Source organism: Callospermophilus lateralis, chromosome 4 (genome assembly GCF_048772815.1).
Source record: "Callospermophilus lateralis isolate mCalLat2 chromosome 4, mCalLat2.hap1, whole genome shotgun sequence".
NCBI lineage: Eukaryota > Metazoa > Chordata > Mammalia > Rodentia > Sciuridae > Callospermophilus > Callospermophilus lateralis.
Genome location: NC_135308.1, coordinates 394,646 through 1,446,598, shown reverse-complemented (window position 1 = coordinate 1,446,598; position 1,051,953 = coordinate 394,646). Strand labels below are relative to the sequence as shown.

The 1,051,953-nt window shown below is 52.2% G+C and overlaps 6 protein-coding genes, 2 long non-coding RNA genes, 1 other non-coding gene and 1 pseudogene across 16 annotated transcripts in view; 3 read left to right on the top strand and 7 right to left on the bottom strand.

Annotated features, from left to right (window-relative positions):
• Arhgef10 (Rho guanine nucleotide exchange factor 10) overlaps positions 1 to 1,219 on the bottom strand; it is a 43,724-nt gene extending 42,505 nt beyond the window's left edge. The window contains exon 1 of the mRNA XM_077109221.1: positions 1,092 to 1,219. Coding sequence (XP_076965336.1) covers positions 1,092 to 1,219 — 128 coding nt within the window. The remainder of the gene's footprint in view (positions 1 to 1,091) is intronic.
• A 783-nt stretch (positions 1,220 to 2,002) lies between these two features.
• On the bottom strand, positions 2,003 to 19,865 carry LOC143641617 (uncharacterized). The gene is made up of 2 exons (XR_013155436.1): positions 19,805 to 19,865; positions 2,003 to 2,163 (listed from the first exon to the last, which is right to left on the bottom strand). It is a non-coding gene; the product is annotated as an uncharacterized LOC143641617 (long non-coding RNA).
• Positions 19,866 to 22,087: 2,222 nt separating this feature from the next.
• On the bottom strand, positions 22,088 to 34,520 carry LOC143397465 (uncharacterized). The gene is made up of 4 exons (XR_013091159.2): positions 33,959 to 34,520; positions 28,834 to 33,738; positions 23,360 to 27,127; positions 22,088 to 22,281 (listed from the first exon to the last, which is right to left on the bottom strand). It is a non-coding gene; the product is annotated as an uncharacterized LOC143397465 (long non-coding RNA).
• Positions 34,521 to 35,674: 1,154 nt separating this feature from the next.
• Cln8 (CLN8 transmembrane ER and ERGIC protein) lies at positions 35,675 to 54,701 on the bottom strand. 2 transcript variants are annotated; one of them, XM_076853496.2, is made up of 3 exons: positions 54,613 to 54,701; positions 41,919 to 42,588; positions 35,675 to 37,230 (listed from the first exon to the last, which is right to left on the bottom strand). In XM_076853496.2, the coding sequence occupies exons 2-3, from the start codon at positions 42,459 to 42,461 to the stop codon at positions 36,907 to 36,909; spliced, it is 867 nt and encodes a 288-aa protein (XP_076709611.2). In that variant the 5' UTR covers positions 42,462 to 42,588; positions 54,613 to 54,701; the 3' UTR covers positions 35,675 to 36,906. The 2 variants fall into 2 exon arrangements, with proteins under 2 accessions (XP_076709611.2, XP_076709610.2); XM_076853495.2 differs by lacking the exon at positions 54,613 to 54,701 and adding an exon at positions 50,604 to 50,690.
• Positions 54,702 to 78,695: 23,994 nt separating this feature from the next.
• On the bottom strand, positions 78,696 to 577,397 carry Dlgap2 (DLG associated protein 2; the record flags this gene model as incomplete). Its single annotated transcript, XM_077109210.1, has 14 exons — positions 78,696 to 78,914; positions 80,600 to 80,752; positions 89,547 to 89,638; positions 95,359 to 95,774; positions 104,343 to 104,428; positions 110,288 to 110,329; positions 111,243 to 111,589; positions 125,037 to 125,256; positions 139,006 to 139,153; positions 163,732 to 163,943; positions 201,297 to 202,363; positions 229,252 to 229,317; positions 330,086 to 330,118; positions 577,331 to 577,397. Coding segments are annotated over 14 exons (3,168 nt in total), but the record flags the coding sequence as incomplete, so codon positions are not given.
• Positions 493,073 to 497,609, top strand: LOC143641657 (peroxiredoxin-2 pseudogene; annotated as a pseudogene).
• A 163,103-nt stretch (positions 577,398 to 740,500) lies between the features above and the next one.
• LOC143398693 (U6 spliceosomal RNA) lies at positions 740,501 to 740,606 on the bottom strand. Its single transcript, XR_013091298.1, has one exon. It is a non-coding gene; the product is annotated as a U6 spliceosomal RNA (small nuclear RNA).
• A 32,522-nt stretch (positions 740,607 to 773,128) lies between these two features.
• On the top strand, positions 773,129 to 851,476 carry Erich1 (glutamate rich 1). Of its 2 annotated transcripts, XM_076852237.1 has the most exons (6): positions 773,129 to 773,211; positions 789,091 to 789,237; positions 812,413 to 812,547; positions 839,046 to 839,510; positions 842,718 to 842,912; positions 850,912 to 851,476. In XM_076852237.1, the coding sequence occupies exons 1-6, from the start codon at positions 773,190 to 773,192 to the stop codon at positions 850,983 to 850,985; spliced, it is 1,038 nt and encodes a 345-aa protein (XP_076708352.1). In that variant the 5' UTR covers positions 773,129 to 773,189; the 3' UTR covers positions 850,986 to 851,476. The 2 variants fall into 2 exon arrangements, with proteins under 2 accessions (XP_076708352.1, XP_076708353.1); XM_076852238.1 differs by lacking the exon at positions 850,912 to 851,476 and having other exon boundaries at positions 842,665 to 842,906.
• Positions 851,477 to 914,690: 63,214 nt separating this feature from the next.
• On the top strand, positions 914,691 to 952,895 carry Tdrp (testis development related protein). Its single transcript, XM_076852236.2, has 3 exons — positions 914,691 to 914,834; positions 949,101 to 949,204; positions 950,187 to 952,895. Exons 1-3 carry the CDS (start codon positions 914,730 to 914,732, stop codon positions 950,530 to 950,532), a joined length of 555 nt encoding a protein of 184 aa, XP_076708351.1. The 5' UTR covers positions 914,691 to 914,729; the 3' UTR covers positions 950,533 to 952,895.
• Positions 952,896 to 963,273: 10,378 nt separating this feature from the next.
• Positions 963,274 to 1,016,012, bottom strand: Fbxo25 (F-box protein 25). 6 transcript variants are annotated; one of them, XM_076853491.2, is made up of 13 exons: positions 1,015,909 to 1,016,008; positions 1,010,933 to 1,011,053; positions 1,010,373 to 1,010,529; positions 1,010,201 to 1,010,260; positions 1,009,948 to 1,010,088; positions 987,018 to 987,121; positions 986,253 to 986,302; positions 983,611 to 983,703; positions 974,941 to 975,034; positions 973,212 to 973,396; positions 969,788 to 969,970; positions 967,689 to 967,832; positions 963,274 to 964,863 (listed from the first exon to the last, which is right to left on the bottom strand). In XM_076853491.2, exons 5-13 carry the CDS (start codon positions 1,010,079 to 1,010,081, stop codon positions 964,774 to 964,776), a joined length of 1,077 nt encoding a protein of 358 aa, XP_076709606.1. In that variant the 5' UTR covers positions 1,010,082 to 1,010,088; positions 1,010,201 to 1,010,260; positions 1,010,373 to 1,010,529; positions 1,010,933 to 1,011,053; positions 1,015,909 to 1,016,008; the 3' UTR covers positions 963,274 to 964,773. The 6 variants fall into 6 exon arrangements, with proteins under 6 accessions (XP_076709606.1, XP_076709605.1, XP_076709607.1 ...); XM_076853490.2 differs by lacking the exons at positions 1,010,201 to 1,010,260; positions 1,010,373 to 1,010,529; XM_076853492.2 differs by lacking the exons at positions 1,010,373 to 1,010,529; positions 1,010,933 to 1,011,053.
• Positions 1,016,013 to 1,051,953: the final 35,941 nt, after the last annotated feature.

The window sequence follows — 1,051,953 nt, the reverse complement described above, 5'->3', positions numbered from 1 at the left end:
AGGGAGAGGGGGAGAGGGAGGGGAGGGGAGGGAAGGGAAGAGGGAGAGGGGGAGAGGGAGGGGGAGGGGAGGGAAGAAGGGAAAAAAGGAAAGCAACAATCTAAAGGCAGGGACCCTGTGCTGAAGACGCCGCACCCCAACTGGACTCAGGCCGGGTGCTGCTCAGGCCGGGTCTGGCCCCCTTTGGCCCATGCTTTCCCTGCACTGGCTGAGGCCTCAGCCCTTGTCCCAGCCAAGGCCTTCTGCTTGTCCCCAAGGACCCTGAGAGCAGCCCCAGTGCCCCAGTGCTGTGGGCCATACCCTGTCTCCGCGTGGCTCCAGCTCTCTCTACCTCTACCCGAGGCTGCTCTTACCCAGCGCAGGCTGGGCCTCACGGTACTATGCACAAGGCTGGGTCTGCAACGCCCAGGGCGTCCAAGGAGGTCTTGGCCTGGGGCCCAGGGTATGTGACCAGGGCGAGAGCGGGTAGCTGCTCTCAGGAAAGCTGAGCCCTTCCTCCTGAGCTTGCCACATCAAGAGGCATCATGAGCTGATGTTAATGTAGCGATAGTATGATTTCTCTTTCTGAAACAAATCTGTGGCAGAATTTTAGTATTAATTAGAGACAGCTCTTGCTGGTAGTGTGACTTTAAAATCAGGAACTGAGTTTTGCTTTCTGAAATACCCCAAAGCATCTTCCGAGATGATTTCTTTACACGTCTCAGGTGGCTGTCTGAGCTGCTCGTGGACCGCTGCCAGCCTGGACGCTAGGAACGCTGCAGACACTGCCTTGCTCAGCCCTGTGGCAAGGCTGAAGAGGCGCTGCTCCGTCTGTCCTTCCTGAAGCTGTCTTGTGTTTATAGTCTCCCCCAAAACTGTAACTGTCTCCTTCATATCTCATACAAAAGTACAAGCCTGGGCATCATGGCTGAAAGGCCAGGGCTCCCACAGCTGAGGCCCACACAGGTGAGACCCGCCCAGAGGCCAGTGCAGCCGCAGAACCGGCCTCTAGGCACCCATTCACACATCCCATGCCTCCTGGGTCCTCCAGCTCCAGATGACCCTCAGGGGTCAGTCCCCCACTCAGCAGGAGCTCCTACAAACAGTGGCACCTGACAGTTCTCTGGGGGCCTCTCCTCCCACTGGACACTCGGCAGTTCACCACACCACAGTTGGCTCTGGTGTCTGGGGCCCTGCTCACTTGGGGGCAGCTCTGCCGACAGAGCTCCTGGATGAGCATAACCAGCCAGAGGTTCGTGTGGCGGGCAGCGCAGGGTGGAAGACCGAGTGCAAGGCCAGTCTCCTCCTGCCCACATGTGCTGGGTCCCAGTAGAGCTCCCAGACCTCTGCAGCCAGCTGCCCGCACAGCTTTGCCCCACTTGCCCCACAGCCCAGGTTTCACAAGAACAGGAAGCCCTGGGGATGCCTGCTACAGAAATGTTAGGGTCCACCATGGGGCTGGGGCCAGCCTTCCCTGCCATGGGCATCTGGGCAGACGGAGCTCTGGCGAGGTGATGAGAAGGCTGTACCTGGTGTGGATGGGCAGAAGAGATCCATGCTGGCCCCGAGTTGCCCCAGAGAAAGGAAGTAGGAGAGGACTCCGCGGACCCGTTCCAAGTGCCTGGAGAGGCTGTGTTCTAGTGGTGGAACCTTAGCCCTGGCCACTGGGCCTGCACGTGGACGTGGCCTCTGAACAGGAAGCCCTTCCCCTTCCACATCAGTCAGCTTGGGTGGGTGACGGAACACCTTGCAGGAAGCTGAGATGCCCAGGACAGGCAAGCCTGGTGCACGAGGCTCACTGGTGCACCCCAAGTGCACTGGCCTAAGAGCTGGGACCCTCAAAGTTCCTATCCCCTCTGAGCCCCAGCAAGCACCTCATCATTCTCCCTGAGACACTCTCACCCTCGTCTCCCCCACCACTCGCCTCCGTCAGGAGCAGCCTCGTAATTCCAGAAGCACGGAGTGGTCAGGAAGAGCCCCTAGTGCCCCCGGGGTCCTGGACACCCCTGTGGAGGCCACGCACCTGTGGGAGCAGGAGGAGGGCCCTCTTGCTGGTCCATGCTCTGTGGCTTGGTCAGGGAACTGAAGCCCCTGCAGGAAGCGGAGACACCGCCCGTCACATGCTGGCTAGGCAAATGTCACTTTCTCACCACGTGCAGGGCTTGCAGTGATGGCCTGATGGCCCTGTAAGGAGGAAACACAGCTGTCACTTGCAGCTGGGGTTAGAGAACTCATCCCCTACTGGCCGCAAACCAGACCAAAGAGAGGGTTCTCAGCCAGCGCGACCTGAATCGCAGCCAGCAGGTAGCTCACAGCTGGGACCACTGGGCAGATCCCTGCCAGCCAACACCTCCGCAAGTCTTTGCTTAAGTTCATTCAGGGCTCTGAAGGGAAAAATCAGCACATAAGCCAAATGTGTGCTTCCTCTTCCTTCAACCAACACCTTAGCAGTTCTGAGTAAAGAACTATCAGGATTAAGGTGCAGCTGACAGTTTTCTAAGCTTCCTCTGAGGGAACAAGTAACCAGTCTCTTGGCTAGGACAATCCCACATGCCTGGATCAAGAAAAAGTGTGACACCCAGAGCTCATGAGAAGGCTGGCTCCTAGCTCCAGAGGAGGACATCCTGTCCACTGACTCATAGGAGACCTCCCCGCACCCACCTGGCTTCAGACGGGGACAGAGGGTTGGAGGAAAAGCCAACTGCTTCCGTTCCCACATCAGGAACAACGGATGCGACGGACGGCGACGCCTGCCCCCAGCGCCTCCTCCACTGCCAGCTGATACCAAGGCCATCACTGGCTTCACGTGCTCCTCACAGGAAACAGGCCTGGAAAGGCCCTGGGTGCCAGCGGGCACAGCCTTGGACTTCGTCTGCAACCACCTAAGCCCAGCCAGTTATTTTAGCCAAATTAATTAACAAAATGTGGTACTTTCTGGAGAAAGCCAGTGTGTTCTCAAACTAAGATGAGCTGGCAGTGCCACAAGGGCTCCCATCCACTGAGACGCGAGGGCTCCAGGGCACCCATCAGGAACAGCCACCCCTCTGCCCCATGCTCCCCTTACCCAACTTTTCCCTGACATCCTCACGGGCATTTAGAAGCTGCCAGGACCTTGCCCAGAGCTGCACACCCTGTGTGAGCAGCTGGCCCTCCTCACTGGCATCCGGAGTCTCAGTTCCAAAGTCCCTACTTCACCAACACTCGCAGCTCCACAGGTACCAGGAAGCTGCTGGGGGCAGTGGCCTCCCTTGGGAGGAACCCAGTCACAGCATCGCCCCAACAAGGGGGTTCTGCCTCAAATGAAGACGCAACAGCTCAGAAAGGTCAAAGGACCTCCCCAGGCCATACAGGGCAGGTGTATGACGTGGAGCCTCAGAGCCCAGAGGCTGCGGCAGAATCTGCTGTCCACGTGCCAGGTGAGACCTGGCAAGTTCTGAGATTGTGCAGCCAACTGCTACACCTGGAACTGCTGGGCAGCAACAGTGTCCACCTCCCAGCACGCTGCAGGTGAAACATGGTGCAGGGGATGAGAATAGGAGCCTCGTCAGTGCTGGGCAGGCACGTGCCAGCTGTCACTGCTGCTCACGGTGGGGGACAGGAGTGGTCACTGCTGCAGTTCCTGCTGCTCTGCTCCAGGCCTCCACCCACACCTGGAATCTACATGCTGGACACTGAGGACATCAACAGAAGTGGCAAAGGAGCTCATCCCAATGGTGGGAAGTGGACTTGGTTTCCAATCTAAGGCAGGCGTGCTTAGGCTAAAGGCTGGGTCACAGTTGGGAGTGCCACCGAAGGAAGGGTCCTCAGAGAGAAGCTGAGCAATGCGGACACTGCCTGCAGCTGGACAGGGATGTAAGTGAGGGCAGGCAAAGGGCTGCTGTAGTGCCAGTGCAGCCAAGGGCACACCTGCGGCGCTGCAGAAACCCGTGGTTCTGAGACAGAATCGACTCACCCTGCACACACGCAGGTGCACACGAGAGCCCCCAACCACTCACAGCAGCGCACTGCATTCTGGGCAGACACGGCCACAGGCTTCCTCCAGCTTCTCCCAGGGAGGGCGCAGGGCAGGGAAGCAGGGTGGACAGGACTGGACCATGGGAGGCAAGCCTGGTGACCCCGCGCCTCTGAGGCTGAGGGCAGTCTGCACAGCCAGGAAAAGAAGGAGGTGCTGGAAGGCCAGCCCGGGTCCCACAGAGCCTACGGGCTCCCGCGTTTCATGGAACACCGCATCGGGCTGCTCGCATGATGCCTGTGCAGCTACAGAACAGTTGGGGTCCATAAGGAAAGGAGCATGGAACGGCACAGTGGCTCCCACTGGGCCCAGGCCCCGTGCCCATTCTCCAGAGTGCCAAGGCCTCAGGAACAGGACAGAGAGGGCCATCAGTGAATGTCCTTGAACTCTAGTCCAGAGAAACAGGGAAAGAAAGACACAGGCATCTCCAGACACCTGCCACAGGAGAGGCGGCTGCCCCACAGCACTGCCCAGTGATGGCTGAGGCTGAATCACCCGCCTAGGAGGGCATGGGACAGAGACCAGCTCAGCCTGCAGTGACCCGAGCTTTGCTGTGTGACTCTGCGGACCTCGGTGCTCAGTCTGCCCTTGCCAGGGCTCGCCTCAGCAGACTGAGCACCGAGGTCCGCAGAGTTGCACAGCATGGGTTTGCTCTTCTCTAAAGGTCTTCCTGTCAGCAGAGAAAGCAAGCACGCTCCACCTGCATCTGCCCAAGATGGAACGTGGGCACGCTGGCCCACTGCTGGCAGCCACGAGGTTCTCTGTGTCTTACAGGGGCCCGGTGTGCCCTCGCTTTGACTAAACATTTCCTAACCAGGCTGCATGGGTCTGGCCTCACTTGATGCTCTGTTTTTCTGCCCAGAACACCTGGAAAAAGGGTCAAGCCAACCCATCTCACCAGTGTGACCGGTATGAGCAGGATGAAAAAAGAATAAACACCTGAGTCTTCCAGCAACACCTGATCCTGAAGTCCCACTGGCTGGCACTCTCACAGCACTTACACCTGTAGGCTGAAGTGGGCTTCACACATTCCAGGCCACTTACCCACACAACTCTCTGCCATTGCCCTGAGGCCAGAGGGCCCGCAGCAGGCCTGTGGCTCCCTGGCTGGTCAGTGGCTATCAGGACTGCTACCCAGTCCCTGCATCCCAGACAGTGTCAAACAGATGAGCCAGGGCTCCAGACCTTCTCCTGCATGTGAGTGCCCCTGGACACTGCACCCCGGAGCAGGGGCTTCTGGGGCTGGCCCTCAGGTGGAAGTGTTCTCACTGGAGGCACTGGGGCAGGAGCTCTGCCTGCTGCGAGCAGGTGAGACTGACTGACGCGAGGCAGAGCCGAGGGTCTGCTTTCAAAGCACCCTGTGTCTGACCTGCGTGCAGCGTGAGCAAGACCAGCCTCGGCTGCCCAGCTTTGTTTTCATTACTGCTGTCATCGTCCAATTTAAGCATCTTAATGAAAGATCTCATTGTGCATTTGGATTGTGGTTTTAAACAAAAGTAGAAACGGTCAGTTAAAGAGCCCAGACACTAACAGACTGCCTCAGCCTTTTGTGTTCAAATATTGTGCTCCCTTTCACACAACTGCGCCTGGCCAGTGAGGCCACGCACCCCAGAGTCACACGACTGCCCCTGGCCAGCATGGCCACCCACCCGATTTGGTGAAGGCCCCTGATTACCACCCCAGTGGTGGTATTGGGCAAAAGCTGCTGAATTCAGGCAAACAGGAAAGACCGCAGCCAGACACCTCAGGAAACTGGGCATGAGCCCATGTGCACAGCCCTTCTGGAATCCCCTGGCCGAGGCCTTCACTGAGCAGAGGGCAAAGGGGCTGGAGGCTGTGTCTGGTCACTGTTCCTGGTCAGACAAGGATCTGACCCACCCAGCCTGTGTCCTCTGCTGCAGCTGGGCGGCTGACGTGGCCATCCCACTTCTGGCAGGCTGGCAGGAGCACCATATCTAGTAGCACAGGTGTCGTGCCTGCTTCAAAATGCTCTGCCAGGTTCATGCGACAAACACAGGACCTGCGTACCCTGGGCTTCCTGGCCCCTCAGCCCTTCAAAGGTGAGAGCTCATGGAGCCGTCGTGAGTCTACACCACACGTCACACTGGAGTCCCACCAGAGGCAGGTCCATGGCGGTCCATACCCGGCAGCCCCTGGGCAGAGGGAGGCTCAGGTAAGGCTCAGGACCGGCCTCTCCAGGTTTAAGGGGAGGCAGCCAGGGAGCTGAGAGCCTGGGGTGGGTCAGGAGCATGTGCAGCTGCAACACCCATGGGTTCTCGGTGGCTGAGCAAGACCTGGCTGCCTGCTGGGAAGGCTCTGTACCCGTAAAGAACCCATGAGGGGGTGCAGACGTGAGTACAGGGTGCCCAGCCCACCCCACTGCAGAGAGAGACAGTGGACATTCCTCTCACTGTCCACGGGCACAAGCAGACAGGATGCTTACAAAAACTGAAAATCCAAACACGCTTTCCACAGTCACTCTTCTCCAGGACTAGGGAAGCCTAGCGTGTCACAGCTACTTGTGGCTGTGTGGACAGGTCACTCAGGGACTCCAGGTGGACTCTGCATCAGAGCCTGCGCCCAATACAGGAGGGACAGCAAGCAGCCACATCCCTCAAGGTGCAGCTTCAAAGGGCTATCCATGTGCTGGGGCAGCTGTCTTCCCAAGGGCTACCAGATCCCAGGATCAGACCCCCTACAACCAGTCCTGCAGGACCAGAACCCCTACAACCACTCCTGCAGAACCAGACCCCCTACAACCACTCCTGCAGGACCAGACCCCCTACAACCACTCCTGCAGAACCAGACCCCCTACAACCACTCCTGCAGGACCACACCCCCCTACAACCACTCCTGCAGGACCAGACCCTACAACCACTCCTGCAGAACCAGACCCCCTACAACCACTCCTGCAGGACCAGACCCCCTACAACCACTCCTACAGGACCACACCCCCCTACAACCACTCCTACAGAACCAGACCCCCTACAACCACTCCTGCAGGACCAGACCCTACAACCACTCCTGCAGAACCAGACCCCCTACAACCACTCCTGCAGGACCAGACCCCCTACAACCACTCCTACAGGACCAAACCCTACAACCAGTCCTGCAGGACCAGAACCCCTACAACCAGTCCTGCAGGACCACACCCCCCTACAACCACTACTGCAGGACCAGACCCCCTACAAACACTCCTGCAGGACCAGATCCCCTACAACCACTCCTGCAGGACCAGACCCCCCTACAACCACTCCTGCAGGACCACACCCCCCCTACAACCACTCCTGCAGGACCACACCCCCCTACAACCACTACTGCAGGACCAGACCCCCTACAAACACTCCTGCAGGACCAGACCCCCTACAACCACTCCTGCAGGACCAGACCCCCTACAAACACTCCTGCAGGACCACACCCCCCTACAACCACTCCTGCAGGACCAGACCCCCTACAAACACTCCTGCAGGACCACACCCCCCTACAAACACTCCTGCAGGACCAGACCCCCTACAACCACTCCTGCAGGACCAGACCCCCTACAACCACTCCTGCAGGACCACACCCCCCTACAACCACTACTGCAGGACCAGACCCCCTACAAACACTCCTGCAGGACCAGACCCCCTACAACCACTCCTGCAGAACCAGACCCCCTACAACCACTCCTGCAGGACCACACCCCCCTACAACCACTCCTACAGGACCAGACCCCCTACAACCACTCCTGCAGGACCAGACCCTACAACCACTCCTGCAGAACCAGACCCCCTACAACCACTCCTGCAGAACCAGACCCCCTACAACCACTCCTGCAGGACCACACCCCCCTACAACCACTCCTACAGAACCAGACCCCCTACAACCACTCCTGCAGGACCAGACCCTACAACCACTCCTGCAGAACCAGACCCCCTACAACCACTCCTGCAGGACCAGACCCCCTACAACCACTCCTACAGGACCAAACCCTACAACCAGTCCTGCAGGACCAGAACCCCTACAACCACTCCTGCAGGACCACACCCCCCTACAACCACTACTGCAGGACCAGACCCCCTACAAACACTCCTGCAGGACCAGATCCCATACAACCACTCCTGCAGGACCAGACCCCTCTACAACCACTCCTGCAGGACCACACCCCCCCTACAACCACGACTGCAGGACCAGACCCCCTACAAACACTCCTGCAGGACCAGACCCCCTACAACCATTCCTGCAGGACCAGACCCCCTACAAACACTCCTGCAGGACCACACCCCCCTACAACCACTCCTGCAGGACCAGACCCCCCTACAACCACTCCTGCAGGACCACACCCCCCTACAACCACTCCTGCAGGACCACACCCCCCTACAACCACTCCTGGAGGACCAGACCCCCTACAACCACTACTCCTGCAGGACCAGAACCCCTACAACCACTCCTGCAGGACCAGACCCCCTACAACCACTCCTGCAGGACCACACCCCCCTACAACCACTCCTGCAGGACCAGACCCCCTACAAACACTCCTGCAGGACCAGATCCCCTACAACCACTCCTGCAGGACCAGACCCCTCTACAACCACTCCTGCAGGACCACACCCCCCCTACAACCACGACTGCAGGACCAGACCCCCTACAAACACTCCTGCAGGACCAGACCCCCTACAACCACTCCTGCAGGACCAGACCCCCTACAAACACTCCTGCAGGACCACACCCCCCTACAACCACTCCTGCAGGACCAGACCCCCCTACAACCACTCCTGCAGGACCACACCCCCCTACAACCACTCCTGCAGGACCACACCCCCCTACAACCACTCCTGCAGGACCAGACCCCCTACAACCACTACTCCTGCAGGACCAGAACCCCTACAACCACTCCTGCAGGACCAGACCCCCTACAACCACTCCTGCAGGACCAGACCCCCTACAACCACTCCTGCAGGACCACACCCCCCTACAACCACTCCTGCAGGACCAGACCCCCTACAAACACTCCTGCAGGACCAGACCCCCTACAACCACTCCTGCAGGACCAGACCCCCCTACAACCACTCCTGCAGGACCAGACCCCCTACAAACACTCCTGCAGGGCCAGACCCCCTACAACCAGTCCGGCAGGGCCAGAACCCCTACAACCACTCCTGCAGGACCAGACCCCCTACAACCACTCCTGCAGGACCAGACCCCCTACAACCACTCCTGAAGGACCACACCCCCCTACAACCACTCCTGCAGGACCAGACCCCCTACAACCACTCCTGCAGGACCAGACCCCCCTACAACCACTCCTGCAGGACCAGACCCCCTACAAACACTCCTGCAGGACCACACCCCACTACAACCACTCCTGCAGGACCAGACCCCCTACAACCACTCCTGCAGGACCAGACCTCCTACAACCACTCCTGCAGGACCAGACCCCCTACAACCAGTCCGGCAGGACCAGAACCCCTACAACCACTCCTACAGGACCAAACCCTACAACCAGTCCTGCAGGACCAGACCCCCTACAACCACTACTGCAGGACCAGAACCCCTACAACCACTCCTGCAGGACCAGACACCCCTACAACCACTCCTGCAGGACCAGACCCCCTACAACCACTCCTGCAGGACCAGACCCCCTACAACCACTCCTGCAGGACCACACCCCACTACAACCACTCCTGCAGGACCAGACCCCCTACAAACACTCCTGCAGGACCAGACCCCCTACAACCAGTCCGGCAGGACCAGAACCCCTACAACCACTCCTGCAGGACCAGACCCTACAACCACTCCTGCAGGACCAGACCCCCTACAACCACTCCTGAAGGACCACACCCCCCTACAACCACTCCTGCAGGACCAGACCCCCTACAAACACTCCTGCAGGACCAGACCCCCTACAACCAGTCCGGCAGGACCAGAACCCCTACAACCACTCCTGCAGGACCAGACCCCCTACAACCACTCCTGCAGGACCAGAACCCCTACAACCACTCCTACAGGACCAGACCCTACAACCACTCCTGCAGGACCAGACCCCCTACAACCGCCCCTGAAGGGCCAGACCCTACAACCACTACTCCTTCAGGACCAGACCCTACAACCACTCCTGCAGGACCAGACCCCCCTACAACCACTCCTGCAGGACCAGACCCTACAACCACTCCTGCAGGACCAGACCCCCCTACAACCACTCCTGCAGGACCAGATCCCCTACAACCACTCCTGCAGGACCAGACCCCCTACAACCACTCCTGCAGGACCAGACCCCCTACAACCACTCCTGCAGAACCAGACCCTACAACCACTCCTGCAGGAGCAGACCCCCCTACAACCACTCCTACAGGACCAGACCCTACAACCACTCCTGCAGGACCAGACCCCCCTACAACCACTCTTGCAGGACCAGACCCTACAACCACTCCTGCAGGACCAGACCCCCCTACAACCACTCCTGCAGGACCAGACCCCCCTATAACCACTCCTGCAGGACCAGACCCCCTACAACCACTCCTGCAGGACCAGACCCCCCTATAACCACTCCTGCAGGACCAGACCCCCCTACAACCACTCCTGCAGGACCAGACCCCCCTACAACCACTCCTACAGGACCAGACCCCCTACAACCACTCCTGCAGGACCAGACCCCTTACAACCACTCCTCCAGGACCAGACCCCTACAACCACTCCTGCAGGACCAGACCCCTACAACCACTCCTGCAGGACCAGACCCTACAACCGCCCCTGAAGGTCCAGACCCCTTAGAATTGCTCTGGCCGGGATGGGCGGCCGCCACCTGCATGGGCACTGCTGGAACCTGGCCAGCAGTACCTGGGCTCTGCCCCCCGTGCCCGCTGTGCCTGTGTGTCTGCTGTCTGTGCTTCAGCACTGCCACCACATCCTCAGGAAGGCCCCCCTGCGCATGCTGAGACACCTCAAGTGACCTTTGAGAAGGAGCTCTCTTTTGTGGACAGAAGAGGAAGAATGCAGGACTCTCCAGAGGACTCGGGGATGAGGCCGCGTGAAAGCCAGTGTGAGCAGCAGGGGCTGCCGGGCTGGAGGAGCAGGCCTCTGGCTGGGGTGCACCTGAGGGCATGGAGGGCACTGCCCATCAGGACTTGCCCTGGCCTGGCTCCCACTGCCTGCCAGAGGCACCGAACTTCATGTCCCCGGTCTTCCACTCCCTGCTGTCCTCCACACACCCTGGCCCAGCTGCCAGGGTGGCCCCTGTGGACTTGGCCTCCTCACCTCACCTGTGTGTGCCCTTCACGCCCCTAGGCCAGCAGAGATGGAGCCATTAGTACTGTCTCCATGTTCCCTGTTGTCCCCCACTAGAAGCCAGACTCCACCAGGAGACAAACAAGGGGGAGAACGACAGGACCCTGGCAGTAGACGGATCAGCGTGCGGCCACTCACCTGCAGACCCAGCAGGCTAGACACCTGCGTGCTGCACGGCCGACTAGAGCGCGTCTGCAGGGGTAAGAGCGGGGAGAGCCAAGATGGGTTATGTGCTCGGTACCCAGCAGCACACCCGCAGTGGTCAGCTCTCAAAACCAGGTGTGGAGGAAGAAGGCAGGCAGGAGCGCCGGGAGAGCATGCCCAGGTGCACAACCAAGCTAGACCCCTGGCCAGTCTGCACTGGCCCTCAGCAAATCCAGCCCCCGAGCTCCCTCACACAGACCCCAGCAGCCAGCAGCTGAACTGACGGGAGGCGGGTCTATTCCACTGCTTTCCTCCCCTCCTGCCCCCAGGCAGTTGTCCCACTGCACCTGAGATCATGCCACCCAGACAAGGGTGAGGGTGACCACCACATCACAGCCCTCCCAGGAGCCTCTGCGGGCAGACGCACACCAGGTGTCACCACGCCAGCCCAGCAGGAGCGTCCTCTCCGGGAAAAGCCAGCCAGAAAGAACACCATCGCTCCCACTGCCAACTGTCCCAGCACCTGAGTGGATGCCACCTTTACCTGGGGCGGCACGTCTTTGCAGCTCTTTCTCATGACATGAGAGGTATGTTCACAAAACAGAGCTGAAAGCTCCCCCCACAGTCACCAGACCTGCCTCGTGTCCCGCCTTTGCTTGCCCACACTCGGTGTGTTTCCAGGGCCAGTCCATCAAGAAGGAACGGAATGGAACAGAAAGTTTCTGACTAGACCAGAAGAGCAAACGGAGCTACGAGTCAAACCAACTGTTCTCAAAGGTCAGAGGAAGAGTGGGGAAAGAGCAGAAGAGCACCTACCCAAGTCCCAACATTGCACCCAGGGATTTCATGCACACAAGTTCAAACTTCCAAGTCACTTATTTGGTACTGGGGATTGAACCCAGGGGCACTTAACCACTGAGTGACATCCCAGGTCCTTTTTATTTGTTAAGACTGGGTCTTGCTAAGTTGCTGAAGGTCTCACTAAATTGCTGAGGCTGGCCTCAAACTCATGATCCTCCTGCCTCAGCCTCCCCAGGTCACTGGGATTACTGGTATTTACCCACATGCGGGGTGAAAAGTCACTTTTATAATAAGATATTAAGGCTATGGGAGTTTAAGTAACTTGTGAAAACCCCCCCAGGGCTATAGTCCCTTCCTGCACTTAGATCCCTGCTGCTGAGAGTTCACATCCCAGTAAGGGGGCTGGAGGAGGGTGGGATGCCACAGTTGTCACGCTCCTAGCTCTGGGAGCTGAGACATGCAAGTCCAGACTAAAATCCCTCCAAGGCAGGAAGAGTGGGGACAGGTCAGACATTCTGCCCAAGCCAGGAGGCAAGGATCTTCCTGGAAAGGCCCCGAGTCCAGCTCATGGAAAAGGAGTGCTGGGCTGGAAAGGGCCAGGAGAAATGCAGGGGGCTGGCGTCTGGAACTTGGGAGAGGGGTGGCCTGGTCACTCCTGTCCATGGCGTGGGCAGGCCTTAGAACAAAGGAAACCCACACATGCAGTGTTGAACAGGGGCTGACGGGGGGAAGGGAGGCCAGAGCACGGTGGGTGTCTGCAGGAAGGCTCTGTGGTTGGGGACAGGATGAGCAGCAGCAGGTGTGGGGGCCAAGGTTGTAGCTGTCGGCCCTGGGCTGGACTTCTTCAGGGCAGCAGGTGACCCTCAGCATGTCCTGTGCAGCAGTGCTGCCCCCTCTCCCACTCACCTGCAGACTTAGTCCCATGGAGCCCTGGGGAAGATGTCCGAGGTGGCCACTTTGGTTCAAGGCCAGGGGCCAATGGGATCCCTGTGCGAGGATTATTAAGACCATCCTCAAACATCAGGAGGAAGCCCCAATCCAGCAGGTTCCAGGGAAACACGTGCCCCTTGTCCCTGTGGCGTCCATCCCTCTGGTGGCCCTTTCCCGGATCCTGGACCACTGTCCACGTGCAGGCACCACTGAGCCAGGAGCTGGGGATGGTCCTGGCTCTACTCCTGCCCTGGCTGGAGGGGCGGCCTGGGTGATTAGCCTCAGTCCTGAGCACCAGATCCAAGGGCCAGGAGGCAACAGTCACGCCTTGGTGACCCACAGCGCACATCCTCCTTCCCACCGCGGGCCCTCAGAGAGGTGCAGGAGGACAGCAGCCCCTCCACAGCAGTGAGGCTCACCCTGCGGCAGTGCTCCCAGAGCGACACCCGGGGAGCAGCCTTCTGAGCCTCAGGGTGGCTTGGAGGAAAGGTGCCACCAGGCCACATCTGTGGTGGGTGCTGGGCAGAGCTCGACTCGATTTCTCTCCACTCACTCTGAACCGGCTGCTGGTCACCCCACCATCCCTGCACCCTCAGCAGCCTCTCTTGTCCATGTCCAGCACTGGGCTCAACATATCAACAGGAACTGATATCCCGTTCTGCCAGCACCCCTCTGCTGGGCCCCAGGATGCCACGCTCTGCATTCCTCTCTCCACCAGTCCTGCCCTCTGCTCCCATGCGGGCCTGCCCCTTCCTTGGTGACCACCTGGACAGGGTGACCTCACCAGCATTGTGCTCCTCAATGCAGCTGCCTGTAGCACGTCCCCAGGGGGACCTGGAAAGTTCCCACCGTGTGACCCAGGCCCAGCTCCGCCACCCAGTGCCCACCAAACCAAGCAAGCCTGGGAGCCGTCCCCCATCCTTCCTTACTCTCAAGCCCAGGACCAAACCAGGAGCAGACACAGTCAGCAGCCTTCAACTCTGTCCATACACCACTGACCCTGGCTGCCTCCCCAGAGTGCACCATCGCACCTGTGCCCAGAGCCGTGTGAAGTCTCAGGTACACCTCCAGGCCTCCGTCTGGGCCTCTGTAGGGTCACTTCTCAGTAACCCAGAGGACAGTCCTACAAAACGTGAGCTGACTGGCTTGACACCCTCCAGGCATTCTGTCACAAACCCTCCGCTGCTCTGTCGCTCTGACCTTCCGTGGCTTCCCGCACACTCTGAACCTCCACGGGCCTTCTTCATCTCTACTGCCCAGCTGGCCGCAAGCCCAGGCACGCTGCCCCAGGGTACCCTTCACTGGCCTTCCTGTTGACTTTGGGCATGCCTGGCACCCCCTCCTCTGGCCCTATACTCCTTCTGCAAGGAATGCCCTTGCCAGGGGTACCAGTTGGACCTGGCCACTTCCCTCAGTGTTTCCACTGCCCCACACAGTTCTAGGTGGTCAACATGTAGGACAGTAGGCATACTTGGGAAAGGATGTCCACCTGAGTCATCTGCTGAAGCACTTGGCTACGAAACTAGCAATCTCCAGACAAGTGCACACAACTTCCATCCCCCCTCAGTCCGCAAGGTCACCAGAGCCCCCACCTTCTGCGTGCCTGCTCCTGTAGACACATGGGGTTTGGAAGCAGCTCCTTACCACAGGAGCCACAGGCCAACCCAGCTCTCCCACGGCTGGCTGGACGACTGCAGACTGCACATCCTAGAAAGCCCGGGCCAGCTTCCCAGGGACTCTGCTGTCTGGCAGGCTGCACCTTTCGTTCCCTCCTATTAAGTCAGAGAGAGAGATGCGGTCTCAGCTGTCCTCCAGGAGCAGAGGCCTCCCTCCTCCCAGCAGGCCCCAGGCTGCACTGCACAGTCCCCAACTTCAGACCCTAGGGCCTGGGCCAGAAGCCGAGAACCATGCCACTCTGGGTCCTCCCAACCCCACAGAAGAGCTGAGACTTGAGCTCCACTGAGAGCGATCACAGGGCAAGAGCTCCCAGAGCCAGCAATTCTCCTTGACTGCACTCTGCAGCGCCCCTGCTGGCTGAATCCAGAGCCCACACGTGACATTCGCGAAGCTCCTCCGAGGATCAGCAGCAGGCTGGGCAGGGATCAACCCTGCTGCTGGGTGTGGGCTGCTTCCTACTGCCTGCTGAGTCCAGGGCTGGAGCACAGTCACGTCTTCAGCAAGAGGGCCGCCCTGCAGTGGGAAGGAAGCACGCTGGCCTGGCCAGAGCAGAGGCCACCACACGGCCCTGGCAACATCCTGCCCACCTTGCCCCCCACAGGGCCAGGCTCAGGTTGCCCACACTGTGAGGAACAGACCTGCGACATCCCCAGGCAGAAAGCCTGGACTGGAGGGCCATCGTCACCAGCTCTGGGTCCCCTGGGTGGGCTGGGCTCGTCCAACAGGCTTCCTACCACCCTCCTGCACACGCCCTGCATTCCCAAGCCACTTGGAGCCACCTCTGCAGGGAAGAGGAGCACAGCCCAATTAGGTGGGCCAGACACTGCCCAGATGTGCTGGAAATCCAGGGGCACAGCCTGTCCAGAAACCAGAGCCCTCAGCCCTAGCTTGCAGCTTCTGCTCAAGTGGGCACGGACACCACCCAGCGTACCAGTGCCCTTTCCATTCATCTCCTCATGTTCCTAAAGGGAGCCAGAAAACAAACTGAGATCATTGCTCTTCTCCTTTCATAAAAAATTAAAACGTAAGACATAAGTGTGCACAGAACATTTTTATCAAAATATAATTCCAGGGTCCTGGGAGTAGCTCAGTGGTAGAGAGTACTTGCCTACCACACACAAGGCCCTGGGTCAAATCACCAGCACCATACATGCAAAAGAAGTATATTTAAGTGTGTCTGCATATATACATGTACACGTACATACATACACACGGGCGCATATATATATATATATATATATATATATATATATAAATAAATATATAATATGTATACATACACATAAGCATATGTGATCCTAAGGCCTTTCTTATATAGTTAGCTTTTAATTTCCACATTAGACAACACAGGTTAAAAACCAGCTATAAAGGTGATTCTTCAGTTTTCCTTTCAGTATTATATCTCAAAGTGAACATCTATAATCTTTCTTTAAAAATATTAAGCATAATTTTTTTATACAAGCATGAAGGTCTGTTGACCAACCAGACAGTATGCCCCCGTCAGGACACAGCTGGTGCCTTCCGTGGGGACCTGGCCCCTTGCACTGAGAGCCCTCGGCTGCTCTTGTTTCCTTCCTCACTCCTGGGCTTCGTGCTGAGCCAGCAGGCCCAGGTGTGCACAGCAGTGCCAGGAGACTCCAGACACGCTTGCTCACAAACAGCCAGTAGGTACACTCCCCACCACACAGCGGTCTGATATTTCTCATATGAGAAGGTGATAGAAAACAAAAACACTAACCTTCGATTTTTAAAAAATATTTTGCATGTTTTCCCACTTTTAATAAAATATCAACAACCACTGAGAGTATTTTCTATTAGCAGGTGTCAGTTCATAATGCAAAGAAAATCAAGAAACGCCACAATGGAAAGAAAGAATCACACACAAAATGACTGCTCCAGGGCTGGGGTGGTGGCTCTGGGCAGAGCGCTTGCCTCACACCAGCGTGGCCCTGGGTTCTATCCTCAGCACGTAAGAAATATAAATAAATCAAAATAGATACTGTGTCCATCTACAACTAAAAATATTTTTTAAAAATGACTGCTCCATTTTGTAGTCAAGATTTTTAAATTTTACACGAAGGAAAGAAGGAAGGAAGGAAGGGAGGGAGGGAGGGAGGGAGGGAGGGAGGACAGGGAGGAGGGAGGAAGGGAAGACAGGAAGGAGGGAGGAGGGAGGAAAGGAGGAAAGGAAGACAGGAAGGAGGGAGGAAGGGAGAAGGGAAGACAGGGAGGAGGGAGAAGGGAAGACAGGGAGGAGGGAGTAGAGAGGAGGAAGGAGGAAGGAAGGGAGGGAGGAGAGAGGAGGAAGGAAGGGAAGTCAGGGAGGAGGGAGGAAGGGAGAAGGGAAGACAGGGAGGAGGGAGTAGAGAGGAGGGAGGAGGAAGGAAGGGAGGGAGGAGAGAGGAGGAAGGAAGGGAAGACAGGGAGGAGGGAGGAAGGGAGGAAGCAAGCAGGGAGGGAGAGGAGGAGGGAGGGGGAGCAAAGGGAACCTCCAGGCCCTGCAGCTCTGGAAGCGGCCAGGAGGGAGAGTGCAGGGGCTGGCCACAGGCCTCCCAGGTGCAAGGTGCCCTCGCAGGGGTGCTGGTCTCTCTGTGGGGCGCAGGCAGGACCTATCAAAGCCAGCACCCTCAGGGTCACACTGACCATGGCTTGCTGCCTGGCCACGCCCTCCATACCAGCACTCATGGCCCACCTGCCTTCCACTCTGGACTCACCTTAAACCAAGCCAAGCAGGTTTGGACCTGGAACACCCCTTCCCTCGGCAGAGTCTCCCATTCTTCCAAAACTGTACCTCTGGAGGCTTAGTTAATGAGAGCTGAACTTCTATCAGTGACAGGAACTCCGTTCCCCTCTAACTTCACCACACTTACTATCCACCTGGGCGACCCACATGCGGGGTGTGAATGAATATTAACATGCTCTCAGTACCCAGACCCACACCTCTTGCTGCTTCCTTTCTATCGCATGTTGTGCAATGAAAGATGATGTACAGCCAGGCACAGCTGCACATGTCTGTGACCAGCAGCCTGGGAAGCTACAGCAGGAGGGCTGCAAGTTTGAGGCCAGCCTGGGTAACCGAGACCCTGCCTCAAAACTGAAAAATAAATCAACAAGTAAATAGATAGATAGGGCTCAGGATGCAGTTCAGCAGTGCAGCATCTCTGGGTTCAATACCCAGTACTGCGCAAAAAAAAAAAAAAAAGAGAGAGAGAAAGAAAGAAAGAAAGGGAAAGACTGCTCTATCAGGCAACATGGGTTCTCCTTTTTATTATGCTTCCACACTTTACCTATAGGCTAATGCGGTCACAGGTGCTGTTCCCACTGCTGTAGCACCTGCAGAACGTCTCCAGTTTAACTCCCAGCAACATCCTCAGTGGGCACACCGAGTCCTGTAGAGGGCTGCTGCTTCCCAAGGCCACATCTCCATCTAGAGCTCCCAGGGTCTGCCCCTACCTCACCACAGAACTGCACAGGAGAGCAGCGAAGTACCAAGGTGACAAACCAGAGGTCTAGAAAGTACACCTTCTGAACAATAAAAAGCTCTTTTGAGCTGGGGGTGTGGTCGGCAGTGGAGCCTTGGCAAGCCCAGGCCCTGGGTTCCAACCCAGCACTGGAAAAAAAAGTTCATGTTGAATAACTGAATCTTGCCTCATCCCTCACTTCCACAGCTGCTCTCACAACTGGTGTGTACAGAGCGACAGCGACTGTGAACAGCACCTCACACAGGTCAGGAAGTCCCGCGTGGCTGTGAACAGTGGCAGCACGCAATGTAACTGCAGACGCTGGCACCAAGGCCCATCAGATAAGCACTGGTGGTGCGGAGGGACAGGGCATCTTCTTAAAACATATACAAAGTGTGAATCTCAGTTATCTTCTCTTCTAGTAGAAGGAACTTTCTAAAAAATGGGTTTCAAGATACAAAAATGTTATCCCTCATGATACTCTACCACAAGGAAACTAAGGAACCCCTGTACCCAACGCGCTTTAGGTGCCACCCAACCACAGGGCCCTCTGTTTGGAGTCAATGAGAACTTCCACCTCCAGCCAAAGCAAGGAAAGGAACACTGGGTGGGTGGCACCAGGCACCCGTGTTGCTTTCGGGGAACCTGACATCCCATTAAAAGCCCAAACAGCTGGGCGAGGTGGCCTGCACTTGTGATCCCGAGACATTGAGGCAGGAGGACTGCAAGTTCAAGGCCAGCCTCAGACCAGCCTCAGAAAAGTAGGAAAACCCTGAAACCCTGACTCAAAAGGGGCGGGGTCTATCTCACTGGATCCCTGGGTTCAATGCCCAGTACCCCACACCCACACGTCCACCCAGACTTCTACACTGCCACATTCAAAACTTGAGGGCCCCACAGAGGGGAGAGTGGAACCAGGTGGAGTGACAAGGTACCTGCTGACCAAGCAAATCCACTTAGACCCTGCCTGCACTCTTGGGCAATGGGGGCTGTGGAATGCAGGAGAGAGACCTGCAGGCCCTCATTCCGCAGTGGACAATCATTATCCCCACACAAATACCTGCCTTTCCTCACTGTGTCCCGTGGGACGTGGGTTCACCCCAAGTCTCTGTGGGTGCCCTGGAACACTGGCCCCAGGACAGCTGTCCTGAAGGGACTGGACACTGCTGGAGTTGAGGGGTCGCCGTCTCTGGCTCCTGGGATACCTTCTGGAGTTGGGGGGCTTCCCTGTCTGTGCCCAGGAACAGCCTCTGGAGTTAGGGATCCCCGTGTCTGGGGACACTAGCTGGAGTTGGAGGGTCACTGTCTGTGCCCAGGGACAGTCACTGGGGTTGGAGACTGCCCTCTGTGAGCCCAGGGGAGTCACGGAGTCGGGGGGCTGCCCGCCGCACTCCGTGCATCCCGCAAACCTTGGGTGGGATTCAGCTACTTCGAGGAGCTGGATAGACGCGCAACTTTTAAAGCAAACAAGAAAGCCCGCGAGAGGCCCAGGCCGGGCGCGCCCAGGACCCCCGCCCGCCGCGGGGGCCGCACTCACCGTGGGGCCGGAATAAGTCCGCCGCGTCCGCATCCGCGTCCGCCGATAGTCCCGCGCCCCCCCACCCCCGCCGTCCCCCGCCCGCCGTGCGCCCAGGCCCCGCCCACGCCGGGGAGGCCCCGCCCACCGCGATGGAATTGGCGCATCCCAACCGTGCCGAGCGCCCACTGGCCGGAGCTTCTGCCCATTTCCCGGCCGGGCCCCGCCCTCGCGCCCGCGCATTCCTGCGAGGCCACGTGGCCATGGCTCCCCCACCCGCGACGTCCCAACGCCCCGCCCCGGCTGCGCACGTGTGGGAGGGGGCGCGGGGAGGCTGCGCGTCACGCTCAGGTGAAGGCAGGGCGCCGGCGAGCACACGCAGCCTGCGGGAGAGCCACCGCCTTTCCCTGAGCGCCCCCAGCGCGCTCGCGTGGGACCTACACCCCACCAGTGACATGCCAGCATCACCTCCTTCCCGCGCCCACTTAGGTGGGGAGCAGGGCAGACTCTCCCCCTCACCCCACCATTCGCCCTTCGCTGAGGTCCATTCCCAGGGCACTCAGCCCCAGCAGTGATCCCCTTGCTTTCCCTATCCAAGCTGTGCTCACTAGGGCAGGGATGCCAGGAGGACACCATTCCACGTGCATCATCACCCTCCCTGGAGGGGGGCGGTGCACTCGATGTGTGCAGGGTTCCCTAGTCTTAAGACCCCGACCCTGCCCCTGTCCATCAGGAGAACCTTCCGTTCCTCGCTCCTGGTCCCCAGCTGTTAACACTAGGCTGGGGGCTTTTGTGTATTCCCACCGCCTCCCCGCGCCCCCCCTCCCCACCGCATTCACCTCTCCCTGTGGATCACTCCCCCAGCCAGGGGTACAGGGCTATGTCCCAAGTCCCAAGCCACCGCAGCTTGCGCCCCTCCCCGCAGGGCCCCGCCCTCTGGGACCCTCCAAGTGCAGGGCGTTTGGAGTAGCAGTTCAGGACTTCACCCACCTCTAGGGAGGCTTTTACAGGTCCCCGCCTGTCACTAGAAGCCCTCCTCTGACCTAGCCTGTCAGCCCTAGAACTGCAGCAACTACGTGCCAGAAAGTCCTGCTGCAGAGGGCTGCTTCCAGTCTTGCTGACCCTTTGAGGAGATAGTGCTTCTGAGCTGGGAAAAGCCACAAATTATTACCACATTACTACTAAAGGAGGAAACTGAGACAACACTTTTAACCCAAGGACTGAAAGATATTACCTACTGCTGGTCAGTGCCTTCAGCAAATGTGTTCCATTGCCAGCTCCCCATGTTTCCTCCCAACCAAATCTCTCAAAGCATGGGAGTGAATTAAAACCAGAATTTTAGAACTGCCAAAATTCTTAGAGATCTCTAGTCCATTCATTTGTTTATAAGAAATACAAAAAGTTATTTGGCATGCTAAAAGTCATAATATTAAACATTAAGAGCTTGTGTGCTCTGTAATAATTTATGTCCCTGAAATTTCTATTGTAAAAACTCATAACTGACAAATACAGGCGGAGGTGGTTGGGAATCCGGAGGTACAGGTAGGGTGATGCTTTAGCACTTACTGCTTTTGTAGGAGTGCTCTGAGTTACTCCTGAAGGCTGTCAGACCTCCGACAGCACATTCCTCTCAGTGACCTTGAGATTATAACTCTTGTACCAGCCTGGGTTCCTGGGGTTCTTCTGAGAACCTTCCTGGAGCGTCTCCTACACACGTATTAAACACTCCTGGTCAACAGAGGTAAGAAGGTCAACTGCACTAGTGCTTGTTCACTGGTTGGCATTGATTTCTGCTCAAATAGACCAGAGATGGAAGACAGTACTGGGTGGAAGGAGCCACATGTGCCCCAGGCTGTGAGGGGCCCTAGACTTAGCCAGGAGAAGGCACTGTGAAGGATCTGGGAAGGGCCTGGGAGAGGGGGCTGGGCAGGAAGGACTCTCATTTGGAACCTGAATCCAGTGTAGTCTGTCCTGGTTTTCTCTGGATACAGGACCACACTTACAAGTCCTGAGGTGGAAAAGTTGGGATTTTCCACTGTGATTCCCCCTTTGACCCTCACTGATAGAATATTTAGAAATTTATGTGTTATTGGGGATCAAAACCAGGGCCTCAGTGTTCTATACTGGACCCCTCTCCCAGCACTGTGGCTTTGGGGATGCAGTTTTCAACACATGAGCTTTGGGAGACACAAACCATAGATAGCACTTGTAAATAAAGAACTCTTGTAAATTAACAATACAGATGGTCCAAATAAAAATGGGCAAATACATAAATACTTCTTAAAAAATTTACTGATGGCCAATAAGATCAGGAAATGGTGCACAGTGCTGTTATTTTCAGGAAAACTCAGGTTAAACCCAATAGACGCCACTGTACCCAGATGAGAATGGCTGACACTGAGGATTGAAGCAGCATGGGTTGGTGAAGAGCAGACCCCGCGAGCTGCTGTGGCAGGAGGGTGGTGCCCCCTTGGAGTGGTTGGCTGGCAGGTGCTTACCTAAGGCAAAGGAAAACTTAAGTCACCAAGAGACTTCTACAAGCATTCTTTTTTTTTTTTTTTTTTTTTTAAAGGGTGGGGGAGAGAGAGAGAGAGAGAGAATTTTTTTTAATATTTATTTTTCAGTTCTCGGTAGACACAACATCTTTGTTTGTATGTGGCGCTGAGGATGGAACCCAGGCCGCACGCATGCCAGGCAAGCACACTACTGCTTGAGCCACATCCCCAGCCCCCTACAAGCATTCTTAACTCATCACAGTTCAAACTGGTTACAAGAGTTCAAAATTAGAAGCGTGATAAAGGCATGAACTCATGTGGTGACAGACACTGCCCCTGACAACCAGGCAGAGTGACAGTGCATTCAGCAGCAGATGTAGCTCAAGAACATCACACTGCCTAAAGAGTCAGAGGAGAGGGCACGTGTGGCAGATGAAATGAACTGAATGTGTGTGGGAGACCACAAGGTCCTGCTCTGGGGGAGGTGCCTGGGAGAGGACAGAACTCCGCGCGGGGGCGGGGGGGGGGGGGATGAAAGTGTTCTGAGACGCAGACACTTTGATGTCTTCACTTTGTGAAGTGTCAGCAAGCTGAGTGCAAGAGTAAGGGGCTTCATGAGGAACATCCTATTACTGTGATCTGAATTCGCCCCCTCCGCCCCCCACCACAGTCCACATGCTGAAACTTGACCACCAGTGTGATAGTCAGGAGAGGAGAGGTCTTGGGGAGGCGATTACATCATGAGGCTCCCTCCCCATGGTCAGGATTAGATCCTCCCCCCTATTTGCCCTTCCTTCCCTCCCTCCCACCATCCCAGGACCATCATGGAAGGAAAGACAGACCCTTACCAGCCCCTGCCCCTGCAGGCACTTCAGTCCTCCCTAACTGTGAGAAATGAGCTCCCCAGTGTGAGTTGTTGTAGCAGCAGGAATAGACTAAGACTGTTACCTACCGCTAAAAAGAGATTTTAAAAGCTGGACTGACACTTTTTTAAATTAATGATTCTCTGTATCAATTAGACATGAATGTCCCTTTATTAGACCAACATGTAAGATCCACACACAGTCAGGAGGCAACTTACACCTGCATTAGGACGTTCAGAAAGCAAGGAGATGGCAGATGCCTCACTGGCTCTGGGTCTCCTTTCCCGCACAGTCGTCCTCATGCCCTACACAGGGCCATAAGGTCATCTGTGGCCAGGTCAAGGCTTGGCTCTGTTATCAAATAGACCTGAAGTGACTTCTGCCTCTTCTGCCACTCACTGGGTGAACCTGGACTGTTATTTAATGTCCCGTGCTTCAGTTTCCTCCTGAAAACAGAGTAATTGCTATCTACTGAGGCAGTTTTGAAGACCAGGTGCACAGATCCTCAGGACCTTCAGAAGATGCCTAAAGTGCTATCAGGTCAGAATCCTGTGTCCACACCTGCAGCCTCTTCCCAGGTCGGCCCTAGGCACCTCCCTACCAGCTGCACCACCTACATGGCAGTACCGCAGTTCCTCCTATGAAGAGATGGAAAACAGCAGAGCTTGCCGTGGTGGTCCAGCCCCTCTGTTCCGAGGTCCCTCCTCAGGGGCCTTCCACTACGGAGCTCATTCTGAACAGTCCAGGTGGCTTGACTCAGGCGTTAGACACAGCCCAGGCCCCAGCCCAGCTCACCCTCTGCGCTGCAGCATTTTGTGCCTGTCTCCTGCCGATGGCTCTCCCGCTGACGCTGACGGGCCTGCTTGAAGAACCTTGTCACTGCAGTGTTCCATGGTGCCTGAACTCAGCAGGTGTCAGCAGCAGGGTTCTTACAGCACTGGGCTCAGAAGACGTGGCTGGCACTGCCCAGAGCGCACCAAGCAAGCAGAGGACCTGGAGTCAGTGGCCAGCGGACTGCTCACGGTGAGTCAGGGGAGAATGGTCAACAAGGCTGATGGTCAAGGCACCCAGGTAAAGACTGGGGTGGACAGACCTCCCTCAGATACCCCCAGAGCAGTATCACAGCTTCCACTGGTTTCACAAGCCCTTTGCAAGCCCGAATGATATGTCCACCCTGTGCCGCTCTGATTGCCCTTAGAGGCCCCTGTGCCCAGGGAAATCTGCAGGACTGCCCTGCACACACCTCCGCTGGCCCTCAGGCCTCTCTGCTTGGCACAAGCTATGTAGGCACCAAACATAGCTGGGCAGGTGGGTCGCACTGGACAGGAAACCCCTCCTCACTGGGGCATGCACTGCTCACTGACCCTGAGGCCCAGTGTCCTCCTGCCCTCCACAGGTCCCTTCAACAGTGCTTTCCCATGAGCCCTTGGCTGGACATGCTCTCACCTCAGGTGAGTGCCTGCCCACACTCACCAAGCCGTCTCCCCACTGTGGCCATCCAGCCCCTGTTTGATCCTGGCCTCAGTGGGCCAGGCCTACAGAGAGCAAGACCACCCAGTGAGACATCGTGGGGAAACAGGAAGGCTGCACTGGACTGTGGCAACCATGGCTAGGAAAGCAGCCCCGCGCAGAGCACAGGGGCCAAGACACCAGCTGGGCCCACTGCAGCTGCGGCTCCGTCAGTCTGCGTCACTCGGGGTGTGACCTTCTGGGCCACTGATCAGTGTTCCTCCATACAAAGTTCTAAAAACAATTGGCTACTTGGAACAAGAGGCCACTGCGGTGGCAGGTGTGTCCACACTCACGAGTCCCCGTGAGCACATCGACATCCTGGTGGGCACTTTACCTTTGTGTGGTTCATCCAACACCCATTACACTAAGGCAGTTGTTAAAAATACAGAAACAAAGATGATGAGGCCATGATACTGCAATTTTTTTCTGAAAAGGCCAGTGAACAGACCTCTCTGAGGTCCAGCAGGACCCAAAAATTGTCTCGTGGATCCACTGTTGTGGTGTTTGTCACTGGGGTACGAAGGAATTAGGTTGTGGACTCAGATAGTGGCCAGTAGGCGACATCATGGGATACTAGTCAGCAGTGCAGATATGGGCAGCTGCTGGATCCCTGGACCGCAGGACGTGAATGTCCCGGGCCTCTGATTGCCAAGTGCCCCCAGCTCCATTTCTCTCCAAGCTGGGCATCGCTGTGGAGGAGACACCTCTCCTTTGTTCACCAGGCTGCTCCCTGGGCTTGGCTGCTTTCCAGCTCTCTCTCAGAACATGGAACATGTGGGGAAGTTCAATGGAGAAAGCAGCAGGTGGATATTACAAGGAAGCAGGCTGCAAAGATGGGAAAGGGAGAGGCAGGTAGAGCAGGAACATCCAGCTGCCCAGTGGAGCACTCTGCTCTTGTGTCTGAGCTGAGGGAGCCAGGGCCAGGCGCGTGTTCAGCCCACCCTCCACAGAGCACCAGCCCTGGCCTTGCCGGGAGGGCAGGTCTGAAGCAGCCTGCGTGTCCTCCTCTACAGAGCGTCTGTCTCTGGAGGTGTCTCTGGCTGTGTCCCTCAGCCCAGTCCTGTCCCTGACAGGACACATGGGTGAGCTTGGAGAATGGCTGGAACACCCCCATGCCTGAGCTCAAACTGCAGATCTCCGGGACATACTCTTGAGGTTGCTGGCCTTAGTCTCTCTAGTTCCCACCCCACCACTACCGACTCCCTTTGATGGATAGGTCAAAGGGAAAAGGGGTTCATGTGTTTAAAAAAGAAAGAGAGGAGGCTTTGGGACCCAGCAAAGACAAGGCAGGACTCTCACTGAAGGTCTGTCAAAGGGCCCCTGTAATCTGGTGGGAGAAGGATTCATTGTTCCCGAGGGCACAGTGGCTTTTTGTTTTCAGAGCTCTTGCAACAACTAAGCCTGTTTTCTGGCTTTGCCAATCTGAGATAGGAGGTGGGGGGCGGAGGTCAGAAGTCTGGAAAGCAGCTCTCCCAGTGACCAGAGTGCACCTGTTGGGGGCAGGGAGGGATGGGCAAGGCTCTGATTTAAACAGCCCCCACCCATGGGTGGGCTCCCCTGGCCCCAGTGACCAGGAGACACTGCCTCCTCACACAGGAGAGCTGCACAAAGCCCCCCAACCCTCCACCCCTCCCCGCCTCCCTCTCCTAGGCCAGGAGCGCCTCTGGGAACACACCAGGACTGGGCAGCTGGGGCAGAGAGGAATATGGCAAAGGACAGGGCTCGCATTCGCATTCGCTGTGCCAGACAGGCTGGAGTCTGCTTGCTGCAGCGGGCAGAGGCAGAGCACAGCAGGCAGGCGGCCTGTATGGGCCACTGCTCAAGGCACACCCAGGGAACACGCCCTCACCCCAACCTGCGTGTGCTCACAGTGGTGGCAATTAAAGCCCATGACATGGTAGGCATGTTTTGTGGAGTCACACAGTTCTGGCTGGTTTACTAAGAAGAATGGCCTTCAGCCATTACCTGATTCACGCAGTGCCTTCCGGGACAGCCAGAGCACAGGCAGTTTCAGATGGGAAGGACAGGTCCAAATGAGGCTCCAGAGAGAAGGTCAGACTGGTGCTGAGTGCGGCGGCAGGCAGAGGAGAAGGAGTCACGGGACAGGCCCTGTGTTCTGACTTCCACTTCATCCAGAAGGGGCCAGGGCCTTGCTTGTCTGCAGACTACGCCACCCAGGAGCAGCCTGGCCTGGCTCACAGCTTCCCATCCTCACGGCACCCAGAGTGCGGCTGCACACCATCACAACTTCACTACACCCAAATGCACCGGGCCTCAGCGACTCGCTCAGAACCCACGCTCCAGCTCCAGGAAGTGAGTCAGTCACTGCTGGTGACCCTCCATGATGTCACAGCATGCTCCCAGGTCTGTGCTTCCCCTGCACCTGGGGTCTTCAGGAGTCTAAGTTGCTGCTTATCAGGGGAGTCTACAGTAGCTAGCTGAGCACTTCTGCTCCTTCCATGATCCAGCATGAGCTATCATGGGAGAAAACACAGTCACAGTAAAAAAAAAAACGATTTTCATCCAGGCATGGTGGCACATACCTCTAAACCAAGTGACTTGGGAGGCTGAAGCAGAAAGACAACTTAGTGAGACACCTTGTCCAAAATAAAATAAAAAACTCTAGAGATGTAGTCAGAGATAGAGCACTTGCCTATCACATGAGAAGTCCTGGTTTAATCCACAGCACCACAAAACAACAAAAATCAAACAATTTTTACTATTCTATTTAAAGAACTATCAAAAAAATTCTTAAGAAAATTATATTGTATTTTTCTTAACTTTGCTTAGTTGTTAAAAAACTTTACATTTTACTATGAAAAGAAGCACACAAAGAAATTCATAAACCATACATCTAATGAAGTGTTATAAAGCCAGCAGTGTGTGGTCAGGTCACAGAGCACCAGGCCAATGCCCAGCGCCTGCTGGGCCTCTCCACCCAAAGCCTGCCCCAGGGGGACTTGAGTTCTTTTTGCACTTTGACCTGCAACCTCACCTCGTGTTCCCAGAAAGCCCCAGAGCAAGAAGAGGCCAACCCGTCCCACCATGTGGACAGCACTGTTTCAGGACACATCCAAACTTCCCCTGTCCAGGGGCCACCTGTAACTGACCCCAGCTACTCTTGGCCTCAGACAGGCAGGGACTCCTCATAAGCCTGCCCATCAGCTCCCAAGAAATTAGAGACTGGGGTCAAGCCAGTTAGGTAATTTATCAACCAACCAAGCTCAGTGATTCTCTGTGACAAGGACACAAGATGCTGGAGGTGAATGTCACTTTTATGAATAAAACAAAGCAGAACCCGAGCAAGGGAGCAAAGACTCTGGTTAAACAGGGCACAGCAGGCACCAGTTTCCTTCCTCCGGAAACCTGGCCTGATCACCTTTGTTTCTAAAGTAGAGAGAGAGGGAAGGTCCTCAAGAACCGAGAAGGCAGGCCCAGTCAAGTCCAGGGCAGGAGGCTCCTGCAATATGGGGAGGCAGGAGGTGAAGCCCACTCAGGGCTTACTAGGGCCCGAGGAGCACTCGGTGCCTCTGTAGGGGCTGCAGGAGGGGCTGAGAACAAGTGGGCTATTGAAGAGTGTGCGGGATACTCCATGCCCAGGGCCTCTTCCACCCTAGGGAGGCCACTGAAGAAGGGAAGGCCTGGCCGTCTGGACACAGACTGTGAGACGGAGCAGGTGCAGTGCGTGGACAGTGAGCCCTCGGCCACAGGGCCCGTGGCACTCCTTGCTGGGAGCACACAAACAAGCGGGAACGGCTGGCGTGCTGGAGCCAGCTGTGAGAAAGAACTGGGAGCAGATCCAGAGAGCCGGCTCTCACACTCGTGCCCTGTGCCAACCGGCCTCCGCAACACAGAGGACTGAGCTCCGTTTGCATCCTGAGGGGTTTGATTTCATGATTACAACGGAGACACCTGCTTTCCTTTCTCCAGAAGCACAGGTGCACAGTCCCTGATTCAGTATTAAAATACACATGCCCACAGCTGCATCTGTTTTCCGAGCTCTTGAGAAAGGGCAGCCCCAACACTAGGACAGACTTTGGGCGACCTGGAGAGGACTAAGTTCCCTGAAGACTTGCAGCACAAGGCCACAGTTTGAGGACCCCAGCAGAATGCAGTTAATGGAGCAGAAGGCAGGTCTGAGACACAGGGGACCGTGCGGGGGCTAGGCCAGGACTCACACCTCTGTCACGGCCACCGATGGACTGTACTCTGTGACGGGAGAGAGAGAATGCTGCATGTGGCTAGAGTGGCCACCACACCTAAGTCTTCCGAGTTCCCTTGGACAGAAGGCCCTCCAGGCCTCTGAGGGCCGAATGGCTTGGAGGGCTCTGAGCAGCAGCCTCAGGGGATTCAGCTGAGTGTGCACACGAAGCAGAGAGGACAATTTGGTACTGACATCCCAGGTCTTAAAGGTGTGGCTGCCATAACATTTCCAGAACTCCAGTGGGCAGGAAGTCAGGCCTTTGAACCTGGAACAGGGGAAATGTGGGAGGGACAGGTCAACCAGTCTTTGCTTAGACAGCTGCCTTGAGAGCTGAGCCAGAGGAGAGACCCCATGCAAGGTGGCCCAGGTCACCAGCAACCAGCTTGCACCTGGCTTTGCTTGAGGACAGAGAGGGGCTCACACAGCCTGAAACCTGCAAGTTGGCTGCATGCTGGGCAGGGGGAGGCAGGACTTACCTCACAAATCAAGCCAGTTAAGACTGAGCTTCTTTCAAAGAAAGCTGCTTCCTATACAAAATCAAGCAGAAGGCAGGCTATGCCATGAACACACATCTCCTCCCTGCATACTTGCACCCATCAGGAGAAGAGCTGGGCTGGGGACCCACCTGACCAAACGCTGGCTGATCCACTGAGAGGATTAGGGGCTGAGGCCAAGTAGGAGGACAGGGGGCTGTAGCTCTGGACAGTCAGTGCATCACAAATCAAAACCAAAACTCTTTAGAAGCATTAGCTTGTTTAAAAATAGTGATAAGGCTGGGGATGTGGCTCAAGCAGTAGCACACTCCCCTGGCATGCGCGGGGCACTGGGTTCGATCCTCAGCACCACATAAAAATAAAATAAAGATGTTGTGTCCACCAAAAACTAAAAAATAAATATTAAAAATTTCTCTCTCTCTCTCTTTAAAAAAAAATACTGATAAACCTAGTACATGTTAACTTGTTTCCCAAAACAAATCAGTCTGGCAAGAAAGTAAACTGCATGTTTTTCATCTTCTTTGTCTTCTGCAGCTGAGCAGAAGCTGGGAGGTGCTGGAGCGGGAGGGGTGCCTTGTGGTGACCCAGGCTCCAGGCTTGTGTGAGACATGCTGGACAAGACGTGAGGGTCTGTCACTGACACGTATGAAGGCCTGAACAAAATCCCCAGTGCCGAAAGAAAGAAAGAAAGAAAGAGAGGGAAAAGAAAAGAAAAGAGATGCTCAGTTCTGAATGGAGCCAAGCTCCATGGTAGGGATCTGATGTGTGGCCAGGGAGCAGAGCGCTAGATGGAGAAGATGTTAAAAGACAAAGTGACCCAGGAGGGGGACGGAGGAGAGCCACAGCCCTCTGCAGGAACCAGGAAAGAACGCACTCAAGGAGAGGAAGGGCCCTGCAATGCTGCCACCCAGCAGGTGCAAGCAAGCTGGAAGGGCACCTGCCACCCAGCATTTGGGCGATGGAGTGGCAGTGTTTGAAGACCGAGGCCACACAGAGCTAGGGAGGTGGAGAGAGCGGGAATCGAGGAAGTGGGGCAGTGTATGCAGAAGGCCTGTCGCGTGGTTTTCTAGATAGAGTAGATAGGGAGTTGCTGTGAGGGCCCAATGGGTCTTAGTGACGGAGACTTACAGCACCTGGGAGCAGCCCTGTGCCTGCCACAAGTAGAAGTGGGACAACGAGGCAAGAGGGCCCCATGTCATCACTTGAGGATCTCCCAGTGCCTAGTACAGTGACGCTGGCATTGCCACCATCCCAGCTGGTGGCAACGCCCACCAGTGCATGGAGCAATGAGTGCAGAGGTTCCGCACAGTGACATCTTTTCTACTTGCAGGGACTGGAAGGCACCCCTTGGCACGGGAGATTGCTGGGGCAAGACACAGCCAAGGTGTGGGCTCCGACGCCCTGCTGAGAAGTCGCGCTCCGTGAGCACTGCCACGGAGGAATCCCCTGATCACAACGGCTACGACGTCAGAAGCCAAGTGGAAGGAAGGTGGTAAGAAGGTTGCACAAGGCCTAAACAATCAGGGGTCCACTGGGTGCGATGGCACACCCCTGTAATCCCAGCACCTCGGAAGGCTGAGGCAGGAGGATCGTGAGTTCAAAGCCAGCCTCAGCAAAGGCAAGATGCTAGGCAACTCAGTGAGACCCTGTCTCTGAATAAAATATAAAATAGTGCTGGGGATGTGGCTCAGTGGTCCAGTGCCTCTGAGTTCAATCCTCAGTACTCACAATAAATAAATAGACAAACAAATAATAAATATCTGGGGATCCCATGCTCATTATAGAAAGCCGTGAAAAGTACTCCCAAACTCACCTGTGAGTTCCATGTAATATCAGTGGCATGCCAGGACGGGGTGGGCAGGTGAGAAGCAGGGGCTGGACTAAGTACAGCCATCAATGCTCACATCTCGCCCTTCTACCTAGGTTTCCAAATGCTATTTCACGCCAGAGAAGCTTCCAGAGGGCAGAGGAAGGCTTCCTACTGTGTTAGAAAAGGAAAAAAGAGGGTCCTGAAGCGACTTGAGCAGGCCCCACTGCACAGGTGGGCATTTGCATAGACAATAATGAATCTAATCTTGGACAAGATGAACCAAGTCAAGGTAGAGGAGGCGCGGAGAGTGGAGCTCTCCTTAGGCTAGAGAGCTGGCCATGGTGAGCACAGTGCAGGGGTGACAGGTGAGTGCCATCTTACTGAGCTCGGTGGAGACCAATCCAGGGTACCAGGGGTTTCCAGGAAACAAAACACTCAAAGCAGTCTCAGCAAGTTAACTGATAATGTGGGAATTAGTGACTGACCAGTGGGGGAGCCAGACAACATCCTAAGTGGGTGACCAGCAGGGGGTAAGCAGACAAGTGCCCTGGGCATGATATCCCAGGAAGGACCATATTTACATAGTGCCCCAGACAAACGTCCGTAACTTAAATCCATCCCGTCAAAAGGGATATTCCGTGACATAACAGCTAGTATTCTTCAAAATACCAATGTCATTGAAGACAGGCTGTTCCTGGCCCTTAAGTCGGTCCCCGTGGCAACAAGAGCTGGTGTCTTTGCAGGCATGTGACTTCGTTTTAGCCAAAAGGAGGCTGGCGAGCAGGAAAGGCGGCTCGCGCTCAAGGCTCTTGGCATTTGCCAAGGAAACACACCCTTCCAAGAACACCCCCATGCTCACTGGCCAGCCCTAGGACATGAGCACACCAGGGTGGCTAGGGAGACAGGAAGCCCTGGGAAGGGGAAACTGAGCAGGTTTCACCACGACTAAGCCAGACTACTAGCCACCAATTAGAATGCAAAAGTCACTTTTGGCGAGTGAGCTTTTCCCTGAGCTGCACTTTTGTCAGGACCACATACTTTGCATCTGAGACAGCTGTGAGCTAAGAGAAAATGCAAAGTGGAGTACTGCCAGGGCAGCCTTGCCCCACCCAAGCTTCAGCTCTCTGTATAAAACTTTGTGGGGCCTGAGGTCCTGTCCTCCCTGTGTGTGCAACAAACTCTCTGGGGTGGGCCAAGTTTGCTGAGAAATTCCTTATGACTAAAGAAATTGTAGCCGAGAAGGGCCAAGTTCCAGTTGGAATTTTATAATGTGTTATTTTTTATAAACAGCACAGTAAGTATTACAAAAATGACAAAGGATTATAAGTTCTATATGCAAACTTTCATCAGGTACTTTTCAGACTAAAAGACCTGACATTTAATACCTTTCTGTAATAACTAAGGATTTTAACTAGGGGTTAATTTTTGGAGTCTTTGGGCTGGTCTGGGGTGGTGGTGTAAACAGTGAAGTAAGGTGAGTGGGGCTTCAGGCAGATGAGAGAGTAGCAGTGCGAGTGCCAAGTACAATCAGAAGGCCAGTACATGCCTGAGAAAGGAGTCCACGTGGGGGTCCAGAGGTGAGGCCAGGGCACCCCAACCACCTGGGGAGTGCAGAAGGAAGGCTGTGTCCTGCTTGTGGCACTGGCTTGTTCAGCACTGCAGGGAAGGAGACTGACTCATTAAAAAAAAGAAAATGGAGATTTCTGAATTTTTCACATCACGGCACTAAAATATGACTAGGTAAGCATGTTTTTGCTATCAAAACAGTAATATGCAGAGTATGTATTAATTACTGAAAGAGGAAAGTTTATTTCAGAAGGAAAGGTGACTGAATAAGCTCTCCTAACAAAGCAGACAGTGACTTAGAGACAGAGGCAACTCGAAAGCATTGGCGAGCATCAGCCAAAGCCAGGTTGTTTCTGTTGGTGTGCTCTTAGGGGGAGCCATGCACAGCCGGGCTCCTGGCTCCCTCTTCCTGCAGTACTGGGCCCCCAGGCAGGCCCATGAGGGCCTCAGGCTGTGGGCAGCCTCACAGGAAGGCCAGCGCACTGCACTCCCCGTGCTGAGTGGGGTCTGAGGCAGACACGGGCGGCCTGATTTTGAGGGAACCCAAAGAAAAGTCAGCGACCCAGTGCTCCCTTGTACTCTGACCCCAGAGGGGCAGCTTCTTCCCATCTAGCCTGTCCCAGGCCCCTCTGTCCAGCCCCCTGCTGCTGATCTCCTGGCACCAAAGGCACAGCAGGCAGCGCCAGGGAGACCCTGGCAAGCGGGAGCTGGACTTTGCCGTCCTCTGTGCCTGGGTACCACCCACAACTCATATGATGTAGGTCCAGTTTGAGGCCAAGCAGAGAAAGGCATCCTATGCAACTGGGCACTTCTGACTGGTACTTTGCCACTGTTGCTGGGTGGGGCCCACGAAGGCAGCCCTCAGCACTCCCGAGGCATGGTGGCGATCCAGGAGCCTGAGGTCCTGCTGTCAGCGTTACTAGGCAGCCCCAGTGTTTCTCCACTTCTTCAACCTGCACGACAGCATTCGTGGTGGAGTAAACGCACCGTCTTCAGTAAAGCACCCAAGACCTGTCTCACAGAAGAAAGGTTTAGTATGCAGTCAACTGATGGGCTCCCAGTGGGAGAGGCCAACCCCAGCAGACCTCACCCAACCTTGTGCCTGCCGCCGTTTCTCCCCAGTTCCCCCTGGCTGGGCCAGTCTTCAGTGACTACAGTTCTCTGCAGAGAATGTCACCTACGGCCACAGGCCATGGTAGGATACTGCGTCAGGTGAAGCTGGCCACCCTACCTTGGTCGATGTGCCCTTGCCAGATGTTCTGTTGCCCTCTGGGGTTTGCATCTGTTTTCTGACAGGTGCCTGCTGGGCAGACATGTGACAGTCATTCCCTGCTCGGACACCCACCCAGTCACTGGGCGTCCTCCGTAGCTACTGGAGACGTGCCAGGAGGCCAGGCAGGCACCACCCTGTGAGCCTGGAGCCAGTGACATCTCCTGCGGTAGGGGCATGAGGGTGGCTCTGTTAATAGTACCTGCTACTGTGGGTGCTGAGTGACAGGCTCTCGCCCTCACCAGAGAATCAGTGCCTGAGAAGGGCTGTGGACCAGCATAGGCCCTCTGCTACCCTTCCATCCCTTCTGCCACCTGAGGATCTGGCCTGTTCCCTCCGGGGACGTAGCCACAATGCGAAAGGAGGCTGGGTCCCTATCTGACACTGAACCCACTGCTTCTTGACCTTGGACTGCCAGCCTCCAGAACCAGGGCAATCAGTCTGGGATTGTGCTGTCATAGCAGCACAAGGACTGAGACCCACAGGAAGTGCCCACCAGGCTGGGCACCATACACGAGTCGGCTGGTGCTGACGCACCCAGGAGCAGGCATGGCACACAGGGCCGTGTCACCATGCGTAACCACAGTGGCTCCCAGCTGGACCTCCCCGGCTGTGCAGTGGAGGCAACGGTACTTCCTGCAGGGCTTCCAGTCAGAGAAAAAGAGACATCACAAGATCCTTGGGTTGAGCTGAAGCGTTGCCACCATGAGCAGAGCTACACTAGCTGGGCCACAATTTGGGGAGTGGTGGGACACTGAGAGGAGCAGGCTTGGTGCTAGATGGAGAAGGGGTGGTGGACAGGACAGTCCCCCTCCCTCAATGAAAACGCTGTCCCACGGTTCTGAGCCATTCAGACTTCCTGGCCCATTTGGTTATCCAGCTTTGAAAAAAAAAAAAAACATGGACACCAAGAAATATTTCCTACCCACAGAGAAAGCACAGTGCCAAGGTGCGGCCCATGGAGTGTCTTCCCCCATCGTCACCAGGGGAGGTTTAAGGCCAACACTGCCCCATTGTGCAGTCTTTCAAGTGGTTGCAGAACCCCGAGTGTTACCTGAAGCCTCCCAGGTAACGCCTGCTCCAACTCCACCAGAGGAAGCCTGAGGCAGGAGGCATGCGTCTTGATGGTAGCCAGCGCGGCCACTGAGTGGGCTGCAGGCTCGCACCAGCAGGCTGCTCGCCAGCACTGCCAGTACCACGCCATGTGTCAGGTCTGCTCGCACACTGGTGGGGGACAGGCACCATGCGACCTGGAGGGTGCTACCATCCACAGGGCAGCAGAGGCATAGGCTACTGGGTCCCAGCATTCCAAAGCCTTGTGCTCCTGACAAGCCCTACTCATAAAGGAGCCACGCGTGCAGGACACCCCACTGAGCGGGTAGGCTGGCGGTCCCATCCACCAAGAAAGAGGGCGTCAAGTGTGGACCCCGAGGAGGACAGACTCCCAGTGAAGAGCAGACACCAGTGCAGCCCCGTGCTTGAAAGTGCTTCTCGAGCACGTGAGGTTTGACTGTCACATCTGTTTCCCAGACAACGTATCACCAGGTGTGCAGATACTACCTGGGCACAGCGTGGTAAAAGCCAGGTGCATTGGAGACCCCTTCTCAAGAGCTGGTTGCAGGTCCTGGTCAGTGAGGGAAGTTCACTTTAAGAGATGGGAACTGACATTCATTCGGGTTCTGTAAACATCAGTCACTTTATTAACTTCTGCCCAGTGGAAAACCACCAGCTTATGCTGGTTCCATGGGACAGGGCAGAACAGAGCAGCCATCAGGAGCAACAGGATTCTTAGTTAAGGATCTTAGCAGGGACATAGCTTAAATAATTGTAGGATGAGATAAATAAGCATATATCTTGATCTAAATACAATGAATAAAGTTAAAGCACCAGTCATCAAAATACACTATCCCAAGAGTTCCATGATGCAAACAAGCAGGGGTCACATGATTTTAAGAGCAATAAAACATATTTTCTGCAAGCACTCATTCAAAGGTGCTTTGATAAAAATGTACTTTCACTTTTAATTATGTACTTATGGGGAATAAAATGTTTGTAGGCTGTCAACACTGCTACGTTGGTGTGCAAATTCTACCTGGGTACAGCGTGGTAAAAGCCAGGGACATTGGAGACCCCTTCTCAAGAGCTGGTTGCAGGTCTGCCCAGGGCCACTAGGGTCAACCACACACCTCAGGGAACAAGTCTTCAATAACGTGTCTTGATGTCCACAAATACCAATCAAGGATTCAGGGTCTGGCCTGGGTACCTACAGGCCACCATCAAGTAAAAACGGCTCTGAAATCCAGACACATCTGCTTGCTGAACACTCACCTTATTCTGTCAATTGAGAAATACAATGTCAATAAAAATCATTTAAAAATCTTTCTTGATTAAAAAAAAAAAAAAGTGGGAGTTTTTATAACTTGCACTCCCGTCAGGGCAGGTGGCATCCTGGGTGGCATCTCCTACCCAGGGCCACCGCAACGGCTCCACTGCCACTAGGTGGTACCATTACACACCAGCTTTAAAAGGTCATACACTGGGACTTCCTTAGGCCAATCCTTTCCAACAAAAGGGAAATGTCTTTGGAACGATACACACAGAATGTGACCTGTGACCAAGAAGAGTCAAGGCAGCCGGAGCACTCCCCAGCCGCAGTGTGCCTGCCGGCAGGGACAACCCAGAGGAGTCCAGGAAGTCACAGCGGCAAAGGTCTGCTCCGGAAGGTGAAGGAGACCTCGTGACACTCTGGCTGCTTCAGAATTGACACTAGTGACTAGAAAGTCAGGGTTTCACTCAGCGCTGCACAGATAGTCAAGACCTTATTTGTTACAAAAGTCACTGTTCTCGGAGCTGAGGCATCCATGTGCCACATCCAGACACAGTGGCCCACCTGGTCCCAACTACGGCCACTATGGCTGCTTCTTCTGCAGCACCTGACCGTTGGTCCTCTCTGGCCGGCTGCTCTTGGTCTCAGGCTGTGCAAAGTTCCAATCCACTGGATTGAGAAGCTGCTGGGTCTTCTTGTGGGTCCAATATGGATTAATGATGAGTGTGAGCAGGGCCAGCCCAACAAGGAATAGTGCGAAATGAGGCAGGTACAGGCTGCTGACGAGGCGTCCCCAGTGCCAGAAGCACACCCACCACATGTGGTAGGTGAGGACCATGCGGCAGTGAAACATGTGGATCATCAGCCACTGGTTGAGCTTCCAGAACAGCGTCTCGGACCAGCCGGCCTGCGGACCAACAAATGAGTGTCAGCATGCAGCCAGCCAGCCTGCTCACACCTAAGGAGACCTCGTCCTCTGTCAGCAGCAGGCTTTCTGGCCAGGGCTCCGTGCTCCCTGCGTTTCACTCTTAGAGCACCTGGCTCTGAACCCGAGTGCCTGAGCCCTGGTGAGCCCTGCTGGCACCTCACCTGCCAGCCTTGTCACTCTTGATTTCTGCTCCCTGAAGCTTTGCTTTACCTTGAACTTGCACACATTGAGGAAATCAGCTCTGCTTATGTAGCAACAGCAGAAGATAGATGCCATCAACTCCTGCACCTTGACTCAGGAAAAGAACCTTCTAGAACAGAGAAGCTCAGGGTAAAATGCAGGTCCTGGTTCACTTTTCTTTGTTTGGTACTAGGGATTGAACCCAGGGGGGTAACTACTGAGCCACATCCCCAATCCCCAGCCATTTTTATATTTTATTTAGAGACAGGCTCTTGCTGAGTTGCTTAGGGCCTTGCTAAGTTGCTGAGGTTGGCTTTGAACTTGTGATCCTCCTGCCTCAGCCTCCTGAGATGCTGGGATTACAGGCGTGCACCTCCACACCCAGCTCTGGTTCAATTCTTAATATTTCAACGTCATGAGTCCTTGGACACAGGCCAAAATGGACTTGCATTAACTATGCTGAGTGACCACTGAAGCTAGTTCCAGCATAACTACTGGGCCTGACCCATCAGACCAGGAACACAAGGGGCAGGGCCCTGCCCGATGCAGACCAAGGCACTTCCTGGCACCAGCTCCTCCCCAGGACTGGGATACTGTCCTGCACTTGCAAAAGGACATCAGCAGCAGGAGCAGCCACACTGGATGCAGGGCAAGGGAGAGAGACAGTCAGGGCCAATCTCAGAGCCACATCCCTTCAACCTCCGCAGTCGCTGAATCAACAAGACAGGTATGCTGCTCTCACGCTGGCCTGAAAGTGTGCACACCACACTGGCAAAAACCAGGGGACGGGGTCAAGACACAAGGAATTATCTTGGTGATACACAGGAAAAATAGACAAAAAACTTATGTTTTATTCCAAACATTGTGAATGTGCCCCTGAAATAACTTCCTGAGAAGGCAGCAGATCAGACACACCTGCTCTTCCTCACACTAGACGATGGAGTTACTACCTTTGAACAGGAAACCTGCATGTGGAGCAGCCTGTGCTTACATACCAGTGTGTGCACGTGGCCGTAATCCTAGAGGTTCAGAGGCTGAGACAGGGAGATCATGAGTTCAAAGCCACCCCTGGCAACATAGTGAGTACCTGTCTCAAAATAAAAAAACTGAAAAAGGGCTGTGGCTCAGTGATTGGTTAAGTGTCTTGGGTTCAATTCACTTCTTTGGCATCCTGGGCTGTGGTGTGGAAGCTCGTGTCCCAAAGACTGAGTCCTGAGGCTCATTTATTACAGATTCTAACCACATCTAGACCCAGCCCTAGGCATGAGCCACCCTGTGAGCCTGGCAAGGCCAACCTAAGTCAGGCTAGCCTCTTGTTCTGATTTATATCCTTTAGTCCTGTCAAGTCAGACTCAAAGATGGGAAATTCCAAGATCCGGATGCTCTACTCTGCAACAATCCACGAGCTTTATTAGGAGCTCAAAAGAAGTTGGATATTTTAAACACAGCCTTTACTTATAACACTTAGTATTTGAAACAGGACAATAAAAAAGCAGAGCCCCCGAGGCATACCGACCCTCAGCTGCATTAACTCAGGAGGTGCATTTCTGGGGTGGGTCTGCTGGCCGTGTGCAGTTAACTCGAGGAGGGTAAGAAGTAAATGCTTGTCTCCATCCTGCACAAAATGCACCCTCAACACCAACCCCAACAATCTCTCACTAGTGGTGACAGTGTGTGTCAGTGTGACAGTGTCCCCGAGGTGCTGAGGGCTCCCGGGCTGGCCCCACCACACCTGAGGAGCAAGCACCTGCAGAAGCCCCTCGCTGGGAGGCAGGCCCTCCAGGAGGTGCAGCCCACTCCTGTCTCAGCTGGAGGGACAGGATGTGGGGAGCCCGGCCAGCCCCAGCCCTGACTTCCTGAGGAATGCAGACAGGAAGACCTCCATGTCTGTCTGCCTTCCTCTCCCTTCCTTGCCATCCCCTTCCTTTCTCCTGTTTTTCCTCCCACATTTTTTTGGTGTGTTATTGTGAGATCTGCTGTGACACATTCGTCCATGCACACAACGTGACAATATAGTTGGCCAATATTACTCTCCAGCACGTCCCCTTCCCTCCTCGCCTCCCACCCCTTGTTCCTTTTCCTCTATGGACCTCTCTTTGACCTTTAGGGGACACTCCTACCTTTGTTTTCTCCATATGTTAAGAGGAAACACATGACCCTTCACCTTGAGTTTGACTTATTTCACTTAATGTGATGGTCTTTAGTTCCACTCATTTTCCTGCAAATGCCATAATTTCATTTTTCTTATGACTGAATAAAACACAGTTGTGTATATACACCACATTTTCTTTTTCCATTCTTCCCCTGATGGCCACCTAGGCTGGTTCCATAGTTTGGCTATTGTGAATTGTGCTGCTATAAACATGGGTATGCCTATGTCACTATAGTACAATGACTTTAATTCTTCAGGATAAATACCAAGAAGTAGGATAGCTGGATCATACGGTGGTTCCATGCCTACAGTTTTGAGGGGCCTCCATACCGATTTCCATATTGGTCATATTGATTTGCATTTCCCTAATTGCTAATGACGTTGAACATTTTTTCACGTATTTGTTGTTCTTTGTATTTCTTCTTTTGAGAAGTATCTATTTAGTTCATTTGCCCATTTATTACTTGAGTTATTTGATATTTTGGGTGTAAAGTTTTTTGGGCACTTTAGATATTCTAGATATTAATCCTCTCCCAGATGAGTAGGTAGCAAAATTTTTCTCCTATTCTGTGGGTTCTCTCTTCACATTCTCAATTGCTTCCTTTGTTATACAGAAGTTTTTTAAATTGATGCTGTCCTATTTATTAACTCTGGGCATTATTTCCTGAGCTTAAGAGGTTTCTCTCTCTTTTAAAAAATTTTTCAATAAAAAAAAATTAAAAATGTAAGATATGTGTAAATTCATTTTCAAAACACATGCATTATCACAAGCCCAGCATCGTGACCTTAGTTCAGTGACAAGATACATCTGTGAGCAAGCATTCCCAAGAATACCATGCTCTGCATGGCACGGCTGCTTTTGAGACCCTGCTTTTCAGTGCAAGAGGAATAGGTGGGCAGAGAGCTGGCCAAGGCCCCTCTTGCACATATTCCTTCATCCTCAGGATGCCTATGCTGGTACCCATGCCAAGTCAGGGGCAGGGAATTCACAGAGAAAACTAAATCTCCACATAACATGGGCAGGTGCTGATAGAGCCCCAGGCCCCAGAATTTCACCTAAGATGGTACCACACTTACCAGCTGCTACATATTCACTCTCGAGGCTGGCACAGAACCCAGGGGTGGGTGGATGTGTAGTGACTTTTAGTGTGATCATGGCTCCCACCTTCCTCCCTGGTGAAGCCCACCCAATTGCTCCTGCCACAGACACGCATGCAACCTCAAACCTCGCCCCTCAGGGATCCCTGCAGCTCCTCATTAGCCTTCTAATGGTGGGAACTGTTTGTCTCCAGTGGCTGCAGGGGACGCCTGGTACTGCGGACTGTGGTACCCAGCTCATGCATCTTCACTGCACATGCCTCAGAAGGGCCCGTGACCCTGAACATTCCTGTCCCCTAAAGACATAACCAGCTATCGCCCAAATGGGGTCATGGCAAATGCAGGTCCCAGCACAAGACTGGGCACACAGCTGGGTCTCCAAAAGTGCGTGTTGTGCTGCTGGCTCTCCTATGACACAATAGGCCTACATCCAGTAGATCCTGAAGCACACAGCTGGTGCTGCACAAATGCCTGTCACACCAACTAGGTGACACGCCATGCCATCACCCACTGGCTCCTGAAGGCTGAAACAACATTTTTATACTCATTCATTTCGCTTCACAAAGCTTACCTATCACAGTGTTCTGATTGAGAAGTGCTCCAAAATATGACCTATATGTCTGAATTATTAAACACTAGTGGTATTTCCAGTTCTGTATAAAATACTCTGTGAACAAGGTAATATATCATAAAAGATTGCAAGATTCTTGCCAAAAAAATTGTCAAAAAGGAATTAGCATGAAGATAATTTTGAGAATCCTCACCATGTACAGAAGACACACATTAAAAATATGCGTCTTCTAAACAAAAGGGAAAACCTGGGCAATTCTCCACACTAGGGGCCAAGTCTGCCACTTGTGAACACCCTGTGGGCACCACGCGGCCTGGGATCAGCATGGCCATCTGAGCCAGGGCGAGTGAGAACTAAAAAGCAATGAGGTTATATGTGTACACATAGGTATTACTTCAAAATTCTTTTAAGCATTGAAAGGAAAAAAAAAACATGTTTTCAAAAAGAAAGCAAAGTATCTTAAGGAGCAATAAATATGAAAAGCTTAAAATCAAGAAATCAATAATAAAACTGAAGTTAATAAAATTCAACTACACGAGCTTCTTCCTGCATGGGTGGGCTGTGGTCCTGCTGCCGATGGGATCACAGTGCTCAGCCAGAGGTTAAATGTTCAAGGCACCTTGTCCTGCACCCTCTGTAGTAACCACCTCCCATAGAAACGCTTACCTTTAAGAGCATCCAGGAAATGCAGGTAAAGGGGGTGCTCATCTCCAACAGCAATGTGGTCATCGCTAGGTAGTGGCCAGCTCTGAGATTGATCGCTGAGCCTAGAAATCCAAGAAAGGCAAAGAGGTGGTGCACAACCAGGAACAAGTCAAAGGTACGGAAGAACATGTTGGACAGGTGAACGGCCACATTTTCAAAGAAGAAGAACCCTGTGGCTGTGGTGATGTGGAACCAGCACCAGTTTTGCTGGCCAAGCGCTTTGTCAGCTTGAAGCACAGGGTCCCACAGCAGAGCCCACAGGCCCGCAGCTGTGCTCTGGACGCCAAAGACAGCCCGCGTGGCTGCCAGGTCCCAGAAGACCTTCTCTCTGGCCCCTAGAGAACGGTAAGTGGCGTTGAGGGAAGACGACAGCTGGTGGCAGGCCACAAAGACACCCAAGTAGAAGACAAAGCCTGCGACCACCAGTGTGGAGCGGATCTCCCAGGAAGCATAGTCCAGGTCAAAAACGCTGTTGGATGTGCCCCCTTCACTCACAGGAGTCATTGTCCCAAACCATACACCAGAGTAGTCCTGGGGCCAAGGACGGCTGGGGGCTGCTGGGCCCAGAGCTGTGACTTGTGGAAGGAGACAGTGCAGCTCGCGCTGGGATCTTCATGTATCCGCCTTTGATCTGAAGAAGAGAATGCACTGTATGTTGACTTTGCCAAAGGATGCATCACTGCCCCAGAAACACACACTCAGAAATACTTCTTTGATTCTGTCTCCTACTCTAAGCACTTACAAAGACCACAACACTGCATGATCACTCCCCTGGGCAGTACAGGAGAGTGAGCAAAAATGAACTCTGGATGGAGCAGCACACCATAAACGTGAACGGGTAGGAACACTGGAACCCCATCGCACTGGGCTGCACACTTCCTGCGGATTCCACAGGCAAACAAAGGCAGCCCATCCATCAAGTAGATGAGTCATAGTCCACCGGAAGAACATCTAGGTTACAATGAAATAGTTTTAAAGACTTTACTTCCAGAACCTGAGAGAACATTGTCTTGGTGCTCCAGTTTGTTTTGTGAAGCTGTGTATGAGGCTATACATGTCCCATTTCAAAAATTCACTTCCTCCTATTAACAGTAGCTGAAGGCAGAGGAGATACTCTGAACCACATCAATGTATTTATCTACTCAAAAAACACAATCATCTGGGTGTGGTGGTACATACCGCTGATCCCAACCACGGGGGAGGCAGAGGCAAGAGGACTGCAAGTTTGAAGCCAGTCTGGGCAATTTAGTGAAAACTTACCTCCAAAGAAAATAAAAAGGGGTGGTGTGTTGCTCAGCGAGAGCTCTTGCCAAGCAAGTGAGGCCCTGGGTTCAACCCCCAGTACTTCAAACAAAAAAAAAGTTAAAATAAAGCAATAACTGTCCTCTGCAGCAACGTAAAAGTATAAGTCCATTCGTTCCGTACACTTTCTATATTTCTGCTTTTTTACTACCATTTCCTATCCTAATCTAAGTCTGATAAGACTTGGACATCACACAGTACAGGTCCCACATTCTACTTCCAACAGACCCAAGAACTCCCTGCCCCCATGCTGGGAGGTACCACTTCACTGGTCCCACTGTCAACAGCAAGAGCTTGTTCTAGGAACCTGTGTTCCCATTCCTCATGTTATTTCCTTGGTTAAGGCATTGGTGGGGCTTCCCAAAGCCAGTGGGGTATGTCTGCCCAGGACCTACAGGAGTTCAGGAATGACCCACCTACCCCCTGGACTCCATTCCCAACATCCCTCATCTCACCCCATGCCAGACCCTTCCAGTTCTCTGAAACATCACATTCTCCTTGACTGGGCCTCTGCAGGGCTGAGACCCTCTGCTGCCGACACTAAAGGCATTTGTCCCAGACATCTTCCAGTCTAGAGGAAGTGCCTCCCTGTAAGCTCCTGAAGCACCTTCTGTTTCCTCCACTCCTACACCCAAAATGCACTCTAATGGCTCAGTCCAACCTCCACCAGACAGGCTCTCTGAGGCACAGCCCATACCTGCTGTCCATTGTTGTATATTCTGCTGGCTGATGCAACGTCTGATACACAGCAGGTATTCCTGAAATATCTGGTGACTACACAGACTGTAAATTGTGCTCAAGTGGTCAAATTTACCTAAGATTGGACTGTTTTATGGAACTGGAGAAAACCAGTCTCGGGTTCTCAGAAGTGAAGAAACCACTCTGCTTCCTGACCACGATGTCCTGAGCTGCTTTCCTCTGCCATAATATTCTACCTCACCTTGGACCCAAATCTATGGAGTCAGCTGTCTGTGGACTGAAACCTCTGAAACTGTGTGAAATGATTTTTTTCTTCCTCTAAAAGTGTTCTTGCCAGGGCTTTTGGTCACAGCAATGAGAAAGCTGGCTGAAACAGAAATCGGTACAAAGAGTGGGGTCACTGTTGGGACCAACCTGACCATCTGGTTCAGAAGAATTTGGAGCTGGTTTGTGGGGGAAAATTTTTTGAAAAGTTCAGCAGTGAAAACTGGAGAAGCTTTAGAATGTTGTAAGTGGAGCTTAATGAGCCACTCATGGGAGGTCAAAAAACCAGAATGCAAATAGGACTATGGACAGTAAAGACTAGGCTCATGAGGGTTCATAAGAGGACTCTATTGGAAATTGGACTAGCAGGCATTTGTGCTATGTTCTGGCTTGTAAGTCATTTACACTTTGCCCATGTCCTGAGATTTTCTGTGAGCCTAAATTTAAAGGTGATAGACTTCTTAATGTGACACAGGAAATTTTGAGGCAGCACAGCAGTCAGGTAGTGGCATGGAGAGTGCTGGTAGCTTTTAACCAAGTTTACTGTGATGACCAGGAGCAGAACAGAAAAATTTCAAAAACTTGAAGTTTGGCCAGAAAACTCCAAGTAAAACTGTGTCGAAGGTTGGTAAAGTGATTAGGGCTACTAAAGAAATGCTAAATGCTTTACCCAGAACCATAGGAAAGATGGCTTGATGGCATCTCGGGAGATGAACATACCTATCTCAGGCTCAAGAATGTAACAGAATTCCATTGAGAGGAGACCATGGGCACTTTGCTTGCACAGAGGAGCCTAACAAGTTGTTTCACCAAGTACACTGCCCAGGAGGCTTGGCCACTGCTTGAGATGGTGTCAGACCTTGGCATAAATCACATGGTACTGGTTCTACAGGAATGCAGGATGGGTTAGGGGTCATGAAGGCTTCCACTGAGAGGCCAGGAAAAGAAGAGTAGAGTTGGAGTCCCTGTGGGTTGCCTCTGAGAGAGCAATACATGGAGATGTGAAAAGGAAGCCAAAGCTGCAGCAGAGACACCTCCACCCCAAGAGAGGCCAGTAATGTGAGATATAAGCCACAAAAGTTGTAGGAATTAAAAAGAAAGAAGCCAACAGAGAAACCGCAACCAGCAAGGTCATAAGGCAGAGCCACACCAGCCTTTAGAGAGAACATCAGGAGGCCATGTGCCCCAGATGCTGGATATGGAGCTACACTTGTTTGCCCAATTGGATTTCAGTCTTGCTTTGGTCCCATTTCTTCTTTCTAAACCCCTATTTCTCCCTTGTGGAATGGAAATATTACTCTGTGCCATTATATATCCGATATAACAGAGACTTTGACTTGGACTTTTGGGTAATGCTGGAACCAGGACGGAATGTCGATTTAGACTGGGTGTCCCCCAATGCTTGTGTGTAAGTCCATGTACACAAGAAAGCTTAGAGGCAAAATGATTGAATAATGAGAGTTTTTAACCGAATCAGTGCATTAACTGGGGTGACTGTAGGCAGGTGGGGAGTGGCTGGAGGTGGGTCACTAGGGTGTGTCTTTGTGGTTTATATTTTTCCCCTGGTGAGTGAAGTTCTGTCTGCTGTTTGCCACGTCTTCAGTGGCTTTCCTTTGCCTTGATATTCACTTGAGGCCCAGAGCTATGGAGTTGGCAGTCTATGGACTGAGACCTCTGAAACCATGAAGACCAAATAAACTTTTTCTTCTCTTAACAAGGAAAAACAAAACAAGACAAAACAAAACTGAAGGAACCTGTGAAGCTACCTACTCCAGCCCTTTGTTTATAAACAGGTACATGAAATCGGCCACCCATAGGAGCCTCTGCAGCAAGGATGCAGTCTGACCTGGCACTTCCTCAGGGTCAGGAGTGAAGAGCAGGATCCCCCCTTGGGGCTGTTCCTCAGTGCTCTGGGAGGGCCTCCAGATGACAACCATGAGCAGGCAGGCTGGTGCCACCAGGAGCACTACACTAGCCGTCTATGCCAATTCCTGGAAAAACATCCTAGGCCACACCCAAATGACACCAAAAGCCCCAGCTCACGTGAGTCCATGCCCACTGCGAGTTCTGGGGTTTATCACAAATGCTAGAAGAAACCCCTGGAACTATTAACTCCTGGATTTGAAGGAGGTCATATAGACAGAGGCAAGACCCCAGAGATGTGTGTCCTTTCAACTTTAATACAGGTCATGTTGTGAGAACAAAACTCTTTGGGTTGGAGGAGAAAAGACCACTAGCATTCACATCTCTTCTGGAATTCAGATGCTCCATGTTGTTCCACCCCTAGTACCTTCTTGGGGTATGTGGACTCTGATGGATGACGGCCAGAAGGCTATTCTGTCCCAAACCAACACTTCATGGCTCATGCCTCTGGTTGTGTTATGGTAAGAATCCAGTGGACTTACACATCTCCAAATTTAACAATGAACCAAGAGACTGACCAGAGACCTTGGCCCTGGTGTGGTCTGTACTTTCTGACCCATTGACATTACAGGTGCAGACCTGCTTCAAGCCAAATCCAGAGCTGTAGGAGAAGACAAACCTTAATCAGACCCTTAATCTCAACACGGAACTGCAGCCCACTAAGAGTTACACTGCACAAAACTGAACTGCTGAAACATACTTATCCTAAAATGACTGCTTGTGCTTTTCCATGAGTCAGTCATGAGATCGGGGCTACAGTTCCCATTCTGCCATGATTGCATCAACATGCTCTGGGCCAATCTACCCAGCTTCATGGGGCCTCTGCTTAGCATGGGTGGGTCCCCAATCCAAAAAGTTCTGCCTGCATCCACCTTGTGATGTGATGGGTACCCGTGCTGTTTCAGGAAGGTTCTGAGTAGGTCAGATTGGAAGGGACCCCAGGACACCAGCACTAGATCAAGAACAGCCCAGTCTAGTGAGTTCTCATCGTGGTTTTGCTAACCAAAAGCTAAAAAATAAGCTGGGCTAGGCACAAGCCATAATCCCAGCTGCTCAGAAAGCTAAGGCAGGAAGATATCAAGTTCAAAGCCAGCCTGGCAATTTAATGAGACTCTGTCTCAAGATTAAAAGTAGAGATAGAATGCTTGCCTAGCATACAGAAGGTCCTGAATTTGATTCCCAGTACCACATACACACACACACAAAGAAGCTAATAAAATAAATTTCTCTTAACCATATTAAGCCCAAGTGTCTAAATATGAGAGGAAGAAATATACAGAAGTACAGAATAGTAAAGGGCTGAAGCATCTACCATGTGCCAGGCACATTTGGCTGGTTCATTTAATTTTTAATTGCAGAGACAAAATGGTTCCTAGGTATTCTGGGCACCTTTTTGGAAACAGGACCATATCTAAAGGAAGAACTGCATACAGATCAAGCAGGCAGGCCAGAGTTGAGACCCAGCAGGCCCTGCGGGAAGGCCCAGGCAAGGTGCCAGTTACACACGGAAACAGCAGATCATAAACACCAGAGCATCACCAATTCCCTCACCTGATTCAGTGCTCAGACCTCCTGGTTATGCATGCCCCCACAGCAGTGTGCAGAGAGCCCCTGGGCAAGCCTGTGCATTGGTCTCCCAGTGCCATTGAGCATCCTCCAGCTGAGAAGGCAGAAATTGCCTGAGTTGTACTCAACTGCCTGAGCCTGGGGGTAGAAGGCCAATGTCCCCACCACCTCCGCCCCTGCACTGCAGGGTCCCAGGATTAGCTGGTCAGCCTTCCCAAGAGTCTGGCAGAGCCCTGAAAGCTGCTGTGAGGCATCTCAGCAGGACAGCTGCAACTCATCCTGAGTCACCAGGTGGGAGCCCAGAGAGGTTCTGTTGGGCAGCACAGCCGGCTATGTGACAAGCTCTAGTTCTCCTTCTGCACATATTTCTACTCCCTGGCCTGACCACTTCCCTCTCACCTGAGGCAAAACAGGCTGCTGGGGTCACCACTGTTCCCCCTGCACTCCTGACTCCCATCAGCCAGGAGTGAGGCCTAAAGTGTGCTGCACAGCTGGCGTCACTGTGGCCTCTAGGGCTGCAACCAAGTCCTCCCTTTCTCTTCTCAGCCCTTTGGCCTCACTGGTGGAGGCAGAGCTGGGAGAGAAGGGAGCCTGAAAGTGCTGCCACATCAGGACCAGCCTAAAGCCCCATCTCTGAAGATCTCTGCTTTCTTTGGGAAAACATTTCTCCAACCCTGTTCTTATTCTCTGATAAGGTTCAGTTGTTCTACTTCAGTGAATGTTGCATTTAAAAAAGTTTGAATACAAATTAATAAGAGTGCCAGTCCTGTGCTGCCATGTAACTAGGTAGCCTTGTCACCAGGAGCTGGGATACAGCGGTCACAGGACCTTTCATCTCTGCCTGCCCCAAATCTGAAGACAGCTCCTGCTCATTGAGGATGCCAGCATTTTGTCTTTAAGGTAGTTCATCCAAGCCAGTCATGGTGGTGCACGCCTGTAATCCCAGCAGCTCGGGAGGCTGAGGCAGGAGGATAGTGAGTTCAAAGCCAGCCTCAGCAACCGTGAGGCACTAAGCAACTCAGTGAGACCCTGTCTCTAAATAAAAAACAAAATAGGGCTGGGGATGTGCCCCTGAGTTCAATCCCCAGTAACCGCCCCCACCCCCTGCCAAAAAAAAGTAGTTTATCAAAAACTTGGAAATGAAGTCAAAGAGGAAAACTTTCTTGCCAAGCCAAATCACTGTTTCAGAAAACCTTCAGGATCTCTTGACTTTTAGGAAAACTAAACACACTTATCTACCACTGATCATGACCAGACAGTCACAACCTGCATCATCGGGGGTCAACCTAGAGAACACTGATAAGGTTAGTTAGGTTTCCTATCCACCCAGGATGAAGAATGATCCCAAAGGCTGGGTTTCATTACACAGTGATACCGATTCTGTAACCAACCCAGCAACCATATTTTAGTATTCCTCGAATTTACTCACTACAAAAATCCTACTTCTGCATATTATCTGTGAACTGGCATCGTCATTCTGGTAGGTCCTTTATTAATGAGCTAAATAACAATGGCATGGGCTATTTGCATGAGAATTATACTTCTAATATTTTGAGAATCACACATGGGCAGTGGATAAAATATTTTTCCCCAAATCAAAAGAAATATATGCTAAATTAACAAAATTTTAAAAATATAAACAAGCATGAAAACACAGAAATAAAACCTTGTAATCCTCCTACTTGGCTCTAAGCACTATTGCAAGTTTTTGCTACCTGTTGGGTCAATCTTTTTTCTAGATACACATCCCCCCACCCCCAGGGCTTTTCTTAAAAAAGGATAAAAGTATATAAGCTACCTGTTTCTTTTCTTTAGTGATGTGTTATCACATTTACCCTGCTAATCCTCTTCCAGGTACTTGTGTGTGGCTGCAGAGACCTATCTTAGGGATGTGCTCCCAATGCCCCAAGGTTTTACCAGTTTCTACCATAAAACATTCCCTAGTGAACCTCTCCGAGGCCACCCAGAGAACCTGCTGTTTTAGCTCTTTTCAAGGAGACTGAATGCTCAGGGAGATCTTCATAACAGAAAGGGCTTAGAAGAAGAGAGCCAGTTCATCACTGTTTCCATAGCAACTAGGGGCCAGGGACAGCAGGCTAGTGCTGTTTCTGGAAGGTTCAAACTTTTCACAATTCCTGAAAAGTTTAAGTAAAAAACAAAATATGAAAGGAGATAAGCAGTAAATGGATGGTGGCAGATCACACAGGAGGTGAAGTCAAACTGCTTCAGCAACTGCCACCTGTCCCCAGTCACTGGAGAGTCTACCAGGGCTCAGGTGGCACCCCGCGGTGACTCAGCCAAGTCCCAACTCTGTCTCCTCCTCTCCTACTGGGACCTGCTCCCAGTCCAGAGCCCTCCCACCCGGTGGTGACCCAGCCCTCGGCGCCCCTCGCTGTCCCTTCGCACCCCGTAAGTAACTGGCCCACAGCCCCCCTCGCTGTCCCTCGAATCCCATGAGGACACGACCCATGGCGCCCCTCGCTGTCCCTCCCACCCCATGGCGACCCAGCCCCCGGCGCCCCTCGCTGTCTCTTCGCACCCCGTGAGCTACTGGCCCACAGCTCCCCTCGCTGTCCCTCGAATCCCATGAGGACACGACCCACGGCGCCCCTCGCTGTCCCTCCCACCCCGTGAGGACACAGCTCACGGCGCCCCTCGCTGTCCCTCCCACCCCGTGGCCACCTGGTCCAGCGCGCCCCTCGCTGTCCCTCCCGCCGCGCCGACCCGCCCGCCGACCCGGCCCAGGTCCCAGCCCCGCCGCGGCGCAGGCCCGTCCGCGCCCCTCCGCGCTGGGCAGCGGGTCGGCCACGCAGCGGCGGCCTGCCCGAGCCCCGCCGCCCCGCACGGCGGGCAGCTCCCCGCGCGGGGGCACCCGACCCAGCCGGCGCTCACCTGGCCGCGGCCCCCACGGCGCGCCCCCGGGCCCGCGCCACCGACGCCACCGTCGCGCGCTCACGCCCGCTGCCGCAACGGCGCACGCGCACGCGCACCGCGAGGGGGCGTGGCGACGGCGGGCCCCGCCCCGGGCGTTCCGCGGTTCCGGCCCGCGGCCGCCTTTCGCGTCCTGGGCGGGTCGCCGGAGCCCGGGCGGCTCGCTGGAGGGGGTGGGGGAAGGTGTCCAGGGCGAGGTCTGCCGGTCTCCGTGCCGGGGCGTCTCCGGGGGCCGCGGGACCCACCAGATCCCGCCACGCAGACCCCTTCACGGAGAGCCCACGCACGCAGACCCCGCGAGGCCCTGCCCCGGGGAGCGCCTGGCCTCCGAGGGTCCTGGAGGCTGACGGGCCTGTGCAGAGGTGTAGGGGGGTGGAGGCACAGCCACACGACCTGTCCGACATGTCCCAGAAACTACCCAGAGTCAAGGACATCCTGGGGAGACAGGTGACAGGAGAAGTGCGGAGCTGTTCTCTTAGGCTGAGTGAGGCCGGCCCTTGTGGCAGAAGTTCCTGAGAGTTGGCCAGGGCCTCTGCCTGCTGGCCTTCTGAAAAGAAGTTTACCTGCACCACCCCCTGTCCAGAGACTGGGCCTGGAGGCTGGCCTTGGGTGTCCTCGAATGGGACCCTTTAGAGCAAAGACTGGCAGACTCCGGAGAACCCAACCTACCACAGAGAAGGTGGCTCTGGAGTCAGACCTGAGGCAGCACAGCCTGCCGTGGGCACCTGCTTGCTTCTGGGTCCCGGAGGTCGGTGCTGCAGTGTGGATGCAAGACCAGCCAGGTGCTTTGGGATTTCTGGACCTATCCAGGGAGGGCAGGTGACCAGGTGCAGAGCCTTCCCTAAGGCCTTTTGTAGCTAGATGACTCTGTCACCATCAGACACACTACAGTTCTGTTTGTCTTATTTATTTATAAATAAAAACATTGTGTGGTTGTTTTATTTATATGTTATTTCAGTTATTTGATTTTCCTGTTTCTTCCTGCTAAAATGTGAAGCCTGAGAGTGGGCCCCCAATTTTGCTCCCTCTGTCCCCACACCTAGAATACTACCTGGCACTTAACAGATGATCAATAAGTGTTGAAAGAACAAATGAAATTGGTGCTTTTCTATAACAAGAAATCTCCACCCACCCTGCCGGCCCCCACCCAAAGCCTGTTAGATGAGAATCCTTCAAAAGTGTCCCCTGAGGCGAATTAAAAACAGGATGGATGCTGAGACTTGCTTTTCCCCCTTTCCTGCAACATGTCAAAGACACCTGCCTTATCACCCTCAGGACTGTTCTGGGCATGAAATAAGTTTAAATCATGAGTGCAGCGTGAGCACGTCTCCAGCACCTGCTGAGAAAAGTTGGCATTCTCTTTCACCTCTGGTGGTTGCTCTGGTTGAGTGTGTGGGTGCTGGCTGTAGGCCAGCATCGCAGCCTTCCCTACTCCTCGGCCCATCCTCAGGGCGCTCTAAGGAGTGATGTTGGACTGCCCTGCACCAGACCTGTGGCTTAGAAAGATGAGCCCTGACCTGCAGTTAATGATTGTAGGTAAAACCCAGGACACTCCAGTCAGACTTGAGGACTTTGGATGAAGTCCAGTCTATTCCTTCTCTCATCACCTGAGAAGCCCATGTTTACCACCTGGTCACTCGCCTCCACCCACCCATCTTGGTCACCTGTCCCTCAGCTGCTCCCTCCTACACATGGAACAACAGTAAGGACATTCCTGATGAGCTTACTATGCAGGACCCGTAAACACTGGCCTTGTTTTGCTTGTTCAGATATCACAGGGTCTGCAGCAGGCACCCCCAGTGTCCGCTGAGGTCCAGGTGAGTGCAGCTGAACTTGAGGGACACCCACAAGTGGCATGTGACAAGTCTGGACCTTGAGATACTGTGGCACTGGTAGTGTGGAAACAATTCACATGACTTTTTAAAGGAGGTTCTTTTCCTGATCACATAGGCAAAACATGCTCATTGCAACATTTGGTTGTTTCCTTAAGAATGACAGACTTTTTAAAAAGACATTCACAGGCTGGTGGTGCGATTTCTCCTCTCCCGCCTATTTCTTTCTGCTGAACTCAGCAAATGAGTTTTCAGAGGAAGTACTTCAGGGTGAGAGAGGGAGAAGAGAATTTCCATGATTTCAGATCCAGGAGCAGGAGTTCATTCAGCGGGCCCCAGAGATGGCCCAGTGCTTCCTGACCGGACTTCACACCCGTAGACCCAGGCCAGCAGCAAGCCAGAGGCTGTGCAAAGCCAGTCCAACAGGTCAGCTTTCCACCTGCCTGTGGCAAAGACTCACCCTGGACTGACTCCAGGTGGGATTCTAGAGGCCCTCCAGGAACAGCCCTGGGCCAGTTTCAGCAGGAATCCCGCAGGATCAACTTAGTGAAAAATCTCCCCCCCTTGGTATCTGATTGAATTCCTCACCCCACCTTCAGTATCTTCACCACTTAAGCTTCCTCAGCAGGAATCCTGTTGAGTCCACCCTGCAGGGGTTGACCCCTAAACTGGATGTTCCCTCTGGGTAAGGTTCGACCCTAACCCGCCCTGCATTCCAGTTGAGCCCACTGTCTCCCCCGTGGCAAGACCCCACTGCAGTTGCCCATCCGTCTGAATAAGGATCTTGAGTAATTCCTCTTTAACTGTAGAAAATTAAAGATTCCCACAAAGTAAAATCTCATCAGAGAAATCTGTGTCTTCCTGAAACCATATCTACACATGCAAACACACTTGTGTCCATTTTTTTCCCCCTAAAATCACATCTTTCTAAAAATGTTTGAGCCACAAAACAGTGCCTGGGGCTTGGATCCAAGAATACAGTAAAGGGCTCTGAGTTTCCTCGGGAGCTACTGGCTTTTTGACCTTGGAGGGTCTGCTTGGCCTTCCTGAGCTGCCCCTGTAACCGAGTGGGCAGGTCTCTGGTGACATGATGGATGCTCTGTGATCCAAATCTCTGCTGTTGGGGTGTCCACCACACCACTGTGGGCATGGATGTTACTGTGGAACATGATGATAACCCTTCCACTTGGTGGGCCAGACTCTGCCATAACAGTCCACTCTACAAAATGCCCTGAGAAGCCTGTGCTAACCAGGGCCACAAAGACAGGGTGTGCTATATGGCCACCTCCTCCAGGCAGTACCTGGGGTTTGTCCATGCCTGGAGATGTTTTTGGCTTTCACATCTGGGGGGAGAGCGGGGAAGTGGTCCTTTTCTCCAGAGGGGAGACAGCATCAGATCAGCTCACAGCAGGAAAGCTCCATCCCAGAATGTCAGCAGCGCCCAGGTTGAAGCCCTCATCTGGGAAGAGGAGGGACACAAATGTTCTGGGTGGGACCCCCGTTCGAGGCAGGAGCTCTAGGAGCAGGCACAATGCTCCAGGTGGGAACCCCAGGACAGGGCACTGTGTGCTGGGTGGAGTAAGATATCATCAGAGAAATCCTGACAGTTACGACTCTTTGCGTGATCCCAAGTGGGACTCAGGTGACCTAGAGGGTTTTAGGAAAACTTTTTCTTGTTGCCTCTGTTTTGGGATAAAACCCAGTACCTCCCACAAGTACTCCTCTGCCGAGCCACATCCCCAACCACAAACAAAGTTCTTTTTTTTTTTCCAAAGTGGGGTCTTCCTATATTGCCCCTGCTAGCCTCAAACTCCTGGGCTCAAGTGATCCTCTTGCCTCAGCCTCCTGAGATCTTACTCAGGGCAACTTTAGGAAGTACTTATCTTCTTTCCTTAGATATAGATAACCACTTTGACATATTTTCCAACACAGTGACTAGTTTAGGAACAGATCTATAGGCTCAAAGACAGCTTGCCTTCCCCATCAACACAAAGGATAATGTGGTGTGAATGGAATATACAGGCATATAAAAGAAATCTAGTGTTCAGAATGTCAGGTGAAGAGCTATAAATGGACAAATCCAGCAAATAACACACTGAATCAGTATATTTGTTAATTGACCAACAATGAAAACTTACCTAAGAGTTTTCTTTCCAGATTTTCCTCCTGGAGAATATTGTAGACAATTACACTTGAAATGAAATGAAAAAGAAATCTGTAGACAAGGATGTGAAACTTGGGAACAGCTGCCCAGGAACCACCAACAGGAAACAGGAAACACGACTGCCCAGACCTCATGAAGAGCAAGGCTCCAGATGTCCTCCCTGCCACCACATGGCCTGTCAGGAGAGGTGGAGCAAGCTGTGACCCAAATACTGACCCAGCAAGCACAGAGTTCATGAGCAATGAGGCTTGAGTCACTTGACAGGAAGAAAGGAAGCAGTCCTCCCAAGAAGGAACGAGTCACAATGCGTCCCACGCGCTGGGCCACCTCTGGGTCCAGCCTCCAGCTCTTGTTAGGCCTGTTACGGCGTGACTGGGTCCAGGTGAACAGATGGACGGGGTGCCACAGTGTGCAGAGGGCCCTGCCCAGGGCACGCAGCCCTCCTGGCCCAAGGCTTCAGGGCCCCAGGAGAGTGCAGTGGGATGGCTTCATCCAGCACGAGAGGAGGCCTCTGTGCTTCATGCCTTTCATGCGGTCAGAGGACACAGTCACGACTTTATTTGCTATTCTAGACGTGGGCAGCTCTTCATTTTGAAACCGCTGTTGACCGGTGACAAGTTCTTGCTTCCCCAATGTTGAAGAATAACACCAGAAAGCACACGCCGAGGCCAGGTCAGAGTAGAAATTAGAAGTTTATTAAAGGACAGCAGAAAAGACTTCTCCCGGAGGAAGAAGGGGACCCAAGAGGTGGAATCCGTGGAAGGGCTGTTCTTTCCCCTTTTTATAGTTCTTTCAGTGATAGAATGTAGGGTGGAGGCCTACAGGTGGGCTTGATTATCACCTTTTGGGATGGGCTATCTCCAAATCTGTTGGGGCTGTTTCCTGGGCTCCATTAACATTTCTTTGAGGTGGACTTTGGCCTAGGGTCTTTTCAGGACTTCATTAACATTCCATGAGTTGTCCTGCGTTTTCCCTGAGTCATTCCCAGCATGGCCTCCATTTTAGATTTCACTCGATATTAGACCCGATTTACCTGACTACACTGACCACCTGACTTTAAATCTGGCTTCAATTTCATCTAACAGAAGGAGCGTTCCAGTGAGCGGAACTGGGAAGTTCCCTGATGGACAGGGAAGAGCTGAAGGAAGCAGAAGCAGAGACACAGGAAGATTGATGATCTCAAAGTTCTCTCCTTGTCGTTAGGGATGGGGAGATGGCAATGGACGATACCCACCCGGGGCCGGGGTGCGGCTCAGAGGCAGAGTGCCGGCCTGGCAAGCCGAGGCCCAGGCTCTATCCCAGCACTGCAGAGAGAAAAGAGAAAAGAGCAAGAGCTGTGCGGGTGCTCCAGGAGGCCTCCCCTGGTGAGGGGAGCAGAGGGGGCTCACTGTCCAGCTCTCCCATCACACTCTGATCTGACAGGCCTGTGTGGAAACTGGCTGTCATCTCTCTTTGTCGCCATTTCTCTGAACATCGGATGACGGCCAGTTTATGGTGAGGGACTGGGACTTCAGCCCGATGACTACTCATTGCTGGGGCCAGTGCAGGAGCCTCGTAAGTAACAGCAGCTGGCCTCCTCTCATTAACCATCTTTTCCACCCATGAGTGTTAACCCTGGAAATGAATCAGCTGCTGACTTCTAGGCACAGAGGAGCAAAACTCTTGTCCACACCCAGTTTATTTTTCTTTTCTTTTTTTCCAGAAATTTGTGCTGTGTTAAAATAACACCAAGTAAAGAAACAGATACGAAACTTGCAGTGGTCAGTGTTTCACAGAAAACACCTAGGCAGGCTCATCATTGTCAGTTTACAGTGCATGTTTCATAGGAACAGCTCCCTGCACCTTTGTGCAGGCCACGCAGAGCCGGGCGTTGTGACAGCGTTCTGCACTGGGAAGTCACTCTCGGTTGGAAGTGCTTAGGCTGCTTCAGCCTCAGGAGCCTTGCGACCCTCCTGGGGGTGGCAAACTCCAGACATGGCAAGTGCACCCTGCCCTACCCAGAGCCCGGCTGCCTCGCCCTGACTAATCTGGTTCTGCCTCGCCCTGACTAATCTGGTTCTTCGGCTGTGAGATGGAGCTCCCACCTCCTGGGCCTGCTGCTGAAACACTAGTCCAGACCTGGTCAGCTGGTTTGCCTCGCCCACTTCTTCCCTCAGAAACCACAATAAAGCTCTCCTGTCTCCTGCCCCCAGGCTGACCGGGCCTTGCCTGTGTCCTGCGTGGCTTAATGTGCTTCCCGTGTCTGGGGTTCTGTGAGTCCAGACTTCTCCCTTCTCAGCAGTCCTTCCATGTCTGTGTCTGGCCATGCCTGCTCAAGTCAAACTCTGGGTGCACTGTTAAACAATCTGCTAAAACTTACAGACATTTTCAGAGGAACGATCAGTTCCATCAACCCTGTTAAAGATCAATGAAAAATAAAACAAAGATCAAAGAAATGTCCTGAAACAAAATCACCAACGCCTTCAACAACAGCAAGGGCTTGGCATGTACGAGGTGCTGGGTGACACTGTATGCACGTGGGAAACATCAGGAATGATATTTGTAGCCCGGCGCAGTGGCACATGCCTGTAATTCAAGCAGCTCAGGAGGCTGAGGCAGGAAGATGAGGAGTTCAAAGCCAGCCTCAGCAACTTAGCAAGGCTGTAAGCAACTCAGGAAGACCCTATCTCTAAACAAAAAATATATAAAGGGCTGGGGATGTGGCCCAGTGGTTAAGTGCCTCTGGGTTCAGTCCCCAGTGAAAAGAAAAACAGAAAGAATGACATTTGTGCTATTTGAAAAGTGTGAAGACTCATACCTCATTTTATGTGCATCCTATTCTAAGCCAGATCACAAACCTGAGAACAGACATTTCCCCCCAAGAGTTCACCTGGTGGCAGCAGGACCATCAGCCACTTCTTCTGTGATGGCCCTGCGTGCTGGAGGAAGACTGGGGAGGAGGCCTGGGGCTTTGATGCCATCTGTCCTGAGAATGCTCCATTTCCCTGGTGAGGTGGTGAAATTGAGGAAGCCACCCACAAAGACAGTACCTGCAGCAAGGGGCAGCAGGCTCTGTTTCCCCCAGCTGTCACCACCAAAGCAGACTGCAGGAGGGGTTCTGAGGACCCACAGAGGTGGCCCCTAAGTGCACAGTGGGGCCTACTTCTATTCAAGATTCCTGAAATAGGGGACCCTCAGCAGCATCCTGTGTCCCAGATGTGAGGGGCATTGGTGGGCTTTGCCTGTGAAGAGGGTGATAACACTATGAACCACACTGCTGCGTGTCAAGGGGTGGCAGGACCCCAGAGAGACTTGGCTCTCCACGTGAAGACTCCTGGAAATTCAGGCTGCTGTACCAAGACACAGAGGGTAGCACCAGGCAGTCCCCAAAGGAAGTCCTAGATCAAGGAGCAGCAGCCTTGGAGTCTGTGAAGGTCTGCTTCCTGGTGCCCGGGCAGTGCCTCCTGGCTGCGTTCTCTCGTGGTGGGCGGGCAGCTCCCGAGGCCTCCTATAAGACCATTAATCCCACCACAAGGCTGCACCCTCAAGACCTCAGCCCTCCCAGGCCCCACCTCCTGATGCCATCCCCATGAGGATTTCAGCACATGAGGTTTAGGGGACACGGTCAGTCAGTCGCGCTGTAGCGTGGACTTACAACTCATCTAAGGTGCACTCCAGGTCTAACTGTGTGGGTCACTGCACATGGGCGGGCCCTGCTGCTCCCCCTCTAAGTGTTCATGCCTGTGCCCCTTCCTACCCCGGCTAGACGCTGGCTTTGGCAAGCGGGACATTAGCAGGTGTGATGCCCGAGGGGTGTGGCGAAGTCTTGCACACTGGGGTGCCTCCCCACGGGACCCAGCAGCTATGCGGTGGGAGTCCGGGCGTCCTGTGAGATAACCTGGCTGTTCCAGCCCCCGAGTGGAGGCACCCATGTGCGGGTGAAGCCCACCTGCGGTGCCAGGCCCTGGAGCAGGGGCTGCAGAGCAGCCAGCCAGAAAGGTGCCGAATCCTGAGCCTACGAGGACGGTGGCTTTAGGACGCACTGCTCGGGTGTTGCCCTTGTGTCTAAGCAGATAACTGAAGATGGCATGCGGCGTCTCCCCTGCCCCCTTTCCTTCCACAGCTCACTAGGGGTGACCGCCAAAGTGGACCTGGACCCCATGGGCTTAGTAAGAAGGCCAGAGGCCCCCCAACCGACAGTCACTGGCCTGTGGAACCTGTGTCGATGGTTTTAGCTTTGCCCTCTTTGTCTCACACCTCCCAGGACTTCAAGGTAGTGTAGTCAACCGTGAAGCGCCCAGACCCCTGCCCACCCCCGTCAGCTCTCCTTGAGTGTTGCTGCCGCTAGCCAGTCCCTCCATTTTTGTAGAAAACTTGGTACTCAGTCTTTGTGTGCTTTATGCTAAAAGGGTGCATAGGAGGTTAATAGGGATGTGATTACGTTTTCAACTGAAATGCGTGATTAAAAATTACTGAAAAGAAGAACAGGTGAGGTCTGTAAGAGCGCCTTGCCTTTCTGCCTCCTGCTGAGCTATTCCTTGTAAGTCCACATCCAGCTACCTGGAGAGCTCTGCTGTGGACCAGATCCTGTATGAAGTGATTCAGAGGTCAATCAAGTGACTGGAACGGGGGCCACCCGCACTGCCACTTGCCATTCCAAGTCCAGGCTTTTTATTGAGCTTCTCCACAAAAACTTTGGTGAGAGACATGGAATCATCATGGGCAAAATGCAGAAAACCGATGGGAGGTGGACGACTGGAACTGAGGCTGCCCTGGGAGAGGGGGTTGGCAGGCTGATTCACGCAGGTCAGGGCCACACGGGCTGGGGGGAACCAGAGAGGGCGTGGACTCACCACCGAGGCTGACCAGTCGGTCCCCAGTCAGCAAGTGCTGAACGTAGGCCTTGAAGAGAGCCTTCTGTGCATTCCAGGTCTAACTGTGTGGGTCACAGTTCCGAGGGCAGAGAACCCCAGGGGGGGATGTCCCGAAAGCCACCACCCTCTGGCTGTTCATCCCCAGGGGGCCCGTGGGGTGAGCTGCAGCAGGGGTCTCCTCTGAGGTCGGAGCAGCCCTGCAGGCCAGGCTGTGCCAAGGCCCAGGGCCTCCCGAGTGCCTGCAGCACCCACTGATCAGTCCTGAGCTGGAGTCAGGCAGTGCCCTCACCACCCTCCAAGAGTTCCCAGAGAGAAACGAGGAAGCTCTTCAGCTGCGTGGCCCCAGGTGAGTGCGCCAGTGTCTGAATCTGTGTCTGAGTCTATGATTTGTGTATATCCATGACCCTCTTCTGTGTCTGAGCTATGAACATGCCTGCATCTGCACTGTATGTTTGTGTGGACACACTTATATACACATGTATGCACACAGTTATATACATACTACATTTATATATTGATCTGTATTGGGGAGGACAGGGAGATGGTTCTTACAGGCTCCTCTCAAACTCCTGGGCTCAGATGATTCTCCTGCCTCAAGTAGCTGACTGCAGGTGTGTGCTTCCAAGCCCCGTGATATGCACATGAGTTGATTTTTCACTGCTGAGGATGGAACTTGGGGCCCAGAGCATGCAAGGTGAGTGCTCTACCACGGAGCCACACCCGGCCATATACATTCTTTTTTTTTAAAGAGAGAGAGAGAGAGAGAGAGAGAGAGAGAGAGAGAGACAGAGAATTTTTTTAATATTTATTTTTTACTTTTCTGTGGACACAACATCTTTAATTTATTTTTACGTGGTGCTGAGGATCAAACCCAGCGCTCCGCGCATGCCAGGCGAGCACACTACCGCTTGAGCCACATCTCCAGCCCCCATATACATTTTTAAAATAAGGAAATATCCTCCAAGAAATGGCAATTCTGAGCTGCATGTCAGTCAGAACTGGCAGGAGAACCTGGCTTCTCTGCTGAGGCCAGAGTCCTGTCCACCCCCACAACAGGCCTCTATAGGTAAGGAAGTACCCCACGGCGGGTAGCTGGTGACAACCAAGTCACCTCTCCAGTTCTGGGGGCCACAAGTCCACACCAAGGTATGGGCAGGCCACCTTCCTCTGGAGGCTGTGGCGGGTGGCTCACGCGGCGCTTGTGCTCTGCAAGCCTGTACCCAGACCCTACGGAGAACCGTCTCGGGCCTTTTCTGGTGGGGGTCACTGGCAACGGAACCAGGGGCTGCTCTACCACTGAGCCATGCCCCACCCTTTTTATTTTTTATTTTGTGTCAGGTCTAAGTTGCCCAGGCTGGCCTTGAACATTTGATCCTCCTGCCTCAGAGGCCCGAGTGGCTGGGATTGCAGGCACGGACCTCTGAGCCGGCTCATTGACCTCATTTCAACTTGACCTCTCTGAGGGCCCTATTGTAAACAAAGCACATTCCGAGGCACAGGCGTGGGGACTCTGACGTACCTTTCTTATGGAGGACATAATTCGACCTATAACAGGGAGATGCAGGCCTGAAATGCTAATAAGAACATAAGTTACCCAGAAGGGAGAGAGACTTTCTGCCCCTTTTATACAGACCAGATCCCAGAACCCAAGGAGATAAGGATAATTCCTCCTAACCATAAAATCTCTAAGAATTAGAACTGATCAGCACGGGCCACAGTGACTTAGAGTTGTCATGGCCATGGGGACTCTAAAGTCTGATCTCATCCTGCTGTCAATCAAAAGTCCAGAGGTGGACCTGGGCAGGACTCCCTGGAAACTTCCCTAGGACCCCCAATAATAATGGAGTGCAGGGCTGGGACTGGGGCTCAGAGGCAGAGCACTTGCCTGGCATGTGTGAGGCACTGGGTTCAATTCTCAGCACCACGTATCAATAAATAAAATAAAGGTCCACTGACAACTAAAAAAACATTTTTAAAAAAATGGAGTGCAGGAGGGGCTTGCTACCCTCTCCTTCCTGAGAGGGCCCACTCTCTCCCTTGATGGAGTCCCCTCTCCCTTTCCCTTTCCTTCTAATAACCTCATGCCTGTTGCTTTGAGCGACATGCCTGACATGTTTCTGGAATGATGGCCAGTGTCGGGTGGTGAGGGGTCTCCACCTGCCTCAGGTTACCTGCTGACACCTCGTGAGACGATGCAGGCCAGGAGCCTCGCGCAAGGCGGTGGCTCTTCATAGTGAGCTCAAGTTCAGAAGCGCCATTGTGTGTTTGGACTTAAGACCGCACCTCCAGGTTTCTTGACCATGCTCGCGTCCTCGGAGGGCATATATTTTATAAACCCGAGCAACGGTCTTTGTGTGCCTGGGGACCTACAATAAAGCAGTCCTTGGTGGTCATGCAGCCCATCAGGGTCTCTGTGTGCTCCTTCACGTGAGGACAGCAGCTCTGCCCACCTAGGGGGCAAGGTCCGGGTGGGTGGATCCCAGAGAGCCCACAGGGCACTCAGGCCCTCTTGACGGCTGGATTCGTGGCATGTGGGTTAGTTGGTGGGTGGGAGACGGCTGGTTCCAGCAGAGGGCGCTTGGTCAATGGTTCTGCTGAGGCCACATGGGTGTCTCCACCTGGGGATACAGTGCCCGTCCGTGCTGCGTCCTGTCTTCTGCTCGGCTCCAGCAGCCTTGTTTTCCTGGTTTCTCCTCATTTGGGATGGGAAAGGGCAAAGGTCGGGGTGGGTGGAAGCAAAACAGGAAGAGAGGCGGACAGGGTGGCATGTCAGCCAGCAGCCAGGGAGGGTCCCGCTTGGCGCAGGCCTGGGACCTGTTTTGGTGGGGCCACCTTCGAGAGCCTCCTGTCCTGCCTGCAGCGGTGATGCCTGTGGTGCCACAGGGAAGTGTGGGCACAGGAGCAGAGGTCTTGCTGTCCAGTTCATGGCCTGGAGGTGTGGGCCTGCTCCAGCCCAGCCTCCAGACTCGGCCCCTGGGTGTGGCCAATCATGCGCAGGCAGGAGGTCTTCTGCCAAGGCACCAAGCCCGAGCAGGCCTGAGGTGAGTGCATCAGGGCTGGCTGGGGACGGCCATGGGCTCTGAGGACAGCAGGCACTATGAGAGTCTTCACCGCAGAACAGGCCTGGTGAATTCCCTCGCCCACGCTGGGCCATTTGCCCCAGGCTTGCTCAGGGCTCACTGTGGACTGGGCAGGCCAGAGGAAGCCGCTGGCTTTCCTGGAGGTTGTTTTTCCAGGTCAAGGTGGCCCATCCTGGGAAGATGGTCCTCCGGCCACCCTGGCACTCTGCCCATCTGTGCCAGGCCCTTCGTAATGCCCGGCACCTCGGTGCTCCACTTGTCACTCGATGCTGTCTCAGTGCCTCCTGCCCACCTGCAGGACCCTGCAGCACACCCAGGGCCTGACCTTCACCTTCTCCCCAGGAGGCTGCCCTTTGCCTCTCGCTTGACCTTCACCCTGGTGACTTTTGCCCAGACTGCTTTTCTGTGTAAAGTGAAAGTTTGGGGGCTGTTGTGTTGGGCTCTGGGTCCCCACCAGCCAGGCTGAACCCCAAAGGCCTCACCCATGTAGAAGTGCCTTCTCACCAAGCTGAAAGGTTGCCTGATCTTCCTGAGAAGCCACATTTTCCAAGCAGAGCAGTGTCGACTGGCGAAGGGACAGAAAAGTCACCTTTTATGTCACTGTGATGGCTCAAGGGGGTCACACAAGGGACTTCCTCCCTGTGATTTTTCCCTCCATGGTGACTTCTGTGATGACTTAGCTAATCTGTCCCCAAGATCTTCCCAGATGGCTTCTGCTTTCCGTTGGAGGTACAGAGACTCACAAGCTCTGGAAGGCAGAAGTGAAAGAGCAGCTCTTCTCTGCGGTCATGCTGGAACCACAGACCCCACCCCCCACCGGGAGAGGCCACCACGTGTGGGGCCTCACACATGAAAACGGAAGAGCCCAAGCAGGCCGGCAGCTGCCCCTGCAGGCCTGAGGCTTCCGTTTCCCCAGATTTCAGAGGTTGAGGCCCGTTCCCAAGAGGAGGACCTGGCCTCTGCCTGATGGCACCCGTGCCCGAGCTGCTCCAGGTGACCAGGTGCCCTGGTTTCAGAGGCACTGTAGGTTTGAGAAACAGTCACACGCAGGCGGGCATGGTGGGGACCTTCAGCAGATGGTGGGGACCTCCACCTAGCAGCCGCCTCCCGGCCTGGACCAGGAGCTTGCCCCCACCAGAGGGAAGGGCCGAGCGTGTGGAGGGCGCGTCAGCTTGGCAGGCATCTTCTGGCCCGTGCTCCCGGTCAGGGCTTGCCTGCCTGCCCGCTCCCTCTGGCCCAGTGTGTTTCTGCTGCCTAAGCGCATTCTCTGCATTCTCGCTGGCTGCCCCTGAGATCTTTCTCTCTGTCCAGGTGTGAGCTCTGGACACTCCCCATCTGAGTGTTCTCAGGCCTCCCGAAAGCCTGGCTTGACGTCTGCCATCAGCCTCCGGGAGGCCCTCTGTCTTGTCTTCTCCATGACCCCCCCTCCTCCTCTGGGCCCTGTTATGCTCGAATTCGGGACCCCCAAAAGACAACCAGAGACCAAGATCAATGTAAACAGCAAAGAGGTGTTTATTGCGAGCTAGCTCTGTCCTCCACGCGCACACACGACGCTGAGAGGCCCCGAGCCCAGGGTTTTGCAGCAGTTTTATATATTCTTTGGAGAGGGCAGGGACCCCACATACATCATAGCATCCCTTAGCAAATCATCACACACTGCGGGAAAATCAAATAATTCAAAAACATGATTAGCACATTCCCTGGCGGGAACAAGTTGTCTAGGGGTGATTGGTTACTACAAGAGGGGGATTCATTTGAACTGATTGGTTTAAGCCAAGAGGGGTGTACGTGCTGAACTACGTGGTTTCCCAACATGTTATCAACCACCATAAACTATTGGGAGGGTCATCTGGCATCCCAGGTATTTCCCTGTCTCATGCTGATTGGTGGCTGCTAGGGGGTCACCTAGCCTGACTGAGTCAGGGACACCTGGCCCAGCAGATCTCTCCTGTAGATAAACAACTTAGCAGGGTGGGAATGTGCCTAGGAGTGCTCTGTGTGTCTTTCCAAGGACAAAGGTCATGTCCCTTCCTTGGACAGGCTTTGCTCTGAGGTAGAGGCTGGTTTTTCAGCCCTAGAGCCATCCAGGCTGCACCTGCCCACTAGGCCCAGTGCCCCCTGCCCTGCTGCACCTGCCCATCTGGCCCAGGTGCCCCGTGCCCTGCTGTACTGCTGGTGTTCTCTGCATGTCTCCGCTGAGTGCTCTTCTCATCTCCCAGCCCTTCCTTACCTTCTCTGTTGTGCTGAGTAGAGTTCTGTCTTCCACCCCTCCTTTTTCACTTCTAGATCTCATACTCGGTCCTCTTACTATCATTCTCTGTACAATTTTCCATCTGCTCACTGGGTACTTGAATGTAGTCCCACACCTTCTTAAAGAACTATCCCCCTGGCTTCCACCCCTGGAATTCCCGGGGTCTGTTTTTTTTTTGGTGGGGGGTACTGGGGATTGAACTTAGGGGCACTCGACCACTGATCCCTGTCCCCAGCCCTAATTTGCATTTTATTTAGAGACAGGGTCTCACTGAGTTGCTTAGCACCTCACAGTTGCTGAGGCTGGCTTTGAACTTGCCATCCTCCTGCCTCAGCCTCCTGAGCCACTGGGATTACAGGTGTGTGCCACCATGCCCAGCCCCATCTTTGAAAAATGCCCAGGTGAAAGAAAGAACTCTAGAGTGTCTCATGCACAGCACAGGAGAAGGTGAGAAAGGGTCAGGAGATGAGAAGATTATCCATCTGGGACATCCAGAGAAAACCAGTGGTGAGGCAGAGCAGAGGGCACCTGGGCCAGGTGGGCAGGGGCAGCCTGGGGGAACTAGGGCCCACCGGGTCTTTTTCTAATGCAGGTGTTTTTCTCTTGGATTTGGTAAATTTTTCTTTTTAAAATGTTTTTTCCAGATAATTTTCAATTGGATGTTAATTATTACATATGAAAAATCACAGTGAGGATCAAGGGCCTGGCTGTGCTACTCCAGCAACCCTCCTGGCAGGCGCGTGGGTGGAGCCAACATGGGAGCCCAGCTGGGGGAAACTGGGTAGGGGCTGTTTTTGTTTTGTTTTGTTTTAAACCTGCTACTAAATCCGGTAGTGAATGTGTTGGGTGCTGAGGATCATAAATCAGAGGTCACTCTGAATTGCGTAGCTCAACCTGGGTAGAGCACCTTGATCGCAGACCTAATGTTCTCCAGCTGTGGGAACAGACAAGTCACGGAGACATCAGCCTGGGGACGGGGGTCCGGGTCCCGGGTGGAGAGTCAGCAGGCTTGCTTTCCACGGAAAGAGGTTTGGTAGGGGGTGTGGGAGCTTCAGGAGGAGCCAGCTGCCTTGAGGGAGAGGCAGGATGTGCTCTGAGCCAGATTTATTTTAGCCCCACACCATTGAGTCCTGCCCCGATTAAACCAGTCAAAAGCTGGGAATGTTCTTGCCTACTCTGACCTTGAGGCCAAGCATTGGCTAGAGTCGAGGGAAAACAGATGTTATTTAAACCCTTGCCGTGTTTTCTGACTTAGATGATATGGCTCCTCCCTCCTCTGTGTCTTTGTCTGTCAACATGCAAATGGCTCAAACATAAGTCGCCCCATTACCTGACGACTGCGATCCAGAACTAGGCCTGAGTGGGCAGAGCCCTGGAGTGTCGTGGACACCCCGCCAGGCCCTGGCAGCAGGCCACTGGTCCCCTCTGGTCCCCACACTCACCACATGGCCCTGCGGGAGGAACTTCTGGCTGGGTGGTGGCAGAGGCCCAGAACCACAGGGAGCAGATGTCCCGGCACAGGGTGCTCCCCCTGGGAGGCTGACGCTCGGAGTTCAGTCATTTCCTACTCTGGGCACCAGGCTGGCTCCCTATTAATCCCCCTGGAGTTTGCTTTCCCAGTCAAAGCCCATCAGGTCAGAGGAGAACCGCTCATTACAGGAAACCAGAGGCTCCTCACGTTCCACAGGAGAGCTGGACTGGTGGCTTGTATCGAAATGCCTACATCCAGAAACCACGTGTTGTTCTGCCAATCTCTGTTTAGTCCACATTCTTGAACAAGATCAAAGCATGGGAAAGATAATGGCTTGTTATTGTGATTGGTATCCTGGGAGCTGGTGCTGTCAGCGTACAGAGAGGTGGGTCAGCCCAGCGCCCTCTGCCGGGGAACTCATGCTGCAGAGCTGTCAAGGGTGCTCATCCAGTAGCCCCACTTTCTTCTGCCTGAGGCTGAAAATGCCTTTCTGCAGCTATGACCAGCTACACTCAACTTCGGAAGCAAGCTTGTTTCTGCAGTCTGTTAGCACAGATCCACACACACATCTGCAGGTGCCACTACTTAATTCAAATGAAGAATCCCTGTACAACTTTTTCACTGTTGTCACCGGGAGGCAGCCTAGCCCTTTGGAGTTAAGTATGTGTAGGGAATTAAATGCAAAAAGCCAACCCCTATCTCACCTCTGGAAGCTTCAACTAGCCATGCTTCAGAGAGAGATGGCAGGAGGACATCTCTCAGGGCGATGGCTAGATTGGATTAGGCTAGGTGGATTAGGGATGCAGAAGCCTCCAGAATGTGGGCTTATTGGAAGAGCCTATGAAATCTGGTTCTTCTCTGATACAGTTAAAATAAGCTGTTATTACAGGTAAGCCTTTATGTTTTATATATTTATTTTTGCAAAAGTCCAGGTTAACAGCCCTTAGTGAGCACAGGCCGTCCCCTGAGGAAGCTGGAGAGAAGCCTCAAGGCTCCTTGGGAGCTGGTTCTAGGGGCTAACCAGGGGCAGTGCCTGAAAACAGCTTGCTGTGTGAGGTGCCCTTTCCTCCCGGGTGGGGCGCTCAGGGTCTGGCCAGCTGGCCTAGGCAGAGGTCTTGCCCTCCTGCCCTGTGGCCCTGACCACCCTGCAGCTGCTGCTTCAAGCCTGCAGAGGAGCAGGGTGGTTTGCCTCAGGGGTGGAGTGGTTTGAGCCAGGACAAGGCCACATAGAGGGTAAGGAAATGTCACCAGTCTGCCGTCCCTCTCAGTGGGTCAGGGCACTGCCTGTTTCTGTTCAGAACGAAGGTTAGTGGCTGCAGTCCGTTTTCCTCCCTGTCTCGGGTGTACCAAGATTGCAGTGTCAGCCTGCTCTTCCCGGGATCATTTCCCAGGCTGTGCGTAGAGCGAGGCGGCCTTGAGGGACCAGGCCACGCTCCCTCTAGACCAGGTGCAGACCTCCTCACTGTAGAACAGTGGGTCCCCAGGCTCAGTGTCCCTTGGCTGTGACTCGTGCCTAGCACGCGTCCTGTGGTGTCTTGGCTACATCCCTGCCCTGGCTCTGGGGGGCAAAGGGGGCCATGTGACCTGCTGATTAGTCCTGTTTCCTGGGCTGAGAGCAACAAATCTTTGTCTGCAGCCCCCTAAGCCTTCCACCTCCACCAGCGTGAACAGACAGTGAGGGCTCACTCGGGAGCCTGTAAGTGGGGTAAAGGACGTCTGCATGCTCCACTAAAGTGTCCATCTTCTACCGGGTACTGGGGATTGAACCCAGAGTGGGCTGGCCTTGGGAAGGACAGAGACCCTCAGAGCAGGCAGCCAGGGAGCAGGAGGGACTGCAGCCGGCTGAGTCCCTGGGGAGACAGGGCAAGGGCCTTTCCCTTGGAAGAACTGCAAGTTGCAGGGCGGGGCCCAAGACAGGATGAAGCACTTGGGGACTGCAGGAGTGCACCACGGACGGATGCCAGGCGCCCAGGAGACTGTGGGGAGGAGAGTGGACTGGGCGGGAGGTGGGCTCAGACCAGGATGGGTCCTGTGAGCCTGGGGGGCCACTGAGATGTCTTCTCTGGGAGCAGCCATCGGGTGCTGGGGTTTCAGCAGTGCATTGGCAGTGATCTGGACGAACCTTGAAAGCTGGTGTCCGGCCCAGGGAGAGGAGCCTGGACCTCTGGACTGACCATGGCCAGGAAGGCAAGCAAGGGAGCGGAGGATGATGCCTGGGCCACGTGCCCTCCAACAGCCCTATCGCCAGGGACCGTGGCTTCAGGCTACCTCCTGTGTGGGATGGGTGGGGCTGGTGACGGCGGTGGGCGCCCAGGGGACCCAGAGGGAAGGTTCACTGGCTTCACGGCCTCCTTCAGGGCTCTTTCCTGCCGGGAGTATCTGTCCACGCAGAGGCTGGGAAATGAGGGGAAGCAGGAGCCGGGATGACATCAGGAGGATGTGGGGCTCCATGCTGCAGAGGAGCGTGCGTGCTGACCGGGCTCCATGCTGCAGAGGCGCGTGCGTGCTGACCGCGGTCCATGCTGCAGAGGCGCATGCGTGCTGACCGGGCTCCATGCTGCAGAGGCGCGTGCGTGCTGACCGGGCTCCATGCTGCAGAGGCGCGTGCGTGCTGACCGGGCTCCATGCTGCAGAGGAGCGTGCGTGCTGACCGGGGTGCACATCTCTCCCGGATCCTGCCCACACAGAGTGTGTCCTTGGTGTGGGATCGAATTTCTCATACTCTAAGTTGTTAAAGACCATAGCAGTGTAATGAGATAATTTGGAAATGGATCTCCATCTGCACTGGACTGTAATTGTTCAGGCAAAATCCATTTAGTCAATTTAAAACTAGGGTAAAACCCAGGAGGAGTCCCCTACCACCTCAGGTGGCTACCCTGCCGGACAGCCTGGCCTCTGCAGCCTTCCTCCCCCTCCTCATCTGTGCAGTGCTCCTCACCGATTGAGGAGCAGGTCAGTTCTCAGAGCCCAGTGGGTGATGCCAACCTAAGGCTCTCGAGATAGAATCAGTGACGAGGGGCCGAAACTTTGACTGAGGATTGAACTCAGGGGCACTTGACCCCCGAGCCACATCCCCAGCCCTATTTTGTAGAGTCAGGGTCTCACTGAGTTGCTGAGTGCCTCACTTTTGCTGAGGCTGGCTTTGAACTCAAGATCCTCCTGCCCTAGCCTCCCGAGCCTGTGTTGATGCTCTAACTTTGAAAGGCGCCCATTTAAAGTCTCAGTAAACCAGCAAGTTGACAGCTTCTAACTGTGCATGTGATGTTTCCCAAGCTCTGCCTCCTGTTTTGTTGCCTCTTTTAAGTAGTAATTTTTTTCTTTTTCTTTTTTGAGCAGTTTGAATTTATAAGAAACACTGAGCAGAAAGTACAGTGTTCTCGAGACCCTTTGGCCCAGTGTCCGAGTGGTCAACCTCCTGCATTGGGGTGGTGCCACTCACAGTTGGTGGCCCCACAGAGGCTATATCATTGACCAAGGTCTGCGTCTGCACGTGGGTGGGTCATTTTCTGAGCTGTACACTGTGTAGGTTTGATAGATGCCAGTGACCACGTACCCATCATATAGCATCACTGCCCGAAGTCCCTCATGCTGCACCTGTGAGTGCTCCCTCCCGCTCCCCACGAGCCTTCTGACCATGGGGATTTTCACAGGCTCCTGGTTTGGGCTTGGGCAGACTGTCAAGAGACTGGAATCAGAGGAGAGGCCTTCTCAGAGTGGCTGCTGTCCTTGGAGACCGGCTCTGCAGCTCCTTCCTTTCTAGCATGACACGTGCCACTCCTTCACCGGCTTCGCCCGCTGAAGGGCGCCTCGGAACTGGGTCAGTTATGAAGAAAGCCGCCACGAATACCTGTGTGCACCCATTTACAGCCCATGTGGGGGGACACCAAGGAGCGCCACTACTGGATCGAGGGGTCAGTGTGACTAGAGGGTTCTGGGCACTGGTGTGTGAGTGTTAGAGCTGCTCAGTCTCAAGGCCTGGGCAGGGTGTGTGGGCCTGATGCTGGGAGGGCCCAGAGATGGAGTGCTTCTTTGGACCAAGTGATCATGAACTGCTGCCTCCGACTCCCAGTAGCCAAGGTCTGCTGCAGGAGTCTGTAGGAGTCAAAGTGCGGCCCACAGTCTGTGGATTATGACTTGGACGCCTTGCCTCTGCTTGTCAGCACCCAGCCCACTCCCAAAGGCCCTGTCCCTCCACACTCCCGGCCGTGCGTGAGGGCTCAGGCGGCCCCCGGCCTGGCCAGCGGGTTGTTTTGGCACTAGCCGTTCCCATACACGATCCTGGCACCATGCTGATCCGCCAGAGCTCCCGGTGGTGCGTGGGACACATGCTTGTCTTCCACCCACGGAGTTTGCGTGGTGAGGGGTCTCTTCAGGTCTTTGCCACTTTCATTTTAACCTCATTGCTTTCTTCCTGACAGAGTTCTTTGCATTTTTTGGGTAATAGTTTTATCAGGTAAGAGTTTTGTGAGGGTTTTGTCTGTAGCTTGTCATTTCATTCTGCACAGAGAAGGGTTTCAATTTTAATGAAATTCGACTTCTATTTCTCACTTCCCTTTCCCGGCCTGCTGTGGCGGTGAGGGCAGTGTGGGGATGAGCAGGGGAACCTGGCTGGCCCTGGCCTCTCTGGTGTGGGCCTGGGCTTCTCCTACATGCCTTTCCTTGGGTCCAGGGAGCCCCCCGGTCGAGGCTTGCTGCTTTCACCGTGAATGTGTTGGATTCTGTCAGGTGCTTTCTCTGCTCTGTGGATACCGTCATGTGCTCTGTCTTCCTGGGCTGTTGACATGGCGCCGGGAACTGGTTTCCGAAAGTCGAACCAGCCTTGCACACCTGGGTGAGCCGCTGGCTCAGGGTGTCGATCACTCTTACACATTGCAGGGTGCGATGTGCTCAGACTTGGTGAGGAGACGCAGCCTTGTGGCTTCCTGTCCTGCTGTGTGGCTGGCCTTGGCAGAAGGGGAGCAGGCCCCACAGGGGAGCTGGGCAGTGCCCTCTGCTTCCATTTTTGAAGGGGACTACAGAGAATCCATAGGACATCCTTGTATCCTGAAGCTTCCTGCTTTGGAAGTTCGTCAGGTGTTGAATTGATCTCTTTAATAGGTCTAGGCCTCTTTAGACGCCTGTTTCTCCTCTTGTGAGTTTTGTTGGATGGTGTCTTCCAAGCGCTGGCCCTTTTCATGGTGGTGGTCTGACTGTGGCCATCGAGTGGTCAGTGATGGTGAAGCACCATCAAGGTTTTCTTCTCCAGTTCTATCTCTCTGTCTCTGCGGATGGCGCCCGGGCGTGGTGCAGACCAGGAGAGCCCTCAGCTGGGGCCACCCAGCCCCAGGCTTGTGCTTGGCAGAGTGGGTGGCAACATCTGAGTGCCACCGTGCCTGGTGGGAAAGCGGAGGTTCCCACACACTGTCTGTGGCTTTCACTCAGAAGGCTTGATCAATCCAAAGCCGTTTTGTGGTGACTTCCAGTGAGTACCACATGAGTTTCTGAGCACTTTTACCGGCTTCCAGAAAATACTGTTAACCACGCGTGGCTGAGCAGTTCCAAATGACACTCAACTCAACCAGACTTCCCAGATGGACTGTGGAGTTAGAAACGTGAAGCATGCCAGCCGTGTTTGGTTTTTATATTCTCTAGCTGTAAGTGTGTTACAGAAAGAAATACCACCCGTGGGACTGGAGCACCATGCGTGTATTCTCAGTCTATTAGCTTCCTCGACTGAAATCCCTTGTGAACCGTGAAGGTGACCCTGGGAGTCGGACTGAAGGACTGCCTGGGGCTTGTCTTTCCAAGGTCCTGGTGTACCAGAATTCACAGTCCAATGTCACCATTGTCTTCACCTCCTCCCTCTCATCCCACTGGAACTTCATCCAGGCCACAGCTGGGCAGGGGAGAGGCAGCGGAACCAGTGGAGCCCTGCCCCAACTCCCTGGGGCCAGGGAGGGCTTGGGTGGGAGAGGCCTGCTGCAGCCCTGGGCTGGAAGGGTTCTGGGGGAGGGAGCCTCCTGCAGTGACAGCCTACTGAGAGGCAGAGAAGGGGGGTGGCTTGAGAAAGCAGTTTCCTCAGGGTGGTGAGACAGCTGGCAGCGGGCCGAAGGAAGGAAAGCACGGGTCCTGAGCCGCTGCAAGGCAGGGAGCCTGGCTAGAGAGGTCCCCCTGGAGGCCATGGCTCACACCTCACTGGGCGCGCAGGGTGTCACCCTGTCTCACTCAGTCAGCATCCACACTGGTGCTGTGGACATCTGACGCCCACCCCACTGCAACTCGCGGGAGCATGAGCCTCTGTTAACTAAATACTGCAGCATTTGTTGATTTGGGATCCATTCTAATCTGTGCCCATGTTTACTCCCACACTGAAGAAGGTCCACTTCTAGCAAATAGGGAAATTGAGGGTGTTCCAACAACGAAACATACAATGGAAGAAGGTTTTTTTTTTTTTTTCCTCCTTGGTCAATCTCTTTGGTCAATATAATGTTTCTGAGTTTAAAATAACATGAGAATTTACTCCAATAAAAAGTGAACATTACTTTTCTCAAAAATTTTAATTGCAGAACTATTTACAGGAGATGAACATCAGCAATTCAGAAATCAAATGAAAGAGGCATTATTATAGCGGAATTTTAAAGCAAATGGAGAGCATGTGTTTCTTACAGTTGGCTGAGAGTGAAAAAGTCATGGGAAAAAAACTAAAAAAAGAAAAAAGAAAAAAGAAAAAGAAAAAGAACTCCTTAAATGCCTGAAACCAATGACCAACATCTGATAAGAAGGAAGAAGGTGTCTTGGCGAGGAGGGGCGTCCAGCATGTCCAGGGGGCCTCCTATGTGCTGCTATAGAGAGTTTATCAAAAGAATCCTGAAAGCGTGAGAAGGCGTTCCCTAAAAGAGGGCATCCAGAGGTGGGGGACCTGGCACTCTGTCCCCAGGCTGGTGGCCCCATCTGTATATCTACTTATTTACATATGTGCATGTACATGTAGGAGCCTTTGTTCTAAGCTCTGCCTAAGCAGCTGGCTCTGTGCTGGCCTTCCTTGGACTTCCAGGGCAGGCGTTGGCCCCCCCCAGTCCACACTGGGTGTGCTTGCCTGCAGAGGGAGGGTGGGTGGCTGGTCCCACCCGAGGCCCTGCGACTGCTCAGAAATAAGAGATCAAAGTAGCCCAGTCTGACGACCTGTTGGGGAAACCTTTTTGAATTTAGCAAACCAGCTGGAGAGAGGAGTGAGGGAGACATTCACGCTGAGCCCTTTGAAAGTGATGTGACCGAGTCATTAAAAAGGTGGGGGCCGGGCCACGGTGGTGAAGTAGGGGTGGTCAGAGAACGGGGAGCGGGGTAAGTCACACAGCCAGCCTCAGAGCTTCCGTGGCTGTGCCCACAGAGGCCAGCTGGCTCGCGCCCCGAGGAGGCCATGGCTGCCGCCCGGGATCAGCCCCTGCAGCAGCCCCTGCAGCAGCCGGGCACAGGGCTCCCGCTCAGCCCTCCTGGCAGGTTTGGCCGCCAGGCCTCGGGGCTGGGAGCAGCACCAGTGATGAAGAGCCACCCGAGTCTGCGGAGGGGGAGGTGGGCCTGCTGCATTGGCTCACATGAATACAAAATCCGCTAAAAAGGAGTTTTACAGCTGTAACCAACATCTCCTTGCAACAAAGTCACTGGCCGAGTTCAGATTGAAACTTGACCTAATTTCTTTTAATGCTGGGTGAAAACCCCAGGCCTCAGCCGGTTTCCAAGTGGAAAGGAGGGAAAAGCTTATTTCTGAGCATCCACAGGCCACGCCACACCTCCGAGGTGCACAGAGAACAAGGATGAGAAGCCGGGTGGCCGAGTCCACTCCGTCTGCCGGCTCCACCCGCTCTCTTTCTGCTTCCAAGTCTGGTGCGCCTCTTCACCTGGAAGGCTGGTCCTCGTCATGCATGTCGTGAGGCGGCTGGGCTGTGTGGTGGTGAAGCGCTGCCCTGGCGGGGTGCTGGAACCCAAAGCCAGCAGGAAAGCAGTCTGTCCTCCCCTCAGGCCCCCAACTCCAGACCTCAGGAAGCCCCTCCCACCTCCTTCCACTCCCTCCTGTGGCCTGGAGCTCAGGGGCTTCAGAACCAGCGTGCCACCAACCCTCACTGTCTGCAGAGGAAAACACGGAGACTCAACCTGACCAGAGGCGGCTTGACTGACTGCCTGCAGACTCCAAAACATTCTGCAGCCACCCTGAGCGAGGGGCATCTAGCCTGAAGTGTAAAAGGTGCCCTTCCCAGAGCACCTCATCGGCTGTCCACACCAGCTGCAGCTCTGCCCTGTAGGGCAGCGGGCGGGCCTTATGGTGAAGGCACAGGGATCTGCTATGAGTGTTAATTAGGACAGACCGTGCAGGGGTGCAAGATGCCGCAGATACCATTGCTCCACCCTGTAGCTGAAGACACTGGCCGCATTTCCGACTTCTTAGGTCGGTGTGTGTCAATGTTATTTTCAAGGTTGGGAACCTATGTTTGACCCAAACCTACCAGGAGGGGGGAATACATGTTCACACAAGAATAGGAAAACCCTGGGAAGTTCAAGGGAAGCGGAGTCTGAAAACTAAGAAAACCATAACACTATACCAGTGAGGCGGTTTAACTTAGGCGACCTTATTAGTATGCTAAATTTGCAGTTAAAAGAAAATACCAAGGCCCAAGCTTGTCAGAGGGCAGCTGGGAAAGGAACACACACAGGGGAGAAGTGGCCGTGGGCCGGGGAGAGTGTGTCTCTGTGCTCTGGGGGCTCACGCCGGGGCCAGGTGCCTCCCACTCCCACTGTTCCTGTCTCTCCCTCCAAAATGCAGGGACCAGGGTCGTCTCTGTCCTGTCACTGACTGAGGTCAGTCTGAGCGCGGCAGATGTGCGCGAGTCGGCTTCTGTCCCTCTGGCTAACCTGGGGCACTGTCAGGGCCCCGTCAGGCCTGAGCGCCATTCCCCAAGGAAAGTGACCCCCACCCCCAGGTCTCCCTCAGGGTACAGGAGGGCAGCTGGAACCTGAGGCACCACTGCCCCCAGATTCTCTCCAGCTCCCTGCTCACCATCAAAGTCTGCCCCCAGATTCTCTCCGGCTCCCTGCTCACCATCAAAGTCTGGCCCCACCAGCCAGCTGCTCCTGTGGAGAGCACACTCGGGTCACTGCGGAGGACGGGCTCAGCAGCTGGGGCTCAGCAGCGGCCTTCCATCCTGGGCTGGGCGGGAGCCTGGCAAGCCCCAGGCTGGCCAGAGGGCGACGTCTGGTAGCAGCGTCTGAGAGCTGAAGCGGGGCTTGCAGAAGGCAGAGACCAAGAGGGACCCGGGAGCCCAGACCCCAGGAGCATGCCCAGCCGTGTGTGCTCCACAGGTGTCACCTACCCCAGGCATGGCCACTTCACATGGGCCAGCAAGGAAAGACCCCCTACTGTGAAGGCCACGGATCTTGTTTACATTGGGTTTAGTTTGAAAAAGAGGCCACCTGGCGAGACTCACATTTTTCTGGTAGTGTGCCTTCCTTTAATGTGTGAAATCTTCAGGATGGGATGGGAGTTGGGAATGTGGACCACACGTGCGGCCAGGTGCATCACCCATGCTCTTGGGAGGTGATCTAAGGAAGTCTCGGTGGCCACTGTGCTGACGACGCCCGGGCCACACGGGGACGCATGGGCACTTGCCCTCTGCTTGCTGGGTCCTATTCCACCTGCAGAGTCTTGCCTCTGGGAGTTGATGGGAGTCCCTGAGGCTCAGCGCAGCCACCAGCCTTGGTGTGGGCTCCTCGCCCTGCCTCCCAGCGGCTGCTGCCCTCCAGGAGCGAGGCGTGTGGCCCCTGAGAGCGTGAGCTTCCTGGAACGTGGCCCAGGCTGTCCTCAGCAGTGCTCTCCGTCCGCCTTCAGTCTTTCCTTAGTACTGTCTTAAACGCAGAGGGAAGGCACCATGGGGCCCCTAGCTGTGAGCCTTCTGTCCTGGGGACACCAGCAGTCTCACTTCTTCGTGTGGACAACACACACGTACAGCTTCTCTTCTGGGTGCATGATGGAGAGTCACCTGCAGGAGTCCTGCACTCACCAGGGACTGTGAGCAGGCGACCCCGGGTCAGGCCTAGCACTAGTGTGTGCACCGGGGCCTCGGAGACCACACAGGGGCACGTTCTCCACTTCCAGCCCATGACCACTGTGGCAGCCCAACTGGCCCATGGGGGAGGTTAGGCCAAGGCTTCTGGGGACTATCCGGTAGCAAGGAGTCGAGGGAACATGATATCAACCCAAGTCCAGGGCACACTTCACTCAGGCAGGGTCGTAGCAGCAGGGATCTCAGCCAGACAATCAACTGCTGGTGTGAAGACCCACTTCTGCGTGTTCTGAGCAGTAGAAGGCTGGTGGCCTCCAGGAGACGGTGGTGGGGGGGCCTGCGGGTGGCATTCAGTGTTCATCTGGAGTGCACATCGATTCTGCTTGTCTGTGGTTACTTCTAAACGGCACTTTCTCTGAGATGGCACATGGTTTTTACAGTCTAAAAGGCTAATACTTACAAATACACTTGCTTTTAACAGAGTTAGTGAATATAGGAAGAAGCATCATTATTGTACACTGTTCAGGATTTAGGTATTTATTTAGGTAGAAAACGCTTTGAACACTGGGGAAATAGGATTCAGTTATAGAAGAATATTTCAGGGAATTTTTTTTTGCATTTTTCAAGGATATACATTCGTACTGATTTTTGCTTCCAAATATATTTTAAGGCTGTTTGGTAAAATATATACCAGATCTGAGGCTCACCTTACAGGGTTTTGTTCTTACAGGGAATTCTTAACTACTCAGCTTTAAAAAAGCAAAACTCTGCAGCTCAACATGCTTTGATATCAGCTGCGCCCAGGGAACCCCATGCGTAGTGGAATGTGGACGACCAGGAAGAGGAAAGTGCAGTCTTCCAGAAGCCCCGCCCACGTGGCCGCCTCAGGCAGCGACACAGGGTCAGGCTCTAAAGTGCAAGTCGGGGGAAACAAAGTGCTAGGGGCCTCCACAGCACTCCCTCTATGGCTGAGCACGGTGCCCCCCCAGCAGCGAGCAGGAGACGGGGCGCTCGGGTGGAGACGTCTTAAGTCGCCGTCCTGCCTGCAGCCCCGAGGAGTGCGAGAGCTCTGAGGTCGGGGTCCGGTGGGGACTCTGATGGGTCCTCACCTCCGGCGTCTGAGTGGATTCAGAAGGCCACTAGCGACAGTGACCACCACTGCATCTGCATTTAGCTGCACACGGAGGCCCACTGACCAGAGTTGCTGCTACATTCTGGTGCCCATCAGAGTCCTGCAAGCTGATTCCATCTCTTAGATCCCACAGCGGGACATCACCACACGACCCTTTCCCTCTTCATGTCTGACACGGGCAAGAAGCACACTGCAGAGGACAAGAGCATTCTGGAAAGACACACGTGTCAACCACATTTCTTCTTTACCAGTTGAACTGCGATATACCTACCACCCACATTCATACTCCTGTACTTTTCACAACATCACAACTGTCATTTTAAACAAGCAAACTTTGTTTTTGTTTTAAGGACACCCTGGAAAAGTCAACTGAGAGAGCAATCTGAGAATGCATCAACACAGGTAAAAGAAATCACTTGTGGTGTGAGTGGTGACGTAAAGAGGGTGCTCTGTGTCGAGTTTTGCGATACAAAGGAATAAAGATGACATGACATCTCCGGAAGCGGGCGCTTCTTCTTGCCTCCCTCGGGCCTTCTCTGAGCTCCGTCCCTGCCTGTACCTCACAGCCTCGGGGAGGGATGTTGGGCTTAGTTTTTAATGTGTAGGTGCTGAGCCGGGCGTTTCTAGCGTTCAGACTCAGAACCTCCTGGGCTTTGGAGAACACAGGGTGGGGAGCTTGGGGGTTGGAGGGACCCCTTCCCATCACCAAGGACCCACATGGGGAACCTATGCTTCTGCCCATGGCAGCAGGACGGGGTGGCAGTGAGGGCCAGGTCAGCTGGGCTCGGGGGAGTGACCTGAGGTCGGCGAGGGAAATGGGTCTCTTTCCTGCGCTTGGTGTTGTAGCACCTTCCCCGGGGTGTCTACAGCCTCTCGTGAGTGGTGAGATACCCATTTGTAGTCATTGTTGTCCTTACCTAGTCATCACACGATTTATAAAAATATAAGTAACAAAGTGTCAGCTGGGTTCCGTCTCGAGAGGCGTGTCCTCTGAGGGCCAGAGGGAGCCAGGCCTCGCCAGGCCAAGCATCAGAGCTGGGAGCCAGCCCATCAGGTGCAAAGGTCATTCTTGCCAGAGCTCAGCAAACCGAGGACAGGGGAAGCGTTCACCGTGTCTGTGGTACCAAGGACACAACAGCAAGGGGGTACTCGGTGGAGGAATGAGACAACTACCCGGTCGGTCGGCATAGACTGTACAAGCATTTTGTCAGGAGGAGCAGCCGAGGGGGCTGCCCGTCCTCAGAGCCGGGTCTGGGCCTCGGGGATGTAGATCTCGATGCTGTCGGCACGCTCCGTGGCAGAGTTCTGTCGGAAGGAGGCCGCTCTCTTGGCCGCCAGGAGCCGCCTCCGGGCTTCCTGGCGTTGTCTGTCGGGCAGGTCCAGGGACTTTTCTCTCGTGATGGGGAATTTCCCTTTGGGGGGCTTCTTTGGTATTGGAGGGGGGACTTTTCTTTCCTCCTGAAAAGCATCAAAAGTCAAAGCTGAGGTCAGAACTAAGCACTGCTGTCTGGGCCCTGGGTCACCAGCACCTCTGGGGCCTGATTCACTTCCTCCTGAGTGTGCCCGGCTTCTGCCTCCTGGGTCTCCTTCCAGGAAGAGCACAGACAAGAGGGGTCCCAGCCCTTGGCTGATGCTGGGGAGCACTGTATCTGCTCCTCTGGCCACGTCGGTGGACAGGGGTAAGGGTGGCACGGCTGTGCGCCTGACACTCGGGGTGTGGTGGGAGAGAGCTGTTCTGCTGTCTGACTTGGTTCCTGTGTGTGCTTCCCACGACAGAGGCCGGAAACAAGGACCCTTGCCTTTCTGCCATGCTCCTTAAGCTACCTCATTAAGACCCTTCAGCTGTTTAATACGTGTCTCCGGCACTCTTCCCTCTTCTCTGGGCAGCCTCTGAATGGCCCCGTGAGAAGCGCATTCCCTGAGCGGTCCCCCTTTCCAAGGCCTGCTATGGTGAGGAGGGGATCAGGAGGCCTTGCAGAGCCAAGCCCCGTGGCAAGAAGACTCAGAGGGGCAGGGCTTCTCTTGGGGGGTGGGCCTGCAGCTCACGTTCTGCACAGGGCTGCTGTGTCCTCAGCAGGAGCTGGTTCCCACTTGGGAGCTCTTCTCTGAATACCCTGGAGAATGGGCTCATGCCAGCTCTCGATTACAGAGGAGTAAATACAAGAAAGGTTCTGTTTGGTCTCCATTAGAACAACCTCCCACCGGGGCTCAGCCCTTGGTACCTCCTTTACCTCAGCCCCAGGCCACGGCTCACTGGATTTGCTTACCCCACTGAGGCTTCCGTGCCCCATGCCACCCCTGACGCTCTGTAATCTGATGAGAGCTCTGGTCTGTTGTCCTTGGTGGCATCTATGTCTGGCATCTGGCCTGGAACCCCACTACCTGGCCCTGGCACCTTTGGGGGGATTTAGATGGCAGTGAGGACCCCCAATGCATTTGCTCTAATCGTTCAGCTGACTGTCCTCACCTGTGTGTTCCACCCCTCCCCAGGCATGCTGCACTGGCTTTCTGAGTGGCTTTGTTTTAACTGACAACATCTATCTGGAAACAGCGACCTGAACCCTGCCCGAAGTGTGCTGGACGTCTCTGTACGCGTCACCCGGGCTCTGCTGGAGCTGCTCCATCCTGAAGAAGTAGGCCCAGGTTCAAGTAACTTGAGTCACATCGCCAGCCCATCCGAAGGACTAAGGCTGACACAGCCATGAAGATGGCACCCTCCATCTGTCTGGTGAGGCCCAAGGTGCTGTCTTGCCTCCGACTAGACACACAGCCAAAGGCCTCACTGCAGCGGAGCCCGCAGAGCCGGGCCTGCAGCCTCCCCTGCAGGGATCGTCACAGTACCACTGTCTAAGCAAGAAAAGCTGGAGGATTAATCCCTGGAAGGAGCAAGACTGCTGACTTGCACGGGATCCGGCCGGGGCCTGGGAGCCGTCCATGTGCCAGGAGGGGCACACTGTGACCTACATGCCTGAGCCACCAGTCCCACCCATGCACACGTGTGCACAGAGACCTACAGGGCTGATTCCACCCTGTGCTGCTGACCTAGACCCGGCTCCACACGGCGGTGGGAGTGGACGCTTCTATACTGGACTAGATGCCAGGAAGCCACCCCACAGCCTGCAGGGACAGCGCAGCACACGGACCTTTCTCTCTGGTGACTCTGCCACCTTCCAGTCGTTGAGCTTCAGCTGCTGGAGCTCGTCGAACTTCATGCTGACGTCCTCGATGGACAGCTGCAGCATGTCCCAGTAGCCGGCTAGGTCCTGGGAGGTGGGCCTGGGCATGGCGCTGGGGTCCTGTGGACACATGGGGAGTTCAGAGCCTGGGACGTGCTGGGCTGCTCCTCCCCTGCGCAACTCAGGGACTCGGCTAGGAGAGGCCCAGCTCTGGGGGTGGAGGTGTTGGAGAGGCTCTCTGCCTTTGGTGGAAGCCCCCTTAGCACCTGGTGGGGTGAGGTTCAGACACAGGTAGCTCACCCCTTCCCTGTTACACTTGGAAAACGCTGGGGCAGAGGCAGAGAGGAAACCTTTCGAATCCTCTGCAGCTCACACACAACAGGGCCCACGTTTTGGTCTCCTGTGGACTCTCAGAAGGGACGATGGGCTGGCTCATCTGCTGGGCCAGAGGTGGCGATGGTAGGTGGGAGGAGGGTGGCTGGAGCCAGGTCTAATGGTGTTTGTTCTGAAGGATCTTAGCTCAGATGCTGAGGGTCAGTGACATCTTACAGATGGAACGTGTTTAACTTACTCCTAAGTAGAGGGGCACAGGTGAGAAGGGCTCCTGAAGGGACAGGGGGACTCACTGGCAAGGTCCCTCATCTGGAAGGCCCAGGTGATGCCCCTGGCCAGGCCTGGGTGGTCCTGGACTGTGTCCCTCTGCCCAGTGCCCCGTGGTGTCTGCCCTGGAAGCAGAGCAACTGTTCTGCATGGGCTCACCTGGTTGGTGGGAGGCCAGCTCAGATTGGCGCCTTAAGCAACCAGACATTCATCTGCATTTGCTTAAAGGGTGCGGTTTTCAGCTTGCTCTTGGCAGTGTGCACTGATCACCACATACTCAGTTTGCAGTTCCTCTAAACTGGCTTGACGTCGTGTCAAAATGATTGTTTGAAGCACCATCCCACCTGTCATGTGCAAGCAGATGGCAGCCTGTGCTACCAGCGAGGGGCAGAGGGTCAGAAGAGCTGCCCACCTCCCCTGGGCTTTTCCCACCCAAGCAAGATCCAGAGCTGCTTTCTGCTGTGTGAGTCTTCTTCCTTTGAACCACTAGAGGGCGGCCACGGACCATGCCAACGTGCCGGTGTCCTGCAGGACGCCAGCGTGCCTCTGTTCTGTCACTGCGTGGCAGGCGGCTAAGCCTCCAGTCACCTACGCAGCCTCACTGGAGGCGTGCCTGCTTTGTGGGGCCCCTCCTAAGTGCCTGGGAGGGTCCTGGCGTGCTCTGGGGTCCTGACTTCGGCTACCTGCCCAAAGCTGCCTGCCACTAGCACTGCTCCTGTCACCTGGGCCATGTGCTCCGATGGCACCTGCTTCTGCTCTCAGCGGCCCTCTCCTGCTGGGCCTCAGAGGGTTCAGAGCTCTTTTGTGCTAATCCTGGATAGAAGCCCAAAGAGAAGGAGGGACTCAAACCCGACATTTCTAATCTCAAAAGGCAGCAAAGATATCAGGGTGAATGGTTTTAAGGCTGGCATGAGCTGCTCTGGGGGAGAGACTGTGCGCTTGACGGGCTGAGGGGATGCTGACCCACACGGGGTGGTGAACCACGTGCTCCTGGGGGCTCCCGGGGCCTCCCCAACTCTGCACAGCACACAAGTTCCTTGGTGGCTTAGCCACTGCCTTTAAAGATAGTGGGGGGTGGGGGGCACAGGGCAGGGGTGATGGGCACACCTGGAGGCCAGCGTTTACCCGGCAGCCTGTATCTTTGAGGACTCTAAACCTCCCACTCTGCTTTTTAAGCGTCCACTAAACTCAATGCCACAGTGACATGTTGGGAATCTGCATCTCATGAGGAACTTTAATGGGCAACTCGGAGAACGCAGAGAAAGGGTCCTGATTAAAAGACGGGGTGGGCAGCTTGGAGGTGCCCTGCCTCTGACTGGTGGGAATGTCCTACTCAGTGTCTCCAGGCAAGCCGGCAATCACGACCACGCAACTGGAACACCGTGGCCTGCCAGGACCAGCTCACCTCCTGCTTCCTTCCATGGGAAGGAAGTCAGTGGGCAGAGGGCAAAGCTGCCCAGGAAGTCAGGGACACTGTTCAGCTGGTTACCACACCACAGGTGAACACTTCATTCAGTCAGAAAAGTATGTAGGTGTGTGTGCAAACAGGAAGAGCATGTGAACATATTAGCATCTATGGATTAGCGTGCATGGGTACATTGATAGCTGGGCACACTGGTCGCTCTGGAGAAGCGTGCACAGATGTGTACGTGTGTATGGAGCAGATATCAATCTGCGCGTGTGCACTGTGTCACACCCATGTGGCTTTTCCTTCCCTTGGTTGCCAAGAGAACCGGGTTTGGTGCCGCTGCAGGCACACATCTAGTTCCTGCAGACTGCTAGTGACTGCAGAAGGGGGGCTGACTCGTTCCTGCCACCTCGTCCTGATCTCTTCCAACACGGTGGGGCAGGCCCCTCCACTCCAGCCTCAGATACACCTCTCCTCTCCTCCTCTAAGGGCTTCCAGGAGACACCCCAGGGGCAGAGGCACAGCCTCTCACATACTCCCAAGACTCCAGCTTCCTGTTCACATACCCCTCAGGTCTCGACCCTGGCTGCCTGCTGACACCAGGGCAGAGGCGTGAGCCCTCGGGCTGAGTGTGTGAGCGCCAGGAAGGGGTGTGAGTCCTTGGGAAGGGGTGTGAGTCCCCAGAGTTGCGATGTGAGTCCCCAAAGAAGGAGTGTGAGTCCCAGAAATGGAGTGTGTGTCCCAGGGATGGAGTGTGACTCCCAGGGATAGGATGTGAGTCTCTAGGGAGAGGGTGTGAGTACCAGGGATGGGGTGTGAGTCTCTAGGGAGAGGGTGTGAGTCCCAGGGATAGGGTGTGAGTCTCTAGAGAGAGGGTGTGAGTCCCAGGGATGGGGTGTGAGTCTCTAGGGAGAGGGTGTGAGTCCCAGGGATAGGGTGTGAGTCTCTAGGGAGAGGGTGTGAGTCCCAGGGATAGGGTGTGAGTCTCTAGGGAGAGGGTGTGAGTCCCAGGGATGGGGTATGAGTCCCAGGGATGGGGTGTGAGTCTCTAGGGAGAGGGTGTGAGTCCCAGGGATAGGGTGTGAGTCTCTAGGGAGAGGGTGTGAGTCCCAGGGATGGGGTGTGAGTCCACAGGGATAGGATGTGAGTCCCAGGGATAGGATGTGAGTCTCTAGGGAGAGGGTGTGAGTCCCAGGGATGGGGTGTGAGTCTCTAGGGAGAGGGTGTGAGTCCCAGGGATGGGGTGTGAGTCTCTAGGGAGAGGGTGTGAGTCCCAGGGATGGGGTGTGAGTCTCTAGGGAGAGGGTGTGAGTCCCAGGGATGGGGTGTGAGTCTCTAGGGAGAGGGTGTGAGTCCCAGGGATGGGGTGTGAGTCTCTAGGGAGAGGGTGTGAGTCCCAGGGATGGGGTTTGAGTCTCTAGGGAGAGGGTGTGAGTCCCAGGGATGGGGTGTGAGTCTCTAGGGAGAGGGTGTGAGTCCCAGGGATAGGGTGTGAGTCTCTAGGGAGAGGGTGTGAGTCCCAGGGATGGGGTGTGAGTCTCTAGGGAGAGGGTGTGAGTCCCAGGGATGGGGTGTGAGTCTCTAGGGAGAGGGTGTGAGTCCCAGGGATGGGGTGTGAGTCCCCAGGGATAGGATGTGAGTCCCAGGGATAGGATGTGAGTCTTAGGGAGAGGGTGTGAGTCCCAGGGATGGGGTGTGAGTCTCTAGGGAGAGGGTGTGAGTCCCAGGGATGGGGTGTGAGTCTCTAGGGAGAGGGTGTGAATCCCAGGGATGGGGTGTGAGTCTCTAGGGAGAGGGTGTGAGTCCCAGGGATAGGGTGTGAGTCTCTAGGGAGAGGGTGTGAGTCCCAGGGATGGGGTGTGAGTCTCTAGGGAGAGGGTGTGAGTCCCAGGGATAGGGTGTGAGTCTCTAGGGAGAGGGTGTGAGTCCCAGGGATGGGGTGTGTGTCTCTAGGGAGAGGGTTGAGTCCCAGGGATGGGGTGTGAGTCTCTAGGGAGAGGGTATGAGTCCCAGGGATGGGGTTTGAGTCTCTAGGGAGAGGGTGTGAGTCCCAGAGATGGGGTGTGAGTCTCTAGGGAGAGGGTGTGAGTCCCAGGGATGGGGTGTGAGTCTCTAGGGAGAGGGTGTGAGTCCCAGGGATGGGGGTGAGTCTCTAGGGAGAGGGTGTGAGTCCCAGGGATGGGGTGTGAGTCTCTAGGGAGAGGGTGTGAGTCCCAGGGATGGGGTGTGAGTCTCTAGGGAGAGGGTGTGAGTCCCAGGGAGGCGTGTGAGTCTCTAGGGAGAGGGTGTGAGTCCCAGGGATAGGGTGTGAGTCTCTAGGGAGAGGGTGTGAGTCCCAGGGATAGGGTGTGAGTCTCTAGGGAGAGGGTATGAGTCCCAGGGATGGGGTGTGAGTCTCTAGGGAGAGGGTGTGAGTCCCAGGGATAGGGTGTGAGTCTCTAGGGAGAGGGTGTGAGTCTCTAGGGAGAGGGTGTGAGTCCCAGGGATAGGATGTGAGTCCCAGGGATGGGGTGTGAGTCCCAGGGATGGAGTATGAGTCCTAGGGATGGGGTGTGAGTCCCAAGAATAGGGTTTGTGTCCCAGGGATGGAGTGTGAGTCCCAGGGATAGGATGTGAGTCCCAGGGATAGGGTGTGAGTCTCTAGGGAGAGGGTGTGAGTCCCAGGGATAGGGTGTGAGTCTCTAGGGAGAGGGTATGAGTCCCAGGGATGGGGTGTGAGTCTCTAGGGAGAGGGTGTGAGTCCCAGGGATGGGGTGTGAGTCCCCAGGGATAGGATGTGAGTCCCAGGGATAGGATGTGAGTCTCTAGGGAGAGGGTGTGAGTCCCAGGGATGGAGTGTGAGTCCCAGGGATAGGGTGTGAGTCTCTAGGGAGAGGGTGTGAGTCCCAGGGATAGGGTGTAAGTCCCCAGGGATGGAGTGTGAGTCCCAGGGATAGGGTGTAAGTCCCCAGGGATGGAGTGTGAGTCCCAGGGATAGGGTGTGAGTCCCCAGGGATAGGATGTGAGTCCCAGGGATAGGGTGTGAGTCTCTAGGGATAGGGTGTGAGTCCCAGGGATAGGGTGTAAGTCCCCAGGGATGGAGTGTGAGTCCCAGGGATAGGGTGTAAGTCCCCAGGGATGGAGTGTGAGTCCCAGGGATAGGGTGTAAGTCCCCAGGGATGAGGTGTGAGTCCCAGGGATAGGGTGTAAGTCCCCAGGGATGGAGTGTGAGTCCCAGGGATAGGGTGTGAGTCCCAGGGATGGAGTGTGAGTCCCAGGGATAGGGTGTGAGTCTCTAGGGAGAGGGTGTGAGTCCCAGGGATGGAGTGTGAGTCCCCAAGGATAGAGTGTGAGTTTCCAGGGATAGGGTGTGAGTTCCCAGGGATGGAGTGTGAGTCCCAGGGATGGAGTGTGAGTCCTAGGGATGGGGTGTGAGTCCCAGGGATGGGGTGTGAGTCCCAGGGATGGGGTGTGAGTTCCCAGGGATGGAGTGTGAGTTCCCAGGGATGGGGTGTGAGTCCCAGGGATGGAGTGTGACTCCCAGGGATGGAGTGTGACTCCCAGGGATGGAGTGTGAGTTCCCAGGGATGGGGTGTGAGTTCCCAGGGATGGGGTGTGAGTCCCAGGGATGGAGTGTGAGTCCCAGGGATGGAATGTGACTCCCAGGGATAGGATGTGAGTCCCAGGGATAGGGTGTAAGTCTCTAGGGAGAGAGTGTGAGTCCCAGGGATGGGGTGTGAGTTCCCAGGGATGGAGTGTTAGTCCCAGGGATGGGGTGTGAGTCCCAGGGATGGGGGTGAGTCCACAGGGATGGGGTGTGAGTCCCAGGGATAGGGTGTAAGTCTCTAGGGAGTGAGTGTGAGTCCTAGGGATGGGGTGTGAGTCCCAGGGATAGGGTGTGAGTCCCAGGGATGGGGTGTGAGTCCCAGGGATGGGGGTGAGTCCACAGGGATGGGGTGTGAGTCCCAGGGATAGGGTGTAAGTCTCTAGGGAGTGAGTGTGAGTCCTAGGGATGGGGTGTGACTCCCAGGGATAGGATGTGAGTCCCAGGGATAGGGTGTAAGTCTCTAGGGAGAGAGTGTGAGTCCCAGGGATGGGGTGTGAGTTCCCAGGGATGCGGTGTGAGTCCCAGGGATGGGGTGTGACTCCCAGGGATGGGGTGTGAGTCCCAGGGATGGGGTGTGAGTCCCAGGGATGGGGTGTGAGTCCCAGGGATGGGGTGTGACTCCCAGGGATGGGGTGTGAGTTCCCAGGGATGGGGTGTGAGTTCCCAGGGATGGGGTGTGAGTCCCAGGGATGGAGTGTGAGTCCCAGGGATGGGGTGTGAGTCCCAGGGATGGGGTGGTGAGTCCCCAGGGATGGAGTGTGAGTCCCATGGATAGGGTGTAAGTCTCTAGGGAGAGAGTGTGAGTCCCAGGGATGGGGTGTGAGTCCCAGGGATAGGGTGTAAGTCTCTAGGGAGTGAGTGTGAGTCCTAGGGATGGGGTGTGAGTCCCAGGGATGGGGTGTGAGTCCCAGGGATGGGGGGTGAGTCCCCAGGGATGGAGTGTGAGTCCCATGGATAGGGTGTAAGTCTCTAGGGAGAGAGTGTGAGTCCCAGGGATGGGGTGTGAGTCCCAGGGATGGGGGGTGAGTCCCGAGGCATGGAGTGTGAGTCCCAGGGATAGGGTGTAAGTCTCTAGGGAGTGAGTGTGAGTCCTAGGGATGGGGTGTGAGTCCCAGGGATGGGGGGTGAGTCCCAGGGATGGAGTGTGAGTCCCCAAGGATAGGGTGTGAGTCCCAGGGATGGGGTGTGAGTCCCAGGGATAGGGTGTGAGTCCCATGGATGAGGTGTGAGTCCCAGGGATGGGGTGTGAGTTCCCAGGGATGGGGGGTGTGAGTCCACAGGAATGGGCTGTGAGTCCACAGGGATGGGGTGTGAGTTCCCAGGGATGGGGTGTGAATCCCCAAGGATAGTGTGTGAGTCCCAGGGATGGGGTGTGAGTTCCTAGGGATGGGGTGTGAGTCCACAGGGATGGGGTGTGAGTTCCCAGGGATGGGGTGTGAGTTCCCAAGGATGGAATCTGAGTCACAGGAATGGGGGGTGTGAGTCCCAGGGATGCTGTGTGAGTCCCAGGGATGGGGTGTGAATCCCAGGGATGCGGGGTGTGAGTCCCAGGGATGGGGGGTGAGTTCCCAGGGATGGGGTGTGAGTCCCAGGGATGGGGTGTGAGTCCCAGGGATGGGGTGTGAGTTCCCAGGGATGGGGTGTGAGTCCCAGGGATGGGGTGTGAGTCACAGGGATGGGGGGTGAGTCCCAGGGATGGGGGGTGAGTCCCAGGGATGGGGGGTGTGAGTCCCAGGGATGGGGTGTGAGTCCCAGGGATGGGGTGTGAGTCCCAGTGATGGGGGGTGTGAGTCCCAGGGATGGGGTGTGAGTCCCAGGGATGGGGTGTGAGTCCACAGGGATAGGGTGTGAGTCCACAGGGATGGGGTGTGAGTCCCAGGGATGGGGGGTGTGAGTCCCAGGGATGAGGTGTGAGTTCCCAGGGATGGGGTGTGAGTCCCAGGGATAGGGTGTGAGTTCCCATGGATGGGGTGTGAGTCCCATGGATGGGGTGTGAGTCCCATGGATGGGGGCTGTGAGTCCCAGGGATGGGGTGTGAGTCCCATGGATGGGGTGTGAGTCCCAGGGATGGGGGGTGTGAGTCCCAGGGATGGGGTGTGAGTCCCAGGGATGGCGTGTGAGTCCCAGTGATGGGGGGTGTGAGTCCCAGGGATGGGGTGTGAGTCCCAGGGATGGGGTGTGAGTCCACAGGGATAGGGTGTGAGTCCACCTGGATGGGGTGTGAGTCCCAGGGATGGGGGGTGTAAGTCCCAGGGATGAGGTGTGAGTTCCCAGGGATGGGGTGTGAGTCCCAGGGATGGGGTGTGAGTTCCCATGGATGGGGTGTGAGTCCCATGAATGGGGTGTGAGTCCCATGGATGGGGGGTGTGAGTCCCAGGGATGGGGTGTGAGTCCCATGGATGGGGTGTGAGTCCCATGGATGGGGGGTGTGAGTCCCCGGGATGGGTTGTGAGTCCCAGGGATGGGGTGTGAGTCCCAGGGATGGGGGATGTGAGTCCCAGGGATGGGGTGTGAGTCCACAGGGATGGGGGATGTGAGTCCCAGGGATGGGGTGTGAGTTCCCAGTGATGGGGTGTGAGTCCCAGGGATGGGGTGTGAGTCCCAGGGATGGGGTGTGAGTCCCAGGGATGGGGTGTGAGTTCACAGGGATGGGGGATGTGAGTCCACAGGGATGGGGGATGTGAGTCCCAGGGATGGGGTGTGAGTCCCAGGGATGGGGTGTGAGTCCACAGGGATGGGGGGTGTGAGTCCCAGGGATGCGGGGTGTGAGTCCCAGGGATGGGGTGTGAGTCCCAATGATGGGGGGTGTGAGTTCCCAGGGATGGGGTGTGAGTTCCCAGGGATGGGGTGTGAGTCCCAGGGATGGGGTGTGAGTCCCAGGGATGGGGGGTGTGAGTCCCAGGGATGCGGGGTGTGAGTCCCAGGGATGGGGTGTGAGTCCCAGGGATGGGGGATGTGAGTCCCAGGGATGGGGTGTGAGTCCCAGGGATGGGGTGTGATTCACAGGGATGGGGTGTGAGTCCCAGGATGGAGTGTGAGTCCCAGGGATGGAGTGTGAGTCCCAGGGATGGGGTGTGAGTCCCAGGGATGGGGTGTGAGTCCCAGGGATGGGGTGTGAGTCCCAGGGATGGGGTGTGAGTCCCACGATGAGGTTGTGTCCAGGAGTGGAGTGTGAGTCCTTAGGGCCAGCCAGCCCCCTCTTTATGAAGTAACCCAGTGTCCCCCTGCACACAGATGCCTAGCAGATGAGGAGACCGTGAGTGTGTGTAGATGGACATGCGTCAGCTGTTAGGTGGACGGGCCACCTGAGGTCCACTCACCATGTTCTGCTGGCAGAGCCAATAGAACTGCTGGAACTTCTGCGACATGAGCAGCTGTGCACTCCCCACGGCACTCCTGATCTTCCCGAGAGCTGTGAGAGACAGGAGGTCAGGCCCGGTCAGCAGGGGCACAGCCCACGCGCCTGCCTGTGGGAGCTCCTGCCTCTCAGGAGACAGACTGACGGCTGGCTCCCTTCCAGCACAAGAGAAAGCTGGAGGACAGGCAAGGGCCAGCTCTGGAGCCTCTGCTCCTGGGCACTGGGGAAACGGAGTTCAGTAAGGGGGGCTGCCTGTGGGACCCTGCTGTGGGCAGGAGAGTGTTCTAGCAGGTGCCGAGGTGAGCCGGGGAAGAGCGCGGGGCAGAGCACACTGTCAGCACTTCCTAGGTCATCTGGGCTCCGGGAGGTCCTGTGACCTCGAGGAGATGAGAAAAGCGCATTGATACCTGTCATCTCACTGGCCTTGGTCAGTTTTGTGAACTGTGGGCAGTGATCTCATGTGGTGCTTTGAGATGCACCTTAAACATGGAGAAGCCTTGGGAGGCCACAGGGCAAGGCCTCGGGCATGGAGCCTGGCCACAAGCCACACAGGCTCTCACCACCAGGCTGCCAGTGCACCTGGTGTCTCCGTAAAGACAACCCTGCCCATGGGGCATTCCAAGGGAGAAAAGACGGGAAGACCCAGCTTCGTCTGCCGCCATCCGCACCTGCTTGTCTTCATCTGCTAAACCAAATAGCAAGCTCAGAAAGTCAACAATCTGGTTTCAGCCACAGGAGGGATTCAACAAATTACCGCAAAATAGGTGTGGTCATTTGCAGATTAACTGGGCAAATAGTCTTGGCCAAGAAGTGTGAGGAAAGCCACGCCTCCCCAGGCACGGGACTTTCTCACACACCCTGCTGGCCCCACCCCTGGTGTAGTGAGCACAGTGCTGCTCTGGACACGGCGCCTTGGCGGATCCCAGCCCGCCTGGGCCTCACAACCATGCAGGAGCCAACTGGGCCTTTCTCTCCACTGGACCGTGCATCTCTGCCACAGAGCATGTCAGCATGGTCACCTGGCGTTCCGCCCCTGGTCACCACAGGAGTGGGGTCCTGCCCACATAGCAGGGTGCTGTGGTCTAAGTATCTTATGAGGACTTGGTTAGTACCATGGGCTCAGTGGGGTCACCTTGGTTGGGGAGTTATGGGTGGGCCCCTTTCTGGAGCTTGTCTGTGGAGGCCCTCCCCTCATGGAGCAGGTACACTGCGGTGCCCCGTTGGTCTTCTCTTTTGCCTGTCCTCTGATTCTCTGCCCAGCATGATGACTACCCTGCACCAAGTACCTGGAGAGGCCTGTGGGGAGAGTAGCGGAGCAAGGCGGCTGGGGTGGCGTCTGCAAGGGGAGGGCCTATGGTTCTTCCTTGGCACTGAGCTAGCCCTGGCGGCCTGGCCTGGCTGGTGCCCAGCGGGGGCCATCGCTGCTCTTGAGAGGCTCAGCTTCTGGTTTGTACTCGGTAACCCGAGTAATTGGCGAAGGCTTAAGGGGCTTGCTGTAGTCAAGCTGTCCTGCCGAGTGTAGAAGCAGGGCATAGGGCACTTGTTTGACTGACCCTGCTTCTTCAGCCTGTAATTAAACAGTCAGTGGGTTGGTAAAATTCGAGGATGACTTCCTCCTGTTCACATTTCTCTTACAGTGGAGTTCTGCTGGAGCGCTGATAGAAAGCACTTCAGTTCGTGACCTTCAGCACAATGTGAGTAGGCGGCGATATCTTGGCACTGATTTAATGCAGTGGAGAGTTGTTACAGAGGTATAAACTGGATGTGGCCAGGGGAGAGCAAGAGTGCTGGACAGAGCGGCTGACGGCCTGACCACTCACGGCAGAACGCCACGGCTCGGGGGTCGGGAAGGACTCTGCTACCCATGGTGTAGACGGCTTCCTACCGCGGCAGGGAGTTTGAAGTGAAAATCCAACTTTTCCTTTTCCCCTGTCCTTCCCTAATTCTGCCACCACGTAGCCATGGTTCCTCTCCGGAGCTGTGGGTAAGGACAAGTGCTCCCCGGAATAGAGATTCACAGAGACGGAGACAGCCCTGCCTTGGATGTACGGAGACTTGATTAACGTACTGGCTCTTCGAGTTGATTTTTCTTCCACTTGTGTTACTTTGCTATGAAGCACCAGGACCATATTTATACTACTCTCATGTTCCAAAATGTGAAGTGGGCTTTTGTAGGATCTGTAGAGTTTGAAGTGGCCATTTGTGTTCACAAACTCTGCTCCAAGAAGCCCCTGCCCCCCAGGCCTCCTCATCTCCTGGTTTCCAGTGGGTGCTTCTTCCCATGGCTGCTTGGTCGTGGGGGGTCGGGGGCATCTTCAGAGCTGGCTGTGTCAAGGGATGGGCTTCGACAGCTGGATCCACAAGGTAGATGCAGGCTGCGCTCCGGGCCCCCTGGGAATCTGGAAGCACACTGTGCGCGTGGCCATGTGTTCTGCTGGGGAGGACCGTCTGGGTGGGCCTGGAGCTGAGACGGCCTGGCTCCTCTTCAGTGCCCCTGGCTGACCCTGCATTGAGTGCGCGCTTCCTCCCCTCTCAGGGGTGCCCTGTGTGCATGTCCACTGCAGCCGGGCACTCCCTTCCAGAGACGGCTGCGCTTCACACGTAAGATGGCCTGGAGACCCAGAGCCCTGGGTCTGACCCCCTCTGGTGTTGGGGTGGCTGGCTTGAGTTCCCGTGGCACCTGGTATCTCAGGAGCCTTGGGTAACGAGGGGCAGGATCCTCTCAGCCTCCTTGGCTCTCGGCACTCGGCTGGGTGGACAGTCGGGTATTAGCCCTTGCCGGAGCTGCCAGGACGGGAGGCTCGGCAACACTGTTCAGAGGGCTGCGCTGCACCCTCCTGCGGACCCCTGCCAGTGGTGGATCCCAGCCATGGGGCGAATGTGGACCTGGTAGCAACCTACCAGAGGGCACCTGGTCTCCGCGTCCCGTCTCCTCAGTACTTCTTGCCCTGGGTACTGACAATGAGGCCTGAGTCTAGGACTTGATGTAAACCCGTTTGCATTTGGTGTTTTATTAGGCACAGAGGATTGGACAGATCTAGATTCCTTCAATCGGTTCAGCAAACTGTGATCATAAAATTATAGTCGGGTGAGAATTATTTCATGCAATGGAAATTTCAATATTTAGTGCTCAGACTTTTGGTTTGATCTTTATTTTTAAAAGTGCTGAGACCAATGACTATCTATTGTTAAAATTGGGACTAGAACTGGAGGTTGTCTTACCTTCTAAAAATTATTAGGGAGATATCTGAACTTGATTAATATTGTGCCAGCCTCATGTGCTAAGCATGCTGATGAGAGATGTGACGCGCTCCTGTCACCTCTGCTGGCTTGAAGTGGAAGACTGCAGACATGGAGGAGGTCACAGAGTACCCAATCTCCCAGGCTCACAGCAGTGCAGTCCTACTCGGCAGTTGGATAGCAGTGGCACAGAACCACAGAATCGAGCTCACTTACCTGACACCTGTAGAATGAGGCTGCACAGACACGCAGCCCCATGCCCAAGGACAGGGGGTGACTCCTTGGGACCTGGGAAGACGTGGTTCCACAGGTGTGACGAGTGTGTCTGTCTTGCTGGCCTGGACTGCTCCTCACCAGCAGGGTGCTCTGTGCCGCGCCACTGGAGTGACCACGCACCCCCCACTACTAGTGCCTTCCAGGGGCCAATGTCGCCCATCACAGAGGCCTGTCCAGTCCTTTGGGACTCCATGGTCCAGGCGAATGGAGCCACATGGAGCCACATGGACTCTGAGGAGGCACCTAGCCAGCCTCTCTGTCGGGTGGCTGTGAAGGGTGATATTTGAAGAGCAGGTGACAGGTCCCAGCCCCAGGTCTGTGCCTCTGCCTGTCCCTGAATCTCTCTTTCTGTCCTGCCTTGCCCTGCTTGACCAGACCTTGCTGTCCTCCAGAGCCCCTCACAGAGCCACCTGCTCCAGGAAACCACCTGGACATTTCCCCCACCCAAAAACACCTCAGATCCCTGAGGCTTAGGCGCCTGGTCTGCACTTTCTGATCACGCTGGTATCTTGCACTTCCTGCAAACAGTTTCTCCTGGTCTCCTTTCTCCCCTGTTTAGGTTCTGGGCTGGGCCTTCCTCCAGGTCAGGTTCTGTGCTGCGTCCCGCTCACTGGAGAGTGGCTTACCCACAGCGAGTATTCCTTCAACACGTGTTGAGTGTGCACCTCCCCGAGAGCCCAGAAGACGTTAACCAGTTAAAACCCGCCTGGGGAAACAAGTGCAGCCAGGGTCTCAGTCAGAACCCGTCAGGCACCCGGGGAGCACCCGGGGAGCACCCGGGGAGCTTGCACACGAGGATGATGGCTCCACTGCTGACCGGGGTCCGGCAGAGGCCACGCCGGCCCAGCAGATGAAGCGGTCCTGGCATCGCCCAGAGCCCCCTCTTGCCGCCCGTGCTGCAGTAGTAAGGAAGCCTCCTGCAGTCCTTGGTCCTTACTGCGAGAAAGAACTGGTGTCCAAGTTTCCTCCGCATTTCCCGTGGCCCAGGCTGAGGGACCCAAGTCTGTGGGACTTTCTGGAGCAGAAGGGTGGATCACAGGAAGCTGTGGTTAGGGAGGGGGTCCTTGTCTTCTGAAGAAGCAGAGGAAGGTGCACCGAGAACCCTGGGAGGGAGGAGGCATCACAGGGGGAGGGGAGGGGGGAGGGGGAGTCTCAGCAACGGAGCATTTTGACTCAGTAGCTTTGGGGGCCAAGCAGCATGGCCCTGAGCCAGACGGCACCCCTCAAGACCTAGCTCCGGCTCCAAGAATGGTGGTGCACTTGGGGCGTGGCTTCAAGTGCCTTCCTTGCTGTGTTGGCAGTGACCTCTGCCCACCTCAGGGGCAGGAGCATCCGAGCGCCTGGGTGAGCACTAGCACACACCTGGTGTGCAGCAGTCTTCAGTAAGTTCTGCCGTAGTGGTGTCCTTTTTATAAAAGGATCTTTTAAAACAATCGTAATCCATGGCAAGGGATCAAAATTAGAGGATTCAGGAGCTGTGGGGAAGAATGACCCAGCCAGAGCCTCTCTTTGTCTTACAGATACAGCAATGGCCATGTTCAAAGCCTGGTATTTGCACATTCAAAGCAAGAGCAGAATGTATTGAACATTTCCCAAAAGGTGTAAGTTCCAATGATGTCAGAATAAAGCGTCATTGACATTTATGGGGCTATTGATGGGGCGCCGGCCTGGCGACCACAGTCTCCTTCTGAATCGGCCAGTCCACTCTCCTCCCCCTCCGGCCTCCTTTTGCTCCCAGCGGATGGGATGGTTTCTTTGAGGGAGGTGAGGTGGGTGGGGCATGAGTTGAGAGTCGGGTTCTGTCTCTTTCCAAGGAAGCAGAGGCCTGGGTGAGCACAGGGTATTGGGGACAGGTCTGCACTGGAGACCCGTGGCTGGGGACATCAGAGTTCCAGCAACCCAATGGCAAGAGCCCCCCTTGGGGCTGAGAGTTGACCCTTTGCCCGCCCACTGCTTCCTTGGACGCGCAATGCCAAGGCAGGCTTGTATCAACGGGTCAAGTCACAGCATTCTCCGAGTTCAACAGAATCGGTAAGCAGCAGGGAGAGAGCCACCCTTCAAGAGAAGCACCGGCACCAACCACCTCAGGTTCAAGCTTCCAGCCAAACAGAACAGCCCTGGCACACGCACGTGCGCACACACACACACACACACACACACACACACACACACACGGCCCCTGCTGGGCCACCGCTTTCCCCGCCCTCACTCTGTGCTCCTCACCATGTCCCCTTCCTGCTACTCGGCCGGGCACTTACTGTCCTCGCTGAGGTCGTTCTCCTCCGCCTCCCCCTCCATCTCCTTGCACCAGCCTTCCATCCTCTTTGTCTCCGTGTGCAGCAGTTTCAAGAACCAGGAGCCGTCCCTGCGGCACGGGGACACCCTTCCAGTGTCCGTGGCCTCCAGGGAGGGCTCCAGCCATGGGTCAGGCGGGGGCAGGCTGGCGGTGTCCACCTGGGTCCTGTAGTCCTCCCTGTAGCTGAAGAGGCCCTGCGTCCGCACAGTCCGCACCGCCCCGTACTGCGTCGGGGTGCTGGGCTCCGAGTGCCGCTGGAAGGACGAGCCAAACTGGAGGCCCTTGTCCTCCATGGTGATGTGTCCCGGGAAGCCCTCCAGCTCCAGGTCAGCCTGGACAGCAGCCGTGACGCTGTTAGAGCGCTTGAAGCGCCCGTGCCTGGAGGGGAGAAGGGGGCAGATGGCAGCCTTCCCCAAGACAGCAGAGGACACACCCAGCCCAGCAGGGCCCCGGGGCACCATGGCGCCCGACTGTCCAACACACTGCTGTTTCACCTCTGCAGAGCCCTGGGTGCTGCAGGTGGCCAGCTCTAGCACCCCTCGCCCCACCACGCCCAAGGAGTGCCCATAAAATTTAAGTGTGTTGGGTGATAGAATGAGGGTCACACTTTTTATATCTGCCCTTGCTCCAGAAATAGGCCTGAGCATGCTGGCTTCCACCTGCACCTCCATGCAGGAGGACGCCCCAGGGGCCCTCCCGTGTGCCTCCTTCTGCAGCATGCCTAGTGCCCATGACTTCCAGATCCCACTCCATGGCTTGAGTGGCCCCTGTGTAGGGACACCTCAATCTTGTCCCCATCAGCTCTCACATGCAAATCACAAACCTAAGCCTTACTGACAGGTGTTTCAAGAGCACGTTCATTGTACCTCTGTGGCACGGACCAATACCTGGCCAGTTGTAGAAATGACTGGCAGGAGCCAGCGCATAATGAGAGACTAGATATGGCTGGGTGAGAACTATGTGTGTGTGTGAGTGTCTCTGTGTGGAGTGTGTGGTGTGTGTGGCAGGTGTGGTGCATGTGTGTGTCTCCGCAGTGAGTGTGGGATGTAAGTTGTGTGTCTCTAGTATGTGTGGTGTGTGTGCTTATCTCTGTGGTGTGTGCATGTGACTGTGCTTTATAGGTGTGTGTGTGTGTGTGTGTGTGTGTGTGTGCGTGTGTGTGTGTGAGATGTGACCATGTGGCTGTGTGCCTGCGACCCTGGTGACCAAGCTACAGGACTAGGGCTAGTGAAGGTGCCACTTAATTCATTGCCTGAGGCACACGGAGCAGGGAATGTTTGCAGATGCTCTTGGAGGTCTACCTGGAAACAGGGAGGTGCAAGCTTCTGTTGTAATTCCTGACCCAGGACCTCCTAGGGGGAGAGCCACAGCCCAGCACAGGCAAGGGCCCTGAAGTGTGAGGTGTGAGCTCTATCAACCTGTTCCTGTAGCTGACACAGCCCAGCACTGTGCCCACAGGCCCTGAAGTGTGAGGTGTGAGCTCTATTAGGTCTGTTCCTGTAGCTGACACAGCCCAGCACTGTGCCCACAGGCCCTGAAGTGTAAGGAGTGGCTCCATCAACCTGTTTCCTGTAGCTGACAGCCCAGCACTGTGGCAACAGGCCTTGAAGTGTGAGGTGTGAGCTCTATCAACCTGTTCCTGTGGCTGACACAGCCCAGCACTGTGCCCACAGGCCCTGAAGTGTGAGGTATGAGCTCTATCAACCTGTTCCCTGTAGCTGACATAGCCCAGAACTCTGCCCACAGGCCCTGAAGTGTGAGGAGTGGCTCTATCAACCAGTTACTGTAGCTGACACAGCCCAGCACTGTGCCCACAGGCCCTGAAGTGTGAGGAGTGGCTCTATCAACCTGTTCCTATAGCTGACACAGCCCAGCACTGTGCCCACAGGCCCTGAAGTTTGAGGTATGGCTCTATCAACCTGTTCCTGTAGCTGACACAGCCCAGCACTGTGCCCACAGGCCCTGAAGTGTGAGGTGTGAGCTCTATCAACCTGTTCCTGTAGCTGACACAGCCCAGCACTGTGCCCACAGGCCCTGAAGTGTGAGGTGTGAGCTCTATCAACCTGTTCCTGTAGCTGACACAGCACAGAACTGTGCCCAAAGGCCCTGTAGTATGAGGTATGAGCTCTATCAACCTGTCCCCTGTAGCTGACACAGCCCAGCACTCTGCCCACAGGCCCTGAAGTGTGAGGTATGAGCTCTATCAACCTGTTCCTGTAGCTGACACAGCCCAGCACTGTGCCCACAGGCCCTGAAGTGTGAGGTATGGCTCTATCAACCTGTTCCTGTAGCTGACACAGCCCAGCACTGTGCCCACAGACCCTGAAGTGTGAGGAGTGGCTCTATCAACCTCTTCCTGCAGCTGACACAGCCCAGCACTGTGCCCACAGGCCCTGAAGTGTGAGGTGTGAGCTCTATCAACCTGTTCCTGTAGCTGACATAGCCCAGCACTGTGCCCACAGGCCCTGAAGTGTGAGGAGTGGCTCTATCAGCCTGTTCCCTGTAGCTGACACAGCCCAGCACTGTGCCCACAGGCCCTGAAGTGTGAGGTATGAGCTCTATCAACCTGTTCCTGTAGCTGACACAGCCCAGCACTGTGCCCACAGGCCCTGAAGTGTGAGGTGTGAGCTCTATCAACCTGTTCCTGTGGCTGACACAGCCCAGCACTCTGCCAACAGGCCCTGAAGTGTGAGGTGTGAGCTCTATCAACCTGTTCCCTGTAGCTGACACAGCCCAGCACTGTGCCCACAGGCCCTGAAGTGTGAGGAGTGGCTCTATCAACCTGTTCCTGTAGCTGACACAGCCCAGCACTGTGCCCACAGGCCCTGAAGTGTGAGGAGTGGCTCTATCAACCTGTTCCTGTAGCTGACACAGCCCAGCACTGTGCCCACAGGCCCTGAAGTGTGAGGAGTGGCTCTATCAACCTGTTCCTGTGGCTGACATAGCCCAGCACTGTGCCCACAGGCCCTGAAGTGTGAGGTATGGCTCTATCAACCTGTTCCCTGTAGCTGACACAGCCCAGCACTGTGCCCACAGGCCCTGAAGTGTGAGGAGTGGCTCTATCAACCTGTTCCTGTGGCTGACACAGCCCAGCACTGTGCCCACAGACCCTGAAGTGTGAGGAGTGAGCTCTATCAACCTGTTCCTGTAGCTGACAGCCCAGCACTGTGCCCACAGGCCCTGAAGTGTGAGGAGTGAGCTCTATCAACCTGTTCCTGTAGCTGACACAGCCCAGCACTGTGCCCACAGGCCCTGAAGTGTGAGGTATGAGCTCTATCAACCTGTTCCTGTAGCTGACACAGCCCAGCACTGTGCCCACAGGCCCTGAAGTGTGAGGATGGCTCTATCAAACTGTTCCTGTAGCTGACACAGCCCAGCACTGTGCCCACAGGCCCTGAAGTGTGAGGTGTGAGCTCTATCAACCTGTTCCTGTAGCTGACACAGCCCAGCACTGTGCCCACAGGCCCTGAAGTGTGAGGTGTGAGCTCTATCAACCTGTTCCTGTAGCTGACACAGCCCAGCACTGTGCCCACAGGCCCTGAAGTGTGAGGTATGGCTCTATCAACCTTTTCCTGTAGCTGACACAGCACAGCACTGTGCCCACAGGCCCTGAAGTGTGAGGAGTGCCTCTATCAACCTGTTCCTGTAGCAGACACAGCCCAGCACTGTGCCCACAGGCCCTGAAGTGTGAGGATGCCTCTATCAACCTGTTCCTGTAGCAGACACAGCCCAGCACTGTGCCCACAGGCCCTGAAGTGTGAGGAGTGGCTCTATCAACCTGTTCCTGTAGCTGACACAGCCCAGCACTGTGCCCACAGGCCCTGAAGTGTGAGGATGCCTCTATCAACCTGTTCCTGTAGCTGACACAGCCCAGCACTGTGCCCACAGGCCCTGAAGTGTGAGGTATGGGCTCTATCAACCTGTTCCTGTAGCTGACACAGCCCAGCACTGTGCCCACAGGCCCTGAAGTGTGAGGTATGGCTCTATCAACCTGTTCCTGTAGCAGACACAGCCCAGCACTGTGCCCACAGGCCCTGAAGTGTGAGGTATGGGCTCTATCAACCTGTTCCTGTAGCTGACACAGCCCAGCACTGTGCCCACAGGCCCTGAAGTGTGAGGAGTTGCTCTATCAACCTGTTCCTGTAGCAGACACAGCCCAGCACTGTGCCCACAGGCCCTGAAGTGTGAGGTATGGGCTCTATCAACCTGTTCCTGTAGCTGACACAGCCCAGCACTGTGCCCACAGGCCCTGAAGTGTGAGGTATGAGCTCTATCAACCTGTTCCTGTAGCTGACACAGCCCAGCACTGTGCCCACAGGCCCTGAAGTGTGAGGTATGGCTCTATCAACCTGTTCCTGTAGCAGACACAGCCCAGCACTGTGCCCACAGGCCCTGAAGTGTGAGGTATGGGCTCTATCAACCTGTTCCTGTAGCTGACACAGCCCAGCACTGTGCCCACAGGCCCTGAAGTGTGAGGATGCCTCTATCAACCTGTTCCTGTAGCAGACACAGCCCAGCACTGTGCCCACAGGCCCTGAAGTGTGAGGAGTGGCTCTATCAACCTGTTCCTGTAGCTGACACAGCCCAGCACTGTGCCCACAGGCCCTGAAGTGTGAGGATGCCTCTATCAACCTGTTCCTGTAGCAGACACAGCCCAGCACTGTGCCCACAGGCCCTGAAGTGTGAGGATGCCTCTATCAACCTGTTCCTGTAGCAGACACAGCCCAGCACTGTGCCCACAGGCCCTGAAGTGTGAGGAGTGGCTCTATCAACCTGTTCCTGTAGCTGACACAGCCCAGCACTGTGCCCACAGGCCCTGAAGTGTGAGGATGCCTCTATCAACCTGTTCCTGTAGCTGACACAGCCCAGCACTGTGCCCACAGGCCCTGAAGTGTGAGGATGCCTCTATCAACCTGTTCCTGTAGCTGACACAGCCCAGCACTGTGCCCACAGGCCCTGAAGTGTGAGGAGTGCCTCTATCAACCTGTTCCTGTAGCTGACACAGCCCAGCACTGTGCCCACAGGCCCTGAAGTGTGAGGATGCCTCTATCAACCTGTTCCTGTAGCTGACACAGCCCAGCACTGTGCCCACAGGCCCTGAAGTGTGAGGTATGAGCTCTATCAACCTGTTCCTGTAGCTGACACAGCCCAGCAATGTGCCCACAGGCCCTGAAGTGTGAGGTATGGGCTCTATCAACCTGTTCCTGTAGCTGACACAGCACAGCACTGTGCCCACAGGCCCTGAAGTGTGAGGATGCCTCTATCAACCTGTTCCTGTAGCAGACACAGCCCAGCACTGTGCCCACAGGCCCTGAAGTGTGAGGAGTGGCTCTATCAACCTGTTCCTGTAGCTGACACAGCCCAGCACTGTGCCCACAGGCCCTGAAGTGTGAGGATGCCTCTATCAACCTGTTCCTGTAGCTGACACAGCCCAGCACTGTGCCCACAGGCCCTGAAGTGTGAGGATGGCTCTATCAAACTGTTCCTGTAGCTGACACAGCCCAGCACTGTGCCCACAGGCCCTGAAGTGTGAGGTATGAGCTCTATCAACCTGTTCTTGTAGCTGACACAGCACAGCACTGTGCCCACAGGCCCTGAAGTGTGAGGATGGCTCTATCAACCTGTTCCTGTAGCTGACACAGCCCAGCACTGTGCCCACAGGCCCTGAAGTGTGAGGATGGCTCTATCAAACTGTTCCTGTAGCTGACACAGCCCAGCACTGTGCCCACAGGCCCTGAAGTGTGAGGTATGGCTCTATCAACCTCTTCCTGCAGCTGACACAGCCCAGCACTGTGCCCACAGGCCCTGAAGTGTGAGGTATGGCTCTATCAACCTTTTCCTGTAGCTGACACAGCCCAGCACTGTGCCCACAGGCCCTGAAGTGTGAGGAGTGGCTCTATCAACCTGTTCCTGTAGCTGACACAGCCCAGCACTGTGCCCACAGGCCCTGAAGTGTGAGGTATGGCTCTATCAACCTTTTCCTGTAGCTGACACAGCACAGCACTGTGCCCACAGGCCCTGAAGTGTGAGGTATGGCTCTATCAACCTGTTCCTGTAGCTGACACAGCCCAGCACTGTGCCCACAGGCCCTGAAGTGTGAGGTATGGCTCTATCAACCTGTTCCTGTAGCTGACACAGCCCAGCACTGTGCCCACAGGCCCTGAAGTGTGAGGAGTGGCTCTATCAACCTGTTCCTGTAGCTGACACAGCCCAGCACTGTGCCCACAGACCCTGAAGTGTGAGGTATGGCTCTATCAACCTGTTCCTGTAGCTGACACAGCCCAGCACTGTGCCCACAGGCCCTGAAGTGTGAGGAGTGGCTCTATCAACCTGTTCCTGTAGCTGACACAGCCCAGCACTGTGCCCACAGGCCCTGAAGTGTGAGGTATGGCTCTATCAACCTGTTCCTGTAGCTGACACAGCCCAGCACTGTGCCCACAGGCCCTGAAGTGTGAGGTGTTAGCTCTATCAACCTGTTCCTGTATCTGACACAGCCCAGCACTGTGCCCACAGGCCCTGAAGTGTGAGGTATGGCTCTATCAACCTGTTCCTGTAGCTGACACAGCCCAGCACTGTGCCCACAGGCCCTGAAGTGTGAGGAGTGGCTCTATCAACCTGTTCCCTGTAGCTGACAGCCCAGCACTGTGCCCACAGGCCCTGAAGTGTGAGGAGTGCCTCTATCAACCTGTTCCTGTAGCAGACACAGCCCAGCACTGTGCCCACAGGCCCTGAAGTGTGAGGTATGGCTCTATCAACCTTTTCCTGTAGCTGACACAGCACAGCACTGTGCCCACAGGCCCTGAAGTGTGAGGAGTGGCTCTATCAACCTGTTCCTGTAGCTGACACAGCCCAGCACTGTGCCCACAGGCCCTGAAGTGTGAGGATGGCTCTATCAAACTGTTCCTGTGGCTGACATAGCCCAGCACTGTGCCCACAGGCCCTGAAGTGTGAGGTATGGCCCTATCAACCTGTTCCTGTAGCTGACACAGCCCAGCACTGTGCCCACAGGCCCTGAAGTGTGAGGTATGAGCTCTATCAACCTGTTCTTGTAGCTGACACAGCACAGCACTGTGCCCACAGGTCCTGAAGTGTGAGGTGTGAGCTCTATCAACCTGTTCCTGTAGCTGACACAGCCCAGCACTGTGCCCACAGGCTTTGAAGTGTGAGGTATGAGCTCTATCAACCTGTTCCTGTAGCTGACACAGCACAGCACTGTGCCCACTCGTCCTGAAGTGTGAGGTGTGAGCTCTATCAACCTGTTCCTGTAGCTGACACAGCCCAGCACTGTGCCCACAGGCCCTGAAGTGTGAGGTATGAGCTCTATCAACCTGTCCCCTGTAGCTGACACAGCCCAGCACTGTGCCCACTCGTCCTGAAGTGTGAGGTGTGAGCTCTATCAACCTGTTCCTGTAGCTGGCACAGCCCAGCACTGTGCCCACAGGCCCTGAAGTGTGAGGTGTGAGCTCTATCAACCTGTTCCGTGTAGCTGACACAGCCCAGCAGTGTGCCCACAGGCCCTGAAGTGTGAGGAGTGGCTCTATCAACCTGTTCCTGTAGCTGACACAGCCCAGCACTGTGCCCACAGACCCTGAAGTGTGAGGTGTGGCTGTATCAACCTGTTCTTGTATCTGACACAGCCCAGCACTGTGCCCACAGGCCCTGAAGTGTGAGGTATGAGCTCTATCAACCTGTTCCAGTAGCTGACACAGCCCAGCACTCTGCCCACAGGCCCTGAAGTGTGTGGTGTGAGCTCTATTAAGTCTGTTCCTGTAGCCGACAGAGCCCAGCACCGTGCCCACAGGCCCTGAAGTGTGAGGAGTGGCTCTATCAACCTGTTCCTGTAGCTGACACAGCCCAGCACTCTGCCAACAGGCCCTGAAGTGTGAGGTGTGAGCACTATCAACCTGTTCTTGTAGCTGACACAGCACAGCACTGTGCCCACAGGCCCTGAAGTGTGAGGTGTGAGCACTATCAAGTCTGTTCCTGTATCTGACACAGCCCAGCACTGTGCCCACAGGCCCTGAAGTGTGAGGAGTGGCTCTATCAACCTGTTCCCTATAGCTGACACAGCCCAGCACTGTGCCCACAGGCCCTGAAGTGTGAGGTATGGCTCTATCAACCTGTTCCTGTAGCTGACACAGCCCAGCACTGTGCCCACAGGCCCTGAAGTGTGAGGTGTGAGCTCTATCAACCTGTTCCTGTAGCTGACACAGCCCAGCACTGTGCCCACAGGCCCTGAAGTGTGAGGTATGAGCTCTATCAACCTGTTCCTGTGGCTGACATAGCCCAGCACTGTGCCCACAGGCCCTGAAGTGTGAGGTGTGAGCTCTATCAACCTGTTCCTGTAGCTGACACAGCCCAGCACTGTGCCCACAGGCCCTGAAGTGTGAGGAGTGGCTCTATCAACCTGTTCCTGTAGCTGACACAGCCCAGCACTGTGCCCACAGGCCCTGAAGTGTGAGGTGTTAGCTCTATCAACCTGTTCCTGTGGCTGACATAGCCCAGCACTGTGCCCACAGGCCCTGAAGTGTGAGGTGTGAGCTCTATCAACCTGTTCCTGTAGCTGACAGTGTGCACTCTTCTAGACATGTGCTAACACCGCCGCTGGTTGCACTATGGCAGTATCTTCTCCGTGACAGACCACACAGCCTTCTGGGGTCTTCAGTGCCCGCTCTTACTCTGTCAGAAGAGGTGAGAAGCAGGTGCTGCACCCTCAGCCCCTTCTCTTCCTTCTAAGGGACTCTGCCCTGTGGGTGGCCTATTTCCTGCTTCTGAGGACAAGACACAGGAGCAGGATAACTCAATGTTCATCGAGGTAAATGGCAAAGGGCTGCTGCATGGCCCTGTCTCCCGAGCGGCAGGAGCTGCAGAGGGCAGTGGGCTGGGGCGGGCGGCCAGGCTCACATACAGTGCTTGGAGCACCCTCATCCTGAAGGGCTGAGTTACCGTTTTTCGTCTTCTACTTGCACTCCAACAGAGTGGTACTCCCGCAGGCCTCGGCTCTCCGTGTCCGAATCCGTAGCCGTTTCCACCTGATTCAACACAGAGCATCCGTATTAGAGCTGAAACACGGGAACTGAGCCAGGGGGAATGTTTGCTGTTGTTTTCTGTAATTATGTACTGGGTTAATTAATGCCGAAATGCACTAGACCCAGTGAGACCCCGGAGGGGAAGTGCATTCACATTGGTGTGATCATGTTGCTACTGTGTCCCACCAACTTTTACAGACCTATTGAACTCAGGTCTTCTGTTCCATGTATGCCAACAAAATTGCTCCACTCAGCTTAGGAAGAAAACAGACTTTGTCGACTGCATGGTTACAGACTTGACGCTCTCCTCACCCCCTACACTGCAGGCAGTCAGTACAGCATGAGCCAGGCAGGGCTAACGACAACAGTAAGCATTTAATAGGATTATACTGATGGCTGCATCCACATACAGAGACACAGAGACCGAAGCGTCTGTCAGAAACACGAGGCGAGCTCCCACCGGCTCCTGCACGCGGCTGTCATTCCTGCCTGCTAGGACCGCCAGAGCGACTCAGCTCAGAAAGCTTCTCCTGAGAGCCCTAACCGTGGCCCTGCCCCAAGTGCCCCCAAACCCGCATGGACTTCAGTGGCCTTCAGTCACGTCAAGGTCTCACATGAGGACATCCCAGCAGACGTTTTTCTAAAAAACGGCCACAGAATCTCGGTATGTGAAGTGCGTGAAGCCAAGACTGGCTGAGCCACAGGGCTCCTCCGGGCACCGAGGGGCAGCCTCACCTTCCTGTCCTCACACAGACACTCCCAATCGCACCCAAAGGACTTCTGACCCCATCTGAAATGTCCACAACTGAGTTTTAAAAAGCATGTTTAAAACAACTGCACTCGTTGCTACGAGGAGAAGGTGGAAAGCGTCAATCAAAGCTGACATTAGCCAGCAGAGGAGAGCTGCTCTCTGAAATCCTGCCGTCACCGGGACTGTCCTCGGCTGAACCTGTGTGAACAGACTGAGGCTCTGTGGCAGGAGGTGGAGGAGGGCTCCACAGTCGTGGGATATGCCTGTGCCCCAGGTGTGGCCCAGGGTCCTGAGCACTGCATCAAGTCACCCTCACAATGACCCTGGTGCTCCCGTGTGGGCTGGTAGGGGAACCCAGAAGGAAGGTGAGTGACTTGCTTGGGGTGCTCCTGGGGCTCTGCCCTGGGAACCCTGCTCTGAACCCACAGCTGCTGGTTCTCCTGAGCAGAGGGAACATCAGAGGCTCCTGCCTCTTACGGGCGTATTTCCAGAACATATGCAGAAACTATACCTAACTTATGTGCTGACCACTAGAAGAGGAATTGCTTACACAGGAAGAAAATTCTAGAAGAAAAATTCCAACCTTCCCGTTAGGACATGCCCTTCTCCTTCCCATCCTACGTGGGTCATAGTTTCATTACGTCCTTTCTTTCTGGACATGGAGATTATTGAGGCTTTGTATGATAAGATCGTGATAGAATTATTGTTTCAAGTTCCATGTCAGGATGTGGCATGGCTTTGAGCTTCCACCTTAGAAATGTAACCTGATTTATTTGATTAGTCTTCAGTGAAAGGCACTTGGCTCTTTCTGGTGTTTTGTCACATTGATGCTGCTGTAAAGACTCGTTAGTGCTGGGGACACGGGCAAACCTTGAGGACATGGGAAATGACCCAGGCTGTGGGCTCAGAGGAGATTGCCTTTAGTAGTTTTAGCAGATATTGCCAAATTTGACAGATTTGGTGAAATGAAGGCACAGATATGTACTTTTAGAGAGATTTTGGAATAAAAAGAGCCCATAATTGTATCATAAAAAGAGTTGAGGGTTTTTATCCTACATGAATCTACTCCTAGGGTTGTAGCCTAAGGAAATTGGTCATTTATAAGGGGCAATACGGGGAACACGGCTGGGGCAGGAGCAAGGTACAGTGGCTCATGGCATGGAGCCTCACGCCAGGCGCGGGCAGCACAGCCTAGTGGTGCCATGAGCAGCAGTGTCAGGACACATGGGGGCACACAGCATCACATCCACAGACACCACATCACACATTCGTGACTTCCCCTTTGTTTGGGCTTTGAATTTCGTGGTTTATGGTGAGCCAGGGAAAGGCAGCTCTTGGAACCGGCCAGGGTCTGCAGATGATGGGGGTGCCGAGGCAGGGAAGGCTTTTGAGTTTGCATCTTTGCTTCTTGTCTGAAAACAACGCAGATCCTGCACCTCATGGGACAGATGTGAAACACAGGGCGAAGCTCAGTCAGGGAGGTTGCTGCACCTAGTGTCCCTTGTCCTTTCACCTTGACTTTTACGACTGTCAGGAGAGTCACGTGGACATTCAGTGACAGCCACGCACAGTTGACAGCTCAGAACCTTAAGATACGGGAAGTCAAGGGCGGGGATGATTAGGGTGAAATCACATGTGGCAGGAGCCAGACCCCTGTCAACCTCAGAGACCCCTGGAGGAAGGGGTTGTCTTGCCAGTAGAAAGCAAGCGCAGGTAGGGCAGAGAGGAAGAAAGACCGTCTGCACGGTGCAAAGGGAGCTCCAGGTCTTCCCCAGGAAATGCTGGCTGGACGAGTGGGTGGGTTCCGAGGCCTGGAAGACTCGTGGGTCTTCATTTCTACAAGACCCACCACTAGGAGAGTTGTTTGGGAAAGGTGGATCAGCAACACCACTCTTCCAATGGACTCCATTGGAGAGAAGGCTCCGTGACTGGGAGGATGCAAGACAGGCTAACAAGCAATTGCCCTGGCAGGCGCCTTCACAAAGGGACTCCCCGGGCGGCCACCACAGCTCTCCCTTGGCTGAGCTGGAGCCAGGAGGAGGGGCGGCAGGAGGGCGCTGGCACACGCCATCTGTGTAAGAACGAGGGGTTTGGTGTGGCTGCCACGTGCACATGAGCCCCTGCATGAGTGTGTGCATGTGTACGTTCTCCCACACATACATGGGACATGTGAGTAGACCAACACGTGTGCACATGCACCGTGTGTCCACATGGATGTGTGTGTGCATCTGTACATGGACCTATCCTCGGCTGCATCTGTGTAAGTGCACATGTATGTGTGTGAACAGGTGTGCACGTGCACTGTGTGTCCACATGGATGTGTGTGCATCTGTACACGTGTAGGTGTGCACCTACCTTGAGTGCATCTGTGTAAGTACACACATGTGTATGTGAACATGTGTGCACATGCATGGTGTGTCCATGTGGATGTGTGTGTCCATCCGTAAATGTGCATGCGTGCATCTATCTTTGGCTGCATCCCTGTGTAAGAGCACATGTGTGTATGTGAATAGGTGTGCACATGCACTGTGTGTCTACGTGGATGTATGTGCATATTTACATGTGCACGTGTGCACCTATCCTTGAGTGCATCTGTGTAAGTGCATTCATGTGTATGTGAACACGTGTGCACATGTACTTGTGTGTGTGTGGATGTGTGTGCTGTGTACCTGTGTGCACACACATGGAGTGATTTTGATGGGGGACAAGCTGCCCTGACACCTCTTGCATGTGGACCAGGCTTGCAGCCAAGTCACGGCTGGTCAGCTCAGTCGGATCCCCAGCTTTCTGCAGGGACCTGGGAGAGCAGACCTGGGTGGCGGCTGGAGCCATTCACCAGAGCTCAGATCTGGAGTCGCTCTCCAACCAGCCCGTCTAGCTCCCCCTTTGAAGTCTTCCACTCTGCCCGGCAGGGGTGTGGCTTTGATATGAACTCATTCCATCCCCTGTGAAGACTGATGTTAAGTCCAACGTTCAGTGTGCTTTTCCAGCTCTCTGCCCCAGGTGCCTGGGTACCACACAAGTAGCCACTGATCAGGCTGCAGGATGGGGACATGGGACGCAGGGAGGACAGGGTGGTGGGGACCAGGGTCCTCCATCTCGTGGGACACTCAACCTGGCTGGTCACGTGGCTTCAGGGTGGCTCCTTTACTCTCACAGCCTGCGGGGTGCGTGTGATGCCTTGCTGACGTAGAGATTCACTTGGGCTTGTATGACCCCAGGTTCCCTGTGCCTTAAACCAGCTGGAAGTCTGGGCACAGCTTCACACACACAGAAGTGCAAACCTCTGTCACAGACACACCTGGACTGACGAACAAGGCAGGGCAAAGGCAGAGCATGGGCCCTGCTTCAAGGAAGGAAAGCAGGGCCACCCGAGTCTGGGTTCCAGGACTGACCGTGGCTCAGTGTTCCTCACGGGGACTGATCTGTGCGCGGCAGAGCTCAGCTGCCTCTTCCCAGGGGTGTCTGGCCTAACGGCCTTCGCATGTCCCTGGGGTGGACTTGTGCATGGCCTCGGCTACCTGAGTGACAGGGGCTTTCAGCTCACGCCTGGTCTGAGCTGGGCAGGGAGGGGGACAGGGTGACAGGGGGTGGGCTGAGTGGGACCCAGCTGGACTTCATGCTGGTGGAGCCCAGAGGCACAGCTGAAGTCCTGTGTTCATCACCACTGCTGAGTGTCACGTGATGCCCATGAACCTGGGGAGGCTGTGCCAGGCTGAGGGCATGAGCACTCAGGACCATAGCATCTGAGGGATGCAGACCATGCGGCCAGCCCAGTTATGTGCCGGACAGAGTGCCAGCCCCTTCTCTATAGGCTCAGGGTTCCAGAGCAGGGCAGGTGGCTTTGGGGCCAAGGTGTGGGAGTGGCCCAGGGACGTTGTGCAATCCGTGTCTCTGTGGGAAGCAGAGTGGCTATTTCCTGGGGGGGCACCTTGGCTAGTCACTCACCCTCCTGACCCTCAGTTTCCCCATCCTGGAACACAGGGTCATTGTGAGGATGGAGGGGCATGTGCCAGGGAGTGGGGCTGCTTGGGCCGTGCCCACACTGTCTATAGTCCCTCTGGTGCCCATCAGTCTCCGCGGATGACCCTTAGCCTGCAGAACGTGCCCGCGCTCCACGTCTGCACCCCTGACCCTGAGGGCTCCCTGGTCCTGCTTCTCTGACTCTCAGCTATTTGCTGTGTCCTGATGCTCCGTGTCTCTGGCTACGCTTTCCTTTAACTTTCCATGGACTTCATCTTGGCAGTTGCCGGGTTAGGAGCGCACAGCTCTCGCTGTCTCACCACACAGACAGTGGGATTGGCGTCCAGCGTGTCCTTGCATTCACACCTCTCTCACACTTGCTGTCCAGCACTTGCTGCCCACACACCTGTCCAGCACTCGCCGCCCACACACCTGTCCAGCACTCACCGCCCACACACCTGTCCAGCACTCGCCGTCCACGCGCCCCTCCACTCACCTGTCCAGCATTCACTGAGAGGTCACTATGTGCCAGGCACTGTGCTGGGTGCGGGGGGCAAGAGGAGGAGCACGGGCCCAGCCTTCGTGGACCCTGGTCTGGGAGGGCCGTGGTGAGAGGCTGCGGGGGGGGGCTGAGCTGTGGGAGGGAGCAGCTGCTGAGCCAGAGTGACCCGGGGGAGGCAGGCTGGGGTCAGGGCCACCTAACTTGATGGCCTGGGAGGTCACGTCCTCATCTCCTGATGGGGCTGTTGAGCTGCATGTCAGGAGTGGGAACTAGCCCCTGGCCAGGGTGGTGGGTGCACTGGAGGACACTGTGTGAGAGAACCAGAGAGTGCCCGCCGGGCAGCATGCCGTCCCCTGGCTGATCTGGGGACCTCAAGTCCCTATGATGAGGTGCCCAGAGCTGGAGAGGTGGGGAATGCACATTGCTTCCACCCTCCTGGGCCAGCGCCAGGCCCGGGGCTCGGCCGAGCGCCTGCTCCTTCCCTTTACATGGGCCGGCTCGCGTCCTTGAGGATACATGTGGAGCACCCAGCGGAGAGCCTGGCACATAGGGCCAGGACAGAGTGACAAGAGCAGTCGTATGAAGACCCAGAGAGGGAGGTGAGAGAAGTCATGCGTGCCGGGCGTTGGAGATGTTTGGTACTTACATCTGACCTTGGGTATGGATGATGCTCTGGGAATTCAGAATCCTAAACAAAACAACGAAGCCACAGTGTGGAGACCCGGCTCGGGACCAAGGCCGCCGGGCCAGTGGCCCCTGCGCTCTGCCTGTCCCCACCAGGCCTCGCACACAGGCACCGTGCGGGGTGGGCCCTCACTCCCGGCTCCACACACCTCCTCCCCAGGAAAGGGCGCAGGGCTGCGCTCCTGGCCTCAAAGCCCCCGGGACACAGGCTGAGCAGAGGAGCAGAAAGTGGCCCGGGCCACAGAGAACGTGGCCAGCCACCCTGCTTGACCATGTCCACGGGGCCTGAGGGATGTCAGCAGGACAGTGAGAAGTCCATGTCCCCAACTCCTGGAACCTAGACAGCACTGAGACTTGCTGACTGGGCAAGGCCAGCAGTCCAGCTCGCTGGACTCAGGGGACACACACGGTGGGTGGGATCTTGGGTAGGACCCTGGGGCCCAGATGCAGGGTGGGTTGCCCGTGAGCGGGTGCATGGGTGCAGCGTCTGTGACCACAGCCCAAGGAGTGGCCGCCTGTGGGAGCACCCTGGTCACACCTGCCCTGCGTGGCACCCAGCGCTGTGCCTGGGTGGCTCCCCGATGCCTCTTTCCAGCACACTTTGGGAGATGAACAGCTTTTGAAAAACTGGACCTAAGCAGGAAACCCCCCTGGTAATGCACCACGATGGCCTCCTCTCCACACTGTCCACCCGTTCAGTGACCCTCGCGATTGCACCACTCGGGGCCCCGGGAGGGCGCAGTGTGGAGCCCGGCTCTGCTGCCAGGCTGCCCATCCTCCACTCGCAGGCTCGCAGCCAGAGTGCAGCTGGGCCTTCCGTCTCCGCGGCCAGCTGCGGATGGCGTGAGCGTGAGGACGCGCAGTGGCTGCTCCTTCACCTGTTCTAGGCAAGGCACCTGGGCCGGCAGGGAGCCTACCTGGACCCCGATGGAGGAGCAGCGGCTCTTGAGGAGCTCCTCAGCCTTGGACACCAGGATGGCCTTGTCGCTGGTCCGCACAGAGCTGCCCTGGCCGTCGGCCTGGCGCTGGGCCGCGGCCGTTTCCAGGGCGAGACTCATGGCCTTGTTGCTGTCCAAACTGTCCGTGGAGTTGTAGAGGCTGGGGCCATCCTGGGGCCATGGGGACACCCTCTGGGCACGGCCGTCCTGGTAGGCGTCTTGGGTGGACTCAGTGCTGCTCTGGGCTGTCACCGAGATCAGGGGCTTGGAGGTGGTCCGAGGAGGCACCGGAGGGGGTGTCTTCTTGTAATTTGCGTAGGAGACCGCTGTAAGAGAAAGAGGCCCGGTCAGGGCACACGCGGCCCGGCGGCATCTGCGGTGCACCTTCAGCACGCGCAGCCACGACCCGAGCCAGCCTGTCTGGACCCCTGGCCTAAGGGAGCAAAGCATTTGGCTTCCTTATTTATGGGCCCAGCCCTCGATGCTGCAGAGAGTCTGCACCATGGATTTGTAAAGAGAAAAACTGCAAAAACACCTCGAGTCTAGCAGCAGAGACAGGACTAAGGTCAGAGTGCATGAGGAAAGGCCGGCACAGGTGGGCTGTTGGGCGTGGCCATTGCTCAGTGAGGTCCCGGTCCTGTCCTCTCTTCCGCTTGTCTTTCCTAAGAACCTCTGCATGAGCAGCAGCTGCTTTTGTAATGGAGAAAGCATTCAGAGCGAGCAGACGACCGACGTCCCCGTGCCGTCCCCGCACAGGCACGAGCTGCGAGGGCCACTGACAGGGCCCTGGGTGGACCTGGGTGGAGGCCAGCCCCCGGGCCTCCCCGCCTCCTCAAGGCCTCACGTGCCCCAGCCACGCTGCTGGCTACCCAGCCTGCCAGGGGGAGAGACGTGCCAGCCTCTGGAGACGGAGATGGCCTCAGACCTCGGCTCCCAGCTGCTCTCCAGGGCCAGGCATGCTGCATCCTCAAGCCAGCCACCACATGGACTCCTGAAGGCCAGGGCTCCTGGGAAGGGGCCCCTGGGACCACTGTGGCCTGCACACTGGTGACCACCTGGGTTCTGACTGGACTCGAGTCGGTGCCCAGGGAGGGTGGCAGTGTTCTCCCTGCGCTCTGTGCTGGGGGGCCTCCATGAGCTCCCGAGGGTGTCCCTGAGCTGACGAGAGAGGCCAGGCCGGGGAGACGAGGCCAAGCTGACACTACCCAGGGCCACAGGCACACACGAGTGACTCAACACGTGTGTTCTCCACAGCGGTTCTCAAGCTTCGACCCGTCTCTCTCCCGGGAACCCGAGTGGGTCTCAGGCGTAGCAGAGAGGTGTCGTGCATGCCGTGAGCCACACCTCTGTGGCATTCGGGAGGCGCTGCCGGTAGGGGCTGAGCAAGGAGCCCTGCACCCCAGGGGACACCCGGTGATGTCTGGAGGGGAGTCTTAGGCCAGCCCGACCACGAGGACCCAGCTGCCCCAGACCTCAACAGGGCTGAGGCCGTGGAACAGGCAGGCCTTGTCCTTCAGGGCGCCACGGGGCTGCCGAGCAGGGGAGGGAGCACGGTGCTCAGCGGCCCCTGGCTCCTGTGACTCTCCTTCTGGAGACTCCTGCCCTCCTAATCAGGCCTTTTGGTGAGCACGCTTGACTCTCCCCACAAGGTGGGCCATTTAAACGCTGCCTTTTATCAAGTTTGTCTGTCTGTTCTGTGGTACTAGGGATTTACCCCAGGTGCTCTACCCTGAGCCACCTCCCTGGCCCTTTCTATTTTTTATTTTGAGACAGGGTTTTGCTAAGTTGCAAGGCTGGCCTTGAACTTGTGATCCTCCTGCCTCAGCCTCCAGCACTGCTGGGATACAGTGGTGTGTCCCTGCACCCAGCCTACGTTTTTCTGAACAGTGTTGCACAGTATAGATCCAGCAGGGCCCAGAGCTGTGAGGACATGAGCAGAGGAGAGGTGAGCAGTGTGGACAGCTCATGGACAGGGCCTCCTGTGCCAGCACTGGCAGCCGGGGCCGTTTCTCGCAGCGCCTCTGTCCTGGTTGTGGGTGGGAGGGGAGTCTGCAGCCTCCCTCCACCCACTGGCTCCACTGATCCACAGGAAGTGTGCAGGACTGTGGGCAGTGCTCTCGGCCACTCTCGGATCCCACCGTCCGTCTCCCTGGTGCTCTCAAGCAGGAAAAGGGACTCGGAGAAGTCTTACATTCCCGCAGCAGTGACGGTGGCAGGGGACCGAGCCGGTGAGAGGAGCACAGTCCGTCGCAGCGTGGCTGTCTGTCTTCACAGGGCTGAGCGGCAGAAGGTGTGGCAGACATCAGGACCCAGGGCTCTCTTGGAGGGTGCCAAGGACCCCACACTGCCAGGCCGGTCAGAGGAGGGCAAGGTCCTCAGCCAGGCCTTCCTGAAACGTGGGCCTTGTCCTGGCTGTCCTCCGCGGCTCCCATGACTCCTCTGGTCACAGGTGCGGTTGAGTCCAGTAAAACAGAAAGAGCCTAAAACCGGAAAGACCACTCCAGCTTCCCTCCGGCGTGGAATTGCTGTGAACTGATGAAGGATGCCCAGGTGTCCTGCGGAGCCCCAGGAAAACCACACCCATGCCCTGAGGTGCCACCAGTCACCACATTCACACCCACACGGGGAGGGAAGGTGCCCGCCTTTCCGTTGTGAGGAGAAAACCTGTCTTGAGCACATTCCTGAGTCGGCAGAAGATGGAGGCCGAGCTGGGAGGGAGGAGACCAGGCCTGTGTGTGGAGAGCCGGGCTTTTGCTTGTCCCTCAGGAGCCCTGAGACTCGCCCGAGAGTGGCGGCTGAGGACAGGCGCTCTCTGCAAAGTGCCTTTCCTCTTGGGCACCCTGAGGCCAGCGCGGTAGCTCTGTGTCACCCAGGAGACGGTACCTGCACGGCGGTGGGTGGAAGGAACCCTGCAGGAGATGTGGGTGGACAGGTTTCTATGAAGTTCCATAAAAAGAGAAGTGTCCACACTGAGAGGAAGCCAGGCGGGCGACCCTCCTCTCAGCTGAGCAGGGCAGGCAGGAAAAGGTGTGGGAAGCCGCGCCCTCCGGGATGTGTCTGGGTCAAGTTGCTTTTTGGAAACTTTCTGAGTAACTTGCACCAAGCCCTGGAGCACTTGGATGTGAGGAGGAGCCAAGCAGCCAGCAGGGTCTGCAGAGGACAGGGAGAGGCGGGAGACGCCTTGAACGCACACATGGGTGCCGCCATTCCACCTGAAAGGCTACAACATGGACGGCTCTGTCCCACAGCAGAGTCCCTAGTGACACTGGAATGAGCTACGTGTCTAAAGCAGCTGAACGTCTACGCACAACGGGTGTGGGGTGCCTCTGCCAGGCCGGCCGTGTGTCTCTGCTCAGGAGTCAGGTGGAGTGGAGGCTCCTGCTCCGGGAGCGCGGCTGCAGGCTGGTCACGACAGCAAGCTTGGCTGTGAAACGGCCACATGAGCACAGATCCAGCGGCTTGCTCTCTGCCTGACGCACAGCAAGCAGAAGGGACTGTAGGACTCCTTTGGGTCTTCAGAGGGTTGGGTAAGCAAAGGCACCGAGGGAGACGAGGGAGCAGCGTCTGGTATGGGAGGAAGTGAATTGGAACAAAACGTCACAAATGGCCCCCACCCAGGCTTTCACGTGATCTCCTGTGAGCCCAAGTGTCGAGCACCACTGCTCTGGACATGTGCTGGCCCATCTGCACCTGGAGTCCTGGACACCGGGTCCGTATCCGATCCTTGAAAGTCATTTGCAAGCCAACAAGGAAACTTGAAAATCAGCATTCTGTGGTTCAAAGCACAAATGCATCATCAAGAGAGAACGCGCTCTGAGTGGCCAGCTTCGCTCTTGTGTTGAAGGAGAGAGCCACACTTGGGTGCACTGCACCCTCTTGATGGGCACTCAAGGAGGGTAGCATAAAAGTCATCAAGTCGTGAATGTCTAATGAGAGAACAAGTCTGGAGAAACGACGCTGAAGGCAAAAGACTCGACTAAAGAGTTTAAAGATGATTTGACGCTTTAATTAATGTTAGTCTCAAAACATAGAGTGAATCAAACAGGACACAGTGCACAGACACACTGTTCCCTAAAGTTACAAGCAATGACGTGGCCACACTGGGGGCTGGCCACCGAGGTGTCTGTGGGAGCAGGCTAATCAGTGAGACCGTACAGGCTAACCGGCACTCGGCCTCTCCTGGACGGGGAGTCCAGCCGTGAAAGTGTCCGACCCTTCCAGACACCCCTGTTTTCATTTCAAATATTCAAAAATCACATAACACAGCAAGAACCTTGCTAAGGTTTTCTGAAGAAAAACTGGAAATGAACCAACCTCTAACGTGACTTTGCCAGCTCTCCAGGCTCTGAAGTTCTGGGGGCCACCTGGCCCAGGAGGGGCCCTTCCCAGTGACAGCACACACAGAACAAAGTCGTGGCAGTGACCATGCAGAGACCAAGGCCCACGCCTTGGGGCACAGGGCTCCCTCCCAGGCTCATTCAGGGACACTCTGCGTCTTGGGTCCTGGTCCTGGAGAACGTGGAGTTGCACATTTGGATGAGAACACCTTGATGAGAGTGGTCCCCGTGGGGACTGGGGGACCCGCAGCTGTGGCCCCGGGGTGTTGGTGGGTGGCATCGACCCCTCTGACCTGATAGGAGCTGTGACTGCCCCGTGGTGGCAGCCGCCGGTCTCCAGTCACGTGTTGCTTGGGTTTGCTTGGGACATGGACTGTGAGTGACGTCTGCCTGAAGCTGAGCTGCAGCTTTCCCGGTGTGCCTTGGAAGCAGGGTGACTCGACACACCCGTGGCTCAAGGACAAGGCCTGACTCCCTGGCAAATGAGGCTAAGATCGCTAGACACTGCTGCCTCTGTATTTAAGGAAAAGAAGACCCCGTCAGTGGAAGTTCACAGACCATCGGTCGAGGCTTCTTCAGGGTGCAAGAGCAGTGCTCTGGCCCACGAGGCTCAGAGTCAAGGTGACAGGCGCTGAGCGCTCTCCATTCTCCCCATGGAGGTAGGCGGTCAGGTGAAGGGCTGGGCCCACAGTGTGGGCTGCACGGTCACCACCTCCAGGGCACGAGGATGGAGAGGCCCCCCTCACCCCTGACTGCAGGCTGCGAGGCTGGACTGCCTGAGCGCCTGCCCGTGGAGCTGGGCCGACAAGCCGGGCACTGGAGCAGGCTCCTCTGGGTGGACGTCCAGAGCCCATGAGAAGCAGCAAACGCCACCCAGTGGCCAGAAGCCCGCAGCTGTGTGAGGAGGGCTCCAACCTCAGGGGCCACGGCTCCCTGCAGAAGGGGAGTGGGCTCTGGCTCCCTCGCCACACCCCGCACTCAGTGCCACCACAAACAAGGTGCCAGCCTGAGACGTCACGGACTGGTGTTCTCTGGTCATGCCTGATGTGCCCGGTAAGTGCAGCAGATGTTTCCAGTCCCATTCGTAACAGCCCCTGGACACAGTGCTCCTGACGGAACACAAAAGGCTTGCCACAGCACCCTGTGGCCTCCAGAGAATCGTGTCCCTCGCCGACCACAGCCAAGGTCACCTGGACAGAAGAGGGCGGCACGGGAATTGCACAGTGACTCATCCCCAGCCTCCCAGAGATGAGGACGCGGCACAGAGGGTGACAGACCAAAGCAGTAATTTGTGGAGCTGCTGAGCAGCGTGCCAGCCGGTGCCAGGGCTGCCTCCCCCCACAGGTCATTCTGACAGGAAGATTCCGTGCCAGGCCTCAGGACTGGGGAGACGTGATGCAAGTGCTGGAGCAGCACTGAGGTCCCATTTCAGCCCCCCAAGGGGGGACCACTGGCTTGCCAGTCCCAGTGGACTCGATGCCTGCTCCACACTGGCGCCACTGATCCGAGGGCAGTTGTTCTGTGACTCTCCGCCTGACCTCTACACTCAGAAAGCACCCGCAGAGCCAGCTGGCGACAGTGCCCGGCCTCGGGAGTCCACAGAGAGGCTGGACGGCCCTTGGCATCCCTTCCTCCATCTTGCCTTGCGCATTGCTCTTTCTAAAGAAACCGGTGAAAGCTTCGGCCCGTCTTCCGGCGGCCACATGGTTCCAGACACCAGACTGGGCAGTGAGGGGATCCTGCTCCACGGTGCTCACGTTCCAGTGGGGGAGACCGCAGCCCACGAGGTCAGGAACTTACCTGCCCATCCTGAGACACCTGGGAAGCCCTCCACGCTGTGTTAGCTTCAGGCCCATGCAGCCCCTGCTCTGGGGCTCGCCTGCCTGCAGGTGGGGTAGACCAGGAGAGGCCCCTGTTCTGGGGCTCACCTGCCTGCAGGTGGGGTAGACCAGGAGAGGCCCCTGCTCTGGGGCTCGCCTGCCTGCAGGTGGGGTAGACCAGGAGAGGCCCCTGCTCTGGGGCTCGCCTGCCTGCAGGTGGGGTAGACCAGGAGAGGCCCCTGTTCTGGGGCTCACCTGCCTGCAGGTGGGGTAGACCAGGAGAGGCCCCTGCTCTGGGGCTCACCAGGTGGGGTAGACCAGGAGAGGCCCCTGTTCTGGGGCTCACCTGCCTGCAGTTGGGGTAGACCAGGAGAGGCCCCTGTTCTGGGGCTTGCCTGCCTGCAGGTGGGGTAGACCAGGAGAAGCCCCTGCTCTGGGGCTCACCAGGTGGGGTAGACCAGGAGAGGCCCCTGCTCTGGGGCTCGCCTGCCTGCAGGTGGGGTAGACCAGGAGAGGCCCCTGCTCTGGGGCTCACCAGGTGGGGTAGACCAGGAGAGGCCCCTGCTCTGGGGCTTGCCTGCCTGCAGGTGGGGTAGACCAGGAGAAGCCCCTGCTCTGGGGCTCACCAGGTGGGGTAGACCAGGAGAGGCCCCTGCTCTGGGGCTCGCCTGCCTGCAGGTGGGGTAGACCAGGAGAAGCCCCTGCTCTGGGGCTCACCAGGTGGGGTAGACCAGGAGAGGCCCCTGCTCTGGGGCTCGCCTGCCTGCAGGTGGGGTAGACCAGGAGAGGCCCCTGCTCTGGGGCTCACCAGGTGGGGTAGACCAGGAGAGGCCCCTGCTCTGGGGCTCGCCTGCCTGCAGGTGGGGTAGACCAGGAGAAGCCCCTGCTCTGGGGCTCACCAGGTGGGGTAGACCAGGAGAGGCCCCTGCTCTGGGGCTCGCCTGCCTGCAGGTGGGGTAGACCAGGAGAGGCCCCTGCTCTGGGGCTCGCCTGCCTGCAGGTGGGGTAGACCAGGAGAGGCCCCTGCTCTGGGGCTTACCAGGTGGGGTAGACCAGGAGAGGCCCCTGCTCTGGGGCTCACCAGGTGGGGTAGACCAGGAGAGGCCCCTGCTCTGGGGCTCACCTGCCTGCAGGTGGGGTAGACCAGGAGAGGCCCCTGCTCTGGGGCTCACCAGATGGGGTAGACCAGGAGAGACCCCTGATGCTCGTGGGGAGGAGGAGGGCTGATGCGTTGCACTGAGCAGATGGCTGTGGGTCCCACTGGTGCTTCCTGGGCGTGTCAAACGGTTCCGCTGCCCCCTGTCCCGTGGTGCCTGGCCTTGTTAGGTGAGATGGTGTGATATCCTTTCTTTCTTTTTAACTTACCAGTTTGCTTCTGATGGGCAGCCCTCTAGATGGAGAAGGAACACAGCCCTTCCTGTGGCCTGCGTGCTCTGCACACCAGACCTCTTCCGCCTTATTTAACACGCTGTGGCTGGTTCCCTGGATGGCTCTGTAGGCAGGTCGTGGAGAAAGGACAGAGTGCAGTGTTCACACAGAAACCTGCTCCCGCGGGCATGCGCACGGCCCTGGCAGGCCGCTCTCCTGGAGGAGCAGCATCCCTGCCATTGGTGCGGTGACTGGTGACTGCCGCCTGCACCATGGGCAGCAGCTCAGCTGGCGCCTCCTGGGTGCACTGTGTGCCAGGCACGTCAGTCCCTCGGAGGTTGGCCACGGTCTGACTGATGGGTGCTGAGCAGGAGGACAGGGCACTAAGAATGGCTCCAGGGACCCCAAGCACACAGGAATGTCACCGCAAACGTAAGAAGAGAAGGCAGTTTGACCAATTTATGAATCACAGGATAGTTTGTAACGATCCAAGAGCAATTAGGAGCAAGAGTTAAATATCAACTAGAGATTCTGCTTTCCTTTGTTTTATGAAACATCTCTCGGGTATCACTCCAGTACCACATAGACATCAGGTGCTGAATAAATGTTTGTGAATCTGATTCAATTGACTGTGTGATTGATCAAAACGGTAGAGAAGTCCATTGCCACCAATCCATAGACTGAAGAAGAAAATGTCAGTCTCCATTAGGAAAGAGATAAAGGCGCACACTCACAATTTGAAGAACTGGGGAAATACAGGTGCCCTCGTTCACCGCATGCGAGGCTCCCCAGGAGTCCAGGGATCTGCGGTGACCCTGTGGTGGCTGTGCTGGTGGACTTCCACTTCCTCTGTCTTAAATGGACTCATGGTAACGTTTGATATGATCAATCATTTTATCCCTCCTGGGTCTCCAGAATAAGTACATAGATAAACAGAGGAATGAAGATTCCCCAGGGTGGATCCATCCGGATTTCCAGAGCTCTCCCAGGTCTTGTCTAAATCGCACAGCATGGTCCCACACCTTGATGACTGTTAGCATGAGACAAATTCAGTGCAATTAAACAGTCTAAGAAGGGAGACTACACATGCATGCGTCCTCTTTGAGCCACTGTTTTCTGAACATGTTTTATATAACCTGCATCATTTGAAAATACCAACAATGATGCAAAATTCACAACCAAGTCCCCAGAGCCCAAACCGCACTCGCGCTGTACGTGCTCAGCATCTCACACTGCTGGTGTTTGAAAGGGGTTGAAAGACTAATTTCAGAGCAATCAGTCCCATTCAGTCTCTGGTGTCAATCTTGGGAACATTAAATTGGCTCCGCCGACTCTGTCTTGGCTGGTCCCCCTGCTGAAAACCAATCATAGATAGCGTGTGCTCCCTCGACATTGGGTCTCAGCAGCTCTGGGGCTCTGAGGGGAGAGGGACATTAGATTTTCCTCACTTAAAAACATATTTTTCAGACGTATGCTGCATTGGGACATCTGAGGTTTAGAGAAGGCAGTGGTTCAAGTCTGGTTCATACTCCTAAGTCGTCTGTGCTTTCCAGAGCCTTTGAGCCAGGCCTGGCAGGGTCAAAGGGCTGGGATTTCCACCTGTGACCTCCGTGGAGCTGGTGTCAGCCGCTGCCCTCTGAGCAGGGTCAGCTGGACGGTCACTGCCGTTCTGGGGAGGCTCGCTCTCGACCTCACGCCCGTTGGCTCTCTGAGTGTCATCTGTGTTTCCCCGACGCTTGCTTCCGTCTTCCAGGGGCTCAGGGGTCCTTCTTGGCGGGGGTTTTGCTGGGGAAAGTCTAGCCCAGGACAGCCTCTCTCTTGGCAAAGTCGCCTTGACTCCTGGGAGAGCCGACTCAGCAGGGAGATTGATGGTGCTGGGCAGACAGAGAGAAGGAGGTCCGTGGGGCAGCGGCAGCAGGGCCAGGGGTCTGTGGGGTGGGCCTGGGACACCTGCCCTCGGCAGACCCAGAGGAGTCCCACATAGGGACATGGAGATCCTAGGGCAGCCCGTTGGACAGTGCTCTGTGGCCAGGAGCTTCCTGGGGCTCCTGGTGTTGGCATGGCCCTGGGCATGTCCCAAATGACGGAGGTTGAATTTCCTAGTACATTGGGCAGGAGGGGTTGGGACTTAGACTTGGAGTTAAGTTGGCTTAAAGGAAATAAATCCATGTATTATCTTGCACATCTCAGTCACAGGTGATCAGACCTGGCCCACAGACCACTGGGTATTCTGAGTCCGCCTGCACTCTCCTCCTCAAAACCGCACTTTAAATAGGAAAATGAAATGCACAGGATCAAAAAGCCAGCTGTGTGAAACTCGCACATGTCAACGTGGACAACTAAGCAGGTAGCTACGTCTGAGCGTCTGGTCCCCCAAGGGCATGGGCTGGAGTCCTCACTCAGCGGGGGCTCTGGGCGTGCTGAGACCATGGGGTGCAGCCTCTTGGTGGCATTAGTGACTCCTGGAGAGGCCCAGGGAGCTGCCACCCGTCACCATGTGAAGAGACAGTACGAAGGTGGGGCTCGGTTCTTGCTGGTGACAGCTGAACATCACCCTCCGGACGGGGAAGCCAGAGCCATGCCCTCTCCCCACAGTGCAGGCCTCTCCAGCTCCTCACGCTGGCTCTACTGTGCCTGTGGGCTCGCTTCATGGTGACAGTCCTGGTTATGGACAGTCCTGCAGCCAGGACTCTAGGCCGGGGTCTTGGGGACACATCTCAGCTTGCTTTATTTCAGGACCAAGCTCTGTTGGAAGCTCCTTGGGGTTCCTGGAACCTCAAGCATGCATGGCTTGAGAAGAGCTGAAAGTCACCCCGGTGACCACTTTGGACTGACTCCACATGGAGCCAGTGCTTGTAGTTTCTTTGAATCACACATGAGTTTCTGGTGCGGCGCTGGCAGGAGACATGGCTTGGCACTAGGTCTGGTGGTGGGATGGCAAAGACAGCAGCTGGGCGTGGGGCTCTGGCCTCACCCGGCGACTGGCAGCCATGACTGGGCTTGGTTCCACAGCCCCAGAGTGAACTTGGATCAGCTTAATTTGCCAAGAAGAAAATGGGTGTCCGTGGTTCCGTGTCTGAATGTTCACGCTTGGCCAGTGTCTGCGGAGACTCATCATTCACTTACGAGCACCCACCCCATACACACCAAATGTACGTTGTGTAGACAAAGTAAGGCCTGCACCCCGCATGTCGCTCTCTGCCCTCGTGGCCCTAGGTTATAACTTTAGATCATCTTTACTCCAGTAACCAAGACGCTTTATGAACAGCCCATTTGATGTTCACATCTGGGTTTTTAATTTGTACTCTCTACCTTTTCAAATCCCAGTTTCAAAAACTGTCCCCTATCTTTGTGGGTAAACATACATATTAGTTGCAGGGCAATCTGGCCAAGCCGGCCTGGTCACTGAAGGAGCTTGGGTTCAGCTCCCGAGGGACTCTCCCACCTCTGAAATGAGGCCTTGTGTGAGACCAAGCAGGCCCCAGGGGGAGGACTAGATGCAGCCACTTCTCCAAATGGAGAAGCAGAATTTAAAGACAGAAACAGACCACAGTATTGAAATGTGCTCATCTCAAGGCCCTAACGATAGAGCAGCTTTCTCCTGTGCTAGCAAAACCCACCTTGGAAACAGCCATTACAGACCCCAGAGTCATTACGGGCTCCCCGCCATCTCTGCACGGCTCCCCTCTGCCGTGACGCTGTCTAGAGTCAGCTGTGACTTATGTCGAGATGGTCTGAGGCCCAGAGAAAAGTCACTGTGATCTAATTTCAGGCCATTTTCCTGCACAGCATCAATAATATTCCTTCCCTGGGAAAATCAGGTGAGATGCAAAGTTAGACCAGAAAACCTGCCTGATAAATCATTTCGCAGATGAAAAAGAAACCAAGTGTGAAATGAGGGCCAGATGCTCTCAGATCTGCCCGGCGGAGGACACTCGCTCACACGCAGGCGTTTCCTACGAGGGGCAGTGGGTGGGGAGTCCAGCACACGCTGCACCCCCACCAGCCTGGGTGCCCTGGCCGGGACAAGCTCCTCCAAGGCCGGGAGCAGTCGGGCAGCACTGGAAGGACATGCCCGACTCACCCTCCAGTCCCCCGTGTTTCCATGGCGAGAACACCCTGATGTCTAGGTACTACAGGGGCCTTAGAACCACATCACCTGTTCACAAGGCGGGGCAAGCCGATAATCACGCCGAGTATTATGTTTCAACCTGCATAAAGAATTTTGCCTAAATGGATCTTATTCCTCAAAACGATCCCTTTGGGGGCTGGGGATGTGGCTCAGCGGTAGAGCGCTCAGCTCACCTAGCACGTGTGAGGCTCTGGGTTCAATCCTCAACACCACATAAAAATAAAACAAATGAAAGTATTGTGTCCAACTACAACTAAAAAACAAACAAACAAAAACCGATCACTTTGGGATGCTTCTGAAAATAACCCTCTTGGATTTGCTTTCAAGAGCCGGTTTTAGAACCATAAAAGAAAATCAATTTGCCAAAACAATCTCTTTCTACACACCCACATACCCCAACAAAGGACAGCTATTAAGTGTCAGTGTTAGTGTGAGTACTTACAAAAGTAAGAAGTATTTAAGTACAAAATAATGAAAACCCTCTTGCCCCCTGACAGGAAGCTCTGGATCAAATTGGAAGTTCGACTATCGTAATCATTTAGGCATTCACATCCTGAATGTTTTGATAATTTTCTCTACCCTTTTGTTTTTCCAGATGGGGCTTTTTGTTTCTTTGGGCTCTCGTGACCCCATTAAACGGATCGGGCTCACGCGGTCTAACTTGTACTTGTGGAGGCAGATGACAGCCGGAGGCAGGCAGGGCTTGGAGCAGCGGCAGGGCTGCTGGAGGCTGCTGCCCCACGGCGCCCGATTCTGCCTGGCTGCTCTCTGCTCTGCTTGTCCAGCCCCAGGCCGTGCCCCGACTCTGACGCTCCGCCGCTGTCTAGAGGGGATTTGACTCAGAGCTAGGCCAAGATTTGGACAGAAGGATTTTAAAAATGTATTTGGTTTGTAGATTTTTTAGAATATGTAACGTGTGTGGTAAAGACAAAATAGAGTGTATGTAAATCAGAATTCTAGCCTGAGTCGGGCGCTTTCCTGGGTTACTCTGTGAAATCTGTCTTGTGGCTCTCTCTCCACAATGACGGCCCCCAGGAGTGAAGCCATCTTCTCCAGATCAGTGTTGTTCCCGGCACTTCCAGGCCTCGGCGGTGCTGGGCAGTTCACCTCAATGACAGAGTTGGGAAGGGTCAGAGTTCTGTCCATCCACAGGCTCCACCCTAACCCTCTCCAAGGTGAGGAAGGCCTAGCGCTCAGCTGCTTCTGAGGGCTTCTGCAGCTGCTGTCCCCAGGTCCCCGCTCGCCTGGCAGTGACGCAGCCGGGCCGCCATGAGTGCCATGACTCACCCTTCCCAGCCCTTTTCCTCCCCCACTCCCATTTTTTCTCACTTTATTGTGACAGAATCTGTTCTCTCTCCTTGGAACTGTACTTCAAACCCCTCTGGTACGGCGGTGGCGTTCCAACCCCCCAACACCCAGGGGAGCTCGCTGGGGGCACCTTCTCAGGCAGAGCAGCAGCTGCCGCCGCGGGCTGTGTTTTATGGCCTCCCAGGCCGTGCATATTCATTGTGACATGAATAATAATGGTGCAGAGAAACGTCAGGCAGTGATACTTGGTTTTAGGTGGTAAATTTTCAAAGGGGTGGAGATGGTTTTCCATTAGCACTGAAGGAAATCGTGACATTGAGTCCTTCGAGTCCTAAGACAATTAGGGAATTTACATTAACGATCGATTGGCTTTGCAGCGATGGATCATGTTGATGGATCTGCTGCCGAGTGGCAGAGATTGAGTTGGACACTGCGATGCAGGGCCCCGAGGCCTTGCATTTCTGCTGAATCTCACTGCAGTCTATTTAGCTTCTATTTTTAAAATGCAACCACCTTCCAAATGTCAGCACTAAACCTCTTTCCCTTGTACAAAACTTTACAAAAATTATAGTTTTTATTTTAAAGAACTTGCTAATTTATAGATTTCATTCTGAGAAAAAAATAAAGGCTATCCATGAAAAAAATGCTTCAAAACTATTATTGCAAATGTGACTTTGTAACACATGCAATTTGGAAAAGTGCCAAATGCCTGAAGAGTGAAGGGCGCCTGTGGGCAGATGCACCACTCCTGGGCAGGCTGGGCACGCCTGCGGGCTTCCTGCTGGGGGTCAGGGAGGGTGCTCTTTACCTGTTGTTGACCTGACGGTGGACGTCATGTTGGAGGGCGTTGTCCCCGGGACACATTCGTCATCCTGGGAGTAACCAGCTTGGATGGCTCGAAGGTAACTGTGACTCCTTGTTCGGAAACATCCGGGCAGGTCGAGGGCCTCCATGGCCTGAGATTCAACTTCACTAAAGACGGATTCACACACCGACTCGAACTGCCCATTGATCTCTGCTTCACTCATCTAGAACAATCAACAGCACATTTGATACCTGAATCCAGCAGGGTTATCCCAACCACATCACACAAGAATCAGGAAGACAAGAATCCATCCCACGACATTCACCTACGGTCTTATATTTTCAGCACAGCTAATTTGAAATCAGCATTGGAAATCTGTTAAGCTTGGGAAACAATTTATTGAGTTATTTCTCACAAAACATGAAGATGCATAGCCAGTTCCAGAAGATGATGAGATTCTGTGGACCCATAGTCAGGCTGGGCTGTGGGCTGTGGATTAGCAGGAAGACCCAGAGCAGGGCACCTGCAAATCTCATACGGTGCCTGGCACAAAGCTGGCATTCAAACTGCTCACCCCTCCTCATTTCCAACAACCTGTCGCCCTTCCGAGCCACTCTGCCCAGGCAGCTCTGGGTCGGGGCTGTGCTGCCAGACCACACCCCAATACAAGCTGCCTTAGTGCTTTCTCAGGGTAGAGGTTGCTCTCGTTGTCAGGGAAACGCGTCACCAGGGGCACAGCCCCTCCACCCGCCTCGTCGCCACTGTGTGAGCCAGTGCAGGTGAGCGGGACGCATCCTCCGGGGGTCTGCGTGGAACAGGTCATCTCAACCGCACCCCCAGGCTTCCCCCCTTAGCTTGAGGTGCCACATGTTGACTTCCTCTGATGGTTTAAAGATAAGCGATAATTTTGCAGACTGTGATCTCTTTCTCTCTCTCTGATGCTAAGGATCAAACCCAGAGCCCTGAGCATGCCAGGCGAGTGCTCCATCCTGAGCCATGCTCCCTGTCCCAGGTATGGGTCACCCTAGGAACATAAGTCTCCCCACTGTGCTCAAAGAAGCACTGTGCTGGCCCGAGAAGGTGGGGTCTGGGTCTGGGGGTTCATGGGCTTCACCCTCCGCTCAGTCCCGGGGCTGTGCTTTGGAGACAGCTGGGGAAGACACGCTCCTTCCGAGGTACCCTGAGGGATGCTTGTCCATGTCCCTGGGTCGGATCTGGATAGTTAGGTGGAAATCCAGAGCACTGAGGGGATGGGGAGGTGGAGCGGGGACTTGGAGGCCTGAGGAGCTGGAATGGGGCTGGGAGCTCAGGCCAGTGCTCTGCTAGGGCAAGGGGCTGATATCAGCATGAACAGGTGAGCTCTTCACAGGGGCATCTCTCCACGGGATGGACCGTGACTTTGATAAATGGCCTGTCACCTCCACGTACTCATACACCCTGGGTCTCCCCCCCCCCACGTTGTTGTGCACCCACTAACGTGTGTGTGCACTTGGGGGTGCTTGCCAATGACACTGATGGATGGGGCTGAGTCTCCCTGGGTCACAGCAAGAAGACGGAGTCAGAGCTGGGAGGGAGAGCAGCGCTCATGGGCACCTGCCAGCTGCTCTGGCCACCCCTCCTGCTCGTCTTCCTGCCCGCCCTGTGCCATGGCATGTGGAGCAGAGCTCTGAGGCTCAGGCCCAGAGTCCCGCTGGCCACAGCGAAGCCCAGCAGGTGCCACTGGGCGTCAGGTGCTCTTCTAGGCTCAGGCCCCTTGCTCTCAGCCACAGGCCTCCAGCTGCCCAGGACCCCTGTCTCCGTGCCGTGCCCAGGACTGTCATTGCACTCACAACTCCCCCAGGCCCACATCAGAGCTGAGAGCAGATTCCTCCACCCTGCAGGGCTCATGGCTTGTCCAGTGGCACTGGGGCCAGGCGGCCTCCTGCCCCCGCCACCGCTCCCAACTCGCCTCTGGCCTATCCCCTCACTCCCCTCCTTCTTGACCCACCAACTCCCTTCCGTCCTGTCGCTGATGCCTACATTGTCACCCCTCAAACCCGTCTACCCCTCTCGCTTCTCTGTCCCTCTGCCCTCGCTCCTGTATCTGTCCCTAGGTCTGTGTTCATCTGCTCCCCCTCCTGCTTCTGTCCCCCGATCCCCCTCCTGCCTCTGTCCCCTGCTCCCCCTCCTGTCTCTGTCCCCTGCACCCCTCCTGCCTCTGTCCCCTGCTCCTCCTCCTGTCTCTGTCCCCTGCACGCCTCCTGCTTCTGTCCCCTGCTCCCCCTCCTGTCTCTGTCCCCTGCTCCCCTCCTGTCTCTGTCCCCTGTTCCCCTCCTGTCTCTGTCCCCTGCTCCCCTCCTGCCTCTGTCCCCTGCTCCCCTCCTGCCTCTGTCCCCTGCTCCCCCTCCTGTCTCTGTCCCTTCTTCTGTCTCTGCTGCCCAACACACACCCATAAAGCTGAGGAGGACATGGGCCTCTCGCTTGGTGGCCTCCTGCTGCACTGCTGTGGGGGCTGTGAGGGTGTCCTGTTCACCGCAGCTTCTGGGACTGTTGGAATGTGCTGGCAACTAAGTCAAAGAAGCTCTTCAAACACCACGTCAGTTCATGTCCCCGAGGTGTCCACAGAGGAGTGCCAGGGCCAAGGAGTCAGACCCTGAGCTCACTGACAGGCAGCTGGACTCCTGGAGGGTGCTGGGAGGGCGGGGCTGGGGCCTGAGGCCAGGAAGGACAGTCTTGGGCCTGGGCTGGGGAGCAGGCTGGAGCAGGCTGGTGAGTCTGGGTTTGCCGGATGGCCAGGGAGGGAGAGCCAGCTGAGGGCAGACAAGCCTGGACATGCCACCAAGGCAGCCGGGCGCCCAGGTGGGTGTTCAGAAATGCTCTACCGTCTTGAAAACTGTCTGGACCAAGGCTTCTCGCCATCCCTGTCACTCTGGAGCCCTGGCAGGGTCTGACACTCATCTCCACTGCGGATGCGCAGTTCAGCCCACACCTGCCACCACGCCTTCTGGCTGCACTGTACCTGGGTCCCCTGGAGCAGGGAGCCAGCGGGGAGGGAGGGGCCAGAGCAGGATGGAGACTCCTGTCCCTGGGCAGGTCCCACAACCATCAAGATGAGCTCTGCTCCCCGCCCCGCCCTCGGGGCCTGCCAGGGGCCTCTTTCCTGCCCCATGGAGGACCTGGGCCCCTTGAGAAGGGCACGAGTCTCAGGAATAGCAGCTGCGGAGTTGCGAGTGTTGCTGGGCTCTCTCCTGAGCTGTCTCTCTGGCCACAGGGGCTTGTCCTCTCTCTCCTCCTATGAGCAAGGCAGTGCTGTGTCCCACACCTAGTGTTGCTCCATCTTGAAATGCCCCCTGGCTTCCTGCGGCCTGAGGAGGGAGGCCCCGAGGGTGAGGACCACGGGTGGAGCCCACGGGGTGCCATCTTTCTGATACACCTTGGCCTGCTCCCCATTAGAATGTCTTTTGTATCACCTCTGCAAATACAGGTGGTCCTTCTGCTCTGTCCTGCACCTGGGTCTCAAGGTTCCTGTGACCTAGGGCACCTGCCTTGTCAGTTGAGGGGTGGGTTCTGTGATCCATGCTACCGTACTGAGCTTCAGAGTGGGTCACTTTAACTAGCCGTTTGAGCAGGTGGGACGGGGTAGCTATGACCATCCACCCAGTGAAGGGCAGAATCATTCCATAGGCTGAGCACAATGTGCTGGCTCTGTCCCCTATGGGTGTTGTCAGCCCCTGGGTGGCCTTGTCCACCTCTCCTGTGGCTCTGTCCAGCCAGTCTTCCTGAGAGCAGGGTCTTCATGCCTCCCAGATGACCCCCACAAGGGCAAACCTACCCATTTCTTGGGGTTTCCACGAAAGCATTATTGTTGTTTGTGGATACAGACTTCACAAAGTAGAACATTTTTTCTTGTCACCTGGGGATTGTCACCTCAGGCCACGCCTGGGAATTCAGAATTCCATGAAAACGTGACAGAGGCTCCCCTGAATGTCCCTCATTGGCATGACACTGTGACGCTGCCTGGCCACTCAAAACAGCCGCACACACTCTCCCAGGTGTGCGGCTACCAGGGACCACTGAGTCCACCCGCAGGAGTGGTGGAGGGACCAGCAGCTGTCAGAGGCACAGTTGGGGTTCTAGTTCTTCCACAGCTGGGGGAACAGTGGGCACGGAGGACACAGTGTCCCTGGCTTCCCTGGCCCGCCCTCTCTGGAACGCTGTTGTCACCGGACCCAGGAGTGTCCGCCGTCCCTTCTCACTGACCTCCCGCCTTCCTGACAGCACCACTTCAGAAGCAATCGACTTGGGCTGAACCTGAAGTCACGTCGTGCACCTTGACACGGAGAGACAGGGTCTGAACCCAGCGGGGGCCCAGGGGGCTGCTCCCCGTTTCCCACTGCGAGGCGTCTTGCTGGATGGAGAAGGGCTGAGTAGATGCTTGCTGCTGACTCAGGTCTGAAGGTCCCATCCTGGGTTCACCAAGAACAAGATGTGGAGCGGCTAGTGCGGGCTGAGTTTTCTCCAAACAGAGCGGGTGGAGCTACTGGTGCTACTGGGGTTGGTGACAGGCACTTAATTGGAACCTGTTTGCTGAAGGCAAGTCAAGCCGGGGGGAGGAGGGAAGGGTGGCTGCATCTGCCAAGAGCCACTCTGCCTTCTGCGTGTGCCGTTTTGGGTCTCCACAGATTTACAAGCTGAGTTTTGGTGAACTAGCTACTAACTGAAGGGAAGCCGTCAGCGTTAGAGCAGGCAGTCTGGTTGGCCACCCTCGTCTCAGGCAGAGAGGAAGCTGCCCTGCGCCCTGGACTCCAGCCCCTGCAGGCTTCAGAACCTCCTGGACTCCTCTAGGCTGCAGAGAGTGTCCCCGGCTCACAGGGATCACAGTGCGCGGGGCCTATGCTCAGGAGTGTGGGAGTTGCTGCATGTAGCAGCAGGTGACCTGGCTGAGGAGTCCTGGCCCATGGGACCATGAGAGCCAGGTCGGAGAGTCCTAGTTAGCAGTTAGCAATGGGTCTTTCCTGTCATCAGGAGAAAGAGCCAGGAAATTCTCTCTGCCACAGATGGAAACATTACCTACTTCTAAGAGAAAATCTGGCATCTAGGTAAGCTAAAGAGGTTAATAGTCCTTAAGTCATGGACCAGAGACCACTAAGAGAGTGTGGAGACAAAAGTTCCAAGCGCAACTTTCTTTTCTTTTAAATATTTTTTTTTTTTAGTTGCAGATGGACACAATACCTTTGCGTTATTTATTTTTATGTGGTGCTGAGGCTTGAACCCAGTGCTCATACGTGTGAGGCAAGTGCTCAACCACTAAGCTACAGTCCCAGCTCCCAGACTGCAACTTTCCTCTTCCTGAGAAAGAATTATGAATACAAAGACCATCTTAGCAGGAATCAAAAGTCTGTGTCAAAGACTCTCTTAACCCTGGCCAGCTGCCCAGAGTCCTGGCACAGAACCCAGAGGCCCTCTGCCCTGAGATACACACCGCTGCTACCGTTCACTATTGGCATTGCAGTAAAAGCAAAGGCCGTCATACTGAGTGCTTGCTGTAAGCTGGGCTACTGCCTAAAAGCACCCACCACCCATCACACATGGCCACTGTTGCCCTGCTAATCACACTGCAGGAGGCAACCCAGCCCAGGATCTGTCATTCCTGCAAAGGAAAACATCATGTGGGGAGCTCATGTGAACACCAGCTCTGTTTTAATGGAAGTTAAAATTAGAAAGGCACACGTTTAATTAATATCCAGGCATTCAATTCCGGTAGGATGCTTACCACAGGGCAAGTGGCATTAAGGAAGAGTGCCCACTGGCTTTCCTGGGGTTTGGCCAGCTCACTGCAGGGTTGAAGCCCCGGAACTCCTCTCTCTTAAACATCTGAGACCCTGATCAAACATCACGGTTCTCTCAGCAAAGCTCAATGCTGCTCAGGGACCCTCTGCCCAGGTAGAGATGGACCCTGAGAGTGGGCCTGGATGCTGCTCAGGAACCTTCTATCTAGGTAGAGATGGACCCTGGGAGCTGGACTGTCTGTGGTCTGGGAGCAGGTGTCTAGGTAGAGATGGACCCTGGGAGCTGGGCTGTCTGTGGTCTGGGAGCAGGTGTCTAGGTAGAGATGGACCCTGGGAGCTGGACTGTCAGTGGTCTGGGAGCAGGTGTCTAGGTAGAGATGGACCCTGGGAGCTGGGCTGTCTCTGCTCTGGGAGCAGGTGTCTAGGTAGAGATGGACCCTGGGAGCTGGACTGTCTGTGGTCTGGGAGCAGGTGTCTAGGTAGAGATGGACCCTGGGAGCTGGACTGTCTGTGGTCTGGGAGCAGGTGTCTAGGTAGAGATGGACCCTGGGAGCTGGGCTGTCTGTGGTCTGGGAGCAGGTGTCTAGGTAGAGATGGACCCTGGGAGTTGGGCTGTCTGTGGTCTGGGAGCAGGTGTCTAGGTAGAGTGGACCCTGGGAGCTGGACTGTCTGTGGTCTGGGAGCAGGTGTCTAGGTAGAGATGGACCCTGGGAGCTGGGCTGTCTGTGGTCTGGGAGCAGGTGTCTAGATAGAGATGGACCCTGGGAGCTGGACTGTCTGTGGTCTGGGAGCAGGTGTCTAGGTAGAGATGGACCCTGGGAGCTGGACTGTCTGTGGTCTGGGAGCAGGTGTCTAGGTAGAGATGGACCCTGGGAGCTGGGCTGTCTGTGTTCTGGGAGCAGGTGTCTAGGTAGAGTGGACCCTGGGAGCTGGGCTGTCTGTGGTCTGGGAGCAGGTGTCTAGGTAGAGATGGACCCTGGGAGCTGGCTGTCTCTGGTCTGGGAGCAGGTGTCTAGGTAGAGATGGACCCTGGGAGCTGGGCTGTCTGTGGTCTGGGAGCAGGTGTCTAGGTAGAGATGGACCCTGGGAGCTGGACTGTCTCTGGCCTGGGAGCAGGTGTCTAGGTAGAGATGGACCCTGGGAGCTGGGCTGTCTGTGGTCTGGGAGCAGGTGTCTAGGTAGAGATGGACCCTGGGAGCTGGGCTGTCTGTGGTCTGGGAGCAGGTGTCTATGTAGAGATGGACCCTGGGAGCTGGGCTGTCTGTGGCCTGGGAGTAGGTGTCTAGGTAGAGATAGACCCTGGGAGCTGGGCTGTCTCTGCTCTGGGAGCAGGTGTCTAGGTAGAGATGGACCCTGGGAGCTGGGATGTCTGTGGTCTGGGAGCAGGTGTCTAGGTAGAGATGGACCCTGGGAGCTGGGCTGTCTGTGGTCTGGGAGCAGGTGTCTAGGTAGAGATGGACCCTGGGAGCTGGGCTGTCTCTGGTCTGGGAGCAGGTGTCTAGGTAGAGATGGACCCTGGGAGCTGGGCTGTCTCTGCTCTGGGAGCAGGTGTCTATGTAGAGATGGACCCTGGGAGCTGGGCTGTCTGTGGTCTGGGAGCAGGTGTCTAGGTAGAGATGGACCCTGGGAGCTGGGCTGTCTGTGGTCTGGGAGCAGGTGTCTAGGTAGAGATGGACCCTGGGAGCTGGACTGTCTGTGGTCTGGGAGCAGGTGTCTAGGTAGAGATGGACCCTGGGAGCTGGACTGTCTGTGATCTGGGAGCAGGTGTCTAGGTAGAGATGGACCCTGGGAGCTGGGCTGTCTCTGGTCTGGGAGCAGGTGTCTAGGTAGAGATGGACCCTGGGAGCTGGGCTGTCTGTGGTCTGGGAGCAGGTGTCTAGGTAGAGATGGACCCTGGGAGCTGGACTGTCTGTGGTCTGGGAGCAGGTGTCTAGGTAGAGATGGACCCTGGGAGCTGGACTGTCTGTGGTCTGGGAGCAGGTGTCTAGGTAGAGATGGACCCTGGGAGCTGGACTGTCTGTGGTCTGGGAGCAGGTGTCTAGGTAGAGATGGACCCTGGGAGCTGGACTGTCTGTGATCTGGGAGCAGGTGTCTAGGTAGAGATGGACCCTGGGAGCTGGGCTGTCTCTGGTCTGGGAGCAGGTGTCTAGGTAGAGATGGACCCTGGGAGCTGGGCTGTCTGTGGTCTGGGAGCAGGTGTCTAGGTAGAGATGGACCCTGGGAGCTGGGCTGTCTGTGATCTGGGAGCAGGTGTCTAGGTAGAGATGGACCCTGGGAGCTGGGCTGTCTCTGGTCTGGGAGCAGGTGTCTAGGTAGAGATGGACCCTGGGAGCTGGGCTGTCTCTGGTCTGGGAGCAGGTGTCTAGGTAGAGATGGACCCTGGGAGCTGGACTGTCTGTGATCTGGGAGCAGGTGTCTAGGTAGAGATGGACCCTGGGAGCTGGGCTGTCTCTGGTCTGGGAGCAGGTGTCTAGGTAGAGATGGACCCTGGGAGCTGGGCTGTCTGTGGTCTGGGAGCAGGTGTCTAGGTAGAGATGGACCCTGGGAGCTGGGCTGTCTGTGGTCTGGGAGCAGGTGTCTAGGTAGAGATGGACCCTGGGAACTGGGATGTCTGTGGTCTGGGAGCAGGTGTCTAGGTAGAGATGGACCCTGGGAGCTGGCTGTCTGTGGTCTGGGAGCAGGTGTCTAGGTAGAGATGGACCCTGGGAGCCGGGCTGTCTCTGGTTTGGGAGCAGGTGTCTATGTAGAGATGGACCCTGGGAGCTGGACTGTCTCTGGCCTGGGAGCAGGTGTCTAGGTAGAGATGGACCCTGGGAGCTGGAATGTCTCTGGCCTGGGAGCAGGTGTCTAGGTAGAGATGGACCCTGGGAGCTGGCTGTCTGTGGTCTGGGAGCAGGTGTCTAGGTAGAGATGGACCCTGGGAGCTGGCTGTCTGTGGTCTGGGAGCAGGTGTCTAGGTAAAGATGGACCCTGGGAGCTGGGCTGTCTGTGGTCTGGGAGCAGGTGTCTAGGTAGAGATGGACCCTGGGAGCTGGGCTGTCTGTGGTCTGGGAGCAGGTGTCTAGGTAGAGATGGACCCTGGGAGCTGGCTGTCTGTGGTCTGGGAGCAGGTGTCTAGGTAGAGATGGACCCTGGGAGCTGGGCTGTCTGTGGTCTGGGAGCAGGTGTCTAGGTAGAGATGGACCCTGGGAGCTGGCTGTCTGTGGTCTGGGAGCAGGTGTCTAGGTAGAGATGGACCCTGGGAGCTGGGCTGTCTGTGGTCTGGGAGCAGGTGTCTAGGTAGAGATGGACCCTGGGAGCTGGACTGTCTGTGATCTGGGAGCAGGTGTCTAGGTAGAGATGGACCCTGGGAGCTGGGCTGTCTCTGGTCTGGGAGCAGGTGTCTAGGTAGAGATGGACCCTGGGAGCTGGGCTGTCTGTGGTCTGGGAGCAGGTGTCTAGGTAGAGATGGACCCTGGGAGCTGGACTGTCTGTGATCTGGGAGCAGGTGTCTAGGTAGAGATGGACCCTGGGAGCTGGACTGTCTGTGGTCTGGGAGCAGGTGTCTAGGTAGAGATGGACCCTGGGAGCTGGGCTGTCTGTGGTCTGGGAGCAGGTGTCTAGGTAGAGATGGACCCTGGGAGCTGGGCTGTCTGTGGTCTGGGAGCAGGTGTCTAGGTAGAGATGGACCCTGGGAGCTGGCTGTCTGTGGTCTGGGAGCAGGTGTCTAGGTAGAGATGGACCCTGGGAGCTGGCTGTCTGTGGTCTGGGAGCAGGTGTCTAGGTAGAGATGGACCCTGGGAGCTGGGCTGTCTGTGGTCTGGGAGCAGGTGTCTAGGTAGAGATGGACCCTGGGAGCTGGCTGTCTGTGGTCTGGGAGCAGGTGTCTAGGTAGAGATGGACCCTGGGAGCTGGCTGTCTGTGGTCTGGGAGCAGGTGTCTAGGTAGAGATGGACCCTGGGAGCTGGCTGTCTGTGGTCTGGGAGCAGGTGTCTAGGTAGAGATGGACCCTGGGAGCTGGGCTGTCTCTGGCCTGGGAGCAGGTGTCTAGGTAGAGATGGACCCTGGGAGCTGGACTGTCTGTGGTCTGGGAGCAGGTGTCTAGGTAGAGATGGACCCTGGGAGCTGGACTGTCTGTGGTCTGGGAGCAGGTGTCTAGGTAGAGATGGACCCTGGGAGCTGGACTGTCTGTGGTCTGGGAGCAGGTGTCTAGGTAGAGATGGACCCTGGGAGCTGGACTGTCTGTGGTCTGGGAGCAGGTGTCTAGGTAGAGATGGACCCTGGGAGCTGGACTGTCTCTGGTCTGGGAGCAGGTGTCTAGGTAGAGATGGACCCTGGGAGCCGGGCTGTCTCTGGTCTGGGAGCAGGTGTCTATGTAGAGATGGACCCTGGGAGCTGGACTGTCTCTGGCCTGGGAGCAGGTGTCTAGGTAGAGATGGACCCTGGGAGCTGGACTGTCTGTGGTCTGGGAGCAGGTGTCTAGGTAGAGATGGACCCTGGGAGCTGGACTGTCTGTGATCTGGGAGCAGGTGTCTAGGTAGAGATGGACCCTGGGAGCTGGGCTGTCTCTGGTCTGGGAGCAGGTGTCTAGGTAGAGATGGACCCTGGGAGCTGGGCTGTCTGTGGTCTGGGAGCAGGTGTCTAGGTAGAGATGGACCCTGGGAGCTGGGCTGTCTGTGGTCTGGGAGCAGGTGTCTAGGTAGAGATGGACCCTGGGAGCTGGACTGTCTCTGGCCTGGGAGCAGGTGTCTAGGTAGAGATGGACCCTGGGAGCTGGGCTGTCTGTGGTCTGGGAGCAGGTGTCTAGGTAGAGATGGACCCTGGGAGCTGGGCTGTCTGTGGTCTGGGAGCAGGTGTCTAGGTAGAGATGGACCCTGGGAGCTGGCTGTCTGTGGTCTGGGAGCAGGTGTCTAGGTAGAGATGGACCCTGGGAGCTGGGCTGTCTCTGGTCTGGGAGCAGGTGTCTAGGTAGAGATGGACCCTGGGAGCTGGGCTGTCTCTGGTCTGGGAGCAGGTGTCTAGGTAGAGATGAACCCTGGGAGCTGGGCTGTCTGTGGTCTGGGAGCAGGTGTCTAGGTAGAGATGGACCCTGGGAGCTGGGCTGTCTGTGGTCTGGGAGCAGGTGTCTAGGTAGAGATGGACCCTGGGAGCTGGCTGTCTCTGGTCTGGGAGCAGGTGTCTAGGTAGAGATGGACCCTGGGAGCTGGGGTGTCTCTGGCCTGGGAGCAGGTGTCTAGGTAGAGATTGACCCTGGGAGCTGGCTGTCTCTGGCCTGGGAGCAGGTGTCTAGGTAGAGATGGACCCTGGGAGCTGGGCTGTCTGTGGTCTGGGAGCAGGTGTCTAGGTAGAGATGGACCCTGGGAGCTGGGCTGTCTCTGGTCTGGGAGCAGGTGTCTAGGTAGAGATGGACCCTGGGAGCTGGACTGTCTGTGGTCTGGGAGCAGGTGTCTAGGTAGAGATGGACCCTGGGAGCTGGACTGTCTGTGGTCTGGGAGCAGGTGTCTAGGTAGAGATGGACCCTGGGAGCTGGCTGTCTCTGGCCTGGGAGCAGGTGTCTAGGTAGAGATGGACCCTGGGAGCTGGCTGTCTCTGGCCTGGGAGCAGGTGTCTAGGTAGAGATGGACCCTGGGAGCTGGGGTGTCTCTGGTCTGGGAGCAGGTGTCTAGGTAGAGATGGACCCTGGGAGCTGGGCTGTCTCTGGCCTGGGAGCAGGTGTCTAGGTAGAGATGGACCCTGGGAGCTGGCTGTCTCTGGCCTGGGAGCAGGTGTCTAGGTAGAGATGGACCCTGGGAGCTGGGCTGTCTCTGGCCTGGGAGCAGGTGTCTAGGAGAGATGGACCCTGGGAGCTGGGCTGTCTCTGGTCTGGGAGCAGGTGTCTAGGTAGAGATGGACCCTGGGAGCTGGGCTGTCTCTGGTCTGGGAGCAGGTGTCTAGGTAGAGATGGACCCTGGGAGCTGGGCTGTCTGTGGTCTGGGAGCAGGTGTCTAGGTAGAGATGGACCCTGGGAGCTGGCTGTCTGTGGTCTGGGATCAGGTGTCTAGGTAGAGATGGACCCTGGGAGCTGGACTGTCTCTGGTCTGGGAGCAGGTGTCTAGGTAGAAATGGACCCTGGGAGCTGGACTGTCTCTGGTTTGGGAGCAGGTGTCTAGGTAGAGATGGACCCTGGGAGCTGGACTGTCTGTGGTCTGGGAGCAGGTGTCTAGGTAGAGATGGACCCTGGGAGCTGGGCTGTCTGTGGTCTGGGAGCAGGTGTCTAGGTAGAGATGGACCCTGGGAGCTGGGCTGTCTGTGGTCTGGGAGCAGGTGTCTAGGTAGAGATGGACCCTGGGAGCTGGCTGTCTGTGGTCTGGGATCAGGTGTCTAGGTAGAGATGGACCCTGGGAGCTGGACTGTCTCTGGTCTGGGAGCAGGTGTCTAGGTAGAGATGGACCCTGGGAGCTGGACTGTCTCTGGTTTGGGAGCAGGTGTCTAGGTAGAGATGGACCCTGGGAGCTGGACTGTCTGTGGTCTGGGAGCAGGTGTCTAGGTAGAGATGGACCCTGGGAGCTGGGCTGTCTGTGGTCTGGGAGCAGGTGTCTAGGTAGAGATGGACCCTGGGAGCTGGGCTGTCTCTGGTCTGGGAGCAGGTGTCTAGGTAGAGATGGACCCTGGGAGCTGGACTGTCTGTGGTCTGGGAGCAGGTGTCTAGGTAGAGATGGACCCTGGGAGCTGGACTGTCTGTGGTCTGGGAGCAGGTGTCTAGGTAGAGATGGACCCTGGGAGCTGGACTGTCTGTGGTCTGGGAGCAGGTGTCTAGGTAGAGATGGACCCTGGGAGCTGGCTGTCTCTGGCCTGGGAGCAGGTGTCTAGGTAGAGGTGGACCCTGGGAGCTGGCTGTCTCTGGCCTGGGAGCAGGTGTCTAGGTAGAGATGGACCCTGGGAGCTGGGGTGTCTCTGGTCTGGGAGCAGGTGTCTAGGTAGAGATGGACCCTGGGAGCTGGCTGTCTCTGGCCTGGGAGCAGGTGTCTAGGTAGAGATGGACCCTGGGAGCTGGGCTGTCTCTGGCCTGGGAGCAGGTGTCTAGGAGAGATGGACCCTGGGAGCTGGGCTGTCTCTGGTCTGGGAGCAGGTGTCTAGGTAGAGATGGACCCTGGGAGCTGGGCTGTCTGTGGTCTGGGAGCAGGTGTCTAGGTAGAGATGGACCCTGGGAGCTGGGCTGTCTGTGGTCTGGGAGCAGGTGTCTAGGTAGAGATGGACCCTGGGAGCTGGCTGTCTGTGGTCTCGGATCAGGTGTCTAGGTAGAGATGGACCCTGGGAGCTGGACTGTCTCTGGTCTGGGAGCAGGTGTCTAGGTAGAGATGGACCCTGGGAGCTGGGCTGTCTCTGGTTTGGGAGCAGGTGTCTAGGTAGAGATGGACCCTGGGAGCTGGGCTGTCTCTGGTTTGGGAGCAGGTGTCTAGGTAGAGATGGACCCTGGGAGCCGGGCTGTCTCTGGTCTGGGAGCAGGTGTCTAGGTAGAGATGGACCCTGGGAGCCGGGCTGTCTGTGGTCTGGGAGCACGTGTCTAGGTAGAGATGGACCCTGGGAGCTGGCTGTCTGTGGTCTGGGATCAGGTGTCTAGGTAGAGATGGACCCTGGGAGCTGGCTGTCTGTGGTCTGGGATCAGGTGTCTAGGTAGAGATGGACCCTGGGAGCTGGGCTGTCTCTGGTTTGGGAGCTGGCTGTCTCTGGCCTGGGAGCAGGTGTCTGGGAGAGATTCCTGCCTGGGTGTGGGCCTGACAGGGATCTCTGTTGGCTCCGAGTACCCCACTGTGTTCCCAGCTCTTCTTCTTAGGTTGTAATCTCTTTGTGGTGTGGGAGGTGCTTTGCCTCTGGTAAGGCAGGACTCTCCTGTGTGCTGATTCCTCATGCCTGTGGCACTTCTTCCTATATCTCCCAGGTTCAACTGGAAGGAAGCCTGTCGCAGAGTCTGTCTCTGGTCCTGTTATTTTTGGGAAGGGTGACTTAGGCATTGAGTCATCCGGAGACCAAGGGTTGTCCACTGGTCATTGCTTACTCAGAGCTAATCAATGTAAAAGGGACAGAGTCCTAAACGTCAGAAAAATTAATCTTAAAGTCCATTCATTCAGTCAAAGCTAATGCCAGGCATCACCTGCACAATCTGCACGTGAGATGCTGACCAGGGATGCTGGCCATCACCTCCCCGCAGGAGGGAGGGACCCAGAAGGACACGCCGGAGTTCCCACCTGGCTCACGCAGCTGGCCTGGCTCAGGGTGCTCACGGCCCGCATGTAGCTCTGGTTCCTTGAGCGGAATTTCGGGGAGTTGTAGTTGGCAGAGGGGTCCAGGCTGTGACCGACAGGCACCTCGCTTGCAGCTTGCAGGTAGCTCTGGCTACAAGGAAAGGGAAAGGAGAGAAGGAGACCAGTGAGATCCAGGGAGGCGGGGGCAGGGAGCCGGGAGCTCTGTATGTTTCCACCAGGATGCTTGTCTTTTGATGGATAACATTGCCGCATGCAAATATTCTGAGATTCACATCCATAAATGTGAATTTCATCAAAAGTAATAGGGGAGGCTATTTACAAAATTGCTTTGAAACCTGACTTTTTATGGCCAGGTGGTGAAATTAGGATCATTTTACATAAAAATAAAAAAAGTGATGAAGCACTTATTATTCATATAGCAAAACAGCAAACTCAGCTCCTGAATTTAAGCCAAGAGTGCTGAGAGCCTCATAAAAATCACGTTAGGTTTTTGGCAACTTTACATTACTTGAAAAAATAAAAAAACGATAACTTCAGTTATCACTTCAGTTTCAAGTTATGCAAAAGGTCAGCATATCATGCCATGTGTGCCAAAAGAGTAGACCGAAGAATCCATCCATTGTATTACCACAATGACCACTGTCTTCCAAGTTCCCTTAAAAATAAATACATTCTGGTTGGGCAGGGAGACTCACACCTCTGATCCTAGTGGCTCAGGAGGCTGAGGCAGGAGGATGGCAAGTTCAAAGCCAGCTTCAGCAACTTAGTGAGGTGCTAAGCAACTCTGTGAGCCCCTGTCTCTAAATAAAATACACAAAAGGGCTGGGGATGCGACTCAGTGGTTAAGTGCCCCTGAGTTCAATCCCCCATACTAGAAATAAATAAATAAATACCCTTTGGTCCTCCTTCTGGACATTTTGTAAAACGTTATAAGTGTGGGAAGATCTTGAGGACCTTTGGCAGATAGAAAGCCAAACCGTGTTCAAATTTCTGTCCAATTTGATCTCTTTCCTTTCAGGTTTTACCTACAACTTTTCCATAGTGCATACACTTCATTTTGTTGTGTAAAACAGTGGAGGACTGTGGACAGACATCTCTAATCATCCTCCTCCCTGTTTGGATCATGATGGAATATCAAGTGTCACTGCCTGGCCTGTATATAAAAATGCACATAAATTCTAGGTGAGTAACTCTGACTTCATCAATGGGTGCTAAAGTGTGTCCTTTTTTTCCCCTCCAATTAAGTCTTAGTGTAATTTGTGTCTCTTTAGTTTTTGGTACTGAGGATTTTAACCCAGGTGCTTTATTGCTGAACCACATCCTTTTGATTTTTATTTTGAGACAGGGCCTTGCTATGTTGCTGAGTTTGTTCTTGAACTTGCAACCCTCCTGTCTCACCCTCCCAAGTCACTGGATTACAGGCATGAGCCACTGTGCCCAGCTCTCTTATTTACTTTAAAAATAGGATATCAGAGAAAAAAACTGAACTCTATAAATTCGAATTAAGTGAAGCCTAGATATAAATTCATTCTTCCTAACAAAAATAATTTTTTGCTTTAAAATAATGTACATAGCATGCTCCACCTTCTACCCCTGCCCCCACGAACAGAGTGCGGAGCGTGTGCAGGGGAGAGCCGAGCTGTGAGCTGCCTGGCCCTGGGCGTGGGAGCAGCGTGCGGACTTCAGGGCGTCCCGCTCACACAGGCCCAGCACTGTGGGGACCGTAGCTCCTTGGATCCCCCCAGGCCACCTGAGGACAGGTGAGCAGATGGCCTCGACCATCCGGGTTCCCTGGAGCAGAGGAATGCCGGGGCTCTGACTTGGACAGGCAGACCCGGTGGCCCTGCCCATGACCAGGCTTTCTTTGCACGCTCCCTGAACACGTGTCGGCAGGCACCGCTTGACGAGACTGCCTGAGGGTGGGGCAGGGCTGCATGGACGCAGGAGAGCCGCAGGGCAGCGTGGTGTGGGTCAGGGGTGGCCTTGAGCCACGAAGGCTCCCGACCTGCTCACTCTGTCTTTGCAGACGTGCAGACCTGCCCCCGCACTCCCTCAAGGTCTCTGATCCCATGCTTTCGTCTCTACCGGTGGCACAGGTTCCTTATCTTCTCCAGGTTGACCTCCCCTGCCCATTAGGGCCACCATGTCACCACTCCAACGTTCTCAGTGCAGAGGACGTGTCACCTGCCACCGCCTCCAGCAGGCGGGATGGAGAAAACCCTGGACTCACATCCTGCTGGTCCCGATGGGTACTATTTTCAACTGGTGTCTGGCGCTGGAATTGGTGGCCTCAGCTCTGATTACCACCCGTTGGTGGCCAGTGGGTGGCATCAGGGGATCCACATATCTTGTGATTCTGTGTTCCAATGTTCAGTGCTTCTGTTTCAAAGTTGGGTGTGCCCCTCAAAGGGTGCCCTTGTAGGGACCTGATACAGTTTCCTGTTAAACACGACTCACGTGGTTAACGTCTGCCATACTGCAGTGAGCCATTTACCCTCGGACCAACCCACCAAAGTGGGTCTACAGCCCTCGCGGTGAGGAGGCAGAACCCCAGGGCCACGGATGCAGCGCCCCGTGCTCCCGCCCCCACAGAGCAATCGCAGAGCTGGGTCCTGAGCCCAGGCAGCCCATGCTCCAGAACGCCTGCCCTTCCCTCCAAGTCCACCCAAGGAGAAAGTGACTGCAAGTTTTCCAAACCAGTGTGCTCTTCCCGAACACAGAGAGCCATTTCATCTTATAACCTGGCCCACATGAAAGTCCAGCTTCCTGCAGGGCCTCAGGTGGAGAAGGGGACCCATGAGGGCCCTCAGATGTGTGCTGTGCCTGCTCCGCCATAGAGAGGTCCTGCTGGGGTCTTTCAGCACCCCCCACCTTCAAGTTCCCACTTTGGGAGGGTGTGGTTCTTCTACATGGCTTCTGTGTCCAGTCTAGCTGCCCTTTGGCCTCTAGGAGCCAAGGGTAGGTTATCCCCTATCAATCCCTACCTGACTGTTAGTGCCCTGCAGCCCCCTCCCCACCAGGCCTCCCCCCAGGCTCAGGAAACCCACAGTGCACTGGCCCCTCTCCAGATGACCTGCCATGTCCCTGTGGGCCTGCTTGGGGTTTCTGAGCAGCAGCCTCCCTTCCTGGAAGACCCCCGCTCCCATGACGACTCCCTTCTTTGAGGTCATGGTATTTGGTTGCATCCTGGGGTGAGGGTCTCAGCATTGGAATCTACAAGCCTTGACACGTATGTGCACATTTCCCCCACGTAAAGAACGAATTTCTGCCCCACGTCCTCTGCTGCGCCCTGTGCAGCAGGTTCTGCACCTGGCTCCTGGGCCCGGGAGCTCAGGCCACCCACGTCTGAGAACACGGTCACAGGTTCCAAGCTTTCTCCGTGGTATGAGGCCAGGTCCTGAAGGTCCCAGGAGGATGTGCACAGCAGTGCTGAGGGTGACCGGCCGGCTGGGTGCTGGGTCTGCTCACCATCTCTGCAGACTTTGCAGGAGAAGCTCAGCACCGAGGTCTCACGGGGACCCCAGGAGAGATTTCGGAGAATCACCTCGCTTCCTGACTTTCAGATGAACCCCCAGGAGGAGCCAGTACCTGGGTCTCCGGCTCAGCCGCCCCGCTCCTCCTGCTCCCTGTCTGCTCCGTGGCACCTCCTCTGCTTCTCCAGGGCTTACTGGTTGGCTCTCGGCGGCTCCTCCATGGGAAGGCAAGAGCCTGGAATCGCGCTGGGGCCAGGAGGCACAGGGTGTGCAGAGAGGCAGGCGAAGCAGCACACCAGGCCGACTTGGACTTCAGACCAGCGGGAAGCATTCCTAGTACCAGCAATTCCCTGAGGAGGGGGGGGATGGGCAGAGCCCCAGACTGTCCAAGACACTGTGCAAACCAGGGGAGCCTCTGGGGTCATCAGGCGTTTCTGAGGGGACAGCAACAGTGGCACTGGGCAAGACCAGGCAACAGTCAGCAAACGTGAACAGCAGAAGCACAAGGACAGTTCTGGACGATGTGTCCACTCTCAGGAGACAGATGGGCACTGAGAGCTGTGAGCCTCTGGGGACAAGTGGCAGTGGCAGCATGTATCTGTAGAGAGTGGGTGCAGGGCAATGCCATTGGAAAGACACTCAAGAGGGGCGTGGTCTGTCCCTGGTGCCACGCATGGAGAGCAGGGTGTCAGCAGGAAACACGGTGGGACGGTGGCAGAGCATGGGTCTGAGGCTGGCGCCCCTGTTCCAGTTCTGACCTAACTGCTCACAATGGTGTCACTCTGGACAAACCACCCCATTTCTCTGTGCCTCTACAAATGAGGATGTCAGTAATAGGTCCACAGGAGGTCTGTGGATGCCTGGTGAGTGTCACCTGTGACACAGCGTGTGTATGTCCCAGTGGGGGTGCCATGAACAGTGGCCAGCATCGTGCTTAGCTTGACCTTGGAGGCCCAGGGCTCTGGACGTGGGAGTCTGGGGGCTCTGTCCTGGGATATGCAGGGTAGTCCAGAGGACGAGGCCCACAGATGGGCTATCTGCTTTTCTGGGAAGGTCCAGCTCTTCACTTTTTTTGTAAAAGACCAAACCTGGGTGAAATCAGCAAGAAGAAAATAACTTTTTCTTTCTTAGAAGTCCAGGGACTCTGCTGGGTGTTCACCTGTCATCTCTGTCCCCAGGCTGAATGCAGGACTGTGGGCTCTGGGAGGTGACCACCTGTGTCCTCCATCCCCAGGCTCAATGCAGGACTGTGGGCTCTGGGAGGTGACCACCTGTGTCCTCCATCCCAAGGCTCAATGCAGGACTGTGGGCTCTGGGAGGTGACCACCTGTGTCCTCCATCCCCAGGCTCAGTGCAGGACTGTGGGCTTTGGAAGGTGATCACCTGTCACCTCCTTCCTCAGGCTCAATGCAGGATCTGTGGGCTCTACTGGGTGCTCACCTCTCACCCTGTGGTCCAGTCTGCATTTTGGGCTCCATTCCTGATGTAGGTCTGCTGATGGAAGCCAGGTAGTGTCTGAGTCTGATCTTCACCTCCTGGTGGCTGGGGATGTACCTGTTGACCCTCTGCATGTCTGTGGTGAAGGGACATCTCTACTTTCATCGCTGTCTTGTGAGTTTCCCCTTCTGTTTGCTCTTTGTGGTAGAACCTCTCGTGTTTGTATCAAAATGCCATCTGATTAGCACCTGGAACCTCCTCTCTGGAGGCTGCCTTTCCCTCCTGCGGAGCGGAAGCCAGATTTCCAAGGTCAGAGCCTCTGCTGATCCACGGGAGTGGTTCTTGACCAGGGCACTGTGCCCCCGAGAGACATGGGGCAATGTCTGGGACCTTGGGGCTGTCCCTGATGGGGGAGGGGGCAGAGGAAAAGGTGCTGCCGGGAAGCCCTGCAGTCACCAGGGACCCCAGAGAAGGACACAACTGACCAGATAGCAGTGCTGTGGGGAGGCCCGGCTGTCCTCACCGTTACTGCCCCGGGGCTGGTTCACAAGAGGCCCTGGAGTCCACGGGGTGCACCCTCAGCTCTGCTGGCCTTTGTCCACTGGGCTCTGTCTCTTGTGGTCCTCTGCTCTGGCCCATATTTTGTTAGGACCTTCCTGACGGGATCTCTGGAAGCCGAGGTGGCTTTGAGTTGCCTTGGCTCCGTCAAGCCAGGGAGGAGAATGCGAGGGAGGAGAATGGCCTGTGTTTCCCTGGCTGCCCCAGAACAGCCCGCCCACTAGGGCACACAGCAGCCGCCCCGCGTGGATATGCGATTTTAAATTAAAAGTGGATTCTTGGATTCTATTAATTAGAGAAACTCTTTATTTTGCCCTCATGTTTCTGCGAGGTGTTTGTGCCAAGTCCAGCACTCTGCCCTTCCTGTGCACTTGGAGGACGTGGTGCCACTGTGTCCTGGCCCGTGGGCCCTGCTCCCGCCCAGCTGCCCTCTAGATGACCTCTTGGCTTCCAGAAGCTTGTCACGTGTGCATGGGTGTGACACTTTCTGTCTGCTTCGAGTTCCCTGCGTGACTTTGGCCCACAGGTGTTTTGACATTTGGAGACATTTGCCGGTGCTCCTTGAAGAGCACCCCTTGTCCTCTGGCTTCCTGTGGCCCGAGTGTCCACCACTGCACCTGTCAGAGGTTCCGTTCTGCTTCCCTCAACACTTGACCCGGCTGTTTTCCGGCCTGGTGACACCTTTTGACCTGTTTTCAGATCACCAACCTTCTTTCTGTGATCTGGCTCTGTTCTGCAACCCACACAGTGATTTGTATTTTGGGTATTGTATTTTTCTGCTCTTGAAAACGCAGTTGGTTCTTTCTTAAGATTTCATTTCTCTGTTAAGTTTCCATGCAGAAGGTTGAAACTTGATCCCTATTTCTCACCCAGTTAAAAAATCAATTCAAAATGGATCCAGAGCCTTAATGTGAGACCTGAAACTACAAAACTACCAAAAGAAAACCAGGGGACTCGCTTACAGTACTGGTACAGGCAATGGCTCTGAACATGGTCCCAAAGCACAGGAAACAAAAGCAAAACCGACAACAGATTGCGTCAAGCTCAGAGGCTCCAACCAACAGCCCCGGAAGAGCCTACAGAGTGGGGCGTCTGCCAACTCTCCACCCCCAAAGGACGGGGGCCCAGAGGGCACAGGGAACTCAAGGACTGACAGTTAAAAACGAGTGATCCAATTAGTAATGGGGAATGATCTGAACACACTCCTCCAGAGAACCCATCAAGCTAGTCACCAGGAGATGCCGACCAAGCTACGCATCTGACCCCATTAAAATGTCTATTTAAAAGCCAGAGTTGGATGGAGCAAGGATGTGGAGAAAGAGGAGTCTCATCCACCCTTACTGGGAGTGTAAACTAGTATCCACTGTGGAGGTCCCTCAAAAAAACAAAAATGGAAGCACCATCCGATAGAGTGTCCCACTCCTGGGAATGTATCCTAAGGAAATGAAGTCAGCATACCCAAGAGACGCCTGCAAGCCACGTTGCTGAACTCTTCCCAAGAGCCAAGATCAGGAGTCAGCCCAGGCACCCATCAGCAGATGGATGAATGAAGAAAACATGGCACATGTGCACAATGAAGTACTACTCAGCCAGGAAGAATGAAACCCTGTCATTCTCAACAACCTGGTGGAACTGGGGGTGCCCTGTGAAATGGAATGAGCCAGGCACAGAAGACACACACATGCTCTCTCCTCTGCAGGAGCCAAATGCAGCTGACCTGAGCGTGCTCAGAGATCCATCAGAGGCCAGGGAGGACAGGGTGTGGTGGGTGGGGAGCTCGGACTCGGACAGTATGTGCTGAAAGGGCACATCAAACCCTGACACATCCAGTTAACACACGTCAATTAAAATAACACGATTAAAGGACTATTCACCTTCAAGAGTCAGAACCTTACGAGGCTGTTTTCACATAATGAGCTGGACTAGGAACCGCTAAGTCAGAGGGATTTTCAGCAACTCTCAGGTCTGGGTGGTCTCAGGCTGTTCTGATACAGGGCGCTTCCTCTCTCCCCCTCCCTTATTTTTGGTGTGAAGGACATGGTTAGAGACCCTGGATTCTGTTGTTCCTCCCAGGAGAGCTCCTCTTGGTCTGGCCAACATCCTGAGCTCTCGATGCCTGGCTCATGCTCTGTAGGTATTGATGGGGGGCTCCCAGAGCCGTCTGCTTAACTTGGTGGGTCTCAGCTGCCCAGCGCCACCTGCTTAACTTGGTGGGTCTCAGCTGTCCAGTGCCAACTGCTCAACTTGGTGGGTCTCAGCTGTCCAGCGCCACCTGCTTAACTTGGTGGGTCTCAGCTGCCCAGCGCCACCTGCTTAACATGGTGGGTCTCAGCTGTCCAGTACTGTCTGCTTAACTTGGTGGGTCTCAGCTGTCCAGTGCCACCTGCTTAACTTGGTGGGTCTCAGTTGTCCAGCGCCACCTGCTTAACTTGGTGGGTCTCAGCTGCCCAGCGCCACCTGCTTAACATGGTGGGTCTCAGCTGTCCAGTACTGTCTGCTTAACTTGGTGGGTCTCAGCTGCCCAGCGCCACCTGCTTAACTTGGTGGGTCTCAGCTGCCCAGCGCCACCTGCTTAACTTGGTGGGTCTCAGCTGTCCAGCGCCACCTGCTTAACTTGGTGGGTCTCAGTTGTCCAGTGCCAACTGCTCAATTTGGTGGGTCTCAGCTGTCCAGCGCCACCTGCTTAACTTGGTGGGTCTCAGCTGCCCAGCGCCACCTGCTTAACATGGTGGGTCTCAGCTGTCCAGCGCCACCTGCTTAACTTGGTGGGTCTCAGCTGCCCAGCGCCACCTGCTTAACATGGTGTGTCTCAGCTCCTCAGTGGCACCTGCTTAACATGGTGGGTCTCAGCTGTCCAGTGCCACCTGCTTAACATGGTGGGTCTCAGCTGCCCAGCGCCACCTGCTTAACTTGGTGGGTCTCAGCTGTCCAGTGCCACCTGCTTAACATGGTGGGTCTCAGCTGTCCAGCGCCACCTGCTTAACTTGGTGGGTCTCAGCTGCCCAGCGCCACCTGCTTAACATGGTGGGTCTCAGCTGTCCAGCGCCACCTGCTTAACTTGGTGGGTCTCAGCTGCCCAGCGCCACCTGCTTAACATGGTGGGTCTCAGCTCCTCAGTGCCACCTGCTTAACATGGTGGGTCTCAGCTCCTCAGTGCCACCTGCTTAACATGGTGGGTCTCAGCTCCTCAGTGGCACCTGCTTAACATGGTGGGTCTCAGCTGTCCAGTGCCACCTGCTTAACTTGGTGGGTCTCAGCTGTCCAGCGCCACCTGCTTAACTTGGTGGGTCTCAGCTGTCCAGCGCCACCTGCTTAACATGGTGGGTCTCAGCTGTCCAGCGCCACCTGCTTAACTTGGTGGGTCTCAGTTGTCCAGCGCCACCTGCTTAACTTGGTGGGTCTCAGCTGCCCAGCGCCACCTGCTTAACATGGTGGGTCTCAGCTGTCCAGCGCCACCTGCTTAACTTGGTGGGTCTCAGCTGCCCAGTGCCACCTGCTTAACATGGTGGGTCTCAGCTGCCCAGTGCCACCTGCTTAACATGGTGGGTCTCAGCTCCTCAGTGGCACCTGCTTAACATGGTGGGTCTCAGCTGCCCAGCGCCACCTGCTTAACATGGTGGGTCTCAGCTGCCCAGCGCCACCTGCTTAACTTGGTGGGTCTCAGCTGCCCAGCGCCACCTGCTTAACTTGGTGGGTCTCAGCTGTCCAGCGCCACCTGCTTAACTTGGTGGGTCTCAGCTGTCCAGCGCCACCTGCTTAACTTGGTGGGTCTCAGCTGCCCAGCGCCACCTGCTTAACATGGTGGGTCTCAGCTGCCCAGCGCCACCTGCTTAACTTGGTGGGTCTCAGCTGCCCAGCGCCACCTGCTTAACTTGGTGGGTCTCAGTTGTCCAGCGCCACCTGCTTAACTTGGTGGGTCTCAGCTGCCCAGCGCCACCTGCTTAACATGGTGGGTCTCAGTTGTCCAGCGCCACCTGCTTAACTTGGTGGGTCTCAGCTGCCCAGTGCCACCTGCTTAACTTGGTGGGTATCAGCTGTCCAGCGCCACCTGCTTAACTTGGTGGGTCTCAGCTGTTTTCATTTTCAGTGGGCAGCAGCTGAAAGCGAAGCAGTCCGGGGCCCACCGTCTCTTACCTGGACTCTGCCTCTCTCCTCGGGCACCACCTTTGTCACCGTGACAGCTCTGAATCCCGTCCTTTGACACAGGGACCCAGAGAGCTGGGCTCTGCTAGCGCTCTTCTCTCCCATGCTGTGAGGGATGAAGAGCGTGCACAGGGACTCCCCAGCCGCGGGTGTCGCAGGGTCAGGGTGGGGCCTGCCTTGAGACACCCTCCACTTTCTGCCTGCTTCTGTTGGAGCAGGTGTGTGCACATGCGTGTGCTGGAGCTTGGGCTGCCTTTGCTCTCACCTGGAGCCTCCGTCCCACTCCCCTGTGGCCAGGGTGCTGTGCTGTGGTGGGCGCCTGCCGTGTGCCAGGGTGGCCGTGCGGGTCTTGGTTTGGGAGACTGGCACTGAGGGGCACAGGCCCTCCTGCTGCGGGTGTGTGCGGCACACCTCCCGGCTCCCCAGGTGCAGACAGGAGGTGCGGCCCAGGTGCCCCCCTCAGGCGTGCTTTCCTGGATTAGGTGCATTCTGGGCTCAGGGTAGAAGCCGCATGGTCGCCGGCCACTGCTCACAGGCTGCTTGGCCACTCAGACCACACGTCCAGCAGCACGGTGAAGCCCTGTGTGCTGGGGGTGGCTCCTGGGCTGGTGCAGGGCTTTGCACAGTGACAGAGCAGAGGCTCAGGCCCTACGGCGCTCAGGGTGCTGTGGCCTCCCTTCTGTGGCTTCCTGTGGTCCCACCTGCAAAGTGCACGTCCCCGGGGGACGGGAGGGGCACTGGCTTCCTGCGCTGCACCTGCTCAGACACGGTAGCAGCTGTGCAAAGGCCTCCCTCAGGCCCTCCTGTGAAGCACCGATCACCGGCCACCAAGCCCACAGCACAGACTGGCCTTGCTTCACACCCAGCTAGAGACTGGAGGACGGCGGGAGAGGAGGCGGGTTCAGTCCTGTGATGGTCACCGTTTCTGAGTTGTGTTTTTTGAAATACGACATCTTTCCCTATCATTTATTTTCCCAGAAAGACACAAAATAGAGGCGGCCAGCATTAGCAAACCGTCAACAAAGTCGCCACCATGAGGGGAAGTCAGGAAAACAGGACCAACATCGGAAGGGACCTAGCAACAGAGCGTTCTAAAGAAATGCAGAGACTGAGTCACCGCCCAGCAAACGCCCACCTTGTGCTCGGATGGAAGTACTTGCTCAGTCGTGTCCAGTGGCTGACGGCACGGCACCGCAGACTGGCACGCTATGAAGAACACAGGCTTGTTTTCTCTGGCCCAGGGTGGGCGGCCTCACCTGGTGGTGGCCTCTTGCTGGCAGAGTCCTGGGTGATGCAGGGCATCACAAAGCAAGAGTCGGGGACTATGTGAGGCCAGTCAAGGGGGCCTCTACGGCAGACCTCTGCTGTGACCCCCATCAACAGCCACAGTGGACGGCCCAGGGAGTGGAGCCTGGAGTCCCCCTCAGGCAATGGACATGCCCCGCTGGGCCCCAGCAGCAGGCACTTCTGAGCTGTCCTGTCACTTGGCTGAAGGGCGAGCTCCCTGTTGGCCGCCAGGACTCTGCCTAAAGCTCTGCGCAGAGGGGGAGCGCCAGACCTGCCTCAGCAGCCCTGGGCCACGGCTGCTGAGCAACAGCCACCAAGCCTGTCACCAGGAACCATTCGACCCTGTCACGGACGTCTCAGCCTCCCGTGGGCCGGGATTCTTTACCCCAGCGAATCGCACTCTCTATGAAGGTTTCTGACAGTTTTCGGTGGTGTTTAAAGGCGTGTGTCAGAAACTAGAAAACATCGTCTGATGGTTTTCAAATGCTAACTTGTACCCAAAGCTCCTGGGCACGCACTTCCAAGTAACGTAGATCTCTGCGTCCTGTCTCCAGAGACGGGATTTGGAAGGGGAGGTCAGCCCAGACCTTGTTTTGCATAAACATTTCAGGTGGTCTGCAGACCCGGCCACACCACGAGGAGCCGGGCCTACTTGGAGGGAGAGATGGTGGCCCAGGCACCGAGTGGAGGTCTTGGCCATCTATGACGTGTCCACAGCAGCGATGGCGCACCAGCAAGGCACCTCTGGTGTTGGGAGGTGGCTTACATCTGGCTTTTCAGAAAGCTGTGATGAGTTTCAGCATGTTGCCCTTGATTCCAGAGCCACATTACCTGAGAAGTGGTCAGTCTGAATCCATGCAGACCTGGCCAGCTGTGCAGCCTGCAGCGTCCGCACTGTCAAGAACAGCCCTCCCTCTTCTTGGCGCCATTCACAGATGCTTCGGTGCACACTGACTCTAGACCCGTGTGGTCCAGGCACCAGTCACGGGAGTGTGGTGCTGGCATGCCTGAGGAGGTAGGGATAGAGGTGGCCTCCACCAGTTACCTGTCACTGGAACACCCTGACTTTAGTAACCACACAAACCGCATCCAATGTTAAATGGGCAGATATCGAACATCAGCCTCCTTGCCAGGGGAGCACTCAGGGAACAGGTGGTCTGGGCTAGAAGCACTGAACACTGCAGGCCTTTCCCTTGCATGGATGTCTGTGGTACGGGGGTGTTCCTTGGGAGCTCTGTGCCCCCGCCCCACTGTTCCTGCAGGCAGTGTGGCGGGAGCCCCAGGAGCAGCACATGGGGGACAGATGACGAGGCACGCCAAGCTCCCGCACTGATGTCACGGCCTCACCACCGTGCTCGAGAACCTGCACCCACAGACCCGCCGGGGAGTGGCACCCAGGGGCTCCGAAAGGGCCCAGCGCTCCAGGGATCAGCCACTGTGTCCCAGAGTCACACACACACTGGCCAGCTGGCCAGCACCAAGCTCACTGTGGCAAGAGCTGGCCTGTGCAAGTCCTGCTGCAAGGCTGTTGTGCAAGGCTGCTGCTTCACGCTTCCTCTGCACCTTGATCTCTCTGAACCGAGCCGCAGGGAGAGGGCCAGCTCTCACCCCACTTTCTGTCTCCACTTAATCTAATGTCAAACTCCATCCACAGGCTGATGAACGTGGAGCTATTTACCTGGCCCCCAGCTCTGTGAACCACAGATTCAGACCCAACCACGGTAGAGACCTCGGAGGGGCTGGGACCCTCCCCCACCCCACTGACCCCCAGGCTGGGACCCTCCCCCACCCATCCCAGTCTGCAGAGCCCAGCTCCTGCCGCCCTGCTCTTCCCACCAGCAGGTCTCCATCAGGGAGCCGACTCCTCTTTCCACTGTTGGTCTCTGGCCCTGAGCCTCCGGTTCTGGAGTCCCTCCCTTCCTCACTGCTGCCCCAGCCGCGGCTGCCCTGCTGGCTTTAAGTACACAGCATCCCCCAACTCCTCTTTCTCTTCTCTCCACAGCAGGGGACAGCATCCTGTGATCCCAGGTGACACCTGCCTCCTGCCCGCCTGTGGCCTCCAGCTCATGGACCCAAGGCAGGCTTCCCGTCACTGCAGACATGAGGGCCCTCACTGGTCCTCCACATACCTGCTCCCTCTGCACCCCACAGGTAAGGAGGCCATGGTCGTACTCACGTGACACCGGCCCCAGGGCCTGCGGCTCGGCCTGTCTCTGACCCAGGTCCCTGCGGAGCCCTCCTGGGCCTTTCAGCTCAAGCCTGGACGCTGGCTCCCTGAGGTCTGGAGCATGTCCCTCCCTGCCTCCCGTCACTGGCTTTCTGTGCCCTCTGAGAGGCCCAGGGTGCGTGCCCCATGTTCAAAGCCAAGTTCACAGTGAAGCCCACCCAGCCACACGGTTTCAGAGGCAGCCTGGCCCCGTGGAACCCACGGGGGCTGCACTCTGAGCCCCAGGGCCGGTCTTTAGCAGGTCTGCCCTCCCCCTGGCTCTGTGATGTTCATTGTTTCTGCCTGTCTTCTGCCTAAGAAGGAGCCCAAGGCTGGTCTCTGCTGGGTCACCGCGTGTTCTCAGTGCCTGGGACCCCGCGGTCTGGCAGCTCAGCAGCCGCCTGGTCAGGGGACGGGTGAGTGGCACTGTGGCTGCCTTCCAGGTGGTGTCAGCTGGGCACTGGCTGGTGGAGGTTCTGGATGCAGCCCACCTGGGTGAGTGAAAGACCCCAGCCCAGAAACCCCAGGCCCCCTTGTGAAACCTTCAGGGCGTGCTGCTAACCCACGTAAACACCGGAGAGGTCTATCTGTTAATCAGTTAAGGGTAGTCTATTGTGAGAGGACAGGATGGTTGAGAAAAAAACAGAAAAGCAGATCCCAAGGCATGCCTGAACAAACAGGAACTGATAATGATAAGCAGGAACAGAAAAACCAGAGTGTTAATATGTAACTGTCATGAGGTTTATCCAGGAACATAAAGTGAAAAACAACTTTGCCCTTTAGGTAATCTATATGTTGGGTTCAAAATAACCAATAAGAAACCTGTTACTTCCCGCGCGCGCGAAACCTGCCCCTTTATCCTATAAAAGACCTGTACCCCAAAGCCCGGTGTGCCAGTTCACCAAAGCTCCGGCTGAGGTTTTGCTGAGCACCCGCAGGCGTCTGTGTATTAATAAATCGCCTCTTGTTTTTGCAGCCAGTGTCTCGTGCGTCTTTCTTGGACAGGGAATCGGAGGGTCTTTCATGAGCAGACTGCAGCCTGGAGCTGGCACCTGGACTCTGGGTCTTACGGGGTCCCCATGTCCCCACTCTGGCTTTGACGTTCACTTTCAAAGCTCAAGATTCTTGGTGATCTGCAACAGAGCTCTCAGCAGCGGACCATACTGGGTGACCGACTTTTAAAGAAAGTTCCAATTCCAGTGACATTTATTAGCCATGGTGTGTCATCGACTAGAAATAACAAGAGGTCTGACCCTTTCTAATAAAACTATAATCTGCTCCTGTGTCACGGTGAGGCACGCGATGCGCGCACTTTCCCTCACACCAGCTTGTTCTACACATGCTTTCTGTCAGCTTCAAGGTGGCCGCCCGGCTCCAGGGTTGAAGCCATCGTGACTGACAGGGCTGGGGAGGGACAGAGGGCCCATCACCAAGACAGCAGCACAGGGCGAGTCTAAGCCAGCCGCCAGCAGCGACCAACACAGAGAGCACTCTGGCCACCCTGCCTCTCTGGCTTCCGCTGGCAGGAAGCCCTCCACTTTCCGCCCGCGTGAGGGTCTCAGGCCCACCGCGTCCTCGGGCCACTGCGTCCTCGGGCCACCGCGTCCTCGGGCCCACCGCGTCCTCGGGCCACCGCGTCCTCGGGCCCACCGCGTCCTCGGGCCGCCGCGTCCTCGGGCCACCGCATCCTCGGGCCACCGCGTCCTCGGGCCCACCGCATCCTCGGGCCACCGCGTCCTTGGGCCCACCGCGTCCTCGGGCCCACCGCGAGTTTCTTGCTGACAGGAGGCGGTTGGACTTGCTGGGTGTTTTTCTCCTTTTCAGGTGCTGCGTCCTTCAGTGGGGAGTTTGATCGTCCGCATTCAGAGGACCTGGGAGGGAGGGGCCTGCTGCCGCGTCCTGCTGCCTTCTTAGCCCACAGTGCTCCTGCACCTTCCTGCTTGCGGTCTTCCCTTGTGCCTCGCGGGCTTTCAGATCGGTTATGCTTTGATTCCGTCCTCTTTCTCCTGTGTGCCTCGTACAGGTGTTTTGTTGGTGTGGGTGCCGGGGGATCAGTTAATTAGTTTATGGGCTGGGATGTAGCTTGGTGGTAGAGTGCTTGCCTAGCATGTGCAGGCCCCGGGTTCAGGGCTTGTGGTTCAGTCACCACAAAAAACAAACAAACAACAACAAAATAACCTCAGAGTTATTTCATTTAAGTGGAAAGCAATTTAATTCAAATGTGTACAAAACTCTGCCATCTGTCTTCCCCTCCCTTTGTTATCCTTGTCACAACCTACAAGTACCCACACTGTGAATTTTATTTTATAAAACTGATTTATTTATTTTTATGGTGCTGGGAATCAAACCCAGGGCCTCAGGCATGCTAGGCATGTGCTTCACCACTGAGCCACATCCCCAGCCCTGTGTATTTTCATTAGTTTGGTTATACTTAATTTCAAGACTTATGTTTCCTAACTTTGATACTAGAATTAAAAGTGATCTGCACACCATGGTGCAGTGCTGTGCTCTGTGCATGTTTGCACACTTACTTTTAGCTGCACACTACAGGCACTTAGGTCCTCTGTGCCTCTGCAGTCCTCATGGGCTGGGTCTGGGGGTGATGGGCTGCCCCCGTGTTTGTCCACCTGGGAAAGTCTGACTCTCTCACATTTTTGAAGCAGTTTTGCTGTGTATAGTATCTTTGTTGGTATTTTTCTTTCAGCACTTTGCAATATTATAATATTCCCTCCTGGCCTGCAAGATTTCTGTTCAAAAACCCACTTAGAATCTTACTGGGGTGAGAGGTTCCCTTGCACAAGACGGGTCCAGAAGGCTCTTCCTTGCAGCTGCCGGGATCATCTTTGCTGTCGACAGTTTACCAGTTGTCTTGGTGCGTCCCTTGGGGTTTTGTCTTACTTGGTGTCCCCTGAGCCTCTCTGCCTTGGAAGGCTGTGGGAGTTTGCAGGTATCATCTCCTGAACGTGCCTTCCAGTCCTTCCCTCTCCCCTGGGACTTGGTAACACGCGGCTTGCTCGGCTGGAGCCTCAGAAGCGCCAGGCTCTTCACTGGTCTTCTTGTTTGGTTTTCTCCTCCTCTGTTGAGTTATTCCCCACGGCTCCCTTTGTGTCCACAGACGCCCCTCCTGCGTGGCCTGTCTGCTGCGGGCTCCTACTATCTCTCAGTCCACTCACCGGTGCTTTTCTATATGTTGTGTTGCTTTGCTGAGGTTCTTGGGTTGTTCACGCATTGCCTCCTGACCCTGCTGAGCACTGGTCTGGGCTCTCTGTCGAGTCCTGTACCCCCTTTCATTGGAGCTGGCTTCTGGAGACTCGTCTTGTTTCTCGTCTGCAGCGTCTTTCTGGCTTCCCATCTCCTTGACCTGCTGGGAGACACCTCTCCCAGGTTCACAGCTGCCTCACGCGTGACATGACCCCCCCGAGCATCCCGCCAGGTATTCTGAGGGCCTCACCCATCCTGCCTTCTGAGAGAGAAGCAGCAGCCCTGGTTGGTCTGCTGGCTCTCCCTGAGCCCGGGAGCCGTGGCATCTATCAGTCCAAACTATCATCTCTGTCCCCAGGTGGCCAGATGTGCTGGACCATCAGAGACCCACGGCTGGCAGACAGACCCGGTTCCTGGGCATTCCTGGAGGATCGGGGGCCCTGGGCAGGGATCACACCTTCCTTCCCCAGGGGAAATGACAGTCGGGGTCCTGCCTGCCAGGGAGGGCGGGGCCACCGCCGTCTCACAGGTTGACCAAGGCGTCGGCACGCTGAGCTCCCCTCTGCACACCAGGGAAGGAACGTGCCAGGCTGCTCCAGGCCCTGGCTGGATGTCAGCGCTAGAGGCCCGCAGCACACCACTGGGACCCTCTGTCTCAGGGCCAGTGGCCTGCCAGTCCTTGTCCTGTGTGGACTCGGGGTCCCCTCTGCTCTGACCTGGCTCTGGGACAGGGGTCGGCTCCCCAGGACCGTGCCCGAGGGCCACAGCACAGCGTGTGGAGTCTGTCCCCACCACATTCAGGAAGGCAGAGCCGTGGGTCCCTCTGCATCTCACCTGCAGCTTCCCCCTTGTGTTATGGATGCCCCGTGAGGGTGAGGCAGTTCTAAACACCCCGGTCTTGTTGGAACGCTGATGTCAGGCGCAGCATTTCCTACACTATGAGCATTGAGCCTTCTGACCCTTCACTACAAAAGGCAGGGACTGAAATTCCCCCAGCACTTCCTGCTTGGCTTGAACGTTTCATTCAGAACTCACGTTCCCTCAGAACCTACAGGTGGGACGTGCTCTTAACATGTGCTGCCCAACTGCTCAATGAACAGAAATTTAAAAACACTTTCATTCAAATCAAATGGTTATTTTTTAAAAAGCAAATTGATCATTAGAATCTTTCCAGTTTTAAAGCTGAGTGAAGATGTCTTTTATAATTCAAATTAACTGTAGTTAGGTTCAGGTTCCTAGCTAATATCCTAACAATCTGTACAGTTCTTTATTAGTTTATTTACATGATAATTTACATACTCAGTCTTCAATACATTCTTATTTATTGGATACACTGAAAAATGAACTCATATAATTAGGCATAATGCATTGAAGAGGAAAACGAATTCAGTAGAAGATGCTGTTTTTGCCATTTGAGAGAATGACATATGACATGACCAATTTAGAAAAACTCACGGCTTCTTCCTCGGTTGGGTTTAATTTTACTTGCCTGTGCCCTGCACGTTACAGATTTCTCTCCTCTGAGCTATTCTTTTTACTCAGAGCTTTCTCTGAAGGTCAGTCTTCAACAGCTGTTAATGAGTCATTAGCAGAAAGCCTCGCATGGCTTTTTACAGAAGTATTTAACTGGTAAATCTTTCTGCTACTATTATTGTATTTTATTTTTGTACCAGGATTGAACCCAGGGGTGCTTTACCACTAAGCTACATCCTCAGCCCTTTTTATTTATACTTTGAGATGGGGTCTTGCTAGGTTGCTGAGGCTGACCTTGAATTCACAATCCTCCTGCCTCAGCCTCCCAGGGAGCTGACCTCACAGGCTGTGTCACAGCATTGGCTGCTACTAAATATAATGAAGTCCATAAAATTAAAGAGCGACTACTGTTTAAGGAACAGCTGCTCTGAATGCTCTTCACTGTACACTATGATACCAGAGCCTTGTCAGGAGTCACAGGACGAGCGGACACAGGCCCCTGGTTCCTGGTGGGACTGCACAGTCAGGTGGGCTGCAGCAGCAGCCAACACAGCAGGCCCCCTGGTGGACAGAGTTGGTAGGTGCATTTTGTAGGTAGGAGTGTCCTCATGAATGAAAAACTGAAACACTGGAAAATCGAGAGCTCACAGAATCGGAAATTAGAAAAAAAAAAACTGAAAAAAATGATATCTTACTTTTGACTCTAAGCAAAATTTCTACCAAAATTAAGGCCTAAAAAGAAAAAGTGGCCAATATTTAGAAGTTTTAAACATAAAAATTCATGAAAGTATTTAAAGAAAAAACAATTAATAGTAACTATATTTTTCCTAGGCAACCTACCTCTTCCTCCTTTAATTCATTCAGGCCTTGAGTCAGAGTGGAAATCAAAATCAAAATTGCAGAATATCTGGAAAATGATCACAAAGATCACATACCAATATGTTGTGATGTAGCCAGAGATACACACTTCAGGAACATTCACAGTCTTAAACATTGTGATTACTAAGAAGGCTGAAGAATGAAGCAAAAAACAGATCTAAGGAACTCAAAAGCAGAAATGGGTAATCAGAAAACAGGAAAACAAGAGAAGGCTGTTAAGTCAACCCAAGCTGATTCTGCAATGTGGTCCTCCTCACCCTCTACCCTCTCCCTTGACTGACATTTCCCTTTCTCAAGACAGTGCCCAAGATTGACAGACCACTGCAAAGTCCTCTTCCCCGAGAGGCAGACCAGTAGGGACATTCCCAGGACACACTCCCACAGCAGATGTTCTATAGGTGGATGACTGGGCCCTGCGTTTCTGCGAAGGGACCGTGATTCAAAACAAGGCTGAACTGTCTAGAACTGGGGACCTGCAAGCTGTGCTTCAGGCACGGTTTTCTAAGAGAGTGTCCTGTTGGGTTTTCAGAGACCAGCAATGACCAGCCTCAGAGCAGTCCTCCCCTCTCCCTCAGGATAGGGAGGTCAACTATTCATGGATCAAGGGCCCTAGTGAACTTAATTCAATTTAAATTAAACCTAGTTTCAATTTAAAACATCGGGAGTCACTCCCATTCTGGTCAGTTTTTCCTCACTGTGTTGAACATCACAGATTCTGAGGCAGCCATGACTTAGGAGAATTCTCCTACATGTTGCCAAAAGAGGAAACATTCCAGCAGAAAGCAGGTCCCTCTCTGCACATTCACCAAGAAAAGCCTTCCTGCAACACCTGTCCGATAATGAGAACACAGATCAACAGATCAGCCGTGACACCTCACCGCTCACCGACACGGGTCAGGAGGCGCTGGGCCTGGAGGCCAGGCGGGGGAGGTCACCGTGATGGTTGTGCAAGGTGTGGCCCCCTGACCTTTGGGCCCTGGTGTTTGCAATATCTAGGGTTATGTGGCAAGAGCCAGTGAACTTTGCTGGTGGAACTGGGGGTGATCATGGGCAGACCCTGAGGTAGAAGGAGCAGCCAGGGTGCCTACTGTGGGTGCAGTTGCCCCAGAAGCAGAAGAGGAAGGCGCGAGAGCCAGAGAAGCAGCGCAAGATGACCAGCAGAGGTCTGCAGAGACAGAGGGACATGAGCCTCTCCAGCTGGCCTCCAAGATGAAATCAGGGACCATCAGCCAAGAGTGGCTTCTAGGAACCGAGAGCTGACCTCAGCTGACCATCTGCAAGGACAGAGGACCTTGATCCTACAACTGCTACAGACCAACTCCCTACCCAGAGTCCAGAAGTCACGTAGCCATGACACCTGGGTGTCAGCAAGACCCTGCCAGACTCAGCACCGGTGCTTCCTGAGGAAAAGCCTTTTTCTGAGCTGCTGAGCGTGGGCTTCGTCAGGGTTGCTGCAGAACAGTACGGGACAGTGGGGAGAAGGAGCAAATGAGCAGCAGGCACAGCCCGGTCCCGTCTTGCTGGAAATGCGTGTTTTCACGTGCATGGTAACATGCCAGGGCAGTGTGGGCCGTCGCTGTGGGTGCTCCTGGACAGGGGAGGCAAGAGGCAGGTGACGTTCTACTTCATGCAGTTACCTTGGTGTAAGGTTTACTATGAGGGTGACCAATCTCACCATTTAAATGACAAGTCTAATGACGCATCGGCTTCATTGGCTGGTGGTCTGTGAAGCTGGCACCCCGGCTGGAGAGGGCACTGGGGTGCCAGGTTCCCAGGCACACATGGGGGCTCTCACCATGGAGGAGCTCCCCAAGAGGCACCTTAGTTGGCTCCTGCGTGGTTGAAAGAAAGATGACCTGTTTTTGCAGATCACGGGTCTTCAGCGTGCAGTTACATACAAGGGTCGGGCAGTCAGTGGCGGTACCTGCTGCCGTCCAGCACAGACCCGGGTCTAGGAGCCTCCTTCCACTGTGGTGCTCTGGAGAGAACCAGGGCTTCACATCCTCACAGTGCTGCACCACTGAGCCACACTGCCAGTCTCTACTTGGTTTTCTGCTTCATTTGATTAGACCATAAGAAAGTCAAAACGAGAGGACAACTACTAGAGGGACTAGAGTCGGTGTGCATAGAACAAACTAGAGAATCAGGAGAAAAGCTGAGCTCCCTGGAGAAGCCACCAGAGTCCAGGCAGAGGGCGGGCCAGAGGCTTGGAGCACCCGAGACAGGAGCGCAGACAGGTCCTGTGGCGTGGCCTGTGGAGACGGCCTCCCGTGCAGGCCAGGCGCCCGCGGAGAGGCTGGGCCAGGCTGCAGCAGCCTCCCACAGAGCCTGGCACTGACAATCGCCCTGGTTTCCTCCAACTGGAACCACAGACTGGGAAGCCGTCCACCCACAGGGGGCCGGGAACCCAAAGAGGAAGCCTCCCCCGGGAGCATATGGCTCCCCCTGAGCTGAAGCTGCACACGCAGGGGTGCCATGCTCCACAGGCCGACCCCTGCCTGGCTGGACCTCCCCCAGGCGGGAGGGCGCTGTCCTCTGCTCTCCCCGACCTCTCTGGCTCAGAGTGACCCTTTCCGGGTATCCTCAGGTTGATTGACAATGACCCCCGATGCAGAGTCGCCAGATGTGGGTCTCATGCATTACTCAGCGTGTGGAGCTCACGCAGGATGCGGTGCAGAGGGTACAGTGTGGGGATACAGAAGGGGTGCAGACCCCTGGGAGAGCAGAGCCTATGGCGAGGCAAGCAGGGAAACAGGGGACCCAGGGGGGAGAGCGAGGCCCACAGAGGCTGCATTCGGGTGCTGCGAGATGTTGGGGGAGGCTGGAGTGCAGACTGGAGGCTGGGGGACCTGAGGGACGAAATGCCCAGTTGTCAGAAGTCAGATAGTGAAGAGCCTGCCTGGGCAGCAGGGCCCTCAGGCTGTGGCTGGGAGAGAGCAGGGTGGAGGTGGAGACGCCTCTGTTTGGAGGCAGGTGGCTGCAGGTGGCTGCAGGTGCATGGCGAGGGGCTCAGTGGTCGGCAGGAAGCCTGCAGAGCCTGGATGGAGCTGGAGACCATGTCAGGAAAGGCTCAGGGCTGCCTTGGAGGGCCTGATGTGATGTCCACGTCGGCCACTCCCCAGGTCTCCAGGGCTTCCCCTGCTGCAGGTGGCCTGGACCCTCTGGCAGGGCCCAGGACCAGCACTGGCAGCAGTCACCCAGTTCAAGAAGACCTTGCTGTCCTGCCTCTGGGGAAAGCTCTCCCGGTGCAGGTGCAGGGAATGGCGGGAGAGGCAGGCGCACGTGGGAAGGTCTGAGCTCCCAGGGGTGCTCACAGCCAGCGTCACTTCTTACAGGCTGTGTCACCTCACCTGGCCCAAGGCCCAGGCAGGAGCAGCACTGGGAGGACCCGTGCCTTCCTGCGGCTCCTCCAACTGAGGGAGGAGTCCGAGCCTGGAGGCTTCCGTCCCTGGATGGCGCCCGCCCAGGACTCCCTTTTCCCTGCTCTGTGTGTGGGTTGCCAGCTCTGTGCAGTTCCCAGCCCTGCCATCTCGCTTTCGGCAGAGCCCTGGGAATTCTGGGGAGTGCGAAAGGTCGAGGAGTTCCCAGCAAACCCAGGGCGGGCGCGCTTCCTTCCTGTGGGTCCAGGGCCTGCGGTGTTCCCTCAGGCCCCTGCGCAGAGGGCTGCTGGAGCACTTCTGCAGCACAGCAGGAAATCTGGCTTCCTTCCTTCCTTCCTTCCTTCCTTCCTTCCTTCCTTCCTTCCTTCCTTCCTTCCTTCCTTCCATGTCTTACTCACGTTCATTAATGACAACACCTTCTCGAGGTCCACAATCTGACAAGGCTTTTCTCTAACCTGCGTCCTGCCGTCTGGCTGGGGCGGTCTGTCCTGAAGACCGGTTCAACTCTAGGTGCAACCCAATGTGTCTGCTGTTCCCTTGAAGGTCTGCTCTGCCCTTCATTTCTGGTAGTTCGAACGCGATGTGTGTAAATGTGGGGTTTTGAATTTTGTGTTTTGCTCCTCGTATTCGACTGTGATTGTAAGTTTTGTTGTTTTTGAAAATCGCTGGCTGCCAGGTTTTGGGTGTCTGTCTGTCCTCTCCTCTCTTCCCTCCTGGGACTCCAGTCGTATGAGTTGGATACTTGATGCTTCCCACAGCTCTTGGGTCAGTGTTTCTGCTTCTTACCCCCCCCCGTGGTTTCTCTTTGAGCCAGTTTGGTGATTCACGCACCCACCCTCAGGTGTGCTGACTCCTTCCTGGACCGCTGGTCGCAAGGGCTGGTAGACCCAGCACAGCTTTGTTCCTGACCCACGGTTCCTCTTGTTTTTCTTCTCTTCCAGCTTTCGTCTCTGCCGTTCCCATCACTGTGCACTGTTTGAGAGCACCGCGAGGCAGACGAGGAGGTGTCTGTGTGGACAACAGGGGTGCGGGTCACAGCAGCAGGTGAGTCTGGTTCTGCACAGCCGAGGGTGGGCAGTTCTCAGTGGTCACTTGGCACAGTGCCTGGAGGCCAGCCTCTGAGAGTGGATCAGCCACAGAGGTTCCCCATGATGTGGTTCAGAGCTGGAAGGCAGCTAAAGGCCCAGGCGTCCCCATCCCTGCAACCTGGTGCCAGGGACAGAGCAGTGTGTGGACCATCTGAGGCCCCTCAAGCGAGAGGCGACCGGACAAGATGTGAGCTGCCCTCTCAGGGCAGCAAGGCGCCCTCCTGACCTCCAGCTGGCCTCTCCTCTGGCTCTGAACCGTGGCAGGTGCTGGGAGTCACCTGGGCCATGAGAGGGGGACAAGGCCTCTTGGGGACAAGAGACTCTCACTCCTGCTGTCACCATGTGGACGGCTCCGCCTGGGCAGACTGTGTGGATCGAGTCCTGCAGGGAAGTCCTCTGGCGTAGAAGCAGGGACAGCAATCAAGGTCTTGTTGGGCCCAGTTATTTCTAACTATATTTAAAATACGAGTTGAGAATTACCAATTTTGCTTTAAACAGTGTTTGACTATGAAATAAATTCTAGAATAAAGATGGCTTATGTAGTTTACAGGAGAGTGTAAGTGCAATCTGGTGATTGCTACACCTGGCCTGGCTGTGGTTGTGAGCACTCGTTTGCACTAATGGCTCCTCAGAGGCCCTGTGCAGAGACCCATGGGGACAGTGTGCCCGGGATCTGTCCTCCAAGACATGGGGAGGCTCCTGTGGGAGTACCTGGGCTGCAGGGTGTCTGCCGAAGAGGTTCAGAGACCCACCAAGAACTCATTTTTCATTCTGCAAACTAACGTTCATGGGTTATTGGATTTACTGGAGCAGATCATTGCTGTGAGTGCCAGGCATGGAGTCGGGAGGAGGGGACATGCAGGAACACCTTGGTCTGGAACTTCCCTGCCTCACTTGGAGGATTCTGTAAGCAACACTGTGAAGCCCTGACAAGGGGCTGTACCTGTTGCTTCCCAGTCACGTGGGAGATGGGCAGCTGTGGAGGGGAGCCTGGAGACACCACCAGACCTGAGTGCCTGCCTGTGAGCCGGGAGGTAGGCTGGGTGCCCTCAACACGGCCCGCCCTCCTGGGAGTGACCGTCGTCTTTCCCACTCTGTGTGAATGGAGGATTGCCCGAATAGCTGAATTTGTCAACAATGCATCTTTGGGCAGATGCACAAAGCACATGGCACTACGTGTTTAAAGTTAGGTCACCTCCTCTCTCCTACGAACAATGCCACCCGGAAGCGCACCCTGGAGTTGCAGTGAGCACAGGCCTTCCTTCTGGGACCCGTCATAGCTCCACACACCCCCTCAGACACGCCATCCCTCCCCAGGGGATCAGCTGAAGGATCCGAAAGACACCCATGCAGCTACTAGCTTTAAAGATCAGACACAGAAACCGCCCGAGCACATTTCCCTGATAACTGCCTAACAAGCAGATCACAGACCGGTCACTTCTAAACGGAGGACTGGGACACCAAGGCTTGGCTGGAACATTCTCAACTCAAGTTTAAGCTGATGACGGCCAGCCCACACCCAAGGAGCTTTGAAGAGGCGCTCAGACACAGTGCATGTTCGGAGGAGGCATGGCCTTTCTTACGTTTGGTGGTCTCCAAGCGGTCTCTGCCCGAGGGACTTCAGCAGGGGGTCTGGTCGTAGGGCCACTGTCGGGGATGTTTTGGGGCTGGAGTCCGACTCTCCGCTGTCCTCATCTCCCATGGCTTTGATGTAGCTGCCGCTCCTCATCCTGCGGCAGGGGATCTCCTCCTCCTTGCCGCTGGACGGGTAGCCTGCCCACTCGTCCTGAGGCACCTAGGAGGAAGCAGAGACGCGCACGTCAGGCGTGGCGTGTGGAGCTGTGCTGGGCGCGGGGGCAGCACCTTCGCCGCAGCTCTTGAAGACACGGCGGCGGGCGGCCAGTTACCACGGCGGGTAGATGCACAAAGACAGAAGCTTCTCGGCACCGTCGCACAGCCCCGGGAGGATATTAATAGGAAAGGACTGGTTTTCTTCCCATTATAAAACAGAGATAAACACTATGGGGAAAGCAAGAAAATGTTAGGAAAGCAGAAGCCGCAAAAAAACCATTGCTAACATTTAGATATATTTCCTTCTGGTGCAAAAGGAAATTGAAACTTGAGAAAACTGAAAATAGAAGAAGTGAAAGAGTGAAAGGAGGAGGAGAAAATCCTGTATTGTTGTCAATTTCCCCTTAGATGCAGCTACAGGAGGGGAGGCTCAGCTAGGAGTCAAGTGACATCATCTATGCAAAATCCTCGCACCCACAGCACCCTCCCACTCACCTCCTCCAGCGGGGCTGCAGGGCGCACCATGGGCACAGCGGGCCCTTGGAGAAGCCCCAGCCAGGCCCCCCACTGCCTCCCTGGCTTGAGAGCAGGCCAGGGAGCGGCATCCACCCTCCGCACCGCGGACTTGGAAGCGGGTCTCCACGTAGACGGAAGGTCCTGGGTGAGCGGGTGCTTCCAGCGTGACAGCCGGGTCCCAGCAGCTCCGGCCTGGCTCTGTCCAGGGGCTCAGGGGTGTGATGAGGACTCTGCGGCCAGGTCCACGCTGACAGCCAAGACACAGATGCTGCAGCAGCTCTGCCTCCAGGGCCTGCCCAGTGCGTCCCCCGCTGGGAGAGCTCGGCACCGCGGAGGGGAGAGCAAGGAGGCCCCAGCCTGGACTTCAGAGCTGGTGGTTTTCCCTGTGAACGTCCGGACCAGGGTCCTGGGCCTTACAGCCCGCTGCAGCCCGGGTGCCTCTGGTCTGGCGCCCCCAGGAGGCGCGGTGGGGTGGCGGAGGCAGTCCTCTTGGTGGCGGTGCCTGGTGTTTGTCCCCTAGATAACATGCTGTGTGCTGCCAGCAGATGGTGTCCCCGCGGCACAGCTGGGACAGGAGCCCAGGGACAGAGGGAAGAGGGCCCCTGGCCTTCCGATGCCTTCTGCACCTGCAGCCCCGCTGGGCGGGCACTCTGCTGGCCACTTGCTGTGGAAGGGCACAGCACAGTCCCCTCTGAAGAGTGGCAGAGGTGGGGGGCTCCCACCTGTGGCTTTTGTCTCTCCAAACAGCATTCCCCAGTGGGCCCAGGAGCACTGGGCTCACAGCGACTCTGGAACTGCGTGTGGCGCTGCTGACCCCTACACAGCGCTGAGGAGGGGCTCGGCAGAGTGGACACATGCAAACTCCTGCTCTGCCTGACTGGCACAGGGCCAGCCACGATGGGCAGCTGGCTCAGACCCCACCCAGCTGGCCACTCTTCCTGACCTGGGCTTCCACAGAGGGGTGACGGGAACACAGACCACGCTGGAAGGGCATTGGGAAATGAGTGGCCTGGCCTCAAAACAAACGGTGAGCAGGTCACACTGCAGAGCCACTGATGTCACAGGCAGAGTAACACCAGAGCCTGTGACACCCAGGGCATCTGTCCAGCAAGAAGTCAGCAGTGGAGAAAACGTGTGTCCATGTGCCCTGCAGAGCCCTGGTCTCCGAGATGCTGCCTCTCGACAGCTGCGTGCCTTGCACTGGAAGAAGGATGAGTGGTGAGTGACCATTCACCCGTCATGTCACTCCTGGGCATGGACGCTTACCAAAGTCAGCCTTCAGTCGTCACAGATGCAGAGTCAGTGGGGAGATGGAGGCAGGGGAACAGCCAGTCCGTACCTTCTCTTGCCAGGGAGGGGACCGGGCAGTGCGAATTTTGTGGCATTTATCAGAGGATGCGACTGCTCACGGGCACCCCAGGACAGGAAGGTTCAGGCAGCATCAGTAAGTCACTAGTTAGGGTAAAGGAGAAACAGTGGCAACACCGTGTTCCAGGGGATGGCCAGCAATATTTATTATAACCATTCAATGGAGACTATTCGATGTCCAGATGATATTACAGGAGAGTATTTGCTATGGAAAGATGCTTGTGATGAGGTGTCTTGGTCCATTTTCTGTTGCTATAACCAAGTGGCAGAGGCTACAGAGGCGAGGTAGTTTATAAAGAATAGAAGGGCACTTGGCTCTTGGTTCCGGAGGCTGGCAAGAGCGTGATGCCAGCCTCTGCTGACATGGGAGGGAGGGCTTTGCATGACCTCATGAATCCTGATCAGCCCCAGGGCCACCTCCAGATACCATCCCTGTGGCTCTGGCAGTCCATCTCCAGCACAGGGACTTCTGGGGACACATTTGGACTCTGGAAGGGGTGCTCGGTGTTCAGAGTTCTCAAAGCAGACGGCCTGCGTGTGCTGGGCAGACGGGGGCGGGAGCAGGCAGGCGTGTCTCTGGGGAAGGGGCTGGCGCGTTTCAGTTACTTTTCTTTCTACTTATATTTTCTAAATCTTTAAATGAGTCATATATTACTTTTGTGATTAAAAAAAAAAAAAGAACGACCCTTATTCTCAATTTAAGAAAAGTCATGGTCCTCAGAGACGTCACATCTCGGTGGAGGAGATGCTCATAAAACAAGGGCGTCAGGTGTGCCCAGGGCCCAGGGGCCCGTGCGGGCACCAGGTCAGGGGGCCACTGTCAGGGGTGGCCGGGGAGGCCATGCCCTGCAGACCCCACGCGAACGTCCCAGGAGGCCGTGGCAGGAAGGGGACAGGCGGGAGACAGCAAGGAAGAGGTTCACTCGCAGGTTCATGGGGTTTCTTATGAATCAAGAATGTTCCATAAGCTTCCTCAGAAAACTGGGGATGGAACCCCCATTTGACCCAGCCGTCCCACTCCTTGGTCCATACCCACAGGAGTTAAAATCAGCCTACTACAGGGACGCAGCCACATCAGTGTTTATAGCAGCACAATTCACAATAGCTAAACTGTGGAGCCAACCTAGGTGCCCTTCAACAGATGAGTGGATAAAGAAAACGTGGCGTCTATACACAATGGAATATCACTCAGCAGTAAAAGAGGACAAAATTATGGCTGGATGGAATTAGAGAATATCACGCTAAGTGAAGTTAGCCAATCCCCCAAAACAAAGGCCAAATATTTTCTCTGATAAGTGGACGCTGACCTACAATTTGGGGGGTGGGGGTGTGGGAAGAATGGAGGAACTCTGGATTGGGCAAAGGGGAGGGTGAGGAGGAGAGGGGGTATGGGGGCAGGAAAGATGGTGGAATGAGATGGACATCATGGCCCTAGGGACATGTATGACTGCACAAATGGCGGGATGCTACATCGGGTACGACCAGAGAATTGAAACGTTGTGCTCTATTTGTGTATGATGAATTGAAATGCATCCTGCTGTCATGTATAACCAAGTAGAACAAATAAAAAAAAGGTTTCCATAAAAAACAAGGTAAAGATTCTCCAGCAGCCTGCAAATTAACTAACAAAATGAGGAAAGCTTGTGTGTCTCTGTGTCTGATTTAAGACGCCGACTTCACAGCCTTTGACAGAAAAACTTCAATACAGAAAAGTAACCAGAGTCAGTTTCTGGGTACAGATTCAAGAACAAAATACCAACCCGGGCACACGTCTCAGACTGTCAGAAGCCAGGAGACGGATCCAGAAAGCCACTGTGCTCAGTGAACGCACTTCCCTGGAAATCGCCGTGTGAGAGCCTGCAGCCCCATGCATGGAGTGCCAGGGCTCTCCCAGCTCCCGTGAGCGAGGGGACGCTTCCTCCCCAGGCCCCTTCCAGCTTTGCAGGCCCAGCTGCGGACACTGGGTGCCACTCCCAAGGCACCCGAAGGGGACGTTTCTGAGGATCAACATCATGCACGTTGAGGGGCAAGGCCCAGGCCTATGGGCCGGATCTACGATGGCATTCTGTTGCAGGAGTGAGACCAAGGAAGCTGGTCTCTGTCATCCCCCTCCGGAGATGTCCTCAGTCCCCGACAGTCCATGTGTGTGTGTGTGTGTGCGTGTACACGTGCGCGTGTCACATGCATTTCAAGGGCGCCAGCCACTGGGGACCTGGCTGAGCGCCACGCAGCTGGGTTCCCACACTCCAGATCGTCACAGCAAGCGGCAACAGCCCGGGTCGCGCCCTCCGGAGCAGGCGTCCACTCCAGGGTCCATCAGGGTGGCTCCGGTCTGCAGGCGTCCAGCCGGGCTGGTTTTCGGGGAGCCTGGAAGTGTTTCGTGAGGGCGATCACACGCACGTCCAGAGAGCTTCGGGCTAGTTTCCCATCTGCCGTTCCCTGAGCCTCGAGCCTGTTCTGTGTGAAAACTAAGGCTCTTTGTTTTGTGTTTTGCAGCCTAAATAAAAAATGATTTTCTTTTCAGGAACATGACCACCAAGTAACTCAAGAGGCAAGGCCCAGGCCTATGGCTTCGCTGGCGCTTTACCAGGAACCGCTCACTCTTTCCACAGACCCCACGCTGCCCCTAGGCCACCTGCAGCTCTGTGGTACGGAGGCTCCTCGCCCAGCAGCAGGTGTGCAGACCACGTGGCACGCTGACATTTTTACATGAAGATGGCTTTCGTTAGACGTTACTTTCTGACCTGGGGATATCCTTCCATGGCAGAGCACCTGCCTGATGTGCTTAAGGCCCCAGGTTCAATCCCCAGCATCAAAAATTAAATTACATTAAATTAAAAAGTTGCATTCCTCTATTTTTACATCACGTTGGAGCTCAGACCATATTCGTGCTTTTCCTAAATAGTGCGTGTGCAGGTTGGCTCCACGCGGCTGCAGTTCAGGACGGTCGGGGACGTGGTGCCTGTTTGCTGTGAAGGCACATCAGCTGACAAGCGAGAGAGCCATGGTCAGTAGGGAAGCTGCGTGACCAGGACACGAGCCCTCACGGAGGCAGAGCCGGGGAGCTGCAGCCAGGGACCCCGCTGGGCTGGAGGACCCCAGTGCTGGCCGTGGGAAGGTCTCCCAGCTCGGCCGGGCAGGCTTAGAAGTGGGGGCAGCTGCAGGCAGTGGGCAGAGTGCGGCTGGGCATCAGGAAAGGAGGGAGGGCCCCTGAGGCGCCCACTGAGCTGGAGGCCATCCCTGAGGGCAGTCCCAGACTCGTCCCATTCACCTCCACCTGCAGTGCCAGAGCTCTGCCTGAGCTTCCTCAGGTACCTTGGGCCCAGGGGCACCGAGTGTCCTGGGAGATGGCCACGGCGTCCTGCTAGGCACGGCTTGGGCTTCTGGACTCTGTCAGCTTCTCTTGGCTGAGTCCTGCCCTGGCTGCCCGGGCTCTGTCTCTCCTCTCCCTCTCCTGGGTCTCCCTCGCCCTCACCGTCTGACTCTACGTCTCTCTCAGTTCCTGTCTTTTTATTTTTTGAGTCTGTCCTGGGGCATCGCGATGCTGCCGTGAGCCGGCTGTCCCCAGAGCAGGGATTCAGAATGCTCTTCCGACTCGGAGGGGGAAACGCAGCTGAGCACAGGGCCAGTGGCTCCAGAGAGGAAGACTTTCAGTTCCACCACTCAGCCCTGAGCAGCCTGGGGTCAGCCTGGCGAGAGGCAGAGCAGAGGGACTCTGTGGGAGGCAGAGGAGAGGTGGACGGCCGGGCTTCAGGCTGCTCTCCACGGAGCGGAGGGCTGGGACGCCCTGCCTGCCGGAGGACGCAGCGCCAAGGCTCTGTCTGCGTCCAGCTGGTTGCCAGGCTCACTGTGTGTTTGCTCTGAGTTCAGCCGACACGTCCACTGGAGAACCCGGCTGCTCTCAGGGTACAGTGCTGTGTGCAGCCTGTCCTCCTCTGGGAGCCCCATGGGCCCTGTGTGCTAACCATGCTGGCCTGGAAGGATGGCCCCTCGCAGGACTGGTCAGTTCCCAGGCAAAGTGCACAACTAGGCTGCAATCTTGCCATCCACAGACACTTCCAACCACAGCAGGGTGTCAGCCTCCGCCTCCCCATGGGGTCCATGCAGGATCCCTGACAGCAGCCCCAGTGGCCAAGGACAGTGCCTGCGACCCAGAGCCTGCTGTTACTCAAGCAGCCAACCTGAGTCGGCTGGCCTCAACCTCCTTGCTGTGGAAACCGCAGTCAGGGCTCCTGCCCAGTACCCCTTGTTCCTCTCCTCCTGTGGCCCTGGTGCTGCCCCGAGGGGCCCTTCATGGTGCCTTCTCCGACTGGGAGGCATCTCTGGGCCTGGTGGCCTCCACACTGGAATCCCGGGGACCGGCCTTTCAGCACACCTGGGTTCCTGAGTGCCCTGCTCTCACGGTCCTTTCTGCTCACCTCACCCTGACGCTGTGCGAGGCTCCCTGCAGCTGGTGAATGAGGAGTGACCCCACCTAAGTTCTGGGACACCCAATGCCAGAGTTGTGGCTGCAGACTCAGGAGCGGGAGCCCTGCCCTCCCCGGGCGGCACATTTGGAGGCACAGGCAGGTGGGAGGCTTTCCACCCGGCGGAGCAGACGCACCCCAAGGCCAGGACCAGGACCGAAGGCTCATGCTTCTCATGCTTCTGCCTCCAAAAGCCCAGGGATGTACAGATCTCTGGAGTCGAAAGTGGCTCACAGGCGGGCTCCGACCTTCCTGAACACGTGGCATCCTGGGGGCCCAGGGCCAGGCCTGCTCACCCTCCCCTGGTGCATGCAGAGGATCTTTATTGAGTCTGTTGGACCCTCGCCAGATGGAGAGGTGACACAGTGACAAGGGTGTGATTTGTGCTTTCTATAAGCCATATCTGGTTTACTGAGCTAATCAACAAAGACCAAATAAGACATGCTCCCTGGAGTGACCCCACGCCCACTCAGCCCTATCCCCACTGCGGCATGAACGTGCTGTTCACTGCCCCCACGTGACCACACGGCCCACAGGAATGGATTCCCCTCCCATCACCACAGGCCAGCACCATCCAAGGCTGAGGAAGCTCTGCAGAGACCATCCTACTGTGTCCATTGGAACAAAGCCCATGAGCACACTGGATTGTCACCCTAGGACACATTCCAGGAGACACTACCTTCTGTGAAAGCCAACCTACGAAACTAGCAGAGAACAGATCTGCCAGACAGCAAATACCAAGACAGGGACCCGCGAGCATGGAAAAGTCAGGCAAGGTGATGGCTCAAAGGACCACAGTGACCATCCAAAGAGGACCACAGTGACTGTCCAAAGAGGACCAGAGTGACCGTCCAAAGAGGATCAGAGTGACCATCCAAAGAGGACCAGAGTGACCATCCAAAGAGGATCAGAGTGGCCATCCAAAGAGGACCACAGTGACCGTCCAAAGAGGACCAGAGTGACCGTCCAAAGAGGACCACAGTGACCATCCAAAGAGGACCAGAGTGACCATCCAAAGAGGATCAGAGTGGCCATCCAAAGAGGACCACAGTGACCGTCCAAAGAGGACCAGAGTGACCGTCCAAAGAGGACCACAGTGACCATCCAAAGAGGACCACAGTGACTGTCCAAAGAGGACCAGAGTGACCGTCCAAAGAGGATCAGAGTGGCCATCCAAAGAGGACCACAGTGACCGTCCAAAGAGGACCAGAGTGACCATCCAAAGAGGACCAGAGTGACCATCCAAAGAGGATCAGAGTGGCCATCCAAAGAGGACCACAGTGACCGTCCAAAGAGGACCAGAGTGACCGTCCAAAGAGGATCAGAGTGACCGTCCAAAGAGGACCAGAGTGACCATCCAAAGAGGATCAGAGTGGCCATCCAAAGAGGACCACAGTGACCGTCCAAAGAGGACCAGAGTGACCGTCCAAAGAGGACCACAGTGACCATCCAAAGAGGACCAGAGTGACCATCCAAAGAGGATCAGAGTGGCCATCCAAAGAGGACCACAGTGACCGTCCAAAGAGGACCAGAGTGACCATCCAAAGAGGATCAGAGTGACCGTCCAAAGAGGACCACAGTGACCGTCCAAAAGGACCACAGTGACCGTCCAGAAGAGGATCAGAGTGACCGTACAGAAGAAAACCACAGTGACCATCCAAAGAGGACCAGAGTGACCGTCCAAAGAGGACCACAGTGACCATCCAAAGACGACCACAATGACCATCCAAAGAGGACCACAGTGACCGTCCAGAAGAGGACTTAGGGAATGGAACACATGGATTGCCTGTAAAAGAATTTAAAAAAATGATTCTAAGGAAATGCAGCAACATACAAAGGAATACAGACAGATAATTCAAAGAAGTTAAAGAACAATTCATCATCTAAATGAAGTATTATGCAAAGATTCATAGATAATTTAAAAAGAACCAAACAGGAATCTTGGAGCTAACAAACTCAATAAATGAAATACAAATGCAACAACAGACCATATAAAGCAGAAATGAGAATTTCTGAAGAAGAAGAAAGGTGTTTTGAAATAATCCAGGCAGACAGAATAACTAACTAGATAAATAAATAAAAAAATAGCTAAATAAATAAATAAAATAAAGACAGTCCACAAGACTTTGAAATGTCAGGAAGTAAATGAACATTTAAATTATAGGAGGAGATGAGGAAAAAGGCATAAAATACATATTTACAAGATAATAGCTAAAAATCTTCCAAATTTGGGACAAGACATCATTCAGATCCAGATGTCTGAAAGAACACAAGGAAATTTTGACCATCCCAACCCCCAATAAAGTTTCTGATGAGTTGCAGAACAAACTGCAAAATAAAAAGACAGAGAGACAGTTCTAAGAACAGAAAGAATAAAAGCACCAAGTCTGGTTAAGAAAACCATCATGACACTAAAAACAGGTTTCTTCACAGGAATCTTAAAGAATAGTAGAGAATGGGGTGAAATATTAAAAATACTGAAAAGAAAATAAATGCCAACCACAAACACTGCATCCAGCAGAGACGGTCTTCACAAGTGGAAAAGAAAAAAGTCTTTCCAACTAAGCAAAACTGGGAAATCAACCCCTTATGGAAAATGCACAACATGACCCACTTCTACAAGTGCAAGGACCAGAATGAGCATCCTCACAGTGTGAAAGTGGAAATCCACTGAAAAGCAGAAAAACAGAGGAGCAAAATCAACCACATCAACAGAGAAACCACCAAACACATGTGTACAAGGGCAAAGGGCAGGAACAAAGGATGGAGAAAAACAACAGGACAGAGGAGGGTCTCACACTCCAACCAGGGGACAGGAGGAAGGTCCCACACTCCAACCAAGGGACAGGAGGAAGGTCCCACACTCCAACCAGGGGACAGGAGGAAGACCCCACACTCCAACCAGGGGACAGGAGGAAGGTCCCACACTCCAACCAGGGGACGGGAGGAAGGCATCACACTCCAACCAGGGGACAGGAGGAAGACCTCAAACTCCAACTAGAGGACAGAAGGAAGGTCCCACACTCCAACCAGGGGACAGGAGGAAGACCCCACACTCCAACCAGGAGACAGGAGGAAGGCCTCACACTCCAACCAGGGGACAAAGGAAGACCCCACACTCCAACCAGGAGACAGGAGGAAGACCCCACACTCCAACCAGGAGACAGGAGGAAGGCCTCACACTCCAACCAGGAGACAGGAGGAAGACCTCACACTCCAACCAGGGGACAGGAGGAAGTCCTCACATTCCAAACAGGGGACAGGAGGAAGGTCCCACACTCCAACAAGGGGACAGGAGAAAGACCCCACACTCCAACCAGGAGATGGAGGAAGACCTCACACTCCAACCAGGGAACAGGAGGAAGACCCCACACTCCAACCAGGAGACAGGAGGAAGACCCTACACACCAACCAGGGAACAGGAGGAAGGTCCCACACTCCAACCAGGAGACAGGAGGAAGGTCCCACACTCCAACCAGGGGACAGGAGGAAGGTCCCACACTCCAACCAGGGGACAGGAGGAAGGCCTCACACTCCAACCAGGGGACAGGAGGAAGACCCCAGACTCCAACCAGGAGAGAGGAGGAAGGTCCCACACTCCAACCAGGGGTCAGGAGGAAGGTCCCATACTCCTACCAGGAGACAGGAGGAAGGCCCCACACTCCAACCAGGAGACAGGAGGAAGACCTCACACACCAACCAGGAGACAGGAGGAAGACCTCACACTCCAACCAGGAGACAGGAGGAAGGCCTCACACACCAACCAGGGGACAAAGGAAGACCCCACACTCCAACCAGGAGACAGGAGGAAGGCCTCACACACCAACCAGGGGACAAAGGAAGACCCCACACTCCAACCAGGAGACAGGAGAAAGGTCCCACACTCCAACCAGGGGAAAGGAGGAAAACCCCACACTCCAACCAGGGGACAGGAGGAAGGTCCCCCACTCCAACTAGGGGACAGGAGAAAGGTCCCACACTCCAACCAGGAGACAGGAGGAAGGCCCTACACTCCAACCAGGAGACAGGAGGAAGGTCCTCACATTCCAACCAGGGGACAGGAGGAAGGTCCCACTCTCCAACCAGGGGACAGGAGGAGGCCCTACACTCCAACCAGGGGACAGGAGGAAGGTCCTCACATTCCAACCAGGGGACAGGAGGAAGGTCCCACTCTCCAACCAGGGGACAGGAGGAAGGCCCTACACTCCAACCAGGGGACAGGAGGAAGGTCCCACTCTCCAACCAGGGGACAGGAGGAAGGTCCCACACTCCAACCAGGAGACAGGAGGAAGGTCCCACACTCCAACCAGGAGACAGGAGGAAGGTCCCACACTCCAACCAGGAGATAGGAGGAAGACCTCACACTCCAACCAGGGGAAAGGAGGAAGACCCCACACTCCAACCAGGAGACAGGAGGAAGACCCCACACTCCAACCAGGAGACAGGAGGAAGGCCTCACACACCAACCAGGGGACAAAGGAAGACCCCACACTCCAACCAGGAGACAGGAGAAAGGTCCCACACTCCAACCAGGGGAAAGGAGGAAAACCCCACACTCCAACCAGGGGACAGGAGGAAGGTCCCCCACTCCAACTAGGGGACAGGAGAAAGGTCCCACACTCCAACCAGGAGACAGGAGGAAGGCCCTACACTCCAACCAGGAGACAGGAGGAAGGTCCTCACATTCCAACCAGGGGACAGGAGGAAGGTCCCACTCTCCAACCAGGGGACAGGAGGAGGCCCTACACTCCAACCAGGGGACAGGAGGAAGGTCCTCACATTCCAACCAGGGGACAGGAGGAAGGTCCCACTCTCCAACCAGGGGACAGGAGGAAGGCCCTACACTCCAACCAGGGGACAGGAGGAAGGTCCCACTCTCCAACCAGGGGACAGGAGGAAGGTCCCACACTCCAACCAGGAGACAGGAGGAAGGTCCCACACTCCAACCAGGAGACAGGAGGAAGGTCCCACACTCCAACCAGGAGATAGGAGGAAGACCTCACACTCCAACCAGGGGAAAGGAGGAAGGCCTCACACTCCAACCAGGAGACAGAAGAAAGACCTCACACTCCAACCAGGGGACAGGAGGAAGAACTCACACTCCAACCAGGGGACAGAAGGAAGACCCCACAATCCAACCAGGAGACAGGAGAAAGGTCCCACACTCCAACCAGGGGAAAGGAGGAAAACCCCACACTCCAAACAGGGGACAGGAGGAAGGTCCCCCACTCCAACTAGGGGACAGGAGAAAGGTCCCACACTCCAACCAGGAGACAGGAGGAAGGCCCTACACTCCAACCAGGAGACAGGAGGAAGGTCCTCACATTCCAACGAGGGGACAGGAGGAAGGTCCCACTCTCCAACCAGGGGACAGGAGGAGGCCCTACACTCCAACCAGGGGACAGGAGGAAGGTCCTCACATTCCAACAAGGGGACAGGAGGAAGGTCCCACTCTCCAACCAGGGGACAGGAGGAAGGCCCTACACTCCAACCAGGGAACAGGAGGAAGGTCCCACTCTCCAACCAGGGGACAGGAGGAAGGTCCCACACTCCAACCAGGAGACAGGAGGAAGGTCCCACACTCCAACCAGGAGACAGGAGGAAGGTCCCACACTCCAACCAGGAGATAGGAGGAAGACCTCACACTCCAACCAGGGGACAGGAGGAAGGCCTCACACTCCAACCAGGAGACAGAAGAAAGACCTCACACTCCAACCAGGGGACAGGAGGAAGAACTCACACTCCAACCAGGGGACAGAAGGAAGACCCCACAATCCAACAAATAGACAGGAGGAAGTCCTCACACTCCAAACAGGGGACAGGAGGAAGGTCCCACACTCCAACAAGGGGACAGGAAGAAGACCCCACACTCCAACCAGGAGACAGGAGGAAGGCCTCACACTCCAACCAGGGGACAGAAGGAAGACCTCACACTCCAACCAGGGGACAGAATGAAGACCCCACACTTCAACCAGGGGACAGGAGGAAGACCCCACACTCCAACCAGGGGACAGGAGGAAGGCCTCAAACTCCAACTAGGGGACAGAAGGAAGTTCCCACACTCCAACCAGGCGACAGGAGGAAGACCTCACACACCAACCAGGGGACAGGAGGAAGGTCCCACACTCCAACCAGGGGACAGAAGGAAGACCCCACACTCCAACCAGGAGACAGGAGGAAGACCCCAGACTCCAACCAGGAGAGAGGAGGAAGGTCCCACACTCCAACAAGGGGACTGGAGGAAGACCCCACACTCCAACCAGGAGACAGGAGGAAGACCTCACACACCAACCAGGGGACAGGAGGAAGACATCACACTCCAACCAGGAGACAGGAGGAAGGTCCCACACTCCAACAAGGGGACAGGAGGAAGACCCCAGACTCCAACCAGGAGACAGGAGGAAGGTCCCACACTCCTACCAGGAGACAGGAGGAAGACCTCACACACCAACCAGGGGACAGGAGGAAGACCTCACACTCCAACCAGGAGACAGGAGGAAGACCCCAGACTCCAACCAGGAGAGAGGAGGAAGGTCCCACACTCCAACCAGGGGTCAGGAGGAAGGTCCCATACTCCTACCAGGAGACAGGAGGAAGGTCCCACACTCCTACCAGGAGACAGGAGGAAGACCTCACACACCAACCAGGGGACAGGAGGAAGACCTCACACTCCAACCAGGGGAAAGGAGGAAGACCCCAGACTCCAACCAGGAGAGAGGAGGAAGGTCCCACACTCCAACCAGGGGTCAGGAGGAAGGTCCCATACTCCTACCAGGAGACAGGAGGAAGGCCCCACACTCCAACCATGAGAGAGGAGGAAGACCCCACACTCCAACCTGTAGACAGGAGGAAGACCCCACACTCCAACCAGGAGACAGGAGGAAGGCCTCACACTTCAACCAGGAGAGAGGAGGAAGACACCACACTCCAACCAGTGGACAAGAGGAAGGTCCCAAACTCCAAGCAGGAGACAGGAGGAAGACCCCACACTCCAACCAGGAGACAGGAGGAAGGTCCCACACTCCAACCAAGGGACAGGAGAAAGACCTCACACTCCAACCAGGAGACAGGAGGAAGACCTCACACTCGAACCAGGGGACAGGAGGAAGGTCCCACACTCCAACCAGGGGACAGGAGGAAGACCACACACACCATCCAGGAGATGGAGGAAGACCCCACATTCCAACCAGGAGACCAGAGGAAGGTCCCACACTCCAACCAAGGGACAGGAGAAAGACCTCACACTCCAACCAGGAGACAGGAGGAAGACCTCACACTCCAACCAGGGGACAGGAGGAAGACCTCACACTCCAACCAGGAGACAGGAGGAAGACCCCACACTCCAACCAGGAGATAGGAGGAAGACCTCACACTCCAACCAGGGGACAGGAGGAAGGCCTCACACTCCAACCAGGAGACAGGAGGAAGACCTCACACTCCAACCAGGAGACAGGAGGAAGACCTCACACTCCAACCAGGGGACAGGAGGAAGGTCCCACACTCCAACCAGGAGACAGGAGGAAGACCACACACTTCAACCAGGGGACAGGAGGAAGACCTCACACACCATCCAGGAGATGGAGGAAGACCCCACACTCCAACCAGGAGACAGGAGGAAGACCCCACACTCCAACCAGGAGACAGGAGGAAGGTCCCACACTCCAACCAGGAGATAGGAGGAAGACCTCACACTCCAACCAGGGGACAGGAGGAAGGCCTCACACTCCAACCAGGAGACAGGAGGAAGACCTCACACTCAAATCAGGGGACAGGAGGAAGGTCCCACACTCCAACCAGGGGACAGGAGGAAGGTCCCACACTCCAACCAGGAGACAGGAGGAAGACCTCACACTCCAACCAGGGGACAGGAGGAAGACCTCACACACCATCCAGGAGATGGAGGAAGACCCTACACTCCAACCAGGAGACAGGAGGAAGACCCCACACTCCAACCAGGAGACAGGAGGAAGGTCCCACACTCCAACCAGGAGACAGGAGGAAGACCCCACACTCCAACCAGGAGACAGGAGGAAGGTCCCACACTCCAACCAGGAGACAGGAGGAAGACCACACACTTCAACCAGGGGACAGGAGGAAGACCTCACACACCATCCAGGAGATGGAGGAAGACCCCACACTCCAACCAGGAGACAGGAGGAAGGTCCCACACTCCAACCAGGAGACAGGAGGAAGACCTCACACTCCAACCAGGGGACAGGAGGAAGGTCCCACACTCCAACCAGGGGACAGTAGGAAGACCCCACACTCCAACCAGGGGACAGGAGGAAGACCTCACACTCCAACCAGGAGACAGGAGGAAGGCCTCACCCTCCAACCAGGAGACAGGAGGAAGACCCCACACTCCAACCAGGGGACAGGAGGAAGACCTCACACACCAACCAGGAGAGAGGAGGAAGACCCCACACTCCAACCAGGAGACAGGAGGAGGGCCTCACACTCCAACCAGGGGACAGAAGAAAGACCTCACACTCCAACCAGGAGACAGGAGGAAGGTCCCACACTCCAACCAGGAGACAGGAGGAAGACCTCACACTCCAACCAGGGGACAGGAGGAAGGCCTCACACTCCAACCAGGAGACAGGAGGAAGGTCCCACACTCCAACCAGGGGACAGAAGAAAGACCTCACACTCCAACCAGGAGACAGGAGGAAGACCCAACACTCCAACCAGGAGACAGGAGGAAGACCCCACACTCCAACCAGGAGACAGGAGGAAGGTCCCACACTCCAACCAGGGGACAGAGAAAGACCTCACACTCCAACCAGGAGATGGAGGAAGACCTCACACTCCAACCAGGGGACAGGAGGAAGGTCCCACACAGCAACCAGGGGACAGGAGGAAGGTCCCACACTCCAACCAGGGGACAGAAGAAAGACCTCACACTCCAACCAGGAGACAGGAGGAAGACCCAACACTCCAACCAGGAGACAGGAGGAAGTCCCCACACTCCAACCAGGGGACAGGAGGAAGACCTCACACTCCAACCAGGGGACAGGAGGAAGGTCCCACACTCCAACCAGGGGACAGAAGAAAGACCTCACACTCCAACCAGGAGACAGGAGGAAGGTCCCACACTCCAACCAGGGGACAGGAGGAAGGTCCCATACTCCAACCAGGAGACAGGAGGAAGGTCCCACACTCCAACCAGGAGACAGGAGGAAGGTCCCACACTCCAACCAGGAGACAGGAGGAAGGTACCACACTCCAACCAGGGGACAGGAGGAAGGTCCCACACTCCAACCAGGAGACAGGAGGAAGGTCCCACAGTCCAACCAGGGGACAGGAGGAAGGTCCCACACTCCAACCAGGAGACAGGAGGAAGACTCTACACACCAACCAGGGAACAGGAGGAATGCCCCATGTTGAGAGCCACAGCTGAAGGGGCTCCAGCAAACTTCCAGCTTCCAGCTGATGATTGGCTCACAGTGGCCCCAGCAAACTTCTAGCTGTCAACTGATTGGCTCCTTTGTGGTGATGCTCTTTGGGCTGTTTTCCCGCCATTTCAGACAATGGAGTTGCTCATTGGGACTCTTTTTGGCTCCACCCACACGACCCAGCCTATCGGCCTCAAGAGCAGGAGGAGTGGAGGGGGGGGGGTTGAGAGGCTTGTGGGAAGCTGGTGGTGGCAGTTGGGCTCTGAGGGTTTTTCCTGAAGAGCTCGTGTGGTGTGTGGCATGTGTATTCTGAAAATAAAGTTCGTTTCTGCTTGACAAGTGGCTCCTGAATTGTGCCCAGCCAGACTGCGGCATTTGGTGGGCCACACGGGAGCGACTGAGGGTAAGTGATAAGGTAAACTGCTCACCCCTGAGGGCAGGGCAAGTGGATGGGGAACCATTTTAAGATTCTTCTTTCCTTTTGTTTTGATTTTGTTTTAAGTTGCCTGTCCCTGTAGGTGTGTAAGATGGAAGAAAAACCGCTCACATCTGAGGAACAGATAGGGAGAAAGGACGGATGGACATTTCAGGAGGATAGAAAGGCTATTATAATGATTTTTTGTTGTTCCACTTTTGTTTTATTCTGTTTCAATTTTGCTTTGCGTCATCTTGTTGGGTTGTGTTATAGTTATAGTAGAAATATGAGATCAGAAAATAGTAAAAATTCAAACCGAAAGAGTGTTAAGTAAATTGTTAGAGGAAGGAGGCACCCTAGTAAACCATCATGGTGAAGATTTAAAAAGAATAGAAAAGAAAAGCCCAGGGACTCTGCCAGTTGGCACATTGCCATTGTGGACGTTCGTATCTTGTTTGCTTAGTCCAAAGCCTTCAGTTCAGACAATGGTAGAGGAAGGAGAAGACATATTGATTCAAGTAAAAGAGAAGGTCTCTCAAGTTAGTCAGACAGAGGAAAAGATTTAAGTAAAAGAGAAGGTCTCTCAAGCTAGTCAGACAGAGGAATAGATTCAAGTAAAAGAGAAGGTCTCTCGAGCTAGTCAGACAGAGGAAGAAAGTTTAGAGCAGAAAAAGCCATCAGGGGAAAAGTTACAACAGGAGACTGCTACTAACACCTTTCTGTCACCAGAGGACGTAAATGTCCAACAGACAAGGCCACCTCCATATGCTGGGAGGCCCCCAACCCCCATAGTTGATAGATGGGATCCTGAGACAGGATCTCAAATATTAACATGCCCTGTATTTGAGCAGTCAGGAGGGCAGCGAATTCACCATGCTTTAGACTTCAAAACAGTGAAGCAGCTAAAAGAGGCTGTAACAACCTATGACCCTCAAGCACCCTTCACTGTAAGCTTGGTTGAATCCATTATCAACTTGAACATGATTCCAGCAGATTTGGCTAGTATATGTAAAGCTGTGCTAAATGGAGGACAATACCTGTTATGGAATTTTGCCAATGAGGAATTTTGCAAGGAGACGGCTAGGTGAAATGCAGCAGCTGGTTATCCTCAGAGAAATCTAGATATGTTGTTAGGAAAGGGACCTTATGAGGATCAGCAGCAACAAATTGCATATGATCCTGGCATATACTCACAAATTGCTGCAGATGCAGTTAGGGCATGGAAGACTTTACAAGGACATGGAGGTTTACAAGGTCAATTATCTAAGGTAATACAAGGAGCTAATGAACCTTACGCTGAATTTGTAGATAAGCTTATTCAAACAGCTACCAGAGTTTTTGGGATTACAGAACAAGCAATGCCATTAATAAAACAACTGGCTTATGAGCAAGTGAATCGTTGGTGCAGAGAAGTCATTAGACCATGGAAACATGGAGATTTAAACACATATATTAAATTATATAGAGACATTAATGAACAAGGGCAAGTCATGGCAGCTGCAGTACAACAGGTTTTAGATACCAGGCCAAAACCATGCTACAATTGTGAACAAACAGGACATTTTAAAAGGAATTGCCCCATAGGAGGAGGGTTTAGCAAAACTAGGTATCAAAGGAGTAGAATACCGGGTATTTGCCCACGATGTCATAGAGGGAGACATTGGGCTAATGAATGCCGTTCTCAAACCACCATAGAGGGTACTCCATTATCAAAAAACGAACAAGGACCAGGTGTCTATCCACAATATCGTGGAGAAAGGCATTGGGCTCCATTGCCAAAAAATGGACAGGGGGGCCCAATGCTCCAGGGTCCAAGACCACAAATATATGGGGCACTGGAGGAACCTAGCAACCCCATCAGGATAGTGCCCAGGACACATTGTCCATTAGATCCCTCACTAGACAAACCAGAGGAAGCATAGGATTGGACATCTGTGCCTCCGCCAGAACAGTACTAACTCCAGAGATGGGAGTTCAAATCATTCCCACAGGAGTAAAAGGACCTCTTCCCAAAGGAACAGTAGGCTTATTATTGGGATGCAGTTCTTCTACTCTAAAAGGATTTATGATAAGTCCTGGGGTAATTGATCCTGATTATAAAGGTGAAATAAAAATTATAGCCAGTTCTCCAAAGGGTATATCAGTAATTTCACCAGGAGATAGAATAGCACAGTTACTAATAATATCCAGCCTACATGATAAATTTTCCAGTAGTACTATAGAAAGAGGTTCCAGGGGAATAGTCTCCATAGGTGTAGATTGGGCTATGCTTTCTTTAAATTTAGATTCTTGCCCCATGCTAAAACTAAATATTCAAGGACATGAGTTTAATGGGCTACTGGATACAGGTGCAGACCTTAGCATCATCTCTCATCAAGAATGGCCATAACATTGGCCGTTACAACAAGCCACTCAAACGCTTCGAGGCCTAGGAGTGGCGACTAATCCCCATAGAAGTGCAATGGTATTAGATTGGAAGGATCCTGAAGGATGTGAAGGAAATATACAGCCATATGTATTGGATCATCTTCCTATAAATTTATGGGGATGAGATGTCCTAGATCAATTAGATTTGACATGAACAAATAACATCAATCCAAATGCATCCACTCTTAGGGCTAGACAAGGTTTTAGGAAAGAAAAAAAGATTAGGAGAACAAAAACAAGATATAGCAGTACCAATTCAAATAGATCAAGGAATAAATAGACATGGATTGGGTTTTCAGAAGGGGTCACTGAGACAATAAAAATTACTTGGAAATCAGAAAGACCAGTATGGATTCCTCAGTGGCCCCTGACTAAAGAAAAGATACAAGCAGCCCATGACCTGGTCAAACAACAATTAGCAGAAGGACATCTACAACCTTCTGTATCTTTCCATAATACTTCCATTTTTGTCATCGAAAAGAAATCTGGTAAATGGAGATTGTTGCAAGATTTAAGAGCCATTAATAATGAGATGGTTATTATGGGACCTGCTCAATCGGGGATTCCTCAATTGTCTGCTTTACCAAAAACCTGGTATGTTTTAGCTATAGATATTAAAGATTGATTTTTTCAATTCCAATTCATCCTGAGGATAGTCCATGTTTTGCATTTACTATCCCTGCACTGAATCATGAAGGTCCTGATCAGAGATATGAATGGAAAGTACTCCCTCCAAGGGATGGCTAACAGCCCAACTATGTGTCAAATTTATGTTAACAAAGTAATCCAGCCACTTAGAAATCAAAATCCTGAACTACAAATATTTCACTATATGGATGATATACTATTAGCACACAAAGCTAAAAACACATTGCTAGAATGTTATGCCACACTTACAAACTTATTAAAAAATTATAATCTAGAGATAGCAATAGATAAAGTAATATTAAATTTTCCAATTAATTATTTAGGAGTTCTATTATCCTCACCCATGGTCCGTCCACCAAAAATTCAAATATGAGTAGATAAACTCAAATCACTTAACGACTTTCAAAAGTTATTAGGAGATGTAAATTTGATAAGGCCTTATCTAGGCATACCAACAGGAGAGTTGGGACCTTTATTTGATGTCCTAAAAGGTCCATCAGATCCAAATTCACCCTGCATGTTAACGCCTGAAGCAAGAAAGGCATTAAAAATCATTGAAATATATATGGAAAATATGCATTTGGATAGAATTGATATGTTTGCCTTTATTATTTATTGTACTACCAATAAAAAATATTCCTACAGGAGTATTTTGGCAAGAAGGTCCATTATTATGGATATATTTATCTTATTCTCCTAACACTATTCTTACTAGGTATCCTGAGGCTGTAGGACAATTAATACTCAAAGGAATAAAAGCAGTAAAGGGAGTGTTTGGAATTTCTCCCAATAAAATTATTACTCCATATACTATGGATCAAATTGATGAGTTAGCTAATGAGTTAAATACTTGGGCAATAATCATGTGTAAATCTAATGCTTCATTTGATAATCACTTACCATCTAACCCTTTGCTGTCTTTTTGGTCTTCTCATCCTATAGTTTTTCCAAAAATGACAAGAAAAACACCTATCATGAATGCTCCAAATATATTCACTGATGGATCAAATAATGGTACAGCAGCAGTAGTTACCCCTGATCAAACTATCACATTTTAGTACCCAAACAATCAACTCAAAAGGTAGAGCTTAATGCAGTTTTACAAGCTTTTGTGATGTTTAAAGATTCTGTATTTAATTTATTTTCTGATAGCCAGTATGTAGTTAATGCTATAGTATCCCTTGAAGATGCTGGTAGGATTTCCCCTTCCTCTACTATTTTCTCTTTGTTTTCCACTATACAAAGTCTAATCTGGGACAGAAAAGATGCATTTTTATAGGACATATCAGAGCACATACAGGATTGCCTGGAGCCCTTAGTTTGGGCAATGATTTAGCAGATAAAACTACACATGACATACATATTTTCTCTACACTAGAAGAAGCTACAAATTTTCATAAAAGGTTCCATGTCAATGCTAATACTTTACAAAAGCATTTTAAAATAACTAAGGAACAAGCTAGACAAATAATAAAACAATGTCAAAATTGTGTGACCTTTTTACCACAAGTTAATTTTGGAGTCAATCCTAGAGGACTGATACCTAACCATATTTGGCAGATGGACGTCACACACTTGCCAGAATTTGGAAAATTAAAATATTTGCATGTTACAGTTGATACTTCTTCCAGATTTTTGATGGGCTCCCTTCATGCCAGAGAAAAAACTAAAGATATTATAGCTCATTGCTTACAAAATTTTGCCACTGTGGGCGTTCCAAAACAGTTAAAAACAGCTAATGGCCCTGGTTATCCTTCTACCTCTTTTAAACAATTTTACTCATCATTTGGCATTACTCATATAACAGGAATCCCATACAATCCACAGGGACAAGGCATAGTTGAAAGAGCTCATCAAACTATTAAAATGTACTTATTAAAGCAAAAAGAGGGAATTGGAAAGGGGTATATATCCCCCAAAGATAAACTTAAAATAACCCTTTTTACTCTAAACTTTTAAAATTTGGATTCATCAGGGCTTAGTGCTGCGGAAAGGCATATGTATCCAAAAAATGTACATAAGCCCAAGGTACTTTGGAAGGATATTCTAACAGGACAATGAAAAGGTCCTGCCCCAGTAATTGTCTGGAGTCGGGGGTCTGTTTGTGTGTTTCCACAGGGAGAACAGCAGCTGATTTGGATTCCAGAGAAATTAACTAAAGAGATTTCTACAGACCAAAAAGAAGATGATTTGGCTCAAATCCATAACAGCTGATATCCAAAACTCCAGTTTGGCTATTCTTACATCTGCAACAGAACTAGGATGCTTTTTTCAATATCTATTTTATTATTACCCTTTCCCACATCATGAAGTTCTATTTTGTTTTTTGAGCTCATACAGACCTAGGTTAATGTTTTGCTGATCAGTTCTATTTTTTGACTATAGAGTTTTTAAACATTGCAATGGAGATTTCACCTGTAAAAAGTTATAAGGCCTTTACTATTATGTTATGTGTGTATGTATTATACTATGTGTGCACACTTGTGTTTTGTGTTGTATATTTGTATGTGCATTTGTCCATATATCATATATGATGAGCGCTCATGAAAAAATGGATCCAAATTTTTTTTTTTATTATTCACTTGATTTAAATGGTTTAATTTAAATTGGGTAAACAGCTGTTGAGGATTGTTTTACTATGTGAACAAAAAAGGAGGTTAACAGATCTGTTTGTTTACTTTCACCTTTCCTTTTCATTATATTTAATAATTCTCTTCAAGATAATGTAAATTGTTCAGAAAATCGTTTTCTTTTAGTGCCTTCTGGAATTTTACATAATTTTTTCTTTAGCCATTATTGCCAGAATTTCTACCTTCATCCCTGTTCCAGTGAAGACAAAGATAAAACCAATGTACAGCTTCTGCAATAGCTATCACTGAACTGCTTGCAGAACTTGCCTGGACTATGTGTCACTTGTATGCATTGTGAACTCACTTGTATGCATTGTGAACTATCTGTTGGTGCAGCGACTTGTGGTAGTGTTGGGGTATTTTTGCTGATGGTGTCATCGGTGGTACAATTTTTCCAAAAGGAGCTGTCAGTTGGCTTGGTGTATCTTCCTCCCTTCTGCTTGTGATGGTTGTTCAGCTAAAATTTGGGGGCCAGGGCTGGGGATGTGGCTCAAGCTGTAGCGCGCTTGCCTGGCATGCGTGCGGCCCGGGTTCGATCCTCAGCACCACATACAAAGATGTTGTGTCTGCCGATAACTAAAAAATAAATATTAAAAAAAAATTCTCTCTCTCTCTCCCTTCCTCTCTCTCTCTCACTCTCTCTTATAAAAAAAAATTGGGGGGCCAACAGAGATGAGGCAAAGAACCTCACCACCCCCCTGCTGGTACAAAGACCTATCCACAGGTGTGACTGTATGCTGGACCGGTAGTCAATGACGGGGTAAGATCCAATTGCAATGGTACCAACCTAAGACAGGAGGCTGACGCCTTGAGGTCAGCTCATCTGATGACGGGTAAGGACCATATGTACTATTGGACAACCTAAGGCAGGCGCAGTCCCTAAGCCACATGCTTGTTGTTTAAACAGAGAGGGGGAGATGTTGAGAGCCACAGCCGAAGGGGCCCCAGCAAACTTCCATCTGCCAGCAAACTTCCAGCTGCCAGCTGATGATTGGCTCACAGCAGCCCCAGCAAACTTCCAGCTGCCAGCTGATGATTGGCTCCTCTGCGGTGATGCTCATTGGGCTGTTTCCCTGCCCTTTCAGACCACGGAGCTGCCCATTGGGGGACTTTTTTTTGGCTCCGCCCATGCGACCCAGCCAATCGGCCTCAAGAGCAGGAGGAGTGGAGGCTTTGAGAGGCTTGTGGGAAGCTGGTGGTGGCAGTTGGGCTCTGAGGGAATTCCTGAAGAGCTCGTGTGGTGTGGTGTGTGTGTTCTAAAAATAAAGTTCGTTTCTGCTTGACAAATGGCTCCTGAATTGTGCCCAGCCAGACTGCGGCAGCCCCACACTCCAACCAGGAGACAGAAGGAAGACCCCACAAACACAATGGAAACTCTAAATGCCCCAATTTAAGGATTCTGACTGGTGAGATGGACAAAATCCAAACCCATGAATCAATGGTCCACTGCCTCCAGAACCACTGTGGGGAAGAAGCCCAGAGCCTGACAGTGAAGGGTGGTGGAGAGCCCCCCAGGGAACAGAAACCAGCCGTGGGTGGGCAGCCCTACACGTGCCCCATCGAGTAAGGCTGAATGTTATTAAAGGAGATGAAGTCTGAGTGTCACATCCAGGAGTCCACCAACAGGGCACAGGCTGGTTCTATATATACCCGTGCCAAGGCCAGAGCACCCACCTTCATAAAACCAACGTGGCCATTTCTAAAGTGAGAGCTGGTCTCCAGTGTGGGATAGCTGAGGACCCAGAACCCCTCACACAGCCACGGAGAGACCGTGCAGACAGAAAGCCACAGGGCACGTGGGCTTCCACCACACTGTGTCCCAGGGGGCCCGACAGACATTTGCAGGACCTTTCAGCCAACAAGTGTGGCGTCTACACTGCTGGTCTCCTTGTGTCACGTCCCCCAGAGCAGAGCACATGCAAGGCCCCAAGTCTCTGCAAATACAAACAAGTCAGAGCCATTCCCTTCCCTGACCACAGCAGAGTAAAAGCATAGACCAACAATTAAAGAGTGGGAAGACTTCAAGTGTAGATCCTGATAACGAGGCTCAGCCCCCCAGGAAGGCAAGGCTCCCCAATCTGCAGTCGTAGAGGCACAGAAATAAGGAAGAGCAGAGCGGAAATGAAGACCTGGACGATACACAAGGTTGATGACATGAACACTGGTTTTTCCAAAAAAATGAACAAAAAATGCCTTTATTAGGCTAACTGGTTTTAATAAATGAAATACGAGGTGAAAAAGGACACAAAACAGTTGGTACCACGAAACACGAGGGGGCACTGGGGACATATCACAGCTGGTACCACGGAACACGAGGGGGCATTGGGGACATATCACAGCTGGTACCACGGAACACAAGGGAGCACAGGGGACAAATCACAGCTGGTACCACAGAACACAAGGGGGCACTGGGGACACATCACAGCTGGTACCACAAAACACAAGGGAGCACTGGGGACACATCACAGCTGGTACCACAGAACACGAGGGGGCACTGGGGACATATCACAGCTGGTACCACGGAACACGAGGGGGCATTGGGGACACATCACAGCTGGTACCACGGAACACAAGGGAGCACAGGGGACAAATCACAGTTGGTACCACAGAACACAAGGGGGCACTGGGGACACATCACAGCTGGTACCACAGAACACAAGTGGGCACTGGGGACACATCACAGCTGGTAACACGGAACACAAGGGGGCACTGGGGACACATCACAGCTGGTAACACGGAACACAATGGGGCACTGGGGACACATCAGAGCTGGTACCACGGAACACAAGGGGGCACTGGGGACACATCACAGCTGGTAACACGGAACAAAAGGGAGCACTGGGGACACATCACAGCTGGTACCACGGAACACAAGGGGGCACTGGGGACACATCACAGCTGGTAACACGGAACACAAGGGGGCACTGGGGACACATCACAGCTGGTACCACGGAACACAAGGGGGCACTGGGGACACATCACAGCTGGTACCACGGAACACAAGGGGGCACTGGGGACACATCACAGCTGGTACCACGGAACACAAGGGGGCACTGGGGACACATCACAGCTGGTAACACGGAACACAAGGGGGCACTGGGGACACATCACAGGTGGTACCACATAACACAAGGGAGCACAGGGGACAAATCATAGCTGGTACCACAGAACACTAAGGGGCACTGGGGACACATCACAGCTGGTACCACGGAACACAAGGGGGCACTGGGGACACATCACAGCTGGTAACACGGAACACAAGGGGGCACTGGGGACACATCACAGCTGGAACCACGGAGCACAAGGGGGCACTGGGGACACATCACAGCTGGTACCAGAGAACACAAGTGGACACTGGGGACACATCACAGCTGGTACCACGGAACACAAGGGGGCACTGGGGACACATCACAGCTGGTACCACGGAACACAAGGGGGCAATGGGGACACATCACAGCTGGTACCACAGAACACAAGGGGGCACTGGGGACACATCACAGCTGGTGCCACGGAACAAAAGGGGGCACTGGGGACACATCACAGCTGGTGCCAAGGAACACAAGGGGGCACTGGGGACACATCACAGCTGGTAACACGGAACACAAGTGGGCACTGGGGACACATCACAGCTGGTACCACGGAACACAAGGGGGCACTGGGGACACATCACAGCTGGTACCACATAACATAAGGAAACATGGGGGACACATCACAGCTGGTAACACGGAACACAAGGGGGCACTGGGGACACATCACAGCTGGTACCACGGAACACAAGGGGGCACTGGGGACACTTCACAGCTGGTACCACGGAACACAAGGGGGCACTGGGGACACATCACAGCTGGTGCCACGGAACACAAGGGAACACAGGGGACACATCACAGCTGGTACCACAGAACACAAGGGAACATGGGGGACACATCACAGCTGGTGCCACGGAACACAAGAAAGAACTGGGGACACATCACAGCTGGTGCCACAAAACACAAGGGGACACTGGGGACACATCACAGCTGGTACCATGGAACACAAGGGAACATGGGGGACACATCACAGCTGGTACCACATAACACAAGGGGGCACTGGGGACCCATCACAGCTGGTGCCACGGAACACAAGGGAACATGGGGGACCCATCACAGCTGGTACCACGGAACTCAAGGGAGCACAGGGGACACATTACCGCTGGTTCCACGGAAAACAAGGGGGCACTGGGGACACATCACAGCTGGTGCCACAGAAGACAAGGGAGCACAGGTGACAAATCAAAGTTGGTACCACAGAACACAAAGGAGCATAGGGGACAAAACAGTTGGTACAACAGAACACAAGGGGGCACTGGGGACACATCACAGCTGGTACCACAAAACACAAGGGAGCACTGGGGACACATCACAGCTGGTACCACATAACACAAGGGAGCACTGGGGACACATCACAGCTGGTACCACAGAACACGAGGGGGCACTGGGGACACATCACAGCTGGTACCACAGAACACGAGGGGGCACTGGGGACATATCACAGCTGGTACCACAGAACACGAGGGGGCACTGGGGACATATCACAGCTGGTACCACAAAACACAAGGGAGCACTGGGGACACATCACAGCTGGTACCACAGAACACGAGGGGGCACTGGGGACATATCACAGCTGGTACCACGGAACACGAGGGGGCATTGGGGACACATCACAGCTGGTACCACGGAACACAAGGGAGCACAGGGGACAAATCACAGCTGGTACCACAGAACACAAGGGGGCACTGGGGACACATCACAGCTGGTACCACAAAACACAAGGGAGCACTGGGGACACATCACAGCTGGTACCACAGAACACGAGGGGGCACTGGGGACATATCACAGCTGGTACCACGGAACACGAGGGGGCATTGGGGACACATCACAGCTGGTACCACGGAACACAAGGGAGCACAGGGGACAAATCACAGTTGGTACCACAGAACACAAGGGGGCACTGGGGACACATCACAGCTGGTACCACAGAACACAAGTGGGCACTGGGGACACATCACAGCTGGTACCACGGAACACAAGGGGGCACTGGGGACACATCACAGCTGGTAACACGGAACACAATGGGGCACTGGGGACACATCAGAGCTGGTACCACGGAACACAAGGGGGCACTGGGGACACATCACAGCTGGTAACACGGAACAAAAGGGAGCACTGGGGACACATCACAGCTGGTACCACGGAACACAAGGGGGCACTGGGGACACATCACAGCTGGTAACACGGAACACAAGGGGGCACTGGGGACACATCACAGCTGGTACCACGGAACACAAGGGGGCACTGGGGACACATCACAGCTGGTAACACGGAACACAAGGGGGCACTGGGGACACATCACAGCTGGTACCACGGAACACAAGGGGGCACTGGGGACACATCACAGCTGGTACCACGGAACACAAGGGGGCACTGGGGACACATCACAGCTGGTACCACGGAACACAAGGGGGCACTGGGGACACATCACAGCTGGTAACACGGAAAACAAGGGGGCACTGGGGACACATCACAGGTGGTACCACATAACACAAGGGAGCACAGGGGACAAATCATAGCTGGTACCACAGAACACTAAGGGGCACTGGGGACACATCACAGCTGGTACCACGGAACACAAGGGGGCACTGGGGACACATCACAGCTGGTAACACGGAACACAAGGGGGCACTGGGGACACATCACAGCTGGAACCACGGAGCACAAGGGGGCACTGGGGACACATCACAGCTGGTACCACGGAACACAAGGGGGCACTGGGGACACATCACAGCTGGTACCACGGAACACAAGGGGGCAATGGGGACACATCACAGCTGGTACCACGGAACACAAGGGGGCACTGGGGACACATCACAGCTGGTGCCACGGAACAAAAGGGGGCACTGGGGACACATCACAGCTGGTGCCAAGGAACACAAGGGGGCACTGGGGACACATCACAGCTGGTGCCACGGAACACAAGGGGGCACTGGGGACACATCACAGCTGGTAACACGGAACACAAGTGGGCACTGGGGACACATCACAGCTGGTACCACGGAACACAAGGGGGCACTGGGGACACATCACAGCTGGTACCACATAACATAAGGAAACATGGGGGACACATCACAGCTGGTAACACGGAACACAAGGGGGCACTGGGGACACATCAGAGCTGGTACCACGGAACACAAGGGGGCACTGGGGACACTTCACAGCTGGTACCACGGAACACAAGGGAACATGGGGGACACATCACAGCTGGTGCCACGGAACACAAGAAAGAACTGGGGACACATCACAGCTGGTGCCACAAAACACAAGGGGACACTGGGGACACATCACAGCTGGTAACACGGAACACAAGTGGGCACTGGGGACACATCACAGCTGGTACCACGGAACACAAGGGGGCACTGGGGACACATCACAGCTGGTACCACATAACATAAGGAAACATGGGGGACACATCACAGCTGGTAACACGGAACACAAGGGGGCACTGGGGACACATCAGAGCTGGTACCACGGAACACAAGGGGGCACTGGGGACACTTCACAGCTGGTACCACGGAACACAAGGGGGCACTGGGGACACATCACAGCTGGTGCCACGGAACACAAGGGAACATGGGGGACCCATCACAGCTGGTACCACGGAACTCAAGGGAGCACAGGGGACACATTACCGCTGGTTCCACGGAAAACAAGGGGGCACTGGGGACACATCACTGCTGGTACCACAGAACACAAGGGGGCACTGGGGACACATCACAGCCTATACCACGGAACACAAGGGGGCACTGGGGACACATCACAGCTGGTACCACAGAACACAAGGGAACATGGGGGACCGATCACAGCTGGTGCCACGGAACACAAGGGCACATGGGGCACACATCACAGCTGGTACAACGGAACACAAGCGGGCACTGGGGACACATCACAGCTGGTACCACGGAACACGAGGGAACACAGGGGACACATCACAGCTGGTACCACAGAACACAAGGGAACAGGGGGACACATCACAGCTGGTGCCACGGAACACAAGAAAGAACTGGGGACACAACACAGCTGGTGCCACAGAACACAAGGGGACACTGGGGACACATCACAGCTGGTACCATGGAACACAAGGGAACATGGGGGACACATCACAGCTGATACCACATAACACAAGGGGGCACTGGGGACCCATCACAGCTGGTGCCACGGAACACAAGGGAACATAGGGGACCCATCACAGCTGGTACCACGGAACACAAGGGAGCACAGGGGACACATTACCGCTGGTTCCACGGAAAACAAGGGGGCACTGGGGACACATCACTGCTGGTACCACAGAACACAAGGGGGCACTGGGGACACATCACAGCTGATACCACGGAACACAAGGGGGCACTGGGGGCACATCACCGCTGGTACCACATAAAACAAGGGAACATGGGGGACCGATCACAGCTGGTGCCACGGAACACAAGGGAACATGGGGCACACATCACAGCTGGTATCACGGAACACAAGGGAGCACAGGGGACACATCACAGCTGGTGCCACAGAAGACAAGGGAGCACAGGGGACAAATCACAGTTGGTACCACAGAACACAAGGGGGCACTGGGGACACATCACAACTGGTACCACGGAACACAAGGGGGCACTGGGGACACATCACAGCTGGTAACACGGAACACAAGGGGGCACTGGGGACACATCACAACTGGTACCACGGAACACAAGGGGGCACTGGGGACACATCACAGCTGGTACCACAGAACACAAGGGAACATGGGGGACCGATCACAGCTGGTGCCACGGAAATCAAGGGCACATGGGGCACACATCACAGCTGGTACAACGGAACACAAGCGGGCACTGGGGACACATCACAGCTGGTACCACGGAACACAAGGGAACACAGGGGACACATCACAGCTGGTACCACAGAGCACAAGGGAACAGGGGGACACATCACAGCTGGTGCCACGGAACACAAGAAAGAACTGGGGACACAACACAGCTGGTGCCACAGAACACAAGGGGACACTGGGGACACATCACAGCTGGTACCATGGAACACAAGGGAACATGGGGGACACATCACAGCTGATACCACATAACACAAGGGGGCACTGGGGACCCATCACAGCTGATGCCACGGAACACAAGGGAACATAGGGGACCCATCACAGCTGGTACCACGGAACACAAGGGAGCACAGGGGACACATTACCGCTGGTTCCACGGAAAACAAGGGGGCACTGGGGACACATCACTGCTGGTACCACAGAACACAAGGGGGCACTGGGGACACATCACAGCTGATACCACGGAACACAAGGGGGCACTGGGGGCACATCACCGCTGGTACCACATAAAACAAGGGAACATGGGGGACCGATCACAGCTGGTGCCACGGAACACAAGGGAACATGGGGCACACATCACAGCTGGTATCACGGAACACAAGGGAGCACAGGGGACACATCACAGCTGGTGCCACAGAAGACAAGGGAGCACAGGGGACAAATCACAGTTGGTACCACAGAACACAAGGGGGCACTGGGGACACATCACAACTGGTACCACGGAACACAAGGGGGCACTGGGGACACATCACAGCTGGTAACACGGAACACAAGGGGGCACTGGGGACACATCACAGCTAGTGCCACGGAACACAAGGGGGCACTGGGGACACATCACAGCTGGTGCCACGGAACACAAGTGGGCACTGGGGACACATCACAGCTGGTACCACGGAACACAAGGGGGTACTGGGGACACATCACAGCTGGTACCACATAACATAAGGGAACATGGGGCACACATCACAGCTGGTACCACGGAACACAAGGGGGCACTGGGGACACATCACAGCTGGTACCACGGAACACAAGGGGGCACTGGGGACACATCACAGCTGGTACCACGGAACACAAGGGGGCACTGGGGACACATCACAGCTGGTGCCACGGAACACATGGGGGCACTGGGGACACATCACAGCTGGTACCACAGAACACAAGGGGGCACTGGGGACACATCACAGCTGGTACCACGGAACACAAGGGAACACAGGGGACACATCACAGCTGGTACCACAGAACACAAGGGAACATGGGGGACACATCACAGCTGGTACCACATAACACAAGGAGCACTGGGGACACATCACAGCTGGTGCCACGGAACACAAGAAAGAACTGGGGACACATCACAGCTGGTGCCACAGAACACAAGGGGACACTGGGGACACATCACAGCTGGTACCACGGAACACAAGGGAACATGGGGGACACATCACAGCTGGTACCACATAACACAAGGGAACATGGGGGACCCATCACAGCTGGTGCCATGGAACACAAGGGAGCACAGGGGACACATTACCGCTGGTACCACAGAAAACAAGGGGGCACTGGGGACACATCACTGCTGGTACCACAGAACACAAGGGGTCACTGGGGACACATCACAGCTGGTACCACGGAACACAAGGGGGCACTGGGGACACATCACAGCTGGTACCACATAACACAAGGGAACATGGGGGACCGATCACAGCTGGTGCCACGGAACACAAGGGAACATGGGGCACACATCACAGCTGGTATCACGGAACACAAGGGAGCACAGGGGACACATCACAGCTGGTGCCACAGAAGACAAGGGAGCACAGGGGACAAATCACAGTTGGTACCACCGAACACAAGGGGGCACTGGGGACACATCACAGCTGGTACCACGGAACACAAGGGGGCACTGGGGACACGTCACAGCTGGTAACACGGAACACAAGGGGGCACTGGGGGCACATCACAGCTAGTGCCACGGAACACAAGGGGGCACTGGGGACACATCACAGCTGGTGCCACAGAACACAAGTGGGCACTGGGGACACATCACAGCTGGTACCACGGAACACAAGGGGGCACTGGGGACACATCACAGCTGGTAACACGGAACACAAGTGGGCACTGGGGACACATCACAGCTGGTACCACGGAACACAAGGGGGCACTGGGGACACATCACAGCTGGTACCACATAACACAAGGGAACATGGGGGACCCATCACAGCTGGTGCCACGGAACACAAGGGAACATGGGGGACCCATCACAGCTGTTACCACGGAACACAAGGGTGCACAGGGGACACATTACCGCTGGTACCACGGAAAACAAGGGGGCACTGGGGACACATCACTGCTGGTACCACAGAACACAAGGGAGCACTGGGAACACATCACAGCTGGTACCACATAACACAAGGGAGCACTGGGGACACATCACAGCTGGTACCACGGAACACAAGGGAGCACTGGGAACACATCACAGCTGGTACCACGGAACACAAGGGGGCACTGGGGAGGTGGCAGGTGGGGAAGAAGGCCATCAGCCCCTCCCCACCGCAGCTGCCTGTCCCTTGGGTCCCTGGCACTGTAGGGCCTGGGCACCAAGGCTCAGGGCGGGGCCCATCCCTCTGCCCAGTTCACATCACAGCTGGTACCAACACAAAGTGCACCAGGGACTGCTGTGAACAACTCTGTGCCAACAAATTGCAAAACCTGGAAGAAGTGGATGGATCTGGCCAGAAGATAAAAAATCGAACCATGAGGACAGAAAACCTGAATTAGTCCAGCGACAGGAGACACAGTTGAACCAGCAGAGACCTTCACTCCTAAATTCCACCAAACTTTTAAAGAACGAAGGCCCAGACCTTTCCAAACAACTGAACCAAGTCGTTCAATGAGGCCAGCATGACGTGAGGCCAGCACCAGACGGGCATAGCCACAGAGAGAAGTACATGCCCACAGGGAGGACACAGCGTGGCCGCAGCCACCCCACAGCTACAGCTGCTGGGGGAGGAGGAGATAAAGGCATTCAGCCAGGGAAGGGGGCCAGACTCTCCCTGCTCGCAGCTGACCAGGTCCTCAGCAGAGGGAGACCTGACCCTCAGGGGTGGTGGGGGCTGGTAAGTGAGCTCAGCGAGGTTGCATGCAAACCCCCAACGGTCTTCACCAGGAGGAGCTCGCTGAGAGGGAAGTCACAGGGCCCAGGACCACAGGCCTCCACCAGGAAGATGATGAGACACGGAGGGAGAAGTTGGAGAGGACACAGAAGTGGGACGCACTCCCGTGTTGAGGGCAGGAAACTGGTCATGAGCATCCTACCCAGAGCAACCTACTGACTAAACGTGATTGCCATCAACAACCGCGGCATTCTTCCAGGAAATGGGGAACATCCCAGGGTTCCTACGGAATCACCAGATCCCCCAACAGTCAAAGTCCTTGAGATCAAAAAACCCAGGCCCCCGAACTCCAGGCACACCTACTGCGGGACTGGGGTAACCAAGACTGCAGACGGCAGTCACAAACCCCTACAGGCAGTGGACAGAACCAAGGCCTGAGAATAACCCGGGATCTCTGGCAAACGTGCCAGAGGCAGACCCTGTGGGAAGACTGGCTCCAGAGCAGGAGGACGGAAAGACCGCGTCTCTCCCGCTGCACAGAAATCAGCTCCGAGTGAACCAAAGCCTGAATGTAAGACCCGGAACGCCAAGACTACTAAACAGGGAAGGCACTTCCAAAATGGGTACAGGCAATGGTTTTTCTTCTTTTAAAAGACCCCAATAGCACAGGCAACCAAAACAATCACAGACAAATGGAAGCCAAGAAGCTTGTGCGGACTAGGAGACAGACTAAGGAACAGGAGGGAATCTTCCAGCTCGCCGTCTGATGAGGGGTGATCACCAGAACAAGTGAGGAGCTGAGAAAGGTGACCCCCTGGAGGAGGCTCCCTCAGTAGGACAGACAAGTGCCTGACAAAGTGCCAGCACCGTCAGTCCTCAGGGAAATGCCAATCAAAACCACCGGGAGACGTCGCTGCTGTCAAAACAGTCCAACCGCAGACGCCGGAGGCGGCAGAGCGGCTCTCACCCGTGTCTGCACCCATGTGGGACCTGGACCAGGTGCACTGGAGACAGCACTGTCCCACTCCTGGCAGTGGCCAGCAAGGGCAGGCACAGACCACAGCGGGTGGCGGTCAGGGGGCCACACTGCAGAGGACGTGGAGGCCAACTGGGGAGAACAGAGGACAGGTGGGTCCAGGGAACACGTCTCCCGGCCATGGACCTCTCTCCACTGAAGCGGAAGACGCAGACTCAGGAGCACTGTGAAGGGGCAGCCAGGGCTACCCTTGCCCGTGGCCCTCTGCTCACCTGTTTGGACCCATTAAGGCCAGGACTCTTCCTGGAGTGCGGCTGTGAGCGCTACACACCAAGGCAGGAGGCATGCGGGGCCGCTGCCAGCCCGAGCCTCAGCTTCCCACGAGGGCCTGGCGGTGCTCACCACACCCGCGCACTAACACCCACTCTCCCTTCTCCTCCCTCTGGCCCCACTCCCACAGGAGCCCCCGCAGGCCAGTTCCTCCAGCTCCCTGGTGTTCTGCGTGAGCCCAGAAGCCTTATCTTCCACCAGGAAGTTGCCTGCAATCAGCAGGGACCAGCTCCGATGGACGTCCTTGACAACCAATTCAGCCGAGTGCTCGGGCAAACACAGCCCGAGGAGACGGAGCGTGATCTGTGCTGCGTCCTCATCAGTGTTGCCCAGCGAGCCTGCGTGACCTCCAGAGGACAATGAGAAGGGACTGTCACTGGGCTGCCTCCAGAATGTGCCTGTTTTCCTTGAGAGGCGGAGAGGGGAAAGCTTGCTGCCGAGGGAGGCGGCACAGCGGTCCTGGAAGCCGCGTGGCCTCCTGGGGTGCCCCCACCCTCCTTGCTGCTGCAATGTCCCCCTGGCTGTGGCCCGTGTCATCCCAGCTGGGGTGGGAGGGAGGCTGGCGCCAGGCTAGGCCTGCTACAGAGGCACCAGAGTCTTCGGGAGAGGAGGGTGCGGGGGCGCGTCCTCCCTGTCCTGTGCAGGGCCACTTGACACCAGGGGTCTGCCACAGAGGCCTGCGTGCTCCCCGCATGGCCTCTTCCCAGGGCCAGAGCAGCTTCCTGTTCTATAAAAGACATGATGTTTGAAGCCTGAAAACGCATCTGTCCAAGACAGGGCTCCACCCGCCTGCCCTCCACCTCAGGGGCTCACAGCCAGCTGCTCTCAGGTGCCGTCCAGCTGCAGGGGGCAGCGGGGAGACCCAGAAGGTGGGGGGAAGATGAACACTGTTCCTCCTGACCCCGTGAGAGATGGAGGGAGCATCGCAGAGGGAGCAGGCGGCCCAGCCAGGCCAGTGCAGAAATGCAGGGTTTCCACCAGCTACGGAACTGGACCTTGGACACCATGATCAGAACCCAAGCAGCAGGGCCGAGGGGGCATGCTGCCTATGGAGCTTAGAAACCAAAAGCCCTCCAGGGTTGGGAAGAGGGGAAGAGAGGGGAGACCTGTGGACCAGGAGGTTCAAGAGGCCCCTCATCGCATCCCGGCTCAAACAAACTGGGAAGGAGAGGCTGGAGCCTGGGGAAGGCGAGCATGACCTAACGCTGGGGCCTGCAGAGCTACCGCTTTCAGTGTCTGCTCCTGTACCATGGCTGCGATTCACCATCTGACCTTATCGTTCAGCGTGGACCTTTTAGGGACAAACATGGGAACGTCTGCTGCGACAGTTGTGTGAGATGTGGGGTCTGCTTCAACTGAGGGTGGCCACAGGGCCTGGGACCTTATGCTACCAGTGCCCTCGACGTGTGTGTGGCACTTGCCTCAGCCACAGGATCACAAGGGCTGCCGGAGGGTGGAGGACAGCGTGGGCCCTGGGGACGGCCGCAGGTAGACTTGAGGGCACAGGACGCTGCCGAGCAGGTGTGGCCGGGACGTGGACCCAGTGCAACGTCACTGTTGTGCCACCGACCTTTATGTCCAGGAGCACCAATCTACAGGTGTCTCAGGTTCAAGTGGAAAAAAAAAACCAGAGCTTTGCTTCTGGACCTCATTCTAGTCACCACGGCCCTTTAGACACGCAGACGAGTCCCTACCCGCGGATACTATCGAGGTTGGCCAAGTACGATCAAAGCAGGAGTCTCTCCCACTGCTATAAATAATGTTTTATGCAACACCCAATCTGTCTCTTTGCATAAATCTCCATGCAAGCAACTGGGTACCTCCCCTCTCAGAACAGAGCCCCTGAGCCTGGCATGGGGAGGGCTTGCCAACTCGGCACTCCTGGACAGAGGCAGAGCTGTCCTTCTGTCCCATTAGGTGGCTGCCTGGTGACTTCACTGCAGTGAGCAGGGTGACTCTGTGCTAGGAGCATTTCCCTGAAGCAGCGTTTGGCCGCTGCACCTGCTCTCAGGCGATAGAGGGGACCTGTGGTGACATGTACCAGCCTGACGCCAAGCCCGCGGCCTCTGAGCCTGCATCCTCAGTGAAGCAGGCACCTCCAGGGCTGATTGGCTTTCTTGGTGACAGCAGGGTTAGGAGAGGGAGGCGTCCCTGACACACAGAGGTCTGCAGTGTGCGGCTCTCGCCAGCCGCTGTCTGCAGTTTGTTTTGCCTTTGTGGATTCATCTCTTCAGCACCCCAGAGACAGAGTCCTTCCCACAGTCCGACCTCCTGCCTGGTGGCTCAGGGATGCCACTCCCAGGAGCAGGAGGTGGGCGTGGAGGTCGGCTTCTGCCAGGGGCAGCTCCCAAACCCACAGCTCCTGTGAAGGCAGGTGGGCTTTTGCCGCTGTGTCCGAGGCTTCCAGCCCTGGGGGTCCCAAGGGAATGGCGATGGTGTTGAGTGGCTCCAGGGAGCAGCCGGGGGCCTCAGAGACCCCCAGAATGGCCTGAGGTCACCTCTCTGCCACCTGTCAAAACTGACGGCATCCCGGCAGCACCGTAACAGCAGCCAGGATGGCGAGGAGCAGAGTCCAGGGCTGGGTGGGCAGAGAAGGCGTGGTCCTACTGACACAGGGAAGAGCCTCAGCCTCAGCAGAGAGGCCCATCCTGCCGCCTGCCGCAGTGGTGAACCAGGAGGGCACCAGCTAAGTGAAACGGGCGAGGCCCAGGACAAGACCTCCTGGTCTCACCATGCCGGCGCCGAGAGCCATGAAGGTTGGCTACCAGCAGTGGGGCTGGGCATGGGACCCAAGACTCCAAGTGGACAGGAGTTCCAGAGTGCCCTCATGGAGCACAGCTGCAGTGTGTGCTCAGCAGGTGATGGTCATTACCATAATCCACACTCTACACAGGGAGAAAAAGGAGCTGGCCGGTTCCCACAGAAACAGTGCATGTTGAGACACTGAAGAGCCTGCCCCCATCTGATCATGACCTGTTGGGTACCCACATGGAGCTGCCCACTGCCTCCCACATAGCACAAATACTGTGTCAAAATAAAAACAGGCCAAGAGTAGGACCCAAGCTCCTGACTCAGCCCACAGCGTGTGGGTCCGGACAGTCTAACCACACCTCCATGGACTCTGCCCACTGAAAGCCACCAGGGCCGCCCTGGGCCAGGCGCTGGCGGGGCCCTTACCTGGAGGTAGTGGCACTGCCGCGGGGGCGGCTTGATGTCCTGGTGCACCGGCGGCTTGTCCAGGTTCAGGGAGCTCTTGCGGTAGGCCTCCTTGGCCTGGCTCACGGTGAGCGTGGACCAGGAGCTCCGCTTCATGTACTTGGCGTCCGGCGTCAGGGCCAAGCCCTCGCAGGCCGAGCACTTGACGTCGTTGTTGCTCTTGGACGTCCTCAGCGAGAGGTCCCCGAAGGGGCTCTGCAGGGCCTCGGGGTAGCAGTGGGGGAAGGGGTCCAGGTGGTGCCTGCTGACCACGCTCGGCGCCCGGTGCGTGCTGTCACTGTCCAGGTTGTCGTCCGAGCTCCACCAGCTGCTGGAGCCGGACTTGTGCTTGGCCTCGGGCTTCCGCTCCCTGCTGCGGCTCCGCTTGCCGTGCCGGGCGTGGTGGCCGTGGTGGTGCTCGTCGGCCCGGCCGTCGCCCTTGGGGCCGTCCGCGTTGTTCTTGGAAGAGCCCTCCAGGGAGTGCGACTTGGTGAAGAGCTTCTGCACCGAGTGCACCAGGTGCCGGATCCGGCCCGGGCTCTCGCTGCGCTGCTCCGCGGCCGTCGAGGCCCTCTGGTACTGCAGCGTGTGGAAGCCGTCCCTGTGCAGGGGCAGCTGCTTCTCGAACTGGTCCAGGAGGTTGGCGGGGATGCGGTTGATCTTGGCGCCCAGGTGGGGCATGGCGCAGTCGTCCCTGGTGTCGTAGTGGGAGCTGTAGTGCATCCGGGGAAAGGTGCTGCTGGACACGTGGTCGCCCAGCACCACGGGCATCATCATGCACTCGGAGTGCACGGAGCTCCGCGGAGAGCAGCGGTGGTGGTCCATGGGGCAGCTCTCCGCCGGGCTGAGCAGGTAGGGCTGCCGCGTGTCCGGCCCGTGGCGGAGGTGGTCCAGCGGGTGCTCGCAGTCGGCCGGGGGCGCCACGCCACAGGTGTGGCCGGCACATAGCGGCGGGTTCCGGCTTCCAGACAACCCTTTCATGTTCCTGGGAGCCGGGGAGTACCGCTCTTCATTGAAGTGCTGCGTCGGGGACCATGAGTACTGCTGGTCTGTGGGCAAAAGAGAGACGTCATTTAATGCTCGAAGGGAGCCCCACAAGTCCCTGTAGAAGCCCCCGCCCCCAGCACATGCCCCTCTTCCCAACATCAGTGTCCTCGAGCACCAGTTTCCACTGACCGCTGCAAAGTGAGGGATACCGAAAGGGACCTTGATGTTCCCGAGGGGTGGTCTGCAGTGACATGTTTAAGGTCTAGCAGGTTCACTGGTCTCTCAAACACAGGTTTTGAGTTATTAAATAATAACAATTTGGCGAGAAGCTGTATTTCCATTTTGCATTGGGGTGTTTTCGTTCAGCTTGGAAAATAACAACTGGTATAATTAGTAAGTTAATGTGTCACACACTGGTGTACCCTTTGTGAGGTTGTGGGCTCAGTGCCACGTGCCCACTGGGCAGGAAGCAGTGCAGGGGCTCTCTCAACCCCTCTGCTGTGTGGGGACTGGGTTGTGGAGAGAGACGGCCTAGCTGGGGACCAACCAGCTTGCCTCCACCTGGACATCTGCCTCTCGTGGGAGACTGGTGGGGGATGTTGCTGCACCCCTTCAGGCCTGTCCTCCCATTGGACAAGCGTCCTGGGTCCTTCCTGTATGGTTGACTGCCTGTGGAGGGACAGATCTAAACGGGCTCACCAGGGGTTTCTCTATTTCAGATGTGTTTTGAACTGAGAATAACCCTCCGTGAAGTAAAGAGTGGTTTGATCCTGGGGCACCACCAATCCAGTGTGGGAGCCTCCTGGACAGTCCCTGGACAGCTCTGGCCATCCAGCCCACTTCCAAGGGTGAAGGGCCAGAGCCAGAGGGGCCTCTGTGATGGACTGCTCTCCAGTTGCAGGGTAGGACTGAGCCCCCGGATGGGGAGCTGCATCCTGGGCATGGCCACAGTGCCCATCTGCCATTGCATATGATGGTAATCCTTGTTAATGTCACCCGCTGGACCCGTTAGAAAAGTTCAGGGTCTGTGACCCTAATGGGCCTGGATTCTGGACTCCTGCAGAAGGCTGACTCCCTCTGCCCTGCTGTCCACTGTCTCCTCTCAGTCCCAGGGTGGACCTTGCCTCCCTGTGGCAGCCAGTGGAAATACAGGAAGTGCAGGCTCCAAGCTCATTGCTGGGGGAGAACAGTGGAAAGAAGGCCCAGGGGCAGGTGCCAGCATGTGGCCTGGGGATGGAGCCTGGGCAGGGTCTGCTGACCCAGTGCCTGGTCTCTCTCCAGGATTCTGTGCCACCCTCCTGAGGGCAGAGCTGTGCCCCTGTGCCCAGGCTCCCCAGCAGAGCCAGGTTCTCTGGCTGCTTCCCTGGCCTCTCAGTCCTCCTACCCCACCCGGTTCTCACCTAGCTGCCCACCTCCCTCATTAGGGGCCTTGTCCCAGGACCACTGTGCCTGCCTCCTGATGGCTCTTGCTGGACACGCTTCCCCGTCTGTCCTCAGACTCCAACCAGCACTCTGCTCTAGCAGCCCAGCTTTCCAGGGAGTCCTGCCCCCATCCCAGCTCAGGGGCTCTGGAAAGCCAGCTCCCCACAGGCCCAGCCTGTGGGCCACAACCCAGGGTGCCCAATGGCTGCCTGGCCTCTTCTGCTCCCACCCAGACCCCTGCAAGGCGTGTGCCCCAGGCATGGAGCTGCTTGCCACTCCTCAGAGTCACTCTGTGAGTTCTTTCTCCTCTGTCCCCAGGTGGAAGCTCTCTCTGTTAGTTCTCAGAAGGCTGCAGACACTCTTGCTGCATGCTGCCCTTGAGGCTGAGGCCCAGGCAGGGCCGAGAAAGGGTCTTTGTCACATGAGAGACAGAAACTCCAGGGGTCCTCCTTCAGACCTGGGCCCGATCAGCTAACTCACATCCCCTCACCTGCTCCTCTGCAAGGGCTCCATCCCAGCCTGGGATAATCCCGCTGTCAGTCACACTAGCGCTGATGCAGCCACACACACATGGACACAGGAAAGGAAAAAGAAAGCGGTCGGCTTCTCTCCTCGGGTTCGCCCTGATGCTCTGGGCAGCATCCTCACCTGAGAGAAACCTGTGCTGGGCGACCAGTCCCAGACCTGGCCTAAACATGTCCCTGCCTCAAGTCCCAGGACTGCACGTGTCCAGACAGCTCAGAGCCGTAATGTGTGACAAGGAAGAGGATTGTGTCCCAGGCCCAGGACGGCCCAGCAGAGAAGCACCCAGCACTTCTGCAGGAATCCCGAGGGCCCTGCGCGCGTGTCAGCTGCCGCTCGTGTCCGCCCTTGGAGCCTGCACCTGTCACAGTGAATGCCCCCGGCTGGGGTGCCTCACCTGTGACTCCAAAGGCTGCCTGTAGTGTAGCTGAGGCGCCCTCCGGCCTCAGCGGTCAGCCTAACCACAGCACTTCTTCACATTACGAGGAATAGTTAGGATGTATTATACTTAACATAATTAAGGGCAAGATCCAAGGGAAACTCAACATTCAACCGATAAATAGCAAAACTGTGTTCTGTGATCCAGACTTAACAGCAGCCCCAATTGTCTTTCTATTATGTTTTGCTTTATTTTTCCATTAACATGCAATTTAATACGATTCTAATCTTCCTTCGTATTAAAAAGCAAGCTCATTATGGCTGCACACACATATCCTGCCTCTGCCTAATGTTTAGCCTCGAAGCTATAATATGCATTTTACTCTTACGTAAAAGAAGAGTATGAAAGATAAGAATTTAACTGAAATGAATTAAATTGATTATGCAACATGTTGATAACCGTCTCATTTTCTCTATATAAGATTGAATTTCCTGATATATGTGTAGAAACTTCTATATTATCTCTCAAAAATATCACAGTAACACAAACAAGATAATTAGGCACTGTAAATAACGGCAATACCAAAAAGTATAATGAGGATTTGTGCTGTAGGACGTTTCATAAGTCTACACAACACATAATAAATACTTAGGGGCTGATAATTTCTCTTTTTTTTGAAAACAAGGTAACATACAAAACGTGGAAAGTGTCTTAGTTTCCTAATTCCTAGCTATCCACACCATTTTTGTTATTAAGAGAAAACAGCGATTATACTTGTTACTTATTAACACACAACTGTCTCCCCGAGTTCAAAATAGAACATAAATACACGCACTATGTCTGACCCATCCTAAAGAGCGTGCTGCTGGCGTGGGAGTGAGCCTCTAAACCAAGGCTAACAGCGTGGTGCCCACTGTGAGTGGGTGTGTGCCGCAGCTTCACTGGCCCTGTGGACTGCCCAGACGGCCCTCAGGTGCACACCCCCAACACACAGCAGCTGGGGAGCTGTGGCTGAAGGGGCGGTGGGGCAACCCCTATCCCCCTATCCCTCCCCATCCCCCCACCCCCCATCCCTCCCCATCCCCCATCCCCCTGCTGGCTAAACTTACCACCAAGCCTTCACCTGGACTGTGGATACTTATGATGTGGCCCAGGGGCACTGGAAACACACCGACCCTCTGTTTCTCTGCCATCCTCGTCCCCACCCATGCTGTTGTCCCTTCCTCTGTCCCCCAGATGATACCTGCTCAGTGGACTTCTCTTAGGACTCCTGGGGTGCTGCAGCCCCGCCCCGTGAGGCCAGGAAAGGTGGTGGCAGGCGACAGCTGCGCTGTACTGGCCTGCGTTTACCTGTGCAGGTGGCCAGTGCCAACTCCACATTCCAGAACCCACCTGAAGCCCTGCTAATGAAGCTGCTTCACAGAGGCTCTGGAGGCTGAGGCAGGAGGAATACAAGTTCAAGGCCAGCCTCAGCGACTTAGCCAGGCCCTAAGCAACTCAGTGAGTCCCCGTCTCTAAATAAAAAAAAAAAAAAAACATGAAAAGGGCTGAGGATGTGGCTCAGTGGTTAAGTGGCTCTGGGTTCAATCCCCAAGACCAAAACAAAACAAAAACTTCTTTAAATATTTAACACAAAAGTACAAAATCCGATTTCTGATATAAACATTGCTGGAAGAAATTTGTAAATCTAGATAAATGGAAGGATACTGCAAATTCAAGGATGCCAGATTCCATGTTTAAGATGAAAAATTTCCCAGATTGATTCAGATTCTACACAATCACTATCAAATTCCATCTGACTACTTTGTAGAAATTAAAAAGCTAATGTTAAAGTTCATAAGGGTAGAAAAGAAAACCAAGCCTGAAGCTAGCAGAAGGAAAGAAATCATAAAGATTAGCAATTAAGGAATAGTGGAGGGAAACAGCAAAACGCAAACTAGATTCTCTAAAACAATCAACAGAACAAAAGACCTTCAGCTTGACTAAAAAGACCCGAATTCTCAAAATCAGAAAGAAAAAAAATTTAATGACTTCAAACTAACAAAAGGAATTATAAGAGAATACTATGCACTGTTGTATGGCAACAAATTAGATAAACTAGATAGAATGGACAAATTCACACAAACACACAGATTACTTCAAGTACAAATAGAAAATCTCAACAGAGCAAAAATCAAAGAAATTGAATCAACAATAAAGGTCTCTCAGCAAAGAAAAGTCCAGGACGAGGTGGCCTTGTGGGTGAATTCTACCCACATCTATTGGAGATTAATATCAATCCTCACACTCTTCCAAAAACAGAAGAGGAGGGACCCTTTCAATCCTAATCCAAAGCAACCTACAGAATATTCAGTGCCATTTCTATAATTGTATCAGGGTCAAAATTAACTCTGATATCAAAGCCACCACAAGCAAAGAGAACTACGCACTCCTCCTTTATGAGCCTAGATGTAGAAATCCTCAAGGAAACACTAGCAAACGCAGTTGAGCATCATATTAAAGTGATTATATGCTGTGGTTAATTGCAGGAGTGCACAGGTGGTTTAAAATAGGAAGATCAATCAATGCAATACATCCTACTAACAGAACATGTCACCATTTCAATTGGCACAGAAAAAGACATTTGACAAAATATGTCATCTTTTTGTGATAAAAACGCTCAAAACCAGGAACAGCAGGGTGGCTTCCTCAGCACAGTAATGGGTATTTATGAAAACCTACAGCTAACACCATTCTCAATAGTGAAAGGCTGAAAACTCTCCCCTGGGAGTGGGGGAGGTCCAGACGTTGACTCTACCACTTCCACTCAACATGGTAGTGGAGTGTTTCTAGCCAGAGCAATTAGACGAGGAAAGAAAGCAACCTGTTAGAGAGAAGTAGAGCTGTCTCTGTTCACAGGAGATCTTATGTATAGGAATTCCCAAAGAATCCCCAAGAAAGCTGCCACTATATCTGATAAAAAAAATTCAGCAAAGTTCACGGTACAAGATCAAAAAATAAATATCAGTTGTGCTTCTATACACTGGCAATGAATAATCCAAAAAGGAAATTAAGACAACAATTCAACTTATAATAACATCTAAATCAATAAGACACCTAGGATCACATTTACCCAAGGAGGTGGTATATTGCAAGCTAAAAACATTATTGAAAGAAATTAAGACCCCCCAAAAGGAAAATGTCCAACGTACATGGATTGAAAGACTTACTAATGTCAAGATGAGAGTATTTTCCAAAGCAACCTACAGAGTATTCAGTGCAAATCCTATAAAAATTCCATCCAAATTTTTCGTAGAAGTGGAAAAGCCAATCCTCAGTTCCCATGGAAATACAAGGGGCCCCAAGAAGGAGAGTTGGAGGGCTCACTTCTGGATCCCCAGCTTACTGCACAGGTCACCGAGTGGGCCCTGGCCGCAGGGTACACACCAGAGCCGAGGGAGGACCCAGGGCTGGTCTGAGTGAATGGTGTCCTTCTACTGATTCTGTCGGGAGCGCAGGATCTGCACGCGTGAAGGAACACATTTAAATGCCCTGTCTCTTGCTATCTGCAGGTATTAACTCAGAAGGGACCCAGGACCTAGAGAGTAAGGGCTAAAAGTACAAAGCTGTTTGAATAAAGCACAGGTGTATTTCTTTCTGTTGACTAGGCGACGTCCGAGCCACGGGGCAGAGCCCTGCTGGACACTTCAGCTGCTGAGCACCAGGAAGAGCTCTGCTTGGATCCAGGCAGTGGTGTCACAGCACCAGCTGTGCCCAGCTGAGGGACAGTGGTGAGTGGTCAGACCCTAGAGTGTCCAGCACATCCATACAGAATGTTCTCTGGGTTACACTGGACACTCTGTGACTAGACACTCAAGACACTCCTTTGGGGACATCCTCCCTGTGACATTTCCCAAATAAGTAAATGAGTTCAGAGGTGAAGGACATGGCCAGGGTCAGCAGTCCCCAGCAACAGAGCAGGGCACCAGGACTGGTCAGAGGACCACTGTCCTCTCCACATGGGGGTCTCTGACAGTAACATGAGTCACTGTCACTCAGCTCTGTTGACGGGCCCATCAATCCCAAGTCCAGCTGTAGCAGGAGTGACCGCAGGAGTGACCGCAGGCTTCAGCACCCCTGTGTGCTCCTCCCAGTGCACTCCTGATGCGGTGCGGACATCCACCTTAGCAGGCCCCTCCCAGGGTCTCCTCAGCGGAAAGCGGAGGCGCCCAGGAGGGAGGAGCCACATGGGAGGACCTCAGTGTCCAGTCCTGTCGCGTGTCCATCCACCCTGTGTGAGGCAAGGTGAGGCTCTGTGTTCCAGCATAGTTGTTCATCCACCGCACCCTTCGGGGAGCACCCTTGTCTCAGAATGGGGGAAACCTGTCCCTGGGGAGGGCATGGCCTCCGCAGACGCGCGCGCGCGCACACACACACACACACACACACACACACACACACCTCATTCTAGCCGTTTATCTTGGTTCCTTGACCAGCAGGTTCAATACCAAGACCAATAATCTGCAATATACACAAATTGCTTTTTTAAAAGAAATTCTGTACTGATTGCATGTACACCAAAACTGTAATTTAAAAGGAAAGTCGCACACAGACGCCTTTTAGCAGTACAGTAAAAATAGAAAGTGCAGTGCCAGATTCTGAACTCAGGTGTTGGACTCTTCTGCTGTCTCAGAATTTTATTTTATTTTCAGTTAAGCAGTACTGTGAGTGCATTTGCAAATTAATTGCACTTAATTAACAAATGACATCTATTTATGGGCTCAATAAATAGCTTTTATGCGGATCTTTATTGCAACATTCACAAACAATGGCTTCGAAAGCACATGAAAATTGCTATTGGTTGAAACCTAATCCCATTATTCTGAGGCCAAAAGGTCTTAACTTACCCTTTGCACTAGAAAATTGACTTTGTGAAAAGCAACTTTGGCTTCACAAAAGTAATTATAATTGCTTTCCAAATACTTTTCTACTTGAATTCCCTTTGTTACAAATGGAGTCTCCTTAATTGAAACTAATCTCTTTTTATGTAGTTTTTGATTATCTTATGTTTGTGCCTTGACAAAAGTGCCGGCCACGATTCCCAGTGTGTTCACCAGAATCCAGCCACGGGGGGACACTGGCTGGAGGGAGTCCACTTTTGAGAATGGTTTCATAAGCAAATATGACTTGGAAATGGAACTCACAGGGGCGTTTAAGGAGGTGTTGATGGCTTTCTTTTTTCTTTGTGAACTTGAAAGCCCTAAGCAAGCTGAGCTGACTTTAGACACTCTCCTGCCGTCCCCTGAAAGCAGCCAGACAGTGTCCCTGATTGTCCACAGGTGCATAGCGCAACTCCAGCAGCAGCGGCTTCCCTGGCCAAAGCCAGAGACAAACCAGGCCCTGGTGTGGATCTGTGCACAGAGTTCGACTCTTTTCACCAGTGACCAACAGAATGTTCCAACAGGGGACACTTCTTTCAGGGGAATATCTCATTAGGGAGCTGTAGGTCAGAATGACCTTCCTGGAGGTGACTGGGGTGGAGGGTGTGGAGAGGGCACCCGTCGCGTGCCCTGGGCCATGTGAAGGCACAGGGCCCCACCACAGAGGGCGGCCCCCACGGTGCCCTGCGCCTCGCCGGTGATCGCTGTCCCCACCGGAGAGACCTACTTGGGAGTCAGACTCCTTGGACGTGTTCTAAGACATTCGAAGGTGACTGCACCTCCTCCACACCACCCAGTGGAGTCTGAGCCCAGGTATTCTCATCAACCAGCCCCCTTTTCCACCCACCTAACCCAGAGTAAAAAATACCTCACACATTTCTCTGAATCAACAGACATATTAAAAATTAGGATGTGCACAGGGTCACGCAGTGAATTACAAATCTCTTGTTACTTGAGGGTTTGATAAACTAGGGGACCTTCTGGGAAATAGATCAGGCAAAATCTCAGAAGCGGTAATAAGGTTTGGAGCTTTTGGCCAGGTCGGTGGGGTCCAGCACCACAGAGGAGCTCTGGAGCAAGGGGCTGCTCCAGGTGGGACTGGAGACTGATCTGAGGTGGTAGTGTGTCTCCACTGACATGCTCAGAAAGGGCTTTCTCAGGACTGCAAACCAGAAGGCAGGGTGCACTGTTAAAGATCATTTACCTGTTTCATAGAGCAAGAGAAAGAGGGTGGGCGTGGCCTGGGGCAAGGCCCTGCCCCTGGGCACAGCAGGCCCTGGAGGCTCAGGTCCTGCAGCCAGCGCAGCAGGGAAACAGGAAGTCCAGGTAGCTGCCCAGCCAGGCTCAAGAGCTGGCCAGCATACTTTATATATAAACCGAGATATGAAAAATTGTGGTATCTATGTGTTATAAGAATTGTAATGCAGAAAAACCACAAAGTACATGCATAAAGGCATGAATTGGTGTGAGCATACTCTCTATATAAAGATATGAAAATTTGTATAATAGGAATTGTAATTCATTCTGCTGTCATGTATTAAAAAAAATAAAATCAGTAAAACTAAAAAAAAAAAAAAAAAAAAAAGGTGGCCATAAAGTGCAACTTCACAGTCAAAGAGTGGTTTTCCTCTGAGAGGGTATTACACACAGAAAGGGAAAGGTGCACCCAGACCATGAAGGTCTGAGACACAAAGATTCGTGGAAATGAGGAACTCAGCTCCTTTGAAAAATTGGCAGGTAGAACAGAAGTGATTTCTTGGACGTAAGATAAAAATTACGAATATGTGAAAACTCACCTGTTAGACCACAAAAGCTACAGGGATGAGATGGGTCATGTCTTACAGAAGTCTAGACACGTCCACCAAAGCATTTCACCTGGAAATTTATCCTAGAAAATAATACAAGAAAAGCGCCCGGTCCGTGACAGTCGCGCTTGGCAGGGGCCCCTGTCTGGGGATGGAGGACTTGGGTGTGTCAGCATCACAGGTGAGCAAGACCTCGACTTTAGCACACCCAGGGAAGAGGATAGAATGACCCCAGGGCTTTGTGGGTTTCAACATTTATCAAACACAGAAATTTGGAATAAATGTTCTAGGTGAGCATGCTAAGAATGGAGTTTTCATTCTGATGACGTACTTCATACAACTAGAAAGAGCAATCGTGAAATTCATTTGGAAAAATAAGAGGCCAGAATAGCCAAAGCAATCCTCAGTGAGAAAAGGGAAGCAGGAGGCATCACAGTACCAGGTCTTAACTGAACTACAGAGCCATAGTGATAAAAATGGCATGGCATAGGCACCAAAAGAGACATGAAAGGCAATGCGACAGAGTAGAAGACACAGAGCAGGCCCACATAAACACAGCTCATCCTAGAGAAAAGACGGCCTCTCCACAAATGGTGCTGGAGAACTGGAGATCCACATGCAGCAGAATGAAACTAAACCCCTGTCTCTCACCCTGCACAAAACTCAACTCAAAGTGGATCAAGGATCTAGGGATTAGACCAGAGACCCTCCGCCTAACAGAAGAAACTGTAGGCCCAATTCTCAGCCAAGTCGGCTTAGGAACTGACTTCCTTAACAAGATCCCCTAAGACACAAGAAGTAACATCAAGAATCAATGAATGGGATGGAATCACACTGAAGAGCTTCTTCTCAGCCAAGGAAACAAAGAACATGGAGAGAGAGCCCACAGAATGGGAGGAAACCCTTGTCAACTGCCACCAGAGCACTAACCTCCAGGACATATAAAGAACTCAGAAAAACTTGACACACACAGAAAAACTCAATCACAGATGACCCAATCAACAGTGGGCAAAGGAAAGGAACCGAACAGGTACTTCACAGAAGAAGGAATATGAACGATCAAAAAATATATGGAAAAATGTGAATCATCTCTAGCAATTAGAGAAATGCAAATTAAAACTACACTGAGATTTCATCTCACTCCAGTCAGAATAGCGATGATCGAGAATGCAAGTAACAATAAATGATGGTGAGGATGTCGGGGGAGGCGTACATTCACACTGCTGGTGGGACTGCAAATTTGTGCCACCACTCTGGAAAGCAGTATGGAGATTCCTCAGAAAACGTGGAATGGAACCACCATCTGACCCAGCTATCCCTCTCCTCAGTCTATACTCAAAGGACTTAAAATCAGCACACTACAGTGACACAGCCACATCAATGTTTATGGCAGCTCAATTCACAATAGCTAAGCTATGGAACCAACCTAGGTAACCTTAAACAGATAAATGAATAAAGAAAATGTGATACACACACACACACACACACACACACACACACACACGTGTGCAATGGAGTATTACTCAGCCATAAAGAAGAATGAAATTTTGGCATTTCTCTGGTAAATGGATGGAACCGGAGAACATCATACTAAGTGAAATAAGCCAATCCTCCCAAATCAAAAGTCAAATGTTCTCTCTGATATGTGGATGCTGACTCACAATAAGTGGGGTGCAGGAGGGAAGAGTAGAAGTTCATTGGATTAGACAAGGGAAATGAAGGAAGGGAGCGGGACAGGAGTAGGAAAGACAGTGGAGTGAGTTGAATGGAGCTTCCGATGCTCATCTATGAATGAGCAGTGTAACTCCCCATCACGTCCAACCACAGGAATGGGATGCTAGTTGGAATAAGCTATACCCCACTACCCCATGTATGCCCTAATATGTCAAGATACACCCTACTGTCACATCTAGAAAGAACTAATAGAAAAGAAAAAAGTTAAAATAAAACATTTAGAAAAAACAGAGTATAGAGTTTTGCATCCGATGATCATGTCTGGAAACCGGGACGTCCCTGGCTCTGGGACTTGGCCTGCTGGCTCCTGAGGACCACTCTGCTGCTGGTGCGCACGTGCAGAGGCCCTCCGCCGCCAAGCCCCTGAGGATGCCCCTGTGCACCCTGATGGCGGAGTTGTCACAACCCTCCTGAGGGTCTCACGCTGAGCCGCAGGCGTGGGAAGTCTACAGTGTCTGCTCAAGAGCAAATATTTGCCAGATGTTTCCTGTTGAACCAGCTCAACTGCTGTTATTTTTAATGCTTGCCACACGGGCACTGGCCAGAAGCACGAGCCCTCACGCCCCAGCTTGGATTCCGGAACCTTCCTACGGTGGGACCATGTCACACCAAAACCACCTCCCCCCACGCCTGTGCCCCTGCCTCCCCCCACACTCCACACTCTGGGCTCTCCCCCTGCCCTCCTCACCTGGAGGGCGCAGAGCCCCCATTACTCAGAGAGCGTGCAACCAATACACGCTCCCCAGCTCTGTGCCTCTGAGGAGAACCTGGTGACAGCAGAGCTCCACATGGCCCAGGGCAGGGCAGGTGAGGTGGCCAAGCCTGCTGTGGCCAGGGGCCCAGGGTTCAGAGAGTCAGCAGCACCACCCTCATTCCCAGCTCAGAGCCCTGGCTGCAGGTGTGGGCCGGGCCTGGGCTCTGCCCCCCCCAGGGTCCTGCCTCTGGGTAGAACTGCGCTGGGGAGCACTGGGCTGGGAGTCTAGCCGAGTGCTTCCCAAGTCACTGTAGGTGTTAGCTTCACAGGGTGGGGGCACACTCCCTCCTGCCTGCTCCCCAGCTTGGCACCCCACATGCGACTCCCAGGAGGAGCAGGTCTCCAGGTGGAAGAAGGTGCATGGACCCAGAGGTGGGGGGCTGCAGGTTTGAGAGGGCTGAGGGCTGCGGTGCCCCAGGGCCCAGGAGGCTGCGCTCTGCACTCTGCTGATCTCCGGAGGCTGCGCAGACCGCTCGGCAGGATGCTCCGAGCAGGGCTACTCCCCCGGCTCCCGGGGGGGGGGGGGTGCTAGGGTTTGAACTCCAGCCCAGGGCTGCCTATGGATTCCCATTCTTTCCTCTCTCAGTCAGTGCACCCTGTGGAGGTCCCTGGGACACAGCAGCCACCGGCCACAGCCCTGCTCCAGCCTGGACGAGGGGCAGGTGGCTTTCTGCAGGCATAGCTCCCTGGGGCTGAGGCTTGGCCTGGGTCAGGTCGGACCTCTGGCCCTGTCCCCTCCTTCCAGGCCCCGTCAAGTCTAGGCAGTGCTCTGAGGCTCCTAAGAGCAGGCAGGCTGGGCAGTGAGGCCAGGCGGAGTGGGTGCTGGAGAGACTGGGTAGCGCTGGTGAAGGGAGGAAAGGACGTTGTAAAACTGCCCAGAACCTGGCGCACTGGCAGGAGCCTCTCAGAGACGAAGAGAGTGTGGCCCAGGAGCTCTGTGCCCGGCCTGGGGTCTCGGGGGCTCATGCGACTGTCTGAGCAGACACTGGCTCAGGGGGATCTGAGTCTGGGAGCCCGAGGTCTTTCAGAGGCCACTTCTGCTCACCTGCAGCAGGTCCCCTCCTGGGGGCCGGGGGCTTTGGGCCCACCTGCCTGCCTCCCTGTCAGCAGTGGGTTGCAGGACGCGCTGATCACTGACAACAGCTGCCTGTGCTGTTTGGAAACAGCGTGGAACGGCCTGAAGCTGCCCAGCCAGCGGCTGTCCACTCAGCCATTCTGAAAAGTCCAACTACAATCAAAAGCCGCCCACTGAAACCCACGTCAAATAACACCCCAGCGACTCGCCAGGATCCGGGTCTGGATTCCAGGCTCCCACCTTAGCATGCGTTTGCTTTCCACAGTCACAGAGCTGTGGCATGAAGGGGGCCGTCGAGCGCTGGAAGCAGAGGCGATCCCTCAGAACTGCGGGGGCTGCCCCACCAGGCTCACCATGTCCAAGGCTGGGCAAACGAGCCCACCTCCGTCACTGTGACCGCCTCTCTGCAAGGAGGGGGAAGAGCAAGAGTGCTAGCCGAGCCACTCGCCGGGGACACTCTCCCCTGCTCACCCCTGCTCACCCCAAAGAGCCCAAGGAGAGAGCAGCCAGGACGGGAAGTGGCAAGGGGCCGACGCAGAGTCCCAGAAGGCTGGGTCCCTGGGAGGCCACGTTGGAACGGAGACTTCTCAGAACATGCTAGACATGGTCGAGCAGTCTGTCTGGTTCACCCCAGGGCCCCCACTGCCTGCACACAGCAATGGTCGCGGGCCCTGCAGCTGCAGGCGCTGGGGCTTCGGCGCCCTCGGCAGAACGGCCTGGCAGGTCCTCGCCTGCTGCCTGGGTTTAGGTAACAGCCTCCATGCGGAGTTTTGGGCCTGCAGGGCTGCTGCAAGCTGGGTGCCAGCCGCATGGTACAGCTGCAGGGCTCGCTGCATGCTCCCTGCAGGGCTTCAGGGTGGGAAGCACTGGGTCCCAGGGAGTGGACCTGGCCCTCCTGCTGCACCTCCGCCCCTCATCCTCCGTCACTGAGCCACAGTTCACCAGAACTTTGATATTCACTGCTTATGAAATTGTGCTAAATAAACGGCTCCCGTGGAGTGTCAAGGCAGGTGTGACAAGTCCTCGGATTCTAGGTTCCAAGGACATGCTCCTCCTGGAGATGTGCTGGAGAAGCCCCATCTTCTGCTACTGGTTTGCTCAGAGCACCGTGTCCTACAGCTGCAGCAACTGGGTGCTGACGGGGTTGTCTCCACCAGCAGTACCCCCAGAGGTGGATCGGGGTCCGAGGGGACCTCAGCCTCTGCCTGTCCCTGTGGGCTAACACTGAGCCAGTCCAAGGGCACTGGCCCCTGGGGGATTCTGTAGACTGTTAAATACTTAACTCACGCTGATTATAGCCAGTGTTTGTCTTATCAAATTTAGGATTTGGCAGAGTTAAAGTTTATATAAAATAGGAACGCTCTAGTCATGCTTTGATAAAACTTGGAACATGTTTCTTCTCTCAACTCCTAAACAGACTTTGGGGTTTGTCTTCCCTCATGTGACATGCTGGCTGTCATGGACCACAGGCCCACACTCCCAGGAGGGCCAGCCACGGAGGAAAGTCCCATTTCAGCCTAGTTTCTGTGAAGTGGGTGTCTGTATCGATGGATGGTTGGGGGGATCAGCGCTGGCTGAGAACACGTGACATCCCCTAGTCTCACGGAGAAGGCTGACTCCGCTCACCAGGGGAGCCCAATTGACCCAGCCAGCGAAGCAGGCATGTCATTCTGTGTTCCAAACTCAGCTCCTTGTAGTTGTACAACACCTAGTGACTTCAAATGTCACCATGACATCTGCACAGTCCACAAGTCGGACGTGCCAGACCCAGAGAGGGAAGACTTGAGTTTCCTTGAGGGAGCAGAGTGTATGAAAGACCCTGCAAAGCCTGGCTTAGCTCAGACGCGGAATGGCCTCTCCTATGTTAGTGACCTTGGGCAGATCCCTGAATCTCTCACTTAATCCCTGGCCCCATGGCCTGAGGATGGAGACTTCTGTCCCACAGGCCTGTGGACGACATGCAAGGATTCAAAGTGCTCAGAAGGGGCCAGGACCCTGCTCTGCAGACACTGCCCACTACATCAGCCAGGACCCTCCAGTATGTCAACCAGGACCTGCCCTCCTAGGACACCAGCCAGGACCCTCCACTAGAGGGACACCTACCAGCACTCATCCTCGTACATTTCCAGGGACACAACACGTACTTTTCCCACTGGCCTGGTCAACATCTGAATCACACAGCTCTGCACAAGAGTTCACCTTCATTTTTGAACACCATTTGCACAGAAGCCTGCTAATGACATGTGGTTGGTGAAGCAGACCCCGCCACAGAAGATCTTCAGAATCTAAGACTGGTTCTGAGTTGGACTGCCAGTCTTTGCAGCTTGAAGTGGACTCTGTCCCCATGGAGACCAGGCCTTGAGGTGGCAGTGAGTGACGATGTCCGTGGGGGCCTCCAGCCACCCTCCCTCAGCTGGGTTCCATATCCTCCTGTACCTCTGAGATGCACTTTACACCCCGCTGGACAGACCAGGTGGCTTGGCCAGAGCACGGGAGAAATGACAGGGTCAGCACTCAGCAGGCTCCTGTGAGCTGTGTCTGGTCCTGATCTCGGGGACTCAGACTTATCACCTTCACCCTGAGACAGGAAGTGGTCTGTCTCTGCACAGCCTCCAGCTTTCTGAACACAGACTGTGAGGAGCAGGGTGGGCAGGGGACCGAGTCCTGGCCCAGGGCAGTGCTCCCGCCCGGCTGCCTGCAGATGACTTCCCCAGGGCCTGGCTCTGCCTGTGGCTTGCAGACATTTGGATCTCGTCCTGCTCACCTCAGATCCCAGCACAGGACGCCCAGCAGCGGACGTCTCACTCGACACCCACTCTGGGGTTTTCTGAACCTCGTTACTGCTGTTCCCGTTGTTGAAGTTGCTGGTAGTGACCCTGTAACTTGGACTCATTGTCCATTAATGAGTCTCAGCCCATGGTTCAAAAATGAGCATTCTAGGTCACATAGAAAAAAAATCTGAAAAAAGTGAAATTAAATAAAGGCCCCGAGTTAGGGAAGGTGAAGGAATCAGCTGTGCCTCTTTACTGAAGGGAACTGTCACCTCCCTCCCCTAGATCACCGCCCAGTGCAGAAACCATTTACTGCAGAAGCTGTCGGTGTGAGTGGCGATTGCAGTAAAGGGTCATTTCAGGAGGGTCAGTTTGGAGATATGAAGCGGCCTTTAACGAGGCGTGTGACAAACCTGTGTGGCTCTCTTGCTCCTTCCGAGATGGACACCTTTTCTGTGGCAGCAGATGTTGGGCCTAGGGAGGGACTTGGACTCCTCAGCTCTGGGAGCTGAGCTGGCCCAAGGACACACTGCAGATGTCTGTGCCCCTTCTGTCACCTGGCCAGGTGGGCCGCAGACGGTCGCAGACATGTGTGAGAAGGTGGGGGTGGTGCCAGGCAGGAGCTGCTTGCAGGTCCTGGCTCTGCCTGGGGGTGCCCAGCATAGGCCCCTGGAGGGGCTCTGCTTGCCACAGGGACACTGCTCACAGTGTCCATGTCTTCTGCCCACTGGCAAGCGACACATCTGCTGACCTGGATGCTGCCCAGCAAGGTGGCCCATCCCAACTGCACATGGTGTCCCCCATGTCCCCAGTCCAGCATGCCCTGAGCTCACAGGACGAGCTGGGCCCCCAACCATCCTGTTCCTGCTCCTTCCCTACAGCTACCTTTGGGGCAGCACTTTGATGATTTGTTTTTAGTATTTTTACCAAATATCACAGTTGACGTGGACTGCTGTTTGACGTGGACAGCTGTTTGACGTGGACAGCTGTTTGACGTGGATAGCTGTTGGACGTGGACAGCTGTTTGACATGGACAGCTGTTTGATGTGGACAGTTGTTTGATGTGGACAGCTGTTGGATGTGGACAGCTGTTTGACGTGGACAGTTGTTTGATGTGGACAGCTGTTGGATGTGGACAGTTGTTTGATGTGGACAGCTGTTTGACGTGGACAGTTGTTTGACGTGGACAGCTGTTTGACGTGGACAGCTGTTTGACGTGGATAGCTGTTGGACGTGGACAGCTGTTTGACATGGACAGCTGTTTGATGTGGACAGTTGTTTGATGTGGACAGCTGTTGGATGTGGACAGTTGTTTGATGTGGACAGCTGTTGGATGTGGACAGCTGTTTGACGTGGACAGTTGTTTGATGTGGACAGCTGTTTGACGTGGACTGCTGTTTGACGTGGACAGCTGTTTGACGTGGACAGCTGTTGGATGTGGACAGCTGTTTGACGTGGACAGCTGTTGGACGTGGACAGCTGTTGGATGTGAACTGCTGTTGGACGTGGACAGCTGTTTGACATAGACAGCTGTTGGATGTGGACAGCTGTTTGATGTGGACAGCTGTTTGACGTGGACAGCTGTTGGATGTGGACTGCTGTTTGACGTGGACAGCTGTTTGATGTGGACTGCTGTTGGATGTGGACTGCTATTGGACGTGGACAGCTGTTTGATGTGGACAGCTGTTTGACGTGGACTGCTGTTTGACGTGGACAGCTGTTTGACGTGGACTGCTGTTGGATGTGGACAGCTGTTGGATGTGGACAGCTGTTTGACGTGGACAGCTGTTGGATGTGGACTGCTGTTTGACGTGGACAGCTGTTTGACGTGGACAGCTGTTGGATGTGGACAGCTGTTTGACGTGGACTGCTGTTGGATGTAGACAGCTGTTGGATGTGGACTGCTGTTTGATGTGGACAGCTGTTTGACGTGGACTGCTGTTTGACATGGACAGCTGTTTGACGTGGACAGCTGTTTGACGTGGACAGCTATTTGACGTGGACAGCTGTTGGATGTGGACTGCTGTTTGACGTGGACAGCTGTTTGACGTGGACTGCTGTTTGACGTGGACAGCTGTTTGACGTGGACTGCTGTTGGATGTAGACAGCTGTTGGACGTGGACTGCTGTGAGTTGGCTCAGGCCCTTCTGCTGCCGTTCACAGCCAGGATTTTAGAGCAGTTCTGGGGCAGGAGAGGGGACGAGGACCCTCACCACCAGAGGGCAGTCTCGCCCCCGAGGATGCTGGCCGTGTTTGGAGACATTTCTGGTCGTCACCACCTGTGTTGGGGAGGCTCTATGTCCACTGTGTGGAGGCCGGTGCTGCTGGACACAGAGTCTTCAAGTGGGGAGAGCCGGTTCCCAAGCTGAGCTGAGGCTGGAGGCTGAGCCTGCCCAGGAAGCATCCTCCTCCTGTCCTTCCAGGCCCGACCTCAACTCAGACAGCTGCAGGAACGCCCATTGCCATGTCATGAGGTCCCTGTCCCACTGGGAGCTCCCTGCTCTCCTGTCCAGCAGCTCTTCCCAGTGGTGAGGGATTCTGCTGGAGTCACGCAGGAGTCTGTTGTTTGCAGAGCCCCAGCGGGGAGCGGTGTTGGGCTGTGCTCCTGCAGGTCAAGCACAGCACATGCCCGTCCGGCAGGCTAAGGGCAAGAGGAGAGCTCAGGTGCCCTGCTCCTGGCCAGGTGCTATGCCACTGGGAGTGCCCCGACGGCAGCTGATCGTTTCTCTCCTTCGAGGGCTGCTGAGTGGACCCGTTTTGGGCTCCTAAACAGGCCTGTGTTTTCTCAAGTTCACTCTTCACTGTCCAAGTGCAACATGGAAATCTCGTCCACACCACCTACTGTGACCTCGGCCTGCACTGGGTTGATCTCTGGCTATGATTTTAGAGACTGTGGTCAGCACCTCTAACTGCCCGTTTCCCTGTGGACTACACAGCTATGCATCTCTTTTCCCTCTAACCCCCAAGCCCGGCCTCGTGGGCCCACTAAGGCCAGGGGCTGCAGGCTGAGGGGAGAGCCCTCCACACCGGAGCCCTGAATCACCTTGGGGAAGCCGTCCACAAAGGTACCAAGAGTCACTGAGCACAACTAGTCTTGTAGGTTGTGGAAGGTGAAAAGAAATATTTAGGAGCAAGGTTACAGAATGCATTCCAGAAATTTACATGAAAAACTCTAATACCCTAATTTTCTCAAGTATTACATATGCATAACTTTAAAACAGATTTTAATTTGTTTGCACAGAAATAAATTTTTATAGCACTTTCATTGTATTAGGTTTATAAGTTACGTAGGGATGATTTAGGACAGACATAGGTTGTATGTGAATACTGTGCCCTTTTATATAAGGGACTTGAGCTTCCAAGGATTTGGGCATTGCAGGGATTCCTGGAGCCGGTCTCCCATGACGTGGAGAGGTCACTGTAACTCCTGTTGACTACAACAGCTGCTACAGAGCGTCTGTACCCTTGTTCTGGTAGAGCCAGCCAGCTTTCACTTACAAACGGTTCTGCGTGTTTCTAGCACCATGCTCAGGGACATGATTTGCATTGTTAAGTTCCCTTGATCCCCAGGCATGGAGCATCTGTCCCTGCTCGTCAGTGCCTTGTCCTCTTCCACAGCATGGAATCGCGACGTGTTTCACATCATGCCAGGAGCAAGGGCCCCGCTGGCAGTGCAGGGAGGGCACCGGGCGCGAAGAAGCGGTTTTGAGGGAGGGAGGGTGAGGGGAGGAGGAGGAAATGCAGAGTGCACAGTGGAGGACCCCCAAAGGGCAGGAGGTCAGCAGAAATTTGTCTTGAGGTAAGTCTGGACGCCCAGAAGTCACTGAGTCAATGTAAGTAAAAAGACCAGGGCCATTGGTCAGAGACCACTGAACATCTAAAGGGGAATTCTTGCTGAATAAAGTAGGAGCCTCCATTGCTGTGGGCCTCTTCCCACTTGAAGGGCTCCGAGGAGTCACCCTTCTGCAGCGTGTGCCACCTGGAGGAGGTGCTGTGCCAACACTCTCCTGTTTTAAAATGACAGATCTCATCTACATGTCCATTTTCTTGGGGTTGGGTCTCACATCTAACATGGTTTAATATGCTTTGATTATTTAACTGGACAATTTTCTCCCATTTTACTTTGCAATCAATTTACCAATGTAGAATTTGGGTCAATATAAATGTTTTTATAAATGTAAATAAGCCACCGGCCCCTTAGAGCTGGAATTAACACTCTGGGGATGGGTTCCAGGACCCTGGGAATGCAGAAACCCGCGACGCTCAGTCCCTGAGAGAAAGCACACAGCGTTTTCACATAGCAGTACCATGCACTCCCGCACACTCCAGCCGTCTAGCTGGCCCAGACGCCTGTTACCACATGCTGGTACCAGTGGTTCTGCTGCTGTTTGGGGGTGATGAGGAGAAGTGCGGTTCTTCTGCTATTTGGGGGTGATGAGGAGAAGCATGGTACATGCTCAGCATAGACAGGGCTTTTCTTTAGGTGTTTTCTGAGGTTGGCTGAATACCCAGATACTCAGGGCCAACTGCAGGATGGTCTCCAGTGAGCCAATGTAACAGACAGCAATGCCGTCTCAGAACGTCTGAGGGTCTCCCCTGGAAGTGGCTTTTCTGGGTAGAGTTGGGTTTTCTACTCCATTGTGGTCTTTTTGAATGGTGTAGCATTAGTTTCTTTTATCACTGACTTTAGATTAATTTTATAGAAAGCTTCTGTATTTCCCTAAATTTCAGGGCCATTTTCCTAATGATAAAATTATGTTCCTGCTCAGAGAAGGCATGCGCTCTTAAAATGAAGTGATAGCAATATGGCGGGGGCGAGAGTCCTGCTTTCTGAAAAGGTGGCTTTGCTAACGCAGCTGCCCTGGAGAGAACCCTGGGCCTGCAGTCGCTGCCCCTCATCTTGCCCTGGAGCCTGCAAGGACCGTTGAGAGAAGGGCCGGTGCTTGTCCTGGGCCCCCAAACAAGAGCCACCTATTGCTCTGTGGCCCCAGCTTGGACGACACTGACAGCACCCTGCAGTGTTTGGGGAATGTTCATCGTTTGCTCTCACAGCACCAAGACCATATCTTTAATTTGGCCTAGTAGAATTACAGCTCCATGAACATGGGACTTGGTTAACCTTCCCAACTTAGAGATGTGGAAAGTGGAAAATACCATTTGGAAAAAAAACAGAATCGTGGTTTTTACTCCTGATTAGTTACAACATCAGAAATAGGACTCTGACTTCTCTCCCTCCTCCCCTCTTCCTCCATCCTCCCCCTTTTCATTCTTTCTTTTTAACTAATCTCCCTGTTGTACTTTGCAGACCAGGTTTCCACCCCTGGTGCCCATCAGAACCACGAGTGGTGGGTGACCCGGCTGCCCCACGGCTGTGTTTGTGCTCAAAGGAAAGGGGCCAGGTGTGAAGTGGGGCTGCAGGCTCACAGAGCAGGGTTCAGCCAAGGAGTGCACACACAAGACGGAGCGCCATTCAGCCACAATGAATGAAATCCTGGCATTTGTGGCAAGACCAGTAAGCCTGGAGGGCATCGTAGCAATGAGATGACCCAGGCATGGAGAGGTCCTCCCAGGAGAAGGGTCCCTCCCAGGAGCTTTCTTACATGTGAAACCTAAGAACATTGACCTCAGACATGGAGAGCAGAAGGGTGGAGACGGGGCCAGGGATGCAGTGGGCAGATGTGGGTCAAAGGTGTGGGTCACAACCTCGGTTAGGAGGGGAAAGTTGAAGCCACCTCCTGTACAATTGGTGACTGCAGCCAATAACAATGCACTGTACACTGGGAAGCTGCTGGGAGCTGATCTTAAACTCTCACCACAGAAAGGAAGACCCCTCGTGAGCTGAGGGGTTCACGGGCTTGCCTGGACCACCCTGCCACGTGGACAGACATAAAAGCTTCTCCTTGTGCGCTGCAAGTGTGCACGGCTTTTACTTATCAGCTGTGACTTACTAAAGCCAGAATGAATGAAACGCATTTCCCCACTAAAACAGGGGAGAAGAGTCAGGTAGGGAAGGTATAGAGGTGGCAAGGCCCCAGTGCCACCCACAGGTGCACAGGGTGGGTACATGACGCTCCCACGTGAGGCCCGCTGAAGCAGGACAGGCTGGGTCTGACACTTAGTGAGCAGGCTCAAAGGCAGCTCCTGTCTGTGCCGGGCTCGCACCCCCTCCTGTCCCCAGAGCGGGCCCCTGGCCTTCTTCCTGGCCAGCTAGGATCCCTGCCTTCATTCCTGCTTCACACAGGACACCAGGGTGGCTGGAAGCTCCTGAGGCCAGTGGTCACCAAACCCGCAGTTCTCTTCCAGAGCTTCTGGAATTTGGCTGCTCCTTCTCATTCTTATAACCACCAGCCACAGCCTGCAGCCAGACTCTGGGGACAGATGGCTGAATACCATCTGTTATGGTTTGGATGTGAGATGTCCCCCAAAAGCTCACATGTGAGACAATGAAGAATGTTTGGAGGAGAAACGATTGGGTTATAGCCTTAACATAGTCATGGAATGAATCCTTCATGGGGATTAACTGAGTGGTAACCGGAGGCAGGTGGGGTGTGGCTGGACAAAGTGGCTCACTGGGGGTGAGGCTACGGGATGCATATTTGTATCTGGCCAGTGGAGCCTCTCTCTGCTTCCTGATCCTCATGTGAGCGGCTTCCCTCTGCCACACTCTTCCACCATGATGTCCTGCCTCGCCCAGAGCCCCGAGGAAGGACCTGGCTGTCTATGGACTGAGACTCGGACACCCTGAGCCTCTAAATAAACCTCTCCCCTCACATTGTTCCGGTCAGATCTTTCAGTCATAGCAGCGAAAAAGCTGACTCAAACACCTTTGTTCCTCAACAGTGTGGATGTCCTCCAACAGGTGAGCACAGGTGTGCCATCAGTGCAGAATTCCACTCTGAGCACACACCCACAGACAGCAGGCAGACAGGGAGAGGGTGGGCCAGGCGCACGGCAACTCTCCAAGAGGAGCTAATGTGTGGGAGCAATCTGAGCACCATGATGGACCTGGGGACCAGCGGAGTGTGGCCCATCCTACCCTGCGTGTCCCCACCAGAGTGTACTACAGCCTGAAAGGAAGGGGGTTCCAACACACACTACCCCTGAGGTAACCTTGGGGTACTGTGCTGAGTGATACAAGCCCGTCACCAAAGACGAGCTGTGACTCCACTCATATGAGGTTCCTGGAGTCCTCAAATGCACAGCACAGAAGGTGGATGGGGTGCTAGGGGCCGGGGACGGAGTGGTGTTCAGGGGGACATCTCATTCATAAAGGAGTTCTGGGGGTTGATGGGAATGACCACCGCACAGCATGTGAGTGTCCTCAATGCCACTGAAGAGCATGCATCAACAGTCAACAAATAAACTTCATGTTTCATACCTGGCCACAGTAACAAGCAATTTGTTCCTTACTCTGGCCTGCACAACAAGCAGAGTGACATTCTGACTCCTGCAGCCTGGCCTCATCCCTCACTGTCACTTCAAATGTCCACAGTTAGACAGAAGGAATCATTCAGGCTCCAGGTACCAGCTCAGCAAACTCCCTCTCCTGGGAGATGTACCCACTCCTATGCACCTTGTATTCAAGACTAGGTCCTCCACACCCCGCCCACTGCCCCTCCGCCAGAGCGCAGCACGCAGCCTGAGAGCCATGGCACCAAAAACGAAACTGCAGATCACCCTCTTTCCCAGGACGTGCTCACCAAGCCTCCAAGTTATGCGGACTGGAGAATTAGAATCTAGGTGCATCCTGCCCACCACTCTCCATGCTCTCTGCTCTCCATGCCCCTCCTACCCTGCATGTCCCCTCCTGCTCTCCATGCCCCTCCTACCCTGCATGTCCCATCCTGCTCTCCATGCCCCCTCCTGCCCTGCATGCCCCCTCCTGCCCTGCATGTCCCATCCTGCTCTCCATGCCCCCTCCTGCCCTGCATGTCCCCTCCTACCCTGCATGTCCCATCCTGCTCTCCATGCCCCCTCCTGCCCTGCATGTCCCCTCCTGCTCTCCATGCCCCCTCCTACCCTGCATGTCCCCTCCTACCCTGCATGTCCCATCCTGCTCTCCATGCCCCCTCCTGCCCTGCATGTCCCCTCCTGCTCTCCATGCCCCCTCCTACCCTGCATGTCCCCTCCTACCCTGCATGTCCCATCCTGCTCTCCATGCCCCCTCCTGCCCTGCATGTCCCCTCCTGCTCTCCATGCCCCCTCCTACCCTGCATGTCCCCTCCTACCCTGCATGTCCCATCCTGCTCTCCATGCCCCCTCCTGCCCTGCATGTCCCCTCCTGCTCTCCATGCCCCCTCCTACCCTGCATGTCCCCTCCTACCCTGCATGTCCCATCCTGCTCTCCATGCCCCCTCCTGCCCTGCATGTCCCATCCTGCTCTCCATGCCCCCTCCTACCCTGCATGTCCCCTCCTACCCTGCATGTCCCATCCTGCTCTCCATGCCCCCTCCTGCCCTGCATGTCCCCTCCTGCTCTCCATGCCCCCTCCTACCCTGCATGTCCCCTCCTACCCTGCATGTCCCATCCTGCTCTCCATGCCCCCTCCTGCCCTGCATGTCCCCTCCTGCTCTCCATGCCCCCTCCTGCTCTCCACTCTCCCCTCCTGCTCTCCATGCTCCCCTCCTGATCTCCATGCCCCCTCCTGCCCTGCATGCCCCCTCCTACCCTGCATGTCCCATCCTGCTCTCCATGCCGCCTCCTGCCCTGCATGACCCCTCCTGCTCTCCATGTCCCCTCCTACCCTGCATGTCCCCTCCTGCTCTCCATGCCCCCTCCTACCCTGCATGTCCCATCCTGCTCTCCATGTCCCCTCCTACCCTGCATGTCCCATCCTGCACTCCATGCCCCTCCTACCCTGCATGCCCCCTCCTGCCCTGCATGCCCCCTCCTGCCCTGCATGTCCCATCCTGCCCTGCATGCGCCCTCCTGCTCTCCATGTCCCCTCCTACCCTGCATGTCCCCTCCTGCTCTCCATGCCCCGTCCTACCCTGCATGTCCCCTCCTGCTCTCCATGTCCCCTCCTACCCTGCATGTCCCATCCTGCTCTCCATGTCCCCTCCGACCCTGCATGTCCCATCCTGCACTCCATGCCCCTCCTACCCTGCATGTCCCATCCTGCTCTCCATGCCGCCTCCTGCCCTGCATGCCCCCTCCTGCTCTCCATGTCCCCTCCTACCCTGCATGTCCCCTCCTGCTCTCCATGCCCCCTCCTACCCTGCATGCCCCCTCCTGCTCTCCATGTCCCCTCCTACCCTGCATGTCCCATCCTGCTCTCCATGTCCCCTCCTACCCTGCATGTCCCATCCTGCAATCCATGCCCCTCCTACCCTGCATGCCCCCTCCTGCCCTGCATGTCCCATCCTGCCCTGCATGTCCCCTCCTGCTCTGCATGTCCCCTCCTACCCTGCATGTCCCCTCCTGCTCTCCATACCCCTCCTACCCTGCATGTCCCCTCCTGCTCTCCATACCCCTCCTACCCTGCATGTCCCCTCCTGCTCTGCATGTCCCCTCCTACCCTGCATGTCCCCTCCTGCTCTCCATACCCCTCCTACCCTGCATGTCCCCTCCTGCTCTCCATGCCCCTCCTACCCTGCATGTCCCCTCCTGCTCTCCATGCCCCTCCTACCCTGCATGTCCCCTCCTGCTCTGCATGTCCCCTCCTGCTCTCCATGCCCCCTCCTACCCTGCATGTCCCCTCCTGCTCTCCATGCCCCCTTCTACCCTGCATGTCCCCTCCTGCTCTGCATGTCCCCTCCTGCTCTGCATGTCCCCTCCTACCCTGCATGTCCCCTCCTGCCCTGCATGTCCCCTCCTGCTCTGCATGTCCCCTCCTGCTCTCCATGCCCCCTCCTACCCTGCATGTTCCCTCCTACCCTGCATGTCCCCTCCTGCTCTGCATGTCCCCTCCTGCTCTCCATGCCCCCTCCTACCCTGCATGTCCCCTCCTGCTCTCCATGCCCCCTTCTACCCTGCATGTCCCCTCCTGCTCTGCATGTCCCCTCCTGCTCTGCATGTCCCCTCCTACCCTGCATGTCCCCTCCTACCCTGCATGTCCCCTCCTGCTCTGCATGTCCCCTCCTGCTCTGCATGTCCCCTCCTCCTCTGCATGTCCCCTCCTACCCTGCATGTCCCCTCCTGCTCTGCATGTCCCCTCCTGCTCTCCACTCTCCCCTCCTCCTCTGCGTGCTCCCCTCCTGCTCTGCACGCTCCAGGGCTGCTCTGCGGCTCCCTCGTCTAAACAGACACAGAGACGAGCGGCATCACAACCACTCCTGCACATAACTCTTCCCATCACCAAACACAATGACTTAAGTGTGCCCACACCTCAGTTAACAAAAGTCAAAGTGTTTCCATGTTCTCTTGGGAGCCTGAGGCCTGCCTGGAGCCACAGTCACTGTGGAGAATTATGCTGAGGGACATAAAGAGGGACATGACCACTCAAATAAAATGGCTGTCACTTTCTCTAACAGGAGGCCAAAGTACTTCTAGTTTTCCCAAGAGAAGAAAGCGCGTGTCTACTGTAGCTCCCTCCACAGCAGCTGGCAAGTGGTGCAGCCCAAGTGTCCTGCAGGAGTGAGAGGTGGACAGCATGGTCCTTCAGCTCAATGGATGTAGCTCAGCTCAGAAAGAAGGGAGACTGACACATTCATATTTCCAGGGAGAAAGGCCTGCTGGGGATGTCAGGCCAGATATTTCATACCTGCCTCTCTGTGGGAAGGTGCTGCTGTTTTTCCAATACCACCTGTTCTCATACTTTAAATTGAGAAGAAAACGTTTTGGGGCTGTGGTTTTCTTTACAAAGCACCCTGGCTTTACAGAAAGAGAGCCTCCAGTTCTCACTACAACTCGGCACCACTCAAACCAGCAGCAGATCCAGGGACTGAAGGTCTGAAATAAACCAGGAAGAGCTCAGATTCACAGTTGAACTGAGCACCCCTGACCTGGCCCTTGGGCAGCAACAGCCTTGGCTATCAGGGGCCAGGAAAGGACACAGAGGGCCTGCAGGCTTCTGAGCAGCTGCACTCTGGAGGTCAAGAACCCAGAGCCCACCCTAGGGTTTCCTTTCTGGATTTATGCACAAGACAACGTCAGGAGATGATGGCCACCTGGCACCAGCCCCTGTGTCTGGGGCCCCAGAAGGGAATTCCATGACCCGCCCTGGTGAAGCCTTCTGAGCCTGCTCCAGAGGCAGCCTGCAGACCAGTGTGTGGGTGGAGGAGAGGAGAGGACTGCTGCCCCACAGTAACAGAGCTGGGCGGAACAGTGCCCATCACAGCAGGGGAGGAGAGCTGCTCCTGCGTGGAGGGCCACACTTCTCCTCCCACGACAGCCTCCCTCTGCCTCCAGGGTCCGGGATGATTCTCTCTCCAAGAACTCCTGCCAGGTGTTCGAACCACTATTTTTGAAATAAAAAACAACTTGGCACCATTAATTCAGCTCCTACTAGGACCATCTCTCAGGCAAACTTGCATGACACTTTCGGGGGCAAGGTCCCACTGATGGGTGTGCTGCAGCGTGCAGGCGCTGTACGGTCCCAGTGTGAACAGCGCCGGCGTCTGTACTCTACCTAGGTCTTCCTCCGCTGGCCCTGGGAAGCTGAGGCCCGGCTGGACCAGGTCTCCTCCTTCTTCCTCTGCAAAGAGAGAAACAAAGTCACGCTTTACTATGGCTCTGATGTGGCTTCATTGTGCACGTGCAGCTGCAAAGCTCTTCACCACCCACGTGGCTCACCCAACTGGACACTTGTTTTCCTCAAGTGCCACTGTTCAGAGCCCAGCATCTTGGGCCAATGACCTTGGGACCAACCACCACTTTTTGTAAAAACCTGGTGCCAAAGGACATGGCCCTCCCGCAAAGGCAGGATCTCAGGCCGCTGGAGAAATGGCCCTCGGCTTCCCTGTGGCTGAGCTCTGGCTCAGGGGCCTCATCAGCATCAGGACGGCTGCAGTGACTTGGCCCTCTCCCACCCTCCTGGCTCCTTCCAGCCAGGTGGGTCTGGTGGGAAATACCCCCACCGTCCACAAAGCTCTGCCTCCTGGTCCTCCATGGGCAGAGCCGAAGTCACTGCTGCACGGCCTCACACTGGGTCACCCTGGTCGATTGTGCCCAAAGGAGCACCTTCACTTTCCACTGGGAGCCCCTCGGGTGGTGGGCTTTCTTTGTTCACCGTGCTGCCGTCCTGTGCCTGGGACAGCCTGTGCCACAGGGCACTGTCCCCTGCACAGCTGGGCTGCAGAGGTGCAGGGAGCTGAGTGGCGCTTTATCCAGCTAGCCCCTGGGAAGCCGGGCTCAGGGTCAGCTGTGGCCTTGCCCTGGGCTCTGCCTGGATAACCAGGCACTATCCTCCCAGGGCCATGGGCCATCTGGACGGTGTGACACCTGGGCTTCCTGCCATGGCAACAGTCAGGCACACAGTGCTCATCGGGAGCAGGGTTCCAGGAAGGGTGCCTTCCAGCAACATTGCACAGTGAGACTTGTATAAATGCACATGGGATGTGTCAGACGAAAGCTTCTGTATGCCCACAAGCACCTGTGTCCACGCCCGTGCACCCAGGTGTGGCCGTCCTGTGGGCACACACCCGTGCCTGCAGCTGTGTGTTGGACTCTGGCCCCCACAGCTCTGTGGGCCTCCAGTTCTCACTGGTGGGCTCTGAGGTGCCCACCCCTGTGGGCCTCAGGGTCAGAGTGTGGGCCACACAGGTCTGGGCAGGACCGTGGCAGCACACTGTGGCAAAGCCTGGTCAGTCAGCTGTCACCCTCTGAAGCAGCCTGTCAGAATCTGCTGTCAGGAGGAGGGTACGTGGCGGACTGGCTGCAGAGGCACTGAGGAAGGTGCCCAGGCTCCCATGGGGACATGGTGGCTCCTGACCTCCCAGTCACTGACCCAAAGTGCTCATGTCTGAGTTGGTGACGGACCTCAGGACAGCCTGTTCTGGTGTCTAGCCCAAGGCTTGCCCACTCCAGCATGGTCACAGCACTGGCTCAGTCTGCGCTTCCTGCTGATGAGCTCTCAGCCCAGTGACCATACCAAGCAGATCAAGCCAGGAGGGGCCTGATGTCATTTGTCTCAAAACGCAACAGGCATGTGCACTTAAGCAGTTCATGGAGCAGAGTCACAGGGCCACCTTAGAAACAGGCGCAGGCTGACGGGTCAGGGTAGGATTCAGGGGTGACCCAAGAAACAAGTCCCAGCCCCAGTCTCTCTCACTCCCTGGAACACACTTAGACAGACAAGTGTGGGCTCGGACACCCAGGGTCTGAACCAGGAGAGCACGTCCCACTGTTCAATCATGAGCGCGCTGCGACAGGCAGAAGCTGGGCAGACGGTGGGCACGGCCAGGACATGGGGCCACAGGCACACAGAGCTCGGAGTACAGGAGGAGCACCCAACATCCCAGACAGCACCCAGGGCTGACGGTGGGAGGCTATGGAAGAAAGCTGGCTGCCCGGTCCACCTTGCTTCTCGTCGATCGGGGAACACAAGGCCGAGGCGCAGCTTCACTCACGCAAGACCTTCCAACTGTGGAAGCTGTGCCAGGCTCAGGTCTGGGCATGGGTGGCGCCGGCCTTGGGGCTGCTCTGGAGCTGGTAAAGCTTAGCTCAGGGTGCGAGTTGGTACCCTCCTGTCCAACAAGTCCCTGTACTCCAGCCTGATTCTGTATGTGCCATCCACCTACCCCTGCCCAGAATCGTGCCAGGCAGGCCCCTGCTCAGCGGGGCCCCGCTATCCAGGAGTCCTGGTGCTCTCGCACCTCGGCTCCCACTGCTGGGGGATTCACCACGCGCCTGAGGGAGGCGCTGAGCAGGCGACGCCAAAGGACACGTGAGGCTCTCAAACTCCACGTCCACTGCGCTGACGCTGGGGATCCCAATCGGCCCTCCGCATCAGAAGACACGAGGGCACTCGCTCATAGGGCACGTCCCTCTTCTGCCTGCTGTCACGGGGACCACTGGCTGCACTCATGCCACAAAAGACAAGTGCCATCTACCTGAGACTGCTGTGTACAGGGACGACAGCTCCCTGTGCCCTGCCCCTCACCCTGTTCCTCACCCTGCTTCTCACCCTCCTCCTCACCCTCCTCCTCACCTCCTCCTCACCCTCCTTCTCCTCACCCTGCTCCTCTCCCTCCTCCTCACCCTGCTCCTCACCCTCCTCCTCACCCTCCTCCTCACCCTGCTCCTCACCCTGCTCCTCACCCTCCTCCTCACCCTCCTCCTCACCCTCCTCCTCCTCACCCTCCTCCTCACCCTCCTCCTCACCCTCCTCCTCACCCTGCTCCTCACCCTCCTCCTCACCCTGCTCCTCACCCTGCTCCTCACCCTCCTCCTCACCCTGCTCCTCCTCACCCTCCTCCTCACCCTCCTTCTCCTCACCCTGCTCCTCACCCTCCTCCTCACCCTGCTCCTCACCCTGCTCCTCACCCTGCTTCTCACCCTCCTCCTCACCCTGCTCCTCACCCTGCTCCTCACCCTCCTCCTCACCCTCCTCCTCCTCACCCTCCTCCTCACCCTGCTCCTCACCCTGCTCCTCACCCTGCTCCTCACCCTGCTTCTCACCCTCCTCCTCACCCTGCTCCTCACCCTGCTCCTCACCCTCCTCCTCACCCTCCTCCTCCTCACCCTGCTCCTCACCCTGCTCCTCACCCTCCTCCTCACCCTGCTCCTCACCCTGCTCCTCACCCTGCTCCTCACCCTCCTCCTCACCCTCCTTCTCCTCACCCTGCTCCTCACCCTCCTCCTCACCCTGCTCCTCACCCTCCTCCTCACCCCCTCCTCACCCTCCTCCTCACCCTCCTCCTCACCCTCCTCCTCACCCTGCTCCTCACCCTCCTCCTCACCCTGCTCCTCACCCTCCTCCTCACCCTCCTTCTCCTCACCCTGCTCCTCACCCTCCTCCTCACCCTGCTCCTCACCCTCCTCCTCACCCCCTCCTCACCCTCCTCCTCACCCTCCTCCTCACCCTCCTCCTCACCCTGCTCCTCACCCTCCTCCTCACCCTCCTCCTCCTCACCCTCCTCCTCACCCTGCTCCTCACCCTCCTCCTCACCCTCCTTCTCCTCACCCTGCTCCTCACCCTCCTCCTCACCCTGCTCCTCACCCTCCTCCTCACCCCCTCCTCACCCTCCTCCTCACCCTCCTCCTCACCCTCCTCCTCACCCTGCTCCTCACCCTCCTCCTCACCCTGCTCCTCACCCTGCTCCTCACCCTCCTCCTCACCCTCCTCCTCCTCACCCTCCTCCTCACCCTGCTCCTCACCCTCCTCCTCACCCTGCTCCTCACCCTGCTCCTCACCCTGCTCCTCACCCTCCTCCTCACCCTCCTTCTCCTCACCCTGCTCCTCACCCTCCTCCTCACCCTGCTCCTCACCCTCCTCCTCACCCCCTCCTCACCCTCCTCCTCACCCTCCTCCTCACCCTGCTCCTCACCCTCCTCCTCACCCTCCTCCTCACCCTCCTCCTCACCCTGCTCTGGATGCCCTCCCAGGCTGCGGCTGTGAGCCTCAGCCCAGCTCCTTTTCCCACCGTCCCCCTGAACGGCTCAGCCAGGCGGTGCTGGCGATGGTGACTGTGCGACAAGAATCAGCTGCAGCATTAATGGGCCTCCATGCAACACCCTGCTCAGACTCCCATCACACTTGCTTAACAGAAATAGAAAAGTGCCTCAGACTGAACAGTCCTGGAAACGGTCCCTTCCTCTTCCGAGCGCCTCTAATGCGCTCCAGGCTTCAGTGCAGAAGCAGTCTTTTCCCGCCAAGGCTCCTGCCGGGAGTCCTCTTCCTGACGCGCTCTCTTGCGTGCTTTCTGGCTGAATCCACTCTATGACTTATTTTATCATATACAGAATTTAATGGCTGTGCTCCCCCAAGTGCGACCCTGGAGCCTGCTAGGCACCTGTGGGTGGGCTGGAAGGAGGCCTCTCCCCAGAGTCAGCACCCGCCCTCCAGGTGCAGAGTGCCCTCACTGACAGGGCCTGGGTGAGTGAGAGGAGGGGTGTCAGTGTGGGACCTGCCCCCAGGCCAGCCATCGCACCTGCCCACGGCCCGGGCTGCACTTCACTTTCTCTGGACTCCGCTGCCTGCCTCAGGTCAACGGCTCCCTGCTGGCCCGGACCCTGGGTGGCCCAGGCAGAGCCGACTGCTCTGCAGCTCTGAGCCATGGGCAGGCACCATCTTGGCCCACAGGACTGCTTGTCCCCCGGTCAGGGGATGAGTTGATTCAGATTATAAGCTACTCACTTCCCTGAAGGGGGAGAGCCTGTGCGACCCAGAGAGAAAGCATGGCACTTCCTCAAACCCACCACCCAACCCAGGGACCAGGTGGTGTTTCACCAACTATGGACAGTGAGGACCAGAGAAGCGGAGCTCCCCATCCGAGGGCACACAGCCTCGGTTCCCCAGCTGGCCCAGACCCCATGCTCTCCTCTGCTGTGTGAGCGAGTCCGGCAGTGCAGCCCAGCACTGGCCTTCCTCAGTCGGCCTCTGGGCACTGATGGAGGTCAGAGAGAAAATCTCCCATAGAGAGGCACAGAGAGTGACAGGTGAGTGGCCAGTGGGCCCCTTCCAGGAGAGTGAGACTTTCACGGAAGCCAGAGTCACCTTGCCCTCTACCAGGGCAAGTCTCCTGGGCTGCTCGGGGGCAGGTGGGGTCCTGAGTCACTGCCTAGGAGCCTGTGGGCCGGGCAGCCCCTGCTGCTCTGCACCTCTGGAGGGTGTGGAGTGGATGTGGGTGCTCAGGCTGTGGCTCGTCCTGGCCCCACAGTCTGATGCTCTTTCTGTCTATCACTTTTTGAATCTGTGTCACTAGGGCTTGCTCACATCTCCCTGTGGGAATGGCGGGGAAGGCACTATGCCCTGGGAAGAACAGGACACAGGTGTCAGGCACACAGGGCTGAGGGACCTGCCCCGCAGGAGTGCACTCACGGAGCAGAGAGCTTGCTCCGGACACCACGGCAGGCCTGCACCCGAACCCCGAGGTGAAGCTAGGTGGGATGCACAACCTGACTGGACAGGTGGACATAAGACCTGCTGTTTGTGACGACCCTGGCCCATGCTCTTCCGGCCACCAACTCCCTCTACCCTGATCACTAACCCCTAGACAACAGCCCTTGGGACCCTCTTGCCGTGAGGGCTCGGCTTCTGTCTATCACTTTAATAAACCGGCTACTCGGCTGTGGCCCTTCGTGTCCGTGGATCTCAGTCTCTGAATGTGTGAGACAAAGCACCCACAGATCCTCGCATCTCACTGGGTAGCAGGCAGGCCCTTGGGGGACAGGACTTGCCCACTGTCCCACCAGAATGGTGCTTCCCGGCTGCGTCTCCTGTAGCACCTCCCTTTCCTCAAAGGACTTCTAAACAGAACCCTAAGTTACTGGACAGAGACTAGGGGCTGCTCCGGAGGGGATGAGCCGAGCTCTCTGGGGTTCTCTGCAGAAGCCCAGGAGGGGCCTGTCCCCAGCCTGTCCCTGGTTCTGGAGCTGGCCACTCCCTCTCACTGCTGCAGGTGTTCTCTGGTGGGAGGTCTGCGTCTCCCACTGGACAGGAGCCTGAGACTTTGCTCCAGAATCAAGGTGACAGAATCTGACCATCACCAAAGGCCTTGGCCTCCCACCCGCCTTCCACTTCAGCCTCCATGGGGATCTGGCCTGGCCCACAGAGGCATCTCCCAAGGCCAGAGTGTCCTCTGGTGTGGCCTTGGCTCCAGCGTGGGCCTCTGATCTCTGGCTCCACGGCACCCGCTCCTGGTGCCCCTGCCTGCTCGGATCTCCTGCCCTCTGAGGGCCCTGGTGAGCACACCCAGCCCTCCTGGCTCCTGGCATGTCCCTGCAGGGCGCGACAGTGCTCCAGTCTGTCCTGAGGAGCTGCACCTCCCGCCCTCTGGCGGGACCTGGGAGGCTCGCCTGCCACTGCCCCTGGCTATCTCAGGTGGTCCTTCTCCTTGTCTATCTCCTGTGTGCTGCACCTGGGCTCATAGACAGTGACCCTGAGGGTGGGGAGAGCAGGTGGGCAGTGGACCTGCGTCCCCGCAGCTCTGTCTACAGCCTAGGCTGCAGCCAGTGAGATCCTCCCCAGGACAGGCCCGTGGGCCAAGCTCCGGGGCGCCCAGCCCAGGACCCCTGGGGGCTCCGTGTGCTGAGTCATCCGCCATGTCCGGAGGCAGTGTCCCAGGGCCTGGGTTCTCTGCGTTCTCAAGGGCACCTGGCTGCTGCTCTAATGACAGGATTGAAGGCTCCTAGATTGAGGGCTCATCTGTGCTTGGCAAGACAATGGCACTGATGAGCCTCCAGCCTGGCTCCTCTCCCGTTCCGCCCAGCTGCACCGCCCCGCTGCCGGCTTTTCTGGGGAAATGCAGAGAGGCTCCTGATTCTAGTTGGGATGGAGCAGCGAATCTCAGCAGATGTGTCCCTGAAGTCCACAGGACTCCCACAAATAGTTCAGTGTCACACAGATCAGGCTGAGAGAGAGCTCAAAGTCCTCCATGCAGTGCCCCCACTCTGCCAAGGGTGACAGCAAACAGCTCCAGCAGCACCTGGCGCTGAAGTGGGTGTCTGCTGCCCAAGCCGGGAAGGAGGGCAGCACGGAGCTGGGCTGGCCCCCACCGCGCATTTGAAGGCTGGACACATCTCCCAAACGAATCCAGTATGACTGGGAACAGCACACCCTTGATTTCAAGTTCTTGACTAAAGAGAAAAAGATTAAAAAGTGCTGAACTAAAAAGGCAGTTCATTATTTAAATATGTGAAACTTCACACTGAATGTATCTGTCTGCAGTTGAACTTGAACATTGACACTAATTATATTTTATATAATATGCTTTAAGTCCAAATTCCAAACACAGGTGGGATTCAATTCTTTGCACTAGGAGCAGCACTTAGTAAGGTTTTAGACCACAGATTCCTTAAAGATGTGTCCACCTGGAAAACACCACTTTAAAGACGGAATAAGGAGTATTTTACGAAGCTTGGAAAACGTGGCCTTCCAAACTAAGTGACTGCTGCTCAGACCCACACCATCCAAGTCTCAGAGATGGGAGTGGCAGGTGTTTGTTGGGTCGGTTTGAGGTGACTAAGGGAACAAAGCACCAGGCAACCGTGAAAGAACAACCACCAGGCACCAACAGACAAGCAGTGATAACCACCTGTCAATCAGCAGGGTCTCCTGACCAGTCCTGGAAGGACATGGATCTCAGCAAGATCCTCCCCAACCAACCCCAGGCTGGGACTCTAAAAACCTCCCTTACCTGTCCCAAGCCCTCCCTTCCTGCCCTAAACCCAATAAAGTTCCAATCCTGCTGAGCCTAGGTGCGACTCCCCCGACCCTCTCTGTGGGACTGGAGGGTCTCGTCCGGAGTGAATCTCCATAGACCTATTCAGCTGCTTTAATCTTCCTCTTCTTGCTCACAGGTGCCTGACCTTACAGTGTTGAAACTGAGCTGACTCTGCTCTGAGGAACAGCTCATGCTCATTTTAGTAGAGGGTCTGGGGAGGGCGCCGGAGGACCCGCCAGGCCTCCAGTTATATCACATTTCCGAAGAGCCATGAAGAATTATTAGGGTAAGTACATCCCATGTAACATCAGTTGTTTCTGAAATTCAAGTGTAATCTGTATTTCTGTTTGTTCCATCTTGCCTTGCCACCCCTGGGGAAGTTTTGGAAGGTTCGGGTGCTCCTGCCCCCCAAGAGGCTGTGACTCAGGCTCTGGGGGCGCCCAGAGAGTTCAGTTAATGTGCCCACAGGTGAACCTAGTGTGTGGCCAGGCCTTCGCTCACCAGCTCTGAAAGAGCAAGGCAATTTATGAAAGCCTGCCCTTGGCCTCCCAGATACGCTCACCCCTGCCCAGGCTGAGGCCAGTGTCTTTGAGGGTACGGGGAAGCCAAGGGTGACCCCTTGTGCTGGCCGTGCTGGGATCTGACCTCACATGAGGGGCAGAATCTGTCATCAGTCTGTCTCACTTTGTTACACAACATGCTTTCTGGCCAGGAATCTTTCAGGCAATTTAATGTGCATTAGGTTTAAACACTCCTGAATTCTGTATTTGACATATTGTCTTAATTTTCTACTTGATGAACTTCTCACATCTGGCTCTGCCTCTCCATGTCCACAGGGCTGGCCGACCCCCAGGCGAGGTCCTTGGATATGGCAGGAGGCAGGAAACCTCCAAGCACGTTGCACCTTTTCCTGGATCGTGTGCAGATAGCTTCAGGGCAAGTCGTGTGCCCCAGTTTTTCCTTAAATAAAATGGCAAGCCTGATTTTCAAGGGTCCAATTAAAGCAGAATGGTTAAATAAGTTCAGAACAATTATGGCGAGCGATGGAGAGCCTGCAGGTGCTCGGAAAGTCCAAGCAGGGGGCTGAGTGAGAGGCTCATGTCACCACTGGAAGAAGCCTGGCGCCACCTACCAAGGCACTCGGGCCTCTGTCTCTGATTGGAGGGATTTCAGCTGCATTTGATTCTCCCCTTTCCATTTTTTTGTGCTCTGCCAATGTTCTCGACCAGCTGCAAGCCTTTTGTAAGTGCACAGTCCTAAAATGCTTGGCCTTCATTGGTCTGCAGCAAAGCCACATCTGGACGTCCTTCTTCTCTGGAATTGGACGGCCTCGAATGAAAATGGATAGTGGTAAAATGGGGGGGTCCCATCTCCCTGATAAACGTCTGTTTCTTTCCTAACCAGAACAGGCCCGAGGGGCCTCCCGCCCAACCTCCTTGAACTCCAGGCAGAGACTACAGAGGCTGCGGACCCCCCCAACACCAGGGCCTTGATGACCCCTCGGGTCGTGTGTTCGGGTTGACCTGTTGCTGGCATCTCCTGATTGCAACCATCTGACCTCAGAGCCGGAAATCACCTAACCTGAGTATTAAATGTCATGGTCTCCACCTGCAAATTAGAGGAGAGCTGAGGGGTGGTCAGTGATTGACCCCAAGTCCTGTGGCTGCTCAGCAGAGGTCAGAGTAGAAATGGGTCCTACACTGCCCTCAAGCTCCAAGGTCCACACTTTGCCCCGTGCTGCTCCTGGCTGTGCCCACCTGCGGGCCTGGGGGCTGCGGGACTGTGTGCACAGGGTCTGCTCTGCTGGCCTTCCCCTTGCCCCCAGGTGTTCTGTTGGCCCTGCTCTTCCTCTCTAAACCACTCTTCTGCTTTGACACCTGGGCTCCGAGATGCCAAGTTCAGGGAGATGAATGGGAAAGTGGATGCCAAGGAGCCTTCACAGAGCTCGTACGCTGTGCCTAGTTCTGTCTCCACTCTGCAGACTCCAGGCCCCTGCTACGCTCTGCGAGGGGATGCTCTGTGCAGCTGCTGGGGAAGGGGAGGGTCCTCCAGTTCCCACTGTGGGCCTCCCCACGGCTCTGCTCCCTGTGGGTTTGTTGGGAACCCTGAAGAACCTCCCAAAGCCTGGAACTGTGGGAGGAACTGAGCCCTGTTGACCTTGTCATGGAACATTCTTAGCCATTCCCAAAATTCCTTTGTCTAAATATCATGCAAATGGCAATATTTCCCCTGTGCTATGTCACCAAACCTAGGGTATCCTGGGAAAGACGAGCAGCTCCCAGCATGCTCGGTGGCCACTGACCTGGTCTTGCCCTGATGTGACTGGGTATACTTCAGACAGCCTCTGCACAGAGCTTTGCTCTCCTGGCGTCCACCACATTGGGCTTGGCCCTGTGCTGCTGCTGGGCACAGAGGATGTGGCCACGAGGCCCGCCATTTGCAGGAGACCTGTGTCAGGCAGATGTGCAGCCTGAGCAACGCACCAAAGGCTCCCATGCCCCCGGGTGGGCAATGCCTCCTTGGGCAAGGCCTGTTTTCAGCATCACCTTTCAACTCCAGCAACACGGTTTAAAATACGTGTTCTGTTGTTCTACAGAACTGAACAAACTCAAACTGTTGCATGCAGAATTGTATAAATCTCTATATCAAAATATTTCCTAGCTACAGTATTGCTGTCTGCTCGATTTCTAAAAGAAAGCAACTTCAGAGACATGATTTGTGGCTGGTTGTTTTGTGCCCTGAGTCTTTGTAAATGCCCAGTTTTGATACTACTTAGCCTTAAAACTGAATTTTGATCTATATCCCCAGGCCTGGCCATTATTCATCAATTTCATGTTGGATATTAATAAAAGTGAATAATATTTGTTAAAAATGACAGACAAAACTGGTTACCTATTAGTCATTGACAGATTGCACCCAAGGCTTCATTCTTCCTTTTTAAACACACTGCACAGCAAATTCCCTGGCAGGGACCCAACAAGGACGGGGTTTCACAGCAGCACCGAGACAGCAATTCATTTTCAAAGCCCTTGGATTCTGAATCGATGTGGGTTTAACAAGTTTTATAGTTCTCGCCCTGAAATTCAACCAAAATCACTAAGTAATGCTGTGGCCACTAGGCCAGCCCACTGTACCAGGCCCTTGTAGGCTCCCTGCGTGGACTGTGCTGTGACCCTGGAGATGGCTGCAGGCTTCCCATCTGCAGAGGGTCGAATCACAGCTGCAGGAAGTGTGCATTTTAACACCACGGAAAGACACGAACACTCCCACTACAGAGACACCTCCTGCCATGCACACCACCCAGCAGCTCCATTTCTGCAGTGAAAACCTGGGTGAGCTCAGGAGGAAACCAAGTGCCCAGCGACTCCTCATCTTGAACATGCAAAGCAGACAAGATTCTGGGTCTCTCTCCGCCCAGTTAAGGCAGACGCTGCTCAGAACCGGGTGGAACCAACAGGCTTCAAGCACAATGCATGTAGCATCCAGAGGTGGAGCGTGGCTGCAGGAGGGAGCTGAGGTTCTGTGTGTTCAACAGGCTACTCCTGGCTCCATGGCCTTTGTGGCCTCTTACAAACGCTGCCCCAGCACATGGCTGGCACAGCTTCCCTGCAGGTTAGCTAGCTCACGTCGAGGCTGATGCAGGTTCCAGCTCATCTGATTTGGGGCTAGTGACTCAAGCCTTGGTTGTCTGATCTGTAAAATGGAACAATGCCGTTCAGGCCAAAGGCCTGGCTGAAGTGCGAGAACCCAGGGACCTCGGCAGCCTGGGGCCTTTGACCCACACTTGGTTTCTGCCTCCCTCCTCGTCGTCCCCACTGCCCTGAATTCAGATGGCCCCTGGAAGGTGCTACTCACCCATCATATCCTGTCGGGGGGAGCTGGGCAGGACAGGAAGGCCTGGCCAGCACACAGCGACCTGGACACAGGTACGTGAGAAGCACGGAGGTCCTGACACCATGTACTGCTGACCCACTGACTTCTGTAGCCCAGAGCCCTCCACGGCCCCCTGCGCCTCCCACCCATGAAGAGGGCTCCAGCTTCAGACCCTCTGGTGTTCCCAGTCCACTGTTCTGAGGAAGGAAGGCGCGGTGTCCACGGCACGGAGCTGTCTCAGTGTCGCACCACAGGGCCACAGCCACATGCGCAGTTACGTCCCGACCACAGGGGTTTCTCTTCATGGAATGTGTTACTTAAATCTGTGCCCTTCCCACTGGTGTTGCCCACACAAAGCACCCTGGCCGCTGTGGCTCTAGACTGGCCCTTCACCAGCACTGGACATGCATGACTGCTCCGAAAAACATTTCCTGCATTTGAATAACAGATCAGTCCTGCCTGTCCTCCAGGGTGGAAAGATGACACAGGAAATCTGCAATTCATCACCTGCATTTATGGCAGAGAGCAGGTCTGGCGGATCCACCTCATCTAAATTAGGCTAAAAAGCTTATCATAGTTGTCTGGCAAGATGGGAGAAAGGAAGGCAAGAAGAATTATGGGAAAATGACAGGGCAGAGCGTTAGAGTCACACAGATTTCCAAGCTCGCTTCTGTGACTTCCTTCAAGGCTGGCCATGAGCGTCCACCCTGTTCTCCGCAGCTCTGCAGAGAAGACGGTGGCTCCTGCTGCTGAAGCGTGGCTCCCACCCAGGTGTCACTCTCCCAAGAACTAGAGATCACATCTGCGCATCAGCATTGCAGCCCACAGCCCAGTGGGTCAGCCAGCACGGGGCCCGGCAGGGGGAGGACAAACCCACTTTAGTTCCAGGAGAGACCCACCTGGCCGGTGACTCTGTGGGAGGGTGCTTACGGGATCTCAGAGACCCGGGGCAACCTGTTTCCACCCTCCTCGAACTCCCCGGGCAGTTAGGGATGGCCTGAGTTTTCACGGATCCTCCATGAGAGTTTAAGAATTAAAAAAAAAAAAAAACATGAACATTTGTATCAAAGGCCACTCTGACCAGGGGTCCCCGTCCAGCTCCTACCTCAGGGTCTGTTAGTCAGAGGCCCCAGACCCCTCTGAACACGCTTCAAGTTTCTATTCCCATCATAATGATTTAAAAAAAAAATACTCTAATTTCCAACAAATACTAGTCTGTCCTTCAAACAGCACAAAGGCATCCAGAAACCGAGCATACGAGATGGACAGCAAGGGTGCTGCTGGACAGCCTCCTCGCGGGCTAGAGTGGCCTCGCCTGGCCTGCTCCTGGGGCTGGATGGCAGCCAGCCCTCCTAAAGTGCGCACAGTGACACTGCTCTGGATTCTAAGCCACCTGAAACACGTGGCCTCATGCACTTCCTCCCATGCTGTCCTGCAACCAGGGCCACAGAAGCCACACGGCCCCTGGGATGTTTCTGGTGGCTGTGAGTGTGGCCAGTTGACCCCCTCCATGGGGTGTGGCCAGCTTCCTCCTGGGGGACATTGGCAGGGGCTGTAGGCTCAGGAGCCGGTAGCTGGAGCCTCCTCCCAGGTGGCCCTGATCCTGCATCAAGAGTCAGCCTGACCTGAGATGTGACTCGAATGCAGCTCTCGGGCCACCAGCGTCAGAGGTTTGGGTGTGACTCCTGAGACCAGTGCCTTAGAAACCACATCCAGTGAAATGTCACCTCACTGGACTTTTCTTCCTAAGACTTCCAGAAAAGCCCTTGCCGTGGGAAAGGAAGAGTGACTCTTGGCCAGCCGAGCCACTGTGCTCGTCGGTGGTCAGACCCCCATCTGTTTGATGTCACTGCACATCGGCCACGTGGGCTGAATGAGGAGCCTTCACCCCTGGGCTTGCTGTTACCTTGGGCATTTCTTTGTTCTGTCAGCATGAGCTCTGTGCCTGGCAAGTCGTTTACAAGTGACTTAACAGGGACAGAGGATCGCCGTCCCGTGTGCTTGCTCCAGTGGCATTCTTCTTGCTTGATTCAAGTAGTTTTTGAGCAGAATGTGTGTGTGCAGGTTCCCTCCCTCCTCTGCATGCTCCTGAGCATCAAGCGTGCAGAGAGGCCAGCCTCCGTGTTTCCCATCCTGTTCTCTCCAGCTTCCAAGGGAAAGCAGAGGCTCTGGGGAGACTGAAAATCAGGGCCCAGCCTCGGAGGCCCCAAAGCTCCTCTGGCCCTTCAGTCCTGAGCAGGAGGAGAGATCAAGCTCAGTTGGATATGGTTGAAGGCTTGGTCTGTGGCAGACCACAGGGACCAAATCTGCACGACTTCCTCTGTCCTTGGGGGCGTGGCTGTCCTCTCTGGACCCTGAGCATCTTCCCTGTTTCTCAGGAGAATGCACAATGTGAAACAGCCAGAGCTCTCAGGAGAACCACCAGTCACACCCACGGCCCAATTTAGATCTGCAACTGAGATGCTTTCACAATAAACCCCACCAGGGTAAATAATTGTAGCGTTCACATTTTCCACCCCAGTGATGGTTTCCATGTGCTATTCATAGTACCTTATTGCGAAGCCCCGTGGATTCCAGATACCACAAGATTAACCGCCAGCTGGACCACAGGGGCTTCTGATGAGGTCCACAGAAGGATGACCTGGCAATCAGCTGTGTCATCAAAACTGAGGATGGTTAGGCCCTTAGCATTCCAGGAAGGGCAGGGGAGATGGAAGTCAAGGACGGCAGGAATGAACCAGCTGCACCACTCACCCTCCCAGAGGGTCAGTGGGCCAAAGAAACTGCGATGGCCACCTGCAGCTGGTTGACTCAGTCCTCCATCAGGCACAACACACTGCTGCCCACGCCTTTAGGGATGAGCCTGACTTTTATGTACCTGTTTACAATTACTTGGGGCCCAGAGTACTGTGTTCTCATACCTTATAGGAAACCGACCTAGTTCTCAGGACAAAGCTTCCCAGGAGAATCACTGGGAGGTCACCCCCAGGACACCTGGGGACAAGGGGACACATGCTCTGAGCAGAGGCCTGTCCTCACTCTACTGGGCGCTTGACACTGCCTGCCCTTCCAGCTCCTCTCTGCTGGCCTGGTGGCCAAGCACCGCGTAGCAAGCCTCTTCTAATGTTGGGAATGGACGTCATCATAACTGGAGGTCTGTGAGACCTGTGGACCCTCTCCCTCCTTGACCCTGGAGAGTGCCTGCCACCTGAGTGGCCCGGGCTGGGCTCCACCTGGCTGTGCGCCCCTCTATCCATCCCGCCCAGGCCCTCTGTGTCTGCAGCTCAGACCGCGGGTTCTGAGAGCTGCCCTTCTGCTTGCTCCAGTGCCGCCGCACAGCTGAGGGTGTGCTCTCCCTCTGAGCCTTTCAGACTCACATCTGGGTCACGCTGGCCCCTCCTTCTCTTACACAACCTGCTGGCTGTCACCCAGGAGGGTGCTGGAGTAACAGCCCCTGCAATGAGAAGCACCACTGGATTGCAACATGACGTGGCTCCCAGGAAGAGCCAACTCACGCAGACACAGAGCAACGGAGAGAGAGATACAGGAGGGACAGCCGTGAGCCCAGGAGAGGTGGAGAGCAGTGGGCGACCAGTGATCAGGATGTAAGCAGTGGCCCTAATGTACCTGGGAGCTGACAGGCATTGGAGGGGACCCGGGGTGCACAGGCCATGTCTGCATCCCACCCTCATCATGTCATGTGAGCTGGGAGGTTCTGGGCCCCCTGAGGCCCGTGTGTGTTGTCCTGGGCAGGTTCTGGAGGACAGGGCAGGTGGCATGTGGATGGCTCCCAGTGGTCAGCCTGAAGGGGGAGACGACCAAGGTGGCCTGGCTCTTAGGGACAAATGCAAGAAGATGAATAGCTGAGTTCAACTGAGGAAGTAGAGCGGGGAGGAGCGGGGTGGTTCTGCCCAGGAGGACTGCCCCACCACCCGTGCAGAGGAGAGCCGTGGGGGGACTGCCCCAGCCGTGCAGAGGAGAGCTGTGAGGGGACTGCCCCAGCCGTGCAGAGGAGAGCCGTGGGGGGACTGCCCCCCCACCCGTGCAGAGGAGAGCCATGGGGGGACTGCCCCAGCCGTGCAGAGGAGAGCCGTGGGGGGACTGCCCCCCCACCCGTGCAGAGGAGAGCCGTGGGGGGACTGCCCCCCCACCCGTGCAGAGGAGAGCCATGGGGGGACTGCCCCCCCACCCGTGCAGAGGAGAGCCATGGGGGGACTGCCCCCCCACCCGTGCAGAGGAGAGCCGTGGGGGGACTGCCCCCCCACCCGTGCAGAGGAGAGCCTGGGAGCACTGCCCCCCACCGTGCAGAGGAGAGCCTGGGAGGACTGCCCCAGCCGTGCAGAGGAGAGCCGTGGGGGGACTGCCCCCCCACCCGTGCAGAGGAGAGCCGTGGGGGGACTGCCCCCCCACCCGTGCAGAGGAGAGCTGTGAGGGGACTGCCCCCCCCACCCGTGCAGAGGAGAGCTGTGGGGGGACTGCCCCCCCACCCGTGCAGAGGAGAGCCGTGGGGGGACTGCCCCCCCACCCGTGCAGAGGAGAGCCGTGGGGGGACTGCCCCCCCACCCGTGCAGAGGAGAGCCGTGGGGGGACTGCCCCCCCACCCGTGCAGAGGAGAGCCTGGGAGCACTGCCCCCCACCGTGCAGAGGAGAGCCTGGGAGGACTGCCCCAGCCGTGCAGAGGAGAGCCGTGGGGGGACTGCCCCCCCACCCGTGCAGAGGAGAGCCGTGGGGGGACTGCCCCCCCACCCGTGCAGAGGAGAGCTGTGAGGGGACTGCCCCCCCCACCCGTGCAGAGGAGAGCTGTGGGGGGACTGCCCCCCCACCCGTGCAGAGGAGAGCCGTGGGGGGACTGCCCCCCCACCCGTGCAGAGGAGAGCCATGGAGGCAGCTCTTGCATGCACAGACACGCTTCGCTGCCCGCCTCAGGCAGTCCACCAGGGTCACTGGGATCCACAGGGGCTGTCTTCCCCAAGCCCATCCCCAACTGTGCCTATCCAACTGCCCTGGGGCGCAGTTTCATTTGGCATTGTGTCTCCTGGCTCCCCTTCTGAATTATTCTGGGCCACATAATCTAATTTTCCGTCGGCTGTGAGTCTGCGAACCCGTAATAATGCATATGTTTAAACATGGGAAAATAAATGTCAGAAGAAAACCCACTGGCCACCTTGGAGCCACACTGCTCTGGGCAGACAGGCCCAGGAAGGCCGCTTATCATCGCCACAGACAGGCATGGAGCAGGGACGTCCGCATCAGACCCTCGGCCAGCAGCTGCTGTGCCTCACAGACACACTGCCCAGCAACAGGCCTCAGGTGGACCCACAGAGGACTCCTGAGCTGGCTGTGAGGGTGGGCAGGGAGAGGGCCGTGGAGATGGCCAGCAGCAGGGGAATGTGGGCAGGGCACTCCCGCGCACATCGCTGGCCATGTCCTCTGTGTCCATCCTGGCACCACGCGATGGCCTGTCCCCTTCAGAGACCTGAACTCGGAACACAGGGGCTTCCTTCCCTGTGTCGGCCAGTCCAGCCTCCCACACGTCATTCCACCATGCTCACCCTGGGACGAGCAAACCCTCTTGCAACCAAAGGTCCTGTCTAGAGAGAAGGAGAAGTGACCTGCGGTGGCAGAGGCTAGGTGCCCAGTCCCCTCAGGCTAAGCCTGACTGCAGCCCAGACCCCTGGGGGGCTGCTCAGGGCCCGCAGACGACAGGGTGACGTGGTCAGCAAGCCCGGTGAGAACGCTCAGTCGTCACCAGCAGGTCCAGGAAGCCACCAAGCCCGTGGGACTGACCCCGGGGGCTGACACGTGGGGACAACCGTCCTGAAGTTCCTGAATTTGCAACGGGGGAGGAGCCCAGAGGGAGCCCCGGATGAAAATGGCCAGCTGGCCTCAGCGGGACACGCACCGCTGCTCGTGAGTCCCAGTGCCACTGTGAGGACAGCAGCCTCCCGGCCCAGAGCCAGGTCGGCCCAGCTGAACAGACCTGGGTCTTAACGCGGCTTAAAACGAGAGCGCCGGGGCAACCAGAGGACGCGCTGCTTCTCTCAGACGTCTAGGCGTGAAGAGTTAGGGAGGATTCCAAAAGAGCTTTGAATTTCTCTTCAAAAAGTTTAAGACTGAAGCTGAGAGACAAGGGCAAGGCCCTTCCACAGCCCACCTCCACCCTCTGGCCTGGTGTGGTTCTTCAGTGACTCCCACCGCACCCAATAGAACAGGCCCTGCCCACACCCTCCTCCAAAGGCATGCTGGCCAGCTCTACTACTGCCAGGCCAAACCCGGAGAGTGATCCTGAAGGATATTTCTCTTTTTAATAAAGAAAAGGCAGCTCTAAGTCTCATAGAGAAAAACAAAACAAATCACCTGCAGAAACATCGAACCTGTCCTCTTGGCTGGAAAGAGAGTCCTGTAAATTGCACTCTCAAAAGAGCACAGAAGAGTGGACGCGCATGCTGCCTGACCAGCCGTTCCTGGTCATCCAGAGCCATGGTGCTACTCCTGCCCTGCAGAGACCCGGGAGTGCTCTGGACAGGGGTCCTGGAGGGTGGGTGATGAGCCGACCCGCACGGGAGCTGGTTAGTCCCAGCGTCGGCACTGATGCTAGGATTGATTGGGCAAAGGTGGGGAGAACAGTTCCTTCTTATTCCCCCGTCACCATGACACGCCCTCTGGGCACACATAAGGCACTAACGGAGAATAAAGATGTTAGGCTTCTCCATGGGCCTTCTTAACCAAGGCCATTAGGATCCCAGCGGCAACCCATCCTGGTGAAGCCACTCAGCACCAGCCAGCACCATGGCTCATGCTGAAGAGCAATCACAGGCCGTGAGTCAGCCAGCTGTACGTGGACTGCAGGGTTCCGTGGAGGACAAGGAGTCCATGCAGCAATGGCTGGCTGGGTCACCACACACTGACTGCTCTGAGGGCCTTACAGAACAGACCAGGAAGCAGGAGTTCCCTGGACGGTAGGTGGTCAGCATGGTAAGCCCACAGCACCAAGCCAACATCACTTGACCTCTGTTAGGCCTTTGTGCACCTACTCTCAGACCCCCAGCCGCTCTCGGCTCTGGCAGCCTGCTCACACGAGGCCAGCCTCAGTCTCCCGGCCCAGCTCAGAGCTGGCTGACCTCCCCTTCCTGCAGCTGCACGGCCAGCTGTGAGCTCCATGCAGCAGAGCTCCTCTTTTAGCCGCAGGGCCCTTGGATCATGGGGATGCACGTGGGGTGTGAGCACATGACATTGTCAGCACGCTGCCACCCGAGTCCCTGAAACCCTCTGTGGTGCCCTCCGGCCCTGGGAACCCAAGGTGCCTCTGCTCCTTTGCCTCTGCCTTCCAGGGACGCAGGGCAGAGGCACACTGCACAGCCGTCCAGCTGCTTCCCTGAGCACACCGCTGCCCTCAGGCTTCCCACCTGCCCAGCGCTGCGACCCCTGCCGTGGCCAGTGCCCACTTGGCCTGCCACCTGGAGTGCTCCCTGGATGGATGCACTGTGCTGGTCACCCCGGGACACTCAGGGTCCATGCTGGTGGTCGGGAGGACTCAGGGCGCGTGTTTCGGTTCATCCAAGGTGAGGCTGGGAATGGAGCGCTGGGCTGAACGATGCCCCAGGAGCCACAGGTGGCCTCCTCAAGCCGGGCTCTGCTCTGTCCATGCTCACTGGCTGCAGGTCCCTGTGGTGCGGGGTGTGTCTGCTCTTCCCATTTCAGTCACCACAGGTCCGACTTCCTGAGGAGACCACCGTGGCCGGCCTCCCCAGAGCCTCGGTTCTGGAACCTCAGGGGCTGCGCTGTCCAGGGTGCCGCCTGTCCGCCCGCACCTCTCTTGATGGTGCTCTGGGTGTGGGCAAGGCAAAGGCGGGGAGAACAGTTCCTTCTTATTCCTCCTTGTCCGGCCTGGTGCCAGGGCCCCTGCTCCTGCCCTTATCCCTGTGGACTTTATTCTGAAATAACATGGGAGCCATTCTGGTAAGCCACTCAGGCCAAGCCATTTGTCCTAAAATAAGACAAAATGCCACCAAATCCAGCTGACCTGCAGCCAGCACCCCTGCTCAGAATGACCTCCTGTGGGGTGACCGCTGCCGGCAGCCCTCACCCATGAAACCCTCTCCTAGTTGGGCTCCTCTGCCTGGGATGTACTTCCAAGGTCTCCGTGTGCAGAGTCACTTTCTCTGCAGGCTCTGGCCACCTGGGGTCTTGTCCTTCCCTGCTCTTGCAGGCCACAGAAGCCGGAGGCGGCTCTCAGGGCCCGTGGTCTGACTGTCACATGCAGTGGCTGCTATGAGAACAGGCCTCTGTGCTGCACCCACCGCTCACCTTGAAGCCGCACCTAGCCTGGGCTCATGCCAGGACCCACGGGAGAGCTGTGATGCTCCGCTGGACTCTAGGAGCCGTGGAGATGGAGAGAGGGGTCCTGTGTGCACGGCAGGGGTGTGGAACCTGTCCAGCTGTCATGCAGAGCTCCATCTGAGTCCAGGGGCACCCTGGAACGCAGGGACACGAGGCTCACAGGGTCCCTGAAGCCCTTCCTGCCTTGATGAAGAGCCATTTCTTGGGGGACTTGAGCAGAGGACTGTGAGGGATGGTGAGGACGGGGCAGGAGCAAGCCTTGGAGCTCGCTTGCGACAGGCTCTGCCTGGGGCCCCACACTGCTGAGCGACAGATGCCAGCGCGGCTTGAGCAAGGCCAGCTCAGAGGCCAGTGGGATCCTTGATGGCAAGTTGAGCTGGGGACAGGTGCAGGTGGCAAGGGCCAGGCTGAGCAGTCCCAGGAGGGGAAGTGGCTGTCAGATCCTCAGCTCCAGGGGAAGCCCGTGAGGTGGCTGCACTGGGCTGACCACTAGTCACTCCCACTTTCACTGTGCTGAACAGTTCACCCAGTCACTTGGGGACTTAGCCCGCCTCAGGTACTTAAGAGAAAGCAACGTGGACCCAGTTCACGCTCCTGCTGTAGCCAGGCCACGGATCGGCCATGTCTGCGCTCATTGGTAATCAGGAAGGGAGTAAATGGCAAAATCCTACTTTGCAGAGAAGATATTAAAAATATGTATCAATCATATGTCACAGAAGCAGCCGAACGAGTTCCCACACTGCTGGAGGGGAGCTGGTCATGGGACCCCAGAGGCCCTCTCTGGACAGTGGCAGGGGACTGGCCATGTGGCCCAAGCAGCTACCTGCAGAGGCGGGGCCCAGGGAATGTGACTCACGCTTTGGTTAAATTGAGTTCCAGGGACGCCGTCTCTGGGCAGCCCCTAGAGAAACGCCCCGGGGACATGCTGAGGAGGGCCAGCAGAGCGTCTGCCCACAGCAGATGCCCTCAGACAGCAGGCGCTCCTGGGAGGCCTGTGGCTGGCTGACTCTCCTGGGGCCCAGCAGCAGCTCGGCAGGAGGACCCTGGCACTGCAGAGGGGGTGCTTCTGGCCCTGGGGTGACCTGGGGTAGTGGCAGGACGCCAGCACCGGAGAACCCTCAGCAAAGACAGCTTGCCACCTTCCCAGGAAGGCAGGTTCTGACAACACGGAGCAGGTGACGCCCCGCCATGCATTTGTCTCCACCTGCCTCCAGCAGCTTCCGGAGAACCCTCCTGAGTGGGCCCACAGGAAGACAGCCTCCTGCGGCAGGGGGCCAAGGCCACACCCCCAGTCCCGTCTGCAGGGGCTGGAATGGGCACCCCTGGACCGCGTTCTCTCTGGGCCGGGCAGCTTGGACGCCAGCCCTGTGCATTCACGGGAGCTGGCAGTGGGCTCTCGCTGCCCTCGGCTCTGATCCCGGAGCAGCCGCAGGCACCTTGCTCCTGGCTGATGTGACCTGAGACCTCATGCAGTGGGATGAGGAACAACATCTGAGTCATTTGCTGGGAGCCTGAACCAGTCCCTGTCAGAGAAATGGATCCCAGCATTACCCATGGCCGCTGCGCAGTGGGACAGGGCTGGCGTGTTCTGCAGAGATAACGCCTCTTCAGGAAGTGGCCAGCACCAGACACCATGCTGCACCAAAAGCCCTTCCCTCCAAGGAACCTGTTGCCAAGCAACCCACACCAGTGTGGCCGCGTCTCGCAGCCTAGGGACCACAGACTGGAGGGGGAGGGGTGAGCGGCCTCCGTGCCTCCCTGCCGCAGGCCTGTGAAAGGCCGTTTCCAGCCCCCGCTCAGCGGCAATGCCAGTGCTGCACGGGGCCCTCTGCGACACTTGTTTTGGTTTGTGAGACGGGAAGCCAGACTCACTCTCCAGACTCAACATCTTCCGCAGGTCCCCTGCCCTTTGTGTTCCACGGAGCGTGTGATGCCGCATCCCCTCCGACCCGAAGGCTTTGTGTGCGGACACTGGCCTGGAGACCATGCTGGCCACACAGCTCAGCAGGCCGGCTCCGTGAGGACAGTGCGGGCTTCCCCTCACAATGAAGTAAAAACCGTCCTCTACACCCAGCCCCGGTTCTCCAAAGAGACTGTGCACAGGTGAATATGAGATTTCCCCTCCTGAAAGCCAAGGAAATGGTGCCTGCTCTGATACGTGAGAATGTGCAGGAAATGGTGTGCAGAGTTGATCTGCAGGAAGGACTCGGGCTTGGCAGTCCTGGAAATCAACCCCACGTGGGAGCCACATGGATGACTCCCAGGCACAGTGGCTTGGAGGGTCACACTGTGACAGGGGAGTGGGTCAGCCCTGTCCTGACCCCAGTGTGCAGCCTTAGCATGATGCCCGTTCCCACTGTTTCCATCCAGTGTGGCCATCATGTCACCAAATGGTTCCTGCCAGGACCCGTGCAGTGAGAGGGTAAACCCCGCCAGTGTTTGACTCTGCCATGCTCCACGGGTATTTGTGAGAAGACTTGGAGTCAGGCACGTGGTTTCTTCCCAGGGAATCAAGACAATCTCCACAACAAGACCCCAGTGGACAGCAAGTGGGTGGACATGGGGAGGGGCCATGGGGGGTTGGGGTAGGCGGTCTTGAGTGGCCACGAGGGTTGGGGCAAGTGGTCTTCAATGCAGCACAATTCTGAAAAGGCAGCTGCTGCTCTCCAGCCTGTAGCTCCCTGCTCAAAGGAGACACAGGGGACAGGACGGGGGCTCTGGAGCCTCTCACTGGCATGAAGGGTATTCTTCTATGGCCATGCTTCTCCACCCCAGGTGGGTCGTCATCCTGCCTACACCATGGAACGAGCATTTGCTGACTTTATTCCACTAACTTGAACAGGTCTCAGGGTAGACGACCTGTCAGCCCTTCTGCTTCCCATTAAGGAGACAACAGAATCATAAAGTGCCAAGAGGGAGGCCCTAAGTAAAGCTGACAGGTCTTCTTGGTGCCATGGCAGCTCATGTTTCACGTGTACACACCATTGATCAGCTTCACCAGCGATGCGTGCTTGGTGTTGCAGACGATTTGAGGAAGAAATGACTCTGAGCCCCTTAACATGATCACCACGGTGACCAACCGGTGTGTGAGCAACAGCCCGTCCCTCAGCTGCAGCACTGATGAGGGTTCAGGGCACGTGACTTCCAACGGGGGCCAGACACATTTGACAGGCAACCATCTCTTAACCAGACCTGACATCAAGATGTCTGGGACCAGGCAGCGACCCTGGGGCACAGGTCTCTGAACTCTCAGCCACTTCTGCCGCCCAGGGTGCACCTTGGTCTGAGAAACTGAGGCCAGGGACATGGGTGCCGGCCACTGTCAGGGGACATGCAGAGCTCGGCCCTCCTCCCGGCTTGCTCGGCTCTCCTCCCGACCGGGGCTGCACCTCTGCCCACTGAGAACTCTGCGTGTCCTCTTGCTGACCTGAAGCATCACAGCTTGTCATGGCTGCCCACCGTGAACGTGAGTGTGGATCATGAGCGTTATTGGAAACCACCCCTCAGACTTAGGTCTTCTTTAAAAATGCCAATACACAAAACAAAATGAGGGGAAAGAATTCACCCCCAAATTCACAATTCAACCTGTTCGTTTAATCTACTCAGAAAAATGTCACCTTTTCAAATCTTGCAACTCTGATGAACAGAAATCTTGCATCGGCCTCAGGGAACTCGGAGGGCAGAGAGGACCTGCTGATACGCAGCCCTGACCTGCGGTCCTGAGAAGGCTGAGCCCTTGTGGAGGCCACCACAGGCCATACCCCAGCGCTCGTCCTGCTGACCCAGAAGCCCGGCTCCTTGGCACCATGCAGGGCTCTTTTCAAAAGCCTCAGTGACACACAGACAGGGAGTCACCTGTGGAGACGCCTGATACGTGGCTCTTAGCAAGCAATGAGCACCCTGGACAATTCACCAGCATCTGTCTCACTTCTGCTTTTAATGGATGCCATTTATGTTTCTTTGGTGGCAGTTTTTGTTTTATTAATTAAAAAGCTTAATTTGGCACAAAAAAGATCTGATAGCGATTTCTAAAGAACAGCTTCTACTGCTAAATTGGCAATTTCTGAGGTCACCAATCTCAAGAGTCCTCCAGGTGCAAGTATCAAAAGACACAGTCATCTGTGAAGAGTCCTGTGATGGCCTGGAACCCACGTGGCGCCTCCACTTGGTGAGACGGACGGACTTCTGTCCTGTTTAGAGGGACAATGTGGTCTTGCAGCCAGGGGAAGCTTGCACTGCAGGGCTTTGAGCAGCCTGCAGTGTCCCTGGAGATTCAAAGACACATCTTTTAGGGACAGCAGAGCTCTGGGCACTTGGGTTCAGAGACTAGAAAGCTTCCTATTTGTAAAGCCCTGTAGTGTCCAGCTCTGGTAGGAAAGAGGTTATTCCAAAAGCCAGCAAGAAGGTCATCTCCAAAGTCAATACTAAGTGGTAGCAGAAATCTGTCCATCAAAAACTACTGGAGGGGGCTGGGGTTGTAGGTCAGCGGTAAAGCACTTGCTCAGCATGTGTGCAGCACTGGGTTCAATCCTCACATCCCCTATAAATAAATAAAATTAAGGTCCATTGGTAACTAAAAAATATATATTAGAACAAAGGGCTGGAGAAAGCCTGCATGTCAGTCAACAGCAGATTCCTCACGATGACTGACAGTCCTCCCTGGCTCAGCGTTTGACACAGGAGTGGCTCTTCCTGGGAGTGGCAGGATCTCACCATCCACGTGCTGCTCTGAGGCCGAGCTGAGGCCTTCCCAGAGCTCCAGGTCCACCCGGGACGCCCACCTGAGACGGAGGTGGGTTTCTCTCAAGGGGGAATGTGAGTCTGGCCTGGGCTGGGGTTGGGAGTGGCTTCGCCAGGGACCTGCCGTTGGATCCTGAGGGGTGTTCCTCCCGCCCTGGGGGAGCCCCGAGGAGGGTGAAGGCTGAGCGGCTCTGTGTCTGTCAGGAGGGCTCCAGCACCCGGCTCCTGTTCTCATTCCCGGGTCAGGCTCAAGCAGGACTGGACAGAAGCCATCAGGGCTCACTCTGCCCACCTGGCCCCAGGCCTGGCTCCTGACCTGGGCCTCGTCCTGCTCTCCTCTTCCTGACCAAGGAGGCTGCTTGCCACTGACCAGGAGGAAGAGAGAGTGCATCTGCGGTCTGACCACCTGAGGAAAAGGGAGGTTGACGCTGCACGTGGCGTCTTTGGAGATGTTTATCGATTTCCGTTTTAGCCCAGGAATGGAGCTCAGAAAGGTGCAGGCATTTCATTTGAGACAAATCTGTTTTCCTTGAAATAAATACTCCCTTGGTGAACGAACCCACCCACTAGCAGGCAATGCTCCAAGGCTGCTTCTGATGGGGGGGGGGCATTTCTGCTGCAGGCCCCAAGCCAGGCCCTGGGACTGCGAGACCTTCCTCCCACTTGTCCCTGGCCAGCACTGTCCTTCTTCTGTCAGATTAGGGCATTACTTTTTAGAAGACAAAAAAACCCCTTTACTTTCAAGTACATTAAAGAAAATGAATAAAACCTGAATAGAGCACGCGAAGTCCACTCAAGTCCAGCCCCAGCAGGTAGAGGGAGGGCCTTCCGCCGGCACCACTGACCACAGCTGCCCCAAACATCCACCTGAGCACCGCCACGGCACGGGTCACAGGGATGCACCCACACAAGCACCACCTGCAGTCGGTTCTCAGGAGGGTCCCAGGGTTTTGTCAACTTTCCAATCTGCCCCTGGACAGTGGACTTCTAGCTCCACTGGCGGGCTGGTCTCTCTGCCCAACACCAGCTTCTCTGAGGCCTCGTGTGCCACATGCCGCATCTGGCGTTCTGTCTACGCACGTGCCCAAATTCCAAGACCGGCAAAAATTCCAGACAAAAATATCCCACAGCATCTGAACATCCTGTTTCTATGGAGACTGAAATCAAGCAAAGCGGCTGATGAGAGCGTCCTCCACTTCTGCCTGAAGCCTCACGACTGTGGAGCAGGTCGGAACGCCTGCTGGTTATCATTCCAAACACGTTTTTCTGAGGTGCGACTGCAAGTTCTAACGAGAACACTTGATGAGCTCTGCTTTCACTGCTATGCCCTGATCACACAGTAAGCCAGTGGCCCTGGACCTTCTGTGGCCCTGAGGAGGCCTTCCTCCCCTGGCCTGGGTGGACCTTGGACGGCAGTGCCTGAGGCACGGATTGAACCTTGCACTTCAGAGGCCCCAGAGATGCTCTGTAAGGCATCACCACCTTCAGTGAGCGAGTGACTACAGTCAGGGTCATCGACTTGGTCTCTGGGCGTTTCATTCAGGGGCTCAATGACGTTCTCTGAACCTCACACACACCAACACATTGCATGGGATCCACTGAGCCCCCTGTGTGTGCAGGCCTGGGAGAGGCCCGGCCATCACCCTGTTAGAAGGTGGACTTCGTGAGGGTCGGCGATGCTTTTGGAGACGTCTGGGGAGATGCACAGGAAGACTGAGCCTCGCACTATGGGATGACCGGCGGGTGCTCCTCTCCCCAGCTGGTGCTCTCTGGTCTCCCCATGGCTTCTCCTCGCCCCTGCAGCCTGGGTACCTGAGAGACCCTCCCGTCACAGGGCTCCACCCTGCAGCCCTACATGACTGACCCTGAGGGCACCTGGCCCCGCCCTATCCCAGAGTCGCCTGCTGCCGGGAGACCTCCCTCCCAGCATTTGGCCCGGTGGTGCCCGAGCACTTCCCTCCTCATTCACCACGGGAAGCATCCCTTCTTCCTGAGCTGTGAATTTCCTGTTTGTTCACCTTTGGCACAGTGTGCTGGCAGGACCCTGACAGACAGGGCCCTGAGTGGGTGGCTGGGCAGAGGCCTGCAGTGACAGACCTGCCACTCTTGCGCAGACAGAGGCTGGCACATCAACGGCCCTCCCTTGGAGGCCCTGGGCAGTGTGTGGAGGTGCTGGCCAAGGCCTCTCTTAGAGGACCTGGGGCCGGCCTGCCTGGCCGGCTGCTGTCGGCCTCTGGGCCTGTTTTCCTCTCCCTTCTTGTCCCTGTTTCCTGCTCCATCTTTGGGACTTGGGGCCTGCAATCTGGCCTCCCGCCATCAGGGTCCACATCACTCTTCTCCTTGGGCAGGGCTGTGGTGTGGCCTGGAAGCAAGGCCTTCCTTGGTGCCGCATCCTCCGCACAGCTTGCTCCCGAGGGTCAGTGAATCTCGGGCTCTGGGCCTCTGCTGGGTGCCCAGGCCCGTGCTGTTTCCGCTAGTGCCTTTGTTGGTGGAGGCACCTGCGAGGAGGACAGGTGGCGTCTCATCTGCAGCCCCGGTGCCCAGGAGGCTCCTGACGGACTGAGGGACGCGGTCCTGAAGCGCACATCTGCTACAGCGCGCCCAGCGGCAGACGCAGCGAAGGGAGAGCCGGAGCAGGGCTGAGTGGCTGAGGCCCTTGTCGGGGGAGGTCTGCACGTCAGCAGGTGGGGCTCCAGGCCCTCGTGTGGGACAAGAGGGTGCAGGCCAGGGGCTGGGGCCGCGACCTGTGAGGCTGCAGGGAGCTGCCTGGCAGGAAGGCTGCCAGGAGGATTGGGAAGAGCCTGGGCCATGGCACTGAGCTCCTGGAGGGTCGGCTGCCCAGGAGAGCAGCATGGCTGTGGCCAGGCGCTGTGATGCCGTGGGTGTGTCGGAGAGGGCCCTAGGGTGGGGAGCCAAGGGTGGGGCCTTGTATTTTCAGGACAGAGTCCCCCATAGGTTAGTAGGTGATATGAGGCCTGACTCAGGGTCGCAGCTGTCAGACAGGCCCTGAGCATTCTGCATTTATGCCTGGGAACAGGTGGCCGCACCCCACTGGAGAAGGGAGCCACCAAGGTGGGAGGTGGCAGGACACACCCTGCCAGGCAGCTCCAGGTCCTTCTGAGCCACTGTGCTGTGCTGTGCTTCTGCCAGGCCCCTCCACTTAACAATCAAAGACACAGAGAGCAGTGACAGGGTGGAGCCCAGCAGCAGGGCTCTTTCATGTTCCGTGTGACTGTGGGCCCGTGATGAGAGGGGTGTCCCACGCCTGCAAGGGGCTGAGAAGGCAGAGCACGCGCCACGCAGGGTGGCTGAAGGGCCATTGCAGAGAGGCCTGGGTGTCTTAGTGATGGCCAGGAGTCCCTGGGGGCCAGTCCTGGGTAGGGCACACCCAAAGGCGGGTGCACTTCTAGCTAGTGCTGCAGTCTTGGTCTCCCCTAGTTGGACTGAGGAAGTTCTGACACCACTAACCCATGGTCTTGTCCACGGGCTCCGCTCCTACCAAGCTGGCTCTCCACACCCTGGGTGCAGACCGCAAGATCTCACATGGAGTTGAGGACTCTCTGCTGAGCCCACTGTCTGCAGAAGCACCCACCGTTCATCTCATTTAACCCTCCAGGTAATTCTTCCTTTGAAGAAGGGGGTGGACATCAGGAAGTTCCCAGGTGGTCTCAGGAAGAGTGGACACAAGGAAACACATTCTCATTTGGTCAGGTCATTCTCCAGTGGCCTGAAGGCCCGGCTCTGTGTGCACTCTGCACAGCCTTCTTGATCCACCAGGCTGTGCGAACCTGCCTGCCCCGGCACTGCTTGCCCCACACACTGTCACACTGCACCCCTGACGGGACAATCATGGCGGGTGGTGAGGCTCTGCGTCAACTGAGGACTGTGCTCCAGGGTCAGAGAACTGTGTGAGCCATTGTCCCTACAGGGGACACCAAGAGGGAGGAGAGCCCGGGACTCAGGCACACCAGAACGGCCTTGGAAAGCCGGGACACGTTCCCTCACTGTGCTGAGACGCAAGGAGCTGTCTGTGGTCTGGGCTCTGCATTCGTTCCAAACCCAGCTCTGACCTGTTCCCTGCACACCCACTCCACCCATGTGCAGTGTTTGGTGGACACTGGGGGGACATCGGGAAGCGCTGCAGTAGAGCAGGGGAGGTGGGGCTCAGCCTCCTGCTCCTAAACTCTCTCCAGGGCCACCAGGCTGTATGTGACACAGCAGCACATGAGGAGCCAGAGCTGCTGGACACAGCTCTGTCGTCCACAGGCACGAGATGGGCAGTCACGGCAGGCCCCGCCCACGGTCCTCAACACTGTCCCCGGAGCGTCCCGCTATCCAGTCACTCTCTTAGGCTGTGGGGAGTGAGTGCCAAGTGCCAACTGGCTGGGGGTGACTGAATCACAGTGCTCTGTGGTGGGGGGTGCACTGGGGACCTGGTCAAGGTCAGGGACCACTAGACACAAGCGGGGAGACCCTGTGGAGCTGTGAGGGCGAGGGGCAGGGGCTTCCCTGAGTGGTGTTTCCAGGGCCCTCCCTGAGATGCGTTCTCTTCCTAAGAGACACAGGAACTGCCACACACAAGGGTGATACCACAGAAAGACCCCAGGGAAGGCCTGAGGCGTGGAGACTGATCTTGAAAAGAGCCACGGTTTCCCTTTCAAATAAGGTTGAGCATTCAGTTGTTGGCACTGGGGTTGAGCCTGGGAGGGTTTAGCCCTGAGCACATCCCCAGCTCTTTCTATCTCTGAGACAGGGTCTTGCTAAGTCGCTTAGGCCTTTGCTAAGTTGCTAAGGCTGGCTTTGAACTGGCATCCTCCTGCCTCAGCGCCCCGTCTCTGGGACCTCAGGTGTGTGCCACCACACCTGGAAATAGCTGGGAACTGTAATGCCAGGCTTTGGCCGTTTGTGTGGACTCGGTTAATGGACCGTGTCTGTCACCCCGAGGAGACACAGGGTGCTGAATGGGCACTGGGGCTCAGGGCAGAGGCAGGCGAGGAGACGGGGCTTTCCGTAGACCACAGATTCAGCGTGGGCAGGATGATCCAACCCTGGGAGAGTGAGAAGAGCCAGAGCACAACCAGGAGGCTGACGTCAGTTTTGTTCTGGAACTAAAACTGAGATTGTTAAACACCAAAACAGAAGAAATCAAGTGCTTTTTATGGCTCCTGTCCAAGTAACCTGACCCTGAGACACAGCAGTAAGAGGGCAGCCGGAGGAGAAGGAAGACAGAGCTGCAGCCTGCAGTCAGCCGGGGAGGGAGGGGAGGGAAGGGTGGGAGAGGACAGAGGGGAGGGGGGCCAGACGCAGCTCCCCTTCCTGCACCGCCATTGCCTCGGGGCGGGTTCCATCCCTGGGCCTTTTTGTGTTCATCAGCTTATCTACAGTTTTCTCAGCTTATCTGCAATGATGACAGTTAGCTCCTGCAACAGGAAGACCCGAGTGAGCCACGCATCTGCAGCACAAGCAGGGTGACATAACCAGGGCGTCCAGCAAAGTGCAGTGGAGGTCCAGTGGAGGGTGAGGAAGTGAGCTCCACTTCACAGCCACGGGGACCTCCTCAGGAGGTCAGCAAGGAGCTCAGGACCCGAGCACACTCCGCGAGGCCCCAGCTCGGTGCAGGACACCGCTGGACCAAGCCCTCTCCGTCTCCCCTGAGGCTGGGTCCCATGTCCCCTCTTGCTCACAGATTAAGAGTCGGCCTGTTGGGCTCCCCAGAGGCAAAATGGCCCCAATTTGGAAAACAAATCAAAACAGTGACCCTGCATTTGAGTTTTACTCTAACAGGGACCTTAAGTTAACAAACCTCTGGAAGAGTGAATGTCCAACAGAAGTGTTATTTAACAAGCATAGGCATAACTGATATAGTTCTATGCAAATGTCGAATACAGCGATAAATAGTGCATACATGATTAAACCTTCCAGAATTTATGAAAACTCAGAATGCATTTTAATGAAGAGATTAACACTGAATGAACAGTGCGCATCGATCTTATCAACGCATCTCTCAATGGTGTCCTCAGAGCCATATTTGTTCTAGCTTGTGTCTCCCCATTTCTAGCACAGACTTTCCTCGCAGCGGCTCTCACGTCTTTAAACCCTAACCCTGAACTTACTTCATCCAAGTAAGTCCCAGCTGGTGGCTGGAAGGACACGGTGCCAGCAGAGGCCAGGCGCATGTAGGTGTTCCACAAAACATAGTTCAGAAGGCAGCCTTCCCGTGGGCACCAAAGTCAGGGTTAAAAGTGAGAAAATGACTGAACATCAAACAATCTCTGCCACAAAATAGCCTCCAACAAACCCCTCAGTCGTACAGTCATGAAACAAGCGTCTCCCAGCAGAGACTGATAGATTCCTAGTCCTGGTCCACGGCACTGCCCACTGGCCACTGCACTGCCTGCCCCAAGGGTCAGTCCCTGCTCTCCTGCAGAGGTGGAGACAGGAGGAGCCTGCTGGTTTGGACATGGACTGTCCACGGAGGCCAAGTGCCATGAGCTGGGTCCCCAGCTTGGTGCTAGGGGGAGGTGGAGGTCTTTGAGAAGAGGCATCCCCCACAAAGCTCACGTCAAGCCCCACAGGAGTGCTCCAGGGGGCGATGGTCAGATGGTGAGAGCTGGGATCTCATCAGTGGATTGATCCATTTGATGGATTAATGATTGAATGAATTTCTGGGTGGTAGCTGTAGTGGGGGATGTGGCTGGGGAAGGAGGGTCACTGGGGGCGTGTCCTTGGATGCATCCTGTCCCCAGCTAGCATGCACCCCCCCCTCTCTCTCTGCTTCCCAGCTCCCGTCAGCTGAGAAGCTGTCCTCCACCTTCCTGTTGGCCATGATTTTCTGCCTCCCTTGGGTCCAGAGCAATGAAATCTGCTGACCAAGGACCTAAATTCTAAGATCATAAGGCCAAAATCAACGTTCCCTCCTCTAAGCTGGCCTTGCTGGGTATTTTGGTCACAGCATCGCACAGCTGACTGACACAGATGTCTTGGGTCACTGGGGGGGTGTCCTCGAAGGAGCCTGTGGGACCCCAGCCCCGTCCTCACACTTCCTGGTCCCAACGGGAGGGGCAGGAATCTTGCCTGCCTGTGCTCCCACCCCATGGCCCCAGAGCAGTGGGACCACCTGGCCAAGTCCTGACACCTCCCAAGCTGGGGCGGGAAGGGCCTTTCCTCTTCTAAGCTGACTGTGCCAGACAAGCTGATGGACATGGCCTGGCAGCGATGAGGGCTGCCCCCGCTGAGGAGCAGGAGGACGGCAGCACGGCTAGGCTGGTCACTGGCTTCTTTCCAGGCTGGCCCACACATCTCTCCTCGTCCCTCCCTTCCCCTTGGTCTGGCTGCCTCTCCCAGCAAAGCTCATTCTGTGGCCTCCTGCAGCCAACAGGCCTCCTCAGAGCCTGACCCTCCCTGCTGCCGATGGTGGGCTCCTGAGTCCTCCCCACTGGGCAGCTGGGCAGGCCTGCCCCAGCTGTGAACCCCGTGGGCTGGGCAGCCCTCCCTGCACAGGTGCCTGTGAGCTGGCTTGGAGGGCTTTACATACATGTCGTATTCATTTCTGAAAAGTTGGCTCTCGAGCAAAGTTCAATGTATAAAAAATGAGGTCCATTTCTCATGTCGGTCCATTTTAAAGTCACGTTTGACAGACCTTAACACTCAGAATATAAAAGTGCACTAAAACAGGAGCTGAGGGTACAGCAGGCACTAACTCAGGTCAGGCTTGGACCCGGCGTGCGCCGAGTCCAGTGGGAGGGTGCCAGGCTCCCTGTGCTCTGTAATGAGAAATGGCATCCTGCATTCCTCCTCCTGCCGCAGCAGGTCTGGGGTCTTGGCTCAGAGGAGAACAGAGTGGTCAAGTCACATTGTTCCCTACGTGCCCCCTCTGTCACGGGTGGGTGTGTGGCTTTCCTGACATTCCTGTTCCCATGCCTCAGTTTCCCCATCTGAATCAAGAGCTGCTCAGGAGGGTTTGTAGATGTGAATGTGTTAGCATCTTCAAAGAACTTAGTGATTGGCACATTGACCTGTTTAAATTCCAGAATATTCCATCACCTGATAAAACCTGGATTGGAATTCATGGTCTGCTGATGGTAGCAGGCACATGGCCTCAGATCTGGGCCCGTCTCCATCACAGCCTGGGGTCTCCTGGGGGTGCCAGCCGCTGTCTTTCAACAGCCTTGGCCTGCTATGAGCCCACCCACTGAGCCTGCCATCCTCCTGAGGCCGAGCTTGGGGCCAAGTGGCCGCTGCTTCATGCCCTGCTCCTGCCTCCATGGCTCCAGCCTCCTGCCTGCCCCCCCCCCATTCTTGCCATCTGTCAGGTAAAAGGGTCATGAAGTGGACTTCAAAGCCGGTTGGCTTTGGACCTGAATGGGCCCGCAGGGAATCTCGGCTCAGCAACATAACAATTGTGCAACTTTGAGAAGGCGGCTGAATCCTCACTGAGGTGAGGTGCTGTGCCACCAGCCGCCATGAGGCAGCAGGGACGCACCGCCACACAGGGCCTGGGAGACACTGCACCGTCGGGTCCTCTGGAGCTCACCTGGGCAGCTCCGCGTGCCCTGCCCCACAACACCCGTCACCGACAGTGGCTGGCGCGGGCAGCTGTGCAGCTGGGGTGCAGACGGGGCTGCTCTCCAGGGGGCCTATGCCTGGGACATGGTTCCCGTATTCCATGACATCCCATATTAGACCCTCGGCACCTGAGCACACTCCACCGGGGTCAGTAAATCATTAGGAAAGACGAGTTGCTGACTCGGGACGATGGCCTGGCTCTCCATTGCTCCAGGTGGTACTTGTTGGCTCTAAACGGAGGCTGCATTTCTTCATAAACAAACGCTATCTTTAAATGGCCTGTGCATTTTAACAAACACTCCTATTTTCATGCTCACGTTTGACAATTGTGGAAATGGTGCTCTTCCTGCGAGAGGCCGCGGGTGTCAGCATGTCTATGGTGGCCCATCCCACCCCAGTGGTGTCTGCGCATGCAGCACCAGTGAGCGGGTTCCCATGGCAACCCGCCCACGCCCCTGGAGAAGCCTGTGCTCCGTGCCAAGAGCCGCTGTGGTGGTCCACAGAGCTGTTCTCTGAGGAAGCTCCCTTTGGGGGGATCCAGGGCCCCCTGGAAAAGCACCCAGGACAGGACCACCCTGGTTTTGCTCCCTGTAGAAAGACCCCTCACTTCCCCAGACATTCTAGCCATAACTGATTCTTTCAGATTCTCCTAGGCAAAAGCTGGGGTGAGCCGCTGCGGGGCACGCACGAGGGTCTGTTAACAGCCCACAGCTCTTCGGGCCTGGCTGCTGTGAGCTAGACTGCTGACTGCACTCTGTGGGAGCTACTCAGCCACCCAGGAACTGGCCTCCTGATCTCAGCAGTGGATCAGTAAGAAGAGAAAAAACGCAGCCCAGTGGGTCTCAAGGTCTAAGCCCAGTGAAGGAGAGCCCAGGCCCCTTCCTGGCGGCCACGGAGGGGTGGGCCTAGGAGTCTAAACTTGTTACTGCTGCGTGCCTGATCCATGGGAGCCAGCCCTGGTGCTGGTCGCTCTCAGAGGGCGCCCCTTCCTGACCCGCTCCCACCTGCTAGGTGGACATGGTCCCCGACTGGATAGTGCTCTGCTGGGCCAAGGGTGCTCCTTAGGTCTCCCGCAGCCCTCCAACAGCCCTGACCTGGATTTGTGGACTCGTGTGGCTCACCAAGTCAACAGGGGTGCAGTGAGCTCCTCGGGGTCAGGAGCTGCCCAGCAGCCGAGCCTCGGGACGCGGGCCTGTGTGCGGGCCCTGTGCCCCCAGGGACTGGGGGAGGTTAGGTCTCTTCTAGAATCTGCTCGGGAATTGGGTGATGGTGGTTCCCTTACAACTGTCGTCCCGCTACGGAGCAGTGGGGTCTCCACCCCTCGCCGACTCCTGCCTTCCCTAGTCCACACACCACAGAGCAAGGCCTCCTCACACGCCCAGACACACGCACCGGCCTCAGCCACACAGCTCCTGTGCAGAGGGTACGCCTAGATATTCTGGCCCTGAGTGTTTCCTGTTCACAACCTACGAGAAGGCAGAAGCCCCCCAGGTTTGCAGGGCCCAGGGCTCCGCATCAGAAGCACCCACACATCCACAGCAGGCAGACGGGGGGCAACGTGGCCGCCCAAACGTTGGCCAGCCACAGCTTCAGAAGGAAGCAGGAGGATGGTTGTGTGTGGACATGTGGACACATCCAGAACCAGGTCAGGTGTCCCCGGGCTGCACGTTCCAGTGTAGGACCCCGTTCGGCCACGGCTGACGGTGTGGAGGAGGGGAGGGGAGGAGGGGAGGGAGGTAGAGGGAAGAGGGGACAGGGGACAGACCCTGCAGACCCTGCCAGATGCCTCCCTCTCCCAGGCAGCACCCCGAGGCCCCAGAGCAGAGACAGCTGGGCAGGGCTGGAGGTGTGAGGGTGCGTCTGTCCCTGCGGGTCTGCAGGGTGGGCCTGGGGTCATGTCACCCACTTTCCCTCAAGGACCTCGTCTCCACAGACCTGGATGGCCGCCGGGGAGCCACCCAGATGTCCTCAGGTCAGTGCAGAACTTCCAGCCTACCAAGGGGGACGCACCCAAGAGGAGAACACAGCCCAGCTGCGGCCCTGCCCCACCCTCCCCCAGTGAACCCCCTCCTGAGGGGCCCCGGCTTTGCCCAGGAACCCTGGAGGAGGGGCAGGGCTTGGCCAGGCTCCCACTTCCCTATTTGCAGGAAAGATCTTGGCCTGTGGTTTTCAGGGGCTGGAAACAAGACTGGAGCACGCTCGTGTGGTGGAGAAACGCAGCAAACAGGCTCCCGTAGGCTGCGACAGAAACCGGCTCGGGGAAGTTGGGCCGGCTCTGCTCACCAGGCGAGCACACCATCCGGGCCCCGGCACAGGGGCCAGGTTCTCCTCCCCTCGGTGCCTCTTCAGTGCGGCACAGTCCCCCACCTAACTGCGTCTGCTGGGTGTGTGCTGGTGGACATGGGAAGAACCCCAAATCGCCTGGTTCACACCTCTGCCTTGTGGAGCAGGACGGAGCCTCAAGCGTGTGGTCCCACTGGAGACCCCAGGGTCAACTCCCGAGGTGGCCAGTCTCATCCAAAGCAGTCTTGTGAGTGGGCGAAGGAGCCCTCCGGCAAAGCTGCTTCTTATTTATGTATGTATTATTTAGTTATTTGTGGTGCTGGGGATCGAACCCAGGACCTGGCATGAGCAAGGCGAGCCTGCTACTGAACCTCGCCCCTGGCCCCGGCTAAGGAACTGCTAAGGACTGTTGTCCAGGCGCTTGGCCCTGGCCCTCAGTTCAGTGGATGCTGGGCTGACCAGGGCTTCACCCACTCTTGCTCATCAGGGCCACGTTCAGCAGCGGTGGCTGGACAATCACTAGGGTCCTCTCAGAACACTAGAAGGGGACCCCTTCCCGTGGCCCACCAGGCAGGACATGTGCTAAGGGGTTCGTCATCCAGACAGGCTGCCTGGAGGCCTGGGGACCTCTGAGGGCGTACAGCCTGATGGGCCACGTGGGGCACCTGTGAGAGGTCCACCTCCCTGGACCAGCGTCCAGGACCCAGGGTCTGCCAGGTGGCTTTGCATGTGCTCATCATCTGACGCTCCTCGGGGGTCTTCCTGAAGACCCCCAGGCCCCGGATGGTCCAGGACCAGCCTGGACTGGGCCAGCCTGCCCCTCTGAGCCCAGTGTTTTCTCTATCAGCAGAGAACATGGCCTTGAACTTCCAAAGTGAAAACACAGAATCCATTTCATGAGTTCAACACCCTTTGCCCCGTCCCATCGCCTCCACCCTGCCTCCCTGGTCAGCAATCTCGGGGGCGGTTGGGGAGCATGTACCGGCCTCCTGTGGACCCAGGAGCAGGTGCTCACAGGCCTCTGAGGGTCACTGGAGGCCCTGGCCTCTGAATCGAGCGCTGCTTCAGCCTCACTGCTTCCGTTGAAGCCTCGCGGCAGCTCGTGAGTGTCAAGGTCGTTGCTCAGACTGAATTTGGCAGCTGCTTTTGTAGAGAAAACGAAACAGTGGAGGGTTCTGAAGTACTGCTGACCTCATCACTCCACGGCCTCACTGACCGTCCACACCAGACGAGGCACTGCCTGCCAGCACGTGCAGCTGGACCAGCCCTGGAAGAGCGCCTGGTTCAGCCTGACCTTGGCTGTGGGTGGCTGCCTGGCCACCACTGGAGGGCCTTTTGATCCACGATGCCTGTGGGCATCAGGACAGCCTGTGAGCTGGACGCTTGTCTTCCCCTGTGGGGGACACCAAGGCCAGGAAGGCCGTGTAAGCCGGCCGGCGTCCTGGCCAGCATCCCAGGGAGTGGCAGGGGATGGAGGCTCCCTTGGCCACCCGACAGAGTCCACAGCACAAGCTCCCTGACCTCCATGAGCAGGGGAACAGGGACAGGCGGGGGTCACTCAGAGCCTGCACAGGAAGGGCCGGCGTGTTCACAGGACAGCAAGCGGCTCTTCCTTCCTGGTACTGCCAGGGTGGCTCTAGGCCTGAGCTGGCACAACTCACACCACAGGTAGTAGGCGTCCAGGGAAGAGAAACAGAACTCACTGCCACCAAAAAGTCACTTTGGTCTTTTTAAAAATTCCCTAAAATTTGAATCAGGGTTTAAACACAATGATTCTAGTGTGTTGGACTCAAGAAGTGAGTTCTACAGACGGCCCGGGACAGGAAGGCCGTTCAGTTCTGAGGTTCACCTGGGGAACCCGCGGCCGCTGTTGTCGGCACAGTCCACAGCCACCGCGGGTGGGAGAGCCAGGTGCCGGCCACAGCCTGCAAGTGAACGGCCTGGGGAGGCAGCCAGTGAGAGTCCCAAGCCCAGAGACCTCCCTGTGCAGCTGGGAACTTGGTCCTGCCCACTCAGTCTCCGTTCCCCATGGATGAATCCTGGTCTGTGTGTCCATCTTCGTTTCAGAGTAGAGATGCCAAGGTCCTTCCAGTAACCTCCCTCCCCCATCTCCTTCAGTTGAGGGTGCTTCTGCACAGGAGCAAACGGATGTGGAAAACACCCCTGACAGTGGACGTCATCATGTTTCCTTGGTAAAGCGAGGAGGCGGTCATGCCTCCCTTGATCCTGTAGAACAAGGACCCTCCACTGGCCTGTGTCTCACCTTCACTGTCATCAGAAATGCTGGGCCCAAGCCCGGGGGCCTGCTAGAGGCTCTATGGCTCCACTGCTGGGCAGGTTCTCCAACATCAGTCAGTCCCGGCTCCTTCCAGGGGACGCCTGCCCACCTCTCATGGCCCTTGGCCTCATTCAGCTTCCCCGAAACAGCACGCTTCTGCTGTATGTAAGGCAGCACACAAGTGAGCCGGGCCAGGTAGAGCACATGCCCCGGCCACACTTTGCTCAGGGTGCTTGGGCCCACCGTGAGGCCAGAGCACATGCTCCGTACATACCTAAGCACCTTGAGCAAAGTGTGGACGGAGCAGGAGAGGTCAGTGGGAGCCCGAGTTTCCCCAGGGCTTGGGAGTTGCGGTGGGTTCCTCCCCTGTGTGGTGGCTGAGGAGGAAGCTGGGCCCGCTCCGGCCCCTGTCCTCCTGCCTCCCTACTCCAGGCCTGGGCGCGTTGGAGTCAGAATCATCTTCTGCTGAACTCTGTGGGTCACTCCTTCCAGGCAGGTCCTGTCCTCCCTGAGTAGCTTGGAGCTCTGTCCTGCTGCCTGCAGGGACACCCATGCTGCACTGAGGTTGGAGGCTGGCTTTCCCACCAGTGGGCTGCTCTTGGCAGGTCCCTGGATGTCCTTCCTCAGGCCCAGCTGCTTTGGCTTCTCCCTGGTCCTAGCTCAGGTGCTGAAGGTCCCTGCCTGCTTCTGGACATGGGCCTGGCCTCCCATGGCCTCACCCCGCAGCTCTCACAGTGGCTATGTGCTGGGTTCTCTGGCCCCAAGGGCCACATCCTGACATAGAGCAGCGTCCCAGCTTGCTAGTTGGGCAGGTCAGGTGCTCAGGGACAGCTAGCTCTGGTGTCGGGAGGCATCTACATGGGCGGGGGCAAGACTGCTCCCCGGGGGGCCGACATTTCCCTGTGCAGATCCAGAGGGCAGCTGCGGCCTCTGCAGTGGGCACCTGTGACCAGTCTGCTCTTAAGGAGACCCAAGCATGCGTCCCCAGGAGACCCCTCTCTCAGTCCTGGCAGAATTCCTCACTGGGAGGCAGATACCCCTGACAATGCTGCCCAGCTGCCCAGCTAGTGTCCCTTCCTGTCCAGGGAAGAAGGTTGGAGTCAGCCAAGGGGCAGGTCTCATGGGCTTCTGTTCTGGGCCAGGCATGGTCCTTCCCAGCACACGCAGCTGGGCCGGGTCAGTGCCGAGGCTGGACTCGCTGTGTGAGCCTGGCTGGAGGAGGGGTCGGTGTCATCTGTGAATTTAGAAAAGCTCGTACCTTGTCTTGCCTCAAGTCACTTGTGGTGTGCTAGGAATGTCTCCTAAGGACACCCGCAGGTGACCACTGGGACCCTGCCAGGCTTGGGCTGCAAGGGGTGGCAGGGGTTGGGGCCAGGAGGAAGCCAATGTGTGACACCAGAAGGCCCTGCTCTGCTGGTCCCCTGGGCTTTCTCTCAGTGAGAGTGCTGGTTGGGTGGATGGTCCTGTCACCTGAGTCTCCTTTAGCCACACGCTCCACCTGACCATAAGCCCTCTGCTCCTTGTAGCAAAGCTGTGACATTCAGCCGATGCCATCAGGTGAGGCGTTCCTCAGAAGAGGCCTTGCCAATGCGAGTAGAGCAAATGCTTCTAATGAAGGCCTGGGAAATTCAGGATTCAAAGTCTTTGAGTCCATGAGCCCACGTGCTTCCTGAAGGCATTTCCCCGGTCTGTCTGCACTCTGGGAACAGTGGTGGGAAAAGGCTCATCGCCCAGAGACCATGCCCCTCCACACACAGGACTGTGTTGGGAAGTCACATCCAGGGGCCATTATCCTCAGCAAGAGCACTGGGCACAAGGCTGTGCCCTCTCCTGGCTCAATTCAATGCAAGGCTAAAGTGCTGAGGTGCTGAGCAGGGCCTGCTGCTCTCCAGAGAGCAGGAAGCTGACAGTCCATTAGCAGCCCCGTGACTCCCAGCGGGTTCCCACACCGTGTAAGGTCACAGCATGAGCAGAGCCAGCCGTCAGATCCACCAGCTCTCACCCCGTCACATCCTCATATGGGGGACAAAGCACAGCTGGGGACAACACTTGAACGCAGGATCAGCAGGGACTGCCATCAGGGCCTGAGCCGGGCTCGCCTGGGAACTCCTCCTGGGAGCACGGGTCAGGACGACCCTGCACCGGCCCCAGATCCAGGCGCTCGTCTCTGGTCCACTTCCTCGGAGTCCAGCCTGAGTCAGGAGGCTCCCTAGCCTCTGGCACTCAGTGTCCTGCTCTGGAGAAGGAGACAGACCAGGTGACTGACCGGCTCTTGGTCCCGAGGTCTGAAGGGTGTCAGTGCTGGAGTGCTGGTTAGCCCTTCTTCTCACAAATACCCACATTCCTGTGGGTGGGTGGCTGGCCAGGAGCGGGGGCCTAGCACCCAGGCCTGCTGACCTGCAAGACAGCCTCTGTACCCCTAAGAGGATGCTTCCAGAACAATGGGCTCCAGACAGAGGGTTTCATCCAGGACTAGGGAAAAACCGCTGGACGTGGCTCCTTCAATCCTGGCTTAAATACTCCCGGACGACGTTGGCGAGGGCTGGGGAGGAAGGACCCCTGCACACGGGGGGGAGGGGCCGGTGTGGCTGCTGAGAACAGAGGCGCTAAGGCAGAACTGCACAGGCCCCAGCTCCCTCACGCCCAGCGCCCGCCCTCCATGCTCACAGAAGCTGAGGTAAGGACCCCCAGACGCCCACCCGGGGACGAGGGGAGGGAAGGCAGCCCAGCACACAAGGGGAGCTGCCCGGCCTTTAGAAAGGGAGAAGGCCCGCCCTCGGCCAGTGCAGGGCGACTGAGGCCACGCCCGGAGTGAAGTAGGAGGCAGGAGGGGGGCCCTGCCTGGCCTCCTGGATGCCCTGACACTCAGGGGTGACAACCAGGTGCAGGCAGGGGTCAGAGGACACACAGCAGCAGCTCCGCAGGGTGAGCAGGCCTCAGCTGACGTGCAGCTCCAGGTCAGTCGCTGGAGGAGCGCAGAAGGGCTGGCTGACCAGCAGGTTCAGCTGCTCTGCGAGACCCAGATCTGAGAGCCTGCTTCTCCTCGGCGGCCACCTGGCTCTACCTGGGGTGAGTCGCACACCTCATGCTCACATGAGTCTATTTTAATATGAGAGTAAAACCAAGCATGGAAGACAGATCCCAGACCTTCCGTGAATTCCAGAATCTCCCCCAGCAGCTTCCCACCACCCCCCTGGACTCCTGGGCAGGACCAGCTCTGCATGGGGCTCAGAGTGGACGGTGTGTGAGGCCCAGTCTCCACAGGCAGAGGCCATTCTGGGTCGGGTCAGCTGCCTCCCCAGGTCCCACACCACGCTGGCTCCCGGCCCAGCCCGGTTGTCCTCACCTTCGTTCTCCTCTCCGCCCCGTTTTCTTTGTCTTGAGCTAGACCCGTATGTCTGTGATTTGCATCCACCTTGTTTCCAGGCGGAACACCAACCTCTGCTCGAGATGAAGCTGGTCCCCAGGGGCCCGACCTCTGCACACACGGACCCTTGTGTCATTCTGCCGGCCAGGCCCCCCTGAGCCACTGTCCTCAGGCCATTTCCTCTCTCTCATGGCTTCAACTTACCCCGCTGCTCAAGTCTGAGACGCGGAATGTTTTGGATTCAAGGTCTTGGCCACTCGGTCCCCACAGCCACTTCAGAGTGATCCTTGTCCATTCCCGTAGTACACTCCAAAAGGGTCCAGGTTGTCCCTGTTGCAGGACCCTCCTGCCCTCCTTCCCCCGACAGTGCATTTTCTGAAGTCTGGTTTTATTTCTCTGGGAACCCGAGCAGCTGCACCAGCATCCTCCAAGGCGCTTGCTGCCAGCCTCGGCCCCTGGATCCTTCCCTTCGCAGCCCTGCCTGCTGAGTGCTGGTTAACCTGCTCCTGGGTTGCCCCACCTCAGTCATTTTTTTGAGGATGAGAAGCTACATTATAATTTCTTGTATCTTGCACGCCTCCTGGTGTGTCTGCCTACATTCTGGGCTCCATTTGCCAACTAGCAGGTTCAGTAATGGCTCTGCAGGAGAGCTGGGCTCAGTTGAAGACAGTCTCCCATGGTCTAGCTCAAGACAGTCTCCCATGGTCTAGCTCAAGACAGTCTCCCATGGTCTAGCTCAAGACAGTCTACCAAGGTCTAGCTCAAGACAGTCTACCATGGTCTACCTCAAGACAGTCTCCCATGGTCTAGCTCAAGACAGTCTCCCATGGTCTAGCTCAAGACAGTCTACCAAGGTCTAGCTCAAGACAGTCTACCATGGTCTACCTCAAGACAGTCTACCAAGGTCTAGCTCAAGACAGTCTACCATGGTCTAGCTCAAGACAGTCTACCAAGGTCTAGCTCAAGACAGTCTACCATGGTCTAGCTCAAGACAGTCTACCATGGTCTAGCTCAAGACAGTCTACCAAGGTCTACCTCAAGACAGTCTACCATGGTCTAGCTCAAGACAGTCTACCATGGTCTAGCTCAAGACAGTCTACCATGGTCTAGCTCAAGACAGTCTACCATAGTCTAGCTCAAGACAGTCTACCAAGGTCTAGCTCAAGACAGTCTACCATGGTCTAGCTCAAGACAGTCTACTATGGTCTAGCTCAAGACAGTCTACCATGGTCTAGCTCAAGACAGTCTCCCATGGTCTAGCTCAAGACAGTCTACCAAGGTCTAGCTCAAGACAGTCTACCATGGTCTAGCTCAAGACAGTCTACTATGGTCTAGCTCAAGACAGTCTCCCATGGTCTAGCTCAAGACAGTCTACTATGGTCTAGCTCAAGACAGTCTACCATGGTCTAGCTCAAGACAGTCTACTATGGTCTAGCTCAAGACAGTCTACCAAGATCTAGCTCAAGATAGTCTACCAAGGTCTAGCTCAAGACAGTCTCCCATGGTCTAGCTCAAGACAGTCTACCAAGGTCTAGCTCAAGACAGTCTACCATGGTCTAGCTCAAAACAGTCTACCAAGGTCTAGCTCAAGACAGTCTCCCATGGTCTAGCTCAAGACAGTCTACTATGGTCTAGCTCAAGACAGTCTACCAAGGTCTAGCTCAAGACAGTCTACCAAGGTCTAGCTCAAGACAGTCTACCCAGAGCTTCCGACATACTGAATCGTCCCTGCTCACCACACTCATCACACAAGAGCAAGGTCATAAGCTGGGAGGCACAGGGCTGCAGATGCAGGGCAGAGTTCAGCCTCACATAGCTGGCAGGGCCACATGGTAGCCATGTCACACGCGTGCAGAACACTCGGCTCAGACAGCCTACTCCTCTGGTCACAGGCAGGACACGGAGGTGGCCAGAGGAGCAGCGAGGTTTAGGGTGAGCCTGCGCCCAGCCCTGGTGCTCAGGGGTCATAGCCTCCTGCATCATTTGACCTTCCTGAAAACAGGTTTATTCATTCTGACAAAGGACATAAGGGGAATGCAGAACCACGTTAACAAATGGATTTTACAAAGATCACATCTAGAGCTTGGCCCAGGAACACGTGGCCACGGCACACAGGTGCAGGGGACTTCAGGCCCAGCCTGGGTGAGATCCATGACAGGATCCACAGGCAGAGGCTGTTCTGGGTCGGGTCAGCCGCCTCCCCACAGCCCACACACTGGCTCCATTCCTACTGGTCCCGCAACAGCTTTCCCCTTAAGCCCAGTGCTCTGCCAGGGCTCTGCAAGCTCCGTCCTGTGGAAGCTCTGCCTGCTGATCCTCTCCTGAGACATCTTGGACAAAGCCCATCTGGACATGTTCCTTGGCACAGGCCAGAAGTCTGCGGCCCTTGCTGTTGGTGAGCTAGTGAGAGTCCCCTGGCCTGTCTCTGGAGCTGGACGAGCAGCCCCTTGGCAGTGCCAGCAGCTCCTGGCTCTGAGCTCGGCCTGCTGTGCTCTGGGGCAGCTCTGCTCTTGCCCTCACGGGCACTGAATCCGGACCTTTGCCTGAGCTGCGGCTGCCGGTTCCCTTGCAGCCCGCTGTCATTAAGGAAAGACAAAAATAAAGACTGCCTTGGGGACAAGCAGCCCTGCCTTCAGAGCGCCACACTGCACACCTGAGGTTGGGAGTAGTCACGCAGGGTGGACAAAGCCTGTCCAGGTGGTCAGCCACAGACGCACAGGTGGTGCTGCCTCACCCTGTGCCCACACCCAGCACTGCCACCCATTCTCCATGTGTCCCTGCCACGTGCCCACCTCTGCTACCGGCAGTAGCTCCAAATGCTGGCCTTCTTCGTCGGACGTGCCTCTCTGTGGGGGCCATCTGAGTCCCCAAGACTTTGCAGCAACCCTCTCCCCCTCCGCTGCCTCGCAAGCCCACATTTGCCTCTTCCTTCTCAGGGAGCCTGTAGCTGAGCATCACCCTTCCTCCCTCTCGGGTGGGCAAGCACCCCAGCCCTCTGCAGGCTTGACCTCGGATGCTGCAACAGGCCCCATATCTGTGTCCCTAACTGCAGTCTGGCTGTGCCGAGCTCGAGACCCCCTGTGAACCACGTGCAGAGCACCTTGGCTCGTCTGTGCTGTGGGGTCCCCCTGTCCTTCCTCTGGAACTTCCCCACCTCCTCTGTCCCCACAGTGGAGGGAGCCAGCCCTCCACCCTGTTGCTTAAGAGAAACCCCAGTGAGGTGCTGAGTCCACCCTCTCTGGACTCCCTGGCCACGGCCATCAGCCCCCAGCACTCACGGAGTCCAGGAGCCCAGCTCCAGGGCCAGCTCAGCCCACCTTCTTCCTCTCTCTCAGGGCAACCAGGTGCCCGACTGAGTGGGGCAGAGTGCACAGAGTCAGCATTTGGCCATTCTTCAGTGGACCATTCATGGCAGGAGTGTCATTCAGTCTTGCAACCGTCACTGCCCACCATCTCCAGAACATTCTGTGGACCTCCTGAGAAAGGGTTTTGGAAAAGTGCCCAGCTGGCCACTGGGTGGGTGGTCTGACCGTGCCCTGAACTGACTGTGCCCTCCCGGGGCGCAGGGCCGTGCACCTTCCTTCCGCTGTCACGGTGCTGTGGTAGAGCCCAGCGCCCTGTTTCTCCATCTGCGTGGCCTCTGAGAGCTCGCCGGCCATGCTGTCCACGCCCAGCACCGTGGCCCATTTCCTACAGTTGCCTTGTAACCCTGAGCTCCCCATCTCAGGATCGTGCTTTTTCTAGAATGTTCTGTGCTCCTTGACACTGAGGAAGATCCAGAATCATGAGGAAGTCGGGGCTGGCCCCGATGGTCTGAGCTCTAAGAGGAAATTCCCGCTGATGAAGGTGCTCATGGACACCAGTCGGGGACCCCATCATAGGACTAAGATAGGCAGGTGGACATGGAGAGGTGCCAGTGAGTGATAATGAGGGAGCGTGGGGAGGGGAAGAGACCCCAAGTCCACAAAAACAAGCAGGCGCTTCCCTGCTGGGCTTTTGCTCTTGTAACAAAGCTTTCAGCTGCTCTCTCTGTGACCTGTTCCAAAATTCTTTGTTGAGCAGAGGCAACGAACCCGAGACTCCCAGACAATACTGCTTGGGCCTATTCCAGAGTTTCTGGAGAGTCACTATAAGCAAGCATCTTTTCACCTCATTGACCTTACTTTCTTTGTATCCTACTTTCCGTGACTTTTTCCCCCAACTTTGTCTTGCAGATCTGAGCAGAGTGAAGCATGTCCACGATCACATGTCTAACATGTCCCACAAGTCCCTCCTGGGATTGTTCGAGTTTTCCAATCTCCTGGGTCCAGTGTGAGGACCTCAGATAGCGCTGACGGCTCTGGCTGGCTCTGGAGGGCTCAGGAGCCTGTGCTCTCGAGGGTCTCGTGGGGTGGCCAGGGTGGGCAAGGTGGAAGACAAGAGTAGCCTAGAGAAAGATGCCAAGGCCACATCAGCTCCAGGCTTGGACGAGTCCTCTACTCACGGTGTCCACTGCTGGGCCTGCAGACTTGGAACCAAGGTAGTGAATTCTGCTTTAGAGATGTGTTTTATTATTGGATATTGTATTAATTGATGCTTAATAAGAGTATATTCTTGCCCCGAATGAGCTATTGCACAATGAAAGTCCCTCTGGACAGGCAGCCTGTATTTTATCACTAAGCCCAGGCACAGAACCCACTGCACTGGAGATGCAGAAACAAAGGGCCCCTGTCCTGCAGGGGCTCCTGCCCAGGGCGTCTGCTCAGGGACTCTGCTGCGTAAAGAATACACAGATTCATTAGTTCACTCAGCTGGGAAATGCCTGCAGAGATCGGCCAGTGGTCATCTGACCAGGAATGTAACTTGGCCCTGTCCCTGTGAAGCTGATGGGGCCCCCATGTGCCTGGAACACCAGGATGTTTTTTCCTGGCCTGAGCCACTGGGCGGAGCTGGCCCCGTGTCGTCGCCTGGCTTCCCCTGTGCAGGAGCCAGGCCACAGAACCGTGCGGCGGCACTGGGTCCCTCTACGGAGCCTGAGGCTCTGTCCCTTGTCCTTGGTGCTGCGAGTCTCTCTGAGACTCAGCCTCTAGCAGGAGCAGGTAGGCACATTTACCTCTCCAAGAGTTTCCAGCACTTTGTCCCCTAGGCCTCAGGACAGCGCAGAGAGCACTTCATTTATTTTCAAAACAAATTTACCTTCTTTTTTATTATTTCAGAGTTAGTGACTCTGCATGGTAGGCTGGTGCTACCTGCTACACAGGTGCAGCGGTTGCCCCGCCAGCTCCTAGCCCAGACAGGACAGGACTTGCCCTTGATGAGGGCACTCAGTTCCTCTCTACACGACACGATGGAGCGTATTTGTCACCTTACATAGCACAGTACGGCAGGCCTCTGCCCTGCTGATGGGCCTCTGCCCAGCCCACAGCACACATGCCCGTGGTTTTAGTGGTAAGTTGATCTAACCATTCCTCTTCCATGGCATGTTCAGTATGGCTTCTAACTTCTTTCTGCTGTGAAAATAAGTCACACCTATGCTGCACACATATCTATGTATATTTGCTTGACTTCCCCCCAATCTCCATAAACGTATAAAAAAAAGTCCTGTGTTCTAAGAGCTGGGCCGGGGGCAAGCAGAAATTCATACCCCATATCTCCTAAGTCTGCAGCAGTGGGATTCCTCTGCGCTCTTTTGGAAACATGGTGTTTCCACAGGCATACCGCTCAGTCACTGAAGAAGGGAGTCCTGCCGCGTGTGGCTTCATGGGTGGGCCTGGAGGACATTTGCCAGGCCGATCAGCCGCACACAGGACAGTGCTACACATCTCACCCAAGTGTGGGGTCTCAGCCCAGTGTGCAGACGCAGAGCACCGAGGCCACACCAGGGCCGGGAGGGAGGTTGGAGGCAGTGCCCAGGTCCGTGCTCAGCAGGTGGAGACGAAGGCGTTGAGCAGTTGGAGTGGCCTGGTCATCACCCAGGTGTAACTCTGTCCAGTCATCTCATTTTGAAAAGAGCCATGCTCACTTTAAATTGTCAGGCCGAGCTGGAGACGAGTTTAGCACGTGAGCGTTCAAGGCGAGAGAGCCTGTTTCCTGGTGCAGGCTGGTGCAGGCTACAGGAGTTGGCCACTCCGACAGAACAGGGGAAGCTCGTTGGGATGTGTCCAGTAACTGCAGCTGAAGCTGCACATCTGTCTGAAGCCTGGACTGTGCTCATTCTCTGTGGAACCTGCCAAGCCACTGTTTTCTCCTCTTGTCCATCTTTATTCGGTGTCTGTTAAAGCTTTAGAACAGATTAACCTTTTTACAGATGGGGAAAGAGGATTAACTCTGCTTCAATACACTGGTGTCTCTATTTGAGATTTCTTCTGAGTCTGATTTTGGTGAAAAAGGATTTCCTTAGTGTTTTATCAGGTGAAGTAGAAGAGCCTCTCTCCTTGTCTTTGGATCATCTCTGGATGTCCCAGGAGCAGAGAGGATACGGGTGCACAGCCTGTTCTGGGCCGCTATGTCTTTCTCCCCCTGACGGCCTTGCTCCGAGTCCTGGCAATGCTGAGCTCTCTGCTGTCTCCATCTTTCAAACAAGGGATGACGGATGTGACTGCGCAGCTGGGTGGTTGTGCTGGGAGCAGCTGATGAAGCTCTCGCTGGCGCCGGGCACAGCGTCCATGTCAGAATGCCAGCAAAGGCCACAGGAAGGAAGGCCCCAACTAGGGAGTCGGTGACTAGACCTGAGTCACCGGAGTTGGTGACTCGTGTCCTGAGGCTGGGCAGCCCTGCTGGCAGGGGCTGGCCGTGTGCCAGGCAGGAGGCTGCCCGGAGCTTGCCCTTCTCTAGAGGAGCTGCGGCTCAAGACAGCTGTCTGTGGAGGGGAAGCGGCGGCACTGGGTCCTTCTACCCTGGGGCAGCACTGCTGGGTCTGCAAGGCCGGGTGTCCTGGGCGCCTGCCAGGCCGGGGCCTCCAGCACCCTCTCAGGGCTCCCGTGGGGCCCAGACTCCTCTTCTGTGATCCATGTCACCTAGGAACACGGACCCTCGGCTGAGGAGGTCTGGGCTCAACCTGAGGAGCTTCGCTCATTTTCAGGAGGAAGGGCAGCTCTGAGGCCCTCCTTCCCGGTGCCCACTCACTGCGCAGAGGCAGGTCTCGGGCAGTGCACACGGGCAGCCAGGCCACACTCCAGGCAGGTGCCACACTGGCTCAGTGACCTCGCCATCCACTATTGCTTTCACGCTGTGTCTTGATAACACAAAGCAAAACTAACAACCCTCGAAAAGACAAGTAACGGCAGGGTCATAGAAGCCAGAGGTGAGTGTGGAGTTCAAACCTCTGACTCTTAATTGATGCAAATATCCTCTGTGCCGCATGGTTGTATCACAGAGAATGCCGTGACTGCTGAGCTACAGCCAGCACAGCAAGAGCAGATCCCTCCCAGATGCCCTCCGACCAGCAGAAGGCAGCCCGCAGGGGCACTTAGCATTACCACCCATCAAAACGACTCCAGGAAGCCTTCGACCTGCCCTTCCTAAGAAGTGGGCAAACTGGCCTCCCGGAGGAAGGCGGCAGCACTGCCCTGTCATTGAACACCTAGACGCAAGGTGGTAGGGGGGTCTGCAGGGAGGCAGGGCTCCGAGCAGGGTCACACCCACCTCGCATCCCAGGGCCCCCTGTGACCCACTGGGCCGCAGTGCAGAGGAGTTGCTGACCTCCAGTCTGATGACTTTCCAGGAAGGGACGGCCCTTGGCACTTAGCCATGCGCACCCCCTTCACCCACTGGCTGAACATCCTCGAGCAGCTTTGGCACCCCGCCAGCACCGTGGGGGTTGGCGCCTGGCAAGTGCCCTTCCTGCCAGGGCTTCTGGCTGTGTAGCCCTGGCAAGCACGCGGGCAGGTGACAGGTGGCAGATGCTAGTGGCTGCACTGAGCTCCTAACCAGTGGATGCCTGGCTGCAGAGGGCCTTCTGAACCACGGCTGAAGCTCCACCCGCCAGAGGAGGTAGGATTGGGAGAAGACAGAGGGAAGGCCCGGCCTGGTGAAATGAGACACTAAATGCTGACCAAACCGGCCTCTCAGCTGAGGGAATGGCCTCTGCGACAGCCCTTGCTGCACCCAGCCTGGGTCTCTCACCGCCTCCTCCTGGCCCTGGGCAGTGGTGCCCCTGTGTGCCCAGCAGGATCCCAGAGGCAGCTGGAGCGAGGTGTGTGGAGGCCACAGCGCTCTCCAGAGGAGCCAGAGCCAGGGAGCTCCTCTGCGGCCTCGTGCCTGCTGGGCACTCTGGGTGGCACATGCCTGTCCCCAGGAGCCAAGGCTTCTCCTCAGCTCCAGTCCTGCTGCAGGCCGAAGCAAACACCCACCGAGCCAAGCCAAATGTGCCCCTAGGAGGGCCCTGCTCCCCACTGCAGCCTGCCCCCAGGCCAACACCAGCCCGGGACCACACCCCGGTCCCGTCCCAGACCCCAGGAGGAACAGCAGGACCCACACACATTTGGTCTTGAGGTACAACTGGGTTAGAACTGAACTCGGTTTGCACCCGTGCCCCCTGAGTGAGTGAACGACCCACGGTTCTCCAACTGAGATCCGCCCAGCACTTGGGTGTCTTGCATGGAGGTTTAAATTGAACACCTGTGGTTTCACACTAAAGCACAAAGCGCGATTTAAGGCATTCTTGCATGATAAATCCTGATTCGGATGCACTTAACGCTGTTTCACTCAGAGAAATGTAGCCCCTCACTGCAGTACAGCAGATAAACATGAGAAACACAACCTTACCTCTCCCCCTGCTCTTCCTCCAGCACACACCACCATCTCACTCTCAGTTAAGTCTGGCCCACCACCAGCTGCCCATCATCAGCCACAGTGCTCTGCCGTGTGGCTTGCATTCTCCGTCTTGCTTCACAACCTGCCCTGGCACTGGCTCCTAAATGTCCCAGGATGTGCAGGTCATTACCCACAGAGTCACACAGCCTAATGTGCCCACAGGGCCTTGCCTGGAGCCTCCTGTGGAGTGGGGCTCCTGGAGAGGCGGGGCCTGGGGACTGCTTCCACCCGGCTCACCCGGGGAGCAGGCAGGTGGGAGCACCAGGAGAGGGAGGAGGCCTGTACCCGAGCTTCCCCAGAGCTTCCACCCGCATCTCCAGAGCAGGCTGTCCCCCCAGACGCAGAGCTGACCTGTCACGACGCTGCCCGGCACACCTTGTGGGGGTGCTGGTCCCAAAGTGTGGGCCCTGGACCCACAGCATCAGGGTCCAGAGAGAGCCCTGGCAGGCCTGGTGGGCCCAGGAGTGGCCGAGAGGCCCAGGGAAGACTGCAATGCACAGAAGTCTGAGAACCACGTGTCCATGACCCCAGCAGAGTTAGAAAGACAGAGATGTAGACAGACACTAGACATGACAGACTCACAGAAGGACCCCAGATACACACGTCCTTCCTGAGTCTTGTTCTCCAGGAAGGAAGCAGAGAAGGCAGAGAAGGCGTGAGGAAGATTTCAATGAATGTCAGATTCCATGGTGTGGCTTTTCCTGTTGAGAAATATATGTTTATTTGTATATATTTTGAACAAAAATTGCAAAAATGCTATTCATTTCAAGTATCTAGGAAATGGACAACAGACCAGGCCAGTGTGCTGGGTCCTGGTCAGCCAGGTTGACCTTGTGGCAGTCTGGGCCAGGGCCTCGCTAACCAGGAGTCTCTTCAGCTGAACTTGGGTTCTCTCCTACGTGCTGTGAAGGGAAGGTCTGCTGGGTGGTGACCGGCCTGGAGTCGAAGTTAGAGGTGAATAGTCACAACTGACATAAAGTCTTGGGCTCTGACCCCAAGAGGCCAGTCCTTCCTGGACAGGGACAGGGTGCATAGATCTGTCACTGTCACTGCGAGGGGAGGTGGACACTGTGCATCTCCTGACCAAGTATCTGGGACCATCATGAGACCCAGAAGAGCCTCATGTCCTAATGGCTGAGGAAATAGCCTGAGAGCCATATCACACCACAAAGTGGACGTGCCCTCCAGTGCACACGCTGGAACCCTGGTCCAGGACCTCAGAACATGGCTGCATTTGGGGACAACATCTTCATAGAGGTAACTGAGGGTCCTTAGGGTGTTCTGTATTCCAGTCTGACGGCAGTCCCTATAGAAGACGGGTCAGGGCACACACACAGAGGATGACCACACAAGCACACAGGGAGAGAGGCCTCGGGGAAGCCACCCTGTCCACTCGTTGATCTTGGACACGCAGCCTCCAGGACTATGAGGAAATGGGCTTCAGGGTTTTGAGCTCCGCAGTCGGAGGAACTCCACCAGGGCAGCCTGATCTGGCCAACACGGCCACTTGAAACTGACCAAAAGCCGCTGCAGGTGGTTCCCACTGGACTGTGGAACTCTGAGGTCGCCGACTCACCTTCTGGGCTCCCTGGGCACTGTGGCCTTGGGTGGGGCCTATGCCAAGAACCTGTGTCAGCCCTGTGCACCCAGAAGGCACTGGGCTTCCTGCTCAGGGCGACCGGAAGGAGGACTGCGGTGAGGCACCTGGTGGAGGAAGCATCTGTACACACCATAAAGGAAGAGGCCTCGGGGGAGAGGCAGGTCAGCCTTCGCAACCCAGGCACAGGGACAGCTGGTCCCAGGTAGACGGTATCTAGAGGCTGAGAGAAGTCCCCCAGAACAGGGACAGATTCGCCCTAGGACTCACACACCTGCCCCTGCTCCAAGGTTGCTGCCAGGTCCTACTCGAGTTTGTATGACTCACAGCTGGACATAGTGAGTAACCCACTGCTTCTGATAAGAACTGACCACTGAATTCTGACACTCTGTGAGCTCTTGTACAACCAGTGATCTTCTAATCACAGAAAAGAATGTAGGTAGAGAATAGCAAACTCTGCTTTAAAAAGCTGTGTTCAGTGAGACGCGCACTGATTTCTTAGTTACAGGAACAAGACAGCCTTGTTTCCAAGCCCAGCGACTGAAATCACCTCCCAAGCTGTTTCTGCTTCACCAGATGACCTGCGCCTGCATGAGGATTGGAAGAGTGGAAACAGCTTGCACTGGAGGGTGACCTGAGCCCGTCCTGCGTGGACACCCGCCCCCCGGGACACCTGCAGCCTGAGGACGCAGCCTCTGAAGCATGCTCTCGGCTTTGGGACTATGAGCGTATGCTAACTTGTGTGTCTGTGTTGGTCTGTGATTTTCCCGGAGCATGGTAAAACATGTTCCCCGGCTTCCTAAAGAACTTTGAGATCCAAAGGAGAACCCAGAAGAATAGGCTCTGCATTTAATTCCTAGAGAGGAATTCTCCTGCTGTTGTGTTACCCGGTGTCCCCTGAATGGCTGCAGGGGCCACAGGCAAAATGCTCCACCTTGTTCCAACAGTCATGCCCACGCCCCAGGGAACCGTGTCCGCAGACTGTTACTGGTGGTCAGTGAGCCCAGAGTGCTGGAGCTCCGAGGTCGACGCGCGCCCAGCTAAGGACTCCACATCCTCTGTCTCTCCGTAACTCCCTTCACACTCCATCATCATCTTCTTTTGCCAGTCACGTGCTGGAATCTAGGAAAGGTGGAGCTGGGCATGAGCCCTTCCTCCAGAGTTCTGATGGAAGCCGAGGCCTCGCGGCCCGGCTCTTTCCTAGCGATCCCTTTCCTCCAACTCCAGCTGGGTCCAGTGAACACTAGCAACCCATGTACCACCCAGGCTTGAGCCCTGCAGCATTGCCTCCCCCGAGGGCCTCCGTCCTGCCCTCCACTCCCCCTCTCTCTGGTCACCACGTCCTCCCAGGAGAGCCTCTGTCTGGCATTGGCCCCACTGGAACGGTCACCCTGGAGTCCGGGAAATGTGCTTTCTCCCTCTGTCCCCAGCACTGGTCCTTGGAATAATGGGTAACGGATGTCCCCCTCCTGAAGGAAGAGACACACAGGTGTTGACAATTTAGGAAGCCACCGTTAGAATTCATGGATGGGGGGAGGCGCAGAGGAACATAGGAAGTGCTTGTCCTGTGAGAACTCCTGTGCCCCCAGCATGGAGTCTGACCCTAGGGCACAGTGACGTCAGTCACACTGACCCCTGGAGGCCTGACTTCGTGGGCAGCTCCTCCGTGGCAGAGGCCGAGCTAGATGCATTGTGGGGCAGGGTCATGAGACCACCCCTGCCGGACCAGCTCTGTGAGGTGGGGACACCTGGCGGCCAGCTGCCCCTGGTTTCCCTCCTGGGAGGTGACGTGTGCACTGTGTCTGTGCCGTGCCACTCCCACTCCTGGCTGCTGCCGAGCTGCTCCTGGCCTGGGTGCCTTTTCCTGGGCGTCTCCTTCCCACACCTGGGAGCTCTGGGGAAATTCAGCAGCGTTTGCTGTGTGACTGTGTCTGCTGGGACCTGAGATTGATTTTGCTTGTCTCTGCATGCTTGGATGCTTAGTTTTGGGGACAGGTCAATGCCATTAATAGCCAGAGGACACCAGGTAACAGCTCTTGGCTTAGCAAGCACTGTTTACCACCGAGCAACATGCGGAAGCTATCCTTGCCCACATCCCAGGCACCAGCACCCCCCCAGCACCCACCAGTGCACCTTCTCCTCTTGGACTCACAGGAGCTGCACTTGGCCCGGCTGGCCCCAGGGTGCAGGGAGAAGCTCTGCAGAGACGCAGGAGATCAGAGTCCATCTCCGTACCCTGGCAAAGCTGCCTGTTTCCCAGCATCAGCCCCGCGGCCCACACCCAGCCTCACACACCTGGTGTCCCATCAGCACAGCGCTGCCAGCGCCTGGACCACGTCCAGGGCTCCGTGCTCGAGCAAAAAGGGCTCCATGGAGTGCCTGCGCGGCAATGGGCTGGTGGCCTCGCGTCACTCCAGTGTTGCACGCCCCAGGAGTCTCTGGAGCGCCAGGAGCCACCCTCTGGAGTCCAGCCTCGAGGGAGCTGGCACCTGCCCGGTCCCTGGTGAAGCAGGAGTCACGTCCTTGCTCCCAGGGGTAAGACCATCCCTGTCTACACCCTGGGTCCTCCGGGTCAGGTCGGCTCAGGCGGGCCCTGCTCCCCACCTCTGCAGTGGGCGGAGTCACACTGAGCCTGGTCTCTCCTATCATCTACCATCCCAGCATCTGGAAAGGTCTCCTGGCCACGCACCTCTGTCCAGTGGCACTCTCATTGACACCTGGGCACCTGGTGGAAACCTGGGGTCTACTATGACCTCTGGAAGGTGAGGAGCTCTGGTGCCTCCCACTCTCCAGCCCTGGTAGCCCCTTACTTCTGGCCCTCTCTAGGCTCACCGGATGGTGCCTCTGACCATCAGATGGGGCAGGGGCCCCAGGCCTTGCTGTAGAGGCCTCTCCAGGCTCGGCTTGTGCAGCCCTTGGAGACCTGGGGTGACCAGCGTCAGTTCCACTAGGCTTCCCTGTCCTGGCTCCATTCCCAGGAGAGGCCCAGGAGAGGCCCAGGACAGCCTGCGGTGCTGCCCTGCCTTCCAGCCGCCCCTGCAGAGCTCTCCGCTGCAGCCTCTTCTCCCTGCAGGTGGGTTGCCTTCGCCCAAGTGGCAGCTCCTAAAAATCACTTCCTAACATCTGAAGATGAGATTTTGGACAGAAACCAGTTTCTTGGCATCCTTGAAAGCTCAGCGGGTCAGGCGACAGGGACAAGCCACAACAGGGCAGAGGCTGCAGGTGGCAGCTTCCCTGTACCACTGGCCTGCCTGCAGGCCCGCAGCTCTGGAGGTGACCATCCAGACACAAGGGAAGGAGGCAGGAGAAGCTAGCCAGGCACCCCAGATGCACACCAGAGTAAGAGCCGCCTCCAGAAAGGACAAGCTCTGCTGGAACCAAGGCTTAACTCCTGGATGAAAACGGGCACCGTGTGAGCAGATTTGACTCAGGGCTCAGCTCTGCCACAGTGAGACACTTTCCACAGAAGTCTGGCCCAGCTGGCACAGGGGAGACCCCTCATGCAGGTTTCCCCGGGCGACGCAGCCTGAGCAGATCTGGGACTGTCACCTGTGTGGAGGACGTGGCTCTGGGGGTCATTCAGAAAGGTGGGGGACAAAGAGGTTGGCGTGCTCTGGGCAGCATCCTGTGCAGCCCCCTGCTTTTCCCAGAACCCTGGCCACTGAAGCTGGGAGGTGAGGCAGTGGGGCACAGAGAGTGGCACGATGCCCCAAGGTCACGGAACAGTGGCTCACGCTGGCTGCTCTGCTGTGACTTAAAACAGACTTCCTCTTCCTCTTCCTCTTCCTCTCTCCCTGCTCCTCCCTGATCTCTCCCCCTCCCTAATCTCAGGGGAAACAGGGTCACCTCTCTTCCCCGTCCTAGGCAGAGTCACTGTCCCTGAGCACACACCCACCACAGTAACCAGGTAATCAGGCTTTGGGGATGCACCAGAAGACCTCAGAAACGACCATCTCCCAAGGAAACAGTGGATCCCAACTCAACAGAGCCCACGTGGAATGTCGGCTTTCAGTCACCTCTGGAAAGACCCCTGTTCCTGCCGATGGCAGAATCACAGCCTCTGGGACAGGAGTCCCCCCTGTTTCTCCTTTCCTAGAAAAGCCACGAACCTTCTTTTCCCTTTGCTCAGAACGTGTCCTCATTACCAGATTGGCATTGGGACGAGGACCAAGCTTCCGCAGGAGTCACAGGGGGACAGTGCAGGGCTGGCGTGGACCCGGGTCACACCCTGAGGATTCAGGACTTGTTCTATCTGCCCTGGCCCAGAGCAGACCCCTGCAAGGCGGGCTCTTCCTCACGTTCTGCCCCAGTCCCCGGCACCCTCAGACTGCTGCACACGGCACAGAAGGTCCCGACGCCAAGTGGCTGCAGGTGGGGTTTAACGCCCGCATCTTGCCACTCCTTCCTCCAGGAGGTCTTCGTCCTCCCAAACGCCAACCCTGGGTCACTTTAAGTGTCCATTTGGGCAGGGGTTCACCTGGGAGCAGAGGAAGGAGACATCTGTGGGAACCCAGGTGGATGCCTGGCTGCGAGTCCTGCCGCAGGAGACCCGTGAGAAGGTGCGTGTTTCTCCCGCGGGGCTACTTAGGAGCCACGTCTGAGCATGCTCGGTTTCCGGAGCAATGTGGCTGTCCTCTGGCTCGCAGCCTCCTTCCAGCAGCTCGGTTTCCACCTGAGGCCTGGAGGAGAAGCTAAGCCCCAGCTCACAGAGCTGCAGGGGGCGTAACCCTGCAGGGGTGTGACACGGGGCTTCTTGGCCCAGTTCTGCTTCCACCTGAACTATGCAGCCAGCTGGGAGCACATCGCCCAAATGGCATAGTCCACTTAATGTCCTTTACCCAAAACAGATGTGACCAAGAGGACACTGGAGAAGATCTGCACGTCTTGCAGCGCCAAGAGTTGTCCACAGAGCCAGTGCTAAGGTGAATTCTGAGTCGATGAAGGGGAGGGAAACACAGATGCAGACAAGTTTGTAAAGGAAACGTGCAGATTTCTATTTGCCCTCGTTTAAAAAAATTGCTAAGAAAGATAAAACCACATCTTATAAAAACGATCTGCAGTAGAGACTGCAGATGAATCGCTGCCAGGCTGCAATACTCTGAAGTCTGCAGGGAGAATTCGACCCATGAAATGTCAACAGAGAGAATGGGGCCAGGGCCTTCCATGAGAGCCACCTGGCTTCTGGGAATGCAGTCGGGCACGTACAAGAACCCTGTCCTTTCTTGGTTTGTGGCCCCCAGGCACAGGGTCAGCAGCAGTGGTCTCCTCCCCAGCTCTTCCCAGCCACAGAGCTTCCTGCTGCTCTGGGAACATTCCTGAGCCCTTTACAGAAGCAAAACGATGTCCAGCAGAGAGCGGCTCACACTGGCTGCCTTAGTGCAGGCGGCCAGGACCTCAGCAGGACCAGAAGGGCCAGGCCAGTAGGGACAGAGGGAGCAGCATTCAGGTTCCCATCTCCCCCTCCGTCCTTCTGATGGCCAGTGGGCACGTAGCACCTGCAGACAGCCCAGCTCTCAATCTTCCCTTCTCATGCATCAAGTGAGGGTCTGCTCTCAGCTCCCTGAGCCAGGCTGGATCCAGCCATGGGCAGAGGCCCCTGGGAGGGCCACGGGCTTGAGGAGGAGAGCCTGACCCTGAGGTCAGCAGAGGGCCTCGTGGAGCTGTTGGAGCAGCGTCCTGGTACCAGCACCTGCAGGAGCAGAGACCCTTAGCTGTGGCCTGAACCCACACCTCTCCCCCCACCTGCTCTCCCACACCTCCTCCCCACACCTGTCCCCCCACCTACTCCCCACACCTCTCCCCCCACCTGCTCCCCCACACCTGCCTCTCCATCCCCCACTGTTGACTGAGCAGGGTCCCAGTCACCTGTCCCCCTCCACTAGCCCGTCTCCGTCCCCTGGCTTGCCATTGCTCATTCTGCAGTGTCCCTGGCCTGCCTCAGGTCTGTCCTCAGCACTGCCCTTTGCAGGGTCCGGGCAGGTCTCCGTGGCTCCCCTGGGCACCCTCTTCTTATCAAGGAACTCTCCTCATGCAGCGAGTCTGTGGGTGCAGGGGGAACTTGGCCGCTAGCCCAGGGCAGGAGCTCCTGGCCCTGGGAGCAGAAAGGTGCCTGCTAATGAAGAGCAGCGGGCTCATTCAGGCTCTCCTTCCTCCAGGGGAAGCCTTTGATGGAGCACATTTACATTTTAGAAAGATCATGCTCATTAACTGAAGAGGAGTTTGCAAGAATACTTAAGGGGAAGAAATTCACCCTGGACTTCACAGTCTGAGGAAACACGGGGGGTGGGCTGGCCAGTGGATGGGGACCTAACTGGAGAGATGCTGAGAGGCACCCAGCAGAGGGAACCGGAGCGCATGGTCAGGCATTTTTCAGGAGCAGAGATGGCGGGGTCCTTGCTGAGGGAGGAGGAGCTCACTGGGTGCAGGTGGGGCTGCTGTGAAAGGGCAGCATCTCCATATGTGGGTTGGCCAGGTAGACCCTCAAACAGCGGCTGGACTTGCTGGCCCACCCGCATGAGGACGAGTTGAGCCTCAGGTGCAAGAGGGCTTGTAGCTCATGCAGTAGATACCCCAGGGCACTGCCATCTGCCAGGTCCTGGCCAGGCCTCAGGCTGCAAGAAGAACACGCACCACTTGGTGGCTGCCTCCGTCAGTGGTAGAAGCTGGGTGCTGATGGCAGCCAGGCTTAGGAGGGGCTAACTGGGAAGGTAGCATGCTGGGAAGGGGTGCCCATGTGCATGGGGGGCCTCCCACGGGGTTGACCGGCTCTCTCTGGTGCCACAGCAACCACCAGGCTGAGGCTGGCTGTGTGCTCCCCAGCCCCCTGAAGCCAGACCCTGCGGCCAGAGGCCAAGCTTGTCCCGCCCAGGCCCAGCTTCCAATCTGGGTGAGCAGTGAGACCCAGTGTCTCTGTGCTAGACACTGCTACTTGCTCTTCCTTGCTCTTCCATGTTTCAGGGTCTCTATTACTGACCGTCCACTGTCATTCTGTTCCTATGCCATCAGACTCACTCCCCCCAGAGTTCAGGGGTAGAAAGAGTGCTTGGTGCTCATTGTCTTCAGAGCACATTACAGTCAACTTGTAAGCCCAACCCAAATCACTCAATAAATGTGACTGCCATTGCCGCTGCCACCATCATTATCACCACCATCACCATCATCACCACCACCACCATCATTATCACAATCACCCCATCACCACCACCACTATCATCATTAACCCACCATCATCATCACACCACCATCATCACTTCACCACCACCACCACCATCACCATCACACCACCATCTGCACTTGTGAGTGAGCCTGTGTTTCTATGAAATAAATTCCAAGTTAATTAACCAGGTCAAAGGCATGTGAATTTCATCATTTTTTGGTCAATATTTTTCACTGTGGTAAATAGAAATGACATAAAATGTGCCATTCCACCCAGTTCAGTGTGATCTGGTGGCCTAAATGCAGGTATGTGTGTGGCACCTGGGTACTGTCAGTGCCCAGAACTGGCCCTCTGCACCCTGAGCAGTAACGGGCCCTCCCAGCCCCAGGCCCCCCCTCTGCCTGTCTCGGCTCAGGTTCTCACTGTGGGACGCCCCCCCAGCCCCAGGCCCTCCCTCTGCCTGTCTCGGCTCAGGTTCTCACTGTGGGACGCCCCCCCAGCCCCAGGCCCTCCCTCTGCCTGTCTCGGCTCAGGTTCTCACTGTGGGACGCCCCCCCAGCCCCAGGGCCCTCCTCTGCCTGTCTCGGCTCAGGTTCTCACTGTGGGACGCCCCCCCAGCCCCAGGCCCCCGCTCTGCCTGTCTCGGCTCAGGTTCTCACTGTGGGACGCCCCCCCAGCCCCAGGGCCCTCCTCTGCCTGTCTCGGCTCAGGTTCTCACTGTGGGACGTCCCCCCAGCCCCAGGCCCCCCCGCTGCCTGTCTCGGCTCAGGTTCTCACTGTGGGACGCCCCCCCAGCCCCAGGGCCCCCTCTGCCTGTCTCGGCTCAGGTTCTCACTGTGGGACGCCCCCCAGCCCCAGGGCCCCCTCTGCCTGTCTCGGCTCAGGTTCTCACTGTGGGACGCCCCCCCAGCCCCAGGCCCCCCTCTGCCTGTCTCGGCTCAGGTTCTCACTGTGGGACGCCCCCCCAGCCCCAGGGCCCCCCTCTGCCTGTCTCGGCTCAGGTTCTCACTGTGGGACGTCCCCCCAGCCCCAGGCCCCCCCGCTGCCTGTCTCGGCTCAGGTTCTCACTGTGGGACGCCCCCCAGCCCCAGGCCCCCCTCTGCCTGTCTTGGCTCAGGTTCTCACTGTGGGTGTTAAGAGGCCTTTGCTCCTGCAGACACCTGTGCTGCGCATGTGACTTGTGGGATTCTGTCATCTCAGCCTCTCAGCAGGGCCTTCTGCCAAGAGGGTGCTGGTTCTAATGAAGCCCTTGGTCAACCTCCTGTCCCCCAGGCTGTCCTTGGGGCACCTCCCCTGCAGGGTGTGTCTGCGAGCTACTTGGATGGTTCTGGGCCGTGACCCAGTCGGATCCCGACTCCGTGGCCTCCACAGCCCAGATCTTCTGCAGTCACACGGGGCCTCTGTACACGCGATGCCCCGAGACACGGGTTGGCGGTGGAACTTCACGCCTCTGTGGCAATGCAGGGGAGTGCCACCCCCACAGTCGGCAGCCTTGGCTTCCCCGTCACAGCCGCCTGCTGGGGACCCACAGGACCTGGAGGCGTGAGGCCCCGGGCTCTGCTTTCTGTCACCTGCGTGACTGCTCTCTCCTCACCCTGAAGGGCAGTGGCCTCGGCCTGCAGCCGGTGAGCACTGGAGGCCCTGCCCTGCTGCTCCCAGGTCCCCGTCTGTCAGCGGCTGGTGACAATGTGTCCTTCTGTGACCCTCTCCTGGTCATGCCACCTGGATCCCAGTCAGCCTGTCAGATCTGCAGATTGACATGTTCCCTCGACTTCTGGTCGTCAGTGGCTTCTGCTTCTGTGAATGTCCTCTCCGTCCCTGTCCTGTTCTCCTTCGGGACTCCTCCATCTGCCCTGGTGTCCAGGGCCAGGCTCAGGCCTCTTCATTCTCGGGTCTCTGCAGGCTCTGCACTTCCGGCTGCCCCACATTTAAGTTGGTGGACTGTCCCCTGCCTGCTGGAACCTGCGGTTGAGTCTCGGTGGCTTCTTCATTCAGAAGCTCTGCAGTTTGGGTCTGTGACCTCACTGTCCATTTTGATCTCTGCTGCACTGTCCTCTCAATCTCTCTCAGACAGGGGCCTGAGGTACTCGACTCTGCTTCTCTCCCTGGGGGTGTGACCAGCAGAGGAACTGCCGGCACCCGCGGGCTCCCCCTGCACCCAGAGCGTTTACCTCTGGCTCCTCATGCCATGCCCACGCTGGTGTTGGCTTCTGTTTTGCTTTTGCAAACCCCATCTGCTGGGCGAGAAGCGCTCCCTGGTGGTGCTCTTGGCCCTGATCTCAGTGGGCTGAGCGCTCCACACGCCTGCTGGCCACCTACAGGTCTCCTCTGAGGGTCACACATGTCATGCAGATAGCAGGGAGAGAGGGAATGCGCTCCACCAGAGTGCCAGGGCCAGTGGCCAGCAGGGTCCTGGAGGCAGGGCCACATTTGGGGTGTATGCGGAAGGGAGCCATTTAGACGGCTTTCCTCAAGCGCTTCCTGCTTGTGCGACATCCCCCATATCCGCTGACCTCCCCCTCCAGAACCTTTCAAGGTGCATCCACTCCCTGTGGGCAGAGGACTCTCCTCCTGCTCCAGACAGCACGCTGACACCAGGTGCCACGCCAGGGGAGCGAGGGTCCTGTTTCATGGCATTTCCCTGGGTAAAAAGAGGGCAGGTGGGAGTCTCTTGGCCAGCAGGGAGCCCACCTTCAGAACAGTGACCATGCCTGGAGGGAAACTGGACTCTGCCACTCAACTGCCAAAGTCCACTGATGTCCTCAGACTCCTGCGAAGGCAAAGTACCTTGGTGTGTGGCACAGCTGCTGGCCTCAAGCCTTCGAGAACACAGCTGTACTTGGAGGGTAAGTTGTGGCCCTATGCAAGGCAAGGTGTGAGGTCCCTCATGTCCCAGTAAACCGCAGCTCCGACTCTGCAGCATGACTCTTGAGCTGGGAAGAAGACTGATGCAGGTTTGATTTGCTAATGGTGGATCATGGCCCAGCAAAGGCCTTCAGAACCCAGGCTTTCTTAGTGAACCATGCTCCTACCTCGGTCAGGACCTGGGGAGAGCGCCAAGGAGGAACCTGTGCCCTTCCTAGGAGGCGAGATGTGATGGGTGCCCACTGCCAGTGAGGCCTGGCCAGACTGCATGCCGGCCCCACCAAAGCCCTGTGCTGCCCATTTTCTGAAGGTACGATGGAGGCTTGGAGAAGTCAGGTGCCCACAGACCAGTCCAGGACTGAGCCAGAGCTTCAGCCAGTTCTTCCTAAGGCCAAAGATCCGTGTTTTAAATGGATTCCACAGCTACGTGACAGACTCACACTGCCCAGAAATCAGGATTGACTTCTGAGCCAAAGGAGGAGCAAGCGCAAGTTTATGGGAAACCAAGAGCAGCTCTGCAGACCCTGGCTGGTGGCCCTGTGGCTACTGTGCCTCGAGACCCCGAGGACCAGGTGTGTAGCTGCTCCCAAGTCCACAGGTCCCAGAGCTACTGTCTTCATGCTCTCAAGGGGACTCACCCCAGAGGTTGGGGATACGGGGTGGAAGGATGCAAGTCCAGACCATTCTGAGGCTGAGGAGCTGGCACGGTGTCCCCCCAGGTGAGGCACCTGCCTGGCTGAGGAGGTGGCATGGTGTCCCCCCAGGTGAGGCACCTGCCTGGCTGAGGAGGTGGCACACGGTGTCCCCCCAGGTGAGGCACCTGCCTGGCTGAGGAGGTGGCACACACATGGTGTCCCCCCAGGTGAGACACCTGCCTGGCTGAGGAGGTGGCACACAGTGTCCCCCAGGTGAGGCACCTGCCTGGCTGAGGAGCTGGCACAGTGTCCCCCAGGTGAGGCACCTGCCTGGCTGAGGAGCTGGCACAGTGTCCCCCAGGTGAGGCACCTGCCTGGCTGAGGAGCTGGCACAGTGTCCCCCCAGGTGAGGCACCTGCCTGGCTGAGGAGCTAGCACAGTGTCCCCCAGGTGAGGCACCTGCCTGGCTGAGGAGCTGGCACACGGTGTCCCCCCAGGTGAGACACCTGCCTGGCTGAGGAGGTGGCACAGTGTCCCCCAGGTGAGGCACCTGCCTGGCTGAGGAGCTGGCACACGGTGTCCCCCCAGGTGAGACACCTGCCTGGCTGAGGAGGTGGCACAGTGTCCCTCCAGGTGAGGCACCTGCCTGGCTGAGGAGGTGGCACACAGTGTCCCCCAGGTGAGGCACCTGCCTGGCTGAGGAGCTAGCACAGTGTCCCCCCAGGTGAGGCACCTGCCTGGCTGAGGAGGTGGCACAGTGTCCCCCAGGTGAGGCACCTGCCTGGCTGAGGAGCTGGCACACGGTGTCCCCCCAGGTGAGACACCTGCCTGGCTGAGGAGGTGGCACAGTGTCCCCCCAGGTGAGGCACCTGCCTGGCTGAGGAGGTGGCACACAGTGTCCCCCAGGTGAGGCACCTGCCTGGCTGAGGAGGTGGCACAGTGTCCCCCAGGTGAGGCACCTGCCTGGCTGAGGAGCTGGCACACGGTGTCCCCCCAGGTGAGACACCTGCCTGGCTGAGGAGCTGGCACAGTGTCCCCCCAGGTGAGGCACCTGCCTGGCTGAGGAGGTGGCACACAGTGTCCCCCCAGGTGAGGCACCTGCCTGGCTGAGGAGCTGGCACAGTGTCCCCCAGGTGAGGCACCTGCCTGGCTGAGGAGGTGGCACACGGTGTCCCCCCAGGTGAGGCACCTGCCTGGCTGAGGAGGTGGCACAGTGTCCCCCCAGGTGAGGCACCTGCCTGGCTGAGGAGGTGGCACACAGTGTCCCCCCAGGTGAGGCACCTGCCTGGCTGAGGAGCTGGCACACGGTGTCCCCCCAGGTGAGGCACCTGCCTGGCTGAGGAGGTGGCACACAGTGTCCCTCCAGGTGAGGCACCTGCCTGGCTGAGGAGGTGGCACAGTGTCCCCCCAGGTGAGGCACCTGCCTGGCTGAGGAGGTGGCACAGTGTCCCCCCAGGTGAGGCACTTGCCTGGCTGAGGAGGTGGCACAGTGTCCCCCCAGGTGAGGCACCTGCCTGGCTGAGGAGGTGGCACACAGTGTCCCTCCAGGTGAGGCACCTGCCTGGCTGAGGAGGTGGCACACACACAGTGTCCCCCCAGGTGAGGCACCTGCCTGGCTGAGGAGCTGGCACACGGTGTCCCCCCAGGTGAGGCACCTGCCTGGCTGAGGAGGTGGCACAGTGTCCCCCCAGGTGAGGCACCTGCCTGGCTGAGGAGGTGGCACACAGTGTCCCCCAGGTGAGGCACCTGCCTGGCTGAGGAGCTAGCACAGTGTCCCCCCAGGTGAGGCACCTGCCTGGCTGAGGAAGTGGCACACAGTGTCCCTCCAGGTGAGGCACCTGCCTGGCTGAGGAGCTGGCACAGTGTCCCCCCAGGTGAGGCACCTGCCTGGCTGAGGAGCTGGCACAGTGTCCCCCCAGGTGAGGCACCTGCCTGGCTGAGGAGGTGGCACACACACGGTGTCCCCCCAGGTGAGGCACCTGCCTGGCTGAGGAGGTGGCACACACACGGTGTCCCCCCAGGTGAGGCACCTGCCTGGCTGAGGAGGTGGCACACACACGGTGTCCCCCCAGGTGAGGCACCTGCCTGGCTGAGGAGGTGGCACAGTGTCCCCCCAGGTGAGGCACCTGCCTGGCTGAGGAGGTGGCACACAGTGTCCCCCCAGGTGAGGCACCTGCCTGGCTGAGGAGCTGGCACACGGTGTCCCCCCAGGTGAGGCACCTGCCTGGCTGAGGAGGTGGCACACAGTGTCCCTCCAGGTGAGGCACCTGCCTGGCTGAGGAGGTGGCACAGTGTCCCCCCAGGTGAGGCACCTGCCTGGCTGAGGAGGTGGCACAGTGTCCCCCCAGGTGAGGCACTTGCCTGGCTGAGGAGGTGGCACAGTGTCCCCCCAGGTGAGGCACCTGCCTGGCTGAGGAGGTGGCACACAGTGTCCCTCCAGGTGAGGCACCTGCCTGGCTGAGGAGGTGGCACACACACAGTGTCCCCCCAGGTGAGGCACCTGCCTGGCTGAGGAGCTGGCACACGGTGTCCCCCCAGGTGAGGCACCTGCCTGGCTGAGGAGGTGGCACAGTGTCCCCCCAGGTGAGGCACCTGCCTGGCTGAGGAGGTGGCACACAGTGTCCCCCAGGTGAGGCACCTGCCTGGCTGAGGAGCTAGCACAGTGTCCCCCCAGGTGAGGCACCTGCCTGGCTGAGGAAGTGGCACACAGTGTCCCTCCAGGTGAGGCACCTGCCTGGCTGAGGAGCTGGCACAGTGTCCCCCCAGGTGAGGCACCTGCCTGGCTGAGGAGCTGGCACAGTGTCCCCCCAGGTGAGGCACCTGCCTGGCTGAGGAGGTGGCACACACACGGTGTCCCCCCAGGTGAGGCACCTGCCTGGCTGAGGAGGTGGCACACACACGGTGTCCCCCCAGGTGAGGCACCTGCCTGGCTGAGGAGGTGGCACACACATGGTGTCCCTCCAGGTGAGGCACCTGCCTGGCTGTGGAGGGGGCACAGTGTCCCCCAGGTGAGGCACCTGCCTGGCTGAGGAGGTGGCATGGTGTCTCCACAGACACGTGGGAGTGCTGTGCCGGGGTGAATGGGGACTGTCCCAGGGGCTTCAGGGCGTGGCTGCCGTCTCAGCTGTGCCAAGGGCGAGGGCCGTGTGACTGGACCTACCGTGTGCTGCAGGGCTGCCACGCTGCGCACGCGTGTCCACAGTAGAAATGGTTCCACTGTCTTTCAGAACTCCCTCACACAGTCAGCCCCCAGGAGCGCTGAGCCGTCCCGGCCTGAACCTGAGCTCCGCACACAGCACACAGGTGTTTACCCAGGTATTTCCTAGAATATTAAATATGCACATAGTCTAACATCCCAGGAAACAGGAGACTAAAGCTTGGCTCCCGTCCCAGGCTGTCTCCTCCACGTGGGCCGCCTACAGAGGCTGCAGCCCAGAGGCCTGGCTCTCCCTCAGGGCTGAGGGGATCACCGGGCTTCCCACTGGACAGGGAGGGATTCTGAGACAGGACCGGGCCCTCAAATCCACTGCTTCCCAGCCCTGGGCTCACTGGACACTCCACCCCTCCTGCCCACATCTTCTCAACCCAGAACCCTCATTTCGTCTCAGAGAGACTCACGGATGGTCAGGAGTATTGGTCAGACAGAGCCACTTAAAAACCACCCACGTGTCTCAGGAGCGTCCCTCCATTCCATTTGCTGCTGCAGTCCGCTGTGGGAGCACAAGTGGGTGCTCTTCCACCCCCTCTGTGCCCGTGGAGCCGTCCTAACAGGGCAGCAGCAGCCTGCATGTCCCATGAGGCCTTGCCCACTGGGTCCCCCACCCTGTGTTCAGGTGGGTGCTTCTGCAGGGCCTCTGGGGGGTAGGGACCTGAGGTCCATCTCAAAGGAGCAGCACAGTGTGTTGGTGTGGGTCTGGACAGAGTGCAGGTGGGCAGGCTCCCCTAGGGCACTATAGTGACACCCCTCCTCCACAAAGTCTTAACTGGGTTTCTCCAGAAATCCTCCCACGGCTGATTGTAGGACTGTCAGCAAAAGAGTCTCTGCAAAAGAGCTCAATGTAGGTAAACTTCCTATTTTCACGTAGCCCTGATCTACTTGGCCACTGGCCGGGAAGAAATCAGCGCTCTTGGTGCTGGACACCCCCTTACTAGTTTTTCACAAACATATCCACTATAGTAGTTTGTAGAAATGTGCAAACCAGGCCTCTGGCCCTGAGCCTGGCTTCGCAGAGACGTCTGCATCTCTAAGATCCTCTGACCCAGGGATGACCGCAGTTTTCTGGGTGCTCAGCTTCATGTTGCACCGTGCGTGGCTCCTAGAAAGGAAGCCTGCAGCCCCCAGATCTACTAGAAGGTTTGGGAACACCTCACACAACGGGAAGGTCGCCATGTCGGGGAAGGAGAGGAAAAGAAGAGGCCTTCCTGCACCAACGGAGGGGCAACGTGAAGAACAGAGTCCTTACCACGGAGGGCTGCAGCGGCCACGCTGGCCACTCCTGATGGCCCTGCCTGCTGCGCCCCGTCTCCCTCCCAGTGCTGTTGGACTCGCGAGGTGGTGGCCTGGTCACTCTCACATCTCCATTACGCTGAAAGGGTCATTTCAACAGGTCCCTTTGAAGCGACTTAGGAAGTGTCCCCTGAAATACAAGCCTGCAGCGGCCTTGAGTGGCCACAGGCCCCAGGGAGCCCTGGGTCCTGAAACCAGGTTCTCAGCCACACAAGTGAAAGCAGGACTGGGAATGCCCCCCGGGTCACTCCCCTGGTAGTCCACGGGCCGGCAATGGTAACCGTCCACACCTTTCCTGTGACCAGAAGTGTGTGTGCCTGTTGCAGAGGGTTAGGATCCACGAGAAGGAAAACCCGAAACCTCCAGGTTCCCAAAGACCTGGCCCCCCCAGATCACACCCACCCAGAGAGAGTCAGCGCTGCTTCCAAGCCGAGGTGTGTGGCCTGCCCCAGGCTCAGCACCACAGGCACCACCTGAAGACCACGCGTGCTCCCGGTCACGGGTCCACACTCAGCAGCCACGGACGGCCCACCCGAGGGCTGCTCCCAGCAGCTGGCTTTTGCTGGCCGCGTTGGGATGCACGTGCTGGAACTGGAGGCTTTTCCTCAATGGGCACCTCTTTTCATGAACAGGGTCCCGAAATCATCCCAGTGTATGAAGACCTCCAAAGCTCTCATTAGGTGACAGGGCTTTGATGAAGGGTGTGGGAGGTTGGGTGGCCGCTCTGCCCACACATCACCACTATTGAAAATGCATGAGGCAGGAAGCTGGAAGTGAGACCTGCAGTGTCCCCTGCAGCTGCTGGAGAGACTTGTCTCTCAGTGACGCGAAGGTGGTTCCTGTTATTGTGAGACAGCTCAGGCCTGGCCAAGGACTGAAGGGCTGGGACCATAGGAATTTGACACTTAGAGATGATTGACCTCAGGCCAAGAGGGAAGCCCACCAAGTCACAGTGACAGGACGAGCCACACCACAACAGGGACAGAGGCCTCGGCCGCCACCTCCGTCACTCCCAGAGCTAAAGAGGAGGCACTTTACAGGTGCGTGCTGCCTGAGGTGGCAGGACCCGACTAATTAAGCCCACTGAACACTGCCGCATGCCAGGCACTGTGTGCAGCACCCCCACCACCGTCTCACCAAGCCAGCCCTGACATCCTCTGAGCTAGCTGCTGCTGTTCCAGCTCTACAGAGAGGGCCTGCAAGGTCCCAGGCTCACCTTAGGACCCAGTCCAGGCCAGTTGGCTCCAAACCTGAGCTCCCCTGCCTCTGATGTGAAAGCGAAGCTCCTGTCCTTCAGGAGCTTGCCCATGAACTTCCCCTGTCGCTCTAGGGCAGACTTGAAACTGCCGGAGCCCCTCAAGGATTTGTGCACCACTGCGCCACCCACCACCTGAGCCAGGCAGGGTGACCTGGCCCTGTGCTCCCTCCTGGCCTCAGGACACACACCCCCCTGCCCCTGCAGGACGGCGCCAAATCCTCGTCCTCCCGACATGCACACCTCACCTGCTCAGGGCAGGCTCCCCGTTCTCCAGGGACAGAATCCTTCTCCCTGTGATAGTCAAGCTTCTCATTGCTGCGACCAAAACCCCTGACAAGAGCAACGTGGAGGAGGAAAGATGTCCTTGGCCCTGGGTTTGCAGAGGTCTCAGCTGTGGTCACCTGCCTTCAGCACTGGGGGTCTGAGGAGGGCAGGGCATCACAGTAGACAGGTTCAGGGGAGGAGAGCCGTTCAGCGCGGCAGCTCGCAGGCGGCAGAGGAAGAGAGGGGAAGGGTTTCCAGGGCCCCTCCCAGGGACTTCCCTCCTCCCTGGGCCCGCTCCCCGCAGTCCAGCCAGCCCCTGATGAGGTCAGAGCCCATCCACCGTCACTGCCCAAAGCAGCACCTCTGAACCTGGCCGCCCTGGGGACCTGCCTTCAAGTCCAGCCCCCGGGGACACTGCAGAGCCACCCACACGCCCTCAGCACCCGTCAACGGCCACGTCTTACAAGTTCCCCTTCCAGCTGTGAGCCACAGGAGTCCCTCCCCGAGGTGCCACCTGTTCCAGTTCCCTCTCTCGGTTCTTTCCTGGAGTGGCACTTGCTCGTCTCACACAGGGGAAATCAGCAGGTGCTTATTAGCCAAACAGAGGTAGATGAATGCAGTGGCATAAGGGGCTTTGATCTTCCCGGGCCAGCGCTCCTGGTAACTCAATCTGGGGAAACAGGGAGGGCTGGGCGAGTGCCAGCTGGCGGGCACCAGCAGCAGCTGCACTGGGGTGCAGCAGTACACGCCGAGGACCCTGGCCAAGCCATCGTGCGGCCACCACCCGCTGCACCAGAGTGAGGAGGCCACAGGGGTCCCCAGCAGGAGAGCGCAGACCTGCCCGCCAGAGGTCACCACTGAACTCTGCGTCCTTGGAGTCCTGGGCTCCTGTTCATGCTGCTTCCACCCCCAGGCAGGGTCGGGTGGGGGCCCTGGGGCCTCATTCTCTGGGCTCCCGCAGGTGTGGAGCCGCAGGACCTGCGCTTGCTTCTGGCCAGCAGATGGCTAGGTGAAGGGGCCCTGGGTGAGGTGCTTGCCCACGGGGACTCACTCCGGCTTCTCCACCTCTGAGGCTCACACTGAAGAGGCAAGAGGCTGGCCTCCTACAGCCAGGAGGAATGAATCCTACCACCAGGGGCCCGGCTCTCACAGCCCCACCAACCTGTGGGCCGCAGGGCAGCAGAGCCAGCAGGCTCCCAACAACAGAACTGTGGGGTAACGAATGTGTGTTGGTTCAACTGCCAAGTTTAGGGTGATCTGTTAGCAGCAATAGAAAACCAACATGGCTGGACCTCGCTTCCTTGAAAGCACACTGTTGGGCCACCTGGACGCTCAGTTCTGCCGTGAAGTGGTTTGGACACGCCTCACTCTCATCCTCTGGATACCACCAGGCAGGACAGGCTGCGTGTTTATGTCTCCTGTTAGCGTGGAGCACCCTGCCCAGCGGGGAGCTGTCCAGCCCCGAGGAAGTGACAGTGAGGTGGAGAATGCTCCCGAGTGAGCTGACAAGCCCAGTGTGGGTACCAAGGGGCTAAGCTGTGCATATGAGGGCTGTGGGGGTGACGAACTCCCAGCTTCAGGGTAACACTGGACCAAGGCCCACAGAGATCCACCATCTGCAATTTTGCCAAGTCTCAAATGCTGTTTTGGTTTTGGTTTGCAAATGTTTGTAATTGAAATCGATTTCATGGGGTGGGTACAGCTTATGTCTCTGGCTGTTAATTCTCTGGTTTTTTCCTGGCCTGCACTGGAAGAAGTCGTGGGAAGGCACTGTGCACAGCCCTCTCCAGGTGTCAGACCTCGCGGGCTCCGCCATCCTCCCCTGGGGAGCCATGGGGTGAGGTCTCCCCAGGGTCTCCTCCCACTCAGTGAGCTCATCAGTGTGCAGTGCACGAAGCCTTGAGACGGGCCCACCCTGACCCGCCCGGTGCTGGGACCCTGCTCTTCAACTAGCCCTAATATGTCACTTTTATTTAAGCCTAAGTCTTATGAAACACGAATTTTAAAGATTCATCAAGTCACTGACATGGCCAGGAAGCAAATCAAGCAGAATTGAGTTTCTGAGTTCAGCATAAGAATTTCGTAGTCTTGGAATTCCTCTTTTCTTCCTGGGACTCACTGCTTCACCAATGGCAAGAAAAGTAATTGAGTATTGACCTCAGGCGAGATTGGCTACTGACCGGATGCTGCAGCCTGAAGAGACAGCTCTGGGTTCAGTGCCAGGCGAGGTTCTGCTCTTGGTCAGAGGGGACCCCAGACAGGAGGCAGACTCCCTCCTGGACACCCAAATGTGGACAGGCTGAGAACGCAGAGGGGCGTGTGCCAGCCGGGGCCCTCTGACTCAGGCGTGGCAGAGGAAGAGCAGGTCAGAGCCCCACTCCCCGTGTGCACGGCGGCTCCACGTGATCTGGTTCAGGCGTCTCTCTGCAAGAACCGAAAGCCCAAGGCCTCATCTCCCAGGCGTTGGAAGAGACCACTGAGAAATCATTAGTGACAGAGGAAATGAAAATAGTCTGTTCCTCAAGAATTTCCACGAGCTGCCCTCCCGCCACCCCTCCCCACCAATCTCTCCTGCTTCGGTCCAGAATCACGGTGCACGGCCTGAGCTTCCTGATTCACAGAACGGGGACTCAGCTGTCCTCATAGGTATCTGCCCAGCACCCTGGGGCTGGGGCCACGTTAAGTTGATTTGGGAGGAAGATGGGTTTGGGAGCAGACCCCTCGCCACAGATCTGCCTGTCTGGGAATGGGGCATGCTGCTTCCTGACCCCAGCTCCATGCAGGCACACCCAGCTGGAGCCCACCATGTGACATGCCCGCCCGTGCACTGTGGGCACCAGGTGTGGTTCCAGAATCAGCCCTTCTCTATTCATTCTTCTACTCCACTGCCTCCTGGCAAAACTGGTCATTCCCTTCTGACCCTACAAACCTGTCACAGCTCAGGCATCCCTTGAATATCTGCAAATCTATATTTATACATGTATGTCTATTTTGCTGGATTTGCCAGTTTCTGCTACCCTAGACAGTGTTCTGAACATCTGGAGTAACCACACACAGAGAGACCTGCCCTTCTCTTCGGGACAGGTACAAAGCAGAGTTACAGAGAACTCAGGTGTGCTGGAACTTCCCTAGCAGAGTAACGTGCCTTGAATCAACAGCTGCTTTTTTGAGCTCTCCGGAACTCAGCCCCAGGAAACAGTCATGAATGAACAAGCAGATAAAACTGTGAATATATTCATGAAGGTAAAACTTATAATGGTAAAAAGATTAGACAAGCTCATGGTTCCATAGAAGGGGACTCATCCAGTGAACCCCAGTAGACCACGCAGTGGAAAAACGCAGCTCTGAAAACCGTCTTTAGAAGCTTTCAGAGCTGCAGAGCGGAGTTCACATTCCAAGCCGCGCAATCCGCTTGGACAATCTGCAGCCGCCTCACGCGAGGCCGTGCAGACCACATCACCCTCACCTACGACCTTCCTGGAAACTGCCTTGCTGGGAAAAGCCATGAAATGAAAACCTGACTACTTTTAGTTTTCATCCTTTTTAATTCAAGAATAGATAATTCTCCTTCCAACTCCAGAGACAGTTGTCACCAGTAGGCAACTATCGACTCAGCAGCCGACGAGCGATGTTTGTAACAAAGGCTACATTGGAATCAAACCAGTGCCACTGCCTGTCACGTGCACCAGCCTAGAGGGGCGTGGAGGGGCGTGTGGCCCTTCGTCCCTGGGAGGTGGGTCCAAGCGCAGCCATCACTCATCCCCAAGGGGTTCCTCGTCTGGACCACAGCAGGGCAACCCCTCGGGACAGAGTCCTCGGGCACTGGAGAGAGGCCAGCGAGGGACGGGCAGCCTTCCTGGGAGGGCCACCACCCAACCCGCAGCCCCATGGACACCAGGTGCTGGCCCAACGTGCCCCCTGGCAGGTCTTGCATTGAGCTCACGTGACCACCTGAAACTGACGTGACACGCCACTGCCCATGGTGTCGTGGTGACAGCAGTCTCCGTGATGGCACCCTTTTACACAGAGATACCGTATCTAGGAACGGCCGAGGCTCCGTGACGAGCAGGTGGCGGGGCAGCTCCTGTCTCTGTCTCACATTATGGATCTGCTCCTGGTTGATGAGGTTGAGGAAAACCATCAGAAAGATTAAAAGTAGCACTTACGTGGGACATATATAAATGAATTAATGTCTCCAAAAATGGAATATTGATTTTTACAAGAAGCTTATTTTACTTTAGTCCTTATAGAATTCTCCTAAATTCCTTATTTTGTGTGAGATGTTATATACTGTTTAATTTTGGGGTTGGGAGAAAAGTGTCAGAAGCCCTAAATTCACAAATATTGACTTTAATCCGTTCCCTATAAGCAACTTAAAGGCAGAAGCCCTGCTGTATCTCTTTGCCTTTATTTTACCTGGAGCTCTGGGAAGGAAGTGATCTGGCTGACCTGCTGTCACGGTGCAGATCTGAGGTGTTTCCCAAGCTCAGCGTGAGATGCCGTGAGGACGTGGGAGGTGAAGTGACTAGATGAGGAGGTGCGGCCTCACCACTGGTGAACCCCTGAGCTGGAGTCACTGGGTGGCAGCTGCAGGCAGGAGGGTACGACTGGAGGGGGCAGTCCCTGGGGTGGGCCCTTGGGGACGGTGTTCCATCTCTGGTGAGCAGAGCTCTCTCTGGGCCTCTTGTCCTGAGCTCTGTCCTCCTCCAACCTTCCTCCACGACGTCCTGCCTCAGCGAGCCCAGAACTGTGGAGTCGGCTGACCACGGACTTCCAAGGTCTGATAAATGATCCCAAGTAAATGCTCCCTCCCGGATGCTCTTCTTGTCATGTCTTGAGGTCACAGTGACACAGAGATGCCAACACACTTGGAACTGACGCGCCTGCTGTGCCCGCACCGAGGAGACAGCCCACAGCCTCACAGAGGCCTGGTTGGCATGTCCTGCCGCCCAGCCGGAGGCACCGCACGCCCCGTGGCGTTCCTGGTTCCACCTTCTCGGCCACAGCCAGTGTGGCATCTGGGGACCACGCTGCCTTCCCGCCTCCTGGTACATGGAGGGCTGGATGTGCACAGCATCCGCACTGCCCTGTCCCCAGGCACGCTGGGCCACGTGGCGAGTGAAGGTAGAAATGAGACAACTTCCTCAGGAGAGGGACCCAGACCCTCACTGCACGATCAGGTTTGCGAAAGGGCTGCCTGTTTTTATGCCCGTGTGTGTCTGTGTGTGCATCTGCGTGTGCGAGTACTTGTCTATGAGTGTGTGAGCACATTTCAGACACACTGGGAACACAGGGCATCACTATTTTAAATAATTTTATCTCCAAGTAAATTTAAGGTGTTTTAAGATAAAAGTAAACATAGAATTACACTAAATATAAATTTAAATTAAAATTTAATTACATTTCTGTTTTTTGCATAAAATAAAAACACTGACTATTGTCAAATAAGCATGATAGAGCTCATCCACCAAGATGAGTTGGCATCATAAGCAATTTCACCACAAAGCTGTTATTTAAATCACTGAGATTTTCATATGGAAAAAATGGGCATTGAGTGACTCAGGTTATTGATGGATATCAAAGGCACAAAAAGTCTATTCCTGGTGGTGTCCAAGGCTGAAGGAGCAGATTCCTGGTGGTGTCCAAGGCAGGAGGGCAGAGAAGGAGCAGATTCCTGGTGGAGTCTAACCCAGGAGGGTCAGAAGAACTCACTTCAGGTCCCATCTGGAGTGTCCCTCGAGGCCAGGACAGTCCCACTCTGAATGGTGTTCCCCCTTCTCTGGGGATTCTCCGCAGCTCATCTTAATGCAGCGTGAGTGCACAGTTGCAGCGTGCACACCAGGTGGAGAATGTGAATTAAACTCAAGTCAATCCAACATCTGTCTCCTCAAGAGGCTCCAGAGGTCTGGGAGGCTTCCAGACGCATCTGCAGTCTGCCTGTCAGGACGCTCTCACGCTTCTCCCCAGGGAGCCAGAGCCCCTCCCCTGTGCACACCACACTCACAGCTGGGCACTGCTCACCACCCTGCACCTGGCCTCAGTCCAGAGACACCGAGTGCTGCACGGGCACAGCACGGACCAGCAGGAGCCCTGCTGGCCCTGGCCACACACCACTGCAGCTGCTGGAGGGTAAGGTAGGGCTGACCTGTGCTCCCTGTCCACCAAAAGCTCATGTGTGAGCCACCAAGAACATTCCGAGGTGAGATTATTAGACTAGAGAGGTGGGGAGGGGCTGGAGGGTGGGTCCCTGGGGTGTGCCTTGGGTGAGAGGCGCTCTCTTGGCTTCCTGATCGCCATCCCCAGAGCTGCTTCCCTCTGCTGCTACTTTGCCATGATGCTCTGCCTCATCTTGGGCTCAGAGCTGTGGATTCAGCTGTCTATGGACTGAGACCCCTGAAACCAGGAGCCAAAATAAACTCTTCCTCCTCTAAGTTGTGCCACTGGTGGGTCTTTTGGTCACAGTGAGCAAGCAGGCTCAAATGCACGCGCACACCAAGGCTTTGCGGCTGGAGCTGCCTGTGGGCCGTGGGCGCTGCTGGGTGGTGGAGGTGGGGGCTCCCTGGCTGCCTGCAGCTCCACATCACCCCAGGCCATCTGCAGAGGGTGAGGCCAGCCTCTAAAGCAGCCCCAAAACAACTCACAGGGAAGGCAAGGGACTGGCCTTGGGCAGGAACTCCGGACACTGGGTCAGTGGTGGCACTGAAGAATCAAGAAACAGAACACTTGCTCCAGGTCCCACCCCTGGTCTGACTTTCATGGCCACAGATCTCCCTGAGTGTCTGATGACATCCCGATCTTTGTGTCCCCAGAGTCACGCAGGTCTGTGGAAGAGCTCCGTGTGTGGCTTAGGGAATCCACGTGAACTTCCTGCGGAGCCCACCAAGGCCTCACGGTGACGCGAGACCTAGTCACACAGTGGATCACTCTGAGGGTTCCTCCTAAGCTACATCCCAGAGAATCCTGACCAACTGTTCCAGAGACCCAGGTAGAAGCTAGGTTTCCCTCAGGGGTCAGCAGTGTGTGCTCAAGGGCCTCCTTTTCCTCCCCCAGCCCAAGTGTGGATAATGGCAAGATCTGGGGGAACAGCCACCATCCTGGTGACAAGGTGTGGGGGGATGGCCATGGCCCTGGTGACAAGGTCTGGGTACAGCCATCGTCCTGGTGGCAGGGTCTGGAGGACAGCCACGGCCCTGGTGGCAGGGGATGGCCACAGTCCTTCAGGGTCTTTGGCCACGTCCACGCCCAGAGGCTTGGCTCTGCTCCTCCTCTCCTGCATGGCACGGGGCACTGTGTCCCTCACTGGGGTGCCTTCTGAGGTGTGACCATCAATGGAGACACTCAGGGGGTAATATGACCTTCCACACACCTCTACTTTGTGAGTGACCACAAGTCAATAGTGACCTATGCATCACCTTGTCCAGGTCCCTCAGGTGTGAGGGGACACAGAAGGGCCACCCTTGCTGTCCATCAGGACCCCAGGGCTGACATGAGATGAGCATGAACCTCACACCAACTTCCCCAACCCTGGTGGCCTGCAGCCTCAGCTTCCATGCGGCCAGTGCTTTGGCCTGGTGGGCAGGAGCACGGGCTGGTCTTTGCATGCCTGGCTCCTGCACCCAGCTCCAGCTGCTGCTGCCCTGGGGGGAGTCCAGCCTCCCCACGGCTCCAGTGCAGGAGCGCGTGCGAGAAGCAGCTCTCTACCTGTGCCGAGGCAGGCGCTGCACTGAGACTCCGGGAAAGTCCCCCACTGCTTCCTGCAGGAGAACTGGAAGGCGAGGGAGAGTGGCAAGAACCCAGCTCATTCTCCCAGCCCTGAGCGCTGCTCCCGGAACCCATTCAGACACCACATCCCTGTATTTGGAAACCATTTTTCTTAGAATCCCAGATGAATAATGACCACCATCACGGCACAGCCACTGGATTGTCACAGCCTGACTGTCAAAGGAACTTCCTGAGCATCTCTGGGCTTCCCCAACACCTGGGACAAGTCCTGGCCAACAGACTTGGAGTAAAACAGAGAGAGAATCCACAAATGGACAAGGAGCTTCAGGCAAAGCGAGGCGCAGAACTCACTGATCCCGCAGTCTTGCGCACTAGGCTAAACACTGCAAGGTTCAGCGTCCCTGGATCGCAGTGCCACCTTCCCGACTTACAGACGGGCTCAGATTCAGGACGCAGCAGAGTTGGCGCAAGGCCTGGAGGTCCTGGGGGGAAGCTGGCCTGGCCCCAGAGCTGCTTAGTTCACACCCTATAGTCCTCATCCCCCACCCCCACATTTTCTCTTCCGCAGAGCCATGATTCAGCTTATTTAATCAGTAGTTTGGCATCCGGCTGGGTAATGGTCAACCTTACAAGATTTGCTACTGTCAATCTCATGGGGATGTGGCAGGTTCCATGGATCTAAACAAGGAACGGTCATTCCTCATGACAATTCTGGCATTTTGAATAGCGACCTCCTGTTGGCCAGCGCTGCAACATGTCCAGTAACAGGGGTCAGTTTCTTCACAGAAAGTCGATGGTGCAGTCAGAGCCAGGACCTAGGCCAACGCACACCCAGGGGCAGCACCAGGCTTGAGCAGGCCCTGGCGAGCACAGGCGCACGCGCTAAGGCCCAGACCCCCAGGACGAGCACGAGGCCCACAGGCAGCCTCAAGCTGGCTCCAGGCCGCTGGTCCAGCCCTTCCCCTGGCCAGAGCCTGCCACCTCCCAGGAAAGGAGACGACCCCGACGCAGGGCAGGGGTCACAGGAGGAGACACACATTTGGAAACTGCTTTCAGAGCAACAGCAGGGTGCAGAGTCCTGCCAGTGAGCCAGGATAGGTGTGGTCACACCAGGGCCTCCCCAGGACAGGCGGCGGTCACACCAGGTCTCCCCAGGATGGCAGTGGTCACACCAGGTCTCCCCAGGATGGCAGTGGTCACACCAGGGCCTCCCCAGGATGGCAGTGGTCACACCAGGTCTCCCCAGGACGGGCAGTGGTCACACCAGGTCTCCCCAGGACAGGCAGTGGTCACACCAGGCCCTCCCCAGGACAGGCAGTGGTCACACCAGGGCCTCCCCAGGACAGGCAGTGGTCACACCAGGGCCTCCCCAGGATGGCAGTGGTCACACCAGGGCCTCCCCAGGACAGGCAGTGGTCACACCAGGTCTCCCCAGGATGGCAGTGGTCACACCAGGGTCTCCCCAGGATGGGAAGTGGTCACACCAGGGCCCTCCCCAGGACGGGAAGTGGTCACACCAGGGCCTCCCCAGGACAGGCAGTGGTCACACCAGGGCCTCCCCAGGATGGCAGTGGTCACACCAGGGCCTCCCCAGGACAGGCAGTGGTCACACCAGGTCTCCCCAGGATGGCAGTGGTCACACCAGGGCCTCCCCAGGACAGGCAGTGGTCACACCAGGTCTCCCCAGGATGGCAGTGGTCACACCAGGGTCTCCCCAGGATGGGAAGTGGTCACACCAGGGCCCTCCCCAGGACAGGCAGTGGTCACACCAGGTCTCCCCAGGACAGGCAGTGGTCACACCAGGCCATCCCCAGGATGGCAGTGGTCACACCAGGGCCCTCCCCAGGACGGGAAGTGGTCACACCAGGTCTCCCCAGGACAGGCAGCGGTCACACCAGGGCCCTCCCCAGGATGGCAGTGGTCACACCAGGTCTCCCCAGGACGAGCAGCGGTCACACCAGGGTCTCCCCAAGACAGGCAGTGGTCACACCAGGCCATCCCCAGGATGGCAGTGGTCACACCAGGGTCTCCCCAAGACAGGCAGTGGTCACACCAGGTCTCCCCAGGATGGCAGTGGTCACACCAGGTCTCCCCAGGACAGGCAGTGGTCACACCAGGCCTCCCCAGGATGGCAGTGGTCACACCAGGTCTCCCCAGGACAGGCAGCGGTCACACCAGGCCTCCCCAGGATGGCAGCGGTCACACCAGGGCCCTCCCCAGGACGGGCAGTGGTCACACCAGGTCTCCCCAGGATGGCAGCGGTCACACCAGGTCTCCCCAGGATGGCAGTGGTCACACCAGGTCTCCCCAGGACAGGCAGTGGTCACACCAGGTCTCCCCAGGACGGCAGTGGTCACACCAGGTCTCCCCAGGACAGGCAGCGGTCACACCAGGCCTCCCCAGGATGGCAGTGGTCACACCAGGGCCTCCCCAGGACGGGAAGTGGTCACACCAGGTCTCCCCAGGACAGGCAGCGGTCACACCAGGGCCTCCCCAGGATGGCAGTGGTCACACCAGGTCTCCCCAGGACAGGCAGTGGTCACACCAGGGTCTCCCCAGGACAGGCAGCGGTCACACCAGGTCTCCCCAGGATGGCAGCGGTCACACCAGGTCTCCCCAGGACAGGCAGTGGTCACACCAGGTCTCCCCAGGACAGGCAGTGGTCACACCAGGCCCTCCCCAGGACGGGCAGTGGTCACACCAGGGTCTCCCCAGGACAGGCAGTGGTCACACCAGGTCTCCCCAGGACAGGCAGTGGTCACACCAGGTCTCCCCAAGACAGGCAGCGGTCACACCAGGCCATCCCCAGGATGGCAGTGGTCACACCAGGTCTCCCCAGGATGGCAGTGGTCACACCAGGGTCTCCCCAGGATGGGCAGTGGTCACACCAGGGTCTCCCCAGGACGGCAGTGGTCACACCAGGCCTCCCCAGGACAGGCAGTGGTCACACCAGGGCCTCCCCAAGACGAGCAGTGGTCACACCAGGTCTCCCCAGGACGGCAGTGGTCACACCAGGGTCTCCCCAGGACAGGCAGTGGTCACACCAGGTCTCCCCAGGATGGCAGTGGTCACACCAGGTCTCCCCAGGACAGGCAGTGGTCACACCAGGTCTCCCCAGGACAGGCAGCGGTCACACCAGGTCTCCCCAGGACAGGCAGCGGTCACACCAGGGCCTCCCCAGGACAGGCAGTGGTCACACCAGGGCCTCCCCAGGACAGGCAGTGGTCACACCAGGGCCTCCCCAGGACAGGCAGTGGTCACACCAGGGCCCTCCCCAGGACAGGCAGCGGTCACACCAGGGCCTCCCCAGGACGGGCAGCGGTCACACCAGGGCCTCCCCAGGACGGGCAGTGGTCACACCAGGGCCTCCCCAGGACGGGCAGTGGTCACACCAGGGTCTCCCCAGGACGGCAGTGGTCACACCAGGGTCTCCCCAGGACGGCAGTGGTCACACCAGGGCCTCCACAGGACGGGCAGTGGTCACACCAGGCCATCCCCAGGATGGCAGTGGTCACACCAGGGTCTCCCCAGGACGGGCAGCGGTCACACCAGGCCTCCCCAGGACAGGCAGCGGTCACACCAGGGCCCTCCCCAGGATGGCAGTGGTCACACCAGGTCTCCCCAGGACGAGCAGCGGTCACACCAGGGTCTCCCCAAGACAGGCAGTGGTCACACCAGGTCTCCCCAAGACAGGCAGTGGTCACACCAGGGCCTCCCCAGGACAGGCAGTGGTCACACCAGGGCCCTCCCCAGGACGGGAAGTGGTCACACCAGGTCTCCCCAGGACAGGCAGTGATCACACCAGGGTCTCCCCAAGACAGGCAGTGGTCACACCAGGTCTCCCCAAGACAGGCAGCGGTCACACCAGGCCTCCCCAGGACAGGCAGTGGTCACACCAGGGCCCTCCCCAGGACGGGAAGTGGTCACACCAGGTCTCCCCAGGACAGGCAGCGGTCACACCAGGGCCCTCCCCAGGATGGCAGTGGTCACACCAGGTCTCCCCAGGACGAGCAGCGGTCACACCAGGGTCTCCCCAAGACAGGCAGTGGTCACACCAGGTCTCCCCAAGACAGGCAGTGGTCACACCAGGCCATCCCCAGGATGGCAGTGGTCACACCAGGTCTCCCCAGGATGGCAGTGGTCACACCAGGGTCTCCCCAAGACAGGCAGTGGTCACACCAGGTCTCCCCAGGACAGGCAGTGGTCACACCAGGCCATCCCCAGGATGGCAGTGGTCACACCAGGTCTCCCCAGGATGGCAGTGGTCACACCAGGGTCTCCCCAAGACAGGCAGTGGTCACACCAGGTCTCCCCAGGACAGGCAGTGGTCACACCAGGCCTCCCCAGGACAGGCAGTGGTCACACCAGGGCCTCCCCAGGACAGGCAGTGGTCACACCAGGGCCTCCCCAGGATGGCAGTGGTCACACCAGGGCCTCCCCAGGACAGGCAGTGGTCACACCAGGTCTCCCCAGGATGGCAGTGGTCACACCAGGGCCTCCCCAGGACAGGCAGTGGTCACACCAGGTCTCCCCAGGATGGCAGTGGTCACACCAGGGTCTCCCCAGGATGGGAAGTGGTCACACCAGGGCCCTCCCCAGGACAGGCAGTGGTCACACCAGGTCTCCCCAGGACAGGCAGTGGTCACACCAGGCCATCCCCAGGATGGCAGTGGTCACACCAGGGCCCTCCCCAGGACGGGAAGTGGTCACACCAGGTCTCCCCAGGACAGGCAGCGGTCACACCAGGGCCCTCCCCAGGATGGCAGTGGTCACACCAGGTCTCCCCAGGACGAGCAGCGGTCACACCAGGGTCTCCCCAAGACAGGCAGTGGTCACACCAGGCCATCCCCAGGATGGCAGTGGTCACACCAGGGTCTCCCCAAGACAGGCAGTGGTCACACCAGGTCTCCCCAGGATGGCAGTGGTCACACCAGGTCTCCCCAGGACAGGCAGTGGTCACACCAGGCCTCCCCAGGATGGCAGTGGTCACACCAGGTCTCCCCAGGACAGGCAGCGGTCACACCAGGCCTCCCCAGGATGGCAGCGGTCACACCAGGGCCCTCCCCAGGACGGGCAGTGGTCACACCAGGTCTCCCCAGGATGGCAGTGGTCACACCAGGTCTCCCCAGGACAGGCAGTGGTCACACCAGGTCTCCCCAGGACGGCAGTGGTCACACCAGGTCTCCCCAGGACAGGCAGCGGTCACACCAGGCCTCCCCAGGATGGCAGTGGTCACACCAGGGCCTCCCCAGGACGGGAAGTGGTCACACCAGGTCTCCCCAGGACAGGCAGCGGTCACACCAGGGCCTCCCCAGGATGGCAGTGGTCACACCAGGTCTCCCCAGGACAGGCAGTGGTCACACCAGGGTCTCCCCAGGACAGGCAGCGGTCACACCAGGTCTCCCCAGGATGGCAGCGGTCACACCAGGTCTCCCCAGGACAGGCAGTGGTCACACCAGGTCTCCCCAGGACAGGCAGTGGTCACACCAGGCCCTCCCCAGGACGGGCAGTGGTCACACCAGGGTCTCCCCAGGACAGGCAGTGGTCACACCAGGTCTCCCCAGGACAGGCAGTGGTCACACCAGGCCTCCCCAGGACAGGCAGTGGTCACACCAGGGCCTCCCCAGGACAGGCAGTGGTCACACCAGGGCCTCCCCAGGATGGCAGTGGTCACACCAGGGCCTCCCCAGGACAGGCAGTGGTCACACCAGGTCTCCCCAGGATGGCAGTGGTCACACCAGGACCTCCCCAGGACAGGCAGTGGTCACACCAGGTCTCCCCAGGATGGCAGTGGTCACACCAGGGTCTCCCCAGGATGGGAAGTGGTCACACCAGGGCCCTCCCCAGGACAGGCAGTGGTCACACCAGGTCTCCCCAGGACAGGCAGTGGTCACACCAGGCCATCCCCAGGATGGCAGTGGTCACACCAGGGCCCTCCCCAGGACGGGAAGTGGTCACACCAGGTCTCCCCAGGACAGGCAGCGGTCACACCAGGGCCCTCCCCAGGATGGCAGTGGTCACACCAGGTCTCCCCAGGACGAGCAGCGGTCACACCAGGGTCTCCCCAAGACAGGCAGTGGTCACACCAGGCCATCCCCAGGATGGCAGTGGTCACACCAGGGTCTCCCCAAGACAGGCAGTGGTCACACCAGGTCTCCCCAGGATGGCAGTGGTCACACCAGGTCTCCCCAGGACAGGCAGTGGTCACACCAGGCCTCCCCAGGATGGCAGTGGTCACACCAGGTCTCCCCAGGACAGGCAGCGGTCACACCAGGCCTCCCCAGGATGGCAGCGGTCACACCAGGGCCCTCCCCAGGACGGGCAGTGGTCACACCAGGTCTCCCCAGGATGGCAGCGGTCACACCAGGTCTCCCCAGGATGGCAGTGGTCACACCAGGTCTCCCCAGGACAGGCAGTGGTCACACCAGGTCTCCCCAGGACGGCAGTGGTCACACCAGGTCTCCCCAGGACAGGCAGCGGTCACACCAGGCCTCCCCAGGATGGCAGTGGTCACACCAGGGCCTCCCCAGGACGGGAAGTGGTCACACCAGGTCTCCCCAGGACAGGCAGCGGTCACACCAGGGCCTCCCCAGGATGGCAGTGGTCACACCAGGTCTCCCCAGGACAGGCAGTGGTCACACCAGGGTCTCCCCAGGACAGGCAGCGGTCACACCAGGTCTCCCCAGGATGGCAGCGGTCACACCAGGTCTCCCCAGGACAGGCAGTGGTCACACCAGGTCTCCCCAGGACAGGCAGTGGTCACACCAGGCCCTCCCCAGGACGGGCAGTGGTCACACCAGGGTCTCCCCAGGACAGGCAGTGGTCACACCAGGTCTCCCCAGGACAGGCAGTGGTCACACCAGGTCTCCCCAAGACAGGCAGCGGTCACACCAGGCCATCCCCAGGATGGCAGTGGTCACACCAGGTCTCCCCAGGATGGCAGTGGTCACACCAGGGTCTCCCCAGGATGGGCAGTGGTCACACCAGGGTCTCCCCAGGACGGCAGTGGTCACACCAGGCCTCCCCAGGACAGGCAGTGGTCACACCAGGGCCTCCCCAAGACGAGCAGTGGTCACACCAGGTCTCCCCAGGACGGCAGTGGTCACACCAGGGTCTCCCCAGGACAGGCAGTGGTCACACCAGGTCTCCCCAGGATGGCAGTGGTCACACCAGGTCTCCCCAGGACAGGCAGTGGTCACACCAGGTCTCCCCAGGACAGGCAGCGGTCACACCAGGTCTCCCCAGGACAGGCAGCGGTCACACCAGGGCCTCCCCAGGACAGGCAGTGGTCACACCAGGGCCTCCCCAGGACAGGCAGTGGTCACACCAGGGCCTCCCCAGGACAGGCAGTGGTCACACCAGGGCCCTCCCCAGGACAGGCAGCGGTCACACCAGGGCCTCCCCAGGACGGGCAGCGGTCACACCAGGGCCTCCCCAGGACGGGCAGCGGTCACACCAGGGCCTCCCCAGGACGGGCAGTGGTCACACCAGGGTCTCCCCAGGACGGCAGTGGTCACACCAGGGTCTCCCCAGGACGGCAGTGGTCACACCAGGGCCTCCCCAGGACGGGCAGTGGTCACACCAGGCCATCCCCAGGATGGCAGTGGTCACACCAGGGTCTCCCCAGGACGGGCAGCGGTCACACCAGGCCTCCCCAGGACAGGCAGCGGTCACACCAGGGCCCTCCCCAGGATGGCAGTGGTCACACCAGGTCTCCCCAGGACGAGCAGCGGTCACACCAGGGTCTCCCCAAGACAGGCAGTGGTCACACCAGGTCTCCCCAAGACAGGCAGTGGTCACACCAGGGCCTCCCCAGGACAGGCAGTGGTCACACCAGGGCCCTCCCCAGGACGGGAAGTGGTCACACCAGGTCTCCCCAGGACAGGCAGTGATCACACCAGGGTCTCCCCAAGACAGGCAGTGGTCACACCAGGTCTCCCCAAGACAGGCAGCGGTCACACCAGGCCTCCCCAGGACAGGCAGTGGTCACACCAGGGCCCTCCCCAGGACGGGAAGTGGTCACACCAGGTCTCCCCAGGACAGGCAGCGGTCACACCAGGGCCCTCCCCAGGATGGCAGTGGTCACACCAGGTCTCCCCAGGACGAGCAGCGGTCACACCAGGGTCTCCCCAAGACAGGCAGTGGTCACACCAGGTCTCCCCAAGACAGGCAGTGGTCACACCAGGCCATCCCCAGGATGGCAGTGGTCACACCAGGTCTCCCCAGGATGGCAGTGGTCACACCAGGGTCTCCCCAAGACAGGCAGTGGTCACACCAGGTCTCCCCAGGACAGGCAGTGGTCACACCAGGCCTCCCCAGGACAGGCAGTGGTCACACCAGGGCCTCCCCAGGACAGGCAGCGGTCACACCAGGCCTCCCCAGGATGGCAGTGGTCACACCAGGTCTCCCCAGGACGGGCAGTGGTCACACCAGGGCCTCCCCAGGACAGGCAGTGGTCACACCAGGGTCTCCCCAGGACGGCAGTGGTCACACCAGGGCCTCCCCAGGACGGGCAGTGGTCACACCAGGGTCTCCCCAGGACGGCAGTGGTCACACCAGGGTCTCCCCAGGACAGGCAGTGGTCACACCAGGTCTCCCCAGGACAGGCAGTGGTCACACCAGGGCCTCCCCAGGACAGGCAGTGGTCACACCAGGGCCTCCCCAGGACGGGCAGTGGTCACACCAGGTCTCCCCAGGACAGGCAGTGGTCACACCAGGGTCTCCCCAGGACGGCAGTGGTCACACCAGGGTCTCCCCAGGACAGGCAGTGGTCACACCAGGTCTCCCCAGGACGGGCAGCGGTCACACCAGGTCTCCCCAAGACAGGCAGTGGTCACACCAGGGCCTCCCCAGGATGGCAGTGGTCACACCAGGTCTCCCCAGGACAGGCGGCGGTCACACCAGGCCTCCCCAGGATGGCAGTGGTCACACCAGGGCCCTCCCCAGGACGGGCAGTGGTCACACCAGGGTCTCCCCAAGACAGGCAGTGGTCACACCAGGTCTCCCCAGGACAGGCGGCGGTCACACCAGGCCTCCCCAGGACAGGCAGCGGTCACACCAGGCCTCCCCAGTACAGGCAGTGGTCACACCAGGCCTCCCCAGGACAGGCAGTGGTCACACCAGGCCTCCCCAGGACAGGCAGTGGTCACACCATGTCTCCCCATGATGGCAGTGGTCACAACAGGGCCTCCCCAGGACAGGCAGTGGTCACACCAGGTCTCCCCAGGACGGGCAGTGGTCACACCAGGGCCCTCCCCAGGACGGGCAGTGGTCACACCAGGGTCTCCCCAGGACAGGCAGCGGTCACACCAGGCCCTCCCCAGGACGGGAAGCGGTCACACCAGGCCCTCCCCAGGATGGGCAGTGGTCACACCAGGCTCTCCCCAGGACGGGCAGTTTTCACACCAGGGCCTCCCCAGGATGGCAGTGGTCACACCAGGTCTCCCCAGGACAGGCAGTGATCACACCAGGTCTCCCCAGGACAGGCAGTGGTCACACCAGGTCTCCCCAGGATGGCAGTGGTCACACCAGGTCTCCCCAGGACAGGCAGTGATCACACCAGGTCTCCCCAGGACAGGCAGTGGTCACACCAGGGTCTCCCCAGGACGGCAGTGGTCACACCAGGCCTCCCCAGGATGGGAAGTGGTCACACCAGGCCCTCCCCAGGACAGGCAGTGGTCACACCAGGGCCTCCCCAGGACAGGCAGTGGTCACACCAGGTCTCCCCAGGACAGGCAGTGGTCACACCAGGTCTCCCCAGGATGGGCAGTGGTCACACCAGGGCCCTCCCCAGGATGGCAGTGGTCACACCAGGGCCCTCCCCAGGATGGCAGTGGTCACACCAGGTCTCCCCAAGACAGGCAGTGGTCACACCAGGTCTCCCCAGGACAGGCAGTGGTCACACCAGGGCCTCCCCAGGACAGGCAGTGGTCACACCAGGTCTCCCCAGGACAGGCAGTGGTCACACCAGGTCTCCCCAGGATGGGCAGTGGTCACACCAGGGCCCTCCCCAGGATGGCAGTGGTCACACCAGGGCCCTCCCCAGGACGGGAAGTGGTCACACCAGGCCTCCCCAGGACAGGCAGTGGTCACACCAGGTCTCCCCAGGACGGGCAGTGGTCACACCAGGCCTCCCCAGGACAGGCAGTGGTCACACCAGGTCTCCCCAGGATGGCAGTGGTCACACCAGGTCTCCCCAGGATGGCAGTGGTCACACCAGGTCTCCCCAGGACAGGCAGTGGTCACACCAGGTCTCCCCAGGATGGCAGTGGTCACACCAGGTCTCCCCAGGACAGGCAGTGGTCACACCAGGTCTCCCCAGGATGGCAGTGGTCACACCAGGTCTCCCCAGGACAGGCAGCGGTCACACCAGGCCCTCCCCAGGACAGGCAGTGGTCACACCAGGTCTCCCCAGGACAGGCAGTGGTCACACCAGGTCTCCCCAGGATGGCAGTGGTCACACCAGGTCTCCCCAGGACAGGCAGTGGTCACACCAGGTCTCCCCAGGATGGCAGTGGTCACACCAGGTCTCCCCAGGACAGGCAGTGGTCACACCAGGTCTCCCCAGGATGGCAGTGGTCACACCAGGGCCTCCCCAGGACAGGCAGCGGTCACACCAGGCCCTCCCCAGGACGGGCAGCGGTCACACCAGGTCTCCCCAGGACGGGCAGTGGTCACACCAGGTCTCCCCAGGACAGGCAGCGGTCACACCAGGCCCTCCCCAGGACGGGAAGCGGTCACACCAGGTCTCCCCAGGACGGGAAGTGGTCACACCAGGTCTCCCCAGGACAGGCAGCGGTCACACCAGGCCCTCCCCAGGACGGGCAGCGGTCACACCAGGTCTCCCCAGGACGGGCAGTGGTCACACCAGGTCTCCCCAGGACAGGCAGCGGTCACACCAGGCCCTCCCCAGGACGGGGAAGCGGTCACACCAGGTCTCCCCAGGACGGGAAGTGGTCACACCAGGTCTCCCCAGGACAGGCAGTGGTCACACCAGGTCTCCCCAGGACAGGCAGCGGTCACACCAGGTCTCCCCAGGACAGGCAGCGGTCACACCAGGTCTCCCCAGGACGGGCAGCGGTCACACCAGGTCTCCCCAGGACGGGCAGCGGTCACACCAGGTCTCCCCAGGACGGGCAGCGGTCACACCAGGTCTCCCCAGGACGGGAAGTGGTCACACCAGGTCTCCCCAGGACGGGAAGTGGTCACACCAGGTCTCCCCAGGACAGGCAGCGGTCACACCAGGGCTTCCCCAGGATGGCAGTGGTCACACCAGGTCTCCCCAGGACAGGCAGCGGTCACACCAGGGCCTCCCCAGGACAGGCAGTGGTCACACCAGGTCTCCCCAGGACAGGCAGTGATCACACCAGGGTCTCCCCAAGACAGGCAGTGGTCACACCAGGTCTCCCCAAGACAGGCAGCGGTCACACCAGGCCTCCCCAGGACAGGCAGTGGTCACACCAGGGCCCTCCCCAGGACGGGAAGTGGTCACACCAGGTCTCCCCAGGACAGGCAGCGGTCACACCAGGGCCCTCCCCAGGATGGCAGTGGTCACACCAGGTCTCCCCAGGACGAGCAGCGGTCACACCAGGGTCTCCCCAAGACAGGCAGTGGTCACACCAGGTCTCCCCAAGACAGGCAGTGGTCACACCAGGCCATCCCCAGGATGGCAGTGGTCACACCAGGTCTCCCCAGGATGGCAGTGGTCACACCAGGGTCTCCCCAAGACAGGCAGTGGTCACACCAGGTCTCCCCAGGACAGGCAGTGGTCACACCAGGCCTCCCCAGGACAGGCAGTGGTCACACCAGGGCCTCCCCAGGACAGGCAGCGGTCACACCAGGCCTCCCCAGGATGGCAGTGGTCACACCAGGTCTCCCCAGGACGGGCAGTGGTCACACCAGGGCCTCCCCAGGACAGGCAGTGGTCACACCAGGGTCTCCCCAGGACGGCAGTGGTCACACCAGGGCCTCCCCAGGACGGGCAGTGGTCACACCAGGGTCTCCCCAGGACGGCAGTGGTCACACCAGGGTCTCCCCAGGACAGGCAGTGGTCACACCAGGTCTCCCCAGGACAGGCAGTGGTCACACCAGGCCTCCCCAGGACAGGCAGTGGTCACACCAGGTCTCCCCAGGACAGGCAGTGGTCACACCAGGTCTCCCCAGGACGGGCAGCGGTCACACCAGGTCTCCCCAAGACAGGCAGTGGTCACACCAGGGCCTCCCCAGGATGGCAGTGGTCACACCAGGTCTCCCCAGGACAGGCGGCGGTCACACCAGGCCTCCCCAGGATGGCAGTGGTCACACCAGGGCCCTCCCCAGGACGGGCAGTGGTCACACCAGGGTCTCCCCAAGACAGGCAGTGGTCACACCAGGTCTCCCCAGGACAGGCGGCGGTCACACCAGGCCTCCCCAGGACAGGCAGCGGTCACACCAGGCCTCCCCAGGACAGGCAGTGGTCACACCAGGCCTCCCCAGGACAGGCAGTGGTCACACCAGGCCTCCCCAGGACAGGCAGTGGTCACACCAGGTCTCCCCATGATGGCAGTGGTCACACCAGGGCCTCCCCAGGACAGGCAGTGGTCACACCAGGTCTCCCCAGGATGGCAGTGGTCACACCAGGGCCCTCCCCAGGACGGGCAGTGGTCACACCAGGGTCTCCCCAGGACAGGCAGCGGTCACACCAGGCCCTCCCCAGGACGGGAAGCGGTCACACCAGGCCCTCCCCAGGATGGGCAGTGGTCACACCAGGCTCTCCCCAGGACGGGCAGTTTTCACACCAGGGCCTCCCCAGGATGGCAGTGGTCACACCAGGTCTCCCCAGGACAGGCAGTGGTCACACCAGGTCTCCCCAGGATGGCAGTGGTCACACCAGGTCTCCCCAGGACAGGCAGTGATCACACCAGGTCTCCCCAGGATGGCAGTGGTCACACCAGGTCTCCCCAGGACAGGCAGTGGTCACACCAGGTCTCCCCAGGATGGCAGTGGTCACACCAGGTCTCCCCAGGACAGGCAGTGATCACACCAGGTCTCCCCAGGATGGCAGTGGTCACACCAGGTCTCCCCAGGACAGGCAGTGGTCACACCAGGTCTCCCCAGGATGGGCAGTGGTCACACCAGGTCTCCCCAGGATGGGCAGTGGTCACACCAGGGCCCTCCCCAGGATGGCAGTGGTCACACCAGGGCCCTCCCCAGGACGGGCAGTGGTCACACCAGGCCTCCCCAGGACAGGCAGTGGTCACACCAGGTCTCCCCAGGACGGGCAGTGGTCACACCAGGCCTCCCCAGGACAGGCAGTGGTCACACCAGGTCTCCCCAGGATGGCAGTGGTCACACCAGGTCTCCCCAGGATGGCAGTGGTCACACCAGGTCTCCCCAGGACAGGCAGTGGTCACACCAGGTCTCCCCAGGATGGCAGTGGTCACACCAGGTCTCCCCAGGATGGCAGTGGTCACACCAGGTCTCCCCAGGACAGGCAGTGGTCACACCAGGTCTCCCCAGGATGGCAGTGATCACACCAGGTCTCCCCAGGACAGGCAGTGGTCACACCAGGTCTCCCCAGGATGGCAGCGGTCACACCAGGGCCTCCCCAGGACAGGCAGTGGTCACACCAGGTCTCCCCAGGATGGCAGTGGTCACACCAGGTCTCCCCAGGACAGGCAGCGGTCACACCAGGCCCTCCCCAGGACAGGCAGTGGTCACACCAGGTCTCCCCAGGACAGGCAGTGGTCACACCAGGTCTCCCCAGGATGGCAGTGGTCACACCAGGTCTCCCCAGGACAGGCAGTGGTCACACCAGGTCTCCCCAGGATGGCAGTGGTCACACCAGGGCCTCCCCAGGACAGGCAGCGGTCACACCAGGCCCTCCCCAGGACGGGCAGCGGTCACACCAGGTCTCCCCAGGACAGGCAGTGGTCACACCAGGTCTCCCCAGGATGGCAGTGGTCACACCAGGTCTCCCCAGGACAGGCAGTGGTCACACCAGGTCTCCCCAGGATGGCAGTGGTCACACCAGGGCCTCCCCAGGACAGGCAGCGGTCACACCAGGCCCTCCCCAGGACGGGCAGCGGTCACACCAGGTCTCCCCAGGACGGGCAGTGGTCACACCAGGTCTCCCCAGGACAGGCAGCGGTCACACCAGGCCCTCCCCAGGACAGGCAGTGGTCACACCAGGTCTCCCCAGGACAGGCAGTGGTCACACCAGGTCTCCCCAGGATGGCAGTGGTCACACCAGGTCTCCCCAGGACAGGCAGTGGTCACACCAGGTCTCCCCCAGGAGGCAGTGATCACACAGGTCTCCCCAGGACAGGCAGTGGTCACACCAGTCAGATCCAGGCCCCAGACGGCCGCGGTCCCACACCAAGCTCCAGAAGATCGGCAAGGGGGCGGTCACACCAGGTCTCCCCAGGACGGGCCAGTGGTCCCCCAGGACGGGCAGTGGTCACACCAGGTCTCCCCAGGACAGGCAGCGGTCACACCAGGCCCTCCCCAGGACGGGAAGCGGTCACACCAGGTCTCCCCAGGACGGGAAGTGGTCACACCAGGTCTCCCCAGGACAGGCAGCGGTCACACCAGGCCCTCCCCAGGACGGGCAGCGGTCACACCAGGTCTCCCCACGACGGGCAGTGGTCACACCAGGTCTCCCCAGGACAGGCAGCGGTCACACCAGGCCCTCCCCAGGACGGGAAGCGGTCACACCAGGTCTCCCCAGGACGGGAAGCGGTCACACCAGGTCTCCCCAGGACAGGCAGTGGTCACACCAGGTCTCCCCAGGACAGGCAGCGGTCACACCAGGTCTCCCCAGGACAGGCAGTGGTCACACCAGGTCTCCCCAGGATGGCAGTTATCACACCAGGTCTCCCCAGGACAGGCAGCGGTCACACCAGGTCTCCCCAGGATGGCAGCGGTCACACCAGGGCCTCCCCAGGACAGGCAGTGGTCACACCAGGTCTCCCCAGGATGGCAGTGGTCACACCAGGTCTCCCCAGGACAGGCAGCGGTCACACCAGGCCCTCCCCAGGACAGGCAGTGGTCACACCAGGTCTCCCCAGGACAGGCAGTGGTCACACCAGGTCTCCCCAGGATGGCAGTGGTCACACCAGGTCTCCCCAGGACAGGCAGTGGTCACACCAGGTCTCCCCAGGATGGCAGTGGTCACACCAGGGCCTCCCCAGGACAGGCAGCGGTCACACCAGGCCCTCCCCAGGACGGGCAGCGGTCACACCAGGTCTCCCCAGGACAGGCAGTGGTCACACCAGGTCTCCCCAGGATGGCAGTGGTCACACCAGGTCTCCCCAGGACAGGCAGTGGTCACACCAGGTCTCCCCAGGATGGCAGTGGTCACACCAGGGCCTCCCCAGGACAGGCAGCGGTCACACCAGGCCCTCCCCAGGACGGGCAGCGGTCACACCAGGTCTCCCCAGGACGGGCAGTGGTCACACCAGGTCTCCCCAGGACAGGTAGCGGTCACACCAGGCCCTCCCCAGGACAGGCAGTGGTCACACCAGGTCTCCCCAGGACAGGCAGTGGTCACACCAGGTCTCCCCAGGATGGCAGTGGTCACACCAGGTCTCCCCAGGACAGGCAGTGGTCACACCAGGTCTCCCCAGGATGGCAGTGATCACACCAGGTCTCCCCAGGACAGGCAGTGGTCACACCAGGTCTCCCCAGGATGGCAGTGGTCACACCAGGGCCTCCCCAGGACAGGCAGCGGTCACACCAGGCCCTCCCCAGGACGGGCAGCGGTCACACCAGGTCTCCCCAGGACGGGCAGTGGTCACACCAGGTCTCCCCAGGACAGGCAGCGGTCACACCAGGCCCTCCCCAGGACGGGAAGCGGTCACACCAGGTCTCCCCAGGACAGGCAGCGGTCACACCAGGCCCTCCCCAGGACGGGCAGCGGTCACACCAGGTCTCCCCAGGACGGGCAGTGGTCACACCAGGTCTCCCCAGGACAGGCAGCGGTCACACCAGGCCCTCCCCAGGACGGGAAGCGGTCACACCAGGTCTCCCCAGGACGGGAAGTGGTCACACCAGGTCTCCCCAGGACAGGCAGTGGTCACACCAGGTCTCCCCAGGACAGGCAGCGGTCACACCAGGTCTCCCCAGGACAGGCAGCGGTCACACCAGGTCTCCCCAGGACGGGCAGCGGTCACACCAGGTCTCCCCAGGACGGGCAGCGGTCACACCAGGTCTCCCCAGGACGGGAAGTGGTCACACCAGGTCTCCCCAGGACGGGAAGTGGTCACACCAGGTCTCCCCAGGACAGGCAGCGGTCACACCAGGGCTTCCCCAGGATGGCAGTGGTCACACCAGGTCTCCCCAGGACAGGCAGCGGTCACACCAGGGCCTCCCCAGGACAGGCAGTGGTCACACCAGGTCTCCCCAGGATGGCAGTGGTCACACCAGGTCTCCCCAGGACAGGCAGCGGTCACACCAGGCCCTCCCCAGGACGGGAAGTGGTCACACCAGGGCCTCCTCAGAATAGGAGTGGTCACACCAGGCTCTCCCCAGGACGGGAAGTGGTCACACCAGGTCTCCCCAGGACAGGCAGTGGTCACACCAGGTCTCCCCAGGACAGGCAGCGGTCACACCAGGCCCTCCCCAGGACGGGAAGTGGTCACACCTGGTCTCCCCAGGACAGGCAGCGGTCACACCAGGGCCTCCCCAGGATGGGCAGTGGTCACACCAGGGCCCTCCCCAGGATGGGCAGTGGTCACACCAGGCCCTCCCCAGGACGGGAAGTGGTCACACCAGGGCCTCCTCAGAATAGGAGTGGTCACACCAGGCTCTCCCCAGGACAGGCAGTGGTCACACCAGGTCTCCCCAGGACAGGCAGTGGTCACACCAGGTCTCCCCAGGACAGGCAGTGGTCACACCAGGGCCTCCTCAGAATACGAGTGGTCACACCAGGCTCTCCCCAGGACAGGCAGTGGTCACACCAGGTCTCCCCAGGATGGCAGCGGTCACACCAGGCCCTCCCCAGGACGGGAAGTGGTCACACCAGGGCCTCCTCAGAATAGGAGTGGTCACACCAGGCTCTCCCCAGGACAGGCAGTGGTCACACCAGGTCTCCCCAGGACAGGCAGTGGTCACACCAGGGCCTTCCTTGCCCAGGTCCGGTGACTCCTTACCCCTGTTTCTAAAGGCTGCCCGAGAAGCTTGCTCCTGCACAATGAGCCTGCTCTGCAGGGCCCTTAGGTCTCCAATACCCTGGCTCAGGGCCCTGCACATGGAATCCCCTTTGCTGGGTGGGACCCCCACTACCTTCAAATCTCACAACCATGGTCAGCAGGGACAGCTTGGTCATGGCCAGGCTCTGAGCGGGAGGCAGGTGCACAGTGAGATGGGAAGAGCATGGTGCAGGGGAAGGAGAACCGGGAGGCACTCCCAGCAGCGGCAGCCAGAGCCCAAGGCCTTGGCCACCCGCCCCACCAGGAAGGGGGCTCTGAGATTCCCAGTCCCTCCATAGCACACTGTGCTGCCTCTGCGCCTCTTGGAAACCAGGAGGAGCAAATGTCCAGCCTGTGCCTTCAGAGGGTGGCTCCTCCTCCAGTGACCTCCTGTGACTGCCAGCCTGCTGGTCAATCCTGGCCCCGCCTGGCTCTGCCCCAGGCCCACGGCTCGAGTTCTGGGTCATTACCTCACAAGATTGGTCGGGGGGGAAACGGTATTCTATGTTGGGCATTTCCTTCCAAGGTCGTTCTGCAGAGAGGCATGGCGTGAAGCCTCGGCCATTCATCACTCATAAGGCTGCTAATGAGATGGAACCGCAGAGCTTGGAAGGCACATCCCTGACCACAGGGCTTGGGGGCTGCCCGGCAGTCACACAGAGAGTCACAGAGAAAGGAGGGTCCCAGCCTCAGCAGGGTTCCACGTGGGCCAGCTTTCCCCAGGCGCCCTGTGCACCCTGCCTATGGGAACACCCTCCCAAGTTTCTTCCCAGACCCCTGGTGTCCTGGGACTGTGCATCTGGAATGCTGGTGGGAAAATCAAAAGGGCCAGGGGCCAGCAGCTAGCCAGGAGGAGGACAAGCACCAGTGGGCAGGAAGGAGCCCAGGAGCCTCAGGATAGTCTGTCAGCACCCGCTCAGTGTAAAGAAGGCTTCTCACTGGGCCCCGCGGCACACACCTCGGAGCACAAAGCCAGGCCCAACCACCTAGCCAGGCCCTCAGCCACTCAGCAATCCTGTCTCTAAACAAAATGCAAAAAAGGACAGGGGTTGGCTCAGTGGGTAGAAGCTCCAGTCTCCCTCGCCGATGGTCTCAGACCCATGGCTGACGCAGCTGCTCTGCGGCCCTGTGAAGGCAGCCTCGATGCTCAGCCTGGCACCCGAGGGGGTAGGCGGGCAGCTGTGAGCCCCAGGGCCATGCTGCACACAAGCCTCCTGTCTTCAACAGTGTCTTGGCCCCTGCCCAGTGGGAGGGAGACCCCAAAATGATTCCAACCACACTGGCCAGTGGAGAGCTGCAGGCGCCCGCTAGGGAAACCAGGGGGGTGAGTGGAGATGATCTAACTTCTGCAGAGGTACTTCATTCTCAGGAAATGCGTGTGCATGCGTACACACACACACACACACACACACACACACACACACTCCACACACAGCACTCCTCCTTCCCTGGTCCTTCCAGCCCTCAGAGCTGACCAAACCCAGGAGCCGCAGGTCACTGCCGGTGACCAACATATAGGGCACGTGCTTTGTGCAGCTCCTGGGTTGGAGGAGGTTGATGGGGGTAGAGGGTGGCCACCCGTCCCTTCAGAGGTGGGGACACATCTGGCCATAGCATCAGGCGAGACCAGGAGCGGTTTTCAGGGCTTCTGAGGACCCCAGGGAGGAGAGAGCAGAGGTGCTGCCTCCGCCCTGCCCCAGAGAATGTCAGCCAGCTGTACCCGAGTCCATCCGGAAACCAAGAGGGGCCTGAGTTTCTGCAGGTGTTTTCACTCAAAAGCAGGGCTGCTCGGGTGAGGACGTGCTGAACTTCCACACGCCACAGGAGGAGCCGGCCCCAGGTCCAGCACCAGCCTGAACTCGCACTCCTGGCTGGGTGGACAGCGACCCGCGGCGGTACCAGGGAGAGCTCGTCTGCTCTGGCTGGTGTGACCAGCAAGCCCCTGTGCCCACAAACAAGGCACGTGTGTCACAGGGTTGGGTGTGACTTCCTCCCCTAGCCTTCGTTTCCAGCGCAGACATGGAGCTGCAGCCTCCTGGAGCACTAGTGAACCGGCTCTACCTCCCAGGACACTCGAGTCCTGCTTCCTGCCCCTGCCCGCTCCCTGCTGCACTGAGAGCCACACGGAACTGGGGCACCTTACTCCCCTGACCATCTCGGCAACCTGGACATCACTCCAGTGTCACCTGGCATCCATCCTGATGACAGGGACCCCCTGAAAGTCACCACATTGCAGGCAGTTTGTCCACGTGCTTTCTCTGGCTACATTCAACGTTATCTGCATCATATTCTGAAGCTTTACTTTGTAAAATGTGAGTGTATTTTATGTGCTTATGGTCTTGGGAGTCTGTAGATAGGAGGGACAGGTTAACACCCCCCTTCTCTCCACTCTGACTTCGCGTCAGTGCTTCCGGGTCCACCTTCCAGGACCTCGGCTCTTCTTTCCTATTATCTTTATATCTCCCATGCCAGGCTCCAGGCGATGTCCTCCAGCCTATTTTCTAGTTTGCTCCTTCTCTCTCCAGCTCCGTCTAGCCCACTCTACAGAGACCACATGGAAGCCAATTCTAATCACCACAAGGTTCTAGCTCTTCAGTTTGATTTTAACGTCTTTTTCATACCAGCTTACGTTTGGAGTTCCTTTCCTTTTAAAAGGAAGTTCATTCAATAATCTTACGCATGCCCCCTGCCCATGCAGCCTGCTGTTCCCAGTGTGTGGCTAGCTCATTCTTGAGTTGCCCTGCCTCTCGCCCCCTGAGGTTTCTTTACTTGGGCTGTGACCCTATATTCTAAGCTCATCTAGAGTAGGGTGCTCATCCATGGAGGAGGTGGCCCCTGCCCTGGGCATCAGAGGCTCTGTCCCCAGAGCCTTGGTTGCTGAGGGGGTCCTGTTCACAGACCTTACCCCGCAGTTGCTCCTCAGTGCCCAGGTGGTGGGCACGCAGAGCTGGCCCCTGCACCTGAGGTGAGCGTTTCTGTGGGAGAGTCATGCTCCGCCCCTAGCTCAGGGCGAGGGATGAACTGCTGCTGCACTTTCCTGGCCAGTGGTTTTCTGTTTGTCTCCTCACACGGGGAGGTTCGCTGACCACATCTAACTACGGGGCTCAGGCCGGGTGCCTCCCTCCACCGCCTGGCTCACGGGGCCACCACGTCCCTGGGGCTGCAGCGTGCTGCACCGGCCTGGTTCTTTCCAGACTGGGTTTCTCAGCCTGGCTCAGGTCCCTTCCTGGGGCTGGGTTCTTCCCTTCTCTCATTCAAGCTCAGCGATGCAGCGAGGTGAATGTCACTGTGCCACAAGCAGCACGTTCACGTGTGTTGAGTGGGAAGGACAGCTCCTGCGTCCACTCATTCTTCCTCCTCTCCACAGCCCGTCACCCTGGACTTTCAGGACACTAAAACAGGGACGATTCTGGGGCCCTGGGAGACCAGCTGCATGGCTTTGCAGCTCCCACGTGACATGGTTTTTCTGGAAGGCCTGGCCATGCTGAGAACTTTGTGGTGTGGGTCAGCTTGCCCTCCCTGTTTAAGAGTGGCCTTCCAGAAGGCCATCCCTGTCCAAAGCACACGATTCAAAGGCACACATGTCTCATGTGGGGACTGTGCAGCAGTCACCCCTATGTCTCCAGAGAGGGGGGAAGAGGGACGCTGTGGGGGTAGAAGGGCAGCCACGTCCACTGTTCCAAAGCTGCCTTGGCACCGAATATGGACGTGACTTATCAAGATGACTCTTACACAGGCACAAAAACAAAGAGGAGTCTCCCACTGTCCAGAGTCACTGTGGGGAGAACCTCAGGTTTCTCATGTCAAGAATAAGATTCTGCTTAGGGGGCTGGCGATGTGGCTCAGGCGGTAACACGCTCATCTGGAATGTGCGGGGCGCTGGGTTTGATCCTCAGCACCACATAAAATAAAATAAAGATGTTGTGTGTCCCGAAAACTGAAAAATAAATATTGATCTATCTCTCTCTCTCTCTCTCTCTCTCTCTCTCTCTCTCTCTCTCTCTAAAAAAAAAAAAAAAAAGATTCTGCTTAGCACAGGAACCCCTGCTACTTCTTAACCATGCACAGTGAAGGGGGAAGAGGTACTTCTGTTTCTTTCTTTCCATGCTAAATATAAGATTCCATCAAAAATTCCCAGAGCAGCATGTGATTTGTGTGTTTTTAAAGGATTGAAATAAATACAAAACAAAATAAAAATAGATTTAGATGGGTAGAGTTTACCTTAAGCTTTTTTTTTTTTTTTTTGAGAGAGAGAGAGAGAGAATTTTAATATTCATTTTTTTTTTTAAATTTTTGGCGGACACAACATCTTTGTTGGTATGTGGTGCTGAGGATCGAACCCGGGCCGCACGCATGCCAGGTGAACGCGCTACCGCTTGAGCCACATCCCCAGCCCTACCTTAAGCTTTTAAAGATTGTCTTAAAAACCTGCATTTTGCTTTTGGCTGGAGTTTCTACCAACGTTTCCCGAGTAGTCCAGTGTGTGTGGGTGCCACCACAAGTAGCCCACTTCTCCCTGGAGTCACAGTCTCAGGCATCTACTTCTGAGGACGTGTAAGCTGAAATGCGCCCCCAGTGATCTTGCCACTGCTCCTGCATGCCAAGTGGGCGTCCTAACAGCTCGTCTCCTGGTTTCACTTCGACTAAGCAGCATGGGCCTGAGCCGCTGTCCGCATGCTGGAGAGGACTGTGCTAGCCTCCGTCATCGTTACCCGCCTTCCACATTACAACTTCGATTTGCTGGGAGGGAAAATTAACCATAAAACGTAGGCAAAGACAAGTCCATGAGCCGGCATCTGCGGCCCTGCCAAACACCTGTATTTTTGTCCCGTAGTCTTACTAATACGCAAATGGTAGCTATCATGCATTTGTCAATGAAGTTTGAAAATTATTTACACTCTTAAATAATTTCTCTGCATCAAATTGACAGATGGTACAGGAATTTTTGCTGTGTTGAGATAGACTAACAGTAGTTCTCTTGTTATATGGCCAGTAAATTCACTGTTTAAAATGAACAGGAAATGCAAGGAAAATGATAGGTATTGAGGCATCTCAGAATTAAATTGGCAAGTTATTATACCAGCTGAAATTGTTCTTAGTAATCTTATGGCCATTTATCTGTTTTAAGATGGGTCTCTGCAGCAGTGGTGGGTCTGCACACAACTAAAAGACCCCCACACTCCAGGTGGACCCACACCTCCAGGACTCACAGCTGGGTGACCTCTGTATTTTGAATCAAAAGAAAGATGCCCGTAAATAGCAGCAGATCCAAAAGCATCACCCCTCATAGAAACAGTCCTCCAGGTCTCAGGAGCTTGCAGTATAGATGGGCAATGGCTTGTATGTGGGAGTTCCTGTCCACACTTTATAACACTTAGAAATTGGGGTACCCTGAAAACCAGGACCTGCCACTCTAGGGGCTACAGCTGTAGAATTCTGAGGCCTCTGGGGTCCTATAAATGGCCCTTCTTGACTCGTTTGCTCCACAGGTATTATTCTCTGAGACAATGCCAATCCTCCAATCTTCACTAAAGAACACTCTCCCACAGATGGCGTTCCACCCACCCTGGAGAGCACAAGGCTGCTAACAGCTTCAAACATGGGGGAGAAATGCTGGTGCTCAACTCGGGACCTCAGGAGAGGTGCAGCCAGCTCGGAGCTGCTCAGTGTCCGGGCCTGGCCCTGACCTCTTCCTGCACAGAGGGTTTGTGAGCTAGCTAATAGGTGCTGCCGAAGCAATGACTGAACCAAAGCAGATTCCAGATTCCGCTCCCCGCACCCAGCCAACTCTCAGACTGATTACTTAAATGATTTAAAACGTATGAATATTCATCTGACAGTGCGTCTCAAAAGATAAGGCAGAGCCGAGGCAGCCCTTCCTGGCTGTCTCTGATCTAGAGCAATTCTGCCCGCATATCTGAGCCCTAGGAGGCCAGGGCACCATGGAGCAGGGGAGGCAGCAGCAGCCGGCCCCACTGCCCTCATCCCCTGCCCCACACACCCCAACCTCAGCCGGACGGTCCTCCTTGCCCCACGGTCTCCTCTGGCCAGACAGCTGGGATCATTCTCGGGGAGTTGATCCATCCTCTAGGGCAGTGATGGACACACTGGGTCCCTCTCCTGTGATGCACAGCTCAACTGGCACTGCTGAGCTTGGTGATGTGAAAATTAAACCAGGGCAGGAGACAGGCACCCAAGGCGACCAGGTGGGCATGCTGCTGGGATGACTCAGGTGTGGGGCTGGGAACGTGGAGCAGAGCGACCCACTTCTCTGAGTACCAGTACACCGCAGCATCTCGGGTCAGCCCAGGAGACCGGTGGACTTTGGCTCCACATGACTGCCCAGAACAGTCACAGAAATGGCCCGACACCCACCGTGGTGATGCCCCGCGGCCTGCAACCCCCTCCTCAGCACGATTCACCACACCTCACTGCCACCCAACAGCATTGAGCCACGTGCAGTGGGGACAATCCAGGCAGCACACAGCCCTGGGCAGGACACAGGCTGCGTTATCAGGAGCAGCAGATGGGAGCAGCCTGAGGACACATCTCCACTTCTCCAGCCCAGGAGCACCCAGAGCTTCCCACAAGGGCACCGACAGCCAGACAGGAGGCCCAGCCGGCACACGCTCCTGGGTGGGAAAGACAGGAGCAGCCATAGGGCCAGACACCGAAGGACACAGACAGGTGGGGGACCTCACAGCTCACATCTGCCTTGGCACCCCCAGGACCCATGTCCCCACCCACGGTCCCCATTCTGAGAAGCCCTGAGTCCAGCCACAGAGGCTTTATGCAAAAGAGAAGCTCGCGACGTTAAGATGTGGGCTACTGACTTCACCTTTGATGCTTCTAGGCAGGTGCAAGCATTCAGCGGCACCAGGAACAACAGAAGCCCTGGTCCAGTGCCCCAGTTACCTCCCAGTTGAGGAGACCACGTGTGGCAGAATTTCCAAGTTAGTCTGCATTCTCTTGTTTTTCATTTTCGGGTAAGATCTAGGTGGATCCAAGCTGCAGCACTGAGCAAACTAGTCTCCGGAGCATTCTGCGGGAGCTCCGGGACCCGCAGGCAGGCCAGGCCAGGCTGTCTCCCCAGGCCCTGGGGGTTTCCAACCCCGTTGGCACCCTTCTGCTGAGAGCAGACTACAGAACCGGAACCCAGCTTAACTGGAGTCCCCGCGCTGGGGGCGAGGGTTTGCATGCTCCTTCATGCCCCAATCCTGTATTGAAAACCCTGCCCAGTCTGGCTTTTGCCCTCTTGGAAGATAGCTAACAAACGGTCAGTTCAGAAGACCCACTTTCAAGTGTGCTCTGGACACTCGAGACTCCAGCTGGAGTTCAGACTCTGCAGACTGTCAACGGCCAGTGACGGCCAGCCAGGGCCCACATGCCACTCGGTTCCAAACGCTAATCGTCCCTGGCACCTTCAGTAATATATTTAAAGCCAATAAATATGTGTTGATATCTATTATTTGTAGAAACATGGCTAAAATTTGCAAATCAAAAACAGAAAAAGAAAGAAAAGAAAGGATTGCAGTTGGTTGTGGCACTGGTGCTTCCCCCGCCCAGCGCTCAGGGGCCTTACCTGACTTGACTCAGTTCCCATCAACACCACAAAGAACACCCTTCCAACGCCGCATTCTCTAAGGAGCCCCAGCTTCCGCCAACACCAATGCAGCCTCACCCCCGGGCGTCCCCACCTGAGCAGCTGAACGGGCAGGAGTACTCACCTTCCGGCTCCCCGCAGAGGGTGCACTGCGACTCTGCAACAGAACAGAGAGAAGGGTTACTCCCGGAGCGCAGCCACAGGGCCCATCCCACGCAGCCACACACCGCTGCTCCACGGACGGGGAGCAGCTGGGCCACGCCACAGTCTGGAGACCTCGGCAGACACAGCCATCCCGACCTCGCACGTCAGCAGGCTTTCCCCAAAACCACCCCGACAGATGTCTTCTGTGTTACATTGCATTAAAATAATGACCTCACTCTGCCACAGGCACAGGCACCGTCAGATACACTGTCGTCCCTGCGCCCGGCTCAGCACACTCAAGCTACTTAGACGGAAAAAGAATGGTCTATTTTACCATTTAATTTCAATATTTAAATTTTACTTTGCCTAAAACTCTGTTACATCTCCTTTCAGACACTTGAATTATGAGCAAAGGTAAAACATATTTTGGTAGAAACACTAAAATCTAAAAATATGGGTGGAACCCTCCACAACCATGGCTTCACGTTCGGCTCTGCAGAACCAAGGAAGGTGCCTGGAATCGGGCATCGTGACCTTGATCCACAGGCTGTGAGACACAAGTGCTCAGAGGGGGGAGGGAGGCAGGATTTGGCCACCGTCACCTCTCCTGTAGGACTTTGGGGCAGGGGACCCTGCAGCCCTGACCCAGGCACAGTGATGGTCACCGCAGGGCTGGGAGGAGTCAAGGAGCCGGTGTGTCCACTGTGACAGCAGCGGGGACGGTCCGGGCCACGCTGGCTGCTGGGCCCACACCACCAGGCAAGCACGCACTCCATCCCACTGACAGCCCAGGGCCAGGGGAGGCATGGCCACGGGGAGAAACTGGGGACAAGCTGTAGGCAGGAGAAGGGAACAGCCACACCCAGGAGGCCTGAGGAGGGTGGCCAAGCAGGGCTGCAGACTCGTCTGCAGGAGCCTCCTGACAGGGTTCGTGGCAGGGGCTGGGGACATCTGGAGGACACTGGGGAGCTGCAGGAGGGAGAAGCAGGAGGGAGCCTCTTATTCACTGTCCATGTGCTGGCCTTTGTGGGCAGTGGGAGGGAAGGGGGCCCCAGGCAGGGGGGCTGGGAGACCACAACCTGTGTCCTTGTGGGCAGTGGGAAGGGAGGGGACCCCTGGTGGAGGGGCTGGGAGACCACAGCCTGGGCCCACAGTGGACAATGGGAGGAAAGGGGGCCCCTAGGGACTGGACGTCCACACTGTGCTGTGTTCCTGGAACGTGCTTCTCTCCTGATTCTGGACCACACTCTGCCATTAGGGACGCAGCCCAGGCCACATCTTCAGGAACGGTTTGTTCCCTTCATGTGCTGAGCCTAGCCATGGGCTGCCCAGCCAAGATGGGGTACACCTCCCCACCTCCTCTGCAGAGGCCGGCTGAGCCTCCCAGGGCAGCCCTGGGTTACCAGGAGAGGTGGTGAGGTCTGCTCTTTCCAGTGGATGCATTTGGGGAAGCGAATCTGCGTGGAAGCAGTTGACTCCAGAGAGTACCAAGGCTCAGTGTGCTGGGATCTGGGACAAATGCCAGCACACAGGGCCACCAGCCTGCCACTGGGAGGCCCTGGGGAGCCACCAGCCTGCCACTGGGAGGCCCGTGTGGCATCCCGCTCCCTGTTCTACAGGTCAGTCTCCAGAAGCAAACCACCTGCCGTGGGCTGGCTGACCTCACCAAGCACACTCCTGACGGTAATGACCCCACGCCACACTGAAGACCCCTGCTCCCCCGGGCAGCTCCTACCCTCATCAGGGTCCTGGAGAGCAGGGTCAGGCAGCCCAAAGGGTCAGCAGGGCACAGCAGAGATGGCACAGCAGTGAAACTCCAGGAGGCACGGCACGTGCTGCGGTCACACCCTCCCTGCAGAGCTCACCTGGGAGCTGCTGGTTCGGCCAGTGACCTGGGGTTTCCCAGAGGTGGGAGAACACACCAGGGGACGGACCCTGGGGCGCTCACTGTGCAGACCACCCCCAGCCGGAGGTGAGTCCTGCCGGGGCCTCAGGGCATGCACATCCTTCACACAGAGGAACGCGGACCCTGCAAACTCAGCCTGGCTGCACATTGGTACACCGTCCTTCCTTCAATCAGAGAATGTGAACAGCAGAGGGTCCTCGTAGAGAGCCAGGTCATGCCAATGGAAATACAGGACGTGTGCCCTTCCCTGGCATTGAGACCCTTCAGTGAGGAGGAACATGTGTGAGCCAGCCGGCGTAGACCTAGAATGAGGACCAAGTGGCCTGTGTTCTAGCAGGTGTAGACCTTCAGTGCTGTGAGCCAGTGGGAGTAGGCCCACGGAAAGGTCCAGGGCGGGTCTGTAGCAGGTGCTGGAGGCTCGGTGCCCTCTTGTGCTCCTGTAGCAGCCGTGTGGCACCGGGTGGAGGTATTCACTGGGGCAAGCCCTCCAGGAGTTCCTGGGCCCAGTCACTTCCTGTCTGCCTCCCAGCCACCCTGAGGTGACAGTCTCCTCTGTCACATCCTTCCCCCACGGGGCTCTGCCTCACCACAGCACAAAACCACAGGCCACCCCACCATGCACTGAAACCTCTGAAGCCGTCAGCCAGAATCGACCTCTCCTCCTTAGAGGCGATCATCTCAGCGTCTCCTGACGGGCCAGCACGGCAGTCAGGTCCTCGCTGTGGGCTAGGGAGCAGCGGGTCTCCTCAGAGGCGGCTGAGTACATGGGGGGAAGGCAGGGGTGGCTTGGGGTCCTTCTCTAGAAGTCACTGGGGGCCCTCACATGCTACAGCAGGGGGCTGCACTCCTCACTGGCTGCCTGGGGAGCCTGCCTGGGCAGGAGGCGCCAGCCAGGCCGAGCAGCAGGCAGGTCAAACGGCAGGACGTCTGGACCCCAGGGTCGTCCTGCAGAGGGGCAGGAGGGGACCGAGAGGCTGCAGTGTCCTGGGGAGGCACCATCCAACAGCGATGTCAGCACCAGGGACAGCGGCGGGCATTGTTGAGGAGCAAGTCTGAACCTCAAGGCCTACGCTGGGTCCTTTGTCATCTCCTTCTGTGACTCTAAGAACGAGTGGGGACACAGGGTGGCTGACAGGGCCACAGTTCAACCACGCTCACCACAGGAATGTGCGGCTCATCCCCACAGAGGGCAGGACAGGAGGCCAGGCATCGAGGCTCAGACCCAGCGTGCCAGTGATCGGGGGAGGCCTGGCTCGAGGCCACATGTCAGCCTCCGAGCCTTGACTTTCCATCTCACCCACTTCCGTGGGTGGGCGGAGCCACTGCTGGCAGCAAAGGGAACAAGTCCCGCAGGACCCGCAGGACACGGGGCCCAGTGGCAGGCGCCCTGCTGGGGCTAGTGCAGGCCAGGCCCTGCCTGCATCCCCTGCCTCGCACACTCCCCTGGGCACTCCCTGCCTGGTGCTTGCTGTCCCCAGTCCCCAGGATCCAGCCCAGTGGAGAGCAATCTTCCCATGGAGTTCCAGGGCAGGACCTAGGTGTCACTTCCCTCCCCAGGGAGCACCCACTGACCGCACACCCGAGGCAGATGGCACTGGAGGGACAGACGCACCACGGACACCTGAGCACTGGTGCAGACTGGGATCGGGAGAGCAGGGCCCAGTCATGCTGGTCACCATGGACGGGAGTCGGCCTGACCCAGCCTGTGATCTCCCCCTGCAGGGTCAGCCCTGGGAGAAGGGGCTCAGGCCCAAAGCTCCACAGCATGCACCCCAAGAGCACAGCCCACACTTTCTTGGCGTAGGTATGCCCTGTTTTGGAGAGTCCTGTTTATTTCTTGCAGTGCTAGAGATTGTGCCCAGGGCCTGGCGTGGGAGGGCTAGTGCCCTCCCCTGAGTGCACCCATCCTGTGTGCACCTTACTTGACTTCCCAGGAAAGGGAAGGGTGTGCCTCTGTGCCAGTTCCTAAAGCACTTGCCCGCGGAGGGAACTCAGTGCACACACATGCTTGAAAGGAGCGCCCAGCTCTGTACATGGAGTAGCGTCCACACGGGCTCTCTTCCTGCCTCACGGTGGACAGCCTGCCCCCCTCCCCAGCTCCAGGGGCCACCAGGGTCAGGGTGCAGGTGATGGGACACAACCTCCTGCATCCCGGTGCTCGGGTGCCCAGCAGACAGTGGCCGCAGCAGGGCTGAGCAGGTAAGGCCACTTGGCCAAGACTCCAGGCTAGGGGAGTCACAAGGTCACAGCAGGGGCACCAGTCTCCTGAAGCTTCTCCAAATCCAGCCACAAATGCAAAAGTATCCTGCAGAGTAGGCCTCACGCCACCTGAGCAGAAGGCCCTGGGCTCAGCCCCGAGAGGGGGACACCAGAGAAGGCTTAGGGCAAGGAGGCCGTGAGCACTGGGCAAGGAGGGCCTGATGCAGCTCCCTACAGCCTCCTGGCCGCCTCCAGCTGGGGCCAAGACTCAGAGGAGCAGACACGGCTGCTGCCTTCCTGTCCTCGGCCTCAGAGCACAGGTGCTCACTGCTCCACCCTGCTCCACATGCCCTCTGGACAGAGCTGGAGGGGCCTGGCCACCTCAGACTAGCCCCTGGCACTGTCAGAACCTCTGGAGCCACAGAGCCTTGACCACCATCAGGCAAACAGGCACTCACCTGTCCAAGCCTAAGCCACAGGACACCACAATCACGTGGCCACACAACAGCCTACCTGTTTGGCAGTGTGGCCACATATGTGCAAGACACAGCATGACCACACAGGGTGTCTTGGGATGACAGGACAAGGTGACAATGTGACTGCATGACGTGTGACATGACTACAACACTGTCACACGACTGGACGTCACTGCCAGGAACCTGACTCCTCGTCACCGAGACACACTTACGTTGATTGTGACCTGTGTGACGTGGGGTCTGGACCCAACACAGGACCCAGAGGAAAGCTGCCTGCACCTCACTTTGACATGGTCCTGTGTCTACGGCTCACTAGGTGTTTAGGGGGACCTCTCGTGGGCCAGCGAGGAGCAGGGGCCAGGCTCTGCATCACATCATGGTGACCGGCAGTGTGTTTAGCAGCGGGTAGAGGCCTAGCAGGACGAGAGCAAGCTCACCGGACGTGAAGGTCCTGAGGTGCCCACACTGGGCCGCGCTGTACACACCTCCAGGACCGTTCCCTTGTGGGGGTCACCCCATTAACACGCATGACTATGATGAATGCTGCCCCGGAGGCTCCTGTCTCCTCAGGGACACCTCCACGCGCTCCTCCACTCAGCCCATCCTGGACTGTCTGCAGTCGGGGATGCTGCTGGGGCCCGAGCAGAGGACCCCTCTGCTCTGCAGCCCTCCTGCCGGGGCCAGGCAGTGCTAGGCCAGGCGCAGAGCTCAGCCCCTCCTGAGCCAAAGTGCTCTCCAGAGCCAGATCCTGAAGGTCATGCTTGACTTTGGGACAAATCTGGGGGGCAGAATTGACCTTCAGAATAAGCTCAACCTAGAAGAGTTAAATGATTTATTGGAATCTCTGAGGAAAACAGCATCCTGTTATTACTCAATCCAAATATATTCTCTGGGCCCACAGAGTAAAAATAACCCAAAGGTAAATGGCCGGCTCTCCCACCGACCACACTGACTATCCATTTGCATCTGTGACCATGGACACTGCTCATGACACTACTCTCACCCCCCAGGACAGCTCTGTGAATAGCCGGCATTCTCAGGCCCCCTTCAGTTAGAGAGAGATGACCTGCCTGGGGCCAGTCACGGGCCATGGAGTAGGCCGAGCAAGGTTCTGGCAACGTCCAACCTGTTCTGCCAGCAGACCATTCTGTACCCACTCCCACATGTCAGAAATGACCAAGGGCCACAGAGCAGGGTTCCAGGGCAGCCTCTGCCACGGCCCAGGCCCATGGGACTCACCCGAACGAGTGGTGCACGCACAGAGACCCAGGGCAAGATGTACACTTGGGCACAGGCAAGGTGCCTGGGCAGGGCCAGCCACCCAGCTCCACAGCAGCCAGTCTGCTCTGAAGTGCATGCTCAACGCTAAGAACCCTCCTGTCCCCAGATCCACAAGGACAGGACTGTCCTTTCCCATCAACTCAGCCGCTCCCAGGAAGGGCAGCAGGGAACCATGTGCTAATGCCAACTCCTGGTTTCTGAGTCTGTCCCAGTTCAGTCTCTTTGATGTCATAAGCCACCACAACAGCCCCTCTCCCAGGACCCCGAGGTGCCCTGGGGCCATGCTGGTGCCACTGCTCATCAGTCTTCACGGCTGCGCGTGTCAGGCCATCTGCCTTCATGGCTCTAACTACCACTCGTCTGTGCCCAAGAGGCCCCGAGCTTCGGATTCCAAGGCCTGCACGCTGCCAACGGTGTGCTCCCGGGCTGAAGCCCAGCATGCCATCCTCTGCGACACCGGCTCCCAGTCCAGACCCGAAACCCCTTTTTTCTACAAGAAGCCACGCCCACCCAGCCTCACCCGGAGGCCTCCAGGTGCCTCTGCCCAGGTCCCCGAGGCCCAGGCACCACTGTTTCTGCCAGTCTCTGAGTCAGCACCCTGCACTGTCGCCAACGTGAGCCATCAAGAGCACAGAGCATTCTAGAACGAGCTTCAGGACATGCTAGTGGTTTCCCGCACCTAGCTCTGCCCACTCACTGCCCAGCTGGTCCAGCCCAAACCCTCTGTGGGTCCAATCTAAATCAGGGCATGTGAGTGCAGGTGCCCTGATTCCTGGTTGGTCTGGGCACTGGGGCCACTGTCTCGCGCCCTCACCCCAGCAGCTCTGTCGCACAGCTGATCAGGGCAGAAGCACGACACCTCTTAACCCCTAACTCCAGAATTTGCAGCACCTCTGCTTGCCAGCACCCACTGCAGCTGCCCAGCACCCCTGCCCTGTGCCAGAGCCTCCAGCACCCACTGGGTGACTTGGAAGCACACACCTGGCCTTGCCTGGTCCTCTTCTAGGCCCTCTGGTGTTCCACCTCATGTTCAAAGAGAAGCTGCTGTCCCTGGGCACCTGCAAAGCCTCACGCTCAGAGCTGCTCCCTGGCCAAGGTATGGGCCCCCTGCAGAGCTGGGGCTCCATCCCGAGTGGGAGAGTGGCTGACCCGCCTTCTCCCTCTGGAACGTCCTCTGAATCTCAACACCGGTGTCTCTCTGTTCAGGGAAGACCGTGCTGCACAAACCCCTCATCTCGGGGCGTCCCTGCACCCTCTGGGGAGCATTCTGCATTTTCTCACAGGTCCTGCTCACCTCCAACTCCTACGCAGTTGGCTGCAGGCACCCCAAAGCCGGAACCTGCTCTGATGAGGGGACTCGTCAGACCCGAGACCCTCCAGAAGGGGTTAACTAAGTGTGGAATTGACTCCCACCATGAGGTCACGAAGCCGCGGGATCAAAAACACCAGGACTTCACCCATGGCTCCGCCAGGCAGGGCGGGTGGCTAGGACATTGGCTGAGATGGACTCAGAGACGGACAGCTGGCCATGCACTGGGGCATCACTGAACTTCTTGCTGCTGAGAAAGAGGATGTTTCCAAGAGTCACATCTCACGTTACTGGTTCCTGTCCATCAATCTAATCTTAGAATGTCGACCTCCTGTGGCATCTGTGCTACCAGCGACGCCCACACTGAGCCATCCACCCACTACTCCCACAGGCTTCTGACTGTAGGCATACGTGGAGTGCACGTGTACGCACACATGTATGTGCAGCTATACACACAAAGACACGTGCTCTGTGTCACTATTACTACAGAACTGTGTGTATCTGCAACACGAATACATGCAGACACATCCTATGTACATGTGAATCATACATATGCGTCTCCTGCATGTACGCCTCACATGAGCAGACTGGCAGGTGTGATGTGTGTGATGTGAGTGTCCTAACAGAGGGGAGTCCCCCCCGGCTCACGAATGCCTGTCAATGTTTCCTAGAGTAGGCGTTTCCTATTCCCTGCACACTCTGACTGCCACACCCAGAACACAAACGGTGGCCTCGGAGACCTGACCTGCTTCTCCTGTTGCTGTCAGAATGAAGGACATGTACTGAGAGGCCAGGTTGGTGTAGCCCAGGTGTGGCTGGCCCAGGGCACATGCCCTGTGGGGGCAGAGACAGGAAAAGACCTGTCGGAGGCTGCTCCAGGGCTTCCGGCTCCCTGAGCCTGAACACTTGCACATGCACATGGGCGTCAAACGCCCGTCCCTGACTCGGGGGCCTTTCTTTGACCCAAGTGTCAGCAGAATGCCTCTCGTTCCTGAGCCTGTCTTCTGCTCTTGGCTGGGACTCAGCGACGGTGGGAAGGCTCAGGGCTCGACCCCTGGTGTGACTTAGCGCCTGCATGGAGGCCGCCATCCACAGTCAGGTTAGGGTCCACTGTTTGCTGCGCAGAGAAAGAACCCTACGCAGGAGTCTGGGCAACAGCCCTGTTTTTCCCATTTTTCTCACTAGTAGGCAGAGCACAAAGTTGAAAGGCCGTTAAACCTTCTTGTAAGGTTTAATGTAAGGTCTTTAGGAACAATTTTTAATTTATCTTTCAATTTTCAAAGAGAATAAGTCTGCAATAGCTTTAGACTCTATAAAATATTCTAAATTAGCTAGAAACAGAGTAATGTTGGAAGCTTTGTCTCCAGTTCTGAAAAGGCTGGAATTAATTCAAAATGTGGGCTCCCAAGACCACACTGACCATGTAGCCTCTGGGGAGCAGGAAGGAGCCCCAGTTCAGGGCCCTGCCTGTTTCCCTGGTGGGCAGAGGGGAGGAGACAGGAGGAGCCTGCTGCACCCAGGCAGCCACCGACGGCCAGCAACGCTACCAGCAGAAGGGCAGAGGGTGCCATGGTGGGCTTTGGAGCGGTCAGTGCCCTCAAAGGCATGGTCACTTCCAATACATGCAGATACATCCTATGTACATGTACGTTGTGGACAGAACTGAATGGAGTGGGAAGTATCTCCACACTTCCAGATCTGACGGTCTCCAGAACTCCGCAACCATGGTTGGGGACCGCTACTGAATTGCTCAGTTTTATTTGAGCCAATTACTCACATCCTGAGCATTGAATTGAAGAGAAGTTGGGGGATTTCAAAGCAAGAAGCAGATGCCTGCAGGATCCTCCCTGTGACACATTGAAGATATCTTAGTAGCCAAGTATACTCACTGGAGTTGAAAGTCAGTTACTGATTGCCGGTAAAATAACAGGAACGATTTTAACAGAAATTTTAACAGGCCTGTTTCCTGAGTGGATCTTATTAGGGACAAGGCCTGGTCCCCTCCTCCAAGTGAGGGGGACGCCCAAGCAGGCAGTGCTCCTGCCCTGCCAGGCACCTGGCCCTGCTGTGACTGTGTGCACTAAGATCTGCCTGTCTTTTTGCCCGGTTCTGCCTGGGAGGCGACTAATGATTTAAAAAAAATAACAGCTTTTTTCAGATGTCACTCACTCACCATATAATTTCCTCCTTAAAATGGGAGCTCCTGAGTCCCATGTTCGACAATATGCTACAGAACAGCGAAACTACGGCCACATCAACTTAGAACGCTTCCACCACCCCGACGACAAGCCTGTGCCTGGTGGGGTCAGGCACGTCCCTGCTGCCTGGGACCCTGCAAGCCCCTGCTTTCTGAGTGGGTTTCCTGTGCTGAGCGTCTCCCAGGGTGGGTCCTGCAGCGGCTTCTGTGACTGGCTCCTGTTGCATGGCCGAGGGTCCCCAGGGCTCGACAGGTTTGTTGCACACACCAGGCTGCACCCCTTCTCGTGGCGAGGCTGCCCCGTCAGGTGGGCAGAGCGAGAGAGCTCGTCATCCCCCAGGCGGTAGACACTACACCACTTCCACTCCTTGATGAGTGACGCCAGACCAACTTTCCTGCACAAGGTCCTGGGTGGTATGTTCCCTTCTGTTGGGGACCACCATGACATGGAGTTCCTGGTGACAGGGTGACTCAGTATTTGACCCCAAAGGCTGCACCATGTCCAGTCCCAACAGTAGCACAGGTGGCTTCCGGCTTCTCCACTTTGGCCAGCACCTGCTGTTGCTGGTTTCTGGTTCCTGCCACCTGAAGGGTGTGAAGTGGCACCATGGTGCTTTCCGCTGAACTTCCTGCAGGCTGACCACCGGCCAGCTGCCCTTCTCTGAAGAAATGCCTTTGGAAGCCCTTCGCCTGCTGTGCTTGCCTGTCTTCTGGAGACCGACAGTCACGGAGTCCTGGTGAGTTCTAGATACAGGCCTGTTTAGATGACGATTTACAAGGGTGTCCCCGTAGTGGGGGTGTGCTTCACCGTATGATGCTGACCTCCCGGCTCCTTCTGTGGAGCTCAGCCACTGCACCCTCGCTCACCCTGCTTTTGGTGTCACAGCTAAGAAAGTGTGACACCTCGAGGTCATGCAGACGTGGTGCCGGGGCTGCTTTAGGACATGCCCTCTTACACTCAGCTCTCGGTTTACTTTAGTGGATTGCACCTGTTTTCTGAAGTCCTACTCACTCTGATTTACTCTAAACGTGGGCCCTCCTGGGAATCAGCCCTAAGTGCGCCATGACGGCTCCCCGCCTCTCCGGCACGTTTCCAACGCACCTTTCATAACACTTTACTCTCATTGTATCCTGATTTTCTTCTTCCTCCCTCAGGAGACTGTATCTCTGCATCCTTAAAGTTTTTAAGTCACATGCGCAGTCAATATCATCCAACTTGATTGAAAATGGCCTCTAATGTACCATTCACTCCACAGTGATTCATGAAGCACCCCTACTGCGTGCTGTGGCAGGCATCCGAGTGTAGACAAGTATGCAAGAGGAACTCCAGCACCCCTGTGCACACCTGGAGCTCAGGTGCTTGTGGGGCAGTGGGGCTGGTGCAGGGAAGGCCAGGTCCTGTGCAGGGATCCAACCTGTGTGCTTAGAAAACAGCTCGTGTCCAGACGCAGAGCTCACTCCTGCAGGCTGGGAGCTGTTGGCAAGCTGCATAGTCAGCAGGGGTGAGGGAGACTCTGGTGGCAGGTGGGTGACTTGAGAGCAGGAATGGCAGAGGGACGTGACGTCAGGTACAGCAGGACCAGGGTGACCTGTGTGGTCAGGCTCCATGCCAGCAGCTGTGAGAAGTGGGAGGGGGCCTGGGTTGACTTAGAACTTCTGTCTGGGGAAGTAGAGAGGCCATACAGGGAAGCCCAGTAGCTATTTAATTACTCTGCTTTTCAAAATACTGAGAGGAAAATAGAAAATACATGATTTCACAGTTTATCATGAGAGAGAAAAAAAGGAAGTGCGGGTGCTTTACCCAAATAACAACACGACGACCGCTAAGAAAAGATTAGAACTGGAGGCTAAATGCATAAGCCCCACAACATCTAAGCTCAACACACCTTTTCAGAGCAAACCAATGTCCAAATACCAAGGTCTGCAGGGAGCTGATCCTCCTTGGGAGAAGCACAGAAGCCGCCCCAGGCCCTGTCCCCAGGTCCTGGCTGCCCTCCAGACAGAGCCAACTGGCTGTCATTGCTCTCTGAAGGAGGAAAACTCGAGGTACTTTCTCAAAGCCACGTGGCCAGCAAGTGTCACTGTCTGGGAACCGCAGTGTGCCTTGTTGAGAACTGGCTCAGGGCAACTTGGCAGGGGCAACGGCTCAGGGCCACCACCTCCCACAGATGCAGCTGCCCCTTCCCAGGATGAAGCATGGGGCAGTGAGACCCAGGAAATGACCAGGGCTACAGGGTGTGAGCCCGCGCAGACACCACAGTGGCAGCAGCACACACAGATGCCGGGTGCCTGGAGAAGAGCATGCAGCGGGCACCCATGGGAGCTGAGGGCTTGGGCTCCCACCATGAGAGGCCGAGCAGAACAGAGGTGTTTGCCGCGAAGTGCTCTCCTCCTCCCCGCTCCCTGGAGATTGACTCCGCAGGAACACTGGAGCAGCACCACCTCGCCCCACGCAGAATGCTAGAGCATCTCTCCATGGAGCCAACGGTAAGCAACTTGGACACAGCAGGGCGAAACGGGAAGCAGCAGCCCTGGTTTCCTGGGCCCAGGATGGCTCCCCAGAGGAGTGTACTCAGATGACGGTGGAGGCAGGGGAAGGGTGGCTCCCGGAGGGCCCCTTCTACCCACAGGTCAGATGGCTGTACAGCAATCCAGGGATCAACCACGATCACACCCTGCAGCTGCAGACTGCCCCGTGGCAGAGCACAGACATCCAGGAGGAGGCTGAGCTGGGCCAGAACTGCATCCTCACTGGGCTGGGTATAAGGGGCAGTGTCCAGAGAGGACGTTTCATAAGCAGGTGGTGTCTATGTAAGACAGAGTGAACCCAGCCACATCCGTATTTCCCCACTAGAGAAATGTGCCAGGGCAGCAAGGTCACCGGCCAGGGGACTGACAAGTGGGCCCCAAGCCCCGAGTCTGCCTGGCAGGCACTGTCTGTGGCCCCTCTGCAGCCCCCCCCTCAGGTCTGCAGCTCCACCTCCCTCCACACAGTCGGCAGCTCTGCAAATTGGATAAACCAATTAGCACTTCCACATTAATTAATTTCCTGTTGCTTATATAAGCTGTGAGATTTCTGTTCTTGTGATGGTCCCTTTAGGTAAGTTCATCTACTAACAAATTAAATCCCATTACACGGAATCACACTGGAAGTCCACCTGGAGAGCTAGTCAAAGGCTGGCCTCCACCCTGGCCCTGGATGACCTCCTGCCATGAAGAAGTAAGGGAGGGCAGGCTGGTGACTGAGGTGCCCCGTCCCACTGAACTTCAAAGAGGGCGGACAGGAAGCCGCTGAGAGCCTGGCCCACAGCCTCTTCCCCCGTCGCTCAGCTGTGGGGAAGCCCATCAGACAAATGAGCCGAACAGCCGGGCTGCTCCCCCGTCCCAGCCAACACCAGGGTCACCTCTCGCTCCGAGACGTGACGTCACACAGGTGGTCTGCGTCACCTCCTTTGGCACCGTGGGCAACAGAGAAGAGCAAAGCCCACACAGCACGGAGAAGAGCCCGCCGTTGAGGGGTCCAGGGCAACCCTGCCCACCCCGCCCCACGTGGGCATCCCAGGCAGCAGTACGGCTCCAGACAGAGGGCTCCCCACACAGCAGCACAGCGGCCCAGGGTCGGGGGCGGTGTGCACCCAAGACCACTGAGACCAGCACGAAGCCTCAGCCACCGAGTTTCACGAAACTTCCAGGGAAGACACACTGTAGAATCTCTGCACCAGCAGGCCCAAGGTCAGACTCAGACCGCTGAGCACACAGTTTCTTTTCACTCTGTGCCTGACTTGGACTCCTTTAGAATTGAAGCCACCTGCTGTGGGCTGGGTTCATTTGTGGAGTCCTAACCCATGACCTCAGGAATTCAGAACATGACTGCTTGGGAGAAGGACCACTGCAGAGGTGAACCACTCAGATGCGGGGAGTCCCCTGAGCCACACCTCTGGGAGCTAAGAGGGGACCTTTGGCACACACCCCAGGGGAAGCTGTGCCTGCCCTGGTGACTCCATGGTGTGTAGAACAGCAGTCCTCAGGCTGTGCCTGCCCTGGTGACTACATGGTGTGTAGAACAGCAGTCCTCAGGCTGTGCCTGCCCTGGTGACTCCATGGTGTGTAGAACAGCAGTCCTCAGGCTGCGCCTGCCCTGGTGACTCCATGGTATGCAGAACAGCAGCTCTCAGGCTGTGCCTGCCCTAGTGACTCCATGGTGTGTAGAACAACAGTCCTCAGGCTGTGCCTGCCCTAGTGACTCCATGGTGTGTAGAACAGCAGTCCTCAGGCTGTGCCTGCCCTAGTGACTCCATGGTGTGTGGAACAGCAGTCCTCAGGCTGTGCCTGCCCTGGTGACTCCATGGTGTATGGAACAGCAGTCCTCAGGATGTGCCTGCCCTGAGTGACTCCATGGTGTGTAGAACAGCAGTCCTCAGGCTGTGCCTGCCCTGAGTGACTCCATGGTGTGTAGAACAGCAGTCCTCAGGCTGTGCCTGCCCTAGTGACTCCATGGTGTGTAGAACAGCAGTCCTCAGGCTGTGCCTGCCCTGAGTGACTCCATGGTGTGTGGAACAGCAGTCCTCAGGCTGTGCCTGCCCTAGTGACTCCATAGTGTGTAGAACAGCAGTCCTCAGGCTGTACCTGCCCTGAGTGACTACATGGTGTGTAGAACAGCAGTCCTCAGGCTGTGCCTGCCCTGGTGACTCCATGGTGTGTAGAACAACAGTCCTCAGGCTGGGCCTGCCCTGGTGACTCCATGGTGTGTAGAACAGCAGTCCTCAGGCTGCGCCTGCCCTGGTGACTTTATGTTGTGTGGAACAGCAGTCCTCAGGCTGTGTCTGCCCTAGTGACTCCATGGTGTGTAGAACAGCAGTCCTCAGGCTGTGCCTACCCTAGTGACTCCATGGTGTGTAGAACAGCAGTCCTCAGGCTGCATCTGCCCTAGTGACTCCATGGTGTGTGGAACAGCAGTCCTCAGGCTGTGCCTGCCCTGGTGACTCCATGGTGTGTAGAACAACAGTCCTCAGGCTGTGCCTGCCCTAGTGACTCCATGGTGTGTAGAACAGCAGTCCTCAGGCTGTGCCTGCCCTGGTGACTCCATGGTGTGTAGAACAACAGTCCTCAGGCTGTGCCTGCCCTAGTGACTCTATGGTATGCAGAACAGCAGCTCTCAGGCTGTGCCTGCCCTAGTGACTCCATGGTGTGTAGAACAACAGTCCTCAGGCTGTGCCTGCCCTAGTGACTCCATGGTGTGTGGAACAGCAGTCCTCAGGCTGTGCCTGCCCTGGTGACTCCATGGTGTATGGAACAGTAGTCCTCAGGATGTGCCTGCCCTAGTGACTCCATGGTGTGTAGAATAGCAGTCCTCAGGGGGCAACTGCCTGGGTGAGTCTGTTTTATAAAGCAGTGGTTTGCCATGAGCCACTCCATTGTGAGTCCATGTGCCAAGGTGCCATGACTCCACATCTTGTTTAAACAAGTAAACAGCCACCACCTGCCCAGCACAACCATAAGACACAGAGATGTGCCAACTCATCCAACTAAATCAGGCGCATCTGGACACAACATATCAGAAACATCAGATAATCCACCCCCCAGGACAAGCATACAGAGGTGCCCCCAAGTTTAGACACTGTGAAACCTATCCCTGTCAACTGCTTACCTGTCAGGAGCCTCACCCAGGAAAACTGCCACAGCAGTGAACCTAGCAGAGCAGGGTTTCTCCCGCCTGTGACAACCAGGCATGGCCCACTCCACACTGACACCCAGCTGATGCTCTGAGACTGAAACTGCTCACATCCAGGTCCTCGCCCCGACCCCTCTGGGAACCGTTCCTAAACCCTTGTCTGCCCACCCAGGCACTCCTCGACCCTGCACTCCTGCCTCTGCCTGTGCCTGGCTCAGCATCCTGCAGCCCTGCAGTGGCTTAGCCCTTCCCGAGTCTTTCTGTGACCTGTTTTCTATCACTGTGTGAAGTAGGTGTGGCTTGTGTGTTTCAGATTCTAGATATTGAGGTTGGAATACAAGAACCTGCGACTGCCCAGCTGGGACTGCCAGGTGACCCTCGCGTGCCCAGAGAACTGCCACTGGTGAGAGTGTGGAGCCCACAGTTGAGTCTGTTCACGGCACGGCCTGCTCCTGAATGCCAAAGCCAGGAGACAGGCAGGGCCAGGCGCAGCCGTGGGACTCCGCGAGTCAAAGCTGCACCCCAGCATGGAGATGGCCCGTCTGTCCTTGCCCTCAGCACACACCTGGGGGTGCAGCAGCCCTGCCACTCACGTCTGCCACCCTGACCAGGACCCACAACAGCACTGGGGAGGAGTCTCCATGGCGCCGGGGACAGCCTGCTCTCCTGATACTTCAGAGGAGCCTGGGTGCTGCCCCACAGTGCCGCCAGATGGACAAAGGCACTGGATCAAAGGCACCTGGTTGCCAGCCCCAGCTGGGGCCTGTCCTCGTACACCAAGGGCCTCCTCATGGTCACCACGTGCCACCCAGAACAGTGTCCCGTGCAGGGGATGGAGAGGTGCCTGTGGGTTCAACGTCACTTCCAAGTGTCCCAGGTCAGGGTGGCTTCTTCCTGGGAGCACCCTGCGTGTTTATTTCCTAGGGTGGCCCCGGAGGGTGGCCCAGGCGGCTGCTCCATAGGCACTCCGTGGCCTCCTGTTGACCCAGACCATGCCTCCGTAGCTGTGCATGGTCCACAGGCAGAGAGCTGGTGGCCTTGGAGTTCTGGGCCCAGGGTGGCTTCAGGGTCTTGGGAGCCTCTCCTAACCTTGCGGCCAGTTATGCCTAAGACACTCCACCAGCCCTTGCTCTGCTACCCACCCCAGGTCCCCAAGCAGCACAATGTGTGCGCGAGTCAGCACACAGCTCACACGTGTGTCCACCTGTCCTGTGGTGGCCTGTCAGCACTCAACCCAGCTGTGGCTGAGCAGTGTCCACGTGTGCTCTGGTGCTGTGTGTGGACAGGGGTCACTCTGCCCCGGCCACCGTGAGGAGAGCTGCGGGAGCACGTGTGGTGGGGCTGGCTTGGGCTCCGGCTTGTGCCCTTTCGTGCTGACACCTGGGAGCGACTGCCCTGCAGCAGGGCCAGGCTATTCAAGTCTCTGTGGACGGCCAAAACCCGAGTGGCTTTCCACAGTGCAGACAGGCCCAGGTCCCTCCAGCAGCCCATACGGAGGTGCCCGCACGCCTGCTGTCCTCGGAGGTGGAGGGACATCTCACGGTGGGTCAACACTCTTTCTCCACAGCCCAACCGCCTGGACCACCTTGCCCCACACTCGGTGGCCAGGCGTTAGCCCTTTTTGGGGAAATGTCAAGCAGGTCCTTTGCTCCATTTCAAACAGGGCAGTCCTGGGTGGTCGGAGGCGAGGGTTCCGAGGGACGCTGCCTCGCGGCTCTCCCGCCCTCGCGAGGCGGTGGCCACGGCTCTGCTTTCCTAGGGGCTCCAGCTGCGTGAGTCGTCTTCCTTCTCCGCGGTTAGTAGGAAGTCTGACGGCTGTGGTCATCTTCTGAGAGAACCAAGCCGCCTCCGCTGCCCCTCTCGCTGCCCTTGCCTGTGGGCTGCTGCCCTCTGCCCCACTCCTCCACAGGGTCCTTGTGCAGATGGAAGGAGACCTGGGCCTAGCGCCCTGGGGAGTGAGCAGGTGGCAGAGGCTGTCGAATCGGCAACAGAAAGGTGCGGCAGCTGTCCCTCCTGCCATCCTCAGCTGGCCACAGGCCCCCGGTGAGGCTGAAGGAGTGAGGTGTCCGCCGTCCCCCATTTCCCTGTGGCTCTGTGAGGGCGCAGACCCTTGTTCCCCGACAGTCCACTCTCCACCAGATGCCTGGAGCACACGCGGCTCCCAGAGATGGCCATGGCCTCACTGAATCTGCCTCCTACCGGATTCAGGGAGCCAACCTGGAGAGGACATCCCGGTCACGAGCAGACCCCACTCCTGATCCCTCCTATCCCCACAGGCTGGTGGCGCTCAGCGGGGAGCTGCAAGACGCCAACACAGTACATCCACGTTGCAGATCCTGCCTCCTGTTCAACCCATCTTTCCCTAAATGACCACAGGCTGACCACCTACTGCACTCGGGAATGTGGGCTGTCTCATAAGGCCCTCCCTCGTGGCCACAAGGGATGATTTATAGTTGGGACTCAGGTGCAAACAACTTTTGTCCTTCCTTTTCAAAATTATTGGGTGAATCCAAATAAACCAGTGCTCCATTGTTGGTGCTTAAGCCACATATAATTTTTGATAAATCATGTTTTTTTTAAAAAAAAATTTTGTTTTGGTACCAGGGATTGAAACCAGGGGCATTTAACCACTGAGCCACACCCCGAGGCATTTGTTGTATTCTATTTAGAGGCAGGGTCTTGCTGAGTTGCTTAGGGCCTTCCTAAGTTGTCCAGGCTGGGTTTGAATTTGCCATCCTCCTGCCTCAGCCTCTCAAGCTGCTGGGATAACCGGTGCGCACCACTCTGCCCGGCATAAACCACACTCCCACGAGGCCGGCCCGTCCAGCAGCCCTTCTCTGCACGGACCCTTTCTTCGGCTTTAACCGTCTCTGGTTCAGGAAGGAGAAGTGTCACCCACCCACTGACTGCTCCGGGTCCTCTCTTCTGGACCCTGAGTAGGGCTCTGGCTAGACCAGCAGAGCTGCGGCTCTCCTGCCACCTGGGAAAGGCGGCAGGCATCCTCATGGTTGGCCCAGCTTGCCCTTCTCTCTCTCTCTCTCTCTCTCTCTCTCTCTCTCTCTCTCTCTCTCTTTCTCTCTCTCTCTCTCTCTCTCTCTCTCTCTCTCTTTTTTTTTTTTTTTACTACTTTCTATCAATTAGGACAGAGCAGAATTCTCTCGGAAGGTGTTGTTATTTCTCTTGCCAAGTGCAGGAAGGCGAGCTCTGGTGGGGAGGCCTGGCCATGCCCAGCACTGAGAATGGATGGCTTGGCCACGTGGGATCATCCAGTGCCATTCGGGGAAAATCAAATTAAAAATCGGAAGTTAAAAGCCTGTTTAGGCCAATCCCAGAGCACGGGGTCGCAGCAGGCGGTGCGGCTGGCGAGCTCCTGTTGAGCCGGGAGGCAGTTTGTGGGGAAACTGTTCCGCAGGGTCACTGGACTTTCTCCCTGATGCTGGCCACCTGCTCACTGGCCAGGTGCAGTGCTGCCCCTGCAGATTGGCTGAATACCAGGGTGGAGGCTCTGCTTCAAAGCCAGACTCTTCCACAGTGGTGGGAGACAGCACCTGCAGTGACCCCGGGCCTCAGGCCCACCCGCCTGGCCTGCAGGAGCAGCAGCCAGCTCACCCTCCACCTGCCTTTCCTCTCCTGGGGCCACTCCTCCCTGTCCCCATTCGACTCTGTGGCTGGGGTCTGCAGCAGGGGTGCCCACACTGCTGCCTCACAGCACGCCTCTTAGTGCCAGGGCCACCCCAGGCCTTCGCACTGGCCTCCTGTACCCTCCACCCCGACCCCACATCTCCCATTTCAGGAGAGACCTAGGAGGAAGTGGGCAGTGGGTGGGAGCACCTGCCGAGGGGAAGGGGCCCACTCTGTGTTCTGCCGCTGTGCTGGGGGAGGCATACACCCCTGGCCAGACTAAGGTCCTGGGGCCTTCAGTTCCCCAAGAATATGAGGTGCAGCTGGAGGCCAGCAGGAAACACCAGGTGGTGTAAGAATGGCCTTCGACCCCTCCTGCGTGGATGCTGAGCCACCTAGAGAGCTGGGGAGACAGCCCTGAGCAGGGACCTTGCCCAAGTGGACACACGGATGGGGACACAGGGAAATAGACAGCAATCCCCAGGAGAAACCAAAGCAAGGAAGACATTTTCTAGCTTGAGCTAGTCTGGCCCTGCCACTGTGGATGGCCTCAGGTCCTTCCTTGTGTTGAAGGGACCCAGTGGGGTCTGTCTGGTGATGGAGGTAGCCACAGGGCCCTGTTTGCTGCTGAAAGCCCCAATGGCATGTTGCCCTTGTGTGACGATCAGCATGCCTGTCCCTCCCAGAAGCACCTGGGGCAGGGGAGCAGGACACGCAGCCTCATCCCGTGGGACAGGTGCACACTGAGCACAGGGATCCCTTAGCTTCACCCAGGTGTGGTGGCCACTGTCCACTGCACCAACCTCCCACCAGGTCAGAAAGGGCTAGTCTCAGGCAGAAGTATCTAGGGTCAGACTGAGGAGTGGTAGGAGCTGGGCAGCCCCTGAGGAAGGCTCGGAAAGGAATGCAGTGGGCAGGGGGAGATCCAGTTCCAAGAAAGCCAAGGAGGTCAGGTAAAGGGCCCAAGGGATGCCTTGGAGCTGGGGAACCGAGCACTGCCAGCCACCTGCCTGAGGTGGGCGCTCTCCAGGACCAGGGGCTGTGACTCCTCGGGGGCCCCTTCCAGGCCGGACCAAAATAGAGAGGGAAAAATCTCCCTGTTAGTTTATGAACCAACTAATCCTGCTATTAAAAACTGAGAGGTGTCATGAAAAAATACATATCAAGGTTACCACTGAGATGAAGAAATGATTCAGCAACTTAACACTCATGATGCAAACACCACTGAGAGGCATCTGGAGATGAGGGAGCTGGGACATGGAGATGGAGGGAGCTGGGGCATGGAGATGAGGGAGCTGGGGCATGGAGATGGAGGGAGCTGGGGCATGGAGATGGAGGGAGCTGGGGCATGGAGATGGAGGGAGCTGGGGCATGGAGATGAGGGAGCTGGGGCATGGAGATGAGGGAGCTGGGGCATCTGGAGATGAGGGAGCTAGGGCATGGAGATGGAGGGAGCTGGGGCATGGAGATGAAGGGAGCTGGGGCATGGAGATGGAGGGAGCTGGGACATGGAGATGAGGGAGCTGGGGCATGGAGATGGAGGGAGCTGGGGCATCTGGAGATGGAGGGAGCTGGGGCATGAAGATGGAGGGAGCTGGGGCATGGAGATGAAGGGAGCTGGGGCATGGAGATGGAGGGAGCTGGGGCATGGAGATGAGGGAGCTGGGGCATGGAGATGGAGGGAGCTGGGGCATCTGGAGATGGAGGAGCTGGGGCATCTGGAGATGGAGGGAGCTGGGGCATGGAGATGAGGGAGCTGGGGCATGGAGATGGAGGGAGCTGGGGCTTCTGGAGATGGAGGGAGCTGGGGCATGGAGATGGAGGGAGCTGGGACATGGAGATGGAGGGAGCTGGGGCATGGAGATGGAGGGAGCTGGGGCATCTGGAGATGGAGGGAGCTGGGACATGGAGATGGAGGGAGCTGGGGCATGGAGATGGAGGGAGCTGGGACATGGAGATGAGGGAGCTGGGGCATGGAGATGGAGGGAGCTGGGGCATCTGGAGATGGAGGGAGCTGGGGCATCTGGAGATGGAGGGAGCTGGGGCATGGAGATGGAGGGAGCTGGGACATGGAGATGGAGGGAGCTGGGGCATGGAGATGGAGGGAGCTGGGGCATGGAGATGGAGGGAGCTGGGGCATCTGGAGATGGAGGGAGCTGGGACATGGAGATGGAGGGAGCTGGGGCATGGAGATGGAGGGAGCTGGGACATGGAGATGAGGGAGCTGGGGCATGAAGATGGAGGGAGCTGGGGCATGGAGATGAGGGAGCTGGGGCATCTGGAGATGAGGGAGCTAGGGCATGGAGATGGAGGGAGCTGGGGCATGGAGATGAAGGGAGCTGGGGCATGGAGATGGAGGGAAATGGGACATGGAGATGAGGGAGCTGGGGCATGGAGATGGAGGGAGCTGGGGCATCTGGAGATGGAGGGAGCTGGGGCATGAAGATGGAGGGAGCTGGGGCATGGAGATGAAGGGAGCTGGGGCATGGAGATGGAGGGAGCTGGGGCATGGAGATGAGGGAGCTGGGGCATGGAGATGGAGGGAGCTGGGGCATCTGGAGATGGAGGAGCTGAGGCATCTGGAGATGGAGGGAGCTGGGGCATGGAGATGAGGGAGCTGGGGCATGGAGATGGAGGGAGCTGGGGCATCTGGAGTTGGAGGGAGCTGGGGCATGGAGATGGAGGGAGCTGGGACATGGAGATGGAGGGAGCTGGGGCATGGAGATGAGGGAGCTGGGGCATCTGGAGATGGAGGGAGCTGGGGCATGGAGATGGAGGGAGCTGGGGCATGGAGATGGAGGGAGCTGGGACATGGAGATGGAGGGAGCTGGGGCATGGAGATGGAGGGAGCTGGGGCATGGAGATGGAGGGAGCTGGGGCATGGAGATGGAGGGAGCTGGGGCATCTGGAGATGGAGGGAGCTGGGGCATGGAGATGGAGGGAGCTGGGGCATGGAGATGAGGGAGTTGGGGCATCTGGAGATGGAGGGAGCTGGGGCATGGAGATGGAGGGAGCTGGGACATGGAGATGAGGGAGCTGGGGCATCTGGAGATGGAGGGAGCTGGGGCTTCTGGAGATGGAGGGAAATGGGGCATGGAGATGGAGGGAGCTGGGACATGGAGATGGAGGGAGCTGGGGCATCTGGAGATGGAGGGAGCTGGGACATGGAGATGAGGGAGCTGGGGTATGGAGATGGAGGGAGCTGGGGCATCTGGAGATGGAGGGAGCTGGGGCATCTGGAGATGGAGGGAGCTGGGGCATGGAGATGGAGGGAGCTGGGACATGGAGATGGAGGGAGCTGGGGCATGGAGATGGAGGGAGCTGGGGCATGGAGATGGAGGGAGCTGGGGCATGGAGATGGAGGGAGCTGGGGCATGGAGATGGAGGGAGCTGGGGCATCTGGAGATGGAGGGAGCTGGGGCATGGATGGAGGGAGCTGGGGCATCTGGAGATGGAGGGAGCTGGGACATGGAGATGGAGGGAGCTGGGGCATGGAGATGGAGGGAGCTGGGACATGGAGATGAGGGAGCTGGGGCATGGAGATGGAGGGAGCTGGGGCATGGAGATGAGGGAGCTGGGGCATCTGGAGATGAGGGAGCTAGGGCATGGAGATGGAGGGAGCTGGGGCATGGAGATGAAGGGAGCTGGGGCATGGAGATGGAGGGAGCTGGGACATGGAGATGAGGGAGCTGGGGCATGGAGATGGAGGGAGCTGGGGCATCTGGAGATGGAGGGAGCTGGGGCATGAAGATGGAGGGAGCTGGGGCATGGAGATGAGGGAGCTGGGGCATGGAGATGGAGGGAGCTGGGGCATCTGGAGATGGAGGAGCTGGGGCATCTGGAGATGGAGGGAGCTGGGGCATGGAGATGAGGGAGCTGGGGCATGGAGATGGAGGGAGCTGGGGCATCTGGAGATGGAGGGAGCTGGGGCATGGAGATGGAGGGAGCTGGGACATGGAGATGGAGGGAGCTGGGGCATGGAGATGAGGGAGCTGGGGCATCTGGAGATGGAGGGAGCTGGGGCATGGAGATGGAGGGAGCTGGGGCATGGAGATGGAGGGAGCTGGGACATGGAGATGAGGGAGCTGGGGCATGGAGATGGAGGGAAATGGGGCATGGAGATGAGGGAGCTGGGGCATCTGGAGATGGAGGGAGCTGGGGCATGGAGATGGAGGGAGCTGGGGCATGGAGATGGAGGAAGCTGGGGCATCTGGAGATGGAGGGAGCTGGGGCATGGAGATGGAGGGAGCTGGGGCATCTGGAGATGGAGGGAGCTGGGACATGGAGATGAGGGAGCTGGGGCATCTGGAGATGGAGGGAGCTGGGGCATGGAGATAGAGGGAGCTGGGGCATGGAGATGGAGGGAGCTGGGACATGGAGATGAGGGAGCTGGGGCATCTGGAGATGGAGGGAGCTCGGGCATGGAGATGGAGGGAGCTGGGACATGGAGATGGAGGGAGTTGGGACATCTGGAGATGGAGGGAGCTGGGGCATGGAGATGAGGGAGCTGGGGCATGGAGATGGAGGGAGCTGGGGCATGGAGATGGAGGGAGCTGGGACATCTGGAGATGGTGGGAGCTGGGGCATGGAGATGAGGGAGCTGGGGCATCTGGAGATGGAGGGAGCTGGGGCATCTGGAGATGGAGGGAGCTGGGGCATCTGGAGATGGAGGGAGCTGGGACATGGAGATGGAGGGAGCTGGGGCATGGAGATGGAGGGAGCTGGGGCATGGAGATGGAGGGAGCTGGGACATGGAGATGAGGGAGCTGGGGCATCTGGAGATGGAGGGAGCTGGGGCATGGAGATGAGGGAGCTGGGGCATGGAGATGGAGGGAGCTGGGACATGGAGATGAGGGAGCTGGGGCATCTGGAGATGGAGGGAGCTGGGGCATGGAGATGAGGGAGCTGGGACATCTGGAGATGGAGGGAGCTGGGGCATGGAGATGAGGGAGCTGGGGCATGGAGATGGAGGGAGCTGGGGCATCTGGAGATGGAGGGAGCTGCGGCATGGAGATGAGGGAGCTGGGGCATGGAGATGGAGGGAGCTGGGGCATCTGGAGATGGAGGGAGCTGGGGCATGGAGATGGAGGGAGCTGGGGCATGGAGATGGAGGGAGCTGGGGCATGGAGATGGAGGGAGCTGGGACATGGAGATGGAGGGAGCTGGGACATCTGGAGATGGAGGGAGCTGCGGCATGGAGATGAGGGAGCTGGGGCATGGAGATGGAGGGAGCTGGGACATCTGGAGATGGAGGGAGCTGCGGCATGGAGATGAGGGAGCTGGGGCATGGAGATGGAGGGAGCTGGGGCATCTGGAGATGGAGGGAGCTGGGGCATGGAGATGGAGGGAGCTGGGGCATGGAGATGGAGGGAGCTGGGGCATCTGGAGATGGAGGGAGCTGCGGCATGGAGATGAGGGAGCTGGGGCATGGAGATGGAGGGAGCTGGGACATCTGGAGATGGAGGGAGCTGCGGCATGGAGATGAGGGAGCTGGGGCATGGAGATGGAGGGAGCTGGGGCATCTGGAGATGGAGGGAGCTGGGGCATGGAGATGGAGGGAGCTGGGGCATGGAGATGGAGGGAGCTGGGGCATCTGGAGATGGAGGGAGCTGCGGCATGGAGATGGAGGGAGCTGGGGCATGGAGATGGAGGGAGCTGGGGCATCTGGAGATGGAGGGAGCTGGGGCATGGAGATGAGGGAGCTGGGGCATGGAGATGGAGGGAGCTGGGGCATCTGGAGATGGAGGGAGCTGGGGCATGGAGATGGAGGGAGCTGGGGCATCTGGAGATGGAGGGAGCTGGGGCATGGAGATGGAGGGAGCTGGGGCATGGAGATGGAGGGAGCTGGGGCATCTGGAGATGGAGGGAGTTGGGGCATGGAGATGGAGGGAGCTGGGGCATGGAGATGGAGGGAGTTGGGGCATGGAGATGAGGGAGCTGGGGCATCTGGAGATGGAGGGAGCTGGGGCATGGAGATGGAGGGAGCTGGGGCATCTGGAGATGGAGGGAGCTGGGGCATGGAGATGGAGGGAGCTGGGGCATGGAGATGGAGGGAGATGGGGCATCTGGAGATGGAGGGAGCTGGGGCATGGAGATGGAGGGAGCTGGGGCATGGAGATGGAGGGAGTTGGGGCATGGAGATGGAGGGAGCTGGGGCATCTGGAGATGGAAGGTGGTGGGACATCTGGAGATGAGGGAGCTGGGGCATCTGGAGATGGAGGGAGCTGGGGCATCTGGAGATGAGGTTGTTGGGGCATCTGGAGATGGAAGGTGGTGGGACATCTGGAGATGAGGGAGCTGGGGCATCTGGAGATGGAGGGAGCTGGGACATGGAGATTGGGGGAGCTGGGACATGGAGATGGAGGGAGCTGGGACATGGAGATGGAGGGAGTTGGGGCATGGAGATGGAGGGAGATGGGGCATCTGGAGATGGAGGGAGCTGGGGCATGGAGATGGAGGGAGCTGGGGCATGGAGATGGAGGGAGTTGGGGCATGGAGATGGAGGGAGCTGGGGCATCTGGAGATGGAAGGTGGTGGGACATCTGGAGATGAGGGAGCTGGGGCATCTGGAGATGGAGGGAGCTGGGACATGGAGATTGGGGGAGCTGGGACATGGAGATGGAGGGAGCTGGGACATGGAGATGGAGGGAGTTGGGGCATGGAGATGGAGGGAGCTGGGGCATGGAGATGGAGGGAGATGGGGCATCTGGAGATGGAGGGAGCTGGGGCATGGAGATGGAGGGAGCTGGGGCATGGAGATGGAGGGAGCTGGGACATGGAGATGGAGGGAGCTGGGGCATGGAGATGGAGGGAGATGGGGCATCTGGAGATGGAGGGAGCTGGGGCATGGAGATGGAGGGAGCTGGGGCATGGAGATGGAGGGAGTTGGGGCATGGAGATGGAGGGAGCTGGGGCATCTGGAGATGGAAGGTGGTGGGACATCTGGAGATGAGGGTGCTGGGGCATCTGGAGATGAGGTTGTTGGGGCATCTGGAGATGGAGGGAGCTGGGACATGGAGATTGGGGGAGCTGGGACATGGAGATGGAGGGAGCTGGGACATGGAGATGGAGGGAGCTGGGACATGGAGATGGAGGGAGCTGGGGCATGGAGATGGAGGGAGCTGGGGCATGGAGATGGAGGGAGCTGGGGCATCTGGAGATGGAAGGTGGTGGGGCATCTGGAGATGAGGTTGTTGGGGCATCTGGAGATGGATGGTGACCTAGGGCATCCTGGAGATGGAGGGTGACCTGGGGCATCTGGAGATGGAGAGAGCTGCAGGTTTCTAGGATATCCGGAGATGGAAGGTGATAGAACATCTGGAGATGGAGAGTGCTGGGGCAGCCTGGAGATTGATGGTGCTGTGGCATCAGAAGACAGTTGCTGTCTTCACAAGGCAACAGGATCGTAGGATCTCAAAAATACACAGTGAGGAGGCCTTTGACAAAAGTCCACCTCAAACCTTTGGTGTTGGTGGACTGATTGAGACTGCTGGCTCCTGTGAGTAGTCCACTGCGGCCATGTGGACACCCGGTGGGCCCCATGAGACAGCTAGTCAGCAGTCTTCCAGAATCAAAAGGAAGCCACTCCTTTACTTGCAGGTCTTGTGATTTTCCTTCTAGGAAAACCCAGAGACCTTTAGAAATAAGCACACAGAATGTGAAGGTGCTGGACCCTCATTCATATTGTGGAACAAGAGAGCTCCATGAATACATCCCTCTCCCAAAAGCCACAATGGCCTCTAGTGGAGCTACCTTGCAAGAGGGACCCCTGAGCTCCCAGAGGAACGTGAGTCTCCCAGGGCGTACACACGAAGGGCTGCATGGCGGAGAGATGCTGTTCTTCCCAGGGAGGCCTCAGTGTGTGGCTGATTTCATCAAGCAACCTGAGTGCATGAACAATGGCCCAATCCAAGTGCTGATCAGGGAGGGAGTACAGTCCTGCCCTGTCCTCACTGTGCCCAGATCTCAGCGTGCGCACAGGCAGCCTCCTCAGTACCCCTCTTCCTTGGCTCCAGCCTGTCCATCTCCCAGCTGCACAGAGACATGAGAGTGCAGAGTGGGGAGTGGGGCACTCATCTGCTGGACAAGGGAGCTGGTAGGGGTGGCTAGAAAAGAGGGTCATCCAACACCCGGAGTCGCCAGTGCTAGCAGGTCCCGGGACCCCCCACTGATCAGCTCTTGTGCTTAACACCATATGGCACCTCCCCCCACTCTGCCTCTCAGACCCTCCTGTGACTGGTGGCAGTCCCCCCTTGAACACTAGCCCATCTTCACCTGGGCCTCCATCCTGCCCCAGCCTCGTCAGCAAACCCCAGGCATACCACCTCCTGGCTCCGGGCCTTCCCCTGGAGAAGGGGCCATGAGAGACCCTGGCCCAGGCACCAAGGATCGGGACTGCAGGAGGGGTCAAGAGGGTCTGGCTCAGCCCCTGCCTCATGTGGGATCACGACCCGGGGGGGCACTGACTCACAGGAAGAGGAAGGTGCTGGCCACAGGGACCCCTGGGCATCACAAGAGGGGCTGAGGCTACTGGCAAGGATGGTGGTGCTGGCCTCTAGCTGTCAAACAGCTGGAAGTTCCTGGCAGAAACCGTCCAAGCAGCTGTCCAAGGTGCCCACCCAGCCTTCATGGTGAAGAGGGATCCTGAGGGGCCACTATCTGGAAAAGAAACTGACCACTCCAGGGAGAGTCCTCTCAGGAGTTCTGTGACAAGCTGGGACACAGGAAAGCAGACACTGCCAAAGCCATGCAGAATGTCCACTTGACAGCTGTTCCTGGGAAAGTGTCTGAAAAAGGCTTATCCTTGATCATAAAATCATTGAGTGTAAAGATCCAGACTTTGCTGTAATGTCCAGCACGGGTCGCTCAGTCCTCCCCACTGAGGTGAATCAGCAGGCCTGGGTTCCCACCCTCCTGGTGCACAGAGTCCCCACTGGACACAGTCTGACCCAAGCCGCTCAGGTGAGAGGGTGGACTTCTGTCTCAAAGGCCTGGTGAAGAGCCGCCCCGCCCACTCTGCCCAGCAACACACTCGGCTAACCCTGCCCCGGAGCGGGCAGCAAGATGGGTGGGTCCACTCCTCGGTGAGCAGTCTGGGGCCTCACAGGACCTTGGGCACAGGCTGGTCCTGGGAATAAAACTTGCCCTCCGTCGGGCCCCACTGGGCTCCTCAGGAGCCAGCCACACTGACCATTCCACCATGCTCAGTGAGGGCCGTGGCCCATGGCAGAGTGACCCCACCTGCAGACAGGGAGGTAGCCCGTGCCGGGCGGCATGCCTCTGCCAAACTGTGACCTGTGAGGCAATTGGCTATCCAGAGAACACCGGAGAAGTTTCCAGCAATGAAAAGTCAGAGGGCCCAACAGAGTAGTGTGGAAACCATGTGGGGTGCGCTGGAGTGAGGGGTGCTGGGGCGCAGCAGCCGAGACGTAGCGGGAAGGGCCCAGGACAAAGGCGTCTGTGTGGTCTTGGCTCACCACGTTACCGGCCCTTCTCTGATGTCAGTGTGACTCTGCTCACGGGCAGGGGGTACTTTCAAACGAGGAAAGGGGAGTTAAAGGAAGAGCAGGGAGGCCCCGGATGAAAGGGACGGCCTGGAGCAGGACCCCGCGGGACACAGACAACACTCAAGGACTTTCCAAAAGCTGAAATCCTCAGGATCATGAATCTCGCGGGTCAGCATGCCCCCAAGGTGGAAGGCAGGCCCAGGCCTGGGGACAGCGCCACCTCCCCCAGACAGCCATAGCACCCACACCCCCGTAGTCACTGCTGACCTGAACAGCTGGACAGAGGCAGGGACTGCCAGGGAGCCTGCGTCCCCACCAGTTGTAACCAGCAGCTTGGTGGTGTGCCTGCCTCCCCGGGAGCTAGAGATGGGCCGGGGCAGACCCAGACAGGAAGAGCCAGAGAGGGCCCAGCAAGGTCAGCTTCCCAGCTGAGCAGGACCAACCGGCAGGCTAAAGACTCGTGGAACAGGGTACCAGTGAGGAGGATGAGCAGAGCGTGGAGAGGAGAGGAGACAGAAAGAGGAGGCACGCCCCACACTGTGAAAGAACCAGCAGCACTTTCCTAAGGGCTCCGCCCCTGCTCCTCAGACCAGTCTGCCCTGGACTCTTGCTGTAAGCCCACAGCTTGCCCCGCCTTGCCCTGTTCTCCAATTCCTGGCTGAGCCGAGACCAGGAACCTGAGACCCCTGGGGGGTAACACGGGCTCCTCTCCAGACACAGCGCCTGCCGTGGGGACCAGAGTGTGAGGGCAGAGAGCCCCGCCTGTGAGCTGCCCAGCCGCCCGGATGAGAGTCTGGCCATGAGTCTCTGTGCTATTCCTCATTTTGCCTCCAGTGGCAGAGGACATGGCCTCTGATGCTCGGCTCTGAGTTTTACACCAGTGGGACCCGGTTTCCACCTTTGCCAGAGTCCACACAGAGAATGAGCGCTGGTGGTGTGGGGGACAGTCTGTAGAGGGCCTCTGGGTTACAGATGTGGGGGCTCCTGGCTTGGGTGCCAGGCTCCCTGGGCACTAGGTGGGGTGGACTGCTGCCTTGCTCCAGACTCCAGGTGGGCTACCCGGGAGGGGCCACAGGCTGCCCCTGGTGCGCCTGCTGGGACAGGGTCACCAATGTCTGTGGACAGAGTAAGAGACCTCAAACAAACAGGAAAATAGTGAGGCCCAGCGCACAAGCCCGTGGCCACCGTGGGAGTGGGCAAGGCGATCCAGAAGGGTCGGGGCTGAGCTGCTGGAGTCAAGGGAAAGCAAGACCCCGTGAGCTTTCCAGAGTGCACAGGCCAGCAGTTCTGGGAAAGCACGGCACTTTGCGGAAGGGTAGCCATCTGTGGGCAGTGCTGACAGTTCAGGCAGGTACGACTGCTTTCTCCTAAGATGGCAACTGGTCAGGCACGTGCAGGGATCGGGTGATTCCTATTGGGTGGAAATGGGTGGTGCCTGGGTCTCCTGGGGCTCACAGCTCCGAGCCCTGCTGCCGTCAGTCCTGGGGCACAGCTGTGTGGTGCTTTCCATGAGACTTGCACAGGCCCTGGCGGCACGCTCCAGAGGCACGGTGTCCCTCCAAAGGCCTCCAGGTGTCCATCTCCCAGGGAACTTGGTTCAGTCAGTGGAGCACTTGGAGGAATTGTCCTAAAGCAGATCTGGATGTCTGACGTCCCCTTCTTCCTCTGACACAATGTAATGACTCCTGTTATCAAAAAAGCCCAGAGCCACGCATCAGCTCCAGTGTGGCCCCACGGTCCCCACTCCAGGCCTCCGATGACAGCGCTGCCTACCCAGGGGCCCCAGCCTGCCCTCCTATCTCCCGGTTTCCCTGCCCAGCTGTGCAGGCTCCCTGCTCCCTGGCACCTGTCTGGAGCTGCTGGTCCTTCATCAGGGACGGGCGGCAAGCCCCAGGGGCCTGGGGGAGCAACCTGCCTGCCCACCTTCCCCTGGGTGTCCCTCGGCCAGCTCTGAGCAGCAGCTCCTGTTCTCAGGGTCTGGGCCTCAGGACGTGGAGCCCAGGCTTCATTCTGCCTGACAGGTGGCACCCCATCCCTGGGCAGACCCTCGCGCTGATCCACTGGGGCCACCTGGCTCGGCTCCCTGCCAGAGTCATTCCTTCCCCTCTCTGCTCCACTCCAGCTGCGTGGCCTCAGGATTCTCCAGCTGCAGGCAGAACCCACTGGGCCCAGCGAGTCCCGAGAGCTCAGGCTGGCCACAGAGCAGGGTCAGCATACAGAGCTGCAGGTGGTGGGGGGCAGGCTGCAGGGAGGCTGCCTCTCCCTGGGCTAGGGACAGAGTCCTGTCCTTCCAGGGACCCAGCAGGTGCAGGACTCAAAGGAGGAAGCACAGACAAAGTCAGAGGACACTGCCTGGCTGGACGGTCAGAGACCACAGGGAAGAGTCCTGACTAGGGAACGGCCACCGCACAGTGGCCAGGGTGCGCAGCCCACTGACGCACCAGTGTGCTCTCTGCCATCTTGCCCCTCCTCCCTGGCCAGCTGGAGCTGCAGAGCTACACTGCAGAGACGTAGGGGGCTCTCACACAGCTGGGCCTGGGTCTTCATGTGAGGACCCACTCTAGACAGCGGATCTGGGGTCAGATCCACGTCCCAAAGGTGGGCGAGCTCAGCCTGCCTTCCCGCCACCATGTGGGGTCTGCGCTCGCCCTGCCTTCCCGCCGTGTGCCCTGTGGGGTCTGCTCTCAGGCCGCCCTCTCATGTCCCACTCCCTTGCAGATTCTGTATTAACGATTCACTACTTGCTAAAATTCATTTGTAACCCGAACCCACATCTGGGCATGTGTCGGCCACCATGACCTGCCCAGCACAGTGACAGCCTGGGGAGCCCCGTGGATGTTCCCTGCCCTGAGCAGTGGGTGCTCCCAGCGCTCCCATCCCACAGTGCAGGTGCCTCTTCTCCATGAGCCACAAGCACCCCGCATTTCCGGTTTTGTGCTCCATCTTGGAGACCAAGCACAAGAAGGCCCCAGGTGCCTCTGGAGAAGATGGTCCAGAAGCCTGGTTCAGCTGGGTTATTGCCTGTAGGGGCTGAGTTCAGAACTCACCAGTCTGCAGGACGTGTGAAATAAGAGGTCCTCGAACAGACACACGTGCACAAGGTCACTGCTGACCTCCAGTGGCCATGGCAGAGCCTTGGGAACGCCCTGTGATCCCCACACTGGTGCCGTGTGGCTGACACATGGCGGCCTCATGGGGCAGCTTCACGGGGCCTGTGCACGGGAAAACAAGTGGCTACCCTTGGGCGCCCACCCTTCACCTCCCAAACCTCTCCCTCCTCTTACCCACACCCTGTCCACTCAGGCTCCCTTCCCAGCTGACAGTCCCGTGGGCTTGGCCACTCAGCAGCATCCACAGGAGATGGGAGGCTGTGGAGGACCAGCAGGGCCAGGCCCCTCTGCCATCCAAGGCTCGAGGCATGCCAGGTCTCTGCAGGGCCGACTGATGGTGGAACCGGGTCCAGTGGCCAGACACTAGGTCAGACTTCAGCTGGAGTGTGTGAGTGTCTCTGGATGAGATTTGCATTAAATCAGGAGACAGAGTAACGGATGGCCTTCCTAAAGGTGGATGGGCCTTGTCTAATCAGCTGAAGCCCTGCCCAGAACCAAACACTGGCCCTCGTGCATCAGAGGCCTTTCTCCTGCCTGTTGCCCCTGGGCCCTGATGGGGGCTAAGCCTGGTTCTGCAGCAACCGCTGGCCTTCCGGCTGGAACTGGGATATCAGCTCTGCAAATTTTGGATGTGTCAGTGGCACAATCTCAGAATTGCCAGTTCTTTAACATGCACTCCCTCCTTGGTCAGTTCTCAGGAGAACCTGGCCATACTGGGGTCTCTCCTCATTGGGCCCCAGCAGATTTCACCCACGCCCTGCACCTCCTCAGGGGCAACTGCGCTGTCCAGCCACCCACCTGGGCTCCTGCGCCACACACTGCTCTGAGCAGGTGCCTTCCCTGGATCCATCCCAGGGAAGCAGTCACCTTTCCCTAACAGTTAGCAGAGTGACAGGAAGCCTGGCTGCCCAGAGGTCAAGCATGGCTACTCCAAGGTCAAGCACTGCACACTTCCCTGAGGCCCCCAACCCAGTGCTTGCCTCTGCTGGGCCAAAGGGTCATGAGGCAGCAGGTGGGAAGTGCAGGTATGAGGGGCTCAGTGGTGTGGAGAACTTAGGAGGTGGGCCAGAGAGCACCCCACTGTCTCAGAGACGCAGCCCCCCAGGGAGCTCCATGATGAATAAGAATCACCCTAGGAAACACATGAGTCAGAGCGACCGCTGGTGCTGCCCTCAGGAGAAAGAAGGGGGCAGCTTTAACAAACGCCTAGATGAATTGAGGGGAGGGGGCTGGGGGCTGTGCTCGATGACGAAAGGACAGAGAATGCTGCAGGGAGAGGCCTCGGGCAGAAGAAAGACACCAGAGTGTACAGAGAGAAGGTGAAGCAAGATGCTGTGGCAGCACTGATTAGAGAGCCTCCCTGGGCAGCTGGAGGCCCTCACAGAGGCACCACACCCTGCCCCACCTCCTGACCGCACCCTCCTGTGGAGCTCTGAGTCCGCTTAACCACGATATTCTCTGCAGGGGTCATCTCCAACTTCTCCATACACTCCGTGATGCAGAGCTAGGACCTCGGGGGTGGTCTTTCAGACCAGGTAGCTATCTGTCAAAAAGGACAGGATCTAGGGCCCTTGGTGACAGTCTGCCGGCTGGGTGGGTTGGAGTTGAGTGCACAGGTATCTCTAAGACTCATTTCTTTTCTTCATTCCTTTTAAAATGATAGTTTACAGTCCACTCATTACTCTACTCATGCACAGAGTTCTGGTACCAAGTGCCCCAAATAAAAGCCCTTCGAATGAGTAGGTCCATCATGCACACAGCGTGAGGTTCTCAACCAAAGCGCAGCCCTTAGCATGAGTAGGTCCATCATGTGCACACAATGGTGAGGTTCTCCACCAGAGTCCAGCCCTTAGCATGAGTAGGTCCATCATGTGCACACAATGGTGAGGTTCTCCACCAGAGTCCAGCCCTTAGTGTGAGTAGGTTCATCAGGTGCACACAGGGTGAGGTTCTCCACCAGAGACACTTTTACACACAATTATGGAAGTTCCCTTCTGGCATTGATTTCACAGTCATGAGTTTGAGCCATGAAGAGCATTATTCTAAGGTCTCAATGCTTTCCTGAAGTCCACCATCTGCCCACTGACCTCACTAGATCTAGCTACCCATCTAAGGACGGATCATCTCACAAGGTTCTGCCATGTGTATCTCTGCTGTGTTTTCTTTATTTTCATTCAAAAATTTGACACACCTAGTAATTTGTAAAGAGTTCTCATGTCTTCAATCCTAGATGTTACTTTTGTACTAAATTGGTAAAAAGGAAATTGCTACATAAGTTGATTGCCAAAATATATAACAAGGGCAAAGCTCAACCTGCTGATGTATTGCAATATACTTACTTATTCATTAACAGGAGCTCATGAATGACGGCTCTTCTGTAGTGCTTTCAATTACTCCCACTTAAGATGAAGATATTATAACCTCGTTTCTATAAAATTATTCAATATGCCAGAATTATTCTCAGTGCGCTCTCTCTCTCTCTCTCTCTCTCTCTCTCTCTCTCTCTCTCTCTCTCTCTGTGTGTGTATGTGTATGTGTGTGTGTGTGTGTGTGTGTGTGTGTGTGTGAATGCACACATGTGCACATATGCTTTCAAACTCTGAAATTATTTCAGGGAAAAGTCTGACTACTTTAAATGATTTATAGCCTTTCTGAATTGACCCATCTGAAAATCTGGACCATCATCTTTGGTTTTTATGTGGCTGTTGAAAATTTCAAAGAGTGAACTTGAGAATAAGTCGAGAATTGGTACACACAGGGACTCACTTTTCATGAGGGACAGAAGCTTTTGCACCCTCAATGGGCTAGCATCCCCACGAGCTCATGGGTGGAATATTGCAAGTCGAGGATGCATCTGCCCTGCCTACTGAGTGCATTTACCTGCTGACTTCAGGCCTACTGAATACATCTGCCCTGCCTACTGCTGCCTACTGGACACATTTCCCCCCTGTCTACTGCATGCATTTACCCTGCCTACTGCACACATTTACCTGTCTACTGCATGCATTTGCGCTGCCTACTGCACACATTCACCTGTCTACTGCATGCATTTGTGCTGCCTACTGCACACACCTACCCTGCCTACTGCATGTGTTTACCTGCTGACTGCACACCACAACACAGCATCAATACCTTTGAGGTTGTGTGACTGACGGGGAGGAAGGCCCCACTGTTTCTGCCCTCATCACAGAGAGTCTTGCCCTGCATATTAATCAGAGAGATTGAAACTCAGAATTCAACTGAATACCCCCTGGTTTTGATCATTGCAAAACTGAAAAAGCCTAAGTCAAGCCACACTAGGCAGATAGCTGTTGAGAGTCAGTCTCCCTCTTCCTGAAGCCCGAGCTGCTGAGAACCACAATCTTCGGCTTCTGCTTCCCCTTCCAGGGGGAGGTGGAGTGCATGCTCACGGGAGGCTCAGTCAACGACTGCTAGGCAACCCGCAAGGTAAGGTGGAGGACCAGCGTCGCTGGTAGGTCAGGGCCACCCTCCCTGAGTCAAGCACAGACCCACTCTGCTCCGTGCTGGCGAGGATGGACACCCGGGCGCCTGCCGTGACAGAGGCCTTGCTGAAGACTGTGGAGAGGAAACCCCCCACCACAGCCGTCTGGAGGCGGCCACACCTGCTCAGGGGCACGGGCCCCGGTGCTGCTGTCCACTCCTGGGTGCACAGGGAGGTGCTACCGCACACCTGTGGCCCAGCTGCCCTGACCACGCTGCTGGCTCCTGTCAAGGCAGAGCTGGGTGGAAGTCCAGTGCGGCCACAGGGACCCCAGAGTGACTTTCCTGTAAAGTCTAATTGGTTGTTGACATTGATCCATTGACTTCGCCAGTTGGAGAAGGCAGGCCTCTAACTGAATCATTTTTGCCAAATTCCATAGTAAATAGGCTGAACTTTATGTATGTGAAAATATTTCAATTGGACTAAAAAGACGCTGCTCATAAATGTGGCTCATCTGAGGCTTCCCGGGGGATCCAGGCAGCTGGTGGGTCAGTGTGAGGACTGAAGCTCTGCTGGTGGGGCACAAAATGGCAAGGCTTCTGCCCCTCAGCGTGCCTGTCACCCTGCACTCTGTTCTCAGGAAATGACCACCTGGCCGCTCCCAGGTGGGCAGGGCTTGGCCCACCGTGAGGGGTCTGTGTAAGCTCCCCTCTTCCTCCCTGCACAGGGCAGGTTCCACACAGGCTCTGACCAAGGACGGAGCAGGTCTTCTGGGGGGGTGTCCTCTCTGAGCCTCCTGGGGCTCCTCTCCTGGCCTGGACATGCTCCTGCCTGAACCTCCTCCCGGTTCCCCTCCAAGCAGAACAGCACTGCAGCTCCTCACTGGGGTCCTCTCTCCGGCCCCCTGGAGGGGACATCACCAGGGCTCTGTCCACTCCTTTCTATGCTTGGATGACACAGCCCAGAGGACTGGCATGCCATTGTGTGAGGGGCCCCCGTGCCACCCTGGCTGCCCTACCGTCCATCCTTCCCCAAGGGACATAGTGGCACCTCGCCTGCCTGGCCCAGGGTGTGCCTTCTGCTTACGCTCCCTCTGGCTCTCCCTGCAGGCCCTGTGCTCTGCGGTTGGGGCACCTGACCCAGAGCTGGACATGGGTGGCTCCCTCTGCCTCTCCCTGCAGGCCCTGTGCTCTGGGGTGGGGGCACCTGACCCAGGGCTGGACACGGGTGGCTCCCTCTGCCTCTCCCTGCAGGCCCTGTGCTCTGGGGTGGGGGCACCTGACCCAGGGCTGGGCATGTGTGGCGCAGCCCCTTTTCCCTGCCCTCTGGGGCTGGCTATGTGCAGAGCACACTGGCACCCACAGGCCTGGGGCTCTGGGTTGATCTCCTTGCACACCTTCCTTGGAGCTGAGGGAGTGAGGGAGCAGGGCCAGGCTTGGGGTGGGCAGCCCCGGGGACAGGCCCAGGAAGCTCCACTCTGAGTGTGACAGGCCTGAGGGTTCCCCTTGGGGTTTCAGAAACAGGAACTATGCCTGGGCTGATTTCTGGTCACCAATGAGAAACTGAGAGCACGTCCTTTTCCTCCCAGAGCTGCCTGAGCAGGGTACAACGAAGTCCCCTCGGGCTGCACCTTGCACACCCCCTCTCCCCCACTGCAGCACGTGCGTCTGCGGGTGTGCATACACACCATGTGTATCACATCAGTGTGTGTGCACCTCACATGGGGCCAACATGGACAGCTCACCAAAACATCCTTCCCTGTGGGTCTGGGGGCCACCGCCCTGTAGCCCGCCTGGGTGGCTGCTGAGTTGCCTGGGCTTTTCCTGCCGGCAGCCAGGCCCAGGCCCATCATAGTCCAGCCCACCTCACAGAAGCTCTGAGGAGGCAGAGGGGTGGGCGGTGCACGGACTCCCTGGCCAGGACCCTCCTGACCACCCACCTCCTGCAGAAGGTGGTCTTCCTGCCTGCATGCCCAGGGCAGATGGGGACACGCAGGCAGCGGCACACAGGCAGACCACGGTGTTGTGTGGCGTGGGCCAGGGTGTCAAGAGGGGCCCAGCTGGGGACATGCAGCCCTCTTCTGTGGGCTCCACTCAGAGCCAGTGCAACGCCCGGCAGGGACCCTGTGAGGTGGGCAGCGGCTGGGCTGCCCGGGGAGCAGGCAGGAGGGCGCCCAGACGGCTGGTAGCACAGTGTGCAGGTGTCTGTGGGGTTTCCCGGAGGCCAGCCTCTGAAGTGGGGCTGAGGGGAGGTGAGCGACAGCAGCATCGTCCAGTCCCCAGGGCCCACAGAGCCAAGGGACCCAGGGAGGAGAGAGCAGTCCCTTGCAGAGCCTGCACATCTGCCCTCTCCGACCGTGGCCTCAGCCCGGGCTACAGAGCTGCAGGTCAGCTCTCCTGGCCGCCAGCCTGCAGGCAGCCATCTCCACAATAAGTCTCCTCTGTGGGCCTCCACAGGTGACCCAGCTGTGCCGCTGCTCTGGAGAGCCCATACCGGGGGAGGGAGTGTCAGGCACGTAAAGGATGAGCTCAGGTGCACCCCTGAGCTGGCGACATGTGCACGTCACTGCTGTGGCTGACCTGAGGGGGCCGGGTGGGCAGCACGGGCTCCGACAACGCCCACTGGAGCCCACCAACAATGTCCGCCCACTTGTGAGACAGTGGGAAGACAGCACTGCGTTTTCCAGACACACTTCCTGAAGCAAGCCTTCGTCTCAGTCACTCCTCAAGATCCCCAAAGGGCTGTCGGGGATCGGCTACCGGCCCTGTCCTCACGGCCCTCTCGGTTATCCGCTGACCATGTGTGAGCCTCTCTGATAAGCACAACGGCCCTCTGCTCTCCTGTGTCTGAGATGCTGAAAGCCCTCGCTGGGGGCATGGAGACCTCATCCTCAGGCCCCTCACTGCTCACCCCCGGGACTCAGCCATCAAACTCCCAGCACTCCCACGTATCCACTGCAGGTCCTGGGTGCTGAGCACTGGGGGCAGAGGAGAGGACGTGCCTGGCCTGGGCTCAGGTGGGTGCTGCAGAAGGGTCCCAGCAGGGTGGTTGTTGTTTTTTTTTTTTTTTTTTTTTTTTTTCATAGAGAATTTTTTTTAATATTTATTTTTTAGTTTTCGGGGGACACAACATCTTTGTTTGTATGTGGTGCTGAGGATCGAACCCGGGCCGCATGCATGCCAGGTGAGCGCGCTACCGCTTGAGCCACAGCCCCAGCCCCCAGCAGGTTGTGAGTTACCGGCTTTTGTGTTTTGTACCGTTGGTCGACTTTCACATCAGCAGCCTGTCTAGAACTCTGGTCACTGCTGTTTCCCCATCAGCTCCTCTCAAACTCCAGAGCAGGGTCACTGCAGGCTGAGCAGTTTGGGGTGGGGCTCTTGGGTTTCTGCTTTGAAAAGCACTCAGGGGACGCGGCCGCAGCTGGCCTGGGAACCCCAGCCTAAGATATCAGGCAGGACATTTCTTAAGAGCCAAAGAAAGTCGGAGGGGCCTCTGGGGCTGGGAGGGTGAGGAATCGCAGGGCCTCTGCAGACGTCCAGGGCACTCCCTGACTCGGCAGGAAGCGGCAGGAAGCGGCAGGGATGCCTCCGAAGCAGGACCAGAACGTGAGGAAGCCCATCCCGGCATTTCCTCTCAAGCTCCTCTCGGGTCAGGACCCCCTGGTTGGCCAGAGAGAAGAGGATCCCAGGAGAGGATCTCCTGCAGCAGCACACAGGACCCGCCAGTGTGACTCCCCGCCACGCGCAAACACCCGGCCCGCTCGGGCCGCGGCCCAGTGAGGCTCCGCCCAGAAGCTCAGCAGACTCCAGACTGAAGGGCTAGCAGGTCCAGAACGGGTTGCTTTCTGTTTCTTTTAAAATTCTCTGTGACTCAGTCAGTGCGCTGAGCCCTGCAAAGTCCCAGGGTGCCTCCCCAGTGGGTTGTGGCAAGCCCAGCCGCTGCTCCGTTCTGCACGGAGGACCCGCTGCCAGGCCCCCCAGAGGGGACTCTGCTCCCTCCTCAGAGGGTGCCGATGCCCCAGGACCCCTGGAACATGGGTCTTCTATCTGCACAGGCACACAGCCAAGAGGGCTTCCCAAGGGAAGCAGAGAAAACGCAGATGGGAGGACAAAAGACAGTGGCTGCCTCCCCTTGGCACTGTCCCTCACAGGAGGTGACAGGAGGCCCCTCACACCCACCAGCTAGCCCTGTGGCATCCTTCTGTGACCTTGGCCCCAGGGAGTCCCCAGGGAGACCTCTGCCTGTCTCCCGTCCCCTGCCCTGGACTGCACCCAGCTGCAGCAGTGACCACGGTCAGTGCCGCCTGCTCCCTCCTGGCTCTCCAGGTCACAGTGCCCATTCATTAGCCCCTCCGTGGACTCTCCAATGCAGTGGGACGGTGGACCCACTGTGCTGGGTGGAGTTTACCCTGTTCCCCGTTCAGACATGAGGTCTCCATCTGAGTGAGCTCTCACACTGCTCGGTGGCTCAGGTGACCAGGGCAATCTGGGCTCTGAGGATGAAGGGGGCTTTCTGCTTCTTGCTGTGACCCACAAGGTATCAAGGTGAGGCTGCCCTGGAGGTGACAGGCTGCTCCACCTCCCTCACTGCTGTGGGCAGAGGGCATCCCTGAGCTGGAGACTGAACAGGTCACATCCTGGCCAGCGGGGTCCCAGACCTGGGGGAAAGAGGGACTACAAGCTAGACCCAGGCTGGGCCGCAAACCTGGAACCTCAAGGTGCAGCTCAGGAGTCCACGGAAGCCCTAAGGCAGCTCTCAGGACGTGACCGCAGGGAGGGGTGGCTACGATGACGGCTCTGAACGGCACTACTCCAATCTGGGTTCCTCGACAGGCAGGCACAGGGGGTTGACCACATGGGGACATGAAGATGGCATCGCCAGTCAAGAAGGGAGGCTCAGAGCACTGGCCCACCATACCTGGACGTGGGCCCAGCCTGAGGTGGAGCACACCCCGTAGCTGGTCGCCTCTGGCTGTGGTCCTCGCTTTGGACCTGTGGTGGGTGGTACTGGGGATGGAACCCAGGGCCACTCTACCACTGAGCTACATCCCAGTCCTCTCTCTCCCTCTCTCTCTCTCTCTCTCTCTCTTTTTTCATATTTTGAGGTAGGGTCTTGCCAAGTTGCCAGGCTGGCCTTGAACTTGTGATCCTCCTGCCTCAGCCTCTCCAGGGCGGGGACCGCGGGGGTGCTTCCTTCTTCTTAGGGGCAGAATGGTTCTCCCTGTGTGCACAGACCACATTTCCTTCATCTGTTCGTCCACTGATGGACACCAGGGATCCACACCTTGGTACTCACTCCCACCTCCTCTATGTCAGCATCGTCCACCTCACTACAGCTGGAAGTGGCCTGCTGAGGCGGACCCAAGGTGCCTCCTCCAGAGCCCTCACAGTGCCCTGCTGTGGAGCCCGCTGGCCAGAAGGAGCCTCTGCTGCCGTGTTTGCAGTCCCCTGGACCTCAGCAGACTGCTGGAGCCTGGGGCCTCCTAACCCTGGAGAATCCCTCCATGCACCACTGTGGACAGAGGCGCGTCCATATAGACTGTGACTTCAAGGTGATGTGGCCAATGTGCCTGAAGATGCCCTGGGTGCATGCGGGCATCTGGAGCCACAGGAGGCAGATACAAGTGAATGAGACCCAACTGCTGCTGCGGGGCAGAGAGGAGACCACTTGTTCCTGCAAGCCGCAGGGGCACCTCCATCAGGGACTCTGGGTTAGACAGCAAGGCAAGACTGCCATGGCTAGAGAGCGCACCCACGGCGAAGCTGCAGGGACACAGGCTGGGCTGCAGGTCAGGAGGACAGGGTGAGAGGAGCTACGGACCAGGCCATCTACCTAGACCTCCTGGAAATGCTGGAGCATGGCTCTCAGCTGGATCAGGAGACCCAGGGGTCAGAGCAGTGCCCAGCAGGGTGGAGGGAGGAGGACACAGGGGTCAGAGCAGTGCCCAGCAGGGCGGAGGGAGGAGGGCACAGGGGTCAGAGCAGTGCCCAGCAGGGTGGAGGGAGGAGGACCCAGGGGTCAGAGTACTGCCCAGCAGGGTGGAGGGAGGAGGACCCAGGGGTCAGAGCAGTGCCCAGCAGGGTGCAGGGAGGAGGACCCAGGGGTCAGAGCAGTGCCCAGCAGGGTGGAGGGAGGAGGACCCAGAGGGTCAGGGTACTGCCCAGCAGGGTGCAGGGAGGAGGACCCAGGGGTCAGAGTACTGCCCAGCAGGGTGCAGGGAGGAGGACCCAGGAGGTCAGAGCACTGCCCATCAGGGTGCAGGGAGGAGGACCCAGGGGTCAGATCAGTGCCCAGCAGGGTGCAGGGAGGAGGACCCAGAGGGTCAGGGTACTGCCCAGCAGGGTGCAGGGAGGAGGACCCAGGGGTCAGAGTACTGCCCAGCAGGGTGGAGGGAGGAGGACCCAGGAGGTCAGAGTACTGCCCATCAGGGTGCAGGGAGGAGGACCCAGGGGTCAGAGCAGTGCCCAGCAGGGTGCAGGGAGGAGGACCCAGAGGGTCAGGGTACTGCCCAGCAGGGTGCAGGGAGGAGGACCCCATGGGGTCAGAGCAGTGCCCAGCAGGGTGCAGGGAGGAGGACCCAGGAGGTCAGAGCACTGCCCAGCAGGGTGGAGGGAGGAGGACCCAGGGGTCAGAGTACTTCCCAGCAGGGTGCAGGGAGGAGGACCCAGGGGTCAGAGCAGTGCCCAGCAGGATGCAGGGAGGAGGACCCAGGGGTCAGAGCAGTGCCCAGCAGGGTGCAGGGAGGAGGACCCAGAGGGTCAGGGTACTGCCCAGCAGGGTGCAGGGAGGAGGACCCAGGGGTCAGAGCAGTGCCCAGCAGGGTGCAGGGAGGAGGACCCAGGGGTCAGAGCAGTGCCCAGCAGGGTGCAGGGAGGAGGACCCAGGGGGTCAGAGCAGTGCCCAGCAGGGTGCAGGGAGGAGGACCCAGGGGTCAGAGCAGTGCCCAGCAGGGTGCAGGGAGGAGGACCCAGGGGTCAGAGCAGTGCCCAGCAGGGTGCAGGGAGGAGGACCCAGGAGGTCAGAGCAGTGCCCAGCAGGGTGCAGGGAGGAGGACCCAGGGGTCAGAGCAGTGCCCAGCAGGGTGCAGGGAGGAGGACCCAGGGGTCAGAGCAGTGTCCTGCAGGGTGCCAGCAGGAAGACCCGTGGGGGACAGAGAAAGTTAAAGGAGAAGCAGAGGATGCTTTTGAGAATGCCCCTGGTCAGAGGCGTTCTTAGGACCTTGGGGACTGAGGCCGTGCTGGTTCATTCTAGAGGGCCTCCTTGCCCCACCTGTGCCTGGAGGTCTGCCCCTCAGGTGGCCCTTGCCTTCCCACCATCTGCTTCCAACAAGAGATGAAGGGAGCTCCTGGCAGGCTTGATCCCCACGAAAGGTCACTCCCCAGAGTGGGAAACCTTCTAGAAACAGGAAGAAGGCCAGCCGATGACTAAGTGTGCTGCCATCTATATCTGGAGTTGTTTTTAACATTATGGAGTGGCAAGTTAGTGGGTCCTAAGAAAGTCACACCCAGGGGACGTGGCAGGCACCACCCCGGAAGCACTTCTCCAGAGTGGCGGGAGACGGCTCCAGTTGCCTCTCAGAGGCTGTGCCCACAATTATGGCCCAAACAGCTGCCAGAGGGGAGGCGGCCTGTGCGTGGGTTTCACAGGCCACTTCCCTGGGGATTCAGAGGACCGTCCTTCCCCACTAGCAAAAAAGGAGTGATAATTACTCCCACTGGGGCAGCCTGAGGCCCAGGTGTGTGGCTCTGTGCCCAGCTGGACCATCTGGCCATGTGTAGAGGGGAGACCTGGGGACTGTGCTCCCCACATCTCTATCCTGCCAAGATTTTAGAAGGTCCTATAGGGCCTCATAATAAGAAGGAAACAAGCCCAGAACTCAACTGTGTGGTGTGCACACTGGTTCTGCACCCCTAAACACTAGTCCCCCATGTCTGTGCAGGAGCCTGCTGGACAACACGCCTCAGGTCCACACTGGTCCTGACACCAGGCTCAGGATCCTGCTGGGCAGATGGAGATACAGAGGGCGTCAAGTGACCTTGCTAGGGTCACGGTTGGGAAGTGGCCCTGACAGTATTCAGGTTGGAAAGCCATCTCTAGAGCCCCAAGCAGGAGCCAGGTGCCTCCTGCCAAATTTGAGGCCACTTACAAGACAGGAATGAGAGGCCATGGGCTCTGATTAATGCTGGCTCTTGGAAGGAGACTAGGGGCTGGGACTGGAGGGTGCCTCTACCGGCTGTGGCCACCTAAGAGCACGAGACACGGCTCCCAGGTGGTTTCTACAGCCAGTTCATGATTCCCTTCCACGAGCCTTGGGTTCGGCTGAGCCGGGTGCTGTTCTCAGTCTTATATGTGCTCTATCGGAGTGGAGTGGTCTGTGGCTCTGGACACTGGGTGCTTCCTGCAACCTGGTTCTTGGAAGGAGATCCTATCAGAAGCTTCCTGTGTATCTGGGCCCTCTATGGAGCCCACCAGAGTCTTCCCAGCTGCTGAAGCCTGTTGTGGGTTCGACATGAGGTGTCCCCCAAAACCTCATGTGTGAGACAACACAACAAAGTCCAGAGATGACAGGAGAGGGGTTATGAGAGCCGAAGCGTGACCCTGCATTGATCCCCTGATGAGGTTTACTAGCTGGGAAGCAGCTGCAGTGGGCAGGGTGTGGCTGCAGGAGGTGGGTCTTGGGGCCCAACATTGGGGTGTACGTTTGGTCCCTGGGAAGAGAGCTCTTTCTCTGCTTCCGGGTGGCCATGTCCCGAGCTGTGCTCCTCCTCCACATGTTTTGACTCACCTCTGCCCAGAGCCACGGAGTCAGCAGACCATGGACTGAGACCTCTGAAACCATGAGCCGCAAATAAACTTTTCCTCCTCTAAAATTATTCTTGTCATGTTTTTTGGTCACAGTGGTGAAAAGCCGACCAAAACAGGAATCAGTACGGAGAAGAAGGGTCACTACTGTGACTACCTGACCATGTGCTTCAGAAGATTTTAGAGCTGATTGGTGGGGGAAGGAACCTTGAAAAGTTTAGGAGGGAAGCTGGAAACAGTTTTAGAACGTGGTTAGCGGGATCCGTGGGCGATTCTGACGGAGCTCAGAGCCCAGAACTCCAGCAGGAAGGGGGACAGCAGAGAAGGCTCTCAGATCTCAGAGGAAAAGGATGCACTGGAGATTGGAATAAAGGCCATCAGTGTTGCGTTCTGGCGAGGAAGTCCTCTACACTTTGACTGTGTCTGAGGGTTTCTGAGGCTGAATTTAAAGGTGATGGATTTCTTAATCTGGCAGAAGAAATTCCGAGGCAGCACAGATGGAGTCACGGATACTGCTGGCAGCTTTTAGCCAAGTTCAGTCTGATAATCAGGAGTAGAAAGCAAAGCAGAAAGATTTGAAAAAATGGAGCTGGACCAGAAAAGTGTGAGTAAAAGTGAGCTAAGGAAGGTGTGGTTGTTAAAGATTTTACAGTCAGTAAAGAGATGCTACATACTTTTGTGATAGTAGAAGCAAATGTGAGTCCATTTTGTTTTGTGACTCCATCCTGTAAGACAACCAGGCCAAGTAGAAGGGTCGTGACTGGGGCGAATGCTCTTTTCCTTTTGCTGTAGAAACCCTTAAGAACACAGAACTACCTAATGGGGCATTGTTTCTGTGACTAGGGTCATGGGGCTCCGTTTCTGTAACTGGGGTGACTGGGCTAACTGGGATTGGTCAGACTTCCCTCTGCTTGACTGTCACCTGGCTGCCTGGCATTGGCTCGACCCCCAAACATCCCTTTTGTGGTTTTCAGGGTTATAAGGAGTGCCCTTGCAATTGTTCGGGGCTGATCAGGGGAACAGCTTTATGTTCTGATCAGCCGCCACCGGTGGGCTTCAATAAAGGCGTGATTTGATCATACCTGGGTGGTCTGGAAGTCAGCTTACGAAACCTCGGGACGAAGCTTCAACTATCACTTTACCCAAAGGTCGTAGAAAAAGTGACTGGAGGGCCTCCTGGGAATCGGAAGACCACACCCATCTCAGACTCAAGGCTGTAAAAGTAAAGATTCCCTTGAGAAGAGACCCCGGAGCACCCTTCTTGCACAGGAGGGCCTGGGAGTGGTTTCACCAGGCTCAGCTACTCTGGCACTTAGAGGCTGTGGCACCGGGGTCCCAGGAGGCTGGGCTACTGCTCAAGATGGGGGCAGACCTTGGTGGCAACCACATGGTGCAGGTCTGCAGGTTTGCAGGATGCTGGAGTTAGGGGTCAAGGAGACTCCACTGAGACTTCAAAGGAAGGCCTGGGAGGCCAGGCAAGGGGCAGCAGACTCAGAGTCCCTGCAGGCTGCCCCTGACACACACGCATGCACAGACCCGAGGAGGAAGCCGACGCTGCAGTGGAGACCCCCGAGATCAGGAGAGGCTTGTAATGTGGGGTACCTGCCCGGAGAGCTGCAGGGACAAGCGCCAGCAGGCCCAGGGAGGCCCCAGGGGCGGGCTACACCAGCTTCTGGAGAGGGCACCACCCTGCGCGGCCCTGAAGCTGGGCAGAGAGCGTCAGGACTGTGTGCACAGCTGGTCGCATCCCTTCTTTCTGTGCTGCCAGTCCTCCCTCACGGAGTGAAAGTGCTCACGTTGGGCCTTTCCACATTGGATGTGTGTGATTTGCTTTTCATTTTTGCAGGGGCTCACATGGAGAGCTGGTCCTGGCTCTCAGAGGACAGGAGCCCACCAGCACTCCCTAACAAGGACGGTGCCAGCACTGCAGGCCCTGCCAGGCCTTCCTTCCCACCCGCTCTGACCTGCAGTGGTGGCAGGAAACACACCACCCGTGTCACTGCACACTCAGGTTCTGTGACCTGGATGACAGGTGCTCAGCCAGCCTGGGTCTGCTGAAGATCCAGTGTCTCCAAGGTTCTGGTCAGCCACCTGCTCTGTCAAACCCTGTCCAGCATCCAGGGGAACAGCGAGGGTCCCTGTGGCCCAGGTCCCAAGGAGCACGCCCTGGCCGGCTCCCCCAGCGCCTCCCATCACACTGCTCCTCACAGTGACCCGACACCTCCAGCGCTTCCGGCCTGGTCTGTCCCACCCCGGCCCATTCTGTGGCTCTGCCTGTTTCAACCAGTTCTGCAACTTGCCATAGGCAGCCACAGCGGCTTCAGGGCCCCACGTGCCTTTTACCTGTAGCACACCTTAGGTTTTAAATCCCGAGCAGCCAGCTGTGGTGTGTCTTTAGGATGGGGAGCAGTGGACATCTCCTCAGGCAGGCCTACAAGTGGCCAGGAGACATGGAGTGGGTGGGAATGAGCTGTGAATGGGCTGGTTCCCAGGCCCCTGAAGCCCTCCTGCTCCCGACACCCTGCAGCTCCAGCCTGCTGGCTGAGGTCACCCACTGCCACTGCACCTGGCTCCTGACATCATTTGCTTTATTGTTCCCAAGTGTCACAGGGTCCTTGAAGACAAGAGCTTTGCCACTTAAAATCTCTTAACGTTCTCAGAGAGGAGAGACCAACGCGTATTCAGACACCCAGTGCCTCAGCTGAGTTTGGTTTCCCAGAACAGGGTACAGACAGCTCCCTGGGACTCTGTGGAGGTCCTTCCCGGGTCCACTTCTGCCTGTGTGTCCGCAGCTCTGTTCAGCACCCTGCAGCGAATGCTGTCCTGCAGACCCCCTCCTACCCTGGCAGAAGGTGGCCTCAGGGACACTCACAGAGGGCGGCCATCACCCCAGGGCTGTGGTGGGACCATGAACCCTTCCCAGGCCCCCTCCTGGTCACTAGGCCCCAGTGCTCATACTGTGGCCGCTGGTTCTGGGTGTGTCCCTGGGGATGTTTCTGAAACCAGCATCCAATCATGGGCTGAACAAAGAGGACACACCTGGCCTGGGAGGCCCCGCAGGACACAGAGGGCGCACCACTCCTCTGCCTCAGGCCAGATGCTCCTGGCCTTCCCCATCCAATCTCTGGCTCTCCTGGGCCTCTGGCCTCCAACTCCAGAGTGGGGGACTTCTCAGGTCCTCGGTCCCAAGACAATCCCCTCACATCTGCAGGGACGGCTCGACTGGGAATCCTCCCGAACAGCAGTGAGATCAGGAAGCACAGCGTGGTTCTCCAAGTGACTGAGCACCACAAGGCTCCATGAGCCCCTTCCTGCACAGGGCTCTAGGACCCACCATGGAGCCCAGCGCTGCTGCCCTGGGCCCACACAGCAGTGTCCAGCACACAGCCCAGCTCATGGCCCTGCACTGCTCCCCTGGCCCACACAGCAGTGTCCAGCACACAGCCCAGCTCATGGCCCTGCACTGCTCCCCTGGACCCTCACAGCACTGTCTAGCACACAGCCCAGCTCATGGCCCTGCACTGCTCCCCTGGACCCTCACAGCAGTGTCCAGCACACAGCCCAGCTCATGGCCCTGCACTGCTCCCCTGGGCCCACACAGCAGTGTCCAGCACACAGCCCAGCTCATGGCCCTGTACTGCTCCCCTGGACCCTCACAGCAGTGTCCAGCACAGAGCCCAGCTCATGGCCCTGCACTGCTCCCCTGGGCCCACACAGCAGTGTCCAGCACACAGCCCAGCTCATGGCCCTGCACTACTCCCCTGGACCCTCACAGCAGTGTCCAGCACAGAGCCCAGCTCACGGCCCTGCACTGCTCCCCTGGGCCCACACAGCAGTGTCCAGCACACAGCCCAGCTCATGGCCCTGCACTGCTCCCCTGGACCCTCACAGCACTGTCCAGCACAGAGCCCAGCTCACGGCCCTGCACTGCTCCCCTGGGACCACACAGCAGTGTTCAGCACACAGCCCAGCTCATGGCCCTGCACTACTCCCCTGGACCCTCACAGCACTGTCCAGCACAGAGCCCAGCTCACGGCCCTGCACTGCTCCCCTGGGACCACACAGCAGTGTTCAGCACACAGCCCAGCTCATGGCCCTGCACTGCTCCCCTGGACCCTCACAGCACTGTCCAGCACAGAGCCCAGCTCACGGCCCTGCACTGCTCCCCTGGGACCACACAGCACTGTCCAGCACAGAGCCCAGCTCACAGTCCTTCACTGCTCCCCTGGGCCCACACAGCAGTGTCCAGCACACAGCCCAGCTCATGGCCCTGCACTGCTCCCCTGGACCCTCACAGCACTGTCCAGCACAGAGCCCAGCTCACGGCCCTGCACTGCTCCCCTGGGACCACACAGCACTGTCCAGCACAGAGCCCAGCTCATGGCCCTGCACTGCTCCCCTGGGCCCACACAGCAGTGTCCAGCACACAGCCCAGCTCATGGCCCTGCACTGCTCCCCTGGACCCTCACAGCACTGTCCAGCACACAGCCCAGCTCATGGCCCTGCACTGCTCCCCTGGACCCTCACAGCAGTGTCCAGCACACAGCCCAGCTCATGGCCCTGCACTGCTTCCCTGGGCCCACACAGCAGTGTCCAGCACACAGCCCAGCTCATGGCCCTGTACTGCTCCCCTGGACCCTCACAGCAGTGTCCAGCACACAGCCCAGCTCATGGCCCTGCACTGCTCCCCTGGGCCCACACAGCAGTGTCCAGCACACAGCCCAGCTCATGGCCCTGCACTGCTCCCCTGGACCCTCACAGCACTGTCCAGCACAGAGCCCAGCTCACGGCCCTGCACTGCTCCCCTGGGACCACACAGCAGTGTTCAGCACACAGCCCAGCTCATGGCCCTGCACTGCTCCCCTGGACCCTCACAGCACTGTCCAGCACAGAGCCCAGCTCACGGCCCTGCACTGCTCCCCTGGGACCACACAGCAGTGTTCAGCACACAGCCCAGCTCATGGCCCTGCACTGCTCCCCTGGACCCTCACAGCACTGTCCAGCACAGAGCCCAGCTCACGGCCCTGCACTGCTCCCCTGGGACCACACAGCACTGTCCAGCACAGAGCCCAGCTCACAGTCCTTCACTGCTCCCCTGGGCCCACACAGCAGTGTCCAGCACAGAGCCCAGCTCACGGTCCTTCACTGCTCCCCTGGGTCCACACCGCAGTGTCCAGCACAGAGCCCAGCTCACAGTCCTTCACTGCTCCCCTGGGTCCACACCGCAGTGTCCAGCACCAGAGCCCCGCTTCGTCTGAACTGTGCGGTAAGCTGGTGCTTGGGAACTTGGCTGACGTACTCAGAACACAGGCCAGGTGGCTCCTGCAAAGCCACAGAGCACAGGTGACACGGATGTGGCTCTGGTGACCCGCTGCCACCTCCCTTCTTCCCCCTGGGGGGATGTGGGGTGGGCTCTGAGAGGCAGGGCACATACCACAGCAGTGACCCCCCAGGGGCCTGCCCTCGAGGTGGGAGCGGCGATGGAGCACACGGAGTCTCAGTGACCTCACGCCCCCACCTCCCTCTCACCCCAGCAGCTCAGTGGCTCCACGCTGGCTTTGGCCACTCCCCATGGAGAGCCTGTTGGCCCTAAGGTCTCTGTGAGGCGGAGGCTGACTCCTCGCTGCCTCCTGTGCCTGAAACCCCAGGGCACCGTGCCTCCCACGTTCTGAAGTGGCACAGACCACCAAGACCCCTACTCCCTCCAGAGCTGGGAGGAGGCAGGACTTGGAGTCTACACAACCCCCTGGGCTCCTGGGTGTGCCCCGAGGCTGGAGAGCCCCCTCTGTGTGTCTGCCGGCCGAGCCACCTCGTGGCAGCACTGCGTACAGCCCAGCTCCTGACACCCATCCTCCTCCTTGGAGGTCGCTGGCCTCTGCCCCCACAGTGTCCCACAAATGCAGCCGACACCCATGGTGTCCCCCAGCACGGGGAGGGGCTCTTACCACCCCATCAGCTCACCTGGCGGCCCTCATGGGGAGGGCCTGGCGCAGACTCTGGGCTCGCCTGGGTGGAGTCGTGGGGCTGTGCGGAGGCACAAGGCGGCAGTGGCTCAGAGGAACCCTGCAGGCTACCAGCTGGCCCAGTGTCATTCACCACAGGACTGCAGGGAGGACATGGAGGAGGGGAGGGCGTGGAGGCCCCCAGGGGCTGGCCAGCTGCCATGGCCCCAGCTCTTCAGCAAGCCCAGTGCACTGACTCGGGCGCTGTGGTCCTGGGAGCCACCGGCAGAGCAGCAGCACACGTGCCGGCAGCCAGCCTCCTTGGGAGCCCCCTCCAGGGACAGCAGGACTCTGGGTGCTCCGTGAGAAGTGGCCAGGGCAGCTCTGCACCCAGGCAGCTGTGCCTCTCCCCTAGTTTCACAGGATGCACCGTCATGGCCAGCAGCCCTCCTGACCCCCGCCCCCGGGGTCCTGGGCTGCCTGAGCTCAGCTTTGTAATAGTAGTCTCTGCTCACAGGGCTCCGCCCCTGACGCAGCGGGCCCACCGTCGCTCGTCCCCACAGCCCGTGTCTGGAGTCTCGGAGAACGATGATCTCACTGGCATCCAACTCTGCCCCTGGAAGGGCCCAGAGCACTCACTGCTGGTCCACAGCCCAGCTCTGCCAGCATGGCCGGCCCGGGGCAGAGCAGGGAGGAACCCACTGCCTTGTAGGCTGGCTGGCATCTCCCCAGCCCACCCAGGACCAGAACGCAGCATCGAGTCCTGTGCTCTGAGTCACCCCCACAGCCACTGATCACCAAGGCCTGGTGTGAGAAGCGGACACACGGATCAGGGCAGACTCTCCCGGCCCTGCCTGGGACCTGAGTGTGCGTCCCCCAGGGACAACTCACGGAACGCCACTCGTGTCACTAGGCCATCTGCGGCTCGTACTCTGACAGTTGTAAAACCCTCTTTTCTGTATTTGTGGCCTCTTCTCCTAAGGATACACGTGGGTAAATTGCATACCAGATGCCCTTAAACAAAAGGAAACAGTGTTATAACTGATCTGCTTTTTCTGTGTTGAAAACCAGGTTTCCCCTGTGTTTAAGTTCCTCTGCCATCAGCGTGTGCTGTGCCTCAGCCACTGCTCAATTTGAAACTGCTAGAAATGAACGTCTGCGGCTTCAGACTCACCTACGCAGGCACTGTACACAGCAAACGCTGCACACTTATTGCTGAAGGCATTAATGAACGATGGGGCTCTTCATTCAAAATGGAAAGCACCACCTCCCCCTCAGCTCGTGCCTTGGGCTGGAAAGCCTCCCCCTCTCCCCGGTGGAAATCCCTCCTCCTGTCTGAGACTGCGGTGGACGGGAACCAGCCATGGTGTACTTCACACACAGGCTCCTGGGCTTCTACACAGGCTGTGCTCACGTGGCCTGAGGAAGGGCAGGCACCTGCGCTCTGCAGTGCGCCCCGAGGTTGTGAGTCCCATGGGGTTGGATGCTGAGGCCCATCAGATGCTGGCTGATGTGCCCTGCCACACCTAGTGGAGCCTTCTGCAAACTCCAGACATCCCTTAAGAACCCAGGCGGCCTCTTTTACCCACCGTGGACTCCATCCGGAGCCAGTGACTGAGCCTGGAAGGCTGTCACCCGTGCAGACTGCTCCATCAAGCGGATTGTGTGTGCCCCAAAGCAGAGCGGGGATTCTCCCTGCGGCCCCCGGAGCGCAGCACATCCCATGCCCCAGAGTGCTTCCACGCTTGCCCCGTGGCGTGGACTGTGCTCACAGAAGTGGGCAGATGCACCCGGTGCAGGTGGCTGGCAGCTTCCACGTGGGCTTTGCACTAGTGTGTCCACCTCCCACATGTCCCTCACCCTTAGGCCATTTGCAGGAGTGCAGCTGGGTGTGCAGGCCTGGGTTTTCCCATCTCCCCACAGACAGAATCCTGGTCAGCAGGTTGGCAAGCCCAGTAGGATCTTATGGTCGGAATGCTAACATGCCACCTCCTTCCACCTCCTGCCATTCTTAGCCAATGCTGCTGGGGTCCAGGGGAGTCCGGCCCCAGGCTAGTGACAGTTAGTTCACACTCTTATAAAGCAGGCGATGGCTCTACCCCCAGAAGTTTTCCGCATGGTGGGGAATATAGACATATTCACAAACTGCCCAAATCCCAAATATTAATAAATGTAACACCTTTTTAGATATATTATCACTGATAATTAAGTGACAATGATCATAAAACTAAACTTACTATGATAGGTCAATCATAACATCCTATCACTTTTTAAATAACTTTACAGGCAAATTAGATACAAATAAATGCATTTAAATACTCTACAATTACACAGAATACATTCACCAAGGGGCTTGCCTGGCAATTTTTGCTATAGCGCTTGGGGAAAAAATAATTCATAAATGAAAAACATTGCACCCCAAGGCAATGCCCATTTTCAGTTGTTTTACTTTCAGAGCGAGGTGGGAGTAGCACGGCTAGTGCCTGACCCTGGCTAACCTGGCCATCCTGGGCTGACGGAGCTGCAGCGCAGCACCAGGCGGGCTGAGCTGGTTCACAGAAATCAATCAGCATGCACAGGGCACATCTGCCTGGGCTCCTTCAACCCTTCACCAGAATTTCCATTTGTGGCCAGACTTGGGACCCGAACCCCCATGTGGGTGTGGACCACGTACAGAAGTGTCTGCCGGAGGATAGAGACTGGTCACTGCCTTCCGCTCAGATTTATCCAGGCTGCCAGGTTGTACTGCTGCAGCACATCCCACCAAAGCCTCTCGCAACCAACGTACGCATCTCACCTAGGCCAGGCTCTGATGCCTGCTGGTGACCTGCTGGTGGGCAGGCCGTCCAGCTATGCTTCTGAGCCCAGAGCAGATCATCAGGCAGCAATCTCCTAGAAACCACGCTTGTCCCTCCCGGGACCTCTCCACATGGTGCTCAATTACCATTGAACAGTTTCCTTGAAGGATTAGGGACAGCAGTCGCCTGAGATATATAAAGTGGTGATCTGACTTCACAGATAGAATAAGAACCAAGAGTGCCCAGATTTACAATCGCATCAACTAAATCTAGGTCCTCAAACTCTTCTTCTGTACGTATTTATATTGGAGATCTTTTAGAGATCCTGTGAATCCCTGATGGGTGTCGGACGGCAGGGCTGCCTTCTCTCCTTGCAGAGGTCAAGATGCCGTTGCCTCTGAGGAAGAGATGGGTGTATCACATCAGCGTGTGTGTCTTCAGCTTCCCACAAACGGAGGGAGGTGAATCCTGTAGACTGGAGCCTTTGAGCAGGGCCAGTCCTGCAGGCTTCCTCTGACATCAGCCAGTGTGGGCTGCACAGATCAGTCCAACCCCCCAAGTGGGGAACGTAGGGATCCCGCAAAAGTGCTCCCTAAAGTGACCGAATCACAAGAAAATAGACTGTATGGATGCTGAGGTGGATGGATCTCGAACAGAGATGGTAATGGCTGCTAGGCTGAGCCTGGCAGGGGCTACGTGGCTGCTCTCAGTGGGCAGGAAGGCAGAGAGAGCAGGTGGACGGTCTGCAGCTGTGAATGACTTGGAGGGAACAGGGAAGCCTGTGCACAAAGCCAACTCACCACTGCTCCCGTCCAGTCACTAAAGATTTCTATGTAGAAACATCACTTTTAGAAAGTTGGCCCAGAAATGCATAATGCCTTAAATTAACTATCCCAAATTAATCAAGATAGAGTGCTACTAATTGCAAGTCAGGTACGAAGTAGAGGTTAGCATGTGCAAATATAAGTAAATGAATCATCTGAACATGTCGAGCAGAATGACAGGCTGCATGTGTGCCTACATAGAGATGCACCGTGGAATACCTGTGTGTGTACACACATGCACATGTGCACATGGAGATGCACAGTAGACTACCTGAGTGTGTGCACACATGCACACATGCACAAGGAGATGCAGAGTAGACTACACATGTAGACATATGCACATGTGTAGACATATGCACAGTGGTAGACTACACGTGTGTGTACATGCATGCATACATGCACACAGAGATGTGCAGTAGACTACACATGTATACATGCATGCACACAGAGATGCATGAAATGAGGACAAGCCTGCTTGAAACAGCAAGATGGTGTCAATTTTTTTATACTCCTTCTTTTCTTTAATTCAAAAATTTGGCATTAGCCACAAAGTAATGACAGTTCATTTTAGCTGTGACTTGGACCGACTGGACATGGTTTAGTTGCATAAACAGCTGTAAAGGTGCAGCAGCACAGCCTACCAGGAAAGGGAAGAGCAGAATCGTGTGTCTTCCAGCTCTGTGCTGTGCGCTGGGCCGGGAATCTCATCCCTTTGGTACCTGAGGTCTTCATGTACAAAATAGATCTGCCTCTTACTCCTTCAAACATCTTTGAAGCGGGTATCAACTTCTGCTCCGAGGGGGGCCTAGATGCCAAGCAAGATGCAGCACAGCCAGGACACAGCCTGCTCCATCACGGGCACCGCATCCTTCTCTGACCAAGGTGAGGTTCAGCCACAGGCCACCGGCAACCCTGCTGTGCACCTTGCATGTTCTTCAAGAAATTATTCTTACTTTTAGACATTTTGTATCATTCTTCTTCAGCGCATTTGCCAAGAAGGAAGAGCCCCTGGGAAGAGCGCAGCGGTCTGCAGCCAGCAGGAGCACCCAGTGGGGGCAACTCTGGAAGGGCCCGGGGAAGTCAAGCCGCCCAGTAGGCCCTGGGCAATGGTGGGATTGGAAACTTCAGACTGAAAGGGGGTCTGAGAGTGAGGTGGGGATGAGTCCTGCCCCTGCTGGAGGGGCCCTGACAGGGGCGTCCAGTCTTCCCAGAGGGACCCAACCTCCTGGGGGTGAGCCCTTGGCCACCCCTGAAGAGCAGTGCTGCAGCCACCAAAAAAGCACCACAGTGGCCAATGCACCCCAGCCTCCCCAGGTCTGCGTGGCGGTCCTCCCACTCACTGCTGGTGAGTGCTCCCCATGCAGGGTGACACGGTGCACTTGGGAACACGGCCCAGGCCGTTCCCAAGGACACAGGACTCCTTCCTGCTGCAGCCTAGGAATCCGAAGTCCCAGGAAGACCAGAGCACAGCAAACCCACCTGAGGCCTGCACACCACCCACGCCTGGGGAACGCTCACCGAGCACACCACAGACACACTTCCTGGCACACTTGGACGCGGCGGGCTCACAGGTAGGAATGGAAGGTGCAGCAGACCTCAGTCTGCCTGGTCAAGCCTCCCTGAGAGCTAGCCCTCCAGGCACCAAGTCAATGGGACACTTCTTCCTAAGGGCAGATGGAGGGGCAGGCTGGGGACATGGAAGGGACACGGGTCAGTACTAACGAAGACCACTAAGGTAGAACATGAGGACCCAAGACGTGGGGAAGTGGATTGAAGTTTCCACTGAGATTCTATTAGAAGGTCTCAAATTCCACCCTATTTTTCAAAGATGCTTTGGAACGTGGTGGACGAGCTTTCAACAGGCCTCTGCCAGGTGGCGGCACAGGCCTGGGCCAGGTGCCCTGAGGAGCTCTGGTTCCATCACCTTGAACAAGAGGACGCTGCCACCACAGCACTGAGCCAATCTGAGCATCCACGGAAGATCAGAATTCAGAACGCTGAGCAGGTCCCTGGCACAGTGTGAGGATTCAGGAGGAAGACAGGATCTGCACCCCCGCCCTACCCACCGGGCTGCTGCAGCACCTTCCGAAGAGCAGCGGGGCCCTCTCCCGGGCAAGGGCGTCCAGGGCCGGTCTACCGACAGTCCTCCAGGCTCTGGAGAAGCCGGGTTGGGGTCGCAGGCACGGGGCTGTGAAGGGAGGCAGGGGGCACCACCGCCAACAGGGCCCGGCCATTCCCAGGTGCCCAGGCTGCCCATCCGCACAGCCATCTCCCTGTGGGGCGCTGGCTGGAGGAGGGCTGTGCTCTCTGGTGGAAGCACAGTGACTCAGGGTGCAGCCTGGAGGAGGCTGCCCAGGCCACAGGTGCTCCTGACCCTGAACCCAGGCTGCGCAGAGAAAGCTTTCCTGATGTCTCTCGATCCAGACGTGGCCAAGGGGCATGGCTTAGCTCCAGGCCACGAGGTTGCTGTGCCAGGGTGCCTGTCCCTGTTCCTCCTGTCCCTGCCTCCCCGCCCCTCTGCCCCTTCTCCTCCCCATGCGTTCTGTCCATCTGCTCCTTGGTCCAGTGCTGCATGAGCTCATCCAGCACACAGAGCACCTGACATACAGAGCTGCGTGCCAGCCACAAGTCTGACATACAGCACACCCTGAGAACAGCAATGCAGCAGGTCTAGGCATCTGGGGGAGGGGCTGCAGCGATGCTGGATCCTGCAGGGTTTCCAGACAGCGTGCAAGAGGCAGAGGCAGTGAGGAAGGGTGTTCAAGAGCAGCCAGGAGAAAAGCCTGGGCAAAAGCCATGGCACATATCCTGGGCTGCGAAGGGAAACGAGAAACCTGGAGAGGGAGCCTGGAAGCCCAGTAAGGATCCTGGGCTTGCAGCTGGGTCTGCACCAACCACTCCTCATGGCGCACCACAGCTGCGGCTGCCCTCAGAAATCGGCTGAGGCACCGAACCATGGCCATGGGGGAACTGCACACATGGAGAGATGAAGAATCCAGGACCAATGGACAGGCAGGAGAGGAGCAAAAAAAAAAAAAAAAGTGGGAGAGTGAGAAGCCACCTGGGGGATCCCAGAGATTCTGGGAAAGGGAGTAAAGGAAAAGGTGGGCAGACAAGAGAGAGAACCCATAGCCCAACAGGAGACGGAGAAGCAGTGGAAGGAGGGAGGAGGGAGGAGGCCCAGGACGGAGAGCCACAGCTCAACAGGGGACGGAGAAGCAGTGGAAGGGGGAGAAGCAGGAGGCCCAGCAGAGGTGATGTACACCTCAACAGGCAGGAGCTGCTTTGGGTGGAGGCCCAGAACGCGGGGACATGTGGGCTAGAGCTAGAGCCGCAGAGAGACAGGAGCTCCCGCAGGGCTGGAGAGGGAGCCAGCATGTGGCGGGAAGGCGCTGTCCTGTCTTGCGTGCCCCTGTCCACACCTTTGCAGCTGCACATCTCTTCTCACGGTGCCTGAGCTCCTGCACTGTGTCCCGTGCCTGGTCTCCCGAGACCCCTTCCTCCCAGGGCACCTCGCTGAGTTCACCTGCCTGCCATTTGGCGTGGACTCACTGGCACCAGCCCTCTGCCCTGGGACGCAGAGACCCTGGGCACAGTGTTGCCTCGCGGCTGTTTCAGCCCTTCCGTGGGAAGGGGCCATGGCCACGGGGAGAAAGGTATTGACCCAGCGCCTTCAGGTGGCAGAAGCACTCGGATTGGCTGAAGAATGGATCCCCACATTCTCAGCTCGACCGCTGGGTGCTACACACAGATACCACTAAAAAGTAAATTTTGTAAACTTACAATGAGATGAATTTTATTAAAAATGAAAGCTACACAGCAGCAAGTGCATGGCCCCCAGTGACGGCTCCATGATTTCTACCTCCTGGGCTCTGGGGCACCTGTCCTGCTTCTGTGCTCACGTGTCACTCGGTGTCACATCTGTGTCATGGGGTGGCTGGGAGCATTCACAGCAGGAAAACAGCATCCCCCAGGAGCCAGGCTGTCCCTGCGCAGAGCTGGCAGTGCCCCAGCTCACCCGCGAGTCCTGTGGGTCAGAGGCCGTCAGGCAGCTCCCCCAGAGGACGTGGGCTCAATTCTCCAATTTAAAGACAGCTTGTAACACACAGGTGTCACCGCCCCCAAATTAAAGCCTCGGGATTTTCCACTGTCCATATCGAGACACCTGCTTCCTGCAGCAGGGGCGAGGTGTGCCCAGTGAGGCTTCCTCCTTGCCCGGGAGCGCCACAGTCGGCAATGCCCTCCTCACACAGCTGCCTGGAGATGCGATGCTGGACCTGTGGAAGCGGCGGTTGCCTAGCAACCTGCCCACACTGCATCACAAATCTGCTACCTTAAATACCCTTCAGCAAGGGAAGCTTTTTTGGAAAGTTCCGTTGAACATTTTTAGAAAGAATTTCCTAAGGTTGCCCAGTGACTACACAAGAAGCTGGTGAGCTGGGTAAGAAGCCAAACTCGGGCCGCCCGTGCCAAGTCCTGTGTCAGGTCCTGTGTGGGGAAGGGCCAGCCCAGCTCCACCAGCAGGAGACACGTGGCTTTGGCGGAGGCAAAGAATACGCTAAAACCACCCCTCTGAGGAGACACAGCGGGCCGTGCGACGGGAAGGGACGTGCTTGGGTGGGGTGAAGCCCGCTCATTCACACTTCTCCTCCCAGTTCTAAGAGACGTTTAGGAAGGGTTAGTGAGTGCTGATGCTGTGCTGGACAGGCCAGCTCCTTGGGGACCGTGAGGACATGACCAGTCCCTGGCCCAGGGAACCGGCAGTGAACACATACAAATGGCTCAGGAGCCCATGCAGGTGAGGGCTCTGAGGGCCGGTGCAGGCTACCTGAGTGGCCATGCCAAGGGCCTCAGCCAGGGCAGGCCTGGACGGCCCTGTGGAAGAAGCCAGGTTTACACTGGGGTGGAGCAGGAGCAGGAGCAGGAGGCACAGGGCCCTTCACAGACACACAGAAGTCCTGACAGTCGGAGGCAGAGGGAGACCTGTGCAGCTCAGGTCCAGAGAGCTGAGTGAGGTGGTGAGGGCCATGCCAGGGGCCTCCTTCCCCGAGCCACGGGCAGCCACTAGAGAGCCTGAGGCTCAGGGCTGGCTGGTCCAGGTGGGAAGGACCATTCTCTTGAAGAGGCCACTATGTGGAAACTCCACGGGCTTTGTCTCCTTCCCTGTTGATTTCAGGTCGTTTGAACTATTTGGAGGGTTAACAAATTTACTCTAAATGTCATAAAAACGCCTTCTTTCCCTCCTCCCAACAGTCACGCTGGGTAGGAATAAAACAAGAATAAGCCTCTGAGCTGGTGGGGAAAGGAAGCCCTCTGCGGTTAGCAATGTGGGCTCCATCTTCATGGAGGGTGTGGTCCCTCCTGGTCCTTCACGCAGATCCTCTTCTTTACAGAGGTCTTTTGAGACCAGAAGAGGAGGAGGAGAAGGAGAGGAAGAAGGGGAGGAAAAAGAGGAGAGAAATGCGGGGGGAGATGGGGGGAAACGGACTAGAGAAGAGACGAAGGCCGAAGGCATTCTGAAAAGCCTAGTGGCCAGGGCAGCACGGGAGGCCACAGGAAGAATGCCCTAGCCCGCTGAGGGTCAGTATCGCTGCCTCCCAGCAGCCACTCTTCTCCCAGGTGGGGACTGTCCACCCCCAGGCACCTTTGCTCACACTGGGCCATGTCAGTGATGTCCACTGCATATCCCAGCCAGTCTGTGAGCTGGGGCCTGCCTACAGCACACTTCTCCATGGTCAGCCCATCCCAGAAGATGGCCCTGCAGGGCCCAGGGCATCTAGCATAAGAGCAGGAGAAGGCGCACCCTGAGGTCAGAGAGACCCTGAGCACTTCAACAAGAGAGGGCACCAGCTGTGCTCGGGGCTGGCTACCTCGTTCAGATATTTTAAAGCAAAACTGACGGACTTGGCAGCCCGCTGGTGGAGGGGCCAAAGGGGAGGAAGGATCGAGGATGATCATCTTTTGTGTCTTATCAAGTGCAGTGGACAATGCCATGGCATGAGAGACTGGAAGAGAGCAGGTGAAGAGAGGGAGGAGATGGGAGACAGAAGATGGCGTTGGATGGCACTGTCATCCCAGAGAGCGCACGAGAGCACCAGGATGCTGAGCAAGGAGGGGCGGGCTCAGGGAAGAGCTCGTCTAGACACAGGACCTTGAAGTCACCCGCGGAGACCACAACCACAGCTGTACAAGAGGAAGCACCACGCCATTATAGAGGAGTCACGGCAGAATAAAAACAGCTTTCCCAGGAGAGACCCTGGAGGCCAGGAAGGCACAGGACGGTAGACTCCAAGACCCGAAGGGAAATGACCACAAAGTCCTCCTTCAGAGGTTAGGCAGAAACAGAGAACTCGAGACACAAGCACAGCCATCGAACCAGCACCCAGGAGACGCTTGGGGATCCTGCACTCAGAAGAGGAAGCAGACTAAACCCAGTCATGAGCGCAGAGGAGATCAGAATGAGTCTCCCTAGAGGGGTAAGTAAGCAAATGATAATTAGGAAAGAATCAAGTTCAGGAAACAATAAACTCCTAAGATGCATAAGGGAGGAGGAAGAGAGCCTCGTTTATTCAAAACATCCAGAAGAAAAACAGAAAATGACAGGAGCTAGTACATGACCTTCAGTGATAACCCTGAGCGAGTCTGACTCCAGACTGGCCGCAACTCGGTTAAAAATACGACCCAACACTTTGCTGCCTAGAAGAAACTCACCTCAAAGGCAAAGACACTGGAAGGCTACATAAGTGAAAGTGGGAGAAGGAGAGCGGTATCCAGCAGAAGGAGCTACACCCAGGTCCACCAGAGCTCACACCAACATCAGCAGGAGAGACAAAGGTCACTAGCTACGGACCTAGGGAACCCTCCATCAGGAAGATGTGACGACTGTGAGCGCGGATGCACTGAGGTTGGAGCACCCAATCCTATAAAACAAACACTAAAGGACAAAACAGGAAAGAGAGGTCCCGAACCATAACAGGGGTGTCTCACAACCGTAGCTCATCCAGACAACATCAACCAAGAAACACCAGAGCTGAACTGCACCCCAGATCAGACCACTCCGCCCAGCAGCTGGACCACACGTTTCACATCAGCACCCGGAACATCTTCTGAAGTAGATCATATTCTAGGCCACAGAGCAAGTGTCAACAAACACAAACAACTGGAATAATACCCTACATCTTTATCAGAGTAGAGTGAAATGAAACTAGAAATCGATAAGAGAAGCTAAAGAAATTATGCCAAAACATGAGGATTGAACAGTACGATTTTGAATGAAGAATGAATCACTGAAGAAATCATTTACTCTAGGAATTAAATAAAAATAGAAACACAACAAATCAGAATTCATGGGAGACAGATAAAGCAGCACTAGGGGAAGTTTATAGCTATGAATTCCTGCATTAAAAACAGAGACACCTCAGACAAGTGCCTCATGATGCACCCGAGGTCTTAGGAATACAAGTACAAACCCAACCGAAGTCAGTAGGAACAAATAAATAACAAAGATCAGAGCAGAAGTAAATGAAAGAGTCTAAAAGAACAACACAGTCAATGAAACAAATATTGCATTCTTTGTAAAAATAAACAAAATTAACAAATGCTTAGCCAAACTAACAAAAAAGACCCAAATAAATAAAATCAGAGACTCTAAAGGGTATATTGCAAAATATATTACTGAAATCCATAGGATAATTAAGTATTTTGAAAAGTTACATGCCAACACATTGGAAAATCCAAAAAACAGGGACAAATTACCACTAACTTAGACCTCCCAAATTATCCCAAGAAGATATTAAAAAATTAGATAGATTAATAACAAGCAACGAGATAGAGTAACAAAGTTTCCCAACAAAGAAAAGTCCAGGAGCAGCAGACCCACTGCTGGACGTCACTGGACCTTAGAGACAGAGCAGCACCAACACTCCCAGACTCTTCACAGAGCATGGGAGGAGGCGCCTGACTCAGTCCAGGAAGCCAGGTACCCACCACGCACCCCAACAATGCACAAAACAGCTATGGTCTGTACACTAATGTCCTCGACGAGCAGATGGAACCCTCAACAGACCACTAGTAAGTCACCCCACAGCACCTCGGGTCATAACATGACGGAGGTGTGTGGTCCAGGGAGGCAAGGGCGGTCAAAGGGCATCAACACACACAAAGCACACAGCGGAGTCGAGGAAGAAACCGCCTGGTGACCTCAACGGACTCAGAGAAGGCCTTTGGTGAAATCCGACATTCCTCCACATGAGACCCCTGAATAACCTGGGTAGAGAGGATGGAGCCTCAATCAGGCAGGCTACGTAGGACAAAACCAGAGTCCACATCCCACCGAACAAGGGAGATGAAGACATTTCCCCTAAAGCTAGGAACAGGACAAGGGTGTCCACTCTCATCACTAGGATCCAGTGTAGCACTCGACATTTTAGCCAGAGAAATTGAGCAAGAGAAACAAATAAAGGGGGTAAAAAAAGGAAAAGAAGAAGTCAAACGATTCCTTCTGTGCTGAGAAGACCCCAAGATTCAACCGAGAGACCAACTCAGCAAAGCTTTAGGATCTCCACATCCACCAGTGATTAATGTGCTGAAAAAGAAATCAGGAAACAATCCCAGTCACAATAACCTGGGAATAAAAAGAAACAGAAATAACAATCACTGAGTTTTTGAAAACACTTCTACAATGAAAATGGCAGACAGAAGGACGACACGAGAAGACGGAAACCTCTCGTCTCACGGCTGGGGAGGGGTGTGGTAAAACGCCACACTATGAATTGGCCTAGGGATTCAACACAGTCCCCACCAAAACAGCCAGGGTGCTCTTCACAGAACAGGAAGACAGTGCTGGGGTCCACACAGGAGCACCAAAGACCCCAAGCAGCCAAATCCAGACTCAGGGTCCCACACACCCACAGCCACCCGAGTCCCGACCAAGGTGTAGACCAAGGGAACAGAGCGCAGGGTCCAGACACAGACCCACACACCCACAGCCACCCGAGTCCCGACCAAGGTATAGACCAAGGGAACAGAGCTCAGGGTCCAGACACAGACCCACACACCCACAGCCACCCGAGTCCTGACCAAGGTGTAGACCAAGGGAACAGAGCGCAGGGTCCAGGCACAGGGTCCCACACACCCACAGCCACCCGAGTCCCGACCAAGGTGTAGACCAAGGGAACAGAGCGCAGGGTCCAGGCACAGGGTCCCACACACCCACAGCCACCCGAGTCCCGACCAAGGTGTAGACCAAGGGAACAGAGCGCAGGGTCCAGACACAGGGTCCCACACACCCACAGCCACCCGAGTCCCGACCAAGGTGTAGACCAAGGGAACAGAGCGCAGGGTCCAGACACAGGGTCCCACACACCCACAGCCACCCAAGTCCTGACCAAGGTGTAGGCCAAGGGAACAGAGCGCAGGGTCCAGACACAGGGTCCCACACACCCACAGCCACCCGAGTCCCGACCAAGGTGTAGACCAAGGGAACAGAGCGCAGGGTCCAGACACAGACCCACACACCCACAGCCACCCAAGTCCTGACCAAGGTGTAGGCCAAGGGAACAGAGCGCAGGGTCCAGACACAGGGTCCCACACACCCACAGCCACCCGAGTCCCGACCAAGGTGTAGACCAAGGGAACAGAGCGCAGGGTCCAGACACAGGGTCCCACACACCCACAGCCACCCGAGTCCCGACCAAGGTGTAGACCAAGGGAACAGAGCGCAGGGTCCAGACACAGGGTCCCACACACCCACAGCTACCCAAGTCCTGACCAAGGTGTAGACCAAGGGAACAGAGCGCAGGGTCCAGACACAGGGTCCCACACACCCACAGCTACCCAAGTCCCGACCAAGGTGTAGACCAAGGGAACAGAGCGCAGGGTCCAGACACAGGGTCCCACACACCCACAGCCACCCGAGTCCCGACCAAGGTGTAGACCAAGGGAACAGAGCGCAGGGTCCAGACACAGGGTCCCACACACCCACAGCCACCCGAGTCCCGACCAAGGTGTAGACCAAGGGAACAGAGCGCAGGGTCCAGACACAGGGTCCCACACACCCACAGCCACCCGAGTCCTGACCAAGGTGTAGACCAAGGGAACAGAGCGCAGGGTCCAGACACAGGGTCCCACACACCCACAGCCACCCAAGTTAGGACGGGAGGGAAAGCAGGAGTTGACAGATAGCAGTCTCCCGCGCAGCAAGGACATCCCCAGGTGAGAGACAGGCCCAGATGGAGGGAGGAAGCTTGGCTAGCCGCTCTCTGCCAGGACTGACGTCCAGAAAATGAAAGAACTCAGACCTTACACAGAGAAGGATGATCCCATCAATACACCTGCAGATGATACAGACAGACGCCTGTCCAAGGAAGCACAAATGGCCCACAAATATATGAAAAAACGGTGGACGTCTTTAGCCATCAAAGAAATGCAAATCCAAATGCCATGGAGATTTCACCTCGCCTCAGTCAGAATGTTGCCATCAGCAAAACAAACCATCACTGGCCAGGATGTGGATCAAGGACGCCTGCTTGCTGTTGGAGGGACTGCCCATCAGTGCAGACACTGTGCGGGACAGGATGGTGCTCCTCCACCACCCAGCCGGGGACCTCGGGGATACACCTCCTCGGTGCAGACGCAGGGCGTGAGGGCAGGCACACAAGCAGCACCGCCCACAGCGGCCGAGCCGCGGACCCCGCGCAGGTGCCCATCAGCAGACGGTTGCACAGGGAGTATTAATCAGCCGTAAAGAACAAAGCCATGTCCCTGGCAAAAACATGGACGGCACTGGAGGTCACCTCGCTAAGTGAAATGAGCCAGACACAAAGAAGAGAGCCACCCGTTTTCTCTTTGTTTCTTAAAGAAATACACACAGAGGCCCTGAGAGCAGAAGAGAGACCGCGGGCCAGACAGCAGGCGGGCAGCGGCAGGGCGGGTGTGGGCAAGCCTGTGTGGCGGCCGGCCGGTCAGGGACAGCAGGAGCAAGGGAGGGGAAATCGCCACAGGGCCCAGGGGCCTGCACCCCCCGGAGGTGACGCTGCTGGGAGCCACTCTGTCCTCACTGTGGCCATGATGAAAGGAGAGGAGCCAGAACAGGAGGAGGCGCAGGTTGGAAAAGGAGCAGTGCCCCCGTGAGCACCTCAGTGCCAAGGGCTTGCTGGTGCAGGAAACGACCCCGCAAATGGCCCCAGAGTGGGGCCGCCTGCCACTCCGATGGTGACACCCAGGCACACGCCACCCCGCGGCATTCTGGGACTGCTGGGCGCAGGCCGGCATGCCCCTCTGCTGGCCTGTGGGCTCACCAGAGGCCAGGTGGGGCCTTGCTCCTGCTGGGTGCTCTTAAAGCTGGGCGTGGTGGTGCACCAGGATCAGGGGCTTGGGGCTGAGTAGGAGGGTCACAGGTAAAGGCCAGGGGAGGTGGGGCGCAGCTCAGTGGGAGAGCACCCCTGGGCTCCCCCCAAGTGCCACAAAAGAAGAAGTCCGGGACCAGGGTCGGTAGATTTCGTCCTCACTTTCCTAGGAAGGCTTGAGTTGTCGCTAGGCGTCAGTTCATCACAGGGAGGTGCCTGGGCACGCGAGCCTCCTCCCAGGAGACCATCTGATCTGCCTGCACTCTGGTCCACAGCCAGCAGAGGCCAGAGACCACAGGCCTGCGGAACAGCGCAGCCCAACCCCTGGACAGAGCCACAGAGTCCACGCCCCCGGAGGCCACACCCCAGGGGCCCCACCTGCCTGGTTCCAAACCCCTCTGCTGGCATCAGCATGGGGGAAGCCATCCCAACAACCATGTTCAAGGTGGCGGAGGCCCAGAGGCGGAGGCCCTGGCCCCTGGCCAGTCCTGAGCACCTCACACAGCTCCACACCCGCGGTGCAGCCCAGTGGCAGAGAACTTGCCGGCACAGGCAAGGCCCTGGTCCTACCCACAGCACCCAAACACCTCTGGAAAACAAAACAAAGAACAGAGGCAAGCCCTGCCCCACCACAGAGCCCGCCACTAAGTGCACCCTCTGGATGCACAGCCGCCTGGCTGTCACAGCTCGGATGACAGGTGTCCATGGAAAGCACATGCCAGTTCAGGGGAGGTGCCTGGGTTCTAGAGCCCAAGTCAGACCAGGCGCCAACCCTCTGAAACGGTCACCAGGGTAGCAACCGGCAGGTGGGGTGGCTGGCCCAAGTGGCTCCCTTCCTGGATGCCGTCCTGAGCTGCTCTCCTCCACCCTCGTCCACCTGGAGGTTGGCCTTCTAGGGTGCGGAGCCGTGGAGGCAGCAGGCTGTGGACTGAGACCTCTGAATATGAGCCCCACATAGACCCTCCCTCCTCTAAGGTGTCCTTGTTAGAGTTTCAGTCACAGAAGGAGAAAGCCGCCTAGAACAGACTCGCTGCCCAGCACTGACAAAGCCATTCCGAGAATGACGCTCCCGGGAGCTCCTCGGCCACTCACGGCTCGCGCCTCGGTCATCCGGGTTGAACTTTAATGTCATCTCACTGAGGTAAGACGTCCCTTGAACGCTGCTGCCTTCTATGTACTTAGCCAGAGAAGGGGGTGCTCTGGAGGGACCCCAAACAGCCTCACGCCACACGTCAAGGGTGTGCCGCAGGAGAGAGGCCGAGTCAGCGGAGAGTCTCTCTCCAAAGGCACCAGGAGAGTGGGTGTCAACGCCGTGCAGGGAGATCCCAGGAAGCAACGAGAGCCACGGCACCCCGAGACCCAGGGAGGGGTGCCGCAGGCGGGACTCGCGGAAGCAGTGCCCATCTGGTCGGGGGCCGCGCCTTCCAGGAACGAGGAAGTGCCAACTAAGAGAGGAGGCAAGTGCTGCCTTTGAGTTTGGAAACACCAAGGATGAACCCGACTCAGTGCTAGTGAGTTAGGTGAGGAAATCACTCCGATTCTCAGGAGAAATAAATCTATTCAAACAGAAGAGTAATTGGCCTTTACTATCAAGACCTTAGAAAACCTTCCCAACACCTGACCCTAGAACATTACTTCTGGTGGCTTATTCTACAGAAATAACCAAAAAGAAGTCAAAGGTTTATGTACAAAGAGTTTATAACAGTGGGAAGCCGAGGTTTTCAGGAGCTGGAACTCCCGCCTGCCTGCCCGTCGGGTGGAGAGGGTCACAGCGCTCCCAGCACACACTACGGCCCACGGACGAGCGGCCGCAGTCGGCCAGGGTCAGCGGTGGAGAAGAGCTGGGCCCCCCCACCGCAGAGGCTGGCCCAGGCCACACCAGACCCCGCGCAGGCTGAGAGGGGCTGGGGGGCATGGGAAAGAGGCAGCAGAGGTCAGCAGAGGCACCCCCAGACCCGCTCCGAGATGGACTCCACAGCAGGCCACAGCCCTCTGTCCAGGCCCTCCTCAACCACCAGGTTCCAGGCCTGTGGAACCTCTTTCCCCAAAGCCACTTGGCAGGTAGGACAGTCACCTGGACAGAGCCCCGTCGGGCCCCAGTGCCATCCTCCTCAGTGCTCCACAGGCCCCAGCAGGAAACGCAGGAAGGCGGGGCCGCTTTTCTGTCCTGCAGGGATGCACCAGAGCAGCCAGTCCTGCCCAGCTGGGGTATCAGTCACCAGAAGGAAACGTAAACAGCAAGCGCTCAGCTGCTAGGCCGCAAGGCCTGCGCTTCCCGCCATGGGGCTGAGGAAGTGGGGACGGTCACCCGGGGCACGATCCCTGTCTCTAGGTGAACATCATTTTTAAAGTCAGAAAAGTTTTCTGACAGAAAAGTGATGTTTTAACAGTGAAATCAAGATCTCGGCCCGCAGCTCTTCCCGATTCTCAGACGTGACTTCTCCACCTGACACGGTGACCCTTCCTCTCCTCACAGACCACCCCTGCCGACACGGTGGGGTGGACGGTCCCTGCAACAGCCGGGGCTCTCCCCTCCTGTGGCCAGAGGATGGTAGCCACACGCCCCAGTCCTCGGGGGAGAGGTTCGCGTGGAGGCCTCGCGGGTCCTCACAGATGCACAGGCCAGAGAGGATGAGAAAACCGAAAACCCAAGGCCAAGGGCAAGTCGCACCCGAGGTCAGGGGCGTGACAGCTAAGCTGAGACACAGGACAGACTCCTAAAGGACAGAGAAAGGCCGAGGACAGTGGACGACATGGTGCAGTGTGGACCAGCAGTGTCCCTGAAGTCCCCGTGTGGAGGCTGGCCACCAGCCCGTGGTGCGTCCAGGGGCTGGACCCTCAGGAGCTGGGCCTGGAGGGAGGAAGCCAGGGCCTGGGAGTGGCCCGGAGGGTGCTGGGTGCCCACTCTGCTGCGTCCACCATGATGTACGTGGGCCGGGATCTCAGACTGCAGCCTGGGAGCCCTGGCCAGAGGAAGCCCTCCTTCAAAGCCATGGTCTTCATTGCATGGTACTGGACGGAGAGCTGACACAGACACCTTTTAAAGGTGAAGTGACAACCTCAATTCTGTGGACGGAGGGGAGTCACAATAAGACAACTTTATACAAAGAGAGACAAGTTATGGCAGGAGATCCACAGGACAGCAGATCCAGGAAGGCCTCCGGGAGGAGGAGAATGGCCTCAGGTGCGGACCCTGCCCCATTCTGATGTCTGGACGGTCTGTTCAGAATGGACTGCAGGACGGACGGAAGCAGCCACAACGGGGGAGTGCAGACCTGCAAGGACTTCCCCACGGAGCGCAGCCCAGCCTGTGAGGTGGGCCTGGCTCAGACATCAGGACGGGTGCAGAGCCCCACTTCTAGTCCTGAGAACCCAGGGTAGGCCACTGGAGGAAAGGCGGGCGGGCCAGCAAGACCGGCACACACTCACCCCACGCACAGACCCAGGAGGAGAGCAGGAGAAGACGGAGTGCAAGTGGTGAGGGGCAGGGGAGGACCTCGGGAGCCACAGCAGTGTGCAGGGTCTGGGGAGAGGACAGGGAGAGAGCCTTGTGCAAAAGGAATGCAGCTGAAACAACCCAACACAACAGGGAAAGACGCAGCATGCCAAGGCTGGCCAAGAGGGCAACACCACACGAGACCAGGCAAGGCCGACTCCAGGGCAGACGAGAGGGCACTGCACACGGCGAGGGCGACTCCGTCAGGAGACACGGCAGTCTGACCAACCACTCACATCCTGACTCCAAAACAAAACACGCAAAACTTGGCAAATCTAAGACAGAATCACGTGATACACGTGATAAATCAAGCAGCTTGGTAAATCAGGACCCTGCAGTAAAGATTCCTGAGGTCTAAAGAAGATCGCCAATACTGCCATGTGCAGACCACCATGCCCGCGCTGTCCTTCAGCACGGTGAACAGTGGCCAGAGGGGCCGTGCAGAGGCTGACTGGGCTCCGGGCCAGCCACCCACTGGGACAACCAGGGAACACTGTCAGCCTCCAGCAGCACAGAGAGGGATCTCAGTAACGAGAGGCTGACCGTGAAGGGTGAACGTCACAAAACCGAGCAACACGCTTCTAAAGTGCCCAGTCAAGAGAACTCGGAAGGGAATCACCAAGATCTGAACTGAAGGTCGAGAAGAAACTGCACAGGAGAGGCGAGGGAGGCAGCTGACACTAGGCAGGAGAACCTGCAGCCCTGCACAGGCACCTCAGCCAGGGCAATCCACCCATCAGCCACAGCCAACAGCCACCAGCCCTGGGAACAAGAACAGGCAGAAGGCAGAACATGGAAACCAGAGGAAGAGAGACAAAGACAAAGCAGAAGCTAGGAGCAAAAAGGAGGCTGGTGGGAAGACTAAAGCCAAATCAACCAAGAAAGCAAACAAAGGCTTCAAGCAAAGCCGCAGGGAGGGGAGGGAGACCAGGCAGAGCCAACAGAACATCCACATCAACACCACGTGGCTGCCCCTCGTCCAACGTCCTCACCAACACCAACACCACACGGGTGCCCCTGCTCCAACGTCCTCACCAACACCACACCACACGGGTGCCCCTCCTCCAACGTCCTCACCAAAACCACACCACACGGGTGCCCCTGCTCCAACGTCCTCACCAACACCACAACACACGGGTGCCCCTCCTCCAACGTCCTCACCAACACCACAACACACGGGTGCCCCTCGTCCAACGTCCTCACCAACACCAACACCACACGGGTGCCCCTGCTCCAACGTCCTCACCAAAACCAACACCACACGGGTGGCCCTCGTCCAACGGCCTCACCAACACCAACACCACACGGGTGGCCCTCGTCCAACGGCCTCACCAACACCAACACCACACGGGTGGCCCTCGTCCAACGTCCTCACCAACACCAACACCACACGGGTGCCCCTCCTCCAAGGTCCTCACCAACACCACAGCACACGGGTGCCCCTCCTCCAACGTCCTCACCAACACCACAACAGACGGGTGCCCCTGCTCCAACGTCCTCACCAACACCACACGGGTGCCCCTCCTCCAACGTCCCCACCAACACCAACACCACACGGGTGCCCCTGCTCCAACGTCCTCACCAACACCACACCACACGGGTGCCCCTGCTCCAACGTCCTCACCAACACCACACCACACGGGTGCCCCTCCTCCAACGTCCTCACCAACACCACAACACACGGGTGTCCCTGCTCCAACGTCCTCACCAACACCACAACACACGGGTGCCCCTGCTCCAACGTCCTCACCAACACCAACACCACACGGGTGCCCCTGCTCCAACGTCCTCACCAACACCACACCACACGGGTGTCCCTGCTCCAACGTCCTCACCAACACCAACACCACACGGGTGCCCCTGCTCCAACGTCCTCACCAACACCACACCACACGGGTGTCCCTGCTCCAACGTCCTCACCAACACCAACACCACACGGGTGCCCCTGCTCCAACGTCCTCACCAACACCACACCACACGGGTGCCCCTGCTCCAACGTCCTCACCAACACCACACCACACGGGTGCCCCTGCTCCAACGTCCTCACCAACACCACAGCACACGGGTGTCCCTGCTCCAACGTCCTCACCAACACCAACACCACACGGGTGCCCCTGCTCCAACGTCCTCACCAACACCAACACCACACGGGTGGCCCTCGTCCAACGGCCTCACCAACACCAACACCACACGGGTGGCCCTCGTCCAACGGCCTCACCAACACCACACCACACGGGTGCCCCTACTCCAACGTCCTCACCAACACCAACACCACACGGGTGCCCCTGCTCCAACGTCCTCACCAACACCACAACACACGGGTGCCCCTGCTCCAACGTCCTCACCAACACCAACACCACACGGGTGCCCCTGCTCCAACGTCCTCACCAACACCAACACCACACGGGTGCCCCTGCTCCAACGTCCTCACCAACACCAACACCACACGGGTGCCCCTCGTCCAACGTCCTCACCAACAACACACCACACGGGTGCCCCTGCTCCAACGTCCTCACCAACACCACACCACACGGGTGCCCCTCCTCCAACGTCCTCACCAACACCACACCACACGGGTGCCCCTCCTCCAACGTCCTCACCAACACCACACCACACGGGTGCCCCTCCTCCAACGTCCTCACCAACACCACACCACACGGGTGCCCCTCCTCCAACGTCCTCACCAACACCACAACACACGGGTGCCCCTCCTCCAACGTCCCCACCAACAACACACCACACGGGTGCCCCTGCTCCAACGTCCTCACCAACACCACACCACACGGGTGCCCCTCCTCCAACGTCCTCACCAACACCACACCACACGGGTGCCCCTGCTCCAACGTCCTCACCAACACCAACACCACACGGGTGCCCCTCCTCCAACGTCCTCACCAACACCACACCACACGGGTGCCCCTCCTCCAACGTCCTCACCAACACCACACCACACGGGTGCCCCTGCTCCAACGTCCTCACCAACACCACACCACACGGGTGCCCCTCCTCCAACGTCCTCACCAACACCACACCACACGGGTGCCCCTGCTCCAACGTCCTCACCAACACCACACGGGTGCCCCTCCTCCAACGTCCTCACCAACACCACAACACACGGGTGCCCCTGCTCCAACGTCCTCACCAACACCACAACACACGGTGCCCCTGCTCCAACGTCCTCACCAACACCACAACACACGGGTGCCCCTCCTCCAACGTCCTCACCAACACCACACCACACGGGTGCCCCTGCTCCAACGTCCTCACCAACACCACACCACACGGGTGCCCCTCGTCCAACGTCCTCACCAACACCAACACCACACGGGTGCCCCTCCTCCAACGTCCTCACCAACACCACACCACACGGGTGCCCCTCCTCCAACGTCCTCACCAACACCAACACCACACGGGTGCCCCTCCTCCAACGTCCTCACCAACACCAACACCACACGGGTGCCACTGCTCCAACGTCCTCACCAACACCACAACACACGGTGCCCCTGCTCCAACGTCCTCACCAACACCACACCACACGGGTGCCCCTCCTCCAACGTCCTCACCAACACCACAACACACGGGTGCCCCTCCTCCAACGTCCTCACCAACACCACACCACACGGGTGCCCCTGCTCCAACGTCCTCACCAACACCACACCACACGGGTGCCCCTCCTCCAACGTCCTCACCAACACCACACCACACGGGTGCCCCTGCTCCAACGTCCTCACCAACACCACACCACACGGGTGCCCCTGCTCCAACGTCCTCACCAACACCACACCACACGGGTGCCCCTCCTCCAACGTCCTCACCAACACCACACCACACGGGTGCCCCTGCTCCAACGTCCTCACCAACACCACACCACACGGGTGCCCCTCCTCCAACGTCCCCACCAACACCACAACACACGGGTGCCCCTGCTCCAACGTCCTCACCAACACCAACACCACACGGGTGCCCCTGCTCCAACGTCCTCACCAACACCACACCACACGGGTGCCCCTGCTCCAACGTCCTCACCAACACCAACACCACACGGGTGCCCCTGCTCCAACGTCCTCACCAACACCACACCACACGGGTGCCCCTGCTCCAACGTCCTCACCAACACCACATCACACGGGTGCCCCTCCTCCAACGTCCTCACCAACACCACACCACACGGGTGCCCCTACTCCAACGTCCTCACCAACACCAACACCACACGGGTGCCCCTCCTCCAACGTCCTCACCAACACCACAACACACGGGTGCCCCTGCTCCAACGTCCTCACCAACACCACACCACACGGGTGCCCCTGCTCCAACGTCCTCACCAACACCACACCACACGGGTGCCCCTCCTCCAACGTCCTCACCAACACCAACACCACACGGGTGCCCCTGCTCCAACGTCCTCACCAACACCAACACCACACGGGTGCCCCTCGTCCAACGTCCTCACCAACACCAACACCACACGGGTGCCCCTCCTCCAACGTCCTCACCAACACCACACCACACGGGTGCCCCTGCTCCAACGTCCTCACCAACACCAACACCACACGGGTGCCCCTCGTCCAACGTCCTCACCAACAACACACCACACGGGTGCCCCTGCTCCAACGTCCTCACCAACACCAACACCACACGGGTGCCCCTCCTCCAACGTCCTCACCAACACCACACCACACGGGTGCCCCTCCTCCAACGTCCTCACCAACACCACACCACACGGGTGCCCCTCCTCCAACGTCCTCACCAACACCAACACCACACGGGTGCCCCTGCTCCAACGTCCTCACCAACACCAACACCACACGGGTGCCCCTCCTCCAACGTCCTCACCAACACCACACCACACGGGTGCCCCTGCTCCAACGTCCTCACCAACACCACAACACACGGGTGCCCCTCGTCCAACGTCCTCACCAACAACACACCACACGGGTGCCCCTGCTCCAACGTCCTCACCAACACCAACACCACACGGGTGCCCCTCCTCCAACGTCCTCACCAACACCACACCACACGGGCGCCCCTCGTCCCCACGTCCTTCCACACAGCAGGGTGCCCCTCCTGCCCATCTCCTCAGCAGCGCGTATTATCATCTCTATTCTTGGCTGCACATTCTGGCTGGAGCGGGAGGAAACTCAGGGCGGTCTGACCTCATTTCCCTGATAGCTGGAGGTGCTGAGCATTCGTGTGATGGCTTTGGAAGGCAGATGGAGACTCCTGAACCCAAGAAGGCAGGGGCCTCTCACTCACCCCAGGAGCCACATTCTGTGGCTGCTCTGCCAGTCCTGGGCCAGGTAACCCAGCAGGAGAATACAAAGAAGGCATCTCACCTAAGAGACTTTGCAATAAAACCACCAAGAACATAAAGGTTAAAAAAGGAAAAGAAGAAGAATGATTCTATGACTTCAAGTCAACCATTGCTGGCCGAGGACACTGCCTTCTACTTCTGCCACCTCTTTGCGTCCCGCAGGAGCCTCCTGCCCTGAGCAGGCTTTCCTGAGGCCAGCTGCCGCCCTCCCGTGTCAGTGACTGCTGACCACAAGAGGGCAGCGCGACTCCAGGTGCCAGGTGGAGCACAACACACCTGTGGCCCACAGGAGCTCACAGGACAGACGCAGACGCTCTGGGCACTGCCCTGGCAGAGCACACGCAGCCGGAGCTACAGCCCTCACTGGCAGCGAGGCCTCCAGCCAGCAGTGCGCTGACGGGCATGATGTCACCTCTGCCCTGTGTAGGCTCTGCCACAGCTGGGCGGCCCTCACCTCCTGTGAACTCAGACTTGTCAATGATGCCAGGCAGGGACACAGATCTGGGAGCGCAGCTGCAGGAGCCGGCTCCTGTCCTTTCATACCATGAACCCAGTGTAGATTCCAGATGTGATTAACAGGAGAGATGGATTCTTTCTCAAATCAAGGAAAGCAGTGCACGTCCTCTGTCAGAGAGTCAAGTCGCGGGGGACAGGGTGGAGGGCAGTCTTCACCAGGCCTGGTGTGCTGTGAGGGCCGCGTGAGGGCCACACCCGTCAAGGAGCCTGCAGCCGCCGCACTAGGACAGAAGGCAGCCTGCCTGGTGTCCGCTGTCCACCTTTTGACCAGCCTCTGGGCCCCACCAGGGAGCTGGGTGCATGTCAGGTCCCCCTGGAGCTGCCCCACGGAGGTGAGTCCAGTAAGTGAGATGCTGTGGCTGGATGGACACCTGCCTGCAGAGCCCCTGCTGTGCGGAGTCCACCTGCACACCTGACAGTCTCCCCGGCCAGCGGCACCTGGCCTCACTGCTGTGGGACGCAGCCTGCGCTGCTCCTCCTCCCTCTGCTCCCCGGACTGGGCCTGGCTCAGGTTGGTAGCACAGGGCTGTGGACCCACAGGCCCTTCTCCATGCCCACCTGTTCAGAGCTGCTCTCTCTGAATGTGTGCTTCACGTCTGTGAGTTGCCTTCTATTATTTTTTGAGTATGGAATGATCAAGAACAAGTGAATATGTACGTTCATAGAAATAAAATGCAATGTTTATGGGCTGGGGCTGGGGCTCAGTGGTAGAGCGCTCGCCTAGCATGTGTGAGGCGCTGGGTTCGATCCTCAGCACCACATAAAAATGAAGTAAGATACTGTGTTCACCTACAACTAAATATATATATATATATAAAAGAAAGAAAGAGAGAAAGAAAATGCCATGTTCAGATTCCCATCACCTGAAGACCTGCTTTCTCAAACTCCTCTCCCTGCTTCGCGGAGGCTGTCGGGGTCTGCTCTGCAATAGGCTGCTCCCGTCCCTCACTGACTCGGAGGGGAGGACTCTGCTGGGGCTGGCTGAGGCCAGTGCGCAGCCCTGCGGACCACCTGTGGCTCATGCCCACTTCCGAGCCCACACCCCCCACCATCAACCTAGGTGCTTACGACTGAGCATCTGCCTGCTGCAAACAAAGTCGCCCTCTGACCACCCACAGAGCACCCACACACGACCCAGGGGGAGCAGGGTAAGTCCACACATGTCCAAGTGCACCAGGGGATGAATGTGACCACCGGCCGCCTCAGGAGGACGGGGAGAACAAGACGGGTGGCGGTGTCCTTGGCCCAGGTGCCCTGGGAGACGGTGGCCGGGGGCCTTGGCAGTGGTGATGACCCCCAAACACCCACGGCCCCACCTGCCTGAGTTCCAGAGGAGCCTCACACCTCTAATTTTTAACCACTTTTACTTTAAGTAAAATTAAAGACACTTTAACGTCAGAACACAAAAGCCAGATCCTTCCCAGGAAGGGGATTCCAAGTCACTTGGATCTGAGGCTGTTGAGAACACACTGCTGTGTTTAAACTCCCCGGGCAGCGCTAGTGCCACCGTCACTGCAGCATGCACACAGCCCAGCCTGCCCTGCAGCCGAACGCTGGCGCCCAAGTTACCAGACACAGATGCTTTCACAGCCCCTCTCCAACCCATGGTCGACAAGTAGCCAGGCCTGGTTTCCAGCTGGTCTGAGTACTCACACTGTAGCAGAGGGCCGTCTGGGCACACTGAATATGGGGGACCCCAGGAAAGAGCAATTCAACTCTGGCGCCTCAAGATTTCTGGCATGTTCCTACGTGTGTTGAGGAACTGGATAATAAGGTCTCTGGCTGCTCCCAATTAAAAAGGAACAAATATAAAAACAAGGAGCCACAGACGTCCCCAGGCCGTTGCTCACACCTGGCACCTGCAGAGCAGGGCAGAGCCACAGACGTCCCCAGGCTGTCACTCACACCTGGCACCTGCCCAGCAGGGCAGGCATGGCAGCCAGATTCTGAGAGTTGATGAAGGCCAAGCCGCGGCCAACAGCCACCCAGCCCTGGCAGGGACGCACTCAGGACTTCTGTCTTGCTCCAGGGACCAGGGAGGACGGCACTCCCATCCCCGCAGCACTGACCGGGTCTTCCTAAGGCCTCTGGTTAAGCAGCACAGCTCCTCCTCCTCAGAGTGCATGGAAAGTGACCACCGGCTACCCTCCGTGATGGCCCTCTTGTGGGTGGGAGGGGCAAGGTTTGAGGTCCTCCCAGCTTCCTGGGAGCCCTGTCCATGCCCCGGCCACACGGCCACCTTCGCAGAAGGGATTTTGGCATGCAACCAGAGGCCTGCTCCCCAGAGCCCGTCCGCAGCAGGCGGCCAACAGGCTCCGCACCTGCTACACAGGCCCAGCCGCCAGACTCCACCCAACTGCCGGCTGCCTGCCTTACCTGCTACCTGCAGGGACCCAGGACAAAGGACAAAGGCCCCCCTACCCTCCCTTCCACTCACCCTCTTCATCTGTCTCTGGCTAAATACAAATGCATTTTTATGTGTGGAGGAAATTTTGAAAGATCTATGCATTTAAAAAATCAATCTATTTTGATAGCAAAGAGGACGCAGTGAACCTGCAGCCTAGTCCCAGCCACTCACGTCAGGAGCTGTCACCTGAGCAGACACAGGGTCCCCACCTCAGGCCCTTGACGCTGGCGCTGACACCCCCGCCATCAGGGGGCCTCTGAGTCCTCCTGCGCCCCTTGAGCGTGGGCCTCAGGAGGCCTGCAGCAGCGGCACCTGGCGGCCCAGCCCGTGCCAGGCTGTTTGCCTGTGTGGTGCCAGGCTGTGCTCCAGGAAGCCCTGTAGGCAAGGCGGAAGGCTGGCGCTTTCACTGTGCGGGCTGTGCCCAGCTTCCTCAACACCACGGCCCCTCCCCGAAGAGGGCGAGAGAAACAGCAGCCTCCTGCTCCAGGGAGCACGTCGCAGGGGAAAGAAGTCTCTTCAGAAGAAGCAGTTTTTTGGCAGCTGGGAGAGAACAGAGCCCGCACTTGGGCACAGCTGGTGAGCCCGTACTGTCACGGTCTAGAGGTGCAAAGTGCCAGGCAAGTTTCCCCGTGGGCTGCTCCCCAGGGCACAGTGGGGAGACAGGGAGAGGAGCTGGGGTGGCCAGGCACAGGTCTCCTGAGGGGCCTCTAGGATGTGTCCTGCCGCTCCCAGACGCCCTCCACGCACGTCCACAGATAATCGGCGTCTCCTGCGCTGTGTGTCCCTGGAACGCGGTGAAGAGTCCTGCCTTTCCTGGGAGCACCGCGGCCTGTCCCCAGGGCCTCCCCAGGTGAGCACCGTGTCTTAATCCATAAGTCCAGATCCTCATTTGGTGAGAACCAATACACAAAGCAGAGGAGCCCCTGTGAGCTTCGTCCTGCTGGATCGTCCCTGGCACTGTCTCCGACGCTCAAGAGTAGGAAAGCCAGGGTCAGCGGATGAGGCTGCTTTAAAGGTGTCACCTGGGGTTGCTGTCGGTTCTGATCCACAAGAGTCCCCACCACCACGCTGGCCGGCTCCCAAGCCAGCGCCTTCTGAACTGCAGAGTCCCGGCAGAGTGCGTTTCTGTGTGGATGCAGAGGAGCAGTAGACCCCACAGGCTCCCGGGGACTTCCAGGGGGCTCCCAGGGAGCCGGGGCAGCAGCTGCACCTGCCTACCCCGAGAGCCACCTGCTCCACAGCTGCTGCTGCCCACATCCCTGGCTGCTCCGGGTCAGGTCAGTTCGGGGTCTGATGCGTCTCCCCCACCAGACAGGGAAATCTGAGAAAGCCGTCTTCCAGATGGAGAGCTTTTCAAATGAGGAACAGAAGAAGAAACACAGGGGACGGAGGGAGGAGGGACGGAGGGCCCCCAGAGTCCATCTTTTAACTGAAATACTCTTGTGAAAACCATGTGGACTTTTGAGAAATTAAGTCCGATCATATCACACAGGAAAATGGCAAACATCTTCACCACGGGGAGACACGTTCACGCCGATGGATCTGCTCAGGATGAGAGGAAAACGAGACTCTTCTAAACTGCAGTTAGATGAACAGTTCACTCGGGCGCACCTCTGTCCCCTGAGCACAGACTCGGGTGCAGCAGCTGTGCCCATTGTGGAGGTCCATGCTCTTGAGGGGCAAGATGGCCAGCTCTCCTCTGTCCATGGAGCTGACGCTCCCAGCACCACACACAAGCCTCAGGCGCTGTCACCATGGACGAGGGCCACTCCATGTCCACCTCAGGCTGAGCCAGGCGCTGGCTGATGGGTCAGTGAGCCACTCACTGGAGAGCAGCACTCTGACAGGGGGCAAGCATCTCCTGGTGGACCTGACCCTGAGACTCTGCCAACACAGGATGGTGCCCACAGGCCCTGGAGGGGCTGGGCAGGGGGACTGGGAGGTGCCCGTGGAGACACCCATGTCCTTCTCTTGCTCAGAGTGTCATGAAGGGAAGACGTCAATGAATCTGCTCCCTCCTGGACGCTCTGGGGTCTGGGCTCCACTGAGAGGGCAAGTACCTGCAGCCTGCTCCCCGTGAAGAGGCGACCCCTCAGGAGGGTCTGTGCACACAGTGAGGCCACGCATCGCTGACTGCAGCGGTCACATCGCCAGCCTGGCTGGAAGTCCCAGGGTCCCTGTGCTGGTGGGGATGGAGCTCCACGCGGTCTCCCCACAGCCACACGTGTCCTGCACCCTCGCCCTCATCTTGGCTGTTCCAGCGGTGTCCTTTCAGACGGGACCTCCCAGACCTCAGGGGACTGGAGAGGAGGGTCCTCGAGTGAAGAAGCTGGAGGACGACAAGGAGCGCCGTGATGGTCCCAGCACCACGCCTGCCCTCCTGACGGGACTCACGGTCTCATCCCGTTTTACTTAACGCCATGGCGCCAAGCCCCAAGAGAGCCAAGGTGGTCCTACCTCAACTCCTATCAACAGCACCAGCCCCAGGCGGAGGCCGTGGAGCCTCAAGCTGGAATCCTAGCACAGCGGGAGGTCTGGCCGAGGCTCACGTCATGTCGCCTGTGAGGTGGCCGTGGCCTTTCACAGATGATGCCACTTGACCCTCAAACCCTACAGTCACAGGGACAGAGACCAGGCAGCTGTGGGCCATGACCGGCGGTGCTAGGGCTGACCTGTCCTGCCAGTCGGGCCCAGGAACCCGGGGCTGCCCTTCGTTGCCTGACCCCCAGTGCGTCCCTTTCAGGAGGGCTGGACTCCAGGCAGCAGCTGGCTTAGCACTGGCTCCTGAACTGGGGGGACATACCTGTTACAGAATCCCCCAAGCCACCTAACAAGACCAGCCCTGGCTCCCACGTGGGCTGTCACGCCAGCCCTGGTGTACATAGGCGGATGAGCAGAGACCCCAGGGGGTGGGGACCACAGCACTCAGCAGGGGGTCTGGAATTACAGCCTGTCACGCTCCGCACAGGAGCCCCAAGCTGGTCCTGGAAACTCAGCCCTCAAACGAACAAGATGGCACGGTTTCAAACAACGGAATCAGCTGTAAATGCTAGGAAGCTGGTAAGTGGCACAGCTGCCTGGCGTGCACTGACGTGAAGCCACCGCGTCGTCAGGGGCCTGGTCCTCCGCGGGGGCCTGCAGGGATTGCTGCCCCAGGGATTCTCTAGTAGATGTGACTCTTACTTGTGAAATGAAACTCACCAGTCCTCCTAAAGCCAACCCTCCCGCGGATGTTCGTGTGGTTTCCAGGAAACTGATCCTTTGAAAGACGGTGACTCTGAAAGCGCTCACAGGAGCATGGGTTCTCCTCCCCCCAGCCCACCTGGGATTCACCCCGGGATTCACACAGACTGACGTCTTGCTACGTGGCCTGTGCACATTTTTCCTAAATCTTTCCTCTTTCAGAGCACAACGCACTACTTTGACAGCCACTCCCAACGTGGACACGTGGCCTTGTGCAGCTACTTGGAGATGGTGTGGGATGCAGAATCCCGTTCTGCAGATTGGAGGCAGAGCAGCACCAGCACTCCCCGACCCCAGTCCCTCTCCTTCTCAGGAGTCAGTCCTGGCACCTGGGCAAGCTCTATCGGCCAGTGGTCCTGTGAGGGGCCCAAGGGAGATGAGGGCCAGATTCTCGCACTCTGAGCTCACAGTGCAAACACACCACCTGCGGGGCTGCGGCAAGGTGGCTCCTGACCTGCCAGGCTCCTGAGCATCTGCCATCTTTCCTCAGGGCACACCAGGACCCGCGGGGGCTGTGAGCAGTGCCTGTGGAGAGAGAGATGCCCTCTGAACCACAGTTCAGGCCCCTCCCCTCCACCACTCAGCGGGTGCTCTGGGAGTGCGCTGCAGCAGCCAGGGCCAGCTGTCCAGACAGAGGGGGCCACAGCACTCTCCAAGGACCGAGTTGGGAGTCTGCCTTGTAATGTCCCTGGGTGTCCATTGGAAAGGGTCTGCATGCACTGACCCTACGTTTCTGTTATGGATACTGACGTCTGAATTTCTTAAAAGGAAAAGGAGCCTTCAACCTGACCATGAACAAGTGCCTCTGCCTGGAGAGCTGGGGGTCAGAACTCGAGGTGCACGTGGAACGCGGAGGGACCTGCTCTGAGGGCCCCGGGGTCTTGCTGAAGGCCGGGTCCCCAAGCTTCCCGCTGCTCCAGCAACCACAGCAGGAGGCAGGAGGGGTCCTCCCAGAGCACCTGCAGGACCCAGAACACCTCCTCCTCCTGCTCTGGCTCCCACCTGCCTTTCCAACATGCGCTTGTGTTAATGCTCCAGAATCCAAGGCTCCCGGTTATCGGAGTCACCACCTTGGAACTCCACCTCTGGGCTCGGAGGAGAAAGATCACCATCACCTCGTCTCAGGCGTGCCATCTCCACACCTCTGCCCACAGCCATGCAGGGGACACCAGGCCTGCATGGGGCAGGGCAGGCAGCCTCCTGATGCTGGAGCCTGGCACACTCACAGGCAGACAGGGCTTCTGGGCCCTGGAGAAGCACTCGGTTCATCCGAGGACACTGTACGGGTTCTTTCTCGGCTTCTCTTGGCAAGGAAACTGGGATTCCCCCTGCACACCACGCCAAGCTGCTGGTGCTGGCGCCTGGGCTTGGTTCGTCCTCCTGTCAGTGTTTCAGGCCCAGCCTCGCCCAGACTCTCCCGCGTCGTCTCCCGTCCCTGAGCGCAGCGGGTGATCTCAGCCGGGGTCTGCCCACCTCGCTGAGCAGGTCCCAGAGCTGAGGAAGCAGGGATGCCCCCAAGCCCCCCTTCCTGCGAGACCTCACCCCTGCAGCGTCCACCCTGGAAACACCGCCCTTCACGCCCTGAGTTGGAACAGCAGTGGGAACCCAGCGTGGAGCCAGGTGGGTACGCGATCCTCTCCCAAACGCTCCCTGGATAAGCCGGGGCTTCAGGGGCACTGAAGGAGGCGGAGCCGAGTCATGGCCACCTGTGGCAGGTGAGCAGGGCACCCCTGCTCCCCCTCAAGGGCAGCCCTGTCCTCAGCAAAGCTGGGGGCATCACACCAACGCCCCATGGGGAGGAAGCACCTGCCGCAGGCACTGTGACCTGCCGCGGTGGAGAACAGAGACCGCCCTGCTGGGGAGAGCAGGGGACAGGAGGAGCCAGCGCCCAGGCACGCCCCAGGCCCAGCACATTCCCACAGCCTTAAAGGGACGTGCACCTTTCCTCACGGAGGCCCTGGCCCTCCCTCCCGAGAGCTGAGTTCCAGCTGAGTCTGACCCCCACGTGTGACAGCCCTGCCAGAGCGCTGGACTCAGGGACCTCCACTGTGAGGTGGCCAGGAGGGGTGGCCAGGAGGCAGGGTCTCAGTGACAGTCAGCAGGCCCCTCCCACGCCCGGCCTCCCAGCCCAGGCCTGGAGACGGTGTGAAGCAGCTCCGTTTCAAGAATGAGAAGACCACATCTCAGCCGAGGCCCCAGGAAGGACTCCAACAGCTGCACACCCACCACCACGTCCACGTGGACACACCTACCCTCCCCAAACTCACTTCATCAGCCTGGGAAGCCATCCCACCGTACGCGGTGCGGCCTCCCGGGGTAAGTGGTCCTGCACAGACCCCCTCAGCCTGCTCCTCCAGGAAGAACCCTCCTGCAGGACACATGTGCACGGCTGCTGCTAGGACCCAGATCCCACTCGCCAGGAGCCCAGGGGCTGCTGTCCCAGCTCACCACAGACAAGTCCACACCCAGGTGGACAAGCTCACTGCAGATGACCTTGACCTCACCCCCCAGGGCCTCACCACGACCCTCTTCAGAGCGCAGAGGGTCTCTCCGGAACTTCTCCGTTGCTCGGAGTGTTCAGTGGGGCTCGGCCTCACTCCCCACCAGGCACTGCAGAGCAGACCACAGCTGGGGTCATGGTGGAGAAGACAGCGGGTGAGGGGTGCAGGTGGGATGCAGACCGGTGCCGTGGACTCAGGAGCTCTCCCACAGTGAAACAGTCGTAGGGGAGGCTCCCCGCCACCGCAGCATCTCACAAGGGCCAAGACATGGAATCCACCGGCATCCACCAACCAGTGAGAGGACGAAGGGAACAGCTCAGCCCTGGGTGGGAAGGCGGGCAAGACAAAATGTAAACAGGCAGGCATGCAGACTGTGCCCCACCATCTCGCCACAGGGCGCAGAGGGCTGCCCGGGGGAGCACTGAGCAGGGAGGAGCCTGGGCAGTGAGCCCGAGAGCCGCTGCCCACACTCAACGCCTCACTACACACTCCTTAGGGGGCTTTGGTGGCGGTGCCACATAGTGCTGCTGTGGGGCATGATGGGCACCCGTCTGTACTTGTCAAAAGGGACACGTTAGCATGTGAAATGCGTCCACATCATGCATGCTTCAGTAAAACTTCAGAACATCGGTTTGCTCACGGAAAAGAATATTTTCCAAGTGCAGAATCGTCTGAAAGCTCCAGAGCTGGTAAAGGAGGCACCTGGGGTGTCTCTCCCCACCCTTGGCATCATTTGGGGCCACCTACGGGCAGGTCCTCAGACCCACCTGCAGCAGCGCCAGTCCACTGACCAGCAGGCCTGCTGGAGCTCTGCTGCGTTTGCTGCTCAGCACTGGGATGGCTGCCGCCACGAGGCTGTCTTAAAACACTCCTTCTCTGTCCAGAGAGAAGCTCTTAATCCTGTCAGGAGCCATCTTCCAGAACCTGCCAGGGAGGCTTCCTGCGCTGCCACTCTGCTGGAACCACAGTGCCCTCCTGTGCAGGAGCTCGGAAAGCATCCCAAGTCCCAAGCCTCGTTTGTCACATGGGTACGCTGGGCCCTTGGGACATCCTACTCCTGGCTGTCCACAAGTCCCTGTTGTGGCTGTGCATGTAGAAGGCATGGTGCTGGGTCCTAGGGATTCCACTGTGGCTAGAAGCAGCATAGCCCCCCACCTGCACCTGACCTTACAGCGCTTCTGCATGAGACCAGGTGCCTGGGCTGTGGGTGGGCACACTCATGGCCCAAGGCCCAGGCAGCACCCAGAGTGTCGGAGCTGTTGCACCCTGAGCTGTCTGACCATTCGGATGATCCTACCCTACATAATGAAATAGACTGACTTGGGGGAGAGGCACTGTTTAAAACCACCTTCTGAGCAGGCCATTAGTGCCCCGGTGGCCCTGCACGTGTGCCGCATGCCGCCTGGTAGCCAAGGCTCTGTGTCACTCCGCAGGCTGAGAAGCTCACGGTTGGCTCCTGTTCCTGTGGTCGTTGGGCTGCGAGTCTCCGCGGGGGCAGTGTGACCTTCCGCCGTGTTCCCCTTGTTAGGCTCCTCTTCCTTCCTTCCTCCAGCTCCTCTTCCTTCAGCCAAACCAGGCTCCGATCCTGCTGCACCGGAAGCTGCAGCTCCGTGTTGCTGAGCAGTGTGAACGGTGGCAGCCTCTGTGTCTCGGGGCTCTTCATTGCCTGGCACTGTGGCTGTGACTTTCCCAGAGTGGACAGGTCACTGTAGAAAGGAAGGCCAAGCACCGTGCGCAAGCAGCATCCATGGCTTGCTGCATGACGGAGGATCCTTACACCCAACCTTCATGCCTCGAAGTCGCTCTCCCATGGGGACTCTGGGTGGAACACCTCCGTGACTGCCTGGCCTCTTCCTTCCCGCTCTGGGGCCTCTGAGCAGCCCAGGCAGGTGCAGCTGCAATCTGTCCTGCTGAGGAGGAGAGCTCCAGCGCCCAGCGGCTGTGGTCAGGGAGCCCTCTGTGTGGCTCTCTCTGGTGCAGGCTCCACCCGTCCAGTAGTCAACCCAGCAGCCTGTGGCCCCTGAGGCCCCTCATCAGAGCCTTGTGCAGCCCAGCAGCAGGATGGGGGTGATGGTAGCTGTGGGCTCTGGGGCCAGCATCTGACCCCTTGTGCAGCCCATGGGTGCTGGGTCCCTGACTGCTCAGAGCCAGTCTCTTCATCCATAAAGCCGGGCTCCTGATGAGGGTCTCCTGGCAGCCTGGGTGACTGAGGCAGAGTGCAGACAGCTAGCGGGTGGGAGACCCGCGGTCTGAGCTGCCAGTCTCCAGGACACTAGGTCCTGCAGGTGCTTGCTGCCGTGCGTGCTCAGCCTCAGCACCCCTGGCGTGTGTGCGGCAGACCCTTGCCGTGACTTCCCATAACGCATAGGTGGTCCGTGACTTGGCGTTGCCAGGTCTTTCCCTGAACAGCTCCTGGGGCTTGCCCTGCTTGGTCCGTGTTTCCTTCAGTATCCATGCCCCTGCTCTCTGGCGACCATCCCTGAGGCTCCGTGTAGACCTTGAGCCAGACGTCCCTTTCCTGCTCCCAATGGCTCCATTGATGAACCCCTTATCAGAGACCCGGAACCCCAAGGCTTGTGGCCTACAGCACAAAGGAAATGCTCCCACAGGAAGGCGGTGTGACCACTCAGGATGAGACCAGCCAGCTGGAGTGGAGCACAGGAAGACAGGCGTCGCAGAGCAAGGCAGGAATCTGCCGCCCTCGCATCTCCGGCTGCAACCGAGGAGAGCCAAGAGGTTGGTATTGTTCACTTCCAGAGGAAATCCCACTCAGGAGCTGTAAGCAGTCGGCGTGCTGTGCTAAGAATTGACTTTCCAACACTGTCACCTATAAGAAACCTGAATCCATTTTTCAAAATTGGTCTGCTCTTGAGGAACATGTGATTTCTCATAGCAAGTCTTCTCACTATGAGAGAAGAGCCAGCCTCCTCCTTGGCCAGTCACATGGCGAGGGGTGAGGTCCGAGGAGGGAGAACAGGGCACCTTGGCACTGGCTGCCAACCCTGGGTGGAGAAGTGCACTGGCGCTGCACCGGGGTTTTCCTAGACAAGCTTTACAGCGTGGGATAAGCAATGTGTTCCGGCTGCCGTAAGGATGTTGAACGTAAGTTTATGCACATTCACATCTAATTACCTGACTTTCAGTGAATTACCTTCAGAATCTCAAAGATTAGGTAAAAAATAGGTTTTACTGTCATGTATAGTGAAAAATAACAAATAAAAATTAATAAAAGATTGGGTAAACGTGTTTCAGTTGTGTTTTCTAAGATGCACGTCGGATCTGAGGTCCGTTTCAGGTTGCTCACACTGTTAGCAACGTCTGAATACCAGGGTGCTCTGCACAGTGAGTCAGGGGATCTCAAACAAGCCACCTGCTCACTCAACGTAGAAAGCCCAGGGGCAGGACAGCAGAAGCAGCTGTCCACCTCTGAGTCAGGGATGCTGGCCTGCCCTTCTGACCCTTCCAGGACCTCTCTGGAGGGACCGGCCGCTTCCTGGAGGAAAGGCTGATGCAGGTGCACAGCTGAGTGGAACTTCAGAGAACAGAGGCCAGCTCTAGGTCCTCATGCAGCCAGTGGCCCCAGGGCCTGCAGGACTCAGGCACTTGACGATGGCCGAGTGAATGATAGTGCAGAGCAGCAGAAATGATCAGCTGCTGCACTCGGCACCCCAGGATGGCCACCAACCCAGGGATGACAGCTGGCTCTCCTTCCATGGCTGCTAACAGGGGTCTCAGTCCCCAGAGGCACTCTGCAGGAACCACAGCTGCCCAGGTGCTCCTACAGGGGAGCTGGAGTCAGGGTGTCAAGGCAAGAGCTTGGTCACATTCAGTGCTTCTGCCTTCAGAGGACCTCTTCCAGCCTCCTCATAGCTGTGTTTCCTAAAACTCACAGCAGTCCCGAGGAGCGTGCCTGAGCGGCTCTCCCCTGCCAGGACGGCTGCTAGAGCGCATGGGCCCCCCTGGGGACTCCCACTCTCAACTCTGAGACCAGCACACGATGGTCAGCTTTACCACTGGTCAAATGTCCAAAGTGAGAAGAAAGGACGCCGCCATCCAGAGGCTGGCAGGGGGGCCATCTGGGGACCCGAGGGCACCCTGAGTCTGCCAGGCTGGCTCTTCTCTGAGGTCAGTGGATACTGGGCCGTTCCCAGCTCTTCCCGGCCCTGGTGAGGACCCTCAGGAGGTCGTCAAAGAGCAGGAGCCGCAGGAGGGCCATGTCGCTGGCCCTCCCCTGGGGCTCCACCACACCAGCCCCAACGTCCCCCCATGTCCTGACAAAGCTGTGGCCTCCACCCTCGGCTTTTGTGTCCATCACCTTAAGAACACCCAGAAAGGAAGGACCCGGGTCCTTGTCTGTGGGAGATGAGAGTGGCCCAGGGCCTCACCGTGGGGAGGGTCCTCCAGGTGGCGGCCTGCAGACCCTGCACTGTCCCTCTGAGGGACACACAGAGACCAGGCTTGGCTGGACGTGGTGCCAGACGAGGCCCCCGGGCCGCAGCGCCACACGCTGCTGGACCTGAGCACACACATGTGCAGACAGCTTGGGAGCCTGGGTGTGCAGCAGTCCATCTGCATCTCCATGGAAACGGGACGTGTTGGAAGGGGCCACAGGCCGTCAAAGGATGAGGATCAAGCCTCAGCAGAAGACAGAGAGGCACTTGGAGGTGGGTTTCTTCCTTTTTACCCAGAAATACGGCAATGACATCCACTGTCCAGACCAGAGGTTTGGTCTGCCCGCTCACTTGGCCCCAGGCCTGTGGCTAAACACGGTACCGCTTACAGCCTGCACGCTCCTTTGGTGGCGCAGAAAGCAATCGTCTCTGAGCACACAGTTAAAATGCCAAGATTCCTCACCTGCAAGCACCCCCTGCCCCACTGTGGCTCCCTCTGACTTTCTCCCCTGTGAGACTCAGCAGCAGCAAACCTGTCCTGCATCCTCCAGGGTTGCTGCCCTCAGTGAGCCATGGCGAGGGGCAGACTCCTCCACACCGAGGCCCGTCCACAGGCTGGTGGAAGGGGGCCTGGACCTCAGCCCGCCTTGCCCCCTCTGACAGAGCCATTGGCTGATGCACTGGGAAACCCTTCACCAGGGAGGCCCCTGGGCCATTCCTCATTTTAGACACAAACACCTGGGCAGCGTGAGCGAGCGCCTGCTGGCACGGTCAAGGGCGTGTCCACTTGGCATGCACACAGCCCCCAGATATCTGATCAAACACGAGACTGGATGTTGCCGTGAAGGTATTTTTAAAGATGAGAATAGCATCAAAACCAATAGACATAGAGTACAGATGACCATCCACACAGGGTGGACCTCATCCAATCAGCTGAAGGATCCGGGAGGAAAAGACCGAGGAGCCCAGAGGAGGAAGGAAGTCTGCCTTCAGACGGAGCCAAGCCTCAGCTTTCCCGGGTCCTCCCCGCGGCCCTCACCCCTGGGTTTCCCACTTGCCACTCCCCACGGCATGTTGCCCCCCCCACCCGACCATAAGGTTGTCCTCTGCCCCACGGTCAGTGGCTCATCCAGTACAAAGCTGGTCACCAGGCTCCACACCCGCAGGGCTGTCCCTCATGGGTCCCTCTTTCTGTACCTTGTGCCTGCCCTCAGCAGGAGGGACCCTCACAGCCTTGGGGCACTGCCTGCTCCACCAGGACTTGGACCCCAGTGCATCTCCTCTTCAGGCTTCTGCAGGACAGACCTGAGGTCTCGGGTGAGCCAGGATGGGTCACCAGCCTCCAAAGCCTCGGAGGGACGGAGCTGGCCTGTGTCCCTTCCTCCTGCAGGGAGCCCCACCCGAGACTCAAGCTGGCCCTCAAAGGCTCCAGGGCCCCCAGAGCTGGGCAGCACCCTCTCCCAATGCCACCGAGCACACACATCACAGATGGCCACAGGACATGTGGTGAGGAGGGCAGCGATGCAGCCCTGGGGGAGAGGTGGCCAGGATCATGAGATGGTGGTGTCAGAGGCCCACACCACGCCCAGGACCTTGTGCCTGAGGGGCTCCCAGCCCTGGCTGTGGCCAGTCTGTGTGTGGGCTGGCCAGGCAGAGTAGCTGAGGAGAGCCGTCCCCACATATGGGGGCAGTGTGGGTGGGGCTGGTCTCTGGTGGAGCTTCCAGAGGAGGAGAGAGGTGCAGGAGCATGCCGGACCCTGGGTGGGCCAACTCTCATACTCCACTACCCCCACTGAGCAGCAGGGCAGAAGTGGTGGACCAACAGGTGCCCAGGGGCTGGGGAGGGCATGGCCCATCAGAAGAGGCAGGGACAGGAAGGAGGGGCAAAACTAAGGCTAGGCAGGGAGGGCAGGCGGGGACGGAGGGGAGGCAGGGTGGGCTCTCTGGAGGAAGCCTGGCCTGACCACAGCTATCTGACAGCCCTGCACATGGTCAGCACAGGCTCTCATCCGATACGGAGAGGACAGACTGGGGAGCTCCCCCAGGAGCAGGGAGCAAGGCTGGGTGCTGTGTGGGCTCCTGAAGGCTGCGGGAGAAAGCCTGCCCTCTGGTTTCCTCTCTGTGGTGTTGTCACAGCATCAGGCTGTGGCTAGGGGAGATGACAGGGACAAGCCTTGGATCTCCTGCCCTCGAGGCCTGTGAGTGTGGGCCTCCTCCTGTTCACTCCTCACGCCTGCTCTGGAAGTTCACCGTCCCAGCAGGGCTGGACCCGCCCCTGCAGAACTTCAGAAATGATGTTTGCCAGACAGGAACAAAGGGGCCGGCTTCCCAAAGAGGGGGCCACCCACCGCTCGCCTGTTTTCAGGCCTGTGGTGATTCTGGACCCCAGCACGCCCCTCCGGTGGACTGTGCGAGCTGGCTTTGAGGTGCAGAGTCTGACAAACAGCAGGAACTTGGATCCGAGTCCAACGAATAAAGTCTGAAATCCACAGGAGGAAAGCAGACTTCTAATGTGCCTGGCTCCCGGAAGAGCCCCTGTGGATGGACCTAATTTTAACTGAAATGCTAGAAATTATGGAAGGTGATTTTCACACAAAATGTGCATTAACAAGACCCCTCAACAAGGAGAGAATTATTTCCCTACTTACAGCATCTGTACAAAAAAATAAAACCAGAACAATGCCTAGGTTAAAAACTAGAAATAAAACAGCTTCCAGGGCCTTGGAGTCAGTGGACATTCACCTCCACACCCTGGGCTGGCCATACCTGGCTGGGCACCTTCTCAGCCCTGCAGAGACTCAGTCAGCAAGCGGCCGAGCCCACCTGCCTCTCTGTGGGACAGATCACACCCAGAGGCCCACACTTGCCCTGCGCTCAGTTTCCACACTGACACTCCATGGGCAGCGTGTTCCTGCCGGGCAGCTGGACAGATGGGCAGCTGACTGACAAAGAGCAAAGGAGCACAGAGGGCCGGGCCCTGCTGGCCAGGGGTCCTCAGAGGCAGCTGGAAGTGCACCTGCTGGTTCTGGGCATGAACCTGACGTCCTCCATCCTGAGCATCCTGCAGTGGCCAAGCCCTTACACTATACAATAGACAGCAGTGAAGGGGCCAGGGCTGTCTCCAGGGGTGGACACTGTCGCTTCATCTTAGCCCCAGTCTTCCAAGCAGCCCAATCAAGGCCTGACTAGTCCAGTGTGAACACAGCAGTGAACCAGGCTGTAGGAACACTCTCGAATGCTCTCCAGGGCCCTAGTGCTGTAGCCTTTCGCCTGCGGGGATGAGTGAGGAGCTTTGGACACACGCCGCCCCCTCTCTTGCATCCTCTCCTCCCTCACAGGACAGAGTGGGCACCTGGGAAATCAGTGCAAACCTGCAGCTGCTCAGCATCCGTGTGAAACACCCACGTTCAGCCCAACCTCTGTGCAAAGGCCCTGGTGCTCCAGGCCACCCTGCAAGGAGGGAGATGCTTCAACCTCAGAAAGGTCCTCAGGAACCTGAGATGAACAGGGGAGACTCCGTGGCAGGAGGAGATGATGCACCTTGAGGCCCAAGCAGGCCCTCAGCACTGGGCACAGAGGCACCCAAGACAGCCTGCGCATCTGTCTCCTAGGGAGACGATGCTGACGGATGCCCACAGCGAAAGAAGTGACGGTCCTTAGGTAAGGTGTGGGGGCAGGCTGGCACCTGTGGCATAAAGGCAGGACATGGCTTACAGTTTTGGTCCAGCCACGGCGGCCATCCTGGAGCTGGTGCTGAGGGTGGAGGGGAGGGATGGAAGCCAGGGACACACTCTGCCCATCTGTCCTGGGGGCCTGCAAGGCTGTGAGGCACCTAGGCCATCTGTGGGATGATCTAGGGGGTGTCCCCACTGCAGAGACGCCAAGAGCTAGGGCCAAAGCGACTCTGTGGTCCTCCACTGCCTGCGGCGTTGCTACTCGATCTGCAGAAGGTGGAAGTGAACCAGCAGCCTGCAGAGAGGGACGGGGGCAGCCTCTGGGCTCAGAGGTGTTACATGAGCTGGCTCTTCCCGGACCTCCCTACAGAAGTGGAACTGGACTGGACAGTCGCTCAGGACAACGCTGCTGTGGCAGTGAAGGGCACCCAGCGCCAGGGAGCCTACAGGAGGAAGCCAGGGTGCAGGCAAGGATGACGCGGGTGGGTGAGCAGCCCCAGCGGGCAGAGTCCAGCTGCAGAGAGAGGCTCTGGCTGCACCTCGCACGCCCAGCTGTGGTCTGGGGAGGTGTCAGGGCGTGGGCAGCAGAGGGAAGGCATGCAGGAGAGACCAGTCCAGCCAGCGTCTGGCGACATGCAGACAAGGCAGAGGGAGTGGGAAGGAGCAGGGTGCTGGAGTGGAGCCCACGCGGAATGCCAGGGGGTGGGGGACGTGGCCCCACTGGGGGTGGGTCGGCTCACGCGGGCTGCCACAGCGCAGCACCTAGGGTGGAGGAGACCCCGACCTGAGGACATGCTGGGCGGGGGCTGGCTTTGGCAGTCAATGTGACCAAGGTGACATTTGGAGAAATGGGACCAAATAAAAGAGCCACAGGAGAGATGATGGAAAACAGGTGGGCAGACACTGAGACACCCACATTCAGGGACCAAAGAGGCAGCAGAGCCGCACTCGGTGACTGACAGCTAAGGAGACGCCTGGGGTCAGCATCCCGGCCACGGCCCACAGGACCCACAGGGTGAGAGCAGTGGCCTCTGAGACACCCGCAGGAGAGGCCAGACAGAGGTTGGGCTGTGCCCCCCACAGGGTAGTCATTCAGTGAGGACAGCTGGAGAGGGGTCAGGGCCACGGCCTCCGAGCACCTGGTACAGCCTTGAGCAGCCCCGCCAGGCTCACAGAGACCCACCAGTGACAGCCAGAGGGAAGCCAGGGGTGGGGAGCCCCAGGAGGGGGCAGGGGCGCCCCAGATGCCTGGTCCCCAGGGAGAATACTGAACCACCAATTTTCAGGAGACTTGAGTTCCTGCAGGTTCCAGCAAACCTCATGCCATGAAATACAGCTGTTGCTTTATTTTAAACCACACAAGACAGCCCACCACGTGGGAGCTTCGCAGGGGAGGAAGGGAGATCTCGCGGCCCCACCGTCCTGTGTCCCGCTGGCCGAGAGTGCAGCCTTGGCCAGGCCCTGGGAGCAGGAGGCACCTGGTGTGTCTCTCACAGCTCCAGAGAGACCCCCACCCCTCTCAGAGTCCGCCTGGTCTGGACTCGTGAATTCCTCTCAACCACGCCTTCTGTGTGGCCCTCACCCAGCTGGTGGTCCTCACCCACCAGCACCGCGGGTCCCAATGCCCACCAGTTGCTGGCAGCCAGGAGAAAGGTCACCATCAGTTCTCACTTGCATACGCACGTGCACACACACAAGCGTCAGCAGACCTCATGCCTAGACTATGAGTTTGGATGGGAAGTCAACACCCACTCGGATTTCATGACAACTAAAATGACTTCAGCATTCCCCAGACACCTGGCCTTTCCTAAAATGAAGCAAGGAAGAATTAGAGAGAGAGTGACAACTATTCTCCCTGCCTCTCTAAAAAGGCTAGACTCCTATTGATGAATAACTCATTAGACAGATGTGGAAGGCTACCCTTTACCCTGGTCAGCAGAAGACCCAGCCATGCGAAGGTCATCTCCTCCCAGGGACCCCTGTGTGAGGTCCTGCGATAATCCCCACCTGTGTTAGAGAACATCATCCCCCAGCATCCCCAAGTGAGGTCCTTCCCATGGTGATCCCCACCTGTGCTAGAGAATTCCCTCACCCAGCATCTCCTAGGTGAGGTCCCATGGTGATCCCCACCTGTGCTAGAGAATTCCCTCACCCAGCATCTCCTAGGTGAGGTCCCATGGTGATCCCCACCTGTGCTAGAGAACGCCCTCTCCCAGCATCTCCTAGGTGAGGTCCCATGGTGACGCCCACCTGTGCTAGAGAACGCCCTCACCCAGCATCTTCTAGGTGAGGTCCCGTGGTGACCCCCACCTGTGCTAGAGAATGCCCTCACCCAGCATCTCCTAGGTGAGGCTCATGGTGACGCCCACCTGTGCTAGAGAACGCCCTCACCCAGCATCTCCTAGGTGAGGTCCCCTGGTGACCCCCACCTGTGCTAGAGAAGGCCTTCACCCAGCATCTCCTAGGTGAGGTCCCATGGTGACCCCCACCTGTGCTAGAGAATGCCCTCACCCAGCATCTCCTAGGTGAGGTCCCATGGTGACCCCCACCTGTGCTAGAGAATTCCCTCACCCAGCATCTCCTAGGTGAGGTCCCATGGTGATCCCCACCTGTGCTAGAGAATTCCCTCACCCAGCATCTCCTAGGTGAGGTCCCATGGTGACCCCCACCTGTGCTAGAGAACGCCCTCTCCCAGCATCTCCTAGGTGAGGTCCCATGGTGACGCCCACCTGTGCTAGAGAACGCCCTCACCCAGCATCTTCTAGGTGAGGTCCCGTGGTGACCCCCACCTGTGCTAGAGAATGCCCTCACCCAGCATCTCCTAGGTGAGGCTCATGGTGACGCCCACCTGTGCTAGAGAACGCCCTCACCCAGCATCTCCTAGGTGAGGTCCCCTGGTGACCCCCACCTGTGCTAGAGAAGGCCTTCACCCAGCATCTCCTAGGTGAGGTCCCATGGTGACCCCCACCTGTGCTAGAGAACGCCCTCACCCAGCATCTCCTAGGTAGGTCCCCTGGTGACCCCCACCTGTGCTAGAGAAGGCCCTCTACCAGCATCTCCTAGGTGAGGTCCCCTGGTGACCCCCACCTGTGCTAGAGAATGCCCTCTCCCAGCATCTCCTAGGTGAGGTCCTTCCTATGGTGACCCCCACCTGTGCTAGAGAACGCCCTCACCCAGCATCTCCTAGGTGAGGTCCCCTGGTGACCCCCACCTGTGCTAGAGAACGCCCTCACCCAGCATCTCCTAGGTGAGGTCCCCTGGTGACCCCCACCTGTGCTAGAGAACGCCCTCACCCAGCATCTCCTAGGTGAGGTCCCGTGGTGACCCCCACCTGTGCTAGAGAACGCCCTCACCCAGCATCTCCTAGGTGAGGTCTCATGGTGACCCCCACCTGTGCTAGAGAAGACCTTCACCCAGCATCTCCTAGGTGAGGTCCCCTGGTGACCCCCACCTGTGCTAGAGAAGGCCCTCACCCAGCATCTCCTAGGTGAGGTCCCATGGTGACCCCCACCTGTACTAGAGAAGACCTTCACCCAGCATCTCCTAGGTGAGGTCCCCTGGTGACCCCCACCTGTGCTAGAGAAGGCCCTCACCCAGCATCTCCTAGGTGAGGTCCCCTGGTGACCCCCACCTGTGCTAGAGAAGGCCTTCACCCAGCATCTCCTAGGTGAGGTCCCATGGTGATCCCCACCTGTGCTAGAGAATGCCCTCTCCCAGCATCTCCTAGGTGAGGTCCCCTGGTGATCCCCACCTGTGCTAGAGAATGCCCTCTCCCAGCATCTCCTAGGTGAGGTCCCGTGGTGATCCCCACCTGTGCTAGAGAAGACCTTCACCCAGCATCTCCTAGGTGAGGTCCCGTGGTGACCCCCACCTGTGCTAGAGAAGACCTTCACCCAGCATCTCCTAGGTGAGGTCCCCTGGTGACCCCCACCTGTGCTAGAGAAGACCTTCACCCAGCATCTCCTAGGTGAGGTCCCCTGGTGACCCCCACCTGTGCTAGAGAAGGCCCTCACCCAGCATCTCCTAGGTGAGGTCCCCTGGTGACCCCCACCTGTGCTAGAGAAGGCCTTCACCCAGCATCTCCTAGGTGAGGTCCCATGGTGACCCCCACATGTGCTAGAGAACGCCCTCTCCCAGCATCTCCTAGGTGAGGTCCCATGGTGACCCCCACCTGTGCTAGAGAATGCCCTCTCCCAGCATCTCCTAGGTGAGGTCCCGTGGTGATCCCCACCTGTGCTAGAGAATGCCCTCACCCAGCATCTCCTAGGTGAGGTCCCGTGGTGATCCCCACCTGTGCTAGAGAAGACCTTAACCCAGCATCTCCTAGGTGAGGTCCCATGGTGACCCCCACATGTGCTAGAGAACGCCCTCTCCCAGCATCTCCTAGGTGAGGTCCCATGGTGACCCCCACCTGTGCTAGAGAATGCCCTCACCCAGCATCTCCTAGGTGAGGTCCCGTGGTGATCCCCACCTGTGCTAGAGAATGCCCTCACCCAGCATCTCCTAGGTGAGGTCCCATGGTGACCCCCACCTGTGCTAGAGAAGGCCCTCACCCAGCATCTCCTAGGTGAGGTCTCATGGTGACCCCAACCTGTGCTAGAGAACGCCCTCTCCCAGCATCTCCTAGGTGAGGTCCCATGGTGACCCCCACCTGTGCTAGAGAATGCCCTCACCCAGCATCTCCTAGGTGAGGTCCCATGGTGACCCCCACCTGTGCTAGAGAACACCCTCTCCCAGCATCTCCTAGGTGAGGTCCCATGGTGACCCCCACCTGTGCTAGAGAACGCCCTCTCCCAGCATCTCCTAGGTGAGGTCCCATGGTGATCCCCACCTGTGCTAGAGAATGCCCTCACCCAGCATCTCCTAGGTGAGGTCTCATGGTGACCCCCACCTGTGCTAGAGAATGCCTTCACCCAGCATCTCCTAGGTGAGGTCCCATGGTGACCCCCACCTGTGCTAGAGAATGCCCTCACCCAGCATCTCCTAGGTGAGGTCCCATGGTGACCCCCACCTGTGCTAGAGAACGCCCTCTCCCAGCATCTCCTAGGTGAGGTCCCATGGTGACCCCCACCTGTGCTAGAGAATGCCCTCACCCAGCATCTCCTAGGTGAGGCTCATGGTGACCCCCACCTGTGCTAGAGAACGCCCTCTCCCAGCATCTCCTAGGTGAGGCTCATGGTGACCCCCACCTGTGCTAGAGAACGCCCTCTCCCAGCATCTCCTAGGTGAGGTCTCATGGTGACCCCAACCTGTGCTAGAGAACGCCCTCACCCAGCATCTCCTAGGTGAGGTCCCATGGTGACCCCCACCTGTGCTAGAGAAGGCCCTCACCCAGCATCTCCTAGGTGAGGTCCCATGGTGACCCCCACCTGTGCTAGAGAACGCCCTCTCCCAGCATCTCCTAGGTGAGGTCCCATGGTGACCCCCACCTGTGCTAGAGAACGCCCTCTCCCAGCATCTCCTAGGTGAGGTCCCATGGTGACCCCCACCTGTGCTAGAGAAGGCCCTCACCCAGCATCTCCTAGGTGAGGTCCCATGGTGACCCCCACCTGTGCTAGAGAAGGCCCTCACCCAGCATCTCCTAGGTGAGGTCCCATGGTGACCCCCACCTGTGCTAGAGAACGCCCTCTCCCAGCATCTCCTAGGTGAGGTCCCATGGTGACCCCCACCTGTGCTAGAGAACGCCCTCTCCCAGCATCTCCTAGGTGAGGTCCCATGGTGACCCCCACCTGTGCTAGAGAAGGCCCTCACCCAGCATCTCCTAGGTGAGGTCCCATGGTGACCCCCACCTGTGCTAGAGAATGCCCTCACCCAGCATCTCCTAGGTGAGGTCCCATGGTGACCCCCACCTGTGCTAGAGAAGGCCCTCACCCAGCATCTCCTAGGTGAGGTCCCATGGTGACCCCCACCTGTGCTAGAGAACGCCCTCTCCCAGCATCTCCTAGGTGAGGTCCCCTGGTGATCCCCACCTGTGCTAGAGAACGCCTTCACCCAGCATCTCCTAGGTGAGGTCCCATGGTGACCCCCACCTGTGCTAGAGAACGCCCTCACCCAGCATCTCCTAGGTGAGGTCCCATGGTGACCCCCACCTGTGCTAGAGAACGCCCTCACCCAGTATCTCCTAGGTGAGGTCCCATGGTGACCCCCACCTGTGCTAGAGAAGGCCCTCACCCAGCATCTCCTAAGTGAGGTCTCATGGTGACCCCCACCTGTGCTAGAGAATGCCTTCACCCAGCATCTCCTAGATGAGGTCCCATGGTGACCCCCACCTGTGCTAGAGAATGCCCTCACCCAGCATCTCCTAGGTGAGTTCCCCTGGTGATCCCCACCTGTGCTAGAGAAGGTCTTCACCCAGCATCTCCTAGGTGAGGTCCCCTGGTGACCCCCACCTGTGCTAGAGAACACCCTCACCTAGCATCTCCTAGGTAGGTCCCATGGTGACCCCCACCTGTGCTAGAGAAGGCCCTCACCCAGCATCTCCTAGGTGAGGTCCCATGGTGACCCCCACCTGTGCTAGAGAGCATCGTCAACCAGGGTCCCCTGTGTGAGGTTCCATGTTGAAAATTTCTTTTAAAATTTATCATACTCCTCTCCAGAATTGACTTTTTTGAAGAAAAGGAACCTCTCCCTCATGCAGAGAGAACTAGTAACTGACCACATTTCTTCTTGGCTTAATCAACAGTGAACTCAGAGTCAAGAGTCAAATCTCACAGCTAAGTAGCTTGTTTTGGTCAATTCAGATCTTCCTTCATGATGAGTTTTGACATATTTTAACATTTCAGTATGACTTATTATAAATCTATCAGACTCTTTTTAAAAGAGGTTATATAAAAACTGGGGGAAGCTAGGAAGAGGTACCTCCATCTATCACCCGACCTTAGGCGGCTCAGTAGGCCTGTCCTGATCTCTCACTGTGGATGGGCTCCTGCAGGATGTTTCCAACTGTGACCTCTGGGGAAGAGTGCAGGGGGGACACCCCTGGCTCTGGTCCTGGCCACTGCAGTCCTCTCCAGGAGGCAGCCATCTGGCCACCCACCCCCGGGGGCTGGGCTGGTAGACAGACACCATGGGGGGCCGTGGTGCCCAGCCTGCTCCTGGCAAAGCCTGGCTCTTTGGCGAGCTGCTCCCCGGCAGGTGCTGCCCCTCTGGAGGTAATTGTCCATGACGGGGCCATTAATCGAGTGCCAGGGCTCCTGAGTGTGGGCACAACCTGCCCTCCTCAGGCACTGCAGTTTCAGTGCCTCCTCTGGTGGGCTCAGACAATATAGCCACCCCTCTAAAGCCACTTTTTAAAATAAACAAAATGCAGAGATGTCAGGACCAAGAAGGATAAAAGAAGGAAGAGAAAAATAGTTTGAAATTTTTTCCTGTTTTTACAAAAAGTCTAAAATCACAGTTTTTAGATTAGGAACATAATTCCCACACGGCTTTCAACCTACTCCCTGAGCGTTAGCTTCGAAGGCATCGTCCTGGACAGAGGGCAGCGGCTGCACCCACATGTCTGGGCCCAGGGTGCCCTGAGTCTTGGGAAGAGCTGCTTCCACTCCTTCCAGGCCTTGGTCCCCCTCCAGCCTAGCCTGCAGGCCAGCGGCCTTCGCTGCCTCCTGCGAAGGCTCAAATGACCAGAGAGGGGGCTCCACATGGCCTTGGCCTCCGCGCTCTGCCTGGAGAGAGGAGAGCTGCTGTCTCTCTGCCTCTGGTGTGGCATGGCCTTGGTGTCCAGCCCTACCAAGTCCCTAGGTCAGTGATGCTCTGCTCACAGGAGAGACTCAGCCCATTATCAGCAAACAGAATGACTGAAAAGGAAGAACACACCGTTGACAATGTCCACTGAAATATTTAACTCCTGAAGGATCAGAAGTTCCGTGGCCAGCGTGCAATGGTTACTGTTAAGCTGTTACTCTGTGTGAGGATCTGTCATAGCTGGTGTAGCTGTAACCGATGGGTATGTGTTGGTGTGTTGTTATCAATCATTTCAGAAAGTAGCAGACATTGACAAATGCCACAGGTTCAAGCTTAATTATTTGAATTGTTAAAAAAAGTGGAACAAGAAGTTAGTGTAAATTTAATTAGTTTTTGTAATCACCAGAATAGAACCTTATTCTAAGTTTCAATAAGGCCAACCCAGCACCTGGGCCTGCTATGGTTCCACAGAACTCCACCTTGTACAAGTACAAGCTTTAGTGACCTTTTTTAAAATGATTTTTTAGTTGTAGATGAGCACAATATCTTTGATTTCATTTTGTTTTGTTTTTATGTGGTGCCAGGGATGGAACCCAGTGCCTCACTTGTGCTAGGCAAACGTTCCCCCACTGAGCCACAACCCCAGGCCTATTGACGGCTTCTTATTCTCAAAAGTATTCCATTGGGCTGGGGATGTGGCTCAAACGGTAGCGCGCTCACCTGGCATGCGTGTGGCCTGGGTTCGATCCTCAGCACCACATACAAAAAAAAACAAAGATGTGGTGTCCTCCGAAAACTAAAAAATAAATATTAAAAAACAATTCTCTCTCTCTCTCTCTCTCTCTCTCTCTCTCTCTCTCTCTCTCTAAAAAAAACAAAACAAAAAAATTTTAAAAAAAAGTATTCCAGATCCAGGTATTCAGAATTCCAGCAATACATTCTTTCTTTAAAGTAAATTTTTATGAAGCTAGTTTCTAGTACAAAAAATAAGCAGGCTGGGTGCAGTGGCACACACTGTAATCCCCACAGCTGGGGAGGCTGAGGTGGAAAGATTGGAAGTCCAAAGCCAGCCTCAGCAAAAGCAAGGCACTAAGCAACTCAGGGAGACCCTGTCTCTAAATAAAATGCAAAATAGGGCTGGGAGGTGGCTCAGTGGTTGAGTGCCCAAGTTCAATCTCCAGTACCACCCCCTCAAAAAAATTTAAAAATATTAAAAAAACAAAATAAACTGGACAACTCCTCAGAGTGCCCTGAAGGTGGACTGGCCTTGTGCAGTTGGCCACTGGGATTTTGAAGGCAACATGGAGATTTTTTAGCATCTATGGCTCATGAAAGGAAATAATGGACCCCTTTAGTCCAGATGCACTGAGCTGACAGGACAGGCTAGCCAGCAGCCTTTGGTGAGGAGCAGTGACGTGCCCAGCACCAGGACAGATTTCGGTGGGCAAGCCAGGCTCCCTCCTGACCTGTGGGCATGAGGCTGGCCCACGTGGGCTCTGACGGCAAGCACAAAGTCCCAAAGCTGATGGCAGTCTCCTGAGCACACTGTGTGCCACTCCAGAGTGGCCACAGAGCACTGACAGGCATCTGAAGAGAGAGGAACCCACAGGAGAAAGGGTGCAGCGTCACTCGGGAAAGTGACTTCAGTGACCACAAGTCCAGCACCACTGGAAAACAGAGATGCAAGGCGCTCTAATAGAAAACTCCACTCTTCCCAACCAGGCTCCCCCAGCCCCAGAGACCCAGCTGACCTCGCCTAGGCACCTGCAGACCAGTGCACCAGGGGCTGTGAGTCACGCTCCCTCCAGAATGCACACCGAGACCACACTCCCAGCCTAGGTCCCCTACAGGGCACTGCACCAGGGGCTGTGAGTCACACTCCCTCCAGAATGCACACCGAGACCACACTCCCAGCCTAGGCACCTGCAGACCAGTGCACCAGGGGCTGTGAGTCACGCTCCCTCCAGAATGCACACCCTAGACCACACTCCCAGCCTAGGCACCTGCAGACTAGTGCACCAGGGGCTGTGAGTCACGCTCCCTCCAGAATGCACACCTAGACCACACTCCCACCTAGGGTCCCCCAGGGGCTCCCTCCAGAATGCACACTGAGACCACACTCCAGCCTAGGCACCTGCAGACCAGTGCACCAGGGGCTGTGAGTCACGCTCCCTCCAGAATGCACACCTAGACCACACTCCCACCTAGGGTCCCCCAGGGGCTCCCTCCAGAATGCACACTGAGACCACACTCCCAGCCTAGGCACCTGCAGACCAGTGCACCAGGGGCTATGAGTCACGCTCCCTCCAGAATGCACACTGAGACCACACTCCCAGCCTAGGCACCTGCAGACCAGTGCACCAGGGGCTGTGAGTCACACTCCCTCCAGAATGCACACCTAGACCACACTCCCACCTAGGGTCCCCCAGGGGCTCCCTCCAGAATGCACACTGAGACCACACTCCCAGCCTAGGCACCTGCAGACCAGTGCACCAGGGGCTATGAGTCACGCTCCCTCCAGAATGCACACCGAGACCACACTCCCAGCCTAGGCACCTGCAGACCAGTGCACCAGGGGCTATGAGTCACGCTCCCTCCAGAATGCACACTGAGACCACACTCCCAGCCTAGGCACCTGCAGACCAGTGCACCAGGGGCTGTGAGTCACACTCCCTCCAGAATGCACACCTAGACCACACTCCCACCTAGGGTCCCCCAGGGGCTCCCTCCAGAATGCACACTGAGACCACACTCCCAGCCTAGGCACCTGCAGACCAGTGTACCAGGGGCTATGAGTCACGCTCCCTCCAGAATGCACACCGAGACCACACTCCCAGCCTAGGCACCTGCAGACCAGTGCACCAGGGGCTGTGAGTCACACTCCCTCCAGAATGCACACCTAGACCACACTCCCACCTAGGGTCCCCCAGGGGCTCCCTCCAGAATGCACACTGAGACCACACTCCCAGCCTAGGCACCTGCAGACCAGTGCACCAGGGGCTGTGAGTCACGCTCCCTCCAGAATGCACACCTAGACCACACTCCCACCTAGGGTCCCCCAGGGGCTCCCTCCAGAATGCACACCTAGACCACACTCCCAGCCTAGGCACCTGCAGACCAGTGCACCAGGGGCTGTGAGTCACGCTCCCTCCAGAATGCACACCTAGACCACACTCCCAGCCTAGGCACCTGCAGACCAGTGCACCAGGGGCTCTGAGTCACGCTCCCTCCAGAATGCACACCTAGACCACACTCCCAGCCTAGGCACCTGCAGACCAGTGCACCAGGGGCTCTGAGTCACGCTCCCTCCAGAATGCACACCTAGACCACACTCCCAGCCTAGGCACCTGCAGACCAGTGCACCAGGGGCTGTGAGTCACGCACCCTCCAGAATGCACACCTAGACCACACTCCCAGCCTAGGCACCTGCAGACCAGTGCACCAGGGGCTGTGAGTCACGCTCCCTCCAGAATGCACACCTAGACCACACTCCCACCTAGGGTCCCCCAGGGGCTCCCTCCAGAATGCACACCTAGACCACACTCCCAGCCTAGGCACCTGCAGACCAGTGCACCAGGGGCTGTGAGTCACACTCCCTCCAGAATGCACACTGAGACCACACTCCCAGCCTAGGCACCTGCAGACCAGTGCACCAGGGGCTGTGAGTCACGCTCCCTCCAGAATGCACACCTAGACCACACTCCCACCTAGGGTCCCCCAGGGGCTCCCTCCAGAATGCACACTGAGACCACACTCCCAGCCTAGGCACCTGCAGACCAGTGCACCAGGGGCTGTGAGTCACGCTCCCTCCAGAATGCACACCTAGACCACACTCCCACCTAGAGTCCCCCAGGGGCTCCCTCCAGAATGCACACTGAGACCACACTCCCAGCCTAGGCACCTGCAGACCAGTGCACCAGGGGCTATGAGTCACGCTCCCTCCAGAATGCACACTGAGACCACACTCCCAGCCTAGGCACCTGCAGACCAGTGCACCAGGGGCTGTGAGTCACACTCCCTCCAGAATGCACACCTAGACCACACTCCCAGCCTAGGCACCTGCAGACCAGTGCACCAGGGGCTGTGAGTCACACTCCCTCCAGAATGCACACCGAGACCACACTCCCAGCCTAGGCACCTGCAGACCAGTGCACCAGGGGCTGTGAGTCACGCTCCCTCCAGAATGCACACCTAGACCACACTCCCACCTAGGGTCCCCCAGGGGCTCCCTCCAGAATGCACACTGAGACCACACTCCCAGCCTAGGCACCTGCAGACCAGTGCACCAGGGGCTGTGAGTCACGCTCCCTCCAGAATGCACACCTAGACCACACTCCCACCTAGGGTCCCCCAGGGGCTCCCTCCAGAATGCACACTGAGACCACACTCCCAGCCTAGGCACCTGCAGACCAGTGCACCAGGGGCTATGAGTCACGCTCCCTCCAGAATGCACACTGAGACCACACTCCCAGCCTAGGCACCTGCAGACCAGTGCACCAGGGGCTGTGAGTCACACTCCCTCCAGAATGCACACCTAGACCACACTCCCAGCCTAGGCACCTGCAGACCAGTGCACCAGGGGCTGTGAGTCACACTCCCTCCAGAATGCACACCGAGACCACACTCCCAGCCTAGGCACCTGCAGACCAGTGCACCAGGGGCTGTGAGTCACGCTCCCTCCAGAATGCACACCTAGACCACACTCCCACCTAGGGTCCCCCAGGGGCTCCCTCCAGAATGCACACCGAGACCACACTCCCAGCCTAGGCACCTGCAGACCAGTGCACCAGGGGCTGTGAGTCACGCTCCCTCCAGAATGCACACTGAGACCACACTCCCAGCCTAGGCACCTGCAGACCAGTGCACCAGGGGCTCTGAGTCACGCTCCCTCCAGAATGCACACCTAGACCACACTCCCAGCCTAGGCACCTGCAGACCAGTGCACCAGGGGCTCTGAGTCACGCTCCCTCCAGAATGCACACCGAGACCACACTCCCAGCCTAGGGTCCTGCAGACCAGTGCACCAGGGGCTGTGAGTCACGCTCCCTCCAGAATGCACACCTAGACCACACTCCCAGCCTAGGCACCTGCAGACCAGTGCACCAGGGGCTGTGAGTCACGCTCCCTCCAGAATGTACACCGAGACCACACTCCCAGCCTAGGCACCTGCAGACCAGTGCACCAGGGGCTGTGAGTCACGCTCCCTCCAGAATGCACACCGAGACCACACTCCCACCTAGGGTCCCCCAGGGGCTCCCTCCAGAATGCACACCTAGACCACACTCCCACCTAGGGTCCCCCAGGGGGTCCCTCCAGAATGCACACCTAGACCACACTCCCACCTAGGGTCCCCCAGGGGCTCCCTCCAGAATGCACACCTAGACCACACTCCCACCTAGGGTCCCCCAGGGGCTCCCTCCAGAATGCACACCTAGACCACACTCCCACCTAGGGTCCCCCAGGGGCTCCCTCCAGAATGCACACCCTAGACCACACTCCCAGCCTAGGCACCTGCAGACCAGTGCACCAGGGGCTGTGAGTCACACTCCCTCCAGAATGCACACCGAGACCACACTCCCAGCCTAGGCACCTGCAGACCAGTGCACCAGGGGCTCTGAGTCACGCTCCCTCCAGAATGCACACCCTAGACCACACTCCCAGCCTAGGCACCTGCAGACTAGTGCACCAGGGGCTCTGAGTCACGCTCCCTCCAGAATGCACACCTAGACCACACTCCCAGCCTAGGCACCTGCAGACCAGTGCACCAGGGGCTGTGAGTCATGCTCCCTCCAGAATGCACACCTAGACCACACTCCCACCTAGGGTCCCCCAGGGGCTCCCTCCAGAATGCACACCCTAGACCACACTCCCAGCTGAGGTTTCACTATTCATTGTGAAATCACAGAATTGCCCCCCACTTACGGTCCCGTGAGAGACAATTTCTGTGGATTTGTTGTACTGTTGTAATGCTGCCTATTCTCCGATGCCATATGCACTATTGCCCTTAATCTCTAAACACCTTTGGTCTTTGGAGTAAAGATCCCAAACATACTTCAAAACTTCCCTGGTCCTTCACATCTGAACTCAGCCAACCCCAAACCCTGGTCCCATGTTGTCCTTTCTTTTCACAGCTCTGCCCCTTGGCCTTTCACTTCTGCTCCCCATGTCTGAGGCTCGATGCCAAGTGGATGAGAACCTTGCTCCATGCATGAATCCTGTGTTGATCATCTGCACCTCCAGCGCCGGGCAGCTCCTGTGCACGGCTCACTGCCAAGGACATTCTGAGCACTGGTGCTCTGTGTCATTGGGGAGCCAGCTACACGAGGGACACCGCGAATCACAGAATGAGGCAGCTCACAAGACCACAGGATAGCTTGCCTACCATCTGTCTCCCAGTAGGTGGTCATTAAGTGCTGCTCACCTAATTTTAAACTGTTTTGGAAAATAGTTTCAGCAGAATGATCCAGAAGTAATTAAAGCATCACTACTTAAAAAAAAAAAAGCTACATACACACATAGTCAAATAGTGCTTTAAAGAATAAAAAATCATTGAGAAAAATATTTGCAAAACACACATATGATAAAGAACTGGTATCCAGAATATACAAAGAGCTTATAAAACTCAACAACACAATCAATCAAGCAACCAATTTAAAAATGGGCAACAGATTGAAGCAGACCTCTCACAAGAGAAGACATGCAGATAACAAGAGCATGTGAAACCTGCTGCACACCTGTGCCATCAGGGAAATGCAGGTAGAATGCAGAATATCACTGCACACTCATCAGGAGTGCAGAATACAGACACCGACAGCCCCAGCTGCTAGTGAGGATGTGGGGCAGCAGGCGGTCTTGCTCACTGCAGCGGGACGCCCTCTGGCACAGCCTCTTCAGAAGTAGCAGAGTGAGTGGAAAGCCTTTCACCCAAGTGAGATGAAAACTCCTGTCCACACAAAAACCTGTGTGCAGATGTTTACGGAGCTGTGCTCACAACTGCCAAGCTTGGAAGCCACAGGATGCCCTCAGCAGGTACGTGGACGAAGACACCGCAGCACCCCAGACACTGGGGCAGGTTCAGCATTAAGAAAATGAGCCACCCAGCCACGGAAAGTCCTGAAAGAACGTCAACGCCATTACCTAGTGAAAGAAGCCCTCCTGGAAAGGCACCTGCCTGTGATTGCACCCACGTGACATTCTGGAGAAGGTGAAGAGGGTGGTTGGCAGGGCTCAGGAGAGGAGGATGAGAGGTGGCGCCCAGAGGGTTTTAGGGCAGGGAAATGACTCCAGGAGGCACTGAAATGTGGGTACAAGTCAGCAGACATGCTCTAGATGTAAGAAGGTAAGGTGCTTCGTTAATAACCGTGTGACTGTGACTACGTTGCTATAATAATGGCTCAGCCATGGTAACAATGTGTCCATGTTGGTTCTCACACTGAAGCAAGATGCTCATGACCCAGAAATCTGGGAGTGAGGAGAATGGCCACCGGGGAACTCTACTTCCTGCTCGCTCTGTAGGACTAAATGGATCTGAAGTCTGTTGGTTTAAAAATAGTGATCGCTACTGTTCTTTTTAACAATAATATTCAGGATGATGAAGGATTCTGAAATGTGGCAGATTCCTCTGGTGAGCCAGCATGTGGAGGGAGTTGGGCAGGTGGGAACTGATCATTCCCTTCTAAAGTCTGGGGGAAATGAGAGAGAAGTCACCCACAAAGGCCCCTGGGCACCTGTGCATGTGGATCTGAGAACTGAGTCTGGGCCTAGCAGCTTTCAGCTAAAAGGCTATTAGTGTCTCTGTGGCAACGGGAATCAAGAAGCTCCTGCGCTGGGCTGTGGCTCAGCAGAAGAGCGCTAGCCTCGCACATGTAGTGCACTGGGTCCGATCCTCAGCACCTTCTTCTCAAGGCCAGGGCTGCGCCCCACCATTCTGTCTCTGCTCCTGAAAACCATGGGTCTAGCAGAACACCAGCATCCTAGTATTAGGGGGCAGGCAGATGAGGTCGATGGACACGTGAGAATACTTCTATAAAATGGGCCCACTGTGCTTTCTCTGCCCAAAATCAATTGGCCTGTAGCCCTGCCTGGTCTACGTGGACAGGATAAGTCACATTCCTCAGCAAACTACCTGCTATCTGCAAGAAAATGCAGACAGGAAATGATGCGGTAAGAAGAACCCAAGTTCTTTGAAGGGAGAGACAAGATTCTGGAAGATAAGGAAAACTGGTCCTAACCATTAAACTGTAAAAATGTCTAAGAATCCAGTTAGAACCAGTCAGTATGGGCCAAGGTGACCAGAGTTGTCAGGGCAATGGGGACTTCAAAGTGTGCTGTCACCCTGCTATCAGTCAAAAGTCAAGGGATGGGCCTGGGTGGGACTCTCTGGGAATCTCTCCAGGATCGACAAGAAAACTGGATGCGGAGAGGTACATGTCCCTCTCCCCTTCCCTTGTCCCATCCGCTCAGTAAACTCATTCCTGTCACTCTGAGTGACATGTCTGAAGTCCTTCTGACCTGACCTCAAGAATGGGGGTCTGAAGAGGGAATCTTCATGCTGCCTCGGCTTCTCGGAAGGCCCAGCTCTGCAAGACCACGACTCGCTGTCACTTACTGCCGTGGGCAGAGCAGTGTCCCTCAGGGGTCATTCTCAAAGCCTGACCTGGGTCTAGGGCTAAGGCATTGGCCGTCTGGAAGTAGGGTCCCCGTGATGTGGTGTGCTGTCCGGCACAGGCCCTGCCCCAGCATGCCTGTGTCCAGACGGGGAGCACAGTGTGACGTGAGCCGAGCTCTGGCAATGTCTCCACACCCCAGGAGCCCAGGAGGCTGCAGCAGACCCTCCCTTGGCCCTCAGAGGGGGCCAGTGCCTGGTCTCGGCTGTCCCACTCCAGAACTGTGAGGCCACACTTCCCCTGTGGACAGCCTCAGGGTGGTGCTGTGTGTCACAGCCCCAGGGCAGGGGACAGAGAGGCAAAGGCGCCTGACGGGAGGAAGGACTGCGTTTCATTCCCAAGCCCAACCGACAGCAACGTCTCTAGCGCACGTCACACGAGAAGGTTGCGGGTGGGTGGGCCTGTGCTCCGCGACCCACCGTGGTTCCCAGGAGAGCCTCTCTGGTAAAAGTCCTTTCTCCTTCTTGCTCTTGGTATTAATCCCTCTTCCCTTTGAAAGAACCCTCCAATCTGTCCTCAGGCTGCTGGCCCTGGTCCTGTGGAGAGCGGATGCAGACCTGCCTGCCCCCTCTCCACATGCTGTCTGCTGGTGACTCAGCCGCCCACTCTGGGGCCAGGCTCAGCTCCCTTCCCTATTGCTGGGCACCTCTGCTGCCTGAAGGCGCTTGAAGAAGGACCTGCACGTAACGGACCTCACGTGACGAGGGTCACTCAGCTCGCCCTGGCCTGCCTCTGTGCAGAGACTGACCCACGCCACTGCGGGGTCACGATGAGAAGGGGCAGGAGGAAGAGCCAAGAGAAGAGCTACCCAGCCCACAGGGACACGTGTGACTGGGGAAATGGCCTGGGAGGTGGCTCTGAGGCTTCCAGAAGGCGTGTGGCAGGGCTCCCTGTCAGCACCCTGCGGCCCGGGGCCTCAGTCAGATCCTTGCCCTCCTGCTGCCCACTGGCCGGATTCTTCCTCTCTCTGCACCTCGCAGGTGCTGCTCTGGAGCCTGTGTGGGAGCCGGGCAGAGAAGGCCCCTTGTTTGCCAGGCTGCCGCCCTCTGAAAAGGGGGACGCTTCGCTTGGCTGGTATTTGGCGGCTACAGGAACAAATTCCCGAGAGTGGGGGGGGGGGGATGGGCCATCACATTGGTTCCTAGAGCATTTCAAGATTCTGCAAGGACACGGCCTTGCGGTGTCTCATCCCACAGGACAAGCTCTGTGGAGCCCAAGGCCACACCGACAGCACAGTGGCCGCTGGAGCTGAGGAGCTGCTGTGCTGGTGTCAGGAAGGACACAGGCCGTCCACCCCGGCACCAGGGAGAAGGGACGCCGGCCGTCCACCCCGGCACCAGGGAGAAGGGACGCCGGCCGTCCACCCCGGCACCAGGGAGAAGGGACGCCGGCCGTCCACCCCGGCACCAGGGAGAAGGGACGCAGGCCGTCCACCCCGGCACCAGGGAGAAGGCCAGTCCTGGCTAGGCGCAGGAGCTGGATTCCCTTTTACTGAGCTGTGGGCTTTTCTTGGGCAGAACCACACCAAACTCACAAGATCCCGAAGAGCCCGCCAGAGGATGTCCCCAACCAACCTGCGCCCTCACCATCTACATGGAAGGGACAGAGTGGGCCCTGCCCTGCCCCCAAGGTTCAACCCCTGCAGTCCACTTGCCACAGCACCAGGGGGACGCACCCTGCGAGGAGCCCGCAGGCCATCCCCACCACGTGGCACCTCACACACGGCGTGGCAGGCTCTTACAGCCCATGAGCCAAGCAGAGCCCCACAGTGGCAAGGCCAGTGGCCACGTGCTGAACACATGAGAAGTGACCAGCGGCACAGTGGCTCACAGCAGGCTGCCACTAGCAGGTGAGAAGCACACTGCACTGTGACACCATGGCAGGTGACAGGAACCTCTGGCTCCATCATATCCCAGGGCCACCACTGCGGTGTGGTCCCAGCCAACAGAAACCTGCAGACGGTGTGTGACTGCTCCGGGCTCTGTGCCGCGAGTCTTCAGCGCATGGCAGCGGGGGTGGAGAGGGAGGGCTGGTGTGCTTTGGACCAGGCGTGTCCCCAAGGTGCACGTGTAGAAGGCCTGGTCCCCGTGCAGCTGTGCTCAGAGGTGGGCCCTTGGGAGTGATGGGGTCAGGAGGGCTCTGGCCTCATCAGTGATCCTCGACGGGTTCATAGGAGGCGGACTTGGGAAGAGGTGGAAATCATCAGAGGTGGAGCCCAGCTGAAGCAAGGGGTCCTGGGGCGTGCCCCTGGGGACTCTGTCTTCCCCTGGCCCTTTTACTCTCTGCCATGAGCTGAGCAGCCTTCCTCCTCCACACCCTTCCACCGTGAAGCCCCATCGGCCATGGACTGAAGCCTCGGCACGCATGATTCCTCCTAAGGTGGTTTTCTCAGGTATCTTGGGCACAACAGCAAGCTGACTGACACAGGGGCCGTGAGCCGGGCAGCTCCACCTGGGTGGTCCTCTCTGCCCCAGTACTGGCCCCTTTCCCACCCCCCAGAAAGGGCTCCTTTCCCCTAAGACTCAGCTGACATGTGGGCAAGGAGCAAAGGGAGCCAGATGGTGGAGGAGGAAGGCTGAGCCCTGCACTCCCTGGACAGCATGCAGCCAGAGGCCCAGCCTGGGCCGCAGGCAAATGTGTGCAGAAATCAGAACTCATCCCCGAACTCAGCCACAGAACGGCTGGGACAGCAACACCACCGGCAGCAAGGACAAGGAAAAGAGCAGTGGACTTGGGGTCACTAACTCCAAGCCAGAGCCCATCGGACCGTCCCAGAGCCCCTCAGTGGCACCTCCACGTGGCCAGCCCCCACACGGGCATTCGGCCTCATGAAGAGGACACCGGGCAGTGCATCTGGGGGCACAGGCATCTTGGGGGGCGGGGACACCTCTGTGCACTTTGGGTGGGCTCTGCTACCTCCTGAACTCACTAGCTGTGCATTTCCAAGACCTTGGTGGCACGGCTACATTGTCACACTGATGAAAAGTGCTATTGTAACAATTTCTGCAAAGGTCTCAGAGCCTGTGATTTCTACAGAAAAACACTCTTGACTGCTTCTTAATCAGGTCAGTCACAGAACTTCAGAGCTCACTGTAATTAAATTAAGCAAGTAACCTGGCTGCTTGCATTATATCCATTTAAAAATGTAATCTTTAGGTATATTTAAAAAGTGAAATATAAGTTGATGCGTTCTGTGGGCACAAGAGAAAAATGACCTCCACACTTCCTAGGACGCTCCTGTGAAGAGTTGTTCTGGAAGGCTGAAACAGGCCCTGGGCTGGAAGTCCCCTCTGTCAGGTAAGCACGCGCCTGACTTCCACTGAGGGCTCTCCTCTGCAGATAAGGACCTCCTAAAGCGGTGGTGATCAGGGAGAGAGACCCCCTGTGCCCCACAGAAACTCCCTAATTAATCAGTTCTCAAGACGACGTGTTCCCTGGAAATCACCTCAGTTGGGTCTGCAGGGAAACCTGCGGGGACTCGGTTTGCAGGCTTGCTCGCTGCATGGCTGGACTTTCTCAGCCAGCACACTCCCCTGGCCAGCTCGATGCTCCCTCTCAGGCACCTGCCTGACCAGGACCACTGTCTTAACTGTGCAAGCAGCAGAAGCCGTAACCCTCTGTTCTAAGCAGAACCTGCCAGCGCTCCTGGAGTGGGCACCAGGAGCACTCATAATAAGAAATCCACCTTCTCCAGAGGGTGGGATGGTGAACAGAGCCCCTGGACTGGCACACACAGGGATGCTAAGCCAGACGTGCTGCACGGCATCCAACAGCACGGGCTCCAGGAGCAAGGGCTCGCCCCTCCCAGGACCGCCCTGGACTAAGGAGACACTCACAGAGGGTGGACGAGCGTTGGTACCCAAGATCATCTGACCCTTGAGGACATCACAAAGACATCAGGGAATCAAGCCTGTAGAATTCTCATGGGATAATCACACAGGGACAGAGGGAAGTCGATGGACTCTCTGGAGTGGGAGGAACAGAAAGCCTCTTCCCCCAGCAGTCCTGTGGAGATGGACGGAGCGGGAGAAGAAGAGAGCTCAGCAGCATTCCACTGGAGACAGGGGAAGTGCTGGCACGCCCCGGGAGGATGCCTCTGTGCGCTGTGATTTACGCACACTGCCCTCCTGTGAGCGGTGGTGGTGCTGACCCCACAGAGGAACTCCAAGTCTGGCTTAAACGCTATGGACAGTCTCGAGGAAGATTCCACGCCAGGTCTGTGCCGCTCCCAGCAGCCAGCCTGCCTCCGAGGCCCAGCTTCACCACCAGACCTAGTGTCGGCACAGCGGCGAGAATCACATGCAGCCAAGGACACGCAACTCCCACGGCAACCAGGTCCCTGCTGAGTCCAGTAAACTTACGTGTCACACAGCCCTGCCTACCCCCGGGGTGTGTTGGAATAGCACCTCACTTAAGAGTTCCTTCTTTGACAAAGTTACTGGGTGATTAAGGATTCGCATCTCACTGAGATACACACTCAGATACGCAATCACACACAAATATCCATTTCATCCATACACACATGTACACACACACACACAGGATCCACACATTAGGAAGACATATCTGACCTGCACACATCCCTAAAGCCAGCACGGCACAGGCTGCCCAAGGGAGTTGGACATGATTCACAAATTCTCAAAGAATGTGGAATGTGAGACATTGGGATTTCTGGACAAGGAGGCGGTGAGATGGAGGGAGTCAGAGACAGAGACAGGCAGCACCACCGGAGCTGCTTTGTGAAAGGCAGAGTCCTGAGGGGCCCTCAGCACAGCACCCTCCCCAGGGCTGTGCCTCAGCTGGGTGGCAGTGAAGCAGTGCCACCACAGAGGCCACCTATGAGAGTCAAGAACGGGGAGGGAGGGAGCAGGGTGGCATTCAAATCAGGGTGTGTGAGCTGGGCTGCCCCTGTCCAGGGAAAGGCCACAGGTGGGTCACCAGGGTCTCCCACAGCTGGAGACGGAGCTGGACCTGTGATCACCTCCCCTGCCTCCCGCTCTGCACAGGGCCAGGAGCTGCTGTAGACACACAGCACCTTGAGAAACAGGGCCCTCGCCCAGCAGCAGCTCTGGGGCTGACGTCCCCCTGCCTCAGCACGGCTGGCACGGCCACCGGTCTTGACAAGCCTCCGTCTGAACAGGAGCTGGGCCTCCAGAGGCCCCTTCCCTGCTCCTGGCTCCAGGGCAGCACTGTGGCATGACCGCCGGCCAGTTTAGGTCATGGAACATGGCACACTCAGCCCGCCACGGCCCAGCGCAGACCCTGCCTGAAGTCCCACAGAGTGAATGTGGCCCTCACCCCGCATGCGCTGGTCCCAATGCAGCCCAGGATCCGTGACTGGGGCACTGGGATTGTCCCACCCAGAACCTGCACACAGACCATCACCGCAGCTTCACTCACACTGCTGGGTTGGGAGCCAGCGGGATGCCCTAAATAGGAACGTGGACAGAAAGACGGTCCATGATGACATCCAGGCAAGAGGACCTTTGTGGCTTTCAAGGGAATGCGCCAGCCAGCCAGGAGGTGACATGGGGGAAATGAGAGGCACACAGCTAAGTGAGAGAAGCCACTCTGAGGAGACAGTGGGAACACTCCATCCAGCCAGGAGGTGACATGGGGGAAATGAGAGGCACACAGCTAAGTGAGAGACGCCACTCTGAGGAGACAGTGGGGACGTTCCATCCAGCCAGGAGGTGACATGGGGGAAATGAGAGTCACACCACTAAGTGAGAGAAGCCACTCTGAGGAGACAGTGGGGACGCTCCATCCAGCCAGGAGGTGACATGGGGGAAATGAGAGTCACACCACTAAGTGAGAGAAGCCACTCTGAGGAGACAGTGGGGACGCTCCATCCAGCCAGGAGGTGACATGGGGGAAATGAGAGGCACACAGCTAAGTGAGAGAAGCCACTCTGAGGAGACAGTGGGAACACTCCATCCAGCCAGGAGGTGACATGCAGGAAATGAGAGTCACACCACTAAGTGAGAGGAGCCACACTGAGGAGACAGTGGGGACGCTCCATCCAGCCAGGAGGTGACATGGGGGAAATGAGAGGCACACAGCTAAGTGAGAGGAGCCACTCTGAGGAGACAGTGGGAACACTCCATCCAGCCAGGAGGTGACATGCAGGAAATGAGAGTCACACCACTAAGTGAGAGGAGCCACACTGAGGAGACAGTGGGGACGCTCCATCCAGCCAGGAGGTGACATGGGGGAAATGAGAGGCACACAGCTAAGTGAGAGGAGACACTCTGAGGAGACAGTGGGAACGCTCCATCCAGCCAGGAGGTGACATGGGGGAAATGAGAGGCACACAGCTAAGTGAGAGAGGCCACACTGAGGAGACAGTGGGAACACTCCATCCAGCCAGGAGGTGACATGGGGGAAATGAGAGGCACACAGCTAAGTGAGAGAGGCCACACTGAGGAGACAGTGGGAACACTCCATCCAGCCAGGAGGTGACATGGGGGAAATGAGAGGCACACAGCTAAGTGAGAGAAGCCACTCTGAGGAGACAGTGGGAACACTCCATCCAGCCAGGAGGTGACATGGGGGAAATGAGAGTCACACCACTAAGTGAGAGAAGCCACTCTGAGGAGACAGTGGGGACGCTCCATCCAGCCAGGAGGTGACATGGGGGAAATGAGAGGCACACAGCTAAGTGAGAGAAGCCACTCTGAGGAGACAGTGGGAACACTCCATCCAGCCAGGAGGTGACATGCAGGAAATGAGAGTCACACCACTAAGTGAGAGGAGCCACACTGAGGAGACAGTGGGGACGCTCCATCCAGCCAGGAGGTGACATGGGGGAAATGAGAGGCACACAGCTAAGTGAGAGGAGCCACTCTGAGGAGACAGTGGGAACACTCCATCCAGCCAGGAGGTGACATGCAGGAAATGAGAGTCACACCACTAAGTGAGAGGAGCCACACTGAGGAGACAGTGGGGACGCTCCATCCAGCCAGGAGGTGACATGGGGGAAATGAGAGGCACACAGCTAAGTGAGAGGAGACACTCTGAGGAGACAGTGGGAACGCTCCATCCATCCAGGAGGTGACATGGGGGAAATGAGAGGCACACAGCTAAGTGAGAGAGGCCACACTGAGGAGACAGTGGGAACACTCCATCCAGCCAGGAGGTGACATGGGGGAAATGAGAGGCACACAGCTAAGTGAGAGAGGCCACTCTGAGGAGACAGTGGGAACACTCCATTCTTCCAGGAGGTGACATGGGGGAAATGAGAGTCACACCACTAAGTGAGAGAAGCCACACTGAGGAGACAGTGGGAACACTCCAGCCAGCCAGGAGGTGACATGGGGGAAATGAGAGGCACACAGCTAAGTGAGAGAAGCCACTCTGAGGAGACAGTGGGAACACTCCATCCAGCCAGGAGGTGACATGGAGGAAATGAGAGTCACACCACTAAGTGAGAGGAGCCACACTGAGGAGACAGTGGGAACACTCCAGCCAGCCAGGAGGTGACATGGGGGAAATGAGAGGCACACAGCTAAGTGAGAGAGGCCACTCTGAGGAGACAGTGGGAACACTCCATTCTTCCAGGAGGTGACATGGGGGAAATGAGAGTCACACCACTAAGTGAGAGAAGCCACTCTGAGGAGACAGTGGGAACGCTCCTTCCAGCCAGGAGGTGACATGGAGGAAATGAGAGTCACACCACTAAGTGAGAGGAGCCACACTGAGGAGACAGTGGGAACACTCCAGCCAGCCAGGAGGTGACATGGGGGAAATGAGAGGCACACAGCTAAGTGAGAGAGGCCACTCTGAGGAGACAGTGGGAACGCTCCATCCAGCCAGGAGGTGACATGGGGGAAATGAGAGTCACACCACTAAGTGAGAGAAGCCACTCTGAGGAGACAGTGGGAACGCTCCTTCCAGCCAGGAGGTGACATGGAGGAAATGAGAGTCACACCACTAAGTGAGAGGAGCCACACTGAGGAGACAGTGGGAACGCTCCAGCCAGCCAGGAGGTGACATGGGGGAAATGAGAGGCACACAGCTAAGTGAGAGACGCCACTCTGAGGAGACAGTGGGAACGCTCCATCCAGCCAGGAGGTGACATGGGGGAAATGAGAGGCACACAGCTAAGTGAGAGACGCCACTCTGAGGAGACAGTGGGAACGCTCCATCCAGCCAGGAGGTGACATGGGGGAAATGAGAGGCACACAGCTAAGTGAGAGACGCCACTCTGAGGAGACAGTGGGAACACTCCATCCAGCCAGGAGGTGACATGGGGGAAATGAGAGGCACACAGCTAAGTGAGAGAAGCCACTCTGAGGAGACAGGGGGAACACTCCATCCAGCCAGGAGGTGACATGGGGGAAATGAGAGGCACACCACTAAGTGAGAGAGGCCACTCTGAGGAGACAGTGGGAACGCTCCATTCTTCCAGGAGGTGACATGGGGGAAATGAGAGTCACACCACTAAGTGACAGAAGCCACTCTGAGGAGACAGTGGGAACGCTCCTTCCAGCCAGGAGGTGACATGGAGGAAATGAGAGTCACACCACTAAGTGAGAGGAGCCACACTGAGGAGACAGTGGGAACACTCCAGCCAGCCAGGAGGTGACATGGGGGAAATGAGAGGCACACAGCTAAGTGAGAGAGGCCACTCTGAGGAGACAGTGGGAACGCTCCATTCTTCCAGGAGGTGACATGGGGGAAATGAGAGTCACACCACTAAGTGAGAGAAGCCACTCTGAGGAGACAGTGGGAACGCTCCTTCCAGCCAGGAGGTGACATGGAGGAAATGAGAGTCACACCACTAAGTGAGAGGAGCCACACTGAGGAGACAGTGGGAACACTCCAGCCAGCCAGGAGGTGACATGGGGGAAATGAGAGGCACACAGCTAAGTGAGAGACGCCACTCTGAGGAGACAGTGGGAACGCTCCATCCAGCCAGGAGGTGACATGGGGGAAATGAGAGGCACACCACTAAGTGAGAGGAGCCACACTGAGGAGACAGTGGGAACACTCCAGCCAGCCAGGAGGTGACATGGGGGAAATGAGAGGCACACAGCTAAGTGAGAGACGCCACTCTGAGGAGACAGTGGGAACACTCCATCCAGCCAGGAGGTGACATGGGGGAAATGAGAGGCACACAGCTAAGTGAGAGAGGCCACTCTGAGGAGACAGTGGGAACACTCCATCCAGCCAGGAGGTGACATGGGGGAAATGAGAGGCACACAGCTAAGTGAGAGGAGCCACTCTGAGGAGACAGTGGGAACACTCCATCCAGCCAGGAGGTGACATGGGGGAAATGAGAGGCACACAGCTAAGTGAGAGAGGCCACTCTGAGGAGACAGTGGGAACGCTCCATCCAGCCAGGAGGTGACATGGGGGAAATGAGAGGCACACAGCTAAGTGAGAGAGGCCACTCTGAGGAGACAGTGGGAACACTCCATCCAGCCAGGAGGTGACATGGGGGAAATGAGAGGCACACAGCTAAGTGAGAGAGGCCACTCTGAGGAGACAGTGGGAACACTCCATCCAGCCAGGAGGTGACATGGGGGAAATGAGAGGCACACAGCTAAGTGAGAGGAGCCACTCTGAGGAGACAGTGGGAACACTCCATCCAGCCAGGAGGTGACATGGGGGAAATGAGAGGCACACAGCTAAGTGAGAGAGGCCACACTGAGGAGACAGTGGGAACACTCCATCCAGCCAGGAGGTGACATGGGGGAAATGAGAGGCACACAGCTAAGTGAGAGGAGCCACTCTGAGGAGACAGTGGGAACACTCCATCCAGCCAGGAGGTGACATGGGGGAAATGAGAGGCACACAGCTAAGTGAGAGACGCCACTCTGAGGAGACAGTGGGAACACTCCAGCCAGCCAGGAGGTGACATGGGGGAAATGAGAGGCACACAGCTAAGTGAGAGAGGCCACTCTGAGGAGACAGTGGGAACGCTCCATCCAGCCAGGAGGTGACATGGGGGAAATGAGAGGCACACAGCTAAGTGAGAGAGGCCACTCTGAAGGGCAGGTGCCCTGTGATTCTGACCACAGGACATTCTGGAGAAGGTGAGACTATCGGCACAGTGAGAGCCCGGTGGTCAGGAAGGAGAAGTGGGCAGGGCCCAGAGGCCTTTAGGGCAGAGAGGCTCTCTTGGTGCTGCAGGGGACACGAGTCAGCAAACATGTGCCCACACCCAGGGCGTCTCCGGCACCACGTGCCCCCTCATCGGCTGTGGGCTCCCCCGCCTTCGTCACAGGTACCAGTGCACTGCTCTGAGGGCACTCTGAGGGACAGGAGAATGTGGGAATTCTCTGCACACTTTTTGCTGAGATTTTCTGGTAAAAACTCTCAAAAATACTAAGTCTTAAAAAGAGAGAGACCATTAGGTCCGTCCCACAGATCTTGGGCCCCGTGGTGTGAGCACCAGGACAGGCACCTGTGCACTCCTTTGGTGTGTCCTCCCAGCGCCACCTGCGTCACCCATCTCCATGGCTCGCTTGGCCTCGAGGACCAGTTGCTCATTACAGGGCACCCTGGCTCTGCTGCCACTCATCATCCTCTGCTGGCAGCACCTCAGGGTCACTGACAGACCAGGAAACAAACGACGGGACCACAGGGGGTCCTGCAAGCACAGCTCGATGGGCCCCTGGCTTGCTGGTCCGCTCAGGTCCATCCCCCAGGGCCCCTCAGGAGGCAGAGGAAGCTGGCCCTGGAACAGGAGGAACGTGCTCCAGAGAGGATCTGAGGTCAGCCGTGGCCACGACCCTTATCCACCCTGCCTGAGGTCAGCCAAAACATTAGCAGGGAGGGAGGCACACCCACCTCCCACCAAATCCAGACCACGACACGCACAGGCAGCCAGAGGCCCAGGGCAGTGGGAGCAGAACCTCAGGGCCATCCAGGAAGAGAGGGGGCCCTGGTGGTTGTCTACCATGTGACAGACTGGGGCCAGCTGGGATGTGCCCATCACTACTGCCCTTTCTGGCTTCCGAAGCTGAGGTCCAACCTCCCAGGGGTGGTGACTGCGTAGTGACAGGTGGGAGGGCCCGTCCTCTCCACCCCACCCACACGCTGTCAAGTACACCAGGCCCTCGGCAGTACTGCAGGGGCACAGCCACACACTCGAGTCGGGCAGCCTTGGGCAAGGTCACCTCACTTCCCAGAGCACCTCAGAGTCCCATCACTGCCCGCTGCAGTAACAAGTAACTGGAAAGGCGCCCTGAACTGCTGGGAATTGACCCCCTCAGATGGACCAGGTGTCTTGCTGCTGGGGGCCGTAACAGGATTCTTCATGTGCAGGGCCCCACGATGACCAAAGAAGGCGCCCAGCAGGAGAGCCAGCGAGGAACATCCCACAGGATGGAACGAGCCCAAGAGGACGAGTGTGGCCGTGAGCGGCGCCTGCAGGTCCTGATGGGAGCGCGTCCATCAGACGTCCCAGGACAGCCGGCAGGTGTGCTTTCCAGAGGCCGGCGGTTTCCACATCAGGCTCCCAGCCCACAAAACAGGAGCACACTGCCCCAGGGAGCAGGACAAACCGACTCCCACCGGCAGCTGCCTCTAGCCCCACTGAATAAGACACACTGTTAACCAACACGCCCAGGCAGGAGACAACTCCACAGTGACTGTTCTGTAAATAGAAACGTTACGAAGACGTTTTCCTCAACACTAGTCACACGACAAATGCTAATTTTACTACTAGTTGTTATCTTGAAATAATCATGAATAGGATAAGGACCCAATAATCAGATGCCTGGCATCTGCTGCCTCTGTAGCGCCTGAGTCAGAGCTGGAGCTAGAGTCAGGGAGGGCGGTGTGAGAAGGGTTGGGGACCAGCTCTGGTTGGGACTGAAGAGAGAGGAGGAAGTGCAGCCAGCGTGTCCGTGACCCAGAAGCACCCGCAACCCTGGCCAGAAACACCGTGGGCAACACTCTGGACACAGTCTGGTCCCCAAGACTCACACAGCTCTGCCTGCCACACTCAGTCTGCCTGCCCGACGGCACCAGGTCAGGGTGTGACGGTCCTGCGTGGGATCAGGCCCCTCTGTGCCACTGCAGCTATGGCAGGACAAACCGAGGGGACAAGCTTTCCAGGTGTGAGACCACTGCAGTGTCCACCCTCTGGCCCGCACTGGCTGAGGCTGTTAAAGAATCCAGTCTAACTGGCCAAGGCACAGGCTCCTGAAGGAAAGGAGAGCTAACGGATTAAAGGGCAATTCAATAAAAGCAGTACTGTTTTAGAAAACAAGTGCACGTGTGCTTCTGCAGTTAGGAATACTGAGACTAGAGAGGAGAGCCAAAGTTTATCCTGCCAGCATCATTCACCCCCAAATGTCTGGGAGCAAAGTTCTGTTACTCTCATGCCAGGGACTGAGTGTGAAACTGGGGTGGTTCTCCCAACGCACACTGCTGGTTCTCTGGATGTCCGTTTCTGTTTTAGGTCTAAATAAACCAAAGTGATTTGATATCTAAAAAGCAACACTCTTCACTCTCAGACACGGAGCACTGAGTTACTCCTGCAAGTTGAGGACCAGAGTCAAACTGGTGGAACAGCTGCCTGCTGCGCTGTCAGGCGTCTAACTGTGTCCTGACCTAAAACCTTCTCTCAAGTCCTCTGCCTTGGACCCAGATCCACTGTGGCTTGCATCTCCGCCCTGTTCTCGGGAAGCATGCACTGGGTGTGAGATCTCACCCAGAGGCGGGATCCCAGTGACAGATGGTCCGGGTCAGGAAGTACTTGTTGCTAGAGAAGAGTGTGAGCCACAGGCTGGGGAAAGTCCCACTGACACGTCCTGTTTTGTGGATAGATTTAAGGCCGCAAAACACTCCATTTTAACCCAAATCCCTGTGGAGTAACGCACCTGAGTTCTGGGGACAAAATCATGAATGAAGTAGTCAATATCCCTGAAAACGCAGAAGCCAATGGCCGCTCCCTCTGGACATGCTCAGTCCTCCCAGAGCAGGAAGCTCCCTACGAGACCTGGCCATTTGTAACAGAAACTCGCAAGACGTGTGGCTCCCAGATGCCCGAGGAACCGGCAGCCCTCTGGCTGACATTCAGCTTCATCAGAGAGGGGCTGGACACAGCATGCTCTTTACAGAGGACTGTTTTGTGTTTTTTTTTTTTTTTTTTATGAAAAGAAAAGCAAAAAGCAAAATGGATCATGCATGTCAGCACAGCGTGGCAAGGAGACCACTCTGAACCCGCACCTTGGGGTGCCTGCAGGCTCTGGGCATCTGGCATGAAGTTCCCGGCTGCCGAGGCACCTCCAGGTTGGTGTGAGCCAGGGGCTGGGCTCCTGGGCTCCTGCCTCACCAGGAGCAGGCTCCATCCAGAGCCTTGGCCGTTCCCGTGACACACACACCACTCTCCCCTCCCTGGAGTGGAGGTCAGCTATATGGTCAGCACTAAATCCGAACCTTCTGCTTTGGGAGGGGCTCTGGTGTTGAAGACAAATGCAGGCAGCACCTCACAGCAGGCATCTCAGCCAGCGTCTTCTCCTTCCCTTTGATCCTATTAATGCAGCTGGCAAGAGGCACAAGCCTGCTACTGCACTGGGCACACAAAGGAAGCCTTCTTGGCAGGCTTTCCTCTCCATTGCTTGCATTTAAAAACACAATTTAATAACTGCAGGTCCCTAGATTCACTCATTCCCAAAGGAATACTGAAATCAGCAGCCCAGCAGCTGTGTCCTTGCTGTAAGGAAGCAAGAACCAGCCAGAATAGTTCTTGCATTACAAATTGTTCTGGTATCTGTGATTACTGGGAGGACAGTTAATTGGAGACTGAACTTATCTTCTTGGAATCACAGCACTGAAGTGAGCCTGCTCCCCTCACCCTCCACAGCACTTAGCAGGCTCCTGGATGCAGCAACACTAGTCCCCCACTGCCTCACTCTCCCTCAAGAGATGAGTGTCTACTTACAAAAGCAGAGCAACCCAGGCTGGGAGAGGGCAAAGGAAAAAAAAACATGCTGCAAAGTACTGAGAGGAAAGCAGCTGTCACATTACCAGTCCAGCGCTAACCAGCTCGTTACTGTCCACAGGCGCCAGGCACTAGTGGAAGTACACCAAGGTACAGAAAGTGAGAAATGAGTCATCCCGACTTACCAAGGCAAGACTCCTGCTGCACCGTCTGCAGCATCCAAATGCAAAGAGCTGGAGGCTTCTTAGCAGACAGAGCTGTGCACTCAGAGGAAGCTCCAACCTCGCTGTAAAAGGAGGAGGCTGGGACGACCCAGTGTGTGTCCACGGCTCTGGTTAGTCACAGGGTTGGCCAGGCTGCACAGAGCTCTGCAAAACAAGCACACTGCAGCACCGTGGCGGGCACAGGATAGCGATGCATGTCCCATACAGTCAAGCTTAACAGAAAACATGGATCTGGAGCTGGCTCCATGTGGAAGAGGGGGCTGCCTGGCACGGAGCGGAAAAGGCAGGCTCTTTGCTCGTAGCAGAATCAGCCTTGGAGATGGACGTCCTGATCTGTGTGCAGTGTGCGCCCCTGGGACATCAATCGCAGACAGCAGGTGCTCTGCCTCCTGCCTTTTCAGAGAAATGCCTATAATCTCATTTCACAAATGATCCTACTTAGATGGAGCCGCCTATTGTGATGATATCATTTGCTCTAGTAGCCATAAATGGGCAACTTCCTAGGAGCGTCACCATGCTGACGACAGCGCCTTTCATGAAAGCAAGTGGGCAGGGTGCTCACAGGGCTGTCCACAGCAGCAGTGCCTGCCGATGTCCGGAAAGTTGCAGAGGAGAGAAAAGCCCTTCACTCAAATGGCTCCACAGGCAGAAGGGAGCGAGAGCCAACTCCCTGGGGAAATGAGACTGCGGGGGGAGCACACTGGGCTCTGCACACAGCCTTCCCTGCCACCGCTGGGCAGGCCCTGGGAGGACACAGCGTGGGAGCGCTGTCCACAGGAGGGTCTGGACCTCGTCACTACTGCTGTTCTCTGGTGTTCTCAGACTGCACCCTGAACCTGCACGTGCCTTGCACTGCAAGAGGTAGGATTTGGCGGGGTGCACGCTGAGCGGGGGGATGCATGGAAGCAAAGGGGTCCCTGCCCCACTTGTCACTTCCAGCAGAGCAGCTATGTCCCAGGCACTCGCAGCACAGCAACAAGCGGGCGTGTATTTACACACACACTTCAGCTCTTGTCTGTACAACAGAACTGGCACTGAAACCACGCGCAGGAGGCTGCCGGGCTGGGCCACCGTGTGCAGGAAGCACGGAGGAATCCAGGCACCGTTTCAGGATCAAGTCTGAAATCCCCTCAACTGATCCAGGGATGCAAGTGGCTCATGTGGAAAAGACATCAGACCCCAGAGCGGCTCACTGCGGTAAGGCTGGTGGCATCAGAGGACATCAGGTTGCCAACCAAGTTAGACTCGCGTGCCACGGGGGAAGGGGTCTGGGGGTCCACGATGCTGTGAAGGTGTGGAGAACCTCTCCTGGCTCCATCAGATCTGCTCCCACCCCACTTCAAGGAATTGCAGAGGTTGCCCTTTGTAGAGGGGACCACAGCCCCAAGTTCACACACAGTGTGCAAAAGCTGACATGGGTCATTCAAGCTCAGAACGCCAGAACTCAATGGAGCCCAGAATCTCCGCTTTCCCCAAATCCCCTTCCCCGACACATCAGGCTGCCTCAGGGAATGACCTCAGAGATGCTGGGTGCCCTTCCCAGGAAAGCTGTCCTCTGCCAGGACACACTGAAATGGGGGTGTGACCTGGGTGAGGACGTGCCCATCGCCACTGGGCAGGTCAAATGCACAGTCTTTGCAGATGCAATTAATTAAGGATCTTGAGATCAGATCACGCTGGACTTAGAGCAAACCCTAAATCTAATGCCAGGAACCCTCGGAGGAGGAAGCCAGGAAACAGAGACTCGAGAGAGACAACCAGGTGAAGACAGGACAGAGACAGCATGATGCGTCCACAAGCCCAGGAGTGCCAAGGACTGCCGTGGCCACCAAACCCTGGAGAGAGGTACAGGACTGACTCCAGGGCAGGAGAGGCCAGCCCACGGAAACCCGATTGCAGACTCAGGCCTCCAGGACAAGGGGAACTGCCTTAAGCCACCAAGTCTCCGGGGCTCTGTCATAGCAGCCCAGGAAACAGTGGCCCAGTCTGGCCCCAAGAATATTTTGTGACTGATGCCATAGAAGCTCTTCAAGCCAGAGACTTGAGCTCCTGAGATCCTGCCCCCAAGCCACCAAGCCATCACCACTGTCTGCCTGTGGTCTGGCAGCTCTACTGTCTTCCTGGCCTTCAGAGTCCACAAGCACCTCCGAATCTCAGCAGGAACACACGTGCCTCACGCAGAAGTACCAAGAAGAAGGGTGCATACTGGGAATGCAGAGTCCGCCTGCCGCCTCACCCTGGCTGCCCCAACAGCATCCCCTGCGTGCCAGCTCCTCTGATGCTGCTGCTTGCTACCCACACGCCACAGGCCAGGGACCCACTCACCACACCAGCCCACCCACAGGTGGGCAGGAGCCTTGGGGACACAGCATACACTTACTTGCGCTGGGGACAGGAGAAAGCGAATCAGATGCACAACTTGGGAGTGTATCCTGCACTTGGCTCACAGTGCAACAGCGGGAAAGAACAGCCAGCCACAGCCATGGTTCACCTCCAACTGGTGAGGCCGGCCCCGTCCTCACAGCAGGAGAAACTGAGGCACAGCTGAGCCATAAACCCACCATTGGGTTCAAGAACGTAACTCCAGATGCCGCACTCTTAACACACCTGGCCAAGCCTGGGGAGGAGTGACCAGCAGCACACAGGCAGCCAGAACCCTGGTGACTGAGGCCCGAGGGACCTTAGGGCTGAGCGGGCAGGGGCGAGATGGCCAGCCTGCGCGGGATGGACATGGCTGAGGTCCTGCCTGGTGCACAGAACCAGTGTCTGAGCTCACGGAGGGGTGTGGCTGGCGGAACCCAGGAGCGCTGGCCTATACCAAAACAGGAGTCCAGCCTATTCTTCTCCAGCAGATTCTGCCCGAGGCTTGCTGCCAGGCTGGCCAGGGCCGAGGCTCGCGGGTCACAGGTCCTCAGCTTCTGACAGCGGCTCTCTCCTGGTCTTCAGAGGTGAGTACAGGTGGGGGTTCTGTCAGAGGGTTAGGTGACTTTCCTGAAGTCCGATGGGGCACATTTCTTATTTCCCATCAATGCTCAGAGATGCTGTCCTCAACTATCACCTTAGAATTGGCTCGTGTTTTTAGCCTATCTGTACCGAACCAGTCTCTCTCAGAAGTGACAGAACACCTCTGATTTAGGCCCCAGCCCCATGGAGAGTGAAATGCCCACTCAGCTGGTGGCTGCTGACCTCCAGATCGACTTCCCCTTATTGACCTGACCCACTGCTGAGCCACCTCCTGCGGCTGGAGCCACTCAGAATTCAACTGTGATCAGGTGCATCTCAGAACTTGATATGGACGCCTCGTAGTCTCGGACACAGACTGCTGTAGACACACTGCCCGCCTCAGATCCACGGCCAGGTGTGGGCTCCTCCGGGAACCAGCTTGTCCTCACAGCTCAAAGCCATGCTACCTTATGAAGCAGCCCCTAAGTCCCCAAAGGAGCAAAACAGCAAAAAATAAGAACTACTGCCAGCAAATCAGACCAAACACCTAAAGAGATCACACTGTGAATGACGCCAGGCCACTCTGCCAGGGGAGCGTGGCAAAGCTACTGGACATCCGGCCCCCCACACCGCTGGGCCCCCTGAAGCCCTCTGGCCGTCCTGGCCCAGGTCTGTGAGAGCCGTCATGAAGGAAACCTGTGCCTGTGTCCCGTGCTGCTCCTGCCCCTGGTTCCCAGTCCAGGGGAAGGACTTACAGGTTGCCAACAGGAGAACTAGAATGTCAGCCCCTTTCTGTTTCTGCAGCCTCCAACATCAAAGCCTCAACAAGTGCTTTGTTTTGCTAAATTAAAGATTGTTCTCCTTTTGTTTTCCTGGCAACATGTTTAACCCCTAGTGTTGGTGTCAGTGAGCAGACACGATTCTCAAAGGCCAAAGGCCATGATCTGCTTGTAAACAAGTCCCACTCAGGGAAAACGGCACCAGAGACCCCCTGGCCGCCTGGTCCTGCTGACCTCCTGAAAGACGGGCCGATGTTCAGAACAGGGATTCTGATCCTTCAGACGTAGGGATCAAGACAGTGCAACCAGTGAATCACAGAGACGGGAAATAGCCCGAAGAATTCTTAGAGTGATGTGATTTATATCTGTACAAGAGAGGAATAATTAGGTAATTACAGACTTATGCCCTTGTTTCACAAAATAATAATAATAATTGTTTAGTAAACCTGCACCGTCTGAATCTTTGGACTAACATGAACTGTATGCGACCCAAATTTACCTGAGCATAGTAGAGAGCATTCTGATTTCTCTGTGTTTCCTAACAGCCTGTTGATACAAATGGCTGGCTTTGACTTATCATGACTTCCTGCACACACCATGCGAGCTCCGTGGAGCCTGGCGTCAGAACTCTTCTCTCATGGCCCGTTCCTGAGGTTGTAAAGAGAGAACTTGGCAGCAGGACATTCCTTGCAGTACAGTGTGTACAGGGTGGGGCTGCCACCTCGAGAGTACCGACGGATCCAGCAGGCCACGGGTTCTCTGGGTCAGCGAGTCTGTCTCTAGCTTCTCCCAAGGGGCCACTTTTATGATTCACTAGAAGGTGAAGCAGCAGGGATCTGTGTTGCTGAACTGGCCTCTGGTGCTCTGGATGTTCTGGGGACATGGTCACGTTTTCTCACTACAGCAGCTCTTACCTGTGGTGAGTTCCCGTTTCAGCTGAAAAACTGAGGTCTGTCAATTCGGTCAAGTCTGGAGTGATTGACTGGCCAGGCAGAATCCACACCCAGCTCCACTGGTCCCGAGTGGGCGCAGAGTGCAGCAGGTTCCACAGGTGCTCCCACCACTCTCTGCTGGAGCCTGGCAGTGCACCTCTTCTACTCCGCAGCTGGGGCCATCGCCTTAGGGGACACACCCTGCTTCAACAGTCGCCCAGCCACCAAGAGAACCACGCACGGCTCCTCTGGAATGCAGACTCGAACATGAGGAAGCCTTGCAGACCCAGAAATCAGGACATGAAGCAGGAGAGAGGACGCAGGACCAGGGGGTGTCCAGTGCACACTGGCCCCCACAAGGGAGCAGCAAGGTGAGCAGAGGAAGGCCCACAGAGCCACGCCCAGCCCGCGCAGGGCAGTGAGCGAGTCAGAAAGGAGGCCCCTTCCTGGGGCAAGGGACATGGCCCACACTGTGAGCCGCCTTCTGTGGCTGGAGCCTGGAGTCGACCTCAGAGCACTACGGCTAGATGCTCTGAACCAGGAGCACGGCTCCCAGCGCCTGCAGGTCTCTCGGGACTGCCCTGGGGAGTCAGGTGAGGGCCGGCTGGGAGCGTCCCCTCCTCTCCCTCACCCACTCCTGGCTGCCACAGTGGAGTCACGCAGGGGACCTCATCCCACCTCCCCACCCCTGGTCCACACAGCCCACGTCAGGAGACGAGGAAGAGCAGGTCCAAGGGCTCAGGGGCCGACTCTGGTGCTGCTGGGCAATGCCCACTGAGGAGGGGCAGCCAAGGGCTGTCCAGTGCGTGCACACAGGCCTGGCACTGGGAAAGAGGCCTGTGCCTTGGATTTCTGATGGAAAATATTTGTCAACAGGACTTTCAAATAAATGATCCATGTGCAAATCTCCTAGAAGGAAGGAATTTAAGTACAAAAATATGCTGACCCAAAGAGTCAGCAGATTCTGTCCTGCCCGTCCCTGGCTGGAAAACCCAGGTCACTCTCCCACTAAGATCCAGACCCAGCTGGGGGCCTGCAGGGGTGGAGCGTCCACTCACTGTCCTTCCAGCTTCAGTGAAGAGCTGAGGCCCATCTGCTGTCAGCACATGGGGCAGAAGACTCTCGATGAACACATGCCTCTCGTCCTCCCTCAGATCCACCCATGGCCTCAGAACACAGGGCGAGAGAGAGCACCCATTATCACCTAAATAGCTACTCCAGAGATGCGATTCTGACAAAATGCTTTCAAAAAGTAGATTTTCACGAGACTCTGAAATGTACATGGTAACATGAGCAAGTTTTGCTGAGCATGTGACCTCAACATTTGTTGCTATAGGAGCAAACTATATTTAACTTTTTGTGTGTGATTACAATTGAGTGAAAACTATTTTTGGGTGCCATTGGCTAAGAAGGCTGTTATTATTTTGTTCTCATGCTTTTTATAAAAACAAGTAAAAGCCTTAATGAAAACAATTGATAATGAAAAATCTTTCTAGGTAAGTTATGGTTTTTCCTTACATTTGGATGATTTGGGAGTAGTTTATTCTCAGTACCCAAAAGAGTTTTTAAATCTTGACCAATACAGCAGCACAAAGCTCACATAATGCAAGACTGTAAATCCAGATGCTCCAGTAATTTTAAATCCTGCTGAGAAGAGCATTGCCCTGTTTCACTGAGATTGGGCAGTCATGACTGCTGTGAATACAGGAGGGATAACAAATGCTATGCACCCTTTATTTCCTACTGACAAAGAATTCCACGAAAAATACACGTGCAGAGATGCAGCATGTTCTATATGGAGTTAGACTACCTTGATGGTGTTTTTTACTCCTAAATCTTGTTTACATGTGAGGAAAATAAATCTAAACATCTACTAGTAATAGCTAACTGTAAAGCCGAGAGTAAACAGATATCAAGTCCTGTAACATCGACACTCAAGTTCTGACACGGCACTTTAAAACACTGAGTGTGCCCATGGCTCAAACACACACGTGCTTCAACCAGGAAAAGAAAACACAAGGGAATAAAGGCAGCTGCCGTGAAGCGCCTCTCGACACGCGCAGCGCACTCTCAGCCCCAGGCTGCGGGCCAGCTCCCGGCGGGCCTTGGTGCCCTGGGAAGGCCGACAAGGGCAGCACCACGTTTGTGGCACTCCCAGATTTCTTTGTGGAGAAAGCAGATGCATGTAAGTTCCTCAAAAGGATCCTCTCGTCTTTTGGAGAACAACCCAATAGCAGTTGCTCTAAACCGACTACAGAACTAGTTTCCACAAAGAGGACAGGAATGTGTTCCGTGAGGAAGGGAGCTACAGTGGTGGCCACAAAAACAAATATCAAAGTTGGGTCCTTGAACATGAGAACGATTTTTTTGCAGCTTGCTGACCTGCTACGGCTGCATGCTTGGTTACTATGGCAACAGTCTGCCAGTGCCAGCACGTCAGGAGGGAGATGGCGGGCCGCTACAGTCAGATCCAGGCGTCTTCCCGTTTCCCAGCGCAGCTCATGCTCCTGAGCTGCAGTCATCCGGTTTCTGCTGTGAGCTGCGGCAGCACTTCCCCTGCCCGGGTTGGGGCAGGACGAGTCTGCAGGGTCGGCCGGCCAGAACAGGCTGGGTGGGACGAGGCTTGCCCTGTGTTCTCCTCTGGGGCAAGGGGCCTTCACACGCCCTCGTTCCCAGTTGGTGAACTCGTCAGTGTGGACCGCAGGACTCTGTGTCTCAGCCAACCCCAAGTTCCCAACCGTCTCACCAGGAAGACCCCTACAGACCGGGAACCCGAGGGGCCGAGATGACAAGTAATGTGTCCACTGGGACATCAGGGAGAGAGAAGGCTCCACACTCAATGCCTGTGGCTGCAAAGCATCTGCTCTTCTGTTCAGATGCTTGTCACGCAAAATCATGAACTCTAATATTACAAAATGCAAACAGGGTGATGCACAGGTCTGTATTCCCTTGTGTTTATAAATGCATACATAAATTATGAAGTGGAGGTGACCATGATGTGACTATAATATAAAAAATGTCATTCCACAGAAAAATGTTACCTGGACAATGTAGTGGGTTGGAAGGAGAGAATAAAGTTGTGTTCTGATAAAAAAAAAAAAAAAAAAAAAAAAACAAGGAAAAAGAAATGTCGGCAAATTTATTAAGATCACAGTTGCATTTCTCTTGATAATTAGTCTCATCTATCTACCTAACCTGGTTATTACTTGGTTTTCTATACAGACAGGCATTTGGGGACAGATAACGAGTTTGGATATTGTGATTATGATTTAATTACAACCAGTTCCAGTCTCCTCACAGATCCTGCTGGTGCTGGGAACTCTGGCAGTCAATGTCTCAGAAATGCTCACAACTCTGTGGAACTGGTCTTCCAGCAGCATAAACAAGTCCGATGCACATGAGCAAGCCTGGGGAAGTCCACTCTGCAGCTACCCGGTGGAATCATCCAAACTGTCGGGGCAGTTAGAAAAGGCTCAGCTAGGCCAGTGCCAGGTGGTCTGCTCCTGAGTAAGCCATCTTCTGCGCCCGATCTGCACGGGCATCTACTCCCACGGGTCATGTTGTGGCCTGGTCTCTTCTGGGCCACAGCCAGACGTGCGCTGTCCATGTTCAAGTTACCTGCTACCCCCTGCCCCTCCCTCTGTCTCCCAGGTCAAGGGCCCTGAGCTGCACACACCCCATAGCACTTGTCATAGTGTCTATGCAGAATGACTCCCTGATGTTCGTGGAAGGAAGAAAAACAAGTAGATGAGGGACAGAGAGGTGAGGAAAGAAGAGGAGAAGCAGGACCTCGGGTGCTGCCCTGACATGGAGAGGGTGGCAGGCCAGGAGGCTGGGCCGGGGTCTCCCAGCGGGCTGTGGTGAGGAAGAACAGGGCCTATCAAAGCCAGTCAGACTGCTGTGACTCTGGGTAGAGCAGAGACTTCTTCCTGGAAGCAGCCGCCCCCATCCTCTGGAGAACCAGCACTCCAGCTTCTCTCCAATACTGTAGATCCCCACAGGCAGGGCACCAGAACCCTGGGATCCCACCACAGGCCAACAGACAAGGAATGTGAGAACTGCTGATAGCACAGTAAGGTGGTGCAGCAAGAATATGCTCCAAGACACGGTGTGCTCCATGGATAAATTGGAAGCAGTGTTGAATCTCAAGAGGGGACTGTGTTGGAAACACCCCACCTGGGCACCCATGCTGCAGAGCCATAGCTTCACATAGGGAGGAACACATGACAGCCACATCTACATGTGGGAAATTTGGGCTGACTGTATGTAAGAGCTGGTTCAAACCCAAGCACACTAACTAATCTTGTTCTCTGAAAAACGCACAAACTATGGATGTATGCATCCACATTCTTTTGTGTATGTGCCAGCACTCACACACGTGTGTGCTGTGTCCATGCACATGTGTGTCTACATCCCTGTCCAGCCCGAAGATAAATCCAGCAAACCACCTGCAGCACCTCTTTTGGGTGGGATTTGGAGTAACAAAGTACCCTCTTTCTCTAAATGTCCCTTTATAAAGTAAACAGCAATTAAATACCCAGAAAGGAAAACAATAGATTTAAATTCACAGATATAACGTAAAAGGGTAAGTTCTAGCTCCGCAAGGTATTACACAAGGTGTTTAGATAGAGACATCTGAAGAGGTCTTTGACCAGATACTGCTGATGGGTGGGAGGAACCTGCCTGTACTTCTGAGAACTCCTTCGCGCACCGCACTTACATTTAAGTAATTTAATGTATGTGAAATGAACGTCCTATGGCATAAAAAGGGAGATAACCAATAGTCTAAAATATTATTGAGGGCATCCTCCTCAGACCTTCCCCCACAGCGGTTTCATGGGAATTTGCGCTCTGTGGGAAGGGGTCCTGAGGCAGGCGCAGCTGTGCAGTCTCACCTCAGGGCCTTTCCGTGGATTCCACAGCTTTCCCCACGTGCAGGAAGACTCAGCTCCAACTGTGACTCTGACAGTAAAATCATTGCTGTTTCCCTACCCTTTTGTCTATTCATGTAGTTTTAAATATAGTTGTGAAAACCACTTAGTCATATTTATAGGCACATTGAATTTTAAAGTTAGAGAGTCCCTCAGAGAATACCTAATGCAAAGGACTCTTTTACAGAGAATAAAAGAGACGCAGGAGGGGGAGGATTCACACCAGGACCCTGGGCCTCAGCAGCAGAACTGGGCACCTGGCCCAGGCCGCCAGGCTCCTCTTCCCACCGAGGGCACTTTGGTGCCTCAAGCTGACACCACAGCTTACGCCCAAGTTCAGATTCTGCAGCCCAGGTAGCGACACAAGCTGCTCCTAACCGTTCTGACGACAGGTCACTTCCAGGAGGACAGAGAGCGTCATCTGAGCTGACGGAGCCACCTGGGAAGCAGGTGCCTTTTGCTTCTGGAGATGAGTGAGCAGAGGCCTGGCTGCATGGCCTGTTGGCACAGGGGCCAGGTTTTAGGATCACCAGGGGCCCTCGGCAGGGAGGCCCTATGAGACACGGAGCTCTACCGTCAGGCACAACTCGCCCACGCCCCTCCCTCTCCCCTCACTGACCTGCACAGGCCCAGAGCTCCTGAGGCTGAGCGTCCTTCTGTGACCTGGCAGGATGGAGGGCCGAACCAGAGCCCAGTGCGCTGCTCAGAAGTGTGCCTGCACTCTGTGCCTCTCACCAACATGGCAGTCCTGTCACAGAGGTTCTGGTGCAGATTAGGGATCTGAGGCTTTGGGAACTAACACCTTGACCCAAGCCATTGTCCAGCAGAATGGCGCCCCGGTGAGCCTCAGAACCTGGACACCTTAGCAGAGGAGTGTCACAATATCCACCCTTGCATGCCCAGGGGCTCACATGTCCAAGCACAGAAGGAAGATGGACTGGGTCTCCTCACTCAGCCATATGGGCCCACAGAGGGGAACTGAGAGCACAGAATACACTGTCCACATCAATTTTCAACAAGGACACTGCTACAGCTGATGCCGATTTACCCCGATTCATGTTGAGACCTGACTTCAAACTTGGTGTCATGAGGTGGGGTGTCTGAAGGTGTGGGGCCGTGAGGCAGAGCCCTACCAGGGGGACAGCCCAGATAGCTGCATGGCCCCCCACCGTCGTGCAGTGCTGAGGAGCACACAGCTGCAGCCCTGGCCATAAAGCTCTGCTGGCTCTCAGCTCCAAGGGCCAGAGGTCCTCAGGCCAGTTCCTGTGGTGCTCCGCAGCAGCCTGCATGAACCAAGGCAGGCCAAGGTGCTCCAAGCAGAAACAGCCCCTCTCAACAAGAGGTTCTGGGAAAACAAAGTGGGGTCCCTCCTTCACAGCACACAACCCTCAGAATGGCCTGCAGGCCTGGATGTCAGCCCACAGCTGCAGAATGCCCAGAGCAAGCCCACAGGTAAGAGGTGGCTTCTTAGACATGGCACCAAACCATGAGGACAGAATCAAAAACAGCCAGCCCCCTTCACCAGGGTTCAGAAGGCTGAGGCTGTAAAGGCAGTAGGGGACGCAGCGCAAAGAAAAGGAAGAGCTAGCCCAGAGCAGAGGAGAGCAGCGGAAACCCAGCCAGACGTTCAAACAACTCCTCACTGTAAAACGGGTAAGGATATGCATGAGCCAACGCCTCTCCAGAGGGGACACACAAGCCAGCAAGCCCACAGGACGGTCCATTCAAGCAGCCATCACAAGACTCAGATCTGAGTGGTAGCGAGATACCACCTCACCCTCCCGGGAGATTTGATGAACAAGAAAGTGCAGCAAGAGGCACAGGTAGAGGGATGGGAGCCGTGTCCCACTGCTGGAATGGAAACACCCGGCGCAGAGCCGTGAAACATGGTTCAGTGAGGTCCCAACGAGCGAGAGACACTGTGACCCAGAAGAGCCCAGTTCCCACCACGTACCCTGGGGAGCTGGGGACGCGCACACTGGTCTATCGTGCCAGCATGCAGGTGCTCAGAGGCACTACCAATGACAGGTGAGAAGTCACGCACCGACGTCCAGCCACTGGGGAATGAACAGGCAGAGCCCGGCCACGCAGAGTGAATGTTTTTGGAAATAAGAAAGTCCTAAGAGATCCTAAATCATAGGCCCCCGAACACCTCCCTCAGCGGAAAAGCCAGACCTGAAGGCAGGATTGCTGTGTGACTCCTGTCAGGGACGCTCCCGCAGGCTGACCTCAACTCAGAAGGCAGATCTGCCAGGGCCTGGGCCAGGGCGGAGGCAGCACCTGCTCCTGGGCTGCGGCAGCACCTGCTCCTGGGCTGCAGGGTTCTTTCTGGGGTTAGATAGCAAAGATGGCTGCTGACCACTGAATTCCACACTCAAGAGCACTCTTCTCTGTGAAGCTGCTCTCAAAAGCCACGCTGCCACTTGACTAAAGCAGGCAGACCACGCACACCGATCTCAGACACTGTGTAGACTCACTGAGTGTTTAACATACACAAGGCACCAACTCAGAGGCCGAGAAGAAGCAAGGGAGGGCTTGAGGGAAACTCCAGACTCAGCAGGAAACTTTATAAACCATGGGCCCCCGTTCCCCAAGCACTGGCCAGCAGGGATCTGAAGGGAGACGGCTGCATCTGTACTTGTGAAAACAGCGCTAGGCTACTGTGCACATGGTGCCCTGCAGTGGGGTGGGCTCACCGCTGAGCACCAGGGCATCCTGCACCTCAGCAGTGTCTCTGGCTATGGGCAGGGGACACAGGCATCCACGACCACCCCTGCCCAGCGTGGCTACCCTCAACCCACTCTAGCTGCCTTTCCTGGCAGAGAAGGCTCAAGCCAGCCCACCCCCTGCAGGAGCACAGCCACATCTGTGCCATCCCACCACAGCTGGGAAAGGGCACACGACTGAGGTCACCTACTAAGTCAGAGAGGCCACTCGGGCACACAGCGTGCCTCTGACAGAATCGCGAAGCGCATGCCTCTTGTCGTACGGATTTCACTGTGCTGAACCAGAGAGCTTTCAGAGCAGCGCAGACCAAGGCAGCAGGGAATGAAGGTAATTAAACTCACATTACTCTTCCAAAGTAGCGTCTCCTTTAGTGACAGCCTGGCTGTACTCTATCTGCCACTGATGTGCTGCTAAATGGACAGCTCTTGCACTGACGGGCTGCTCTTCAGGATTTCTAAACAGAAAAATCTTCAGTGAAGTGGGATTGCACATTCCTGGCATCCCTCACCACCCCTCCTGTGAGGCCCCGCTGTGGCTGCATGTCGGGGAGCAGATCTTCAGTCCTGCAGCCACACCAGCCGCATGGCCTCTCCCAAGAGTCCAGGCACCTCGCTCCTTCTTGAGTAGTTACTCACTGATGCTTGGTGCCAGCCACACACCCAGGGGCCCAGGCATAAGGCAAAACCCCATCCCAAAGAAGGGCCTGGGCAGAAGGGACCAGTGTGCAGGGCAGGGACGGCTCTGGGTTCGGTGTCAGTGGAGGGCAGGAGTCCCGGGGAGTGGTCAAGAGACCCCTGTTCAGCAGGCAGCCCCCCAGTGCCGTGTTTGCATCTGAGCACGTCTGGCATGTGGGGCAGGGCATGTCGGCAGCCACAAGTCATTAGTGAGCATGAATATCACCTAAATGTAAAGAAAATGAGTTTTGAAAAGAGAGCTCAGTGTGCGCTGTGCAGAGCTAAGCCCTGGGAGCACACTACTCAAACCCTCAGCAGCAGCCTGCAGGTTAGAGACAACCGCAGTCCCCTCCACAAACTAGGAACCTCTACACTGTCCCATCAAAGAGCTCATGAATGCCACTGGAAATGTGAGCCAGGGGCTGGTGTCCGGGGTTCCAGCTCTGACCAGCGTACCGCAGGGAATGGGCCAGCTTTGCTCTGGCCACCTCAGGAGAGAAGAGAGGGTGCACAAGCCACCCTTCTGTCCTTCCCTGTGGTGAGTGCCTGCTGGGTGACAGCAGGGCCCTCGGGACTGTACCCATGTGACTGATCCCTCTGGACCCCAGGGTTGCTCTGCCTGCCTGTGACTGAGATCTGGTCGAGCCCTTCATAGGCTCTGGGGACAGGCAATGACAAGCCAGCCATACCGAAGCGCACACCTGCTAGGGCCCTATGATGCACACTACCCACATCTGCAGGGCTGACCTTCCACTCTAGGGAAGATCTTCTACCTGGAAGTTCTCAGGGGACTGACAAGTCCCAGACAGGAGTGACACTGCATTTTAATCAAATTTGCAAATTCGAAAGGCGCACTAGATCCTCAAGTAGTTAGTTGTACTTTAAAACATGAACTCCTAGTGGTTTAACGAATTTATGTACTATGATTTTTATTTTGACAGCATAAAATGCAAAACATCTTACTGAACACCATTTATACTGTGCAGTTAACTTTCATTAACGATTCTGCATTGGAAAGAGAACGAAAGCCCCACCCAAGGGAACCTAGGGATGTGGCCAGAAAGAGGAACAGTGGACAATGTGGGCCAAGTGGTGGACGGGGATAGAACTGAGGGTGAGGAGGCCGGAGGCAGCACAGAGCCTGGCAGGGCAGAAGCTGTGGACTGCATGGTGTCCTCACAGGGGGAAGCAGAATGGTCACCTTGGCTCTGGCAGGTGCCAGGGTGGCTGAGTCTTGGGAGCGAGACCCAGGGTCCAGGGGCTCAGCCTGCAGTAGGATGGGAAGCCAACGGGGAGTCTGGCCTGAGCAGCATGTGACTGTCATGGCTTGAAGGCCATCAGGACTGCTGGGTTAGAGCTGAGAAGGACAGGAGGGGAGCAGGATTCAGGCAGGAGGCACACTCAGAGCTGGGTGGACTGGGGAGGCTGCCCAGACTCTGGAGAGGCCTCACGTTAGGCCCAGGGGATGGTGGATGGAAAGACTTGTGCTCTGCAGCTCCCAGCTAGCTGCAGCTCGATGCCAAGACCGGCTGGGCAGGGGGTGCCTAACAGGGCTGGGGCCTTTCACGGGCATGGTAGAAACCCGAGAGGAGATGGGCATGGGGTGTGGAGCTGGGGACAAGGCTGGCAGAGGGAAATGCTGTGGCAGTTGTCCTGCACCCAGACTAAAAGCCCTGAAGTGGAACGTGTCTCACCAAGCAAGAAGCCAGAGAAATGCAAGGGCTGAGCTCAGGTGGGCCAGAGCCCTGGGGCTGACCGCAGAGGTGGCAGGGAAGAGGGGAGCCACAGAGCATCCTGGAGACTGGGGAGCAGTGTGCTTCACCCAACGGTGCCAGCAGGACACGGGGAGAACTGGGCTTAGCCATGTGACCCTGAGTGCAAGGTCCTGAAGTGGCGGGCAGGGCCTAAGGGACAGGTGGAGAATGAGGCTGGGGTGAAGGAGGGCAGAAACCCTTCGAGGCGGCTGGAAGGAGGGGAGAGGAGCAGATGAGGTCACTGAGAGTGGTGCAGATGGAGGAGGGTCCCGCCACCAGAGTGGTGTGGTGGAGGGGAGGACCAGGTCACCCAGCAAGGGAGGAACCAGGGTGTGGCCCTGCAAGAGCCAGGTGGTGGCCAAGTACAGGCTGGCCAGGACAGCTGCCCTTTAGGCACAGCACAGAGAGGCTGGGGGACTTTGGTTCTCTATTAGGTCACACCAGGTTCTGTGATGGAGACCGCAGGGCTACTTGTAGGAGCGCCTATCCTCCAGCTAGCGGACAGTTCCAGCATACAGACCTTCCCCAGCCTCCATCTCCAGGGAGCCAGCTGGCGCAGACACACAGCAGAGCCCTCTCCACATTCTGGCTCCACTCACCGAGGTGCACTGCCTGGCTTTCCCCTCCACCGTTTCCCTGCTCGGCTGGTGCAGAACATGACTCCCAGTCTAGACTGTTCTGTGAGAGTTCACTTTATGACAGTAAGTGATCTGGCAGAGATTCAAGGCCAGAAATCAAATCCAATGCAGCCCTAAGACGTGAAGTGTGTGTCTGGAGCCTCTGAGGGACCCGCCCGAGATCCGCCTCAGTAGGAGTTGCAGTCCGAGCCCCTGCCCCACAAAGGGCAGCCTGCAGCTCCCATCTGCACACACACACACACACACACACACACGCCCCGTGCACAAGTGGTGAGCAGTATCCATGAGAAAGCCATGCTGCTGGTGCACACCAGGGGACGCCGACTTCCCCATTCCAAATGGCAGACTCGGGCTGGTCCCCTGCCTCGTGCTGCCCGCTGTGTGCCCTCCCAGCAGGCAGGCCTGAGACCTCCCCGCACCTCTGCTTGGCAAGCAGGTCACGGCTCCATCGAGGGGACAGACACACCCACAGCTAGCTCTCAGGGCCTCTCGGCTACCAGGAACCATCAGACGAGAGGCACTTTCTGGCCTGCAGAGACCCGCTACCAAGCTCTTCCCCAGAACAGCAAGACAGGCAGGGCCCCACAGCACACCAGAGCGCCGTCCAGGCCGCCACCCGGCAGCGTGGTCCTGATGGGCTCTCCCCTCCCAGATACCTCACAGGAGCGTCACAGAATGGGCTGCATCTGAGGCTCGTGGTGTGGAAAAACACTGAGGTAGACTGAGGTCCTTCCCCACTTCCCACAGTCCCCCTCACTGGTCTGCCACGGCTGATCACTGTTTTCACGTCGTAATCGTCACTTCTTTCTGGTTTTCAAGTCCACGGCAAAACAATGTAGCAAAAAGTGGAGACTCTCAGTACCCTGACAGCCAGACTTGAGGTGACATGGAAGCCGAGGTCAAACAGGCCGGGCCAGAGAGCCAGCAGGGCTTCTGCGGCCTCTTCAGACCCGAGCCTGGCACATCCCCACTCTCCCACAACCAGAGCCCTTGCTGAGCAAGGGAGGTGTGGCCATGGCACAGTGGCCAGGGCACTCCAGGACGCTGTGCAATGCCCAACAGGTGTGCGCAGCCACTGCCTGCACACCCACGTCAAGGGTCAGACTGTCCGGGCTCCACTGGTCATCCTGGCCTCCAGACTGGGAAACTGCCGCCTCAAGCAGACCCTTGGACCCTGTGGCAATGCACACAGCCTGCCCCACCGGGATCTGCACCAGAAACTCCAGCACAGGGTGCCTGGATGAGCTCACCTGGGGTCCAAAGCACAGCATCGCTGGAGAATCAGAGGCCCAGTGGGACAGGAGGACACCCATGCCAGGACACTCCAAGGGCCCCAAGCGGCTGACAGGGCCAGGGCTGAACTTGTAGGACATGCATCTCCTTGCTGAGCGCCTGGGTCCCTCCTGGCACCGGCAGCCAGTTAAAGCTCTCCTGCTCTGTGGAGAACCGTGTTCAACGGTGTGCCGCACTCCCGGGACGTTCCAGATGTCCCGCCTCAGGCTGTGGCCGCCTTGGCCTCTTTTGTTCACACCACCAGGCCTCTGCTGGGCTCTGGGTGAGAGAAAAGAAAGGCCCCAACAGGCAGCAAATCAGCCAGAATTGATGGGTGCTAGCCCCAGAGGCAGGCGACCAAGTCTGCTGAGGAGTGAGCTGTTCACTCTCGTGTCCCCTCAGCACACTGTCCTTCCTTTCAGGTTGATGATGACCCCATCCCCATGACCACCATGGATTCAGAGTCACCCTCCATCTCAACTCAGGCACCTGGGTGGCCCAGGAGGGGCCGTGTCCTCTGCCCTGGATCAGTGGTCCTCTGGGGTCAACAAGCTCTGTGGCCTGCACACAGCAGGACTCACTGAGGAGTCTCCATCCCTGAGTGAGGAGCAGGACCCATGTGCAGCTGGCAGTGACCCCGGGTATGACCCTGAGCTGGTTCTGAGGCCAGCATAGGGTGAGGCTGGCTACACCCTGAGGTTCTTCTCCTGGTCTCCTCCTCCCATAAACAATCAAGATGCCCACTGTGACTACTAAGAAGCCAGACTTGGGGAGGGTTTTCAGACCTCAGGGCCATGGCCACTTGTCAATTCTGTTATGGGCAGCTGAGCCGACCAGCAGAGACCTCAGCCCATGGTGTGACCAGCCACACCTGGTGTCTGTTGGCACCTGGGAGTGAGAATGACAGACAGAGGGTCAGAGAGAGAGGACAGAGTCAGAGATAGCCAGAGAGAAAGAAAGGTCTGCGTCTGTCCATCAGCCCAGCCCCTGGCCCTCTGCTGGTGAAGGCTGCAGAACTGCACTGGGCCTCAGTGGCTCCACCTCCTACCACCAGGTGCTTGTCACCCAAGATCACCGTGCATGTCCACGCACAGGGCCACAGCCCTCAGACAGGCAGCAGCAGAGGAAGGCCTTAGTGCCACTTGTGACTCACAGCCTCCTGACCACGCTGTCCTCATCTGAAGCCCAGGCCACCTGTCGCCAGTTCTCAGGGCGATGTTCCAGGGCCCAGGATGCTTGAGAAACACGCGTGAGTGAGGCAAGCTCCACTCTCAGCAGTGAGTTGGGAGCCCAGGAAAAGACAAGCACTTCTCGGGAGGCAGGTCCCCTGAATGTCCCTGCGGGTGCCTGGGCCCTGCAGGTCCGTCTGCCCTTTAGTCCACCACAGACCTGGAGGGAGCGCCCAAGAAAGCCAGAGTCCACACGGCATGCAGAACCAGGGCGCCCTCTCTGAACCCTTCGAGGTCCATCTGCTCTTGGTGCACGGATGCCCTTTTCCCAGGATGGGCACCTACAGCCTTCAGGGAGATACTCATGCAGACACCTGCTGACCTCATGACCTGCAGGGGGCAGCGCCTCTGTGAGACAGAAGCAGACAGAGTGTGGGGATGTTGCCTTGCCTGCCCCAACACTCCAAGTGCAGGAAACCCACTTTCCTCCTCGCTCATCTACAGACACAGGTGAGGGACATCGGGCTGGCCAGCCAGCCCTCAGGTAATGACCAGGAAAGACACAGGGGGCAGACTTAGAGGCTGGCGGGTGCAAAATTGACAAATTAACAAATGTGGGAATTTCCAGACACGAAAATCTCACCCTGTGTGGACTTGTACCATAGTGGGTGACCATCTTCTAGGGAAAGGGGCTTAGAACTGGACCCAAGAGAGAACACAAATCTCGATCTCCATGACTGTCTCCACGGCAGGTCACAATACACCAGGGCATGGGGCCTGAGACCTGGATCCAAGAGACTCAACACCAACGTGACCTCCATGACCGTCACCACAGCAGGTCACAATACACCAGGGCACGGGGCCTGAGACCTGGATCCAAGAGACTCAACACAAACGTGACCTCCATGACCGTCTCCACAGCAGGTCACAATACACCAGGGCACGGGGCCTGAGACCTGGATCCAAGAGACTCAACACCAACGTGACCTCCATGACCGTCTCCACAGCAGGTCACAATACACCAGGGCACAGGGCCTGAGACCTGGATCCAAGAGACTCAACACCAACGTGACCTCCATGACCGTCTCCACAGCAGGTCACAATACACCAGGGCACGGGGCCTGAGACCTGGATCCAAGAGACTCAACACCAACGTGACCTCCATGACCGTCTCCACAGCAGGTCACAATACACCAGGGCACGGGGCCTGAGACCTGGATCCAAGAGACTCAACACCAACGTGACCTCCATGACCGTCACCACAGCAGGTCACAATACACCAGGGCACGGGGCCTGAGACCTGGATCCAAGAGACTCAACACCAACGTGACCTCCATGACCGTCACCACAGCAGGTCACAATACACCAGGGCATGGGGCCTGAGACCTGGATCCAAGAGACTCAACACCAACGTGACCTCCATGACCGTCTCCACGGCAGGTCACTGTGCACCAGGGCATGGAGTCCGAGACCCTGGGATCCAGGATCCATAACACAAACCCCACCTTACAACACATACAACTGGTGTGCTAGAGCTGCCAGTGCCAATGAGAAAGCAGCCGGAGGTGGATAATTGTGGCCGTCAGTGAATTTATTTATGATTATAAGAAACCCTTCAAACATGATTTTGCTCACATACTAGAGAAATCTAAGAATCATAATAATTTTTTGAAACATACTAATTAAACATTTCCTTCTTCTGCTTTAATTTTCCCTTTGAAGGGGATCACGGATTTCTTTGCACTGGATATGGCCTCAGAGAGAATTCCACTTCAGCTTTCCTCCCTAGGAGGGCAGAATCTCTCCCAGCCCCAAGCAGGCCTGTGCAGTGCTTGCCGAGTTTCCTGTGTGGGGCAGCCCCGGGCCTCCCTCAGCTGATGCGGGCTGCAGCACTGTGCTGCGAGGCTTCAGGACAGGGCGCCTTCCTCGCACACCTGGGTCCCTCCACAAACAACACCTCACATGCTCTCCATCCAGTGAGGTGCAGCCTGCAGTGGGCCACGGGGGACGTGGAGGGTGGAACTGCCCAGCACCACAGGTCCGCTGCCAGCTGCCCTGGGTCCCTGGTGCCTGGAGGCCCTGAGGTCCGGCAGAAGGAGAAGCAGCCTTTTCCAGCAGAGTCATTCTTATGGAACTTCAGAGACAACGTACGGTTTTCCTGGGAGGGTGGTGTGGGTCTGCAGGGGCCGTGCCTGGCCTGGCCTTCTCTACAGCTGCCCTCAGGTGGAGCTGTGTTTTGACTCTTCCCTCCAGAAGGGAGGGAGAATCTGCATATGGCTCTGTGGGCTGTTTCTCGTGCCTTTAATTTAGGTTCATTGACAAAATGCTACCATTGTTCCTTCTAAAAAGGCAAAGCACATCAGAAGAGTTGAAGACTAGAAACTCCTCAGGATGTGGGTTCCTTCCACGAAGCTTTCAGGACTCCAGACGCCCACTCTGCAGACCCTGGACCTGACCCGCCATTGCCCTGCCCTTCCTTTCTGCACACCCCACTCCTGGATGGCTCTGTGGCCTCCCAATGTCCTCAGCCCCTGAACCCAGCTGCTGCCTGACACATCACCCCTGCACACCCACGGCAAACAGACCAACCGTGTCTAATTCATAAACACGCTGAATTTCTGATGGGACATCTTCCCGTTTCCCATCCCTTGTTCATATCTTTCCTGCAAAATTATTTCCTTTTAAAATATTTAAAAACCTTAACTAAATTCTGAACACAGATACTTGGTAATTATCAATGTTAAAAAATAGTGGGGTGACTTCTAACTTTTTAAATATGATCCTCATTTGATAATGTTTAAGCACATAATGCAGAGTGGTTTTAACAATTTGTAGAATGAGCATGCCTATAAAAACAGATGCCAGGATGTATTTGTTGGGAATCTGTTTAATATCACACAAAAGCATGTCATTACATTAGGGGTTATTTTCCCAAATATTTTACCTAAACCCATAGAGTAAATAGTGATGACTATAACACTGAATGATGTACTTTACTTGAATAAAAAAGAGTCTGATATAGCATTTATGTACGTTTAATTTTAGTTTTCAATATTTCCCATTCAAAATGACAAAACAAGTATCTAAACAGTAATCAACTTTTCTTCTATGACTTTACTCAATTTCCAGAGATGGAGTTGGAGACTCATGCAGTGACACATTAAAAAAATCATCTTAGTCAACGATGACCTGCAAAGAAACAGAAAAGAAAATCACTGGGAAAATTCCTAGCTTGGCCAGTGGTCAAGAGGTCAGAAGGGGCAGGTCAGAGCGCACTTACCGCCCGCCGTGGTGACCGCCCTGTGGGCACGTCCAGCAAACGGGCATCAGATCTGCAAAGCCAAACAGAACATTAGCTGTCAGTCACAACTGTCACGTCGCACAGCTGAAGTCCCAGGGCACGGAGCAGAGCCCAAGCGCAGCCTGGGAGGGGTCAGGTGAGCCCCACTCAGGACTGGACGGGGGAGAGGGCAAGGCCAGCGCTCCCACAGGAAGAAGCCAGACCCGGAGACACAGGGCACCAAGCAGACTCTTGCCAGGGCTAGCTCTGACCCAGCAAATTCACACTGTACTAGGGACAGCTTCCTTGCTGTCCTGCACCTGACTCAGGTGAGGTGAGATCCAGGTACATAGGGCCACCCCATGCAGCCCTGACTGACCCAGGGCAGCCCTACTGACCTCACACAGCCCTGACTGACCCAGGGCAGCCCTACTGACCTCACACAGCCCTGACTGACCCAGGGCAGCCCCTACTGACCTCACACAGCCCTGACTGACCCAGGGCAGCCCTACTGACCTCACGCAGCCCTATTACCCCGAGGCCCTCATTAACCCCATGCAGCCCCAGGTGACCTGATGTGGCCCGACTGACCCAAGATAGCCTGGCTGGCCTGTCTTGTGCCTCCTGCAAAGACACAACTGTCACCAAGGCATTTCCTGGGCCTTTATTCCTGGATGCCTTGACCGTGAAGGGACAGTGCGCTGCCCTTTGGGGGCTCCCTGCTCTGTGGGACCCCACACGACCCTTTCCCCAGTGGCTCCTTTGCACATATGGCTTTTCCCTGAGGCCAGGGCATGAGTCCCAAGCTGTCACCTGAGGGCTGACCCTTAGAACTCGGGGCTTGGAGCTGCCCGCACCCAACCTGCCAGAGCACCCAACAAAGCCCCCACCCCCACCCGCAGGCTTTTCCTTCTCACAGTGTGAAATAGGACAGATCCGCCCCAGGGCTAGCATTCCACACACCTGCTACTGCCTTTGCCTGACTGATCAGCTATTTAAAAAGACCTCTTGTCAGTAACTGTCACTGCACTCCCGCCTTCTAGGACACCTCTGCCTGGTAAAGTGCCTGCAGCAAGGATGCAGCTCTGCTGCCGTCTCACAGGGCCTGGGAGGCGCAGTCACAGAGCAGACTGAGCAGCTGCGAGGCCCCGGCCTGTGTATCTGGACCACACGGGCACAGGGACCACCTGCCCTGCATCTGGGCAAGAGAGAGGGCTGGCAGCAGAGCGGGCGTCAGACGCCCAAATGGGGGACGGGATTATAGGGCTGCAGCTCCAAGTGGCTCAGGCTGCAACCTGTGACCATCCCAGGAGAGCCCACGTGGACTGAGACGCACCAGACAGAGAGATGGGCCCAGGTACAACACAGAAGAACCAGCGCATCATGAAGTGTCTCGACGGCACTGGGCTAATACAGACCCTTCCCACTGCCCTAGAGCCATTCCAGGACTGTTCCCCTCCTTCCCTCAAAACAGGATCAGAGCCTGGGGCCTGGACACAGGGTCGAGTCTGGGCTCCTGACAGTGGGGGCAGAGGACCCCTCCCCCTCAGGTGTGCAGTCACCACTCCCCTCTGAAGGCCACGGGTGACCTCTGTGCCACCTGACGGGGGTCGGCGAATCCCTCACTTTTGTTCAGGCTGGCCTTGAACCCTGGGCTCAAGTGGTGCTCCTGTGCGGACTCCCTCCTGGGTGGCCAGTGGTGTCCGTGTGTCCTCCCTCCCGTCAGGCTTCAGGAGGGCCGGCTGGCTTCCTCTCTGTAGTCTCAAGCACTGCGTGAGGCAGCGGGGGTCTCAGAGGAGGGGGGTTCCCTGAGGCACCACATGCTGCAGAAAGAGGCAGAACCAGGCTTCAGAGCTGCGGGGGTCCAGAGTCTCCCACAGGGAGAGTGGGACCAGTCCAGAGGCACCTGCAGAAGAGGTTTGAAGACACTCTCCTTGCTATGCCCACGGCGCCTTGGCAGAGGCATACAGAGAGGTGGCCCAGGGACACCATGGTGGAGGGAGGAGGAGGGGAGACGGACAACAGCCCGTGGCCATACTTGTTTCTCATAAAACTCAGGCATCCAGAGCTTTCACGGGGTTGGAAAGCAGCTCCTCACAAAAGTCAGAGTTTGAGCAGCTGTGGACAGAAAGACCAGGAACTGTCTGAAAATAGCAAGAAGGCAACATTGAATGGTAGCGCCACATCTCACGGCAGAGCGACACGTGACGAGGCCGGTGCTGTGTGCACCAACCACACAGAGCTGGCTGATGCAGGAGAAGTGCTGCCGAAAGAATGGGGACCGCGTGGCCTTTAGTCCACACAAGGTGGACAGTCACCACCAGGCCCCCAACACTATGGATGAGACTTTCCAGTGCCGTCCCATAGTGACATGTGCACACACATGCTTCCATTCACGCATTACGTGGTCATATTAACACAGAAAGCTTACCTGCAGGCACATACAGGCTCACATGTGCACATGCTTACATACAGACATATGCACACATGCACACATTCATAGGCTCATTGATACACGTGCCGACATGCACAGACATGCATACTCACATTCACACATTTACAACACAAGCACGCCCACATATACCCATTCACATGCACTTACATTCACATATGCACAATCACTTGTGCATGCTCACATTCACATGCAATTCACACAGTGCACCCTCAATATTCATACATTTACATTCACAAATGTGCTCACACACATTCACATGCTCATTCATATGCACACTTACATTCATACATGCAGTCACTTTACACACTCACAATCACACATGTACACACATTTACATTTACAAGCCCACCTACACACATTCATATGCTCATTCATACTCACGCTTCCATTTACATTGCACGCTCACATTCACACGCACACACATCATACACATCCTCGTGCACTCACACACATGCATACTCCTGTTCACACATGGAGACAATTCTCACTTTGGAGTGAGATCAGTTGCTGTCAGGAGCCTCCTCCTGGGTCTAAACCAGACCCTTTACATGTGTCTAAAGAAGGCACCAGACTAGACCCTCAGCCTGTGCAGTGGGCGATGCTGCTCCCTGTACCACCCCGACAGGCCAGCTGCCTCTCAGGGAGGAGTGCACGGATCCTCCTGGAAGCAGACAAATTGAGTTTCTTGACAGAGTCACCTGGAATCTAGAAGGGCTTTCACCCGACATCTGCAGGGAGAGCATTCCCGAGCAGCAGCTCCATGGCTGAGCCGTTCAGACACCCGACAGGACCCTGATCAGAGATTCTCTATACCCTCTGCCCCAGGCACCTAGACCAGCAGGCCTAGATGGGTGGGTGGTCATTACGTGACTATGTGTGATGGCCAAGGTGGATGTTATCTGTGAACAGGTCTCTGTGTGCTGAGCAGAAATCCATCAAGCCAAGGTGCTGGCCTGGTCACAGCGGTTGTGAAGGGGCCTCTCCCCAGAAGCTGCACAGTGCCCTAGTCCAATCTTCAGAGGACATAAACCTGCCAACACAGCCTGCCCTCTGTGTGGTCACAGGCTCTGTCCACGACGTTCTGTGTGTTTATGTCAGCCACCCCGGTGGTGAAGCAGGTGCTAACACCAGGACAGAGCCATAATGGGGCGTGGGGTGGGGAGGCCAGAGGAGCACCCAGGAAGCCATCACACCAGTGCCAGCCAGGCAAGAGAAAAAGCAGATGTGCCCCCTCCAGCAGAGCAAGAGCCCTGGGTCCCCAGGGCTCCAGGCCTCCCGTAGCTGGTTGGGCAAGGGAAGGGTAGGGAGGAGGGGTCCCCACCATACTCCAGGGAAATGCGCTCTATAAAAATCACAGGAACCTCAGCTCTTAAACACGTTAGCACATTTTCTTGGCCTCCTCCCTCCTTATGTTACATCAGTAGAGACGTCCAGGCCTCTGACGGCCTGAGGTCAAGATGGCAGGGAATTCTTGCCTGCCCAGAGTTTCCTGATCAATAATGGAAAGCAATTCCACAACTGTTCCAGACATGTCAGTTGACCCCAGCACAGCTTGTCCACCTGCCAACGATGGACACCACAGAAGGACAAGCGGGGGTACTGGGGAGGCCACCAGGGGTCTGTGCACTGGGAGGGCACCTTCGACTCTGCAAACGAACAGAGTCAGTTCAACTGTCCTCTCTGAACATTTCCAAAAAAATAAAAATAAAAAGAGAGAGAGAGTTTTCTGTCCAGTGCTTTACAATATTTAATTCCATTAAAAAAACAGGAAATCCTGAACTAGGCTCTTCCCAAGCTTTAGATAAAGGCAGCCACACCTCGTCAAGACAGAAAGGACTCAGCTCAAGAAACCAGGACCAGAAACACACTGAGCTCAGTGCAAACCCGTCTGAACACAGATGGCCAGCCTTGGTCTACACAGGGCCCTAGGAGCACTGTCAGGGAGGACAGCCAGGTCTACACAGGGCCCTAGGAGCACTGTCAGGGAGGACAGCCTTGGTCTACACAGGGCCCTAGGAGCACTGTCAAGGAGGACAGCCTTGGTCTACACAGGGCCCTAGGAGCACTGTCAGGGAGGACAGCCTTGGTCTACACAGGGCCCTGAGGACCACGGAGCTGGAGGACAGCCTTGGTCTGCACAGGGCCCTAGGAGCACTGTCAGGGAGGACAGCCTTGGTCTACACAGGGCCCTAGGAGCACTGTCAGGGAGGACAGCCTTGGTCTACACAGGGCCCTAGGAGCACTGTCAGGGAGGACAGCCTTGGTCTACACAGGGCCCTGAGGACCACGGAGCTGGAGGACAGCCTTGGTCTGCACAGGGCCCTAGGAGCACTGTCAGGGAGGACAGCCTTGGTCTACACAGGGCCCTAGGAGCACTGTCAGGGAGGACAGCCTTGGTCTGCACAGGGCCCTAGGAGCACTGTCAGGGAGGACAGCCTTGGTCTGCACAGGGCCCTAGGAGCACTGTCAGGGAGGACAGCCTTGGTCTGCACAGGGCCCTAGGAGCACTGTCAGGGAGGACAGCCTTGGTCTGCACAGGGCCCTAGGAGCACTGTCAGGGAGGACAGCCTTGGTCTACACAGGGCCCTGAGGACCACGGAGCTGGAGGACAGCCTTGGTCTGCACAGGGCCCTAGGAGCACTGTCAGGGAGGACAGCCTTGGTCTACACAGGGCCCTAGGAGCACTGTCAGGGAGGACAGCCTTGGTCTGCACAGGGCCCTAGGAGCACTGTCAGGGAGGACAGCCTTGGTCTGCACAGGGCCCTAGGAGCACTGTCAGGGAGGACAGCCTTGGTCTACACAGGGCCCTAGGAGCACTGTCAGGGAGGACAGCCTTGGTCTACACAGGGCCCTGAGGACCACGGAGCTGGAGGACAGCCTTGGTCTGCACAGGGCCCTAGGAGCACTGTCAGGGAGGACAGCCTTGGTCTACACAGGGCCCTAGGAGCACTGTCAGGGAGGACAGCCTTGGTCTGCACAGGGCCCTAGGAGCACTGTCAGGGAGGACAGCCTTGGTCTGCACAGGGCCCTAGGAGCACTGTCAGGGAGGACAGCCTTGGTCTGCACAGGGCCCTAGGAGCACTGTCAGGGAGGACAGCCTTGGTCTGCACAGGGCCCTAGGAGCACTGTCAGGGAGGACAGCCTTGGTCTGCACAGGGCCCTAGGAGCACTGTCAGGGAGGACAGCCTTGGTCTGCACAGGGCCCTAGGAGCACTGTCAGGGAGGACAGCCTTGGTCTGCACAGGGCCCTAGGAGCACTGTCAGGGAGGACAGCCTTGGTCTGCACAGGGCCCTAGGAGCACTGTCAGGGAGGACAGCCTTGGTCTGCACAGGGCCCTAGGAGCACTGTCAGGGAGGACAGCCTTGGTCTACACAGGGCCCTAGGAGCACTGTCAGGGAGGACAGCCTTGGTCTGCACAGGGCCCTAGGAGCACTGTCAGGGAGGACAGCCTTGGTCTACACAGGGCCCTAGGAGCACTGTCAGGGAGGACATCCTTGGTCTACACAGGGCCCTAGGAGCACTGTCAGGGAGGACAGCCTTGGTCTACACAGGGCCCTAGGAGCACTGTCAGGGAGGACAGCCTTGGTCTACACAGGGCCCTAGGAGCACTGTCAGGGAGGACAGCCTTGGTCTGCACAGGGCCCTAGGAGCACTGTCAGGGAGGCCAGCCTTGGTCTACACAGGGCCCTAGGAGCACTGTCAGGGAGGACAGCCTTGGTCTACACAGGGCCCTAGGAGCACTGTCAGGGAGGACAGCCTTGGTCTGCACAGGGCCCTAGGAGCACTGTCAGGGAGGACAGCCTTGGTCAGCACAGGGCCCTAGGAGCACTGTCAGGGAGGACAGCCTTGGTCAGCACAGGGCCCTAGGAGCACTGTCAGGGAGGACAGCCTTGGTCAGCACAGGGCCCTAGGAGCACTGTCAGGGAGGACAGCCTTGGTCTGCACAGGGCCCAAGGAGCACTGTCAGGGAGGACAGCCTTGGTCTGCACAGGGCCCTAGGAGCACTGTCAGGGAGGACAGCCTTGGTCTGCACAGGGCCCTAGGAGCACTGTCAGGGAGGACAGCCTTGGTCTGCACAGGGCCCTAGGAGCACTGTCAGGGAGGACAGCCTTGGTCTGCACAGGGCCCTAGGAGCACTGTCAGGGAGGACAGCCTTGGTCTGCACAGGGCCCTAGGAGCACTGTCAGGGAGGACAGCCTTGGTCTGCACAGGGCCCTAGGAGCACTGTCAGGGAGGACAGCCTTGGTCTACACAGGGCCCTAGGAGCACTGTCAGGGAGGACAGCCTTGGTCTACACAGGGCCCTAGGAGCACTGTCAGGGAGGACAGCCTTGGTCTGCACAGGGCCCTAGGAGCACTGTCAGGGAGGACAGCCTTGGTCTGCACAGGGCCCTAGGAGCACTGTCAGGGAGGACAGCCTTGGTCTGCACAGGGCCCTAGGAGCACTGTCAGGGAGGACAGCCTTGGTCTGCACAGGGCCCTAGGAGCACTGTCAGGGAGGACAGCCTTGGTCTGCACAGGGCCCAAGGAGCACTGTCAGGGAGGACAGCCTTGGTCTGCACAGGGCCCTAGGAGCACTGTCAGGGAGGACAGCCTTGGTCTGCACAGGGCCCTAGGAGCACTGTCAGGGAGGACAGCCTTGGTCTGCACAGGGCCCTAGGAGCACTGTCAGGGAGGACAGCCTTGGTCTGTACAGGGCCCTAGGAGCACTGTCAGGAGGACAGCCTTGGTCTACACAGGGCCCTAGGAGCACTGTCAGGGAGGACAGCCTTGGTCTACACAGGGCCCTAGGAGCACTGTCAGGGAGGACAGCCTTGGTCTGCACAGGGCCCTAGGAGCACTGTCAGGGAGGACAGCCTTGGTCTGCACAGGGCCCTAGGAGCACTGTCAGGGAGGACAGCCTTGGTCTTCTGTTTGTTCTGATCTAGTGAAGGGACTGAAGGGCTGGTTTAAATCTTTGCGTTAGTGTCCTTCTGGTTGCTACGTGCAGGTGTGGCCCTGCCCTGCTGTGGGGCCCCCCTCACTCTGTGTGCCAAGCTCTTGAAGGACCACAAGGTGCAGGATGCAGAGGGCAGTGGTACTGGTCCAGCTTAGCCAGACCTTGTCACTCTTAGGGCTTAAATCCACAGACCCACTCTCTGGAGACCGACCCCTGGTCACACAGATCCAGAGACGTCACGCAGTGCCCCCCCCCAGCCCCGTGAGGCTCCCAGCGTCCAGATGATCCACCTCCTGGGTCCTCACCCTTTGAAGTAAGGATCTGCAAATTCTGGGGATCATGTCCCCCAGCGGGCTGGCGGAGTCTCCATGAACTCCTACTGTCCCCTGACGTTGGTTGCAGTCCCCTTCACTCCAACACCTTGGTTGGTATATGACTTCATGGTCACTCCAGGACCTCACCTCCAGTTCAGCATGGAGTCAGGGAGACCGTGTGTGGGGGAGGTTTCTGAGAAGCATTAGCTGTGCTCCGCAGCTCACGCCAGGCAGAGTCAGAGATCCTGGTGCAGCTGATGAACCAACCCGTGCTGCTGGAGGAAGGGTCACCCTCAATCGGCGGGGGCCCCGGGGGCCTGCGAGGACAGCAAGGGGCAGCCCAGCTTCCTGCAGCTGCTGGAGAGTGAGAGTCACTCCCCACACCTCCCTGCTCCCTTCCGCACAGGTCACACCGGAGCTCAGAAACCGCAGTACCAGCTTACTCCCTTATAGTTTACGACAAATACATAGACTTCATTTGCAAGACAACCAACAGAAGTTGGCCCACCACAGAGGTACTGAATAATTTCATGATTTAGTCTTACTTGTAAAGGATGCACCTGCTTTATAAATATTATCTTTAGTAATCAGATTTTAATATAGGCATTTACTTCCTGGCGTAGTTTTTAAATGTTGACAGTTAAAATATGAAGCAACCTGATTGTTGACAACTGCTGAACAAAGCTCACAACATGATTTCACTGCAGGGGAAATGGCATTAGCCCTCTCCTCCCTGTACTCACTCAGCCATCTTGAAAGGTGATGTGAAGTTTTGTCCTCCTGGCTTTGCTGCAGGAAATCCGTGACTGGCCCTGAGCCCCGGTGTTGCCTCAGTTTACCTGCCCCTGAGCCACCCCTCCCACATCTGTGCCCAGCTGGGTAGAAGCAGCAGAGTGGGACATACCATCCACCTCTACCAGTGTACTTACATGGGGGCAAACACTATGATCCATTAGACTCCAACATAAAACCAGCCACACCCCAGACCCGGGCTGCTGAGTTCTGGCATGAATAACTCACCTTCAAAATGCAGAAATGTGATGCAGACATCTCCTCTGACCTCGTCCACAGAGAGGAAGTACCACTCCTTACAGGACTTTTGGTGAAGCCCGGTGTTGGGCGCGGTCTGGGCGAAGGTTCTGTAGGGCCCAGCTCTGGCCAGAGCTCTCCACCTGACCTCTGAACCAAGCCACAATGGAGACATCCAAAGGGCTAGAGGAAGAGCAGGTCTGAGCACCTACGTGCCCTTGTGGAACAGCAACATGTCACAGGCATGCCCCCAGGGCAAGAGCTGCCAGCTCACCATGCAAGAGTGCCGCGTGACAGGACCAGCTTGCCGTCAGCGAGGCCTGCTGCATGCTCTGAGGGTCGCAGCATGAGAGAAGCAGACCAGGCGCCCCACCCAAAAGACCTGCCATAATCACGCTTCTCCTCTGTCAGATCAGCAGGATGTCCGCAAAGTTTATTGGGGTTGGTATTTTCCTCTTTTTTGTAAATGCTAGGTTTGCACAAAAATGTATGACGGATTTAGAGTCTGTAAGCTTTTGTACCAGATATGATCTCTGTTTTCTTGGTAAAAACTTACAAGACCTGTGTATGGCCTAAAAGGCACTTTTTTTTTTTTTTTAGAATAAGGGGAAAAACATCTTATGTAGACTCCTTCTATATGTAAACTTCCAAGTCCCCACTGCCCCACGTGGGTATAAAGTTCAAAGAATTCAGAAATCTCCATCCAGAGACTGTTTCAGGCTCTCGACAGGGTCTCTGGGCCGTGAGTTCAATACCCCGCATCCTGGAAACCCCCCAGGTGCCCAGCCTCCTCTGCTCTGTCTAACGAGATCGGGCACCCTCTCAAGATGGAGCCGCCTTCTCACGAGCTGCCACCAGAAGACGGTGACATCTCCTGCTATGCCCATCTAAGTCTGGGGCCCAAGACTGTCCCTTTAACTCAGCTGAGGACCCGGCGCTCAAAGCACCCCTCAGGCTTCAGGGTGGGAAGTCAGCACCACAGAGTGAGGCACCAATAGCCTTACCACAGACCAGAGGAAACATCCAGGGCCATGATGTTTACAACAGTGAGTCTCGTTAGAATGTGTCTCCTCTGAACCAAGATCTTTCCAGTTGGTAAGTAACGTGGGTAGAAGAAGGTAGCCAGTTGGAAGTGAAGATCGTGAACTTCATCACCACCTATCCCAAGTTCCTGAGCTTGGGAGCCCTGCCTCACTGTGAGGATGAATGACGTCAGCTTCTGCCCAGAGAAAGGCCTGCTCACCACCCAGGGGTGCAGCGCAGCTGGGAGCTGCTGCCACCCCCAGCACCAGACGCCAGGCTGCAGACCCAGCTCGCAGGACTACCCAGACCAGGTGCTGACCAGCAAACACCAGATGAGACCGCTGCTGTGGGGCGTCTGGCGTGATGCCACGGAAGCCAGAAGGGCACCCGTGGTTGGCCACCTGGAGCTGCCCACGCACTGAGCCTCAACCCAGGCCAGGGTGAGAAGACGGCCTTCTGTGAGAGGGTGTGAGGTGACAGGCTTGCCCTGCAGAGCTGGGTGGGAAGAGGGAAGGGGCATGAGGGCAGATGCGGGTGACCATCTCTCAGGAGGGTCAGACTGTGCAGCTTCTCATGCCCCCATCACAACTCCGTGGCAGCAGGAAATCTGCCATGGACGATACAGATCCATGATGTCACTGTCCCCTTAAAACAGATTTATAAAACAGGCAGTAGAACACAGGTCATGGCTCTCCAAGGCCGGGGGCAGCAAGAGCCTGCACCTGGACACATGCACCGGCACCGGCCAGGTGAGCACCTGCTGCCATTTCCACAGCCTCTGGGAATGGGCCTCAGCGGCCCTGGTGAGTGGACATGAGGACCACAGAGGCCACCTCACCACTGGGAAGGTCCTGCCTGCCACTATGGCCACTGAACAGGCACATGCCAGGGGCAGCATGCTGGAGGGAAGCCAGCAGGGGCTGGCAGCCGCGTCCCTTGTGTCCCTCCTGGAAAGCAGGCCCTCCTCTGTCGGTGCCCATCCTTCTCCCCCAGACCCTGGCCTCGTTCTCTCGGCCTGGACTGCACAATCCTGGTTGCAGCCACAACCAGCAGGAGTATCCACTGTCTTCTCTCTTTACTTTTTAATTTTTTGAATTTATTTTTTTCCTTTTGATTGGTGCATGTGATCACAGAGTTGAGGGCTTCATTGTGACGTGTCTGTACTGCACCTGATCTCATCAGTTTCATTCTCCAGTTTACCGGCCCTGGTCTCTTCTATTTTCATGGAATCACCCCTTTTTATTAATTCCTTTCACTCTCCAGTTTCCACAGATGAGAGGAAACATGTGTCTTGACCTTCTGAGTTTGACTTATTTCACTTTACATGATGTTCTCTAGTTTCACCCATTTTCCTACAAAAACAATTTCATTTTTCTTTATAGCTCAGCAAAACTCCCTTTGTATATACACCATGTTTTCTGTGTCCATTCCTCTGTTGATGGACACCCAGGCTGGTTCCATAGTGTGGCTATTGGGAATCGTGCTGCTATAAACATGGGTGTGCAGTATCCCTGTGGGAAATGCCTTGGGTTCTCTGGGGTGAATGCCCTGGAGTGGTGTGCTGGGTCGTGTGGTGGCTCCATGCCTAGTCTTTTGAGGAACCTCCACACCAATTTCTACAGGGGTTGCACTACTTTACTCTCCCCCCAATGGTGCATGAGAGTTCTTTCTCCCTACTTCCTCTTCAGCATGTATTGTTATTTGTGTTTCTGATGACTGATCACCTGCCCTTTTCTCATCAACCTACAAGACCTTTGGCTCAACATTCTATTACAGCGTGTGCAGGGGCCAATACACAGTTGGAATTTCATAAATGCTTCCTGATTTTTCTCATACCAATGACTCAGCTCAAAAGTTCAAAGCACAGAACTCCCACTTATCCTCAGGGGATGCATTCTAAGACCCCCCAGGAAAGTCCCCAAACCAAACATGGTACCAAATGTTACACAAGCTACACCTTTCCTACACACACACATATCCAAGTCACAAGTCAGACTCACCAATACATTAGCATCTTAAAACACAGAACGATTATAACAATGTGCTATTTGTCAGCAGCCCTCCTCTTACACTGTGGGACATTGAGTACTCCCAGGGTGACTTGACCACAGTGCTGTGATCTGCCAGTAACTGGCAGCTGAGCTGGGCACTCATGATCAGCAAGTGGGTAGACTACGCAGCTAAAGGGGGGATCTACATCCCAGGTGGGACAAATGGACCCACAAGACCTCATCTTGCTCTTCAAAATATTGCATGATTTAAAACTTATGATTTATTTATGGATTTTCTCATATTTAATATTTTCAGACTGCAGTTGATCACAAGTAACCAAATCCCAGGAAAGCAAACCCCACGTCTGTGGATGACTCCTCTCTCCTCACTGGGAGGGATCAAAGGCATGGGACTTCCCTACCATGACCAAAACTGGGGCTGGGAAAGACATCCTGCTGTTCTAGAAAGAACACAGGTGCAGGACGGGGCAGGGCCCCAGCGCTCAGGCACTGCAGGAAGACGGAGAACACCCAGCAAGCCCCGAGCCCAGACTCCACTGGATAGGACTGGAGGGGCCTCCGGAGCTACAGGGTGGCTGCACAAGAGCAGGCCACTGAGTTGCCAGGCACGGTGAGCACATGACACAACTGTGGCTCCCGTGGACCCTATTGCTCCTGAGATGAGAACAGGCGGAGCAGGCTGGGCCCTGAGGTGCTGGCCTGAGAGCGTCCACTGACCAGAGGGCTCCCTGAGGAAGCAGGGTGCAGACCAGCGCCTCTCTTTCTTGAGAGCTCAGAGACGCCGGGTCTGCACCCACCCAGAGCAGGGAGGCAGGACGTGTCCTCGGCATGGTGCAGGGCTCCCAGACACCTGGCCTCTGTGGGCCACTCACAGCCAAAAGGCTCTCCCCTCAGGACCACGTCTCTGGACTCTAGCCACTCCAGGCCACCCCGCAGCTCAGGATGTGGACATGCCTGTCCACACGCACCACTGGGGGCAGGGGTGGAGTCCCGGAAGATCACGCGGCCCAGCGCACTACAGCCCAGACTTCTGAGTGCCCTTAGAGTTTATCTGGGGAAGTCAAAAAGCCTTCAAACTCTCTAGAATTAATTCATGAAAAAGAAATCACAGGTATATGGCCAGAACTGGCAGAACTTTTCCTGAGGCACCTCAAGTCACACACTGAGGGCTCCCTACAAGCCAAACCTGAGATAGCCTCTAATCCCATTAAACTCTACTTGACGCCTGTATTAGTCAACCCTTGTTGCTACAGGAAACACCCGAGGCAGCCAACGTAAAAGGTCTTAGCTCCTGGCTCTGCAGGCTCAGAGCCAAGGGCATCTACCTGATCACATCACCTCGGGCACGGAGTGCATGCCGGAGTGAGTGCTCACATCTAGAGTCAGGAAGCAGCAAGGGGACCGGAGAGTCCTACCATCCCTTAGAGGGCATGACTCCAATGTCCCAGGCATTTCCTGCCAGGATCCTACAGGTTCCATCACCCCTTAGAGCACCGCTCTGTGGACCCAGTGTCCATCAGGAAGGACCCAGGTCCTCCAATAAACTACCGCTACCCAGACCACTGCAACATGCTGCCCGCAGGGCCATGGCTCACTGCAGCAGCTCCACCAGATGTCCCAGCCAGGTGTGTGGGTTCAGCAGGTGTACACGTAGCTATTTAAATAGATGCTGACAGTAAGCATACGGCAATGCTGTGCAGGTGAGCAGAGCCCCCCACACCAGACAGGCAGCTGGAAACGCCCTGAGACAGCTGTGCTGCCTTTCCTGAGGCCCATGCAAGCCAGTGTGAGGAAATGCCAGCAGAACTGCCGGGGCAGTGCAAGCCTGCTTCAGACACTGTGCCTCTCAGATATTGGCAAAGATAAGCTGCTCCCCATTCTGATCATTCCTTCAGCCCAGATAATAATTTGCAAAGGTACCAAGTCTCTCCTTTACAGGTGCCAGAGTCATGAGTGTAAGTACAGGAGATTTTGAAAATAAGACTATTGATTCATTTGGTGCTCTGGAAAAGTTGCAATGGAGGGGCTTTCTCACTTTTCACAGTGCAAACTCCTAGAAGAGAAGCCATCCTACTCTGTGACTCCAGGTCAGGGCTCTGCTTCCCACTGCACAGTGTGAGATCACTGCACTCAGCAAATCCCACTGCATGCTCTGTGACTCCAGGTCAGGGCTCTGCTTCCCACTGCTCTATGTCTGGTCACTGCACTCAGCCACTCCCACTGCGTGCTCTGTGACTCCAGGTCAGGGCTCTGCTTCCCACTGCACAGTGTCTGGTCACTGCACTCAGCCACTCCCACTGCATGCTCTGTGACTCCAGGACAGGGCTCTGCTTCCCACTGCACAGTGTCTGGTCACTGCACTCAGCCACTCCCACTGCGTGCTCTGTGACTCCAGGTCAGGGCTCTGCTTCCCACTGCACAGTGTCTGGTCACTGCACTCAGCCACTCCCACTGCGTGCTCTGTGACTCCAGGTCAGGGCTCTGCTTCCCACTGCTCTGTGTCTGGTCACTGCACTCAGCCACTCCCACTGCGTGCTCTGTGACTCCAGGTCAGGGCTCTGCTTCCCACTGCACAGTGTCTGGTCACTGCACTCAGCCACTCCCACTGCGTGCTCTGTGACTCCAGGACAGGGCTCTGCTTCCCACTGCACAGTGTCTGGTCACTGCACTCAGCCACTCCCACTGCGTGCTCTGTGACTCCAGGTCAGGGCTCTGCTTCCCACTGCACAGTGTCTGGTCACTGCACTCAGCCACTCCCACTGCATGCTCTGTCACTCCGGGTCAGGGCTCTGCTTCCCACTGCACAGTGTCTGGTCACTGCACTCAGTCACTCCCACTGCGTGCTCTGTGACTCCAGGACAGGGCTCTGCTTCCCACTGCACAGTGTCTGGTCACTGCACTCAGCCACTCCCACTGCGTGCTCTGTGACTCCGGGTCAGGGCTCTGCTTCCCACTGCACAGTGTCTGGTCACTGCACTCAGCCACTCCCACTGCGTGCTCTATGACTCCGGGTCAGGGCTCTGCTTCCCACTGCACAGTGTCTGGTCACAGCACTCAGCCACTCCCACTGCGTGCTCTGTCACTCCGGGTCAGGGCTCTGCTTCCCACCGCACAGTGTCTGATCACTGCACTCAGCCACTCCCACTGCGTGCTCTGTGACTCCAGGTCAGGGCTCTGCTTCCCACTGCACAGTATCTGGTCACTGCACTCAGCCACTCCCACTGTGTGCTCTGTGACTCCAGGTCAGGGCTCTGCTTCCCACTGCACAGTGTCTGATCACTGCACTCAGCCACTCCCACTGCATGCTCTGTCACTCCAGGTCAACGCTCTGCTTCCCACTGCACAGTGTCTGATCACTGCACTCAGCCACTCCCACTGCGTGCTCTGTGACTCCAGGTCAGGGCTCTGCTTCCCACTGCACAGTGTCTGGTCACTGCACTCAGCCACTCCCACTGCGTGCTCTGTGACTCCAGGACAGGGCTCTGCTTCCCACTGCACAGTGTCTGGTCACTGCACTCAGCCACTCCCACTGCGTGCTCTGTGACTCCAGGTCAGGGCTCTGCTTCCCACTGCACAGTGTCTGGTCACTGCACTCAGCCACTCCCACTGCGTGCTCTGTGACTCCAGGACAGGGCTCTGCTTCCCACTGCACAGTGTGTGATCACTGCACTCAGCCACTCCTACTGCGTGCTCTGTGACTCCAGGTCAGGGCTCTGCTTCCCACTGCACAGTGTCTGGTCACTGCACTCAGCCACTCCCACTGCGTGCTCTGTGACGCCAGGTCAGGGCTCTGCTTCCCACTGCACAGTGTCTGGTCACCGCACTCAGCCACTCCCACTGCGTGCTCTGTGACTCCAGGTCAGGGCTCTGCTTCCCACTGCACAGTGTCTTATCACCGCACTCAGCCACTCCCACTGCGTGCTCTGTGACTCCAGGTCAGGGCTCTGCTTCCCACTGCACAGTGTCGGATCACCGCACTCAGCCACTCCCACTGCGTGCTCTGTGACTCCAGGTCAGGGCTCTGCTTCCCACTGCACAGTGTCTGATCACCGCACTCAGCCACTCCCACTGCGTGCTCTGTGACTCCAGGTCAGGGCTCTGCTTCCCACTGCACAGTGTCTGATCACCGCACTCAGCCACTCCCACTGCGTGCTCTGTGACTCCAGGTCAGGGCTCTGCTTCCCACTGCACAGTGTCTGATCACCGCACTCAGCCACTCCCACTGCGTGCTCTGTGACTCCAGGTCAGGGCTCTGCTTCCCACTGCACAGTGTCTGATCACCGCACTCAGCCACTCCCACTGCGTGCTCTGTGACTCCAGGTCAGGGCTCTGCTTCCCACTGCACAGTGTCTGATCACTGCACTCAGCCACTCCCACTGCGTGCTCTGTCACTCCAGGTCAGGGCTCTGCTTCCCACTGCACAGTGTCTGGTCACTGCACTCAGCCACTCCCACTGCGTGCTCTGTGACTCCAGGTCAGGGCTCTGCTTCCCACTGGACAGTGTCTGATCACTGCACTCAGCCACTCCCACTGCGTGCTCTGTGACTCCAGGTCAGGGCTCTGCTTCCCACTGCACAGTGTGTGATCACTGCACTCAGCCACTCCCACTGCGTGCTCTGTGACTCCAGGACAGGGCTCTGCTTCCCACTGCTCTGTGTCTGGTCACTGCACTCAGTCACTCCCACTGCGTGCTCTATGACTCCAGGACAGGGCTCGGCTTCCCACTGCACAGTGTCTGGTCACTGCACTCAGCCACTCCCACTGCGTGCTCTGTGACTCCAGGACAGGGCTCGGCTTCCCACTGCACAGTGTCTGGTCACTGCACTCAGCCACTCCCACTGCGTGCTCTATGACTCCAGGACAGGGCTCGGCTTCCCACTGCACAGTGTCTGGTCACTGCACTCAGCCACTCCCACTGCGTGCTCTGTGACTCCAGGACAGGGCTCGGCTTCCCACTGGACAGTGTGTGATCACTGCACTCAGCCACTCCCACTGCGTGCTCTGTGACTCCAGGTCAGGGCTCTGCTTCCCACTGCACGGTGTCTGATCACCGCACTCACCCACTCCCACTGCGTGCTCTGTGACTCCAGGACAGGGCTCTGCTTCCCACTGCTCTGTGTCTGGTCACTGCACTCAGTCACTCCCACTGCGTGCTCTATGACTCCAGGACAGGGCTCTGCTTCCCACTGCTCTGTGTCTGGTCACTGCACTCAGTCACTCCCACTGCGTGCTCTGTGACTCCAGGTCAGGGCTCTGCTTCCCACTGCACAGTGTCTGGTCACTGCACTCAGCCACTCCCACTGCGTGCTCTGTCACTCCAGGTCAGGGCTCTGCTTCCCACTGCACAGTGTCTGATCACCGCACTCAGCCACTCCCACTGTGTGCTCTGTGACTCCAGGTCAGGGCTCTGCTTCCCACTGCACAGTGTCTGATCACTGCACTCAGCCACTCCCACTGCGTGCTCTGTCACTCCAGGTCAACGCTCTGCTTCCCACTGCACAGTGTCTGATCACTGCACTCAGCCACTCCTACTGCGTGCTCTGTGACTCCAGGTCAGGGCTCTGCTTCCCACTGCACAGTGTCTGGTCACTGCACTCAGCCACTCCCACTGCGTGCTCTGTGACTCCAGGACAGGGCTCTGCTTCCCACTGCTCTGTGTCTAGTCACTGCACTCAGTCACTCCCACTGCGTGCTCTATGACTCCAGGACAGGGCTCTGCTTCCCACTGCACAGTGTGTGATCCCTGCACTCAGCCACTCCCACTGCGTGCTCTGTCACTCCAGGTCAGGGCTCTGCTTCCCACTGCACAGTGTCTGGTCACTGCACTCAGCCACTCCCACTGCGTGCTCTGTGACTCCAGGTCAGGGCTCTGCTTCCCACCGCACAGTGTCTGGTCACTGCACTCAGCCACTCCCACTGCGTGCTCTGTGACTCCAGGTCAGGGCTCTGCTTCTCACTGCACAGTGTCTGGTCACTGCACTCAGCCACTCCCACTGCGTGCTCTGTCACTCCAGGTCAGGGCTCTGCTTCCCACTGCACAGTGTCTGGTCACTGCACTCAGCCACTCCCACTGCGTGCTCTGTCACTCCAGGACAGGGCTCTGCTTCCCACTGCACAGTGTCTGGTCACTGCACTCAGCCACTCCCACTGCGTGCTCTGTGACGTCAGGTCAGGGCTCTGCTTCCCACTGCACAGTGTCTGGTCACTGCACTCAGCCACTCCCACTGCGTTCTCTGTGACTCCAGGTCAGGGCTCTGCTTCCCACTGCACAGTGTCTGGTCACTGCACTCAGCACTCCTACTGCGTGCTCTGTGACTCCAGGTCAGGGCTCTGCTTCCCACTGCACAGTGTCTGGTCACTGCACTCAGCACTCCTACTGCGTGCTCTGTGACTCCAGGTCAGGGCTCTGCTTCCCACTGCACAGTGTCTGATCACTGCACTCAGCCACTCCCACTGCGTGCTCTGTGACTCCAGGACAGGGCTCTGCTTCCCACTGCACAGTGTCTGATCACTGCACTCAGCCACTCCCACTGCGTGCTCTGTGTCTCCAGGTCAGGGCTCTGCATCCCACTGCACAGTGTGTGATCCCTGCACTCAGCCACTCCCACTGCGTGCTCTGTGACGTCAGGTCAGGGCTCTGCTTCCCACTGCACAGTGTCTGGTCACTGCACTCACCCACTCCCACTGCGTGCTCTGTCACTCCAGGTCAGGGCTCTGCTTCCCACTGCACAGTGTCTTATCACTGCACTCAGCCACTGCCACTGTGTGCTCTGTGACTCCAGGTCAGGGCTCTGCTTCCCACTGCACAGTGTCTGGTCACTGCACTCAGCCACTCCCACTGCGTGCTCTGTGACTCCAGGTCAGGGCTCTGCTTCCCACTGCACAGTGTCTGATCACTGCACTCAGCCACTCCCACTGCGTGCTCTGTGTCTCCAGGTCAGGGCTCTGCATCCCACTGCACAGTGTGTGATCCCTGCACTCAGCCACTCCCACTGCGTGCTCTGTCACTCCAGGTCAGGGCTCTGCTTCCCACTGCACAGTGTCTGATCACTGCACTCAGCCACTCCCACTGCGTGCTCTGTGACGTCAGGTCAGGGCTCTGCTTCCCACTGCACAGTGTCTTATCACTGCACTCAGCCACTCCCACTGCGTGCTCTGTGACGTCAGGTCAGGGCTCTGCTTCCCACTGCACAGTGTCTGGTCACTGCACTCAGCACTCCCACTGCGTGCTCTGTCACTCCAGGTCAGGGCTCTGCTTCCCACTGCACAGTGTGTGATCACCGCACTCAGCCACTCCCACTGCGTGCTCTGTGACGTCAGGTCAGGGCTCTGCTTCCCACTGCACAGTGTCTTATCACTGCACTCAGCCACTCCCACTGCGTGCTCTGTGACGTCAGGTCAGGGCTCTGCTTCCCACTGCACAGTGTCTGGTCACTGCACTCAGCCACTCCCACTGCGTGCTCTGTCACTCCAGGTCAGGGCTCTGCTTCCCACTGCACAGTGTCTTATCACTGCACTCAGCCACTCCCACTGCGTGCTCTGTGACGTCAGGTCAGGGCTCTGCTTCCCACTGCACAGTGTCTGATCACTGCACTCAGCCACTCCCACTGCGTGCTCTGTGACGTCAGGTCAGGGCTCTGCTTCCCACTGCACAGTGTCTTATCACTGCACTCAGCCACTCCCACTGCGTGCTCTGTGACGTCAGGTCAGGGCTCTGCTTCCCACTGCACAGTGTCTGGTCACTGCACTCAGCCACTCCCACTGCGTGCTCTGTGACGTCAGGTCAGGGCTCTGCTTCCCACTGCACAGTGTCTGATCACTGCACTCAGCCACTCCCACTGCGTGCTCTGTGACGTCAGGTCAGGGCTCTGCTTCCCACTGCACAGTGTCTGGTCACTGCACTCACCCACTCCCACTGCGTGCTCTGTCACTCCAGGTCAGGGCTCTGCTTCCCACTGCACAGTGTCTGATCACTGCACTCAGCCACTCCCACTGCGTGCTCTGTGTCTCCAGGTCAGGGCTCTGCTTCCCACTGCACAGTGTGTGATCCCTGCACTCAGCCACTCCCACTGCGTGCTCTGTGACTCCAGGTCAGGGCTCTGCTTCCCACTGCACAGTGTCTGATCACTACACTCAGACACTCCCACTGCGTGCTCTGTGACTCCAGGTCAGGGCTCTGCTTCTCACTAGCATGATACCGATCACTGCACTCATCCACGTCCACTGCGTACTCTTTGACTTCAAATCCCCAATGTGTAAGGCTATTCCCCTCTCTTTAGTTTGGGAATCCCAGCTCATATTCACACCCCAAAGCCAGCAGGAAGCAGTGGCAGCACGACTGATCCTCTCCAGGCACTCACCCAGGTGCTGCGTACTGTGTGATTCTTAGTCTCTTCCTAATCGTTACTTGTTCCTGAGGTGAGAAGAGCTGTGCTGTCACTCTTTCCAGAATCGTGAGCCTGTGGCTTTGCAGTGATGGCAAGTGGGTGTTTGCCTCTGTCCAGTGGCTATGGCCAGCAGAAGCAAGTCTGTCCCATGGAGTAGGGAAGAACTGGAACTTGGGGAACAGAACAGTGGAGTTGTGCTTGGGTAGGGGCTGCGATGTGCTGCAGCCACAACAGCCATGGTACAGGAGGTGGGCAGCTGTGCTGGGCCTCCAAGCCATTCACCAGGGTCTGTCAGCAGCATGGAGCCTAGGGCCAGAGACCTGCCCACTTTGAGGGCCTGCCCACTTTAAGGACCTCTGGGAGGCTGGTGAGGCCAGGTCTGGGCCTCCAGAGAGCCTCTGTGTGCCACTAATCGCTGCTGTCCCCAGTGCCCACCTGAACATGTGAATGGGTTACACCAATGATCACGGTGGCTCCCTGGCACACTCACAGGGGGCACTGTGGGAGGACATCCTGATTGCTCTCTGGGTCCTCGTGTAACCTGGCTCAGCAAAGCAACCTGGTGGCCACCTGACCTGAGGGCCCCCGTCTCACAGTGCTGTGGGCATGGAAGTGGCCCTGGCAGGGACCCTGACACACAGGTATCTCACGAATGACCAATGCTGACTATCCTGCCTAAGGTTTTGACACTGTGACAAATGGTAAGACAGAACAGGGTCCTGCCTCACTGATCCTTCTGTTAGAACAAAGCCAGCTGCAGCCTGGCAGAGCTGTCACATCCTGCTCGCAGACACCAATGGTGGCTGAACTGTGCCGCCACCTGGGTGGGCGCTGTCCACCAGCACATGGTGCCTCATCACCAGCCACGTAGGAAACAGTGTATTCCGTCCCCACTGCTACACAGGGACTCTTTAAAATGCCCTAGCCACAAAATCAGAGGAGCACAAATTCTTATGTTGTCCGGCTCAAATTTAACCAAAAACCTCACCTCTGTGATCACAAAGAACTTCAGTTACAAACCAGTCAGTTCCTCCCACGTGCAGAGGCTCTGTGACAGCTGGAAGACTTGGGCCACAGAGCCAGCCAGCTCTCAGGAGGCCTCCCTGCCCCTGTGGGCAGGATACTCGGAAGCATCTCAGTCTGGATGGGCTTGTCCCTGCAACACTCACTCATGAGGGTCTCCTGGGGGCCAGCAGGCTTCGTCCCTTCAGCATGGAAGGCAACTGAGGACACAGGTCTCCTTCTGGGGTATAACAAAGCAGGCCAGGATGCCTGCGACCAAGGCTGCTGGTAAACAGGCCCTGACCTGCAAGTCCCAACAGGCAGGAGTGAACGAGCCTGCCTCCTACCCGCCGAAGGTACCAGAGAGCAAGCACGGCAGTCCAGAGGTCATCTTCCTGCCTCCTGCAGAGGCAGCACCTGGGAGGCAACACCTTAGAGCTGCAAGGAGACGGCACACCCACAGCCCCGGGAGCTGAATGGACACCACGGCGACTCGTGGAGCCTGGTGTCATGGCTGGCAGCCTCCTACCATGGGTCTCCACTGGAAGCGAGTTCCGATTCTGCTGGCTGCAAGAGAGCACAGCACGTTCCCAGGAATTCATGTCTAGATGACCACACTTCAGCTTGAGGAGAGGACCGTCCAGACAAGCTGGACCTGTGCTGAGGCCTATACCTGGGGTGTTCCATAATAGGGGTGCCAAATACTCTCAGGACCTTGCTAAGGGGTGCATTCTGGGCATTCCTGAAGACAGCACTTGGGGAGGACTCCTCCCGCTGTGTAGGGGACACTGGTGGGTGTGGAAGCCCGCCAGCTTCCACCGTGTGATGAGGTCAGCAGTCCAGACCACTATGCCACAAGCTCCTCTCAGATGTGCCATGAATGTTTGGTTCTGAAGTGGTCCTTAGCTCCCTGGGTGCATCCCAGTCAACTGCAGCACAGCACCAGGTGCACAGGGCACTGCCCACTGTGTCCTGTGTGCAACTCACAACCAGCACCCAGGCAGGGCACAGTCATCATCCAGAGATCCCCCTCCGTGCCCCTGCAGGCAGCCACAGCCCGGCTGGTGATCTTTGATCATGATGCCATATTCACTTTTCATTAAGGCTAAGTGCACGAACCTGTGACAGTGACTGACGTGACCACTGAGCTATAAGGCTGCACCGGGGCAAGGAGCCTTGCCAGCACAATGTCCAACTGGCATCAGGGAAAGCTCCTGGGCTACTCAACATGCCTGAGAGAGTGAAATGACTCTGCACCATGTCTGACCCCAAAGCACAGCATGAGCTCTGCACAGTCAGCCCTCCCTGGTGGTTCTAGGTCTGCTGGTGGACTTCTACTTCTACTCCACAGCAGTGGACGCTCCAAGTCAACCAGATCACCGACACACTTGAAGAGCTGCAGCTTGCCTACTACTCTGCCAATAACAATAATCCCCCAATGCAAATTAAGTCCATAATGAAACATCACTGTATCTTATCAAATTTTTGAAGATAAGAGACAAAATCAGAAGAGCAAAATGATGATTAAGCACCCAAGGATCCCTTGTGTCTGCCAGTGGCCGCACAAGCCTGCAGCCCTGGCCGTGGTGTGGAAGCCCCAGTCTGTTCTCACGCAGGGAGGGTCCTAGGGGATGTGGGCTCATGCAGAAAACTCTTTAGAAAACGGAGGCTTTGCTTTGGTGGCGTGGAAACCACAAAATGGACGCAGTCAGACATGTATCTCGTACCTAGTGCCAGGTGCCATCGTGGGGATGAAGCAATGGTGTGGAGGGGAGGTAGCACAAGACTAGAAGACCCAGGCAGGGACGTGTGACCAGGCAGCATGCAGAACAAAAGGCTTCACTTGACACAAGTGGACCAGGGGAGAGAGCTCCCGTACTGCTGCCGCGGCGACAGAACAACCACCCCCACCACCTCAGGTGACCCGTGTGCACCCTTACACTGGAGCCCGCGGAGGAGGCCCCAGAGCCTCCAGGAACCGCCAGACACCCCTGGGAGCAGTGGCCCAGGACACTACGCGGGTCAGAAGAGCCCCCGGGCCCAGCTGACCCTGCACAGTGGAGGTGCTGGTGAGGAGGGCTGCTCCAGATCAGACGTCAAGAAGGTCTGTCATGCAGCAGTGGGCAGGGCGCTGCACGGACGCTCCCACCTGCCACTCTGCACGAGGACACTGCAGCCAGAGCCCTGCACCCCACACGGAGGAGCCCTGAGAGAAGCCCCTGTAGGGACTGGGGCCACGAGGTGTCAGATAAGCCAGATCGCCCACTTCACACTGCCAGTAACAGTGGCTCCAAACGTGAGCTGTGGCAGGGCCTCGGCTGCAGGAGCCATAGAGGGAGCGTTGTCCCTGCGACTGGATGTCCCCATGCAACACGATGTGTGTTCTGATGATAGGCCCTCAGCCACCACCACGTGAGGGGTGGCTAGGAAGCCCTGAGACTGCCTTTGGGAAGTCCCTCCAGAGCCCTGGCCCGAGGTGCAGCCCCGGGAGGGGACAGGGGAGTGTGAATGTGGGCTGGGCACCCGTAGGAAACAGGTTGCCATTTGGATGAGGCCAGCGAAGGTGGAAAGAGAAGCCCCTGCTGGTGGCTTGCAGCCCACCCGTGCCTCGTTCCACGCCGGACCACCACCCTGGGGCTCAGACATCAGTGAGGTGCCCGCATCACGGGCTAGCAAAGGGGCCTTTGTCACGGTGGGGTGCGGAGGCCTGTCACTGAACGGTGGCTGCCATGATTGTCCTCATAGCTCTTCAGACATCAGTGAGGTGCCCGCATCACGGGCTAGCAAAGGGCCTTTGTCACGGTGGGGTGCGGAAGGCCCTGAACAGTGGCTGACTTGATTGTCCTCATAGCTCTTCAGACATGGGGTGCACAGCCTCCACCTGCACCAGGCCCTGCACATGGGAAAGGCCCATCCCTCCCAGGACCACGTCCAACTCCACCTGGCTGCCCGTTCACCAGCCCTCAGGCCCTCCTGCCCATCAGCTGGGTGGCAGCTCCTCATGTCTCTCATCCCTTCTTTCCTGTCCCTTTCAGAGATGGGAACTGACTTAGGACTTTGGGCCATGTCCTGGTCACTGGGCCCAGGCTCCATGTCCCATATCAGTCCCCCATAGGCCTCGGCACCCAGCCCAGGAAGGGAGACCCACTGTGACTCCAGGGATCAGCTCAGTGCTGTGTGGGACCATCCTGTGAGTCTGCTGAGGAAGGTCACACTGAATGTTTTCCTACTAGAATCCAGGCCCTTTCAAAGCTGGCTCTCTTTTAATAGTGAATTGTCCATTTCTTGCACACAATTTTCTCAGCATACATCTAGTTAAGAGAGTTTAATAGGGCTATCTCAACAAGATCTCTCCCCCTTCAATCACCGACGAGGCCAAAGGACCACGATGAAAGTTCTTTGAATGCCAGCCGGAGAGATCCTGTCTGGAGAGCATGGTCTGGGGTCATCACAGTGACAGCTGAGGAGCCTGGGGCCTGACCAGCAAGGTGCTGGGCTGGCCTCACCCTCCACCTGCTCTGACCAAAAGACCCAATGAGAACAACATAGAAGAGGGAACATTTATTTGGGGCTTGTGGTTTCAGAGGTCTCAGTCCACAGATGGCTGCCACCCCGTGGCTCTGGGCTCAGAGGAGCAGGACATCTTAGAGGATGCTCTTTCCCTTAGAGGAAAGGCATGGCAGAGCAGAGCAGCTCAGGACATGGCACTGGGAGGCAGAGAGACAGTGCTGCTCGCCAGGACAAGATACAAACCCCAAAGGCATGGCCCCAGAGACCCACCTCCTCCAGCCACACCCCACCTGCCACGGTTACCACCAGGTAATCCTTAGCAGTGAATGATCCACTGATCAGGTCAAATCTAATCCTCTCACTTCTGAAAATTCTTGCACCACGTCACATATAAGTTTTGGGGACACCTCTTATTAAACCGTAACCACACCCCTCAACCACAGCCTCATCTACCATCCCTGGGGCTGGTGTCTACAAGGGACAAGGGCATCGGCTGACTTAGATGGATGGGGCTTGAGGCCCAGGTAAGGGCCCAGCAGGTCCCCGGAATGTGGCCAGAGCCTTGCACTCACTGCACAGGGACAGCACACCCACCAGAGCACTTGGCCCAGGCGTCCGCCTTCTAAGCGCAAGGGACACTCACACTTGGCTTTGAGAACCCGAGTGGCTGTGTGTCCTTCCAGGTGACTTCTCTTGCTTGTGCGCCTCAGCCCCTGGCCACACCACATCAGAAAGCCCGCCCTGACTTCACTGCCACCGCGGGGGGACAGGGCCTTCAAGGGGGTCAAGCTCTCTGGCGACACAGGGAAGCGCATGGTCCTCTTTTCTACCCACTGGACCTCACTTCTGTGTGCCCCACAGAGATCACCACTTCCAGCGAGCGTGCTGAGGACGTGAGCAAGCTGGGCTGCCAGGTGCTGGGTGTCTCCGCCGACTCTCCGCTCACCCACTTGGCCTGGATCAACCCCCGTGGAAGCAGGGAGGCTTGGGCCCCTGAATATCCCCCTGCTTGCCGACGTGACCAGAAGCTTGTCCCATAACCATGGTGCGCTGAAAGGTGGTGAGGGCATTGCCCACAGGGGCCTCTCGGTCACTGATGGCAAGGGAGTCCTTCGCCAGGTCACCGTCAGTGATCTGCCCGTGGGGCGCTCTGTGGGTGAGGCTTTGTGGCCAGTCCCGGCCTCAGTGCCCAGATGAGCATGGGGAAGTCTGTCCCACTGGCTGCAAGTCTGGCAGTGAACAATCAAGCCCAAGGCGGACGACAGCCAGGAATATTTCTCCAAGCACAACTAGCCTGGGTCCTGGGATTCCATCTGGGCCCCTACCGGGGTGCTCTGTGCTGACCCAGGAAGGGCGGGACCTGCCCTTCCAAACTCCAGCGTATGGGGGAGGGCTGGTCAACCAGGCCCAGGCTTTCCACGTCCTCATCCCCTACATGGGATCTGGTTAATAGTGACCTTTTTATCCAGCTGGGTACAGGCACACAGGGGACCAATAAACATTAGGAACATAAAAAAAAAAAAAAGACAGGGCCCATCTCCCACACAGCCCCTTCTGAGCCCAGGGGCATTGGGTCACCTCCACAGCCCTTAGGTCAGCTGTGAATCACAGGGTTCTGTAGTGGCTTCTTCGGTTGAAACAGGCCTGGGACCTCGGGGAGAATTCAGATTTGTGCTCACTCTGGAGCAGAGCAGTAAAAGAGAAGTTCAACTGTCACGCTCAGGAGTCTTGGGACCTGCAGGGCTTCGCGCTGCCCTGAGCACTGCGGCTGCGGCAGGCGAGCACACACTCGGTCCTGAACTCAAGAACGCCTCGGGGTCTTCTCTGGTATCTTGGTCACTGGCTCCAGAACCAGTGACCTACTCAACATTTCACATGTAAAGAGTCCTTTATAATCAATAAATGTTCTATTTCCAAAAACACCTTTCTGCATGAAAAGTTTGAGAAAGTTCAACATTAAGATTTCATCAAAGGACTGGCTGGAAAAGGATAAATATTACAATAAGAAACACCAGGAGAGGGCATGAGACTTTTTGTTCAGAAAGTGCTCTCCAGGCTGCTGAAGGAAATGCAGCCCTGTCACTGGGTTCCAGAGAGAACCAAGAGAGGCCCAGGTGGGGCACCCCTCTTGTGGTCACCACAAAATGAGGGGAACACTGAAATCACCCTCCCCAAAGTCCACAGTGGCAAGTAACCAGCAAAGGACATTTGTTCGTGAGCCACCGTTGACCTGGGGGTGGAGACTGTGGTACCGCCAGCTCTGCTTGGCCACCCAGAAGTGCCTGGAGAGACGTGGACAGACAGGTGGACATTACGGCCACACAGAACCCAGGGAGAAGGAATTCCACCCTGCAGCTCACAGAGAGACCGAGAAGCACAAACAAGAGGAGACGCAGCAGCAGGACATCTGGGTGACCAAGACGCAGCAACAAGGTGGCAGAACGTGCCGGCCGACATCCACTCAGGACCCCGTGTCACAGGCCAGGGACAACCGTCCCCAGCACGCCTGCTGTCTCCAGAGAGCCTGCTCAAGCGGAGCAGGGTCAAGGGCATGACGAGGGAGGCAGGAAGGAAACTGCAGAGGAAGATGTCCACGGCCATCACAGCAGCGCAGAAGACGTGCAGCCAGGCGCTGCCACGCCACTCGTGGGCCAAGACTCGACCAGCCACTGGAGGAGACCCCAGGGCGCTCAGAGGACGATGAGACCAGGAAAGCAGCTCACAGGAGGGAGGCACCCTCTGCGCCTGCAGAGCAAAGCGCAGAAGAGAACGACCGTGGGAGCACAGCAAGTGGAGCAGGCAGCACCCAGGAAGGGACCAGAGGCCCTGGCAAGGAGAGGCTGAGGTCACCTCTGAGGACACACCGACTCTGACTCGGTTGGCACCAAGAAGCCCTGAAGGTGAGGCTGGCTCAAGCACATTCCGTCAGAAGACGCCCATCAGGGAGGCACCCCCCACCCCAGAGGCCCTGGGGACCGAGCCCAGCCCCCATGCCCAGTCATTAAGCCCCAGGTCTCTGGAAACGCCACACCACGTGCCCTGCACTGTCCCCATCCAGGAGAATCACGGCAAAGACAAGGGAACCGCAGGCCCAGAGCCCCAAGGAAAGAGTGAGCATGAACCCAGGATTCAAAAGATGCCCCGTTCCTTAAGCATAAAAGTTCAAAAACAAATCCTTAAATAAACACCCCTGGCCATGCAGAAAGAGCCACTTGATGATAAGGTCGACCCCCCCAGAGACCAAGACAAAGAAGCCCCCTGGAGAAGCCACAGCGAGAGGCAGGTCTGAGGAGACTGACTGCAGGTGCACACCAGCTTTCGCAGGGCTGGGCTCTGCTGCAGACCCAGCAACCCTGGCTGCACTCACACTCAAGCACGTGTGCACCTGTTTATATGCACATCCGTATACATGCATGTGTGTACATGAGTGAACACGCACATAGGTACGTGTGTGCGTGCCTATACGTAGTGTATATGTGTGTAGACATTTGCACGTGTATACATGTGTTTCGGTGTATAGTCACGTTTACACAAGTGCATGTATATGTAGATCTATGTGTATGTGCTTATGTGTGCACACATGCATACACAAATGTGTGTGTTATGTGCCTGCACATGTGCCTATGTATGTGTTTCCGTGTCTGTGTATGTGTGTGTTTGTGTGCATGTGTCTATGCACACATGTACTTGAATTTTTGAGGTAGAGGGTGAAACCCAGGAGAGATGTAAGAATGGAACTCCGAGTTTCAAATTTTCTCTCCTTTTATACTTAGGCTTTTTAAGGCATGGTATCTACTGGGATGGAGAAGCCTTCCTGTGGGGCACAGCACTGACTTTCATGTGTCATCAACTTATTCACCATATGAAAATCCAATAAACCAAATGCTCCCTTACACACGTGCACACCACAGCTGGCCAGCATTTTCCAGCGTACTTGTGACCACCGAGCTATGCACAGGGTGTCAGATGGCTCTTCCTGGGAGGAGCGTGGGATGCTCCTGCCAACCTCTTTGCCAGTTCCTGTACTGGCTCAGTGTCTTAAAATCTATATTGCCTTTCACTGAAAATCAGGTGATTTGATAATAAAAAGGGAAAACATCAAGTAAAACCATTCAAATGTTCTAAATATTTAAACAGCATTTGTAAATTAAAAATTTTTTCTAATGAGTTATTTGAACATTTTGATTCATTTATCATGTAAAGTGATAGGAAATGATTTTTCAGTCTAAAACATGAAGACTAAAAGCATACTTCCAAGCAGAGCTGACTTGAACTCTGACTTTTTCACAAAACTGGGGTCTACGAATCCGCGTCCTGACGCGTGTTCCAAGTCAACCCGTCCATGAGGCACACACGGTCCACTGGTCCATCACGTGCGTGGGTCTCTTCTGCTGTGCCCCTCTGCTGAGATGCCGCAGCTGGTGATTGGATCATGGTCCTGGTGCACAGGAAGCCCTGTCACCCTCAGGTAGACTCCAGGTCTGTGGCAGTTCCACAGAGAAACTCTGGGAATGGTGTAAAACCAGCACATTAATGTCCAGGTAGACCTCTGCCAAGGGCACTTAACCCATCCTTAGGGTTTTCTTCATTTCACTGCAGATCTCTCTGACCATCAACAACCCAGGCTGGAAACTGAACACTACGACAGCGGCACAGCCAACTGAGGGTTCCCTGGACGCACAGAGATCCGGGTCCTCAGGATGCTTTTATTTCTGTGCAGTGCTGGGGAGTGAGCCAAGGCCTTGAGCACACGAGGCGAGTGCCCTGCCGCTGGGCTGCATCCCAGCCTTCCTTGGAGGACGCTGAGTAGGTTTCTTCCAGGAGACTCTGAAGTACCTATACCTCCTGCAAAGACCCATCTTTGGGATCTCTATGGGTAGCAAGGTCTGACCTTTCTCTCAGTTGGGAACTCACTGAGACTCTGCTCACGCAGAGAAGGCGTCTCACTGGCAGCCACCTGAGCTTGGGTGCAAGCTGTGCTCTGCACTCCCACCCAGCTACGGCCTTGGTGTGCAGCCACAGGCTCCAGACAGCAGTCTTGCAGCTCTGCTCAGAGCACCGCTGCAGAAGCAGGGGCCCATCCGGCAGTCAGACCCTGTTTCCCCAAGTGACACCTGGACCCAAGACCTCTGGTCTCCAAACAAACATCAATGACCCCAAAGGCAAGCACAGGTGTTTAGAGGAGGGCTCACAGCCTCCACCTGTACCCGGGGGTAACAGAAGCTGCTGGCCAGGAAGACTCGATGCTACCAGAGATGCTCTTGCCTCCTACGAGAGCTCCGCTGGCCTGGAGCAAGACTAGGGTTCCCTGGGGCCTGGAGACCTCAGGACACAGTTCAATGATTATGTGGCTGGTTTCCTCCTGAGTCTGGTGCCAGGTAACTAACAGTGGGGTTCCCCACTTCTGTCCAAGGCCAGTACACAAGGGAAGGGCAGGGGTTCCTGTGGGTCCCTGGATGACGGCCAGAGAAAGGAGATTTCCTCTCTTCCTCAGTAATCTGTATCGTCCACACTTGAAGCACTGACCCTCCAGGGAGACACATGCACAGCTTGCTAGGCATTTCTACTTGTGCTGATACTGTAGTGGCACCCCCTTTCTCCACAGAGAAGTCTTAACGGGCTTCTCCAGAAATCTTCACCATGGCTGATTTTAGGACTGTCAGCAAAAGAGTCTCTGCAAAAAGTTCAATGTAGATAAACTTCCAATTTTCATGTTGCCCTGTTTTACTTGGCCACTGGCTGGAAAGAAATCAGCACTCCAGGTGCTGGGCACACCCTTACTAGTTTTTCACAAACATGTGTCTAATATAGTAGTTTGTAGAAATGTGTAAGCCAGGCCTCTGGCCTTGAGCTAGGGCTTCACAGAGGTGTCTACATTTCTAAAATAAGCAAACTTACCAATTGGGCTCCATGGTAACAGCTGGCAGGGGAGGAAAGAGAGGAGAAGAAGCTCCCCCTTCTCAGGTGTGGTCCTTGAAGGGTTAACTTGCCCAGAACAGTGAGAGAAAAAGCTGCTTTTACGTGAACTTCTGCAGACTGTGGACTTCTGAGCCCCCGCCCTACATGCTGGGTATAAAACTCTGAGACTCCCTGAACTCGGGGTTCAGGGGATTGATTCATTACAGCAGAAGCTGTACCCTGAGCCTGGCTGCAGCCAAATAAACTTCATACTTTGGATCTCCTGCTGCCTTCCGTGCCTTGCCTATCTTCCCTACAATAAGACCACCCCAATAAAGGGTGTCATGGACCAGGGAGGCCTGAGTTCAGCAGAACCACTCTCTCGCCCTATGCGAATGGCCATGTCTGAGGAGCCAGTGGGGCGCACCCAGTGCCTTCCCGGCCTCCCACAGTGCCTCTGCCTCTGGGGAGGAGCACTCCGGCAGCTCACACAGAGGAGCACAGGCCTGGGCAGCAGCGGTTCAGACAGCTGGCGTATCTGGTGGAAACGGTAAGGTCTGCCCATGCCAACTAAGACAGACAAACAAACAAAAAAACAACTATTAAACCAACAAGGGGACTTGGTTTCAGTTATAGGGAATAGGAATATTGTTAATTAGAAAGACCATCCACAAATAAAATATTCAGTAGCAAAACTATAAAATCTCATTGATATCCAACAGGAAATGCTCCTATCAAATAACTACAGTTAGATTTTAACTTCTTAAAGTAAAAAAAAAAAAAACACTTTACAAAAACCAGAGAACTTCATATAAGTGTGACCCACTTCTACCAAATGGTGTTTTATTTTCAGTTATTTTTCTATTGATTTTTTTAAAAAAATGACAGCGGAATGCATTACAACTCTTATTACACATATGCAGCACAATTTTCCATATCTCTGGTTGTATATAAAGTATGTTGATGCCAATTCATGTCTTCATACATGTACTCTGGATAATGATGACTATCACATCACACCACCCTTGCTAAGGCCCTGCCCTCTCCCTTCCCCTCCCACCCCTCTGCCCTATCTAGGTTCATCTATTCCTCCCATGCTCCCCCTCCCTACCCCACTATGAATTAGCCTCCTTATATCAGAGAAAACAATTGGCATTTGTTTTGGGGGGGATTGGCTAACTTCACTTATCATTATCTTCTCCAACACCATCCACTTACCTACAAATGCCATGATTTTACTCTCTTTTATTGCTGAATAAAATTCCATTGTGTATATATGCCACATTTTTTTTATCCATTCATCTACTGAAGGGCATCTAGGTTGGTTCCACAGTCTAGCTATTGAGAATTGAGCTGCTATAAACATTGATGTGGCTGTGTCCCTGTAGTAGGCTGATTTTAAGTCCTTTGGGTCAGACTGAGGAGAGCGATAGCTGGGTCAAATGGTCACCCATAAATCAAAGGCATTTTTCTGTAGATCAGTGAGAAATCCTCTGAGAAGGAGATGAGAAAAACTACCCCATTTACAGTAACCTCAAAAAATAAAAATAAGATACATGGGAATCAACTTTAAAAAAAGAGGTGAAAGATCTATACAAGGAAAACTACAGAACCCTAAAGAAAGAAATCAAAGAAGATCTTAGAAGATGGAAAGATCTCCCTTGTTCTTGGATAGGCAGAATTAATATTATCAAAATGACCACACTACCAAAAGCACTTTACAGATTTAATGCAATTCTGATCAAAATCCCAATGGCATTCCTTATAGAAATAGAAAAAACAGGTGTCTACATTTCTAAAATAAAATTAAATTAAATTCATCTGGAAAAATAAGAGACCCAGAATAGATAAAGCAATCCTTAGCAGGAAGAGTGAAGCAGGTGGCATCACTATGCCAGACATTAAACTATACTACAGAGCAATAGTAACAAACACAGCATGGTATTTGGCACCACAACAGACTGGTAGACCAATGGTACAGAATAAAGGACACAAAGACTAACCCACAAAATCAAAATTATCTTATATTAGACAAAGGTGCCAAAAACATGCACTGGAGAAAGGATAGCATCTTCAACAAATGGTGCTGGGAAAACTGGAGATCCACATGCAACAAAATGAAATTAAACCCCTATCTCTCACTCTGCACAAAACTTAACTCAAAATGGATCAAGGACCTAGGAATTGTACCAGAGACTCTGAGAAGAAATATATATACCAAGGACCTAGGAATTATACCAGAAGACTCTAATAGAAGAAAAAGTAGGCCTAATGTTCATCATGTGGGATTAGGCCCCAACTTCCTTAATAAGACTCCTATAGCACAAGGATTAAAACCAAGAATCAAACTAAAAAGTTTCTTCTCAGCAAAAGAAACAATCTGTGAGGTGAACAGAAAACCTACATCCTGGGAGCAAATTTTTGCCCCTCACACATCAGATAGAGCACTAGTCTCTAGGACATATAAACAACTCAAAAAGCTAAACACTGAAAAAAACAAATAACCCAATCAATAAATGGGCCAAGGACCTGAACAGACACTTTACAGAAGAGGACAATCAATCAACAAATATATGAAAAAATGCTCATCATCTCTAGCAGTTAGAGAAATGCAAATCAAAACCACCCTAAGATACCATCTCACTCCAGTCAGAATGGCAGCCATTATGAAGACAAACAACAATAAGTGCTGGTGAGGATGTGGGGGAAAAGGCACACTCACACATTGCTGGTGGGACTGCAAATTGGTGCAACCAATATGGAAAGCAGCATGGAGATCCCTTGGAAATCTGGGAATGGAACCAAATGGTGTTTTAAATATTAGAATCTATTTTTTTTTTTTTTTTTTTTTTTTGGTACTGGGCGTTGAACCCAGAGCATTTTACCTCGGAGCTGTATCCCCACCTTTTATTTTTTATTTTGAGAGAGGGTCTCACTAAATTGCTGAGGCTGGCAAACGTGTGATCAGACTTGTGATCCTCCTGTCTTAGCCGTCTGAATTGCTGGGATCAGAGGTGTGTGCTACCATGTCCACCTATTAACATCCAAGTTTTTCACATTGCCCAAATAGAAACATATCTAAGGTAATATGTACTCCTCCCCCATTTACTAAGTCACCTTCCGTCTTTGAGGTTGCTATACTGAACAGATTGGCAATAGAATCCACTTTAGGGTCTGGGAGAGAAGGTTTCTAGATACCAATTCCAGTACCAAGCAGGTGCCAGACCAGGGGAACCAGCTTCACTGACCCTCCTGATTCGGTTTAGACATTCTGTTTCCCCAGTCATTACAGCCAGACGCACTCAAATGCGGAACACACTGCTAGTCTACAGACGGAGACAGATGACTTCCTGAGTCGGCTGTCACAGACAACTTGAATCACACGTTAGGAACTTGCTTTACCAAGTGTGGCTCCTCCAATACTCAGCAGTGCTGGGTGACAATTGTGCAGTCTTCCAGCACTGCAGCATCATAAGGTGATGATACATAGTCCCCCAGCACCCCAGGATCACCAGGTGACAATGCACAGTTCCCCAGCCTCAGCATCACCAGCTGATGACACACAGTCCCCCAGTACCCCAGCATCATCATCAAGTGATGATGTACAGTCCCCCAGCACTACCAGGTGATCACTGTGCAGTCCCTAGCACCATGGCATCATCAGGTGATGACATAGTTTCCTACCACTCCAGCATTCCAGTGACGATGCAAAGTCCCTCAGCATCACCTGGTAATGATGCACAGCCCCTCAGCACCCTGCATCACCAGGTGATGACTGTGCATTCCTCCAACACCCCAGCATCACTAAGTGATGATGCACAGTCCCCCAGTACCCCAGCATTCCCAGGTGATGGCAGTCTCCCAGCACCCAGCATCACTTAGTGATGATGCACAGTCCCCCAATATCCCAGTATCATCAGGTGATGATGCACAGTCCCCTAGCTCCAGCATCACTGGGTGACAGACATGAGTCTCCTAAGAAATACACCATGCTGGCTGAGATGTATCCACATAAAATCCTTGGGTAGTGGAGGAGTAGACTTAGAGGAGCACAAGAGACTGCTATTCTTGGGGCTCTGGTTCTTGGAAATCTCTCCAAGACAACTATCAGTAGATGATTGCTAGAGGGAGACCTGGGCCAAAATAACTCCCGCTGACTTCCCACAACTCCCCCAAAACAATAAGACATGGCGCTGCAGGCAATGGTGATTGCTAGCACAAAGACACCAGTCTGTCCTGAAACCATGGCTGTGCAGCGAGGTGACACCTGCGGAGCTCAAGTGCACTGCTAGAACTGGGATGTAAAGGGCTGACAGACAGGCTTTGTTCTCCACTCCAACTCCACTGCACAGCCAGGCACCAAGCTCGAGCTGCCCAAAGCCCGCTCTCTGTGCAGTCAGGATGAAGAGCGACCGTACCGCGTCATCACAAGCAGTACGATGGCCCTTCCCCCAAAGCCAAAGCCAAGAAAGGCTAACTGGCCTGGGTCCCCTAGGCTCAGATGTTGGCATTTAGAGTCAATCATAGTTAACACACAAATGTGCCTGAGACACAAGCATGTCCTGTACCTTCCTGGACAGGTTTCAAAGTCTTCCAAGGAGAAGCTAGCAAAGCAGAAGGCTGCCTACGGGCATCAGCAATGGGAGGGGGACAACCTGAGCAGACAGCTCCAAAAACACCAGGCGTGGGGATTCCTGCTGCAGGAGGCAGAGAGCAGGTGCTCAGCATGAGGCTGGGGTCCAGTGACTTCATACAAAGGCCTGGGAAGAATGACTCCCAGGGGCTGCAGACATGGGCACCCAGATGGCCAGTGTCAGACGCAGTAGGAAAATGGGGACCCTCCCAACAATGAAAGGAGGAGCCACACCATCGGCCACAGGAGAGAGAGTGAGCCCAGGAGCTCGGTGGCCCAGGTTGCTGAAGTTTGGCGAAAGACAAAATTCACCTGCAGAGATGAGCTGGGGTAATGCTCGCAGGCACCCGGGTCAGCCGGGGGCAGGAAGGGCCCACCGAGAGGGGCCTGCAGAGATTCTGGGAAACTCACGTGCATGCTTAATGCTCATTACGCCACACTTGAAAGCCTTTTTTCCTTGCATGTAAATAATAATTCTCATTGTAAAAAGTGTGAGAATAGAAGGGCTACAGATAAAAACTTAATTTTTACATCACAAGAACAGCTCGCTGGCAGGAGATCTCCCCCAGCACTGCTCTGCCGAGAGGTCAGCTGGGACCTGGCAAGCCTTTATTCTGAATCCCAGAATGCCAAGACACGTCAGCCTTTTATTATGATCAACCAAATCTGACTCACCCTCAAACAGTTAAACTCCTCTGGACACTTTGAGGGCGATCTCACATGCCATCTGTTGCTTCCCAATGTCCCTGGCAGGGGAAGCTCACGGGCTGTGCTGCCTGCAGGGTCTTCACCCCACAAGACTGAGGCCACTCCACAATGGGACGTCACAATGAGAACGAAAGCCACCATGGAGGGCTGGGCCCTCGTGTGATTCCAGGAGCTCAGAGAGAAGCCCAGGGTGGGACAGGAAGCCACGGGTAGGCATGTGGGGGCAGAAAAAAACGGGTGCAGAAACGCAGGGGCATCTGGTGTCAGAAATGAGTAGGGCTCAGTGACAGCCATGGAGCTGGGAGAGCAGAGTTCAGCGGAGGGAGCGAAGCAGCAGTGAGGATCGATGGAGAGAGCCCCGACCAGGGAAAGAGGGTGCACCCTGAGCCTGCCAGCAGGACCGCATGTGCACACCAGGTGGGCGGGGGCAAGGGTCCAGGCCCGGCGGGGCGGGGCCCATGGCTGCCATGGAAGCAGGAGTGGCGCAGGCTGAGGCCAGCGTCTGCGTGTAGAGTGAGGCTGCCTTCCACCTCAGAAAGCCAGAAACAAGCTCTCAGGAGGACGAGCTGAGGCCACACATGAAGGACATCAATAGGGAGCTGCTTCAGAGGTGACAGCAAAGCCGATGGTCACAAGAACGAGGAACACAGGGCCTGGGACCTGACCTGGGACCGCAGGGTGGGGTTCCCCCACAGGGCCTGGAGGAGACAGGAGCACCAGCCTGGGAAGCCGCTGGAAAAGAGGCGCAGCACAGAAGCCACAGCACCTCAAAAGTACGCAGTCCCTGGTGGTGGGTGGCAGGCAGGGAGTGAGCCCTGTGCGGCCTGCACTCGGGGACGGGGACACAGGAGAGCAGAGTCTGCATGCCCTGGCATCCAGGTGGCAGGTAAGGAGAGGCCACGCCACACTACAGCAACAGAGGCACCAGCAGGCTTCGTCACGGGCAGCGGCTGCTAGAGAAACGCAGAACCAAGAGGGAGGGATCACGTTTCCTGTCCTTCCTATGAAATGCACAGCTAATGACCTGAGTTAGCCAGCTAACAAATAGTTCAGGGAAAAAGAACTTCAGGCCGAGGACTAGGCAGAGCCCTGGAGAAAAGAATGAAATCGTCCACTTTGCCAAGAGACTCTCAGGGCTTCCGCTTACAGACACTGGTTCTTCCAGGTTTGTGACCTGAAGCTGAAATCCATTGCACTTTAAATGTACATATTCACAAAATTCTATTTTGCATCTGAGGGAGGCTGGGGACCTCTTCCCTGGTTTGAATACTGAATGGTGCTGGCAGACAGGGATGTTGGGGGGATGCCTTCCACGTGAAAGCATGTGAGTAATGTGCCAGCGTGTGGGACTGTGAAGACCATGGGAAAGTAACTCACAGAGCTCTGAGTCAGAGCCAGCGCATGTGAAAAGAGCCCATGACTTGGAAGCCATGGCCAGGGCCACGGAAGTTTTTCCAGTGGAACCCCAAAACTACAGAGAAGCTCCCATTCCTTTAAGATACCCTCAGTTCTCTGTAGACAACACATGTAAAGCAAAGACCCCCACTAGAGAACTGAGAAGTGACGATGATTCTCAGCATCTCCTTACTGTAGCTGAAGGACACCAGGGTGGAGCAGAGCCCTGAGGTGCCGCCAGCCACAGCAGCAGCAGGTGTGCTCATGGGCTCACCCCCCACCTGGACCGACTGCCCTGCACCTCACAGAGCACCGAGTCCAGAATTCAGGGCAACAGCACAGTCCCACAAGCTGCGTGGGCCAGGATGAGTAACCATCCTGTTTGCTTCTTGCGTTTCCAGGGCAACCACAGAAGTGAGAGTTCAGCCAGAAGCACTGGAAAATGGACGCTGGGAGTCCAGGGTCTTCAGGGCTGCTCGGTTTGACTCCACACCATGGAGGAATCGGACCTTCCACAGGAAGCAGGGCTGAGGGAGCCACCATACCCTTAACTGGCCCCTGCAGACGTGAAACCAGACCCAAGAGCCTGGCTCCTCACACACCTCCCCAACCTCAGAAAACACTGGGATGGTGGACCACCCCATGGCCACCGACCCCCAGCAGGAATGACCAGCTCATTCTGAGCCCTCTGCATCCTGGTGGTCCCTCCAGGGCAGGCACCTGTTACAGACCAGCCTCCGACTGGAGGAATGGCACGGAGTAGGAGGAATGGCACAGAGGCGTCTGGAACAATAGGAAAGGACAGGGACATGGCTTGGTTCCACAGAAAAACTCAGAACTTGAACTGACCTCACCACTCCCTTGCTACATCACGGCAAGCTGCCTCCTGTGGATCCTGCAGGTTGCACAGGCCACACTACTGACACCTGCCACAATCAGCAGGCGGTGGTGCCAGGTGTGTTCCCCAGGTCTCGCCCCCTCCTTCGGCCCTTCTCCAGACCAGCTTGGCAGCATGGCTGGCTGTGGCAGCGAGCTTGGAGACAGAGCCCTGACTCCTGGCACGTGGGCTCAGTCTGCTTTAGTTGCACACTCTTTCTTTGTAAGAAATTAAGTGTATGCATTGTGTAAGACCAGGTAACAACTGGGAGCCACCTGGTGGAGGCAGTCAGACGTCCAGGTGCCGCTGCAGACAGCCCTCAGAGCCAGGCAGCTTAGGAGGCCCCTTGGCAACGTGCCCCTGTGCACATGGGGCAGAGTGCTCTGGGCTCCGGGGTCCTTCCCTGACCCCCAGGCAGCCTGTGTCTCCCGAGAAGCCTCCTCTTTGGGGTTTTTCTCAGAGAGAAAAACACCAGAAGGGGTTTCTCCAGGAGTAGATGGGTACCTGTCATGGTTCTTGTCCATAAAGAACATATACCCCCCGCAACAAGGGACACAGGGGAACAAGAGCATCAAAAGGCCAGAGACAAGAGTGACCTTTAACATTTTCTGTTGCCAAACACCATTTTTTAAGGTCATTAACAAAGGTAAAATATTCTGCCTTCATGGGTGCTCTGTTCTCAAATGGGTTGGATTTTTTAGATTTCATTTGTCAAAACATAAGAAAGCTTACATCTATCTATTTAACTGCTCTGCTCTCCTTCAAAACATGAGCATCTCTATCTCTAAAGTCCTTTCTCCACTTATCCCACTGGGTTGCAACCCCTGGGGAAGAGGGAGAGTATGTTCCACTGAGTCCTGACAGGCTGCTGTTTCCCAGTTACAGAATCGAAGGTTCTGAGAGATTAAGAAACTTGTCCACAGGTCTTAGGCAGAGCCTAGGCATGACGTCCAGACTCATTCATCCCTGAGCCAGCCATCAACCCTGCAAAGCATGAGAGGACGCCGGCCATGCAGCACAGAGTGAGGGTCGCAGCAGGCTCCGACCTTGAGCCCCTAAGAGATCTCTTCCGCTGTCACCTGTGACCCACACAGTGTGGCTCAGCCTGAGACCAGTAAGACATGAGGCCAGCTCTGGCACACATGCTATCAAGACCCAAATATGGAAACACTTTCAAACTATAAAGTGCTTTGCAAATATTTGCTTTGCTTCCCTCTTAAGATTTATTTGGAAGTAGGTCTGAAACATTTAGCACCTGTTCTGCTTCAGCTCGCACACTTAGACACACAGAAACAGGAAGCACTTGTGTTGAGGGACAGCCTACCAGCTGCTCTTTGCTGTTACGATGATCACGGGTGACTGTGCCTGGGAAGCAGCAGGTGCATTTGTGCATGCTGCTCTCATTTACCAGCTCTATCGGTCACTTACAGGGAAGATACTCAGTGACCTAAGACACAAACCTGGTGCCATGGTGGCTCATTAGGCCCAGGTACATGTCATCTATCACACTTAGTCCCTGAGGCACGCAGCCTGCCAGGGGGTCATGTGCTTTGCTCCTGAGCCTGGGTGACAAGAAACTGCCCTCACTGACGGTCCCTCCAAGGTCCTGCCTGGATTGAAGGCATTTGTTGGATCCTGAGATGTTTTGGTTAACTGAGTACAAATGAAGCCAGGGCGCCCTGGGGTTTCACAAGGATAAGCAAGTCAGGCTCCAGCACCTGATCAGCCACCTCACTTCACCATAGCTGTCCTCTGCCCAAGGTCAGATGGTGGCAAAACTGGGCAAGCCTCAGGACTTCAGTCTCTGTTCAGTCATCTGTTCTGAGATGCACACTTCTGGGAGCCCTACAGACGATTTTCTGCTGTGGGGTAGGAACAGGCACAAATGCTATGCTTTGCAGACTGCATGAAGCAATAGCCGTATCCCAAAAGGACCATCACAAACATCTGTTGGCCTGGCCCTCCTCTGCAGGGGTTCTGGAACAGCAAGACACAGGAGGGGCAGGGCAGCTGTGGGGTAGGAACAGGCACAAATGTTATGCTTTGCAGACTGCATGAAGCAATAGCCGTATCCCAAAAGGACCATCACAAACATCTGTTGGCCTGGCCCTCCTCTGCAGGGGTTCTGGAACAGCAAGACACAGGAGGGGCAGGGCCCACACGCCAGGCACCATACTGTGCAATTCTAATTTGCAATTCCCCAGCTAACCAGTGAGGATAGGAGTCCCAGGAATGTCAGGAGACATACTGAGGATCTATGTGACACAAGGGGATCTGAATGTAAAACACCTCCACCGTCACACTGACCCTAAATGCCTGGACACCCACAGTGTCTGAGCGCTGACCTTGTGCTCTGTGCACTCAGACCAACCAGTAGAAGACTCTGGCCACCAACACCAGCCCTGGGTCCCGCTGCAAATGGACAACACTATTTTCCAAAGAACTTCCCACTTAAAAGGGCAACTGTACCAGAAACAGAAGACCAGAGTGAGTGTACCCACCTGCAGATACTTCTTGAGCAGCTACTCTGAGCAAAACCCACGCAGGAATCAGAGACGTAAGAGAAACAAATTCCCCCTCTTAGAGGTGCCACAGTGTGGGGCAGAGCAGAAACAGACGTGGCACGAGCAGCCGGATGGCACAGACAGGAGCAGCGGGCACTCAGGGGAAGCCTGCCAGACGAGCCAGGCCTTCCACAGACGCGAGGTCACTCACATGTCTGGCCTGGAGCCACCCCTGCTCCAAGAGAGGGGCAGCTGCCCAGGCTCCCCTCCTGAGCTGCAGGCCAACTCTGGCGTTCCGCAAAGGGCACTGCCTTCTCCCAGAAACCGAGGCCCAGACCTCCGCCTGGGTCCCAGACATTATTTCCTTACGTCTTTAGACATGGACATCTTCGGGCCTATGAATTCTGTTGGAACAATGTGTGTGTGTGTGTGTGTGTGTGTGTGTGTGCGCGCGCGTGCACATGCATGGTACTGGGATCGAATCTGTGGGTGCTCCACCACTGAGTTCTACCCCCAGCCCTTTCTTCTTATCTATTTTGAACCAGGCTCTCATTATGTTGCTGAGGTTTGCCTTGAACTCATGATCCTCCTGCCTCAGCCTTTTGAGTCACTGGAGTTACAGGCTTGTGCCATTGTGCCAGGCTCGACCATTTCATCTTATACCAAAGAATCCTCATCTTAAACCTCCCTTCGTTCTCATCTGTCAGTAGTACAGTAGGTTTTCTTCATGAGGTTTTATTTTTATCTCCCAAAATAAAAAATTTCTGTGACTTCATTAAAAACTCTTTATAAGCCCTTTCCTAAAAATTCCCCATGTGGTATGAGGCGCACACAGTCATTCACACCCTCGGCTGCCTGCTCAACAGCTCCTAGCAGCAGAAGTCAAGGAACTGGATAAGAAGTTTACCAAGACACACTTCAGGCCAGTTGGAATGAGACACGGTAGATGGGCAGCACACACTCAGTGCTTCCTGCATGCCAGGCGCAATCCTGAGGGTGTGCACGCACTGATGCAGCCAGCCGTCCTGTCTGATGGCCCTGAGTCTGCCCCGCGGCTGCCCGTGCCTGGGTGAGCACAGCAGAGCTCAGGAGCCTGTGCACACTCACACCACTAAGTGGCATCAGGTCTCCTCTGCTCCACACACACCAGAAGGAAGGCACACAGCATGTGGGCTCAGGCCCCAACCACACGAGAGGACCCTCATAGCCTGCAGAGGGCTTGGGAGTCAGGGCACTGTGTCCAGTCTTTCTGCAGACAGCAGGGCAGGGAAGAAACACACATCAAGACTCACTGGATTTAAATCCAAGATCAATTAAAACTCCTCATGAGAAGACAGCCCAGAGTGGAAAGAAATATGTTCAAACCACAGGCCTGAGAGGAGAATACGACTGATCATGTACAAAGAATTCCTGCAAGTCGCAATAGAAACACCAACCGGAGGTGGGAAAGGACTTGAGTGGACATTCCTCAGAAGGTGCACAAATGGCCGGCCAGCAGCTCTTCCAGTGACCAGCTGCACAGCTCCTCCCTGCTGGCGGCATCTCTCCCTCCACACTGCCCTGTGGACCTGTCTGCACAGCCCTGAAACCTGGCTGCAGCCACAGACTCCCTTCCAGCTCCAGGGCCACAGCTGTGTTGGATTCATCTGGGTCAGCAGCTCAGCATCCAGCACATGCTCAACATCATGGACCTAACCAACAGGGAGAGAACATAAAGGAGCCCGCCACGTCACCATTCTCAAACTGTGCTCAAGGGCACCCTGGGGAACAAGCATGACACAAGACCATTTAAAGTGTCCCAGCAAGAGTTTATGGAAACAGCAAGACTCAAAATCCACCGAGCCACACAGCTACACCCTGTCCTGTCTTTGTGAAGCAATTACCAAGTTGGAGGTGTCCCCCAAAAGTTCACGTGAAAGGCAATGCAAGAAAAGTTCAGAGGCAAAACGACTGGATTATGATAAGCTTAACTTAATCAGTATGTTCATCCCCTGATAGGATTAACTGCTGGTGCCTATGGGCAAGCAGGATGTGGCTGGAGAAGGTGGACCCCTTGGGGCAAATATTTGGTCCCTGGCGAGCAGAGCTCTCTCTCTCTCTCCCCCTCTCCTTCCTGTTGCCATGTGCTGAGCTGCTCTCCTCTGCTGCAATCTCCCATCTTGATGTTCTGCATTACCTTGGTCCTAAAGCTATGGAGTCAGCAGACCATGAACTGACATCTCTGAAAGGAAGAGCCCCAAATAAACTTACACTCTAAAAGAGTTTTTGTCAGGTCTTTTGATCACAGCAGCAGAAACACTGACTAAAACACCAGTGAAGATCAGTGCGGAAAAGGCCGTGAGGGTGGGCTGCCAACTGGACCCCAAAGTCGAAGGAGCTGAGTGATGCGTGCCCACAGGGGCACAATGCCAGTTGCAAACAACTATGGCTATTAAGGTCAGAATGCAAATACTTCTCCTCAGACACATGTATTCTTAAAACAGCAGAACCTTGTTAGGTCCTAAACACTGACCAGGTTGACTGGAGGGCTTAGGTATTTACTCTGGAGAGACACTCAGTGGAAAAATCACTAACACACAAGGGTGCAAAAAACATGAGCCAGGAACCATCCCAAAAAGAAACTGAGAAATTGTGCAAGGGTGATCTCAAGAAACTAGGTGAACACAGCACTGTCCTAGATGGACAGAAGGACGGCACAGAGGCTTCACACACAAGCTGTGGACTGCACAGAGCAAGTGAGCACTAGTGTCAGTGGCTCTGCAGGCACCAGTCGGAGGCAGAGTCATCCGCCACATTCCTCAGAGACCTGAAATGCCACAGACTTCTGGTGTGTGACAGTGATTCTTATTGTAAGCATTAATTTACAAGTACACGTGTTTTATTATAAAATAGGCTTGCCCCTGGTAGAATATTCCATGGCATGACAATCTTGTTACAAGGCTTGATTTACAGGGACATGTGTCTTGTTATAAAACAGACTTGTCCTCCTGTAGAATAGACACTCTGCAGCATGGCAAGAATAGCAACGGCACAGCAACCTGAAGCCCAGCTCGTCGCGAGTGTCCCTGTTAGCATGACCCAGTGAGGAAACGGTGTGACCCATCCACACCCCTTCAGGATCTGCTTCCCGCACCAGGACGGACACCTAAAGACTCACTGAGCAAGGGCAAGATTTGGCTGACCAGAGTTTGCTGCTTCCTGTCCCCAGCACACCTGAGGATGGACACGTGAATTTGTGCTTTACAAAAATAGAAAGACCTTAAAATGGTTTACTGCATCACAACCTGTTTATCTCACCTTGCTTCTTCCTTGGTCACCTTGAATTTTCTATTTGGTCCCATTTTGTTCCTTAACTTAGCTCTATCTTCCAAGCCCAGTTCAATGGGTCAAATTCTTAAAGTCCTGGGTCTATTTCCTCCCTAGAAGTAAGATCCATGCACCATGATCAATGATGGGAACTTCCACCCAGTCCCGCTGAATCTCTCATGTTCAGGTGTGATGTGCCGCCGTCTGGCTGGGCACAAAATAACCGAGCCACCATGGCTCTCAACAGTGATGTACTATTTAGGTGGGGCTCATGCCAAAGCATCACATCTTGAAATGTCAAAAACCTTCCTAAAAATGCAGCTCAGAGGCTGAGGTCATAGCTCTGAGGTAGAGGACATGCCCAGCATGCTTGAGGCCATGGGTTCAATTCCCAGAACAAATTATGCCAGGCATTGGGGATCTAGCTCAGTGGCACATACTTGCTTAGAAAACCCACAGGTCTCAAAGCAGCAGGCCCTCTGGGTGGACTGGCAATGCTACACTTCAGATCAAGCTGCTGTCACCCCAAGTCCTTCTGTGAGGGGATGGCAGGAGGGATTTTTCACTGCTAGAGGGATTATTCTATATCTGAGGATAAGAAAGGCCACAAGGTGAGGGGCAGGGGCAAGACCTGCCTTGCAGAAGCCAGCAGGGGCTCATTCTTCAGAGTCGATCAAATTGCCATAGCCCCTCCACTAAAAGGTGCATGTGACAAGAGCTAGATCACCAGTCAGAAAAAGAATGAGACCACAGACTATTATTGTTGGGGTAGGAACACGCACTGTCCCCGCAGGCATGAGGTGCCAGGTGCCCTTCAGCCTCAGTCTGTCCCCAGTTGCTGGGTGCCAGGGCAGTTAATGCTGACTCCTGTGGGCTTCATGTTCTCCTTGTTTCGCCACCACCATGGCCCTTGGTGGAGCTCTGCTGGCTGGTCCAGAAGCTGCTGAGAGTCCTGAACTCATCTGGTCTGAGAGCAGCCATCGCCCCAGGTCTAGGCCCCTCCCCGCCACTGCTGAGGAACAGACAGGTTTGCTGGCTCCGTGGAGCCCCTGGAAGAAGAGCTCACAAGTGTCTGTGCTCCCAGCAAGAACCTTTATGGGTCAGTCTTTTCTATTTTTTTTAATTTGTTCTAATGAGTTATACATGACAGTAGAAAACATTTTGATTCATTGTACACAAATGGAGCACAACTCTGCACTTCTCTGGTTGTACACAATGTAGAATCACACCACATGCTAAGTCATACATGACCTAGGATTATGATGTCTGTCTCATTCCACCATCTTTCCTGCCTCATGCCCCCTCCTCCTCCCTCCTTCTCCTTTGACCAAAGTTCCTTTATTCTTCCAACACACCACCCTGCATTATGGATCAGCATCCACTTATCAGAGAGAACATTTAGCTTTTGGTTTTTGGGAGATTGGCTTACTTCACTTAACATGATATCCTCCAAGTCCATATAACTACCTGCAAATGCCATGATTTTATTCTCTTTTAATGCTGAGTAATACTCTATTGTGTATATATACTACAGTTTCTTTATCCATTCATCTACTGAAGAGCATCTAGGTTGGTTCCACAGTTTAGCTATTGTGAATTGTGCTGCTATGAACATTGATATGCCTGATTCACTATAGTATGCTAATTTTAAGTTCTTTGGGTATAAACCAAGGAGTGGGATAGCTGGGTCAAATGGGAGTTCCATTCCAAGTTTTTCAAGGAATTTCCGTACTTCTTTCCAGAGCGGTTGCACCAATTTGCAGCCCCACCAGCAACGTATGAGTGTACCTTTTCCCCCACATCCTTGCCAACACTTATCATTGCTTATATTCTTGATAATTGCCATTCTGACTGGAGTGAAATGAAATCTTAGAGTAGTTTTTATTTGCATATCTCAAATTATTAGAGAAGCTGAAACTTTTGTCATATATTTATTGATCAATTGTGTGTCATCTCCTGAGAAGTTCAGTTCCTTAGCACATTTATTGACTGAGATATTTATTTTATTGGTGTCAAGTTTTTTGAGTTCTTTATATATCCTGGAGATTCGTGCTTTATTTGTTGATCAACTGTGTATTTTCTGTTGTTTTCAATGTAAAGGTCTTTTACCTCTTTTGTTAGATTGACTCCCGAGGGCTGGGGATGTGGCTCAAGCGGTAGCGCGCTCGCCTGGCATGCGGGAGGCCCGGGTTCGATCCTCAGCACCACATACAAACAAAGATGTTGTGTCTGCCAAAAAAAACTAAAAAAAATAAATATTAAAAATTCTCTCTGTCTCTCTCTCTCTCACCTCTCTCTCTAAAAAAAAAAAAAAAAAAAAAAAGATTGACTCCCGAGGGTTTTGTTCTGTTGGTTCTGAGGTTACCATGAATGGTGGGTTCCCTGATTTCTCTTTCGGAGGTCTCATCACTGATGCATAAAAAGGCATTTGATTTATGGGGATGGATCAGTCTTAAACTCATGTCAGAATTCCACCAGGGAGGGTGGGAGCTGCATTTTTTATTTTTGTAAAACAATGTCTTGCCACATTGTAGACTATTAGACTTGGGGACCAGCAGATTCCATCTTGGAATGCATAAGGAAACCCAGTTCTGTCAAGTATAGCAACAGGTAAGCTGTTTACAAAGGAACTCTTAACTTTAGGGGAAAAATTCCCGATTTTGAAACATCTTATTGATAGTATACAGGCTGAATTGTGACCAAGCCAAGAATTCAGGTCCCTCCTGTTCCAGATAACCATCCCTACATCTTTAAGATCCAATGGACCATTTTAATAAGCACTCTACAAAAAAAAGTAGACAGTTATACTGCTACAACTCCTAAAATAGTCCACCAGGATGCACCAGCTCAGAAGTAAGTGCACAAAATACCTGCCTCAGTTCCCAGAGGCACTGGGGACCCCAGGGGAGAAAGATACTCCACTGGACTGGGAGGTGTTCCGACACAGGCACAGAAACTGCGTTTGACCTTCCTATTCCAGATGACCATCCCTACATCTTCAAGATCCAATGAACCATTTTAAAAAGCACTCTACAAAAAAAAGAAAAAGAAAAAGAAAAAGGACTGCCTTGTGCCCTCTGCTGAAGCGGGGCTTCGCACCCCTTGCACATAAAGCCACTGCCTAGACAAGAGGCAGGTACCCTCCGGGTTGGCAGGTGCCCTTCAGGAGACCTCTCCCTGAGGAAGGGTGTGATTTTCCCAGCTCTTGCAGATGGACGAGGGGCAAGGAGGAGGCAAGCACTGGGCCCCTGGCCACTTCTGCTCTATCAGCAGTGGGAATAGCTGCCAAGGTTCAGGAGGGGGCCAGAAGGAAGCAGAGATGCTGCTTGACCCTAAGGAGGTCAAGGTCTTAGACAAATAAGTCATAATCAAGGCCACCAACCCACGTCATGAACCACGAACTTTGGATAATTTTATTGAGAGAGCATTAACTGGCTGTACACGTCACTCATCTGAAGTGACAATGGTTCTCAGTATGTCTGCAGAACTGTGTGACCATCACCGTCGACTCCAGAACGTTTCACCACTGCAGAAAGGAGCCCATTCCCACAGGCACCAGTCCTCACCTCTCATCCCCCACCTGAGACCACCATCACCTTCTGCTCCGGACGTCTCCTGGAGAGCGCCCACCTGCACATGCAGCCTCTTCCACAGCCCAAGGCCTCCTGGGCTGGTCCCCTCCCGCAGCCAGGTAACATTCCACTCACCGATAGGCCTCATGCGTCCCCGATTTCTTGGCTGATGAACATGGGGCTGCCCACACACCTCAGAGACTGTGACCAGCACAGCTACATCTGCATTCAAGTGTTGGTGTGAACACAGGCGTCACCTCTCTTGGTGTGCACTCAGGAGTGACTGGTGGGTGACGTGCTGACTCTTCAAGGTATTGAGTAAATGCCACTTCGCACTCCTACTAGTAATGTATAGGGTTTGGATTTATTCAAATTCCCCCAATGCTTGTTATTGTCAGTTTTTTAAAGATTACTGCAAGCACCCTAGTGGGTGAGAAGTGGTATCTATGTGTGGTTTTGACTTTGGTTCTCTAACAGCTGCCGAGTTAAGCATGTTTTAAGAGCCATTGGCCATCTGCATGTCTTCCTTGGAGAAGTACTACTTAATCTTTGTCAGTTTTTTTAAAAAGCAGTTTTAGAGTCAACGAAAAATTGAGCAGAAGATACAGTAAATTCCAGTATGCCCTAACATCCGCTGTTCCCTTCCTCCCTGATTGACACCTTGTGCTAGTGTCAGACGTCTGTCATAATTAACAAGCCAACACTAACATATTAACTGCAGTTTCCAGTGACATTAAGGTTTGGTGCTGCATAGTTCGTGGGTCTGACAGATGTGTGACAATGTGTGTCCACCACACAGTGTCATGCATGGCAGGTTCACTGCCTTAAACCCTCTGTGCCTATCATCCCCACCCTGTGACCACCCGTCCCTCTCCTGGCTCCTTTGCCATTGCCAGGGTGCTGTGTAATGACCACACAGAGTGACTCCTCTCCACTGTGGGCATAGCAGAGTCTGCCACTCGCCCACAGGGGTCCCAGTTGCTCCAAGTTTTCATAACAATGAATAACTGTGCAGATGTGATCTGAAGTGCACGTGGGTGATACTCAGAGGACAGACCCCTAGTTCAGAAGAGCCTGGAGAGGCTGTCCCACTGCACGGCCACCAGTGGCAGGGAGCCTGTTGCCCTGCTCTGTATCACCTCCTCATCAGGTGACTGGGGTGCCCCTCCATGTGTCTATGGGCCCCGGGTATGTCCTTCAGCAGGAGACTCCTGAGGGCTGGGCCCACTCTTCACTAGGGCTGTTTTTCTACTGAGTGGATCAAGTTTCTGCCGAGGGACATGGAAGGACCTTCCCAGCTGGGCCTGCAGCCTGCCTGCTCGTTTATGAACACTCCTCCGCACCAAGCACGAGCTTTCTTGTTGTTAATGAGGTCTAGTCACCAAACTCACCCATGGGTGGTGCTTTGCTGCTGTGTCTGGAATGTCACACCATGCCCAGGTCATCCGGTCACTCTTCTCTCTAAGCATCCAGAAGTTTCACGGTTTGCATTTTACGTTGAGGTCTATGCTCCATTTGGTTTAGTTTTGATGAAAGGCTGACTGTCTTTCTCTAGGCCATTTTTGTGAGTGTGGATATCTACTTATTCCAACAACACTTTTGAAAAGACCATCTTCTTGCCATGAATTGTACCTGCAGGGTGCCCCTGGGCTCGGCTCTGGTGACCCCCTCGTCCACTCACCAGCCACACTGACTGGGTGGCTGCAGCATCTGGGCACGCCTGTCCTCCAGCTCTGCCTTCTCCACACCGTGCTGCCTTCCCTTACAGACTGCATCCCTGTGCCAACACCACAAAATAACTCCCTGGGATTCCGAGTTGCTTCTTACCTTGTATGAGAGTGACATTTTAACAACACTGAGTCTTCCTATACGTGAATGAGGAATATCCATCCACGAATTCTGATTCTGATCACTTTGATCAGAGCTTTGCAATTTCTGCTTATGGATCTTGTATACCTAAGAATTTCTTTTACTGATTGGAGTTGATTTTATGCTGTATCTTTAGTTTTAAACTTCAGAATTTTGTTGCTGGTGTACTGTGTACATATAATAACCTGCAACTGGCAACCCTGCAGCATGTGCTGGCTGAGTGCAGGGGAATTGTTCTGGCCTTTGTCTCTCTACATAGACAATGATGTCATCGGACAAAGAGACAGGGTTCTTCCTTCCTCTGTAGTCCTTGAGCCTTGCCTTACCCAACCACGTTGGCCAGGACCAGGGTGATGAACACGGGTGCTCTGGTTCTGTTGTTGGACAGAATGCCCAGTGTCTGGACCCGAAGCGTCAGATTGGCTGTGCATTTTGTAGGCATTCCTCATCGATATCCCTCTAAGCCCAGTTTGCAGCGGATTTTTACCTGAATGATCTCAGATTTTGTCGAATGTTTTTTTCATGCAGCTATTGATATGATCACTTTCCTCTTCTGTAGCCTATTGATGTGATGACCTTAATGGATTTTCAGATTTTGAGCCAGCACTGAATACTCAGGATAACTCAAGTGGGTCCTGCTATACAATTCTTTTTTTTCCACATTGTTAGATTTGAGTTGCTCATAACTTGTTGAAAACTTCCATGCCTATGTTCAAGAGATGTCAGTCTGCAGTGTCTCATTCTGGTAATGCCTCTGGTTTTGGTGTAAGGGTGCTGCTGGCCTCAGAATAAGTTTAGGCACTCTGCCCTCTGCTCCACCTCCTGGAAGGAGTCATTTTACTCATCAATGTCTGGCTCGGCTCACCAGTGGACCCATCTGGGCTGTGCTCACAGTGGGAGTATTGTCATCACCTCAGTGGATCTAACAGATGTGGGCCTGTGCAGGTTGCTGCTGCTTCTGAGCGTTGACAGGTTCTCTTCCGTGGACCCCTCTGTTCATCTGGGTCCTCAAGTCTGAGGTCACAGTACCTTCTGCTCTCTCTCCTGTCCGAGAGATCCGAAACAGTGGTCCTTCTTTCATTTCTGCTACTGGTGCCTGATGTCTTCTCTCCTTCATTCTTGGATAGTGCAGCTGGAGGAATCTTTTTAAAAAATCTTTTCAAAGAATAAGCTTTGGCTTCATTGATTTCCTATTTTGGGTTTCACTGATTTCTCTCATGATGCATATTATTTATTTTCTTCTGCTTATTTTGAATTTGATTTTTATCTTCTTTCTCTAATTACCTAAGGTGGAACTTTAGATTGTTTTAGATCTTTCTTCTTTTCTGATATATGCATTTACTGCAATATAAATTTCCTGTGATCAATGCTCTTTGGAAATCTCACAGATTTGGTAATCTGTACTGTAATTTTAATTTAGTTAAAATATTTTTGAATGTGTCTTAGGCCTTTTGTTTGACTCATGGACCATCTAGAAGCATGCTGCTGGACATGCATGCATTTGTGGGTTTTCTGGCTACCTTTCTGTTGTCGTTTCTAGGTTGATTCCCTCCTGGTCTGGGAGCATCACTGCATGCTTCTGTCCTTTGGTTCATCAGACCGTGTGCCTGTTGTGCTGACACTCCTGAGCCTAAGACTGGTACTTGCCCCACTGGACTGAACAGACCTGTCAACACACACAAAACAGGCTGATGCTCTCTTGGCACTTCAACTATTTCAGCCCACTCTTCTCCTGCTTGCATGGTCTGAAAGAGCCGACTTTCCTAATCACCATCTTTGCTCCTCTGTAGGAGGAGGTCAGTGTCAGCAGAGGCTCCTGCTGTTCCTTGTGTTCTTTCTCCCCTGGGTCCCCACTGCCTGTATCAAGCCTTGGCCATGATCCCACAGTTCCTGGCTCCTCGGTTCCACCTGCTTTCGCTCTTTCTTGACTTTGATTTTCTGCTTGGGAAGTTTCTACTTAGGATGTTCAAGTTCACTGATTGTTTCCTTGGCCCTAACCAGGGTACTAATGAGGCCCCTGAAGACATTCTTTGTTTCTGGTGGAGGGAGGCTTGTTCTACTATATCCTTGAATGTTTTCTTAGGCCGACTTTCTGCTTGTGTCCTCATCTGTTCTTGCACTTGTCCACTTTCCAGAGACCTTGACAGTTCTGTCCTGATCATCCTAAAGTCTCTCCACATCTGTGCCTGCCTCGGACACTTGGCTTGTCACTCAGACCACTTTCTGCCCCTCGGTGAGCCTCAGAGCTTTTCTCCACGTGCAGAGGGTGAAGAGTGGGTGGAGTGGGTCTCAGCGGCAAGGCCTGTGTGTCCGGCAGTCAGACTGTGCTGAACGCTGCAGCTGCGGATTCCAGAGGCATCACCCCTCTCCACCGCTGCTCTTGGGTCTCCTGTTCCCTCCATTTTCCCTAGAGACTCCTCCCCTAAGCAGGTCGGAACCCTGCAGTGACCCCCTTCAGCTCTAATTCTTGTCACTGGACGAGGAGCCCCTCTGGTGTGGTGGTCAGGCCTATGGGAGGGGACCCCTCCCATAAGGCTGTGATGGGGTCTCAGTCTGGCAATGAGCCCACACTCCGGGCCATGGCCTCCCTGTGCGAGCCCAGCAGGGTGCAACCAGATACACCTGGACCCTTGGCTTGAGTGCTCCTCCACCCAGGTCTCTCTCTGCCAGAGCAGGCCCAGTTAGGAACAAAAGGCTCTAAGCACATTCTGAAATGGTTCCTTTCCCACTCTCGGGAGAAACATGAAGGGATCTTCTCTGATCTTCTTAAGAACCTGGTGGGGCCGCTGGAGGTGGAGAGAACCCCCAGTTTTCTCTCTCACATTAGCCCATGCTCCAGGCTGGGCACCTTGTCAATCACAGTTCACGGCCCTGCCAGCTGCTGCCCCCCGTGGTTTGTGTGTCCACTCTTGCCCCTCCAGGGGAGAACAGCAACTTGCCCTGCAACTGCACATCTCTGACAGCACTAAGAATCGCTGCCTTTCTCAGCGGGACTGGACTTCTCTTAGCAGGATGGTAGCCTGCCTCCAGCCCCTGCACCGGGCCCGACGCCCACTGGCCTCCTTTCCTTGGGATCAGGATCATCCTGGAGTCAGGGAGCTCTTGACTTCCAGGTGCAAGCTCCCCCCAGACACTTACTGGAAATGCTTCTCCTGCTCTTTAGGCTCCTTAGCTCCCTGACTGAGGCCTTGGAAGCACAGAAGTTGCTGATTTGATAAGGCTGGTTGTCTAAATGAGTCACAGAGGGAGGACACAGGGCACGGTGTCCCAGCTCACAAGGAGAAAGCATTTTCTGATTAAACAGACAGTAGGTGTTCTTGTAAGGCTTTCTGCTAATATCCTGACAAAGTCTAATCCCACACGCTTACTTGAGCTGTAAAGCAGGCATGTTCTCCTCTCCTCACAGAAGAAACGAGTCCAAGTCCAAACACAGTAGCATAGCCCTGGTTTTGAGTGGCGCAGCTTGAAAAGCCCCACCTCTGCAGGGAGCGCTGTGCACAACTGAAAGGCCAGCCCACACTGCCCTGCGCGGCTCGTCCAGCCCCCACTGACCTCAGCACAACTGACCGCGTGGCTTTCCTAATTCCATGTGTGACAGTGGTGTCACCCAAGGAGGCTATGCAGACCGGCTGTCGGCAGAGCTGCCGGCGTCCTGGCAGCAAGCTCGGCTATGCGGATCCTGTGGGTGTCCTGGCTTAGGTTAGTCAGCAGGACGAAGTGGAGAGAATGAAGGCGAACACAGGCTTTCATGCAAGCTAGCGCTGGCCCCAAGTCCTGGCTGAGCCACGTGTTGGCTCTGTGCCACCAGAACAGAGCCTTGAGTTCTGTTATGTTCATAACTTGATGACCATGGGCTCCACACACCTGGAGTCTAAACAGTGCTGATGCTCGCTCTCCGTCCCACAGCCCCAGAGCAGCACAGAGATCAGGACTCCCTGTGGGCACTCAGTCCCGGGACCTGGCTGTCTATCACAGCTCTGCTGTGCCACACTGTGGCACTGGACAGGGAGGGAGTAGCATCTCGCCCAGCATCACTTCCTCACAGACACACCGGGAATGCGGAGCACTGGGAATAACAAGGAGACAACCAGGACGGGATGAGTTTTGAAGATGTATCATGTTTGTTTGTAACACAATTAATTTTAAATTTACATCATTTGATTTTTAAACCGGCATGGAGAATTCCTGAAGGCTTAACAACTGCTTCTCATAAGCCAGTGTGAACCTGCTCGCACACCCAATGGCTTGATCTACTCTGCAGACCTGCAGGAGTGTGTTAGTCAAGGCTCTCCCGAGACAGAGTCGGCAAGATCAATACAATGTTATATACAGAGAGAAAAAAGGATAAGGAGTTGGTTCATGCAGCATGGAGGCCAATAGGCCCTGAGACCTTCAGGGCAAGTCGGCAGGTCAGAGACCTGGCCTCCAGTCTCAAGGCTGGGGACCTGGGAGAGCTGGGAAGTGGGTGCCAATCTCGAGGTTGGGGACCCAGACAGCCAACGTCTGGTTCCAAGGCTCAGGCAGCAGGGACTGCCTCTGTTGGGGACAGCTGCCTGCTGTTCTACTCAGGCCATCAGCCGAGTGGCCAACCCTAGGGAAGCTGGTCTGCTCTGTCATCTGCAGGTTCTAACATGCATCTCATCTAGGAAGGCCCCTGAGGTACCCCAGAATGGAGCTTGACCACGCATCTGGGCACCTGCCACCCAGCCGAGTTGGGGACTGAGGGCCCAGCACACTGGGCATCATGGTCACAGGACAAGAGCACCTCTCTGTTGGAAGTATTCCAGATCCCTCTGGACTCTCTAAGGCAGTAAATGACTTATTTCAGTGGTGACTGTGAAGTGAAGCTACTCAGGCATTTGAATTTGTAAAGTTTCCAAAATCTAGGACCTATTCACAATTAAGGGAAAAAAACCCTCAATTTAAGATGATTTTGCATTTGGATGTTAAAACAACACTGCACCAGAGGATTTGAATCTTTACTCTCCTTTCAATTGAATCATAAGCTATCACATCCCATCTCTCCTACAACTAGCTGATTGGTACACAGGAGCCTGACTTCGTGAGGCTGTATGAACAGCTAACGACGCCCTCTCACCCTTACCAAGCAGTTCCTCTTTCTCAGAGTTCCTCTTTTCTCAGCCTACTTATTCTCAGAATCACTAAGACCCACCTTTGCTCTAGCCAGGCTCATTCCCATGGCTCAGGAGAGCACACTGCAAATGGAGCTGATGCTGGAGCACTCTTGCTGCCCACAGTGGTGGACATTAACCAGTGGCCATGAGGGACACAGCCAGGCAGCAGCGGTGACACTACCTCCACCAGCAGCCTATTCCATTTCCGCATCTGTAGCGTTGAGGTGGCAGACAACCCAAATCTGATTGGCACTGTTCAGGAGAAACTGCCTGAGGGCCACAGCCTCTGCAGCACTGCACAGCCCATGAGGCAGGAGGAGCATCGGCCACCTGCAGAGCCGCCCACCCGCAGCAGCAGCAGCAAGGGCCAGGCAGCAGGCAGCAGGCAGAGTGGACTCCATGGTGGCCTGCCTCTCTGGCGGAGACCTGTGCTCTGTGGTAGACACTGAGAAAGGCAGCAAGACCTCACACGGGCTCAGCACGGAAGTACCTTCTGGAACAGACAGGCGGGAGCGAGAGTCCAGCAAGGTCTGAGGACTCTGTCAGAGTAGAAACAGAGGAATAAAGTCACCTGGCTGGGGCTGTCATTGGGTAGATGTGGCACAGCAGGTGCTGAGCCAGCCCGCTGCTACCCAAGCTCCTATCGTCCTGTTCAGCGCCCCCAGAGGAGTTGGCTGGATCTCAGCCGTGGGTCTCACCAGACCTCTCTGATCCACACTCCACAGTCCAGGAGACCTGCTTGTTCCTGTAACCTTCGACGATCACAGGACTAACACAAACACTCACGGAAAGCACAGAAAGCATCCTTGCAGCCTGGATGGACTGAGAAGGTCAATTCAAGCACAAAAGAGGATGGCCAGTTTACCCAGAGCTCCACCTCAGGAGCTGTTCTAACATGGAAGTGTCCTGACACAAGTACTTAGAAGGTCACCTTAGTCATTTCCTGGAGAGGTGTTCACAGTGGCACCACGGTACCTGTGCTGCTCAGGTCCAGACGCAGCACTGGCTCCAGCAGCGCCCACCCAGGAGGCTCCGCTGGAGGTTCCACAGAGCTCAGTCCCACCAGCCCCAGGACGGCCTCAGCCCAGCGCAGAGCCTGCTGCCACATCCACAGTGGCTACGGCGAGGCGGCACAAGGACGGTGGCCGGCTCCACTCTAAGCTTATGTGTGAGAATGTCATTGCACTGACAGATGCACTGCAGCACCTGCAGCTCAGGGCAGACCTGGTGGGGGACAGTGCAGCAGATACACAGCCCGCTGCCCACACCCACCTCAGCACTGGGAAGAGCGAAGGGCCAGCAATGAGCCACTGCCTGAGGGCTATCGCCATCTGGGAGCTCAGAAGCCATCCTCAGAGAAGGGTCTGTCCTGGTGCATAGCAGCCAGACTCCACCAAAGGACACTCGGGCCCGTCTGCACCCAATCCACAGGAGGGGGACATATGATCCTCGGGAAGGAGGGAAGAGGTGAGAGGGTACGTGGGAGCACAGTCAAAAAGCCTGGGCCCATGGGGCAGGGAGGGGCTGACCTGCTGAGGCAGAGGCCCGGGGACAGGCCAAGACCTGGCAAGCATTGCATCTAAGGAACACCTGCCCTTTGCGATGTTACAGAATGTAGAAATGACTTCTTTGATTTATCAGGGCTCTGAATAAAAGGTAGGTCAAGGAAACCGTGTGCATGGGGACCTAGGGAGGGCTCCCGGGCAGGAAGGGAGGCTGGAGGACCAGCACAGGAAGCAAGGGCGCTCAGAGCACCAGAGTCCGGCGGGGTTCCCACTGGGGCATGGGCCAGTGGTGAAGTGGGTCCAGACCCAGGCCACACACTTCCACGTTAAGGTGAGTCCTGAGCACACCAGATGGGCCTGGACTGACCGCCATGACGTCCCCCACCTCCTCCCCAGCCTGACTGAGGAGGAGTGCCCGCCCCCCGCAGGCGAGGCAAGTCGGCTTCCTGGGAACAGCCCAGACTTCCTACTGGAGCTGCAGACCCCCATCGCGGCCTCCACTTGCTGCCTGAGGTCAGAAGTGCACTTCCCACTGGATAGGGAGAGAGAGGGCTCTCATGAGAGATGTGCGGGGACACTGGGCCTGGCCGTCACATGCACCCAGTGAGAGCGCCCTGTGGGCACTGAGCGGCTGATCCCTTATGTAACACGTCGTGAACTCCTAACGTTCTTAAATGACGTTAGGATCTTGAAATGATATTAAATTGTCTTAATAAGTGAGGAATTTCTGGTTGCCAAGGCAAGTTCTAAATGAATCAAAATTCACAAAATTTAAAACCTCAGATTTTACTGTCTGAATTTCCTTTTTTGTAAAGTTCTAATTAAGATGATAGCATTAATGTGGTTATTCCTTGCTTACAGGATGTTAAGGATAATTACAGTTTAATGCTTACTTTACTATCATCTAACTACATGGGTATTTTGTAATGTGAAAATACACAAATAGCTACAACGAAACTAGGGAAGAAAAGGCGCACATAAGCACACACGTGTGTGTGTGTGTGTGTGACACACGTAGGGGATGATCCCAGTGCAGAGCGCTGGGTGTGCTCCGTGCCAGGCGAGCGTCCTCGCTGGGTGGCTGACCCTTGCTTATCAAGCGTGCCCCACCTCAGAGGGCCGCTGTGAGGCTTGCCCTGCAGCCCTGAGGCTGGAAGGCGCTGCTCAGGCTCCTGTTGTCCTCAGGTGCCATCCCTCTGATATGGCCCTGTGGCCACTCCTCACCAGGATCAGGCCAGGGTGAGCGGGGAGTGCCACCACCCATGTGCTGCCACAGGGGCACCTCTGGGTGGAGACAGCCCATGCAAGCACTGGCACCAGGCTCCCCAGGCCCTGCCCACACAGCTGGAGAGGCAGAGGGAGCCTGTTGCTGACTGCCCTGCGGGTGCCCCTGGCTGCTCCATCCCCTCGGGGGCTTTACCAACTGCACAGTAATGGGGCTCTCTAGCTTGCTCCTCAGGGAGCGTGACAACAGCAGAAGGTGGCCGGCACAGGTGGGTGCCCAGCAAGCCCAGGCTGCTCCAGGAGGGGTGGGTGCAGAGCCCACACTCCCAGCAGGGTGACAGACGCCTTTCTTCTGAACAGGGCGCTGACCACAGCCTGGAGCAGTAAGAACACAAGCCATGAGAGAGACCGAAGTGCAACAGTGGCCACCTTACGCTCTGCCTGCAGCCTGGCTGGCCACCTTACGCTCTGCCTGCAGCCTGGCTGAACACCTTACGCTCTGCCTGCAGCCTGGCTGACCACCTTACGCTCTGCCTGCAGCCTGGCTGACCACCTTACGCTCTGCCTGCAGCCTGGCTGACCACCTTACGCTCTGCATACAGCCCTGGCTGCGCTGCCACTGGGGCTTACAAGATGGACGTGTTTCTTCCTCTTCCTCTCTCCCCGCTCCTCCCTGATCTCTCCCCCTCCCTAATCTCAGGGGAAACAGGATCACCTCTCTTCCCCGTCCTAGGCAGAGTTACTGTCCCTGAGCACACACCCACCACAGGAACCAGGTAATCAGGCTTTGGGGATGCACCAGAAGACCTCAGAAACGACCATCTCCCAAGTAAACAGTGGATCCCAACTCAACGGAGCCCACATGGAATGTCGGCTTTGAGTCACCTCTGGAAAGCCCCCTGTTCCTGCCGATGGCAGAATCACAGCCTGTGGGCCTGGAGTCCCCCGTGTTTCTCCTTTGTTAGCAAAGCCATAAACCTTTTTCCTTTTTCTCAAAATCCTGTCCTTGTTATTGGGTCGGCATCAGGGACAAGAACTGAGCTTTCAGCAACAAAATGTTCTCCTCGGCATGTCAGGTGAGGCAGGACCCATGTGAGGACCCCCTCCATCTGTGTCTGACTTACCCCTTTGCCTCAACTTTGCAACTTAAGATGAGATTCACAGGCATCTTGTTCCAAGTAATGCCTTGGAATTCAGCAAAAATATCCCCTGGAAAATCTGAATGTAGATTGTAAGATAATGAGTTACATCATTAGAATTTAAAGGAGCACTTTTCAGACCTAACCTTAGGGATGTCATTAGATCATGCTCCTTCAGCCGCTGTTCACCTCCCACCCACCAGCCTTTCCACGGAGGGCAGCGCTGTCCTGCCTCCTGCCGGCCCTCCTCAGTCAAGCTGCCATGACCACAGCCACTGTCCGGGTTGTGGCTCTTCTGTGTCCTCTGGCAGAGACAACAATCCCTGGCCCTGCAGGACACTGACCCGCTTCAAACCCTGGTGAGCTGTGGACAGAGACAGCCAGTCTACACCGCAAGAGCCCCTCGGGGCAAGCCGCTTGCTCTGCTGCCTGCCCCCTTCAGGAAGGAGGCGAAGCCATCATTCGTGGGAACCGGCATCTCTAACGACTTGACAGTCAGGTTTCCACAGTGAAAACAGATTCACACTTATCATTTAGTTTAAAATAAGACCCAACTGCATGTGGACGACCACTTGCCCTTCATCCTACCAGACCACACACCTTCCACGAAGAGCTTGCACCCGCGACCCCAGCTCATGCCCTGACACCGGGGTGTGGGACCAGCACAGTTCCCCAGAGTATCACCCTGGAGTTCAACCCACTGAAAGGTCTGCAGGGTCAGCCGTCCTGCAGGGAGGCCCACGTGTGGACACACTCAGTGCTCTCTGTTCTGCCAGCCGGTCCCTGTGCGGGCACCAAGCCCTACCTTCAGGTTCCCCAAAGTCATCCCACAACTCAGAACAAGGCTTCCAGCCGATTCTAAACCTCAGGCTGCAGACTCAACCTCTGGAAGCATTTCTAACAGGACAGAGCCGTCCGCCAGGCCTGGGCCCCACCCGCACCAGCCAAGGCATTAAGTGAAAAGCACCAGCCAAGCAAGAGCAACCAGGCATACACACAGTGCCACGCCAACACTACGCCAACACCACGCCAACGCCATGCCAATGTCATGCCAACACCACGCCAATGTCATGCCAATGCCACTCTTCCCTCTGGGATACCTGGCTTCCTTTCCAACTAACTGTTTAGAGATATATAAGCAAGTTCTCAGGAAATGAGGAAATGCCACCATTCAGTATATTCCCTATTAATCTCAGGTCATGTGCAATGTCCCCAGAACCTGTGATTTCAGTGTTGTGATGGCCATGTCCTGCCCTTTTCCCTGAGGGTGGATCACATCCATGGAGATACTGACTTGCTGCTACATAACCTGCAGCACCAATATTTGAAGAGCCACACATCAAAGCACACACTTTTAAGCTTTATGTCACCGTAGGAAGTCACATGGAGCCACCCATGCTCCCTCTGCAGCTGGTCACAGTCAGCCCGCAGAGGCCAGTGGAGGACATGCTGGTTCGAGGCAGCCCCTGCAGCTGAGCTCAGCTCTCCCCTCGCAGCCTCCTCCACCAGTGCTGCTGCTGCTCAAAGCTGCACGAGGTCCCTCCAGTGCCAATACCCTGCTGCAAGAGCTTAAGGCCTGTTCAACTGGCTGCTGAAGCTCTGTCAGATTCCACATGTCAGAGCCAGAATCAGGCCTGGAGATGGTGGAATGCAGAGCCCCACGCAGCGGCTCTGCTTGGTCTTCGTCGGCACTGCCACCTGAGGAAGTGCTCTCCAGGTTAATTCCAGTCTCTGGGATAACTATGACCAGGGCAATGCCTGTGAAATATCATTCCAAAAACAAGGCAAGTTAGCAGCTGCAGCTTCCCTCCCCTCGAGACAGGGAAACCAGACTCCCCATGTAAAGGGACAACTTCACTCCTGGTCTCACCCAAGGGAGACGCCAGAAGGGCCTGGAGGCAGGGGCCAAATGGTCCTCCTGACCAGCTCTCCTGTGTGGTTCACCATAGCCAAAGACAGAAAGAGTCAACACCCATCAGCAGGGGAGAGGGCAAAGCAGAGGGGCAGGTGCCTCAGGAACTCCTCAGTCCTGACGTGCACTACCAGGTAGGGGAACCCTGCACACCCCACATCGAGCAAGCCAGACGCGACACACGACTCTTGTGATTCCACCTGGTGAGCTGCGAGCACGCAGAGACAGCAGAGTGGAGCGGACGATGGGCGCGCAGTGGGCAGGTTCTGTGGGAGATGAGACAGGAACACAGAGGTGACGCACTCACAACACAGCCAACCCACGTCACACCCCAAACTGCCACTTAGGAATGGCTAGGACGGCAAATGGTGTTACATATGTTTACTACAATAATCATTTTTAAAATTATGTGTATTTTGGGCTGGGGTTGCTGCTCAGTGGTAGAGCGCTCGCCTAGCACGTACGAGGCCCTGCTTTTGATCCTCAGCACCACATATAAATAGAGGTATCGTGTGCAACTGCAACTAAAAAATAAATAAATATTAAAAAATATAATGTGTATTTTCATGTACATAGTTTCCTCCACTGACAATAAACCACGCTAACTAGAGGTCACCAGCCTACGCCTTGTTGGAAGTCACTTCTATGCTGGGCTGGCTCAGCAGCAAAGAACCTGCCTCACCTGCACGAGACCCGGGTTTCCACCCCAGCACCATGAAAAATGCATAAATAACTTGTTCACTTTTTCTAGAAGAAAATACACATCTGAATGACCAAGGTTTCTGGAAGATGAACAAAGCTAGATAGGCAAGCTGATGCTGATGATACAAAATGGTCGTTTGAGGCTATTAGCATTTAAAAGTTGAGGATTTATCTTTCAGAAACAACTGTAAGCACAGAGATGTTCCCTGCTGCCCTGCTTAAAACAGCACCACATGGAAATGATCCCAGTGCCCACCAACAGTGTGGCCCAGCTGAACAAGGGAGGCCTCGGCGGATGACTGGAAGCAAGGCCGTCCTCAGCATCATGGAGAACTGAGGATGAAGTGCCGTCTTCCAACTCTAGAGTCCAAAAGCTCTTAACTGCTGTGAATCCAGAAGGGCAGCCTTTAGCCCGACCTCCACGGCCAACAGAAAACCTGGGTTTCTTCAGTTCCACTTTCAGAGTCTTCTCCATGGAGAAGGTGGGGAGGCCCCTGGAGGCCCCTACTTACCCCTCAACACTGTCCTGGTTCCAAAGCCCTGAGGCTGGGGCATCCACTCTCTCCCAGGTGGGCTGAGGGCACTATCCTCCTCACCGCATGGTCAACACATCACAACCAATGCCTGGAATCTGGCCCCTTTCTGGCTGGCGCCTATTCCCAAAGTCCCTTCCTGAGGCTAGACGAAAGCCTGTTTCCTCCTCTTCCAAGTGACTCTGATCCTTCAAGCAAGCCCTCTCTCTGCATCTTCAGCAAGCCATCTGAGCTCTCCCCGAGCTGTAAGCCAGGACGTCTGAATGGAAGTGCAGCTTCTGCATCCACCTGAGCATCTCTAGAGCAACAGGTTGCAGAGAGGCTGCAGGGAACAGGAAAGAAGGTGGGCACATAGAAAGAGAAAACCCCAGTTCACACTTTCACTGCCTGCTCATTGTAAGGTGTAAGAAGTGGCAAAGAAGACTGCAGAACAACCATGTACACGATAACCCTGTTTCCATTTAAATAATGTCTAAATGCACCAAACATTATGGGGACACTAAAACCGTGGGAAAGCAAAACCAGCTCAGCAAGGATTCCCTCCTGGGCAGACCAGAAAGGACTTCTCTTGCCTGTGTCTCTAGTTTCTGAGGTGTTTGGATTTCTACAAGCACATTTGTTAGATCTGTAAGCAATGTGTGCACACCACGTGCACATGGGGAGAGCAGTGTGCATGCTGCGAGCTCTTCAGCTGCTGTGTGTGCACAAAGGTCCTGTTCAGGTCTGCACAGCACAGGAAACAACGCTGGCTAGGAATGGGCCTGGCAAGACACGCTGGCCCTGTGCACCCTGCACAGCTCAATGTGCTGTGTGCCCTGTGCTCAGCACTGGCTCAAACATCCTCCTGCAGCCGCATAACCTCAGCCTCGCCCTTCAAGGAGCTCCCTACAGGGTGTACAGCTCCACTGTCATCTCAGTCTGTGAACAAGAGCGATGAGAAACAGAGTAGTAATGCAAACTTCCCAGGCCACAGAGCCACGACGGCTAAAGCCAAGATTCACCGTCTGTGCTCTTACTCTAGGGCAGCTCACACTGCTCAACACCACCATCCACAGCCTTGGGGGAACTGCAGAGGAGAAAGAAAGCTGTGAGGGCCGAGAACACCACGCCGCGGATGAAGATGTCAGGGCTGTGCCGGTGTCACTCCCCTCAAGCGAGGGCAGCACAGTCCCACGTGGAGTCCAGGCGAGACTGCCTGGGGAAGAGAGGTGACGAGTGGAAAGTTCAATGAACAGGCTAAAAGGCCTGAGTGCTGCCTTGAGGGGCAGAGAAAAAGATGCTGAAACAGAATACAGAACACACTGCAGACAGCTCTGACAATACTGTTGGGGGCACCCCAGGCCCCAGCGCCTGCCTGGGGGTTGTGCATGGGGCCGCATGGGAAGGAGGGAAGATGCATTATCAGAGTGTCATCGAGGACCAGGAGCCAGAGCAGACAGCAGAGGCTTGATGCAGGGAAATCCCAGGAGGACACATGCCTGCCCCTGGACTGATGCAGTCAGGTTCTTGGCACCAGAAAGCCAGGTGGGAAGAAATAAAGATCGTCACAACTGCAGCCTCAGGAAGACTACGCACCTGTGGTGAAGACACACACTTGATCCCAGAGCAGTGAGCCCCTGGGAGAGAAAAGGCAGCTCCGAGGCAGCTAAGCCTCTGGCGCAAGACCTGCCCGCCACAGTTCCCAAGGTCGCCTCCAGCCCCTGGACTCCGTGGCCTTCCTCGAAAGCTGGCATTGCTCAGGCACAGACTGACAGTGCAGGAGGCCCTGAGGAGCTGACCACCCCTGAAATGTGGAGAACACAGGTGAGTTTCTGATCTATTCAGTTAAGTATCTGACACAACAAATCCCATCTGCATGTCTAAGGCATCAGGAACAACAAAATCCATGCTGGGCCCAACACACACACACACACACACACACACACACACACACACCTCCAACTACCCGTGTGAACACAGAAGGCCATGCATACAGACACCACACACACACAACTCCAACTACATGTGTGCACAGGGAAGGCCACACTCACACCTGGACAGCCCTACATGCCCAGCTGGGTGCCTATGTGGCTGTCCCTTCTTGTCATTCATATCTCTGCCACGTCACGTCTTGGAGGCTTCCCAGCCCCTCTGACAGCTATACCTCCTGACACCCAAATAAACTTCAGGAGATGTGAACTTGTGCAGTGTTACCAGGCACACACTAGCAGGATCAGACCTCGATTTGGTGCAAGGTTGGCATGCACAGGTGACCCTAGCCAGGCCATTGCCTGGATCTGGCCTGCAGACTAGCATGTTTGGACCATCCATCCCCAGTGCCCCTGTAGCTTGGAGGTGCGGCAGCTGTGTTAGTATATGTCAGTATGTCTCCCCCTCACCTGTTGGCTCTGTGCTGGACTGCGGCCTCTGCGGATTTCATGTGCTTTCTCAGACTGCTGTCAGCAAGACCCATGCTGGCTGGGGCCAGCTGCAAGCAGTGTGCCTCCCACCACCTCTGGGCTGGGCCTGGCACCCAGACTTACCACCTCCCCTTCTCCGCCACATCCTGCATCAAGTGTGCAAGCCAGTGGGCACCCACCTTGATAGCCCTGCGACGGGCTTCCACCCCAGCCAGGACATGTGCTTGGCAGCCCCACGCTGGTCCTTTTCCACAGCAGGGTGTGGCAGAAAAGGCTGGCAGCTCCATCACCAAGAGCCCGTGGGCAGGATGTGAGAGGCCTGATAGGGCAGGTGGGTTGTATTCCTACCCATGGACAATCCAGGGGAACCCAGAGATTGTCACGGCACAGACACAGGAGCACAGTGGGAACCCGCAGCCATGTAGGAGGAAATACCAACATCTGGCCACTGTGCTTCTCTCAAGACCAAAAATCAGAAGGCCAAGAAGGGCTTCTGATGAGTTTGGTTCCAAAGACGTAAGAACACAGGACACCTTGCGCGTGATGGGATCACTCCTCCACCTGCAAGCAGAGGAGACTAGGGTGCTGGTGCTTCACCCAGGGCTGAGCAGGCAAAGCTCAGCCAAGGGAGAGAACCCTCTCCAGCCCCAGATGTCCTCCATCGCGCTTGCTCATTCTTGGTGGAATCGCAGGACCTTACAAGCAGCTGCTTGCCTCCCAGCATCCCAGCTTCCAGCCACACCACCTCGAGTGTCTCCCCAGCAAGTGCACAGGTGATGGCTCTGGGGAATGCAGTGCAAACCTCCTCCCTTACACGGTGGGCTCACTCATGAACATGGACACCTCTGTCCAGTCCCCGTCATATAGCACCATCTCAGAGGCCACAATACTGCCAAGTCACATGGCTCTGGGAGAACTCATCACCTTCTCTTTTCCAGCCAGCTCCCTTTGTGAGATCAAGAACACCTGAATTCACTGAGGTTCCAGAGCAGGCACTTCTCGCTTCCCATATTAGTCTGTATCCTATTGCTGTAAGGAAATATCTGAGGCTAGGTAGTATATAAAGACAAGATGCTAATTCTGATCACAGTTTGGGATGTTAAAAGTCCAAACAGCATGTCATGGACACTGGTGAGGCCCATGATCATCACAGGGCAGACAGCACCAGCTGGGAGTATATGCAAGAAGCAAAGATCACAGGGAGGACAGGAAACCAGAGACAGTAGGGAGCTAGATCATTCTTTTTGAACAGCCCTGTCTTGAGAACCAACCAGGATCCCATGAGAACCGCACTGGCCCCTCTAGAACAGTGCTCCTAACAGCCTAAGCACTTCTCCTGGACCTGCCTGCTCCCCGCTTCCCAATACCCCAGTGCAGGGCACCATGCTTCTAGCATGCAAACCCCTAGGGACACACTCAACTATATGCAAGGCACAGCACCATCCCCCACTAGTGTCCCCCTGGCCTGGAGGGGAAGACCCTCTCCAGCATATGGCTGTCCACAGTGTCTCAATTGAGAGGGCACGCACCTGTCCGTGGTGCCACCTCTGCAGAGGGCATGGGCCTGTCCACAGTGCCACTTATCCTGCAGATTTCCCACCCAGACTCACCACTGGGTCTGGCAACCCTTCTGCCTCTGTCTAGAGGTAGGACTTGTGCATTTATCCAAAATTTCATCAAGTTGTGCCCTCTACCGTGAGCCTGTTTTACTCCAATTATAGAAACAAAGGATGAAATCAAACAAGGGCCCACAGTCACCTGACACCCAAGGATCTGCCCTGCACTCGTGCCCCACCCTGTACCACCAGGACAGAGGAAAATCCGGGGGAGCCTTCCATGGGCCATGGAGGCTGCACAACACTCCCTCCCCCAGGCCAAACCTGACCCAGTGTGGGCAGGCAGACTCCAGGTCACCTCGGGAGCCCGGGGGACACAGTGGAGGACAGCATCCTGACTGGGAGTGTGGCTCAGTCCAGGCTGCTGGCCAGGAGAACAGTCTCTGCTCAGGGAACAACACGGGACAAAGGCCAGCATGAATGGAGCAGTTGGTGCTACAGAAGCAGTGTCCCTCGAGGTGCTAGGAATGGAGACTTGGAGGGAAGATCTTTTTGGAACAGCAGTCGGGGTGGGGTACAAGGACAAGATGACCAGGCTCCTGGGTAGAGGGCTCTCTGGCCAGAGGGAGGGGGCCAGGGTACCTGGAAAGGCAGGCTGGCCAAGAGGGACACGGCCTGTAGTCAGGGTCAGCGGCAGCAGCTCTGTCTGCTCTCACAAATCAAGTTTTACCAGGACACAGCTCATGTGTCCTCACCATGCCTGGGGCTTCTGAGTGGTCAAAAGCAGACCTGAGCCTTGAGCCACAGGGCTGCAGCACATGTGGGGCCAGCGTGAAGTGGAACCAGGGCTCCCCAGAACTCCTGTGGGCTCTCAAGGCAGGACAAGCAGAGCTCCAGCCCTGCGAGGCGCGGGTCCTGTGTGAGGACAGAGAAGGCCTGCACCGCCAGGCAGAGCTGAGGGCTGTGGCTCTGCAGTGGCCACACCTCTCAGCAGCAGTGACATGCCATTTCCTGGCAGACACACTCCTGAAGGCCACCAGGCCTTTCTAAAGGACAGTTCCAGGCAGCCCCCGACTCAAAGGTAGAAATCTCAGTCAGATCTCGGGTGGATTCCACACAGCAAGGTCTCCTATGAGCTGCTTCTCCAGGCGCTGGATTCAGAGCCCCTGTGCTCTGCTGGTGCCCCCCAGGCCCAGCTTCAGCCCAGGCTGGGGCCTAGCAGGTGGCTTTCCTGGTGGCCTGCTCAGGAGCAGAAGACCCATGACCCATAGCGCCACAGCCTGTCAAAACAGGACTCAGGCAGACGTGATGCCATCTAAGACACTGGGAGTGGGCAGGCTTGCCCCATCTAAGACACTGGGACTGGGCAGGCTTGTCCCTTCTAAGACACTGGGAGTGGGCAGGCTTGTCCCTTCTAAGACACTGGGAGTGGGCAGGCTTGTCCCATCTAAGACACTGGGAGTGGGCAGGCTTGTCCCATCTAAGACACTGGGACTGGGCAGGCTTGTCCCTTCTAAGACACTGGGACTGGGCAGGCTTGTCCCTTCTAAGACACTGGGAGTGGGCAGGCTTGCCCCATCTAAGACACTGGGAGTGGGCAGGCTTGTCCCATCTAAGACACTGGGACTGGGCAGGCTTGTCCCTTCTAAGACACTGGGACTGGGCAGGCTTGTCCCTTCTAAGACACTGGGAGTGGGCAGGCTTGCCCCATCTAAGACACTGGGACTGGGCAGGCTTGTCCCATCTAAGACACTGGGACTGGGCAGGCTTGTCCCTTCTAAGACACTGGGACTGGGCAGGCTTGTCCCTTCTAAGACACTGGGAGTGGGCAGGCTTGCCCCATCTAAGACACTGGGACTGGGCAGGCTTGTCCCTTCTAAGACACTGGGACTGGGCAGGCTTGTCCCTTCTAAGACACTGGGAGTGGGCAGGCTTGCCCCATCTAAGACACTGGGAGTGGCCAGGCTTGCCCCATCTAAGACACTGGGAGTGGCCAGGCTTCTCCCATCTAAGACACTGGGAGTGGGCAGGCTTGTCCCTTCTAAGACACTGGGAGTGGCCAGCCTTGTCCCATCTAAGACACTGGGAGTGGGCAGGCTTGCCCCATCTAAGACACTGGGAGTGGCCAGGCTTGCCCCATCTAAGACACTGGGAGTGGGCAGGCTTCTCCCATCTAAGACACTGGGAGTGGGCAGGCTTCTCCCATCTAAGACACTGGGAGTGGCCAGGCTTGCCCCTTCTAAGACACTGGGAGTGGCCAGGCTTGCCCCATCTAAGACACTGGGAGTGGCCAGGCTTGCCCCATCTAAGACACTGGGAGTGGGCAGGCTTCTCCCATCTAAGACACTGGGAGTGGGCAGGCTTGCCCCTTCTAAGACACTGGGAGTGGCCAGGCTTGCCCCTTCTAAGACACTGGGACTGGGCAGGCTTGCCCCTTCTAAGACACTGGGAGTGACCAGGCTTGCCCCTTCTAAGACACTGGGAGTGGGCAGGCTTGTCCCATCTAAGACACTGGGAGTGGGCAGGCTTGTCCCATCTAAGACACTGGGAGTGGGCAGGCTTGCCCCTTCTAAGAAACTGGGAGTGGGCAGGCTTGCCCCATCTAAGACACTGGGAGTGGGCAGGCTTGTCCCATCTAAGACACTGGGAGTGGGCAGGCTTGTCCCATCTAAGACACTGGGACTGGGCAGGCTTGCCCCATCTAAGACACTGGGAGTGGCCAGGCTTGCCCCATCTAAGACACTGGGACTGGGCAGGCTTGTCCCTTCTAAGACACTGGGACTGGGCAGGCTTGTCCCTTCTAAGACACTGGGAGTGGGCAGGCTTGTCCCATCTAAGACACTGGGAGTGGGCAGGCTTGTCCCATCTAAGACACTGGGAGTGGCCAGGCTTGCCCCATCTAAGACACTGGGAGTGGGCAGGCTTGTCCCATCTAAGACACTGGGAGTGGGCAGGCTTGTCCCATCTAAGACACTGGGAGTGGCCAGGCTTGCCCCTTCTAAGACACTGGGAGTGGCCAGGCTTGCCCCTTCTAAGACACTGGGAGTGGGCAGGCTTGCCCCTTCTAAGACACTGGGAGTGACCAGGCTTGCCCCTTCTAAGACACTGGGAGTGGCCAGGCTTGCCCCATCTAAGACACTGGGAGTGGGCAGGCTTGTCCCATCTAAGACACTGGGAGTGGGCAGGCTTGCCCCTTCTAAGAAACTGGGAGTGGCCAGGCTTGCCCCATCTAAGACACTGGGAGTGGGCAGGCTTGCCCCTTCTAAGAAACTGGGAGTGGGCAGGCTTGCCCCATCTAAGACACTGGGAGTGGGCAGGCTTGTCCCTTCTAAGACACTGGGACTGGGCAGGCTTGCCCCATCTAAGACACTGGGAGTGGGCAGGCTTGCCCCATCTAAGACACTGGGAGTGGGCAGGCTTGCCCCATCTAAGACACTGGGAGTGGGCAGGCTTCTCCCATCTAAGACACTGGGAGTGGGCAGGCTTGCCCCTTCTAAGACACTGGGAGTGGCCAGGCTTGCCCCATCGAAGAAACTGGGACTGGGCAGGTTTGTCCCTTCTAAGACACTGGGAGTGGCCAGGCTTGTCCCATCTAAGGCACTGGGAGTGGGCAGGCTTGCCCCATCTAAGACACTGGGAGTGGGCAGGCTTGCCCCTTCTAAGAAACTGGGAGTGGCCAGGCTTGCCCCATCTAAGACACTGGGAGTGGGCAGGCTTGTCCCTTCTAAGACACTGGGACTGGGCAGGCTTGCCCCATCTAAGACACTGGGAGTGGGCAGGCTTGCCCCATCTAAGACACTGGGAGTGGGCAGGCTTGCCCCATCTAAGACACTGGGAGTGGGCAGGCTTCTCCCATCTAAGACACTGGGAGTGGGCAGGCTTGCCCCTTCTAAGACACTGGGAGTGGCCAGGCTTGCCCCATCGAAGAAACTGGGACTGGGCAGGTTTGTCCCTTCTAAGACACTGGGAGTGGGCAGGCTTGTCCCATCTAAGGCACTGGGAGTGGGCAGGCTTGCCCCATCTAAGACACTGGGAGTGGCCAGGCTTGCCCCATCTAAGACACTGGGAGTGGCCAGGCTTGCCCCATCTAAGACACTGGGAGTGGGCAGGTTTGTCCCTTCTAAGACACTGGGAGTGGCCAGGCTTGTCCCATCTAAGACACTGGGAGTGGGCAGGCTTGTCCCATCTTAGACACTGGGAGTGGGCAGGCTTGTCCCATCTAAGACACTGGGAGTGGGCAGGCTTGCCCCATCTAAGACACTGGGAGTGGCCAGGCTTGCCCCATCTAAGACACTGGGAGTGGGCAGGTTTGTCCCTTCTAAGACACTGGGAGTGGGCAGGCTTGTCCCTTCTAAGACACTGGGAGTGGCCAGGCTTGCCCCATCTAAGACATTGGTAGTGGGCAGGCTTGTCCCATCTAAGACACTGGGAGTGGCCAGGCTTGTCCCATCTAAGACACTGGGAGTGGCCAGGCTTGTCCCTTCTAAGACACTGGGAGTGGCCAGGCTTGCCCCTTCTAAGAAACTGGGAGTGGCAGGATTCTCCCATCTAAGACACTGGGAGTGGGCAGCACCTGGCTCCAGCAACTCACCAGATCTCTGCTGTGGTGCAAAAGGACCTATTGGATGGGGCCCCACCTCCTGGTCTCCTTCCCTGTTGCTGTCCTGCAGGTCAGGGCTGCTCTACTGGTTGACCCCTGTGGACACACAGTGATCCTTGGCACATGCCCAGACAGCTCTAGTTCTGGTTGCTGCAGCAGAGAGGGAGGCAATCCCGACATCTGTTAAACACCCACAATGCCCAGGATGGCCCTGAGTACGTGGCCCCGGTATCCAGGTGCCAAGGCCGGAAAGCCCTGCTACAGAATCACAAGTTCCTGGCTCCCTCTCACCTTGAGGACTGAGTTAGATAGCACACATGAGCAATCTGGGAAACTGCACAGCACAAAGAGAGCTCTCAACACGGGGCAGCTATGTCACATCTGACATGTCATCTGCACCTCTCTGTGTCTGACCAGGAAATGGGTCTGGGGTCCAGAGCTAATGGGACTCCCAGGCAACAAAGGGCTGAGATCACAGGGCTGGCAGGACAGTATGGCACACTGAGTCGCTGCTGCCTCTGGCTGATGTGCATCAGTGCTCAGCAAGAAATCCAGCCCTCACACACTGTCTCGCACACACAGGACAGCTGGGAGGAAGTCACAGCGCCATTCCCAGCAAGCATGAAACTGTTCCGGCAGACCCCGTGATGTGTTTCTGGAGCTCAGACACAGGGCCAGAGCATGCAGCAGCTGCCCGCAGGCTGGGCCACAGAGGCTCCCGCAGGCCTCCCCTGAGGATGCAGCTCAGTAGTGCATGCACAGTGCTGAGACAGCGTGTCCTCGTGACACAGCCAGGAGTTGGCAAGAACAGCTCTGTCCACACTCCGTGAAAGCCAGAGCAAGCTGAGCCGTGCCTCCATAGCCTTGCCCCATAACCACCCCACAGCACAGTGACAAGGCACATGCTGGGCCTGTGTGCGCCTAATGAGAGCGAGGAGGGAGGGATCCAGAGGGAGGAGAGAGAGAGAGAAAGAGACAGAGAGAGAAGCGGAGAGACAGAGAAAGGACAGGAGAAGGAGGAGAGAGAGAGAGAGAGAGAGAGAGAGAGAGAGAGAGAGAGAGAGGGAGGGAGGAGAGGAGAAAGGGGAGGAGACAGAGGGGAAGAGAGAAGAGACAGAGGAGACCAAGAGAGGAGAGGAGGAGGGGGTGGGAGAGAGAGGGAGAGAGAGAGAGGAGAGTAGAGCAGGGAGGAGAGGGAGAAGAGACAGGAGAGAGAAAGAGGAGGAGAGGAGGAGGAGAGAAGGAAAGAGAGAGAGGAGAGGAGAGAGAAGAGACCAAGAAAGGAGAGGAGGAGGGGAGGAGAGAGAGGGAAAGAGAAAGAGGAGAGACAGAGCAAGGAGAGGAGGATGGGGAGGAGAGAGGGAGAGAGGGAAAGAGATAGAGGAGAGACAGAGAAAGGAGAGAGGGAGAGGGAAAGACTCGGAGAGGAAAGGCGAGACAGAAACAGAGAAAGGAGAGGAGGAGGAGGAGGAGAGAGGGAGAGGGAAAGAGACAAAGGAGACAGAGAAACAGAAAAGGAGAGACACAGGAAGGGGAGGAGGGGAGGGAGGAAAAGAGAAATAGATGAGCACAGACAGGAGAGAGGGAAGAGACAGAGAAGAGACGCAGGGAGAAAAGGTCAGAGAGTGAAAACAGAGGCAGAGGAGCGAATGACGGGGAGACACAGCTCTATCTAAATGACAGAACCTGCAGAAAACTAGGAAATGTTCCTGCAAACTTCCCAACAAAGATGCAGCCAAAGAAAGAACTCCCAATCCCCACTCCTTGCATTTGTAACCACAAGGAAATGCCCGACAGGGTGGGGAGAAATACCTTAGAGGAATCTGAATATGCTTTAAAGACAGGTTCTCAGCTGCTGCAGAGCCTCCCCACACCCCACCAGAAGGTCAGCCACCACCTAGCTCCTCTTGTGCAAGGCTCAGAACCAGCCCAGCAGATCAGAACCAGACATCTTCTCATCTGCATTTAACATATTTCCTTCCTAAGGACAAATTTTAAAATGTACATAAAAGCAAAATGGTATACAAACCCAACACATCACAACTCTGTAAAAACAAGGCTCATCTACATTTGTAATCTCAAAATTAATCATTTGCAGTGAAATATCAATGCTTTCACTATCAACATTCAATACAGAATGTAGTCTTTCTGTGAGACTAAGCTTGACTTCTTCAAGTTCAAGATAAGACATTTAAACAGTTCAGATACCTCAAGATTTTTTACTGCTTTCAATATAGTCAATAAAGTCTCAGTAAATAGTGTCTTGATGCACCACGAGGTCTTTCACACGCTCTTCACAAAGTGGTCCTCACTGTCCGTGTGACAACCTTGCTTCTGCGTACTCCCTTTTCCAGCAGAAGTAGCTAACAGTCACATGTGCCTACTGCACACTCGAACGTGACTTATCCAAGCTGCGATGTTCCAAGGTGAAAACACACATTGGATTTCAAGCATGAAAAAAAAAAAAACTACAGTCAAGTATGACCTTGAACTTTTCTCAGTCATGTGTGGCACAGGAAAAGCAACGTGAAGAGCCTCAGGCTGCTACTCTAAAAAGGCTGCTTGCAAAGTGTGCCTTTCCTGGCGTCTGAGAACTTTACTGGTCAACAGTTCCCCACCCTATAAACTGCATAAAACTTCTCCCAAATGATAATTGTGGCTCACTGTGCCCAGATTCTTCATGCCAACAATGTGGTATACGTTGGATGCCTGCTTTCCTCCTGGGAATCTGGTATTTAAGGGACTGTGATTAATCACTGTGTGCCTACGAATCCTGGGCTCAGGGGAACATCCCTGATAGGTGTGTGGCCACAAGTTACTGCTAAAGGAATCGCGCCTCCCCTCTATGACCCACCCTCTCTCCCAGGAGGGAGAGTACTCTTGGAAGCTTGCTTCTGCTGTCCTCTGAATTTCTCCTGGTGCACCTTGTGCCTTGGCTGCTTGTGCTTTCTGTTCTTGCACTGTAATAAATCTCCTCTGTGGTGACAGAGGCCGAGTCTCGGGAGTCTTCCTAGCAAATCGCCAAAACTGTGGCTGGTCTTGGAGTCCCTGACACAGTTGTGTCAGAAGTGGGATTTGACAGTAAGACACTGGCTCACTGAAATATGGTAGAAGCAATGTTTGGGGAAAGCAAAGATGGAAGAATGGGAATGTCAACCTTGATTTCTGGTTGGCTCTCAAATAACCTATGGTAAGAAATAGCAGCTAAACTGCCGTCTGTTATGAGAGGTAGAAGTCATCTATGCAATTTAAAATGTCAGACTCAAGCTCGGGACAGTGTGTCCAGAGTCCTTGGCCTGGCCTTGGCAATCTGGGCCGGTGTCAGCCCGGGTGACACTTTGGGGTTTTGGTCTCTCTTCTAGGTGAGAGGAGAAAGACCCCAAACATTCCTAATGAGAGTTTGGGTCTTCCAAGGGTACTGAAACTTTGTTACTCTTTCCTCCAAGTGGAAGGAATAAAGGTTAAATCAGATGGCAAAGCCTGAGTGAAAGCATCAGATAAACCAGCAGGAAAAGAGAGAGAAAACCCTTCAGTTGGCGTTTGCTTCCAGACACATCTTCACATGGTAACGGTATCATCCCATAATGTCAAAGTCAACACCAGCAGTTTGGGTAAACTTGAGATGGGGACAAAGGAGGAGGAGAATTTTTGAAAAATATATTTTGTGGCTATTTGATCAAATTGTATAATAAAAAAATTATGCAACGGTCTGTTCTTGCAATTCCATAGTGCTGGAGGGAGTAGAGAAAGAAGGTGGGGGGAAGGATAGGAAAAGGAGTAACTGGAAGAATAAAATTAAGCGAATTGTTAGGTACGTCTATAAATAACCACAATGAATGCCACTTTTATGTCTATCTATAGAGCACCAATTAAAAACAAACAAACAAACAAATGAATGGAAGACCAGTCTAGGAAGGGGAACTGGGGAGAGGAGAGGAAAAGTGGGAGCACTGGGATTGAATGGAGCAAATTATATTCCATGCATGTATGCGCATGTCAAAATGAACTCCACTATCATGTATAACTAGGAACAAATAACACATTTTTTAATACATAAAAGCTGCAAAAAGAAAAATAACATTAGTAGGATTCATCTCTTGCTCTTGCCATAGATGGCAAACTGAAATTTAAACTCTTTGGGTACTGGAACTAGAATAAGTCTCCAGACCGATGAAATTGGCTATTCTTTTTTTCCTGTTGAGCATGTGGAAAAAAGAGAAATAGCAGAAAAAAGTGGCTGTTGCCAGATGAAGGCATGCTTTTGGAATTTCAAGAGCAGTTCTTAGTTGCTAAAAAGCTCAGGTGAAACCAACACCTGAGCTCTCAGAGTAGATGTATTGTGGGTCTGTGTATTGCATGTTTTTGGGTGGGAGACTCAGACCCACAAACTGGCAAAGCAGAGAGCTCAGGGAAGCCTGCCTGTCACCTAGATTCAGGAAGTGTCTGTACAGCATGGCTGCATCCCCCCTCTGATGCTGTGCAAAGAAAGCTGCCTGCAGTTTCTAGAACCCCGGATTCACAGGCTCTGATGGCCCAGACCTTACCTGTGCTGGGAGCCAGGCAGGACCCAGATGCTGTGCCAAACTGATAGCTGGAGAAGCAACTCCTCCCACACACGGCTTGGGTGCAGGGCCTGCACAGCCTAGAAGGCTCAGCTCTGGGACATGTGACGAGAAGCGTGGATGCCAGCAGCATGGCTGAGTAGCACAGGGGGTTCTCTGACGGGGCCACCTGAAGTCACACTGCACCCAGCCCAGCACTTCTGATCAGGGACTGACTGCATTCCTGACGAGTGGTCTGTGAATCCTGTGTTGGGGGACCTACCTTACTGGGACTGCCACCCCCTCGCCCCTCCCGACAAATGCCAGGTCCGCTCGCAGCGGCTGCCACGTGGGCTCCGCTCACCACACTACTCCACTACGCCATGATCATTTCCTCACTGCTCACTGGATGAAAGATAGGTCAAAAGGGGCCCAGGGCTTGCGGAAAGCGACTTGGAGGGTGCGGCAGAAGTCAGGATTCCTTCCCAACCAACTCCAGAACAAAACGTGTGCTTCTGTGGCATTCAGAAGTGTGGCGCTAACAAAATGCTCCTCCTCCTCCCCTGCATCTCGTCTTTCCTGGGGGAAGCTCTGAGTGAGAATAAAAAACGATCAGGGAAAGCCAGACTCATGGTTGTTTTTTTTTCAGTAATTTTTTGAGAATGAAAGCCTGGGAGGGAGAGAGGGCTTGAGGACAGATTTCCAGCTCCCAAGGCTGTCCCCCTACTACTTCTCCAAGCTGCACATGCTTAACATGCAGTGACCGTGGAACCCCCAGTTGCACCTGACCACAGACAGCAGATGTGGCCCTCCTTACTGCCCCTGCAACACACCTGCAGACACCACCCACCTGCCCGCAGCAGGTGAGCCAGTGACATGGGTGGTAAATCTGATTGAAAGTGTCCACTCAGGCAACACAAGAACACCAGGATGGAACCAAGGTATCAAGACTGAGATAGGTGCTAGGGTGACCACATGGGAGGCCACATCAGGCAGTCCTTCCTGGGCACTCTACAGGGGAAAGGCCCTGTTTCCAGGGCAGCCAGGGTGCCTCTGGGGAAGCACCACAGGTATCCCAACTGTCATGGTGTGTCATCAATTCTGGAAGCTAGGCTTTGCCTGAGTCGATGCCACAGGTCAGCCTTAAAGCAAGTTAGAATTGGACCACACAGAGAAAGCCACTGTGTCTCCTAGGACAGGCCTTCACAGAGAGTGGCTGACCCCGGACCCCAAAGAGCAGGCACAATGGGATGGGACAGTGCTGCTTGGAGGCCACAACAGGGCCTCCGTAAGTGCCCTCTGACACGGAGCTGTCCTTGAATGATGCAGCAACCTGCACCAGACTCTGCATGAACAACCTGGGACATGCTCAGTGGGACTGTCCTTCTGGGAGCCTGGAATGTAGTATGCATGTAAAACCCAGGACTCTGTCAGTGAGCTGCCCTGGCAGACACTTCTCACATGCTGTCCCAGGTTGTGACCGAGCAAGAAAGGCCAAACTACGCCACTCCACGGAGCCTCCTTCTGTGGGTCCCCATGGATTTGCTCCACATGTCTGACCTTTCCTGCGGATTTTCTGTGTCCCCAGATCATAAGTCATATAAACCATGAGTACCACGCTGAGCCCTGGGATTACTTCTAGGAAACCACCAAAATTCAGCAGTCTAGGGGACCCAGTACCACTTCATCTGTCAGACACCTCTCACACCACAGAAACCACGCCACCTCACCACCCCACAGACTCCTCTTCACCCCACGGACTCCTCTTCACCCCACGGACTCCTCTCCACCCTACACTCCTCTCCACCCCACAGACTCCACTCCACCCTACACTCCTCTCCACCCCACAGACTCCTCTCCACCCCACAGACACCTCTCCACCCCACACTCCTCTCCACCCCATAGACTCCTCTCCACCCCACAGACACCACTCCACCCCACGGACTCCTCTCCATCCCACGGACTCCTCTCCACACCACAGACACCTCCCCACCCCACAGACACCACTCCACCCCACAGACACCTCTCCACCCCACAGACTCCTCTCCACCCCACACTCCTCTCCACCCCACGGACTCCTCTCCACCCCACAGACTCCTCTCCACCCCACGGACTCCTCTCCACCCCACAGACACCACTCCACCCCACGGACTCCTCTCCATCCCACGGACTCCTCTCCACACCACAGACACCTCTCCACCCCACAGACACCACTCCACCCCACAGACACCTCTCCACCCCACACTCCTCTCCACCCCACACTCCTCTCCACCCCACAGACTCCTCTCCACCCCACAGACTCCTCTCCACCCCACACTCCTCTCCACCCCACACTCCTCTCCACCCCACACTCCTCTCCACCCCACAGACTCCTCTCCACCCCACAGACACCTCTCCACCCCACACTCCTCTCCACCCCACAGACACCTCTCCACCCCACACTGCTCTCCACCCCACAGACACCTCTCCACCCCACACTCCTCTCCACCCCACACTCCTCTCCACCCCACAGACACCACTCCACCCCACAGACACCTCTCCATCCCACGGACTCCTCTCCACACCACAGACACCTCCCCACCCCACAGACACCACTCCACCCCACAGACACCTCTCCACCCCACAGACTCCTCTCCACCCCACACTCCTCTCCACCCCACGGACTCCTCTCCACCCCACAGACTCCTCTCCACCCCACGGACTCCTCTCCACCCCACAGACACCACTCCACCCCACGGACTCCTCTCCATCCCACGGACTCCTCTCCACACCACAGACACCTCTCCACCCCACAGACACCACTCCACCCCACAGACACCTCTCCACCCCACACTCCTCTCCACCCCACACTCCTCTCCACCCCACAGACTCCTCTCCACCCCACAGACTCCTCTCCACCCCACACTCCTCTCCACCCCACACTCCTCTCCACCCCACACTCCTCTCCACCCCACAGACTCCTCTCCACCCCACAGACACCTCTCCACCCCACACTCCTCTCCACCCCACAGACACCTCTCCACCCCACACTGCTCTCCACCCCACAGACACCTCTCCACCCCACACTCCTCTCCACCCCACACTCCTCTCCACCCCACAGACACCACTCCACCCCACAGACACCTCTCCACCCCACAGACACCTCTCCACCCCACACTCCTCTCCACCCCACAGACTCCTCTCCACCCCACGGACACCTCTCCACCCCACACTCCTCTCCACCCCATAGACTCCTCTCCACCCCACAGACACCTCTCCACCCCACACTCCTCTCCACCCCACAGACTCCTCTCCACCCCACAGACACCTCTCCACCCCACAGACACCTCTCCACCCCACAGACACCTCTCCACCCCACAGACACCTCTCCACCCCACACTCCTCTCCACCCCACAGACTCCTCTCCACCCCACACTCCTCTCCACCCCACAGACTCCTCTCCACCCCACACTCCTCTCCACCCCATAGACTCCTCTCCACCCCACGGACACCTCTCCACCCCACAGACTCCACTCCACCCCACAGACTCCTCTCCACCCCACAGACACCTCTCCACCCCACACTCTTCTCCACCCCACAGACTCCTCTCCACCCCACACTCCTCTCCACCCCATAGACTCCTCTCCACCCCACAGACACCACTCCACCCCACGGACTCCTCTCCACCCCACACTCCTCTCCACCCCACAGACTCCTCTCCACCCCACGGACACCTCTCCACACCACAGACACCTCCCCACCCCACAGACACCACTCCACCCCACACTCCTCTCCACCCCACAGACTCCTCTCCACCCCACGGACACCTCTCCACACCACAGACACCTCTCCACCCCACAGACTCCTCTCCACCCCACACTCCTCTCCACCCCACGGACTCCTCTCCACCCCACAGACTCCTCTCCACCCCACGGACTCCTCTCCATCCCACGGACTCCTCTCCACACCACAGACACCTCTCCACCCCACAGACACCACTCCACCCCACAGACACCTCTCCACCCCACACTCCTCTCCACCCCACACTCCTCTCCACCCCACACTCCTCTCCACCCCACACTCTTCTCCACCCCACAGACTCCTCTCCACCCCACACTCCTCTCCACCCCATAGACTCCTCTCCACCCCACAGACACCACTCCACCCCACGGACTCCTCTCCACCCCACAGACTCCTCACCACCCCACAGACACCTCTCCACCCCACACTCCTCTCCACCCCACAGACTCCTCTCCACCCCACAGACACCTCTCCACCCCACACTCCTCTCCACCCCACACTCCTCTCCACCCCACAGACTCCTCTCCACCCCACACTCCTCTCCACCCCACACTCCTCTCCACCCCACAGACACCTCTCCACCCCACACTCCTCTCCACCCCACAGACTCCTCTCCACCCCACAGACACCTCTCCACCCCACACTCCTCTCCACCCCACACTCCTCTCCACCCCACAGACTCCTCTCCACCCCACAGACACCTCTCCACCCCACACTCCTCTCCATCCCATAGACTCCTCTCCACCCCACAGACACCACTCCACCCCACGGACTCCTCTCCACCCCACGGACTCCTCTCCACCCCACAGACACCTCTCCACCCCACACTCCTCTCCACCCCACACTCCTCTCCACCCCACAGACTCCTCTCCACCCCACGGACTCCTCTCCACCCCACGGACACCTCTCCACCCCACACTCCTCTCCACCCCACAGACTCCTCTCCACCCCACAGACACCTATCCACCCCACACTCCTCTCCACCCCACACTCCTCTCCACCCCATAGACTCCTCTCCACCCCACAGACACCACTCCACCCCACGGACTCCTCTCCACCCCACGGACTCCTCTCCACCCCACAGACACCTCTCCACCCCACACTCCTCTCCACCCCACACTCCTCTCCACCCCACAGACTCCTCTCCACCCCACGGACTCCTCTCCACCCCACGGACACCTCTCCACCCCACACTCCTCTCCACCCCACACTCCTCTCCACCCCATAGACTCCTCTCCACCCCACAGACACCACTCCACCCCACGGACTCCTCTCCATCCCACGGACTCCTCTCCACCCCACAGACACCACTCCACCCCACGGACTCCTCTCCACCCCACACTCCTCTCCACCCCACAGACTCCTCTCCACCCCACAGACACCTCTCCACCCCACAGACACCACTCCACCCCACAGACTCCTCTCCACCCCACACTCCTCTCCACCCCACAGACTCCTCTCCACCCCACAGACACCTCTCCACCCCACACTCCTCTCCACCCCACACTCCTCTCCACCCCACAGACTCCTCTCCACCCCACGGACTCCTCTCCACCCCACACTCCTCTCCACCCCACACTCCTCTCCACCCCACAGACTCCTCTCCACCCCACAGACACCTCTCCACCCCACACTCCTCTCCACCCCACACTCCTCTCCACCCCACAGACTCCTCTCCACCCCACGGACTCCTCTCCACCCCACACTCCTCTCCACCCCACACTCCTCTCCACCCCACAGACTCCTCTCCACCCCACAGACACCTCTCCACCCCACACTCCTCTCCACCCCACACTCCTCTCCACCCCACAGACTCCTCTCCACCCCACGGACTCCTCTCCACCCCACACTCCTCTCCACCCCACACTCCTCTCCACCCCACAGACTCCTCTCCACCCCACGGACTCCTCTCCACCCCACGGACACCTCTCCACCCCACACTCCTCTCCACCCCACACTCCTCTCCACCCCATAGACTCCTCTCCACCCCACAGACACCACTCCACCCCACGGACTCCTCTCCATCCCACAGACTCCTCTCCACCCCACAGACTCCTCTCCACCCCACGGACACCTCTCCACCCCACACTCCTCTCCACCCCACACTCCTCTCCACCCCACACTCCTCTCCACCCCACAGACTCCTCTCCACCCCACAGACTCCTCTCCACCCCACAGACACCTCTCCACCCCACAGACACCACTCCACCCCACAGACTCCTCTCCACCCCACGGACTCCTCTCCACCCCACAGACTCCTCTCCACCCCACAGACACCTCTCCACCCCACACTCCTCTCCACCCCACACTCCTCTCCACCCCATAGACTCCTCTCCACCCCACAGACACCACTCCACCCCACGGACTCCTCTCCATCCCACAGACTCCTCTCCACCCCACAGACTCCTCTCCACCCCACGGACACCTCTCCACCCCACACTCCTCTCCACCCCACACTCCTCTCCACCCCACACTCCTCTCCACCCCACAGACACCTCTCCACCCCACAGACACCACTCCACCCCACAGACTCCTCTCCACCCCACGGACTCCTCTCCACCCCACAGACTCCTCTCCACCCCACAGACACCTCTCCACCCCACACTCCTCTCCACCCCACACTCCTCTCCACCCCACAGACTCCTCTCCACCCCACAGACTCCTCTCCACCCCACGGACTCCTCTCCACCCCACAGACTCCTCTCCACCCCACAGACACCTCTCCACCCCACACTCCTCTCCACCCCACACTCCTCTCCACCCCACAGACTCCTCTCCACCCCACACTCCTCTCCACCCCACACTCCTCTCCACCCCACAGACACCACTCCATCCCCACAGACACCTCTTCACCCCACTGACTCCTCTCCACCCCACGGACTCCTCTCCACCCCACGGACTCCTCTCCACCCCACGGACTCCTCTCCACCCCACACTCCTCTCCACCCCACACTCCTCTCCACCCCACACTCCTCTCCACCCCACAGACTCCTCTCCACCCCACAGACTCCTCTCCACCCCACGGACTCCTCTCCACCCCACACTCCTCTCCACCCCACACTCCTCTCCACCCCACAGACTCCTCTCCACCCCACAGACACCTCTCCACCCCACAGACACCTCTCCACCCCACAGACACCTCTCCACCCCACAGACTCCTCTCCACCCCACAGACACCTCTCCACCCCACAGACACCACTCCACCCCACGGACTCCTCTTCACCCCACTGACTCCTCTCCACCCCATAGACTCCTCTCCACCCCATAGACTCCTCTCCACCCCACAGACACCTCTCCACCCCACAGACTCCTCTCCATCCCCAGACACCTCTCCACCCCACAGACACCACTCCACCCCACAGACTCCTCTCCACCCCACGGACTCCTCTCCACCCCACAGACTCCTCTCCACCCCACAGACTCCTCTCCACCCCACAGACTCCTCTCCGTCCCCAGACACCTCTCCACCCCACAGACACCACTCCACCCCACAGACTCCTCTCCACCCCACGGACTCCTCTCCACCCCACACTCCTCTCCACCCCACAGACACCTCTCCACCCCACAGACTCCTCTCCACCCCACGGACTCCTCTTCACCCCACGGACTCCTCACCACCCCACACACCTCTCCATCCCCAGACACCTCTCCACCCCACAGACTCCTCTCCACCCCACGGACTCCTCTCCACCCCACAGACTCCTCTCCACATGAGACATTTCTCTGTCACACAGTCACAGTAGCCTTCTGAACAGTGCTATTTCGAGGGTGACAGCCACCGATTGTAGAATTGCCACTGGCCACTTGATGATAGAGAATTCTTCTTCCCTCATTCTGGAGTCTACTGAGACCAGTGCCAAGTTTTTGAGGCACATTACATGTTCTCTGTGCCATGCTAAACAGTGCACACCGCACACATGCACATGCACTGTATGTACAATGTGGTACATGGCACACATACACACAAATGCACACAGTACATCTATGTGGCACCCATGTATGCAGAGTATGCATTTACACACTGATAGTGTATAAATACATGGGCCATATATGTGCTAAACACTGCTTAGTGCATACAAACATGGAACATATATGAGGTATATTATTATATTATTATATTAATATGCATGTTGTACATGTATGCACCACAAAGTGGACTGGCATTCATGGTATGTGTGTGTGGTGCACAGCACATAGAACATGTATGGTGCACTATACCGTGCATTATGTGCATGGTGTAAATGTGGCATGCATGGTGCAGTATCTAGAATTACACAGTGTGCAAATGTTGTATATATCACAAAGCATGTTGACATGCATGACATGTATATGTGGCATGCACCACATTGCACATGCAGGTACATGGTGCGTGTGTGGTGTAAATGTGGTACATACGTGTACGTCGTGCATGCATGTAGTGTGTATGGTGCCATGTGCTGCTGTACACACGGCACAGCTATAAATGTGCTTGGAGCACATGGGCATACCACAAACCACATGGGTGTGCATGGTGTGTTCGTGGGGTATACAGGGCATGTGTACAGTATAGTACAGATTCCACACAGATCACACAACCACTGGTCAAATCTGTTGATGGGACGTGGAGTACAAGCTCAGTGAGGTACATCTTCCAAGGAAGAACTGCACAGTATATGTGGATCTGACTCACATGTTCCTCTGCACATTCTGTTCACGCTCTCGTTCCCCAACTGCCTAGGAGCCACCAAACACCACCTCACAACACAGGGACTGCTTCACCTGTATTTCCCAATTCATGTCACTCACCATCTTCTCATGGTGCCACTTACAGGGAATCTTACAGGGAATATGGAAACTCAGAGAATTTAAATAAATGTCATAAAAACCATAAAATAAAGAGCAGACCTCAAACACTAAGCCACGTCTCAGGCTCCAAGTCCCATGGTCTTTTCTCAGCTCCTGCAGACTCTATCTAAATTCAACTCTGTGGCTGGAATACCAGTCGGTGGCATTTCTAATTTAAAGATGAGGAGGCCAACTTTCTATATCCCTTCATTTCTTTTCATAGTTAAAGAGCCTGGTGTGTACGCTGCTCATAAAGCAGAGCACAAACTCGCTCCCATGATGGCCTCAGACGTTCCCCTCCATCAGGACCTCAGACCAGGATCCCAAGTGGGTGAACCCTGCATCTGATGCTGGTGTGTTCTTGCACTAGCAGGGCTGGGATTTTCTTCCCGCACTCTAACAGCAGCTGTTGCTTCTTCAGAAGGAACCACAGAGCCTTCAGAAGGTGCAGAAGGACAGACTCCCCCGGCTTTGATCCTGTACTCACTGCCCCTCAGAGTCCTTGGGAAAGGCCAGTGAGTTTCTGCTGTTTTCTGCCATTCATTTGGGCTCTCTCCTTGGCCTCCTGGACAGGATGAGAGGTAGGCCCAGGACTCTGTGTCCCCACTCACACAGGCCTGTGGTCAATGCAAAGGCTGTGCAGACCCAGGGCCAAGCAGGGCCTCTCCTGTTTGAGTTCTGCCCAGAGGTGGACACATGGGATGCAAGCCTGTCTCTGCAGCCAGGAACAAGTGACACTTTGGCCGTAGCATCAGAAACCTGTTGGGGTCTGGGTCCAGCCCATGAGCCCTTCCCCATGCCCCAAAGATTCCTTCCCTGACCAAGTGGCAGAGCTCAGCACAACACGCCATGCCTTCTGCTCATGCTGGTCTCCTCCCATGAGGCAGGGCTCAGCACAACACGCCATGCCTTCTGCTCATGCTGGTCTCCTCTCCCCTCTGTCTCCAGAGCCAACTCAAATTCACCCTCAAGGCCTGCTGGACCTCCAAGGGAGGCTCCCTCCCACTCCCCAGCAGAAACGATGCAGGGCTGTGTGCGCTATGCCCTCAACCCATCACACACTAGCACCACACCTAGGAACTTCCTCCTCTGTGCCCAGTGGGCCATAGTTCCTAGGGAGCGGAGGCACCATGTATGTTCTGCACCCCAAATCCTGGAGCGGGACAAGACGCAAAGTGGAAATGCAGCTGAATTTCCTGCTGCAAGTCAACCTCCACATGCAGCTGCTTCCCCCCACCCCGATCCTAGTAAAGGCTGCTTCCATTCCCCTCCCACTGCAGCCCTAGCAAGGACACACTTCTGCATGTATGACAGAGTCAGCCAAAGCTATTAGTCAAGGGTACCGAGCTCTCTGAGAAGAAATGCAGAGATGGGTTTGCCACACTTGGCAGAACTCCGTGTGGCTCACGTCCGGCAGAGTACTTAGGCCCACCTTCCCTAAGTTTCTTGGTGCACAGGCTTGCGCAGGGCTGAGAGCTGCAGTGCACCAATCCGTGGCACCCAGGCTTTCAACAGATACCAAGGAGGAATCGCCATCTCGCATGCACAGAGGATGTCAGGACACGAGAGCAATAAAAACTAGACAGTCCTCGATTTCACTACAAGTCACCATGGCGGAAAGCTGAGCTGACCCCAGTCTGCAGTCACCTGTCAAGGAATGGGGGACACACAGAACAGCAGTGGAGGGGAGTCTCACAGGCTGGCTGCCCACTGCCACAAGAGAAATCTGAGGCCTGGTAGGGAGAAGTGGAAAGGTGTCCTTAAGCCAAAAGCACAAGAGCTGGAAAACATGGGTTCCCTCAGTGTGGGCCTGCCCCAGCCTTGAGTCCCCAGCACCTGCCAAATGCAAAACCACATTAGATGGCAAGCTCTTCAGGGAGACCGCTGTGGGCTCCGCCCTCCTGGAGTGCTGCACCCAGCGCCAGGCCATCAAGCAGAGCGAGAGTCCTCTGCAAGCATCCCTCTGCCAAGGACCCACCCTCCTCCCGCTGCGGCCCTTTTGGTGGAATCACTTGTGTGAAATTCTAAAACTTCTACCTGCCATCTCTTGGAAGAAACTCCCCTCCCATAGCCACACAGAAAGGGGACCACTGTTAATTTAATCAGACATTTAAAAAGCAGCATGATGAGATGCTTAGAATACCCTTCTGTTTTGATCTTAACTGGCATTGGTCAGGAGCGGGCACAGTTGATCAGTTATCAAGAATGAGCACATCTTTGTGACAATGCCAAGGGGCAGCTTGCCACGTCCACTGCCCGCGGTGATGGGTTGCACACCCAGCACATCTGGCACAGGGATGCTGGGAACCCACACCTTAGTGCACCCTGGCTGATAGGGGAACACCCGCTCCACGTGACAAGCCAGAGAACCTGAAGCAGGAGCCTGTGTGGCCAGAGATGAGGTGTCCCCCAGAGCTCACGTGAGACGACACAAGAAAGTCTAGAGGCCAGTCATTGGGTTCTGAGAGGCTTGACCTAACCAGCACCTGGACCCACTGGTACGGATTACCTGGGTGGTACTTGTAGGCAGGCAGGGTGAGGCTGGAGAAGGTGGGTCACTGGGGGCCTGTGGATGCATGGTCTCTCCCTCTCTCTGCTTCCTGTTGGTCATGCCCTGAGCTGCTCTCCTCCACACCCTTCCACCTTGAGGTCCTGCCTCACCCCGGGCCCAGAGCAATGGAGTTGCTGGTCTTTGGACTGAAACCTCTGAGACTGTAAGCCATAAAATAAACTCTTCCTTGTCTAAAATTATTCTTGTCAGGTTTTTGGTCACAGCAGTGAAAAAGCTGACTAAAACAAGCCTTTTCCCCAGAACCACCACCACGCAGCAGCAGCAGCAGCACCTCAGGTGGCCCTGAAAGCCTGGAGAACATGGCTGGGGGTGATCTTAAAAAGAAGTGGGGCAACCCATCTGCACACCTGTGGTGACACTTGGAAGCCTGTGCATCCAAAGCCACTGCCGGGAGCCCTGGCACACAGGAACAGAAGCCGGGCACCAGCTGCAGCCTGCAGAACATTCTAATAGGTTCTGGCATCTAGAAAGGGTGGCACTGATGGCACTTGGGCATCACGCAGGGAGCCATGCAGAAATGCAGAGAGGGTGAGAGCCACTGATCAGAGCCCACTTACACACTCAGAAAACACACGCTCAGTTGATTAAAGGTCCTCTCACCCTATTCTCAGAAGTCAGCAAAACTTCGTTTATGAGCTGGCTCCCCTACCCCACCACGCTGTTCCTTGACTGCTTAGTATGTCAGAAATTCTGACAACAGAAGAGAGTAATATGGGCCCCTGATCCAGCCAGGTGTGGGCTGGTGGCTACCAGTGGCCGGGTTGCAGGCCTTCCTCCTTAGCCAGGGTCCTCGGGAAGCCTGCCCCACTCCTGCACAGGACAGCTCAGCAAGAGGCCCTCCATCCACACACAAGCTCCTTCGACCTGCTGAAGGAAGCGGTCACTGCTGGCTCCCATGACCCTATCCTTTGCTGATAGGATCCTTGGGGTCCTGCACACAAGGCCTAACCCCAGGTGCACCTTTACACCTGCTGTCAATCCCACCAATGTGTGGCTCAGAGTTGCAGTTGCTCAGTCAGGACAAACTGGTGAGCCTCTGCATACTGCCTTGGCCTTCAGCATGTTCTGCTGGCATGTCCACCAGGCTGGACACTGCTCGGTGGGACAAGTCTTCTTCATACGATTGGTTCTTGGCATGTTGCCTGTTTCCTAAAAATATCATTTGAAAAACACCCTACTCCTACACAGCCCTCCTGCTACACTAGGCAATGGGACAAAGCCCCACAGGCAAGCTTTATACACAGTAGGAAAGTTCACAGATGCTCAGCTTCCTGAGTGGAAAGAACCCCAGCCCAGATGCAGCTTGCCCACCACTGGACCTGCAGGTAGGAATAACAGCCCTCCAAGCTGGGCACATGGAGGAAAGTGCTAGGAACAGGAGGGTGAACCAGCTCCCAGGTTTAGGGAGTAGGGCATTCTTCTGAAAGCCACTGCCCAGAAACCATGAATCACAGAACCCAGCAGCCACCCAAACAATCCAGAGAAGATCTGTAACTGCTGCAAGGTGCACTACCCAGAGCAACGTAAGGAGAACTATGTGGGCCTCCGACATTTTTTTTTTTTTTTATTAACCATGTTTAAAAAGTAAAAAGCAGCAGATGAAATTAAGTCTAATATATTTTATTTAATTAACAAATTCAAAATATCATCAACATAATATCAACATAAAAATATCAGTGAGGTACTTTTTTTTTTTTTCAAACTAAGTAAGTCTTGAGAACCTGGTGTGGACGTCACACTGACAGCACCTCTGGATCTGGACTGGCCACACACGGACGCTCAGGGGCTGGGACAGCAGTACTATGCTGTGAGGCAATCAATGACAGATTCCGGGCCCAGAAGGAGCAGGGAGACCCCAGGCCTCAGGTCCTGGAGGATCTCAGAGGGGAGGCACCAATGGGGCTGTCCACATTGCCCAGTGGACACTGCAAAGGTCATCACTAGCAAGTGTGTCAAGGTTCAGCATCCCAAGAAAACAGCCCATGTTCTAACCCTCTGGAGAAACCCCTTCTCCCCAGTCCAGCAGGAGCCAGTGAAGATCTGTCCTATAAATCACCCCGGAAGCAATCTGGGACTCTCAAAGAGAAGCAAAGAAGATGGCGAAGGTGGGAGAGTCAGAAGCCCCTCAGACTTTGAAGAGGCGAGCTGGGGAAGTGCTCTCCTGGACACAAGCCGTCCTCCCCAGGCTCCTGTGTCTAGGGAGGTGCCTCAGTTCTTACTTGTGCATAAACAGCCTCACGCTGGGGAAAACAGGGAAGTTCTCACTGCCCAAACGTCCACCGCTACCAGAGCAGCAGGAAGGAGGGTAGAGCTACAGGCCTCCCTGTCTCGAAGCCCCCACCTGGGGCCCTGGCTGTGCCTCTCATTGCCTTTCCTGAGCTGCACGTGGCCATGGCACCATGCACACCTCAGAGCACTGGGAGCTGGGCCATGTGGCACCTCCTGGGGTGCAGACCTGAGTGGAAGGTCGGAAATCAAGGCGAACCCAAAGAATGGAGGCCAGACAAGCAGCCCCACTCCAAGGAGCTCCGAACAGATGTGTCCAGCCAGGTGCTATCTGGCAAGTGTGACGACATGCAAGCAGTACGCTCTTCCTGACCCCAAGTGTGGGCAGGGTCCATGCACCCCACTAGGGTGGAAGAAGTGTCAGCCACAGGGACTTCAAGGTGCACAGTCCAGGAACCAAGGGAGCTGAAGACAACACTGAAGAGCCTGAGGCCGCAGAGACCGAGATTCAGACCACAGTCCACTGAGGCCAGCTTGAGAGGTGGGCAGATGTCCCCAGGAGTCGGTCTACTTCTCTGGCACAGGGCAGCGTGGGGATCTTGCAAGAAGTAAGGTGGATCCTCTTATAGGTCCCTTATAAGCGAGTGCATACCAACTCTATAACTCCTTCCATCCTCACAGGGAGGGAGAAGCCTCACCACATATTCTTCACCTTTCCCCAAAACAGTCTAAGACTCTGAAGAAAAACTGAAAACCCAGCTGCTTTCAACAAAGAACACAGCATGCTAATCAGTCTTCAACCTATTCCTCACCAACATTCCTCATCTTAAGAAAGTTTTTCAACTTTTAACTTTGAAACAATTCCAGGAACATATAAAAGTTGTGAGAATAGCACAGGAATCCTCCACTCTCCCTGGCTCCCCGGCCCTCTCCTCCTGCTCACTGGTCTGTCTTTCCTGAAGCCATTTTATGGCCACTTGAGATTGCACTGCAGGCACACTAGCAAATCCTCATGTAACCCCATCTAAAAGTGTCTACATAATCACAGCAAATTTCCAAAGTGCTCAAAATAAGACCAGTGCAATACTGGCTTTTGGTCCACTATCCACTCCTCGGCTTCACAGAAAATGACAACTGTTCTTAGTACAGGCTGCACTGTCTGCCCCTCCAGCTTTCCTCAACCTGGAACCATCTCTCCAGCCTTTCTTCCTCTGTACTGAGAAATGTTCTCTTTACAAATCCTAAGGAAGGACCAAGTTATAGATGTCCCTGCTGTAAATCATTTGGAGTCTGAAACCCCAAGGCTATGAGCCGAGGGGAATCCTAGCTGTCCCTTCCCATCCCAGAGCCACCTGCTGCCAGGGCGAGGCCACGGTTGGTGCTTCGGGAGACAGCCTGAGAAATCGGGGGAGGCAGAGGCCTGTGAAGAAGCCTCAGTCCCCATACACTTGAAGCAGGAAGTGGGGCTGGGGGTGTGTGCCTTGGCCGCAGTGCTTCCTGGCGGGCATTTCTGATGAGAGGGTGCCCCTCAAATAAAAGGGAGACTGCACATTCCAACAAAGAGTGTCTGAGGCACTGCCGTGGCCCCTCCCTCCTGTCACCGACGGGCCCGACTGCCCTCTGAGAAGACCATCCAGGGGAGGGATCAATGGCTAAGAACTGTGGGCAGGTACAGCAGAGAACCTTGATACCTGCTTTCTCATTGACTCGGATGCCTAAAAAGTAGAGAGCAAGGGTGCAACAGGACCATAGAGACTCCTGCTGAACAGCCAGGCGGGTGTTTTCTCCTGCACACACAGGGAGGGGCCGTCGGCCCAGCAAAGAGGACAGGAAGCTGCAGGGAGTGGGGCATCAGGAACCCAGTGTCAGGGCCACCAGAGGCTCCCGACAAGCAGGAAGGCTGGTAGCTGGGGGACATCTAAGTGGCATTCAACACAAGTAGCAGATGTCTCCAGGCTCATAGGGGAGGTGCCAGCAATTTCATATCTCAAGCAGCCAGGGAATTTTAAAATATCACAACATGGTCTCTTTCTGCCTGCTCTTGATGTGTCTTCTAGAGCCAGGAGGGCAAGAGAGCCTCGTCCTCAGCCTCAGCCTCAGCCTCCCATGGGAGGCACCCCCTTGTCTGCTCCCTTGGCCTGGCTGAGCCCAGCACCGAGCCTGGGCACCTGCACCACTCCTGCAGAAGCCCACCTGGCCTGTGCCATGCACACAGCCCCCATGCACAGACGTCTCCTGCCCCGGGACCAGGTCCAACAGCCCAGCCACCACCAAACTCATGAGCACCTCTTCTCTATCTACCGTGTCTCCTGCACACATGCTTCAGTTGTGCTACAAAAATTTCCGCCTTTTCTCCCCACAAAATCCCATCACAAAGAGCCCTGTGAGTGTCATCTTCACTGGAGGACACTCCACTGTCATTTCGGGATACAGGGAGGAAGGGCCAGAGCTCCCAGCCTTGGCCCTCCCCAGCTCAGCCTGCAGGCTTCTTGCTCCAAGGCCTCCCGCACTAGCACAACTGCAAAGCCAGCCTCCCTGGAGAGGCTCAGGCGTCTCCGAGCCCAGGTCCCCGCACCACACACAAACTGAGAGGACCCTGGGCTTCCTGTTGGCGTTAGCCTGGACCTCCCCAGGCTGGGTGGCAGGAGGAGAGCAGGTCTCCAGCTCTCAGAGCCACGAGCTCCTGCTCCTCCCCAGGAACAAGCAGCAACAGCGCCTGCATCCTCTGCGACAGCCACACCTTGCGAGCATCCCATTTCCACTTCTCCCCGCGGCCTTCGCCTGGTTCCTCACCCAGAGCACCCTCCCCTGCCTGGAAGTCTACCTACAGGTGACTCAGCATGGACTGACGTCCTTCTGGGACCCTGTGCAGCGCGTCTCACCCCTGGGCTGTCAGCACTGCAGCCACACCTCCTCACATGCCAGGCACCTGGAGAGCCTGCCTGGCTCTGCTGCTGTTGGCTGAGGTGGCCACTGCCCTGGCATGGGACAGTTTCTCTGGGCACAAGAAAACAGTCATATGCCTCAACTATCCAGGAGCTGGAAGAGTGAACAGATGTGTAAATGTGTGTATTTATACACACAGAGAGAAGTGTGTGCAGGTGCACACTTACTTCTGTTTGTGTGAATGTGTGTGTGTGTCTGTACACAGAGAGAGTACCACCTGTGTGCACATATAAATAAGTATATACACACTCACGCCTATCTATGTCCTATTGGTTCTGATCTCTGGAGACCCCTCCCCAGGACACCTGCAGACAAAGGCCAGGAGGGGCTTTTCCACACATGGACATGCTAGGGGCTCATTTTATGGAGTCTGCACCATCCATGAGGCTGCCCAGGCTACCTGGACCTCACAAAGCCACCTCTCACAGCATCCCACACAGAACAGAGCAGTGCTTCACGTATCAGGCCTCAGTCTAGAGAGACCCTCTCCCCCATCCCAAGTATGAAACACCAAACCCTGAGCCACCAGCACCCACACACGCCCACATCATCACCACCGTGAATAACCACCAATTCGCTGAAGAGCTGAGTGAGGTCCTCCAGGTGCCTGTGTGTGTGTGTGTGTGTGTGGGTGTGTGGGTGTGTGGGTGTGTGTGTGCGTGTGCGTGCGTGTGTGTGTGTGCGTGTGTGTGTGTGTATGTGTGGGTGTGTGTGGGTGTGTGCGTGTGTGTGTGCGTGTGTGTGGGTGTGTGTGGGTGTGTGTGTGCGGGGGGGTGTGTGTGGGTGTGTGTGGGTGTGTGTGGGTGTGGGTGTGGGTGTGGGTGTGTGTGGGTGTGTGTGGGTGTGTGTGGGTGTGTGTGTGGGTGTGTGTGTGGGGGGTTGTGGGTGTGTGTGTGTGTGCGTGTGTGTGTGGGGTTGTGTGTGTGTGTATGTGTGGGTGTGTGCGTGTGTGTGGGGGGGTGTGGGGGGGGGTGTGTGGGTGTGTGTGCGTGTGCGTGCGTGTGTGTGTGCGTGTGCGTGCGTGTGTGGGGGGGTGTGGGGGGGTGGGGGTGTGTGTGCGTGTGTGTGTGGGTGTGTGGGTGTGTGTGTGCGTGTGCGTGCGTGTGTGTGTGTGCGTGTGTGTGTGTGGGTGTGTGTGGGTGTGTGTGGGGGGGTGTGGGTGTGGGTGTGTGTGTGTATGTGTGGGTGTGTGTGGGTGTGGGTGTGTGTGTGTGCGTGCGTGTGTGTGTGGGGGTGTGTGTGTGGGGGGGGTGTGTGTGTGTGGGTGTGGGTGTGGGTGTGTGTGGGTGTGTGTGTGTAGGCAGCATACCTGATCTGGAGGTCCCGCCACACACCTTGGGGGTCCACAGGTCCACCCTGACCTCACCCTGTTGACTGTTGGCCTGGTGACTCAGCCTCCAACACTGAGCACAAGCCATGCCCCCACCAAGCCATCCTGATCACTCTCCTGGTGACCACCCAGCCCTGAGAGCACACAGCACGACGTGTTTGTAGTGCCTGCTATTGGCAGTGACAGTCACCTATGGGGCCCCATCCTGAGGACAGAAATCTGCACTGTGTCTCTCTGCTCAGGCCTCATAGGCTCATTAACTCTGGGACTAACTGAATCATCGCCACCCTCCTACAGAGCAGAAACCATCACCAGACAGCTGTGTACCTGGTGGCTAATGGGGCCCCCAGGCAACACTCTAACCCAGACTGAAACCAGGGAGTCTCTGTGCAGTCCCTCCCAAAGGGGCAGGTTCTGTCTATGTTCTTACATCTGCAGGCATCAGCACGTGGTTTGTGCTCCAACGTGACATGCACAGAGGCTGGGGGACCCAAGGCAGCATTACAGCACCTGCATTTGACTAAAGGACGACTAAAGGACACTTAAGGACACTCGGCTGTCCTCTCCCTGTTTACTCTGACCCTGAACCACAGAGGCCATTGGGCCTGCTCACAGCTGCTGCCTTACTCAGCTCTCATTGGATAACCCCAGCCCCTGGCTGACCCCCACCACTTCACTTTTTAAAAGCTGGTCCTGGAGAGGCTCCTCCTGGGCTTGCTCTCCTCCAGTCTCCCCACTCCCAGCAACACCCAGATATCCCAGAGCATCTGCGCTACCTGGGGCCGTTAAAACACTTCCATTGACACGGGGCGTTACCAGCATGGGGGTGCCACCCAAATTGAAGTCTTGGCCTTGGGGACCTTTAAAAAGTCCTGCCACCTTTAATAAGACACACTTAAATGTCACTGTGTTTGGTGTTCTGAGAGGGAGGTGCTAATCCCAGTGCAGGGCCGGCCTGCCCTGAGGATATTTCTTAGCAAATATCCTCAACATAAATGCCAGTAATCAGGACTTGATCTGGAAGCTCTTCTCTGAATGCAGGGTTGAGTGTATGATCCCACAGTCCCTGGAAGAAAAAAGGAGGGAAACATAGGTGTTTAGGTGATTCTGGTCACCCACACTCCATGTCACTAAGGAACCATGGCAGTTCTCCTAGGGTCTTTCCCCAAATCTGACTCCAGCAGCGTCTGCCCATGAGAGCCGACACAGAGACCTGGCTGACTCCAACGCGGCTCAGCCTTGCTCACAGTCACTGAGACACAGGATGAAAGCTCCTGGTTTGCTTCACATCCCTGGTGCCAAAGAGGAATAGCCTTCAGCCTGTCAAGTTTCTTGTCTCAGAATAATTCACAGCTCGCCTGGACACACACTACCGGGCTCCTCAGAAACACAGCCCGAGAAGCCAGGGATGCTGACTCCCAGCCCAGGCAGTTCTTCTACATGTCAAAATTCCTGGATTCATTTGCCCACAAGAAACGTCTTCTTTTCTTTCATTATTTGTGCATCAGTCCTTAATCCCTGCAAATTAACCCCAACTCATACCTGACAAAATGGCTACTTGCTCTAGACCGAGTGTCCTGGGTGTGATTGAGGTGCCACCTGAGATCCTGTGGAGCAAGAGGACACACCCAGCAAACAAGCCCTGCCGTGAGGCCCACCTTGTCCACACTCCACCAGTCACGCCTGCCAGGTGGCAACTCAGAGCAGTCTCCCCAAGACGAAGTCCAGACCATGGCTCAGGCGGTGCTTTGGAATGTCCTTCAATTAGTTTAAAACCCAACCCATAACTGATTTCACCAGAGACAAAATGAAGTAATAATTTTTAGAAACTGTCTCTTTTAGAATAGAATTTTTACAATAAAATGCCTTTTGACATTGTTGCAAAAATTTTTTAAAAAGTTACTAATCTCTGATCACAAAATTCAGCCCAACTCCAATGACCTATGGCCATTCCTACCAGTAGCTCGGGTCAGGCCGGCCCTGCACTGGGATCAGCACCTCCCTCTCAGAATACCAAACACAGACCTGCTGCAAGCCAGAGAGCCCCCATCTCTAGTCCAGAGCCACCTGGCTAGCGGATCTGACGCAGCCTATGCCAATGCCTGCTGAGGGACACGTGGAAACGCTGCACCCCTGAAAATGAGGCCAGTCACCTGTTGCAAGAGCAAAGTCATTTCCAGGGAACCTCATGTCTGCAGCAATGAAGGACCTGTCCAGCTGTGCCACACCCCAGATGGACCACACCCCAACTGCACAAATAAGCCTGTCATCCCCAGTGAACGTCTTCCATGCAGAGGTTTGGCCAGCACCCCCATGTCACTCAGGCCACCAGCTCATGTAGCAAGCAACCCAGCTCTCCCCTAAACCTTCCACTGTCCTCTTTCAGGCTCACACTCCCAAAGAAGAGCAGACACCATAGGAGTTCCTTAGGGTGGACACAAGACCAGAAGAGCCAGATCTCGGCCCCAACAGCTCAGGGGTTGGGCAACCTGACAGAACAGGCAGAAGCCCCCTGAAGGCAAAGCCCCTGCATGGAGGCTGGCAGACAATAAGACAGAGAAGCCACCAGGGACAGCTGTGCTGCAGGGAGGAATCCTCACCATCACACAGACACACAGTGAGACCGGATGCACCCTATGTGCCCCGTCTTCCAGGAACCCCCAGGAGAGCTACATGAATAGAACACCAACAAAACAATGTGCTTCCTTATATACAGAGATATGAAAAACTGTGGTATATATGTGTAAGAAGAATTGTAATGCAAAAAAGTACATGTAGAAGACACAAATTGACGCGAACATACTTTATATACTAAGATATGAAAAATTATGCTCTTTATATGTAATAAGGATTGGAATGCATTCCACTGTCATGTATTTAAAAAATAAAATCAATTTTAAAAAAAAAAAGAAAAAAAACCAATGCGCTTCCCACAAGAGCATGCACATATGCACATGTATCTGACACATGGACACACAGTACACACACGAGCACCTAGCACAAAGGCCAAGAAAGGCTCCCACTTGGGACCTGGGCAGCATGTGTCATAGGGACCAGGAGAGAAATTTAGGGAGCTGCCTCACCTTAGAAAATGTGAAGATTGATGCTGGGAAGAGGGTGAGCAGGAAGGAGATGAGACATGACAGATGGAGGTGAGAATAGTGAGTGACAGAAAGAGCCCATGAGAGCCAGCCAGACGGCAGCCACTCAAACCTGCACCACATACAGAGAGCAGAGCTGCACCATGCAGGGGGCCTGTCATGAAGATGGCAGTCGGGTGACATCCCTGCACACAGACGCCTGATCAAATAGTGAGCACAGGACACGTGGGAGCTGTGCGGTGCTAGTCACCAAGGCGTGCAGCACAAGCACAGGCCAGAGGGCTCAGCCGTCAGCCTCAGGGCGCTTTCTCTGCGTACCTGGCAAAGCACTGACATACTTACTCATAGACTTGCTTTTGGTTTTCGGACACCTGTGAGCTAACTCAGCAGAATGACCTGAGACTGTCATTCCAAGAGGCAAGCTTCTAAAGTCAGGCCTTGTCTGGCATCTGGAATACAGATTTGGGGGCCACCCTGACTGCTGTGGCTTCCAGTGCCCACGCCACCTGTGAGCAGGGCAGGCATGGTGCCACCCGAGCCTGGAATCCGGGGTCCTGAACATAGGGCTGTCTATGGGGACAGACCCCAGTGATAGCCCTGGGCTCCAGGACTTGGTGAGGTTGCCTGCTGGACTGTGATGCCCACATGTGGTCACAGCTACTGCTGCAGCAGCCCAGAGTGTGCTGACTCCACGGGAGGGGACCCAGGACACTGCCCTGTCTCCCTGCACTTCACCTCCTCCACAGCTGCCTGTGCTCGCTGTGCTGGGACCCTTCACTGTGAGATCTCAGCATAGACCTGATTGTGCATGGGGCTGGGACCGTCCTGTCCACCACTGGACCCTGGTCCTGGGGGCCCCCCATGGCGGTTTCAGACCAGGGCAGAAGGTGGTTATTAACACTGTGACCCATGGATAAAGATACTTCCATGCTAACACCACTTCTGAGTGGAAGAGCTCAGGGCAGGAGAGAGTAAGTTAGCACTGCAGGCATGCCACACTGGAAGTCTGCAGTGTCCCTCAGCAGAAGAACTGGATATGGGACACTGAACTCCACCAGGCACACCCCTCCCAGTCCCCGGCCCTGTCTGACACCTTCTCTTCACAGTCTTACCAGAGACCACACTGCCTGTCAGTGGGATGGCTGGACGAATCCCATCCCCACCACTGGGTCCCTACACAGGACTCCAGGGCCCCTGGTGCACACCTGCCTCAAGGTGGGGACACTGACCTGACATGTGGTGACAATGGAGGAAGGCTGCTGGGCAGGGCATGTTTGATTTCCGTGCCCTGGGCAAGCAGGCTCTGCTGCCCTCCTCCTCCCCCAACACCTGGGTGAAGAAGACACACGCAAGAGCCACATGTCCCCAGGCAGGCAGCGGCAGCCAGCAGGTCTGTTTCAGAATCGGTACCCTCCTGCCATGCTGCTTACTTGGATCATTCCCTGTTAATACATTCAACCAACCTAATATCAATCTCATATAAATTTCATATGTTTTCAGATACTAAGACTTTTTGTTCTCAAAATATAGTGTTTAAAGCTCACTCTATAGATGGACTTCAATAGAATGTTTTAATTAGTATGCTTTGATAATTTCAATAACTTACAAAATGTATTCAGTTTGTCTTCAAACTAGCTCATCTTAACCCAAATATCTATGTCTAAAATACATAAAGGTAAAGGACACAGAGCTGGTCGTCCCACAGCTAAGGGCTGAGTGAACAGACTGACACCCTGATTCTCTGAAACAGACCTGCCACCGCCAGCTCTTCACCCCCGTGGCCCACACTTGCAGGGCGAGGACACAGGGTCAGAGTGAGCCCAAGAACCTTCCAGGTCGTGCGCGGGCACGACTCCCCATCATCAATGAGGAACGACGTGCAACCTATCTGCACAGTGGAGAAGTGGTCAGGAATCCAGGTGGGTGGTCACAAACGCCCGCAGGCTGGCACGGGTGGTCACAAACGCCCGCAGGCTGGCACGGGTGGTCACAAACGCCCGCAGGCTGGCACGGGTGGTCACAAATGCCCGCAGGCTGGCACAGTTGTCAGACAAGTGGCAAATCTACTTTCTACTTCAGGCTTAAAAAGGCGACCAACGCTGGCTATTCCAAGGAGACTTGCCTGGCCAGAACCAAGGAACATGGGCATGTTCTAGCAGAGGGGCCCAAACCTGAGACTGGTGGATTGCAAGTGGGTGACCACATGTCACAGCAGCCACAGTGAGGCTCCAGGCTAGAAAGCCAAGACGAGCAAGTGCCTCACACCTGAACCTGGGGCTCCCAAGGGCACTCTCCCACAGCCACCCTACTAGGTGTTAGCTGGCACCCTGCCGTCCAAGGCCAGCTGCCCAGAACTTTGCTCATCTGACCAGCTTCACCTCACTAGATAGTGCCTGCTGTGGGTGTATCCACGACGAGGTGAGGAAAGGTCCCTGGGAAAACACATTTCCTTAGCACAAAACTGGCTCACACTGAGCCCAGAGAGGGCCTGAGGACTACTAGCACACAGGAGTGCACAGGCGGAATGCAGCCAAGGTTCCCGTCTTCCTCCCTGGTCCCCGGGGCCTCATCCCATATCACACACACACACACACGCGCGCACACACACACACACACACACACACACACACGGCTTCTCCTAACAGTCTCCTGTGAAGCTGTCGACACAGGACCAACCACCCAAGACTGGCAATCAAGGGAACAGCCACTTATCTGCCATACCTCTGAGGGCTTCTTTGCCTGGGCTGCGGGCTCCTGGTATAGCCGGGGCACACCTGGAGGGCCCAGGTGGCTCTACTCACATGTCCAGCCTTGGGCAGCCCCTCTCTCTACAGGATACTTCCAGATGGCTAGCCTAAGCATCCTAAGTGGCCACGAGATGTGGCCACTGCCTTGAGCAGATCAAAACAGTCCCATTTACACCCCTTTCTATACATCAAGGCGCGTCCCAAGGCCAGGCCAGATTCAGGAGTTCAGGAATCAGACTTCTTTTCTTCATTAAAAGGGTTGCAAAAAATTCAGTTTCCAACCCCACACCCCACTATGAAACTGAAGAGATTTGCAGAGAGATTCCAAAGTCAGGGGCCTAACAACCTTCTAGAAGTTCGAGTATCAGAATCAACTGTCATGAAGAATGTCCACCTGGAGAGGCTGAGTGTGTCCTGGATCAGACCAGGGCTGTTAAGTCCTTCCAGGAGGTGGTGCCATCCTGACCTGTCCACCCCCTGAGCTGGACCCAAACCCATGGTCCTGCCTCACCTTCTGTCTACTGCCTAGCCTCGGCAGCATCTTTGTAAATAACACCTGCATCTAAGCTCACCTAAGCATGTTTGGTGGGGAAAACGGCAAAGTGGATGATTTAAACCATTTGCTACCTTCAGCCCTTCACCTCTGAGACTGTATGGATACGGGTTTCATTACTTCTTTACCTAAAGTAGACAAGCTATGCAAGAGCCAGACGCCACAAGTTTGTGCGTGTCCATCCCCTCTCGTCCATCACTTCCTGCACATGATGGCTGTCCTAGGCAGCATGACCCTTGTGCTCCAGAGGGGGACAAAGCCAGCTCTTCTCACCAGGAGGTGACCCTGGCAGATGTCACCCACGATCAGCCCTCAATCTGACCTCAACACAGCTCCCTGGGGGCTCAACCCTGGCTTCCAGACCAAAACCAGCCAAGAAGCAGGGTCTTGTTACTAGGTTATCATTCCCATATCCACTGCCCTAGAGATTAGATGCTATTTGGAATAATAAAAGGTGACATAAGGCCCTCCACTCTGCTTTGGAGAGGAGGATGTTCAGGTTCAGACTGGCCATCAGCCATATCACTGATATGGACCTTAAGTCTTCGTTATTGATTTTATGTACAGATGAACGTATGCATGTCTTCTCACATGAGAAAGAATTTAAGGGCACTTACAAAATAAGTGGGTGAGAAAATTGGGGCAAAGAGGAAAATGAAAGGAGAGGTATAGAGTGAAGCAGAGCTGTGGTTAATAAGCACCCAAACTTAAGATGTGGGACAGGTGGATGGACAGGGGTTTGGCAGGTGGAAAGAGCGGTGGATAGATGCGAGATGACACAAAGCGATCGCACGTTTTGCTGTTTGTTTGTTTGTTTGTTTGTTTTCCAGCAGCTGACGAATGCATCATCAGTCACATTCTTCTGGAATTCCAGGGGAGCGGTGGGCTCTGCAGCCCACCACAGATCCTCTGCAACACCCCAAGCCCAGCAGTGAGTTTCCTAGGATGACTGTTGTGATACCACAGAAGCAGCACCAGTTGGGCACTGGGATGAGGTAGGCCAGGGACATAGCCTCCATGGCAGGGGCTCAGCCCAAGCTCTCGAGGGTGGGACAAATCTGACAGCACTCCATGCCAGGACACCTGGAACAAGTCTCTGCTTCTGTTTTCTGTCCTAGAGCTTTGAAAACATGGAGTAACATGAACTTGGAGGTCCCGTCTGTACCACGAGCACATTCTGTACTGTTAGTTAAAGGCAAAATCCTAGATTAGCATCCAGCCATTTTGGAGTCCTGAAATTTGAGGACACACAGGAATCGACTCACCCTGACACCCCAGAGTATGAACCTGCAGGCCAAGCCAAATGCCCACAGCACACAGGCTGACCACCAACTCTTGCTGGCATGGGCTCCAGTCAAGCTCCAGGGTGGGCTGTGAAACCACCAGAGTGCCCAGCTAGAGCCCAGCCACCACAGTGCCCAGCCACCACAGTGCCCAGCTAGAGCCCAGCACCACAGTGCCCAGCTAGAGCCCAGCCACCACAGTGCCCAGCTAGGGCCATGAAACTTCTTCACATCAAGTTGGCACAAGTGACAAACCTGAGTAAAATGTGTGGCAGCCTGTGGTCAGGTGACAGGGCTGGCTGGAACTGCACCAGGGCACAGGTGACGCAGCCTGCATTCTGGCAGCACTTCCCATGGGCTGCATGTCTTTCTACTTGGCACAAAGATGCCGTCTGAGCTAGAAGTGGGACCTGAGGGAGAAGAAGAGTCCACACAGAAACAGACCATTCTGGTCCTGACACATTGACCGTGACCTTTCACTCAGGCAGTAATTACATAACATGACCAACTTTCTAATAATGTCATTTCAGTTTATGAAAAATAAAACCCTTTGAGCATATGAGACGTTTGTTTTTCTTTCCTCTGTTGGGGGCCACAGAGAGAAAGCAAGATGAAGGGCATTCTGTTCACCGGCTTGAAGTGACACTGGCCTCCAGAGAGGGCACGGGGAAGGACCCTGTGGCTAGAGCAGCACTTACTTTGACTCCCCAAACCCAGACACCCCTCATCTTTCTTGGCTGGTGAATCAGCACATGGCGCTCTACATGCACAACCTTGATTCTTTGTGGACAGAGAAAGGTCTATGAATTACTTCAGTATCTGGGTAAAAAGAAATTTATTTGAAATATGTAGTCTTTCAAAGAAGTGGAATCTGACTTCAGCCCAGAGTTGAAATGCCATCACCTGGTACATGGCCAACAGAGACATTCCCAGTGGAGAAACTGTACAGGATCACCTTCTCAGCACGGCACCCTCTGTGCCTGCGACTCTGGGGTCCTGGCCACAGAGGCCAGCCAGCTGCCCCTCCATTCACACCAGGATCACTTCCTCATCCACATCACCTCACCCTGCACCACTTCGACAGGCAAGTTGCATGTGGATAATGAAGGACTTGGTCAGGGTCTTCACGGTGTCACAGACCAGCAGAGTGAGAAACTGAAGTCACAGGTGTGTACAGTGGGGGCCTTGGGTCTCTTCCTCATCGCCAGGTGGGCGACACCACGGTCGTGAGGTGCCTGTAGTCAGGAACCACCGCAGGAGTGCCACAGAACATGTGCTGCTAGAGCCAGAGCTCACCCACGACCCAGGAGTAATGCCTACCTGCAGACTCTGAATCACCTGCAGGCTGATGGAGATCAACGAAAGGGCGTTCACTGCCCTGGGCCTCACTGTACAGTGCTTCCTGCCCAGCTGTGAGCCACGTCCCTGTCAACAGGCTGGTGGAGACCAGCAAACTCACTAGCTGATCCTCCTGGACTTGTTTGCCAAGAAATTAAAAGCCTTGAAAATCTTCAGTTCACAAGAAATTCAGGGGCTTTAGAACTAGTAAATGCAACCCTTCCTACTACTTCAACAAAGACTGCCCTCTGCCTTTTTGAGCTAAATATGTGAACCGCCCAAGCACTGCTCCCTGTCACCAGCCCTACTGCTTGCTGGGGTCTGATGAGGTTGATCGTGCCTACCCCCGGGGGCCTCACAGAGCCGGTGGAAGAGTGTGTGTGCACTTGACATCCAGCAGGACCTACGAGGATGTTGCAAAATTCAGCACCCTGTTGCCAATGGTAACTTCAGTCACGGGTTTGTTTAGCTGGTGTACGAGAAGGCTTTGCGCAGTCCCCAGAAGGCATTCAGGAACGTGCCAGGAAAGGCTGCACCTGGCAAACGTGAGGATGTGGCCTTAACATGCCAGCTCAAGAGAACTGACACGGTAAGGGCACCGCCCACCCTATTCAGCATGGCACAGCTTGAAACAGACCCTGGTGGGATCATTCAAACCCCAGAAACCAACAAACACAACAAATCAGGGTCCTGCCCTCCCTCCCTGACCTGGCCCCAGGGAGTTTTATTCAACACTGACCAACATCGACCCAGCCAGACGCAATGCCTGGGATGGTGGTGCTCAAGTCTCAGGTGAGCTTACCAGGTGTTTGCAAATCAGCAACAAGCAGGCCCACAAACACATGGGAAACACTAACACCTTTCACCCACTTTTTAACACACAGTGCTTCATGGGCTCCTGGCATCCACTATCAAGTAGAAACCCAAAGCACTCCAAAACTCAAGTGCCACCCCTGCTTGCCCCGTCTGAGGGCTCGTCATTTGGTTTCTCTCATCAGTCTGCAAGGAGAGAACGGCTGACCGGCTCACTCTCAGCTCATTCCTGAAACTTCTCGTTCTTGGCTGGGGGACAGGCACTCTCCCGATGAGCACAGGGTAAGTGCTCTGAGGCCACTCCGCTCTCCTCAGAGCAGCCTGGACGCAAGGCCAAGCCATCACAGGCTCCTGTGAGCACGGCTCCTCAACAACAGGCACTTCAGAAACAAACCCCATTGGTGACCAAGACAAGGAAGACAGAAACTCTCAGAACAAAATCACCCACACTGTTTCCCCCGTGAACCTCCTTGTCAGGGAACACCTGCTCACAGTCCGCCACGTCCTTCACGTGCAGTCCCATTGGTGTGTTCTTCACACCCCAGCTGCACACACCCTCTCATGAGGGAGAGAGATTAATCAACGTGCTATTGCACTCTGCACCAAGGAGCAGAGGTTTCTTCTCAGGAAGGTAGGGATGGAAAGCAAGGAAGCAACTGTAGGAGGCCACAGTGGCCTGCAGGGAAAATGGCCTGCAAAGTAGGGATGGGCACAGCCCAGGAAGCACCAGCCACAGCCCAGGATATGCACGGGAGCCGCTGCCCACAGAGGCTTCCAGATCCACGAGGGACTGGCTATGTGCCTGGACTGCCTCGAGCCCACCAAGACCCGCCAGCCATGCAGGACACAGGAGCGGCCCCACAGTGCCCAGGCTCCCTGCTTTCATAGCCTGCCCAGAGTGTCTGGAGACGGGCCAGCAGCACTTCTCATCAGCACCCAGTGCTAGTCACGGCTGGCTCTGGGTTCAGGCAGAGAGAGTGACCAGGGGGTCCCAAACACCAGCAGAGCCCAGTTGCCAAGGAGCCATGCCTTCTGGACAGCCCTGCTTCAGAGCCCTTCCTGCACCCCCAGCACACCACCCCTTGGGCTTTCATGCAGGCTCAAGACCCAAGGCACGATGGGAGCCAACTAGATGTCACCAGAAGAAGAAAAGGCAGAATGTTTGCATTCTGTAAAGGCTGAATCAAACCCAGGCCTCATGCTCGCTAGGCAAGTGCACTACCTTCAAGCCACATCCAGGCCTCAGCCTTGTTCCCTGAGAGCTGTCTGCACTTCGGTCTGCGTTTCCAAGAAAGGGACAGCGTCTGTAGCCATGCTCCTCCCTCATTAAAGAAGCATGACCCTGCCTGTCCTCAGTTCTCCGGAGAGCAGATTGTGTCTTTCAAAAGCAGCACTGTTTAATTCAGGACACATACTATATATACAGCTAAGGGCTTAGACAGCACTTCTAAAATAAGGAAGAGTCAAACAGAAGATAGAAGCAACGACTCATCTAGAAGTAGATCTTTTTTAAAATTGTAGTAAAATACACATAACATAAAATTCACATTAACCACTTTGAAGGGCACAGTTTGGAGGCATCAGGCACAGTCATGTTGTCACGCAGCCATCATCACCTTCCACCTGCGGAACTTTTGATCTCCTTAACCGACTGTGAAAGCGCATGGTGGAATCCGGAGGGTCGGCACACTGCTCGAGTTGCTAAGGAGCTTGCCATGCCACTGAGGAGCAGAGCAATCACAGGTTCCCAGCAACACCCCTGTGATCACACAGCCCTGCACACCTCCGACCCCGTCAGATGGCTAAACGGAAGCTCTGGTACATCTGTCCATTGAGGAGTGACAACTCACCCAGAACCTCTCCTTCCCATGGGAGGCAGTTCATTCCCTCTGCACACTGAACCTCAGGTTCCCACAACCTAATGCAGGCGAAGCACATCATGGTACAAGAGCATGTCCGCGAATGGCCTGGGCGGACTCCTGGTCAAGCCCCAGTGGAGGTGGCCTGACTGCCTGAGGGCTAAGGGCAACAGAGCGCCTCAAGGTGGTAAGACATTCCACAGCACCATGAAGTGCTGCACAAAACAAAGTGCGAGAACTCACTGCAGTGCTCAGAATCACCACCGTCCTCCAGGGACCTTGCTTAGCCACGGACGCGCTTCTTCATGGCTCACATGTGTCTCAGAATCAGAGCAGTAACTGGTACATGGGATTGATCTGGAAGCAAATTCCTCCCTGTGAGACTCAGGTTGGTGGGGAGCAGGGTTTGCAGCCACTTTTGGTCCTTTGCATGTGGCGCGCTCATGTTGTCACTGCTGATAAAGACTTCCAGAAAATAAACAGGCTCAAAAACACCCAAACACATTCTAAACCTGCTTCTCTAAAAGCAGGAAATATGCTCACATTCATAGCCAAGATATTTCAGTGGCTGAAAACCAAACATGAACAGTTCCATAAATATTTTGAAAAAGAATGTGATTGGTAGCATAATCCACCCAGTTCCTAAGTAAAAGTAAAGCCCTGTTTCCCTGTTACACTTTACACCAGGATGCGTGACATTAACTGTGCCCTTCAGCCCCTCAGTCCGGCGCTTGCAAGCTGGCTGGGCAGGATGCCACTCATGTCACAGTAGAGCAAATCCAACTGAACATCACCCAACAGCGCATTGTGCTCAATTCTGTGTCCGTCAGAAAATAGTAAGGTAAGGTCAGCAGACCTGCTTCTTACCAACAGCAGTACCCTGCCGCACACACCAACCAGACAGAACCAGCCTTCCCAAGGAGGGGGACGCACACTCCAGCTCTCCTCAGACTGCAGTTTCTTTGATGAAAACAACTCACACTAGAAGCTCCAAGAAACAAGCAACTAAAACACTATCCACAGGATAACCTGCCCCAGGCCAACTCAATCTCCTCTTTCTTATTGAAACAACAGCCTTCCAAAGGGGTTTTTACACCCTCTATGCCCATCGTGTTTCCTCAGGAGCAATTAGAGCACCGAGCTGACACGCGGCCACACAGGTCTGACCACAGTGAGGGACTGCACAGACACAGCGTGGAAGGTCCCACTCCAGGACACCTGCTGGTGGCTGCCAAGACCCCAGGAGATGACCTGCAGCCGGTTCTTAACATGGCCAAGGAAGGGCTCCACAACGGTGGGCTTCAAACACACCCACACAAGCCAACAGTGGGTCTCTTAGTAAATAAGTGCAATGAGCGAATGAAACAGCTTTAAACCAATGAATTCCGCTTTATAAAACCACCAGCTTCCCTTAGAAGTCCAGGACATCAGTCTGCTAAGTCCTGTGTCAGCAAAGACAGACCTCTGCGCTCAGCTTGCAACCCACTGCACAAACAGAGATGTTGGTTTTGGCTTTGTTCAGTGAACGTATCATCTTGCACTAAAAGCCCACGACACCCAGGTCAGGCGTCACACCTCTCCATACTGCCGCAGACATGCAGCCTGTGGCCACAAATCAGAAGAATAATGGGTACCTGTGTTCCTGTCTGGTAGCACACAGCAATGCTTCTGCAGAATGCCGGGCAGAACCTGTTTCAAAACAAATAAATAAAATGCATTTGGTTATTATTCGGGCAGAGGGGGGCATCTCATTAACTGTTGCATTTTTCTAATAAGGTTGTTCACTGTTGAACAAGATCCACAGGCCCAGGACAGTCTGGCAAGTTAAGTGGCCCAGAGCTGCTGATGACATCCGCTTCTCATCAGTAAGGCTGATGAGGTATGTGCAGCCTGCACACATGCTCCACAGTGAGGCTGCCATTCAGGGATGTGCTCCTGAGAGATGGCAAAATGGTGTTCGAGGGGCTGCTGACAGAAGGTAAGTGGGCCTGCCAATTTTTATGGTGGCTTTTAAAATATTAGATGCATCTGGAGCCTGAAAGTGGCACCTCGCTGGGACCTCATTTCAGGTCTTTAAGGATCTGAGCCCAGGCACTTTCATCAGGGATGAGTCTGTGAGAAGAGAAAGGCTGTGTCCACACCCCTAGCTGGGCAGTGCCAGGCAGGCATGGCGACAACAGGAGATGGTTTTCCAAGAGAGCCCCGCAATGCAAAGCACCAGCTGCAAAAATCTGCAGCACAAGAGGTCTCGGCGGGAATCCATCATCATGCTTCCTAAAGAACACCAGAGCAGGGCTGAACCTCCATGTCACGTGTTCCAGGCCATGAGGCAGCAGCATCCCTCAGCCACCTCCGGGAGGCCCACAGGACCTACAGGATAGCCATGCCTGCCAGGCAGAGGGAGCCCGGGGACCCAAAGAAGCACATCCTGACAGGAGCCCTCAACCAGCTCAGGCTGGCCCAGAGAAGGGAAAGGCCTCACAGACATCACGGAGGAAAACACAGAGTCTTCTCCTCCATCCCTCTCCAGCTCTCCCATGCTGAGAAAGGAACAATCCTCTCCTAAATACGACTGTCCAACGCAAGATGGCACTGCCCATTGTCAACCCTGACTGACCCTAACAGAAAGTAAAATAAAGCAGTAATCAAATTAGTAACCAAAGTGCCGAGCAAAATACGAGGTTAATATTCAGAAATCCTGGCTTGGTGGGATCAGAGTGAGCACCTGCAAGACCCTCAATCATCAGCCCCCGGAGCATGAGGAGAGTAGCAGAGTAGATATGCCATAGTGGCACCATGCCCTCCCCGGGCCTGTCACTCCTGATACCCCGCTCTCCCTGCCCTGCCAGGACGTGTGTGCACACACCCTCTCTCCTCTCCCCTCCCCGACACACAACTGAAAACCAGTGGCCTCGGACCCCATAGTCCCGCCCTCCCACTCCGCGGTGAGGGCTCTGCACATCCCATTCCCAGCACGTTCCGAAGGGCCTGCAAGCCAAGGCCAGGCCCAGCAGCTAGTCGCCCTCAGAAGACGTGAAAAACCCTGTAAGGTGGAAAGGCAGCGTGCTGATCGCCTGCAGACTGGAAATGCACGTGTCCTGGGGAAGTTCTACTGAGTCCCATGGTCAAGCTTTGCCTGTCCAGAGAACCTGCCTCGGGCAATACCCTGCCGGCTTCCCGAGGGGACAGTGCTGACCGGCCAACCACAGCCCACCCCAGCAGAACCAGCAGGAGGCTGTGCTGGGTCCGGGTTTCTGAGGAAGGAACTCAGTGTCCCTCCCACACCCCAACGCTAGTCCTCAGTCCCAGCCTCACAGCGGACGTCCCTCAGAGCACACAGAGGATGCCGAGCAGAGGCCAGGCGCCAAACACCCTGCTCCACCCTGACGGGGGCACAGCTGTGTCCACATGGAAATTAAGTGGGAGTGACACAGGTGACTGTGGAGTGGCCATGGGTTACTGGGAGCAGGTGGGTGAGGGGGATTCAGGAGTCCGTGCCGGTGGCCCACTTCAGTCTAGCTCTGCCACTTGCCCCCAGCCAACTCCCTCCTCCTCTGTGTGGCAGCCTGAGCACTTGCCAGGGCCCTCTGAACCAGGGCTCTACCAACCACAGACGCCGTGGCAGTAAGGACCCCCTCCCTGTAGATGAGGGGATTCTGAAGGCAACGGACTCACTCAGGGGGCCACTCAGTGGTGGTCTGACAGGACGCCACCTCTCCCCCATCTGAAGGGAGTGCCCCTCCGGGGCTGTGTCCTGGGCCAGAGTGTGGGGAGGACAGCCGGAAGCAGCCAGCAGCTGTCAACATGCCCTGGTTCCTGTAGGAGCAGCAAGAGGATGGGCAGAGGAGGCCACCCCCACCTGCCCAGCTGCTACCAGCCAACGAAGCCCCACAGTCCCAGGCTCTCTCCACGGGTCCCTCACTCCCTGCCATGATCACAAATCCCGTTCTGAACTCACAAGAAGCCTTTTATTCAACTCCACACAGCAGAACCAAAGGATCGAGGGAAATCACTAACAGCCAATGGCAGAATTCACCTTGATGTTCCTAAAGGCCGACAATCTGTGTTCAAAGCAGTGCTTCCATCTGATCCTGACAACGCCCACTAGCCAGGGGCGCAGGAAGACATGTGTTCAGTCTCAGAGCTGAGCACACTCACTGCTCAGCCGGGCTGGAGGGAGCCAGGCAGGCCCACAGGGTGGCTTCTTCCTCTCTGCAGGGCTTCCAGGAGACAGCGAGGCAGAATGGAACCATCCTGCTGCCCAAGACTAGGAGAAGTTCAATTCCACGAAGCCCGCTCCTTCCGTAGGCCTACCTCCTGGGAGTAACTGGAAACACAGCACTCTACACGCCGCTGGCTGCCCAAGCCCTCACCCACATTCTCCACCTGCTCTGAGGAACTGCCCCTACCAACGTGGTTGTCATGGGACCCTCTGTCCTGAACATGCTGGCTCTAGTCCCTTCCACTTTAAATCACCTTCTCTGACCAAAAGTAGACTCAGGAGGACTGAAATACAATCCCCCAGGTTGGTGTGTGCTTGTGCAACATGGCAGTCACCACTGGGCACCCTGGGTACATTTAAATTCATGAGGATAACTAAAATTCAGAACTTGGGTGCACAGTTGTGCTGGCCACACTTCACGCTCTCGCAAGCATGGCACCCAGGCTGCCTTATGGGATGGTGTGGAGCACCATCACCTTCCAGGGAGAAGCAGGCCAGGGCAGGGGCAGGGCGCTCACCACTCAGGCAGCTCTGAGACAGAAAGCTAGACCACCCACAGACAGACAGGAAAACAGTCTCAGAGAAGGGAAGGAGAAAGAGAGGACCGGGAAATCTCACTTCTGACCGCAGCTGGTCGCAGCCACAAGTACGGTTCCTTAACAGCCTACAGACAGGACAACCACAGAGGCACTTCCCTTGGACCAGAGGACCCTCCCCCCCACCCTTGTGCTGATTAAAGCTTAGAAATCACTTTTCTCCAGATCCGCTGAGAATGACAAGATAGAGTTGATTGGCCCCCTTTCTAAACCCTATATTCCATCTATGTGGACAAACCAAGTCCATAAAAATCCCTGGACAACAGACAGCTGTGTGTCCCCCTCTTGGGACCCTTCCCTCTTCAGGAGACCTTCTTTCTATTGCTCTGATAAATCCTGTCACTTGGCTCTCGCCTTTGTGTCTGAGATTTCATTCTTTAAATCCACAAGACAAAGAATGCAGCCCCATGCTCTGTGCCGACCTTAGTCCTGTCCTCCCCCAAGTCCTAGGTGACTGTCCACAGACCCCAGGACGGCCAGCTCTCCTCTACACCCCTGAGGACAGCCTCAGAGTCCGTCCCTCCTCTCCCCCAGCTCTGGGACTGAGGGCCTGGAGTGGGAACTGGGCAGTTCACTGCAGTGAGGTTCACAGGCGCTGAGCACTCTGCCGTGCACGGGTCCCCTGTGGATGTCATGACAAGGCACCTCACACAGGGCAATTCAGCTACAAAAATGTCCTGCCTTGCAGTCCCGGGTATAGGCAGGCTCCGGGGAAGGTCCCTCCTGCCCCTGTCAGTCCCTGGGGGCCCCAGGCATTCCCCGGCTCATGGCCATGTTACTCTGCTCGTTGACTCCACGTGACCTTGACCTGGTGCCTGTCCGCGGGGTCTTCTCTGGTATGTGTGGGAGCCGGAGCTTCCCCTTCTCTGAGGACACTCCTGTTATATTGGAGCCCACCCCAGTGACCTTATCCCAGCTTGGCTCAATCTGCCAGGACCCATCTCCAAATCAGTACACACCCCAGCACCCAAGCACCCATCCTGGGGAACATAATCCAACCCATAACCTGGCAAAGCCTAGCAATTAGGAGTTCAAGTCAGTCGCTGTCATTCCTAACTGCTGCTCATTAGCAAGTCTCTAGGATCTCTGAGCCTCAGCTGCCTTTTCCATAAAATGGGCAAACATACCACATGGAGTTGGGGAGAACAGAAGCACCAAGGTCGCATAGTGACGGGGTGTGATCAGCAACCAGGGGGCGGTAGCTGCTGCATCTCACCATGCTGACAACCAACCCGCTGCAGTGCACGGGCTCTGAACTGTTCATCACGGCTCCCCCACAGCCACACAGGTGCACGCTGTGGGGCCCACCATGGTCCATGATGCCTCCTGAGGCTCAGCAGCGGTCCTGACTCTGTGTCTGCTCACGGACTGCTCCTGGTCCAGTCTGCACCCCACTCACACATGGGGCACTCCATGGCAAAACCCTGCTGCCATCAAACCTGCTAAGTAGCTTCATCAAACATCCTCATTCTCCTAATTCTTGGCCCTGACCAGCCTGTGGCTATTTCCAGAAATGAAGGGACAAAAATGTCCTGGCACTAACAAAATTAAAGAACACATGAGAGGCGACCACAGCCTGCTCATGCCCTGCTGCCTGGTGCTTCTTCAACACGCAGTTCAGAGACCCTCCACAGGTAGCCTTCTGGCCCACCAGGCCACTTCCCTCCCCCTTGCATTTAGCTCTCAGGTCAGCCTCCATCAGGTCCTACTTCAACCTCCCTGCCTCCTTGCCTCTCCCTGACCTCTGGGATGGCCTCTCTCGATCCCACATGCAGGGAGTGCCCACCAGGACAGATGCTGGGGTCCTCGGACTTGTCCCCTCCACCACTGCTTGCATTGCTGCCCCCTGCAATGTTTTCCTGAGTGTCCTGGATTGCTTTCAGCTGGCCCTTGCAGCACCCAGGCACCCTCGCAGACTCGCAGTTATCCCACAAGCAGAGGAGTAACAGGACTCAGTGGTACCGTGCATGAGGTAGCTACTGAGAGAGGACACTGGTGATGGCCGGAGGAGACACCACACTCAGTGGTCCGTGGGGGCCCATCTGGGTCACCACCGGGCTCCCCGTCTGCCACGCCTCCCCTCCCCTCCAGCCTGTGTCCTGCTGCCAGGCTGGTGATGGTCACCTGCAGTGGATCCGCCGGCTCCATGGGGTTTGAATCCTCCTGGACTGCACAGGGAAGTCTCCAGTTGAGCTAAAGGTCTCTCTCCCTCTCCCCTTGCCAAGGCTGTCCTGCTCCCTGGAGACATTCTAGGAATTAGCAGACACTGCTCCAAACCAAGCAGCAGAGCTCTTAGCAAACTCCTGCATGCTAGAACTCCATCTCCTTCTCTGAGAAATGGAAACGGCGACGTGTCGCAGGGTGCTAGAGCAAGAAAGATGTGGGTACGATGCTGTGTGGCACACTGGCCTGGCACAAACAAAATTAAAGTGTCCCAGGCGTGACGGTCGGGATGTGCTTCCAGCAGAAAGGGCTAGCCTTGCCGGTAGGCTTCCCCTCTACCCCTCAAATGGTTCTAAAAGTCAGTCCCAAGTTCCCTGAAAGCCTACATGAAGCTCCTGCTATGCCCTGCTGCCTGGTGCTTCTTCAACATCTACTGGAGACATCTACTCCCCACAGCCCTGACACCCCAGGCTCTCTCCAAGTGCCTGCATGCACATCTAGACGATTCCTTAACACCTGGGGCTCTTGGCTCTCCTCTGGACCTACACACCCTTCCCACAGGCCTGAGAGTCTGTTTTGGACCAGTCAGCTCCTGCACTTTGTTTCTTAGAAGATAAACTCTCCACTTTTTATTAATAAAAAACTTCATCATTCATTTCTTTTGTAAGGAATTCAAATGCAATAGACACACTGAGGTTGGATAAGCGATGAGTTACTTCAATTAGAGCTTTCAATCTAATGTACTTTTCAACTCTGCATATACGTGATTTTGATAATAGAGAATTTTGTCCTTCAATTTTTATAAAGCAAGAATATTTATCATCTCCTCTCTTCTTTTAGTGTTCATCAGGCCATTAGCCATGTTCAGTGAGCCCTCCCAGCCACCTTCAGCCGGGCTAAAGAGGTGCCTCAGGTTTGCTCTGGGCCCTGAGCATCGCCTGCTCAATGGAGAGGAAAGAATGACAATCATGCACCACTTCTGCATGGCCATGGCTCTGCTCTGCCTCTTCACCTGTGCCGTGGACAATGTCAAGAGGACACCTGCAGCTCTCACAGCTAGATCAGAACCCACGTCTCTCCTGACTCCCAGCCCACAGGCTCTCCCAGCGTGACCACACCTCCTCATGCTCAGCCTGGTAATGGACAAGGATCTGTGGCTTTGCTGGCTGTAAGGAGTCCTGTACCCTCCAGACCCTGGTGGCAGAGGCACAGAGACCGTCAGGCCTTTGAAGAAAGCTCCCACTGTGAGAGAAGAACAGAAACATGGACTTGGGCTGGAGGCAGCATCTGGTGAAGCCTCCTCCTGCTCACCTAGCTTGTTCCGTTCTGCCACAGAGGAGAGAACAGCAGTTCACAGTCCGTCCCAGACTTGGGCAAGGGAAAGCACTTGCATTCCCTCAGCCTGAAGTGCCACCGATGAAGCACTCTTCAAAGCCAGCTAAGTGACAGAGGCACCCGTCCACCTTGGCCAGCAGGGCTGCAGTGAAGCACCGCCCACCAGGGCTCCCACAGCAGACATCTACTCCCCACAGCCCTGAGGCCACAAGGCCAAGACCAAGGTGCCAGCAGCTTCTGCGTGTGGTGAGGGCGGCTTCTCACTGTGTTTCCTTGAGGACAGCATGCTCTGGACTCTTCCTCCTCTCATGAGGACACTGATCCCATTGCAAGGGCCCTTGTCACCCTGTATGGAGGTCAGGGCCAACTGGTGGGATGACACTCAGTGCACAGCCGCATTAGGAGAGTCTGCAGAGCAGACAGTGGGCAGTAGGAATACACAAGACTCCTATCCACCCCGAAGCTGAAACTCGGCTCACCAGGCAGAACTAGCTGCTCCTCGACAGCTCTATAGCATGAGAAAACCAACAGGAGACCCTCTGCTGGATGCTGCCTTCAACTTCAATGCACTCTCTTCATCAGAACAGGCCCCATGACCCAGAAAGGAACAGAAGCTTGGGTGCCCCCACTGGGGACCCAGAAACACATGCTGGAGTCCACCTTTGCAGACGGGGAAGCCCCTCAGGCTCTGTGCTCTATATGTGGTTCCTCCAGCAACAGGCCCTCAAGCACAGGGCACAGAGAGTGCGGCCCTGGACCCCTGCAGCATGAGCGTGGGTCTATGTGTCGGCTCACCTTCATCACACTGCTGCCTTGACCCAATGGGACACTGGCAGCCATGTGAACATCACCAACAGGACTGCAAGATCCTGTCTGCTGCCTCAGGGGAGCAAGGACACCCAGAGGCCCTGGAGTGCACTGGGCCACAGAGTAGCTCCACCGGTGACTGTGCTCCACAGGGACCACCCTCCTAGGAGACAGCCCCAGCAGCAGCTCCATCAGAGGACGGAGGGGCTCATACCTGAGCCAGGTGCCCGGCCCCGCCCTCAGGAAGACTGATTTCCTGTGTGGCTATGCGCCATGAGAGCTGTGACACATTTCCATTCTGAGCACTGCTCAGGAACAGAGTGACCTGGGTGGACAGGGTCCTGGTCACCTCCACCCCAAGCAGAGAGCCTGCTGCCTGCACATACATCAGCAAGTGGAGAGCTGAGTAAGGACGAGCCATAAGCACCTGCCGGTGTCCGCCGTGTTCCCAGACCCTCAGAGGCCTGGCTCCACGGCTTCTGAGGCAAGCAGATCACATGTGGCCCCAGTGCGATTTTATCTGGTCAAAACCACCCACCTGTTCCCCATCGGCTTTTCCCTGAGACGTCCATCTCCCGCCAAGGGCACACGAGTGGCTTCTAGCCCGTGGCCTGTTAGAATCTCCAGGGTCATCTGCCCACACCCCAGCCAGGCAGGAAAGACGACCCTCAGAGGGAGGCCCTGGGGCCCGGCCAGGGGAGCGGACTTGGAGGGCCAGACACGCAACGTGGAACAGCAGGAACCCAGGCAGGGCCACCGCAGCCACCACTCATCTCAGCACTCCTCTCCTTGCCTGGCAGTGTGCACATCTGGCACGTGCCTCTCCTTGCTGTCCTCTTAAAAGACCACCTGAGATGAAGGCCGGGCTGCTAGGAGCAATGGGGTGAGGAAAGCCCTGCCTGGCTCACCAGCAGCTTGGTGCTCAGGAGAACCCGGCCACTTATGAAATCAAAACCTGGACTCTCTCCAGCTGCCCTATGCTCCAGCAGCAGCGGGTAGCCACACACCAAGAACTTCGAACCACACAGGCTGGTTCTTTAGTCCAGCGACTGCCCCACTGCAAACCACATCATTTCACTCTACAGAACATTTATGTGAGTCTAAACATGACGGAAACCGGCCATGGTGAGTTCAGGGCCATGTGGGCCTTCCCCAAACTTGACCAGTCACAGAGCCCAAGTGAAAAGCCTGGGAGAGCTACTTTCCCAGAACCAGATCTGAAAAGAATAACTGTCTAAGTTACGAGAAAGACTGTTCCTACCGCGCAGTGCTCTGGAGGGGTGAGGCAACCTGGACACGGGCCACCTGGCTGGTGGGACAGCCCTCAGCCATGGCCCACAGCTGCCACAACACAGTCACTCCCCAACACGGAGGGACACGCAGGCCATAGTTCAGGTACTCCAAGCAGCTCCTTTATTCTTGTGAAATAACAGTAACTGCAGTCTCAGAAAATTGAAGGGTTCCAGTTTCATGTTGTAAATGAGTAACCTGGCCAGACCAGCCTGGCCCCTGCCTCCCTGACACACTCTGCAGAACACTGGCCGCTCCTGCCAGGGACCCCTCACTCTCCCTCTGCCAGAGCCGTCTCCCCCCAAAACACACACACATACACACACAATGCTCTCCTCTGACTCCCACACGGATGCCATCTCCCAGGCCGTGTCTTCCCCACACTCGATTCTCAGGTTGCCCAGGACACAGCCCTGTGGCTCCCTCTGTCCATGCCATTTCTAAGCAGCTCAGCTAGGCCCTGTAGTCACTCTGAAGCCTGGGCTTCCTACGCTCAGCCCTGTGCTTTCTTTGTCTGGACTTCAGAGCTGCATACCCAGTATCCACCTCTGCAGCCCTGGGATGTCTGACAGGCATCTCAGGACTAACATGCTCCCCCCACTTGCCCTCCTACCTCATGCCACCACCCTGAGCAATGTACATGCAGCCCTCAGGGCCAGGATCCTCAGCCCACTTCCCTCCTCTTCCAGGCCTGTCCTCTACCTGAGGCCATCAGGGAACCACGTCTCCACCTCTGCTGTCCAACGAGTCCACAGGCTCCCGTGACCTAGTCTTCACGCAGCACTGCAGGGCCCTTTTCAACAGTCATGTTCTATCGTGTGCCCATGGCCACCACAGCTCCCCACAACCTCATCCTTCTAGAGTCGGAAGGCCAATGCCGGGGGGCTGGACTACCAACCCAGCCTGATCCAGACTTCTGCTACACCAGCCCTTCACTGTCCCTTGTGTGCGCCGGGCACACTGCCCAGGGACATTTGCACCTGCTGCGATCTGCCTGGAAAGCCTTTCTCTGGGCATGCCCACAACAGTTTGCTTTAGGCCTCACCAGAGACACCCCCTGATGGATCACCCTGTCACTGCCCCCTCAGGATGTACCTTGCCACGTCTTGTTACCAGCTCTCCTTCTGTGCTGCTCAGATGGAAGCTCTGGAAGCAGGCCTTGTCTGTGAGGTTCTGCTGAACCAGCAGTGCAGAAGCAGCGGCAGGCAGATACCTGGGTCAGAGACCCTCAGACACAGTCAGATCCCCACCAGGCAGGTCAGGACAGCCTGAGGCATGTAGCATCTGAGAGTGCCCTAATGTCACCTCTGCTGGCCGAGCTGCAGAGCGTGGGGTGAAGGGCGTCTACTGCAATGGCAGAGAACTTGCCCAGGCGGAGACACGGCTGTGGCACTCAGAGCCCCACACAGCCGGACGCCCCCAGTCCTCATCAGGTTCAGCCTCCCCAGCAGTTCTGTGATGTGCGCCACTACTGCCCCACTAAGAGGAGCCCGGGCACCCGGAGTGAGTGGCGGCCAAACACCACCAGCAGGAGCCCAGGCCTCTCTCCTGGAGATGGTGCCACGCCCTGCAGTCCGAGCAGCCTGGGCTCTGAGCCCCCTCATCCTCACTCACAAAGGGTCTTAGATTTCCCCTGGGCTGGAAGCACAGAGGTCCATCTCTTACTCAGGTGCCCATCTACGGCCGGGGCGGGACCTGAAAGAAAGAGCTGCACTGACCCCTCACTGGCACCCAAGACTCCAGGCCGGGACAGGGCACAGGAGGCCACGCGGTGAGGGGAAGAGCACCCACTATAAGCCATAGAGGAAGAAAAGGGGGAGCCACAGCAGGCCCCCAGCTGCTTCCCAGGGAGAGTGGCCTGAACCCTGGCTCCGAGGAACCACGAGGACCACCATGTTCACAGACACTAGAGCCTCACACTCTCAGAGCAACAAGACTGGCCCTGCAGGCCTAGGGCCACTCACCAAAGTGGCCTTGTCCTGTGGAAGGTGAGAGTCAGAAGGGTCAGGCCTGGCCTCCAGCCGTGTCCCAGAGCCTAGGACAACCCCAGCATGGAGTGGGGGCAGCGGAAACATCATGCAAAAGAATGGACAGTTAACAGAGATGCACAGTCATTGGACTCAGCCACAAACCCACAGCCTCCCCTGACCGAGTTCCCTGACATTTTTCTTGTTTCCTGCTATAGACAAGATCACATGCTTGCTCCATCTATTTAATCAGAACTAATTAAATTTATTTGCAGCATAAGAAAACTTGAGAGCACAGACTGCTTGTGACGGGGATGGGTCACAAGTGCATGCTTGCTGAATCCTTCATCCGGCAAGGTAAAGAGGCACCAGATGAGTCTCAGGGCTGTTCCCCAGTATTGTTTTGCTTGCCATTGAACTTGGGTGTGAAACCATGAAGCCTGCAGGTACTTTTGCAAAATCTCAGCAGGGTACCCCTGGCAAATGATGCAGGCTACTAGTGCTACCTGAGACTAAATGTGTTCAGCAGCTGGCCAGGGCTCTACGGTCTGATCACGGACCCTACAGACTCTGTGCCTGCCGTCTAAGAACATCTCACCTAAGGTCCTTGTCAGAGTGAGGGGAGAGTCTTCAGCTCCAGGTCTCCCTCTGGTGGAGAAGCACTCCATGCTGTCAGAGCCCTGACTCTGGTAACTGCTGTTTGCTGGACCCTAGCCAAGATGGCAAGCAGGACCTGACTGGTACTTGTCCAGCCTGTGTGGGCCAGGAATCTACAGAGGTCTCAAGGACTTCATGTTCTGCACATCCGTGTCTGGACCAGGAGCAGGTCCAGGCTCCCACCTGTGTCTAGACTCTGCAGCTGCAGGAGAAGATCCCTTCTTTGCCACCAGCCCAGAGGCAGTATCCCTGCCCCACAGTGCTGCCTCGCACTGGGGCCATGCACAGTCCAGAGACAGCTGAGCAAGCTAGCCAGAGGCCATGAGATTAATGCTGATTGTTCTTGTAGGCTTATAATTTATTTCTCCATGTAGATATTTTCTTCTTCCCCTCTGCTCCCTGGCACTGATGCCCACCATTCTACTCTGTGTCTCTAAGCCTGGCAACTGCAGGACCCCACAGAAGAGGAATCGTGCAGGGTTCATCGCTTTGTGTCTGGCTTGTTTCCTAAGTCCTCGAGGTCCACTCACACTGCGGCGTGTGTCAGAATTCCACCTTTAAGGCTGGGTGACATTCCATCATACACACCTGCCGTCGGTGTTCATCCCTCCATCTACCGACGGACTCTGCCTGGCCCCTCCTCTTGGCTGCTGTGCACAGTCTTCCTTCAAGACTCTGCCTTCAACTCTGCTTTTAGTTCCTGAGCCCTGGGTGCAGGGTTCTGCTGCAGCTTATCACCCTGCACGCCACTGTCTGGGTGCAGTGCTCCAGGATCCGCATCCCTGCTGGGCCTGCTCGCTGCTTGTCCGCAGCAGCCATCCTCAGAGAGGCAAAGTGGTGTTTGTCTGCAGCATACCACACAGGCCAGGGCAGGGCTCCAAGAGGCTACCACATCCTGTCCCCTCCAGAGCACCCAAGACACCTTCAGGGTCTTTTCTGAATTCCTAGGCTGACCTAGGCCACATGACAGTTTTCATGCCCGGGAGTGTTTCAGAACTGTCTTTGCAATGTGACTGCCTGCTTCAAGCATCCTTATTCATCATTTACACAGAGACCCCAGCCCTCACAACCCCCTCTCTGCTACCAGGGTCAACTGTCTTCTGCAGGCTCTGAGCCCCTGAGCCAATCTCCTCACCTGCTGGGATAGAGGGCTGTCCAGCATGGCCCCAGGGGGTTCCTATGGACAGCGCAGCAGCCTGGATCTTCAGGGGTCGAAGCCAAGCCAAGCCAAGCCACCATGTGCTGGGCAGAGGAGCCACCAGCAGCAGGCATTGGGCTGCCCCACAGCCCAGGGGAGTCCCAGACAGCACCCTGCTTTCCTGCCACTGTGCACCTGACCAGCGGTGCCTACTTGCACTTGGTGCAACTTGACCACTGGTCCTTCTCTGTTTCTCTAACCTTGCACAGCAACTTTCCTCCTGCCTTTCTGCTGACTTATGCTCTGAGTCTTTTTCAAACTGAAGCTTAATGAAAGATCCTTTTGGTCTTCTCTTGCCACATTACTCCTGGTCCCTTCGATTTCTGAATGCTCTACCCACCTGCAGTGCCATGAACTGTGTATGCTAAGGCATGCAGCCTCCTTGGGGAGGGACTATGTCTTCTTTGCTCACAAGTTCTCCTCACAACCTGCCCTGGATAGCAGGAGCTGACCCTTCAAGCCCTGGACAGGAGAAACTGCCCGTGCACTCATGGAGCATCTGGACAGCAACCCTCACCTGGACTCCACCTCTGGAGTACAGGGCAAGGGCAAGGAGGTAGAGCAGCGACATCAGCATGCAAACCCAAGTTACACTGACCTCACAGGGGGAGAGAGGAGGAAAACGCCCCCAGGAAAGAGCAAGGGACTTTGGGGGCACTCAGGGTCACCTTGGGACCATGCAGAGTAACAGTTCCTGGTCAGATCAGCCAGGAAAAACATTTTGAGGAGAAAGAGCACCATGCACAGAGTCTAGGGTAAGGAGGGGACAGACACTAACATACAAGGGGTGGAGAAGTGGGTGGTGTGCACAGAGCAAGGAATGATAAGGACGGGAAACGCAGGGGCTGAGGGTGCCAGGCCAGGGTGTGCGGGAGCTGACATGAGGGTCCTGGTGTGGGCACAAGAAACCAGCGCTCATTTCCCCACTGAAACTCCGCATGGGGAACACGACGCTTGGCGGCTGTATGAGGGGAGAGACCGCAGATTTCTTAATGAATAAACTCAACCAGACTGGGGGTATTGATATTTTCCCTGCCATACTTCACAGCTTATCATGGGAGTGAGAGTGACAGATTGTGTGCTACTGATAAAGAGGAAGATGAGCGGCGGGTACAGGACCAGAAGCTGTTCATTCACATTTACTTCACTGATGCATTCAAGGGCTCCAACTGCAATTTTACTTCCAAAATATAATAATCTGAGAAAACATGACAGATTCTCAGTCAAATTATAAGGGACAAATGTCTTATATAAAACTGAGCAAGAGGCTGGGCACAGTGGCGCATGCCTGTGATCCCAAAGGCTCAGGAGGCTGAGGCAGGAGAATCACGAGTTCAAATTCAGCCTCAGCAAAAGCAAGGTGCTAAGAACTCAGTGAGACCCTGTCTCTAAATAAAATATTAAAAATAGGGCTGGGGATGTGGCTCAGTGTTCATTTGCCCCTGAGTTTAATCCCTGCTACCACTTCCCCAAAAATCTAAGCAAGATTAGATTCACAGCCTGGCTGAGTTCATACAGACCATTATTACTACTGTGAGAATTTTAGAGCTCAAAGAAAGGGTTTCTACTAATTTTCTCCAAAGTAAAATACCCCATCCTAGGTTGCATAATTTTCCTGAGTTGCTTTAAGAACAAATACTCTACTCAAAAACTTGTGAGCTTAAACGGATTACCATTAGGCATTCTGTAGGTGATTTTTGCAACTTTGTGCCTCACTTTAGCTCTGCAAAGAGAGATGGACCTCACTCACTAACTGTTGAACACTTATGAGCACCCACCAAGTGGGAGCAACTGCAGCTCCTGAAGACAGTCAGCTGTGCCAGAGGGGACAGAGCGACAAGACCCATCACACATTAACACTTTCCATGCTGCACCAGAGTGGAGTTCCAAGCATTAGGGTTGTGTGTGGAAGGGGCGCCTGTCCCAGCTGGAGAGGGCCTCTCTCAGCAGATTCTGAGTGCACTAGTGAGCAGAGTTATCCCCACCAGTGGGACACTCTCCTCAGCAGAGGGGAGACCCCCATCCACAGCCTACCAGCCTGATTGTGTCCTAGGTATGGAATGCAGAGGGGACAGTGCCAGGTTGCCCCAGAAGGCAGAGTCCTTAGTGTGCACATCAGACACCACCCTAGGGAACAGCTATGGGGTCTCATGTGAGGCACAAGCAGACTTGCACCCCAAGTGACCCTAGAGCCAAAGACCTGAAGAGCTATAGGGGAAGAATATCAGGAGCGTGGGATCTGGTTCAGGAGATGCAGTAACAACCAGCCAGAGGGGTGAGTGAAGAACCAGCCTGAAGGAAAGAGGTCTGATCAACAAGGGGCCACAAGCACAGCGGCCAGAAAGGTCACAGCAGGAAGGAGACTTGCTTCCTCCCACAGTAAGACCACGGAGGAGACAGGAAGAGGGTCCCACGAGGTCAGGGAGGGCAAGAAGGAGAGGAGGGACTCTCATGACAGGGTTCGCTGATGGCCAGACCCTAGTGAGGCAGGCTGGGCAGTTGAGAGGAGGCAGTCAAGACAGAAATCTCCACCAGGGAGGACAGAGCAGTGCTGGACAAGGGCAGAGAAGAAAGTCCACCCTGATGGTGTTCAGAGAAACCAGGGCTGGTGCTGGCGGGCTCTGTTTTGTGGGCATTGGCTGCGCGCGCGCACACACACCCACACACCCACACACACACCCGCACACCCACACCCCCCCCACACACCCCCCCACACACAGGCACACCCACACACGCACACCCACACACACACCCCCCCACACACACACCCACACCCACACCCACACACACACACACATACACCCACACACGCACACCCCCCACACACACACCCACACACACCCACACACGCACACCCCCCACACACACACCCACACACACCCACCCACACACACACACCCACACACGCACACCCACACACACACACACCTACACACACACACGCGCACACCCACACACCCACACACACCCGCACACCCACACCCACACACATCCACACCCCCCCCCACACACCCCCACACACACACGCACACCCACACACACCCACACACGCACACGCACACCCACACCCATACCCACACACATCCGCACACCCACACACACCCACACCCGCACGCACCCACACACGCACACCCCCCACACACCCCCCACACACACATGCACACCCACACACACACGCACACCTACACACACACGCACACCTACACACACACCACCCACACACACGCACACCTACACACACACCCACACACACACGCACACCTACACACACACACGCACACCCATGCACACACACACCCACACATGCACACCCCCACACACACACACCTACACACGCACACACCCACACACACACACACACACACCCACACACCCACACCCACACACACCCACACACACCCACACACCCACACACACACCCACACATGCACACCCCCCCACACACACACCCACACACACCCACACCCACACATGCACACCCCCCCACACACACACCCACACACACCCACACCTACACACACACCCACACACGCACACACCCACACACACACACACACACACCCACACACCCACACACCCACACCCACACACACCCACACACCCACGCACACCCACCCACACACACCCACACCCACCCACGCACACACACACACACACACACACACACACCCTCTAGCAGCACCAACCCTCTGGGTGTAGAGCAGAGAAAGCCTCAAGAACACGGGAAGAGGTGTGAGAGGACTCGGGAGGACCCCAGCACAGCCCAAGGAGAGCGAGGCGGTGAACGTGAGACCCCAAAGGTCATCTCCACGGTGCTGCCAAGAGTCTAAGGAAGAATGCCAGTACTTCATCATTTATCTAAAAAAAAAAAATGGAGCACCTCCCCACACCTTTTATGAGGCCAGTGTGACCCTAGTGCCAGAGCCCATCCGTGGCGCCACGGGAGGAAGGCTAAGGGTCCATGTTCCTATGACTATGGAGGCATGGATCCTCACTGAGACACAAGTGAAGGGACTCCACCACACATAAGAAGAATTATAAAGTGCTGATTAAAAACGAGCAACAGATTAAGGATAAAGGACTTCCTCGACCCAACCCAGGACACCTACTGAACACACACAGCTAACAGCATGGAGTGGGAAGAATGGACCCGTTCTCCTAGGTCAGGAACAAGGGGTGCCAACTCACCCCTGCCTTTCAACACTGTGCTGGAGGCAATTAGACAGAAAAGAACAACAGTCCTCCAGATTGAAAAGCAGAAATGAAACTATTTCTACTTCCTGATGGAGTTTATCTTACATATGAAAAATCCTGGGGCTGGGGTTGTGGCTTGGTGGTAGAGCACTTGCCCAGCAAGAGTGAGGCACTGGGTTCGATCCTCAGCACCGCATAAAAATAAATAAATAAAGATGTTGTGTCCATCTACAACTAAAAAATATTTTTAAAAAATAAAAATAAAAAAAACTAAGAAATCCACTAAAACTAAAAAATGAGCTCAGCAAGGTTGAAGAAACAAGTTATTTTAAAAGTCTGGTGTAATGCTCAGCTGAAGTGAACAATCTGAAAATAAAACTAAGAAAATAAGTGTCCTTACAATCACATCAAAAAGGATAAAATACATAGAAATACATTTAACGGAAGAAGTGTAAAACTTATAGTCTAAAAACTATAAAACACTGTGGAAAGGAATTAAAAATGTAAGTGAAAGAATAGACTCCCCATGCTCACAGAGACCCCCCCCCCGCCCCCCGCAAACAGGCTTGAGGGGTAAATGCGATCACGTGCCCCTCAGAGACAGGGCTTCTCTGTGGAAGGATCGCCCTCACCTTCAGGAGGGTGCAGTGAGTGCAGTGAGTGGCCCTGGAAGCAGACCTCCAAGTCTGGATCTCCCGGGCACTGACCCCATTGCCTTCAGTCTGGCATGGCAGTGCAGGTTGAAACAACTTGGCGTTACCCCAGCTCAGACAGCAAGGCCTGACTCCAGTGTAGGCCTCACCTGAGGGGCTGAGCTGCACTCCCCTGTCCCTTTGTAATCCCACCCCTTTGCCCTGTTTGTGATAAAATGTTCCATGGAACCTCCCCTTGTGTGTCCCCAATATAAGAATAAAGAATTTCAGCACCTCACTCTCTTTCCGTGGAACCTTAAGGTCGCAGAGCCGTCTGCAGATTATTGAAAAGGCATTTCTATGTGGTGGAGTGCCTTCTTTGTTGATTTCTTGAGTTATTGGAAGAGTTAGATTTTGTGAACCCAGCATCAGGTTGCCAACTAGGATAGATGGCAACAGTGGGGGCCCAGAACACACAGACCACCTTTGAAAAGGAGCACAAAGAGGGGTCAGCACCTGCCTCACCAGTCACCAAGAGCAAAGTGCTGCACCTTGACAAGAGGTGGCCGATGAGTCCAGTGCAATCGAGAATCCAGAAGCAAGCGCAGACTTCATGGTCAGCTGGTGATTACATAGGATCAAGACCAGGGCAGTCAAGCTGGGAAATGACGTGGGGACCCCCGTAAAAACAGAGCTGGATGCTGACTTCACAGCACATGAAAACTCAATGTGGGTGAAGACCTGTGTACCAGAGCTGAACGGCAAAGATCTTACAAGAAAAGAGTAGGGACACCTGCAGGCACCAGGCCAGCGGGGGCACGCCACTGAGGTGAGGGTGACGGGCAGTGACGAGAGCCGAAGGACAGGAGACGAGACCCTCTCAGGGTTGACGGGGCGGCTGCACATCCAGAGGGCCACCAGCAGCAACCTTCGTACTGCTCACCTGAAACAGGATGAGACAGTGTCCCTGTCTGCGAATCACAGCTCAATAAATATTTAAAATTGAAAGAAAAATCTCAGTGAAAATGAATTTGGTTGTAGCTAAAATGTCAATGTAATCTTTCTTCTGGATGTGAAATCAAATAATAGAAATTAAACAACAATTATTGAAAACAAAATTTAAACAAAAGAAAACCTTCCTTCTAAATTTCAGGGGAACAAAGAGAAGGAAATATACTAAACAGATACATATAGCACAAAGCACAGTACATGAGCTCTTTAAAGTTTTTATACAATGAAGACAACAGCATACAAATCAGAACAAGAACAGCACAACACAAAATATGCGCAATATAATCTTATGCTAAAATAATAAAATCATGCAGAAAGAGAAAGACACACATCTTGTCAAAACAGAGTCCACATGCAAGGTCTCCAGGATAAACAAACCAGGCAAGGTCACAGGCAAGGTCAAGGTACTCTTGCAGACCCCCCAGGCTCCAGGGCAAAGTGCTGAAGACAGAAGAGAAGGTCATAACAGACGAACCGCGAATGTCACGTCAGTCAGGCCCCAGCCGTACTGAAGCAGAGAGCACTTCAGAGGAGAAATCAGCAAAGCCAGGAGCATCCGACTATAGAGAAGAGCATCTGCCCCTCACGCTGCATGGCACCATGAGGCAGCACAGGCAGGAAGCCTGGGACAGGGTCAGCAAGCTCCCCAGGACAGTCGCAGGTCAGGGCTCTCCAGGGGACACCTGAAGAGGACTCAGTTCTTCCTAGTTTTATTTGTGAATTCAACATAATCCCAATCAAATTCCAAACATAATCCTTTATGACTTGGAAAATGATTTTTAAGCTTATCTGGAAGAATGAATATGTGGAAAATGGAGAGGAGTGGAGTGATGAGAAAGATACTGTGTCCAACATTATAAAACTTACTCCTAAGCCAGCAGGGCATTGTTTCAGAAAGGGAAAGAAGGGAAGTCCAGAAATCAACCAGAGTACGAGCGCAAATTCAGTGCATGCACAGGTTACATCTCAAACTCAGCGAACGATTTGTACAAAAGACAGCTGGATCAATGAATTCAGGATTGGGACCACCTGAGAGCTAGCTGAAGAAAAGTGTCCCTGTGTTGTGGAGGGGAGGTATCTGAGTGCAGATGTCAGCACACTCACTTGAGGTATGGCACATGGCCTTGAGGCTGGTGCCTGGGACAGGATGGGGCAGACCAGGTACTGCTGCCCTGGCAGCATAGCCAGGTCCGTGAGGTCCTACAGTCACCTCTATGCACACTGAGGGATCCACAGAAGGAGAACGGTACAGGGACTCATGAGGTCCGCTGCTGTCCTGAAACCAGAAATAACCGCAGGAGGCTGCAGGGCCTGCTGGGCCACACAAGGCAGTCCTGAGACTCTTGGCGTCTGCATGGAGAGAGCCCTCTGACCTCAGCCCTTCCCCGCAGCCTAATAACACTATCCACCAACACTCTGGGACCAGCAGGAACCCCTGGAGACCTGCATCTCAGGCTGGTGGTGGTGGGACCATGTGGATGTTTGTGGAAATCTTCCATCAAGGAGCGTGGGCAGGGAGCTGGGTGGAAGCCCTGATGCGATCAGTAAGTACAGAAAGAACAATGAAAAAAGAGCACAGGCCATGAATGTGGTGTGGAGATTGGGCAGCTGAGGACGCCGGGGCAGCTACCTTAACCAGGCTCAGAGGGGTCTGAGTTTCCAGGCAGGGAGAGAGGACAGCTGAGCTAACTTGAGGGCATCGCTGTGTTTGAAGGCAGCAGGTCAGAGGCAACTTTACAGGCATCATCCATCCCCATTGGAGCCTGCAGAGGAGAGGATGATGGAAGCCTTGAGAAGCAGACTACAACACTGACAATATACACATTTTGGAGAAAAGAGGTAAATAGATAGTTATAGAAGGAGGAAAATTGGGTTTGTGGCATAACAGAAGACGGAGTGGAAAGTTTAAGAAGTGGGTAGCTTCATAGATACAAACGGCCAAATGATCAATAAGGAATGGAAATGGGCCCAGAAAGTGACTTTGAATATCCAATGCTCTTTTGCAAATTACTCTCAACTAATTTCTCAGTGTGCTTTAAACTCTCCTGCTGTCCCCACTGCAGCAGAAGGCTGCAGGAACTTCCTCGTTCAGTGCCAGAACCTGTGTCCAGAGGAGTGGAGCAGCCTTTTGGAGCCTTCTCTCCACCTGCCTGGTCCCAAGCGTTCCCACTGGGACTCAAAACAGCCTGTGCATGCTCACCTAGGACAAGATTCTCATCCTCTCTTGTTATTCTTAAGTGCCACTTCAGCCAGGGCTGGGAAGAGCCAGCAGTCCTGGGGGACCAGAGTCCCTGAGTTGAGATGCCTGTCTTCCTGGTTCAGTGACTGGTACCACTTTCCACAGAGCACAATCAAGAAACATCTGTCTTAACTACTGTACCTTCCAGCTCTCAGAATGCAAATCTACATGGGATTTTCCTTTGCTGAAGAAGAGAACATGCTGCAGAAAAAGAAGTGCATAGAAACCTGCCAGGGTACAAGACAGGATCAGGTGGCACCACTCCCACAGGGAAGCAGCCCTGAGTGGGGCAGGGACAGCCCTGATTCAGCTGCTCCTGAGCAGTTTTTCTAGAGGCAAAACACCAGCAAATGACAGCAGGTGCTGTGTGGGGCGGCTGACCAGCTTCTCGAGGGAAGCAAGCTGTGCATGCAGGAGAGAAGAGGGCTGATGGGGGACCCCAAGGGGCAAGAGGCACCAATGCTCTTCCTAGTGGGGGGGGCCCAGGAGGGCAGGAGGGGAGACCTGGGCAGCCACCATGCAGCCCACACACACTATGTCCATCCTGCCAGTTGACTCATCGCCTGGGAGGAGCCTGCCCACTCTTCTCTGTCAGTCAGACTAGATACATGAAGACCAAAGCCTTCCAAAACAGCAATTTCCTCTGCTCAAATCCCCACACACTAAGGAGCAAGCACATTCTAGCAAAAAAACTCTAAGTAGAAAAGGCTGGTTGTGTCCAGAAAGATGTAAAAACATGCAATGCTTCTCTCCCACACAGCAAAGCCCCTTTAGACAAAGATGGATTCCACCTTTGAGCTGAGCACTTGGGGACCATAGGAAAAGAGCACACTGGAGCTGTAAGTGAAATGCTGACGTGGAGCAAAAGGGAATGAAGAAACACAAACTCCATTGGGCACTACGTTCTCTGAGAAGGATCAAGGCCAGTAGATTGGAAGGGAAACAAACAGCCCCAGCACAAAACCAATGAGAGCCAGCTCTATCCCCAGACCTGGGACCAGCCCTCAGCATAGGGAAGGCCCAGAGGACCATCTGTTCCGTTCCTCCCAGAGTCCTGAGGAGCAGGGGAGGCTCAGAAGAGGGAGGGTGGGCGAATCCAGCCAGTTCAAGGAAAGGAAGAACAGTAGATTCTAGGCAAGGATGACACTCACTATTCTGATGCTCGTAGTTCACAGTATAGAGCTCAGAAGCTCCATCAAGACATGGGCATCAGTAGTGGCTGCCGCTCGCAGAAGGCCCATCACAGCTGGCTGGCCATGCCCTCAGCAGAAGTCCGTATTAGCAAAGCCTACACCCCATAGCATAAAGACCACACACCTTCACACTGGGGTCTCGTCCAGACATCTTTTCAGACTAAATGGGCGGACATGCAGACCCACGCTGGAGCTCAGGCCCTGGCCCAGGACTGCCTCCTCCAATCTGCGCTGAAGACCAGGCCCAGGGTGGCCTGGTCCACCCAAGCCAAAGCTCAGGACCCAGCTCAAGACCACCCTGGGGGAACACGGGAGCCCACGGGAGCCAGCCCTGATCCACATTCATCTCAGGACACTGCAGCCATCATCACAGCTCTCCCCACACAGTAGCCTTCACCTGTGACAACAGACAGGATCTGGAAGCAGCTGCACCTCGGCACAGGCACACCAACGCCATTGTAAGGCCCACCCTTTCAGCCCCAACTCTGAAAGAGGTTGCTTCTATCTTTGGGCACCTTCACTGCTCTCTCCAGTTACCTCCGCTATTGACATCACCACCTATAGTGGCACTGGTTTTCACTGCAGGTCACTGGCAGGGTCTGAGAGCCCAACACAAAGGTGAGGTACAGAGAATTGCACGGATACTATAAGGTTACTAGGATAGAAACTGTAACACCTCAGATCCACATAGACAACATGGAAAAAACAGGAGAAAAAAGTGCACCAAACAAACCAGGATACCACAGTAACAGAACCCATGGACGCTGCAGCTGATGAATGTCAGAGAAGGATTCAGAAGGTACACCATTAAAATGTTCTGTGAAGTAAAGAACGACCTAAAGGAGCAATAAAAAGGCAAAAAATGCTCACTTAGACAAACAGGTAGGAGAGGAAATACAGGCAACTATTGATCACACCAACAAAGAGATAAGGGAGCAAACACAGATAGCAAAATACTACTTCATGAAAGAGACAGAGATTCTGAAAAAAAAAATCCTGAATTCTGGAAATGAAGGAAATAATAAACCAAATAAAAAACTCAATAGAAAGCATCACCAACAGACTAGGTCACCTGGAATAAAGAACATCAGATAATGAAAGACAAAGTATACAATCTGGAAAATACATTGACCACACAGTGAAGATGGTAAGAAACCGTGAACAGAACATCCAAGAATTATGGAATAGCATCAAAAAAACAAATTCAAGAGTTATTGGGATAGAAGAAGGCACAGAGATTCAAACCAAAGGAATGCACAATCTCTTCAATGAGATAATTTCAGAAAATTTTCCAAACTTGAAGAATAAAATGGAAAATCAAATACAAGAGGCTTACAGGACACCAAATGTACAAAACTACAAGAGATCTACATCAAGGCACATGATAATGAAAATGCCCAGCGTAGAGAATAAGGATGGAATCTTAAAGGCTGCAAGAGAGAGGAGTCAGATCACATCTAGGGGAGACCAATTCGTATCTCTGCAGATTTTTCAACCCAGACCCTCAAAGCCAGGAGATCCTGGAACATACACCAAGCTCTGAGAGAAAATGGATGGCAACCTATCCAGAAAAATTAAGCTTCAGATTTGATGATGAAATAAAAACCTTTCATGATGAACAAAGTTAAAGGAATTTACAACTAGAAAGCCTCACTACACAACATCCTCGGCAAAATGTTCCAGGAGGAGGAAATGAAAAATCAGCAAAGGGAGAAACTGCCTTTTGACTTGGAAAGACCAATCAAAGGAGAAGCAAAGCCAAGTTAAAAACCAAAAATAGACCCAATGTCCAGGAATGCAAGTCATAATAACCCCGAATGTGAATGGCCTAAACTCATCCATTAAAAGACACAGACTGACAGCCTGGATTTTAAAAAAAAGACCCAAATTATATGTTGCCTTAAAGAGACTCATCTCACAGAAAAAGACATCCACAGAGTGGGTGAAAGGGTGGGAAAAAATGTACCACGAAAAATTAGCAGGGGTTTCCATCCTCATATCAGATAAAGTAGACTTCAAACCAAAGGTAGTGAAAACAGATAAAGAACATTTCATACTGCTTATGGGATTCTTACATCAAAAAACCTAACAATCATAAATATCTAGCCCCAAACAATGGGGCATCTATGTATGTCAAACAAACCTTCTTAACTGCACAAACCAATAGTACTCACTGGCTTTAATACACCTCTCTTACTACTGGATAGATCTTCCAAACAAAAACTAAACAAAGATACTATAGAACTCAATAATACAATCAATAATTTGGATTTAACAGACATATATAGAATATTCCACCCATCGATGAGAAAATATACTTTCTTCTCAGCAGCACATGGATCCTTCTCCAACAGAGACCGTATGTTGTACCACAAAGCAACTCTTAGCAAATACAAAAAAAATAGTGACACTACCCTGCATTCTATCAGATCATAATGGAATGAAATCACAAATCAATGATAAAATAAAAAACAGAAGTTACTCCAACACCTGGAGACTAAATAATACACTATTGAATGCCACATGGATAACAAAAGACATCAGGAAGGAGATAAAAAAATATTCTTAGAGGTTAATGAGGACTCTGATACAACATATTTATCAAAATCTCTGGGACACTATGAAGGCAGTGCTAAGAGGAAAGTTCATGGCCTGCAGTCCATTCATTAGAAGAAGAAAAATTCAAATAAATGATCTGACATTATAGCACAAACCCCTAGAAAAAGAACAGATCAACACCAAAAGTAGTAGAAGACAGGAAATAATTAAAATCAGCGCAGATAAAAGACCACCTATACACCCATTTGACAATAGAGATCACCCATAGCTGTGAAAGATGTGGCTGAGGGTGTCCCTGACCACATAGTAACCCTTGGAGTGCTGGTCACTTCCCAGGATCCATAGGTCATTTAGGTTGATCAGAGACAGGGGTCTTATCTGGAATGTCTGGTGGTGGGTGCAGAGAGGGCATTTAGCAGAATGGAGGGCCTGGTCACGTGATGGAATTCAGATTGGGGCCCAGGGACACTCAGTGACCCTAAAAGAGGGGAGCAGGCACACAAAGGAACCCAATCCCAGGTTTCCGCACCAACGAAAGGAAAGTGAGGAACTAGGAGGCAGGAGAGCGAGAAGTGAACGACAGACCAGGCAGAGACATACACCAGAGCCTGTCAGAGCTGACAGATAAAGGCACGTCTCTCCACGATGGAGAGGCAAAACAGGCTTGGGGTTAGAGATTTTATGAGGCAGGCTCAGGGATTAGAGCTGGGTGGGTCCTAACGTGGGTGGTTAAGGGTGGGGTTGGTGTGAGGGAGTGGGGAGCCTTTCTCAGAAACTCCCTTGGGCAGGAAAGAGAGATTTTTCCTAAAATGGTGGCTGTCACTTAGATTGCTGTCCAGATGCTAAGCAAGGGCCCTACATACACAATAGAATATTACTCAGCATTAAAAGAGAATAATATTATGGCATTTGCTGGTAAATGGATGGAGTTGGAGAATATCATGCTAAGCAAAGTAAGCCAATCCCAAAAAAACCAAGGGCCGAATGTTCTCTCTGATAAGTGGTTGCTGACCCATAATGGGAAGTGGGGAGGCCTGGGAAAAATGGAGGAACTTTGATTGGTCAAAGGGGAGGGAGGGGAGGGAGGGGCAGGAAAGATGGTGGAATAGGGTGGACATCATTACCCTAGGTACATGTATAACTGCACATGTGATGTGACGCTACCTTGTACAACCATAGAAATGTAAAGTGGTGCTGCAATTGAGTATAATGAATCAAAATGCACTCGGCTGTCATATATACCTAATTAAAATAAATTAATTAACTTTTAAAAAAGGAATAAATGGGAAAAGGAGGCCTTTGAGAAGTGATGGGCCACGGCTGCATGTGGGCAGGTATGAAGAACTGAGACACAGGGAGGACCAAGGAGATGTCACTGTGACCTCCTGTGACGGGTCCTGAGCTGGGGCCCTTTACAGCCCATATGCCCTCATGGTCCCCCAGCACCTGCCTCAGAGCAAGTGTTCCACAAACACTCCATGGAAGAGGAAGCAGCACTGGTTTGTCAAGCTGCAGGCAGCAGTGGGATCCTACATGGGACAGATACAGGAGAGAGATCCAGGAACAGCACCACAGGCTTGGGGCAACCTGAGGCAGAAGCCTCCTGGCACTTGGCTTCAGATGCTGAAAGTGTTTGAAGAGGCACTGAGTGCCGTGGGCTCAGCACACCCAGGAGTGCCAGGAGACAGTAGGCTGTGTCCACCACTGTCCTGCCCTAAGATAAGCCATCAAACACCAATAACCCCAAACACCATCTCGTCCTGCTATCAGTGTGTTCTTCTCTGTGAAAACTCAGGAGGGACTCAAAAGAGCAGCTGTATTAGAGCACTGTAGGGTGTGGTCTGCATGCACCCCAATGCCCTCTGTAGGGGCTGGTCCCAGCATTATCATTCTCTTTTATGCTGGTCAGTGTTGGGGTGGGATCTATAAGGGGCCTGTGGCAACTGCAGTGCTGCCCTCAGAGACTGAGACACCAGCCTCTCTAAGTTCCTTGGGCGTGGGTTTGCCTCTCCCCAGGGCCTCCAGCATCCACTGAGCTCCTCCACCAGACAGCAGAGGCAGGCCTGGCACCCTGGAGCCTCCAGAACTGTGAGTCAACTAAACCTCCTGGCCATAGAGTTGGCTGCCTCAGGCATTTCATTACCATAACAAAAACCAGACACATTAAATATTCCCCTCATCTGTGTTAATAGAGATTAACAGGGAGGGCCAAAAGGAAAAGGAGGTCCTTACCCTAAGGGAGAGCATGAACAGCTGTGCCCTCCTATGTGCACACAGACCAGTCCTCCCTGAGCAAGCCCAGGAACAGACAAGCTGAGTAGATGAGAAAACATGCAGGAAGCCAGTCCTGCTGGGAGGAAAGGGGTAGAGGCAGATCTCCTAGTACATCAGACACAGCAACTGTCTAGGCAGGTAAGCAGGTACCACAGTCTTAGAGCCATATTTATCAAGAACTTCATCTGTCCCCAAACATACACCACACATAAGCTGGAGAAAGGGGAACAACTGGGAAAGTTGAAGATGGGAAACCGGACAGAGAGACCCACTGTGACCTCAAACAACACCATGGAAAGTGCGCCTGGCCTTGGGCACATCACAGAACACATCAGCACAGAGCAGCAAGATCTCATCAGGGGTCTGAAAGCAGAATTGATTCTGCAAATCAAGGCGAGTCCCAGAACGTCAGCCTACAAGGCAATCTCAGAACCAGCCCTGATGGCCTGAAGCCAACATGAGGGCGTTAGCAATAATATCCTGCATCATTCTCTATTATCTGGCTCCTAAAGGGACAGCCAGAAGAGTCCTCACAGGAATTTCCATCTGCCACAGCCATTGGTTGAGGGCAGCAGCTGGGGTGCACCAGGCCAAACATCAGCACCCAGAGTAGCACAGGACAAGGCACCCATAGTTCTCGCCTGATAACTGGGTGAAAACCAGAGTAGAGAATGCAGACTAAAGACAGGTGCATCTGAGGTTGCTGAACCCACAGTCCACTTTTCTCATATCCAGAAAGACAAGACACTTGGTTTCAAAGATGAAAACGGATGTTTAAAGGGGTATTCATCGTATCATCACAAATGACAAGAACCCAGACATCTTAAATGATCCATTTTTCAAAAATAGACTACCAACACCCATGCAGGACCTGGCCAGCCACAGCAAGCCTCCAGTCAGTGGGCCACGACTCCCAGGCATAGATGGCACCTGGCATTGTATGACACTACCCCGAATCTTGCACAGGTAGCACTGACTTCCATGGAGCGAGAATCCAGACATTCAGTGCAAACGAGGTTAAAATACCCGATTCCAGGGAAGCCACTGGATGAAAGGCTACATACTTCCTACAGCGACAAGTTCAGCCTCACAAATCTTTCTGGCCAAATGATATTACAGAATCAGAAATGCTAGTTCAGAGAAAGGCACAGCCCACCCAGGGCCAGTAAGCATCTGCATTGCGCATACTGGAGCAGAAGCTTGGAGGGCTGCTCACCTGAGCCCTGAAAGCAGCCCTGGCCTGGGGACTGGATTTGCATGTGTGTGTGATGCCTGAACCCCCCAGTGATGTGGCAGTGTGGTGTGGAACAGTCCCCAAGGCCCCTGTGTGACAGCTCAGTCCCCTGCTGGTGGCACTACTGGGAGGCGAGGGAGACTTCAGGAGGTGGGCCTGGTGGGAAGGAGCCAGTCAGTGGGGCCACCTCGCCCCTTGCCTCATGGAAGGCCCAGAAACAACAGAGCCAGAACAAACATCCTCCTTTAAGTTGCCTTATCTCAGGTATTTTGTCAGTGACAAAAAGCTGACACACATGGGTTAGTTAAATACCAGGCCACTGAAGCCAGGGAAACCGCCACAAGAATCAAAAGGCATCCTGACACAGCCCTTGTGCAGCTGAGTCCAGACTCCGTGTCTGTCCTGACGCCGACTACTGCCTGCTTTGTGAAAAAGGGTGGTTGTTTCACAGCTGAGTGTCAGAACCTGTGAGCAGTAGAAACGATGCACACCAGATATGCCCCCCACAATTCACATATGCAGAGAACAAATACACCCAAGAATCACAGTGCTAATGGACAGTGCCACATAAATGACGCACAAGTAAGAAAATGCAGCAAGATGTCAACACACACCTAGGACCTGCTTTGTTGCCCTACTCTCATCAGTATTTCCGTAGGGATGCAGACACTGCTCCTGAATTCAAATGGCCCATGTTCCTGGTGGCAATGGATCTTGCCAATCAACTAATGAGTAAAACATGACAATGTCATGGCTAGAGACCTCCTCGTCTCCTACCAGGGTGTGTGTTCTGATCAATGGCAGACTTTGAGGAAGCTGAAATATAACCACTACCACCTACACATGGAAGCTAAAACTGGTCCACAGAAGAGAGGAACAGTGGTTGCCAGCAGCCGAGGCCGGTGGGGAGGAGGATGGAGGAGAAAGGTAACAAGCTCGGGTACTGCCCGACAGAAGGGTCACTACAGGATAACGATGCTTGACCATAACTAACTGAATATTTCCAAGCAGATAGCAGAGAGGATTTTGAATGTTCCTAACTCAAAGAAATAAGCATGTCTGAGGTGAGGGATACACCAATTACCTGAGGTGATCATTGCACTGTACTCACTGAAGTGCCAAACTGTGTGCACTAAAGTTACTACATGTCAATGAAAAATAACTCATTTTTTAAAAGCTGGGGCTTCAGATAAAATTGCTGACATGTTTGATGCAAGAACATGGCTTCAGAAGTGACCGTGGCTGCAACCCTCTAACTTACCGGATGCAGAAACTGAGGCTGAGGCAGAACCCAGCGAACTCTCCAGAACCACTGGAACAAAGCCAAGTTTAGTGCCGGTGACTGCCCAGTACTGTCCAAGACAGCCAGGAGAGGGCCACAGCCATGCACTCTGGTTCCTATTCCAGGAAGCTCCAACTTCCTGCTGTCCCCAGGCCGCACACACTTCCCTGGCTCACACAGTACTTATGTAGGCTCTGATCTATGTCAGATTCAATCATGCTTCTATCTACCAGCAGAGCCACAATCATAAGACCAGGAAACAATTATTTATGCATCGACTTCAGAAGAATCACAAAATACTGTGTCAAAAACACTGATGTACAGATTGTAACTTCTTTTGGAAGAAATCTAATCTACACAGTTGATGGGATCAGAATTTATACATAGCTGCTTTTTGAAGCAATTTCCTAATGATTTCAAAGAAGACAATTTGCATTTATTTGCATTGAGCCACACATCATTATCTGAAGAACAAAACAGCATGTGGATCAGCAGAAGAGCAGCCTCTCAGCAAAGCAGTGCAGCTCCCCCTGGAGGTCAGGCGCGGCCTGGCTGAAACAGATGGAGGCTGCAGCGGAGCCTCAGCAGGCTGTCCTTCCAACCCTTCAGAGAGGTTGCCATAGTCAGCGCCATCAAACATCTTTCTGGTCATTTTCCGAATAATTCTCCAGCTTGTCTGGAATTCTGTATTGATTTTTATACTAAAAGGTACCAAGCAAAATTACAGTTTGAATAAAAGTTGATTAACTATTTTGAATCTATTAATCATATCCACTTATTAATCCATCTTGCATTTTATTCACATATCATTTATCTTTATACATTGCCTTGAATATGATTTGCCTGGATTATATTTATGACCTCTTGCTTCGTTTAACAACGACCACAATGCCTACAATAATACCTACGGTACCTACAGCAGGAACTGGACTAGGAGCTATGGATATAATGTGTGTTCCTTTTTAAAAAAAAATGACCAAAGCAGATTAATTGTTCAGGCTTTAAACTTCTTATGCAAGTACTTAGAAATTCTATGGCAAATATGAGATAAGTATTTAAATTCAAAGCAAGTGCCAGTATTCAAACTCCTCTCATCTTCCCTTCTCAGTTCTTTAGCTACTTTGGGGAGCAAAGATTACTTTGGTTAAATGCAGCCATCCAGAACAGACAACAGAGATTTAAAATCCCATTCATGACAGGGGCTGAAACTCTAAGACAGTTTTCCAAATATAAGTTTAAACAAAACATATGCAAAACACAAGTGGGGAAAACAGAACCCAGGGAGGGCCTGGCCATGTGGACATGCCTGGACCACAGCAAATGACCACAAGAAGCCGGGTTCTCATTACATTAGTCAAGGTGGAACTTCAAAGCACTCCGTCCCAACAGTGTCTTGGAACCTGGTGCAGGTCCCAAACTTGAAAGTGGATATGAACCCTGGACAGCTTGCTAAAACACAACTTCTGGGTCTTGACACTGGCTCCTGGTCTGCAGGTCTTGGCAGGGCTGATCTAGGACGCACTCTGAGAGGCACTGTATCACTGAGAACTACCTGTGGCCAAGTGATTCTGGGAATGTCACTGCAGTGGCTGGCACCCGGGCCGAGGGAGGACAAGCAGACTGGGGCCAACAAGGCACCTTCCGCAGTGCAGTTTCCACAAAGCAGACACTCATGTGGCCAGCTGCCAGGGGAGAAAGTGCAGGTAACCTGTGACCGGGTGAACTGCCAGCATTCATCTTGTCCTCTGGCCCGAAACCCAGCCACCTCTGACTGTGCTTTCTCTCGCACCACCAGGCTGTTAGCTCTGCCTTCAAGACCATCCGGAACAGCCCTGGGCCCCAGCCTCTGCACTAGCAGCTGCCCCAAACTATCACTGCCCTGTGAATCATGGCCAAGCCTCCCTGCCACCCCCACCCCTTGTCCCTCTGCTCACTCCTCAGAATGGTGAAGAGATAGAGGAAAACAGAGTATGTACCCTGCCCAAAGCCACCACTGTGAGAACAAAACACATGTCTGCACTGGCACGGAAGCCCTGTCCTGGAGTGGGCTCCCTCTCCATGTTCTGGGCTAGGGCCTTCTTCAGCAGCTTCCTTTGCAGGTTCTCACTCACCCTGCAAAGCCCCTGAGGCACCTGCAGCTCACTCAGCCCTGAGAAGGCGCCACCCAGGCACTCCTCTTTCCAAGCAGAAAGGCCAGGGTTGAGGCTGGCAAGGTTTGTCCACCCATCAGCCAGGTACACAGACAAGCAGACAGCCACCTGACCCCACTGGTGGGCAGGTGCAGAATTACTGGTAACAAACTCCATTCTAATCTAACCAGCAAATGTGGAAATCTGCATAACAAAGGTCACACTTGAGATGCTGTGGCTGGTGCTATAGGAACTGGGATGTCTCCCAGAGCCACCAGTCTCTGGAGTCCCAGAAATGTTCACCCTTTACGGTTCATTTCTTTAATTTGTAAATAACAATCCAGCACCAAAACCAGATTTAGTATTTAGTATTTCTTTTAGTAAAGAAACTGTGATGATAAAAAATGACTTTAATCTATTCTTTATAATTACCACTGCAAAATTGCCACAAAAACAGCAAAACACTTCAATATCAGACATAGAAGCCAAGTTAAGCCCTATCTTCTTATTTTTATGATAGAACATTGTCTTGCCTTCTTGATGGCTCCTCACTCTAGTCAGGAAGGGAGAGAATCTTGTAACCCTTTCTGCTTAAACCCCAGACCACAGAGAAGGCTGCTATGCCCATAGCCCAAGGTCCTCGAATTCTAAGACCCTATCAGTCTTTTATAGGCCAGACCATGCCCTGGTGCCAAGAAAGCATTCAAGCCCAAGACCACACCTAGGACCACACCCAAGGTGACCACACTCAAGACCATGCCCAAGATAGAATATACCCAAGACCATACCCAAAATGATAACATCCAGAGCCACACCCAAGGCCACTCCCAAGATGGCCACACCCAATGCCAAACCCAAGACAGAGCACATTCAAGACTATACCCAAGACCAAGTGGAGGAGGTAAAGTGCAGGGAGACAGGGCAGCATCCCATACCTGCTCCCATGGAGTCACAACACACCCTAGGCTCCTCCAGCAGTAGCTATGACCACACATGGGCAGCACAGTCCACAATGCAGCCCCAATATACCAATAAACCAATATACCAATAAGGTCAACAACGGATTTTTCATCACAGATGCTGAAAGCAAGAAGATCCCCACACTGGTTATTGGTAGATGCATACAGGACACCGAGCACACAAAATCACAGTAGACCAACGCCAAGACACATTGTTATGAAGATATCCAATATACAAACAAAGAGAAAATATTAAAAGCTACAAGAGAAAGGAGACAGATTTCTAGTGTTATATGATTTGCCGAGTCTGAATCTGGATGATATACACAAGTTAAACAGACCAATTTCAAGCAATAAAATAGAAGACACCAATAGAAGGCTACCAACCAAGAAAAGCCAGGACCAGATGGACACACAGCTGAGTTCTACAAGACCTTCAATGAAGAACTAATACTAATACTCCTCAAATTATTCCCTGAAATAGAAAAAGAGGAAACACTTCCAAACTCATTCTATGAGGCCAATATCACCCTGATTTCAAAACCAGGCAAAGAGACATTTAGACCAATATCTCTAAAAAATATAGATGCAAAAATTCTCAATAAAATTCTGGCAAATTCAATATAAAAATATATCAAAAAAGATAGTGCACCATGATCAAATGGGGTTCACCCCAGGAATGCAAGGTTGGTTCAACATACGGAAATCAATAAATGTAATTCATCACACCAATAGACTTAAAGATAAGAATCAACGATCCTCTTAATAGATGCAGAAAAAGCATTCAACAAAATACAGCACCAGTTCATGTTCAAAACACTAGAAAAATTAGAGATAACAGGAACATACCTCAACATTGTAAAAGCTATCTATGCTAAGCCCAAGGCCAACATCATTCTAAATGGAGAAAAATTGAAGGCATTCCCTCTAAAAATTGGAACAAGACAGGGATGCCCTCTTTCATCATTTCTATTTAACATACTCTTGAAACTCTAGCCAGAGAAATTAAACAGATGAAAGAAATTAAAGGGATATGGATAGAAAAAGAAGTACTCAAACTATCACTATTTGCTGACAACACAATTCTATACATACAGGATCCAAAAAATTCTACCAGAAAACTTCTAGAACTAATAAATGAATTCAGCAAAGTAATAGGATATAAAATCAACACCCATAAATCAAAGGCATTTCTGTACATCAGTGATAAATCCTCTGAAAGAGAAACTAGGAAAACTACCCCATTAAAATAGTGTCAAAAAAAAAAAAACCTTGAGAATCAAATTAACAAAAGAGGTGAAAGACCTCTACAATAAAAATTACAGAACATTAAAGATATAAATTAAAGAAGACCTTAGAAGATGGAAAGATCTCCCAGGTTCTTGGATACATAGAATTAATACTGTCAAACTGACCATACTATCAAAAGCACTACACAGATTTAATGAAATTATAATTAAAATCCCAATGACATTCCTCATAGAAATACAAAATACAATCATGAAATTCATCTGGAAAAATAAAAGACCTAGAATGGCCAAAGCAATCCTTAGCAAGAAGAGTGAAGCAGATGGCATCACTATACCAAGACCCTGAACTATACTACAGAGCAACAGTAATAAAAATGTCATGGTATTGGCACTAAAACAGACTGGTAGACCAATGGTACAGAAAAGAGGACCAGAGACTAACCCACATAAATACAGTTATCTCATACTAGAAAAAGGTGCCAAAAATGTACTGGAGAAAAGATGGCCTCTTCAACAAATGGTGCTTGGAAAACTGGAAATCCATATAAAGCAAAATGAAATCAAGCCCCTATCTCTCACCATGCACAAAACTCAACTCAAAGTGGATCAAGGACCTAGGAATTAGACAAGAGACTCTGCACCTAATAGAAAAAACAGTAGGTCCAAAACTTCATCATGTCAGATTAGGCCCTGACTTCCTTAGCAAGACTCCTATAGTGCAAGAAATAAAATCAGGAATCAATAAATGGGATGGATTCAAACTGAAAAGCTTCTTCACGGCAAAACAATCAGTGAGGTAAAGAGAGAGCCTACGTTTGGGGAGCAAATTTTTACCACACACACATTTAGAGTACTAATCTCTAGGGTATATGAAGAATTCAAAAAACTTAACCCCAAAAAACAAATAACCCAATCAATAAATGGGCCAAGGAATTGAACAGACACTTCTCGGAAGACGATATACAACCAAGCAACAAATATATGAAAAAATGTTCATCATCTCTAACAATTAGAGAAATGCAAATCAAAACTACTCTAAGATTTCATCTCACTCCAGTCAGAATGGAAGCTATTAAGAATAAAAGCAACAGTAAATGTTGGCGAGGATGTGGGGGGAAAGGCACCCTGGTTGGACTGCAAATTGGTGCAACTGCGGGGGCCACCCTGCGCAGGAGCTAAGCACCCTGCCTCAGCCTTGAGCAATGCGAGTGTTGGATTGGCATTGCATGCACACAAGGTGCGAAGCAAATGGCCCTTACATTCCCTCGGCAAAGAAGTGCTTCAGGTCTCGGCTTAAGCGTTAACCCCCCCTTTTGAAACATTATCCCCTGCCTTATTTGGGTGGAATATTCTATTGAATGTCTTTTCCCTAATAATCAGAGGGGTTCTGGGCGAACTTGTTCTCTTGCCTTCCGGCATGGAAGAGGATCCCTGAGGTCATAGAGCTGCTCCTGACCCCCACTGTGTCAAAAAGCACTTCTGTATCCCTGTGGTCTTTTCCCTCAACAGTCCAAACCACGCAGAGTGATCCCAATCCCATCGCCCACATGGGACAAGGGTGATTTATGCAACCAATATGGGAAGCGCTATGGAGATTCCTTGGAAAACTGGGAATGGAACCACCATTTGACCCAGCTGTCCCACTCCTCAGCCTATGCCCATAGACTATACCCATTCATACTGCAGGGACACAGCCACCTCAATGTGTGTAGCAGCACAATTCACAATAGCTAGACTGTGGAGCCAACCTAGTGCCCTGCAGTAGGTGAAAGGATAAAGAAACTGTGGTGCATGTGACATTACTCAGCATTAAAAGAGAAAGAAATCATGGCATTTGCAGGTAAATAGACGGAGCTGGAGAATACCATGCTAAGTGAGCCAATCCCAAAAAACCAAAGGCTGAATGTTTTCTCTGATATGTGGGTGCTGATCCATAATGCAGGGTTAGGGGAGGTGGGGCCTGGAGGAATGTAGGAACCTTAGATAGGGCAAAGGGAAAGAAGGGGAAGGGCGGAGCATGCGGGTAGGAAAGATGGTGGAATGAGATGGATATCATGACACTAAGTACACATATGAAGACACAAACGGTATGACTCAGAGACATGAAAAATTGTGCTCTATTTGTGTAATATGAATTGAATTATATTCTGCTGTCATATATAACAAATTAGAATAAATAAATTTAATATAAAATATAAATAAATAAATAAATAGCCACCCATAAAACCCCCTCTAAGCATCAAACTTCCTCTCGACAACACTTGAAGTATGTATGGCAACTGCCTGTGTCATAATTATGACATCTCTCCACAGGTGTTCAGCACCAAGCCCAGCCTAACAGGGGAGTGGCCCAGCTGTGGAAGTAGCCGGACCAGCCAGCGTCTTGCAAAGACAGAGCGGTTACTAGGAACCCTTTCCTTTAGCAACAAGGAACATTTCCTAAGGAGGAAACACCACGGTGTTTGGATTCCCGAGGAAGCTCTCACCCAGGAACAGAGTGAGCCATGGGCTTTGTGGACATTTTATCCTTTCAAAACGTGAAAGTAGCCAAGACACTAGCATGACATTAGGCAATGCAATCAGCACAAACCCTGTTTGTTGGGAACATAATATTCCATCTGCACATACACTGAAGCCTGGAGGCTGAAAGCCGATGGTTGGCTTATTCACTGCAATCAGCTTGGATTATACTGGCAGAAGGAAACTATCCACAGAAACTCCAGCAGAACTGAGCTGACGATTGTTAAGGCTTAGAGCTGACGGGAGATGAAGACGGAGGTTTGGAGGTTTGGCTGGATCTGTCACTGAATTTCTTTCTTCCTGCTGGAAAGCCAATGGGTGCTTTGAAGCCCACCCAGACCTTTGCAAGCCTGAAGGGTCCCACTAATGGCCCCTACCTGTCATGGCAGGTATGTGTCCAAGAGGACAGAGCAAGAAGTGTCCAGGAGACTGTACTATCACCTCAGGCAAAGTCCTTAACTGTCCCCTTGTCACCTTCAAAGCAGAGATTCTCAGAACCTCAGCACACACTGGCAAGCGGTAAACGGCAAGGCCCCAAAGCAGCCCCTGGGGAGGACAGGACTTCTGTTGGCCTCCTGAGCAGTCAAGAACATTGCCTCCAGAGCTCGAGTTTGGGGCTGAGTCCAGCTCTCCTGCTCACCTGCTGAGACTTTAACTAATCACTGAGCTTCTCCTGCTCAGTGTCCTCACTGAATCAGAAGAGGACAAGAGAGGCACCCCACTACTAGAAAACAGGGAGCATGGCTGCAGAGCCACACTTGTCATCGGCACAAACAGAGGACACACCGTCATCAGCCCCAGGCACAGCACCTTGTGCCTCGGAAGCCTGGTGCATTCGTGGGAAAAACTGCTGTCAGCAGCCAGGAAGCCCCCGACGTCCAGGCAAGGCCACAGATGGCCCACAGTGCCAGCACGCGGTGAAGCTGTGCGGCTGAAGTCGGCAGCACATGATCACAGGCCACTGCCTAGATCCGAATCTGAACACCCTCGAAGCTGAATACCCTGGGGAGCCAGAGCTCCTGCACAATGTTGTCAATGTTGATAAAACACATGAAAAGATTTCAGAAAAAAGAGTGACCACATAGTCTGCACCACAGAATAGCAATGCCCAGCCTCTATTAACATCCCACTAAGGGACCCAAAAGGAGGGAAGGTGCAATGATGAGGATTCCCCTCTGATGTGGTCCCAGGTGACCAGGGGAAGAAGGTGCAGGGACAAGAAGCCCCTACTGACGTGGCCCTAGTGACCAGGGGAAGAAGGTGCAGGGACAAGAAGCCCTCACTGACGTGACCCTAGTGACCAGGGGAAGAAGGTGCAGTGACGAGGAGCCCTCACTGACGTGGCCCTAGTGACCAGGGGAAGAAGGTGCAGTGACAAGAAGCCCTCACTGACGTGGCCCTAGTGACCAGGGGAAGAAGGTGCAGGGACAAGAAGCCCTCACTGACGTGGCCCTAGTGACCAGGGGAAGAAGGTGCAGGGACAAGGAGCCCCTACTGACGTGGCCCTAGGTGACCAGGGGAAGAAGGTGCAGGGACAAGGAGCCCCTACTGACGTGGCCCTAGTGACCAGGGGAAGAAGGTGCAGGGACAAGAAGCCCTCACTGACGTGGCCCTAGTGACCAGGGGAAGAAGGTGCAGGGACAAGAAGCCCCTACTGACGTGGCCCTAGGTGACCAGGGGAAGAAGGTGCAGGGACAAGGAGCCCCTACTGACGTGGCCCTAGTGACCAGGGGAAGAAGGTGCAGGGACAAGAAGCCCCTACTGACGTGGCCCTAGTGACCAGGGGAAGAAGGTGCAGGGACAAGGAGCCCTCACTGACGTGACCCTAGTGACCAGGGGAAGAAGGTGCAGGGACAAGAAGCCCCTACTGACGTGGCCCTAGTGACCAGGGGAAGAAGGTGCAGGGACAAGGAGCCCTCACTGACGTGACCCTAGTGACCAGGGGAAGAAGGTGCAGGGACAAGGAGCCCCTACTGACGTGGCCCTAGTGACCAGGGGAAGAAGGTGCAGTGACGAGGAGCCCTCACTGACGTGGCCCTAGTGACCAGGGGAAGAAGGTGCAGGGACAAGAAGCCCCTACTGACGTGGCCCTAGTGACCAGGGGAAGAAGGTGCAGGGACAAGGAGCCCTCACTGACGTGACCCTAGTGACCAGGGGAAGAAGGTGCAGTGACGAGGAGCCCTCACTGACACAGTCCCAGGTGACCAGGGCAGGAAGGTGCAGTAACAGCATGTCTCTGCACACACCCTCTTTACAGGTCCGTGGGACAAACCGTGATTATTTCAAGAATAAAACTGAAGAGAGAAAATGATATGACAAGATCATTATCAGGTCTGGAGCACTCGAGTGAAATGATCATTTTTAACTATCAGTCAGAATCACTGAAAAACCACAGTAGATACAACACTGTAGCCAGTTCCACAATATTTAAATTTCACATCACCATAACAAAATTATGGAATACATAAATCCCAGTAACACATGTGGTGGCTCTGCTGGGACTACTTTTATATATAAATATATTTTATATAAATATCTATCTATATACACAAATTATTTTATATATAAATAGATCATGGCAACATTTACCTGTTATCCAAGCAACAAACTTACTTCATCTACGTGCACAGGTAAACACACAGCTACCAGGTCAAATTCTAAACAATGAGCTGCCCTGTTCTTAGATATTCTTATCAAATATTTATGTAAGATTTTTGTGACACAGAAAGCACTTAAAATTTAGTGATTGTTTCCCTAAAAATAAAACTGCGACTTAAAAATAAGATTTCTACACAGTGGTGACTCTTTCAAGATGAGAGAGTGATTTTTTACTTCTCTGAGACACGGGAGAAAAGTTCACAGCATTGTCCCCGCAGTCCCTTACCACCTTTTCCAGGGCACCCACCCACCAGGGCACAGACACCAGCCCATGATGCCAGGCACTTCAGAACATGGCTCCATGGGGACTGGAGGACTGGGGCTCAGGCTCAGGTCCTGCTTTGAAGACACAACCCCCCCCCCCCGGGCACTTTCAGGCACCAGAGGTCTGTTGTGAGCCCTCCAGAGATCAGCAGGCTGCTCTAAAAACCTCCCGAGGGGAAGTGGGCAAGTAGGCAAGGTGCTGCAAGTGAGAGCACCAAAAGCGACTCCTGAGGGCCATCACTCTGAGGGACTGGATTGCTCCACAAACCTGCTACTCTCCTACCGCAGGCTTCGCCTCCTAGTGCCATCAGGAAAGAGGGAAGGAGAAGGCAGCTACCAGAAAACCAGCAAACCTCAGGTCAGATGCCGGAAGCACAGTGCTGACCTGAAGCACAGGGGCCCGTCAGGAAGACACATGGGAACGGCACCAGGACAGTGACTTTCTGGCAACAGTGACAGACAGGGGAAAATGCCATGATGAATACAGAACACACAAACCTTTAAAAATACTCTCTTAGAAATGACACTGACTCCAAAAATTTGAAACAGTATGAAAACCAGGGACATATACAGGGGTAGAGGGACTAGCAAGTAGTAGTGACTGGATCTAAAGTGCTCCCCCACAGGAGCGGGCCCTCAGCTAACCAGACCCGGACACCTGCCCCTGGGCTGGCAGGTGAGGATCCGGGTCTGGTGGGATCAGCACGACCTTACAAACGGACACTGTGAAAGCCAGATAAGCGGACATTCCAATATCACAGCAAGGGACGAAACTGGCCCATGTAGAAACCGAAGAGAACTGCTGACATCTAACCAAAGGGAAAGCACTTTACGTTTTAATCCAAGGGTTTTGCAAGACAGATTCGGGACCCAGATCAGTATAAAGGCTTTTCTGATCCCAAGACATCTCAGATTCAGGGACATGAAAGATGGCTTCTCGGAGCTTCTCTAACTGAAGCAGGAACGCCTGAGAAACGCAGGCTGTCCTGAGCTCCCTTCCAGAAAGCTCCGACCTGGGGAGTCAGCAAGCACGAACCTACCCCAGAATCTCTCAGGGGGGCACTCGGGAGGAGAAGGAAGCCCCCAAGCAGGTGCAGACTGACATCACCAGGAGTCTTCCTGACTCTAGAGTCCTGTCTTTCCAGAGGACACTCCTTCTCCCGGGGAGCATCTCCCCTCTCCATCTTGCTGCCAGGTCGGTATGTGAGTCCAGTCCTGCTCACCCAAGTCACTAGTCACGGACACACACCGAGCACAGGGTGCCTCTCGAGCCACCATCTCCTGCCAGCACGACCGCTGGGCACCGAGACTCAGCAGGAAAGAGAAGAGCTTCTTTTCCTCTTTTCATCAGCTTTAAAATCACTGTGTTATGATCATGGTCTGTGCTTATGAATAAGGTCGTGACACAGTGAAGAGAATCTGCCATAGAGAACTATGAAGTAAATCAAGTGTTCACAAGTGGCTAAGTAATTTAATTAGGATTTAAATGTTTGTGGAACATTTCCTTGTGAAATTCATAATGTTTTTATTAACCATGTCTACAATTGTGAGAAAAGATTGATTAAAATCACTTATCTCATAAATGCATAAAATAAGTTAATCCTAAATAAAAACTGAATATTTAGTCCTCTCCTCCAACAAATCCCTTGCAAATAAAAGATCTGTGAAGAATTAATAACTAACCAATGCTACAGAAGGCTACACACTCTAATTAAACCCATAGTGGAAACTAGTATTCATGATAAAAAAATCTTAAATTTTTTGCAATTATACTTAGGGGCTAAAAGACAGTCATCCAAAATTCTAAAAGCAAGTGAATTATCTAAATATAAATACTAAGAAAATAAAAATATAAGCAATGGATTAGGGAATATTACTTGAAAAAGGCACATCTGAAGTCACTCTGAGGAGACACTGGGAACACTAATCCAGCCAGGAGGTGACATGGGGGAAATGAGAGGCACACAGCTAAGTGAGAGAGGCAACTCTGAGGAGACAGTGGGAACACTCCATCCAGCCAGGAGGTGACATGGGGGAAATGAGAGGCAAACAGCTAAGTGAGAGGAGCCACTCTGAGGAGACAGTGGGAACACTCCATCCAGCCAGGAGGTGACATGGGGGAAATGAGAGTCACACCACTAAGTGAGAGAAGCCACTCTGAGGAGACAGTGGGAACACTCCATCCAGCCAGGAGGTGACATGGGGGAAATGAGAGTCACACCACTAAGTGAGAGGAGCCACTCTGAGGAGACAGTGAGGACGCTCCATCCATCCAGGAGGTGACATGGGGGAAATAAGAGGCACACAGCTAAGTGAGAGACGCCACTCTGAGGAGACAGTGGGAACACTCCATCCAGCCAGGAGGTGACATGGGGGAAATGAGAGTCACACCACTAAGTGAGAGAAGCCACTCTGAGGAGACAGTGGGAACACTCCATCCAGCCAGGAGGTGACATGGAAGAAATGAGAGTCACACCACTAAGTGAGAGGAGCCACTCTGAGGAGACAGTGGGAACGCTCCATCCAGCCAGGAGGTGACATGGGGGAAATGAGAGGCACACCACTAAGTGAGAGAAGCCACTATGAGGAGACAGTGGGAACACTCCATCCAGCCAGGAGGTGACATGGGGGAAATGAGAGTCACACCACTAAGTGAGAGAAGCCACTCTGAGGACACAGTGGAAACACTCCATCCAGCCAGGAGGTGACATGGGGGAAATGAGAGTCACTCCACAAAGTGAGAGAAGCCACTCTGAGAACACAGTGGGAACGCTCCATCCATCCATGAGGTGACATGGAGGAAATGAGAGGCACACAACTAAGTGAGAGGAGACACTCTGAGGAGACAGTGGGAACGCTCCATCCAGCCAGGAGGTGACATGGGGGAAATGAGAGGCACACAGCTAAGTGAGAGGAGACACTCTGAGGAGACAGTGGGAACGCTCCATCGAGCCAGGAGGTGACATGGGGGAAATGAGAGGCACACAGCTAAGTGAGAGGAGACACTTTGAGGAGACAGTAGTAACGCTCCATCCAGCCAGGAGGTGACATGGGGGAAATGAGAGGCACACAGCTAAGTGAGAGGAGACACTCTGAGGAGACAGTGGGAACGCTCCATCCAGCCAGGAGGTGACATGGGGGAAATGAGAGGCACACAGCTAAGTGAGAGGAGACACTCTGAGGACACAGTGGGAACGCACCATCCAGTCAGGAGGTGACATGGGGGAAATGAGAGGTACACAGCTAAGTGAGAGGAGACACTCTGAGGACACAGTGGGAACGCTCCATCCAGCCAGGATGTGATATGGAGGAAATGAGAGGCACACAGCTAAGTGAGAGAAGCCACTCTGAGGAGACAGTGGGAACACTCCATCCATCCAGGAGGTGACATGGAGGAAATGAGAGTCACACCACTAAGTGAGAGGAGCCACTCTGAGGAGAGAGTGGGAACGCTCCATCCAGCCAGGAGGTAACATGGAGGAAATGAGAGTCACACCACTAAGTGAGAGAGGCCACTCTGAGGAGACAGTGGGAAAACTCCATCCATCCAGGAGGTGACACGGGGGAAATGAGAGTCACACCACTAAGTGAGAGAGGCCACTCTGAGGAGACAGTGGGAACACTCCATCCAGCCACGAGGTGACATGGAGGAAATGAGAGGCACACAGCTAAGTGAGAGGAGCCACACTGAGGAGACAGTTGGAACACTCCATCCAGCCAGGAGGTGACATGGAGGAAATGAGAGGCACACAGCTAAGTGAGAGGAGCCATCTGAGGAGACTTTGGGAACACTCCATCCAGCCAGGAGGTGACATGGGGGAAACGAGACTCACACCATTAAGTGAGAGAAGCCACTCTGAGGAGACAGTGGGAACACTCCATCCAGCGAGGAGGTGACATGGGGGATATGAGAGGCACACAGCTAAGTGAGAGAAGCCACTCTGAGGAGACAGTGGGAACACTCCATCCAGCCAGGAGGTGACATGGAGGAAATGAGAGGCACACAGCTAAGTGAGAGAAGCCACTCTGAGGAGACAGTGGGAACACTCCATCCAGCCAGGAGGTGACATGGGGGAAATGAGAGTCACACCACTAAGTGAGAGAAGCCATTCTGAGGAGACAGTGGGAACTCTCCATCCAGCCAGGAGGTGACATGGGGGAAATGAGAGTCACACCACTAAGTGAGAGAAGCCACACTGAGGAGACAGTGGGAACACTCCATCCAGCGAGGAGGTGACATGGGGGAAATGAGAGTCACACCACTAAGTGAGAGAAGCCACTCTGAGGAGACTGTGGGAACGCTCCATCCAGCCAGAAGGTGACATGGGGGAAATGAGAGACACACAGCTAAGTGAGAGAAGCCACACTGACGAGACAGTGGGAACACTCCATCCATCCAGGAGGTGACATGGGGGAAATGAGAGTCACACCACTAAGTGAGAGAAGCCACTCTGAGGAGACAGTGGGAACACTACATCCAGCCAGGAGGTGACATGGGGGAAATGAGAGTCACACCACTAAGTGAGAGAAGCCACTCTGAGGAGACAGTGGGAACGCTCCAGCCAGCCAGGAGGTGACATGGGGGAAATAGAGTCACACCACTAAGTGAGAGGAGCCACACTGAGGAGACAGTGGGAACACTCCATCCATCCAGGAGGTGACATGGGGAAATGAGAGGCACACAGCTAAGTGAGAGGAGCCACTCTGAGGAGACAGTGGCAACACTCCATCCAGCCAGGAGGTGACATGGGGGAAATGAGAGGCACACAGCTAAGTGAGAGGAGCCACTCTGAGGAGACAGTGGGAACACTCCATCCATCCATGAGGTGACATGGGGGAAATGAGAGGCACACAGCTAAGTGAGAGGAGCCACTCTGAGGAGACAGTGGGAACACTCCATCCAGCCAGGAGGTGACATGGGGGAAATGAGAGTCACACCGCTAAGTGAGAGAAGCCACACTGAGGAGACAGTGGGAACACTCCATCCATCCAGGAGGTGACATGGGGGAAATAAGAGGCACACAGCTAAGTGAGAGACGCCACTCTGAGGAGACAGTGGGAACACTCCATCCAGCCAGGAGGTGACATGGGGGAAATGAGAGTCACACCACTAAGTGAGAGAAGCCACTCTGAGGAGACAGTGGGAACACTCCATCCAGCCAGGAGGTGACATGGAGGAAACGAGAGTCACACCACTAAGTGAGAGAAGCCACGCTGAGGAGACAGTGGGAATGCTCCATTCAGCCAGGAGGTGACATGGGGGAAATGAGAGGCACACCACTAAGTGAGAGAAGCCACTATGAGGAGACAGTGGGAACACTCCATCCAGCCAGGAGGTGACATGGGGGAAATGAGAGTCACACCACTAAGTGAGAGAAGCCACTCTGAGGAGACAGTGGAAACACTCCCTCCATCCAGGAGGTGACATGGGGGAAATGAGAGTCACTCCACAAAGTGAGAGAAGCCACTCTGAGGACACAGTGGGAACACTCCATCCAGCCAGGAGGTGACATGGGGGAAATGAGAGGCACACAGCTAAGTGAGAGGAGACACTCTGAGGAGACAGTGGGAACGCTCCATCCAGCCAGGAGGTGACATGGGGGAAATGAGAGGCACACAGCTAAGTGAGAAGAGACACTCTGAGGACACAGTGGGAACGCTCCATCCAGCCAGGAGGTGACATGGGGGAAATGAGAGGCACACAGCTAAGTGAGAGGAGACACTCTGAGGAGACAGTAGGAACGCTCCATCCAGCCAGGAGGTGACATGGGGGAAATGAGAGGCACACAGCTAAGTGAGAGGAGCCACTCTGAGGACACAGTGGGAATGCTCCATCCAGCCAGGAGGTGACATGGGGGAAATGAGAGGCACACAGCTAAGTGAGAGGAGACACTCTGAGGACACAGTGGGAACGCTCCATCCAGCCAGGATGTGACATGGAGGAAATAAGAGGCACACAGCTAAGTGAGAGAAGCCACTCTGAGGAGACAGTGGGAACACTCCATCCAGCCAGGAGGTGACATGGGGGAAATGAGAGTCACACCACTAAGTGAGAGAGGCCACTCTGTGTAGACAGTGGGAACGCTCCATCCAGCCAGGAGGTGACATGGAGGAAATAAGAGTCACACAGCTAAGTGAGTGGAGGCACACTGAGGAGACAGTGGGAACACTCCATCCAGCCAGGAGGTGACATAGGGGAAATGAGAGTCACACAGCTAAGTGAGAGAAGCCATCTGAGGAGACAGTGGGAACGCTCCATCCATCCAGGAGGTGACATGGGGGAAATGAGAGGCACACAGCTAAGGGAGAGAAGCCACTCTGAGGAGACAGTGGGAACACTCCATCCGCCAGGAGTTGACATGGAGGAAATGAGAGTCACACAGCTAAGTGAGAGGAGCCACACTGAGGAGACAGCGGGAACTCTCCATCCAGCCAGTAGGTGACATGGGGGAAATGAGAGTCAGACAGCTAAGTGAGAGAAGCCATCTGAAGAGACTTTGGGAACACTCCATCCATCCAGGAGGTGACATGGGGGAAATGAGAGTCACACAGCTAAGTGAGAGAAGCCACTCTGAGGAGGCAGTGGGAAAGCTCCATCCATCCAGGAGGTGACATGGGGGAAATGAGAGGCACACCACTAAGTGAGAGAAGCCACTCTGAGGAGACAGTGGGAACGCTCCATCCAGCCAGGAGGTGACATGGGGGAAATGAGAGGCACACAGCTAAGTGAGAGGAGACACTCTGAGGAGACAGTGGGAACGCTCCATCCAGCCAGGAGGTGACATGGGAGAAATGAGAGGCACACAGCTAAGTGAGAGGAGACACTCTGAGGAGACAGTGGGAACGCTCCATCCAGCCAGGAGGTGACATGGGGGAAATGAGAGGCACACAGCTAAGTGAGAGGAGACACTCTGAGGAGACAGTGGGAACCCTCCATCCAGCCAGGAGGTGACATGGGGGAAATGAGAGGCACACAGCTAAGTGAGAGGAGACACTCTGAGGAGACAGTGGGAACGCTCCATCCAGCCAGGAGGTGACATGGGGGAAATGAGAGGCACACAGCTACGTGAGAGGAGACACTTTGAAAACACAGTGGGAACGCTCCATCCAGCCAGGAGGTGACATGGGGGAAATGAGAGGCACACGCTACGTGAGACGAGACACTCTGAGGACACAGTGGGAACGCTCCATCCAGCCAGGAGGTGACATGGGGGAAATGAGAGGCACACAGCTAAGTGAGAGGAGACACTCTGAGGACACAGTGGGAATGCTCCATCCAGCCAGGATGTGACATGGAGGAAATGAGAGGCACACAGCTAAGTGAGAGAAGCGACTCTGAGGAGACAGTGGGAACACTCCATCCATCCAGGAGGTGACATGGAGGAAATGAGAGTCACATCACTAAGTGAGAGGAGCCACTCTGAGGAGACAGTAGGAACGCTCCATCCAGCCAGGAGGTAACATGGAGGAAATGAGAGTCACACAGCTAAGTGAGAGAAGCCACTCTGAGGAGACAGTGGGAAAACTCCATCCATCCAGGAGATGACACGGGGGAAATAAGAGTCACACCACTAAGTGAGAGAGGCCACTTTGAGGAGACAGTGGAAACACTACATCCAGCCACGAGGTGACATGGAGGAAATGAGAGGCACTCAGCTAAGTGAGAGGAGCCATCTGAGGAGACTTTGGGAACACTCCATCCAGCCAGGATGTGACATGGGGGAAATGAGAGTCACACCATTAAGTGAGAGAAGCCACTCTGAGGAGACAGTGGGAATACTCCATCCAGCCAGGAGGTGACATGGGGGATATGAGAGGCACACAGCTAAGTGAGAGAAGCCACTCTGAGGAGACAGTGGGAACACTCCATCCAGCCAGGAGGTGACATGCAGTAAATGAGAGGCACAGAGCTAAGTGAGAGAAGCCACCCTGAGAAGACAGTGGGAACACTCCATCCAGCCAGGAGGTGATATGGGGGAAATGAGAGTCACACCACTAAGTGAGAGAAGCCACTCTGAGGAGACAGTGGGAACGCTCCATCCAGCCAGGAGGTGACATTGGGTAATGAGAGTCACACCACTATGTGATAGAAGTCACTCTGAGGAGACAGTGGGAACGCTCCATCCAGCTAGGAGGTGACATGGGGGAAATGAGAGTCACACCACTAAGTGAGAGGAGCCACACTGAGGAGACAGTGGGAACACTCCATCCATCCAGGAGGTGACATGGGGGAAATGAGAGGCACACAGCTAAGTGAGAGGAGCCACTCTGAGGAGACAGTGGGAACACTCCATCCAGCCAGGAGGTGACATGGGGGAAATGAGAGGCACACAGCTAAGTGAGAGGAGCCACTCTGAGGAGACAGTGGGAACACTCCATCCATCCAGGAGGTGACACGGGGGAAATGAGAGGCACACAGCTAAGTGAGAGGAGCCACTCTGAGGAGACAGTGGGAACACTCCATCCAGTTAGGAGGTGACATGGGGGAAATGAGAGTCACACCACTAAGTGACAGAAGCCACACTGAGGAGACAGTGGGAACACTCCATCCATCTAGGAGGTGACATGGAGGAAATGAGAGTCATACCACTAAGTGAGAGGAGCCACTCTGAGGAGACAGTAGGAACGCTCCATCCAGCCAGGAGGTAACATGGAGGAAATGAGAGTCACACCACTAAGTGAGAGAGGCCACTCTGAGGAGACAGTGGGAAAACTCCATCCAGCCAGGAGGTGACTCGGGGGAAATGAGAGTCACACCACTAAGTGAGAGAGGCCACTCTGAGGAGACAGTGGGAACACTCCATCCAGCCACGAGGTGACATGGAGGAAATGAGAGGCACACAGCTAAGTGAGAGGAGCCACACTGAGGAGACAGTGGGAACACTCCATCCAGCCAGGAGGTGACATGGAGGAAATGAGAGGCACACAGCTAAGTGAGAGGAGCCATCTGAGGAGACTTTGGGAACACTCCATTCAGCCAGGAGGTGACATGGGGAAAATGAGAGTCACACCATTAAGTGAGAGAAGCCACTCTGAGGACACAGTGGGAACACTCAAACCAGCGAGGAGGTGACATGGGGGATACGAGAGGCACACAGCTAAGTGAGAGAAGCCACTCTGAGAAGACAGTGGGAACACTCCATCCAGCCAAAAGGTGACATGGGGGAAATGAGAGTCACACCACTAAGTGAGAGAAGCCACTCTGAGGAGACAGTGGGAACGCTCCATCCAGCCAGGAGGTGACATGGGGGAAATGAAAGGCACACCACTAAGTGAGAGAAGCCACACTGAGTAGACAGTGGAACACTCCATCCAGCCAGGAGGTGACATGCGGGAAATGAGAGTCATACCACTAAGTGAGAGAAGCCACTCTGAGGAGACAGTGGGAACGCTCCATCCAGCCAGGAGGTGACATGGGGTAAATGAGAGGCACACCACTAAGTGAGAGAGGCCACACTGAGGAGACAGTGGGAACACTCCATCCATCCAGGAGGTGACATGGGGGAAATGAGTGTCACACCACTAAGTGAGAGAAGCCACTCTGAGGAGACAGTGGGAACACTGCATCCAGCCAGGAGGTGACATGGGGGAAATGAGAGTCACACCACTAAGTGAGAGAAGCCACTCTGAGGAGACAGTGGGAACGCTCCATCCAGCCAGGAGGTGACTTGGGGGAAATGAGACTCACACCACTACGTGAGAGAAGCCACACTGAGGAGACAGTGGGAACACTCCATCCAGCCAGGAGGTGACATAGGGGAAATGAGAGTCACACAGCTATGTGAGAGAAGCCATCTGAGGAGACAGTGGGAACGCTCCATCCATCCAGGAGGTGACATGGGGGAAATGAGAGACACACAGCTAAGGGAGAGAAGCCACTCTGAGGAGACAGTGGGAACACTCCATCCAGCCAGGAGGTGACATGGGGAAAATGAGAGTCACACCACTAAGTGAGAGGAGACACTCTGAGGAGACAGTGGGAATGCTCCATCCAGCCAGGAGGTGACATGGGGGAAATGAGAGGCACACCACTAAGTGAGAGAGGCCACACTGAGGAGACAGTGGGAACACTCCATCCAGCCAGGAGGTGACATTGGGTAATGAGAGTCACACCACTATGTGATAGAAGTCACTCTGAGGAGACAGTGGGAACGCTCCATCCAGCTAGGAGGTGACATGGGGGAAATGAGAGTCACACCACTAAGTGAGAGGAGCCACACTGAGGAGACAGTGGGAACACTCCATCCATCCAGGAGGTGACATGGGGGAAATGAGAGGCACACAGCTAAGTGAGAGGAGCCACTCTGAGGAGACAGTGGGAACACTCCATCCAGCCAGGAGGTGACATGGGGGAAATGAGAGGCACACAGCTAAGTGAGAGGAGCCACTCTGAGGAGACAGTGGGAACACTCCATCCATCCAGGAGGTGACACAGGGGAAATGAGAGGCACACAGCTAAGTGAGAGGAGCCACTCTGAGGAGACAGTGGGAACACTCCATCCAGTTAGGAGGTGACATGGGGGAAATGAGAGTCACACCACTAAGTGACAGAAGCCACACTGAGGAGACAGTGGGAACACTCCATCCATCTAGGAGGTGACATGGAGGAAATGAGAGTCATACCACTAAGTGAGAGGAGCCACTCTGAGGAGACAGTAGGAACGCTCCATCCAGCCAGGAGGTAACATGGAGGAAATGAGAGTCACACCACTAAGTGAGAGAGGCCACTCTGAGGAGACAGTGGGAAAACTCCATCCAGCCAGGAGGTGACTCGGGGGAAATGAGAGTCACACCACTAAGTGAGAGAGGCCACTCTGAGGAGACAGTGGGAACACTCCATCCAGCCACGAGGTGACATGGAGGAAATGAGAGGCACACAGCTAAGTGAGAGGAGCCACACTGAGGAGACAGTGGGAACACTCCATCCAGCCAGGAGGTGACATGGAGGAAATGAGAGGCACACAGCTAAGTGAGAGGAGCCATCTGAGGAGACTTTGGGAACACTCCATTCAGCCAGGAGGTGACATGGGGAAAATGAGAGTCACACCATTAAGTGAGAGAAGCCACTCTGAGGACACAGTGGGTACACTCAAACCAGCGAGGAGGTGACATGGGGGATACGAGAGGCACACAGCTAAGTGAGAGAAGCCACTCTGAGAAGACAGTGGGAACACTCCATCCAGCCAAAAGGTGACATGGGGGAAATGAGAGTCACACCACTAAGTGAGAGAAGCCACTCTGAGGAGACAGTGGGAACGCTCCATCCAGCCAGGAGGTGACATGGGGGAAATGAGAGGCACACCACTAAGTGAGAGAAGCCACACTGAGTAGACAGTGGAACACTCCATCCAGCCAGGAGGTGACATGCGGGAAATGAGAGTCATACCACTAAGTGAGAGAAGCCACTCTGAGGAGACAGTGGGAACGCTCCATCCAGCCAGGAGGTGACATGGGGTAAATGAGAGGCACACCACTAAGTGAGAGAGGCCACACTGAGGAGACAGTGGGAACACTCCATCCATCCAGGAGGTGACATGGGGGAAATGAGTGTCACACCACTAAGTGAGAGAAGCCACTCTGAGGAGACAGTGGGAACACTGCATCCAGCCAGGAGGTGACATGGGGGAAATGAGAGTCACACCACTAAGTGAGAGAAGCCACTCTGAGGAGACAGTGGGAACGCTCCATCCAGCCAGGAGGTGACTTGGGGGAAATGAGACTCACACCACTACGTGAGAGAAGCCACACTGAGGAGACAGTGGGAACACTCCATCCAGCCAGGAGGTGACATAGGGGAAATGAGAGTCACACAGCTATGTGAGAGAAGCCATCTGAGGAGACAGTGGGAACGCTCCATCCATCCAGGAGGTGACATGGGGGAAATGAGAGACACACAGCTAAGGGAGAGAAGCCACTCTGAGGAGACAGTGGGAACACTCCATCCAGCCAGGAGGTGACATGGGGAAAATGAGAGTCACACCACTAAGTGAGAGGAGACACTCTGAGGAGACAGTGGGAATGCTCCATCCAGCCAGGAGGTGACATGGGGGAAATGAGAGGCACACCACTAAGTGAGAGAGGCCACACTGAGGAGACAGTGGGAACACTCCATCCAGCCAGGAGGTGACATGGGGGAAATGAGAGGCACATAGCTAAATGAGAGAAGCCACTCTGAGGAGACAGTGGGAACGCTCCATCCATCCAGGAGGTGACATGGGGAAAATGAGAGGCACACCACTAAGTGAGAGAAGCCACTCTGAGGAGACAGTGAGAACGCTCCATCCAGCCAGGAGGTGACATGGGGGAAATGAGAGTGACACCACTAAGTGAGAGAAGCCACTCTGAGGAGACAGTGGGAATACCCCATCCAGCCAGGAGGTGACATGGGGGAAATGAGAGTCACACCACTAAGTAAGAGGAGCCACTCTGAGGAGACAGTGGGGACGCTCAATCCATCCAGGAGGTGACATGGGAAAAACAAGAGGCACACAGCTAAGTGAGAGACGCCACTCTGAGGAGACAGTGGGAACACTCCATCCAGCCAGGAGGTGACATGGGGGAAATGAGAGTCACACCACTAAGTGAGAGAAGCCACTCTGAGGAGACAGTGGGAACACTCCATCCAGCCAGGAGGTGACATGGAGGAAATGAGAGTCACACCACTAAGTGAGAGAAGCCACTCTGAGGAGACAGTGGGAACGCTCCATCCAGCCAGGAGGTGACATGGGGGAAATGACAGGCACACCACTAAGTGAGAGAAGCCACTATGAGGAGACAGTGAGAATACTCCATCCAGCCAGGAGGTGACATGGGGGAAATGAGAGTCACACCACTAAGTGAGAGAGGCCACGTTGAGGAGACAGTAGAAACACTCCATCCATCCAGGAGGTGACATGGGGGAAATGACATCACTCCACAAAGTGAGAGAAGCCACTCTGAGGACACAGTGGGAACGCTCCATCCATCCAGGAGGTGACATGGAGGAAATGAGAGGCACAAGGCTAAGTGAAAGGAGACACTCTGAGGAGACAGTGGGAACGCTCCATCCAGCCAGGAGGTGACATGGGGGAATGAGAGGCACACTGCTAAGTGAGAGAAGACACTCTGAGGAGACAGTGGGAACGCTCCATCCAGCCAGGAGGTGACATGAGGGAAATGAGAGGCACACAGCTAAGTGAGAGGAGCCACACTGAGGAGACAGTGGGAACACTCCATCCAGCCAGGAGATGACATGGAGGAAATGAGAGGCACACAACTAAGTGAGAGAAGCCACTCTGAGGAGACAGTGGGAACGCTACATCCAGCCAGGAGGTGACATGGGGGAAATGAGAGTCACACCACTAAGTGAGAGAGGCCACTCTGTGTAGACAGTGGGAACGCTCCATCCAGCCAGGAGGTGACATGGAGGAAATAAGAGTCACACAGCTAAGTGAGTGGAGCCACACTGAGGAGACAGTGGGAACACTCCATCCAGCCAGGAGGTGACATAGGGGAAATGAGAGTCACACAGCTAAGTGAGAGAAGCCATCTGAGGAGACAGTGGGAACGCTCCATCCATCCAGGAGGTGACATGGGGGAAATGAGAGGCACACAGCTAAGGGAGAGAAGCCACTCTGAGGAGACAGTGGGAACACTCCATCCGCCAGGAGTTGACATGGAGGAAATGAGAGTCACACAGCTAAGTGAGAGGAGCCACACTGAGGAGACAGCGGGAACTCTCCATCCAGCCAGTAGGTGACATGGGGGAAATGAGAGTCACACAGCTAAGTGAGAGAAGCCATCTGAGGAGACTTTGGGAACACTCCATCCATCCAGGAGGTGACATGGGGGAAATGAGAGTCACACAGCTAAGTGAGAGAAGCCACTCTGAGGAGGCAGTGGGAAAGCTCCATCCATCCAGGAGGTGACATGGGGGAAATGAGAGGCACACCACTAAGTGAGAGAAGCCACTCTGAGGAGACAGTGGGAACGCTCCATCCAGCCAGGAGGTGACATGGGGGAAATGAGAGGCACACAGCTAAGTGAGAGGAGACACTCTGAGGAGACAGTGGGAACGCTCCATCCAGCCAGGAGGTGACATGGGAGAAATGAGAGGCACACAGCTAAGTGAGAGGAGACACTCTGAGGAGACAGTGGGAACGCTCCATCCAGCCAGGAGGTGACATGGGGGAAATGAGAGGCACACAGCTAAGTGAGAGGAGACACTCTGATGAGACAGTGAGAACCCTCCATCCAGCCAGGAGGTGACATGGGGGAAATGAGAGGCACACAGCTAAGTGAGAGGAGACACTCTGAGGAGACAGTGGGAACGCTCCATCCAGCCAGGAGGTGACATGGGGGAAATGAGAGGCACACAGCTACGTGAGAGGAGACACTTTGAAAACACAGTGGGAACGCTCCATCCAGCCAGGAGGTGACATGGGGGAAATGAGAGGCACACGCTACGTGAGACGAGACACTCTGAGGACACAGTGGGAACGCTCCATCCAGCCAGGAGGTGACATGGGGGAAATGAGAGGCACACAGCTAAGTGAGAGGAGACACTCTGAGGACACAGTGGGAATGCTCCATCCAGCCAGGATGTGACATGGAGGAAATGAGAGGCACACAGCTAAGTGAGAGAAGCCACTCTGAGGAGACAGTGGGAACACTCCATCCATCCAGGAGGTGACATGGAGGAAATGAGAGTCACACCACTAAGTGAGAGGAGCCACTCTGAGGAGACAGTAGGAACGCTCCATCCAGCCAGGAGGTAACATGGAGGAAATGAGAGTCACACAGCTAAGTGAGAGAAGCCACTCTGAGGAGACAGTGGGAAAACTCCATCCATCCAGGAGATGACACGGGGGAAATAAGAGTCACACCACTAAGTGAGAGAGGCCACTTTGAGGAGACAGTGGGAACACTACATCCAGCCACGAGGTGACATGGAGGAAATGAGAGGCACTCAGCTAAGTGAGAGGAGCCATCTGAGGAGACTTTGGGAACACTCCATCCAGCCAGGATGTGACATGGGGGAAATGAGAGTCACACCATTAAGTGAGAGAAGCCACTCTGAGGAGACAGTGGGAATACTCCATCCAGCCAGGAGGTGACATGGGGGATATGAGAGGCACACAGCTAAGTGAGAGAAGCCACTCTGAGGAGACAGTGGGAACACTCCATCCAGCCAGGAGGTGACATGCAGTAAATGAGAGGCACAGAGCTAAGTGAGAGAAGCCACCCTGAGGAGACAGTGGGAACACTCCATCCAGCCAGGAGGTGATATGGGGGAAATGAGAGTCACACCACTAAGTGAGAGAAGCCACTCTGAGGAGACAGTGGGAACGCTCCATCCAGCCAGGAGGTGACATTGGGTAATGAGAGTCACACCACTATGTGATAGAAGTCACTCTGAGGAGACAGTGGGAACGCTCCATCCAGCTAGGAGGTGACATGGGGGAAATGAGAGTCACACCACTAAGTGAGAGGAGCCACACTGAGGAGACAGTGGGAACACTCCATCCATCCAGGAGGTGACATGGGGGAAATGAGAGGCACACAGCTAAGTGAGAGGAGCCACTCTGAGGAGACAGTGGGAACACTCCATCCAGCCAGGAGGTGACATGGGGGAAATGAGAGGCACACAGCTAAGTGAGAGGAGCCACTCTGAGGAGACAGTGGGAACACTCCATCCATCCAGGAGGTGACACGGGGGAAATGAGAGGCACACAGCTAAGTGAGAGGAGCCACTCTGAGGAGACAGTGGGAACACTCCATCCAGTTAGGAGGTGACATGGGGGAAAAGAGAGTCACACCACTAAGTGACAGAAGCCACACTGAGGAGACACTGGGAACACTCCATCCATCTAGGAGGTGACATGGAGGAAATGAGAGTCATACCACTAAGTGAGAGGAGCCACTCTGAGGAGACAGTAGGAACGCTCAATCCAGCCAGGAGGTAACATGGAGGAAATGAGAGTCACACCACTAAGTGAGAGAGGCCACTCTGAGGAGACAGTGGGAAAACTCCATCCAGCCAGGAGGTGACTCGGGGGAAATGAGAGTCACACCACTAAGTGAGAGAGGCCACTCTGAGGAGACAGTGGGAACACTCCATCCAGCCACGAGGTGACATGGAGGAAATGAGAGGCCCCAGCTAAGTGAGAGGAGCCACACTGAGGAGACAGTGGGAACACTCCATCCAGCCAGGAGGTGACATGGAGGAAATGAGAGGCACACAGCTAAGTGAGAGGAGCCATCTGAGGACACTTTGGGAACACTCCATTCAGCCAGGAGGTGACATGGGGAAAATGAGAGTCACACCATTAAGTGAGAGAAGCCACTCTGAGGACACAGTGGGAACACTCAAACCAGCGAGGAGGTGACATGGGGGATACGAGAGGCACACAGCTAAGTGAGAGAAGCCACTCTGAGAAGACAGTGGGAACACTCCATCCAGCCAAAAGGTGACATGGGGGAAATGAGAGTCACACCACTAAGTGAGAGAAGCCACTCTGAGGAGACAGTGGGAACGCTCCATCCAGCCAGGAGGTGACATGGGGGAAATGAGAGGCACACCACTAAGTGAGAGAAGCCACACTGAGTAGACAGTGGAACACTCCATCCAGCCAGGAGGTGACATGCGGGAAATGAGAGTCATACCACTAAGTGAGAGAAGCCACTCTGAGGAGACAGTGGGAACGCTCCATCCAGCCAGGAGGTGACATGGGGTAAATGAGAGGCACACCACTAAGTGAGAGAGGCCACACTGAGGAGACAGTGGGAACACTCCATCCATCCAGGAGGTGACATGGGGGAAATGAGTGTCACACCACTAAGTGAGAGAAGCCACTCTGAGGAGACAGTGGGAACACTGCATCCAGCCAGGAGGTGACATGGGGGAAATGAGAGTCACACCACTAAGTGAGAGAAGCCACTCTGAGGAGACAGTGGGAACGCTCCATCCAGCCAGGAGGTGACTTGGGGGAAATGAGACTCACACCACTACGTGAGAGAAGCCACACTGAGGAGACAGTGGGAACACTCCATCCAGCCAGGAGGTGACATAGGGGAAATGAGAGTCACACAGCTATGTGAGAGAAGCCATCTGAGGAGACAGTGGGAACGCTCCATCCATCCAGGAGGTGACATGGGGGAAATGAGAGACACACAGCTAAGGGAGAGAAGCCACTCTGAGGAGACAGTGGGAACACTCCATCCAGCCAGGAGGTGACATGGGGAAAATGAGAGTCACACCACTAAGTGAGAGGAGACACTCTGAGGAGACAGTGGGAATGCTCCATCCAGCCAGGAGGTGACATGGGGGAAATGAGAGGCACACCACTAAGTGAGAGAGGCCACACTGAGGAGACAGTGGGAACACTCCATCCAGCCAGGAGGTGACATGGGGGAAATGAGAGGCACATAGCTAAATGAGAGAAGCCACTCTGAGGAGACAGTGGGAACGCTCCATCCATCCAGGAGGTGACATGGGGAAAATGAGAGGCACACCACTAAGTGAGAGAAGCCACTCTGAGGAGACAGTGAGAACGCTCCATCCAGCCAGGAGGTGACATGGGGGAAATGAGAGTGACACCACTAAGTGAGAGAAGCCACTCTGAGGAGACAGTGGGAATACTCCATCCAGCCAGGAGGTGACATGGGGGAAATGAGAGTCACACCACTAAGTAAGAGGAGCCACTCTGAGGAGACAGTGGGGACGCTCAATCCATCCAGGAGGTGACATGGGAAAAACAAGAGGCACACAGCTAAGTGAGAGACGCCACTCTGAGGAGACAGTGGGAACACTCCATCCAGCCAGGAGGTGACATGGGGGAAATGAGAGTCACACCACTAAGTGAGAGAAGCCACTCTGAGGAGACAGTGGGAACACTCCATCCAGCCAGGAGGTGACATGGAGGAAATGAGAGTCACACCACTAAGTGAGAGAAGCCACTCTGAGGAGACAGTGGGAACGCTCCATCCAGCCAGGAGGTGACATGGGGGAAATGACAGGCACACCACTAAGTGAGAGAAGCCACTATGAGGAGACAGTGAGAATACTCCATCCAGCCAGGAGGTGACATGGGGGAAATGAGAGTCACACCACTAAGTGAGAGAGGCCACGTTGAGGAGACAGTAGAAACACTCCATCCATCCAGGAGGTGACATGGGGGAAATGAGATCACTCCACAAAGTGAGAGAAGCCACTCTGAGGACACAGTGGGAACGCTCCATCCATCCAGGAGGTGACATGGAGGAAATGAGAGGCACAAGGCTAAGTGAAAGGAGACACTCTGAGGAGACAGTGGGAACGCTCCATCCAGCCAGGAGGTGACATGGGGGAATGAGAGGCACACTGCTAAGTGAGAGAAGACACTCTGAGGAGACAGTGGGAACGCTCCATCCAGCCAGGAGGTGACATGAGGGAAATGAGAGGCACACAGCTAAGTGAGAGGAGCCACACTGAGGAGACAGTGGGAACACTCCATCCAGCCAGGAGATGACATGGAGGAAATGAGAGGCACACAACTAAGTGAGAGAAGCCACTCTGAGGAGACAGTGGGAACGCTACATCCAGCCAGGAGGTGACATGGGGGAAATGAGACTCATACCACTAAGTGAGAGAAGCCACACTGAGGAGACAGTGGGAACACTCCATCCATCCAGGAGGTGACATGGGGGAAATGAGAGGCACACAGCTAAGTGAGAGGAGCCACTCTGAGGAGACAGTGGGAACACTCCATCCAGCCAGGAGGTGACATGGGGGAAATGAGAGTCACACCACTAAGTGAGAGAGGCCACTCTGTGTAGACAGTGGGAACGCTCCATCCAGCCAGGAGGTGACATGGAGGAAATAAGAGTCACACAGCTAAGTGAGTGGAGCCACACTGAGGAGACAGTGGGAACACTCCATCCAGCCAGGAGGTGACATAGGGGAAATGAGAGTCACACAGCTAAGTGAGAGAAGCCATCTGAGGAGACAGTGGGAACGCTCCATCCATCCAGGAGGTGACATGGGGGAAATGAGAGGCACACAGCTAAGGGAGAGAAGCCACTCTGAGGAGACAGTGGGAACACTACATCCGCCAGGAGTTGACATGGAGGAAATGAGAGTCACACAGCTAAGTGAGAGGAGCCACACTGAGGAGACAGCGGGAACTCTCCATCCAGCCAGTAGGTGACATGGGGGAAATGAGAGTCACACAGCTAAGTGAGAGAAGCCATCTGAGGAGACTTTGGGAACACTCCATCCATCCAGGAGGTGACATGGGGGAAATGAGAGTCACACAGCTAAGTGAGAGAAGCCACTCTGAGGAGGCAGTGGGAAAGCTCCATCCATCCAGGAGGTGACATGGGGGAAATGAGAGGCACACCACTAAGTGAGAGAAGCCACTCTGAGGAGACAGTGGGAACGCTCCATCCAGCCAGGAGGTGACATGGGGGAAATGAGAGGCACACAGCTAAGTGAGAGGAGACACTCTGAGGAGACAGTGGGAACGCTCCATCCAGCCAGGAGGTGACATGGGAGAAATGAGAGGCACACAGCTAAGTGAGAGGAGACACTCTGAGGAGACAGTGGGAACGCTCCATCCAGCCAGGAGGTGACATGGGGGAAATGAGAGGCACACAGCTAAGTGAGAGGAGACACTCTGATGAGACAGTGGGAACCCTCCATCCAGCCAGGAGGTGACATGGGGGAAATGAGAGGCACACAGCTAAGTGAGAGGAGACACTCTGAGGAGACAGTGGGAACGCTCCATCCAGCCAGGAGGTGACATGGGGGAAATGAGAGGCACACAGCTACGTGAGAGGAGACACTTTGAAAACACAGTGGGAACGCTCCATCCAGCCAGGAGGTGACATGGGGGAAATGAGAGGCACACGCTACGTGAGACGAGACACTCTGAGGACACAGTGGGAACGCTCCATCCAGCCAGGAGGTGACATGGGGGAAATGAGAGGCACACAGCTAAGTGAGAGGAGACACTCTGAGGACACAGTGGGAATGCTCCATCCAGCCAGGATGTGACATGGAGGAAATGAGAGGCACACAGCTAAGTGAGAGAAGCCACTCTGAGGAGACAGTGGGAACACTCCATCCATCCAGGAGGTGACATGGAGGAAATGAGAGTCACACCACTAAGTGAGAGGAGCCACTCTGAGGAGACAGTAGGAACGCTCCATCCAGCCAGGAGGTAACATGGAGGAAATGAGAGTCACACAGCTAAGTGAGAGAAGCCACTCTGAGGAGACAGTGGGAAAACTCCATCCATCCAGGAGATGACACGGGGGAAATAAGAGTCACACCACTAAGTGAGAGAGGCCACTTTGAGGAGACAGTGGGAACACTACATCCAGCCACGAGGTGACATGGAGGAAATGAGAGGCACTCAGCTAAGTGAGAGGAGCCATCTGAGGAGACTTTGGGAACACTCCATCCAGCCAGGATGTGACATGGGGGAAATGAGAGTCACACCATTAAGTGAGAGAAGCCACTCTGAGGAGACAGTGGGAATACTCCATCCAGCCAGGAGGTGACATGGGGGATATGAGAGGCACACAGCTAAGTGAGAGAAGCCACTCTGAGGAGACAGTGGGAACACTCCATCCAGCCAGGAGGTGACATGCAGTAAATGAGAGGCACAGAGCTAAGTGAGAGAAGCCACCCTGAGGAGACAGTGGGAACACTCCATCCAGCCAGGAGGTGATATGGGGGAAATGAGAGTCACACCACTAAGTGAGAGAAGCCACTCTGAGGAGACAGTGGGAACGCTCCATCCAGCCAGGAGGTGACATTGGGTAATGAGAGTCACACCACTATGTGATAGAAGTCACTCTGAGGAGACAGTGGGAACGCTCCATCCAGCTAGGAGGTGACATGGGGGAAATGAGAGTCACACCACTAAGTGAGAGGAGCCACACTGAGGAGACAGTGGGAACACTCCATCCATCCAGGAGGTGACATGGGGGAAATGAGAGGCACACAGCTAAGTGAGAGGAGCCACTCTGAGGAGACAGTGGGAACACTCCATCCAGCCAGGAGGTGACATGGGGGAAATGAGAGGCACACAGCTAAGTGAGAGGAGCCACTCTGAGGAGACAGTGGGAACACTCCATCCATCCAGGAGGTGACACGGGGGAAATGAGAGGCACACAGCTAAGTGAGAGGAGCCACTCTGAGGAGACAGTGGGAACACTCCATCCAGTTAGGAGGTGACATGGGGGAAAAGAGAGTCACACCACTAAGTGACAGAAGCCACACTGAGGAGACACTGGGAACACTCCATCCATCTAGGAGGTGACATGGAGGAAATGAGAGTCATACCACTAAGTGAGAGGAGCCACTCTGAGGAGACAGTAGGAACGCTCAATCCAGCCAGGAGGTAACATGGAGGAAATGAGAGTCACACCACTAAGTGAGAGAGGCCACTCTGAGGAGACAGTGGGAAAACTCCATCCAGCCAGGAGGTGACTCGGGGGAAATGAGAGTCACACCACTAAGTGAGAGAGGCCACTCTGAGGAGACAGTGGGAACACTCCATCCAGCCACGAGGTGACATGGAGGAAATGAGAGGCACACAGCTAAGTGAGAGGAGCCACACTGAGGAGACAGTGGGAACACTCCATCCAGCCAGGAGGTGACATGGAGGAAATGAGAGGCACACAGCTAAGTGAGAGGAGCCATCTGAGGACACTTTGGGAACACTCCATTCAGCCAGGAGGTGACATGGGGAAAATGAGAGTCACACCATTAAGTGAGAGAAGCCACTCTGAGGACACAGTGGGAACACTCAAACCAGCGAGGAGGTGACATGGGGGATACGAGAGGCACACAGCTAAGTGAGAGAAGCCACTCTGAGAAGACAGTGGGAACACTCCATCCAGCCAAAAGGTGACATGGGGGAAATGAGAGTCACACCACTAAGTGAGAGAAGCCACTCTGAGGAGACAGTGGGAACGCTCCATCCAGCCAGGAGGTGACATGGGGGAAATGAGAGGCACACCACTAAGTGAGAGAAGCCACACTGAGTAGACAGTGGAACAATCCATCCAGCCAGGAGGTGACATGCGGGAAATGAGAGTCATACCACTAAGTGAGAGAAGCCACTCTGAGGAGACAGTGGGAACGCTCCATCCAGCCAGGAGGTGACATGGGGTAAATGAGAGGCACACCACTAAGTGAGAGAGGCCACACTGAGGAGACAGTGGGAACACTCCATCCATCCAGGAGGTGACATGGGGGAAATGAGTGTCACACCACTAAGTGAGAGAAGCCACTCTGAGGAGACAGTGGGAACACTGCATCCAGCCAGGAGGTGACATGGGGGAAATGAGAGTCACACCACTAAGTGAGAGAAGCCACTCTGAGGAGACAGCGGGAACTCTCCATCCAGCCAGTAGGTGACATGGGGGAAATGAGAGTCACACAGCTAAGTGAGAGAAGCCATCTGAGGAGACTTTGGGAACACTCAATCCATCCAGGAGGTGACATGGGGGAAATGAGAGTCACACAGCTAAGTGAGAGAAGCCACTCTGAGGAGGCAGTGGGAAAGCTCCATCCATCCAGGAGGTGACATGGGGGAAATGAGAGGCACACCACTAAGTGAGAGAAGCCACTCTGAGGAGACAGTGGGAACGCTCCATCCAGCCAGGAGGTGACATGGGGGAAATGAGAGGCACACAGCTAAGTGAGAGGAGACACTCTGAGGAGACAGTGGGAACGCTCCATCCAGCCAGGAGGTGACATGGGAGAAATGAGAGGCACACAGCTAAGTGAGAGGAGACACTCTGAGGAGACAGTGGGAACGCTCCATCCAGCCAGGAGGTGACATGGGGGAAATGAGAGGCACACAGCTAAGTGAGAGGAGACACTCTGATGAGACAGTGGGAACCCTCCATCCAGCCAGGAGGTGACATGGGGGAAATGAGAGGCACACAGCTAAGTGAGAGGAGACACTCTGAGGAGACAGTGGGAACGCTCCATCCAGCCAGGAGGTGACATGGGGGAAATGAGAGGCACACAGCTACGTGAGAGGAGACACTTTGAAAACACAGTGGGAACGCTCCATCCAGCCAGGAGGTGACATGGGGGAAATGAGAGGCACACGCTACGTGAGACGAGACACTCTGAGGACACAGTGGGAACGCTCCATCCAGCCAGGAGGTGACATGGGGGAAATGAGAGGCACACAGCTAAGTGAGAGGAGACACTCTGAGGACACAGTGGGAATGCTCCATCCAGCCAGGATGTGACATGGAGGAAATGAGAGGCACACAGCTAAGTGAGAGAAGCCACTCTGAGGAGACAGTGGGAACACTCCATCCATCCAGGAGGTGACATGGAGGAAATGAGAGTCACACCACTAAGTGAGAGGAGCCACTCTGAGGAGACAGTAGGAACGCTCCATCCAGCCAGGAGGTAACATGGAGGAAATGAGAGTCACACAGCTAAGTGAGAGAAGCCACTCTGAGGAGACAGTGGGAAAACTCCATCCATCCAGGAGATGACACGGGGGAAATAAGAGTCACACCACTAAGTGAGAGAGGCCACTTTGAGGAGACAGTGGGAACACTACATCCAGCCACGAGGTGACATGGAGGAAATGAGAGGCACTCAGCTAAGTGAGAGGAGCCATCTGAGGAGACTTTGGGAACACTCCATCCAGCCAGGATGTGACATGGGGGAAATGAGAGTCACACCATTAAGTGAGAGAAGCCACTCTGAGGAGACAGTGGGAATACTCCATCCAGCCAGGAGGTGACATGGGGGATATGAGAGGCACACAGCTAAGTGAGAGAAGCCACTCTGAGGAGACAGTGGGAACACTCCATCCAGCCAGGAGGTGACATGCAGTAAATGAGAGGCACAGAGCTAAGTGAGAGAAGCCACCCTGAGGAGACAGTGGGAACACTCCATCCAGCCAGGAGGTGATATGGGGGAAATGAGAGTCACACCACTAAGTGAGAGAAGCCACTCTGAGGAGACAGTGGGAACGCTCCATCCAGCCAGGAGGTGACATTGGGTAATGAGAGTCACACCACTATGTGATAGAAGTCACTCTGAGGAGACAGTGGGAACGCTCCATCCAGCTAGGAGGTGACATGGGGGAAATGAGAGTCACACCACTAAGTGAGAGGAGCCACACTGAGGAGACAGTGGGAACACTCCATCCATCCAGGAGGTGACATGGGGGAAATGAGAGGCACACAGCTAAGTGAGAGGAGCCACTCTGAGGAGACAGTGGGAACACTCCATCCAGCCAGGAGGTGACATGGGGGAAATGAGAGGCACACAGCTAAGTGAGAGGAGCCACTCTGAGGAGACAGTGGGAACACTCCATCCATCCAGGAGGTGACACGGGGGAAATGAGAGGCACACAGCTAAGTGAGAGGAGCCACTCTGAGGAGACAGTGGGAACACTCCATCCAGTTAGGAGGTGACATGGGGGAAAAGAGAGTCACACCACTAAGTGACAGAAGCCACACTGAGGAGACACTGGAACACTCCATCCATCTAGGAGGTGACATGGAGGAAATGAGAGTCATACCACTAAGTGAGAGGAGCCACTCTGAGGAGACAGTAGGAACGCTCAATCCAGCCAGGAGGTAACATGGAGGAAATGAGAGTCACACCACTAAGTGAGAGAGGCCACTCTGAGGAGACAGTGGGAAAACTCCATCCAGCCAGGAGGTGACTCGGGGGAAATGAGAGTCACACCACTAAGTGAGAGAGGCCACTCTGAGGAGACAGTGGGAACACTCCATCCAGCCACGAGGTGACATGGAGGAAATGAGAGGCACACAGCTAAGTGAGAGGAGCCACACTGAGGAGACAGTGGGAACACTCCATCCAGCCAGGAGGTGACATGGAGGAAATGAGAGGCACACAGCTAAGTGAGAGGAGCCATCTGAGGACACTTTGGGAACACTCCATTCAGCCAGGAGGTGACATGGGGAAAATGAGAGTCACACCATTAAGTGAGAGAAGCCACTCTGAGGACACAGTGGGAACACTCAAACCAGCGAGGAGGTGACATGGGGGATACGAGAGGCACACAGCTAAGTGAGAGAAGCCACTCTGAGAAGACAGTGGGAACACTCCATCCAGCCAAAAGGTGACATGGGGGAAATGAGAGTCACACCACTAAGTGAGAGAAGCCACTCTGAGGAGACAGTGGGAACGCTCCATCCAGCCAGGAGGTGACATGGGGGAAATGAGAGGCACACCACTAAGTGAGAGAAGCCACACTGAGTAGACAGTGGAACACTCCATCCAGCCAGGAGGTGACATGCGGGAAATGAGAGTCATACCACTAAGTGAGAGAAGCCACTCTGAGGAGACAGTGGGAACGCTCCATCCAGCCAGGAGGTGACATGGGGTAAATGAGAGGCACACCACTAAGTGAGAGAGGCCACACTGAGGAGACAGTGGGAACACTCCATCCATCCAGGAGGTGACATGGGGGAAATGAGTGTCACACCACTAAGTGAGAGAAGCCACTCTGAGGAGACAGTGGGAACACTGCATCCAGCCAGGAGGTGACATGGGGGAAATGAGAGTCACACCACTAAGTGAGAGAAGCCACTCTGAGGAGACAGCGGGAACTCTCCATCCAGCCAGTAGGTGACATGGGGGAAATGAGAGTCACACAGCTAAGTGAGAGAAGCCATCTGAGGAGACTTTGGGAACACTCCATCCATCCAGGAGGTGACATGGGGGAAATGAGAGTCACACAGCTAAGTGAGAGAAGCCACTCTGAGGAGGCAGTGGGAAAGCTCCATCCATCCAGGAGGTGACATGGGGGAAATGAGAGGCACACCACTAAGTGAGAGAAGCCACTCTGAGGAGACAGTGGGAACGCTCCATCCAGCCAGGAGGTGACATGGGGGAAATGAGAGGCACACAGCTAAGTGAGAGGAGACACTCTGAGGAGACAGTGGGAACGCTCCATCCAGCCAGGAGGTGACATGGGAGAAATGAGAGGCACACAGCTAAGTGAGAGGAGACACTCTGAGGAGACAGCGGGAACGCTCCATCCAGCCAGGAGGTGACATGGGGGAAATGAGAGGCACACAGCTAAGTGAGAGGAGACACTCTGATGAGACAGTGGGAACCCTCCATCCAGCCAGGAGGTGACATGGGGGAAATGAGAGGCACACAGCTAAGTGAGAGGAGACACTCTGAGGAGACAGTGGGAACGCTCCATCCAGCCAGGAGGTGACATGGGGGAAATGAGAGGCACACAGCTACGTGAGAGGAGACACTTTGAAAACACAGTGGGAACGCTCCATCCAGCCAGGAGGTGACATGGGGGAAATGAGAGGCACACGCTACGTGAGACGAGACACTCTGAGGACACAGTGGGAACGCTCCATCCAGCCAGGAGGTGACATGGGGGAAATGAGAGGCACACAGCTAAGTGAGAGGAGACACTCTGAGGACACAGTGGGAATGCTCCATCCAGCCAGGATGTGACATGGAGGAAATGAGAGGCACACAGCTAAGTGAGAGAAGCCACTCTGAGGAGACATGGGAACACTCCATCCATCCAGGAGGTGACATGGAGGAAATGAGAGTCACACCACTAAGTGAGAGGAGCCACTCTGAGGAGACAGTAGGAACGCTCCATCCAGCCAGGAGGTAACATGGAGGAAATGAGAGTCACACAGCTAAGTGAGAGAAGCCACTCTGAGGAGACAGTGGGAAAACTCCATCCATCCAGGAGATGACACGGGGGAAATAAGAGTCACACCACTAAGTGAGAGAGGCCACTTTGAGGAGACAGTGGGAACACTACATCCAGCCACGAGGTGACATGGAGGAAATGAGAGGCACTCAGCTAAGTGAGAGGAGCCATCTGAGGAGACTTTGGGAACACTCCATCCAGCCAGGATGTGACATGGGGGAAATGAGAGTCACACCATTAAGTGAGAGAAGCCACTCTGAGGAGACAGTGGGAATACTCCATCCAGCCAGGAGGTGACATGGGGGATATGAGAGGCACACAGCTAAGTGAGAGAAGCCACTCTGAGGAGACAGTGGGAACACTCCATCCAGCCAGGAGGTGACATGCAGTAAATGAGAGGCACAGAGCTAAGTGAGAGAAGCCACCCTGAGGAGACAGTGGGAACACTCCATCCAGCCAGGAGGTGATATGGGGGAAATGAGAGTCACACCACTAAGTGAGAGAAGCCACTCTGAGGAGACAGTGGGAACGCTCCATCCAGCCAGGAGGTGACATTGGGTAATGAGAGTCAAACCACTATGTGATAGAAGTCACTCTGAGGAGACAGTGGGAACGCTCCATCCAGCTAGGAGGTGACATGGGGGAAATGAGAGTCACACCACTAAGTGAGAGGAGCCACACTGAGGAGACAGTGGGAACACTCCATCCATCCAGGAGGTGACATGGGGGAAATGAGAGGCACACAGCTAAGTGAGAGGAGCCACTCTGAGGAGACAGTGGGAACACTCCATCCAGTTAGGAGGTGACATGGGGGAAATGAGAGTCACACCACTAAGTGACAGAAGCCACACTGAGGAGACAGTGGGAACACTCCATCCATCTAGGAGGTGACATGGAGGAAATGAGAGTCATACCACTAAGTGAGAGGAGCCACTCTGAGGAGACAGTAGGAACGCTCCATCCAGCCAGGAGGTAACATGGAGGAAATGAGAGTCACACCACTAAGTGAGAGAGGCCACTCTGAGGAGACAGTGGGAAAACTCCATCCAGCCAGGAGGTGACTCGGGGGAAATGAGAGTCACACCACTAAGTGAGAGAGGCCACTCTGAGGAGACAGTGGGAACACTCCATCCAGCCACGAGGTGACATGGAGGAAATGAGAGGCACACAGCTAAGTGAGAGGAGCCACACTGAGGAGACAGTGGGAACACTCCATCCAGCCAGGAGGTGACATGGAGGAAATGAGAGGCACACAGCTAAGTGAGAGGAGCCATCTGAGGAGACTTTGGGAACACTCCATTCAGCCAGGAGGTGACATGGGGGAAATGAGAGTCACACCATTAAGTGAGAGAAGCCACTCTGAGGACACAGTGGGAACACTCAAACCAGCGAGGAGGTGACATGGGGGATACGAGAGGCACACAGCTAAGTGAGAGAAGCCACTCTGAGGAGACAGTGGGAACACTCCATCCAGCCAGGAGGTGACATGGAGGAAATGAGAGGCACACAGCTAAGTGAGAGAAGCCACTCTGAGAAGACAGTGGGAACACTCCATCCAGCCAAAAGGTGACATGGGGGAAATGAGAGTCACACCACTAAGTGAGAGAAGCCACTCTGAGGAGACAGTGGGAACGCTCCATCCAGCCAGGAGGTGACATGGGGGAAATGAGAGGCACACCACTAAGTGAGAGAAGCCACACTGAGTAGACAGTGGAACACTCCATCCAGCCAGGAGGTGACATGCGGGAAATGAGAGTCATACCACTAAGTGAGAGAAGCCACTCTGAGGAGACAGTGGGAACGCTCCATCCAGCCAGGAGGTCACATGGGGTAAATGAGAGGCACACCACTAAGTGAGAGAGGCCACACTTAGGACACAGTGGGAACACTCCATCCATCCAGGAGGTGACATGGGGGAAATGAGTGTCACACCACTAAGTGAGAGAAGCCACTCTAAGGAGACAGTGGGAACACTGCATCCAGCCAGGAGGTGACATGGGGGAAATGAGAGTCACACCACTAAGTGAGAGAAGCTACTCTGAGGAGACAGTGGGAACGCTCCATCCAGCCAGGAGGTGACGTGGGGGAAATGAGACTCACACCACTACGTGAGAGAAGCCACACTGAGGAGACAGTGGGAACACTCCATCCAGCCAGGAGGTGACATAGGGGAAATGAGAGTCACACAGCTATGTGAGAGAAGCCATCTGAGGAGACAGTGGGAACGCTCCATCCATCCAGGAGGTGACATGGGGGAAATGAGAGACACACAGCTAAGGGAGAGAAGCCACTCTGAGGAGACAGTGGGAACACTCCATCCAGCCAGGAGGTGACATGGGGGAAATGAGAGTCACACCACTAAGTTAGAGGAGACACTCTGAGGAGACAGTGGGAATGCTCCATCCAGCCAGGAGGTGACATGGGGGAAATGAGAGGCACACCACTAAGTGAGAGAGGCCACACTGAGGAGACAGTGGGAACACTCCATCCAGCCAGGAGGTGACATGGGGGAAATGAGAGGCACATAGCTAAGTGAGAGAAGCAACTCTGAGGAGACAGTGGGAACGCTCCATCCATCCAGGAGGTGACATGGGGAAAATGAGAGGCACACCACTAAGTGAGAGAAGCCACTCTGAGGAGACAGTGAGAACGCTCCATCCAGCCAGGAGGTGACATGGGGGAAATGAGAGGCACACAGCTAAGTGAGAGAAGCAACTCTGAGGAGACAGTGGGAACGCTCCATCCAGCCAGAAGGTGACATGGGGAAAATGAGAGTCACACCACTAAGTGAGAGGAGCCACTCTGAGGAGACAGTGGGAATGCTCCATCCAGCCAGGAGGTGACATGGGGGAAATGAGAGGCACACCACTAAGTGAGAGAAGCCACTCTGAGGAGACAGTGGGAACGCTCCATCCAGCCAGGAGGTGACATGGGGGAAATGAGAGGCACACAGCTAAGTGAGAGAAGCCACTCTGAGGAGACAGTGGGAACGCTCCATCCAGCCAGAAGGTGACATGGGGAAAATGAGAGTCACACCACTAAGTGAGAGGAGCCACTATGAGGAGACAGTGGGAACGCTCCATCCAGCCAGGAGGTGACATGGGGGAAATGAGAGGCACACCACTAAGTGAGAGAGGCCACACTGAGGAGACAGTGGGAACACTCCATCCAGCCAGGAGGTGACATGGGGGAAATGAGAGGCACACAGCTAAGTGAGAGAAGCCACTCTGAGGACACACTGGGAACGCTCCATCCAGCCAGGAGGTGACATGGGGGAAATGAGAGGCACACCACTAAGTGAGAGAGGCCACACTGAGGAGACAGTGGGAACACTCCATCCAGCCAGGAGGTGACATGGGGGAAATGAGAGTCACACCACTAAGTGAGAGAAGCCACTCTGAGGAGACAGTGGGGACGCTCCATCCAGCCAGGAGGTGACATGGGGGAAATGAGAGTCACACAGCTAAGTGAGAGGAGCCACTCTGAGGAGACAGTGGGAACACTCCATCCAGCCAGGAGGTGACATGGGGGAAATGAGAGGCACACAGCTAAGTGAGAGGAGCCACTCTGAGGAGACAGTGGGAACACTCCATCCATCCAGGAGGTGACATGGGGGAAATGAGAGGCACACAGCTAAGTGAGAGGAGCCACTCTGAGGAGACAGTGGGAACACTCCATCCAGTTAGGAGGTGACATGGGGGAAATGAGAGTCACACCACTAAGTGACAGAAGCCACACTGAGGAGACAGTGGGAACACTCCATCCATCTAGGAGGTGACATGGAGGAAATGAGAGTCATACCACTAAGTGAGAGGAGCCACTCTGAGGAGACAGTAGGAACGCTCCATCCAGCCAGGAGGTAACATGGAGGAAATGAGAGTCACACCACTAAGTGAGAGAGGCCACTCTGAGGAGACAGTGGGAAAACTCCATCCAGCCAGGAGGTGACTCGGGGGAAATGAGAGTCACACCACTAAGTGAGAGAGGCCACTCTGAGGAGACAGTGGGAACACTCCATCCAGCCACGAGGTGACATGGAGGAAATGAGAGGCACACAGCTAAGTGAGAGGAGCCACACTGAGGAGACAGTGGGAACACTCCATCCAGCCAGGAGGTGACATGGAGGAAATGAGAGGCACACAGCTAAGTGAGAGGAGCCATCTGAGGAGACTTTGGGAACACTCCATTCAGCCAGGAGGTGACATGGGGGAAATGAGAGTCACACCATTAAGTGAGAGAAGCCACTCTGAGGACACAGTGGGAACACTCAAACCAGCGAGGAGGTGACATGGGGGATACGAGAGGCACACAGCTAAGTGAGAGAAGCCACTCTGAGGAGACAGTGGGAACACTCCATCCAGCCAGGAGGTGACATGGAGGAAATGAGAGGCACACAGCTAAGTGAGAGAAGCCACTCTGAGAAGACAGTGGGAACACTCCATCCAGCCAAAAGGTGACATGGGGGAAATGAGAGTCACACCACTAAGTGAGAGAAGCCACTCTGAGGAGACAGTGGGAACGCTCCATCCAGCCAGGAGGTGACATGGGGGAAATGAGAGGCACACCACTAAGTGAGAGAAGCCACACTGAGTAGACAGTGGAACACTCCATCCAGCCAGGAGGTGACATGCGGGAAATGAGAGTCATACCACTAAGTGAGAGAAGCCACTCTGAGGAGACAGTGGGAACGCTCCATCCAGCCAGGAGGTGACATGGGGTAAATGAGAGGCACACCACTAAGTGAGAGAGGCCACACTTAGGAGACAGTGGGAACACTCCATCCATCCAGGAGGTGACATGGGGGAAATGAGTGTCACACCACTAAGTGAGAGAAGCCACTCTAAGGAGACAGTGGGAACACTGCATCCAGCCAGGAGGTGACATGGGGGAAATGAGAGTCACACCACTAAGTGAGAGAAGCCACTCTGAGGAGACAGTGGGAACGCTCCATCCAGCCAGGAGGTGACTTGGGGGAAATGAGACTCACACCACTACGTGAGAGAAGCCACACTGAGGAGACAGTGGGAACACTCCATCCAGCCAGGAGGTGACATAGGGGAAATGAGAGTCACACAGCTATGTGAGAGAAGCCATCTGAGGAGACAGTGGGAACGCTCCATCCATCCAGGAGGTGACATGGGGGAAATGAGAGACACACAGCTAAGGGAGAGAAGCCACTCTGAGGAGACAGTGGGAACACTCCATCCAGCCAGGAGGTGACATGGGGGAAATGAGAGTCACACCACTAAGTTAGAGGAGACACTCTGAGGAGACAGTGGGAATGCTCCATCCAGCCAGGAGGTGACATGGGGGAAATGAGAGGCACACCACTAAGTGAGAGAGGCCACACTGAGGAGACAGTGGGAACACTCCATCCAGCCAGGAGGTGACATGGGGGAAATGAGAGGCACATAGCTAAGTGAGAGAAGCAACTCTGAGGAGACAGTGGGAACGCTCCATCCATCCAGGAGGTGACATGGGGAAAATGAGAGGCACACCACTAAGTGAGAGAAGCCACTCTGAGGAGACAGTGAGAACGCTCCATCCAGCCAGGAGGTGACATGGGGGAAATGAGAGGCACACAGCTAAGTGAGAGAAGCAACTCTGAGGAGACAGTGGGAACGCTCCATCCAGCCAGAAGGTGACATGGGGAAAATGAGAGTCACACCACTAAGTGAGAGGAGCCACTCTGAGGAGACAGTGGGAATGCTCCATCCAGCCAGGAGGTGACATGGGGGAAATGAGAGGCACACCACTAAGTGAGAGAAGCCACTCTGAGGAGACAGTGGGAACGCTCCATCCAGCCAGGAGGTGACATGGGGGAAATGAGAGGCACACAGCTAAGTGAGAGAAGCAACTCTGAGGAGACAGTGGGAACGCTCCATCCAGCCAGAAGGTGACATGGGGAAAATGAGAGTCACACCACTAAGTGAGAGGAGCCACTCTGAGGAGACAGTGGGAATGCTCCATCCAGCCAGGAGGTGACATGGGGGAAATGAGAGGCACACCACTAAGTGAGAGAGGCCACACTGAGGAGACAGTGGGAACACTCCATCCAGCCAGGAGGTGACATGGGGGAAATGAGAGGCACACAGCTAAGTGAGAGAAGCCACTCTGAGGACACACTGGGAACGCTCCATCCAGCCAGGAGGTGACATGGGGGAAATGAGAGGCACACCACTAAGTGAGAGAGGCCACACTGAGGAGACAGTGGGAACACTCCATCCAGCCAGGAGGTGACATGGGGGAAATGAGAGTCACACCACTAAGTGAGAGAAGCCACTCTGAGGAGACAGTGGGGACGCTCCATCCAGCCAGGAGGTGACATGGGGGAAATGAGAGTCACACAGCTAAGTGAGAGGAGCCACTCTGAGGAGACAGTGGGAACACTCCATCCAGCCAGGAGGTGACATGGGGGAAATGAGAGGCACACAGCTAAGTGAGAGGAGCCACTCTGAGGAGACAGTGGGAACACTCCATCCATCCAGGAGGTGACATGGGGGAAATGAGAGGCACACAGCTAAGTGAGAGGAGCCACTCTGAGGAGACAGTGGGAACACTCCATCCAGTTAGGAGGTGACATGGGGGAAATGAGAGTCACACCACTAAGTGACAGAAGCCACACTGAGGAGACAGTGGGAACACTCCATCCATCTAGGAGGTGACATGGAGGAAATGAGAGTCATACCACTAAGTGAGAGGAGCCACTCTGAGGAGACAGTAGGAACGCTCCATCCAGCCAGGAGGTAACATGGAGGAAATGAGAGTCACACCACTAAGTGAGAGAGGCCACTCTGAGGAGACAGTGGGAAAACTCCATCCAGCCAGGAGGTGACTCGGGGGAAATGAGAGTCACACCACTAAGTGAGAGAGGCCACTCTGAGGAGACAGTGGGAACACTCCATCCAGCCACGAGGTGACATGGAGGAAATGAGAGGCACACAGCTAAGTGAGAGGAGCCACACTGAGGAGACAGTGGGAACACTCCATCCAGCCAGGAGGTGACATGGAGGAAATGAGAGGCACACAGCTAAGTGAGAGGAGCCATCTGAGGAGACTTTGGGAACACTCCATTCAGCCAGGAGGTGACATGGGGGAAATGAGAGTCACACCATTAAGTGAGAGAAGCCACTCTGAGGACACAGTGGGAACACTCAAACCAGCGAGGAGGTGACATGGGGGATACGAGAGGCACACAGCTAAGTGAGAGAAGCCACTCTGAGGAGACAGTGGGAACACTCCATCCAGCCAGGAGGTGACATGGAGGAAATGAGAGGCACACAGCTAAGTGAGAGAAGCCACTCTGAGAAGACAGTGGGAACACTCCATCCAGCCAAAAGGTGACATGGGGGAAATGAGAGTCACACCACTAAGTGAGAGAAGCCACTCTGAGGAGACAGTGGGAACGCTCCATCCAGCCAGGAGGTGACATGGGGGAAATGAGAGGCACACCACTAAGTGAGAGAAGCCACACTGAGTAGACAGTGGAACACTCCATCCAGCCAGGAGGTGACATGCGGGAAATGAGAGTCATACCACTAAGTGAGAGAAGCCACTCTGAGGAGACAGTGGGAACGCTCCATCCAGCCAGGAGGTCACATGGGGTAAATGAGAGGCACACCACTAAGTGAGAGAGGCCACACTGAGGAGACAGTGGGAACACTCCATCCATCCAGGAGGTGACATGGGGGAAATGAGTGTCACACCACTAAGTGAGAGAAGCCACTCTGAGGAGACAGTGGGAACACTGCATCCAGCCAGGAGGTGACATGGGGGAAATGAGAGTCACACCACTAAGTGAGAGAAGCCACTCTGAGGAGACAGTGGGAACGCTCCATCCAGCCAGGAGGTGACTTGGGGGAAATGAGACTCACACCACTACGTGAGAGAAGCCACACTGAGGAGACAGTGGGAACACTCCATCCAGCCAGGAGGTGACATAGGGGAAATGAGAGTCACACAGCTATGTGAGAGAAGCCATCTGAGGAAACAGTGGGAACGCTCCATCCATCCAGGAGGTGACATGGGGGAAATGAGAGACACACAGCTAAGGGAGAGAAGCCACTCTGAGGAGACAGTGGGAACACTCCATCCAGGCAGGAGGTGACATGGGGGAAATGAGAGTCACACCACTAAGTTAGAGGAGACACTCTGAGGAGACAGTGGGAATGCTCCATCCAGCCAGGAGGTGACATGGGGGAAATGAGAGGCACACAGCTAAGTGAGAGAAGCAACTCTGAGGAGACAGTGGGAACGCTCCATCCAGCCAGAAGGTGACATGGGGAAAATGAGAGTCACACCACTAAGTGAGAGGAGCCACTCTGAGGAGACAGTGGGAATGCTCCATCCAGCCAGGAGGTGACATGGGGGAAATGAGAGGCACACCACTAAGTGAGAGAGGCCACACTGAGGAGACAGTGGGAACACTCCATCCAGCCAGGAGGTGACATGGGGGAAATGAGAGGCACACAGCTAAGTGAGAGAAGCCACTCTGAGGACACACTGGGAACGCTCCATCCAGCCAGGAGGTGACATGGGGGAAATGAGAGGCACACCACTAAGTGAGAGAGGCCACACTGAGGAGACAGTGGGAACACTCCATCCAGCCAGGAGGTGACATGGGGGAAATGAGAGTCACACCACTAAGTGAGAGAAGCCACTCTGAGGAGACAGTGGGGACGCTCCATCCAGCCAGGAGGTGACATTGGGGAAATGAGAGTCACACAGCTAAGTGAGAGGAGCCACTCTGAGGAGACAGTGGGAACACTCCATCCAGCCAGGAGGTGACATGGGGGAAATGAGAGGCACACAGCTAAGTGAGAGGAGCCACTCTGAGGAGACAGTGGGAACACTCCATCCATCCAGGAGGTGACATGGGGGAAATGAGAGGCACACAGCTAAGTGAGAGGAGCCACTCTGAGGAGACAGTGGGAACACTCCATCCAGTTAGGAGGTGACATGGGGGAAATGAGAGTCACACCACTAAGTGACAGAAGCCACACTGAGGAGACAGTGGGAACACTCCATCCATCTAGGAGGTGACATGGAGGAAATGAGAGTCATACCACTAAGTGAGAGGAGCCACTCTGAGGAGACAGTAGGAACGCTCCATCCAGCCAGGAGGTAACATGGAGGAAATGAGAGTCACACCACTAAGTGAGAGAGGCCACTCTGAGGAGACAGTGGGAAAACTCCATCCAGCCAGGAGGTGACTCGGGGGAAATGAGAGTCACACCACTAAGTGAGAGAGGCCACTCTGAGGAGACAGTGGGAACACTCCATCCAGCCACGAGGTGACATGGAGGAAATGAGAGGCACACAGCTAAGTGAGAGGAGCCACACTGAGGAGACAGTGGGAACACTCCATCCAGCCAGGAGGTGACATGGAGGAAATGAGAGGCACACAGCTAAGTGAGAGGAGCCATCTGAGGAGACTTTGGGAACACTCCATTCAGCCAGGAGGTGACATGGGGGAAATGAGAGTCACACCATTAAGTGAGAGAAGCCACTCTGAGGACACAGTGGGAACACTCAAACCAGCGAGGAGGTGACATGGGGGATACGAGAGGCACACAGCTAAGTGAGAGAAGCCACTCTGAGGAGACAGTGGGAACACTCCATCCAGCCAGGAGGTGACATGGAGGAAATGAGAGGCACACAGCTAAGTGAGAGAAGCCACTCTGAGAAGACAGTGGGAACACTCCATCCAGCCAAAAGGTGACATGGGGGAAATGAGAGTCACACCACTAAGTGAGAGAAGCCACTCTGAGGAGACAGTGGGAACGCTCCATCCAGCCAGGAGGTGACATGGGGGAAATGAGAGGCACACCACTAAGTGAGAGAAGCCACACTGAGTAGACAGTGGAACACTCCATCCAGCCAGGAGGTGACATGCGGGAAATGAGAGTCATACCACTAAGTGAGAGAAGCCACTCTGAGGAGACAGTGGGAACGCTCCATCCAGCCAGGAGGTCACATGGGGTAAATGAGAGGCACACCACTAAGTGAGAGAGGCCACACTGAGGAGACAGTGGGAACACTCCATCCATCCAGGAGGTGACATGGGGGAAATGAGTGTCACACCACTAAGTGAGAGAAGCCACTCTGAGGAGACAGTGGGAACACTGCATCCAGCCAGGAGGTGACATGGGGGAAATGAGAGTCACACCACTAAGTGAGAGAAGCCACTCTGAGGAGACAGTGGGAACGCTCCATCCAGCCAGGAGGTGACTTGGGGGAAATGAGACTCACACCACTACGTGAGAGAAGCCACACTGAGGAGACAGTGGGAACACTCCATCCAGCCAGGAGGTGACATAGGGGAAATGAGAGTCACACAGCTATGTGAGAGAAGCCATCTGAGGAAACAGTGGGAACGCTCCATCCATCCAGGAGGTGACATGGGGGAAATGAGAGACACACAGCTAAGGGAGAGAAGCCACTCTGAGGAGACAGTGGGAACACTCCATCCAGCCAGGAGGTGACATGGGGGAAATGAGAGTCACACCACTAAGTTAGAGGAGACACTCTGAGGAGACAGTGGGAATGCTCCATCCAGCCAGGAGGTGACATGGGGGAAATGAGAGGCACACAGCTAAGTGAGAGAAGCAACTCTGAGGAGACAGTGGGAACGCTCCATCCAGCCAGAAGGTGACATGGGGAAAATGAGAGTCACACCACTAAGTGAGAGGAGCCACTCTGAGGAGACAGTGGGAATGCTCCATACAGCCAGGAGGTGACATGGGGGAAATGAGAGGCACACCACTAAGTGAGAGAAGCCACTCTGAGGAGACAGTGGGAACGCTCCATCCAGCCAGGAGGTGACATGGGGGAAATGAGAGGCACACAGCTAAGTGAGAGAAGCAACTCTGAGGAGACAGTGGGAACGCTCCATCCAGCCAGAAGGTGACATGGGGAAAATGAGAGTCACACCACTAAGTGAGAGGAGCCACTCTGAGGAGACAGTGGGAATGCTCCATCCAGCCAGGAGGTGACATGGGGGAAATGAGAGGCACACCACTAAGTGAGAGAGGCCACACTGAGGAGACAGTGGGAACACTCCATCCAGCCAGGAGGTGACATGGGGGAAATTAGAGGCACACAGCTAAGTGAGAGAAGCCACTCTGAGGACACACTGGGAACGCTCCATCCAGCCAGGAGGTGACATGGGGGAAATGAGAGGCACACCACTAAGTGAGAGAGGCCACACTGAGGAGACAGTGGGAACACTCCATCCAGCCAGGAGGTGACATGGGGGAAATGAGAGTCACACCACTAAGTGAGAGAAGCCACTCTGAGGAGACAGTGGGGACGCTCCATCCAGCCAGGAGGTGACATGTGGGAAATGAGAGTCACACCACTAAGTGAGAGAGGCCACACTGAGGAGACAGTGGGAACACTCCCTCCAGCCAGGAGGTGACATGGGGGAAATGAGAGTCACACCACTAAGTGAGAGAGGCCACTCTGAGGAGACAGTGGGAACGCTCCATCCAGCCAGGCGGTGACATGGGGGAAATGAGAGTCACAGAGCTAAGTGAGAGAAGCCACTCCGAGGAGACAGTGGGAACGCTCCATCTACCCAGGAGGTGACATGGGGAAAATGAGAGGCACACAGCTAAGTGAGAGAAGCCACTCTGAGGAGACAGTGGGAACGCTCCATCCAGACAGGAGGTGACATGGGGGAAATGAGAGTCACAACACTTTGAGAGGAGACACTCTGTGGAGACAGTGGGAATGCTCCATCCAGCCAGGAGGTGACATGGGGGAAATGAGAGGTACACCACTAAGTGAGAGAGGCCACACTGAGGAGACAGTGGGAACACTCCATCCAGCCAGGAGGTGACATGGGGGAAATGAGAGGCAACCACTAAGTGAGAGAAGCCACTCTGAGGAGACAGTGGAAACGCTCCATCCAACCAGGAGGTGACATGGGGGAATGAGAGGCACACCACTAAGTGAGAGAAGCCACACTGAGGAGACAGTGGGAACACTCCATCCAGCCAGGAGGTGACATGGAGAAAATGAGAGTCACACCACTAAGTGAGAGAAGCCACTCTGAGGAGACTTTGTGAACACTTCATCCATCCAAGAGGTGACATGTGGGAAATGAGAGGCACACCACTAAGTGAGAGAAGCCACACTGAGGAGACAGTGGGTACGCTCCATCCAGCCAGGAGGTGACATGGAGGAAATGAGAGTCACACCACTAAGTGAGATAAGCCACTCTGAGGAGAGAGTGGGAACACTCCATCCAGCCAGGAGGTGACATGGGGGAAATGAGAGGCACACCACTAAGTGAGAGAAGCCACTCTGAAGAGACAGTGGGAACACTCCATCCAGCCAGGAGTTGACATGGGGGAAATGAGAGGCACACAGCTAAGTGAGAGAAGCCACTCTGAGGAGACAGTGGGGACGCTCCATCCAGCCAGGAGGTGACATGGGGGAAATGAGAGGCAACCACTAAGTGAGAGGAGCCACTCTGAGGAGACAGCGGTGACACTCCGTGCATCCAGGAGGTGACATGGAGTAAATGAGAGTCACACCACTAAGTGAGAGAAGCCACTCTGAGGAGACTTTGTGAACACTCCATCCAGCCAGGAGGTGACATGGGGGAAAAGAGAGGCACACCACTAAGTGAGAGAAGCCACACTGAGGAGACAGTGGGAACAGTCCATCCAGCCAGGAGGTGACATGGGGGAAATGAGAGGCACACAGCTAAGTGAGAGAAGCCACTCTGAGGATACAGTGGGAACGCTCCATCCAGCCAGGAGGTGACATGGGGGAAATGAGAGGCACACCACTAACTGAGAGAAGCCACTCTGAGGAGACAGTGGGAACGCTCCATCCAGCCAGGAGGTCACATGGGGGAAATGAGAGGCACACCACTAAGTGAGAGAAGCCACTCTGAGGAGACAGTGGGTACACTCCATCCAGCCAGGAGGTGACATGGGGGAAATGAGAGGCACACAGCTAAGTGAGAGAGGCCACTCTGAGGAGACAGTGGGAACGCTCCATCCAGCCAGGAGATGACATGGGGGAAATGAGAGTCACACAGCTAAGTGAGAGGAGCGACTCTGAGGAGACAGTGGGAATGCTCCATCCAGCCAGGATGTGACATGGAGGAAATGAGAGGCACACAGCTAAGTGAGAGGAGCCATTCTGAGGAGACAGTGGGAACACTCCATCCAGCCAGGAGGTGACATGGAGGAAATGAGAGGCACACCACTAAGTGAGAGAGGCCACTCTGAGGAGACAGTGGGAACGCTCCATCCATCCAGGAGGTGACATGGGGGAAATGAGAGTCACACAACTAAGTGAGAGAAGCCACTCTGAGGAGACAGTGGGAACGCTCCATCCAGCCAGGAGGTGACATGGAGGAAATGAGAGTCACACCACTAAGTGAGAGAAGCCACTCTGAGGAGACTTTGGGAACACTCCATCCAGCCAGGAGGTGACATGGGGGAAATGAGAGTCACACCACTAAGTGAAAGAAGCCACTCTGAGGAGACAGTGGGAACACTCCATCCAGCCAGGAGGTGACATGGGGGAAATGAGAGTCACACCACTAAGTGAGAGAGGCACTCTGAGGAGACAGTGGGAACACTCCATCCAGCCAGGATGTGACATGGGGGAAATGAGAGTCACACCACTAAGTGAGAGAAGCCACTCTGAGGAGACTTTGGGAACACTATCTAGCCTTGAGGTGACATGGGGGAAATGAGAGTCACACCACTAAGTGAGAGAAGCCACTCTGAGGAGACAGTGGGAACACTCAATCCAGCCAGGAGGTGACATGGGGGAAATGAGAGGCACACCACTAAGTGAGAGAAGCCACTCTGAGGAGACAGTGGGAACACTCCATCCAGCCAGGAGGTGACATGGTGGAAATGAGAGTCACACCACTAAGTGAGAGAAGCCACTCTGAGGAGACTTTGGGAACACTCCATCTAGCCAGGAGGTGACATGGGGGAAATGAGAGGCACACAGCTAAGTAAGAGAAGCCACTCTGAGGTGACAGTGGGAACACTCCATCTAGCCAGGAGGTGACATGTAGGAAATGAGAGGCACACAGCTAAGTGAGAGGAGCCACTCTGAGGAGACAGTGGGAACACTCCATCCAGCCAGGAGGTGACATGGAGGAAATGAGAGGCACACCACTAAGTGAGAGAGGCCACTCTGAGGAGACAGTGGGAACGCTCCATCCATCCAGGAGGTGACATGGGGGAAATGAGAGTCACACCACTAAGTGAGAGAAGCCACACTGAGGAGACAGTGGGAACGCTCCATCCAGCCAGGAGGTGACATGGGGGAAATGAGAGTCACACCACTAAGTGAGAGAAGCCAATCTGAGGAGACAGTGGGAATGCTCCATCCAGCCAGGAGGTGACATGGGGGAAATGAGAGGCACACCACTAAGTGAGGGAAGCCACACTGAGGAGAAAGTGGGAACACTCCATCCATCCAGGAGGTGACATGGGGGAAATGAGAGTCACACCACTAAGTGAGAGAAGCCACTCTGAGGAGACAGTGGGAACACTACATCCAGCCAGGAAGTGACATGGGGGAAATGAGAGTCACACCACTAAGTGAGAGAAGCCAGTCTGAGGAGACAGTGGGAACGCTCCATCCAGCCAGGAGGTGACATGGGGGAAATGAGAGGCACACAGCTAAGTGAGAGGAGCCACTCTGAGGAGACAGTGGGAAAACTCCATCCAGCCAGGAGGTGACATGGGGGAAATGAGAGGCACACAGCTAAGTGAGAGGAGCCACTCTGAGGAGACAGTGGGCACACTCCATCCATCCAGGAGGTGACATGGGGGAAATGAGAGGCACACAGCTAAGTGAGAGGAGCCACTCTGAGGAGACAGTGAGAACACTCCATACAGCCAGGAGGTGACATGGGGGAAATGAGAGTCACACCACTAAGTGAGAGAAGCCACACTGTGGAGACAGTGGGAACACTCCATCTATCCAGGAGGTGACATGAGGGAAATGAGAGGCACGCAGCTAAGTGAGAGGAGCCACTCTGAGGAGACAGTGGGAACACTCCATCCAGCCAGGAGGTGACATGGAGGAAATGAGAGGCACACCACTAAGTGAGAGAAGCCACTCTGAGGAGAGAGTTGGAACGCTCCATCCAGCCAGGAGGTGACATGGGGGAAATGAGACTCACACCACTAAGTGAGAGAAGCCACACTGAGGAGACAGTGGGAACACTCCATCCAGCCAGGAGGTGACATGGGGGAAATGAGAGGCACACAGCTAAGTGAGAGGAGCCACTCTGAGGAGACAGTGGGAACACTCCATCCAGCCAGGAGGTGACATGGGGGAAATGAGAGTCACACCACTAAGTGAGAGAGGCCACTCTGAGTAGACAGTGTGAACGCTCCATCCATCCAGGAGGTGACATGGAGGAAATGAGAGTTACACAGCTAAGTGAGAGGAGCCACACTGAGGAGACAGTGGGAACACTCCATCCAGCCAGGAGGTGACATGGGGGAAATGAGAGGCACACAGCTAAGTGAGAGAAGCCACTCTGAGGAGACAGTGGGAACAGTCCATCCAGCCAGGAGGTGACATGGGGGAAATGAGAGGCACACAGCTAAGTGAGAGAAGCCACTCTGAGGAGACAGTGGGAACGCTCCATCCAGCCAGAAGGTGACATGGGGAAAATGAGAGTCACACCACTAAGTGAGAGAAGCCACACTGAGGAGACAGTGGGAACACTCCATCCAGCCAGGAGGTGACATGGGGGAAATGAGAGGCACACAGCTAAGTGAGAGAGGCCACACTGAGGAGACAGTGGGAACACTCCATCCAGCCAGGAGGTGACATGGGGGAAATGAGAGGCACACAGCTAAGTGAGAGAAGCCACTCTGAGGAGACAGTGGGAACAGTCCATCCAGCCAGGAGTTGACATGGGGGAAATGAGAGGCACACAGCTAAGTGAGAGAAGCCACTCTGAGGAGACAGTGGGAACGCTCCATCCAGCCAGAAGGTGACATGGGAAAATGAGAGTCACACCACTAAGTGAGAGAAGCCACACTGAGGAGACAGTGGGAACACTCCATCCAGCCAGGAGGTGACATGGGGGAAATGAGAGTCACACCACTAAGTGAGAGAAGCCACTCTGAGGAGACAGTGGGAACACTCCATCCAGCCAGGAGGTGACATGGGGGAAATGAGAGACACACAGCTAAGTGAGAGAAGTCACTCTGTGGAGACAGTGGGAACACTCCATCCTTCCAGGAGGTGACATGGGGGAAATGAGAGTCACACCACTAAGTGAGACAAGCCACTCTGAGGAGACAGTGGGAACGCTCCATCCAGCCAGGAGGTGACATGGGGGAAATGAGAGGCACACAGCTAAGTGAGAGAGGCCACTCTGAAAGGGCAGGTGCCCTGTGATTCTGAGCAGAGGACATTCTGGAAAAGGTGAAACTATGGGCACAGTGAGAGCCCAGTGGTCAGCAGGGCTCTGGGTAAGGAATGCACAGCTGGACACAGAGTGGTGTGGAGGCATGAAACCACTATCTGTGATACTCTATTTATGGAGTGACTTCAGTGTGCATTTCCCAAATCAGAGGATGTCACAGCAGTGAGAGTTGACCTTCTTGTCAACTGTGGACTTTGTGTGGTGACACCTCTTGTGGGTTCTTCAACTAGAGCCAGAGGTCCTATAGTACAGGAGTGAGGCAGGCTGTGCGATAGGACTAGGACAGGATTGGGAAATCTCTGCACCCTGTGCTCCATTTTGCTGGAAACCTAAAGTGGCTCTAAAAATTAAATCTTAAAAATGTAAGTGAACCATATACAATAAGCAAAGAAACACAATCTATTCTTCACACCTTACATATAAGTTAGTTAAAAATCCATATCAAATTAAAAATTTTCCATGCAGCAAGATAAACAATTTGAAGACAGAGACTGCAAAATGGGAGAAAATCTTTGACAACTGCTCTTCTGACAGACGATTAATATCCAGAATATATAAAAATCTCAAAAACCTTACCACCAAAAAAACACAATTAATAAATGGATACCTGAACTGAACTGATACTTCTGAAAAGAAGAAATTCAAATGGCCCACAAATACATAAAAAAATATTTCTCATCTTTAGCACTTAGGGAAATGCAAGGTGAAACTACAATTTGAATTCATGTCTCTCAAGTTTGAAGGACATTTGTCCAAAACAGAAATAATGGGTGCAGGGGAGAACAGAAGTTCAGAGGATTAGTCAAAGGGGATGGAGGTGAAGGAGGGGATGGGAAAGGAACGACAGTGGATGAATCTGACATGACTGTCCTTTGTACATATATGAACATATCACAGTGGATCTCACCATCATGTACATCCACAGGACTGGAGGTATATATAAAAGATACATTCCATGGTTGCAGAATTGTATCAAAAAGAACTCTACTGTCATGTGTGACTAAAAACAATCAATAAAAAAAATAGAAATAACAATGAATGCTGGAGAGGATATGGGAGAAAGGAACTCATACAATGTTGGTGAGACTGTGAATAAGTACAACCACCATGGACATCAGTATGGAGATTCCTCAAAAGACAGGTATGGACCTACCATATGACCCTGCTATCCCACTCTTGGTATTTACCCAAAAGAATTAAAGTCACGTACTCTAGTGATATATGCATACTTGTGTTTACAGCAGGACAATTCACAATGGCCAAGTTATGGAACCAGCTCAGGTGTCTATCAACAGATTAATTAATACAGAAAATGTGGTACATATACACAATGGAGTTTCACTGAGCCACAACAAAATAAATAATATCACTTTCAGGAAAATAGGTGGAATTGGAGAACATTAAGCTAAGTGAGAGTAACCAACCCAGAAAATCAAGGGTCATATATGGATGCTAGAGAAAAAAAAAAGAAAGAAAAGGAATATCATAAAAACAGAGGAGATCAATATACTGGAGGATAGGTCAGGACAGGAGAGAGAGGAAGGGGTGCAAGAGAAGCAAACAGGCCAAATTATGCACTGTGCCAGCATGGACTGGATACCCACAATATGTAAATCCTTCCAATATGAAACTTTTAAGAAATATAATAACCCATTATAAAATATTCCAATAAGCACCTTGAAAATTAGTCAAACAACTATCCATCTACCTATATACATGTATGTTTAACTTCATCAATAATTGGAGAATACATATTAAAAGCATAATGAAATACCATCACCTGCTTCTCCAGAATGTCTGAAACGAACAGCACAGAAAATACCAAGACTTGCTAAAATATGGACCATCAGGAATTTCCAATACCACTGACACAAAGAGGCACAACCACTTTTGCAGACTCTTTTGGAAATACCTTTTCGATCTCAATACAGGCAAACCCATGAACTCTAAACTTCAAACCTAGATACCTAATACATATATTAGGAAGTACCAATAAAAATATAAATGTGTGTTCACAGTGGAATGAACACAGGAAAGCTCCAAGGACCAGTCAGGACAGCCAAAACTGTGAGCTAATCAGATGTCCTCCCCAGGAGCAGAATCACCATGATAAAGCCACACAACAGGACGCCACACTGCAATGACAGCAAACAGCCTGAAATCAGTGCTTCGCAAATAACACGTGGTGGTCTGGAGGTGAACATCCCCCGAAGCTCCTGTGCTGAAGGCTCGGTCCCCAGGGCAGCAATGTTCACTGCTGGCCCTTGGATGGACTGCTCTGACCTCATGGATGGACTACTCCACTTCTGGGTTCATAACTTAACAGGTTGTTGGTGGCTGTGGAACTTCCAGAAGGTGGGACCCAGCTGGAGGAAGCAAGCACTGGGGGTGTGTCCTGGATGGGAGTTTTTGTTCCTGGCCCCTTTCATCCTCTGCTTCATGGGTGCCATGAGGTGAGAGGCCTCCTCTGCCACACAGTACTGCTGCCATGATGTTCTGCCTTGCCATAAGCCCAAAGAGACTGGGTCAACTGTGAGCCAAAAAAACCTTTCCTCCTTTAAGTTTATTTCTCTCAGGCATTTTGTTGCAGCAATGGAAAACCGACTAACGTGATCCACAAACAAATGTTGAGGGAGAAGAAACAGAGAGAGAATACATACTGTACTTATCCTAGGAATGAAGTTTGGTTTGATGCCCAGAATTACATTAAATCAACACATGCTATAAATAGAATAAAGGACAAAATAGCCACATGATCATCTCAATGGAAGCACAAAAAGCATGTGAAAAACTTTAACACCCTCTTATTAAAAACACTCCACAGACTAGGAATAAAAAGCAAGTTCTCAATCAGACTTCCCGAGCAGGTTCAATTTTCCTGACTAAAAGGGCATTTATAAAAACTACATCTATGCTACTTCCTGGTGAAAGACTGAAGGCTTCCCACAAGACAAGGTGGGTCCGCACTCATCATCTGCTGTACCTCATACTGAGGTTCCCAGCAGGAAAACTTAGCAGGAAAGAAGAAAAGAATGCAAAGGTTGGAAATGAAGACGTCAAACTACCTCTTTTTCCAGAGAATGTGATTTTTTTTATAAGAAAATCCTAAGGATCCTACTTTTTATTCTTGTTTACATTTTTAAGGATTCTATTTTTTAAAATATTAGAATAAACAAATTTAGTAAGGTTGTAGGATACAAAATAAAAAATAAATTGTATATCTATATACTTGCAACAACCTAAATAAAGAAAAAAATCAATTATGATAATATCTAAAAGAATAAAACACCCAGAAATAAAGTAAATACAAAACTTATACTCTAAAAATTACAAATATTTGTCAAAAAAATAAAAACCTAAATAAATGGAAAGATCTCAGGTTCAAGGTTTTAAAGACCTAATATTTACAAAATTGCATTGATTCACATTTTAAATGCCATCTCCAATTGGGAACTCGGGTGGTTTCTTTGCATAAATTGACAAGTTGTCCCAAAATTCATATGGAATCCCAACTGAAAGTTTTTTGAAAAGGTACAAAGTTGAAGGACACTCTCCTGGCATTAAAACTTGCTCCCAAGTTCTACAAAGTGCCTAAGTACATGAAACTAGTGCAAAGGACAAATAAATACATGGAATAAAACTGAGAGTCCAGCAATAAACTCACACATTGATGGCCAGCTGGTTTCCAAGACATCAATAATTCAGTGACAAAAGAATCCCATTTCCATAAACAGTGCTGGGACAACCACAGAGCCACCACAAAGAACAAAGCCAGAGCCCTGCCTCACACCATGCACAAGGCTCACTCAAAACAGACTGGACCTGAGGTGAGACCACGGCAGTGGTGTCTGGAACGTGACATCCAGAGCACAAGCAACAGAAGGGACAGCAGACAACCTGGACTCCATCCAAACCTAGAATGCTGGCACATCAGAGTACATCACAAGGCACCCAAAGACCGTGCACAGGACGGGAGGCCCTGCAAGCCACACGCTAGATGGGAACTGGCATCTGATTACGCACACTCAGGAATAGATGATCTGGTTTAGAAACAGGAAAGGATCTGAGTGGACATTTCCCCAAAAAGCACAGGGAAAGCCACCAGGAAAACAGAGATCATAACCACATTGAGATATTTCATGTCACCTGGGACAAACAGAATCGGAGGGTCAGAGGATAACAGACACTGGGGAGTACTGAAGGAATCAGAACCTTCACACGGTGCTGCAGAACGTAAAACGGTCATCTGGAAACCGTCTGGAAGCTCCTCAACACGTGTAGCACAGCTGCCAAGTGCTCCAGCATTGGCTCCCGGTACACACTCCTTTGAAAGGAAAACACGTCCACCGAGAAACATGTGCACCAACTCTTCACATCACTCACCCTGGCCAAAGCCCACAACCCAAAACTTGTCGATGGACAACCAGAAAAATCAAAAACAGCACACCTACACAATTAAGGGTTTCAGGAAATACACCAGGCTTCAACATGGGTGAGCCCTAAAAGCACTCTGCTAAGGGAAAGAAGCCGATCACAAGTGCACATATTGCATGGAAATAGACAAGAGGAAAATCTAGAGGCAGAAAGTAGACCAGAGCTTCCTTGGGCCGCAAGAGGCTGGGAGGACGTAAGCTAAACTGCCTTAATGAAGACATGAATAGTGCACTTCCAACAGACCAACTACGTGTCATATGAGCCATCGCTGAATAAAGTCATTGGTAAAAGATAATAGACACTTGTAATTCCATTTATATTCAGTTCAGATATAAGCAAAACTGATCGTTGCTTGAAGTTACGATAATGGTAACTTAGGATGGAAAGAGAAGACGCAGTGTAGCAGAGGAACGCATGAGACTTGGGGAGTCCCAAAACACCCCATGTGCCAACCTGGTTGCTTGTCAAAAGGGAGGGTTCCCTCCCTCAAAATTCAGTGAGCTTGAAACTTATGATTGGCATCCTTTTCTGTAGGCACATTTCAACAAAACATTTCTGAAAACAGAAGTAAACTGATTTACAAATGAACCATCTTATTATTTCAATTTAATTCCATTTCCAGGTAGAAAAAATACAAGCCCCCCCCCAACACAATTCCCTCAATTTACTCATTTCAATGGCAAAACTGAAGAGCACTAGTGTTTTCAGAGCATTTCAAAGAAGGCAAAAATATCTTAGGCAACTGAGAAAATCAGTAGAGCTCTCAGTATCAAAAATCATCAAAATCATCTTTAAAATCATTTGTATCTAATACATTGAAAGATATTTCCTAGTCTTCAAAATATTCCCTCTTCTAAGCCATTGATTAAAATGTTTCTAATAAAACCCAGCTATGTATCAGTGACTTAAACATAGCTTTTAAATACAGTCATACATGTCATATATAACTAAAAAGGACAAATAAAATAAAATGAATTTCAAAGTACTGGTTTGTTTTTACAAGAATATTTGTAAAATAAAGGTAAAGATGTTGTGTTGCAAAGACATTGGGAAAAGTCGTAAGAATTTCATCTGTCAAAAAAATCCCACATGGAAACAAATTAATACTTTTTTACTACCTGTGAGAGTTGCTTATTCTTCCCAATTCCCACATCCAAACACATAAGCAACAAGCAAGCAAACTTGAAACCAAAACCCACTGACAACAAAACCAAGGGGCCAGATAGCCCCAGAGGCACAAAACACAGCCAAGGAGAAAGTCCCCAGGAACCGCTTCGTGGGTGTGTGTGAAGAGAGAAGGAGAGCACCCACAGACCAGAGGCGGAAAAGAGGCATCCCTGCAGGATGTGCCAGGCCTCCCAAGAAGGAAACAGCCAGCCTATGCCCCGCTTCCCTCCTAGGCCAGCTAGACTCAGAACAAATCATGAGACAGCTAGTACTGAGCTCCACCAATCCAGTATCCAGTAACACCCACCGGAACACACACACAGCCAGTCCCAAGTGCCACCTGAGCTCTAGGTCAGGAGGGAACATCAGCAAAGTCACACCTGACAGGAAGCCACCCAGTCAGAGTCACAACTCAGCACTCTTCAAGAGTGAAGAGCGAAACCATATGATGCATCAACAGAGACAAACTAAAAGCAGAAAGAAACTCGAAATAGAAAAAATGAAGTGGCTATCATTAACGACAAAAAGATACCAAAAAAAGTTAATTGGGATCTCATATGAAAATCCAAGTAGTGGACCAAACACATGCTACAAGCTATAATTTGAGAAAATTTTGCTGAAATTAAAAAAAAAAAAGAATGCATTGATGGAAACACCACATGTCAGAGCCGTTGATGCAGAACCAGGATCACCAAGACAGACGCCTTGTGGACACACCACACTGCACTAGGAGCTGAGCACAGAGGTCAGCTGGTGTGGGGCAGCACACACCCTCAAGGACCTCCTGGCCCTGCCCACAGTGACCAAGGAGCACAGGGAAGCTCCCTGAAGCACCGGGCATGAGCTAACAGGCACCTGGGACTGGAGACAGTGATGTGCACTCCCTCAGAGGCCAGAGACAGAGAAGTCCAAGTATCAGGACAGATGACAGAAACACCGCAGAGGCGCTCTATCCACAAGTTTATGATAATGTCTTTTAAATGAATTGATCATCTTCGGAGGGTGGCAGGAACCAACTTGTTATCTGGTGACTTTTAATACCAAGGAGAGCAGTAAGCCCTTCCCACATAGACCACTCATTGAATAGTGAGATCCATGATGGATGTCTCTTTATATAAACAATTCCAGTCCACAACTGATGAGCAAAGGCAAAGCCGAAACACGAGCATTCTTCCATCCCAGGCAGACAAAGGTCTCGGCATTGGCCATCAACACCTCTAACGTCACAGAAAGGAGGAGGACCTCAGGGAAGTTCCTCCTGAGGACAGACCACAGCCTGCACACCCTGCAGAGGGATGACCCGCGAGCATGGACCGCCGCCTTGGGACCACTGTGAGGAGCGGGACACTGGGTGAGGGCAGAACGCTGCAGACTGTCACAGCGAGGCTGTGAGTAAGCGTGAGGCTCCAAGAACACTCAGCCAGGGACCCTGGGCCGACAGCAGCGTGAAAGCCAGGAGAGGCATGAGGAAGGGCAGGAGCGCGGAGCTGTCACTGAGGCGTGGACCCTGCCAGAGAGGACTGCCAGAGAGCCCCTCAGGGAAGGCGGGAACCTGCTGTCCCCTGTCCCTGGGCTGCCCCCAGCAGGCTTACCACACAGTTCTGCCCCCACCTGGCACTTCTGTCACCAGCATGTCCTAGAGCTTCACCAATGCAAAGCTCCCTGAACACCCTTCCATCTCTTTGGCCACATGACCACTAGGACTGGCTCCGCGAGCGGCAGGGAAGCTGCTCTGCTCTTCAACCATGGCCACCGCACAGCACTTGGGAGCGCCAGGACCTGATCATCATGATGGAGCTTGTCCTGACAGGCAGATCCCCACCCAGCCTGGGACCAGGTCCGCTCTGTGCTGAGGGCGCAACCTGGGGCTCCCTCCATGCGTGAGGCCAGGTGTGCTCAGCCCTCTGTGACGGCCCAGTTCACCTCACAGGATCCCCAGGCTCAGGCACAGGGATGACAGGATTCCTTCCCCTGGCAGGATGGCGTCCTGCTGTGCTCTACACCACTTTCTTCCTCACCCACCTGTGGGTGGACTCAGCGTGCCCCTCCCTGGGGCTGAGCTTGGAGGGCAGTCTCCTCCACAGGCCGACTGCATCTGCTCCAGACGTTCCCAGCGTGGACTGTGGTTCCCACGGCTCTGCCGAGTCTGCATCCTGTTTTCCTAACACAGTGCCAGCCCACCCTCCCACCCACAGCTCGCCAGCACTACTCATCTTCTGGTTTTTAGTAACAGCCCTTCTAAGCATGAGGCCATATCTCCCCGTGGGCAGATGCCACTTCTGTGATTTGACAAGATCATGTGTAAGCCACTGCTGAGTGTCCATGTGCCCTGACTGCTCGTGGACAGCGAACCCGACACCCTGCTGTCTAAGACATGCTGACCCAGCAGACCTGCTCCTCCTCCCAGGAAAGCTGCTGGCGGTCCTCAGCATCCACCTTGAGTGGTCACTTTTGCTTCCATCTCTTCTGGCCATCACATGCCAGCACAAGGCCTTCCTCACTCAGGAAAGTCTTTACTGCTTGTTCCGGTAAGCCTTTCGCAGCCCTGGTCTCATCCACAGACCAGCTGCACTGCCATGACCGCACTTAGGGAGAAGCCAGCTGTGTCAGGAGCCTGCTCCTCTTCCTGGTTTCAGAGGTTGCTCACCCAAGTGCGACACACTGCATTTGTGTCCCAAACACTACATGCTGCAAGTCAAATTCAATTCCTAAGTATTTAATGCACAGCAGTGTCTCACCACCCTGGCCATATCCTAGAATATTTTAGGGAGTGTTTCAAATACCAGTGTGTGGACAGAACTCAGAACAAGTGAATCAGTTGTGTGTAAGAGGAGCACATGGAATTTTCCTTAGCCCTCACCCTCCTGAGATTCCTATGTAGAATGAGAATTAAAGATCATTGACACTGAAGAGGAAAAGATTCTGACCATTTTACATTGTTAAAAACATCAACAACTTAAATCAACTATAACTAGTAGCAAGTTTTAACTTTAGGATGTCTACACTTCAGTTAGGGACAAAAGGGAAGGAAGGGAGGGAGGAGCAGAGAGAGAAGAAACAAAGAAGGGGAGACAAAGTGTAATTCAGGAATAAAATGAAAACATTTGAGACTGTTAGGAGCCCACAGAGCTTCATTCAATCCCATCATTGCCCACAACAGGGTGACTTAGTCAACATGCCTTCCACAAGCACCTCCTGAGTGTCCACTAGGACTCAGCACGGCAGCAGGGAGAGCTGCCTTCCAGGGTCCACATGATCAACAGCAGCCATGGGTCCAGCAGTCACATCAAACTCAATCCTACTCCATTAGTGCCAGAGTGGGAGTGGTGATAAACATGCCCCAAACAACTATGGAAAGTATGACTCTCAAACTTTCTAAGCAGTATTGCATCCACCCACATTCCCACTGAGTTTGAGTTCATAGAGGTTGTCAAAATTGGTAATACAAACAATTCCTTACACACCAGCATCCAGAGAATGCCGGAATAGAAAGGTTGACAAAAACTAACTGGCCTTCTAGGACCCTACCTGGCAAAGTCCAACCAGTCTTCCAGAACCCTACCTAGCAAAGTCCAACCAGTCTTCAAGGACCCTCCCTGGAAAAGTTCAATCAATCTTCCAGGACCCTCCCTGACAAAGTCGAACCAGTCTTCAAGGACCCTCCTGACAAAGTCCAACCAGTCTTCAAGGACCCTCCTGACAAAGTCCAACCAGTCTTCAAGGACCCTCCTGACAAAGTCCAACCAGTCTTCCAGGACCCTCTCTGGCAAAGTCCAACCAGTCTTCAAGGACCCTCCTGACAAAGTCCAACCAGTCTTCCAGGACCCTCTCTGGCAAAGTCCAACCAGTCTTCAAGGACCCTCCCTGACAAAGTCCAACCAGTCTTCCAGGACCCTCCCAGGCAAAGTCCAACCAGTCTTTAAGGACCCTCCCTGACAAAGTCCAACCAGTCTTCCAGGATCTTCCCAGGCAAAGTCCAACCAGTCTTTAAGGACCCTCCCAGGCAAAGTCCAACCAGTCTTCCAGGACCCTCCCAGGCAAAGTCCAACCAGTCTTTAAGGACCCTCCCTGACAAAGTCCAACCAGTCTTCCAGGACCCTCACAGGCAAAGTCCAACCAGTCTTTAAGGACCCTCCCAGGCAAAGTCCAACCAGTCTTCCAGGACCCTCCCAGGCAAAGTCCAACCAGTCTTTAAGGACCCTCCCAGGCAAAGTCCAACCAGTCTTCCAGGACCCTCCCAGGCAAAGTCCAACCAGTCTTTAAGGACCCTCACAGGCAAAGTCCAACCAGTCTTCCAGGACCCTCCCAGGCAAAGTCCAACCAGTCTTTAAGGACCCTCCCTGACAAAGTCCAACCAGTCTTCCAGGATCCTCCCAGGCAAAGTCCAACCAGTCTTTAAGGACCCTCCCAGGCAAAGTCCAACCAGTCTTCCAGGACCCTCCCAGGCAAAGTCCAACCAGTCTTTAAGGACCCTCCCTGACAAAGTCCAACCAGTCTTCCAGGATCTTCCCAGGCAAAGTCCAACCAGTCTTTAAGGACCCTCCCAGGCAAAGTCCAACCAGTCTTCCAGGACCCTCCCAGGCAAAGTCCAACCAGTCTTTAAGGACCCTCCCTGACAAAGTCCAACCAGTCTTCCAGGATCCTCCCAGGCAAAGTCCAACCAGTCTTTAAGGACCCTCCCAGGCAAAGTCCAACCAGTCTTCCAGGACCCTCCCAGGCAAAGTCCAACCAGTCTTTAAGGACCCTCCCTGACAAAGTCCAACCAGTCTTCCAGGATCCTCCCAGGCAAAGTCCAACCAGTCTTTAAGGACCCTCCCAGGCAAAGTCCAACCAGTCTTCCAGGACCCTCCCAGGCAAAGTCCAACCAGTCTTTAAGGACCCTCCCAGGCAAAGTCCAACCAGTCTTCCAGGACCCTCCCAGGCAAAGTCCAACCAGTCTTTAAGGACCCTCCCAGGCAAAGTCCAACCAGTCTTCCAGGACCCTCCCAGGCAAAGTCCAACCAGTCTTTAAGGACCCTCCCTGACAAAGTCCAACCAGTCTTCCAGGACCCTCCCAGGCAAAGTCCAACCAGTCTTTAAGGACCCTCCCTGACAAAGTCCAACCAGTCTTTAAGGACCCTCCCTGACAAAGTCCAACCAGTCTTCTAGGACCCTCCCTGAAAAAGTCCAACCAGTCTTCAAGGACCCTCCCAACAAAGTCCAACCAGTCTTCTAGGACCCTCCCTGAAAAAGTCCAACCAGTCTTCAAGGACCCTCCCTGACAAAGTCCAACCAGTCTTCCAGGAACCTCCCTGACAAAGTCCAACCAGTCTTCCTGGACCCTCCCTGGCAAAGTCCAACCAGTCTTCCAGGACCCTCCCAGGCAAAGTCCAACCAGTCTTTAAGGACCCTCCCTGACAAAGTCCAACCAGTCTTCCAGGATCCTCCCAGGCAAAGTCCAAACAGTCTTTAAGGACCCTCCCAGGCAAAGTCCAACCAGCCTTCCAGGACCCTCCCAGGCAAAGTCCAACCAGTCTTTAAGGACCCTCCCTGACAAAGTCCAACCAGTCTTCCAGGATCCTCCCAGGCAAAGTCCAACCAGTCTTTAAGGACCCTCCCAGGCAAAGTCCAACCAGTCTTCCAGGACCCTCCCAGGCAAAGTCCAACCAGTCTTTAAGGACCCTCCCAGGCAAAGTCCAACCAGTCTTCCAGGACCCTCCCAGGCAAAGTCCAACCAGTCTTTAAGGACCCTCCCAGGCAAAGTCCAACCAGTCTTCCAGGACCCTCCCAGGCAAAGTCCAACCAGTCTTTAAGAACCCTCCCTGACAAAGTCCAACCAGTCTTCCAGGATCCTCCCAGGCAAAGTCCAACCAGTCTTTAAGGACCCTCCCTGACAAAGTCCAACCAGTCTTCCAGGACCCTCCCAGGCAAAGTCCAACCAGTCTTTAAGGACCCTCCCTGACAAAGTCCAACCAGTCTTCCAGGACCCTCCCAGGCAAAGTCCAACCAGTCTTTAAGGACCCTCCCTGACAAAGTCCAACCAGTCTTCCAGGACCCTCCCAGGCAAAGTCCAACCAGTCTTTAAGGACCCTCCCTGACAAAGTCCAACCAGTCTTCCAGGATCCTCACAGGCAAAGTCCAACCAGTCTTTAAGGACCCTCCCAGGCAAAGTCCAACCAGTCTTCCAGGACCCTCCCAGGCAAAGTCCAACCAGTCTTTAAGGACCCTCCCAGGCAAAGTCCAACCAGTCTTCCAGGACCCTCCAAGGCAAAGTCCAACCAGTCTTTAAGGACCCTCCCAGGCAAAGTCCAACCAGTCTTCCAGGACCCTCCCAGGCAAAGTCCAACCAGTCTTTAAGGACCCTCCCTGACAAAGTCCAACCAGTCTTCCAGGATCCTCCCAGGCAAAGTCCAACCAGTCTTCCTGGACCCTACCTGGCAAAGTCCAACCAGTCTTCAAGGACCCTCTCTGGCAAAGTCCAACCAGTCTTCCTGGACCCTACCTGGCAAAGTCCAACCAGTCTTCAAGGACCCTCCTGACAAAGTCCAACCAGTCTTCAAGGACCCTCCTGACAAAGTCCAACCAGTCTTCCAGGACCCTCTCTGGCAAAGTCCAACCAGTCTTCAAGGACCCTCCTGACAAAGTCCAACCAGTCTTCCAGGACCCTCTCTGGCAAAGTGCAACCAGTCTTCAAGGACCCTCCCTGACAAAGTCCAACCAGTCTTCCAGGACCCTCCCAGGCAAAGTCCAACCAGTCTTTAAGGACCCTCCCTGACAAAGTCCAACCAGTCTTCCAGGATCTTCCCAGGCAAAGTCCAACCAGTCTTTAAGGACCCTCCCAGGCAAAGTCCAACCAGTCTTCCAGGACCCTCCCAGGCAAAGTCTAACCAGTCTTAAGGACCCTCCCTGACAAAGTCCAACCAGTCTTCCAGGATCCTCCCAGGCAAAGTCCAACCAGTCTTTAAGGACCCTCCCAGGCAAAGTCCAACCAGTCTTCCAGGACCCTCCCAGGCAAAGTCCAACCAGTCTTTAAGGACCCTCCCAGGCAAAGTCCAACCAGTCTTCCAGGACCCTCCCAGGCAAAGTCCAACCAGTCTTTAAGGACCCTCACAGGCAAAGTCCAACCAGTCTTCCAGGACCCTCCCAGGCAAAGTCCAACCAGTCTTTAAGGACCCTCCCTGACAAAGTCCAACCAGTCTTCCAGGATCCTCCCAGGCAAAGTCCAACCAGTCTTTAAGGACCCTCCCAGGCAAAGTCCAACCAGTCTTCCAGGACCCTCCCAGGCAAAGTCCAACCAGTCTTTAAGGACCCTCCCTGACAAAGTCCAACCAGTCTTCCAGGATCCTCCCAGGCAAAGTCCAACCAGTCTTTAAGGACCCTCCCAGGCAAAGTCCAACCAGTCTTCCAGGACCCTCCCAGGCAAAGTCCAACCAGTCTTTAAGGACCCTCCCAGGCAAAGTCCAACCAGTCTTCCAGGACCCTCCCAGGCAAAGTCCAACCAGTCTTTAAGGACCCTCCCAGGCAAAGTCCAACCAGTCTTCCAGGACCCTACCAGGGAAAGTCCAACCAGTCTTTAAGGACCCTCCCTGACAAAGTCCAACCAGTCTTCCAGGATCCTCACAGGCAAAGTCCAACCAGTCTTTAAGGACCCTCCCAGGCAAAGTCCAACCAGTCTTCCAGGACCCTCCCTGACAAAGTCCAACCAGTCTTTAAGGACCCTCCCTGACAAAGTCCAACCAGTCTCCCAGGACCCTCCCTGGCAAAGTCCAACCAGTCTTTAAGGACCCTCCCAGGCAAAGTCCAACCAGTCTTCAAGGACCCTCCCTGACAAAGTACAACCAGTCTCCCAGGACCCTCCCTGGCAAAGTCCAACCAGTCTTCAAGGACCCTCCCTGGCAAAGTCCAACCAGTCTTCCAGGACCCTCCTGACAAAGTCCAACCAGTCTTCAAGGACCCTCCTGACAAAGACCAACCAGTCTTCCAGGACCCTCCCTGGAAAAGTCCAACCAGTCTTCCAGGACCCTCCTGACAAAGTCCAACCAGTCTTCAAGGACCCTCCCTGGCAAAGTCCAACCAGTCTTCCAGGACCCTCCTGACAAAGTCCATCCAGTCTTCAAGGACCCTCCCTGACAAAGTCCAACCAGTCTTCCAGGACCCTCCTGACAAAGTCCAACCAGTCTTTAAGGACCCTCCCTGGCAAAGTCCAACCAGTCTTCCTGGACCCTCCCTGGCAAAGTACAACCAGTCTTCCTGGACCCTCCCTGGCAAAGTACAACCAGTCGCCCAGGACCCTCCCTGGCAAAGTCCAACCAGTCTTCCAGGACCCTCCTGACAAAGTCCAACCAGTCTTTAAGGACCCTCCCTGACAAAGTCCAACCAGTCTTCAAGGACCCTCCCTGACAAAGTCCAACCAGTCTTCCAGGACCCTCCTGACAAAGTCCAACCAGTCTTCCAGGACCCTCCCTGACAAAGTCCAACCAGTCTTCAAGGACCCTCCCTGACAAAGTCCAACCAGTCTTCAAGGACCCTCCCTGACAAAGTCCAACCAGTCTTCCAGGACCCTCCTGACAAAGTCCAACCAGTCTTTAAGGACCCTCCCTGGCAAAGTCCAACCAGTCTTCCTGGACCCTCCCTGGCAAAGTACAACCAGTCTTTCTGGACCCTCCCTGGCAAAGTACAACCAGTCTCCCAGGACCCTCCCAGGCAAAGTCCAACCAGTCTTTAAGGACCCTACCAGGCAAAGTCCAACCAGTCTTCCAGGACCCTCCCAGGCAAAGTGCAACCAGTCTTTAAGGACCTTCCCAGGCAAAGTCCAACCAGTCTTCCAGGACCCTCCCAGGCAAAGTCCAACCAGTCTTTAAGGACCCTCCCGGACAAAGTCCAACCAGTCTTCCAGGATCCTCCCAGGCAAAGTCCAACCAGTCTTTAAGGACCCTCCCTGACAAAGTCGAACCAGTCTTCCAGGACCCTCCCAGGCAAAGTCCAACCAGTCTTTAAGGACCCTCCCTGACAAAGTCCAACCAGTCTTCCAGGATCCTCCCAGGCAAAGTCCAACCAGTCTTTAAGGACCCTCCCAGGCAAAGTCCAACCAGTCTTCCAGGACCCTCCCAGGCAAAGTCCAACCAGTCTTTAAGGACCCTCCCAGGCAAAGTCCAACCAGTCTTCCAGGACCCTCCCAGGCAAAGTCCAACCAGTCTTTAAGGACCCTCCCAGGCAAAGTCCAACCAGTCTTCCTGGACCCTCCCAGGCAAAGTCCAACCAGTCTTTAAGGACCCTCCCTGACAAAGTCCAACCAGTCTTTCAGGACCCTCCCAGGCAAAGTCCAACCAGTCTTTAAGGACCCTCCCTGACAAAGTCCAACCAGTCTTTAAGGACCCTCCCTGACAAAGTCCAACCAGTCTTCTAGGACCCTCCCTGAAAAAGTCCAACCAGTCTTCAAGGACCCTCCTGACAAAGTCCAACCAGTCTTCTAGGACCCTCCCTGAAAAAGTCCAACCAGTCTTCAAGGACCCTCCCTGACAAAGTCCAACCAGTCTTCCAGGAACCTCCCTGACAAAGTCCAACCAGTCTTCCTGGACCCTCCCTGGCAAAGTCCAACCAGTCTTCCAGGACCCTCCCAGGCAAAGTCCAACCAGTCTTTAAGGACCCTCCCTGACAAAGTCCAACCAGTCTTCCAGGATCCTCCCAGGCAAAGTCCAAACAGTCTTTAAGGACCCTCCCAGGCAAAGTCCAACCAGCCTTCCAGGACCCTCCCAGGCAAAGTCCAACCAGTCTTTAAGGACCCTCCCTGACAAAGTCCAACCAGTCTTCCAGGATCCTCCCAGGCAAAGTCCAACCAGTCTTTAAGGACCCTCCCAGGCAAAGTCCAACCAGTCTTCCAGGACCCTCCCAGGCAAAGTCCAACCAGTCTTTAAGGACCCTCCCAGGCAAAGTCCAACCAGTCTTCCAGGACCCTCCCAGGCAAAGTCCAACCAGTCTTTAAGGACCCTCCCAGGCAAAGTCCAACCAGTCTTCCAGGACCCTCCCAGGCAAAGTCCAACCAGTCTTTAAGGACCCTCCCAGGCAAAGTCCAACCAGTCTTCCAGGACCCTCCCAGGCAAAGTCCAACCAGTCTTTAAGGACCCTCCCAGGCAAAGTCCAACCAGTCTTCCAGGACCCTCCCAGGCAAAGTCCAACCAGTCTTTAAGGACCCTCCCTGACAAAGTCCAACCAGTCTTCCAGGATCCTCCCAGGCAAAGTCCAACCAGTCTTTAAGGACCCTCCCTGACAAAGTCCAACCAGTCTTCCAGGACCCTCCCAGGCAAAGTCCAACCAGTCTTTAAGGACCCTCCCTGACAAAGTCCAACCAGTCTTCCAGGATCCTCCCAGGCAAAGTCCAACCAGTCTTTAAGGACCCTCCCTGACAAAGTCCAACCAGTCTTCCAGGACCCTCCCAGGCAAAGTCCAACCAGTCTTTAAGGACCCTCCCTGACAAAGTCCAACCAGTCTTCCAGGATCCTCACAGGCAAAGTCCAACCAGTCTTTAAGGACCCTCCCAGGCAAAGTCCAACCAGTCTTCCAGGACCCTCCCAGGCAAAGTCCAACCAGTCTTTAAGGACCCTCCCAGGCAAAGTCCAACCAGTCTTCCAGGACCCTCCCAGGCAAAGTCCAACCAGTCTTTAAGGACCCTCCCAGGCAAAGTCCAACCAGTCTTCCAGGACCCTCCCAGGCAAAGTCCAACCAGTCTTTAAGGACCCACCCTGACAAAGTCCAACCAGTCTTCCAGGATCCTCCCAGGCAAAGTCCAACCAGTCTTCCTGGACCCTACCTGGCAAAGTCCAACCAGTCTTCAAGGACCCTCTCTGGCAAAGTCCAACCAGTCTTCCTGGACCCTACCTGGCAAAGTCCAACCAGTCTTCAAGGACCCTCCTGACAAAGTCCAACCAGTCTTCAAGGACCCTCCTGACAAAGTCCAACCAGTCTTCCAGGACCCTCTCTGGCAAAGTCCAACCAGTCTTCAAGGACCCTCCTGACAAAGTCCAACCAGTCTTCCAGGACCCTCTCTGGCAAAGTCCAACCAGTCTTCAAGGACCCTCCCTGACAAAGTCCAACCAGTCTTCCAGGACCCTCCCAGGCAAAGTCCAACCAGTCTTTAAGGACCCTCCCTGACAAAGTCCAACCAGTCTTCCAGGATCTTCCCAGGCAAAGTCCAACCAGTCTTTAAGGACCCTCCCAGGCAAAGTCCAACCAGTCTTCCAGGACCCTCCCAGGCAAAGTCCAACCAGTCTTTAAGGACCCTCCCTGACAAAGTCCAACCAGTCTTCCAGGATCCTCCCAGGCAAAGTCCAACCAGTCTTTAAGGACCCTCCCTGACAAAGTCCACCCAGTCTTCCAGGACCCTCCCAGGCAAAGTCCAACCAGTCTTTAAGGACCCTTCCTGACAAAGTCCAACCAGTCTTTAAGGACCCTCCCTGACAAAGTCCAACCAGTCTTCTAGGACCCTCCCTGAAAAAGTCCAACCAGTCTTCAAGGACCCTCCTGACAAAGTCCAACCAGTCTTCTAGGACCCTCCCTGAAAAAGTCCAACCAGTCTTCAAGGACCCTCCCTGACAAAGTCCAACCAGTCTTCCAGGAACCTCCCTGACAAAGTCCAACCAGTCTTCCTGGAACCTCCCTGGCAAAGTCCAACCAGTCTTCCAGGACCCTCCCAGGCAAAGTCCAACCAGTCTTTAAGGACCCTCCCTGACACAGTCCAACCAGTCTTCCAGGATCCTCCCAGGCAAAGTCCAACCAGTCTTTAAGGACCCTCCCAGGCAAAGTCCAACCAGTCTTCCAGGACCCTCCCAGGCAATGTCCAACCAGTCTTAAAGGACCCTCCCTGACAAAGTCCAACCAGTCTTCCAGGATCCTCCCAGGCAAAGTCCAACCAGTCTTTAAGGACCCTCCCAGGCAAAGTCCAACCAGTCTTCCAGGACCCGCCCAGGCAAAGTCCAACCAGTCTTTAAGGACCCTCCCAGGCAAAGTCCAACCAGTCTTCCAGGACCCTCCCAGGCAAAGTCCAACCAGTCTTTAAGGACCCTCCCAGGCAAAATCCAACCAGTCTTCCAGGACCCTCCCAGGCAAAGTCCAACCAGTCTTTAAGGACCCTCCCTGACAAAGTCCAACCAGTCTTCCAGGATCCTCCCAGGCAAAGTCCAACCAGTCTTTAAGGACCCTCCCTGACAAAGTCCAACCAGTCTTCCAGGACCCTCCCTGGCAAAGTCCAACCAGTCTTTAAGGACCCTCCCAGGCAAAGTCCAACCAGTCTTCAAGGACCCTCCCTGACAAAGTACAACCAGTCTCCCAGGACCCTCCCTGGCAAAGTCCAACCAGTCTTCAAGGACCCTCCCTGGCAAAGTCCAACCAGTCTTCCAGGACCCTCCTGACAAAGTCCAACCAGTCTTCAAGGACCCTCCTGACAAAGACCAACCAGTCTTCCAGGACCCTCCCTGGCAAAGTCCAACCAGTCTTCCAGGACCCTCCTGACAAAGTCCAACCAGTCTTCAAGGACCCTCCCTTTCAAAGTCCAACCAGTCTTCCAGGACCCTCCTGACAAAGTCCAACCAGTCTTCAAGGACCCTCCCTGGCAAAGTCCAACCAGTCTTCCTGAACCCTCCTGACAAAGTCCAACCAGTCTCCCAGGACACTCCCTGACAAAGTCCAACCAGTCTTCCTGGACCCTCCTGACAAAGTCCAACCAGTCTTCCTGGACCCTCCTGACAAAGTCCAACCAGTCTCCCAGGACGCTCCCTGGCAAAGTACAACCAGTCTTCCTGGACCCTCCTGACAAAGTCCAACCAGTCTTCCTGGACCCTCCTGACAAAGTCCAACCAGTCTTCAAGGACCCTCCCTGACAAAGTCCAACCAGTCTTCCAGGACCCTCCCTGGAAAAATCCAACCAGTCTTCCTGAACCCTCCTGACAAAGTCCAACCAGTCTCCCAGGACACTCCCTGACAAAGTCCAACCAGTCTTCCAGGACCCTCTCTGGCAAAGTCCAACCAGTCTTCCTGAACCCTCCTGACAAAGTCCCACCAGTCTCCCAGGACCCTCCTGACAAAGTCCAACCAGTCTCCCAGGACCCTCCTGACAAAGTCCAACCAGTCTTCAAGGACCCTCCCTGACAAAGTCCAACCAGTCTCCCAGGACACTCCCTGACAAAGTCCAACCAGTCTTCCTGGACCCTCCTGACAAAGTCCAACCAGTCTTCCTGGACCCTCCTGACAAAGTCCAACCAGTCTCCCAGGACCCTCCCTGGCAAAGTACAACCAGTCTTCCTGGACCCTCCCTGGCAAAGTCCAACCAGTCTCCCAGGACCCTCCCTGACAAAGTCCAACCAGTCTCCCAGGACCCTCCCTGACAAAGTCCAACCAGTCCTCAAAGACACTCCTGACAAAGTCCAACCAGTCTCCCAGGACCCTCCCTGACAAAGTCCAACCAGTCTTCCTGGACCCTCCCTGGCAAAGTCCAACCAGTCTCCCAGGACCCTCCCTGACAAAGTCCAACCAGTCTCCCAGGACCCTCCCTGACAAAGTCCAACCAGTCCTCAAGGACACTCCTGACAAAGTCCAACCAGTCCTCAAGGACACTCCTGACAAAGTCCAACCAGTCTCCCAGGACCCTCCCTGACAAAGTCCAAACAGTCTTCAAGGACCCTCCCTGGCAAAGTCCAACCAGTCTTCAAGGACCCTCCTGACAAAGTCCAACCAGTCTCCCAGGACCCTCCTGACAAAGTCCAACCAGTCTCCCAGGACCCTCCTGACAAAGTCCAACCAGTCTCCCAGGACCCTCCCTGGCAAAGTCTAACCAGTCTCCCAGGACCCTCCTGACAAAGTCCAACCAGTCTTCAAGGACCCTCCCTGACAAAGTCCAACCAGTCTTCAAGGACCCTCCTGACAAAGTCCAACCAGTCTCCCAGGACCCTCCTGACAAAGTCCAACCAGTCTCCCAGGACCCTCCTGACAAAGTCCAACCAGTCTCCCAGGACCCTCCTGACAAAGTCCAACCAGTCTTTAAGGACCCTCCCTGACAAAGTCCAACCAGTCTTCAAGGACCCTCCTGACAAAGTCCAACCAGTCTCCCAGGACCCTCCTGACAAAGTCCAACCAGTCTCCCAGGACCCTCCTGACAAAGTCCAACCAGTCTTCCTGAACCCTCCTGACAAAGTCCAACCAGTCTCCCAGGACCCTCCTGACAAAGTCCAACCAGTCTCCCAGGACCCTCCTGACAAAGTCCAACCAGTCTTCAAGGACCCTCCCTGACAAAGTCCAACCAGTCTTCCTGGACCCTCCTGACAAAGTCCAACCAGTCTCCCAGGACCCTCCTGACAAAGTCCAACCAGTCTTCAAGGACCCTCCCTGACAAAATCCAACCAGTCTCCCAGGACCCTCCTGACAAAGTCCAACCAGTCTCCCAGGACCCTCCTGACAAAGTCCAACCAGTCTCCCAGGACCCTCCCTGACAAAGTCCAACCAGTCTTCAAGGACCCTCCTGACAAAGTCCAACCAGTCTCCCAGGACCCTCCCTGACAAAGTCCAACCAGTCTTTAAGGACCCTCCCTGACAAAGTCCAACCAGTCTTTAAGGACCCTCCCTGACAAAGTCCAACCAGTCTTTAAGGACCCTCCCTGACAAAGTCCAACCAGTCTTTAAGGACCCTCCCTGACAAAGTCCAACCAGTCTTCAAGGACACTCCCTGGCAAAATCCAACCAGTCTTCCAGGACCCTCCTGACAAAGTCCAACCAGTCTCCCAGGACCCTCCTGACAAAGTCCAACCAGTCTTCAAGGACCCTCCCTGACAAAATCCAACCAGTCTCCCAGGACCCTCCTGACAAAGTCCAACCAGTCTCCCAGGACCCTCCTGACAAAGTCCAACCAGTCTCCCAGGACCCTCCCTGACAAAGTCCAACCAGTCTTCAAGGACCCTCCTGACAAAGTCCAACCAGTCTCCCAGGACCCTCCCTGACAAAGTCCAACCAGTCTTCAAGGACCCTCCTGACAAAGTCCAACCAGTCTCCCAGGACCCTCCCTGACAAAGTCCAACCAGTCTTAAGGACCCTCCCTGACAAAGTCCAACCAGTCTTTAAGGACCCTCCCTGACAAAGTCCAACCAGTCTTTAAGGACCCTCCCTGACAAAGTCCAACCAGTCTTTAAGGACCCTCCTGACAAAGTCCAACCAGTCTCCCAGGACCCTCCTGACAAAGTCCAACCAGTCTCCCAGGACCCTCCTGACAAAGTCCAACCAGTCTCCCAGGACCCTCCCTGGCAAAGTCCAACCAGTCTTCAAGGACCCTCCTGACAAAGTCCAACCAGTCCTCAAGGACACTCCTGACAAAGTCCAACTCACCTTCCAGGGCCCACTCTGGCAACGTCCAACCCATTTTCCAGGACTCTCTGTGCACACTCTTGCCCTTGCCAGTGTCAGCAGTGAGTGAGCATCGACCTCATGAGCTTCCTCCCAGGAGTGCACCAGGGCCCTGAATCCCTGCCAGGGGCTGGCTTCAGGGCTAGAGAGGCCGTCTAATCTGATTCTCCTTGCTGGTTAGGCCTACAGGACCTCCCAGATCTGCCATTCCACGGAATTCCTGTAGGACCCTTGCAGGGCCTTCATTCCCTAGCCAGGATGGAGCCAAAGGAAGCTCATGTCTCTCCGCAGCAAGCGGAGTGCCTCACTCCACCACCCCTGACCAGCCACCACAGCAGCCAGAGGCCATTGCCAAGGAAAAACAGACTGTGCCCTCAAACCTCTGTGTCAAAGCTGCACAAGAGGCTGGGTCTGCCCACCAGGGTGCTGCACACTGTCTCCTCAGCACTCTCAAGACCTGTTCCTCTGGAACAGTGGGACTAAGTTGGTGTCCATTACTGCTGATGCTCTTTCTATAAACTCACCTCAGAAAACTACATCATAACATAGAGGATTTCTCAGATACCAGGGAACTTGATTCCCATGACCTAATCCACATTGGACATGAAACAGCCTCCCAAAACCTCATACATGCCATGAGTGAATCCCACTCATCTTCACAACCAGGGCTAAGTAAGAGCCCACTTTAGACTCTGGCAGAGAATCTGAAAGACGAGGCCCTCATTTCAAGGAACCTCCTTTCCAGGTCTGCTGGATGCCTCCTGCTGTCCTGACCTGAACCATGCCAGCCACACAGGACTGGAGTTGGAGCCTGGCTGTTTGTAGAACATTCCTCAAGGCCACCCTGAACATCACCAAAGCACCTGGGCAGGAGCCTCACCATCCCCTGGGGCAAGCACACTCTTCATAGAGCCAAAGAGTCAGGCTCTGTCGCCTCCAGGGCACCTACCCAGCTCTGTCCTGAGAGCAGCCAGAGGCCATTGCCAACGAAAAACAGACTGTGCCCTCAAACCTCTATGTCAAAGCTGCACAAGAGGCTGGGTCTGCCCACCAGCCAGTGTGGCCCTTCTTACCTCAGCAGCTTCCCCACCCAGGGCCCTGCCCTGAACCTTGGCAACTCCCTTGCCCAGAATGCCCTCCGCCGTGCCCTGAGACTGCCTGGTCTCACCCGTCTCTCTGCGGAGCTCCTGGACACCAGGGCAGTCATCAGGAGAGTCCTCCCAGGACGCAGGGAGAAGACACAGAGAGGCCTCAGAGATGTCAGCTTGCCTACATCTGACCTTGGCCCTTCGGCCTCCAGGACTAGGAGAGTAACCCTGTCTTCTTAAAACTCGGGCTTCGACCCTGCAGCCCAAGAACACCAACACAGAAGGAATGCAGACCCGGGGGCTCCCAGGAGCAGAACTGCCCCTCTGTCATGGAACCACATGCTCCTCCCAGTCTACTCAACCCTTTGAAGGACCCCCTCACCACCAGCAAGCAGAGGGGCTTGCACTGGTGCCCACCCTGAGGCTCCTGGCGAAGGGTCCTCCACAGGGCCTGGGGATCATCCCTTGTCCACACCACACCCAAGCTCACTCTGAGGAAGAGGCCTGGCTTTCTCCATTTTTGTGTCAGCTTCATGAAGGCAAAACAGTGCCAACATCTGTCAGTGCAACTCCTTCCCCCCACCAGGTGTCACTTTAGGGACTACAACCAGCCCAGCACACCCCGTGCCCAGTACTTAGTCTCTGCGAATACTGAGCAGGGCTGACTAGCTCACCACTACTGTCGGCTATGGTTTAGATATTAGGTCTCCCCGAAAGCTCATAGAGAGACAATGCAAGAAAGTTTAGAGGTGAAATGATTGGGTTGGGAGAGCCTGAACATAATCCGTGCATTGATCCACTGATAGGGATTAACTGGGGGTAGCTCTGGCAGGTGAAGAGTAGCTGGAGGAGCTGAGTCCCTAGGGGTGTGCCTTTAGGTTTATATTTTGTCCCTGAAAAGGAATGCTCTCTCTATTTCCTAGTACCATGGGCCCTGCTACTTTACCCTACACACCCCTCCACCATGGTGTTCTGCCTTGTCTCAGGCACAGAGCAGTGGAGTCAGCTATCTATGAACAGAGACCTCTGAAACCATGAGACCCAAACAAACTTTTCCTCCTTTGAAATTGTTCACGTCTGGTCTTTAGCTCACAGCAATGAAAAAACTAACTAAAAAACCATCATTCCCAGGACATCGGCACTGAGAAGCACCACAGGAAACACCTGACAGGTTCTATGAACCAGGGGACAGCAGGAACGGCTATGCAGATTGTCAGTTCCAAAGGAAGGAAAGCCCACAAGGAGCCACACTGCCTCAGGAGAGCACCGCTGGGAAGAGGGACTGCCACACGTGCCTGGCTGCCCCTGGGCCTCCTGCTGCACTCTGGGCCTCTCCCGGTAAGATCTGTGGGGTGGGTATATCCAGATCAGGACCAGAGCTAAAGCCCTTTGGATAACACAGACATGGAGCTGCTGCTTCTCTGCAGTAGAGATGCTCCTTCACCTGGGCATTCACTTTGTTCAGTAAGTAGAGATCAGGAAGGAAAATGCCTGGGACACAGGTCAGTCTCAAGCCTAGAGAGCAGGTCCATAAAAACAAACCCCAGGGAGCTGAGGCAGCCTGCAGGGAGCCAAAGAGACCTAGTGAGCCTAGGGCAGAGGAGTGTCAGGGACAGAGGTGTGGAAGTTCAACTCAGCGGAAAGGTCCTGGCGGTTTCATTATCCTCCAGGGCTCAGGAGTCTGGCCACCCAAGCTGGTATGGAGAAAGCTGTACTCACAGCTCGGGAGGCGAGGAGGCAGCTGGCTGGAGCCTGGGAGTCCCAGGCCAGCAGGCCACACAGCAAGAGCCTCTCCACAAGACCAAGAGCATCAGCACTGCAGCTCAAGAGAACTGAACGTACATCCATCTCAAAACCCTGGCACACAACTGTGAGCAGGACTGCTGCTCTGCCTCACCAGCTTGGCCAGAACATGCCTGCCCAGCCTCAGGCTGGGGAGAAGTCCTTACTACAGAGCTGTTACAGAGCATCAAAATGCCAACATGGGCACCTGCTCAACAGAGATGGTGCAAAGGGGCAAGCTGGGGGTGGCCCACGGAAATGCAGATGGTGACACAAAGGCCTGGCCTGGTAACTCCTACCTGTGTTTTGGTTTTCAGGGAGTATCTCTGAATGCAGAGGTTGGTTAACTGAAAAGCAGCACCACATGAATACAGCAGGTGATATTTCAAGTGTTCAATGGGTAGTTTAGACATTTATCAATGTTTCAAGCGGCAGGTAATGTTTCTGATACTCCTACCACTCAGTTGTTGGGTGAATTTAACTGAGTGGCTGTCTTTGTGGAAGCACACATAGGAACAACGTGTTCATGTGTGTAAGCTAATATGTGCACACGCACAAATGTTCACAGAGACCCACACTTGAGTTCATGAAGCCTTATTCTTGAAGGATTAAAATGTTTACTAAACAATAAAGTAGCACAAAATTGGGAAGAAACTATAAACAAAAAGGCAAGGTCCGTGGCATCCTGAGCCTGTCTGCAGGAGGAGGCAGGCCATGGGCCCTGTCCAGCACTGCACACTCAGAGAGTGTTCTTCTTTTATATTGATTTGGTGAAGATATATATATATATATATATATATATATATATATATATATATATATACACACACACACACACACATACATACACATACACACACACACACACACACACACACATATATATATTATTTCTTATATACATGACAACAGTGGAATGCATTATAATCATAATTATTCATTCACAACACCATTTTTCTAACTCTGTATATAAAGTATATTCATGCCAAATCATGCCATTATACATGAGCTCTCTTATTATTATTATTATTTTGCATTACAATTCTTTTTTAAAAATATTTATTTATTTATTTTTTAGGTGTAGACGGACACAACACAATGCCTTTATTTTTATGTGGTGCTGGGGATTGAACCCAGGTCCCGCCCGGGTGAGGCGAGCGCTCTACCGCTGAGCCACAATTCCAGCCCTGCATTACAATTCTTAATACACCTTTATATCACAATTTATCACATCTCTGATTGTATAGAAGGTATGTTGACACCAAATTCACATCCTCATACATGTATTCTGTATAATGATGAGGGTCTCCTTCCACCATCCATGCTCTTCCCCTTCTCCATCCCTTTCCCTCCCACCCCCATTCCCTATCTAGAAGTAATCTTCCTCCCTTGATCTGTAAGGACTCTAAAGAAAGCACAAATTAAAATGTAGGTTTGTGGAACATAGCAATGAGATTTATGGTTTTTAACTAAAAATTGTTTGAACTAAAACTTGTTGTTTAAAAAAAACTATTCCTTCTATTTAGCAAAAATGTTCCAGATCATGTGCTCACGGCACTAAGAAAACAGCAATTAACACCCGCCTCAGCCCACACCTGCTCAGGGCATCGCAACCCCCAGTCACTGCTGGCTCCAGCACTCAGCTTTCTTTACTTCTTGTGCACTTAAAGCACACCTGGCCCACAGAGAGCTAAGTCTAAACACCTGCAAGAGGTGGCAGAAGCTAGAGGGGCCGGGGAGGTCCCTGCACCCCATTCGGTACAGCACCCCCACAGCATGGGCCAGTCTGCATCCACACCAGCCTCCTCCAGGGTGGAGCATGAAGTGATTGACAGAGCATATCCTCGGGTGCCCTCAGGAGCTGTGAGCTGCCAGCCAGAGGTCACCTGGGCTTGTCTCCACCTGCACCAGAGCCAGTCCAGTCACTCACAGCAACACCCTCATGTGTCTGCCTGCACCCTGTTAGAGGGTGAGCCCTGTGTGCTGAGAACAGAGCACAGGCTCAGGTCTTCTTTGGGATCATACTTTTCCCTTTTACTACTTTGAAAATGGCAAAGGAGCTAATCCTACCCACTGTTATGAAATACAGAAAAAAATTTTACTTTGAAATTATTTGTCCAGAAAATGTATAAATTTTGTGCAAATCCATGATGAAAATAAAATCTCCACAGATGAAAACTCAACATGGATTTAGATAAAAATCCTGTGGCAGCAGAATAATGACCCCAAGGACATCTGCACCCTAATCCCCAGAGCTGCGGATTCCACTTCATGTGGAGGAGACTCTGCAGCCATGACTGAGGCTCCTGAGGTGGGCAATGGCCCTGGACAGCTGGTAGACCCCAGTCTAGGGGGTCCTTAAAGGCAGATGAGTGACAGAAAGCCCTCCAGGCTGCTGGCTCTGCAGATGGGGAGAGGACATAGCCAGGATCTGGGGAAGAAGGAAAAGACACATGGCTGACCTGCCCAAAGGCTCCAGGAGGAGCTGAGCCCTTTACGCACCTTGATCTCGGCCCCAGGAGACCGGTGTCAACCTTCTGACCTGCACAACCATGAGGCATGCTCTTGGACCTTGGAGGACAAGACACTGTGGTCATGAGCTCTCCACTGCACAGGCACAGAGGAGCTCGCTTAGCTCTGCTCTGCCCCTCGCCAAGAAGTCTGGGAAGGGCTTGGCAACATCACGGCTTCCCGACCTGCTCCCCAAGCTCTTGTGCCAGCCTCACACAAACCCAGTAGACTTGCTGTCAGCACAGGAGGGTGCCACAATGCAGCCCTGTGCCGGGATATGTGGCCTCTCCCAAGGTGATGATTGGGCTCCCCACATGGCCACGTAGCTTAAAGTCCACACTACAAAGCAGCAACATGAATGTTTGCCAAAGAAAAACAACAGGAGGAAGTATAATAAGAGTGCACTATGAACCGATGAATGTCCCCGGGTCCAGTGATGCCCATGCCAGGACCTTGACAGCAGCACCTCTCAGTGGAGGGTGTGACAACTAGACAACCAATCTTCAGCAGAAGTAAGGAGAGTCCTACATCTATTCAGAGTAAATACAGGACTGAAGACAGAAATGCAAAAAATGTATAAAAATGGGCAGTTTGTGTTTGGGGCTCTTTTCCGGATATGACTACTCAGAATTAATTCTTATATATAAAACATGATAAAGCTGAACTCAAATGTCAATCTGAGAAACAAAAAATCCCAGTAATACTGAAATGAGTAAAAGACCCAACCATGCAATTCATGAACTGGAAAAGGAGGGAAAGAAGGAAGAGAACCTTCAGCACAGAAAACAAAGTGAAATAAACCAGATCATCCATTAGTGGCAATCTCTGAATTTTTTGTTCATTTTGTTTGTGCTCACTTTTCCGTGAGACACAGTTTTTAAACAGAGAAAATGACAAATAATTTAAAAGAATCTATAATTATAGTTTTAATGATTCTATAATAATTAGCTTAAAAGAAGGTACTTCTATAAATAATTTTTATGCTTTATTTTTAAATGCAAATTTACTTCCTAACTTGCTGAGGTACAGGAGCTGGAATTGACTACAAAAGTGAAGATCCTCATCTCCCAATAGCTAGAAGCCCCTAAGAACTAATAGGACTCTGGAGTCGCAAGCAAAGCCGCCCCTCACATTACAGGTAGTAGAAGAACAGGAGTGGACCACATCTGCCCCACACTGGAGAACCTCAATCAAAACCCAGGTTTCCAACCAACACACAGATATTGGCTGCTTTCACAGGTTCTGCCCCTGCCTTCTCATGAAGCATCAGAGACCGGATTCTCTGCAGGTGTGACAGGTGACATCCTGCTCTTAAGGTCCTACCGGTAAGGGGGAGGGGGATAAGGCATTATGGACTCTTCCTATCTTAGACAAACAGAAACTAAAGCCAAATAGGACATGGGCTTAATAAAGACAAAAAGTTACATTTGTCAAAGTCAAGTACATTTGAAGAAACCAGACAGCATTCCAAAACCTAAGTAAAATCCAAAGATTCTTTACCACATGGAAAGGAACAATGCTGTTTTGATACACACCTTTCTTGGAATGTGAATCTATTCTAGTTAGACATTTAAGATAATAAATGGTTTCTATTTAATTTTTATTCCTACTTAGTCCTCATCTCTGAGCAACACAGGTCTATTCACGGTTGCCTTAAGAATGAGAATTTTCTTTTACAAAATTAATTAGATTTTTACATTCAGAATGATTGAGGCTGGACCTGGAACTAATGCTAAGAATGCTTTCTGTGAATTCACAATAGCCAAATTATGGAATCAGCCCAGATGTCCATCAATAGATAAATGGATTAGGAAAATGTGGTATATATACACAATGGGGTTTTACTCAGCCATAAATAAAGTAGGGAGACAAAAGTCCTAAAACTAACAAGAACCCCAGTAAAGACAGTCAGAGAGAGAGCTCAGGCCCCACCCAAGTAAAGACAATTAGAGCGGGAACTCAGGTCGCACCCCGGGCATCTACACAGACATCAACAACAGAGAGAAGTCCCAGAACAAATAAGTTAATTACACACAAAAGAACAAACACACACACAAAAAAGAGGTGGAGGAATCTACCTCAATTGATGAGCAAGTCCAAGGGCTCTGAAAACTTGAAAAAACAGGCAAACAAATCTCCCCCCAAAATACTATTCCACAACAAAGGATCCCACTGGTAGTGAAGTGGATAAAAACCTAGAGAAAGATTATAAAGAACTGATTATTAAAATGTTCAATGAACTAAAAGAAGATCTAAGGAAGAAATTAAGAGAGCAATTACAGAAGATGAAAGACCACTTTAATAAAGAAATAGCAACAGTGACAAGAAACCAAGCAGAACTCCTAGAAATGAAAGGCACAATCAATCAAATTAAAAACTCACTTGAAGGCATCACTAACAGTTAGATGGTGTAGAAAACAGAACCTCACCCTTGAAAAATAGAACTCCACACATTAAAGACGGGCTATAGGATCTTGAGTGCAAAGAAGGCAATAAAGGGAAAAAATTTTAGAACACGCACGACCAGAATCTATAAGAACTCTGGAACAACTTTAAAAGACCAAACCTGAGAATTGTTGATATAGAAAAGAACATAGAGACACAAACAAAAGATACAAAGAACGTTTTCAATGAGATAGTTATGGAAAACTGTTGCCATATCAGAAATGAGATAGACATCCACGTACAGGATGCTTAAAGGACCCCAAAGAGACTCACTCAAATGAGAAGCTCACTAAGACATATCATAATCAAAATATCTGACATAGAAAATAAGGAAAGATTATTAAAAGCCATAAGAGAGAAACAGCAAGTCACAAATGTGAAGCAAACCAAAAGGCTCATCTCAGACCCCAAAATCAAGGAGGTCCTTCAATGGGAAATTCAAAGCCCTAAAAGAAAACGTCTGTCAGCTGAGGACACTATACCCAGCAAAACACGATTTCAAATTTGAGAGGGAAATAAAACTTTTCAACAATAAGATTAAATTAAAATTTTCATGAGTACCAAGCCAGCACTACAAAGAATATTCAAAGATAAACTGCACACATAGGAACTAAATAACAATTCCAAAAGCTCACAAACAGAGGAAGTTCAATAGAAGAATAATCCATTAAATAAGAATTAAAACAAGATAAAATATAGCAAAATATCAAAATGGCAGGAAACCACAAACACATATCCACATATATGCTGAATGTTAATGTTCGCAACTCCCCAATTAAAAACATAGATTAGCAGGATGGATCAAAAAAAAACAAGATCCAATTACATGCTGGTTTCAAGAGATTCATCTTATAGGCAAAGACATCCACCAGCTGAAGGTAAAAAGATGGCAAAAAAATATTCTAAGCATCTGGTCTATTAAAACAAGCAGGAATTACTATCTCATATCTGACAAAGCAGAGTTCAAGCAAAAATTAATCAGAAGAGACAAAGAAGGCCACTACATACTAGTAAAGGGAGCAATCCAACAAGAAGATGTAATAATAGTAAACATTTATGCCAACAATGTCAATGCATCCAATTACATGGAACAAATAATCCATGATATTAAATACCATGTAGACACCAACACAATGAACTGGATGATTTCAACACAGTCCCATCACCAATAGAGAGGTCATCAAAACATAAAATCAATGAAAATAATTTCAACCTAAACAACACTACAAATTAAATGTACCTAATGAACATCTACAGAATATTGTGTCCCAAAAGAGCTAAATTTACAGTTGCACATGGAAGTTTTTCCAAAATAGATCATATTACAGGCCAAAAAGCAAATCTTAGATCATTTGCCAAAAAGCAAATTTTAGCATATACAAAAAAAATTGATATAATCTCATATATCCTATCAGATCATAATAGACTAAAGCTAGAAATAAACAGTAGAAAAAATAATTTAAGCCATATAAATACATGGATATTGAACAAGGTTCTCATAAATGGAAGAATGGATCAAAGAATAAATGAAAATAGAAATGAAGAAATTCTTACAAATTAACAAGAACAAAGATACAACATAAAAATCTCTGAGACAGTATGAAAGCAATTCTAAGAGAAAATTTTATAGCACTGAGTGCCCAATTAAAAAATTAGAGAAATCCCAAATAAATAAGCTTATGTTCCACCTCAAGGCCTTAGAAAAAAAGACTAACAAACTAACCGCAAAACATGTAGAAGACAGGAAATAATTAAGATCAGAGCTAAAATCAGTGAAATTGAGAATAAGAAACCAACATACAGGATCATTCCAGGAAAAATTGGTTCTTTGAAAAGATAACTAAGATTGATAAACCCTTAGTCAAACTAACCAAAAGAAAGGGTATGAAGACCTAAACCAAAAAGATCAGAGATGAAAAAGAAAAAGAAGACCCTTCTGAAATCCAGAGGATTATCATAAACTATTATGAAAATTTATACTCAAATAAACTGGAAAGTCTGGACGATATCAACAAATTTCCATATCATATGACTTGCCCAAACTGAATCAGGAAGATATAGAAAAGCTAAATAGACCAATATCAAGTAATGAAATTGAAACAGCAATTAAAAGCCTTCTAAAAAAGACAATCCCAGAAACTGGATGGATTCTCAGCTAAGTTCTACCAGAACTTCACAGAAAAACTAACACCAGTCTTTCCACAAAATTAAAAGGGAGGTAACACTCCCAAATACTTTTTATGAATCCAGTGTAACCCTGGTACCAGGAGCATCAAGGCTCTCTCTTCACCTCATTGACAAGAAGCTTTTTAGTTTGAATCCATCCCATTTATTGATTCTTGATTTTATTTCTTGCATTTTAGGAGTCTTGCTAAGGAAGTCAGGGCCTAATCCAACACGATGGAGATTTGGGCCTACTTTTCATTCTATTAGGTGCAGGGTCTCTGGTCAAATTCCTAGGTCCTTGATCCATTTTGAGTTGAGTTTTGTGCAGGGTGAGAGATAGAGGTTTAATTTCATTTTGCTGCATATGGATTTCCAGTTTTCCCAGCACCATTTGTTGAAGAGGCCATCTTTTCTCCAATGTATTTTTTGGCACCTTTGTCTAGCATGAGATAACTGTATTTATGTGGGTTTGTCTCTGTGTCTTCTATTCTGTACCTTTGAGAGAACTTACATTTTGGGAGCAAATTTTTGCCACATGCATATCAGATAGAGCACTAATCTCCAGGATATATAAAGAACTCAAAAAACTTAACACCCAAAACCCCCACAAACAACCCAATCAATAAATGGGCTAATAAACTGAAGAGACACTTCTCAGAAGGTGATATACAATCAATCAACAAATACATGGAAAAATGTTCAACATCTCTAGCAATTAGAGAAATGCAAATCAAAACTACTCTAAGATTTCATCTCACTCCAGTCAGAATGGCAGCTATTAAGAAAACAAGCAACAATAAGTGCTGGCAAGGATGTGAGGAAAAGGCACACTCATACATTGCTGGTGGGACTGCAAATTGGTGCAACCAAAACAGAAAGCAGTATGGAGATTCCTTAGAAAACTTGGAATGGACCCCCCCATTTGACCCAGCTATCTGACTCCTCAGTCTATACCCAAAGGACTTAAAAATAGCATATGACAATGACGCAACCACATCAATGTTTACAGCAGCAATTCACAATAGCTAAACTGTGGATGCCCTTCAATAGACGAATGGATAAAGAAACTGTGGTACAATACACAATGGAATATTATTCAGAATTAAAAGAGAGTAATATTATGGCATTTGCAGGTAAATGAATGGAGTTGGAGAATTTCATGCTAAGCAAAGTAAGCCAATCCCCAAAAAACAGGGGCTGAATGTTTTCTCTGATAAGCAGATGCTAATCTATAATGGGGGAGGGGATGTGGGATGAGTGGAAGAACTTGGATGGGGCAAAGGAGCAGGGAAGGTGGCAAGGGGGTAGAAAACATGGTGAAATAAGATGGACATCATTACCTTGGGTACTTGTATGATTACATGAATGGTATGACTCTAATTCATGTACAACCAGAAAAGTGAAAACTTCTGCTCCATTTGTGTACAATGAATTGAAGATCTTTCTATGGTCATGTATAACTGATTAGAACTAATTTTTTAAAATGCAGCAAGGAAAAAAATTGCAGCAAGGAAAAAAATTATAGCAAGAGCCCTGATGAACATGGATGCAAAAATTCTTAATAAAATATTAGCAAATGGCATTAAAAAAACTTATTAAAAAGATAATACACCACAATCAAGATGGTTTCATTCCAGAGATGCAAGTGGGTTCAACATACACAAGTCAATAAGTATAATGCTTAAACAGAATTAAGGACAAAAATCACATGATCATCTCAACAGATCTGCATCTGTTGAGGTCTTTGATAAAAATCCAATACCTATTCATGTTAAAAACACTGGAGAAGCAAGGTATCAAAGGAACTTACCTCAACATCTTTAAGGCCATTAATGACAAACCCAAAGCTAATATTATACTAAATGGAGAAAAAAGAAGAGTATTTCCTCTAAATTCAGGAATAAGACAAGGCTGTCCACTCTCATCCCTCCTATTCAATATATTTTTCAAAACATTAGTCAGAGTGATCAGGCTAGAAAAAGCAATAAAAGGGATACAAATAGGAAAAAAAGAAGTCAAACTATCTCTTTTGACAATATGGTCCTATATCTAGAAGACCCAAAAACTCCACAAGGAGACTTTTAAAGCTTATAAATGAGTTTAGCAAAATAGCAGGATACAAGACCAACACCCACAAATCAATAGCTTTCCTATAATCCAACAGTGATTTAGCCTAAGAAGAAATCAGGAAAAACATCCCATTTACAATAACCACAAAAAAATTAAAATCTTAGGAAATAATCTATCCAAAGAGGTAAAAGAGCTCAACAATGAAAATTACAGAACAATGCAGATAGAAATAGAAAAAGATCTTAGAAATGGAAAGATATTCCATCTTCTTGGATAGGCAAAATCAGTATTGTCAAAATGGCCATACTAGAAAAAGAAACATATATATTCAATGCAATTCCCATCAAAATACCAATGACATGCTTCACAGAATTAGAAAAAAAACCACAATTCCTCTATTCATTTGGAAAAATTAGAGACCCAGAATAGCCAAAGCAATACTAAGAAAGAAAAGCAAACAGAAGGTATCACAATTCCTCATCTGAAATTATGCTACAGAGCTATATAACAAAAACAGCATGGTATTGGCATCAAAATAGACAAGACAACCAATGGAACAGAATAGAAGACACAGACAAATCCACAAACCCATAGCCATCTGATATTTGACAAAGGTGCCAAAAATATATCTTGGAGGAAAAAACAGCCTTTTCAACAAATGGTGCTGGGAAAATTGGATAGCTACATGTATAAAAATTAAATTAGACCCTTATCTTTCACCCCGCACAAAACTCAAATTGAATTGGATCAAAGACTTAGGAATTAGAGTAGATACTTTATAACTGCTAGAAGAAAAGGTAGGGTAAACACTCCATCCTATAGGTGCTGGGACGACTTCGTTAACAAGACCCCCAAAGTGCAATAAATAAAACCAAGAAACAATAATTGGAATGCCATCAAACCAGAAAAGCTTCAGCACGCAAAGGAAATGATTAAGAGACTGAAGAGAGAGCCTACAGAACGGGAGAAAATCTTGGCTGGCTATTCCTCTGATAAAGGATTAATATCCAGAATACATAAAAAATTCAAAAAACTAAACACCAAAAAAAATAATTATAATCCAATCAATAAATGGGCAAAAGAACTCAGCAAAAATTTCTCAAAAGAAGAAACACAAATGGCCAACAAATATTTCGGAAAAAAATGTTCAACATCTGTAGCAACCAGGGAAATGCAAATCAAAACTACACTAAGATTGCATCTCACTCAAGAGTATGAACAACAATAAATGCTGGTGAGGTTGTGGAGAAAGGTCTACTTAACCACTGGTGGTGGGACTGCAAATTACCATGACCTCTCTGGAAAGCAGTATGGATATTCCTCAGAAAACTAGGGATGGAACCACCACATGACCCAGCTATCCCAGTCCTTGGTACTTCACCAAAAGATCTAAAATTGGCATACTATAGTGATAGTTACCTCAATATTTATAGCAGAACAATTCACAAAAGCTAAATGATGAAATCAACCCAGGTGCCACTAGTAGATGAATGCATTAAAAAATTGTGAGATACACACACACACACACACACACACACATATAAATGTATTCATAATATTTGCGTATTATAAATGTTTACAAATGTGTGTGTAAAATGGAGTTTTACTCAGTCACAAAAAATGAATGAAATTATGGTACTTGCCAGTAACTGGATGGAAATGGAGAATACCCTGCTAAGTAAAATCAGCCGAACTCAGAAACTCAAAGGTTGAATGTTTTCTCTCATATGCAGAAGCTGGAGTAAAACAAAGTAACGGGAGAGGGAAAGACAGGATAGCATAAAGATCCAATGAAATACAAATTAACAGATAAAAAAAAGGAAGTCTAGCAGCTTAGAGGAAGAGAGGGAGGACAGGAAAGGAAAGTGGGGATCACAAACAGAGATGCATTTCCATGTAGGATGAACCCATCACTACGTACAACTATAAAGTTCTGATCAAAAATAAACAAATAAAAAATAAGGAATGAAAGGAAGATAAGCAGAGGAAGCAGCACAGGGAGGAAGGACGGCAGGGAAAAGACCCCACGCACGAATGATTCTGTCAAAAGGAACCCAACTACTATGTATAACTCCAATGCACTAAAAAAACCAAAATGGTTGATCCCTTCTGTGATTTCTCTTACTTTAAATGAGACTATATCAAAATGCAGTCTGTCCTGCTTATCCAGGCACAGCAGAAATGGCGATTCCATGGGGAGGCTGCAGGCGCGGTAGTGGAAGGCAGGTTATGCGGGCAGCCACAGTGTACCTTACACCAAAGGCATGCTCACCGTGGGATAAGTCACTTCCTTGCTAACCCCCAACATCCATATGTGTAATCAATTTAAATGAATCTGCATGCAAACCTGCCACCACTGTGGCCCATGAGTTCCCATGAAGAATCCTCACACTGTACCAAGTTCTGTCCAAGATCATACTCTCTCCTTGCCATTCTTATTTATATTCCAAGAGACAGCTAAGCATTAGAGGTTAGGTCAGAAAGACAAAGCAAGGATTCTCAACCTTGCCTCTTTATCATTTTGGTCCAGATAACTCCTTGTTTGGGGGCATCCTGGGCACCACAGGCTGCCCGCAGCAACCCTGACCCCTATTCCAGACCAGCCCAAGATGACTCCAGGTTTGACTGGGTGTCCCCAGGGGCAAAACCACTCTTATCAGGAATCAAGGTACCAGAGGAACTAGAGCTAGAGCCCACGGAGAACAGGGAAAAAGGTCTTTCCCCAACTCCAAAACACAATCTCCTGGTGAGACAGAAAAAACAAACTGGATCTTTCCATGAAAAACTGTAGACAGATTGGAGGGAGGTAGGGAAATGAGGATATCGGTTATCTTCTCTCTCCCTTCTTAAATCCCCACACTAGAGAGATTTATTAAAAAAAAAAAAAAAAAAAAAAAAGTCAATCCCAAACATAGCTGGAAAGCAAGAACACACAATCCATAAAACCAAGTCAGTAAGTCAGCTGAAGAGGGTGGGGTCACAGCAGTCACATGGTTCCTGAGCCCCAGAGCAGGCAGGGAGAAGGCTGGGTAGACTCCACCAACAAACCTCAGGACAGCATGGCTTCCAAGCAGCCTCACTACCTCCAAGAATGTTTATGGACGTACACGAAGATCTGGCAGCAAGTAAGGCAGAAAATTCCAGGGAAATCTAAACGAATTCCTAATGCTGTAGTGGAAAAGAACAGTCTGTTCAATGACTTTAGCTGTAACCTTCAAAAGAACAAAAATGAAGAGTAAATTAAAACCAAAATGAGCAGAAGAAAGAAAATAACAAAGACCAGAGGAGACATCAGTGAAGCACAGAATATAAAAACAACAATGAAAATCAGTGAAACCAGAATCTGGCTCATTGAGGGAAAAAAAAATCAGTAAAACTAATAAACCTCAGACTGATGAAGAAAGGAAATTAGCAACATGCAGAACAAGAGAGGCGACATCATTACAGACCCCACAAACTAAAAACAACTTCACACCAATTGAGTCCAAAGCTTATGGTTCTCTATGGGGACGGATGAGCTTGCAGGGGACACTTGGCTCTGTATACAGGTGCATGTGGCCTTCACCCTGCAGGCATCCAGTTGTGGGGGCCAGGGACCCTGCCGCACAGCCTGCCAGGCCAGGAAGAGCCCCATGGCCTCCGGCGATGGGAATGGCAGCAGTGTTTGTGCATCCCTCCACAGCCACAGTCCAACAAGTGCCTTATTCCAACCAGGACAAAGCTGCAGGCTGTGGCAGTCTCAGTTCCAGGGCCCATTCAACAGCACTGGAGCTGTGGAGGGATCCTCTGCAGGAGACCCTGGGGGCCTTTGAGGTCAGGGACAGCAGCAGCAGCTCCTCCCTCAGTGGGGGGCTGTTCTAAAAGCCTGTTCCCACAGGATGGGGATATGCCCTATACCAGGACTGAGCTGACACACGGTGCTGTTCCTCTACATCAGGAGTACATGACTCCAGGAGGCATGAGGACCACAGGGTAGCATCTCTCAAGCTCCTGGTCCTTACATGTCTACAGCTGCTGCCTCGGTGTCAGGGCACCCAAGGTGGAATTCCCAGAAGGGGCCAGTTATCAGGGGAGCTGAGGGGACTCCAGTGAATCTAGCTGGGACTGAGTTGGATCCACAGGCAAACAGGAAGTAAGTGTGAGCCACCCATACTATGGAGTGCGGGGACTTTCTGCTCCTGAAGAGGGCGTGTCTAGAGCTACTTAGCAACAGTACCACATCTGTGGGAAAGGCTGGTGGAAGACACAGGTACGGCCACCAGCCCACCATCCACCTCCAGCATAAGGCAGAGACCCAACCAGCAGGGCTGCAGCCAGGGGAGATGGGCAGGTGGTGCATAGGCGAGGGTGGGGAGCTCCATCAGCCACCCATAATTCTCTTGGCTGTGTCACCTGTATCCTCACATATGAAAAGTGAACCAGCATGTGGCAGACTTGGTAAGGCAGCACAGGCTGCATCTGCATCCCTGCTTAGTGTATGGCTGCAGAGTGAAGTGGGCTGCAGGGGAGGAACAGAGTCCATGGTGCTAGATGGGTGCTAGCAGCCAGGGAACACCCATCTTGGCATAAAAAAAGTCACTGGACAACCTGAGGGCAAGAGAAGGGGGAGGGTGGATGAGCAGACAGCAGTGGACCCCAGCCTGTCTCTGCTGTGGCCACCCCACACTTCTGAACCACCACCCTACACGTGACAGCTCCCTGTGTAGCCAGTGACCCTACCCAGAACACAAAACAGTCTGAACAAGACAAAAGATTTTTCCAACACCCCTGACAGTTAGAGCAGGAACAGTCCCCTACTCTCCCCACCCCAACCCCACATCCTGCCACCCAATAGCCCTGCGTAGCAGCAAGCATGAAGGAGGGCCCTGCCACCATCACAGGCCTTCTGTCCTGTTGAGCCTGCCCTGCAGGGGGCTACACAGTGCCCTCTATCCTTTTTAACAAATGAGCTTAAATGACCCAGAGTTCCAATCAAGAATCCAAATTCCTTAAACAAATATGTAACTGCCCCATGCCAGATGCAGGGTATTTACTGAAGAGCTTGCTCGTCTCTGCTGAATCGAAGAGAAAACAGATAGTAAGAGGAGGAAAAAAAAAAAAAACTCTTATATCCCCTCCCCTCCAAAACCCTTCACAAACTCCGGAGGTCCCAGCAAAAGAGCAGCAGTTCCTGCCCAAGTGACCTTGTGCAACAGCAGGAGATCAACACTATCTTCTGAGCCTATCAAATCATTAAGAAAGTTCTAGAACCCTGTACAAGAGCTTCAAGCTGCCATTGAGTGAGACAGAAGAAAAGAGACTGGAGGAAGACCACAGGCAGCTGTGGCTACAAGCATCTCTGTGAAATTTGGACGATCTTTATCAGATCTTTTCTGAAGTAAGAAATAACAACATATTTTGCATAATACCCACTTCCTTTCCACAAGACAAATGAAACACCTCTTTCTAGGAAGCAAAAACAAAACACTGGCACCAGGAGGGGTAAATGCCATAACCTTGATCTCAAACACTTGCTGCAGCTCTGTGCTCTGTGCTCCCAGGAGCACCCAGGACTTGGGTACACTCAGATGAGCGGGCCTGCTGGTACTGGAGCCCCTATGTTCCCTGGAGGGCCTCTGGATTTGGATGCTTCCATTGTGGTATCAGGGAAGAGAACGGGGAAAGGTCTGCACAGTGAAGCTTGTATCCTACTCACCATATCTCACCAGGTCTCAGCTCTGTGGGTGCAGATTTCTCCCCCTGCACCTAACAGTGGAGCCACAGCATCCAGATTCCACGAGACAGCTTTGAAATCACATGGACAGCCAGCCCGCCATTAGGAAAGCTCAGCTGTGAGGCTGGGCACTTAGCTCAGTCACATCCTCATGCCTGGGTGGGCCCCGCTGGGCACACTCAACAGCCAGCCAACACCCCAGGTGGGCCGCGATCACCATGATGCCTTCATTGCTTCTCAGCTACATATAAAAACAGACGCCACATTTCCAAGTTTACACACGCCTCTATCTGACTGGAAAAGTATCTGCCTACAGCCCTGGATGGCCTTCATGCATGCTTGGCCTGCTCATTAGAGCAGTTGCCTCCTCACATCAATGTTTAGCCCACTGACCCCTCTCCAGCCACCCATGGGCCCTCTGGTGGCTGAACTGTGGGCATTGTCCCAGTACCCCCACCTGGGGCAGAGAGCCCCATCACATGAGGAAATGCTTAAGCATGAACACCCCAAAGAACAAATACAGGGAGCAAGAGCAGCTGGATCACACAGTACCTGAGCCGTCCCCATCGTGCTGGGCTGGGTGCAGCAGAGGGAGTCACCGTTGGAATGGGATGCGCAGTGCTACGGCTGAGCCTCGGGTGGCAGGAAAGCCTATGATGAGGATGGATAGAAATGGGGAAAATGTGATAAAAAGGGTCAACAACCTCTCCCAGGGAAAAAAAACATGGATTGTACAAAGAACACATGAGACTAAGCAATAGTTAGATCACCTGAGAACAGCAATATAGCAAGAACTAGACAGGCATAGAGAACCCCACATAAAAGTAACATCAGGTATTTTTAAGTACAACCTCAGAATTGTGCACTAAGTGCTTATAATATGCATATTATGAAAAGTACTATCTCAATTTTAAAGCGGGGTTTGACACAATGATAAACAGGGTTAGCAACTCCAAAATATTAAATCAGAGAGAAACAGTGAAACCATACTTTAAATCAGGAGTTATAATTCCTTACACAACCAGATGATAAAACAGTGTTTGTGTGCGTAGGCTGGCTCAGCAAAGAAACAGGCCAACTCTGAAAAACAGGAGCCAAGGAATAATGGCTGATTATTTTCTTTCCAGGAAAAAGTTGTGGGGAATAGAGTTACAGACCTAGAGTACACTGATTTCAAGAGGTGCTAATGCATATATTTCAATAATTATCAAATTCTCTGCTTAGATTTTCATTTAAGGCTAATATATGAAATCATTATTACTCCAAAACCTGTTTAGATAAAATAGGAACACTGGTTTCACGAGGAGATCAGCATGTTGACAACAGCATACTGGAGACACACGGCCCCTGTTCCAAGTTCAGCGCCCATGATCACAAACACTCTCCCACACAGACTTCATGTAGCCCTGAAAGACCACTACCACCCTGTACCGATTTTTACAGGAGTTCATGAGTGCTGGGTAGTATACTGTAGCCTGTAATGTCTTATAAAAGTTGTGTTCTGTCACCAAATTCTTTGAACAAGCATCAGGTGGATGTCAGGTTGCTGAATGCTGAGGAGTTACTTTCAAATGTGCAACCACATTTGAAAGAATGCTAGCTTTTTATCTTAGCAAGCACATTTGTGAAGTAATCATCATAAAGTGATATACAAATTAAGAGTCCGCCACTTGCTTCTTATAACCAGTCAGTCAGTCTGCTGTAGTCTCCCATCTAAGTCACAGACTCAAATCCAATGCAGGTGCCCACAGATAAAGGCCCCTACCCTCCAGATCAGACACTCTGCCACAACCTACTTAGTTCACTCGTTACGTCCACATTTCTCCCATCAGTGCACACAGAACTGCTTAAAGGAATCACCATTGAGCCTCCCAGTCCTGCACTGTTGGCCCTGGGATGTTTCCAGTTTCCCCAATTTACCTGGCACAGTGAGGACAGTTTTGCAAGCTCCTCGAGTCTGTAAAGAATATACTCCTAGAAGCAGAATTATGGAGTCACAGATATGCACATTATTAATCTGATCTGCTGCCAAGGTATCTGTCTCAATTTACACTGTCACATACTACCAATCTGTGCTTTTGCCTCTGGTGGACAAAGGAAGCTTCCTATTGCTTTCACAGAGTCTGAGGATCTTTTCGTGCTCTGAGCAACTGTATTTCTGAGTAAACCGTGCTTCTCAGTGTTTTCTTTCAGGGCCCATTTTTCATTACTACCTGGGATCTCCTCACAGATGCCAAGGCACTCCACCATCCATCAGTTGCAAATGTCTTCAGTTTTCCCCTCATGTGCTAAATGCCTGAAGAGTCCCACAACCATTTAGAAGGGTTTGATGTTTATGTTTAAACCTACCAAGGACTTCATTAATAATTTTATAGGTTAAAAAGATCTTCCCAATTCTACAATTTAACAACAGTCACTAGTATGGCAGTATGTAAAAACGTGGAGGTGTGACCGTATACGGGGTAAAAATGGGAGTTCATAACCCACTTGAATCAAATGTATGAAATATGACATGTCAAGAGCTTTGTAATGTTTTGAACAACCAATAATAAAAATAAATAAATAAAATAAATACATAGAAAAGCACAGGAGCCTGTAGTACGTGTGAGGAAAGGCTAATGAAACACGCTGTGAAGGTAAAGCTGAACGCAAAATGCAAAATGCATGGTGTTCAAAAGTATCTTGCAAGAGCTCTGAAAACGTTCATATACTTTGACTCACTAAACCTACTTCAGAGACTCCATCCTGAGAAACTTTTAAGCTCAAAGCTCTTCAGTAGTCAAATAGTATGAATAACCTAAATTGAAGATTAATGACTAAATTATGTTCCTTTAATAACTGACTATTACTTAACCATTAAAAATGTTTACCAAAACTCTTTAATACCATTGGGAAAAGATGGTGTCAAAATATCTATGGAAAAAATTACTGTACAAAATTGCCCCAAGTTATCTTATAGATGCTTAAAAAATAAAGTGAATTACGTGAAAAAAGAAACTTGCACCAAAAGGTTGATAATGATTATCGAAGGTTGTGTATGAAACTGTGGATGTTCTGATTTCTTGTTTCCAATTTCCACATATTTGAAGCTTTCTACAACAAATAAACATAACTCTAATAAAGAATTAAAAAAGAATATTATGCTAATTTTTTTAAACTTAATATTTTTAAAATGTTGAGTTATGAAATGGAAATTAATTTTATTTTTTTCCAATGGATAACCAATTATCCCAGATTTACTGGAATCCAGATTTTCCAAACTTGAAAATGCTTCCCATATAAAGCATTTGTGTACACACTGATGAACCGCCTGCAGCACTAGTGTTTCCCAGTATCCCAGCAGCCTACAATTCAGAGACTCTTCAAAACTCTTCCTGGGACAACAGTATGAATTTTATTCTTGCATGTTAACTTTATCACCCTTTAATCAATTCCCCCTTTTCTGCCTTTATGGTTGCTTCAAATAAGAAAGAATTCTTCTGGGAAGTATTCAGTCAACACACACACACACACACACACACATGTGAACACACATACAGAGACACACATGCACAAATACAGGCATTCATGTACAAAAACAGGCATGCACAAATACATAAATGTAGACATACAGACACATGCACAAATACCTAAACCCAAACACATAGATACACATGCATGAACATGTACAGAGACACACAAAGACACAAATACATACACGCACACATATACATGTATGCACACACAGACACACACATGGGCACACACATGCTCCCCTCAGTGGACTTCACATGCCTCACCATACCAAGTGCTGTGTGCCCCTTTTCCAAGGATTCTCTCATGGCTTTGTTCCCCTGCACCAGTCAAGAATCTCTGGATTTTGGTAGACATCTGGAAGCCACCACCTTGTGACCCTCAGGAACCCCAGTGCAATTACATCATGCTAGCTGATAAGTAATGAAAAAAATCAACTCTCCTGCTTAACATTAAGGCCATTTACAGGCTCACAGGACTACTAGGTCCAGAAGCCCATGGTCAGTTTATTCTGTGACTCAATGATCTGCTTGGTTTGTTTCTACCTCCCCCCCTCAGACTGAGGCTTCATCCAAATTTTTATTTCAACTCACAATGGCATAAGGTCTGGCTGGGACTCATATTCCTGAAGAGGAGACCTCTTTCCCAGAGGTACTTCCAGTTTCGAGGCATGGACTAGGTCACATGCCCCACCGCAGATCACGCAGACATCTTCCTCCACCTGCAGGGGACATGGTGGCACAGCTGTGGACCATCCATGGAAACTGAGAAGCTGCACCAAACCATGAAGCCTGGGAGGCCACCACAGGGTCTACCAGGTAGTGTCATGTCCACCTGCTCTGCAAAGCTCTCCTCTTTCCTCACTCAGGGCTGCCTCTGGATGTCAGCGTTGGCAAAGATGACCTCACCTGCTACTTCCAACAAGGTCCTGGGGCCCTAGGAAGCACAGCTACACCACTGGTAGGGAAGCACCTAGACGGGAACTGGGCTCTGCACACAACCTGGTGGGAAGAACACCACAATAATACAAAGGAATTAAGCCACAAATCACTAGGAGCTGCTGTTCTTCCTTTTTATAGTTGATTATCCTATTGAAAAGTAGCAATAGAACTTAATAAAAGTTAGGAGAACTTGCACTGTGGCATAAGCAAGGATCATAAACAATTTTCAGGGCAATAAAGTTTCATTTACAGAATGTACTTCAAAAAGTGGTGATGGGCGATATGTGAAACCCAATTACCAGGGGATCAGGCATTCACAGCTTCCTGTCTGCAATTGTTTCATAACCCGGGTATTGCCATTAGCACAGATGTGTAATGATGTGTGCCAGATAAACTTCTCCATATTTTGCTTAATATTTTAATTAATGACTAAAAAGATAATAAATAGCATTTCCATATAAAATGCATTTGAGCAATATTAAATTGTCAAATGTGGTGAAGAATCAGTAAAACTGGAGGAATTAAAAGCCAGAGGAGGCCTGCAAAGACTGGAAATGCAGACCGTCATCAGCCTGCAAGTCCTGGGGTGAGGTGCACATACCCAAGAGAAGACTACAAGGGGACCTGACACATGGAGCCCTCTTGCAGGTCATGAAAGGTCGCTAAAAAGGGCCCGGAAGTAAATCAAGCTCAAGCCCCAGTTCAATGACAGACTGACCCGTGGGGAGGAAGTTTCCGCACAAATTGTCAGCAGCAGTCTCAGTCCCAGGTCCAAGAACCTCACCCAGACCTCATGAGCCACACACCTGGAAAGGCAGATGCACAAACAACCACACCCACAGAGAACGGCACAGCACTCCCGCCTCACCTGCAGAATCAGGGGAGGGTGAACAGCCAGTCCACACACTTCTCTCACTGAGGGAAAAGTTCACTCCATTGCTAGTAATTCCAGCCAAGTTGATGCCTATCAACAGCTTTTCACTTATTAAAAAAAGACATTTCGGCTATAATTTTGTTTTTTCACCAATGCCACACTGTCAAGTAACTACTTGAAGCTAGGTCGCAGTGCATAAAGAGGCCAAGAGAGCACCTAAGATATCACAACTATAAGAAAGAGCACCCAAAAGCTGAGAGGGAGAGAGGGAGGGAGAGCAAGCCCTTAGTTCACGGGGAAAATGGCAAACAGCAAGCACACAGGGATGGAGACCGTGTCCGTAATCTACTGCTTGGGCCTCAGTGGGGTAGGGGTGAGGGTGGCAGAGATTTAAATGGAGACAAGAGTCTTAGCCCTGGCCAGAGAAGAGCAAAGCCTGTAGCAGAGGAGGACACTGCACAGCCCGGCTCCCAGGGGCGCCCAGGCCACCAGAGATCCTCACCAGGGAAGAAAGCTCAAACAAGAAGCCTGTGGGGGCTCTGCCCTCTGAACAAGCTGGAAGTTCTTTGAGCCAGAACTCCTGAGTCTCCATCCACAGTAGGTGAGCCGAGGTTCACTGTACACGCCCTGGGATGCGAGGCCTCCACTCCAGGGAAAAATCAGAGCTCCCACATCTCCACCATCAGCTGTGTTCCTGCCTTCTCTCCCAGTCCATTCATTCCTGTCTCTATGTCATCTTCAATGACAATAGTGTAATATTTATTCTTTATGTGTTATTTTCTAACTTGTAGAACCTCTTAACTAAGAAGATTGAGCTATATTTAAATCGTGACTGAGCAGGAAAGTCTGCTGTTTCTCTCCACATAGTCATGGGAAATAAAGCTGTTCAATCAATCGTCCTAAAGAATCAAGCCAGGTACGATTCTATCATGGTGACTGCTACCTGGCACCTGAGAGTTCTGAGGCTCCATCATGCCCAATCATGATTTCTGTGAACTGTGTAAAAAGCAAGTGAGGGAAAGAAGGCAGAGGTCTGACTTGCAAACATGTGCTCCAAAAACTGTAGCATGAACCTTAGTCCACAACTATGCAGCTAAAGTGATATCACACAAGCCCATGCCCCCTGCCACAGCATGGAGGCCTCTTCCTCAGCCGCCCTTTGGGGAACTGCCTCCCTCTGCAGCCTTGGGAACTGCAGCAGTCCTCACTGGGCCTCAGTGCAGGCTGCACCCTTGGGAACTGCAGCAATCCTCACTGGGCCTCAGTGCAGGCTGCACCCTTGGGGACTGCAGCGATCCTCACTGGGCCTCAGTGCAGCTGCCCTCAGGCCCTGGAGACCAGTTCAGTGATGGGCTCGCTTCTCCTCCAAGAACAGTGGTCAGCAGGCTCTTGCTAGAAGGACTAGAGTGACTGTGGGGGCAGCATGAGCGGCAGCTGCCACAGCTACCACCCCCACCCCCACCCCATTAGAAACCAAGCAGTAGATCACCAGAGAGGCAGCCTCAACATCCTGGAGCAGGAAACAGGATGGAGTCGGAGACCCCAACCACAGGACATCATTGGAGCCTCAGGCCCTGCTTCCAACTACAAGACCCTACAAGCCCCCTCTATGTTTGTAAACCACAATGAGCAGAGTGTCTGCCACCAGCAACCAAGTACGTCCTAAAGAATCAAGCCAGGTACAATTCTATCATGGTGACTGCTACCTGGCACCTGAGAGTTCTGAGGCTCCACCATGCCCAACCTTCAGGGGGTTTCCAAATGGTCTTGGCACACAGAGAACTAGCAGGGAACACTAACCAACCAAGCTGAATTCCCTATTGGTCTCATCTTCCCTAGAAGCAAAATTGTCAGTGTTGGTTATGTTCCAGTCTGACCCACATTCAAACAAACTTAGCCTGTGGTCCATAGAACATTAGGCACTACAGCTATGTAGCACAGCACAGTTCTTCTATAGGCTTAGAAACCACAGCTAACACTAGGACATTCCCAAACACAATCCATGGCAAGTGGGCACCAGAGAGGTGAAAAGTCTGGGAGACACACAGTGTAACAGCAACAGCTGTGAGCAGTTCCGGGAAGAGGCCACTTAGGAATGGCCTCCCAGGACAAAAACCTGCCCTGCCGGAAGAGAAGAAATGTAAGAGCTTGGGGAAGAGCAGGTAGGCCAGAGGAGTTGCCCTTTCTCAATCCCCGCTGCTTATGGAACCCGCCTTTACTCTTCCTGGCACAATGAAAGGGAGAAAAGCAACTCCCCTTAACACCAACAGCTTGCTTGGGGGAGCAAGCCAGGTACAATTCTATCATGGTGACTGTTACCAGGCACCTGAGAGTTCTAAGGCGCCACCAACTGGGTCCATATCTGTAGCTCTTGAAAAAGGAGGATGAGATGGTAGAACCAGGGCCCTTTTGGTGGCATAAGCAGAATTGGAATGAAAAAAAAAAACCTAAGTAAGTTTCAAATATCTTGGGAGAAAAAGAATAATTAACTTTCTCCTCATGTTCTCATGCTCCTAATAAAAACACAGGCAGTCAAGCCAGTGCTCATTTCCTCGAATGAGCACAATTTGGAAATGACAGCACAAACTGTGGTATGCTACTGTTTCTTCTGCCACCTGGCAAGACCTGGAGACAGAGCAGTAACATCGGGTCAGCTACTGCCATGAGCAGTTGGGCTTGCAAGGAGAGCCAGCTCTCTGGTGACCACGTTGGAGGCTGATCACGGAGTAACTCACGAGAGTCTCAACCCTAGTAAGATGAAGAGGAAGCACAGCCTTTAAAATCTCAGAACTGCTAAACTGAAACAGGCTTCCAGGAACTGCTCCCGACAGGCAGCCCCAGGGTATGATGATCCACGGCCAAATACATCTGGGACACCCCCTTTGGTAGCCACAGATCTGGGCAAGAACCCCTTGCACTCACAGGGGTAACACACAGGCATGTTGTCACCTAGCACACAGGACACTCAGTCTGGTCCTCTTGCTGTCATTTAAGTTGACGACACATGCCTCATCCTAACCTAATAAGAACAAAACTAAAACTCACGCTGGGCTGAGGCCGAATATCCAGTCTGAAAGCCCTGAGTGCCAGCAATGCATGCCTACTGGTGTTAGTTACATGTTAATTTCTAATCAATAGTGCAGCACAAATTAAATGTGCTTATTCCTTATGCTTATAACTTCAGCATAAGTATCGTAAAATCAAGGACCATGTATTTCTCTAGCTCAGACAGAAAGCAGCCCCATGGCCCAAGCATTTCTTCCAGGGAAGGCTACATATTGAACAGCTCTTAATGCCAGTTGGGTCTCCTGGTTTCCATTTTATGAAACACACAGTCCTCCAGAGCACCTTCCCCATGCAGCCTGCACCCAACTCCCCCGACCCCAGGGGCCGCTGAAATGGGGATGTCTGGGAGATCACTTCACTGTCAATTGGCAACACTGCACTGCATGAGAGACTTTTGTTAAATATGCAATTCTCAGCTGCACTTGTCACAAAAAAAGTAACCATGTGAGATGACGAATGTGAGTGTGCTTCTCTATAGTAACCATTTCCCTCTGTTCCCATAACATAATGTAAACGTCAATGTACAAAATCAAATGTGTTCAGAAAATTAAATACTGGATAAAAGACTATATATACAGCAGTTAACAGAAGTAAATCAGGGCTGGGAAGTAGTTTCATGGTAGAGCATATACTGGGACTGAGTTCAATCTCCAGCTCCACACACACTACGAAAAATGAAATTATATTAAATTAATAGACAAAAGATTTACATACAAGGGGAAAAACCATGAGTACAAACAGAATAAGAAAAATATAGTAATTCTAGGAAGAAAGGCAGAGGTCATATATGAGAGCTCCAGGCTGGGAGAAGAGAAATGGCAGGCTGACAAGGAAGAGGGGGCATGGAAACAGCTCTGGGATGACCCCCAGGGCACATTCCCAGTGCGAGCCGCCGTCAGGAACAGCAAGTGCTGGGGAAAAGCCAGGAGGAGAAAAGAAGGCCACTTTGGCTCAGGAAGACCCAGGACAGCAGACTGAGCTCAGTGCACTGGGACCCTGGAAGGCTTCTTGACACTGAGGTCAGACCAGAGCCACACAATGGAGGTCCCCTGAAGCCCTTGCACAGGACAGAACACAGTCACTGTCAGCAAGGCAGTGAATGAAAGCCTGATCCAGGTAGATCAGTAAGGAAAATGCACAGAGGGAGAATGCACAGAGGGAGGGCTGGGCCAAGGAACCCAGCAGATCTGGGAGGTTCTGGTCCATGTGACATCAGAGAGTGCAGATGCCATCACTTGCCATACTCCTTCCTGTTATCAAGATCATGATGATGGACAAAGGCCAGGCCAAGCCCAACCCAGCCATTACAGGCAGAGCACCTGCACCCGACTCGTGCCTAGTAACACAGCTCAGAACACACACCTCCAACCTTGACAGGATACAGGAGGGTGAATGCAAGCCATGCACTCATACTGTGCGCATGGAGCTAGAAACCAGAGATCCAAAGGTTAGGGGATGTCCACAGGCCACCAAAGCCATGCTTCACTCTGACTGCCCTGCCCAAAAGCCTCTGGGAGCTCCTCTCACCTCCACATTCTCTCCATCCTCCCCCTGCCTCCTCTCACCTTACTTACACCCCATCGAATACTAAAAGCCCAATAATGCCCACCTTCTCTGTTATCACTCTAACTCCTCGGCCCCACACAGTTCTCTTTGTTCTGGACTACATGTGTTAAGTGACAGCACATCCAGACACAATACATCAGAAGGCTGCACACCCAGATGCAGCACACTGAGATGATGCAGCACACCTGGACAGTGCTGTCCATCTGAAAAACACAGCACACCTGGACAATGCATCACACCTGACAACACAGCATACCTGGACAACACAGCATACCAGACAATGCAACACATCTGAATAATGCAGCACACCTGGATAATGCAGCACATGGGATAATGCAGCACACCCAGATGCAGCACATCCAGAAAACACAGCACACCTGGGACAATTCAGCACAGCTGGATAATGCAGCACACCCAGATGTAGTACACCTGGACAATGCAGCATACCTGGACAACACTGCACACCTGGACAATACAGCATATCTGAACAACACTGCATACCTGGACAATGCCACACACTTGGAAAACACAGAACACCTGGACAATGCAACACTTTTGGAATATGTGGCATACCTAGACAATTCATCACACTCAGGTGCAGCACAATGGACAATGCTGCACACCTGGAAAAGGCAACACAACCAGATGCAGCATACCCAGACAATGCGGCATACCTGGACAATGCATCACACCTGGATGATGGAGCACCCTGATGATGCTGCATGGCTGGACAATACTGCACACCTGGATAATGCATCATGCCCAAATGCAGTACATCTGGCTATAGCAACCTGGACAATGCAGCACACCTGGACAACACTGCACACCTGAACAATGCAGCACATCTAGACAATACAGCCACATCCAGATACAGTACACCCAAACAGTGAAGCACACCTGGACAACACAGCACACCCAGATACAGCACATCTGGACAATGCAGTACACCTGGAGAAACAGATGCTGCCACAGCATCTCCTCTGCACTGCTGCAGGTGGCTCCCTGCTCGTGTGTCTTGGGGTGAAGGCTGGAAAGATCTGAGATGTCATGATGGTCTGTGCCCTTCCAAATGGCCAAAGACATAAAACAGACATCCTCCATCTCTGGTAGTAAAATACCATAGAAGGGACAGTGACTCTAGGAAATGTCCAACGACTCTTGCCAGGCACATAACAGCAAGGTGGAAGGGAGCCCTTAGGAGCTAAGCTCTGAGGCTGGCTGAGTTTGGTCCTTCCACAGTCTCCATCACAGAGTTGAACATGACATCAGTGCCAAAGAAACTGCACGTGTGTCAGTGCTGGCATCTGAGTCGCCACACAACCAAGCCGGGAAGGGGCATTAAAGAGGCCAGCTGTCTGGCTGACCTCAGTTTCCAAGGCTGCAGGGCGCAAGACACACCCAGCTGGGGGTGAAGGCCTCCATCTTCACAGGCAAGGTTGCCCCATGGCTTGGGTCTGTGTCTGGGTCCCTGGACAGTGTCCACATGCCACCTGCTTGTATGACCATCTAAACACACACTATACTCACAGCCCATGCCCTAACTCCCCATGCAGGGCACACTGAATCCTCAGCTCTGCGACGTACTCCTTCTCATCGTTGAGAACACCACCGTCTCTGGGTATCTTTAAAACATACTCAAGGCAGGTATATTTATTCATTTAAAAAAATTTGGTACTGAGAATTGAACCTAGGGGCACTTTACCACTGAGCTACATCCTCAGTCCTTTTTATTTTCTATTTGAGACAGGGTGTCACTAAGTTGCTGAAGGCCTGGCAAAGATGTGGCCTCAAACTTGGGATCCTCCTGCCTCAGTCTTCCAAGTCACTGGAATTACAGGTGTGCATCACCATGTCCAGCTCAATACAGGAAGTTCAAAAACTCTGCCATGAAAATGCTCTTGGGTTTGGAAGCTCTGAGTTGTCTCCAACCTGAGCACACAGAGCTGCATCTCCGAGACTTGGTTTGGCCATCGTGCCCAGGTGACTAGAGCAGGGGACACAAGCAGTGGCTTACAGTAGTCTACTTTAGAAATGTGTGCCTGTTTTAAAGGGTTAAGAATGACACCCAGAAGTGCAAGTTTTCAGTGTGCTTTGTCCAAGCCGAGTCATGGCGCATGTGAGGTGTCCCTCAATAGCTCACATGTGAGGCGATGCGAGAGGGTTCAGAGGGAAAATGACTGGGTTTGAGGGTCTCAGCCTAATCAGTGAATCAATCTCCTGGATTAACTGAGTGGGAGCTGAAGTGTAGGGTGCGGCTGGAGGAGGTGGGAATCAGGGCGTGGCTTTGAGGTATAGATTGTGTTTGGCAAGTGGAGACTCCCTCTCTCTGCTTCCTGTCTCCATGTAAGCCACGTTCCTCTGCCACCCTCTTCCGTTCTGTGTACTTGGCGCCCTGAAGAATGGAGCTGGCTGTCTATGGATAGAAACCTTTGAAAACTGTGAGCCCTCAAATCACTGTCCCTCCTCTGCGATTATGCAGTTGGGTTCTTCAGGCACAGAAGCGAGAGAGCTGACTCAGCACAACAGCTTTAGTCAAGGCTGGTACACACTCACACAACTGCTCTAAGGCAGCCAGTGCTCACCATACTCCAGCCCTTGCCACATGCACAGTGAGTCCACAGTGAACACTGACGGTTTGGTGTGCTTTCCTGGCAAAGGAGAGCGCATTATTAGTTGCATGCCGCCAGTCCCCAAACAAATTGAAACCGGCTAAACTCGCCCACTCCCACTCCTTTTTTCAGCTCTTAGCTAACGTCAGATGTACCTGACTCTTCTTCACAGTCACCCTGACGTCAGGATCATCTGTCCCCCTCCTCAGCCCCTGCAGGTCGAGCACACACGGTAAACACGTCAAACTTCAGACACACACTCACTGGGTGGACTGAGAGCCAGAACGCAAGATGCTTAGTAGGGCTGAGGCGGAGAGAGGGACAGAGGTTTCCCATACCCACACCCTGTTTTTATTACTCCTTAATAAAACCCCAGAGGACTCTGGCATTCTTGGGAGGAAGCCCTGTAGCTCAGAACAAGTTATTACTTGACCTTAGCACATGGAGGTGAGACACAGGGAGCGATGAGGTATAGCCTCCAGGAAGCTCTTCACCCCGGCTCACATCAATCTGCCTCCAGATACCTGAATCCCAGGCATAACTCAAAATAACCCTCCAGGGAAACATCAATCAACATTTGCTTTCAGGGTCCCAGGATACAGCATCTGTCACCTGTTCAGCATTCCCTGCACACTTGGTCAGTCCACTAACACAAGGGTAGTGATGGAGACCACAGAAAAGCAAGAATCAATCCTTATTTATGAGGTCCAGGAGCTAAGAACAAGAGGCCAACATATAAACAACCTTATAAAAACACAAAGTGTCCTCCAGAATGGTAAAATAGAAAAGACTAGCATCCCTAAGTGTTGGTGAGCATTAGAGCACCCGTTCCTCTCTGCACCATTGGAGGGGATACAAACAGTACCCCCACAACACGGGGCCACTTGCCAACTTCTTAAAGAAGTGAAACTTTTTACATCCATTCCTAGGTATTTACCCAAGAGAAATAAAACATATGTCCACAGAAAGATTCACACTAGTCCTTTCCACAATGGCCACAAAACATCCAAGAGTCCATCAAATGCAAGAGGGACAAACATGGCACCTTCCAAATTCATTCACTGGAATGCTAGTCACAATAAAAGTGATCACTGATACAGGCAACAATATGAATGAATTTCAAAAACATTATACTGGATGAAAGAAGCAATCAAAAATACATACTATATGAGTCCTGTGTTTTTTTCAAGATAAATAAAACGATTCTTGGGTGACAAAAGTCAGAAAGTCGAGGGTTCTGAGGTGTGGGTAGGGTTGCCAGAATGGTTCTGTGAAGCTCACTGGGAAGTAGGGTTTTCTTCACCTTGCCTGGTGCTGGTTACAAGGTCACATACTACTGTCAGAACCCACTGAGCTGACAGCTAGTATCTATTCATTCTAAAAATTACTCCTTAATAAAATTGGAGGAAAGGGGATGTTGGATGTTCCAGTTAGCCTCTGCAGAGAGAACTGGGGTTTGGGAGTTGGGAGACTCACAGCCACAGTGAGCCTCCACTGGTGCCCTGAAAGACAGGCTAAGCAGGCGGTGGGTGAGGAGCAGCATGTTCACCATGAGCTCTGAGGGAGGGGGCATCCCACGCTGGGAGCCAAAGCAGCCCCCCATCAAGGGCAGCGGCTGGTACCCGGCTGCAGACAAGGCAGCGGGTTGAACCATGGAAAGCCTTCTGTGTCCAGCAGGGGTCACACGGTCCTCCTGGAGGGGATGCTCGGCAGGGGACAGGACCAGGCTTGCAGTGCCGAAAGAGCACTCTGGCTGACCTTCAGGGGCTCTGAGGCTGAGGAGAGGGTTCTCCTGGACTGAAGGATCAATCTGATCCGGAGCACCCCACCCAGGTAGTGACAGGGTAGTGCCTTTAGCTCTGTTGCCCCAAATCTCAAAACTGTTTTAAAGAAAAGTACAAAAATCAAGAAAGAATCCAATCAGTAGTTTGGGAGTTTCAAGGTTCCTGGGAAGCAGAGACCAATAAGGACGCTGGAGGGCCACAACTGCCCCCTCCCAGGAAGGCCAGTGAGGAAGACGAGGTCAGCAGCAGCTGTGAAGTTCCCAGAGGCTTGGGGACACGGCTTGTCATCTACTCCAGCCAGGTCCATGAACTCACTTCCTTGATAAAACTTGTCAGTAACCCAAATCAGGGCTCATGCTACATACACGTGCACAGAGTGACCAAGGGTCCACTCCCACCGCTCACCTTCTCTTCTGGGACCCAGAAAGCTCCATCGCTGCAAACAGATGTCCTTTCGGCACCAATTCACATGCACCCCACACCTCCCTGGGGCTCGCTCGAGACAGCATGCCACTGCCCTGCCCTTCTCTCGGGTGACCTCCCCAGGCTCGACCCCGAGGTGTGCCGGGATGCTTGAGCAGCAGAGTGTGGTGCTGCTGGCCATGGCTGATGAGCACCCACAGGCCCTGGAGGCATCTCTGAACAAACAGAGCTACCTACTGACCACGGCTCCCAGGCACCAGCCCTGTCCTTCCCCCAGGACAGAGGTCCACCATCCACATAACTCCAGAATGAACCAACCGCAGTACCGCAACCTGACTGCAGTGGTGTGACCAAAATACCTGACAAGAACAATACAGAGGAGGGAAAGTTTATTCAGGGCTCATGGTTTCAGAGGTTTGTTCAGTTCCTGGTTGGCTCACCCCCTATCTCTGGGCCCAGATGAGGTAGCACATCATGGTGGAAGGGTGTGGAGCAGCAAAGCAGCTCAGGACATGACAATAGGACACAGAGAGAGAGCTCCCCTGACCCCAGGGACCCACCTCTGCCAGCCTACCTGCCTGTGGTCACCACCCAGGTGATCCATATCAGCAGATTAATCCACTGACCAGGTTACAATTCTCATAACTTAATCATTTAACCTCTGAACACTCTTGCATCGTCCCTTACATGTGGTTTTGGGGGACACCTCATTCTAAATCATAACACCCCATCACCAGATCAATAGGACGTCAGAAGCCAGGGCCACTCAGCAGATCCTTCGGCACCTGAGGGAACAGCACGGGGAGGAAGGGCTCCAGTCCACAGCAGAACACAAGAGAGACACAAGAGGAGCTCCGAGGGTAACTGCGCCCATGCAGCCCTGGATTCACGGAAGGAGCAAAGCAGAGGTGGGGGCACAGGTGGAATCCCCCAGTGCACAGCAGCAAGCCTAGGGGAGGCCCAGCCAGGTATGTTTCCGGAACCCCACAGAGTGTGAAGCTCTGACAAGCAGAAAGGTTGAGAGACATGAAGAAGGGATCCTAGAAGTGCATGCCCCACCCAGCAGGAGTCCACAAGGAAAGCCAGAGAGAACAGAGGAGAGAAAAGGAAAGCAATAGAAGAAATGCTCTCAGGACCCAAGAGGGAGGGACAGGCTGAGGTTGAGGGACCAAGTAGCATGAAGGAGCGCAGACAACAGCCCACCACCCTGACCCAGGTGTAGCTCTGCAAAGTCAGGTCGGGTAGGGAAAGGAGGGGACGGGCACTCCCAGAGAAAGACCAAAGAACTGGACTGGGCCCCTTGGCCTGGCTGACTGCAGGTGGCCAAGGCTTCAAGGGAAATGGCCATGAATTGAGACTCAAGCACTCAGTAAAATTCGGTTTCATGTGGGAATAACATATTTTTAGATATCCAAGGATTCTGAAAGCTTGCCCACCCACAGATGTTAACAAAAGATTCTCCAGAAGACAGACATCAGCCAAATGAAAAGCAGCGAAGAGAGTAACAAGGAAGTCACAGAAGAGCTGGTGGTGAGAATGAAAGGAAAAATAGCAACAGGGACCTCAGCCTAATCCACCCTTGGCACAGAACAAGTGAACCAGAATGACCATGGGGACCGCTCACGCTCAGCATGGGCGGTGATGAGGCGTGCAGCACAAGAGACAGCTCTCAAGGCAGGCAGTCACGGGAAGCAGAACCAGGCTCCATCAACAGGAAGGCAACCCCTTCAGTAAGACACCGGCAAGCAGGACCCGGCCTCAGTGCCGCACTATAACAGGGAGCCCCCGAGGAGAGCAGCCGCTCCATTCAAAATTACAGGGGGAGGGGAGACCTGTGCAAACAGGTGCTGGACGAGCCACTGATCAATCCAACACTGTTCCTGATACTTCAAATAATTTGTAAACTAACCTGAAAGGGAAATTAATTTGAGAAAAGCATGTTCCCTTTATCACTATGGCAAACAATCAAGCTGTGATGAAATGTCAGAACGGTTTTCATGAGTCAAAGGAAAGGACACCTGGTTAATTTTAGTACTCAACACTGTGCTGCATGTTCTAAACCAGGAAGTAAGTTAAAAAATAGAACGTAAGTATTAGAAAGGAAAAATAAAATTGGCACACTGATTTAGCGACTAAGAAAATTCAAGGGTATCAGTTAATAGCCAAAGAGAGATCCTTCAGTAAGAAAAAAATAAATATTAGCACAATAAAAATGGGAAAAGTATATTAAAAGGTGATTTATGAAATAATGCCCATTATGTACATAGCAATACCTAACAAAATCACACAGTGTGTCTGACCCCCAGAGATCTTGGAGTTGGAATCAGAACAACGGCATAACAGTTTTCCAGCAGAATGGAAAACACAAAAGGTGGGTAAATCCAAATGGGGAAGGAAGCGTGTTACCCACCGACAGCCTGCAGGCGCGCCCACCCATCCAAGCCCGCCAAGCGCTATGAAGAGGAGCTCTCCTACTCAAAGGCCAGGATGTAAAAGGATCCGTCTCCACACAGCCTGCTTTAGGGGCACAAAGCAGAAACCAACTCAGGTCCGTCACAGGAGAATGGAGAAAAGTTCAGGCAGGGCCACACCACAAAGTCTCACGTGACCAGACACAGTGGCACAATGGGCTGAAGACACAGGGAGCCAAACGCGAGGTCTGACCCCGAGCCGGCTTCCACGCGAGGGAGAACATGCCAGAGACCTCTGCTGGGCCAACTGCTGATGGCTTCCAGTGGTGGACTGAAAGTCCCATCGACGGTGACAGTTATGAGCGTCCTGAGGCAGCGAGAGGTGAAGTCCAGTGACCACACAGCTTCCTCCCAGGGCTCAGAACAGAGGCAGTGTGTGCACAGCACCTGGTAGTCCACAGCACCGCCAGCCACACAGCACCTGGGCTCAGGAGAGGAGAAAGGGGGTCCTGCTGTTGCTCTTCTCTTCCCTCCTGCTGGAAACTGTCTTTATTAAGTAGGTATTTTATGTGTACGTGTAACAACAAAAAGACCTGTTTGGCATATCAAGGGCAAAAGCGACTAGTTTCAGAGTACAATGCAAAGCAGGAGCTTATTTATAATCGAAATCTATATTCACTCATTTAAACACGTTCACATTTATTCAGCTACTCATGTAGGTATGGGAAACACCAAAACTTTACCTACAGGTGTAGCTAACGAGAAGAGGGATTTTGAGGTTAAAGAAATTTAGCATTTGGCTATAAATCATCTTTTTTATTTTATTTAATTTTTAAATTTGTCTATAAATTATCTGGAATATTTAAATATTCTTTTAAAAACATACTCCCTGTTTAATGTTTTTCCAGTTGTTCTTACTAGATATACATGACAACTTATTTTGACATATATACATACAGAGAATAACTTATTCCAACTAGGATACCATTGTTGTGGTTGTATCTGATGTGGGTTACACTGGACATGGATTCATATATAAGGACAGAAAACTTGTGTCCCTCCATTCCACCGTCTTTCCTACTTCCATCCTGCATCCTTTCCCTTCATTCCTTTGTCTAGTCCATTGAACATCTAATCTTCCCCTCCCTGGAAGTGGGTTAGCATCCACATATCAGAGAACATTCGGCCTTTGTTTTTTTGGAACTGGCTTATTTCACGTAGCATGAAACATTCTCTTGCTCCATCCATTTACCAGCAAATGCCATCATTTCATTCTTCTTTATAGCTAAGTAATATTCCATTTTGTATATATACCACATTTTCTTTATCTATTTATCTGTTGTACGGCACCTAGGTTGGTTCCATAGCTTGGCTATTGTGAATTGAGCTGCTATAAACATTGATGTGGCTGTGTCACTGTAGTATGCTGACCTTAAGACTTTTCGGTATAAATGAGGAGTGAGATACCTGGGTTAAATGGTGGTTCCATTCCAAATTTTCTAAGGAATCTGCATACTGCTTTCAAGAGTGTTTGCACCAATTTGCAGGGAACCAATCCAGATCTCAGCTGATTTCTTAACCCAGATTCTTAAAGCTAGAAGCTCATGGAATACCACATATAAGCTCTGCAAGAAAACGGATGCCAACCAAGAATACTATGCTCTGCAAAATTAACCTTCAGTTTTGATGATGAAATAAAAACCTTCCATGATAACAAAAGTTACAAGAATCTGAAACTAGAAAGCCTGTACTACAGAACATTCTCAGCAAATGTTTCATGAAGAATAAATAAAAAAGAAAAGAAAAAAAACAGCAAAGGGAGGAACTAACTAAAGGAACAGTCAAAGGAGAAACTAATTCAAATAAAAACCAGAAACAAAACAACAGGGAATCAAAACCATTTCTCAGTAATATACTGAATGTAAATGACTGAACTCATCAATCAAAAGACATAGATTGGCAGACTGGAATGAAAAACAAGACCCAACAATTTGCTGTCTCCAAGAGACTCACCCCATAGGCAAATACATCCACAGACCCAAAGTAAAAGGACGGGAAAAAACCAATTCTCACAGATCTCATAAACAAGCAGGGGTTTCTATCCTCATATCAGATAGACTTCAAGCCAAAATAATCAGAAGGGACAAAGAAGGACATCTCGTACTGCTGAAGAGAACTGCACATCAACAAGACAACAATCTTAGATATTTAAATTGTTTTTCAATTGGAAACATGGGACAGTGGACAGTAACATGAAGACTGGAGGGCAGCTGGGCACCGGGAAAACTGTTAAGTAGTTAGTAGTCAACACGTCACAGGGAGAGGAAGCAGAAGGCTATTCACTCGGGAAACAGCCACGGACCAGCAGTGGTATGTTTGTTTACCTGGTTGCACCAGATAGAGTCCCAACTTCTTCCCTTTACCTTCCCATACTTCCAAATCGTCTACAACATGCTTAGAGTCTTTTGAAAATTGAAGAATAAGACAATCAGAAGTCCAATGTTATCAGTATCAAAAAATGGTTCAAGCTGGGTTTGGCGGCACACACCTGTAATCCCAGCGGCTCAGGAGGCTGAGGCAAGAGGATTGTGAGTTCAAAGCCCGCCTCAGCAACAGGGAGGTGCTAAACAATTCAGTGAGACCCTGACTCTAAAGAAAATACAAAATAGGGGGCTGGGGATGTGGCTCAGTGGTCGGGTGCCCGAGTTCAATCCCTGGTACCAAAAAAAAAAAAAAAAGAAAAGAAAAGTTCAAAATACCTGTCAAGTGAAGGTGAAAATGAGAACTATCAGATGGAGTTTTATTTCCCCCAAAAGACAGAGAAATCAGGAGATTTCTTCCTGGAATACAAGCTCCTGTCAGTGTAGACACATACTACTTCTTTGCAATTCAAAGCCTATTCCACTTTAAACAGGGTGTCAGATAAGTCCACCACCAAAGCCAATTATTCTTACCTCTCTTCTGACTTCATGACTCATAAAGGTTTTCATGCATTTTGATCCTTATGCTTCAACATTTGTGAAATATCTTCCATAAATTAGAAAGCATGAGAAATGTATTTCTACATACAAGGACTACAGAATAGGAAACAATCTCAGAATACGTAGACCTAACTAATTTTACATCATCCCAACCACTGCTGCCAGGACTCTGTCCCCACAGGCCAGGCTGACGCTCTGTTCCTCCCCTACACCTGGCACTTCCAGCCCCAGTGTTCCCTCCCCTTCCTCCTCCTCTAAAAACCTCCTCATTCTCCAGAAAGTCCCAACTCCTCCAAGGGCTTGTCTCTCTCCATCCTGGGGGTGATCTTTTCTCCTTCAAATTCCTTCTCTCTGCTGGCTCTGGGAAGGGAAGAGAGGAGGAAGCAGGCTTCACTTTATACCTGACATATTAACCTGTTCTGCAGACCCCTCGACCTTCCTACTCACTTCCCACAGGAGAAAACAGAAAGCAAAGAAATGAAGACTGCAATTACACAATGATGCTAGGATGCTGCCCTCGACTCCTGTCCCCACCCAGGGACCTGTGATCATACTTTGGTGCCCCAATACTGGGACATACTGGCTTTGGAGAGAGACTGCAGGTCTGTAGTCCGCACTGCCAAGCCTCCATGTAGCACTGCATGTGGTTCTGTTCCATGTGCCAATGGCACACTTTCCAAAGGGCTGGAACTTTCTAGAAGCATTATAAACATTTGCTGAGTAAAGTGATATTTTTCCACTTGGGGCGACATATAGAAGACTTGGATATTACCTAAAAGAGAAGGAGAATTTTCTTACTGGAGATTTGGGCATCTGGGCTGGGGTTGTGGCTCAGGAGTAGAGTGCTTACCTAGCATGTGTGAAGCACTGGGTTCAATTCTCAGCCCCGCATATAAATAAATAAAATAAAGGTCCATTGAAAACTAAAAAATATTCAAAAAAAATGGGGGCATCCACAATCTAGAATCGCTCTCTGAGTGAAGGAAGAAACAGCCACAAAACATATATCCAGGGACAGGTGTCTCCAGCGGGGAGGCACCTTCAAGGGGAAAGAAGAAAACAGGGGCCAGTTTTCAAACATGGGCAAACTCGTGAACGATCACATCTCCAAAGAAGGGACAGGGGTACAAAATACGGCCTCCTGCACATGCCGAGGGGAGGAATTGCTGGTGTTCTTACGCAAAAGACATTCACAAGGAAGAGTCAGATACTAACTCCACAGAGAGGGCCCAATAAACACCGAGGGTGTGAAGTCAGCTATTCGGGAGGCTGAAGGAGGAGAATCACAAGTACAAGGCTTCCCTGGGAAAATTAGTGAGACCACTTATCAAACCCAGAAAGGACTTGGGGGTATGGAAAGAGTGTGCCCCTTGGTTCAATTCCCAGTACTATACATATACACACAAGTACTGGGAAAAGAGGCGCAGACGATCCAGCACTACACAGATAGAAAACTCCATTCACTTCTGAGAAGCAGAAACCCACTCATCCATTCTGGATAAACTGTGAATGAGGATCCGTTGGACACCTCTGCCCTCCAGAGCAGGACCCTAGAATCATCCCCCTCTGATAAGATGTGACAAGGTCCTCTTGGACCATCTCCACCTTCCAGAACAGATCCCTTTACTCGTCCACTTGAGAAAGTTATGAACAAGGATCTCCTTTTCCATCCAACCACAGCAGTGACTCGTCTTGCATCTTTCACATGCATTATTGAGATGCCACGCGTTTGCAGAATTGTTGGCAGGGCACATTCATTTTTGGATGAATGTTGCCCCATGGAGCAAGGGTGGCACTCACCTGCTATGGCCTTGCACTCACAATTACACGTGCAGAACCTCCACGTGTGTGTACCAGGCTGCTGCTCTTTTCCCATTTATGTTGCATGAGGAGAAAAAGCTTTCACATAGCATCCTGGTCTCTAAATCTAAGCTAGCTCTTTCTCAAGGTCATTCCTTCAAGAGTGGAGGAGAACCACAGCTCTCCTGGAGAACGCAGGTCTGAGGGCAGGCAGTGGTGGGGAAGCAGGCGCTGGCAGGGCACCTGCTGCCGGCAGTACTCCACCTAAGCCAGCTCAGGCACCAAATGGAACCACCCCCAGACCAGGAGGAACCAGGGGGCACTCCTCCAGGCCAAGGATGAACAGAGAAGCCGAAGGAGCAGGGAGCTAAAAGAGGACTAGCAAGTGGGAGGACGTCCCTGGCCACCACCCACCAGGCAACAAAGCTCAAGAGCAGGTTGGTCTCTCAGAACAGGAGCCAGCAAGCTCTGGCTAGGGCCATTTCTCTTGACCCTCTCCTCAAAGGAGGATTACAGCAAGGTGTTCAGGGCCACCGACACCCATCACCCCGTGCACTCACTGCTGGATTAGTGGGGCCTGCAGGGAGGAGGTGGGTACATGCAGGAGAGAGGGTCCCGAGGCTGCCGCAGAGGCAGGCTGCAGGGGAAGGACGTGGGATCACTGCAAGGCAAGTGACTGACCCACACCAAGGACGCCAAGGTAATCAGGAGACCCACTTCAACTCCCCACTGATGCCAACAGGTCAAGTTTCCAAACCCCAGGATTAGTGTTCCTTCCCCACATGGACCATCAGACAGAACTGGTCTTCAAAGACGATTATCCATGTGTTTTTTATAGGATTTAGGAAAACTACTACATGTGTCCTTGCATGATTTCAGTTGAAATCTAATATTCTCCATGAAATATTGAGATAAAACCGCTATGTCATCCTTTTGAATATTCCAGCTGGAATATAAACACATATCAATTGGATACCAACCATCACCCATTTAAAAAACATGAATGTGTATATCTTAAATACCCCAAAATATCGCATTATTCATTTTTGTCATGAAACTCTTATTTTCTTTCCATCTCTCCCTGTAGAGCAGTATTCTAAGGCTGAAGGGACCTCTCCCTCTTCTTATATACACACATGGCCATACAATAAAAGTAAAAATATGGTGCTAGGGCTATAGTTAGGCTGTGCAGTGCTTGCCTAGCACATGTTCAGCACTGGGTTTGATCCTCAGCACCATAGATAGATAGATAGATAAATAGATAGATAGATAGATAGATAGATAAATGCAGTGTGTCCATCTACAATTTAAAAATAAAAGAACTATGGTGAACATAATTCTTATAAAAAATAAAAAGTAAAAATGCATTTCTTGATTTTCTGTGACCACCACAAGGGACTTCTCTGGATCATTTAGGCACTCATGGATAAACTCTGCAGTGGAAGGAAACAGGGCTGAGGGTCTGGGACTGCCTCCATTATCCTGTGAGACTTGGCTGCGTTAGCACATGGCTGGCAACACAAGGTTCTGTCTTGGTGATGACCCTCAACTCCCTGAACCCCTTCAGGAATCTCCCAGTAATTTCCACCAAGAACTACTTGTACTGATTAGCTGATAACTCTGTGATATTCTCTTTCAAGTATATGGAAAGCAAGAAATTTAAAGCCAAAAGTAAGCTTTGGCTTTTCATCATAGAGACTCTGAAGAGCAAGGCCCACTTCAGACTGCCCTCCAGGGCTGCGCCCAGCAAGACCATGGTGGCGAGACAAGTGCAAACCCCCAGGGAGGGGCAGAGAGCAGGGCACAGAAGAAATGCAGTGCTCAGCCCCAAGGAGTCACCAATGAATACCTAGGAAGAAGCACATGTGAAATGAAGATCTAGAGACCAAAGTCCTCGTAACACCTGGTGTGGACTCTGCAAACCCCGTGACCACTGAAGTGCGAGCATCTCCACTCCAAGACTGCTGTATGAAGACAGATAGGGAGTAAGTCCTTTGCATATCCACAACCACAGGAAAACTACAACTGCCCTTTTGCAAACTCAGAAACTTTGAAAATTTGAAAAACCGTCAATATTGACATTTTCCCCTATATGTAATATTCTGGGACTACTTCTAAAATGTGGAAAAAACAGGCTAAACCAAGACAAGTGAAAGAAATATGAGCATGTTTTTAATTCTCCTAACCTGATTTAGTTTATCCTAACCTAAATTTCTCTTGCCTCAGGCCGGGTGTGTGCAATGATGTCTGGGTGGGCACCTAATTCCTTGTCACCTGACAGCACAGCAGACACTGTAGAAGACTGACAGAGACGGGGCCTCTGCCACCATCCTGTATCTTAAAGTGCTCTAAGGCAGCAATGGGATTGGCAGACAATAAATTCCTGTAAATTAGAACAACGCAAACACCACCACAAGGCAGAGTTGCCACAGAGACTGACTCCAATGAAACTGGCTTTGGAGGACGGGAGGTGGGATCCTCCATCACCCTGACACACACACTGTACTTCAATGCCTTCGGCACATGCCGATCAGAATTTTCCAGCAGGCTAATTTAACCTACATTTGTTTCTCTATTCTTAATAACTGATCAAGAAATTTTTAAAATCAAATATTAAAATTAATTGGTATATTCAGATTGACAAATAATTGAGGGTGTTTAAAAATATTGGCTTTTATGAAATGACACAGTATCCTACTATTATAAAATTTAGCTGTTCAAGAATAAATGAGAGTTTAGTGCAGCCGAATACTTACCATCAACTCCACCCACTGTTTGAAGTACATGGCTTGAAAGGGAAATCTGAGCTAGAGCCCTATCAAGACACACCAGTTATTAGACCTGTGCGTCCCCAAAAGCAGGACCCAGACTTTCCTCTGTCCTTGAATGATATCATTTTGTCTACTAAAGGCATTCAATTTTCCCTTTTAACAAGAGAAGCAGAAATTATAGCAAAAATCTTAAGTCAAATCACTGTTGTTGCAGAAAATTCTAACAAACTTATGTCAAGAAATGCAATTGTGATCCCCATAGCAACAGTCCCGTGGGCCTTTAGACGGACTATGTATGTTTGTGTGCTTTCTTTTTTGTACTGGGAATTGAATCCAGGGGTACTCTATCCCTAGCCACATTCCCAACCCTTTTTACCGTTTGAGACAGGGTCTTTCTAAGTAGCTGAGGCTGGCCTAGAAATTGCACTCCTCCAGGCCTGGCTTCAGCTTCCCGAGCAGCTGGGATCACAGGCGTGCACTGCACCAGGCCTGAGTGATTGTCTTGTGTGGCTCCAAGTGGGCTGAGCTCCTGTGCCAGGTGAGTGTCAGGCCATGACAGAGTCACATGATGGCCCTTCCCTTTGTGCTCTCTCCAGAAGCTCTGCCATCTTCAGTCCCCGTGACCTCATGTTGCAGTTGGCAACAATTCCTAAGAAGGCTGGGAACACTAGACCCCCAGCAGAGGTCTCAATCACAGCTGCAATGCACCTGTGAATGCTTTTGCATTTTCATTCTTTGTTCTCATTGTTGAGCAATTAAAATATTTTTAAAACCCAAGGTGATATCAATTGTTTTCATTGAAGTTCTCTACCCTTCTAAGAGAATCATTAAGAATCAAGCCTTGTTATTAATTAACATTCAAGAAATACTTTAAAAAAAACATTAACAGTACACAATAGAAAAAACATAAGCAAAAAATGTGAACACATAATTTTAATATCTAATTCAATGTGCTTATAAACTTGGTGTTATCAGATCCACTGGATCAAGCAACATAGCACTTAATAATAACAGCTGTGGAAAATTGAAATGGAACAGATGCAGGGTAAGTACCCAAAGCTCTAGGCCAAAAGGGTCTGGGTGCATGGCATTTTCCTCAAGAACACTGACTCTGCAAAGCTGTGCACACTTCCCCAGCACATCCTGAACCCCATGGGCCCACACCCACCGCACCCTGTGGCTCCCATGTGAGAGCTATGGTTTCTGCTTGAGAGGAACACCCAGTCCTACAGACAGTCCCTGGGCATCTGGCCCTGGATTCCTCTTTCCCCCAGAACATCTTGTACCTTCTTTCCTGAAGGGCAGCTTGATACCCTGCCTACTCTGCTCTAACTCCTGACAGCTGAAGCAATCCCCTCCCAGCTTGTGGTTTTTGCCTGTAAGCTGGTCTGAGTCTGTAAACCCAAAGTAACTTTAACCTGCATGAAACTGTGACTCCAAGGTGCAGCTCTGATCAGCCCAAACAAACTTTGGTTTCTTGATCAGGCTGTGCCTCAGTTTCCCTCAGGGTTGACAATATGAAGTATTAATACATAGACATTCTTAATAGATACATGATTTATTCTTATGTATGTGAAGACCATTCAGTGAAAGCAAATAAAATCATTATCTGTACGTATTTTCATGCCTAGACTAAAAGAGAGCTATAAAACTTTTTTAAAATCACAAAAAAATAAAAATAAAAAATCACAAAACACTCTACAGCCTCATAGAAATGTGATTTACCTTCAAATGCTCATTACCTTACACCAAACTGTAACACAGGTAAATATATCTTGGCATGCTCTTTTGACATCTTCAGTCATTTCCATTCTGGTACAAGAGAGATTTCTTTGGCTCCTTGGAAGAGGAATAAGCAAAGGAGGGGATGGGAATGAGAGATGTTGCCAAGGAAGCAAAGTCTTGGGCTGAGAGGTGTTACAGATCTACTACACTAGGTGGCGACTAGTCAATAAAGTGCTAAAAGAGCAAGTTCTTAACATTTTACCATAAAAACGTGGTAAGTAGCTGAGGTGATGGGTATCTTAACCAACTCAATTGACCCTTTCTGCAATTTACACAGAACTGAAGCATTTCACTGGGCCCTGTAAGCACCTACAGTTACTGCCTGTCAATCAGAAACACAACCAAATTGCTAAAAGACTAGATTTTAAATATTCTCACCATGGAGAAGTAAGTATGTGAGGTGATGGAAATGTTAATTAGCCTGATTTGATCATTCCACAGGTTATGAAACATTGTACCCATAAATGTGTACAATCATTGTCAATTAAAAATAAAACATAAACAAGAAAAGCAGAGAGAACCAGAAGGTTGTGCAATGAACTTGCAAGAGACAAGAAGAAAAAAGTGGTCCTGGTTCAAATATTTCCCTTAGCAACCATGAATAACCCAGGGGGTGGGAGTACAGGGAGGGATAAATGACACATGTGGTAGAAAGAAGGCTCTAGAAACTAGAGAACATAGCCAGTCTCTTAGAAAATAATCCGATAGGTTCAGGGTCCCTGTAGGAGACAGCAGAGAGCTCCTACACTTTCTCCACCAACTAGACCCAATGGAAGACAGTATCTGCCAGATGGAAAGAAAGCCCTCCCCAGAAACCAACCTGTCTCCAGGACAGTGAGAAACCAATCTGCACTATTCAACCCACCTGTGGATGTTATGGCAGCCGAACAGACCGAGGCAACAAACGGCAGACCCATCAAGAAATCTTATGCTCCCTTTCAACCATATATGACGACACTCATGGCTGTGCTACTGCCGTGGGGAACAGTCAGAAGCATCCTAACAACATGCACAGAGGGGCACAGACAACAGTTCAGTGCATTTGAGTTGCCCAGGGTGTTCTCCAGCTCTTTGAAACCATTGAAGGGAATAAGGAAAATCTTCATGTACTTACATAGAAACCCTCCAGTACATGTTGTGAGATAAAAGAAGTTATTCATACAATTCCACCCGTGCTACGAAAAGCCACTTTGTACCAAGGCTCAGATCTGTCACTACGCTGTTCGACACAGGATCTGCTCATCCGGTGTCTCTTGCATGCCTGGAACATGGTTGTCCAAATGAGAAGCACCATAAATGTAAAACACACATCACATTTTGAAGATTTAGGACAAAAAAATGATTTAATATTTTTCTAATGATTACAAGATTAGAAGACATTTTAGATATGATGATTTAATCCACATCACTGGATGAAGAAAAACTGAAAGCATGTCCTTTAACATCAGGAAGAAGACAAGAGGGTCCACTTTCACCACCCCTTTTCAATATAGTACTTGAAACACTAGCCAGAGCAATTAGACAAGAGAAAAAAAAGGGATACAAACAGGAAAGGCAAAATCCAAACTATCCCTTCTAGCAGATAATATGATTCTATACTAAGACAACCCTAAAGGTTCTGCCAGAAAACTTTCTTGAGCTGATAAACAAATTCAGCAGAGTAGCAGGATACAAAATCAACATACAAAATCACTTGCTTTTCCATTCACCAATAATGAGTCCACTGAGAAAAAAAATGAGGAAAACCATTCCATGTACAATAGCTTAAAAATAAGTAAATAAAATATCTAGGAACAAACCTAACCAAGGAGGTAAAAAACCTATAAAATGAAAACCACAGAATACTGAAGAAAGGAAGTAAGGAAGACCTTAGAAAATGGGAAGACCTCCCCTCCCATGTTCATGGATAGATAGAATTAATATTGTCAAAATGGCCATACTACTAAAAGCATTATACAGATTCAATGCAATTCCCATCAAAATATCAATGATATTATTCAAAGAACTAGAAAAAACAGTTCTAAAATTCATTTGGAAGAATAAGAGACCCAGAATAGCCAAAGCAATCCTGAGAAAAAAGAGTAATGCTGGAGGCATCACGATACTGGACCTCAACTTACACTATATAAAGCTATAGTAACAAAAACAATATGGTCCTGGCATAAAAGCAAACATGAAGACCAGTGGAATAAAAGACACAGAGTCAAACCCACACAGCTACAGTTATTTGATTCTGAACAAAGGCTCCGAAAACATACATTGAGGAAAAGGTAGCCTTTTGAACAAATGGTGCTGGGGAAACAGGATATTCATATGTAGAAGAATGAAACTAGATCCCTCTCTCTCATTCTGCACAAAAGCCAATTCAAAGTGGATCAAAGGCTTAAATATAAGACCTGAAACTCAAGCTGAGATTGTAGCTCAGTGATAGAGCACTTGCCTAGCATGTATGAGGCAGTGGGTTTGATCCTCAGAACCACATAAAAAATAAATAAAGTATGGTGTCCATCTACAACTAAAAATATTTTTAAAAAATCAATCAGAGGGGGCTGGGGATGTGGCTCAAGCGGTAGCACGCTCGCCTGGCATGCATGCGGCCTGGGTTCGATCCTCAGCACCACATACAAAAAAAAACAAAAGATGTTGTGTCCGCTGAAAACTAAAATAAATAAATAAATATTTTAAAAAAATCAATCAGAAACTTTACAATTTCCAGAAGAAAAATAGGGAAAACCTCTGATGTACAAGCATAGGCAAAGACTTCCTGAATAGGACCCCCATAGCTCAGGAAATAACAGCAAGAATCAATAAATGTGATGGCATCAAATTTAAAATTTCTGCATAAAGGAATAATTAACAGAATGAAGAGACAATCTACAGGAAAAAATCTTTGCAGCTACTCTTGTGATAGAGGAGTAACATCCACAATATATAAAGAACTCAAAAAATTCAACACCAAAAACACAAATAACCCAATCAATAAATGGGGAAAGGAAGAGACAAAAGTACAAATGGTCAATAATTATAAGAAAACACGTTTAATGTCTTTGGCAATAAAGGAGATGCAAATCAAAACTACCGTGAAATTCCATCTCTCCAGTCAGAATGGCAACCATCAAGAACACAAACAATGATAAAGGCAGGTAAGTATGGTAAAGAAAAGGAATTCTTATACACTGTTGGGAAAGTTCATTAGTACAGCCACCGCAGAAATCATCATGAAGACTCTCAAAAAATTAAAAACACAGCTGCTCTATTACTTAGCCATACCACTCCTGGGTATCTGTCCAAAAGAACTAGAGTCGAAGTCAGCACACGTTAGAGACACATGCATGCTCATGTTTACCACAGTACGATTCACAGAAGCCAAGCTATGGAACCAGCCTGGGGCCCATCAACAAAAGAAAGGGTAAGGAAAATGTGGTGTACACATGGTAGAGATTTATTCAACCATAAAAATGAAACCATATAATTTGAAGGAAAATGGATGGAACTGGAGACCACAATTTTTAGTGAAAAGAAGTCAGACTGAAAAACAGGGGAAAAAGTGGATGCCGTGGAAGTAGAGGGGAGGCCATCAGGGTCAAGGAAAAGAACTGAGTGGGGGGGGGGCATCAGGGAGTGAAATCAGTCACATGAGGTTTCCATGTACTTACAAACGTGCCGCCACAATGAGACCCATCATTCTGCACAGTTAACATGCACCCATAAAAAATAAAAAGGGGTGGAAATGTAGCTCAGTGGTAGCTCAATTCCCAGTACCACAAAAATAAATAAATAGGATACATTGGTAAATGTAATTTCACCTATTTATTTTTACTTTTTGAAATTTTTCTTGGCAACTAGTAACCTTAATTACACATGTACCTCAAACCATTGCTGTTGGACCCACTGTCAAGGGTACTTGCCAAGCTGCTATCAGCAGCCTCAACTGAGTGGACCTTAAATGCACAGGGAGGTGCTCATTTTATTCTATGCATTTTGTGCTCTTTTTGCTTTTATTCTAAGTGTGAATCACTTCCTTGGGGGGGGGGGGCGGGGGCGATGGGGATTTGAGCCCAAGCCCTACACATAACAAGAGCTCACTCGACCACTGAGTTGAGCTTCCTGCTGGCCACACTTCCACCATTTTTAAGCCAAGTGACTTTCAAAAGGAAGGAGCTTCTCATGATTTTATCAGTTAATACACTGGGCAGATGTGCACAGGAGCCGACACTGTGCTGCCTCTGGGTGACAGGGTCAGGTATCTGAACCACCCAGGTCAGCTGCCTTGACAGCCTTTAGACTGACATCGTCCCTGTCTCCCACAATCTGGGTATGAAGTAGCTCTCAAGCCTGGTGCAAACCCAGCTCCTACAGGCTTTGGATAGTAAAAACTACAAGGGTTTCTGGAGGTGTTTTTCCTATTTCACAAGGGGATCCACCTAATTATTCTACATAATTCACACTAATTTAGGTGTTAATGGAGGTATCTGAAAGCCTTTTATAAAAAGCATCTACACAGCATGTTTGCATTAAAAGCCTAACCTTTGAGTTTTGAGCATTTGGTACAAAAATTTTAATGGCATTTTGCAAACAGATGAGGCCTGGAAAAATAGAAACATCCATGATGCGATGCTTAGAGTGTGTGAAAATCTAAGCAATCACCCACTTAAATTCAGTGACTGTGCCACTTTTGAATCCTGACCCCTGCACAGGAGGACACAGGGACCAGTGCAAGTTCACCTGGAGAAGAGTAGCATCTACAGATGGCAGGCTCCACAGCAGCAATCACACTGGCCTTGCCTGCACGCTAGGTAGGGGTCACAGAGCATCCCATGTCACCTGTCTACTTCATGCAGTCCCACAGCACACCATCGACCATCAGCACTGTCCACAGTTGGGCCCAAAGAGCCAAACAATGCACCTCACTGAAAAGTGAGGCATCTGTTCATACTTGGACCTGACATCCCTTCTACCTGTTAAAAAAGTACAATTTCTAAATCAAACAGAATTGTATGCCCCATCCTGGACAAGAGAAAGAAGTCATCACATGGGCCTCTGACACCTGATTCCAGCCAGCGGCTCAGAACTCACCCAACAAGTCACTGGAGCTCTCACCGATTCCTCATTCGACACCAGGCACAGCAAGCAGACCTCAGGGCCGAGGAAAGGAGGTCCACAACAAGATGTGACCAGATCTTCATAGCCAAACTGAAGTGGCACCCCCTTTCTCCACAGAAAGTCTAACTGGGCTTCTCCAGAAATCTTCCCCACGGCTGATTTTAGGACTGTCAGCAAAAGAGTCTCTGCAAAAGAGCTCAATGTAGATAAACTTCCTATTTTCCTGTTGCCCTGTGTTACTTGGCCACTGGCCATGAAGCAATCAGCACTCCAGGTGCTGGACACCCCCTTAATAGTGTTTCACAAACATATCCACTATAGTAGTTTGTAGAAATGTGCAAACAAGGCCTCTGGCCTTGAGCCTGGCTTCACAGAGATGTCTACATTTTTAAAATAAGTTACCAATTGGGCTCCATGGTAACAGCTGGCAGGGGAGGAAAGAAAGGGGAGAAGAAGCTCCCCCTTCTCAGGTGTTGTCCTTGAAGGGTTAACTTGCCCAGAACAATGAAAGGAAAGCTGCTTTTATGTGAACTTCTGCAGACTGTGGACTTCTGAGCCCCTCCCCTACATGCTGGGTATAAAACTCTGAAACTCCCTGAACTCGGGGTTCAGGGGACTGACTGATTACAGCAAAGGCTGTACCCTCTGAACCTGGCTGCAGCCAAATAAAACTGTTTCCTGCTGTCTTCGGTGCCTGGCCTCATCTGTCCCAACAACAAAACAGGACACAGGTTCCAAAACCTGCAGAGCTGCCACAGCAGACCCCAAGAGGAGGGTAGGTGCTGGCTGGGCAGCCCCAAGACCCTGAGCAGCATCTGGCTCTTGGCAGGGGACAATGGGAACGGTGCCTCTGCAGTCCCCAAATGCAATTCTGTGAGGAAAGAGTCCTTCGGTCTTCAGTCAAGAGCCTTATGTCACAGAACCTGTGATCAAAGGAATCAGAAATGGGACTCTCCTGAGAGGGGGACACTTCGGGGAGGAGCCAGTTCTTTCCCTCAGGAGCCAGGGGCCCTGAGCCAGGCCTCCCCTCACACCTTCCATGGCTCCAGGCAAGGTGTGACAGTTCTCCACAACCAGTCCCAGCTGGTTGGACCTTCAAGAGGCAGAACTGTCCCCAGTCCCACTTCTGCTGTGTCTAGGGCATGCAGTGTCAATATCTGTGGGAAAACTGAGAGAATGGGTTAAATCCCTAACTGGGAAGTCTGCTCTGGATGCTGGAATCTAACATGAACCTTCACCCCAGAACACAGGGTGGGTTCTCCAGAGCCCCACTGCAGCCCGCCGCCCAGTGGCATCCTCCCCTGCCCTGCAGGTTGGAAGCAGGAAACCCAACTCCATGGCGAAACCCAAGCAGTTCCCGCGGGACCCCAGGGCGCCAGCTCTCCTGCCACAGCTCTGTTCTCTAGTATATTTCCTCTTATCAGGGACAGGGTCACACTTGCTGTTTCATTTCTCAGGTCTTCTGCTGTCAGCCTCCCTAGTGAGCAGGGTGACTTCCGAATTCCCCTAGAAGGAGACCTTCATCGGAATCCTCCTCTCCTGACCGGGTCCAGAAATAATCACTGCCCTGGGCTTTCTTGGAACTCGCTCACTTCCAAATGTATTCACTGAGTTCGGTGCTGATTTCTCAAGGGAGCCCATGTCCCCAGAGCCTCCTTCAGCAGGCAGGGAGCCACCTGCTCTGCAGATGCGCCTGGGGTGGTAGCACTGGGCTCTGCCATGGGCTAGGATGACTCCCCTCCTGTTAAGGGATTACTCAGGGTGTTTGTTCCCTCGGATCCACTTCCGAAAAGCAATAACAGTTCCTTTCCATTCCCTCCTCACAGGGATCCAGCTGCCAGTTTTAATGAACCTCAAAACCCATATTCCCCCAGAGTCATGAGAGCCTCCTGCAAATCCCATAACTAGTCTGGATCCTAAGACTAGCTGCTCTCCAGCTCTCCAGCTTGCCACACCCTGATTCAGGGACCCATGACCCCCAGGTGGGCTTGGCTTCACAGCTAGGTGCCTGCAAATGTCGTGCACCGACATTTCTGTGCATGAACCTGAGTGTGATAGCCAGTGCTGCTTGGACTTCCTAGAGACAGACTTGAGACCTGAATTAGCACCTGAGCAAACGTACTGCCTGAGAGCAAACAGAAAACCCAGAAGCAGACCCAAGTGTGGGACAGCTGCTGAGCAACTGGGAGCCACCAGATTATCAGATCAGACGCCAGGTGGAGTGAAAGGGCAGTGGGGAGAGTCACACACAAGAGATGAAGCCTCGGAGGAGGGGAAGCAGCGTGACCTGAACCTGCTGCAGACTTGGAGGCAGGTGACTCAAAAAAGGGACCAAGTCCACAGTGAGCCACACCCCTGACCCTCACACGTGACTGCAGACAAAGAGTTTGTGATTTTTCTACAGTCAATTCTTAACACTGAGACTTCCTGAGAACTGGATGGTGTTAAGATTACCTTTGGGATCATGAATCCATTCTTATCAAGGACTGAATAAATAAACCTTCCTGATGGGGCTGCACAGTCAAGATGCGAGGTTCTCTGTGTGGAACAGCATGTCCAGCCTGTCCATGGATGTGCCCTTGAGACGTTTTCTAGGAATCCTTAGCAGCACCCAGAGCAAACCATGTGATCACACCTGGTCTCCATGGAAACCAATGGCTGGCTAAGCCTCCCTTTAGTGGTGAACCCTGCAGCACCATTTGCTCAATGCTCAGCACCAAGGTAGACAGAGCCACAAGGAAAATCAGAGGGGACACATCATAAGAGAGGCACATCACAGGTGACAAGGACTCACCTTCAGCACAAACTTAGGATCTAAAATTGAGTATCACACCAACAAATTTTAAAACATACCCATGTTTAAATAATGTCACCGCTATAGTGTGATCTTGGATGAGAGAGAGTTCCTATAAACACCGGGTTCCTCTTCTATAAAGAGGGGAAATGGCCCATTCCCAACACTCCTGTTCTGGAGGTGCTGTGACAAAGCCAGTTGTCCACTGGGTGGTCTCTGCCTTACAAACATGGGGTTTGGATTTAGGACCCGAAACTGGGCTTGCAGTTCTGAAATGTTTCTTCATGGAAATGAACTGGCCCTTTTGCAACTGGACCACTAACCTTTCAGTCATTTGCACCATCCTCAGAACAATGGGAATAACTCCTCTAGAGAACACCTACACCTGTGAGAAAATCTCAATGATGCTCCACCTGTTTTTAACAGGAGTGTAGTTAATATGCCCTGAATTATGAATAATTCCACTAAAGCACCAGAATCTGCAAAGACAACCATGATGGATGCACCTGTCTCTCCACTGTTGAGCTAATAACCATTCTGTTTGTGGAAAGAAGATTCTCATACTGTGTGTGTTTTAACCAGTGTTCTGGAATAAACTGTGTCCTCCAAAAATTCACGTATTAAAGCCCTGACCCCTGAAGTGACTATTTGAACATGGAGCCTGAAGGGAGTTAATGAAGTGAAGTCGTAAAGGGGTGTTCTGCCCCAACATGCCTCTGGTCCCTACGAGAAGAAACCAGGACACAGACATAGGGACACCCGCCACACAGTGGACGGCACCACAGGCAAGCCCAGGAGGGAGGCCTCCAAGAAGCCAGCCCCACCATCTTGGTCTTGAACCTCCAGCCTCCAGGGCCATTGTTTAAGAGGCCTGGTCTGAGGCATCTAGTTATAGCAACCGAGAGACAGACATATCCAGATAAAGAACCATAAACAGATGCTTGTCTTCATAGCATCGCTCTGTGGGCAAATCTGCCTGCTTCAACCAATGTGTACAAGTAAGAAGGATGAACTAACGTTTTAATTTGGGGAAAAAATTATTTTGTCCTCATTTTCTAAATTACTAATTTTTCAAATGTTGTGCCCAAATTGCTAAACAAACAGAAAATATTGGAAAAGAAACCTACCTTCCCTTTGCCAACAAAAGGCAGCTCTACTTAAAGAATCAGGAACAGTATTTTTATATTCCAATGGAATTGCAAACCCCGTTGCTAAGTGCCAATGTCCGCACAACCCCTGCCCTGTGCTGGTGGCTCAGGGCAGAGGACACTTTCTCATGGCAGAGGGCGACAGCCGATGCACTGCTCACCCTGCCACAGGGGTCTCCCTATCTCTGCCCCTGCACAGCTCTCTTCCTCAAAAACTCCCAGCAGCCTCAGTGGCAGCCTATGTCAGAATAACAACAAGACAGTCAGCAAAGTGAAAGCCCTCCTTTTTCTGTATCTGCAAGGTTACTACAGAGCACAAATTACTATTCACCAAACTTGAAAACATTTGATTTGTATGTAAACAAATTAATAGTGTATTAAAAACGAAAAGGCAGGGGCTGGGGTTGTGGCTCAGCGGTAAAGAACTCACCTGGCGGGCTGGGGATGTGGCTCAAGTGGTAGCGCGCTCGCCTGGCATGTGTGCGGCCCGGGTTCGATCCTCAGCACCACATACAAACAAAGATGTTGTATCCGCCAAAAACTAAAAAAATAAATATTAAAAAAAAATTTTCTCTCTCTCTCTCTCTCTCTCTCTCTCTCTCTCTCTCTCTCTCTCTCTCTCTCACCTCTCTCTTTAAAAAAAAAAAAAAAAAAAAACTCACCTAGCATGTGTGAGGCGCTGGGTTTGATCCTCAGCACCACATAACAATAAATAAAATAAAGGTATTGTGTCCAACTGCAACTAAAAAAAATCTTAAAAAATGAAAAGGCAAAATCAGCATCTGCAAAAGGTGGTTTTTAGGGCAAGTGGCATGCATGAATGCCTGTCTTGGTTTCACTGTGACAAAAACACAGGTGAGGACTCTCCTCCTCCATGGGCAGCAGGCCACACCGTGGATCACAGGTGCAGTGCCACAACCTGCACAGCTGGCCTGACTGAAACTTCATGCCTCTCTCCTCCCAGCTCTGGGGCACCACCATTCCACTCTGATCTGTGTCTGTGGACAACTCCCATGGATGGAATCACGCAGTGCTTGTCTTTACGTGCCAGCTCAGCTTGCTCTGCTGAGCACAGAGCCACTTCATGACCCCTTTATGGTCAGGCTTCCTTTATTGCTCAGCACCCTGTACTAGCTGGAACTGGCTCTCAACCAGCCACAGCAGGACCCCCAAAAGAGACCCTAGGAGGCACCTGAACTGCAGGGGTCCACGACATCACCTCGTCCAGCCAGCTTCTCAGGGCCTGGTGGGGCACAGAAACGCTTTCCATGTGCTTTGCCAGTTCATACTCTGCTCCTGCAAGGGCTAAGAGCCCAGCACAGACACATGGAAAGCAAGTAGGGCAGAGGCAGCTGCCACAGCCTGGACTGAGGCAGCTCCTTCCTCAGCTTTGCCTGGAGAGAACAGAGTGGAGGAGTACAGAAGAGTCACCTGATCAAACCTGTTTCCTATGGTTATGATCTGACAAACAGCAGCCACCAATTAAAGAGTTCAGAAAATCTTTCTTCATGTAGTTGGAATAAATGAGGTTTTTTCAAAGTTCTTAGTACCATATGTCTAGAACAATGGAACAGGCTGTTTGTTAATATAATAGTGATAGTGGACCTTTATATGACAGTGGTTCCATAGTTTATGATGGATCTGGAACAGAGGTACAGAGCTGAAGGAGAGAGAAAAGCACACTGCAGAAGAAAAAGAAAAAGCCCCAAGGAAAATTAAGGGGAAGAGTTCAGCAAGAGTTTTGCAGACCTCAGCAAGTCTTTAAAACGTTGGAAGATGTGGACCCCAACACCAAAGGTCCTCGTGAATTGAGAGGAATGCTCGTGGTGCACTACTGCTACCAGCAAGCCTGTGACAAGCACAACACAGCTAGCCACTGAGTATATGTCCCCTCCAGGGGAGCCTTGAAGCACTGTCACTACAGGGGGTACAGCTCTGTGGTGTCATTGTCCTGAAACCCTGCCAGCAGGATGAGAGGCGGCACTGGAGCATCCCCTAGGCAGGGCCTGTTGGAAGCCACAGGGCTAGTGATGGGTGCCAGCAAGTGAGCAGTCCCCTGACATCAGAAAGTCTGAGTGACCAATGCGACAAGAACCCACTGTCTGCCTGACCAACAGGTATCACACAACCCACTGCTTTCCAGAAGAAAGAAGAGAGCTTAGGATCTCTCAGAGAAGCCAGTGTTCTGCGTTATCCGGCAAGGACACAGAGAAACGTCACAGCAAGGTGAGGATCACAGTGCCGCCTTGGAGAAAGAACAAAGAAGGAAAAAGCCATAGTCTAAACCAACAGAGTTACTCCTAATACCACTGCTGGTCCCACAATGTTCACAGCCACAGGAGCAATACATCAGTAACGGAAAGCACACACAGCCATCCGCGCACGACATTTGGGTCACTAACACAGCAGGCTCCGGTAAGATCACTGTGCCTAGGGGCAGGGCAGGTGGACTGCTTTCTGTGAGCACACCCTACGGAGCTCACACAGTGGCACCTCTCAGGGCATACCCCAACAGCCAAGCAGCACAGCCTGGTTTCATTGCATACGAGAATCCAAAGGCACTGTGTGCTCAGCAGGGGCCATGGTGTGCTGACCCGCTTCTGCAGAAGCAGCTCCCACAGTGGTGACTGGAGCCCGAGGCAGGTCTAAGCAGCACCTGGTCATGCAGGAGGCATTCTTAGGTCAGCAGCCAACTGCCCATGTCCCACGTCACACACTGTCCTCATCATGGTGGGCCACATGTATGTACTGGATCTCCAGGCAGGAAGGGTCTGTAAACCCTTTTGTGATGACACAAACTTAATACATCTGATGGTGTACAATAATGTATTTTATACACAAAACCACTTAGAGTTGGGTACAAAGGGTAGACATGATTGTTTTTAATTAGAGATAGACTTGTGGTCCTCAAGATGGGTATGTGTGATCAAACTACAGAAACAGGAAACACTGCAGCAGCATGGCTAGTAAGTCAGCACTTTCATCATTTAACACTTATGGCATAAAAGTAGCCATGGAATGCTCCAATCCACACACTCAACAACCCACACCTGCCCTCAGACGTTATCACCTGGCTAACACAATCCCCAGGCTCAAGTTGTGCCTGGAGAGGGGAATCCTCACTACATCAGCTCTCACAAAACTACATTTATTCACCAAATCCAGGACTCAAAACCTTCTTTTTCATAGAGGTAAAATGTATGACATAAAATTTGCCACTTTAACCACTTTTAAGTGCACAATTCTGTGGATTTGAGCACACTCAAAAAGCAGTGAAGGATTAAGTAGAAGCTGGTGAAAACAGCACACAGAATGATTCAAAGACCCACTTTTAGGCCCCAGCCCTCCACCAACTAACTGATGTGGCCGACTGCCCCACTCAGCCTGGCTTTGCAGTCTCCCTCCCGCAGTGGTGTAGGAAGGCCACCTCAGGAGCCAGTACAGAGGCACAGGCTGTTGCCAGAGTGGCTCCAGTGGGCACCCCCAGGGCCACTCCAGGGCTGTGCCCCACACCCCCCTCACCAGCACCTCTGCCTTTCTGTGCTAGCACTCTTCAGCTGAACGGGAGGTTTTGCGGCTATGTCAGACACATCTGGAAACAAAGCTGCAGTTCACGCGCACTCCCTGGCTTTACGTTCCCACTCTTGTCGTCTGTTCTGGGACATTTATCTAGGCCATCTTGCTCAAAGACCTTATAAACATTTTCTCATCCCATAAAGTAATAAACTGCACCAACATAATGAGTATTAATGTGTCAATAATCGGGGCCAGTGAAGACCAGTGTTACCTGGAGGGCCTACCTGTGGGCAAAGCAGCCCTGGGAACCAGAGGAACTGCAGGAAAAGAGAACACTATTTAGATGGATGAGTGGGTGGGTGGATACCAAAATGATAGATGACCAGATAACATTTAGATAATAGATGATGGGCAGGTGAATGATAGATGATGTACATAAAAATAAATAGATGATGTGGATGGGTAGATAGATGATAGAAAAACAGATTATAGATGGAAAGAAAAATGAATAATAAATAGATGATGGATAGATAAATGGGTAGATTGATGAATAAATAGAAAAATAGATGATAGATGGATAGATGATAGGTAGATGAACAGATGGGAGAGACAAGTGATAAATGATTGATAGGTGATTGATAAATGGATTACTGGTGATGGATAGATTATTAATAGAGAAGTTGATAAATGAATGATAGATGATGGGGAAAGAAAAATAGGTGATGGATAAGACAAATGGATGATAGACAGCTAGACAATAGAGATGGGGAGAGAAATAGGTGATAGATGATAATAGATAAATGACAGAGGTAGTGGAGAGAGAAATCGGTTATAGATTGATAGATGTGATAGGTGATTGATAGGTGATAGTGGTAGGCAAGAGAGAAATAGGTAATAGGATAGATGATAGAGATAGGTGACAGAGTTGAAAGAGGGCCTAGATGAATATAGTCTCTTTTTTCAAGAATGCATATGGATGCCAATATATAGCGGGAACCTCACTCAAAAGCCCTGGCAGATTAATTATTTAGGTCTTCTTACTAACAAATACTAAAAGCATCCCTATTATTCGGCATCTAAGTTTTTAACATTAAACTAACAGCTTGTTATTTTCAAAGCTCCCACTCCTCTTTTTAGCCCAAACACTTGCAGGTGAGACATATCAATGGATCGCTGAGTTGAGGCAGCACAAGGAACTGGAACCTGTCCTGGGATCTACTCCCCAACTGATCCTTAGTAATAGGAACTTTTTTGTGCTAGAGACAAACATAAATAGCAAATTTTGCCATTAAGCCACTTTCAACAGCACTAATTGGATTCACAATATTGTGCAATCTCAATGATATCTATTTCTAAGACTGTCCAACACCCCAACAGTAACTCTACACCCCGTTTCTGCTCCCCCCGCCCTGGCCACTTCTAGCATGCTCTCTTTAACCTTCCTCTTCCGTGTCATCAGGGACATTAGTGCTCTCCTCTTGCATCTGGCTTATCACCTCCAGCATGCCATCTTCAAAGTTCACGCCTGTAATCCCAGCAGCTTGGGAGGCTGAGGATCATGAGTTCAAAGCCAGCCCCAGCGATTCAGCAAGACCCTGTCTCTAAATAAAGTACAAAATAGGGCTAGGGATGTGGCTCAGGGGTCACGTGCCCCTGAGTTCAATCCCCAGTACCCTCCACCTGCCAAAAAATAAATAAAGAAAAGTTCATGCCTGTGGCAGCAGGTGTCAGAGCCTCATTCTCCTCATGGAAGATGCACACCACAGGGTGCTGTTCTGTTCATGCACTGATGGGTCACAGGCCTGTTTCACATTATGGACACCGTGCGTAGGACTGCCATGAGCTGTTGAGGCCTGTTATCTAATGCTCTGGGCTTACACCAAGTGGAACTGCTGGGTCACAGGAAGGAATGGAAATGTCTGTTCCATGAACTTTGTGAGAAACGACTGAACCCTTTACTTTCCCCCAGCCGTCTGTGAGGGCACGACTCTCCACACCCCACCCAGGACTTGTGATCTCCCTTTGTCGCTGTGATTATTTTCCTTTGTTGTGGGGAGGAGCGTCTTACTGTGGTTTTGATTGCATTTTCCAGTCACTAACGGTGCTGAGCCTCTTTTCAGACACATGTCAGCCACTTGCATATCACATTTGCAGAAATGTTGATCCATGTCCTTTACCTGTTTTTTAATTGGGCTGTTTGTCCTTTTGATGTTGAGTTGGAGGGGCGATTTAGTGAATATTCTTAGAATTAAATCTTATAACATATGATTTACAAATGGTTTCTTCTGTGAATGAATCGACTTACTCTCTTCATAGTGTCCTTTACATACAAGTTTTCCCCAACATAAAGTCCAATTTATCTTCTTTTTTTCCCTTTTGTTACCTGTGGTTCTGGTGTCATGTTTTAAATAAAAAATGCCAAACTCAGGATCATGAAGATGTGCCCTGCTTAATTCTTCTAAGAACTTTACTGTTTAGCTCTTAAACTTAGGCTTTGCTTCTGACTACTTTTGATTTTTGTCTATGGCATGAGGCAGGATCTGACTTCATTGTTTGCAGGTGGACGTCCAGTTCTCCCAGCACCTTTAAGAGGCTACTTTTTCCCCACTGGAGGGATTGGACACCTTTGTCAAAAACAAATTCCACTGTAATGGTGGATGCATGATATCACTGTCACAGTGCTTACGACTGTCACACTAGTGCTGGCCTCACAAGAGACAGACGTTCTTTCCTCTCCATTTTTTGAAGAGCTTGAGAAAAACTGGATTATTCAAGTGTTTGGTAAGAACTCACCAGTGACGCCCTCCAGTCCTGGGCTCTTCTTGGCTGGGAGGTTTGGTTACTGCTTCAGTCTCCTTACTACGTACAGGTCTGTGCAGGGTTCGCATTCGGTCTTCATAGGTTGTCTGTTCCTGGGAATCTACTCATGCAGGTGATATAGTTCGTTGGTATACAGGTATGCACAATGTTCTCTCAGAATCCTTTTTATTCCTATTGTCAGTAAGCAATGCTGTCGTTTCTGATTTTAGTAATGTGAGTCTTCTCTTTTTTTAGTCCATCTTTGTAAAGGTTTGTCAATTTTGTTGATCCTTTCACAAAATGATCTTGTTTTACTGATTTTCTTTACCATTTTTCTAATCTATCTCCTTTCTAATCTTTTTCCTTCCCTAGACTTGTTGGCAGTGCCCTTTCTAATTCTTCAAGGTGTGCAATTAGCTTACTGATTTAAGACTGCTCCTTTCTCCTCACCTGGGACACTTCATGAATCGCATGTGGTCCGTGTGCAGAGGCCATGCTGATCTTCTCTGTATCATCCCAACTTTAGTATCTGTGCTGCTGAAGCTAGCAATGACTCTTCTTTTTAATGTGGTGTAGACAGCTATGAATTTCCTCTGACTGAAGCTTTAGCTGCATCCCTTAGGGCTTGGTATTCTGTGCTTTTGCTTTCATTTCTCCACAGGTAGTTTATTTCCCTTGTGATTTTTTTTTCTTTAAGCCATTGGCTATTTAAGAGTGCACTGTTTAATTTCTGGATATTTGTCAACTTTCCAGTTTTCCTTCTGTTATTGATTTCTACTTTCATTCCACTGATGTAAAAAAGAAAGAGAGAGACTTTGCATTATTTAAATTTTTTATAAATTTATTAAATGTTTGTTTTATAGTTGAACATATTCCTAGGGAATGTTCCACAGGCCCATGAGAATAATGTGCAGTTGCTTTATTGGGCATTGTGTTATACATCTGTTAGGTCTAATTGGCTTATACATTTACTCAATTCCTCTATTTCCTCATTGATCTTCTTTGTGGTGGTTCGGTTATTGAAAATGGGTTGTTAAAGTCTCCAACTATTATTGTAGAACTTTTCACTTCTCCCTTCAATTCTGTCAATTTTGCTTCATATATTTGGGGGCCCTGTTATTAGATGCCTATGTGCTTATGATTGTCACTTTTTATGGACTGAACTTCTTATCAAGAGATGATGTCCTTTCTGAAATACTTGAGCTTTAACCAGACTTATGGCAGTACAGAACAGGAATTGGCAAATTCCCACCAGTAAACCAAATGTCACTGCCTGTTTTTATAAGGGCTACAAGCTAAAATTTTTTGCATTGTTAACTGACTTAAAATCAAAATAATAATATTCTATGGTGTGGAAATTACATGGAGCACAAATTTCAGTGTTCATAAAGTTTTACTGGGATATAATGGTGTGTGCTCATATATCCTGCCTAGGGCTGCTTCCAAACCACGATGGCAGACATGAGTGCCTGCAATAGACACTATATGGCCCACAAACCTAGAATAGTTTCTATCTGACCGTCTACATAAAAGTTTTCATATTCCATTTCTAAGTTAAAGACCCTCTTCTTACTCTCTGTGACGCTCATAATGGCCATGTGACCAAGTTCTAGACGGTAAGACATTAGCAGAAATGTGGTGTGCGACTCCTAAAACATAGGTTTTGCAGCACGGAGTATGCCCTTCTCCATTGTCCTCCTTTGCTCCTGGATAGAAAGCAGAAGAGATGGTAGGCTCCCAGCATGCCTATTGGTCCACGAGATAAAAGATATGAGCTAAGGATAGGAGAATGCCAAGATGAAGGAGCCTGTATCCCTAGTGACACAAAGGTGTCATCCTTTGTGGATGACAAAGGAACATCCACAGTCTTGATGCCCTAATTTTGGCCCTTCTTTATGCTACAGAAAAGTTAATTTCTCTCTTTAAGTCACTGTTATTTCAGGGTTTGTTTTAAAATGTTGTATCCCATGCAATCCAGAATGATCTCTACCTGCCTCCGGAAATTGGGGGATATTAATGTCATTTCAGTTAAACCAAATGCCACATATTTAGCAAATAACTGCTTTGTTTCTAGCAATAACAAATCAACAGAAACTGCTTATGCCAGCACGTGGCACCCACACTCTTGGTCTCACTCAGTGAGGGACTTCTGTTGCTCTTCCTTTCATGCTACTGTTGCCCAGTGAATGTCACCAATAAGCCATGTGCACATGCACAGCCAGAGGAATGAGAAGTTGTGCTCCATTTGTGTACAATATGTCAAAATGCATTCTGTTGTGAAATAAATTAATTTAAAAAAACATGTGCATACCAAAGGAAAATAAGTGTTTTCCAAGCACAGTATTTAATATTTACAGATTATGAAATCACTTTATTTATAGTAGGGCCCTAGAAAAACACATAGCTCCTGTTACCTTTTCCCCCCAATGGAATTATATTTCAAACAAACGCATAAGCTAAACCCCAACATGGAAGACAGATAAAAACAGAGAAACCCAGGCCGAGACCTAAATGAGAAGCTGCCCTGGTGGCAGCTCCTCCAATTTTCAAGCTTCTCCCTGCCACTCACAAACCCACTAAGCATCCTAAATGCTACCACCAGCCACTGTGAAGCGGGACGATGGTGGTTCAACCCCCACTGGACCAGCTTCGTTACTGAGGGTGCTTCCCCTGAGCCTTCACTTGCTGCACCTGGATTTCAGGTGAATTCATACACTTTTTTTTTTTTTTTTGAGTTCTGTGGTATTTGGGTCAGAACTGTTGCATCTTGTCCAGGACATACTGGGACTATGAGGGAATACAGGGACTGGCATAGCAGGCTAGAAACCTGGTCAGCAGCAGGTGGGCAGCTTTGCCTACTACCAGAGAAACCAAAGGACTCCAACTCACAAGTGTGAGATTGACACAGTTGCCTGCTAGCTGTTCCTTTGTCTGAAGACATACTAACCAGCTTCAGAAATAAAAATGGTAGCTCTTTGAACACTGGAGGAGAAAAGTGTGCAATGGGTATTTAGGTAAGTTTTGATCTCCTTCTCCTGGATGAATGGAATAATTCACAGGAAAATCACTAAGGGTTTAAAAAGATTTGTGATAGAAGTTATTTCCCTGCATTGCAGATAAAATTAAAATGTACTGCTCACTTCCTTGTATTTCTGCAGAAAGAAATGTTTTGACTCTGAAATCTAAATCCAATCTACGACCACTTGCTGTCACAAAGATGCTTCATGTAGACCAGTGGCTGTTTTCAATAAGACACATGCATAACAAAGAAAAACAAGGCGATGAACCCTAGAGCCCCTCATGGACACTGCGTCTGAGGAAGGAACAGTGACACAGTTCCTCTCCAGCACGTTTAAACCAAATAAATAAATAAACTTAGTTAAAGATGAGGAGGCTAAAGACATAAATATACTATTGGAACAAACTGGGCTCCTAAATTGAAGCTCTGCAATCAAACTCCAGAAGTATGGCCACCATGGCAAAGTACCCAGCATTCCAAACACCACTGGATTCACTTATGATATTATCATTTTTTTAATTCTAAATACTGTTTTAAATAAGAAAGTCACCAGCTAAGACTCAGGGCTGCAGTGGGAAGGGTTTTCTATTTCACCGACTCCCAGATTCTTTTCAGTCTTATCTTTCCAACTAACAGATATGGGGTGCTCCCTGCCAACATGCACACAAGGCGTTGCACCCTGAGAACTATCTACACAAGCATCAGGTCCTTCTGAGAAGACTGTGCAGACCCTCTGCACGCAAGCATGCCCTTCCTTAACAAGCACCTGACCTGCTGCCATCTGCTCATCTGCCCAAATCATCCTTGCCATTCACTTGTTTCTACAATTACAAACTGCAGCTCCACCCCTCTTATTCTTAAGAAATCTTTCCAGGCAAATTCTTTTACAAGTAGTCTTGGAAAAAGAAACAATATCATGGACCCCCATCTGAGAGGCCACGTCTATGCCCCTCCTTCCCGGCATCCTCAGCTCCTTTATGGACAGGTGCACAGCTCATGCCAATGACAGCCAGAAGACCATGTGGCTCCCCACACCAACCTGAGCCCAAATCATCACTGGAAATAGGAATTCTGCTTATTGTGTGAATATAACTGATTCCTCAGAGATGGACATCCTCAGAAGCCTGAAAACACAGTGCCAGGTGCTGACCCCATCCATCCTGCTAATTCTCACGCACTTCCATGACACTATTTCCCCTGGGAAAGGAAGTCTGGCAGGGGTTTCCAACATTCCCTTAAATGCTTCTCCCATGCTCCCAAAGCTCCCAGGTTTCTGGATTTCTGCTTCCCTAAACCAGTGGTCTTCACACTGTTTGTAGTCAAATATCCACCCCTTGGAAGAATTCTGAACAACCAGTAAACACTGCAGATGACCTAAGCCCCAATATGCCATACTTACTGACATTTCAAATAAAGCTGCTACTCTGTTCTTTCACATGCATCCAGTGAGCGCTAAATGACATCTCCACCTGATGGCTGTCCAGTGAAACTGCATGGAGTGTGCCCTACAAAGTGAACTGTGACCCTGAGACTTGGCAAAGTGGCAATTCTGATTACCTCTACTTAAAATGCATGGACTAAGTGATTGGGCATTCTATGCTGTTCCCCTTCCTGTTTACATCCACTCCAAAGACTGTCATCCCAAAATGAAACATTTTAAATGTTTAAAAGTTCTTATGTTCATGGCTTTATTCTTCTCTGTAATAAAGATACACATGTTAAAGCATTCTGGGCCCATTCCTAGTGTCTTACACACACATTTCACATTTGTGCTACTCTGCTACCTGAGAGGACAAGTTTGCTGACCATATGTCTTGTCTGATATCACTTCCTGTTGGACTGAAACACTACTCATGGGGCCACATGGTATTTTCTAGATGCAAGCATAAGAAACACTTTCACACAGTGGAGATGAATAGAGTTCTGTTACAGTATCTGCTCAGGCCCTCAGCTCCCTATCGTAGTGGGACAACTCACAGTGCTCAATCACTGTAGATATCACTAAAGTTTGACTAGTTCCTTCAGTTGAGAGAGTATGCATCCGATCCTGGGGCCTCAGCTCTCCCATGCATAGCACCAACATTCAATTCCCAGTGGGCACCTCCTCTGGGGTGTTCACAGCCGAGCAGGGTGGCACCATAAGACACAAGGCATGAGGAAGGCTGACCTCAGACACCTCCTCAAGCATGAATTTTATGGAAAAGAGGAAACCTGTGCATGATATGGGTTTCACTCCAGCCTGCCCTCTATATGCCCTCGAACACTGACACAGGAATAATTCTCTCTCCACTTCGGCTACAGATATGTCTGCTCTCAAATGTCACTAACATAAGATGCTCTCAACGGTAAGCAAACACACAACGTGCCTATTGCCCATGCCAGTTGAAATCATTATACACTGATTTTTCAGGGTTTCTTTGTCCACTTGTGTAATATTAAAACCGACAGTTTTTTGAGGAGAGGGGTTAATGCCAGGTAGAGACAGAAAAGACTATAATCTTACAAAATGCCTGGTCATTATCATCTGGATGGTGTTAGAAAATTATATTTCAAACCAAAAGCCACAATACAATACAACTGTACTTCAGACTCAAGGTGGCTGTGTCTTCTCTTCCTTCTCAGACCCCATTGAGTGACAGTGGAAGAGCTTAAATCCATGAAGATGGAAGGATTAGTTGGGGACCAATAAATTCAACCAATTCACAGGAAAGGCAAAGTGGATGGGCAAGAGGCAACCAAAGGTCACAAGAAAGGAGTGACCACCATGCCAAGTGCCCAGGACACCTGGCCTGGCCACCCCAGGTGGAGACACAGACTCAGGTCTCAGGTGGAAAGCATGCACTAAAGGAAACAATGCACATGGTCAGATCAGGGGCTGGCCCAAACCACCACTCCCTAGGCCTCAGCCAGTGCCTTCTCAGGAAGTGCCCAGCGAGGCAACACCACCCACCCAGAGCCTGGCCTGGGAGTCCCCCCATTCAGGTCCAAGCAGAGGCCTGAAACCTGGGGCTCATGGGTCTCCAGCAGCACAGCCACCATCTGTCTATCCAACCACCTTGAAAAGCCCACATGACAACAATGGAGACAGAGCCTAAGTGACCAACAGGCCACCCAGGACAAAGGGATGCTGAAGGGAATAAGAAGAGTTCTTGATTTAAAAAAACACAAAAACACAAATTGTTTGCACAGAGATAATATTCTCTCCCTCCCTCCCTCCCTCCCTCCCTCCCTCCCCCCTCCCTCCCTCCCTCTCCCCCCAATATATATATATATATATATCTCAAAGATAAAGGGAACAGAGGGGGGAAAGGGAACAGAGAACAAAAAAGAGGTATTGGGAATTAAAAATAAAACAGTTGAGACAAATTTTTAATAGAAGTATTGGAAGATAAAATATTGAGAAATTTTGCCAGAAGTATAATAAAATATAAAAAACTCAAAGTATAAAACAGAAAAGACACATGGCTAAGAATCAATGTAGAGAAAGTCCTATAGCAGAATTAAAATTTGAGAAAGAAAAGAAACAAACAAAAACAGAAAAAAATAATAATAATGGTGAGAATTTGCCACAGTGGAAAACTGTGCACACAATTACAAATGGAATCCCACACCTCGTGCTGTGAATGAGGGACTTCATGCCATGCCCAAGTTCCCAAGTTTCATAACACAAAGATAAAGAAAGGCCAGAAGCGCCTAGAAAGAAGAAATTAGCTACAGCAGAGGAAGAGCAGCCAGACTCCCCAGCAACAATACTGAAGTAAAACATTTCCTAGGAAAATCATTTCAATCTTAAAACTGTATATCCAGCCAAACTTTCTTATACAAGAGGGGAATTGTTGACAGGTAAGATTAGAAAACTTAGCCTTTCACTCTCAGTTCCCTAGGGACTACTGGAAAGCATCCATCAACAGGGTTAGGGGGAAATGAAGACAAAAAAAAACTTGAGAAGCAGGGGCTCTGACCAGGAGAAAACCAAGGCACCAACAGAGCAGAGGTCCCAAGGAGACCTCATGGGATCCGTCCACCTGGCAGTGAAGGAGAAAAGCCAAGGAGTCACATCTGAGAAATGAACACAATCACTCGAGCCCATGAAGCAACAATAACAGGCAATGAAGAAATACAATAAAACTCCATTATAAACTGCATAAAGAATAAGAAGCTATTTAAGAAATAAAACAAAGTACACCAGTCCATGCTGTCAATAATATGAGCATAATGTAAACACATACATGTATTTCCAATTTCCAGCCTACAGCAAAAGCACCAAAATTAGCTATGATGGCTAAACAGAATCTAAATGCATCAACCTTGACAAATGCAGAAGTAAAATGAGAAATTGAGCAAGCAGAGAGGTGCAAACATCTCCACCAGAAAATAGACCATAAAGGACACTACCCAGAGTTGATGGAACAAGGAATTAAAAGGTGGAATTCATTATTTAAGCCAATGAGTTAGCAAAGGCATGAACTAAATGCAACAGATCAGTTATACAGAAGGAAGGGAAGCCATGGTCAGTGACTAATGTCTAAGGTAGATCCACCAGGTGACCACAGCTGCCCTGTGAAGACCTGCACACAGAAACAGCTGCAAGTGAGCTGGGCTGTGGAGCCACCTGCACCAGCCTATACTGGTCCCTCTGTCTGTATTCCAGACCCACTGACGGTCAGCACCAGAACGAACCCTCGCGTGAGCTGCAGAACCTGGGTGTGATGGCCTGTCAGTGTGGCCCATCCACTGTGACCACAGACTCCCTGGGGGGATGCTGACACAGGGAAGGCTGTTTCAAGCAGGGGCCATATGCAAAATCTCCATAATTTTTGCTCATTTTTGCTGAGAAACTAAAACTGCTTTTAAAGATAAAGTGTTTTAAAAAGTGGCACCAGCCCTCCTTGGGGTGGGAGAGGCAGAGCAAGATGCTATTGCTTTTCACTGAAATTCCTCTGCACCACTGGACTTTTTTAAAACTATGTGCAAATAGTTAAAACTCTATTACCATATATGTTAATAAATCATTTTGACTTTTTATATAAAACAATACTGCAAAGCAATAATAGGGAAATAAGAGCTGAGCCTCATTCTACACCTAGAGAAGAATGATCATTATTACTGTCTCAAAGTTTGTGCAGTAAGTACAAATGTGGCACAGCTGAGTGTTCTGGAAGGAAACATTAGGGTGACACACCACAGGACTCCCGGTGCCAGCACCCTTCTTCATCACCCCTCCCAGCCCAAGCAGTTCCCAGCAGGGGAGCAGAGTACCTGATCCCCATAACTCAGACCCCTTTGCCTGGGGCTTTGGGGCCTCATCTGTGAACCAGGTGGGTAACAGAGCATTTCTGACAGCTCAAGGAACAGGGAGATGACACCTAGGCAGCCTTTAGCAACATGCCCTGTACTCTTTGGTACATGACATGGCGCTTACAGGGAAGTCTGAAGATAACTCCTCACAGGGTCAGTAAACCAGAGATAATCTTCCTGAACAACTAAGACCAAAGAAATACAGAAGAGAAGCTGATGTTCAGAACAGAATAACTGTAGACACCATCTAATCCAATTCTGCCCACTTATGGACTGGGAGCCAGAGCCCAGAAATGAGGCTGATTTTCTCGAAAAACACAGCTCTTCAGGGGAAGAGGCCATCTTAAGAGAAAATGGGAATGCCAGTGTGTAAATCCAATCATCCATCTGCAAAGTAATTGATGGGTGTATGTTAGTAAAACAACCTCTACTTGGAAAACACAAGGGAACATACCATCAGGAGAAAAGTTGATTGACTTTCAGCACTGGGAAGGCACATAGAGGGACATTCCTGAGGCCCAGAGCGACATCAAAGGAAGGGCCACAGTCATGTGCGATGGAGCACAGGGAGGAAGAGGGAGATCTGGCAGAGATGCACTGGGAAAAGGAAAAACCAGGACAACAGACACATAGAGACCAGACCAGCCTGCAGCTACACTCAGGCAGAGAAGCTGAGCCGCCAATCTGCTGTGTCCCTGAACCTGGATGAAGTTCTGCAGTACACATGTACAGTGTTTGGGAGCCTTACAGAGGTATCAGGATAAAAAACAAGAGAATCACACAAGCATACATTTTGTGAACGTTCTGAAGAAAATCTGTGTATAGGTTGAACATCCATAATCTGAAAACACTCAACCTCAAGTGGAAAATCCACACTAAAAACACTGAATAAATCATCTGTGAGCCATGTGAGGAATAAGTGAAACATGAATGCATTTCATGTTTAGACATGGGTCCCATCCCCAAGGTACCTCTTCATGCACAGGCAAATATCCCAAAATCTTGGGGAAAATATCTGAAATTCAAGACCCTTTATCTCCAGCATGTCAGAAAAGGGCGCACAGCTTGCAGTGATGTCTCTACGCATCAGACAGTAAGATTCTTGGCTATTTCTGATTTCTAATAACAAAAATACTTAAGACTCAACAAAATAAAAAACCTGTCTGTCATAGAGGTTGCTAAGAACAACTGGAAAGTGAATGATACTTGCTCTTTGATGCATAGGGGTCTGCAAGATTACCTTGTAAATAGTTCCTCTAGCTTGTAAAGCTTCCACAGTGTCTGTAGACCAGATGCACAAGGAAGCCAGTGCTGGGAAACAGAGGGGCCTTAGACAAGCACAGCCTCTTCAGCAGGAGACCGTGTGCATCCTGACCTCAGTGGCTCCCGCTCGCCAGTCTCCCTAGGCCTCAAGAACCTCGGTTTCACGTTGATCTTCATAACAAACACATGAGAAGCTAGTGAAAGGATCATTGTCCCCATCTCACAGATAAGATAACTGAGGGCTAGAAGCTTCAATGGCATGGCAAGTCCACCTCCCTGCACTGTGTCAAGTGGCCATACGCAGAACTGAGGACAGCAAGGAAGACTCCCTCGAGGCAGCAGTACTCTCCAACCACATTCTGAACACACAAAGGGCAGCCGCAGCCTCTGATCGCTTCAGAGCACCAGGATTTGGATCTGGCTTCTGAAAAACTCCACCACCACCCAAATTCTGCTAGAATCATGAACTCAAAATAGGAAAATGAAAGACACAACCTTTAAATCAGAGCCATCTGAGCCTGGATGTGGCACTGCGCGGCTCTGAACCGCCTCTCTGCCTGCGGACCTCCTGGCAGTGACTCAGCTCCACTTCCCAACTGCCAGGATGAAACACGGCATGAAGGGGACCCTCAAGGATCCCAGCAAAGGATCCAGGGGAGACAAGGAGCCATTCCCAGGGACCCTCCAGAGTGCCCTACAGCCACTCAGATAGGTGTGCAGCTCAGCCCCCAGAGCAGCACCCTCAAAACACAAGTGAAATAGGCCAAACCTCACATAACTGCCTTGACACCAATACATGATGGAAGCCATTGTCCAAAGAAACCTCAGTGACATGTGCTCAGTATGTTTTCAGATGTCTAGTTAATCCTTGTACAACAAGAAGGTCCTCATCTCAGATAGTTTATAGAAGCTTTTACACACTGTATAGATAATTGCTAAAGGGGACCAAAAGGTAAAGGGATGGTTAGAGTTGAAGGGAAGAAAGAATTTATAGAATAAGTTCAGGGAAGAAAGGGGCTGTGAGTTAGACAGGAAAGGGACCTAGGTCAGCAACAAAAAACAGCACATGACATGGGTTGACACAGAATATCCCAAAGATGGCACAGCCCATGCAAAGGCCCAGTGGCATAAAATGGTAAAACAGGGCCAGGGAACTCGAGAGAGCAACTCTTTATGGCAAACATCCCATAAAGGCTCTTAATGAACCCCAGGAAAGAGGACATTTGCAGAAAGCCTTGAGAACCAGAAATAAGAAATCTGGATGTGACAAAAGGCAACAGAAAACAGCATGCAGAGAAGTGACATGATAAAAATGGCTTCAGAAAGATGATCCCAGCAGCTGTGTGTAGGATGGTTTCAAGCCGAGAGAGACTGGAGGCGGGGAGATCTGCTAAAAGAATGTTCTCCTAATTCAAGCACAGTGTGGGGAGGCCAGGTTGCACAGAACCTGGGGGGAGGAACAAGGAATTCTGGAGCCCGTCCTCAGTTTCCCCATCTGTGAAATGTGAGGCTTGACCAGACAGCAGTTCAGCTCCAGAACCCTCTGACTTCACAGACTTCTTTCTTCTCTAAGATTCTGGTAAGCTGGAAGCAAATTCAAGTCAAGGAAAAAAAGAGCGAACCAGTCTTCCATACCCAACACAAGCCCTGCTTTGGCAAATCAAGGTCCATGCACTCCTGTTACATTTTAAATCTTCTCAAATATGTAATATTGCAGTCACAGTCACTAAAAACAGATCAGAGAACATTCCCAAGTCATAGGCCAATAGTTTCCCACATAAGACAACCACATCCCTCCCATTGGCTCGAGCCAGAGTCATGAGGCAACCACTGCTCCTCCTCCTCATCTGAGTGTGGCCGTGTCCGGTCCACTTCCCAAACAGCATGAGTGCATCACCACCCCCACATCTTACCCACCAGCACTGCCCAATGCAGATACTGGCTTCTCCAGGGGGGCCTTGGTGCCCTCAACCACTATTTCTTTGCACACCCATGAGCAAAACTGTCCAAACACACCATCAGGGTTTTCATGAAAGGCATCACATAAGGAAACAGATGACATCTGCAAAGACCAGGCTCCAGATCTGTGTTCCTGGGTCCGTCCCCACTCACCCACCTGGTACCGCATTAAAAACATCAGCAGCAGGACCTGAAGCCTCCCTAAGTCTGGTACCTGTCTACCCTAGCCAAATAATGACTAAAATATAGCAATGAACCTGATGTCCCTAGGCACTGTCCCCAGGCCCCAATCATAGTGGGAGCACATGTACATGAAGCACAGCTTGCTCCACCCACATGGGGCAGAAGCCATTGTCACCTCTCACTCCCCACCATCTCCTCGCTCCCCCCAGTCTGCAGTGGGTGCAAAGGGCAGGCCTGGGACGTGGTTCCTACTACCATCCCCTCACAGGTCCAGGACCACGACTCCCCATGGAAAGCTCTCTAGCCAGGTAGTGGCACACACCTACAATCCCAGCAGCTCAGGAGGCTGAGGCAGGAGGATCAGGAGTTCAAAGCAGCCTTAGCAAAAACTGAGGTGCTAAGCAACTCAGTGAGACCCTGTCTCTAAATAAAATACAAAATAGGGCTGGGGATGTGGCTCAGTGGTTGAATGCCCTTGAGTTCAATCCCTGGTACCCCGCCACACACACACACAAAAAGCTCTCCTAAAACTATCAAGATAAGATGTCTGAACAGACAGCCATCAAGCATCCTACCAGAGTTCCAACACACAGAGAATCCCACCACCTCCCATCACATGGCTGCCTGGGGGTTCCTCAGACTCCCCAAGACTTAGCATCTTGTGACCCAGGCGCGAATGTTTCCACTTTCCTCAGGCCTGAGATATCCCACCACCTGACCCAATTCCTGTGTATCTGTCAGACCTCACCTCAACATGCTTCTGGTGCTCCTGGCTACTTGCACAACCCTCCCTGTAGCCAAACTTTTCCTTCAAAGCTGTTTCAGAGCTGAGTCATTTTGCCTATAAAAAAGCATTTTTAGCAATTTAATTGTATACTTATTATTTATCTCCCTCTATAGACTCTCAACACAGGAAAAAAAAAAGTCTTTCCTTCTTACTAAAATATACCCAAAGCCAAGCACACTGTTCAGCACAGTGGAAAATCATAAATACATATTTTGAGAGAATGAATGACCCATCAGTCACAAATTATAAATGAGCCTCCCCTTCTGCAGTCACTGAACACACAAAAAAAAGGTCTTCTAAAGGACCATGTTATCAGCATGTTTCCAGAGATTCAGCCAAAGTTATCCATATTACTGTCAATTGCTAGGATGATTTCCCACATGCACTGAAAATATAAACACTGGACACAGCGGCCACACTTTTCACCCTCCTTTGTAGCCTGAATACCTGATTAATAGCTACTGCTTTCTGAAGGGACAGAGAGATCAATATTGCAACCACTATTTCTAGCCAAAGTTCAATCCACCCTATACAAAGGCGTCAGTGCAGAGAGAGGCAGATGACACCTGCGAAGTCCAGGCTCTGAGCCTGTTCAGGGTGCGCCCCTACTCACCCTACAGTTTGCCAATCTGCTCCACAGCATCAACATCCTGGTACCATACAAGGGCATGTCAGTGCAGTCACACGGGCCACAAGTCCCAGACAGGACCTTACCTGTGGCAGGCTGCAACATATGTTGCCCTGCTGTCTATACAGTTTATATATATATATATATATTGTGTGTGTGTGTTTATTTCTTTATTTATTATTTATTGCCTTTATTTCTCCCAGTGATCAGAGGCCCCTGATCAAAAACTTAAGTTACAGGAACTATGACCACATTGGCCAAAAATCACACAATTATTTTTTTTTATTTATTTATATATATATATATATATATATATATATATATATATATATATATATATATATATATATATATATTGTGTGTGTGTTTTGTTGCCAATGGATCTTTATTTTTATTTATATTGTATGCAGTGCTGAGAATCAAACCCAGCGCTTCATACATGCTAGGCAAGCGCTTTACCACTGAGCCACAGTCCCAGCCCCTCTCTGTACAGTTTTTTTAATAAAACTTTGTCAAGTGAAATGATGCTTATTCATCTCACTTTATTACCCTGGCTTGTCTTAGTGATGGCCACATGGAGTGCTCGAGGACTAGATGGTGCTCGCCTGCCGCACTGGCATGCGTTCCGACCTACAGCATCTGAACTGATGAACAGAAAGAACTCAGAGAAACTTCTGGCTGGTCCATGTGCCCCCTGGTCTGTCCTCTACCTTTACCCCTTCTGTGGCCCCCGGTTCCCTCAGGCCCCATGCCTTCCGTCAGCTTCCTTACCTTCAACACCCTATTTCTCATGGGTGTCTCCGAAATTTCAAACCTGCAGTCCACCTCCTTACAGCCCACCTCCTTCTGTTCTTTTATAAAAGTGAATGTCCACCAGGAAGGGTACTTAAACAGCCTTGATTTCTCCCAGTGATCAGAGGCCCCTGATCAAAAACTTAAGTACAGGAACTATGACCACATTGGCCAAAAATCATAGCAAAGGAATGGGACTTCCCAACTTCCCCTGAACTTGACATTTCTCTAAGGATGGTTTTAAAGTTCATGTTCTAAGATACAGAGTTGCAAGTCTCAGAAAATACACACTGAACTCTCCCCTGCAGAAGTAACTATGTACACTACATTGTACACCTAAGGGAATCTTGAGGTTCATGTCCACCCAGTTAGGTGGCCTAACTTTTCAATGCTTCTGCTTTCATGTTCGCAGAAGAGATGGTAAAACTTGATCTAAATATGCCAAATTGAAAGACATTCTCTTTGCTTATAATTTCCCTGTTCTTCTAAAGAGGAAGTATAAGAGAACCATAGTACAGTGACCATGATTTTTGCCATGTTTCTAAAAGTAACAAATGGGAATCTGGATAAAGATGAGTCAGTTCACTTAGCCAATGAAAGAATAATAAAATATTTGAAAAGAAAGCTGTACTGAGAAACTCAAGAGATACATTCTCTTTCAGAAGCCAGGTAGCTCAGAGGACTACCCTGCCTTCTCCAGGCTCAGTGTCCAGCAGAAGACTCACCATTTACCTGACCATACAGCATCCAGCTACAAGTAATCCTCTATGGGTATAAACCTGAGCTTCAAGATTACCCTATTCCAACACTTCTTGGCTACCACTTGTACCTCCCCATCTATAAATCCAAGACAGTCCAGACCTCTTCCTAGGCAGCACTACCTGTAGCCCCGGAGTACCAAGCCAGGAGGTCAGGGCCCCTCTGTGCTGCCCTCCCACACAGGAATACCCAGCCCAGCCCCACCTTCCTGCACACACCAGGAAGTGCTCCCCCAGATGTCTCTGGGCTGTGGTTCTAGCCACCCTCCGCTTGGTGTGAACCACTATAATCACCCATGTTGGTGCTTCCCACTCTGCAAGAAGCCTACAAGGTACAGACCAAGTCTGATCAGGTAATTTTTTTATATTTATATTTGTTAGTAGTAGATAGAGATAATATGTTTATTTTATTTGCTTATTTTTTTATGTGGTGCTGGGGATCAAACATAGTGCCTCCTGCTCTGATCAGCTCTTTTAAGCACTCACATGACCCAATCTAGACACATGGAGATGAATGTAAAGTAAAGCCACACACTGCCCATCTTCCATGGACTACAATGAGGAGTCAGGAATGCTCAGCTCTTCCTCTTTTCTCTACAACAGAGCAACCAGACAGACAGACCTGTCCAAGCAGACCTCAGAGTTTCGTGTGACAGACGTGGACAGTGACGGACTAATGACACCAGTGGTGGGAGGAAAGAATGGGTATCCTATATGTACCACCCCAAGCAGCAGGGAAGTAAAAACTGAGTGAGCAAGCACCTGGGATTTACCCCAACATCATGTGTGAATATCTAGAAGTTATCCTTCTATGCCAAGAGTACATGACTACTTCTTTAAAATAATAATAATAATAATAAGCCTTCAAAAAGTATCAGACAAAGCAGAAATATTAAAACTCACTGTAAAGACCAAGAAATAGATAGTAACTAAAAGGGGAGTCACCCTGTGTAACCTCCCAACACACCTTCTATAATATTCCAAAAGAGAGGACCGTGAGCTGGGAAGAGAGCTGCAGAGAGCTGAGAAGTGGCCACAGCTAGCGTGACAACTTCATGGGAACACGTTTTCAGCTGGCAGGGGCTGCAAGAGATCACTGTGTCTAGTGACACCTGTGTGACAACAGGGAAACCAGAAGAAACTTCCAGCCAGGGTACCTTCCTGCTGCAAAGAGCCAGCCCTGGGCAGATATTCCAGTGAGATCTATTTCTGGACTGGACATTTTTCAGACACTAAATTTAGCCAGCTTGAATTCTTTTAAAAAAATGCTATTCCATTAAGTTTTTTGAAATAGGGAGCTCACGTTGATCATGAGGAGGGAACGCAGTGTTCTCTGATCAGCTGGAAACACAGGAGGAGGTGGCCCTACTGGGTACCTACTCCCATTTGGCAGAGAGATTGGCTGGAGCCAGAATGAAGAGGACAGTTGCAGGCAAGAAAGGGGCCTTGAGCTCCAGTCCCCTTGAAAATCAAACACCAAAGTGTGTGGCCATTAATTATTTTAAAATAATAACCCCCTTACAAATAAAAAATAAAATAAAATAAATGATGCATGAAAGGGAAAAAATAAATAAAATAAAATAATAACCCCCTTGACAGTTTAAAACAGTAAAGTTTCAATTTGCCTCTTCATTACCATTTCTTATGGACAATACTTAAATGCTTATTGACCAAAATCCTGATTGTTTTATGACTTGTCTGTTTACATCTTTGCCTCTTCTTATGCACACATGAAAAACCTTTATATTTTAAGGATCCTAACCCTTCTTTAAGGGTAGGAGTGGCTGCATTATGGTTTCATCGAAGCAGGCTCAGAAAATACTCTAAATCCCCATCAGCTCAGCCGCTCCCTTCTTTTGCTGCCCTTCACTTGAGTTTCCTTGCCACTTTTTCTGGTAGCACACCCATCTCTACCTTCCTTGTTACTGCTGCAGCTATAGCAAAACAGGCACTTACTAGGTGCTGGTGGGAACCTCCAGCTTAAAGTACAGCTGAGTGGAGGTTTCAGGTTCTTAAAAATGTCCACTGGCACAGATACAGTGGTCCCAAGAGGAGCCCCCATCAAATCCCTGGAACCTGTGAATGTGGTCTTATCGGGAAAGGGTTTTATGGACATGATACACTAAGGACCTTCAGATGAGGAGACAGTCCTGGAGTACGCAGGAGGGGCTTACATGAAACCACAAGTGTCCCTGGGAGGGAGTCTTAAATGGGTAGAAGAGGGGAGACACCATGAGAAGACAAGACAGAATTGGGACCACTGGTCCACAAGCCATGGGATGCTCAAAGCACCAGGAATGGGAGAGGAGGAAGGCTCTTCCCAGGAGCCCCTGGGGAGAACACAGCTCTGAGATATCTTGATTTTGAACATTCAGCTTCGAGATCTGTGAGAGAATGTGTTTCTGTCCTTTTAAGTTTCTTCAATGTGGCAATTCATTAGAGCAACCCTAATCAACTAAACATACCCATTAACTAATAATACTATTCCTAGGAATTTACTAGAGAAAAATAGTCCATATTTTCAGGAAGTATCACAGAGTAAAAGCTCAAATTTTTTAAAGCAACTTAAATGTTGATCATTAGGGAAATAGTTTACTCATACTGCATATGAGAATATTAAATATCAATTTAAAAATTAAAATAATTCGGATGTCTGAGAAAATTCTTAGCAAAGAATATAAAGGGGGAAAAAACAGGATAGCTCCCAATTTGGGTTTTAAAAACAAGAAGGTCAGAGTGCAGTGGCCACATCTGTAATTCCAGGTATTCTGGAGGCTAAGGTAGGATAAATTGGTCATCCTGGGCAACTTACTGAGATTCTATCTCAAAATGGAATTTTAAAAAGGACCTGGGATGCAATTCAGGAGTAGGGCACCCTGGTTCAACCCTCAGTCCTAAACAAATAAGCAAACAGAAAGGAAAAGGAGGCTGAAAAGAAGTATACAAAAAAAAAAAACAGATTTAAATTATTTCTGGATCATGGAATTATTGATGACTGTAAATATCTTACTTTATGCTTCTCTATAATTTCTAAATATTTGGCTGATTATATGGCAAAGGAGGAGGAATAAGAGGAAGAGATAATTTACAAAAGTAGCTCAACTAGTCCCCGATTTCACCCCCAGGTAAGGGAGAAGACAGAGTACATTGCAGAAAAACAAAAGAGAGAGTTAAAAAAGATGAATAACACAAAGAAAGTTAATAGGAAGAAAAGATCTGGGAGCCAAGGGAATGCATTACCACACTGTACAATAAAACATAGGCCTCTGGGTTTTGCCTAATTCTTGTTCCAAGAGAAAAGAATGAATGAATTTCAAAGAACCACCTATACATATTATAAAAGAAAGATTTAAAGAAACAGAGCAAAGACTCTCAGGCAGGACCAAAAGAATGAATTGTGCATGCTGCAGATAATTAATATTTTGAATAGTAATTAGTGATGCTGTTAATGAATTTGTAACACCAAGGATCTGGATTTTACCCACTACATATGCAAGTATTTTCTTTTTAAAAAATACTAGAATGCATTATAAGATGATACCAAGTAGGATATCTCTCACCTCTGTGACTTGGACTACCTGCTTTGCTAGGAGAAGAGAAGACAGGTAAGAGACTTCTGCACCCAGTACATGACTCCATGTATTTGCACTGCCATTGTCTTGAGTGACTCACACCTTTCCCTCTTCCCAGGTATCTGGTACTTCTCAACTAAAACAAAGCAGCTGGCTGAGCTATGGAACTTCATGGAGTTGCATTGTGAATACAGCAAGGCAGAGATGGAGAGTGGCTGCAGCCCTTTTGCCCTGCTATTGAGCTGCCAGGGTTGCAACCTTCCTGCACCTGTTCTTCAGCTTTTCCCTTGGTTCTGTGCACTAGCCCAGGTCCTTCCAAAGTGTCAGTCTCACTTACGTTAGCCAGAGACCCACAAGTGACATAGCTGCTGAATCCAATCAATAGTTAATGCACAAATGACTGACAAGTCATGAATGAAATTTCCAACAAGTTTAATGAATGTTCAGAGGAAATTTCTGCTTCAATGTTGACAATATTTTTGCAGTCCTTTTATTGGATGAACATTAAAAGAAGTCTGTAAGGCTTCATTAAGTTACCAAAGTACACATGCCATAGGCAATTCAGAACATAAGAACAGTTACAGGAGATGTTGCTTGTGAATGAGGAGCCAGACACTCCTCCTCTCCTAACAGAGAGGTCAGCTGTTCTCCAGTTCTAACTCTACTGCATGACCACAGGGGAACCAGGGACAGCTGAGTCCAGAAGGCATATTAAGATTAACCTAATCCCTAAATGTTGGTTACCCGACTCTGGTCAATAGTTTATGCAGACAGGCCAAGAAGTAAGGCAAAGTCTTCCAGAGGACTTCTAAAGTTCCTTCACTGCAGAGATCAGCTGATGGCCTGTGTGGGTCCACATCCCTGCAGGTAGGTATGTGTGACACTGACAGAGGCTGACACAGTATGAGCAGAAGGCTAAGCCTAAAAACCTTCCTACACACCACCCGCCATGCTCTCTCCTGCTGGTTGAGGATGCATAGGGTGACCACAGAGCCCTCTCCTGACAATGACAGAGCCATCAATCACAAGGGCCTATGGACAGAATGACCGTGCTGGGCAAGGCCACCACAAGCCAAGGAAAACTATTTTGAACTTGTACAAGCCAGAAGCCCACTTGTATCATATTCCACATAGACACATTATGGAGGCTGGCAAACCCTGCTGAGGGAACAAGTCTCTCCTCTGCTTACTGCTGCCACGCCTTCCAGAGGGAATGTCACAGTAATGACAGCCATGGAGCAGAAGGGTGACCCCATCCTGCAGAGATCCTTTACTATAGGAGCTAACAGATATCCTTGTTTAAGTCCTATCCGTGGGACTCTGTATATGTGAGGCCCAAGACATTGACATAGACAGGAAAATCAAAATCATTATGGCTCAGCATTCATAGATTCAGGAAACACTGACCAGATGCCTCTTGCCCAGCAGGTTTCAGATGCTTGAGATAAAGCAGTGACCAAATGGACAAACACCTGTCCTCATAAAGCTTCTATCTCCCCCAGCAACATTCATGGTGGTGATTACAAATTCCAGCTCTAAAGCAGCACACCATGTTGAGGTCTGCATCTCTGGCCAGACTGTGTCCCTGACTTCAGACTCTTTCCCTCAGTCTCCTCTGCAGCGTGCAGAACAGCAGTCCTAACCCCACAGAGCTATGAGAGAATAAGTCAACATGGGGGCCTTAATTAACCTGGCACACAAGAAGTGCCAGTCAGTGCTATTCATTAATAGACAAATATTAAGAATAAATAAGCAAATCACACAGCACATGAGAAAGCAGCCAGGGAAATGGCCCAGAGCATGAAGGTCACTGAGAAGCACTATGTGGGGAAAAAGGAGAGGGAGCTGAGGAAGGAGGAAACCATGGTGCACAGGAGCCCTCCAGGCTGTGGCAGCCTGTGTAAAGGCCCTAACTCCAGGCAGCACGCAGCACAGGAAAATGGAAGCTGAAGGGACAAAGTGGACCATCAAGGGGAGAGGAGTTGACAGCTGGCCCAGTTAGGACACGCCAGGCAGCACAGACTACCTTGTGCAACTACCCTAACCATTGTGAAGACAGGCTGGGATGGGCTGAAGGGGACCCTTCAGTCTTCCCTCTGTCTCCAAGTTCAGGGGCTCCATGGACATGTAGGATGCTGTGCATGCTATCCTGCAATCACTTCACAGGACAGAGACATCTTGTGGTATTAATATTTAACATTCGTCTTTTTAATGGGTATATTTCTTACAGTATGGCTCCTCATAATAACTTCATCCAGTCTCCTGCTGTTGCCATTTTCTAATATTATGCTATGAAACAAAGCTAGAGCAAACATCTGCTTGGATAACTTCCTACCAATTCACGATTATTTCCTTAGGATAAGTTCCCAGACATGAACATGCTGGGACTAGTTATATGTAAAGAAAATTTTACTTATTTTTCACTTTATTATTTATTTATATTTGTTTTGCTGTAGTAGGGATCAAACCAAGTGCTATGACACTGAGTCATATCCCCATCCCCAAAAGACATTTATAATTCACAAACATCCTTTCATATTGTAGGAATAAAATTAAATTTCTGTATGTTATTTATGAGAAAAAATGTATGCCTTTATTTTTAGCTCCCAAATTCATGAGATTCACCAGAATAAGTAGAGCCCTGTTTCAGACTAGTGTGGATTCAAAGGCTAGGCCAGGGACTACAATATTTATGAGACCAATCTAAATTTCAAGATTTTTTGAGGGTTTTTTTTTTTTGGTGCATTATAATCATATATAATATTGGGATTTGTTGTGATATAGTCATATGTGTACAATGCATAAGTTTTCTTTTGAGATCTCTGGTACTTAGGATAACATCATTTGAGAAGCAGGCAAGTAGATGAATTGAATAAGAAATACTGTCTAGCTACCTCAAAGAAATACGTAGTTCCTTTTTTCACAACAAAAATAAAACTTGGAATCTAATTCTATTGATAAACTAGAACACTTTGTTTTAAACTCAGAAATGTCATATACTAGAAGGGCCACCAACAAAAGTTCAAAACTACAACTCTCAACTGTGGATTCAAGTTTCCTTATTATCTACAATACAGTCTATACTAAGATTTGACAGTCAGAAAACAGAGGTTCATAAATTTGTTCAGAAAGTATCATAAAAACTAAAATTATTTTTAAAGGACCAAAGGTTTTACATTAAGAGCAGAGAGAGAGAGAGAGAGAGAGAGAGAGAGAGAATAGGAAAACATACAAACCCATCAATATGCTTACAGTTTCCTGTCATGATCATACATAAACACAACTGAGACAGGATGGATGAGACGTGCAGATGAGGAACTAGGTACTGTAATAGGGTCTTCTCTGGTTGTGGATTTACTTATTCACCCAGATGTTTTCTGAGTAGTATGGTCCATAGCTCTACAGCAGATGTGGGGACAGGGGCACCAGTCCTGTCCCCTTCCTTGCCATCTCTGCAGTGCTGAGCACAGTGCCAGACACTGCCCTGCCTCAGGAACCCCAGCATGACTTCCACAGACCGGGCTCTCCAAGAGCACAAAGGCAGGGCTGAGAGGATGACCTCATCTGGCACCAAGCCTGGGAGACACACCACAGGGAAGTAGCCTTCAACAAGGTCTGGAAGAACAAATGTGAGGGAAAGACATAAAAGAAGAAATTGCTAAACAAGGGCGAAGGCATGGAGTCTAATGGCGTGAAGCTAGATAAGGACCCAAGGAACAGCATGGAGGGAGGGGCAGGGTGATACCACCCAGACCTGGGGAAATGGAGACGGGTGCCCAGGAGACCACAGTTCTGCTCTGCTCATGCATTTGACCCACTCACGGTCAAACAGGACCTCCTAAGCCAGGAGCCAAGCACAATGAGGACAAGAGACCCTTCCTCATGAAGCTGCCCTTCAAAGAGGGGAGCTGGGAAGACAAAGCAGACGAGGCAGCACGGGTGCCGTCCCCGGCAGCTGCAGAGAAACACCAATGCGATCTGGTCTGAGGAGATCTGCTGAAATGGCCTCTGAGTTCTCCTTGAGTGAAGGAAGACTTTCCCAGTGTGTGGGACAGGAGTGAAGAGAAGGAGTGGAAGTAGTATCAGGCCAGAGACGACACAGATCATCCCCATTACCGATGGTTTGAAAGCATACCCACACAACGCTCCATTTCTCTCTTTCAGTACAGCATTCAATAAATTACATGAAATAGTCAGCCCTGTACTGTAAAATCATGTTGTGTTAGATTGTTCTAATGAGTGTTCTGAGCATGGACAAGGCAGCTGACTGGGCTGTGATGTGCGGCAGGCTGAATGTACGACGTTATTATGGCACATTCACTTCACGATGAGTTTTCAGGAGGTCAATCCAGCAGCATTAGGAGTTATGGGGGACTCCCTCCTCATGCTGCCACTTTTAGGATAGCAGGGGCACTTGCCTTGAGCTAAAACAGGTTTACTGGGCATTTCAGACCAAGTCTTTAGGGATCATGAAGATACAGAAAACTCAAGAAACTTGACTGGTCTATAAGATTCGAAGCATGAATTCATGTGTCTTTAACAGTAACTACAACAGATTTGTGAGTGGTGCAAAGATATGAAGACTGGGCTCCTGTACCCATAGTTTACCACCCGGTCACAGAGGTATTGTGTAAATACTAGAAAAAGATTACCATGCCCTCCTGCAGGTTGTGTATGTGTTTGACTTTTGGTTTCCTTCAAAGTCTACTACGAGATACAATCATGAAAAATACTTCTGTGTTACATGTTATATAAGTCTAACTCTTGTGTATCAGATCTACTATGAAAAAGTATTTTATGATTTAAGACTAGGGAAAACTTTTTTTCCACTGGAAAATTAGTTTGAATGTCCATCCTGATAAGGAAATCAAGTGAGGGTTTGTGGGTTTTGTTGTTGTTGTTGTTGTTGTTTTGACTCCCAAGGAGCTGAGCTCAAACTCAAATGTGATGCCTAGAGAATGCATTCACTTTCATGGTCATCACACTGGCTGGCTCTCCCTATTTATATTTTATTAACATTTCTGACCATGCTTTTTGTGGTTGAGCTCGGTCAAAAAACTTAAGAAAAAGAAATAGCCAAACAATATATAAATAAATAAAAGATGACTAATAATAATAATCACTAAAGCTGTATGGGAACTCAGTGGCTTGATAACATCCAACAAAGGTGGCCCACACTGAAACCTGGCTTTACTGCTGCAGGGTTAAATAAGTTCAGTACTGAGCACTTACACAGTTCTCAAGGCTTCTGAGATCCCACAGCTACCTAGCAAGGTAACATTGCACCTCTCTGAGTGTGGAGGAAACTGAAGCATAGTAAGGCCAAAGAGATTCTCAGTGCCCAGGCAGGCCCACAGAAGACCTGCCTCATAGTCACTGCCTTGTGTTGACAGGACAGAAAGCTGCTCATCAGCATTGTAGAAATAGCAAGACAAATGTTCACTAAGCACAGAAGCATGTTTGTTGGTTGGTTGGTTGGTTGGTTTTTTAATGTTGATTGGCTTAACATATGTACTTTATGGGCCTGAGGGGGTAATTCCCACTTTTTTCCTTTTAACTGTATTCTGGAACCTGTTATCTAGCTTCCCTCCTGTGTGCAAAGTATGGGGTATCTTTTGTTATTGAATTGAACCCAAGGGCACTTACCTCTGAGTTACATTCCTAGTCCTTTTTTAGATTTTAGAGACAGGGTCTCATCAAGTTGCTTAGAGCCTTGCTAAGTTGGTAAGACTGACCTTGAATTTACTTTCCTTTGGCCCAGACTCCTGAGCTGCTGTGATGATAGGCATAGGACACTGCACCTGACTTGGGATATAATTTTTAAAACAATGACCAATTATTTTCACAAGGTTACTTTTTAAAACTGCTGCTACAGCTTTAAGGATGAGCTGATTCCAAATGTCTATTCATTTCCAGAAATGATTGATTTAAATTTTGTTCCTTTTTTCCCTCATAAGAAGCATACTGGATATATATATATATATATATATATATATATATATATATATATATATATATATATCACCTGGTAATGAACAAATTTTACCCCACAATGAAAGCTTTGACATGGAAACTTTTGAAGAAACTAAACCCACCCCATTTGGATGTCAGGGAAGAAGACCCAATTCAAAGGGAGAATTCCTGGTTCACATAACTTAAAATCAAGGGGTAGTGACGGTTCTGGTGTACTTTGGTTTGGGTCTGCCAAGACTGCCATCGGGGTCAGGTCACCGTCTCCAGTTATGGGCATTGTCCTTTTCTCTTATAGACAGGTGCTGGCCCAGAGTTGGCTTTGTGTTCTGGCAAATAAAGCTGTGTGCTGATCGCAGTATCTCCACGCCTTGTTTCCTAACACTTTCCTCCCCTCAAAAGACACATAAAATTATACGCTTGAGTGGAGTGTCTGTTCTCTGATGATTTAATGACTCAAGAGAGAGACAGACTCCTGTGACTACAAGAGGTTGGCCTGCCAGAGCCATACCCTGAGTTGGGGATCCTCCTTCCAAGGGTCCTGGAATAAATTCATACTGCACAAATACACCTGAACTCATTGTAATTGGCAGTAAACCTAACCTAAGTTTCCTGGAACATCAGGAAAGAAAGATACAATGTTCAAGAACTGGTATCCCATAAAAAATCACCAGTGGCACCCCGGTGGGAGTGCATCTTAGAAGCACCTATAGTGCCCTTTGTGGGGGATGGAGAACAGCCAAAGGAAGCTGCAGTTGCTCTTGGAGCTAGGAGGAAGGATAGTGAGAGGAAACCCAGAGCTGATGGTGGAGAAGCCTTCTCATGGGTAGATGAAGTCAAAGCAAGGAACAATGGCAGGAAAAAAGAAAATCAGTGGTTCACATATGAATGCCAGCTGCCACTGTCGAGGAGATTAATGTGGAATCCAAATCTGCTGTCTGCCTCTGTTCTGAACACCTAGAAGGGGAGCTGACCAAGAGCAGCAGCAGATCTACACTGGAGTCTGCACAGCCTACAACCCATGACCAGTCAGCCCAGATGCTTGATCCTGAAAACCAGAGTGCTTTTGTCATGAGACATGCGAATTACTATACTCAACTTTATACACACCGAGCACCTAGAAACAACATACCATTAAAATGGTAATGAGCCAGGAATTCTTCTATGATGAATAACAACTACTAGGTAAAACTGTGGTTAAGAATACTTTAACTGCATAGAATGTTTTTGCTCCCAACTTCCTGTGTGGTAGGCTGTAATTCTTTTATAGCAACGTACTGTGATGCTTTGAATATGACTCCCATCTGGCCAAACGATGAATCATGGTGATTTTATCATGGCCATTGAATGACCATGGAATATCCATTCCAAAGGTCCATAGATAATATACTTAATTAACTTCCTTATAAATCTATGATCGAAGTGCATTTCAAGCTATTATTTGGGTATCTGAGAGTTTTTTCTTCAAATATCATTATAAAAGAATTATGAAATTTCCTCAATTTCAACATTATGGGAGATAATGTGTTAAAAGGGGAAAAAACAGCCAGGCATGGTGATGCATGCCTGTAATCCCAGCAGCTCAGGAGGCCGAAGCAGGAGGATCGTGAGTTCAAAGCCAGCCTTGGCAAAAAGTGAGGCACTAAGCAACTCAGTGAGACCCTGTCTCTAAATAAAAAACAAAATAGGGCTAGGGATGTGGCTCAGTGGTCGAGTGCTCCTGAGTTCAATCCCCAGTACAAAAAAAAAAAAAAAAAGATGAAAATAACAAATTCTCTGATACTTAAAAAATATTATCTTCCTCAAATTTCAGAATTGATCAGGTTTCAGGCACACAGAATTCAATATTATTTATATTTTGTGAAGTATATATCTGCCTTTAATATTCAATTTGGAATTTCCAGCAATTTCAAAAATAAAGGGGATGAAAATTGGAAAAGCTATGAATTGCCATAGAAGGATATACATGTCTTTGGAGAGAAAAAATGTAATGAAATCTGAAATCTATAAGAACATCATTATTATCCCATCCAGATCACAGGTAGCCTGAGGCATACAAAAACATAAGTAAATAAGTGTGCTTCTTTTTGCCTCAAGGAGCACCACTTTGGATAACTGGATAGTAAATGCAAAGCTCTTTAAAAGGAAAGGGAACAATGCTTAGTAAGGTGAAGTCCACCTAGAGCACTTCTCTGAGAGAAAAAAATCCTTGTTCAGAGAAAATTTTAACTTCATCAATTTATATTATTTGACATGGTACTCTGCTTACTAAGTTCACACTTTAACCTAAAATGCAGCATACAGATTCACATGATGCCTCAGGAACTGAAGTTACTGCCCCTCTACTGACCTCTTCACCAAGAACCCAGGAGGCAGGAGACGCAGGAGATGCCACGGGCAGGAAGAAGGCTCACAGACACAGAGTGCCAGTGCCCTGGCAGCTGGTCTTTAAGAACAAATCCCACATTTCTTGGGAAAGACCTTGAGTAATAGGAAGTGGATAACAGGGTTAGGGCAGGACTCCTCCTACTTTCTCTCACCAGGTCCACCATCTTCCCAGCTCTGGGTGCTTGAGCCCAGCCATGCAGCCAGATGTGGGGTATAAAACATTCTAATTTGTTCTCGTCCAAGTAATGAAAAGTCACACCATCTAAAAGGAAACAGTACATATACTCTACAATTACCATGGGAGCCAGCTCTGTGAGTCACCCAGCTGCCTGCACAAGACGATTTGGCTACTGAAAAATCCTGATTAATGACATTTTTTTTAACACCAAAGTAACAATTTGACCTGCCAAAATTTACCATCTTTTTCATCATTTCACCTTTCTTTCGCCTTACGCTCTATTACCTTCCACAGAGAACGTGAAGGGAGTAAGAGCAGAATGGTGTTGAGGTGCACCTTAACCTCTGGTGCAGGGTTGTTACTTCCCAGGCGAGATCCACCTGGAGACCTTGAGGAGCCCTCCTGAAGGGGTGCCCGAACTCCCCTGGGGCCATCCAAGACACTGGGTTGTTTTCTAATTACAAATGTGATTGGTTCACCTTCTGCAGCGAGTCTTCGGTAAAGTACACATCCCTGGGTTCGTGGCTCCACTCAGATAGGAAGTTAAGGGACGTGAGCGGGTCACGGAGAGTGAGCCCGAGGCCCCGTGCCGTCGGAGCACCCTCGGACACCAGGGGAGCGGCTGCGCGGTGTGCCTCGCCACCCACAGCCCGGGCCGGCAGATCAGCCAAGGCAGAGGATGGACTGGCTACCCATCTCTTTATTTTTAATTGATTGGAGACCACCGCTGCTGATAAGTCACGCATTTTGGATTCCAACATTAGCCGAAATCGTCATTCGTTTGAGAGAAGCGACAAGCGGGTGGCTGGCACATGTTCGCTAAGAAGTGGGGAAAAGCCACGCAGGAGACGTGGAGTTTCGGATGCAAAGCACCCCACAGCCGCGGCGCTCGGCTCTGCACCTGCGACCCCTCATCCCTAGCGGAGCGCTCTGCTTGCCGTCCCTCCCCACCTCTGTACTCTTTCCTGAGAGCCCCCGCCCAGGTCCTGGTCCCGCTCGCTCCAAGCGACAGACGCGCTAGGAGGACGCCGAGGAGCGAGAGCAGCCCCCACCCCGCCCGGCCCCACCTGGCCAGTGCAGGCAGAAGAGCCGGTGCTCGCCGCCCCCCACCCCCTCGCCGCGCAGGCTGTAATAATTACATCCTCATTATTTCTGCTGCGATCGTTAGCGAAGAAGCCCGAGAACAGCAACAGCCGCTGCCGGGGGAGGCTTAGTTACAAAACCCTGCGCTGGGTAGCGCCTCGCTTAGCAACCACCCCTAAAAAAGCCCCCGTGCTCCTGCTCGCACTTGGAGAGCAGGCGGCGGCCACCCCCTCCCGTAGAGCAGCCTGTGGTCGCGCTCATCGCGACAGCCGCTGCGACCCAGCTCAAATGACCCTTCCCGGCCTCCACGACCACCACGCACAGCCCAGCTGCCCAGCACCTTTCCTTCATCTCCAGCCTGGGCGGCGTTCCCACCTGGGCTGGGGGAGGGCGGATGCAAGTCGCTGGCTGCTGCCCCCGTTCCCCCACAGCTGCCTCCAGGAGCCGGGCGTGCAGACCCTCGCCAGCCGGCGCTCTCGTGTCGCGTTCCTCCGGCGGGGTCACACCGGAGATTTCACACCTCCGCCTCACCCAGCTCCTCGCAGGCTCCTGTACCCCAGGAACCCGGGGTCCGGCCGCAGCCCAGCGAGGAGCTCAGCGAAGAATCCCCTAACACAGGTTACCCCCGGTGTCCCCCGCGTTCGGGCGACTAGTCCCCTAGCCGCCCCCGCCCCCATCTAGCCATCCTCAGAGGGTCCACGCGGGTTGATCACACCGCACCGCCCCCTACTCGCCCCTACGGGTCTCGAGGTCCAGCGCCCCGGAGTGTCGGTCCCCCTCCCCCGGCCCCAGGCGGTTCGCACCTTCCTCAGCGCGGACATCCTCAAGCACTCCTAGTTCAGCAGGTACTAGGTGACATGGCTAGGTGGCCACCCCTCAAGCCAGGCGGCACGTGCGGCACAGCCGCCGGCTCCTAAGCTCCGAGGTCTGTGGGTCCGCCGTCCGCCCGCGATCCTTCAGTCTTTCGCCGCCGCCGCCACCGCCACCGTGCGCTCCGACCGCGCTCCAGCTCCGCGCACTGTCGGTCCTCGGGGCCGGCGCCTGCGCACTTGGAGCCCGGGGAGGCACCGGCGCACTGGGGGGCGGCCGGCGCGCAGCTCCATCTGGGGAAGGGCCCGGCGCCCGCGCGCCTCGGGGGAGCGCCCAGGCCGCGGCGCGGCGGCTACCCTGCAGCCTGGTCTCTAGGCGCGCAGAGCCCGGGAGCGCGCGCACAGCTCGACCGCCAGGGCGGCTGCACCGCCGGACCCAACTGTTGCGCCAGGAGCGGCGGGTTACCCGGGGACACCAAGGGCTCTGAGACCGCGGTGGCTTGGGACACAGGACAACCGTTCAACTTGCTTGAAAGTTAGCCTGGGAACCTACCTACACACATCACTCAACACCTGGGAAGGCTCAGCCAGTGCTTAACCGACCATAGGGACCCGCCGGCGCATTCATAGGAACTGATTTGCAGTGTGAGGTCTTCACCACCTCAGGGCTTATCGGACACAGAGAGCCGTACAGAACAGGATCCGTCCTCTAGTGTCTCCAAGGCACTCAGCTGCTCTTAGAGCATGCCATGACTGTAGGCACTGTAAAACGGAACTTCCCACTATCCCCTGGCTAGTCCTAGTGTTCTTAGGAAAGAGGGACCCAACCCTGGTGCCCTGGGGCTCCACGGACCACATCTCTTTATTATTGAATTTGGTCCAGACGCTCTGACCCTGTTCTGCTTGATAAGGCTGAACATAGAAGGCCCGAGCCAGGGGAAAAGAATTCATCTCCTGGAAGTTGTACTGACAACCCACAGCAATCTGGCAAATTCAGCAACAGTGGCCATGTCGGGATAGATCCTGGTTAGATTCATGAGATGCCCTTTACCATAGAACCAAAAAAGAGACACTAAACACATGGATCTTCCAGTCTAAGTATGAAGTCATGTTAAAAGTTACAGGAATGATGTGCAATCACAAATACAATGGATTCTCTGAAGGAAAGATAAAGAGTGTTCCTGGTGAATGAAAAGTGCTGTTAATAGTGTGTGATGTCAGGGAAGAACTCTTTGAGCTGAGCAAGTAATAAGTTAAATCTTCCTCTAGGTTCTCCCCCAAGGAGAACCTAGGACAAGGACTTGAGTGCAGATACTATATTTGAGAGATGGATCCCCAGAAAATAGAGGAAACAGAGACAGGGAAATAGAAAAAAAAAAAAAAAAAAAAAAGCTAGTGGAAGATGCATTAGCAGGCTGGTCATTCCTGAAGGCAACTGGCCTGAATTTCCCCAGGAATTCTCTAAGGCACAGCATGGAATGTATCTGAGAATGGGAAGGTGGGATGTGTTTTCAGATGACTTCCATCCCCCAAAGATCAAGGGTTACTCCCTCCACCTCCACATTCCCAGTAATACCCATAGCCCCACAGCATCAAAGAGAACTACCAGCAAGGTTCTAGGTAAAAGTGAGTAGATGAAAAGAAGTCAGAAATTGGCATGTCAGAACTTTAAAGAAGAAAGGGATTTAGACAGTGGTTGTAAAAGGGTTCCTGACAGAAGAGCAGGCCTGAAGACTTAGTGCTTTTTCTTCTAAATGACCAATTAGAATAACCAGAACTAAGTGAGTAAGGGAGAGAGTAGCATTTTTATAACATTTTAAGGACTTAGAATTGTGTCATACACACAGTGAAGATCCAATGTATGATTTTGAGCAGGACAATTTTGCAGAAAAAAAGTTTTATTTCTCCCTTTCCAACCTATATACCTTTTATTTATTTTTTCTTGTCTTATTATATTAACTAGATTTTCTAGTATGGTGTTGAAAAGCAATGGTGAGAGGGAACATTCTAGTTCCTGATTCTAGTTCTTAGTGGAGAACCTGCTAGTCTTTTATTACTAGCTGCAGAGTTTTTATAGATGTTCTTTATCCAGTGGAAGAAGTCACCTTCCATTTGTTGTTAGCTGAGTTTCAGGTTTTTTTTTTTTTGCAATCATGAACAGATGTTACACTTTATCAAAAGTTTTCTCTATACCTGTTGTTAAGATTGTATGATTTTTCTTCTGTGCCTTGTTGCTGTGATGGATTACCGTGTGTTTTTAAATGGCAGTGGAATTTTTAAAAGATTTTTTTGGCTGCAGTGAGAAAAGAAGGTGATGGGGTGGGAATGAGAAAAGAAGAGTGGGACCTAGGAGATCAATTTTTAAATGCCTAAAGAAATCTCAGTGAGAGATGATGAAAACACAAATTTGGCAGGGGAAGTAAGGAATGTTACAAGGATGTCTGAGATTTTTCTGGATAGGTCATGTGGGAAGAGAGGAGGAAGTGAGGAAGCAATGATGTCTCCAGGAGCTGGTGTGGCAGCTGGGCTTATGGTGCTACTGCGAACAGTGTTATAGGAGGACCGATAAGTTTGTGCTAGAGTTGGTGACATGAAAGTCCTTGGGGACTGTAGCTGAAGTAGGAACAGTGACTGACGGGATGGAGGGAAAAGATGGGTTGGGCCACGAAGTCAACTGAAGATGTCAAAATGGACACTGACTCTGTAGTCAAGTCTTTCAAGAATAGGGTATGGTTGAAGAAGCAGTGCTGGAGGAAAATACTTGGTTCCTGGGAAGATTTTGCTGAAACATAGGAAGGTCCAGAATAGGCCTGAATGCTGGTGAGAATGATTGAAATGAAGAACAAGAAGTTTGAGGGTAACCTAAGGAAGGGCATTATCCCAGCACTTATTCCCTCTCTCCTACAGGACTTATTTTCCAATATCAATTTGAGCAGGCCAAATTGGCACACAAACTTTGTGTTTAAAACCCCTCTAGCCACCAGCCACTTTCCTGGCCCTACTAGAGGGTAGCCTAGGTGCAGCTTCTTCAGTGTTTCCCCTACAATTCTCTTTGTGAATATCCATCAAGTTTTTGCTTCTACCATTCCAATAAATCACTGTAATCAAAGTCATCAATGGCTTGCCCTTGACAAATCCAACTGTACGAGGCCAGTCCTCATCTTGACCTATCAGCATCATTTGGGAAGAATGAGCTCTTTGACTTGGCTTAGTGATACTCCCTGTTCTTCCCTCTCTTCTGGCCACAGCCCCTCTCTTGGGCTGCAGCTAGGACCTCCTCATCTCCCCACTTTCCAAAGGTTTGAGGCCCTAAGGACTGTCCTTGGAAGACATGTCTGCCTGGGGGTCTTCCTGGCGCATGTCCTTCCTGATCACTAGGGTGTATGCATCCTGTGAGCATCTGGAATGTCACCTGTCTGAAGCTGCACACCATCACCCAAGAAAGGGTGTCACCTCATCTGGGCAACTCCAACTTTACAGCTTCCAGAAGAAAATCTCGGGTCCATTCTAGACTTCCCTTTTTCCAAAAGTCACAGCCCTTGGATCAGTCAGTAAACTTCCTTTACTTTGCCTTCGCACACACCCACACTATACCTCTTGCCACAACCTCCAAGGACAACACAGATGCGAGCCGATGACATCTTTCTTACTGCATTTGACTCAAAGTAGTCTCCCAATCCCCCTCAGGGAAGTGGGCTTCCAGCAGGCGGCTAACCACCTCTGGAACGCACATCGCAACTCTCCACTGCGCCGCGGACCGACCGCGCTGGCCTCCGCGGCCCGCAGAGCCCAAGGCTACCTCGCGCCCCAGGACCTTCCGCGGCTCCCGGACGTCGGGAGCCCGGAGCTCGGCGGCGCCTCTCCCGCGCGCGTGCTCTCGCCGTCCCTAACAAGGCGCCTCCCTGCCGGCCCTGCCTCCCCGGAGCGCTCGGGACAGGGCCGCCTCGGGTCCGCGCGCCCAGCGTGCACAACGTGCGGAGCGCACACTGGCGAATCCGCGGAGGCGCAGGTCGGCCGAGAACCGGGATGGGCCGGCGGAGACGGCGGGCGGCGACGCACACAGAGCGACCGGGACCCGGCTCCCTCAGGCCTCGGGATTCGGTCTCGCCAGCCAGGATCTCCTCCCTGGCGCTCGCGCCCGGACCTGCGCCCAAGCGCCAACCTCCCGCGGGCGCGCCCCCTCCCAGGTCTGAGGCCGCCCCTTCTGCGCCCTCCGCGCAGACTCCGTGGCGAGGCGGTCGGGGGCGAGGCCTTAGGCTCGGACACGCCCCGAACCTTGGAACCAGCCGATCCGAGGAAGGAACGCGAATGACTGACAGACCCGGCAGGCATCCCTGACCCGGATTGGACCATCCGCATGTGGGCGGGCCCAGGCCGGCTAACTCCGGAAGCGCCGCCGCGCGTCCGGACCCCTGGAGGGGCCGCGGGGTAGCTGCCGGCTCAGCCATGTCGGTGGGCCGCAGGCACGGTACGCGGGGCCAGGGGGACGGGTTGTGAGGGGAAGGGCTCGTGAGGGAAGGGGCTCGTGAGGGAAGGGGCTCGTGAGGGAAGGGGCTCGTGAGGGCGAGGGGCTCCGCGAGGGGAGGGGCTCCGCGAGGGGGAGGGGCTCCGCGAGGGGGAGGGGCTCCGCGAGGGGGAGGGGCTCCGCGAGGGGGAGCGGCTCCGCGAGGGGGAGCGGCTCCGCGAGGGGGAGCGGCTCCGCGAGGGGAGGGGCTCGTGAGGGGAAGAGGGTGTGAGGAGGGGCTCCGCGAGGGGGAGGGGCTGGCGAGGGGAGGGGCTCCGCGAGGAGAAGGAGCTGGCGAGGGGGAAGGGGCTCCCCAAGGGGACAGGCCGGCGAGGGGGCGGGGGTGTGAGGGAAGGGGACGTGGGGGAGAGCGTGCCAGGGCTAGGGGGCGTGGGAAAGGGGGCCGCGGAGGGCTGAGGGCTTTGAGATGGAAGTTTGTGCAGTGGCGGCCTGAGCGCCCGCGGGAGACCCCTGTCACCCAGGCAGGAGGGTGGGTGCTGCTCCTTCCCAGTGCCCACCAGCCTCAGTGTCCCGCCTCCTGGCGAGGCCCCAGGCTCGGACGCGATCTTCTCCAAGGCTCTGGGGAGAGAGTGGTTGTGATGAACTTTCCCTTTTAGTTGTACCACGGTTTCGCCTTTGAAGTGAAAAGCCGGTGTGGTGAACAGGTGTTTGCCTGCAGAGGGAGCGGACTGACCGGAACCCGGAATATGGAGAATAGTCCATCGATCTGTCTTCCTGCTTGAAACATGCTAGGGCTTCCCCTTCTCTTGGGTCCCAGTGAGTTTGACTTTCACCTTCTCTGCTGGCTGCAGAAACCCAGACTGTCTCACATATTAAAAATGACTTAACAGTCTCTGAACCATCAGATGTTTAGGCTCCAAAGGGGACATTAACATACTTTAATGAGCAAACTATTTTTATAATAGAGGTTGGACTGTTGTGCTCTGTTGGTTAAATGTTAAAGGTTTGCAGAACAGACCTGAAAGCTGTCTCCTGCCTTCTGGGTTGATTCCACACCCACTCTTCCTGCATTCCTGCTTATGTTTGTGACATTCCAAATATAAAATTAAATGCTTTTTCCTACACATGAACTTATTATATCATTTGTAGTATACTTAGTCAAATTTAAAAACCTTTCTCATATCCCTAAATTAAAATGAGTTAGATGGTTTAATCAGTTCTTAAATCTTTTCTCTTGAAATAGTCTTCTTTTGTAGTAAATAAGTGACACAAGCATCAGGTAAATCATGTTATTTAAGAGCACCATGATTTGGAAGGATGGATTAATAAATCCTGAAATTAGAAAACGAAAGTGAAAAACTTTAGTTTTCTGCATCTCAACAAGGTCACCTGAGGAGCCCATCTGCTGGGAAACACTTTTGGGAGTTTTGAGTTGGAGTAAAGATTCTGTGCACTTATAATCTGTTGAAGCCTGAAACCAGAGCTGATCTCTCCAGCAATTTTACCCTCTTGTGTGGCCTGTGATGAATATTAGGAGTAGCAAAGTGTATGACTGATGGAGGAAATTGGACTGGATGTGGATTTTCAGGACATCTCCTCTCACTGTTCAGCTGTTCCTCAAGAACCTTGGGTCCCAGAAGATGGGAGAGGTGACAGGGCTTTCTATGTTTATGGGGGAAATAAGCAAGGATACTGCGCAGCCCAAGTGGGCTTCCTTGAATAAGAGGTAGCACAACTGAGGGAGTGTTTATTCAGCCAGCCAGTGTCTGCTGAGTGAATCAGTTGCTCCAGACACAAGGCTACAGAGGGACCAAACAAACAAATCCCATTCCTCTTCCTGCTGAGACTCCGGTGCAGTATAAAGCTGTGCCCTGATTTATGGTGGGGGTCGGAGGGAGCCAGACTGTTCTCTCACTGGGCCTTGGGATGGACCAGAAAGCTTGAAATGGGCCGCCTCTATCTCCAGCCAGGTGCCAGGTTGTCATGGTCTGACTAGGGGAACAGAGTCTGAAGCAATGATTCTAAGGTTTTGTTTGTTTGTGTGTTTTGTTTTCCCAAAAGTAGATTGCTTTGGCTAGGAAGTGTAATGGAAAAATTTCTCCTGTTACAATTAGAGCAAAATTCTGCAGGATTAATGGGAAGGATGATTGAAAAGATTTTAGATGTAGTCTATTTTATGCTAGAAAATGTCTGAACAGTGATGGAGGGATGTTTCTTGAGCCTCTGAGAGTTGCCAGGCAGTTTTAACAATGAATGAACCTCCTTAATTGAAGAGAAAAGTACCATGTCTGAGGTATGGTTGAAGTGACTACCATTCTTTTTGGGGAGATGGGGTGAATGTTCAGTGTACAACCAAATGCTAACTCTGGTAAGTCCATGGCAGAATTTCAGAGTCACAGTGGACTGGGAAGCTTTGGTGACTGCAGCTCCCCCAAGGGCCATGTGCTCTTCAAGGAAGGATCCCAGCTACAGTCATCTTTGGGTCCTGCCTCAACAGGAGTAAACTAGGAATGAATGACTTGTGTGGATTGTCTGTCCAGTTGAGCATTCCTACCAATTCCTTACCAGGTGACTCCCCAGTGCCTCTCTGGACACCTTTAGCTCCTGGGAGTGGAATATGTCATGAAGTAACTTGTAGACAACCTACCTGTTTACTTCTTTGTCCTTGATGGCAGGATGCAAGTGACACTGTTGAGGTACAGCTTTTGCTCTGTCAAGTCAGTGGCTTTTATGTAGTTAGATACTCATTTACCTACAGAAAAAGCTCAGCAGTGTTTGTTACTACGATATTTTCTGCTTGGTATGATGTATTACCTTCACACTGGAACAGGAATTGTTTTCCCTTCCAGAGATCTTTAAGGATGGAGAACATGTTTAGGAAATGTTGAAGGTAGGAAGGAACAGAGGGAAAGGTAAGGAAATGGGCTGAGGGAGAGGAAGGAGGAAAATGCCAGCTTTATGCAACCAGGGAGTTTAAAAAATGCTGGAAAAATGATATGCTATGTTGGATCCTAGTTGTAGAGACAGTTCGGTCAGTAGTGAGAGACAATGTGGTTCTGAGTAGAACATGGCAAGTGCTGAGTCCCTGAAAGATAATCCTAAAAGTGGGAACGATAAATGTGAGAAGGGGCTTGGGCAGCTATGGGAAAGCCAGCTAGTGCATGTTGAGGTGTTCAAGTGGAAATGGTGACAATTGGAGGAAGGAATGGGAGAGATGGATGTAGAAATATTTCCCTGGAAAAGCTGGTCATGGTGATGAGCAAGCTGCTAAGACTTGCAGCAGATGCTCAGGGGCAGTGGCAGACAGCTTCTAGATAGAGCAAGAGTCAAAGCTGGGTGTGGGTAGAGACTACAGAAGGAGAAGAAGCCTGAGAAAAGTGGGGTGCAGTGCCATGAGGACTCCTTCTCTAGTGACCCATTGCTCAGGAACTCAAGGCCATGCTTATAATGGGAAAAGGGTCCCGAGTTCAATCCCACTTGATCCAATACCTTGGAGCTAATTCCCTGTAATCATTGGGCACCTCTTCTGTAAAACAGTAACAGTGGTGAGTTGTGAGGATTCAGTCAAGGAATGTACATTGGAGGCAGCCAGCTGGTTCCTGTCACTGTTTCTGTTTCCTAAGGCAAGGGAGGGGACAAGAAAGCACTGGGGTCTACTTTGCCTATAAGGAAAGAGCGGTGCAGATAATGTATCAAGCAGGTGAAGCCTGTGTTACCTTGTTTAAGGTGAGAGAGATGCTTGTGTGTTTGAGAGATAAGAGAGTCAGTGCCCAGAAAATACAAGGTCCTGCGTCGAAGACCCAAGAGTGTGATTCCATAAAATATGATGGGTTTGAGGCTGCACATGGTAGGTAACTGTAGCTCTGTCTTCCTCTGGAAAAGATGGCAAGGCAGAGTAGGTACAGAAGTGACAGCTGTTTCTGAGTATTTGTCTTCTTGCACTATAGCTTTCCCGTCTATTGAGCCACAGAACCTGTGAGAATGGGGTGGGTCTTGTTGGTATAGAACACCCTGTCTGTTACAAGTTCTTTGCTTAGAAGTTAGGATCTGTGTAATAGAAAAGCCAATGTTAATGAAACTGGAATAAAAATTATAATTTACCCCTGTCTTTGGATTATAATAAAGACAACTTTCTAAATCACCTTCTGACTGGCATTTTTTAGCCTAACCTGTTATGGTGAGAAAACAGCCATTACAGCTAAGTGGTTTGCCTCAGCGTCCCATTTTGTCTGTAGCAGTACCCACATCCAAATAGTGCTGCTTGCTCCTCTGTCAGGGCATTTTACCAATCCATAATGAAAACAGTTGCAGCCTCACACAAAGTTAAAATGTTTATGAACAGTTGATAAGACAGTAAAAGTTACTGAAAAACTATAAGGAAAAGTTTGGGGCAAAATTTGCTTGGAATTGTTTTTTCTTTTATAAGTACTATGGTTCTAGTAGAAAACAGATACCTAGAGTATTTCTACTTGAGGTACCATGTCAGACCGATAAGATAGTCTATGGGAAGGCAGGCATGTATTTAATCAGCATTTAAACAGCATTTTTACTGTAAAGAGAGAATTCAAAGTATTAGATTTCCAAGAAATGCAATAACCCTAGGAAAATTTAAAGTGGCTTCTTAAACAAGATACATGTCAGAACAAAAAAGGGAATGACTCAACCTGGCATTTACTGAGATGAGATTTTTTTTTCATAGTTTAAACTGATAAAAATAATTTTGTTTGTTTTTGTTTTATGGTTTTAGTAGTTATGTTTTGGGAGATTTCTTTAATACAATAGGGTAAGGTGAGGAGGGAATAACATCAAACTGGCCACATTGAAAATTCCTTTTAATGTTCATTCTTGGTCTTATATTCAGTAGCAAGTTTTCATTTAAATATGATTTTTAAAAGCCTGCTCGCTCTTGTTCCAAAATCTAATTAATCTATTAAGTGAAAACTCTTGAAAAGTTATGTCATAAACCTATTTGTTCTGTATGTTTTTCTTTCAAAATGAAATATAAAAAAAGGAACATTATTTATTTTTGGCAGTACTGGGGATTGAACCCAGGAGTACTCTACCTCTGAGCTACATCCCTAACCCTTTTTATTTTATTTTTTATTTTGACACAGTCTCTCTAAGTTGCCCAGGCTGGCCTCAAACCTACAGTCTTCCTCCCTCAGTCTCCCAAGTAGAAGTCACATTTTAAGTTAACAGGTTGTATTTATATATCTTTTATTTTAATGTGATTTTTGTAAGTATGTCCAATCAATTGTATAATTTCCCATGAACATTCACTTTTTTTTGGGCACCGGGGATTGAACCCAGGGGCACTCAACCACTGAGCTATTTTGTATTATATTTAGAGACAGGATCTCACTGAGTTGCTTAGCACCTTGCTTTTGTTGAGCCTGGCTTTGAACTGAGATCCTCTGCTTCAGCCTTCTGAGCCACTGGGATTACAGGTGTGTGCCACTGTACCTGAAGAACATTCACTTTTTGAAAGTGTTTTTTCTTTTAACTGATTTCTTTCCTCATATCCCCAAATTGGCTGTACATGTTTTTTTTTTTTCCCCCATGAAAGTCTCACTTTTCCACTAGTTTATAGGAATGATACATGTTTTGAAAGTGTTGGTTAGAGAAACACGAATGAACATCATTCCTAATGTCTTCCACCAAAGAATGTTCTAGATGTACAGTGTATATTCAGTAAAATGAAATGTATAAACATTACTATTTTTAACTAAAGTGTATTATGTTCATAGATAACAAGGAGAAAATATGTTACTTTTCCAATCTAAAATTTCTTAAAAATATTTTTCAAATTTTATTATTTTTATGTGGTGCTGAGGACCAAACCCAGTGCCTCACATGTACTAGGCAAGCGCTCTTCCACTGATCCACAACCCCAACCCCTAAAATGTTTTTAAGAAAATAAAAATATTCATGACGTTAATAGGTGGTAGCATTGGTGGTCTCAAAGATCATGGGTGCTTTCCATGAGAGCCTGTCAAATGGAATGTACCCCCATTTCCCATGATCAATGAAATTCTTTCGTTGGTACAACATGGAAATCAAGGACATTATGTGAAGTGAATAAGACATGTACAGAAAGGCAAATACTGCATATTCTCACTCATTTGTGAAATCTCCAAGAATTGATCTCAGAGGAGAGTGGTCCTTGGAGACCAGGGAAAAGGAAATAGAAGGAGGCTGCATAATGGGTGCCAAAATGTGATTAGGTTCTAGTGTTCTAACTGCAGCACAGCTGGATGACTGTAGTTAGCACAGCTCTGTACTTCACAAGAAACAGAGGACCAGAGCTTGAAGGCTCCAAACACAGAGTAATGGCACTGTACCCCATAAATATACAAATAGTATGTATCCGTTAAAAAGAAAAAATACCTGGGATAAGAAGAATTCCAGAACCAATGTGACACTTAATCATTGAATTTTTTGCCCTATGTCTTGGAAAAGCTTTTTAGACAAAATAGAAAAAAATAATTCATTGAAATGCTGCCATTAACACCTTTGTTAGAATAGAACAACATTTTTTTGGTACCCAATTGTTAGATTTTAAACCAAGTATCTGCCTTGAAGAAGAGTGTAGAAATAAACAGTTTTACCACCAGCAACCAAACTTCCATTTCTTTCTGAGGTACATATATTCACAGTTTTTCCTAAGTGTCCAATTTCCAAAGAATGCTTTACTGTAAGATTTTTATTTGGCTTCTGTCTTTAAATTGAAATAGCAAGTGTAGGCAGCAGTCCTTTCTGAAAATTTTAATAAATTAACTCAGTTCCCCTTTGGAAAGAAAACTTAATTTCTCTAGTATTGCAACATATTAATTTTAACTTGGATGTTTTTCTTCACATCTACCTTTTTTGTGCCCATCATTTCTCAATTCTGATTGCCTGTTCTGCTTGGTAATTATATTTATTTTCCTTCAGGCTATTTTTTTTCCCTATTGACATTAAACACCCATTCCCTGCTTTTTTGTCTTCTGGTGATTGCTTTTTGACAGACACTATAGAGTTTCAAGTTTAAACTTGCTTCCACTGCTGGAAGAAGAGCATATTGATGAGGTGTGAGAAAAAGGAGAAGGGGACTGGCCTCGGGTTTCTGGCCTGGTAGAGGTGGATGGAGTGCTGGTCATGACCACTAGGCAATTTTTATTTGGTCCGCATGATAGCATGTAGGTCAAATCTTTTGGGTCCTGCAGCAAAAGCTTGCCTCCCAGCTCTGTTTTTAAGAATTTTTTTTGTTTAAAACACACACACACACACACACCACACACACACACACATACACACACACGAAAACAGCAGCAACAACAACAACAAAAAGAAACTATAACACATCAGGTCAAAAGGAACATTTCAACAAGCCAAAAATGACAACTACTTTAACTAAAATACTACAGACTTGCATACAGTGTCCCAGTATCTGAAATAAAAAATGTTTTGCTTTCAATATTGATCAAAAAGTGAATTGGCCAGTTGAAGATCTTTTGTTTGCTAAAGAAGTTCATATTTATAGGAAACAGTTAAGCAGTTTACAGGGTATTTATTCATAACTGGAGGTTGGAAGGACATAGAGTTAGTTGGCTATATAGTGTTTTTGGTTTAAAATAGCTGATTGTTTCTTTTAAATTAATGACATGAACACTGTTAGTGACAAAACAGCAATCCTTTTATTCTTATGATGCATAGATGTTGTTTGCCTGGATCAAGGTGCTGTGGTTGCATCCTCTCTTATGAATATATAGGGATTATGTACTCTCTACTGTTAACTATTACAGAAGGGAGAGAATTAAGGGTAGAGAATCAAATGCTTTTCCCCCAACCCAGAAGACAAGTTTTCAGATATTAGATTCAAGTGCTACTGTATCCCACAAAATCTTATTCCCAGTCTTAATATCTACGATGTTATCTCAGATGCTGAGATTAATGAAATTCATCAATGAATCTGCCAGCAATATTAGTAGAAAGTAATTCATGAGATTTTAATTTTAAACTTTGCTTTTTTAAAGTAATTTAAAAAATTAAAATCATTATTTTCAGAAATACTCTTTGCTCTATAGCAAATGAAAGCATTTAGATGTATTTGTCAGCCAATTTATTTTTAGATCTTGTAATTAGGTTAAAATTTATAAAAATTCTCATTAAAGATAAAAGCCCCACATTAATAACAAGATATCCATTTAACATCTGCTTGAGATCACATTTGTTTGTGCTGTTTATAGTACACTTTAGGAGTGATGCATGGATCAGATGACATATCTGCCAGTATTGAATCTCAAAGTCATGCCTTCACTCCTGCTGAAAAGGAATGTTTACTAAATGCTCAATTTTTTTTGTAATAATGTTTATAACAATATATATAGGATGAACAGGGATGAACTTCACAAATTCATTGCACTCATGGAACAGGTCGGTGCTACAGGGAAGTGGCTGGATGCCATAGAGGTCCTCATGTGTGGCCTACAAGGAAAAGATGGTTTGTGGTTAGGAGGTTGTAAAACACTGTGTAAGGTGGAAATCACTTCGTCCACTTGTGTTTACAAGTCACTTAAACCCAATTTAGCATGGGATAAGGAAAGATTTTTTTTAAAATATTTATTCTTAAGTTTTAGGTAGATACACATCTTTATTTTATATTTATGTGGTGCTGAGGATCGAACCCAGTGCTCGCGCATGCTAGGCGAGCACTCTACCACTGAGCCACAGCTCCAGCCCCAAGGAAAGATTTTTTTGACACTGCTCAATTTTAATTTAAAAAGGAAAATTGTCCTTCCTATTTGATCAAATGTAAGCTATAGAGGACATCTTGATCCTTATGAATTAACACATTTGAAGTTATGTGGCATTCTTCCCCACCCTCAACAAAAAGTGGAATTTAAACTTCAAAGGCTAAAACTTTCATGCTTAAACTGTGTTTATCTTTATTTAAAAACTTTTAAGTTGCTATATACTCTTTATGATTACCTGTTTCATTCTGTCAGTTTTGTTATATGTTTATAGAGGGATGTTATGTGGATATGTGTCTTTTAGGCACTTCCGCATTTTTACTTTTGATTACATGTATGCTGTCTCTCTTTATTACTCAGATTTTTTTTTGAGAGAGAGAGAGATAACTTTTTAATATTTATTTTTCAGTGGACACAACATCTTTATTTTTAATTTTTTTAGTGTGTGGTGCTGAGGATCTAACCCAGCGCCCCGTGCATGTCAGGCGGGCGAGTTACCACTTGAGCCACATCCCCAGCCCCTATTTCTCAGATTTTTTATTTGTCTTTAAGGATGGCCAAGACATCTCTCAGACTCCAGTGGCTTATTTGTGCAAAATAATTGGTGATTTTTTTTTTTTTTTTGAGACAGGGTCTAAGTTGCTGAGGCTGACTTTGATTTGTGATCCTTCTGCCTCAGCCTCCTGAGCCTTTGGGATTACTGGCATGTGCCACCATGCCCAGCTACTTGGTGATTTTTAAGCAAAGGCCAGGCATGATTAGATTTGTGATTAAAAGGATGGAAGTAAGAGCAGTCAGCATCTGAAAACCGCAGGCCTGCTGGCTAAATACCCTGCTCCTTGTAGAAGGGGCTGGTTCCAGATGTGGAGTAGAGAAAATGTAGGATGAGCTGCTGCATCTTGTGGGGCCAGAGAGTCTGTTTGCAGGAGAGCATTGGCCTGCCAGAGTGCACTGGATCCACACTGAAGAACGGGTAGCCAGCAGTGGGATGATTTGAGCAATAAAATATGTAATAATGATATAGGATTTTAACTCTCAGAATAACTGAAACATTCAAGCATCCAGAAGTGAATAAGTAATAAAAAGTAATAATCCAGTAAACAAATGAAGAAGTGGGACAGCTTCCCTACAGGAGAGATCCATGTGATACAAAAGGAATAAGGGAAACAGAAAACCACCACTGAAATGCCACAGCCATGTGTGCTGCAGACAGGACCCACATGTGATGCTAATTTAGTGGATAAAATTAAGAAAAGGATGTTGCCTGTTTTAGTCAGCTTTTTTGCTGTTGTGACCAAAAGACCTGATAAGAACAATTTTAAGGAAGAAGAGTCTATTTGAGGGCTCACAGTTTCAGAAGTCTTAGTCCACAGATGGCTGACTCCCTTGCCTCAGGCTGGAGGTGAGGCAGAACATCTTGGCGGAAGCGTCTGGTAGAGGAAAGCAGCTCAAGACATGACGTGAGGAAATGGAAAGTTCCCACCATATTGAAATGCAGACCCCAAAGGCTCACCCCAGTGGTCCCTTCCTCTAGCTACGCCCTACCTGCCTACACTTCCCATTCAGTTGATCCCAGTAGTGGATTGACACTGATTAGGCTAAGGTTTATGACCCAATCATTTCACTTCTAAGCTTTTAATATTGTCTCATAGATGAGTTTTGGGAAACACCTCACATCTAAACCATAGTATACTCTCAAAGTATCTGCACCAAATGTTTGTTTATTATAAATGGAAAAATAGTAACTTTGCAAGAAGAAATCTGACAGATATCCCTGCACCTGGTGGTGGTCAAGCTCAACGGAAGCAGAGATGGGACAGGGCAATATCTGAAACCATCCATTGGAAAAAACCACCTGGGGCCTGGGGCTGTGTCTCAGTGGTTGAGTGCTTACTTAGCACATGTGAAGCACTGGGTTTGATTCTCAGCAGCACATAAAAATAAAGGTATTGGGTCCACCTACAATTAAAAATTAGAGACGAACACTGTGTGATGATGTTGCCTAAATAACCTCAATCTAATCATGAGAAGACATCAGACAAAGCCAGATTAGGAAGATCCTACAAAATTATTGATGGAATTCTTCATAAGTATTAAAGTCATGCAGAGCAAGGAGACTGGGGGGAACTAATGCCCTTGATGGAAGTAAGGAGACCTGAGGACTAGGTGAGGTGTGGGGTCCAGAACAGGCCAGACCTAACCTTGACCTCGAGGAAGGAACCACCTGTCCTGAACCTCTAGACAGATACAGTCACCCACAGCAATCATGCAGGTGAAAACAGCAGACACAAAATAAGTTGAGAATCCAAAGGCCTTGGATTCCATGGTCTTTACAAGCTAGCAAATTTATGCTTGACTTTTAGGTTCTGTAGGACATATGGTTGAGATTAGAATGCATCTGAGAGAATTGCCTGCATTACAGAAGGCAGTGATTGTGATTTCCCATAGTGATTTTTCCTATTGATTATACTTGGCAAATTCCCACCAACCGTCAATCTGTGAATATAGACTGATTTTAAGATTATCATGACTTGTACTTTTAAAATTTTTAAGAAATAAAATACTTGGGAATCAACAAAAGAGATGAAAGATCTATATAATGAAAATTACAGAACCATAAAGAAAGAAATCAAAGAAGACCTTAGAAGATGGAAAGATCTACCTTGCTCTTGGATAGGCAGAATTAATATTGTCAAAATGACCATACTACTAAAAGCACTTTACAGATTTAATGCAATTCCAATCAAAATTCCAATGACATTTTTCATATAAATAGAAAAGGCAATCATGAAATTCATCTGGAAAAATAAGGGACCCAGAACAGCTAAAGCAATCCTTAGCAGGAAGAATGAAACAGGTGGCATCACTATATCAGACCTTAAACTATACTACACAGCAATAGTAACAAAAACAGCATGGCATTGGCACCACAGCAGACTGGTAGACCAGTGGTATAGAATAAAGGACACAGAGACTAACCCACAAAATTAAAATTATCTTATATTAGACAAAGGCGTCAAAAACATACACTGGAGAAAAGATGGCCTCTTCAACAAATGGTGCTGCGAAAACTGGAAATCCATATGCAACAAAATGAAATTAAACTCCTATCTCTCACCATGTACAAAACTCAACTCAAAATGGATCAAGGACCTAGGAATAAAACCAGAGAAGAAAAAGTAGGCCCAATCTTCATCATGTGGGATTAGGCCCCAACTTCCTTAATAAGATTGGCACAAGAATTAAAATCAAGAATCAATAAATGGGATGGACTCAAACTAAAAAGTTTCTTCTCAGCAAAATAAACAATCTGTGAGTGAATAGAGAGCCTACATCTTGGGAGCAAATTTTTACCCCTCACACATCAGATAGAGCACTGATCTCTAGGGTATATAAAGATATATAATCTCTAGGGTATATATAGGTGACTCTATGACCAGTGTGATTCTGCAATCTGTACAATTAGAAAAATGAGAAATTACACCCCAATGATACAAATGTATGAATTGCCAAGATCCTTGGAATGTCATGTGTAGATAATAATAATAATAATATAAAAAAGCTAAACACACACACACACACACACACAAAAAAAAAAAAACCAATCAATAAATGAGTCAAGGACCTGAACAGACACTTCTCAGAAGATGATATACAGTCAGTCAACAAATATATGAAAAAATGCTCATCATCTCTAGCAGTTAGAGAAATGCAAATCAAAACTATTCTAAAATATCATCTCACTCCAGTCAGAATGGCAGCTCTTAAGAATACAAGCAACAATAAGTGTTGGTGAGGGTGTGGGGAAAAAAGGCACACTCATACATTGTTGGTGGGACTGCAAATTCATGCAGCCAATATGGAAAGCAGTATGATTTCTTGGAAAATTGGGAATGGAACTACCATTTGACCCAGCTATCCCTCTCCTCAGTCTATACTCAAAGGACTTAAAAACAGCATACTACAGGGACACAGCCATATCAATGTTTATTGCAGCACAATTCACAATAGCTAGACTGTGGAACCAACCTAGATGCCCTTCAATAGAGGAATGGATTAAAAAAAATGCAATATTACTCAGCAATAAAAGATAATAAATTCATGGCACTTGCAGGTAAATGGATGGAGTTAGAGAAGATAATGCTAAGTGAAGTTAGCCAATCCCAAAAAACTAATGTTTTCTCTGACATAAGGAGGCTGATTCATAGTCGGGTAGGGAGGGGAAGCATGGGAGGAATAGATGAACTCTAGATAGGGCAGGGGGTTAAAAATGATGGTGGAATGTGAGGGACATTATTATCCAAAGTACATTTATGAAGACACGAATTGGTAAGAATATACTTTATCTACAATCAGATATGAAAAATTGTGTTCTAAATGTGTAGCAAGAATTGTAATGCATTCTGCTGTCATATATAAATTAAAAAATAATAAATTGAAAAAATTTTTTTGTAGTTGTAGATGGACAGAATGCCTTTGTTTTATTTGTCAATTTTTATGTGGTGCTGAGGATCGAACCTAGTGCCTCATGCATGCTAGGCAAGTGCTCTGCCACTAAGCCACAGCCCGAGCCCCATGACTTTTACTTTTAAAATTTTTATGATGTTGATACATCTTTATTAAATATTTTAATTTGGAATATTTAGTAGTTTTGTTGGAAAACTACCATTAATTAGGCTGTAAATATAATTTATTTTGGGTAATAAATTGAATTCAATGAAAATGCTCCCTAATCTTTGTTATATAGCATTTTCTTATGTTTTTTGTTTTTCAACCCAGAAATTGTGTCAAAAGCCTTGGTAGACAAATTGGGCCAGATGTTGCATGTTTTTGTCCTCATACTGTGTTTTACAGTTTTTTTAAGCATTGGCTTTCTTTTTTAAGCAAAATTTTGGTTCAGCGTTTCCCAGTGGTGATCTGTTTGCCCACAGAGACTGGAACTATGCTTTTTTTCTGGCAGCTGGTTGGCCACAGGTGTTGCTTGGAATTGCTGGACCATTATATTTTCATAATTTCCTGCATGCACAGGCACATGTATTGTGCACATGGAGGAAGTTGTAACATAGATATGATTTCAGCTAGATGTCTTTTTTAACTGCTGCCATTCTGGCAAGTCTTCTAAGCTCTAAGCTTCTCTGCCCTCCTCCTTTGTAAAACCAATGCCTTTTTACAGTTTTATCTTAGAATGTGTTCTCATTCATGAAAATTTTTATTCAGTGATAGTCTGTAAATAAAGTATACTTTATCTGCTTTTAATTTCTTCTAGGGATTGTCACTGTCATTTGAAATGAGACGTTTTCTTATTTTTTTAATATTTATTTTTTTAGTTATAGGTGGAAACAATATCTTTATTTTATTTTTATGTGGTGCTGAGGATTGAACCCAGTGCCTCACGCTTGCTAGGCGAGCACTCTGACTCTGAGCCACAATCCCTGCCCCTGGGACATTTTCTTCTTTGCCATTTAAAGGAAATACACATGACTTTTATTGTGTGGAATTTTGAACTTCCTTTTGATATACTTTTGAGAACTATAGTACATTTTTTAAAATATTGCACAGACCACCTGTCTCTTCCCCATGACCAAGGTGTGCTCTCCAGCTTGGGTGATCACATTTCATGTGGGTCGTTCAACATGAAGCCTTTCTGTCCTGCACTCTGCTCAACCTCCGTAGATTGTATGGGAAACCACGCTTTGGCAAGGTTCTATATGCTAATAATGATTTCATAGAATATTTTTTTAATAGTATGTGGGCACTCTCTTGTTGCCAGGACCTCATCAGTTCTGAGTGCTTAAGTGATCGTTATCATTAAATTCACATTTTACACCTAACCAGAGGTTTTTTTGCTCAAACTGAAAGGAACCCTCTTACTCATCAGGATCTACTGAGCTGTAGAGATTCGGATTATTAGCCATTCTGTTCATGATGTTAGTGCTTACCTGTTTCCCTCACTGAGCAGTTTGTGTTTTAATAGATGATACAAGAAGCCACTGGAAGTTCTTGTTATCAGGGTCTAAAGAGCCCTTTTGTTTTTTAAACCCACATTGTATTCTTTACAGCTGAAACACGTGCTGAAGGAATTACTTCTAACACATTCTCTGAGTAGATGATGAAATTTGGAAGACTGATTTGTTTAAGTAGAGTGTTCTTGTGTAGAACCAAGGAAATCCCCTCTATTTTACCTGTAAGCCACTCTCGTTTTCTCTCTTGGGACTTCATTTTGCTAATCATTACCTATTCACTCTGCTGTGCACACGGAGACACCTATATGAGGCACTCTGACTTCTGCCACAGAATTTGTGGTGATTCCGAAGCTACTTTTTTTTTTTTAAGTTTCTAAATTTAATGAAGTTAAAAAGGAACTCCTTTTATCAGCCTTTCCTCTTTCACCTTTTCCAGTATACTGTTTTGAGGTCTTAGCTGTTTATAAACCTCAATTTAGTTAATGTGTAAAGACGTATTCATTAGGATAGTTCCCTCCCACCTCCAGTTAAAGCAGAATGTAAACTAAAATAAAGTGAAGAATTTCCACATACATGGTAGACCCATGTGACCTTTATAAAATTGTTCCTTGATTATGATTGCCAGGCTGATTAATTTAAAAGAGAAAAACATATGGTGGGAGAGGGTGGTGCCCATCAGAACCCTGTTGGTCTCCTCAGAGGTGGTCTGCCTTATACCTGACTGAGAAACTGTGTGGCCTTCATGCAGACTGACCAGCCTAGAAGTTACCTAGTTCCCAGAGCAAAACCCCACTTGGTGGTGGTTCAGGAGCCGCACTAGAGGAGAAATTCAACAGAAGATGAAAGATCAGAGTCTGTGCAGAGCAGGTACACATCTTTGTGCGTTTAACCTGGGGTAGGCCTGGCCTCCCTGATGGCCTGTGAGGTGTGCCCTGTAGGGCACCAACAGGCAGCAAAGTGGATATCTTCTGAAGGGCAAGGAATGGAGGTCATTTCCAGAGTATGTTTCGGTGGTGGCTTGAGAGTCTGTGTTTAGGTGTTCCCTAGTGTCCAGTGACCAGTGTGGGGAGCCAGTTGCTTGACTCTCAAGTGGTGAAGATTTCTTTTTATTTCAAATGAAAGCCCTGTTTGATTTAAATAAACATAGTAAAGCATTTATTTATTTTAGTATTTGCTTGCCTTTATAGTGTTTGTTGAAAAGGTGCTGAAGAGACTTTTTCCTAATGTTCCCAGTGACCAAGAAAAGGAAACACCCCAGCTTTTGCCCTTGGAAACACCACTCAGGAAGACAACCTCTGAGAAAGTGGAACACAAGCATATTCATCATTTGACAGGTGAGATTGTCTGTAAGTAAGGATGGTTTAGAGACTCAGGTTTTCCTCAGTGATTTGTATTTACACTGGAAAAAATATCCTCTTAGCCTCGGGCTTCTCTTTGGTGATCGAGTTTTGCAAAAGTCTTGATAGCAGGGGTCAATGGGACAGGTATCATTCTACACACACTCTGATGTGTTCAGAATCAACTTGTAAAGGAAAGCTAGTATTAGCACTCCCTAGCCACACACTAAGCTACAGTGTCTTGAGTTCATTTGCATGTTCTTTTCTGGATGAAGAGGTTAGACTGTAGGAGGTTTGGGCTCAACCAGAATGAGAAAGTAGCCTCCATCTCTGTCATCTATCCTCAGTGGTTGTACTGACCCCGGATGACCTTGGTACTATTTGGCTTCTGCCCATTTGGGAACGGTGCTTGATGTTCCTTGAATATTGGTCTTTAGCATATGTTTGTACCACTGACAGCCCTACCCAAGATCACTTGGTCAGCAGGAATGTCTACAATGACAGTACTACCAACTCTGGTTTCCTAGCAATGCAGCTATGTTAACTTAATGGGAAACTACTGTATGAGAGTCAAACGAATACACCACATGAGATACAAACACATATGGGTAGAGCTGCTTTTTTTCCCAATAAATACATGAATGTATAGGTGTTAGTCCAAACCAAACTGGGTTCCTGAATTTCCATTTTAAGGATCAGTTCCCTATCTCTTTAGTAATAGTTTCTCACTAGGTATTTGTCATTCACATGATTCTGTTGCTGAAAGCTGATTGATCTTTTAGTTCAGCTAAAGAACCTTGAGAAAAGAAATTTAATTCCCAGTGTTTATATCATATAACACTCCCTCAATTGAATCTCGACAGGCCCAGCAGTCCCACAGTCAGACTCCTGCGCCACAGGTCAGATTCCAACTTCCTTGGAACACATTTTTCCAGGGAAATAACATTATGCATTGTGATTAGATTTCCAGGTAAGCTCAGTAAGCCTATTTAACTTACAATATAATGAATGCCTATGGTACCATTCTGGCTTGGGGTACCAGTTGATAGAAGACAGATGACAAGGAAGACATTTTCTTCTTAGAGATATGAGACTGTACTGACATATTTGTCCTATAGAACCTATATATCCCCCGTTCCCTTTCTGTATTTTTCTCATATGACTTGATGTTTTAAAAATCTTATGAACTCCTAAGGTTCTTTGAATTAAGGAGTAAATGACTGCCATTGAATGTATTTTTTACTTTTCAATGAATATTCCTCTTATAGGCAGAATCACTTTCTCTGAAAACACATGTTTTGAAGTTCTTATCCACAGTACTTTAGAATACAACTATATTTGGAGAGGGGGAAGTCTTTTAAAAAGATAATTAAGGTCAAGTGACGTTATTAGGATGGACTAAATCAATATGACTGGTGTCCTTACAAGAAGAGGAGATTAGGAAATAGACACACATGGGGGAAGACTTTGGAATGACCCAAGAAGATAACCACCTGGAAGTAATGAGAGGCCAGGAACATATTTTCCTTCAGCCCCAAGAAGGAACCAACATAGAGCTTATTCTTGGACTTCTGGCTCCTTGAACTGTGAGATAATAAATTTCTGTCATTTAACTCACCCAGTCTATGGTACTTTGTAATGGCAGTCTTAGAAAACTAGTGCATATCTATTTTACTAGTTTTTTAAAATCAGAATAGTAACAGAGTTTAAAAAGGCAGGTAATGAAAATCAGAAAGTGCCGCAGTCTGGCTGGGCACAATTCAGGAGCCACTTGTCAAAAGAAACTAACTTTATATTTAGAACCACACAAGATAAACAAAACAGCTCCTCAGGAAAAAACCCTCAGAGCCCAACTGCCACCACTGGCTTCCCACAAGCCACACACCCCCACAACCTCTTCTTCCCACAATCCTCCTGCTCTTGAGGCCGATTGGCTGGGTTGCATGGGCGGAGCCAAAAAAGTCCCCAATGAGTAGCTCCGTGGTCTGAAAGGGCAGGAAAACAGCCCAATGAGCATCACCGCAGAGGAGCCAATCAGCTAGATGTTGCTAGATGTTGCTGGGGCTGCTGTGAGCCAATCATCAGCTGGTAGTCTGAAAGGGCAGGGAAACAGCTCAATGAGCATCTCCACAGAGGAGCCAATCAGCTAGGTGTTGCTGGGGCCGCTGTGAGCCAATCATCAGCTGGCAGTCTGAAAGTTTGCTGGAGCCCCTTCGGCTGTGGCTCTCAACATCTCCCCCTCTCTGTTTAAACAAGAAGCATGTGGCTTAGGGACCGTGTCTGCCTTAGGTTGTCCAATAGTACATATGGTCCTTACCCGTTATTGGATGAGCTGACCTCAAGGCGTCAGCCTCCTGTCTTAGGTTGGTACCATAGTAATTGGATCTTACCCGTCATTGACTACCAGTCCAGTATACAGCCACACCTGTGTAGAGGTCTTCGTACCAGCGGGGGGGTGAGGTTCTTTGCCTCACCTCTGTTGGCCCCCAAATTTTAGCTGAACGATCATGACAAACAGAAGGGAGGAAGATACACCAAGCCAGCTGACGGCTCCTTTTGGAAAAATTGTACCACCGATGACACCATCAGCATAAATACCCCAACACTACCAGAAGTTGCTGCACCAACAGATAGTTCACAATGCATACAGGTGAGTTCACAATGCATATAAGTGATACATAGTCCAGGCAAGTTCTGCAAGCAGTTCAGTGATGGCTATTGCAGAAGCTGTAGATTGGTTTTATCTTTGTCTTCATGCACTGGGATGAAGATAGGAATTCTGACAGTAATGGCTAAAGAAAAATTATATAACATTATATAACATTCCAGAAGGCACTAAAAGAAAACAATTTTCTTAACAATTTACATTGTCTTCACCGGCACTGGGATGAAGATAGGAATTCTGGCAATAATGGCTAAAGAAAAAATTATGTAATATTCCAGAAGGCACTAAAAAAAAAACAATTTTCTTAACAATTTACATTATCTTTAAGAGAATTATTAAATATAATGAAAAGGAAAGGTGAAAGTAAACAAACAGATCTGTTAACCTCCTATTTTGTTCACATTTTAAAACAATCTTCAACAGCTGTTTACCCAATTTAAATTAAACCATTTAAATTACGTAAATAAAAAAAAAGAAATTATTTGGATCCATTTTTTCATGAGCGCTCATCATATATGACATATGGACATACGTACATTCAAACACAAAACACAAGTGTGCACACATAATACATACGACACATAACATAATAGTAAAGGCCTTATAACTTTTTACAGGTGAAATCTCCATTGCAATGTTTAAAAACTCTATAGTCAAAAAATAGAACTGATCAGCAAAACATTAACCTAGGTCTGTATGAGCTCAAAAAAAAAAAAAATATGGGAAAGGGCAATAATAAAATAGATATTGAAAAAAGCATTCTGGATCTGTCGTAGATGTAAGAATAACCAAACTGGAGTTCTGGATATCACATCTTCTTTTTGGTCTGTAGAAATCGCTTTAGTTAATCTGTCTGGAATCCAAATCAGCTGCTGTTCTCCCTGTGGAAACACATAAACAGACCCCCGATTCCAGGCAATCACTGGGTCAGGACCTTAGTTAATCTCTCTGGAATCCAAATCGGCTGCTGTTCTCCCTGTGGAAAGACACAAACAGACCCCCGACTCCAGACAATTACTGGGTCAGGACCTTTCCATTGTCCTGTTAGAATATCCTTCCAAAGTACCTTGGGCTTATATACATTTTTTGGACACATATGCCTTTCCGCAGCACTAAGCCCTGATGAATCCAAATTTTAAAAGTTTAGAGTAAAAAGGGTTATTTTAAGTTTATCTTTGGGGAATATATACCCCTTCCCAATTCCTTCTTTTTGCTTTAATAAGTACATTTTAATAGTTTGATGAGCTCTTTCAACTATGCCTTGTCCCTGTGGATTGTATGGGATTCCTGTTATATGAGTAATGCCAAATGATGAGCAAAATTGTTTAAAAGAGGTAGAAGTATAACCAGGGGCATTATCTGTTTTTAACTGTTTTGGAACGCCCACAGTGGCAAAATTTTGTAAGCAATGAGCTATAACATCTTTAGTTTTTTCTCCGGCATGAAGGGAGCCCATCAAAAATCCAGACGAAGTATCAACTGTAACATGCAAATATTTTAATTTTCCAAATTCTGGCAAGTGTGTGACATCCATCTGCCAAATATGGTTAGGTATCAATCCTTTAGGATTGACTCCAAGATTAACTTGTGGTAAAAAGGTCACACAATTTTGACATTGTTTTATTATTTGTCTAGCTTGTTCCTTAGTTATTTTAAAACGCTTTTGTAAAGTATTAGCATTGACATGGAACTTTTTATGAAAATTTATAGCTTCTTCTAGTGTAGAGAAAATATGTATGTCATGTGTAGTTTTATCTGCTAAATCGTTGCCCAAACTAAGGGCTCCAGGCAATCCTGTATGTGCCCTGATATGTCCTATAAAGAATGGATCTTTTCTGTCCCAGATTAGACTTTGTATAGTGGAAAGCAAAAAGAAAATAGTAGAGGAAGGGAAAATCCTACCAGCATCTTCAAGGGATACTATAGCATTAACTATATACTGACTATCGGAAAATAAATTAAATACAGAATTTTTAAACATCACAAAAGCCTGTAATACTGCCTTAAGCTCTACCTTTTGAGCTGATTGTTTGGGTACTAAAAATGTAAAAGTTTGATCAGGTGTAACTATTGCTGCTGTACCATTATTTGATCCATCAGTGAATATATTTGGAGCATTCCCGATAGGTGTTTTTCTTGTCATTTTTGGAAAAATTACAGGATGCGATGACCAAAAAGACAATAAAGGATTAGATGGTAAATGGTTATCAAATGAAACATTAGATTTGCACATGATTATTGCCCAAGTATTTAACTCATTAGCTAACTCATCAATTTGATTCATAGTATATGGAGTAATAATTTTATTGGGAGAAATTCCAAACACTCCCTTTGCTGCTTTTATTCCTTTGAGTATTAATTGTCCTACAGCCTCAGGATACCTAGTAAGAATAGTGTTAGGAGAATAAGATAAATGTATCCATAATAATGGGCCTTCTTGCCAAAATACTCCTGTAGGAATATTTTTTGTTGGTAGTACAATAAATAATAAAGGCAAACTTATATCAATTCTATCCAAATGCATATTTCCCATATATGTTTCAATGATTTTTAATGCCTTTCTTGCTTCAGGCGTTAACATTCGGGGTGAATTTGGATCTGATGGACCTTTTAGGATATCAAATAAAGGTCCCAACTCTCCTGTTGGTATACCTAGATAAGGCCTTATCCAATTTATGTCTCCTAATAACTTTTGAAAGTCATTAAGTGATTTGAGTTGATCTACTCGTATTTGAATTTTTGGTGGGCGGACCATGGTTGAGGATAATAGAACTCCTAAATAATTAATTGGAAAATTTAATTGTACTTTATCTATTGCTATCTCTAGATTATAATTTTTTAATAAGTTTGTAAGTGTGGCATAACAGTCTAGCAATGTGTTTTTAGCTTTGTGTGCTAATAATACATCATCCATATAGTGAAATATTTGTAGTTCAGGATTTTGATTTCTAAGTGGCTGGATTGCTTTGTTAACATAAATTTGACACATAGTTGGGCTGTTAGCCATCCCTTGAGGGAGTACTTTCCATTCATATCTCTGATCAGGACCTTCATGATTCAGTGCAGGGATAGTAAATGCAAAACGTGGACTATCCTCAGGATGAATTGGAATTGAAAAAAAACAATCTTTAATATCTATAACTAAAACATACCAAGTTTTTGGCAAAGCAGACAATTGAGGAATCCCCGATTGAGCAGGTCCCATAATAACCATCTCATTATTAATGGCTCTTAAATCTTGCAATAATCTCCATTTACCAGATTTCTTTTTGATGACAAAAATGGGAGTATTATGGGGAGATACAGAAGGTTGTATATGTCCTTCTGCTAATTGTTGTTTGACCAGATCATGGGCTGCTAGTATCTTTTCTTTAGTCAGGGGCCACTGAGGAACCCATACTGGTCTTTCTGATTTCCAAGTAATTTTTATTGTCTCAGTGGCCCTTTCTGAAAATCCAACCCATGTCTGTCTGTTCCTTGATCTATTTGTATTGGTGCTGCTATACCTTGTTCTTGTTTTCCTAATCTTTTTCCTTTCCTAAAACCTTGTCTAGTCATAATAGTGGGTGCATTTTGGTTGATGTTATTTGTTAATGTCAAACCTAATTGATCTAGGACATCTCGTCCCCATAAATTTATAGGAAGATAATCCAATACATATGGCTGTATAGTTCCTTCACATCCTTCAGGATCCTTCCAATCTAATACCATTGCACTTCTATGGGGATTAGTAGCCACTCCTAGGCCTCGAAGCGTTTGAGTGGCTTGTTGTAATGGCCAATGTTTTGGCCATTCTTGACGAGAGATGATGCTAAGGTCTGCACCTGTATCCAGTAGCCCATTAAATTCATGTCCTTGAATATTTAGTTTTAGCATGGGGCGAGAATCTAAATTTAAAGACAGCATAGCCCAATCTACACCTGTGGAGCCTAATCCCTTGGAACCTCTTTCTGTAGCACGACTGGAAAATTTATCATGTAGGCTTGGTATTATTAGTAACTGTGCTATTCTATCTCCTGGTGAAATTACTGATATACCATTTGGAGAACTGGCTATAATTTTTATTTCACCTTCATAATCGGGATCAATTACCCCAGGACTTATCATAAGTCCTTTTAGAGTAGAAGAGCTGCGTCCCAATAATAAGCCTACTGTTCCTTTGGGAAGAGGTCCTTTCACCCCTGTGGGAATGATTTGAACTCCCATCTCTGGAGTTAGTACTGATCTGGCGGAGGCGCAGATGTCCAACCCTGCGCTCCCTCTGGTTTGTCTGATGAGGGATCTGATGGACAATGTGTCCTGGGCACTACCCTGATGGGGTTGCTGGGTTCCTCCAGTGCTCCGTATATTTGTGGTTTTGGGCCCCGGAGCATTGGGCCCCCCTGTCCATTTTTTGGCAATGGAGCCCAATGCCTTTCTCCACGATATCGTGGATAAACACTTGGTCCTTGTTCGTTTTTTGATAATGGAGTACCCTCTATGGTGGTTTGAGAACGGCATTCATTAGCCCAATGTCTCCCTCTACGGCATCGTGGGCAAATACCCGGTATTCTACTCCTTTGATACCTAGTTTTGTTAAACCCTCCTCCTATGGGGCAATTCCTTTTAAAATGTCCTGTTTGTTCACAATTGTAGCATGTTCTTGGCCTGGAATCTAAAGCCTGTTTTACTGCAGCTGCCACAATTTGCCCTTGTTCATTAATGTCTCTGGCATCTAAAGCCTGTTTTACTGCAGCTGCCACAATTTTCCCTTGTTCATTAATGTCTCTGGCATCTAAAGCCTGTTTTACTGCAGCTGCCATGACTTGCTCTTGTTCATTAATGTCTCTACATAATTTAATATATGTGTTTAAATCTTCATGTTTCCATGGTCTAATGATATCTCTGCACCAACGATTCGCTTGGTCATAAGCCAGTTGTTTTATTAATGGCATTGCTTGTTCTGTATTCCCAAAAACTCTGGTAGCTGTTTGAATAAGCCTATCTACAAATTCAGCATAAGATTCATTAGTTCCTTGTATTATCTTAGATAATTGACCTTGTAAACCTCCATGCCCTTGTAAAGTCTTCCATGCCTTAACTGCATCTACAGCAATTTGTAAATATACACCAGGATCATATGCAATTTGTTGCTGCTGATCCTCATAAGGTCCCTTTCCTAACAACATATCTAGATTTCTCTGAGGATAACCAGCTGCTGCATTTCGCCTAGCTGTCTCCTTGCAAAATTCCTCATTGGCAACCTTCCATAACAGGTATTGTCCTCCATTTAGCACAGCTTTACACATATTAGCCCAATCTGCTGGCGTCATGTTCAAGTTGGTAATGGATTCGACCAAGCTTACAGTGAAGGGTGCTTGAGGACCATAGGTTGTTACAGCCTCTTTTAGCTGCTTCACTGTTTTGAAATTTAAAGTCTGGTAAATTCGCTGCCCTCCTACCTCAAATACAGGGCATGTTAATACTTGAGATCCTGTCTCAGGATCTGAACTATCCACTGCGGGGGTTGGGGGCCTCTCAGCATATGGACGTGGCCTTGTCAGTTGGACACTTACGCCCTCTGGTGATAGAAAGGTTTTAGTAGCAGTCTCCTGTAGAGGTGGTGCTGTTGGTTGGACACTTAAGCCCTCTGGTGATAGAAAGGTTTTAGTAGCAGTCTCCTTTTGTAACTTTCCCCCTGATGGCTTTTTCTGCTCTAAACTTTCTTTCTCTGTCTGATTAGCTCGAAAGACCTTCTCTTTTACTTGAACCTTTTCCTCTTTCTGACTAACTTGAGAGACTTCCTCATTTACTTGAATCAATATGTCTTCTCCTTCCTCTACCTTTGTCTGAATTGAAGGCTTTGGACTAAGAAAACCAGATACCAATGCCCACAATGCCAATGTGCCAGCTGGCAGAGTTCCTGGGCTGTTCTTTTCTATTCTTTTTAAATCTTCACCATGATGGTTCCATTGTGATATATTTAATAACTCCTCCTTAAAAAGCCATGGGCTACATTTTTGCATTGTATCAACGTATGCCCTGACTGCTCTTGATTTTACTGGGATGCCTTCTTCCTCTAACAATTTACTTAACACTCTTTCAGTTTGTTTTTTACTAATTTCTGATCCCGTATTTCTACTATAATACAACCCAACAAGATGACGCCAAACAAAACCGAGACAGAATGAAATAAAAATGGAACAACAAAAATTCATTATAGCCTTTCTATCCTCCTGACATGTGCATCCGTCCTTTCTCCCTGTCTGTTCCTCAGACGTAAATAGTTTTTCCTCAGAAGTGAGCGGTTTTTCTTCCGTCTCACTCATCTCCAGGGACAGGCAACTTAAAACAAAAATAAAGCAAAACAAAAGAGGAATCTTAAAATGGCTACCCATCCTCTCACCCTGCCCTCAGGGGCGAGCGGTTTACTTACCCTCAGTCGCTCCCCGTGCGAGCCACCAAATGCCGCAGTCTGGCTGGGCACAATTCAGGAGCCACTTGTCAAAAGAAACTAACTTTATATTTAGAACCACACAAGATAAACAAAACAGCTCCTCAGGAAAAAACCCTCAGAGCCCAACTGCCACCACTGGCTTCCCACAAGCCACACACCCCCACAACCTCTTCTTCCCACAATCCTCCTGCTCTTGAGGCCGATTGGCTGGGTTGCATGGGCGGAGCCAAAAAAGTCCCCAATGAGTAGCTCCGTGGTCACAGCCGAAGGGGCTCCAGCAAGAAAGAATCAACAAACTTCTGGAACTAATAATTCACTAGAGAGGGTTGCAGGATATAAGAATAATATATAAAAATCACTTCCCTGTATACAAGCAATGAACAAGTGGAATTTGAAATTAAAAACACAATACCATTTACAGTAGCACTCCCAAAAAATACTTAGGTGTAAAACTAACAAAATTTATATAACTTCTACATGAAGAAAACTACAGAATTCTGATGAAAGAAGTCAACAAAGAACTATATAAGTTAACTGATAGTCCAAGTTTATGCATAGAAAGATTCAATAGCATTGAAATGTCAATTATTCCTAATTTGATTTCTGAATTCAGTGGAATCTCAGTCAGAATACCAGCATTTTGTGGATATTGATAAACTTTCTAAAAAATTATGGGAAAAGCAAAACACTGAGAATAGTCAACACAGTATTGAAAGGGAAGAACAAAGTAAGAGGTCTGACACTACTGACTTCAAGACTTTCTGTAAAACTACATTAATCAAGGTAGTTTAATATTAGGGGGAAAATATAAATAGGTCAATGGAAAAGATTAGGTAGCAATAAGATATATGCACACAAATATAGTTGACCAATCTTGGACAAAGAAACAAAGGCAATTTGTTGGGTAAAGGACAGATTTTTCAATAATTGGTGCTGTAACAGCTGGACATCCACATGTAAAATATAGACAGACACAGACCTTACACGCCGGTATTGGCACAAAATAAGTTATATACCTAAGGGTGAAATGCAAACCAATAAGAGGATAATATAGAAGAATATCTTGGGAATCTTGGTATGGTGATGACATTTTTATTATGAGCATGATTGAGGAAAAAGAATTGATAAGTTTGGATTTCATTAAAATTAAAAACCTCTGATCTGTAAAATATACTATAAAGAGAATGAAAAAAACAAGTATCAGAGTTTGAATTTTGAACATCCCCCAAAGACTCATGTGTTGAAGCCTTGGTTACCAACGTAGCAGGATTCAGAGGTGGGGATTTGGGGAAATGGCTGGATCACGAGAGCTCTGGTCCACTGAGGGATCTGTATTTGATGGCATTATTGAGAGGTAGTAGAAACTAAAGAGTTGACTGGGCCTCGCTGTAGGAAGTAGGTCACTGAGAGCATGCCCTGAAAGGAGGGTGCCATTGTCCCTGGCCCCTTCTTCACTTTTCCTCCCTGCTTGATGGCTGCCTCTTGGTGAGCAGCTTTCTCCTTCCACCCTTTCACCATGATGTTTGTGCCTTCAAGTCAACTGACCACGGATTGAAACCTCTGAAATAATGAACCAAAATGAATCTTTCCTTCTCTAAATCTTCCTCATGTGTTTGTCATAGCAACAAAAAACTATCTATAAACACTGCAAGCCACAGGATTCCTAAGAAATAGTTTTGGGGAGATAAATATTTTAGAGGTTTTGAATGTCAAATCTTCATTCTTACACTTCATTAGAAGTTTCACAGGTGTAGAATTATGTGTTAGAAATCATTCTCTTATTTTTATAGACTTTACTTTGAATGTCCAGTATCACTGATGAGAAGTTAGTTGTCATTCTGATTCTGGATCCTTGGATGGAATCATTCCCCAACCCCAAGATTGTTTTGGGTTTTTCTTTTTGGCCTTAGTATAATGGAATTTGACACTGAGGTTTTAAGTGTAGGTCTATTTTTATCCATTGTTGAGATATTCAATGGCCCTTTTAGACTGGAAACACATGCTGTTGGTTGTTTCCTTGATAATTTCCTCTCGTTCATTTTCTATCTTTTCTACTATAATATTCTAGAAAATATGTATACTTGATATATACCTGATATTATGTGACTATTCACAGTCAAAATGCAGGCTCACTAAAAGAATTGTATAAAATTATCCTCAGACTATGTATATCAGGAATATATGAAACAAATGAATTTTGTGTTTCGACTTGGGTCTCCTCCCCAAGATGCCTAATTAAGACTATGCAAATATTTCACAATCAAAAATTAAAAAACTTAAATCCAAAACACTTCTGCTAACAAACAGCTCAGGTAAGAGAAACTCAATCTGTATACTTTTTTTTGATGGTCATATTTTTTACCCTTGGATAAATGTTTAGGAGTAGAATTATGTGGTCATGAAGTAGACATACGCTTGAAAGTTTTATGAAATTGCCTAAGAGTTCTCTGAAGTGATTTTATTACTTGACATTCCCACCAACAATGAATGAAAGACCCATCATCCTTGCCAGGATAAACCCAGGGTCTAACACATGCTGGGCAAGTGTTCTGACACTGAGCTACCTTCCCAGCTCTTGTGAATCTTACGTATTAAAACATTCTTACGTATGGCAAGTGGAATCTTCCTGTTTTAATTTCCATTTTCTTTTTGATGAATGCTTTGTTAACTTTTTATTTGTGCTATTATTTGTTTGTATTTCTTTTGTTAATATCTTTTCATCTTTAGCCCATTTAAAAATTGGATTGTCTTTTTAATTATCAATTTTGGTAGATCTTTATACATCTTGAGCACAGGTCCTTTGCCATACATAATTACTATGAATATTTTTTCCAGTGGTTGCGTATTCATTTTTAATCAATATTTGGAAGAGCAGAAAGTTAGTTTGATAAATTCCACTTACCAGTTTTTCTCATTTATCATCTGAGCTTTTTGCATCCCCTCTGAGAAATCTGAGGTCCACCTCCAGGCAGTGGAGATAGTCTTCTGTTTCCTTCCAAGAACAGTTATCACTCAGGTTTCCCATTTATGTTTTTGTTTCATCTCAAATCAGTTCTGAAGTCTGCAATTATATAGGCTTGTGACTTTTTCTTTTTCCCCCATAGTGATATCCAGCTTTTCTAGTGCCTTTAAAATAACAGCTTCCTGGGAGAAATACATGAAATTACCTTTATGAAATTCAAGCACATGTCCCCAAATTGAAGGACATGAGTTCATATGTATATATTTTAAAATCAGATTAGTCGCACACAGAAATTCTTAAAAATTAGCTGGGCATTGTGGGGTAAACCTGTAATCCCAGTGACTTAGAAGGCTGAGGCAGGAGGATCATAAGTTCAAAGATAGCCTTAGCAATTTAGACCCTATCTTAAAATTTAAAAAGGGGGAGAGGGGGCTGGAAATGCAGCTCAGTGGTAAACTGTCCCCAGGTTTAGTCCCCAGTACCCAAAAAGAAAAAAGGAAACTCTTAAAACTTTGTTTCCATTTGTATTGTCACAGATCACTTTGGAGAGAAGTAATCGCGTCCGTCATATTGCATTCAGTAATGTTGGCTCTCAGGATGGATGGCCTGGAGTTGCCTGGCCTCAGGAGCACAACTGGGCATGGAGGACGCTTGCTGTATCTCACTGGGTGTGTCTCACTGTTATGACGGGAAGGTTTTCATATTTTCTTATCTGCTGTCTCACCAGAAATGGAAACTTCTGATGGAGGAACATTTTATCCTGACTGATTAACTGGTTAATTGAGCAAATGATAGGCTTGGTGGCAGCCAGTCCCATGATCTGCCTCACTCTCTCATTAACATTCAGTAGTTATGAGGTGTCTCCCAAAAGCTCATGAGTGAGACAATGTTAAGAATTTTCAGAGATGAAATAATTAGATTATAAGAGGTGTGACCTAATCAGTAGATTAATCCACTGATATGGATTAACTGGGTGGTAACTGTGGACAGGTAGAGTGTGGCTGGAGGAGGTGGGTCACTGGGGCAAGTGTTGGGGATTTATATTTTGTCCCTGGTGAATGGAGCTTTCTCTTTCTGCTTCCTCTCTGTCCTGTCCTGAGCTGCTTTCCTGCTTCACACCCGTCTGCCATGATGTTCTGCCTCACCTGGGGTCCAGAATTATGTAGTCAACCATCTGTGGACTAAGACATCTGGAACCATAAGCCAAAAAGATCTTTTTCTCCTCTAATTGTTCTTGTCAGGTCTTTGGGTCACAGTGACCAAAAAAAAAAAAAAAACCCAAAACTGATTTAAATCAAGCAGCTAATAAGTTTTGCATTTTGTCTTTAAGAATAGGCATCTTGGTGGCATTAGAGCAGATTATGCTAAGTGAAGTTAGCCAATCCCTAAAAAACAAATGCCGAATGTCTTCTCTAATATAAGGGGGTTGACTCAAAATGGGATAGGGAAGAAGAGCATGAGAAGAAGACTACCACTACATAGGGAAGAGAGGTGGGAGGGAAAAAGAGGGAGAAGGGGAGTTGCACGGAAGATGGAAGGAGAACCTCATTATTATACAGAATACATATATGATGTTGTAATGAGAAAAAGAAAAAAAAGTGTGTCACATTAGATTGGATAGAGAGAAAGGATGGGAGAGGAGGGGAGGAGTAAGGGGGGATAGGAAGGGCAGCAGAATAGAATTGACAATATGATTGATGTATGTACATTCCATGTATGTATTATATGTCAAAATACATTCTGCTGTCATGTATGACTAAAAATAAAGAAAGAAAAATTTTTTAAAAAAAGAATATAAAAAAGAAATTGTGATATACACATACACACACACAATGGAGTATTACTCAGACATAAAGAAGAATGACTATGACATTTGTCAGCAAATGGATCTGGAAACTATCATGCTAAGCGAAATAAGCCAGTCCCAAAAAACCAAAGGGTGAATGTTCTCTCTGATACCTGGATGCTAACACACAATAAAAATCAGGGAAGGGAGGTCAGGGAAGAATAGAAGTTCAGTGGATTAGACAAAGGGGAATAAAGAGGATAGAGGGGAGATAGGAAAAAAGAAAGACATGCAATCTTATGACTACACCATAGTGAATCTCACCATCATGTATAGCCACAAAACTGGGGTCCTAATTAGAATAAGATATATTTCATGCTTGTATAATTATATCAAAATGCATGCATTCTACTGTCATGTATAACAAAAAAGAATCAATAAAAATTTAAAAATTAAAAAAAAAAAAAGAATAGGCATCTTGGGCTGGGGATGTGGCTCAAGAGGTAGCGCCCTCGCCTGGCGTGTGTGCGGCCCGGGTTCGATCCTTAGCACCACATACAAATAAAGATGTGTCCACCGAAAACTAAAAAATAAATATTAAAATTCTCTCTCTCTTCTCTCTTCTCTCTCTCTCTCTCTCTCTCTCTCTCTCTCTCTCTAAAAAAAAAAAGAATAGGTATCTTGAACTTTGAGTGTTTGGATATATGTGCTTTCTAGGAAATAATAGTATGAAGAGGGAAGTGTCTTTGAAGTGGTTTGGTTCTGCAGCTGTGTGTGCTGGCACTATGTGACAAAGCTGGTAGATACAGTTTGAAACTAAAACTAAAGTGGGAATGTTTTGTGAGATGATAAAATTCTGGATATGGCACTATTTGCCATATTAGTCATTCCACATTAATTGTTCACTGTTTCAGCAATAGTGGCTCAGAAATCCATATTATATGGCAGATATTATTCCAGGGCTAAGTACTTTCAATTAACAATTACAAGGCAGCGAAGCTTTAGTAAAAAGCTTTGTTTTGTCATAGATTACTTTGGAGCACATAAAATAGCTGTAATGAAATTGTAGTGTGGAAGCTGAGTAAGTGAAAATCAATCATGAGATTGTGGGTTGTGTATGTGCACATGTACACTTGCATGGATGTGTGTATTTGCATATGTGCATGTGTGTGCGTGTGCTGAGAAGTTGGACACCAGCATTCATTAAATTAAATCTAATGAAAATCAGAAGGACAATGAAAGCAATTCTCTTCTCCACTGAAAGCCTATCTTGAGGAATTCCATAAAACGGTGGAGAGGGTCACTGAGACAGTGCACTCTGAAGCAAGTGCCTGACTGTTGTGAGAGGTTCTGTGTTCTTGTTCTTGCTGGAGACATCCCATCATGCATTCTTGGCACAGGCTTTGGGGGAATTGTACCTCAATTTTACCTCTGTAGAATAATCTGTGGTGTTCTGTGGCCACATATTTCTGTAGATCTAAGTACTTGAAATATAAGGAAACCAAGAAAGAAAAAGTGTTGCTAGGACATGTGGTTTGGGCCTACTTCTCTGGTGCCATTCATGGGACTGAATTTCCTACAGTAGCATCTCCACTTATCCCACACTGATAGGAAATACTGTTTGCCATTTTCCCTCTGAGAATAATTAACTTAAAATATTTCATATTAAGATAATTGTAGAGTGCGATTAAATGTGCAGTGTCTAATCTAAACTTTAGAACTAATACAGGCATATTATGCTTGGAACTTGTGGCTCCCTCTGTAGGATGACTCCTGACAGAACCTCTGCATAATTAAAAACGTGGAGCTAATGAGCCCTCATGCTACTTTTGCCTCACAAATTGACAGAGTTTTTTATAAGTACATATGTACACCTTGTCATTGAGAACTCAGAAAAAATGAATATCTTAGAAACTAATGGTAGAAATGCCACTTAGTACAGCCTTGCTGGAGGGTAGTTTTATAGCATTATTAAAATATTAAAGTCTATATCTTTGACTCAATAATTCCCCTCCACATGTTAAGATAACTTGTATCCACAACCTCCAAATGTTGGAGTACCCCACAACTCACTCCTCAAATTTCTTCTCTCAACCATGCCATCTTACTAGGGAATTTAAAGGGCTTTTATGCCTCCTATGTTTGTGTATCTTATGGCTCCTAAACTAAACTCTCCAAGCTGTCTGCAAACTCAGGGGTTTTTGTGCTGGAAAACTTTGTAAAGCAGGATACAAAGCCTGCTTTCCCACCTTCCCATTTCAGGGAAGTGGTGTCCTTTTCCACTTGCTCAAGCCCAAACCAGCAGTCCCCCCCACCCCCTGTCTCTCAGCATCTGCTGCCATCAGCATATCCCAAATCTGACCCCTTCTCACAGAAAACCCTGTGTTACTGACTGCCATATTTTACCTACCTCTCAGGTCTGACTGTTCGAATTGCTGGGGGCATGTATCTTGGCAGACCCAGACTTCCATAGGGATGAGAGGAGATGCAGGAAGAGGGGTCAGGAGACCAAATGGCAAAGATGGGGCAGGCTGCTATATGATTCCCTTCCCAACTCTCAAGTTTCCATTAAAATCACTCAACTCTCAGGTGTGGGATGATGATGGTTTTCATCTGGATTAGCAAGGAACATAGGAGACACAACTGGCACCACAAGGAACCAGAATAGGTAGATGTCAGAAAGTGTTGCCTCTGGGTGTGCAGATTTATAGGAGGCTTTGGGCAATCACAGTCCTTGTGATTCGCAGCGTGTGCCAATTTTCTTAATTCTCCAGGAGGCAGAATTGTCTCTTGTTGTTGTTACTGGGGACCAAACCCAGGGGTACTCTACCACTGAGCTGTATCCCTAGTCCTTTTTATTTTTTATTTTTGAGAGGGGGCCTAAGTTGGCAATGCTGACCTCAAACTTGTGATATTCCTGCCTAAACCTCCACCTTGTGCTATGTTACTTTTATTTGAGCTGAAAATTGGAAATCTACATACCTAATAGTTGAAGGTGGTTGAATGAAATGTGCTGTATTCATAAGATGAAACGCTTTTCACCCATTAAAGTCAGATGTTAAAGATGTGTGTAGATATTGCCAGTGTCCTTAATATGGGAAAAATGTATTACAGTCACGTGAACTTTAGTTTAAAATATTGAATATAGGAAAAAATTATGTAGATTTCTAATAGTTGCTAACTTATTGATGGAACTATGGGATACTTTTATTCTTTTCCTTGGTTGATTACCATGCTTACTGTAACATTTTCAATGTTTATTATTGTTATTGTTGTCTTTTAAGATACTAAAACTGGAAAACACCCAACTGCTTTTGTTAAAATGGGTTTGAAAAATCCCTGCTAATCCCTGTGACCATCACTAAAAAGTGGAGAAACAAAGTGTGGTATGTTCATTTAATAGAATGTTACAAGCTCCTTAAAGCAATGAATTAGTTCAATGAGCCTCAATGTTAAGGACAATTTGAGTGGAGAAGTAACTGCAGGGTATGTGGACTGTAAGAGCTTCATTTTCCTACAGACACACATGCCCAAGAGCCTACTACTCAGCCTTTAGGGATTCTGACCAGAATTGGGTGTAGTCAGAATCACTTCAGGAAACTCTGATACCTTTGCACAATGAGTCTGTCCCCTAGGATTGGTGTCCCTCTCCCACTGTTAAGATTAGTTCAGGTCACCTAGCTTTCTGTGACACAATATATGCCTGTTTGTCTCTTCTCTGTCCCTTCAGGAAGTTATTTCTGTGGGATGGAGGTCTTGCCTATCATAGTCTTTATGACATCCCTAGTATCCCTCTTAGAGAAGCTGTGCCTTCCTGAGTGTGTTCAGTGGACTACACCTGAGCTTGTCATAGGCCTGGGGAAAGCCTAGGGAACGTAGCACTCATGTGTGGTACCTTCTGAACTGGCTGTAGCCCCACGAGCGGTCAGAGCCCGGTGTCCCTCTCACCAGTGCTGCTGCTGCTCCTTCCTTATCAACACCCTCTGTGGTTGCTGTCCTTGATGCTGGGCCACATGCCAGGCATAAAACACATCATCCAATCTTATAGCTGTCATTTATGGGAGAGATGATTATTCCAGAAATGGAGAAGCTGCGTCTCACACTACCAGGCTAGTTGGGATTAAACCTGCCCTAACCCAGCTGTGACATTATAGCTTGGACTCATCTTGTACACAGGGAAGGTTTTTGCCTTGCCAAAATGCTGCTGCAGGTTATGGATTTATAAATCTTGATGAGTTGATTAGAGCAATGGATTCCTAGGGATCAGGGCCCCTCAGATCCATCACAGTATTACAGAAGCAACACTGAGAATAACCAATTGGACAATGATTCATTTAGTAAAATATTGGATGATGATTGCTGATTGTAGAATAGCAATGGATATATCCTGCCAAGATCAAACTCACTACATGATAAAATCTGTGAATAACTGCAAAATATGAAAAAATACAGTAAAGCCATGCACAGCACATGGTTGGCTGCAAATGTTTCCAGAGTATCTAATAGGAACTTATAAAGAGATGGCATAGTGCAGGAGGCAGTCAGAGGCACGTTTTGAATGAAACACACAATGAAGAACATCAAGGTGCAGAACCTAAGGAGACCTAGTCCTCAGGCTGTTCTTGACAGAGGCACTAGCTTGCACAGGCTTATTGTCAGAGTGTGGTGTACTGTATCAAATGAAGGAAGTGCAGTGTGGGCAGATGGAGCAAGAGGTTGAGCAAGACTGACCACTCAAGTCAAGGGATAGTAAAACCCTTACCCACAGTGAGGTGACTTTATCGTCTGGGTCAGGAGACAGTGAGACTCTGACCGACAGTTAGGTGACAAGGCTACTAGGTCTTCCCTTTGCTCAGGATGGTTAATTATTGACAACAACCTGTGCCCACATTTAGCTATTTAATTTGAAAATTGAAGATTAAAACTTATGTTTCCTGTTAAACTGACAGTGTTTCAAAAACTTCCTGGTCCTGGAGTAATTGGACACTCAGGTATAGAGCATTTCTATCAGGCTGGACATTTCTATGCTGCTGGACTCTCTAGTCTACAGAGCACAATGGGACTTGGGAATTAGTGGGTCGTGGATTACTTTACGATTTTGTTGGGGGCCCCTGCATAGCTATGTGAGAAAAAAATGAATTGAACCTCACTATCTGAAACTCCTGCAGCAACACTCCACAAGGATCCAGAATCTTAAGTTTGAATAGGAAACCATAAAGGTGCTGGAAGAAACTAATAGAGGATTTTTTTCCCTGTAGAGTTTCATGTACAACCTAAAGGCATAAAAGGAAAGATTGTTAATACTCTGTGTGTCGTGGGGGCGATGCTGGGGCTTGAACTCAGAGCTCTGTGCATACAAGGCAAGCACTCTACCAACTGAGCTATATCTCCAGCTCTAATTATACTATTTTAAATGCAAAATTTTGCATTGCCAAAAGACCATGAAGGCAGAAAACAATGAACTAGGAAAATATTTGAATATTAGTACTGACAAAGAGTTCATTTCCTTAATGTATGAAAAGCTCACTTGTTAATAAGAAAATGACTACAAGTTCAGAAGAACTCTGGGCAAAGCAGCATCAGAGGCAATTCACAGACAGATATACAAATTTCTCAGCCCTGAAAAAAGAGATACTCTACCTCTGATTATAATAGAAACAAATCAAGAGTGTGTTGGAATCCCATTTCTATCTGTCCCTGTTGTCATAGATCAAACATTCGTTCATGCCCTGGGTCAGGAGCAGGCAGGTGAGCAGACCTGACTGTCTGAAGCCTGAACATACACCATGGACATCGTTAGCTCCAAATGCACACACCTGGGATCTAGCAGTTTTACTTCCAGCCAGTTTTCCTGCAGAGTAACACATATGCAGAATTGCCATGCTCAGGGTTATTCATTATGGTGGTGTTCAGAATAAAGAGGGATTTGGAAAGTCTAAATTTCCAATGGTGAAAGGATGGTGAAATGCTTTTCGGCACATTTGTCCTCTGGAAGCATATGCAGTCAACAAAAGAGATCTGAGCCCCTTCTTGACTTACAGAAATGAGTAGGAAGGTGTATGAGGCAGTGAGAGAGTTTGTCTCTGGGGGAAAAAAAGGAAGGGAAAAGGAATGTTATGTGTTGATTTATTTGTTTGGATTAATTCTGATAGCTACAAGAATCCACAACACATAGTAGTGTTTGATTCCTCCTGGGAGGGAGTCAGCCCGGAGCGGACGTGGCAAGGAGACTCATCAGGCATGTGTGTAGTCTTGAGCTGTACTCTTGTTCTGTCTATCAAGTAAATGTCAGGAATAAAATCTTACATAGAGACCAAGGGAAAGATATTATCATATCTGCAAACCAGAGATTTTACCACCCACAGACCCTAACCAAGAAAACAATCCAGTGTGTGTTAGCAAAAACAAAGTGAACCTAGATTAGGAGGCAGGGATGATAGGGAAAAGAAGAGAGGTCAGAAACTGGTGAAAGTCCTGATAATGTAACTGACTCTTGACCATACTAAAGAAGAACTTATTTTTGTAAAACTTGGAAACCACTGTGACTAAGAAGAATTTGTGGCCTTATGGAATTTGGAGAAGAATGGCCAATTGGTGAGGAGTTACTAGAGTGCTATCTGGGGAGATGAGATGACCTTGCCTAGGGCAAGTTGGAAGTCACTGTGTCTGATGAAAAGTTCTTGTGGCAGCTACTGTGGTGGGCAGACATCTGTGTAACTCTCCTAATTTTATTTATTTGGTAGGCGGACACAATACCTTTATTTTATTTATTTATTTTTTATTTTATTTATTTTATTTTATTTATTTTTTATGTGGTGCTGAGCATCAAACCCATTGCCTCATATGTGCTAGGCAAGCACTGTACCACTGAGATGCAACCCCAACCCTCTCATTTTGTTAATTTTCACAGTGAGTCAAGAGTAAGGGCCATTATAGAGAAGATAGCAAGATGGTTTTCATGTGGCACCAAGGACATAAAGATGCCTGGTCCTGAACTTAGGTGACAGTGTAAGCTCTCAGAAGTGAGAGAGGAAGTGAGGGTTCTGTGGTATTCAGCACTGGTATTGGCCAGGTGGACAGAGAGAGAAAGGGACTCTGCTCTGTAGACATAAGCAGAGGAGGGTTTCTACCAAATCACAGCTGGAAAGAGGGGTGGGGGTTGGGGATAGTGGAAGAGGTGGAATCAGTGGGTTGTGGTTCCAAGTGAGTCGTGGGATTAAATCAAGCCAAGTGGCAGTACCATAGAAAACCAACAGAGCTGCTCAAAGTGTGTCCCTTCTCACACTTAGGGACTTCCAGCCTCTTGTGCATTTTCTTAGGGATATGCACTGCTGACTTTCCTCAAGCAGAGAGTGCATCCCTCTTGCCCTCTCCATGTCTCTAGCACTCCCCTGGACGACTAGCAATCCCCAAAAGCTGAGCTCAGATGTTGAATGTCCACATATCTGGTGAAGATGGTGGGTTAGAGACTCAAATGGCTGTTGGCTGTTCCACAAAGTGTGACCCATCTCTTCCTTGTGTGTAACTGAGTATGGAGTGTAATGGCTAACATTTGGAAGGGTGAATGTCATCACAACAAATCATTTTTCCCTGGAAAGAATATAGAAATAGAAATAGATGTTACTATAGATTACCTGATCACATTTACTTACAGAAAAGCAGACCAAGACCTTGGGTAACAGTTGCCTACCTCTCCTAGACACCTCTGATGATGACAGTGTTGTCATTTTCAGCTCAAAAGCCTAGCTTGTAAAGTCAGCATGTGGCTTCCCAGAAGACTCTGTCTGCCTACCATGATGTATTTCAAAAACTTTTTCTTAGATTCATTGTAATTTTCCATTGCATGAATCATCTCATGCTTCACTTCCATGATACCTCTCATATTCATCCTAATAATTAAGTGAACAATGACATTTCTAAGTTCTATTTAACTTTCTTATTAAGAAAGATTTAGATGATTAAAAGCTTCCAAAAATATTCTGTAAAAAATGATCAAATGTTGATGGTACCCGATAGAGATAGTATACTCAGAAGCATGTCTCCATCTGCCCTTGATTCTAGCAGAGAATGACATAGTAGTTAATCAACTGTGGTGAATCAAATTAACTATATTTCTGGCATATTAACTTTAAGAGAATGAAATACATTGATAGCAGAGGTATTTGAAAATGTTTCAAAGTTTTTACTTTTAATATTTTATATTAAATATCTTGAAACCATATATTCTATTATATATCTCAGTGATTTTGCTTCATCTTTGTTATTGTTTGTTTTAAAATAAAATGTTCATCTGTGAAACTCTAATTGGGATATTCATGCATGTTTGCCAAACATAAGAAAGTCACTTTGCCATATTTTTAAATGAAAATGTGAGCATTAAGAAGATTTATACTACCCAATATTAAAGAGTGTGAAAGAAAGCAGCCCTCTTATAGTTAGTTTCCTTCCTAGATGGTACATATAGAAAGTCAGCAAAAGGCTAATACCCTTCAAATCAATAATTCCATCTGTAGGGATTTATATGAAGGAACTAAGTGGCCAGGTGTGCAGAAGAGTATGCAGTAGGGGTGGTCATAGCAACCATGCATGACAGACCTAGTCTGCCTCCATGTGCAGAGTTTAAGAGAACAGTTAAACTATAATCTATAAAAATGTATAATACATGTGGCATGATCCCATGAAGGTATATATTATGTGCCTATGTGTCTGCATATGTTTCTATGTTTATATATTTATGCAAGTGTGTATATCTTTAGGGGGCATTGATGTGTCTGGATGTCTATATATATCTGTATGCATCCGTGTGTGTCTGTGTCTGCATATATCCTGTGTGAGTGCACATACATGTCTGTGCATGCTTGTCTATGACTGTTTGTGGGTATGTACACCCAGTATATATGCATTATTAATACATATGGAGAAAAGGTTTGGAAAAACTGCACCAAAATGTTGAAAGTTTCATGACATGATAATAAATGGTATGTTTTGTGGACTATTATATTTTCTGTTTCATATTCATGAGATAGTTTTATTTTTTATCTTATGAAAACTCAGAAGTTTATAAGTAACTTAATGTGCACTTAAATAATCATAGAAGTTCCTTTCTCCTGGCTAGATATATAACTGACTCACTTTTCTGGTGAAATTCTTGGTTTATTAAAAGTGGTATTTATGTCAGTGGTTAGATTTTATTGAGCTATTTGTTATTTTATCTTCATTGAATTTTTTTGGAAAAACAATTCTCATGTAGTCAGGACAAATAAATGTGTGGTTACATTATGTAATATTTACCAGTGCACATCATTTCCCTTTTTTCTTTACAGATGGTGACATTAAGATCCAACCTGAACAGCGGCTCTATACTGTAAGTTTGCCTCCTGAGGGTTATGTTCCCTGTTTGCCAGAGCCCAGCAGCCACACAGATTCTGAGAGTGCCTCCAGTGGTACAGAGGCAGAAGGTAAAATGTTGTGTGGGAAGAAAGGGGAAATTTTTGCAGACAAATCTTTATTTTCTAGTATCACAAATTAATTATCTAAATTTATAATTAGAGGAATATGGATAACCATATCATTGTGTAACAACCACATAGTATACAGATACATATTTTACAACTATTAAAATGATAATAGGCCAGGCAGGGTGGCACACCTTTAATCCCAGTGGCTCTGGAGACTGAGGCAGGAGGATCACAATTTCAGAGCCAGCCTCAGCAACTTAGCGAGACCTTGTCTCAAAATAAAATATCATTAAAAAGGGCTGGGGATGTGCTCAGTGGTTAAGCATCCCTGGTATATACCTGGTAATATACCAATCCCTGGTATATTAAAAAAAATGATTATAAAAGAACTTGTAATAATAGGAAAAAATACTTAGTGGGGGAACTTAGAAGTCTGGAATAAATACATCAAAATATTAATAGTACTTATCTTTATTAATAGAACTTTTTTCTTAATTTTCCAAGCTTTTGAAAATTTTATTATCAAGGAATGAAATTATTTTGTATCTCTTTGGAAAAATATACATCTAATTTCCCTAGATGACTTTAGCAAGTATAAACTAAGAAAGTCTACACTATAAACCTTAATTAATTTGAATATTAAGAAAATGTAAGCTGTGGTAGTGCACATCTGGAATCCCAGCAGCTCGGGAGGCTGAGACAGGAGAATCATGCGTTCAAACTCAGTGAGACCCTTTCTCTAAATAAAATATAAAATAGGGCTGAGGATGTAGCTCAGTGGCTGAATGTCCGTGAGTTCAATCCCTGGTACTCAAAAGAAAGGAAGGAAGGTGGGAAGGAAGGAAATAAATATAGTTTTCTAATACAGATCTTTCTGCCTTCCTAATTAAAGGGTCAGAGACCATAAAATCAAAAGTGGGATAACTAAGGCATTGTGTATTCATTTATTTCAAGCTTTGTTGAAAATCTTTGAAATACAATTATAAGATAAATTCTTTAACTAGAAAGTTTAACTGTGTTCTTATGGATATAAATTACTCTGGTGAGTAAATTCATTATGTACTTAATGTGTTGAACAAGAAAATATGTTTGGTTCATTCACATGCTATTATATGCAGTTGGTTCTTATTCACACATTTTTGTTGGCAATTATTTCACTCATGTCTTTGTATTCAGTTAGTTCATTTACCTGGCAATATGTGCAGTTGGCTCATCTGCTGTTGAATATTGTTAGCTCTCATGTGCTATTGTACACAGTTGGCTCTCATCCTTGTGCCATTGTAAACAGTTGGCTCTCTTTTTTTGTGCTGTGGTGTATATTTAGCTCTCACTTATTTGCTACCACATACATTTAACTCTCATTCAATCACCTGCTTTCATATATACTTGGTTTTCATACACTGTAAATGCAATTGACTCTCAGCCTTGCCCTTGTTGTATGCAGTTGATTTACTCATATGCTGTTGTATATAGTTGGCCCTCACTTGTGCTCTGTAACAATGTAAGGTAGCTGTGCTGCTGATGTCCCTGCAGGCAGCCTGTTTTCGAGAGGCCCCAGGGATTCTGGTTGAGAAAGCCTCTCTTTGCTGTAAGCTAACAGCACCTCCCAAGCTGTTTGGTGGTACTAAGCTAGGACAAACTTCTGGAAAATGGAAAGATGTTAGTGCTACATAGACAGATATTTCTCTTAATAAACTGTTTCATCGTGATCAAGGGTCCTAGTCCCTCAAGTAATTACTTTCTTCCCATGGCCTATGTAGCTTGTTGCCACCTCCTCCAGACAGGTTTCTGGGAACAGTTATGGGCTGGTGAGAACAAACCTAATTGCCCTACAAAGAACAGAGGAGAGGAGCTGGGTCTGTAGCTCAGTGGTAGAGTGTTTGCCTAGCATGTGTGAGGCACTGGGCTTGATCCTCAGCACTACATAAAAATAAACTAATAAAATAAAGGCATTCTGTCCATCTACAACTACAAAATTAAAAAAAAAAAAACACAGGAGAATTGAGCAATTAGGATTCGTTGTATTTAAATAGCTATGGCACCCAGGCACATTTAATGGTAACATTATTGAAAGTTTGAATACATTGTTACAAGTAACATTTTTAGAAGTTGTTGGGCAAAATAATTCTCTTAATTCATTTTCTCCTTTGCTTTCTGGTCCCTGGGAGCTGTAAATACAGGCTTTCTGTTTTTAGAAGGAAATGGTGAATCATGATCACTGCCGTGGAGTGGGTGGGCAAGGGCATGAGGGCTGGGCAGCAGGCCCACACCTGTCAGTTGTTTCCTCAGATGGGGCCTCTGAACCTCCCTGACCTGATCCCAACTTTGTGTTTGCCCTCACCATCTGGCACTGTCCTCAGAAGGCCTTTTGGAGCATGGATGGTTGCCGTCTGCTCTAGGGGATAGCTCCTACAAGAGGTCCTATTAGTTAATTTAATAACTTAGCATGAACTGAAACCATTAACCCAGTTTTTCCGAACAGTTTTAAACCACTTATTAATCAAAGTTGGGCTGGGAAGTTGATATTTTGAATGCTTATAGCTTATCTCCAAATATTTTTATTTCCCTTTTTTTTTACTGTCTATTTATTTTCATATTTTTTTTTTACTGTAATCCCCATGAAATAGACCATTTAAGAACACTAGAATAGATAAGGTTGGAGGAAAGGTATGAATCAGCAGTGTTTACGTACTTTACCTATGTCCTCCATAATGAAAGAATATCCAGAGTTGTGCACTGTACTGCATCAGGCTGGTGGCGGTGATGCCAAGGAAGGCCTGCTGCCTTCCTGGAGCCTTGGCGGAGCTGGCTAGGAGCCTGCAGCAGAGAAAAGTCAGGGCCCAGGGTATACACCTCTTTCTGACCACCTCCAAGGATCATACAGGAATAAGACATAGAGACATCAAAGAGGAGAGAAAGAAGAGGTTCTGAATTTCTTCAGTTGCAATTTCAAGCAAAGAGAACATGAGGACTAAAGCTGGAAAAGAAAATGTCAGAGTGTCCCTACTTTTCAAAGAAGTACTTCCAGTCGTTAATTTTATTTGGAATTTCCAGAATCAACTAATCACCTGGATGGTAACTTCCTAAAGACTGAAAGATAAGACCTGGCTCATGTTTGCCTTTGCTGCTACCATTTCTGGCCCCCGCCAGTTTCCTCCACATTTTACTGTGCTCAGGGCTTTGCTCAGACCTGTTCTGTAAGTACCAGTCCATGGGCAGCTCACACTGATTGCCCTTAGCACCCCTACCACCCATCTGGCCTTTACAGTCACATCTGAATTCCTCATGGCACTCAGGGGCTACTCCTCTGTTGCTTCCAGGAAGCCTTCTTTGAACCCCTAGTCTGGGCCTCTCATTGTAACATTTGCTCTAGGCCCATATTCGCATCTGTCAGTCCTGAGCTTCATGGGACTCTACTATGTCCTTTGTCTCATTTTCCCTGGTTCCTGGCCCAGTGCCTTGTGAAAAGTCAGAATCTACTGCTTATTAACTATCAAACTTGTTCCAGGGCTTGTGTGTATCTGTGATGAAGACAGGACTGTGCTCAGAAGCCAGAACAAGACCCAGATTTTAGCAGTTCATTCCACTCTGCCTCCTGTCTTTCACAGACTCCGATTTCTTTCAAGTTTATCATTAGTTAGGAGCAGGGGGGCAGAATTGTAGGAAAGGGAAGTGGTGTTGTTAAACCTGAATTCCAGTCTTAAAATGCATAATTTTATGCAAATAGGGTTTTTTCGGAGAACTCTCCCCACCTGGGCTGTGGTTTAAATTGCAGCAGAACCATAGCTCTTTCCTCTTCCACAGGGCACCATTTCTCTTCATGTTTCATGTTCTCCAGAGCCTGTGAACCCTTGGCTACTAGTGACAGAACAATTCTCTCCACAGATTATACCAAAAGAAAGCCTTCCTTTTAGCATATTTTCTGTGGGAAATGTACACCAACCTTCTTTAGCATGTTAACTCATTTATTTGGCAGGAACACTGCTTTGCTCGCTGTCTTGGAACATTCATAGGATGCTGCCCTACATGAAGTTATATAATCTATTGCAGTTATATTAAAATTCCTCTGGGGTGGCTAGAATCATAAGTAATGTTTGTCCTCATAATATACTGAATCACATTCATCTCTGGGTGAATCACATTACAGGATTTGGAGACTCTAGATGATGTCTAGTAGATACACATGACAGGTAGGAGCTGCTGATTAGAAAGTGCCCCATCCTTACTATTGTCCAGAAGCATGTTCCTGAGCAGCTGAGTAAGATACAAGTCCAATCACTTAAGAAGAAAATATCTCTTATCCTTAGCATTCCTAAATAGAAAACCACCAAGAAAAGTGCATATTGGTGAGCTGTCAAGTTTTCATCCAAAGTTCAACTCCAGTATTTGAGAGTTCAGTTCAAAGAAAACATGAATCATTAAGTTCATTAGGTTTTGGAAATATGTTCTTTGTATCAAGTCAGACCATAGGAAAGCCATATACCTGGTTTATGTTACTGTACCTGTCCATAAACAAAAACTGACTTGGAGTTTCATTTTTGTATTCATCTTTTATTGCAGATTAGTTAAAGACATAGAATGTTTATTGTTTCTTTTTCTTTGCTTATTATAAAATGATCTGTTAAAATTTTATTACTTAGCTTGGAGTGGTGGTGCATGCCTATAATCCCAGCATCTTGGGAGGCTGAGGCAAGAGGATCACAAGTTCAAAGCCAGCCTCAGCAATGGCAAGGCACTAAGCAACTCAGTGAGACCCTGTGTCTAAATAAAATACAAAATAGGCCTGGGGATATGGCTCAGTGGTTGAGTGCTCCTGAGTTCAATCCCCAGTATGCCCCCCCCTCACAAAAAAATTATTACTGAGCATTGTGCAATCACTAACATTTACATAAAAATTCAGAAAAATGTTTGGATTTTATGAACTGGTATACTGCTACTTATTGGATATGAGTGTGTTTCTTGTTGATGCCCTTTATTCTTCAGCTACCAGGAAGCTCAGCCTTTAGCCTTTCATTGTTTTCATTCATTTGCAGTTGTTTTTCCTTGACCTCTGTTTTCTGATAGTTGCCTTTGAATTATGTAACTCATTCCTTTTAGATTAATTCCTGAAGACATTGAGTTTTCTGAGCTACGTCTTTCCCTTTTTGGAGATACACATGATCATCAGTGTTCCATAACTAGTTCTCTTTATTAAGTGCCTTTTAGATGTTTATGTTGGACCCTGGTGATATGAAGATGGCAAACAGGAACCTTGCCTTCCAGGTGGTCGTACTGGTTGGGGTGGTTCGTATGCAAGCCATCACGGTAGTGGCTGGTGAGCTGTCAAAGAAGAGGTGGTCCTGAGGGAACAGGAGGAGGGAGCCTGGGAGCCCCGTCTGAAAAAGGCAGAGCAGAGCCTGGGATGCTGATCTCAAAGCACAAGTCAGCCAGTAGGTGGAAGCAGGACCACACAGAGGACTCATGAGCACAGGTATCAAGAAAACTTTGTAGAAGAGTGACAAGCTATGTGTATTCCACATGGAGGAGGCATAGATTTGTCCTGTTGCTGTGTGAATCCATGCCCCGTTGTGAGTCCAGTGGGTAGCAGGACCATATTTGTAATCCAGACCTTCTCATTCTGGGGGAAGTAAATGAGAAGCCCACCAAGTGATAGAGAAAATACAGACATTCTGAAGTCAACAACAAATGCTGGTGAGGATGTGGGGAAAAGGGTACTCTTGTACATTGCTGGTGGGACTGCAAATTGGTGTGGCCAATTTGGAAAGCAGTATGGAGATTCTTGGGAAAGCTGGGAATGGAACCACCATTTGACCCAGCTATTGTCCTTCTCAGACTATTCCCTGAAGACCTTAAAAGAGCGTACTACAGGGATACTGCCTCATCGATGTTCATAGCAGCACAATTCACAATAGCTAGACTGTGGAACCAACCCAGATGCCCTTCAATAGATGAATGGATAAAAAAAGATGTGGCATTTGTACACCATGGAGTATTACACAGCACTAAAAAATGACAAAATCATGGAATTTGCAGGGAAATGGATGGCACTAGAGCAGATTATGCTAAGTGAAGCTAGCCAATCCCTAAAAAACAAATGCCAAATGTCTTCTTTGATATAATGAGAGCAACTAAGAACAGAGCAGGGAGGAAGAGCAGGAGGAAAAGATTAACAGAGAGAGAAAATACAGAACTGTTTTGAAGGGTTTCCAAGGTGGGAGCTGTTAGTCTTAGTGACATTTTGCCAGCATAAGATGAGGGAAAGCTGGGCCTAATGGTGCATATCTATAATCCCCGCATCTGGGGAAGGCTAAGTCAGCAGGATTGTGAATTCATAGCCAGCCTCAGCAACTTAGCCAGGCCCTGAGCAACTCAGCAAGACCCGGTCTCTAAATAAAATATAAAAAGGACCGGGGATGTGGCTCGGTGTTTAAGCACCCTGGGTTCAATCCCCAGTACCAATAAATAAATAAATAAGGGAAAGAGTTTGAATGGCACCAGGTATAGAACTGTCACACAGAGGAGACATGGCGGCAGTTGTTAGGGGTGTCTCCCGATGTGGGTGGTGAGCAAGTAGTTCTGACCTTGAGGTGAAAGTCCCTGTGGAGGTGGTGGTGTCTGCTTTTGAATGAAGCCCCTCTGGAGAACACCCTATCTCTGTGTTTCCAAGTCTGTGCATGGTCCCACTTGGTGGGTGTCTGATACAAAGCAAGACACAGAAGAAAGAAGATCTTTAAAAACTAGAGGAGAAGCTTTTGAAAGTCTTTTGTAAACTCTCTTGAGCTCCCGTCATCAAGCAATTCACATTCTACGTGGAGAGTGCTTCTTCCGTATTTAGTTATGGCAGGGTGGCCTCCTGGACTTGAACTGGACTTGAGCTCCCTCCTCAAGATCTCCTTTGAGTTTGAGAACCTGTGTCTTGCCCCTCCAGCTTTATCCAGTGTCACCCCATGTTTGCTCTCCATACTCATCATTACCACGTCGAGCCTTGAGGCGCTCAGACCCCGTGTAGCTCTGAGCCATGGTGACTCCTGTCTCTGCATCTTCTTTCCCCGGCAAGGGTCAGGCATGTACTTGTGTGTGAACACACCTCGGAACGTCATCAGCACAGGTGAGCATGTTTACTCCCACACTCTGATCTTGACGTGCCTCATCAAGACCGTCAGAATGCATGTCTTTTTGTACTTGAACTATCACAGTGAGTCGAGCCAAGGAGAGCAGTCTTGAACACAGAACTGGATACTGCATTTCCACTGCATGAGTTCTGTATTTCATAAAACTGGTTTTCTGTTGGTATGAAACTGTTATGTATTGTTCCAATAACTGATGCATTTTATTTTGTGACTGAAATAACTTCACATTTCCTTTGTAGAATTCTTGTCTTCGCCAATAAAGTCTAATTTTAAGCTCTGTGGACCTTCATTATTTCATCTCGTCTCCCAGTATGAACATTCTGTGTTCAGTCAGCCTTGTGTCACATTCATTTTATGACAGATTTGCCTTTTACATTTATATCTTCATGTCTCATTCTGTGCTGCTTGCTCTGCCCCATGTTTGTTTAACACGTATGAGTAGCTAGACTGAGAAGTCAACTTTGCAACAGAGAGCAACAAGCCTCGATCCCCTTCCGTCTCCTTAGAAACAGAGTCATGACTCCGATCTTTGATTTCAACTCTGGCTCTCCAGTGGACCCTCAGGCAGTTGTGGAGCCCGATGTCTTGCATGTGCATTGTTGAAAACATTGGTATCCTGAGCTGGCAGTACTTGAAGTGTGTTCACGTGGTTTGCAATGCAGTGTCAGGACCACCACTTTCATATCCTTTTCCCCCAATTAAAGTAAATACTTATATCAGCTATTTCTTTCGTTTCCCTTTACTGATTTGACACATCCTTCCTTTCTCTAATTGACAAACGAATGTCATGTGGAAGAAACTGCGAGGCATGTTTGTTGGGGCGGCTAGCTTGAGCGCCACCAGAGGTGAGCGTGCTCACAGGACCTGTTCACAGCAGTGGCTGCAGAGGTGGTCTCGTGAGGAAAGGCACAAGCCCTGCTGCAGATGGTGCCAGAACAGGTCCTGGAACCCCTCCAGAATGTTTTGTTTTAAACTAAAAAACAAGCAAGTCTTTAGGAAGGAAGGCTCTTCCTTTTCTATATGCTCTGACCTTTGGGGGCCAGGGGTAGGGGGTGTTGTTTTCCCTACAATGGAGAATATTTTGTTCACCACAAAAATGCTAATCAAAGAAGAATCAAGCATTGCAGAGGTCATACCTAAAGTGAGATCACCTCAGGGCTTGAGACAGCGTCTATTAACGTCTCGCCCATGCGTAGTAGGTGTACATATGCAGGCTTCGTGTGGATCATGCCATGTTGTATATGCTGTCTTATAGACTGCTTTTAATGTATTATGGAGGATTTTACTTTTCAGTATATAGAGATATATCGTTTTTTCAAGAAGGATTAAGTATATTTTAAGAATAACTTGTTTGTAACTAGTTTTCTCTTCTCTATTGATCAACCTTCATAAGGTTCTATAGTGCTACGCTAGCACCTTTGTATATAAACACCCTTGTACAGGCATGTGTGCATCATTATATTTTACAGATATGTCTGATCAGCTCCTGAAGAAAATTCTTAGAAATGGAAGTAGGTTCCCAAGTTTTAAGGTGTTAGAGTCTTTGGAACAGCAGTCCCAATTTATATTCCTAAAATGTGAATTCACATTTTAGCCAATTGTTTAGATAGAACATCCCCTCTATTTTCATGTGAGAAAATGGTCCCAGGGGGATTCTAGTTCTAACAACTATAAACTCACAGCTTTTCCATGAAGAAACTTAAAATTTTTTTATGGCCAAGGACACTATAAACAAAGTTGAAAAAGGAACAAAAACAGGAAATATTTGCAAGTTACATGATAGATAAGTTAATTTCCTTAAAATAGAGCACATTATTATAAACCAATAAGAAAAATCATCACCCCTATAGAATGAGCCAACTTGAAATGGCAGTGCCTGACATCTGCTAGAGGCCCAGCCGACTGGCCATCCACCTTCCCTGCTGAGGCAGTACCCGGGATGCCCCATGTGGGCCATTTCTGCCACAGGGAGAACTGCTGTGTGGGGCTGCAGTGGTGGCTCACTGTAGAGTACTCGCCTAGCATGTGTAAAGCACTGGGTTCAATCCTCAGCACCACATAAAAATAAATAAAGGTATTGTGTCCATCTACAAAAAAATATTTTTTTAAAAAAGAACAATTGTGATAATAAACATATAAATCATCCTCATGTGGTGCCTTATTTTTATATATTTCACACAAAACATTTGATCCATCTGAAATACATATTGTTTAGGAGAGCATGACGTACATTCTCTTAAAAAAAAAAAAGGAGGAGGGGGAAGAAAAAAAATCATTTACCTAAATTCAGCACCTTCTATTGCATTATCTGTTGATTTTCTTCAGTGAACTTAGAAAACATCTTTACAGTAAATTAATTCCCCTTTTCCTTGCATCATAGCATCTGGGGTTGGACAGTCTCCACTGGCAGTGGTCTGCTCAGGCAGTTGATGGCAATATCACATCCCAGCTGGTGGCATTCAGGTGTCACAGAGCCTTAGCTATGCCCAGATGAAGCATGTGCCCTATAGAAACCAGGGTGCCTCTTGCCCGCCTACTGAAATCTAGAATTCTCCAGCTGTCCCCTCATTCTCCTTATTTTCTTCATAAAAGCTTCATTATCTTTAGTAATTGCCATGTTACCAGTCTATAAATTGGTTAGTTATTACTATCTTAAATAACTACATTTTTGTATGGCCAATATTAATTGCTATGTTTCATGATGGTGCCCACCTTTCTTCTTATAACAGATTTTATGAACCTTGTGAACTCTAAAGTATGGGGAGACGGAAGATCCTGAGTCACTAGTCTCTGTATCTGTAATTTCACAGCAGCAAAACAGTCCCTGAGTTACTTACCTAGTGCTTACCTCGAGGCCTGAACCAAGGATGGCTGCCACTTCTTCTCCCTCATGATGAACACAGCAGAACACAGGCTTTTTTACCCTCCTGCATGGCTGGTCTAGTTGCCATAGTCCCTCCAGTATCTACTCCCTGTGCCTGTGAGATGCATCTCCCTGTTAGTACTTCCCATAAGCCCAGAGAGTTGCCAGATGCCCACGGTCAGGACATAGAGCCAGGCTGGAACACACTCGTCACTCTGGCATACCAGCCACCCCCTTTAGGCTGGTATACCTCTCTGGATATCCACACTTCTGTGGAGAATTGGGGAAGACGAGAATAAGCCATTTCTAAATTCTTTATTCTATTTCTGAAAATATTGCAAGGAACTCGGCCAGTTTCACTGGGAGCCCTGCATATCTTGTGTTCCCCTTGTGCCCATCAGCCCTTCCTCCCCAGGGCAGCACGTCCTTCCTTCCATTCTGTTTCATGGTTTTGGGTGGCTTTTTTCTTTCAACAATATATCTAATATCTAAATAATTTAATACTAGTGTATACCCAAAACAACATTGTTTTAGCCAGCTTTTTTGCTGCTGTGACTAAAGGATCCAACTAGCACAACTATAGAGGAAGAAAAATTAATGTAAGGGCTTATGGTTTCAGAGGTCTTAGTCCATAGAAGCCTGGCTCCATTTCTCCGGGCTGCAGAGTGTGTGGCGAAGGGAAGCAGCTCACACCATGGTGATCAAGAAGCAGAGAGAGACTCCACTCTCCAGACACAAATATATACTCCAGAGCCACGCCCCAATTCTCACCCCCTCCAGCCACACCCCACCACTTCAGTTAACACTCAGTTAATCCCAGCAGGGGATTAAATCACTGACTGGGTTAAGACTCTTACAACCCCATCATTTCTTCTCTGAACCTTCTTGCATTGTCTCACATGTGAGTTTTGGGGGGACATCTCACGTCCAAACCCTGATAAACATACATTGCACTCTCAGGTTCTGGCTGTCTTTCCTACCAGCAGTTTTTACCAGCCATAGCAGGGAAGGCAGGATGGCCAGTCAGCTCAGCCTGTAGCAGAGCAAGTGTAGCAAGTCCAGCTGAGACCAGGTAAGGGGAAAGGAATAGGGTCCTACCTCTGTGGGTCTCAGGACACTGGGGCAGAATTGACTATGACCCCCTTGCCCTTTCTACGGCCTCCTGGCCTGGGTCTTCTCCCTGGGAGGCCCAGCCCACCTGCTCAATGCCATTTGGCCTGTGGTGAGGCTCATCATCTCTGCTTCTATCACTTCAGATTTCTTTTACTATCATTCTTTGTATTTGTTACTCCACCATGCGGCCAGTGCAGTGGTTTCATTAATGAGGTTCTTGGCATAAAAGTTAGCTAGTGAGATCGAAATAAACACACAGACTCAGTTACCTTTTTCTATGACTAGGTCCGAGACGGCTCCCCTCTCTGGTTCCCTCCTCTAACCGCCCGGCAGGGCAGCAAGGATTACTCAGGGCTAGCAGGAGAGAGAGAGAGCGAGCACACCAGGGAGTAGCCTTTTATTGGGGAGCAAGAAATTCAGGGGATAATTCCATCCAGTGAAGGTTGAAGGGGGGCCGCACTCCAAGGTCAGGGTCAGTGATTGGGCCTCCGGGGTCAGTGGTCAGTCACACCCCCACACGGACAGGTTCTCTCAATAGGAGAGGGCCCGGAAAGCTCCAACACAGCCAGAGCGCCTCAGACCCTAACCGGGAGTCATCCAGTCACGTGTGAGAATGGCTCCCGACATGTTACCTTGCCCCTGGGCACCTGATCAGCTCCCACCACCTCTGTGCCTGCCTTGGGCTTCCAGGATTCCCCTGCCTCTCAGTTACTGCCAAGTTAGTGCACTGCTCAGTAAAGGCTTTGGGGTGTCCTCCACCATCATCTGATCTCAGCAGAGTCTAGTTTGTCTTTCTAGACTCACTGCCCCAGGCTGCAGCCTCTTTGACAACCCTCCCCCTCCAATATACACCTTAGCCAATCAATAGCATGTGACTGCTGCCCACCCTTTGCCTCCTGCTTCCAGGCCTTTGCTCAGCATCCACTATGATCAGGTCCGTCCTCCCTGGAGAAATCTCAGCCTTCTCAAACTCTTCTTACCCATCCTCCCCACAGACAAAGACATGTCTTCTCCCCCGTCTCTCTCCTAATTGTGTGGTCCTTCTTCAGGGCTTTTCCCTGTCTACCTTATGGAGTCAGTAATCCTGGCCTAACACACATGTGTTTGTTGTGCCAACCAAACGGATATACGCAAACTTACACAGATGTGCGTGTGGCCAGCTTTTCCCTCCCTGAAGTGCCCTGACCCAGTGCTTGCTAGAGCATGTCTAAGTCAGCATTTGGTGAACAAAGTTGAATAATGATTTATACAAATAGCATTTAAGGCAGGTGTCAGTACTCTTCTGATTCATAATCACAAGAGTGTTTCACTGCATGACAGGGTCTTTGTGCTCGGATTAAGCCACAGAGTCATTGGATCCAAGTCATTTGTATGAAAGCTATTGTGCTTATTATTCCAATAGCAAGCACCAGTTGAAATAGGTATTAATCTCCAAGCTGTTGAAAGCATGAACTAAATGCACAGTTCCCATGTGCATTCTGTAAGAGTTAGACACCCATCCTTTAAATGTGTTTTGACAGAATCAGGCCTTCGATCTAAGGCAGATAGTTTTCAGATCTTACTGATGCTGTCTTAGCTACTGTTCAGCTTTTATCTTTGCTGAAAAGAGCTTGAGACGTAGCTCTGAGCATTCTGGGGTGACTGCTACAATGGGTTGCTCAATTTCCAGCTCCTTTGAGTAATAGGGTACAGCCAGGTCCAGTAGAGCCCTGTGCTGGCTCAGGCGGTGCTTCTGTGTTTCACACTTGCTCAGGATATGGCAAAGTCGGAGATGGTAGTTTTTCAATCTTGTATTAATGTGTTAAAGTGAGACAGAACATTTAACTCTGTCAAAGCCTGTCGTTCCTTGTTGTTAGGTGAGGTGGCTGTGAGGTAGATTGAAGATGGAGACATCTTCGTTTGGATCAGTGATCTCCACAGCCTCACACCTGTCAACAAGTTGAAATAAAAGTCTGGACCTGTTTCATAGGGTCTGATGTCTTGTTGGCACTTGTATTCCATACCCAGATTCTTTCTTGTCTCCATTAAGCTAACTAGCACAGCATTAGGTATTTGTTTGATTAAAGGCTATGTGGGCTGGGGAAAGGAGTGTGGGGATCCTCAAAAAACTAGGAATGGAACCACCATATATCCAGGTATCCCATTCCTTAGTATTTATCCAAAATAACTAAAATCACTACAGTGATACAACCACTTCAATGTTTATAGCAGCACAATTCACAAGAGCCAAATTATGGAATCAGCCCAGATGCCTGTCAGCAGATGAATAGATAAGGAAAATGTGTGTATGTACACAATGGAGTTTTACTTGGCCATAAAGAAGAATGAAATTAAGGCATTTGCTGGTAAATGGATAGAACTGGAGAACATCATGCTAAGTGAAATAAGCCAGATGAAGAAAATCAAGGGTCAGATGTTTTCTGGAGTGACTGCTTCTCATATTGGAAGCTAGAGCAAAATAAGGGAAACAGCAGGAAGAGTCATAGGATATCATAAAGATATAGGGAAGATCTTTGGAGTAGAAGAAGGATGTTGAGAGGGAGGGAAGAGGGATGGGAAAGGGGAGAAAATGCAGAATGGACTTAACAAAATCTTATGTCCACATATAAATATACCACGGGGAATTTCACTTCTTTGTGTGTGGAAAGCAAGGAGAGGATCAATGGAGTGGAACAGAAAGATGAGGGAGAGAGGGGGAGGGAAGAGGAACAAGGATGAAACAGAGTGGGTTAGATCTCATGCGTGTATGATCTTGTCGGGATGAACCCAACTGGTATGTACAACTATAATGCTCTATTCAAAAAAGACTGGATATTAATACCAAGAATTAGCAAATGGAATTATATCTAATTCAAAGCTTCTGCACAACAAAGAAGATAACGTGAAGAGAGAATCTACAGAATGGGAGAGAAATCTTTAGTGGCTACTCTTCTGACAGAGGATTAATATCTAGACTGTATAAAGAGCTCAAAAAAGTTAACACCAAAAAAAAATCCCAGTTAATTAATGTGAAATGAATTAAACAGATACGTTGTGAAAGAAGAAATACAAATAGCCAACAAATATGTGAATAAATGTTCGACATCTTTAGCAATTAGGCAAATGCAAATCAAAACCACACTGAGATATCCTCTCACTCCAATTAGGATGGCAGCAATCAAGAATACAAACAATAAGTTCACTGTTGGTGGGATTGGGAATTAGTCTAACCACTATGGAAATCAGTATGGAGATTCCTCAAAAAAGCAGAAATGGAACCACCATATGACCCAACTATACCAGTTTTCTGTATTTATCCTAAAGAATTAAAATCAGCGTATTATAGTGACACATGCACATGCATGTTTATAGCAACACAATTCACATAGCCAAACTATGGAACCAGCCTAAATGTCTCTCAGTGGGTAAATGATGTAAGAAAAGGTGATATATCTTCATTCAGCCATAAAGAAGAATGAAATTATTTCATTTACAGGAAAATGAATGGAACTTGAGAACATTATGTTAAGGGAAATAAGCTAGACTCAGAATGTCAAGAGCCATAAATTTTCTCTCAAATGTGGAAGCTAGAAAGGACAAAAGAAAATAAAGATGGGTAAACATCTCATGATAATAGAAGTGAGGTCAGTAGAGGAGAGGAAAGGGACCAGGTAGAGGGAGGACAGAAAGAGGAGAAATAGTGGAGAATGACATTGGTGAAATACATTGATTGTGTGCATGTATAAATATGTAGCAACAAATCCCACCATTATGAACAATTATAGTGCACCAGTAAAAAATACCTGAGAAAAACAAATTGCCAACAAGTGTATAGTCATGTTGTATGCATGGGTAGAAATATCATGTTGAATTCTATTAATAGAATCATGTATAAAATTAATATACAATTAATAAAAATGGTCATAATAAGTAAAGATTGTGTGGGTGCAGAAGGTCATATGTTAATTTTGAAATAGCTTATCAGTGGAATCTCCACAATTTTTTTAAGCCTGCTGAGGGAGGGAGGAAGGAAGGAGAAAGGGATAGAGTCAAAAAGGACAAGTTTGTTCATGATTGCCCCTTGTTTTCTTAAATCACACTTACCTATTCCAAAGCACTGTTGGCACATATTCACAAAAATATTTGGATTACACTAATATTTATATCTTAGCAAAGATCTATACTGTTTTTAGATCTCACTAGAGTGATTTATGAGTACTTTTATTAGATATTGGTTAATGTGTATTCAACTAATAGAGGTTCCACAATGAGACGGTATGAAAATAAGACAGGAGATCATTTTTTAAAATACAGTGCAAATTGCCTAAAGCTGAAGAGACACTCAAGTATGGAAAAATGATTATAGTAATAATCCTAATTGTGAAGAAAGATCTATAGGATGTCAGAAAATACAAACATAGTCCAAAGAAGAAAACAGAACTCTTGAGGAAAGAATGAGAATTAATCTGAGGTTCTCAGAGCCCATCACATTCTCCAGGGCACAACTGAAAAAGTGAGCTTTAAGTTAGTCTTCAATTCAAAAGTCCAAGTCAAAAAGAATACTCGTACAGCACTTCTCAGTGTCAGAGCCTCTCACCTGGCCTCATCTGGCTGTGTGGTCACCAGGCCTGCTCATCCACAGAACGGAACTGCTGGTGACCTGAGCCGTCAGAGTCCTTAGACAAAAGAGACCGCCCCATGGCTACTGACGATTCAGCAGAGCAAAGTGGGAGAACGTGCCAGAACAGAGATGTTTTCCCATCTCACTTACCTTTCAGCCATCTGGATCTCATTTTTCTAGTCTGTATAACGAGGGATTTCATGAGAAAGAAGTAAAAGAGCAAGGAGAGAGAAAATAGAAGGTGAGGAACTGAACAGAAGCACTTGACAGGCACAGAACAAATCAGCAGGCCAGTGAGTGACCTGACGCAGCTTTGAGCCTCACAGGGCAGAACCCATCAGGGCTTCTTTCCTGATTGTATCTCGTCTCCTAGCAAGTACTAGGGGCAAGAGAGTGCTCATGGAAGGGTGGCTGCCTCCCAGCCACCACCCTCTGCAGACTCCAGGTAAGTGGTTCCTGGCCTGGCAGCACCCTCTGCCCTGAGGGTAGTTTTCATTTTGTTAAATAGGACTTGTGTCGTTCCCTCAGGCCTACCTATTCTCACTTGTTGCAGGGATACAAGTTTGTTTACTGGTTACATGTGATTTCCCATGGAATTTGTACAATATCTTTATCGCTATCTGTTCCTTATTCTTAAAAATTATTCATGAAATATGAAAGGAAAATTTTTCTGGTGTGGGAAAAATTCATACAGTTGTTATACTCAACATGGACACTGTACAGAAATGAGACTGTGCTGGGGGGCTTAACCCTCCATCATCAACAGTGGGGAGGTTGAAGGCACAGAAAAACCCGTCCAGAAATGGTTTTAGAGAACCAGTAGTAGTCTACTGGTTCAGCATCTACTTTATTGTGCAGCAAGAATAGCTTTTATAGTGGGTACATGTAACAGTCATGATAAGCCAGAGGTAATACATGCATATTACCTTACAGAAGTTAAAGACACCAAGAGTCCAGAAATTGCCTCATAGCCCAGCCCCACACCAGCAGGGGAAAACCTTCTTGTCAAGGAACAAGGAAATTGCACTTACCAGTGTTCTGACAGCACTTTGTCCCAAAACATAGCATTCAATGTTAGGACTTCCCTGTGGCACAATGAATAAGATAGGCATTCCTCCATGAGGGTCCAAGGTTAGACCCTGCAGCTGGACTGTGGTGGAAGGATTTACATAAGACTGCTGAATCTTGAAACAGGGAAGCTGTATGAGTCTGTGAGTTTTCAATGTAAATTTCATTGCATTTATATTTTCAGTCAGTCCTTAATCCCAGGGCAATCACAGCCTACTCAGAAACACTAGTGTTCACAAAGGTTAGCAGTTAGGCACTGAGTTAGACAAGTTGATAAATCTCTTCTACTTGGAGATGACTGACCATATTCTGATGGCTTTATACTCCATTTCCACCAGGTGGCTCTCTTGCACCCTTTGGTCCATGGCTTCTGGGTTCCTAGTAATCCTGAGACTCACTGCATTGTTTTAGGTTGTAGTATCCCTGGCTGTGTGACATAGATCAACTCCTTCACTGTCAAGGACTCTCAGTAAAATCATGGGCACCCAGTATTCATGCCTAACTTAATCTTTATCAGTCTGATTGGGAGAGAGAAACCCAGAGTAAGAGAATACCTTTTTGTAAATGGGGATATCAACAAGTAACTCGGCTCCTGTAAATTTAAATGGGTCACAGGTAGCTATTACTTTGAGCTCCAAAGACAATTGAGTCGTTATTTGTGGAGAAGATAAATAAATTTTTTTAATTCATTTTTGAGCTGTCAATGAACCTTTATTTTAATTATTTATATGCCGTACTAAGAATTGAACTCAGTACCTCACACATTCTAGGCAAGTGCTCTGCCACTGAGCCACAACCCAAGCCCAACAAGCAACTTTTGCTTTTGACTTTCAGAGTGCAAGGATTGTCCTGTAATTGCTCCATATCTACTTCTATGGCATCTAAATCTAAGCTGTCTGTGGGGAACCTTGTAGGTCAAAAGTCGGAGATATGGGCAGCCTCTGTCACGTCTCCTCTCATCCTATAGGAGCTCTGTCTCTTCTCACTTGAATAAATCCTACCCTTTCAAGAAAAATGAAGAAGAGGAAGGGTAGGGAGAAGAGAAGGAGAATGAAAAAAGAAGTTGTAAGATCCTTATTCATGGAGAGGTGGTAGGTCAGTATGAAGAAAAAACAGTTTCTACCAATAAGTAGCAACTGTTATCAGTACCTGGACCATGTGCTATGGGAACACAAAGGATTGGGCAATTGGGAGAGTTTGGATAGGACATGAAATTTGAGCGGGTGCTTGATAGTTAACAAACTGTTACTAGTAAACAAAAGGATTGGTTGGTTTTAGACAGAATGATTATGAAAGGTCTGGTTTGTTTTGGATGAAAAATGTCAGCATCAAACTTGTCGTTGTCTTCTTTCATTAGGAGTTGATTCTGCATGAGCTGTATTCTCCTTGTTTAAATGGCTCATGTGTGTGTACCATCGCCTGAGAGATGATCTAACATTAAAGGAGAAAATAAGTGGAACTTGACATTGACTTTATTGATTGCATGTTATATATTTTTATTAGCATACAATACTGTTTTTCAAAAGAAATGTTGAATGATGTCTCTTGTCTAAATTAATGAGAAACTCTTCAAAATAGATAACATCAAAACTTATACTTGGGAAACATTACAGGTATATGCTTTTCAGAGAAATAGTTTTTAAGCATGTGGCTACTGTTTTAGATATGAGAAGATAGTCAGCAACCATAAATTTAGGACAGTTAAATTTTCCTACAGTAAATAGTGTCTGACATCTATACGAAAATCAAGAGGTGGAACATGAGTGTCAAAGCATAAGCAAAAGTACTGAAACAGACTTTGGGTAGTGAGTATTCATTCAGATTAGTTAGTCATGCCTTTTCCCCAGAACAAAACAAAAAGGCAGTTTGTCAGTCTGGCATCTAATACCAGAAGCATTAGGGCACACTCTATGCCTAATTACTGATGAACCGTATAAAAGTACCATAAAATCCAGTCACATCCTAATGGAAAAGGGTTTGAACAAAAAACCTCTTGGGATTGTTATAGAGAGTTGAAAACACAGTTCCTGAACAATTCCAGTCCTGAGGGTGCTCACCTGTGAGCGCTCCGGTCCCTGGGACCATTGCCTCTGCTGCTGCAGGACTGGACCGAAACCCAGCATGGCGCCCAGTCAGCTTCACCGTGAGGGCTTGCCTGACAGGACTTCTGTGGCTGGGCGCCACAGTTCTGCACTTTCTGTCCCTCAGGTCGGCCCTCCCATCTCTCACCAGTGCCCTTTGCTCAGGGTGTGTGTGCCTCAGTTTAGCTTCTGGGTGGGCTGTGGTCAGTGCGGAGCTGAGCATCACACGCTCTCTCCTTGCCCAGTGTCTGGGGAGGAGAGGAGGCTGGCGTGCCCTGCTTTGCTCTGAAGCTTGGGAAAGGTCTCCACTGGGTCCCCTTGCAGAAGACTCCAGCCCGTCTGCTGAGTCCCGAGAGTCTGCACGTCACCCTTGCCCTTTCCTTCCTTTTTCAAGGCTGTGTTTAATCTATTTAAGCCACTTATACCTTGATATTAAATAATTTGAACAAGTCTTTTCTTCATTTATACTATTTTACTTTCTTGACTTTCCTATTCTTCAAGTTTAAAAATAAATTAACTTCATCTAATTTTAATTTTTATTTAATGGCTTGCTTCATGATTTTATTCTAATTCAGGTATTTAGCACTTTATTGCCCTCTTTTAAATCCTTTATTGTATTGCTTATGAAATTCTTGTCACTTTGTTGGTCATTTTATGGAAAGTTAACATAGAAAATTAGCAAAATAAATGTGAGTGTTTCATAGACTACACATCAGAGTGTTTTATTAGTGAGGCACTGCCTGCCCACTCTGCCATTATGTGTCTATTAGTTTTCAAGACTCAAATATACAAACAGGACAAATGAACACATTTCCTGAATACATGTAATTTCAGCCTATTAGAAACTAACATAGAAAAGGTAAAGATTATTTCAGTATCAAAATATTTTTTAGGAAAAAAATGGAAGAACTAATTTTTTTAAGATTTTTTTATTAACTCTAATTAGTTATACGTGACAATAAAAGGCATTTTGATCCATCACGCATAAATGGAGTATAATTTCTCATTCTTGTTGTACATGATATAGACTCACACCAGTTGTGCAATCATATATGCATATAGGATAATAATATCCAATTCATTGTTATCCTTTATACTCCCATACCCCCTCCCTTCCCTTCACTCCCCTCTAAATAATCCAAAGTACTTCTCTTCTTCCCTAGCCACCCCGCTTATTGTGAATTAGCATCTGCATATCAGAGAAACATTCAACCTTTGGTTTTGTGGGATTGGCTTATTTTGCTTAGCATGATACTCTCCAGCTCCATTTATTTACCAGCAAATGCCATCATTTCATTCTTCTTTAAGGCTGAGTAATATTCCATTGTGTGTGTGTGTGTGTGTGTGTGTGTGTGTGTGTAAAACATTTTCTTTATCCATTCATTTGTTGAAGGATACCTAGATCGGTTCCATAGTTTAGCAATTGTGAATTGAGCTGCTATAAACGTTGATGTGGCTGCGTCACTGTCGTGTGCTGATTTAAAGACATTTGGGTATAACTGAGGAGTGGGATAGCTGGGTCAAATGGTGGTTCCATTCCAAGTTTTCTGAGGAATCTCCATAGTGCTTTCTATAATACTTGCACCAATTTGCAGTCCCACCAACAATGTATGAGTGTGCCGTTTCCCCACATCCTCGCCAACGTTTATTGTTGCTTGTATTCTTGATAGCTGCCATTCTACAGGAGAGATGAAATCTTAGAGTGGCTTTGATTTGCGTTTCTCTAATTGCTAGAGACGTTGAGCACTTTTTCATGTATTTGTCGACTGCTTGTTTTCTTCTGTGCGGTGTCTGTTCAGGAGGAACTCTGTTCTTGTCTCTGATGCCAACCCAATAATGAGGACATAGTCTTAAGGAAAAGCGGGGCAAAAAGGTTGATTTGCTAGCAAAGGGGAAACACAGGGGACTCCTGTCCCAAAGGCTGGGGTTCTGCCCATCAGCAGAAACTGGGGGCTTTTAAAGAGGTGATTCAGAGAAAATGAGATTAGGAAAGAAAAGATGAGGGAACAGAAGATCGGGCTGGGAGAAGGTCCGAGAAGGTCAGAGGCGAGAAGATCAGGAGGAGACAGTGGGGAAAGAGTAAGTTTCCAAGCCACAGCGGATAGAGGCAGGGCCTAGATGAACCCTGTTACAGAACTCATCGTTTTAAAAAGGATTCGGTAATATATATGTGACTACATCCATATTAAGTATTTATAAAGTAAATATTTAGCTCACAACAGATATGTACAACTTCACTTCTGATGACAAGTCAGTCTTTCCCGTGATGGTTTCTAATTTCCACCAGGCATCCACATTTAAAATCATGAAAAAGTCAGTGTCTAGACTTGTGTTTTAACCCAACTTCTTTTTTATACTATTAAGATTCCATGTATTTTTCAATGTCATTGGGAACTAAAAGCTAAATCATCTCTGTAACTGGAGCCTGTTATATTGTAACATGGTACAGCTAGCTTCTTACTCCAGCATTTCATCAGAATGTAGGTGATGATTAGTATCTCAGAGAATTTTGACAAATTTAGATTATTTTTAAAATTAGCATGTCTGGGAGGTGTGTTTTGGGGAGTCTTCAAACTGTGTGCTTCTCAGATTGTAAGTAGCCAGACCTCTGTGTAAATTCCATCCTTGCTTTCCAAGTGCCCATTTTCCTGTAGATTTCATTTTCTTGGTGTGAAGAATTGAGTTATATGCCTCCAAACACTGGAGCAAGTCACTTGAGAAGGGAGCTGGGAGATGCAGTGCAGAGTGTTAGGCGGCCTCACAAGATCACATGTGCCTTAGAGCTGGTCTCAGTAGGAAGGAAGAACCAGAGAGGGGCTTTCAGTTGTCTAAATAAAGCTTTAGGTGTCCTTTTTCCTTGACTCTGTGTCTGCAGGGACCTTCCTGGCATCTAAAAAGCTAAGCTTTCTTTACTTTTCTTTCCTTCATCACTGCTTGGGCCCATTGGCAGAACTTCGGAAGCTGGGATGGGGTGGTTCAGTGGTAGAGTGCTTGCCTGGTGTGCGCCAGCCCCTGGGTTCAACCCCAGCGTGGATGGGATGGGAGTGGACAGAGTTTAAAAAAGAAAAAAAGAAACAAACACACACTTGGGAAGCTGCAGGGCAGTCATCAGTGTCTGCCCTGGGAAGTGGGTGAGGACAGGGACTCTCCCGGGCCAGAAGCTGGGCCTTTTGTGTCGGCCTTTCTTTGGAGCTACATGGCTCAGCCTACTCAGGGTTCCACCAGGAGCTTGCAGCACAGTTAAGGCTGTGGGGTCCCCACTCCACAGCCCATGAGCTGAGGCCTTGGTCACTGCATCTCACACTGGTGCTGGAATCTGGCTCACTGATCGACACTGGAGCCACACAACTCTGTTGTACCCCCTTATTCCGACATGCTATAAATAAAGCATAACTCAGTGCCCTATCTACCCATCTTTCATGCTCAAAAGACTCTATACTGGTATTGCCTTTGACGTTGTCCAGTGTGGATAGTAGGTTACCCAAGCACCCTGTGATCCTCCCTGTGGCCAGACAGGAGAACAAAGGAATCACATAGATCTTAACCTTGGAATGATGATAGCTGGGCTTGGGGGAGGCGCGCATCTGGTGCATAGAAAAGAGGGAGGCCAGGGAGTGATGCCCATGTTGACTGGAAAGCTAATCAGGAGCTCGGCTGGGAAGAGAATGGCAGCCTGTGAAGGGTTAGAAGGAATTCTAGACAAAGCTGGATGTGGCTGGGCTGAAAAGGGATAATGCTGAAGTCTTGGTAAGAGAGAGGAACTCACATTCACGTAAAAACAGCCTGAGTTTATCTCTAGGTCATTGAGCATCAAACCTTTTATTTCTTCTTTGCTTTTTTCCCCTCCTTCCACATGTCTATCCATCCATCCTCCAAAGCCCAACTGGGAATTTATTGTGAATTGATGGAGAGCAGTACTTTAAATGCCAGTGGGAGTGTGTAGCACACACCTGTAATCCAACAACTTGGGAGGGTGAGGAGGAGGATTTCTATTCAAGGCCAACCTGGGTGACCTAGCCAGAACCTGTCTTAAAATAAACTTTTTTTTTAAAGGGCTGGGGGTGTGGCTTACTGGTGGTATAACAGTAGTCCACGCTGTGCTTTTTAAGATGCTTCTTTCTCTTCCTCTATCCATGCTCCTACCTAATCTCTACCCTTTCCTAATCTCAAGGGAAACAGGGTTACTTCTCTTCCCCATTTTAGGCAGTGTTATCTGTCCTCGACTTTATACCTATCATAGGAACAAAGTGACCCAGACTTTGGGGATGGCACCAAAAGATCTCAGAAATGACTGTCTCCCAAATTAACAAGTGAATTACAACACCAACAGAGAACACATGGAATGTAGCCTTTAAATCATCTCTTTAACACACCCCCCCCCCCGTTCTGGACTGGGGATGTGGCTCAGTGGTCAAGTGCCCCTGAGTTCAATCCCTGATACCAGCCCCCCCAAAAAAAATGGAAATTGAGTCCCATTATGTAAATGGAATTTATAAAATGAGGTCTTTGGTTTCTATTTATTTTATCTTCTCCACTGCTCTGTTTTTGAACAGATTTTGGTTTTTGATTAATGTTGTTTTCTTTCCATGTTATTCACTTGATCATGCTCAATACAAAACAAAGGTTTTTATCACTTTTTCATTGTAGAAAGAGAAATGCCGTTTATTAGCCTAGAAAGAGAATCACTGGACTTCATCCTACACATTACAGTGAAGCCATCTGAGTATTTCTGAGATGTTACTTTTAAAGAGCAATGTGTGTAATTTGTCTTTGAGTGTGAGTTCTAAGTTCCTTGGTTTGAACTCTTTTTAAAGGTGTATTAAAATAATAGTAAAATAATAGAAATTTTTTTAAATGATTTTTTTAAAAATAGGGCTGGGGTTGTAGTTCAGTGGTAGAGCACTTGCCTAGCACATGTGAGGCACTGGGTTCCATCCTCAGCAACACATAAAAAATAAATAAAGATATTGTGTTCATCTACAACTAAAAAAATTTAAAAATAAGTAAAATAATAAAAATAAATTAATATTAAGTGCCCACACAAATTTATATGAGAGAATTGATAAATATTGTTCCAGAGCATTTTTGCCACGTCCACTTTTTGAGGTCTGATTTATAGTCTTTTTAAAATAGATTATTAGTATGATCATTCTCAATAGGACAACCCTTTGTATTACAGTCTGACCCCTTAAAAAGAGAAAAGGAGCCACACAGAATGAAACTGACGTGAGCTCAGTGGCTGGAGGAGCTGTCCCAGCCAGGGACGAGCGTGGAGAGCGTCCCAGAGCTGCTTCCAACTGCTCTCCTTAGTGGGTGTCAAGGTGCTCCTTCTGACCCCCACTGGGCTTCCCATGGGGTTATGAAACACTCGTGGAATCTCTCATCCAAACTAATGAAGTAAAGTATGTTTTTATTTAAAAAGAAACCAACAAAAAGAAATTTTTGTCTTTCCAAAACTGAACCTAGTTCCCTAGGTTAATATTAAAATTTTTTAATATTAGTATTTTCTAGACCATCTCAAGGGTCGACTATTTTTCGACTACCCTTGGGAAATACTGTATTCAAAAATCCATTGGTGATTGAAGGAAAGCAATGAAATACACTAATTATGTGCTGGACCATAATCCTGTATCATGATATTATGAGAAGGAGTTTTGGCTTCCTGCTGAGTTTGAGACAGCAGTAGGTTTCATAGATACGGTTGCTAAGTATATCAGGAGAAAACTGGGAACTCTCATTCAAAAATAGCAGTGGAATTAGTCATCATTCATTCCCGTCACACAGTGTCTGATCTGACAATGCCACAAAACACAAAGCTGGAGAGGGGCATCTGTGTCAGATGAGAGATGAGTTCAGTGGATATTAAAGTATGCATTGCATGTATGTAAGCATGATGTGCATGATGTGCCTGCTTAGCCAGCTTGATGGGAGTTAGGCTGCATACTGACTTGAGATGTATAGGCAGGGGAAGAGCACTGTGTTCTGTGACCACAGCTTTGTCCCCTAGCACTTGCCCAGGCGGCTCCCTTTCGAGTTTATTGAGAAAACTTGGGTGATTGTGAGAGCTGCTTTGAAGAATTTAACATGGAAGACAAATTAGACATATTCTAATTTCAGAAGGGAGATTAGTATAAAACTCAGTAGAAATCATAGGAAAACATGTTTTTGTTCAATCTAAAAATATCTGGCCTTCATACAGTATTTCAAAAATTTCATGTACATTACTTAATCTTGATTTCTCATAGGGATCTGTCATGGGGTAAGACGTGGCTTAGAAAATTGAACAAGAACTTCCTAGAAATGAGAGTTGTCTGAAAACCCAACCACTGCGAAGTGCAGTGGCTAGCTTTGCAGAGGCTGACTTGCTCCGACAGGACCTGAAGAAGGCATGAGTGTCCTTCACACGACACGGTACGGATCAGCTCTGCGTGGTTGACGACCTTCAAGGGTGCACACGTGTGCAGGATTTTACATCACCCTTTCTTCCTTTGCATATGCACCCTTGATTGTTGGAGTCTTCATCTGTAAACTGTGCCTGATCCACTCATCTGAGACCCTCCTTATGCTAACAGTGACTTATACATCCACATTTCTCCTTACTGGTGCTTCTGGCTGACACTGTGTGCCCTTCTGGATTGCTGTGCCCCATTCTTGACACTGTATCCCACCCCCATCGAGCGGTGTGTCCCTCCCTCCTTTAATTTTTTTTATATTTTTTTTTTAGTTTTCGGTGGACACAACATCTCTTTATTTTTTTATTTTTATGTGGTGCTGAGGATCGAACCCAGCACCCTGTGCATGTCAGGCGAGCGTGCTACCGCTTGAGCCCCAACCCAGCCCTCCCTCCTTCCTTTCTACTTCTGGCACCCTTCAAGTGAGGTGCTGCTCCCACCAGCCCATGAGACTCGGGTGTGAATCTCTTTTCCCATTCTGTGATGTCACAGTGGCAGTTTGCAGTCAGTCATACTGGAAATATTTATATCAGGAAAATTGGCAAATAATACATCTCAGGACTTTTGTACCCAAAGACTGCTTGTTTTCTAATTTTTGCAAGTAAAAAGTTGAATGATTTTTATTAAAATGTAAACAGTACAAAAATTCATGCAAATTTTCCTATGGCTATCAGAATGAAAATTTACACCTAATAAACATCAACTCTTATATCCTTAAAAACATTCTAGGTGTCATAATTGTAACAGCTGTGTGTATATGTCTATATGTGACTTTGTTTTAGGGGAGGGAATATGTAGACTGCTCAATCCCAGGATCTTGGTAGCATAATTATTGTGAGGAAAGGTTGAGAATCAGAAGCAAGTAATTTAGATTCTTTTTCTACTAAAATTATAAAATCCCAATGAAAATTTATTTACCTAATACATGTTTTGTTTCTCTTTGTTTTGTTTTAATACTGGGCATTGAATACAGGGGCTCTCCACCACTGAGCAACATTCCAGCCCTTTTAATTTTTTTATTTTGAGGATCTCCCTAAATTGCCCAGGCAGGCCTTGAATTTGCAATCCTTCTGCCTCAGCCTCCAGAGTCGCTGGTATTATGGGCAGGTACCATCCTGCCGCGCTAACCTAATACATTTGTTACGGTTCAAGTACATTGAAAACTCTTCATATGATTTTTTTTAAAAACAGATCATGATCCTCCTGGTCAATCAAAAAGAAGAAGAATTAGAAAGCATAAATTAAAGAAAAAATTTAAGAATCCTAATAATGTTCATATAGAACTGCCAGAATTAGAGAAACAGCAGAATCTTTTACAACAAATACAGCCACAGCCGACAGATGGCCCCATAATGAGCAAAAATAAGAAAAGGAAGCTAAAAAAGAAGCGGCAAATTAGAAGGAAGAAAGCAGCTGGCGTCGTAACCAGGGCCACTGGTGTCAGCTTCCTGTACCAACCTGAGGAGAGCGGCAGTGAGCAGGACGACCTGAGGGGTGCTACACGAGGAGTCCAGGACAGCCAGGAGGCCGCCTCAGCAGAGGCCAGCCAAGAAGAAGATGCGGCCACCACCCAGGAAGACGTTGAGATTCACAGTCTAAAGGCAGAGGGCATCCTGAACTTTCTGAAATCAACACAAGAAATTTATTTCTATGATGGTATGTCTTTTCCTGATTTCCTTTGAATAATAGCATCCACTTTATATTTAGGAAAAAACAAATATAGTAAAATACTTAAACATTTGTAGTGTAAAATGCATTAGAAAATTCAAAGTAAACAATTAGTTTCAAAGGGAAAAAATCAGAAAATTTGCATTCTTTCCACCAGAGAGCAGAACTAGCAGGTTACTGTGCTGGGTTGTTCCTCCTTGTGGCCTAAGGGGCATTGCCTAGAGCAGCAGCACCGCCAGTGCAGGGGAGCAGCAGCTCCAAGACGGATGGGCTTGCGTTCTTCATGCCTCCAAAATCAGGTGTGGGAAGCATTCATGTTGTATAGTTATAAGGTCCTTCCTTAGCATCTGGATGGCCATCTTAAGTGACAGCCATGTTAAGGAAAATGTTTCGCTTTCCGCCCAAGGTGAGCCTTTCTAAGGCTCACCACTCCCTAACCAACCCAGCCCCTAACCAACCCCCATTAGGACCACCCAGCTCCGATTCCTGAGCCTCCCCATAAAAGTCCCAGAACTCAAGCCTGTTTAGCCTCTCTCTTCTACAGAGAGAGGGCCTTTATTGTCAGCTCTGACAAATGAACTCTCTCGTGTGTACCTCTGCCTGGTCTCGGTCTTTCATTTTTCACTTACCATCTCTTGTTCCTCACTTTCCCTTCAGTAGTGTTTTTCTAAATAAAGTTAAATCCAGTTTGGAGATTTTGCTTTTCTGTTTGTTCATAAGCTATTAGAGAAGTAAAAGAAGCACGACTCTCTCCTTAGGACACATGTGTGTTACTCTTTCACATGTAACTTACTGATTTGTTTTCAATAAACATTTTTGGAGTGAATATTTGTATTGATAGAGTATATGAAAAATAAAAATTGAGTTATTCCCAAGGACGCCAATTGCTCACATTTGCATAAGGCTTTCTGAACAACAGAACTCGGGACTAGAAAGAAGCCAGTGCTGACCACACAACAGTGTGGTCGGACCCAGAACACAGGCACTCCAAACCAGCCATTTTCCTATTTGGATGATACTGCTAGGAGATCTGGGGGAGTGTGGTGAGTTTAGTAGGTCCAAATGCCAGCAAGACATTTGACAGTGTTCTTACAAATCAAGAAATATTGGCCATACAATAATGTGAGCAATAAGTAACTGATTTAAAGAGTGATTAAAAAAAATACCATTAAATAGATGTGTTTTAACCAGGAGGTGGTTGCAGGTGACATTCACCTTTTCTCCTCAGCATGTTTATTAGTGGTTTACTAGAAGGACACAAGTAGAGGTAGGATTCTGGAGATCTCAGTAGATCTCAGTAGAGATCTCATTCTGTATATTATAGAGGGCTTGTAGCAGACTAGTAGTTGGACCAAAAATAAGTAGAAAAGACAGATTAAAAATTTAAAAATCTGGGCTGGGGATGTGGCTCAAGCCGTGGCATGCTCGCCTGGCATACGTGCGGCCTGGGTTCAATCCTCAGCACCACATACAAAGAAAGATGTTGTGTCCACGGAAAACTAAAAAATAAACATTAAAATTCTCTCTCTCTTTTCTCTCCTCTCCTCTCCTCTCCTCTCCTCTCCTCTCCTCTCCTCTTCTCTCTCTCTCTCTCTCTCTCTCTCTTTAAAAAAAATTTAAATCTGTTGAAATAATACAAAAACTTCAGAGGAAACCAGCTCCAAGAACATAAAATCCCAGACACCCCCTGGGGAGGTGAGCCAGCATCCATATCCAACTTTTCCTTCAAGGTAGTTGCCATTTCTTGGGTGTGGGGCATTTGAGGGTTTGGGGAAAAGATCCAGTGGAGCCTGGTGGGTAGAGGGCAGACAAACCAGTAGAGTATTTATCAAAGTAGAGTGTTCAGAAACAAGTGAGAAAAGAGGCCAGAGAACAGAGCCCAACACTGATGGTTTCCCTGAAGACCTTTGCCAAATTCTGAGGCTGGAGGTGGAAGGTAACAGGACCTTTGAGTAATCTTGAGAATCTGAGCATGCAAGAGTTCCCTCCACACTTGAGCATGGCTCCACAGGCTGTATCCTCAGAGCCAGGCCGAGCAGAGGTGCATCCTTCCCTGTGGTGGGTCCCATCCTTGATGGGTCATACTGACCCTCCCCTCTCTGCATAGCAGAGAGAAGGCTGAGCCCTCTCTGGAGGAAAATATTACCCAAGACCTTTGTGATTTTTTTAAATGAGCATTTACCAGCATGCCAAGAGACAGGACCACATAACCAAAAAACCCCACCTAGAGAGTAGCAGAGAGCATGATAATAATGTTGTCAAGAGACTTAAAACAACTTTAATTAAGATGTTCAAGTGAAAAAATGAAAAACATTAGATAACATTAAGACCATCAAATGGAAATTCTAGACCTGAGAAATATGACAACTGAAATTCATAACTAAAAGATGAGTTTAAAAACAGATGAGATTCAACATAAAAGAGAATTAGCAGCTGGGGGAAAGGTCAAAGAAAGTCCCCAGGATGAGGGTGTCAGGATGGGAAATATAGAAAAGCCTAACCACATGGACATAATGAGGTCTGACATCCATGTAGCTGGAATCCAAGGTCGAGGAGGAAGGACCAACCAGGAGCTGTATCTAGAGAGGATAGTGGAATTTTCCAAAATGATAAAAAGAGACAGTCACAGATTGCGCCAGTTATGTGGACTCAAGCAAGGTTAACACAAACGCCACACCTAAGCATACTGTAGTCCAACAGCTGAAAATCAGTGATAAAAATTTCAGAAGCAACCAGAAAAAAGCACACATTGTCTTCACAGACCAACACCTAAACCACTTGCAGGCCTTCAGCAGATAAAAGAGAAGGTAGGTCCCTGCACGAATGATTCTCCTTGGTTAACCTAAATGGTCAGTGGTCTTGCTCTGGTTTTTAAAGACATAGGACGTGGCTGGGGAGAACTTGGTTTTATTACCTGGTGTTCATGATAGAGTTTTGTGTCATCCTTGGAAGATGTTTTTAAAAATCAGACATGAAAACAGATCCAAGGTTTTCATTGTCATTCAAATAGTGGATGCCTCATCTTTGTTCACTTGTCAGAGACCTCTGATTCTCTCTCCTGATAGCTCTCTATATTCCTGAGTCTCATTTTAGGTGGAATGTATGTCTGAAGCTTCTTTAAAAGGTAAGAATTTGTCTCCAGCTTACAGAAACAAAACTGTGACTGTGTTTCCCAGTGATGCTCACTTCTTCCAGGTGTTGCCCGAGACACAGATTCCGCGGTCTCAGCAGAGAGTGCTAAAGAGCTGCTCACCTGTCTTGAGTCTCGCAGCATGTCTCCCTCCGACGTGTCCATTCTGGATCACATGAGAACGCTGCTGCTTCTGCAAGACACTGAGAGACTGGAGCATGCTCTGGAGGTGTTCCCAGAGCACTGCATGATGCCCCCCGGTAAGTACTGAACCATTATTCATTGTGCTGCTCCAGTACACTTGTCAAGGTTTTCCTCTGACAACCCACCAAAACAGCAATGGACTAGAAAATACAACAACTCACATATGGTTTGGAGGAATAGAATCCCATGGAGATATAGGCTTTTTGTACCACTGTGTGATGTAAAAGTATTTCTCATAGTATATGCAGACATATACATGCCATCTAGTTTTCCAGACTTGTAAGCTATCAATTCTTAGAGCCAATTTTCCTAAGTTTAAAAAAAAAGTGGAAGAAGTCATTTCTTCCTCTTTTCCTTCTCTTCTGCTGTGTTTGCAGAAGGTAGATTTTTTTCTGCCCACGAAAGATCTTGGTGCTTTATTGCACCCCTCCAGTGAGAAAGGGTGTTGGATGATTTGGTGACTTTTCTTTTGTGTACTTCTCCAATACCATTCCATACAGACTGCCATATGCTTGGACCAATTATGTCCGTGTCTCCCCAGTGCCATGTGTGGGGCCATGGGCCAGGGTGGGTGTAATTAAGCCACAGAAATCTCCAGATAGTGAGATCCAAGCACACATCCAATGCTGAGGAGGCTCTGGGCGATTCACTCGAGTGAGTGAACAACAGGAACTACAGGTTGCTGTGAGGAGTTACAGGACAGAATGACACAGGCTTCCGTGATCGGAGACAGCTGAAATCACAGCACACCTAAAATCAAGACTCACATCCTGTAAGCCAGATAGCAAATCAAGCCAGGGAACAAAAGAACAATCGCATTAGGGCATAAGCATGCAAGTAGCAGAAGCAATGCACGCTGATTCGCGGGTAGAAGAGGTTGCTCTAGTTTGGGATAGCGGTAGTGCCACCCCATGTGTATGAGTTCCCTCTTTGTAGGGGAGCAGTGTCTCTTTTACCCTCCTGTGTGGAGAGCTGCTCAGGTCCCAGGTTCAACAGTGAAGAAGGCAGATGAAGAGTCTGCTCTCAGGAGCTTGTATCCTAGTGGGAAAGACAAAATGAGTCAGATAGTTAAGTAAAATACATACGTAGCAGTTCCCGTGGGTAAGAGGGTAATAGGGAGGAGAAAGACGTGGAGGCAGGTGTTCTTGTAGCCAGTGTAGACTGAGGCAGGAATGGCCCCTGAGTTACGAGCAAAAGGAGCCACAGTAAGGAACAGTGAGGAGGCCAGTGTGGTGGCACAGAGCACAGAGGGTAGAACAGATGGCAGCCTTGTGGTCATGACAATGTGTTAGCCTTTATTCAGAGAGAAACAGGAAGTTTCTAGATGGCTTTGAGTGTAGGTCTCTGGGCTGCTAGAACAAGGGGGCAAGAGCAGAAACCAGGAGTTGGGGATGCTGTGATAATGGCCGTGGTGAGAGCTAACCACAGCATGGGCCAGGGTGAAGTAGCACGAAGGACAGGTGTGGCCAATGTCCAGACAGATCATGGAGAGAAAGCCAGTGGAATCTGCTGACTGACTGGGTAAGAGGGTAATAGGGTGGGGTCGGGGTGGGCTCTGGGTGGGGGAGGGCAGATGGGTGCTTTGGCCTTCGCTCGTGGAAAAAACAAATAGGCAAAGAAGAAGTAGTAGGTTTGGGGTGAGTGGCCCTGTCAGGAGACCTGGGTAGGAACATCCAAGTGAGGAGTGGAGATCACCTGGACACAGCAGAGAGGGGCCAGTGACGAAGACTTCCTTGGTGAGGGGTGGAGAGGAAGTCAGGAGAGATGGGGCACAAAGATGACCAGCCAGGAGGGTTGGCTGAGGGGAAGACAGGAAAGAGACCAGAGGAGGCAGTCGGGTCCAGGGGCAGGTAGAAGAACAGCCGGCTCTTGACCGCCAGTAGACCCACCTGCACAGAGGGAAGGAGCACCCCGCAGCTGCTGGAGTGCCCAGTGCTGCCCAGTGCAGCCATCACTGCTCCATCCCAGCCACGGAGTTGACTGAGGGCCCGGGCCCACAGAAGGCCCAAGCTGTTCCTGAAACAAGTTGGCCACCAGGATGGGTTGTGTCTGTTAGCACCTCCCAGCTGTGGCAGTGCAGAAAACAAAAGGACAAGATCATAAAATTCTCTGCATCAGAAGGATACGGTTCATGACAGCCCACTCTGGAATGGCAGAACTGAAACAAACCGTAGGACAAGCCAGTTTCTTACAGGTTAGCAGTTACTTTGAAAGCAGAGTTTAAAACTGTATGCTTGGGGGATCCAAGATGGCGGGCCCAGGGAGGCAGCATTCTGTATCACTCTGTGACCTGGGATTCAAGTAGTGAGAATACTGCTTCTCTGCGAGCAGTATTCCTGCCCCCAAGCAGGAAGCACCATGTTGTCCAGGTTCCAAGCCTCAGCATCAGAGTAGGTCTCCCAACTACTTCCCACACAGGACTACCAGGTACCTGTGCAAAACCATCAGCTGCAGCACCCTCCACAGAACTTTCACAGAACCACCCACCCGAGCAGAAATCAAGAACGCCACTCCCACGCAGGACACCTGGCAGCTTTCCACAAGTTGGAACTCTGGCCACCACCCCGTATGTACCCCCATCTAGTAGGGCTCTCCCAGTTGCCACCATCTTGGGACTCTGCAGCGGCAGAGATAGTTCCCTATGCACGGTAGCCTGCCTGCACTGAGAACTTCACACAGGCTCTGAAGTCAGCCAGCAGCCACGTGCTGCATGCCACAGAGATCCCCTCTGAACTCATTGTCCAACGCCATTGCCCGGCTCCCCTGCCTGATCTGACACTTCATGGTTGAAAGCAGCGCCTCCATCTTGGGCTACTTTCATCACCATCTTCAGTGGGGGCACCTTCCAGGTCGGAACTCTGGCTGGCCAGGTACCCAGTTTCTAACTACCCCAGTTACCTTCACCATTCTGAGGGCAGGAATACCGGCTAACCACAGATGACCCCACCTATTGGATGAGAAGGGAAGCAGTAAAGACACTTATCTCCAGCCAAAACAATCCTGCTTCTTCCTTAAAGATTTTTTTTTCCTCTCCCTCTCTAGTCTCCCCTACATACGCAAGACCAAGTACTTTGCATGAATTAGGATTTTGAGGACTGGGATATCTGAATAGTGTATTACAGTTGTGTTGTATATTCTTTTTTTTCTTTTTCTCTTTTGTCCCACCAATTTCTACAATATTTTAACATTTATTATTTTTCTTAATATATATGTGTTTTTGTTTTATATACTCTACTGTCTTTCCACTTACTTGTCTACCCAAAATTACTTCCTCTCCCTTTTCCTGCTGGTCTACCATTGGTCTACCTGCCTGTTTTGGTGCCAGTACCATGCTTAAACAGATCAATTTCAAGCAATGAAATAGAAGACGCCATCAGAAGCCTACCAACCAAGAAAAGCCCAGGACTGGATGGATACACAGCTAAATTCTACAAGACCTTTAAAGAAGAACTAATACCAACACTCTTCAATTTATTTCAGGAAATAGAAGAAGAGGCAGCACTTCCAAACTCATTCTATGTCCTCATTCTATGAGGCCAATATCACCTGGTTCCAAAACCAGGCAAAGACACATCAAACAAAGAAAACTTCAAACCAATATTTTTAATGAACATAGATGTAAAAATTCTCAATAAAATTCTGGCAAATTGAATACAAAAACATCAAAAAAGATTGTGCACTATGATCAAGTGAGGTTCATCCTAGGTATGCAAGCTTGGTTCAAAATACAGAAATCCATAAATGTAATTCATCACATCAATAGACTTAAAGATATAAGTCATATGATCACCTCAATAGACTCAGAAAAAGCATTCAACAAAATACAGCACCGCTTCCTTTTCAAAACACTAGAAAAACTAGGAATAACAGGAACATGAGATCTCAACATTGTAAAAACTATCTATGCTAAGCCCCAGGCCAACATCATTCTAAATGGAGAAAAATTGAAAGCATTCCCTCTAAAAACTGGAACCAGACAGGGATGTCTTCTTCCAACCAGTTCTGTTTAACAAAGTTCTTGAAACATTGGCCAGAGCAATTAGACGAAATAAATTAAAGAGATACAGATAGGAAAATAAGAACTTGAATTAGCATTATTTGCCGACAATATGATTCTATACCTAGAAGACCCAAAAAATTATACCAGAAAACTTCTAGAACTAGTAGAAGTTTACTAGTAGTAAAGTAGCAGGGTACAAAATCAACCCCCATATATCAAAGGCATTTCTGTTTATCAGTGACAAGTCCTCTGAAAGGGAAACAAGGAAAATTACTCCATATATAACATCCTCAAAAAAAAAAAAAAAACTTGAGAATCAACCTAACAAAAGAGGTGAAAGACCTCTACAATGAAAATTACAGAACACCAAAGAAAGAAATTAAAGAAGACCTTACAAGATGGAAAGATCTCCCTTGTTCTTGGATAGGCAGAATTAATATTATCAAAATGACCACATTACCAAAAGCATTATTCAGATTTAATGCAATCCCAATCAAAATCCTTATGGCATTTCTCATAGAAATAGAAAAAGCAATCATGAAATTCATCTGGAAAAATAGAGAGACCCAGAATAGCCAAAGCAATCCTTAGCAGGAAGAGTGAAGCAGGAGGCATCACTATACCAGACCTTGAACTATACTACAGAGCAATAGTAACAAACACAGCATGGTATTGGCACCAAACAGACTGGTAGACCAGTGGTACAGAATAGAGGACACAGAGACTAACCCACAAAATTATAATTATCTTATATTAGACAAAGGTGCCAAAAATGTACACTGGAGAAAAGATGGCCTCTTCAACAAATGGTGCTGTGAAAACTGGAAATCCATATGCAACAAAATGAAATTAAACCCCTATCTCTCACCTTGCACAAAACTCAAAGTGAATCAAGGACCTAGAGATAGAAGAAAAGGTAGGCCCAAATCTCCATCATATCCAATTAGGCCCCTACTTCCTTAATTAGACTCCTATAGCACAGGAATTAAAGTCAAGAATCAATAAATGGGATAAATCAAACTAAAAACTTTCTTCTCCGCAAAAGAAGCAATCTGTGAGGTGAACAGAAAACCTACGTCCTGGGAGCAAATTTTTGCCCCTCACACATCAGATAGAGCACTAGTCTCTAGGACATATAAAGAACTCAAAAAGCTAAGCACTACTAAAAAAAACAAATAACCCAATCAATAAATTGGCCAAGGGCCTGAACAGACCTTCTCAGAAGGTTATGTACAGTCAATCAACAATCATGCAAAAATGTTCAACATCTCTAACAATCAGAGAAATGCAAATCAAAACCACTCTAAGATTTCACCTCACTCCAGTCAGGATGGCAGCTATTAAGAATACAAGCAAAAAAAAGTATTGGTGAGGATGTGGGGGGAAAGGTGCCCTCATACATTGCTGGTGGGACTGCAAATTGGTACAAGCATTATGGAAAGCAGCATGGAGATTCCTCAGAAAACTGGGAATGGAACCACCATTTGACCCAGCTATCTCTCTCCTCAGTCTATATCCAAAGGACTTAAAAACAGCCTACTACAGGGACACAGCCACATCCATGTTTATAGCAGCACAATTCACAATAGCTAGACTGTGGAACCAACCTAGATGCCCTTCAATAGAGGAATGGATAAAGAAATTGGTGTATATACACAATGGAATATTACTCAGCAATAAAAGGCAATAAAATCATGGCACTTGCAGGTAAATGGATGGCGTTGGAAGTGAAGTTAGCCAATCCCCAAAACCCAAATGCTGAATGTTTTCTCTGATATCAGGAGGCTGACTCATAGTGGAGTTGGGAGGGAAGCGTGGGAGGAAAAGATGAACTCTAGATAGGGCTGAGGGGTGGGAGGGGAAGGGAGGGAGCATGGGGGTAGGAAAGACAGTGGAATGAGGCGGACACCATTACTCAAAAGTACATTATGAAGACATGAATGGTGTGAATACACTCTGTGTACAACCAGAGAGATGAAAACTGTGCTCTGTGTGTGATATGATCTGTAATGCATTCTGCTGTCATACATAACACATTAGATTTAAATTTTTTAAAAAATTTAAAGAATGTATGAATTGCCAAGATCATTGTGATGTCATGTGTAGCTGATTAAACCAAACAGACTGTGAGCTTGGTGCTATCCTCGGTACCAGCTGCAGTGTGTCGTCCTGTGTGGGTGGAGTTGTGACATTGTTACCTTCTTTGTAGTTCATTTTTGCCAGATGGGTCTGCATTTACTTGTATTTTTTCTATGTAGTATCCATATTGTAAAACTCACTAATAAAGAAGTATTTTTTTGTCAAAAAGAAAGAAAGAGGCCAAGAGGAGTGTGCCTTTGGGAGTGTGCCCCAGGGGTGGAAAGCAGCGGCTTGTCCACAGAGACGAAGGCCCTTACGCACAGGCTGGCTCTTCACTTTGGTTGGTTGTGAGACCTGCTATTAAGTATTTAATATATATAAGATTTGACACATTTAAATTCTGTAGTATAGTTGTATTATAAACTAGAAACGGTCAGTTTTATTGAGCCAAACTAATATGAAATTTTTATGGGATGAAAATAAACCACTTAGAATTTAAAATTTTAGTTCTTTAAATCTGCACAAAATTCTTTTGCAGTGTCCTGAAATGCATTGAGTCTGGGCAGCTGTCAGGAGTCAGAGATCCCCAGTATTAAAATCACTGGGCAGGTTTTTGTCCACAATACATTTGCTTTAAGCAGTTGATAAAACTAATATCTCTGTTCAGTGTATTCCCCTTGAGCAGGTGTTAGGAGGCACTTAGTTTTTTCTATATTGAGCTATTTTGTAAAATAAAATTTTATATGATCAAACTTTGTTTTCAAAGATCAAATTTGATGCTGATTTGGCCTCTATAACTATTTAGAATTAAGTTTACTTTCTCATAAAACTAGTTTATGAAATCTAATGAGTATCTCATCTCTAGGGATGGCATTTAACATCAGGTACAAAATGTTTTCTGCCTGCTGTATGTCCTAAATCCGACACTTCACTCAAGTCGGGTACAGACATTTCCTAAGCCCAGTTCATGTGCTTTTGCAGCACTGGAATAGGTCAGTGCTCAGTGACAGAGTGGATGTGGTGCTGGCATGTCACACTGTGTCACAGACACACTTTAAAGTCAGAGCTGCCATTGGCTGAACTACTATCCCAGGCAGGCACTGAGACCTACTGCTAGAACTTCTCAGTCTAAAGTGAGGTGAAGTTTTACCACCCTGCCTGTGAGAAAAGGAGGCTTGCAGAGGTCAGGCACCTTGCCCCTGGTCAGAGGACTTCAGCCTTGGGAGGGTCTCAGAGTGGCTTCAGAGGAGTGGCCAGGTCGGACCTCTCCTCAAAGCACCAGGTCTCAGGTTCCAATTTGGTCTGGAAGTAAAGCATCCACGTCAGCAGCAGTGGCACCCCAGGCCCTGACTAACCCCGGGGAGGTTCCTCCCTGTGCCTGTGCCCTCGGCTGATGACTTTAGAAGTGGTAGAAGTGTCCTAAACTAGATTCTAGAGTCTTTGCACATTGGGAAGCCTAGCATTCAAAGAGAATCTTTATCAGAGTTAGGGTTCTCCCAGGAAGCCATACAAGGACTGGCAGGTGACTTCCAAGACTTGCTTGGCCCCCTTGACCATTTGCTTCAGCTGTTCTGGTATAGTACTGGGCCTCATGAAAGGGAGTTCCCTAAAACCCATCTTGTCCCCGTTCAGTTTTCTCCTGCTTGTTCACCTTTGACACGAACTTCTATCTCCTTGTGGTTTCAATTCGCATGTGAAGTGTGACCCTGTAATGCTATGAGAGCATGAAGGTTGGGTTCCGTGGAGCTTGAGAGCCCCAGTAGAACACAGACACTCAGAACCAGTTCCGTGTCTGTTGCTTAATGTGTGATTCACAGGTTGTGTCGAGGCCCTGTCTACATCATAATAGACTATTTCAGGATCTACTTGGGGCCTAAAGGCTAATAACTACACAGTGATAATTTGTAATTTATCTTTTTGCTTCAGCTCTATTTTATTCATTGTTTTGTTTTGTTTTTGTTTTTGTTTTCTTTCAGACCATGCCAGAGTAATCTCGGCCTTCTTTAATTACTGGATCACACACATCTTTCCTGAGAAAGACAGTGAGTGAAATCAGTGTACCACTTTAAGAAGACTAGTATTTAACCAGGAAATGTAAAAGACAAATACAGAATAGACTAAGAGTTAATTCTCAGGGTTGAGGCTCAGTGGTAGAGTGCTCGCTTGCATATGCAAGGCCCTGGGTTCCATCCTCAGCACCACATCAAAATAAGTGAATAAAATAAAGATATTGTGTCCAACTGTAACTACTCTTTTTTTAAAAAAAGAGTTGATTCTTATATACAAAGAAAATTAAATTCTTGATATTTTCTTTGTAACTCAAGTCCTGGGAACATTAAAGACATTTTTGACATATTATTTATTTCTATGCTTGTATATAATGGGTAAGGTGACATTTGAGACTTTAAATGAGAAATTGGGGAAAATTGAAATTTCTCCCTTATTTGCATTTGTATATGTCTTGAATGACTACATAAAACTTGGTTGTTTTTCTAATTGCTGTAAAAAAATGAAAATGAGCATTATTAAACAAACTATATAGTTTGAAGTTGTTATGTTTTTCTGAAGTTTTACATCATTTTGTGTCTGAAAATCTTAGTTTTAGGACTGCCTTGTGAGTATTATAAAGCTCTGGTTTGAGTAATTTGATCATGGAGGATTATTCTAAGTTGAGAGTGTCAAGAGCCTATTTTTCTCTCTTTGTCATGGGAAGAGTAACCAGTTTTTAGTTGCTGAATTTTAAAAGCATCAGTCAATTGGTTTAACATTTTAGAAGGGCATTGTCTCTATCCATGAAAATGATAGTTTTATAGGTATCATTTAGTGGTAAAATATACAGGACATAAAAAGTATTGCCGTGATCATTTTTAGGTGGATGGTTTAGAAGCTTTAGTCCCTTCACCAGGTTGTACATTCATCACACTCTCATCCTTTCCAAAGCTAAAGAACATTCCACAGCCTGTGACCATAGACCATATTTTATGTATCCATTTATCTATTGATGGACACGTGGGTTGTCTCCTCCTTTAGCCTATTATGAAAAATGCTGATGAGAACATTCATATACAAGATTCTCTATGGACATTTGTTTTCATTCTTTTGGAAGTAAAATTGTGGATCAGATGGTAACTCTGTGTTTAATGTTTTGAGGAATGGCCAGACTTTTCCACGTCAAATGCATTTCACATTCCTGCCGACAGTGTAAAAGGGCGTCAGGTTCTCTCTGTGCTCCCCAATGCTTGTGATTTTTCTTGTTCTTGATAATAACCATCCAAATGAATGTGAAGATGTATCTCACGGTGGTTTTGATTTAATGTCCCTAATAACCAAGGATGTTGACATCTTTTCCTGTGCTATTGGCCATCTGTATATCTTTTTGGGAGAAATGTCTGTCCATGCCATTGCCCATTTGTGATTTGGATTGTTTAGTTCTTACTGTTGCATTTTAGGAATTCTTTATGTATTCTGGATATTAATTTATTATCAAATGCGTGTTTCAGAAATATTTTCTCGCATTTCTAAAGCTTGCTTTTTCTGTCTGTTGGCAGTACCCTTTGATGTACTAAAGTTTTTAATTTCCATGAAGTCCAACTTAACTATTCTCCTTTTTCCCCTGTACTTCTGGTGTCATATCTAAGAAATCACAACTGAATCCAGTGTCATAAAGATTTTATGTTGTATTTTCTTTTTAAAGTTTTATCATTTTAATTCTTATATTTGATCTTTGATTCGTTTTGTTAATTTTTGTATATGTAAGGTAAGGGTCCAACTCCTCCTTTTGCATGTGGATATCCCCCAGTGAATGCTCTCAGAATCCTTGTAAAAATCAACCGATGGTATCTGTGAGGGTTTACTGCTGTGCTCTTTGCCCCAGTCCATTGGTCTATATGTCTGCCTTTATGCCATTACTATACCGTCTTGATTACTGTATATGTCTAGTAAGCTCTGAAATCACAAAGTTTAAATCCTCCAATTTGTCTTTTTCAAGATTATTTTGCTATTCAGGATTCCTTAAGATTTCATATAGATTTAGGCCAGGTATTTTGGCTTCTGACAGAGACAACATTCATCTCTCCTCAAAAGTGAATCTAGGATGATGTCCTCTGCCTTCCTCTGAGGACATGGCGTCATCAGGACATCATTGTCATCTGCTCTTTGCACAATCAGAAAGTGTGGCCAGGACTCAGACCTGACTCCATGATAAATTTGCCCTCTTCTGCTGGTGGTAATCTGTAGGTTCCATGTATCCCGCAAAAATAGCTTGAGATCTGAGTACTGTGTAAATTCAAGGAATATCCATGGTTCTTTAGCAGCTGCTGAATCCACCACCACCCAGGAAGCCAAAGCTCAGAGCCAATATGTAGATGGAGAAGAAAGGAAGCCTTAGGATCACCCTCCATCATCATCACCATTGCCACCAAGTTCCTCCAAAGATGTCCCTTCCATTATGTGGAACCTTATAGAAGCAGATGGAAATGGAGTATCTTTTCTGGTTCTAGAGATGGGTCACCTTGCAACAAGTGGCCAATCTGCACCCCCACCTTAGCAAAGATTGGCAAGTGGAGCCACACTTGGGTCATGCCAGGACAGGTCCTCCAGAGTCACAGTGGCAGACTAGCTGTGTGTTGCCAGCAGGTTCACAGAGTAAAGACGGGATGCAGTCCTCCACCCAAGTGGATTCAGTTGAAGGCCCACCGAGAAGCAAGAACTACAGGCATCACCATGTCACTGTTTCTTTTTTTTGTGGGGTGTGGAGGGGGATACTAGGAATTGAACCCAGGGCAATTTGATTACTGAGCCACTTATCCAGACCTTTTTTTATTTTATTTTAAGGCAGGGTCTCACTAAGGGCCTATCCTGTTACTCTGCTTTTTTTTTTTCACTCAGGGGTCTCAGATCGATGAGAATGTTTCTGGCTGACAGCCAGAAAGTAAACAGAACCTTAGTCCTGCAATCCCTGGAATGGATTCTTGCAGCAGCCCCATGAGATCTCAGAAGACCAACCAACCTAGCCATACCTGGACTATGACATAGGGATGTGCTAAGGTGGTAAATGGTATTGTCTTAAGCACTGTGCTTTGGTAATTTGTTAAGCAGCAGCATAAAGTACACTGCTAAATCTGTTTGGGGAATGCATCACCTCTTCAAAGCACACAGGACTTTTGTGTGGCAGGGTGGTTATGTGTATACTTCTCACTTTGGAAAGGGTTGGTGCATTCATCAGGTTCTCAGAAGAATGCAGTGCCAGGAATGAGAAGGCACTCTGTAGAGATGCCTTGGCCACGTGTGAGAGTTGGACAGAGGGGAACCCAGAGTGGACCAAGCTGGGAGTGCACAAGCTCAGCTCAGGATGCTCTGGGACAGCCAGGGACACACTTGTGCTTGCTCTTGCCACATTAAGTTGCACCAACTGCACTAAGATCACAGGATTCAATCTAACGTTGACAGGGTTAGAAAATACTGAATCTTTTTTCTTTTTTACCATGATTATAATTTATTATTAGCAATCTAATAAAAATTCCTCACATTCCTTGAGATCTTCCTTCCCTTTGTCTTAACTGATAAAATTTACAGAAAATAAACTACATGGTTGCATGCATATTTTGCATCACTATAGAAGATAAATTGATCTGATTACTATCTTATTTCAATCACAGTGGGATAAACAGATTATTATGTTTATGCTGACATATTAGAGACAAGATTTATTTGCTTTGTTTTCTAGAAGAAGCATTGCTCTTTTTGGAATTAGAGTAGTACACAAAACTAACGAACCCTGATTGTCATTCCATTTACTTATTTTATGGTGTCAGTATTCCCCTGCATTTTTAGGGTCAGGAGAATGTACACAGTCATAAAGTGGTTTTATAGAAGAAAGGAGAGTGCACAGGAATTCTGTGAAATTAAATAAAGGGCAACAAATTAGAACTCCCCTCCCACCAACAGTGCATTAAATTGATGGGCATGGAAAATACGTAGATGTTTCACACCTAAAAGACACAAATTGGATGTTCAGAACAATAGGAAGATCATGAGTTTGTCAATATTTATCTTCATACTAACAAACACACATTATTAATGAATAGGCTCTTTAAATAGGGGTGATAGCCTGGTGACTGGAAAGCCCAGGTCCATGAGGCCAGCAGGAGCTCCTGGAGGAAGGAGGCCTGCCTCAGTGCTGTAGATGAGAGACGGGCCAGGACCGGTACCCTTGCAGCAGATTCCTCATCCAGGTCCCTCACCTGTATGAAGAGGGGCTCTGATCACAGTGACACCTTAGGTTGACTTCTCAGTGAAAGTAAGAGGAAAGAGAGGCAGCGGGTAGAGAGGACACAGCAGAAGACCACGATAACAAGGTCATCAAGAACACGAAAAAAAGCTAGGTGTGGTGGTGCACGCCTGAATCCCAGCAGCTCAGGACGCTGAGTTAGGAGAATCACAGGGTCAGAGGCAGCCTCAGCAACTTAGCAAGGCTCTAAGCAACTTCGTGAGACCCTGCCTCAAAATAGAATAAAAAAAGGTCTGGATAAGTGGCTCAGTGGTCAAGTTGCCCCGGGTTCAATTCCCAGTACCCCCCTCCACACCTCCCATGTTTTAGGTCTGGGCCTCTCTTGCGTCCTCCATTTGGAGATTTGGGGCCATCCTGAAGTAAAATAAGGCTGACTGGTGTGCAGGCACCTCTAGCCACATGGCCCCACCAGTCTGGTAGCTGACCTTCAGGACACCGTGAATTAGGTCGTCAACGTCTGTCTAAACCACTGTGAAGTGTTCACCTGAGGAGGCGAGGGAGCAGCTGTGAGACTGTGGCTCTCGGTCAGGTCCTTGGGCTCAGGCCGGCCCTGCAAGAACTCTGAAGGCCATGTCGGCTGCCAAGGGTCACCCTGGAGTAAATGTGTCATGTCCTGCAGATTCTGGGAACTTCGAAAAGTCTAGTAAAGCAGAGTAACAGGATCGGCCCTAAGAGGGGGGACAGTTCCCTTGGAAACGGCAAGAATGGCCAGGTACGGGGTGCCTGGGCATATCTTCCAGGTTCAGAGCTGCGGCGTTCATTCATGGTCACGTTTTAAAAACTCCGAGCCTAAGATGAACACAAAAGAACAAAAGCAGCAGAATTCTGGGTCCTCATGGGTCTCTGCCACTGTGAAGAGCTCCCAAAGGCAGCTGTGTCTGCACAGGCTTGTCTGAGTGTGGCCTAGGAATGACACCAGTATTGAATTTGGGGATGTGGCCAAATTCCACACTGGCTATCTTTTCTCCAGTGAATGTGTTGGCACCTTTGTCTATTATGAGACAATTGTATTTATGTGGGTTTGTCTCTGTGTCTTCTGTACCATTGGTCTTGTGTCCGTTTTGGTGCCAATATCTCGCCATGTTTGTTACTATTACTTTTTTTTAAAGTATGCTTATATAAGACACTGTTTATTAGTCAATTTTCAGTTGCTATACCAAAACTTCTGAGACTGGGAACTTTATGATGAATAGAGGTCTATTTATTTCCCAGTATTAGAGGCCAAAAATCCCGGATTAGACAACCCCATTGGTGCGACCTGTTGTGAGGATCCCCCTGGCTGTATCAGTTGTGGACGACAGTAATGGATGGAAGTGGTTCTCATGGGTGGTGTGTCTTTGTAATTTGGGGGACACAATGGTTGGGTGGCCAACTAGCATTTAGAGGCAGGGGAAGGATGGTTCAGCTTGACACCTCCCCCTGATACACCTGACCTTCAAGTTCTCGTGGACTGTTTGGTCAGGCGCCTCGTTGGGATGGGCTGGAGCCTAGCACCAGCTGCTTACCCAGAGTCAGGCGGCTCCCTAGTTGCTGTGGACACTGGTGATTCAGGGGAAGCTGCTGGCATCCCAGTGCCCTGATCCAGGGGTTCTACCCCAAGACCTGGTAGATTCCAAAGATAGTGCTGAATCCTATGGATGCTCTTTCCCCTTCATGCCCCGCAGCATTTCCACACAGCACCAGAATCCACCTGTCCTCCCATGTCTTATGCCCTGGTGCCTCTCATGCCTCCTCCGTTTGGTGATCTGGGGCCATTCTGAAGTAAAATAAGGCTGACTGGAACGCAGGCCCCTGGATAATGTGACTCTTCTGTGGGTAGTTCATGCGTTTGGATAGGCTGGACAAAGGAATCGTTTATATTCTGGGCAGAATGGTGCCATGTGAGGGAGCAAGAGGTCGAAGCGGCTAAATACCTGGAGAGGACGGGTAGCCTCACAAAGAAGTGAGTCTGGATGGCACGGCCGCACCATGCCCCTGTGGCCCAGACTCATTCCTCCGCCCTGGAGGCAGAGTCCAGAGCCAAGGTGAGGGTGAGACTGTTTCCCTCGTCCTGTCTCCTCCTTCCTCCTGTAGGATACCAATCCCATGGATTAGGGTTCTCCCCTTTGCCTCCTTGAATCATCATTATCTCCTCAAAGGCCCTATCCAAATAGTCCCACGGGAGGAACACCTGGATCTGGAGACATAAGCCAGCCCAAAGCACTGGGAAAGAATGAAAAGGAAGAGACGGACATGAAAGAATGTGGCCTCAGAAGACAGATGGAGGGGATTCTGGGAAGAAAGTTCTGGTCAAGGAAAGAAACTGTGAAGAAGCCCCCCGCCCCCAGGCCTGCACAGTGGTGCCTCTGTCCACCCTGTGGGCTCACTGTACCATTCTGGGGACACTCCACCAATAGCATAGCCAGCTACCTCCTGGAGGTCAGGGGATTGCTAACAACTGTCCACTCGCTGACAGGGACTCCACTTGATGTTTGTTACATGACAGAATTTTGGCTTTGCCTTTGCCTTACAAAAAGGCCTCACTGAAATATTTCTTTGCCAAATAAAACACTTTCTGCTCCCACATGAGCCCTTCACTGTACTTCCAGCCATGTCTCCTGGGGCCAGGCTCAGTGGAGGTGTTACTGAAAGCCTGGTCCATGTCCCTGATGCCATTCTAATAGCAAACACAAAGTTTTGAGAAAATGGAAAAAGAATTTTTATCACTTTACTAGCAAAGGAGAAAGATAGGGGACTCCTGCCCCAGAGGCTGTGATTCTGCCCATCACGGGGAACAGGAGGTTTTTAAAGTCGTGATTCAGAGGCTATGTTCCACATGTTCTCTGTCTGGAGTTGTAAATCACTTTTTAATTTGGGAGGTGGTCATTTCTGAGTTCGTCGGTGCCATCCCCAAGTCTGCATCACTTCGTTCCTGTGGTAGGTGTGTGCTCAGGACCCGTGACTTTGTCTAGGATGGGGAAGAAAGGTAATCCTGTTTCCCCAGGATTAGGGAAGAAGAGAAAGAGAGGAAGAGAAAGAAACATGTCCATTTTAAAAATAAGTCACAGTGGCAGAGCAACAAGGCTGTATTCAAAGCACAAAGTGGACCATTGTCAACAGAGGCTCCCATGTCCAAGGACACATGGCTCCCTCACCCCTGCCCACCTCCTCCCTCCAGCCCTCCTAAGTGCCCAACCCAGAAAGATGCCTGTAAGAAAGAAAACCATCATAATTGTTTTGTTGTTTTTCCATGTCAGTTCTGTGAGGTTGATCCCTCTTTGAAGGACACTCCTGTCTTGAAACGCCAGCTTAATTATTCGCAGAGTGATCGAGACAGATGTCAAAGCACACCAGCACAGCGTCTGCCAGTGCCAGGGGCCACCCGGAGTGCAGAAGTGAAGAATTCAGATATTGAAGTAGGGAGAGTGGGCTACCAGCTATTGTTTTATTAGCTTTTTGTCATTGTGACCAAAATATCTGGCAAGAATAACTTAAAGAAGGAAAAGTTTACTTTGGCTTATGATCTCAGAGACTGAGTTCATGGTCAGGCATCGCCATGGGCCTGAGGTGGGGACAGCATCATGGAGGAAGGGCTCAGAACATGAGAGTCAGGAAGCAGAGAGAGAGTGCTGCTCACCAGGGGCAAAACATGAGCCAAAGGCAGACCCCCAGGACCACTCCTGCAGCTTCACCCTCCCTGCCTACAGTTACCACCCAGTTAACCTGTGTCGTCGGATCGACCACTGCTCATGCTGGGGCTTTTGTGTTCTGATCATTTCGCCTCTAATCGTTCTTGCCGTATCTCACACGTCAGCTTTTGGGGGACACCTTCTATCTAGACCATACCAGCCATCTACCTTTTTAAAATACCAAAACCCCATGAGGAGATGCTTTGACAGGCATCAGCTTGTGGTTCATGACAATGAGGACAGGAAACGAAAGCCTCAGAGTTTGGAAGCCATGGCACTGAGCAGACCTGAGAACAGACCCCTCAGGAGGGTCAGGAGTCCACCAGGGCCTCAGAGTGGACAGAATGTGTGTGCTCCAACACCCAGGAATTTCATGTTCTCTGCTGAAGACATCCTAGAGGTTCCTTGGAGGGCCCTTCCCCCAATTAGACGGTGTTAGAAGGTGGGGTTTGGGGTGCTGTCTAGGTTTGGGTGAAGTGGTGGAGGTAGGGTGGTGTGATGGGGTTAGTGTTCTCCAAAGAGACCAGAGAGCTGTCTTGCCCTTCCATCTTGTAGATGTAGTAGGATGGTACCATTTGCAACCCAGAAAGGCCCTCAACAGAAGCCAACTGTATCCCGAGGCGGCTAGCGCCTCACAAGGGTGATTTTTCTGGGTCAGGAGGGGATAGGCCACCTGAGAAAATAAAGTCCAAAATAATTAGTGAAGAAATGAGACAAAGTCAGAATTATAATTTTAAGAAGCATGGAGCACCTGATAGGTCCATCCTACATAGGAGCTGGAGCGGAATAATTTAAAGAGTGTTCTAGTTTATTTCAGGGGGTACATCAAAGGTAGGGATGAGGTTTCAAGGGTGGAGTCTTGCTTCCTGATGTCGTGCGGTCAGCAGGTCGATTGGCATTTTGGCAGGCTACACCCGTCTCTGAGAGGCTGTGTGGCTCCAGCAGATCACCCATCTCCTGTGCTGTGTGGGACCTGGCAGAGCTAAATAGGACTCACATGTATCTGGGTGATCTTACCAGCAGGATTGCCACTGGAAGTTCCCAAAATTCCATATTTTCCTATTCAATGAGCGTCCATGCAGGTTTGGTCCACACGTAGTCCACGGATTGCTCTCCACACAACTGTGTTGAAACCTGATCTTGGACTTCAGCCTCCAGACCAGTGGGGAATGAATGAGTGTGCAGCATTTGAACCCCAGTCCAAGGTATTGGTTAGGCAGCTCTAAAGGCCTGAGATAATGAGAAGCTCAAACTTTGCACACCACATTCTCTAGAAGAAAGCTGAACAGTGTAGCTAGATGTCACATTCTGGTGTTTGACCCCGCCTCAGCTCTGTGCAGCCCAGAACTGTGCCTTCTTTCCCAGCAAAAGATGAAGCTTTGTTCTCTGCTGAAGACATCCTAGAGGTTCCTTGGGAGGGCCCAGTGCTGCCAGGGGCACCATCAGGAACTCTCCCACTCCTCTTGCCTGGCCAAAGGCTTATCCCTGCCTGGTTTCCCCGCTAGTCCCCAGCTTTGACAGCCTGGTCTCTTGAGCTGCCTCCTCAGGACCTTAGGCTTTACTGCTTGACATTCCCTGTAGATCACCGCACCCCAGGAAGTCAGGGAGTGCTCTGCCTGATGTGGTATCCTTTTCAGTCTCCATACTGTCGCCCAGCATTTGACACATAGCAAATAAGTGAGTAAGTGAGGGCCTGGGCTTTAGCACAGCTCATGTGGAGGGTGGCTTATATGGTATTGTAAACCAGAATGAAAAGGGAATTGAGAGCCAAAGGTAACAAACTAGGATAGGACTCAAAATAACTCTTGGGGGTAAAAAAAGACGAGGAAAGTTTAGGAAGGTGTTGGTAGGGATGTTGGTATGTACATCTCTGAACCAAGTGCAGAAAATGCAGGCATCTGGGAGGATTTGAGAATGATTATACTCAACTTAAGTTCAGGTCCAGCCTGTGACTGCAATTCCACTTTTATGGGCGGGGCTCAGGGAAATTCTCATGCGGGTCCATAAGTCTCATGTTAACATCTTCTGTGTTTTCCTGGTGTCTCTCCCAGGGAAAGAGGGTGAGCCAGTGGCTTAGCTTTGGGAACTGTGGGAAGTAGCACTTCAGACAGGCAAGTAGCATTGGACCTTTTCTTTTCCTAAAACAGCATCCTCGGAGGAAAGTAAGAAGATACGATGTATCACGTAGAACATTTTCATGAATTAAATTGTATACACACAAAACAATAATAGAACTTTTGCAAGAATATGTTTAAATAAAAAGATGTTCAGTTCACCATGCATGACTGTAGAAAAGGGGGAGAATGGAATGGGAGTAGGGAATAAATGAATGAAGATCATTCGAGCAAGCTAGAGCAAAGGCTATTAACAGAACAAGGGTGATGATGATGAATGATAACAAAAACTGCACAATTAACTCAGCAAGAGGAGACCAAGCAGTAAGGGAAAACTGCCCACCTACCTACCCAACCTACCAGCCAACCATCTCCCTACACATCCAACCAGTCACCTACCCCCTCATCCAACCAACCATGCATCTACCTAGACATCCAACCAGCTACCCACCCAACCAGCCATCTACCCAGACATGCAACCACCCACCCAATCAGAGATCCACCAATCCAGACATCCATCCATGCGTCCACCAACCAACCTGCCATCCCAATACCCACCCACTCAGCCATCCAACCTCACATCAAGTCAACCAACCAGCCATCCACCCACCCAATCAAACATCCACCCAACTCTGACAAAAACGAAGCAAGCTCCCCAATAGGTAGGTACACCGGAGGACTCACAATTTGAATGTGAAGTCTGTGCTTAGGTAAAAATTCAAGCTGTAGAAGAGAAGAACAAAAGAAAACTAATGAAAAAGAAAAACTTGGAAAATATGTGCAATATACTTAGCATAATAAAAAATTACAAAAAGAACAAAAAAGAAAACTAATGAAATTCATTAGATTAGATTTTTAAATGTCAAAAAATTCTGAGGGTCCTGGGTATGCTAACATACAAAATTGCTCTTTATGGATGTAATCATTCTTTGCTACATTGGACTCAAAGCATGCCTGGGGGTGGGGTGTCTGAGCTTAAGTAATTTAGAATTCAAGAATATGAGTTGTATGGCTAGTCTCCTATCTAGAGACCGCTAAGGCCGTTATCTAGGAGAAGGTGAGGCCAAGATGAAAAACAGCACATGCTGGTACATTCCAAGAAACGTAGACTGCATCCCTGGAGACCCCCCTGTCCCTGCAGAGACCACCTAGGGTTGGGTTTCTAGTTGTTCATTATGAGAATTAGTGGCAAGTGATAAAGTACCCAAGTGAGCACCAGGATGCAACTCTTGGCATCCAGCCTGAGGTGACATTTGTCTCCATGAACAGATTCACTCTGTCACCTGTGATCTCATGTTCAGACAGATGTTCCTGCCCTAATCCTGAGTTAGAGGGGACAGCAGCAGCAAGCTTGGATCCCTTCCCTAGGGGCAAGCCCACTGCACTGTGACACCTGTGTGCCTCTTCAGAGCCTGAGGCCACTACCTACAACCTCTACAGACACAGGCATGTGGCTCCCAGGAAGTCACCATGAGCCATCCTTGGTGAAATGAGATCTGTTTCCTTTCCATCTTCTCCCTTCAACACCTTTACATATTTTAAATAAAGAATGCGTAATTTCTGATCTTGTAACTCAGGAGTAGAGTACTTGGCTAGCATGTGCAAGTCCCTGTGTTCATACCTCAGTATCATAAATAAGTAAATAAACAAGCAAATAAATAGTTGAAAGCTTATTTTAAAAGTCTAGGAAATGTGGGACTCTTCCTGGATGCTCTTATTAGAACGTGTGGAGAGGCCTGGGACAGGAAGGTCCTAGCAAGCATGGGCTACCAGATCAGAACTGCCAGAAACTAGTGCCCACCTTCTCAGGACTCTGAACCTCCTGGCCTCAGCTACCTCCTGGAAAGCAAGACCACAAGTCCCTGACTAGGAAGGAAAAAATAGACTTCATGCCTATCTTGCAGAGAAACATTTATCTGGGCAATTCAGCTTTACATGTCCCAACAAAAAGAGCAAGTATTTGAAGATGCTGCCGCCTCCTGACACCCTAGCTCACCTGCTCTCCAGGGCACATACTTGCTCACAAGAGAGCAGGCATTTGCCTTCCCGATTCTGGATCAGTCCTCAGGTTCCACAGCCCTGATGGCCCAATGTCATGGTCACTGCAAGTGTCCCCACACCCACACCCATGCTCTTCCCAGGCCCTTACACAATACCTGGAATATCTTCCTGACCAGCCCAGAGTGTTGAGGTTACTTTAAATCCAGCTTCTGTTGTACCTCATTGCTCTATGGACCATGTTTGATGATTGTCCCCTTATCCCCTGACATCCCAGAGCATGCCAGGCCCCACAGCTGTAGGCATGGGATCTCACATGGGGTCAGGGATGCCTGGGATCTATGGCTTCTTTCAGGATGGAGTGCCAGAAATCTGAACCCCTCCTCTTGTGGAAAGGATTCGGGTTCAGCCAGCTCCCAGGGAGCAGAGAGGCACACCTTGGCCTTCCGAAGCCCCCCCCACAGGCCTCTCTGTCCAGGCTCGCTGTCTCTGAGCATCTGTGGATGCACACGAGACACCCGACTGGAACCCTGGTGTTGGCATTGAGGAGGGGCAAAGAACAGACCGTTCACGGTCGAGAGGGCAGTTTACCACATTGTGAACATAAAAACAATTTTGAGTTGTTAACTTTTCCACCAGCCACTGTTAGCTCCCTTCTCATCATTTTCAGGGTGAAATCAAAGGTAGCATGTTATGCTTGTTATTTTGACTGCACACTTAGTTATTCTAGGAAAACTCCAAAAGCACTAGCACACTGTCTTCTGACCTTCCCAAATCTTGGTAGAAGAGGAAAGATGATTTGAGTTTTTGGTCCCTGTGTCATCCTTATGGCATTGAAGTGCAGTTTTCAGATGAGCACCACTCAGGCTGTGCACAGTCCACAGAAAAGCCTGTGTTCAGTGGGACCATGGAATAGTTCAGCAGACCATCCTGCTGGTCTCGGAATGTGTGCACTACTAAGCAGAGATCTCTGGACACACCCACTGGAACAAATCCACTAAAAAATGTAGATTGTAGGGAGAAAATGTTCTTTGTATAAATGCATGGGAGAATAATAAAAGTATTCTCCACTTTTGCCCTTTAGAAAATTAGAGTCCCACTGTTGTGTTCTGTGTCTGAGTTTATTATCATTATTCGGTGGTTGAATCTCCTCTTTCATTGTCATCGCAGAAATGCAGTTTCTCCCAGTCATCAAAATACAGAATGACTGTTTCAGTCAGCTGCAGAGGAGCCTCTTCTGTCCCGTGTTCTCAATTAGGGGAACACAAAAGCATGTCTCCTGCTGTTCTCTTTCGAGTACACTGTGGTGGCAGCTGTGCCAGGCTGGTAACTGGGTCCCAGTAGCTCAGATGGCTCTGTGGACAGGAACAGGAAAGCACTTGGATAACTTTCCACCTCCATCTTGGAAGTAATCAGAAGCTCCTGTGGCCCCAGATGTCTACTCCTACCAGCCCTTTGTGTGACCCCCAGGTCCTCCACCACAGTCCCGGAGCACATAGGTGTGTAGCAGCTTGGGTGTAGGCTTGACTGTGTGTGCTCCATCCAAGTTCTGCAGCCTTGTGTGGTGTGCCTCTTGGTGTGTGCTTCGCTCTCTACCATCCCATGGTGGTCCTCACGCTGCCTAACAGCAGCCACCATTTGCTTATCCTGTGGCAGAGCCAACCATCCCCCACATCTAGTCTCCTGCCTCCTCTTAGCATTCCAGGCAATGCGTTTTAACTTGAACCTGGCCACGGCCAGCTATCCACAATCTGGCAAATGAGGTTCTCGGAGAGAGTGTAGTTTGTGACTTCCCGGCCAGTCCTTTCGAGGAGCCCTTATCCCAGGGGCTGAAGCGTAGTGCTGTGGTTACTGGAAACCAACTTCAGATTGTGAAAGAGACCGTTGTTAGGTGGTTGGTGGCAGAAGAGAATGAGGACTGGCATCTCATGGGCCCAGCCCCCCAACCTTTCACCTTTATCCAACAAATATAGCTCCCTGGTGATGACACTGTTATGCTCGAATTCGGGACCCCCAAAAGACCACCAGAGACCAAGATCCATGTAAGCAGCAAAGAGGTGTTTATTGCGAGCTAGCTCAGTCCTCCGCGTGCTCACAGCAACTGGTGATGCTGAGAGACCCCGAGCCCAGGGTTTGCAGCAATTTTATACACTCTCTGGGGAAGGCAGGGACTTCACATACATCACAGCATCTCTTAGCAAATCATCACACACCGCGGGAAAAATCAAACAACAACTCTTAACGCTGATTAGCACATTCACTGGCAGGGACAAGTTGGGTAGGGGTGATTGGTTAGTACAAGAGGGGGATTCGTTTGAACTGATTGGTTTAAGCCACGAGGGGGAGTACGAGAGGTATACTGCTGAACTGCGTGGTTTCCCAACCTGTTATCAACCACCATAAACTACTGGGAGGGTCGTCTGACATCCCAGGTGTTTCCCTGTCTCATGCTGATTGGTGGCTGCTAGGAGGTAGCTATGGGTCCCCACCTAGCCTGACTGAGTCGGAGACACCTGGTGCAGCAGATCTCTGTTATTTGTACATAAACAACTCAGCAGGGTGGGAATGTGCCTAGGAGTGCTCTGTGGGTCTTTCCAAGGACAAGGGTCACGCCCCCTTCCTTGGACAGGCTTTGCTCTGAGGTAGAGGCTGGTTTTTCAACACCCCTGGTCCTAAAATATCCTAATGAGCAACTGTGGAAATCACCAGGAGACAATGAGAAGTGCCTCCAGTGAGTGCTGCCCAGAGGCCACCCAGGCCCCGCCCCCTGTGCTCTCCCAGCTTCTCACCATACTATTCTTTGCCATCTCAATGGGTCAAGCATGTCATTTTGTTATCAAATGCTCTGTCCTTGTCCCCGATTCCAATCCAATAATGAGGACACAGTTTTGAGAAAAAGGAAAAAGAAGCTTTATTGCTTTGCTAGGGAGAAACTCAGGGGACTCCTGTCCCAGAGGCTGTGATTCTGCCATCGGCAGGAACAGGGGTCTTTCCAGAGGTGACTCAAAGCCGACATTCCATGTGGGCTCTGTTGAGTTGGGATCCACTGTTTACTTGGGAGATGGTCGTTTCTGAGGTCTTCTGGTGCATCCTCAAAGCCTGATTACCTGGTTCCTGTGGTGGGTGTGTGCTCAGGGACAGTAACTCTGCCTAAGACGGGGAAGAGAGGTGATCCTGTTTCCCCTGAGATTAGGGAGGGGGAGAGATCAGGGAGGAGCGGGGAGAGAGGAAGAGGAAGAAACATGTCCATCTTAGTAAGCCCCAGTGGCAGCGCAGCCAGGGCTGTATTCAGAGCGTAAGGTGAACCATTATCGCAACCTCCTCTAAAAGGTGGGGTCTCTGTTCAAGATTGTGACCAGAAAACATGGTAGAATTGGGGCTATGTGTCCTCAATGGCTAGGTCAGGGCGTCCAGCTGACCTCATGGGTCCCTTACCCTGGGGATTGAATGCCATGGTGGATCCAGCTGCCCAGCCCTGCCGTGTGGAAGGAGCCACGTGGCAGCCCTGGGTGAGCTCCGTGTTGAGCCCCATCACTCACCTCAGCCTGCAGAGATATGTTAGAAGAAATGTGTCAGGGCAGGTGGGAGCTAGGGTGGAGTGGGGTGCCCTGGAAAGGGGTGTTAGGATAAGGTCCTTGCTCAGCATCTGGATGGCCAGCTTAAGTGACAGCCATTTTAAGGAAAGTTTCCCTTTCCTGCCCAAGGGCATTTCTGAGAAAGCTCACCACTCCCTCGTACCAACCCCACCCTAACTGCTTCCCCCATTTAGGACCAGCCTGGCCCTGATTCCCAGAACCCACGCCTGTTTTGCCTCTCTCCACTATAGAGAGCTCTGACAAATGAACTCTCGTGTGCGTCTCTGCCTAGTCTCCATCTTTGATTTCTCACTTACCCGTCCGGCTCTCCTTCCTGTCTCTCCTTCCTCACTTTCCCTTCAGTTAGGGTGAGGCCTAAGTGGGCAGGGTGGCCCTAATCCATTGTGACTGTTACTCTAGAAAAGGAAGTAGGGACGCAGACAACACTTGGTGGGAAGATAGAGGCTGAGGCAGAGTGATCCTCTACAAGCCAGGGGGTGCAGGGTCAGCAGAAACCCACCAAAAGCCAGCAGAGGTCTGACTGGACCCTCTCTCCTCCTCAGGGGGAACCTGTCCTTCAGATGCCTGGGCTTCCACCTCCTGGCCTCTAGGACTGTGAGGCATGGACCTGTGCTGTTGCAGCCACTCTGCCCAGGAGCTGTGACAGTGACGGAGCCGCTAGCACCCCTGTCTTCATGGCTCTGCGGCCAGTCTGGGTGCTTCTGGCCCCTCTGGGTCTGCCTCTCAGAGACTGTGTGTCGTGATCTTGGAGGGAACAAACTGTCGTGGCCTCCTGGACTCCTGCAGGAAGAACCACTGCTCAGAACTGTGAAGGCGCAGTGTTGACGGAGCAGCCGTGCTGCTGGTGCCGGCAGTCCTGCTGGTGGAGAGTCGTTTTCTTCTTCTTTGAGACCACTGACTCAAAGAAAAGCCATGGAGGGAATTCAGATTTTAGAAGGTAACTGGAATTGGGTTTTTATCCCACATATAAGATTATAGAACGCTCAGCCTAACTCTTGCATTGGTCAGGGTTCTCCAAAGAACAGGACCAGTAGTCTGTGTCCATTGAGAGAAGCAGGTTTACGGGGAACTGGCTCATGTGATCATGGAGGTTGGAGGCTGACAGCAGGTAGGGACCAGGGGAGCTGATGTGCAGCCAAGTCCAAAGGCCTCTGCTGGGAAAGGAGGTCTCTCTTGCCTGGGGAAGTCAGGTTTTGTTCTTTTGAGGACAGTATTGGTTGGAACCCACCCACATCATGGAAGTCAATCTGCTTCATTCAGAATCTATTGATTTAGAAGTTAATCTCGTCCAAAAACACTACTTACAGAACCATCCAGAATAATGTCTGAACAAATATATGGGCACCGTGTGGCCCAGTCAGATTGACACATAAATTCACCATTGTGCTGCATTTCCAAGAGATGGTGGAGAGCTAAGCATTCATTCTGCAAAGATTCACGATATTGTCAGCTAAGGGATAGGAGAGTGGGAGGCCGAAAGGAAAAGAGAGGGAAGAAGGAGGTAGGGAGGGGTGGGGGGCAGAGAAGAGAGGGAGAGAGGGAGATGGACAGGCACTGTACCTCTTCAAGGGTCTCTCTTACTGGAGAACTCTAGGTGCCGCAGTCCGGCTGCAGCAAACTAACCGGGGGGTGACGAACAACTTGTGTAGATTGGTACAGCAGAAGTGGGAGCCGTTTATTGTAGGACAGGAGGGGTATATGTACAATCCACACAGCTTATCTAATTAACATAAACTAGATACAGCAGTCAACTAATAAGGAATCTCCACACTTAACGGCTCGCTGGCGTGACTTCACAAACCACTCCCTCTGGCAAAATGCCAGGCGCCATCTTGACGTGTTTACGGACCCTAACATCTAGGGTAGGTGATGTGGATTAATTCCATTCTGAAATGTTGATCTGTTGCCTAGGTTTGCTCACAGGGTAGCCGTGGTTCACTTTGTCAACAGTTAGCATTCTCTTGGGAATGGCCAGAATGGTCACTCTAGTTGTAGTTGTTTGGGGTGAGTGGGGGACAACAAAGAAGCAGTCTGTCTATCAGGTGAAGTGAAGCCAAGATGCTCCCTTAAAAGCCTTTCATACCTGTTGCCAGAAGGAAGTAGGTGTTTAGAAAGCTTATGAGACCTGGCTATGTACTCTCACCTAAAGGACATCTACACGAGGAATGGGGTTCTGAATCTAAGTCTCGGGTGACTGTGAGCCGGGGACTGTGGGAAGCTCAACTCTCAGTGCCTGGTCTCCCACCATGAGATGAAAACCACACTCTGCCTGCTCCTGGGGTGGTTGTGGACGATTGTGGATGATGGGCTGTGGAAGCGGCAGTGCTGCGTGTGAGACGTGCTCAGCTCTGCAGTCCCGCAGGGTGTCCATCAGGGCACTGCAAGGACTGAGCAAAGACTGAAGGAGGCTCCGCCTGCCCTTCTTCCACAGCTGCCTCTGCTCCCCTGGGCTCTGGCGTCAGCCTGGCCCTGCTCAGCAATGCCAAGGCGAGTACCTGAGCTTACTGGGAGAGGGGCCTGCGCATTCACTGCAGGGCTGGCCACGAAACCCAGGAGAAGTAAGGCACTCACCCTTGAAGAGGAAGGTGGGAAACGCTTCTCGCATATCACAGAATGTGTAGAGACAGAGGACTCAGAGATTGGCAGTGTAAATCGATATTTAAAATCAGAGAGCATTTCATGGAGGCCAGTAGACATTTTTTGAAATCCTAATAAAATATTTTAAGATAACTTGTGGATTTTTAATATGTTTGCATGAGTTCATTATGGTCATTCATCGTACCGGGGTTCATTTTGACATGATCATGTGAGCATGAAATGTGAATCGCTCCACTTCAGTTTCCAGCACTTTCCATTCCCTTCTCTCTTCCTTGCTCCCATCCCCCTTCTCCTACTCTGGCTCTCCCTCCAGGTACAGTTTATTAAGTTAGTGAGACATAGTGTACATAAAGGTGGAATCGCAGGTACACGGTGGAATTTCACTCAGCTACCAATAGGAACGAAATGGAATTTTATTTACCAGCAAATAAATGAACCTGGAGAACATCAGCTAAGTCCAAGAAGCCAGACTCAGAAAGTCAAGAGTAGGCTGTTTTTCCTCATATGTGGAAGTTAGCCCAAAATAAGAAAAAAGGAGGCGGGGATCCCATGAAAACAGGAGATCCCTAGGGCAGGGGAAGGTGATTGGGGGGAGGGGAGGGAAAGGAAGGAACTGTGGGCTGGGGCTCTTTGGTGGAAACCTTCAGGGGGTGGAGATGTGCAACATCCCTGCTGGGGGCTGGAGCAATGAGGAGGACACTGCTCTCCAGGTACCCGACTCAGGGTGTCTGTTTTTTCAAGTAAAAATTATAAAGGCAATCAGTGTCATTGTAGAGTGATTAAGGCATTTTTCACATTAAAAATATTGGCTCAAGGGCTAGGGATGTGGCTCAAGCAGTAGCGCACTCACCTGGCATGCACAGGCGCTGGGTTCGATCCTCAGCACCACGTAAAAACAAAATAAAGATGTCCATCTAAAAACTAAATATATATATATTAAAAATGGATCAAAGTCCTAAATGTATGATCTGAAACCACTAGGAAAAAACGGGAAAAAACACTTCAAGACTTCAGCGTAGGTAATGCTATTTTGGCTCTGACCCCAAAAGGACAGGACACAAAACCAAATACAAGCAAATATGGTTATATCAAATTAAGACACTTCTGCACAGCACAGGAAACAACAGATTGAAGAGACAAATGGGATATACCAATTAGTCATCCAACAAGGAATTAATATCCAGAATAAATAAGGAACTCAAAAATCTTAACAAAAACCAGTAATCCAATTTAAAAATGGGGGCAAATGATCTGAATACAAACTTATTAAAATATATCAAACAGTCGACAAATAAATTTAAAATACTCTGGGGCTGTGATTGTGGATCAGTGGTAGAGTACTCACCTAGCATGTGTGGGGCTCTGGGTTCGATCCTCAACACCACATAAAAATAAATAAAATGAAGATATTGTGTCCAGTTACAACTAAAAAATAAATGTTAAAAAAATTCACTATCATTAGCCATCAGGGAAATTCAAATTAAAACTCCAACAAGACTATCTCACCAGAGTTAGCTTCTCTGGTGCCTGAGCATGTCGAACAAACTTCCTGGGCCCCCTTGTGCAAGAAGGGTGCCCCCTTGTCTCTTAAGGGAATTTTTGCTTTTACTTCCCAGAGTCTGAGATGAGTGTGGTCTTGCCAATTCCGAGATACCCTCAAATCATCTTTCTTATTGTCTCTGGGCAACGTCTTTGACTTTTCTTTAGTGGCAGTAATGTCTTTAACCATTGCAACTTCCTTAGTCCCAGTTTTACTCTTACTTTTCAAGTCCAAGTTTTTCAAATCTTTCTGCTCCTGATTATCACAATAAGTTTTGCTAAAAGTTGCCAACAATATCTAGGCCACCACCTGAATGCTATGCTGTCTATACATTTCTTCTGCCAGATTAAAAAGTCCATTGCTTTTATTATTTATTTATTTGGGAGGAGGGTGCTGGGGATTGAACTCTGGGGCACTTGACCACTGAGCCACATCCCCAGTCCTATTTTGTATTTTATTTAGAGACAGGGTCTCACTGAGTTGCTTAACACCTCACTTTTGCTGAGGCTGACTTTGGACTCATGATCCTCCTGCCTCAGCCTCTGGAGCTGCTGAATTACAGGCGTAATTCATCATACCCTACAGTCCGTTGCTTTTAAAATCAGCCTCATAGAAAGTCTCAGGACCCAGGAAAAATACAGACAACTTCTCAGCCAGCACATAACACAGATGGCCTCTAGTCCAATTACCACAGTCCTCCTTTTCCTCTGAAACCTCTTGAGGCCTGTCTTCACTGTTGGCAGACCCATTGGCATTCTGGTCTTCTGAGCTCCCACCAGAATTGGCCATTAAGTTCTGCTTACTGTTAGGTAGCTGGCTCAGACATCCATGAAAGACACATCTCTGAGTCAAGCAGAGGTTTACCGACAGAGAACATCTGCCCGGCTGCCCTTCTACAAGGCACGACACAGCCTGCTGGGAAAACTTCTTAACTCTATAGTCATGTACAATGGAGTAGTGAAAATAACCCTTCTGGTCCTGTGAGTGTTACTTGACGTCTTTGTTGTGGTTTTGGTAGTTAGGGACTCTTTGAGGGTAGGCCTAACAGGAAGGTCATGCCTGGGTGGGCAGGTGTTAATTTTCAAAATGGAATTATTTTGGCCTAAGGACCTAATACTTACAACAGTCTAAAGAATTTCCAGCTTGCATTGCTACAAATCTTAAAATTCCTCCAACAAATCCCAAGAATCTCCAAAGTCTTCTGAACCACATGGTCAGGCTAGTTAGAGCAATGACCCTACTCTGGGTACCAATTTATGTCTCAGCTTTTTCTCTGCTTTGACTGAAAGACTTGACCAGTGCAATTGTAGGGAAGGAAAAGTTTTTTTGAGGGGCTCACCGTTTCAGAGGTCTCAGTCCATAGAAGGCTGCTGCATTCCTGGGGGCTCCAGTTGACACAGAGCATCATGGAAGAAGAGTGTGGCAAAGGACAGTAGCTCATCTGATGATCAGAAAGCAGAGAAAGAACTACACTATCCACATACAAAATACATACCCCAGAGCAGTGCCCCCAATGACCCACCTCCTCCAGCCACGCCCCACCCACCTTCAGCGCCACTCACTTAACCCCTATCAGGGGATTAATCCACTTACTGAGTTAAGGCTCTCATAACCCGACCCTTTATCCTCTAAACTTTCTTGCTTTATCTCACACATGAGCTTTTGGGGGACACCTCACATCCAAACTATAACAGAATGGCTATTTTTTTTTTTTTTTTTTAGAAAAACACAAAAGTCACAAATGTTGGTGAGGATGTGAATAAAAAGGAACCCTGTGCACTGCTGATGAGAATGTAAATTAGCTTTAAGGAGAGCAGATGGAGATCCCTTGAACTGAGTATCATTCTACCATATAATCCAGCAATCCCACTCCTGAGAATATATCCACAGGAAGTTAAGTCAACATACTGAAGTGACGCCTGTATACCCATGTGTATGGCAGCAATATTCTCCATAGCTAAAATATGAAATTTATTTAGTTTCCTCAAATGATAGAGAAAATGCAGCACATGTACATAGTGAAATATAATTTGGCCACAAAGAATGAAAGCCTGTCATGTTCAGCAACATGGTTGAAACAGGAAGGCATTATGTGAAGAGAAGTTAGCCAGACACACAAAGACAAATATCACATTTTTGTTTCTCATATGTGGAACATACATTGGACCTGGAGGTAGAATAGTGATTACTAGAGGCTAGGGAGGGAAAGGCATAATGCATATATTGAAAAATCATATTACATCACATTACATCAATATATATAATTAACATGTTAGTCAAAATAAAATAAGGCATATAATATTATTGGCATAATTCCTGCTTGTGTTGTGTTATTCCAGGCAGAACATTGGATTAAAACATTTTTTCAACAATGGGAAAAGTTATTTCTGAGAAAATTCCAGCCTGGTGATAGCAATCATGGTGTTTCCTGCTGAATGGAAAAAGCAGTGCGTTCTGAGGCAGTAGCAGTTTGTGTATCCATAGGAACACGTTTCCACTTGGTCTTCCAGCAATACTGGTTTGAAAGACATTTGGAGTCCTTTTTAAGTATCCTGTGCACAGGTGTCCAGCTAAAGGGAGTTCAGGGTCAAGATGGCTGGAACTTCTGAGTAGACCGTCTTCTTTATGCCTTCTCGTGAAATTAAGTAAGAACAAAAAATTCAGCATCGCTTGTAAGCGTGTGTCTTTGTTCTCAGTGCCATGGACATGGCTAGTGTCTGTGAGATAGTTGCAGGTCCACCATGATAATGTTCCTACACTTGCCAACGTGGGAAATCTGAGACTCAGAGATGGCTGTACTAATCCCACACTCCGTGGGAGCAGCACATGTAACCACTGCCCAGACACACAGCCGGACGGGCATGCAGAGGCAGGCTGCCAGAGCATGGTGAGCCTCAGTGCCCATCCTGGAAAGGGGCTGGTCCCAGCCCTGACAGGACTCTGCTGAGGACCCCATGAGGACTTCATGGACTTCTGAGGCTCCTGCTAGATGCAGTGAGTCTAGAGGAACTTTGACATGGCGATGCCCGTTTTCCCAGCAAGGCAGAGTGTCTGGAACTGGGTGACTGCTTTCTATGACCTCTAAAGGACCCTGGGCAATTGACGCTGACAGCAAGGACTAAGGAGGTGACATGCTAAGGAAGTAATGCATCACCTATGTTACCTACTGCTGACCGCAGGCACCACATCCTTCCCTTCTCGCTGTTTCCTTTATAAACAGGCACAGATGAAATGGAAAAGCTTAGGGACCCTGATTTTTCCTGTCAGAGTTAGTCCTTGGTGAAGACTGGAATTGCAACCTGCCTGCTGTGGCCTGAACCTCTGGATCTGCATCAGACCCAGCCTCAGAGCTGGCCGAGCACAGGACAGCTGAACAGGTTGTACCTCTAAGAGGTGTGTCTGTCTAGGAATGCACATCAGACTATTCCCGTGCCATTTTTCATACCTTGGAATGAAAAGCACTATCCACAACCAATTTCTCTTCTGTATTTCATTAAACATCAATTAGGCAAATTTCTCAATTTTAATCTTTGTGAGACATGAAGATTTTTTCAAGGCTTTCCTTTTTATTCTTAGTAAGAAGTTTTCTTTAATCATTGGAAAATTGCCCTGAATACATAAGGTTGCTGCATTAGGGGAAAATATTCTAATTTTTTCTCCTTTTATTAAAACATCTAAATGCTATATCAATTTTGTTCAAAGTCATTCTAGCTTATAATATGGTAAAACACTCCTGTGAACACAGACATCTCCTGGTTAAGTTTCATAACAGTTAATGAAAGTCTTAGTTCAGCATCTGCTAAAAAGTAAATGAATCATGGTTTTTTTTACAATGGCTAACATTTTGGAAGAGCTGATTGCCATACACTTGGAGGAATAATTCTAATAGTTTCTGGTTTAATTAAACTATAGACATTTTCCCATTAAACTCCATACTGGAGTGACTTTGTGCTGGACAGTGGGGAAATGTAAAGTGGGGGTGGCCTGGTGCCAAGAAGTTGGGGTCCATGTATCTCACCCATGTGAACTCACCTTGCAGGAGTGGGAGCCAACTGGGGCATGTGGTGATTTAAATAAGCACAAAGTTACATTTCACGGGGAAAAAAACAGTGCAAGCCAAGCTTGACAGAAATAGTGCCGTGATCATAAGAAATCATGTGATCTGTGATCTGTGATCTGTGATCTGTGATCTGACCATTGTAGATATTCAGATCCACCAACTCTCAGGTTCTGCCTTGTTCCATGGCTTCCCTGCCCCGAGCTCGGCCCTAGAATCGGGACCTGAAGACAAAGGGTCAGAGGAAGATGTGCCTTGAGGGTGTGGGGAGCCTTCTGTGACCCACAGGAGGACACAGGTCTCAAGTTCTAGCAGAAACCAGAGACGGGAATCGGAGCTCTTGTCTGGGGGTGTCCTGAGACCAGGGTGCCACTCGGTTCTTGTCCCTTCCTGTCTGAGAGCCAGGCCTGCTGGTCCTCTGAGGGTGGTGGTGAGTGACACTCGGGCTCTTCTGCTTTGGTGGGTACGGCACTTGCTGCTGACTGAGGCCTTTGGCAAAGACTCGTTTCTCAGATCACAGAGGAGAGACTGAGGGGGAGACTGGCCAGCAAAAGACCAAGTCCAGGTTTCCAGAACTGCTTCACTCCTGCCTCAGGGAGATCCAGCCACGTGCTGCCCTGGCCCAGAAGTGGGAATCGGGTGCTGGAGAACAGTCTCTCATGGAGACAGTGCTCACACTGTGTCCGCACAGATGGGCTTCCCCTCTCCCACCTTGCCCCCCAAGCTGAGCTCCCAGGACCAGGAGCCCAGACCCACAAGATATTCCCTGCTGTCATCACACCATGGGGACATTCAGAGAACACCAATATTCGTGACCAGCAGTCATGTCTAGTCCAATTACCTGATAGATGCAGTTCTTTGAAATTCCTTCTAGAAATCCCTTCCCAAATCATAACCATATTGTGCCCACTCTCAGATGGTACCAGAAGGGGAGACATGGAAGGCTGGTTCCATCTCTGATACTGCAAAATAATAAATATGAAGAATGGAGGGAAGTGTGTGTGTAGATGGCACATCTTTTCTGGGCCCATCTGAGTCACCATCATGATAGAGGATGCACTGATAGGCACCCATCCGCACCTGACTGACCACAGTAGCAGCAGCCCAAGGGGGAACGGCTCAAGATTTTCTGAAATGACCAACACTCTTGTTAAAGTCTCGATGACATTCTACCAGTCGATCCTGATTTGTCAGACTAGACAGGTTGTGGAGGGTAATGGGAACGCTGCTTTCAAAGATCGGGGTAGGGGATGGGATTCCTAGGAGTGGGACCACAGGGCAAGGGGATGACAGAGGCTGTGACCAGGGTTACCTTACTGCACCTATAACTGCCAATCACCATGAAGTACTACACCCCCATGTCCAAATTTCCCACATCTGATAACATCCCACCCCCTGGCTCATCACTAGAAATAGCCTGTGAGGACATCCTGTGCCAGTCTGCCAACTTACTACCTGTGGAGGAGCTTCCTATCATACCATCCATTGTTCTTCACACAGGATGATGCTCAGGAATGATATCCAGAGTGCCCAGTGATAGGATGAGGCGAGCAGTCAAAACAGACACTGCTGTGCATGCAAGAAACACACAGGCTTCCCAACTGGGGGGCAGGGGCCCTTCTCTCTAGGTCTTTAAGGGTCTAGGGTTCCTGGGATCTTGGGTTAGTGATTATTTAAGCATCCTAAAGGACTTTGCCCACTAACAGCAGGTATGGCTCAGCAAAATGGCATCGTTCACTTGAAGCCATTACCCAGCAAATGCATCTGTGTCTGGAAGCGGCGTGTGTACCAATGTCTTCCATCACGCTGAGCTGCCTGGAGCCTAACCCATCCTTTAGACACCTGGATCCTGGACACATTCTAAGTGTGCAAGAGATGTCAGAGAATAGACCCTCTGAGAAGGTTAGAACTCGAATGGCAGGAGCTGGTGCTTCTTAAAGATTAATGTAGAATGCTTTTGTGAGAAAGCCAGAGCAGGTCCTCATCACAGCTGAGCAACGCACGATCACTGTGATATGCTCACTGTGGCTTTGTATCTGTGGCTGAGGAGACTCAACTCTAGACCCCGATGACCTTTTTAGGAAGTTCTCATCCATTGAGACTAGTCAGAGCAAACTAATGGACTGGACCATGAAGCATCATGTGCCCGCGCCAGGGACCTGTGCTCCATGACCTCCTGCCATGGGGGCCAGGAGCGTGAGAGCATTTGACGTCACACATCTCCAAGAGCCGGTGGTTTGAAGCCCACACAGACATCCAACCTCATACACACTCGCCAGAAGTAAGGCCATCTCTGTGGGTTTTTCTCAGTCCTCCTTCACTTAGGAGTCGGCAAGGACAAACTCAGTGCCCGGCAGGTCACTTTCACGTATTGCTTTCCTCTTGCTCTGGGAAGCACGTGGATGTGTCTGTTCCTCAGATATTTAAGTAATGTCTCTTGAGTAAAGCTCCTGAGCTAGACCAGGGGAGAATGGAGGAGTGAGAGTTCCCAGCCTCCAGGGTAAGGAGGCAACGCATGAGACTAGGGGCACAGAGCAAAGAGGCGCTCACTCTGATGGGACTTGGGAAGGCCACAGCAAGGTGGAAGTGTCTGGGATGAGCCTGGGAAAACGGAGCAGTGTCAAGGTAGTGTGATGGGAGGCAGGAAATCTGCAAGAGCAGGGCATTCAGATCAAAGCAAAGAGGACCGCAGCCACACTCCCTGGACAGGATTGAAACAGGTCAGAGGCGACACCTTCCTTCTTGTAGCACTAATTCAACATCATTGAGCATCAGTTGACTAATCTTTGAAAAAGGTCTAGTAGATGTGGAGCAAGAGGGAACTTTAAAGAAAAACTTCAGGGTACAAGCTATTGACCTTCACTAAGCTAACAAAAGCCATCAGAGTTGTAATTGTGTGCAATGTAACTTCTTCACATTAGTTTTCTCAAGATGGCTCCTTCAGGGACTGGAAGATTTCTTCATTTTCATTTTTAATTTTGATAAAGATGCTCTGTTGTTCATAGTTAGCCACTCAGGGGCATCCCAGACAGCTGACTTTATTTTAGGGTAGGAACACTTTCCTCAGAGCAGTAATTAGAGGCAGGTCCATGCCAAGCTGAAGATTTTTCCTTCACAAGAATTAATTAAAGGAAATGTCAAAAAGGAACCTATGGTCAGGTTACAAGAAATCACCCCCCGTTTTCCACCAATGTGTCTACCTGAATGTGGAATCATGGAGAATAGTAAATGCTCAGTCTTCTGCTCTAACTTGTCAGGAAATGAGAGGATGTGCTGGCATATTCAGAAATAGGGTCTCAGAGTACTGGAAATGATGATTTGGGTTTGTTCTCTTCAAGGCAGAACCCAGGCAAACCCCGTGCGAGCTGAAAAAGTGAACTGAGCTGTTCTGGAGTGATTTGTCACATTCTTCATCTCCTTTAGAACTCATTGACCCTGGAAGCACTTGTTTTGAAGTCTCGGTTGAAACAAAACTGTAATTTTTTTAAAGAAAAATAACAATTTCTGGTATTTTAAAATATGGACGGTTTCAACTTTTATTGGCATCTGTCAAAATCAAACTGGAACAGTTTCAATCCCACTGCACCAAAAGTGGGAAAAAAACAACCAATGTGAGGTGGTGCTGGAGAGCGCCATCTGTCGGTGAGCTCGGTCACAGCACTGGCCAGAGGCTTCTCGCACACATGCCCAGGACCTGGACAGCAATATCAGTGCCACCACCTGGATGCCATGCTGTCTACACATTTCTTCTGCCAAATTGAAAAGTCCATTGCTGTTAATATTTATTTATTTGTTTATTGGGAGGAGGGTACAGGGATTGAACTCAGGGCACTTGACCTCTGAGTCACACCCCCAGTCCTATTTTGTATTTTATTAGAGGCAGGGTCTCACTGAGTTGCTTATCACCTCACTACTGGTGGAGCCAGCCCCTGCGTTCAGCGTAGCCTTCATCATGCAGCACCTTCACTATAACAAGATGCAACTGGATGAGAATGATATGTACCGACACCGAGTGAAGACTGCAAATCAGCAGCTCAGTGTAGCTGAGGATGGGTCGTATTGTCTTACACGTATGAAATGAGGATAAATGCCCCTTTATAGCAAAATCTCATTAAAGCATTTTCCTTGGCTTTGGTAGTTTTTCCAGACAGCAAGCTAGAAAACATGAATAGAAAGAGACACCACTTGTACATCTAGGACATCGGTGTGTGTCGCTCTGCAGGAGGTGGACTGGAGGGAGGGGAAAGGCATCTGGTGCCCCAGCCTTTTATGCTTCCTGGGTGCTTTTATGAAAGCAGACTGTGGGGAAGTCAACGGCTGTTCAACTGGGCTGAGGAGTCTGCAGCTGGCCCTGGAGCTTGCCTGTCAGGGCTCCAGAGGAGTCAGGAAGAGAAAGTTTCAGACAAAATATAGACAATCATATCTTTGGTTCTTGCAGTAGTGCACTGCCCAGGATTCTCCTGTTTAGCCCACAGTTCTGCCATGTACTGTGTGTGTCTTGGGTTATTTGATATCTACTTTCTCTGTGGGATGGAAACAACAGACTCTGTCTCATAAGACGATCCTCTCATCAGCGTAGGACTGGTGCTGGCCAACCCCAGTGACAGCCCTGATGAGAAACATCAGCTCAATGATCCAGGGATCCAACCAGGGTCAGGCAGCTAGAAACCAGCAGAGTGGGACGCAGGGGTGGGTGGCTTCTAGGCTCAGTGCTCTTGACCACCGTTGCTGGACATCTGACTGGTCTGTGCTCTTGACCACCGTTGCTGGACATCTAACTGGTCTGTAGTGCCATTCCTAAAGATGGACTGGCCATTTGGTAACTTTTGGTGCAGCCAGAGGCTCTGAACCAAGTTCTCAGAGCAAAATGCTTTTCAAGTTATCACTCATTTATTTCTCTATCAGTCTGTCGAGGAACATACTTATCTCTTACAGATGGAATTTTGCAGGCTGAAAGGAGTGATCACCCTATTCAAGGTCACAGAGGCAGCACATCATGGGAGTGAGCAGGGCAGGCCCAGCTTTGGGCTGTGTGGGAGTGCTCCTGTAACCATGGTGACAAGGTATACAGCCTGGTGCATCTGCACTCTCTGTTGTCTGGGTAGAACAAGCCAAAAGACCCGGAGACAGGACCTTGGAGACGTTCTCTACATACTGGTCTCAGATGGACCAACCCAGTACCATGAGGTGGCTCATATTGGAGCACGTTCACAGTCTCAGAGGGCAGATGGGTGTGTGTTCTTCAATTAGAATGGCTGAGGCACCGCCATCTCTGAATCTGGCAGGGGTTACAAATAGAGCCTGGAATGATGGCGATTACTGAAATGCAGATAGGAAAATAGGACACCGTTGGTTAAAATTGCCCTTCCAGGAGCAGGCTGCAGGTCAGTGCGGACAGCTGACTCCCAAGAGGGTGTCGACGTGACGGTGAGAGGAGCAGAAGAGAGCAGACCTGACTGCTGTGGCTGGCTTCTGTGGAGGGAACGAGCTTACAGAGCAGCAGGGCTTCTCCGGTTGGTGGCCGACATCAAGAAGGACGAGGTTGCTGCGGGTGTGGCCAGGTTGGGTAAGCATGCTAACATGCTCCTTAAGGAAACTGCGATTGATAGAAGGCAGATTTGTCAAGAATCCAGTTACGTGTGGTCAATATTATTAACTGTCTGCAAAAAGGTGTCCTTGGAGATTCCCATCCTAGACAGTTTCATTGTGTTTAACAAGGTTTTAGGATCCTAAGAGTTCTGAAATGATGATACAAGTTAAGCACCAGAAGTACAAAGTAAAGACTGTCTCCACCCAGGACTGGGGACTACCTGTGCCCCCTGCCTCCTGAGTGGTGCTCCCACAGCCTGACCACTGTCACAGTCACACAACAGCTCACTTCAGGGCTTCTCAAAACAGGCTGCTGGGTTGATTTGTGATCTTTCTTTGATGTGCCAGCTCCCTCTCCAGACCCTACTATTCCAGAAATCCTGTTACTAGAATGTTGGGGCTTGTAAAAAATGCAGGTCCCCACACATCTGCTGAATCACAGCTTCAGCAGTCAGGTGTGCCTTGCATGGCACATGACACCAGGCCGTCGAGTCTGCATATTGGAGACGCTGCCCCACATGCTCAGCCTTCCATACAACCTCATGCCTGAGGACTGGGTTCAGATTCCTCTCCTCCACTGCTGAGTGACCTCCAGCAGGTTTCCGTGGATAACTGCTGGCTGCTCACCAAACCTCACTCTTCCTCCTCACACACAGCAAGGGGCTCCCCGCCTCCCAGGCTGCATCCACGCACTGTGCAGAGAAGCTGTGAGCGGGTCCTGTCTCATTGGCTAGGACAGCCTGGGAGTGATGCAGCTGTCTGCAGATGGTGGAGAGCAGAACCACAGACAGAAAGACCTGGACCCCTGCACCCTAGGCCGGCTCACGCCTGCCGTGGCTCCAGAGCAGGGCACCTTCCTCCAGCTGCTCTCTGAGGAAGCCATCTTCCCATTAGTTCTCAGGTGACAATGTCACATGGCGGTCTGCTGACTAAAATGGCTGGCTGAGCTGAGGACCCAGGAACTCTGCACGCAGAAGTGGTGAGCTGCTTCACGCTTGAGACCCCTGTTGGCAGCGCCACACAGTGTCAGCAGGGCGGGGCGGCCAGCTGGGGAGACCCCAGTCCAGGAGCACATTTGACAAAGCTGCCTCCTGTGGTCACTTAGAAGGCAGATGAGGCCCAGCAATCTGGGGCTCCACAGAAGAAGCAGGGAAAGGCCGAGTGTTGGAGGCTGTTGCTGTCAAACTTTCCAAGTTATTCCATAAAATGGGGAGCTCAGCAAGGATCGGCTGCTCTTCAACGGAGGAGCTCTGCAGGGCGGGAGAAGCCAGCCACTTTCGTACTCTACGTAGTAGGATCAAGACTGAGAGACTGGTCGTGGCTCTGCGGTAGAGCACTAGCCACACACACGTGAGACCCTGGATTTGATCCTCAGCACCACATACAAAAATAAACAAGTGAATAAAGGTGTTGTGTCCAGCTACAACTAACAGTAAATAAACAAACAAATAAAAAAGACTGAAAGATCTGACTGACACCGGCTTTGAGACCTCTCAGAGCGCAAGGGATGCGTGCTCCGGGGTGAAGATCAGGTTAAGGATGTGGCCTTCCCATCAAGCCTAGTGTCTCACCAAGCCCAGGCCTTCATCTGACAGAAGGAGGTCAGGAAGGGAGAGCAGAGAAGGAAGCGACCCACAAAGGCAGGAAAAGGGACTCTGGTGTGGTCTCCGGCAGCACAGCCCACTGGAGGGGATCTCCAAAGCCCAGGATGCTTTTGGAGTCTGAATCAGACTCTAAACTAGAAAGTGGGCTGCAACGGCTCAGACCCCGAGGCGGGTGCTTCCTGGTGCTCAGTCCAGACGTCAGGGAGGTGCTGGACACATCCCCTTTGGGACAGACCTGCAGTCCTCGGAAATGACCCAGTGCTTCCTGTTACTGTCAGGAGACTGTGTTGCCACTTCAGGTTGTGCCCCTCTATTTGGACTGGGAGTTTTTATTGCAAAAATCCTGTTGCTGCCCCATGATTTACCTTTGGTGGGATGGGCGCTGAGGGAATGTAATTAGCATTTGTTTAGTTATGGGTCTTAGTCCAAGAAAAAAATATCTCTCGGCTTGACGCGGCCCAGAAAATATTATGCCGATGTCCTGAATTTTGAACTAAATGCAGTAACATGAAGTTCAGTCTCTTCCTTGGAGAGGGCTTGTTGTTTGTTTGTTTATTCTGTGGAGAAACATAGATGAGGTGTTCAGTGACCAGGAGAGTGCTCACTGTTCCCCACATCGGGGTTCCCCGCTTCCTATGGCACCCAGATGGACTCTGTTCTCCAGCCTCCTTTGTCACCCTAATAGTCCTCCAGGAGGCTACAGGCGGACCTGGGGCCCTGGCCGGGGGGATCTGTGGAGGCTGGAGTGCGGGTCTGTGTTCACCTGGGGTGGCGCCTTCTGCGTAGAGAAAGCTGTAGATGCCCCTCAGTGCTCCTGCAGACTCTGGCTCTCCGTGTGGGATGCAGGTGATGCCTGGTCTTGAGGGGGGTGAGGGGATGCTCTGACCAGAGTGCCAACCTCAGACTGCCACCAGAGAAAGCTGCAGGGAGAATTGGGAGTAGAGTAAGAGCTGCTGAGTTGAGCCTGCTGCACTGGAGGCACAGCGTGTGCGCGGTGGCTACTGACACCACTCCTCGGTGCGCAGGAGAGCTGGGCCCGCCCGTGTTCAGTACGTGTGTCACTTTATCAGGGCAGCCCCCACGCAGGGCGGTAACAAACTATGGCAAATAGGCATCTGTTTCTCACAGGTCTGGAAGCTGTTCTGTGCAGACAGCGGTGATGGTGGGGATGGTCTCTCTGAGGTTGCCCTCTTTGGCTTGTGGATGCCATCTTCTCCCTGTGTCCCCACATGGCCTTTTCCTGATGTCCCTTCATCTGCTTGGAAGGACACTGGTCTTGTTGGATCAGATGTCACCGTGTGGCCTTGCTTTACCCCGATGACCTCTCTACAGACCCCATCTCCACATCAAGCCACACTCTGGGGTACTGGGTCAGGACTGTAACATGTCTCCTGAGGGTGGAGCACCATTCAACACCTAAGACTGAGGAAAGACGTTGGAGCCTGGGGCTGGGGCTGGATGTTCAGAGACTCGCTGTGAAGAAGGCAGAGCACAGGGCTGTCAGGTGCTCGCTCACGCCCTGCCGCACTTCTCCTTTCACAGGTCGCTCAGCATCCCTCGCGGCAGGGCCTGCATCCCCTCCTTTCACAGTCTCAGAAGTCAGGAGCCAGGACGCCGAGACATAAGCTCAGGGTAGCTGAGTCAAAACCGTGACCCCTGGATGATGGCCTCGGGGAAGAGTGCTGCCTTTAGGTGAACTGAGGTGTCTATTCAGTGTGTCTCTAGTTTTCCTCCAGCCATAGCCTCTAAGAGACCATGATTCACTATTCTGACTTTGAAAATACTGGCGATCTCTGAGGAGAGTGCTAAGCCCGGGCCAAGAGCCAGTGTTTCAAGGCTAAAATAACATAGCTAATATTTCAGAAATTATTCTCGTAGAAACATCACATTTATTTGGGTACATTCTTTGTTAGTTTGAAGATTGTCCTTTTAGAAATTGCATATGCTTCTCATTGATGTGAGCAGGCCAATGAGTTTGTACATACTGGGTTTTCAAAATTCAGCCACGTTCAATTTTGGATCTGTCCAGTGATACTCGTTTCAAGAGGCTTTACAATTATAATATCCTGTGTTTTTTAACTCTTCAAGTCAGGATTGGATAGGTGAATTTCCCTTTCTTGTGCACTAAACTCAGGGACAAAAAGTCTGCTGATGAGCTTTCTTAATCTGGCAAGTCGTTTTTAAAAGCCATCCCGAGTCCTGTGCAAATTCTGGAAGGTGGCTGACCATAAGGTGAAAAGGTGAGCCTGACGGGTTTGTTTGCTGTTTTTCCTGCATGCAGGGAGATGAGGGTGGGTGGAGACTGCCATTCATGCCCAGCTTCTACCCTGGCTTGCATCAGTGTGCATCTGTCGCTGTCCTGGGAGACCCCTGGGTATCATGGCCTCCGATCAGCAGGAGGCTGTTGCCAAAACCTCGGTCCTTGTCCCCGATACCAATCCAATAACGAGGACACAGTTTTGAAAAACAAGAGAAAAAGTTTATAGCTTTGCTAGCAAAGGAGAAACAGGGGACTCCTGTCCCAAAGGTCATGATTCTGCCCATTCACAGGAACGGGAGCTTTTGTAGAGGTGACTCAGAGAAGGTGAGATCAGCGAGGAGAGATCAGGAAGGAGAAGTTCAGGGTAAAGAAGATGCAGGGGTGGGGGGGAGGTCAGGGAGAAGAAGTTTGGGAGAAAGCCACAAGGGATACAGTCAAAGCATCAAGTGGACCCGACTGCCAGGCTAGCTCCTGGCTTCTCCTGGCCTCAAGTCATTCTTGCCAGTCACAGCTGGCTGTCCAGTAACAAAAGTTCCCAGAGAGGGCCCCTGCCTATGACCCCAGTTCCAGCTGGGGACACATGTGAGGTAGCTGCCAGTACCTACTATCAAGTGCAGCCTACATGTACCTATGCATCTGCATATCTTGTGTGATTGCTGACCCTCCAAGTAGTGACCTGGAGAAGCTGGACACTTACTGTAAGGGGGTGTGGTGGCCAGAACTGGCAGGGACCCTGGCTTATTAAGCACCCAGAGCCGTGTCCAACTATCCCTGCAGGAACCCCATCAGGACAGATGAGGGGTGTGTGAAGCCTCTGGGCAGCTACAATAACAACTGGGTCTGCAGCTGCACCACCTGCCACCTGGGATCCTGGACACAGCAAGGATTGCAGGAGGAGGAACCAGTATCACAGGAAAAGTGGCAGTTGTCTGGGGTTAAGCCTCAGTCGCTGTTGCCGAAGTGAAGCTGGGGAGCAGCATCTGGAGCAAAGCCCCAACCCACCAGTCCTGGTACACTTTGCTCAGCCTGCATGCTGACACCTTGACAAATGCCCCCGTGTGGCCAGAATGAGTCACTGGCATGGGACGGTGCTTCTGTATGATCCCTATAAGATTTCATTACCGAAAGCTCTGTCCTCGTCCCGGATGCCCATCCAATAATGAGGACGCAGTTTTAAGAAAAAATGAAAAGAAGGTTCATGGCTTTGCTAGCAAGGGAGAAACACAGGGGACTCCAGGCCCAGAGGCTGTGATTCTGCCATCGGCAGGAACAGGGGTCTTTCCAGAGGTGACTCAAAGCCGACATGCCACGTGGGCTCTGTTGAGTTGGGATCCACTGTTTCCTTGGGAGATGGTCGTTTCTGAGGTCTTCTGGTGCATCCCCAAAGCCTGATTACCTGGTTCCTGTGGTGGGTGTGTGCTCAGGGACAGTAACTCTGCCTAGGACGGGGAAGAGAGGTGATCCTGTTTCCCCTGAGATTAGGGAGGGGGAGAGATCAGGGAGGAGCGGGGCTGACCAGCCAGGCTGTCTGCACAGTGAACCACCCTCACAATCTAAGGCTGGGTACTTCTGTTGTCTCCTCTCTTCTCCCTTCTCTTTTGTCATCTTCCACTTCCGAGAGAGGGCTGTCCTTGGAACTTGGAGGTCCCACACTCTGGCCCTTCCCTGCTAGCTTTTCTGTTATGCACCAAAGGACAGATGCGTCCTGATTTAGTCACAGCAAGCACTCGGTAGCTCCCCTACCCAGAATGGAGTGATAGACTGACGTTGAATCCCAGGGAGTGGCCGAGGGGAGACTTCCTGTCATCCTTTATGTCCCTACTCCTCTGGCTGAGCCGTTGTCAGGTTCCCGATACCTGAAGGGCTGCGATTTTACAAGCCACATCTGTCCTGGTGGATTTGGAGGCACTTGTAAAAGTGACATTTGCAAACAGACTGTGTAAGTGACTGTACCTTGCTTACTGGGGGGGGGGCAGTGCTGACAAGTCCCTCCCAGATATCCGCTCGGTGACTGAGGACACCTCAGTCCTCACCTATACCACTCTGCACCGTAAACACTTTCTACCTTTTGTGCCTCGAAGTGGATGTCAGCTGCACACCAAGCCATGTTCAGCAGCATCACCAGCCTTATGCTCCCCAACATTCTGCCTCATCAAAGATCTTGAATGACTCCATCTCTTGGACACACTGGGCTCCTGGGCACCTTGTGTGGGCAGTGTGTGCTGGACCGTGGCTTCACAAGACCTGCTTCTCTGAAGCCCTTGAGCCTTTTCTTCTCAGACTCCTTTGCCAACGTGTCTTGCTCTGAACATCCCTACAGATATTGGCATTTCTTGGAGTTCTGTGTGTTTTTTTCTTTACAAAAATGTCATGAGTCTGGTTTCTGTGGTCTTCCTGTCTTAGAGAGGGGGAGCACAGGTAAGAGGGAAGGTAAGAGCCGCAATCAGGGACACTTGGCTTTCTGAGGCTGCTTCTGGCCCTAGCACTCTCAACGTTATAACAGTATCACATCATTTTAACCAAAGATTGTCTTTCACCTGTATGATCTTGAAGCTGTTCTTAAGCTGCTTCAGGAAACAAGACCAAAAAATCAAATCCTTTAACAAAAGATGTGCTTATTGTCATAGTTATTTAGCAAACAAGGGCTGCAGGAGCTACCAAACTATGTGCAGCTCAGTGTCACAAATGGCACATTATGTCTTCCCATCTTGCTAGTGAAGTGTCCTCCCAATATTTGCATGTTGAACCCCAACTCTCAATGTGAGGGTCTCAGGAGGTGAGGGCTCTGGGAGGAGGTGAGGCCTTGAGAATGGAGCCTCATAACGGGATTTCTGCCTTTAGAAGAGGGACCCTGGACAGCTTCACCGCCTCACAGCACGTGAGCACAGAGAGAGAAGCCATCCGCGGACCTGACACCCTCCCACGAGTCACACACACACACACACACGCACACACACACACACGCACACACGCGCGCGCGCACACATGTACGCACGCACACACACATGCGCACACACACGCGCGCACACACACGCACACACACACGCGCGCACACACGCGCGCGCGCACACACGCGCACGCACACACGCGCACGCAAACACACGCATGTACACACACGCACACACACGCGTGTACACATATGCACACACGCGCGCACACACACGCACACTCACGCGCGCACACGCGCGCACGTACACACACGCACACACGCGCACGCACACGCGCACGCACACACGCGCACGCATGCACGCGCACGCGCGCACACACACACACACACACAGAGCCATGGGTGACACATGCTGGCTGTTTGTAGCCACGCAGTCTGTGGTGTTTGATATCACAGTCCAAAAGACTAAGGCATACATCTCACCACAATAAAAATAAATGAATAAAATGTTTAGTAAAACATCACAGAAAGTGTAACGTGCTGACACCGTTCAAAAGAGAGCCGGCGCCTGTGCTGAATTTCAGATGAGAACTGAGACATTCTTTAAGGTGGCCATAGATGCCAAGAGCTGATCAAACCTGAGCCCACTGCCTGCCTCCTCTGATGCTCTGGTGCATGGCTGACCAAGCTTGGTCCCTCCTCATCACAGTGACTCAGGAGGCTGCCACTTCATCCACAGAAGACAGGGCACCCACAGGGCCTAGTGGCCATGGACCCTGCGCTTCCTCTCTGCTTCTGTGTGCCTCATGTGCAGCGCCAGCAGGGTTCACACTGCCTGAAACCAAATCAGATCAGTAACCACCCACAGTGCCCCCTCTTAGCTGGAGGCTGGCAGTGGCTGCTCCCAACCAGTCTGTACTGTGATAGCTACAAAGGTCAAGGGCTGAAACTGGTGGGACAGAACAGGATGGCTTCAGGGCCCCTGCAGCTTCCAGAACTGAGGGGCTAAAGGTAGACTCCAGCAAGGTCTTCAGAGCCACACTTCAGGGCTCGGCTGCCTCTCCAGAACTGGATCCTCTCCGATGACTCGGACACCTCGATTCTGCCCCTAACCCCAGCTACGTGACTCCCTCTGATGGACAGAGCTTTATTCCATCTAAGAGGCCTCTGGGAGGGGCTTCCAGATACCCTGGGCTTTGCAGTGGGGAAGTGCAGATGGCTGGGCCCCTGCAGAGACCCTCCTCAGGGAGCGGGCACCTCTGTCTTAAGAGTGAATGTGACCCATCACTAGCATGTTATGTCATCGTAGGGTTTTCTGCAGCAGGAGTTTAATGAGTACACATCCCTGTGCATTTGCAGTGCATTTATGTGTTTTTCAGATATTTGGATACTACCTTTTCTTATTACTTTAAGGAATCACTCATATAATCCAGCCTGAAATCCTAATTGAAAAAAGGGGTTAGAAGGGGCTCTCCCAGGTTACATTCTCAGAGGAAAGGAGGGCTGGGTGGGGCTCTCCTTGGTCACTCTCTCAGACTTGGACATTGGTGTGGGGTCATCAAGGAACGGTGGGCAGCATTCACAACACTCTTACTTGGGACTCGTTTGAGTGGAGGAAATAGGGCCCCTGGGATGACAGGGCACATCACATTTGGGCCTTTTACACTTGTCACGCTGCCTTTGGCAGCATGATTCTGGTACAAGCTGCATTTTAGAAGGAAGGACACAGGGTGACTCCTGGCGTGGTACCTCATCTCCACATGGTCATTCTCATTCTCAGGCCAAGTCACATAAAAAGAAGTTCAAATAAAATAAATAGCAGTGGAGACATTCTTTCTCTTGGCCCAAGGAAAATAAACTAGTGAAATATTGTCTCCTACATGTATCTAAGTCTGTAAATGTGACTCCTTACACATCTATTTTATCAAAATTCACTTTGTGATACTGTCTATATCCCCACATAAGATTGATTTCCTTGAATCTGAATGTGTGCAGAGATCCTACAGATTGGGAAAAAAATCTTCATCTCAGGTAAGGCATTAATTTCCAGGATATACAAAGAACTCAAAAAACTTAACACCAGAAAAATAAATAACTCAAGCAATAAATGGGCAAAGGAACTGAACAAACAATTCACAGAAGAAAAATACAAATGATCAAAAAATACATGAAGGACTGAGGATATAGCTCAGTTGGTAGAGTGCTTGCCTCACATACATAAGGCCCTCTGTTCAATCCCCAGCAACACACACACACATATATATTCACACTAGCAAAATACAAAGCATAATGTGCCATCTATGACATTATGAGGCCCATAGTTTGGTAGCGAGATATATATATTCCCCATCTCCAGCAATTAGAAAATGCAAATTAAAACTGCACTGAGATTCCAGCGCACTGCAATCAGAATGGCGATTATAAAGAATACAAGTGACAATGGATGTTGGCGAGGATGTGGAGAGAAAGGTACTTTCATACATTGCTGGTGGGACTGCAGATTGGTGCAACCACCATGGAAAGCAGTATGGAGATTCCTTAGAAAACTGGGAATGGAACCACCATTTGACCCAGCTATCCCTCTCCTCAGTCTATACCTAAAGGACTCAAAAAGAGCCTGCTACAGGGACACAGCCACCTCCATGTTTACATGTTTATAGCTGCTCAACTCATAATATCCAAGCTATGGAAACAACTAGGTGTCCTTCAATGGATAAATGGATAAAGATGACATACCAGTGGGATATTACTCAGCATTAAAAGAGAACAAAATATGACATTTGCAGGTAAATGGATGGAGTTGGAGAATATCATGCTAAGTGAAATAAGCCAATCCCAAAAAACCAAAGGCCAAATGTTCTCTCTGATTTATGAGGCTAACCCACAACAAGGGAGGGTGGGGAGGGGGAGATTAGAAGTCTATTGTATTAGACAGAGGGGAACAAAGGGAAGGAAGGGGGGGCAATTAGACGGACAGTAGAATTAACTGGACGTGACTTCCCTACCCTTGTATCTGTATACATGACCAGGTAACTCCACATCATGTGTGACCACAGGGTGGGAAGCTAAACAGACTAAGTTATACTCTATGTATGTGTATTCTACCAAAATACACTCTACCATCACGTGTAACTAAAAATAAAGATTAAAAGAAAAGACAGACTGAAATCAGCAAAGGAAAAAGGAGCAAAGTGAAGTTCAGAAAAAACTAGGCACAAGCTTCCAGCGGCTCTCTCCTGGTGGAGTCTCAAGGGATTGCCTCATTCTTCCAGAAAATGATGTGTGACAACACGTGTGACGGCGTCTACACACAGAAGTTCCCTGAGCCCTGGCACGCAGAGTTTTACTGGGGACGGCGAAAGCAGTCATACAGTGTCATGACAGCTGTGCTGTCTCCATACCTCACCCCCAACCCACCGCAGCAAACCAGGCGTTCATCATAGGCCGCATTATTAGGACAGACTTACCTTATCAGACCTGAACAGTGTGGTACAAACCAGGCATTCATCATAGGCCACATTATTAGGACAGACTTACCTTATCAGACCTGAACAGTGTGGTGCAAAGCTTCAGGCTACACGACTCTTAGCAGACCAACCGCTCCAAGGGAGGACCCTGAAGACCTTCCTTTGGAATGTGGGGGTTTGCACAGCCCAGCTGAGCCATCCCTGTCCGCAGTCGCTGTGGGCTCCCTGTACTCACTTAACACCTGTCAGTGTTTAGCAAACTTTTACACCTTATTTATCAGTGGTACATTTTCTCTGATTAAGTGTCCACATCTTTGGACACTTTTAAAAATTTGCTTTTTTGTGTTTTCTTTTTATTGTGTTGTAAGAGTTCTTTGTATATTCTGAATACAAGTTGCTTATTTTGAAAATACTTTCTCCTAGTGTGTGGCTTGTCGTTTCTGTTATTTGCTTTCAAAGATAAGTTTTTTTGATAAAGTCCAATTTATTCACTTTTCCTTTAAATTGTTTTTTCCTTGAATCTTTCTGAACCAAATCAAAATGTCCTTTGGAACTTTTGTGGACAATTTGCAAATTCTTCCAAATAAAAAAGTAAACTTAGAAGCATCTCCAGGTCAGAGGAGATGATACCAGTGGCTTTCCAATGTAAGGTACTCTAAAGGTGAGAAAAGTAACAGGGCCTCAACTGTGGAATGGAGTGATGCTTATTGTGGAACGCTAATTAGCATGTTAAGTTAATTAGCATGAAAGTTCACTCGAAGCTAAAATAAGAGGAATTGATCTTCCAACAGTCAGTCTACTCCAATCTATTTGATTCTGGGCTGTCAACATGAAAATCTAATTATGGGAGTTGAACATTTACTTAATTGTGAAACGTTTCAGTTGGGGGAGCAAAAACTATGCTTAGCATTTGTTCTACTGGGAGAAAAGACAGGTTTTGGTATTTTGGCAATTGGGTAATTTTGGAGAAATATTATGCATCACTTTAAAAGCATTCGTCAGACAGGCGCTCATTCTACATGAACACAGTTGCCCAGGAATTTGGATTGACTGACTTTTGTCTGTGGACAAGGCTGACCTACTCATTTACTGTCCTCAGACAAATGCAGCACTAAATATTCACTGCACTGAATCAGATACGAATCATTAGTTAAACTGAAGAGAATTCTAGCAGGAGTCCACCTACACCCCAGGCACTCACCAGGCACCATCTCGTGAGTGGCCCCAGGGACTCGCACTAGGCCCAGGTGGGACAGGCAGAGGCAGCATGGCTGGGGAGGTGGCCTGCAGCAGTCCTCACAGCCCAGGGGTACACAGTGTTGTCCCACCTAGCAGACAGCACTCGGCTGCAAGGCTTGAGAAGGGAGACGGTGGGCGGGGTGCCAGGGAGTGCCACAGCTAGCTTAGGGCCCCGTCAAACCAAACCAGGAGCCAGGGGATCAGTCAGGTCTCTCCCCTGAGGGTCGACCGAAGGCACTAACTGCCACATCTTTGAGGGAAGGAGAAGGAGAGTTACATTCACCCACAGCCATCAGACATCCTCCACCTTTAGGTTTGCACCAACATTTTTTCCTTTGGCAAGTCGAGCCTAGTATTTCATGATTTTAAAAAGAACTGGCCTTTCAGGCACAGTTTCAATAAACCAGCCACAGAAACTAACCCAGGCTTACCCAAAAAGAAGGGCAGGAGGGGACCGTGGGAGGACAACTTAGAGGCAAAGGAGGGCCAGAGAGCTGCTCTGAAAGAGCCCGGCTGCTGCTAAAGGCCAGGGGAGGCCCCGGGGACGCTCAGTGGGCAGCTCACCTTCAGGAACGGGACACGATGCCAGTCCTCCCACCCAAAAGAGGGCACTGCCATGTCCTGGGGAACCAGGTGAGGTCCCCCACCCACTCCTCACTCAGCTGCTGGTCATTCCTGCTGGCAGTACCCAGGGCGCCCCAAGGAGGAGCTCCCAGCCTGGGAAGTGGCCCCACCTCCTGCTGGTTCCCGCAAGGGGGTCCTCTTCTTCACCGTGCATCACCATGACCAAATGGCACAAGAGAAGAGCTTCCCCAACCCTGATCTTGCTTTCCTAAGACAACAGTTGTGTTTGATCAATACATATATATTTTATATTGAGACACTAGAAAAGAAAAAGTAAAGGTGCATGACGGATAAGCACTTCTGCTCACCTGAGAGCAGCCGTGCCCCGCAGCTGGGCCTCAGTGGGTTCTCTCTGTATTGTTAGGGGAGTCTCTGGGACTAGGAGTCCTGGAGTCTGCACTCCTGCCTCTAAATAAAATACAAAATAGGGCTGGGGATGTGGTTCAGTGGTTAAGTGCCCTGAGTTCAATCCACAGTACAAAAAAAACCAAAAAACAAACAAACAAACAAAAAAACCCACCAAACTCCTGAAACTAATAAACAGAAGAGTTGCAGGAGCAAAGTAAATGCACACATATCAACTGCTTTCCTATGTGCCAGCAACTGACAGTGAAATTTGAAATTAAAAAACACAAAGCCAGGGGCTGGAGATGTAGCTCAGTTGGTAGAGTGCTTGCTTTGCATGCACAAAGCCATGGATTCGATCCCCAGCACCAAAAAACCCAAAACTATTTACTTACATTAGTACTTCAAATTGGAACTATGAAGTTTAAATCTAGCAAAATATGTATGACATTCATATGAAGAAAACTTCTGAGATGAAAGAAGTCAAGGGGGTATGTTTTCAAAAAGGCTGCAGTGATGGATGTAGATGCCTGGAGTGGTGTGGGCAAGAAGTACTTTAAGTGAAAAAGTGGCATGCAGTAGCCCTCTGGGCCTGGGATATTGTGGTTGACAACTGTGCCATCTGCAGGAACCCCATTGTGGATCTTTGCATGGAGTGTCACTAACCAGGCATCTGCTACTTCTGAACTGTGTACCGTGGGGCGTCTGTAACATGCTTCCCCCTTCCACTGCATCTCTCGCTGGCTCAAAACACAGCAGGTGTTGGGGCTGGGGATGTGGCTCAAGCGGTAGCACGCTCGCCTGGCATGCGTGCGGCCCGGGTTCGATCCTCAGCACCACATACAAACAAAGATGTTGTGTCCGCCAATAACTAAAAAATAAATATTAAAAATTCTGTCTCTCTCTAAAAAAAAACAAAAACACAGCAGGTGTGCCCATTGGACATCAGAGAGTGGGAATCCAAAACTATACACACTAGAAACAGAGAATTTTTCCACTAAGCTTCACTGTTTTGTGTTCATTTAGTGACCTGCCCTCCTGTTACCTAATTATAAAATAGATAGGACTGTGTTTTTTCTCCTTTGTCTTTTCCGTTTGCTTCCTGCAGCCATATTGTATTGTGTGTTTAATAAAGTCCAGTTGAATTCTAGAATGGATGCTGTCTCTGTGTATGTGAAAAAATGGACGTAAGCGAAAGTTCCCCTCGACCCTGACCGTGAAGTATTTGTTCGTTAGTGCTAGAGCAGAGACGGCCCAGAGTCACCACTCGATCACAGGAATCTGGCCTAGCAAAGGGCAATGTGGATCACTGGCACCCGAAGACTGGTCAACTCTGTGTCCCTCCTGTGTGACAACAGTGGTCCCTGAAGGAGGGAAGAGCATGGGACTGGCAGTCATCGAACTCAGCTGGGTCTGGCAACCTCCAGCGAGTGGATTCTGCTCTGCGCTTTCTCTAATGTGGGCTTCTAAGGGCACAGTTAGAGGCCTTGCATGATGCAAAACTCCTATACAAATGTTAACGCTAACGGTATATGACGTTACTTTCTCTTAGCTTGGAAAAGTAAGCTTTAAAATTGTAATATATAAACTTTACTGACAGTGATTTTATTTTATTTTTTTAGTTGTAGTTGGACACAGTACCTTTATTTTATCTATTTTTATAAGGTGCTAAGGTTCGAACTCAGTGCCTTGCATGTGCTAGGTGAGTGCTCTACCACTGAGCCACAACCCCACCTACTGACAGTAATTTTGAACTCAAGAACTTGTCAGACTTGGGTTGAGGCTCAGTGGTAAGGCGCTTGCTTAGCATAAGGCCCTAAGTTCAATCTTCAACTAAAAATGTTTGTTTAGTCGGACACAGTGTCATGCACCTGTAATGCCAGCTTCTTGGGGAGCAGAGACAGGAGGATTCCTGAGCCCAGGTGTTCAAGCCCAGCCTGGACAACAGAACAAGAACTTATCTTTAAAACATATGGGGACTAGGCGTGTAGCTCAGTGATGTGGAGGCCTGGGTTCCACCCCAAGCACTATAAAAAAGAAAAACTGATATCTCTTTGGATTGAATTAACCAGGGTTCAGGTTTCCTTCAACACCACCCCTTTGCAATGTGTTTAAATATCTTTGCTATGGAAGGATTTGCCTTTTGTAATATTAATTAAATAGCTATATAGACTCTTCAAGTGAGAAGCAGTGGACTTTATTGCAGTGGATTTTGTGTGGTCTGAGGGTTCCTGGCGGTTTCTGAATCCCTTTCAGGGGGTTCATGCAGTTCTCCCCGCATCTGCAAGTTCATATGAAACCACTTTTTCTTTATTTACTTCAACCAAAGCCATGCATCAAATGACCAAGCAGACTTGAGTATCTAATTGTCTTCTATTCAGACATAAAGGAGATTGGTAAAAATGTGAAGCAGTGCAACTCACTACTCTTTTTGTTTGTTTGTTTTTTAAAAAAAAATGGTTTTAAGAAAATTATTTATGTTTAAGAAAAAGGGCAATGTTTTAAAGAATAAAATAAAAAGCAGAAGACTCAATACCGGTAGGAGGTCATTCCTAATGACTTGATCTGGAGATGAATGCTGTCCAGCCACATTCCAGCAACTCTGTGTAGATATTAATGAATTGATTCCAGAGTTTATATGAAGAAGAAAAAGGCTCAGAGTACTCAATCCAACCTGGATAGAGACAGTGTTAGAAGACTGACGCTCCTTGGCTTCAAGACCTGCTATGAAGCTACAGCAACCGAGCCAGGGTGGTATTTGTGAAGGAACAAAATAGTCACCTGATCCTGGGAGAGGGTCAGAGACAAGTCAGGAGACAATGATAGCATTTTTAACAAATGGTGCAGAAACAACTTGACTTCCACATGCAAGGAGAGAGAGAGAGAGAGAGAGAGAGAGAAGCATAGACTTTACACCCTTCACAAATTAGCTAAAAATGGGTGATAGACGGAGGCATGAAATACAAAACTATGAAGCTCCTAGGAAGTTGCATGGAGAATGTGTAGGTGACCTGGGGCATGATGATCAGGTTTTCTAGATGCAAGTCACTGTCCACCAAAAGAACAATTGCTAAGCAGGGCCTCATTAAAATAAAAAACTTCTTCTCTGTGAAAGACACTGTTAAGAGAATGAAAGGTAAGCCACCTTTGAAAAGCGTCTGTCAATAGATTCGTAGGCAAAATAGACAAAGAACTCTCTTAGAAGTCAACAATAGGAATGGACAAACACCTCACCAAAGAAAACCTACAGGTGGTAGATAAGCATGTGAAAGATGCTTTACATCATGTCATCAGGGAATTGCAGATTGAAACAGAAATAAAGCACCACTACACCAAAATGGCCGAAATCCAGAACCCTTACAGCACCAAATGCCGACGAGGGTGCGGAGCAGCAGGAACACTCAGTCACAGCTGGTGAATGAAATGGCCCAGGCACCTTGAAGACAACCCCGTGTTTCATAGAAAGCTAACCACACCTCACAGAACTGTCCAGGTGAATTAAAAACTATGTTCGTGCAACATCTGTATGTGTATATTTATAGAAGCTTTATTCATAATTGCCAGAACTCCAAAACCACCAAGATGTCCTTCAGTGGGTGAATGGATAAACTGTTACATCCACATGGTGCTAAAAAGAAATGAACCATTGAGCATGAAAATACATGGAGGAAACTAAGTGCATATTACTATGTGGAAGAAGCCAATCTGACGAGGCTACTGCATGTCATTTTGGCAAAGGCAAAACTCAGGAGACAGTAAAGACATGAGTGGTTCCCAGGGTTGGTAGGTAGAGAGGGTGAGTAGGCAGACCCAGAGGGCAGTGAAACTACTCTGACATGGTTCTGGTGGGTCCATGTTATCTTACCTTTGTCCAAACCCACAGAATGCACACTAGCCAGGGGGGACCCTCAACTAAACCAGGAGTTTAGTAATAAGGAGGTATCAACATTGGCTCACAGATGGCAACAGAAGGACCACACCTAGGAGACATTGACAACAGGAAACCAAGAGTGGAGGGGGGCACGGGCAACTCTGACCTCTGCTCACTTATTCTATAAACCTAAACCGCTCTAAACAATAGAGTCTATGATGTTTCGTGAAATATTCAAAACCATTGCATACATAGTCTCATCTCACTTCTGTGTATAAATATTGGAAAATATACGTTAATAATGGTTACTTTTGATAAGGGATTATTCTGATTGTCTCCTTTATTTTCTACTGAATTTTCTTATTTTTCTGAAATAAAATTATTATTCTTTAATCATTAAAAAACATAAAAGTGATTTGTTTTGTTTTATTTAATAAGATACAGTCTCTCAAGTGTAATTATACTCCAAGGACACTAGAAGAGAATTTCAGAGTTGCCACAGTCTTAGAATGTCCAAAGGCCACGACTTCTGTTATCACAGGGAACCCCAGGACACATTCCCTGTGAGATGATGCTGAAACAAGAACAGATGTTGGACAAAGTCACGAGTCTCTGGCTGGTTAAGCGCAGAAGTCATCTTCACAGGATGATGGGAGGTGTGTTGTGATTGTCAGGCTCTGGCACAGACTAAGACCCAGGGTGAAATCTGCAGTGAGGACCCCCTTTGGCCCCTACATTCCAGGAGCAGGGTGGAGGGGGGTAGAGACCTGCCCACCCCATTCTGCCTGCCTGTGGGTCCCCTGCAGAAGCAGCATGCCATGCATTCCCGAGGAGTCAGGACTCGGGGTTAAATGGTCTGCTGTTTTTAATCTGGGGTGGGTTGGGAGGGTGTTAGTGCAGTCTTGTCTTGGGGGCTTGGGTTTTGGTCTATTACTCTCTGGGTTTCCCTAAGGGACTCCATCTTCTCCAGGAGGCCTGACGTGCAGGCAGAGCGAAAGCCTCTCAGCCTCCAGACGCCCCGTCAGGTGGGTGCTTGGAAGCTGGGTGGCCATGCTGAGGGGGCTCCAGACAGGAAGAGGGCCTGAGGCCTCTGGGGTGGCTCTGGTGGCCTGGCAGTGCAGGTGACGTTGGTCTCCAGCAGTCCCATTCAGAACAGCCTCAGGCTGACAGACTGCTGGGTGGAGTGGGGGCCACAGCTAGAGGAGGCTCCTGGGCACAATCCACGTGGCCTGCCTGGGTCCTTGGGGCTGGAAACAGCTGGGGCCCATCCAGGAAGGGGCCTGGCTCCACCAAACCACTTGCTCCGTGGCTTCCTTTTTGGGAGCCTCAAGTAATGAGGAGGTTGACTGGTTCTGTGGTTTTCAGAGGATCTGAAACCCATGTTTAAGTGAAACCATGGAACCTTTTTAAGCTAGCCACTGAACTTGTGCTTAAGTGAGACTTCATTGTATAGAGAACCGACCAAGAGGAGAGGTCAAGGTTGCTGCTACTCTCGGTGGGGTGATCCCTGGAGTCCTGGTGCCCTGCCGCCTGGCCAGCAGTCTGCGCAGACCGCCTGAACCTCCCGTCAGCTGTGGTCCTAGGAAGGAGCGTCTGACAGCCACACAGCCTTAGCGAGTCACGGAGCAGCCAGAATGGGCCACATGGAAATGTGGGGTCTTTAGGGGAGAGAGAACTGCTTCCTTGGCCATCCTAGGTTCTTGGCTGGCCCTTAATTCAATTAACAGAGGACAGATTAACAGGAGGAAACCTGTTGGGTGAATGTGAATGGGAGCCCATTCAGAGAAGCCAGATGACAGGGCTCCCGTTCCATCTGGAGCTAGACAGGAGGAGGGCTTGGGGGTTCGAGGGTGATTCTGGGGAGGCATCGTCAGTGAAGGGAGGGGGCCTCATTGTGCAGGTGGTCTTCCAATTGATGAAGGTGTCTGGGACCAACTCTCTTCCCAATGAAATGTCCTTTTGACATATAAATGTTCTTTTTTAAAAAAATATTTTAATATTTGTTTTTTAGTATTTGGCAGACACAACATCTTTGTTTGTATGTGGTGCTGAGCATCGAACCCGGGCCACACGCATGCCAGGCGAGCGCGCTACCGCTTGAGCCACATCCCCAACCCCATATAAATGTTCTTTACCAAAGGGAAAACTTAGGGGCTAGTGGGGTATCTCAGTGGAACATCGCTTGTCCAGCTTGCATGAGCCCTAGGTTCCATCCTCCAGCACTAGAACAAGAGGGGTGGGGTGGGGAATCATATACTTTATTTGAGGTAGTTGAAAGCAGGTAAAGAGTTTGTTTTATGTTGATTAATTCTCAATTCATTTCAGCTCAAAGAAATTAATATGCCAAAGTGAGATGTTTTGAGATAACAAATTCTGAACTCCTTCATGTCAGTCTTAACACAGCCTCAGGGTTCTGACGTGGGACCAGACTTCAGCTAGCTTGCTAGATATCACCCCGTGAACAGGATGAAATAACAAGGATCTAACTTGATAACCTTATAGAAGTGAGGAAAGGCTTAAGTGAAATAGATTTGTATTGGCCAGTAATATCTAGTGTCCAGTAAAAGGAGACATTTGCTGGACGTGCGGTGGGGCTCAGGGATTATTTGTGAGGCTTTGGATCTGACTTGACCTCCTTGGTCTTGCCTTGTGTCAGGACCATTCTTACTGCCAATCAGGATGTTTATGCCAGCAGATTCTTCATCTCATGAGTTTAAACTGAAAAGTTAGAGAACACTGAAGAAAAGACAGAAATGTTCATTAAGTTTTTTTCCTAGGGCAGATTCAATTTGAGAAAAAGATTACAATACATAAATAAACAAAAATGAAGTGTTTGCAGTTCCTGAACAATCGTTGTCATTCACAGCATTATATTTTATTTTAAGCCCCCTTTACTGAAGAAGAACTGAGAGACTAATGTGACCCATTTTAAAAATAAATAAATAACAGCAGCTTCTACCTCCAGGCCTGTCCTAAGGAAGGGGGCGTGACCCTTGTCCTTGGAAAAACCCACAGAGCACTCCTAGGCACATACCCACCCTGCTGAGTTGTTTGTCTGTAAATAACAGGAGAGGTCTGCTGCGCCAGGTGTCCCTGACTCAGTCAGGCTAGGTGGGGACCCAGAGCAGCCCCCTAGCAACCTCCAATCAGCATGAGACAGGGAAATACCTGGGATGCCAGATGACCCCCAGTAGTTTATGGTGGTTGATAACATGTTGGGAAACCATGTAGTTTGGCACGGACGCCCCTCGCGCCTAAACCAATCAGTTCAAACGAATCCCCCTCTTGTACTAACCAATCACTCCTACCCAACTTGTTCCCGCCAGTGAATGTGCTAATCAATGTTAAGAGTTTTTGTTTGACTTTCTCGCGGTATGGAATGATTTGCTGTGTGATGTTGTGAAGCATAGAGTATCCCCCCAAACCTATAAAATCTCACTGGATAAAGGAGCAGGACTCACTCCCTGGGACCGCTGCGTCGGAACGGCCGTGAGTCCAGGCTCGAGCTTGCGATAAAGACTCTGTGTGCTTGCATTGGATTCGGCTCCTGGAGGTCTATTGGGGTCCCACAAATCTGGCATAACAGAACCAGCTCTGATTCTGTCCCCAAAAGAGATTTCCTAAGACTTCCACTCATGGGATGATAACCAGATACTTTCCAAATTCCTCATACTAAGTTCAATTAAAACCCTGCTCATTGTATGTAAAGGAGACAGAAGACGGGTGATGCGTAGAGAAGAAGGTAGAATGGCGAGGCACTCAGCCGACCTATGGCCCCTGGAACTGAAGAAGCCAGGACTGCTCACAGAGGTGTGGCCAGTGACAGCCCCTAAAGCCTGCCCCTTTCAGCCGCATTGCCTCAGAAGGGCAGCCTAGAAAGAGGGGACTTACAGACAACAGCTGCCCGACTCCAGCCAAACCTCTCAGGAAAACTGCAGGCACCACCTACAGGCACCAGCCGCAGCCGCGGGAACGCTCTCACATCTGCAGGAGGTGAACGGACCCACAAGGGGACAGAGGGAAGACAGGTCACAGCACCAGAGGTGAGACTGAGGACATCATCCGACCCTGCAGACCTCAGAAAGACAATGCTCTACAGCGACTTCCCACAGAAATCCGCCTTCGATGAAGTGGATCAGCTCTCTGAGAGCACAGAGTTCCACGACTCTCCGCATCTGAAATGAGCAGTTCAGACAGCCCCGTCTCAGTTAAGCACATTGAAATCACAATGTGAAATCTCCAGGCTCAGAGGGTTTCACTGGAGAATTCTACCAAGTTTTTGTAGAATAGTTGTAGTTGGACATAATACCTTTATTTTATGTTCTTATGTGGTGCTGAGGATTGAACCCAGCACTCGCACATGCTAGGCAACCGTTCTACCGCTGAGCCACAACCCCAGCCCTGAGTTTTTGTAGAATTAACATCAATTCAATGCAGTCTCTTTCAGAAAATAGAAAAGAAAATACTTCATGATTCATTTTTTTAACTTTATTTTATTTTTATGTGGTGCCAAGGATCGAACCCAGGGTCTTGGACGTGTGAGATGAGTGCTCTACCACTGAGCCACAACCCCAGTCCCTCATAATCCATTTTATAAAGTTAGTATTACCCTGATACAAAGAGACAGTATACAAAAAGAAAACTCTGGGCTTATATCCCTCATGAAAATAGATGCAAAAATTCTTAACAGAATATTAGCAAATAGAAGTCAGTAATATAAAGCAATTACACTTCAATAACCACCATGAACACAAAAATCCATTGCATTTCTATATACCAGATATGAACATAGACACCCAAACTAAAAGTAGAATACCATTTATGATCACTAAAAAAGTGAGTTTGAGAGTAATGTGTCACCTAAGGTCCCAGGGGGCTGAGATAGCTGCACTGATGGAAGGTCCCATGGAGCGAGGCCTGAGTGATGCTGTGCAGACTCACCAGGGTGCGAGGGTCTCAAACTGAGACACAGTCGAGCAAAGTCCCTATCAGATAACAGCCGTTTTTTGAGATATAGACCAAATTATTCTAAAATTTATATGGAAAGTAAAGAAACTGGAAAAGCTAAAGACAATTTTGAAAACCGCGAGGTGGAAGGAACCTTCCGTCCACTCTGCAGACTCATCCTGTACCCTACAGAGTCAGGACGTGGTTTTTGTGGAGGATCAGAATAGAGCCAGAAAGAAACCAGGTGAACGTGCCCGACCAACTTCTGAAAGGAGGCCGTTCAGTCCAGGGAGGAAGGACAGCCTTTCCACGGGTGACCCTGGGACACCGCCCCAGTTGTTGGCAGAGGAATCAGACTGCAGCCACCCCAGGGCCGCGTGAGGATCCCGGGGCTCAGCAGTGGAGCTGGCGTCTTTCCTCCGTCATGGCGTTGGCAAGTGCTGCGGCTGGCAGCTGGCGGGGCGAGGGCTGGGGGCCCTGCTCCTGTGACCCTGACTTCCCTGACCTGGGTCTGTGTGTGAGGAGGTCTGACTGGGTGTGTCCAGGGGACACTGGAGGCTCGCGGCATTGTCCCAGCGGTTGTCTGTCTGTGCAGACCTTGCCCCTGGAGGCCGGGCCACACAGGGGCTGCTTTCCTGTTTTTCTAGTTTTTTAAGTTATTTTAATTAGTTATCTTGACAGTAGAATGCATTTCTGCACTTGGATACACCATTCAGAGATGGGATGTAATTTCTCATTTTTCTGAGGGCACATATTGTGAATCACGTTGTCATGAAGTCACATGTCTACATACATGACGATGTCTGCTTCCTTCTACTGTCTTTCCTGTCCCCATACCCCCCGCCCCTCCTTCACTGCCCTCTACCTGATCTAAGGTAAACCTATTCTTTCCTAGTGCCCCACCCCATTATGAAGTAGCATCCACATGTTAGAGAGAACATTTGGCCTTTGGTTTTCTGGGATTCCGCCCACACTTTTGTTGTTACTTTCCTTATGGAGCATTGTTTTATATTGTTGATCCCTTAATGGGGCCTTCCTCAGCCTTATTTTGTATTTTATTTAGAGACAGGGTCTCACTGAGTTGCTTAGTACCTCAGTTTTGCTGGGACTGGCCTCCAACTTGCAATCCTCCTGCCTCAGCCTCCCAAGCCACTGGATTATAGGAGTGTGCCATCTGGCCCAGCTCCTCTGAGATTTTCTTATTGTTGTATAGTTTTTATTTTAGTTGTAGATGGACACAATACCTTTATTTTATTTACTTATTTTTAAATAAATCAAGTACTGAGGGTCAAACCCATGCCTCACACAGGCTAGTCAAGCGCTCAACCACGGAGCTCCAGCCCCAGCCCCATCCTCTGAGGTTCTGAGACGCTTCAGGAAGGGTGCTCTGGGGTTGTGACGCCCCTCTCTGTGCCTGTCTGTTTCTGCTCTGGGCTTTCTTCTCTGGTAATTTGTAGACCCCCTAGGGCTTCCCCCTTCCATCTCAGTGTCTGACTCCAATTGCTTCTGCTCATTCCACCTTCTCCCTGAAACCTGTGACCTCCACATGTCTGGCTCACTGCAGAAACACAGGCTCTCACACTCCCTAGAACAGACACATCGCCTGTGCACAATTCAGTCCCACACAGAGAGCAGAGAAGCAGACTCGTTAAGATGTGCTTGGCTCCACAGTTCACGGTGAGCATGTGCAGAGGCCAGGCCTTGTCTGCTATGCAGAGCAGACGTGCATCGCACAGGGAGCGTGGTTTATTTTCTCTCCACTTGGTAACATAATAAATCATGCTTTGGGAATGGACTGGCAGAAAGTTTGGAGGAGGCTTACTCTTCCAGCATCATTCAGGGGACTTTGGCCAGATGAGAGGAAGGTATGTGGCAGGTAAGTGGTCAGGGGTCCTTCCCCAGCTGCAGGGTTCTCTGTGGGTGCCTGGCACCTGTGGGTTTGGTCGAGTTCAGTCTCGGCAGCAGAACCACGTCCTTGTTCCTCACCAACTGTCCCATGGGGCTCCTCCCCCTGTGTTGCTCTCCACGGTCCCCATCTCTAAAGCAGCAGCAAGAGCTGAGTCCTTTGCAATCTTTGACTCCGATTCCCCTTTCACCACCCCCCAAAAAGCTCTCTGCTTCACCTAACCATCCGATGAAGATCACTTGCCATACAACTTAACATATCACAAGGGCAGTACCGGGCAGATGTCATGGGGCCACCCTCCAATGCTGCTTAGGAATGTAAAATTCCCATAGCATCTAGTCCATTCACCATGTCTCATGGCAGTGGTGACTCCAGAACATTCCATCTCCCCAAAAGACAGCCCTGTCCCCACCCCCAATCACACCTGTGCCCTCCCCCGGCTCCCGGCAACAGTCAGCCAGCTCTCTGTGGATCTGCCCCGTAGGTGTCCGCACAAGTGGAGCTGCGCAGTCCATGGCCTCCCTCACCCAGCGTCCAAGGCCAGCCCCTGTTGTCCTGTGTCCACCTCATTTCCTCCTTTTTGTGTCTGAGTGATAATGTCCCTTGATTCTATGGATAGACCATATTTCGTTTCTTTTGTCAGTTGATGGACATTAGGTTGTTTCCAACATTTGGTGCTGAAAATAATGCTTCTGTTGACAGGGACAGACGGATGTTAGCAGTTGGTAAAGGGAATGATTCCCAGACTGGGCCCACTCGCTGTGCTGATTCTCACAAGTGCTGATTCTTTCTTTTAAGAAAGAAAGAAAGAAAAAGCAATTTACATGCAGCTATGTCTGGCTCAGGACCTGCAAGACTGAAATGCCAAAATGGGGGACAGTGAGAACAGTGGGGGACTTTTGTGGCCCTTAAACAGACCAGATGCCAGAACTCAAAGAGATCAGGATAGTCCCTGTCACTGCGACATCTTAAGAATCAGCTCCAACTAGAACAGTCAGCATGGGCTAAGTGACCAGCGTTCTCATGGTGACTTGGAAGTCTGATGTCAGCCTCCTGTCAGTCAAAGTCAAGAGGTGACCTGAGGGGGACTGCCTGGAAACTTCCCTGGGACCCTCCTAGAAAGCCAACGTGGGCAGGAGGGGCCCTTCCGTCCCCTCTCTGACAGGACCCACTCTCCCCTGACGGTGACATGAAGGCAGGCCACCCCTGCCTGAGTCACTCCCTGATCTATCAGACACGGCCTTCAGGCTGGGCCCACGCGGCATCACTCTGTGTCATCGCGGTTGTTCGCTGCAGGCTGCTCCATTCTGAGTACAGTGCCAGGGCAGAGTGACTCCATCCCTTGTTTGTACCTGGGGACCACCACCATCTGCCCAGTACCTGGACTCGAAATGGAGAACTCGGGTTAGGCCCCGCCTAAAAACTGCTGATCCTACACCAAAGAGTGATTCGGGTGATTCAGATCAGGGCATGCCTGCTCTCCAACCCACTGCCCCCGTACGGACCCTTCTAATCACTCATGCCTGCTGCCTGGGTGAAAGTGAGAACGGATTCCAAGGCTGCTCCAGCTCGGGGCAGGTCTAGGCCCCAACACTACATTCGTGTAGTTTTTCTTGGAACCTGTGTTTCCAGTTTTCTGGGGCATGTGCTCCAAAGTAGACTTACAGGGCTCAATGTCGATCTTAGCTTCAGCTTATGAGTAACCCCTACTGTTTTCCACAGCAGGCCCCAGTTCACACTCCACTAGCAATGTCGGCAGGCTCCAGTTCCCCACAGCAAGCGCCAACACTTGCTGTCCCCCTTTTTAAAAAAGCACATGTGGGGGGGGCATAACTGTCCTAGTGGATGTAAAGGGGTCTCTCATTGTGGTTTTGCATTTTCTGATATCTAATGATGTTGAGCATCTTTTCATGTGCTTGTAGGACATTTGTAGATCTTTGGGAAAATGGATCTCAATGCGTTGCCCCCTTTTAACTGGGTTGCTGTTGTTGCTGTTGTTGTTGTTGTTGTTGTTGATTTGTATGAGTTTTTATGGTTTCCAGGTACTAGACCCTTATCAGATGTGGAATATGTGAATATTCTCTCCCATTCTGAGGTTGTCTTTCACTTTCCTCTTTGTACCCTTATTAGTTTGATGAAGATCAGTTGCCCATCTTTTTTTTTTTTTTAATATTTATTGTTCTTAGTTTTCGGTGGACACAGCATCTTTATTTATTTGTATGTGGTGCAGAGGATCGAACCCAGTGCCACGCGCATGCCAGGCGAGCTCGCTACCGCTTGAGCCACATCCCCAGCCCCTCTTTTTGGCTTTTGCTTGTGTTTCTGGTGTCATATCTAAGAAACCATCGACAAACAAGACTGTGAAAGTCCACTCCTGTTTTTGTCTAAGAGTCTTGCAGGTCTTGCTCTTCTATTGGGTTGGTTTCTATGTATGACCGGAGGGAATGGCCTAAGCACCTTCATCCCCAGGTGGATTCCTAGTCGTCCCAGAAGCATTTGTTGAAAGACTCTTCTTTCCACAGTGAACAGTCCTGCACTCTTCAGAAGTTTAGATACACAATTTTAGCACTTGTAGATAATTTAATCTCCCCTTCTCTAATTTTCATATCCTACTTTGTTTCTTTTATCTACATGCACCATTGCTAGTATGATATTCTCCAATAAATAGTGCTGGTATTGGCCATGTATAATGCCTAGCAAACATGAGAATATGCTTCACACTAGAAATAGTGGCAAGAAAGTACTCCTCTATCTCATTTTAAAGACGTGACCCTCCTGCCTCAGCCTCCTGGGAGCTGGAATCAAGAGTCGTGTGCCACATACCCAGCTCCCTTTCCACTGATCGCAGTGATGCTCCTGCCCCAGTGATCTAGGTTCGCTTGATGCTTTAACTAGATCCCTTGTGGCTTTGAAACTGACATTTTTTTCCTTTTTTCTAACCCTCTTCTCCATGATCCTCACCCTAACTCATTTTCACCGAATCACCTCTAAAAAAGCCCCCTGTTCCTGTGGGTGAGCGGAATCGCAGTCCGTCAGGAGCCCTCTCTGTTTCTCCTTTGCTAGCAAAGCAATAAACCTTCTTTTTCCTTTTTCTCAAACCATGTTCTCATTCTTGGACTGGCCTCAGAGACAAGCACCAAGCTTCAGCAACGTGCCCACTCACCTCAGGCCTCCCTTGGTTGGGTTGGTCTCCTGTGCCAGGTCTCCCTTCATACTCACAGTCCTGGGATCAGGATGGGGCACTGCAGGGAGGATGTTGTTTTCCACCTGCTGAGAGGTGGGATATGATACTAATCTCACTTTATTTCAGTGTTTTTCCCCCCAGATTTTTTTTTTAAAATGAGCACATGTAACTTTTTTAATATATGTAAAATGTTAGTTTTCTTTTCCTTTAAATTTTGGGAAAATTCTTCTCATAAACAGAATTTAAATGACTCAATTGTGTTTTCTCATGTGGATATACACACCTGGATTCTCTAGTGAGCCTCAGGAGGGAGGCCTGGCATCCAATCCTACCTAGGGTGGCTGCCTGGCCACATGGGGACAGCATGGCACTGTTAACACCAACGTACTTCCCCTGGCTGTCTAGGGCTGGCACTCAGCCCTGACCTCAGGCCTAGAGCCCACCAGGGCACTGCTCGGCTCTCACCTGCAGCCCTCTAGAGACCCACTCATCAGGACAAGGGAAGGGGTGCTGTCCACTCTGCCAGCACCCCTTTTTCTTCTGGAGTGCAGAGCAACAGTGACTGTTTCACTGTGTGGACAGGGTGGTGGCTGTGACGGTGGCCCTGCACTGAGTCACACTACGTGATGCATGACATCTGAACTGGGCATCTGAGCTCCTACCTACGGTGATTTCTTATGCATGAATTTTGTGGCCATGAATCCCACCCATGATTGTGTTGGAGCCATGAACTATTTGCTGAGGGTGTGATGGAGGACGTTTTTAGCATTCCTTTCTGCTTTTCTTGTTGAAGTATCCAGTTTCCCAGCTGGATTACTAAATTATTCTAAGTTGGTTAATGTGTAATCACTTTGTGCTTTTCATTAGGTACAAAGTTGCCTGTTATCATTGCATCACTTTTGTAAACAGAAAAGCACAATAAATATATTTTAAAATATTTGGGGGGAGGGTACCAGGGATTGAACTCAGAGGCCCTTGACCACTCAGCCACATCCCCACCCTTATTTTATATTTTATTTAGCGACAGGGTCTCACTGAGATGCTTAGTGCCTCGCTTTTGCTGAGGCTGGCTGTGAGCTTGTGATCCTTCTGTGTCTGCCTCCCAGGTCTTACAGGTGTGCACCACCACAAAGAGTACTTTAATACCAATATTGCACATGGTGCTATTAAATAGAATGAAATGGTGCAAGAAATATGTGTCAGGGAAAAATCCTGTAACTATGTAATCCATTTTAAAAAGGAAAATACAGACAAACTTAACTTCAAAGTGCTGTCTGCAAACGAGTGTGGAGAACCATAAATGACTGTTTGCTACCATTATAACCCACACCTGAACTTCCCTAATTGTTCAACAGTTTTTTTCTGGAGAATTGGATCACATCTGACTTCCTTCCCTGGTCACTGGCTTTGCTGCAAAGAGGAAGGTTGGGGCTTCCTCTACCAAAGACTCTAATCCCGTATCCTGCTGTTGTTCTTTAAAAAAAGAAATGCACTCTTGACATCTTAAAAAAAAAAAAAAAAAAAAAGACAAATTCCATGGTGAAATGTATTTCTCCTGGGCCAGAGAAATCTCATTCTTCTCCAAATCCCACGTGTGCTGAGAGCCAGGTCTGTGTGTTCCCCACATGCACCTGTGACTGACAGGGAGAGCGAGGTAGTGAGCGCTATCACTGGCGCGTGTGGTGTGCGTGGCTGGGTGTGTGAGGTGTTCATATAGGTGTGTGTGTAGGTCTGTGTGAGATGTGTGTTGTCTGTGGTGTGTGTGGGTTTGGGGTGTGTCTACAGTGAGGGGTATGTGTGGCGTGAAACCCAGTGAACAGAAGACCTGGGTGCTCAGGGCTTTGCACACTGTCTGTGACCAGAGGTTCAGGTTGGGGCATGATTCACACCTGTTTCGGGTGAGTTCTTATACAGACAATCTGCCCAGGTATGCCCTCCCTCCAGGTGAGTAGGAAGGGGGCTGTAGGACCCTCTCAGCTCAGGCGGCCCTTGGTTTCCAGGCCCGCGGACAGCTCCCAGCAGGGCCTGTTTTGCAGACTTCTGGGCACTGACCGTCAAGTGGAGAAGCCACAGGTTCTGGGCTAGCCAAGCTGTGCCTCCGGGGGCCTCCTTGCTGGAAAGGAAGGGGCTGCCCTAACGCAGCCTCTTTGGCCTGGCCCCTTTTGAATGAAGGAATGCAGAACTGCCCTGGTGAGCAATGGTGGTGAGGGTCCCAGTGGGTGGAGAAGAAGAGGTGCACCTATAATAAGGACCCTGCCATCTCACCTGCTCGCTCGGATGCCAGCGATCTCACCTGCTTTGTGCAGACCAGGTGTCTCACTGCTCTGTGCTGGCTGTCACCCCTGCCCTGCAGGACCTGCCTCAGCTCTATCCTCCCCCTGTGGCTCAGAACTGGACTTCCCATGTGGGTGTGGCTTTGCCTCTCAGGTGCTGCAAGTCCTTTAGGTAGCAATCACAGCTCAGGTGCACTGAGCACCACTGTGCCTAAGGACCACCCTGCTTCACACAGGGAAGACCAAAGCACAGAGACGTGATAGAGTTTCCCCAAGTCTCAGGGCTACCGATGAGGAAGCCTGTAACCGGTCTGCTGGCACTGGAGCCCAGGTCCTACCTCTGCTGCTCTGTGGTTGCAGAACACAGCCTTTAAAAATGCTCAGTTTAAAAGCGTGTAAATAAGATTATTGAAATAAAGACTGGTGACAGAGATTTTCTCCTCAACACAACCTGTCAGACCCCCCTGGGCTCTTTCCACTGGGCCTTGCCCATGGGCATGTTGCCTCCACCCACTTACAGTGAGAGCCCTGCTTCAACAGGTTAGGCAGGACCCTCCCCTCCACACCTGACAGACCCTCCAACCCCCGCCATGAAATATCTGGTCACCCAGGCCTGCCTTCAGCTCCCAATAGGTCAGTTTGCCTGAATCCCCCTCTCCTGGATTCTTTGCTGAGTGAATTTCCATCCACCAACTCCACCTGCTCCCAGGCATACATTCTCACTTGCCCACCCTGCATTTAGAGTTGAGTCTACTCTTTCCCCTATTGTTAGACCCCAATGCAGTGGTCTCTGTACCTATTCAGATGTTGTCACTCCAACAGTCTGCCTTATAGTCTTTACTGACGGTCACTGAATAGATTTTTTAACAGTGATGGTGCAGGTTGGGTAGCCATCCTGGGCTCCCAAACCCCTCACCAGGACCTAAGCATGCATCTTTGAACCTCCTTGTTCAGTCCTTGGGGTTCTGTTGGTGAGTCTGACTCCTGGCCCAGATGCTCTGGACCCACGTCCCTTGAAGCTGGTAGGGTAGGTTTGGTTCCAGCTACACTTGGAGGTTGGGATGCGGTCCCTCTGAAGGGTTCCTCCTGGGCATAGGCCTCCCTGGCTCTTTTCTGAAGTCTCCTCCCGGCTCTCTGTGTCTCTGTTGGACCCTGACACCTCCTTGTCGGTGTGGTTTTGCTGAGATCAAAGCCTCTTAGAGGACTCAGATCTTCCCACCCCGGCTCCTTTCCTCCCTGGGCAGGTCCCATCTTCCCCTCCCATTCCAGCCTTCTGTCCTGTGGGCTGAGGCCCCTGCCCCCACTGGGAGTCTCAAAGGACTCAGGGACCCCAAAGCAACCTTCTGAGCCTGAAGAGGAAAACGGGGCTAACTGTGAACCATGGGCATCTTATCTCCTCCGATCATGTCCTCCGTAGGGTCACAGATCAGGGCAAAGAGAATCCCCAAGGACTCCTGCCTTGGCGTTGAAACAGCCCCCGTTCCATCTGTCAGAAAACAAGCTAAATGAAAACATGAAGCGGAGCAACCACAAGAAAGAACATGGTCTGCCCGAGACACAGCCAAGACTTGAGAACAACACCTGAGATCCACTTCTGTGTCTTACCTTCATACTTGTCTAATCATGGACATTGCACATCTGTGCTATTTTCTTGCCTCTGGTGGTATTACCAAATTAATTTCTGAAATTCCTTAAGGTTTTATTAAATTTGACTTAGACATAAATGAGCACTTAATTAAAAATTCCAAATCCCCAGAAATACTAACAACCCGAGTACTTTTTGAGTTCACATGACTTGTTCACATTACTTTGGTAAGATTAGTTTTGTCGGCTTAATAAAGACAGGTGTGCCTTTTGAGTTATTATAATTAAGTACAGTGCTTGAGTTTTTTGTTTTTTTTTGTTTTTGCAAATAAGATTAAAATATCCGATAGAGAAATATCTTGAGCTAATGGCTATCTTGTCAAATTTATATACTTCTGGCTTATAAAATTTATACGTACAGAGAACCTTACTATTTATGGGTCTGTTAATAAGCATGCCCTTTTAGCCATGTTGAGAATTTGTACTATGAAACATCATGTATCTCAAAAGAGTATGAAATGGCCTTAATAAAATTTCCTAGCTGGGGTTATAGCTCAGTGGTAGAATGCTTGCCTTGCATATGTGAGGCCCTGGGTTACATCCTCAGCACCACATGAAAATAGACAAATAAAAATAAAGATATTGTGTCCATCTACAACTAAAAAAAAATTAAAAAGAAAATTTGCTAGTCTACTTACAGAATGCTGACATATATCAGCCAGCCCTCAACCATTTAAATAGCTGAAAATGATAAAATTCTGCATTTTCTCTGCGAAAAAAAAAGAGATTCCTTATGGGTGAAAATTATAATTGATGTATGTAAATAAAACAACTAAAAACGGCAAGAGAAGGGGGTCTGAATGAACAGTTTGCAAGAAAAGCAAGGTATTTTTTAAAAATTTCTTTTTTATAGTACTAGAAATTGAATCCAGAGGCACTCTTCCTCCTGAGTTGTACTCCCAACCCGTTTTCATTTTGAGACAGGGTGTTGGTAAGCTGCCCAGGCTCTCTCTGAACTTGGCATCCTCCTGCCTCAGCCTCCTGTGTAGCTGGGGTGACAGGTGTGTGTCGCTATGCCCAGCAAGGTATGTTCTTGATACGGGAAGGTGTGAGATATGAAGGGCATATACTTTGTTAAAGGAAGAAGAGTGATTTTTGTCCTACCCTTCTAGCTGGGATGACAGGTATGTGTCATTTGTCCTAATGACTGGTCATTTCAGGATTAAAAAAAGGAAAAATACTGGATGGTACCTGAATGGATATAGAAAGCAGCCAAAGGCTTTTGTGTTTTGTCTTGCTGGCAAGATTGAATGGATTTATAAGGTCTTAAAAAATGAACTTTCATATCAAAAGTACACTGGTGGAAAACTAAAATTTGGTCTTTTTCCCATTAAAACTTTTCTTGGATTATTGATCATCTGGCTCTTAACCAGAGGTTGTAACAGGCCTGGAAAGATGTATGGAGCTCTTGAATTCCAATCTTGTTTCCTTGGTGTTCTTTTGTGTCTTCTTTCTACTTATTTTCAAATATTTCCCCTACCCTTCCTTAGTAAGACTGCCTTTCTTCCATACTGTCTGGGATCTGCAGGGTGACAATTTAACTTCCAGTGGCATTGGCCTGACAACCTAGAGCAGATGTGCCTGTGCCATGTTGTTCTGGGCAGAGGGACCCTTCTGTTCCTCTAGGTCCTCAGTCACGTCCCCTCCTTGGCCTGAAAGTGTCTTTGAGTAATCTATGTTTGGACTCTGCTTTCTTTTTTGTTTCTTTTTAACTTTAATCTGTGTTTATGCTTACAGTGTTTCTGACAGCACCCTGAAGCAATATGTTCATGGTGTGCTTCTCTAATCCTTAAGTTTTATCAGCCCAGGGCATGCCCATTTGATCTTGCTTGAAAAGGCACACAAGCCATATATATTCCCAATGTTCTTAAATATTTGTGCAGAAAGAATTCCTAAATCTTCCTATATGGGCTGCTTGATCTTCAGCTGGTGCCTGTGCTTTCTCAGATCTTGTGCTCTTTGGCCTGGTGGGTTCAGAGGTCTTTGGGGAGAGGCATGTGAAGCTGAGAACTGGTTGGGAGAGGTGGTGTTATTGCCACTGTCTTGGTGCCCAGGTAGCAGCTGATGTTTAGATATGTTTATGTCATGACTCTGTGCCTGAGTTCCTGGGCATCTTCCTATCTGAGTCCTGGACCAAGTTGCCACCCAGTTCCAACTTTAAAAGTTTTCTGGCCAGTCACTTTTGGAAAACCCACAAGTATACTTGATTATTTTTTAGAGCAATCAAGTTACAAGGTTTAGAAAAGCCTTGTAGAAAATTCTGTAGTTTGGGATCCTAAATGATAAATTTGGTGTGAAAATATAAGCAACATAGAAACATAGCAGGTAAAAATTTCTCTGTAGAAGCTAGTTTGCTGGGCAGGAGGGTATGCACATTAAAACTTTAACAGATATTAACAAACTGACTTCCAAAAGTTTGCACTGTTTGGCTGCCAAAAGTGAGTAAAGGTGTGCAGCAGGCCTCCCAAAGCTGCACCAGCGTCTGTAAATATTCACCCTCCTGATAGAAGGAATGTTAATTTGCATTGCTCCTTTTGGATGAATTGTCATCTTTTTGCATCTTGTTGCTTGGCTTTTCTGCAAAAGGAAGTAAGAGTAGTTTGTCTTTCGAAGTGTGTGGGACTTAAGAGTTGGTGACTCTGGCCTGCTCATGACCATCCTGGAAATGCCTTAGGGCAACCTGGAGCCCTCCCTCTCCCCCTCGAAGGCAGCCACAGCAGTCCAGATGACTCTGCCTGGTCTTCCCAGTGCAGTACAGCTGACTGCCTTGTCCACAGCTGGGAAACCAAGGATATGACACAGAACTGACTGGTTACTGCCACCAGGCATGGCAGGGTCGGCCCTGGCCCTGCCCCTCTGGACCACAGATCCTGCGCGGGACACTTGACCGTCCTCCCTTGGTTCATGGAACCTGCTCTGGAAGCTCGGTCTTCACTTCTCCTGCTGGGTCTGGAGTCCAACCACTGGGCCCACTGCAGGCTCAGAGCAGGAGCAAGCGCCTGCTGCCCATCAGGGACTAGTTCTTTTTCCCTGGGGCCTCCGTCCCCTTCCCAGCAAGCGCCTGCCCCTTACAGTGTCCCACTCCTCTTTCAGCGTACAGCAGACCCCTGTGCGAAGAGCCCAGGCCCCTCCGCCGGAGCCCAGCCACGGCCCCGCCCCTCTGCCCTGCCCGGAGCCCTCGAGGCGCCGCAGGCTGAGCATGCGCGCTGCGCGGCTCCCGACCTCCAAGTTGCCTAGGTGACCTGGGACGGGCCACGCCCCCAGGCCGGGGCTGGGGAACTGGGGGTCGGGGGTCGCTGGCGTCAGGGTCCGGCCCGGGGTTGGTTCTCTGGGTTGGCAGGGGTCGGGTTGTGGGTTGAAAGCGTTGGTCCGCGGCTCGGTGGGATGGTCCTGCTTGAGGCCCAGCACCTTGGGGCGGGGGAGTCGGGCACGACGGGGGGCTGGGGTCGGCCTGGCCCGTGGGGGCGGTGAGGGGAGAGTCCCCGGGGAGGAGGAAGGCCCTGGAGAGCGGACCCGGCTCGGTGGACCTGGGGGCCAGGTGGGGCGGGGGCTGGCCGGGAGGGCCGGGTTGGAGGGAGGGAGGGGGGCCGGGGGGGCTGGGGGGGTTGGTCTGGGGGGGGCCGGGGGGGTTGGGCCGGGGTGGAGGGGGGGTGGGGGGGCCGGGGGGGTTGGGCCGGGGTGGAGGGGGGGCGGGGGGGTTGGGCCGGGGTGGAGGGGGGGCGGGGGGGTGGAGGGGGGCCGGGGGGGTGGAGGGGGGCCGGGGGGGTGGAGGGGGGCCGGGGGGGTTGGGCCGGGGGGGTGGGGGGCGTTGGGCCGGGGGGGTTGGGCCGTGGTGGAGGTGGCGGGGTGGGGGTGGTTGGGCCGGGGTGGAGGGGGGGCGGGGGGGTGGAGGGGGGCCGGGGGGGTTGGGCCGGGGGGTGGGGGGCGTTGGGCCGGGGGGGTTGGGCCGTGGTGGAGGTGGCGGGGTGGGGGTGGTTGGGCCGCCCGCCCGGCCCCGCCCGGCCACGGGCCGGCGTCCGCAGGAGCCGCCGGGAGCGCGTCAGCCGGGCTCAGGGCGGGTCGGAGGCGGACGGACCGGGTCGGAGGCGCCCGCGATGTGGAAGCTGAGCCGGAGCCGGGTGCTTCTGGACGAGCCCGCGGAAGAGGAGGACTGCCTGGGGGCGGCGGCGCGGTCGGGGACAGCCGCGGCCCCGGCGCAGGTGGGGGCGGTGGGCTGCGGGTGGGCCTCGGCGCCAGGGAGAGGGTGGGGCTGCGGGCCCCCAGGTGAGGAGGGCGCGGGAGGGGAGGGTCCGCCGTGGGGGGTGGGGGACGGGGGCGGCTCGTGGGGGCTGCGGCTGGTAGGATCCCGAGCGTGAGCGGAACTTGCCGCGAAGCTCGTCCCGGGCCGCGGGGTGCTTCTCGCCGTGAGGCCCCGCGGGTGGTCAGTAGACGGCGTGGCCCGGGCCCCGCGGGTGGTCAGTAGACGGCGTGGCCAGGGCCCCGCGGGTGGCCGCGCTCCCGAGAGCCCCCAACGTGTCTGTCAACTCCCGGAGCCTGCGGCGGCGCTCTGTCCCGGTGGCCGTCGGCGCTGCCCTTCACGCTCCTGCGGAGGTGGACGTCTCCGGCCCGAGCCGGCCGCCGCGCCAGGTGCTGCTGGGTCCCGGTGGAAGAGCGGAAAGGGGACCTCGGGTGGTGGCGCCAGAGGGTCTGGGGGCTGAGCTTCCTTTGAACCTGGGCTTCTCTGAAGTTTGAAAGGCGTTCGCCTGACCAACGTGGAGATGTGTTCCGAGTGTCTGGGGTTTTTTGATTGAAAAGCATCACAGGTGCATCCTGTAGGCATTCGTGATCCTCCCCCGCCTGTTTTCGTGTGCCATGAGATTCAGGTCGGAGACCCAGCTTGCCTCCCTCCCTCCCTCCCTCCCTTTTCTTCCTTCTTTTCCTTAGGATTTCTTCCTTCCTTCTTCCCTCCGCCCCCTTTTTATTCTCTCTCTCTGGTGCTAGGGATTGTATCCAGGGCTGCCCTCTGCCACTCAGCCCCATCTCCAGCTTTTTTTATTTTGCACTTACGGATGTGCAGCATGCCTTTATTGTGTCTATTTCATGGTGCTAAGGAGCAAACCCAGTGTCACACGCGCTAGGCGAGCAGTCTGCTGTGGAGCTATGGCTCTAGCTCCTCTCCAGCTCTTTTTGTTTTATATTTTTGCACCAGGGTTTCCCTAAATCGTCCAGGCTCGGCCTGGAACCTGTGATTCTGGTGCATCGGCCTCAGGGAGTAGCCACCATGCCCTGCTAGCCAAAATTTCTTTTTGTGTTAAATTTGAGCAGCTTTTATGAAAGCCAATGATGATTTACAGATCATTTCTTTCACAATTGGAGTAGAAGAACTCTGAGACAAATTGTTTCATCTTATGATTTTTTTTTTTTTAACAGGAGTTCATTACCATTCCCAGCTCACAGAAATTGGAGTTGATTTCTTTCTCTTCTGGTACTGGGGATTGAATGATCCCCACACCACTGACCAACACCTCCAGCCCTTTTGAGACTGGTTTCACTGAGGCTGCCTCAGCCTCCAGAGTCACTGGGATTATAGGTGGCATTGCTGAGCACAGCTGATTCTTTTTTTTTTTTTTTTTTTTTAAGAGAGAGAGAGAGAATTTTTTTTTAAAATATTTATTTATTTTTAGTTTTTGGCGGACACAATATCTTTGTTTGTATGTGGTGCTGAGGATCGAACCCAGGCCGCACGCATGCCAGGCAAGCGCGCTACCGCTTGAGCCACATCCCAAGGCCGAGAGAGAATTTTTTAATATGTATTTTTTAGTTTTCAGTGGACACAACATCTTTATTTTATTTTTATGTGGTGCTGAGGATCGAACCCAGCGCTCTGCGCACGCCAGGTGAACATGCTACCGCTTGAGCCATATCCTCAGCCCACAGCTGATTTTCTTAAACATTAAGATATGGTTACTATCAGAATTTCTCTTTGAAAAGTTTTGATAGTATTAGTGCTTATGTATGTTTTACTTACTTTGTTATTTCATTACAGTGCTGGAGGTAAGCCCAGGGGGGGCTGTAGCATTGCTAGGCGAGTGCTCTACCCAGAGAGAGATACACTTCCAGCTTTACCTTTAGTTTTTTTAAGGCTCAAAATTTTTCAGTTGGTCTAAACAGCATCTGTTTTCTTAAATACTATGAAGAGAACATGTATGTGGTCACAGAATTAACTGAAGAAGCCGTGAGTACCTCATGATGCTCCAAGATGAGCAGGGCTGTTTCCACATGGAGTCGGACCATTTCAGTGGAACCTTCCTATGTTCTGCCTCCAGATCTCTTAATGAATACTAAAACCATTGTTTTCCCTCTTATGCTTTCATTTTGAACAGTTTCTAACATACAGAAAAGGTAGAAAAAATAGGAGATTGAACACCCACAGAGCCTCTACTTAGATTCAGTCATAGGTAACACATTTGTTAAAAGCTCTTTCTGATCTTTAGTTTACAGAATTGTCATCTGTACTCTTTTGCTTACCTCTCTGTGTGGGTTTCAAAAAATTTTTATTTTAATATACTTTACTTTTTAGGTATGCAATTTGAGATATTAAGCAAATTCATGTGGGAAGCACAGAAGCTTCCCATCCCCCCCCCCCCCCCCCGACTCCTGGCACCAGAGCAGCCACATGTCTTCTGTACCTGAGGTCACCCCAGCGCTGAAATGCATGCTTGGTGTGCCTTCCTGTGGGTTTGGACTGATGTCCGCATAGGACATGGAACCACCTCTGTAGTATCCTACAGAGTAGGTGCACTCTCCCACAAGCCCTCTGGGCTCTGCCTACTCCTTCCTCCTGCCCCCCTATCCCCTGGGACCCCTGACCACCCACTGTCTTCAGCATTTTGCCTTTCCCAGCATGTCTGCCATTAGCAGGTTTACGTCATTCCCACCTTACAGGAGTTGGAGTTGACTGCTGCATTTGAATGTGGTCACTGTCAGAACTTGTGTAAGAGAAATCACTTCCTTCACTCAATAATGTGCATTCAAGATTCCTTCATGTCTTTTTATGGATCAATAGCTCATTTCTTTTTAGTGCTGGATAATACTCCATTTTGTGGATGCACCAGTTTTGATCATTTTTCTTTATTATGGCATTGGGAATTGAGCACAGGGCACTCTACTTCTGAGCTACATCCTCAGTCCTTTAAAACATTTTTTTTATGTGAGAAAAGATCTCAGTTGCCCAGGCTGGCCTGAAACTTGCAGTCTTCCTGCCTCAGTTTCCCTCTGAGAAGCTGGGATTACAGGTGTGTGTCACTGTGCCTGACTACAGTTTATTCATCCATGCACCTACTTGCTTGCTTTCAAGTTTTGGCTGTTAAGAGTAAGAGTGCTATAAACATCTGTGTGAGGTTTTTTTTGTGTGTGTGTGTGTGTGTTAGAACATGAGTTTTCAGTCGGTTTGGGTAAATGCCAACTGAATGATGAGTGATGGTATGAGTGTGGGTAGTCTTGTGAGACTGCTCTCCTCCTACCAAAGCAGCTCACCATTTGGCATTCCTAACAGCACTGAGTGAGAGAGAGTTCCTGCCTCTCCACATCCTCTCCAGCATTTGGTGTTGCCAGTGTTTGGATTTGGGGCCATTTTTTTTGGTGTGCAGTGGTGTCTCATTGTTTTTTTAATCTGCATTTCCCCTGTGAAATAAAATATGCAGCCTCTTTTCACATGCTTACTTACCATCAGCATATCTTCTTTGGGGAGGTGTCTTTTAATGTCTTTGCCTCATTTTTAGAGTTTTAAGAGTTCTTTGTATGTTTTGTATAACAATCTGTTATCAGATATGTCTGCAAGTATTTTCTTCCAGTCTCTGGCTTTTATTCTAATTCTCTTGACAGTGCCTTTTGTAGAGCAGAAGTTTTTAATTTAAATGAAGTTCAACTTTTCAATTCTTTCATGGATTGCACCTTGGTGTTGCATCTAAAAACTTGTTGCCATACCATAGTCTTCTAGGTTTTCTCCTGTTGTCTTCTAGTAGTGAGTGTAGACTTTTTTGATACTTTATTAAGGATGGTTAGTATGTTGGAAAAACATTCAGTACTATCCAAAGTACAGGTATGAAGACACGAATTGGTATGTAAATACTGTGTATACAACCAGAGATATGAAAAATTGTGCTCTATGTGTGTAATAATTGTAATGCATTCTGTTGTCATATTAAAAAAAAGAACAGTAGAGAAAATATCTGTTAATTGTGGCAGGTCCTTCATACTTTTATTTCTTCAGGAGGATCGGTCTTTATCCAAAGCTAACTTCTCTTAGAATTAAATTTTAAAATTCATGACAAATCTATCATCAAACTGCTGCCTACAAATTTATTTAAATTTGAGAGAAGCAGAAACTAATATGTGAATAGTATTGATAGTACTGCAATTGATCACTTGTTTCATCAATAAAAGGTTTTAGAGTAGCAAAAAAAAAAATGCATGTAGTATTGAACGAGTCTGCTAGATTTGTTGTCTCAGTAGAAAGATGTTCTCTGTCCTTTTGTGCTTTCAACATGCAGGTTGAGAGTACACTGATATTAGAAAGGCATTAGTTTTCATTCATGCCTGTTCTGTCAGCTTCCTTGAAAATCAGGTCCACAAAGCTATAATCTGTGTGTGTGCATTAAAGAAAAAAATAGCTAAATGTTGGGTTCTAATAAGTTCAAATATGAGGTGCTCAAACTTACTACTTGGATCAAGGGACACTTTACTAAAGTAGTTTTAACATGGTGAAGAGTAAATTACCCTGTGATTCTCTTTAGGCCATTGACCTGTTTGGTCATAAGCACACAAATATTTTGATTAAAATAAGCAGGTTGATAAGGAGAATCACTCGTTGTCATTCAACAAGAAGGAATGTGTTTTAGTGAGTTTCATCTTAAGTAGGTCACTAAAACACGTGGCAAAACCCCCTTGGGTACTAGTTGTTACGGAACTTCTTCCTTGTGTATCATGGAATCTTCATGCAGCCGTACAGGTGCCTATGTAAGGACACACATTTGCCTTCCCGTCACAGGCACCTCTCTGTCCTCAGATCGTCCCCTTAACAGTACGTGTCTCATGGAGGACTCCATTTTAGCATCGCCAGCTGAAAAGAGGTGAATTTTCAAGACTGTGTGGTGGTAGATGGATATGCCAAAATGTATTTGATTGGGCATATTGAGGGGCTGGGCCTTGTTTTGATCCTCCCCCTGAGAGTGTTAGCAGAGAGTGGAGAAGGAGATGCAGAGACCCAGCACTGGGTCTCCATGGATTCATGCAGCTGAGCTGACTGCAGGCGGATTTGGCCAGCTGTAAGTCAGGGCCTTCACAAACCAACCTTGGGGAGTTTTTGACATATTTTCATGTTAAAAATATTTAAAGGGTTAGACATATTCTATAGGCATGACCAGAAGGGATGGGGGAAGAAAAGGGAAAGAAAGGAGTCAAAGACTATTTCAGGAATTTAGAATCAGGTTTGAAGATGAAAAGAATGAGGGAGTCCGAGTTGAGACCCCCCAGCATCCTCCTCTGCTCTTCTGGAGTCCGCTCAGCTGATGGTATTTGGGAAGGAAGGAATGCCGTCACCTAGACAGTTGGTGGCTGGGTCCAGCTCCTAGGCCCAGCCAGCCACCACTGGCATCTTTCCAAGGGATGGTACAGTGGAAAGAGGCCCCGAAGCTCAGACGTGCCTTGTCCACCATCCTGGCCTCTCTGCTTCTATAGCCAACATATCATTGCTGTCTTCCATGAGTTCCAGCAAATGTGTGCCCTCTCCTGTAGACGTCACCCACGGCTTTCCCACTCGGCAGCGAGTGACGATCTCTCCTAACCAGTGCATGAAGAGGGCCTTGTCCTTCCCGGTGCATCTTCTGTGTCTAGGTGCTGTGTGACTGTCTCAGTCCATTTCCTCTGCCCAGGTGCATCTTCTGCGTCTAGGTGCTGTGTGACTGTCTCAGTCCATTTCCTCTGCCCAGGTGCATCTTCTGCGTCTAGGTGCTGTGTGACTGTCTCAGTCCATTTCCTCTGCTGCAGCAAGTGGGACAGACCCGAGGTTAAGTGGCACTCTCCATAGTTGTGGAGGCTGCAAGTTTGAGATCCAGTGCTGGCATCTCTGCTCCTGTTGGCCTTCCCATTGGCCTTCATGTGGAGGAAAGTAGGCTCTGGCCGCCTCCTCTCTGTGGGGACACTTATCTCGTGACCTCTTTGACACTGATGGCTGTCCTAAGGCTTTTCCCCACACACCATCCTCTGGGAATAGGCTTCAAAAGGTGAATTTTGGAGGGACACTAACATTTAGTCTTCAACAGGAGGGTTTCCTTGTATGGATATACAGATTTTTTTTTTTTAATCCTCTTTTGAGGACCTTTAGGAGCACGTTCTAGTCTTGTGCTTTCGCTTATATGAGGGAGATTTCTTCAAGTAGATCAATCACGGAGTCCCTGAACAGTGAAGATTGACTGCACCTACCTTGCAGGGCCACCACAGGTGACAGCAGGCAGTGCAGGCCTCCATGGGGCAGCGCCAGCACCCTCAGTCCAGTTCCCAACAGACCTCTGCTGAGCCATGCTCACAGCACACGCAGTACCAGGGGTCACAGAGCACCAGGCTCTCTCAAACGATAGAACTGATTAACACCTTCCAGTTTTGAACAGAAGACTGTATTCCCAGGGAGAAAATTCTAGAGCTAAAGCTTCATTTTCTTTCTTTAATAGACACTTATTCATTAAAGAGCTCACACAAGGAATCCTGGAATCATGGGGCCCTTGCCCCTGGAGCCCTGGGCCCTCATTACATTAAATTTGATATCCTTCCTGCTTCTGGTATCTGGAAGTAACTGCTCCCTCCCTGCACCTGCAGAGAGCCACAGGAGAGCAGGGACTGCAGGGTGTGTGCCTGTCAAGCCGCCGTGGGATCCACCAGCTGACAGAATGAGCGTGAAATGTTCCGTCGGCCTGTAGCCGACAGAAGACAACTGTCTCATGGTCTAGGCTCTCTGTCTGGATGAGATTCACCTGGAATTACAGGTGAAAATCCTCTCAAGCTTCCGCCTCAGTTTCCACCCCTGAGGCTGTTGCCCTTAGCCCCACTCCTCAGCCACAGCAGAGCTGGCCGTCCCCCCCAGTGATCCACTGAGGGCAGAGGACAGCTGTGGACAGAGCGCTCCAGGGGCCTGCCGTGGCGAGGAGCAGCTTCCCACTCCCACAGTGAGCCCATAGGGTGGGAGGCAGTGCCCACAGGCACCGAGAAGGGCGCTCCTCCAGGCCACGGAGTCCAGGGAAGACCAGCAGTGACGCTGGGTTCCACAGGTGCTCACTGCACAGGCAACACGCAAGGCACCGAGGCTCCACGGCCCTCCCTGCTGAGCGGACCTGCACCTACGAGAAGATTCTAGAGCTGTGCTTTCCCGTTCAGTTGCCTTTAGCTAAAACTAGCTATTAAGAACCCGAAACGGGGCTGGGGCTGGGGCTCAGTGGTGGAGCACTCGCCTAGCACATGCGAGGCCCTAGGTTCTATCCTCAGCACCACTTATAAATAAGTAAGTAAATAAAATAAAGGTATTGTGTCAACTACAACTGAGAAGTATTTTTAAAAAAGAAAAAAAGAATCTGAAACAGGACTAGTGGAGCTGAATTTTTGATTATTTAAATTTCAATTTAAAAGCAGATATTTAATTTCAGTTATTGGAAAACTTTTCAGGATTTTTGTAACAACTCAGATAAAACAATCTACTTTTACAGCTGTGAATTTTATAACCCTTAAATACTGATCAAGTATTTCTGATGAAAATTTAGCACTGAAATTAAATGTAAACTGCGCTGATAAATGTAAAATACCACATATCTAAGACCAAGCATGAAAAAAGTACGATACATATCTCATGAGCAGATTTTTATAGTTTACATATTTATGTAATTATATTTTGAAAATACTGATCTGAAATTTTGCATCAGAACTTTTAACATTCTGATGAGGCTACTCAAAAACACTATACTGTGCATCTAAGGGACAGCGGCACTGCTCTGCCCCTGACGGGAGTGACCTCAGGTCTCCTTTCTTCTCTACTCCTCTTCCCTTCCTCTGAATGACTCATCCATGGGAAATGGACTCGGGCTCTTCTGCTGAGCTGTACCAGGTGTCCAGTAAACAACCCTATCAGCAGGTGTTGTCCGCTTACCCAGGAGAGGAGTCTGAGCAGGCGACCGTCCGCCCCTCTTCCCCAGGTCTGGTGCCCTCCACTCGACCAGCACGAGAGAGGCCAGCTGTGCCCTAGGGCAGGATGTCCTCGGCCACTCATCTCACAGGTGCCTGGCACCAGCATGTGCCTGGCTCTGCTCTCGGCATCAGGGCACAGCCTGCTTCACAGTCTTTTCTGTCATGAAGTTTCCAGTCCAGAATGTAACACGCAGCTGCTGGAGTCCAGCTTTCCCCTTGCTGGCTGCAGCTCTGTGGGCAGCAAGCACCCACAGGAGTGCCAGCAAGGACTGAAACGTGAAGGTAGAACATTACCCTTGTTTAAGCCCGGCCAGGAAGGAGCCCACTGGATAACTCAGATTTTTTTGCTATTCTGCACGTTTGCAAATAATTGCATGAGCACTTATTGATCAGCATTGGAGTTGGATGTGACAGGAAGAAATAGGTATGTGAACCATGTCAAAACAAGCAGCAGGACACAGAGGCAGCCTTCTGAATGGGATCAGTATTTCTCAACCATATGTCTGATAAATGGTTAATATTTAATGTGCAAAGAACTTGTGCAACAATGAAAAAACAAATGGATTAAAAATGGGAAAAATATATTTAAAGAAGATATACAACTGCCCTATAAGCACATAAGATATTCATGGCCAGTTCTCAGGGAAATGCAAGTCAAAGCCATGAGAGATTACTTCACACTTGTTGGTGTGGCCACTGGAAAGAAAGAAAGACAGCCAGGAAAGGACCAGTATAGGAGGATATGGGGAAATAGGACACTCGTACACTATTGATGACTACATAACAGGATGTAGCTACTTTGGAAAATGGTGGCAGTTCCTCTAAAATTTAAAATTGAGTTACTATATGATCTAGCCATCCTTCTTTTGGGTGTATATCCTAAAGAAATGAGAACAAGATCACAATGAGATATTTGCTTGCCCACATTCATTGCAGCACCATTCACAATAGCCAGGAGGTGAAAACTATCTAAATGTCTATGGATGGTTCCATGGGTATGGTGGAATATTATTCCATGTTAAAAAAAGAAGGAAGTCTTTTCTTATGCTATCACATGGATTCACCTTGGGACGTTGTGCTTGGCGAATTAAGCCAATAATAGAAGGTAGATAAAGCATGACTCTACTAGTGTGGTATTGAAAGTGATCACACTCTTAGAAACAGAGGTTGGTTGACAACCTCTGTGGTTGGTAGGGCCCTTTTTACTGGAGGTCCCGCGTCCTACATTACTGATGACAACTGGGGCTATTGGTGGCGGAGCTTGTCTCCAGCCCTCTCCTCCTGCAGTTCAGGGCCAGTGGTGGGAGTTTGACTGAAGTTCCAGCCTCTGAGGTGCGGTGAGTTTTCCAGGTGACCAGTCTTCTTGCCGAAGCCATCTAGGTCCTGTTCCATGAGTCACCATATTAGCAGACAGTAAGTTCCAGTGGTTTTGGGAACTTGGCCGAGCCAAGGATAAATACTAAATTTTGTTTTCATTTTACCACATGCTGAATTTTGATCTATTTGTATGGATTTCAAATTAGACTTTATTAAGATAATTATGTGAATGACTTAAAACTTTTAAAAAGTGATGAAATACCCCAGTCGCCCCCTGACCCTTGCTTTCGGGCTTAGATAAGTATTCCCTCCCAGTCTTCTAGTTTCTTGTGGCTTCATTTAAAAGAAATAAGTTTAATCTGTATAGAATTATTTTGTCACAATGAAATGGATCTGTGTTTTCTCTCAGAATAACCAGTTATCTTAAATCCATTTTGAAATGAGCCATTTCCCTTTGTCTGTGCCACTTTTTGTTGTAAACCATGTCTGTGTTTGGGGCTTATCGGGTTTTCCACCTGTATAGTGTTTCTGTATGTTTTCATTTTACTTGCACAACTTTACTTAGTAAAGTTTTATAATCCAGGAATTACTGGGTAATGTAAATTGATTTTTATTTTAGACTTGAGAAAATACATCTGCCTTATCGTGTTTATTATTATTATTTTTTTTGTATTATTAAGCAATTCTATTGTCTTCTCCTTTTTCAGTAGATTACTTTTTAGAGCACTTTTGGGTTTACAGCAAGATTAAGTGAAAGGTACAGAGATTCCCGGTACATCCCCCGTTCTCACACCATCTCCTGTACCAACATCTGCACAGAGAGGTGCATTTCTTAGTCAATGAACCTGTGGAACTCATCATCACCCAGAGTCCACAGTTGACATGAGGGACCTCTTCTGTGTTCTGCAGTCTGTGTGTTGGGCAGATGTGCAACGGCAATGTCCAGATTCCCTGCTGAATACCGTGTTCACCCTGGCTTCCTCCGTCCCTGGCAACCACTGACCTTTGCACTGCTCCGGGTCTCACCTTTGAGGGTGTGATGTACTTGGCACCACAGTGAGCGGCCTTTTGGAATGGCTTCTTGGACTCAGCAGTGTGCGTTGGCTTCTTACGTGGCCTCTTTTTATGGTTGATGGTTCATTTTTTTTTTAAATCACTGAGCACTACCTGTTATCTGGATGTACCACAGTTTACGTACCCACTCACCCACTGAAGGGCATCTTGGTTGCTTTGGAGTTTGGCAGTGATGAGAAAAGCCTACATACACGTCTGTGTGCTGGTTTTAGTGTGGACACATGTCAGCTTTTCAGTAAGTAGCAGGGAACATGCCTTCTGGGTTGTAAGGAATGGACGGACTGTCTTCCAGGGTACATGTGTCATTTTGCATTCCCGCCGCAGTGGATGAGAGTGCCTGCTGCCCTGTTTTCTCGCCAGCACGTGGTGCTGTTTGTGTCTGGAGTCTGGCCGTGACGGGTGTGCAGTGCACCTTACCTGTCTGTGTTCCGCACCACGTGTGCTGACTCGCATCTGTGTCTCCCCTCCATGGAGACGGCTGATCAGGCTGTTCTAGAAGAGTTCTTTGTGTATTTTTGATAGCAGTTCTCAGTAAGATATCTCTTGCAAATATCTTTTCCAAGTCTGGGTTTCTCCGCATCCTCTGCAGTGTTTTATTTGCCTCATACAGTCCTGAGGGACAAGCTTTATCACAAGAAGTGACAACAGCTTACTGTCTGGTTTTACTTAAGTAGAAAGGAACAGACGAAGATCTTGTTTCTGCTTTATGCTCTGCCTTCCTCCCGAGCACCATGCTGTAACACCTAGACCCCTCCTTGGCTTTCAGACCTCTGGATGAGCAGGAGTCCTGATGCCTACGTGCACTCGCAAGGTCTAATCCGAGAGAGATCTCCCAGTGTCTCAGCCGCAGAGGGTGTGGACCAGAGGGGAGAGTGGGAGGAGAGCGGTCTTGTGCATGTCCTTCATCAGGGGTCCACACGGCAACTGTCAGTGTGTGGGGGCGACATTTGGGCTGAGGAGGTGCTCTGTGATTTCTAGAGGGTCACAGAGTGGGTGAGCAGGACCAGCCACCCGATGATCAGACGGCCTGTGGCACAACGGGGGGATGTGGGGACCTCCGGGAGAGAGCCTGGAGCAGGCTGACGGCTCACCCTCCATTCAGTGGTGTGTAGCGTGCCGTGCCCTGGGAGCCTGAGGCCCTGGACTAAGCGGCCTGGTGCTTCTGTCCACAGCGAGGGGCAGTAGGATTCCAGAGAGCTGCTCACAGGGGCTTGCAGTGCTTCCTTTCCCTGGATGCCGCTGCCCGTCGGGTCCTCGGGCTGCAGCCCTGTGGTGCTGCCACTGCTCTCCCACTGCTCCCGGGCTGCTCTCCGCCCTCCCTGACCCCCCCCCCCCCCGGCAGTTTCAGCCTATCATTTCGACCTCAGGAAACGTGCAGCCTGGTCCTGCCCAGTGCTGTCTTCATGAGATCGGCCAGGCCTATTTCTGTCATGTTTGTAATGGGGTACTTGTCATCTCACTGGAGGTCCCTGAGCGCTGTGCCTGGCCCTGCGTGGGGGGTGTGGCCGGGTCTCTTCCTGGCCCTTTTCCATCCAGCTCTCAGAGCTGGCAGCCCTCCCTTCCTCCAGGGTCTTGCTGGGTGGCGACAGAGGCATCTCTGGCCATGGCACACCGCAGCAAGTGCCTGCACCTGTGGTGGCCAGCGCACACACTGCCCTGGGTCCCGCTGTCACTGTCTCTAAGCGAGGGTCCAGGCAGCCTGGGGGAGAGAAGGTGTCTTGGCACACTGGCCTGAGAGGACTCCAGCTGTGAGGAGGCTGGGTGTGGCTCCAGGGGCCACTGTGAGCCCGCGCCCTGGGTCCTCTGTGTGTCCTCCTCCTTGGGCTTGTCCCAGCTTGCTGGCTCGCTGTCTACCTACCTCTCTGTGGCTCTGATCTTCACCTCCCTCTCCCACCAACAACAGGGGACTCAGTCTGCCTCCTGGGAGAGGGGAAGGGCATTGGACTGGCTGTTTGTGTTGGAAGGGGGCAAAATGGGGGTCAAGGGCCTGAGGGCAGGGCTCCCTGGTCAGGAGCACAGCTCTCTTCCCAGACAGCCCGCGGAGCCTGTGGCATGTGCCGAGAGACGGCAGACCCGGCTGGCCCCTCACGCCTGCGCCTGCGCCTGCTCTGCCTGAGGTGGCTGTGGTCTCTGGCAAACCCCCCAGTGCAGTTGTACCCTGCACCAGTTGCCCTTGGGTGACCCCTGGACACTGGGCTGTTGATCAGAGCTGTTCCCACCGGGGTTTGAGGTTTCTGTGCTGCTAAGGCATGGGCCTGGCTTCCTGCTCTCAGTGAGGTACTGATTGCCCGATGGCGCTGGTTTTGTTACCTTGTATACCCCCTTGCTGTGGCCAAGGAGGATTCGAGACACTGTAGGAAGAGGTGGGAGCAGGTGGAGTTAATGCCAGCTCTGGCCACAGGTTTGGATCTCATGCCACTCCTTGACTGGCAGAAGTAATGGATTTAATAGATTACGTTTCTTCATTGGGATTGCCTTTCCCAGTTTCTTTAAAAAAAAAAAAAAAAGGAGAGATATTTTAAGCATTTTCAATATTGTGAAAACTAATATTTATCCCTCTCAAATCAAAGTGGATCAAGGACCTAGGAATTCAACCAAGGACACTGCATCTATTAGAAGAAAAAGTAGGCCCAAATCTCCATCATGTCGGATCAGGCCCCAACTTCCTTAATAAGACTCCTGTAGCCCAAGAGTTAATATCAAGAATCAGTAAATGGGATGGATTCAAACTAAAAAGCTTCTTCTCAGCAAAAGAAACAATCCGTGAGGCGAATAGAGAGCCTACTAATTGGGAACAAATTTTTGTTATACGCACATCTGATAGAGCACTAATCTCTAGATTATATAAAGAACTAAAAAAATCTTAACACCAAAAAAAAAAAAAAAAAAAAAAAAACCCCAATCAATAAATGGGCCAAGGAACTGAAGAGACACTTCTCAGAAGGTGATATACAATCAATCAACAAATATATGAAAAAATGTTCAACATCTCTAGCAGTTAGAGAAATGCAAATCAAAACTACTCTTAAGATTTTATCTCGGGCTGGGGATGTGGTATGTGATGCTGGCACGTGCGGGGCGCTGGGTTCGATCCTCAGTACCACATAAAATAAAGATGTCGTGTCCACCGAAAACTAAAAAATAAATATTAAAAACAATTCCCTCCCACCCCTCTCTCTCTCTCTTTAAAAAAAAAAGATTTTATCTCACTCCAGTCAGAATGGCAGCTATTATGAAGGCAAACAGCAATAAGTGTTGGCGAGGATGTGGGGAAAAGGCACTCTCATATATTGCTGGTGGGACTGCAAATTGGTGCAGCCAATATGGAAAGCAGTATGGAGATTCCTTGGAAAACTAGGAATGGAACCACCATTTGACCCAGCTATCCCTCTCCTTGGTCTATACCCAAAGGACTTAAAAACAGCATACTACAGGGACACAGCCACATCAATGTTTATAGCAGCACAATTCACAATAGCTAAACTGTGAACCAACCTAGATGCCCTTCAGTTGATGAATAGATAAAGAAAATGTGGTATATATACATAATGGAATATTACTCAGCATTAAAAGAGATAAAATTATGGCATTTGCAGGTAAACGAATGGAGCTGGAGAATATAATGCTAAGTAAAATTAGCCAATCCTCAAAAACCACATGATTTCTCTGATTTAAGGATGCTGATCCCTAAAATGCTGCCTGGGGTCGGGGGTGGGGTGGGGATGGGAGGATTAAATGAACTCTAGCTAGGGCAAAGGGGAAAGGGGGAGGGAGAGGAGGGGGCATAGGGGTAGGAAAGATGGTGGAATGCGACAGTCATCATTACCCTAAGTACATGTATGAAGACATGGAGGATGTGACTCTACTTTGTGTAAACCAGAGATATAAAAAATTGTGCTCTGTATGTGTAATATGGATTGTAATGCATTCCATTGTCTTGTATAACAAATTAACATTAAAAAAAATCAAAAGACCCCTCTCAGGAATTCCTGAGTTTCACAGGAGGGCCAACCTGGCGAACCGGTTATAAAACAATTAGCATTTAATGATGAGGTGTGCATGGGTTGTATAATGTGCTGATGGAGTATTCTACAGTCTTGCTGAACAAAAGCACATTTGTACAAGGAAGACCATGCACTGCTGTTTTAGGTTTGTAGATCCATCCGCTAACTGGGCAATCTCATGGTTTTACATTTTAGATAGCATAAGCAATTCCAAATGTATTAACTAACATGTTTTTATTAGGCACATGAGATTGGGTGAAGGTTAGAATGTGTATTGGTTACATAAATTGAATTTCAAAGCACTATTTATGAAAGACTAATTTTTATTTCAGCAAAATACTTTATTTAAAAATTTAGTGTGGGAATTAAATTTTCCTTACTACTCCAAATAAATAATTACCATTACTAGGAGTAATTAGCCGTTTAGTTTTCAAATATGTTTATTTGAAAAGGACACAAGGTGGGGATGCTCAGAATGGGGATGTCTGGCAAGGCAGCCCACAGCCACGGACCATGGAGTAGGCGGAGGTACGTTGAAGAAGCAGATCTGCCTTTCCTGATGACTGTTTTAACATGACCTTTGGGCGTGGACTTTGTTGGTTAGAATTTAAATGGCATCTCCTCTTCTGTTGATAGCTCTTGCATCAGCTGCAGAGATGAGGGAAGGCAGCTGGCTTGGGCAGTGGCTGGCCCTGGGCTCAGCCTCTCCCCACAGGGAGAAGTTGTTAGGACCCTTGCCTTCTTTGTGCCTGTCTCTGCTCTCCACCTTTGCTTTAGGACCCCTCACAAAGGGCTCACGAGACGGTGACTGGTGAAGAGGGAAGTATCACACAGCACCCGTCCTTGAGCACACCACAGGACACACAGCTGCCTGCTGGCGAAGTGTGAAGGTGCGTCTACGGAAGAGCCTGCTAGAGGTCCTGTGGCATGACAGGGAGGGTTTGTGCCAGGACCAGGGCAGCTGCTCTGCTGTGAGGAAGCCTTCTGAGCAACAGAGATGGGGGTCAGCGAGTCCTGGCTGAGGTGTCCTCCGCCTGTTTGGCAAGATCCATTGCAGGAGGCGTCCAGAGTGGTGGTGTGTGTGTGTTAGGTGGGGGCTGAGGCTGAGAGGGTAGCTCCAGATGTGTCTGTCTTTCTACAGTGAGGAGCTCATGGTTTGGGCTTGAAATGTGTCCCTTCCAGGCACTAGGCTCCCTCTGCAGGGAGCAGGATCTTGCTCCCGTCCAGAGATTGCACTGGAGAGGGCACACGCACCTGCTTGTGTTCCAGCCCCTAGGAATGGGGACAGGCCTCAGGCACCAGCTCTACTGATTTGTGAGCACAGCCTGAGGTCCTCGCATTGGCTGTGTGTGGTCCTGAACAGAGTGTAGGGTGTGTGTGTGTGTGTGTGTGTGTGTGTAAGAGAGAGACCTGGGGCAAAGTATGTGCATGTGTGGTGTATATGTGAGAAAGAGAGAAAGAGATACTGGGAAAATTTCTCTGTGTGTGTGTGTATGTGAGAGAGAGAGAGAAAGAGAGAGAGAGAGAGGGAGACAGGGAGAGATAGATAGATCTGGGCAAATTGTGTGTGTGTGTGTGTGTGTGAGAGAGAGAGAGATATCTTGGGCAAAGTGTGCAGTGTGTGTGCGCCTGTGATCCTGGACATGTGCATCTGGTGTATCTGGCTATGTATGCTGCATCCGAGGGCACCTGGGTGTTGTGATTGAGCTGTGCCGTTAACAGACAAAACTCTTCTGTGTTTCCACAGTGCCAGAACTTATCGAATAACAATATATCCACAGGCTACTTAACTCTCATCAGTGGCAGTTCTCTGGGCACACGAGGGTCACCTGGCAGTCCCAAGCTGGGCAGTCGCAGGTTCTTGTATTCCAACCTCAATATCTAGAATCTGAAACACACAAGCCACACCTACTTCACACAGTGATAGAAAACAGGTCACAGAAAGACTCGGGAAGGGCTAAGCCACTGCAGGGCTGCAGGATGCTGAGCCAGGCAGGCAGAGGCAGGAGTGCAGGGTCGAGGAGTGCCTGGGTGGGCAGACAAGGGTTTAGGAACGGTTCCCAGAGGGGTCGGGGCGAGGACCTGGATGTGAGCAGTTTCAGTCTCAGAGCATCAGCTGGGTGTCAGTGTGGAGTGGGCCATGCCTGGTTTTCACAGGCGGGAGAAACCCTGCTCTGCTAGGTTCACTGCTGTGGCAGTTTTCCTGGGTGAGGCTGTGCTGAGTGACCAGGAGATGGGGTCAAGATGCTGCCATGTCCTGTCTTGGGGTGCTCCTCTTATGGTCGTCCTTGAGCTTGATAAGTTCTTGTGCTTGGTGTTCCTGATATGACTTGGGACGTCCAAGTGTCCAGGTATTCCTTGATTTACTTGGATAAGTTGGCAGGTGTAAGTTATTTATCAGTTTGTGCCTGTGGCCCTTGTGGTGTTAGGCTGGTGGTGGTTGCTTACATGTTCAATCAAGGCGCGGAATCATTACACCTTGGCACATGACTCAAAATGGAATGGGTTATAGCAAACTACTGCTTTATAAGATGGTCTCACTGGGGCAGGCACAGCCTGAGGACTGCTGTTCTGCACACCATGGAGTCACTTAGGGGAGGCACAGTCTGAGGACTGCTGTTCTACACACCATGGAGTCACCAGGGCAGGCGCAGCCTGAGGACTGCTGTTCTATACACCATGGAGTCAGTAGGGCAGGCACAGCCTGAGGACTGCTGTTCTGCACACCATGGAGTCACCAGGGCAGGCACAGTCTGAGGACTGCTGTTCTACACACCATGGAGTCACCAGGGCAGGCGCAGCCTGAGGACTGCTGTTCTATACACCATGGAGTCAGTAGGGCAGACACAGCCTGAGGACTGCTGTTCTGCACACCATGGAGTCACCAGGGCAGGCACAGCCTGAGGACTGCTGTTCTGCACACCATGGAGTCACCAGGGCAGGCGCAGCCTGAGGACTGCTGTTCTGCACACCATGGAGTCACCAGGGCAGGCGCAGCCTGAGGACTGCTGTTCTTCACACCATGGAGTCACTCAGGGCAGGTACAGCCTGAGGACTGCTGTTCTACACACCATGGAGTCACCAGGGCAGGCACAGCCTGAGGACTGCTGTTCTACACACCATGGAGTCACCAGGGCAGGCGCAGCCTGAGGACTGCTGTTCTACACACCATGGAGTCACCAGGGCAGGCACAGCCTGAGGACTGCTGTTCTAACACCATGGAGTCACCAGGGCAGACACAGCCTGAGGACTGCTGTCCTACACACCATGGAGTCACCAGGGCAGGCACAGCCTGAGGACTGCTGTTCTACACACCATGGAGTCACCAGGGCAGGCACAGCCTGAGGACTGCTGTTCCACACACCATGGAGTCACTCAGGGCAGGTACAGCCTGAGGACTGCTGTTCTACACACCATGGAGTCACCAGGGCAGGTGCAGCCTGAGGACTGCTGTTCTACACACCATGGAGTCACCAGGGCAGGCACAGCCTGAGGACTGCTGTTCCACACACCATGGAGTCACTCAGGGCAGGTACAGCCTGAGGACTGCTGTTCTACACACCATGGAGTCACCAGGGCAGGTGCAGCCTGAGGACTGCTGTTCCACACACCATGGAGTCACCAGGGCAGGCACAGCCTGAGGACTGCTGTCCTACACACCATGGAGTCACCAGGGCAGGCACAGCCTGAGGACTGCTGTTCTACACACCATGGAGTCACCAGGGCAGGCACAGCCTGAGGACTGCTGTTCCACACACCATGGAGTCACTCAGGGCAGGTACAGCCTGAGGACTGCTGTTCTACACACCATGGAGTCACCAGGGCAGGTGCAGCCTGAGGACTGCTGTTCTACACACCATGGAGTCACCAGGGCAGGCACAGCCTGAGGACTGCTGTTCTACACACCATGGAGTCACTCAGGGCAGGTACAGCCTGAGGACTGCTGTTCTACACACCATGGAGTCACCAGGGCAGGCGCAGCCTGAGGACTGCTGTTCTACACACCATGGAGTCACCAGGGCAGGTGCAGCCTGAGGACTGCTGTTCTACACACCATGGAGTCACCAGGGCAGGCGCAGCCTGAGGACTGCTGTTCTACACACCATGGAGTCACCAGGGCAGGCGCAGCCTGAGGACTGCTGTTCTACACACCATGGAGTCACTCAGGGCAGGTACAGCCTGAGGACTGCTGTTCTTCACACCATGGAGTCACTCAGGGCAGGTACAGCCTGAGGACTGCTGTTCTACACACCATGGAGTCACTAGGGCAGGTGCAGCCTGAGGACGGCTGTTCTACACACCATGGAGTCACCAGGGCAGGTACAGCCTGAGGACTGCTGTCCTACACACCATGGAGTCACCCAGGGTAGGCACAGCCTGAGGACTGCTGTTCTGCACACCAAGGAGTCACTCAGGGCAGGTACAGCCTGAGGACTGCTGTTCTACACACCATGGAGTCACCAGGGCAGGCGCAGCCTGAGGACTGCTGTTCTTCACACCATGGAGTCACTCAGGGCAGGTACAGCCTGAGGACTGCTGTTCTACACACCATGGAGTCACCAGGGCAGGCACAGCCTGAGGACTGCTGTTCTTCACACCATGGAGTCACTAAGGCAGGCACAGCCTGAGGACTGCTGTTCTACACACCATGGAGTCACCAGGGCAGGCACAGCCTGAGGACTGCTGTTCTACACACCATGGAGTCACCAGGGCAGGAACAGCCTGAGGACTGCTGTTCCACACACTATGGAGTCACTCAGGGCAGGCACAGCCTGGGGACTGCTGTTCCACACACCATGGAGTCACTCAGGGCAGGTACAGCCTGAGGACTGCTGTTCTACACACCATGGAGTCACCAGGGCAGGCGCAGCCTGAGGACTGCTGTTCTACACACCATGGAGTCACCAGGGCAGGCACAGCCTGAGGACTGCTGTTCTTCACACCATGGAGTCACTAAGGCAGGCACAGCCTGAGGACTGCTGTTCTACACACCATGGAGTCACCAGGGCAGGCACAGCCTGAGGACTGCTGTTCTACACACCATGGAGTCACCAGGGCAGGAACAGCCTGAGGACTGCTGTTCCACACACTATGGAGTCACTCAGGGCAGGCACAGCCTGGGGACTGCTGTTCCACACACCATGGAGTCACTCAGGGCAGGTACAGCCTGAGGACTGCTGTTCTACACACCATGGAGTCACCAGGGCAGGCGCAGCCTGAGGACTGCTGTTCTACACACCATGGAGTCACCAGGGCAGGCGCAGCCTGAGGACTGCTGTTCTACACACCATGGAGTCACCAGGGCAGGCGCAGCCTGAGGACTGCTGTTCTACACACCATGGAGTCACTCAGGGCAGGCACAGCCTGAGGACTGCTGTTCTACACACCATGGAGTCACTCAGGGCAGGCACAGCCTGAGGACTGCTGTTCCACACACCATGGAGTCACTCAGGGCAGGTACAGCCTGAGGACTGCTGTTCTACACACCATGGAGTCACTAGGGCAGGCACAGCCTGAGGACTGCTGTTCTACACACCATGGAGTCACTCAGGGCAGGCACAGCCTGAGGACTGCTGTTCTACACACTATGGAGTCACTAGGGCAGGGGCAGCCTGAGGACTGCTGTTCTACACACCATGTAGTCACTCAAGGCAGGTACAGCCTGAGGACTGCTGTTCTACACACCATGGAGTCACTCAGGGCAGGTACAGCCTGAGGACTGCTGTTCTACACACCATGTAGTCACTCAGGGCAGGTACAGCCTGAGGACTGCTGTTCTACACACCATGGAGTCACTCAGGGCAGGCACAGCCTGAGGACTGCTGTTCTACACCATGGAGTCACCAGGGCAGGTACAGCCTGAGGACTGCTGTTCTACACACCATGGAGTCACCAGGGCAGGTACAGCCTGAGGACTGCTGTTCTACACACCATGGAGTCACCAGGGCAGGTACAGCCTGGGGACTGCTGTTCTTCACACCATGGAGTCACTAGGGCAGGCACAGCCTGAGGACTGCTATTCTACACACCATGGAGTCACTAGGGGAGGCACAGCCTGAGGACTGCTGTTCTACACACCATGGAGTCACTAGGGCAGGCACAGCCTGAGGACTGCTGTTCCACACACCATGGAGTCACTAGGGCAGGTACAGCCTGACAGCTGCTGTTCTACACACCATGGAGTCACCAGGGCAGGCACAGCCTGAGGACTGCTGTTCTATACACCATGGAGTCACCAGGGCAGGTACAGCCTGAGGACTGCTGTTCTACACACCATGTAGTCACTCAGGGCAGGTACAGCCTGAGGACTGCTGTTCTACACACCATGGAGTCACCAGGGCAGGCGCAGCCTGAGGACTGCTGTTCTACACACCATGGAGTCACCAGGGCAGGCACAGCCTGAGGACTGCTGTTCTACACACCATGGAGTCACCAGGGCAGGCGCAGCCTGAGGACTGCTGTCCTACACACCATGGAGTCACCAGGGCAGGTTCAGCCTGAGGACTGTTGTTCTACACACCATGGAGTCACTCAGGGCAGGCACAGCCTGAGGACTGCTGTTCCACACACCATGGAGTCACTCAGGGCAGGTACAGCCTGAGGACTGCTGTTCTACACACCATGGAGTCACGAGGGCAGACACAGCCTGAGGACTGCTGTTCTACACACCATGGAGTCACTCGGGGCAGGCACAGCCTGAGGACTGCTGTCCTACACACCATGGAGTCACTCAGGGCAGGCACAGCCTGAGTACGGCTGTTCCACACACCATGGAGTCACTAGGGCAGGCACAGCCTGAGGACTGCTGTTCTACACACCATGGAGTCACTAGGGCAGGCGCAGCCTGAAGACTGCTATTCTGCACACCATGGAATCACTAGGGCAGGCACAGCCTGAGGACTGCTGTTCTACACACCATGGAGTCACTAGGGCAGGAACAGCCTGAGGACTGCTGTCCTACACACCATGGAGTCACTAGGGCAGACACAGCCTGAGGACTGCTGTTCTACACACCATGGAGTCACCAGGGCAGGCACAGCCTGAGGACTGCTGTCCTACACACCATGGAGTCACCAGGGCAGGTACAGCCTGAGGACTGCTGTTCTAACACCATGGAGTCACCAGGGCAGACACAGCCTGAGGACTGCTGTCCTACACACCATGGAGTCACCAGGGCAGGCACAGCCTGAGGACTGCTGTTCTACACACCATGGAGTCACTAGGGCAGGTACAGCCTGAGGACTGCTGTTCTAACACCATGGAGTCACCAGGGCAGACACAGCCTGAGGACTGCTGTTCTACACACCATGGAGACACTCAAGGCAGGTACAGCCTGAGGACTGCTGTTCTACACACCATGGAGTCACCAGGGCAGGTACAGCCTGAGGACTGCTGTCCTACACACCATGGAGTCACTCAAGGCAGGCGCAGCCTGAGGACTGCTGTTCTACACACCATGGAGTCACCAGGGCAGGCACAGCCTGAGGACTGCTGTTCTACACACCATGGAGTCACCAGGGCAGGCACAGCCTGAGGACTGCTGTTCTACACACCATGGAGTCACTAGGGCAGGCACAGCCTGAGGACTGCTGTTCTACACCATGGAGTCACTAGGGCAGGCACAGCCTGAGGACTGCAGTTCCACACACCATGGAGTCACCAGGGCAGGCACAGCCTGAGGACTGCTGTTCTACACACCATGGAGTCACTAGGGCAGGCACAGCCTGAGGACTGCTGTTCTACACACCATGGAGTCACCAGGGCAGGCGCAGCCTGAGGACTGCTGTTCTACACACCATGGAGTCACTAGGGCAGGCACAACCTGAGGACTGCTGTTCTACACACCATGGAGTCACCAGGGCAGGCGCAGCCTGAGGACTGCTGTTCTACACACCATGGAGTCACTAGGGCAGGCACAGCCTGAGGACTGCTGTTCTACACACCATGGAGTCACCAGGGCAGGCGCAGCCTGAGGACTGCTGTTCTACACACCATGGAGTCACTAGGGCAGGCACAGCCTGAGGACTGCTGTTCTACACACCATGGAGTCACCAGGGCAGGCGCAGCCTGAGGACTGCTGTTCTACACACCATGGAGTCACTAGGGCAGGCACAGCCTGAGGACTGCAGTTCCACACACCATGGAGTCACCAGGGCAGGCACAGCCTGAGGACTGCTGTTCCACACACCATGGAGTCACCAGGGCAGGCACAGCCTGAGGACTGCTGTTCTACACACCATGGAGTCACCAGGGCAGGCACAGCCTGAGGACTGCTGTTCCACACACCATGGAGTCACTAGGGCCGGCACAACCTGAGGACTGCTGTCCTACACACCATGGAGTCACCAGGGCAGGCACAGCCTGAGGACTGCTGTTCTACACACCATGGAGTCACTAGGGCAGGCACAGCCTGAGGACTGCTGTTCCACACACCATGGAGTCACTAGGGCCGGCACAACCTGAGGACTGCTGTCCTACACACCATGGAGTCACCAGGGCAGGCACAGCCTGAGGACTGCTGTTCTACACACCATGGAGTCACCAGGGCAGGCACAGCCTGAGGACTGCTGTTCCACACACCATGGAGTCACTAGGGCCGGCACAACCTGAGGACTGCTGTCCTACACACCATGGAGTCACTAGGGCAGGCACAGCCTGAGGACTGCTGTCCTACACACCATGGAGTCACCAGGGCAGGCACAGCCTGAGGACTGCTGTCCTACACACCATGGAGTCACCAGGGCAGGCACAGCCTGAGGACTGCTGTCCTACACACCATGGAGTCACTAGGGCAGGCACAGCCTGAGGACTGCTGTTCTACACACCATGGAGTCACCAGGGCAGGCACAGCCTGAGGACTGCTGTTCTACACATCACGGAGTCACTAGGGCAGGCACAGCCTGAGGACTGCTGTTCTACACACCATGGAGTCACTAGGGCAGGCACAGCCTGAGGACTGCTGTTCCACACACCATGGAGTCACTAGGGGAGGCACAGCCTGAGGACTGCTGTTCTACACACCATGGAGTCACTAGGGCAGATGCAGCCTGAGGACTGCTGTTCTACACACCATGGAGTCACCAGGGCAGGCACAGCCTGAGGACTGCTGTTCCACACACCATGGAGTCACTAGGGCAGGCACAGCCTGAGGACTGCTGTTCTATACACCATGGAGTCACTAGGGCAGGCACAGCCTGAGGACCCTGTTCTACATACCATGGAGTCACTAGGGCAGGCACAGCCTGAGGACTGCTGTTCTACACACCATGGAGTCACTAGGGCAGGCACAGCCTGAGGACTGCTGTTCTACACACCATGGAGTCACTAGGGCAGATGCAGCCTGAGGACTACTGTTCTACACACCATGGAGTCACCAGGGCAGGCACAGCCTGAGGACTGCTGTTCTACACACCATGGAGTCACCAGGGCAGGAACAGCCTGAGGACTGCTGTTCTACACACCATGGAGTCACCAGGGCAGGCACAGCCTGAGGACTGCTGTTCTACACACCATGGAGTCACTCAGGGCAGGCACAGCCTGAGGACTGCTGTTCTACACACCATGGAGTCACCAGGGCAGGCACAGCCTGAGGACTGCTGTTCTACACACCATGGAGTCACCAGGGCAGGCACAGCCTGGGGACTGCTGTTCTACACACCATGGAGTCACCAGGGTAGGCACAGCCTGGGGACTGCTGTTCTACACACCATGGAGTCACCAGGGCAGGCACAGCCTGGGGACTGCTGTTCTACACACCATGGAGTCACCAGGGCAGGCACAGCCTGGGGACTGCTGTTCTACACACCATGGAGTCACCAGGGCAGGCACAGCCTGGGGACTGCTGTTCTACACACCATGGAGTCACCAGGGCAGGCACAGCCTGGGGACTGCTGTTCTACACACCATGGAGTCACCAGGGTAGGCACAGCCTGAGGACTGCTGTTCTACACACCATGGAGTCACCAGGGCAGGCACAGCCTGAGGACTGCTGTTCTACACACCATGGAGTCACCAGGGCAGGCACAGCCTGAGGACTGCTGTTCTACACACCATGGAGTCACCAGGGCAGGCACAGCCTGAGGACTGCTGTTCTTCACACCATGGAGTCACTAAGGCAGGCACAGCCTGAGGACTGCTGTTCTACACACCATGGAGTCACTAGGGCAGGCACAGCCTGAGAGCTACTGTTCTACACACCATGGAGTCACTAGGGTAGGCACAGCCTGAGGACTGCTGTTCTACACACCATGGAGTCACTAGGGCAGGCACAGCCTGAGGACTGCTGTTCTATACACCATGGAGTCACTAGGGCAGATGCAGCCTGAGGACTACTGTTCTACACACCATGGAGTCACCAGGGCAGGCACAGCCTGAGGACTGCTGTCCTACACACCATGGAGTCACTAGGGCAGGCACAGCCTGAGGACTGCTGTTCTACACACCATGGAGTCACTAGGGCAGGCACAGCCTGAGGACTGTTGTTCTACACACTATGGAGTCACCAGGGCAGGCACAGCCTGAGGACTGTTGTTCTACACACCATGGAGTCACTAGGGCAGGCACAGCCTGAGGACTGCTGTTCTACACACCATGGAGTCACCAGGGCAGGCACAGTCTGGGGACTGTTGTTCTGTAAGCCATGGAGTCACTAGGGCAGGCACAGCCTGAGGACTGCTGTTCTACACACCATGGAGTCACTCAGGGCAGGGCGTGGCTTGGTCTCTACCTCTGGTTTCAGGGTCCTCTGGAATAGTAGCAGGCCTGGGGCTCAGCCCTTCGCCTGGGCAATTGGCTCCTGGGATGTGTTGAGTGACCGTGTTCTCTGAGCCTTTCAGCTCAGGGCTTGTGAGTTGGCCACAGCCTCATCATCAGTTCCCCTGTCACCAGATCCTCCAGGCTGATAAAAGGGCCTGGCTTTGGTTTCACAGTTGACCTAGATGCCTGAATTTCTCCAGAATTACCAGTTTTTCAGTACCTTGAGTGTTTAAGATTATCTGAGTTCCAGAGTTCAGAATGGCTAGAGGCAAACAAGGTCTCTGCGTCTCTCTCCTTCTGATGAACCCAGCCTGGTGCCCTTGAGGCACGGGCTGTCTGTGGCTTGCCCACTGCCTTGTGGTGATTGTGGCTCCCATGAACAATGCAGGAAGCCAGCACTGTGGTGGCTCAGGGTGCTGCCAAGGGGAGTGGCCAGGGGTGGCTGGCTTCACTCCCTCACCAGAGCACACAGCACAGACGGTGCCACTGCTGTCCTCCTGATGAACCAGCTTCAGGGCACATCCCAGGCCCAGTCCCTCCCTTTAGCCCGAATGCCAGCCCTGTTCAGGAATGTTCTGGAGGTGTGGCGGGTTCCTGCAGGACCTGGGCTGTGGGCTGTGGTCCTGCTGTCTGCATGCTGCTCTTGTTCCCACCCAGAGGCAGGCTGTGTGCCCGTGCCCCTGGGCCAGCGTCCTTCAGTAGGTGCTCATCCTTGGTGAGGCCTCCTGATGTCCAGCAGAGGCCCAGACGGTGTCAACTGCCTGTTCCTGTCCATGCCTCTGAGGAGGCTCAGTGTTCAATTAGGCCCAGCAAGAGGTTGACAGCATCACTGTGACACCGTCCAGGAGGTGTGACGAGGAGCTGTCGTGAGACGGGCAGCGTCAGTGTGGTTGCACTGTGGGTCACTGTTGACTAAATTAGGGTTGCGTGAACACAGGGCCGTCCAGCTAATGATCCCTGGTGCTCAGTGACCGGCCTGCAGGTAGAGTGCACAGAGCAGAGGAAGGTTCACGCCCAGGTGGGCCAGAGCAGGTGTGAGACCCCACTGCTGCTCAGAGTGGAGCATAGTTTAAAACATGGGTCACTTCGGGGTCTCTCCATCACCGTGTACCTGAACCTGGAAAGAGCTCTGCGAGACGAGCCTCACACCAGCCTGGCTCCAGGCCCGGGAACCGTGTTTCCTAGGAGGAAAGTGGCGTGCATGACCGAGTTTTCTCCCTGCCCGTGAACTGAGGGTCAGCCTGAGCTGTCAGGGCCGGGCGCCGATGTGGCAGTGTCCCCAGCTCAGCCTTTGCCAGGTGGCTGAATCCCGAGGATCTGATCTCCTCTGAGGAGTTGGTTGATGGTTCTTCATCTGTGGGGCTCGGGAGGTGAGGAAGTTTAGGAGGTAGGCTCAGTTGGAGGGAGGGTTGTGAGGGTGTGTCCTTGAAGGTGACAACCTGTCTCCAGCCCTTCCTCTCTCTTTGCTCCACCAAGTGCTCCCCACCATGACATTCTGTCTCAGAAAGGCCCAGAAACAACAGGTAACTGGACTGAAATCCCTGAAACTGTGAGCCAAAATAAACCTTTCCTTCTTTTAAACTGTTGTCAGGGATTTTGTCACAGTGATGGAAAGCTAAGTAACAGAAAATTTTAAAAAGTGGCTATATAAAATTACTATTACTAAAACATTGAAATTCTGGGCACCTGGACAGAGCAGGCATGCGGGCTGACCAGAGGGTGATTGTCCTGATTTCCTGCTCACTCCTTTGTGTGTCACAGGTACTTGGTATTCTGTTTCCTTTGTCTGCCTCATTGAAATGGTATTTTCCTGTCACATGCCGTCTTTCCCTTTTCTAGCCTGGTGAACCGTGCTCGATGGCCTGTGAGAAGGGGCTGCACTGTGCAGCCTGGGGTCTCACCGGTCTTCGCCTGGACTAGTACTTTAAGCTAGTTTTATATCTGAGGAAAATAGGAGAAAGTGTAAGTGACACCTCATCGTGGTGTTTAAGTGACATTGGGACATTTTGTTGACATCTTAAAGTTCTGTGCTGAACTGACAGTGCAGGATGGCACGTGACCATCTGGCTCGGAGGCCCAGGGTGGCAGAGTTAGTTTAAAACCTTCTGGTATGTCCCCAGGGTAGGTGCCCTGGGTGCCGGGTGGGCAGCTGGGCATCCTCCCCCACAGGGAGGTTCAGGTGAACTGTGGATGACGCAGACTTTCCCCACGGACCCGGGGCCGCTGGGGTGGTGCTCGGAGCTGGAATGTGTCTCCTCGTTTCTGTGGCTCCCTTCTCGGGTTCCACACCACGGCTATTTCTGTTTTCAGCTGTTACTTTTTCTCTACTTTTTGCCCTGTTCCCCAGAGGTGTTTTGGTTTGCTGTGACCTTCCCAAGAGTGGCTCTTGAGGGACAGAGCTCTTGGGAGAGGAGAGTTCTACGCCCTACCCTAACAGGGCCCGTCCCCACTGCCCAAGGTCCTGCGCATGCAAGGACCGATTGTGTCCTCTGGACCTTCAGCCCTGGCACCAGCAGGACGTGCCCTCCCTGTGGAGGAATGCCATCTGGGCGCACAGCCCTGCCCCTACTCCAGCACACGGGGAGGACAGGCCCCCTGCAGGCCCCCCTGCTTGGCCTGTGTGTGATCGCTGGGACCTCAAGTGCTGCCTCGTGGGTGGGGCCTCAGCTCTGGGCTCTCTCAGGGGACGCCCCGCCAGGCCCACATCCAAAGGGTCCTGCAGGGCTGTAGGACGCCAGGCCCAGGCTGCGTGTTCCTAGGTGAGACGGGCGTGGTGGCTCACGCCAGAGCCCAGGAATGGACCTGTAGGGGCGCTCTGGTCATGCAAAGTCATGCTCAGGACCCTCGGCCTGGAGCTACGCTGCCCATGGGAAGTGCCCTGCCTGGAGGCCAGGCAGCAGCAGCCTTATGCTCGTGTGGTGACCTGTATGTCTGAGCAGTCGTGTGTGGTAAGCGGGCGGGTCTCGTGGGGCGGCGAAGGGTGCTGGCTGACTGCCCATCCTCTCTAGGACATGCTGCCCCGGCCTGCTCAGCTGCCCAAGGCCTGCTCAGGGGCTCAGGTCATGCGGACTCTGAGCATTTGAGGGGATGGTAACTGTCTTCAGTACATTCAGGCATCTGCTGCGCCTGTGCTGCCCTGCAGCATCCTCTCAGTGTCCAGCTCCTGGCCATTGTGGTCTGCTCCTGCTGCAGATGTGAGTCCCAGTAGGGTACTGACACCAGCTCCAAGGGACAGGAATAGAAAGTGGCTCTCAGAACAGGCCTCAGCCACAGGTCCTGAGCCTGTGCCTCTTACCACCTAGGTCTAGTTGAAATGTATGAATTTAATGAACTTTGACAAATGCTTAAGCCTGGAAGGATTTGATGGCACAGGGATGCTGCCAACTCTGCCTGTTTTGGTGGAAACAGCTTCAGTTCATCAGAGAGGATCCCCATAAGGAGGAGCCAGGGGCTGCAGGGTTCCCAAAGTCTCAGGACTTGTGGAAAGTTTGTGTGAGAGATTGAAACACTACAAATGAGGGTTTTATTAACCCTCCAGGAGTATATGTGCAAGGATAAGGAAGCCAGCAGGATGCAGGAGATGGAGGTGGAAGTCTGGTCTTGGGGGTGGCTTGGTCCAGTGGTTGCTGATGCACTCTGTCGCATTTGAAAGTGCGGTGGCCCGCTTTGCATGTGTAGAATCGAGGGTTCTGGAGAAGCCTGTTCATGGAGAGTCTCCAGCCTGGTGACCTTGGCAGGTGGACAGGAGCAGTGCACCCTGGCCACCCTCAGGCACCGAGTCAACGTGGATTCTATAGCAAGGTCATAGCCTACCCCCACCCCCAGGATTGTGCTTCTGGTTTCTTTTTTGGGGGGTGGGGAGGGGCGACAAGGGATTGATTTCAGGGGACTCAACCTCTGAGCCACATCCCCAGCACTATTTTGTATTTTATTTAGAGACAAGGTCTCACTGAGTTGCTTAGCTCCTTGCCATTGCTGAGGCTGGCTTTGAACTTGCGACCCTCCTGCCTCAGCCTCCTGAGCCACTGGGATTACAGGTGTGTGTCACTGCTCCTGGCCCATGCTTCTGGATTTGCCATATTCAAGGCAGTAATTTAAATTCCAGCTGGGCATGGTGGTGCACACCTATAATCCCAGTGTCTCGACAGGCTGGGGAGGAGGATCGTGAGTTCAAAGCCAGCCTCAGCAACTTAGCAAGACTCTGTCCTAGATAAAATATAAAAAGGGCTGGGTAAATCATTCAGTGGTTGAGTACCCCTGGTTCAATCCCTGGTCCCCAAAAGAAAAATAAATTCCAGTGCTTCTCCTTTCCTGTTGATTTTTGTGGAGGTGCCAGGAGAGGTTGCCGGGAGGGCCCATTAGGGTGCTTGGGTGGGGAGTGAGATCTGTGTGCAGCAGGGAGCCGTGGGAGCCACTGTCCATGTGCTGGTAGGTGTGTGCCCTGTGGCATTTGGACAGGGGACACTGAGGTGGCCATGAACAACCTCGCCCAAATCTTGCTTACAGCCAGCCTCCTCTGTAGCCGCTGCTTCAGTCACATGACGAGGGCCTCACAGTGCTCACAAGAACAGTGTCACTCTCTGGGTTACAGCTCCAGGGCAGAGATGCTTCTTCACATGGAGCTGGGCATGTGGTGGCTGCAGACCATCCTCCTCCTGGTCTGGATGGCACACAGTCTAGAGCTCTGTCTTCCTCTTGGTCTGGATGGCACACAGTCTAGCACTCTGTCTTCCTCTTGGTCTGGATGGCGCACAGTCTAGCACTCAGTCTTCCTCTTGGTCTGGATGGCGCACAGTCTAGCACTCAGTCTTCCTCTTGGCCTGGATGGCACACAGTCTAGCACTCTGTCTTCCTCCTGGTCTGAATGGCGCACAGTCTAGCACTCAGTCTTCCTCTTGGTCTGGATGGCGCACAGTCTAGCACTCAGTCTTCCTCTTGGTCTGGATGGCACACAGTCTAGCACTCTGTCTTCCTCCTGGTCTGGATGGCGCACAGTCTAGCACTCAGTCTTCCTCTTGGCCTGGATGGCACACAGTCTAGCACTCTGTCCTCTTCCTGGTCTGGATGGCACACAGTCTAGCACTCAGTCTTCCTCTTGGTCTGGATGGCGCACAGTCTAGCACTCAGTCTTCCTCTTGGCCTGGATGGCACACAGTCTAGCACTCTGTCTTCCTCTTGGTCTGGATGGTGCACAGTCTAGAGCTCTGTCCTCTTCCTGGTCTGGATGGCACACAGTCTAGCGCTCTGTCTTCCTCTTGGTCTGGATGGCACATAGTCTAGAGCTCTGTCTTCCTCTTGGTCTGGATGGCGCACAGTCTAGTGCTCTGTCCTCTTCCTGGTCTGGATGGCACACAGTCTAGCACTCTGTCTTCCTCTTGGTCTGGATGGCGCACAGTCTAGCACTCAGTCTTCCTCTTGGTCTGGATGGCACACAGTCTAGCGCTCTGTCTTCCTCTTGGTCTGGATGGCACACAGTCTAGCACTCTGTCTTCCTCTTGGTCTGGATAGCGCAGTCTAGCGCTCTGTCCTCTTCCTGGTCTGGATGGCACACAGTCTAGCACTCTGTCTTCCTCTTGGTCTGGATGGCACACAGTCTAGCACTCTGTCTTCCTCTTGGTCTGGATGGCGCACAGTCTAGCACTCTGTCTTCCTCTTGGTCTGGATGGCGCACAGTCTAGCACTCTGTCTTCCTCTTGGTCTGGATGGCGCACAGTCTAGCACTCAGTCTTCCTCTTAGTCTGGATGGCACACAGTCTAGCGCTCTGTCTTCCTCTTGGTCTGGATGGCACACAGTCTAGCGCTCTGTCTTCCTCTTGGTCTGGATAGCGCAGTCTAGCGCTCTGTCCTCTTCCTGGTCTGGATGGCACACAGTCTAGCACTCTGTCTTCCTCTTGGTCTGGATGGCACACAGTCTAGCACTCTGTCTTCCTCTTGGTCTGGATGGCACACAGTCTAGCACTCTGTCTTCCTCTTGGTCTGGATGGTGCACAGTCTAGAGCTCTGTCTTCCTCTTGGTCTGGATGGCACACAGTCTAGCGCTCTGTCTTCCTCTTGGTCTGTATTGCACACAGTCTAGAGCTCTGTCTTCCTCTTGGTCTGGATGGCACACAGTCTAGCGCTCTGTCTTCCTCTTGATCTGGATGGCACACAGTCTAGCACTCTGTCTTCCTCTTGGTCTGGATGGTGCACAGTCTAGAGCTCTGTCTTCCTCTTGGTCTGGATGGCACACAGTCTAGAGCTCTGTCTTCCTCTTGGTCTGGATGGCACATAGTCTAGTGCTCTGTCTTCTTCTTGGTCTGGATGGCACACAGTCTAGTGCTCTGTCCTCTTCCTGGTCTGGATGGTACACAGTCTAGAGCTCTGTCTTCCTCTTGGTCTGGATGGCACACAGTCTAGCGCTCTGTCTTCCTCTTGGTCTGGATGGCACACAGTCTAGCACTCTGTCCTCTTCCTGGTCTGGATGGTGCACAGTCTAGCACTCTGTCTTCCTCTTGGTCTGGATGGCACACAGTCTAGCGCTCTGTCTTCCTCTTGGTCTGGATAGCGCAGTCTAGCGCTCTGTCCTCTTCCTGGTCTGGATGGCACACAGTCTAGCACTCTGTCTTCCTCTTGGTCTGGATGGCACACAGTCTAGTGCTCTGTCTTCTTCTTGGTCTGGATGGCGCACAGTCTAGCACTCTGTCTTCCTCTTGGTCTGGATGGCACACAGTCTAGTGCTCTGTCTTCTTCTTGGTCTGGATGGCGCACAGTCTAGCACTCTGTCTTCCTCTTGGTCTGGATGGCACACAGTCTAGTGCTCTGTCTTCTTCTTGGTCTGGATGGCGCACAGTCTAGTGCTCTGTCTTCCTCTTGGTCTGGATGGCACACAATCTAGAGCTCTGTCTTCTTCCTGGTCTGGATGGCGCACAGTCTAGTGCTCTGTCTTCTTCTTGGTCTGGATGGCACACAGTCTAGAGCTCTGTCTTCTTCCTGGTCTGGATGGCACACAGTCTAGCACTCTGTCTTCCTCTTGGTCTGGATGGCACACAGTTTAGCGCTCTGTCTTCCTCTTGGTCTGGATGGCACACAGTCTAGCACTCTGTCCTCTTCCTGGTCTGGATGGTGCACAGTCTAGCGCTCTGTCTTCCTCTTGGTCTGGATGGCACACAGTCTAGTGCTCTGTCTTCTTCTTGGTCTGGATGGCGCACAGTCTAGTGCTCTGTCTTCCTCTTGGTCTGGATGGCACACAGTCTAGAGCTCTGTCTTCTTCCTGGTCTGGATGGCACACAGTCTAGCACTCTGTCTTCCTCTTGGTCTGGATGGCGCACAGTTTAGCGCTCTGTCTTCCTCTTGGTCTGGATGGCACACAGTCTAGAGCTCTGTCTTCTTCCTGGTCTGGATGGCACACAGTCTAGCACTCTGTCTTCCTCTTGGTCTGTATTGCACACAGTTTAGCGCTCTGTCTTCCTCTTGGTCTGGATGGCACACAGTCTAGTGCTCTGTCCTCTTCCTGGTCTGGATGGCGCACAGTCTAGCGCTCTGTCTTCCTCTTGGTCTGGATGGCACACAATCTAGTGCTCTTTCTTCTTCCTGGTCTGTATTGCACACAGTCTAGTGCTCCGTCTTCCTCTTGGTCTGGATGGCACACAGTCTAGTGCTCTGTGTTCTTCCTGGTCTGGGTGGCGCATAGTCTATCACTCTGTTGTTGAGAATTCAGACTCCATGGGGTCCTGCCAGCTGCTGCACTATGCCCTGAGCCCTGCGCAGGGGGACCAGCTGCTGACAGGGCCCTGGCAATGTGTGACAGGCAGTCCATCTCTCCTTGGCTTGTGATGTCAGGGTTCTCTGGGAGGAGGCAGCAGTGTGCTCGTGAGCAGCTTGTCTTCACAGTGGGTTGTTGGAGGCCTGCCTGAGTCTGCTGTGCTGGGGAGAAGTGCAGTCCACTTCTCCATCCCATGGTGCCTGGTTGGTCTCCCTATGTCTCACCCACGCTGGGTTGCATGCTGGACCCTGAAGCCCAGCCTGCCTCAAGGGTCAAGAGTGGACTTTGTAGTGAACCACCTTTTTCCACTGCCTCTACATTCAGTTTTCAAGGCAGCTTGATTTCTGTTTCATTTTTAACATTTCAAAGTATTTGAAGCAAGTACTGCTCCCCAAGCCAGTCCTATAGCTGGAGTGATGGGCACAGGGAACTATTAAGCCATGGGAGAAAGCCACATTTTCAGGAAAAGCTGGTCTCTCTGCATACCATTCTTTGTTCTTATAGTATTTTATGGAGCCAAGGTGCCATTGATTGTAAGATATTCTGACTTCAGAAATGAAAACTGCATGAAGTCCTTTGTTCAGAACCAAAGCCTGCACTTGAGGTTGGGGTGAGGGCCACTCTCCCTCACAGGTGCTGACGCCCAAAAGTGGGGCAGAGGTGCTGGGGCCAGGAGCATCCTGCTCGCAATCTCGGACAGAGCTCTTCTCCAGGTTCTGGCTGCCAGGGTGAAAGAGACCCAGTTCTTCCTGCAGTGAAAGCCATGTCTAAACACATGCCTCGTCATCAAACCTATAAATGTGACTTGTGCATGCGGGACACAGGTGATGGACAGGTAGGCAGGATGCCGACACTGTAGTCACCACTGGCAGAAACCTGGTGTGTGCCAAGGTGGAAGAGCAGGTCGCAGGCCCCACAGTGCAGCCTCATGCTGTGGTGGATGCTTCCATCCATGCAGGCTGCAGTGTCCAGTGAGATGATAGCAGGGCCAAAGCATCTCCTAACCAGTGACATCGTCACCATCTAAAGCCCCAGGGCAGTGCATTACACGCTGTGATGCTGGTGTGAGCAACCCACAGCATCCATCATGTTGTCAAAGTGCAGCAGGTGGGCTGTGTCCACGACCTTGACGAGCAGCACATCACCAGCTGAAGTGGCCGCTGTACGTGCCTTCTCATTGTTTCAGGGTTCATCATGCGTTGGGGCATCATCTATACCACGTGTGTGGGTGAGCACCAGGCTGGCCCACCTGTGTCGGCACACTGTGATGTCCATGCATCTCCCAAACCCTGCCTGTCATTAAGGAAAACTCAGATGATGAGTGTCGACATCAGCAGCAATCTGATGTTTCCTTAACCTTTCTGTAGGTTCAGGGAGCAAGTTTCCGAGGTTGGAAAGAAGTGACTTCTCTGTTTAATAAGGACGATGAACAACATCTGCTTGAAAGATGTAAATCTCCAAAGTCTAGAGGGTAAGTCACCTGTGTGTGGAGGCGGTCACGTCTTGGGCAGCAGTCACTGGGCAGTGGAGCAGCTGTGTGACCACGGTGTGACCGCAGGCCCTGAGCAGCCATCCTGACTGTCGTGTGGAGCCTGGGGGGTTCTGCCTGGAGCACAGAGGAGTTGCATTCTGCAATGGTGTGGGAAGGTGAAAAGATCTCCAGTTCAGGTGTGTGTGGGCTTTAAGGCCATCCAGCCATGCTTGAGGTTCTTAGTACTTTCAGAAAATAAGGAAAGCTCTATTGAAAATGCAAAGGCTGAATTGTAAACTAAAAGGTCTTAGAAACTTAAGCTCATGTATCACTGCCACTTTATTATAAATATTTCACAAAGTTAAAAAATACATTTAAAGTTGAAAATCAAGGCCACAGGCTGCCTGATGGAACTGCCACTGGCACAGCTGTCAGGGAAGCCCTGGGATGGAGGGTGCATGCTGGTGGGCCTCAGTGGCCGCCTGCCATCAGGACTGTGAGTGCTGGTGCTCTCGGGCAGGAGCCCCGACTGTGCCCTTGAACTGCACTCCCACTGTGGGCGGCCTGCTGACCAGCGTCTGCAATGAGGCCTGGTGTTCTTTCCTTTTGTAGGTTGTGTTCTTGACTCCCAGGTGCTCAGGTAGCTTGCTACTTGAGGAGCCTTGTTGAAACCTGTTTGACAGGCCTGGCACCCTAGTCTGGACCCCGGATCTTCCTGCGACTCTGCCTGGTCTGGATGGTTCAGACTTTGTCTGGACTAAACTTAGCTCTGCAGGTGGTACCCCAAATAGCTTTCACCAGCTTCCTTACAGCCAGAGAAACTGCTTTTCAAAATTCCCTTATTGATTTTGATACACATTCAAACCTGCACACGTAGGGTAGCTTCCTGAGCAATCTAACACTTCTAGGGAACAGCTTCATAGGTGAGTGCATTTATGGGATGACGGGGTCACCAGCACGTAACTCTTTTTCTCTCCTGCAGATCTAACTTACGTTTAAAGGAAGAATCGAAGACAGAGAAGAAAGCTGGATTTTGGGACAATTTGGTTTTAAAGCAGAATATGCAGTCTAGAAAACCAGATGAGATTGAAGGCTGGGCACCTCCACAGTTTGCTCTGGAGGATGCAGCAGCTGGCTTAGGGGACTCCATGCACAGCCAGCAGCTCTGGACGGGCTGGGAGGGTGAGGACAAGGGCTCCACCAGGTACAGCAGCCTGACCAGCTCAGCCAGCAGTGCCAGGTGGAGCCTCCGGTCAGCGGGGAGATTGGTCAGCCTCAGACGGCAGAGCAAGGGTCACCTGGCAGATGCCCAGGAGGAGGTGGAGTGAGTAGTGCCCAGTGCACAGCCTTGTGCTGCCATGCGAGCCAGGTTTTGCTGGCCTGTGTGGCCTGGTAGCACACCATCCAGCTGCCGAGCCTTCCCACACAAAGCAGGAAACTGCTGGGTACCTGCACTCCCACGAGAGACCCTGTGCTTGTACCCTTGGGGAACCCGGCAGGGCCTGGGTTGGTTGCCTTATGTAGAAATGCCCACTGCCACAGCCCAGGCTGTGGGAACTGGATGTTTGACCCCAGTAATGACGCACAGTCTGTCCTCAGTCATCTATCCAAGGATCCTGCCCCTTTTCCTTGCATGTGACATGTGTTTGGGCTGTGACTGACCCGTGGTGGCCTGCTACCCTCTTTTCACCAAAAGGTGAGATGAGTCTCCCAAAGGTCACGTCAGTCTCTGACATGCAAGTTGTATCTTTCCCTTATCAGATTTAAAAGAGGTGTAAACAAATGCTGGAAAAGCAGAGGACACATGTGATGTGAAACGGTAGCACCTTGAATGCACACTGGTCTGACAGTGGGTTTTCCTTTGAGATTTTATTTTTACTTCTCCAGATTTCTTTTCTTTTTTTTTAATCCTGGGGATGGAATCAAGACCTTGCACATGCTCGGCAAGTGCTCTACTGCTGAGCTGCATCCCCAGCCCACTCTTGAACTTTTAAATATTGCTCTTTATTTTCTTCAAACCTTCTGTTCACTTAGTATACAGATTTAGGAAATTCTATAAAATGAGGCTAATTTTAGCCACTTGATAATTTTGTTTGGAACACATTACCTTGCTCATTATAGAGCAAGGTGAAAAAACTACTTAAAGGTAAAAAACTGTACTTAAGACACTGAAGTGCCTATTTTCTATTATTCCCAGGTGTTTAGTTTTTCAACACAAGATACTGTGATTGATGTTAGGTCTGTAAGTTTTGTTTTCCTCACAAGAGTAACTTTGGCTAAGTCGATAGCATCTCACTCTGCCTGTCTCTGGACATGCTAACCGTTCTCAGTAGTGTGATCCTGTATCAGGTGTCTTTGTCAGGATGACCTTAGTGTCGGGTGGGACAAATATCTACCTTAGGTGAAAGTGATAGGCTAGGAATAATTTTCTTTGTTTTGATTAAAAATAAAAGCTTCTAGTTACACTGTGTATTCCTTTCCTGGAAAAACAAAGCCAAAAAAAAAAAAAAAAAATCCTGCCCTTGAGTTTTGTAGTGTGTATTTCTGTGCTGTTCCATGTACCTGGATGTTCCATTTAGTGTGTCCATGGAGAACCAGCTTTGCCTCACGGCTGAGCACACTGTGGTGTGTCAGAGCATCTAACTGCACTCTTGATAGAACAAGTTTACTTGATCCATTCATCTGTTGGTCCTTTATCATCCATGGCCATCCACCCCTCCATACTTCCATCCATCCCTGCACCCACCCATCTGCCCATTTCTCTCTCCATTTGTCCATCTCTCTCTACATCCATCTGCCTACCTATTAATCTCTTTCCATCAGTCCATCCATCCATCCATCCAACTTTTAGGAAAAGAACAAGTTTACTTACTGAGCCTTGAGAAGAGGAGATGCTTTAAGTGCTATTCAAATAAAAATTGATCTGTTAGAGACTGTTTCATAAGGAGAATCAGAATTTTTGTGCTGTAGCTGGACAGACAGGTGCAGGCACCCTCAGGTCAAAGTCTAGAGCAGGGGCTGTTCAGGTGGAGTTCAGGTGGACACCTGGACTTCCTGGGACACCACCTGCTGGGATGGCCAGACAGGACCCAGGCAGACTGACGCCAGGAGCTGGTCCAGCTTGTCTTTGGCCGATCCTGTGTGGTGCCACGTGTGCCTTGTGTCTGTCTCTGGAGCGTGTGGGGCATCGCAGCCGTGGGAGTCCAGGTGGCGGTGGCTGCTGTGCCTCTGTGTGGAGATGCCAAGTGCCTGTTGTGCACCTCGCTGACTTTGCTGTGATTGGAATATGCACTGTAAATCCAACTTTTCTTACCCACAAAGATTAATGTAAAAATGGCTTTTTTTTCTCGGTTGTATCTGATTAAAATAATTGTTTTGGTGTAAACATTCATTGGTGTGCTCTGGGGGGAGATTTCTCTGGAAAGGACCACTTGGCAGCATGCTGTGCTGGGTTCACCCACGCGGGCAGCTGTGAGACGTGTGGTCTCTAGGTCCCAGTGGTTCTGACAGGAATGCAACTGGCTTTGGGGAGGGAATGGTCCTCCTCAACGCTTCTGTCTCCTTTCCTTGTGAGTTTGCCTGATTATCAGCATCAGCTTCTGATGACCTGACCTGACCGCAGAGCTAATGGCACTTTCCTGACCCTGTGGATCTCACACACGTTTTCATAAATAAATGAGTTCCAACTGAAGCCACTCGTGTGTCTTTTGCGTATCTGAACTGCTTTCTGGGTGTCCCGAGGGACCAGGTGCTCAGCACAGCGTCCGTCTGCACTTGCGGGGTGCTGGTGTTTCTGGTCCTTGCGCAGGTTTTACCTTCTTGACAACTTAACAGTGGTAGAACATTTTACCTCATCATTTTAATTTGTATTTTGAAAGGTGTGTCCATCCCTTGGAAGTACATCTTGTGGAAGACGGTGGCCTCTTGTAGACGTGTTCAACTCCCGTGAGTGCTGGACGCCCAGATGAGGCCCAGTGTTGTGTTTCCAGGGGCGTGCACTTTGGGCAAGAGGCACAGGACCACACTGGCACGCATCAGATCTGACTCCGGCAGCTGGCCCTTCCCCCTGGCCCTGCCACACTGCCCACTGTCCTAAATGCTGACTGTGCCTGGCCATGCTGTTTCCTGCCATCAGGTTTGCCCAGCCCCAGCCCACTCTACCTGGGCAGCCAGATGAGAGCACTAGGCCAGGACTGGCTTTCTAGCTCTAAGAGCTCTTGAAACGATGCTCACAACCGTCCCCAGGCTGTTTAAACAGGCGCATCTCCACCCTGGCTTATTGTGGGGCAGGAGAGTTGAAGCACTCGACCTGGTTGGTCTAGCATTGGCCAGAGCAGCGCCCGGGGGATCCATATGGCAGCATGATCCTGAGACTGTTTATGATCATGGAGCCAACCCGGCAGAGTACTGATTGGATGGGAGTTCAGTTCGTTTCAGGTAAGCGATTCAGCCATCACGGTTAGCTCCTCAGAGCCCAACCCGGCTGCACAGCTTCCCATCAGGCAGTCCTCCAGGGACCAGCCCTCTCCTCGCTGTTGGGGTCTATTGGCATGTTGCCCAAGCCCCTGGGGATGGGCCTTCTCCCCTGGCGCTGGCCACAGGACTCATTAATCACCCAGGGCAGCTGGGGTGCAGCTATCTGAGAAAAAACCCTCTGGCACCTGAGTGCCTCCTGCAGAGGAAGAACCCCACGGGGCAGACGCTCATCATTTCCGCTAGTGGGAAAGTGACGGAGTGGTTTTCTAGTTGCTGAAAAGTATAGAATTGCTACTGAGAGGTTCATCTGAGCTTTGTTATCACCTGGAGCAGAGAGAGTGCCTGATGGTGCTCAGGCCATCAGCTTGGTCCTTGAGGCCCTGGACATGAGCCCAGTCTCCAAGGGTCTGCAGCATCTCTGGGGCTTCGTGAGGTGAAGCAGGACCTGCTGAGGACTGAGAGGAGACAGCAGTGTCCTCGAGTGGGTGAGACGTGCCATCCCGGGTGCTCTGTGGTGTTCCTGGCCTTGAGCTGGCCTTGAATAGCTACGACCCACAGCTCTGAGTTAAGACCTTTCAAGCTCCTGGCTGAAGGCAGATGTGCTGGGTCCCTGCGGAGAGCTGGCGCCGCAGCTTGGCCCCAGCCTCGAGGGCCGTGGTTTGGGTTGTTCGGCTGGGACGGCAGCTTGGGTGCTTCTGGGGAGCTGCGCAGGAGGCTGGGGGTGGTCACAAGGCGATCCTTTGATGGTGTTCTGGGATCCTGTGGCTGTTCTCGGTCTCCACATCCAGAGCCCTGTCTTTCCACCGGGAGTTGCCCTGCTAGTGGGGCTTCAGCAGATGTGTTTCCATTATACCTGTCCATTTTCAAGAGGGGAATATCAACTTCCTGGCTGGACCCCCAGGGAGGGCCTCTCAAAGCCGTGAGCCTCAGGCCCAGCTGCTGTGGGCTCTGGGTGCAAAGTCCCCATCCTGCCCTCAGACCAGACCTTGTGCAGCTTCCCCCACAGCCCTGACCCCATACACGGGAGGAAGGTGGTGCCACCTGTCCCGAGTGACTGCTGAGAGTGCCCACCCCAGACCTGGGGCCCAGGATGGCTCATGAGCCACCGTGACTGGTTACGTGATGGCAGGGACACCCTTCTGTACCACTGGGGCTGCCAGGGCTTCTGCTCATAGCTCTGGGTGCTCTATCTCTTTGCATGGTCATGGGCTGCTGTCAGACCCCACGAGCATGCAGAATAGATGGTGAGGGGGACACAGCCCACCTCAGGCCAGGCTGGACAGCGCTGCTATTCCCTGTAGACCTGGCTTAACAGCAGGGGCTTTTCCTCTCAGGGGCTTGTTCTGATTGCATTCTTCCTGCCAGGGAGGGAGGGGCCTGGGGAGAAGCCCTGGCGGAGAAGGTGGGTGGCACGTGGGTGTCCTGGATGGGGACGCCTTCTTCCCCTGCTGCCCTAGGCTGCTCCACCTGGGGGTGGGATGAGAGGGCTCACATGAGCTCTGGAAGGAAACTGGCCACGTGGCTGGGGGGTGCTCACAGGAGGCTGCAGACCCAAGGCCACGCTCTAGGTCAGGGGTTCCATGGCCAGGTGTTCCGGCCTCTTTTAAGGGTTAGCTGTCAGTTCCTTCAGGGTCACTGGGAAGCTGCTTGGTGTCCCTGGGTCCACCTCTCAGCTTCATGAATGTCTTCAAGCCTCTCTTCCAGTACTAGAGAACAGGCAGAGGCACCGGTCGCATCAAAGACAAAGACAGGACGTGCTAGAGCGGCAGCGTCCCGAGTGGTCAGTGTTCACAGAGTCTGCTGTGCAGACAGTGTCCCTGGCAGCCTGGGATTCTGGAAAGCTCCTCCCCATGGCCGAGATGAGCATGGCTGGTCCCGCCTGTCTCTGTTCATGGCACTAGCAGCCCCAGCCAGCTGCAGACCAGGGGGCCTAGGAGGCGGGAGTCTCTAGGAGGGGGAATGGTCTAAGGGACCAGGGTCCTGGGGTGGGGGTGGGGTCTTTCTCTCTAAAGGGTCAAGTTTCCAGGGGGTAGGGACTCAGGAGGCTGGAGGGTTCAGGGCACCAGAGTCTCAGGGGGCCAAGGACCAAGGGGTGGGGGATGCTGTTGGGGTCTGGGGCCTCTGGGTTGAAATGGTGGACAGGAGGGAGTTTCTGCATCACCATCAGTACCCTCCACTCTTCTCCGCTGTGTTGATTTCTGAGAGCATGAGGTTGAGTGGTGTTCATGATAACAGCCTGTATCTTCCCGGCATCTGTGGCTGGTCTGGCCTAGCCTTGGTGGGAGGATTCCATCTCTGTTTGCTGAGGGCCCCCCACTTCTCTCAGACCCACGGAGGATAAAGTGCATAGCAGACCCAGTCCACATGGTAAGTGCATGTTTTAATTATGTTAAGACAAAGGGAGAATGGGATGACTTTTAATCTGCCTGGAATACATTAAAAATAAGAACACAGACAATTACTAAGCACTACGTGTTCGTAACTGGAGGTGTTTTCTAAATGTGGCATTAAGAAGTTCCACGTGCCACACCTAAGGACATGAGACTTTTACTAGAGGTAGAGGTCAGCTGGACCAGCCTTTCCCATCTGTGTGTCCTGACGGCTTAGGGGGACCCCCCACAGAGCTCCACTCAAGCCACGAAGCACCAGCTCAGGAAGCCTCAGCAGCCAGGCACTTCTCTGGGCAGTCCCAGTCCCCTCTGCACAGGTTTTAGGAACTGGCGCAGCTCGGGGTGGGGCAGAGATTGGGCTTCTCACATGGTGGACAGCAGTATGCCATCTGGGCTCCGCTCTTCCCCTCTCACCTTTGCATGTGGTACTTACAACCATAACCTAGATGGCCCTGAATAAGGCTGGGGGCCTCCCAGAACTGATAGCCAGTGTTTGAATCTAGACAACCAGGCAGGGGCCCCTGTAGCAGTGGGGGATAAAGCCAGTCTACCATCTGTCTCAGAGGTGGAGACTCCAGCCCACACTGCAGCCCTGTTGATGAGCCCACCGATTCTCTGTAGATTCCAGCTGAAACCCACAGGAAGTGAGCAGAGCACACCAGACACTAAGCGCTGACTCCTGGACAAGACAGCAGTGGCAGTGGCCAGCACTCTGTCCTCCCCAGAGAGGGCTGTCCTTGTGTCTCCTCTCCACACTGCCCCTGCTGGGCCCTGGGCCCATGGGACGTGGTGCTTTCCCGCGGGGCTGGGCACGCTGAGCCACCTTCGTGACACCGAGGCAGGAGCACTGGCTTGCAGCAGCTGGAGCAGCTTGTTGGTGTCTGGGAAGGCCGGGATCTGCACCTCCAGGCCTCGGCGGGGCGATGCCAAGTGCTCCAAAGTCTCCCGTTCAGGCTGGCAGCTGCCGGTGTGCGAGTTGGGACACTAGAAGGGGCTGAGGGCCGGCATCCTGGCTCCTGGGTGTGAGCCCTGGTGAGCGTGCCGGCAGCAGGGGCAGCTCCCATGGGCCAGGCTTCACCTGAGGCAGATGTTCCCACAACGCAGGTCAGCGCTGTTGTGCCCTTTGTGTGGGGCTGAGCCTCGGGGCCTGGTGGAGGGAGTTCTGGCATCAGGCCCCACGCCTCACAGCACGACAGGAGCAGAAAACATACGAGGGAACGTTGACCAAGTGATGCCCTAACTTGGCCAGCTCCATGCAGAGGCTTTAAAAGGGAACTTGAGAATCCCCCTGCTGTCCTGGGCATTTGTCTAGGTCCACTTTGTCCTACAGCCTGGGTGCCTGTCGTCAAGGGGAAGCCACAGGGTGCCCTCCACCTCCCTCGCAACTCCAGTCTGCTCCGCCTCCGTGGGGCCCGGAAAGGGCCCACTGACCCCAGGGGAGGAGGGCCCCACCTGGCAAGGACAGCAGTGTCGCCTTGACCTCCGCTTCCGAGGCTCTGGGCTGCAGGGTGGAAGGTTGGTTTTGCTTTTCTCCTGTAAAGTGTATTCCATTCCTGACCTCGAGGGACTAACAAGGTATTAGGACAAGAGGGACACATTATATCCCAACCTCTAAGTGAGGGCTAGTTGTCATAGTTACTCATTTTTAAACTTTACAATAAAAGTATGCAAAAGCAGAATAGTGCCCTGGATACCCACATGCAGCTGTGGGTTGCGTGCACGTGGTGCTAATCTGTGTTGAACCTTCTGCGCGGTGCAAGGCTGTCCACTCCTGGGCATGTGTGCTTTCTAGTTGTCTGTCAGACCAGAAGCTGATCAAGAATCATGCCTGGTACAAGGCTGTTTTGTATCTGCAAGTTGAAAACGCGAACCACTGACAAACCTCTCCTTCCCAGTTCTTTCTGAATATGGCATCATTCTTTGTGACATTTGGCTTATTCAAAGCATGGTTGAATTAAGGCTGAATCTTTGACATGGACACTCCTGGGCCTGCTCCCTGCTGCCTTGTGGTGTGTGGGCTCACAGCTGGTCACAGCCTAACCAGCTGCTGGGCATGGATCAAGAGAAACCTGCCATGGAAATCTGAAGCAGCCTCACCGTCCTGAGCCCAGAAGGCCCAGGAGAGCTAGGCTCCACTGGCTCCTAGACACCCGCTTTCTGTGTGCCATGGCCAGCACCTCCTGTGCACAGAGGAGGAGGGAGGCAGGGAGAGCGTGGGAAAGAAGAGCATCTACCACTGGGGCTGAGAGCAGCCCCAGGCCACCAAACCCTGCCTTTGTCCACCAGTGAGAGGTCACAGAAGTGGGGGAGATATGCAAATAGGTCCTGGCCCTGAGAATGGCTTTGGGATGTTTCAGTGGCTCAGGTGGATGCTGGCCCTGAGTTGTGCCTGTGGAGGGGGGCGGCTGTCTGGCTGGGCACAGGAAGGAAGCCAGTGTGGTGGTGGGAATGCGTCTCTCTGGGGAATGGCTCCCTCGAGACCCCAGCAGGATCAGATCTGGAAGAGGGTGACTGACATGGCACACAAAGTGCTGGGCCTGACCCAGGGGCTCAGGACAGACTGTTCACGTCACATGTGGAGTGTGGGGCTCTCCAAGGCCTCCGGCTGCTGGGTGGTCTCTCTTCTCTTCCTAAGGTCTTTTGTAGTCCCACCCTGTGCCACACTCTGGGACTCAGCCCACGTCCTAGTGTTGGTCCTCTGTCTCGGAGTCTGGTGGTCTTGTCTCTTCCCGTTCACAGTAGTGGCTGCTTGTCCAAGAGGCCATAAATTTGGAAGTTAAGTTTGTGTATTTAGAAACTGATGTCTTAGCGTGGCTTTTGCACAACTTGCATGAGATGTCTGCAATTTAACCATGAAGGCTAGGGGGAGCTTTAGCTTTCAAAATGAGTGATATCGGTTCCTTTGGAATTACTCATTAAGTCAAAATTAGTGTTGGGAGTTTTAGGGAAATATTTTTAAGACTCTGAAGTTACAAAGTTTATATAACCAAACTGTACTGCCAAGAAAACTGAACAAATGGGGTGGGATCGAGGTGATGTGAAGTGCTATTTGCTTTATTTGAGTTTTCTCTTGGAGAAGTGATCTTTTTCTTTCTTTCCCTTTAGAAACTAGTGTTCAGAAGTCTTCTCCCTGGAGACTTTACAGCTGGCATTCTGTAAGGGGTTTCCACAGCTCAGCACCCAGTTCTGGGGGAGTCCCCCTTGGATCCCTGCTGGGCTGCTTCTTCCTAGGAGCCCAGGTATTTGGTTCTGAGCAGCAGGGAGAATGGTGCAGCCTGCCATGTACCTGTTTTCACTTTTCACAGGGAACAAGTTATGAATCTTCAAAAGCAACATCAGAGAAAATATTGGAAAGTTACATCAAACTGTTAATAACTACACTGAAGTAGAATTATGGGTAACATTTTAAATACTTTTATGTTTTGACTTTCTAAAAGAATTTTCTACAGTGAACATATTTTTGCCATCAAAAAAACAGACTTTTTAAATGAAAAATATCAAACATACACAAAGAAGAGATCACATAAGGTCGAGGCCTGCAAACCACAGCCTGCTGGCCAAATCTGGTTTTGCACAGCCCATGAGAAGTCCTTACATTTCAAATAGTGAGGAAAACAGCATGACCTTCACGAGCCAGTGTCTGTGACGTGTGTGGACTGGCTGGCTCTTCCACCAAGCAGTCCAGCAGCCATGGAGGGGCCACATGGCTGCCAAGTATCTACTGTCTGCCTCTCTGCAGAAAGTGCTCAGACCGGGCCCGGGTGACAGTTCCTGACCAGTTTTGTTTGAATTACGTTGAAGTGACACCCCGACATCTTAGGGACAGTCTTACCTTCATGTTGTGTTGAAAACTCACTAAGACCGTGAACAAACTAATGCACCAAGCACCAAACTCCAAAGGCGCGAGCAAACACAGCACGACCAAAGGACCAGAAAGGGCGCTCCAGGGCGAGGGAGACCTCAGCACCCTCCCTTGTGGGACACACCCGAGGCAGCAAGCGGCATGTGACCGCCATGCCACGGGGCCTGACACAGGCGCATGGGACAGTCTCCAGGACATACAATACGTGAGCCCATAAAAGACTGAAATAATAAAAAGTTTCCTGGTCACAGTGGGATGAAACTAGGAATCCACAGCAGAAAGAAAAGTGAGAAGTTCACAAATTTGTAGAAATTAAACGACAGACAACCAATGAAGAAACCACAATGGAGATTAGAAAATAAATGAAAACTAACACATAACATGCAAACATTTAAGTATGTAGTGAAAACAGTGGCAGGAGGGAAATTTATGGCTGGAAACATACCTAAAAAGATGCTTTCAAATCAACAACCTACATTTACACCCTAAAGAAGCAGGAAGAAACCCCAAAGCCAACAGGACGCAGGAGACAATGAAGATGGAGCCTGAGTGCAGTGCAGAGTGAGGAGACAAGCAGCAGAACAGGCGTCAGGAGGCATCTGCAGACGTGGGAAGAGAAGCAGGTCCAAGGCACTCAGAGCGCCTGGGCCACCCGGCGCTTCCACCGCCCACTCACGTGACTCAGCCAGGAGCACCCCAGAGCCCCAGTGGCCCACAGCTGCCCAGCAAGACAGGCCCAGGCCCGGTGGCTGCACTGGAGAATCTGCCGGTCCTTCTCAGATGTCCAAACATGCACAGAGAACACCTCCAAAGGCACGCTGAGCCAGCGTTATTCTGATTCTCCTACCAGACAAAGATATGCCAAGAAAATGAACAGTATCCGTGATAAACATTTTCATATCAATATCTGATGAAATATAAGCCAACGAAGTCCACAGCACATGGAAAGGATGGCATACCACAGCCAGGTGAGCTCTGCCCTGGGGCGCATGGACAGGCGGGCTGTGCACCCCTCCCTCCACCCCACAACGTCAGAAAAGCATCAGTGGCCATCTCAGTAGAGTCCCCACACCCTTCATGTAAAAACTCCACAGATGAGGAACAGAACCACCACACAGGACAGGGTCACAGGAGTGAGGCCAGGGGCCACTCTCACCAGCTCCAGTTAACACAGCACTAAAGCTCTAGCCAGAGAAACGAGAGGCAGCAAAAGGAAGAAGCTTCCGTCTACGAGAACATGATCTCTGTAGAAATCTAGGTAGAAAACCTCCAAGACTCCATACACATAAAAAATGAATAAATGAATTCAATAAAGTTAAAGGATTAAAAAAATCAACATGCAAAAATTCAATAAGAAATCCAAAAGGAAATTAAGAAAATTCCATTTATAATAGTAACAAAAAGAATGAAATATTAGGTGAAAGATTTGTCAAACTACAAAAATACTAGGCTAGGTCTGTGGCTCAGTGGAAGAGCGCTTGTCTGGCAGGTGTGAGGCACTGGGTTCGATTCTCAGCACCACATATGAATAAACTAGTAAATAAAGTAAGGTCTAGCAACAATTAAAAACTACAAAACACTGATGATAGGAATTAAATAAGACACACACGTAAAAAAAATGGAAATACCTCCTGTTCATGGACTGCAAGAACATGCTAAGAGGTCCATACTATCCACGTGATCTTCAGATTTAAGGCAATCCTGACCACAGGCCATGGTATGTTTTGCAAAAATAGAAAGACCCAGAGTGCGGTTCAAATGGAACTTCACTTTACAGAAGGCCTGAGGGTGCAGCCAGAGGTGCAGCCCTGCCGGGTGAGCCCTGCCGGCCAGTGCTGCACAAAGAATCACCCTGTGTCCTGGTTTGGATGTGAGGGGTCCCCCAAAGCTCCTGTTAATGCAGGGATACGAGGGGTGGAATGGTGGATGGTGATGGTGGTGAGGGCTGCAACCCCCCAGTCCACCCTGGTGGGCGTGGCTCGAGGAGGTCTGTCCCTGGCTGTGTCTTCCTTGCAGCCTTCTCCCTGCTCCCTCTCCCGGCTCCAGGCTGCCGCGAGCCAAGTAGGGCCCAGAGCAGGGAGTTGTCACTGATGGACTGACCCTCTGAAACTGCGAGCCCCAAAGAATCCCTCCTCCTCTAAGGGATTGCTCTTGTTCTTGTCGGGCATTTTGGTCTCAGTGATGTGCAAGCTGACTGAAACAGCAGGTGAGGCGGCAACCTCACTTAGAGTCTGTGCCCACAAGAAGCCAGAGCGGAGTCTTGAAGAGAGATCTATACACCATGTTCTCAGAAGCAAGAGATGGATGTAGCCCAAGTGTCCACTAGGAATGAAAGAATGGACAGGACATGGGACGGCCACACAGTGGAATTTAACTCGACCTTAAAAATGAAAGGAAGCTGGGTGTGGTGGTGCACACCTGTGATCTCAGTAGCTCAGGAGGCTGAGGCAGGAGGATGGCGAATTCAAAGCCAGCCTCAGCAATTTAGTGAGACTCTGTTCCTAAATAAAATAGAAAATAAAGAGAGCTGGGGATGTGGCTTAGTGGTTGAGCACCCCTGAGTTCAATCCCTGGAGGTATCAAAAAAAAGGTGGGGGCCTGATTTGCCAAAGCATGGACAGGCCTTGAGAACACAAGGTGGTCACACGGTCCCACACACAGGGGTGCCACAGTAGAGGCTTGTCAGGGGCTGGCAGAGTGAGCAGGGAGCTACTGTTTAATGGGGATAGTCTTCACAGAGGTACAGACCTGTGCCCTCAGGAATGAAGTTCCATGAATCTTACTACACTCTGCAGTCGGTGACCGACGTCAGAGTCGCCTAGAGCGTGAACCCTGAAGAGCGGCTTGTCACCACCTGCAAGCTTCCCGATGCCCGTGATCTGGGGGCTCTACGCGTACGCCAGGGAGGCCTCTCCTGACCCAGGATGAGCTGAAGAGTGGAGCCCTACAGGACAGTACACTTTTCTCTGAGAAACTGCTCAGTTCATGCAAGTTAAATGCAGACGTGCGTGGTTCCTCAGCACAGCTGAACAGCACTGTGATGATCATCCTTCCAAGAAAAGAACAATATGAACAAGACAACACCCAAGAGAAAACACACAGAGAACACAGTGCCGCCCCCAGCCCAGCATGTCTCTGAAAGAGGGCAGCTGGAGATGCGCTGGTCACCTGGGTCCTGCTGTGGACTGCCCCATGCAGAGCCCTACGCAGGGTCAGAGGCTACCCCCTGCGACCTTCACAGCAGGCAGGGCTTCAAACGACACAGGAGAGGCTTCTGGCTGCAGCAGACAGGGTGTTTATGATCTCATGGAAAGCTCTCCTCTGGGTCTGCACACAGGGGCTGAGGGTCTGCCTCCATCTGGAGGGAACCTGTCATCTGATGTCAGGAAACTGTTCTTGAGCTTTTATGTCAGCTCAGCACAGAATGAAGGACCGAAGATCCAAAATATGTTATGCCTGTTCACAAATTTTAACATGCTTAGTCTTTTGTTTATTTACTTTTTTTTTTTTTGAGGGTCTGCCTCCATCTGGAGGGAACCTGTCATCTGACGTCAGGAAACTGTTCTTGAGCTTTTATGTCAGCTCAGCACAGAATGAAGGACCGAAGATCCAAAATAGGTTATGCCTGTTCACAAATTTTAACATGCTTAGTCTTTTGTTTATTTACTTTTTTTTTTTTTTGCGGTGCTGGTGCTGGGGATTGAATACAGGGCCTCATGCATGCTAGGCAAGTGCTGTAGCACTGAGCTATTTCCCTAATATTTTGAGGTGGGCTCTTGCTGAGTTGCCCAGGCTGGCCTTGAACTTATGATCCTCCTACTCAGGCTCCTGAGTAGCTGGGATTGCAGGTGTGTGCAACTGTGCCCAGGGGAAAGGACATTTTAAAGAAATGACTTGCCAAGGTCTCTCACCCCATGCAGAGATGAGAGTGAACAGTGGTGCAGTTCCACACAGCAGCTGCTGAGGGTCACTTACTTGTATTTGCATTATGGAATTAGGGGAGATATTTATTAATTTTTTTACATACCTTCATTTTCAAAATTTCCTAAAATGGACATGCTTTATTTTAAAATAAAACTCTTTCGACTGATATGAATGACATCAATTGACATCGTCTTCGGTAGGGTGCACACTGGCAAAGCCACCTATGCTGCCTGTGGCAGCCGTCTTCACATTGTGCTGCTGCCCTTCTTGGCAGAGGCCTTCTCCTGGGCGTGGGTCCCCCAGCAAGGCTAGGGACAGTCTGCACAATCACCGCCCTGCTGATGGACCATGCTCAGTGCTTCCCTGGGTCCCTCTGATACCGGAGGACTTACCTGGCATCGCCAATGCTTTTGTGAAAGTAACTGTGTGTGATATTTATTTTTCTTATAATGTATTTACAAGGATCAGTGTTCTCCCCTCTTCCCCTGTGGGGTGGAAGATGTCCACGGAAAACTGTCACTTGACACCCCAGAAGCATATTCTTGGTCATTCGTATCTATTTAGCACAGAATGTAGAGTTTAAAACCAAAAATCTTTTTTGATCTGATTTATAAATATACAAAATTGCAAATTTTAAGATGCTTAGAAGAAATAAGAAGTTTAAAAGGAAGAACAGAAATGATTTTCTTGGGTCTCCTGACTCCTTCAAAGACAGAAATGTACAATAATCATTCCTGCTGCACAGCCCAGAGTAGCAGTTTTTCATGTTCTTTCCAGTTCTTTCCAGAAGTGTGGGCCTCCAGATACTGCCAGTAGCAGAACCGTCATGGCTTTTGGTCACGAGAACACTTTCCACCAACTAAGCACAGAATGCGCGGTGTTCACGTCTGACGGCCACAGCAGGGTGAGGGCTGCCTTTAGAATTTGAAGAGATCGATGAAGTGCTGTGGGGACACGGGCGTGAAGCAGCTGTCCGGGTCAGCCGCAGTGCAGGGGTGACCTGAGTCCTGTGGGGAGGGGAGCTGGGTTAGGAACTTGCCACTACCACTGTCAGTCACAGCTGTAGAGAAGACACCAGCACTGGGCAGAGGGGACCCTGACCTCACCCAATGGGGCCAGGGTACCTCCTTGGTGGATTCCTGAGGCCTGCAGTGGAGCAGGACACCAGTGCTGACCTGAGTGTGAGGAGCTGCCAGTGCAGGGGCTGCTGGTCTCCCTGCCCACTCCCTCCCACCTCCTCCTGGCCCATGCAGACCTTGCTATTGGGATCCCTCTACTGGGCACAGGCCAGGGGAGTGGCTGGCCTCTGCCCACCTGGAGCCCTTATTCAGGAAGGATGGGGAGAGCCCAGGGTGTGCTGTCCGGTGCTGCCCACGGCCAAGGAGACGGAATTGTAGCTGAGAAGTGAGAGGAGAAAAGCAAGCCTGTGAAGAGGCAGACGCCCTCTTGGCAAGGCCACGTGGGGCAGCACTGGGCTCTCCAGCCCCCGGAACTGAGTGTGTTTTTATGGATGGTCTCCGGTTTTCCTGAGAGCAGGACCTGAGCAAGGCCGTCGCCAGGCAGGGCGAGGAGAAGGCACAGGCAGCACAGCGGAGACAGGCAGTACCTTCAGGAGCCAAGCGAGATGGTAGTCCTTAGCACGCAGAGAAGCCCGCGGGAGGCAGCAGAGGGGAGAAGGAAAGATGGGTCAGGAAGAGCTGCACGTGGTCACTCAGGACTGTGCAAATCACTCATGAAAATAAAAACGGTAACTAGGGCAATGCAAAGTACGAAAAGACAGGAACCACCAGACACCCCGGATCCCATACAACTGAAGATAGTCTTGGGACACAGATACTCCATTTCCTTTTAATTCTCTCAAACTGAGAACTCACAAGGCCCCTGTGCTAGATCTTCACCACTGTTCACCGAGAAACACAAAGCAAGGCTCGTGTTTCAATGTGCAAGGGACATTTGGAGAAAGTCCTTCATTCCCCCTCTTCCCCAAGGGTCCACTCCTCCATGCTAAATAATGGGTGTGTGGATCTGGACCTTCCAGTGTCTCGCAGCTGTGCGTTCAGCCTCTACCAGGAGGACCAGCAAGCCTGCTGCTCCCCACAGGCCCCAGCCCTGCGCTCCTAGCCCATCTGGAGGATTCCCACATTCTCCCTGCTCATGAGTAGGGGCGGCTGATCAGCGTGCTCATAGGAGATGTTCCCCAGACCTGGGTGCTGGACAGGTCAAGCCTGCGTCACCTCAGGCTCTGGCCACAGCTCTGTTCCTGGAGCCCACAGGCACCTTGCCGAGTGTTCTGTCTCAGGAAACCTAAGCAGCACCTCTTTCACTGACATAACCACAGAAACTCACATTTCTTTATTAACTACTTAGCAGATAGGGCGAGCTCCAATATTCTTACATATTCTTGTAAGAATGTTGACGTCTTCACCAAACTGAAAGGTTTCTATACCACGAAGAGTTATTTCCACGTATGTAATTATCATTACTTTCATCGTTCCTATAAAATCAAGTTATATGCTCAGGAGAAAAGAGATAAGCGACCCTTATCAGCATCAGTTCAAACTAGGCGTACCGTCTACCACCAGCGCTGACTGGGTGGGAGCTGCCTTCTCAGGAGTGTGAGCGATTCAGAGCATCCCCTGGGCCTGGCCTGGCTCCCATCAGGGAAGGAGTGAAAGCAGGGTGGGAGCTGCTTCACAGGTCCTCTCCTTTCAGGCCTCTGTGCTCATGAGCGGGGAGGGGTCAGAGCCACGTGCTCTCCTGGGACCACCCGAGACATCAGGACACAGGACGTTCCCTGCTCTTTACAGCATTACGGAGCAAAGCTGTGCTGTGGCTTCTGATTCTGAGGAAGAGGGAAGGCACTCTCCAACACAGGACAGTAAACCTGAAAGGGCAGAACCTCCTATGCCGTCCTTGCTGAGGCCTGAGTAACTGTGCATGGCCTGCTTACCTCTGATGGAGTAAGTAAAGCCTGTTAAACAACATGAGAGAAACAGGCCACTTGCACCGTCCACTCAGCCAGGACCACCATAACAAGACAGAGCATCATCAGTGGAGTCTGAAAGGAAAGCAGCTCTCTCTTTGCAAACAATCTAGAGCTGGCCTATGACCCATCTGATAACATGTGTAGATAAATGTAAAGCAAAAGGTCAGCCAGAACAGGATCTGTAGCTGCCCTCAGTTCAGAGAGACTGGGAGCCAGACACCCGTTTCCAGGAGAGGCCAACCCTCGCCCAGCCTGGAGACAGTTGGGAGGGCCCTGGGCAGTGGGTGGGCAGCGGGGTCAGGACTGGCACTGCCATCAGCATCAGGCCTCCGTGGTTTGAACCCTTTTCCCACTGAAGCCTCAAGATCAACACCATCAAATGCCAGGTTCTCCACCGAGACGCATTCCAGGATGAAACATTAACAAGCCAAGAAAACAGGTCATGCCACAGAAGGGGCTGCAGGGCTGTTCCCTGCACAGAAAGCATGCCATCAGAGAGCGGGCACCAAGTCTAAGACAACAGTAGGCACAGGTGAAGGGCTCCAGCTCCGCTCTTCTGACACAGTGGATGCTGTAGACGAGCAGACGATGTGTCTAAGTTTGTCACCAAAGCCCTGCTGATAAGTAACAATGTCCAGGAGCCACCTCCGTTCTCTCTCCTGTCACTGACATCCATGGGGAGAGGACACGGCATCTGTTTTCAACAGGCTGACTCAACAGGGCTGGTGAATCGTGCCACAGACAGCATTCTCCATTTCATTCTTACCTTTCCACTTAAAATACAGGTGAATGATCTGTTCTGCTGCACGGCAGCCCTCACATTCCAGGAGACACTTAAATGATTACCTTCCAGAAGAGGATGCTGCAGTGCCGGCAAAAGTGCAAGGTGTCTCCGTACTGCTCCTTGGTTGGGTAATACTTCTGAAGTGTGAAATACATCAACTTCCATTCTACATGTCCTTTTTCTGAAAGAATCAAATGTCTACAAAACTAAACAAACAAAATTCTGTTCAGAATTGGCAAATGATTTCCAAAACAATATAAAGTGTAAAGCTATTTTTAAAAGGCAGCAGAGTTCACGAAACAATTATTTGAAATTAAACTTACTTAGACTACACCAATAAGGGACAAGTCAATGGTGGGATACCTGTATACTGATACCACTGCAGATGTGCGACAGGTTTGATGACCCAGCACTGGCATGATGTCCATGATGCATAAAATGACAACTCATGTCATTTGTCTGATAAGGGACTTGTATGCAGAACACATAAAGAACACAACTCAATACAAAGACAGCCCCATGTAAGAATAGGCAATAGAATGAAAAAATAAAGAGGTGCCCAACCAGCCAAGGACATAGGGCACAACACCCCTCACACCCCACGACAGCAGCAAGTGTGGGACCCTAATGCTGCTGCCGGGAGTCAAGTACGGAGATAACTAGCCGGTCCCCAAGGCCAAACACAGCCACACCTGGCCAGCAGCTCCACTCCTAGTAACACACCCTAGAGAAGGGGAGCATGTCCGCAAACCTGGAGGTGAGCAACTGTAACAGCACAGGGTGGGCACAAAGCCAGCGTCCCCCAGCGAGGAGTGGACAAAAACACCCAGGGTGTCCACAGAGTGGAATGTATTTAGCCTGGAAGGACAGAAGCTCTGGTTTGTAGGACCGCATGAGCTGAGGGTAGAAGCTAGATGTCCAGAACAGGGAGGTACAGAACACGGATGTCCAGCGACAGAAAGCAGACATGGGTGATGATGCTTGTCCCCACACTCGTGGCAGGGACAGCCACGTGAAGCAACAGCATCATAAAGGAACGTACACCCTTTTGGTTGTGGGAAAAGAGACAAGCTCTTCCATGGTGCCCACAGAAGCCCAAGGTGCACCCACGGCCACAGCTGGCAGAGCCTGCCCTCCTTGCTCACCACAATGCCCTCACTCTGTGCCTGGCGCCTAAGAGCAATGCTTTATGCCATACTCGAGCTGGGTCCCTGTTTCTGGGGACTCTGCAAATTATGATGGAGTCTGTGAGGAAATCTGCTTCTCATCGAGATGGAACCAGGGCAGCTTGAAAAGTAAAGGGGAGTCCTTACGTACCCGGCTGTAAACACCAGACTCCTGGCATAAAAGCAAGCTCGGTTGCCCCCTTCTGCCAGCACGGTGCCCACCCATGCACAAGGGGAGCAGCCCACTCGCCCATGTTTTCTGACTCTGAATCCCTCACCCACATCAGAAGCTCAAGTCAAGCCTGTTGGTCACTTGAAACGACCGGTCCAAGCTCACTTCTGTTGGTTTCACCATGAGGATGCTTCCCACCTGCGCCCTGTTCACACATTTCTAATATGCCTGCTTGTTTTTCAGGGTCTGTTACTAAGCTACGCCTGGCCCTGAAAGCGCATGTTCCGTCCCACATCTGCACACACCCAGTGCTCATAGTACTTAATTGGAGTGATGTCTGGTGAGCTGCACAGGGTGTCATCTGCCCTCCCTTGTGTGCAGAGTCGGCTCTGCAGAGGCTCTGAAGCAGTCCAGCAGGACTTGGCCATGGATGGGAAAGGCCCTAGGCAGGCTGCCCTGAACACACGTGTGTGCCTGGGGACTCTCCCGTGAGAGCTGTGAGTGGGGACAGGAAGCCAGGCCTCCCAGAGCTGTGAGGCTTTTCCAGGACACACAGCTTGGTAAAAAGGCAGAGCTGGAGATTAGCTCGTTAGATGAAGGGGACCCTGGGGAACTTGTCACCAACAAGTGGGACAGAGAACATGCTGTGGCTGTGCTAGTTTTTTCTGGGTGATTTTCAGAATCATGGTTCTTTTTAAATATGGAAAATACAGCCTGATCATCCTGATGCTCAGAACTGGAGCCTCAGCCCTCTCTCTAGAGGCCAGGACAGACCTGGCAGGGCACACGGGCCTCTGCAGCCAAGTGTCATGCACACACCCACCTGCTTTTCAGCAAAATGGTACTGACACAGCTTCTTCCACAGTTGCCTGTCCTCGCTGAGCACGTACAGGGTGGGCGTCACCTGGCCCAGGGTGACGACATCCCAGCCGTCTGAGAAGCGATGGAGGATGTTGCTCAGCGTGTGTAATGGCAGGTCACTGAGGGTGAGGCCATCGTTCACCTGCTGGAAGGAAACATGGACAGCATCTTGTTGAGGCAGCAGCAGCTGTCGTCACACAAAAGCAGAGAGGAACCCCAGCGATGCCTGAGAAGGTGGAGGCACAAGCCCTCCAAGGACGGTGGGCTACACCCCAGAGCTCCCCCACAGCGACCTGGGGCAGGACTGGTGCCTTAGGGACTCGCCCTGCCAGAAGGCCACACACTCCACACACCAGCTCTATGCTCATGTTCAGAGCTGAGTTTCACCGGCTGTTTCAGGGCACGCCCGGGAGAAGTGGGCTCCAAACAGGGGAAGCGTTAATGTGACCAGAACATGTTTCAGAGACAGCGTCTTCACAGGCCCCTTCAGCATTATTTTAGCTATTGTTTAAAAGTCTTACTTTCCCATATTAAGATATAACTAGAAGCAGAACTTGTCTGTGTGTGTGTGTGTGGTGCAGCCTGATGTCTGAGGCATAGGTGTTTGGTGATATGGCTGCGTGTTACGTCACATAGCAAGGTCCACTCAGTGCGTCTGCAGGGGACACGCCGTTACCTACAGCCATCTGCCTCCATATGCTCCATTTGTGTGCTTACCCCACAAGCCCAAGGTGCCCCCTCTGGCTGCCAGCCTATGTGAGTACACACACACACACACACACACACACACACACGCGCGCGCGCGCAAAGCCATGTCCTCCCTTCATGCAGCTTGAGCACAAGCTGTGCCTGCACTTGAGGGGATGCAGAAAGGCAGAGGCCGGGGGTAACATGAAGCCTGGGTGGTGGGCCAGCTCAGCTGCACTGTGAGGCTGGCCAGGTGATTAGTGGGGTTTGGGCTCACCCCCTGGGCTCTCTGGGCCTTGGTCCAGCTGTGTCGGTGTTCCCACACCTTCCCTGGGAGCACTTCTTCCTAATGTCCTGAGATGAAGCCTGGGTCTGTGGCACTGCGGCAGCTTCTGCTTGTGCTTCCTGAGTCTCTCATCCCCACCGGTCACTGCACTCCACTGTGAAGACAGTTGGCACTCGTCCCATACTCCTGCAGAAGTGGACACTGACCATCTGGTTTTGCAGGATGAACTAACTTTGGGGTTTGGTTCAGGAAATCACTAGATTTCTGGGAGTGCAGTGTTCTGCCATCATCCTCTGCAGGGGGACACTGTGCCCTGACATTCCGGACAGGATCCTGTGGTCTGTTTCTGTCTTCTCGGCTGATGGGACCAGGGGTGGCGGACCTAGTCCAAGAATGGGCGAGCATCCCTTGCTACTGATGAGCCAAGTGCTTGTGGCTCAAGTGGAAGCCATTCCCGTCCCTGCTGTCCAGCACAGGGCAGAGTCCCACAGGAGGCAGTGTGCATCTAAGCAGACCCAAACAGTGGCACTGTCTGAGTCTGTCCTACTGCCAGTGCCATGAAGATTAGGCACAAAGCAACAGAGAGACTCCTGGACCAGTGAGGTTCAGAGCCAAGGGGCAGCATAGCACCTGTTCCCAGGTCCAGCTTAAGGGCCCCACTGTACCTATAAATATGCAGGCCATTTGCAGGTGAGGCAGGGAGGCCTCCTGGACACTGCTATGGCAGGCAGAGCCCTCTGCTGACTAGGCCAGGCTGACCAAGGAGCAACACCCTTTGGGCTGTGGGATGGGCTTGGGCTGCAGTGAATGTCACCAATCCCACCTCTGGAAGCCCTACAGTCACAGTCCCCTTTATGTAATGGAGGACTGGCACAACATCAGTTGGCCTGGACAGTGCCTGCCACCTCAGGGTCCTGGCCTGCTCCCACCCCACCCACAGGCAAGGCCCGGGCACCAGCGTACTGTTCACTCCCCTCTCGCCTGCTTCAGAGCCAATAAGGCCCATTCCCTAGTACCCCATGCGCCTGCAATGTCAGGTCCTCAACAGCCCCTAGTGCAGGTGCTGCCGGCCCTGGGCTTGGAGACCCCTGCTGGGAAAGCCTGCAGGCCCGACAAGCACCCGGAGCCAGTTTTGCCACCTGGAGGAGTTCTGTGAACCAGCTGACCTCTGGGTGGCCTGAAGCCAGCACAGAGAGAAGCCATCGAATGCTCCAGATCAGTGCCACCCAGAGACCACCCCAAGCCCAGCCAGCACACACCAGCTGGTGCTTCTATCACTGGCGCGCTCTAGACGCACCTTGCTTGTGAGACAGTGCGCTTGCTGCCAGCTCCAAAAGCACAGGCAACAAAAGCAAAAACTGGCAAATCAGAGCTTATCAGACTAAAAAGCTTCTACACAGCAAGGGAGACCACAACAGGGGAGCGACTCATCCCGTGAAGTAAGACATGCAGAATGGGAGAAGTGCTTGAGCTTGCTCATCCAGCAAGGAGTTAATTTCTGGAACACAAAGGAAACTCCAAAAATCCAGTTTAAAATGGGCCACCTAATTGAACAACATGTCTCAAGAGAGGACACAGAAATGGCACAGTTGCATGAAAACATGCAGCATCACTGATCCTCAGAAGTACCCCTCACCACAGTCCTAATGGCTGTTATCATCAAGAGGCAAAACAAAGGCTGGAGACCTGGTTGACAGGAGTGCCAAGTAGTACAGCCATGTGGAGAACAGTGTGGAGGTCCCTCAAACCTCAGACAGATCTTCAGTGCGATCCAGTCACTCCACCTCGGGCTACACATCCAAAGGAACCCGAGCCCATGGGGTGGGGAAACACCTGCCCGGCACATCCTCTGCAGCATCAATGGCAACAGCTGTGCTATGTATCGACCCTGGTGCCCACTGATGGATGAATAAAGAAGACGTATATACACAGTGGGACACTATTCAGCCCCAAAGATAATAGAATCCTGTCATTTGCAGCAAAATGGATGGAACTAGAACATACTATGTTAAGTGAAATAAGTCAGGCCCAGAAGGACAAGCACCACGCCTTTTCATTTGTGGAAGCTAAAGCTGATCCACAGAACAGAGGAAGAGTGGTTGCCAGGTGGGAAGGAGGATGGAATAGGAGGTAACAGGTCCAGGTGTTGCTGAATGGGAGGGTCATGGCTCATGTTCTGTGGCACCGGAGGATAATGATGATTGACAATAAACTAATTGAATATTTCAAAGCAGATAACAGAGAATTTTGAATGTTCCCAACTCAAAGAAATGGCACTGTCTGAGGTGACAGATACGCCAATCACCCTGACATGATCGTTGCACTGTACACACTAAGTGCCACTCTGTACATAAGTGCACATAGTGACTACGTGTCAATTAAACAATATTTTAAAGAAGAAAGACGCTCATACCTTCGTCATCTGAAGGTTCTGTAGCTGTTGTTGCCAGTTAAGGACAGTTTCTAAACGGCAAATCCAAATGTTGATGTTGCCCACCAACACTGACTTCCCTACCCCTCTAATGAGGGTGCAGAGGGTGGAGCTCAGGTCCTGCAGGAGGTTCTTGATCAGGCGAGGGTTCTGGTGGTCACAGAGCACTGGAAAAGGAACACAACGTCACGGGCTGATGTAGTGAGCCACACTGTACACGGTCTAGCCTCACACCCAGGTGTCTACTGACCCACCCTCCTGATGGAGTATCAGCCTTAAGCAGAAGACTGAGGTGCCGCCCACCACGAACCCAGAAGACCCTGGGTGGAGCGAATGCAAGCCTTGCAAGGACAAGGATGGTGCACTGTCGTGGGCAGCTGACAAGTCATTGCTCTGAACTGTGTGAGACCCTGGACAGTGAAACACTCACTGCTCGTGGGAACTCGTACGTAGTGCAGGGTGCCTGGGGGAATGCCATTTGCAAGTTGATTCCTGTTGACAGGGGAAATTCTGTTTGTCATGGAACTCACTAGTTCAGAAAGGCTTGATTTCAAATCGCAGCTGCCCAGAGGTAGAGGAGATGGGCGTAACCTGCCAAGCCCCAAACGACTTATTTTTCCCATCTTCACCCTGTTTTCCTCAAGAAAGCTGGTCACACTGACACACTTGATGTTCCTGCCTATGAAAATGAGATGCAGACTCTCGCTCTTTGTTAGATCCAGTCCCCATCGGATCCTGCTGTTTCACTCATTTCTGTCTTGTCTTTGTTTCTTAAATTTCTCATATCTTTGCTATTTCTAATCTGACTCACTGCCCTAGTTTGGGGAAATGGAGTAAACATCATGCAGGTTGTGACAGTGCACTTCTACTTCCCTGAAGTATCAACAATCAGAATCACATCAGAACACAGGGTGTGGATGCCAGGGGCCAGCACTGGTGTTCCATGGGGGCAGAATTCAACTGGGCATCGAAGATGTTCTTGAGATGGATGGTGGTGATGCACGCAACGCTGCCGAACTATACACTTAACAATGGTCAGAGTGGTAAACATCAGGTGTATTTTACCACAATAAAAAAAAAAAGTGTGTAATTTTATTACAGCCTAAACTGGCTTCATTTTTGAGATATCCCAAGTACAATGAGATTTTTAAAAATTTTACATTTTATCAGCAAATCTTCAGCTGGAGCTACAATTTTGCCTTTAAAATGGTCAGTATACACTTTTTTTGTACTTGTCATAAAGAGAATATTTAAGTTTTATATGTGCACTAAACTAATGGTATAAAATTTAAACTTCCCTCTACTGACTGCTGCTACAATAACAAAAGCAAGCTCATTAAATTTAAAATAATATTATCATAGAATTATTGGCTCGTGTGATTATTGGCCAGAGTGAATGAATCACCATCTTGCTGTTTGTGGAGCCACTCAGTCAAGTAAAGTGTAGCTGGCTGACCACGAGAAGGCACAGTGGCTCTGTAGAACTGGGAGACTGGTTCTCTGGTGTGCCAAGAGAGATTTCAGAAAGAAAACCGGAACTCAAAGAACTCTGGGACTTCAGGGACAACCCGCCTTCCTGTCTGACGTTGTCATGTGTCTGTATTGTTGTTTTTCACTACATAAATACTGGGGAAAGATAAAAGAAAATCCCTTCTTGCCCTCAATTTCTAATGAGGATTCAGATTATTGGAAACATCAGTGATTGTCTTACCCTTCTGAACAATTTTATCCAGAATGTTGAAGTAATTCTTCTGTGCAACACCACTCAACGAAGTCAACTGGGATTTTGCAATCAGCTGCAATAGCTAAGGAGAGAGGGAAAAGAAAGTGAGCATCTTCAAATCCATGTGACATGGAACACAAGCATGGTGACAAGGCACAGTGCAGAAGGAAGACACCTGGACCGAGGCTCCTGGCCAGCCCTGGGCATCTGCATCCATATAGGAAATGGCTATCACTTGTCTCACCCTGGGAACACTCCAGGAAGGCCATTGGGCAGGATGCCTTCTGCCCTCCAGGCCTGTGCCGGTGCTCAACAGGAGGCTACAGGATGGGGATGTGGGTGTGCCTGTCCTGATCAGACCCTGTGATGCGATTTCACAGCCAGATTCATGGTTGTTTGCTGACCACACAATCAGAAAGTCAACAGGCCCTTCCCTTTGGAAACTGAGAGCAGAAGCCATGCCATGCTGCAGCTCTTTCAGCAACACTGGCAGAACATCGAGGGCCCCACAGTGAGGACCACTTGGGATCTGCAAGGTGCAAGCCTCACTCTAGGCATGAAGAGTGCACACATCCACCTCTGCCTGCCCTCGGGCCTCACACAGCACCCTCCCCATGCTGGCCTCACACACCTGATGTGCTTTTCTTCCATACCTCTCCTCCTGGTTTGAGCCCACTGCCCTCCCCCAAGAGTCTGCATTTTGGTGTGCTGCTCTGGCACAGCCTGGAGTCGCTCTGCTTTCTGGTTCTATCTGGAAACCTCTGGCCTAATCAGCCTATCTTTACTGATTCAACGTGGGTTTGGCCTTATTTGTATGACATATTTTTGTTTGGTAACTTTTAAAGAAAGTCCTCATTTTCCTTTAAACTTTTTTTTTTTTTAAGAAAGAGTGAGAGAGAGGAGAGAGAGGGAGAGATAATTTTTTAATATTTATTTTTTAGTATTTGGCAGACACAACATCTTTGTCTGTATGTGGTGCTGAGGATCGAACCCGGGCCGCACACATGCCAGGTGAGCGTGCTACTGCTTGAGCCACATCCCCAGCCCTCCTCATTTTCCTTTAGAACGTAGGAAAGTTTGTGTATTCACCCCAGAAGTTACTTTTGTAATTTAACCCAGCACTGTTCTCTCACCCTCCTGAACCTCGACAGCGTGTCTCAGTTCCAGTGGTTTCCAAAACCTCAGGGTAAAGCTGACATTCTCTTGCCCCTCCCCCTTGCCCTGTGGCCCTTTCCCCACCTTGTGTTGCAAGCTGCACCACCTCTTCACTGCCAGGGTCTAGGACATTCACTTCCGTCCTGCACCCTGGTCCGTGCATGTCACCTCCCGGCCACAGTTAGTGCACTGGGCCGCTGCTGATGTCCACTTCTGTTGCCACTGCTTTCCTAGCCATCGCTTAATTGGTTGAAGTTAGTTTCCTCAAAAATGCTCATGATCGCCAAGATCTGGACTAAAAACAGGAGCTGTGACCATTTCAGACAGATCCTTCTACACTACCTTCTAGAGGAAACTCCTGAAGCACACAACTTACGAAGACTGAATCACCAGGAAACAGAAAACCTGTACAGATCAACGGTGAGTTACAAGCCTGAGCAAGGAATAAAATCCCTGTCCCAGAAAAGTCCAGGACTACCCAGCTCCACTGCTGAGTTCTGCCAAGCACTTGAAGAACTAATTCCACTTCTTCTCAGATTACACCAAGGAGGGGAGGTGTGGGGAGCCATTCTCACACGTGACTGGGCGACTCCCGGTTAGGGTCTGAGGAGCTCTGGCTGTGTCGGAGCTTTCCCGGCCCTCTCCTGATAAGAGAACCCGTCCATGTGGGGGTGTGACTGACCACTGACCCCGGAGGCCCAATCACTGACCCTGACCTTGGAGTGCAGCCCCCCTCAACCTTCATTGGATGGAATTCTCCCCTGGATTTCTTGTTCCCCAATAAAAGGCTACTCTCTGGCGTGTTCTCTCTCCCTCTCCTGCTAGCCCTGAGTAATCCTTGCTGCCCTGCCGGGCGGTTAGAGGAAGGAACCAGAGAGGGGAGCCGTCTTGGACCTGGTCATAGAAAAAGGTAACTGAGTCTGTGTGTTTATTTCGATCTCTGCTAGCTAACTTTTATGCCAAGAACCTCATTAATGAAACCAATGCGCTGGCCACATGGTGGAGGGAGGAATTATTCTAATGCATTCTAGGAGGCCAGCATGGCCTGGTGCCAAAATCAGACTAGAACACAACAGAACACCACCAGCCAGCATCCTGGGGGACAAAGGCCCACAGAACTCTAGCAACCGGGGCCAGCAGCATGTCAAGACGACTCGCGTGATGGTCAGGGAAGCAGTCAGGAAACATGCACACCACTCATCAAGGCAAAATCCACAAGGTTGCTTGGATAGAGCAGCTGATGGAAGTCAACATCCTTCAGGACAAAAACCATTGACACAAGTAGGACGGAAGGCACACAGCACACGCCCCCAGCCTCCAGCATCCTGGAGGGGCAGCTGAGAACTCTCTAGTCTGGATGGGACCAGATGCCCACTGTGCACTGTCAGTCAATACGATCCTGGAAATCCTAGCCAGGGCATCCCAATCAGACCAGAGGAAGTCAAACTGTCACCGCTGGCAGATGACAAGATCTCACTGCCAAAAAACTACTAGAACTAAAAATCAAATTCAGGAAGGTGCAGGATAAAAATCAGTGTACAAATGCAGCCTTTGGAGACAACACCGATGGAAATGGAAATGATTGTGTTATGTGAAATAAGCCAGACTCAGTCTCTCTCATGTGGAACCTTCAGCAGCTGTTCTCACAGAAGACAGTACCACAGTGTTAGCAGAGGCTTGGCTGACCTGTGCACACCACAGCTGGACAGGAGGCGCACTGAAGGTCCCTAACAACACCACCGTGGATCCCAAAACACGCAGAGTGGTCTTGAATGTACTTGCCACAAAGAAGTAATGAGCGTGTGAGGAAATGGACAAGCTAGTTATGAACTATGTGGCCAGAACACTGTACCTCACAAATCTGTTCAATTATTATGTGACAATTAAAGTTTTCTAAATATACGCGAAAACAGTATCATCTGTGTTCCTATGTGGTCAGTGCTGCCTGTCTGCAGCCTCCAAACAAAATGCTGTTTAGACACACAGTCCACGAGGATCCAGCAAGGACTCCTCCATTGCCTAACCAAGAAGGAGCAGTCTGAGGGCCCATTCTTCCCTCTCTGTGAGGATTCTGGTTTGTTTCCCTGCAGCAAGTCCCTCGCTTTGCCTCAGGCCCTGCACCTGGGTGGAGCCGCAGCCGACTCACACACCAGCCACGGCCTGGGCCTGGGTCTGCTCTGCCGCGGGGAGAGGGCCTTCCCCAGTGCTGCTCTCTGAGGATCTGGAGAGGGCACCACCACCCCGTGTCCTCTGCAGCTGTGCTGAGCCTCTTAGTCCTGAGACGACCGTGTTGCTCCGTTCTGATGTCTGCGAGGCTTTCACCTCTACCCCCCTGGGCTTCTCCAGTGCCCCAGAGCCTCTGACCTTTTCTGCAGGCTCACCTGCCTCTCCCCTCACCTCCTTGGTTGTGCTAACATCTTTCTTCAGCTTCTGTCCTGAGCCTGCCTTTGCAGAACTGCCTCACTGGCTCGGTTTCTGGTCCTCCATCATGTTGAGATGTGGTTATGGCATCCACCCTGCTTCATGGATATATTTTTCTGGTGTTCATTTAGCTGCTCTTTCCATATTTTCTTCAGAGAATGATCATGTGGTAAAAGCTATCTTCTCTTTTATGTCTGCTTCTGGGTAGGCAGAATTTCCTGGGCCCTGTTCTGCAGGAGACTCCAGGAGGAGAACCAGGGCAGCTGCCAAGCTCATCTATGTCCGGCTCTCTCCTGCATGGCTGCACACGTGGACAACCCTGGAGCCCATCTCTGATATGACTGGTTGGAGAAGCCCTTCGCAGCTAGCCTCACACTAGCCTCTGCTCTTACTGTGGCAGGGTCCGGTACCCAGGGCTCCTCATGCAGGGGGTGGCGAGTCTCTGCCACCTAAGCACATTTGCTCAGTCTGCCTCTGGCATTTCTACCAGTACTGGCTGTGTGGGAGGCCTTACGCATCTCACAAAGTCCACGAACTGCATCTGTCTATTTCTTGGAAAATGGAATTTGTCATCCCTTCCTTCTTCTTGGGGGATTTGTTTTCCAGAGAGAGAGAAGAAAATGCTAACTCACACAGCCCACAAATAGCATTATAAATACGACAGTCCCGTGGTAATCTTCTGAACAAACATTCTGCAGCTTCCATGTGTTTCTATGGGAAAACTCTGTGCTGAAATGACACAGAAGCAGAGCCAGGGCTTTGACCAGAGGTCAGGTCAGCACGAGCCCGGTGAAGCTGAGAAACCAGCGCTGAAATTCAGTCCTGTGCCTAAGCTCTCAGTATGTGTATGCTTTTGTGCACTTGCTGTGGTGTGCTGAGGATGGAGCCCAGGGCCTACACATCCTAGGCAAGCACTACACCACTGAAACACACGCCAGCCCTCCTCTCTTCTCAGTCCAGAATCACACTGGAAACTAGGTCCTTGTCTATCTCTTGGCATAATCGGCACTGTAAGCCCCGGCCTCAGTTTAGAGCCAATTCAGAGACAGGATTCAGTTCTATAGGTTATTAGCTTTGCTGCTAATAAAGCAGGGTTGACAGAAGGAACTTAAGATCTGCGTGACAATGGACGTCTTGTCCATTCTGAATTCTGGACTGAAGTGGAGCCTCCAACACCCAAAAGCCATCCCACACAGATTCAATTTGAGGACATGAAGGAAACAGACCAGAACACAAACAGCTCCTGTTCCTCAAAGGAAAGAGAAAAGAAAGTCATCATACCTGTTTCTCACCCATAAGAACAGTGAGGGCCGCAGAAGGGAGGTCCTGCAGTATGTGGGGCTTCTAAGGTCAAGATCATTTCCATCTCCTGCCTAGGATGCAGGATGCCTGCCTCCTTTCCAGCCAGCTCCAGGCCACCTGGCACGTGGCACGCAAGGAGGAGGACTCTCCTATTACCCCGGATAGCCAGAGGATGTGCAGAGCAGCACGCCAAACACCGAAACAGGGAGAATCACACTCAAACCTTCTTAACACCAAATGCCGAATATCAACAGATCAACTCCATGAGCCACCCCTTGGTGTCCTCAGTCCCCCGGGCACAGCGCGAGTTACAACTGAGCAGGTATCCCAGGAGATGAGGACCCCCACCTCCAACACAAATGACACTTTCCAGTATTAGGCCTGAAAAATGCTTCAGAAAGATGCCAAAGTCACTCACACAAGGCTTAGACTGGTCACCACGGAGGACTCACTCATGGACCCACCTGGGCCAACACCAGCATCTGCAAACTAAGACGATTCTGGGCAAAGTGATAATTAAGATAAAAGGGCAAAAGACACAATTTACAAAGAAAATATAACAACCCTAAGTTTCGATATAGCTCTAAAGCAAAATTTTTTCGCATTTTGAAAATCTGTTTAATACAAAAATATTGTGGAAGATTTTTATTTATTTCTTAAAATTTGACAATTTTAAACAAGGATACAGAAAAACTAAGTAATATGATCACCAAAAAGTGTATCTTAAATAGTAAAAGTTACATCCTTCAAATAGAGAATTTGTATTACTTCATATGTCAGAATATTTATGAGAACCATCTATGAAAATGGCCACAGAGGAAAATGTGATCATATCAAAGAGGCTAGTCTCTGTTGATCATGCAGCTCAAATTCAGTAAGGCCAAACAAAACCATGGCTTCTGACCCCTTGGGCATGAGAGGGTGGAGGAGGGTAGCCAGCCTCAGCTCTGTCTTATTTCTAAGTTCGTCTCACAGCACAATGTGCACTGGGCAGAGCAAAGTAGCTGTGCTCCAATTTGACTTCTGGACTCACCAGATTCCCACGTGAGCATGAACTGAGTTGCAATCACAGAGGCATCACTTCAAGTCCTTGATTTGATGGCCTTTGATTCTCATGATGCCTGTGAGGCAGTGGTCACCATCATCCCTGATGCATGGGTAACAGAAAAAGATGCAGAGAGAAAGAACAGCCCGAAGTCAAGCTGTGATGGGTGGAGCCAGTGTAGCAGGTCGGCTTCAGGGCTCCCCACCTCCTGGCCGGCTGCCCTGTAGCTCTCCATAACCTCCCATGCCATGAAGTTTGCTCATTTGATTTTGAGGTCATTTTCACTGTCTTTAGCTCAAAATGAACAGAACCTGTGGTCCTTGGGGCTGCTGACTCTCTGAACCTGTGTGCAGTTTGTGGTTTCGAGGGTTGCTGGCCAGAGCCTCAGCAGCTACCTGCAGACCTCAACAGGCTCCCGCCTACGACACAGCCCTCAGGTGCTCCAGCAGAGCTCCCTCCTGGACCACCCTTCATTCACTTACAATCCAGACGGGACTCGCCTTGTCCAACACTTATGGCACTGGCAGAAAGACAGACTGTTACTTCCCCCCAAGCCAACTACTTTCTAACTTATGTTCTGATTTTGTAAAAGCACCTTAGTTGCTGCACTAGGCGTGCTCCACAAGTCACCTTGCTGAGAGGGTAAAGTTGCTGAGTTAAACAAAAGCAAGAGGGTACAGCACTTGCAAACGGTCTCAAGGCGATTCCAATCTCAGATAGAGCTTGGGATCCACTGGAAGACAAGCTGTTGTCAGCCCAGCTACCCCCATCATTGTCAATCATGCCCCAGAGCTACATGGTCAGACGCCCATGTCAGGAGAAAGATGCTCCCTTCAAGTGGAGCTGACTTCCACAGGAGGCCCCAAGGCTGGTCTCTCACTGTCCTTCCTCTTTGACAAAACTTGTCCTTAGGAGCATTAACACATTTTGCTCATGTACTTTCATCCAGCATGTTTTGTTTTTTGATTTTTATTTTACTTTTTTTAGTTGTTGATGTACCTTTATTTTTCATTTATTTATATGTGATGCTGAGGATGGAACCTAGTGCCTCACACATGCTAGGCAAGCGCTCTGCCACTGAGCCACAACCCTAGCCCCTAGCATGTTTGTTAAGGGGAAAAATTATATAAATACCTGGAGTTAATCAAATAGGCTACTTTCAAGTCACAAATCAACACTTAATAAAGGTTTTCAAAATATGTAAATGCATCCTTTTCTGCATAAGAAATTCTGCTAACTTGGAAGATGGGAGGACATCCTTTTGTGAAGAATTTTCTTAAAAGGAGAAATAATATGCTCCATGTTTTCTAAGAAACAAGTATTCTTGAAAAGAGAAGGTACTTGTACCTGGCAAAAAATTTGATAATTTTAGAATGTCCTACTAGCCAGTTCATACTTTAAGCCAAACTTCAGAGAATCCTTAACAGTGGCAAAAGTCAGTGGAGTACCTTACAGCAAGCCATGGGAAAGGTGACTGGTCTGCTCTTCTCCCACTCAGGAATAAGAAATGCCTACAGTGTTTGAGGACTCTGTGACACAGCAGGGCTCCGAATGCAGCATGACAACAACACATCAGCCCTTGACTTGTCCCTGTGACGGCCCGCTGAGCAATGTCCACACAAGCGTTAAGGACGGCACCTTTCAGAGGCTTATGGTGACCGACACTGTTTTCAAATTTCCTTTGATGACTGAGAAGCCACTTGCTTTCTATCACAGTTTGCAGAATCATGGGAGATGAAGTGTCAACAACGTCTCCTGGTGCCAGGACAGTGAGATTTGGTTTCTGTCCTTGTCTTCTCACCCTGCGTCCTGATGGTGAAGGACCTACTATGTGCAGCCTAGTCCTTGCCCACAGTCACCTCAAGAGAAGACAGAAGACGAGGGAATAGCAGCAGCCCTTAAGGTGGTCCCAAACTCCCACACACCATGCACGAGGAGGCTCGCTCACTTTGAGGTCCCTTAGCAGAGGAGGGGAGCCCTTCCCTGAGCGGTCCTCCACAGGTGCTCGGCCTCTGCATCCTCACCAAGCACAGCCAAGGAGGCTGAGGCTACTAAGCCATCCTCAGTAGAGAGGTGAAATGTCTTTAAAACCTCATAATACCAGATGTCTTGGCCCACGGTGTCTTTCTAGATTTTCAACCTCGTTACTGAACAGATCTGAGAAACTGGGAGACAGGGACAAGATCTCAGGGGTAAAAAGACTGGGGAGTGATTCCCAGGGTTGTAAAAGTCTGAATGAAGACCAGAGTGACCAACTCTACCTACAGTAAGACCAAAGGGGAAAATATAATCATGCATAGCAAAGAAGGTTAGAGGCTTGACCAAAACACACCATCTCTGATGTCCTGCCTCATGACCCATCTGCAGGCATAGCAGGATGTGCTGGAGAAAGCCTGCTTTCCCAGGAACTAAAGCTAAGGTGTGGCTCTGGGAACTCAGAGCCCAGGGTGGCAGGGATAGCCTGCGGGAGGGAGGTCGCTGACTCCTGTGTTCCTTCCTGAATATGCCTTTTTCTTCCTACAGCCAGTGGGCAGACCTTGCTGCAGCTGCAAGAAGCATCTTGGGTACTTCATATTCATCATCTTCAAAACAGGTATGAAAGAATCATCAAAGCATTTTTTTTCTCTTTCTATAGGACTGGGATTGAACCCAGGCCCAGTGTACGCCAGGCAAGTGCTCTCCCACTGAGCCGCGTCCCAGACTCATCAAAGCTATTTTTGAAATAGAAAACTTACTTTGACCACGTATGTAAACCTCCGGATATCCTGGATGGCACTGGAGAAGTCCAGGCGGTTGAACGCCTCCCCTAGAGTGCAGTAGCCGTGCCTCTGAAAAGCAGGGGAGTGAGATTAGTCAGTGGTCCGCACAGTCAACAATCAATGGCTGCCAGGCCATGTGGACATGTTTTAAAGTTGATGCAAAGTACATCTGCTTTCATACAGAAGATTTCTTCCATATGTATTTACAGAATCCGTCAGTGGCTTCTTTTTTAAATTTTTAAAAAATGTTATTCATTTATATGCAGTAATGAGAATCGAACCCAGTGCCTCAGACTGTTAGGCAAGCGCTCTACCACTGAGCCACAATCCCAGCCCCTTGCTGTCTTCTTTTGCTGTGGACAGGTAGGGCAGACACAAATAGTCCCAAGGATGCTGGCATTGCACATGCTAGAGAAGGACTTCCCTGCAGGGAGGTCTGTACTGCCCAGGGCTGGGAGTGTGCTATGGTTAAGGTGGGTCCCAAACTCCTACACACCATGCACAAGGAGGCTCAATCACAAGGTGCAAGGCTCAGAGGGCCCCCTGGCTGTGGGTGAGAGGTCTGAAGGCATGTGGTGGATCTGAGGATGGCAAGTTTCCAAGATAGGGGTATTGGTGCCCAGCACCCAAAACCAAAAAGCTGGTAATGAGATCAAAGGTCTAACTGAAGCTGAAGAGTACTATCCTACCCTGCAGACCTCCCTTAATGGAGCACCTTGTCCTCCCCAGTCTGCAGAACTCACTTGAGGCTCAGCAGTGCTTCTGAACTCCACCTTTACGTTTCAAATACCTAATGTCTATAAGTAGGGTTTTAATTTAGAGTTATGGGGACATGTAAACTGGAGGACAATGACAGGAACTATAAGAAGTGACAGATGACTCCCCAGATTCCAAACAGGCCAGTGGGGCTGGACTGGGGAAAGCTGGGGTAGCAGAATGTCTGTTGGTCTCAGATATGGCCTTGGAGGCACTCCTGGTTTTGTGTCCAAGCCAAGGATAGTCCTAATGTGTGCAGAAACCAACCCCACGCTTATCTGAAACAGTCAACATACATGTCCACTGAGCATCTCTTGTGCAGAATGCTTTCCTAGAGCATTTCCATTTTATGGTGAAGCAAAGAATAAACAGATACAGACTGCAATCTAATACATCAGATACATCCCAGCTTACAGTCTTAATTTCTTCTTTTTTGAATGAATGAAATTCTAAATGTTGGATCAGACACCTCTTCCAGACAGCTATCATCTCACAAAAGGAATGGGTCTGGTTCAGAGTGAACCACACAAGTGTGCTTGCCTTTGCAGGCCATGTGGGTGTATGCCAGGTATAAGTAGGAAGGTGTGTGGGGGGATGAGGACCCATTAGCTCCCAGTGCCAGTCCTGGGCAATCCCAAGCTCATTAGACACTAACCAAGGACTCCTGGACATCCCTGTGGCCTGAAGACAAATTCCAGTTGCGATCTGTGCAGTAACACAGAGAAGGTGAAATACTGAAGAGTCTTTTACAAGCTCCATACCTTGTTTTGTACAAAGTAGGTTAGATTCTGCCAATCTTCCCATGGCGTGCCGGAGTACATGTTAAGAACTAGAGTCATGTTATACCCGTTTAACAATACTAACCACCACCAAATAGGTCAACAGTTTTCTTTCTCAGAATCTAATCCCTAAGTTTCTAGGCTGCTGGGCTAGTTTAAAGATATCCTCTGTTAATACTTCCAGGACACTTAACTTATCCTGACTTTTACTATGTAGTAAATAATTCCTCCCTGAATTACTTTGCCCAACTGCTGTGAATGGAAGCAAATGCAAAGTTTTGAGAGGGGTAAATAAGGGCCAGGCTTCCTTGGCACTAAGGAGAGAGAAAGGAAACAGAGCTGGAAGCTAATGAGGGCTTGATGGCTCTTAAGGAAGCTTTGCTGACCTGGAAATCAAAGGCTGGCAAGCATTCCAACTGCTCTGCTGCTCCAATTGAGAGCAATTCCATAGGAGTCAGTCTCCACACAAAATGAGGGGCTCAATGGTCACCCTCACTCCAACACACACACATCAGAGCAAGGAGCATCCTCACCTGTAGCCATGGCTCCCACCAAAAGAACATACCTCACAACCTGGTCTGAAATAACACTGTGGGTTCAGAGATGTACAGGGGATCATGCAGTGTGTGCGCAGACACACACACACCACACATGCACACGTAACAAATATGCAGAGCAAGTACCACAAATACCATACATATGCACACACCACACATATGCACACACCATACCTCACATATATACACACACACACACACACACCCCACATCCCATACATCAGATGCATGACAAAACATACACAACACACAATGCATATATGCACACAGAACACTCACATTCAGGTAGAATATGCACTACAAACACATCCACACATGTGCACATGCACACATTCACAACCCACAGTCATACCTATGCACACGCACACAACTGTGAATCATCGCTTCAAACGCTACTCACAAATACACACCTATCAGAATGTGAATCACAAACCTGATATTCAAAAACAATAACTCCTTTAAGGTGACATTACATATTCAACAGAGGCTATGCAGGATAGGCTCCTATTTATAATAAAATACTTACTTCTTTTGTGCTTTCTTTGTGGACATAGATCCATTTTTCACGATAAAAACCTGAAATAAAAATTAACGTTGTTTTTAAAATATGGCAAGTTATTTCAAGATGAAGATCTTAAAGGAACCTCAACAGTGGACATGCCAACTAAGTTACTGGATGCATTATATGAACAAAGGTGCTTTACGTGGGACAAGGGAAACTGAAATGCCCTGTCCCCTGATGGGCTGAGGGTGCTGAGATACCGCAGTGGAAATGACATCAGATGACCCCTCATCTTAGCAGCTGAAGAGAAAACTAGTGCTAGTGATGGCTGCAGTAACATCACCTGGATGCCTCTGGTGTTCCACAAACAAAAGCCTCTCCCCTGACCTGCCTTCTTCACACCTGGATGCTGTCAGGAGAGTTCCTGCCCCACCTTCCTGTGCCCTTCTACTGTGCAGCATCCCATGTCCCAAACTCCAGCTCCTCCCACATCTAGTCCTCCCCTTCCCTGCTGGCTTCCCTGCTCAGGAATGAACTGAACTGTGACCACCCTCAGCATGTGGGGCAGCGTTGTGGGTTTTGCCATCTTCTGTTTATTTGAATCTTAAAATTCAAACAATTGAAATATAAAAACGTCTGATCACTAACTCAGTAGGCAACACTGGACAGAGTGCTTGCTGACATACCCATAGCACTGCTTATTTTTAAAAGGTAGCACAACCAAAGCAATCACGCATATCAACATACTCAACAAGTAGAACATCGTAGTATTGAAGAAAATGATCTTACTTTGAGTATTTGTGTCATTTCTGAGATGGTCCTTTTTCCTTTTTTTGGACGCATATTCACATTCTTCATTATTGAATATCTCTTCATCTTCACTATTTAACATACTGAAATAAAGATACATTTTTTTAAAAGAGAGAGACATAGAGAAAACTTTTTAATATTTATTTTTTAGTTTTCGGTGAACACAATATCGGTTTTTTTTAAAATTTTTATGTGGTGCTGAGGATCGAACCCAGTGCCCCACGCATGCCAGGCAAGCGCGTTACCGCTTGAGCCACATCCCCAGCCCCTAAAGATACATTTTATTAAAATATTTTCCCAAAGAGACCTCTGCTTGGCTTTTTTTATAAAGCACATAATAAATATCTGATTTGCAATTCAGAGACCAAAATAAAAATCATGTTAAATCAGAGATAAATCATGAGCTTCAATGTACAAGGGTAAGGTCTAATATTCTGTTTTCACTTTGAGAAATCAGGGATGTGCCCGGGTTCTTTGGAGAATGTTACGTGCACTAGAATCTCCCAAGGGTTCTGAGACGCTCAGTCAAGGGAGTTTGAGACTTCAAAATGCTCTATCAAAACAAGACCAGACACAAAACCATGAATTTTGTGGCCATGTAATGCCTGATCTGCTGACCACAGATGTGTCAGCTGCACCCTGACACATCTAGCAATGTCAGCATCCCTGCCGTCCCCTCATCTTAAAGACATAACTGAGGCTAATCAGCCTGTGGAACATTTGTTTGATAAGCACCAACCAAACCAGAAGAAACAGACATTTTAACCACTAAATATTCTGAAATTTTCTAATACTTCTCCTTTTTTATGAAATAAGGAAATAAACCACAAGGCAATAAATAACTAAGCAATGCAAACACCTTTTCTTTAGAAAGTTTCTCCACTGTAGTGAGAAAAAACACAAACTGCAATCCACATCATCAGCACTCACAGGATGCTTGAGATTTTTATTTTCAACACACTGAGCACCGAGGCTATTCTTGGCCTGGAAGTGTAAGAGGATGCACTGTGGGGACGAGCTGGCGGGTGGAGGCCAGGGAAGCACTCAGAGCCAACCCGACATTGCCTACTTGCCCTCTGGTGTTCCCGAGGAGAGAACTGTGAAGAAGTCCCTTTCACTCACCAGTGTTGGCTTTAGATGCAAATAGCCGAGCCGGCGCCCTGAATCTGCTCACCACTGTCAGCACAGGCAGCCCTGGACAGAGTGCGCCTCCCGCTGCCTCCCCTGCACCTCATCCTACGCTAGCTTGTGTCACTGATTCAAATACTGAATGGAGACAATTTTGAACCACAAAAGGTTTTCCAGCTAAAGTCACAAACACACCAGAGGAAAAGCAGAAATTCACTGCTCTCCAGAAATAGTGCCACAAAAACAAGCAGGAGGCAGAAAAGGGTGGTTGACCAGGCCTCCTGCCAGGGGAGGCACACCTCGTACACCCTAGCACAGGGCAGCACAAATCCTACAGCCAGATTTAACCTGCCCACGGGTGGGAGGCCACTTCCACAGAGGAAAAAAATCCATCTTGTTCCTGGCTGCCTGCAGTGATCTGCCTTCCATCAACCTGGTGCTACACCTGCTGATCCCCACTGCCACACTAGTGGACCCTGCAGGGCACTTCCTTGGCACTGTGGGCATGGCAGGGCTCAGAGGACTTTGGGGTCAGGCCCAGAGCCCCAAGTAATATCCAAGAGAAGTAGCTAGTCTGGAGAAACTACACTTAGTTTCTATATTTATAAAGTATTGAAAACAAGGGGTAAAAGGCCATGATTTGGGGGAGTGGGTGTTATACTGTCAGGTAAACTAAAATGTAAAAGTGGGAAAGAAATATGATGCCTCTAAAATTAACCTACAATTGTATAAATACTAGTAGGGCAGTATTTAATGTTGCACAGGTCGTTCAATTTGCATGCACATAGCAAACACTTCCTCTTCTTATGGCCTTTAGCTTTATGAGCAATAAATATCACCTACTCTGGCTTAAAACACCAAGGAAGCTTCAACAAACATAACCCAACAACTCAATTAAAAAATAGGAAAAGGACTTCAATAGATATTTTTCTAAAGAAGAAATATGAATGGCCAATAAACACATGAAAACATGTTCAGCATCACAATTAGATATTACCTTACATCCATCAGAAGGGCTACTGTCCAAAAACAGAAAGTAATTGTTGGCAAGAATGTGGAGAGATTGAAATTCTTGTGCACTGTTGGCAGGAATGTTAAATGGTGCAGCCGCCATGGAAAACAGAACAGCAGATTTACCACATGGCCCAGCAAGTCCCTACTGAGTATCCATCTGCACGTATCTGCACTCCTTCACTTACAGCAGCAGGATCACAACATCGAAGCCTGGAAGCAATCCACATGCCCACTGACACACACTGAATAAACAAAAGGTGGCAAGTCCACACAGTGGACTATTACTCAGTCTTAAAAAGTGACAGAGGACTGGGGATGTGGCTCAGTGGTTAAGTACCAAAAAAAGGGGATACTGACCTGTTACAACTATGCTGAGCTGACAAGCCAGTACAGAACAGACGCCATCTGTTTTCACCTCACGAGGTCATTAAATCACATTAGTCATTAAATCACAGAGGCAGAGGGTAGGATGGAGTACTGAGAGCTGAAGGAGGGACAGGAGTTGGTGTTTAGTGGGCACAGAGTATCAGTTTGGGGAGATGAAGGGCTCTGGAGGTGGAGGTGTGACAGGAGCACAGCAGTGTGGCTGTCCTTGTGCCATGCCCCTGAACTGAATGCCTAGACGTGGCTGAGGGGTAAACTTTAGGTAGTGTGTATCTTGCCACATTGGAGGGGCAACATGCTTGACTTGTCCTGTCCAGATCGTCCAGGGTGTGTGCTGGGCAGGAGGAAGGGCTGATCCATGGGACCTCACACAATATCATGAGCGGACAACACAGGTTCACACACTTGCAAGAACCCCAGGACAGTTGCACGTTCATCTGCATGCCTGAGCTGGCAGCTTCCCCTCCGGCACCCACAGGCCCTCACCTTCTCCTGAGGAGCACACTCAAGAGCAACAATACTTCAGGGTACAACTTTCCCCAGTGCAGACAGATCAATAAGCGGCTCCCAAGAGGAAGCACAGAGCTCAGCACTCAGCCCTCGTTCCTGCAGCCCAGTTCCAGGAGTGAGCAGTGCTTCACTGCACCATGTGACCTAGCATCTCCCTCGGCTGCAGTGTTCCAACAACGACATGTCAGGAAGCACGCGTTTTCTCAGATGACATTTCCTGAAAAGGTGGTAACAGGTCTTTGGCTTCAAGGCCATTCTGTGACATGCGGCTTGGGCCATCTCTCCAAACTGCCTTCACTCTCTACCTGAGTAGAAGATGACAGGAGGGGAAACCTCCAATTTCTACAGCGACCAGTTAAGTGCAGCAGTTCTCAACTCATTGTGGTAAGATGTATTACAAACACCTGTGATCTCAGCCGCTCAGGAGGCTAAGGCAGGAGGACTGCAAGTACGAGCCCAGCCTCAGCAATTTGGCAAGGCCCTAAGTAAATTAGCAAGACCCTATCTCAAAATAAAAAATAAAAAGGGCTGAGGATGTGGCTCAGTGTATGCCTCCAGGTTCAATCTTCAATACCAAAAAAAAAAAATATATATATATATATATATATATATATATATATATATATATGTAAAAAATAAAAAATAAATATAAAAAATAAAACTTTTGCTGCTATTAAAAAACATTACCAAGATTAACATTCTTGCAAATAATGCAAGAGTATGAAATGAAAAGAATCCCTGGCTAAACTCACCTCTGAATTAGCTGAACTTCTAAATTTCTCTTTTTTTCTTGAGCTGTCTATGAAAGATAGCTTGATGTGGGTGGGCAGTCCACCTCCACAGAAGCAAGCTCTCCCCCTTCTGCTCCTCTGCCCACCTGCTCTGAACATCCCAGTGTGCCCAGACAGGACAGGGTCGTGTGAGTCTGGTGGCACTAACAGTCCTGCTGTGACTACTACTGGATCCGGGTGCTGCTGACCAGTACCTTGTGCCTCCTATACTCTGAACACCCGAGTCCTGGGGCCTGGCCTGACCCTGGCCATGGGGCCTACTGCTCCCTGTCTCTCAGACCCTTTCAGGGAGTAGCCCCCATTTCTCAAGAACAGTAGATACTTCCGACCAGAAACAGAGCCTGGGGTCCCAGATGAGGGGTCAGAGGGCTGCGTCCCTGTGCCCTCCCTCCCCAGTTTTCAGGCAAGCCTTCTCCTGTGTCCCCACAGTGCTCTTCCTCTTCTGCTTCCACAAGGACAGTCCCACAGGATCAGGATGCACGCTCACAAACTCACCTCCTCGACGGCCCCTGAATACAGCTGGGGGTTGGGGGTGCTGTGACATTTGGAGCATGTTCTGTCCACAGTGCACAAGAAAGTCATCGTTTTACCCTCCCAGGGTTTGACACAGAAGGGGAGACTTCTTGAAGTCAGGATCTTATAAACTGATTGTAATGGTTTGGATGATGGCTCCTCCAAAGGTATCTAAGTCCTAACCTGTGCGACTCTATTTAGAAAATAGATCTTTTCAGGGAAGGACATTGAGACGAGGCTATCTTGGCTGGCCAAGCACTGGTATGTTCTTGAGCAGAGAAGAGCTGCTCAGGGAGGGGCATGTGACAGCCAAGGTGGGGAAGGGGTGGTGTCTCCACCAGTCAAGACAAAGGAGGTGTGGGTGGTGCTCTCCAGAGCCTAAGAAGACCAGCTCTGCCTGGCTCCTGATTTTGGACTTCGGGCTCTGAACCTGTGAGCACATGTGATCTCTGTTATTTCAAGCCACTGGGCTGCAGTCATGGGCCCTGGAAAACTCTCAGCTGACTCTGATCTTGAAAGTGTGCTGTGCCAGACACCTGCCCCCCCAGGGGAGACCAAGCAATAAGCAGCAGCCTGACATTTTCTTTGAAGGCAAAGGCTCGCATCATTCATTTTCCTAATATAACGCTACTTTCATGCCATTGTATTCTAAGGGCTGGGGCTGTGGCTCAGCAGCAGCGCACTTGTCTGGCATATGTGAGGCATGGGTTCGATTCTCAGCACCACATATAAATAAATAAAATAAAGGTCTATCAACAACTAAAAAAAATATTAAAAAAAGATATTCCAAAAGAAAAAGTCCGATTTTCTATAAGTTCAAAAGAAAGAGCGAAGCGAAACCTATCTTTTAGATTCACACTTCTTTTCTCACATGCAGTCTAGGGCTCTAAGGGTGCTTGTTATGTGGCAGGAAGGAGAAACAGCCAGGGTGCATGCAATAGAGGTAAGGGGCCAGGAGCAGATTCAGGACCCGACACACTCACTGTACTGCACACCAGACCATCAGCCGGAGGAGAACACTGTGAGCTCCCAAGGGGACTCTCTGCATTGACATCAGGGGAGGAAGCCATTAAAGCATCACATATGTACAGGGCAGGCAGTGCGGCCCTCACTCCCGACTTCCCATGAGGTGCCTGACCTTGCTCCTTGGACCATTTCACCTGCATAGACAGAAGCTCCCCAGATCACAGCGGCGTGTCACCATTGCTGCGGGATCTATAAACTTCTCCCCACTCGAGCATGTATGTCCATGGAAATGGGGATGAGCAAACTGAACTAGTTGGCAGTTTTGTAGGTTCACAGGCCCTGGACCCAGTAGGCTCAGTAATGTAGATAAGATATCCAAGGGAAACATGGGAGCCAAAGATGTAAAATCTGAATCAAAAACTGTCCAGGGTACAGGCCAGGCTTTCCTGAGCATGCAAACAAGCAGTACTGTGACAGGAGCAAGGGGACTACTGAAGACGGGTTCGGAGGCCAAGCTGATAGGCCGAGGCTGTGGCTTAGCTGCAGACAACAGAACCTGATGGTGACAAAGGTGTAACAGGCAGTGGCTCTGCTCAGATAAGCAACAGACAGACAAACAACCCAGTGGTGTGGGGGGATGTGTCAGATGCCAACCAGGCACAAAGGGGACAAGGCCACTTTGGAAAAGATGTGCGGAGAGGGGGCTACCAGATGACTGCAATACCATGGTCTGTCAGCAGCCAAGAGGAGGTTCCAAAACCAACGAACTAAGGGCATGACATATGGACATCAGCACAAACATTAGAAGAACAGCCACCCTAACTGCCAAAAGAGCAAAAGCAAATACTTAGAACACAGTGTGATAGGCAGCCTCCAGTTACTTGTGATGTTAAAAAATATACATACAAAGAGAGATGCAGATGTAGATGCATGCTGCACACTGAATGTAGACACAGGTATGCAGACACACAAACATGTTACAAAAACATACACAGATGTCCATACACATTACGCAAAGAGATGCAGGCATAGATACATGTTACAGGTGGAAAGATGCAGACAGATAAACCCAGAGATGCAGGGGTGGGCACATTTCATGCAGAGATACACAGGCTTGGGCAACATTATGTGCAGAAAGATGCAGACATAGGCACATGTTATGTGCAGAGAGAGACATGCAGACATGGGCATGTGAAACACACAAAAAGCATTAACCTGAGAGACCAGAGGCCAAACAGAGCAGGGTGTTCAACAGCTCCTCCCACCTGTCATAAGGAAAAGAGCTTAAGACTGACTCACAAAGCAAACTCAAACATCACAACTGAAAGTAAAATTCAGCTACAACAGGTTGGGGAAGGCTAGGGTTGCAGCTCAGTTGGTAAAGCACTTACCCAGCCTGTGTGAGGCACTGGAATCGATCCTCAGCACCATAATGCAATAAAATAAAGATATTATATCCATCTATTATAAAAAAAATAAAAAAAAAACGTTTGGGGAAATGCATATGGACCTAAGAAAAACAGTGAGCACAGAAAACTTTATAGCACCAAATGTCTATATAAAATTTAAATAATGAGAATAAATTATTTATACATAAAATTTAAAAACTTGTGAATGTTAATGAAAAGAAGGGAAAGAATTATTAAAGATAAAAGCAGATTTAAAATAAGACTAAGGGCTGGGGCTGTGGCTCAGAGATAGAGCGCTTGCCTAGCACAAATGAGGCACTAGGTTCGATCCTCAACACCATGTAAATGTAAAATAAAGATCCTGTGTCCACCTAAAAACTAAAAAAAGTAAATTAAAAAAAAAAGAAAAAAAGTTTTTTTTTAAAAAAGACTAGAAATAAAAAAGTAATCTAAAAACTATTTCTCTGCAGAAAACAGTCAAGAAGAACAAAAACTAGATATGTTAGGGAAAAAAATAAAGTACAGATACGTGAAAGCGTCAACGGTGAGAGGAAAATCACAGATGCTAACTGATGAACTTATTAAGTAAAAAAGCTACAAGTAGATGAAGCGTTATTTAAGAAAACGTATGTGTATAAATTTAATGCTATTCCAATAAGATGGCTATTTTTTCTTAGAGTTGGACAAATTGACCGTGGAGCTCATTCCCAGAGTACTCTGGCCACCTCAGGTCTAAACTGCCAGGAGTTTCTCCAGGGTTCCCGCAATGCAGAGAAGCGACAGAGGGGCAGTCTGTCAGCACAGAGACCAGGCGGTTCCAGCCACAGACAGAGGACAATGGAGACCTTCCACACTGCAGAAAAGAGACGGGAGCCAGTAGGTATAACAGCGGGATGCTACCTGTTCCTCCTCACACCAGGACAAAGCCCAAAGGGATTAGATGCACAATTCACACACAGCAGGATGAGAGTTTTTAGTAGGGCTCAGGGAATCTACCCTATTACGAACCTCATGTTTCTGCCTCCTACTCCTAAACAGCCCCTCCCCAGATCTGAGGGTACTCAGGCCCCTGGGTACCCCAGGCTCCTGGCAGCACAGCTAGCATGCCTGTGACACTGCTTCTTACCTCTGTCCTGCCTGTTTGTTCCCTTGGTGAGGACTAGCGAGCCATTCAGATTTCCAGAACGAGTGGTCCTGGGTTTGCATCCAGCCTCCCCTACTGTCACACAGCCATGGAGCCAGGACCAAAGCCAGGAAATGGCACCAACTCAGCTGTGGAACTACCCGCTGGTCTCCCATCAGTCCCTGGCTGGAGTCCCCAGGACCGACACTGCCCCTGGAGGACCAACCCTGTGCCCATGACAATTTCAGTATGGCCAGTTACTCTGCGGAGTTTATCAGCCTGGCTGGTGTTCTTTCCTGGGAAGGCTCAGAGCTCCCACCTCTGGGAAGAATGGCACAGGGGATTGGTGGTTCCCAGCCACATGTGTGCCGCCAGCCCTGGAAGTTGGCGAGACGGCACTGCCATACAGAGCTGTCGACTGCTCCTTGGGATGAAAGGTGCCCGGGGGACTGCTGGCAGATGTGTTGCTCTAGCCTTTCACCCACCTACTGGCACCTGGGGAGGCTGGGTGGCAACAGCCATGCTTTCCTCATGGTCACTTTTCCATCCTTCTTCCTCTGAAGGCTTCTGTAAGAGAATTCTCCCTCATCCCTCATTTATTCATGTATTCAGTTGTCAACACAAACTCAGGAAAATTCACTTTCTCTTATGGCTATAATTCAGTACTATAAGGTCTATTTTACTTATTCTTATTTTTTAAAGAATGAATATTCTTTATTATTTCCTTTATGGATGTCCTGGATTTTATGCAATTTACCAAACGATTTGCTTTTGGGGCTCCACTTTTAATTGATTTTAAAAAACAAATGACAGCAGAATGCATTACAATTCTTATCACACATATATGGCACAATTTTTCATACCTCTGGTTGTATGTGAGGTATGTTCACACCAATTCATGTCTTCATAACATGTACTTTGAATAATGATGTCCATCACATTCCACCATCATTGCTAACCCCTTGCCCCCTCCCTTCCCCCCTGACCTATCTAGAGTTTTGTCTATTCCTCCCATGCTCCCCCTCCCTACCCCACTATGAATCAGCCTCCTTATATCAGAGAAAACATTTGGCTTTTTTTTTTTTTTTTGGAGATTGGCTAATTTTACTTAGTATTATCTTCTCCAGTGCCATCCATTTACCTGCAAATGCCATGATTTTATTCTCTTTTATCGCTGAGTAAAATTCCATGTGTATATATGCCACATTTTTTTAATCCATTCATCTACTGAGGAGCATCTAGGTTGATTCCACAATTTAGCTATTGTGAATTGTGCTGCTATAAACATTGATGTGGCTGTGTCCCTGTAGTATGCTGTTTTTAAGTCCTTTGGGTATAGACTGAGGAGAGGGATAGCTGGGTCAAATGGTGGTTCCATTCACAGTTTTCCAAGGGATCTCCATACTGCTTTCCATATTGGCCGCACCAATTTGCAGTCCCACCAGCAGTGTATGAGAGTGCCTTTTCCCCACATCCTCGCCAACACTTATTATTGTTTGTCTTCAATAATAGCTGCCATTCTGACTGCAGTGAGATGGTATCTTAGAGTAGTTTTGATTTGCATTTCTCTAATTTCTAGAGATGATGAACATTTTTTTCATATAATTGTTGATTGATTGTACATCTTCTTCTGAGAAGTGTCTGTTCAGGCCTTTGGCCCATTTATTGATTGGGTTGTTTTTTTGGTGCTTCGTTTTTCAAGTTCTTTGTATAACATGGAGATTAGTGCTCTATCTGATGTGTGAGGGGTAAAAATTTGCTCCCAGGTTGTAGGCTCTCTGTTCACCTCACAGATTGTTTCTTGTGCTGAAAAGAAACTTTTTAGATTGAATCCATCCCATTTATTGATTCTTGGTTTTAATTCTTGCACTACAGGAGTCTTATTAAGGAAGTCGGGGCCTAATCCCACATGATGAATATTAGGGCCTACTTTTTCTTCTATTAGACACAGAGTCTCTGGTTTAATTCCTAGGTCCTTGATCCATTTTGAGTTGAGTTTTGCACATGGTGAGAGAGAGAGGTTTAATTTCATTTTGTTGTATATGGATCTCCAATTTTCCTAGCACTATTTGTTGAAGAGGCTATCTTTTCTCCAGTGCATGTTTTTGGCACCTTTGTCTAATATAAGATAAATGTTTAAGACAATATGATAATATATTTATCTTATATTTAAAGTAATAAGATAAATGTTTAGTCTCTGTGTCCTCTATTCTGTACCACGGGTCTACCAGTCTGTTGTGGTGTCAAATACCATGCTGTGTTTGTTACTATTGCTCTGTAGTATAGTTTAAGGTCTGGTATAGCGATACCACCTGCTTCACTCTTCCTGCTAAGGACTGCTTTAGCTAATCTGGGTCTCTTATTTTTCCAGATGAATTTCATGATGCCATTGGGATTTTGATCAGAATTGCACTAAATCAATATAGTGCTTTTGGTTGTATGGTCATTTTTATTTATTTATTTTAGTTGTAGTTGTACAAAGTACCTTTATTTTATTTATTTATTTTTATGTGGTGCTGAGGCTTGAACCCAGTGCCTCGCACATGCTAGGCGAACACTCTACTGCTGAGCCTCAACCCCAGCCCTGAGTATGGTCATTTTGATAATATTAATTCTGCCTATCCAAGAGCAAGGTAGATCTTTCCATCTTCTAAGGTCTTCTCTGATTTTTCTCTTTAGGGTTCTGTAGTTTTCATTGAGTAGATCTTTCACCTCTTTCATTAAGTTGAGTCCCAAGTATTTAATTTTTGTTCGAGGTTACTGTAAATGAGGTAGTTTCCTCATTTCCCTCTCAGAGGATTTGTCACTGATACACAAAAATGGCTTTGATTTATGGGGGCTGATTTTATATCCTTCAACTTTGCTGAATTCATTTACTGGTTCTAGAAGTTTTCTGGTGGTGGTTTTTGGGTCTTCTAGGTATAGAATCATATTGTCAGCAAATAGTGCTAATTTAAGTTCTTTTTTTCCTCCTTTAATTTTTTTCATCTAATTGCTCTGTCCAGTGTTTCAAGAACTATGGAAGTGGTGGAAATAAACAGAAGTGGTGGGAAAGAGAGCATCCCTGTCTTATTCCAGTTTTCAGAGGGAATGCCTTCAATTTTTCTCCATTTAGAATGATGTTGGCCTGAGGCTTAGTGTAGATAGCCTTTACGATGTTGAGGTAGGTTCCTGTTATCCCTAGCTTTTCTAGTGTTTTGAACATGAAGGGGTGCTGAATTTTGTCAAATGCTTTTTCTGTATCTATTGAGATGACCATATGATTCTTATCTTTGAGTCTATTGATGTGATGAATTACATTTATTGATTTCCATATGTTGAACCAACCTTGCATCCCTGGGATGAATCCCACTTGATCATGGTGCATGATCTTTTTGATATGTTTTTGTATTTGATTTGCCAGAATTTTAGCATCTATGTTCATTAAAAATATTGGTCTGAAGTTTTCTTTCTTTGATGTGTCTTTGCCTGGTTTTGGAATCAGAGTGATATTGGCCTCATAGAATGAGTTTGGAAGTGGTGCCACATAAAAATAAATTGAAGAGTATTGGTATTAGTTCTTCTTTAAAGGTCTTGTAGAACTTGGCTGTGTTTCCATCCGGTCCTGGGCTTTTCTTGGTTGGTAGGCTTCTGATGTCTATTTCATCACTTGATATTGGTCTTTTTAAATTGTGTATGTCTTCCTAGTTCAATCTGGACAAATCGTATGACTTAAGAAATTTGTCAATGCCTTCAGTGTTTTCTATTTTACTGGAATGTAAGTTTGCAAAATAATTCCTAATTATCCTCTGTATTTCTGTAGTGTCTGTTGTGATATTACCTTTTTCATCATGTATGCTGGTAATTTGAGTTCTCTCTCTCCTTCTCTTCATTAGCATGGCTAAGGGTCTGTCAATTTTATTTATTTTTTTCAAAGAACCAACTTTTTGTTTTGTCAGTTTTTTTCAATTGTTTCTTTTGTTTCGGTTTCATTGATTTGAACTCTAATTTTAATAATATCTTGCCTTCTACTGCTTTTATTGTTGATTTGTTCTTTTTCTAGGGCTTTGAGATGTAATGTGAGATCATTTATTTGTTGACTTTTTCTTCTTTTAAGGAATTAACTCCATGCAATGAACTTTCCTCTTTGTACTGCTTTCATAGTGTCCCAGAGATTTTGATATGTTGTGTCTATGTTCTCATTTATATGCCATATTTCTTGCATGTTCTGCCTGTGGTTTCTTACCATTATCACTGTGTAATCTATGTTCTTTTCAAGATTATATATTTTATATTCATTGTCTGATGTCCTATCTTTCAAGTGGTCTACTCTGTTGGTGATGCTTTCATTTGAGCTTTTAATATGGATTATTGTTTCTTTCATTTCAAGAATTTCTGTTTGTTTGTTTTAGCACCTCTGTCTCCCTGTTGAGGTGATCTTTTGCTTCTGTATTTGTTTATGGAGCTCCTTGTCAAAGTGATCTTTCACTGCCTGTATTTTAACCACACTCATCCTGAGCTCCTTCTCTGTCATTCCTCCTGCTGCGGCTGCCAATGATTCTAATGATGTGGTGTCTGGATCTGTTTGGGGCACTTTCTTCCCTTGTTACTCATGTTGCTCGTGTGTCTTCCTTTCCAGCTCTGTGGGCCTGGGGTGTTGTTGTTTTTACCCTATAGGTAAATTCTCTTATTGTTGAATTTTAAGTGCTTTCTTTTTTTTTGTAATGCTCTTGTAGGGTCCCAAGATCCCTCCTTTGTGGGGAAGGACAATGTTATCAGATCCCAGTATCAACGATACCACCTATGAACAATCTGTTGTGGTTAAGGCATTTACAGTTTAGTCTCAATGTTCAGAAATGTTGGATTCAATTATTATCTAAAAAATAATCAGTAGTTTTGTAAAAGGGTTTAGAGTTTCTCACGGTGGACAATGAACTGGGGGTGGGGCGTAGGACGATATGCTGAGGATGCAGGTCGTGAGGATCCAGAGTTAATACATCTTGGGAAGTGTAAAAGAGGAATCTAATGAAGAGGGTTAGTAGCAAGAAAATAGATAGGAAGTAATTTAGGGTAGACAAGTACGTGGGAAGACAGTAGAGTACATAAAAAGTAAAATTTGGAGGGGAAAGAAAAATGAAAGAAAAAAAGTCAGTTACAACACCTCTATATAATATTATTCAGATGACCCAGTCCTCAAAAACCTATTTCTTGCAAAGTTCTTGGTTTCACATGTGTTGGGGATGTGAGGGCTGGAGGATAGACAGGTAGAAGAGAAAGAAAAAAAATATTTAAAGGAAGAAACGAAGGTTGTTGCTAGTTTTAGAGATCCATATCTTTTCTCCTTCTCTTCTCACCAATAGGTGGGATTATCTGTTGTAAGCTGGGTCTCTACCCTCAGGATGGTGGAGGTAACCAGGTGGGAAGACTGGTCCTGGTATAGGGCGCCTGGAAGCGGGGAGTGCCACCTGCCAGTCCCCGCAGGAAGACCACACCTCACAGGTCTCTTTTGGGGTCTCACATGACCTGAGTGCCCGGTACTATTTCCCTCTCTTGTTTGGAGATCTCCCAGTCCCTGGTCTCTCCGTGAGAATCCAATCTTTAGCCCCATCTCCGCCCCCCCTTAGCAGTTCCCACCTGCGGGACCTCTCACACCAAGGCTCACATGAGGTGGGCAGCACCCTGGCTGCACTGCACACCTACCAACTCAGAACTGTTTCTGTGTTGGGTGGTTACTGGGTTATCACCACTGGGATGGGGTCCGGGGGAGTCATGTACTGGGCTGGTGTCTGCCCTCGTAAGTCAGAACCCCTCATGAGATTTCTCAGCTCCCGGCAGGTGGGCTGCGGCAGGCCTGTCTCCTCCCCACTCCAGCCCTGGAGTCAGTGTCCTCTCAGAGAGGCCTGGATGCTCACCAGGGCTGCTGGGTGCCACAAGGCCTTCCTGGACACAACTGTGGAAGGGGTGCACTCCACTCACTCTGTGCCCCCAGATCCATCTCTCTCTAAAACACAAGCAAGCTGGCTCCTATTGAGACCCCCACCCTGTCAAAAACCACAGGGTTCTGCCACAGCGTTTCCTGGCTCCCCACTTCTTCCTCTAAAGTGAGGAACTGGCTCTCATCGTCTCCACTCGCTCATGGCCGTATGCTCCAGCACATCTCTAAAGAGGTTCCAGGTGCTCAACCCACACCATGAGAAGCAATGTGCCAACCAGCCTCCTGTCTCCAGCTGCATGGCGTCCTGTCACAGGGCCCAGTCCCTCACAGGCCAGCTCCTTCACAGCCACCTCTAGTGTGGCCATCAGACTCTGCCAAATGAGACCCATCGTCACAGCCTGCATCATATGGAGTCTTGGCTGCCCCCACAGAAACTCCCTGCTGATTCTGGTAAGATCTACAGCTTGTAACAGTCACAAATATAACCACAGGTCGGGTACCCTAGAGCAGTCCTTTGCCTTTGGCAATCAGCCCCAGACCCCACGATGCTGTCACGGTTTAGAGGTGAGGTGTCTCTCAAAGCTCATATGTGAAGAGATGCAAGACGGGTTAGAGGGGTGACTGGTTGTGAGAGCCTTGATCTACTCAGCACGTTGACCCTTGACAGGGTGGCAACTACAGGTGGTTAGGGAGTGGCTGGAAAAAGTGGGTTGCTGGGGGTGTGCCTGGGGGTTTATATTTCACCCAAGGTGAGACCTCTCTCTGCTTCCTGATGCCATGTCCCCAGCTGCTTTCCTCCTCCGTACACTTCATGGTGATGTTCTGCCTCACCCCGTCCCTGAGGAATGGAGCTGGCCATCTGTGGCCTGAGACCTCTGAAACTGTGAGCCCCAAATGTACTTTTGCTCCTTAAAATTGTTTGTTAGGTCTTTTGGTCACAGCAGGAACACAGCTGACTAAAACACCTGTGTAGGCCTCTGGGTTAAGTTTCCCAAGACTCATCCACACCACTTTGTTGCTCAACAAGCACTCCTTGCTACTTCTGGGCACTCTGCATTATAGAGATGCTTCCTGTTTGTCATCCATTCATTAGGTGAAGGACAGAGGGGTCTGTCCTAACTCCGGCAACTACCGATAAAACTGCCATTACTGTTCATATACATATTTTGTGTAAACAGTTTTCATTTGCCTTGGGTAAGTGCAGAGGAGTGAGGTTGCTGGGCCATACTGCAGTTTAACTTAATAGCAAACTTCCCAACTGTCCTTCAAAGTGGCTGTGCCATTCACAGTCCACTGTCCTCACAGGAGTCTACCCTGGTCAGCCCTTGTGTACTTTGCCATTGCTGTTCTCCAACTTAGCCCCCTGATAGGCAGGTGTGTGGTGGTGCCTGTGTGGAAGGTGACGCCTTCCATATCACCAGGAATGAGCAAAGGTCCGCCTGGGCCTGCAACAGTCCTACTACTCTCCACACTTCCTGCCAGACCTCCAGTGGATCGCAGGCAGCCACAGCTAGCGTGGGGACTCCCGTAAGTGCCCTGCTTCTCCCCCAATCCCCCTGCCCCCGTACTCTCCAAGGACAAGCAAGTTGAGAGCTGAGCGTGTGATTACTGCTCTCTGCTTGTTTCCTGGCTTCTTTGCAATCCGCGAGTCTCCTCTGGTGAAGCACAGGTTCAGTTCTTTCATCCCATTTCTCCTGGGTTCTGCTTGTTCTCTTACTATTGAATTTTAAGTGCTGTTTGTATATTCTGAATAATAGTCCTTTGTCAGATATGTGGTTTACAAATATATTCTCTCAGAGAAAACATTCTTGACAAAATGTAAATCACTGATGTCTTTCTTTTTGGGTTGTGCTTCTGGTGTCATATCTAAATGATCATGCAGACTTTCCCCTGCACTTCTTGCACAAGTTTTATTGCTTTACAATTTACAACTGGCTCTATAACCCATTGATTCTTATATAAAGTGGGAGCTGTAGGTCAATGTCCATCTTTTTTGCACGTAGATGTCCAGTTTTCCATCACAATTTATTGACAAGATTATATTTTCTCCATTGAATTGCCTTTGTGCCTCTGTCAAAAATCAGCTGACTGCATACGCATGGCCCTACTTGGGGCCCCTCTGTGCAGATGCACTGAATGTATGTCTATCCTGTCCCAAACCACAGACCACTCTCTCTGACCACACAGTTTCACACTTAGCAGTAAATCTTAAAATCATGTTCTTATTTTTCAGAATTGTTTTGGCATTCCAGTTCCCCTTCTTTCTAGTGATGACTTTAGACAAGAAATTTTTAATACTGAATCATGGTTCTCTATTCCCCAGGTTATGACAATAGCCTCCACGTTTTCCCCCTTGGAGCTTGAGTTTCAGCTTTCACAGAGCATTCTGTGACCCACCCATGTCCATGCTGTGACTGAAGGGGGGTCAGCAGTGAGGGAGACCTGAGAGCCTGCCTTTCTCAACTGGACTGCACTAGTCAAAAACACTTCTTCCTTTGCTGATGAATTTGGACACCTGGGTCGAAAATACCCGACCTCACACTGGAAGACCCTTGTTTTGAACACTGAACTGTCTGTACGCACAGCATTACCATGTTATCTCCATTATTTCCAAAAAAGGAAAAAGAAAAATAGACCGATGCCGGAGTGCAACAGCAGACCTTAAGTCCACGAAAGCGTGGCCAACACACTCTGAGAACCGTGCGGCATAACTTCATGGTGCCTGGCCCTCACTGTCATGTGGTAGGGATATTTTCAGCCAAGAAAGAACCCACACATAAACCTGAAGACTTACACAGGAATGTTCACAGCAGCACTGTCTGTAAAATCCCACTGAAAGCAAGCAGGTGCCCATCCCTGATAGAAGGAGCATGGCAGCAAGTTCCCTCGGCTGTAGGATAAATCTTGCCAACAACCACCATCCAGCAGAGGCGCGACACTGCAGAATCCATCAGATGAAACCACACTACAGTGTTTAGACACACATCACTAGATGCTCAACTGTAAAAAAGCAAGAATGGGGTGGCTTCTGGGACAGTGGGCACATCTTTGATTATGCTAGTTACTCTGACACATTCTCTATGACATATCACTGAATTAGAACTCTTGCTTTGTACACGTTCTCTGTATGCTACATTTCACTAAAATAAAAGGTGGATGAGGAAAAGGGAGGAGAGAAAATCTAGAAATTTGGGTATTGGAAATTCTAAGGCCTTTTTAATGCCATACCTCAAATAAGAGATGAGCGTTTTGAATTAAAATATGGATACACGAAACAGAAAACAAAATGAGAAAAAATGCCTTAGAATAGATGCTGATAAAATCATGGGAGCTGATGAACACGCCAAGCTTCAAGAATGAACTAAGGTCTGAGCCTGTCTGGGCAACCCAACTTCAGATCAGGGGGACTAAGCCAGGCCCTGTCTCCATGACCAGGGTCCGCTGATTGCTCACACTAAACAACCTGCATAAAGCAAGTGGGCAGCTTTCATCTGCAGATACCACCCCGCAGATGCAGTTCAGGCCTCAATGCACAGCCTGGTGATCTGCACTGGAGGAGGATGCTTGCTCTCGGGCCCTATAGGCCCAACATGACCATGCTACCTGTGGTCAGCAGGACACCAGTGATAATTCAATTCAACATAAAAATAGTAACTTGGCCCTCTGCTTTTGGAAGATAAATCAGTCAGCAACCAAAACAAAACCAATTTTGATGGCTAGTCTTAGTCTCTGCTGGACTTGGTCACCTTCATGTATATTTAAAGTTCTATGACATGTCTCCACACTTATCCAGACTCTAGAACCCTGATTTTATCAGCATCTATTGCAGCTCAAGTTGTGACGGGAATGCTGTGCTCAGATTAAAAAAAAAAATAATAATCAAAACATGTAAACAAAGTATATTCACACCAATTTGTGTCTTTATACATATACTTTGGATAATAATGATCATCACATTCCACCATCATTTATAACCCCATGCCCCCTTCCTTCCCCCCCAACACCTCTGCCCTATCTGAGTTTGTCTATTCTTCCCATGCTCCCTCTATCTGAATATATTTTGTATACAACCAGAGATATGAAAAATTGTGTTCTATATGTGTCATAAGAATTGTAATGCATTCTGCTGTCATATATAAATTAAACAACAACAAAAACAACAACAACATGTAAACACGCATCAGAAGTATGCATAGCCTACTTAGAGAACCAACAGAGTGCTGCTCCGTCCTTCAAGTGAGGAAAGGAGAGCCAGCAACGTGGACACCCTCTATGTGCCAGTGAAGCAGCAGCCCCAGGAACAAAGGTGCAAAGGCTGCTCACCCTGCAGGTGAAGGAAAATGAGCCAGCCAGGGCTGGCGGGATGGGTTTCGATCACTCCTCTACGATCTGCCCCTTGTGCAGAGGGGCAACTACTCTAATAGACAAAAAATCTTGCTGTAAGTAGGTTCTCCTTTTGTATACATCAGTTTGGATTAGGTTTTTCTCACTTGAAGGTAAGAACCTAGGTCATTTGCTAAGTCTTCAAGCTCTGACCTATCTATACATGCTCAGTCACCTCCATGTATACTTAAAGTTCTAGTATTGCCATATTACCTGCAAAATTTTGTATAATACTATTGAAAGTATAAACTGGTATAATTCTATTAGGAACTTACACTTTGTAAATATCATACAAGTATGCAAAGGGATACACACAGGTAACCGAAGCAACCAGTCAGAAATAATGACAAACAGAAATAACTAAAATGTGATTAGTAGAAGCTTGGGTAAACAAGACATGCTATATCTAAATGAAACGTGGTCATTATAAAGAATGAGGCAAACCAACATGTGCTGATGTGGCACAACTTCCAAGAAGTGAAAAGTGGGGGGAAGGACAATGGCTTATGGAGCCACGCAGTGAAGGGCCATGTGACGTGTGGCCCATCCAAGCTGCTCAGGCAGACCCTGGGCCTGTACTAGAAGTTCCTCAAGTCAGTGGGACTCATCCTTCCAGCTATGCAGCCAAAGGCCATCCTCCTCACTCCTTTAGACTACACTCTACGCATCCTACCTGCCTGTGAGTCCTACAAAATCCCAACAGGATCTGAACCCTTCATAATCCCACCTCTTCCTCTCCAAGCCATCATCTGGCTACCTGTGGGCAGGCAGAGCAGGAGCTGAGGAGTATGGGGAGGACTCTGTGCCTCCTCTTCTATACTTTTGAGATTACATAATTTTTCTGTTTTGTTCATTTACAATGAGCAGATATTGCTTTATAAATGAAAAAACCCACAAATCTGGGGATAGACTAGTAAAATGAAATTGGAGACAAGAATGTGCAATCCAAAGAAAATCACTTACTAAAAGAAATGACCTGCTTATGTAACATATGCAAAACCCTGGGTTCAATTCTTAGGACCACACCCACACACAACCTGTCCCCTGTACGTACACATACACACACACACACACACACACACACACACACACACGGCAGCAATACTGCCTAGAATGCTATTTGCTGAGTGTGATATACAAACAAATATTTCACATCATTTACTTACATTTTGCTTTCTAATCACCAAAGAAAACATGTAAGAATGGTCAGGTGGGTTTTACAAACCTGTAACAACAGTGTAAAGATCCCTGGGGGACTGTGCTTGACAGAAGGGGCATTTATGCAAGGGGACATAGGATGGCTAGGGGTCCAGTTCCTACTGCCCATGAATTCCCACCCCATGAATTCCCACAGATGCTTTTATAGTGTTCAGCTATCTCCAGAACTACGGCTGAAGGCAATTTTGGTGGAGCTCTAAATTCACAATAACCCCCATGACTATGCCTACAAAGAACAAAGTAACCTTGATAAACCTGAAACATTTGAGTTTGAATAAGATAAAATAGAATGTTTAACAAGTTTTAAATGAAAAAAAAATGTGCTAAGAGTTAACATGTTGAGGCAAAGGGCAAGTCCCAGAGTACTAGGTGGAGCCCGGGTGGGATGCATCAGTCCACAGGGCAGCAAGGCCTTTGCACGTCCCCAGCAGTGCCTTAGTGAGGAGATCCTGGAGATCTGCTGAGTGGGGAGAAGTTCTGAGACACACCCCTGCAGTGCTTCCTCCACACAGATCATGCCATACCTACCAGCAATGCCAGTCGTGCGATGAAGAGCAGGAGCTAAAACCTTAACATGCTTCATCCCATGGGCCTGCAACCCTCGTGCTTTGCTGACTCTGCCAGTGGCATACACTGTCCCTGCCTGGTGAGAGCCCACCAGTTCCAACTGGGCTGGGCCACTGGACCAGGTTGCCTGTCCCCTCCCACACCTGTATACCACCCGCTGCCTTATCCTGCATCTGTGGCTTAAAGGGGTGCAAGGTGAGCCCCTGTGCTTCAAGCTGCGCTCTGTAGAAAGACATTTCCTAAGTTCTAATGACCAACATCTACTCAATGAAGAACCAAGCATTCAGAAGAGGGCTTAACTCTGTCTATCATCAATGACCTTGGCAGTATCACAAATGTCACCTGAAAGAGCACCTTAAGCAAAGGTCTGGAGCAGGAGCTGAATCAATGCATCCTTTTTCATCCATTTTTCTCAGAATTTTCAATCTTAAAATGAGATGAGAATAAGCAGGGGACAGTTAAAGGTCAATTTTTAATGCCCATTACAAAAAAAAATATTAACAAAGTTAGAATCTTAATCACTTAGGCCATTTTTTGCTATAACGGTTCTAGCTTTAGAATGCTCACTCCACATCAAAGAATTAAAAGGGTTGTTTCCCAAACACACATGGAGGGAGAGGAGGTGTTTTATGGAGCACTCACACTGGGGTTGTTTAGCGCTTCATCTCAGTTACAACTGAGGTTGAAAGTCAGGGAAGCAAGAAGCACTAGAATCCTTCTGCAGTCCTGGTCAGACCCAGACCCCCACAAGTCTGGCTGTGAGTTCTGGTGGACGGACAGGGAAGAAAGGCAGAGTGGGAAGGAGAAGATCTGAGGCTTCTGAGGCAACTGGAGTGGTATGGGAGAGAGAGCACAGCCCTTCCACGCTGTCCATGGCAGCAGCCGGGCTGCTGTGGAAGCCCTCTCTCCACCTACAGACACATGGCCTCTTTGCCCAAAGCAGAGGCACATCTTCAGTGTGCCAAGGAATTAAACACATCTGCAAGTAAGTTTCAGAGGGTGGGAGAGTGGTAAGTGTGCTGGGAAGCAAGGGAAGGGAAGGGGCCCAGAGAGCTCCCAACACGTTTGGATTGAATTCTCCAATTCTATGTGTACCTAAGAAAAGTCAGTTGGGGCTGGAGCTGTAGCTCAGTTGCAGAGCACTTGCCTACCATCATGTGTGAGGCACTGAGTTTGATCCCTACCACTGCATAAAAATAAACAAATAAAATAAAGGCATGCTGTCCATACACAACTACAAAAACAAATTAAGAAAAGTCAATTCTCAGACACTAGAAACATGTTTGGGGTGATAGGGAAAAGAATACATAGGAAAAAAACAAGAATGGGCAAACCCTTTGATACAGAACTAGCAGAACATGGGTTTTCAGTGATGGCTTTAAAAAAAAAATGTATATTTTTTAATTGTAGATAAACCCACAGTATCTTTATTTATTTTTATGTGGAACTGAGAATTAAACCCAGTGCCTCATGCATGTAAGCCAAACACTTTACCACTGAGCTATAGCCCTGGTACTCAGTGATAGCTTTTTTAAAACTGAATTTTGTGACCTGTTTCCCTATCCTAGAACTGTGAGTTGAGGAATCTCTATGCTTAACAGTGACCATCTGGAAGAAATGAGACACCCAACATTTCTAGATATATTTAACCAACTTTAAACTTAAATAACTCGCTATAAAAACTGTAAGACAGGGCTGGAGTTGTGGCTCAGAGGTAGAGCGCTCATCTACCATGCATAAGGCACTGGGTTTGATCCTCAGCACCACATAAAAATAAAATAAAGATATTGTGTCCACCTATAATTAAAATATAAATTAAAAAAACTCGTAAGACAATAAAAAAACCACCCAAGAAATTTGCAATTGTCTAAAATTAATTATCTAATACCAACAGCACAGATAATTGCCAATTTAAATAGATTTTCCAACCTTCAATATTAATAAAACACAGAATGGCAGAGAAATGCCACGACATAAACTCATAAATGAGTATTATGTATTACCTTCACTATACCTGAAGTATAAGATTAATTCCTGCTTCAAATATGCAAAAACCAGTCTCTGGCCTAAAACTACTAGACTTAAACAGAGGGACCATCACACACACAAATGATAGAATGCAAATGCCAAATAAGAACCCACACTAAAATCAAAGCCTAGACCCAGGCGCTCCAGAGGACAAGGGCTCATGACTTTCCCAAGCCTCCACATTCTCAACAACTTGGATCAGGGACTGCTAGGGATGACTCCAGGGCCATCTACCTGTTCCCATACCCATACCATCTAACAATTCTACCAGGACAAACGGCCTCACAGCAGACCGACTGCAACCCCAGCGCCCCGCGACTCATGCTCTAGTCAGTGAGGTGCAGGCAGCCGAGATCCACGTGATCAAGGGCTGTGTATGCCATCAAGTGCAGGAGTGTGTCCCATCCACCACCAGCTGGAAGAGATGCAGCAGGCAGTACTGCCCCTGGCACTGAACAGGTCAGACACAGTGGGTAACACACCCTCTGGATCCCTGCAGATGGGCCTGAACTCCAGGATAGGAAAGCAAAAGAGAGAATGCCACTCAGCCCCGAAGATGTCATGAGCAAAGTCACTGCATCAACTTAAGTTGCCAGAAAGAAAAAAGACTTCTTTCTTGTGCAAGCCACTATTATCACATCCTTGACACTGGCTGCCAACCTGTATCTTTTACTTTCCTCAGATCCTCAGCTATACTGTAAGGTTAAAATAATTTATTTCTCTCAGACTATCATGAGGATTAAATGTTATAAATAGTAAGAAAAAGGAGCATCCATGTGTGGAAATCAGGCTAACTGCCATGCTCATTCTTTAGCTAAATAAGTCATTTCCTCACATCAGCCTCCAAGAGTGGACAATCCTCAGCAAGATGACAAGTTACAGAGCTCTGTGGTGACCTGAAAAGCAGGTACAGCCATAAAGGTAAAGAGGCAGCAGCCCGACTCTGCCGGCCGCGACTCACACGTCATGGCTGAGACTACACTGGCTGCTTTCTCGTCCCAGCTCCGGATTGCAGGACTCGCATCTCTTCCAGCCATCTTCAGTTTTAATCCAACTCCACCCAGGAGATCTCCAGTCCTGACCCAGAAATGGCATACTTCTCCTATAAAACAAAAAATCAATTTGCATTAAAAGTATGAATATGTATGAATAAGTAATAAAAGTTTCATTTAGAAAATTTGTTCACTGATTTTAAAGAACAAAACACTTATCACCTAAATGTTGGCAGGTCATCAGGGATGAGACAATGAGGACAGCACAGCGCCTCGGGGGCTCTAGAAAGATAACGGTGGAGCGTGACAGGTGGGTTTCCAGCTCGAGGTAACAGAGGCTTACACCCCAAGCAGCAGCAAGAGTTTAGGATGTCATTTCAAACCATGCACTCACTGCAATCAGAGGCAACACAGCCTGAAAGTCCTCACGTCCATCTCCTCCAGGTGGATCAGTTTGGGTGAGCTTGGCACAGAAGGTGGGAGTGGGGAGTTGCCAGAGTGAGAACAAGAAGTCGGGATGGCCAGATGAGGCAAAGGAGCTGGGCTTCACTCTGAGAGCAAGGAGGAACAAGACAGGGACTGACACAGAAGTGGTTCAAGTAATTCGATGGATCCTCAGCTGAAGAGGGCTCAGGTGTGTGCTATGACAGCAGTGGGAGGTGGAGAGGAGACCTCTGAGTGCTGGCCTTCAGAGGAACGAAAGAAAGAGACTACAGCAACACTGAGGGGGCACAGTCAGCAGCACCCGAGGATGGTGGCCATGTGGGGAAAGAGCCAAAGATGAGTCCAGATTCTGATTGCTGACTGAGGTCACGAGAGACAGCAGGCTGGGGAGGGGAGGGTGGAGCTAAGACACTGACCTCAGTTTCAGACATGCTGTTAACTAGAATCTAGAAATAAAAATTATAACTTAAAAAGTGAAACAACAGATATTACTACTTCTAAGAAGCTTACAATTTGATGAGAGTGAAATCTGGAATACCGGCTATGTCAGTGACTGGAATTCCCTTTCTGGCAATCGGTGGTTTTCAGTTTGTGAAGTGCCTGGTCCCCTCTCAGACCAATTAAGGAGTACCTAGGGGGGAAGGCTAGGAGTAAGTAGCTTTTAAAGGTACAGGGGTGATTCTCTGCACAGACAGGGCTAGGAACTGGGGATTTGAAATGTTACCTCCCCACAAAGGCTTCCCCGACCACTCGAGAAAACTCCTCCCCACCTCACAGGTCTCGGCATTGCCTGGTGTCTACATCCCAACAAGGGCTGTCTAAAATTACTCATGTATTTATTTTCCTAAAAGCGAATGAGGTCTTTTTCAGTTCTGTATCCCAATTACCCTGAACAATGCCAGGCACATGGCAAGAGTTCAAATATCTATTTACTGAATTAATTAATTAATAGACCAGAAAAAAAAGTTAGGTTAGAGAGAAATATAGGAAAATTACCAGCATTCAGAGCAACTGAAGTCATGGAAATAACATCGTAGAGTAGGCAGTGTAGAAATCAAGGCCACCAGGGAGAGAGCTCAAGAAACACCAACAGGTGAGGGACAGTGGCTTGAGATGAGTCAAGAGAGAAACTCAAGGAAGAGTCGGGGGTTTGGGAAAGGTGGAAAGCTAAGAGAAGCATGCATTTTAAGAAAGACATGATTGACAGAGAGGAAAAACACTGTAAAGAAGACAAACACAATAGATGTTCAAAAGCAGACATATTTTAGTTTAGCTACACCAGGAAGCCAAAGACTTCCACAAAATTCATTTCAGTTGAGCAGCATCTATGAATCTTGTATCCAAAGTAGACTGGCAAGGGCTGGGGTACAGCATTTGACTAGTACTCATGAGGCCCTGTGTTTGATTCCCCAACACTGGAAAACACACAACACACACACACACACACACACACACACACAACCAAAAATCAAAGTAGGCTTGGAACATTTCACGACATAGCATATTATATCAGAGAGAGTTCTTGAAAGACTGAGTCCAAACTACATGTAGTGTAACTAACAATCCAGGCTATCAAATGGGCATTTATGCTAACTTAGGAGAGACAAAAGAATTAGTAAGGAAATTCCATAAACATCACTATTATCCCTGGGTCAAATCCAAGCACCCAATTCCTGTACTGGTATAAAATATGCATTGAAATAATTCTTCCTTACCAGAGGATCATGAAACCTTGCTAAGAAAATTTATAGCCTGGACACACTCTTTTCAGGCATATATTGACTGAATTCTTGCTTTAGAAGATCATTTTAAAACGTTCTTTAAATCTCAGCACTACTGTGGTAAGCCTTGTCTTACAGATCTGCTTCATAGCTATGGATCATTCTAAATGTGAAGGCCACCATTCATGTCCAATCAATCCAGAGTTATCTTATGATCCACAATATATCTATAATGAGATATGGGCCAGAGGACACCCCCCAAGAGATGGAAGGGCCCTGAAGAAGCAACATCTACTTTACATGACAACTTCAGTATCATCAAACGTACACTACAAAAACAAAGCTGTTCGACAATCTCTGAAAACTCCCAAAGTACCTCTCAATGTCACAATGGAACCATGGATTCAAAAGAAAATCCAGTGGTGACCCTGAAATAACCATAAAAAGGGCCACTTCATGACAAACACTTGTCACTCACTAAATATTATAGTAATGGGTGTCCATGCCCTTAAAAACAAAGACTATATTCCCACAAAACAACAACAACAACAACAAAAACCCAAAGCATACATATGTAACATCAAGAATGTGTTTACCTGTATATCCAGGAGATCTTATAACATGGAAAACAAAGAAATGGTAAAGAGGGAACAACTAAAAGAAATTTAACCATGTAAAATAGTAGTGACTACAGAAGGAAGGTCAGCCAGGAAGGTTCCAGGGAGGACATGGGCTCAGCCTTCAAGCCTGGTCAATTTCACATGAATGGAGAGGCAAGGAAAGAAGTATCAGTCACAGGGATGGTGAGGGGAAATGTACGATCAGGATACATGTGACACAACCGAGAGAAATTCAGAGGGTCAAAAGACTCTGGGTAACTATGTTTTTGAGCAATGTGTCAAGGTGAACAGTGTTGTTAAAAGAATGATGACCCCCTAGATCTAAGGACAGATCTATATGGAGAAGGAAGAGAGACCTAAATGGAGAAAGGAGACAGGCCAAAGAGCCCCACAGGCAACAGGCTCTTATCAGTGTCCTGTGCAGACCTGGGTCCTCAGCCAACAAATTTTCTTAAAGTTAACCTGTGTAGGCTATGCCTGTTCCCCATTGAGCACACTTATTTTCTGGCTTCAAAAAATGACTATAACATTTATGTAAACAGCCAGTGTTGGCTGCGGATGTGGCACAGTGTCAGAGCATTGACTGGCACGTGTGAGGCCCTGGGTGCTAACCCTAGCAAAACACACAAACAGCCAGCATGGTGTGTCCAATAAAATACCTTTTTAAAAACACCTCTACCCATATTACAATTTTGACTATAACAACTTGGGAAGAAATTAATATGATTTGGAGTGAATTTTTCAGCAGTTAAGTGATTCTTTCCTTCCTTCCTGTTTTGGATTGGCCAGTAGTACAATGAAGCTAATGGACCATGGAAATAAACAAGCCCATGCCCCAGATTTTTCAACAGGGAAAAAAATTAGCTCTTCAGCAGATGTATCTCATAAATTTGTAATGGTAAAATCTCTGGATTATCCTGAGCTTTATTTTAAATGTATACAGTTTAAGGACTAAACAGATTTTTTTTAAAAAAAAAGTAACAAATAAGTCACTGGGAAATGCAAAAAAGAGAAGTTGCAATTTAAGAGGCCCACATCTCAAGTTTTCAAAAATACTCCCAATCTGAGCAACTGATTTTACAAATCAGAAAACAAGCTACTTAATTTTTAGAATGATAACCTACAACTTTGTTCAGGAATGTATTCTGCACAGCTAAAAAATGTGAATTGCTAGAGCTTTACAAGTTTATTTTAATTAAAATTACCTTTGAGAATTTGCAAATACAAAAATTAAACTGGAAATTATTTCTGAAAATTAATACAAAATAGAAGAGTGACTATTCAGAGTCTACTCAGTTGTGACACAGCTTGTATAACATGCAATCTTTAAGCATATCTTATGCTAACTATGTCAGAGAGCATATGGGGCTAAACTATTTTAAACCTCCTGTTTAATATGGCAGGACATGAGAGTGGAGTACTGCAGAACAGGACTTTATGAAATACATTTCTCAGTGGAAATTCCTGGCATGAAAGAATCTGAACTAATCAAGAAATGTCTTTTCTTCTATAAGCATAGGTTTTCCTAACTGGTAAGACTAGTGATGATAACAGTTACCAGAGATTTAGTATGGGGTAGTCATCAATCTAAACAATTTATAGGCATTATCTCATTTAGTTGTCATACTACCCAACAAGATAGGAAATGTCATTCTCACTCTACAGGTTTAGTTCTCTTCTGTATATGAGAACATCAAGGCAAAGAGTTTGGTGGAACAGGATTCAAAATTAGGGGCTCTAGCTCTAGAATGCATGCTCTCAGCCACTATGTTTATAAAAGCAGTTGCTGAAAACCTTAGTAAAAGATGCCATATATTTACAAGAGTTTTTTTTTTTAACTTATGTGACACGTCACCAATATAATCTAAAGTAATGATTCATTTAAATACAACAGTACTAAGACAAGGAAAACAAAACCCTAATACATTTTAACAGGCCACATGTGTTTCCTTATTTAAGCTAGATGAAAATAGTACTTAAGGCAACTATTAAGTTGGGCTTTAAAAACAATAAGAACTGTTAAACAAGAGCTACAATAGCATACACAATAAACAAAATAGCAAGTCAGTTGCTATTCAAATTCAGAAAAAGAAGTTAGTATAGGAACTTACTTTCCCCCTTCTTATTTTTCATTGTTCTGAAATAAGAAGGAATAACTGGTCTTCAATTTGATAAGCATTCTATTTTTCTTTATTGTGTTTTCTTATGATGTTTCCAAATAACTTAAGATCAAACAATTTTGGGTCAAACGTTGGTTTTTAAGTGCAAACAAATTTGATTCAGAGAGTACATCAAAACATTTCAAATTAGAGGCTGAGAGTCAAAAGTGGGATTCACTCCTACAAGGTCTGAAAGATAATTACTGATGCTTCACGGAAGAGAAAAAAAATGCAAGGAGGGGAAAAGCTGTATGAAAGAGAAATCAGGTCTTTTCTGATTAGATAGTAAAAGAACTGGGAACAGGCAAAAAGAGAGAACTTCACTGAAGACAGTTCTTCAGATTCCTAGTTCAAGGTGAGTCTGAATAGGCCCTGAGATAGAGATGGAATCCAAATGAAGAAAGGCCAAAATGAGCTGTGAAGGGAAGGATACACAATTCTCAAGTACCACCTGCAAGAAAAAAAGTAGGTAGGTACACAGTGGCGTGGAGGAGAACGGGGTCATTCCCAGGCATATGTCACAGAGAAGGTGCACAGGAACTCAAGAGAACAGGGAGAGGCCTAGGTTTGCAGAGCAGCTCTCTCTGGGTCCAGAGGGAGGCAGACAAAGCAAGGACCGGCAGAGGACGCCTTGGAGATAGGTGGGGACTAGGTGAGCACCTATGGCAGGTCCACCGAGGGCAGGCTCGGCAGTGCACCGCCCTACCGGCGGCCAAGGCCCTGGTCCCACCTGGCGGTCCCTCCCCACATGAAGGTCCCCTCGTCACTGTCGGACCCCACGACTTCTCCCCACCTGGCGATCCCCTCCCCACTGCGGGCCCCCAGGCTCAGTCCCACTGACGCTCCTCGCCCTCCTAGCGGTCCTCTCCCGACTGGCGGGCCCATGGCCCCGGCCTACCCGGCGATTCCCTCCCCACTGGCGGGCCCACGACCTCTCCATACCTGGCAACCCCCGCCCCGCTGGCAGACCCCGGCCCCCAGCCCACCTGTGGTCCTCTCCCCACTTGCCCGGCCTCCCCCGACGCGACAGCCTCAGTGCGCACCGACTGCGTTGCACCCGAGAATATTGCCGGAAGTCGCCCGCCGTCACCGCCTCTACGGGAAGCCCCGCCCCCGGCCGCGCTGATTGGCCGTCGCGGCTCCGGTCGCTGTTGCTAGGAGCTTGGAGCCAGCGGCGCGCGTGCGCAGTGAGCGCCGCCTCGCCCGCTCCTGCGGGGGCTCCGGGAACGGTGCCCTTTGACCCGGCCCTCGAGGCGTGGGCGGGTCCGCGCAGCCGGGTTGGGCGGCGCGGGGACACAGGCTCGGCCGCTGGATTGAGCACGGGTGCTGGCCGGCTGCCAGTAGCCAGGGAGCTGCCGAGCTTCAGCGCGTCGCTGGGCGTACGTGGGCGTGTGGGCGTGTGAGCGTGGCCCTCCCGGCGGCCGGACTTGCCTTGCGGAGCCCGCAGGGCGGGGAGAGAAGGCCTGCTGCTCGGGGATTGCTTTGTGCGTGTGCAAGCGCCGTGCAAAACACCTGAAAGTGTCTCGTGTGTAGTAAGCAAAAATGCACGTTCAATTTTAGTTTCTTCCCTTTCAGAATGAGTTTTTGTATGTGGAACGCATTACAGGAAGGTAAGTATTCATATTTGAAAATGATTCTGTAAGTCATTTCTGATCAGTATTCTAATACTGACTTTTGGCTACTTTAAAAGTAATGTACAGCCGATCATGGGCCGAAGTGGGCAGTATTGCTTACACCGCCTTCCCCTTCTTCCTTTCCTTTTACACAGTGCCCATCGACTGTATTTTTTTCTTGTTTGTAGTGGAAGTGTATTTGCAAGTAAACCTCTATAGTTGGGACTGTTGGATCAAGGGTAACTGCTGGAGAGTTGATTAGATATTGGCAAGCCAAGATTCTGCTACTACAGTGGGGCCGTAAATCACAGGTAGTCCTGAGCTTGCGTGGCAAGTTTTATCCCCACAAACCCATATAAGTTTAGAATATTGTGACTCAGAAATGCATTTAATACACTCAACCCGTCAAATGTCGTGCTTTAGCCCAGTCCACCTTAAACATGCTCAGAACATTTACAACAGCTTACAGTCAGGCACAGTCATCTATCACAAATCTTACTTTAAAAATGTTAAATATCTCATGTGACTTATCAAATAGTGTACTGGAAGTGAGGAACAGAAGCATGACTGTACTTTCACATCATACTAAAGTCAAATGTCATGTAAGTGCCATCTTGTAAGTTGGGGACCATCTGTATATATGTTAATCTAATTTGCTAGCATCCACACAATTCCTTATGAAGGAAATCTGTTGGCTGTGCTGAGGAGCCAAAATAATTTCAGAAACTCACAAAATAACAATAGTTTATAAAATAACACCAGAAGTACAAGAAAGCCACGATTTAACAACAGAACCCACAAAGCACAATAGCCTGCAAAGTAATAGCAGGAGCAAAGTTATAGTATGAGCCCACAGAGCAAGAGTAGACACCTACAAAGTAACCACAGGAACTCAGAGGTGGTTCAGGCAGGTTCAGATGGACTCACATCCAGTGAGTCTTTTGCTACAGTACTTGGGTGCCCTTGTAAAGTACTTGTGGTGCCACTGGGGTGTTGGAGAAGTGGCCCAGGGACATGATGAGCAGAAAAGAGATGCCCACATACCACATATTTGGGGCATTTGACTAATTTAACACATTTACATATTTGGGGAAAATGTTTTGTTTTGTTTTGTTTTCTTTAAGGCAGTCTACTCTTGACAGTATCCAAGGAGTTGGAGATATTTGAACTAGTGGTTGCTGCCACAGTGAGGTCTCATGGCAGTGAGCAGGTAGTTGCTGGGTACAAGCACCGAGTGGTTCATGCCTCCCTGAACTCAGCATGCTGGCCTTCCCTGTGCTGCACACATGCTGGCCTTCCCTGTGCTGCACACATGCTGGCCTTCCCTGTGCACCCTTGCCCTTGGGACTCTTTGGACTTCATCCCCTACAGGCTCACTCATCCTGCACTTCCCCTTTGGAACACAGAATGTAGTATATCTGGTGGGGTCTTCGCACAATGTGTGAAGACCACTTTATTCTATGCAGCAATAATACTGCAATAGTAAGTGAGTCACTGGATTTAATGTTTAATTCCTAGGTCTGGCCATCCCCCGTCAAAAAAAAAAAAAGGAAGGAAAGGAAAAAGAACCAAATCACCACCTGTGCCACTCCAAAGGGAGAATCCCTGATCTTTGGGAACTCCACCCTCTGCAACATGGATGGCAGTACTAGGTGAGAAAGCAGGCAGTGAGCACTCTGAGTGCACACATGTGCAGGGGGTGATGCAGTGACAGCTGCTCCTGGAAGGGCAGCAAGTAGTACCGTCTGTGGGCTCAGACACCAGTGGGCAGCCAGGGTGAGGTCAAAGACAGGAGAAGGCTAGGTTCAGCATGCCATTTGCTTATGTCTTTTATCTCTTGGTTAGAATAGGATTTCAGGGCAGTACACTCAGGTACCTAGCAATTGTCACACAGGGAATGTGTGCGGTTGGAACAGGAAGGCCAATGTGAAGACCCCATGGCCACCCAACTGCAGCTCATCCCCACTCTGATGCCTAGACCTGAGTATGACTCCACTTTCAGCTCCCTGTCCCGTGCACAACACGCGCAAGGAGCAACAGGTGAAATTAGCGTCTGCCTTCCAGCGGATGCCTCTTGGACCCATAACCTTCCTAAACCTGTTTCCCACCTCTGGGAGGCACATGGAGCAGCCAGGGGTAGGTCCAGGTGGGACCAGGCTTTGTGCTCCAGGCCTGCTGGTCGGTCCTTCCTGCAAAACACCTATTGGCCAGCTATGTCAAGTGCCCCCTCTGCTCCCACCCTCCTGGGGTGTATTGTCTTTATTGCTCACTAGACCATCATGGCATCTGGTGATTTCTTCCAGTTATTTAAATCTCAGCTCAGCCCACCTCTGCTTTAAAAAAAAAAAAAAAAATCCCAGTTCCCCATGAAAACTAAAAGCTCTCTGAAGGAAGAAGAAAGTTTTTCAGGAGCCATGAAAGCCTGTCTCAACTATAGGAAAGGTAAGGAGAGACATGCAGCAGACAGGCTGCTAATCCCAGATGGAAATGCTGGATCCAAATAGCTCAAGTCCTCCTGACATGCTGGGATCAAGTTCGGACTTTGAAGTCACATCAGGTATGGCATCAATGTAGTTCATCAAAATTATTTCCAGTGTGACATGCTTATCCTGCGTTAATATTGCTTTAGGTGAGATCCAAGCAATGAAATAAATGAGCAGTAGATTGTTAGGACCAAAAGGGCCCTTGGTCTGCCTAAGCCTCGTGGCAGACAAAGCCTGCACATTCACGGTATCAGACAGTGAGCACGTGGCCAGCAGGGCCCACCTGAGCCAGGTCCTGACTCCCTACCTGGCTTTCTCCCCCAAAGGAGGATGGTATCTAACTCAGATACCCTGGACCCTGGGATCCTAGAGCCCTCTCCCAGGTCCTCAGATCTCAGGGACAGGGTGCTGAGAGTGGGACTTGAGGTGTAGGCTCCTCCTCAGTCATGTGACACAGCAGGACACCCAGAGGCTGGGTTGGCCCTGAGACTGCTTCTGGCTCGCTGCCTCTGACCTGTCATGATTGTCCGCTGCTTCGTGGGGTTGACTGACCTCATTCTACTGGGAAGAGCATGAAGTTCCAGGCTCTGGAGTCAAATGAGCAAACTTTGAAGGGAACTTGGGGATGTAGATGTGGGGGGAAGCAGGTAGCAGAAGGGCTCTGGCAAGAGACCACCCACCCACAGGAAGAGGCCATAAGTTGCTGACCACATGAACAGAGGGTCAGCTTATACATTCAGATGAAGCTTTAGCTCCATCTAAGGCTATGGTAGCATCACAAAAAGGGGAGATTTAAGCCAGGAGCCTGATCCCATCAGTTAGACCTGGGAGCCATGTGCTGCAGGGAGCAAGGAGAGGAAGTCAGCACACAATCTGGTCACCCATTTGTGGATGAGTGGCAGGGATGGGCCAGAGGTGAATTGGGGTGTCGAGAGCTAAGGCCTGAGGCACTGTGGAGTTCTGGAAAGGCAGTCTTCTACCATGAACAGTGTGGATGCGTCTCTCCGTGCCTCTGGCCTGCATGGTTTTTGATAAGAAACACACTGGCAACCTTATTGAGCTCCCACCGATAGCCTCTCTCTTATAGCCATTCTCATTGTTTTCAGATTCTTGGTTTTGGCTTTCAGCTGTTTGGTTATGATATGTCTAGGTGTGAATTTCTGAGTTTATCCCACTGAAGGTGTTGAGATTCTTAGATATGTAGATTATTGTTTTCCTTCACATTTTAGAAGTTTAGAGCACTGTTTCTTCACTCATTCTGACCTTTCCTGTCTCCCCTCCTTGGACTCACTGTGCATCTGTTGGTACAACTTCACTCTCTTTTTGCATTTAGGTGTGACACTTTCAGAAATTCTACTTAAGAGGGATGGAGTTGTGGCTCAGTGGTAGAGCGCATGTCTGGTGTGAGGCCCTGGGTTTGATCCTCAGCACTGTATATAATAAATAAAAATAAACTTTAAAAAAGATCCATTTACAACTAAAAAATATTTTTAGAAAAACAAATTCTACTTAAGCGGAAAGATGCCTTCCTCCTGGAATGTGGCTATAAGATCTGGCGCTCCGCCAGCTGCCTTGGGCCTGAGCCGACCTTAAGGATGGAGATCTCGTGTCGGAGATCTGGGGCCTGATGAGTTTCTGGACCCATCATGCTTTGGGCCTGCCAACGTCCAGATACATTTTCTGAATTTCTTTTGTGTGAAAGAGAAATAAACATATATCTGGATTAGCTATTATTATTTTAGATTTTTTAAGACATATGTCATGTAAGCAATGGAATTATCTAGTGTAAATTTGCCATGAAACATAAGATACCACCAGTTATGAAGAGTCAGAGTTCTTTACAAGGACTTTAGTAATGGTGAAAATTGTAGGCCACAGTCTCGTGCAGACTCATTTTCCAGGACACTGCTTCCAGTGGGTCTCCAAGACACTGGGTAGATATTTATACAGTGTGGAAATGACCATTTGGGTAGGTTCGACACCAGGAAACAGTGGAGCTTTGGGACCTCCTATCAGGAAACCATGATTTGCCTTGGTTTTCCTATAGGCCCCTCCCCCCAAATTTGTGGTAATTTCAGGCCATTTCTCGAATTGTTCTTCCTATAAAACAAAAGTTCCTCATACTTGTTAACTTCCTAAATCCTCTACCTTGCCACCATAGCCTTTAATGGAGCTGAGGTTTCATCTGAATGTAGAAGCTAAGTTTCTGTGTTCTGACTTTATCTTAGGCATCTGCATCTCCAAGAAACAGAGTGTATGCACCAGTGCAGCTGAAAGTTATGTCTCCTTAGTGGCTACTCAACTGAGCTGCTAGTTAACTTCTCTGGTCTCAGCAATGAGTCAGCCTCCTCTGCCTCTTCCTTGGGTTGGTTTGCCTCAAAGTTCTTCCAAGATGTTTATAAAACATGCAGCTGAGGGCTGGGGATGTGGCTCAGGCGGTGGTGCGCTCGCCTGGCATGCGTGCGGCCCGGGTTCGATCCTCAGCACCACATACAAACAAAGATGTTGTGTCCGCCGAGAACTAAACAATAAATATTAGAAATTCTCTCTCTCTCTCTCTCTCTCTCTCTCCCTCCCTCCCTCCCTCCCTCTCTCACTCTCTCTTTAAAAAAACAAACAAACAAACAAAAAAAAACATGCAGCTAGCTGGCTTTCGTTTCCTAATCTGAAGATTGGCTTTTGCCATTTTTCATTCCATCTCACTAGAGCATAGTAGAGAAGTCCTTCAAGGAAGAATGCTTTCCACAGAGCAGCTGCCAGCTGCTGTAATTTTCTTTACCTAGTCCTAAATATGAGACCTTCAGCAACACCCTGCTCACTGCTGGCTCATGTCATTTATATTGCCCTAGGTTCTGTGTTGGAGAAAAGACAAGAAAATATGTAGAAACAAGAGGCAAACTTGTTGACTTTTTGACATTCTTGCTTACACACACATGGAGGTGGACCACAACACCTGAGAGGGAGCTGAAGACAGGGGAAGGAAGAGGCAGTTACTAGGCTGGGAACTGCTTCTCACCCCTGAAAGTCAGCAGCTCTGAGCTTGGCTGCCTCTGGCAGCTTGTTTCCTTCATACACTGAAATAAATTCTGGTCTCATGCAGACTCATTCTCCAGGACACTGTGGGCATCAACCAGCCTGGTTCTAAGATGACATCAGGTCCTGGCTAAAATCACCCCTTTCTGTCATGCTGCCATGGCCTTAAATGAAGCTGAAGCTTCATCTGAAATTATCAGCTGTTTTTGTGTTCTGATTTTACCTTTTCCACATATACCTTATACATCGTTATAAGGTTATACCATAGTATATTATACTTCCAAGAGCCCTGAATTATTTGTTTTGACAACTTTCCCCAGTTTCTAATGTCATAAGGACCCCTGCTAATTGAATTTACTTTAACTTCTTTTTTTCCAAAATTTATTGGAAGGATGTTTAGTGTGGACATTAACCATGTTATCATTTTTATGCTCATAACCAAACCAGCATTAAATTTTCCAATATCACGTAGCACTTTTATTACAACAGCTTGCTATAACTCAGATACATTAAAAATGCTGCCTTCCTATTGAGTCTGGCTTTTTAAATTCCATCAAAAAAGCAATAAATTTCTGCTGACAAAATTGCCTGGGAAGTGCCATGTGGCTTGACCCATGGTCCTGCCATCTGTGATTTATTAGGCTCCCAGCTGCAGCCCTTGGGATAGGCTCTGTGGCAGGTGGCCATCATTTGTATAGCTTGGAAAATCCCACTATTAGACACTCTGGCACTTGGGAACACTCCTGTCAAGACTGGTAGGATGAAGTCTCATGAAGAAACACCAATAGCTGCAGGAGGCCAGTGTTGTGGGCTGCTCAAAGTGGTTCCAAGTCCTCAGCTGGGCCACTGGAAATTGGCCATGGCTGGAGAATACACAATATAGAAGTTAGAAACACTACAAATACAAACTATGCACACTCTGACCCTCTTCTGCAGAGCTGCTCACCAGCACCACTGGACACACCCCAGTCAGGTACCTAGCCGTCACCACGGACTGAATGTTGTGTCCCATGCACTGTCAGTGACTGTAGGTTCCTCTGGCCAAGCAGAAGCAGATTTTTCTGTCCAGCTGTGGTCAGTTTGGCTATGGCCAAACTTTTTCTTTTACTCCTCCCCGCCACCATTTTTTTTTTTTTTTTTTTTTTTTTTTTTTGTGGCAAATCAGACCATTTAACTCTCATTTAGGGCCTGGTTAAGGAAAAGAGGCACACAAAATTGGCTCTGCCCAGAGTGCTAATGTTGCAGTCCACTTTGCATAACTTTATTTTCCAGCCTTCTAGCAGAGAGCCATGCAGAGCAATAAGGAAATAACTTGGGGTCTCCTAAAGGCCACCATAAAATGGATGTATAGCAACTAAAAATCTTAGAATCATCAGCAAATAATGATGTTTACTTGTGATGATGTTAAAAGAGAAATGGGACCAAATAAGGTTTCCCTTCAATTAAACTCCAGATGGGCATTTCCTGGTGTCTGAGCCTTCTGACTCACCCAAGCGCTAGGCATGGATTTCCCCTCTGAATCACCAGGTTGTCAATGCTGTAAACTTTCCTCTGGGAGGGGACTTGATGATAGCAAGTCCAAAGCCCACAGATAGGAGAGGACAATTAATCACTACGTGGCAGGAGGGACCCAGCCCAGGTGCTCCTGCAACAGGGCAAAGTCCACAGACACTGGCCAAGTGTCTGGGCGTCGGTCCCTCTGCCTCCCGAAACTCGTTGCTGTTGGAGAGACAGAAGGAAGAGAGCGTCTGCCCTTGCTTCTGCTTTTCATCCCAGCTGTACAGCCGTCCCTCTCAATGGCAGTGTAGTCCCCACTTACATATCCTTATATACGTGGATAGTGGAGTTCTTCAGTGTCGAGTTTTCAGGAGACGCATGAAATGCTGCCAGTTGTGAGTGCACAGGGTGTGGATGCTGGCTCTGACCAAGTACAAAATCATGTGGAAGAAAGCAGAGAAAAGAAAAGCAAGATTAGTGTCTGGAGATCCTATCTTGTGGGGGTGGCGGGGGAGACTGGGGTTGTGGCTCAGTAGTAGAGCGCTTGCCTAAGTGTGTGTGATGCCCTGGGTTCGATCCTCAGCACCACATAAAAATAAGTAAATAAAACAAAGGTATTGTGTCCATCTACAACTAAAAAATAAATATTCAAACAACGATCCTATTTTGCCCTATTAAGAGAAAACTGCAGGGATAGAAAATACTCTGCTAGTGTGACCACTCAAACAACCTTGGAGGTCCATAGGAAATAGCATGTATTAAAGAAAAATATTCCAGACCGGAGCAGGAAGCCGCGACAGCCGCCCAGCCAGACCGGAGCAGGAAGCCGCGACAGCCGCCCAGCCAGACCGGAGCAGGAAGCCGCGACAGCCGCCCAGCCAGACCGGAGCAGGAAGCCGCGACAGCCGCCCAGCCAGACCGGAGCAGGAAGCCGCGACAGCCGCCCAGCCAGACCGGAGCAGGAAGGCGCCAGCCGCCAGCCAGACCCGAGCAGGAAGGCGCCAGCTGCTCAGCCAGACCGGAGCAGGAAGTCCGGTCCCGTCCCAAGCACTAATCTCCAGGAAGCCCATCAACCCTTAAAACCCATCAAAGTGGGTGTGGCTACCAGCACAGTTGCGGCTGATCCAGGTACCCGGTTTCCAACTCCCCCACCCTTAGCTGCGATAACTCAAAATATTTCCCACAAGCTTTTGGGGATTGTAGCTATCAACACAAAACAACAACTGTAGAGGCACCTGGTTTCTACCTCAGAGACTAGAGTAGGGAAGATACAGGTGGAAGCTCATTTCCCTTCACACTGGCTATACCCACCACCCTGAACACAGAGGCTCAAACTAGGAATAGACAACGCCACCTACTGGAAGCAAGGAAAACAGTGTTCTGAGAGACTTTTTTTTTTTTTCCTCTCTTTCTCTTTTCTTCTCTCTCTTCCACAACTTCAGCATATGTGAAACCAAGAACTGAGCATGAACAACTGAATTACCAAAGTAATATAATATAGAGGAATTGCATATACCCCACCTCCCCCCTATTTTTTTTTTCTGTATTTCTATCTTACTTCCCTTTCCCTTCTCTTATTTCTCTTTTCTTCCTTGTTATTTCTTTTCTTTTCTTTTTTTTTTAATTCATATTCTCTCTATACCACTTTCAATCTCCTAACTTTTGCTATCTATACATAGGGTAACTATCTAAATAGGAGGTTGAGTCTATACATTCTTCCATAAATTACCAGTCGAATGGTTAGAGTTCTCCAAAGGTGCTAAGTTAGTTTAACCTCATTCCCTCACTCCTTTCTCTTTAAGTATAACATCCTTCGTCTGAAATTAAGTTTTCTATATGCCACCAGATATGGTACGCCTTTTATGAAACTAAGGAATATATTCTTAAGTAATAATTAAATCCAATATCTATAGTCTTAGAATCTAACTATAAATGTATTAATAATGAAAACTTGTCCTTAGATAATGTACTGTTGATATTGGGATCTGTTAACATTGTCTTTCTCCGAAAAAGAGGGATATTGGAGCTATTCAAGAACAATACAAATATATAAGGGGAAAAACATTAGCTCAACAGTTTCACAAAGCTAGAAAGAATCATGAGCAGTATGAAAAGACAAGGAAAGAAAGGACCACAAACAATACAGGTCAATTCAACATTAGATGAGGTAATATCTGCAGCTGATGGAATGTCAGACAAAGAGTTCAGGATATACATGCTTCAGATGATCTGGAGTCTCAAGGAAGACATTATTCATCAAATTCAGACAATGAAAAATCACTTTGACAATGAATTACATAAACAAATCCAAGAAGCAAAAGATCAACTCTATAGGGAGATAGAGGATATAAAAAACAAACAAACAGAAATCCTGGAAATGCAGGAAACAATAAACCAAATTAAAAACTCAAATGAGAGTATTACCAGCAGAGTAGAACACTTGGAAGATAGAACTTCAGACAACGAAGACAAAGTTTTTCAACTTGAAAAGAACATAGACAGCTCAGCGAGAATGTTAAGAAATCATGAGCAGAACATCCAAGAATTATGGGATAACATCAAGAAACCAAACCTAAGAGTTATTGGGATACAAGAGGGTACAGAGGTCCAAACCAAGGGAATGAGTAATCTATTCAATGAAATAATACTAGAAAACTTCCCAGACTTAAAGAATGAAAAAGAAATCCAAATACTAGAAGCCTACAGGACACCGAATATACAAAATCATAAGAGATCCACACCAAGACATATAATAATGAAGATGCCCAACATACAGAATAAGGAGAGAATCTTAAAAGCCACAAGAGAGAGGAAGCAGATTACATTTAAGGGTAAACCAATCAGGATAACTGCTGATCTTTCAACACAGTCTCTGAAAGCTAGAAGATCCTGGAACAACATATTTCAAACGCTGAAAGAAAAAGGGTTCCAACCAAGAATCATGTATCCAGCGAAATTAAGCTTCAGGATTGAAGATGAAATAAAAATCTTCCACGATAAGCAAAAGCTAAAAGAATTTGCAGCTAGAAAACCAGCTCTTCAAAACATCCTTGGCAAAACATTACAGGAAGAGGAAATGAAAAATAACAATGAAAACCAACAACGGGAGGTAATACAATAAAGGAAAAACTAAGCATAGAGGAAAAACTAATCATGTTAAATATCATACATAACCAAATATGGCTGGAAATACAAACCATATCTCAATAGTAACCCTAAATGTTAATGGCTTAAATGCACCAATCAAAAGACATAGGCTAGTAGAATGGATTTAAAAAAAAGATCCAACAATATGCTGCCTACAGGAGACTCATCTGATAGGAAAAGACATACACAGACTGAAGGTGAAAGGTTGGGAAAAATCATATCACTCATACGGACCCCGGAAGCAAGCAGGGGTGTCCATACTTGTATCAAATAAAATAGACTTCAAGCCAAAGTTAATCAAAAGGGATAAACAAGGACAATACATACTGCTCAAGGGAACCATACACCAACAAGACTTGACGATCATTAATATATATGCCCCAAACAATGGTGCAGCTACGTTCATCAAACAAACTCTTCTCAAGTTCAAGAGTCTAATAGACCACAACACAATAATCATGGGAGATTTTAATACACCTCTCTCACCAATGGACAGATCTTCCAAACAAAAATTGAATAAAGAAACCATAGAGCTCAATAATACAATAAATAACTTAGACTTAATTGATATATACAGAATATACCACCCAACATCAAGCGGATACACTTTCTTCTCAGCAGCACATGGATCCTTCTCAAAAATAGACCATATATTATGTCACAGGGCAAAGCTTAGCAATTACAAAGGAGTTGAGATACTACCATGCATTTTATCTGATCATAATGGAATGAAATTGGAAATCAATAATAAAATGAGAAAGGAAAAACCCTACATCACATGGAGATTAAACAATATGCTACTGAATGAACAAAGGGTTACAGAAGACATCAAAGAGGAAATTAAAAAATTCTTAGAGGTAAACGAAAACTCAGAAACAACATATCGAAATCTTTGGGACACTATGAAAGCAGTACTAAGAGGAAAATTCATTTCATGGAGTTCATTCCTTAAAAGAAGGAAAAGCCAACAAATAAATGACCTCATGCTACACCTCAAAGCCTTAGAAAAAGAAGAACAAATCAGCAGCAAATACAGCAGAAGGCAAGAAATAATTAAAATTAGAGCAGAAATCAATGAAATCGAAACAAAAGAAACAATCGAAAAAATTGACAAAACTAAAAGTTGGTTCTTTGAAAAAATAAATAAGATTGATAGACCACTAGCCACACTAACAAGGAGAAGAAGAGAGAGAACCCAAATTACTAGCTTACGGGATGAAAAAGGCAACATCACAACAGACAATTCAGAAATACAGACGATAATTAGAAATTATTTTGAAACCCTATACTCTAATAAAATAGAAGATAGTGAAGGCATAGATAAATTCCTTGAGACATATGAACTACCCAGATTGAATCAGGAAGATATAAACAACCTAAACAGATCAATATCAAGGGAGGAAATAGAAGAAGCCATCAAAAGACTACCAACCAAGAAAAGCCCAGGACCGGATGGATATACAGCAGAGTTTTACAAAACATTTAAAGAGGAACTAATACCAATACTCCATAATCTATTTCAGGAGATAGAAAAAGAGGGAGAACTCCCAAATTCATTCTATGAGGCCAATATCACCCTGATTCCCAAACCAGAGAAGGACACCTCAAAGAAAGAAAACTACAGACCAATATCCCTAATGAATTTAGATGCAAAAATCCTCAATAAAATTCTGGCAAATCGTATACAAAAACATATCAAAAAGATTGTGCACCATGATCAAGTAGGATTCATCCCTGGGATGCAAGGCTGGTTCAATATACGGAAATCAATAAACGTTATTCACCGCATCAATAGACTTAAAGATAAGAACCATATGATCATCTCGGTGGACGCAGAAAAAGCATTCAACAAAGTACAGCATCCCTTTATGTTCAAAACATTAGAAAAACTAGGGATAACAGGAACTTACCTCAAAATTATAAAAGCTATATATGCTAAGCCTCAGGCTAGCATCATTCTAAATGGAAAAAAAACTGAAGGCATTCCCTCTAAAATCTGGAACAAGACAGGGATGCCCTCTCTCACCACTTCTATTCAATATAGTTCTCGAAACACTGGCCAGAGCAATTAGACAGACGAAAGAAATTAAAGGCATAAAAATAGGAAAAGAAGAACTTAAATTATCACTATTTGCGGATGATATGATCCTATACCTAGAAGACACAAAAGGGTCTACAAAGAAACTACTAGAGCTAATAAATGAATTCAGCAAAGTGGCTGGATATAAAATCAACACGCATAAATCAAAGGCATTCCTGTATATCAGCGACAAATCTTCTGAACTGGAAATGAGGACATCTACCCCATTCACAATATCCTTAAAAAAAATAAAATACTTGGGAATCAACCTAACAAAAGAGGTGAAAGATTTATACAATGAAAACTACAGAACCCTAAAGAGAGAAATAGAAGAGGATCTTAGAAGATGGAAAAATATACCCTGTTCATGGATAGGCAGAACTAACATCATCAAAATGACAATATTACCAAAAGTTCTCTATAGGTTCAATGCAATGCCAATCAAAATCCCAACGGCATTTCTTGAAGAAATAGATAAAGCAATCATGAAATTCATATGGAAAAATAAAAGACCCAGAATAGCAAAAGCAATTCTAAGCAGGAAGTGTGAATCAGGAGGTGTAGCGATACCAGATTTCAAACTGTACTACAAAGCAATAGTAACAAAAACAGCATGGTACTGGTACCAAAACAGGCAGGTGGACCAATGGTACAGAATAGAGGACACAGAGACCAATCCACAAAATTACAACTATCTTATATTCGATAAAGGGGCTAAAAGCATGCAATGGAGGAAGGATAGCATCTTCAACAAATGGTGCTGGGAAAACTGGAAATCCATATGCAATAAAATGAAACTGAATCCCCTACTCTCGCCTTGCACAAAAGTTAACTCAAAATGGATCAAGGACCTTGATATCAAATCAGAGACTATGCGTCTGATAGATGAAAAGGTTGGCTCCGATCTACATATTGTGGGGTCGGGCTCCAAATTCCTTAATAGGACACCCATAGCACAAGAGTTAAAAACAAGAATCAACAAATGGGACTTACTTAAACTAAAAAGTTTTTTCTCAGCAAGAGAAACAATAAGAGAGGTAAATAGGGAGCCTACATCATGGGAACAAATTTTTACTCCTCACACTTCAGATAGAGCCCTAATATCCAGAGTATACAAAGAACTCAAAAAATTAAACAATAAGAAAACAAATAACCCAATCAACAAATGGGCCAAAGACCTGAACAGACACTTCTCAGAGGAGGACATACAATCAATCAACAAGTACATGAAAAAATGCTCACCATCTCTAGCAGTCAGAGAAATGCAAATCAAAACCACCCTAAGGTACCATCTCACTCCAGTAAGATTGGCAGCCATTATGAAGTCGAACAATAACAAGTGCTGGCGAGGATGTGGGGAAAAGGGTACTCTTATACATTGCTGGTGGGACTGCAAAATGGTGAGGCCAATATGGAAAGCAGTATGGAGATTCCTGGGAAAGCTGGGAATGGAACCACCATTTGACCCAGCTATTGCCCTTCTCGGACTATTCCCTGAAGACCTCAAAAGAGCGTACTACAGGGATACTGCCACATCGATGTTCATAGCAGCACAATTCACAATAGCTAGACTGTGGAACCAACCCCGATGCCCCTCAATAGATGAATGGATAAAAAAAATGTGGCATTTATACACAATGGAGTACTACGCAGCACTAAGAAATGACAAAATCATGGAATTTGCAGGGAAATGGATGGCACTAGAGCAGATTATGCTAAGTGAAGCTAGCCAATCCCTAAAAAACAAATGCCAAATGTCTTCTTTGATATAATGAGAGCAACCAAGAACAGAGCAGGGAGGAAGAGCAGGAGGAAAAGATTAACATTAAGCAGAGTCATGAAGTGGGAGGGAAAGGGAGAGAAAAGGGAAATTGCTTGGAAATGGAAGGAGACCCTCATTGTTATACAAAATTACATATAAGAGTTTGTGAGGGGAATGGGAAAAAAATAAGGAGAGAAATGAATTACAGTAGATGGGGTAGAGAGAGAAGATGGGAGGGGAGGGGAGGGGGGATAGTAGAGGATAGGAAAGGTAGCAGAATACAACAGTTACTATTATGGTATTATGTAAAAATGTGGATGTGTAACCGATGTGATTCTGAAATATTTGTAATGTTTTGAATAACCAATAAAAAAATAAAATTAAAAAAAAATTTTGATTAAAAAAATGACATACTTTCTGCAGCTATTTCTCTGAATGAAAGACAGTTGTGCCCTCCACAGTTCCTGTGAGAGCTATTGAACGTTAAAAGGGCATTTATAAGCAGGAAACAGATTTGCTGTGGCTCCTGCTCTTGCCAGGGGAGGGCCCTCTGGCTTTTCCTTTTATGATCCCAGGTTGAAAGGAAATTGCCTCTGGAGTGAGTGGAACCTTTGTATGAGAACAAGCCTCTCTGGTTTCTGTTTCCTGTTTGTGTAAGCCACAACTCTGCTCCAATGACTGGGTTTTCAGTGACTACAGAAAGCCAGTGCAAGCCCAGTGGCTCTGCTGGAACCTGAGATACAGGCTGATGATACAGGCTGCTACCCTTGGCCGGGTGGCTGGGGGTGAAGGTGTTCTTCTGGCCAGTGTGTCCACAGCTAGACTGAATCACAGCCTCCCTATGGACAACCTCACTGCATTCTTCAACCTGACCTCCAGAAGGACTGACCTGCAGCAAAGGTGACCAAACATCTGCAGAATGAGCTTCAGACAGGCAAAGCCCTGTTGGCTCCAGTGCTCATCCAGTTCTGGAGCCTGCCCCAGGGTGGGTGCCAAGATTTGCACAAGAAGAACAAAGTTAAACTGTTCTGACTCCACTGTGAAGACACTGCACTCATAAACCACATGTGCTTGACTCCTCTCTACAGCATTTCTTCGCAGAGCATGCAAGGGCAGTCCAGCAGATGCCGTAGGAACAGTGACCACACTCTGAGGCAAGTCAGATACCACCTGTCCTGGGCCTGATCCTAGTAGGCCTCCAAGGAGCATTTTCATGGTTACCAAGTGCTTTAGGCAACGCCTTGTTTGATGGATGTGGAAGGAGAGGGAGGGAGGGAGGGAAGGAGGAAGAAAGGGCGGGCACCACTCTGCTGTTGAGTCCTCCCTCCCTCCCTCCCTTCCTTCCTTCAAACCAAGCAGGTTTCCTTTAGGAATGCAGTGGTAGCTGGTATGTATCTGTTTTTATAGCATTTGTCAAGGTCTACTGATAGCATCATGCAAAAATACAGATAGAGAAATCATTTTTCTGAGCTGGGCTTGAATAAAAGCTCAGAAACATGCAGTTAGAGACTACATGCTGTGCTGTGAAAAGAGCCATGACAAAAGGACCCCATGCTGGCTAGGCTACCTGCAGTGATGGCCCAGCTTTCACGCTGGACCATGCAGAGTGCTCTGCATGCAAACTGTGGGGAGCTGGAAACACTTTGACTTCTGTTTGTGCCTGATACCATCAGGTGACAATGGGGAATCCAGAGGTGTCATGTGAACACTGACCTAGTGTGGAAGATGCTGTGAGGGCGCAGGGGCCATGTCTGGTGGCCAGTATCCAAGCTTTCATCATGGATGGGGAAGCTCAGGTCCTGGACTGCAAGAGGGTGTGGAGGGTGCAGTTTTCACTGTAGGTGGGGACAGACACACTAGGAGGAGACCTGTGCCCAGCTTGTTCACTCAGGGATGACTACATGTCAGTCAATTGCTGGACACCAGCCCCTCTTGACCTTGTTGGTGTCCTGAGCTTGGGGTGGACTTCTGCCTGCACTGGTGGACACTCTGAGTGAGCAGAACTGAACATCACGTTGTCTGACCAGGGTCCCTGCTGGCATGAGTGATGAGCACTGGGGGCAGGGGCCCCTGTCCCTGTGTCTGTCAGTGTCCGCCCTCCGCCTTTGTAGCACATCACTGCAGATTCCCTGGGAAGGACACACGTCGGAAACGAGGTCGCACAGAGGGCGTGTCACAGAGGGCGTGTCAGCAGCTCCTACCTGTGCTCATTCGACTTCAGAGGAGCTTTTCTGGGTTTGATTGATTCACTGTTGTCCGGGAGATGAGGCTGATAGCGTCTGATAGGGCAGAGATGAGGGAAGCAGTTCTTCCACTGCTAACTCTTACTGATCTTGAGCCTCCTCACTCCTAAGATCGACTGTGAGTAAGTTACCTTGTTCAGTCGTGGAACACCTGTGCTCAGGGGAACCCACTGTCCTGGGCACCACCCTGCGGGGTCAGCTCCTTGTCCTTGCTGAAGAGGGTTGCATTCCAAGAACTCTGAGCAGTGTTAGCAACCAAGTGAGGGCTGTGACTCCCTGGAAACCAGGCTCTCGGGGACAGCACAGAGTGACAGCACAAGCTGCTGCTCCCAGGGGACAGAACCGGGTGTGTCTGCTGTCCACATCCCATGGTGGAGCAAGACCAAGGCTGACGGTCTAGCATCAGGACATGGGGCTGGTCAGGCTGAAGCAGGACAGGTGAGGAACTAGCAGGAAGCAGGCTTATTAGCTGCAGCAGTCCAGAATGGCTGTTGTCTAAAAATCTCTGGACCCCAAGTCTGGAAATTCTTTAAACTTTATACCCAGCAGGGTGGATCATGTCAGTCAGTGGGTACATAACAGTACACTTTGTCCCATATTTCTAGGCTGGACAGAGGTTTCACAAGTTTTTACCATAGAAAGCAGAAGTTGGGTTTGTGGCTCAGTTACAGCACTTGCCTTACATGTGTGAGGCCCTGGGTCCAATCCTCAGCACCACATTATAAAACAAATAAATAAAAAATAAAGATATTGTTTTCAGGTACAACTGAAAAAAATTTTTAAAAAAGCAGAAGTGCTAAATTTTTTTGTACATCACTGAGTTTGCTGGTATATTTAGCTTTTGCATGAAAGAGCAACTTAGTACTTACAGAAAATAGAAAGTTTCAAACCACATTGAGTTCTTTGCAGAAATTTTTGCTAATATCTTGTTAATAAGAACAATGATGGTAAGGGTCTCTAGAAAAGCCCACCACAAGACAGTAGTAAAGACCACTCAGGCGGCCCAGCAGAGCCCACGTTTACACAGCCAGCCTGGGACCCTGGGCCACAGTTTTCTCCCTGCTGAGACCGGATCAGGTGGTGCCTCCTCACAGTGATGCTCAGATGAATAAGGGGCGCCAGCACTCCTCCTGAGTTTGTGTGGCAATCACATGGCCCTTCTTGTCCCCTGTTAGCAGGTGAATCTACCCTGCCTTGTGGCACAAATGCCACCCACTGTTCTCAGCCAGGCTGGAACTCACTTGGAGAGGGTGGAATTTGAGTTTGAAAAGGTATGCAATGTTTGTGGGATGCCATTTAAACTTTTAAAAATGAAAATAGGTACAAAGTGAACACAGAGAGTGGAATGGATGGTGGAAGCTGTGATCTCTGAACCTCTTGCCACCCAGGCCAGGAGTGCAGATGAGTCAGGACAATGCCGCCACTCTGCTCACTAGTGACCAATGGATCTCAAGGTGGACATTCTTAAAAATAATAATAATTATATATATAATTATTATTATTTTTAAGAATGTAGATGAACAATACCTTTATTTTATTTATTTTTTTATGTGGTGCTGAGGATTGAACCTGGTGTCTCACACAGGCACTCTACATCTGAGCTACAACCCCAGCTCAAGTTAGACATTCTTGACCCTAATTTAAGGCCTACTTCAGTGGTATAACAGGGTGTCTAGAGAGAACACTCCATTATTTAAGAGAAGCATTGGTAACTATGCTCAGTGGAACTGAAGTCAGAAGAAATGAACTGGTCAGAGAGCCGGGTGGTGGCTGCTGATATTTCTTCACCTGGCACAAATCTGGGGAACATTGTGGGGAGGGGCTAGGCAGCCTGGAACAACATCTCCATTTTGTTGAAAAGGCATGGAAAAATACTTCTAATTAGCAGAGAGCTCGACATTGAAGGGCAAATGCATAAAAATACTGCAAGTGTTGCTAACTGATGCCTTCCAGAGCCGTGAATGCAGTAGATAGTGACTGCTAACTCCATGATAATAATCTCTGGCTGTAATTGGAGAACCACCCTTTGGAAGCAGAGCTCAGGGAAATACCTGCAGAAAACAGTATGAGAGAGATCTGCTCCTGTCTTGTCTTTGAGAATGTTAGCCCCGTTGTTACAGCTGCTCTTCTGACAGGTGAAAGATGGAAACTCACGGGCCTTTCCTGCTCCTTTCTGACTCACATTCTCTCTGCTGCTTGTTTTCTAACGGGGAATGTACAGCAGTCTTCTCCCTGAGGCTGAGGCATTGATTATTTAAATGTCCCCAGGTGGGGTTTCTCAAGGAACAGGGAGACTGGGAGAATAACCTGAGTTCTGTGTCCCTGGGGTCTCAGGAGAGAGCAGGGCTTCAGCCCAGCAGGTTTCCAGCAGCCCCAGGCACTGCCCCAGCCCCCTGCCCCCACACCTCCCCACCTAAGGGCAAGAGCGGGGCAGGATTCAGAGAAGAGGGGAGTCAGGGGAATGGATTCTGCTGCTCCCTGGGCCCCCAGCACAGGGCCAAGTGTTGGAGGAATCCCATGCACCACTCTGCCTGAGAGACCCAGCACCACGTGACCACTCTGGAGGACTCATCACTGCCCTGAGCCTGGACTGGGTCATTGAGAAGGAGGAATTGAGATGCTCGGAAGACAGCAGGGTCTAAACGAAGCTGTGGCTTGGCACCAGTTTCACCATCTGTGGTTCAGCTCTGAGCAGCCTGGCGTGAGAGGCTGGGGAGAAGGACAGCCATGGGAAGCCCGGGAAGCCTGGGGCCGTCTCTGAGGCCAACCAGGACTGAGTCCTGGAGCACGCTGCTCGCTGGGCTCCCTCCCTGCCCTCCTCCTGCCAGGCTAAGGGTGTCACTGACTCAGCGGAGCTGCCTCCTTGTGAGTATGAACAGTGGCGGGGTAGGAAGTGGGCTCAAGTTGGCCAAGGCCATGTGAGGTGAAAAGCAGTGGACAGACAGGAAAAAGGCACTAGGCAGATGGCGATCAGGAGAAAGACGATGCTGCGGAGTCTATCTGCTCCTCTGTTTAGCATTTCCTTTCTTAATATAAGCGTTAAGAAGGTTTGACAAGGGCTGGGGATGTGGCTCAAGTGGTAACAGGCTCGCCTGGCATGCTCGGGGTGCTGGGATCCATCCTCAGCACCACATAAAAAAATAAAGATGTCACGTCCACTGAAAACTGGAAAATAAGGGGTCTTCCCTTCCAGCATTGACTGTGAGGAGCTTGAGAGCACGGAGAAACCCCCCTGAGACGGTTTCAGAAAACAGCATCTGCTTTATTGCACAGCAAGAATAGCTTTTATAGTGGGTATGTGCCAATTTACCTGAAACGGCCATGATAGGCCAGAAGTGATGCACAGCATACCATCTTACGGGAGTCCAGACACCAAGAGTCCAGAAACTGCCACGTAGACTGCCCTTGCACCAACAGGGGGATAACTCCCTGTCCAAGGAGCAAGGAAACTGTGCTTGCCAGTGTTCTGACAGCACTCTGTCCCACAGCATGATGTTCTGTATCAGGACTTCCCTGCTGCACAATGAGCAAGATGAGCGTTTCTCCATGTAGGTCCAGAGTCAGGCCCTGCAACAATCACCTATGCATTTATCAAGTTAATCAGAAGCACATGGATACATGGGATCTCCAAATGATGCAACCTCTTTACTCAAGACCCATAAAAGGGCGGGCACCCCCAGACTGGACATAACAGTACCCTGACATGCTCACCTGGTCACTCGTCATAACCCTTGCCCAGGAAAATCACCACAGCCATAAACTTCCAAACCTCTGTTTTGGGGCTTTAGTGGAGTGCAGCTTCTCCTGCCTCTGATGGCCCTGCACAGCCTGCTCCAAGCTGACATCTCAAGCTAAAGCTGTGGACCTGCGCCCAGGTTAAGTTCCTGCACTCTGATAGCTCTGTGCCCTAACCTTAATCTTTCTCTAGCCTTTTTGTAACACACACACACACACACACACACACACACACACACGTACATATATATAAATGTGTGACACAAGTGTTACAATAACTAGAAATTAACTCAGAATAAAAGAACTTTTGATGGCCCAGTTTGTGACTACCAGGTGACCCACCAGTATTCAGTGAAATGCCACTGATGAGAGTGGTGTGGTCTGTGAATTATTGCTCTTCAGTAAATTCTGGCACTGTGGAAAGACACATGTTTGGTCCAAGTTAATGAAATAGCACATTCATGTCATTTAGCAGTGGCAGAGATGTGACATCAGTACAGGGAAAGAGAATAGTGGGGCAGAATTGGGAGAAAGCGGAACAGACACCACTTGCAGGAAGCTGGGGGTGCACACCTGGGGGCCAAGGTCCTTGTGGAGCCTCCTGTACTCCAGCTCAGAGCGGACTTTAGATAAATAAAAGCCTAAATGTGAACAACCAAACTGGCAGGATAAAATATAAATTACGGGTTTGGTGCTAGTTTCACACACTGCAAAAAGAAGATGCAGAATACCAGATATAGCTGGTGCCACTTATGTAGAAATTCACATAAAAGATAAATGTAAATAGTGATCTTTGCAAAAGTTTAAAAAGGACTATAAAAATGCAATCAAACTGCTGGCCGCTGGTGAGGAGCTCTAGGTGTTCAAAGGCCTGCAGCTGCCTCTGTCATGTCTTCTTTGTTTTCAAAGGACTGAGAACAAACAGGACAGAAAACCTTTGCTAATTTGGGTCATGAAATTCTTCATGCTTTTTTTGTCTTTTCAACTTTTCAAAACTGAAAGGGACAAAGAAATCATCCAAAGAAACAAACTCCCTGAAAAAGACCGGTCAAACTTTGAGCAGACAGAACTATTGGGAAAGCAGAGGCCTCACCACACCAACTGCCCCTAGGGGTGAGGCATGTGAGTTGCCTCAGGGGACATGACCTCGGTGGAGCCGGCTGCACCACTGATGCTACTGGGGAGGATATCAAGGTGCAGGAGCACCAAGGGTCTCGGAGGATCGTATGTTCCAAGAGAGAAACAATCCCTAAAGGCCAACATCTCGCATGTCTGAACTGGGCCTGGAGGGATGAGGCCAGACAGAAAGCAGTGTCAGGCAGAACGCTCCAGCCAGCATGTAGCTCTCAGGGCCCAGCGCTCACCTTGGCTGGGATGCCACCTGTGCCCTTTTTGGCTCTGGGTGGATTTCAGTCATGCCTGTGTTCCACCTTGGGTTTTCACCCCCAGGTCTTTAATATGGTCATTTTATGTTGCTATGGGGCCAGCAGCATAAGAATAGGGAGGTGGCCGCTCTGGAGCTGGGCAGGGCTTTGCATTCTGCATGTCTGTTTTGGTATGCTGCCTCTAGATGCACACTCAGTCCAGCCACAAATCTGTGAGCAGGGCTTGTGGCAAGAGCCTGGGCCCTGGTTCCACCTGTGTTCTGCAGTCATATGCAGACAGGTGGGAGCAAGGAGATATCACCTGACCCTGTACTCTGACCTCAACATCTTTGTGAGGGAGCCTGGATGCAGAGAGGCTGGCCAGCATATTGTCTGCAGTGTGGACAAAGGGTAATTCATGTCCCCGGTGGGACATTGTGAGGGGTTGCCAACTTTCATGACAGTACTCAGAACTTTGTGCAACTTAGAACTTGCCACTGTTTATTGCTGGAATTTTTCATTCAATATTTTCAGACTGTGGCTAACTAGGGTGACTTAAAATGCAGAAAGATATGCAAATACCACACTACTTATGCGAGAGAGACTTTTGGATTTCTCCTGCTCAGACACACTGAATCCCGAGACAGAATCCCCCATTTCTGTCCATTTCTGTCTCTGGGTTCCAGGCCCTGGTGAGTGCCCACGTGCTCAGGCCTGATATGCCCCTGCGTCTCCTCAGCAGGTTCTGTCAGTGCCTCTCACATGAGAGTGTTCTCAGTTCTTCTGAAGGAGGGAAGCACCTGCAGGGCCTCCCTGAGCTGAGGGTCAACTTCTTTATAGTGGGCTTTGGGCAGGTGCAGCCTGGCAGCCTCCCAAGCTCCTGATCCACATGGAGCACTGCTGTCCCCCTCACTAGAGTCCAAATGGGGGGGCAAGGTGTGGGGCTGTAGTGCCTGATGCCAGGTGAAGCAGAGCCGCAGGACAGGATGCCCTGTGACTGGGAGGAAATGTCCCAGTCTCCATGGTCCGTGAGGTGGCACGCCTTCCAGGAAGCCAGCCCCTCCGGATCCCTGGGGAAGGGGCTTATCTTTCACTGATAAAAATACATTTACCTCAGCAGCAGAGGTATCAGGCTTCTGCAGAAAAACCGGGCCCCAGAAGGCCTCCCATCGTCCCTGCGGTTATCCCAAGTTAATCTTTAAGAGGGTTCATTGGCCCAAGCTCACAGCATCTGCTCTGCTGTGAAAGCTGCTGCCTCCCTGGGAGTGGCACTTGTCTGTGGCCTCACTGGGCGTAGCTGCATCCTCAGGCAGAGGGCCATGTGCAGCACCGCCGAGTGCTGAGCTCAGGTCAGGATGTGGAGGCACTGATGGGGGTTCTGGCCTCCTGACCTTGAGAGCAGGGATGGCCAGGATCCTCATGTACAGAGTAGGCTTCTAGAACATTCACTGGCCCAAAGAAACAGCCTTTTCCGGCTTAATTCACTGTGATGCCATTTGAAAAGGTAATTTGCAGTGTGAAGGAGCATCACTATCTGCCCTAAGGGTCTCTTCAAAGCCATCGTCCTGACAGGAAGCACAGCTGCACCGTGGTATCCCAGTGCCTTTGAATGAGTTACAAGTTTGGGGAAGCCTCAGATCTGGTAGGAAGTGCATGGTACCTCTATTTAACCAGGTGAGCTTCCTCTTGGGGTCCCCAACTGACAGATAAGAAGCACCTTGCTCTGGAGAGCAGCAGAACACATCCTGGTTTTCTAGCCACTGAGTTAATCCAATCCTCTGCATGATTAGCTTGATAACCCTTTTGAGGCAGCTTTCCTCCTTGGACCACATCCTTTCCTGGAACAATTTCAGGCTGAACCGGAGGAGCCCATGGGAGGGGACAGTAGGGCTCAAGGAATGCCCTCAGGGCCAGGAGCCCACAGCTTCCTGAACCTCATCTTCATCCCCTCCAAAGGCACTGACCACCCAGGTGCACCCACCTGACTCCCCCTCCATGTCCCGCCTCTGAGCTCCCTAGCTCTGTGCCCTTTCTCCCAGCTGACTTTGTCAATCCTTGATATAAGCTGGAGAGTGCGCTGCTGGCACCTGGTGGCAGAGGCGGCTGCTGCTGCTGAGTGTCTCGGGGTTACAAGATGTCCCGCAGAGGACAACCTGCCCAAACAACAAGAGCGGGGAGGTTCCCGCGCACCCAGACCAGAGTGACATGGAGGCAGATGCAGTTACGAACTCTCTAGTAACCACAGTGAGACAGAAAGAAACAGAGGAGTTATTTTTCAAAACCTATTTTACTTAATCCAGAACATTATTCTTTTAATATGTATGCAATATGAACGTTATTAATGAGATATTTACTTTTCTTTACTGAGTCTGAAACCTAGCCTCTGTTTTACTTTCTTGGGTTCAGACTGGCCCCAGCCCCGGTCAACGGCTTCTATGTCTGCTGGACAGTGCTGGTCTGGACAGTGTGGTGCCCTCTTTTCTGGGTAGTGCAAACTGAGATTGCTCTCTACCTGCCTCAAAGATTTCCTACCATCAGGTTTCCCATGTTCCTTGTGATCTAGAGTCCCAAGAGCAAGAAGGTATAGGAGATACTACACAAATACATGGAGCTCAGGCTTCACCTGGTCAGAGCCCCACTCCAGGTGCCGAGTCGCTCAGGGTAACAGTGTCTCCAGGTGACTTGCTTTGGCCCCAGCACTGAGCAGCAGTGCTGAGAACAGCTCTCAGAGAGCCTGGAAGCACACAAGTGACTTATGTCCTCCACCCCTGTGTGGTACTGCCTCTGGGCCCCCAGCCATGAGGACTTGGCACCCTGTGCAAGTAAGGGTCCTTGCTGCTCACGTGGTGCTGCAGTTGGGGATAGTTTGTCCTAACCTGTCCTGAGTATAGAGAGGGGGTGACTGCAGATGGCCTGAAGACTCCCCAAGGAGTGTTACACATGGGGCTGGGTGGCTCTCTGATGACCAGCGCTCAGTGCCAGGTGCTGTCTACTCCGCTGTAGCTACAAGGAAAGGAGCCGAGGCCTGCCTCCCAGAGCCAGCCTCACCTACAGGCACACAGAAGATCCAGCTGGACGAGGGATTTGGGAGTTTGAAGCTTCTGGGATGCTGAAGTCACAGGCCCTGGTAGTAAACCCACCAGAGGTGGTGGGCAGGAGAGAAGGCCTCCTTAACCTGCACTAACCTGCCAAGACCCTTGAAACCTCAGCTCTGCAGTCTCCACAGAATCCCGCTGCCTCACTGCCTCCTTACGCATGGGACTTGGGTTGCATTCTCCAAGATAGAAGAAAGGTGCCTGAATTATAACTATGATGAAAGGAAAAGGTTAGTAGCAATTAGACAAGCAAAGGAGGGGACTATGCTGGAGACTGGAGGCTTGGATGCACGAGAGCTGCAGACTCGGGCCCAGGCTTCCTGGAAGTTGCTGGCAAAAGGGGATCATCAGGAGCCACCTTCCTTCAGCATCACGGGGAACTTGCTGCTCTCCTGGTAACAAAGGTGGCAGGAGGGATTTCTCTTGGGAAGTCATATAGAAGCCACTGCTGTTGTGTGGAAAAGCATGCACAGTGACATGCTGAGGACAGTCTACACCAGCTCCACGGACCAGGGCATGAGAGCTGGCCACCATGCTGCAGCACCAGTGCACCTTGTCAGAGGAGTCACCCAGGACCCTTGAGAGGTGCAGTGGAGTCTGTCTATCATCCTAAATCTGCTGGACTGTGCTTGGTCACCACTTGGGAGGGCCCTTGACAGTTTTCACATATAGAACTAGTTAATTGCATGTCAAACCAGCACTTGCTATGTGACCATGAGCTAGACACTATCCTTAGTGATGAGTCTGAAAACAAATGTCTGAATTGTTCATTTGAAAGCAGTGAAGATGGTAAATTGTATGTTGTGTATATTTTGCCATAATAAAAAAGTGAAAATGAACAGGAAACCCTCCCCCGTACCAAGGGGTTCACAGTCTGATGGGGGGTATCAAGACAGAGAGAGAGTGGCTCATCTATGACAGATTCCACAATGGGAGCAGGATGCCAGACGGAAAAGCCTTGTTTCCAGGGAGGACTGTGGCCATGAGGCCTCTAAAAGCTCAGATGGCCTCCAAATCCTGGACTCCATGGTTCTGGTCTATGTGGGAGCTGGTCCAGTTCTCTTTCCGGTAACTTGAAGGCCAGCATTCATCAGTCAACCTGCTTCCCATGGCACTTCAAGGAGAGCCCATGCTCAGAGGAACACCGCCCATCGCAATGACATTTTCTCTGTCCTGCTCTAAGTGATGTGATTGATTGAGGCGGAGATCATGATATTTTATCTAGACTACAGGACATAGATTTGCTGTGTGTTATTGCTATACCAATCTTAACAATGAGATGTCGGCAAGCCATTCATTCTCCTGTGGGCAGTAACAGAGAGAGAAACCTGCAAAGTTTTCAGAGCCTTTAGGCTTTGAAATGTGCTGCTGGCTGGGATGTGGGAAAGCTCTGAGACTCACAGGAGTGCCCCCAGTATCAGCATCAGTCCAGCTTCTGGGGCACAGAAGCTAGACAGCCACATGTGTGGAGTGGACGATCAGGCTGTTTACCCTGCTTCCCCACCTGGGGTGGTCCTGCAAAGTGGGGAGTGAAGGTAGGTGCAAGTGTGGATCTGTTTGCTTCAGATCTTTGCAGCTGCAAGCCAGGGGCTGCTATGAAGGTCAGTTCTAGAATCTGTCACATGGTGTCTGCCATTCTGGTCCTGCTGCTAGTTGGCTGTGTGCCTGTGACTCACATCCTCCATCACTGTGGGCCTGTTTCCCTTCTATGCAAAGGGTGCTTTGCAGATCCATAGTTATGTCATGCCACAGCTCTGATGAAAGAGATGACAAAAGATGACTGAGAAATGGAACAAAAAAAATTGCCTCTCTGTAGCACTTCAGCACTTTCCAACTAAAGTGTCTTTTTGTCATTATACTGCTGGTCTGAAATTCATGGGCTCAAGTGATCCTCCTACCTTAGTCTCCTGAACAGCTGGGACAATAGCCATGCAAAGATACCACTGTTTTTATTAAAGAAGATAAATTCAGGTAAAAAGAGGTAACTCAATAATCTAGTTTCCATTTCAGATGATTATTGCATATAAAATAGGCATTACTTTTCTCTTGCTATTTGGGTGTGCTTAACTCATTGGACCAATTTAGAAAGCATAACATTCTTTTGAAAATTAAAAAATGGAATCTTGTAACTTGAAATCATGGAAATGTCCTTGTTGGTTTACTAGAGGCTGTATCGTATACATGGGATCCACAACCAGTGAACTCCAAGACCCTGTTCCCATTGGTGTGGAGTAAATGTCTCTTAACCTTCAAGCATCCTAATGTTTTAAGTGCTGTGGTCAAGGCTTTTAGACTCAAGATTGATCTGGCTGGGATGTGGGAAAGCTCTGAGACTCACAGGAGTGCCCGGTGCTTGTGCTTCTGAGAGTTGCCCATTTCTTTCACACAATCCCAAGAAAATGACCCCAAATAGAGAAACATCTTTATGTGAAGTAGGAATTTTAAAACAACTATTGACTCACCAGAAAATTTGAGGACTTACTGGAAGATAGCAAAAGCCGCCAGATTGGGTGCAGGGAGGGCACCCTGGCACCTGAAGGAGGGAGATGATGCTTCCGGGCTGTGAGCATGTGCCCAGGCAGGAGTCTGGTGGGCCTGCTCGGGGCCTGCAAGTGCCATGAGGAACAACACTGCACCGGAATAATGACAGGTACTAAGACTGTTACTGCGTAGAGCTAAGTTAAATAGTTGTACATGTTTGTGGAACCCAAGTTAATGCAAATAATGCTCATTCTTTGGAAAGAGAAGCTTCTTAATGTTGAAAGAATTTGAATAATTTAACACAAAAATGCAAGGCAATTTCAAAAAACTTGGAATGTAAGGGGAGATCAAAGATGCATTTAAAAAAGAAAGAACTTTGAAGAAGTGCTGAGAGTGGAACCTAATGCACCAAATCCTCTCTCGAAGCTAGAAAATACAGCCTCACATTGGCTGCACACAAACCCAAGTGCACGGCTTGTGAAAGAAAGCAATGCCAAGTAGCAGGCTGAGTGGCAAGGGGTGCTTAATGAACCTGCGCAAGCTGCTCGTGGAAATCACATTTGCAAGCACAGGAAGGAGGGGAATGCTGTACTCAGGCCTTGACCACGTCAGTAGGCTACACGTGAAAAGGGTGAGAAGAATTTGAATTTTGTAAGCTACAGAAACATTCAACTTCAGGTGGAAGACACGCTGCTTTCATTTGAGAAAGGCAGGGTGAGGAGCTACTAAAGAAAGAAGCAGATGTCAGGGCTCAGGTCACCTAAGCTCAGAATGGAGGCCCCTGGGACCTCCGTGCTTCTCCCTCCTCTGCCGGAAGAGCTTTCCATAAGACCCCTGCTGCCTGAAGTCTGCAGGCACTGAAGAAGCAGCCCTGCCCTTGGGCGCAGCTCCTCCACCTGAACGTGTGGCAGAGGATGAACTGCAGACTCTTCATCCTGGACAGATTTTTGCTTCTCCTCTTAACGAAGTCTGACTTGAAGTATCGATGCTTCCACAGCATGAACAGGAGAGGAGAGAGAGAAATTGCTGTAGCACAGCAACTGCCCACCAACCCAGCCTGAAGCTGTGCCAGGAGGCCCAGAGGTATTCTGAGCTTCTGCACCCCTGACGTTCTGCACCCCTGACGCTCTGCACCCCTGACGTTCTGCACCCCTGACGCTCTGCACCCCTGACGCTCTCCTGTGATTGCTGATAATTGAGTCACTGTCACTGAAACACTATCTGGGGCCTTGGGCTGGTCTCCCCCTCTGATGTGCATCTGCTCTGATGGCATCGGCAGCCAGGAGCATTTCTTCACCTGGGCCCTATCCTGGAGCTGCTGCTGGACCAAACGTCACCAAATGGACCCAAAACATCAGCAGGGAAGATGAGGTCCTGTGAGTCAGGAGCACTGGGCTTGGATTCTGGGGAAGAAAGTAACATGGACAGCGTGATAGAAGTGATCATGAGCCTCAGCAGCCTTAAATGGTGTCACAAATATGATACCGATGGCCCAGTAAGTAATGATGCATATCCCTTTTCTGTTTCTCTGACATTGGTCCACGGGCAGCTACGGTACAGTTTACAAGCTGATCGTAAAAACTGAGGTGATCCAAGGATTTTTATCATTCATACAAGTCTTCGAGCACAGCCTGTGTGTGTGTGTGTGTGTGTGTGTGTGTGTGTGTGTGTGTAAAACACCTTGGATTCGTGTGGAAAGCCCCAGTCAGCACTGTGAAGGAGGAAGTCACCCAGAAGGATCCGTAAGTGGACGAGGGCATCCAAGTGTAGGTGGTCATCGTCAGTAACTCTGCCTATGAAGAAGAGATACACCTTGACTTTGGTTTGACGGGAGTAGAGAGGGCTGGTCTTCCACAGGTAAACTGCAAGCTTCTCTGACCAGTGGTCTTCCCCATCCCTGTGGATAGCCTAACCAGTGAAGCTGTGTGATCGTTGGCTTCATGTCTCTCAGATTTCAGCTTTCATGAGGGAATTCACGACTCCTGCACCAGTTCTGGGGGATTCTTTGGCCTTCAGCTGTGAGTCTTGTGAAGGCATCTCTGATTGCTGTTACCCGTGTCTTCAGGCCAGAACGTCTCTGGGCTCCTACCTGGGCTGTGTGTAGCTCCCACTGCTTGTGTACCCCCACTGCAGGCGTGAGCAGAGACTCCAGGTGAGGACAGCCCCTGACTTGTGGCTCCTTCCCTTCACCCACTCTAGTCCACCTGGGTTTGCAGAAGACTAGGACCGAGGGGCCTGGCTCCCTCTTTCACAGCTCCTCTCCTGGGCGTGGCCTTGACCATGGTGATGAGCTGAGAAGAGCCTCACAGGGAAGTCTGCTGCCGGCCTGGCCTCGAGGGGAGTGGCTCCAGGACCCCTGCCAGCTGGGGGGGCTCTGCCAGCATCGGGGCCGGCACGCAGGAATCAGGCCTGCAAGTGCCGATGTCAAAGCCGACTGGCTCTTGCACCTGGGCTCCCTGCCTGTCCAGGGACGTCCTCGCTGTCTGCGGGGCCTAGTGATGGGTCATCTGAGCTTCTCGCCTCACTCACCTGCCAGCTGTCAAAGTCACCAGGTTCCAGCCACCTCACGGTGTCCATTTCTCCCACCCAGTGGTTCTTGCACTTGCCTGATCCATGAGTCAGTATGGAATGCTCACCACAAACCCAGGAGGCCGGCTGTGGCCCAGCAAGTCTGCATGCCCGTGTTCCTCAGGGTCAGACCTGCAGCCGCTCTGCGTGAGGCTAGCTGTAATGAGACCAGTTGAAAACACTGCTCATCTTGTGAACCTGGCTCTGACTGTGGGAAGGAGAAGAGCCAGAGAAGCATCCGACCCAGGCTCAGGCGGAGTCTGTGATGTAAGCTGAGTTTCATAAAGTCAGACCTGCTGGATGTCAGCAAGGCCAGAAGCACCAGCTGCTCCATGAAACCTTTTGATGCTTCTGAAAATGAAAAGTTCTGTTTTTGTCTTTGAAGATGATTCAGTGCCTTGAACGACTTCAGTGCTTTCCCAGGAGCTCCTTCAGAAACAGCCTTGCCACCACACACGAGAGTGAGACCTGCCCAGAGCAGAGGGAACGAGGCAGCAGAGTGGGAGGAGACACCTGGCTCCACACCTGTGACTGCATTTCTCACCACGCTGTTCAGACCAGTGAGCTCACTCACCTGACAGAGGGGCCTGAGGAGCAGCCTAAACTTGTCAATGCAACAAGTTACAAGAGGGGGCAGCCTTGAGGTTTCTGAGAGATCGTAAAAGGACAAATGAGTGAATGGACCACTTATTCAGAGCGGGGGTCCTTGGAAGGATGGTAATGAAGTCCACTGTCCCTGTATGCCAATCACTACATTTCTGCATTGCTTCCCTAGGTGAAGATTTGGCTGGACTACTAGATCAGTGGGTTCTTGGACTTTTCTCAAGTATTTTTCTTAAGCACATTAAATGTGGTCCATTTTATTTAAGACATTAATTTTCCCATTAGAATACACCAGAGATTCTCTAATTGTACTGTTAGCCCTCATTTCTCACCCTCTTTTCCTGAAAAAACTCTTTGGGTAAACAGTTTATCAAAGCCCAAGTCAGCATCACTTGGTGACATTCAGTTTGATTTCAGATGCAGCACACCTCTCCTAACAGATCATGAGGTATTTTTTGTTGTTGTTGTGATTTTTACCAGGGATTGAACTCAGGGGTGCTTAACCACTGAGCTACATCCCCAGTCTCTTTAAAAACACACACACACACACACACACACACACACACACACACACACACATATATATATATATATATATATATATATATTTTTTAATTTGAAACAGGGTCTCACTGTTACCTGGGGCCTTGCTTGGTTGCGGAGGCTGGCCTTAAACTTGCAGTCTTCCTTCCTCAGCCTCCTGAGCCACTGGGGTCACAGGCCTGCGTCACAGCACGCCGGCCCAGATTACGGGATTTTGACTTAGGAAACAGCACCCTGTTCTGCACCAGCCTTTCTTTTCCATCCATGGTTGAGGCTCTCTGCATCACTCACCTGGAATTCACTCCAGCAGTATTTTTTGGTCACCCACACCTTCTAACTCTTATTAGACATTTTGAAAATTAGTCCTTACTATAAGGTGAAGCACACAAGGAAACAGAGTTCAAAACAGCATGAAAGGAAACATGAGGTTTCCCCCTCACTGCCCTCTCCTCCCACCTCAGCAGTTTAAGGCTCTTGAGAAAATCCCCTGTGTCCCTGGGCGTCTGTGCTGGCTCCCTCCCCCCAGGCTCTGTACCTCTGCACCCTCCATAGGGAAGGCAGGCTCAGGAGGCTCAGCAGCCCTCCCTGCCCTGCACCAGCCCTTTCAGCCTCTCCCACCTAGGCGTGGCCCTCCACCCCCACTGCCCTGCTGGTGGGTGCGTGCTGACCCCTGATGGCCTGGAGCCTCGCTTTGGTTTTTCATTTGTTCTTTACTTTTGATCAACATGTTTCTGTTACATACATTAACAGGGTTCAGTGAATTTCCACACGTGTAGAGCACACTGATCTCATCGAGCCTCCTGTATCTATCCCGTCTCCCCACACTAGCTCTGCCACCCTGAAACCCATGAAGACAAACAGGCAAAAGTTGTTTCTTCAGCTGAAAGTGGCTGGGTCTCAGGTCCCTTGGCGACTTTGCACCCTAACCTAGAGGGATGATGATTACTGTGCCTGGTAAATTTAGTAAGTTACCCACCACCTGCTCTGGAAGTTTCACCAGCAAAAGTGTTCTTCTGTTATACCCGCTGTAAACGAAGAGTTCCCCTGATGCATTCCAGAACACTGGCTTCCTTCCTGGGCCTTCATGGGAACCTCAGGGTCATTCCAGAACACTGGCTTCATTCCTGGGCCCTCATGGGAACCTCAGGGTCATTCCAGAACACTGGCTACCTTCCTGGGCCTTCATGGAAACCTCAGGGTCATTCCAGAACACTGGCTACCTTCCTGGGTCCTCATGGGAACCTAGGGTCATTCCAGAACACTGGATACCTTCCTGGGTCCTCATGGGAACCTCAGGGTCATTTCAGAACACTGGCTACCTTCCTGGGCCCTCGTGGGAACCTCAGGGTCATTCCAGAACACTGGATACCTTCCTGGGCCTTCATGGGAACCTCAGGGTCATTCCAGAACACTGGCTACCTTCCTGGGCCCTCGTGGGAACCTCAGGGTCATTCTAGAACACTGGCTACCTTCATGGGCCCTCGTGGGAACCTCAGGGTCATTCCAGAACACTGGCTACCTTCCTGGGTCCTCATGGGAACCTCAGGGTCATTCCAGAACACTGGATACCTTCCTGGGTCTTCATGGGAACCTCAGGGTCATTTCAGAACACTGGCTACCTTCCTGGGCCTTCATTGGAACCTCAGGGTCATTCCAGAACACTGGCTACCTTCCTGGGCCCTCGTGGGAACCTCAGGGTCATTCTAGAACACTGGCTACCTTCCTGGGCCTTCATAAGAACCTCAGGGTCATTCTAGAACACTGGATACCTTCCTGGGCCCTCGTGGGAACCTCAGGGTCATTCCAGAACACTGGATACCTTCCTGGGACTTCATGGGAACCTCAGGGTCATTCCAGAACACTGGATACCTTCCTGGGACTTCATGGGAACCTCAGGGTCATTCCAGAACACTGGATACCTTCCTGGGCCTTCATGGGAACCTCAGGGTCATTCCGGAACACTGGCTACCTTCCTGGGTCTTCATGGGAACCTCAGGGTCATTCCAGAACACTGGATACCTTCCTGGGACTTCATGGGAACCTCAGGGTCATTCCAGAACACTGGCTACCTTCCTGGGCCCTCGTGGGAACCTCAGGGTCATTGCAGAACACTGGCTACCTTCCTGGGCCCTCATGGGAACCTCAGGGTCATTCCAGAACACTGGCTACCTTCCTGGGCCTTCACGGGAACCTCAGGGTCATTCCAGAACACTGGATACCTTCCTGGGCCTCATGGGAACCTCAGGGTCATTCCAGAACACTGGCTTCCTTCCTGGGCCTTCATGGGAACCTCAGGGTCATTCCAGAACACTGGCTACCTTCCTGGGCCCTCATGGGAAACTCAGGGTCATTCCAGAACACTGGCTAACTTCCTGGGCCCTCATGGGAACCTCAGGGTCATTCTAGAACACTGGCTACCTTCCTGGGCCTTCATGGGAACCTCAGGGTCATTCCAGAACACTGGCTACCTTCCTGGGCCTTCATGGGAACCTCAGGGTCATTCCAGAACACTGGATACCTTCCTGGGCCCTCATGGGAACCTCAGGGTCATTCCAGAACACTGGCTACCGTCCTGGGCCTTCATGGGAACCTCAGGGTCATTCTGAAACACTGGATACCTTCCTGGGGCTTCATGGGCACCTCAGGGTCATTCCAGAACACTGGCTACCGTCCTGGGCCTTCATGGGAACCTCAGGGTCATTCCAGAACACTGGCGACCTTCCTGGGCCTTCATGGGAACCTCAGGGTCATTCTAGAACACTGGCTACCTTCCTGGGCCTTCATGGGAACCTCAGGGTAATTCCAGAACACTGGATATCTTCCTGTGTCCTCATGGAAACCTCAGGGTCATTCCAGAACACTGGCTACCTTTCTGGACCTTCATGGGAACCTCAGGGTCATTCCAGAACACTGGCTACATTCCTGGGCCTTCATGGAAACCTCAGGGTCATTCCAGAACACTGGTTACCTTCCTGGGCCCTCATGGGCACCTCAGGGTCATTCCAGAACACTGGTTACCTTCCTGGGCCCTCATGGGAACCTCAGGGTCATTCTAGAACACTGGCTACCTTCCTGGCCCTCGGGGGAACCTCAGGGTCATTCCAGAACACTGGCTACCTTCCTGGGTCTTCATGGGAACCTCAGGGTCATTCTAGAACACTGGATATCTTCCTGGGTCCTCATGGGAACCTCAGGGTCATTCTAGAACACTGGATACTTTCCTGGCCCTCGTGGGAACCTCAGGGTCATTCCAGAACACTGGATACCTTCCTGGGCCCTCATGGGCACCTCAGGGTCATTCCAGAACACTGGCTACCTTCCTGGGCCTTCATGGGAACCTCAGGGTCATTCCAGAACACTGGATACCTTCCTGTGTCCTCATGGGAACCTCAGGGTCATTCCAGAACACTGGATAACTTCCTGGACCTTCATGGGAACCTCAGGGTCATTCCAGAACACTGGATACCTTCCTGGCCCTCGTGGGAACCTCAGGGTCACTCTAGAACACTGGATACATTCCTGTGTCCTCATGGGAACCTCAGGGTCATTCCAGAACACTGGCTACCTTCCTGGGCCTTCATGGGAACCTCGGAGTCATTCCAGAACACTGGATACCTTCCTGGGTCTTCATGGGAACCTCGGAGTAATTCCAGAACACTGGCTACCTTTCTGAGCGTTCATAGAATCCTCAGGATTGTTCCAGAACACTGGATACCTTCCTGGGTCCTCATGGGAACCTCAGGGTCATTCCAGAACACTGGCTACCTTTCTGAGCCCTTATGGGAACCTCAGGGTCATTCCAGAACACTGGCTACCTTTCTGGGCCTTCATGGGAACCTCAGAGTCATTCCAGAACACTGGCTACCTTCCTGGGCCTTCATGGGAACCTCAGGGTCATTCCAGAACACTGGATACCTTCCTGGGCCCTCGTGGGAACCTCAGGGTCATTCCAGAACACTGGATACCTTCCTGGGTCTTCATGGGAACCTCAGGGTCATTCCAGAACACTGGATACCTTTCTGGGTCTTCATGGGAACCTCAGGGTCATTCCAGAACACTGGCTACCTTCCTGGGCCTTCATGGGAACCTCAGGGTCATTCCAGAACACTGGCTACCTTCCTGGGCCTTCATGGGAACCTCAGGGTCATTCCAGAACATTGGCTACCTTCCTGGGTCTTCATGGGAACCTCAGGGTCATTCTAGAACACTGGCTACCTTCCTGGGCCTTCATGGGAACCTCAGGGTCATTCCAGAACACTGGATACCTTCCTGGGTCTTCATGGGAACATCAGGGTCATTCTAGAACACTGGCTACCTTCCTGGGCCCTCGTGGGAACCTCAGGGTCATTCTAGAACACTGGCTACCTTCCTGGGCCTTCATGGGAACCTCAGGGTCATTCCAGAACACTGGCTACCTTCCTGGGCCCTCGTGGGAACCTCAGGGTCATTCTAGAACACTGGCTACCTTCCTAGGCCTTCATAAGAACCTCAGGGTCATTCTAGAACACTGGATACCTTCCTGGGCCTTGATGGGAACCTCAGGGTCATTCCGTAACACTGGCTACCTTCCTGGGTCTTCATGGGAACCTCAGGGTCATTCCAGAACACTGGATACCTTCCTGGGCCTTCATGGGAACCTCAGGGTCATTCCAGAACACTGGCTACCTTCCTGGGCCTTCATGGGCACCTCAGGGTCATTCCAGAACACTGGCTACCTTCCTGGGCCCTCGTGGGAACCTCAGGGTCATTGCAGAACACTGGCTACCTTCCTGGGCCCTCATGGG

What these genes read in the sequence shown, in the direction of transcription:
- Tdrp (XM_076852236.2), top strand. Translation starts at nt 914,730, where the DNA reads ATGTGGAAGCTGAGCCGGAGCCGGGTGCTTCTGGACGAGCCCGCGGAA. An exon ending in CAGCCGCGGCCCCGGCGCAG is followed by an intron (nt 914,835 to 949,100) that starts GTGGGGGCGGTG and finishes ACCTTTCTGTAG; the next exon opens with GTTCAGGGAGCAAGTTTCCG. An exon ending in AAATCTCCAAAGTCTAGAGG is followed by an intron (nt 949,205 to 950,186) that starts GTAAGTCACCTG and finishes TCTCTCCTGCAG; the next exon opens with ATCTAACTTACGTTTAAAGG.
- Erich1 (XM_076852237.1), top strand. Translation starts at nt 773,190, where the DNA reads ATGTCGGTGGGCCGCAGGCACG. An exon ending in GTCGGTGGGCCGCAGGCACG is followed by an intron (nt 773,212 to 789,090) that starts GTACGCGGGGCC and finishes TTGCCTTTATAG; the next exon opens with TGTTTGTTGAAAAGGTGCTG. An exon ending in CAGTGGTACAGAGGCAGAAG is followed by an intron (nt 812,548 to 839,045) that starts GTAAAATGTTGT and finishes TTTTAAAAACAG; the next exon opens with ATCATGATCCTCCTGGTCAA.
- Cln8 (XM_076853496.2), bottom strand. Translation starts at nt 42,461, where the DNA reads ATGACTCCTGTGAGTGAAGGGGGCACATCCAACAGCGTTTTTGACCTG. An exon ending in TTTCCTGGATGCTCTTAAAG is followed by an intron (nt 37,231 to 41,918) that starts GTAAGCGTTTCT and finishes GTTGGTCCGCAG; the next exon opens with GCCGGCTGGTCCGAGACGCT.
- Fbxo25 (XM_076853489.2), bottom strand. Translation starts at nt 1,010,081, where the DNA reads ATGCCATTTCTGGGTCAGGACTGGAGATCTCCTGGGTGGAGTTGGATT. An exon ending in TGTAGTCTCAGCCATGACGT is followed by an intron (nt 987,122 to 1,009,947) that starts GTGAGTCGCGGC and finishes TCTTTATTTCAG; the next exon opens with TATGTTAAATAGTGAAGATG. An exon ending in GGATAAAATTGTTCAGAAGG is followed by an intron (nt 973,397 to 974,940) that starts GTAAGACAATCA and finishes TTCCTTTTCCAG; the next exon opens with TGCTCTGTGACCACCAGAAC.